Consider the following 932,995-nt stretch of genomic DNA (forward strand, 5'->3'; position numbering starts at 1 on the left):
AAACGATTTTTTTTTTTTTTTTAAATTGATTTTTTGTATGAAGATTTTCAGGAATTCCGTGCGGCACACGGCTATACTGAAATTTCCTGAAAATCTTCATACAAAAAATCGTTTTTTGAAAAAAAAATAAAAAATCGTTTTCAGCTATAACAACATCAGAAATGCCGTTTTTTTATAATATTAGCACTCTAGTACACCCAAAAGTCACGAACCGCCACTGATTACAAGAATAATTTCATGGAAGCCCTCAAAATCAGTCGTTATTATCTTTGAAGGTCAATCTCATCCCTTATATACATATTTATTCTTCAACTCATTAACAGTTAAAATGTATACTTATCCCACCACTCAATGTTTCAATTGCTGCCGTTTTGGTCATACCAAAGCTGCATGCAGATCTCAACCCCGATGTTTTAAATTTGGAGAAAACCACGTAGCTGACCAGTGTCCTTCTTCCTCCTCTGACTAACTAACTTAACTGTTTTAACTGTTTTAACTGCTCAGGCTCACATACAGCTATCAACTACTCTTGCCTAGAACAATCTTGCCAAAAAACTATTAAAATTTATATGGCCTCTCAGAACTTGTCTTTTCTGCAGGCTTCTTAACTATTCCCGCCTTTCAAAAATTCATTTGCTGAGGCTTTATCCAGCAACTCCTGATCCAACCCTCTTCCCTCCTCTACAACAACTTCTTTTCATTTAACTAAACTCACATTCAAAAACCCAATCTCTAATCTGGCTCCTGGATACGATCAGCAAAAACACAACTCACTACTCTTAAATCCCGATGGTTCATCTCTCTCAAATGCCACAAATGGGTGTACAAACAATAATAATCCGTCCTCAATGAACTCTTTAAAACTTTCTGAAAAACTCTCCCAACACAATTCTGCATTTATCCAAACTCTTATTATGCTTCTAACTGACATTATTTCTTCTCAAACTATTATACCGTCCAACGCTGCTTCTATTTTTCCATATTCAAATCATTTATTCAAAATGACTCTTCAGGATGTCAGAATACTTCAGTGGAATAGCCTAAGTGCTAGAAATGTTTCAAAGTAGTAAGAATTTTCTTTTCTATCGTTACAATATGACTATGGAGAACTATCTTATATGCAAAAACGCCGAATCCAATGCAAAAAGGGTATTGAGGTAAAAAAAACATCCGGGTGGTACAATTTCTGCAGTTCAGTATCTACGAACAGTCCAATTTCGGAAGTTTGGTCTATGATCCGAAGATTTCGATCCTCCTTCAGTTCACCATCTCCTCGATCGTCTTATTCTAAATTTTGTCTTTTTTCTAAGTTTCCTAAAAATATTGTAATTTTTCCTCAGATTTTTACATAACACTCTATAGAGTAGTTGTTTTACAATAGAAAACTTAATTTGGAGTACAAAGGGCTAGAACAGTTTTGTAAAATAATGATTACTGGTTATTTTCATTGCAGAAAACAAAAAAATATCATATTTTTATATATTTTTTGTACTTTTAGTAAATATTACAGATGGAAGGTATTGCACTGCACATAGACCTTTCCAGATATTTTTTGTAGTGACCAACAGAAGTTTCGGTTTGGGACAAGAAATAGTCGTAACTTCGACTCAGCCGAATCCTGCGTTCGTGATATGTCGGGTCAAGATTGGCTTTTCTCAGATGCGAGTGAATGCCTCTAGAATAACTTATTTTAAAATAAAATTTTAAATATAATTTTAAAATAAGATGAAATACAACATTTTTTTATATCAAAGTTTACCATTTGAATAAATTGCAATTGTCTAACATAAATACTATTAGACTAAGCGGATCCATTTACTACTAGTAGTTCTAAGGTCTTTTGTATTTGTGTACTTAATATAGTTAAAGTAGATACCTACACTACCTACATTGACGAACCGTTATATTATTACCATGAACCAAAAGGCGCGAAAAGAAAACCAATATTTGTACTTGTTGATGCCATTTATTTCAGTGTAACAATATAAACGCCTCATTTCGGGGTATACAGTGTTTTTTAAACTTACTAGCCGAAACTAGAAGAGAAGCCGAAATTCAGTTTCGGCTGAAAATCTATCTACATATTTTGGTCGGTCACAAAATTCTTGTTTAGGGCAGGGCCACAAGGTTTTTGTTTTCCGTGGCAGATCAAAAATAAAACACGTTGTGGCCACGACCCAATATTTTTGTTTTGTCGGATGTTTTGAAAACATTTTGTCGCTGCAAACCCAACTAAATAAAGAATATAATTATTGTAGGCTGGCCAAACATAATATCTCTGGCGTGATACTGAGAATATCTACTACTGTGAAACATGCGGAATATTACCTATAAAATATGCCCCACCATTTTGGATACATACTCCATATTATTATGTAAGTAATATTTCAATTGCAATATTTATTATTTACAGAAAAATGGTCATCATTATGAAGCCTTTTATAACAATTCTTATTGTTGGATTGTTTACCAATGCTGCCTTCGGAAATGATTGTGACGGTAAGTTGAGAAAATGTGAAAAAAATTCCAGTAAATTATGTCATCAAACAATTATTGACATTTACATTTTTTTTTAAACTTCCGATTTAGTTGTCCGGGTTAAGTCTTCCCCAAAGGAAAAACTTAACCCTTCCACTCACTTTTCCACAAATGATCAGCTAGTCAATCAACACTATGTAAGTGCATTATATAAGTAAAATAAATACAAAACAATACAAGAACAACAACACGTCAAATCACCAGATATCAAATGGGAAAAAAAAAATTCACCGTCTCCAGATATTTTCATATCAGAGGGTTCGGCTCGGTAGAACTTCTAACAGGGCCTATAAATCCTACTGATCCCTCAACATAAATATTTAAAAAATCTTTTGTTATCCTACATGTATTCAAAATGACCGACTTTTGCATCTTTATATATAAATTTTTTGATAGATCTAATACGTCTAAATTTTTAATTAGAGAGCTAGGTATAATGCCAGTAGCCGAAATAACGAATGGTAATATTTTTATAGTCTGAGAATGCCAAATTCTTTTTATTTCATTTCCTAAATCTGTGTATTTTCTTATTTTTTCACTAACAGATTTTTGAATATTACAGGAATTTGGAATAGCAACATCAATGATATAAGTTATTTTTTTAATTTTGTCATGTAAAACTATATCGGGTCTATTATGACTAATCGCTCGGTCTGTTAGTATAGTTTTATCATAATATATTTTATAAAATTCGTTTTCTAAAAATGAATTTGGTTCGTATTCATAATATGGTACTACATTACGGCAGTCAATCAAGTTATGTTTAATTACCAAATTTTGGTGAATTATTTTTAAAACTTGATTGTGCCTAAATGTATATTCGGACGGTGCTAATATAGAACATCCCGATATAATATGTTCTATAGTTTCCGGAAAAGCCAAACATTTTCTACACAAATCATCAATTTGATTTGTATCTTTGATTATATGCTTTCTATAATTTTTAGTATTAATGACTCTATCCTGAATTGCAAGCATAAATCCTTCTATTTCTGCGCTCAACTCTCCAATACTCAACCATTTGTTTGACTTAATTTTGTCAACATACGTTTGGTTGAGATAATTGAAGTGTTTTGCGTGTAAAATTTTATTTGACCAGGAATCTAATAATTCCTGGTTGGGATTTATAAAAATGTTGGCATTCTCATCGTATAAATTTAAAGGTGTAATATTTCTATCTGCCTTGCAAATTATTTTGTGCATTTCTGAGCTATGAGCTTTCCTATGGAAAAAAGTTCTTAGCATTTCTACCTGATTATGTTTCAAAGAAGTTATTTTGACTATACCTCTACCTCCTAAATTTCTAGGTAAATTAACTCGTTCTATAGCTGAATTTGGATGATGGCAATTAAACTTTGTTAGCGTAGTTCTAATTAATCTTTCTAAGTTATCTAAATCTGTATTAGACCATTTAATTATGCCAAATGAGTACGTTAATAGAGGTATTGCCCAAGTATTTATTGCTTTTACTAAATTTTTAGCAGATAGATTGCATTTTAAAATTTTCCTTATCCTAGTTTGAAATTTAATCCTAATATCATTTTTAATACTACTATGGTCTAATCTATTTGATTGTGGGTATCCTAAATACTTATAAACCTCATCCCTTTTCATACTAGTAATTTGGAAATTTCTAAATATACTCTCGTCCCCATCTACAATTTTGCCTTTCTCTATATGGATCGTTCTACATTTATCTAAACCAAATGTCATTTTGATATCATCTGAAAAGTTTTTAACTACCTCGATCATTTTCTCTAAATTTTGTTCAGAATTCGAAAATAATTTTATATCATCCATAAATAATAAATGCGAAATTGTACTACTCTCCCTTGTATTACCCTTAACTTTTATTCCAAACTTGCTTTTAATTAACATTTTAGATAGAGGATTCAATGCTAAGCAAAACCAAAGAGGACTCAATGAGTCTCCTTGAAAAATCCCTCTTTTAATTGAAATGCCCGGTATTACTATTTTCTTACCTTTTAAATTGATAAGTAAATTGGTATTCCAAAAGGACATAATATTTTCCAAAAAGCTAATAATAATGGGGTTAATTTTATATATTTTTAATACTTTGATCAGCCACGAGTGCGGGACACTATCGAAAGCCTTTTGGTAGTCTATATAGCAAGTATGTAAATTACGTTTTCGAGTTTGAATCTGTTTTAGAATTACAGAATCGATAACTAATTGTTCTTTACATCCCATATGTTTTCTGCGACAACCTTTTTGTTGTTCAGATAAAATATTTTTTTCATCTAAATGAGTATATATTAAATCTGTTAAACAAGAGGTTAAAATTTTGTATATTGTCGGTAAACATGTAATGGGTCTGTACTGAGAAGGATTATTAATATTTTCGCTTTTGGGTAACATATAAGTAATACCCTTAGTATTTTTTTTATTACTTTGTTTTTATGGATATTATTCAATCATGTTCGTCAGAAGTAATCTACTATGTGGGGAATCTACCTCAGGGCTTATGTCATCTTTGGGGATGCTGTGTGAAGGATTTTTTTGAGGAGAGGAAGGATATAAAATGGGTCTTGAAGGGAATCACGTCGTAGGAGGGGGAATGGAGGGGAAGGGGCAAATCTTTTCACAGCCGTGCTGTTGATCTCAAGAATGAGTGTAGAAATGACTCATTCTCATGTTACAAATAACGTAAACCATGTAAAAATATTGGGCGCTCGTTTGGCATGTTTCCCGACTATGCTGCCGAAGGGATCAATGAGACTAGTTCCTCAGAACATCTTCCATCGAAATACAGGTAGAACAAGGACTGCATTTTCATCTGAGGCCTGTGCTCTAAATATTGCAATCCCTATTGTTAAGATAGTGGAATATATCAAACGGACCACCAGTTTCTGCAGTCAGGGTTTTTTTCAAGTGTTTTATTCCAGACCAGAGGTGGCGGCCAAATTCAACAGTGGGACTCAATCGCTATTTGTAAAGGGACAGCAGTTGAGTACTATTAAGTTTATCTTTTCAGAATCTAAGCCAAACCCTACCAAATGCACAAAAGTATCGTCTCCCGGTCCCCCAAAGTGTCCAGGAAAGCAAGAGGTGTATACGGAGTGTGGAAACGTCTCGTGCGTCAGAGAATGTGACACGTTTGCATTGACCGACATCGCCTGCCGCCCGGCCTGCAATCCCGGGTGTATCTGCCAAAGGGGATACCTGAAGAATAAACAAAATAAATGTGTCAAGCCACAACAATGCGGTAAGAATTTTCAATACCACGTAAATAATATATTATTTAGTTGGAGGAATAAAAGTAGTATGTGAAGTACAAAAACTAAAACTTACCAGAGACAGAGGAACTACGGCATACCCAGTTGGAGTATGTTGTCAGGCTGAAGGTAGTCGGGAGGGGAAGCAGACGGGGAAGAGGAAGGTAAGTACCTAGCTATTCAGATCTTACTAAACATGGCTATAGCTATTTGAAGCCATATTTCGATTCTGAACGGTAGTCTTTCACAAGGGCGATGCACAGTATCTAATTTTTAGGACGGTGATTTTTGGCTGAATGGAAATATGATTACTTAGGTGACGTGGTGCCAACTTGATATTAATCAACTGGTGGTTAACTTTTTTTTTAAGTACAGAAAAATAATCTGCTAATTGCTTTAGTCCCTGTCAAATAGATGCTTATAAATAATTTTGTGTATTTGTGTTGCAGGGTTTAATATATGCCCAGGAAAGAACCAAGAGTTCAGCGAATGTGTCTCTCTATGCGCAGATAATTGCGGAGATCTCGTATACCACGCAGTCTGTAACTTCTTCGTATGTGACCCGGGCTGCGATTGCAAACCTGGCTTCTTCAGAAATGCAGAGCGGGAATGTGTGCCACTTTCAGAGTGTGGTGATTATGGCTTTGTTATTGTATTGTTAAAGAGTTTTTATTCTTTTGTGTAATGGGGGTGGGGTTCTGAAGGTAACATCTAACTCTACGAGTCAGTCTATGGCGTCAGGAGTCGCCCTCTGGACCATATCAATCCTGCCGTGTAATGAATGGAGTGAGCATTCCTCGACCACATGTCCGGTGTTCTGCAGCGCACCTCATTCAATTTAAGGCCCCACCTTCTTAAAGAGTTAATGGAGATTAGTCTGCAACTATTGTCATCAGGCGTTGCTTTAAGCAGCACCAGTGCTTGTACTCCTGAGAACCTTGTGAAGAGAACATTCTTCTAGCAGAAGTGCACCATGACCTTTATGATTTGTTATCTCCGGTTGGTTAACAAGCAGGGCCGGCCATGTGCAGCCGCAATTGGAGCAGTCTCTTCCGGGCACCGACTTGCCAAGGCCCCGATAATACTCAACACAGCGCCCTTGAGGGTTTTAGTAGCGCCACACGTCGTTTGGCCAGGGCTGGCCCTGCTAACAAGGATGGGTATCAGAAGTCTGAAAGTCCAGGTTTGATAACATACCACACAAGGTAGGTACCACAGTTTTCAAGTTGGGATATTGGCACCATAATTTATTGTCATGTTTGTATGATTCTAAAATAGCTCAAAATGTTAAAATTTGTAACATCAGTGTGGCCAAATACCCTATAATATTAATATTACCACCAACTTCTGACGTTTCCCATACATTCTGATGGCAATCTGCTACACCAGCGCCTCCTAGCGGCATGAGTTGTGCACATTTTTTTCTCTCATACATTTTAACACGTAATACCCGGAGGTTCAAAATAAAACACATGCGGCGATGGTGGGTCCAGATTGACCCGGCTGAAATGATGAAATTAAAAGGCTTTTTAAACAAAGTCACAAACAAAAATCACAATACTAGAAATGTGCCCAAATGGTTGACAACATCTGCGCGGGACTGTGAGAGACAAAGACGGAAGGACAGAGCAAGAGATTTGCTGTTTCGTCGGCTGCTCGAATTCAACTGAGAAGAAATGGAATTTTTGCGTGTTTTTATACACAATTATTCTAATAACTTTTTTAAAACGTGTCCGATTTTAATCATTTTTGAGTCGGAATGTGGGTAAATATTTGATGAAAGAATAGACAAAAGGGAATTAGCCTAAACGAGATATTTGCGGCAAAATCTTTTATTTAAAAAACACTGGGTCGAATCAGACCCATCACCAGAGTCGAGGTGTTAATGGATTTTATTTGAAATTAAAATTATTTTTTTAATTAAAACTATTTTTTACGTTAAAAATTTATATAAAATTTCCCACATACGACCTTACTGTTTTTTTGCTCATACGTACATAAAAAAATATAAAAGCGGCTAATGAAGTGTACTAAGCCCCTGTTCAGCCACATTAATTCTTTTTAAAAAATTAATTATAATTTTTTCCCATCAACTATATTCCTTATGGCTATACTTGTTAAATTTTCTATGGCATCAGCGGTACTTAGATTTTCCCGAAAGGCAAATTGGGATGGTCATAATATTTTGTTTTTTTCCAAAAATTTAACAATTGGCTTTTTCATGACAGTTTAAAATATTTTTGAGAAGGAGCTTAAGAGACTTATAGGTCGGTGATTATATATGTGCTTTTTATTTTCATTTTTATATATAAAATTAAATTAAATTAAAAACAACTGAAAAATCGACAGTACCACGTAAGTTGACAAATATAGATATCCAAATCTTTGCCTGCGAGGAGGGTAATGGAATAGATAAGTCAGCGCTCGCTGTGGGAATTGAAATTTGATTGCCAGCAAAGTACATTATACGATATTAGGTCATCTCATTATATAATATATCACTGTTTCATTGTACACATAGAGGCGTATTAAGGCGATCTGATTACCTTGGCGGTAAACCAGGAAGACCAGTGGTTTCTGATCTTTTTTGGCAGCACAACCCTAAATAGCCTTTGAATGTTGACACAATCCCACTTCCATCCTAAAATTTTTGTTGGCAATAAATATGAATGATTTTTATGTATTTTTTTAATTCGTAGAGATGGAAAAAAAACTATTTATATTATAATATGAACGTATATAGATACACATTTAAGAATGAAAAAATAGGCAAACAGAAAGTATGTATTTCAGGTTGCCGATTGGATAAGCCGGTGCTCAACAGACAAAAAAAAATCCAAATCTGATGGGTATTTTTGGGGTTTGAGAATTTAGTAGTGCTGGAGATTTGTTAGATTTTGAAAGAATGAAATTTATTTATACATAAATATTGCACACCCCACACAACTGCGCTAGAATAAAAATGTTATATTTCCAGTATGCTTAGAGAACGAGGAGTTGGACCTGTGCTACAACCCGTGCCCCCCGGAGACGTGTTCCAGTATCGGACGGCAGTACAAGTGCGCCGTGCCCGACCCTGAGGACTGCAAACCCGCCTGCAAGTGCAAACTCAACTTCAAGAGGGACAGCAGTGGAATCTGTGTAGACATCAGGGAATGTCTTTAGTATTCACTCTTTATATAAAAAGGCAATGGATCCGATTCCGACAGCTGTCAAAAATTTTAATACAATAACACCTTTTTTACATGATAGCCATGCAAGAATTCGAAGTAATGAACAGGGGCGGAAGAAAATATAGCAAAATTGATGGATTGAAAAATATGGCGTTACATTAAGAGAATCTATAAAATTGGTTTATAGACTCATTTGAGGGCTCCCCTCCACGGAAATCTTTAGTAAAAGGGAAAAGATTTATTCGCTATTGAAGTTAAATCTGAGTATCTATATATTATATTATCTTTCTTATTATTATTACTTTTAAATAAATATTCTACATGGAACGAACATTTGCTTAACCTCCATCGCACAAATAATAAAACATATTACATGTAGCTAGTAATATTAGCTATAAGTTGGTTTATAACTGATGATTCCCTAAAAATAAAATAAATACATACCCCAGTACAATGTTCAACCTCTTCAAAATATCCTTACAAAATGAATTGATGAAAAATAATGCTGTGTAAAAAAATAAATCTCAGGGTGTAGGTGGTGTAGTCCTTAGTTTGTATCTCTCAAATAAAAATATTACATGAGAATTTAGATTATGGATGAAACATGGATATTGGAACAAATACAGATAAATGATAATGTCGATACTTACACACTTCTTGATATCACAAGATTTAAAAAGAAAGAAACAAATACAGATAAATGATAATGTCGATACTTCTTGAAATCACAACATCTAAAAAGATATAAACAAATACAGATAAATGATAATGTCGATACTTCTTGAAATCACAAGATCTAAAAAGAAAGAAACAAATACAGATAAATGATAATGTTGATACTTCTTGAAATCACAAGATCTTGGATTCATGTTTGATAGAAGGCTGACATTTCATGCTCGCATTGATTTGTAGCACTTCATTAAGAATGCTGGGATTTGTTCTGCGCTCTGGGAGGAATTTTAGGCATAGCCTGGTTCTCATAATTCCTTGTCAAGGAGAAGACTTGAAAGTAGGTCGGTAATTTGGATTCCACACTGGGTAAAGTATTCCCTCATATTGAAGAGAGTTCAGAATATATCATGGAGAGCATTCATTTCTATGTTCCCGATGGTTATCTCCGTAACCCACAGCATAGACTAATCTGTAACCCAGCCTGCAAGACTAACATGCCAATGGTCATGCCGGTGGGGAGAGCAATTCAAAAGCTGTTGAACAGAATGAATTCGTAAATGGACGTATTTAGCATCAATGAAGCTGCCTTTAAAAGGCAAGCTCTGTTACTACTAGTGTATTAATATACCTACGTCTTTCATTAAAAAGGAATTGAAATTAACAATGTTTTAATGTTTTTAAAACAATAAATTGAATTGAATCTAGTGTTCGCTCGCATCCAGCATTATTTTTTTTTAAATTAATACAAAGTCGAACGATGGCTCATATTTAGGTCTCATTGCTCTAGGCCTTGAGCGATGCATGCCTAAATTTCAGTAGACGGTTTGTTCAAATTTATTTCCCAAAAATATCTCAATTACAAACCTACAAACATGGGATAAAAGAGGAAATATAGATTAATTGGCCTAAAACTACAGTAATTAGTTTATTTGTTTACATACTAATATTCGAAGGTATGATTTTTTGAATGGCTGAATCTGAAACCAAATTTTAATTTCAAATTTAATTTTTTAAATAAAATGAAGTTTAGAAAATAACATTTTTCTCAATTTAAGTAGCTTTTCTTTAAATATCATTTGATTTAAATATTGGTTGATGCCGTTCTCACAGACCGATTTCATGCCAATAGTCCAGAACGCCCGCCCAAGCCGCCATCTTGGGATGGACTATCGATCAGGAACGTGCAATCAGGCAGTTAGATACTCGAAATCATAGCCCGAATCGACGGAGTCTTCTTATTGTGTGTACAATGTACATACCTACATTATATTGAGGGTTTTAATTAAGACGGCTTTTCGGAGTAGGCAAGGTATAAGTGCAAATACAAAGCTTGACAAACCAACCCTTTTTTTAATATTGTTTTTGGTTTATTTCATTATGTCGCAGGAGATCTGACTTATATATTTATTTCCCCTTTATCAAATGCAAAACATATTTCTACTAAAAAAAAACAAATTAATAAAATAAAATATATATTTTCTATAAAATGCATTACAATATCAACTTTTTTTTTCAGGTCTTATTTTATTTCATTTATACATTGCATAATGTATATAGCCCATCTACTTTTTTATGTGATGTAAATACCGTGCAAGAATCCCAACAGCTACCGACTGTCTGGAGCCACTGAGACAACATTCACAATTAGGTTATGTTGTGAGGCTGCAGGTGGCGGAGAGGGAAAGGACGTGGGTAAAAAAGAAAGTGGGGAGGTACCTGGCTATTCAGATCTGGTCACCAAATATAGTTAAAGCCATTTAAATCTACGTTTCAATTCTGTATGGTGGTCTTTTACTAGGGTGATAGTATCTTCCATTCAATGATATAGCCATTTTGATGCATTACATATTTCCATCTGGAATATTGTCATTTTGCTGCATTGCTTATTGCCATATTGCCGCATCGCATATTGCCACATAGTATATTGCGACATTCTCACAATTGCATGATCAAGTGAACTTGAGCCAGGTCACGTCAAGAGTCTGAATAATAAAAGAGTATGCATTTGTAAAAGTCACTTTTTGGTATAGGTATGAGACCTTTCACCTATTATAGTAAAAAGTGCATCAGAAAGTGAATTTTTCAAATTCCTAGCTGCCTTTTTGCTTATAACCAAACAGCATTTCACCATAATGCTGCTTTGTGTATTGCGAAATTTACGCCTTGCATATTGCTATATTGGAAATTTTCCAATTTCAAATGATTCCTCACATTATCAAATACTCTTTCACTGTAGGAGATTGCCCATTCTTCATGGCACGTGGGACGGATGATGACTATACATAATAATAGTTTGTTTATTTTCCGTTCCCCCATTTGAGTGCAAGGAGAACGAGGTGTACGGGGCATGCCCCGGCTTCTGCCAGGATGAGCGATGCGTCACAGAACCCCTGCTGGCGTGTGCTTCAATAAGGATACGGTTCCACATCTGCCAACCGCAATGCCGGTGCAAGACAGAGCACTGCAGAAATGTCGACCAGAAGTGTCAGTACCAGATAGACTTTGTAATTTAGAAAGTAAATTTAGAAAACGCTAAGAAATTATAAATACACATTAATATAATATGTGGTAAGCAAAACCCCCTTTGAAAATGGATCAAATTTGTGATCAATAATAATAATAATAATAATAATTGGATAATTTGTAGAGCGCCGTTTTTGTGAAAAATCACCTCAAGGGCGCTGTACAATTTATTTCCTAGGATCTACATTTGTTATTTAGAAATGATACCAAAACATACTTACCTGGCAAGTCACTTCCAACAAACACACTTATATTAAAAAGTTTATGCTTATAAAAGATAGAACTGCACGCAGAGGACACTATATCAAAAAACACTGGTCGTCGCATGATCTTAAGTCTGCTATAGTTTTTATTTTAATTTAAATGTATTTTAACTGTCTTAAAAGCCTACAAATTGTTAGTTGTTATCATTTTTATTTATTTATTTTTAATTATTATTTTTGTTTATTTTATTTTATTTTTAGTATTTTTTACATTTTGTTAATTTAAATTTAAATTGCCGTCAACTGTGAAAGTGGAGGTTTCTGAAATTATGGATACGACTGTCTGAAAAGGTGCGTTTTAAGTTTAGACCTAAATTCTGTCGAGTCTGCGATCATTCTCAAATCATGTGGCAGTCCATTCCAGGCTTTAGGTCCTGACACGGCAAAAGCACGCTCACCGAACTTAGTATCTGGTGTGGTGTGTGTAACTTAGTATCTGGTGTGTAGTGTGTAGTGTGTGGTGTAGTCCCAAAATTAAAAACAATAATTTTCGAATACTTATGGACTATTTCACATTTGGATTTTTGTTTGGTCCATCCCTTGAAATAAAAAAAAAAATAGCCTTGTGTGAACTTACATACTTAAGGTTTATCAAGGGACTGGAAAAATATATTTTGTGAACCTTACACGAGGATTTTATTGTTACAACCAGTCGAACGACTGCTACCCTTATTTAAGTTTCATCGCTCTAGGCCTTAAACGATGGCCGGGTGAATTTAAATAGACAATTTAAAAATATTTATTTCGAAATTAGAAATTTTTATAAAACCTACAAATATGGGATAAACGATAAAATAGAGGTGGATTCGTTGGCTTCAAACCACAATAAGCAGTTTATATGTTCGGTGGTATGATTTTTTGAATGAGCGCGGCCGAATCCTAAACCAATTTCGTACCCGGAAATCACCATCGTGTCATTTATTTTGTAAATACCCCATCGCTCCAGTGGATAAGAGAGTTTCACTTGTAAGTCACAACGATTACTATAATTTGGGTAAATGATTTTTTAGTAAATAAAACTGTGTTTCAAATTTGTTTTTATTTTTTATTTATGGCGCAGTTTCAAAAGGAAAAAAAATTGAGTCATATTTTCTAAGTTGTCAAACATGTGAAATTTTTTACTTTCAAAACATAACCCCAAATGTTACAGGTTCAGAAAAAAACATGATTTTGATACATGAATGGAATTTCTGGATTAAAGTTGTTCCGATTTGAACTAAGTTAGCACTGAGTCAACAAGTTATTCAAGTTAACACTGAGGTAGCATAGTTCAATTCTGAGCATTCAATTTAGTAATCCAGCATTGTAAATCAATTAATTTCTTCATCCTCGTAGAAGACATGGTTGTTTTACAGAATTTGAACAATTCATCAAATTTCAAAGTTGATTTTCAAGTTCTGTGAAGGTTCTATTCAAGTTTTGTTATTATTTCAGTACTGTGAAGCACCTGGCCAATATTGATATAATAATATAACTTGAATAGAACCTTCACAGAACTTGAAAATCAACTTTGAAATTTGAAACAACCCGTCCTTAGTTTATTCGATAAAAAAAGTATTATGTAATAAAGTTTCCATTACAATAATAATATTGTTTTAGTTAACAATAATATTATGGTTAAATAGAAATATTCACAATTATCCAATAGGTAAAAGACTTTATTTGTAATTTTTCAGAATAATTAATTTTTGTCTGTATAGCAGATAATTTTTGTTTTTTTGTATTAAAAAATCCAGTCTCATTTCGGAAAATAGTGTAAAACATTTCTACACCATTTGGAATAATCTTAACACCAACTTTAAAAAAAAAACTCCCGTATTCAACTTCTGATAATAATGTATAGAAAGGTACCCACATTCCAATATAATATATTTCACATTCAGTTGTACCTGACTTTCCTTTTTGCTTATGATGACAGAATTATCCACTCATTGCGATATTACTCTCCGACGGCCCTCCAAGGCAAACGAAGAGTAATAACGCAATGAGTAGAGTGGATAATTCTGCCGTCATAAGCAAAAAAGCAGCAACAAATTTTCAATGGTCACATTCTGATGTACTTTTTATCATTATAGGTAGGTTGATAAACGTGAAAGGTCTTGTATATCAGAATGTGACGATTAAAAATTTTCAGCTGCCTTTTTGGTTTTATTTTTATTCTTTAAAATAAGGACAAACATTTCCGGGTTACGAAAAACCTTACAATATTTGAAAATCTCCTACTACAACCACAGTAAGTGGAAAATGTTGCTTGTGTTGTGATGGAGGACTTAGCCAGCCGAGGAATTGAATACACTACGCCTGGGTGGGACCCAAATGCGATGCTAACTCAGCCATCGACCGCTTATGGAGGCAGCATTGATGAAATGTTATTTTGTAATACCGGTAAAATATATGTACAGTGATTTTCCATAACCTCAGTTCATCACTAATTTAGAACCCGTTTATTACGGCCCTAGAAATAAGAAATGGTCAGAGACATGATAAATAAAAACCAAGTAAACATATCGACAGGAAATATTCTTTGTACCATTGCGTCTTTGGGTTCTATGTGTAAACATTAAACATATCACTGGGAAAATTAAAATATGTACATAATAATTAAATACATAATGTTGAAATATATAAAAAAAATTAACTTTGACTAGAAGTGCACAACAAAGTTTTAACATAATATGTAACAATGGAGAATAAAATACTTGGTAACAAAACATAAAAACAATTAATTCTACTCCAAAAAAGTAAAAAAGATAAAATGGTAATATATAAATTGTATAAAATTTTTATATTGTGTGTCTTTAGCATATTATTATAATATGAAACTTTTCACAACTTTGATTTGGGAAGTTTCTTCAGCATGTCTCTTAATTCCCGTCTGAGGATTTTCCCGCTTGGATTTTTGGGAATTTCATCGACAAACACAACTCCTCCGCGTAACCGTTTATGCGCCGAGACCCGTTTGGCCACAAACTGTTGGATTTCCTTCTCTGTGACGTTGGAGGTGGCCTGCCGGACCACGAAGGCGAGGGGGAGTTCCCCGGAAACCTCGTCCGGGAGACCAACTACGCCCGTATCCTTTACTCCTGGATGTTGGAGCAGTAGCGCTTCCAGCTCTGCCGGGGGCACCTGAAATTACATTGTTGTTTATGAAAGTTCCTACGTTAAACTATTTGTTTCAATCTTAACCCTTTCCACTTATATCTCAAGTATTTCTAATGCCAACTCCCATGTTGAGTCTAGCGTGACATAACAACGCAATTTCTAAAATTAGTGAATATGATTTTTCTTCTTTCAAATACTTTGTAATATGTCTCACTAATCCGCCGTTCGATTATTTGACTACCACTATAATCTGCCATTATTTTCGATAGTTGAAAGAAAAAAATCAAGCTGCATCATTTGCTGGTACGTCAAATTCAGTTGTCCGCTGCATGCCTAGACTCAAGCGTTTTTTGTGGTTCTTGCAAGAGCGCCAGCAGTATACACCAATTAATGCTGAAATTTTACACCAAAAGGCACTGTACTTTAATGAGAAAATTTATTTAAAAAAAAGATTTTGCAGTTTGGCTCAGGGTCCCAGCATTGAGTGTGCAGTAAACAACGACACAAATTCTAGGTCCAAAGGATATTTTTATGCAAAATATTGTTTCAGTAAGAAAAAAGGGGTTTTGAAACATGAGCGAAGCTGTAAGATAAATAATATTACCTGGAAAGCCTTGTATTTAATCAGCTCCTTGAGCCTGTCCACAATATAGAAGAAATAGTCCTCGTCGTAGTAGCCAATGTCCCCGGTATGCAGCCAGCCCTGGGCGTCGAAAATACCTTTGGTGGAGGCCGCGTCCCCGATGTAGCCCGCCATGTTCATAGGCCCCTTGATGCACAGCTCGCCTTCCTTGTTGGCTCCCAACGCCTCACCACTTTTTAAGTCTATGACCTGTAACAGACAAAATGCTATGATTACGAGAACTAACTAACATCATGCAGTTTTCACCTAGGGGAACAACTAGGTCTTGTTCTAGACTTTGTTTTCGTCTAGAACAATTTCGATTTTGTTTCAATAATGCTGTTAGAATATCCAATGTGTTTTTTTCATCACAGAAGGTTTCATGACACTATGTTGTATTTAATGATTGTCGAAATAAATGTGAATTACACAGAACGACTTTTATCCATCCTATACTTTATTCTACAGTGCGTGCCTGATCGTGACTCACAAAGGCGAGCCGGCCGGTAGGTTAATCTTACTTATTACCCTTACATCAGCCTCGCATTCGTTCTGGATGCATTTTTCACATGGTCATACATATTTTCATTTAACACAATTTTTGTAACTTAAGGACAGTTTTAAAACCACTATGATCCTTCCGGGGGACCTCCCAAGTTCTGCAGAACACACTTGAGGAACCACTGCCTTACACAGTAGGAAACCTGAATTTGTGAAGTGAATTACATGAAAACACAATTATTTATCAAATGAGATAATGGTATCTTTTATGTTTGTAAACAAATTTTCTGACACCTATCTATAAAAATGTAGACAATTCTAGCGGTCTAATCCAGTTTCCTTGGGAGGGCTCTATAAAATAATTAATGACATTTTCGTTCACTCAAAAACACTAATACAGAATAATATTGCCACAAGTGCTCTTTTATCATTAGGGCGATATTATGTATATTCAAATACACTTTGACAAGCAGATCACGTGTAAAGATAGCTATATTATATATTAAAATATTTAACAAAACACTTACTTTTAACTAACAATTTACTTTAACAATAGTCGGTTAAAGTGCATTAAAACAAATGAGTTCATTAGGTTAGCAGTTTTTCAGTCAATTGAGATTTAAAATAGAATGCAAATAACATGCAAATGCAAAATAAAATAATTCTTTATTGGCTGACATCATACGAAATACATATGATAAAAAAATGTTATAAACCTCAGATGCCCTTGCACAATGAACAAGTTACCCACTAACACATTTCTGTAGGCCCAATACAAACAGGTTTTATACAGGTAAATGCATAACACAGCACAACTACCTGTAACACATGTATGGAAAGTCCCAAATCACTTTCACCAGCTTCAAGTATAGCTCAGATGATGATCAAATGCACAATAACAACAATCAATATAAAAAGCAATTTCAAGCTCACAGATTTTATAGAAATTAATAAATATAAACAATCGATAAATTATGATTAATTCAGCTATAAAAACTCTACAAGCAAACCATTAAAAACAAGCAACAAGCAGGTGTTTGGTTTGCATGAAGAATATTATGAAAGTTGGTGCTGTGGTCACAGATGGATTAGCAAATTAATAATCACCTTTTACAGTGGGGGAATTGATGAAAGTCTCGTGTAATGGACTATAAATACACTATAAAAATACAAGTCACAGACTGGCTTCTGTTGCCATAATATTACTTGAATGGATTTAAATGTTTATTTTGTCTCAGTCACAAACTTCATAACATAAAAAACACACAGTTGTTATTATCAAACAAAGAATGACTTGTAATGATCTTGAATTGAAACTATGTACTGACCAAGGTTCAACAATTCACACATAAAAAGATATTGTTTTTATCACTTTGACTTTATAGACATAAGATGTATCTGAAGATTTGAATAAATATTTTCATTGGCTTTGTATATTTTTTATACTATTTCTAGATATCATCGCCGTAGATGTCAATTAATTTTTATTTAATGAATAAAAATGATAGGCATGACTAATGATCGTGAAGTTTTGCCAGATTTTTTGACATTATATGAGGATTAAACTTAAATACCCTATAATATTAACACATTGCCGTCGGGACACGGCATTTGCCGTTTTTTCGCGAACTGTCGGTCAACTGCGGGACACGGCAAATGCCGTTTTTGTCGACTGTCGGTTTTTGGCGGAAAACGGCATTATACGGGTTTGTTATCAGCGTGAAATAAAACGACTTGAAGAGTAATTTGCTACCTGGCTGCTAGGCGACACTCTGTCGACGTTATTTGAGATGCCTCGTCCGGATTAGCTAGTGTGCCGCTTGCAAAGGCGTGGCCACAAATCTACAGTTTTTATGCGATCTCAATCTCCAGTTTAGTTTGAGTCATTTCACATATTGGACTATTTTTCACACCGCTCGCACTGTTTTGTTTACTGTTTGGTATTTTATTATTTGAATATATTATCATTGTATAGGACTTTATCCCAACAAAAATGTCTTTACAAGCCAATGATACATGCACTTATGGTGTGTGATGGATTATCAACATATGAAGTGTACAGATTCCTTGAAAGAATAAATACTATCATTCATAAGTGGAATGGGCTCTTCAATTAGGCGAGGCAACCGCAAAAGACTCTTTTTGACAAGAAGAAATTAAACTTATGAGTTATTGAGTGTTCGCCTTCGGCCTTAGGCGACACTGTTTAATATTTACGCGATCAGATTTAACACATCCAGCGATTGTAAAATTGCGGGCATGGCAAATATATATTATTATTTATTATACAACTATATGATATAAATAAACATGTTATCTTTTACATGGAATTTTCAAATATTGAATATTGAAAGCTATTTACTGAATTAATATCAGGTTTGTATATTCAGCTTTGAAATGTGGTGAAATTATGATGTAATCAAAGCAATTATAATTTATTTTTGATGATCAAATGTCATATATGATTTCTTTGAAAATTTCAATCGAAAATATTATTTGGTTTAGAAATTGTATCAATTTTAAGAAAGCGATATATTTTTGCGCTAATCGCGAAAAACACCCGCTATAGGCTAGAGTCTATTGCTTGAAGCGCCCGACTACAATGTGTTAATATTATGTCCAACTCCAGTAATATATTGGCAATATCAAAAACTCTAGTCGCTAGAGGCACTAGTGTAGCATAGTGACATTTCTTTCAATGGCGGCAAATTGAATATATTTAGTACTTGGTGGCGGTGTTTTGCGCTTCCTATTTTATTTTGAGATCAATATTGATAAAAAAAATTCTGTGCGTGTAGTTTACGGATGTAATAACTACAGACAACAAAAACACTTGAAATAGTTTTTCAGGATGCAAAAAAAATTGAATTAATAATGGTTCATCGGGTGAGATGTGGTCAGAATGTGCCTACCCAGTAGCTGCGTGGTATGTCAGATCGGGAGAGGTTGGTTCGGGGAGACCCTTTGACCTCTCCAACTGGTCTCTCGACTCATTGCCTTGTGTCGCAGTGAGAAGGAAATATTCATTTGTCCGTCACACCTGGACATACTGATCCTTAAATTCCTACACAACCCTCATACCCTTTGCCTTCCCAGAACTTCCTCCCCTTCCTTTCCTTAAAAAAGATCCTCCACACAGCTTCCTAAAAGATGACATAGGCCCTGAGGGAAATTATTTTTCTCAGGGCGTCCTTACCACATGGCGTAATTGATGGGGTCATTTATTATTGTGCATACGGAGCCATTTGAAAACCATTAATTTTGAAGTAAAGTTGCTACAACTTGGTAACAAAGGCGCCGCGCCGGTTCACCGCGAGTGAAAGGCTTTTAGCAGATGCCAATTACGCTTTCATGAATATCCTTAGGCCGAAACAGTGGCTAACTTTAAGTACAAGGAGGATGCATTTCGTGTCAAAAGCATTTCCTTTCATTTCAATATGGAATTTATAATTTGTCTGTGTTATTTAGCGGTGGATTCACTAAATTCTAGAAGGCTTTATCTGATAACCATTCGGAAGTAACGATTTCATTAAGTGGGATGCCGCGGCGAGAATGATTTTTGGTGAATCTAAGTATTGTCGTATAACCCCACTTCTAAGGGATCGCCTTCACTGGCTTCGATGCCCTGAAAGAATAGAGTTTAAGATCTGCTTAATGACATTCAAAGCATGGCAAGGAATGGCGCCAACCTATATATCGGAACTATGTGTCCGACAAAACTTAAGCAATAGACAGTTACTCTAAGGTCAGCAGATCTAGATGTTAGTAATCGTCTAATCAAACTTTCTAGGTCAAATCGAGCCGTTTACTATGATCGCTCTTTTAGTGTAACAGGCCCGCTCATCTGGAATAGACTTCCCTCAGCTCTTACTAATCTCCAGAATTTGGCTGAATTTAAACGGGCTATTGTAAATTTTTTTTTTTAATAATATAAACAATAAACAATAAATACCCTGTGATATTATTTAGCCCTCATTAAAGCTTACATAAATAGAATTAATGATAGTAATTGTTATATTTTTTTATCACCTTTCTAAACCGTCAAAGACAGAGTTAACAGCCGCTTTAATATTTTTTTATGCATGAGAAAAAACAGCAATAAGGTTGTATTATTTTTAGGTCACCTATTTTTTCGACCTCTATAATTTATCAATATAAAATAATAAATATTATATTTCACAAAAAAACCGTTAAGAAAAGAAAACCAAGACAACTCATGTCGCTGGAGGTATAATTTAATACTATAGGGTATTTGCTACAATCAATATGTACTCTGATACAGTTTTTTTTTTTTTAACAAGAGTCCAAACTGCTCCCAACCGCCTGCAGCCAGTGAGACTGGCATTCACAATTGGGGTATCTTGTGAGGCTGAATGTAGCAGGGAGGGAAAGGAGATGGGGAAGAGTAAGGTGGGAAAGTACCTGGCTATTCAAATCTGCTCACCAAACACGGCCAAAGCCATTTCAAGCAACGTTTCAGTTCTGAATGGCGTTCTTACACCAGGGCGATACTGAGAGTATCTTCCACTCATTTTTAATGAGTAATTTGTGAAATAGCACAAATTAATCAAATAAAATTTATTGGCGCACGCCGGGATTTGAACCCGCGACCTCCCGCTTGCTAGTCGAGAGTCTTACCCCTCGACCACGTAGGCCGTCCAGGAACGAAGCTTTTGTGATCTTTCTGAAGCGGTTCAAATTATAGGCTGTACCCAACTATTCAGTTGCGTTGTGTAATGGAAAAATATTTTTAATTTTATTTGAATAGAATCATCATCGGATATCTACATTTTTTACTTCAAATATGCTCAGGAATCACTGGTTAAAATCCTTCAGGTATGTGCTGTTACAACTTGTATAATGCCGCTTCTGTCTCAAATATGCTAGTTGCGCGTGAGGTTTAAAATTGAATAGCCTTAAATGTGTACCCTTCACCCCCCTTTGCCCCTTGTCCCCTTTCCTTGATCCGGGCCCAGAGACAAGGAGTATTGTTATCAGGTGTTATCGTTGCATCTTACCCGCGAACATTTCGTGTCATATTGAAACCCGCATATGTTGAACTCGGCTGTGATCATTTTGGAGCACAATCGTCCAGTGAAACGGTTTTACCCGCCGCAGTGAATTTCACTGTGTTTTTTGTTTTGTGTTAAGTGTTAATGTTAATTGTATGCAAACTGATAAGAGAGCAGAACCAGCGGCTTAAGGAGAACGAGACCAGGGTAAGTCTTTTGGCCTTTCCTACTCATTTTCCTCTCGCAAAACACTAAGGCAATTCAATTCGTTTTTATTTGTCTTAGTCTATATCGCATCCGCATTACCGCAACCCCCCGCACAATTGCGTACGAAAGATTTCCGCACAACCATCAAATTGGTCCAATTTCGAACCGGGTTATATTGTATTACTTTCGTTCGCAATTGCAATCTATAATCATTATTTGTACCAAAATCATGGCATTTGCATTATAAATGGGTTAAAATTTAGTCCGTCAAATAGTTATATTAAAAACGAATTACATTTAATTCCTCGTGGCAAATTATAGGTTGACAATAATTTAATCGTGTATGTAGGTACCTGGTTTAACGCAAGGAATCGTATTGTGTAAGTAGGTACTTGTATTCAATACTGAATTCTAATAATACGAGTACATACTTCGCTAGCGTTAAGTACGTAGGTATGTATTAACGACCTCTAATAATAGTTGGTAAACAAGAATAATAATAATTCAGTTGTTATTGAGTTTAATTTGGAAACACTTATCAGAAGAATTGTTTACTTTAATCAATTACGCTAGCGTTAATTAAATTATAGCGTTATTTAAATTATAATTAATTATTTGGGTTAATTATTTATTGCTAAATACATAATGGCTACTAAAGAAAAAAAGTTGAAACTACCAAGACTACTAAGACCCTTTTCAGAGGCATAATCTGCATGCTTTAGAAACAGTTCTAGGATACGTTATTTTGGGATCAGCACCAACTCGGGTTGAGGATAATGTTAGCGTATCTTGTTGTGCCATGCTAGAAGAACCAGATGATATTTGTCTCAAAAGATTTTGGGAATTAGAAGAGGTAAACGTACCGTCTATTAAAAGTCCTGAAGATCGTGAATGTGAGGAAATATATCAAAGAACAACCACAAGAGATCCTGAAAATGGAAGATATATAGTAACTTTGCCATTTAAAGGGGATGTTTCAACCCTTGGGGATTCATTTGCAATGGCAAAGAAACGTTTTTTATGCCTTGAACGTAAATTGGAAGCCTCTCCAAAATTAAGAGAAGCTTATAATAATATTATCAATGAATATTTAGAGAAGGATTATTTGACTCTCAGGACTTCAAATGAAGGAAATGAGATGCCTTCATACATAATTCCGCACCATGGAGTTGTACGAGAGGATAAAATCACGACCAGTTTGAGAATAGTCCTGGACGCTAGCGCAAAAACAAGCACTTCCGTGTCATTGAATAATATTTTATATAGTGGGGAAAATTTACAGGGAAATTTATTTAATATAATTATGAATTTTCGTGTATTCCCAATAGCTCTTTCAGCTGATATACGCAAAATGTTTTTGTGTATAGGAGTGAAAGATAGTGATCGGAGATATCAACGAATCTTGTATCGCTTCTCGCCCAGCGAAGATATTAAAACTTATGAGTTTAACCGCGTTTGTTTTGGTCTTACATCCAGCCCATTTCAAGCTTTACGCACTATCAGGCAATTGGCCTCCGATGAAGGAGAAGCTTTTCCTGAGGCTAAGAAAATTATTGAAGAATTTTTATATATGGATGATTTTGTATATAGTATGGAAACTGAAGAGGGTGCAAAGGAAACGTCCTCTCAGTTAATCGCATTATTGAAGACTGGCCAATTTGACCTTGTCAAGTGGACCAGCAATTCGCAAAATGTTCTGGAATCTATTCCAGATTCGCATCGCTTATCAGCGATAAAGGAATTTGATGAAGTAAGCATGCATAAAATATTGGGCTTATACTGGTCACCAAATTCCGATTTATTCTCGTTCGTCACTTCTACACCTAAAACAGGTTGTACAAAACGAAATATATTGTCTTGTGTCGCAAAAATATGGGATATTATGGGCTTCATCGCGCCTGTCGTTTTATATGCCAAGCTTTTAATTAAACAATTGTGGCTACACAAATGCGATTGGGATGATGAGCCTCCCGACGATATTGTAAGGATATGGACGCAATTCTGTGAGGAACTTTCCTCACTAAATAGAATACAAATTCCGCGCCATACTGGCATCACGTCCAGTAGCATCGTAACCATTGTTGGTTTCGCAGATGCCAGCGAAAAGGCATATGGAGGTATAGTGTATTTCCATGTCCAAAATCATGAAGCAATTTCAGTACATGTTGCTTGTGCAAAATCGAAGGTTTCTCCTGTGAAAATTGTTTCTCTCGCACGATTAGAACTTTGCGCTGCATTAATACTTGCAAAATTAATGCATAACGTAATAGAAACCTTAGAAAAACGCTTGAAAATTGAAAATATATACGCATTTACTGATTCCACTGTAGCACTTTGTTGGATTCAGTCTTCTCCGCACCGTTGGGGGACATTCGTGGCTAATAGAGTTGCTAAAATTCAATCTGAATTATCAGCTACCTGTTTTAATCATATCGCAGGCACAGATAATCCCGCTGATTGTCTGTCACGAGGGCTTACCCCCAATCAAATTTTAGATCACCCGCTATGGTTTCATGGCCCACCGTGGATGAAATTTAGGCCTGAACGGTGGCCCATTACCACATTTGATGTCAACATGGTCACAGAACCACCCGAACAGAAGTCTATTTCGTTAGTAATGACTTCTGGTTTAGAAGAATATGATATTCTAACCCTGTCAAAGCGCTTTTCCTCGTGGAATAAATTATTACGATGTTTGGTTTACGTATTTCGTTTTCTTAAGGTGTTGCCATATCGAAAATATATACGTGGGTCAGATTTAGAGTTCGTTGAGCTTAAAATATTGCGCGAAATACAACGAGCGTACTTTCCCGGGGAATTGATAAATCTACAACAAGGAAAGACGTGTAAACCCGTATTTCAACGTTTGAGACCGTTCTTGAATGACGGAATCATAAGGTTGGGAGGTCGTTTAGTTAATTCGGATTTAAATTATGATCAAAAGCACCCCATAGTTCTCCCGCGAAAGGATCACGTTTTAAATTTGTTGGTTGATCATTATCATAAAATTCATTGTCACTCGGGTCCCGCATTATTAATGTCTATTTTGAGGCAAAAATATTGGATACTGTCAGCCCGTAGTTTAATTCGAAATCGAGTACATAAATGCAATTCGTGTTTTCGGCTACGCCCTAAAACAATTGCACCTTTAATGGCGGATCATAGAGATTGTCGTGTCATTCAGTCTATAAAACCATTTACGCATGTGGGTATAGACTTTGCCGGGCCTATAAGGGTAACCGTATCACGCGGACGTGGAATTCGTTCTCAAAAGGCGTATATTTGCTTATTTGTGTGTTTGACAACAAGAGCTATACACCTTGAATTGGCATCAAGTTTGAGCACCGAATGTTTTCTGAACGCATTCAAACGATTTCTTTCTAGGCGTGGTCCTGTGTCAAATTTATATTCAGACAACGGAACTAACTTTGTAGGAGCCAAGAGAAAATTGAATGAATTGCACGCATTTTCGTCATCTTCACATTTTGGTGAAGAATTTGCAAGTATTTTGGCCAATAATAGAATAAGCTGGCATTTGAATGCGCCAATAGCACCCCACTTTGGAGGAAATTGGGAATCCAATATTAAAAGTATGAAGACTCATCTTTTTCGGGTAATAGGAGATCAGATTCTATCGTTTGAAGAGGCAACTACAGTACTTGCACAAGTAGAAACCATTCTGAATACGAGGCCATTGTGTAGAACGCTCTCTTCAGACCCCTCCGAGCCCCTTGCGTTAACGCCAGCTCACTTCTTGACGACAACTCCCTTAAAAAACCTGCCCGCCATGGAAATCCAGAAGGATAATTTAAACCTTCTATCGCGTCATGATTTACTCGATAAATTAATTCAATCATTCTGGAAGCGATGGAGATTAGATTACTTGCATACTTTGCAAGTACGTCCAAAATGGAATACTCCTACTAATCCAGTAAAGGTCGGCTTAGTAGTAATAGTGGGAACTGAAAACGCCCCACCATTACATTGGCCGTTAGCTATTATTGATGAAGTTTTCCCCGCAAAAGATGGAGTAATTCGTGTTGCTCGTGTCAGAACAGTGCTGGGATCTTACATTCGCCCAGTAATACGGCTATACCCTTTGCCAACTCAATAGTAGTCTAGTAGCATTAGGTTTAGTCAATGTAGGTTAGGAAATTTAGGATAACTGTAGGTTATGTTAATTTGTTTATATGATAAATGCCATGACAATGCGGTTTTAAAAGGGGTGATTTCGCACCCTTTCAAGGCGGGGGGGATAGTTGCGCGTGAGGTTTAAAATTGAATAGCCTTAAATGTGTACCCTTCACCCCCCTTTGCCCCTTGTCCCCTTTCCTTGATCCGGGCCCAGAGACAAGGAGTATTGTTATCAGGTGTTATCGTTGCATCTTACCCGCGAACATTTCGTGTCATATTGAAACCCGCATATGTTGAACTCGGCTGTGATCATTTTGGAGCACAATCGTCCAGTGAAACGGTTTTACCCGCCGCAGTGAATTTCACTGTGTTTTTTGTTTTGTGTTAAGTGTTAATGTTAATTGTATGCAAACTGATAAGAGAGCAGAACCAGCGGCTTAAGGAGAACGAGACCAGGGTAAGTCTTTTGGCCTTTCCTACTCATTTTCCTCTCGCAAAACACTAAGGCAATTCAATTCGTTTTTATTTGTCTTAGTCTATATCGCATCCGCATTACCGCAACCCCCCGCACAATTGCGTACGAAAGATTTCCGCACAACCATATGCTGCCTTTTTAACCCATGTGTAAGCAAGCATAAGACTATGAATCTAGTGTATTGGTCATATGAAAAAAGTAATAAATGCACAAAATTAATAAATAATTATTATCTTTGTTATGAGCCGATCTTCATCGCCATCATGGCGCTACATCCCGGAGTGGGATTTGACACCAGACTACAAATGCTCTCGACTATCTGTGGTATCGCTATTCGCCTCTATACTCTTCCACACATTCTATCTATCCTTTCCTCGGTCTGCCTTTGCGTAGCTTCCACTGGGGCACTTGTTTGGTCATAATTTTTGATATCCTGTAATCTTTCAAAATGTCCAGTCCATTCAGTCACTGTAGTCTCTTAGACCTGCAGAGTCTTACAATGTCCAGTTCATTCAGTCATTGCAGTCTCTAAGACCTACAGAGTCTTACAATGTCCAGTCCATTCAGTCATTGCAGTCTCTAAGACCTACAGAGTCTTACAATGTCCAGTCCATTCAGTCATTGCAGTCTCTAAGACCTACAGAGTCTTACAATGTCCAGTCCATTTAGTCATTGCAGTCTCTAAGACCTACAGAGTCTTACAATATCCAGTCCATTCAGTCATTGCAGTCTCTAAGACCTACAATGTCCAGTCCATTCAGTCACTGTAGTCTCTTAGACCTGCAGAGTCTTACAATGTCCAGTTCATTCAGTCATTGCAGTCTCTAAGACCTACAGAGTCTTACAATGTCCAGTCCATTCAGTCATTGCAGTCTCTAAGACCTACAGAGTCTTACAATGTCCAGTCCATTCAGTCATTGCAGTCTCTAAGACCTACAATGTCCAGTCCATTCAGTCATTGCAGTCTCTAAGACCTACAGAGTCTTACAATATCCAGTCAATTCAGTCATTGCAGTCTCTAAGACCTACAATGTCCAGTCCATTCAGTCACTGTAGTCTCTTAGACCTGCAGAGTCTTACAATGTCCAGTTCATTCAGTCATTGCAGTCTCTAAGACCTACAATGTCCAGTCCATTCAGTCATTGCAGTCTCTAAGACCTACAGAGTCTTACAATGTCCAGTCCATTCAGTCATTGCAGTCTCTAAGACCTACAATGTCCAGTCCATTCAGTCATTGCAGTCTCTAAGACCTACAGAGTCTTACAATGTCCAATCCATTCAGTCATTGCAGTCTCTTAGACCTACAGATTCGTCCAATGAATACAATGGTCTAATGCTCAATTAGTTTTTGAGTTTATGGTTATTTTAATTTTACATTCCATTTTCCAGCGTAGCTTAAAAGATTTTTCGAAGTATGGCAAATCTTAGAAGTTTTCAACCTGATCCACGCTGCTGTCGCATATATGATCCATCGGCTATTCCCGTACGCAAATGTAGCATAATATGTATGCATACTAAAACTTGCATTGTTTCGAAACGTTCAGCGTGATGGAATAGATTGAATTGGAAAGGCCTGCAATGTAAAGGTTAAGGCAGAATATCTACACATCAGCCTGTACTAAAAAAAATAAGTTTAATGGAAATAAAAAAAATTAAGAAAGTATTAATTCACAAAATATTCACCTTCATCTGCGTGCCGGGCACCACCATACCACAGCTGCCGTACTTGTAGGCTGCGCCGACATCGCTGTGCGTCACGGCCAGTGTGGTCTCCGTGAGGCCGTACGCCTGCTTGATGCACGACACGCCAATGCGCTCCGTCACGGCCAGCTGTAGCTCCTTGGACAAGGGCGCTGCGCCACACCAGATCTCCTTGATGGACGACAGGTCAAACTTATCCACTAGGGGGTGCTTGGCCAGGAACACCATCAAAGGTGGCACAAGCATTGTTATGGTGATCTGTGGAAGTAAATAAAACAATGTAATGGTTTGCGCTACTGAACAAATTTTGTATAAGAGAAACAAACAAGCGCCAAAAGCATATGAAAAATTTATTTATTGAGCGCCGGCATATCCATATGGTAATCTGAAAACAATCATTTCTGTTTGTGGGATATTTACCCTCGGCCAACTACAGAGGTCGTGGAAGCTCAGCATGTCAAAGGTAAAAATGTTGGTAAGCAGCAAAAAAATGTTTTAATTAAAATCTGTTAAAGGTAAACAACAATTTTTGAATTATAAAACATCGCGTGTAGCTAAAATTTGTGCAAACTTTATGAATACCCATTGTTTGTTTTCAATAACGATGGATAATTTTACTTTGGTAAAGGGGGGAGATTCTTTCAATACGGTTAAGAAACACTGCATTAAATCTACCAAAAGGACCCCCTTGTGGTCCCAAAAAACAAACGCCATGACATTTCCAGCTGAATGGTTCTTGCCTCGTCGTGAGTATCAATCAGTACGGCCTTCTCTGAATAACCTAACCCACTTTGTGACATGTTGTTGACTCATCACATCACTACCATAAACTTTCAAGAGCTTCCGTATTGTTCTGCAAAGTCAAAAAACGAGGGAAGTGGCGGGGGCGCACGACGACCTTTAAATTGGAAAAATTTTCTGTGACTGAACAAAATGGCTGACAAACAGGCGGGACCAAACAAACTAACCGTTAGATCCCCTACACGCCAGGTGCGCCAACTTCAAAACAAAAAATTTCCCCCGGCCTGAGGAGCCCTTGTAACCTTGCTTTCGGGATGAAAACTTATGTACATATTTAACATGTTTTGTAATTTTTTGGACACTATCGTAATTCTTTCTATACCCCAAAGATAAGCTTGCCGGTGTGATCTCTAAACCTACCAATTAAAAAAAAACTGATCTATGGCAAAATGACATAAGATCTTTCAATTACATTATATTGCTTTCGAATAACACAAGACCCAGAACCAAGTGGCGGTTAGGGGTCAACATTGATGCCATTTAAAAAAGGAAAGAATTTTGGCTTTTTTTGAGCAGCTTTTCTTCTAATCAATGGAGTCGTGGCTCACTGTTCTGTAGTAATATTATAATCTAAGTGAGTCTTGTTCGCTGTACTTTTTATTTGTGAATTCACTGCACAACCGCTTATTAGAGAAAACCGCCACTGGTCAGTACATCTCCCACAAGTCTAGGTTTTCGAAAGTTAGATTTAGGTTGGGATGTTTCAAATTCCATGACATTTTTGATGACCGTCAAATCGACAAACAGGGCAATTTTTAATTACAGTTGAACCTCGCTTAAACGAGCAACTCCCATAATAAAGTGATTCGCATAATGAGCAAAAAAAAATTGTAAAAGTATAACCCGCTCAGCAAGCGTCGTTTCGTACAACGAGCGACAAGATTTTTTAAAGGAACATGGGTATGTTTTCTCTTCAGATCGCAAGAATGTGATTCTTTAGACAATTTCTGAGAACATTAATAACTGCGTTCGGAAAAGAGGAATGGTTTCATTCCGGAGCTCGCAGGAATGATTTGATTTCGAGATAATTTTTTAGAACATCAATAAGTATTTGAAAAAGCGATGGTTTCTTTCCAGAGCTTGCGCGAAAGTTATTCTTTATCGGCATTATCATATTTTACATAATTATGCTCGTTAAGGAAATTCCACTGTATTGACATTTGAACGGTTCTTGATAAAAGCTGATTCTCAGACTGTTTCAGCTTTTGATAAAAGCTGATTCTCAGACTGTTTCAGCTTTTGATCAAATTGTGATCAGCTGTAAAGTGTAACGTCTATGTTATTACGCTTGTCGAAACCAAATTAAGGTAATCGCCAGGCCACAAATTATTTTAAGATCGCCATTGCCTTCCTTTTTCATTGCTATTGAAATTAATCGAAGAGAAAGGTGCACAAATAAAAGTAAACATTTAAAGGTTGAAGATCAAAGTCTTGGCTAAAGTTTAACACAACATTATAAATGTTTATTAATATTTTCACAGCAATAAGACAACTACTAAGGTAAAGGTGAAGAATTCATGAATTTATTCCATACTCATTAATGAATAATTTTCAGTGCCATTGACATGGTTTTGAATGCACAAATTAATTTTGAATATGAAAACAAAGGGATATTATGCATGAATATTAATTTCTGTTCTAATTTACATATAGCATTCAAAGATATGCAATTATTTGGGTTTTAATTTACATGGAATACAAAAGATGTCTATATTTATAAGGTCAAGTGATGATTGTTTGAACCTCTGCTAACAGATTCTCGGCCCGTCAGTGTTTATCTAATTTTCTGCTTGACTTGATTTGATCTAAATACTAATTGAGGATCATAACTTTCAAATAATGGCGCCATAGAATAAAGAAGAAAATGAAAAGTGCCTTTCATACAAATTTGAATGGAAACAAATGTTCCATTTAGCCCAACAGCAAGCACCCTGTCTCACTTAGGACGGGTTGTTTCGGAGAATTTGAACAATTCATCAAATTTCAACGTTCATTTTCGGGTTCTGTGAAAGACTTATTCAAGTTCTGTTTTTATATCATTGTAGGCTAGTTGCTTGACAAAACTGAAATAAAAACAGAACTTGAAAAAATCTTTCACAAAACTTGAAAATGAACGTTGAAATTTGATGAATTGTTCAGATTCTCCGAAACAACCCGTCCTTAGACTCTCCTGACATCGTAAATCTCCATCCAATTTGAATTTCGTAAACACAGTTTTGTATTGAAAATTTAATCCTCGATTAGGCAAATATTTGGATCACAAAACACACCCACAGGGAATTGCATGTGTTCTTCCTTATTCTATGAATGGCGCCTTTAAGAAATCATTAAAACTGAAGTCAGTAGAATTTTAATAAAAAAAATAATGCACCTTGTAGTCCTGGATGGCTTTAAGGAATGCTTCTTCTTCGAATCGGACCATGAACACGTACTGCATGTGCAGGTTGAGGGTTAGTAGGTGAGTGATAAATCCATAGGCGTGGAACCACGGCATTATCATCAACAGGCACTTCCGAGCCTCCCGGGATTGCTTTATTAACATGTCCCTGGAAAAGAGAATTAAACAAATATAGTACGGATGGCATGAAGATTGTTGGCGTTGAATTGGAATTTTTAGATGGCATCTCTTTGGTGGTAAAGATTGCTGGTGTTGATTTTTTTATTTTTGATAACATAATGAGTAAAATCCAGAGTACTCATAAAAGGACCAGACCCTAGACGAACCAAGAAACTACTCGATATGGACAGAAACTCGCTGAGGAAACTGGTAGGACTACTAACGGGACACTACCATCTCAGGAGACACATGCAGATATTGGGAGTGGAAAACACCAATAGATGCAGGAAATTTGAAGAGGATGAAGAGACTCCAATTCAGCTATGGTGCCAATGTCCTGCCCTGGTGGGAACTAGGCTCAGATACCTGGGGAGACATACAGTAGAACCAGAAGACATAGCCACATACCCAATAACAACCCTGGTGAACTTTATTAAAGGGACTGGGTTGTTGTTAAAGGAATGAGGTAAAATGGGAGATAGCACAATGGGCCTATGGCCTAAGTGCTCACGGGAACTACGTGTAAACCGTCTCCGCTTTAAGAGAAAAAAAAAAAAAAAAAATAATGATTAAAACCTCAAATTACAAAATTTAATCATTGAAGACAATATTAGCGATTTTTAAATAAAAATATATATTTTTTTAAAAGCATCAGCAGAATGCTGCCTGCATATTAAAAAAATAATAATAATTCAATGATAAAAAAAGTTTTTTTCTAACTACATATTATTTTTTTACACATATTGAAAGAATGTGACCATAGTGTGGTACCCCGTTCTAAGGTCACATTGTACATGGTTTTGTGTGTGACTTGTAAATTAGGTTAAGTTATTTTTGTAAGTATGTAAATTTTTTTAAGCAAGTTTTTGTAAGTGTGCTAGAATAGGAAATAGAAGAGAAAAATTATAAAGCATCTCTATCAATCTATAAGAAAAACATAACGTAGCGTTAATCTTTGTTGGGTTGCATCATTGTATATATATTCTTCCTTCACGTGTCCATTATCCATATCTTAAAACTTCTTTTGAAGTCGGTTATTGTCCGAATGGTTTTCATTGCAAGAGGGAGGATATTAAATAATTTTATACAGAAATATTGCGAATTTCTTTGTCCAAAAGTATTTTATTTGTAGGTTAGTGGAATGTATGTTGTAATGATCTTGTGAATTGATCCGAATTTGTGTGTGCAAAGTTATCCTGGTTTTGGAATGCGTAAATTAAAATATCTTTTGAACATAATTGTTTCAGAGTCATTAAATTCAGGGCATTAAAAACATATTCTGTAGGAGTTCTGATCGGGGCCCTAAATATAATTTTCAAAATTGCCTTTTTTGATAAGAATACTGTTTTTAAATTATGATTTTTTAGAATTTTTTTTTATAATATCTAAAAATACGGGATGGACGGTGAAATTTAGCTGGATTCATTAACTTTAAAGTGCAGTGAGAAGTTCATATGTTTCTGTAATTATATTTGGAGATATAATATTAATTAAATCGAATGGCCGAATCGAAAACTAAACACCCGGAAATTTCCGTCGCTATTAAAAACTATTTAAAAAGATACACCTAAAACATGGTTAAGATACATTGTTAAATAAAGGCATGCATGTAGAACTGCTTATGTGATAACTAGACATCGGATTATATGCATTTGCATATTTGCATATGCAAATGCATATAACTCTCTAATTACGACGTTAATGCATATTTCAGCCTTTTTTTCCCAAATCGTGCATATTTCGTTTAGCGGGAGGTATCATCTACGTATAGGGAGCTAGGTGACTCGGACGCTAGGGGCACGAGCGCGGTGGCTGACTGACTGAAACAGATTGTTATGCATAAATCACCTTACAAAAGCGTGGATGAAAAAATCTGCATGTTTGTTTCTGATGCTGCGCCATACATGGAGAAAGCTGGCCAAGCCTTTTTATCCAAATTTACTACACATTACCTGCTTAGCTCACGGGTTTCATCGCCTTGCAGAAGAGATACGGCAAGAGTATGGGAATGTTAATAAATTGATTTCCTCTCCGTCGCGTGTGCAGTCTTCTAAAGAGCAATTGCCAAATCTAGCATTGCCGCCAGAACCCATAATTACTCGATGGGGTACTTGGCTAAAGGCAGTATTATTCTATGCTGAAAATTTTGAGGCCGTAAAACAAGTAGTTGGGCAATTTGACAGTTCTGAGGCCATTGCAATTCATTCAAGCAAGCTAGCATTTGAAGACGCATCCATTAAACAGAATATCGCCCTCATCTCAACACATTTCCACAAGTTACCAGATACCATAAAAAATTGGAAAGAAAAAACCTTCCTCTAATTAAAGCAATAGAAATACTGGAAACAATGATCGAACTCGCCAACGCCCTTCCTAATTCAATATGAGAAAAGATTCGTAAAAAGTTAGACTCTATTTTGCTTAAAAACCCGAGTCTTGAAGGTATGAAGAACATTAATGCCTACATCAACGGCACAGGTCATACCCTGCCTAAACAGATATCTCCAGAAATGGCGCCAAATTTTAAATTTTGTCCAATGACGTCAGTTGACGTAGAGAGGTCGTTTTCGGCGTACAAATTAATACTGGGTGACAAACGTCACAAATTTGAGCTCGAAAATTTGGAAAAATACTTAGTTGTATATTGTCACAAAAACTATGCATAATTTTAAGAATATTTCGCTGTTTTTGTACGGTCTTTAATTAAAATATATAAAAATATAAATGGTTTTTTTATTTTGCACTGTGCATATTTTGCGCAAATCAAAAGTTTTTAGTGCATATTTCGGCCTTTTTTAGTGCATATTTGCATGCATATTTTGGCACTTTGTTAGTGCATATAATCCGATGTCTAGTGATAACTTATCAAATTGACAAACTGAATTTATAAATGAATGCTGCAGGTATGGAATAGTTAATTTATACATTTTGGAAAGAATTTTAAAAATCAGAAATGATGTAAATGCATGAAGATAATGTTCTGTGGTTGACTGTTGGAGGGTTCTAGGTAATAATGTTCCCGATAAAAATGTTCTCTGTCAAAATGTTCCAGTAAAAATATCCCCAGTTAAAATGTTCCCGGTCAAAATGTTCTCAGTAATAATGTTCCTTGCCAAAATTTCCTAACCTAACCTTTTGGTAAATTTATTTATTGTTCTTGTATTATCTGTTTGAGTTCTTTCCACTGTGTGACTATTAACTAGGAAAATTTTGGCAGGGACATTTTGGTAGGGAACATATTAACTGTGGATATTTTTACTGGGGACATTTTGGAAGGGAACATTTTATGTGTGGATGGTTTTATTGGGAACGTTTTGACAGGGAACATTATTACGGGACTTGCTGATGAAGACACAGGCAATGATACAACACCAGTCAAAAAGAAGTCATGTTTCATGTCACAACCATTATCTACAATAATTAGTTTAAACTTATCTTAAGACCTAGCATTTAAAATAAAATTTATTAAAAATGGCAAATGACAATATTATGTACAATGTTTTTGGTCGTGACCTAGGTAACATTCATAAAACATAACAGAAAATAAAAACATATACCTACATGAGGTGACCGTTGCATATAGAGAAGTTATGATGTGTCAGGATGACTCCCTTGGGCAGACCAGTGGTCCCCGAGGAGCAGAGGATGACCAAAGGATCGAGCACCTCCACGTGCACAGGCTTGTAGGAGTTGACATTGTTAGTTTCCTTGACCAGATCGTTATACATGATCATGTTGGGCTCTGCGGCCTCTTCTCCAATTGCGATCAGCTTCTGCACGGAGGGGATGTCGGTGACTGCGTCTATGATATTGTACACCGTGAAGGGGGAGCAGAAGATCATCTTTGGTTTGGAGATGTTCATGGCGTGGATGAGCTCATCTGGAAATTAATTGAATATATGTAATTGTTAAAAATATAATTGTTAAAAATATAATTGTTAAAAATATAATTGTTAAAAATATAATTGTTAAAAATATAATTGATAAAAATAATTGGGCTGTTCGGAAAGTAACCACAGATTGGTTATAAATAAAAAATAGAGTCAAGTCTCTCGGCAGTAGAGGGGACAGGGGATGGATTCCATATGTTCACTCACTTGAAAAAGTGGTTTGGGACTCAGCACTTTGATAACGATGAACGTCTTTAAAAGGCTGTGACAAGTTTTGGTCACAACATGATTTCAGAATGAGTTTGTATGAGATACTCGAATACTGAAATGAGGCTCTGAGGTATCCCACCTCAATTGAGGTGAGTTGTGAGGTAAGAAGTGTGAGGTACGTATCGTAGTGGGATGGCTTAACATTTTCGTATCTTGGGAGTTGAATGTAGTAATGTAGTGCCGATACACAAACACCTCACCGCCTGAACAATACCAACTATTTTTACCTCTACCTTTTGTGAGGTGGTGAGATATTTAACATTCTAGTAAGAGACATTTATAGTGCTCTTTTATGAGAAAATTAAATTAGTAAATTTTATTTACTAATAAATAAATAAATTCTAGTTCTATGCGACCATATGAGCTCTTAACAAAAGCGAATAAATTAGCGAGAAAGGGTTAAGGACAGTGGCGGTTCTTCCCTTAGGTCAATTGGTGTTTGACCCCCCAAAATTATAAGACAACAATAATAATCAATTATGTGCATCAAAACAACTGGTCTAATTCTTATTTTATTTAAAATGTAACGCGAAACAGCGGCGGCGGCGAGTGACTACCAGTGACATCTGTTGTCTCTAATAGAAGCTTTCATTCACAAGTCCACACGATTGGCTGGGTCAATTTAAAGAATGTCCTCTTTGGCATCTTCTGTCCCTATGCGCGCCATAGAATAAACGAGATGGCACTATATTTTTCGTCGAAGTAAAAATTAGGTACCGAAGAAAGCTTAGGGACGTTTAGGTCATGACCGTGGGGGTGACAACACGATGAATATTATATGTTTTACAGAGATGGACATAAACAAATGTCGGTTTTTCATTTACACGCTTGTACTGTGTGGAACGATGGTTGTTTTTCAATTGGATAGTTCGAGAAACGTTTGGAATAATTATTTATGTTATTATCGATTTAGAATGAAGCTGTAGAATGAAACAAAACAAAAAAAGTAAAAGATCATTGTCAAATAGAATCAAACTCTTATTTTATTTACTTTAATGTTGTGCACAACTACATTAAAACTAAACATCTTAAAAATAATTTGCCGTAAGTAGGTACATGGATTGTGTATTTATTTCAATGGAAATATTATAACAAATTGATATAGATAATAATATATGGGCACACATTTTTTTCAAATGACCTACCACGACTGGATCCTTAGAGCCGCCTCTGGTTAAGGATACTATTAAAAATTTATTTCCCCGAATATAAATAGCTATAGGGGAAAATACTGCGGTAACTACGGGTCAATCCGCACCAAATCATCCAGGCCATGTCACCCACCATCTCAGATTTTGATGAAACTTTAAATTTTTAATCCTTCCATATAGATAAGAAAATATACCAAATTTTACCTTCCTACCTCAACTCGTTTTTTTTTTATGGGCAGTTGAAGTTTGGGCAAAATAAGCATTTTTACATATTCCGAGCACTCCGGAAGAGCTTGTACCTTCAATGAAAAAAAATTGTATCTTTGTCATTTATAGTGCAAATGCAATGAAAATTTTCAATATTATCAAGAAAACTATGCTGATTGCAGAAAAAAATAAATAAACCCTTTACATTTATCTAATTGACTTTAAAAAATTACCAAAAGTAATTTTTTAAGTAATTTTTGGGACGGAAAAGGTACTTTACAAAAAAGCAATATCTCGGGAAGGTACAGTGTTAATGAAGTAATTTTTTTTTTTATTCATATCTACAAATAGCATAGAATCACATACAAAAATAAAATTCATGGCATTTTACTTGCTTCAATAAATAAAATCCATTTTAAACTTTTTTCAAACTTTTTGTAATTTTTTTTTATTCTTATCTACAATAAACATAGTACAACCTAAAAAAATAAAACTCCTGGTATTTTGTGTGCTTCACAGTGTAGAAACGTTTTTAAAATAAGAAATCTTTATCGTACAGAATTGTTCTAGGTTTTTTTAAATCTAGATACAAAAATAAATAAAATCCATTTTAAACTTTTTTCAAAATTTTTGAGATTTTTTTTCTATCTATTTTTAGTTTGTAATTGGGCAAGTTATAGTTTAGGTATATAGCTAGTAATATAGGTTGAATGAATGGACTAATATCAAAGAAACAGTCCTAGAGACAAGTCACTACATGGAAATGATGTATCTGCAACAAGAACAAGACAGAACATGAAAATTACTATCTGCCTCATCACTAAGTTTGCAGGATACTACATGCTTTGTTTCCTCTGACATGCTTAGTTCTGAGTCAGCTTCAAAGTAGTGATCATCTATATAAATACAGTAGTTGTTTCATGTTATGGTGTACGTTGTTAAAATGTCTCTAATCGAAACAAGTTTAGTTAAATGTAGTGTGGGACAACATAATGGTACTGAATGTCACAAAAAAAGTTATACTAAGTCAGAGAAATTTAGTTACAGTTCCCTTTCATGAATATGTAGAACATCTTGTGAAGAGTCTTGTAAAACTTCTTCCTCATTCTTTTATAACAAAGTCTCAATCAAAATATCTCAAAGAGTCCCTAAAAGCACAGCTTCAGATAAATGAAGCTGTTGTGTTATTAGACTTCAGTGAAAACTTCTCCTATGTTATCCAGAATGAAGTCCAGGGTTACCACTGGACGCAAGACAGTTGTTCACTCCACCCAGTGGTAATTTACACTTGTGAAGAGCCTGGCAAAGATCTCACAGTGTCAAGCTTGTGTGTAATTTCAGATGACTTGGAACATGATGTAAGTTTCGTTTACGAAACTCAAAAAATTGTTGCTCAATTTTTAAATCAAAAATTTCCCCAAATTCAAAGTGTTCATTATTTTACTGATGGTTGCGCAGCGCAATATAAAAACTGCAAAAACTTTTTAAATCTGTGTCACCATCAAAAAGACTTCAACTTGAAAGCATGTTGGTCGTTTTTTGCTACGAGTCATGGGAAATCTCCCTGTGATGGAATAGGTGGAACAGTAAAACGTCTTCTAACTAGAGAAAGTTTGCAACTTGGCCCTGGCAACACTATCACAACTGTAGACAAAACTTTTAAGTTTTGTCAGTCGAGAGTAGAAAATATATATTTTTACTTGCTGAGAAAAGAAAGCTTATTCACTTGCAGGCAACAATTACAGCAGCGTTTTTCACAAGCTAAAACAATACCAGGCACTCGAGGTTTCCACTGCTTTGTTCCTCTGTCTGAAAATGAAGTTGGCACAAAAAGGATAAGTTCAGATTCAGATTATGCTTTGATTTTTAACTTCAGTGGGGAACGAAATCGCTCTGAGCAACTAAGTATGGTACAAATTTGTACAAACTCTTATGTAGCTTGCGTATATGACAACCATTGGTTTTTTGGACTTGTGGTTTCCAAAGATGAAGACGAGTGTGATGTATCAATCAAGTTTATGCATCCTTTTGGCCCAGCTCCATCCTTTTACTGGCCACATCAAAAATAAGATATTTGTTTTGTTCCACTACAAAATATTTTTAATATCGTTGACCCTCCCACAACAAAAGGTTCAGGAAGAGCTTACTACTTTCTTGAAAAAGACGTTCATCATGCTGATCAAAAGTTCAACCATCTTATGGGTCAGATCAAGAATAAAAGTAAAAAATGAACTTGAACATTTATTTGTAAACAATATTATTGTAATGTACTTTCATTTAACCTAATCCTACATTGCCTGTTTTATTTTTATTGTATTTGTTTTTTAAAGAGTTAACTTTGTATTGAAAAGAGTTAAAAAGTTGATCTTGTTATAAAATATTGCTATGGTGTATGCATTCAGGGTAAGGAACAAGGTACATTATTTTGTTGGTGCCTTAAGCTTACATTGCAAGCTTACCAGCATGTTGTAAAGGACCGAATAAGTTTGACTTTTTTTATTTGCAAATACAGTATCTAGATTTTTAAAAACTTGGAACAATTCTGTATGATTAAGATTTCTCATTTTAAAAACGTTTCTACACTGTGAAGCACACAAAATACCAGGAGTTTTATTTTTTTAGGTTGTACTATGTTTATTGTAGATAAGAATAAAAAAAAAATTACAAAAAGTTTGAAAAAAGTTTAAAATGGATTTTATTTATTGAAGCAAGTAAAATGCCATGAATTTTATTTTTGTATGTGATTCTATGCTATTTGTAGATATGAATAAAAAAAAAAATTACTTCATTAACACTGTACCTTCCCGAGATATTGCTTTTTTGTAAAGTACCTTTTCCGTCCCAAAAATTACTTAAAAAATTACCTTTGGTAATTTTTTAAAGTCAAGTAGATAAATGTAAAGGGTTTATTTATTTTTTTCTGCAATCAGCATAGTTTTCTTGATAATATTGAAAATTTTCATTGCATTTGCACTATAAATGACAAAAATACAATTTTTTTTCATTGAAGGTACAAGCTCTTCCGGAGTGCTCGGAATATGTAAAAACGCTTATTTTGCCCAAACTTCAACTGCCCATAAAAAAAAAACGAGTTGAGGTAGGAAGGTAAAATTTGGTATATTTTCTTATCTATATGGAAGGATTAAAAATTTAAAGTTTCATCAAAATCTGAGATGGTGGGTGACAAATCCAAAATTTTCTGGATGATTTGGTGCGGATTGACCCTAAACTTATAGTAGATTTACAATTTATATAAATATATAAATACATTATCTGATAAGACGGTACAGTTTACAATGTAGACGGTACCTACCAGCGAACAGCATAAAATAATAATTAAGTTAATTTCCTTATTATGGCAACATTCTGTGTCCAAGACAACGGTCCGTCAGTCCGCTGACCGATTGATTCTTGATTTCTCGTTCGTCTCGACTGGTTGTGCCCTTTTGAATACCGTCTACATTCTAGAATCGTCCATGTAAAATTTATTGTCGCGTATAACAATGTGTTCAAATAAACTCAGTGAATTTCAATATTCTTTTATTAAAAACAACCTTCTGATATTGAGAGTCCTTTAGGATCTGTTTTACCCACAAAACAAAAAAAAACACTAAATTGGATACCCCGACTTTACACATATTCTAAAACAAAAATACAATTTTTCAAAAAAAAATTTAATAAAAATTAAAGCACATGGCGAAAATTTAGCGCCGTTGATCAAGAAATTAATTATTTATGTAATATTTAAGAATTTTATCGTGAACATGATTAATTACTATTCTGATTATTGATTTCAATCTAGTGTGTGTGGAAACATAAATGCCGTGTTTAAATTATACGCAATATACAGTTAACCTATGGCCCTGGATTAGATAAAAATCAATTATGAAATTTGAGTACCGTAATACATTAGTTTCTGAAAGTGTGTAATCTCAAATGTTATCAGAATGCCTACGTATCTTTATTGTTTGTTGAAAACATTTATTTATAAACCAACTTGCGGCAATGTATTATTTTTAAGGTAATCGTGAAAAAGCGGTAAAAGGTGAATCTACACCACATTCGGAGTCATTTTTGTAGATTAACTTTTTTTGATTTTAGCTTTCGTTTTTGAGTAAATCCGGTGTCCAGGGTTGGAATTTTTAGGTCAAAATTGAAAAAAATTGTCCTTAAAGTGTAAAGTACACCCGGCTCCAAAAGTTTTAAAAACGCTTTAGTTGACAAAAAAAGGAAAAATCAAAAAAAAAAATCAAAAGTTTTTTGGGTTCTCTATGTGAAGAAGATTCACCAGTTTCCCGCTTCTACTACGAATTTTCGGAAACCGTGTACATCAAAGAAGCCATTCATTAGATGTTAAACAAAATTTAAAATAAAAACTTTAAATGGAACAGACTAGCAATTTAACAAAAGAAAAAATATTATGCCGTTTTTCCTGTCAAATCTCAATGGCCTGTAATATTTTTCCGAAATCGGCGTTACTTAGTATTGCCATAGTAATGAAAAAAATTAGTTCCACTTTATAAAATTTCTACACTTTATAATCAAACTATACATGGATTCATGATGTGCAAATTTGAATGCACACTGAACTTATGCTTATCTTATCTATTTTGTAATATGGATTTAATAAATAATTGAACAATCATGCTACATGTTTAGTTGAGGAGATAATAATATGAAGAAAAGACAGGAAGAAAAATAACCATCTTGGTTGCTTGAAAATAAGTTAAGCAAGCCGTGTCAGTTTATGAGGGGCCTCAAAAGGTAAGAACTCAAGTAACATAATATTTGTAATAAACTTATTATGTTATACACTGCGCAAGTTTATATACAAAATTAGTTTAACCTTTGGCGAGCCAACATAGCAAACGAATCAAGCATCACCACGTGCGGAAACTGGGTAACCCCGTGGATTTTACTTTTGATGATTTTTGTTCAAAATACATACAAATTGAACAACTGACGTGGTTTCCGGGAAAACACTATCACAAACGGACCTCATCGCTTATATGCAGTGGCGTGCACAGAGTTTTTAATCAGGGTAGGCAGTAGGAAAACAATATTTCAATGAAAGCCAACTTAAGATTATGATAATCATTTCATTAGTAAAGTTCTTTTGCATTATTATTTATCTTTGTCACATTTGTGACTTGTACCGAAAGGCACAACTTTTTCGACACTAACACAAAAGAGTCGTCCAGTGAATACACATTGCGGCACATAACATGTACATTTATTTGTGCAGAATACAGTCCATATTTGAATATGACATGTGCGTCATTTTGCAAACTTTCTGCATTATGCCTGTGACAGACCACGCTATATTCTCGTGGCTTGGCCTATTTCAACAGATCGCTCGACATACATTCCTATTGGTAGCGATATGCTGAAATAGGCAAAGCCATGATAAGTATAGTGTAATTTTTCTCTCACTTTAGACATGTAGATTTGTAGCCGGAACTTCAAGAGTAATTCTTACAATAATTTTATTAATATTTATATTCTTATGTAAGTAAGATAGGGTGGGCAGTGTTTATGTGCCTATATGGAATGCAAACATCTGCATATATATAGTATTCTCATTTCACAATGTTTCCTTTATCACTGTCCGTTGTATATACATAATAATATACCAAAACATGCACTGTCATATCGGGTTTTGTGAGCGTTTTGGCACAGTCTTCAAGTGTGCCGATATATCAATGCACTTTACATTTTTTTTTTTGTTAATTTAGTGGCTGTTTTATATTGTAGGGCATAACATATAGGTACAACATGAAAAATATTAAAACTGATACCTACAGCCAAAGAATAATATATTAATTTGGGGTAACTCAGTAACCCCACATGATTACAAGGTTAGGAAGAATTTATTGTACACATTAACTTGCGTCAAGGCATCAGTTTACTTAGTAACTCATTGAGAAAAAACTCGATCTTAAATAAATTATGGAAGAATTTACACATAATTACAATGTATTTGGTACTAGTCATTCTACTGAAGTGGTTTACAGTGACATTGTTGTCAAAGAACAAATACATACTTGGACAAAATTTGCAACAAAATTTTTACACAGCTAATATTTTTGATACAATACTGAAGAGTTCCAACAGTTCGGAACCAGTGGAACTATTGCATTCCCATTTGGAAGGTCTGAAAGGATCTGGAATTATTCAGAACTGATCACTAATTTTGTAAAATTCATCAAACTTCAAAGTTAAAATTCAATATCTGTTATTATGGGCCAGTTATTTCTCAGAACTGCAATAAAAAAACTTTGATAAAATTGTTTTTTGTTGTTTAAAATCCTGTGAAACAGCCCGTCCTAAATGTTGATACTTAACGTAAAGAAGAATGAACACTTTTGTTGTTCAATTGATTTTATAATTGAGATGTCTTATTGAATCATAAATTATAATTATGTCTAGTTTGGTGGATCACAATAATTAAATCTATTCAAAACAGTCTCCATTGTCAAGAGGTAAGGTTCTCGACTACAAATCCGGAGGTCGCGGATTCAAATCCTGGCGTGCACAAGTAAATTTTATTCAATTAATTTGTGTTGTTTTCTGGCAAAAAAAAAAAAACTTTTCGTGTCTCTGTATGTGGGAAGAGTTGCATGTATTAGGGTGAACGATGGTTTTACAGGGTGGTTTGATATCACACGCAAGGCTGCGAAATGCGAAAATATGCTAAATAATGTGGTTATTCAATCAACACCTGGATAATTGTAAGCAAAAATTGAAAGAAGTGGGATTGGGTGCAAATTTGAGTAATATGAAAGTATGTTGCCCGTTGTATGCCGATGATGAGTTGCTGATTGCTAACAGTATGGAAGATCTACAGTCTCTCGCGTCTAGGATGAACGAAGTATTTATGAAGAATGAGTTAACGATGAATGTAAGTAAGTCTAAAGCCATGGTGTTTGAAAGAGAGAGTACGAAAACAGTGTGCAATATAGTTGTGAAGATGAATACTTGGAGCAGGTGGATGAGTTTGTATATTTGGAAGTATGTTTACAAGAGATGGTAAGGCTGACAGAGATATTGAAAGAAGGGTAAATGTAGGTAACTCCATTAATGGAGAAAGAACACGGTTCGCGCTAACAAAAATATATCCATAAAAGAGAACTTAGCAGTCCACAATTGAGTGCTGGTACATACCCTGATGTACAGCAGGAAGGCATGGAACTGGCAGAGGAAGGGTGAAATTAGACAGAATGCTGTAGAAATAAGATCTATAGTATGTGTGGTAGAACCATGTATGATCGTGTGAGAAATGTGGAGATCCACAAAGAATACAAGGCTGTTATAAGCGTAATGAGTAAGATTAAGAAAGGTACTCTTAGATAGTTTGGGCATGAAGAGCGAATGAACGAAGAAAGGAGTATAAGGAGAATATATGATGCAAATGTGAATGGTAGAAGAAGTATTTGACGCCCGTGGAAGACATGGCATGATCAAGTGAATCAGATACTTGAGTCGGGCCATGTCAAGAGTCAGAATAATAGAAGAGTATGTATGAGACGATGTATGAATGTGAATGAGGCAAGGAGTGTGTGCCAAGACCGACTTATTTGGCAGTACGTCCTCTCTGCCTACCCCAGCGGAAAAAACGGCATGAGGGTTAGTTAGTTAGTGTTGTTTCACGACTTTTAAAAATTATATATAGTATATTTGGAGCACCTTCCAGAGTGGAAGATACTCTCAGTATTTTCCTTGTGAAAGACCAACAATCAAAATTGAAACGTTGTTTGAAATGGCTTTATGTTTGGTGACCAGATGTGAATAAGCCAGGTATTACCCCACTTTCCTCTTCTCGTCTCCTTCCCTTTTCAATACCTTCATCATCACAATATATTCCAATTGGGAATGCCATATCTCACTGACTCCATGTGGTAGGGAGCAGATGGAACTATTATTTACATAAATTAAAAAAAAAAAACATGTTTCAATTCTGAATTGTGATCTTGCAAACTCAATGATACTAACAGTGTCTTCCACTCTAGAGAGATATGCAAATGATATAAAACCTGATTATTTACATTAGGTTACAAAACATAGGTAGTGAGTAGTCATTCAAGCAATGAATAGAGGTTCCGCATCAGAGATATACTGACTTCTTTGAATGCTTAATTAAATCTAAGAGCTGAGTTATAAAAAATATTGTAACTATGTCTAAAGACCATGGTTATTGATTCTTATCAATCTCTACGGCCATTATACAAGGTCATACAGCTTCATGAACTACACAAATATATATTTTTTTAATTGCCATGACCTCAAAATAACTAATAATCACAGCATGTGAAATTTCATACAAGAATTTAAAGTATATATTATTTTTTATTATCAGCTATTTTCCATCAACTAAGTATTTAACTATTTTCGAATGTATTTACATAGTTTGAAGTTGTGTGTTCAACATCAACATAAAATTTAAAGTAATTTTTTTGTATATGTAAAGAAAAATATAATTTTCTTTAATTCAAGGCAATGCCGAGCTTGTCTCGTCATTGTGGCTGTGTGTGTCGTGGACTGGCTGGATGTGCGCCACAGTACCTACACAGTCGACTCGATATTTCGTAATCTATGGTGACATAGTAAAAATAATCTATGGGTTGTGACAAGGCAGATTGATGGGAATAATTTAAATAATTTGTAATTGCTATTGTGATTGTGATAAAGGAATTGACATAACAAATTAATAACATTAAATGTCGTTTCTTTCATTACAGGTAATGTTTTGTTACTGAATGCTTTCTTTATGTAAATCTTGTGAGATTAACTAAATAAACCTCTTCTTTCATTACAGAGAAACTCAATTGTGTTTTAATTGACTGTCATTCAAATCACAAGGAAAATATCATTATATATATATAAAGGTGATAAATAGATTACGTGTTATACAATTTTTTTTTAAATTTCTTAATTTAAAATTTTCAAAATGAGTTGATGATTAACTCATTCCGAAGACAAGTATTACGCATTGTTAAAACTGAACAAATTACAGATTATAACTGTCAGAATTAAAGACCGTAGTATCGATTACACTGGTCGACATTTATTTTTTTAAGTGCAGTCCCTTAAGCATAGCTAATTTTTTTATGTGTATTTAGTATCCATAAACACGAAATGAAACAAACAAAAAAAATTTATAGGTCAGGTTTTTTTATTATTTAACAATGTTTTTTTACATAATTCTTCCATAGTATGACGGGTACTTACTTAACAGAATTTCAAAACTAATTCAATTTAATTTTTTTTGCTCCTGATTTGCGCTTGTGAGTATCTTGAGAGTCTCTCTGCAGGGTTCAGCAATAGTCTGCTAGCATAGATGGACTCCACTTTCCTTGGTATCGCTTTTCCATAGCCGCAATGTCCTGGTGAAATCGTTCGCCGTGCTCATCACTGACATCTCCCATATTTTCGGGGAAAAAATTCAAATGAGAGTGAAGGAAGTGTATTTTTAGTGACGTGTTACATCCCATATTTTATAGGCCATGAGAATTTCAGATACAATGCTGATATAGTCTTCACTTTTATGACTTCTAAGAAAGTTCTCGACAACATTCTTGAAGGCTGACCAAGCGGCTAGCTCGACTGTTCTCAACACTGTTATAAAATTCGGATCAGTCAAGATCTCCCTTATTTGTGGTCCCACGAATATTCCCTCTTTGATTTTTGCATCGCTGATCTTAGGAAACTTTTGCTGTAAGTAAATCATGCCATTTCCATCCTCAGACATGCCTTTAAAAAAATTTCATCAAACCCAATTTAACTCATACCACTCCTTTGTCGAGTGTGGCTCGACATTATATTTCTTACACCAACTCCTATGTCGAGTCATACTCGACATTATAGTAACGCAATTTCGAAAAATAATTTAAATTATCAAATGTATTTTTTTTTCTTTTAAACACTTTATATCTCATTCTCAATATTCCGAATACGCAAAATACATATATCTCGTCAAGTTTCGCCTTTTAGATAATTTTTAAAATCGTATTATTTTTAACCTTGTAAATGCACTGCGCAGTTATTTGGTTGCGACGCATGTAAGTAGGTAGGTACTTGCCTGTCTACCTGCGTAACAATAGGAAGCGCTGAGGGATTTCTCCCAACACATAACAAAGGATTCTTATACCTATTCACTTGTTATCACATAATATTTTGTTCTGTTTGTGTATTTACATTTGTTTTTACTGTTTTTAGTAGCAAATATTTCGTGGCCGAGAAAGCACATGTGTCGTTCGGTCTTGAAAATAATACTCAGTAATTAGGTGAAAATATAGTTTTACATTTCTTTTTCTTCATAATTAGTGATTTGTTAGTAATAATTTAACGTGCTTTATTATATACCTTGAATAAAATAAAAATGCCCCGGATAAAAAAAAAACAATCTGTGATCAATGAATATGAAAGTGGTGATGACCAATACATGCTTGAAATAGACAGTGAACTTCGTTTACTTGAAAATGACAGAGATGTTCCTCCTTCTCCACAAGTTCCATTTTCTGATGAGGACGATTCCGATGAAGATATTATTATCAGAAGAAGAAAAGTTAGAAGTTATTGTGAAACTTGTGATAGGAAACCTGGCCTCCATCCAGGAGAATGTTTCAAGAAATACCACACACTGAAAAAGTTTAAGTGAATAAGGGCATATTAAGTTGTTAATTTTATATATTTCTATGTTTTTTGTACTCTATGTAAAGAAAGAGTAATAAAAATTACATATTTTAAAATTTTTTGTTTAACTTTTTATTGAGGCCACTTTTTATCCCTTTTTTGTAAATTAATTAAGGAGTTGGTAGTAGGTAATTAAAAAAAAATTAGGAGTGCAAAGGGTTAATGTGTAAGGGTGGAAGAAAGATATTTTTAGATTTTACTAAGGGAGCATGTTGAACATTCTTCGTGCCAGGTTTAAGGTGCTTTCTAGTAGGCCAGTCCTTGGTCTTTCCTGTCTCTGCTGTCCCACTCGCACAGAAAACAACAATACTTTGTGTATCCCGCTTGCAGTCCTAGTAGGAGCCCTATTACTTTTATATAACCACATATTTTCCATTCGTATTATACATATTTAATTTTTGTTAACAGCAGCTTCATGTTGTCATAGTTCTCTTTCATGTTTGTGAGATTCAAATGACATTCAAGCCTAGTTTTGCCATATTATAAAAAAAATCAATGATAACTCACGAATAGATTATGAATTAATACACATTTTATTAAAACTTAAAACCCATAAAAACCTGACGTGATAGAAAAAAACTAATCACATATCTGAAATCAGCGTGAAATTTCCTGTCAGATTTGGCTATTTTCGTTAAAGGGACAAAAAACGTGTTGACCAGTGTTATTATTGAAATAGAAGAAATTAACTTTTTTGATTTGTCATGACTCATGAGGCCTTCTTGCTGTCAGATTAAAAATATTCAGATAGGAGTTCAGCTTGCCGTAATCTTTGACTATTGCATTTCTTAAAATTTGCTCCTACTTGAAGGTTAAATGATACCTGACTATTCAAAGTAAAAATTCAACATTATATACCCAATATTGTCAATGGCAAAGAGGAAAGAAGAGAAGCAGAGGCAGAACACCGATAGATGGAGTGGCCAAATATCAACTATGTCCGAAACTTGGTTGGATGTTTGCGAGAAGTGGTGGAGCCTTGCTCACCAAGGAAACTGGAGTGGTAGTCACGATCCTCAGTGATGAGGAAACGAGTAAAGAAGAACTAGTAGAAAACTTAATTGAAAATAAACAAATTAAAATAGACACTCACCTCTGCTGTAGAGGACATTCAAGGTGGCGTTGACGGCTCCTGCGAACATTACGCCGATGGCGCACACGGTGAACTCAAATCTGTTCTCGCACGATATGGCTATCACATCCCCCTTCTTCACCCCCAGCTTCCCCAGGGACACGGCCATGTTGACGCTCCGCTGCAGGATCTGGGCATAGGTGACCCCTTCACCCGTGCTAACGGAAATCTGAAAATATCAAGTTTTATATTATATTCAACAAGTCATTCAAAAATGCATTTAAACATTAGGTCGGGAAAACATGAACTGCTACAAAAGCAACACATAGCGACTCCATAGTTCTAATTGAAATCATTACAACATAACACATGTAGAGTATCGACTGCTTATAGCACTTCGGAATTCCCAGCCGAGCCAGGAAATACAAGAACTGTATGGGTTTAAAAGAGTAGGCACAGATATAGGAATGCATAGAGTCAAAATAAAATTAAAATAAAAGTTAAATTAAGGCAACCATCAGATTATTTTTAACACATTATAAATTACATTTACTAAATACCAATACATTTGAAAGACCGGCAATATGAAAATAGACTCAAGTAACTGAGATTACCAAGGTTAAAAAAAAAGAAGAGAAAGGGGTGACTTGATTAAGACTTTCAAAATTTCATCTGGACGTTATAGTTGCCCTGGCATTCAAGACATCTTAACCACCAACAAAAATATAAATCTCCGTGGATACTCAAAAAAAAAATTAACAAAACTTTGCATCCAATCGTAGAAAACGCTTCCTTGCATATATAGTAGTGAATGCGTGGAACAAACTTCCACAACATGCCATCGTTGTTACTAATATAAACCAATTGAAAGCTCGATTTGATTCTTAATAATAATACCTATTTGGTTAATTTATATAGCGCTGTTTTAGCGCTGGAGAATATCAGGAAAAACTTCTTCCCCACAGTATTTTATTTAAATCCATGAGATCCCTACCGGGTAGCTAGAGAATTTCCAAGGGAATAATTCCCACTTTTTTTTTCGTGTCTACTGCATTTGCTTTATAGGTGTTCCAGATTTGGATTAGAGAAACACTCTTCTTATTAATCGTTTTGCACGTCTGGCGAGTATTGCGTATACTGGATGCGAAAGACGCACAAGACGCGCAATATTCGTAAGACGCGCAATACTTAAGAACACATACTAAGTACAAGATTATCTTTGAGATATCTGTTCCAAACGTCTGTTCTAGTATATACGCTTCACCTCTACACTGCCTGTACATGGCCTAGATAGCATTGAAGGTATGTACAGTAAAAATTGAATGAACCTTTGAGAATATTTGAAAATCTTCTACCACCATCAGAGTAAACGGAAAATGTTGCTCGTGTTGTGATGGAGGACTTAGCCAGTCGAGGAATTGAACTCACGGCGCCTGGATATGAACCAGATGCGATGCAAACTCAGCCACTAACAGGTCAATTACATAATATATTATTATCAAAAATATTTCGGTAGTTTCCTAAATGTTTTATAATTTCCACGTTTCGAGTGGCAAAATAACAGGACCTCTGATGACCCATGTTTGGTAGATAAGCTTCATGATGAAGTTGCATAATCCGTGTATTGTTTTATCAATTTTCACTTTTATCTTTTGTTATCACAATCATTCACCCCTCTTTCCTCTACTTTGGGAATAGCTCGCAAAAAATCACTTAAAATGTTTATTTTTATTTAATTATACTTCAAATATTCAGGAAATATTTAAAATACCATATTACAAAAATATGTCACGCATTTTGATTATGAACTATGTGCGTAATAATTGTTTATTACTCAAAACGGAATGCATAATAATAAATATAGGATAGTTATTAACATTTATGTTATGTATAATTTTAAAACCAGTTTGTGGATTATATTATATTATTGACCTAGATAGATAGACGGAGAAAAAAAATCGCACGAAATAAATAAAAGATTCAATGTACCTATTTTATGTAGTACGTAGGGGCAATTATTTACAGAGATATTTTGAAATATATGAGTATTTTGTTAGGGCTTTTCATTGTAATCAAGGATCATTGTCTAATAACAAAATCAAGACATGTTTGTGTTTTTACTTAAATCAATTTACAAAAATTCAGCTAAGATATTTTATATAGGATTTCTTATTTATAACTTAACTAGCTGACATGTACCCGGCCTTGCTGGGGGTTATCCTTAGGAGACAGACATATACCATGGCCTTTTTTGTAAGCCTTTTTAAGATATAAAATTCCGTAGTACATTATTTTGAGGTATCTCATGAGGTTTAGCCAGCGTTAGCAATGTATTTTTACAACTTGATTATAAAACATCGACTTTTCTCTGCTTTGTATAAATATAATATGCATGTGTTATATATGTAAACCTTCAGGAAGAAATTCTCTAAATGCTAGTGAAAACCCTATCAACATTCGTTGCGTGGTTTAGAAGAACTAAGCGCACAAACACATACGCGGATAGCGACTTTATTTTATACTATTTAGAGATGTAGGATTATTTTTGTATTATTGCGTCCATCCTTTTAAACTGATTAAAATAATAGTGTAAATGATAGTTAGTGTTAAATTAAGCGATGGTGGGCGTCTAAACACCTTGGTCGGTCCATAATCTAAGAATTATGTCACATAGGCACATTTATTATTATTATTATGTATGACATTATGTTAAATTGTACATTGTATAGTGAGCAAGGGTTTACCTGGGCAGTAGCATCTCCACCTTCTTTTAATCGCGCCAACAAATATTCACTGTAAGACAAATGTAGAGGGCCCTCGATTTCAGGAGGCCCGCAAATTATATTCTTCATATTATCAGCCATAGTAATGCTTAAAACAGGTGTAGAATTAATCGATTCACTATCACAACTGAGACACCAACCGAATTTATTTCTTATCTGACAACTATTATCTTAGAAATAATTGAAACCTTCAATCTAACATTGCGAAAAGTAACGCCTATGAATTCTGGGATGTTGAGATAAGAACCACGTTAGATGATGCCTGCTCGACTTCTACGAAACGAATACACACTACACATCAATTTGCTTGAGCATTTATTGCTTCGTTGTGAGTGGTTTATTTATGGCTTCGTTCATTTAAAAAAAACCGAAAAAATGACAGCTGAGCCTCGGTCGTGTAATCGCGAAACTGACGCGAAACAGACACACCATATGCACACTCCACGCGGGTTGCGCGATTAAATTTATCCCATTTGCATTTCTGATAACACGGTGACGGGTGGTGACGGGCGGCGTCTTGGGGCGGCAGGGCAAGGAGCGGTGGTGAGCGGTGGGGATCGGTCTTGAGGCTTGAGGTGACAGCCATAGTGACAGCTAATCGTCTTCTTTTTCTAATATAAGGTGATGGTGTTTTTATGTACATAGCTTGTAGTTGTATTATGTACGTACCTACCCAGTAATTACAAATAAGTACTACTTACCAGATAATGATTGCATTTATTAGTATCAATATGAGTCAATTATGTAATTTATTTTTATTACAAGGGTGTTTAAAAATAAAAAAGCAGCCTTTGATGAAACTGGTGGGTACATTTTTTTTAAATCTAAAGAAAAAAAAATTATTCCGTCCATAAATAACACACAGTGCATGTTTCCTGTGTGGTAAAGCGAAGACATTCCATAAGTGAGTGAGTGCTATGTAAGTCTCACAAGTAAGTCCCCATCAGTAAGTCTAATGTGATACAAGTATAATTACCTAGGTCTCATTTGTTTAACCCCATACTTCGTTCGGGCCGAGTATCGACGTTACCTCCGTCCTGACTCTCAGAGGCATACGACCACGGAACGTACGATGCGTGATCTAAACAAGTGCGAGCAGGCTTCAAGCAGCAAGAATCATGAACATCATTGCAAATGCCTGATACATTATTACGGTCACAATAATAATAATTAATATCATTCGCCCTTTTGACTCAAAATTTTTTTGTTTTTGGGAACTGCCTCGAACGCCAGGAGCGTGAACAGGGCTGTACATATAATAGCCTAGCCTACCTATGTCATCACTGGGGAATTAGGCAAGTATCGTCGATTTGTGACGACCGACGGATTAAAATATATGAGGTATGTCACCCCTAATCCTAATGGTAACGGGTACAAACCAAGGTATAATCTAATATCCGAAACATGTTTAATAATATTAAAGTTATGTATAATTGCCTAATTTTATTAATTTATTTTTCCAATTTGGTAGGATAACCAACACTCCTGCCATAGGTCACCTCAAGGGGTTAGATACTTAAGTGATACGTATGGTGACATAGTGGGTGAGGTTTGTCTAGGTCTGCTCACCTGCTGCTTGGCGGGCCAGATCGACGTAGACTGGTTGAAGGAGGCTTTTTGACCTCACCGGCCGGACTCTCTCGACACGTCGCCTTGCACCGCAGTTGAAGGGATTAAATCATTCAGTTTCTTACTCACCCCTCTTACCTTTTCCTTCTTACTCCCTCTCCTTCATTTCCTTAAAAAGACCCTCCACACAGCATCGTATAAGACGATATAAGAGAAAAAATATTTTCCTGAACGCATTCTGTGTAGAGCTAATGTAAAAAAAGGTTTGCCATGAAATGGGTTATACATATATCGCGAATAAGATTACACATTCGAGGTTCATGTAAGAATAATGTCATGAGGGCTTTCGGAGCATAAAAAGTGCATAGGATCTCCCACGAGTATACTAGTATAATTTGGGTTCCATGATAAATCAACACATCGACAATTCAACACACCTTTAAAAATTGATATAAAGTCATTAGAAACGATGAATTTTTTTTTAAACCTAACCTTCTTAACCCAGTTAATAAAGTTTTTGTTTTATCACTTTCCATGACTTTATATAACTTTTTAAAGATGTGATGAATTATCATTTTGATGATTTATCCGGTCACCATAATTTGAAAGGGCGTTTCAACAATCAAGTCGATATCCAAAAATAAAAGTTTTTTTTTATTTTATATATTTTAAAAATGGTTCGCAATTCATGTGAAGATAATAAAAGTCAGCTGCACCCATCTTTCACCGTTATTTACTATTACATCTTACTGTTACTGTAATAATAATTAGTACCTACATATTAGCATACTTCTTCTGAGCAGGGTCGGATCTGTCGGTTAGCATTTCTGCAAATGGTGTGGCCTGCTTAGCCACTCTGGGACCCTCTTGCAATTCGTTCTTACCCCCTGGTCTTATTCGCCTGCTGCGCTTTTCTGTGTCTTTGGGAATATTCTATTCATATTTTACTCCCTTCTCCCACAGCAAATCAGTGCCTCAATTGCGAATATTTTCTGTGTATTTGTGAAAGTTACAAAAAATTTTCTACTACTTTCGCCCTCATCACTTACCTACTCTAGTTGGGAATGCCATAGTTCCACTGGCTCCGAGATTATTGAGAAACTGGGACTAATGTGCGGTATTATCTCTGTCTAAGACCACATCATAAGTCTCGTGGAATCTTTTTATTCGGGCATTTCAACCTATAAAAACGCGTCCATTAATTGTCTCCCCCAGTACGACGTAAATGCCAAAACTAAATTTAAAAAAAACGAAACAAATCCTACGTAAATTACTCCCCAACTGCAGCCATGTACCATTGCAAATAAATTTTCACAAAAAACCAAATCTTATTTTCCAACAACCATAATTTAAACTCATGATTAAAGAGAAAGGGGCCTTTTTGGCCCGGAGCTCTGCATGCCACTATATCAACAAGTCAAAAATATCTCTGTCGGTAATTAGCTACACATAAAAAAAATATATTTAATTTTTATTTGACCTTTCCAAATGCAAAATTCGTTTTCATAATACATTTCAAAATAACAATATTGTGGTATTTGTTTTTTTTCCATTTAACCTCTTCAATAAAATTAAGGCGATGCACTACGTCGTGTAATATTTTAAATTGATCTGCTATCAATTACAACCCTTACGTAGATGGCGATAAGGTTGAAATTCCCGCTTAACACCATCCGCCTGTTTTGATTTATGCAAGAAAAAAACATGGCCAAAAAGTGCATTTTATTTTATTTTGTGGATGTTCAGGCTTAAATATTTATTTTTTTTCGATCATTTTATAAATAACTTAATTTGCCACATTATACAATAAAATCATAACCGAAAATGGGTTCGTAAGTAGCAGATTTTGAACTTTAAAGTAGTTTTCATAGGCCTTTACATTATTTATTTTTGGGCTTATAAAAAAACTTATCTAAAAAATACTCGATTATTTCAAAGGCCAAGATGTATTCTCGCAGTATTTAATTAAAGCATCTGAAACATTTCTAAGCGACCAAATTTTCAAATAAAAAAACACTTGATTTTGCATTATTACTACGTATGGCATCGCCTTAAATAAATATTTTATGAGGTTTTCTGTTTTGCAGAAGGTTTACGGCTTTTAAGGCCCCTGAAAACTTGCTAAACGACCACCGCAAATAGTTTCCATAGCTGCGTACAGGTGTTCCATAGTCGTTCAAAGATGTGAAATTATTATGTAATCTATTTTGTATTTGTGACATCTTTTGAAATCATCGAAAAATAAATTTACCCATAAGGGAGAGATAGTGTCCATGTGACGTGTAATTAACTAAAGTCGCCAAGCATCCACCGACGGTTATTTGACATAGGTTAATCCCTTTCCACTCGGTGAACGATTGATAGCAATATTATTCTGTCCACGAGACCTGCTTCAAATTGCCGATAATTCTCAACCTGTGCGAAATTACTGATTTAATAAATTAAATAATATATTATACAGGGTGTTAGGGGGTAGAGCGCGTTTACTTCGCGGGGTCATTCTACACGATAGTAAATGTAAAAAAGATAAAAAAATCTAATGTTTTAAGGTAGTTTTTAGGTAAAAAAATAAGTTGTTTGTAAGGGAAAATAATGGGACAATAAATATTGGAATTTCGAAAAAACTTATTTATCGGTTTTACTCCTACCATCATGTAGAATTAATCACCTCCCGAAGTTAGTACACTGTACCCCCGGCAGAGGCGGATTTGCCCTTAGGCCTATGTAGGCCCGGGCCTAGGGCGGCCAGATATTAGGGGCGGCCAATCGTGACAAAAAAGTCACAGATGATAACAAGAAATTACTTCCTAAGTACCTAAATATTTCGATAAAAGTTGTCAATCAAGTAAATTCATTTTGTAGTCTATAGTCTATATCAGGGGTCCCCAAACAACGGCCCGCCAATGTCATCAATCCGGCCTGCGACAATCGACAATTATACAGTAATCGAACTAGCGAATTTAGCAAGCGTATTTTTTACATTAATTCCACACAGGAGGCTTTGAGGAAAATATTTTCGCTCACGACCTATGTCATCTTAGGTGATGCTGTGTGGAGGGTCTTTTTAAGGAAGGGAAGGATAGGAAGTTCTGAAAAGGAAAATGTATGAGGGGTGGGTAGGAATCTGGGGATTAGTGTGTCCAGGAGTGACATACGTATGAATACATCCCTCCAACTGCGGTGCAAGGCGATGGGTCAAGATAGTCCGGCTGGAAAGGTCAAAAGGCCTCCCTCACCCAGTCTCTCTCGATCCGGCCCGCCACGCAGCAGGTGGGCAGACGTATCCGCCGCCAAGACCTGGACAAATCTCACCCCATGAACCATGAATGATAATGGCAGGAAAATTAAAACGGTTTTGACCCTAGGAACTTACTGAAAAGTTTGGATACTCCTGGTCAATATGATGGGTACTGAGAAAGGGGCGGCTACATGCTCTGGGGCCTAGGGCGGCCAAGACTGCAAATCCGCCTCTGACCCCCGGACAACCTTTATTAAAGTCTAACTTATTGTTTAACTTATTAAAGTGTTATACTTATAATTTGAATATATAACACTTTAATAAATTGAATATATATGCTTTTATAAAATGATATTAAAAAAAATTATCGAATTGAAAGAATATTTTCTCCTATGAAGGTTTTTCTTATAAGATTATCTGTATAGGATGTCCGAGGGTAGAGTGCACCAACTTCGGAATGCTATCTACATGATGTTGAGGTAAACAAGATTTCCTTTACCTTATTAACTTATTTACCTGAAACTACCTTTGTCTTCTATTCTACGTTGGAATTTCAAAAATGTTATATTATTTTTTTTACTTGTATAATCACTCAGAATAATCACTCTACCCCCGGACACCTGTATGTACGAGTAAACATATATAGTATATATATTTGTATATTTATATAATTTATATACACGTATTTGTATTACACCCGTTTTGTATTAAACATTCAATTTTATTTATTCATTTGAATTATAAAATTAGGTTTTTGAAGTCAATCTATTTTTTTAGGTGTACCCTCATAAAAAAGTTGTATCTGTACGTATGTGTGGAGGGGGTGTTGTTTATTAACGTTGGAGAAAAAACGTTGTTGCCGTTTTTAATGGTTTAAGTTTTCAGTGTAGGGGGAAATCCCGCAGTGCCGAACACCTAAGTTTGGGAGATATTTAAAAAAACGAATGGATTTGTATTTATTTATTACACATTATTGAGTACAAAATAATCATAGACATGTAAATAAATCAATAAACAATCAACAGAATACAAACTAAAAGTGAAGACAAAAGGTAAACATTGGCATCAATTTTTGGTTTATTATTCTGTGGCACCTAGTACCGAACACTCCCAATAAAGGTAACATCTATCACAAATATACTTGTCAGAGCACTCTGGAATATCAGCGCATGCCTCGTGAGCCCATTCCTTACACGAGTTGCACTGAATCCAGTCCTCATCATGACTTTCTTAACAAACAACACAATACGTTTCTTGGGTTGCATGCACAGATTGGTTACGCTTTGACGGTTTTCTTGTAACGGTAAAGTTTTAGTCTTTTTTATCTGTGTTCTTAAATGTAACACGATTAATTTTTTTCTTCTTTCGTCTTCTTCTCGTTTTCTTTAATTTCCATTTTTTTAAGCCAATGTATATGTACAAAAAGTTAGGATCTGGCTTTTCTCAGACTTGCGTTTCCTTGTTTGAACTCTTTTCTTTGACCTAACTAGCTCTGTCTCTTTCTTTACCACGGCAAACGACCGTTTTCGTTCGCTTTTTTGTTATAGGTTTTGTATTCGTTCGGTACTACCTGCCGTTCGGGGCTAGGGGAATTCCCCCTGCTTTAAATTTTATTTTCTCTCTTATTTATTATCTATAACTGTATCAGACGTAATCGTGACACACAAGACTGTAGATAGGGCCGGTGATCCCAATCTGTGGAGGCGTAAGATGTCTTCCTTCAGTGGCGTGGAGGGGTAGAACGGGGCCGTCTCTGATGCCGTTGTAGCTGGTCCGAATGCTGTTTTCGCGTCCTTGATGCTGAGTCCGGGTCTGGTCCGAAGGGGTAGGCAAGTCCGTGGTCCAGGGTGAAGCGGGGGTCAGAGTGAAAGAAGGCGAGTAGAAGCAGAAGTCGGAGCGAGGTAGAAGGCAGAGCAGAGAGAGAGGTGTTGAGCTGGTGGTGGTTGCTGGATATCTAACTTTTCAAGGGACTGTTGCCCGTTTTATAGGACCCCGGCGGCCTTCGCTGGCCGAGCGACGCTCACACGGGCCTGCTTTCTCTTTGATTCCTGGAATCGAGGCCCGTGTTTTGTGACGCGCCCGCGGCCCGCCGCCGGGTTAGCTACCGTCTCTCGGCCGGTAATTTCGGGCCCTGTGGTCGAACGTGACCACGGCCTCTCTTTGTTCAGGCACGGTCCTCAGAATCGCGCTTGTGGAACGTTCGGGCGGCAAACCACCTCGTACGCTATGACGGCGCACGGCCCTTTGCTTCAGCTCGTGGCCGAACGTTCCCTCTCGTATAAGCACGATTCTCATAACCGTGCCCGAATTAAATGCTATGCTAATCAAATGCTATTAATCCACCAGCTCTCTCGGTATACTTCTCTGCCCGTGTCTCCTAGCCAAGCTCCGACGTTTCATTTATTGTTTACATATTCATTTTTACATAGGGGTTCAGACATACATTTTATACATTTCTTTCATTTTATACAATTTAGGATTAGACAGATTGGCGTAGATTATAGATTGGCGACCGTGGCCGAGCCCGGAGCAGTACGTCCGTAACAATAACTCTTTATGGTTATTTTTTAACTTCTATTATTGTTTATATTTTAAATTTTATCAATTAGTATTTACTGTATTATTTTGCGTTTAAAAATAAGCCGACGTAGAACAGTGGTTCCGTGCACCTGACCGGCAAACAGAAAGTGCGGGTTCAATTTCCGTCGGCAGCATGTATTTTTCCTAGGAATTTTTTTTCAATTTTTACATGTGTTTCGGGGATAATAATTATCGCTTATAATATTTTTTTATACTTTATGCTTAGCATAAAAACCTTGTCCTGTAAAAACATAATTTTACCTATAGTAAAAATCTTATTGTTTTAATTGGAATTTAGAACCAAAATCGTACGCAATGGTACTAAAAGAACTAACAGTACAAATCGAAGAACCCAAATATGCCGTTATGATTGCTGCAGAAGGCAAAGAAACATCTGAGGACATAAAGAAAATTATTACTAAAACAATCAAAGCACCTAACATAGGAATCGGTATAAATGGGATCAAAAAAGCATCAAACAATAAAATAATTATGACTTGCTCGAAAAAAGAAGACGCAGACAAACTAAACACGGAAATAAATAAAAATAAAAACGGAATATCTGCTACAGAATTAAAAAAGAAGAGACCGTGCATGGTCATTAAAGGTGTGGGAGGGGAGTATAGTGAAGATAATTTTCTTAACGACTTTTTGTTGCAAAACAATGAACTAAGTGATCCCCCAAATGATTCAATTAAAGTAACTAAAATATTAAAAAACAAGAAAAGTGACCAACTGCGCAATGTAATAATAGAAACAACAGGCCAAATCCGAAAGATATTACTTGATAAACAAAGAGTCAATATTGGTTTTGTCCGAGCGCACATAGAAGATTGCAATCCCTTAATGCAATGTTACCACTGCCTTGGTTTCGGACATACATCACTAAAATGCCTGAACAAAATGAATAAGCCTAGATGCATACACTGTGCAAAAAACCACAAATTTAGTGAATGCGAAAAAACCAAAGATATAGTCAAATGCTACAACTGCGACAAAAACAACAATTTATTCGGAACAAAAAACAATACTGAACACAGTGCGAATAGCGAAAAATGTACTTACCGAAAACGAATGGTTATCATAGCTCAACAGAGAATCGATTATGAATAAGTGATGGATGATTTTCTAGGCGAGGAAATTGACAAATTAACAGATTTTTCACAGCACATTTGCGAAGATTCACAACATTGTAGAGATCTGTTAAAAAAAGTCCCAAGTGCTTTCATTGTTCTGCACCAAAACATCCGAAGTTTAAAAAAAAACCTATATGAGTTTGTAGTAACACTAAACCTTCTTGAAACATTACCGGACCTCATTGTTTTAACAGAAGCGCACTTAAATATAAATAACGCTGACACACTGTACAGTATTCCGAATTAAACATACTTTTCGTCAACTACCTTTATTAATAAAACCAGTGGTATAGCGGTGTTTATTCTAAATAAATATAACAATGTCACTGTCACAGAAATTAAAATGCAATTAGCAAACTGTTTACAACTGAGTGTAAAAGTGAACGACATTATGTACCATATTATTGCCATCTACGGGACGCACGGATCGAATCCCACAAACTTCATTATAGAAATCGAAAAATTATTACTGAGTCAAAAAAGGACCTTTAATATTATTGTTGGTGACATTAACATTAATATCGGACACTGGGTACAAAGCAAAACGAAAGATTATTATATAAATGTAATGACTTCGCTAAACTATAAATCATATATAAATAGTGCAACACGAAATATCAACGGACAAATCCCTTCCTGTATCGAACACATATGGTGCAACTCAAATAACACTGAAAAAAACATGTCGATATTATGGAAAACCAGCATAACTGACCACTACACCTGTATATTCGTTAACAAAATAGACAAAAAAAGTACCAACCCCAACAAAACTGACAAAAAAAAACAAGAAAAAAAATATTTAAATCTGAAAACTTTAGAAACAAATCTTAAGATGGAAACCTGGGCATCAATAATTGAATCGGAAAATCCAAATACTTGTGCGGAGAATTTCGAAACTGTTTTCCTAAATCACATAAACCTTTCTACACAAATACTTATTTCTAAAACAAAATCTAAACACAGATTAATAAAACCATGGATGACCCATGGATTAGTGATTTCAATCAGAAATAAGGAAAAATACTATCACCAGTCTAAAAAATTCCCTAACGACGAAAAAATCGCTACTTTCTTCAAGAAATATCGAAACAAACATACGCTTTTAATTAGACTGTCTAAAGAAAAGTATTTTCGTGATAAATTAAAAAATGCTGGTCAAGACAGCAAAGAGTTCTGGAAAATTATCAAAACAATAACCAACAAAAGCACAAAACAAAATTTACCAAAAGAAGTTACTCATCAAGGAATCAATACTGACACAGAAAAAAACCCAAAACTTTGTGGTGATATCTTTAACGATTATTTTGTTAATGTCGGCGCCATAGAATAAATTAGACTAGACACGGCATATTCATTTAAAAATAACCCCAACACAATTTTGGTTTGGTTCACATGCACATTTATGAAAAGGCCCACGCATTATGTCGCAATGCGAAATGGGCACTGTGCATTGCGTTTTACTTTTTGTTGGTCTATTTTGCTTCTCAGCTATGCTGGGCAAGTTCATTTTTTCAATCACAAAAGTAACCGAGTTCCAAATATTTAAATTTGAAATATGTCCATATTGTCCATATTACAACACCTCTGACAACAAATTCTCCGTGGTTTCGCTTACGAGTTTGAACGCTTGTACAAGGAGTTTAAACAGAGTTGGGTTGTTAAGTTCATCTCCATATTTGTGACGTACGTTACGTGGCGTTATTTTAAAAATGAATTTAACTAGACAGGGCTAATCTAGTATAATACATCAATGGTCGGCGCTAATCTTGCTAGTAATATTATCCTAGACAAAAAACAAACTCAACAACCAGAGCTAAACCCAACTTTTGAAGAAGGTTTCCACACATTTGCTTCAGTAACTGATAAAGAAGTTGAAAACGCTATAATAAGTCTACGATGATCATCGAGCCCTGGCTACGACAGCGTAACTGTAAAAACATTAAAAACTGTACGTGAGATAATCAGCAAACCAATTGCTCATATAATAAATGTTAGTCTGAAGAAGGGCATATTCCCGAACAACTATAAGAAGACTATTGTGACCCCTGTTTTTAAAACTGGTGACGAAAAAAACACTTCTAACTATCGTCCCATAGCACTCACATCAAATATAGCAAAAATCTATGAAAAAATTGTTAAAAAACAACTCGACAACTACATAAAAGATAAGAAGATAATGAGCCCAAACCAGTTTGAATTTAGGGACAATCTCAGCACATAGGATGCGATTGCTAAATTGACATCAACAATAATGCAAAAATTAGGTAATGGAGAAAAGTGTCTTGGAATCTTCATTGATCTCCGCAAAGCATTTGATAGCATATCACACTCAAAACTCACTGAGAAACTAAAACAAATTGGATTGGACGGAATAGTGCTAACATGGTTCCAAAGTTACCTTAAAGAGAGATTTCAATATGTCAAAATCAATAATACCCTTAGTGAACCCAAAACCTCATCTTTTGGCATACCGCAAGGAACTGTCATTGGTCCAATCCTTTTTATTATATATGTAAATCAAATTTTCACTCTTCCCATTGATGGAGATATCGTATCTTACGCAGACGACACTGTAGTTATCACAAAAGGAAAATCATGGGAGGAAACAATGAGGATAGCCAATATCAATATAAATATACTCAAAACATGGTTCGACCTAAATTGTCTCTCACTAAATACCGAGAAAACAAATTTCATCCCATTCTCTTTGCAGGAAAAAAATTTCGAAAACAATATTACCATTAAAATCCATTCATCACAATGTGAAAATAAAAAAGAATGCGGTAATGCGGTTTTGCATGTAATTGTTTACCAATAACATGCAAAAATAGTATAAAGTATCTGGGTATCATAGTAGATAGACACTTAAAATGGAACGAACAAGTCCAAAATACGGCAACCAGAGTAAGAAAACTTATTTACTTATTCATTAGATTGAGAAACATCCTTTCATATAATATGATTAAAATTATATATTTTTCTCTTGCCCAATCCATATTACAATATGGTATAATCGGTTGGGGAGGGACTTTCAAAACTAACCTTTCACCTGTAGAAAAGGTTCAGAGGTTAATTTTGAAAGTCATCCAAAGAAAACCATCGATATTTCCAACCACAGAGCTGTTTGACTCGTTTAGGGTTCTTAGCTTAAACAATTTTTTTTTAAAGAATGCACTGTTACAAATTCATAAAGACCATTTCAATTCAACAATTTCTACAAAAATAAGTAACCGATCTAGATCAGGTGGTAACTTAGAAATTCCTAAATGTAATACTAGTGCTGGTCAACACCATTATACTTATCAAGGTATAAAATTGTTTAATGCCCTTCCGGATAAAATTAAAACTGAAAAAAAATAGAAAACTTTCAAATCACAAATCAAACAACTTTTAGATAAACCCAACGGTAATCACAAGTTTTAATTTCATTGGATACATTTTTCAAAAAATTGTTTATATGAACTCATTTGTAATTTTTATTGATTAAATTTTCCTAAATTCACGTTATGAATTTAGGAAAATTGATTGATTAATGATTAATAAAAAATATATAGATATACAGGGTGTATCGGCACGTACCCGACAAACTTTAACCAGCTATTCCTTAGCATATTTACTTAGGAATAGCTGGTTAAAGTTTGTCGGGTAAGTGCCGATACACCCTGTATATAAATATAAACAAAATTTAATATTTAAAAAAAAATACATATCCTCTAAAGTTATATTATCCGCTTCCTAATATGTGCTAATATGCGTTTATTGTTGTTGCATTTTTATTAAGTACCCATTATCATACAAGATTGCCAGCTCGGTCTTTGAGCAATTTACTACCAGTACTGTACCTACCTACAATTATTTCGTACCTAATAAGTACATTTTTATTTTTATATCTTATTTTTTCTAAGTTTAATAACTATTATATTATTTAAGTTATATTTTTTTATTTTTTAGTTTGTATTTAAATTTCTTATTTTCTTAATTATATAGTGTTATCAAAATTAATCATCTAGTTTTATAGCTATTTGTTAATTTTTAGCTACATCAACTAGTGAAATTTTACAACCTATAAACCATAATGGCTCACAACACTCCCAAACTCAAACACGAGAAATAATTTCTCAATTAAGCGCTCGGGGATTTTTTGATGTGTGATTGTTATAGTGTTAGTAGCCTATTCCAAGTACTCAGATAGAGATGTATATATTGTTTATATGCGTGAGGATGCGTCATATGGGTGTATGTATACATGTGTTGTTATATGTATATAGGTATGTCTGCTGCTATATTATACACATGTGTGCTTGCATGCACACATATTAAAAATTATATATATATAATTGTGTACATTTTTACAATCTAATGCTAATTTACTTCTTTCTCCTTTCTAATTTCTATCTTCTACTTTTTATAACAATTTTTCCAAAATTTTAGCTTCATCCATAGTTACTAATTTCATATGTTTACACTAGATTTCATATTTCATACAAAGTAATTACACTCAATTGGTCACCACGAAACAGGCAGCCGCCTAGTATGGTGATTCATTATATCTACTTTGTGTAAATTTCAAAATAATGTAACATGTATTAAATAAATAAATAAAAAATAAATAAATTGAGCAATTTTTTGTTAAAAATTTCTAATTTTTTCGCAATCAGCCTCGAAATATCTACATTTGTAAATTATTGTAATGTGTTTGTATATTCAATAAAAAAAAAAAAAATTCACACATATATATACATGTGTAATAAATTATAGATGTCAGCAACAACAGTTGTCGTGTTTAGTCAACATGACGAATGAAACTGAGTGATACAAAAGTGAGAACCTGGTAATAACGCTTGTTGCTTCTGTCTAATGATGAAGAGAAGTTGTCATTTTTTCGAAGCACAGAATAAAGAATAAGGTTGAGGCCATTACATCAAGCGCAAGAAGTACTATCCACGAAGTTGACAGTCTGTGCAAGAGCTGAGAACTTAGGCCTCGATTATCGACGAAGTCAATCTACTCGAACAATGAGTGTTTCGACCCACTCGCTGTTCGCGTGGAATGACTTTTGACGTTTGGCGTATGTAAGTATGTACTGTCGACGAGATTCAAGAATAAGAAAGTCGACCAATGTATGTAATTTTTGCGATTGCGAGCGGCCTGGACTGGAGAATGGATACCTAATTCGTCTGTGGAATTAAATGCTGGCCTCTGCATTTCATCTCTTCTACAACACGAGGTTCTTCCAATTTTTTTATGAAATAGGCTGGTCTACCATTCCTCTTAAAAAAACCTTTTTTTGCCTTTTGAGTCTAAGATCCGCCCCTGCTTCTGAGACGCTCTAACTAGTAGAAAAAGTTTAGTGTGAGTATGCATCAGCCGCAATCCCAGAAGAGGGATTTCTACCTTCTTTGAGGCTCAACTATGAGGTAGCTACCAATTATCTGCTTGGAAAATAACGAAAAGGATAAAAAGGTCAGGTCAACAATTTTATTCTTGTTCATTTATATGTACGTATGTAGTCGTCGAGGAATGATTATTGTGAGTGTAAATTTTATGTCTATTAAATTTCTGACACATCGCATAATCACATAAAGATTCTCTTCACTGCCTTGGTAAGAAGTAATGTTGAATATAATTCCACTATTTAGTCCCCATATTATAAAGCACATTAAAATTTCCGAATACCGAATCTTAACATCAGACTTCCTTAGTTGTTTTTTGTTTATTCATCTAAAACAAACTATTTTATTAATTCCCCAATCCAAAGGCTACCTTGGTTTAGAAATGAATACTTTTTCTTTCAATGTTGATTTTTGATAATTACTCCAGGCAGGTATCAATACCTGTTTTTCTGTTTTCTCTCTTCTTTTTTGTATTACTTTGATTCTTTTTATTCTTATCTTATTTTTCTATATTCTATTTTTGCTATAGGTACTGCCAATATGGATAAATTTAATTCCAAATTACATTCATGAAGCTGTTCTATTATTATGTTAACTTGAATGCGCTATGTTATATAATTAATTTATACCTACCTACTTGTTTTAATGTAAATGCCCGAAGGGCGTAAATATATCGATAAATAATACAGTCGTTAGAAAGTGTACAATACACTTCCTAATAATTTTAATATAACTACTCCAAAAAATTATCAACCGTAAAATTTTGAATGATTTTTTTAACCGTGTTTGATTTTTTAAAATATTTATTTGTACAGGAAACGAAAAAAGAAGTGATTATGACCCTCATAATACGTCTGTTAATTAAATATGTTTTTTAGTTTCATGTATAGTGGCATTTCTTTAAGAAAAAAAATATCCGCAAGCGACAAAACGATTTTAGTATTAGAATCTGAAATCATCTGTTCATCTGCTTTCAAAACCAGTCATTCATTCAAAACCAGTCATTCATTTTGGTATACATTCAAAACCTGTCATTTATTCAATACACCTACTCGTGAACAGAACACGAACAAATCCTGTTTGGATCACATCAACGTAAAAAATATTAACTTCGCTAACTCTTTTGTTATACACACTTCAATTTCCGACCACTACACAACAGCCCTCTGCTTTAAAGATAAACCGCCCACAACTGCTAAAATTAAGTACGTCCCTCGAACAAACTACAAGAATTTAATTGAGGACTTGCAATTAGAATACTGGCAAAAAGTATTTGATCAAACTGATACTGACATTGCGATGAATGAATTCATCTGCATCCTTCATACATATATATCTAAACATACAAGTAACAAACTCATACCGAACAGCCAGTTAAAACTTACGCCCTGGATATCTCCCGGCCTTGTCAAATCGATTCACAAAAGAAACCAACTACATAAAAGGGCGCAAAAGTTTCCAGATAATATTTTAGTTCAAACTCACTATAAGAAATACAGGAACTTATGCAAAACAATTATTAAAAATACTAAAGAAAATTATTATAAAACGTTCGTTTACGAAAATTCTTATTCTCTAAAACGTATGTGAGAAGCATTTCGTAATATTAGTAAAACAAAAATCAACAGGTCTTCCGAAATTAAATCATTAGATATCGGTAACACAAACTCCTCTAATCCTAAAAATATGGCGAATTTTGCTAATAACTACTTCACATCGGTGGGAACCACACTTGCCAAGAATATCCTCGATAAATGCAATAAAACTGAAACCGATCTTGCCAAGTTGGTCACCTCTAACCTCAACCATAAAATAGATAATATACAAACATCGACGAACGAAGTCTTGAAAATAATTGATGACCTAAAGCCATCTAACGCTTGTGGACCAGACAAAGTTTCGACAAATCTGCTAAAAGTAATTAAGTCATTCATAGCAACTCCGATAGCTTTTATCTCAAATCTAACTCTCAAATCAGGAATATTCCCTAACCATCTAAAACATTCAATTGTTGTATTACTACACAAAAATGGAGATAAATCTGCGATTCAAAATTACCGGCCGATACCGGAAAATTGTCAAAAACCGTCTTAGCTTTTACCTTGAAGATAATAACATTCTTTCTGAAAGACAATTTGGCTTCCAACCGGGTTTAGGTACCGAAAATGCCATTGGCAATCTTACTAAAGTCATTTCTAATAACATCGATCGAGGAATTAAAAGCATCGCGCTCTTTCTGGATCTGGCCAAAGCTTTCGATACCATCTCACACAAAATCCCTTTGAAAAAACTTCAGCTAATCGGTATTCAGGGGCAGTTACTTAAATGGTTAGGAAGCTATCTAGAAAATCGAAGCCAAAGAGTTAATATTAGTGGCACTCTAAGCGATCCAGCCAATATAGAATTTGGTGTTCCACAGGGAAGTACTTTAGGACCGATATTGTTTAATATTTATATCAATGATCTTTGTAACAGTAACCTTGCCGATCATATCATCACTTTTGCTGACGTTACGGTCTTAATATTTGAGGCGAAAAACTGGTTCGAAACGCATAGAAAAGCCGAAATTGGGATAAACAATGTTAAACATTGGCTAGATAATAATCTCCTTACTCTCAACACGGAAAAGACAAAATTTATACGTTTTAGTGCAACTCAAGCGGGACAACCCAAGGAAATACTGAATATTACTATTCACATTTGTAATGAACCGAATACTTATACTTGCAAAAACCTAGAATCCGTAGATAGTTTAAAATATTTAGGAATCACCATAGACAAATATCTGAGATGGGAAGAACACATTAACTCAACTGCCTCAAAAGTCAGAAAACTTACCCACCTCTTTATGACCATCAGAAATATTCTCTCTGTAAAAGATATGAAATCAATATACTATTCCATGTGTAATTCTTTACTCGAATATGCATCCCTAGGTTGGGGTGGCTGTGCCAAAACAATATTAGACTCCCTGGTTAAAGCACAGAAATCACTACTAAGAGTCATCCTCAAAAAACCATTCAGGTACCCCAGTGATGCATTATTCACGGAAATATAAGTTCTCGATGTTAGACAACTGTATATTAGAAAGATTATATTAATTGCACAAAAACAACGTCAGCACTTCCCTTCCATCGACCACCTTTACGACACCCGACTTTCAAGGAATAATCCAATAGTCCCAATAAAAACCACGACGTCCCTTGGGCAACGGCAATTCTCGTACTTAGGACCTAAATTATTTAATATCATTCCTAATGCTTGGAAAACGAAAAGTACAAATGTTTTGCGCAAATTGGTCAACGACTGGCTCCTTGATTTAGGGAGGGTAAAAAGTGAAAATATGCTGATCAATAGATAATCTCATTATAAAAAATTATAATAAATATATATGTACATTATTGTCGAAACAATGATACATAATTTTTTAAAGTCCATACAATACAAAAACACATATTTATCACCTCTGAACACAATTGTCAATTCTGTATTAATCTGTACTTTATTTATCAATGCTATCGATTATTTTCTAATCATCCAACTATATTATAAACTTATAAACTACCCTTCCCATTTTTTCTACCTTACAACTCCTGTGGTGATCTGTTTTTTTATTACTACTATCTGGCTGTTATTTACTTTACCGGTTTTGTTTTATATTAAGTGCTAAATTATAATATGAACTAAACTTGTCAATTTGACTGGCCTAAAACAGGATCCATTCTTAGTTGGCTAGTCAAAGTTTCCGCATGTTTTATTGTATTATTTTTATGTGAAATAAATTTATTATTATTATTATTTTGGTGTACATTAAAAACCAGTAATTCATTTTGGTATACGTTAAAAATCGGTAATTCATTTTGGTATAGGTACATTCAAAACCAGTCATTCATTTTGGTAAACATTAAAAAAACATTAAATCATTTTGGTATACATTCAAAACCATTAATTACTTTTGGTATACATTCAAAACCATCAAAATTATTCGATTCACAAAATTCTGATAACAAAGCATAAACAATTTTATACAATACCCCGAATTTAAAATCCGCGTAGGCTTGCGGCGTGACGTTTCAAACAGCCCATACAGTGATGCCAACCGAGCAAGGCATTTTGAAGAGATATTTTTTTATTCATTTTAATTTATAACAATTTATTAATTCTTCGTATATTAACTGAATCTTGTACATTCAGTATTGGCGTTATTTGACCGATCTGAATATATATTTTTTAAGCTTCAAAATTTTTCACTGTACAAAATAACTACAAATATGCAGGTGTTTAAGTTAGAATCTCCTTATTATCAAAAAATGGACTGGAGTTCCTTAATGTGTATTATATAATTTATTTATGAAAATATTCTTTTGCATTTGGAAAATATAAGGCCATGTACAAATTTTAAGCTCACGAGGCGGTTGCCCATGTCAAATCTATTTGGTAGCTAGAAAACAAAAATAAATAATTTAATTAAAATATGATCTTTGATTGTTAACTTGGTTCATAAATATCGGCATTTAAACACAAATGATTTAAAAATATATGTGTGGTAATTCCCAGAATTACTGCACGCATAAATCCCGATTTCTGGTATTGGTAAAAAAAAACGTAAAAGTTACGGAATGGAAAGCATAAAAATTATAAAAACGTGTACAAACTTTTACCCCATTTTACCTGTAATATTTGCAGGGATTTGAAATGTCATCAGCGTGGTTACATTATAAACGTATCAAAATATATAATATCGTCGGCTTAGAGTGTAAACCTGCTAAATCCATTTCGACTGTTTTTACTTTTATTACACCATTCAAAAGAGAAAAAAAATACACAAGCTAGGAAAAACAGCTAGTGTCAGTTTTGGCTTTAAATTGACAAAAACGCGTGATAAGTAAAATTGCCAAATCCATGGCGTCAAAAGTCTGCTGCTAAGTCCATCTTAACCGCCTTTCTGTATAGAGTTTTCGATGATTTCGGTGCTCTTACAAATAATGACATAATTCGGTGTTACTTGTGCAAACGGAGGTTTGAGGATTGAGATATTGCAAAGGTATGTATTTTTTTTAAAAGAAGAAGCTCGAGCAGAAAAAAGAAGAAGATAAAGCTGAAGAAAGTGTGTTTACGGTTGACTTGTAGGCGGTTCTGATGGCTCCCAAATAAAAAAGAGTAGTTATAGAACAAAGCTCCAAATACACAATCTTGCCTTAATTTAAAGAACGAAGATGTCAATTGCTAATTATGGAATGAAACCGAAGGAGGTTTAAACTCGAAAGAGTTTGCAAGTATATAGGTCAGTTTAATTGAGAACAAGGTTTTACGACAAAATGAACAAGCGAACCCAAATAAAATCATTGTTTATAGCGATGGTTGCACGTATCAAAACAGGAATTGTGTAACGTCTAATGCATTGCTATTGTCGGCTATAAACCACAACATAATCATAGAACAAAAGTTTCTAGAAGTTGGGCACACACAGCTGGAAGCGGACAGCATACATTCCTCTTAAAGACAAAAACATCAATTTTAATAAAAAGACAAATAACTTTGTTTACATCACTTTATTTGTACACAATCAACATGTTTCGTGAACAATGTTCACTTCTTCAGGATCAAACGTATACGTATACGTATACGTTTGATCCTGAAGAAGTGAACATTGTTCACGAAACATGTTGATTGTGTACAAATAAAGTGATGTAAACAAAGTTATTTGTCTTTTTACTAAAATAAATAATGCCATCACAAAGTGAAAACCTTTCCGAAGAAGTTTTCTTCGAAAAATTAAAAACATCAATGTTCCTGCGCAGTATATATCTATTTGCAGGTCGGCAAGGAAAAACCCTAGACCTTATGATGTAAATTACTTAAACCATACTTTTTTCAAAAGCTTTGATGAAGTATTTTTTTTGGTAAAGATGACGCTAAAGTTACTGATATTAGAGCTCTTCAGTACACTCCAAACGGTGACGTATTTTTTAAATTGAGATTCACTGATGTATGGAAAATACTACCGCAAAGAAAATCACCGACTGTAATTGCATTGCCTTTTGATTCCCTTAGAAATCACTTTTAAACAAAAATAAAAATTACAAAAAGGAAGTTTGAAGACTTGCAATATTTAAAAAGCATTTTACCTGAAGACTATCGTTATTATTATGATAATTTACTTCATGACTAGTCACTACTCGTATTAGTAATAATTGAGACTGACTGGTGTGTAATGTGATTTATTTTGATTTTATTTTAGAAATATTCAGGTTACAAACTTTCAACGTGTAACTGTTACTTTATGTTAGAGAGTAAAATATTAAGAGTTCAATATTTTTTTGATAAGAGAGATATTTTGTTATTAAGAGAAGCTATTATAATAGAGCATTTAGTTTTAGAATTAAATTATGTGGTAATTTTCGAAAGTTATAAAATCTATCAATATTATAATATTGATACCGAAAAAAGGTGTTCCTTATCTATATTAACAAAACGTTGTATTTAGAAACATTACTAATAATTTAAAAAAAATGAAGTAGTTTAATATTAAGAGTGAAAAACTGCCAAATCCTTTATTAATAATGTTACTGCACTACGAAAACCTGTTATATCACAAATGTGTTAATTATTAAATAAATACTGAATTTACCAACTCTTCTTTTGATTTTTGTTAAAAAGAATAAAAAAATACACAATACTGTATTAGAACCGTTTCTTAATTTTTTTTTTTTTTTAAGAACGTTTTTTGTCTCTCCTGTAAAGTTACCTATTTGGCCGTTAGCAGGTTTACACTCTAAGCCGACGATATACAATCACCATAAAGATATAAATTTATGGATCTGCCAGTATGGATTTAGTTATTTTCCTATGGGAAAACCTGATAAAAACGATTGAAAAAAGTGATGAAAATTTATAACACGCGATTTTATATAATATGATCCTACTAGAAGATTGGGTAGGACCGACATTTACTTCGTTTATTAATTGCTGTAATGTCATCCAATTTCAGAGAAATGCGTATATGTCCATGTGTGTGTATGTGATTTCCACAAAAAGGAATTGTCATCGACAGCGAGTTTACATACCGAGTTTCAGATCGATCACATTTGAATTAATTCATTCCCGAAACCAAAAGCAAAATTCGAATAGATGTATTTAAAAAAAAGAAGACATCGCAGCTATCAATCAATTTATTCTAAGCACAGGATCATAATGGAAATATAAGGCTTCCATCAGAGCCCAGTTACCCCATAATCTAATATATCTTAAGCCTTTCGGCTTTCCAAGATTTCTTCAGCCATTTTTCGAGAAGTAATTACTTATTCCTTAGTAACCAAAAAGCGTATTTCGACTCCGCTTTTACCAAATGAATTCATATTAAATTAATATTAGTTTTTTTAATGAAAGACAAACATTCCCGGGTTACGAAAAACCTGACAATATTTGAAAATCTCCTACTACCACCACAGTAAGTTGAAAATGTTGCTTGTGTTGTGATGGAGGACTTAGCCAGCCGAGGAATCGAACACACTACGCCTGAGTGGGACCCAAACGCGATGTCAACTCGGCCACCAACGGTATTTATAAACATAATAATCAAATTCTCATTTTATATTTATTTAGTTTCTTTAAAATTTAAAGAAAGAAGGCATCATGGTATAAGGATGAAGGTATAAATGACAAATGAAAATATTAAGCTTTTTTCGTGTTAATAATTAGACAAACTCATAAAAAATGTATTTAACTGGTTATAACTTACAACAAAACACAAATATTTGATAAAAACAATAGTCCGTTACTGATGACTTGCAAACACACGATAAACATAGTAAGTTTATAAATTTAGGATTAAAAAAAAAATTCTTTGACACAAATAAAACATTTCACAGCCAATATGATACTAAAATGATAAACGAATGGAAAAAAAACAATAAGATATATGGATACATTATTAAAGTTTCGACGTCTTACAGACATTGAGCATTTTTCTTAATTCCTTTTTGAGAATTTTTCCGCTGGGGTTTTTGGGGATTTCTTTAAGGAATCTGACCCCTCCGTGTAGTCTTTTTTGGTAGGAAACCCTCTGAGCCACAAAATCCTTTATCTGGTCTTCTGTAAGCGATGATCCGGGCTGGAGGACAACAAAGGCAAGTGGCAGTTCTCCTGCAGCTTCATCAGGAAGTCCTATCACTCCGCAGTCCTTTATACCAGGGTTCTGTAAAAGGATAGCTTCTAGTTCAGCCGGGGGTACCTGAAATAACGAAAATATATGAAAATCGTGGCTGTTAGCAGCAGGTAGAACAAGAAAGTATTGTAATGTCGCTGGGGGCAGGTAATTACAATGGTTTTTAAAAATTTTGGTAAGTACCTGTAGTCGATTTGTCACATTTTAAGGAGAGACAAATGTTCCCGCTGTACAAACAATCTGACAATATTTCAAGAATTGGAAAAACTTTCATCACCGTAATCGGGAAAAGTTGCTTGCGTAATAATGCAGGACTCCTTTAGAGAAGGGTTAGACGATAATATGTTCTGGCGTTATAATTTTATTTCCATTATCACTTATCATGGCATTGTATCACTTTAAATGTGGTGAGTTGCCCGGTTACCATGTACTTTCTATACCGTTACATAATACAACTGTATTTTACATCAATTTCTTATATAAGTGCAAAATAAGTTAGTATGTACCTACTATGTAGTTACAGCTCAACGTTTATAGTAAGTTTTGATTATTAGAATACAGATAAACATAGTTTGTAAAGCATTTTTTACATTAACCCCCCACACGAGAGGCCCTGAAAAAACTATTTCCCTCAGAGTCTGTTATCTTTGGGGAAAAAGGGGAAAGTTTGGAATTAGTCAAATTAATACAATGGTAAAAAGTGCATACAAAAATGAGTGACCAACCTGGTAGGCCTTGTATTTAATGAGTTCTTTCAGCCTGTCGACAATGAAGAAGAACCTCTCATCGTCGTAATAGGCGATGTCCCCGCTGTGCAGCCAGCCCTCGGAGTCCACGGTGAGTTGGGTGGAGGACTTGTCTCCCATGTACCCCGCCATCACTGTAGGACCTTTTATCCACACTTCACCGGGCTTGTTTGGCCCCAGAGCCTCTCCAGTTTCAAGATCGACTATCTGCATATTAAGAAAATTAATTTTATTATGAGCCTAGCGATGTCCTGTTTTAACTCGACCATTTACTGTCTGTAAACTTGTGTTTACGTTCCTTTCCCGGTAAAGATTATTTATTCTTTTTGAAATCGTCGTTTTTATTTCTCATTCGCATTTTTTTTATTATTATGGCACCTACCTGCCTGAATAAACTTTGAAAAACGAATTGTAACTGAGATAGTGACGTTTCTTTGAAAAAATTGTATAATTCCTTATTTGAAATAAATAAAAAAATGTTCCCTGAAGTATTTTATGGTTTACAAAATTTACATTAAATATACGGTTCATAAAAAAGTCGGTAGATATTTAAGTACCTAATTACAAGTCTTATGATTTCAGTGGAAATTTTAGGTTCAATTTATTAAACGAGAGAAATTTAGAAATCTACTTTTTGGCAAGGTCCACTGTTCACATGATGAGTTATAAGTTAGCCCAGTTAGGATTGCATGCCTTACGAAGGTTTCCTGATAAACTTTTAGTAGATTACGAATATATTATCATGATCTCGGAACACGTGTTTATGAAAATCCGAATGTTTTACAAATCAATAAAACATTTTAAAATAAATATTTTTTTAACAATTTTAATTTGAATTATTAAACATTCTCAAATTATTCAAATAAAAACATTTAGGACTGGTTGTTTCACAGAATTTGAACAAATCATTAAATTTCAAAAATATTTTTTAAGTTCTGTGAAAGTTCTATTCATGTTCTGTTATTATTTCATTTTTGTGAGGCTATTTTTCCATGATGATATACTAACAGAACTTGGATAGAACTTTCACAGAACTTGAAAATCAACTTTTAAATTTTATGAATTGTTGAAATTCTCTGAAAACACCCATCCTTAATATTCTAATTAAATTAGAATAGTCATTCTTCCCCATGCAAAATCAAGGAAATTTAGGAGATGGCTATTAAAAAAATGGTTATTTATAATATCCAATTTAATATTTACATGTTTAAAACAATAATAATACTTATTATTGTACCTTAATCTTTGTCCCAGGAACACAGATTCCGCAGGAGCCGCTTTTACTCTTATCCGACATGCTGTTGTGTGTCACGCCCATGGTGGACTCTGTCAGCCCATACCCCTGCAGGATCTTAATGTTCCCAATCCTCCTGATGACTGCCAGCTCCAATTCCTCGGACAGCGGAGCCGCTGCGCACCAGAGCTCCGTCAGAGTGGACAGGTCGTACTTGTCCACCAGGGGATGCTTGGCCAGGAAAACCATTAGCGGAGGGACCAAGAGCGACAGTGTTACCTGAATCACAAATAGATTTTAATATCTATTCGAGTAAGCAGAACAGGTCTTGGATCAAACTTTAAAAAAAACTCAATCGTGTTCAATGACCTTGTACATGAGGTTAAATGACTGGGTGTAAAAAGCTGGGTTTTCAATTCACCCCGGAATTAATCGATTTTATGCCAAGTAAACCAGTTGCTTGCAAATTAACAACTACTGTCACTACATAGCGCACGATGGTCTGAATTCTCGATGAATCAGTTAAAATTTTGAAAATGGCAATAATTCAACAATCTCTGTTAAAAATGATTACATGTAGGTACTTTATCGCCTTTATCTGAATTCTCCAAACTTTGAAAAAACTCCCAATTTTGAAAACGACAAAAAAATAAATTCAAAGCAAAAGTTATAGAGTTCATTGAACCGGTGTTAAAAATAAACAGAAGGAGTTACAACTAAAATTAACGTTTTTATTAGGGCAGACCTGTAAAATATCACGGATAGTCAGAATTCTCGATAAATCATTCAAAATTTAGAAAATGCCAATAATTTTACAATTTATGTTAAAAATAATTACATGTAAGTACTTCATCTCGTGTCTGAATTATTCAAAAAACGCTTCCGATTTTGTAAACGAGAAATAAATTCAAAGCAAAATGTATAGAGTCATTGACCCGGTGTTGCAGACAAACAGAAGAAGTCGCAACCGAAATCAAAGTTTTTATTAGCGCAGACCTATGAAAAATCACGGATAGTCTGAATTTTCGACAGATCATTTTCAATTTAGAAAATGGCAATTGCTAAAAATATTATGTCATAATAAGGTACTTTATTGTTTGTCTGAATTTTCCAAAAACCCCGTTTCTCAAATCTCGAATCCATTTTTCAAATCCCAAATCTCCAATCCATTTCTCAAATACCAAATCTCCACTTCCCGTTTTGAAAATGATGATGATACTAGTTCTAGAGTTCATTGAACTAGAGTTACAGATGTGGCTGAGCCACAACCAAAATTAATATTTTTAATAATAATAAGTTATTGGCAGCATTGGAAATTGAACACGAGAACTTTGACTTCGTGGAGCTATTCTTTTATAAATATACACTATATATAATGAAGATTTCATTTACAGTATCATTTTTAATATTAGTAAAGTTGGTTAAGCTGCATAAAATTAAATACATCTTTCATATCCGAAAAAAACATGATTCACAGGTTTGGTGTATATATACAGGGTCATTCATTGAAAAGAAGAGAAGAGATTATACAAAAATGTTCCACCAGTTAGTTCAATAGCATGAAGCAAATAAGAGAGATTTTTTTAAAATATTAATTTTTAATTTTTTTAGTAAACTCACTTTGTGTTTTTGGATAGCGCTGAGGAAAGTGACTGCTTCAAATCCATGCAGGAACACATATTTAAGATGTATGTTTAGTGCTATCAAATGTGTGAGGAACCCATAAGCATGAAACCACGGCACTATTGATAGGAGACAATGTTGCGCCACTGGCCGATATCTTCCAACCCCGAAGCTGTTAAATATAAAAAAAAGAAAATTCAAATATTAAATAATTAGGTGTTTTGAATATTATGATTGACTTTCAAGCCAGTAATTGTTAAAAATCGAAAATTTTTCATTTTTCTCCGAAACGCTTTTATGATTTTGTTTTTGAAGCTTCAATGTTTTTATATTTGCTAAAAAATCTTGATCACATTTTATCAACACGCGTTTGAGAAGTTCTTGGTGATGCGATGTAGAAATTAGGTTTGATGAAACTTAATGAAGTACCTACCTACGAATATATTTATGGAACTAAATTTTTTGCTCAACATCATTCAAAACAACGTCTTCTTCCGATTTAATTAATAGAAATGCTAGAGTTCATAATCTCAATATTGTCATTCCGAAGAAAGGTCTTTTAATCTTTGGCTCCCTTATATTTGTTTTATGTGATAAGCAAAATAGTCACTAACGCCTAATTTGGGAAAGACATTTGTGGGTTCAAGTAACTGACGGTTGGATTAGGTAAGGAAGAGAAGATTTCATGGAACTTTTCTATCCTAAATGATGGTCTCACACCAGGATGTTATTCGCCGCATATTTCTCTCTAGAACGAGGTGCAAATAGTAATTCATATCTGTATTATGTGAGAATAAAAAGATTTTTATTTGGCTTTGCAGGGTTTCCAACCGTGACCCCGTTCTCAATAGTATCACCCCACTACACTCCTGCACCAAAATAAAGGATCTAATATGTGGCAGGTTACCTATGCAAGGAAATAAATATATTCGAGTGGCACTTACCCGAGAATATCGTTGGTAACGGACACATTATGATGAGTAATGACAACCCCTTTTGGCATTCCAGTTGTACCAGAGGAACACAGGATCACCAGAGGATCGTGGATGTCAACTTCCACCACTTTATAAGAAGGGACATCTACGTGATTCCTCACCAAATCATTGTAGGCCAAGATACCATCATTGGCGTCGTTTCTATCGCCGTCGATGTTAATCAACTTTTCTATTGAAGGTATTGAAGTTTTGACGTCTTTTATACTTTGAATGGTAGAGGATGAAACAAATACCATCTTAGGTTTTGCGATTCTTAATATGTTGAGCAATTCATCTGAAATTAGAAACATTCACTCGTAAAATAAATGTCACATTTTTATCATCATGATACAATTATGTAACAAGTAACCAAAGTTTTGAATCCGTGGATCTCGTTATAGGTACTCACTAGGTAGTCAACTACCGCCCCTGGCGATCACATCAGTCCTGGACAAGGTGATGGAACGTGCGATCAAGGACAAACTACTCACATACCTCGAAAAGAACACAATTATTAAATACGTCGATTCACTGCGGTGATCTTCTCTGTCATGTGACGTACGTTTGGGGTGGAGCATGGAATTTTTCGGCAAGACCCAAACAGTTGCGCTGGACATTTCCAAGGCCTTCGATCGGGTTCAGTCCTGAAGACCTATCAACACAATGCTGTCCTAGAGATTTCCCGCTTCTTTGTGTTCCTTTGCGGGTTGCCCATTCCTTGAGGGAGAGGTCTACTATTCAATGCTGGCGTCCCACAAGGATTAAATTGGTCTCCGACTTTGTTTTTGATGTATAACAATGAAGTTTTTGTCGAGCGCACCAATTATTCATTGTTGTGCGAGTGACAGAACAGTGCATCATTGCTTTTTTTTGACAAAAACCCAAATAGCACAGAATGTATTAAAAAATATTAATAAATGCCACACCTTTCAAATACATGGTGTTGATGGGGGCGTTGATTGCACCTACGAACATGACAGCTATTGCGCAGGCTGTGAATTCGAATCTGTTCTCGCAGGAAATTGCGATGACGTCCCCCTTCTTCACTCCCAACTTTCTCAGCCCCTCGGCTAGGTTCACACTTCTCTGCAAAATTTCCCCATAGCTAGATGTTGCGCCTGTGATGCCGTGTATCTGAAATTAAAAAAAAGGTAATAATTTGAATGTACAATGAGTACAACAGGACATACCAGACAGACGTTGCGTAAATTTAAATATCTAGGTTATTAATAACTACTTATCTCCCTACCTATATCATGTATTCTTTTTCGCGAAACGGTTAACAAACTGTTCTATCTTGTTAAGTTATTTTAATTAGGAGCTATAGATCTTTGAGATATTTATAAACTTACAAAAATAAGAAAAAATATCTTAATGGTTGTTGATATTTTATAATCCAAATCTTTAGAAAAGCTGAGTAGGTATAATGTTAGAGACTTATTTATGTTCATTTGTCCAATTATTTTAAAAATAACATTTTCGGGTTTTTTAATCTAAAAATATTAGATAAACTTCTACTGCCGTCACTACTATATTGTGCAATAATAGATGACTTAGCTAGAAGAAGAAACGGAGCAAAGACCGGTCAGTAGCTCAGTTAGTCGGCATCGCGTCTGGGTTCCACCCAGGAGTTGTGTGTTCAATTCTTCGACTCACTAGTCCTCAACAAGCAGCATTTTCCGCTTACTGTAGTAGTAGTAGATTTTAAAATATTGTCAGGTTATTCGTAACCCGGGAATGTTTGCCTTTCTTCCTAAAGAACAAAAAAATGTCCCCGCCGCTACCGGAACTCAACGATAACCGGTTGTCTTGATGTATAAATTTGAATGTTCTGATTCTTGAAAGAACATTTATTAAAAAATGTTATCGATCCGTTCGGAATAATTGAACTGGCAATCGTGTAGAACTTTTGTTCTTTTGTAAAAATCATTATAATATTATGGCGCATGTTTAGAAAATGATTTTGATAAATTATATTTATAAATGACATGTTTAGAAAACGGCTTTGATAAATTTTATTTATAAATAAATAAATGTTGATCTGTCTTACGAAAACAATAAACACAATTTATTTAACGACGAAGTAATACTCGGCGCACGATTATAGTGTAAGTTACTAAAACAATGTAAGAAAATTAATATAATATAATAATACAGATCGGAATAACAGGAGTAGCTTTTATTTCTTAAATACATCAACACACTGTGAACCACGGATATTGGATGTAAGCTGTACGAAAATATTTGGCGTGTTGGAAATAATTCGACGTGGCTCAGTGGTCCAGAGTGTCTGACCGGATATCAGAAGTCACGGGTTCAATTCCCGTCGGCGGCATTTATTTTTACTCGTAAGATATTTTCATATTGTATTGATATTACAGGCGACTAATTAGTGTTTTTAATAATTTATTATCCTTTGTGCTATGCATAAAAAAACCGTGTCTTATAAACAATAGTTTATCATTTAAAAAAATAAGTAATTTTACTCATTGTTACTCTTAAAAATGAGAAGATCACACTACATTTATAATTTCATTAAATTATAATTGATTAAATTTTCAAAATTGTAAAGGAATTTAGGGCAAACTTTAGTCAAAATAAAAATGACAGCATTTTGTAGTTTGCTTTAAATGTATTATTTTTCGTATATTTTCTTGATATTTCTAGGGTCGAGACAATAATGTCATAATTTACATTACACGAAATACAACATTTCTTTAGATATGTAACTACTGAAATTTATTACTTTTTGGTACCTATTTAAGTGAATAAAGTTGACTTGTCTTTCCAAAATATATTAAAGAAAAATAAATTAGGGCCATAATAAGATTGCATCCGATCATGTAATGTTTTTACAAACGCCGACCAGGCAAGGTATTGTGTAAATAATAATACTACAGGCAATACAAAAATAATTTTAAAAAGCGATTTAAATTTGTTTTAAAAGTTGTTCATTATTTTCACAATTTTTTTAAGCACCCGTATTTAAAAGCCAAACATTAAATTAATATACATACAAAATTCATAAAAGTAACATGTTTGAAATTAAAACATTCAATATTACAATAATTCTATTAAAAAAATACAAATTTAATTATTGTATTGAAAATTTCTTCTTTTGAATCCAAAATTTTGGAAACACATTCTCCGATATTGTAGATATATTTAGTACAATAATGTTGCATTATAAGTTGGCTTTCAAATATAATTGGTGAAATGTAAACCATTATAAAGCAAAAACAGTTAAAACCTTGGACGTGCAAAATGAAGTTGGTCGTTGTCTGATAAATTAAAAAATATTTTTCTTGTTTATGTGAATATATTGTATAAAATATACAAATATAATTGTAAACTTGTTGTAGGTACTTCTAAGAAAATTTTACGACAATGCAACTACAAAGTAACAAGAAATGTATTTATTGCATCTAATGATATTTATTATGTGTATTACATTTCTACATTATTTTATCTATATTCTGTATTATGTCTGTAAAACCTTACGGGCGTTCAATAAATAAATGAAAAAATCGAACATTCAATATTACGATAATTCTGTTTGAAAAAAAAATTTGTATTTGTATTTGAAAGATGAATAATATTATAAAGCGTAGATATATTTTGAATTGTTTGAAAATCGAACGTACTTTTCTACATGCATTGAATATGTTTGAAAGTCGAACACAGCGACATAATTCCCAAAGGTAATTTCAAAATATTTGAAAATCGAACAATAAATAACACAATTCAAATTATTATGAATAAAGTCACATTCTATATTAATTTTACCTGAGCCACTTTGTTTCCGCCACATTCCAGCTTTCTCAAGAGATATTCACTAAAAGAAAGATGCAATGGTCCCAGAAGCTGCGGTCCTCCACTAACTATATTATTATCACTTTCTTTTGCATCAAGCCGGTTTGAAATGGCCATGTTATTTGTTGATTTCATCGGAGGCTCTTTATCGCGGACTAGAGGCGGCTAGGGCAAATATTAAACTGGAGATATTATCGGATCTCAGAGAGCTGCTGGCTACAATAAACATTATCATTCTCGATGGTACCCACACCATGTAGGTAGTAGTAAGTGCAAAGTATGAACCGACCTTGATAAAAGCAGATGCGTAGTCATTGAAACATAATAATTATTTTAAATTTCATATTATTTTTAGAAAGTAGTAGATTTTTTTATTATATTTGATGTCAACCTGGATTTGTATACCTACATCAATAGTTTAATGCCTACATATTAAAATAATAATATTTTGATGGTTTATATAGCGCCGTTTTTGTGAAAAATAACCTCGTTGGGAATGCCATAGTTCCACTCGCTCCGAGATTATTTAGAAACTGGACTAATGGGCGGTATTCGCTATTTTCTAAGTCTATTTTCGAAGTTAGTGCACTTTACCCCCGGACACCTGTATGTATACATATATATTTACGTACATTTATATAAATTATACACACTTTTTGTATTATACATTAAATTTAATTTATTCATTTGATGATTATAAAGTAATGTAATATGTATGCATTTAGATCTTTGTCATTATCATTGGAGAAAAAAATGTTATTGCCGTTTTTAATTGTTTAAGTTTCAATGTACTTTAAATTTTATTTCTTCTCTTATTTATTCTCTATAACTTTTTATTGTTATGTTTTATGATCTTATTTTAACTTCTATTATTGTTTTTATTATAAATCTTATTTTAACTTCTATTATTGTTTTTATTATAAATCTTATTTTAATAAGTGTTTAAAAAATAAGCCAACGTAGCACATTGGTTCCGTGCAGCTGACCGGCAAATAGAAGGTGCGGGTTCAATTTCCGTCGGCGGCATTTATTTTGTTCTCGGAAGATTTTTTCAATTTATATTTTTGTTTCGGGCTAATAATAATTGCTTATAATAATTTTGATAGTCGTTGTACTTTGCATAAAAACCTTTTCTTGTAAAAACATAATCTTAACTTTAATAAAAAATAATAACCTTGCTATTCAAATTGTCACACAAAATCATAAGACTATATATGTGTAATAAATTATAGATGTCAGCAACAACAGTTGACATGTTGTGATGGACCAAGGTCTTTCCCAAGGTAAATGGTATAAACTGTCATAGTAGAGACGTCTATCGGAACATGAGCGTATGAATTAAAGGGAACTATCAGAGGTTATCAGAAGAATTGGATTGCCCAATCGGATTACAGCGAGAAAAAAGGGAGGTGCGACTTTGACAGGACAAATTATATCTAAGAGAGGGGTGTGGTTAAGCTTTGATTTTCATGACATCGACCTTGAAAATATTCCCACCAAATTGTTAGGTTGATGCACTAGCTAAATTCAAGGCTGATCAACTTGACATTTTGAGGGGTTCACAACCCGTTTTAGACGCGTGGCGTCACATGGGACGGCGCGAGATAGGGTAGCAACAGAGCTGTTACTCGTGAAAAAAGGTTTCCGATTTCTTTAAAATTCAAGTGGAAAGATTTAACAGAATTTTTGTCTAAAGTGCCCACTAGACTTAACATGGTGGGTATAGGAGAAGAAAATCCATTAAAATAATGGCCAGAGATAAAATAAATTTATAGCTTTTTTGTTAACATTTTCAAGTGATGTTTGGCACATTAAAACTTATTTTTGTCTTTTCGTGAATGAAAGAGACAAAACAAAGATACACCCCCGAGTAAATGAAAAAAAACACGCCCAAAAGAAGGAGCGTACTAGAATATTTGGCAATAAAATTAAGTACAATCAGGAAAAAAATCGGAAGTTGGAGACAAAAAAATCCCGGAAGAGTGATGGGTTCACGTAGAAAAGGAAGGGAGAAGGGATTCATCGAAATATACCATTTCTAAGAGAAAGTCCAGTCCAGTTATATTCAGTTTTCCAATCATGTCCTAAATCCTGTATCTGAGTTTCGCTAATAAACAATTATATAATGTTAATTGAGTGCTAATCTCAAGTGACCTACCAGGTAAGTATTGTACTGTATATTGTCTCCATAAATAGTTAAGTAGTGACGTGGATCACTGTAGAGATGTATTATAGGTTTGTACAGCGCCCTTGAGGTGATTTTGCACAGGAACGGCGCTGTGCAAGTCATCCAATTATTGTTATTATTTTATTATTATCAGAGGCAAATTGAAGATGATCAAAGCTAAGCTCGTGAAAGCGTTAAAAACACAGCGTACCACATCATAAACAACTGTAGGTTGGACTGGTTAGTATAAAGAGACATTCGTCTATCAGGGTAACAAACGGCAGTCATTAAAGTAATTTTGCGGACACAATAGCATTTTAAAATAAAAAGTCCGGAATTCACACTTCAAAAAAACAGCTTTCACTAAAGCATTATACAGAAAGCGCCCTATGGGAATCGGGAATCGCTTTTTCAGTCGACGCCTGATCATTTGATCACATGAAACGGATGCCAGGGTGTTAAACTTTTTGAAATAACCAGAATGGCATAATTAGCATGATGCGACTATGACCTAAATAGAAAAGAACATACGAGTCGATAAAGGTTAGAATAGCATATTTTTAACGTGATTAATGGAAAATTACATCTATAAATAGTCTGGACTTAGAAAAAATGGGACAGTTTTTGAGAATTTTGGGGAGATTAGTTGCAGAGTAAATACGTCGCGGTATTTTAAATAATTAAATTCAGACTTGGGAGTTTTTTGACAATTTTTGGGGAGTAAGTGTGTCGCGAGATTTTAAACAAAAGTGCTCAAATTAATTTAAACAGTTTTACACAGTTTTGGAAAGTGTCGACAGTTTCAAGAAGCGAATTCGCAGAGTAAATACGTCCCGGAATTTAAAATAATTAAATTCAGACTTGGGAGAGTTGGAACTCAGTGCTAGATACGTCAAGAAAAAAAATCTCAAATCAAAGTAGAAAAGTATTCTGCTTAAATTTAAAGAGCTTAGCAGTTTCGCGAAGTTTTGATCAGAACGTGTAATTACGACGCGTGTTTTCGAACATGAATTGTTATGATTTAATAAAGTCACGGATTATAAAATAAAAGACAGTACCGCAGGTTAATTTTGATTTGATAAAGTCACGGATTAATAATAAAATTATGATTAAAAATAATATACATAAAAGTCTCTCTCGAATAAAATAAAACTCAATTGTTATGATTTAAAAAAATATAATAAATTTATAATTGAAATAATATAGATAAAGTCTTCCTCGAACAAAATAAAACGCAAGTGTTAAGATCTCCCTTTAGGATTTTGATAAAGTCTCGGATTATAATTAAAATTATAATTGAAAATGTATATACCTAAATGTCTTCTTGAACTGTATAGGAACGCGAGTGTTAGGCTCGATCAAAGCCGTATTATAATAAAATTTTTGATAAACAAAATAATATCCCTGAAGTCTTCTTAAACATAATAAAAGACATAGCTGATAGATTTCAATAATTGATAGGTTAGGGAGGAAAGTTCGAAGTACATTCATTACGGTGGGTAGTGTGGATAACACAATCAGGTTAGGACAATAAGATTGTAGATATCTCGGTTAAGATATAAAATTTGAGGTTACCATCTCAGGATAAATCTAGTAGTAATTACGGGACGCTCCACCCAAGAGCAATGGCCGTGTGATACCCGCCAGGACGTTGCTATTTAGCGGGTAGGAGCTTGGTAGGTGTTTTTCATTTCCAATTGAGGTGTTCCAGTTTAACTTAGGACGAGCGATGCTGATATCTGTCGACTAACAATTACCACTAATCCATTTTAATATGTATATAAAACCAACATGTCAATTTTTCAGGATTCCTCAACAAGTCTGATATTACCTCGGTAGTATCATTCGCAAAACTTTACCTCATTCCCGAATTTGAACCTCGATTAAACTTCATAGTTGGTTAATGACAGATAGTGACGCTGTAAAAACGTATCACACAAATGCGGACCAATCAGAAGGATTTTTTTCTCACGCTATCATGTGATAGGGGTTGTAATCGTGGACGAAGCGGAGTAACGGGATGTTGAAAACTATTCCCTCAGACGGGGCCATATTGTGTGAGGGGCGTGAGAGTGGAATGAAAAATTTTGATGCCGCCTAGTAATGAACAGGAACATGGTTCGCGATCGGAGCGTCTAGAATGACGATACCTTGGGGTGTCTGTAAAATCCACGTGGAGGGGGCGACGACGTGATATCACATGAGGATAAGTCCGTAGCGCTATCACATTATCCAATGGTGTCGACCGGGAAGCTGATGTAAGCCAACTGGAACGCTCCCTTGGCGGAATTACAACAGCTTCTTTGAGGTGGAATGTAGGTCTGACAGCACGTGGGAATTTGAGCTTCATCAGAAGAAACCTGCATGACACACTTTCCGCGTATGATATGGGATGCAATTACCTTCCCCATCTTGAGTCAGTAAAGTAGATCGTCCGGAGGTATGGGCGTTGGAGCGATTTCGGAAATGGCGTGATGACTTAATTCGTTTTTTCTCGGACGTGAACGGATCCGATAGGTCACGGTACCTTTATAAAATGGATTGCCAGCTATGGGGACAGTCTAGCCGCGTCGGAGTCAATGTTTGATTTCTGATCACCATTCACCGTTATCGTATTGGTCAGTGGAGGAGCCAACGTAGTTTGAAAAAATATTTCGTTCATATAGTTTATCCCTTCTCCTTCCTCCTCTTCCCCCCCCTCTCATTCCTTCCCTTTAAAAATATTAAGTGTCGAGTAACAAAACGAATATATAATAAAACAGATGGAGGCGACCCCGGAGCTGAGATGGCAGGTAATTCCCCGAAAACCGACACTCTATGCATGTCGGTACTATACTGTACTAATTTATGCAATAACGAAACTTTCTCATGTTCTTGGATTTATTTAAGGTCGGAAAGATTAAAAAAGAAATACAAGGGACGGGAGTAGGTTAGGCGCACGGTTTTTATAAAAAGGGTTTAAAAAATTTCAGTGGTAGAGAGATCACTCACTCTAATTTAAACGAAACTGGATTACCACAAACATATGCATTAATAGCTCGATCATATAGGGGAAGTCCCCTTCATATCAATTTCAAAACCAAAAAAGATAACACAACGCTGAAAAAGAGCATTATTGCGAAAATAAAACTTAAGATCTTGTTACTGTATACTTCATACGGGGATCGAAAGGCTTAGCTAGGGTTTCATTTTAAGGTATGCCTTCTAAAGGGCGCCACCAACAGCTTAGGAAAATCAAAGGACAATGACCAGGATGTTACAACATTTCACAGATCAGACAGAAGAAATCATCATTATTTTAACGTAGGTAGAAATGTAGAAGGGTAGGACCACCACAATGTTCAGTCAATATGACGAATGAAACTGAGTGATACGAGTTTTATGATAAAGAGAAGTTGTTATTTGTTCGGAACACAGAATAAAGAATAAGGTTGGGACCATTACATCAAGCGCGAGAAGTTTTATCAATGAAGTTGACAGTTGCGTTTGTGCAAGAGCTGAGAACTTGGGCCTCGATTCTCGACGAAGTCAATCAACTTTTGTGACTTTTGACATTTGTCGTATGTAAGTATGTACTGTCGACGAGACTCAAGAATAAGAAAGTCGACCAATGTATGTACTTTTTGCGATTGCGAGCGGCCTGGATTGAGTTTCCCGAAACACGAATTTCTTCAATTTTTTTTTATTATATAGGCTGGTCTACCATTCCTCTTAAAAAAAACCGTTTTTGGCTGTCTGCATTTTGAGTCTAAGATCCGCCCCTGTTTCTGAGACGCTCTAACAAATTTTAGTGTGATTATGCATCAGCTGCAATCCCAGAAGAGGGATTTCTACCTTCTTTGAGGCTCAACTATGAGGTAGCTACCAAATATCTGCTTAGAAAATAACGAAAAGGATAATAACTTCAGTTCAACAATTTTATTCTTTTTCATTTATATGTAAGTATGTAGTCGTCAAGGAATAATTATTGTGAGTGTATTTTTTTGTCCAGTAAATTTCTGACACATCAGTAATGGTTAAAATTATTTTTTTTACTAGTAATGAAATTCTAACTTAAATACCAGCATACGTTTTTATAGTTAGTTTTAACAGTTACAAAAATATTAAAGTATTATACTGCCCTGATGAAGCTACGGTTGTAGCGAAACCCGGTCGGCATTAAGTATTTACCTATAAGTGATGTTTACAAAGTAATTGTTTAATTTAAAAAAAAAAAAAAAAAAAAAAAATATATATATATATATATATATTAAAGTTTTAATTTTTCTATGCCCGTTAAAATGCCCGTGATGTCACTGGAAGCCTCGTAACGTCACAAGGAGCTTACTTTTTATATCAACAGGGTTAAGTCAGTGCTAAACTGAGACCAACTCAAAATGAAAATTTATCATTTCTCCAACATATATATTTATTTAAGAAAGACACACATTCCCGGGTTACAAATAACCTGACAATATTTGAAAATCTCCTACTACCACCACAGTAAGCTGAAAATGTTGCTTGTGTTGTGATGGAGAACTTAGCCAGCCGAGGAATTGAACACACTACGCCTGAGTGGGACCCAAGCGCGATGTCAACTCGGCCGCCGACCGGTTATATCAATAATAAATAGAGCTATGAAATTTTTGGGATTATTTTAAGAACATCAAAAGATTTGACATAACTCCATTTTTTGAGATTCTGTTCACCGCTTTGGTAAAAAATAATTTTGAATATAATTCCACTATTTAGTCCCCATATAATAAAGCACATCAAATTAAAAATTCCGAATACCAAATCGTAACATCAGACTTCCTTAGTTGTTCTTTGTTTTTTCATCTAAAAACAAACTATTTTATTAATTCCCCAATCCAAAGGCTACAAAGGCTTAGAAATGAATACCTTTTCTTTTAATGGTTTTTTTTTTTGATTTTCTAGATTCTTATTTTCCATGAAGTTGTGAATCATTTAAATTTACTGAATTTAAAGTTAATGTTCTTATACAAATAGATCGGCGTCATATGCGCCTCACAATTTTTACCTCATATGGGTGTTTTAAAAATTAAATAGCTACTATAGACTAAGAGGCCTTGTGTTTTCTCGGTGGGGAAAAAAATTGTTTACCTAAAACCCTACTAAAATTGCATATTTTTTTCCAGCATCAGCATTAACCAGCGTCGGCGACTATATATACTACATCTGTTTGTGTTGTGTTGGGATCGGGGGGGGGGAAATTCAGGTGTGGGAATCCTTCCGCATTTGCCTGTGGGAATATGGGAAACCGCAGAAAACCATATCCAGGAAGGAGTGGCCGATAATCAACTTGAAACATATGCGGCCTTCAGTAACATTGGTATATGATGTCCTACATTTTGTGTGTGTCTGTTTTTATGTTAATATATACTTATGGGAAGATATAGAATAAGATATATCCATATACATACAATTTATAAGATATTATATAAATAGATATATATATATATACATTATATAATTGAGAAAGGATTTTTCTATATTTTTTATTATTATTTTTTTTATTAATATCAATAGCAAAATTTGTACATTATGTAGGTTTAAAGTATAATATAAATATATTTTTTGTATTTTTTTCACAGTCCTCCTCACTAGGGTTTCCTGTTCTGAGGCGGCCTGTAATTAAAGCCTACCACACACGGCCTGTAATTAAAGCCTACCACACAAATACAGGATATTTTTCCCCTGTACCGCGAATATTAAGAAATTATAACATTATACATGGCTCTAATAATGTAATAGACATATTTAATGACCAATTTAAACACTTCAAAAAAAATGTATTACCTTTAATCATATTAAGCTGATATTGTGATGAAACCCTCTATTTAATGAGAAGCAACATTGTACCTACCTAATCAGTGTCTCACCAGTACAGGTGTGACAATAACAAATCGTTTATGAACATATTTGTATTTACCTTTTACCCATTCTTATTTGTTATTTACTTCTGCATATTTAGCTTATTCATTTTGTTACTATTTTTGTTGTTATTATGTATTTAAACATCCATGTATGTAAATTCTTGGCACCATGCCTGTTTTATGTACTTAAATAAAAAATAAAAAATAACAAAAAGGAGTCGGGAGATCAGGAAAAACCTACTGCTCGCTGTTTATTCGTCCGCGACTGAATCTGATTCGGACCAGGTATGGTCGTGGTCTATCGGGATGTGTTTAGGTAGTTTGTGTGTATACTGACTGAACGTTTGACTAAATGTAAAGTCTCTCGGGGAGTTGTACTGTCCGATGTCTCGTATGAGTTTATTTTTGCTAAGTCTGGCGATTTGTAAAAACGTTCTGTCAGTCTGTGTGTGAATTCGTACAAAGTTGGAATTTGTTCTCGTTCGTGCAGTCTCTTCAAATTTATTCTGAGTCTCGTGTTGTATGTGATTTTAATGCAGAGATTTTGAAGCATCTGTAGTTTTCTGTGGTCTATATGTGAGATACTGGTCCATACGGGAATCGCATAAGACAGGACTGGGCGAATGAGCGAGTGATAGACGAAGAGTTTGGTTTTGGGAAGAAGCGGGCTCTGTCTGTTTAAAATCGGCTTCATTATGCCGATCGCTTGTCGCGTGCGCATGTGCATCTTGGCTTGGTGAGATTTCCAGTTAAGGCGTGAGTCCATGATCAGGCCCAGAAATGTAACTTCATATTTCCATTCAATGCTGTGTCCTCCCATTTTAGTGTTAAAGTCAGGTGTTTTTTGCCGTTTCCTCGTGAACATGATGGCTTCGGTTTTCGCCTCGTTTGATTTCAGGATTTTTTTTTTTTGATTTTATGGATTCTTTCGTAATCCTCTAACTAGCTAGGGCTTATAACAATACCCTTTCATGTTTCTAACTAACTAGTACTGCGGCTCATTTAGCCTTAATACTATTACCATCTGATGGTTGTATTTACTTGACTGATTTTATGTTAAATTAATGAGTTTTATGAGGAAAAATTGATAATTGGATAAAAAACCTCATACAAATGACATGGAAAAGAAAAAACAATAAGTTCTGAACTTTTTACTCTGCTTTGCCATTATGATTTACTGAATTTAAGTATTTCACTTTTTCATGTTTGGGCTGCGTCCTTTTCGCTTCGGTGGTCCTGCATACCTACCTGTTGGGAGAAAAAAGCTTGGGAGAGAAATCCTGTGGGAGAAAAAACATTTTGTTATATTAAAAAGGATACTATTTCTTCGCCTTCGCTGTCATTTTTCTCATGGAGCTTCACGGTGAGGTGTCCTTGAGAAGCTCCATTAGGATGATCAGTTTAAGTTTATTTCAGGCGCCATTTTTTGTAGTATTCTACGAGCGCGTCGAGCGCCCTCTGTAGGTAAATAGCGGCCATATTTGCTTTCAGCGAGGAAATGTAAAGTTTGACGTCATCTGCGTAGATAGGTTCTCGTCTCGGGGGATGTTATAAATTAACAGGATGAAGAGGAATGGTCCCAGCAGACTTCCTTGTGGCAAGCCTTTTGGAATCTCACGCGTTGAAGATAGCACGTTCCTTATGAACACTCTGAATGATATATTCTTTAGGTATACCTGTACCAGTCTCGTTAGGTATATGGGCGTGTTAGTGTGGTGCAGCTTGTGCACGAGCCCGTCTATCCAAACGGTGTCAAATGCATTCTCTAAGTCGATGAGCGTAGCGGCCGCGGCGTTGAAGCGGTATTCGTTGATCTTTCTGGAGATGAATTCTGCTACTCTGGTGAGTTGGTGGGTCGTGGAATGCCTCTTTCTGAAGCCAAACTGCTCGTCTGGCAAAGTCTTGTTGTCATTGCGGTATTGGACAAGCCTGTTGAGTATAATCTGTTCGAATACCTTGCGCAGCGTAGATAGTAGACTAATCGGCCGGTAATTCGTCGGCTGGGTTTTATCGTTGTTCGGCTTTGCGAAGGGCAGCACGGTTGCCGATTTCCACAACTGGGGAAAGTGCCCGGTCATGAGGCAGGCATTGAACAGTTTTTTCATGTATATGATGGCTTTTTGAGGTAGATGTTTGAGTAAAATATTGTGTATTTGATCGCTTCACGGTGCTTTATTCGTTTTCAATGGTTTGATTGTGACTGCAATCTCGCTCGGCGTAGCAAAATTTATGTCGACAGCGTTCGTCTGCTCTGATTCGCTCAGGTATCGTAGAGAATCAGCTACGATCCGGTCCGTAACCGGGTCGGATAGGCCGCCAGTAGAGGCGTAGGCTCTCTCGAACCCGTCGGGGAGCGTGTCCGTTTTCTCTTGCAGCGACAGCACCGTCCCTGAGCCGTTCAGTTTCGCTAGAGGGGGGATTGTATAGTCTTTGTGTCTAAGCGCGCTCGCGCTTTTCCACAGGGAATTGCAATTTGAGTACAATATCCCATGTACTCGGGTATCACGCGCGGTTTGAGTAGTACGTAGGTCTGTCGGGCGCCATTATCGAGTAGGTATTTGTCTGCATGTGTGTAAAGAGCGTATTTCATATTTATTACCTCTGTGGTTTTTCCAGTATCAGTTATTACAACAATTGGTCTCAGATTGGGCAATTTATTATTATTTATTTTTTTCAACAATGTATTTATTTATTAAATAATTAATCAATTTATTGTATAGTAGTATAGTAGTACAGAGTATAATCAAAAATATTTACTAAAATAATTCATACAATTAGTTTTCACTGCTTTTGATTTTTGAAGTGAAACTTCTTTACGCGCGTCATGCAATTTCGAGGACCAGAGTAAAACCGACTCATGACCGTCACGAAAAACCGTGATCATTTCGCTATAGGAGCCTAGCTAATATTATATACCTAGTTTAGGTCACTCTCCAAACTCAGCTTCGCGGTCTAGAGGCAGAGCGCACGACTGTCGTCGTGAAGAACCGAGGTTCGATCCCCGCTTTAACTATTTTTTTTTCTTTTTGTGATTTTTTTAATACGAAGAAAAATGATAAAATGCTCTCGTGCTGCGACTTTTAGATATTTTGACTAATGATATTTTGGTCGAAATATAGCTTACAAATCGAGCCGGTAGAGTCGCTCGGTATTTCGATTAATTATTTTTATTTTGAATCATTAAAATTACTAATCAAGGCCGATAACGCGACTAATCACCCTCGCAGACGTGCGTGACAAGTTTTTTTAGTAAAAAACACAGCCGTAAGTGAGTTTTTCAAATTCAGACTCCATACGGGTATGAGACTGTTAAAACACGATAGATCTTTTACAAAACGGACAAATATACGGAAATATATTGAAAAACGGCAGATATGACTTCACACTGCCGATATATCTTCGATTCGACCATATATAAAGCGTTAACGAGACGTCATGTGATATTATTCATTGCCATGTTTGAAAACGAAAACGAAAAAGAGGAGTACACGTTGTATACGCGGTTCTCGTCGCGCGAGATACCTCTCCTCGCGTTCTAGAGGCAGAGCGTTCGACACTCGTTATGCAGGACCCGGGTTCGAATCCCATATTTTTATGACTTTTAATTTTTTTTATCACATGCTACTTATAAATATGTCAATATTATGAATCTAGTTAAACGTTCATTTGTTAACAACACGCCTATAAATAAATTTATGCTTTTTAAAACTATAATGTACAGCATTCTGAATAATAATAATATGAAATGAAAAGAGAGAGAAGAATACTAAAAGTCTCACTTCGGTCGTGCGTAGGCTTGCCACACACTGTATTTTTAATGTTCCTCTTCTATAGAAGCTGGGGCTTGTATCTAGAAGAGTGGTGAGAATCAAGATTAAGAATATTTAGTGTTTGTAATTATGAATATTAAAATTTATAATGAATTAAAAACATAGTTTCATCATTTTGGTATTTTTACATTGAACTTCTCTTTAATTGCTTTTAGTAGGTGTTTATCGTTTTCTATTGTTCTGATAATTTCGGGTAGGCTGTTGAAGTATTTTTTTCCCAGATATATGTAATGATGTTGACCAAAAGTGGTGTTACATTTTTGTGTTGGAAATATATGTTTTTGACGAGTACGACTTTCAGTTAAAAAGCTGTGATTTTTTTTCTTTTATTGTTTTCTTTGATTTTTTAATAATTTTATTTTATTACAATCTATTAATTATCTCTATAATAATACTAACTAAATCTTGCACATTTAGTATTGGCGTTATCTGACTTATCTGAATGTTTATTTTTTAAGGTTTAAAAATTTTCACTATAAAAATAACTATACAAATATGTGTTTAAGTTAGAATGTCCTTTAAAAAAAAATGGACTGGAGTGCCTTAATGTGAATTAAACAATTTATTTATGAAAATATTCTTTTGCATTTGGCAAATACAAGGCCATGTACAAATTTTAAGCTCACGAGCCTGTTGCCCACGTAAAATCTATTTGATAGCTAGAAAACAAAAAAATAATAATTTCAAAAATATGATCTTTGATTGTTGATTGGTTCATAAATATCTGCATTTAAATACAAATAATTTAAAAATGTATATAATTTAAAAAATAAAGTGGTAGTTAGTCTCAGAATTAATGCACGCTTAAATCCCAATTTCTGGTATTGGTGCAATAAAACCTAAAAGTTATGAAATCGAAAGCATAAAAACGTGTACTTACAAACTTTTAAGATTACTGAGGATGCTTTGAAAGGGAGATATATGTATAATTAAGAATGATGGTGGGAGCGCGCTGATGTAAAAACAACGATTTTTTAATTTTTTTATTTATTATTTTTTTTATTTTTTATTTTTTGATTTTTTTTATTATTGTACAACAGAATATTTATTCCAATTACAGTACAATTTTACATAGTCATATCAGCATTAAGCTAGGTGACTCTTCAATACTTGTTATAAGTCATTTAGAGAACAGTCACTTACATCCAAATTCTTTGCAAGTTCGTTTAACACCACCACTTCCCTCGTCATGCTATGCTTTGCCAGGACGTCGGTTTTGCCTTTTGGTACTCTGAATAGGTCATGGTATCGACTTCGGCTGTAGTGGTCTGGTACATAATTATAATCTGATTATGATTTTTATTATTATTATGAGTATTATTACGCTAGCGTCTGGACGATCTAGGCCCTCTGATTGGTCGAACTCAAATCGTATGTTTCGGGTAAATCCCGAATAAGGGGTCTGCAGGCAAAATTCGACCACTCTGCCCCTCGGGCGGTATAAAAACGAAACAAAAGACTGGGGCGAATATTTAACTATGGAGCTAACATTACGCATAGTTACGAAAAATTACTTGATTATTAACAAGTGTTTAATAAGAAGATTTCTTCTGGAAGCTTATCACTTTGTGATGGCATTATTTATTTTATTAAAACATAAATAACTTTGTTTACATCACTTAATTACATACAACCTCTACATGTTTCATGAACGAAGTTCACCTCATCAGGAGTACCTCTAATCCCTCCCCCCTCCTTCCACTTCTTCTTTCCAACAACTTTCATTTAAAACAAATATAAACCATGTTCAATCAGTTCAAAATTCACTAGTTAAATTATTAGCTCATAAAAGTTTATACGAACAAAGGCATAATGTTCCATACCTTTATCAGAATCTTAAAATTTTCTCAGTAAGATCAATTCTGTGGTATAAAATTATATTTCAGCATATGAATAGCCCTATATACATAAATAGACTGGACCACACTTACAATACTCGTTTTACGATAAATGAAGGACTTATTGTACCTAAGCATTTAAACAAATATGGACAAAGAACACTGGACTACATGATACCTAGTTGCTTAAATATGTTACCTGCTGAAATAAAAAAATGTACAAATGTAAAAACAAATATTATGTTGAAAAATTGGCTCGCTGAAAGAAATGGTTTGTATTAGAGTCTAATACAAACTATAGGTAGATACTATCACTGTTGTGTATATGTTTTCATATTTTTTAAAACAAATTGTTATTTTTTATTGTTATCACTGTTGCCATTGAGTAAAATAAATTTTTATCTTTTTTTGATATTTTTTATGTGAAAAGTTGCCATCGACAAACTACTGAAAAGTAGTTTATTGGAACTTTTCTGTTTTTTTTGTATTTTATTTTATTATTTACTGTAATATATATTTTTGTCTTGCTTTCTTTAAATAAAAAAAAATAAAAAAAATAAAAATTGCAATCTATATTTAATTTTTGACTTCGGAGTATACTTACTCCTGATGAGGTGAACTTCGTTCATGAAATATGTAGTGGTTGTATATAATAAAGTGATCCAAACAAAGTTATTTGTGTTATGAAATAAAGTTTAATAAGATTACATTAATATATCCATTTCCGTTGTATATCAATACACATGTACACAATAAAATGTAAACGTTATATTTATTCATTTATTGGACACTTTGTATAGCGCCGCTTTTGTGAGATATCACCTCAGGGGCGCTATATTTTAATAATCTATTTACAATATATACTCACCCTCTTTCTGTGAATAACCTAATTTTTACCTATTAAATGTAACTGTTGTTAGTATCACTTAAACTGGGCGAAGCCCAACTAAGTGCCAGCCGCAGGGTTTTTAACTGCTAGTAATTCTTAATTGTCGTAACCGACTGTTGGAAAAATATTTAATAAAACATGACTTATTTAAAATAGAGCACAAATCTAATGACATCTTAGTTAAGTATCATTTAAAGAAATCCATTAATTTCTTTCGTGCCTATAACATGTTAAATAACAGAACCAGATGTGTTTTTGCATGCTTGGCGTTTTTTTTCTATCGCGGGAATTTCATATAATTACTTTTTAATGGTAGTTTTACACTAGCTCTATGGTCTCATAATCTATGTGGACTTGGCCTTTTTCACCTTATCACACCTTATGGTTTGTTATGATGTATAAATATTAATATTGATAACCTATGTGAACTAGAGTTCGGCCCTGTGGCCTTACAGCGCACGATGTAGGTTTTAAGATACCTACTTTTTATGGTGATGTGTGCTGTGATTTATGATAAGTAGATGCATTTATTAATTCATATTATAATGAGAATAGAAACCTTGAACTAATTGTATATTACTCGTGTTAAACGGCGTAAACACATTTAATTTTATCATGGAATAAATATTCATTATAATAAATGAAAAAAAAAATTATTATTCATTGAGTTAGTTTACGTATGATATTTCAACAATAAATGAAGATATAATGTCTCGACGCCATTTAGTACGATAATTAGCATTATCAATGCCATTCCTACAAAAATAAAATTGCTGTGTTTTCTAGTGAAAAACTAACCTATATAAATATAATGTTAAGGTTCGTTTGTTCAAAATCTAAATCTCCGAAAGTTCTTCATCGATTGCTTTGTGATTCTGGCACAATTTCGAATCCGCGTGTGTTTTAATATACCTATTTTATGTAGATGTACCTGAGCCAGAAATAAACATGCTTTTTTTGAAAAACAGTGCCAAGGTTGGACGTAAAAGAAACACGCATTATTGTTTTTCTATCTGCATAGACAGACCGAACCTCAGTAACGCGTAGTATACAGCTAGTAAGCGATAATTGTTGTATGAAAAATACTAAGGGGGTATTTCACTATCTCTGATTATGTTCTGACCAAGCACTAATCCGCGGATTAGTCATTTTTTCGTTTTCACTATATCTGAATAACGCTAACGCTCGGGTTAAAGTTAGATTTGACTAATCAGTGCTCGAACTTCACGTTAGGCGCTATTCCTCGAATCAAAGATGGCGTCAAAACATTCCGAGTTTAACAGCTGAGAAGTGAGTCGAATTTTGTAGAATGAATTTGAATGCTTTGATCCATCCTGAATTATTTGATTGTGTTAAAAATAAGAAACAATGTATTAATTCGACACTAATCTATCTAAAATGACCTGATAATCAACATAACATAACCAAAAAAATGCACACTTCGCGGTGTGCGGACTGTGACGCATGACAGCCGTGGCAGTAGATGGAGTAACTGCAAACATTTTGCGATGTTGCCAGACTATTTCGAGTGTTATCTATCCGGAAGCTCGAAAAAATGGTGAAACGGTCGCCGTTGAATAACCGAGTTATTCTGATCTTTAAAGCCAGCCAACGGATAGCTAGTCAGATATTTAGCCCGACATAGTGAAATACCCCCTAACTGTGAAAATTTACAGGTTAATTTAAGTTGAAGCCTTTAGGGAGCCGTGGCTATATTAGGAGCTAGTATTTTTCTCCAGTGTGCATCAATGCTGGAGGATGGGGTGAGGCGGGCTTCTATGGTGAGAATATTTCCAGAGCTGCTTATTCTTTCCCTCATTCCTGCCACCCTGGATCTAATGAGGGCTGCATATCCGGGAACTCGCCCTTCCGTGAACACATGGGAAACGATGCAGTATCTGGGGAGACAAAACATTGTGCGGAAGGCGTTATTGTTTTGGACCCGTAGTCTTTCTATACTACTCTTTTTGTAGTTTGCCCATAGTTTGCACGTGCACAGTAATTAATAATTCCAGAAAGGAAGAGCGTCCTTTTTACAGCGTTACTGCAAAGGAGAAATCTTCTACTGAGCATGTTTGCTTTAACGCTGAGAGCTCGTCTTAGTCTATCGATATTATCATCGTCCATCAGATTACTGGTGATTATGTGTCCAAGGTATTTGGTTTCTTCGGTCACCTTCAAGTTCACACTGTTCGGGGTAGCTGGAAGGATATTTTTCGGGCCTTGCTCATGTCTTGTGACCAATAGAGCCGTTTTAGTGGGGTTATACAACATATTTGTTTCTTCAGCATACTCTTCACAGATTTTCAGAAGAATGCGCAGTCGCATTATAGATGGTGCCATTAGGACCATGTCGTCCGCATAACTGACGTTATTCAGACACTGTCCTCCGATGTGGCAGCCTACTACTACATTGTTTAGCCTTTCTGTGAGTTCGGCCATGTACAGATTGAACAGTATCAGCGACATGCATCCTCCCTGTCTGACGCCACTCTTTAGGAGGAAAGGTTCGGAAAACCATCATTCCCGCTGTCTGTGCCACGAGTCGAGGATATGTATGACCTCCGATGACCTCTGAGCTGCAGACGGATCTGCAGTTCACCGATAGGATTTTTAAATTTTTATTATGCATTGTGGTAATTGTTATGTACGCCTGATTCTTTATATCTTCTGAAAACAATTCCCTCCAGCCACAGTTCCTCTTCCAGATATTTCTTTAATTTATTTGATTTAACCGCAAGTTTGAATGAATTAAATGGAGTTTTGTGGAAAGGCTTTATTAGTTCTACCCTGATCCCATATAGGCCTTTATTTTTAAGGTAAGTTGTTACGTCGTTCTCTGTCGTATCAATCGCAAACCTTGATGTTTATACTGATTCGGTTATATTCGCAGATTTTAATGCAATTGATTGCGCCTTCCCTCTCATATTATTAATTCGTTTCTTCTTACGCATGACGAGTTTAAACCCATTGTGGTCGGCAGTGCCTGTTTACGGCCCTTGCCCACCAACCTGCAACGGCGGTAGTTGAGTTTGTGTGCGCAGCTCGCTTGTTTAGTCCAGTGCAATTAGCGATTTGCGATCGTGATTAAAAATTTTAATGTTTAAATTTTTTTATGTATTTTATAAACTGATCCCCTGATATAAAATCTGAATTTCCCACCTTGGCGCACCTGTGCTCGCGCCGCCATTTGGAAAAAAACAGCCGAAATCGCGACAAAATCTAGTTTTTCCCAAATATATCATTCCAATGAAAATTTTTGGCTAAAATAACTTAACAAATATAATAGAACATAAAATTATCTACAACTTTTATGAAAACAATTTTCTTCTATCTCTAATAGGTACCGACGTAGAAAGTCGTAAATGTGCATATATTTTTTAAAAAACTAGTTTTTTGTGCGACTATTTTTGGTTTTTTGTAAATACCTCGTTTCCAGTAAAATTTTGTGAAAAAATAATTGATATTAATTTTGTAGAAAATAAAATTTCATAAAAGAAGTAGGTATAAGATTTATGTTTTTTTATCTCTATCAGATATCCATGCTCTAATCTAGCAAAACCAGTCCAAAAATTGAAACAGAGGTAAAGTGTTATGCCGTGTTGGGCTAACTCCTTCTTTAGGCTAAAGAAGGAGTTAGCGTAACACGGCATAACACCCCAAAAACAAATAGCAAAAATACTTTTGGCCGTGAAAATCTTAAATCATATTAGAGGTAAAGTGGTTTAAACTTCATTCCTTGATTTTATTTTTCTTTAACAATTATTGTTGTAAAAATCATGCCTGTCTAAAAATCATGTCATGCCTGTGTCAGACCTAGCTATAAATATAGTAGATGGCCTATTTCAGCATATCGGTCACCATACATTCCCATAGGAAGAGCACTAAAATAGGCCAAGCCACTACATTTATACTCGTAGAGGTCTGACATGCCTATCAACGTAATCACAACATAAATTTAAGATTATTAATATAATTAAGATAATAAGGTACATAAAAAAAGAAAAATTGGTATTTTCGTCAAATTAACATTTATTGACATTATTTTCTTTTTTAGTTAAGTTGTCAGCATAACAAAACTTAAAATTAATTGTAGATCAGTCTAGACAGAAGTACGAGCCCTTGACTATAGTTTCTTACTTCTGGTCCTGAATAATTTCTTCATCTGTCTCACCACCCAAACTTGTGGCGACTGGGTCATCATTTTATTTTTTATTTTTTATTTATTATATAAGTACATTTTTGTTTATTTGTTACAATATATGATCAAATATTTCAGGACCCCTCTTCCATAGAAGCATTAGCTTGTAGCTGGAAGAGGAGTGTACATTGTTTTATTACAATAAGTAAGTAATTAAAAATAAAATGATTTTAAACTTATTTGATTATATAATATACTTAAGATTAATTCAATTGGAAACATTTTTATTTTTTGTTAATTTGTCTTTAAAATATTTTTTCACAGTGTTTATTATTTGGATGTTATCATTAATGTTTCTAATTTCTTCAGGTAGTCGATTGAAAAAAATTCTTGCCCGGTAAGTGTAATAATTATGTGCAAAGGAAGTGTTTAATTTTGGGCATGGAAAAATATGTTTAAGTCTAGTACGGTTTTCAATTGATACTTGTCTTTTTCTTTTATGATTTGAATTAATGTATTTTTAGTATAAAGATCTTTAAATGAAGGCACTTGAAATTCTTCGAATAATCGATCCGTTGGGTAATCGGAAGGTTTTCGTAATATTATTTTAATTATTAACCTTTGTACCACTTCTATTGGAGTAAGCTTAGTTTTGTATGTGGATCCCCAACTAATGATACCATATTGTAGCGTTGATTGGACCAAGGCATAATATATTAAATATAGGTTTTTTAAAGACAAAAAATTTCTGATTCTTAAAAATACATATATCAGTTTTCTGATTTTTTTTACAATTTGACATATTTGTTCCTTCCAATTCAAATTTTTATCGATAATTACTCCTAGATATTTGATTGTGTTTGTGTTTTTTAGTATTGTGCAGTTTTGGAGACAGTAATTTTTAATATGTATTTTGGAATTGTCATGAATGATAATGTTAAAATTTTTAGGGATGTCTTTTGTGTGTATTGCAAATGGAATTATATATGTTTTATCGCTATTTAGTGATAGCAAATTAATGTCGAAGAAATTCTTAAGAGTATTTATGTCTTCAGTGGCTTTAAGTATTACGTTTTCCCAAGTTTTTTCGCTTATTATTAGAACTGTGTCGTCGGCATACGAATTAATTTGGCCATGTAGTGGTTGAAAGAAAATGTCGTTAACATATATGGTGAAAAGGATTGGTCCAAGCACTGTACCTTGCGGGATTCCAAAGTCAGAATGTTCTTTATCGCTATTAACATTATTTATTTTTACGACTTGTGGTCGATTTTTTAGGTAGTTTGAAATCCATTTAATCGCGTTGTCTTTTATGCCTATATTATTTAGTTTTTTTAGTAGAATCTTATGCGATATGCTATCAAAGGCTTTCCTAAGATCAATAAATATACCTGCACATTTTTTACCTTTATCTAAAGATTCGTAAATGTATGAAGTTACGTTAGCAATAGCATCTTGTGTACTGAGAGATTTTATAAATCCAAACTGGTTTTTGTGTAGTATTTTATTATTATCTAGGAAATTGACTAATTGTTTTTTTACTATTTTTTCAAAGATTTTTCCTATTTTTGAAATTAAACAGATTGGTCGATAATTTGTTACTTGATGTGGATCTCCAGATTTGTAAATAGGTGAGATTATTGTATTTTTGTAGTTCGTTGGAAATATTCCTTATGTTAAACTTAAGTTTATTAAATAAGGTTTCATAGATTTTAACATATGTGCCGTAATAAAATCAAAACCGGGAGACGAACCTACTTTCATATTATCTATTATTTTTATGATTTCACATTCTGTTGTCGTTTCAAACGTTGAGAGTATATTACATTCCTGTAAGTTTTCATTATTATGATTTTCCGGGATAAAAGGGTTATATGAATTCCTCGTCATCGTCATCAACGAAGGCTTCTACAGCATTCTCGCAGGAGTTGCCATTACAATGAATGCAGAGTAGGGAGCATTTCAAACCCGACTTTCTGCAGATGCACTTTCCAACGCAACCTTTTTTGCATTGACATGATATAAAGTTCAGCAAGGCCTGAGGTGCAGCTTCCTTCAACATTGATACTGGAGTTAGTAACCCAACAGCATCCTTTTTCCACCTCCATTCAGTTGGATCTTTATCGTGACCAAGCCAAGTCTGGACTTGCAAGTATGTTCTTGAAGCGTGTTGCTGGACTGCATCTATGGTGGGTGGTAGCCTGGATAAATTGAATTTATTCTTTTTACTCCTTTGACAAAAATTATGTACCTTAAATTTTCCAAATTTGATTTCTCATTGCCGCCATACAAAAGTGCAAATAATTGTTCGACAGCCAAAGTGATTGTTTCTGGCTTTGCTTTTGGATCTTGAAATACACGAACAAGTTCATTTACTGAGTGGTTCTTGAGAAGAATATAAAAAATTGTGTTTGCCTTGACCGAACGGAGCTCCAGTTGTATCGCAACCACTAATGGCATGAAAGAATAAAATGTTTTCAACTATTTCAATGCGTTTAAAACATTTGTTCGCTTGTTTGTGATTTACTTTTACCAACTTTTTGGTAATATGTGAGCGAGCTGTGAAGAGTAACAGCAGATCAATATCCTGACCAACGATTATGACTACATCATGTTGAGATGACAAAGAGTTTTCTGTGGTTACTAGTTATAAGAACGTCAGCATCCTCTTCAGCTTGTACTGTCGTTATGTGGGATCATGCAAATGAGTAGGGAAATAAAACGAGACTTGTTCTTATTTCTATCTTATTAGTTCTCTTTTCCCAGAAACTTTTCCTGGGGCACTTATGGGTGCATGCTTTCAAAAAACAAAACTTAAACTTTCTTGCTCTTTCCACCCCTTTTGTGCTTTTATTTTCTATAGAATCTGGGTATCCAACGAAGACCACTACTGCATTGGATTCGCAATGATTTTGTACATATCTGACATATTACTGGAAAATCACTGAAAAGGTTGAGCACGACCCCATACAACTTTGTGCAGTAAATATCCTCCATCAATTACGTATATTTTATTGTTTCCCAGTTCTGTATTATTTGGTAGAGGGTTGAATGATTAGTAAAATATAAACTTCGTTTCTTTGCGCATGCCTTCCTCTGAGAAAAGAGACAATGGGACAGGAGAGAGTTCATATTGGAAATATTCTTTGAGTTCACTTTCAGACTTTTTGGCAATACACATATGATGGAAAAGCATCAATGGAATTTTTGACACTGCTGGTCACAGCCGCAAGATAAACTATTGCATCATTACGTTTTAAGTGTAGGTTTCCAAAGTTCTGGTTGATAACTTTAGACATAGCAAATTTCCCCATCTTTTCAGCCATGTGACAAGTGACTTTGCTATCCCCGATCGTGCCACTGCTAATAGACATAATCACGTTTGTTTTAGGAAATGGTTCATGGCAAGCATACCAATCAATAAGATAATAAATAATGCCATCACAAAGTAAAAAGCAGTTAGAAGAAGTTTTCTTCGAAAAATAATCAATAAGAGTTTGAACGTCTTGATCATCCCTCTTAATTCTTGTAGGCTTCATCTCTACATGTTGCTCTGACGTTCCTGATTTAATCCCACAGAATGACTCGATACCCTCACATATGTTATGCAGATAAACGAATCGGAGTAGAATGGTGTGGGGGGGGGGGGTAAACCCCCACCATACCGACGTGCCCTCTAATAAATTTGTAGATGTATTTAAAAATGCAAACAAAAATCTAATAACGTGATAATAAACCGTGATAGATTTTCTGTGCGTACCTACCTAGATTTTTTTATATACTTTATATCGGTAAAAAAACTGTATATACTAAAAAATTGCACATCTTTTTGCGAATTTCAAGCTCTGATTGGTATCAATAAAATTTTCATGAAATTCCACTGGAAACGAGGTATTTACGAAAAACCAAACCTAGTCGCGCAAAAAACTTGTTTTTTAAAAAATATACGCACTTTTACGACTTTCTACCTCAGTACCTATTAGAGATAGAAGAAAACGGTTGTAGGTAATTTTATGTTATTTTTTTTTTTATTTTTTTATTTTTTATTATTAATATAAAGTTTTTTTACAGGTTTTTTTTCGATGTTTGTCTCACTAGGATAAACCTGTGTAGAGACTGACGTATTTGATACATAAATTAATGTTTACATATTTTTTGATACATATAATTTTTTTATTTTATTTTAATATACATCATATGGGTTACATTAATACAAACATATTTTGCAAAATATAATATTAAGGTTCATATATGGTCATGTATACCTTATCAGAAAAGAGGAGCTCTTGTGCCTGATAAGGGAGCCACGATTCTTACTTAGATTCATAATTCATAATGAGATATAATAATAATAATATAATAATATATATTATAATAATAATATATATATATATTTTTTTTTATTTTTGTTTAATATAAGTTTTTTTGGAAAAAAAGTTTGATTTTATTTATTTGTTCTTGTTGGTTCGTAATACAGCGCAATTCGGAAGGGAGATTATTGTAGTTTTTATGGCTTGGTAAATATAATGGTTTTGCATTTGAGTTGTTTTAAAGATTGGCGTAATAAATTGATTTCCATTTCTCATGAGTTTATAAAATTCTTGATATTCTGTGTTATTTTTTTCTTTACACATTTTTATAATGGAAGTTTGCTTAAATATATCATCAATATTTGGTACTGGAAACAATTTAAAAAGCAATTTTGTTGGGAAAGTAGAGTTTTTTTTAAGTATTACTTTTATAATAATTTTTGCGAGACTTTTACTGAGTTTAGGTTGTTTTTATAAGATCCTCCCCAACCTATGATTCCGTAAATAAGCAGGGAGTGGACAAGAGCATAATATACATTTTTTAGTATTTTCACATTTAAAATATTTCTTAACCTAACAAATATATATATACATTTCCTTATTCTCTTTACTAACTCCCTAATATGGCTTTTCCATTTCAGATTTTCATCGGTGATCACACCAAGATATTTGATTTCAGAAGAAGAGTTGATTACAGTACACATAGGATTAAGTAGTTCACAGTTGACATTGTCACAATTTTCATCATGGATTATGATATTTACTTCGTGTTTAGGTATTTTTTGTAGTGAAAATAATACATATGTTGTTTTTTTAGCATTAAGTGTGAGTAGGTTATTATCAAACCATGATTTTAAGATATTAATACATTCATTTGCAAGTTTGTTAACTAGTTCCCATGTTTGACCTTTTATTAATAAAACAGTATCATCAGCATAAGAGATTAATTCACCTTTGATTTTCTGTTGGAAAATGTCATTTACATACATTAAAAATAGTAATGGTCCGAGGACCGTGCCTTGAGGAATGCCAAATGTACTTGTTAGTGGTGTACTAAAAGTTTGGTTTAATTTTACAATTTGAGGTCTCTCTGTTAAGTAGCTTTCTATCCATTTAAGGGCTAAGTGGTCAATGCCATTTTCTTTTAATTTTAATATAAGTTTTTCATGGGAAATGCTGTCAAATGCTTTCTTTAAGTCAATAAAAATTCCTATACATTTATTTGATTTGTCCAGGGTACTCTGAATACTAGATGAAATTTTTGCAATGGCATCTTGGGTACTTTTTCCCTCTGTGAAACCGAATTGATTTTCATTTATAATTTTGTTTTTATTTAAGAATGCAGTTAGTCTTTCTTTAGCAATTTTTTCAAAAATTTTCGTTATATTAGATAAGAGTGAAATGGGTCTATAATTAGAAATGTCCTCCGGGCTACCGGACTTAAATATTGGAGAGATTATGGTTTTCTTATACGTGCTCGGGAAAACTCCTGTCTTAAAGCTATTGTTTATAATATGAGAGATTGGTGTAGAAACATAATTTTTAATGATTTTTAGTGTTTTTACGGTGAGACCGTCAAATCCCGGAGCAGAACCACCTCGCATTTTTGATATAATTTGTTCAATTTCAGACGGATTGGTTGGTTCGAAGAGTTCAAGTTTAGTTTCTATATTCGGAATATTTTTAATATACATATTATTTATTTTTTTCATTACATTACATAATATTTCATTACATTAAATGACATTGTGAAAATGATAAAAAAAATAAAATAATAATAATAAATGATAAATTTGTTAATCAGCATCTAGTTTGAGTACATACTTATGAAGGGATTTAAAAAAAAAATGATCTTGGATCTGTCTTGGCTGATGATCCAAGACTTGATGTCTGTTTTATATTTTAAAAAAAATTCGTTCAGTCTAATGGCTAGTGGGAGAGCATTATATAGCCTTGTTGTAAAATATGTAAAATTTCTCTGGCCAAAAGTTGTTTTAGCGAAAGGGATTTGTAAGAATTTTTTATTATACCTGCTAAGCCACTATAGCCAAAATTGTAAATGATATATTTGGGAAAAACTAGATTTTGGCGCGATTTCGGCCGGTTTTTTCAAAATAGCGGCGCGAGCACAGGTACGCCAATGTCGGAAATTCAGATTTTACATCAGGGGATCAGTATATAAAACATATTAAAAAAATTGGGACTACCGTAATAATTACGATCGCGACCCCCTTTTTGGCGCTAATTGCACTGGACTAGTTGTGTGTGTACGGATTATTCACGTAGTTGTCAGTGTTAGTCAGTGCTTGTGAATTACTTTTGAAAGCATCTTCATAATGATCCCGATGCTGCATTTGTGTGTGTATTATTTATTTTGGAATTACCCACATGTTTGTCACCACTCTGTTTTGATTGAATCGGAGTTTTCGTCTTGCACTCATTGAGAATATTGATCTCCATTTGATGTGATCGACACTTCATCTAGAGTGTCCGCTTTATTTTGCATAAAAGCAAGACACTCGTTTATTATTACATTGCATGCGTTACAATTCATCGCGCTAAGGTACGTCCTTCTGTCACGGCGGTTACAGAAATAACATAAATACATTTTACTTGCGCACGCCGGGATTTGAACCCGTTGAAATTTGAAAAGCTGGACCTTGCCAGTCGAGAGCGTTACCCCTCGACCACGGGGGCCATCGTATTATGGATTAGATTAATATTTTGTTGAATGTTAGATTTTACAAGAACATGATCGCTATTATGGAGAATCGATATCTTCCCCACACACGCTAAACATACTTCAGCCTCACAACATTCATGCGATTTTCTCTGACAGTTGGTATTTTGATGTGGTGTTCTGGAACTGGAACAATGAAGAACTTCGGTCCATTTTTAAAAACATCTATTATGACCTTCTAACTTATACCATTACGATTTTTTAGTAGTTTCTTTTAATTTGAAATAATTTTTATTTTTTAAATTTTCACAGCTAGTATTTCTTCTCAGTTTTCTTACAAATTCCCAAAACAAAACCAATGTATTTTCGAAATATCGAGTTTTCTCAATTTTTCTACGTTTGGAGTAAAAAATTAACTGATACTAAAATTTTGTTATTTAGAAATAGTTATGTTTCTTTTAAATGCATACAGCAGAGAGATAATTTTATCTAGTTTCTAAAACAGTATTTTTTTTACGGAAAATTAAAAAATAAGATGTAGGTATATAGCGCATTTGGAATACACAGAAAACATTACAAACTGAACAAATGTGATAAAAGTACTGAAGGGTTAAAATCAAATATTTCAAGAGATTTTATTTTTTAACTTTATTTACGTTGTAATAATTATTTATGGAAATTGAATACTAAAGTAACCTGGCAGGTAAGCAAATAATAATGTTTATAAACGTACTTGACTTCCTTTAACCAATGATTAAAAAGTTTAATTAAATTTTGGACTATTTTATTGTAACTAAAAACATTTAAAGATCGGTATATATTGGACAGTTGGTCGGGTGAGGGTTCGGACGATTACTTGCCCTAATAATGTTTGATGACAGTGGAGGAAGGAGGCGATCAAATAAGACACATTATCAATATTTTATTTAAATTTTTTATTCCTAATAATGTCACGATTCACTGGTTAGTAAGTAAGTAAGTACGTCCCATAACACCCTGTACAATATAAGCTTAAAAGTACAACATTACATAATCCGTTCATTTTTATACCCCTTGGTGAAAGACAAATCTGTCAGCTTAAGTTATAAGTTGTTATAGTAAAATCTTCTACAGTAGGTAGTTATACATATTTATACAGCGCCCTTGAGGTTATTTTTCATAAACACGGCGCAATACAAACCATCAAAATATTATTATTTGAATATGTAGGCATTAAACTATTGATGTAGGTTTAACAAATCCAAGTTTACGTCAAATAAAATAAAAAATCTACTACCATCTAAAAATAAGAAAATTTGCATTATTATTATGTATCTATGACTACGCATGTGCTTTTATCAACATTGGTTCATTGAGTGTAATTATAATAACTGAGTGACAGATGTTGTTTTTATTTTGCTCTTGTATAAATTGATAAGAAAAAAAGTGTACAAAGTTGCAAAAGCCTACAGATCAACATTTTTACTGTTAAAAAAAAACAGAAACAAAACAGTACATTATCTCGACATTAATTCTACTACGTATCTCCTTCCAGTGCAAAGATAATGCTTTAATTCTTCCTCGGACGTCACCGACCTTTCTACCATTAACTATCCCGTAGCCAAATCAGTAGGTAGCACCCAAAATTACTATCCACCTTATATTAGATTAAATACTTGAAGTATCGTTTTAGTATTTTACGTATTTCTGAGAGATGTGTAGCTTAATCATTGGCTGATACTAGAATTATTCTTCTTTTTCGTAGAAATTATTCTTAAAAATTCAATTATTTACATCAAACGTGCCTTGGTGCCCTCGAAGAACTGTTAGAGATAATACGTTCCACAATGCGTTGATATAAGTAGCTTGAATCTGTCCTCATTCAGATAATGCAAATGCCTTATGTTCCCATTTGGACATCATGAACGCACAGTGCGGGAGCGGTTTTAAAATGCTTTTTAAATGAGAATATCTAAGAACAAATTAAAAAGCTCAAAGAACCTGAAAAACTTTGTGTTTTATCAATTCTTTCAGTATTTTATCAATACATCAGTTTCTATTAATAATTGAGTGAATATTTGGGATTTCTATAGTTCAAAAGCCCAAAAAAAATGCATGGGGTCGTCGGAAGACCCACTTGGTTACAGACGTTTTGTTTGGCATCTTGGCCTGTCAAGAGTTAACAACCGAATACATTGTTACTATAAAAAAATTCATTGTAACTATAAAAAATAACGTTTTATCGACTTTATTTTACTCAAAATCTTATTGTTAAGTCTTCCTCGGGCGTCCACGACTTTTCTATCGTCCAAACCACTCTCTAAACGTGCAGAAGTTTTTGAATCCATAGGAAACATGTAGAACATAATCGATGAAATTGTTTTAATGAAAATACGTACTTATTAAACCAGAAATGTAAATATAATTAGATTGTGCATATGAGAAAAACAGAGCCACAGAACTGCTTAGTGTGTATAAAAGACTAAAAATACATGACGAGATTACCCGAAAGTCTGAAGAATTGTATTTGAAAAAATTTGTCAGGCTGACTGTAAAAATATTATATTATGAACCATGTACCTATTAGTTTATATACGTAAAATGTAATATTAACTATTTCAATAAATAATAAAAAAATATAAAAATTAAAGTTTTGACTTTTTATCAGTCTTCAGTAAGGTTCTTAATTCTCTTCTTAGGATTTTTCCGCTTGGGTTTTTAGGAATTTCTTGAATAAATATGACCCCTCCATGTAACCTTTTGTGGTATGACACCTTCTTTGCCACAAAATCTTTGATTTGATGTTCTGTCAGTTTTGACCCTGGTTGGAGAACAATAAAGGCTAGAGGAAGTTCCCCCGAGGCTTCGTCAGGAAGACCTACCACGCCACAATCCTCGATTTCTGGGTTTTGCAAAAGAATCGCTTCAAGTTCCGCTGGAGGAACCTGAAAAGGAACATATTTTAACATTAAAAGATGTGTAGCTTAATCATTGGCTGATACTAGAATTATTCTTCTTTTTCGTAAAAATTATTCTCAAAAATTCAATTATTTACATCAAACATGCATTGGTGCCCTCGAAGAACTGTTAGAGATAATATGTTCCACGATTCGTTGATATAAGTGGCTTGAATCTGTCCGCATTCAGATAATGCAAATGCCTTATGTTCCCATTAGGACATCATGAACGCACATTGCGGGAGCATGAGAAAATCTAGGAACAAATAAAAAGCACAACGAACCTGAAAAGCTTTGTATTTTATCAATTCTTTCAGTCTGTCGACAATGTAAAAGTTTTGTTCCTCGTCATAGTAGCCAATGTCCCCTGTGTGCAGCCAGCCCTCGGAGTCGACTGTGAGTTGGGTGGAGCTGGCATCTCCAAGATATCCCGCCATTATTAAAGGTCCCTTTGCACATATTTCTCCCTCCTTATTGGGTCCCAGCGATTCTCCGGTGCTCAGATCTATGACCTGAAAGGTTAAAATATTGAAGCTAGCTGGAAAGAATGCCACCACAGTGGAAACAACTAAATGCTTAAAGAAAATTTTGCACACTTTCACATCCAAATTCGTTATGTTCTAAGACCATATAAAATTTTCTAAAAATACCTTGATTTGTGTTCCTGGAACACATTTTCCGCTTGATCCTGTTTTTGTGACACCAGCCATGGCGTTGTGTAATATCGCCAGCGTCGACTCGGTAAGTCCATAGGCCTGCAGAATTCTTTTCACTCCAATTCGTTTGGTCACTGCCATCTCAGATTCTTTGGACAGAGGAGCCGCTCCACACCATATATCCGTGAGACTCGATAAGTCGTATTTATCAACCAACGGATGCTTAGCTAGGAAAACCATCAGCGGGGGAACCATAAATAATAGAGACACCTGGAATATAAATTTAGTCATTCAAAACAAACAGTTTCATCGAGGTATCAGGGAAAATATGTGTTAGCATACATAGCAGAAAAAATGCTAAAAAAACTAAATATTGTTTCAAAAATTATTTAGAGAAGATTTTTAGAAGTTGCTGCATTTCAATTTTAGAAAATGCGTTTGGACAGATGGCTCTTGAAGGCTGAGGAATTTTGTGACTAATTAAAATCCAGAAGCCAAGATTTGATCTCTGATGTTCTGCAACTTGCCTTGTGATCCTGAATCCCTTTAAGGAAAGGCTCTTCGGCAAACTTTTGAAGGAACGCATATTTCAGATGAAAATTCAGTGCAAACAAGTGTGTTGTAAACCCATAAGCATGAAACCATGGCATTATCGATAGAAGACATTGCTGAGAAATGGGCCGGTTTTTTTCCACGAAGAATCTACAAAATAAAATATGCATGTTTTATTATAAAGTCAAATCTTACTCTTCTGACGATTTAAAAAAAATAAATCTTTATTTCGATTTATTTTAGACTATAGAACAGAAGGAAATAACTTTACAGTTGGCAAAATCATAAATGATGAAATATCATCAAAATTGCCTTCAGCGCAAATTCTCTGCCAAATAATAGATGTTTGTAAATGTCGTAAATACCATTTTTTTAGGGAAGAATTCAAATGTCACTTTTTTTATATTTTCTCATCTCTACCTAACCCCAAAAGAGATTGCTTGGAAATATGCTCAGACATCGGCAAAATGACCACTAAACCAAGCTCAATCTGTTTTGAAATTCCAAAGTGAAAACAAGACAAACAGTTTTTAATAAAGATGACTCAATTAATTAGATATAGCCAAATTATTTACTTTGTGTGTCCACTGCTGATGGAAAAATTGTGGTGAGTGATGACGACTCCTTTTGGCATTCCTGTAGTGCCGGAGGAGCATAAGATGGCCAATGGATCATGGATATCTACTTCAACTACTTTGTAACTAGAGACATTCACGTGGCATCTGACCAAATCCTCGTACACCAATACATTCCGGTCTGTCCTATCCAAATCTATTGCGATTAGCTTTTGTATTGAAGGAATTGAACTTTGGATATTTTTTATATTCTGAATGGTGGCCGAGGAGCAGAAGACCATTTTTGGTTTTGAAATATTCAACGTGTGAAGTAATTCATCTGTAAATAAGAAATAGTTACTTTAAGTTATTGTTAGTGGTGATTTTTTAAAGGATGGTCATCTTTTTAAACAAGTTTTCAATGAATATTAATTATTTAAACTAATCAAACAGAATCGCCATGATTATTTTTTAATGATAAACTGACGTTTATAAGACAAGGTTTTATGCATAGCATAAAGGATAACAAATAATTATAAGCAATAATTAGTCATCCGAAATACTAATACAAATTGAAAATATCTCCCGAGTAAAAATAAATGTCTAAAAAAATAAATTTTAGAGATATTTTCAATTTGTATTAGTATTTCGGATGACTAATTATTGATTATAATTATTTAGAATCGCCATGATTCTAAATATTAACATCCGGCGCTACACCCATTAACAAAATATTCACGTTCACGTTCACCGGCTTCGGTCCCTTTCCATTTACTACCAATAATTAACTAAATGTTCACGTTCGCCGGCTTCGGTCCCTTTCCATTTACTACCAATAATTAACTAAATGTTCACGTTCGCCGGCTTCGGTCCCTTTCCATTTACTACCAATAATTAACTAAATGTTCACGTTCACCGGCTTCGGTCCCTCGCCATTTACCACCAGTAATTCGAAATTTATTTATTTATTTGTATTCCTAAAAAGACTTTTACATTAAAGTGATAAATAATAACATTATGTAGATGTAATCCATTATAAAGTAGGTACAAAAATAAATCTATAAATACACAAATATAAAACTGTGATTACAAGTCTAATGAGAGTATTGAATATAATAAAAAACATAGAAATAAAACAATATTAGTAAAACGTAACAGTAATATAAAATAAAATAGAAACTAGAACAACACTACATGTTAGACAAATCACTAAAACTAAACTAACAATGCTACTATAACTTGTAGGATTCAACAAAGTGCTGGTATAGATTACGCTTAGTTCCATATATGGTGTCATTAAATGTATCAATAGTAACCCCAAACGTGTTGCTTAGATCATCCTATGGGATAATGAGTGTGTCTGATTGTTGGTTGTGTATGTATTACAGAAGATTGGTACATTTTGTCTAGTGTTCCTATGGCAGAAGGGGCTGTCAATAATGACTGTTATTAATGACAGTGTAATACAACCAAGTCTGGCATAATTCTCCTGTCAGACAGTGTTATTAGGTGCAATTGATTCATCAAACTGACATAATTAATGTATTCCATTGGAATTTTGGATAAAATCTATGCACCTAAGAAATTTGTGCTAAAATCTTTCTATTTTGTTAAAGTGAACTTTATACAAAGGGGGCCAAATAGGTGAATTATATTCTACTTGACTCCTAACTAATGAAATATAGAGCGTTATCATAAAGAGTTTTGGAAAATCGTATCACATGAAATTTCTGAATTTTCAAAATAAACAATTTTGTTCACAATATTGATGAAGTTCATCTAAGAAAGTCTGTAAAATTTTACAATCGTCTACATTTCGTATTTTTTAAAAATATTTTAAGTCGTCTACAAATAGTAAGACTTTCTTCTAAAGCCATTTCTTTCTACATGTAAGGGTTGAACCGGTAATAAATCATTTTAAATTATGAGGGGGGAAAAATAGAATCACATAAATAAGTCGTCTAAACGCGGTTAAAACCAGAGTTTGAAAATGGCCTTGAAAGCTGAAACAGCTGTAACAATAACAAAAACTCAAAAAAAATACTTGCAGAACTTAATAGTTATATTATTAAATTTGATTTTAATTAATTAAAAAAAATTAAATGGAGTTCTACGAACTAAACACAAAATCAATAAATAAGTAATAACTTAGCATAGGTTCATTAAATTGACGACTGTTCAAAGTGTTTTGTTTCTAAAATAAACAAAATGTAGCAGTAACTACTGCAATTATACTTTGCAATATTATGTAGATAATTTAGGAATGCACATCGCAATTCGTATCTGTTAAAATATTTGCTAACAAACATCGTACTGGAATTCAAAGTCTTATCTGCTTACGTAAACTATTTTTTTTTGTAAACGTCAACCGGGGATGAACGGTAAAATGAATTTTAACATGCGTTACTTGGATAAAATTATTATATTATATGATAAAAATCAAAATGTTAGACCTAAACATAACATTATGTTACCTAAGTAGTATTTTTTTATTTGTTATGTTATACTATTTTGTAAAAAAAGCACATTTAGGTACCTACGAAAATCGTATGTACAATGGCACCTAAATCTATGGTTTTAATATATCGTCGCAAAGGCGAAAATACCACCAATGTGTCAAAAACGCAATTGTTGAAGAGGAGTTAAAACTGATTTTTTTGAGTTATAGATTGTTTTATAAACATCAAAATATGCTTTTAAACACATTATTGCATCTAACACTATGCCACAGAGTATAGAAAAAATGAAAACACAGGAAGTGCCATGCGGGTATGTTTCGTGATCCAAATATTTTTCTAATCGAGGCCTAAATTTACAATACAAAATTGTGTTTACGAATTTAAAATTCAATGGAGATCTTGGACCACGGGATATTGTTAGGCTAAATGGATCATTGGTTTCCATTAAAATTGGTATGGAAGGCAATTTTTTTCTTTATTCTATGTGCACAACAGTCCCAAATGTTTCCATCGGTTTTTCTGGGATAAGGAGATGGGAGAGGAAGGTGGGGAATCATCTGGATATTCTGATCTGGTTACCTAACACGGTTAAAGTCATTTATTTATTTATTGATACATTATTTTACAGTATTTCAAATCTTAATTCAGTAATGTTGGCCTCACTGGGTTATTTACCCGTGCTGAGGCCCCCATTTTAAAATATACGAATTTATACATTTAAACAAAAAACAACATTAAAATAAAGATAAATTTAAACTAAAAATAAAGATTAGAAATTAAAATTTAATTTTCACACTAAAATAAAAATATTAAAAGAGAATGGAAATCGGCATTTATAATGATTTATGTGTTTGTGCGTGTTGCGTGTTTTATAAATTTTTTGTGTTGCGTGTATATGTTTTATTCTTTTATGTTATAGAATTTTGGAAATATTGTCTTTTTTGTTCTTTAATCCATTTTTTTTTATTTTGTGTTTGAATTTATTTTTATTTTCCTCAATTTTTGTTTCAAGTGGAAGACTGTCGAATGCTTTAATAGCGTGGTATTTATGGTGTCTTTGTCCAAAGGTAGTGTTTACCGTTGGACTTTTTAAGTTTTTTTTATACGCTTTTCTGACCGGTCTATTAGTGATATTTTGTGTTTGTCGGGGTTTGTTTTTTTGTTCGAATATGTAGTTTAGTAGAGTTTTAACATATAATTGGCGTATATCAAGTATGTCACATTTCAAGCAAAGTTTCATTACTGAATGGTCTTACACCAGGGCGATAGTGAGAGTATCTTCCACTTCGGTACGTGCCGCAAATATACTTATTATTTTGAGTGAATAAATTTTTTGCCGGGATTTGAACGCGCAATCTCCAGATTGCTAGTCGAGAGCCTTACCTGTCGACCGCGAAGGTCATTATTATTTAGGTAAGATTTTATAAAAAAACGTTTCAAGTTTTTAAGAAGATTTCTCTGCAAACATATTCTCACATCACTATCTTTATGACAGCATTAGGGCCATAAATATATAAAAGAAATTAGGACTTAAGTATTACATGTACATGATAACAAGATTATACACAAAAAACATAAATGATTGTGTGACAAAGACTCAAATAAGCCAGAACAACGTGACGTTGAAATCAGATAATGGGACTCAAAGTTCATGGGTCAAAATCAAAATGTGAATTACCACTACAGCCAAATATGCCTAAATAATATAATTTTGATTAAATACTTCTTTTTGAATTTCACTTTTATTTCCTCAAATGAATGAATGAATGAAGCGGAATCTTGACAGGGGAAATTAACCCACTTCCCGACATTCGATCGAGCTAAAATTCGACAGAAATACTCGCTGTCAACGACAATGCATTTGGTGACAATCTTGCATATACAAGCGGATATATACGCATTTTTGTATTAAATTGGATGACATTTATTATTTATTTTTTATTTTTTATTTTTTTTATATTTACTCCACACAGGAGGCCCTGAAGAAAATAATTTCCCTCAGGGCCTATGTCATCTTTGGGGATGCTGTGTGGAGGGTCTTTTTGTGGAGAGGAAGGAGTGAACATGGGTCTTGAAGAGTCCCATGTTGTAGGAGGGAGGAAACACAGAGGCCGGCAGTTCGTTCCACAGCCGAGCTGTTGAACTTAAGAACGAATCGTAGAAGCGACCCGTTCTCATGTGACAAGTGTCAACTGTGTACAAATGTTGGGCACGCGTTTGGCGTGTATCCCGACTACGCACCGGTGCCGAAGGGATCAATGACGCTAGTTCCTCAGAGCATCTTCCATTGTAATACCGATAGAACAAGGACAGCATACCTACCTGACGCCTGTGCTCTAAAGATTGCAGTCCGTTTGTTAAGATTGGGGAATCTATCAAACGGACCGCCCGTTTCTGCACAGAGTCAAGGGTTTTTTTCAGGTATTTTGGGGCTCCAGACCAGAGATGGCTGCCAAATTCGACAGTAGGGCGCACTTGCGATTTGTACAGGGTCAGCAGTTGTGTATTATTAAAGTATCTGCGGGCCCTGTACAGTACGCCCAGCTTCTGAGAGGCCAACTTTACTCTGGCTTCGATGGAGCCCCCGTACCTGAGCTGGTCACTTATAGTTACATCAAGCATATCAATGGAAGGCCTGTTCGGAAGATTGCTTCCGTTGAAGGAGACTATATTATCATTTGGATCCCTTTTAGACGTAATCAGACAGGATTGGGTCTTTGAAACATTAAATTCGACGAGATTATTTTTACCCCAGGAGGAAATACTCTCGAGATAACCGTCCATTCTCTGCTTCAAAGCCCTCCGAGCCGTTGGAGTTTGTGTGCCCTTTGGGGGCTTATCAAACAAAAAGCTATCATGAACTGTACTGTCATCCGCGTAACAATGAATCGGTGCACATGTCAAAAGGTCATTGATGTGCAACAAAAACAAAGTCGGAGACAGTTTATTTATTTATTTGGTACAATATTTTTTACATTTTAAGTTTTCCAGTAATGTAAGCCTCACTGGGTGGCTTGCCCGTGCTGAGGCTTTCATTTTATAATATAAAAATATGACTTCTTCTAACTCAGCAAACTTATTTTGTGGCACCATTTTAATTAAAAATTAGTAAAATACTTCGTTTTAACCACTTTTATTGTTTATTACCAACATGTTTCATGAGCAACGCTCACTTCTTCAGGGTTTTTGATAAAACTAATTATAAATAATAGACATAAACAATGGTGTCAATAGATAAATAATATACATATTTATAATTAGTTTTATCAAAAACCCTGAAGAAGTGAGCGTTGCTCATGAAACATGTTGGTAATAAACAATAAAAGTGGTTAAAACGAAGTATTTTACTAATTTTTAATAAAAATATGATCTACATAATACATTTAAAGAGAAAATAATACATTTAAAATTAAAAATATATTTATAAATAACATTATAGCTGTACCTAAATACACGAAATAAATGTCGGTCCCACCCAATTGGGATTTGGTTCAGTTGTTAGCGTGGTTGACGCCAGTCTCTGGGGAGGAAGCTTCTATCCTCAGACAAACCAAAATATATTTTTACTCTATGTTTTCAAAGTTCATAACATTTAAGAGCCGATTACGAATTTTTCGAAAGAACCGATTGTAATTATCCCGCCATTTGTGACGTAAATGTCTGTTGGACCGGTTGATTAGAAAAAGTGGAATTAATTTTTTACCCACCATTGAATTGAGTTGTGATTTCGTGTACTTTCCTCACTGCGCGTCCCCCAACGTTAGTTAAGCTCCCCCCCGCGCCGGCGACGCTGACGCACGTCTTGGAATTTTGGCGCCAACCCGGTGCATGAGACCGGGGCATGGACTACGTAAGTCAAATAGTAATAGTTTAATATTTTAATTTTACTTTTTTTATAAGTTTATGTATTTATTTTTGGTTTTATTTTGATAGTATTATTATTGTGATTGTTTTTAAACAGAAAGACAATATATACTTGCTACCATTGCAAGAAATATTTGTGTCTAGAGAATTAAGTACCAACATGCACTAGCTGCTTGGCTCGAGAAGAGTAATTTTCGAATATAAGTTTTTTGTTTCTTTGGTTGAAAGAATAACCTTTTTAGTTTGGTTTTTATAGTGTCTAATGTCATAAGTCTGACAAAGGATAATTTAGCTTTAAAAAAATTATGATTGCTAAGCTTTTGATACTTTAAAATAAACATTAAAAAAATTTGGTAATTTCTAGTGTTAAGTACGTATGTAAGTGTAGAGATTACATAAATTAAATATATATGTACATATTTAAACATAAATTATAATAAAAATAGACAGATGAATGCGTATATGATTGTATTTAGGGGGAGGTCTAAAACTGAACTATAAACTTCAAGGAATAGACACTGAAAGAAGGAGGAAACACAAAAGCCGGCAAGTCACCCAGGTCTTAGTGGCGGATGCGTTTTTCCTCAAACTGCGAGGCGAGCTGGATCGGGACAGGTCGGTTGAGAGAGATCCTGTAACCTTCCAGAAAAGAAGCCAGACCAACCATTCTTACCTCCATGACCCATACTTTCTCTACCCCAATGACTTGCACGGTAGTAGAATAGATGGATTCATACGTCAAACAGGTTTGTGGGAAAAGGGTGGAATTACAAAAGGTGTCACATGTAACTCCACAGCCGAGTTTCAAAAAGAGTTGTTAAAGCGATCGAGAACTTACCTTTGGTATACATGGTGTTGAGTGTGGCGTTGACCCCTCCAGCAAACATGACAGCTATTGCGCAGATGCTAAATTCGAACCTATTTTCACATGACAAGGCGATAACGTCTCCCTTCTTCACTCCCAGCTTCATCAGCCCTTCGGCTAGATTCACACTCCTCTGCAGAATCTCCCCATAGGTTGTCGTGGCTCCTGTGATGCTGAAAATCTAGGAGTCGATAAGTACCACACATTATTATTTGTTCATGCATCTCCATGATCTCCACGGTTGTATAGTAAAAAAATACAGTGTGTGGCAAGCCTACGCACGACGGAAGTGAAACTTTTAGTATTATTCTCTCTCTCTTTTCATTTCATATTATTATTATTCAGAATGCTGTACATTATAGTTTTAAAAAGCATAAATTTATTTATAGGCGTGTTGTTAACAAATGAACGTTTAACTAGATTCCTAATATTGACATATTTATAAGTAGCATGTGATAAAAAAAACAAAAGTTATAAAAATATGGGATTCGAACCCGGGTCCTGCATAACGAGTGTCGAACGCTCTACCTCTAGACCTCGAGGAGAGGTATCTCGCGCGACGAGAACCGCGTATAACGTGTACTCCTCAATTGACTTTTAACGTGTAAATTTTCGTTTTCAAACACGGCAAATGAATAATATCACATAACGTCTCGTTAACGCTTTATATAGGGTCGAATAGAAGATATATCGGCAGTGTGAAGTCATATCTGTCGTTTTTAAAAATATTTCCGTATATTTTTCCGTATATTAATTAATAATGGGTGTGTTTTTTAATAAAAAAAACTTGTCACGCACGTCTGCGAGAATAATTAGTCGCTTTATCGGCCTTGATTAGTAATTTTAATGATTCAAAATAAAAATAATTTATCAAAATACCGAGCGACTCTACCGGCTCGATTTGTAAGCTATATTTCGACAAAAATATCATATAGGTACCGACCATTAATTCTAGCCAATTACTCGAGTGAACACCTGCCGGTCTAGAGTCTCACTAAATGGATTTAGACATTTCGGGAGACTATCGGTTAAAATTAACAAATTTATGTAATTTAAAAAAAAATTATTTAAAAAAATGTAGATATTTTCTTATATGTATGCCTGACAAAGTCGCAGCACGAGAGCATTTTATCACTTTTCCTCGTATTAAAAAAATCACAAAAAGAAAAAAAAATATTTAAAGCGGGGATCGAACCTCGGTTCTTCAAGGCGACAATCGGGCGCTCTGCCTCTAGACCGCGAAGCTGAGTTTGGAGAGTGACCTAAACTAGGTATATAATATTAGCTATGGTCCTATAGCGAAATGATCCCCGTTTTTCGTGACGGTAATGAGTCGGTTTTACTCCGGTCCTCGAAAATGCATAACGCGCGTAAAGAAGTTTCACTTCAAAAAAATGTAATATCGGTGGTCGGTTAGTGAAATTATTCAAAATTGGAACTGATTGTGTGAAATCAGATACACGCTAAAGTTGCCACGTATATTTTAAGGGAACATTATTCTAATTGTCTTTTTTCAAAATTTTGATACACTATACGGTGGTTTTTCATGGGTCTGCGCTAGTATAAATCTATATGACAATGTTTTTTTTCTGTCGTGGCACATGAAGTAACATAAAAAGTGCTCGAGGCTTTAGTTCGAATATCGTGAATTATCTAGTGATTAAATAACTGTTAATACCTACCTAGGAATAGTAAAATAGTTCATGTTATGCTTTGTATTTTAATTGTTTCAGAACTCAAGATGGACAGAATCTCACCGAGAGTGTCAAGATTTTTGTCTTTCAGGAGATATTAGCAGTTTTTGAGAATAGAAGCAACCAATTGTTATAAATACGAATGTGGTAGGTCATAGGGAAGAAAAAATGGCAAGTAATTCATCTATGCTGTCAGTTTCCTGTTTTCATGGAACGAAGGCTCAGGTATATCATGTCGTCGAAGAAAAGATGGAAACCCAATGAAAACCCTACACTCGGATATCGTCAAAGGAATAAGAGGGGCATGAGATATAGCCAATTTAGCTCAATGAACCTACTGCCTAATTTCCATAACTGTCGGCATCGACAATATAAATAAACACACGAAATAAAAATAAACACTTGTACCACCAACTAACAACTCCATTAATCGCTTTGCTTCCGTGAATTTAATAATAAACATTGATTAAAACAGCGTTTATTTATTTTTTCCTTACTAATTAACACTCTTTCTTATTATTATAATGTAGCTTGACATTTTGGTTTTGACCGTCGGATTGATAACAAACAAGTTTATATGAACACTCGGTTCCAACAGCATAAAACAGATAATTTAAAGGACAATGTAATGTTTTAGCTTAGTTTTATTTTATGAAACTGTCTCGCTCACATTTCTGATTAACAATAACAAAACGACGGTTTAAACCAGTTTACAAAGGTGCGTACGTCGTGTCTACCGACGCGCCGGTATTTTTTCATTGATTTTAATTAGAATATTGTATATTATACTAGAAAAGTAAACACGTGAGTTTGTTGATATTCCAAAGAATGTCACATACTGGCAGTTTCGTGCGATAATTTTACGCTGGCACTGCCACTATTAATATCGCTATCTACGAGTACATTTCACGTAATTTCTACTTGCTTGTATTTATATTCGTGTTAACCAAAATGAGATACATAGAACAGTTCGTTTTCTTCATCATAATAATGTGCTAACATATCCTGAATATGTAGGGAGAGGAAACTAACCTGTGCAACATTGTCTCCTCCGCATTTGAGCCTCCTGAATAAATATTCACTGTAAGAAAGATGCAAAGGACCCTCAACTTCCGGAGGCCCGTAGATAATGTTACTGGTGCTGGCCATGGTTAGTATTGTACTGGTGGAGAGTCTAATACACAATGATAATGAAGTAGACTCACGGGCGTAGCGAAGTTCTGGTATCAGGGGGGGGGGAGGGTTCAAGATAATAATACAATAACAAATTATGGTGAATATATTATCTTATAAAATATTGAAAAGTTACATGTATCTTAAACTGGAAAATTTATTAATTTATTTTATTTTGTCAGTAAACTACAATTTTTAAAACCTGCATACATTTTAATCAATTATTTAGGTCAAAAGGTAGTGTGTTTTTACCATGTTCCAACTCTGTATTCAATTAAACAAAGTCTGATTTTGTAATTATTTTTATGTGTGTAAGATTAAATTTGTGGTGTCTTAAAGACATAACATTTTAAAAGAGAAGATCTTAATATTTTTGAAAATATTCAGGAAAATTCGTATCAGCATTTAAAAACTCACTATTTCTGATAAATCCGTTACTAGTTATTTATTTATTTAAAGGAATATATTATAAAATTTAACGCAATTCTATTACCTAATTTTGCATATTTTTGGATTATTATATATTTTTTTATAATACGTATAACTGAACTACCCCAGCAACAATCTTTTGTAATAAATTGAAGGTGTCCACTGACATAATTACTATATCCTCCATCAGTATTATGGACAGTACATAAGTATAAGGATAGTATGAAAAAATCCCGACCTCTAATAATTTCAAAGAAATTCACCAAAGATGATTAAATAAATATAATATTTAGCCAAAACTATAAACCAACATCTCAAATTGACAGTGGTCTTCTGATGTTTTTGGTGCAAAGTAAAAAAAGTTACAACACTGAGAGTTGTCTCCTTGAGGTGATTTCTCACGAAAACGGCGCTATATAAATTAGCCAAATATTATTATTATTGTCAAAATATGCTAAGATGAACAGATTACCAAAGAGTCAGAAGCAACAAAGCAAAGTTGAGAATCGTTCTAGCTTTGACCTTGCCAAAAAATTTACAGTTAGAAAACGTCTACACTCCGGGCATGCTCTGAGCCAAACGGCAATGCCTGGCGCTAGTATAAAACTCATGGGCGCTGTGTTAGGTGTTAGGTATTATATGCACCTCGGCTTCTTGGCTCATAGACGCCTTGGAAAGTGGAGCTTGGAGCGGACTGCTCCTATTGCACATGCACAGGGTTGGCCCTGCTCACACAGTAGGTATACGAATTGCGAAGAAACAGTAATATGGACAGATACTGTATGGAGTAGCGCAAATAATGCCCAGGATACTTATGAGATAAAGATGTCAATCAAATATTTCAATTCAAGTCAATTTAATTAATGCCTACCACCTATATAAAAAAGTAATACGTCTCTGTAGACATAATACATACGGTTCCATGATATCTCAACACAGTGACAATTCAACACACTTTTAAAAAGTGATATAAAGTCATTAGTAACGATGAAAACTTTTTTTTTTTAACTTTACCTAACCTAACCTAAATTACTTAACACAGTTAATAAAGTTTTTGTTTCAACACTTTCCATGACTTTATATAACTTTTTAAAGATGTGATGAATTATCATTGTGATGATTTATCCGGTTACCAATACATACTATGTTGTTTATTCATGCGATTGTAATAAATGTGACAATAAAACACTATCAACCGTTGGTTTATTCCACTTATTTATTATATATTCAAAAAGTCATAAAGTTCAATTTGATCACCATCACTGCCGTCACTCCTTATCGTTGTTTACAGTAAATTAAACAACAGGAATATAGTTTTAATGTAATTTCGTGGCGTAGCGGTAAGCTCTTTGACTCTGAATCCAGTTATCTAGGTAGTATCTAGGGTTAAAACCATCGATTCAGTATCTAAAAAGTTTCGCTGCGTAGACTCACCCACGGGTTATCACTGTGGTATACAAATTATTTCAAAATAATTCATGTTATTTCAAACTAACCCAAGTGGAATTGACCTTACTGTTAACCGAAAAAACGAGGTACTTATGACGTCACGCGTACTCCGTCAGATTTGGATCATTTTGGCGTGCTTTGAAAAATTCAAATCTTTGAAATTTAGTATGAAATCGACATAGGTAAAAAAAATTCTTCTTAAGTTAGAAGGGGCTTTCATTAAACAATATATTGATGAATCATGGTGAAGTGAACTTCCGAGTCGTGCGAAATACAACAAATTTATTTTTTCAGTCAATTTTCTTCTTGTACATTTACACATCTTTTCTATAGTTTGATCTATTATGTACCTATCATAATCAATAAGATTCAATATAATATATTCAATTTACAAAGTCAGAATTTTATTTATTTATTCAAACGCCATATAATGGAATTACTAGCGTACAGTGGAAAACAGGATAATAATGGTAATAAATTAAAGAATAATTAACGTGTAAACAAAACCACTATTGCAAGTGATGCAGTAATTAATATAAGTGATATAAGGCAATGCATAATTCAAAAGAAATATATACTAGTGCAACATTAGTTGAACTACTTTATACTAGGTTTGTATAAGACATGTCATAAGTATGAAGTGTCTATGATAATAGTCAGTAGTAATTGTACTTGGAATAGATAAGTAGGAATCGCAACTTGGCATTAACAATTCAGGGCTGTCAACTATTCAACGATACTTTTTAATCATTTTTAATAAAATAATTAAATAATACATACCTTAGCTAACACTATAATATATCAAGGAGCCATGCAGAAGAATATTATCTTTCCTGACATTGATTATTGTGTTTGAGGTATTATATTATAACCTTCTTATAACTATATTTGTACAGTTGAACACACCTACTACTTCTGGGAAAACATTGCCAAATGCATGCAATCTAGGTAGAAGCGAGTATCTAAATGACTTTTTGAATCTTTTATTGAATCCATATTAGGTATGTATTGTTATTGTAATTATCCCAAAACCACATTGCCCATAACGTATTTAATGAATTGACCTAGATTTTTTTAGAATTAGTTTCAGAAGAAAAAAATTCGATAGTAAAATGACAATATTTATGAAGACAAAGAATTTAATAAAGCTCATGTAAATCCAAGGCCGGCCCTGAGCAGGTGCAATCGGGGCAGACCGCTCCGTGCGCCGACTTGCAAAGGCGCCAAGGTTCCAAGGAGCATAGGTGCTGATAATACCAACACCAAATGGTACGTATACATTTGCGAACCAAAACACAAACCGAGCAACGAAGCAACTGTAAGCGGCGTTTCGCACCATTTGCAGTTGCTTCGTTCCTTTCCCATAATACAGTTGCATTTAGAATTTTAATAGCGCCAGGTACAGTTTGGTTCAGGACCAGCCCTGTGTAAAAAAAACAATTTAATTAAAACAATCACTGATACTACTATACACACAGAATGAATAATCCCTAGACGTACGATATGTACCGATTTGCAAGAAAACTGCGGTCTCCTGTTAACTTTTCGGCTCGTATACGGAGAAAAATGAGTATTGCATATTTATTAAAATCCCGTTAAAACGGATTACAGGCCGTTTCAAAATCAACTTGAAGTACGTTCATAATATATCGGAACACGTGTACACACACCTGATAATATACAATTACGAATTGCGAAAATATTATGAACACGTGTTCTGACGTCACGATAACACGTTCGTGTGGAAGTTCATTAGGATACCTGTCAATTCATTCATTAAAGCCCGCAATCCCGTTTATAACTTCAATTACGAATAATTTGAAGAGATTCATAGTAAATTAGAAATTTACATTACAGCACCAGAAGTAAGGAAAAATAGAGCTTACTTGTAGATAGACACGCCCACAACCAACTAAATTTTTTCTCATCAGTGACAGTACCACTCTAGTTAAATTAGAATGTAAAATTGAATCTTCTTATCATTTCACACTAAAGAAGATACATATGGTATATTTATATATGTACAGAGATGTGCAAAATGGGTACCCAAAACTATTTGAAATGCAAAATGGAAGTGGGTCAAAACTTTTCCATTTGAAAATGCAAAATGCAAAATGGTTTTTAGAAAAGCATTTCAAATGCAAAATGTAAAATACCTATTTTAAAAATGCATTGAAAATGCAAAATGGTTTCTCAGGTCAAACAATTAAAATAATTATAGAATTTTTAAACAATTTTGTCATTTAATAATGGACATCAATGTAGAAAAAACATATCACATGATGGTAAATCTAAAAACACCACGACTACAGATTATGAAACCACAAAAAATTTGCGCGGGACTAATGTTGCCAACGTAAAAACATAGAAACTACTATCTAACATTTAATATCACAGCATAACGGCCCCATGTTCAGTATTTGAATCAGTATTTTTTGTAATGGTATCACTCAATTGTCAGGGCTCCTACCAGGGAGCAACTTGACAAATGTAAATTATCTCTCATAGCGAGGTTGTGGACCGACTTATATGTGGGGCTTATGAAAAAAAGATGAGTGGAGATAGTAGGAAGAATGTTGCAAAAAAAGTATTTAAAATAGAAAATGCATTGAGAAAAGCATTTAAAATGCAAAATGGAAAATACCCATTTCGCATTTTGCATTTCCATTTGAAATGGATTTATTTGAAATAAAGCACATCTCTGTATATGTATAGGTATATTTCACAGCGTAGAAGCCTACAATACTATAAATTGGAGGGAAACCTTTTGAACCTCACCAACAGGACATCGCCATGCACCGCAGTGGGAGGGATGGATTCATACTCCCGTCCAAAGATATTAGAAGAACGAGATGTGCTATGAGCAGTTCATACTGTGTGCAATTGTTTTGCCGAGTGTCGCCGGTTTTGTTCACCAATACTACTGCACACCTTCGCTTACGCTAAGGTATCCGCACTAATACATAGAATAGATTTCTGTGCGTACACGTCCCGATAGTTTTCAAAGTACCCTAATTAGGTAGTACTCCGCCTACGGTCCGGCGGCCAACATAGCATATCTCGTTCTTCTAATATCTTTGCTCCCGTCCCTCTTGGACTCACTGACCCCCAGATTCTTGTCCATCCTTGGTACCGTTTTCCTTCTCAGAACTTTCTATTCTTCCTTTCCCTGACAGGAATTATTTTCCCAGGCCTTCCTGTATAAAACTAATGTAAAACAATTACTTCAAACATAAATTACCACATTTTACAATGTCCTTTGCAAAAGCAATGATACTTGCAATAAAGTTTAAAGCAATGTGGCGCACTTTATTTCGTCGCACTTTTAGCAAATCAAAACCTTCCTCATTTGAAAACACGATCACTTTATTAAAGGAAAACATAACCGAATGACAGAAAAAAACATCGAAAATGCAATTCGACAAAGTGTTAATTATTTTGATTTATTATTATTATTATTTTAACTAATTTTTCCAACGCATTTCCACATTAAATTTCAGAGGAAAATGAGCGAACAGTTGAGATGCATATTATTATTTCATATAGTTAAGTTCATATTTTGTTAAGTTTATATTTACTGTGTTTTAGTAAAACACTTTTTATTGAAGCAATATTTAAAAAATGTTACTTTTCAGTGGTTTAATCCAGTATAATATTTTTCAAAGTACAACGTGGTAAAGTATTTTTCGCTGATTAAGGCATTTTTAATACTAAAAACAAAAATAAGTCTACAACTAGTACAATTTTTTTGGGTTATTTTGAGAAAACCGTAGACGAAATTATTCAACCCTCAAATATCTCTAATTTATAAATAAAATTGCTGTGAAATTTTATATCAAAATTTTGACAAACAAAATAACGACTTTTATTTAAACTTCAAGATGTTTAGTTTTTTTTTTACTTCCCGGCACCACACAAGCGTCTTTTTAAAATGGTGTACCTACATGTACTTCATTCAGTTGGTTTCGTTAATATAAATACTATGGTATTCATATGTATTATAGGTTTAGAACAGTTGGTTGTACTGTTTAAGTCGTCGTACTAAAAGTAACGTAATTTAATTTGTTGTTATTTTCTTTTCTCGTCGTATTTATAACTAGGTTACCTATTTTTGATAGCTTAAGGTTCCACTTTTAAATTCAATAAACTGATAGAGTAGATTGATGGATTATTCAATGATTTTCATTAATAAAAAACCCCTTTGGCAGATCGATTAAGGCCCGGTTGTGTGATCCCCTGCCACAATTTTCTTCGTCGCAAATCGGCAATCAGCGCCATTTTATTTTTTTAAGTTTGCCATTTCAAATAATGCTCCGATATATAAACATTAAATTTGTGTAGATTGGTAGAGTTCGATTGTTATCAGTTATCACAGTTCCCACTCTTAATTGAGCTCTGTTGCAAACCAAACTACAGTCGGCAAAATACTCCGAATAATTACTCCGATAATCATTGACATCTCCGATTCCATAAACAAGCTCTTCTAAAAGTATATTCATGTAAGAGTCAAAATCTGAAAAGAAAAAAAGTACCTACTTGGTTTTATTTTATAAAGTTGTCAATATAGTTTCGTAATATGAGCCAAACTATATTAGGTAGATACCACTTTTTGTATCAATTTTTAGGTGCTGGTAAACGAGCAAGGTATATTGCCTATTATTGGGTATTGCTGAACAATACATTGTTTTGGTGTTGTCTTGCAAGACACACAAAGTGTTGTCAATATTGCCGTTACAAAAAACGATATTCTGCAATAACTCCATCAAACGTGTATAAACAAAAATGGCTAAATTATTAATTTATTGATCGTCTTCAAAATTGTAACAGTTTTGGTAGCGGGTAGTTGGCGAAGAGAGATTATAGAGAAGAACGTTAACAAAGCGAGAAGGAACTAGATTTGGCGCCAGCAATATTGTCATAATATCGGCAACTCACCCTCAAGCAGTAGCGGTTCGTAGTGTTTTTCAATGGAGTTCAGAATATCAAGATAAGTTATTATATTTGTATACCTTTTTGTTCAAATTTAACGGATTTCTTTTTTAACGAACACTATATATCGCCATTGTACTATATTAGGTATAACTAACAAGAGTAACTGCGCAAAAATCATTAAATGCAACTGCTTTATTGTAAGCTGAAACCAAACTAGAGAAAACGCAATACAATATTTCATTACCACCTAATTAATATAATTAAGATAAATCTCTTGTAGTAGATTTAAAAATGCCATTAAAAGAAAACTTTAATTTTGTTTGTATAAACTAATAAAAAAAACATTTATCTTGCGTCTATATAGTGCAAAGTTCAGCTTCCGGCGCGTGACATCAAACATTGTCGATCGCGGCCAGTGTTGCCAACTCAACTACTTCAAAATATGCTAGAGTGATGGGAAAAATATGCCAGAAATATGCTAAATTTCTTTAAAAAATGCCAAAAAAATACCAACATAAATTTAACTTAGTATTTGTTGAGAAATACAGTAATGGGAAAAATATGCCAGAAAAATGCTAAATTACTTTAAAAAATGCCAAAAAAAGCTAACATAAATTTAACATAGAAATAAAATCAGTGAAATAAAATATCAATATCTTCATCTTCTTCTTCTTCATTAACAGCAGCTGATGTGGAAGGCTAAGAGACGGAGTCGTAACTTTCTTTGGTCCCAATGCAGCGTAGTACTTCGTCAGGAACAGTGCAAGAATAACAGCACTTTCCTGCTCTCTTTAGGCCAAATCTCACGTACAAAATGGCATTCAGGGTTCTCACTGCCAAACGATTTTGGAGTTTTGTTTTGACCAGACTCATTTTGCTAAATACACGTTCAATGTCCGCATTTGAATGCGGCAATGTCAAAATAGACATTGCAAACTGACATAAATCACCGAAGGGGTTATTATTAGCTGCATCTTTATATTGCATGACTTCATTCCAAAACTCTACAGTGGAAGTCAAGGATTGCCATTTAATGTGAACTATGTTTCTCCATTGAGACACCAGTTTTTCAATCGATATCATTTTTGTTAGTTAAAAAAATGGTTTTTATTATTTTCATATTTCTGTAAAAATAAGCTAAATAAATATGCTATATATGCTAAAAGCATAATAGTTATGCTAACCATGGAGTAATTATGCCAAATTTAGCATATAATATGCTAACTTGGCAACACTGATCGCGGCGCAGAACAATCGTCTTGTTTTGTTGTTCATTATAAGATTTCACCTTCAGAGGGATTATGTTTTGGTTTTTTGTTTCGTCTTGTTTTGTTGTTCGTTATAAGACTTCACCGTCAGAGGGATTATGTTTTGGTTTTTTGTGTGAAGTATTTTGTACTGATTCTATAAGGTAAAGCACGGGAATATCGGGTTTTCTGTTTAACCGTATTTTTCGGAAGCGTCGATTTTAGAGACAGAATTTTAATTGTCTGCCGTTAATAATATGCTTACATTATTATAATGCAAGTTTGACTTAAAATCTCATACTTTTAATGGGCGTTCACTGCCCAAACGCACTTTTTAGAAAACTGCCACTGCTGTCAAGACAAAGGCAATACATCGACAAGAATAGACAATTCACGACAACTTGCGCAATGTTGACCGATTGGAATTCTTGACGGAAATACGTTGCCGGCAAGAAATTGTCGGAAAAAGTTGCTCGTTTACCAGAGCCTTCGGGAGGGTTGAAAACTTGTCACATCAATAAGTAACTGTCAGGTATCTTGAACAAGTCAATAAAAGGGTTTGACAAGAGTATTTTAAATTTAAGAGTCAACTTTACATGCAAAAGTTTTTTCCTTTTCATCGATGGTTTGAGATTTTGAATGCATTGAAATAATATAAATGTATGATACACCTTCGTGTTCTTCTACTTCAAGTGCCTTTTCCTATCGGAGGTTGCTGCACTCATATATTAACTACGGTTCCATGATAACTCCTCAAAATGACAATTCAATACACTTATAAATAACTACAAACCGTGCCTGGCGCTAGTAAAATTATTCAGGTATTATTAGCGCCTTGGCTCCTTGGCGCCTTGGCAATTTGGCGTTCGGAGTAAACTGGTCCAATTTCGCCTGCAGATGGCCGGCCCCGACTACTTGGCATGATGTAAAGTCTGGTTATGTTAGGTTAGGTTAGGTTAGGTTTGCCAATGAATGATACAATAATTTAGATACCAATGTTGTTGACTGAGGACAGTGAAGTCCTCTTTTAACTCGTTTTGCATTCCGCCTGCTTTCAAAGTTGTACGTTCCAATTTCGGTTCAAGATGTTGTCCGTTTTGATAGTTCAGGAAAGATTATTTTTTCAATTGTGAAATCATCGTGTTTATTTTGTTTTCATAATACATTTTTTCTCTCAATATTATGGTAGGTTACGATTACGATTACGATTACGTATACGATTACGAATACGATTACGATTACGATTACGATTACGATTACGATTACGATTACGATTACGATTACGATTACGATTACGATTAAGATTACGATTACGATTACGATTACGTTTACGATTAAGATTACGATTACGATAACGATTACGATTAAGATTACGATTTTGGTGACTTTCTCAGTAGTGACCTTTATTTGGAATAATTACATAATTCATTGTTAGAAAGATAAATAAAATATACGTTTTATAAAAGTAGGTCAGTATTTTTATGATTTAAAAAAAATGGTTTTGATTTTTCTAAGAGAACATTACAAAAAACAATTTTGGACGCGAGGTCTACTATTCACAGAACTGCCAGTTAAGGTGATGCCATACGTAGTAATGCAAAATCATGTGTTTGGTCGCCTGATGAAAAAAAAATGTCGGTCTGTTGAAAATTTGGTCGCCTAGAAATGTTTCGGATGCTTTAATTAAATACTGCGAGTAGAATACATCTTGGCCTTTGAAATAATCGAGTATTTTTTAGATAAGTCTTTTAACAAGCCCAGAAAAAATAACGTAAAGGCCTATAAAAACTGCTTTAAAGTTCAAAATCTCCCACCTTCGAACCCATTTTCGGTTATGATTTTATTGTATAATGTTGCAAATTAAGTTGTTTATAAAATTATCGAAAAAAAAAAATATTTATGACTGAACATCCACAAAATAAAATAAAGGGCACTTTTTGGCCATGTTTTTTTCTTGCATAAAACAAACAGGCGGATGATGTTAAGCGGGAATTCAAACCTTATCGCCATCTACGCAAGGGTTGTCATTGATAGCCGCTCAATTTAAAATATTACGCAAGAAAAAAACATGGCCAAAAAGTGCCTTTTATTTTATTTTGTGGATGTTCAGGCATAAATATATACAATAAAATCATAACCGAAAATGGGTTCGTAATAAGGAGATTTTGAACATTAAAGCAGTTTTCATAGGCCTTTACATTATTTTTTTCTGGGCTTATAAAAAGACTTATCTAAAAATACTCAAATATGATTTAAGATTTTCACGACCAAAAGTATTTTTGTTATTTGTTTTGTGGTGTTATGCCGTGTTTTGCTAACTCCTTCTATCTGCCTTTAACACATATGCCCTGATGATGGACACTGCAATGCTGTCCGAAACATTGGCTAAATAAGGAGTTAGCGAAACACGGCATAACACCACAAAAAAATAACAAAAATAAAAAAATACTAGATTATTTTAAAGGCCAAGATGTATTCTACTCGCAGCATTTAATTAAAGCATCTGAAACATTTTCTTGCGACCAAATTTTCAAACCAAAAACACATGATTTTGCATTACTACGTATGGCATCACCTTAAGTTGTTTTTACATAATATAAGTAGCTACCGACTAGGTTAGTGATGGAACGTGGTGTATTTTTCTGTACCGCAAGGGCCAGTCTCGTATGCTATACCATTGTATAAATTCATCACCCACATAATGTGATTCTTGACTCCCTGGCTGGGGAGGACTAGTAAAGAGATATTATTTTTTTTATTATTAGGTACAATATTTTTTTACAAGTCAAGTTTTCCAGTAATGTAGGCTTCACTGGGTGGCTTGCCCGTGCTGATATATACATATTATTTATTATGCTACACACAGTTATACTAAATAGAAAAGGTAGACTTGAGAGGTGTGACCTTAAAATGTCATATTATCACATATTAAAATTGCGTTCCGTTTTTCACAAGTTTCACCACTTCAGGTGAAATTAAGTTGATTCTTAAAATAAACAAAGCCACCTCAACAATGTCAACACTGAACGCAAAAATTATCCAAAAACATTTTGATTTACTTGCGTGTTAGAAACCTTACAGTTCCCACGCGAAGAATGATTTTTCAACGATAATCAGAATAATTTTCCTGAAATAGGTTGTCGTGTAGCCTAATATTTGGCATTTTGACGATGTAAAGGTGGACAACGCAGGTATAAGGAATCAGAGGGAGGCAGCAGGAAATTGGCAGGACTGGAGGCATTTTCTAGAGAACTAGAAATAGTGTAGCGCCCTTCGTGGCAGCCGGAGGCGTCTTAACGCGTCCTAAGCGTCAACCGCTTTGTGTTTTTTTTAGTATTTTCAAGGGAAATGAAGCAACATCCCTTTGAAATTGTTTTAATATCAATCAATCAACATTTTAAATAATCTTATCAACCATTTATTAGAACTTTTGTGATTTGAGTGCAGTGTGTTAAAAGTGAATATTCGGATATTTTGATCAAAATATTCGACATTTAAAACAAACGTCGATCGGTAAATGCACCCCAGATGTTTTCAACGGAATTCTCGGAAACTCTGAAGGGCCTACCAAGTGTTAGTAAGCTAAGCCCAGGGTAATTTATTATCCCGACCGTCGCCTTTTATTGCGGGCAGAATGCACTGCTGCAATAATCACCAGGAATGACTCGCCGAACGTCTATGTGAGGTGTCAGCGCTTTATTAGCAGCATAAACATACCTCGAACGATACGAACCTCGTACTGGCACTGTTGTTGGACGCGGTGGACTCTCTCTGCAGCAGCTGGTCCAGTTTCTTCACCACCTAGGATTCTTGCTGCAGGGTCTCCATCTTCTATCTTCGTGTCACCTGTTCCTGTACTTCATTTTACTTAACTTAACTTTACTTTTGTAATATTTATATTTTTGTAATACCTGCATCAACTGTAAGGCGCCCCTGATGTGATATCTCACAAAAGCGGCGCTATACAAATTGTCCAATAAATAAATAAATAAATAAACTCCTGAGGGCCAATTCCGGTTCTACATAAGGATAATTGAGGAATTTATTTCAAATCTGGTTCTGTTATTGAACATGCTAAAGATAATAAAAAAATCACAGTATTTATTAATATACTACTCAGGATATTTGCCGAGCGATTTTTCCATTTTAAATAAGAGATGCATTATTCAAAATTTTCGCTTACGCCACATAATTAAACTTGTAGTTGATACCTCAAAGTGCAATAAATTATCATTTACACGTAACAAAAATAAAATTTCCTTTGATTATACATTAAACGGGACACAAATCAAAGAAGTAGATTCTATCAGAGACCTTGGGGTAATACTGGATGTGAAATTAAACTTCATTCAACACACTGATGCAATCATCAACAAAGCCAACAAAATGCTAGGATTTATAATACGTTTAACGAAACCTTTCCGCAACCTTAAGACTCTATATTCCCTTTACACAGCGTTCATCCGTCCCCACCTAGAACACTGCACACCGATCTGGACTCCTTTTTACCAAGCTCACATTGAAAGAATCGAAAGAATTAAAAAAAAAATTTTAAACAAATTAATTATAAACAAAACTTACATTTCTCAAATTACGCCGATTCTATTAATTACCACAACTTCAACTAACTTCATACACGACGTTTGATTTTTGACCAAATCTTATTATTTAAAATTCTTAACAATGGCCTCGACTCTCCAGAGCTAATGAATTTTATAAATATTCATATTCCAACAAGATCAACACGGCAATCCCATTTGTTTCATTTACCTACATATTTATTTATTTATTTATCAAAAGAAAGTACTAGAACTAACTTTAGAAAAAAATCACCAATTCCACGTATATGTGCCCAATATAATACTAAATTTCAAAACATAGACATTTTTAGCAATACACTTCACAAATATCGATTAGAAGTAACTCGTACGATCGTAAATTAATACAATAGTATGGAATGTATCCAGAGCATCTTCTATCCTCATCCTAAATTCCTATTCCTCCCCTCCTCACCTAATATATATATATTTTTTTTTTATGCAATAAAACTCCATCTCCAATCAATTTTAATATAGGAGACTTTTTTGGCTTGACTGTATTTAACATGTACCTATATATTTATATTTTATGTATAAGCTGTTTGTCTCTTACCTTTACCAATAAATAAATAAGTTCATAATTATAATCGTTTCCGGTTTTGGTCGTTTCCTTACTGTTACCGAATCAGTGGGACGATTGAGCTTAGCACAAATTTCTACTATCCTCCGTGAGAACTAGAATGAATAAGGACAATTCTTATCCTTAAGTAAAATCGGAAGTTTCCCACAGGACTCCACAAGGGCTGTAGAACAGAGGATTATGACAGAGATAGAGGTGTTTTTGTATTATAATTTTAAAAAAATAATTAGTTCGTCCCCGATTTTGCGGAAAAGAGGTTTAGTTAGACTTAAGTATAAATCTATGTCGATTAACGTAGGTTCTTATTTATTCTCTTCAAATGAAAATCAACGGATTGAAAGTTAAAATCCATTAATGTATATTTTGAACGAATTTATGGGATTTTAAACCACTATCACATGATAGTAACATAAATGGTGATTTAAAATTTTTAACATTGAAGGGCGGTTGTAATAAAAGAGATAAGTAGACACAGAAAAATTATATTACATGAATAATTTATACGGCTTTACAACTTCAGAAATGACACTATATGCATATTACATTTAAAAAAAAGTTAATTTTCTTTATTATTTTATTATGTTTTTTTTTTGTTGACAGATAGAAATTTACGTTTCAAATGAACACCGTTAGCAAACTTAAAAAAAAACAAATCTGTAAAAATAAAAATATCAAATGTATAGATTCATGAAAATTATATAATTTTCTGATTATAGGTAGGTACCTACCTACCTACTTTATAGCTTGTCTGAAGTTACAAAATCAGTTCTAATTTTCAAACTTTCAAAAGTAAATTTGGGTTCATTAGCCGTGAATAATTTTAAGCAGTAATATTTCACTTCACTCACCGACAACCGAAAATAATATTTATGATTTTGCAATAAGCACCAGTCACCTTGAAATGATAGATAAAAATGTACTGTTACTGCACAACCTCATTATATAAAAATAAAACACATACATACATTAAACGAGTACCATCGACCAACATAGTTCCTAATATATATTAAATCGATTGGGAATATGAATGAATTTAATAATAAGAAAAAGAAGTTTAAAACCTGTAAATATACATCTGAAAAATGGTAGCCTCGGCACGGGTAGAGTGGCTGAGAGAACCACACAATTTCTATTGCAACTGCACTAACATCTAGGCCAAAGCCTGATTGGGTAGAAACGACATTTATTTCGTTTATTATCTGCTGTAATATCATCCAATTTCAGAAAAATGCGTATATGTATGCGTGATTGCCACCAAAGGTTGATTGAATGTGTTGTTATTTTTCCTCGTTTTCAAGGCCACATTGTTACAACAATAATTTAGTTAGTGCATGTAGTATTATTTATATTGTTAGACGCATACAAAACAGAAAAAAAACTCCGTCGATAATCACAAGCTTTGGAATAGACACCAAAAATACCATGCAATAAAAGTATTTAACAATCTGACACTCGACACAGAAAGTGAGGGAAACGAAAAACATTTCACAAATGAAATCTAGATAAGGATTAAAGAACAAAAAAGGTTATACTACAAAATCAATTTATCTTAAAATAAATAAAAATATGCTCTCTTCTTTATAAATACACTCAATATACAAAACTGACCATCAATTATATCGATATTGCTTAGTTTTTATAACTGCTTATTTTATTATTTTATTTTTATTTCTTTATTTTATTTTACTTCTTTTATTTTATTTCTTAATATTTAATTTAACTTTATTTAATAAACATGATTTCAATATAGTACATTTTTATTTACCTGCATAATTTATATCTATTTACTAATTTAACTATTTACTTCAGATATCTTATAGTGTTAACATATGTATTATTTTTATTAAAAATTATTATTTCTTATCCATAAGTTATCATTGAATCGCTGACAGCCCTGAATTGTTAATGCCAAGTTGCGATGCCTACTCAGCTATTCCAAGTACAATTAATTTTGTGGGTAACAAAAAACTCACTACTGACTATTATCATAGACACCTCATACTTTGACCTATGACAGGTCTTATACAAGCCTAGTATAAATTAGTTCAACTATTGTTACACTGGTATATATTTCTTTTGAATTATGCATTGTCTTACTGCATTTATAAATAACTGCATCACTTGCAATAGTGTTTTTGTTTATAACTTAATTGTTCTTTAATTTATTGCTATTATTATCCTGTTTACTATTGTACGCTTGTAACTCAATTATCACTGTATTGTAAAAGCCATTTTATGGCGTTTGAATTAATAAATAAATAATATTTCATTTAAAAATGTAAAGGGGATCTTCAGCCAGGGTAAAGCACTCTGTGATCCTCACATTACCAAATCATATTTTATATAAAAAATTTGCTAGTACATAGTATGTTTTATAGTATGTAAGTAGAAAACAATATCATTTATTGTGAAGCAAGACTTATGTAAAACTCCGTAAGAATTATATATCTACATCAAAAAGAGTAGTAAAAAAATAACAGTACAGCCCCCGTGGTCGAGTGGCAAGGCTCTCGACTAGCAATCTGGAGGTCGTGGGTTCAAACCCTGGCGTGCGCAAATAAATTTTATTTGATTAATTTGTGTTATTTCACCATTATTAATTCATAATAAATAGCATATTTGCGGCACGTTCCAGAGTGCAAGACACTCTCAGTATCACCCTGCTGTAAGACCGCTATTCAGAACTGAAACGTTGCTTGAAATGGCTTTAGCCGTGTTTGGTGACCAGATCTGAATATCCAGGGGCTACCCCACCTTCCTCTTCCCCATCTTCTTCCTCTCAGTCAAATGTATCAAATGTTGGTCTTACACCAGGGCGAGTATAATATTTCGCTCTGGAACTTGCCGCAAATATACAATATATTATGTTTAATTATTTTTCAATTCAATTCAATTCAATTCAATTAGTTTATTCCTTTAAAAACATTACAAAATTACATTTTATTTCGTTTTTAAGTACATTTTTAAAATGGTATTACATAATAAGTAAACGGTGTATAAACTATACCAGCATCAATAGAGCTTGCCTTTTAAAGGCAGCTTCACCGATGCTAAATATGTCGATATCCGAGTTAATTCTGTTCAACAGCAAGACTGCTCTCCCCACCGGCATGACCATTGGCAAGTTGGTCCTGCAGGCCGGGAGATAAAACAGTCTATGCTGTCGGTGACGGAGATAACCATCAGGAACATAGAGACTAATACTCTCCATGATAGTCGGATTTACTAACCATCCACGAATCAGTTTGAAGAAGTGTGATACAATATGCACATCTCTTCTGACCCGTAGATGGTTCATACCGAGCATGCCCAAGAGAAAGTCAGTAGGATAGAGCCACGGGTAGTAGCCATACTCCCTCAGGTAGAGGAATCTCAGAAATTATATTATATTATTAAATTGTGAAATAACACGAACTAATGAATAAAATTATCTTGCTCACCCTGGAATTCGAATCCGTGAACTCCGGATTCTTGACAAATAATCAGTTACAATTTTTAACATGGCACTTAAATTCTTACCAGATCCGACTTCAGAACCAGAGACACAATCATGTACAGACATATAACCGAATTATATAGAATTAATATAATTTATTATTATATTTATAATTATATTTTTAAACAGCGGATAGACATAGTAAATAGATATTTTTATTTCCCGCCTTTATTCAAATTTGTTAGTTCTTTTTCGCGAGGCAGATTGGTTGGTTGGTTTGGTGCGCGCGGCAATAGAGGGCGCTACTTTACCGGCCAACTTCGGACTAAAGTAGTTGAGCGGGAAATTTCCCGGAAACAAACTACAACGCGTCGCGCGGAATGTAGGATCGTTCTTATTTCAAATAACCGCTCCGCTGAAATCAAACGCGTCTAAAATATTATGCTAAAAACTTTGAAACTAAAAAGCTACAAAATTTAACATAGTGAAATTAACATGTTGTGCAATTTTTATAAAAATATCATTGCGATGTAAACTCAAATACGTAATAATAACTCTAATGACTTTTTTGTAAATGTTTTTAAATGTGTTAAATAGTGATGTCTTTTTTTAAGAGTAAATTTTGTTTTTAGGGTTCCTACCTAATAGCTAGGTAGCCAGGTACTCCCTACATTATTTGGTAAATATTCAGATACACTGGACATGTAGGCACAATTTATTTAATAATCACTGTATCAGTTAGATAATAATGAAAAACAACTATTTCAGTAACTGTAAATGGAATATGATGCATTGATTGATAGCTATTTCGTTCAAAATACGGATAATTTTATGTCGTTCCTTCACGACATTATTTTTCAAATTAATATTAAAATAGGTTTGTTGGTTTTTTTATCCAAAATTAAGAACCTATCTTAGGTTCATATTTTGAACTAAATAATAAGAAAAATTAACATTAAAACTTTTAAAATAATATTAATGACCGCCAAGTTAATATTCATTTTTAATTTTAACCAAATAACTGTTTAAGTGCATGTTATTTCAGTTGATTGAAATAGTCCTTTCTGATTGTTGTTAAATTGATTCAAAGTGTTTTAAAAATGATTTGTGTATTATTAACCGTGTCTTGTGAATCTGGATATTTACCCGTTATTAAAAAAAATTTCAGCTGATCAAATCAGTTTTGCTTTTTGTGCCACTTTCTGGCAGCCATATAAATTGTTTTTCAAATCCTGGAAAAAGTAAACATAATTTTGCATTGCTGTGAAGACACTAAATCATGATGAGGAGTGTTGGAATCCTTTCCCCTCCCAAATCCCCGGACATCCGGTCGGAGTCGCCACAAGAGGAAGAACCTGAGGAGACGTTCGCCACCCGAGCCAAGGAACAGCAGAACGAAGCCAAGACCGCCAGCAAGTTCGTCAGGGTCCTCACGGTGCTGGCCTACGTGCTCTCAGTGTCCATGGCGGCTATCCTGCTGTCCTTGTACTACGTGCTGGTGTGGGATCCGCAGGATATCAAGGACCCAGACACCCCCATGGCCTTCAGAGATGATAGAGATAATCTCACCTTTGATCACCTGAATGTCAACAAAACGCTATCCGAATTTGGTGAGTAAACTATTTCTCGATTAAGGCACCGTTAATGCTCCATTTTCAAATTTGGGAGGTGGGTATGGGTACCGCCCCCGGGAACCATTTATTGGATAAACAAACACCTCTGCCATACATCATCCTGAGTGGTTTATTACGTTTAGTGACTTAACAGGGGTGTGTATGTCTTGGTGGAGGATGTGTTTGCCCACCTATTGCATGGTGGGCCGGATCTGGAAAGAATGGTTGGTGGAGATCCTTTGACTTTTCCAGCCAGACTCTTTCGACTCATCGCCTTGCACCGCAGTGGGAGGATTGTACTCATACGTCCGTAATTCCACGACTCGGTTTCCCTCCACACAGCATCCCAAAAGATCCTCCAAAAAGACGCTCCACACAGCATCCCAAAAGATGACATATGCCCAGATATCCATCCCCAGAGGGATTTTTCCCCAGGACCTCCTGTGTAGAACTAGTAAAAAAGAAGAACACCTATTCTAAAGATGGTTTGAAAGGGAGATATGCAAATATGTAAATACGATAAACAAACTGAGCTAATACTTGAAAGCTAGTATAAATAACAGATGTAAGCGACTGCTGTGAAAATAATTGATTACTCAAACTAACTCATTTAAAGTAGGGCAAAAATCGCTCGACACCTGAGTTAATTAGCTTTTAAAGAAATACTGTGATTTTTATAACTGTTAAATAACAAAAGCAGATGCTTTTTTATAATGTTCTGAACTAGAGCACTTCGAAATATCAATTAAACAGTACACATCTCAGTCTAAAGTTAGAAAACCATCGGAAAAAGCGTTGAGATCTTCGGAAAAGAAAAATACATTCATATGAAAATCCGCATAGCAACACTACTTACGTATAAGTTTTTTTTAAATTTATTTAATATTTAGCTATATTGCCAATATAATATTAAATTAAGATTTAGTTAATTATCACAATCGAATGGTTGCCGTTACTTTAAAAAACCGTCAGTAAAATTAACCACGATTCCAATTTTTTTTTTTGATTATATCCCGATTTATTTTTTACAATAATCAGATAAGAGATGACTTATTTGAAATCACATCAACTTTTTTTAATGTACATAGATGCTAATGACACCACGAGTAAAATACAAAAGATATGGAATGGCAGAGGCATTACGGAGACCATCAAGATATGAACTGTTCATATATGAACGGTATGGAAACATGGACTCTTAGAGCCAGCGAAAGAAAACGGACATACGCCCTCGAAATTTGTTGCTGGAGATAAATTATTATTCCCGTTAAAAACGGGATTATATTAACGCATGAATTGATAGGTATCCTAAAAAACTTGAAGTAAAATACCAATGTTTTGTCAAAGATATCCGAACACATGTTCATAAAAGTCATCACATTTCTGCATTACGTCCTCGTATATTATTAAAATTGATTAACACGTGTTCCGAAAATATTACGAATTTACCCATATTTTATGAGGAAGCGGCTTACAGTCCCGTTTTTAACACGATGACTAATAATTTGAAGAGATTTTAAATAAATCAACATTACTCATTTTTCTCCGTGTCGACGTACAAACGCATCTATTTTGGAAGAGCTAGGCATTCACAATATGCTTTCAACAATATGCATGTAACTTATTTTGGACACTTTGCTTGCCAAACTGGGGACTCTAACTTGGAGAAACTCATTGTCATTGGCAAAGTGTTTGGTGGGAGAAGCAGAGGAAAGTCACCAATGTGAATGTCACCTTCTAAAAGCCCAGCTACACTACTCGCGAAGTTGATCGAAGTTGACCGAATACGATAGTGTGGGCACGAATTTCACTTCGCTTCGGGCAACTTCGCTTCGCTTCGCCCGATTTCCGATTGTTGTCGGTAAATGCGCCCGAATCAAAGGACTTGAGTCCGAGAGACTGAGTTGGACTGAGTTACTCGCGAAGTTGCACGAGTGTGTGGGCACGTACTTCGAACTTCGGCTAACTTCGTCGAGGACTTCGTCGAAGCGTCGAAGCGAGTAGTGTAGCTGACACTTTAGAGTACGGTACATCGATGTCATTGGCTCTCCACGCAGTGCAGAATCGCGAGAAGTGGAGGAGCCCTTTCCACCATGGAAATTAGAGCGGGGGTTAGCAATGAATAACCGATTAAGAAGATGATTACTGTTCGAGTCAATTGGTTTAAGTTGTTTCTAACTTTGATCAGGATAGTAAAATATACCGAACCAAAAAGTTATCCTCCCTGTCTAGGTATCTAGGTACGTGTCCGTGTCAATGATTGGTTTAGTATCCAAATTTCCAAAGATACATGGAGGAACAGAAAAATATCACAACGAAACAATCTTATGGTTTCCGTAAACTAGTGGTACAAGCGGAAAACTAATCAATCTACATCACATAGAGAAACAAAAAAACGTTTTTTTTGTTTAATAATAATAATAATAATAATATTTTATTCCAGGATGTGGGGAGGTTTGTGCAATCCCACACGTCCCATATAGATATACATTTTTTTTTTTGTACAATAGATATAATAAATTATCAAATAAGGAAAACTATGCAGGGTGTGGTCTTGAGTGCGCTTGGGCCCAGCGCTCACTCAGGAGTGGCGCTTGGTGCTGGTAGGCTGCGGTCACCAACGTATTGGCGGAGGCCATTAGCCGCATCCTGGCTCCAGTGACCCGGTGTCTCATCAGGCCGGCAAATCCATTCAGTCCTAGTTCCGTGAACATTGTCGATGCGCTGCTGTATCTTCGGTATCCAAATATTATTCTACAGGCGTCATTATATTGAATTCGGAGTCGTTCCATCGAGCAAGTTCGGTAGTAACACCATGTCTCACACGTATACAGGCCAGTACAGAATGCGTTGAACAGTATTTTTTTAACGGTATTGCTGCATTTGCAAAATCTGCGGGCAATCATGTTAGAAACTATGCTAAGGCTTCTCCTTTGTCGTTCGATATCGCCATCGTCCGATAGGTTTTCATTAATAATGTGCCCCAAGTATTTCACGTTCGAACATGTATTTATTTTTGCCTCGTTAAGGTATACGGGGAGCATATTACTTGTATCTTGACTTTTTCCGTGGTGGAACGCAATCAATTCCGTCTTCTTCGGGTTGTACATCATATTATGCTGTTTTCCATATTCTTCACAAATGTTTAGGAGTAATCTTAATCCCTTGATCGACGGAGCTAGGAGGATCATGTCGTCCGCGTAGCTTATATGATTCATACATATACTGTTAACACGACAGCCCGTTCTGATGTCCAGGCGACTTGACAACTCGTCCATGTATACATTAAATAGAATGGGGGACAAACACCCTCCTTGCCTTACTCCTGACCGCAAATATATCGGCTGGGAGTATGTACTTGCCCACCGTACAACATTTTCTTGCTGGGAGTGCCATCGGGATAGTATGTTTATAAATGAGGTAGGTATATTCCTAGCTTTCAATTTATCCCATAATGTTTTATGACAGACCCTGTCGAAGGCTTTACTTAGATCTAAGAAGCACCCGTATACGGTAGTTTTTCGTTTCTTGTAGAATTCTATTATTTGCTTTGCAGTATATATTGCCATATTAGTGGATAGTCTACATTTAAATCCCATCTGGTTATCTTTAGACATTAGTTTATCATTTATCTCATTTAATATTACCCTTTCAAATAATCTGGCAGTTATAGTTGCTAAAGATATTGGCCGGTAATTGCTGGAGTTAGTCATGTCAGGCTGTCCCGATTTCAGGATTGGAGTTATAATCGTTTTCGTCATTGCACCCGATATATGGTTGTGTTTAAGTATTGCGTTGAACAGTATGTGTAGTAGTTTGGGTATGTATCTACCTCCGTATTTTATGTGTTCAATACTTAAGTTATCATGTCCCGGAGACTTACCAGCCTTAGTGCCTGTTATGGCCTTCATTATACTGCTTTCAGAGAGGTAAACGTTTAAGCATTTCGTTTTATTTGTATAGCACCGTTTTCGTGAGAAAGTCATCTCAAGGGCACTTAACAACTTAATTTATGCATTTAATTTACTCCTATCACTTCGACTTATTGTTTTTGGCTTATAACTAAGTTTCATAGCTAGTGACTCATAACGAGTGTCTTATAACTAAACTTACACTTCTCAAATTATACCGAATCCATTAAATTTCACAATTTTAACTCCCTCCAAACACGATGTCTAATTTTTGATCAAATCTTATTATTTAAAATCCTAAATAATGGTCTGGACTCACCAGAGCTTACCAATTTAATAAATCTTCATATTCCGTAATCAACCCGACAATCTGATTTATTTTATCTACCCTCGTGTAGAACAAACATTCGAAAAAATTCCCCAATTCCTCGTATATGTGCACAATATAATACAAAATTTTACAGCATTGACATTTTTGGTAATAACCTAAAGAAATATCGATATGGGATAATGCGTACGATCGATTATTAATATGAGAGTGTGGAATGTATCGGGAGCATCTCCTATCCTCTTCCTATTTTCCCCTTCCTCTCCCCTTCCTTTAACACCAAATTAATTTTAAGATATTAAAACTTCATTTCAAATTAACTTTAACACAAGAAACTTCTTTGGCTTGACTTAAGTTAACTTGTGTATTTATATCTATAAAAAAAAAAAAAATTTTTTTTTTTTAAAAGAAAGACAAACATTCCCGGGTTACGAAAAACCTGACAATATTTGAAAATCTCCTACTACCACCACAGAAAGCTGAAAATTTTGCTTGTGTTGTGATGGAGGACTTAGCCGGCTGAGGAATTGAACACACTACGCCTGAGTGGGACCCAAGCGCGATGTCAACTCGGCCACCGACCGGTCGATCATATCTATCATATCTATCATTATCGATTATCGATATCTATCATTGTATATTATATGTTTCTTACAAAATAAATGAACTAAGTTTCATAGGTAGTGATTTATAACTAGTGGCTTATAACTAAGTTTCATAGCTAGTGATTTATAACGAGTGTCTTATAACTAAGTTTCATAGCTAGTGACTTATAACGAGTGTCTTATAACTAAGTTTCATAACTAGTGATTTATAACGAGTGGCTTATAATTAAGTTTCATAGCTAGTGACTTATAATGATTGTCTTATAACTAAGTGGTGTAAATAAGTGGCTTATAACTAAGATTAATGTCGAGTGATTTACAACTAAGGTTCTTATTTTCTCCTAATAACTTAAGACTTAACCTAACCTGAAGATTTAAAGATCCTCTGAATTTAAGCTCATAAATCGCATAAACCTTTGGAAACACCAGCTTTCAATTTCGATTTAAAATCTTAAGGTATGAAGTTTTAAGTCTATAAAACTGATTAAGAAACTGTAAAAAGTTACCAAATTTGTGTTTTGATTTTGCCCCATTTTGCTAGACTAGTTCAATAATTATTGGATTATTACCTACCTAAATCTAGCCTAAGTATGTGGCGGCGAGTGTCAGAAGCTCCTTAATTCCTTGTAATACTTGCCAAATAATCAAAGGTGAAAAATTCGTTACTGGGAAGCCATACTGACATACCTAACAGATCACGTGATATTTTTTTCACATTATCTGCTTTAAAAAAATCAATACCCTAGCTATAAAATTGTCTGACGAATACACACCCACAATACATTGTAAGATCTATCAGTCTTTTTTTCGCTAAAGCTAGAAAGTTATTTGGTCGTACCTTTAAGTTATTTGGCAGCCAGCTAGTTCATTTCATCTACAGTGGTTGAGATGAAAAAATCTTTAGCAACTTGAAAAGGTTTTTCGGATCGTCAGACAAGATTTTAGCTTTTTACGTTAGGTATTACACTTTTTCAGATTGAGATGAATATCAAAGGCATTCAACATTTTTTTTAAATTTTATTTTGTTTTGGAAACCGCAAAAAAAATGGATGGTGAATAATTGAAGCATTAAAAAAAACGAACAACGATCTGCATTGATGTTTGAATAGCTATAAAAGTTTAAAAGAAGCGATAAATGTGTTGTTGATCTGATGAAAAATAAAAATATTGAGTTACATTATAATCAGGAGTTTATTTCTCATATGGCTCTAGATTTTGGAAATTAGATTAAAGTTTAGTTTATAGCAATTTACCTATAACAACGTGTCCATGCTCAAAACATCAATATCATTGTCAGTTTAGTAACCAAACTTCAAATTGATGATGTAATGTTATAAAAGAACATAATGGAATTATATTATAAAAATGAATACGTCAAAAAGCGTTTATAAAGTAAGGTTATGAATACAAAGAATTTTTCTTCAACACGAAATTCAAAAATATTTTTTCTTAAATCAGCATTCTTCAGAAATCTGCCGCAGACACACATGCAGTAACTCGTTCAAAAGCTTGAAAGTAGCGGTCTTCAGCATGCCAGTGGCATGTGTATCGTGTCGCTGCTAGTTACTTGCATGCAGAGATGTGCAAAATGGGTACCCAAAACCATTTGAAATGCAAAATGGAAATGGGTCAAAACTTTTCCATTTGAAAATGCAAAATGCAAAATGGTTTTTAGAAAAGCATTTCAAATGCAAAATGCAAAATACCTATTTTCAAAATGCATTTTAAATGCAAAATGGTTTCTCAGGTCAAACAATTAAAATAATTATAGAATTTTTAAACAATTTTGTCATTTAATAATGGACATCAATGTACAACAAACATATTACATGATGGTAAATCCAAAAACACCACGACCATAAATATACCACTCTCACCACGACTACAGATTATGAAACCACAAAAAAATTGCGCGGGACTAATGTTGCCAACGTAAAAACATAGAAACTGCTATCTAACATTTAATATTACAGCGTCATGGCCCCATGTTCAGTATTTAAATCAGTATTTTTTTAATGGTATCACTCAATTACCAGGGCTCCTACCAGGGAGCAACTTGACAAATGTAAATTATCTCTCATAGCGAGGTTGAGGACCGACTGATATTTGGGGCTTATGAAAAAAAGATGAGTGGAGATAGTAGGAAGAATGTTGCAAAAAAGCATTTAAAATGGAAAATGCATTGAGAAAAGCATTTAAAATGCAAAATGCAAAATGGTTTTTAGAAAAGCATTTAAAATGCAAAATGGAAAATACCTATTTTGCATTTTGCATTTCCATTTGAAATGGATTTATTTGAAATAAAGCACATCTCTGCTTGCATGCTAGTAGCTCGTAATTCAATTCAATCGCATGGGGTTTTATTTTTTTGTGTTCCTGTGGCACGCGGTGTGAGCTGAGGGGATTAGTGGAGGAGGCGCAGTATGTCTGAACTATTGATAGGTCACGACTCATTTTTATTAAGAACGGGAGCTACGGTAACAACTAATAACGATGAGAATACGGCTCCCCCGATATGACTCCCCCGATACGACTCCCCCGATACTCCCGCGATACTCCCAACAGTATGATTGATCGTACGACTCAGGTACCGCTACTCGCACCATGAGAAAAATAAGTTGTTAGGTTAGGTTAGGTCTAAGTACATATATGTCCATTATGTCCAAATCCAAATGTTGAACTGTCAGACACCGTTCACGTTTCTAAGTACGTAATATCAATAAATACTTGGATAATTTCAATGACGCTATTTTTCGAAAGTATCTCATGATAAAAAAAGAGTAACCATTTTAACTGGAACGGGAAACTCTCCTATTTGGACAGGCAAAGCCTCCTTATATGTAATTTGTACTTTATTTTGTATCTATCTATAAATAAATAAATAAAATTGATCCGTTGTACGGTTTACCGATACGTATAGGGTTCATAAAAAAGAGCTATTTCAATTGTGCGACTCATTCATGAACGACTCATTGCTAGTCTGAACGAACTCTGCCATTATCTAGCAGAGTATCTAGCAGAGTTTATCTGAGTGGGGCAATGAAAAGACTCTGATCGTCATTATGCACAATCGCAGCTACCAGTGCTTGTGGAAAACAGGATCGCCGCTTTACAAAAATTAAATTTCAGTTCGTTTTTCATTTCTTCCGAGACCTTCATCTCAGCCAGCTACGTGCACGAAACTAGAGATATTGACCTACAACCACGCCAGTAGTTAGCATGCCAGCTACTCCCCCAAAAAAGCAATTTCACTGACATGTGTATCCGCGGCTTTTAGTTACAAACTTGTTTTGTAGTAAAGAATGGCCTTTGATTAAGAAGTGAAAGCCCAGAAATAATAATAGAAAATTCTAACCTAAAGGTGAAGGCACTGAACGAGTAGGTAGATATGTAATTTTGCTGTCGCAGACAGGTGAAGCATGTTTTCGAACCTAATCTCTGCTGATCTGGAAGCCGTATCTGGTAATAATCTTTATAGAGGGAGGCAATTTGATATATTATACGAGAGAAGTAAATTCACATGAAAAAAATATTGAACCTTTCATGCATATCATGCAAATATTAACACAATTTATTTGGTGCCTACTTGAAGTTACTACCTGACTTGTCAATTGATCAATGGAAGATAATTTTATTACACGGAATGCTCCAAGTGTAATGTACCGACGCGCTCCACACGCTCTTCTGTCCTATAAAAGTGGATCAATTAAAAAAAACTGTAAACTAATTTTTCGAAGAAAATTTCTTCTGGAAGCTTATCGCTTTGTGATGTCATTATTTATTATATTAAAACACAAATAACTTATATAGCCTCTACATGTTTCATGAACAAAGTTCACCTCATCAGGAGCAAAGTATATACTAAAGTCAAAAATTAAATATAGATTACAATTGAATAGTGGAAGGAGTGGGGAGGGGTAAGAGTGGGTGGAGTTTTTCGGAATTAGGAATTACAATATTGTTTGTAAATAGAAATAAACTGTAAACTTTTAAAAAAATAGAAATAAACTATAAGCATTTACAATGACAAAGATAATAACAAAAGTGGAAAAAGTCGTTTTCTTACATGTTATGAGTAACTTTTCTGTTTTTTATATAATTCTTAATTTGTTTTGCAATTTTTTTTTTTCTTGAGTGAATATTATTATTATTGGGTTGGAAATCTATATTTTGGTACAGAAAAATGTAAGTAAAAAATGATAAAATATAACTGTTGAATTCACAAAGATTAATAAATTACTGACTATTTATTTTCTTTGGCATTGGGTACTACTCTACGACTCTGCGTCATTATTTACGACGAAGAACATAAGATTTTAAACATTGTTTGAAACAAAACTTAGATCTATAATATAGCAAAGATTATGATTTGTGCATTTCTCGCCACCAAAGTAAACTATCCATTATTCATTCTATGATTCGATTATCACAAAGTAAATGAAATGTAACGTATGGTTCGCGAAAAATATAGTTGGCTTGCGGCCCGGGAACATAACCTAAACTAACTGGTTGGTATGCGGGAAAAGATCCATTGTTTTGTTACCAATACGACGGAATCCTAAGAATGCGTTTGAAGGTAAAATTAGTCGGGAAAATTCTACAATATTTATTCATTCTTGTTGAAGTATATACTAGCAACTTTGAAAAGGTGAACGGATTCCTGCTGAGTCCCATTTTAAACATGACTACTTAGAACTGTGGAAGGGATAAAAAGATTCCTACCCTAGGGATTTTCAAGATGGATGCCAATTATTGAAAAAATTAAAATTGATTTATATTTGGTTTTTAAGAAGTTGTATGAAATTGTTGAAAATGACAGTGAATGAATTGGTTGGGATAGAAAATTTTGCAGGTGCGTTACTCCGGGTAGAGAAAAAGTCCCGTTTCGTGTCTTTATAATTGTTACTCCGGGTAGAGAAAAAGTCCCGTTTCGAGTCTTTATAATTGTTACTCCAGGTATAGAAAAAGTCCCGTTTCGATTATTTATATTTCTATTTTAGTATATTTGACAAAAAAAATTCTTAGTGGAATAACTTATTGAGTAAAGCCTTAAATTGTAATATTTATTCATTTATCATTGAAGATAATATTAAAAACTCTTAGTCGAAAAATGTTAAGCAGTAACTTGTAGCCAGGACCTCGACTTGCCGGGGCTTTGCTCAACCACTGAGCTAATTAAACCTTATCAACTTCGGTCGTATTTGACTGTATCATATTTTGGACTAAGACGGTGCTGTAATCTAGATAGTTTCATGAATTAGCTCAGTAGTAGAAAAAATCCCCGGCAAGGTAGAGGTCCTGGGTTCAATTTCTGGATGCGACCAAATCTTTTTTCTGATATTTTTGCTTCAAATTTTTCATTTGAGATTTTTAATTGTGAACATTTAATTGATAAATATGAAGCAAATAATTTACTTAAAAGATCCACTCAAATATCTAATGGTAGAAGTTAGGTTAATTGCTTTTTCCTATAAATTCTAGACGAAAAAAATGTGGGGTTATGCTAACCATTTTGGGTGTTTTCGATGATAGATTTTTGCTTTATGGTTAAGCTAATCGTTGGTAGTTAACTAAACAAAGCTGTTCAGAGAATTTTTCGACTCCGATACTGGGACCGCATTGGGTCACTGATTTTCCTCGAATATGATTACTAACAAATACGGGAAAATTACGCTGCAGGTAGGTACCTTCCTAATTAAGATTTTATGTACAAGGTATTTTGATGTAGGTACTGCGTAGGATAGCTTTCAGAGATAATTTGTATCGTGAAAAAACGCTTCGGCCGAAATTTCGTTCTAAATGGAAGCATGTAATTTTTCATCCCCGTATCATATATACCCCGTATCTACACCCAAACATGTCAATGTTTCTACGTAGAAAAAAATATAATACATGCAGCCTTTTTATACCACTTAGGTAAATTAATGATAATACATGATGTAACACATAATCGAATGGCCGATAAATTTTAAGCTAATTCTAGTGATACCACACATTTTTTTTGTCATAAGGAGTTTGGATAATTTTTTTACTGACGGCTCTTCATTACAGATGATGTAAGTAAGTGTTACCTTGGCCACGAGATGCTATTTTCTTATATCTCTTCCAGACATGAGGAAAAGAATAAAATATTTTTTCTAGAATGTTATTATCTTTAGAATAAATAATAAGATCTCATAAATGTAAAGAAAAATATTTGAAAAAAATCATTTTTTCCAACTAAACTCACCAGCATAAACGTGGGGGTCAGGACTATCTTCATACAAAAAGAAATATATTTGTTCGTAAATACTTAGATTTATTGTAACCGTGTTTATTTCGTGAAAGAATAGGCAGGTTTTACATTTTCACACAAAATTTTCGTAATCCTTTTAAAATTTTTCATTCGTCAAAATTTCGGTGTAACCATAGACATATGAATATTAGTAGACCTGCCCTAAGTGATTAAAAGCGTATTATTCCCCACTCCCCATACCGGTTCCATTGGAGCCGGCTGGGCTCGCGTATGGCTTCCCGTGAATCTTGAGAATGTGACGTCATCATTCTTGTTCGAACTAGCGTCGAGCTATGGTCGAGGCATTTTATGAAATAACACGGCAAAATAGTGGCTTGTGATATGAAAACTTGTAAAAATAGATGTGAAAAAGAGAATAAACCCAATTGTCGTATTACATTCCATATGTAAGCATCATTTTAAGCTTATTCACGTCGTATAATATGAATCAGTTGTAGAAACATATACTATCACATCGAGCCAACATTGGTCGAATGTAGCGATTCTCAAGTGTGCGCATCGTTGTTACTGGGAAGTAAATTATGAACACTTATAAAAGTGTCTTAACTAAATATTTAAACAAAATATTCGACTCTTTTTACTTTTAAGAACTAAATGGTGATATTATAATGCGAGATGCTTATATACTGTCAGATTGATTTATTGACGAATCACAGTCAGCTTTACCCCCTTCGTTCTTCAACAGTTAATTTTACCCCTCACCTTTAATTTCTAGTCTATATATTCATATGTCTGTGGGTGCAACAATATTATCACTAAACAGTTCAGTCCAATATCATGCAGGACAAAATTGTGGAATTTTTTATCATCTAGTGTTTCAAAATCTTCACCTTAAAAAAATACATAAATAAATAAAAAAATCACCCAAACACAATGAAATTACATGCTTGAGTATAGCTAAAATGAATATCTTGTATTATTTGAGAAACGTTATCTTTTTGAAAAGAATATGATTTATCACACAAAATTGGTATGGAGTGTTTAATACTAATCCTGACCCGCACACTCGTGCTGGTGTAAATATTTTCATTGTTGGTGGCGTGACGTCACCCCCTCCACACGTCATGTATCGTAAATGTTGAGATTTGATGGAACTAATAATCCAATATTAAATGCAATAATACGAAAATAATATACAACACATTTTTGTCATCTACAACAGTGTGGCCAATAATATTTACATTGTTGTCAATTTTTTTTTCATTATTTGTGTTTTAAAATTGAATAATTTTTTTTTGTCGGAGAGAACACGCAAAAATGCTTCCTACGAATTATTTGTCAAATATAATAAGCATTAAAAAAATATACAACATTGCTTACTAATTACTAATTTCCTTAATTTAAAATCCGACTTAATCGCAGGGCGGAACGGCGTGCAGGCGACAAGGCGCAGCGGTCAGACCTAACCCACTGTGGTTGCCGGTGATTGATTTATGCACTGGTAGCACGAGTGTTTCAAAAAGTTAACCAGCGTAATATTCTTATAATATAATCTTTTTCCATTAACTTGTAATACAATTAGATCTGTTGGGTATTGAACCCGCGAACCCGATTAGACGAGACCATCGCCGCTCCGTCACGTGAAGGTCGGCATTGAAACACAATGCCTGTGGGTTTTCACTATAATCCAATAAATTTACGTGAATCCCAAATGTATTACGTCAAGAGGATTTATTGTTGGGCCTTCGACAATTTATCTTTATGTTCTTAGTCACGAAAACTTATTGAATAACTAAGTGATCGACATTCTAGTTAAGGGTAGTGAAAAAGTTTCTGAACAGTAACTTTATACACATTACACTAAAACACAATAATAACTAAGTAGGTACATAACTTTTCAATGTTTTTATTTCTATTTCGAAGGTAGGCTCAAGTTTTTTCTTAAATAAATGAAATTTATTTATTTATTTTATATGAATACCGCACAGGAGATACCGCCAACTGCCCCCAACCACCTGGAGCTTTTGGGACTATGGCATCCCTAATTGGAGTATGTTGTGAGGCTAAAGGGAGTGAGGAAGGGAAGGAGATGGAGGAAAGGAAGGTGGGGACGTCAGATCTGGTCACAAAACACGGCTAAAACCATTTCGAGCAACGTTTCGAGGTGATCTTCATAAGTACGGCGCAACAAAACTCATCCAAATATTATTATTAAGAACATAATGGATACTGGATACTTGTTATTGTTCTCTATTATTATGTAAAGCATGGAGTACATTTAACCAAGCATTGTCATGGAAGATTCATGGGTGCATCATCAAGTTCATCAATTATGTTTACTCATAATATTGCAAAGGCTTCTAATAGACTGTAAAACAAAAACAATTGCACTGTTTCATTCCTATACGAAGGCTTTTAATAGAATGTAAAACAATTAATTGCACTGTTCCATTCCTATACAAAGGCCTTTAATATAATGTAAAACAAAAACAATTGCACTGTTCCATTCATATACGAAGGCCTTTAATAGAATGTAAAACAAAAACAATTGCACTGTTCCATTCATATACGAAGGCCTTTAATAGAATGTAAAACAAAAACAATTGCACTGTTCCATTCATATACGGAGGCCTTTAATAGAATGTAAAACAAAAACAATTAATTGCAATGTTCCATCAATATACGAAGGCCTTTAAGAATGTAAAACAATAACATTTGCACTCTTCTATTTCTATACGAACGCTTTTCATAGAATGTAAAACAAAAACGATTGCACTGTTCTATTCCTACTTGTATAAAATAAGACAACTTAGGCTCATCATGCAATAGTACATTCCAATCCATACTATATCCAAATAGAAGGCAAAGGAGAAAAAGAAACTGCATCTCATGGCTTCCAACCTGTGTTACTGGTACAAGAGCAGTTCTGGGCTGCGATCTTCATTGTGAAGGATAGAGAAGAAAATTTTGTCCACATGAAATTTGGATATTTATTAAGATCCTATTAAAAACGTAATGACAGACCATTTCCTAAGAAATTCAATGTAAATGTAAAAAATACGTACATTCAGAATACATTCGAAAACGGGTTCATGCAACTGCGTTTAACCTAATAAATACAATGATGAAAAGCGAAAATATTATAATTTTTATGAACACGTGTTCCGACATCCCCATAACACACGAAGAAAAATTAGTAAGAATGATTTATAAAAATACATTTAAATATGTGACGGCATGCCCATTTCCTAGTAAAATATTAGTCATTCAGAATATATCTGAACACATGTTCTTACAGGTGGTTAAAGGTGGTGGTCATAATGAATATAATGGACGAAATGCGAAAATATTATAATTTTTAAGAACACGTGTTCCTACGTCCCCATAACATTGATAGTTTGTTATAAAACCATGTTAATTAATCCTTTACATGCCTGCAGTCCCGGTATGACAGGAAAACGAATAAATTGAACAGATTTTCAATAAATTAATAATTTTTTTGTCAGAAAGTTTTCTCCGTGCACATTCGTGTTTTACTGATAGTTTGTTAAAAAACCTATCAATTCATTCGTTAAAGGCTTGCTGTCCCTCTTTCAACAGGAATTCTAATAATTTGACCAGATTTTTAATAAATTATCAATATTTTATATTAGTAAGTTTTCAATTTGTGCCTATAACGTATTCACGATTCCAGAAAATTGAAAATTTACCTAAAAAGTGTCGTCGATTGCCTTTGGGTTATCATCATAAAGATCCATTACAAAATGTTTTTCATGTTAAAAAAATTTAAAAAATAATTTACTTCAGTGCAGAGTGGAAAACACAACTCACTTTCCGATATTTGACACCTCCCTAGCGACCAATAATTTGTGTTACTTCAAATAATAGTTGTGTAACTCCAATTTTATGGGGAAAAAATGAGTTTATCCCCTGGACACGTCCAAAATTTACACGTAGCGCCGTCTTGTTGAAAGTAAACGTTGTTCAAATTAATACCATCCAATTCCGGCCATAAAAAATCATTAATCATCTCTCGATAGCGCAATCCATTAACCGTAACTGTTGCTCCAGCCTCATTTTCAAAAAAGTAAGGTCCAATGACTCCGCCGGACCATAAACCGCACCAAACAGTTACACGTTGAGGATAGAGAGGCTTTACCATAATAATTCTTGGGTTTTCCGAGCCCCAGATGCTACAATTTTGCTTGTTGACGAAGCCACCGAAGTTGAAATGGGCCTCATCACTCAACATGATTTGCATTTGATTCACTCAAGTGAATTTTAATAATGTCAATGCATTGTTGAAGCGTGTATCGTTCCATTTTTATTAATAACGTAGTTTCTACTTGTCAAATTTCAAAAAATGACAGCTTAAAAGTAACATCTACCGAAATAGCGAGCTATTCAAAATAACACTTCTTATTGGAAAACCCTGTATTAGTAATTATTGATGTTAGTGTAGTGAGGATATTTTTTAAATATACAACAAATTATTATAAGCAATATTTAGTCGACTAAAATACCCATACGAATTGAAAAAATCTTTCGAGAAAGAATAAATGCTGACGACGGGGATTTAACCCGCAGCCTTCTAATTGCCGGCCAGCTGCTCTAAACATTAACTTACGTCGGCTTATTCCAAACCGCAAAATAATTCAATATGTAGGTACCTACTAGTATATTTCATTCAACAATTATTGCTTATAACATTTTTTTCACATGAAAACAACAAAATTTATTTTTGCAGGAATGACTTTGTTAGTGTTGAATCTCCCACTAGATGGCGTCGAGACATAATATATCATTATTTGTACCAGGATCCACTTCTATTTATGTAATAGCCTTCCAGATCACATTAAGACATGTTCAATTATTTGTGCTATCCGAGGATTTTAAACATATTCTTTCATCTTTGCCTTTTTAAATTGTGGCATAATATGTTGCATATGAATATTTTTTTATCTTTTTCCTTGTATAATTTTTTTTTCTCTTTCTTTCTTGTCTCCCTTTTAAAAATAATAGCTAATTATATTTTTTCTTGCAATTAAATATCAATGTAAATCATGGTCACCCTACAAGATTACTACATTATTACTGTAATGAATTGGCTGGAATTAGATTAATAGGTATCATGTAGGTACCCAATTCGTAGAAACGTTAATGTAACAATAATGTTCTCTTAATATACAATCATTGTGTAATTTTTCTTTTTTTAATTTTGTAAAATTACTAATGTCAACACTGGCTTGTCCTAGTGAGGTCAAAAATTCTAACGCAAAAAAGATACAATGAAAAGGAACAATAAATAAATAAATATCTACAATTATTGAAATATTTTGTCTTGACACATATTATTATTAGATTTTATTTGTGCTGTTTATAAGTTTATTATGACATTTGTTTCGAAAGTAAATAAATAAAAGTAACACAATTACGATAAAGTACAAAGGAGCGAAATTAGACTAGTTATTAATCAAAACGATTATCACACTTTATTTATTTTATTTTATTTATTTTTATTTTATTTATTTATTTAACGCCCCTCTCTGCTTTTGCATGGTTGGTAGTATAACTTTAATTTGACAGATACTTTGAAACATAAAAAATAAGAATAAAATTACATTTGATAAAAGCTATGCAACAAGTGATACAAACAAAAAAACAAAAACAGAAAATTACAGCTATTTGTAGGTTTACATGATGTGTTTAGGAGTATTGTTGAAATAAATGTTTATTCGAACTTTACTTTTTTATTTCTTCTTGCAAACAACTTTCTAGGAATTCTTATTTTCGGTCGACGAATGGAATTTCTGAGCATTTGAAAGACTACAGATGTTTCAAATAATGACGATAAATTCATATTTTATTGCTGATATTCTTCACGTTTTATGTAAACAGCAATGTGTGAAAAATCTCACGAATGATTTAAATTGCATGGTTATTATTTAAGATGATTTTTTATGAATCCTGTCTGAATCTGTCGGATTATTCACCATTTTACCATATGTTCACAAAAAAAATACAGTGTGTGGCAAGCCTACGCACGACGGAAGTGAAACTTTTGGTATTCTTCTCTCTCTCTTTTCATTTCATTCTCACTTTTTTTCTGTCTATTGACATATTTATAAGTAGCATGTGATAAAAAAAAATTAAAAGTTATAAACATATGGGATTCGAACCCGGGTCCTGCATAACGAGTGTTGAACGCTCTGCCTCTAGACCGCGAGGAGAGATATTTCGCGCGACGCGGCGTTATTGGCCTTGATTAGTAGTTTTAATGTTTCAAAATAAAAATAATTAATCAAAATACCGAGCGACTCTACCGGCTCGATTTGTAAGCTATATTTCGACCAAAATATCATATAGGTACCGTAAATTAAAGTAAAGGTAAATTAAAAAAATTATGTAATTTTTTACTACATTATTACAAATCGTTGATAAAAAAAAATAATTAATCAAAATACCGAGCGACTCTACCGGCTCGATTTGTAAGCTATATTTCGACCAAAATATCATATAGGTACCGTAAATTAAAGTAAAGGTAAATTAACAAATTTGTGTAATTTTTTACTACATTATTACAAATCGTTGATAAATAAAAATAATTAATCAAAATACCGAGCGACTCTACCGGCTCGATTTGTAAGCTATATTTCGACCAAAATATCATATAGGTACCGTAAAGTAAATTTAATTTTAATTAACAAATTTATCTAATTTTTTACTACATTATTACAAATCGTTGATAAAAAAAATTAAAAGTTATAAAAATATGGGATTCGAACCCGGGTCCTGCATAACGAGTGTCGAACGCTCTGCCTCTAGACCGCGGTTATTACGTATTCGACCAAAATATCATTTAGTCAAAATATCTAAAAGTCGCAGCACGAGAGCATTTTATCACTTTAAAAAAAATTATTATTAAAAAAATCACAAAAAGAAAAAAAAACAGTTAAAGCGGGGATCGAACCTCGGTTCTTCACGACGACAATCGGGCGCTTTGCCTCTAGACCGCGAAGCTGAGTTTGGAGAGCGACCGAAAGTAGGTATATAATATTGGCTAGGTTCCTATAGCGAAAGATCACGGTTTTTCGTGACGGTCATGAGTTGGTTTTACTCCGGTCCTCGAAATTGTATAACGCGCGTAAAGAAGTTTCACTTCAATAAGAACATAAAAATCATAAGTATTTCCAAAATGTGTTTTACGTTCTTGATATTATAAGACTGTTTTTCGTGTAGATGTGCGCTCCCTAATACGCAGGAATTTTTCGGATTCGATTTTAACCTTTATGCTTTGAAAACTGTATGGATGACAAAATCATAGCTGCTTGCACTAAAATCACTGTAAATTATACTTTTTATTTTGTGAATGTAGCCACTATGACGGCATACAAAACAATTCGTCTGTAAATGTCAAAATTTATTGGCGTCGCAAAAATGTACAAAGGCCATCATTTCTTTGAAAACCTCTTTTGATTGTTGGTTTTTTGTCTAGGATGTGTATTTAGGTTTATGTATAAACTAATAAAATTAGTTTATATTTAGTGTTTTGATTGTTGACCTCAAAACAAGGTATTTAAAAAATATAGTTACCTTTTCTGGGGAAACGTTTTACGATATGAAAAATACATACTTATGAACAATAATATTCATTATCTGCTAAAACGAAAAAAATTTGCAAATAAAAAACAAATCGTAGTTTTTATGCCGATTTTTGAGCAAAGCTTATTAAGGTAATTTTCGCGAATTATCAGCCGACATTCAAGAGGTTAAATGAAATATAATGGACTGAAAAACACGCGTGTAACGTGTATTATTTGAAGCACGTGTGTAAACGTTCATTTTATTATTTTTTTTATGTGTGAAACCGCATTAAAGTCCCAACTTCTCCAAGTCTTTATTTATTTATTACAGTCTGAAGCCAGTGAGACTATGGCATCTTGAAAATTGGAGTATGTTGTGAGGCTGAAGGTAGTGGGGACGGGCAGGAGATGGGGTAAAACAAAGGTGGGGGAGTACCTGGCTATTCAGATCTGGTAACCAAACACGGCCAAAGCCATTTCGAGCAGCGTTTCAATTCAGAATGGTGATCTTACACCAGGCCGATAGTGAGAGAATCTTCTACGAGTACTCTGGAACGAGTCGCAAGTACACTTTACATATTATTTTTAATGAATGAATTGTGAAATAACACAAATTAATCCAATAAAATTAACTTTGATTTGAACACACGACCTCCGGCTTGCTAGTCGAGAGTCTTACCTCGACCACGGAGGCCGTCTATTTCTTTCCCTGAAACCAAATGCGTCAGGTATGAAGTGTATGATCTGAACTTTACATTTATCTACAAGTATATTAGTTACTTGTATGAACTGTTATGTTGTTCGGGCAGGCAATAAAACATGAATTATATTTTACGAGAAGTGATTCACTCATCACTGGCGGTGAGCACAAATTGGAAATTAAAAGCAGATAGTTACGATCAGACCTGTATGCAATGTTCTGCGGCCCATCACTGCCACCAGATACGCATTAAAATACCAAAAATAGAGCACGAAATATTATTTCAGGCGAATATTGATAAAATTATTGCTCCCGGCCATCTGATTCGCAGTTGGAGATAAGGTTCCACGGAGATGGCCAGTTTTATGTAATATTACATACGTAACAGGACTAGAAAATTTAACATAAAACAACATAGGAAAATACGTCATGCCGCTAAGCAAATATTATTTTCTGACTTGACTATCGCCATGGTAAGATTCACACCAAAGTTCGGGGTTGCCAATGCATATATTCTAAAATACCCACAACAGACGTTCAAATTCCTCACGAATCCCCTAAAAGTCCTTTTACCTAGATGTCCGTAAATCCCGCATTTAACCGCAACCGCAATTAACCATCCATCACGCTGTTTCCCGCAGGGGTAGGCAGAGAGGACGGACCGCCAAACAACTCGGTCTTGGCACACACTCATTGCCTCATTAACATTCATAAATCGTCTCATACACACTCTTCTATAATTCTGACTCTTGAGATGGAACGACTCAAGTATCTGATTCACTTGATCGCGCCATGTTTTCCTCGGGAGTCCCCACTTCTGCTACCATTCACATTTGCATCATAAAATCTTCTTACACTTCTTTCCTCGCTCATTCGCTTGACATGCCCAAACTAATCTTACTCAATACTCTCACATAAGACTTGCACTCTTTGCGGATCTCCACATTTCTCACACGATCATACATGGTTTTACCACACATACGCCTCAGGGATCTCATTTCCAACCAATTTTTAAAAAATCTTTGAATTTCCCCTCAATACGATAGGAGTTGCAATCCCGAATGCCATAATCCCGCGGAATTTCAGCAATATTTGATCCCGTGGATTTGCGGCATTTTCATGGGCGGAATTTTCATGTGAGGGATTTGCGGGGTTGCGGGGATGAAAAAACTGAATTAACACCAAAACATGCAATTTTGATTTGTGTCTGTTTTTGACAGTGAAAAAGTAACTCATCTAGATGGTACGAAGAGATCATAAAATCGTATATTTTTAATGTATCATGTTTTCATGTTTTATTTCAATTTAAAACCCCGTAATAAATTCCTGCAATTCCCGCGGGATTTGTATATTACACTTATATTTTAAATAAATAAATGATGAAAACCGTAAACGAATTTCGGAAACGGGAGCCAGTAATTTCACGATCTTGAATGAATGAGAGAGGAAGCTTTTGAAGCCATAATGATACCACGTTCTGATGAAGAATGTACATTTATTACTACGGCATTTGTTATTATTTGGCAATTTTCCCAAGATCCTGTTAGCTTAAACGCTAACCTAATTTTATTTGATATCGGATTAATTAATTGGTGCTTTAAATAATTTGGCGCCTACTTGGACTTGGACATACTTCCTTCCACTTGGTCCCAGTTTTATCCTATAGACATTAGTACAAACAGTTACGGTTTTCTCTAAAGTGCGTTTGTGCGATGAACTCCCATAAAAATATAAAGGAAATTTAGATAGCGGGTATGGGTACTGCCGCCACGGGAACCATTTATTGGTTAACACCTGTCGTAGACTTAGCAGCGGTTCCCAGGTTTATGGGGTGAGGATTCAAATTCCACGCTAAAAATCTACCCGTCCGATTGATACTCGTAATGCCCATGAACGAGTACTGAAATGAATCGCTAATCCCATAGGTGCGTTATGAATATCAGCACCTATGAGAACTTCCGTCATATTTCTTGGGTGCATACAAATCTTACCAGTGGTGCCTGAGGGGTAGAACTGAGTGCGCATCGCCAAATTTTAACGGAATCAGACTAACAAATTTTTTGCGATTATCGTGTTTTTAATCTTTCTTGAAAAAATTATTAATTACTGAATACGTTACTTTTTTACGTAAAAAAAGAACAGTTTCTTGCTTAAATGTAATTTTCGTATTTTTAAACTGTTTTTTGTAACTTACGACATTACGTTATTCAGCCACAGACAGAATTTTTAATGAATCGCCTAATTGCAAATGTATTGCATATTAAAAATGAGAATAGTCCGGAATAAGTATAAAATAAGTCCGAAAAAATACAACAATATTATTTGCACCATCATCAATGTAATATAAGTAATAAGTTGGGTAAGTCTCTATACCAAAAACTTTCTAATACATTTTCTCCCCAACGGGGAGTGGGTTGAATCCCCCCCCCATGTGAATGCTATAGCTACGCCCTTGATTGCTTGGTAGCTAATCCCTGGTGTAGGGTTGAAATTTCACTAGATCCAGGGAAAGGTATATAATATAATATAGAATAAAACCGGTATAGGATTTTTTCATATATCCGAGGGAATTTTTAATTTCCTCTATTTTTAATCACCGATTGAATAGCCAATGTATGGTATACAATGCAACACAATATAATACAATATTCTCCTCTCTTTATAATCACCGATTGAATACCCAAATGGTATACAATACAACACAATATAATACAACATTTTCCTCTCTTTTTAATCACCGATTAAATACCCAATTGGTATACAATGCAACACAATATAATACAACATTTTCCTCTCTTTTTAATCACCGATTGAATACCCAATGTATGGTATACAATGCAGCACAATAAAATACAACATTTTCCTGTATTTTTAATCACCGATTGAATACCCAATTGGTATACAATGCAACATAATATAATACAACATTTTAAACTTTAATATCAGTCTATGGTAAGTCTTTGGAAGGTATCCATTGCGTTTTTTTATTTGTTATTATCAACCGCACTCTTTGAGAACTGTGTTTCAGCAGAAAAAATAAACAAACCAATTCAGAAAAACAGTATTTTTTAAGCCGGCTGGCGGATATTATGGTTTATAAAATAACTAGCTGAGGTGTACTTGTGGGTGTTATCCTTAGGAGATAGACATACGAGTATACCATCGTGGAGTTTTCTGTAGTACTTTTTAAGATATACAATTCCGTAGTACATTCTTTTGATTTATCTCATAAGGTTTAGCCAGCGATAGCAATGTAGTGCCCGAAAAAGTATTTTTACGACTTGATTATAAGACATATTTCTATAAATATAACATGCATGTGTTATATACGTAAACCTTCTAAATGATAGTGAAAACCATATCAAAATCCGTGGTGTAGTTTAGAAGAACTAAGCACACAAACAGACAGACGCGGATAGCGACTTTATTTTACACTATTTAGAGATTTGCACAGAAATTTTTCAACGTGATGTATAAAAACCAAAAGAATCTAGTTCTTTTTCTTCTAAAGTTCAATTTCAACGACCTGCTTGGTATTATTTTTACGAGAACGTTACACAGAAGATCAAATACCCGGAGCAAGTGAGGCCATCGCACACTCAATGGTTTGAGGCGGAAGGATGTTGGGAGGAAAGGAGAAGAGGAATAAGAACTTAGGGTTCTACAAAGATCTACATTAGAACGTATTCGCTTTTGGTTGTGTTAATTGTCAGAATAGATTAGTAAGGTTAGGTTACATCAATTCTCCAAGTCTTATGCGCAGAATTCACAGCCGGCAACACACGTGCGGTCATCCAGATATTCGAGCGGTGATCATCTCATATTACAGTGATGGTGTGTCTAGGGAATGTCCCTAGATCTTCGAAAAATAAAATTGGGGGAAGTTAAATGGCAGAAAATTTAAGGAAATTATCAAATTTTGGTTTTGAAAACGAATTTCTTAAACCAATCATGAGAAATTTTGATATATTCTGGGAATTGAGGAATCTTTGAAATACACTAATCTTACTTCTTTCACATCATACAAACTCATTCCGCAATCAAGATAAATTAAGATAACAAAGGGCATACCTTCACTGAATGACTTCATGCTCATCGTCTGTGAATTCACACACGGATCGGCTCGTGACGGGGACGGACGGACAGCGTACCGGACGGTTGCAGGAATACACAAGCAATCCACTGAGCAGATCCGTGTGTGAATTCTGCGCATTATAAAACCATTGTAATGATAATTATAACTTATACGCTAATATTACCTATATTCAGGATAATTCACGTCTGAGATTTTGACATTAATTATCTACCAAAATCATTTGAGGTTTTGCCTTTCTGAAATTTGGCATTCGGAAACCTATACTTTAAAAACCTGCTTGTTTTTAAGTACACGTTTTATTTAAAAACATTGTCCTTTGACCTATGACTAATTTGTTTAATTGTTTAATTAGTAAGGAAAATATGATATTTATATGTGTTTTTTAATTTGTGAACTTCATTAGAAATCCGATATATCCCCAGCTAACGCGTTGTCTGGAAAATTAATAAGGTAAATTACCTATCAACCATATTGGATTACATTATGTGTAGTTTGACAATAATGTAACTACTACCGGTATCTGGTATGTGTAATAGACGCTATATGACTAGTGTAAGACTTATTTATTTTTTATTCGCCAGGGCTTTTTTATGTGATAACCGCACAAGAGTCCCAACTGCTTCCAACCATTCGGAGCCAGTGAGACTATGACAACCAGTATTGGGGTAACTTGTGAGGCTGAAGGTAGTGGGTAGGTGGGAGATAGAGAAAATTAAGTTTGGGGGAGTGCCTGACTCACCAAACCTAACCTGTGGTCACCAAACACAGCTAAAGCCATTTCGAAGAACGTTTCAATTCTGAATGGTGAATCTTCCATTCTGGAACGTGCCGCAAGTATACCATATATTATTGTTAATGAATAAACTGTGAAATAACACGAAGTAATCAAGTAAAATTTACTAGCGCATGACGGGATTTGAACCCGCGACTTTCGGCCTGCTAATCAAGATCCTTACCCCTCGACCACAAATGCCGTCAAAAAAGGCTATTCATAACCTAATAAAATTTTTAAACAATATACTTCCATGTAAGAATTACACGAAATACTTTCGTATTTGTTTTACTTGACGGATGAAGCAAATAAGATTAATGTACTTTCAATTTTCAGTATTACCCATGGGATAATGTCGTATATATAATCTTATTATTATTATCTTTGCCATCAAAACTCCACGAAATATTACATAAAAATATTACGTGTCTTTATTTTAAGCTGGTATCACACATCATCTATATTTTCATGGATTAACCTATTTCATCATATCGCTCGCCATATTACATTATACAATATGATTGCAAAACTTGTACAGTGAAAAAAACCTTTAATGTCTTTCCGTAGTAAACAGTTAAGAATAATTAATACCATCTAGCGCCCAGCTTATGAAAGTGGTACAAAATGACACCGCCTTACATATTCGAGCTTTTGAAATTCTAAAAAATCTAAAACTATCAACTCGAGTGATTTTTTTCACACAGCACTCCAAAGATGACATAGGCCCTGAGGGAAATTATTTTCTTCAGGGCCTCCTGTGTGGAGTTAATATAAAAAAAAATAAAAAAATACACTTCGAAAAAAAAAAGAAAAATCAGAATCAATACCTTAGGCCAGGGTCAGGGTTTTAGTGTAGGTTTTAATCACTTTTAATGACTATATCACTTTTCAAAAATGTTCAGATTTGTTTTGAAACCAAGATAACATTAGATTATTTATAATTATATTAGGGACACTGAGTCCGGAAACTCGTAGTATAAGCGGGAAACTGGTGAAGTTATATCATATTTAGAACCAATTTCGTGGTGCAACTTTTTTTTGAGCTTTCGTTTGAGAGTAAATTGAGATAGGATTTTTAGGTCAAATTCTTAAAATGCATCGTAGTGTAGGCCCGGCTCCAAAAGTTTTTTTTGTTAGTTTCCGAACACCGTGTATAAATGTACATACGTAATTTGTAATTAAATGTACTTAAAATCGTGAACGTATATATTAAACTTTTGGATGGAATTCAAAACAGTATCGGAAAAGATTGAAAACAAATGTACATTGTACAGTCAATGTTCAATTATGTTTACCGCTGAACTAAACAGTTGAAACACAAGTAAAGTGGTAATTAATTAATTAATTTGTAAACACTCCTTCACTCTTGTGAAGTGATTGAAAATAACAATGAATGATTATTCGACCTGTCTTCTCTCTCGTCCGAGTCAAACGGTTCGTTGAGTAGGTACTCACTGCTGCCTCGAGGTGGCTTAAGAATTCTAATTTTGAATGATTCTTAATCCTTGCCATTTTAAGATTCGTTCAATCAGCTCAACTGTTCTCAAACTTGAGAAACTTGGTGAAATCCGTACCCATATTTAAAAAAAATATAAATATAAATTTAGCCTTTTTATGCGCAATATCATACTGGTTATGTTCTCATATTATTCTTAAAACACCTATGTTTCAGTGATTTGCTAATATGTGAGGGGCGAATGTCATATATATGTCAGCTCTATAACTGTTGGCGTAAAACAATACAGAGTTCTCATCTTACGACCCTTTACCACCGTGGCAGGACTCGCACTTCATCTTCAATGTGTTTTTTGAATTTTCAAAGACTTTCCGCGCAGTAAAAATATCGCACGTGAGCCGCGCACCGCCGTGTTGACCAAAACCTCCTAGATCACAAGGCCGGGACACTGAATCAAATCAGCCTCCTGCAATCTATTTATATGAGTTTTGTATAAAATTAACTCGAGACTGGTGGAATCAAACGATAAATGCAGGAAAACAATAATTCGGGTAGCAATTCTCTATAATATTTTATATTCTTCATTTTTTTTAAAGAAAAACAAACATTCCTGGGTTTCGAATAACGTGACTAATATTTGGAAATCTCCTACTACCACCACAATAAGCGGAAAATTTTACTTGTGTTGTGATGGACCCAAACGCAATGCTAACTCAGCCACTGACCGGTCAAGAATAAGTATTATATAGTACATTTAATTGAGAACGAATACTACTGTCTTGACAAATTTGAAAAGCCCGAAAAATCTTTTCATCGGATTTTTACAGCGCCCTTGAGGTGATTTTTCACAAAAACGGCGCTCTACAAATTATCCAATTATTATTTTTATTTTAATAGTAGGCAGTACACGTATTTCATTTTTAGTTAATGGTGTGAGTTTTCTCTGCAAGGAAACTGCATAATATTTTTACCTTTTTTAATGGAAGAAATGTTCTCTTTTTAAGATACAAAAGCTTTCTTTTAAATAACAACTACGATTGCACATTCCGTGCCGGTAATAAAGAAACATTCAATATTTGTATGATGATGTATTCATACAATGCGAACATTTTCAAAAGTTAATTAAATATCAAATGAAATTTTGTTAGTTCGATATTCATTATTTTGACCCTTGTAATTTTGACAGATCGATAATCATTATTTTGACCCTGGTAATATTGACAGTTTGATATTCATTATTTTGACCATGGTAATTTTCATAGTTCGATAATCATTATTTTGACCCCGGTAATTTTGACAGTTCGATAAAATCATTATTTTGACCCTGGTAATATTGACAGTTTGATATTCATTATTTTGACTATGGTAATTTTTACAGTTCGATAATCATTATTTTGACCTTGGTAATTTTGACAGTTCGACAGTCATTATTTTGACCCTGGTAATGTTGACAGTTCGATAATCATAATTTTTACCCTGTTAATTTTGATAGTTCGATAATCATCCTTTTGACCCTGGTAATTATTTTTTTTATTTTTAGTTCGACAATCATTATTTTGAACCTGGTAATTTTGACAGTTCGATAATCACTATTTTGACCCTGGTAATAGATACAGATAGTTTTACATGACTTCCAATTTTATTTTTCTTTTTTTTTCTTTATTGTTACATGAAAGGGTAGATATATTTTACAAAAAAGCTGTTTTATAAATAGTAAATAAATTTTAAAAAGTGATAGATTAATAAGTGATGTAATTATTATTGCACCACCCTCCCGAGATCTGGAATAAACAAAAAAATAATAAAGTAATTAAATTATTTTAACAAAGTAATAAATAAATATAAAATTTCAAATAGGCTTCCAAATCCCAGCGCGTGGGAATACTTGTGATTTTTTAATTTGTGATTTTCTTTAGGCTTTTTTTATTTATTTTCTATTTTCTTTGTGAATTTTCCCCTTTTCTCTTTGATTGATGATTTAAATGATCTGAACACAAGATAACATGTACTCGTATTATTTATTGATCATTCAAAGGCCTTTAATACGATTGATCATAGTAAATTACTTGAAACTCTTGAAACAATTGGAATTACTGGAAACCTACATAAATTATTTGTTAACTACTTTCGAAATAGAAAGATTTGTGTAAAAATATTCGATCATTATAGCAAAAAAAATGATGTTTTCGCAGGCGTACCACAAGGGTCCATACTAGGCCTACCTTGACTCTCAGAAGGAAATGTATGTTAAAAAAATGGTTATGTTAAAGTTTTTTTTTGTACTAATGTTATTATGTGTATATTTATTTAAAAAAAATAAACGGGACTTTATAATAAAAACTGTATTTTTGAAAGTAAATAAAAAAAATAAAAAACACAATTGGAAAAATATTTTTTTTATTCTTCAAATTAAATTTCCGTTCGCTAAGTGCTCAGCATACTCGTAGCCCCACGCCCCCACTTGGTAATAATATTATGTTAGTTACCCATGTCTGGCTTCCAATTCACAAACTCTTTCTATATCACTGCGCCCTTGAGGAATTTTTTTACAAAAACATCCCCATAAAAATTAACTAAATTATTATTATTATCTGGCAAGGAGATAGGTATATTTTTAAAATAAACCCCACAAGGGAGGCTTTGAATAAAATAATTTACCTCAAGGCCAATGATGTCTTTGGGGATGCTATTTCGGACGGTCTTTAAAGGAAAAAAGGTGTGAGGGATGGGTAGGAATCTGGTGGGGTCAGTGTGTCCAGGAGAAGTATGAATCCATCCCTACCACCTATCCGCCACCAAGACCTGGACAAACCTTACCCTATGAACCCAGGCTTAATCACCAAAAATAGCAAACCACTTGGGGTGACCTATGGCAGAGGTACTGGTTATCCAATGAATGGTTCCCGGTATGGATACCGCTGCCCAAATTTAAAAAAAAATTGCATGGCTTTTTCAATAGCTATTTGTTTGACGGCTAGGTTTGTTCTTCAAACGAATAAAAGTAACAGAACCGTAAAGATAAAAAATAATGTACCTGCTTACATTCATTTATTAGGTATGAAACCTTCTGAGAAAATCTAAGAGTGGTTGGAGTAAGGTTGACGGAATCGACAATACGCATTCCTAAAATGTCAGTCACAATTTATTGTTCTTTGTGTAGAAAACAACCTTCCACGTCACGGTAAAAAATCAAATTCTATAAGAATTTTGTGTAATGTAGGAGAGGATAAAAATAACCCATCTTTTAGTATATGTTAATTGTGTATTGCATGATGCATTATTCCAGTAAGAATTAGTTAACAATAATATTCAATGGGAGTTGCTCAATAATATTCAATTTAATGTACCTGCGCGCTCCACACGCTCTTCATTCCTGTTCAAAATCTCTGAATGTCACCTTTCTGTTGGTTATATTTATAAGTCTATTATGAATTGAATTTATTTTATGTTTATCCTATCTTTTACGGTTACCAATAAATGAAAACCGTGACTATAGGTATGCCATTTTTTTTTTTTCAGAATTATTATTATGAGTTTTTATTGTTGTTGTTTTATGTACTTTTGTATTGAATTATATTGATATTATATCCAGTCTTATATTTATATATATGACACCTTCAATTACACCAGAATGATCTCCATAAAATAAATGTTTTTCCTACTTTTCATGAGAAATATTTTGTTTTCAAATGATTTTCTTACAAATTTCACTATTTTTTATTATTAATTATGTTGTCTTATTAAAGGTATAGTCACAAGAATAAAATTCACAATTGTTATTATTTTGGCTGTACTACATAGAATGAAACTTAACTACCGTTAAATGTTGCTGATTTGTTCGTATTTAAACTTTAAGAGGAAACTTATTCAACAGCATTACAATAAATGAGAAATTTGAAATAAAATTAAATATACATATATTGATATAAACTGCTGTATATAAAACAATAAGGGTATTTTTCTTCACCCAACAATATTTTTACTATTGTTTTATTTGTTGTACGTATATAAATTATCGTTTGCTTATCATTATTCTTCCACAAAGAAACATTTGCTATCTGTCAGAAATGTTAGAGTAAATAATGTAACGATATTTCGATACATCGTCCTGCCCGTTCATTGGCGTCTCGTATATTTTATAACCCATATTGGTTTTTATCAAAAAAATTCTAAATGTAAAATGTCGATATTTTCACAGAGCTGTCAGGGTTGTGTGCAGGGATGTTAACGTTGTAAAAATACCCCGGGAAATGTAATCGGTGTCCTAGGGTGGAGTATATATAACCATTTATTCATTCTGCAAATAAATACTATTATTTAAAATTATGGCAATAAGTGGATGGCGTGGGATGGCAATGAATTTTCATGGCAACGCATTTTCGTGGCAATGCATTTTCATTACAAATGCATTTTCATTACAAATGCATTTTCATTGCAATGCCTTTTCTATGGCGATGATTTTTCATGGCAATGCATTTTAATGGCAATGCTTTTTCATGGCGATGCATTTTCATGGCAATGCATATTCAAAGCACAATAGATATATATTTTTTTATTTTTTGAAATACTGCATGGAAGAGCGTTTCAGCCGGTGACTCTTTGAATATCCATTTAGATTTTTTTTCCATACGAAGATATCAAAATGGCAACAGTCGTTAATTTGAAAAGTGTTTTTTGTTAGTTTATAATTACTAAAGGTTAAATGTTGCTACATTGTGTGTATTTATTAACATAGTAGGTATTTTTAATTTTTAGCTTTTTAAAACTACAATTTCGTTAAAAAAAATTTGTCAGGAATCAAAAATAAAAATATCGATTTTACCTGCAGACCAACTTTTGAATGATTTTCTAATCTGTTGAGAAGCTTATTTCATGCGTAGGTAGGTACTTTGTTTTATCTATTATGTAACATAAATTTTACGCCATTTATACCTACGTATAAGTCATAAGAATAAAGGTAGGTATTATGTTAAAAATCTAAGAATTACTTAGGTATATTAAAATAACATTATAATAAAAAGGTTTTTCATTCACAAAAAAAAAACAAAATGGAGAAGCAATAAAAAATATTTGGTAAAGAACGCCTCTGAAGAAATCCAGTCTTACACGTGGGAGAATTGTTATTTAGGGACAAACATAGCATACATTACTAGAACACATATTGCTTACGATGTTATATTCCTGTCCGTAATGACGCTAACACTTCGTTAAAGATTGATTAGTTTTACAATTTTAGAGAATATTTAATCATGTTGCCACGAATTCGCAACAAAGATTTTATTGAATATTTTAGTACTTACCTACCTGAAACAATAGTTACATATTTGCCTGTTTAAATGAATAGCATGAAATTTTTATTTTGCCATATTTATTTTGGTTTGAATATTTATTTCTAAATTCACGCCCGACTGGGATTTTACATGTTATTTTTTTTTATTTTTTTACAAAGAACATCTAAATAAATACAACAAAATCAAAGTAAAATCAAAAAAACAAAATCAAAAAGAAAATATAAGACATAATAAAACACAACCTCTAAAACAAAAACAATGTCAAAACAATGTGGAAACTAAACACTCCACCATGCAAGATGGAAAAATAAATACTAGGAAAATTACAAAACTTTGGATATATAAACAGAGCTTCGTAGTTTCCATAGTTAAATTATATTATATTTTTTTTTTTTATTATTTTTTATTATTTTAATATAGATCATAGTTACATTAAATCATACATATTTTGCAATATATCATATTTAGGTACATAGTTGGTCATGTATACCTTATCAGAAAAGAGGAGCTCTTGTGCCTGATAAGGGAGCCACGATTCTTACTTAGATTCAATGTTATGTGTAAAATATAAATATTATATATATATATACATATATATACATATTTTTTTAATATAAGTTTTTTTGGAAAAAAAGTTTGATTTTATTTATTTGTTCTTGTTGGTTCGTAATACAGCGCAATTCGGAAGGGAGATTATTGTAGTTTTTTATGGCTTGGTAAATATAATGGTTTTGCATTTGAGTTGTTTTAAAGATTGGCGTAATAAATTGATTTCCATTTCTCATCAGTCTGTAAAATTCTTGATATTCTGTGTTATTTTTTTCTTTACACATTTTTATAATTGAAGTTTGCTTAAATATATCATCAATATTTGGTACTGGAAACAATTTAAAAAGCAATTTTGTTGGGAAAGTAGAGTTTTTTTTAAGTATTACCTTTATAATAATTTTTTGTGAGACTTTTACTGAGTGTAGGTTGTTTTTATAAGATCCTCCCCAACCTATGATTCCGTAAATAAGCAGGGAGTGGACAAGAGCATAATATACATTTTTTAGTATTTTCACATTTAAAATATTTCTTAACCTAACAAATATATATATACATTTCCTTATTCTCTTTACTAACTCCGTAATATGGCTTTTCCATTTCAAATTTTCATCGATGATCACACCAAGATATTTAATTTCAGAAGAAGAGTTGATTACTTTTATTTGATATTCTTCTTTCTGTAATAAATTGGGTAATGACTTGTTTATACAGGGTGTCCGGAAACTCGTAGTACAAGCGGGAAACTGGTGAATCTACATCACATTTGGAGTCGATTTTGTAGTATATTTTTACTTTATTTGAGCTTTCGTTATCGAGTAAATCGAGTTTGAAGTTGATTTTTTTTTTTTTTTTTAAATTTTTTTTTAATCAAATTCTTATAAATTATTACTGAAGATCAACGTACCCAACTAATTAAAACTATTTGAAAGTAAAACAAATGAAGAAACTCGGATTTGAAACATTATTTTGAAATCACCCTTCATTTAACCCGGTGTAATCATAAAATATTTCTGCTCTGCAGGGTTAAAACATCTGTTATTCAACCCTAAACACCAGAAAAAACTTTAACCCTAAAATAGCCGAAAAATTTTTTTTTTTGGTTTTTTTTTTTTTGAAAATGCTCAAATCAAAAAACTTTATGTTTTTTTGGGTTCCCCATGTGGTGTAGATTCTCCAGTTTCCCGCTTGTACTACGAATTTCCGGACACCGTGTATATGGTGAATGATGTGTTGAATATATCAACAAAATCTTTATAGTGAAGTCATTACCCAAATTTTGTATACGGCGAACGGGGGTATAGAATTGAGATTCGGTACCCAATTCGGTGACGTGTTCATGTTCTTAGTCGGTGATTTGTTCTATATTCAAATTCATGAATTTATCCTGAAATTTGAAGTTAATAAAATTTAGTTATTTTCATTACACCACCTAAAATAACCTACTCAACCTAACTTAACATACTATCAATGGCTTAGAGTTAAAATATTGTATCTTAATAAAACATAATATTGAGAAAACTGAGGTTTGAAGATTTGCAAACTTGGATACATTACATTTTGTGATATAAAAATAAGTTTTAGTTACACATTACAGTATCTGTATCTTATATAAATAAAATATTTTGGCATGGACTTTTTTATCATATATATAAATTATTGAGGAGATAAAATTTATGTGCTCATAAAAAACATTGCTTGAAGGATTACAATGTATTTTAATACGTTTATATATTTGGTGGTAGGAGATGGTTAAGGAGATGCAATATTTGAACACATAAAAATTTCAGTTCTTAACTCATTTTCGGCCAAAAATATTAACCATATAAAACTAGCTCAGTGAAGCCTATTTAAAAAATTAAATTAGTCAAATGAATAAAGAAAAAAACTCACACCGATTTTACAAAATGGAATGAAACTTTACTAAAGTTTGAAAAGTGAGATGAAAAGTGACTGAAAAGTGTAAGGTTTAGCTTTTGCGCAAGCAGTCTTGTTCATCTCGATATTGATTTCCCGTTTTGTGTGTATGTGAGGCAAACCGCCCGCGCCCGAGCGCTGTTCCCGTAACAAATAAACATTTTCACCCAAAACAAACTCGTGACAAGTCCAAATCTATCCAGCTGTCAATAAATCCAGCTTCATTAACCTCAGTACAAATACTCGGCGGCAATAAAGCTCGACGCGTCTTGTTAAGTGCGAGTGAACATCGTTTGACAGCCACAAAGTTGTCGGGAAACCGCGCGCGGGTAAATAACATTATAATAACCAGAACTGACCTAAATCTTGCGGCCGAAGAAAAATTGATTTGATGTGCGATTTTCCAGAAAGAATTTTATCCAGATTGTTCGTTAGTTCCGTAAGCGTTGTTGTGGTGAGAAGGTGAACAGTGGTCATTAAAACGGCCTGAAATAGACGGGAGGCGGTCGGTTTGATAAACATCTGACAGTGTAGGTGCCGAGTTGTTAACATTAAATTAATGTACTGCAGTATCGGCGCGGTTGCCTTTGTTACCGATCGTTTTTATTGCTCTAATAACCGGACAGATCTCGCTGGAAACCAAAGGTGATTCGCCAAACTATTTACTGTTCCAATGATCCTATGAGGCTTCTGCCGCCGAAAGCTTTTAAACTGGAGCACGTTCGGGTCGATCTCAAGGTGGAAATAACACCGTAAATAGGGCATTCGTACCGCGCTTTGTCAGTCAGTTCATGTTGATAACTACAAGAGGAAAGCGGTAGTGAATAACTCCAAATTAAGAACTTTAAACATTACAATGAGTTGCAAGACAGTACTGAATAACAGCATCCGATCTGGTGCCGGGTCTTTTCGTCAAAACAGTATCCACGAGAAGCTGTATTCCACGCCTTCCACCGAAGAGAAAATCAAGTTCGCAGGAGATGAGTCCAAAGACCGGCTGTACGAGCCGAAGCAAAACAAGAAGATGGTCCGCGTGGTGACGGTGATAATCTACGTGTTCTCCGTGTCTCTGGCTGCCATCATGCTGTCTCTGTACTACGGATTCTTCTGGAAAGCTCCTCCCTATAGCCCCACCAACATGCCCCCGCGGCGACCGCAGATCACCGACAATGTAACTAGTAACAAAACAACGTGTAGTTGCGTAGATCCCCACGGTAGGTGTCACCCCACGCAGCTTCCTGCTCACGCAACACACACATCCACACACCCAACCACCCACAACATATTCACACACTTACATCACCGCTACAATGTTTGTGTTAGCGGAAAAATCGCTTTGATTGACAGCCCTGCTATCTTTAAGCCATTCACTCACTAACCGTGCATATTAAATTAATTTATGCATCATCCAATTGTTTTAAAATTATTAATAATATAATTAAAAAATACTTTTGGATAAACTACTACTTAATCAAAATAATCGACATATTTCAAAACCAATGGTTTCTTCGTCAGGATAAACGTAAAATAAAAATTAACAAATCGAAGAATAAACAAATAAGTACTTTAATATCTGATTTTTAACATGTACGTAAATAGAATAATTACCAATTTTATTCGTTGTATATAGTTTTTTATTATGATCTTATTTAATTTTATTAATTTTTAACATGTACATAAATAGAATAATTACCAACTTCATTCGTTGTATATAGTTTTTTATTATGATTTTATTTAATTTAATTAATTTTTAACATGTACATAAATGCAATAATTACCAATTTTATTTGTTGTATATAATTGTTTATTACGATACATAATAACTAATTAATCACAGATCATTGTATTTTTTTTTGTCTGTGTGTACTTATTTTGTCTTTGTTTGTTTTTTTATTATAATTGTTTGCCTATTCTTACATTTGTTAATTTTCACTATACAATTATCCTCACGAACTAACCAAAGTTATTTATTTTCATTATTAAAATGACGCTACAAATTGAATTTGCGATTATTGAAATATTTATTTATAATTATTTTTAAAATTACGAATATTTTTTATATATATTTCGCTAAATAAAAGCACTTATTATACACATCAATACACATGCCAAAAACTTGTTACACATCACGGAGGTTATTGCGTTTGGGAACTATGACGATAATATAACGATCATTTTGAAAAATTACAATTTTAATATTATTGTACCCACAAACAATACGATGGCGAATAGATTTTTCTAGAACCATGCAACCATGCTAATGTCATGAAGGTATATGTAACGATGTAACACAAGACCTCACAAATTTTCCTATACACAATTTGAACAGACCAGCACTATACTCTTAATTGATAGAAATCTCAATTATTTCACTAACACTTGTGTGCAATTATGAATTCTTGGCAACCACATTCACAAAGCTCTTGCTGTAAAGTGTATATTGTCCATAATATTATTATCTTAAAATACAACGATGATATAAATATTTACTCAACGTTTTATCCCGCACTCATCAATAGGCCTAAGATATTTTAGGTACTGGGTACAATTCCTACATGCGAATGAATCTTTTTATGTTTCAAATGTTCGCTAATATTGTCTTCAATTTTGAAGGCGATGCACTACGTAGTAATGCAAAATCATGTGTTTTTGGTTTGAAAATTTGGTCGCCTAGAAATGTTTCAGATTCTTTAAATAAATACAGCGAGTATAATACATATTGGCCTTTGAAATAATCGAGTATTTTTTACACGAGTCTTTTTATAAGCCAAGAAAAAAATAATTTATGAGGCCTATGAAAACAGCTTTAAAGTTAAAAACTTCCTACTTATGACACATTTTCGGTTATTGTTTTATCGTATAATGTGGCAAATTAAGTTATTTATAAAATGATCGGAAAACATTTAAATATTTATGCCTGTTCATCCACAAAATAAAATAAAAGGCACTTTTTGGCCATGTTTTTTCTTACCTATATCAAAACAGATGGAATTTAAGCCTTGTCGCCATCTACGTAAGGAGTGTTATTGATGGCGGCTCGATTCAAAATATTACACGACGTAGTGCATCGCCTTAAAGATTACAATTTGAGGGAGTACTCTTTAATTTGTTAAAAAAATATATTACATGGAATTCTATTTCATGAAACATTGATCTTTAACTGGATAAGTATTTAGGTACAACAAATCTGAAGTTTAGATAGACCATAAATAAATTTTCAAGGGATTATGTATAGGGATGTGAATATGTCGGGGGCAGCTTTAAATTGAAAATTCTTATACATGGATACATCACCTAAAGGTTAAGTGGTTTATACCTTGATGAGCTATTTTTTTGTTATGAACATGTCTAAAAACTAATTTGAATATAAGATGATTGATGTTAATTTCTCGCGTGAAGAGATAAGAGAGGAAAGAGAGTTTTAGGTTTTATCCCACACAGCAGGGGTCACCAACTAGTGGGGAAGGAATTTCGCGACTCATTCTTTTTGAACCGCAAACCTCGCAAAGTACTCTATGACATTTACGTGAATGAATTAATATTTTTATCGTCCCATTTTTATGGTTACATCTTTTTCCTATACTGACGGCTAGATTTGGCGAATGCATTGAATAATATTAGTCTGAGGCAGTCAACTCTTAGATCAGCAACATCATCAGCTGTAGGCAGACTGATAGAACCTATGCGCAAGCCAAATACTAAGTTTGGTGATCGCGCTTTCGGAGTATCTGGGCCGAAGGCTTGGAATAAACTCCATCCGGAACTAAGATCCATAACAAATCCAACAGAATTCAGATCTAAATTAAAAACTTACCTTTTTAAGCTGTCATACCCTTAAATTAAATATACCATTCCTAAGAGAATGTCCAGTTATATTCAATTTTCCAATTATGTTCTAAATCCTGTATCTAAATTTCGCTAATAAACAATTAGATAATGTTAATTAAGTATTGAAGACAATATTAGTGATTTCTAAACGAAAATCTGAAACAGAAAAATCAGAAAAGGAAACGGTCATATATTCATGCGGTCAATAAAAATGTGCGGTGAAAAAATGAAGACAATGTTAGTAGTTCTTATTCGAAGTATGATACAGTAAAATTCCAAATTCCTGTAATATTCAAAAATCTGTTAGTGAAAAAATAAGAAAATACACAGATTTAGGAAATGAAATAAAAAGAATTTGGCATTCTCAGACTATAAAAATATTACCATTCGTTATTTCGGCTACTGGCATTATACCTAGCTCTCTAATTAAAAATTTAGGCGTATTAGATCTATCAAAAAATTTATATATAAAGATGCAAAAGTCGGTCATTTTGAATACATGTAGGATAACAAAAGATTTTTTAAATATTTATGTTGAGGGATCAGTAGGATTTATAGGCCCTGTTAGAAGTTCTACCGAGCCGAACCCTCTGATATGAAAATATCTGGAGACGGTGAATTTTTTTTCCCATTTGATATCTGGTGATTTGACGTGTTGTTGTTCTTGTATTGTTTTGTATTTATTTTACTTATATAATGCACTTACATAGTGTTGATTGACTAGCTGATCATTTGTGGAAAAGTGAGTGGAAGGGTTAAGTTTTTCCTTTGGGGAAGACTTAACCCGGACAACTAAATCGGAAGTTTAAAAAAAAAAAAAAAAGTGACCGAGGGGAATATGGTCCCATTAGCTCAGTCGGTAGAGCACTGTCCCGGAAAGACAAGGGTCCTGGGTTCGTGTCCCAGATGTGACCGTTTCCTTTTCTGATTTTTCTGTTTCAGATTTTCGTTTAGAAATCACTAATATTGTCTTCAATATTTAAAATATTACAATTTGAGGTTTTACTCAATAAAGTTATTCCGAAAAATAAATGTTAATTAAGTGTTAATCTCAAGTGACCTACCAGGTAAGTAAGGTAAGTATTGTTCTGTATATTATCTCCATAAATAGTTAAGTAATAGGTGATTTTGCACAAAGACGGCGCTATACAAGTCATCCAATTATTATTATTATGAAAAAATTATTAACTACAACTTTGTTTTTCGATTTTCAAATATAATCAATGTGCCATTTTATTGCTATTGGGCAAGTGAGTTTCTTAATTTTTTTTCTTACTATTAGCTCCACGTAGGTTCTGAGGAAAGTAAATTCCCCCAGAGCCTATGTAACATTTGGGGATGTTCTGTGGAGGAAATTTTAATAAAATAAAAATGGGGATGAATGGAAAGGAAACAGGTATTAGGGGTGAGTAGGAATCAATAGGTCAGTGTGTTCAGTAGTGACGGACGTATGAATCCATCCCCCACTGCGGTGCAAGGCTATGGGTCGAGAGGGTCCGGTTAGAGAGGAGAAAGGGTCTTTGCTCAACTGGCTTCTCTCTATCCGGCCCACCGCGCAGTTGGCGACAGAACTGCCAAGACCTAGAAAAACATCACCTCATGAACCCGGACTGAGGTTGTTAAGTCACCAAAATCAGCGATCCACTTGAGGTAACCTATGGCAGAGGTGTTGGTTATCCAATGAATTGTTCCCGGGACGGCGGTACCCATAATCGCACCCCAAAATTAAATTGAATTTTGATGTGACATATAAACAAAATCGCAATTTTAGTCTGGCTGACATGTTCTAAATGTCAGATAGAAATGTCGGAGACAGAAAGCTACAGAGAATTCAGAACCCACAATAAACATGAGTTGTCTACCCAGGCGATACGGCACTTCAACTCTGTGCAAGCATTTTGCCAAAACTAGTTAACGATACGCGATAAAATTTACTGATATTTACATGCATAATTGAAAAGTTATCAATATTGATGACGGCTAAAACTATTTGGGAAATCCTTTTGCCAGAACGTGGTTTTCCTTGCGTCATCAGCTAAATTGATTATTTATTTATGTTTCTCATTATACATGGTGTATCGGCAAGTACCCGACAAACTTTAACCAGCTATTCCTCAGCACATTTGGAGTAAAAAATGTTATGGGCGCTTTGCTGTCAGGTAACATTTTTTTTCCCATTAAAAACAAAAAATAAATAAAAAATCCACACTCCGTCACTGTCGTTTGCATTGTTTCTCGTGTTCAACAGCTGTTATTAGCAAGTGTGTCAAAAAGTGTCCTCGCTCTTTCGTACACACTAAATAATAATAGTTAAAAATGAGACGAATGGTGCCGTGCCATTTCGTTGTGATTGTAAAAGCGCGCCAACGTAGGTACGTACGTACATTATTCAACGAAACTCTAACAAAATAATGCCAGACGGGTTTTCACAAAGACAAACTTTGACAAAGGATAAAACATTGGTGACATGTGGTGAAAATATGAATAATAATTTTTTTATTAAAAAAAGATGTTACCGGACAGCAAAGTGCCCATAACATTTTTTACTCCGAATGTGCTAAGGAATAGCTGGTTAAAGTTTGTCGGGTACGTGCCGATACACCCTGTATTATGCCAAAATTACAGCAGTTTGTGTAATCATTAACAATCTAAATGTTCCTTAAAATGGCTTTATCCGTGCCTAGTGACCTGGCCTGAATTGTCAGATAGGTATCATTCTGACCACATTTGAATGGCGAATAACCATGGAATTCTAGTGCAGCATTCACATGAAAATAAAAATAAACTTAGCGGGTTGTAGTTGAAACAATGTAGGCCAAAGCTTCATCATTTTCCATTGGATTCGTTCACCTTTGGCCTAAATATTCCGGTAGGTACTTACGTTTCCAGGCAGGTCCAACCTGTCAATTATACATCGACAGAATAGTCCCTCAATATCAGGTTACCATAATATAGAGAAGTGTTTTCTGTTGACATAAAACTTATTGATTAGCAAGCTCATTCTTGTTATTGTAAATATTGCAGACATTAAACTAAACCTTTCCATTCGGTAGGTATCGTGCAGGGGAAAAATTATGTAGATACATAGTGTTTGAAGGAAAAGTGACGTTCTGCCAAAGTGTGAAAATATCAGCCATGTAAATATTAGATAAGTAAGTACTTTGGCAGCGTAGCTTGCGTCATAATTCAGACCATTTACGCATTTTCCGACGCTGGGGCATCAACAACTCACCTGTGTGATATTTCTTTTTGCGGTTCTGGAAGAATTACGAAGGTTTTCAATATTTGGCACAACTTTTAATTGTGCTTTTCTGATTCTGAACACTGTACTAAAACTGTGTAATTTCATAATTATTTTTTTTTAAACGATCTAAAGTCGCACGTTCCGAAATGGTTCCAACTAGCAACAAAATTTATTCTTCAACATAAAAATAAAAAACAAATATGTACAAGGTAGTATTTTTTCAGAGATTAAAAAAACTGAAAATATGCCCTATTTTTTAAGACCACTGAACTTCGAACTCAGCACCAAACAAATTTACATCTTCAGTAAACTAGTTATTTTGACGACATAGGTAGGAAAAATCTCAGTCTACGAACTCGTAATATCTTTCATGAAAGCCTACCCGATTTGGCAGATGAACAGAAAATTATATGGTGTTTTATTTTGGGAATTTTCAGATATATATTTTTACCAAGTCTGTGTGATTTGTAAAAACGTTCAGGTTCTGTGTCTGGTGTTGTATGTAATTTTAATGCAATAATTTTGAAGCGTCTGTTGTCTCATACATGAATAGCATAGGACACAGGACAGTACCTACGGGGCGGATAAGCAAGTAGTAGATAAGGAGTTTGTTTCTGGGATGTAGCGGGCTTCTTCTGCAGATAGGCTTCATTGCGCCGATCAACAGATTTCCAGTTGAGGCGGGAGTCCGTGGCCAGTCCCAGATACATGACTTCATCCCTCCACTCAATTACATGTTCTCCCATTTCGATGTTGAAGTCAGGTATTTTTGTACGGTTCTTCGTGTACATGGTGGCTTCGGTTTTAGCATTGTTGAGCTTCAGGCGCCATTTCTTGTAACACTCTACAAGCGCATTGAGCGTCCTCTGTAGGTATATATTACGGCCATATTTTCTTTGAGCGAGGAAACCTAAAGTTTGACAACTTCTGCATAGATTGATAGGTTGCATATCTCATCTCGTTGGATGTCATATGTGAATAAGATAAAGAGAAAGGGTCCCAGCACACTTCCTTGTGGCACGCCTTTTGGAATCTCGCGAATTGACGATAGCACGTTTCTGTTGAAGACTCTGAAGGGTCTGTTCTTTAGGTATTCCTGTACCAGTCTCGTTAGGCATATGGGCATGTTAGTGCGGTGCAGCTTATGCACGAGCCTGTCTATCAGAAAGGTGTCAAATGCCTTCTCCAGGAGCACTGCGGCGGTGAAGCTGTGTTCGTTGAATTTTCTTGCGATGAATTTAGCAACTCTGGTGAGTTGGTGGGTCGTGGAATGTCTCTTTCTGAAGCAGAACTGCTCGTCCGATAAAGTCTTGTTATTATAAATTTCTAGATTGTGGTGACATGTGTGCTTATGCATTAAGAAGTGATATCGTGTTGCGCGCGTTAATCCTCTTAGGGCCGGTATTTCAGAATAATAATTAGTTGAATTAATGTGATTTTCAAGAGTTTTCTTAGGAAAATTGACGCGCGCAACACGATATCATATATACACACATAAACACACACTTCAAAACAATCTACACATTTGTCCTGATAATTGACACTGAAATGATGTCTTAATCGTTTGCTAAAGAAGAAGGAAGCGCAACACAGCTTAAAAGGTCAATAATAAAACATGGTAATACTTTTGGCGGTGAAAAGCTCAAATCATATTAAACAGAAAATGTGTTTCTTCAGATGCAGTCCCGTCTAAGTCAACTAAGCATTTTCCGACAGGCAATTAAATTTCAGTCAAGAGTCACATAATATCTTCATAGCCATATTTTACTGCTTTCGGTGACCAACCAGATATCAGTTCATAAAAATTATTAAGTAGCCTAGATTTTCCAAGCCACTTTATTTAGATATTTCAAGTAACAATCAAATGATATAAGCGTTCCAGTGCACCTCAAAAAGCTTTTCTATTTTTCCACTGCATATTTTCAATAGTTTTAACAGACGCCGTTTAAACTCAGTTAAATTTCCGGATAGGTTGGTGCCTCTTGAATATCTTCATAAATAAACCTTCACTCAAGAGCAATGGTAGGGTATTACCTAACCAAATAAAACATTTTTGAGAGAAAAATAAATGAATTTACAGTTCTTTGTAGTAATTTAGTACCTAGGGTTTTATTGTATTCCAGTGAGGGGTTTGATCTTTGTTTTTGATTGATCAAAAATACTGTTATAGGTATAAAAAAACTTCGATTTATTTTTGTTATTTGTTTTTGGGGTGTTATGCCGTGTTGCGCTAACTCATTATTTAGCCAAAGAAGGAGTTTTGGCTAAAGAATGAAACAAATAACAAATATATATATATAATATATATTAATTTTGGCATACAATGGTGTATACTGTGACAATTTTCGGATGAACACCCGGTAATTACGAAAAATGTATGACACTTTAAAAATTTTAAATTTTGGTTACCACTTTTTTCGAGTTATCTCGGAGAAACGACTGAAAGATTTTGATTATGACGTATAATTTGTAAAAAAAATGCATATACAATACATGTTTGGGAAGCAAACCTGAATTATCGTATTTTTGCTTGGAAATAAAAGATAAATCTTTAATTTCGTAACATCAAACTTTATGTTAATATTCGTCGCCATTTTTGTAGGTAAGTAGATACCTACTCGTTATCTATAACCATGATATTGTGAATTTCCACAAAGTGAAAACTCGGTCAAGTACCTACCTACGTTGTCAGTTGCCGTAGGTAGAGTTAGAATGGTAACAAACCACAGAGACTTTGTTTTAGCGGAGTAGGCCCCAACTCCCCAACTTATGCCAACCCCCTACCTGAAGATGGAAGAGGCCACTCGAGCCGAGTATTTCAACGTGCCAAGTTCAAGTCTCGGAGTGCCAATTAAGCACATTTTATTTGTGCCCAATGTGGCCATTAGTGAGCATTTTTATTTTATTCAAATAATGCTCTAAATCGTAATAATTATTCATATATTCGAAAGGTTTTTCTTCCGTCGTATTATGGAGCTTGTTTTTGATACAGTTAAATTTGTATTAATTCATTTTCTATGTCTTGTTATGTTTCATGTTTCATTTAGATTTGTTAGTACTACCTTCTTCTTCAATGACATATTACATTGATGGGTATAGGTATAACCATTCAAAGTTAAGACGATGCACTACGTAGAGTAACATTTTAAATCGAGCCGCTATCAATAACAACCCTTACGTAGATGGCGATAAGGTTTAAATTCCCGCTTAACACCATCCGCCTGTTTTGATTTATGCAAGAAAAAAACATGGCCAAAAAGTGACCTTTATTTTATTTTGTGGATGTTCAGGCATAAATATTTAATTTTTTTCTATAATTTTATAAATAACTTAATTTGCCACATTATACAATAAAATCATAACCGAGAGAGTCATCGAACTACGGTAGTGGATAGTCGTGCTCTGTGTTTGACGAATTGCCTACCTGCTGTCGCGGACTTCGTACAGATAAGAAATTATTGTTACATTTTTGTTTTCTATTATTTGTTTGTTATATTTAGGTTTTGAAATTCGTGTGTACAGTCAATCAAATAGACTGTATTATTGTTTTTTTTTGTTAATTAATTTATAAATATGGAGGAAGATGAAGATCGACCTCCTGACCCCGAGTCCATATTTAATATTGGAGATGAGTATGAATCGGATGTTTCTATAATACTCCCTTCCAGAAAACGAAGACCATCGCTCTGTCTTAATGTACCTCCCAAAATTAAACCTTCGCAATCCGATGAAACCTCAAACCCTAAGGAAATTCGTAAGGATACCATATTATCAGAATCTAAAAATACTGAACTAAGTTATTCCCCATCCTCCTCGGCTCCATTCATTGTCAATGTCCAAAGTACTGAACAAGGAAAAATTATTCATCCTCTGGATTTCGGGAAATTCATTTTTAGTTCAAAAAACAATAACCTTGGCATAGTTAACGGATCTATTAAGCCGGAAGGCCGCTATAAATTATCCCTAGAATTTAAATCCGCAAACTTTGCAAATGAATTTGTCCAAAAAATTGATACGCTTTCACACCACAAATTTAAAGCTTATATTCCAACTTACAACCTTACTAGAATGGGCCGAGTGAGAGGTATACCAACCGATCTCTCAGAATCTGAAATTGTTGATGCACTTAATGATTCTCAAGTGACCCCTAAGGTTTTAAAAGCACGTAGATTAAATTACAAAGATACATCTAATGGAACCACTACATGGAAACCCTCACAATCGGTTGTTATTACTTTTGAAGGCCAAACTTTGCCATCTCGGGTATTTATTTATTACAACGCACTCCCTGTGGAAGTATATAAATTCCCGACGATACAGTGTTTTAACTGCTGCCGTTTCGGACACTCTAAACCCATATGTCGTTCCCCTCCACGTTGTTTTCATTGCGGAGAGGACCACCCCTTTGATCTTTGCCAAAAATCATCGAATGATCCACGTTGCATTAACTGCAAGGGAAATCATACAGCGGTTAGTGTGGCCTGTCCAGAATTGACCAGACAAAGGAATATTAAACAATCAATGGCTTCAGACAACATTTCCTATTTCCAGGCATCAAAATTATTCCCACCTGCAATAAAATCGTTTGCAGAGGTAACATCTACCTCAATTCCTTGCAATCTATCTAACTCTAAATCTCCTCCATCATCTTCTCACAGGGAAACAATTTTTATACCACTAAAACCAAAACCAAAATTTATTGCTTCTATTGATAAAAATCAACATAATGATATTTTGTTTAACCCAAATGGGAATTATAAATCTCAGACACTCAATGGGAGTGCTTTAAATAGTTCCCAATCTTCCCCTAATTTAGGAAAAGTGGTGAATGAAAATTCTGCTTTCATTCAGACTTTAATTACCCTCTTAATTTCTATTCTTTCAAACAACAATAATATACCGTCCAACGCTGCCGATTGCATTAAATCTTTACTATCCTGTCTTCCTAATGTCTCCGAAACTGAACAGAATTCTTCAGTGGAATATCAGAAGTCTAATCTGTAATAAATTTGAACTTGTAAAATTACTCGATGAACATGAAATTTCAGTTGCCGCTATTTCTGAAACGTGGTTTAAACCCTCGTATCTATTTAAGATTTCGGGATATAATTGTCTTAGACATGATAGACTGGATGGTAAAGGTGGCGCTGCCTTAATCATCCATGACTCTATCCCTTTCAAACCAATCATGTTTCATACTCTCTCTAACAATTTTCAGATAGTAGCAGCTGTTGTATGTGATATTACAATACTATCAATATATGTCCCTCCCTCCACTATTTTTGATGAAAACGAATGGTCATCATTTATGTCTCAGATCCGTCCCCCGTATATGTTACTGGGCGACTTTAACGCTCATTCTACCTCTTGGGGTAGTGAATTAACGAATCGTTCTGGCCGTAATCTTTTAGATTTTATTGATTCCCATAATTTATGTATTTTAAACGATGGATCTCCAACCCGATTCACCCCCCCTCAACAAAGGAAAAGTGTTGTTGATTTATCTCTCTGTTCATCTTCGGTGATACGTAAATGTTCTTGGAACATACTTAAAGACCCCCTTTCCAGTGATCATTTCCCTATTATAATTCTCTTTCACTATCTAACCACCTCGCATTCCTTTACAATTAACAATAATTTTAAATTTAAAACGAAAGATGCGAACTGGAGATTTTTTTCTTCTGTATTAGACTCTCTTGTTCACTCTGTAAAATCTTCTCTTGGGAACATCAGAACTCAATGTGAATTATTTCCTAGTATAGTTATAAAAGCAGCAGAAAAATCCATTCCAAAGCGTAAAGTTAACATTAAAACTAAACATTCGACTCCGTGGTGGGACGAAGAATGCACTCGTGCTGTTAACTCTAGAAAAGAAGCAGTTTCCATTTACCGCAAATGCATGTCTTTTGAAAATTTCTTATCAGTAAAACGCGTCCAATCAGAAACTAAACGTATTTTGAAAAATAAAAAGCGGTCTGGATGGCGAAAATTTTGTGAAAACTTGTCTCCTGAAACTCCCCAGTCATCTGTTTGGACTAATTTAAAAAAATTCGGTTCGTCATATGCTCCGGAGCGTACCAAACATATTCCGGAGGAAATTATTATAGGTTTTGCTGATAAGATTGCCCCTCCTTCAGTTGCCAGATGTGAAGAAATGCCCTCTTTTATTTCATATCCATCTCACTCTAACTGGCTAGACTCTCCTTTCTTAGTTAGTGAACTAAAACGAGTGATTAAATCTCTTTCTGACTCTTCTCCGGGTCCTGATGGAATATTATATAGCTTCTTTAAAGCATTCTCCGACATGTCGGTTGAATATTTCTTATCCTTAATTAATAACATGTTTGAAACAGGATTTATTCCGGATGTCTGGAAAGTTCAAAAAATCCTCCCGGTTTTAAAACCAGGGAAAAATCCGTCCGAAGTCTCATCCTATCGTCCTATTGCTCTTTCGTCGTGTTTAATTAAAGTAGTGGAACATTTGATAAAGAACAGATTAGAATGGTTTGTTGAAAATCACAGTATTATCCCTCCTAATCAATACGGCTTTCGGAAAAAGAAATCTACTATGGATAATTTAAGTTTGTTAACAACAGATATCCGTATTTCTCAATCCCTTAACTCTTGTACATTGGCCACATTTCTAGATCTTTCTTCAGCTTACGACGATGTATTAATTGATGTTTTGAAGGAAAAATTAATTAAAATAAAAATCCCTATAAAATTAGTTCAATTTATTATCAACTTGCTAACAGACAGATCCATTATTATCCACTCTTCCTCAAACATATTGAAGCGCAAACTTTGGAAAGGGCTACCCCAGGGGTCTGTAATCAGTCCATTATTATTTAAAATTTATATTAGTGATTTAGACATTGTAATCCCTTCGTCTATTAAGCGACTTTATTTTGCGGACGATTTTCTCATATATTTATCTCACAAAAATTTATCACATGCTGCGAAGGAATTAAATTTGGCCTTACATAATATTAAAGTTTGGATGTTGACAAATGGAATGAATTTAGCTACCTCTAAAACCAAGGTAGTGGCTTTTACTCGCAAAAGAAAACTGCCTCACTTTACAGTCTCTTTTGATAATTTCCCCCTTCAAATCGTTAAGCAAATAAAATTTCTTGGCCTGCTTTTGGACCATAAGCTTTCCTGGCTCCCGCATATTCAGAACGTTTCTGCTAAGTGTGAAAAGGGGCTTAATATGATGCGAGCTGTTTCCAGAGTATGGTGGGGATCCCATCCTACTACTCTTAAACTAATGTATAATTCCCTCGTTCGAAGTCACTTGGATTATGGCACATTTCTTTTCGACCCACTTCCTAAATATCTGGATAAGAAACTTGAAAGAATCCAATCAAAAGGGCTCAGAATGATTATTGGGGCAATGCAATCTTCTCCAATTAATGCTCTTTAGATAGAATGTGTAGATCCTCCCTTATTTTTGAGAAGACAATACCTCGCGGATAGATATATCTTCAAAGCGTTATCTTTATCGCGTCACTCATTGGAACAGAGTCTCGATCGTTTGTTCAGTATTTTGAATAACAGAAGGAGGGTAATAGATAGAGATCGGTTCCCTCTCTTATTAAAAAGTTTTCTATCATTTAGATCTCTGTCTTCTAACCTTCAAAATCTACAAGATGATCCAATCCTTCCTATTTACAGTACCCCGTTTAATGCTATTAATTTTATCCCAAACGTAATAATTTCTGACTTCCGGACGGACATTTTATCATCAGCTAATAACTTTCAAAATGTTGAAGAACATTTTAAAAACTTTATATTTTCAAAGTTTCCTGGATTTTCCCTCATATACACAGATGGTTCCAAATCCGACCACAAAGAATGTGGCGCATCGGTATATATTCCTGAATTCAATGTTAATCTGTCTTATAAATTGCCTAAAGAAATTTCCATATTTACTGCAGAATGCTTCGCAATTGAACAAGCTTTAATTCAAATCCAACTCCTCAATATTCGTCGAGCCTTACTGTGTACTGACTCTCTAAGTGCAGTATTAAAAATTTCCTCTAATATCGTTCGAAGTCCAGAAGACTATGTTATTTGTAATATTAAAAACATCCTCGATTCTTTAAACGAATCTATGTTTGAGACAATACTGGTTTGGGTGCCTGGCCATCTAGGAATTGAGGGTAACGAGCAAGCTGATTCTCTCGCTAAACTTGGAACTGTATCTGGTTCTATTCCTTTAGATTTTAAAATTCCTGTCTCTGACGTCTTCTCTATTCTTAAATCCAACATGTCTCGTTCCTGGGAAGAAAATTGGACAGTCACGAAAACTCAAACTGGATCTTTCTATGCTGGAATACAAAATCATATTCCAAGTAAACCCTGGTTCCACGAAATAAAAAAGTCCAAAAGATTTATTTCCTGTATCTCGAGAATGAGAATTGGCCACTGCTCTATTGCAACTCATTTGTTTAAAATTCGGGTACTCGAAAGTTCATTATGCCAGTGTGGTGTGGAGGATGAGACTCTTGACCATGTCTTCTTCAATTGTAAAAACCACTCTTCTTTCAAAGGCATGTATCGATTGCTTATTAAAATCACCCACCAGTCTCCCCTTAGTATTCCATATTTGCTGTCTCTCAACAACTCTCGTATTCTAACTATATTCAACTATATTCTATTCTTTATAAGTTTATAGATTTGAATGACTTTAATATATGATATGTCCAGTCCCCTTATAGATAATTCACATCAGTTTAACCATATATCTTAACCCAATCGGCACAAAGCACTCTCTTTAGGGTGAATTGCCTAATACAAAAAAAAAAAAAAAAAAATCATAACCGAAAATTAGTTCGTAAGTAGGAGATTTTGAACTTTAAAACAGTTTTCATAGGCCTTATACATTATTTTTTTCTGGGCTTATAAAAAGACTTATCTAAAAAATACTCGATTATTTCAAAGGTTAAGATGTATTCTACTCACAGTATTTAATTAAAGCATCTGAAACATTTCTAGGCGACCAAATTTTGAATACAAAAACTCATGATTTTGCATTACTACGTAGTGCATCGCCTTAAAGAAAAGTTGTTCTAAAAGAAATTGAATATTCATTTAGATTTTTAGAAAAAGTCGATATAATAAATACAAATACAATACGTTTATCCGAGACACTATCTAGGTTACGAAAAAATTCATTAGAAATTTGTGATCATTCAAAAAGGTAGCTGCAAAAAAGATTAAAAAAATTAGTTGCAAGATAATATTATTAATTCTGAATTTGAAATAAATTTTAAGCAAATGACTTTTTATAACTAGGTCCCAATGGTCGAGTGGTTAAGACGCTGTTCCGGTAAGACAAGGCATCCTGGGTTCGATTCCTAGTTGTGACGGTTATCTTTTTATTTTCTATGTTCTGTTTCATGTTTCACTTAGATTTGTTAGTATTATCTTATTCTTCAATGATTTAAATGATTTGTTTCTAATCTAATATTACATGTGCCCAGGATATCCAGCACGGTCGATTGATAAAGGTTTTTACCGATAACTTCCCGAGCATGAATGCAGATCACCAGCGAACAAAAAATATTTCACAATGACTAAGTTTACTTAATTTAATCTACGTGATCTGCAGTTGTGCTTGGGAATGATTACAAGTATGCATCGACATGATGGATAAATCCTTTATCGATTGACCGTGTGATACCCAGAGCGGTGTTTAGTAAGTGAGCTACTCCCGGGTAAATAAATTTTGCCAACATTATATTGTTGTCTTAATTATATAGATAGATTTATAAATCAATTCCCTCTTCGATTGTCTTCTAAAGCTTTGTCAAAAGTATTGGAATGATAATAGTGACTTTTCCGCCCTCCCAGATTTTCTTCTAAATTTCCTAAAAGTAGCAACAACTTGGAGGAATAAAAGGGCAATAAGACGACAACATTGTTTTGGAACATTATATTTCCTAATGACACTTATACACTAGCGAACCGAACCTGTGAAACGTTCAGTGAAATTATTTTCGCAACCAACCATATGCCATTTGGTTGAAACCCGGAGCTATCATGTACCTGCATTATCCTTGTTTGCTCAATATAAATGTGCAATTCATTTGTTCCAGATGGACACAGCCATACTACAGTAGAAACAGCCACCTTTCCCTTCCAACTGGACAACACATTCGCCTTCAACACAGCGGAGGACTTAGATTTAACCACACCGGACGCGCTGGGTTCCAACAGCACCGACCAAACGTCAACGCCTTTAAGCACTTCGCCAGAAGTCAGCACTATTATAGGAATTAGGATGAACTCTAGTATTTTGCTTAAGAAAATTATTAAAAATGTGCAGAACCCTAAATCCTCTAACGATACATGAATTTGAAAATATGTAAAAAGTGATCTCAGTACTTAATAAGGAAAAAAGATTATATTTGAATAATAATATCCCTTATCATACTCGAAGATGTAATTATACTCGTAACTATTTATTTCTTGTCAATTGATAAGATCCGGTATTATAATGTTCAGATAAGGTTCGAAAACTGCTTCATAATTAATTTGGCAGCATTATGACACCCAATACTATTACTTGCCTACCCGATGACATGATACTGTTGGTAAGAATTTTTGTCTTCATGTAAAACTGGTGTCAATAGCGCTATTTCACACAAAATAACATATTGTCATAATGGATGTTTAGGTATTTGTATTATCAAGTAGGTACATATAAATAGCTATAATTTTTTTATTTTTTTTATTTTTATTATTGATATGTACATTATTTTACAGTATTTCATATCTTAATTCAGTAATGTTGGCCTCACTGGGTTATTTACTAATTAATTACTACATAGATACATCAAGTAGTGTGTGGCAGTCCTACAAACTTTGATTCACACTACGCGAATGATTCTAAAATAGTCAGATGAAAAAATAAAATATATATAAATAAAACTATTAACATTGTTTAGGAAGTAGCTATGAAGCTGTCTGTGTATACTCGTACACACAGTATTTATCTAAACAGTTATCTTACGTCAGCGAATAGCTGCTGCTTACATTTATCAGTACATTATAATACCAAAAGGGTCTTATGGTAAGTATACATTTGCGAACTGAGCCACGAATTACGGAAAAGGAACGAAGCAGTTGCAAGCGGCGTTTCGCGCCATTTGTGGTTGCTTCATTCCTTTCCCATAAGTTGAGGTTCAGTTCGACAGTTCGGCTCGCGTATGTATACGTAGCATTAGGTGTTATTATCAATAGAAATCTTGGGAGCTGGGTGACAATATCATCATGTGATTAGAAATGTGTAAAAATATTGATTTTTCAAATAGAATTTGCAATCACAGCCCAACTACTTCAGTCAACATATTGTTAGTGACATTTGAAACCATAAATAGGAAAGATCTCTCGGATTTTTCTCGATTTTGTTTTAAACATTCGTTATGTTCTTTTCCCTTGTTTTATAAAAATATAAAAAATTGAATTATACTAAAAAAATTTCTATGTTGACTTTTGAAATGAAAACAAATGTGGCGGATTATCATGTTACCTACACATTACATAATATTATAATAGGGATAAAATTATCAATATATCAACTCTAGATATGGGCCTGTCTTACGAATAATTCAGCCTAATAATGGGTTATTTCATAAGCATCTGATTCTGTAGCTTCGCTTCGAAAGAATGATATCTTGGGAGACAAATTTGCTCTTTGCAGGCCAAAAAAGGAACAATGCTTCTTTCGTTCTTTTGACTGCGAAATAATGAACATTCTTTTTGATAAATTTTGTGTTTGGAACCAATAATTTTGGTTTCGGTGTCATTTTTAACATCCACACGCCCTGTCTAGACTTTGTTGGTTAGTGGATAAAATAAAGTTTTTTCACATAACATGTACTAATGATACTGGGTGTACTGAAACTAAATGCCAAATTGCCCAATTTGAAAATACTCCAAATAATTTAAGACTGTACACTTTACATTTTACAGAAATCTCATCACTGAGAATTTCATATCCTAAATTTGATAAATATTGCTTTTAGAATTGACACATTTTTAGTGAAGGTGCACGGTTAGAAAATGTGAAAATAAACAGTTGGATGGTTGGTTTAAATGGAGTTTTATTATAATAAACATAAAATATAAATAAGACGTGATATGTATTATTCCCCCGTCATAAACATGTGAATATTTTTATCAGACTGACACATCTTGGCCGTTCTCTCGGAGCTGACGACGGCTGACAGTTGCTGGAGGTCGTACTTAGTATAGAGAACTGTTACAGTCATGTTGCTTTCACTGCCGCCGTATTTGTTCTGGTTTCCTTCCTGTAATCAAGCAAAACATAAAAGGTTAATAAAATGATCTTTCAAATAAAAATTGAAGACACTAACAATTTTGGTAAACATGCATGTGTTTAAAATCAACTGCTAGATAACAACTGTCCACTAAAGCCCTTCTTCCACAGGGATACGCAAGTATCCAATACTCAACGACTGCAGTACGTTGAAGACTACCGCGGAGATTTGTTCACAGGCACAAGTTGTTGCCGACATTTTGTAAACTCATCGGTAACGCCAGTCTCTCGCTACCAACTGGTCGAAGTCATTATCACTCAAGTCTTCGAAACATGGCGATACTAAACAAATATGAATAACTATCAAAAATTATAGTTTTATCGTTAAATTTAAATAACAAGTAAGAAATTTTACAACAACGTCTGTGCTTTAGATGATAGGTACAAAACAGTAAAAAAATTATAGCTACAGCAGTTGTGTGTGAGATTATAAAAGCTAGTTTGAAGTTTCGGGAGGTGTCAGCAATGCGGGTATTGAGCAAGGACTCAGTAGCGTGTAAGGACTGTGCGCGACGCCTATTGGATACTTGTGTATTCCTGTGGATGAAGCGCCTAACAGTTAGTACCCGGTATTAACAGTGTTTCAACACCCTTTTATCGAATCAACCAATTTATAGTTAAATGGGTAATTCAAAACTCGTGGTTTATCCTGAGGTTGTTGGGAAACAGTTGCGTTGTCATTAACATAATAGAGCTCACCGTTCCTGAGGTTCGAAAGAGACACAAAGAGATTTTCTGCTATATTATAATATATTATTGTCCTGAAATTTTACGATTGGAAGGAAGAAAAAGTTTTTTTTTACATTAACCCCAAGCAGGAGACCCTGAGGAAAATAATTTCCTTCAGGGCCTATGTCATCTTTTGGGATGCCGTGTGGAGGGTCTTTTTTAAGGAAAGGAAGGAGAGGAAGTTCTGGAAAGGCAAAAGGTATGAGGGTAGGATAGGAATCTAGGGATCAGTGTATCCAAGAGTGACGGGCATATGAATATATCCCTCCCGCTGTGGTGCAAGGCTATGGGTCGAGAGACCAGTTGGAGAGGGTATATATATATATATACCCTCTCTAACCCTCTCTACATATCTGGTATATATATATATATATCTGGTATATATATATATATATATATATACCGCCGCCCTTTGACATATGGTATATATATATATATAGGTCCCACAACATTTATTGCGTCCGTGCGTAAATCCGTCTTTGGGCGTCCAGCACTTCTAGTTCTTTTTTTTAGATTTTTTTTGTGAATATTGCACTATGTTTTACTCACAATAATCGCAAATATCATATTTTTTTAATATTCATAATAATGCAGGTTTTGATGTTTATTACACTTTCATACATTTCTAGCGTCACGTACATACTCACGTCCGGGTGTATATTTTTTGTATATTGAAGGTTCCTTTTAATATAGGTTTCACGTCCGTTCACTCTAATTTAATTGTTACGTCTTCCGTATATTTCTGACTATTCTAATAAAGTTTTCACGTCCATACTGAATAATTTATTCTGGCGTCCGAGTGTATATTATTTGTTTGTTACATGTCGTTTTGAAGGTCGATTTAATTTTTACGTCTTCCGTATATAATGCCCTTAAGACTCTTGGATTTGTTTTGAGAGTTTCAAAAGGTACATTTAGGCCGTTGTTATGCCCCTTATATTATAAAACCCCTTAGGATTACATGACTTATTCGGATATGGGAGATATATTTCACCCTAAAAATAATCAATATAAATATTGTTTATTTTAATTCTTTTATATATCGAGACAAATAGACATCTATAATTTTTGCAATCTTTTGTTTATTTTGAATATCTACTTATGTAAGACTTCTTATCATTTTTACCAATGTATCTTATTTTATTATACGCTTTTGTTGTAACATTTTATTTTTTTTCATTGTAGTTTGTTTTCTCTATTGTTTTAATTTTGAAGAATTTATAACTGCGATACTCAACTATTAAACTAGAATTTAAACGTCTATTAGGTGTAATAAATAAATTAACAAATAAATAAACAAAAAAATATATTTCTTACTATTCTAGTGAAGTTTTCACGTTCATAGTGAATTCATTAATTAATTACAGCATCTGTTGTTGAGAGGTAAGACTCTCGACTCGCAATCCGAAGCCCGTAAATCTGACGGTCAAACCCGGCGTGCGCAAATAAATTTTTATTTGTTTGTGTTATTTCACAATTAATACATTAAACATAATATAAAGTGTGTTTGCAGCACGTTCCAGAGTGAAATATACTCTCAGTATCGCCCTGATGTGAGACCACCATTCCGAATGGAAACGTTATTTCTAAGCTTTTGCCGTGTTTGGTGACCAGATATAAATTGCCAGGTACTTTTCTACATTTCTCTTCCCCATCTTCTTCCCCCCCCAATACCTTCACCCTAGTACTCAGATTGGGGATGCCACAGTCTCGGTGTTCCAGACGGGAGCGGTTGAGACTCTTGTGCGGTATATAAAAAAATATATGTATTTATAAATGTTTTATTTTTTTGACATCCAGAAACACACCAGACCTGACAAAAAACTGTCTATTGATAATGAGAATTTTGAATGAATATCTTGTTGCATCTTGTATACAAAAGTATCTGCGCAGGCGTGCGACAATCATTTTTACAACGATATCCTGAATAAAAATGTATCATTTCATAATTCGCCAGTTCGCTCCATTGCAGAAGGCGGTCGGACCTTTTTAGGTCGGGACATCAATTTACCGTCTACTGTAAACCATCTTACAAAAATGTCCACCCGCGCAGGGTGATTTTTAATTCTGAGTGCTACGTGGCATCGTTGTAAATGAACTGAATGTTGCCAAATCTACCGTTTTGCTTCACCAAAGGCTCAAACAATACATAACAATGTATATATTCGCAAACTGACACGAGGACGCAATACTATCTACGTAATGCGTGGACGCAGCACGGCCGTCGTTATGTATACAAAATAATATCTACTCGTGATCGGTCACGAGGATACAATACCATCGACGAAGCACTTCCGTCGTTACGTATTCAATATAATAATATCTGTTTTTATATTTAACTTAATTAGTTCAACCTCAAATTGTAATATTTTAATTAATGAGTTAAACTTAATACTATCATTAAGTTAAAAATAAAAATATTTATTTATTTTTTTTAACATCTATTTCTTAACATCTTTAGAGTTAGAATATTTACTACATAATATTATGTAATATTTCAATAACTTTTCTGATAAATCAGATGCTTGTGCTTAGGAGAGGACAACTATATATTTTTACAAATATTTATATTGCAAATATTATTACAAAAACTCTTAATAACCTTACAAGAAAATACAATAAAAGTAATAAAAACAGGTTAGATATAAATAATACCAAGAAATGATACGCAGAAACATAATATGTGGAGTTTATTAAACAGCATTGGTTTGAAAGTACCTACACGGCACACACGCTCATGTAATCTATTTAAAGAAAAACACTGTAAAACCAATTCAAATAAAAATGCTTGTCTTAGAAGAATATGTTCAACATATGTATAATAACATTCTCTCTGATTCTATCTTCAATGTAACCAAAATAAATTTGAAAACCCAATTTAAAATGTATTAAACGTGTACCAAACTGCATAAAATGTAATTATATTATGTAATGACTAATGACATATATTATGTTATAATAACCTCATGTTATAATAAGCTCCCTCTTGAATAACGTTATATTTTTTACAAAATTAAACCGTACTTTGTTTTAAATCACTTTATATTTATTTATCACAATATTTGTGTTCAATCCAAACCGGTCAACGAAATATAAATTAAATAAAGTATTTGTTTCATTTTGTATAGTGTCAAGCTACAAAGTGTTTGTTTTCTTCGATAAATTTAGTATTTTTTAGTTCTTGTAAGTATAGTGTTTAAATTTTTAGATACATAATAGAATAGTATATTGAGGAAATCTGTAATTGGTTTCTTAGTTAGGTAAATTACACATGTATTAATGAACCACATTGTAAACTGTTGATTTCCCTGAAATAAAATAAATAATATGAAACAATAAGAAAAGTTATGAGGTGGTATTAGAGAATTTTAAATCGATTTTCTTTGCAATTAAATAATAATTTAACAATAACTTTGTAAACACCACTTTTATTTTTTATATTTTGTTTCGACCGGGTTTCGCTACCACCGAATGTTCTTCAAAAAACAATATTGTTTCGTTCTTCGTTCGATAATGATTTCAATGTAAAATAGTGTGTTTGTGTATACTCCGCTCATACGAGTTTTGAAAACATAATGTAGAGATATAATGTAAAATAATAATCATCCTAGACATGAAGAAAAGTCAATAGGTGTTGCATATTAATTAAAAATTTATAAATGTATCCAAGACACTATCCAGATAGCATTTAGTTCGAGTTGAATCCTGCAATGATACATAAAGATAGCAGCCAATAAAAATATGCGTTAAGAAAATTAAGATTAAGTATGTTTTATTTTTATAGTGAATATCTCACAAGAGTCCCAACTGCTCCCGTCTGGAGCTAGTGAGACTATGGCATCCCCAATTGGGGTTATTGAAGGGGAAGAGATGGGGAAGAGAATGGTGGGGTACCTGGCTATTCAGATCTAGTTACTAAACACGGCTAAAGCCACTTGGAGCAACGTTTCAATTCTGAATGGTGGTCTTACACCAGGGCGATACTGGGAGTAACTTCCACTCTGTTGGTAATTCTTAGTCGAAGTATATTACAGTAAATATGACCGAATCAGATAGGGACACATTATCTCAGTTGGTAGGGTCACGGCTCGGAAACCCAAAGGTCCTGGGTTCGAGTCCTAAATGTGACAGTGCCTTTTTCAGATTTTTCCGTTTCAGATGTTCGATTGAATTTCGCTAATATTGTCTTCATTAATTAAAAATAATACCTAATCTAGATCGGCCACGGGTACGCAATACTATCGATGTAATGCGTGGATATAGAGCACTACCATCGATATGTATTAAAAATAATATCTATTCGTGAACGGACGCAATACTACCAACGTAATGCGTAGACGCAGCACGATCGTCGTTATGCATTAAAAACCACGCAGGATGCTTCTTAGTTCTGAGCATCAAGCGGCATCGTTGTAAATTAACCCAATGTTGCCAAATCTGATGATTTACCCAACCAAACGCTCAAATAATATACAACAATCTACTCGCGAATGGCCACGCGGACGCAGTACTATCGAAGTAATGCGTGGACGCAGCACGATCGTCGTTATGCATTAAAAACCACGCAGGACGCTTCTTAGTTCTGAATGTCAAGCGGCATCGTTGTAAATTAACCCAATGTTGCCAAATCTCCTAATCATAATAATATTTCAGCGTGATCGGCCATGGGGACGCAATACTATCAAAGTAATGCGTGGATGCAGCACGACCGTCGTTATGTATATTAAATAATATCTACTCGTAATCGGTTTCGAGGACACAATACTATCGACGTAATGCGTAGACGCAGTACGATCGTCGTTATGTATTGAAAAATATTTCGACCGTCGTCGTATATTCAAAATAATATCTACTCGTGATCGTTCACTGGGACGCAATACTATCGACGTGATGCATGGAAGCAGCACGATTGTCATTATGTGTTAAAAATAGTATATTCTCATGAGCGGCTACGGGGACGCAGTACTATCGACGTAATGCGTGGACGCAGCAAGACTGTCGTTATGTATTCAAAATAATATCTACTCGCGAACGGCCATGGGGACGCAATACTATCGACGTAATGTGTGGATGCAGTATGACCGTCGATATGTATATAAAATAATATCTACTCGTAATCGGTCTCGAGGACGCAATACTATCGACGTAATGCGTAGACGCAGCAAGATCGTCGTTATGTATCGAAAATTATATTACTTCGTGGACGCGGCAAGATCGTAGAAATGAATAAAAACATACACTGCTCGATATATACATTGTGTAGCGAACCTGTCGGCAAAATGTCAAACGTTCAATATTCGTTTCCAGACATTCCGAGAGATTTTTTGCTTCCACAAAAATTTTTGCCATACGATTCTACATGGGGTAAGCATCGTTCTGGCCAATTTTGACGTCAAAACATTGCAGCGTCCGTATATCGGACGCTGTAAGTCGGTGGACGCTACAATGCTATGGAGTTTTTAGGGGTCGGACGCAACAAATGTAGCGGGATATATATATATATATATATATATATATATATACCATATGTCAAAGGGCGGCGGTAGCCCAAACCCACCTCCCAAATTGAAAATGAAAAGTTAAGCAAGTCGAGATTTGAATAATTTGATTTGAAGTACACAAGATTATTAAACAAAATTAGCAAACAGCACACTTTGCGATTCGGAACAAATGTATGTATTAGAAAAACATTACAAGAATAAAAGTTGTGTCTATAATTACCCAAGTAGTGGTACATATAAGAATTTTTTCACAGACCTGCATAAGGTTGCATAGTTCGGAGTAAAAGTTAGCGAAGATGGGGGGCTGGTAAAAGATTATGTGTCGGATTCCTTTAATGCGCATCCTTCGGAAGAAGTGGAACCTCTCAGAGTACAGCAGGAAATGTCCCTCGCTGTGGAAGAACATGTCTCTTGCTCTGGCTACTTTAGCATCCTGTAAATAAATACATACATAAAATAATACCATCCATAACTGGTGTAACCTGCTGCATATGCACATGCAACTTTGGTGGCGTGCCCCCAAACATTATCAAAGAGGTTGCACTGTCGGTAGATTAGGATACATTTCAAGGATAACAGTTAAGTCGGGATCACAACTGATCTAATCTATGAAATAGATCAGTGAGAACATGCTTTTCTATGGAATAGAAACCTAAAGTTGAATCGACTTCAACTTTCGTTCTATAAATTTAATTGACCATTGATTCTAATAGAATATGTCAGGTGGGAACACAGCATTACTAAAGACTGGTCCTTGATATGTACGCAAGTCAATTTAGAAGAAGTAACAGCATTGATCCCTTCAGCACACCTGTGAGAAACTTAATGGATAAGATCTTTACACTCATTCACGGATCATGTCCGTTGCATAAAAATGAGTAATATCACAGACTCATTCTTATAAATTTTCTTGGGAAATGTGCTCTTCAAATTAACTCACCCAGCAACATCAGCTGACTAGGTGATGATATGTTTCCCTGGTTTTACACATTACAGATAAAGGTGCTCTTGTTGGGGTGTCACATAAAAGAAACAAAAATAAATAAAAAATTACCTTCGAATACTCGCAAATTTGTACAAAACTCAAGTCTTCCTTCTTGAAGTAATTTCTTATTCTGACAAAGTCGAAATAGCTTGGCACATAGATCATGGTGTGGGCCATGATACTGTCTTTATGCTGCGGTAAAATTTCCTTTATGAAGTATTCAAAGCGGGCGTCTATAGCAGACACAGGATCCTTTGCTTCAATTCTGCAACAAAAAATAATTTTTATATATAACAATTCAGCCTGGTTATGTTCGTGCTCGCAAAACTTTAAAAGGAGTCAAAAATACTTAACGTAATAATATCTCTGCACCCGAATGGGATACGGAGTCGAATTAAAATTGATGTAATGTTTTTTAAGAGTAACATTGTGGTATACAGGAGTGAATGGTGGAATAAGTCGGAGAAAGACATTAGCAATAGCGAAGCATTGCGGAAGATACACTAGTAATAATATAAAAATTAACTTATTTTAATGATGTGAAACACTTTATAAATAATTGGATCAGTTTGCCGGCAAAGTGGAAATCGGGAGAAGCAAAGGAATAACACACAAGCAAAACAACAGTCATCGGGAAACGGGTGTCTGCGACTCTCCATGTAGCATAAGACCGTGGGGAGTTGATTGTGTGTATGTCCTGGTTCATCAGGACAATTGGAGTTGGGGTTTCAATCTCAGCAATGAGGCAATGACTCAACAAGAAATAAATATGTAAAAGTGGTTGAGTGGAAAAAATTTATACATATGAGGCGTGTTGAAACAAAGACAGCAATCTCCACCATTGGTGTAAAATGAGTTAGATATGGCGATGGATAGAGAATCAAAAATACTATCGACTGCTGCAAAGGTTTCGGAGCATAAACGACAATATTCCATACATTTTTGAATTTTAATATTTAGTTCCACAACAAACATGGCGATTTCCTTCAGGTTACGGAAAAAAAACAGCAGTTTTTGTTTGAGCCAATCAGAGACCCAGAAATATGATATTTAAAACCGCCACCCCATACAAAGTGTGAACAGCTGGTGTGATACATAAGGTATTGGAAAAATACAAAAAAAAACATTTATTGCATTTTACTCAAAATGAAAAGAAGTGGAGATTGCTGTCTTTGTTTCAACACGCCTCATATGTTTAAAGGGTTTTAATAAATTTTTTGTGATGAAAAACAAATGCAATCACCCCACCTTCTGAAGACCTGCGGTACCTGCACAGCCACCTGCCTGATGGCTCCGGCCTCAATGGGATTATGCACCCGGATTCTTCCCGCGTAGTTAAAACACTTCTTGTTGAAGAGGGAGCATATCTCTGGCAAAGCTATTGCAGAGAATATCAATGTTTGCCTGGAAAAACATCACACGATTAATAAACCTAATTTCTTATTACAATAACAGCAGTGGCGTGAATTGCTGACTTGCTTATGACTAAAGATAGGTTGAGTGTAGTTTACAAGTTCGGGTATGAATCATTGTGGATACAATATTCGAAATTTGGCCATTTTATTATCATCTTCCACTGGTTGTTACGGTGAACTGAATAAATGAGGCTGCAAGTTCTTTACCAAATTCATCTAAAAAATACATTTTGATCAGAAACTTGTTGCATTTAAAATTATTCTACAGTTTCTTTTTATGGTTCATTTTCCTTAAGGTAGGTAGAGCTTTTCAGCCTTTATGGACTGCATGCCAGTAATAATATGGATAATCTAATTAAAATCAATGTTTAAAATATTGCACTATGAAGGTTAAACATGGACATATTCATTAGTAGTGGTGAACAATCAATCTGATCATCTAGATCAGTAATTCATTCATTCGTTTTGATTTTGCAAACAGGTGTACCATGCAAGTCATGAATTGAGTCATCCAGTACTACATATCTAATTTATGTATTAATTTAATTTATTAACGCTATTTTTGGGCTTTTACATTGGAATTAGGCACATAAATTATAATATTATGACAATTTTTTTATTCAAAACTGTTTCAGCAATACACTAAGTAAATACAAACTTAGTGTAGAATTGTAGATGTCCACTGACTCGGCATAACTATTGAAGGTAGCATTTACAATTGCAGAACAATAGCTAATCTAATCTGTACCTGTAGTATTTGGTCCATCCATTGACAGCCCAAGACCGCAATCTGGAGAAGTCTGTTCCGTGAGTCTTCTTGGGTTGCAGGTGGAAATGGTCCAGGACATGGAGCATGTGGTCCCAGTTCTGCATGAGGAATATCTCTGTCTGGTCTAGGATCAGTAGCTCCACGGAAGCTAGGAAGTCAAAGTCCCTTTCTTCCTCCCCTTCGGCACCCACTATGACTCTTAAACCCAGGGGTGAGGCAATGATCAGGTCTGAAGAGTAGAAGTCGGAGTACAACTGAAAAGAAATTAAATATTATAGGAAAAAGTATTTCATACACATTAGTATCACCATAAATACAACAAATTAAGATGTTCACTATGGGGTGCACATTTAGCGAATCTAATTTAGAAATAAAACAGGGAAATCAATAGAAAAATATATTTATATTAGAGCTGCATTTTCGATCGATAGTGATATATAAAACAAAACTTCTGAATCATAGATTTGCAATACTTTAAAGTGAATTGGATTATTACTGTGAAGGATCTTTAACCTTCTAGTTTCCAACAGGGATACCCAAAATCTTTGAAATTACTATCTTTAATGTATCATTTTAAATAGAGATCTTATAGTTTTGGAATTTTTGCATTCCCACAAAACCTATAAATACTTAATCTACCATAATTATTAGTACTGAATTAAAAGAGAAAAATACATTTTTGAAATATGTATGTATTATTCTTTACTACAGATGTTTCCGCCAATCTACTTGCGCAGTGACTCCCTTCTGGGTGATGTGCGCCATTTCACTCGCACTATTACCAGAGCTGTGTAAGGTAATCTAGGTACATCGCTCGTCACGTGCGGTGAGTCAGTACAACCCCGGCCGTTAGCCAGAGGCCACATTTGTTGATGAATGAGGTGATTTTTTTTTATAAAATCAACTAAATTGTAATAATAAGTCCACGAAAACACAAAACGTGTAAGCCATAAAAATTATTTTCAATACAATTTATGAATAAAGGTAAAAAATTGCATTACATGTGTATGTTTTAAAAGAAAATAAAAATTCTCCCAACAAACACAGATTTTAGAAAATACTTCAGAAAAGAGAGGAATTTTAGTTTAAAAAGATGGAGGAAGTGTGTTATTAATTCAACATAAACAATAAAACAAATAAATAAATTGGTGACTCTTGAGATAAGCGTCATGATACTTTATAGATATACCTTGAGAGTTTTTTTGGTAATAGATAATCCCATTCTAAAAGTGTCATCAGTGTTTCCCGAGAAGGTCACTTCATAATCCTCAGGTTTTGGGTTTTTCTTTGGCATCAGAAGTTCATTTCCAGTGAAATCATCCTCAAACCTGTTCTTATTCACAACCTGACTGGAATCACCAGGTACAAGCATTTCTATGAGAAGCTTGATTATTTTATAAGCTGAATGTTTGAATGGAACTACTATGATAACCTGGAAACAAAAAAGAATTTAATAATTTAATTAGTAATCCAAACCAGGTATGGAGTGGAAACAGTTGCATTAAGGCGATGCACTACGTCGTGTAATATTTTAAATTGAGCCGCTATCAATAACAACCCTTACGTAGATGGCGATAAGGTTTAAATTCCCGCTTAACACCATCCGCCTGTTTTGATTTATGCAAGAAAAAAACATGGCCAAAAAGTGCCTTTTATTTTATTTTGTGGATGTTCAGGCATAAATATTTAATTTTTTTTCGATCATTTTATAAATAACTTAATTTGCCACATTATACAATAAAATCATAACCAAAAATAGGTTCGTAAGTAGGAGATTTTGAACTTTAAAGCAGTTTTCATAGGCCTTATAAATTATTTTTTTCTGGGCTTATAAAAAGACTTATCTGAAAAATACTCGATTGTTTCAAAGGCTATGGCTAAGGCTAAAATGTGCGGTGAAAAATGAAGACAATGTTGGTAGTTCTTATTCGAAGTATGATACAGTTAAAAGTGATCGAGGGGGATAGGGTCCCATTAGCTCAGTGGTAGAGCGGTGTCCCGAAAAGACAAGTGTCCTGGGTTCGAGTCCTAGATGTGATCCTTTTCTGATTTTTCTGTTTCAGATTTTCGTTTAGAAATCGCTTACATTGTCTTCAATAATTAAATATTACAATTTGAGGTTTTAATCAATAAAGTTATTCCGGAAAAAAAAAAAATAAATAAAGATATTATGTCTCGACGCCATCTAGTAAAAATTTAGCACTAACAAAGCCTTTCCTACAAAAATAAAGTTGGTTGTTTACATGTGGAAAAAAAAATAACAAGCCGTAATTGTTGATTGGGGTACTAGTACATATTGAATCATTTGGCGGGTTGGAAATAAGCTGACATAGCTCAGTGGTTTCAGAGCACCTGACCGGACATCAGAAGGCACGGGTTCAATTCCCGTTGGCGGCATTCATTTTTACTCGGGAGATATTTTCAATTTGTATTGATATTTCAGGCGACTAATTATTGATTATAATTATTTGACAAGCGTCTTAATTTGTTGAAGTCACCGATAGTTAATTTAATATTGACAATTTGATGGACAGTGTGTGACAAATGAATGTGGTTATGTAGAATGCAGCCAGTCCACAATTTTGGCAAAGATAAGATATTGTTTTCATCCGACGGAGTAAGGTCAATTCTATGATCTATTATCGCATATTTGTTGATTGCGAAAAAACAATTTTAAAATGTGCAGAAAATAATAATAATATTTGGCTAATTTATATAGCGCCGTTTTCGTGAGAAATCACCTCAAGGGCGCTGTACAAATTTATTTCTTAAATAGTTAATACTAGAACTACTGACTTATCTCTAAGACGTATATCTAGTGACTTACGACTAAGGCCTATAACTACTATCTTAACATCATATATAATTATCAAATCTCTCATTGACAGCCCTGAATTATTGGAATTAATTTATATGAATGTACCTGCCAGACAAACTCGAAGCATAGACACTTTTAAATGTAACAATAACCTCAATACTAACTACTCTTTGTACTCACCAATTCCAAGAATTCATCACCTTGCAAACAAATATTGTAAACTTATCGACATATTTGGTGTTAATAACTTTGAGAGTTTCAAAAGGCAACTAATTTTAGACCTTTTTGCTAAGTATTAACTTGTAGTATTTATTAGCTTTAAAAAAAAGGTCAAGCCTTCATACTTTGATTTACTTTACCATATTATTTTCTAATTACCTTATGAGTAAATTATATTTAGCTATTTTATCCATGTACATGTTACACTTATATACATATACTGTCAACTTACTATGTAAAAGCCCAATAGGGCGTTAATAAATAAATAAATAAATACGAGTATTTACATATTTAGCAACTTACAACTAAAATTAATATTAACAATCTAATCTTACTAAGGCCAGAAGGAGAAGGAAGTTCTATTATATTAGGGTGTTTTTATTGTTAGCTGGATATATATGTTAAATGAATGAAATTAATGAATAAAATCAATCGTCAATCTTAAACGCATTTAGATGATTCATCTGCCAACAATTAAACTGATTGACTTGTTAAGTTCCCGCTGATATTGTCCATTGCCCATTGGTAGGCAAGTCAATAGCAACATTGAATGAACGGAATCGCTAGATAATGGAACAATTACGGTAAAAAAATATATATATATATATATTTGGATAGAAAGCGCCCACAGTACCTAAAACCACTTTCGATATGGCTACTTCTCAACTTTCTTTAACTAATTATACTTAAGGTTTTCGCCAGGCATTGTTTGGCCGGTCCTGTATGCATTTACAAATTCACATATCTGTTTGGAATAATTTTAATTGAAAATATATCTTACTTTAGGTCTAACTAATCCTTGATCTCTGAACTCATCAGGAACATCAGTTTTTTTCGACAACTTGGCGTTGTGATGAAGAATTTTCGTCCTCGTTTTAATGAGGTGATTCAAAGAATGCAGACAATAGGTGTATCTTATTTCATCGGCATTAACAAAGGTTCTTTCTGGATAATAAAGGTCCTGGTAGTTGTTCATGATCGCAAATAGCTCTTTTTGAAGTGGTGTTAGTTTGTCTTCTAATTCATAATCTTTCTTGAAAAGAACTGTTTTGTTTGCCGCACCTAGGTGTTCTTGGATCTGCTTTTTAACGCAGAGTTTATCCCAGTTAACTTCTGTTAGCCGTGAAGGTACATTTCCCGGCTCTGTATAATGTTTCTCTTCCAATACTGAAAATTTACTAACAGTTTTCTTTTCTTCATTGTGTTGATTAGTTTGGGGAATTTGTACTACAAGTTTACCGAGACAGGGCCATGTGTGTGGAGTTGTGTTGTAGTTTTGGGGTTTTTTAGAAACAGACTGCAGTAGGGAGTCGTGCAGGTCGTCCCTCAAATGTTTTACGAAGGGGTCATTGTTGGATAAATCCGCATCATCTTTCTCGGTCTCCGGGCAAACTTCTTGTTCTTCTTCTTCTACTTCTTTTGTTAGACTCTGGCCAAGAGGAATCTGTAAAACAATTTGTATTCATTATAGGATAGTTAATTAGAATATTCATTGAGAACAGTTAATAATATTATTTAATATGTACTGCTAAAATGTGTAATGTTTTAATAAAATAATAATAATTTTGAATAGTAAAAACCTGATTATCTGTGTCTTCGTCTTCCTCTCCACTTGTTTCCAATTGTAGGGAGACATTTAAATCACCAGATTCTTCTTCCTCCACAGCGTCTAAATCACTGCAGTCGTCCATACCTTCATCTTCTACAGCTTCGTCTCCAGAAACATCTTCAATTTCTTCGTCTGAACCTCCTTCAATCTGTTCATCAGAATCTTGAGCAAGATTGCTGTCGTCTGCTTCCATCTCTTCTTCCTCACTTTCAGATTCGTCAGTGCTTTCAACTGCACGTGATTTATTAGACCCTTTACCATTTTTAAAAGTTGATATTAGTTGCTGAAGGGGATCATTGACTTCTTCATCGGATTCCGAGTATTGATATTCTTTCTCTATTTTCTCTTCCAGCATCTGCTTCTTCTTCAATTCTTCTTCTACTCGCTGCTTATCTCTGTATCTATTGAAACAGAACGTTTTCTTCCCTCCTGCGTGGGCATCTTTTTTCTTTTTAATTGGTTCGGAGGGTCTTCGGTTATTTTTCACTCCCCTGTAGTTTCCTTTCTTGCCGCCTTTTCTGCCGCCCTTGTCACCGCCTCTTTTATCTTGTCCTCCCTTGCGTCCATTTCCTTTCATTTTAACGTTCACTTATTGACTTCAAATCGCTGTAAAAACATCCTACACAAAACTGAATTTAATATTTTGATTATCCTCGCGCTCAGCGTGTTCGTGTTGTTATGACACATAACCTAAAAATTGACAGCTGTCAAAAATTATTGCCATATAGAAGAAAATAATAAAAATATTATTTTCCGGGCGAAGCTGGGCAAAAATAGCACCTGCTGACAAGGGGCGGCCGCTGCCATCTGCTGGCACTCACCGCTCACCAAGCTGATGCTCCTTACGCGGGTAATTTAAAAATGTCGCTAGAAGAAAGGTATTTTTCGCTTGAATAATCGCGTAGACTACAAGGTTCTCCTCGGGCGAATTTCGGCGTATATTCGTAAACAGGAAATTTTTATCTAAATTCTGACATCGATTTCATTCGTGTGGCACGTCGGATATTTTCATCCCAAAAATGACACCGGAAGTCGTCGCTTTCCAGGACTCCTCCCGGGCCGAAATCTGGATGAATGCGTTTTTTTAACTAATCTTATTTGGGGTTAAAGCCCAGTACTAATTTGGTTCATGTGGCCTATGGGGTGGGATTTTTACGGTCATCGCTTGGACTGTAACGTTTTATTTAAAATTATTTAAAAATCCTAATTAATTCATGAATAACACAAATGACCGGAATAGTGGCTCTTCATGCTCGCTAAGAGAGACATTTACGTCCTTCAAGCAACTGTTACACAACTGTGCATGTGCACGTGACTGGATCATGAACAAGGTTTATGTTTATGAACTTGGCCACTGGAGGTTATCCATCGCTTACTCCCCTGGTATAAGTAACAGACGGTTCCTTCAGGGCTCTCACAAGGACTCTAATTTTTTTTTGGTATGACTCTACATTTATTATAAAAATAATCTAGACTCCCAATGTCCCTGCATAGTGCAAACTGCACAGTGAACTGGGCCGGTATATAATAAGTTACATTTTGCTCGGCTTTAGAGATATGTCAGTCAAGTTGCTCTCTGGTAAGACCACTGACATACCACTGAGGATCACTGTGAAGATAAGCCTAGTAATACACTGTAATACCATAACTAAAAATGACTGATAGTTGTTCATCTTTTTTCATACCTTAACTTCAAAATATTTTTCATCACTAAACTCGTTTTAGGGCCGGTATGAATATCAATTGCTCTTTACGCTCCCATTATCACCTTAAGTTGCTCTCTGGTAGGAGCCCTGTCCAGTTAAGCCAAGTTGCACCAAAACTAAAAGTATTGATTATATACTGAGGAGACTTAAAACATTGTTGGCGTTAATTCATCTTTGGTTTACAAATTTTGATTTGAGGTTTCTGACAAAGATGTTGTTTATGTTTTCCATATTATTATTATTATCCTCGCCATTTTGGAAATCTTTCAGAATAAGCTCATTTTTCAGGCGATAATAACCGGCTTATTATTTAAACTACTATTCATGGGGTCAAAGGGAAAATAAAAACACACAGCTACAATGAGTTTATAATATAATTAGTTTATTAACAGATATCATTCTTATTTATATGTAAAACTGCTTGGAATCCTTCCCCCTGGCTTGCCATGGGCACGCAGTAGGACGGCCCCGAGCCCTGCCTGTGTCTGCCCCTCATTCGTAAGGGCTGCAGCAATTCACAGCCGCTATCTATTCCATCATCACCTATAAGAAAATTAATTTGGATAGTTGTTTACAATGGACAAAAATCCAAAAAAAATTATAAAATATTTACATAGTTTAAAACATTGTAGAATTAACCAAAAAACGGATAATGAAAATATAGAGCAACATGATTTTCAGAACCTCTTACAGAACCTACACATTATTTATGATAGTTTATCAAGTTGATGAGCTTACAATAAATAACATCTATACTTGATAGTGTACAAAACCTTTAGAAATATCATGCCGATTGGACTTTTGAGGGAAATGTCTTCGGCAAGGTGCTTGCAAGGGAGGCGACTCATTCTCCATGTGTCCAAAAGTTCTGAACTGCAGTGTGTGATCCAATGTTGATGCCACCGCAGGCCTGTGGGGTCCGCCTACTTGAAAAGTAGCGTACGGACTAATTTCATACATATCTGAAATAAAATAATGATTCACAATACTTTTTTAAAACATTGCAATGGTTAAGTTTTTACCTTACCAAACACATTTGTCTTACTTGCTACACTTGTAATAATTTATTTGAATTTGGAATGGCGTCAAATTTAAAACAGAAATTATTTCCTGTCAAATGTTTGTTTATAGTAGATAACATATTTTTATTCAAGCTTATTGGGACAGTATTTTGTGGTATTCTATACTAATTTAAACATTCATGGCTTTATATTTAATTCGGTGACATGTTTTTGTGGTGGTTATTTATTTTTAAAAGTAGTTTTCTATTTCCCTACCTAATAATTTTTTGAATTTATTATATTGTATCAGAATAAAAGACTACAATACAGCATAAAGTTTGAATTGTCCACTGAGAACTAGTTTGGTGTGGCATAAGTTTTACAAATTTCTTGTGTGTTAATAATAAATATTGAATAACCTTCTGTTTCTCTCCTCATCTTTTCTGTATGACCTTTAGGAGAAGTGGAATAGTCATGTTGAGAGTTCCTCAGGTTTTGCTGTTCTGCACAGATGGTTTTTTCATCACTGGCCTGGGATTGACTCCTCTGTCTCTCCACTCCATATTCTGATTCATTACTGCATTGGCAAATAACACTGAAACAAGTTAATTACATACTTTATAATTGTGATCGAAAATAAAGCTGTAAAATAGTGCATTGATTTATTTTATTCCATGTTAGTGGCATGGTGAACGTATTTAAGAACTGATTGATGATCATACAAATAGTGAATTTATACTTTCCAAACTCAGAACGATAAAAGCGTGAATTTGAGATTGAGATTTGTGTAGCACTATCCAAATACAGGCATTGCAAGCTTTTAATATTATTTTATAGTTGAAAAAATTGTATGTAAATAGTCGTGTTATAATGCCAAATTTCTATGCCAAGGTTTTGAGGCAGTTGAGACAATTTGAAACAATGAAAGTTGGAAATTAATACTGTTTTTCTGCCAAAAAACAAGACAAGATGACATATGTATTTATATGTGTATATGCATGTGTATGTATATATGTATATGTATGTATGTGTTTATACGTGTATATATAAATATTCATTTTCTCTTATTATTTCCTTGTTGTTAACATTTCTTTGTTTTTAACCTTTCTTTGTTTTCTTTGTTTGTTTATTGCTTTTTAACCTTCTTTATCTTTATTGCATGATGTGAACATTGGTTATTGGGTTGTAACCTAATTCTTTTACTTATTTTTTCTCTCTCTCTATGCATGTTATGTTATAAACCTGTTAATGTTCCTAATAAAATAAAATAAAATAAAAAAATATTGTTTAACACCAGTATTGTTTTTGAGTCCTGTAATATCAGTAAGTAAATAATTACGAATGTGAGAATTATATGGAACAATATTAGAATAAAAGAAAGAACCTTCTTTTCCTTATCAATAAGTACACAACGGATAGTGTAGAGAAAGCTGCAATTGTGGCTAGTATGATGGATATGAGATTGAAGATGTTCTCCTGGGATGCTTCTATCTCATGTGGGTGGGCGGGTTGCATCGGGTAATAAGCAGGAGGAGAAATTGTAGCTGAAACCAAACATCAACACATATTAGTTATTTGTTTTAACAGAACAGTTACAAGTGTATCCTGTTCAAGGTTTGTTGGATGGTATTTAAGTCAGATAATGGAATGACTCACTTATCGGAACTATGTATTCCTGAAAATATCAAATCATGATGGTCAACTTTTAGATCAGCAGCAGCAGTTATAACATATCGAAGATTGGAGAATTCGGAGTGTTAGGCCTTCACTGAATAAATTAATATTGTGTTCTTATTAATTTATTCTATAGTTCAAAGACTGGACTAAACTTCCATGTTATCGAAGGACAGGTTGTTTCACAGAATTTGAAAAATTTATCAAATTTAAAAGATGATTTTCAAGTTCTAAGAAGGTTCTATTCAAGTTATTTCATCATTTCAGTTTTGTGAAATAACTGGCCAATAAGGATATAATAACAGAACTTGAATAGAACCTTCACAGAACTTGAAAATCATCTTTGAAATTTGATGAATTGTTCAAATTCATGAAACAACCCTTCCTTAGGGTGGTAAAAGACTTGAGAATTGAACTTAAAACTAATGTTCTTCAGAATGTTGTATCCAAAAAAATAGCACAATAATTAGCAGAATAATTGTAAATCTGTTTGGATAACTTGAACCTAAATTAGAACCTAAATTATTATGTAGAGGTACTTCTGTTATTATTTTCTGCCAAATTCTTAATATCTACTGCCATAGAAAAATGCTAATAATTCTTACATTCATAATAATTAAATTTAGGTACCTAATTATTTATAATCAGTAATTTAAAAAACAAAAAAATTATATGTGAGTACCACACAATAGTATCAATTGTCCAGAGACAGTGGGAGTATGTTACCTCCAAATGGGATATGTCTAGAGCAGTGGTTCTTAACCTGGGTTCGATCGAACCCCAGGGGTTCGGTGAGTCAGTCTCGGGGGTTCGGTAGAGGTCAAGACCCCCGACTTATTTGATTCGTGGTGACACGCCCCGCATGTCCATCATTGGCTGCAGGTGATCACGCAGCGATAGAGCTTGTGATTACCGGTCAAGATTGAAATTCAGCAGAGCCAGGTTCAACAGCAACTCTTCAGAACAACATCGCTCTCAACGTTTTGGTGTCAACAAATGAAAACATACCCTGTTATTGCTAAGAAAGCTCTGGAGATTTTTATACCGTTTGTTACAACATATCTTTGCGAGCAATCCTTTTCGAAGATGCTGGATATAAAAACGAAGAAGAGGAATAGACTCTGTTGTGAAAATGACATGAGAGTGGCACTTGCCAAGGTAAAGCCGCGAATTTCTTAATTGGTTTCTGAAAGGCAACAGCAGAAGTCACACTGATTTAATAAAGTAAATAATAATTAATATGTTTGATGTTTTGATTTAACCATTAAAATTTAATGTTTTGATCTTTGTTTTTTATTTTTTTTTTCATTTTTTACACCTATATATAAATATATACCATGTTTAGAATTTGTAAAAATCTAATTTTATTTTTCAAATTAGGAGGGGTTCGGTGAATGCGCAAATGGAACTGGTGGGGTTCGGTACCTCCAAAAAGGTCAAGAACCACTGGTCTAGAGGCTAAGGGAGTGGGGAGGGGAAGGAGATGGGAGGAGGAAGGAGAGTACGAGCTGAGCAAGACTAAAGCCATTTCAAGCAACACAAGGTTTCAATTTTGATAGTTGCTCTTTCATCAGGGCGTTACTAAGAGTATCTACCAGTAATTATAATAACTAAAATTTTTAGTAACAAATGTTTTTAAGATAATTTTAGCTAGTGACATAGATTTCAGCTTGTAAGCAGTAGTAGATAGTTTTATTCACCTCCTGAAAGCGTAGTTGTGGAAGCCCTCAGCACGGTCTCACTCCTTCCGGCATGGTTCTCGGCCGCCAGCCTGATCTCGAACCACTGCTGGGGCGACAGAGCCGCCAGCGTGAGGGGCTCCGACACCGAGGCGGCAGTTGCGCGCCATGTGCCGCCCTCTCCCCGCCGCCACTCTGCCCCCAGTGACAGCAGCGGGCAGATGGCACCATCGGATCCGCCCAGCGCACGGCGAATCTCCACCACGATGCAGGTGGCGTTGCTCCACGTGAAAGCGGACCAGTCTTCGGGGAACTTGGGCGCTGTAATTGTTAAATTTTGTCTAGTAAAACATGATACCTTTGTATACTTCATCAATTCATGTAACTTCCATAACAGTTGTATACCAATATATTTATTTATTCGACTACCATAATACGGACATGTGTCTAGTGTGGTAGTCGAAAAGCATGTAAAAAACTGTATTCAAATATATTTTATAAATAAAGACAAAAAAAATAAATATATATAGGTACTTATATAAGTATATATTTTTTATTTTTTTTTTCATTTTTTATTTATTACTTGTAAATTATTTAAAATTATAAATGATAACAATATGCAGACTTATATGTATATTTTTCGTTATTATTCTATACATATATATATATATTACAGAGAAGATTACAAATTAAGAGCTCATAAAGTTACAGTAAATGAAATTGCAGCATTGAGCACCATAACGATAACCACAGGACATATAATAATCCCTAAACTCTATACAACAACGACACAACACCATTACACACATTCGGCCATTAAATGTTTCAACAAACTTCCTAAAAAAATTATGAAAATTTTAAAGATAAACTTATAATACACTTTACCTCAAACTAATTTGGTTGTGTGGTATAATATTGTATAAAAAATCTGTGTTAAAATATATGTATATATGTACACAGTAATTCTATTTTTATTATTTTCTGTCAAAAAGTTTTTCCTTAAAATAATTTTATTTTTTAAATTTTTTATTTATTTATTTTTTTTTGTAAAAAGAAAGACAAACATTCCCGGGTTACGAATAACCTGACAATATTTGAAAATCTCCTACTACCACCACATTAAGCTGTAAATGTTGCTTGAGTTGTGATGGAGGACTTAGCCAGCCGAGGAATTGAATACACCACGCCTGAATGGGACCCAAGCGCGATGTCAACTCGGCCGCCGACCGGTTAGTTATATGTACGTTATTCTGTTCATATTTTGAAAATGAATCCGTATAGTAGTATTAAAATTATCTAATAAATGTATAAAACTCAAGACAACACTCCCTCCTTAACCGGTTGTGTGCCTTAAGCGCGTTTACGCTCTCTAAGTAGCCGTGCTCACAAGGCCGGCCATACAAAATGAGCGCGTTAACACGCTGTTCTATATGACGATTTTGCTTGTCAAACTCAAGTAATTTGAAAAATCTAAAATATGGAACCCACGGTGACATCTATTGGGATGATGAAGAAATAATAATAATATAACAGTTCACAGATTATATCGACTTTAGAGTGATCTAAATGAAGCTTCTTATAAAGCTAAAAAATTCGCGACCTGTTGGTACATCCAACCAAATACCTTCCGGCATTTAAGGGGTTAAACACAAGTTATTCTCAATTAAGGAGGTATTAATTAACAGCTTGAAACATATATTATACACTTACCCTTATGCAGATCCTTTGATATAACATACTGTTGTACACCGTCAGTGGACAGTTGGTATATATACTTTGTAATTTTCTTAATGTTAACCCTCTGTCTGCTATACAATTACTGATCTTATTTACTTCTATCTGTATTATTTTTTATCACTCTGTTAATTAAAAAAAAAACGAGAAAGATGGTAAAAAAGAAAAAAAATATACAAGCAGTAGCAATAACAAATAGTTGAAGTAGGTAAATAAAATTTGGATATTGAAGATTTAAAAATACTAAAGAAAACAATGTCATGAAAACATTATATATTGTTACATTGTTAAAATGCCTTTGAGGTAATTTGTTACAAAAACGGCGCTATACAAATCATCCAAATATTATTATTTCTACTAGAAAGGTTGATAGAACAAAGTAAAAGACTTGTATAAAAAGGTCATGGGGGGCAGTTTTACTATTTTGTGATATGCATGAAAAGATAAACCAGAGATAACATCACTTACAGACAATAAAGTTTGCTAAACTGTCTGTATGTGATGTTAAAAATGTCAATGGTGAGTTAAGTTAAGCATTTCAGTCGCTCTGTTGATTGGGGTTTTCTGGTAGGCGGAGTCCTCGCTTTCGGAACATTTTCAAAATGAAGCAGATTAAAAAATTACTGGTCTCTTAAAAAATCTTTTCGAGTAAGTGACAGTAGTGACTGTCAACCGTAACCGGGACAGAGTAACCCGGATATGAATATCAAACATCTCTAATTTGAAGAAAAAAGTAGCTGAAATACGTATTAATTATGAAAAATGCTTAAATATGTACTATCGACTAAAAAGATTAAAATATATGCATTGACAGCCAAAAATTAAAATGCAGGGCCTGCACCGTGCAGGCGGAATTCATGCAGTCCGCTCTGGGCGCCGACTTGCCAAAGTGTCAAGGAGCCAAGGCACTGATAATAGGTAATGCCTAATACAGTGCCCTTAAGGTTTTTATTGGAGCTATGCGCCGTTTGGCTAAGATTTTTAAAGTTTTTTTTCTCTTGTGCAAATGCATATAATATGTATAATTCTGTCTAGAGAAGTAATAGTCCGTAAGAGCTGTAAATATTGCTAAGTTAAAAAAACAAACCTTCTCCTTTAGTGTTGACATTGATGACTGGGCTGGGGTCTCCTTTACCAACCCTGTTGTGTGAAGCTATGTGAATTGTATATCTTGAACCACACTTCAGGCCAATCACTTTGTACGAGGTAATTTCTGATGAAAGGTCGATAGTTTGGAAGCTCTCCTCATTCCTTCTAAAACTTAGGGTGTATCCTGTAACAAATTGTGTTTCTTTAGACTTTTATTGAGGGCTTCCTTCTTAAAATATAATTTTTTATTTGTCTTTATACTGACAGCCAAGATGGCCGCCGAACTGATTCAAATATAATTTGTTTAAATAAGTTATAAAATATTTAAACCTGTGAGGGTGTTGATAATTCATTTACTCAAGTTCTTACAATTTTATTACGAATAAATGAAAGCGAATCATTCAAATGTTAAATGCAGAGTCATTCAAAAAAATTAATACCCAACATAATATCCAAATGTACAAATCAACAAAATTATCTTTAAGGGCAGCCAAAATAGGAGCTGATGTTTTGCATTAATAACCCTAAATCAAAACCTACAGCAGGGACTCCCTTGATTGTACAGGATTTGCATGAACTGGAATAAGATGTTCTATAGCTAGACTTCAAAAAAAGAAGGTGCACAGACGCACTTGTCTTGCCATTCGCAGAAAGGGTGTGATTTATTGGTAGTTCACTAGCGTTCATTGACGGTTTATCACACCGCACTTGCCTCCGGCACTGTGCTTCATTATATATTATAAGCAATGTTAGAGAATAGCATTTTGTTTTTGATCAAAGTATAACTAGGTAGGTTTACATAATTCCACCATTGGCGTATTTAGAACCCAACATTCTTGCTGAAATTTAAGTTTAACTGCCAAACCTAATATGGGAGAGCCCCCATCAGAAGAGTTGGGGCTCCACTGCAGCTGGGCGCTAGAGGCCGTCGTGTAGAGCAGCTGTAGAGAAGGGGGCCCCGGAGGTAGAAGACAAATCACGCTGTAGGTTATTTCGTCAGAGCCAAACAAATTCTTTGCAGAACACGTATAGTTGCCACTAACGGTTTTATCCATACCTTAAATAAAGATAATAAAGTAGACATTTAGAAACCCACACGTACATATACAAATCAATAATTTAAAAACATTGATCGGAATTATGTAGCTCATATTACTGCACAAATGCCATATATATTGTGCTCTGTTCCGCAAGTTAAACTGAAAACAACAAACTAGATGCATATAGGAGTACTAGTAGGTACTATATATAAAGGATACTTGTTTATAGAAGCAAACGTGCAACTTAGCAATTTTTTTGAGATTTCAATTGATTATGAAGCTATATTGCAAGCCACATCGACTTCACTTGATTTTTGAAATCAGAAATGCCTCTTTTCCACAAAAAACAAAAGATGCAAAACCGCTACTTTTAATTTTCGACCAATCAGAAGCCTTCTTTCACCATTATCTAAAATGGCTGCTGTTGTTGTTCTCTTGAATTTTAGTTTATTTAATGCAAAATCGCCAATGCGCATTTCGATGAGAGGAAAAACTGCCACTTTGTAAAATCTGAGATATAGAAGTGCCACTATGTACATATTCATTTTACATATTTACTCCAATATTTTGGCCAAGGTGCAGAAATTCGTAATTCTTTTGTTGTGTGTAAAAAGAATAGTAATTAATAAATTCTAAAACATTTTTTTTTGTAATAACTTACAAAACAAAGGCAAAACACGTTTTTTGTGTCTATGTAAAATTTGTAAAAATGTAAAGTGGCAGGATCGCTTCTATACTCCTCACTTATAGTTGAATTTTTTGTGAATAATACATTCATTGGACGTAACATCATCTCTCAAAGAAAAATAGCCCACCAAGCTCTTCTACCGGCTATTTCATTCACTGAACCTCAACACTCCCAAATAAGTATTCTGAAAGAAGAACCCGGTATCTATTACAATTCAATGCGTTAAAAAAATTATTTGTGTAACAATTTTGTTCAAGTTGGATTAAGTCAATTAGCCACTGGAGCGACCACGCGAAATAAATAATTTTGCCTCGATTGCTCGAGATATCCAGACGATCATTTTTTTTAATTTTTCGCCAAAATTAAAAAAACATAACATAGAATTTTTACATGGAGTCATACAAACGTGTAATGATGCTATATAGCCAATGAGTTAACCTGTATTTTACCGTTTTTTTCATTTTTGCAGGCTTTGAGATCACGAGATAATTTGCAATTTTTTGTCAATAAAGCAATCGGAGGCATTTAAATTGGCGCATTTATATTACCAAAAGCAATCCAGTTGTTAGAAAAATAGGAATGAAGAATGTTAAAAGCTTTGAATCTTTTAGACATTTAGTGGAAGACTTGCATGTTTTTCAGTTAGGACAATATTTTTGTGATTTGTAGAGACAGTAAAAGTTTTTTTTCTTCGATAAACCTATTGTGGATATTACAATTTCACTACAAGACTTGATATATTTATATGTATTAGTTCCAGAGAAAGATTTACATGATGTCATTTTTCTATCATCTTCTGTCTTTTTCGATTTTGTACAAGACGTGTGAGAAGGAAAATGACGATCGTCGATGATCTGCATACAAATTCTCTCTGAGACTACTTTACATTCTCTTATCAGTGATAAACCTACTGTAAGAACTGTGTAAAATGAGTTTTTTCTTACTATGAATGAGGAGATTTCCTTCAACCGTGACTTGGTAAAGATGACTGTGTGTGATGGGCCTTTGAGTGTGGAGCCAGCGAGCCCTCGGGGTGGGGTTACCAACGGCAAGGCAGCCCAGCAGCAGGGAGCGACCCACCCCGCTGGGGATCACTCCGCTGAAGGAGGCAATGCGGGCTCCAGCTGGAAAAAGGTTACACTGATAATGACCATAATCCTTTCTTATAATCATTCATAAGACTTTTGCAAATTCCTAGCTGCCTTTTTGCTTATTTTGGCGGTATACGAAATTCTCACAATATTTATAATTGTTGTGTGCATGTGTTGTAAGTCATTAAACAATGTATGTAGGTACTGACTTTAAACTTTAGTCTTCTTACAGCAGGTCTCTGGTGATCTGGTTAGGTGTACACCAAATGTAGAAAAGTAGGTATCAATCACAGACATAGGAATTAATAGACGAGAAGATAATGGCGAGGGGTAAAATCAACTGTTGAAGAACGAAGGGAGTGAAGCTGACTGTGATTCGTCAATAAATCAATCTGACAGTAAATAGGCATCTCGCATTATAATATCACCATTTACTTCTTAAAGTAAAATCTGCTTTGGAATGAATAGACATTTTTACATGGGAGCGCAAATTACTCGCCACGTTATGAACAAATTTGCGAAGTCCAAATTCGGCAAAAAAATTCGATTCATTTTCAGAGTCGAATATTTCGTTTAAGTATTTAGTTAAGACACTTTTATAAATGTTCATAATTTACTTCCCAGCAACCAACCAGCTTTGTGTTTCGCGTCCAGACGTTTCTCGATGTGATAGTAACAACTGATTCATATTATACGATGTGAATATGCTTAAAATAAAGTAAAATAATGCTTATATATGGAATGTAATACGACAATTGGGTTTATTCTCTTTTTCACATCTATTTTTACAAGTTTTCATAGTACAAGTCAACATTTTGCCGTGTTATTTCGTAAAATGAACCGATGATGCCTCGACCATAGTTCGCACAAGAATGATGACGTCACGTTTTCAAATTTCACTTGAGGCCATACGCGAGCACAGCCGGCTCCAATGGAACCGGTATGGGGAGTGGGGATAATACGCTTTTAATCACTTAGGGCAGGTCTACTAATATTCATATGTCTATGGTATCAATAAAAAAGTGTGTTAAAGAGCATTTATCAGAGTATCAAAAAGTATAAATATATTTACTTAAGGTTTAAAGTTTTAACCCTTCCTTGCCGGTGTACTGATTTGGAGTGCCTATAATTATATCAACATCTCGCACATAAACACAGAGTTCTTCAATTAGGTATACCTCAGTAATACATATTATTGGAATAATATTTAGTGCAAAAATGGTTTTATTATCAAAAGTCTGCGGGCTGTAATGGATAAATCATGCATTTTGTGCAAGGCCGATGTTTGTTCCTCGTTTTCAGCACCAATTTACTTATGTGTATCCATAATATGCACTAATGATAAATGTAAGCTATTCGTTTTTATCCGACTTAAAAATGACAAAATAGCTGTACACTGAGTACACAGGACCAGAGATCAGGGGATTTTTTTATTACCGTAAAGCAAGGGTTAACGAAAAAAAACTATTTGTCCCTAGCACTTTCTATTTGAAGGTTATCTCAAGTTGATGGCCTCCGTGGTAGAGGGGTAATGCTCTCCACTAGCAAGCTGGAGGTCGCGGTTTCAAATCCCGCCGAGTGCAAGTAAAGTTTATTACATCAATTTGTATTATTTCACAAATTACTCATTAAAAATAATATGTAGTATATTTGCGGCATGTTCCAGAGTGGAAGATACTCTCGGTATTGCCCTGGTGTAAGACCACCATTCAGAATTGAAATGACCAGATCTGAATAGCCAGGTACTTCCTACGGTATTCCTTGTGCGGTATTCACATAAAAAATACAATAAAACAGTAGGAAACCATAATTTTATTATTCGCAGATGGGTACCTCGAGCTGAAGTCACTTGGGTAACTGGAGATATGGCCGCTCCTTCACCAGCCCCAGTACTGGCGGAAAGCCAAAATTCATATCGCTTCTTCTCCACCAACCCTCGGACTTCCACGGCGCCCCCGAGCCCCGTTCCCCCCATTGCGCTGGCCTCCGTGGCACTCACCTGGCGGCTAGTGGGCTGACCTCTGCTGAAACCAATGGAAAGTTGCTTAACCTGGGGATACTAAAGTATTGAATAAAAAGATTGATCGTTACTAATTTGAAAGAAAGCAGATGTCATCAATTTATACCAGACTTTTTGACTCCAATGCCCAGACGCACCAATGAGATTGATTCCCTGTTCATGACAGAATTTCCTTATTTGAAAATGTGTCATCAATTTTTTCCGAAGAAATATAAAATTGACCCTTACTTTGGGCATAAAGGCAAGCCCACAACACACTTCTACTTGTTTATCTCTACGGTGTTATGGCCATTGGAGCGTTTTAGGCCAATTTATATACATGTGCAAGCGCACGTTGACCAAAATGTGGCCAATTTGAAGAGATATATTAAAAAAATTGAATTATTTATAAGTTACCGCGCCTTTGTAACTTCGATATTCACAGAGCTAACAGTTTTACACAGCTAGTGGTTTCACCGTTTATCTAATAGATGTATCGCATCGCTGTACAATACATGAATTTAAACAAAACTTATCAGTCGAGTGATATTTTTTCTTTGCAGGTTGTCGTATCCTTAAAAATTCCCGTGAACGTTTATTTTGCGCAAATTCTGTCACGCATTGCATGTCAATGTATTTTTTATTGAATTTTCTGCATATTTAAATTTATTTCAAAGTCCTAAAATTAAAATTAAGATGCGAAAGTGAAGATTAATTTGCACCTGTCATTCAGTTAAAGTGATTCTAACGAAGAAATAGATATAATTTTTTTTATTATTCCGCGATAATTTTTAGTTTGATAAATTACAATTGAAAAATTATAAGCCAAACGAAAAAATGAACACGCGATGTTTGCAGTTTTCTGTACATAATTAAAATATAAAACATTGATACGAAATGTTATTTTAAATATATATTTTTTTCAAACCTTTGTTTTATTCTATTGTATTTAAATAGGTGTACCTACACAAAATTTCCCATAATAAAAACAATTTTAAACCATTTTTGTTAACAATGGGACAAATTTCACGCGTTTGTGAAATTAATGATTTTTTATTTATTTTTATAAAACCAAGAAACTTAAGATAAATTACGAAATGTAGGTAAATTCATTGACCTTAAACGACTGTTAACAGTTTATCTGTTTTCGTATCAATATTTGGATTTATGATTTTTTGAATGAGCGCGGGTGAATTCAAAACCAAATGTAAGAAAATCTCCAGCACTCAACTCCAGTGACTAGTAATTCTGTGAACAATAGACCCGGCGTCTACAAAATAATGTTTCTAATTTTTTTCTTATCTAATAAATCAAAACCATAATTTCCTCTGAAATCATATAATTTGTAAGTAGGTACTTAAATACCTACCTACTTAATTATAAACCATATTATACTTTATGTAATATTTTTGTAATTTCAAGAATTATACAATAATTTGTCCATTGATACTTCACTTACTATTTAAATTTATCAGGCAGGTAGATACCATAATATTAAAAAAATGCGAATAAGAAAGTCCAAATAAACACGAGGATTTCATATTCGAAAAAATAATCTTGACTGAACCATTAAAACCGTAACAGAAAGTTTAAATAAATTTACAGACAGACGAAATGCAAAACAGTCGACTAAAAACTCGCAGTTAGTGCTAAATTTAAGAAATGTGATTGTTTAATGTTTTTCCACAAACTTACACATCGAGCAATCCCATTATAAAATTTGGTATGTAAGCACAACGCATATTTAATAAAAAAATCTGAATGTTTTAAGTGTTATTTACGCACCCTCCGACTTCTCTGTAATATAGGGTAAAGAAGACGATCTTCCCATTTGGCTTCTTAGGGGGTAGCCAGCTCACTAGAATGGAGTCAGCCGTGAGGGCCATGGCCTTAATGTCAGAGGGCTGGCCAGGAACTGCAAGGACATTATTATTATCATCATTATAATACCAATACAGTTGACAATGGGCAACGAAACAAATAGTTAGTAAAAGAGAACAGACACAGCATTTTTTTTGACTATACATAATTGGACTTATACAGCGCGAGAAATAAGAAAGAATCTAGGGGTTTTTGTTAAATTTTTTATGGTAAAAAATGGAAAGTGAATTACATAATTGATATTTATTCTATTTGGACAATATTTTGTCTATTTGGATATTCATTTTGTTCATTTGGGCAATTATCACAAAATTTTATCCATTTGGAGAATAGTTTGTTCATTTGGACAAAGTTATTCGCTGATAATGTGCAATTTGACTTTAAATTCGAATACAAGTGGAGAACTGAATTTTTGCAAGTGTAGCTAGGTTTCGCTGTTACTGGTCCTCTTCATTTTAGCGAATTTAGATAGATAATAATAGAGATATGTATGTATGTTACTGTCTTCTTCGGTGGTGCAGAAGACGGCCGGACTGAGGATGCCGTCCCCCGCGCCCGTGTAGGCCAGCACCTGGATGGAGTAGTTGGTGTACTTCAGCAGCGCGTGCAGGTAGGTCTCGCTGCTGCTGGTCCTCTTCACTTCCGCTGCCGTTGAGCTTTCCTCCACTGGAATCATAGATACAGATTATAAATCGTTACAAATCGAATAATCTTCAATGTTATGCTGTTTTTTTTACTGGTTTAAATGAACAAATATAGCTTACAATAAATATCAGTGAGGGGTTTGTAAAGTATTTTGTATCCAAGCAAGTTCCCTCCAAGCCTGGAGCGTGGAGGAGCAGCCCATTCCACCTTGAGGCTCTGAGAAGATAAGGCCGAGCAGCGAACTGACTGTGGTGGTGCAGTGGGTACTGGAAAACAGAAAACTCACTAATCACTGGGTATATTTTGAAATGTTTAAAGGTCACGAATTCTCAAAGCTACATAGGAGCTTCAATGCCTTCAATAATAAGATAATCTTCCCGAATCCAAGATGGTAATTGATGTTACCTAGCTTCTTTAATCTTTGATATCTTCGTTAGTTTAGACAAAACTAGTTTTTCTACTTGGTATTGGAAAGATTTAATATAGAAGTCATAAAATGGATGCATTGAATGTTACCTCCTTCCTTGGTGGAGCCCAGTATAGGTATGCTGGCGGGTCCACTGCCTGCCCGGTTAGCCGCCGTCACCGTGATGCGGTACTTCGTGAACTGTCCCAGGCCGCTGATGGAGAAGCGTGCGGCGGAGGGCCCCTTGACAGTGGCCGAGCTGGTCAGCGGCGTTTGCTGGCCCGAAGAGTCGGCCTCCGTCACCTCGGCCCAGTGTACAGTATAGCCGTGCAGAGGGCCATGCCACGAGGCGGATGGTGGGGGCTAGAAGCGCAAGAAACAGAAGATTAGAACAAATTGCATTTACCCTTTTTTCAATTAGTCTTCTTTTTTGTTTTAGACTCATCAAAGGTTATGCTTATAATAAGGTTAAACGCTCGGTGAAACGATCCAAGTAAACTTCTGCGCCAGCAATATCAGATTGTATGCATCGAACCAACTAACTGGGTCTGCAATATCCAAGTACCATATTTTTCAGAACAGCAAAGACCGCAATATGCAGCAGTGGCAGTAGTACCTACAATACCTATAACAATGCAAGATGATGTCGTTTCTAGTCCCAATTGATCGCCTTGCGAACGACTCCACTATTTTATGACCGAATACTTAATCTTAACAAAATCAATAAAATAAGTTTTTAATAGAATTAAATTATTAATAAATTAAAAGTCTTTGAAATCTTTTTACGTCACTGTACAGATTGATAAGGCTTTTCCGTGAAGTAGCTTAGGTTACAAAAAATGAATTCAATAAACAGCTTGTGCAAAAAGACACTGCGACATATTTAGCATACCTTCTATTTAGTATTTCACGGAACGAGGGGGGAAATAATATAATGTGCTTATGGTGAAGTAGGCGGTTAGGTTCTAAGTAGTCTAACCAAAACTAAGATTAAATGGTGGCTTTAAAACTAATTTGGAATATGTACCGACATTTCAGCTCATAGATTCTGCACCGGATAAAACCCCGTGTAGAAATATATGTAAATTTAGGAATTGACTCACCTGCCACGTGACAATAAGTTCTCCTCCCTCCCCTGCCTGCACCTGCACATTCTGTGGAGGTTCCGTTGGAGCTTGCGGACAAACCATATAAGGTTACAATTCAGTGAATACACAACAGATAATGGAAACAAAAGGCAAGCAGAATATGGCATCCAAGTATGACAAGTGTCGCCGAAATACGACCAAACTGCACAACGTTGGCAACTATGCCTTCGAATTCATAGATAATACTAATGGTTAACGGCCAATATCCCATGTTTCTTTTTTTACAGTTGCGTATGAAAATTAAGATTAAAATCTATTTTTTCTGATTCCATAGAGTTTTTGGCCATCTGCCGTGGATTATATATCGGAAAGTGAGAGACAATAAAAAACTACATACAAGAATTTTGACGACCACCATTTCTTATTTATATTCAAAAATACCTCATAACACACATCTTAATGAATTCTTAGTCTCTCCAAGAAATTATGAAATGTAAATATGGTCAATACAAGTTGTAAAATATTACAAATACGAAATAAATAATATTAAAACGTGAAAATCGGTACAACAATGCATTAAAAGAAGGTTACGGCAACAGAACTTCATTATTGTATTTTTAAGTGATTTTTTAGTGAATATTTATATTGGTGGTTTTGTAATTGGGTTGAATTGTGCAGTAAATGTAACCAACCTTCCTCTTGCGTCTTTGCCATGATAGGGTCGCTGTAAGGGCTGCTCTCGATTTGGTTGACCGCCAACATCCGCATGGTGTACGTTGTATCTGGGAGTAATCCGTTCACAACTCCTTGTTCCATTGTGTCGCTGACATCACTACAACAATGGCCACATATCAGTAGATATTAAAAGGGTTAGCAAGTATTGCTTGCCAGAACTAATTGACTACATTACCAAATATTAAAAAAAAGTTCAACCAAAAACCTTTCCACAGTGACGGGTATCCAGAATGTAGCACAGTGTGGAGAGCGAGCGCGGCGTGGCAAGCCACCAATGAATGCTACGCGAACTAATGATAAAACATGCCCTTTCTGTGCATGGCAAAAGACATATATTTGCTCATTGTCTTTTGCTTGCGGTTTAGCTATAGAATGATTTTTCAAATCAAATTTTGAAACATACAATATACGATTATTTTCTTCTCATGTGTGATTAACTAACCTGATAGTAGACTGCTTGGAAGTGACCGCTATAGTGACATTGACGACATTACTGGCGTCCCATGAGTTGGAGACGCCGGATCTGAGGATCTGGTGCTGCAGCAGGTAACCCAGCACGGGACTGTTACCATCGAAAGGACGCTGCCAGGACAGGCGCACGGAGCGACTTCCCACTTGGATCACCTCCATCTGGCGGGGAGGGTCTGGCCTCTCTGAAAGACTTTATACTTTCAGGAGAACATTTTAGCAAAATGGTTTATGCAAACAATCCGTCAAATGAAACTTAAAAAAAATATGGCTTTGTCTGAAATTAGCTAGATAATAAAGTAATTCGCCGGTAATTTTGCTGTTAAAGAAACGATCTTGAAAAGGAGGGGATGTGGGTCCACTGGTGAAACTGTTTTGTTGAGTCGGGGGTGGACAAGATAATATATGTTGTGTGAAGAGAAACATGCTTGAAAGAAAAAGCGAATGTTTGCGCTTTTGAGAAGTGAGTTACGTAGTTAGAGACGACCTACTGTTTTAAATGTGGGGAAGACTGAAAGATTTTTTTAAAAATATTACTGAAAACGCGTTTCCAAAGTTTTCTGTGCTTTCGCGGTATACGTAAAAGTAAATTCTTATTGAACTGGGCTTTTTCTCAGAGGTGTATAGCATTGAAATTACTTGAAAAGTTGATACGAACATCGGCAGCGTCGTTAAGAATACATTACTAAGGTTAGCTTTCAAAAGGAACACAATTATTTTGAAATAAACGTACCTTGTACCGCCAGATGTATGAAGTGCTCGCTCCTCCCGTACGAGTTACTGGCTTGACAGCGGTATAGGCCAGAGTCCTGTCTGTCTGCGCGCTCTATGCTGAGTTGTGACCTCAAGCCCTTTTCTTTCTTCAGTTCGGAAATACTTAACCTGGGAGAATAAATTAAAAATTATCATAATATTACAATTGACAAAATGTAACATAGTCCACCCGGAAAGCAGGAGAAATTAATTTGCAGGTAAATGTTTATGTTTTATGTATTTGGACACAAATTTGAAGGCTTTAATTATTGAGTGAAATCAACATTTTAGGAAACATTTAAAACAGGCTATATTGTAAATCAATACCAACATTTATTCATTATCTTTATGGAAATAATTCTTTGGTCAAATAATAAAAAATAAATAAATAATAACAGATAATAAAAATAATAATAATATATTCAAAAATTAGAAAATACAGAGATTTAGGAAATGAGATAAAAAGATTTTTGCATTCTCAGACAATAAAAATATTACCATTTGTTATTTCGGCTACTGGCATTATACCTAGCTCTCTCATTCAAAATTTAGACGTATTAGATCTGTCAAAGAATTTATATCAGTACCTAAATCAGTTATTTAAATCAGTCATACATGTAAGATTACGAAAGATTTTTTAAATATTTATATTGAGGGATCAGTAGGATTTATAGGTCCAATTAGATTTTCTACCGAGCCGAACCCTCTGATATGAAAATATCTGGAGTCGGTGAATTATTTTCCCATTTGATCTCTGGTGAGTTGATGTGCTGTTCTTGTATTGTTTTATTTATTTATTTTTACACGCCCAATTAAGGCTTTTACATATGATACAATGTTAACGGGATAAATCATCACAATGATAATTCATCACATCTTTAAAAAATTATATAAAGTCATGGAAAGTGATGAAACAAAAACTTTATTAACTGGGTTATGTAGGTTAGGTAAGGTTAGGTTAAAAAAAAATTCATCGTTTTTAATGACTGTATATCACTTTTTAAAAGTGTGTTGAATTGCCACTGTGTTGAGTTATCATGGAACCGATACCATTAATAATCCATTTGATATTATCAGAGAGTAAAAGAGATATAACAATTAAAATATGTCCCAAGTATAAAAATATTACCTTAAAAGCAAAAAACAGAGTAAAATATAGGATGCACATTCCTATAAATTTAGATACATTGAAAGTATATAAACATTAAAAAGCTATCAAGATAGACATACAGATTTAATAACAATGTTTTTATAGGCTGATAGACATTCAGTACCGTTGGTGTTCATGTGATGCTTATATAATGCACTTGCATAATGTGGATTGACTAGTTCAGGGGTCTCCAAACTACGGCCCGCGGGCCGTATCCGGCCCGCCAGTGTCATCCATCCGGCCCGCGGAATCTTATGACCAGTGTCATCAAGGACCCGCGACAGCTAATGGCTAAGACCTTGCTCAGAAGGGGCGAAAACTCCGCGAATTTTTTCGTGCGAATAAATAAATATGCTCGTTGGCGAGGTACTTGGCACCAATACATTGCGTCCACAAGTATCGCGCGAATATATTGAGAGGATTTTTTTGAAAAATCTTTATTTGATTCGCAATGATATCAAGGTCTGAGAAACGAGTATCAATAAATAATCTTCAAAGCTACGTTATCTAAAGCTATATTTTCATCCCTGAAAATTCTATTGTCTACCCCCCCCCCCTCCATAGGACAGAAAATATGGGTGTCTAGAAATTAAAACGGTTTTGGCCCTCTGAACTCACTGGAGTAGTCAATGTGGCCCTCCGGCTGAAAAGTTTGGAGACCCCTGGACTAGATGATCATTTGTGGAAAAGTGTGTGGAAGGGTTTAGTTTTTCCTGTGGGGAAGATTTAACCCGGACATAAAGTGAAAGAAAAAAAAGACTTGTTGTTCTTGTATTGTTTTGTATTTATTATACTTATGTAATGCACTTGCATAATGTGGATTGACTAGATTCACTAGATGATCATTTGTGGAAAAGTGTGTGGAAAGGTTTAGTTTTTCCCGTGGGGTTAACCCGGACATAAAGTCGAAAGAAAAAAATAATACTTAGTGTTCTTGTATTGTTTTGTATTTATTATACTTATATAATGCACTTGCATAATGTGAATTGACTAGATCATCATTTGTGGAAAAGTGTGTGGCAGGGTTTAGTTTTTCCTAAAAAAAAACAAGTTAAAAAAAAAAATATTATATTAATTTACTGACCTGTAGCTAGTTTTATCAATTGGGTTCGTATTGTGGGTCCAAATGTTCTTAATGGGATTGTCTCCCTGGATGTCACAGACTAGCGTGGTTGGGTCATTTCTCCTCACAGATATGTTCTGGGATGATTCGTCAAACCGCGCAGGCTCTGGAATAATAAATATCTGATTAAAAATAAGTTCAAAAAAGGTTAAAAAAACATTGTTACAAAAATTCATAAACTTTTGTAGACCCGTGAAAATCATGAAATAGTCTAATTTCTTGAAAAATCAGTTACAATTTTGAAAATAAAATTATAATGGTTTTATTAAACAGCTTTTAATAAAAGCCCCACGTTGGGCGCCAACTTATAACGATTTTATTAGTTACCTATACCTTTTTTATAAATTATCTAATCCTCGTCTTTTAACCAAAATAAGTCTATAATACGCCTTTTCTTTTCCTTCTATACACTACATAATTTACTAACAATTCTCCCACATATGACATATTTATCTAAACTTAACACTAATCTGTCAATAACATTGCAATTGAAATATTTTTACTGTTCATACATGTCACCTATCTCAGAACAGGTAACGCCTATTGAGCTAGGTAATTTAAAGCATACAATTAAATTATATAAAAATAATTATCGTAGCTACCTAATAATACTGTTGTTTTTTTATTGTGTTAAAATGTAAAAATTATGTATTATCTAATGATTTTCATAATATCTACAGTATCATAACATTGTATGTGTCACTAGTAAGGAGTCATATCGAGTATAAGTCTATAGTTTGGTTTCCAAATTATGAAGTTCATTCACACACCATTGAAAGAATCCAAAAAAAATTCTTAAGAAATGTAAATTTTAGAGTAGGTATTCCTAGACAGTGCCTAGATTACGGAAATTTTCTTTACTCTTTAAATTTATTAAAATAATTGGAACGAAAAATTATTTGCTATTTAATGTGCCGGTTTAAAATTATTAATTCGTTGTTGAATTTCCCAGAGTTGCAACATTTAATTTCGTTCCATGTTCCTGGCAGGATAGTTACAAGATACTACCTAACATATTATTGTAGCAATTTTTCCATAAAGTCGTAGTATTACGCGCCTATGAGATGAACCGAAGTTTGGAAAACATATACTCCGATGTTGTAGATATATTTAGTTCAACAATATTGCATTATAAGATGGTTTTAATAGGTTTTATGTATCCAAAGAGAACTGATTCATTTGGTGAAAGAACTGAAACCGAACTGAATTAATTTGTTATGTGAGTTCAGAACACAATTATATTGATTTTTTATACAATTAAAATAATTTTCTGTTAAAAATATTATATAACAGGTACGTGGGTACTTTTATTTTCTGAATTCTTCACACAATCAGTTTCAATTTGTAACATTTAAATATAGCACCGATATTAATATTTTTGATGATATAATGTAGTTGTGCTCACCATTTACATCGAGGAAGACGCTTTTGATCAGTTGACTTCCGACGCCATTATCCGCAGTACACCTGTATCGTCCCTTGTCCTGAGTGGTCACTGAGTTGATCAACACTGAACCGTTACTGAACACCTTTAGATGTGCACTTGTTGAGGTTATGGCATCGTATTCCTCTTTACCTGAAACCAAAAATGGTAATCAATAAATGTGAATAAAATACAAGAGTTGAATGCAATATTGCTCAAAGTTCGAACCCCAAATTAAAAAGCCAAAATCTCAAATAACAAAAAATAAAGCTTAAAGCAAAGATAACAAAGGACAAAGCTCAAAGCAAAATAACAAAATAAAAAGAACAAAGCAAAAAGCCCAAAGATAAAGTTCAGAGTCCAAAATTAAAAGCCTAAAACACAAATAAGAAGGCTCAAAGCATAAAGTTCAAAGTTCAAAGTAAGATAGCTTAAATTTCAAAGATTAAAGATCAGAGCTCAAAGCTCAAGCTCATTTAAAACACAAACGACAAATCTCAATGCTTAAAGTTCAAAGCACAAATGACCAAGGCACAAAGCACAATGCACATAGCACAAAGCACAAAGTATAGAGCACAGAGCAGAAAGCACAAAGCACTATCATAGCACAAAGCACAAAGTATAGAGCAGAAAACACAAAGCATAAAGCACAATGCACATAGCACAAAGCACAAAGTATAGAGCACAAAGCAGAAAGCCCAAAGCTGAAAGCTCATATCTGAGAGGTCAAAGTACATAGCTCAAAGTTCAATGCTCAAAGCGCATACTATACTGATGTGGCAACTGTTTTTCCTCCTTGAAATCGAATCTCTTCAAGACCCGCATTCATAAATCCTTTTCTACAGCACCTAGCTTAACCCGCTCACAACGCTACCCAAAAGGGTGGCAAAATAGTTCATCTGTCTTTACACCGTACAGACAGGGGGGGCTTTTAAAGCATGTGACATTCAAAAAATATATATGTTTTTGTCATATAGTCGTAATATTGTGATTTCTGAACTTACTGTATGCTTTGGCCCAATACGTCCTTGGCGCTGGGTGCCCCCTTGCTTCACAGTTCATCATCACGGAGCTCCCGAGGAGTGTGAACAGATCCTGGGGTTCATTAATCCAATAAGGAGGCACTGAATAAAAACATAATAATTAATACATTTATCAAAGTAGCTAAATACAATGATTATTAAATTTATACACTGGGGATAAGAATCTCGTAAAATAATAAAATTGCAAAACTTTGGCTCAATCGAAGCTTAAAGCTATAATACTATTGTCTTTACCTGGGGGTGCGATTTGTTAAATAAATACAGCGTTTAAACTTGGGTGAAGCGGAATACTAACTATTAATGAGATACAAAATAAACACCGACAAAGTTTTTGAATTGGAATAAGTTTAATAGCGATGTTGTGTACCTACTTATATCATTCGATTCTTCGATGGTCGTCGATGGGACCATTAAATGCGAAGAATTCTTATTGTTACATTTCGAGAAGAACAACAGAGAATAAATTACATAATGTAGTTCCTCCAGTAAGAATTCCACGATAATCCCATGGGAATCGAACGCATGAGGTTAATGTAGTTTTGCTGGAAACGTGACCTAAAGAATTTAGTTGCTCGTACCTATCGTAAATAGCAGTTCTATGAATAATAAACCTTGCGTTCAAAAAAGCATGTTTATAATTTACTTCGTATTCAATAAATTTCAATTTTCTCTGAAATTCAAAGATTTGTAAGTAGATTATTGAATATCTATAAATTATATATTAATATAAAATTTAAAAAATCAAATAATAAATTATGCCATTTGACTAAAGAAACGTCACTATGGCAACGACATTTCTTTTTCAAACTTTTTCAGGCAGAAATGTACCATAACATTGAAAAAATACAACGATTTCACACGATTTTTTTACTGATACATTAAAACGGCCATCATCTTGAAACGGAAACGGAACGTATACACAAATTAACAGACAGACGAAATGCGAATCGGTTGTGTTAAAAGAGGAGAAGATAATACAAGAATATCTAAGTGTGCTGTGGGCTTGTCAGTTTGCTTATTTTTTCTTGCTTCTGATGAAATGGATCCAACTTTTTAAAATATCGAAATTCTTTCATGAACTTATTAAGAATATCAATTTGATATCAAGACTTTTTCAATTTCATTGGCCTGTCTGGGATTTAGGAGTCGACAGGTCTTGTAAATTTATATTGGTGACATCACTTTTCTTTCACATAGAAATATGTCACACTTCTTGGGATTATATATTATGTTCAGTGGTTAGGGTCGAATTCTTACTCGTGGAACATTATAAACTATTGTGTACCTATAAACGCCATTGAGTACGTGAAAGCTTCTTCGCGAGAAAGAGACAAAACTTTATGATAACTTTGCGCTAGAAGGAAGTATTGCAAGTCCCTACAATAAGTTTTCAACGGTTTGTCGCTTAAGGCGAAGCTTAATGCTCAATCACTATTTTGATTAATCTTTATAACGAATTGGTGTACATTTTGAATACCAAAAATATGCTTTAGATAAATTTAATGTTTTCCTATCGTTTCGCTTGAGTAGAATACAAATAAAAAAATAAATTACTCAGTAGAAAATATTAATCTAAACTACTAAAAAATATATTTTTTAATAGAAATGTATGAACGCGTAAAGGAAACAACTTAAACATATACAGTACTATAGCTAAGATTATCTGTGACAGTTTCACTTGAATAACTTTTTTGCTTTCTTATAAAATTATTTACAAAATAAATAAAAACCAGTTTTGTGCTGGAAATCGAACGTTTCTAGACTCCGTTTGTCAAGCGATTTTAATGCCTATTACCTAAAATATAAGGTATGCGAAGAATATACACATATTTGGCTTGTAGCTTCCGCTTAATACGCGCGGTTTCTGTTATGCAATAGAAAAATTATAATTATAATCGTGTATTATAATGCTGCGTTTATATTTGCGAGCCTCGAATTATGGGAAAGGAACGAAGCAACAGTAAAGTACGCAAAATGCCGCTTGGGGTTGATTCGTTTCTTTTCTATGTATAATTCGAGGCTCGGCTTACGTTTCGGCTTCCAAATGTATACGCAGCATTATACAGTGAAAGTATCTCCGGCGACTGTACCAATCTACAATGCAGTGACAAAAAAATCCTGACTATTTCAAGCAATTTTGAAATTTATATCCTGTGAAGAAATATTCGATAACTATGCTTCACAACGTTCCGTTTTCACATGAAATTCATGGATGAATAATTGAATTTCAGAACAATGAAATAGAATGCTTTGGTACCTACCTTTGATGACAAATTCCGTGGATTTATTGACTTTTCCAGCGGTGTTGGAGGATGTGCAGGTGTACGTCCCACTGTGATCGGCGGATAAGCTTTTGAAGAGCAGATAACTGAAGAACTCGGTACTTCTCTCTTCAATCTATGTTAAAAAGAACAATAGCCATGTAGTTTTTTAAAATCAAACCAGTTTTTTCTGAATCAGCAAAAGTCAGCAGAGCTTTAGGATTATGAAAAGCTACTCAATATTCTGAGTCATTGTTAGCAGTGGCGTACAGCCCATACAAGCTGAAAAGAATCTACCTTTCTTCGTCTCTAGATTTCTGGAAAAAAATTACTATCCATAAATTTCTTATAAGTACCATAAATTTCTACCGTAAGCAATTGTTTGTAATAGGCCAATATACTCGTATAATGTTTGGTTGCGATTTTCCCGAGCGTTTTTATACAATATGGCATAATTTATTTTTTTAATTTTCTTATTTAGTGATAATACATTAAAAAATAATATTTATAATATATTATTCCCAGTGAGTTTAAAAAAACTCATTTTGTGAACGATGACATTAATTAATATTGATAAAAAAAGAAACTCATTTTTACAATAAAAAAACGAATTTAAAAGGATGTTCGATGAACATTGTACCTACATAGATTTTGTGATGTTTTGAATATCCACAAAAATAAACGATAAATAATAAACGAACATGCTCAAAAAAATTTTTTTGTTTAGACAACGACGGAAGATTTATTGACAGACAGGCCTGGAGTAAACAGATTCCCACGGGAAAGGAGAGACCGGAGGGACAGTCGAGTCTTGAACTTGAGTGCATTGACAGCCCCGAGAAATGGATACAAATCAGAAGTGTTGTTTGAAATTACAGTTAATTATTGAATTCAAATGGTATTAGAGAATATTGCGGAATATTGAATTAAAGTGAAAGATTATTGATCCGGTGTTTGTGTGAAGTGAAAGTGGTTCGACTCAGTGGGAAAACAATTAATAATAATGACAATAATAATAATTGGATAATTTGTAGAGCGCCGTTTTGTAAAAACCCACCTCAGGGGCGCCAGGTGTTGTGCAATCGCGATTGTGTTATAAAGTTGTGTTGATTTAAACGTGATTTCGTATACAGTTCGAACTAGATTGCTTGTCTTAAAAACATGAAAATAATAAAAATAATGATTGCGTTTTTAAAACGGAGTGAATGTACTTAAAGGCGGGAAGTGTTTAATCCGGCTAGGTTATTGATTTGGCGAGATGGCATTCTATCCACGGAGACCGAAAACCAGAGAATCAAATAGATTATTAACTGTGGGTTCGAATCCTAACAGATTAGGGAGGTACAATTTTATTTACAGGAATATTTAATTACCCTTTTATAAGCGTAGGGAGGAGGTCGAAAATTAAAGTGATTTAGCTATATAGTGTAACCAGGTAAGCTTCACGCTGAGAATGAGAGGTGACTAACTGGGTGAGTTTTTTTATATTATTTATTAAATTCCAGAGGACCCCGTTTAAAGGACGGATACAACTAAGTTTACGACACCTGCCGCCCAAACAATGTTATCATTAAAAGGAATACCCTAGACGGATTGTCAATCAGCTGTGAGTGAGAGACAGGCCAATGACCTTTTCATATATAGGCCGAGAGGCGCGGTGTACAGTCAGTCAAAGGGGGAAGTTTTGCTAGCGTATGCCGTCCCGAATTGAAAGCGATCGGATGCAACCAGACGGAACAAAATGAAAACTTTTCTTCTGTTATTTGACTTTCTAATTTAATACTTTTCATCTATTGTTTGACTTTCTAAGTTACGAATTGGGATGCACAAAAACAAATCTAAAGTCGAAAGAGGGAGATGGTAATCTCCGAAATAAAACTACCAACCGAACAACTTTTCTCAACAGGTACCTTTCGAGAGGTAGGCAGCCTCTTTAAATTAAATGCAAAAATCAAACCAATTATCCGTTTATACCTACCTGAGAGGATAGGTATTCAGTAGGAGTTACCCATACCTAATACACGAGGATGCTAGTAACCTCATAAAATAATTACTAGAACCGAATATTAAAATACAGACAGTCCTCATCCAAAATTTGGCATTTCGAGTAGACCTTACATATATCTCACATGATAATTGGCTGAATGGGTAGGCACACAACCTATCGTTAAAAAGCAGGCTAAATGTCGACAAGATCGTCGTGTGTTATCTATGTATTGACCTAGAAAGGGATGTAAATCCCCGACGGCGTGGGAGTTACAATGTTTTCTAGAGGTGGCTCGTAACTTAGGACCTTACGTGTCACATTTTCGCGACTAGATTCGTGACAAGGGATGTCATGGCTTTCCCCTTCTACACTCAGTAAAGTAGGTTATCCTGGAGGTGTTTGAGATTGGGGCAATTCTGAAATTGGTGATGAGACCTGGTTTTCTTTATTCTGGCGTGAAGGTTGCCGATTTGGAACAAGGGGAGACCCGGCCGGTTGTGATATCCAGACACGCAGATATCGATCGCCTTGCTCAAATTATCATCCATCAGTTTTGTTTGGTAAGAGGAGGAGTCAATCTTAGCTTGAAAAAAATTCATTTCCTTTCCTCTCCTTCCCCTCCCAAAATATATACATGGATGGCGCCGACAACTAACACCATAAACTTATCGTATGTATATCACATATATAAAATCTAACACTTTATTATATTCACATTACCCTACGATAGGTAGAATCGAGTAGCTAGTGGGGGGGGGGAGCAGGCGACTTAGAAGATAAGGTTTATGAAATGGTTTTAAAACACAGCGGTAATGGATTCAACTCACTCTATCTCAAAAGAACCAAGGGATACCACACATACATAAATAACTAGGTTTCTAAACCGAGAAACAAAAAACCAACACAACGTTCGGTGAAGCCTTTTTATACTGAACCGTCACGTGAAATGAGTACGTTCAAGGTCGTACGTCACGTAGACAAACTAGGATGTACACTCTTGAAGGGGTGTGTAATAAAGAAAAGACGGCAGGGAGGACCTTCCCTCCCCGGATATATATATAACCAAAGCCTTATGGAAAAGTTACCTACGGGACTTAAGGAAAATTATCGTAGAAAGAAGAGAAGGAAAAGTTTGAAGTAGAAAGGGCAGATCATTACAATTTTAAAACAGACTAGACAGACTAACACAGTTTAATGGATTTTTTTTTCATTTATACATTAAAAGATGTTCTTCTGGAGTTTCAAAGAAAGAATGTGTCACTCATCAATAAAACTGCTGAGGAAATAGCTTTTAAGAGTTCTTGTCAATGTTGTTTTGCTCCTTGCTGAAAGTTTTAGGTTACTAGGTAATAAGTGTATTCGATTTTGTGATCGTGTTTTGTGTTGGTGTATGTCGGAATCAAATACTGGTTTGGTGTTGGTGTGGGAGGAGTAATGAATTATTTGTAGAATCGCAGTTGCGATGTTATATTTTGGCAGAATCGTAAAATAAAGTATTTGTGTCTTTGAGTAAATATATCTTTGACATGTGTATCCCAATGGTAGATGATATATCGAGCGGTATATAGAGCCTTACGGCTCTATTTTTATAAAAAAATAATCAACACCTGAAAAGCTCCAGGCTACCCTTTGTCAAGGATCAATGCATGCCACTGATTTTTATTATTATTACAGAAACAAATCTCGCCGAAAAAAGGTAAATATTGCAAGGGCTTGTGTCTTTAAGATTGAGTTTTTTTTTTTTAAATTTTATTTTATTTTTTAGTTATTTTAATTTGTATATTTTTTTGGTGGAAAGTAGTCACTTTGTGGTTTGGTTGTAATACCAATAGATAAACTAACTAAACAATAATGATTGTAGTTAAACGACAAAATAATTTGGAAATAGAGAGTAAAAATACTAATGTCATGCAATGTATGTTCATTATGTAAATAAAAAACAACTTCGAAAGGAGTTTTTCAAAATCGGATGAGTATCAAAATGTAGGGGGGCAAATTTAAATAAATTACCATTTTTCATAGTAAATGTAAAAGAGTTCGAGAAATTGATGATTTATTAAATAACGGGCGAACATGGTATGAAAATAATTATATCATAAACCCGAAGAGCTTTTCATCCTAATGTTGATTTTGGCGAAAATTTTTCCGTAAAACACACACGTTAATCCGGCTTACAAAAATTTTATTTTCGGCATTTAGAAGAGTTTTCAAGGATTTAAAAATACACATACTAGACAAAAACAAACAAAAAACTTTTTCTTTCTATAATTATTCAATTGAAATTTTATTTTATTTACGAGAGCCAAACAAATTAAAAAAAATATTTTTATGATGCAAAAGGCTGAAACGTAGCTCTTATACGAGCCTCTTACAAGAGACAGGTAGATCTGTTGAAGATTTTTAATTTAAACTTTATCTAAAACAAACAATGAAAGAACTTTGTAGTTCTTTGATCATCTTCAGACAAAACTTTTACTTTGATGTTATGTATGTCCATGAAGCAGAGTCAAGTATTTTAATATAGAGTGAAAGTCGTTAGGAACAACCTCATCAGGTCTGTCCCAAGAGTTGCGTCATCTTTTTTCTAAGATCATATGATTTACTTTAGTCATGACCTGCGATTAGATAGATATTGGAAACAATGTGTTTTCGAGTATTAGTTTAACCTGCAGCACCGGAGCAATTAGCAAACCATCCTTCTGCAATGTAAATAACCCCAGCCTATCTCCGGAGATGACAGTACAAGAAACTGCCCCCTTAACAGAACGGAGACTGCACGGGCGTGTTGTTGATGGCTAAGTGAATTTCCCATCTGGCCAGCTTTGCCGAACAATGGTGGGTAGAGTATTAGGTTACCTGCAGCACCGAAGCAATCAGCAATCCATCCTTCTGCAATGAAAATAACCCCAGCCTATCTCCGGAGATGACAATACAAGATAACTGCCCCCGTTCCCCAGACTTGAGGTCGTGCGGATAACAGAGCGAAGATAGCACGGGCTGTTGATGGCCAAGTGAGTCTTCCACCTTGCCAGTTTTGCCGAACAATGGTGGTTAGAGTATTAGGTTACCTGCAGAACCGAAGCAATAGGCAATCCATCCTTCTGCCATGAAAAGAACACTGGCATATCTCCGGAGATGACAGTGCAAGATAACTGCGCCCGTTCTCCAGACTTGAGGTCGGGCGGGTAAGAGAGCGGAGACAATACGGGCGGGCTGTTGATGGCCAGGTGAATCTCTCGCTTGGCCAGCTCGCCGCCAGGGCTGCCCACGGAGCAGGTGAGCGTCCCGGAGTCCTTGGACGGGTTCAGTCGGAGGATCTTCAGGGAGCTGCCGTCCACGCTCTGAACATAGCGAGGCTCGGCGTTCAGCTCGAATCGGGTGGTGTCCCATTTAACGAAGCTGAAATTGATGATAATAAAGTGTTTGGCTTAGCTATCGTAAATGTCTAAGATACAAGACAGCAATGGTGTCTTCATCACCCGTGTATTGGAAGAAGCTTGTTCTGAGATAAATGACATTAAACTTTTTTGAACATTTTGTTACTTCCCTCGCAAACTAAGAGTAAGTAACACTTTCAAATTTGGCTAGCGGTTAGATTGAAATGTTGTTAAAAAAATTCAAATATATCTTGTATTTTGAAAGTCATGATATGTTTTCTTTTTTTTTAAACATTTCAAATAATTTCTCTATCATACCATCCCCCAAATTCTAAATTGTTGCAACTATTAGTTTGTGAGGAAAATAGAAAAATGTAAAAAAAAAATCATTCATCACAAAATTAGCTTTATGGAGATACAGCATATTGCCACATCACGCGATACGAACGTGGCACAGATAGTGAGTGAGAGCGAGACAAAAACGCTGTAAACATCTCAGACTCAAAAAATCAAACATATACCGCACGGCAACTGGATTGTACCTAATGGTAAAACAGCGTATTTGTGGGCTTGTCCTGACATAATGCAGTATTTTTAGTTGCAACGTTCTTCCATTACAAAATCATTTTTTTGCAGTTACAGCATTGTTCCAATGTAAATTCCTTTGGAATTAACTACAATAAACAAATAAAAGTAATATATAATAAAAACACATAAATTTGTTTTTGACCACGATAGTTTTATTTTCACTCTACCGGTTTCGGAAGATCCCTTCCTTCGTCAGGAGAATATTTAAAACTTTTTAAATATTCTTCTTTATAAAAATTATGATGAGCCACAAAGTGAATGCTTTTTACAATTACGAAATAAAAGTAAGTTTGTACAATGTAACTCGACAAATGGAATTTTTATAACTTTTTAAAGGTAAAATGCTGTATCTATAGATACGGCATATTACCATAACACGGGCATCGTGATAAAGAGAGGTATGACAGAATTTGTATTGTTATTGCTGACAATATATCTTTGGTCTTAGGTCAACATTGAGAGGTTTTAAGTTTTTTTGTAGCGCCACACCAAATTCCTTTATATTTTCACATTCTCAGCTCCTTTTCTCTTAAAAATTGCCAGTCGTCATTAAAATACAGTCTTTGATTACACTATAATATAAATCATAGAAAAAAAATCTTTAGACAACATACGTAATGATTAAAAAATATAGTTACCTTATCGGATATCCGTAGTACGGACATAATATGGTTAAATCACTTCCCGTAATACCACGAACAGAAGTTATTGATCGAATGTAGGGAGGCCCTGCAAGAAAACAGACGGATTTATCACTACTAGCTTCACTAATTAAGGCGATGCACTACGTCGTGTAATATTTTAAATTGAGCCGCTATCAATAACAACCCTTACGTATATGGCGATTAGGTTTAAATTCCCGCTTAACACCATCCGCCTGTTTTGATTTATGCAAGAAAAAAACAAGGTCAAAAAGTGCCTTTTATTTTATTTTGTGAATGTTCAGGCATAAATATTAAATTTTTTTTCGATCATTTTATAAATAACTTAATTTACCACATTATACAATAAAATTATAACCGAAAATGGGTTCGTCAATAGGAGATTTTTAACTTTAAAGCAGTTTTCATAGGCCTTTACATTATTTTTTTCTGGGCTTATAAAAAGACTTATGTAAAAAATACTCGATTATTTTAAAGGCCAAGATGTATTATACTCGCAGTATTTATATTTATTTATTAAGCGACCAAATTTTCAAACCAAAAACACATGATTTTGCATTACTTTTAATTATATAATGCATGTATTTTCGTAAAAAAATATGAATAATTACCGTAAACGTTCAACCTTGCCGTGTGCGTACTATGTCCCTTAGAGTTGGTGGATCTGCATTCATAAAGTCCTCCGTCTTCCACCCTGACTCCTGTTATATTCAGGTGGGTTATTACAATGCCCGCGTGGTCCACGTATTGACCAATCATATACCTGATACAAAGAAGACAAGTAAATCAGTCAAATTTATATTGATGCACTACTGAAGACCTTGTTTTCCTAATTGGAATTCAGTTTCTAGGGAAATGGAAAACCGTTATAAATTTGTTTTACCTTATGTATTTTAAAACCATAGAAGTACTTGTTGATTATATTCATTTGTTCATATTACATTCATTTGTGCTTGTTTTGTTATATTAGGCTTATACTGTTTCTTACATATTTATATTTATATACGAGTCGTATCCAGAAAGTAAGTGTACTGAATTTTTGTAGGTTACAATTTTTTTTATTGAAACATAAAAACTACGTGGTTACCGTAGTACATATGTAAGCTATTTTTCGACATAGTCGCCATTCCTCCCAATGCAGGTGGTGAAGCGGAGTATCAACTTTTTGATGCTTTCCTCGAAGTAGTTTCCCGCCAACCCCTTCGTCCACTTCTCCACCTCCCCCTTTACCTCCTCGTCGGTTGAAAACCTTTTTCTACCCATGTACAGCTTCAGGGAGGTAAAGAGATAAAAATCTGAAGGTGCTAGGTCAGGGGAATGCGCGGGGTGGTTTAGGACATCCCGTTTAAACGAAGCAAGCAGTTCCTTCGTTGCGTTGGCCGTGTGTGGTCTGGCATTGTCGTGCAGCAGGCTGACTCCCTTTGTCAGCATGCCTCTCCTCTTGTTTTGAATCGCCTTCCGCAATTTTTTAGGGTCTCACAGTATCTTGCAGAGTCGATGGTCTCCCTTTGAGGCAGATATTCAATGAAAATTATGCCTTGACAGTCCAAAAACACGGATGCCATAATTTTCTTGGCTGAAATTGTGGTTTTGAACTTTTTAGCGGAGGGTGAAGAGGTGAGAACCATTTTTAAGCTCGCGATACCACTTGTACATACTCGTACGATTCATAGCTTTATCACCATATGCAGTTTTCACCAAATTATAAACCTCAAACGGAGGTTTTCACTTCCAAACGACATAACGGATGACGCCGCGTATTTCGCACTTGGCGGGAGATTGGATTGACATTTTTCACGAAACGTGTTGTCGCGTCGACACTTCTCAACGTACTGACCTTGAACCTGTCTCGTTGCGGAGGGGAAGAGTCAGGCTACACGTATGTGTAGCTAACATGTCGAAAATAAAATTCGTTCGGTCGTGAGAGCCTCAGTTCACTTACTTTCTGGATACGCCTCGTATGTTGGTTAATTCTGTAATTTAACCAACTTATCATTTATTGTTAATTTATCATCAACATTATACATACCTACATACTGTTTACCATTGTACCATGTTATTGCAAAAATGTTGTCATTATGTACCTGCTGACAAACTACATAAGTAGTTTAGCAGGTTTGAATGTTAATAAATAAAAAAAGATACCATAAATCATTAATTTAGGGTTCCATGATAACTCAACACAGTGAAAATTCAACACACTTTTAAAAAGTGATATAAAGTCACTAAAAAACGATGAAAAAAAAAATAAACCTAACCTAACCTAACCTACTTAACCCAGTTAATAAAGTTTCTATTTCATCACTTTCCATGACTTTATATAACTTTTTAAAGATGTGATGAATTATCATTTTGATGATTTATCCGGTTACCTTAATTTAGATATGAAATAAACAATCTTTATTTTAACACTTCTATTTATTGATACTTTAGACCAGGGGTCTCCAAACTTTTCAGCCGGAGGGCCACATTGACTACTCCAGTGAGTTCGGAGGGCCAAAACTGTTTTAATTTCTAGACACCCATATTTTCGTCCACGGGGGGGGGGGGGAGTAAAAGTAAAAAGTGGAGAATAAAATTTCCAGGGATCATATTTCTTCATAAATCATTTCACTTCAAACTCACTCCAATCCCCCAGATATGACGTGGAATCCGTTAAGTTGGCAACACTGCGCTTACGCTAGTGTTCAATTACTAAATTGTGTTGTATTGTATTGTCACAACTGCGACGCTTGCTTCATCTCGTGGTTACACGCGGAAATAAGTAGTGGTAGTACCCTATATCTATACTTATGGACGCAATGTATTGGTGCCCAGTACCTCGCCAATGAGCATATATATTCGCACGAAAAAATTAGCGGTGGATTCGCCCCTTCTGAGTAAGGTCTTAGCCATTAGTTGTCGCGGGCCTGATTGATGAAAATGGTCATAAGATGTCGCGGGCCGGATGGATGACACTGGCGGGCCGGACACAGCCCGCGGGCCGTAGTTTGGAGACCCCTGCTTTAGACGTCGCTATAAAACTAACTAATCAAAAATATTATTAATTTCTAAACAATAAGTTACGGACCAACAAAATCTAGTAGCATTTTTTGTTTACATGAAAATCGTAATCTTTTTAAATAAATGGACATGGAACTTGTAAAACTTTACAGGATTTGTACGTTTAAGCTTAGCGGAAACATTTAATATCCTAAAATTAGAAATATATTTCTTATGCAAAAAAAATAATGTTTTGAACTAAACTTGAAACTTTTTTTTTGTTGTTTTTCATTACGATTGATGATGTTGATTGAATTGATTAAAAGCGGTTTTAAGAAATTTTTGTAATAATTTTTTTTCATTATTTATTTATTTGTCGTATTTTGAATAGGAACATAGTTATCCATGCCCTGTTAAATCTTGAGTCCATTCGCTCACAGGCAACTGAAACTGGAGGCCTACTCTGTATCCTTCGGTTTAATAAACCAATAAGTTCGTGGTTTAACCTTTCCTTGCCGGTGCTACAAACTGAGTGAACATCGTCTCGAATTAATAAAATATCTCTTTAAATATACTAAAAACAGAGTTAAAATTTTAGGCATTCCTCCGCAATACATTTATGTATTGCATTAAGTGATTACAATATATAAATATTTACGGAGTGTATAGCACCGGAGGACGAGGAATTTTTGAACACCGTAACGGAAGGGTTGAAATGCGTTTGTGACGTGGCTAAACCGGCGGCAGGAAAGTTTCGAAAGATACAGAGGTTGGCAACTGCCAGTTGCAAACTGGTCGTCGAGCTTTTTTCACGGCGCAACTCAAGTTTGCGATTTCACAAATTATCTAAGCTTGTTTAACCATAGAATGAAGAAGAACACTTCAGCTGTCATCTGTCAATATTGTATAGAGTTGAAAATGACTGCAAAATCAAGGAATGCTAAAGCAGCCATTTTTCTTTTCTTGCAAATCAGGAAGCCTATAGTCGTAAATAAACGGGAATTTTTCTACCTACTGAAAAAAATTAATGTTTCCCCGTTTGGACATATTTTTTAAATTTATTTTTTTATTTTTTATTTAACAATTTTTTATATAAGATAATGTGTCCTTACTGGGGTACCCCGTTCTAAGGTCACATTGTACATGGTTGTATGTTTGAAATAGTATAAGTACATATGTTAAAATACTACATAGAAAATTAAAAAACAATATTTAGAGAAAAAAAAAAACATAATACAAGCTTTAGTCTTTGTTGGGTTGCAAAATTGTATCTATATTTTTCCTTCCCTTATCCATAATCCATTTCTTAATGTTTCTTTTGAAGTCAGTTATTTTTTTAATGTTTTTTATTTCAAAAGGGAGGACATTAAATAATTTTATAGAATAATACTGCATATTTCTTTGTCCAAAAGTTATTTTAGTTTAGGTTGGTGTAACATACGTTGTAGTGTGGATCTTGTGAGTCTGTCTGAGTTTGTCTGTGTAAAGTTGTCCTGGTTTTTGAATGCGTAAATTAGTATATCTTTTCCGTATAATTGTTTTGGTGTTCAGGGTTTTAAAAACATAGTCGGTAGGAGTTCTGATGGGGATCCTAAGTATAATTTTTAGAATTGCCTTTTGTGTTATGAGGACTGGTTTTATAGTGGAATCGCATGAGCTTCCCCATCCGATAAGACCATATTGTAGTTGAGATTGGGCTAATGCGTAGTAGATTTGAATTAATTGTTCTTTATCTAAAATGTTTCTTATTGTTTTGAAGAAATAGGTTATTTTTTTAAATTTGTTGCTCACATTTTTTATTTGGGGGTTCCAATTTAAGTTTTGATCAATAATTATCCCAAGGTATTTTATTGTTTGAATTTCAATCAATTTTGGGCAGTTGCAAGGAATTTCATGGTTCGCGGTTAAACAATTTTTATGAATTTTTATGTTTATTTTTGAATTGATTTTATCTATCTGTTTGTTGTAAATTTTGAATTTAATATATTTAGTTTTTGTATCATTAAATGTTAGTGAATTTGTATCAAGCCATTGTTTTACCTGATTCATCCCTTCTTCAGCTTTTACGAATACAGTCTCCCACGACTTTCCATGGAAGAGAAGAACTGTGTCGTCTGCGAAACTAATTACTGAGCCGTGACAGTTTAGATTACATAGATCATTTATATATATCAGGAATAAAATCGGCCCTAAGACACTGCCTTGTGGAACTCCGTATTGAATTGGTATTGGTTGACTTGATTCATTTTTAATCCTGACTAGTTGTGACCTTTCTGACATAAAGCTTTGAATGAGATTTAGTTCACGACCTACGATTCCAATCTTTTTGAGTTTTTCTAGTAGATATGTATGATCAATTGTATCAAAAGCTTTACATAGATCTAAAAATATACCGATACACTTATTACCATTATCGAGACTATGTTTTATACTTTTAACAATAGAGGCGATGGCATCGGAAGTTCCCATATTTTTTCTAAAGCCGTATTGATTTTCAGATAGTATGCGGTTTTTTTCAAAATATTGAGTGAGCTGTTTCTTAATAACTTTCTCTACTATTTTTGAAAGATTATTCAATATTGTTATCGGTCTATAGTTACTTATATCCGCTTTATTTCCGGCTTTAAAGATTGGTATAACAGAACCAAATTTAAGCAATGCAGGAAAGATACCATCCTTGATACATCTGTTCACAAGGTGGAGAAGTGGTTGGATTAGTTCATCTCTAGTTGATTTAATTATTCTCATTGAAATGCCATCTGATCCGGAAGTGAGTGTTGGTTTTAATGAATCTATAATGATTTTAATGTCATCTGCCGTAACTGTATTTAATTTAAAGGTGATATTATTAGTGAGTGCGTTGTTATTCTCATTAGCAGTACGAAGAGGTTTAATGATTTTTTTAGCTAAATTAGAACCGACATTGGAGAAATATTCATTTACAAATTGGACTATTTCCCTTGGATGTTCTTCCATATTTAATTTTTGATTTGGTGTATCCAGTTCGGAAATATCACTGTTTGTATTGTTGTTAGTATATGTCATCTCCCTAATAATTTTCCAGACAAGTTTAGGGTCGTTATTACAGTCTTGAATCTGACTTTTATAATAGTTACCTCTGGCATATTTCAGAAGTTTGGAACACATATTTCTATAATGTTTATAAAGATTTAGTAATGAAAGATCAAGTGATGCTCTTATGATAGCTCTTGAGGCATCGACAAATCGCAATTTCTCGAAAACTAGCAAATCTATGGACATCTCTCACTGGCATTTCTATGGAAACGCGCAGGCGATTTGTGTCGCCGTTGAAAACTGGTTGCGCCGTTTGCGGACCGCCATTGAAATACACAGGATAGCAACACGAGTTGTCAACTAGTTTTTTCAGTTATACCGTCAGCGGATGGACTAATACATGTATTATTATAAAAAAAACATTTTAGAATAAATCAATCACATATTTTTGAAATCCAACTTTAAATTCGTTTAATTTTAATTTTTTTTTGTTGTTCGCAAAAATTTAATTTTTTGTAATCGATTTTGTATTCGTATTTTTCCTATAAATTTTATGTGTACAGTGTTGTAGCAGTAGGCATCCAATGTAAGGCATAATGTTTTGTGGCTGCGGCTGTAAAAGTAGCAGGAAAAAATATTGCTAAATATTTACCGCACTTCAAGGTATATCTTATGGAAGTAATACATTTATGTATTACATTTATCTAATTATACAAAAAATTTGACTACCATAATACGGACATGTGTCTAGTGTGGTAGTCGAAAAGCATGTAAAAACCTGTATCCAAATATATTTTTATGAATAAAGAAAAAAAAAAAAAAAAAAAAACTTCGTTTCAACAATTTACCCGAGGAAGAACTATTTACATGCAAAAAGTATGTTGGTAGTTTCTTCTTCTGGGTTAATTTAGTAATTTATGTATCTTCAGATTAAAACGAAACTTTCGCAAACGTCAATCTATAATAAAATAATCCAAAATGGCGACAAAAGGATCGTTTTATCAGGGAAATTTTTAACTTTGAATAAAAATGGAATGTACCTAATGCTTCTTTTACAATCTCTCCTGATGTAAATAAGTTGAAACGAAGTGTAATTTCCGTAATCTGTGCTAATTTAAAGTGCGGCGATAAATATTTAAAGTATACGTTGTACATATGTATGATATATTGGCCCGAAGTCGCGGCGAAGTCAACGAATCCACTGAATGAATTTTAGAATATATTTATTTATTTATTATTTTTATTTTAGCCATTTGTTTCAAAATAAAAAAACAATATGTATATATACCTATATATATATAAATTTTCTTACGGTTAAAATGGCATCATTTAAATTTTTTTATTACATTTTCTTTTGATTAACATGGCTCCTACAATCAGGTTGTAGGCAATACAAAAATTTTGCGAATTAATTTTATACTTATATATTTTTTGTTGTTCGAATAAGAATGCTGCAGACTTATTAGTATTAGTCTAGGGACATTTACACTAATGACCAACTATTTTTGTAACTTAATTATGTTTGTTAAATGTCCTGCTTGTGTGAAATAAATAAATAAAATTATAAATACATTGCACTGCATTAAAATAAAGTTGGTAGCATTGAAGTGGTGTACCTGTGTGAAGATGGAGAGAGTATCTGGCTATCCAGCATCCACTCGAATCTCGGGGGAGGATCTCCCGAGGCAGAGCACTTGAGGGAGATGTGAACTCCTGGTTGGACCGCTTGCTCCAGGAAGTTGTAAATCATTTGCGGGGGCAAGCCTGGACAGTCAAATCATGGTAATTTAAATTTAAAGTATAATCAAATATTGGTCATTAAAATTATAATTTACAAATGATTTATTCACCAGGCAATAAAAAACAGTGCGACAAATTTTGAATAAACTTTAACAAGGTTTGAGAACAAAATTAACGTCGGAATTTAATTAATTAATTTATTAACGCCCTATTAGGCTTTTACAATAAGATTATAAAATAAATTAAAAATTCCAGTAACTTAAACTTAACAACAATAAATTTAAAATAACAATTATAATAAAAAAATTACGAGTTCCATTATTAAATCACCCTAGATTATGATGTAGATAGAATCTTAGAGGAAATATATATTTCCTCGAAGCGTAAAACCTTCTCCATTCGTCTTGGAGAAAATATACACATTTTCTTGAAGCCTTTAAAATAACATTGAATAAAGAATAAAACTAGAAATGCCTTGAGGGGTTGTTTGTTGATTCAAATATTTTCCTAATAGTGGCTTAAATTTGCAAACACAACTATGTTTATGAAATTCAAATTGGATTGAGATCTACGATATCAGGCGTAAGTGAGCGAAATGGAAAATTTGTTTCCAAAATTAAATAAATTTGTATGGAAGACACGTCTAGTATTCTTCTTTATTCTATGTGAAGTAACTACTAATTTCTAGACAAAGAGTAAAAATAAATATAGTGATTATTTTTGGGTATTTAGTATCGGTATCTCCTTCTTTGGCCAACGTTTCGGAAATCTTCAGTGTTCATCATCGGGGCAGATTTGTAATAATAACCCAAAATAAATCTTTTATACTTAATATTTTTGGCCGTGCAAAACTTAAATCATGTGGGTAAAAATATTGTATACTATATTATTCCAGCAACAAGAACCTCTATGGCACAGTCACAACTTAATTTTCTTGCTCCTTAAATCTTCAACAATTTACCAATAGAAATAAAGTCAATTGCCAAATACGAAAGTTTCAGGAAGGCGCTTGGGGACTTTTTGATGAGTGTGGTGATAGTGTCGGTAACCTGCTTCTCGTACTCAGATATAGGTGTATCTATATATTGTTTACATGTGTGAGGAAGAAGATACATGTATGTAAGTATATGTATGTGTGTGTATGTATGCATATGTATAAGCATATATGCATGTATATATATATATATATATATATGTGTATGTATATACTTGCGTGTGTATGTATGTATGTACATATGTGTACTACTTTATATATTTGTGTTTATTTTATAGAAAACTTTGGCAATTTTGTGAGTCATTGAAAACATTTTTACAAATTTTCAATATTTTTTTTTAATTCTACCAAAAGATGTTTACACTATACTTAAATTCAAACTAATTATCCTCCATTGGTCACCATGAAACAGGCAGCTGCCTAGTATGGTGCTCTAATGTATCTTATCTAAATAAATGTATTAATCATGTAACATAACATAAATAAAAAATAAATAAAAATAAAATGTTAAAAATACACACTGGGACCACAGCGATTTTTAAAGTTATACCCTTGCACCTTTGAATCATATTATTTATATTGCCATTTAAACGTTTGCAGTGTCCTCCATTTTATTCTAGTATTATTTGTCAGACTGTACCTTTAATGCTTCGTTTTCTTCGTGTGTTGATCGATGAGAAGTGGTTCTTTGACAAGTGGCAGAGCATTTGAGTTTCACGTTGTGGGTCGAATAACTTAAAATATTTCAAGTTGTATTTTGACCATCTTTTCGGGTGGCCTTTTCCTCTGTGCAAGTTTCGTTTTTTCAGCAATAAATGCCACCTGAAATAATATATTTTTTAAATGGCTTATTCGTTTTTATAAAGGTACGTAACTAAAAACGAGTGATTTGTGTAATAAATGAAATAATAAGTTAGTATAGGCACTTAAAAAAATAATTTAAAAAGAGTTCCCTGGACATTTAAATTAAGTTTACACCTTTGGCTGGATTCAAATAATGTCTGCATTTTATTAGGCATTTGGCCCGGGACAAAACAAAATTCAAATCATTATTAAAACCATTGGTCCATTGAAGGATTCGGAAAAATGTATAGGATGGGTGGTGTTAATTATTGGACCATCATACTTCCTGGCAACATCGATAAGATCGGTGTCTGGGACTATATCGTATAGTATTAGAAGCCAGAATGCGGTCCTCACCAGTGGCGGTTTGTCAAGAGTGCAGAGGCACGACATTTAAAAAAGTATTAGGTAAATTGTTTACCTACAATAAAATATGTTTGCGCTAATTACTAGAACAAGATAGATTCGCGAGTAGATAGAGTCGATTCGCGATAAAATTAATCCAAATACGAAACAAATCTTTGTCTCTAGAGCTAATAGTAAATGATCGGTTCTACTTCGGAAGTGTTAGTTATTTGAGGCGCGCCTCAAACTAAACAGCGCGGGACCATGTAAGCTACCGTTCCATGGGACTTCCCAACCCCCCTCCACCTACATGAAGTCAGCGATTCTTGGAGGCGGGTCCTATCTCCGCCTCATTAGCGCATAATTATTGTACGGCGATGAATAGTATGGCCGCTTCACCCTGGTATAAGGAGTTACACAAAGAAAACCAGTCATAGTGAAATACATAGGTAATATTTAAATTGAAGTTCTTAGTATATTATATTTTGAATGTACCTATAGTTATGTTTATGTTTCCTCCCTTTTCTCCTCATTTTTTTACGGAGGCACAGCCTCCCCTGCCTCATGCACGAATCGCCACTGGTCCTCACAATTTGCAAACGGATCTCCTTCAGGCGTCCGGTCTAATCTGCACACAGGGCCCCGTCTTTGTCTATACACATTGTCCGATAAACGCATGATTATCATTGACTCCGCCGTTTTGATTTTCCGTGCAGTTTGGTCGTAGCCTGGCGAGAATCTGTACGCTTGCACTGAGGTTAAAGTCTAAATCTAAATAATCATATGCATTCTTTGAAATCCCTGAGAGAAATCACCAAAAAACTTCGATTCGTGGTTTTGTTGTATTCAGTAATGCACTCTTGTTCTGAATTCTTCAGATTAATTAGTAATATTACATAATGGCTTATGGCTGGCTACCAGGGGAGGCAATTCTTTCACGTCCGATACCAAATCGGAAGTGATTTGTTTACGTCATCTTTCAAATTGGTTAAATATCGAATAATAACTACTTGGGCCTGTTTCTGTGACCTACTAAATGGGGCTATCGTTCCTTATTGCCTGGCACGGGATTGTTCGAGTGTTAGTACCGCTTATGGCTAACGAGGACATTAGTTTTCTCGCTTAGGAATGGGCGGAATACTGTCGTTTTATTCTTTGTTTATTACATAATGGTTACTATAATACTTTGTCACTAAACTGGTAAAGACTAATTTGGTAAAATACATTTTTTCATAAACGGACCAACGGAATTGTTTCGCGGGCAGATTTATTAACTAGGCGCAGTATAGAAGTAATTAATTTTAACATCTTGCAATTATTAAGATTTCGTAATACAGAAAATAACTAGTTTAGGCTCAGTCAAAGCCAGAATAAGTGTACATCTATAAAATCTGGTTTATCGTAAATTTGCGTCAAAAGCTTTAGATAGGTCAGGGATCTGATAAGTTGTGCATTCAATAACTGACAATGAAAAAATATAAATAAAAATTATTCTACTAATTTCAAACTGCTTTTGCTGCTTCAAAGATTGAAGTTTTCAACATAATTTTTAAAAAATTGACTACCCTATCGTCATCATTACTTGTGAATGAAATAACATTAATAAATATCATGTGTACCTGCATATAATCTTTTGTAGCACCCATGCTAATTAATATTACATAATAAATAATAATGTACTCTTTGGAGATCGAGAAAATGGCACGTAATAAATAACATTTTTTTTTGGATTTTTTTTCATTTTTTTTCGCCAGGGCGCTGAAACAAATTGCATGAGTCTTACTCTATACTACACCTTAAAATTTTTTTATTTGACTGAAAGTCAAAGATGTGCTCCTGTGTTCACTCTCCACCTTCTCGTTAAATGTCAAAAAATCATTATGAGTGTTAACTAATTGTAAATAAACTTGAAAGTAACTTTATAAGTGTTATTATTTGATATAGTATCCTATCTTTAACACCCGTAGTCCTGGTTTTTGCCTCCACATAAGAAAAAGCGATATGTCTTTATAGTAGTACCCACTTGGCTACGTAAAGATACATGCCCCATGTCGTCTATTTAAAAAAGATTTTTTTAATCTACTTTATGTTATTCTCTTAGGTGGGTAAAATCAACTTAAAAAACTTACATTGATAACCCTAATTATTTGAATGAAAAATTAATAATTGATGACTTCAATTTTGTACATCACAAAAGAAACAACCAACAAAAATTCTTGTTTTAATTCGATCATAGATATAAAATGATGGATTGTTAGTTTTAAAATACAGCAATTATTTCACATGGAAGTAAAATAGGCCGGGAAATTAATCAAATTAAAAGCACAGCAATTTATGACATTCTTAGGAACAAGGAAAATACGGGTAGTTTTTCCAACACTGTGTAACTTGCTCGTTATTAATCTAAGTATTTGTGAACGACTATATGAAATTTATGTCAGTAAACAATAATAAAATAATTCAAACATTGCTTACTCATCGGCATAGATATCCTGTATTGACGGGCAAAGAATAATGTTCTGGAAGTTCGTTTTCTCTTCAATATTGGTCCCAGTCAATCCGACGTTGAAATTTTCTGTAACAAAGAGAATGTAGTTTGATAGATTAATATAAATACATCGTTGTCTGAACATTTTAATCTTCGTAAAGAAAAGCTTTGGGTCTAATGTTTTATTTGTTGAAAAATAACAGTATTAGGTGTCAATTTCTTTTGAAGTAGACATAAAATTATTTGATAAGTTTTGCTTGTAAATTTTTAGATTAATTTAATTAATTAGTTATTTCCAAAAGGAGCAACGTTACACTCATTTTAATCATTTCCTTTGTAGGCACAACAGGAAGCAAAATTGTCACATCACTATGTTAATGATGTTAATGCCATCACTATTATTATTGTCGTCTATTGTAAATTAGTGTGTGTAGGTATTGTCAGCCAGCAAGCTCGCATCTCTAAAATGTCTCCTGTATATCAAGTCTAAATAAACTAATAAAACAGTGACAAGTATTTAATATGAAGACCCAAAAATCACATGAAACATTGCGTGGTACGTTTATTTAATAACTAAAAACTGATATTCTAAAATCTAGTTTAGAATAATCCTAACATTGTGTTTCACTAGACATAAAAAATAAGATTGTTCAAATACAATGGTTTCATCACAAAGAGACATAAATACAAGATGTCCTGACCGATAATCGAAACCTTCGTGATTGTGCAGTTCAGGTTGCAGCCCGCGAAGTGAAGATTGCCTCGAAAATAGCCAACGCTTTACGGGAAAAGACATAAGAAAAAACATAAATAACCTGAAGGCTTTCTATCAACTCCGTTATTTTGTAGTCATACCTGTAAATTAAAACATCGAAAAATCGACATAAAAGTCCTTTTACTATTAGGTTAAAACATATTTAGTTATATTCCATCACAATCTAATTAAAAACCCCTGCAAAAACAACCCCAGAAACATTTCATATACTCCTCTGCTCCCGGATGCGCCGCAAAGCTTGGGGCTTATTTTAACATGCCCCCGCCGATGCTGGGTGGAAAGTAGAATGTTGACGTTCCGCCCATAAAACTGCACGTAGTATCACAGATTTAAAAGTCTATGCAGTTTATGAACTAGCGAATAGCTTCCAATTGGATTTTTAACCGGGATCCCGTGGGAACGTCCCGGGAAGGTCCCATCCCTTATTCCAACCTTATTAAATTCCCACCGCCACAAGTAATCCACCCTACACACGCGACATGGGGGAGGGGGGTGGAGTGGGCGCCATAACTGCAAACTGTAAACTCGCTATTAGCTTTTCTGTTTTCCTAGATCATTTTTATCAACCATTGTGTTTGTGGCATCTTTGGGCTGAGGACTGACTTTTATTACAGTAAAAATAAAATAAAGGTTCTTTCACAAAAGGTTTGCTTCGTGTATTCATTAAAAAAGTTAATATTAATGAAAAAAATAACTTTTGAATTGCATGAGTTAGTTTTACATTTTGACTGGAACAATAGCTTGGATTTAATTTAGTAAATTTGAACAGCTTTTCTGCAAAAAAACTACTGCCCAACCAGGTGGCGACATAACTCCCCTTCCTTTACACTGTGCAGACAGGAGCGCTTTTTTGAGGTGTCACAAAAAATGCGAAAATCAAAAAAAAGTGTTCCATGTTTTAAAGAAATTTTGTGTCGAAACTGATAGTGGTTTTATAAAAAAGTAACAAGTGTATAATGAAACACTAATCTTTGGAAGGGTTATTTTTCCCATTGAAATATAAGGGAAATATCAAATGAACATACCACCATTCAATTACAAGTAAAGCCCAGTAGTAATTTTTTGCATTATTATGTTTTATGGTTCAAAAAATAAAACCACAACGAGGACTTAACGAAGGTCATCCCAAGATTGACACATAACAACGTAACAAGCCAATTAGCCACATCTTGGATTACGTGACATCTAGCGGCAATGAAGCAAACTATTCCCCAGAGGAACCAGCATCCGGTTCCCAGCGTAGTTCTTGTTCACCACTGGGAACTGGTATTGTGGGGAACTGAATTTCTGGGCAACCAAGGACCCAGGGACTGGGGAAGTCTGGGGAGAGGGACACGGGATGCCTGCGTCCGGGAAAGCTTGGATTAAATGTTATTAAAGAAAATATTAGTTCTGGCTACGTTCTGCGCTCCGTGTGCGCTCACGATTTTATCTTCTTATTTTATGTACAGAAGGTTATAAAGAAAACGTATTAAAAAGGAAGATTAAATTACTTCTAGGTCATCAGAGCTACATAGGGTTTCGTGCATATATACATGGTATATATTTACGCTATAAAGTAATTGCCTAGGTAGTTTGTACGAGGAGTTTCAGGTAATATACATTTATAGTACCTACGTATCTTTAATTATGTTCCTGCTTACAGATCATGGTAGTGTATTTTGTATTGCGCATCGCAAGTATATTTAATCTCGCGGGAAAATTAGAAAAATGTATATTTTCAGCACGTTCCTGAAAGGTAGATATTATCAGTGTTGCCAGGTAAGCGATGGTTGCTTAAATTGGAATTTAATGTGTTGAGTAAACACATCTGAGTTTTCCAACAATTCTATTTCCCATTTCCATCCCCTATCTACTTACATCACACTTACAACATACTTAAATTGGGAATGTCATAGTCCTATTGGCTCCGGCCAGTGACAAACATATAAATTTAACTTGTGATTTGTCGAGATGCGTTTTTCAGTTACTGATCATAAACGGCTTTAGTGACAGAGTTATCGACAGGTGAAGGTAAGGTATATCGCTAGTCCTAGAGTTTAAAACAACCATACTCAACCAGTGTCCCGCCAAGCTTTTATGTGCGGCCCTAAACACATATATTATAAGGAATATGATTTTTTAAAATTTGGCATTCTGTCACTAGATTAGCCCTGTCTAGTAAAATGCATTTTAAAAATAACACCACGTAGCGTACGTCAAAAATATGGATATGAACTTAACAACCCAACTCTGTTTAAACTCCTTGTACAAGCGTTCAAACTCGTCAGCGAAACCACGGAGAATTTGTTGTCATAGGTGTTTTAATATGGACATAATTCAAATTTAAATATTTGGAACTGGGTTATTTTTGTGATTGAAAAAATGAACTTGCCCAGCATAGCTGAGAAGCAAAATAGCTTACTCTAGACCAACAAAAGGTAAAACGCAATGCACAGTGCCCATTTTGCATCGCGACACACAGCGTGGGCCTTTTCATAAATGTTCACGTGAACCAAACCAAAATTGTGTTGGGGTTATTTTTAAATGATTATGCCGTGTCTAGTCTTATTTAGTCTATGCATTCTGTATATCTTGAGATTCGTTTCGACGTTAATTCACTGATAATGACACCCGAAGAGGATTACCATTACGGTCCACATCAGATCTGGTATAAGAGTGTTGTTATTGCACTACTAGATGTATTCCCAAAGAAACAAATATTTGCGGGAGAAGAACACGCGCAAATAATTTTGCTTGTGCCAACTTATACATGTTTGACAGTTCCAAAGATGAACGCGTCACAGTGTTGTGGCTTTATCCCAAGTGAACATTAATCGGAACACGGATACAACAGTATTTTTTGCTGTCTTATTGAGAATTGTTTCGATATAATTTAATTAAAGGAAAAGAGAGTGTTTCAAGACAAATGGGAAGAAGAATATGGTAGATTTATAGACTACAAGATAAAGGACATTTGCATCCTGGCTGTCCAACCTCATCACGATTGTCAAGGCCCCGCATTCAAATTTTACTGACACGTAATTTAATTCCCTTTAACACTTTAAGTTTAGAAGTACTTAAAACCATTTTTTTAAGATAATTTTCATTTGAAATCTCAACACAAAATCGGAAATTATAAAAAAATACAAATGGTTTGCTATTTAATATGTTATAAGTAAGAAAAAAATTGTGTTTCTTTAAATGATACTTAACTCAAATTTCAAGAAATTTTTAAGCCGTATTTTATTAAATATTTCCACAACAGTCGCTTATGCTTACTAATTAGTTTTTTTTTTTAATATTTGCGCGCTCCCTCTATAATTCGTATTTATATATCTCCCTTCAAACCATCTTCACTAATCTTCTTCTTTTTTAATGCTTATAACGGAATCTTATTGAGTAACGACTAAAATAAATTAGACATCGAGCTTGTTGCGAAAGAGTTTTATTTCAACTTTAACTTACAAAAAACTTTATTATGTTTTCTATAAGTCTTATATTAATAATATAATATTAATATTACTTGACTTGAATAGTATAAATATTACAATGTCTAAATTGTTTAACACAAACTTTATCTTTTAGGGATGACATTATAAACGACAGACAGATGTAAGCGACAGCTGTCCGTTTGATCCTCATTAACTGTAAGATAGGCTGAAAGCTGTTTCATAAAGAATATTGGACGACAGACAACTATTTGTCACCTAACGAGAATTAGGAAATTCGTTTTCACGAATATTAATTTCAAAGCTGAAAAATGTTATACTACATTCTTCAAACTTTCAGACTCAGTTAAAATTTTGTTTCGTGACTAAGTTTGGGGTGTTTCAATACATTTGACTGACGATCAAATCAACGATCGTACTCAACCCGTTTTCGGCCCGCTTCAGATGTTGGTTCAAATTTTATAAGCCGTCATTTTTTTGGTGATTTTCTCAACTACCATACTAGGCGCATGCCCGTATGATGCTGTTTTGTTTGACGGATGATTAAGATTTGATCAGAGGAGAATTCACGATTAGAGTGTACCATTAAATTGTAAAATATTCAACATTGCGCTAATTGTCAATTGGGTGTGACGGAGGTTGAAATATCTAAACCTAATAGAATAATGACGTAGGTATACAAATAAACTTTCGAATTCTATGTTACGAAATTAAACAATGCTCTACAAAATCAACCAAAAAAAATGGAAATGAATATTTTAAAAACAAAAGTAAAACATGGCTGAGAGAACAAAGTGATATTCAACATATATATACATTATGAAGACGATGTAAATACAACATGAAATTAAAAACAAAAGCTTAAAAATGACAGAACTTCTCGGAACAGAAAACCCTAGTGAAGAGGACTGTGGAAAAATTAGAATTTTGTAATTTGTAATTTTTGTAATTGTAATTTAAAAAGAAAGACAAACATTCCCAGGTTACGAATAACCTGAAAATATTTTAAAATCTCCTACTACCACCACAGTAAGCTTAAAATTTTGCTTGTGTTGTGATGGAGGACTTAGCCAGCCGAGGAATTGAACACACTACGCCTGAGTGGGACCCAAGCGCGATGTCAACTCGGCCACCGACCGATTTATACTTATAGTATACTTTATTCCTACATCATGTAAAAACTTTGCAATTGAAACTAATAAAAAATAAATAAAAATTCAGGAAAATATTTCCACAAACTTAGTTAATTGAATTCCACCAAAATACATTCGCATCTCGGAAAATAATGTTAACGATGTGGAAATTAAATAAACTTTGAATTTTGACAATTTCTATGGCAGATATCCATAGTAATTCATATCCATAGTAATTCCTTCCGATAAAACCACATTACCGGCAGATAACTTTATCGGCCTGTTATTATAGTGCAGACGCAGACCGGGGTGTTGGGGATTTTGCTACATTAGAAACCATATCTGGGAACCATTTTACTGGCACTTTACCTGCCTCCAGAGGACATACCTGCAAGTCATTTCGTAGAAACCCCATAATTTATTAAGACTTTTCACAGATTTTTTTTTGTATTAGTTAGGTACTTACTTTTTTTCATGCAGTAAAAACCTTTCTAAAATATTGTATCAATTTTAAATAAGAAGATAATAATGATAATTCGTACAAATTTTGACTGTCCTAAAACGGGAATTCCTCCTAGTTGGACATTCAAAACATTTAAAAAATCTACAACATGTATATCCTGTACTAAAATTCTAAAATTTTTGATTCCACAACATAATACTAGAAGTCAGGATTTATTTCAGTGCAGAAATTCTGAGACTATCTACCATATGTATTCCACTTTGCCCAGAAAATACTAATGGAGGGAAACAATTATACCAAGTCAGTGGACATCTTCAATTTATCTTTAAACAAATATGAAATGTTGTCAATGAAGCAATTCAGTTATGCACAATAAATAATGTATATTTCTTAATATTCATATGTAAAAGCCCCGAAAAAGGGTGTTAATTAATAAATAAATTAACAAAAAATAAAATGTATTTATATTTTATTATGTTTTTAGAAATTGAGTAAGTTGAGAAATTTTAAAGGGTGCACTCATCAGTCACAAAGTTGGTTCCCAAAATAAATATATGAATGATCACTAAGGGGCTTGTGAATCCACAATATTTAAATAAACACACACTTTTTTTGAAACCATATTTTAATAATACTTAGTTCCAAATCCCGGTTTCAGAAGGGACCTTTAGGAAAACTTTAAACATTTAATAATATTAATTATTTTTGTTATTTAAAATCATAAAGCATCATGTGGGTAATAGAACTAACTCTGTCGACACATTAACATATGCAATGATCATTAACTGATTCTGTTAGTTATTATGCTTATAAGACGATTAAACACTCGAGCGATTTGTGGCATACTATGGCAAGTTTGCAAAAACGTTTTGAGCGATCGCTTGCTTTAAACCACAGTAAACAATTCACATTTTTCCGTGTTAATATTTTCGGGAATGATATTAATTAAATATTGTATATAAAATCAAACGCTCAAGTGGTTATAACTATTATCAAACATCCTAGGGGAGACTGGGGACAATTGTACCACGGGTGTAGTAGTAGCAATGTAATAATGTTGTTGTTGTAGGTGAAAACAATTTTTTATTTTTTTTTTGAAAATTCGATTTTTTGTATTAAGATTTTCAGGAAATTCGTGCGGCGCACGGCCTAACTGAGATTTAAATTAAAAAAATCATTGAAAAATCGAATTTAAAAAAAAAAGTAATGTTTTCAGCTACAACCACATCAATAATGCCATTTTTTTGTAATATTAGTGCTATAGTACACCAAAAAATTACGAGCCACTGGTCATTAGTAATGAAAAAAGCGAATAACTCACTATTACTATAATGAGTTCGTTTATGATGCGTCGACAGGCGATGGCCCTGACACGTGCAGAAATGTCGCCAGTGGCCCTGGGAACACAGTGGAACCCTTAAGTTTGAAATTCGAAGAAAAAATTTTTTAGCGACAAAAGCAAATTTTGAATGCATTCATAGCTTAACATTACATGTGTTTGAACCTTTTTTCTATCCATACATTGCTTTGGACAAATGAGTTTATTTTAGTACGGGTATTGAAGCGTTCGTTAGTAGAGAATAACAAAAATTTTGGGTGAACTTGAAACGATCGGGTGGGGATATGATTGTACCGGTGCAATTGACCCCGTACTACACTAATCCAAAGTTTGTTATAAAGTTCATGTAAGTAGGTACAGCTCCCAGCTCTTATAAGTTAGAGTACACGTCTGTCCGTAACACTGTTCAATTATATGATGGCCTCCGTGGTCGAGGGGTAAGGCTCTCGACTAGCAAACCGAAGGTCACGGGTTCAAATCCAGTCATGCGCAAATAAATAGTATTTGATGAATTTTGTTTTTTTCGTAATTAATTCATTAAAAATAATATATTCTATACTTGCGGGATTTTCCACAATGGAAGATGCTCTTAGTATTGCCCTGGTGTAAGTCAAACATTCAGAATTGAAAATTGTGTGGGTTATCATTCAGACAGCGGACGGCGGCTCGTCTCCTCACTCCCCCAACCGAAGTCCACTGCTCTCCCAACATAAGTCTCCGTCTTCCCCTATTATTTCCCCCTCGTCCATAGTTAATCATTTCTTTTACGGGTATGATTTTTGCGTTAGCGCTTTCTGCTGTTTATCGTCAATCACCATATAAGGTTATCCATCTGGTTGCAAGTGACCAAGGCATGTTTTATGGCATACTGCTGCGTGTTCGATGTGGTGGTGTGTCCTCTATAATTTGTAATCTTAGGGATGTTTGATTAATGGTGGATATTGGCAACTTATAACATAACTTAAAAAATAGTGTTTGTCGATTTTTCGTGTCTATTTTTTCTATGAAAAAGTTCCTATTTTTACTATAAAAATGTTTCAATATACATTTTTCGGGGGTCAGTTGAACCACGGGGATAATTGTAGCACATTGTTTTCATAATTTTTTTTTTGCATTTTATTGGTATTGAAAAAAGTTTTGATGTTGACATGTCTTTGTTCTATCATTTTATTACATTAAAATAGTTAAGTTTAAATGATGAAATCTATAAGAGTTTTCCGAAGGTCAAATAAATTACGTATTATGTTCTATATAATTAGATAATATAACTAATAAATTAACTGTTTTCCTTAAAAAGCTACCAAAGGAAATGTTTTTTTTTAAACTAAGAAAGCATTATTTACTTTTTGGGTTCTTATAATTTGAATAAACACTTAAATTTATTTGAAACCCTTTGAATTTCATAATTAGTATTCTGCCAGTTTTGGAGATGGCAAAATTATTTATTTTTTACTCTATTGGCGTTTTAATATACAGGGTGTTAAAGGACGTACTTGACTTACTTGAACCAGGGATTCCTGACATTATTTGAAGTAAAAAATGTAATTGAAATTATGGTCTCGGGTGACTTTTATGGTGGTTTTTTTTATACAAAAAAAAACAGGAAATCAGAACAAATTGAATAGCTCAGTTAGATGTGAAGAGACGGGAAGTTACTCGGACAAGATGAACCAATAACAAAATTTTAATAATTTTTCATTTTGTGGACAAATCACCACTCTAACGGGCACAATTGCAAGACTTGGCTTAGAACTTTGAAAGCCGTTTTCTCAGGATCTGTGTCGCCGAACTGACTGAAATTTTGGATACGTGCGAAGATTTATGATTTGAAGTTGAAGTTATCGATAAAAAAATCCCAGTAATGTTGCATTTTGGGAATAATGATCACTCTCTCGGGCACAAATGCAAGACTTGGGTTCAATCTTTGAAAGCACATTTCTCAGGATCTATCGCTCTGAACGGACTGATGTTTTAGATACATACTAAGATTTATAGTTTAAAATTGAATCAATAATAAGTTCTCAATAATGTTGCATTTTGTGGAAAAATCACCATTCTCACGGACTTCGGTTCAAACTTTCAAAACCGTTTTTCTCAAAATCCATGTCGCCGAACTGACTGTTGAAGTTGAAGTTATCAATAACAAAATCCCAGTAAAGTGGCATTTTGGAAAAAAAAAACATAATTGTCACAGGCAAGAGCTGGGTTCCATCATTCAAAGCAGTTTTTCTCAGGATCCATGTCGCCGAACGGACTCTTAATTTTGGATGTGTTCGAAGATTTATGGTCTGAAGTTGAAGTACAAATGCAAAACTTGGGTTCGAACTTTGAAGGTAATTTTCTCAGGATGACGCAGAACGGAATAAAATTTTAAATACATACTAAGATTTATTGTTTGAAATTGCAACAATGCAAAATGCAACATCTCAATAATGTTGCATTTTGTGGAAAAATCACATTTGTGGAAGTAGAAAATAACCTCGTCTCTTCCGACAAGATGAATCTATATTACTTACAATTATGACATTATTAATGGATTAAAAGTAACACAAATAATAGTATATAATATATGTTGAATAATACATTGTGAATTTAATGATTTTTTAAAAATATTTTTTTTTATTTAACCTTAAAACTAAAAGATTATAATAACGAAATATGGATACATTTATTTGCTTTAAGCAACAGTTAACAGTTCATCTGGTTTCGTGTCAATATTCTGATGTATGGTTTTTTGACCGAGCATTGGCGAATTAACGTTAGAAAATCTCCAGCGCTTAATATCTTGCAGTTCCAGTGGACTTGCAGGTCTAATGCGGCCCAACTTGCCCAAGGCTGTAACGGTAAAGGATAGAACCATATAGACTGTACAGTGTGCAAATATCTAAAAGCTACCCCGAAAGTAGTAATAATGCATTGAAGTGCATCGATACCGTTGCAGGGACAGGAACAGGAGTGCATTCGGCTGCATTACAGGCTGCAATACAGGCTAGCTGCAAGCTCGGGGCGTTCCAACAAGCCCAGCCGCTGCTCGTTTGCACGGAAAATCGTTTTCGTCAGTAAAATAAATAACAAGTCGAGCTCGCTTCAAACGAACAACAGTTCTCTTCTCTCCCCCTTTGCGGATGATATAAAAAGCTCCGGAGCTTGGTAAGAAACGCTGCGTTGCTATTTGTGGGGAAATAATGATTTAATATTGCAGTTTTATGACCATTCAAACAATTTTTTGTTAAATACAATGTCTTGAGAAAGAAGAAATAAAAAACTAAAGGGATTTCCAATAAGAGGTGTTATGTTGATATTCAATCGTAAAAGATCGATGGTTTCGTTGCTTGTGTGGCACGTAGCGTTGTCTTGTTGAACGTAAACGTTGTCCAGATCAATACCATCCAATTCCGGCCATAAAAAATCATTAATCATCTCTCGACAGCGCAATCCATTCACCGTAACTGTGGCTTCAGCCTCATTTAAAAAAAGTAAGGTCCAATCACTCCACCGGACCATAAACCGCACTAAACAGTCACACGTTGAGGATAGAGAGGCTTTTCAACAATAAATCTTGGGTTTTCCGAGCCCCAAATGCGAAAATTTTGCTTGTTGACGAATCCACCGAGGTGGAAATGGGCCTCATCACTCAAGATGATTTGCATTTGATTCACTCAAGTGAATTTTAATAATTTCAATGCGTTGTTGAAGCGTGTATCGTTCCATTTTTATTAATGATTATAGTATATAGTTTTTACTTGTCAAATGTCAAAAAATTACAGCTTCAAAAGTAACATCTACCGAAATAGCGGGCTATTCAAAATAACACCTCTTATTGGAAAACCCTGTATTTGAGTTTTGGCGTCATCAAATTTTTACTAATTTTTCTTCTTGTTTCTCAACTTCTTGGTCAACTGTTTTCAGTCAACTTCGCGAAATCCATCATGAGCTATGGAGCTTATGTAGCTGAATAACTCGCCTTCGTCTGAAAGTCAATAATTTATTTTTTCTAAGCTAATAATTTGTAACACATTGTGGATATAATAATAAATTGTCGCTTGAATCGGTATGCCATACTCAATAGTAAATTATTAGTGTGTGGTACAATTTTTTATCAGATCACAGTTGTCAATCTCATAGCTATAGATGGCCAACGAACATTTACCTATCTTGTACCTTCTATATATAAGATGCAACGGATGTATCAACTTGCAACACCGAACTAAAAAGAAAGTTTAAAAAATGGTCAGTGATTTTTATATTGATGTTGTTTGTAAATATTAGTATCCATGTATGTGTGCATGTAATTGAATAAATATGCCTATGGTGTGTTCCAATATTGTGTGCCTTTGACTCCTTTGAGTATGTTGGCTGTCTATATATTTTATGTATTTGTGTTGTAGTCACCTGAAATATTGTTATTCTTTATCTATGTTCTACATTGTTGCTTCTCGTTATATGCATGCTTTAGTGTTTAATTAATATTATGAATTTAACCTGCTGACAAACTGCTTTGGCAGTTTTGCGGGTGCTCGTAATGAATAAGGTTTTCTAAATGGATTTTTAAAATTACGCTTTTTGATAATATGTATATTTAGCATAACTCAGGGTATAATCTCTAGAACTGGGATTTGCTTTGATTTTGAAAATTCTAACATATATCGGAAAGGATTCAGAGCAGCGATTATGTGAGTATTTACGAAAAATATTTTATTAATTCATAATGCAATTGAAATGTGTATTTCTTTTGTTGAAATTTTTGGTAGGTGTCGTAATTTATCAAGTTTACTAACATTATAATGGTAAACAATTTATGACCGTCTATTGAAAAGCCATGATCCTGCGGCAAATATTTTGTATAAAGACTTTCAGTTTCACAACTTCTATAATTATAATATCACGTGATTTTACACGGGTCTATGCTAGAATATACATAGAAAATGAAACGTATGTACTTAATTCTCCCAAAAATAAATCACTGTAATACTTTCGGCCTTGAAAATAAATCACTATAATACTTACGGCCGTGAAAATAAATCACTGTTATTCTCACTGCCGTGAAAATAAATCACTATAATACTTACTGCCGTGAAAATAAAACACTATAATACTTACTGCCGTGAAAATAAAGCACTATAATACTTGCGGCCGTGAAAATCTCAAATCATATATTAATTTTCAGTTTTTTATTATTTATTTTCAATGTCATTCATATTTTTTTCAGGCATCAAATATAACTATTGCAAACTTTTTCTGGAAAACGAAGGTAAAATTTTTAAATAATTCATATTTATTTTATTAAAATGGAGTCCACGCTTTTAGTGAAAAAGTTTTACGTGATTTTTTGCTGGGTACATTTATTAAGTAGCTTATGTACCATACAAATACTACAAATGAAAGGCTCAGAGAAGAATTACAACTAGTAAAAATTTTCCCGAGTCAGCTAGCGAATGGGCAAAAAAATATTTTCTACAACTCGAAGGTTGGGAACGAACATACAATATTATGATGTATTGATTATGGTAAAGAGGAATTCTAGCAAATGAGTCAGAAAAAGCTGCTTCAACGTTTTTATAAATATTGAATATATTTTTGAAATGCTGGGTCATGATTTGTTATGGTGAGTATATATTTACAACCAGTTGTAACTATTCTGCGTATTTGTTTATCGCGTCGTTTTTATATTTATGTATAATGCCTTTGACATTTTAATAGAAACGTTCGGTTAGGTCAATCAATTGATTGTTTAACGGGGCGTGCGATACACACTCCAAAACCGTTCACCATTCAGAAACACTAAAAAAATGAAGCATTTGTGCTGTAATGTAAAATTACGCCGTTTATAATACATTTTCATTATTTCTTTGAGTATTTAATGTATTGATTAAATAACAAAATAATTCGTATGTTTTTTTTTAAATTTCATAATGTGAACACGCACAAAAGTCCCAAATTCTCCCTGCCACCTGGAGCCAGTGAGACTATGGTATCCCTAAAAACGGCTAAATCCATATCCGACAGCGTTTCGATTTCGAATGGTAGTCTTTCACCATGGTGATACTGAGAGTATCTTCGTGCCGCAAATTATTATTTTAATAATTAAAATTTACTTACGGCGGCATAAGACATTTTTATCAAAGGTATTTGTAAGATTTAATAATTATGCAGAGGCAGCTTCATACTTTAAAATTGATTCACTGAGTGTACGGAGGCATCATAAGGATGCACTTTTCCTTTTCTTAACTGTCCATTTCCCGAAAATTAATAAATAAATAAAAAAGACTCTACTAACGGGGGATTTTTGATGAAAGTATAACTAAAATCTATTTGTAGAGAAATCCCCACAAATGTAAGTTATTTATATGTAATATTAATAAAAACAGCACCAGACGATTAAAATATTTCATGTAAAACGGTTTTAAAATTTTATAAAACAATTTTCTTCTACAAAATTAGCGGTAAGCAACAGATTTTATATTAATAGACAATGAATTAGTGGCATCCTCAAGGATTTATTTAAAACATTTGAGATTTCATTAATACGTTTATCCGAAATAATTAAAATAAACCGCAAGGAAAATCGATTATCTAGGCCTGCTAGGGCAATGTCGACAAAGCCAATGTAGGAATTTACGGGTAATTCACCTGCTAATGCATTGGTGAAAATAGGTTATGCTATTATTTAAATTTCGATATTGTTTTGTTGATAGAACGAATGGATTAAACAAAAAGAATCTTGGATGTGGAAATTAACCCAACAACATTCGATCGAGCTTTTAACCCGGTGCAGATAGACTCGTTGTCGATGAAAATGCGTTCTTCATTATTTTCTTCTATTTGGTGGCACTCATGCAAAAAAACCCGCGCACACACGCATTTCTCTGAAATTGGAAGACGTTATATAAAATTAAAGCACGTAATGTACGAAATAAATCTCGATACCATCCAATTTGGAATTAGCTTTAGTGATAGTGTGGTTCTCTCATTTTGGTCAGTCCCTGGGGAGGAAGTTTTAATCTTCAGTCAAACCAAGTTGATTTACGACATTTTAAAACATTTTAAGAGCAAGTCCCTTAGGAAAAAAATGGTTCAATATCCAGTTATTTTTTTTTTGTATGTATCAATTTTGTTAATATTATTAGTTGTGCTTGATTTAAAGTCAATGCATGTACATTCATTACAATACATCACATACAAGAAATACAACGTATCACCATGAACCTAAAACTTTCAGCAATGAACAAAACAACATTGGCAGGAGCTCTTAAAAGCTATTTCCTCAACAGTTTTATTAATGAGTGAAACATCCTTTCTTTGGAACTCCAAAAGGACTTCTGCGTTTATTTGTTTTAGTGAATTTATGACATATTTTCCATTTAACTGTGTTTAGTCTGTTTTAAAATCTATGTACACTGTTTATTACGTTAAAATACGTTTTCTTATGTAAACAAATATATAAGTTTTTTTTATTTTAATAATGTTAATGTTGTGTTTCCCGAAATGAGGTTTTTAACTCACTGGGAATAATAAATTGTAAATATTGTTGTTATTATTTTAAGTATGATCACTAAATACATTATCAAATATTTATCTATTGTTTCATTGCAATTTAAAACCACAATTTATCGAACAAAAAATAATGCTTCGCGCAAATAATAAAAACATTCGTAAATAGTAAAAATTACACCGTTCCAATTTCTTCGTCAGAGAATGCATTGTTACAATAACATTACCAGTTTTATTATTTGCCCTTCATGGCGCAATTTACCAGATATTAGAAATAAAATCCTTTTGCAAATATTCTCCACCATCCGGGCATTGGATACGGTATTAATATCTCCACAGTACCGACAAACAATCCGACGGGGGACGCAATTGCACTGCGTTATACGGGTAATGGCTTTTTGAAATAATGGCTGCTGGAGAAACGGGACATAAATCGATAATTCAATAACAATGGGACATTGTTGTATACTGCCAGATTACTCAACAGTATGCGATTACCGATTACCTTGTTATAACTACCCGAGTAGTTGCTTGTCAGTAATCCAGGGGTTACAGGGTTTACACGTTGCTTACTGGAGAATACACATTAGTTAGAATATGATAAACTAGTTAGCGATCGCATTAATAATAATCTTACGATAACCAGATCTTTATATTTAAATCACCGTTTAAGACCCCTGTCCCTGTAAGACAAGAGATCTTGGGTTTAATTCCTAGTTGTGATTGTTTTCATTTTATTTTTCTGTGTTATTCTGTGTATTATTTTATTCTTCAATTATACAGGGCGCATCGGCACGTACCCGACAAACTTTAACCAGCTATTCCTTAGCACATTTGGAGTAAAAAATGTTATGTACACTCTGCTTTTTAATAAAAAAAATATTATTCATATTTTCACCATATGTCAACACTGTTTTATCCTTGGTCAAAGTTTGAAAACCCATCTGGCAATATTTTATTCGAGTTTCATTGAATAATGTACGTACCTACCTACATTGGCTTTTACAATCACAACGAAATGGTATGGCACCATTCGTCTCATTTTTAACTATTATTATTTAGTGTGTATGAAAGAGCGAAGACGCTTTTTGATACACTTGATAATAACAGCCGTTGAACACGAGAAACAATACCAATGACAGTGATGGAGTGTGGATTTAAAAAAAAAAAAATTTTGTTTTTAAATGAAAAAAAAAATGTTACTGGACAGCAAAGTGCCGATAATCTTTTTTACTCCAAATGTGCTAAGGAATAGATGGTTAAAGTTTGTCGGCTACGTGCCAATACACTGTGTATATTACATTGATGGGTAAAACCCTCAAAATAAGTTTAAAAAAAGTTGTTCCTGAATATTCAATTAGACTTTTAAAAAAGTCCAGGTATCCCATATAAATAAAAGTCGGATATGTCTATAATAATAATAATAATAATAATACCTGGATGACTTTTATAGCGCCGTTTTTGTGCAAAAACACCTCAAGGGCGCTGTACAAACTTATAATACATTTCTACAGTGTTATTACTTAACTATTTATGGAGAAAATATACAGTTCAATACTTACCTGGTAGGTCACTTGAGATTAACACTTAATTAACATTATCAAGACACGATCTAGGTTACTGATCAATTTCATTAGAAACTTTGTTTTTATTTTAAGATAATAGTCCAGTCAGTGGGGGATAAAAAAGGGCTCCACCTTGCAAAAGGTTAGGTAGTAGCGATTTTCACATATGTTGTTAAGATTGGGACTCTAAAGAAAAAAAAAAGTTTTCGACCTTGGGGGGGTCGAGCTCGATCCGCCATCTTGGATTGAAGGTGCCAAAATTTGTTTTTTTCAAAATAATTATGAAGTGGTTGATTTAACAAACAAATTTATGAAGACAAACTTAATAACAACTAAATTACCTACATTTTTTGTACAAAGTTTTTTTTTGTAAGTCTAATAGGTAACGAGTTACAGCGGTTGAAAGAAGAAAATTTTGACAAAAAATTGTAAAACTCCAGTTTTCTTGATAAATTTTGTACTAACATATTACACAATATCATTTTAACGTATTTCTACGTTACAATATACTTATATAGCATCATCCGTGTTGCTCGATGACGTTGATTTGTTATAGTGGGATCCTAGTCTACAGCTGACTTGGCAACACTGATTGAATCCTGGTTACAGGACGTTGCCTGGATGCTCATGTCTGCAGATGTTCTTTTCGATGAAACAATGCCAGTTCAAGTTTCTCAAGAACGATTTTTAGCCAATGAAAATAACAAAGTCCGTCTGATTTCGATGCTTACAAAGCAATATTATACAGGATGATTTTACAGTTAAGCAGGCTGAAGAAGATGATGATGAGTTGATTGTCAGTACTGCGATTTCCTTGTGTTCATCATATGACGCTGTTTTCATTATTGGCGAAGACGTTGATCTCCTAGTTCTGTTGACAGCATATGTACCACCCAAAATTAGTATATATCTTCGCAAACCTGGGAGAGGCAAAACTTTTGAAAGACTATTCCGCGAATAGTGTGAAATACAAAGAGGCGGCTGAGAATATTCTGTTTCTTCATGCCTTTAGCAGCTGCGATACAACATCGTCCTTCTTCAACCAACGAAAAACAAAATTTTGTTCGCTTGTGCAAAACGACACAAGACTCAATGCCATGATAGGAATTTTCAAACAACATGATGCAACACCAGAAGACATAGCAGTTGCAGGAACACGCTTTCTTGTTGCTTTGTACGGGGGTGACATGGATAAAGAAACCTTGGAAGAAGTCCGCTACAAACGTTTAGCAAAGTCGACAACAAAAAGCAAATTCAATCTTGCCTCTTTACCACCAACGAACGACGCTGCACGGTACCATGCATTTAGAACGTACCATCAAGTCCAAAAATGGTATGGAATCCAAAAAAATCCAGAAAACTGGGGCTGGAAACGTGACACCAACGGGCTTGTTCCAGTAAGAATGACAAAGAAACCAGCACCCGAGACTTTATTAAAATTTATTTCATGCAATTGTAAAAAAGGATGCGACGTTGCATGTAGCTGCAGGAAAGCTGGATTGAAGTGTTCTATTGTATGTGGGTGCTGTAATGGTCAAACATGCCGAAATTCGCCAGACGTTCACATCGATGTCGAGGACGAAGAAGAAGAGATTTTGTCAATGGAAGCCCAGAATCTCAGTATCACAGGCAATGAGTTAGATGATGACATTGATGACGAAGACTGTTATTAAGTAACATAATTTATAGTAACATAATTCATAGTAATAATAATCTGTGAAGTAGACCTACTGGGGATACCACAATAAAAAAATTCGACAGGTCTCTACCTCATGGTGGTGTGGAAATGAGTTAGCAAAATTATTATTATTATGTAATGAATAACCCGAAAAATTTACAATGTTGGGAATTTCATCATTTTTTAGAAAAATATTCACATTTCCGCCACTGTAACTCGTTATCTATTAGACTTACAAAAAAAAACTTTCTACAAAAAATGTAGGTAATTTAGTTCTCTAGTCTTTAAGTTTGCCTTCAACAATTTGGTTGTAAAAATGACCACTTCACAATTATTTTGAAAAAAACAAATTTTGGCACCTTCAATCCAAGATGGCGGGTCGAGCTCGACCCTCCCAAGGTCGAAAACTTTTTTTTTTCCTTAGAGTCCCAATCTTAACAACATATATCAAAATCGCTACTACCTAACCTTTTGCAAGGTAAAACTCCCCACTGACTGGACTATAAGTAGATGCCAAAAACATGGGAAAAGTTAGTTGCAAGATGATATCGACAAATACGATGCTTAATAAATAGGTCACAATGGTCAAGTGGTTTAAGACGCCTATCCCGGTAAGACAAGAGATCCTGAGTTCAATTCCTAGTTGTGACACTTATATTTTTATTTTTCTGTGTCTTATTCTGTTCTATGTTTAGATTTATTATTATAATCTTCTTCTTCAATGATAGATCCTTATCTGTCTATGGAAAATGCAATATGATGGTTTTTCGGCTGTATGGGTGAGGGCCTTTTTTGAACTTTCATAGAAACCTAATACCGAGAGAAAGGTCTTCTGCGTATTCCCATTTTGTTTCCGATTTGGGTCCACCTTCCATTTTGTTCTTATAACACTAAAAATTATGTTTGTATATTTATGCGATACTTGCAAGATTGTTAATTATCTTGATCGCCTGCATAAGTTTAATGAAATTCACCAAAAGGGGTGATAAATCTTTGTGGTTTATCACCATATTTGTGGAATATTACCACAAAACTGTGTTGGTTTATAATTACCTTATACGAGTACATGTTTATTTGCGCGACGTTTTCAAAAACAAATTTTGGCGAAGCTCAGTGCCAAATCGCTATTTTGATTAATCTTTATAACGAATTGGTGAACATTATGAATAACAAAAAATATGCTTTAGATAACTTGAAGGTTTTTCTATTATCCTTTCTGGTTATCCGAGTAGAATATAAATAAAAAAATAAGTTACTAAATAAAAAAATATAAATGTAAACTACTAAAACAATTATTTTTTCAATAGAAATGTATGAAGGCATAAAGGAAACAACTTTAAAAAATACATTATTATAATTAAGATTATCTGTGACAATTTCACTTGATTTACTTTTTTGCTTTCTTATAAAATTATTTAGAAAATAAATAAAAATCAGTTTTTTGCTTGAAATCGAACGTTTCTAGACTCCGTTTGTCAAGCGATTTTATTGCCTATTACCTACAATATAAGGTATACCAAGAATATAAACATTTTTAGCTTGTAGCTTTCTCTTAAGTTTTGAAGGAAAATATGTAATAAATTGGTAGAAATTCGGAATGTGGTTAATGCTGAGCGATATTCGGAAACAGCCATCGATCGATAATAATTACATTATCAATCGCGCTAATGGTTTCCGAATATTAACCGCATTCCGAATTTGTAACGATTTATTAAATATTTTCCACGAACACTTAAAATTTTTAAGCTAAAAATGAAAATTATTTTAAAGATAATATCTATACATTTGCGGAGGCGAAACAGTAATTATATGGAATTCTTTCGATGGAAAAAAAATCGCCAAAAAGTGTTCCGAAAATTATTCAAAACGCATTTAGTTCGGTTACTTAACATGATATAGATATCAAAAAATCACAGTGTTTCGTTAAATGCTCTTTTAGACATTTGTCAAGAGATTTTTGTTCTATTTGAAATGAGGTATGCTTTACTACATATTTTCGCTTACGCCTATTTATTATATGTACTTGGTTTTTCAATTAGCGCGCTCCCTCTAACATTACAACGGAGCCTTAATTGTTAGCGCTAGCTGATATAATTGTGATGCTGGTTTAATATTTCTGACTTGGAAGGTGAATTTGTCCAACTACGTGTTCCAAATTTCTAGGATATAATATGCGTGATTTGGATTATATAAAAGTTTGTGACATTAAAATTACAGTTCACGATTGTGTTTGTTAGCATTTGTTATGTCGTAAAATGAAACTAAAGCAATTTGACATATGCACTGCATGCAGCATAACATTTTGGAGCTGTCCAATCAGTATTCATTGTTAAAAAAGTCACAATAAGTGGTTGCTAGTAATCAATTTCCTAATCCTAGGTATCATATCTGTTTTATGACGTTAATAACGTAATGTACAATTTATGACTCAGTTCTAAGTTTATTTTATAGATAATTACTTGCTATCGGAATATAACTATCTATATTAGATCTGTGTATCGTACTAAAATAACGGGCCCTTTCCCCGGAGACATTTAGAAATAATTTTATCTACTGCGGTGGTGGGACTGGAATGACTTAATGTTTCCAAAAATAATTATTAAGGAGAAGCAAATTAATTATTTATAAAATTATCGTCAATACCAAATACCGTGACTACCACACTGAGTTATATATATACATAGAGTGTACATTTTTTTCAATATTAATGTGATATATTGTTCCAGTGCGGTGTGGATGTGGTGACTGTCGATGTCGCCCGAATCCTTCCGACCACGAACGAACTCAACAAACGTGTCGATGGAGATTGCCATGCAAATCAATCAATCAATTTACACGACTACTGATTATGGTAAAACCCTATTTACAGATGAAAGGTATTGCTTTCCCCATATTTTCCAGTACGACTTGTACAATATCTCAGCGTGCATATCGGCATTTTCAAGTTATCGCCGGAGACCTGTGCCCAGCGAGCGCTTGTAACCTGATGGCCCAGATAGCTCACGTCGGACAATTATCCGATATGCGTGGACCATACATCGAACGCCAGTACTGACTCTATCTATATACCTCATTGGTCCACCAAGGTTATTTTATTATTATTATTATACCGCTGTCTACACTTCAAAAGCGTATTGGTTTAGTGTACAGGTTTCAACACCGTACAAGGGAACAAAGACATTACGTAACACCCTGATTTTTAAATTTAATTTACATGTATCAAATAATAACGGCATTTATGCCAGCCTTCCAAAATATCAAATTGACAAACTTCAATCAGTGTTTAATGCAGCAGCGCGGCTCATAACCGGGGTTTCAAAATATTCGCACATTTCAGAACACCTTCGTAACCTTCACTCAACCTTGGTTCAAGTGCCCTGAAAGAATCCAGTACAAACTGTGCTGGATGGTGTTTAAATCCATCAATGAAATCGCCCCACCCTACATCTCTGAACTATGCGTCCCGGAAAACACTAGTCTGAGGCATTCAACTCTTAGATCAGCAATATCATCAGCTGTAGGCAGACTGATAGAACCTATGCGCGTTTGGTGATCGCGCTTTCAGAGTATCTGGGCCGAAGGCTTGGAATAAACTGCCTCCGGAACTAAGATCCATAACAAGTCCAACAGAATTCAGGTCTTAACTAAAAACTTACCCCTTTAAGCTGTCGTACCCTTAAATTAAATATACCATTCCTAAGAGAAAGTCCAGTTATATTCAATTTTTCAATTATGTCCTAAATCTTGTATCTAAGTTTCGCTGATAAACAATTAGATAATGTTAATTGTATTAATCTCAAGTGACCTACCAGGTAAGTATTGTACTGTGTATTACGAGTATCTTCATAAATAGTTAAGTAATAACATAGATCACTGTAGAAATGTATTATAAGTTTGTACAGCGCCCCTGAGGTGATTTTGTACAAAAAACGGCGCTATACAAGTTATCCAATTATTATTATTATTATTATTTATTAATTAAGCAGTATCATTTCGTGCAGCAAAACGTTTCGGAAGCAAGAACGGTAACTCCCAATTCTTTGTTTATTCAAACTCGTCGCACGCGCCGCGATGCGATTTGAATTTCAAATGCGATCCGCGTCTGCAAATTTTGTACCATAACCCGGAGCTGTGGGCGAAAAGATATCACCTAATATAACCAGCAAATTTATTTATCGTAACAGAGCAGCAATATAAACTGGCGAACCAGAGGATTGCTTCCATTTATTGCTGTTCATCGTCGTTAAACGCGGCATAAAACTTTCATCGTGATACGGAGATTGCGGTTAAGATATGGGATAATGTTTTAAAATATCTGATATTCAAGGGGACATCATGATGTTTTTTTTTATTACTAGTGGTTATGCTTATAATTATTAACATTGATGATGTTTCAAATATTTATTTCTGAGATATGAATATTGTGTGAGGAATATCTGACTTAAGATGATTTAAAATAACTAACTTTTAACTTCATCTAACCATTTTGTTATTTTTTATTTAACACATTTGTCCCTACAACATTTTAAATAGTAATGCTTGGAGATGGTTTCATGTTGTAGGAGGGAGGAAACACTAGAACGATTGGTGAAAGCGACCCGTTCCTTCGCTGAAATGATAACAGCGTAGAAAGTAACATCGGTCACGTAAGGCGTGTATTCTAGTGGTATTGGAAGGGATTAATAACGGTGACCGGATAATTCATCTCATCATTAAAAAGTTATATAAAGTCATGGAAAGTGATGAAACAAAAACTTTATTAACTGGGTTAAGTAGGTTAGGTTAGGTTAGGTTTAATTTTTTTTTTCATCGTTTCTAATGACTTTATATCACTTTTTAAAAGTGTGTTGAATTGTCACTGTGTTGAGTTATCATGGAACCATTAATAACACCTGCTCTTGGGAGCACTTGAAATTAAAGTACCCGTAAAACAAACACAGTATTTGCTTTTCAAATACAGCAATAAAGTTGATTTCAGTTGTTCTGCGTAGAATCACTAGTTTTTTCCAGATGTCTTTAGGATCTAAACAGCAGAAGTAGCTATCAAATCCTACAGAAGTTATCACTTTTCTACTAATGTGAATGTGTATGTTGGATTTGCAGCATCCCTAAACTGAGTACCCAATTACATACAACAATTGAAGACAAAATTTAATTCAAAACTTGAGCCATCAGTTCTTTTATTTAATTTAAGTTAACAACAAAGGCCATTTCTCGGAAAATGTATTCATTAGTCTCTCGGGGCGATCCGTCGGACGGCCAGAGCTGAGATTGTGCTTCATATTCCATTCGCTTTGTATTTTTCTTGGGAAAGTATACCTTGCAATGGAAAACCACTGGTTCTCTGAATAAAATGAGAAATTTTCATTTAATTATTTTATCTTCAAGTAGAACGAGGAATTCTCAATTTTCTTATAACAGCATTAGCATTTTATACATAGATAGTTGAGATTTTCTTGTGAAATTAAATGAGTCTTTGATGTTTTAAATATTATAAATTTGTTATTTTCATTCGAGTTTTATTAAAATTTCGCGAATAAATATTTGCTCTGAAGGTATATTGAAAAATAAATTAATTAATTAACAACATTATTTAAAAACAAGGTTTTCGGATTTTAGTAGTTTCGTTCAAAGTTGTTTTTTTTTTCAATGATTATGAAAATTTTTCATCGTCTTTATTGTAAATACAATCACTGTATTGTATGTTTAAAGTCATTATTTTTAAATATAATCAAATTCTTAGTTATTAAAAATTTTATTTATTTTAAAACTGTTGAATTAAAGATGAAATATTCACACATAAATTTCTTCAAAAACCAGTTTTTTTAAAATTTATTTCAAATTTGGGATCTAAGGGTGCGTATAAACATGCAAGCTGAACTGCCGAGCTAAACCAAAACTTATGGGAAAGAAACAAAGCAATCACAAAATTGGCCAAACGTCGTTTTGATTCGTTCTTTTTCCGTGCGTTCTTTTTTCGTATGCAGCATAATAGATCAAATGTCCTAATGCAGTACACAATTACGATATTGATATTGTTATTGTTATTTTGCAATAAACAAGCGCACACCAAGGTCTCCACACTAATGGAAACTGGAACTCTGGTACATGGTAATTTGGCGTCCTGCGTGGTCTAGAGGTAAGGCTCTCGACTAGCAATCAGTACGCATATAATATACATACATCTACGCATTTATATATACCTACTTATGGTTTATTTATATACGAAAATATACTACATATATTTAGTATATTTATATACATACATATATTGGTATATTTATGTACGCATTTATGGTATATTTATAAACGCAAATATACTTTGCATGTTGTATATTTGCACGTTCCAGAATGGAAGGCCCTTTCGGGATTGCCCTGGTGTAAGAAGGGTGGTGTACCACTCAGGTGTACCACTCAGAAGTGAAGCGAAGCCCTGGTGTACCACTCAGAAGTGAAGCGTTGATTGAACTGGCTCTTTGAACAGATACAACAGCCAGTTTCTTCTCCTCCTTTCTCTTCCCAATTTCATTCCCCTCCCAACTACTTTAGCCCCATAATAAATGCCAATTGGGGATTCTATAGTCTCATTTGCTCCAGATGGTTGGGAGCAGTTGGGACGTTGGAATCTTGTGCGGTATTTACGTAAAAAATAATAAATGATGCCGCATAAGTTATGATATACTATGGTCCTTCTCGCCCATGCGGTTAAAAACACAACAACAAAAAACATCTCCACACCAACATAATCAATTCGTTTAGGAAGTGTTGAATAAAACAAAACAAGAAAACAACGAATTTCCAAGATGCAGAAAACAGTATCACTCCACATAATTCTACTCTACCTTTCACGAAGAATTTAAAAACATCCGTCTGACCCACATTCGAGATGTTTAAAAAAAGCTCAACCAAAGGATTCTCCTTACAGTCTGTTGAAAGGCGGTCTGGGCAATTATGTGTCTCGAAGCGCAACGATTTCTGGAATACAACCTGAAAGTCTTCCTGCTTGTCTGTTGAAACGCGAGACGACATTTGTTAGATGAGCCTTTGTGAGCCCTGCGTTTGTTTGTTTTCAATGCAAAGTAAAAAAGAGAATAGTTGTTCCAGCTTCTTCCCGCTTCTTCCAGGCAGTAATCCCTCTCGCGACTGCTTTTCAAACTAAATTGAATCTCCCGCAAGATGGATGCCGGCTTGTTTGGGAAACGGGCAGAGATAATGCAGACAATTTCATTACGTGTGGCTTTCTTTTGACTAGGGGACGTTGATAAATGCGCACTTTTTTTAAATTGTTGAGTTATTTCTACAAGTACACAGATGTTTTTTATTGCTTGCTTTAACGCTATTCATCTTTATAATTTTGTTATCATTTGCTTACGTATGTAATAAGTGTTGGTGTGTTTTTATATTCCAATCTTTGTTAATAAAATGATATCATTATTTGGGTTCCATGATAACTCAACACAGTGACAATTCAACACACTTTTAAAAAGTGATATAAAGTCATTAGAAACGATGAAAAAAAAATTAAACCTAACCTAACCTACTTAACCCAGTTAATAAAGTTTTTGTTTCATCACTTTACATGACTTTATATAACTTTTTAAAGATGTGATGGATTATCATTGTGATGATTTATCCGGTCACCCAATTATCAATTGTGTTTCTAAGCCTGGAGACTTTTTTTTTTGGTGGGCAGTATAGTATTGAAATTGGTGTAGGATGTTATGTGAAAGTATATTGGAAATGAGTTTGGTAAAGCTGACAGAAATGAAAGCTTCTTTTACTGCCAATACAATTGATGAAGTTGATTTCTAACTATGTTTATGTAATTCGATTGTGGGCGTGACGGGTGACGTTTGCTGCAATGCGATTTGTTTGTTTGTTTGCGAAAAATTTTCGTCGTTTTTAATGATTTTATATCACTTTTTAAAAGTGTGTTGAGTAGTCACTGTGTTGAGTTAGCATGGAACCATTTTAAATGGATTTGACGTATATTTAAGACATACTCGATAAAGAGTCGAATTGAGAGATATCTTGTCGGTAGCTTGTTGATAACACGTATTACCATTTTTTGCGCTTTTTGCAGAGGAACCATAAGAGTTTGAACACAGCCACCTCAAACGATGATGCCGCATGCTAATATTGGATCGGCAGAGATCATAGTATACTGATTATAAGTAATACATAGTAGTACATAGTATAAGTGTAATAGGAGTAAGAATATTTCTAAGAGTTAGAAACACAGAGGATAGCTTGCGAATGCGGGGAGTTAGGCTGGCTATGTGCTGATCCTAACGCATATTGGTAACTAGTGCCAAATTTGGGCAATTACAAGAAGAATCATGTCTTGTCTTAGTAGGGAAAATTTTATTTTTAATTGTTAGTTGTATAAAATAGTTCCTTAAAAAAAATGTAGATGCAACATCATTTTTTGTACAATGGCAACTTGACAGGCGGAAGTGTCGTCAGTGGAAGGACGAAGCAAACGTGGCGTGGGACGTGTATATGTATATTTGCGGACGGTCGCAATTTTTTCGGCAAGATTGAAGCTGGGTTTTGTTAAGAATTTCGACGAAGTTTGTAACTAGAGGAGTTTTATCAAACGAGTTCGTCGTACGTACCCCGTTAACGGCGTAATATCCTGCGTTCGTGAGAAAACCAAAATTATGAAAATGGCTGACATGGTTCGAGTCCTATATTTTGCGTCCTATATTATTATGTATGACAGTAGATTGGGTAGCAGAATAAAAATAGACTGAATGTTGAAAATTTAGTTTTTCCAGCATCGAGAGTAAGGAAATTATCATCTAACCAATTCTTTATTAGGCCAATGTTATTTTTAGCTTTGTCGAATGTTTCTTTCCATTTTTTATGTCGAGCTAGTAACACAGTTTCATCTGCAAAAGATATTAGTTTTCTGGTTATGCGTAGGTTACAGAGATTATTAACATATATGACGAATAAAATAGGGCCAAGACACTTCTTTGTGGGACTCCGAAATGAATTGGTAGAGGGTTACTTACATCTCTGTTGTTAATTTTCCACTGTCATATGCCATTTAGGAATGAGGGGAACCAGTCTAAAGTTCTATCCCGGATTCCTATATAAGATATCCTTTCAAAAATTATGGGGTGGAAAACCGTGTCAAATGCTTTGGCTAAGTCAAGGAATATGGCTAGACAGGAGTCACTTCCGTCGAGGCTTTATTAAAAAAAAATTTCTCATACATACTAAGAAACTTATTGATTAAACATTTAAATTTTTTACTACCATAAAAATAAAAAGAAAAACTTCAAATGCAAATCAACCACCTACATAAACACGGTGTCGGAAAACTTGCAGTAAAACCGAGAAATTGGTGAATTTACATCACATAAAAAATTTTTAGATCCGAGCATTTAGATATTCTTTTTTTTTCTTAATTTTTTCGTCATCTATAAACCTAGAGTGATCGACTTATAACAAAAGACATTAAATAGCTGATAACTCCTAGCGACCGATTTTTTTCAAATTTGGCCTAAAAAATTCCAACTCCGAGCTAGATTTACTCAAAAACGAAATTTCAAATGAAAAAAATTTGTTCTACAAAATCGACTCGAAATTTTATATAGATTCACCATATCGACAATGCTATGCAGGTAAGTATAAAAATAGATAAAGACAACCTTCCTAAGGTAGGTAAGAAAATTACCAAATGATAAACCAGCAACAATATAACTTAAGTACTTGAGGGTGTACCCAGTTTAATTTAATGACGGTCCCCCTATAAAGGTGGAGTTATTTTCACAGTTCTGTTGCTGTTATTTATGTGTGAGTCGTGCTGTTTTTGCAACGTCTTCATTAATTTATTCCGACTCTTAACAAGACAGATGAATGAATAAATTAAACAATTTTAATTAGCTGGGTCCTTTCAGATGGAGACTGGTTCTCGATGTAAAATGATTAAGGATGTAAAGTAGAAAAGGTAAGCATTACAGAAAGGATAGTGAAGATGGAAATAAAATTAGTATTGCGTCTGAAATTAGGTAGATAAAACTCACAAGCTTCTCTGCGGAAGAAGCAGTGTGGGCGTATTAGTTGGCCGAGAGAGTTCATGTCACTTCAAATGACTTTGAGACACATAACGAAATTTTTAAAACATTTCTTTACTTCTGTTTTATGAAACTTTTGTGTATTTCCTCTGTTTTGTCCTTTTTAATGTTACTACGGCGTAATACTTCCAACTGCACGGAGCCAGTGAGACTATAGTATCCACACTTCGGGTATGTTATGAGGGGTGAAGAATTAGTGCTGGTAAGGAGAGAGAAAAAATGATTGTGGGGATATAATTGGCTGTTCAAATCTAGTCACCACGTAAAACTAAAGCATTGCGCACGTTGAAAAATCAGCATTGCTAATTTATTAAGAGTCTCCTCAAATTATAGGTAATCCGGTAAAATCGGAATTGCAGGACCTTAACGAACGAATTTATAGGTTTTCTGTTAAACTTTTGGTCAAATATGAATATATTATCACGATGTCGGAATACGTGTTCATAAAAATCCTAATATTTTCGCATTTCGTCATTACATGTTGTCAAGGAAAATGCAGGTGCATGAACACGTGTTCCGAAAAGAATTTACTAAAAGTTCATACAGGAAACGCCCTGCAATACTGTATTTAACCGGATTACCAATACTTTAAAGAGATTCTTAATATTTTTTTAAAATTTATTTTTTACAACTGTTGAAAAGAATGTGATCTTACTGGGGTACCCCGTTCTATGGTCATATTGTACATGGTTATTTGTGTGAATTATAAATTTTTTTCCAGTTTTTTTAAATTTATTTATTTATTCAACGCCCAGAGGGATTTTACATGTAGGTGGTACAATTGACAATTTTGAAACATGAGGAAGAAATAATAAAAATAAAATTACATTTAAAAATAATATATGCAAGAAACATAAATAAAAAGAACAAGACATAAATTTAAAAAAAAAGAAATAATCATTTTTCTCCGTGTGTATAAAGGTTAGTGGACTTTTACCAGGGCGACAGTATACTAGTAATTAGTGAGAGCTATTTAGTATTGTAGTTTTTCTTATGTTATTATTGTAAAAAAATATTGTTATTATCATACCCATAAGTCACCCTGTAGATGTATTTTCTCCAGCAACCCGAAACTCTTTCGCGGCCGCCTCAGTTTTCCACACAATGCGGTTAGTCCATTAAATAGTTTAGCTTGCAGACGAGGACTTAACTCATTCGCTCCCGGCTGCATGCAAAGAACTACAAGTAGTAAGGTACGGTTGTTTGTGCGCACTGGGCACCGTACCTACTGTTGTTCCAGACGTCCATTCGATCCGGGGCCATGGCCAGATATACTCAAAGTGTCAAAATGGCTTAGCTCAGGATGAGATATGAAGCGGCTCTACGCTCGAGCCGAGGAAATTAATCTTCAGAATTGCGTACTCCTTCATACAAATCTTAACAGAGTAACATGCCGAAGTAGCTCCATTTTTAAATAAAACATTTTTGTAATGTTTATTGACACTGCTGTTTATTAACAGTATTGTTTTTTTTTAATTTTATTTAAACAGTAATTTTATTTAAAGAAAGTGATTGGAAAAGTACCTTCAAAAAAGCGGAACGTGGACTTTGTCTAATGCAAAAATGGTTCAAAAGAAATTCACTCACGTTTAATGTCAATAAAACAAAATATCTGACATTTTCTATAACACCCAGAGAATGACTTAATTCTCAAATTACATACAAGTCAAGGAATATACTCAAATAATCAAGGTTTATCATGCCTCTGTCACACTATAGTACACATCGAAACATCAAATGTCTTGGGATGAAAATATCCGATGAAACTCCCACATTGCCGTAATCACAAAAAAACTACCAGGTTCATATTCTTCTATAATATCCTCAACACAAACGACAATAAAAAAGTGTACTACGCTTTGTGTCAATCACTAATAAAGCACAAGTTGAGGGTCTGCCTTGAGCACGGTTCCATGATAACTCAACACAGTGACAATTCAACACACTTTTAAAAAATGATATAAAGTCATTAAAAACGATGAAAAAAATTTTTTTTTAACCTAACCTTACCTAACCTAACCTTACCTACTTAACACAGTTAATAAAGTTTTTGTTTCATCACTTTCCATGACTTTATATAACTTTTTAAAGATGTGATGAATTATCATTGTGATTATTTATCCGGTCATCCTTGAGCACCCACACAGAGCGGCTCAATATAGGACAAAAAGCAGTACTAAAGACATTTCTAAAAGTTCCGGTTAGAACTCCGAGAAAAGAAATATTTAAAACTCCCATTTTTTTTTTATTTTTATATTTACTCCACACAGGAGGCCCTGAAGAAAATAATTTCCCTCAGGGCCTATGTCATCTTTGGGGATGCTGTGTGGAGGGTCTTTTTGTGGAGAGGAAGGAGTGAACATGGGTCTTGAAGAGTCCCATGTTGTAGGAGGGAGGAAACACAGAGGCCGGCAGTTCGTTCCACAGCCGAGCTGTTGAACATAAGAACGAATCGTAGAAGCGACCCGTTCTCATGTGACAAATGTCAACTGTGTACAAATGTTGGGCGCGCGTTTGACGTGTATCCCGACTACGCACCGGTGCCGAAGGGATCAATGACGCTAGTTCTTCCCATGTCTACAATGTACCAAAACTTTATTGAATAAATATTTTACTAAAATTACAAAAAAAAAATTGAATACTCCACTGCTTAACATAAATACTCAACCAGAGCAATAAGCCAAAATATACTGGTTACTTCTAGTTTGAATACATCTTTTGGACAGAGAAATATTAAATTCTATACTACGCAATTATACAACGCTCTACCGAATCGAACAAAAAAATAACGGTAATTAATGTATTTAAAACAAAAGTAAAAACCTACTACTATACTAGATATTTGTTAGTAAACAAGTTTTCATGATTTTTGTTCAAAAATTAAAATGCGGAGTGTCGGTTTTGAAAACAATAATTTAGTAGATATTTACGATAAAAATGTTTTTGCGTTAAGCTGTGAAAATGGTAGTTACATAATTTTGGGCTTTATCCTTTTGAAAAATAGAAATCTAAGTATTTATAATCAATAAGACGAGTTAATGTCGGTAGCTGAGTTGACATCGCGTTTGGGTCCCACCCAGGCGTAGCGTGTTCAATTCCTTGGATGGATAAGTCCTCCATCACAACACAAACAACATTTTCTGCTTACTGTGGTGGTAGTAAGTGATTTTCAAATATTGTCAGGTTATCCGTAACCCGGGAATGTTTATCTTTCTTTAAAATATATATACTCGATGATTTAAAAAAAACAAAGAAATGTGGTTTTGCAAATGTGTGTGTGCAAACAATTGCAATGCTTAACCAAACAAACCTTCACCAAAACATGAATAAGGCTTATTCACCGTATTCCGTCCCTTTACGGATCGATCCACCATTCTTTTGTGAACTATGTAACAAAATAATCTTATTTCTCCTTGAGTTGATAATTGCAATGCGTAGTGTACGAACACAAAGGACGCGTGTTTCAGCTTTCAGATTATCGGTGCTCAGTGCCTAAGTTCGCCGGCGGCAGTTGGCGCCGACTTGTGGACACAACCAACGCGGGTAAAATCTGTACCACCTGTGCGATAGCCTAACAGCGGCAGTCAGTTTTAACAAAATGTCGAGCTCGTCAGATGAAGATTTTTTTACTTTTGGAGAATACTTTCTTGAAATTACGAAATAAAACTTGTGTAGAGTGTTTCTTTTATCCCAGACTGAGGATTTGTTGAGAAAAGCGGCAATCAACAGGTCGCTCATGTTGACACTATCTTCCTGCTCAATAAAATAAGCGCCACTAACCGGCGTCACCGGCGAGTAGGAATTAAGAATTCATTCCAGTAAAGCTTATCGGCGCCGACACGCGCGTACATAAATCTGAACCTGCCTTCACTATGTGCGGTTTCATACGTTTACATACAAACATTCTCGTTGGCGCTTCTGCGCAAGTCGGCCGCCTATGCGCCGACTAATCAGAAAACAGAAACCCGCGTCCTTTTTGTTCGTACACTAATATACGTCGGGCGGCACGACGGCGCGTTTGCAAATTCTGTCAACATTCTATTCAAGTTCTGTTATTATATCATTACGGACCAGTTATTTGAAAAAAAAGAACACAATAACAGAACTTGAATAAAACCTTCACAAAACTTGAAAAATAACTTTGAAAGTTAATGAATTGGTCAAAACAACCTGTCCTTAGTATTTCTGCTGGGTAACTGCTCAAAGGTCCCATCCAAAATTTGAAAGAATATGCGTGAAAACTTATAGTTCAAAAAACGTACAGTTAATGGCATCTCACGATGTTCGTGGTTTAAACTTACCAAATCCATAATGCAGATATCGGTTTGAGTCGATACCATAATACAATTCCTGCATAAACAATATCCTTCAACCGAAAATTTGTATGAATTGCTGAGACTTTCATAGAAATGAAATCTACCGGCTGCGCCAGTGTGATATCCTTGATATATTTGGTGATATAATTAAAAAGTCCAGCTCTGATTTATAACATATATTTGAAACTAAACATTTTACAAGGTTGTTATTTTTATAAACGCATTCACCCGACTGTCACCGTTCAAGGCCGTTTATTGAAACCATTTGCGCTCGCATTCTTGCTTTATCCATCTCACTCTTCCAAACTCACTTGCACTACAAATTGGTAAATCAAGTAAATGTCTATAATATTCAAATTTTCCATGGATATCTTGCCAAAGGTTATAAACAAATATTGATCACCACCCTATTTTCTCTTTTATCGGAGGTTTACTGTAATATAGAAGAATGCAGCCCAAAAACTCGGCTGAACTGCATTCGTAACAGTCACACACCTCTACCTTGTCTTTGGTCAACCTTCCAATAAACTTAATGTGTAAAATACAAATTCTAAGGAAGAGCTTTCAACACACATAAAAAAAATTATAACCCACAACAATGATTAGTACTAGAAATTTTGAGAAAAAGTGTTGAGAAAATATTTTCAATTTCATTTAACGAAGCTGAATTAAGTGTCCTAGCAATTTTAAAGCAACTTGTTGTCTTTAATCCGTTGTATTATTCCGATAAAATGTTTCATAATTTAGAAAAGAAGGTCATTATTACCTTTGATCTTATAGTCGTTTTGCTTTTGCTTTATAACGTTTCTCATATGTATATTTTATATTATTTATTACTTAACTAGCTGTACCACGTCACGCGTTAAGGCGAAGCTTAATGCCAAATCACTATTTTGATTAATCTTTATAACGAATTGGTTTACATTATGAATACGATAAAATATGCTTTAGATAAATTGAAGGTTTTCAAGTAGAATACAAATAGTAAAAAAAATTACTCAATAAAAAATATAAATGTAAACTACTAAAAAATTATTATTTTTTTAATATAAATGTATGAACGCATAACGGAAACAACTTTAAAAAAATACAGTTAATAGCTAAGATTATCTGTGACAGTTTCACTTCATTAATTTTTTTGCTTTCTTATAAAATTATTTACAAAATAAATAAAAAACAGTTTTGTGCTTGAAATCGAACGTTTCTACACTCCGTTTGTCAAGCGATTTTAATGCCTATTACCTACAATAGTATAAGGTATACCAAGAATATACATATTTTATGCTTATAGGTTCCTCTTAATGTGGCTCAGTCTGTCTGTGAAGATGGAGAAACAATAGCGCGTGTTGCTTTTATGTGCAATAGATGGCGCTGTTGCGATTGCTTTGAAATTTTGGCACAACATTGCAATCGGATATGCGTGTGTTTTTATCATATATATATATATGTGACTAGTGACATGAAAAAACATGATTTTTTTTTAAAACAGCACAATCTGTGTTATAGTTTCTCCATCTGCACAGGCAGACTTAGCCACAGCAACGGGTAAAGCTAATATATAAATGTGAAGATTGGTGTTTTTTTCTTTCTAACGCCGTTTATTTCATATTTCTAACGATTACGGTAAGAGAGACAACATATTTCTAACGATGACGGTAAGGGAGACAACACATTTATAACGATGACGGTAAGGGAGACAACATATATTTCTAACAATGACGGTAAGGGAGACAACATATTTCTAACGATGACGGTAAGGGAGACAACATATTTCTAACGATGACGGTAAGGGAGACAACACATTTATAACGATGACGGTAAGGGAGACAACATATATTTCTAACGATGACGGTAAGGGAGACAACATATTTCTAACGATGACGGTAAGGGAGACAACATATTTCTAACGATGACGGTAAGGGAGACAACACATTTATAACGATGACGGTAAGGGAGACAACATATATTTCTAACGATGATGGTAAGGGAGACAACATATTTCTAACGATGACGGTAAGGGAGACAACACATTTATAACGATGACGGTAAGGGAGACAACATATATTTCTAACGATGACGGTAAGGGAGACAACATATTTCTAACGATGACGGTAAGGGAGACAACATATTTCTAACGATGACGGTAAGGGAGACAACACATTTATAACGATGACGGTAAGGGAGACAACATATATTTCTAACGATGACGGTAAGGGAGACAACATATTTCTAACGATGACGGTAAGGGAGACAACATATTTCTAACGATGACGGTAAGGTAGACAACACATTTATAACGATGACGGTAAGGGAGACAACATATATTTCTAACGATGACGGTAAGGGAGACAACATATTTCTAACGATGACGGTAAGGGAGACAACATATTTCTAACGATGACGGTAAGGGAGACAACACATTTATAACGATGACGGTAAGGGAGACAACATATATTTCTAACGATGACGGTAAGGGAGACAACATATTTCTAACGATGACGGTAAGGGAGACAACATATTTCTAACGATGACGGTAAGGGAGACAACACATTTATAACGATGACGGTAAGGGAGACAACATATATTTCTAACGATGACGGTAAGGGAGACAACATATTTCTAACGATGACGGTAAGGGAGACAACATATTTCTAACGATGACGGTAAGGGAGACAACACATTTATAACGATGACGGTAAGGGAGACAACATATATTTCTAACGATGATGGTAAGGGAGACAACATATTTCTAACGATGACGGTAAGGGAGACAACACATTTATAACGATGACGGTAAGGGAGACAACATATATTTCTAACGATGACGGTAAGGGAGACAACATATTTCTAACGATGACGGTAAGGGAGACAACATATTTCTAACGATGACGGTAAGGGAGACAACACATTTATAACGATGACGGTAAGGGAGACAACATATTTCTAACGATGACGGTAAGGGAGACAACATATTTCTAACGATGACGGTAAGGGAGACAACATATTTCTAACGATGGCGGTAAGGGAGACAAAATATTTCTAACGATGACGGTAAGGGAGACAACACATTTATAACGATGGCGGTAAGGGAGACAACATATTTTTCTAACGATGACGGTAAGAGAGACAACGATTTCTATGAGAGCATAAACGAGCTGTTGCAAACTAATCGACTCTACGGGTGAAAGCTGTTACTTCCCAAAACTGAATAAATTAGTCTAAGTTAATGTGTTAACCTAAAACGTTAATTTGAATTAGTTTATATAATATTTAACTTCTTTTTTGATAATATAGAGATACACAAAAAGGAAATACGAAATGATCTTCTAAGAAAAGCTTTTTTCCCTCGAGAAAAAAGTAAGTAGTTTTAGTTTATTTATTTTATTTATTTATTTAACGCCCAGAGGGCTTTTACATGGTTGGTAGTATAATTTTAATTTGACAGATACTTTGAAATATAAAAAATAAGAATACGAATACATTTGATAAAAGCTATACAACAAGTGATACAAACACAAGAAACAAAAACAGAAAATTACAGCTATTTGTAGGTTTACATGATGTGTTTAGGAGTATTGTTGAAATAAATGTTTTAAATGATCCACAAAACTTGCCAAGTTGGTATTGAATATGTCAACATCACCCAAGTAATGATTTCCCATGGTGTGAAGTCGTTGTATCTGAGAGTGGGCAATGTAGTTACGCTTATGTGTGTTGCTGTAGAATATTGTATTTTGTCGTGTTGTTACTGTGGGTGTATGTATGTTTATAAGTTGCAGGAGTTCACAACAGTCGAATTTAGAGTTAAGTATTTTAAATAAGAACGTTAAATCGTTTATTTTACGTCTATCTTCTAATGTATGTATTTTTAGTGTATTTAATAAGAAATTCTATTTTAAGTCTTCGACAGGGATATTTAATAGTTTAGTTATGGTTTGGTTTTAATAAATTCTAGTTTAACGCATTTGATCAATTATACTTCACACTGCCATTAAAAAATACAGACATTAAGCGTAGAAATATGTATTTTACTCCAAAAAACAAAGAAAGTGATTTTTAATAATTTTTAAAATTTTCCATTCCTTTCCTTTTGAAATTTTTTTTTCTATACATCTATTTGATACTTTTGAATCTAGCTATAACATTGCGGTTATCCATTAAAAATAAATTAAACAGTGTTACTTTGTTTAAACCACAATACTTTATTTATTATTAAGACACCCCTTTCACTACAGTCTATTCTAAGAGATGTTCCCTTTCACCGTCCGTTCCATCTCCCCCCCCCAATCTTCGCTAAAACCTAGTCACGCCCCCACCGAATTAATTAATGATTGGATGCATATCATGGAAGCGAAAATTAACCCGAAATCTGATCGAGCTGAAACTCGGAAATAAACTTTTGGCAATCACGCATACATATACGCATTTATCTGAAATTGGATGCAATTACAGCCGTTAATATACGAAATAAATGTCGGTGCTTCCCGATCGGATTTGGAGATGTTGACAGAGTTATCGACTCCAGTTACTGGAAGCGAAGGTTCGACCCTCAGCCAAACCAAATTTAGATATTTTTTTAGTGTTAAAAGACATTTTAAAACATATGAATTATAGTAAAAAATTTTGTGAAAATGTATTTTCTTACAGTGGAGTTTCAAAAGAAATATTGATGTCGATTTTACAAGGCGACGAAAGAAAATTGAACGGCGACAGCTTTTTTACTCAAATTTCAAATTACACGTCAACGTCACAAACTAAATGTAAAAATTCTTCACGAAATTATTAAAATAAGTTTTAGAAAAACGAATTTGTTTGATAATGATTCTTACTATAATATTTTGGATATTAGTAACTTTGTGATTATTAATTTATTTCAGATCATATGAATCGTGTTATTTATTATTTTAAATTGTGCAATTCTGAATTTTTGTGGAATCTTAAATAACTAGTTTAAAAAAGCGATTTAAATCATATTTTTTTATGAGATCCACCACTCAATTTTCGAATAAAACATGTTTTTACCTCAGTTAGGAAATTAACAAGTTTTACAACATTGGACGTGAAATGTCGTCCTAAGATAAAACTATTTTTGTCGATAAATTAAAATAAGGAAAAATGAAAAACAATTGTAAATAAATGCAAAATTCAACCACACATCAGAATTAAAGTAAAAGTTTCATATTATGCAGGTAGCGAAAAACTATATGACAATTTCCTCAAATGGCTTTGCAAAGAATACACAAAGAAAAATGAATGCTTATTTGTTAAGAATCGCATAAAAGAATTCGTAATCTGGTTAAAAACGGGATTACAGGCAAGTTTCCTTTTAATCTTTTAGTAAAGAAGAATGTATCAACACGCCGTCCGAACACGTGTTCATAAAAATCATAATATTTTCGCATTTCGTCATTATGTATTGTCAAGGAAAATATAGGTGTATTTACGCGTGTTCCGATATATGAATGATGTACTAAAAGTTTATAAGAAAATGGCCTACAATCCCGTTTGAATCGGATTACAAATATTTTTTAGAGATTTTTAATAAAACAGCAATTCTCATTTTTCTCCGTGTACGTACGTTTTTAGCGGAAGTCAACATTTAATGAATATCAGGAATAATGAAACGAATAACTAACTACATGAGCAATTGTAAGCATCAAGTTTACGTTCCGAAAAAAATCCACGTAGCTCTCAATCGCTTTTCAATAAAATTTCGTCCGCATTTTCACAAAACAACAGGCGAAACCTTCAATCACTCCGCCCCTTGTTAGCCATTTTATCTCTGGAAAACAGCCGAAAATTCCGAATAAAATAAAAACTGTATAGTGTAGAGATTTTTTAAGAAAGCAAATCTACAAATATATGATAAAGCTTGGAGTACAGTGGGAATTTATTTATTCACGCCTTGAAGGCATTTACATAAATACATTTTCATATGTTAGTTCAGAAGTACAATGCATAAATATAATAAACTGAGTATGAACGATATAAGCGGGTACAATACAAGCCATCACAAAGAGTTCTGTTGTACAAAGGAGTTCAATAATTATATATTATAACAAGAGTACAAAATAAGTGCTTACTACTATAAAAACAGTTACAGAGGAATGTGTAGTTACTTTGTCGATATTTATAGAAAGAAAAGTTTGTTGTAAAGTATTTTTGTGTTTTGCAAACCTTTATTACGTTAGATTGGGTGTTTCACAGAACATGGCTAAATTAATTCAGTAGTAAGGAGCACATGAAGAAGTATTAAAGATACATCGAAAGTTATACAATGGAGTTAGGTAATTGTATTATAGTAATACTCGTATAATAACGTAGAGTCAGTTTGTTAACATAATTATATAAATAAACATGAACAGTTTGTTGGAAAGCACGTTTGTATTTAACAAAACCTTATTACGTACAATTATGTATTTTCCAGAAGATAAAATAACATAAAATAAAAAATAAAAGTTGAATGACTAACGTTTGATGAATTTATGCAAAATATTGTAGGAACATTTAAAATGTTTTGAGAAGAGCAAACGTATCTTTCATTCAGAACTGCAAGCAAATTAGATTATTCTTTTTTATAGCAGACTGAGTTTTAAAACGTAGTGCAACAGTACAATTTTCTGCGTAAATAAATTTATGTGTGAAAGCATTCAGAAACGTGAAATTATTATTTTTTAATGCCAATTAATGAACTAATAAATACTGACAATTAATGAAAAAAAGTAGGTGTATAAAATGCATTAATGTGTTCTCCATGAATACCATTATTTTAAATTTTGAATTAAATTGAAAACCCGTGAAAATTCAGGAGATGTTAATAACTGTAGGATTTGTGAACACCAAATATTCTTAAATTTATTCAAAATATATGTATTTTTAAATACATATATTTTGCAAATTAGATAAATCTAACAGCTGTAATGGAGGTTAAAATAGTAACTGAAAATCATGTAACACGCAGTGTTTTCAATATAGCATCTGAGTGCAAAGTACTATCTTCTCCAACAAATTCACATTTCAAGTTTATAATAATTATTTTTTAAATAATAAAAAACATAATATTTATACATAGTTACTACTTCATCGCTTGTCGGAACAAACAGTTATTCACCAAATCTTTAAAGATTACAAGTTTATTGTCTATATACTCTGCCTTGGTCTATATGATTATACGAAATTGGAAACGGTTAATAGGTATACACAACAAATCAGAAATATTCAAGGGTGATGGGGACAATATTACGGTTATTTTGTGACTTGTGTCAAAATGTCGTCGATAAGCTGTCTGCAAGTGACTTTTAAAATGTCAAAGTTCAACGTTGATACGCTCTGTTGATTGATGCTTTCTGATAAGCAAAAATTCTCGCTTTTGAAGCATGAAATAGTAAAATATGAGATTTTCTACGAGTATATTAGTTGTTTAGGACGTACACGTACAAGACCATTCAGTACTTTCAAAACTTTTGTTCAGTTTGCAACATTTTCTGTGTGTTTCAAATGCGTTATATACATCTAATTTTCCGGAAAAAAAATACTGTTTTAGAAACTAGAAAAAATTATCTTTCTATAGTAAATATTTTCTTAAAATAGTTTCAAAAATGATAGCCACATTTGTACTTAATTTTTTACTCCAATAGTAAAAAAATTGAGAGACTTCGATATTTCGAAATCACATTCGTTTTGTTTGGGGAATTTATAAGAAAACTTTGAAGCTAAACCGATTGTTATGATAGAATGTATTATTTAGTTAGACTATTTTTAGGATTTTATTAATGGCATCTAGTATATACATTTGAGGCAAACTGGAAAGAAATTTTATTTTTCTTACTAACCGTCAAAAAATTTTCGTATTTCTTCACGATAGAAAAAACGATAAAAATACTTTTATATAATGGACACCCGGTCATATATGACCCCAAAACGCTAGAGGGGTTAATCTCTTCTGAAACGGATTATAATACATAGTTTCGATGGGCTTCAGAGGTGTAAAAATCAAACTTTTTTAATGTTAACGCGTTCTTTAGAACGTTAAAAACAAGGATGGATTTAGGAATGGATAATGTAAGTACTCGCATATTATATTCTCTCACACAAAGATAACGCATAAACCTCTTTTTATTTCGAGGATACGATACTCTTCTGAAGGGGTTACATAGTTAAACTATTCTCCAGGATGCTGAGATCAAGTGATTCATACGTTATTCGTGTCGCGATTTCGTTTGTAAATGATCTTGCATTACGAATGAATCGAAGTATTTTGTTAGCGCAGGAGACAATGGCATTTCACAATATGTGGAATTTTAAGTAGAGATTTTTCCTTAAAAGCACGCCAACATTCCTAATTGCAATTTTACATTTACCCTTCTTTGGATTTTATAAATTTAACGACACTGCGTTTCTGGATGCTAATGCGTTAGTTGTTCCGACTGGTTGGAAAGGGAATTAAGATCATTCTGCGGAAGAATGTAATCGATATGACTTTTGATAACTCTGAAAAGTTGCTACTGTCGTGAATACGAGATATTTTGAGCGTCTATAGGATATAATCGTTTATTTATTATAATCAAATCTTCATTATTTTTTTCTCATGTTCAAAATGATATTATATTATATCACATAAACTTATGTAAAAGCCCTGCAGAAGTAAAATGAATGAAATGTAATTTGTTAATTTTATCGGCCAATAGCAAGGTCAAAAGGTATCTAGTCATGAGATATAGAGATGAACTTAACAACCCAATTTTGCAATATGGGATTTAAACGATAACTTTGCGCCCTGTTTTATACTGTAGGGTAATTGCATTTTCATCTAGGCTTTCGAAGAGGCATCGGAATTCAATGCGGAGTTCTATTATGAAATTAATCTTAGGTGGTGTAATTTTTAGATTTATATTAGGTATGAGAGGGTTAATCTATTGTTATTATATATATCGAGGCCGGAACTGAAAAATCACACACATAATACAGATAAATGCATAATGTTATAAAATTTTTCAGGTAACATTTTCCAATGATAAAAACAGCCACAACAGCTACAATAATACTGCACAATCCTTAGAGAATTTCACATATTATGTGTCTTTTTAAGTATTAAACTTATAACTTATATTTAACCCATTACAACTATTTTAGCTTTCTTGGGTTCCCAACCGACTTCTTTTTATTAAATTCTGGGCTAACCCACATCTACGTATTATCACGTGGTAGCAACGATTACTTGGTGCCGCGTAAAAGTGTAATTTAGTGCTGCCCCCAAAAGCATTGTTGTAACCTCTCTCTCTGTCACATACATCATTTATGAGAAAGAGGGAGAGGTTGCGACGGAGCTATAAGAGGTACGCCTATATTGCAGCCGGGTATGTGAAATATGGTCCTGCCGCCGAGAGCATTGTTGCAATTTGCAACCTCTCTTTCAGTCACATGCGTCATTTATGAGAAAGAGGGAGAGGTTACGATGGAGTTTTCAGTGACATGCCTGTAATACGAGTATTGCAAACGGGTATATTTTATGGTCCGTACATACCGACACCACAATGGTCTCGCGTGGCAGATAGAGGAAATAAATTCAGCAGAAACCCTGTAGCGCAAAGGAAACGTCCGGCATTTGGAAGCGTATTACTGCAACGAAACATGCTGTGATATAATGAAACACAAATAGGGAAAAGTTATTTCATGTTGACAGGGATTTTATCTCCATAATAACATGTCGCTTGGAAATGCTCTACTGCTGCCTGGAAAGGTAAAAGGAAATGTTACCTGTTTTGGGCCAGCCAGTTTAAATCCAAATAATGTCAATCTTCCTTCTTTCTTTTCATGAAACCTAAGTTTTAGTTTCTAGTTCCATGGTTTATGTAAGATGTAAGCTTTGCTTGTTATTACTTTGTCTTGCAACACAATAACTAATACTAAGAGTACGTAGGTACTTAATAATATGTAAAACTAACGTAGGTCAGATTGTATAACGAACGAGAACGTACGTCTTTGATTAATGTACGGATGCGAAAGTAGCCAACAAAGCAAAAAAATATTATTTTTTTATTTATTAACTTTCAAAAATACAGTTTTTACTATTTCCGTTAAACTGACTGATATCAGTTTGTCAACGGGTTCTTTTAACAATTACTTTTTAAAATACATATACAATTTTAACAAGTACATAAAATATACACATATTTACTAATTACATTAGTACAAAAAAATTCTTTCACATAATAATTTTTTTAACATACATTACCTTCTGTGAGTCAATTCACAGCTTTTTATTAAGTTTGGTAACGTGTTGTAAATTATTGGAACGAGGTATTCGCGAGTTCTTTGATCTATTTATTCAGGTATCAGGGAACTACAAGTCCATCGTTTGCAATTAGTCTTGTATTATGAACATGTGTCACTATTTTATTATGTTCAGATTGAGATGTATGCTGACTCGCAATTTTAAGCCATAATATAGCACGAACAGATAATAAATTTACAGAATTGTATAGTAATGACTTTGGTACGTCATGTCTTTGTTCGTTTTTACTTTTGTTTGATAATTATTTTACCAAAAGATTGAAGACAATATTAACGACCCTCAACATAAAAAAAATTTCAGTTGCATCTGGACCCAGGACCTCTTCGTTGCCGGGGAAGTGCACTGACCGCTGAGATAATTATCATAAGTATCATACTTTGACTTAGAGCTACGAATATTATCTTCATTTTCTTAACGCATATATTTTTGTATGCTATCTTTATGTATGATTACAATTTTCTAACCGAATTAAATCGCAATCCAGATAGTATCTCGGATAAATATATTAATTTTTATTTTAGTGTGTGACATATTTTTACTTTGGAACAAGTAAAGGATGATTATTCAATATTTTAGAGTGGAATAACTTCATGAGTAAAAGCTCAAATCGTAATATTAGTAAACAAAAAAAAGTCACGTGAGATTCGGAGAACGTGTATATACATTTTATTTTTTAAATATTATAGTGACAAACAGTACAATGGTTACAGTGGTGAAACAATTTACAGATATTAAATATTTCAAGGTTACCTATGATATGTGTCCTTGTAATGTTTAATATATGTAGTTTGTATATTTAGTAATTACCGGGTGATGTGTGCAGCGTGTATGTGTATACTGTGTTAAGGTGAGTGTGTGTGTGTGCGCGCATTGAACAGTTTATATCATTGACATGATGCTCCTTTTAAATTTGGGCAGAGAATTTGAAAAAATGTACATATTTAGAAAAATATTATTGAACGCATGAAGACCACTATTAATTGGTGTAATTGTAATTGTAATTAAGCGTATGAAATAGAGCTTTATGTCGTGTACGTCTCAAAGGTATGTTAAAATTAATTAGAGACAGAAGTTCGCTATGGTCGACGTGATTGTGTAAAGTTCTATTCATAAAAGTTCTATCAGCTACTGCTCGCTATTGTTTGGTTAGCTAATTAGGTAAAATCTCTAATCTCTTTCTCTAAATAAAAGAAAATAAAGTCGCTATCCGCGTATGTCTGTTTGTGCTTTTAGTTCTTCTAAACTACGCAATGGATTTTGATAGGATTTTCAATATCATTTAGAGAATTTCTTCATGAAGGTTTATATATATGACACGCATATTCAATTTATAGAAAAAAGAGAAAAGTCGATGTTTTGTAATCAAGACGTAAATAAATTATTTTCGGGCGCTTACATTGCTAACGCTGGCTAAGCCTTATGAGATACTTCAAAATAATGTACTACAGAACTGTATATCTTAAAAGGCCTATAGAAATGTCTACAATGGAATATGTCTATATTCTAAGAATAAACCCTAGCAACGCCGGGTAGGCGTATATCTATATAAGTGAGATGAGGCTACACGTGTAGGGTGACTTTCAAACATTATTAGTCTTTCAACGGCTTAAGTTTTTGGCATAAATATATCGTCTTCAACTGATGAATTCGCCCTCTTGAAACTACCGATATAAGTCAAAAGACGTCCAACTGGGATTGTGAACGTAAAAATATTTTTAAATCGCACTTTTTTTCATCTTTCATAGAGCACAGTTATTTAGAGCTCTAACTACTGGATATCCATTTGTTTTATACTTTGGAATGGTTATAAAAATCCCTATTGACTGTCAGCAGCTTGCTCATATATACATATTTATTTTATGTGATCTCAAAAGAGGACCCCTGTCTGTGCAGTGTAAAGACAGGGAAACTATATCGACACCCGTTGGGGCAGCGTTGTGAGGCGGGTTAAGTTAGGGGATGTGGGAAGGGATTTTTTAATGCGTGTTTTGAAGAGGCTCGGATTGTATAAGGAGGAAAAACAGATTCTGGGAGTTCGTTCCACATATGAAATACGACATATAAAAACGAGTCCAAAAAACGACCCCTTCTCACGAAGCCAATATCATCTGTGAACGGGTGTTCCGTTCGTGTCCATAGAGTTTTGCGCACGTGTGCCGGTGGCTCCTTAGATGGTAATCGGCATGTACATAAATTACTTGCAAAACTTCAAAGTTTATCATTGCAGTTTTAAATATTTTGACGTACCTCTCTACGTCGGTCTGGTTACGGTGGTGTAAATTTAGCATATTTTTGCGTTAGCATTTTTGAAATTGTACGGAACGTAAAAAAGTACTGTGTGATTTTAGAGAGAACCTCATTTGCGTTGATGTTGTAACGCATTTCGCGGAACAGTAGTTACAAGGAACCGATAACATTCCAATCAATCCGGGAGAAGCGTGAACGGCTCACGCACCATAGAGATTACAGCTAGATATTTTCTGGCTAACCTTTATTGATACCTACCTGAGATATATCTGACAATATATTTTTTGTGTCCGTATAGTGGCAACTGAAATACTGATGCGACATTTGACATTTGACATACCAGAATTCGGTGGAAGCACACACTATTATGCCATAAATCAAAAATTAAAAATAATATCCAAATTTGATTTATTTGGTTAAGGCGAAGCTTAATGCCAAATCACTATTATGATTAATCTTTATAACGAATTGGTGTACATTATGAAAACCAAAAAATATGCTTTACTTAGATTGAAGGTTTTCCTATCGCTTCGCTTGAGTAGAATACAAATAAAAAATAAATTACTCAATAAAAAATATAAATACAAACGACAAAAAATATTTTTTCAATAGAAAAAAAATACAGTTTTATAGCTAAGATTATCTATGACAGTTTCACTTGATTAAATTTTTGCTTTCTTATAAAATTATTTACAAAATAAGTAAAAACGAGCTTTTTGCTTGAAATCGAACGTTTCTAGACTCCGTTTGTCAAGCGATTTTATTATTACTACGATATAAGGAATACCAAGAATATACACAATTTTGGCTTGTAGCTTCTTCTTAAAACTAACCATTTCCACTTACACTTTTTAATGATAGACCAACTACCAAAAGTTGCTGCGAGACAGGAGTAAGTGTCAATATCGCTTCACGATATTATTAGAATAAATAAAAATGTTCAATTCAAAAATTTCTAATTTTGAATGGTATCATTATTGCAGCAAACGAGCGTTATAAACCCATGTGTTTTGTAATGGGCTTTCCACGGGTTTCATATAATACGTGTGGTTTCACTTTGATTGTAAAATATTATAAATCTTTCTGATACGGTTTTTGGTTACTTTTCTAATGTCAAGGCAGGGGAGCTATGTCGCCACCCGGTTGAGCAGCGTTGACATGCGGGTGAAGGTAGGGGCTGTAGGAAGGGATTTATTAATGCGGGTCTTCAAGAAGCCCGGATTATATGAGGGAGGAAAAACAGATGCCGGTAACTCGTTCCACATTCGTTCTCACGAAGTCAACATCAACTGAACGGGTGCTCCGCTCGTGTAAGTAGAGTTTTACGCACGTGCACGTGCACTATTTTTTAAAGTGCCCCTATTATATCGGGGATTATTAAAAATAAAAGACTGTTGACTCAGAGCTATGACGTTTATTGACTGCCCGCACACTCGTTATAATCTCCCACGTGACGCATCAGGACTGCCAACATGGCCATACATAACATCCTTTCCTCCTTTATTTTTTTGTTTATTTTCAAACAATTACAATACCAAATAAAACTTAAACATAATCACTATGACTAAATCTGACAGGAGGTTTCACCAATCTGCCAGCCCTAGTTACTACATCAGTTTTCCCACTAGTGCTGGGTAAAGGCTCACTATCATTTTTATTTTCTTGACTTCCCAAGTCATACCATTTATCGGGATTTTCATAATTTGATTTTAACTTAATGCAACTTTTTTTTATTTGGTTAACATGGACCTTTTTTACCTCTCCTCCGATTAAAAGAATTAAATACACCCATGAACTTAATTTTAACTTAATAGTTCCCTGAACCCATTTCATAGGACCTTTCAAATGTCTTAAGTATACCAATACATTATCATTTTCCTCATACTCTGTCAATGCATTTTTACTTGATTGCTTACTTTTATTTACATTATTTTCTTCTGTCAAAACATGAAGAGGTGTACGTGGCTCATACGAAAATATTTTAGCCATAGGAGACAAACCCGTGACAGAAGTAGGGGTGGAACGATAAGTATACAAACAATCTATTAGACGTTGAGCTGGTGACAAAAATTTAGAATTTTTTGAAAACATAAATTTAATTAAAATCTTTTTGAATGTTTGAACAGATCGTTCTGCTAATCCATTTGACTCGGGATTATATGGTGGAGAAAATAATAATTTAATAAATTTTTCTTTACAAAAAATAGAAAATTCTTTACATGAAAATGGAGGACCGTTATCACAAACAATAGTTTTCGGAAACGCAAATCTGGAAAAAACTTCACTTAATTTTGATAACAAATCCGAATATTTAGTATTTTTCATATAAAAACATTCTATCCACTTTGAATATGAATCACAAACTAACAAGTATTTGGAACCTTTTAAGTCAAAAAAATCCAAATGGACTCTTTCCCATGGACTTTCAGCAATAGGCCAATTATGACGCACATTTTTGTTAGCTTTTTGTACCGACTGACACATTTCACATCTAGAAATAATATCTTCAATATCTTGATTCATACCTAACCACCAAACATAAGAACGAGCAAGAATTTTTGATCTGACTATACCAGGATGACCATAATGTATTAAATTTAAGACTTTAGACTTAAGAGATTCTGGTATTACAATTCTGTCACCAAATAAAAGACATTTTCCCTTGACCGACAGTAAATTTCTGAACTTGAAATATTTTTTAATTTCTGGACTTGACAAGTTTTCAATCCAACCGATTGAAACATACTTAATGACTTTACATAATATTTCATCTTTTTCAGAATGACTTTCAACTTCTGAAAATGGAATTAAGGGTGTTGACATGTATACAAAATTACATTCCTCTTCATTAAATTGTTGTTCACTTGGCAAACGTGACATTACATCAGCTTGAGGAATTTTCAGTCCGTTTTTAAAAACTAATTTATAATTGTACGCGGACAATATTATAGACCATCTTATGAGACGTGATGCAGCTAAAACGGGGACTTTTTTATTTTCGGCAAACAAAGACAACAATGGAGCATGATCAGTATATATAGTAAAATGACGACCAATTAAATATTTATGAAATTTCTTGATTCCAAAAATAACAGCAAGGGCTTCCTTGTGCAATTGGCTATAATTTCTTTGAGCTGAATTTAAAGTTGCAGACTCAAAAGCTATAGGAAATTCTTGATTCTTTACGACATGACTTAAGACACATCCGACACCGTATGCACTGGAGTCGACTGTAAGACACAATGGTTTTGACGGATCAAATAAAACTAACATAGTTTTATCTGACAAGAGAGACTTACTATTTATAAATGCTTTTTCGCATTCATCAGACCAACACCATTCTACATTTTTTCTTAATAAATTATGGAGTGGTTCTAGCACAGTAGGACCCATAGGAATAAAATTCCTATAAAAATTCAACATTGACAAATACGATTTTAGTTGAGTAACATTTTCTGGACACCCAGTAGACTTAATTTTCTCAACTTTCGACAAAGACGGACTTTTGCCTTGACCTGACAAAGTAAAACCTAAAAATTCAAAAGAAGACACAAAAAATTCACTTTTTGACACATTAATTTTTATATTAAACTCATTTAACTTTGACAAAACTTTTTCTAAAGTATAACAACACTCCGTTTCATCTTTACCACCTACACAAATATCATCAATGTATGCAGCACAGTTTTTTATGCCTCCCAAGACTGTATCAATGACCATTTGAAATGTGGCAGGAGCCGATGACAACCCAAAAGGTACACGATTGTACACATATAAACCATTACATGTATTAATTGTAAGTAATTCTTTACTAGAATCTGACACAGACAACTGTAAATATGCATTTGTTAAGTCTAATTTACAAAATACTTGACAACCTGAAAATTTATTTAAAATATCCTCTGGACGTGGAATAGGATATTGATCAATTCTCAATTGTGGATTGACTGTAGATTTTAAATCTGCACATAAACGTATTTTTCCATTTTGTTTTGGTACACAGACTATTGGAGAAGACCAACTACTATATTTAACTTTAGAAATGATGCCTTCGCTTTCAAGACGATCTAGCTCTTGGCATACTTCTACACGCAGTGCATAAGGGACCTCATATGCTTTGTGGAAAACAGGAGTTGAATTATTTTTTAAACTTAAATTTACCGAAAACTCTTTAATTGGTAAGTCGTTATTTGTTTTAGAAAAAGAATTTAAATATTTTTGTGACAATTTTTCGACAATGTTTGATTTATTTTTTCCACTGACAGACACGGAATTTACAGTATTATCATTACCAATATTTGACATAAAAGAATTTATAAATGTATTTTCCCAAGACGGATTCAAAACATTTATCCAATTCCTACCAAGAATAGCTTCAGACGATAGATTTTTAATAACTAATACTGGTAAATCCACGACAAAATTAGAATCATCTCTTACACTTACTTTTGCCATAAAAAATCCAAAACAATTTAAATTTTGACTATTTGCTGTAAACAAATTACCATAGAACTGACTTAATTTACAAGTTTTGAAAAATTTTATGTACATTTTGTGACTTATCAAGGTCGATGAACTCCCTGTGTCAATCATGAAGGACATTTTCCTACCGTTTACAAACAAATCAATATTAGCTGTTTCAGACACGGACATATTTAAAACATTTATATTACTCACACATTTTACATGATTAATAACAATTGATTTTGCACTAGAACAAAATTTTGACGTATGACCGTATGTATTGCACTTGTAGCATTTCCAATTCCTAGACGGACATAACTCTGGTTGATGACTGATAAAACACCTCTCGCATCTTTTTCTGGGATTTCCACGTGATGGAGATGAAAGACGACTTGATGACATTGAACTCCTTTGACCTTGTTGCGGACTAGTACTCATTTGACGTGACGTTTTCGGCTTTACTTCGAAAACTCCCGATGAAAGATCTTCTTTGTGTAATATTTTAGCAGAACAACTTACTGTCTCCATATTCTTGACAATTTTTTTTGCTTTTTCGAAACTCAGCAATTCATCTTCAGACAGTAATCTTATAGTCATGGCTTCATTTTTCACACCGCACACCAATTTATCCCTCAAGGCTTCATCCAGAAATGCTCCAAAATTACATGATATTGACAGACTTTTTATTTCGGAAATGTAATCATCAATTCCCTCGTTCGACTGTTGCTGACGATTATAAAATTTATATCTTTGGGCGATCGTACATTTTTTTTCTTCATATTTATTTTGAAGTGTTGTTACAATCTCGTTATAAGTTAACTCTTCAATATTTTTTGGATGAACTGTTTCTTTTAAAATTTTATATTTTTCCGCACCAATAATTATACAAAGATAACCAATTTTCTCTTTGTCCGTAATATTAATTATTTTTAAATAAATTTGAACACGTTCTAAAAACATTCCGAAGGTTTCACAACTCGACTCGTATTGCGGCACTGGCAAAGTACTCGTAGACATGTTAAAATGATTGAAAAAAACACAGACGCAATCACTGTTTTACACTGGACTATTAAATGAATATTACTTGTTTTTACATTAAACTTTTTAGATTATCCTCGTCGCCAATTATTATATCGGGGATTATTAAAAATAAAAGACTGTTGACTCAGAGCTATGACGTTTATTGACTGCCCGCACACTCGTTATAATCTCCCACGTGACGCATCAGGACTGCCAACATGGCCATACATAACAGCCCCGACGATAAATGCTACTAGCTCCTTAGAACAGGTTCCATTAATATACCTGTAGAACCGACTCATCATGCCCACATTGCATCTGTGCATTAGAGATGGCAAACGGTCTGGAAAATAAATAGTCAATCAGACGGACCCCCCCCCTGTGCACAGAATCAAGTAGGTTTATCAAGTATTGTATGTCTTCAGCCTAGAGGTGGCTTCAAAATCCAATTGTTGGGCGTACTTGAGATTTTTAAAGGGTTAGCAGCTGGTAACAGCAGTGGTTGAGGAAAAGTGGTAAATAAACAAAGTACGGGAGTAAAAAAATACTCTGACCTCAACTTTTCAGAGGATATGTCAGTTTATTTATTTTACTAAATGTTTGTTTAAATATTTTTCTAAATGGTACACACAAATGTACCCCTTTCTCTTAAAATCTATTAAGAAGTGGCTACAAGCCAAAAATGTGTATATTCTTGGTATACTTTATATTGTAGGTAATAGGCATTAAATCGCTTGAAAAATTAAGTCTAGAAACGTTCGATTTCAAGCACAAAACTGGTTTTCATTTATTTTGTAAATAATTTTATAAGAAAGCCAAAAAGTTAATCAAGTGAAACTGTCACAGATAATCTTAGCTATAATACTGTATTTTTTTAAGTTGTTTCCTTCTCGCGTTCATACATTTATAGAAAAAAATATTTTTATTAGTAGTTTAAATTTATATTATTTATTGAGTAATTTTTAATTTTATTTATATTCTACTCAAGCAAAACGATAGGATATCCTTTAATTTATTTAAAGCATATTTTTTGTTATTCATAATGTACACCAATTCGTTATAAAGATTAATCAAAATAGTGATTTAACATTAAGCTTCGCCTTAAGCGGGAACTATTTTTTATAAATCGGATTTCCTCCCCGGACTGAAGATTAATTATTTGGTAATGTTTCTCATTCCAAATAAAAATATACTTGAAATGTAAAAAGATTTTTTAAGGCGATACCCTACGTCGTGTAATATTTTAAATTGAGCCGCTATCAATAACAACCCTTACGTAGATGGCAATAAGGTTTAAATTCCCGCTTAACCCCATCCGCCAGTTTTGATTTATGCAAGAAAAAAACATGGCCAAAAAGTGCCTTTTATTTTATTTTGTGGATGTTCAGGCATAAATATTTAATTTTTTTTATAAATAACTTAATTTGCCACATTATACAATAAAATCATGACCGAAAATGGGTTCGTAAGTAGGAGATTTTGAACTTTAAAGCAGTTTTCATAAGCCTATACATTATTTTTTTCTGGGCTTATAAAAAGACTTATATAAAAAATTCTCGATTATTTTAAAGGCCAAGATGTATTCTACACGCAGTATTTAATTAAAGCATCTGTAAAATTTCTAGACGACCAAATTTTCAAACCAAAAACACATGATTTTGCATTACTACGTATGGCATCGCCTTAACTGTGAATCTCACTTACCTTGTATTTTGATGTGTATTGGTTTCATCTTAGATTCGCAAGAAAATGGCATTTCTTTGGTATTGTTAGCTGCGCTTTTCTCGACATTGGAGAGATGAACTACAGCCTGGCTTCTGAAATAAGCAAAATAAATTTGTTAAAATCTGATCGTGTTCTAATATACAAGCTTATAAACAAATATGACAGTTTGTTCAATTATTTTTAATTTTTTTGATATTGTTGAGGTCACCGAATAGCTATTACAAAGATGTACATGGACCTTTAATGCCTGTTTTTTTTAAAAGTATTTATTTATGTACCTAATCAAAAACTTTAAAAAATAATACAATACATACTTTGCAGAATTACTGCAGCGTTTTCAGATGAGTTACAATTATAAAATTTAAAAATTTCATAAAAAAATATGTCAACATGAATAGTGATTTGAATGTATAAAAATAAAAAAAATAATTTAATGTAGGTACAGCACATTTACTTGGACGATGACTCGGTGAGTTTTATGTGCGCGAGTAATCAAGTCACGCGGTAAAGTAAGAATGGCAGTCAAATTTGTAAAGCTTACTTTTCAATTTGTTAATTTAGAATGCGGCAGGATGGAAAAGCACTTTTCAGCTCTAAAATAAGGTCTGAAATGTAACTAATTTTCCTAGAAACCTACTGCGACTTAAACAACAGTGAATATTTCACAACCAACTGCGTCAGTTTTACGTGATATTATTCTTTTTTGTTTTTGTTTTATTATCTCTCTATTGTACAGATTAAGGGGCTCTAATTTATATACACCATCAGTCACACAACATACACCGACTGGGGATGTGATAGTCACCGGGTAGTTGGATATTTTGTGCGGTATTCAGGTAAAAAAAATATGTCAATTGTCAACCGCAAGTCTAGAATCCACCTTACTTCTCAAGCGCCAGTCTGTGACCAATCTCCATTGCACACATCCAGAGATGTGCAAAATGGGTACCCAAAATCATTTGAAATGCAAAATGGAAATGGGTCAAAATTTTTCCATTTGAAAATGCAAAATGCAAAATGGTTTTTAGAAAAGCATTTCAAATGCAAAATGCAAAATACCTATTTTCGAAATGCATTGAAAATGCAAAATGGTTTCTCAGGTCAAACAATTAAAATAATTATAGAATTTTTAAACAATTTTGACATTTAATAATGGACATCAATGTAGAACAAACATATTACATGTTGGTAAATCCAAAAAACACCACGACTACAGATTATGAAACCACAAAAAAATTGCGCGGGACTAATGGTGACATGTTGACTATGTTGAAAACATAGAAACCATTTAATATTACAGCGTCATGGCCCCATGTTATTTGAATCAGTATTCTTTGGAATGGTATCACTCAATTGCCAGGGCTCCTACCAGGGAGCAACTTAACAAATGTAAATTATCTCAAATAGCGAGGTTGAGGAACGACTGAGATTTGGGGCTTATGAAAAAAAGATGAGTGGAGATAGTAGGAAGAATGTTGCAAAAAAGCATTTAAAATGGAAAATGCACTGAGAAAAGCATTTAAAATGCAAAATGGTTTTTAGAAAAGCATTTAAAATGCAAAATACCAATTTTGCATTTTGCATTTCCATTTGAAATGGATTTATTTGAAATAAAGCACATCTCTGCACACATCAAACATATTTTAGTATTGTTTTATTTGTTTTGGTATCTTCACGTAGTTTTATTATAATTGTTAAAATTTTAATTTGTAACCTCACATTAGGCCTAGCCTGTGTTGAAGCCAATCTTAAAATATAAAAACTCAGCCTACTTTTGTTTGTGCTCGCAAAACTTGAAAAGTAGTCCGATATCGCTGAAAATTTCAAAGTTTATTCTTTATTAGTGTCAGGAATGGTAAAAGAAGTCAGGGACGACCGATGAATACTTATATGCAATATATTACAATAGATGCAATATATCTGCACCAGAATGAGATACGGAGTCGAATTAAATTCGATGAATTGTAGTTATTCAACAGTAACATTGTTATATACAGTAGCGAATGGTGGAAGAAGTTGGAAACGCCCGAAAAATACATATATTATGCAATAACGAAGCTGTGGTGTTCACTAGTAATTTTATAAAATAATAAAAATAACACAAAACTATATTCTTAGAACAATATTGTTAAACTAACGTTTATTATAAATGGGTACACTAAGGCCAAAGGTATGTGCAATAAATGACACCTAGGATGTACAAACTTAGCAATATTAAAATAAATGTCCCCAATTCGCATTGTTTAAGACGCCATAATATTTTTCACCTGAATACATTTATAAATAATATCGCCTACTTTAGCCCTCTGACCCAGATGTGTCGACTATATAACAAGATAGAGTGTGCTGAAATAGATATTTTCGTCGATAATTTGTACGGATCAAAAACATAGGAATTAATAGACGAGAAGATAATGGCGAGGGGTAAAATCAACTGTTGAAGAACGAAGGGGGTTAAGCTGATTGTGATTCGTCAATAAATCAATCTGACAGTAAATAGGCATCACGCATTATAATATCACCATTTAGTTCTTAAAAGTAAAATCTGCTTTTGAATGAATAGACATTTTTACATGGGAGCGCAAATTACTCGCCACGTTATGAACTAATTTGCGAAGTCCAAATTCGGCAAAGTAAATTTTTTCTGTTTGCAGAGTCGTAGTTAGTTTCAGAGTATTTAGTTAAGACACTTTTACAAATGTTTCATAATTTACTTACCCCAGTAAACAACGATGAGCACACTTGAGAATCGCTACATTGTGATACGATAGTATATGTTTCTAAAACTGATCCATATAATACGGTGTGAATAAGCTTAAAATAAAGTAAAATAATGCTTACTTATGGAATGTGATACGACAATTGGGTTTATTCTCTTTTTCACATCTATTTTTACAAGTTTTCATATCACAAGTCAACATTTTGCCGTGTTATTTCGTAAAATGAACCGATGATGCCTCGACCATAGTTCGCACAAGAATGATGACGTCACGTTTTCAAATTTCACTTGAGGCCATACGCGAGCCCAGCCGGCTCCAATGGAACCGGTATGGGGAGTGGGGATAATACGCTTTTAATCACTTAGGGCAGGTCTACTAATATTCATATGTCTATGGTACGGATTCAGAAAAAAAGTTTTGGCGCTATTAAAAAATATAAGCTAATTCATTGTGTCAATTTTCTCTCTACGCATACCTCTCGTATTTCTTATGCCTCTTACCACTTGTAATAATGTATAATGTAATGTGTTACTTGAGCGAGCTTGTATATGATTGTGTATTTTATTTTTATTTTTTGATGTTTTTGTTTTCTAATTGTATGTATCTGTATTTAATTTTTTGTATCTTTATTTAATTGTAGATTTTTGTAATTGTACAATAACTGAGTTTTTATAAGTGGATTGTTCTCACGTAAGTGTGATCATCTGTAAAACCCAGTATAAATAAATAAATAACTTGTTGTGTATCAGTTGTGTTAAATTTAAAACACGTTTATTAGTTTAACTTTAAACGTAGGCAGTAAGTTTTAATGTCAGATTTGATGTAATTATACTATTAATTTAAGAAGGACAAAGATTAAAATAAATGATGCAACCTTCGCCTAACGTAAAGATTTTCACAATCTTTTTATAAACTAAACAAGGAAATAGACTCCTTCATATTAAACCCCCACATTCCCAATTTCTACCGCTTTATAACATGTTTCTCTTTAATTCTTTGTTTTGAAGTCCGCAAAAAAATGTTTGCTATTTTTGAAGATACCTTCAATACATTTGTAATGCCGAAATGGTAATTATATGGAATTCCCTCGATAGAAAAAAATCAAAGCAAAATCAGCAAAAAATGTTCCGAAAATGATTAAAAACACGTTTTGTTCTGTTTTTTAATATGTTATAGGTATGAAAAAAATCACAGTGTATCTTTAAATGCAAAAAATTCTTCATGAGATTTTTGCTCTATTTCAAACGAAGGAAAATTGATTGTCCATCGGAGGATCTATAGCAGCACTTTGTTGAATCCTAAAAATTATAGTTGTGTTGTTAATGTAGTTTCAGTGTTTTGTGTAATATGTTCTATTATTTTAATTTGTTTGTATTTTTTAATTTTATGTTACTGTTACATGTTTTACAAATATTATTTCATATTTAGTTTATCAGTTTAACGATATTTCATGCTCTAAAAGCTATGTGTAGATATATCATGTTCTTATAAACCGTGTAAAACTCCAGCTGGGCGTAAAACGTAATAAGTTAAATATCATTTTTTTTCCTCAACATAACATTAACATTCAGTTTTTTTGGGTAAGAACAGGTTCTTATTATATGTACCTACATCACGAACCATTTTTGAGTTGGTTTGAGTTATATACACCAACAAGAAATTGATAAATATTTTTATCCAACATCGATCTAGATCAGATATGATTTAGAACAAATCGATTTCATTTAAAAAATTATAACATGCTTGGTGGTGACCGATGGTTTAAAGTGTCAGGTTCCAATCTGTTAAAAAAATAAGTTACGTACGCGAAAAATACTTTTATTAAGTAATGAATTTTAAGCTAAAATCTGGTGTTATATATACCTACTTCTAAATAAACTAATATGTGGGTATATAGATCTGTTATTTTGTGACGGTGGAGTGTGTTTTCCACTTAAAAGGCTTTCCATACGTGGATCGACATTTGAAACACTAAATTATTTACAAGTGATAATAGACGATTTTTGTATTTTGTTTTAAAAGCTACCAAAAGATTGAGAAACAATTTTCACACAAGTAAAAAGTGGCAAATGTAATTAAAGTTTTCAAAGCACTGGTTACTAAACTTTCGTGCTCACATCGTCATCTCAAAATTTATCTTAATCTTGAGACAGATATTCTATGTTTTGTATAGTTTTGTCAGCTGATATTTCAATTAGTTGATTGTTAGTTTTTCACATTCAAAATATGAAATTTCACATGGGTAATGTAAAATTTTGATAATTTTTTTTTGTTCGTTTAAGGGGGGATGCGATACTAAAAAGTTTGTGAAACAATGATGTTGGGTTGTAGAGTGTATAGAGTCTATAGAGCGTTGAATATTTTCCAAGAAATACTCGACCGGTTGAGGGGTAAGGCTCTCGACTAGCAAGCTCGCGGGTTCGAATCCCGGCAAGCGCAAGTAAATTTTATTTGATTAATTTAATTTGTGTTATTTCACTTAAAAAATACAAAGTAAATGTGCGGAATCTTCCAGAGTGAAATACTTTCAGTATCGCCCAGGTGTTGCTTGAAATGGCTTTTGTCATGATTGGTGACCAGATATGAATAGCCAGGTACTTCCTCACCTTCCCCTTTCCCATCTCCTTCCCATTTCCACTACCTCCAGCCTTGCAATATAGTCCAATGCCACAGTCTCACTGGCACCAGACGGTAGGAAACAGTTGAGACTCATGTAACACATGGAAAAAAATGTGCGTAATTTTTAATTTTTGTATTCAGTAATTTTAAATAACTGCTGTAATCAGTTTTCAAGTTATATGTCTTAGAATATTGTGTCATATTTATATTAGCACATAAATTAAGTGAAATAAATAAATACACAATAAGATGCCTGGAAAAAAATACTATTATAGCTAACGTTTAATCTAACGTCACAAATGTTTTCCATTAAAATATAAATGAAAAACCAAGGTAATCATTTTAAATCAGATTTTCTCATCACTTAACATTCTTCGTATAAGGTAAGAGAGTAGACTAGACTGAACTGACTGTGTTTATTAAACAGAATGTGTTAAGTTTCAGTGGCCAGTTTTTCCATTACATTACGGATAAATGGAAAATAACATGTGGGCCGCAATGCGCAAGATTGGCAGTATTATTATAATTCTGAACGGAAAGGGTACAGATGAGAGCTGAGATCTTGGTCACGGTGGGTAATGAAAAGGTGGGGAAATTATGTGTGTTTTTGTTACATATGCTGTACTATATTTTATATGTTTTTTTTTGTTCATTTTCACGTAATCTACCGAAGGTTTTGTAGGTGTCCAAGGAATTCCAGATTTACATTTGTCGAGATAAAAACTTACAAGGAATTGAAAATTATTATTAGAGACTTAAAATAATTTTGAGAAAAGTTTAATTATTTATCAATAAATACAGGGTGTCTGGAGGTAAAGTGCACTTACTTTGGGAGGTGATTCCACATGATGGTAGAAGTAAAAAATACTAACTTTTTTCAAAATTTCATCTTTTTTCTCATACTAAAATATTTTTCCATATTCAAGTTTTTAACCTGAAAACTACATTAAAACATTGGAATTTATAAAAGTTACAAATCTTTTCTACTTCTAAAATCATGAAGAATCACCCCCGAAGTAAGTGCGTTTCACCCCAGGACACCCTGTATTATACCGTAGCATGTTTTTGGACTCAATTGGGCGTTTGAATATTAAAAAGTCACGTGTTCATTTTACACCTAAAACAGCGATATATAACAACCATTGACCGAAATACAGTATTGAATGATCACAAAACATAAATATTATTTTTTAATTGATTTGACGATTAATAAAATATATAAATGTGTACCTTCTGTATGAACATTTGTTGAATATTTACACATAATACGTCAAGCGCCCCTGAGGTGATATCTCACAAAAGCGGCGCTATACAAATTGTCCAATATTATTATTATGTTACCGATACCGCACGGAGAAAAAATTATCCTGTTTGAAAAAGTGACAGCATGTTTCATGTTAAAATATTAGTCATTCAGAATAAATCGAGAACACGTGTTCTTTTTATAGTGGATATCATGACGGAATGCTACAATATAAGTAGGTACGTGAGTACCAATATGGTATTTGTAGGAACTGAGTGATTTATTACGAACACTCTAAATTCATTCGTTATAGGCCCTCAGTCCCATTTTAAAAGGAAGAAGAATATTTTGACCAGACTTTTAATAATTAACTGTATTTCACATCAGTAAGTTTTCTCCGTGCGATATGTAAAAAAACTTGGTCAACAGAACTGCAAATACCTACCATGAAACAAAATGCTTCAATAAATTACTAGAAAATATAAGATCCCTTAATAATAACTTTAAAGAATTCAGAACATAACTAAAAAAATATACCGACTGAAAACTTTCAAAGATGGTTTTGTAACAACTACAGTACGTTTGTAATACAGAGTTTTCCAATAAGAGGTGTTATTTTGAATAGCCCGCTATTTCGGTAGATGTTACTTTAGAAGCTGTCATTTTTAACATTTGACAAATAAATCTACGTTATTAAAAAAACATGCTTCAACAACGCATTGAAATCATTAAAATTCACTGTGAATTCACTGTGAATCAAATGCAATTCATCTTGAGTGATGAGGCCCATTTCCACCTCGATGGTTTCGTCAACAAGCAAAATTGTCGCATCTGAGTCTCGGAAAACCCAAGAGTTATTGTTGAAACTCTATCCTCAAAGTGTGACTGTTTGGTGCGGTTTATGGTCCGGCGGAGTGATTGGACCTTACTTTTTTAAATGAGGCTGAAGCAACAGTTACGGTGAATGGATTGCTCTGTCGAGAGATGATTAATAATTTTTTATGGCCGGAATTGGATGGTATTTATCTGGACAACGTTTACTTTCAACAAGACGGCGCTACGTGCCACACAAGCAACGAAACCATTGATCTTTTACGATTTAATATCAAAATAACACCTCTTATTGGAAAATCCTGTATTATGAATAGGATCTGGCTAACAGCTCCTTCACCCAATGACCGTTGTGTTGAAATTAGGTTAAATCTGCCTACATATTTATTTATTTATTTATACTGGGTTTTACAGATGATCACACTTACGTGACAACAATCCTTTTATAAAAACTCAGTTATTGTACAATTACAAAAATCTACAATTAAATAAAGATACAATAAATCAAATACAGATACATACAATTAAATACAGATACATGCAATTAGAAAACAAAAACATCAAAAAATAAAAATAAAATACACAATCATATACAAGCTCGCTCAAGTAACACATTACATTATACATTATTACAAGTGGTAAGAGGCATAAGAAATACGAGAGGTATGCATAGAGAGAAAATTGACACAATGAATTAGCTAATATTTTTTAATAGCGCCAGAACTTTTTTTTCTGAATCCGTACAAATTATCGACGAAGATGACCTGATGATGAAGATAACCTCTATATTTTTAGGAGTTTTTTTAAACCGTCTTCAATTCGTATTACCATCAGAAAATCAAACTTACATTATTTTTCCATGAGATTCGACATTTATATAAATCTTATTATAAAATACCATTAAACTGATAATTTATTGACAAAACCTTGGCCAAAGGTTTTTTTAGGCCCTAGGCCAAAGTCTAAAAATATTAATAACTTTTTCGGGTGATAAATAATATATTATTCCCTTTTTCCTTTAGATCGTAAAAAAGAAAAATTTATTACCAATAAACGTGTGGGAGCAGTGCTTAAAACTGGAAATAATTTACTTTTACAAACATCATTGTTTGTCGTCCATACGGAAAGCATTTAGCAATAATTTTCATCAAACAAAAACAAAATATATTTATTTCTAGGAACGAGGGTTGGTCGAGGATCGCCCACGAAGGGTCATATAAGAGAAAATATTCAATTTATAATATTATATTTGGCAGACTGCTGTTTTGTACTATTTTAAAAATAATATTAGAAATACAATAACAGTGACAGGAGACAAATTGAGAAACGACATAAAATTTAGAATTTTTTTCTTAGAAAATGGCACTGTGTTGTGGTATTAAGATCGGTTAGCTGCCCATTTATCGAGAGAACTATTGGAAATATTAAAATATTTTCATTTGCCTGGTATCCTTTTTCCCCTATTTATAGAGATATTAAAAAGAGAGTTTTTAAATACAAACATTCCAAATCAATATTTTTTTGAAGTGAAGGAAACTAATACTTACTTATTTAATTAATTATCAATTAAAATGAACTTTTGCAAAGGTATCAATTTCATTACTAAATGAAAAGATAATTTCACTCATGGAAAGAAAAATCTAAAATAATGATGTCTGTTGTATGCTTATGATGCGGTGCTGATTGCTAACAGTATGGAAGATCTACAGTTTCTAAGATGAAAGAAGTATCTATAAAGAATGAGTTAATGATGAATGTAAATAACTCTAAAGTAACGGCGTTTGAAAGAGAGAGAGAGATTACGGAAACAGTGTGAAATATAGGTTTGAATGAGAAATACTTGGAGCAGGTGGATTGGAAGTTTATATATTTAGGAAGTATGTTTATGAGAGATGGGAAGGCTGAGACAGATATTGAAAAAAGGGTAACACCATTAATGGAGGACTGAACGTAGTTGGCGTTAACAAAAAAATGTCCAAAGAAGCGAAGTTAGCAGTCCACAATGCGGTACTGGTATGTACCCTTATGTACGGAAGTGAGGCATGGAACTGGTAGAGAAAGGATGGAAGTAGACTGAATGCTGTTCAAATAAGATCCCTGAGGCGTATGTGTGGTAAAACCATGTATGATCGTGTGAGAAATGTGAAGATCCGCAAAGAGTGCAAGGCTGATGTATGCGTAATGAGTAAGATTAAGAAAAGGAAGTTTATATTGTTTGGGCTTGTAACGAGTGTAAGGAGAATATAAGACGCAAATGCGAATAGTAGTAGAAGTCGGGGACAACCCGAGGAAGACATGGCAAGATCAAGTGAATTAGATACTTGAGTCGAGCCATGTCAAGAGTCAGAATAATAGAAGAGTATATATCAGACGATGTATGAATGTGAATGAGGCAAGAAGTGTGTTCTGAAACCGAGTTGTTTAGCGATCCGTCCTCTCTATCTACCCCTGCGGGGAAACGGTTTGATGGTTAGTTAGTTAGTTACTTGCGAACCTTGTCGTGTGATTAAGGCATATTGAATTTCTTCATGAATATTAACTTGTTTGCTGCAAAATAATTGGTGATGCCCAATGCATCATCGATAATATTAATTAACGAAAATTTACTCCACGAACGAGTAATTTACATGTCGGAAGACATAACATTCATTTTTCGTAATGACCGAAACCGAGAAACATATCAACCTTAAAAATCTTGTACTCTTCTTTAGTTCACGTCTAATATAATTTTTCTATCTGGTCCCCTCACTTAAAAATCCACTTCATTCAATTCCACAAGATTCAATTGAAAAAAATCAGCATATATCTCTAATGTTTATTAACTATAAGCTCGATCTACCAATAGAAACTTTAAATAACAACCATCTGAAGAAAGGATTAAAATTACTTTCAGATAGAAGACTTGTTTACGACTTGACTTTTAATATTTAAATTTTAGTGTAATTGAGTTATTGAGTCTAATTACCTTCAATATCTCAATTAGAACTACTCGACCGAAAATTCTTTTTAATTTTCAAAATGATATCAGGACCGAGTCATTTAGATACTCGCTTGTACATAGATTGTGAGCAGTTGGCAATACTTTCACAGAAATTGTAGATGTGTTCAACTGTCCGGAATTTACCTCGGAGTGAACAAGTAAACAGGTGAATAGCTGAAAGAGTGAACAAGCTAATTCGTAACATGCTAACACTTGTTCACCATATTTTATTTTGCTGGCGTCTATGTGTCGGCATCGAAAAATATATTTATGAAGGGTAAATGATTGTTTATCAGTAGTGTAAAATTAAATTTGATAAAACACGTTTAAAAAGGAATGTGTTTAAATATGAATGAATAATCAATGTTATTGAACACAAACTCGGACATACACACGTGTTCGTACGTTTAGTATTCTCTGGAAATATAATTATATTTTTTACATTTGTTAACCATTTTTTAAATACTTTTGAAGGCTACACCCATACATCTAATATTTATTCAATCATTAAAAAAGATATTACTAATAAATAATAAAATAAATAATAGATAATACTGAAAACTCTTTACTGTTCATTGGTTCGCCCTAATCAAGAATATGCCTGCATTATTTGGTCTCTATTCTATGATGTTCACATTAATCATATTGAATCCGTACAGCATTGCTTCTTAAGGGGAATCGTTTGGAGGGCTAGAAAGAGGCGATTACTCATAAGAAGAAAGATTAAATCTTTCTTCTTTATAAAAACGTAGGAAGGACTTTGATTTCATCTGCATTTTCAAAATTATTAACAGTGGGATTGACTCACCTACTTTGTTGCAAATCACCCCTTTAAATATCCTTCGCGTAGACTCAGAAATAATGATTTGCTTTTCTTCAATCAACACTCCACAAATTATGGATACCATTCACCAATAATGTGCAGAATGGCAAGACTTGTCAACTTAACTTTGCATTTTTTGGTGTAAGCCTTAATGATTATTGTCAGTCATTACGCAGGTAATATTTTATAATGATGTGGCAAAAGTCGTGAACTCTATCAAAACCTTGTTCCTTTCTTGACTTGACATTATCTTTTTTGTTTATGTGCCCTATTTTTGTCATTCCAGTACTTTTTAAATTATCCTGTATTATTACATTTCTTCTTGTATTAACTTCGTGTAGTTAGTAATGTGTTGAAATTGGACACAGTCTGTTGGTAAATAAATAAATAAATCTGGTAACGGTCGAAACTGCGAGTCAAAGCCAGAATCTGTGTCTTACCAGGATAACGTCTCTAACCACTCGGTCATTGTGGCCGGATTATTTAACTTAATTTTTGTCTGTATCATATTTCAAACCCAGAAATAATAATAATATCCTACCCGGCAGTTTTTTGGCACATGTATTTTGATATGATTACAAAGCTTTACACGAATTTATTTGTAACCTAGATAGTGTTTTCTATTACATTGTACCGGTAAAACAGAGATCTTGGGTTCGATTCCTGGTTACAACCGTTACACTTTTGTTCTGTAATTTCAGTTCTGTTCTGTTCAGATATTGTTTACCAACTTCTGCAGTTATTAAATATTAGTATTCCTAAAACAGATGCATAAATAAATTTAACTGAACACACCCAAACCTTTACAACCCTTTGAAGTGTTGGTTGAAATAGTCACAATGCATCCAGTAATGGAATTAATAATAAAATAATAAACATACAACAGATACAAATATTTTTTCCGAATAAAACTAAATGCTGTCAGGATAAATGTGTTTGTCATTTTATGTAAAATGGGTTAAAAGCTAATAAACCAAAAAAATACGCAATTTAATTCATGCAATTGGGTCAAATCATAAATCGAATAAATTAAAGTCATAACCACTATCATTTCCAAATGTATTTCGCCACTTCTGCAAATGTCACAAAAGCCGAATAGCGCATCGTTGGGCGTAAAAATGCACAGAATGTAAATTCGAGAATGCTTATCAAACTGGCCGCGGCGGAGCCCGCATAACCCGTCAATATTGGGAGCTGAATCATGCAGAATCCAGGCAGATTGGCCATTTCGTATTTACAGGCGGACGCAGCATAAATCTGCGGAAGACTGAAAAACTGGGTGGGACTGGAATGTGCGAATAAGTGGAAAAGGCAGGAGGGGATTTCTTAAAAAATATATACCTGATCTGTGGCCTAGTGCTAAAAGACCGGTTAGTGGCAATATTTTAGATGATAAATGCGATTGGGACCACTCGCAGGGCAATTCCGGTTCTATTTAGGGATAAGGAATGGTCCTTAACTTTAAAATTATCAATTTTAGAGTCGATTCCGGTTCTATGTATGGCTAAGGAATGGTCCTTATCCTTAAATTTATCGATTTTAGGGTCGATACTTAAAAATGAGAACATGTTCTTAACATTAAAATTAACGAATTTATGGTCGATTCCGGTTTTACTTAAGGGTAAGGAATTGTCCTCAATTTTAAAATTAATTATTCATATAAGGGAACTCCTAATTTAGCACCTTGTTAACATTCAAACTGTTCATATTTGTTATACTAGATACTACCACACTGAGTTTGCTAAGTAACTACCTGGTAGGTTGATAATTTTTTAAAATTATATTATTTTATTTTATTTATTACAAAATAATGCAAAATTTCAAATTAGATGCAAACAGGATGCGAAATATGTTTTTTTTGCTAATTATTCTACTACTCCATAAGATGAGTTCCAGGACCTCCTGTTTATGGGAGGAGTTTGTATATACAAAAGAAAATAATTCCTAAAAGGCGAATAAAAGTGTGAACAATATTCAAAGACTTATTAAATGACAAAAAATATTCGTAACGATTAATTTGCAACTCATTAAGAATCATTCGTTAATAAAACAGATATTTTGAAAAATTTAAGTTACATTTTTTATCTGACGTCAAGCCCAATCTCTCACCACAGTACAAAAAAACCTTTCGCTTACCGATAATCATTATTTCATTATCCATATCAAATTTAAGAATTTTCCGTCTGACTTCTGGGGAAATCCCAGTGAATCATGATATAAGTAAGCCTTTTGTAAACATTGATCTAATTTTCGCATATTGTTGCTTCCCCAATCCGTCCCCGAGGAATTGGAGCGGAAAGCGGAAAAAACAGAATTGTGACCCAATACTATAAAAAATGAACGTGTGAACAAATTCCGTGCGGGTACATCGCAGAACTTAGCGGGTGGTACAACCGGTATGAATTATTGGGCACCGAGTCCTATTCGCCAGCGTCTTGATACCTATCTTGTTACTTACTTACCGCCCACCCCACATAATATGACTTGCTACAGTCTGTCAAGAAATTGTAGACAAAATGAAGGGCGCTGCGATCGCCTAAATGGTTTTGTAGCGATGCTACTAGAATATTCGGGAACGTTCGCCCATGCAAAACGCATCGTAGCTAGAACTCTCTAGATACGATGCTAGCATTCGGCGCATACCTTCACGCCCGCAGATTCTCGATGCACCGGGCGCCTATAAAACGGGTAGCATTGAAACGTAGTCAGTCAGTCAGTCCGTTATTAATCAGCAGTTACAACAAAACTATGATTGAGGTAAAAAAAAAAACAAATCGTAATAGAATTGCAATTATTTTTCTCCACTTTTTAAAATTATTTTCATATTTCACCACCTAAAGAAGGGTTTCATGATTTTTACATTAATTGATTAAAATACCGTAACATGGTGCAATATAAAAGATTTTGAGTACGATGTGATTCGGAATAAAAGGTTTTTTATAATGCCAACAGATGTAGGTAATTACCGTAAGGAACCAAACCTTTAGTATAAAAACGTTTATTTTTTTAACAGAGGGTATTTGTAATAACGTAGACTCGAATCTGTATAAGTAGGTACCTACTGATTTTGTAACAGTCACCTAAAACTGAGTTGTAAAGTAAATACTAGTCACAGTCAGGCCAAATATGATCCATAAGAATTGTTATATATTTACTATAACTATAGTATTATTATATTTATATTTTATAATAGGAAGACAAATGAGGAGGAGGAAGATGAGAAAATAGGGATAGAAATGTGGGGAAGAATCCGAACAGGACTAAAGCCAGGTAACGTTCTGTTTCTTTTTCTGTTTTTTTTACTTTGTAAAAAATAATTATTTTTGTTATGTTCCCCTCACTAGACCTATGTTGATATTATAATCTGAATTTTAAATGGTGGTCCTTCACCAGGGCGGTACTGATAGTATCTACCACTCTGGTAAATTAGGAAAATATAATGTCAGTTATTTTAAATTAATAAATTATGAAATAACACAAATTAATTATAAAAATGTAGGATGTTTATGACCTTTTGGATTCGTAACCATTCAACCACGGAGGTTGTCGTCCGTTGAGTTGAGTCCGAAAGTTCTTCGCCGATATTATATAGATGTCACCTGTGACATTTAAAAAAATAGTTGTTTTTTTAAAAGCGCCATCTCTTGCATGTAAAAGCAACACTCGCTACCGTTTCTCTATCTGCAAAGTGGTACAGCTGGTATGAAATATTAAACTTATATTTTATTTTATTACTTAATTACTTATAAATATTCAATGAACTAGTTTGGAATTGTATTTACTGATTTTGAACAATTATTGTGCACATTATTATGAAATTTTTCAATTTGTCAACTCATAGGGGCATTTCTAGCACGGCGGGTGAAATAATTCAAAAAAATATATTGTGCAATTTTTTTTTAAATTAATAAATAGAAAAAAATTAAATAAATTTTAAAATATTCGATGTTGCAATAGTAATGAATAATTTAAATTCTATTTTATTAAATTTCTAGACTTTGTCGACGGACATTACGTGCTACTTGGTACTTACGTGCCACCTCCTTGCTACGTGAAGGAACAGCCGCCATTAATCTGCGGGATTTCCTCTATCATGCATTTTCTTTATGATAGTGTATATTGTATATTACACGTGTGGCACCCAAATTACTTTACACGGAAAAATATAAACGCTCTAAGCGGTATTTTTTTTAACGATAGTGCATGGTGTCTTTGGGAACCTTCTGTGTTTTGAGATAAACAAAAAAAATCTGTACAGTTTTACACGTATGGTTCATTCATATCCTTGCAGACACAAATCGGGTGAAAATAACGAGATATAAAAATGCATTTTTTGAGATAATTGGATTTAAAAATTTGCAATAAATACAAAGTTGTACATGAGACATTGAAATAAATAAATCATATTTTCAAGTCACGTTATTATTATTTATTTAACAGAATAAAGAATAATACAAATTTATGTATCTCAGATTATAAAAAAAGAGTAATACCTTAACCTCTGGAAAACCGTTTGTGCACCAGTAACAAGAATTTTATCCCTCCGACAAACGTTCATGCGCTACTAGTATTGGAATTTCACCCAAGCTGGATTTAAAAAAAAATGCAATTTAAACCTGTATGCATGAGAAAGTGCATATTTTTTTTAAACAGAATCGCTTGCACTTCAAACACTTTTGAGATCATCCTTAATTCCAGTTTTGATTTTCCTCAAAAAGTGCCTGGTCTTCCAAAGGTTAAAGTTTGTAATTTTTGGAAGAAAATAGAGAAGGTCCTATAATATCAGGTAAAAACGGTAAACTCCCTTCGCTGGAACTAATTTTTTTTACCATTTGATTTTTTTTTTAGGAGTAGTTGTAGCATCCTATAGAAATAGTCCAATATATTACAATATTTTGTTGCCTTTTAATATCTCTCACTTTATTAGTGCGCTATAAATTCTAGCAACCACAAAATTTTTCAAATTTGTGAGACCGTATTCGCAATTTCTTCAATAATGCTTCATGATTCAATACGCCATAAATTCGCACATTTTTTAGATATTATTTCATTGATAACTAACACAAAAGAATAGATACGCTCGTGTTCACCGTTCACAGTAAAAAAAATCTACCCATAGCCGTGACAATAGCCGACAAGTAAGTGCATAGGATAAAAGAATTACTGAGAAGGGACATACATTGTTCTTTCCCATTATACATTGGATTGGAGAGAATTGATGAATCCTCTCCAATACTGGTAGCTTTTGTATTAACGTTAAAAGCACACCTCATCGTTTTCAACTAGTCAATATATTAGTCATTGAAACTATATGTATGTCTAAGGCACTCAAAAATGAAAAAAATGTGTCTTTCATTGTTTTCTACTGAAACCCTTCAAGTATAAACGGTGTAATTGATTTTTTTTACAGTAAAGGAAGTTTAGAAGGATCTACAATCTTTTCAGATGAACACAGATAAATAAATACCGAGGAAGACAGCATTGGTTATTTGGATTAGTGACCACAAAGTGAATTTGCGTTTATCGAAGAAGAAATAAAATATATTAAAAATGCTTAATCCCTCCTGTCAGCAAACATATTTTGATGTTTTTTTTACACGCGCAGTACAGAAAATTTAATAAGAGTCTAATAAATAAGCAGGCCAATAAATAAGCAGGCGGACCACGCTTTTGTTTTCAAACTGTAAAACAAAAGTTGGTATTACACACGTGTCTGCTTTAACGACTTTACTTAACTGCTTAAATTATCCGAAGATATTATAGAAATTTGAATGAAAATGATTTATAATTTTATTTTTAACGAGAGCGCCCCAACTGCCGACCCCCCGACCATCTAGTGCTAGTGAGGCTATGGCATCCTGAACTAGGGGATATTCTGATCAGGGGAGGTTGGTTTGAGGAGATCCTTTGACCTTGCCAGCTGGTCTCTCTTGACCCGCCATTTTGCGCCTCAGCCGGAAGGATAAATCATTCGTTCATCACTCCTGGATACACTGATCCCTAGATTCCTACCCATCCATCGTACGTTTTCCTTCCCAGAACATTCTCTACTTCCTTTCCCTAAAAATAACTTCTACACAGCATCCATAAAGATGACATTGGCCCCGAGGGAAATTATTTCCCTCAGAGCCTCCTGTGTGGTATTAAAATTTACTCGCGCTTGCCAAAATCATATTACAGTCGACTGCAAAAGTTATCTCATACAATAGATATATAAATAAAGATAAGATAGATAAATCCTAGAAGAAATCTATACCGATTGAAAGACAACGGTTGTCGGCAATTTACATTTTTAGATAACTAGACGTCAGAAACGCCAATGAAGATGATAATGATAATAATAACAATTTGATACTTTGCATAGCGCCGTTTTCGTGAAAATCAATCTAGGGCGCTGTACAGTTTATTATGAGTTCTTAGGATCTATCTAAAAGACATGGAAAACATACTTAACTGGCAGGTCACTTCAGACAAACACAACACAAGTTCAACCTCGGAGAAGATACGACCTTGTACGCAAATGACACTATATTACAAACACTGGATATTACGTGAGTTTACAATTGTAGTGTATGGAGTATTATCGTGCCTTTATTGTAGCGTGTCGAGAAGTAATCAGTGATACTCTTAGGTGATATATGTACTGGTATTTATTGGGGAGCTGTTTGTAACAAAAGAGGCACACAACTAACGTGCATCGCCTTTTATAAGATCTTGCAAGCATTCCATCTCGCTTGTACTCATCCACATTCGTACAGACATTACAGCTATATTACCATTTTACCATCCATCCATTACTGCTAATATTAGATAAATTTATTTTTAAAAATTGAAAGAAAAGTTAAGTTGATATATATTTTAAAAGAATGGATACTTTCGGACTCTTCAGGACCGGAGATTTTTTACGGAAAAACAATAATTGCTTACATTTTTTTTTAAATATTTAGTTATATACAATGTCGCCCACTATGAAGGGGAAAGGTTTCTGACTTATCGGATATGAGAAGGTGAGTTTTACGTTTAGCTCTAAATTCTGTCGAATCTATGATCTTTCTTAAATCATGTACCAGTCCATTCCAAGCTTTTGGTCCTGACACTCCGAAAGCATACTAACCGACAGTATCCGGTAGGTGCTTTGGTTCGTTTGACCTTCCTATAGCTGATGACGCTGCTGAACTAGGGTAGGCTGTCGTGAGTTCCTGATTATGTGTCCAAGAAGGAATTTTTGAAATTTGAAATTTATTTATTTATTTATTTATACTGGGTTTTACAGGTGATCACACTTACGTGAGAACAATCCACTTATAAAAACTCAGTTATTGTACAATTACAAAAATCTACAATTAAATAAAGATACAATAAATTAAATACAGATACATACAATTAAATACAGATACATGCAATTAGAAAACAAAAACATCCAAAAAATAAAAATAAAATACACAATCATATACAAGCTCGCTCAAGTAACACATTACATTATACATTATTACAAGTGGTAAGAGGCATAAGAAATACGAGAGGTATGCATAGAGAGAAAATTGACACAATGAATCAGCTAATATTTTTTAATAGCGCCAGAACTTTTTTTCTGAATCCGTACAAATTATCGACGAAAATATCTATTTCAGCACACTCTATCTTGTTATATAGTCGACACATCTGGGTCAGAGGGCTAAAGTAGGCGATATTATTTATAAATGTATTCAGGTGAAAAATATTATGGCGCCTTAAACAATGCGAATTGGGGACATTTATTTTAATATTGCTAAGACATAATGTAGTATCAAGTTGACCGTGAATAATTTTATGTAAACATATGAGATCAGTCAATTGCCTTCTAGTTTTAAGTGTATCAATCTTGAAGTAATCACGACGTACGTCATATGATCTTAGATGGTCATGTAATCCACGTTTTGTGAAACGAATATCAGAAAATATTTAATGAATTTCACCAGAAGTAAGGAATAATTAAGCTTACTTCGGAAACATGGATACGCCTACGTTATACTTACATCGGTTTTTATTTTCAATGTATACAAGCATTTTAATATTTCACACTGACTGCCGGCATTTCACACAATTTTACAAATAATTTAACGGAATATATGTGTTGTGAGTATAATAATGAAACTGTGGCTTTTCCTAAACAACATCAAAGTGTTAAAGCAATCGAGGCTGAACGTTTTTCCGGGTAAACTTTCAAATAATAAATAAATGGGGCATTTTCTCCAACTGCCGTCAATGGAGACGCCATTAGCCGCGCATGTGTCGTGTTATTCCCGGCTGACTTTAACCACTTCCAATGTAGCAGGCAGTTTGGAGAAATATATTATATTATTATATAAGTGGTTCCTATTAATCTAGGCAACGGGGTTATTTGAGGACAAACGGTGACAATTGTAGGAGTAGAGATAAAGGCTGGTTTCAAAATGAGGACTGACCTTATGACTGCTTTACACCACCCCTTTTTCTTCAAGTTTGTCTATTCCTAGCGATTCAGGATGAAAAAATGACGTGTTCTATTTTTGTATTTGGTACCGTGAGTGGTATAACATTGTTTAAGACGGCGGACATTATTTGAAATCTGTCATCTCTCATTGTTTTACACTTTATTCAGTTTTATATTTTAAATATTTTTAAAATTACTAGATACTATACGTATTTTTTACTGATTGTGAAGGTGCATTACTGATATTTATTGTGAATTTTAAGTTTATGATTGGTTATTTGATATTTCGTGTTGAGAAAAACTTATACGTAAACTTTAAATACGTACTGTTAACTCATATAATAAAGAATATCTGTGTGCTTTAACTTCGTATTGTAGTATACCATTATTAATTAATGAATAGAAACAGGGTTGTGAATTGTGACAGCTATGACTTTGGCACTTACGCTGCTGTGTTTTGGTGGAATCACCACATATATTACACGAATATCGTATCGATAAAGACACCATCATCATGTAGGCAATTTTGCCTAGATACACATAAAAGTAATTCTGATAATGATTCAAATGAGGAATGGGTAAACAAAAATATCGATTTGATAATGACCAAGCAAGTCACACATCTCACAAATGCCAGTGGCATAAGCTTTCATCATTGTGATATATGGTTACATTCAAGGTATTCTATTACTTCATCTCTAATGGCAACTATCTGTATGAAATCGTAAATATTAAAACAATTATCGCGTGAAGATTTTTCATATGGGACCCAATATGGGGATCGGTATGAAAAAAGTATCGTGTAAGCCAGGCATTACAAGAGGCGACCTGTCATTTTCTTTTTTTAGAATGCTCTAGCATTGCTAAATCTGTTTTTTTAAAACTATCTCGCCGTTTCACGGAGGAGTAGGTAGAGGGGATATACCGCCACAAAAATCTTTGCTTAATTCACATTCAAGCATGGTCTTAAACAGAGACTTTTGTTATTCAAATTCTTGACGTGATCAGAATCAATTTCTACGGGAGTGCTTGACTTATTTTACCAAACCATCTAAGTGACCTTTTAAAATGAAATGATCTGCGTATTCGAGCTGTTATGATCCTCGTCTTCAAATCCTGTGTTCGGAAATACGCTTATTTATTGAATTCGTTTAAATTATGTAATGGTTTTAACAAGGTACTTCCAAACGTTCCTCTTTCTTTCTTTAATATCTCATCGAAACATGATACATTGTTATTCGCGCACGGGGACCGCATTCTGTAGTTTCCGATCGTTTGGCGTTAGAGGGATTGAGATCAAAATGGGCTAATTGGAGATTTAAAAAAAACGTGTCTCATAAACATAATATATAAATGGGGCTAAATTGAATTCTCTACAAATCAATTCCAATTTTTAAATGGTAATTAAAATAATATTATTATTATTATATATCCTTATACAGGGTGTATCGGCACGTACCCGACAAACTTTAACCAGCTATTCCTTTGCACATTTGGAGTAAAACATGTTATGGGCACTTTGCTGTCCGGTAACATTGTTTTTCAATTAAAAACAAAAACAAAAATAAAAAATCTACACTCTGTCACTGTCATTGGAATTGTTTTTTCGTGTTCAACAGCTGTTATTAGCAAGTGTGTCAAAAAGTGTCCTCGCTCTTTCGTACACACTAAATAATAATAGTTAAAAATGAGACGAATGGTGCCGTGCCATTTCGTTGTGATTGTAAAAGCGCGCCAGCGTAGGTACGTACGTACATTATTCAACGAAACTCGAACAAAATATTGCCAGACGGGTTTTCAAACTTTGACAAAGGATAAAACATTGGTGACATGTGGTGAAAATATGAATAGTAAATTTTTTATTAATGATATAATTAAGTGCCCATAACATTTTTTACTCCAAATGTGTTAAGGAATAGCTGGTTAAAGTTTGTCGGTTACGTGTCGATACACCCTGTATATATCCTTATTCCTTAACTTAGCGGTATAGTATGTACATAATTAATTAGTGTGATCTATTTACTAATAACTTCTCAAAATTTTTATCTTCTTATAATTCTCTAACTTCTCCATCCTCTTCTTGCAACCCAAACTAGCTATACATCATTTTTCTTTTTTATTTTATGCTTCCGATTTTGTTGTCCGGGTTAAATCTTCCCCATAGGAAAAACTATACCCTTCCACTCACTTTTCCACAAATGATCAGCTAGTCAATCAACACTATGCAAGTGCATTATATAAGTAAAATAAATACAAAACAATACAAGAACAACAACACGTCAACTCACCAGAGATCAAATGGGAAAAAAAAATTCACCGACTCCAGATATTTTCATATCAGAGGGTTCGGCTCGGTAGTACTTCTAACAGGGCCTATAAATCCTACTGATCCCTCAACATAAATATTTAAAAAATCTTTCGTTATCCTACATGAATTCAAAATGACCGACTTTTGCATCTTTATATATAAATTTTTTGATAGATCTAATACGCCTAAATTTTTAATGAGAGAGCTAGGTATAATGCCAGTAGCCGAAATAACGAATGGTAATATTTTTATAGTCTGAGAATGCCAAATTCTTTTTATTTCGTTTCCTAAATCTGTGTATTTTCTAATTTTTTCATTAACAGATTTTTGAATGTTACAGGAATTTGGAATAGCGACATCAATGATATAAGTTATTTTTTTAATTTTGTCATGTAAAACTATATCGGGTCTATTATGACTAATCGTTCGGTCTGTTAGTATAGTTTTATCATAATATATTTTATAAAATTCGTTTTCTAAAAATGAATTTGGTTCGTATTCATAGTATGGTACTATATTACGGCAGTCAATCAAGTTATGTTTAATTACCAAATTTTGGTGAATTATTTTTAAAACTTGATTGTGCCTAAATGTATACTCGGACGGTGCTAATATAGAACATCCAGATATAATATGTTCTTTAGTTTCCGGAAAAGCCAAACATTTTCTACACAAATCATCAATTTGATTTGTATCTTTGATTATATGCTTTCTATAATTTTTAGTATTAATGACTCTATAGATTATTATTAAATGTAAACTGATTATTAACTGAAAAATTCACCAGCCATAACACAGGGTCATCCCTAGCATGGAGGGTGAAATATCACAAAAAACCTCATGTACTCTCTAAATCATGAATCAATAAAATAAAATAAAATAAAGTTATTATGGGTAAGTAGTTTATCGCTTGTATGAATTTTCTACACGAACACTTCCAATTTTGAAAATACTTAAATTTAATGCCAAATTCTTGAGTTCATTGAACCGGAGTAACAGATGGAGGCACATCCGTAATTAGTATTTTTTTAATAATGTGACACCTGTTATTTTGATTACGACTCGCTTTTCTGACATTTAAAACAAATTTCCGGAAATCCAAATTATTTGTACAAGTCGGTCTGTTTATCTTTGTAAAATACGACACCGTTATAAGTTCCAAGCGAAGAAGCTCTCCTATTATTTTATAATAAGAGAGGAAGTGGCTTAGTTAGTAACTTTTCCTTTTCAATTTACACGAAACGGTTGAAGCTTTTGGGACGGAAACTTAATAAAATACTATCCCTAGAGTAAGCCTTAAGTAGCCGAGTTTTCCTGGATTAACTGTAAAAATGAGTAACTAAAATAATTGGAATTTTTCTCCAGCGCCGTTTTTTTTAGTAGAAAACCAACCATGGGGCACTTTACACATCGTATTTTAATTATTAAATTAAATCATTTTGTAAATTTTATTTTTGACACCCATGTACATCTTACATTCTTGATTTTGTTGTGTTCATTTATGAAAGATTTTTAAAAAAATATTTTTGTAATAATAACTTATTAATCAACGCTCATTGAAATATTTTTTTTCTATTCTTATTAATTTTCATGATAATATTTTTATCCTGAGGAAAAAAACCATTAATTTTGAAACGTGTCGATTATTTTGATTAAATATTGGTTTATTCATAGGCCTTATGAAATAATTAAGCACATATTGAAAATATATTCACCACACACGTATTATACTATGTATTTTATTGAAGTATTAAGTTATTAACACTGAGCGTTTGAAGTCTAATCATATATTGCGAAATCTTTTAAAACAATAATGTCCAGGTGTTTAAACTTCCGTCAGTTTGAAGTCAAAATATCAAAAAGGCATGGCTCTGGACATCGATTTGTCCATTTTTGATGATGTCAGATGTGACAGGAGTTCAAAGAACTATGGCAAATTTGCAAATACCTCACTCGATTTAATTTTACGGTATTTTTAACCTATCATACTAAAATATATTTTATTCACTAGGAAATGAAATTATGTATCCTAACGTTATTCTAGATTATCGTTAAATAAAATATTTAATGACGATATAAAATAATAATGTAATATAAAATAAAATATTTAGGAATAATAATAGACAAATACCTGAACTGGAAAGATCAAATCAACCTAACTGTCAACAAAATAAGAAAATTAATTAATACTCGTATATTAGAAAATAGAAAAATCTGTTCTACAACGCTGTTCAATCAAATCTCCAATACGCCGTAGTCAGCTGGGGAGCTGCATACAAAACAAATATACTCCCTGTTGAAATTGTACAACGTCTGATTGTAAAAATAATATTGAAAAAACCAAGAGATTATCCAACACTGTTTGAAGAATTTAAAGTTTTAAAATTGTCCGAAAAACATAATAATTCAAATAATAAAAGAAAACCAAAATCACAGCTTTTTAACTGAAAATTATACTCGTCAAAAACATATATTTCCAATACAAAAATGTAACACCACTTTTGATCAACATCATTACATCTATCTAGGAAAAAATACTTTAACAGCCTAGCTGAAAACATCAGATCAATTGAAAACGATAAACACCCACTAAAAGCGATTAAAGAAAAGTTCAGCGTAAAAATGCCACAATGATGAAACTATCTTTTTAATTAATTATTATGCATTTACATATATTATTTAATATTCAAATTGACAAAACTTGAATCATAATTATAAACATTATATTTTCTTTATCCTGATGCTCAACACTCTTTTAAACACAAGCACCAGCTTCTATAGAACAGAAACATTAAAAAAACAAAAGCAGTGAAAACAAGTTTTATGGATTATCTTCATTAACATAGATTATTATATTCTGTAAATTGATTAATTATTTGATTAAAAAAAATCGTTTTGGAAATTATTTACAGAAAATCCTCATACGACTTATTTTTATTGCAAAGGACGCTTATTTATATAATATAATAAAACTCAATAACATTTTCGTTTTCTTCATTAAATTATATTTTTTATAACATTAGACAGAATAAAAGAAAATTCTGCACAATTCTGCATAGCTCTCCTGATGAAACTACATATTTAAATAGATCATGATCAGGCATGAACTGGTATAACGATTAAATTTACAAAAATAAGTAATAAAGAAAATTAGATAAGAATTCATTTAACCCCTGTCACTCCAAGGGTTATGGCTTGTTTGTGAGATCACTGAGTGGTAGATATTCTTAGTAATGCTCTGATGAAAGACTAACATTCAGAATCGAAACGTTCCTCAAAATGGCTTTATCAGAGTTTTGTGATCAAATGTAAATAGCTAGTTCCCAACCTTCCTCTACCCCATCTACTTCCCTTCTCCAATCCTTTCAGTCTCACAATAAACCCCAATTATTAAAGATGCCATAGCCCAACTGGCTCCAGACAGATGGGAGCAGGAGGGACTTTTGTGCGGTATTCACATAAAAGAAGGATAAGATCACTACCGACCAAAGAAATGGTTTCTATATTCTAGAGCAACAGCAGTCAGTCTGCTAAAAGCCCGTTCTTTCAGAATCAACATTTGCTCAGTAAATAAAAGCGTAGTTCATTTTACCTTTTTGTACTAAGCTAACGATTTAGAGGGTAGGTATGGTTTAAAAGGCAGTAAATCGGTACCCAAATCTTTTGGTTGCGAGTAATCTTCCTCTTTCTCATAGGTATCTTTCCCCTGCCCACTACTTTCAGCATCACAGCATACCCTGATAAATTGGGACGCTATTGTCCCATCAGCCCTATTGGTTGAGAGCAGTTTAAAATCTTGTGCGTTATTCGCATAAAAAAATATCATACTCGATCTACTAACTGCTACTCGAGCGTTGCTACCAGCTACTAGGCCATCGACCTTCTGAAGTCCATTATTCCTTTCATTTCCGTCGAGCAAGTTTTCAATCCGCAGAATCGTATCTTGTTCGGTACTTGTATTGAACCAAAAGTAATAGTTGCCTTCCAAAGGATACGGGAATAAAATTGCTCGAGTTTCCTTAATATAAATTGAAGCATAAGAATTGTAGGTGAATGTAAGCATTGCATACAGAATTGAACGGAGATTGGAATTCATTCAGTTTTGTACCTTTCTACCTACAATCTAAGCAGTATCTTATTGCTCGTATATTTTTAAGAAAGTTTCCGTTATAATATTATAATTTTTAGCATTCAATACGTACATTCATAAAGTAAAATAATACAACAAATAGTACATCACTTCGTGTGGCTAGTAAAAATAGTAAATTGAATGTCCACATTCGCAAAGAGTTTGTTATCCTCATAAAATAATATTATTGTACTTGTTTTCGAAAAAAGTTTAAAAAAATTGTAAAAGCACCCGGTTTTAATTATCGTTTTTGTTCAAACTTTATTCACGTTAAAACAAATGTGAGAATTTTAATTACAAAAATATCCAATTTCATTGTTCCCTTAATTGCCTCCCCGCGAATTCCCCACCTTCCTCTTACCCATCTCCTCCCACTCTCCACTACCTTCAACCTCACAATATACCCGGAATGAGGATGCCATAGTCTCACTGGCTCCCGACGGTTGGTAGCAGTTGGGCCCTTGTGCGGTTTCACATAAAAACATATTAACATAACCGCATTTGACCAATATGGTCTTTTACGTGTCAAGGTGACATTTTTTTATTGTAGAAACGAAACAAAACATTGGTTACAGTGAGGAAATTATTAACAGATATTACATATTTCATATAGTTCATTCAATTTATCTTATTCATGTAGTACTTTTTATGTAATCATTAGATACTTACCTATTATGTTTTTTTAATTTTATTTTTTATCTGTCATTGTTTAGCACTACCCTCCTAGTCATGCTGGATTAAAAACTTAAATAAAATATTTATTTTTCTTAATTCTCTATGTTCTATGGTTTTTTAATATTTATTGTATTATATTAATATGTATTGTATTGTATTAATATGTCATGTAATTTGGCAGACTGCGATTGCACTACCCTGCTGGATTAAAATCTTAAATAAATTCATCAAATTTCAAAGTTAATTTTAAGGTTCTGTTGTTATATTATTTTTGGTCAGCTGTTTCACATAACTGAAAAAAACATAACTTATTTATTTATTTTATTGATACATGATTTAGAGAGTACATGTGGTTTTTTGTGATATTTCACCCTCCATGCTAGGGTGTTATGCCTGTGTTATGGCGGGTGAATTTTATAGTTTGCGGACATAGAATCTATACATTACTATAATAGAAAAAAGAAAAATGATGTATAGCTAGTTTGGGTTGCAAGAAGAGGATGGAGAAGTTAGTGAATTATAAATTAATTAATTTGAGAAATTATTAGTAAATAGATCACACTTATTAATTATGTACATACTATACCGCTAAGTCAGGGAATAAGGACATATTATGTTTTGTCTGAAAGGTGATTAAATTGATATTCTGTATAATAAAAGGGTTTTGTATGAAATGGAACTTGAATGGAACTTTCACGTAACTTGATAATTTGATTTGTATTTTGATGAACTTTTCAAGTTTTGTGAAATAACTGGCCACAAATATATTTAAAAACGGTTTGATTGTAAACAAGTTCCACTCCTAAATATTTATGTTTCAGCTGTGTTTAATTATAGGTCTTAACAATGCAAAGTTATCTAGTAAAATAATTAAGTAAAAAAACCTTTCGTCATTAAAATAAAATTTAACTACCTTTAGTTAAATTTAAATAATACAATAAATGGGCAAACTTTATTGATAAATGACCATTAATAATTTTTAAAAAGGGCAATGGTAATGAAAAAAACCATTTTGATTTTAATATTTTTGCGTTATAAAAGCAAAACAGTTGTCACGCGTAATAATAATTACGCAGCAGAACTTGTTATTCGATGAACTTGTTCTTTTTAAAATAAATGAAATAAAAATCTAAATCTAAATCTAAAAATAAATTTATGTCATCACCAATCCAAAAAAACCCACTAATAGTGTAAAGCTGCGCGTTTTTTTCCCAAAGCAAAGCAAGACCACCAAACCCCTAGATTATCAATTTATAAGAAATCTCGATCCATTCTTCCGCTTCAAAAGTGCGATTTATAGGTTCCGATAAATCATTTAGAAGAAAATGTTTCCTTTCCAATTGCTTGATTTATGGAACACCGCAAACCACGTGACAAACTTGGAACCCTTTGTGAATATCAACACGTGTAATTTTTCTTGATAAAATAATGTATACACGTACGATATGCGCATGGCAGATTTATTGAAGGGGGAGGACCCTTGGAGGGAGGAACTAAAAAAAAACAGATATTGAATTCTGACAGTGACGTATTTTTAGGATTATTACCCTTTGTGTACCCTTATATTCTATTTTCAACTACGACATAAACAAATATATTCAAATTTTAAAAAAAAAATATCCTTCAAAGAAAACAAATAATAAAAATTGGGTAAGCATTTACCGCTAATAAATGTGTACCTATAATGTGAGTATTATACTATTCTGATGATGGTAACATATTCGGCCTCCTTTGACGACACAGCGCCTCACAGATGTTCACTGAGGGAAGGGTGTATGCGTTTACTGCTTTGATGTGCCACGGGACGAATCAGCGCTATCGGAGATCGGAAACACTCTTGTCCAGGCCGTCGCCCAGTGGCAGGTGGCTCTCCTACACCACAGATTTGTATTTATTCTACAGAGGATTTCTCTCAAGCAAACTTAGTAAAGTACTAAATATGTTTAACATTTTACTTTATTTTCAATTTAAAATCATGTGATATTTTTTATTCATTCATTCCGATAGATGTTGCAAGTTCAGTTTACGGAGATAGCCGAATACTACCGAGTGGCTTTGATTACTAGGACGGCGTCCACTCCGGCAGCAGGCAGCGGGCAGAAGCAGCAGAACCAGCAGAAGTTTTAAGATGACTTGTTTTTTGTTTTTAATTTATAAAATAAGAACAAAATCTATAAAAGCTGAGATTTAAAAAAAGAGAAACTCATCTTTTAATTGATTAGTGATGCTACTATTTGCAGTTCGCAACCCTATTTCTACCACAAGCTATGGAGTTAAAATATCGACCAACGTAGGACGTAAATTTTCTTATTTATTTAAAAATCCAATTACATGTGAGGGTGAGAGTAAACGGCGATAAAAAAATATGGTGGTAAATGTAGGTAGATACCAAAAAGAACAAAAAATCCAGCTTGAAAAGGTTAACTTTATAGACAGCCATAGAATGAAGTAAAAACGAAATATTTTTTTAAATTCAGAACGTTTCGGATAAATGGATAAACAGAACGGTGCAAAACAGAACAGGAAAAAATAATCAGTTTTGTTAGTTTAGGTTAGGCTGATAAGTTGAGTTAAATTTGGTATTTATTTGACATCTTTCTGTAATTTTCTTCAATGATCTGTTTTGTCGTGGAAACCCCTTCTGTATAGACTAAATCCACGTATAGACTAGCCACGCCACCGACTTCTAGCCTTGTTTTACCAAGGCGAGAGCGACAGAAAAGGGTTATTTAATCAATACGATTTCATTATCCAGCAATTGTTCGGACTATTTTTTTTCAATTAATGAAACATCAAACGTATTTCTCTCTGTGTGTAATGGAGGGAGGTGGGTGGGGTGGAAGCTATCGCTATAGGAATGCATTAAACCTGATCTCTTTCGTCTCGATTGATTTTCCATTAGTACCTTAATCAACCCTTCGCTCCACAGGAGGGAGGTCCAAATTGTGACGGGGTTGGTACAGTGGGTAAAGAATTGATTTTGTAAGAGGAATAGTAACCTGCCAGGGATTAGGTAAAAAAATAAAGAGTAGAAAAATTAAGTGATCCCGTTTTAGTGAAAAACATCCTTCAGGGGTGCTTTACGATTAAAGAACTTGCACCCCTAGTCGAAGACGATAACAAGTCTAGAAATATAGTTTTTTAGTGCAAATATATTGCGAAAATCACTTTATTTCAAGAAAATTGTAGCAAATCTCAATGCACCATATTAAACCTTAAAACAAAAAGGTAAAAATCTAAAATTCCATCTACCATAATTAAGTACATTATATTTGGCAAATTTATCAAATGTCACTACAAAAAAATTATCTTTATGAATACTTAGTTAATAAATACATAGTTTTCATAAATTATTAAACTTTAATACATTATTTCTATAATGTGACTGAGTAGGCCGGCTACGAATCCTAGAAGTTTGAAAATTTATTATTATCAAATTTAATTTGTAGAACTCCATTTTAATTAAAAGTTTTTGTTTGTATTACATATTTGTTTATTTAAAAATGTTTTGCCTTTGGAATGTATTATCAAAATATTCGTTACATAATATTTTAAAGAATTACTTACTATATAGAAAAAATAATCTGATAATATATAAAAATTACTTGTCACTGTGTTCGTACAGGCTAATCTCAGAAACCGCCGAATGGATTTCAATGAAATTTTGTGAATGTATTTAGTTGGTTCCAGTTTAAAATATCGGATAGTTTGGACCCAATAGGTAGCGCTGTTATCGAGTTATAAAAAAAATAAAAATAAGCAATTTCAGCAATTTTATTTTCGAATTTCTTACCGAAAAATACACACAACTACAAATTTTAACTTCTTTACAAAGAAGGCGGGTCTGTGGAAAGACAACATTTTATATTATAAAATGTAAATTCTAACAGGTTTCTAAACTTAATGTATAAAAAATTAGGCTGCATATGTTTGTGATCGCAAAACTGGAAAAGTAGTTGACTGATATCGCTGAAAATTTCAAAGTTTGTTGTTATTAGTGCCAGGAGTGTTTAGAGATCTTCTTCAAAAATATCTCTGCACCGGAATGGCATACGTAGTCGAATTAAAGTCGATGCAATGTAAGTTTTTAGATTCTCACGGCCAAAAGCATTTTTGTTGTTTGTTTTTGGGGTGTTATGCCGTGTTGCGCTAACTCCTTCTTTAGCCGACGTTTCGGACAGCGTTGCAGTGTCCATAATTAGGGCAGATCCAACACATCTTCGGATCTACCGGATCTGCCCTGATGATGGACACTGCAACGTTGTCCGAAACGTCGGCTAAAGAAGGAGTTAGCGCAACACGGCATAACACCCCAAAAACAAGCAAAAAAAATCGATGAAATGTAGTTTTTTAACAGTAACATCATGGTATACAGTAGTGAATAATGGAAGCAGCTGGAGTCGCTCAAGAAAGACATTAGTAGTAGCGAAGTAGTGCGGGGATCCACTAGTATTATATAAATAATAAACGTTGATTCATTTTGTTCCTATCTTGTATTATGTTTATCTATTTTCTATCATTTTTTTTAATATGGCAATTAGTTCAATTGAATTGCAAATCACAATCATGCAGCTAGGCTGCAAAAAATATAAATTTTTAATTATTGTTATGTTAATTTGAATGCACTATAAAATGTTAATACTTTAAAATTAAACAAATAATTATAATAAGCAACGATTAGTCGCCTGAAATACTAATACAAATTGAAAATATCTCCCGAGTAAAAATAAATGCCACCAACGGGAATTGAACCCGTGCCTTCTGATGTCCGGTCAGGTGCTCTGTAACCACTGAGCTATGTCGGCTTATTTCCAACCCATCAAATGATTCCATATGTACCAGTACCTCAATCAACAATTACTGCTTATTATATTTTTTCCACCTGTAAACAACCAACTTTATTTTTGTAGGAAAGGCTTTGTTAGTGCTAAATTTCTCACTAGATGGCGTCGAGACATATGATATCTTCATTTATTGGTGAAATATTTTTGACTTTTCAAATATTATTATTTTTTTAATAATAAACTAATGTTTATAAGACAAGGTTTTATGCATAGCATAAAGGATAACATATAATAATATTAGTCGCCCGAAAATTCTTGCTTATAATTATTTGTTACCCTTTATGCTATGCATAAAACCTTGTCTTATAAACAATAGTTTATCATTAAAAAAAATACTTTAAAATTGTTTTATGTAAAAACCCGACGGGCACAAACAAGTAAATACATAAATTGATATTGTTAAATAATTGTGCAAAAAAAAACTTAAATATACATTTTTTTAAATGTTACATTTAGGATGACCGTTAAAAAATATGCTAGCAATACATTAGCAGTTAAATATACGTTTTTAGTTATATTTTCGGCCGCACGTCGTTTTGTAGCATTTCCTTTAGCATAATTGGTTTTACTAGAAACCAGGGATTTTGGAATAAAGCTAACAACTCCGACAATAGACAATGGCTAACGAAGTAAACAAGTGGAAAACATCCCCAAGTGGAGTGGAATTAAAATTTTCTCCCGATACTTTATACAAATATTTTACTAACACAGATAACTTTGAATAAATTACAAACATTATCAAACTGACGGTTTGATAAAACCTTCAGAAGGAGAATCAGCTGTCACATGTAAAAATAATAACTCGAAAGAACTTGTTTTTCTAACTTTAATTAAAGTTTAAGTTTAAAGTGGATTTAAAAAAAATATACTTGAAAACAATTAATGTGTTATCAAGTATATGGAAACGTCTGTATTATTATCATTTTTCTTAGAATATAATGTATTGCCTACACGGAGAAAAATGAGAACGGATGTTTTATCAAAATACTGTGAAAATGTGACTGCATTCCTATTTCTTAATAAAATATTAGTCATTCAGAATATAGTTGAACACGTGTTTACGCAGGTGGCCTTGTCCTCATGAATATAATAGACGAAATGCGAAAACATAATATTTTTTTAAGAAGACGTGTTTCGAATTCCTAATAACATATTCGGGCTTTACTGAAAGTTTGTTATGAAACCTGTCAATTCATTCGTTAAAAGCTCGCAGCCCGTTTTTAACAGGAAAACAAATAATATGAAAAGATTTTTAATAAATTAATAATATTTTATATGAGTAAGTTAGAATTAATAAATCGTTGCGTTTATTTTATATTTTTTTAAGCATATCTATGTATTTTTAAATGTAAGTACGTATGTTAGCTGTAAGTTTATACATATGTAATTAAAACAGTAGTTAAAAGTCTCGATTGTAAGTCTTAGGGTGACCGGATAAATCATCACAATGACAATTCATCACATGTTTAAAAAGTAATATAAAATCATAGAAAGTGATGAAACAAAAACATTATTAACTGGGTTAAATAGGTTAGGTTAGGTATAATTTTTTTTTTCATCATTTCCAATGACTTTATATCACTTTTTAAAAGTGTGTTGAATTGTCAGTGTGTTGAGTTATCATGGAACCAAGTCTTAGATGTGAGTTAGCAGTTTTAGTATTTATTATTTTTATAAGCAATAATTGTTCGCCTGAAACACTCATCCACATTGAAAAAATCTCCTGATAAAAAATACATGAAATTAAAAAAAAAATTAAAATACAAATATATTTAATAAATAATATTTATTATTTATTAAATATATTTGTACAGCGCCCTTGAGGTGATTTTTTACGAAAACGGCGCTATATAAATTAGCCAAATATTATTATTATGTGTAATGTAAATTTGTCAAGTAGATATTATTTATAAATTGATACCTACCAGATGTTAACTTTGTTCCAGCAGAATTTGGGTACCTAAAATACGAACCGAATTTAATGTCTTAGGCTTTAAGGGATGGCTATCAATATGAAATAATATCGGTTTGCATAATTTCCAGGCGTTAAACTATTGGACCGTTAGTCTAACAGATGCGCGGAATGTCCGAGATTCCAGAATGTGCCAAAGTACCTTAAAATTTTATGAAGTCTGCAAGTATAAGAATAGAACGATGAATTTTTCACATTCGGAAAGATATTCTCACATTGGGCAACGTGCATTGTTTTCAAATTGGCTTATTAAAGGGAAACATTGCGTTTTGAGAATTGTACTGATCAAAATTCAATTTCAAATTAGGCATGAAAAGTGTGAAAAAATATGTTACCTAAAATAAAGCAGTGTTTTAGTCGTGACCAATATTTTGTCATTTCATATATTCATAAATTTAATATCTTATGCACAAATTCGCAATTTCTGACTATACCTTGAAGATTCTGTGTAGGTAAGTCACCTTATCGGTCTAGATTAGTGTAAATAGCTACTCATTTAATCTCGCATACCAAAATCCTCTTCCTGAAAGACTTGAGTTTTGTCAAAAATGAAATGAAAAATTTGTGTTTAATTTTAAAAGTATGTAATATTGTCAACAGATGTCACTTTAATTTTACCATATCAACCAGTTCATTTTATTTGTCAATTTAGTAGATTCCTGTTTTACCATGATAATGAGTGTTCTTTTGTTTTCTGATGCATTATTTCTCTTCAAAACTCTTTAATAAACAGCTTGTGACTGAATCGTCCTTGTGTTATAATATTATTAAAAAATTAAACTGCAATTAAAAGGGATTAAGTAAAATATTTAACAGTTTGTGTTTTGAAAATTGAAATTATAAAATTTATATTTGGAGACCCAAGGCAAATTGCCCATTTCTCCAATAATTCTCGTTCGGCATAAAATCCAATTCGGCCGCTTCGCACGTGGGTATAATAGATGAGTTCAATAGTAACAGAATAATCAATAGTGATTTACCCTCTCCATAATTCATTTGACTGAGCTCAGTAAAGTCCTGTTGTATCTCGACTATTAGGTATTTAAACTGTCTGTAAGTAAGGTTCCGTTTCTGGTTCAAGACGAAGCCTTGTTAGTTAATCTGATCTGAACTCGCATAACCGTGGTTCCTACTACGAGCTTTCAAATCGGAATAAGCAGTATTTTGGTAACTACCGGCCTAAAAGAAGGATGAAAAAATATTTGTCATTGAGATCGTAATAATTTAATATTTAATTTTTAAATAATTATTTAAAAAAATATTTATGATTATAATAAGGAAGTGCAGTGAAAAATGTTTAGGCTTAAAAAATATATTCATATAAATAAAGAAAAGCTGATTCTGAATATATAAGTTTTATCATCTAATCTGATCTGCTGATTAATAATAAGCAGTCTGCGTCGGTAAAAATCTATGGTGTAAATTTAATGCATCGGGATTGCCAATTCGTGTAGAGTTCCTCAAATTGCGGGGAATTTCAAGATTTTTCAAGAATTGAGTTTTTGCGAGAAGAACTTTTTGTGGGGATAATCCGTGGATTCTGTGCATTTCTTGGTTATCCAACCACAGGTGAAAATAATATTTACAATAATTTTGAGAACACACTATATTTAGTTTTCGTTCGCAATAAATTTTCAAAAAAACTTAGTATTAAAACCTGAAAGAGAAAATCCGAAAATAACTCGATAATAAAAAAATCCTTATTTATTATAAATACGAAATAAAGAAATTCGTTTCATTTTGGGTGTAAATGAACTTTTGGGGATTTTGTGGGGAATTTAACCGTTAAAAGCATGATTTATTTATTTTTCTGGAAAAAAATATATTTGGTAGATATGTACATGCATATGCAAGGAAAAATAAAGAAAAAAATGTTTTTAATTTTCTAATGATATTTCATTGAAAAAAAAATGTTGGAAAGATTTGCAACACTATGTATTTAATAGAAATTAATATGAACAATTTACCGATGAAAAAAAACCAAACCTAAAACAATTTCTCAAAACTAATAAATGTATCGGAAAAAATACGAGTTATTACATATAAGTATTACACATATTATTGTATCTACTTACATAAGAAAATCAAAATAATAACAGCAAAACAAAACTGTAATTCTAACCTCCAACAAATTTTCGAGAATCTTCACTTTGAGAAAAAGTGACATTTGACATTCGCGAAAGAAAAAAAGGTGATGCCACTCGATAAAATATATTACCGTGAACTTAATAATTCTAAAACGGCATGCATTAAGTATACACCAAAGAGATAAAGGTGGTTTGAACGGTATGTTGCCGTTTTGCAACAATATGTATTTAAGGGTTAAAAATCTTTTCATTACGTATTTATGCACTTCGATTCAACACGACAACATAAGTGACGAGATGCTGATATTTTACATAGTGTTTTTCGATGTAAAAAGCGGGTAAACTTAAGAACAAAGAACTTCCTGACTCACATTAAAAAATACAGCGCCGGTTGAAAAATAAAACGTAGGCTTTGAGTGATGACAACACTTTCACAGATTTAGTACATTTTCGGAAAACCCGAAAAATTAAAACTTCATAAACTATTTTTACTATTAAATGTAACTATAACAGTTAAAAAATATATATAAACAGGTATTTATGTTAGAAAGTCGTTATGTACATCTTTGGATTTGAGGTTGATTTAACTGTTCACAAAACTACGTTATGTACCTACGCAGTTATTACCTACATGCATAGACTAAATTAGACTAGACACGGCATATTCATTCAAAAATAACCCCAACACAATTTTGGTTTGGTTCACATGCACATTTATGAAAAGGCCCACGCATTATGACGCAATGCGAAATGGGCACTGTGCATTGAGTTTTACCTTTTGTTGGTCTATTTTGCTTCTCAGCTATGCTGGGCAAGTTCATTTTTTCAATCACAAAAATAACCGAGTTCCAAATATTTAAATTTGAATTATGTCCATATTACAACACCTCTGACAACAAATTCTCCGTGGTTTCGCTTATGAGTTTGAACGCTTGTACAAGGAGTTTAAACAGAATTGGGTTAAGTTCATCTCCATATTTGTGACGTACGCTACGTGGCGTTATTATTAAAATGAATTTAACTAGACAGGGCTAATCTAGTATAATACATCAATGCCTACATGGTATTATGATCACGTTTAAAATTTGGGTAATTTTAATAAACTCAAAAGACTATTATCACCTGTACATTGATAATCCATAGATGTTCAAGTTAAAAACTGTCTTCAATTTACATCAGCCTCTCGACTCCAAGTTTCCGGGCCAATGATTTGTTTATTTACTCAAAAACAAATTTCGACATTTCAAATTCTTTGATCAATTTTCAATCTAAGAATGAGAAAAAAAAATTCAATGAACGCCATATTGTTTTTTTGATATTTGAAAAGTTCTCGTGCCAATTCTAGTTTCTTTTCAACTTTTTATCAAATTGATTAGCCGATAAGCATACAAAACAATAAAACAATTGTTATTGTTTTAATGTCTCATAAACAAAATGGCGCTGATCGCAAACTTAATTATCATTCACATGGTTGGTGGTTGCAACACCTCAAGCTAAATAAACAAAAAATCATAGTTATCACGAAGTTATATATATCACTGTACTTTTTACTGTTGGTCTCCCAAATAAAACAGAGTGTAATATGTATATTTGTGTCTCAACGGTCAGTTAAAAAGTCGTGTGCAGTCCACTTCACGATCTTTCCCCATTAATTCTTATGATTGCATTGGATGGCGCATTGACGTCACGGGGTATTTTGTCAGCGAAGAGCGGAAGATTTATCGAGCAGTGGCAGTGGCCGCCATTTTTCCATTTGTGACGTTTGTTTAGATGGCCGCGATTCCAAACCGTTTTTTGCAAATGGCCGCCTGCAGCCATTCAGCGCTGTCCACACTACGCTCCCATATACATTTGCAGCAGGAACTGACACTTCGCATATATTTGAAATGAGATATTGGCTTTAATTGTTTTTTTTTGTATTTTTAGCCAAATTCAAATGATTTTCGAACAAGCAAACAGTGATTGATGAGTTGGTGTAATTTTTCCTGAATTTTGGGGCAGTCAATGTGCAATTATTCAGGTTGTACCTATGAGTCACACTTTAATGGATTCACCGGCCTGATGAGATAACGGGTCACTGGAGCCAGGATGCGGCTAATGTCCGCCCCCAACACGGTGGTGACCGCAGCCTACCAGCATCAAGTGTCACTTCTGAGTGAAAACTGGTCCCAAGCTCACTCAATTACTCATTTTTTTTTTCTATTTATTTTAAGCTTTATTAGTATCTCTTAAAATTTGAAGACATGCTATTTACTTGCATTTCCGAAAAATTATTTCTATTATCTATCAATATATATGTAGGTATAACTATATGGAACGTGTGGGATTGCACTAACTTCCCCACACCCTTGAATAAAAATTATTATTGTTATTATAGTCAAGAGGTGAAGCGAATAATACATAATTAAGATTGCACCCATTAGTAAATACATACATAGGTATGCATGTACTTGCGATGTCCTTGAAAAATGTAAAAAATATCCCACTAGAGTTCCAATTACTACCAACCAGTCAGGCCTGTGGCGTCCCAATTGCGATAAGTTGTGGACTGAAAGAAGTGAAAATGGGAAGGAGATGGGGTAAAGAAAGGTTGAGATTATCTGGCTATTCAATCTGGTTACCAAACACAGCTAAAGCCATTTCAAGCAATGTTTCAATTCTGAATGTTGGTGTTTCACCAGGACAATACTGAAGTATCTACTACTTTTGAACGTTCAGCAAATATACTAAAATATAATATTTTATATTTATTAACATGTCAGTGTTAAATTTATTTTTGGACCATGATTGACTCAAATCGGGAGGAAAGAAAATACTCGGTTAGTACTACATAATAATATTATAGCCATCTAGGTCAGTGGCGGTTCGTGCGATGAGGCAAGGGAGGCTGTGCCTCCCCTAAAAAATCAGAAAAAAGGGAAAAAAAGATATACATATAGTTATACATACCTACATCCAAAATATAGTATACATTTAATTTAAATGTAACTAAATTATAAATCGAATAACCCATAAATTTATTACATTTTAAATTTAAGTTACAGGGTTTTCCAATAAGAGGTGTTATTTTGAATAGCCCGCCATTTCGGTAGATGTTACTTTCGAAGCTGTCATTTTTTTAACATTTGACAAGTAGAAACTACGCCATTAATAAAAATGGAACGATACACGCTTCAACAACGCATGGAAATTATTAAAATTCACTTGAGTGAATCAAATGCAAATCATCTTGAGTGATGAGGCCCATTTCCACTTCGGTGGCTTCGTCAATAAGCAAAATTGTCGCATCTGGGGCTCGGAAAACTCAAGAATTATTATTTTAAAATTAAACAGTAACTTTGTAAATATCACTTATGGGTAAATACTTAATGCCGACCGGGTTTCGCTACAACCGTAGCCTCATCAGGGCAGTATAATACTAAAAATCTAAAAATTAAATTAACATGTGTAGATATCACGGTAGGTGGACAGTCTGAGCTACAGTGGAAGAGGTAGGGATAGGTGGGAGATTGAGAGGTGAGTGTTCTTTGTCAATAGGGAACAATCTGAGTATAGGGCTTTTATTTAGGTTTATTTGGTTGTTGATGACTTTGCTATTGACGTTTTTGGCTTTCCTTAACTCTAACGCTTCTAAGTTATCCAACCTAAGACCTATTCCGTTTTTATGTAATAGGCTGACGCCAGTATTTTTGTCGAACGTATGGTTGGTTGCTATGAGGTGATTTGCAAATTCGGAGAATCCATTACTGTTTAAGCATCTTAGGTGTTCTTTGACTCGCGTTTTGATATTACGCGCTGTTTTGCCTATGTAAAACGCGGGACAGTCACTACATTGCAGTGAGTAAATACCTGAGTGATTTAACCGATGTTCTTTGTCTTTAACGTTCATCAAAAATTTACCTATACTATTGTTAGTGTAAAAAGCTGGTTTGATGTCTGGTGGGAGGTTTTTTATGCTTTTTTGAGAGAAATTATCGATGTACAAAATTCTACGCCATTGTTGAGGTTGATTATTATTAGTTGATATATTATTATTATGAGGGGAGCTGTTAAATAGAAATTTACTTGTCGATAATCTTTTTAATTTCTTGTTTAGGATGTTATTGACCATATTTGCATTATAGCCATTATTAATCGCGATTTGTTTAATCGTCGCTAATTCTAATAAGAAGTTGGAATTTGATAACGGGACGGTAACTAATCTATGGATCATGGAATGGAAAGCAGAATGTTTGTGGGAGATGGGATGGTTAGATGAATTATTAATAGTTGTATCAGTGTAAGTAGGTTTACGATAGATTTTAAATTCTATTTTATTGTTAATGATTGATAGGGTGAGATCTAAAAAGTTTAAGCTAGAATTAGTTCCCATTTCTATTGTGAATTTAATTTTTGTATGAAAAGAGTTTATTAGTTTTAGGAAGGAATCAAGTTGGCGCTCAGTACCTGTCCAGATACAGAAAACATCATCGACATATCTCTTCCACAATAACACATTCTTTAATAATGGCGATTTACAGTTAAAAATGTTATTCTCTAGATTGTCCATAAATATGTCGGCGGTGAGGGGAGAAGTCGGAGCTCCCATTGCCAGGCCATCTGTTTGTTGATAAAAAAGTTCATTGTATTGGAAATAATTTTGACTTAAACAAACATTAAATAGGTGAGAAAGTTCCTTAGAGAAATTATTTGGTAGTTTTGAATTTTGTAATAATTTGAACAATATGCTTTTACTTTCATCTACGGGAATAATATTGTTGAAAAGCCTCTCTATCCTCAACTTGTGACTGTTTGGTGCGGTTTATGGTCCGGTGGAGTCATTGGACCTTACTTTTTTGAAAACGAGGCTGGAGCAACAGTTACAGCGAATGGATTGCGCTATCGAGAGATAATTAATGATTTTTTATGGCCAAAATTGGATGGTATTAATCTGGACAATGTTTTATTTCAACAAAACGGCGCTACATGCCACACAAGCAACGAAACCATTGATTTTTTACGATTGAATATCAAAATAACACCTCTTATTGGAAAACCCTGTATTAATATTTTCGTATTCTTTTAACTTTGGTCATTTTTATATTATACCAGTGTAATGTGGCCGGCCCCAGGTGGATTTCAACATAATATTGCGCTGTGGGCAGAGACTGGGCCCGCCTCCGAGAGCCGCTGATTTCATGTAGGCGGTGGGGAGTGGGGAAGTCTTGTGGATTCGAAATGCACGGTAGCCGACATGGTCGCGCGTTGTTTAGTTTGAGGCGAGCCTCAAACTAAAAAAAAACTTCCGTAGTTGATTCGATCATTTACGATTAGCTGTAGCGCTTTAGTAACCAAATTTTGTTTTGTTTTTTGTTTATCTATTTGAATTCGCGCCGTTGCCTACGGATTACGGCTATAATTAATTTAGTATGGCAAATTAGTATAGTAATTAATTTGATCATCTTGGAACATTATTTTCAATTTTATTTTGACGAAGATAATAATTGCGTTGTTTTTTCTAGGTGTGGGTAGATGTGGGTATACACATTTTTTAACCCGTAAACTGACACTGGCCTAGGTGTAAAGCTTTTGCTGATTAAATTCTAATCAACATGTTTATTACGATGCTTGAGGTGGTATTACTTTTTAATTAAAAATAATACCCTTCTGATTCTGGTTTACCTGAAAATATATGGTTCCATTTACAGGTTTTATGATCTGTCAATCTTGTGTACGGTCGTAACTAAATTACATGAAAACGAATCAATTTTGAATAAACTTAAAAAAATGTTTATAACGCAGGCTTTTAAACCCTTCGAACTGTAGTTTTAAGACAATCAGAAAGGATTATTTGAAAGATCGTCGTGATAAAATTTCAAAAATACTTTGAATAAAATTCTAAAAATACTCGCTGTAGCTATATTTCTAGGGTGACTGTATGACCATACTTATTTAATGTAATTATCGCACATATATATAATATATATGAATAACTACTTCCTGCTGATCGGAGCCTGTAAGACTTGTAGCTGGAGGGTATGGAGGAGACGAGGAAGGTAAGAGATCGAGCTACTTAGATCTGGTCACCAAAGTCAGCTAAAGCCATTTTAAAGATAGGTTTCGATTATTGATACTGATGTATGACTCTGGAAAGTATCGCACATTTACTTATTTATTCATTTTAGGGACTTTTACATGTTATGAAAAGTTAAAAAAATATTCAGTTATTATTATACATAATTGAATAGCCTCAGTAACAACATTTTGTATAATGATAGATTGAAGGTGTCCACAGACTTGGTATAATTATTTTTTTCTATTATTATTCCGGGCAAAAAGGAATATTAATATAGTCTCAGAATTTTTTCACTGAGATAAATCACGACTTCTAGTGTTACGTAGTGGAATCCGAAAGATTATCAATGCAAGTAATTCTGGACTGAAATTTAGAATTTTTTGTAGAAATTCCAAGTCAGTGAAAATCCTTATGTCTGAAAATTAATGTGTTGCAGTTGAATAAAATTTCTGGAATACCCATTTTCAATCATAGAAAACGTTAGAATTTATTTTTTATTCTTTAAATAACTTGTTCATGATTATTGCAATGTGGGTTCCAGACGGGAGAGTTGTACTCAAGTGGACTTTTACATAAAAAAATATATCACTTTACTCTAATACACCTTATATTGTTGTAATTTGTAGTTAACCAAATTACAAATCCCAATATTTGTAAGGCCGTGTTAGAGATTTCCCTTTTAATGTAATTACTGTAGACCATTACTGAGAATCTAGCAATGAAGAGATAAACGTCATTTGGGCATGTCCGTGTGCCAGAAGTAATCTCAAATTATCACTATCTGGGAGTAAATTATTCGTTCCAAAACTCTTTCATGAATAGATAATTATTTTCATTGGCTTGCCTGAAGTCCAGGAGTCGATAGGTCGATTTTGGTTTTTGGTCAAGTCGGTATCAACCACACGTCTTGAGCTTATCTGTTCTTATTCAGTGATAAACCACTTACTTCCAAACCTTGATTTTTCCCAACTGGGAATACCAAAATTCCACCTTCTAAGGCCTTTTTTTTAGGCATCACATACATTATGATACGTAGTTTATTTACTCATATTCAAAACTTTAATGAAGAAAAATTGTAACAATGTTTTTATGGTTACAAATTTATTATAACTAGCCGAAAATAACGTTTCCGACAGCGACATTATAAAAATACAAGATATTATTGTTTAATCTCATTTTGAACACATGCCAAAGAGGACATTTTAAATGAAATGAATAATCCATAGATAATAATGATTTTTTTTTCTTTTGCTTCTGAACCATCTTTTACTCTTGGAACTTCTAAAGAAACACTTCCCCTAACAATGTCACTTCAATCATAAATTTTCAAAGGCCAATGGGACATAATCGATTTCTGTCACGTTCAAATTATTACACCGAGGGCTTAGCGAGTCGTTTCTTTCTTTGCTCCTGTCCCGGGCTTTAGTTGTTAGATGGATTTATTTTTGCAACCTTTTATATTTCACAACTCCTTTGTTATTCAGAGGTGCCTTCTTAACAATTTATTATATTTATCGTATTAAATCGCACCTTCCTCGTTAAGTATCTTTTTTCAGTAATATTATTGGTATTGCGAATCTGCGACTACAATTGGTGTAAGAAGGTGCTGCTGGAATAAGCTCCATGCAACACACCCGAAGGACCAGATCCAGAATCATGCTAATTGCAATTGTGATATTGGGACAATATATTTTTATATATCCTCTAAACTTGATGAACAGTCATGTTTATACCTGGGCTTCTGGAACATTAGATAAGCCTAGATTGGAGTATAGGAAAAAGGGAACTCACCCGTCGCAGTTGGTCTCGAAATTTGAACGTTAAAATATAAAGCGATGAAGTACCTACATATATAATGTAATATTTCAAACAGAAAAATATCTAAAGTACCATTTTCAAAATTGGAACTGCTTTTTTGATAATTAAGACAATTGTCATTGATTTACTATAATATTTAGATGATACATGAAGCGGAACGTATGATCCACTTTTTTTACCTCCAACTGATCCAATTTAAATTCCAACGCTTCCAACGTCGAACGACCGGAAACTACTTCGGATTTTATTATTTTATCTACACATTTTACATCAAATGAAAAACGAATAAAATTTTAAGGATATATTGATTTGAATTCCATTACATTTAATCGAAAATAAAAGCGATGATTAACATCAACTAATTTTTTTTAAATTTGATTGGTCCGTCAAACGCGCATACTAGCTCCATTTCAGCATTTGAATAAATTTTGATCAGTATTCAAGTATAAAGGTCATGATGGTTGACGGCTGATTAATTTAAGATCACATAGAGAGGTAGAAGTCATACTTTAAATGTTTTAAAACTTTTCTTTTTCCTTAACATCTTTCTTCTCTAACACCAACTTTGTTATTTCCACAAAACATTTTAATCCTTAATAATACCAACCTTGTTATTTCCACGAAAAACATTAATCCTAATATCAACCTTGTTATTTTCATGACAAAAAAATCCTTTCTATTACCAACCTTGTTATTTCCACGAAATATCTTAATCCTTATTAATACCAATCTTGTTATTTCCACAAAACATCTTACCCAACTAACGTAACATCCGACTTATACAGGTCACTTCACAAAGCATTAATGATGTCCGATCTCAACAGGAAATATGAGGAAAAAAACAGTTCACCTTTTGTTTCCTCGTTCCTGCAATCCTCCACTTCCGGGCAGTCCTGCCATAGGTCCTGGCGCAACCGGAAGTGGCAGCGGAGCGCACGCCACCCCCACCCCCTTGGGGTACTTCCGGTCAGCGCGGGTATTCTTTACTTCCGGTATCAATCTCTTTTCAGCGCTGTTCCGGTGTCTGTTCGCGTACTGCAGCCGGGATACGTACATGGAAGCGATTACTGAAACAAATAAACGATTTTTAGTATATGGCTTGAAGATCAGAAGAATACGATGATATGTTATTTCTCCAGAGTTGTTTGAAATTAGCTTCTTTGTAAGAAATACGTTGGTATTTAAGTACGAGCGTAAAAATTACATTGAATAAAATACCTTGGATTATAATTAATAAATTTTCTAAAAGCCCAAAAAATGGTAATACGTGTCATTAACAAGCGACGGACAAGATATCCCTCCACTCGACTCCTCATAGAGTATAAGGCCTTAAACATACGACAAATTCACCTAAAATTTTCGCTAATACATTTCCTGTTCAAATATTTAAAAAAAACTCTCTTACAACACAACTACACCACCAGAACAATAACCAACGGTCACTACAAAGTACCTTCACTACATACCACGTCAGCTCAAAGAAAATTTTCCTTCCTAGCTCCTAAAATCTTTAATCTTATTCCTGAAAACCTGAAAACCGTGAGTCAACCCCATTCCTTTAAAAAAAAATAACGAAATGGATCCTTATACACGGAATACATTACAACTACAATACCCATTCATTCTACACTCTATAAATTTAATCACCTTTCAGACAAAACATAATAAATCTTTTTTCCCTAACTTAGCGGTATAGTATGTACATAATTAATTAGTGTGTTCTATTTACTTATAATTTCTCAAATTTTTCATTTTCTTATAATTTTCTGAACTTCTCTTTCCTCTTCTTTCAACCCAAACTAGCTAAACATCATTTTTATATTATAATAATGTATAGATTCTATGTCCGCAAACTGTAAAATTCACCCGCCATAACACAGGGTCATCCCTAGCATGGAGGGTGAAATATCACAAAAAACCACATGTAATCTCTAAATCTTGTATCAATAAAATAAATAATACCTATAAATATCACTAATTGTATTTATCGATTCAGTTTTACTTGAATGAAAGCATCATTAGGCTATAATATATTGATAAAAGCTCATGTCCCACAATACTGAAGTGTTGAAGTTTGGGAATATGCCAAATCAGTGTGCATCAAAAGCTTTATTCAATTCGATGTATTGCACGAATTAAATATTTCATATCGATTAAGTACATAAAGTCAACACCACAGGGTGATTATTGCTTTTAAATAACTTTTTGTTTTCGGTGATGTAAGAAAAAAATTAACCAACTTCCCGACATACGATCGAGTTGAAACTCGGCTCGTAGACTCATTGGTCGATAATGATGCATGCTATCAAGTTTATTGCCAAAAACTCATTATCATAAGTATAACTCTCGTGCCATAATATCATAATTATGAATATCAGGAATAGACTAAATTGGTGTGCGTCAAAAGCTATATTCAATTAGATGTGTTGCACGCACAAATTATTTCATTTTGTCTATATACAAAACCATGAGGTAATTGCTTCGATTTCGATTATGTTTTTGGTAATGAATTAATGCAAATATTGGAAGTGAAAACTAAACCACTTGCGGACACCCGATTGAGCTGATAATCAGCTTTTAGACTCGTTTTCAATGGCAATGCGTTCTATAAATTTTTGGTGGCGATCAAGCATACACACGCGGACAAATGCGTATTTCTCTGAAATTGAATCTTACCCAATCTGAATTTGGCTCAGTTTTTAGCGTAGTTGACCTAGGACTTGGATCAAAAAGACATGTTTAAAATTCACATCAATTAAGAGCCAGTCCCTGGGGAGTATTTTTAAAAAACTATAAATAAAAATAAATTCATTAAATTTATTTTTTTTAGGGGGTGATTTTTTAAAACAAATCTTTAAGGCGATGCCATACGTATTAATGCAAAATAATGTGTTTTTGGTTTGAAAATTTGGTCGCCTAGAAATGTTTTAGATGCTTTAATTAAATACTTCGAGTAGAATACATCTTGGTCTTTGAAATGATCGAGTATTTTTTAGATAAGTCTTTTAATAAGCCCAGAAAAAAATAATGTAAAGGCCCTTGAAAACTGCTTTAAAGTTCAAAATATCCTACTTACGGACACATTTTCGGTTATGATTTTATTGTATAATGTGGAAAATTAAGTTATTTATAAAATGATCGAAAAAAATTAAATATTTATGCCTGAACATCCACAATATAAAATAAAAGGCACTTTTTGGCCATGTTTTTTTCGTGCATAAAAAACAGGCGGATGGTGTTAAGAGGGAATTTAAACATTATTGCCATCTACGTAATGGTTGTTATTGATAGCGGCTCAATTTAAAATATTACACGACGTAGTGCATCTCCTTAAAAGCTTTTTTCGCTTGCTTTTTAATTACCTTCCATAGAAAAAACATAAAAAAATAATGGTCCGATGAAGTATTGACAGAAAAATATATGCCGCAAAAATTAATGGCGAAAGAAGTCTAGGGCAGGTTCACTTCTTTCTCTCCTCAAAAGACTCACCACATAGCATCCTCAAAGATAACATAGAGCTTGAGAGAAATCATTTTCCTCAATTCCTTCTTCAAGTCCTTCTGCGTGGAATCAATGAAAAAATATGAAACCCAATACTTTTACTAAGTCTGGCCAATACACTAATTTTAATGAATAATTATACGACCGGCTAATCATTTAATAGCTGCGTCATCTGTGTATAACACTTTTTAGTGTTAAAAAAATTAGAGGTTCTTAAATCAATACGTACATTTCAGTAATGATCTCTGTCGACAACAATTTTAAGAAAATAATTTATTTGTTAATATTTCAATTTATTATAGTTGACTCGAATAATATCCAAGGCTCTTCGTATAAATGTATTTATATCTTTATAAATACATATCGTAATAAGCACTTTCTTCCAAGAAATTCATCCTTTTTTCAATCATTCTAATGCGTACGCCAAGAGATGATTGAAGACGCAATTTTTTGAAATGTGTAACAAACTATTACGAAATTGATATCAAAAAGTTTGCGCGAACGGCTTCACTCCAACCATCGCTCATTTTCCAACTTTCAGTTTATGCAAACTTCCAAAAAAGTTCCTCAAAAAATAAATATTATGATGGTAAGCTTATTTATTTTCGGCAGTGAAGAGTTCAACGTTTAACTTTGTTGAAAAACTTTTTCAAGATATGGCTTCACTCGTATTTTTATAACCATCATTGGAATAATTTCATGGCCGTAAAATAATAAAATAAAAACTTTATATTTGGGGGCGGCGAACGTCGAACTATTTTACACTGTGAAAAATGTAAAAAAAATATTTTTATATTTTTAGTGCCCCTTTTCAAACCTGAACTTTTATTTTATTGTTCAAATTAAAACTGTAGCCATTTCTGGCTTCACACATAATAACTGCTTTCAATACACTAGTGCCAGTAGCGGAAAACCTTCTGGGAAACCTCTATCATAAACAATCGCTTTTGCGACTCTTGACTCTTGATGGGCTACATCTCTTTACCATAATTGCTTAAGGCGATGCACTACGTCGTGTAATATTTTAAATTGAGCCGCTATCAATAACAACCCTTATATAGATGGCGATAAGGTTTAAATTCCCGCTTAACACCATCCGCCTGTTTTGATTTATGCAAGAAAAAAACATGGCCAAAAAGTGCCTTTTATTTTATTTTGTGGATGTTCAGGCATAAATATTTAAAACATTTACGACCATTTTATAAATAACTTAATTTTCCACACTATACAATAAAATCATAACCGAAAATGGGTTCGTAAGTACGAGATTTTGAACTTTAAACCAGTTTTCATAGGCCTTATACATTATTTTTTTCTGTGCTTATAAAAATACTTACGTAAAAAATACTCGATTATTTCAAAGGCCAAGATGTGTTTTAATCGTAGCATTTAAATAAAACATCTAAAACATTTCTAGGCGACCAAATATTCAAACCAAAACACATGATTTTGCATTACCACGTATGGCATCGCCTTAATTGTATGTCTTATATTCAATATCTTGATTTTTATAATAAACCACATTCCAAATAAGGATAATTATTATTACTATTAATAGTCTTCACACAAGGAAGTGGTTAGATTAGACTATAGAGGTATTATTAGCTAAGTTAGAATAGGCTAAATACTAAGCTAGACTAGACTACACAAGTGCCTGTACCATTTATATAAGGTATAGAAAAATAAGCTTTCATTAAATTGAGACATTACTATAAAATGAAAAATTTACGAAACGCTATGGAAATAAACATATTGGACAAAAATAATTGCATACCTAAATTAGGAAGAGGCCGGTCTTACTGCAACGAAAAACAAGGTGGTATAAAAATAATGACATCCTCCGGAACTAGACAAGAAGAAAAAAAAGAAAGGCATTAAAGCCAGGGTGAGGGGAAATCAAAAACCACCTGGCAGTAATTTTTTTTTAAAATTTATTTTAGTTTATTTAGGAAACATACAGTTTTACAAAAATAATAATTGAACATAAAATATTGAACATGATTTAAACCAGTTAAGTTCCATTTGTAATATTTATAAAAGCTAGAAATTAATTAAAAGTAATAAAGTACCTACATAGTGGGTGTGAAAAATGATTAAAAAGAGAATACTTAACAATACAGAAGTAATATTTTTAACTTAGGTACATAGTAAGGTTAATTTTATTTTAAACGATTTAAGGGTACAGTGAAAAATGTCAATATCGCTTAAGGCATTATAAAATTTGTAGATACGCCCGAGAAGGAGTTTTGTGCGTATTTCGATTTGAAATGTTGTATATAAAATAAGGTATTTGATCTGGTTTTTGTTATTTGTTTTTGGGGTGTTATGCCGTGTTGCGCTACCTCCTTTATTTTATTTGTTAATAACACATCTGCCCTGATGATGGACACTGCAATGCTGTCCGAAACGTTGGCTAAAGAAGGAGGTAGCGCAACACGGCATAACACCCCAAAAACAAATAACAAAAATACTTTTGGCCGTGAAAATCTAAAATCATATTTGATCTGGTATTGCGTTCAAGACAATGAAATGCAATCCTCTCTAACAGGGCTTGGGAGTCAATTAGGCAGTTCACAATTCTGTACAGAAACAGTACGTCAAAAATTTTTCTTCGTTTGTAAAGAATAATAAGATTACGTTGATGATTTTCAAAACGATACGACAGGTGTTTTTGTTGGAATATTATCAATTCGGTTAATATAAGTTTGGCTCTACATACGACAGAGTTTTGTATTTGTATTTGTAAGCAAAGTGGTTTAAAATGAAGTATTTTAATTTTGATTTTATTTTTAATATTTTAATGCAATTAAAACGGCTTATGATGATATTTGATGAGAAAGGGAATGGGACGTGTCATTATAAAATTTTGGTAGGTTTTGGTATTTCAATACACGTTCCCTCCAACCCGCAGCTTCATATTCTTCTCGAGTAGCTCTATCCAGGGTCTTTTAGGTTTGTGTATATTATTATATAACTGTACTCGGCCATTTTGTAGTGCGTGAGTTTATGTTCAAGGTGAATATCTTAGACAGCGTATTAATTACTTATTAGTATGAAATTTACAAATGTTTTTGATGTACAGGAAATTTAATTAAAAAATATTATTATTAAATTTTATAGTCGGCAGAGAAAGTTTAAGGAAACATTTATTACGGTTGAGGAAATAACAACCATGAAAAAATCCATAAATATTTGCAATAATTTGCCACAACCACGCACAACAAACCCAAATAAAGTTTTCATAAAGACTTTACAGGTATTGGATTCGAATGTTGTTCGACCCATAAAAACAACACTGAGTAAATAAAAATATTTTTGTTTTCATATTCTGAGGTTTATTTCGGAAAAATCTATAAAGGATCTCGAAGCATCTGAGTTTCATGGAATTTGTCATCGATAAGGATACCAATTTTTAGGGTATTTTTTTATGTATTATGAAATATAATATTGTTATAGTCTTTTCCTCGAATCAGCTTCGTACAGAAAAATATAATATATAAGAATCAAATAAAATCTCTCTAATAATCATGAATCTCACATATCCCGTTACGTAATATGCTTTCATGTTCTAAACAAACAGCTGCAGAATAACAACAGTGATATTTTGTTTCGATTTTCTTCTCTTGTTTTTATAAATGATTATCTGTGAATTCAAAAAAATAGGCGTTTAATTCTGATGGTCCATTCACATCTACCAGCACCGTGCGTGGCAGTTACGTCAAAATTAATTGCATCAGCGACGTATCCGTGCAGCGACGTATCCGCGCAGCGACGTATCCCCGCAGCGATGTATCCCCGCAGCGACGTATTCGCGCAGCGGTGTATTCGTGCCGCCACGGGCTGACACCGGCAGACGATCTACGCTAGAATAATTTGTCTGTGCCGTTACATGTCTGTGCAAGAAATTCAAAATCATATTTGCTCATTCTGTAATATTTGGAAAACACTTCTTTGTCGTCTCAGAGTTCTTTATATAATGTAACGTTTTTTATTAAAGGTAATCTTAAGTTTTTAAAAGATTTTTCTATTCAAATCAAAAAAAGATAACAAATTATTATAAGCAATAATAATTATTAGTCTGAAAAACAAATATAAAAATATAAATGAAAAAAATAAATGCTGCCGACTGGAAATGAACCCCACCTTTTGCCTGTCGGTCTGTGAATGTGTCGGTACCACTGTGCTACGTCGGCTTATTTTTAACCGCCAAATAATTGAAAAAAATACTAGTATTTCATTCAATAATTCTTGTTTTTTTTATTTTTTTCATCTGGAAACAATTATTGCTTATAATAGTTGGTTAAATTATTATTTGTTGGTTTGGGAATGTAGAGCGGTGAACGAAAAACAGGATTGTAAGGATAATATTATATGATACGGAACGTAATAGTAGATGAAGACGGTTACGCGCGAATATATAATATGAAAACATGCGTCTGTATCGTATCTGCCACGCTTATAATAATAATATTTGGATGATTTGTATAGCACCGCTTTTGTGCAAAATCACCTCAAGGGCGCCGTACAAATATATTAATGGGCCGAAACACACACAGTTTATCAGAATACCTATCAATTCATTCGTTAATGGCCTACAATCCAATTTTTAACAGGAATATGAATAATTGAAAAGATTACTTAATAAATAAGCAATATTTTTTATTAGAAGTTTTATCCGCGTGTAATGCGCAATATCTTTTTGATAATGTTAGCCGAAAACAAATTTTTTATGCAGTTACAATTATATTAAACGTACTACTTCATTTTAATTATAACTTTCTCACTTGAACGTTCCAACGATATTATTTTTTCATCTTCATACAAACTGCATCATATGTTTAAAAAAAACTTTTTCTTCGTTATTATTGTCCTTGTCCTTATTGTAAATATAAATATAGAGTTTATATAGAGCATCACAGTTATTAATGCAAATAATTATAATTTCTTAATTATTTCCACTCACTTTCATAGTTTTTTTTATTTTTTTTTTATGTGACACCTCACAAGAGTGTCCCTGCCTGTGCAGTGTACAGACAGGGGAACTATGTCACCACCCGGTTGGGCGGCGTTGTGAGGCGGAATAAGGTAGGGGCTGTAGGAAGGGATTTGTTAATGCGGGCCTTGAAGAGGCTCGGATTATAGGAGGGAGGAAAAACAGATGCCGGTAGCTAGTTTCACATACGAGCCGACTTACACAAAAACGAGTCGTAAAAACGGCCCGTTCTCATGAAGCCAACGTCAACCGTGAACGGGTGTTCAGTTCGTGTCCGTCGAGTTTCGCGCACGTGCACCGGTGCATCAGGAATCAATGCTGCTAGCTCCTTGGAGCAGGCTCCATTGAAATACCTGTAGAACAGACACAGCATGCCTACATTGCGTCTATGCATTAGAGAAGGCAATCGGTCTGTTAACAACGATACTTATTTGTTGTGAATATCCTTAACCATAACCCAATGAACGATATGCTGTATATGATTTTTTTTGTCACTCGCTGTACCAAAGGATCAACGACATACGTACCAACGGATTTAAAGAGTTTGAGGTTGTAAAGTAAAGTATTAAATTTGAATAAAGTGATCTATAATCTAAATAAATGCGGTACGTGGAATAATTAGTTGGCATTAAGTATTGATTAGGTTATTACCAATTGATTAAAGCTCCCGTTTAACATGCAATCAAAATACCTTCGTCCGATGGGTATTTAATTAATCATTGTCGAGCCGGGACCGGAAGCAAGCAAGCAATTAGATGCGAATCAAGCCAATGGTGAAATCTGTGACCTGAAACCGGCCAGTTTATTCCGCCCGCCAAATTATTGTCCGTTTAATTGCTTATGTTAATACTATTGATTTTACGTTTCGTAATAACAGAGTTGAGTCCTGTCGAAGTGTTAGTACTACGTTGCTAGTACTTTGATCGGAAATGCAAAATAAAGCGATGTTATGCATTATACTGTCACTCATGGAAATTAAGTGGGGATTAATGCCAGTAGGTATTTCGGATTTTGCCCGTTGCACCCGGCGGAGGTGATTATTGTATTGATATTTTCAAATGTAGGTTAAATCATAATTTACTATACTTGCAAACTTTTGATATATAAATTATTTTTTCTTCATTATTATCTAAATTTAAATCATGAGTTGTTAAGTAGGTATTGTAAAAAAAAGGTAAAATAAAGTGTAGTTTACAAAATTGTGTAGTGTTGTAGGTTCTGTAAAGTTTAGTGTATCTACTGAAAAAAAGTGTAGCGTTCTGTAAGGTAACCTAATGAAAAAGTGTAAAGGTTTGCCCGTTGAACCCAACAAAGATGATTACATTTATATGTACTAAATAATTTTATGTTAACAAATTGATTCTTGATATTTTAGGTAGGTACCTACAATTTTGTATTTTAGATTTTATTTATTTTATACTATAGAAACAAACAGTACATGATTTAAAGAAATGAAACAATATACAGGAATAAGATACTTCATGTTGGGTACCTTTGATATGTTTCCTTGTAATGTCTGCCGATTGGTATGTTTATTCCAATTACCAGGTGACGTGTGTAGTATATAGGTGTATGTGTGTGTGATGTGTGTAATGTATGCGTGAGTGTTTGTGTGCGTGTTTTTGTACGTATTTTTCCTCAATATCTACCAATATAAATAAAAATGTGTTCGTTTGTTCAAAATCTTATGTCTGAGAAAGTTCTTCACTTGAAATTTTGACCCAACTTTGCATTCGAATACCCGTGTGTTTTAATATACCTATATTGTATAGATGGCTTGTGTGATGCGAAAATGCTTTTTTAAATCACAGCTCCATCTTTAGGACAAACATGTTATTATTATTTCCAATTTATAAAAACAATTATTTTAATAGAAAAGATATAATCACGAGTTGTCAGGTAGGTTCTCTTAATTTTTAGATTAAAATTACCTTTTCTTTATTCAGCAATATTGAATAAGAAGTTTATACTTTAAAACTGATTCTTTATTTATTTTTGTAAAGTATACTTTATTAAGTTAAATTTAAGATTTTATATCGAGTGTACATCTTTGCTAAAAGTAATAGAAAAATATACCATTACCTACGTACTGATTCTACATGATTTTAGAACCAAAAAAGTTGAATAACTTTTTTCGAAATTCTAATGTATATTTTTGTATGGAAATGAACATTGGAATTTCTAAAAAAGTTTTTTTTTACTTCTACCATCACGTACGACCACCTCCCGAAGTTAGCGCACTTTACCCCCGGACACCTGTGTTTTTACCAAAAACGTATTTTTATTTCGAATGAGGTTTAACTGCTCTCCCAAGTTCTTTATAGGGGTGTAAGATAATTTTTTCACATGTACTTTGGGACAGAAAAATTTAATAATAATTTTACTCCAAAGACTCCAAAAACTCATTTTTTTGATTTGAAAAAGCTTACCTAAAAATTCTCTTAAAAAATGTTAAAAATTAAAACATCAAACTTTTTGTATGTTAAATCGAAAAAGTTACGTTGTGCCCATCGTGCGTTACGTACGCTTTGGTACCCATCCACGCGCCCTTTATTCATCATTCAGTAATTTTCCAATATATCGAGCTTATCTCCACAATTGATATACAATCATCTGGAATGGCCTCGCGGGTAATAAAAATGCTTTAAATATGACTAGTAAGTATATATACATCAAATCAAGAAACCATAATGGTTTTCGCAATTCGGCTGCATAATGTTGAAGCAATGAAATAATTATCGATTACAGCAAAACAAATGATGATATCAAATACTGATCCAAAATATAAATAATCGTTTGAAATCATTGACTAAGTATTATCTAGACATGGGCAGTGAACTTTGAAATTAACACCGAAACCAAAAATATTGGTTCAAGAAAATGTTTATCAAGAGGGAAATGAATTATCTTGCAGTCGAAAGATTGGAAGAAGCTTTGCTTTTAACCTTTTGTTGGTCTGCACAGAGAAAATTCGTCCTCCAGCAAGATCGTTCCATGAGCACAGTGAATGTCATTTTATAAACACGAATTTTAGGCACTTGGCAATATTTTCTGTAGAGGCTCCAGGAGACTTTATCATTCACAATTTAATCAGCTATGTATATATATATATGAATACTCTAAAAAAATAACTTTTAGACATATTGATTTAAGTAACAATTTATAAAAATTTTACATTTCTTTCTAGCAAAACAACTATGTAACGCGTCACGAAACAAATAACTTAGTAATACTTTTGCAACAAAATGAACGATGGTCGTTGGATTCGTGTACGTTTTTAGCAGCTTGAATCATGTCGTGTTTTTAACTTCATCTCTATATATTGTGCCTTTCAGGCTCGCTATTGGCCGATAAAATGAAAAAAATTACATCAAGGGATTGAGCGTTCATTGTTTTACGTTGTAGAAAACTTACATTTTTTATATTAAAATTCGATAAGAAGTTGTTTTATGAAATTACTCTTAGGTGGTGTTATTTTTAGATTGGAATTAGGTACAAGAGGGCTAATCCATTGTTATTATATATTGATACTAGTGGATTCCCCGAAATGTTTTGTTAATGTTTTTCTCGGATGCCTCAGACTTCTTCCACCATTTGCTACTGTGTACCACAATGTTACTCTTAAAAAAACTACATTACATAAACTTTAATTCAACACCATATCTCATTGCGGTGCAGAGATATTGCGTCAAGTATTCCTCGGGCGTCTCCGACTCCATCTATCATTTGAAAATCTTTAAACACTCCTGGCACTAATAACAACAAATTTTGAAATTTTCAGCGATATCAGTTGACTACTTTTCGAGTTTTGCGAGCACAAACATACGCAGGCTGATTTTTATATATTACGATTAGAAACCAGTTAGAATGTAACTCAATCATTTCGAATGCATTTTATAATATAGGACGTTGTCCTGCCACAGACCGCCTTCTATGTAGGGAAGTTAAAATTTGTGGTTGTATTTATTTTTGGATGATAAATCTGAAAAAAAAAAATCGTTGAAATGCCACCGGGTCCAATACCATCCTTTGTTTCAAGCTGGAACCAGCCATACTCATTCACAACATTTCATTAAAATCGGTTGGGCGGTTTCGGAGATTAGCGTGTACGAACACAGTGAAACGTGATTTTTATGTATAAAGATTGGTATTAAAAAAAATAAAACATGTGAAAAGTTGGTTTTTAGATGTGGCTTATAAACCTTCCCACCTCACCAAACTTGATACCGACCGTTTCCGCCCACAACACAATTAGTAATAACAGGTAATAAAAATTAAAATATATAAATGATAATATATTATTATACCTTTTCAAACACAGTTGAGATAAACCAATAGAAATGTATCGCGATCGTGTCTCAATTTTTTATTAAATATTATTTAAATTTCAACGGTATACCTAAATATACAATACACAATAATGGAATGTCACCAAAAACAAGCATAATCAAACACTAGTAATAATTTAAACAAAAGTTATAATTAACTGTGGCATTTGATCATAAAATGAGGACAAAATAGAATAAAAGTATAAAATTAATACAATCTCTAGAAGGAGATACAAGTAGGTACATACAAAATGTTATAGACAAGTATGAGTTGACTTAGGTTTAATTAATAATGACTTTTTGTATTTAGCTTCTGTGCAGTTAAACAGATAAGCTATATCTGCGTACCTACTATCTTCATGTAATCTAGGTAAAAGCGAGTGTTTGAAATGCGCAGTCCTGGAATTGTTACAATTACCCATGGTATACGAGTAGCTCTTATGGGTACATGAATATTAACTTACATCTGATAAAATTGTTCAAACATTTTTAAAATTCTTTCTTCAGCTGATAATGAATCCATTTAGCTTTTATGGGACCTAATATTCAACACGTTTTTAGTGTATTGGCGACAACAATTTTTTATAAAGATGTAGGTATATAGCTGACACATGGGATAAATTGTTCAGTATGGCTGTCACAAAATATCGAGTGAGTTCAATTTTATGCTGGAAATGGTAATAAATTAGTCATCTAGTGTGTTTTATGCCAAACATTTGAACATACAAAGTTGTGTGCTAATTTATTTCGCTACTTGAAATATGAATGGGCCCATTTTTTGAACACGGTGATTGACTGCTGAAAAATGGGATGTCAGGAACAGTCTCTCTGTTTGATTGATTTTCGTTGTTTTACATTACGAAATTGACAAAACAAACTGATTTAAAAAAATATATATGTCCAACATTTTTTTGTTTGCTGAACAAAGAGAGGAGAGTTTTCCAAGACATGGCTGTGTGGTGGTCCATCCTCTCTTCGCCCCTCAGCAGAAATGGTGTAATGATTAGTATATTATTTGCTGGATATGTACAAATTAATGATTAAGCGTAGCGTTTGAAAAGAAAAAAATGGTACTGAGATAGTGACATTTCTTTGGAAATATTGCCGGATTTCTTATGTGAAATTAAAAAAATTACATAAAATATAATATGGTTTATAATTCAGTAGGTAGGCATCTAACTACTTCTTTACAAATCGTATGATTTTCAGAAGAAAATTTGGTTTGGATTTATTAAATAAGAGAAGATTAAAAAACCTGCATTTTTAATACTTAGTGTAATTACTGTTCACAGAACTACAAATATAATTAAGAAACTATAATATAAATTTCCCCAAAAACAGCAAACGCCTACTAACTTATACATAACTCTATAGGTTTTATAATGAGGGTTTGATAATAATAGGTACTATAATAATTTCAAACGGAGCAATTATTTTTAAATTAATCGCACATTCACAAAGATATTCTAAGTATGTGCGTAGCCAATCAGTCGTTAAAGTGCGGTGTGTCGAGCTGATTTTGCATTATGAATTCTATAATGTGTAATAAATACAAAGTATCGGTTACACCAAAGATATTAGAAGAACGAGATATGCTATGTTGGCCTCCGGACCGTAGCCGGAGTACTACCTAATTAGGGTACTTTGAACGGTATCGGGACGTGTACGCACAGAAATCTGTTCTATGTATTAGTGCGGATACCTTAGCGCAAGCGAAGGTGTGCAGTAGTATTGGTGAAAAAAACCGGCGACACTCGGCAAAACAATTCCACTCAGTACGAACTGCTCATAGCACATCTCGTTCTTCTAATATCTTTGGGTTACACTAATAAATAATTAACCATTTAAAAAAAAGTTTATAATAATAACGATGTAAAAAAACCCTTAATCGAACTGAAATATACTTATTGCTTCACAACATTGTAAACGTTACTTAATATATTTTTTTTAATCTGTTAATTTTTTAACGTTAAATTCGTACGACAAGAAAAAATGGAAGAGCATTATAAAACTAGAGATATAAAGTAACCAATTGCATAATACGTAAAAAAATTTTTTTGAAACAAAAATATGTGAATCTATATCCCATTTCATATCGCCCCGCTTTTTTATTGCGCAAATCAAAACCATAAAAATCATTATTTATCAAGTTCACAGCGTCGATTCCGAATAATTGTACTAATTCTATACTAATCTTAGCCTCAATAAACACCCACGTACTGTCTCATGCAGATACAATCTTTGTAGGAAGTATAGGAGACCTAATATCTATATAACTAAATACACAATGTCTTCATATTATGACTGACAAGGTTTAACATTAGCTTTACTATCACATATTAAATTCTTCATTAAGTTTTCCGGTGTTCGTGCGAGCGAGAACACATAATAATTTGCGTTCGACGCTATGCAGAGTAGATACGTAGTTGTTAGTCTATAAGCCAGAAAGGCGAAATGGTATGTAATTAGTAGAATTCCGTAATGTATTGTTACCCTCGTAAACCACATTCCTCTATCTGACATTTTTTCCATCCTCAAAGATAGATCCCGCAATGTTTGGTCAGAGTATTGGCATATTGCTAATCAATCCAAGGGACTACCCAATCAAAACCGTGGTTTCAACAATTCTTTCATTTCTCAAAAAAATAAATTTCCTCACTTATTCGAATGAGGATTGGACATTGTTCCGTTCTTTCTCACTTTTTAAAATGCAAGTACTTGAATCCTAAGATTGTACATTCTATTGTATAGAAGTGTTTTTTTGATGTCACTCTCTGAACAAATATTCTCTCTTCTATTAAGCCTTTTCTAAAATTGCGTCCACTCCATTCAACATCTCATCTCTTCTAATTCTAAATTCGGCTAGATAAAAAGTCTGAAGTCTACCTTATAATTTTGAAATTTGCCAATTTAAAAGAATTTATATATACATTCACATTCCCTCTCTCCATAATTTGAAATGATGGCCTAGAATGTGAAAGCCGGAAACAATGAAAAAAACTCTGTAGTTTTGTAGCCACACCGATATTTTTTTGTTTTTTTTTTATTTTATTGACCGCATTAAAATATCTGTTTAAAGTAAGTGTTAAATATTGTTTTAATAGAATTGTATGAAAATATATCACCACTATGGAAGATAATGATAAGATAATGATTATAAAGATTATGCTATCAAATCTTTTCAATCAATATTAATTTAATCTAATTCTACCTTATTTGCACTATAGAAACTTATGTACTTGTATCTCTTGTTTACTTACTCTCTAATGTCATTTCACAATCAAATGCCACATATACTTGTAATTCTTTTTTAAAAATATTTCTGCGATTTTAACTGTGACATGTTATCATTGTTTATGGTATATTTATACCGTTGATATTAAATAAATAATAATATCTTAGTAACATAAAGGTAGTAGCTGACAGATGTTTCGATTTCAGCCAGTTTCAGCCAATTAACCAGTTTTAACCGCGGTTTGCCGAAACTTCCTCCTGAAAAGAAAGGTTGCCAATATTTTTGTTGTTTTTGCTACCCAAAAGGGAAATTTTATTTTCTTATGATTCGGTTTGCTAGTAAAGTTGATGTTTTTTTTTAGTTAAAGTTGAGGTAGCGTACCCTGAACAAAATGTTTCACCCAAACTGAATTAAAAAGCGCAGAAAGTTTACGAAATACATCAAATTGACATTTTTCAAATCAGTGTGCATTTAATTTAATTCTAACCAGTGGTGGACTATGACTTTGAATGTGAAACAGTGCCAAAGTTTGAAAAATACGACGATTTTTCGAAGATTTATTTTTTTGTATGAAGAATATCAGCTTGGCACGGATTTCTTGAAATTTTTCATTTAAAAAACGAATTTTCGAAAAAAATACTTTTTCAGCTACAACAACATCAATATTGCCATTTTTTGAAATATTAGCATTCTAGTACACCCAAAAGTCACGATTCTAACCTAATGAACTCTTACAAGTTTAATTATCAAAACGCCCAAGTTCGGTGTAAATAGTATTTTTTTAGACTTAGGTAGTTATATAAATTTTCTTTCGATTTCACAGAAAATCTAGTTTCGGTTGGCGCTAGTCTCACACTCCTTCAGAATGATATCTACGACACAGGGCCGCCCCCATGCGGGAGCAATTGGAACAGTCCTCTCCGATTGCCGTATAGTCAATGCGCTAACAATACTTATACCTAATAGTCCTAACACATCAGAATTACAAATCATCCGAATATTATTGATTACATTGATCACCCACCCAGGGTTTGACAAAGGACGATAAAATTTAAAAAAATCACATGTACACAAACGATAAAAACAACAAAACTAACAGCAGCAACACACTAAGCATTATTTGTTCATTTATATATTAGAGGTTTATATCACCATAGAATAATGTAAAGTTTTTTTTTTTCAATTTATTTAAACGTTATTTATTTATTATAAAGCATTAATATAACTAGAATTTTAATTTTAAAAAGTTGTCACGCTGTCCTGCCACAAGGCGGGTTGTGAGCAGGTTTTACTATTTTTCTTTAATGTAATAAACAACACATTTTTTTGGTAAATTTAGTTCAACTTAATTTCACCATATATGATTGTAATATCTAGACCCAAGAACAAGTATAATACCTAGTGAGGTCTGTTTTTAAAAAAGCTCGTTTTTAAGGTACCTAATACTTTTTTTTGAATGATAAAAATACTCTTCCCCACCTCCTTCCCAAAAAAGCGGAGAAAAATACCCAATTAGGAATGCCATAGTCTCACTGGCTCCATATGGTTGGAAGCAGTTGGGACTCTTGTGCGGTTTCACACAAAAAAATAATTGTGCAACAAAAATTAAAATTTTCAGCACATGCGTCAATTTAATGTAACATAATTGGGAAAACGACAGCGGACCCTACTCGAACCAATTGTGTCATTTACGGGGCGAACTCAATCGAATGCTATCATTATAAAAGCAGCTATTTGTGCAAATTTTGTTTGACGATTTTGAAGCACACACAGAGTTATTGTTATTTATCAGATTTTGAATAATATTTACCAAAACGAATAAAAAAAACGGACAACTAATGGATGATTCCAATATAAAAGCTGGTTCATTGTAAAGTTATTTTAATAAAATCAAAATTTTCCAAAAAATTGTCAAAAATCAAATCTGGTCCTTTCTAGAACAACATCAAATTATAAATTCTAAACAGTATGGTTTCAAAAAAAAAACACCAGCACCCACGATGCTATTGCAAAAATAACCAATTATATATATACCGCCCTAGCCTCAAATGAAAAATGCATTGGAATATTTATTGACCTTTAAAAAGCATTTGATAGTATTTCCACACTAACTTAATAAAAAAATAAAATTAATTGGAATAAATGGAACTGTACTATCCTGGATTATAAACTTTTTGTAAAATAGACCACAGCACGGAAAATTATTAAATGAACTAAGTGATTCCGAAAGTAATAATTTCTCGATACCACAAGGCACAGTTTTAGGACCACTATTGTTCATATTATATGTAAATCATATATTTGAAGTTGCTAAATATGGGGAAATTGTCTCACATGCAGATGACATAGTGCTTCTTTTAAAAGCAAACACATGGTTAGAACTGAACAAAAAGGCTAATTCAGACATCAACAAATTGAAAACATGGTTTGACAATAACCTACTTACGTTAAACTCGTTTAAAGAAAAAAGTCTGATGTCATTGTTAGACATATACTTTAAACATTAGATTATCCCAAATCTGTGAAAAATATGACCAAAAGGTGCTTTATATTCAGATATTACCTATTCAGTCGTCATAACAATAATTTGTTTGGGTCGCATAGAAATAAAATCACAATGTTTATTCCCTACCACGTGAGTAGATACCTATCGATTTCCACAAAAAATATCACAGAAAAAACACAATAAGATCGCAGAATGATAACTGAAAAACATATTCAACCCAATTCCATCATACTTAAACCATATTTGCGGCGTACTTTAAAATCAACCGTTCTATTTTCCGTTTTATCTCAAATGGTTGCGTTTTTTTATTCAGTCTTTGTTTCAGTAGGGCCCCAAAACCATTAAGGCTATCCCTTCTCTTCTTTCTTCTCTTCTCGTACAACTGTACATCTGTGCTAAAGAGGAACACCATTGAAACCCGCGAAATTAAAACCAAAAATTATTATTTACAAAAAAAATGGATAAAGTACCTACCTAAAAAAATTGAAAAAAATCAAGATAACATGAATCTAATAAGCCCTAATTATCTAACTCATTCAATCGATAAAGATTTGTCATCCTTCCCGAGCACGACTGCTAATCGCCAATGAATCAGTAGGTACATTGAATAAATAAAGAACACGTCATTGTGAACTGTTCTTCGTTCGTTGGCAATCTGCAGTCATGCTCGAAAACGATGACAAGTTACCGAAATTATCGATAAAAACTCGATCATTTTAATGTGTTAGATTTCCCAGACAGAGCACTAGTGCGATTTTGTATGAATGACATTGAAGCCAAATCTAGGGATAGAGGAAATTTCCTGGTAGCCATCTTGTATGACAAACTTTTTGAATGATTTGTGTGCAAAGTGGTATTAAATAAACTATTTTATTTTATATCGTTAACGTATAATGTTATGGGTTTTGATTTTTATTGGATATTTGATGAGACATGCAATGGTATATGCGATGATGAAATTATGTAGGAAAAGGCATTATTCGTCTGTGACCCTTTGGTTTCAAGCAACATACCGGCCTCAAATAGAGATAGTATGGCCAGGTATATCAAGTGATTTAAAGCTCGGCTTGGTTGGAATGTCAAGCTTAGTGCGGTATGGAACATAATCTGTAAATAGGTCGTAAACCAAGATATCACAAATATTACATGTGTTGTCTATGTTTTTAATAAAGAAATGTGTTTATTTTCCTTCGTAAAACAAAACTTCTGTCTACGTGAGTGGTATATCTATAATAATAATAAATAATAATACTTGAATGACTTGTATAGCGCCGTTTTTGTGCAAAAACACCTCAAGGGCGCTGTACAAACTTATAATACATACATAATATAATACTTTTTACTGTACTCCCAAGATCGCGAACTTTCAAAATATCAACGAGAGAAATTAATTTGATTTTTGAGAAAATTCTCCACTTTTAGCAACATGCGAGGATATTCAGTTTGAAGAGTATTTGTTGGAGTCAGTGCACTTTTCTTGAAATTATGACTAACTAATCACTGAAAACAAACTGTTCTGCCATTTAAACTTTGAAAATCCCTAATCCACTCTGGCTATTTTTGGTATAAGTTTGCAAAAACGTTTTGAGTGATGATAATTTGCCAAATTTGTAGAACCAAAAAATATGGGACAAACCGTAAAAATCAGGTTTAGAAGGCTCATATTTTTTCAAATTAATATTTTGAGGAATGGTATTAATTAAATAATATGGTTATATATGACAACAATTGCTAGAGTGGATCGGACTATTTGAAATAGATTATTTATAAACATTCCTTATCGCTCGTAGAATATACTGATAAAATTTATTATTTTCGTAAATTTCGAAGAGATTGTAAGTATGAAATTATTTACGTAGGTAAACATCAAGTTTGACATGTGGCTGTTATACGCCTCGGCGTCTAAAATGAAACTATTCTGCCGCATACCAAAACTGATTTAGCTTAAATTTAAGCGAGGTATGTCGTACATAGCGAGGATACGGCCTGACTGATAATATACCTGGCCTAAAAATACCTTCCCAGTACCCACTATTAGGACGGGTTGTTGAAATTTTTGATGAAACGATAAAATTCTGTGAAGCTTTCCTTAGTCAATCTGAAAATGTAAAAATTTGACCAACATAAAAAATGTCTGAAGTAGCAAGCAAAAAGTCTCGATACTTGAACTAAACTTTTTTGCCAGTTTTCATAATTAGCGCTATATGCTATTTTTATCTGGCGATATTATTTTCACGTTGAGCGATGGAGTTTAGTAATATCAATTCAACTGTGAAGATGCCGCATTATTTTTTTCAATATTTTTAAATTGCTTAATAAAAAATGCATATAAAGATAAAATTATCAGGTTCGCAGAGAAGTTATCCAACAAGAATTACAAAATGAGAGATGAAGAGATATACGAAGATTAATCAATATTCAGCTTTTCTAGCACTCTACCAAATGTGTGAATATTTTCCGTTATTGGCATGAAAACACCATTCACCAAACATAATCTACTTTTCTTGTCTACTAGGTAAATTTTTAAGTGAAACTGATAGTGATAAATAAATGTAGCAGTGAATTATATTGACGAGTTGCCTTTTCGCCCTAAACTGTCAGTTAATAATTTAATCTATTCATGTAAGCCTAGCTTGGTAGATATAGGTATAAAGAATTCTTGTCGAAAAGTCTGAAAGGAAACCGATACTTATATTGTGGGTAATTATAATTGAAAAAAGCATTTCGCTTCTCACAAAAGCAATAATATACAAAATATTGAACATTCAAAATATAGAATGTAAATAATTTCAAACAATGTCTTGAATAATACAATATATATATATATATATATATATTTGTATAAAGCATACTTTGAGCCACATTATATACACTTTTTTTTAATGCCATTTTGTTTAATCAACCCTTATAAACTACCCCCTCACAGCTATATACGTCTATGATGTACCGTTTAATATATATATCGATACATACATCTAGAGCATACTTTGAAGACATATTTTTATTCTGTACAGACGATAGTTTGAAGACAGTCCTCAATGTATGCGTTATATATAATTTCCCGTCGTGGTCTCAAATAATGCTTTTCACAGAGAGGTGTTTCGTGTACATAAAGCATACTTTCGACCTATGGTAAGTAGGAAACTTCCATTGGAATAATGTGTAATTATTAATATTTTTGACGCCAGATGGCACAAATAATAATATCAAATATGTAGATATTTACGCGCTGTGAATTTGGTACATTATGATAAAGTAATGTTTCGTCTTCAAGTCAAATCCTTTATGAAACTTTTTCGTTGAGTTTTTCGAAAGGTAAGAGTGAAAAATTTCATCCATCTCGAAAAAAAACATTTTTAATACTTATTGTTAATTTTAGCTTTTTTATAGGTACCAACAAACTTTTACCCATAGATAATAGAAACAAAGCGGATATGGCATGGAAGCGTGCCAACTGTCATCGAGCTTAGACCATACTGCACGGGTTGTACGTTTGGTGACTATGTAGGAGTGTAGATGCAGGGCATTGTTAGTTTATATGATGTTGGCGACACTACACACAACCTATCAACGATTAATGGCCTATCTTCCCTGTTCCGTTACACATTTTAACTTATGTGTTAGGTAGGTGCCTACATGGCTTTACCCAAAGATAATAGAAACAAAGCAGATATGGCATGGAAGTTTGCCAACTGTCATCGAGCTTAGACCATACTGCACGGGTTGTACGTTTGGTGACTATGTAGGAGTGTAGATGCAGGGCATTGTAAGGTTATATGATGTTGGCGACACTACACACAAACTAAAAACAATTAATGGCCTATCTTCCCTGTTCCGGTACACATTGTAACTTATGTGTTAGGTAGGTACCTAGATGGTTTTACCCATAGATAATAGAAACAAAGCGGATATGGCATGGAAGTTTGCCAACTGTCATCGAGCTTAGACCATACTGCACGGGTTGTACGTTTGGTGACTATGTAGGAGTGTAGATGCAGGGCATTGTAAGGTTATATGATGTTGGCGACACTACACACAAACTAAAAACAATTAATGGCCTATCTTCCCTGTTCCGGTACACATTTAAACTTATGTGTTAGGTAGGTACCTAGATGGTTTTACCCATAGATAATAGAAACAAAGCGGATATGGCATGGAAGTTTGCCAACTGTAATCGAGCTTAGACCATACTGCACGGGTTGTACGTTTGGTGACTATGTAGTAGTGTAGATGCAGGGCATTGTAAGGTTATATGATGTTTTCAACACTACACACAAACTAAAAACAATTAATGGCCTATCTTCCCTGTTCCGGTACACATTTAAACTTATGTGTTAGGTAGGTACCTAGATGGTTTTACCCATAGATAATAGAAACAAAGCGGATATGGCATGGAAGTTTGCCAACTGTCATCGAGCTTAGACCATACTGCACGGGTTGTACGTTTGGTGACTATGTAGGAGTGTAGATGCAGGGCATTGTAAGGTTATATGATGTTGGCGACACTACACACAAACTAAAAACAATTAATGGCCTATCTTCCCTGTTCCGGTACACATTTAAACTTATGTGTTAGGTAGGTACCTAGATGGTTTTACCCATAGATAATAGAAACAAAGCGGATATGGCATGGAAGTTTGCCAACTGTAATCGAGCTTAGACCATACTGCACGGGTTGTACGTTTGGTGACTATGTAGTAGTGTAGATGCAGGGCATTGTAAGGTTATATGATGTTGGCGACACTACACACAAACTAAAAACAATTAATGGCCTATCTTCCCTGTTCCGGTACACATTTAAACTTATGTGTTAGGTAGGTACCTAGATGGTTTTACCCATAGATAATAGAAACAAAGCGGATATGGCATGGAAGTTTGCCAACTGTAATCGAGCTTAGACCATACTGCACGGGTTGTACGTTTGGTGACTATGTAGTAGTGTAGATGCAGGGCATTGTAAGGTTATATGATGTTGGCGACACTACACACAAACTAAAAACAATTAATGGCCTATCTTCCCTGTTCCGGTACACATTTAAACTTATGTGTTAGGTAGGTACCTAGATGGTTTTACCCATAGATAATAGAAACAAAGCGGATATGGCATGGAAGTTTGCCAACTGTCATCGAGCTTAGACCATACTGCACGGGTTGTACGTTTGGTGACTATGTAGGAGTTTAGATGCAGGGCATTGTAAGGTTATATGATGTTGGCGACACTACACACAAACTAAAAACAATTAATGGCCTATCTTCCCTGTTCCGGTACACATTTAAACTTATGTGTTAGGTAGGTACCTAGATGGTTTTACCCATAGATAATAGAAACAAAGCGGATATGGCATGGACGTTTGCCAACTGTCATCGAGCTTAGACCATACTGCACGGGTTGTACGTTTGGTGACTATGTAGGAGTTTAGATGCAGGGCATTGTAAGGTTATATGATGTTGGCGACACTACACACAAACTAAAAACAATTAATGGCCTATCTTCCCTGTTCCGGTACACATTTAAACTTATGTGTTAGGTAGGTACCTAGATGGTTTTACCCATAGATAATAGAAACAAAGCGGATATGGCATGGAAGTTTGCCAACTGTCATCGAGCTTAGACCATACTGCACGGGTTGTACGTTTGGTGACTATGTAGGAGTTTAGATGCAGGGCATTGTAAGGTTATATGATGTTGGCGACACTACACACAAACTAAAAACAATTAATGGCCTATCTTCCCTGTTCCGGTACACATTTAAACTTATGTGTTAGGTAGGTACCTAGATGGTTTTACCCATAGATAATAGAAACAAAGCGGATATGGCATGGAAGTTTGCCAACTGTCATCGAGCTTAGACCATACTGCACGGGTTGTACGTTTGGTGACTATGTAGGAGTGTAGATGCAGGGCATTGTTAGGTTAAATGATGTTGGTGACACTACACACAAACTAACAACGATTAATGGCCTATCTTCCTTATTCCGTTACACATTTTAACTTTTGTGTTAGGTAGGCACCTACATGGTTTTACCCATAGATAATAGAAACAAAGCAGATATGGCATTGTATTATTTCACAATTTATCTTTAAAAATAATATAAGGTATATTTGCGATACGTTCCAGATTGGAGGGTACTCTCAGTATTGCCCTGGTGTAATACCATCATCCAGAATTGAAAATTTGATTGAAATGGCTTTAGCCGTGTTTGGTGACCAGGTACTTCCCCACCTTTCTCTTCCACATCTCCTTCCTCTCTCCAATACTTTTAGCTTATCAACGAGCAATTTTGAGCTACCGGCATCTGTTTTTCCTCCCTCCTATAATCCGAGCCTCTTCAAGGCCCGCATTAATAAATCCCTTCCTACAGCCCCTACCTTAATCCGCCTCACAACGCCGCCCAACCGGGTGGTGACATAGTTCCCCTGTCGGTACACTGCACAGGCAGGGACGCTCTTGTGAGGTGTCACATATATGTATATAAAAACATACCCCAATTATTTGGGATGCCATAGTCTCACTGGCTCCAGGCGGTTGGGAGCACTCGGGACTCTTGTGATGTATTCACATAAAAAAATATTAATCGAGGAGTTATTTGTATTGTTTTCAGTTGATATTTGAATGCCGCACAAGAGTCTCAACTCCCAGCCATCTGGAGCCAGTGAGGCTATGGCGTCCACAATTGGGTTATGTTCTGCGGCTGAAGGTAGTGGGGATGGGAAGGATATGGGGAAGAGGAAAGTACCTGGCTATTCAGATCTGGTCAGGCAGCCCTGACCTAGTACGTACCCAATAAATACAATACTAGACCCCATGCTCCATTTAATGTAGTTGCTTCTCGCACTACTTTTCTACGCAATTCCTGTTCTCAGAGATTGCATCGTGTGGGGAGTAAAACTTGGTCTGTGATTGTGTGAGTTCTTTCGTATAACACTATTGGCCGAAGCCTTGAATGAGTGAGTGCATATTTGATGCAAAAGTATAATATATGGAGTTCGCAAAGTATTTTTTTTGCGTAAATCTTTTTCATGATGAAACTTGTGCGTGGTAATCCTTCGCAAACCAAAAAAGGATTTACTAAAGAAGTGGAAACGTTTATGAATTGAAAATATATATTTTTATGATTTCGACAAAAAATGTGTAATTCGACTAAACATTCAGAAAAAAATTAAGCATTTATCTTCAGCAACAAAAACACATTAAATTTTAAATCTGTAACATTTAGATGAATAATTTTTAACACAATTCTCCATTAGGAGATATAAAGTTAATTTCTCACTTCCTTTATTTCTCAAAATGTCCTTGCACACTTATTACGTATATTAAATATTAAGTCAATACATTTGAAAATAAATATATCTACGGCCCTACTCATAAATATTCCCTAAAACGACGCTTCAACATCGTACTAGCTATTCTGGGGAGGGGACTGATCCTGCCGGATTGTAAATTTTTTACAAGAAGATTTGACGAATTATATTGGTGACGATTTTTTTAGCGTGGCAATACTCATTAGCATTTAACATTTTCGGCGTGTTGTCAACTTCACGTTAGTTTATTTACGTCAATATTTAGACAAAAGTGGCCGTCATGTTATAGTAATCAGATTATACCTCAAATATGATTTAAGATTTTCACGGCCAAAAGTATTTTTGTTATTTGCTTTTGGGGTGTTATGCCGTGTTGCGCTAACTCCTTCTTTAGCCAACGTTTCGGACAGCATTGTAGTGTCCATCATCAGGGCAGATGTGTTATTTATTGCCCTTGATTCTTGGTTCTGCCCTGATGATGGACACTGCAATGCTGTCCGAAACGTTGGCTAAAGAATGAGTTAGCGCAACACGGCATAACACCCCAAAAACAAATAACAAAAAAGATTTTACCTCTATTCCCATAATTACTTTTTAATTTTGATGAATACCTATTTATACCAATTTTATTTTCTAAATACTTAAGTTTTTTTTACCGAGTTGCATCTCTTTACCTAACCTTAGTAACACCATTAAATAAAATAAAAACACTTTGTTTACCTTTTATAATAGAACTGCATATACTACATCTCATTTTCATAAATGACACAGAAATATTCCTGGTTTTAAATTAATAAAACAACATTTAGTATTCGATTAAAACTGATTTCTTTTATTGTTCCACAAAATGATACAATTAACGCAGTTTGCCAATAGTAACTGTCTTAATTAAAGCAGGAAACATCGAACGGAAGACATGCTTTCAGTATTTATCGATTAAGCTTTCATTACTCCGACACACACTAGCTTAATTAACGATCTTAATTAATCACAGGCAAATAAAAATAATAATAATAATTGGATAATTTGTAGAGCGCCGTTTTTGTGAAAGATCACCTCAAGGGCGCTAAATGGTTCTAATAATGGGTTCAAGGAAGCAGTTTCCGAAAGAAATCCGAAATAGTAGTACTTAAATATTTTAATATTGTTGAGCGACGAAAATCCGAAATAGTAGTACCTAAATATTTTAATATTGTTGAGCGACGAAAATCCGAAATAGTAGTACCTAAATATTTTAATATTGTTGAGCGACGAACGAACTTTGAAACAGCCTGTAGGTAACATTCGATTCACGCGTGCCAAGTCCATGCGCGTTGACTACCATCGAGAACGATAAATGCAAAGCCTTTATTATATGCACTCACTTCTAATAATAATAACAAATTAAATAAAAACAAATCACTTTGTTTACACCACTTACACCGCTTTCTTAGTAATTTAAAAATCACCTCAAATAATAAAGTATTTTACCTTGAATTCACGGCAACAAGCTCGAAAAAAAAACTGTCCCGACGAAAAGTGAATGCTACGCCCAGACACTTGCCACTTGACACTTGTGGCAACGCAAGCCTAGGTAAGCGTAGGCAAGCCAAACGTTGGCATCTACGCTCTTGGCGGACGTCGAGGCAACTACATCAGCTGTGACAGATGTCATTTTTCCTATTTCTATTTAAAAGCTAAACGAAGAAATTGCCCAAAAAAAAGACAAATTAATTTTATTGATAATTTGAGAAGAAATTTGAAAATAATGTAAAAAGATTGCTGCCAAAACTATGGGAAAAAATAGTTGAAGATAATATTGTTAATTTTGAAATTTGAAATCGTCAGAAACAACTTAAAAATAAGTGCTCTCGCTAGCAGAAAAGTTGCTTGAAATGGCTGTAGCCGTGATTAGTGATCAGATCTAAATAGCTAGGTACTTCCCTACCTTCCTCTTCCCCATTTACTTTCCCTCCTCCACTACCTCCAGCATCACAACATACCCCAATTGGGGATGCCATAGTCTCACTGGCTCCAGATGGCTTGGAGCTGTTGAGACTCTTGTGCGGTATTCACACACAAAAAGAGTGGTATAATGCATTCGTCCCGGATATACGAGAGACCCAGTTTCAACCGTTACTTTATTTATTTTTCTGTGACTTGTTCCTTTTCATATAAAAATTAACTAATTTACTTGAATTAATTATATATGTTTTTAAATTAATAAATCCATACATAGGACCCTGCTTGATATAATTTTAAAAAAAATGATTATCGTTTGTCCAGTTATTCATTTTTACGATATTTACTATAAACAGCTCGGAGTTGTACTCTTCTCAGGGTTAATTGCCATATACAAGGCGCAAGTTAGCAACGCTTGCCGCGCCTTGTGGACAGAATACCAACCGGACCCCGGCCTGATGGGCAGCAAGCTATCGCAAGCCTATTCAAGCCAAGCCAAACGCTTGCGGACGCTTGCCGAGCCGAGACAAGTATGTGGGCGCCCCTTAAAACACTTTTTATGGTTTGTAGAAATATCACAATATCATAAATATCGAAATGTTACAATCGATATGATATTATAAGAATGTTCGTATATTTCGGTAACAAAACCGAATTCCGAAACCGGAACTTTTCGTAGGGCAACATAATATATTTTTTAATGTAGAAACGGACTTCAAAATGTCCAAAACCCAATACAATGCTTTATTATATTATAGCTTAAAAGAAAATATATTTATTTGTGATAACTATTTGTGATTTTGATAATTCCATGCCACACCAATTTAATTTGTATGGAAGGTAAAAAACAGTTTCTCAAGAAAACTTTAAAAAAAATAACTGTCTATTCAGATCTTGTTACTAAATATAGCTAAAACTATTTAAAGTAACGTTTCAATTTTGAGCGGTGGTTTTACTCAGAGCGCCTTTCACTATGCGATGCGCCGCAAGTGCACAACAGATTATTTAAATGAATTGATTGTGAAATAAGACAAATTAATTGAATAAAATTTACTCGCAACTCCGGATTGCTAGTTGAGAGCCTTACCCCTCGACCAAACCTTACCACAAACATTATTAATTTTCTCCATCAGGAGTGTTGAAAATTTTGAAGTGGTGCATATAAATCGAACTCACATGGAATAGCACTATTATATATCCCTACGCGATAGTGTGACATAACACAACTAACCAATGAGAGCTAAAATGTATCACGCCACAAGAAACATACAGCGGCAAGGGATACACAAAACAAACAATTTAGTTTCATGCTTGATATCGATAGTTAAATCAAATCTTGATGTTTTAGACTTCGGTAGGCAGGTACCTACCTAGGTCACTACTTACTTGGACTTTACGATAATTTATGAAAAGATATGTACAAAGTAGGTAGGAATATAATTATGTTGCATTCTGTAAATTGATTCGAATTCGTAAGATCAAAGAAGATAGACCGCATACCTACCACAGTTCTTACAATACAATTAGGTTCGCTATTTCGCCTTTCGAAAAAATCTCTGGTGTATTTTGTTTATCTAGGTACCTACCAAATCAGAATCCAGTCGGTGTCCCGAAACGAACGATTACTCGTACTAGGTACTGTAGGTACGAGGAGAAGGAAATGGAGCGGTAAAGGTTCCTGACTAGGTTTTTATATCTGGTCACCAAGCAAGACTAAAGTTATTATAATGAACACGATAAAGAAGTGGACGCTTTATATGGATTAGGCATATTGCACGGATTAATGGAGAAAAGAGTGTAAAGAGAATACAATCGAATCCTAGCGGTTCAAACCTAGTTAATTACTGTGTAAACGTCCTAATTAAAACCTCTTCAAATCAAACAACTGAATAAATATTAACTATTTTATTCGATACTTAAATAAGTGAGATAAGGAATTAATATGTATTTATTTGTAAGAAACAAACAGCTTACAGTATACATAATATATAATAGAGAGATAAATACCTACAATACGACTGCAATCCATTCACACAAGTGAATTGCAGTCAAGCCAAAAAAGTTTCTTAATAATAATAATAATAATAATTGGATGACTTGTATAGCGCCGTTTTTGTGCAAAATCACCTCAAGGGCGCTATGCTAATATTGGTTTGGAGATGGAGTTTTATTATATCTTAAAATTAATGTTTGGTTAGAGAAAAAGGAGAGGAATATAGGATAAGGATATAAGATGCTCCCGATAGATTTCATACTTTCGTATTAATTTATCGTACGCGTTTCTTCTATTCGATATTTCTGAAGATTTTTTTAAAAATGTCTATGCTGTGAATTTTTTTGTTATATTGCGTACATATTCCAGGAATTGGGATTTTTTTTCTAATGTTTGTTCTACATGTGGGCAAATGGAATAAATTGGATTGTCGGGTTGATCTTGATGGAATTGGAATTTTTATTAAATTGGTAAGCTCTGGCGAGTCTCGGCCATTATTTAGAATTTTATAATACAAGATTTGATAAAAAATTAAACACTAGTAATTATTACGGTTTTGATAAGGATAAAATTTTCATTTTAAAACTGGTTTATGCCTGTTGATTTCCGTAAAATACAACAAATAGAAATGATGGTTCACAGAATGATAATACCGATAATCTTATATGGTCACTAACTAAAAATAATATTAAAAATGTATTTTAATTATCATTGGTTGTGACAACCCTTTCCTAAAAGAAATATATTTGTTCAATGTAATCCGATAGCTGTCTGGGATATATCCGGTCGAGAATATGTGGAAAGGGTTCAATCAAATTACGGAACAAACTGTTGGGTAGCTGTCTCTTTTCTGCGCGGTGGCAGGAGCACGTCAGTAACACGTGAACATGTTCACGTGATCGCGGAGTGAATTCGTAGCTAATCGTTTGAGAACTTTGCTATGAATTAAGTTTTGAACTTATTAACCACCTAGGTACCTATGATGTTTTTCAATTAAATTAAAATTAATCTTGTAACCGACCAATATTTAGCCCAGTTACCTAGGTACCTAGGTACATATCTATGAACAATAAGTTTTCTGAAAAATGTAATCAATTTATTTAGACAAAATTAATGAAATTAAAAGTTTTTCGATTTTAAAGAGGTCTTTAAAGGATTTTAAAGTTTCACAAACTATGAATACAATTAAAAATGTGCGGAAGATTTCATTTTTCTGAATAAATACATGGGGTATGTTGTGAGGCTGTAGGTGGTGGGAAGAGGAAGGCGATGTGGAAGAGGAAGGTGGGAAAGTACCTGGCTATTCAGATTTGGTCACTAAACACGGCTAAAGCCATTTCAAGCAACGATTCTATTCTGAATGGTGGTCTTTCACCAGGGCTACACTGAGAGTATCTACCAGTCTGGAACCTGCCGCAAATATACTAAATGTTATTTTAAATCAATTATTTGTGAAATAACACAAATTAGTGAAATAAAATTTTTCTTGCGCACGCCGGGATTTGAACCCGCGACCTCCGGATATCTAGTCAAAAGCGATACCTCTAGACCACGGAGGCGTCATCTTGTGCGGTATTGGCGTAAAAAAACTGTTATATAATAATAATAGGTACTAATGATGGTTTGTATAGCGCCGTTTTTGTGAAAAATCACCTTAAGGGCTCTGTACAAATTTATAATATATTTCTATAATCTATCCTTTGATTATATAAATGTCTATATAATCAAAGAATCTATCCTACTACTAACTACAGATTAAGCAAACCATTATAGCAACTTATGGCTAGCAGATTGCATCCACCGGTTCGTCGATCACTAATACAAGACAATATGTATGTACAATTCATTTGACCAACGAACGTGATATTGCGTTAAAATGTACAATTATTATGTATTTATTTACATTCTATACAGGCAGATAATATACAGAACCATACTAACCTGGAAGGTCGGTTGAGAATGACACTATTGTTTTTTAGTAAAATTTAGATATAGTTTGCACGCAGAGGACAGAATTATAATAATAAATGGATTCATAATTTGTGCGGCACCATTTTGACAATATTCTCGTCACATAATTATTATTAGTAGGTAGTAGGTATCTATCGTTATTATTTACACATCTACATTAAACTTGTACCTAACTAAATTTTTTAATTAAAAAAATTTGGAACCTTACAATTTTTTTTTTAAATTAAATTATTGTACAATGACCCGGCGAACGTTTTTCTGCCATATAAATTATTCCTTTTACACCTTCCCCGCCTTCCCCCCTCACAATCCTTCTTACCTTCCCCCCTCCCGCCTTCCCTGTATGCCACTAAACATTATGCAATACACACACTGTTGTAAAATGCTTATACGAACGCTAGATCTCACCATAAGATATAGAAACTTTTGTGTTCTTTCCCATAAACACCCGTTCCCGCTCCGTTCTCCTTCCGCGTCACTCCTTTTCGCGTTACCTTCCACCTTCCCCGCCACTACCCTCCCGCGTTCCCTTTTCACCTTCCCCGCTTTCCCCCTCCCCATAATTCGTACCCTACCTCACTCCAATATTCCCCTCCATCTCTCGCCTTCCTTACCCTGATTCTAAACTATATGAAATACACATCTGTTGAAACGAATCGCGCGCCTCTAGTTGCAAAATGGTCATACAAATTTTAAAATGCCAGAGCCCACCGTTAGACATAGAAACCTCGTGTCCTTTTCCCATACTTCCCCCTTCCCCTTCCCGTTCATCTTCCGCGTCCTTTACCCTACCGCGGTCCCCTTCCACCCTTCTTTCCCCTTTAACTGGTTAGCTCATCAGTATGGAAAAGAAACCCACAACCCCAAATAACTCCAATAGGTACTAGATATTTACTTGCGCACGCCGGGATTTGAATCCGCGACCTCCGGATCTCTAGTCAAAAGCGATTCCCCTAGACCACAGAGCCAAGGTCTTGAGCGGTATTCACGTAAAAACAACTGTACGATAATAATAATAATAATTTGTATTTATGTAATTTGTATGGCATCATTTTGACAATATTCTAATTATTATTAATAGGTATCTACCATTATTATTTTAGTACACATCTACATAAAAAAAAATATATTAAATTTTTTTTTTTTGTAAAAATATGTAGGCTCCCGCCTTAGCGCTCAGCACGGGTAGGATTTATATAAAAAGAGTTATGAATGTATGTATGAAATGAACAAATTAATTCATTCTAAAAATGGTGTACGTATAAAACAATTATGAGAAAAACGTGTTTGCACAAAGCATTATATTGTTATTCTTTTATTGCCTAAAATACATCCTTATTGCACTTTTCTCATAAATAAATAATAGCATTTACAATCATGTGTATCCCCACTTTGTCGTCTGACAGTACCTATCTACCATTCTTGAACTTGCCGCAAATATACCATATAAGTACGAACGAATTATTTGGTATAATTTATCAAATAAAATTTACTTGCGCACGCCCTAATTTGAACCTGCGACCTCCTAATTCGTAGTCAAGGATCGTCATCTCAATCTCAACGGCGAAAAATTTAACAACTATTTTGTAGTTATTTAAAATATTGCATTTTTTACGTAACATGGCGATACTGAAAGTACCTACCTACAATTCTTGAAATTGCCGCAAATATACCATATAGGTAGTAACGTATTATTTAAACAAATAAATATTGTGAAATTATACAAATTTATCAAATAAAATTTACTTGCGCACGACGTAATTTGAACCCGCGACCTCCGAATTCATAGCCAAGGATCGTCATCTCAATCTCAACGGCGAAACAATGAACAACTATTTTGTAGTTATTAACTATTTTCTAGTTATTAAAAATATTGCATTATTCAAGTAACAGGGCGATACTGAAAGTACCTATCCACCATTCTTGAAATTGCCGCAAATATACCATGTAGGTACTAACGTATTATTTAAACAAATAAATATTGTGAAATTATACAAATTTATCAGATAAAATTTACTTGCGCACAACGTAATTTGAACCCGCGACCTGCGAATTCGTAGCCAAGGATCGTAATCTCAATCTCAACGGCGAAAAATTTAACAACTATTTTGTAGTTATTTAAAATATTGCATTATTCACATAACATGGCGATACTGAAAGTACCTATCTACCATTCTTGAACTTGCCGCAAATATACCATATAGGTACGAACGAATTATTTAAAACTAATAAGTATTGTGAAATTATAGAAATTTATCAAATAAAATTTACTTGCGCACTACGTAATATGAACCCGCGACCTCCGAATTCATAGCCAAGGATCGTAATCTCAATCTCAACGGTGAAACAATGAACAACTATTGTGTAGTTATTTGTAGTTATTAACTATTTTCTAGTTATTAAAAATATTGCATTATTCAAGTAACAGGGCGATACTGAAAGTACCTATCCACCATTCTTGAAATTGATATACCATGTAGGTACTAACGTATTATTTAAACAAATAAATATTGTGAAATTATACAAATTTATCAGATAAAATTTACTTGCGCACAACGTAATTTGAACCCGCGACCTGCGAATTCGTAGCCAAGGATCGTAATCTCAATCTCCACGGCGAAAAATTTAACAACTTTTTTGTAGTTATTTAAAATATTGCATTATTCACGTAACATGGCGATACTGAAAGTACCTATCTACCATTCTTGAACTTGCCGCAAATATACCATATAGGTACGAACGAATTATTTAAAACTAATAAGTATTGTGAAATTATAGAAATTTATCAAATAAAATTTACTTGCGCACGACGTAATTTGAACCCGCGACCTCCGAATTCGTAGCCAAGGATCGTAATCTCAATCTCAACGGCGAAACAATGAACAACTATTTTGTAGTTATTTAAAATATTGCATTATTCAAGTAACATGGCGATACTGAAAGTACCTATCTACCATTCTTGAATTTGCCGCAAATACCTATACCATATAGGTAGGTACTAACGTATTATTTCAACAAATATTGTGAAATTATGCAAATTGCACGCCGTAATTTGAACCCGCGATTTCTGAATTCTTTTTTTATAGTTATATTATTATTGCATTATTCACGTAACATGAGAGTAGGAAGTATGTACCTCTCATTATTATTTTACATACATTTATACTTTTGAATAGGTACCTAGAAAAAAAAAAACTATAAAAATAAAAAGTATAAAACTCAGTACGGGTAGTGAAGCCCACATTGTCAAAGTATGAAAATAAATTTATTTTGAAAATACATGTATCTGTAATATGATTAAAAATTATGGAAGTATTTTTTTTTCACAAAGCACTCTTTTCAGTGTGGAATGCCTAAAACCAAAAAAAAAAAAACTTTTTTTTTTTAATGTTTGCACAAACGTAATATGTGTAATTATTTTTATTAGATTATTTTAAAATCAGTTTTTAATACACCATCATATTATGTACGAGCATATTAATTTTATTATTATCTAATGAGAAAAAATAATACCAACAATGCGGACACCGGGTTCAAAAATGCGACATTCTCCGACAAAAGCAAGCGAAAAAGAATACAAACATAAATTAGGTAAATAGGTACCGAGCCTTTGCTAATTCGAAAATTCACAATAGAAAATTTCAAAAATCTGAGAACGATACGATAGTGGCATCTATGGATATTTTAGTAATGTATGGCTCAAAGCATGCCTTCTGCATAATTTTAAAATTGGCTTCAATCTATGCGTTGCGTATATAATGCAAAGTGTTAGTTTGGGGACAGATACTTTGGGCCTGTCCCCAAACTATACAAATGTCCCCGAAGTATGGGCGCGCTCGAAAAACTGTCCTCATTCTATGCTTCCCACATATATATATATATATATAAATATATATATATATAATATAAACTCACTACTAATTATTATCATAGACACTTCATACTTCTACTTATGACAGGTCTTATAAAAACCTAGTATAAAGTAGTTTAACTATTGTTACACTGGTATATATTTCTTTTGAATTATGCATTGTCTTACAGCACTTATATTAAGTAACTGCATCTCTTGCAATAGTGTTATTGTTTGAACATTAATTGTTCTTTAACTTATTGCTATTTGTACGCTTGTAATTCAATTATCACTGTATTGTAAAAGCCATTATATGGCGTTTGAAATAAATAAATAAATATATGTCTACCTCTGTGGTTGAGGGGTAAGGCTCTCGACTACGAATCTGGAGGTCACGGGCTGAATTCCCGACGGGCGCAAGTAAATATTATTTAATTAATTTTTGTTTTTTCACAGTTTAGTCATTTAAAAAAAGGGTCAGAGCAGAAGATACTTTTAGTATCACCCTGTTGAAACATCATTATTCAGAAATGAAACGTGGCTTGAAATGGTTTTAATCGTGTTTGGTGACCAGAAGTGAATAACTAAGCATTTTTTTCTGGGCGTATCTTTCCCATTCTCGAGTAGGTATATTGAGATTTTCACGACTTTATATAAATAATCGTATATCCAATGTTTGGCTATTACGTAATATTTTAACTGGCTTAACCCAAGATGCCGTTCATATTTTTTTTTAGTTCCATAGGGATGAAAAAGATTTATGATCAATTTTCAAGATATTTATTAAGTCCTTACACAAGAAAATTTCATTAATAAACACTTTATATTAAAAGTAATTCACAAAATACTCTTAAAAATTTCTAATTTTAATAAATTACTTGTAGCAGCTTTCTAAATATAAACTACGCGAGAAATATGTGTCAACTAGGAATTTCATATATTTTTTTAATAAGTTTAGAAGATTTAATGAACCAGTCCCCAAGTTCGACGTTGTAAAGCTCAAAAACTGGTAACAGTTTTCAGAATAATCAATTCAGTGTGTTTCAGCCCCCTTAACCTGCTAGCCTTTTTAAATATATCTATTTCAATTTCTCTTTTTGTTTTCGGTAATGAATGAATTCAAATCTTGGAAGCGGAAATTAAGCCCAACATCCGATCAAGCTGAAACACAACAGATAGACTCGTTGTCGATGACAATGTGTTCTACCAACTTTTTGTGGCAATCATGTATGCATATAAACGACATATACGCATTTATCTGAAATCCGATGACGTTATAGCAATTAATATACCAAATAAATGTCGGTCCTATCCGATCGGCATTAGACGTAGAGTTGTCGATTCCAGTTCTTGTATATGAAAGTTCAATATGAATATTTTATTTTTAATTATAAAGACATTTGAAAATAGATAGGATAATAGGAAAAATATAGTTTTGCGAGTTTATTTTTTAAATGTTATTTCAAGAAATATTATAGTCGACAGAGTTATTTTGTGGCATAACATAAGCTGCTTTACACTAAATAACTAATAAAAAAATTTAAAAAAACATTAATTTTTTTGAAAACTTGTGTGTTTTTTATTTGGTCAACCGATTTGTTATTGTAGTTCTGGAGTTTGTGACCTGTAGTTTGAGATTAATATTTAATACACAAAGCGCGATTTTTAGGTAAAAGTAAAATATTTTGAAGTTACGTTACTCTGCCTCATTCCTTCGATTATAATATTGGCCCCGTAGCTCCGAGGCACTCCATTGTTCCAGGAAAAGCCCGCTATTAACCTTGCTCCTTTAAGCGTATGCCCGGCTTATGAGTTCGATATAAAATCACTTTAACATTATTCGTCCCGAGGTCATAAAAATTCACGGACGGCTTTAGACTATGGAATCCGCAGATAAAAAGGTTCGGCCGATATTGACTCCTTTCAGATCCTTTCACTTTGAACGGAATTTGAATTTTCAGCTACACTTCTAGCAAGTATGAAGTCAGTTTTATGACGATCAATTTACAAATAAAACGTTTCACACTTAAAATGAAAGAAATCAACAAAAATAATAATATTTTACTAGTCAAAATATTTCACCAAAACATGCAGATATAATATGTCTCGACGCCATCTAGTGGGAAATTTAGCACTAACAAAGCCTTTCCTGCAAAAATAAAGTTGATTGGTTTTACAGGTGAAAAAAAAAATTTTAAAAAATATATATAGATATATATAATAATTTTTTTATTTGACCGGGCGGTGGCCGAGTTGACATTGTGTTTGGGTCCCACCCAGGCGCAGTGTGTTCAATTCCTCGGCTGGCAAGTCCTCCATCATAACACAAGCAACATTCTCAGCTTACTGTGGTGGTAGTAGGAGATTTTCAAATATTGTCACGTTTTTCGTAACCCGGGAATGTATGTCTTTCTTTTTTTTTGAAAAAAAAAAACATCGGAAGGTAGGGTTTGCAGACCCTAAGGGAATGCATTAATAAACTTCCTTTTAAACTTTTAGTAAAATATTAATGTATTTTCACGATGTCGGAATACGTGTTAATAAAAATCCTAATATTTTAGCAATTTGCATTTACATATTGTCAAAGAAATTGCAGATACATGAACACGTGTTCCGAAATATTAGGAATTAGCAAAAAGTTTTTCAGGAAACGGCCTGCAACCCGTTTATAACCGGATTACCTATAATCAAGCATTCTTAATAATTTATCTTTGTGAATTTGTGTAAATTTAAAAGAGCTCAAAAGAGAAAATTTAACAATTAAGAACAATTGCCGGACAACATGTACGCAATAAGGATTGAAGAGCCAACTACGTCCTCTTAACAATAATAAGTCTAAAAAAACTAAGTTAAGGACTGCAGGAAGACCTACATTAATGTTGCGTAGTTATTAACATAAGCATAAGTAATGTAGTAATTTATGTCGCTGGATGACAAGAAGGCTAACACCGTATATTTAGGGAACATCGATACAAGATAAAGCATGAGTAAAGTAGTAATTTATGTCGCTGGATGACAAGAAGGCTAACACCGTATATTTAGGGAACATCGATACAAGATAAAGCATGAGTAAAGTAGTAATTTATGTCGCTGGATGAATATAAGGCTAACACCGTATATTTAGGGAACATCGATACAAGATAAAGCATGAGTAAAGTAGTAATTTATGTCGCTGGATGACAATAAGGCTAACACCGTATATTTAGGGAACATCGATACAAGATAAAGCATGAGTAAAGAAGTCATTTATGTCGCTGGACAACAAGAAGGCTAACACCGTATATTTAGGGAACATCGATACAAGGATAAGCATGAGTAAAGTAGTAATGGTTCTTTGTAGTCAGCAATTTCGATGGATTATAAAATCAAACTATTTTATTATATTATTAGATATCTATTTAGATTTGACTTGACGCTATCTTGAAATATCCACGCTAACAAAATAAAACAACTCCATTTTTTTGAAGATTTAAACATTTCGCTAAAACACCGCCGGGCGCCTTGGGAGAAGCTCATCACGGAGGCTTTAACTCGATAGTACCGTGGCACCAGCACCCTCCGCCCGTCCCTCTCGCTCTCGTTCCCGGCGCATATCGCCTCCCGTTCTAATGGCTTCCGTATCCACACGTCTGGTTGAAATAACATTTGGGAAGATTTCCCATTCCAGACGCACACATTCGTTTAGGCACAACTCCGTTCAATTCAATTTGCCGAGTCGGACTTAGGTTTTCCTCTCGAGTAAACAAATTGACGGCGCGGGTCTTATCGCCCTGTAAACCATCGCAGAATAAATAAACTATTTAAATATTTTCCAAGCCTAACACACTTTCAAGGAATAGATAATGATTTTCTATAGACTAGTTGAGAAGCGAAACGATTTTCAATAAATATTTTAGGAAAATTTTCTGCGGTCTGAAGTTTTCAGAACACCTGTTCCGATAAATATAATATGAAACAGTAAGTAAAAGCAATCATTTATTTGCTAACCAAAATGCCAAAGTAATTTCACGATGTTTTTGAAACTTACAAAGAGGAGAAATTAGTTTCATTAGATTTCGTTAGATTTCATAGTTTTTAGAAACAACCAATTCTTACGGGGAGCATCGTAGTTATAAGGACGTTCCAGGCATTTTCACATTTCGATTCACCTTATGCATAAAAGTTTGACAAAAATATTGATGTATAACAAAAAATAATAAGCTTTCTGCCTTTTATGGTTGACAGCGTTTATTGTTCACCATAACTTTACCTTAGTAATGGTGTTATGAAAACATGAATAAAAAACCATATTTAGTGCTAAAAAGTGTAGCATTTAGTAAATAATTGTACCAAAAAAACAACACAAAAAAATAAAATTAAAATGCTATACTTAACCATTTTTATTGATAGTCGTATTTAAAAATAATTTATTTTTTTTTGGTTTGACGGAGGATTGAACCCACCTCCCCAGGGACTGACTAAAAATAGTGAACTGCGCTATCACTTAAGCCAAATCCTAATTGAATGGTACCGAGTTTTATTTCGTATGCGTAAACTTTTATTATGTCATCCAATGTTAGTGAAATTGTCACCAAAAGTTAATAGAATGCATTGTCATCGGCAGCGAGTCTATTTTCCGAGTCTCAGCTTAATTTCCACTTCCAAGATTCCATTTAATACATTCATCACTTATTCATTAAATTATGAAAATAAAATCGAAATTAAAATAGACGTAAATAGAAATATCCATTTATGACGAAGAACTGGTGCAAATTTTGGGTTTCGAACCATGCATTCCAGGTTTAAATATCTTATATATTCATATTTCCTTCCACACACAATATAATATATTTAATGAGGAGGTATATATATATATATGTTAATCAGTCGGACGTATAGAGTTCCATACTCAAAGCAGTTACCGACTTTCTCCCAAAGTCAATAATTACACCTATCTATACCTCAGCTTGAAATATTAGAATTCCATACTTTAATATTATTTAGGTTAACGTGAGAATAAGTAAAAATTGTAAAAATTAATATCATCTCAGGTTAGAAAACCCACACGAGGATTATATACTAAAACATTCAATTGAATAATATACCCCGAACGCCAATTTGATTTTTTGTCAGGCAAACCGAGATTTAGAGAAGTAACTTATCTCCATATGAATATCCAACCCTCCGTAACAAGATAATCCGCAATTTTATAATACCCATCGAAAATGAATACTTAATATTCTCATTCCGGGTTACTTTATTGAGATATGTAACATTAAAAATAAGTACCAAGTTACTGAAAAAAAGGCTCCGGGAAAACGAAATAGATTGAAATTTGATATTCACTTTACAAAGGTAGTTTTTCGCGTAATTCCAGTCAGATTGCGCCAGAAATCACAGCTAGGGTATTCCACACCCCTTTCCCAAACACCACAGAATCTAGTGGGAGGGAGGCTGGAGGGTGAAATGGAATGTTAAACCTTCATCCCCCAGTGGAAGATAACACCCCACACTGTCTCGCGAGGCAGCAGGTATGCCAAGTACACACAACCTCACAACCTCTACTGGAACTAGGACCCATGAAACAACCCATTTTAGGTTTTATTAAATGGAGCCGGCGGGTTATTTACGGCAACCGTAATTTTCTTTAATAAACAGTCTTGTAACATAAAATACACGCTTTCTTTCATTAAAAGTAAGACACCCAGGAATGTGGCCCTTTTTAAATATAGGCTACTAACTAACGTTAAAGTTTGTACTAGCATACGGACAGGTATACAACGGGAAACCAACGACCATTCTTGCCATACATTTATCTTCTTAATAACGTTTTTTAAATGTGAATTCCTCACAAGAGTGTAACCTAACCTAACCTAACCCCGAAAGCCAGTGCCAGTGGTAATAGTACTAACGGTAGTGGTGTTGTGAGGATGAAGGTAGTGGGGATGGGAAGGAGATGGGAAGAGGAAGGTAAGGAAATAAAATGCTATTTAGATCTGATCACCAAAGTAATTTCAAGAAATTTTCCAATTCTGAATGGTGGTTTTCACCGGGTTTTTTAAAAGTATATAACTTAGTAAGATATAAGTCCCAAAGAAAGATATTTTTAAATAAATTGGTTTAACATCCTAATGTTTTGCAATATGCATCATTAGAATAGTGATGAAATTTACAAAGTGCGAAGTAGATAGCATAGGAACGTTTTTCTTGGAAAATTGTCAAACTTTTTTTGTTTCTTGAACAATTAATTTTTACTGATATATACCCCTCTACTCCTAGTGCCACGGAGTTATTAGTTCTGTTTACAAAACGAGAAAGAAAATTCTCTTTAAAAACATCATGTACTAACAATAATCCATTTTTTAGTGGCGATTAGCATAATGGAACATTTCGATAATCGGAACATTTATTTCCGAAACATTTAAGAAATCGAGTAAAAAATTTTTCAAATTAAACGTCTAAACGTATTTTGATTTCTCCTCTAGAGAGTTGAGATGAGATTGGTAAACACATTTTGTCGTCTCCTCTCCGGAGGTGGGGACTAAATTTTTACTGCGCGCTTGCGGTAAAATATTAATAAATTATGATATTTATTTATTTTTTATTTCTTTTTATTTAGGAAGCAAACAGTCGTACAGTAAAAAAATATAACAATAAACATTCATATGTTCTAGACCAATTAAGTTCCATTGAGTTAAATGTTGATTTAGTATTTTTTACCTACACAACAAATTAAATGGCAAAAAATAAACATAATAAAGAAATACATAAAATTACAAACAAACAGAAAAAATACATAATAAAATATATACACATAAATAACTTTTTGCATAGCTGTACTATTCACTACGGGTGATTATAATGTAATTTTCACAACAAAAAAATCGAATAAAATAAAAGTATTTTAATTTATTAATTTATTAAGCTGAATTTTATATGATATCAAGTTATGGTTGAAAATGTTTACATCTCTAGAGGCATTGTGAGTTTAACAGATATGTACTATTACAGAGTTTTGCGCGTATTTGGATTTACAATGTGGTATTCTAAATAAATCGTTCGATCTGGTGTTTTGCTTGGGGCAACGAAATAGAATCCTTTCTAGCAGATATGATGAATAAACAAGGCAGTTCACGATTTTGTGTAAGAATAATGCAACAGAGATTTTTCTGAGTTTATATAAAGTGACAGGGACAAATCGATGGCCACTAAAACGATACGATAGGTGTTTCAAAAATTTGTTCTGAATATTTTCAATGCGATCAATATATGTTTGATATTGAGGATTCCAAATTACTGAGGCGAATTCTAGTTGTGACCGTACATATGACATATATAACAGAATCAGGGTGTGTGCTACCGTAAAAGGCTTTGTAATGCGAATAATAAAACCCAATTGCTTATAAGCTTTTTTTAGAATATTTTCAATATGATCCCTAAATAACATTTTAGAATCTAGTATTACTTCAAGATCTCTTATTGTTTCTCCTCGTTGTAGAAATAAATAAATAAATAGTATGATATGTGAATGATTTCCCTTATTATTACAATTTTGATACGTAACTTATTGGAATGCTTTTAAAAAATTTCGTGTAGGTACATCGAAATTTTGAAAATAATAAAACATGATCTTATTGCCAAAAAATACTAAGATGTCTTTCCTTGAAAGAATTGAGAAAAAATTGAAAAAAAAAGTTTACTGATTTATAAAACAATTGTTGCACCACACGTAGACGTTATAGTATTTTCTATCTTAGAAATGCAGTTAGTTTAAAAAAACCCAAAAAATCAGGATTAGAACAATGAGACAAATTTTGAAGAGTAGTAAATATAAATCTATGCTGAAAATGCTTACAGAATTAGATACAATTTTTATCCATGAAGTTTTTAACAATACCACCAACCTACTTTAGAGACAAACTAGGTTACAATAAAGACTTCCACAATCCACATACACCAGAAAAGACAAAAAGAAAAAATCAAAACACAGAATTATATACTGTACAAAGGAATTCAGATGTTTCCTAGTGGCTGGTTGGTTTCTAGTGAAATTAACAATGTACGTGAATTAACTGAATTTAAAGAAAAACGTAAGAATTATGAACGTAATAAGTATTAGAAGCGTAAATTAAAATGTTCCCATGTTTATATTAGTTATTTTCTGTCTTATAAATAAATAAATAATATAACATGTTTCCTGTGGACAGAATAGGGTTTTAATACCATATGATAATTAGAACAATAATTACGTAGCATTCATTTAGCGCAGTTTAGTGTCATTTTACTTCAAGCGCGTAGCACCCATTAAGATTAAATTTGAAGGAAAAGAGAAAGTACTAGCTATTCAGATCTGGTCACCAGATGGTTTCTATTCTGTATGGTGGTAGTTCACGAGTACGATAGGCAATGGTGAAAATTAGAGCATCTATCTATCTATCTAGAAATATACTTTTTTTAATTGTAAAAAAAAAAACAAATTAAATAAATAAAATAATTTGCGCAGTTCGGGATTGAATCCGATGGATTCGTATTCCAGGATTTTCAGAATTCAGTATTCCAGGATCCAGGAGGCCGTCAAAAGCTGATGGAAGCCGGGCTGGTGATATGCAATATGGGTTGAGTATTTTTAAAAGAATATATTTTTTTTAAATTACAGAAACTTTTGAGACTCAATTTTGTAAGAAATACAAATACAAAAAAAACGCAATGAATCCATTTCACTATAAAAATCTTATCACCATTGACTGATTTCAATCAAATTACGGACCTTTAATGGAGAAGGACTGAGATTAAATTCAATGGAAAGGCATTCTAAAAAAATCCGCTCAAAATCTATCACGCCTCAGCTACTCTAGCATTTTTAAGTCAAATTCTAAAGATGTAAAAATTCAAATTCATTCAGGAGACATCAAACGCCCATCAAATACGCCAAAGTTAAACAAAGTGGAAAAAAACAAATTTGTTTTGCAATCAATTGAATTTTCGTACATTTTTCTTCCCAGCAAATAATAATATGTTTTCGAGCAATATGTAAGCAACAATTCATCAATCATCTTTCGTCTCGAGTGCTTTCTTACAGTACTTATTAGGAACATATTTTTTCATCTAGAAAAATGTTGGAGGCACTTCTTTAATACATTATTTTGATCTACGCTATCAAATAGATTATTTACAGAAACGAATATGACAAATTTTTCGAAAGTATTCCGAACCCAGTTTTATAAAAATATTTCAGTAATGTTTCTACCGTGGTATGGTCTTGGCTCATACTCCTTTTCATGTAGCCGAATCTCATGACGCCAGCACTTACTTTTACTGACATAAACAGATTGTGTGCTTTTTAGTTATATTCATAAATCATTAACCTGATAATAGAAAAAATACATTTGTAGGTGGGCACGTGCAATTAATAAACACGTGAATAAAACATATTTCAGAATATTTAGAATTTTATGTAATTTTTTAAAATTTATTTAATATTTATATTTAATTTAATTAAATTTTACAGTGTTACAAAGGAAAATAAATTTCTTCATCGCAAAGCGACAAGGATCTTGTGTTTAGTAAGTAAATTTTAAAGCGCCCCTGAGGTGATATCTCACAAAAGCGGCGCTATACAAATTATCCAATAATAAATAAATTCTAGCTCAGTTATATAAAGTCATGTGAGTAAGTAATAATGAAATATTGCATTATTAACAAAAAAAAACATGATTTAAGATTTTCACGGCCAAAAGTATTTTTGCTGTTGGTTTTTGGGGTGTTATGCCGTGTTGCAATAACTCCTTCTTTAGCCAACGTTTCGGACAGCATTGAAGTGTCCATCATCATGGCAGATGTGTTATTTGAGGTTGTGTTGTGTTTCACCAAATTCACAAAAACAAATAACAAAAAAAACGTTCATAAGAAAAACTCAAGATTGTCGTCCAATAACAGAAAAACAAGATTCAAAAAAAATATTATAACAAATATGGACTCTTATTGTAGTTATTTTAAGATAACCATAATAATGTAATAATAAATTTCCTTATTCGTTTGGCAAGTTTACAAGATATTTAATTTTGTATTATTTTGTAATATTTTGTAAGTTGGAGTAAGTATAGAAGTAACATTAATATTAAGTATATTCAAAGTATGAATAGATATTAATGTATTTTTAATCTTTGATTAAGAAAGAAAAAAAAACATTTTGGCAAAAAAAGTTTGTCTCAAATATTTATACTGGAATCCATTAATAATATCCTAAAAATAGCCAAAATGAATAATTCATATAATACAATCGGTTTAACTTTAAAAATTGTTTCGTATTTTTTATTATATGAACGAGATAAAAGTGGAAATACAGTTTTCTTACAAGTTCCCCAAACAAAACGAATGTGTTTTTGAAATATCGAGTTATCTCAATTTTTCTATGATTGTAGTTTAAAATGTGGTTTTCGTTTTTGACAAATTTTGGGAAATTAAAAAATAAGATGTATATAGCGCATTTGAAATACACAGAAAACATTGCAAACTGAAAAAATGTGATGAAAATACTGAAGGGTTAATAAAAAAATGACATCATTCTTACCTTAAGGCCCCTAGAATGTTTCCACTCTGATTATATTATTATGAAAGAAGAAACTTCCATAACGAGATAAAGCGAGTGCATTTTGAAAATGGAATTCCCGCGTGAAATTCAAGCTCGGTCACTATAAATATTTCTCGACCAGATTCCGGGCAGATCTGGGAAGACTTGGACATACGATATGGTAGTAGATCATGTCCTGTTAGTGAACGCTAGGCACATATTAATACCATTGGAATAAGTTTGCTAAGGATGTATGGATAGAGGCATACAAAATATTATTCAGTGAAAAGATGCTGACCTTGAACGCGATGATATTTACACATAAAATAATAAACAACCTATTACAAAAACGAAGAAAATTATATAAAACATGGACAACAGACATAACAAAAGGACGTGAAATGAAAGCAGGCTTCCAAAAAAAGACAAAGTTAATAAGCAAAACATGTTATTTATTTACAAAGGGTTGAAGTATTATAATACTCTGCCAGAAAGGGATGACATATTATCATAATCTGCTGGAGAGGGATGAAGTATTATAGTACTCTGCCGGAAAGGGATGACGTATCATAATACTCTGACGGAAAGGGATGACGTTTTATAATACTCTGTCAGAGAGGAATGAAGTATTATAGTACTCTGCCGGAAAGGGATGACGTATCATAATACTCTACCGGAAAGGGATGACGTATTATAATACTCTTCCGGAAAGGAATCACGTACGAGTATTATAATACTCTACCGGAGAGGGATGAAATATTATAGTATTCTGCTGGAAAGGGATGAAGTATTATAATACTCTGCCAGAAAGGGATGAAGTATTATAATTCTCTGCCAAAATTTTAAAATATGCCCCAATTGGTATACTGAAGATGAATTGTAGGAGTCACATTAAGCAAGACAAAATATATTAGGTTTATTATTTAGGTTATAATTAATTAGGCATTTGTAAACTTTGAAGTACAAATTACTAATTTCACTATCTACATATATATTTGCAATTTAAATTGCAATATCTACATTGCAATTTAATTCGGGTAGAATCTTGCAATCATGTATTAAGTGATTGGCCACCAAATATGCGTTAGTAAAATTTATATGGTAGTTGGTACCTCTCAGTCGAAGTAATGATGCAATTTTAATTTAGATAATGCGGTCGAATTAGCTCAGAATATCAGAGCACTTTTCCAGTAAGGAAGAGGTCGTGGGTTCAATTCCCAGATGCTAATGATTTTTTTTTTCGTCTTTTCTGTTTCACATTTTTCATTTGATAGTCGTTAATTTTGTTATCAATGATTGCATAAATTATAGTTCATTAGTTCACTATTTTACCAATAGGTCTGTAATTATTATGTCTAAAAAAATGGCTTGATACGTGAGCACCCATTCGTTGCACCTGGCTTTGCACTAGTTTTTCTTATTTTTATATTATCTTCATTTCGAAATCAAACAGTTCATTGGTTACAAAGTTACAGACATCTTGTATTGCACATGTACATTATGATTCTTTTCATTTTTGTCTTATTATTTTGTTTAATAGGTTAATTTAAAACCTTTTTTAACTACGCTATAGGTACGTACTTATAATCTTAAACGCTGTATTACGAATAACGTAAGAAATTTTGATTTCTTCCTCGATAATATCATAATATATTACTAGCGCAGACCCGTGAAAAATCACGGGATAATCAGAATTCTTGACAAACCAGTTCCATTTAGGAATGAAAATGAAAATAAAAACTATCTTTTTTTTATAGTGAATACCTCACAAGAGTCCCAACTGCTCCCGTCTGGAGCCAGTGAGACTATGGCATCCCCAATTGGGGGATGTTGTGAGGCTGAAGGTAAGTGGGGAAGGGAAAGAGGAAGATGGGGAAGTACCTGGCTATTCAGATCTAGTCACTAAACACGGCTAAAGCCATTTGGAGCAACGTTTCAATTCTGAATGGTGGTCTTACACCAGGGCGATACTGGTAGTATCTTCCACTCTGGAACATGCCGCAAATATACTATATATTATTATTTTAATTAATTAATTGTGAAATAACAAAAATTAATCAAATAAAATTTATTTGCGCACGCCGGGTTCGAACCCGCGACCTTCGGAATGGCAGTCCAATGCGTTACCACTGGACTATGCCGGCCGTCACTGAATTCTTCATACAATCAGTTCCAAGTCAAAGCAAAATTGAGATTATTGAACCAGAGTTACGCAAGACACACAGACAACGGAAATTAGTATATTTTATTATAAATTTTGATAATATTTTTTTTTTTTCAATTTTATTAATTATGTCAAATATGCAATTATAATTATGTAAAAAAAACTGCAAATTGTTACCGGCCAGAGCTCACCGTTTGTGACATTTTGCAGCTTCAACACAGAAATTTTTCTTCATAGTTTCGATTTACTAATGACATATCCAAATAACCAAATAAATAAATAAGGTATTGTGTTCTATCTCTCATTAATAACTTCTCGAAGCAAATTTGTGTACGCAAGCTAGTATATTACAACGTGATATCTTCTGTTAAAATGTAGGTTCATTATCGGCCTTGACAGATTTTCTTCTGCGGGCTATTTAATATACCTTAGGCAAACAACCTACTGTATTATGAGAGGCTCTCCCGCTTGTAATATAATATTCCTACAACGTATATTATATAATATGTATTTGTGTTATCCTCCTTTTATTAGACTTAATTAAAGTTACCAGCTTAGTTGTAGGTACTATACCTGTTTTACATTTCCGTACCACGTGGGCCCGTTCCCAGACTCTCATTGGCCAGTAGGCTTGGCCAACTTGAATTACTATGACTTGGGCGGCGCACAATGGGCAAGATTTTTATTCAAGATAGGCAAATAACGAGCACGAAATTCTACATGACATGTTTACTTGACTTTTCAAATTAAAAGATTAATTCATTTTGTTTACCAAATTACTAACATTATTAAAAAAAAATACTTAAATAGGCAGTTATATAAAAGCCTATAACGAAAGAAAATGAATTTAAAAAAGAATACTTCAAATAGTGAGGAAAAGTTAGACAATAAAGGTATGTACAGGTATCAATTATATATTTTCATGTAATTAGTCAGGGACACAATGTGGTCTGCGTGGATAAAAGAAAACAACATTGTGTTTATTTCAATTTCAGTCGATTTCAGCGAAATATTGTATTGGGAGAGCGTATTTTTTTTTAAATAAGTATAAATAGTAATCTAAAAGAACGTAAGGAATTAGTTTTCATATAATTTTGTTTAAAAAAATTAAGCATTGAAACGGTATATCTAATGGGAACGACGAAGAAAATAAAATGTGCCATATTTGGTGCTTTAAAATAACTTATCGGTTGCATATTTATATTTATTTGCTATGTCCTAGTGAAGTTTAAGGCGTCAGTTTTGATGCCGACAACCCGTGAGTTTATTTTTATAGTAATCTTTATTTATAGTAATCTTTATTTCTTTAAACATCTCACTAGACAAAATCTGTTCCCGGGCGGGTAATTAACATACGCGTAGTAAATTAAAGATACTCGTAATTTAAATGTAGTTTTGACATAAACAGCAATATTCTAACATAGAAAGAAAAAACGCACTTTGAAGCACTGTAAATTTAAAATTAGTAACTATTCTTCGCGGAAGTTCTCAGTTAGTAAAGCAGCTCATTTGCTCAGATATGAAAAGAAGCAAGGCCTGACGGCTTTCGTGGTCAAGGGGTAAGGCTCTCTACTAGCAAGCTGGAGATCACGGGTTCAAACCTGGGCGTGCGCAAGTGAATTTATTATGATTAAATTATGTTATTTGACAAATTACTCATTTGAGATAATATATAGTATATTTGCGTCACGTTCCAGGGTAAAAGATACTCACAGTATCGCCCTGCTGTAAGACTACCATTCAGAATTGAAACGTTGCCCCACCTAGTTTTTTCTATCTCCTTCTCCTCCTCACTACTTTCAGCCTCATAAGATAGCCAATTGGGGATGCCATAGTCTCACTGGCTTCAGATGGTTGGGAGCAGTTGGGATTCTTGTGCAGTTTCACACGAAAAAATAAAGAAGTAGTCATTGATACATGAGATAAACTTAGCACACAAGACGCAATTGCAGAATTAACTAAGCTTATTTACAAAACATTAGATAGAGGCAAAAAATGCTTAAGTATATTCATTGACCTCCGTAAAGCTTTTGATAGTGTCTCACATTCAAAATTAATTAATAAACTAAATAATATAGGAATTACTGGCAAAGCTAAAACATGGTTAAAAAGTTATCTCTATCAAAGAACTCAACAGGTTAAAGTAAACAACGACTTAAGTGAAATACAAAATATAGATTTTGGAATTCCACAAGGAACTGTTTTGGGACCTTTACTATTTATATTATATGTAAATGAACTTTTTCAACTCCCAATCATTGGAAACATCATATCTTACGCAGATGATACAGTGATAACTATTGAAGGAAATTCTTGGAATGAGGTCGTAGTATCAGCTAATAATGCAATAAATATCGTTAAACTATGGTTTGACGAAAACTTATTGACACTGAATGTCGAAAAAACCCATTTTATACCTTATAGCCCAACATGGAATAACTAAAATGTAAATCTAAACATAAAAATTCACGAAAGAAATTGCCTCCTTAGATTCGCACCCTGTAATTCAAACTGTATACACATTAGTAGTAAAAAAGAAATAAAATATCTTGGAATAACTATTGATAATAACATCAAATGGAAAAGTCAAATAAATTCCACAGTAGACAGAATGAGAAAACTAATCTATATATTTTTTAGACTAAGAAATATTGTATCATTAAAAATACTAAAAGATATTTATTATGCACTTGCGCAATCTGTCCTACAATATGGAATCGTGGCTTGGGGGGGTGCATATAAATCATCCCTACTCCCACTGGAAACTATTCAAAAAATACTAATAAAAATCATCTTAAAAAAGCCATATTACTACCCAAGTATAAATGTTTTTCAAGATTTCCCGGTTCCCCCACTTACAAAAATTTATGACAAAATTGCACTTTTACAAATACATAAAGATTTCTTTAGTAAAAACAATTTACCACAATTGAATATTAGTAAAAGAATAATATCTGTTGGAGGACTAACCGTGCCACTAGCACGAACCACAACAGCACAACATCACTATATATTCAAGGGTGTAAAATTATTTAATAAATTACCCCTTGATATACGATCGGAAGAAAACTACGAAAAATATAAAAAAAAATTAAATTAAAATACTCTTGTACCACTTCATAACTTTACTTATTGTTAAGAAATATGTTTTTGCCTTTTCAATTCTTTGAATCATTTATTAACTAACCTATATTTTTATTACTTTTATTGTTATTTTTTGTTTTATTTCTAATATTTTTTGTTTAATTTAAACAAATGTAGAAATATTTTTGTTGTCCTCTCCTAAACACAAGCAGCTGCTTTATTAGGAGAGTGATTGAAATATTGGTGTTTATATTGTTAAAAAATTGTAACCTTGTTTATATGTCTCAATAAAAATTTAAAAAAAAAAAAAAAAAAAATACGTTACATAAGTTATTTATTACAAAACATTTTTTTTTTCAATTGATATGTCCCACTGTGCGGTTGGGTTGTTGGGTTCATACATTGCTCTGGCCGGGTTTGTAAGGTTTGGCGAGTCAGGAGGGCTCCGTTATGTCTTCTAAGTAAGCTTAGTATTTCAAAACGGATTCGCATAATAGTTAACAGGAGCCCGTCTAATTCTCGCCTCCGAGACAATGCTTAGTTTCAAATAACTGTATGCAAAACGAGGATTTAACGATCATTGCGTCACCCTGTCTGGAAACTTAACAGGTAAATAAATTAATCTTAGTTATTTATTTATTATCAACGCCACGATAAGCACGGCTTTTGCATGACTTTTCGTATTAAATGATCAAGTGCATGATACAGAGAACAAAAAACTTTTTTAGTTTAGATTTCAATAAAATTAACATTTAAATAATACACGGTAAGTGTGTTGATACATTTAATTGTAGACAATAATTTTGTAAGAAAACCTGTAACAAATTTTATAAAAAAGTATAAAAAATACTTTAGGTGTACATAATATAAGGATAAATATGAAGAAAATAGCACCTATACGAAAACTCTAATGCAGGAATGGGGAACCTGCAACCCACGGGCTGCGAACACTTTCAGTGCGGCCTGAAAAAAAAATACTTTCAGTACAAAAAACCGGTTTTATTTCACCGTGTGTCCGATACATTTTAAGGCATTATTATAAAACCTAGAGAAAGATAAAACGTTGGTAACAAGTACTTACGTATACACTTACGTTACCAGAAAACAGGATACAACATCCCCTTTTAATTTAATTTTCTATTATGTTACTGATAAGAAATTATGAGTATAATGCTAATTAAACTGGGGACTCTCTTACATATGAATTTACAGTTGTGGATTCATCTGCATACGCATTTATGAATGAAACCATTCTCGTGTTAGATGTGCAGTTTTAATATACTAGTTGCAGACTAACCCAGTTCTGGATGTATTTTTAATTAAAGTTGGGGACAAGTATTCACTCTTAAGTAAAAACCAGTTTTGTGCTCAAAATGTAACGATAAAATTCTAGTCGTGGATTCACAAATCCAAGATGCTAACTGAATGCTGCAAAAATCTGAGAAAACCATTTTCATGTGCTGGGTGTTGTTTTAATGGTGTGGACTCGCACAAAGATTCGATAGTAAGTTAAAAGCAGTTTTGTCTGCCTATGTAATATATCGATATTTACTTTCCTTATGTAATATATCGATACTTGAAGTGAATTGGTTTAAAAGCGTGTGTAGGCGAAAAAAAGGAATAAAGATGTTCATAATGTTTATTATATTAAAACTATTTTGAAATAAACACAAAGTAATAACAACCCTCCATATCGAGTGCCAAATTCTTGTAAAGATGTTAAAAAATCTAAGATTTTATTAGCTTAACTGTATTTCAATGGAATTCTTTGTTTTTAAACCTGTATATATATATATAAATTTTTGTTTGATTGTTTGTTTATCCCTTATAGACTCAAAAACTACGGGAACTGATATCGCTGGAAACTTCAAAGTTTGTTCTTATTAGTGTCAGGAGTGTTTAGAGTAGTAGTAGTTGTAGAGTGGTTTGCCTGGTAGAAGAAGCTAGGGACGCCCAAAGATTACTTAACTCATTATTTCTGCACTGGAATGAAATACGGAGTCGAATCTTTTCACAATGTCATTTAATGTAATGAAATATTTTATGTATCAAAAAATATGTAAACATTAATTCATGTATCAAATACGTCTGTCTCGACACAGGTTTATCCTAGTGAGACAGACTTCGAAAAAAAAAACCTGTAAAAAAACTTTATATTGATAATAAAAAAAAAAAAAAAAAAATAAATAAAAGTCGATATAATGAAGTTTTTTTCATAGTAACAATGTGGTATACTATAATAGTGAATGTTGAAAGTGCAAGTGAAACAAAAACATAACTATTTAAAGTAAACCTCAAAACTACACAGAGTTTTCAGGTACATTAGAATTAACAATACCAAAACATACAATTTATAACCCCGAGCAACGCCAGGAACACGTCGCCTAATAAAATTTGTGATCTTTACTGCTACTGTTATAATGTTATGATGTCAAGAGTTAGAATAACGCATGTGAATGAAGCAAGAAGTTTGGGCAAAAACATATTTTTAACCAAAATACATCTCAGTTTGGATAAAACTTACCACTGTTATAGAAAATAATAATTCAAACTTCGAAAAAAAGTTTGAAAATAAGTGGGAAGTTTGATATTTTAAAACTCAGGAAATAGTAGTAAAAAAGTAATTTCAAATTGATTACCACTATCAAATAAAATAATATTTCACAAGGTATTCATTACCTTTTCCAAGAATATCTCATAAACATAATCACATATCAGAACATTGTCCATGGAATTCGACATCGCGTTATTATTATTAAAAAGCGCACAAACATTATTCATACGAACTCCTCGCGCATTCATACCTTTGAAATGATGAAAATTTTATTACGTTCCCGAGTTCAGATATTTGTTGGGAGGCAGATAAATACACTGGAATTTCATACATTTAGTTATATTTTTTCTGACTCTCACTACCAAATTAAATTTTATGCGAACTCGCAAAAAAATTGGAAATTCAGGTTGGTTGGCTACAAAGGCAAAAAATTAACTAGTTTATTTTGATGTGTACCTTCTTTATTCCTCGTATAAAGATGCACCCATAGACATATGAATATTAGTAGACCTGCCCTAAGTGATTAAAAGCGTATTATCCCCACTCCCCATACCGGTTCCATTGGAGCCGGCTGGGCTCGCGTATGGCCTCAAGTGAAATTTGAAAACGTGACGTCATCATTCTTGTGCGAACTATGGTCGAGGCATCATCGGTTCATTTTACGAAATAACACGGCAAAATGTTGAGTTGTGATATGAAACTTGTAAAAATAGATGTGAAAAAGAGAATAAACCCAATTGTCGTATTACATTCCATAAGTAAGCATTATTTTACTTTATTTTAAGCTTATTCACACCGTATTATATGGATCAGTTTTAGAAACATATACTATCACATCACAATGTAGCGATTCTCAAGTGTGCTCATCGTTGTTTACTGGGGTAAGTAAATTATGAAACATTTGTAAAAGTGTCTTAACTAAATACTCTGAAACTAACTACGACTCTGCAAACAGAAGAAATTTACTTTGCCGAATTTGGACTTCGCAAATTAGTTCATAACGTGGCGAGTAATTTGCGCTCCCATGTAAAAATGTCTATTCATTCAAAAGCAGATTTTACTTTTAAGAACTAAATGGTGATATTATAATGCGAGATGCCTATTTACTGTCAGATTGATTTATTGACGAATCACAGTCAGCTTAACCTCCTTCGTTCTTCAACAGTTGATTTTACCCCTCGCCATTATCTTCTCGTCTATTAATTCCTACGTCTGTGGATGCACTAAATATTCTCTCAAGGTCTACGGTATTGTTTGGGATTCCTTTACTATGTTTGGTTTGTGAATTATATGAATATTTAAAAGCTCCATAGCTTACGATGGAAATAATAATGTAAGCTGAATATTTTTTATTTTTTAAAATGTAGATCATCAAACAGAAAATGCAGAGATTCATGACGAAGGAACTAACCATTCCATAATTTTAGTTGTATTACGAACAATGATATTCCTTGGTATGAATTTACTTCAACGATTTTTTTAGGTGCTAGATCTACTTTTCTCATATTTTGAAATCATTCATATGATTATAAAACTTGTGTTATCAATATATTTTTCTAAAAAACATGGCGTAATTTGTCAGATGTAATATGTTATTTATATTTCAATCAGAGTGCGATGTTATTTACAAACGAGAAAAAAGCAAAACATTTTAAATAATAATATTTGGCTGATTTACATAGTGCCACTTTCGTGAAAATCACTTTCAAGGCGCCTTACAAATATAAATTTCATTTTATTTGGTTTTACACCCAGCCGAGCTTTTATATGGATTTTTTGAACAAAAATGTACCTATCGACAAATATACCAAAAAAAATTCAAGCATGATAAAACAGTAAACTGATAAACTGGATATGAAACAATATTAGTAAAACATGTAACAGTAACATAAAATAATACAGAAACTAGAATAAAACTACATATAAGAAAAATCACTAAAACTACATTACCAACGCTACTATAATTTGTAGGATTCAACAAAGTGCTGGTATAGATTACGCTAATTTCTATAAATTGAGTCAATAAATATATTTCACCAGTACCACCAAATTTGTTGCCCAGGTCATGCATCCTATTGGTTAGTGAGTGTCTGATATTTGAGTTGAGTATGTATTGCAGAATAATGTTACATTTTGTTTTGTGTTTCTAGTCAGCACATGGAATTTAATAGTGGCAACGATGGCAGCACCGTCAATTAAGTTGTTAATGACTCTGTATAACACAACCAGGAATAACAATTTTTTCTTGTCTTTTTTCTTGTGTTATTATATGTTATTGGTTCATCAAACTGACATACTCCTGTCAGACAGTGTTATAGATGCAATTGATTCATCAAACTGACATAGAATTCAATTAGAATTTTGAGCTTTATTATTTCTTAAAACGAAAATTTGAAACAGAAAAATCAGAAAAAGATACAGTTGCATCTAGGACACGGACCTAAGACCCTCGCTTTGCCGTGGCGGTGCCTTTGCCCATAATACGGTTAGCAAGAGATGATTATTTTCCTAGGGAAAAGCCACTCCAAAAACAGACCAGAAAATGTATTCCAGTCTCGCAATATCGAGAATAAAGTATGGCATTTCGGATGAAAAATAGAATAATAAGATGGAAAACATATGTACGTGCATTCATTTTCATCCCCTTTGCTTCAATCTTTCTCTCCGCCGCCGCCTTTATCCCAGGTAAGTAAAGTGCTGGCGAGAATAACGGTGAATAATAGACAGTTTCGGGCGCCCCAAAAAATTCGAGTGAGATTTTTTCGGTCGGTATTTCATCTAAGATGCTACCGACATTTTCAATTAAATATTAATTTTTCTACTCATCCAAATGGAGAGCATACATTATAGAGTTCTTCAAGCTGAAAATTGAGGTGCTTTACATACAAATAAAAATCTCCGCTGGGATAGGGTGTAAATGGACAATATTATACAAACTCCAAGCTAGAAGTGTTAAAATTCTTGACTTGGTCTACAGGTCTTGGGTTCTTAATCCGTCGTTTGTGTTTTTTATATTTTTTTATTTTTTTTATGTGGAGAAGCGATATCAGAGAGAGCAAGCGAAATTTGAAATAACTACTTGGTTTTACAATAATAATATACAGCACCGTTTTCGTGAAAAATCACCTCAAAGACTCTGTAGAGATATATGTAATGAATAATAAATACAGCTGGCTTATAACTACAATACATAATAACTAGTGATTAACATCTTAGATTTATATTTAGTGACTTACGACTAAAGCCTATAACTACTGTCTTAATGACATATATATTTATATATGTAGAGACTTACAACTAAAATACGTACATTTAAAAATACATCAAGTAGAGTCCCAACTGCTACCAACCGTCCAAAGCCAGTTAAACTATTTCATCCCCAATTGGAGTATATGTTGTAAGGCTGAAGGTAGTGGAAAGAGAAGGAGAGGATAGGGAATAGGAAGGTGGGGTGGTACCTGGCTATTCAGATCTGGTCACCAAACACGGCCAAAGCCATTTCAAGCAACGTTTCGATTCTGAGTGGTGGTCTTACACCAGGGCAATACTGAGAATATCTTACAATATGAAATATGACGCAAATAACTAAGGAAAATTTATCAGCAAAAAAATAAATACGCGGAGTAATTCATTGGAGCTAATTACATGCCGCCAAACTCTGATATTCGTACTTGCAAGAAAAACTGTGAAGACATTTAATTTCTTATGTCGAAGAAAATAATTATTGTCAGCGATTACAATCTTCCTTACTTGAAATGAAACTCAAGTGACAATGGTTATATTGCTAATGAAAGTTTTGCCCAGCACGTGAAGTGAGACGATAATCTATTTAAATTTGCACAAACATAAATTTGTGATCGCCTTTTAGATCTAGCCCTTTCTAACTCCTCTAAACTATGTATTGAAATGTCAAACCATCAGCTCGTACCTGTTGATCGTCGTCATGCTTCCTTACACATTATAGTTAACATGTATAAGAACAAACCCCCATTGAAGCAAACAACGCTCAACTTCAAAAACGCCTCTTACGATTCTTTTAACTACCAACAACTGGACCTTTTTGACTGATGACAGTGATATCGACCAAAACCTAGAAAAACATTATCAAACATTTTCCGGAAATATAAAATCTCATGTCCCCTCGTACACACCAAATAACAGAACATATCTAATTTGGTTCTCCACAGACCGTAATAACAATATTTGATTGATTTGTATATCGCGATTTTTGTGCAAAATCACCTCAAGGAAGCTGTACAAATATACAATACATTCAATGATCTATGTTATTACTTACTTATAGTTAGCAATAACATAGATCATAGTCTATAGACAAGTCGGACTATTATTAATTTATGGCTAACAGATTAGATCCACCGGTTCTTCAATCACGAATACAAAGCAATATGTTATTATTCTAATTTATTTATATTTTCTATCGGCAGATTGTATACAGTGCCATACTTACCTGGTAAGTCACTTGAGATTTAGACTGTTTATTGTTTATTAGAGAAATTTAAACACGATCGTACGCACAGTACATAATTGGAAAATTGGACATAATTGGGCTTTACGGTATTTATTTTAATAATATAAATTTATGTCTTTAATGAGCGTATTTAGGAAAGACAAAACAAATTTTATTCTGGATGGTATTACAGTCCAACGTTTGAATATAATTTTATCTGTATACCTCAGTACTTAGCCAAATATCAGCAGGAAACGTGGTCCCAAGACGGAAGAAATAACAGAAGACGCTTTGAATAATAAAATTGGCGGTACAATAATTGACGAGTCGTTTGACTTTGACGAGAGAAATTTCAATTATAAAGCCAATTAATATTCTTAGACGACTCGCTTTCGTCAATTGTTTTAATTGGCAAATAAAAATTGCTGTCAAACTATAAAAAGTCACTCACTTAATACTTACTAGAATTATGTCAAAAATGTTGACATGCTTTCAAAGCTAAAAAGTTAATAATTCTGAAACTGTTAAAATTATTTTCGGCGAACTTCCATAAAAGAACACGTTCATCATTGGATGGCCGCTTTTGTCAAACATAACTAAGCAAATATAGCATAATTTATTTTTTTGGTAAAATTCTTCAAATAACACGATAAAACTCTAGTAGCACTCCATTTCAACAGTTCCATGATAACTCAACACACTTTTAAAAATTTATATAAATTCATTAGAAACGATGAAAAAATTTTTTTTTTGACCTATCCTCACCTAACCTACTTAACCCAGTCAATAAAGTTTTTGTTTCATCACTTTCCATGACTTTATATTACTTTTTAGAGATGTGATGAATTATCATTGTGATGATTTATCCGGTCACTATATTCCTTTTATAAAAACATCACTGAATGGCTGATGAGAAAAGAAATTGAAGACCTTATTAAATAAAACTTGGTAACCGTTATGCTTTGCTAATAGTACTCATCGTCTTGTATTAGCATTTAATATTGTTTTATTTTTATACATTATTTATTATGATTCCTATTGACATAATTATATTTCATAATATTTTCCCCACTGGGATTTCCCGTCCTAGGAAATTTTGTTTTAGAATTTTCGTATTTCATTTTATTTTATTCAATTTTCATTACAATATAATCTAATACTTATTTCATAGTTAGGAATTGTGCTACAATTTTTTTGTATTTCTTAATAATTGATGTTTTATAATTTAAATCTAAAAGTTAATACAATTAGTTTTGATTATAATTATATTACTTTGATCTTAAACAGGTTGTCTCACTTCAATCAGTCTGTATTTGGTTGCAATATATAGTTAATATCTTGCCTCCCTGTTTCCCAGATCCATTTTTGAATTACTTGAATACATTAATATTTGTATGAGAGTGGTAATCTATTGTAAAATTTTATACCGTAGTAAATGAAATTTCTCTGTCCAATTGTTGTGTTCGTATTTGCTTGTTGGATAAATGATTTTGCTTATTGGACCTTTGATTGAATAATCTAGATATGTTGGTTGATAGATCAAGTGTATTATTTTTGTGTATAATAAATAAGTACACTTTTGGCTTACAGTTTTTTAAGTGATATTATATGTATTTAGATTAATGAAAATTTGGTCGGAGCAAGTTATGATAGGTACTTTGAGTAGTATTTTTATGGTGGTTTTTGCATTATATTTAGGGAAAGTAGCGTTATTTACACTTTCCAATCAAATAATTCCATAATTACAATATGTATCACATTATTCTAATAATGATTGACATATGGCCGTGTTGTTCTAATGAGTTCTTTTTATTTTGTCAAGAACATTTCTGTAGTTTAAAAAAGTGTACCTACATTATTTTTGTAGAGTTTATGTGTTCAATCTATTTAAGATTTTAACCGTCGTCATTTTAACCATATGTCTAAAAATGTATTATTTTTATTTTTCTTCTTCATTAACTCTCTTCACACTATTAATTATTTTTCTTAACATATTTATCTTTATTTAACACTTCCTAAATCTGTCTTTAACATTGTAATAAAATATTTTTTACTGTACATACCTGCCACATACCCATTGATGTATAATATTTAGATGAAACAAGAAGCGAAAAAATAGGTTCTAAATTTTTACATCTAAGAAACTTACGCAACGCTCTAACTAAAACTAATGAATCCGGTCTACGCACACCGCTCATCGTGCTCTTAAAGGGGAACACGTTTAGACTTGATGTTTGTAGGTAATAGAGCCTCTAATTGTATAGCTCTATGCACCTACCTCCGAATAGGTCACACCTAGTAAGGTAGGTAATATAAAACAATTCATTATTTAATCAACTGTTTATTGTTTTCTTAAAATTTTTGCTTAAGTATAGGCAAATAACTTACTACTAAGCAATAATTACTTGCCTGAAATATCCATACATATTGAAAATATCTCCCGAGGAAAAATGAATGCCGCAGAAGGTGAAGAAAAGAGCACACACTTGAATGTATATGTACACACCGATAGTGCTTCATATTGGTTCGAAATAGTTTGGAAAACTCACCCGCAGCCCCTCTTACCCCGATAACTTAACCTAACCAAACCCCTAAAGACAATTTAAGAATAGAAATTTTATTTTGAAATGATTTTACTGTACCATATAATGCATCAAAAGTAGATTCGAGATTGGATGGAGAATTCACTACCCATTATTTATTTACCACACGTGCTACGAAATCTAAAACACAATTTTTTTTTTTCATTTTTAAGCATTTTTATGTCTATCACCGCCATTTCCTTACCGAGTTTTCCTAGAATCACCGGCAGTTTGTCTGCGGTTGGCATAGCAACTAATCTTGCAAGCGGAAATCAAGTGACTACCCGAATTCAATATGTCGTAAACATATCGGTTCTTCCCTTTGGAGCGGAAGGAGGTCAGGTTCCGTTTTTAAGAAGTCTATACCATTTCGGTCACGATGACGACCGTAATAGACTATATTTTATTTGTTATTATTGTTAGTCATTTACAAAGCCTATTCCATTTCAGACTACAGACTTTATTATTTCAATAATGAGATTGGAAGATACACAATTCAGCTAAACCTAGTCTAATTTAGTCTAAAGTTCTATATGTTAGATTAAGTCTTATCTAATGCAGTCTACAAGTTAGATTAGGTAAGGTTTGCTCAAACAAAAACTAATTAATTATAGTCGTCAGTCATCACCATGACTCTAGTGGTATATGTAGGCTTTGTAAGTAATTTTGAACCAACAAAGGCTACGCAAAACAGTCGCTATCTTGGCTGAAATGGAATAGGCTTTTTAATTACGCGGCCAGGTAGCGACAATTGAGTGTTTTGTTTTCCACGATGTTATTAACTGGTTAGAGGGGAGTGTATCTTTTTGCAAAACAATTCAAAAACAGTATTTTTTTATTATTTACAAACGTATCTTATTACCTTATTTTTCTGGTAATTAAATACAAACAAATAAGTACCTACGTGAATTATTTATGGTTTGACTTCCAATTTAACTTTAAACACTATTTTCACTTATATCGTAACTATGAGAAGGACAATCCATGCAAAATATACTCTGGCATCTGAAATTACTAAGCAACTATTTAAAATAAATATGGACAAAAAACGCTGGACTGCATCATACCTATTTGCTTAAATATGTTACCTGCCAATATTTAATAAATATGGGCAAAAAACGCTGGATTACATCATACCCATTTGCTTAAATATGTTACCTGCCGATATTTAATAAATATGGGCAAAGAACGTTGGATTACATCACACCCATTTTCTTAAATATGTTACCTGCCAATATTTAATAAATATGGGCAAAGAACGCTTGACTACATCATACCCATTTGATTAAATATGTTACCTGCCGATATTTAATAAATATGGATGAAAAACGCTGGACTACTTCATAGCCATTTATTTAAATATGTTACCTGTCGATATTTAATAAATATGGACAAATAACGCTGGACTACTTCATACCCATTTGCTTAAATATGTTACCTGCCGATATTTAATAAATATGGGCAAAGAACGCTGGATTACATCATACCCATTTGCTTAAATATGTTACCTGTCAATATTTAATAAATATAATATATATATAATAAGAACGCTGGACTTCTTCATACCCATTTGCTTAAATATGTTACCTGCCGATATTTAATAAATATGGACGAAGAACGCTGGACTATTTCATACCCATTTGCTTAAATATGTTACCTGTAGATATTTAATAAATATGGACAAATAACGCTGGACTACTTCATACCCATTTGCTTAAATATGTTACCTGCCGATATTTAATAAATATGGACAAAGAACGCTTGACTACATCATACCCATTTGCTAAAATATATTTGCACATATTAAATAAAAAAAAATAACTAAATTCCTCTTTGATCAACTATACAATCCTTTAATAGGACGGTAATTCAATAATATTTGTCCCCTTGCCAGTCAGGGCATTGGTTTAAACTTAACTGTTTGAGTTTACAGATTATAGGTAAAATAATAATGATCTAATAATTGTACCTAATAATTATTTTAAAAAATTAGAGGCTACACAGACTATGGTAATAATTAAAGTTTAATCAATGTTTACCGCTGCCACACAGAATATGTTTAACTGATCCACAAAATGTCTTTTTTTTCTTAGACGCACACTTTATCTTTATATAAATTTTTCAATGTTCCATAAAACACCCAATCGGGCGTAATAATGTTTGTTGATTACAAATTTGCTTTACAACAAACGGTTCTTATTATTCTCATAATAATGTTAAGCCATGTTCTGTATAGTACCCAATAGCATAAGAAAGGTTTGCTAAATACTAACATGCTCAACAATAAACATTTCATATCTGTTTTAAAAACATAGACATTGTTATTAAATATTGTTCCGCTAATACTTTCATAGTACCCTAAGTAACTATCTTGTTATCATTATTATTTTTTGAACAACCATTAGGTACTTCAATGTACAGCGACTCTAAACGACAGCTATTACTGTACCTGCTTATATTTTCTGTAATCGACCTGTTATGCTATGTAATATACACTATTATTGTACTCCTGATCAGCATACCTTAAACATTGTATACACGTTGAAGCCTATATTTCATTGTATTCATTGTAAAGCGCTTTTAAAACGGCGCTTTAATAATGAAATACTAATATATACATATTTTAATCAGTATTGTAACGAAAATGTATATCAAATTACATGCCATAGAAAACCGTATAAATTTTTTAACATTTCCTAAAATTTACTTCATCGGGGTAAATAATGCATTGCCACGAGTAAAGTAAAAAAAGACATATTTCCAGCACGTGCTGGCATGATAAATTACAGGAAAGAACAATAACTCAAATAAATTAAAACAATAAAATTGTCAGTAGGTTTCGAGTACCTACCTACTCAATAAAATAAGATAAAAAGTATGCAAAAGGTAGCTATAAGAAGTAGAGTATTACAGATTTATTTGACCATCTTCAGCTTCTTTATCTTCAAAGAAAACGTTTTATATTTTATGCTTGTTAAAGAAGCGTCCTTTATGCGTTGCTACCTTACACGTTAAAATGTATTATTCGGCGGTGGGTCTAGTCCTTTTTCAATGGTGTGTAGGTAGGTAATACGATATTTTTTATGACGATGTCCAGTGAGTGGGCCCAGATTAAGTTGGGGAAAACAATTACAGAGAAGGGGACCACGAACCTGCAATGGATTGAGACCAAAGATATTAGAAGAACTCTAATATCTTTGATTGAGACCGTTGAAGACACGAGACGTCTGCAGACGTAAATATAGACGTTAAACTTATAACGAAGAATACGGAAGTATTTGAAATAAAACAAACGAATTTATTTTCCAACGCCCAAACCAAATCAAAGAACAGGGGTTATTTACGACTGTAAACTAACTTTACTCCAACATATTAACGATTTAGTAAGCATTTGCACAAACTTCTAGGCTTCGTAATTAGAAATTCATATTCGTTTCACAAACCGCAATCACGGAGGATCTTATATAACGCATTGGAAGGCGGGAATGGGTACCACCGTCGAGAAACCATTTTTTTGGTAACAAGCAACCCTGTCATACGTTACCGCAAGTGGTTCGCTACGTTTAGTGACATAGCAGGGGTGCCCGCGTTCGTGGGGTGAGGTATGTCTAGGTCTTGGCGGTTTGGATGCGTTTGATCACCTACTCCGTGGCGGGTCGAATCGGGAGAGACTGGTTGAGGGCAGTGGCGGCTCGTGACTTTTGGGTGTACTAGAATGCCAATATGACAAAAATGGCATTGTTGGTGTGTTGTAGCCAAAAAAGTCCTTTTTTACAAAAATTCTGTTTTTTTTAAGATTTTCAGGAAGTCAGAAAAAAAAGGCCAAACTAATTTTTTTTTCAAAATCTTCATACAAAAACTAGAATTTTCGAAATTTTTTTAAAAATAACTTTTGACTAAATACTAGACATGGACATCAATAATAATTTTAAAATTTAGCACTCTATCACACTCAAAAGTCACGAGTCACCCTTAGTTGAGGGAGATCTTTTGACCTTTCCAGCCGGACTCTTTCGGACGCATCGCCTTGCACCATAGTGGGAGGGATGGATTTGTACGTTTGTCACTCCTAGACAGCTCTTCCCTAGTAAGCTCTTTCATCTCCAGAAGACAATTCAAAGGGGGTGCCATAAGAAGACGCAACCTAGGCCTCAATGGAATTATCAGACCCTACCCTATTGAGAAAAATGTTACACAATGGAAGTATAGTACAACAAGCACTACTCTAATTTTGGCCAAAACTATTTACGAACTAGACTCTACTATGGACAACTAAAAATTGTGTAAAAGTATGGCATCTCCCTATCATACGACTCCAAAGCTATTTAAATATTTTAACATAATCAAATAATTAAAACTTATTTACTTCGATTATCTGGATATTTAGGTTTAAGGAAATACACTAACTAGAACTAAATATTTTTAATTTATTTATAAATAATTTTAAACTTTTAAGTAAAGTTGACCAAACAGTGTTATTTCGTTCCTAAAGGTAAATAAAATGAAGAAATGTTTTTCTTACATCCATCATTGCTTTTGTTATTAATTTCATTTGTAATTCAATAAAGCTGACTATGTGGCACAATGGAAGCTTCTGGATACAAATTCTCAAATTTCAGGACACAAAAATAAAATAGCCCTGGGATACAATTAAAGCATTAATTTTTCCGTGTAAATTCCTTCTACTGAGATGGGTATAAAATGAAATAATTAGGCTCGATCAGTTCCGGAGAATTTCGAATTACTTGTTACTAATGGAAATTGATCGTTTTTTATTGTATTGACTTGCCATTGTTAAAGTTAAAGCATTGAATTCAAAATAAAAACCAATTGTTTCATTTTGTATGTAATTATTTTCTTTCAATATCATTTTTTCAGAATCATATATATCAACTGCTGGGATTAGTACAATTTTGTTAAATATGACACCACGCAAGAGTCTGATTTGCCAATAGCCAATTCAAAATTGGGAAATATTGTGAAGCTGCCATTTCATATAAATGCTTGAAAATGCATGAATAACGAAAAGGGGCGATGTTTCGATTTAAAAATATGGTGATATTTATTTTAAAATGCAACGTTTTGAACTCACACATTCGGGTTTCTGAACTAACCGCACTACCGCACTACTGGTGAATCTAATTATTGTCGTATAACCCCACATCTAAGGGATCGCCTTCACTGGCTTCGATGCCCTGAAAGAATATAGTTTTAGATCTGCTTAATGATCTTCAAAGCATTGCAAGGAATGGCGACAGCCTATATATCGGAACTATATATTCGACAAAACTTAAGCAATAGACAGCTTAGAGTCAGCAGATCTAGATGTTACTAATCGCGTAATCGAACTTTCTAGGTCAAATCGAGCCGTTTATTATGATCGCTCTTTTAGTGTAACGGGCCCGCTCACCTGTAATAGACTTCCCTCAGCTCTTACTAATCTCCAGAATTTGGCAGAATTTAAACGGGTTTTAAAAACAAAATTATTTAAAAAATCTTACCATTCATAAATCTTAACTTCTTTTCTATATTTTATAATAAGCCATATTCTAAAACTTCCGGTAATTGTTTGGTTTCGGTTGCCTCCTTATTGTAGCTTTTTAAAATGTCTGCTCAGAAGTTTCTCATTTCTGAGCACAAACTGCCTCTTGTTTTATGTTATGTTTTAGTTTTAATATTCTTGTTTTGTCCTGTCCTGCTGTTATTATTATTCTAAGTTTTGTCATCACTTTGTATAAACAGCATATTTAGTGTTATAATATTAGATCTGTATTGGGTAAGGCACACTGTAGGAATAATTTTAAGAACATGACCACTAATACTGAATTACCGTTTTAAAATATGTTATAGTTAAGCGCACCTGAAGTGAAATGACAGTTGACTGCGCTATACAGGGTGTATCGGCACTAACCCGACAAACTTTAACCAGCTATTCCTTAGCACATTTGGAGTAAAAATGTTATGGGCACTTTGCTGTCCGGTAGCATTTTTTTTTCAATTAAAAACAAAAAAAAATAAAATTTCTACACTACATCACTGTCATTGGCATTGCGTTTCGTGTTAAACAGCTGTTATAAGCAAGTATGTCAAAAAGCGTCTTCGCTCTTTCGCACACACTAAATAATAATAGTTAAAAATGAGACGAATGGTGCCGTGCTATTTCGTTGTGACTGTAAACGTGCGCCAATATAGGTACACACGTGCATTATTCAACGGAATTCGAATAAAATATTTGCCAGATGGGTTTTCAAACTTTGTCAAAGGATAAAACAGTGGTGACATGTGGTGAAAATATGAATAATAAATTTTTTATTAAAAAAAAACGTTACCGGACAGCAAAGTGCACATAAGATTTTTTACTCCAAATTTGCTAAGGAATAGCTGGTTAAAGTTTGTCGGGTTAGTGCCGATACACCCTGTATAAATGCCATGTTATTATATCCACGAGGTTTATCATCTGCGCCACATTTCGACAGCCAATATTTCTGGTATGCCTAGGATAAGTAACATTATAAGGTTTCAAAACCATTTCTATATTAAATGTTTTCATTTATATCTTATAGGTGAGTTCAATTTGATTATGTCATTAGTTTCGAGATCAACAATTGAATGTTTAAAATTAACGAACTTTCAATATAATTGGCTCTTATCGTTGACATCTAATAATCGATCTTGCTAGTGAAAAAAATTAAATTAAAAATATATAAAACAAACCAAAATATTGAACAGCCTCTTTTTTTAACAAACCTCTTCAAAATAAACAAAATATCCAACAGCACCAATTTATCATGGCTTACAAAAACTTCCTTGTTACTGCCTTAAACCACAAAGCTAATAAGTATTGCTCCATTGAAGTTTTTTTTATGCGGTTCCTACAAAAATATTAATTTAGTTTGGAGTCTAAACTATTCTGTTTGTCGAACTCAAACTATACCAGCGACAAGCAGAGCTTGCGGTTGCAATGAAACTGTTAAATTGAAATAGTTTAGGCACTAGGAACTCTACGACACAATAACGAAGCGAAGTTATTTCGTTTAAAATTCGCTGATAAAGGAAACGAAATTCTTAACAAACAGTTGTGATGTTTTGGATACTCACGTAAAATAAACAAACGAAACGAACATGCTCCAAAAAATTTTTTGTTTGGGATAAGAACATAAGATTTATTGACAGGCGGGCCTTGAAGAAACACATTCCCACGGGAAGGGAGAGATCGGAGGGGCAGTCGAGTCTTGAACTTGGGTACGTTGACAGCCCCGAAAAATGAATACAAAGCAGAAGTGATGTGTGAGATTACAGTTAATTAGTGAATTCAGATGGTGTTAGAAAGCTTTGTTGGTTTTTGAATTAAAGTGAAATATTATTGAACCGGTGTTTGTGTGAAGTGAAAGTGGTTGGACTCAGTGAAAATACAATTAATAATAATGACAATAAAATAATTGGATAATTTGTAGAGCGCCGTTTTGTGAAAGATCACCCCAGGGGCGCTAAGAGTTGGGCGATCGCGATTATAATATAAAATGTGTTAAATTAAACGTGATTTCGTAAATATGTAGTTCAAACTAAATTACTTGTTTTAAAAACATGAAAATAATAATACTAATGATTGAGTTGTAAAACAGAGTGAACGTATTTAAAGGCAGGAAGTTTTTTAATCGGGCTAGGGAGGAATTGATTTGACGAGATGGCATTCTATCCACGGAGACCGAAATCCAGAGAATCAAACAAATCATAAACTCGGGTTCGAATCCCAACAGAGATTAGGGAGGTACAATTGTATTTACAGAATTATTTAATTACCCTTTTATAGGCGTAGGGAGGGGACCAAAATTGAACAAGTTGCAAGGATTTCGCTGAAATGAGGAAAGAAGCCGATAGGGAGGAGATCGAAAATTAAAGTGATTTAGCTATATAGTGTAACCAGGTAAGCTCCACGCTGAGAATGAGAGATGACTAACTGGGTGAGTTTTTTATATTATTTATTAAATTCCAGAGGACCCTTTTAAAAGACGGATACAACCGAGGTACAGGAACTAAGTTTACGACACCTGCCACCCAAATAATGTTATCATTAAAAGGAATGTGCTAGGCAAACCATCTATCAGCTGAAAAAGGGAGACGGGCCAATGACCTTTTCATATGTACGCCGAGGCGCGGTGTACGCTCAGTCGAAGGAGAAGTTTTGCTAGCGTATGACCGCCCGAATAGAAAGCGATCGGATGCAACCAGACAGAACAAAATGAATACTTTTCTTCTGTTATTTGACTTTCTAATTTAATACTTTTCATCTATTGTTTGACTTTCTAATTTACAAATTATGATGCACAAAGACAAATCTAGAGTCAAAAAAGGGAGATGGTAATCTCCGAAATAAAACTACCAACCGAACAACTTTTCTCAACAGGTACCTTTCGAGAGACAGGCAGCCTCTTTAAATTAAATGCAAAAATCAAACCAATTATCCGTTTATACCTACTTGAGAGGATAGGTATTCAGTAGAAGTTACCCATACCTAATACACGAGGATGCTAGTAACCTCATAAAATAATTACTGGAACCGAATATTAAAATACAGACAGTCCTCATCCTAAATTTGGCATTTCGAGTAGACCTTACATATATCTCACATGATAATTGGCTGAATGGGTAGGCACACAACCTATCGCTAAAAGCAGGCTAAATGTCGACAAGATCGTCGTGTGTTATCTATGTTATTGACCTAGAAAGGGATGTAGATTCCCGACGACGAGGAATTTACAACGTTTTCTGGAGGTGGCGCGTAACTTAGGACCTTACGTGTCACATTTTCGCGACTAGATTCGTGACAAGGGATGTCATGGTTTTCCCCTTCTACACTCAGTAAAGTAGATTATCCTGGAGGTGTATGAGGTTGGGGTAATTCTGAAATTGGTGATGAGACCTGGTTTTCTTTATTCTGGCGTGACGGTTGCCGATTTGGAACAAGGGGAGACCCGGCCGGTTGTGATATCCAGACACGCAGATATCGATCGCCTTGTTCAAATTATCATCCATCGGTTTTGTTTGGTAAAGAGGAGGAGCCAATCTTAGCTTGAAAAAAAATTCATTTCCTTTCCTCTCCTTCCCCTCCCAAAATATATACAGGGATGGCGCCGACAACTAACACCATAAATTTATCGTATGTATATCACATATATAAAATCTAACATTTTATCATATTCACACTACCCTACGATAGATAGAATCGCGTAGCTAGTTGGGGAGCAGGCGACTTAGAAGATAAGGTTTATGAAATAGCTTTAAAACACAGCGGTAATGGATTCAACTCACTCTATCTCAAAAGAACCGAGGGATACCACACATACATAGATAACTAGGTTTCTATACCGAGAAACAAAAAAAACCAACACAACGTTCGGTGAAGCCTTTTTATACTGAACCGTCACGTGAAATGAGTACGTTCAAGGTCGTACGTCACGTAGACAAACTAGGATGTACACACTTGAAGGGGTGTGTAATAAAGAGAGGGGCCAAGGCTCGAAAGACGGCAGGGAGGACATTCCTACCCCGGATATATACATAACCAAAGCCTTATGGAAAAGTTACCTATGGGACTTAAAGAAAATTTATCGTAGAAAGAAGAGAAGGAAAAGTTTGAAGTAGAAAGGGCAGATCATTACACAGTGTATTGCATTTTGCGATTGCTGTCTATCAAGCGAAGTAAGAACATTTTTACAAACTTTATGTTATATGAGTTTTAAATTCTTCATCGTAAACCTAACCTAACCTAACCTAACTCTAACTCTAACGATATGTATATATTAATAGTATAGTTGTAGTCTGTATCTACCATATTTCTAATATAGTTATGGTCTATATTAACTATATTCTATTATAGTTAGAGTACCTATTACTTATATTTACAATATGGTTATAAAATGTATTAACTATATTTATAAGATATTTATAGTCTGCATTGAATCTTTTTCTAGTGTATTTAAAGAAAAAGTTTTTAATTCTACATAAGTCCTCAACAATAATTAATGAATATACTGTATTAAAATCAAGCCACTATGATGGAAGATTACGTTTAAATGTATCAAAAAGAGCAATAAATTTACATATCTTGGAATAATTATTAGAAAGCAGTTTAGACAGAAATAAATAGGCATTCCACCATGCCTTTATAATTAAATTTAAATTTATTATTATTTTACTACATAATAGGAAATTAAATGTGTAGTAATAAATGTAATAATAATTAAACTGGGGACTCACTTACGGATAAAATTGCAGTTGTGAATTCATCTGCAGACGCATTTAAGAAGAGAGCCATTCTAGTTTTTGAAGTGCAGTTGTAAAATTATAGTTTATTTAGTAAATATTTACACGACTATGTGCGGGAAAAACCGGAGGAAACCATTTTCGTGTTCTCTGTGTAGTTTTAATTAAAGTTGTGGACTTGTGGAAGGATTCACTCATAACCTCTTGGGGTCGGAGCCCTGTAATTACAGTGTTGAAGAATTAAGCCCATGCACTTCAAGAAGCACTGCAATTGCAGTGTCGACCTTATACATTAATTTTGCCTTCCGATATTACTTATACTCGGTTTATTAAACACAAAAATTAAAATATCACTTTATCAAGTAAGTGTTGGCTTTAACATTATCTTGTTCGAAGTAGTGTAGTTTCCGCAAAATTCCGACGAAAACTTGCTTGTTCGGAGTGTAGCGAAACTGCTGGACTGTTACTCTTAAGTTTAGACCAGTCTTGTGTTGTGAGCGTATCTTAAAATTCAATCAAGCGAGTTGCAAGAAGAGGTAAAAAGGGGGCAAGAAAGGGGGAAGAAAAGCAAAGAAGAGACAAGATTTAAGAATAAATAAATCAAATAGATGCAAAAATACGTCAATAATCGGCATCAAATCTCGGTTGTCAATGGTTTTGCATCTTGCTTAACGGAAATCGTCTCAGATGTGCCCCATGGGTCGCATCTTGGACCACTCTTATTTAATATTTATATAAATGATATTTACGTATGCTAAAATTAAGTAAAACATTATATATTTTTCAAAATCCAACTGCAATGTACTAACTACAATTAGATACATTGTACATATAATAAGATATTTATGTGTAACGTCCTGAATAATCAAAATAAGCTGTAGCTCCTAAATTAGGATAATTAATTTAAAATTTTGATGCCATTTTTTGGGATCAGTCTGCCAAATGTATGAGATATTAGGTTACACTTGTACTACATAAAAAAATAATATATCACTTTCTTAATCCTCCCATCGTAGGATTTACAATAATATTATATATCCCGGTAAAAGAAAACTCCTGATACGGTTTGTAACTAGAAACCTTACGAAACAATCACGAACTACACTCTCGGCATAGTAAGCACCCCAGCTTTAACCCTTGTCCAAAAATAACCCCGCCATAGCTAGTTAAAAGAAGTTATAATATGTCATAAAATAAATGTTTTACGATATCATTTTAATATCTTCCCGAACGAAAAATTATGACATAGGTTCCACGAGAAAACAATCCATTGAACAACATTGGGAGCATAATGATTAGTTTTTTGTATTCCCCCTAAACGACCTTGCTGTGCTATTATTCTTAGATAATATAATTTCCTATTATATGACGCAATACGCTAACAATACAGTCACGGCGTCGTGACGCCGACGCTTTGTCTAACGACACCGACAGCCGTCAACTCCTATTCGGCTCTCGTCACGTCACTTGTATTCCCAGAGCTAATGTTTACAATTACCTACCCACCCAAAATCCTTCATAATAGTTTTCAATACCTACTTGATAACTTCTTACCTACCTAAATAGAAACTGTTCAAATTGTGAAGGCCCGAATTGAAAGTCTATAAAGTATATCTAGTTGAAATTTAGGTTTTTTAACCGTTGACGTAAAATTTTTAAAACACAAATTAGTATATTCTCGTGCTCTTCTTTAATTAATTGATTTGGTCACGGAGGGGACTAAAATGATTTAAAAATATTAATACCCATTCCTTACTTTGTTCCAAAACTATGTACTTACTTTTAATTTATTCGTTAATATGACAACAATAATATTACTAGTATTAAATACCTTATAGTATTTAACACAGTCAATCTGTGAGAAATAGGTAGGCAAGTTTTACAAAATTATCTTTTAATTACTGTTTGTATCTGTGTTTTCTCCGTAAATAAATAAATAAATACGTCCATTGAAATAGTAATAATAACTCCAGTGGAATAGTGGCGATTCCAACAACTCTAGCCACTACAGGGAGCTAGTCAGCTAGTGTAGTATGTGGTTTATTTATGTGTGTCCTGTCAATGGCCACATATTGAATTCATTTAGTATTTGGTGGCGGTGTTTTGCACTTTCGAATTTGTGGTTTGATCCATTTTGATAAAAAAATGTAAAAACCTTTTAAAAAGTGGTGCCTTTATTTATAATTATATTTTATTATCTTTCTAATCCATCAAAGACAGATTTAGTGGCTGCTTTAATATTTTGAGCAGTAATATTTACCGCTTTAATATTTTGTACGGATTCTCGTAAAAATTAAAAAAAAATTGCTTCTGTATTATAAGGATTATAATTTCACATAAAATCTATTGAAATGTATGAGAGAAAACTCGGAGGCGCTAGTGTAGCAGGTTGCCATCAGAATGTATAGGAAACGTCAGAAGTTGGAGGTATTATTAACATTGTAGGGTATTTGCTAGTATCTATTTCTGTGCTAAAGAACGCTTTTTTGCGTTCTAGGCCATTTGGTTTTATCTATGTTTATGATAAAGAATGCTTTGTTGCGTTCTAAGCTATTTTATTTTACCTATGTTTGTGATAAATAACGCTTTATTGCGTTCTAGGCTATTTGGTTTTATCTATGTTTGTGATAAAGAATGCTTTGTTGCATTCTGGGCTATTTTATTTTACCTATGTTTGTGATAAAGAACGCTTTGTTGCGTTCTAGGCTATTTTATTTTACCTATGTTTGTGATAAAGAACGCTTTGTTGCATTCTAGGTTATTTGGTTTGTGATAAATAATGCTTTGTTGCGTTCTAGGCTATTTAAATTCAAAATTGAAATAGCTTAACTTTTGGGCGTTTTAAAAAATGAAGAGTTTTTTTTAGCTAGAATTCCATTTATCTGTAAACACACGATTGTTTTTCTTCATTGTCAGAAATATAGGTGTATCCCTTTTAATCGACAACTGTTGACTAATTTCCTTCAGAATGTCAGTAAAATACAGTTAGTGATTTTTAACTGATATTTAGATTGCAAAATGAATCCCACATATTTTACGTTTTTCGTCCTATCCACTTACATTTTCAAAATAAATATTGATTAATTTATTTTTATTTGAAAGTCATTTGAAGGTGTGCAATGAATTAACGTTAATAATTAATTACACACAATTTTCTCAGTTCTTATAAAATTCAGTCAAAATTGTGATAAAAAGTTCATCTTATTTGACGGTGTGGTTTCAAATAAATGCTCCGGTCCGCTGCGAAACCCGCCTCTAGTTGAGCATTGGGCACGGGGCATGCGGCATGAGGCACGGGGTACGCCGACGTAAGTCATCCGACCCGTTCACAATAATTTTCTAGCGGAGCAATATCTCACACAGAATGATAACATCCCTATTATAGGAATTCAATTTCTGGCGTCCCGAATTTGAACCTTTCATTTCTATTATAATGTTTATAATTGTTCACGAGGAGGGCGGCAAAAATTGGTTGGACAGACAACGGGGGTAATAATTTAGCTTTGAAGGATCGAATTGGCGTTAATGGAAGTTCAGCCATTCTGAAATAGATGTCAGCTTGTTCACGTCTATTTAATCTGGATGCCACTTCACAAATAATGAGAAGTGTTGTCATGTGACGGAAATGATTTACAAACAAGAGTTCGAGGGGACCCTTGGAAAATACAGTAGTCTTCGGTTGTCCCGAGTATACGACGTTACGACGTTTTCGTACCGCACATTACTGAATACAAATAAAACATTTGTTGGTAAACCGTTTGAATTTACTGTGTAAAGAGTAGAAAACCTTACATTAGTTACTAATTTCAATCCTTTTACAGCAGAATCTGCTGCGTTTATTTTATAATTAACAAAGTTGTTTTAAATTAAATTGAAATAAAGTTTTACCTTCATATTATAAGGAGTACTAAATATTTTCATGACATGATATCAAACGTCAAGAATGCCGTAGGATACTGAAATTATCATCAACGCTCTCATTTTTAACTTAAATATATAATTTAAAAAAAAAACACAAAAACTAAATCGGCTATACAAGAGATCCGTAATGGTGGTACGGCCCCGGCTCCTATGTATTACATAGATAACAGATATATGTCATCCGCAGTTAAATGGTTAATTGTTTCACTAAAATTAAACATTTAATGATGTCTGTTTTCATCAATCTCAGCTCCAGTGCTGATAATAATCGATATTAAAGAAGATTACCAATAGAAGTGTTATACAAATATATTTTGACCCATGTAACAACATGGATGTAAAACTGCCCCCGTGACCTTATCTAATGTTCGGCTTTTCCGAAAACAATAGAACATATTATATCGGAATGTTCCAGCGTTGCCCGAGTATACATTTAGGCATAATCGATTTTTAAAAAGCATTCACCAAAGTTTGGTAACTAAACATAACTTGGTTGACTGCCGTAATTAAGTACCATATTATATGATAAAACTATACTTACAGACCGAACGATTAGTCATAATAGACCCGATATAGTTTTACATGACAAAATTTGAAAAAATAACTTATATCATTGATGTCGCTATTCCGAATTCCTGTAATATTTAAAAATCTGTTTCTGAAAAAATAAGAAAATAGGAAATGAGATTAAAAGAATTTTGAATTCTCAGACTATAAAAATATTACCATTTGTTATTTCGGCTACTGGCATTATACCTAGCTCTCTCATTCAAAATTTAGGCGTATTAGATCTGTCAAAAAATTTAAAAATAAAAATGCAAAAATTAGTCATTTTAAATACATGTAAGATTGCGAAACATTTTTTAAATATTTATATTGAGGGACCTTTAGGATGTATATGTCTAGTTAGGAGTTCTACCGAGCCGAACCCTCTGGTATGAAAATATCTGGGGTCGGTGAATTATTTTCCCATTTGATCTCTGGTGAGTTGACGTGTTGTTCTTGTATTGTTTTGTATTAAATATGCTTATATAATGCACTTGCATAATGTGGATTGACTAGAAGATAATTTGTGGAAAAGTGTGTGGAAGGGTTTAGTTTTTCCTGTGAGGAAGATTTAACCCGGACATAAAGTAAAAAAAAAACAATCAAGGTAGTATATAACAAATATAAAATTTAAGGTTTCTCGTAACCTGCCTCACTAGGCTATCCTGTGTTAAGGTAGTCATTTTAAAGTTAATTTAGATACACTTATATTACAATATAATCATAATAATTAAAATAAAATAACTTTTTTTGAATACCACTTTATTGTGTATATTTATTACCAAACGGTTTCAGTTCAACCCGAACCTTCATCAGGGTTAATAAAAACATATTATAGGGGTTAGTTAGTAATAAGGTTATTTTATTTTAATTATTATAATTGTGTATACCCACAAAGTGTTTGCTGCAAGTGAAATATTACAATATAATCGCTCAATAGTTTTGATAGATCAATAATATTGAATTTGGAGAGGGCACCGGTAGAGGCCCTATTGAGATTTGTTTGTGCATGACTTTTTTGTGTTCTCTGGAAGAGTACAATCTTGTTGCCATGTACCTAAAAAAATTTTGACGGAAATTATAGGTGTGTGAGGATTGTTTTTTCCTACATCTGCCGAACGGTAAACACATTCATAATATTAAAGATTAAGTTCGAGTCGGTAATAAGATGTAGCTAAAGGAATGTTTTGATTTTGTTTTCCGTGATTGGGTCTAGTGCAAATGAAGTTAAACCTCCTCGAATTATGATTTCATACTCAATGAGAGATTGACAGACAGCAAAATTAATCGTTTTGAAGTGTTGTAAGTCAAGAAAGGATTGTTTTGCGTACATCTCCCAAACGGTAAACACATTCATAATATTAAAGATTAAGTTCGAGTCTGTAATTAAAGGTAGCCTAAGGAATGTTTCGATTATAGTTTGCTGTGCTTTTACGAATGGGTCTAGTGCAGATTTTTTTTTTTTTTTTTATATTTACTCCACACAGGAGGCCCTGAAGAAAATAATTTCCCTCAGGGCCTATGTCATCTTTGGGGATGCTGTGTGGAGGGTCTTTTTGTGGAGAGGAAGGAGTGAACATGGGTCTTGAAGAGTCCCATGTTGTAGGAGGGAGGAAACACAGAGGCCGGCAGTTCGTTCCACAGCCGAGCTGTTGAACTAAAGAACGAATCGTAGAAGCGACCCGTTCTCATGTGACAAGTGTCAACTGTGTACAAATGTTGGGCGCGCGTTTGGCGTGTATCCCGACTACGCACCGGTGCCGAAGGGATCAATGACGCTAGTTCCTCAGAGCATCTTCCATTGTAATACCGATAGAACAATGACAGATGAAGTGCCACCTCCGCATGATATGATTCCATACTCAATGATAATTTGACAGACGGCAAAATAAATCATTTTTAGTTGAGAAAGTTTCGTATTGTTTGCACGCTGCACGCAAAAAGTGCATTGTTTTTCTTATTTTCTTTATTTGAGTGTGAAGATTCCATTTCATGGATCAATGGTGAGGCCGAGGTACTTCATCTGAGTAGTGCGCTTAATGTCAGGGCACTGACAGCATTCATCAGAATTCAGACATGAGTGTATTCGAATAGCGAATGGCTCCGACATGGGGTTGTCATGTAATATTTATACTTGACGTAATTTATTTAGTTGTTTAGTGCGAGCTTTATATATTGGGTGTACAACTGTATTGAGTCTATGAAAAGAAATGAATATAGGTTTTTGTGGTGTTAACTTACATCGATAGATAATTATCACTTTGGGGTAGGATTCAATCATCTTGGCGCCAGACGAACTAATTTCCATTTTGTGCATTGAAAGAGTCCACAGGAATTTATTTTTTATTTTCGCGTCTCTACGGACTTTACCCCTAGCTACACGGAGAAAAATGAGTAGTGCAGATTTATTCAAAATCTCTTCAAATTATTAGTAATCCTGTAAAAACGTGACTGCAAGCCTTCATAATATCGGAACACATGTTCTCTCACCTGCGTTTGTGTTAATAATATATCATGACGAAATTCAAAGAAATAATTTTTATGAACACCTGTTCGGACATCGTGACAAAACATTGGTATTTTACTTAAAGTTTATCAGGACACCTGTCAATTCATTCGTTTACGACCTACAATCCCGTTTTTAACAGGAATACGAATATTTTAATAAATATATTCTGAATAAATTGACAATACTTTTTATCAGAAAGTTTTCTCCGTGTACGCTTATCTATTTATATCTTTGCCATGACCAATTACCACTTCTCAGCGACACGTAAAGGTATAGATAGCTCTGATTAAAGATTTGTTTTTATTTTACTAAATGGATACTTATCTAACAATGAGATTCTGGCTCTAACAAATTTCTTTGTTCCAGTGTCTCGCTCTCAGTCACCATAACCTTTTTTATTGTAGTTCCAGCCGCAGCAATTTGTCCACGAAATCTTCTGTGGGTAGTGCCACGTACTTCTCAAATTCAATTGATCAAAGATCGGTATATTTTTCATGTCATGTAAGATGTTAGGCACTGCACATACATTGTTTAAATGGTACATTTACAACCAATTAGTCCCTTATCTTAATGTACGAATGGAATTGAATAACTAAATAAATACATAAGAAAGTTTAAAAATACTTCCAATTTAGGGCAGCAGTTTCAAAACACAATGTTGATTCTCACACAAAATGGTAATTTTATACAATATTTGGTGGAATTTCAATGTTCAATATTCTAGCCACATTGCTAAGGAATACAAGATAAGATAAATATAATGCATGAGTTGGTCAAATAGGGCATTTTGTGTGCATATTCTGGAACACGATGCAAATGTATTTCTTGCATGCATTTAGTGCTGGAGAGAGAAAAAATTCGAATTCTGATTCCCAATTTACAATAAGAGAGTCGTTTTAAGTATCTTATTTCTAGAGACTTTAACTAAACGGAGTAACCAAGTACAGACAGTTTGTCATAGTAATATTGTTGTTATTCAGGGAAATTATTCCCTGAATAATGAGTTCTTAATGGTAAACAAGTTCTAGAAATTGATCACAATGAGGACACTGTATTGAACATTAAACTCACACATTTTAAAATCAAATTAACATTATGATTGACTTTCATTTTTCGTGTGTTCGAGGGTGAACCCTCCATCCTTAAGGAAATCCCTGCGCTAAGACAAACATTCGTTTTACTATGGTAAGAAGAGACCAAACTTACCACTTATATTATGTTTTCGTAAGGTAGTGTGTTTTTCGTAAACATCGTAGGGTAGGGGGTAAACCCTTCATCCTAAGGAAATCCCTGAGCTAAGATAGACATTTGTTCTACTCATAAATGTATGAAGAATGGTAAGGCTGTCAGTTTCAACAATATTGCTGATGAATTTTAAATGAGATAGCCGTATGATTCTCACATGGTTATGAAATCTTTTAAACCAATGTTGAAAGAAGGGTTAAACGCCGTTAGATTGGAGAAGGACTGTGATCATGCCATTTTACAAAAGTAAAGGGTCACGTATGGAATGTGGGAATCATAGGGATATTAGCCTGCTAAGTTCAGTTGGCAAGCTGCATGGTAGAATTTTGATTGAAAGGGTATGAAAGAAAACAAAGGATAAAATATGGGATGTGCAAAGTGCTTTTATGAGTGAAAGGGGGTTCATAGACCAGATCTTCTCATTGCGTATGCTCACTGAGAAGTTTCTGGCAAAAAAACCAGAAACTTTTCTGTGCCTTTGAAGATATACAAATAGTATACGACCGAGTCGACAAAACAAGCTATGGAAGCTGTTGTCCAAGTATGTAGTGAATACAAATCTGACTCAGGCAATTGCATCACAATTAAAAATTCAAAAAATTTATTTTTGCACAAAAAGAGTACAAAGGGTATAGCTTATAGGTTACATCCTATTTCTTCCAGCTAACTGTATATTAGGATGAAAGGTGGTTTTACGGGGTGGCTTGATATCACAAAAGGTGTTAAACAAGGCTGCGTAATGTCACCGTGGTTATTCAATCTATACATGGATAATTGTATGTAAGAATTGAAAGAGGTGGGATTGGGCGCGAATTTGAGTAATCTGAAAGTATGTTGCCTGTTGTATGCAGATGATGCGGTGCTGATTGCTAACAGTATGGAAGATCTACAGTCTCTGGTGTCTAGGATGAACGAAGTATGTATGAAGAATAAATTAATGATGAATATAAGTCAGTCTAAAGTAATGGTGTTTGGAAGAGAGAGTACAAAAATAGTGTGCAATATTGTTGTAAATGAGGAATACTTGGAACAGGCGAATGAGTTTGTGTATTTAGGAAGTATGTTTACGAGAGATGGGAAGGCGGACTGAGATATTGAAAGTATATATATATAACTCTATTAATGGAGGACTTAATGCAGTTGGCGCTTATAAAATTTGTCCAAAGAAGGGAAGTTAGCAGTCCACAATAGAGTGCTGGTACCTACCCTGATGTACGGAAGTGAGGCATGGAACTGACAGAGAAAAGATGAAAGTAGATTGAATGCTGTTGAAATGAGATTCCTGAGGCGTATGTATGGTGAAACCATGTAGAGATATGCAAAGAGTGCAAGTCTGATGTAAGCGTAGTGAGTAAGATTAAAAAAAGGGACGCTTAGATGGTTTGAGCATATAGAGCGAATGAGCGAAGATAATAGTGTAAGGAGAATATATGACGCAAATGAGAATGGTAGCAGAAGTCAGGGACGCAGAAAGAAGACATGGCACGATCAAGTAAATCAGATACTCGAGTATCAGAATAATAGAAGAGTATCTATGAGACGATTTATGAATGTGAATAAGGCAAGAAGCGTGTGCCACGACCGAGTTATTTTTCGGTTCGTACTCTCTGCCTGCCCCCGCGAGGAAACGGCGTAATGGTTAGTTGGTTAGTTAGTCATAAGAAGAGACAAAAACTTATCACTTATATGATGTTTAACGTTTTCATGTGTTCATGTGTTTTTCGTGTGTTCAAAGGTGAACTGTGCTATATATCCCTGCGCTAAGGATAGACATTTGATCTACTATCACAAGAATAGACAAAAACTTACCACTTATTTGATGTTTAACGTTTTCATGTGTTTTTCGTGATGTAGGGGGTGAACCCTACATCCTAAGGAAATCCCTTGCTAAGATAGACATTTGTTTTACTATCATAAGAAGAGACAAAAACTTACCACTTATATGATGTTTAACGTCTCCAGAGCATCTAAAATCTGCCTCCAACATAGATATCGGCTTATTCTTTGCCCGAGTGTCTTGTGTCGTATCGTTTATTTTGCTCGAAACTCTGTAAGAAACCAAAATATAAAATTTTAATGCCGACTTAAACAGGAGGAAAATGATTACAAAATACAAAAGTAATTATTTATCAATTTTCGGGAAATCGACAGTCTACATTTATTTCAGTTTGTACACAAGTATTATAATATAGCCAAAATAAAACCAATTATGGATTTCCTCCTTGTGACTTTACTTCTACTGAGACAGCATAATAAGAAATAAGTAAATTAAATTTGTAAGAAAGGAATAGGAATTCAAACATTTATACAAAATTTATATAAAACGAAAAATTGCAAAACAAAATATTTATCAATACATTTATAGACATGGAGAGAGGTTGTAGATATAAATCAAATCATAATAGAAATATAAACAACAGAGACATAACATTATTCACAAACCATCAGAGAAATATTATTTTATGTAATATAATAACATCAAGTCAATTTAAGTTGCGCATTGTAAAATATATAAAATATTTTAGAAAACCGATTCGTTTGTCTCCGATGATTTCATTAATTTTATCAAGTAGCCATTTTTAAATAATTAAACATGTATTAACTTCTGGACCGCCGACGCCAAGTTTTCGGCGTGCAAACTGATTCTATTTTCGTAATAACTTCTTATTTTTGTATAATATACCGTCTTTCCAGGAAATCTGTCTACATAATTATAAAAATAGTATATAATCTACAGTAAAAGTTTCCACAGAAAAGCAAGTTACGAGTACATTCAGAGAAATTATTTATCAATAGAATCCTTAAGGTTATGTAGTAATCTTTAAAAAAGAAGAAGAAGATGGTTTGGAAGGGAGATATTTATGTAAATACACATTTTAATAAACAATGATTTATTTTAAAAAGAACAACAATCCCTAGAATATTTTCTGTAGCATTTAAAGAACACTGTGATTTTTTTCATTTGTACAAAATGTTAAATAACACATCAATATGTGTTTTGAATATTTTTTGGAGCATAGGTACTTTGATTTTTTTTCTAAGAAGGTAATTTCAAATAATTAAATTTTCGGCTTTGTTACCTCAGCACTGTTACCTTAAAAAATCGGTACGAACATATTTAGCAAGTTTTAAACTTTAATACCATAATATTATACAAGTTTGGGTATGTTTGTACCTTTCTGAGTTTTCTCCATTTTTCGTGTTCTGCGTATGATTCATCTCTGCGTAAACGGGGATACACGAAATGGTGATGGATAACAGATTCTGCAATATTGAAGTTGGTTTTCCTTTTTTCGTTTTTCTCCTTCGAAGTAGCGATGTTGGGACCTCAAAAGATATTTTTTGGCCATCTGAAAAAAAAATAAGCGTTAGATCTGTCGTTCGCCGTCACTTATTTATGAGATACACATCACTCTCACATATGAAATAATTTGATGAATTGTAGGTTTAATACAATATAAACAAACATGTCTCTTTAGAATAGGCAGAAAACATCCTTTGGCTATCTTTATGTTTCACACAATGTGTCGGTTGGACTCTCCAAATTTGTTTTGTAACGTATTGTGTTTAAAACAGACAAAAAGGAGACAAAGAAAAAATTCTGTTGATGTAATTTAACAATCTCATTTTGTTTAAGTAAATAATGTAAAATATTCCTTCGTAATGCGTAAAATTATTCAAGTTCAACGAACTTTTTATTTTCAAAATTGGAACTACTTATCAAATCAGACAAGCGATAATTCTGTCGCTAAAATTATTTTTTGAAAGAAGAATACTTTATTTGAAATGCGTATTTGGTTTGTTCAAATGCTTGATGCTTAGATTAATTACCGTACAAGATTCGGTAGACAAATTTACATATTGTTTGAATTGCTATCCTATTCATAAGCGGTGCCACACGTTCGTCTTCATCTATCTTGTATTTTTATAATGTTTTTTTGATAGATGTCGTAAGTTTTCAAGTTTACTGTTTTGCTAAATGTGATTATGTGAACTTGAATCCCATGGTTATGTGAACTCCTTATTGACAGTTTTGAGAACTGTTTTGTTGACGGTTTTGAGAATTGTTTTCGAATTGATGGTAAGAAGATAGACATAACAAGACGAGAAAGTATATGAAAGAAGAAATTAAAAGTGGTTACGTCAGGAAGAAATATGCTCTGTTGTTGACCCTAAGCATTTTGAAGGCAAAATCGTTATCACACGAGTAATTTATTTACATCAACAATATTAGGTATTCATTTAACAGGTTTTATTAAAAAATACATATCTGAGCACTCCTCAAAAATAAACCCTCAACCAGGGCAACAAACAAAAATATACTGGTAATCAAATAATTAATATCATTTAATAAAATATTAAATATCATGGTGCAAAACTAACAAAAAAACAAATATCAAAATTAAATATAGAAGTATGTATGTTTAAAACTAAAGTCAAAACATGGTTGATAGAGCTGAGTGATAATCAACTTGCTAATATTATAATGAAATCTATATAATCGACTAATAATCTTTTTAAAACAAGACCAGGAAAGCCTAGTAAAGAGGACCATGAGAACTGACATAATATACGTTTATATACAATATATAACGCACCGTAATTATAATGTAACTTAACAGTCAAAATCATGTACAAACTTAGCTTTAATATAAACCAATAAATAAAAATAACTTTTATACATGTTTTTTAAATACAACTGTTAATCAAAATACATGTATTTTAGTAAAAAAAATGTTTTGACGAGTATTTTTTACATTATTACCTTCCGAGAAATGAAGAAACTTGTATCCAAGTAAAAACAATAGTAAATAATAGAGTATATTCAGTAGGTGAAACATCCAATAATTAATAATCAAACATTATTTTTTTTAAATATTTTAGATATGTACATTGACATTGTTGAATATTCTGGACTATTTTTATGCAGCTTTTGCCATTGGCATTGTTGAATACCCCTGGATTAATTTCATGTAGCTTTTGGAATTGACATTGTTTTATACCCCTGGATTATTTTCATGCAGCTTTTGGAATTAACATTGTTGTGTACCTCTAGATCATTTTCACGCAGTTTTTGGCATTGATATTGTTGAATACCCCTGGTTTATTTTCATGCAGGGCTTGGCATTAAAATAGTTGATAACCCCTGGTTTATTTTCATACAACTTTTGGCATTGAAATTGTTGATAACCCCTGGATTATTTTCATGCAGCTGTTGGCATTGCCATTGTTGAATACCCCTGGATTATTTTCATGCAGCTTTTGGCATTAACATTGATGAATACCCCAGGATTATTACAAATGGTTGTATTTTATGATGGGTTACATTTTAAGGATAAATCATTAAGAATTTCAAGTTCTTTCCATAACGTTACGGTTCTCGAGTAATACATCATCGGAGCAGCCTCCTCCATCATCCGAGACAGCAGTTATCTAATCTACAGTCGCCAGACAATGCTACTAACTCGCCTGGGATTCGCACGTGCTCACGTGTGATTTATTAAAATGGAAAAGATTGATTCGGCCCGTGAAAAGGATGACGTGTTTACCATAGGCCCAAGATACCTACTGAATGCCGGTGCCAGTGAGTAATGAACATTTTTATTTTCGGCATTGCTGGAAAACCTGAATTTATTGCACAGATTTATAACGAGGAGATTAAAAAACTTAAAATAAAATTTTACCTACTTATGGAGGCACGAATTGGACGTCATTTTAAAGAATTGGAAGTCCGTTTACGTGTCCATTTAAATAATATAAGTATGTATGGAAGACCTCTGTTATCGAATCCAGATCCGGTCTTGGGTTTTGAAATCAAGGCGTGCACAAATGTTTTCTTCAATAATTGCAAATTCATTTCATGGCTTCATTTTAATTTAAATGATATAAATAAATGTGTATACACGGCTATTTAATTAAAATAACTGAAATATTTCAAAATCAATGGTTAGTAAACGTTTAACCACTTGAGCTATTTTTGGCATATTATGAAAAATTTACAAAAAAATTTTGAGCGATCGCTTGTCGTGGGTGCTAAATTTATAGAACCTAAAAATATGCGATATTCGGCGAAATCTAGGTGGTTTTATTGGCTTATAACCGTAGTAAGCAGTTCAAATGTTCCCATATAAATATTTTCAGGAATGATATTAAAAAAATATATATAAATATATATATATGGTAAAAATTTATTTACAACCAATCGCTTGAGTAGTTTGAAAATTAACAAATATAAGAATGGACAAACAGTGGTGATTTTGTCTATAATTACTTCTTTGTCTTTTCTTGTTTGTCTATCCTTATTTTTATTATATGTTTATCCATTCGAAGAAACCGTTAGTTTTGAAACAAGTCGATTATTTTGATTTCACATTGATGTACAAATTAATTTTTGTTGTTTAATTTTTTTTATACATGTGTGTTATTTAAAAAAAAAATATTCATCAAAATACAAATAACATTGTTTCCATCATATTATTTTGATACACAATCAACAACGAAACATGGACGGTGGACTACTGGAGTACTGACTAAACACTTGAGTCAAAAATTCGGAGACATTAATTATTTAGTATCCTTATTTGTGTTTTTCTTCGAAATAATTAAATTAAATACTATTTTAAAACACGATTATTGTCTTTACTTTTGTTCATAGCCTGAAGCTTCAACTAGACAAGTTTATAGTTTTACATAACAACGTATCTCTGTTTCCACAGAGTTTGGGTCTCTAAGCTTTCTTTGGCAATAGTAAGCTTCCTCCTACGTAGGTAGTTGGGTAGAGCTTTCTGGAATACGTCCCGTAGTTGGTTGAAGCGGCTTACGTCAGGACATGGGACGAGTCGTGGAGCAGATGGAAAAAGGAAGGTTTTCTATAAGAAAGGAGAATTATTAAAGAATATGTTATTTGCAATTTGTACATTACAACATTTTCTGGAAATCTAAATGGGGTGTTTTTTCACGAAGCTAGAAAATTTTATGATTGTTCGTTTAGAAATGAACTCGATCAACAAGTAAAAGCTCTCTTGTTGATGGGCAGTAATATACACTCCTTTAGGTAGAATTAGCTGTTATTTTTTGTACTGGGATACAAGTTACTATCTCGGAAGGTAATAATGAAAGAATCAATTTTTTTTACTGAAATTCATACATTTCAAAAAAAAAATATTTTTATTTATTTGGTTTGAGTAAGGTTTTAACCTGCCTCCATAAAGGCTGTCTTTTAATTGCCGTGAACTTTTAAAAAGTATTAAAACATAAACAAAAATTTATTGGTTTGACTGTATATTGAATCTTCATCCCTATAGACTGGAGTCAATAACGCTAACACCCACGCCAAAATCTTATTGGATAGTACCGATATTTTATTTAGTATGATAACGGCAGTAAGTTTTTATTTATAAAATTTAATGTCATCCAATTTCAGAAAAATGCGTATGTGTGCGCAATTGTATGCATGAGTGACACCAAAAGTATAAGCTTGATAGATCTTGGAAAGTGGGTTCATTTCCACAATGTCATTCCTACACGGTCGGCATCTGGCAAGGTTTAGAAAACAAAAACATTGTGGCCCTGCCCCAATGTTTCATATTTGCACAAACATTTCGTTCAATGTTTGTGGTATTATTTTAATGGAATACCTTTACAGAAACACCTAACTGATAATGAAATAACAAGCAATTTTGTTTTTATTTCATCTTGTTTTATTTGTCATTGTTCTTATTTCAGACTGGGATTGAACTACACTCCTAGTCCTGCTGGATTTAAACTTATTTAAACAAATAATAATAATTTAAATTACAGTCGTCGGAAGATATACGAGTATGTCCCCAACAAAAAAAATACTGGGACCCAGTGTTTTATACTGATATTCGTTAGTTCAATAATTACTTTTACATTAAAATAACTGCCGTTGATTACCAGGTAGTAAAGAACCTCGGTAATCTGTTTTTAAAGTCCCAACACTAATTATGAGGTCCCTAGCAGCCGGCTTCTGTTCGTGGTAAGTCCGAATGCATATTATTACGTAGTACCGGTTTATCTGCCACACCAGTACACAGTGGCTCCATAAGTTAGCAGACCTGAACAATAATTCCTGGAAAATGTCGGGGGTTTTGGGCGCCCCGGTACCGCCACACTTTACTCGTATTAACAACACATGAACCGCTATCTTTTTGCTATTATCGCACGGTGTAGGGTGGCCGGAAAATATACAGCAATTATTTATTCAGTTAATGCAAGCCACTTTATTCGTGCATTGAAAAAAAATCTTATTTATAGTCACCTCAGTTTTTTGTCGTTTCATATAAAAATATTTAATAAGACATTACGAAATCTCAAGTTTTTTTTCTAATTGTGGTCGGTTTATTTGGTTTTATTAAGGTACACATTTTAATTTTTCTCTGATTACCTTCTAGATTTGAATACAAAGTGTGGGGTTTTCTCTTTCTAAACCATTTAGATCAGGGGTGTCAAAGATACGGCCCGTGGGCCGCATGCGGCCCTCGGACCCTATTAATACGGCCCGCGAGCCGTATGCGGCACTCAGGTCCCATCATTACGGCTCGCTACCACGTGACAATATTATGTCGCGGAGGACAGAACCGCACTCTTTCATTGTAGATTTTAGATATTCAGAAGACAGTCGATGCCTACGCGTGTTTAAAATTGCAAGCGATTGATTTACAGTGTAATTTCAAGAGACGCGCGCATTGGACGCGGTGCGCCGTGCACCGAGCGTGAGCGTAACCTTTTCTCTTACGCCGGCTGGTGAAGGAATTTACACACTTTTCGCTGGCTTTTGACGAGAGCACTGATATTATTGATACTGCTCAACTTGCTGTCTTTATACGAGGTATTAATAGTAACTTTGAAATATGTGAAGAACTATTGAAGTGCGTTCCATTGACAGGCACCACTACAGCAAATGATATTTATTCTGCTATTGAGCATTTAATAGTAGAATATGAACTCGGCTGGAACTTTGCAATTGGCTCAATTGGTTCAACTTTGCTTTGGAATTTTGCAGCATAACTACGGATGGCGCTCCTGCCATGGTTGGCAAACATTCGGGTGTTGTGACTAAATTAAAACAGAAAATATCAGAAAATTTTGTGGGAATTCACTGCATCGTTCACCAAGAATCACTCGCATCCAAATATTTAAAAATGGACCATGTCATGCAACCGGTAATTAAAATAGTAAATTTTATAAGGAGCAGAGGTCTAAATCACAGGCAGTTCAGGCAATTTTTACAAGATTTGGACGAAAAGTATTCCGATGTACCTTATTTCACGGAAGTTCGTTGGCTCAGTCGAGGGGCAGTTTTGGAAAGATTTTTTGAGTTACGTGACCCTATTCAAGCTTTCATGTTAGAAAAAGGCAAGCCAATTGATTATGACAACGACTGGTGACTTGATTGTGCATTTTTGGTAGATATGACAAAACACATGAATGACCTCAATATAAAGTTACAGGGTAAAGACTTGATCGTCACTCAAATGTATTCGCATTTACAAGCCTTCGAAACAAAATTAAGACTGTGGGAAATTCACATAAAAAACCAAACACTCGATCATTTCCCTCACGTGAAATCATTTGGCACAGTGAACCAGACAAAATTGGATGAGTATTCTCAACTTTTGCTGAATCTGATCACAAAATTTAACAGTCGTTTTGAAGATTTTCGCAAAATGCATAAAGTGGAATTCCCACTTTTCAACAATCCATTTACTTTTGATGCTGCACTGGCACCAATTCATTTGCAAATGGAATTGATAGATCTCCAATGCGACAGCATTGTAAAGGATAAATTTAAGGAAGTTAATGTTACTACATTTTATACACAATATTTCAAGAATTTGAATAACTATCCAAGTATAAGAAATCATGCGGCACGTATCCTGTGTATGTTTGGTAGTACGAATTTATGCGAGCAGATGTTTTCCGTTATGAAAATAAATAAAAACAAACATCGCTCACGGCTTACGGATGAAAATTTCCAATCGATTCTAAAAGTAACTACGACGAATATGACACCCGACATCAATGAACTTGTCAAAAACAAGAGAAGTCAGGTGTCGGGCTCAAGATAATTAACCTTGTTACCCTTCTTTTTAACTTACTGAATTTATAATAAATAGGTATCTAACTAAATAAAGATTTTAACAATTAAGTATGGGTTTTATTTTTTAAATATTGAGTCCGGCCCGCTTACATACGCCAAATGTTATAAACGGCCCTTAAGAATATCCAGTTTGACACCCCTGATTAAGATCATATTTATCATCACAACAGTAAGGAAGACAGCTAAATGATCCACACATCATCCCAAAAGAAAAAGTAAAATTGGACTCAAGTGTGAAAGTAAAATTAAAAATTAAAATTTTCAGGTACATAATAATAAAAATTATATTAGGCCCAGTTTTTTTGACACTTTAAATTTTGCCGTTACATGCTAGAAGTCCGTTTCAGGTTTTGAACAAATTTTCATCCGCAAAAGAGGACGACTGTCATATTGTTAAGCTTGTCAGATTATTAAAATTTGATACAAAGCTGAAAAGCACACAGAATCGGCGTTCCAAAAATAAAAATGTCGCTGAGTGGGCGTTTGATGATAAGCTAACATTTGAATTTTCGTAAAACAACTGGGCCTTAAAATATGAACAAAATTTGCAAGGGTCAGGCAATTATACACTATTTTTGTTTTCATTTTATACTGATGCAAAAGTATTATTCAACAATATGTAAGCGTATAAAAAAATCACTTTTAATATAGGTGGTTAGGTTCCTATATTACGGAGATGCTGATGAAAATAAAATTATGTTCAAAACGCTTTTCAGTGGGATTATAAAAAATTCCAAGTGGTTTAAAAAATTCCCTAATAAGTACACAAATAATATGAATTAATCTATTTCTTGTGGCATATTTTTAGCTTACCAGTGGGATTATGCCCTTGGATTTGATTGGGGAATTTTTTAATGCTGCACAAGAGTGCTAATTGTTTGCAGACGCTAGACCAAAGGTTCCCAAACTTTGTTGCCCCGTAGACCACTAGCCAAATTATTAGACCCCTGCCTGCCGAATATTGAATTTTCCTAAAACTATTAACGACCCGTGTGATAATCGATTATTTTTTCGTAAAAATATTCCCTTTCCTTGCCTATCCAACAACCGGGTGGTGGTATAGTTTCTCTGTATTTGCATTGTGCAGACAAGGGAACCCTGGCGAAGCATTACACCAAATGAAAATGAAGCAGGATAAGCATTGGAATTTCTTTCTGTAGCTAGCCCTACAGAACTGCCCCTTAAGTTCTTTGTCAGTGCTCATTCCGGTCATTTCTTCTTGTCACATGTTTTTCAATTCTTCGACGTTCCATTTCCATAATCAAAATGTCCTCAAACTTAGTTTTTAAGTCTATGTGAAGTACATTTAAATGTTGATAAACTTTACCCTGGACGTTTTTCAAAAACAAGTTGGAAAATCTAGGAAAATTCGCGGCTTCCGATGTGCAATGTTATTCTTCAATATATTAATTCTGACGAGAAAAGAAACGTATATCTCTGTTTATATACCTCAATAAACAACTTTACGAAATATAAGAATACAAATATCAAATAAGTAATTTCTCAGTCTATTATTAACTGTGTTATTTGTGTTAGGTGTATTGTGTCATTTACGGAACTCCTAAATGTTGACTTGAGGTAAATGGGGGTCGGCTCGTATGTACCCCCATTTGAATCTTGTGGACCCCTAAATTTTTTTCTCGCTGACATGGACCCCCTGCAAGCCGATGTCGTCCCTTGGGGGTCCATATAGACCAATTTGGGAATCTCTGCGCTAGACTATGGCATCTGTAAAGCTGAAAGAACTGCCGAATTGAATAGATAGAAAATATTGAAAGGCTATACCTACAGACCTGGCCAATATAAAATAGGCATAAAAAATTAGAATGGTTATATCTCATTAGGGTAAAAGTAGTAGTGTATTTTGTAACTGAGGTACTAGATGCATTTAATCACAAATAATGTAATTTTATACTTATCATCGTCATCATCACTTTTGGCTCTATAACCCCTGGTGGGTCTTGGCCTCCTCAAGAGTCTTCCTCCACTCATCTCAGTCCCGCGCCAGCTCTCTCCATTTTATAATTTTATACTTATATATATATTATATTTTTAGACAGTCAGTGAGTTTTGAGTCTATAATCTTGGAGCCCATAAGCTTGTCAGTATTAATGGAGATACACATTCAAATATCTTATTAATAATAAAGATATAGGTTCGGTTAGGTTGGGTATGAAAAATGTATGTTTATGGTAGCCATCCTGTGTTTCATTCCGCCGGCCATTTCCTGGGCGGCTATATTATATATGTTTAAATGTGCCCTCGTATGGGAAGTTCCTACATAAAAATGCCCCGAGGAAAATAAAAGATCAAAGAGATTTGTTGTTGGCCGGCACAGGGAGGCAACGATATATGTACAATACACTATACCTAGGTATGTTATACTATAACTATACTGTATACACCGGCCAGGATATTGCCTTAACCAGAAACAGGACTAAGGAGTACAGAATGAGGGAGGAGGTGGCTGGACTGGATGCAGCTGATAGTTTTCTATTGATCCAGAAAATTAAAAGAGATTATCTTCACTGTGTTGTGGAACGGCTACATAAAGTGCTTTAAATGTTTTTAGTCACGGGCTGAATTCTTTTCGCCTTTTCTGGTTGGTATTTATTTTTTTAATAATGTTTTGATTGTAACGAAAAAATTGGCTTACTCAATAACATCGTTAAATATGCGAGCAATACAGGATCTTAAGAAAACAACACAAGCCTTTTCACTAGCGATCAAAATCATGTGCAGTATTTTGATATCTCAAAGATCCTCGCTATAACTCCCAAAATCAGTGTCTTCAGTGTTTAAGGTTCCATTTTATTTATATTTGCTACATACCTACCATAAAATACATGGCGAAATATTTCCCAACTTCCTTTATTTTTTATTCAAAATCTGGTCAAATTATTCCTAGTCCTGTTAAAAACGGGACTGCAGGCTTTTAACGAATAAATAAACAAATTTCCTAAAAAAGTATCAGTAAAACGCGTATGTGTTATGGGGACGGCGGAAAAATTGTAATATTGTCGCATTGAAAAGGACACCTGCATGAACACTTATTCCAATAAATTCTGAATTGACGTATATTTTATAAGGAAATGGATTTCTATCAGGTTTTTAACATGATTTCAATAAATCAATCATACATATTTTTCTAAGTGCGCCATCGGTTCACTGAGAATTATCACTACTTACTAATTTACTGTTTTTATTATTATTATTATTAGTTTTTATCATACCACCCTGAAAAAACTTCGATTTATTTTATCAATTCTGGTATCCTTGATACTACAGTTATTAAGTTTACAAACGGCCGAACCTGTCACTCGTAACCCCAAATTAACAATGACGGCTTATTAAAATCCCACATACAAATTCGCACTCTCATTATTGCATCACCTGTCTCACTCTTCAAAACTCTTATATAAATAACTATCAGTTGAGTTGCAGCTTAGTGTTAAAAAAAAAAATTATCTATGTAATCGTGATGTAACTCAAGTTTAACTAAAAAATGTATGTGTCAGAATAAATATGGTTTAAGAGGTATTCATTCTACCCAAAGGCATTATCATTGGTTGGTTGGTCTTGCTTTTTTGAAAAAATAAAATAGCCTGTTCTGCCTAGCTCTGGTAAAGTTATCAGGAACATAAAGCGCGATTCGTTTCAGAACATCAGGATTGCAAATGTGCCAATTGAACAGATTATGTGCGATCTAGTATCTACTCCTAGCATTCCAGCGAGAAAATCTGAAGGATGCTATAGCCAAATTTTAGCATGAGTAAAGATATCGCATTAATTTTTATTACTTTTTTTTACATCATATGAGTGGTATCTTCAGGCCGCCATATTACCGAGCCACTCTCGAGAATGCTGAGAAATTGTCTAAAATCTTATGCGACTGCGGTATCAGAAAAAGATTACAAAACATAGCATTTGCATAGCAGAGCAAGCGAAACAGGTAAAATAGGATTAAAATATTACTTATTTCATAACAAGGTATACCCAATACTGAGTTAATTACAAATAAATGTGTTTAAAATTTTAAACACCTGATAAATAATCAATTACCGTACAATAATTGTTGTTTAGAATTTGTCTAAAATTAAAAACACTTTTATAAGTAGGACCTTAAACGATTAACTTCATAGTACTCGTATATAAAAAACATATAAAAATAATAATAATAATAACTTTCTACCACCCTTAATCACAAACACGTTAACACCTCAGCACAGGTTTTCCTAGTGAGGTGCTCACGTTACATATAATATCACACACACAGTTTTACCTAAATCAACCTATGTTCTTCATTTTTTATGCCTTTTTTTCTGTACTTTTTTCTCTGTACTGCAATTTAAACCACTGTAATAATTTGTAAAACGTGTAGGTATTCAAGAATAGACATAAATAAATAAATAAATACAGAATGGGGCAAAAGTAATCACCCGATGTTCTTTGGCTGTAACTTTTTTTTATGATAAACTTTGGTACTGCTTGTCATTCCGCGTTCTTGCAAAATAAACCGATTATTATCTTAATAATTGGCATTTTGCGTTTGTTTACTTTATATTTTTTCAAACCGAAATGAAATTTGGCGCTATTTGCAAAAGTTATGGCGTTTTCCAATTGGGTGATTACTTTTGCTCCATCCTGTATTACGTCAAACCACTGCTGATTAATTGATTTCTATAACTTCATATTATGTATTATGATTGGAAACGATTTGAGGGGATGATCATTTATTGACTCCACGTTCAATGAAATTCAGAATAATGTTAATTCATTAAATTAATTATCGTAATTAATATGGTACACCACCATTAATTGTACATAATCACCTATACTTAGTACCGGGGCGCAAGTGTCATGGTAAGTTATTACCTTAATGTATTAGGATTTTAACTATCTGCATAACCAATCTACATTATCTTTGTTAACTCCTTGTTAACATTCTGCATTGAACCGTTTTATGCTAAAATTGACATGTTAATTAATCATCTTAGTGTGCGGCAACAAATGGGCGTGCTTAGGAAGCATTAATCAATGTTACAAACATACTATAATAATATGAATATAGTGTTATAATACAGAAATATAATTAATATACTATAATGAATAATTTTTTTTAGTGCATTTTGATAAATAAATAGTAGGTATACCGTATGATTTGAGATTTTCACGGCCAAAATTATTATTTATTTATTTATTTAGAATTTACGGCACAAGTGCCATTTACATACAAAGTTTTTTATTTTATTTTTTACATGTACATAGTGCAGTATTAAAATTTGATGAGAAAAATTAGAGAATTAAATTTAGTTAAAAAATAACACATAAAATAACAGTAAAGAAAGAAGCAATAACAATAGCCTGTTATGTAGTGACCTCATTAAAATAAGTGGCGTTAAAATGTGTTATTAGTGCAGCTTTATACTTTACTAGGGGAATATTAAAAGTATCTGCGATTTTAGCATAAAAGTTCCCAAGTGTGTGCAATCTATTTATAACTGAGTCATATCCCGAGACTGTGGTATAATTGTCACAATAATACATACTAGAGGACCTTGATCTAATGGTAGGTCCATGAAATTAAATCAACATTAATATGTCAGGGCTATCTAACTGATAATTTATAATTTTGTATAAAAATATAAGATCAAAAAATTTTCTTCTATCACTTAACTTAAGCAATTTTAATAATAAAGAAAGAGGTAGCGCAACACGGCATTTTACCCCCAAAACAAATCACTACAACAAAGTATACCTTCCAGAAGTGGCATACACAGAGTTTTTGATCGGGGTAGGCAGTAGGAAGAACAGCAAATGAATTGACCGGTGACCGGATAAATCATCAAAATGATAATTCATCACATCTTTAAAAAGTTATATAAAGGCATGGAAAGTGATGAAACAAAAACTTTATTAACTGGGTTAAGTAGGTTAGGTTAGGTTAGCTCAGGTTAGGTTAGGTTTAATTTTTTTTTCATCGTTTCTAATAACTTTATATTACTTTTTAAAAGTGTGTTGAATTATCATTGTGATTCAGTTAGATGCAGTTCTGCAAAGTTATTATTTATTACATCTGGATTAAACAAGCACCAGAAATATACAGGGTTTTCCAATAAGAGGTGTTATTTTGATATTCAAAGAAAAATGCAATTTGTTAATAAATATGATCAAATTTTTATTTCATTATAAAGAATAAGGTATGCCGTTAACAGTGAAAAATAACATCAGACAAATAACTACCACGATCACGCCTACAAGACCATATATCCTTTTCATAAAATTTTCCATAACCAAATCGCAAAGTGGCTGCTTTATGTCCTCGATAGCCTTACGAATTCCATATTTGAGGTCTTGAATCGACGCTGGGCTGTTGGCGTAGACCTTTTCTTTCACGTGGCCCCAAAGGAAGAAGTCGCAAGGTGTTAAATCACAAGATCTCGGTGGCCGATTGTGATCACCTCTTGGAGAGATAACACGGTCCGGAAACTTTTCCCGTAAAAGATCAATGGTTTCGTTGCTTGTGTGGCACGTACCTTGTTGAAAGCAAACGTTGTCCAGATCAATATCATCCAATTCCGGCCATAAAAAATCATTAATTCCTTAATTTATATTCAAAATAACACCTCTTATTGGAAAACCCTATAAATAGCTTAGCTATTATCACGACTCCACTAGAGTAGAGCATCTAAATTAGATGGAGTTAAATAAATCAAGAAAGATACCTTTGTAACATAGTTTCAAAATATATTCAGTGTCAGAATCAGTAAAAATACAATTTTTGAGGCAGGTATGCGTACCGCCTCCCCGGAAACCATTTATTGAATAACCGACATTTTTGTCATAGGTCACCCTAAATGATTCGCTACGTGTTGTGACTTAGCGGGGGTGCCTAAGTTCATGGGGTGAGGCATGTCTAGATCTTGGTGGATGCGTTTGCTCACCTACAGCGTGTTGGGTCGGATCGGGAGAGACTGGTTAAGAGGGACCTTTTGACCTCTCCAGCTGGACTTTCTCTCGACACATCGCCTTGCACGACACTCCATCATACATTTTTCCTTTCCACAACATTATCTCCTTCCTTTTCATAAAAATACCTTCCAAACAGCATCCCCAAAGATGACAGGGCCTCCTGTGTGGAACTAACGTTAAAAAAGTAATTTAACACCCAAAGATTTTAGGATATTCCCCATTGAATATGAAACCATATATATTTAATATCATCTTACCTAACCATAAATAATTTATCTCTTTGTAGCCTCGTATCGGAGAACTTCCTATGATCTTGCGTTTAGTTGGGTTTTCCCCGGGAAGATGTCACTACTTTAGCCGGAGGCGGCGGATGTGGCAGCCATCTTTATTGGATTACCCGCCTGACCGGAAACCGACACACATGTCACGTTGTAGTCCAGTCAACAATAAATTCTATCTCTAATGTTGTCATAAACATTATACATGGAGCTCCTTACGGCCATAGGTACTTTCCCGGAAAAGTACTGCGGTATATAATGCACATAAACACTATTTTGAAATTAAGATTTTTTTAAATCGTTTTACGGATTTTTTGTTGTACTTGTCATTCCCCAAGTTACGTTTTGGTTACGATTTTGTAAAAGCGTCGGTTTGCAAATATTTAAATTTTATCAAATTGACCCCCGAAAGCTAAGCTACTAATTTTAACTTGTCGTTGACCAGTCAGTATTTGAGTTGGCATCGCGTCTGGTACCTTCCGTGAGTTCAATTCCTAGTCTAGCAGTCCTCAATCACGACACAAGAAACTTTTTCGCATACTGTGATGGTCCTTGAAGTTTTTTAAATATTGTCAGGTTATTTGTAACACGGAAAAGTTTGTCTTTATTATTAAAAAAAATGTTAAAGTAATTTAATTGTATATTAACTGTCAACCGTTTTCGGATGATTACTTAGTAAGTTTTTTGTAAATTTACGAATGAATTTTTAGAAGTAAATTACTTTCATTCCGATTCAGAAATATTTGACAAATTCAACACAGCCCAGATTTTAAAATGTTATTTTTTTTAAGGTGACGAAATTCCAAACCGATTCCAAATTGTTATTTTTAAATTCCCTGCGAAGCCGAGCAAAAATTTTGTTACAATACGAGAAAAAAAACAATCCCTCCTTTATCGCTTTGGTCAATATTTAATTTTACTAACCCGAAAAGTTATAGAAGAAGATTTGATATTTAAAAAATGGTTTGAAGTTGGAGGAAAATTCTCAGCCCACAACTATATATTATTTAAATTTTTGGGAGCGTTCATATCATAATTTCAAGCCTGTGAATTTTTTTAGCTCTGACAAAGTCCTTACCTACTTTAAAACTATTGTTCCAGTTGTCGATGACTATGTGGACAATCATCGACTACAAATCCAGAGATCACGAGTTTAACATATTTTTAGTTCAAATGTGCTATTTTTAGGATGAGTTTAGTGTCAAGTTAATTTTCAAGTTCTGTTATTATTTCACTATGGCCAAAGTGCTTCACAGCACTGAAATTAAACAGAACTTGAAATTTAGCTTTGAAATTGGATGAATTGTTCGAATTCTGTAAAACAACCCATCCTTAATATTTCAATAATATCGTTTACTTAAAATTTTACCTCAAAAATAAACATACGATATTCTCGAAAACAAGAGATTAAATAAATTAAAAAAAAACACAATGAATTCGACTGCAAATATGATGTAGATTCATTAATTGGTTTCCCGGTTTTACTACAAGTTTCCGGACACAATGTATAGTAATTATAAAATGCAGAATTTTAATGAATAAAAATTAACTTTAATAGCTGCAAACAAAGATTGTCGTTTAAAGGCAGCTTTATGTTGGTATCCGAATTGATTCTGTGCAACAGCAAGATTGCCCTTTCAATCGGTGGCATGACCATTGGCAAGTTCTGCAGGTCTGAAGAAAATTCGCTCGTACTCTTACATACCTTCCCACCCCACTCCCCACTCCACACTCCCCACTCCCCACACACCATTCCCCACTCCCCGATCCCCATACCCAACTACCCAATCCCCACTCCCCATTCTCCACACAAGCGCAAGCGCATCCAGAAGTAGTTTGTAAAGTTTACCCGTATTAATAATAATACGGGTCTGGACCGTGGAAACTTTGGATTGACGTGATGGGAACTATTATGATTACTATTAATATTTCGTCTCGTTGATTTGATTTATGGACCAAGTTAAACGACCAATTTAAATTAACTTTGAATCGCGCGCCATTGACAGTCTCGATTTCTGGAGACCTGGCAAATTACTAGGCACTGGTTGGATAAACACACAATGATGAATTCAGTTAATTAGAACTATTCAAGGTGAAAACCGGCCACAGATGACGATTATTAAAAATATTTGTAATCGCGTCGCGGATGGAAACCAAAATATTTGTTCCTTTTCATGGAAAACTTCATATTAACTAGTAGCTCTGTGAACAGCAGACTTCGCGTATTACTATTGATTACTCCGAGTTGACAGCTCGCAAGAGTCACAACGCTCAACTGTTCTGGCGGTATAAAAATGTATTATCGGACACGGCTACCATCTTGACAGGATTGACGGGACACGGAACACACCAAACAAATTTACAGACGAACGAAATGTAAAGTGGACGACTCAAAACAGGGCTTCGCTAACGTAATTTAAGTAGGTATTTTAGGTTATTCGAATTTATTCATGACATAACGGCCTCCGCCGTTGACTGGTTACAAGCCTTGGCTACGAATTCGGAGGTCGTGGGTGCAAATTATGGTGTGCGTAAGTTGATTTTATTTGCATTTGGGTTATTTCACAATTTATAATTTTGAAATAATAATATGTAATTGTATCGTCCCGGTGAAATACCACCATTAATAATTCAAACGATTTGCTTTGAATGGTTTTAGCCATGTTTACTGACTGGATCTCAATAGCCGGAACAATTTCACCCTCCACCATAATAATAATAATATTTGGATGATTTTTATATCGCCGTTTTTGTGCAAAATCACCTCAAGGGCGCTATACAAGCAAATACATTTCTACTATGTTATAACTAACTATATATGGAGATAATATATGCAGTACAATACTTACCTGGTAGGTCACTTGAGATTAACAGTTAATTAATATTAACTAATTGTTTATTAGCAAAATTTAGATACAGGATTTAGGACATAATTGGATATAACTGGAGTATTTAATTAAAGGGTATGACAGCTTAAAAAGGTGAGTTTTTAGTTTAGACCTGAATTCTGTTGGACTTGTTATGGATCTTAGTTCTGGAGGGAGTTTATTCCAAGCCTTTCGACCCAGATACTCCGAAAACGCGGATCACTAAACTTAGTATTTGGCTTGCGCTTAGGTTCCATCACTCTGCCTACAGCTGATCTCATCTTCTTCAGCTATTCCATCTTCTTCCCCTCCATACTACCTTTAGCAATCCAACATAACCCAAAATTGGGGATGCCAGTCTTATTGGCTCCAGAAGGTTGACGGAACTCTTTGAGGCATTCACTTTTAAAAAATCCTAAATAATTTTTATTAAAAAAATAAAAATCCTGTAAAAATTATTACGGTTACCGTTTTTTTAATGTTGGTACCTATATTTAGATTTTTTTTGTTGAACAAACTAAATGAATTCTAGTTTTGTTGTACTTAACCAACAATAAATAACCAGGGCTGGATTAATGGGGTCTAGGAGGACCCCGAAATAATAACCTAGCCCGAGAAAACCTTATGGAAAACGATTTGTTTAAAGTCGTTATAGTTAACAAAGCATGTTGAACTATGCTTTCAATAAACATATAACAGATTCGAAAAATTGGATACTATTATATATCTAGCGCAGACTCGTGGAAGAACACGGGATATTGTAATTGTAGAATTTATGAAGCTGAAAGTAAATTTTATCAAAATATTTGCCTTAGACTCATTGCCTTTGAAAAAAAATCATTAACCTTTTGAATGTTAATTAACTATCAAATTATTATAAGCAATAATTAGTAGCCCGAAATATCAATACAAATTAAAAATATCTCCCGAGTAAAAATAAATGCCGCCGACGGGAATTGAACCCGTACCTTCTGATGTCCGGTCCGATGCTCTAGACCAGGGGTGCTCAAACTTGAACTGCTGGCGATCTACCTCAATATTATTAGATTCCGATCGATCGACTCTGACAGGCTGCAAGTATGTGTGATGCAGGATTGTCGTCTATGTAGGTAGGGTGTATCGTGGCGCAGGTATATAGGGACGTTGCACAATTGCATGGCCACGAATCCACATAGAATTTGGAGGAACGATAGAAATTAGTTCGCAATATGCATTTTTTTAGTCAAGGTAGGTGGAGGTCTGCACTAAAAAGTCAATAAAAAAACTTATAATTATTCAAAATTGCAAGTTTATTGGTTCTTACAAAAAACAAACGAGTTCTAGTTTCTTGAACTAAATAATGACTTTGGATGTTGAAGCGTGGCACTGCATGTCCTCAGCATACTTTTCATACGATGGTACGTAATTACCGAGTGCTAATCGCAAGCACGATGACGTATGTTCGTCAGTTAGTCGACTGCGATATTTTGACATAATTATCTTCATTTCAGAAAATGCAGACTCGCACAAGTAAGTTGACCCAAACATTGCCGTCAACTGAAGAGCGATTTACCTTAGATTCGGATATTTATCTTCAGATATAAAATACCAGAATTTTGTGTCAGATGCTGTGGCTATGAGATGTATATCTGATATTATCTGCAATGTTCCAGAACACTCCGTTCAGTAACTCAGTCCGCTACAAGCTACAAATAAATAATAAAACAGAAGGCATGAAAAATGGGAAAATTTTCTCGAGATCGACTCAAAAAACACTCGCGATCGACCGGTCGATCGCGATCGACCGTTTGAGCACCCCTGCTCTAGACTCTAGTCTAGACCACTGAGCCATATCGGCTAATTTCCAACCCGCCAAATAATTCAATATGTACTATTGCTTCAATCAACAATTACTGCTTATTAAATTGGTTTTTCACCTGTGAACAACCAATTTAATTTTTGTAGGAAAGGCTTTGTTAGTGCTAAATTTTCCACTAGATGGCCCCGAGACATATTATATCTACATGTTTTGGTGAAATATTTTGACTTGCAAGCCGATGTGGCTCAGATATTTTTAATTTGCATTGATATTTCGGGTGACTAATTATTGCTTATAATAATTTGTTATCCTTTGTGCTATGCATAAAAACTTATCTTATAAACATTAGTTTATCAATTAAAAAAATGTTAATAAACTAAACTAAAATTACGATATCTGTTTAGACATTATATTATAAAATACAAGACACGATATATATATTTACACTAATCGAAAAAAGTAGCACTACTTATAAAAAGAGGATAACAATTCGAAGAATATGTAAGTTTCATTAATTACCAAAAAGTAGGTAGATGTGTGTGTGAATTTATTGGATATGATGCAAAAGCAGGGAATAGAAAGAGAAACGTATAATTATAATAGTATTCAAATTCGTAAAAACTTTACTCATTGGCGGTTGCACGAATGAGTTAAATAAGTTTGTTTTTAATCACAACTTGAGTACCCATTTAGAAAACATTTCCAATGCACTGTAAAGAATCAATAGAAGTAGGTAAACAGGGTTCGCGCCCCATTAGGAGCGAAACGGATTAAAACACTCTATTCAGAAACTTTCCCTAGCACCAAAGAAAGATTTTAGCGGAGTAATTAAAAAATAATTGCTGCCCCTCCATCGATTTTTGCAGTTCTGTTCCAAGCTTGCTATATGTTAAGTTAATAAGTAAGATGTAGGTACTGTTACTGTACGAGTTAAAGTTTGACTTAAACACAAAATAAAAAAAGTTAGTTTTTTAATTTTTTTATTTAATTGTTTTATTGTAATCATTCACATGTTCTGTTGACCGTAATCGCCAATAAAATTGTATGTTATCGTAATATACCAACTGAAATCTCAGTGTTACCAACGCGACTGAGTGAGTCAATTTTTAGAAAAGTAGTGGACCTTTATTGGATCCTTGAGGAACTCCATCTTTTTAATGAATGATTTAGCTGCGGCGAACATTTTGTTTTCCGTTGCTTAGATAGGTATTGGATAATTCAATAGTTCTTAAATACTATAAGGATCAAACCCAGTGGCACTTATAATTTATGTAATGTGATAAAACAAAACGAATAAAATAATAACTATAATATTGTCTACAATTTTCACATTCAATTAATTTAATAGCCACACGTGATAAAATCATTATTTTATATTTATCTAGTGCTTACATACAAACTATTAAAATAAATAAAAAATCTTTTCCAGAAAGTCGTGTTGCAACCCGATAAAACTTAAACTGCAGCAAGTTTCGCAAGAGCATTATGTTTCGGTAAACTACCGCACGAAAAGTTAACTTTGAAAGGAAAGCAAACTAAATAATTGACTAAGGATATTTTTAATGAACAATATTCAAACTTTCCTGCCATTTTTACAAGCGCCACTTCCCGGTGTTTGATTCAAAAACAAACTTGAACAAAAGTTAAATAAAAATATCAAATTGAGTTTTTTTATGAATAATGTCGAATAGAGAAAAGCTCATTGTAAAAAGAAACGCTGGCGGTTTTGTTTGACCAGCCAACAGAAAGAGGTTGGTCGTTTCTTCGAACAATTTAAAAATCACAGAAACATTAATTTATTCAGTGATGATACCTACAGATAACAATTATAACTCTTGTATTTTTTATGCAATTCGGTGAAACTGAAATCTTTTGAGAAACATTGAACATTGAAAAGGTGTCTTAAATATTACTGAATTAACGATAATTATTAAAGAGTGAATTTGTCACCAGTTATATAATATGACAGTCAATGTCATGTAAAGAAGTTAAAGACGGGTCTCTTGCGACAAAACACAAAATGTATTTTATGCATACACAAAATATTATTTGTTTTCGTACAGACAAAAAAAAAATGTTTTATTTTATTTAGTTATAAAAAATACATTTTAATATCTTGTATGAACACCTAAAACTTTTTTTATAGTATTTAGACATTACCCACAAAAATCTGCAAGGCTTTTAGCTTCTTTAACATTTTCGGTAGTTCATTGAATATCTTGAATCCATTAAAATAGAGATTATTTTGGGTTCCCGACAAATTTGTTTTCGAAAGTCTAAAATCTCACAGCTTCTCGTGGGGTAGCCATGAATTTCATGATTTAAATTAACATTCCTAAACGTGTATTTTGGGAGCATCTTATTTTTGAGCTGAACTATAAATGTGGATGTATTGTAAGTTATTCTCTCATACTGAACATGTCTAGTTGTTTCTTAATACTAATTATCGTAGTTTACATACTTCATTTGAATACTGATCGCATACCTCTTTTTAAAATTATTTGCATTTTTTATCTTGTGTTTGATTGCACAAGAAAAGTACACTAAAGCAGTTATTTAAATGAGATGCTACTATTATAAACTAATTTAATTTTATTACAAATTCTTCTTTAAAAAATTACCCTTTTGGCCATTTTCTTAGCTAATAATTCAAACTTAGAGTTAAATTTGAGTTGATTGTCTATTATTATTTCTAAGTATTTGATTTCCTCTACTTCCTCTATTTCTTCGTTGTCTTACATGTAAATTTAAAAAATATATTTTTTATAGATATATGCTATATCGCTTGTCTGAATTTTACACAATATCAGTTCCAATTTTGAAAATGACCCTTAAATTCAAATCAAATTTGAGATTATCGAGCCAGGACGCACAGGCAACCAAACTTAGTATTGATGATGATGATGTACATTAGGAAATGTGAATATTTAAAAAAAAATTTTTTAATTTAATTTTGGTAGGAAGTAATTTTTTATGAAAACAGTTTTTTTTAAATGTGTTTTTCTAATAACACTTATACTGTTCATTGATATAACGCAAATCAGGTGTTACATTGATGTGTGTACGTTTTTTTTTTTTACATTTACTCATGTTATCTTTGGGGATGCTGCGTGAAGGGTATTTTTAGAAAAGAAAGGGGAGAAAGTTCTGGAAAAGAAAAAGGTATGACTGTTGGGTAGGAATCTAGGGATCAGTGTGTTCAGGAATGACGGATCTATGAATCAAACCCTTCCACTGCGGTGCAATGCAAAGTTCTGAGAGTCCTGCTGGAGAGGTCACGAGGTCACGAGGTCACGAGGTCTTTCTCAACCAAACTCTTCCGTTCCGGCCTGCCACGCAGTTGGTGGGCAGACGCATCTATCGTCAAGACCCGGACGAACCTCAACCCATGAACCCGGGCACCCCTGCTAAGTCACCAAACGTATCAAACCGTGTCATAGGTGACCTATAGCAGAGATGTTGGTTTCCCGGGGAGGTGGTACCCGTACCTGCCACCCAAATTCGAATTATAATTAATAATAAACTCACTCATCATTTTGTTATTATAAGCAATAACTAGTCGCCTGTAATATCAATACAAATTGTGCTATGCATCAAAACCTTGTTTTTTTAAACACTAGTTTATCATTAAAATTTTTTATTATTTTGTTATTTGAATTATTAGTTTTCCGGATTAGATTATTTATATATAATATCGCTAATTCTATTATTTTTATTATAAATAGATTTTATAATAAAAAATTATAGAATTATATTTTTACTATAAATAAAATCTATTTATTCAATTCCAATGAAATGTTTATTTGTTTTTGATATTTGAAAAATGTTTGGAATAGATGTCACAATGTCACAATCTATGGAAATTTAAATATTGTTTATTTATTAATATCGATTTTTTTCAACATTATCAAAAGGAAAGAGGAATATATGTAGAAGATTCAATTTGGAATCTCGTTAATTTCTGTAACTTTTTTAAAACTTTTGGCAGAATTTAGCGTAGAAATTCATCCAGAATTATTTAACATTGAGGAGCTTTCTTAGTAACTTTATAGCATGTGGCTTATTATTTCATGCAAAGTTATGCTTTAGAGTTTGCTGTTCTTGTTCACGTGTTCATTAATTCATTAGGTTTTATCGTTATCAGAAAAGGACAGGAACACATTCGAAACAAATATATGTAATTTTAAAATTTATAATATTTACAACCAACAGATGGTTAACATAAAAAACAAATAAAAACTAATAAAAAGAATAAATACGAACCGTCCAATAACAGTATACAACAATACGTAAGAATAAAACAATAGTATAGTATGTAGAACAATAAAAAACATATTATTTTTAAATTGGTTTGAGTTGATTGAACCTTCCTACCCTATTATGGGCTGAATTTATTTAGTATTTTTCATTCAACAAATATTGCTTTTTATATTTTTTAATCTGAAAACAACCAATTTAATTTTGTACAAAATGCTTTGTCAATGTATGTGACGTTTGAAATGTCGATGGACAATGCAGAATCGTAAAGCAGTTGAGTCGTTCTGTTGATTATATAATAAACCAATTGGATGGCTTATTTTGTTACAACGCAAATTTTAGTGTTGTGAACTTTTTGTAAAAAACAAAGGGTTCTTATCTTTTCCGATTTTATGTCTGTGTTAAATCTTCCCCATAGGAAAAACTAAACCCTTCCGCACACTTTTCCACAAATGATCATCTAGTCAATCAACATTATGCAAGTGCATTACATAAGCAAAATAAATACAAAATAATACAAGAACAACACGTCAACTCACAAGAGATCAAATGGGAAAATAATTCACCGAATCCAGATATTTTCATATCAGAGGGTTTGGCTCGGTAGAACTCCTAACATGGCCTATAAATCCTACTGATCCCTCAACACAAATATTTAAAAAAAATATTATTTATTGTTTTTATTTACGTTACAATTATTAGGACTGGATTTAGCTAACCTGTTCATTACCCGAGGGTTGGTAATTCTCTGGTTCGATAAGCTTGTTCCCTGTTAATATCATTTCACAAGTACTTGTTACACTCTAGCTGTATCTCCCAACTGTATCTCTAACTGTATCTCCCACTAAATGACGTTGAGACATAATATATTTTCAATTTTTAGTGTGAAATTTTTTTGACTTGTCAAATATTTTTTTTAATGACTTTTGTTTTATAACACAAGGTTTTTATGCAAAGCACAAAGGAAAACAAATTATTATAAGTGTTCTAGGCAAATAATTATTGTTATATGAAAATAAAATACTTTGTATACATCACCTACAACTAATAATAGTCTAGATGTTTCTAAACCAATGGCTTCTTGGTCGGGGAAACGAAAATTAATGAATTTATAATAAAAAAATATTTTCAATTTTTTATTTTACAATTCGCTAACTATCACTATCCTGACCTAGAAACCATTAGCTTTAAAAAAGTAGATTGTTATTAATTGACAGTATTGTGTACAAAGTATTTCATGTTCATATAATTAAAATGACACCACAAAGATGTAATAATTTGTTATCCTTTGTGCTATGCAAAAAAACCTTGTCTTATAAACATTAGTTTATCATTAAAATAATAAAAATAATTTGGGTTAGGCATACATTTATTTCTACAGATAAAGTATTTTCGACATCATAAATTAATTAAAACTTAATAGTTATATTATACTTTCTGTTTTAAACATAATATTTCAATCTCCCATACAACTCAGCATGCACTTCTGTCTAGCAAACAACTAATTAAATTCCCTAATAATGTTCTCGTACTTAAATAGTTTGTGAGTTTTCGCGTTAGTACCGGAGTGTGGTGCAGTCAGTTACTGTTACAAGTTTGTTGCGACTTGCCACCTTCCCCGACTAGCGGCGTGCTGGAAACTTCTCCCTGCCCTACTTCACCTGTCCTATTAGTGTCTTCGCTGCGATACACTTGAACTGTACAACATTTCATCTGACGGTTTGTACTCCGCTCATACTCGCGAAATACTCTCACAGCTTAATCAAATACAGTCATAGCTCGCTTTCCTTGGATTATTTATTGAACGCCATGAAACTTCAAATGTACAGAATTATAATATATCAGCACGTAAAATACATAGGTATCAGTATGCACAATTAATACTAATCATTTTTCAAATACAGCAAGGAAATACATATCAGTTTCTTTTATAGCTAAAAATTTTTGATATATTTAAGACAATATTAGCGATTCCTGATCTAGGACATCTAGGACGTAATCCCAGGAACCTTGCCATGCCGGGGCATCGCTCTGACAAAAAGGTGCGGTGAGAAAATGAAGACAATTTTGGTTAGTTCTTATTCGAATTGAGATACAGTTAAATATGACCGAAGGAGATAGGGTCCCATTAGCTAAATTGCTAGAGCGGTGCCCCGGCAAGGCAAGGGTCCCGGGTTCATTCCGGCAAGAGTTTGAAATAATCGTCGAAAAGGTCTATATATATCCGGGTTCTCAATATATATATTATTTTATGGATCTCAATTGCGCTAGTGGTGGAGTGATATTATGAATGGCTTGTGTTAAGGTTGTCACAGTGGAAAAGATGGTGGAATCGAGTAGATTTAACAGGGACATGGATATAATAATAATAAACATTTGAGGGCAGTCGATAAAGTTATTCAATATCTTTATTTATATTTCTAACATGGTTTCTAAAATAATATGCCTTTTAAAATTTTTGTTTTACCATTATGTTTTATTATTATTATTCTTATACAAATCATGTACGACTACCATAATACGGGCATGAGCTTAGTATGGTAGTTGAGAAAGTCACTTAAATTGTAAATTACAAATATTCATAAAATATATATTTTTTTAAACACCTACTCAAATCAAATTCAAAAATATATGAATATTCAGGAACAACTTTTTATTTTTAACTTATTTTGAAGGTTATACTCATCATTGTAATATATCATTGAAGAAGTAGATAATATTCATATATATATCGATAAATATTAAAGACTTTTTTGTTGTTTGCTTTTGGGGTGTTATGCCGTGTTGCGCTAACTCCTTCTTTAGCCGACGTTTCGGACAGCGTTGCAGTGTCCATCATCAGAGCAGATCCGGTAGATCCGAAGATGTGTAAATTTTGGCTGTCGAGTTTGTGCTTATTTATTTGTGGCCTGGGCCCGTCCAAGTGCGAAATGCCAACGGAAGTGGCGACATCTTGTGGCGAATTCTGAAAGCACAGTATTTATGTTAGCCTGGGGCCCATCCAAGTGCGAAATGCCAACGGAAGCGGCGCCATCTTGGACGGGCCCAGGCCACAAATAAATAAGCACAAACTCGACAACCAAAATTTACACATCTTCGGATCTACCGGATCTGCCCTGATGATGGACACTGCAACGCTGTCCGAAACGTCGGCTAAAGAAGGAGTTAGCGCAACACGGCATAACACCCCAAAAACAAACAACAAAAATGCTTTTGGCCGTGAGAATCTAAAAACTTACCCAATATTAAAGACGCTTAATAAATAGGTCCCAATAGTCGATCATGGAATTTGACCAATTGGAAATTTGGATGTAGGTATGCTCCAAGTTTTTGGAATGTTTAGGAAGAATAAAATGGTGGTGAAACTTTGACAAACCAGGTCGTACTTTTCCGGCGTTACTCGTAATCAGACTTTTAGACTTGCCAAAATTGAAAAATACGACCTTGTTGTATCTGAAAATGATTTTTTTGTTAAATTTTTTTTTTAATAAAGATTTTTAGGAATCTTGGGGAAATTCCCAAAAAAATCACCATAGAAAAAATTAAAAATTAAAAAAAAAAAAAAATCATCTTCAACATCAATGAAGTCGAATTTTAATCTTGGCACTCTTGCTTGCTTAAAAGCCACGAGTCGCCACTGCTTTTAGAGTTGTTTTGTTATAACTCAGTTGAAGGGAACATTTTTTTAGTAAAAATTTTTTCTTTTCGTTTTTCAAATTTACGGTTTACAAATAAATAAAAAGTTTATATACCGTTATTCTTTAAAATAACTCAAAGGTTAAATTGATTCGTATATTCTATGGGAGGGTTCAGTGTGGGGAAGAGAGAAAACTACATATATTAGTCATGGCCAATATTTGAAATGGATCGTATTCAATTTGATACACATTTATTCAAGTGACGGGGTGGAGGGTTGGGAGGTTTGGATTCTGGCTCTGGCGATACATTTGAAGAGTAACTCAGCAATGTTTGGTTTTGCTCGTTGCTCGTTCATCATAACGCTACCATGGCGTAGTATTCATAGCTGTATCAGACAGACAGACAATAAATGCATTCGCCAAAGTAAATATATCTACCAGCTATTTTATAACCGTCCATCGTTATTTATTACTTGTTTCCCAGCTGTTTGGTGCCTGTGAGACTACGGCATCCTCAATTGGGGAATTCTGTAAGATTAAAGGAGAGGGGAGGGGATATAATTGGACTAATGAAATCTTGGGAAGTACCTGGTTATTTTGATGTGATCAATAAACAAGGCTAAAACCATTTCAAGCAATATTTCTATTCTTAATTGCAATTTTTTACCAGGGTGGTTCCAAGGGTATCTTCCACACAAATAGAACGCGCGCTAATAAACTGTGTAGGTGAACACTATTTAAATTTTAAATACACACACATTTAATCTGCAAAGAATTTAATCGTTGGTTGTTTTAACGATTTTAATCGCATTTAATCTGCATAGTTGATATTTGTTACATGAGAACTCTCTCCTACAACAATTTGCATCTTTTCAACTCTCATGTTCACTCCTTCCTCTCCTCAAAAAGACCCTCCACGCAGCATCCCCAAAGATGGCATCGGTCTTGAGAGAAATCATTTTCCCCAGGAACTCCAGTGTGAAAAAAAACGGAGATTGTCAATTATTGTCGTCGTGGTATTGCATTATAGCACCACTGCACACCATCTGGAATAAAATATTATCATCGATTACACGAAGTACGATTAATAGACAATAATAATTTGCAACACTTTGAACGCGTCGACTGTCACAAATCGATTATTAGCTCCGTACCATTTGCTGTAGAGAAGTGAGGTTATTATTGTCAGCCTGTGCATAACCAATATTATTAAGTACAGGTACGTGCGCAGCGGGATCCACGGGTAACGGTATCTAGGAAGATTGCTAAGGAAAATCTGAATACAAAATACCCTCAAAAACACACTTGATTGTGCAGACACACGTTGTCCGTTTGATAGGTCCCGATCTTAACGAACAGTTTGCAATATTTGAAACGTAAACACATTCTTCATTTATTCGACTGGTATTTCTGTGGAAGATACTCCAAATAACTAACATTCCGGGCCCAGCCAAGAGACTTTTGTATAGACAACACTTTTGTACACAGCGAAAATTTGTCATTCAAGAATGGGTTGTTTTTCGACTGATTCTAATGTTCAAAAGCTTAACCGTAAAATAATATGCCAACCTGTTTATTACCTCTCTGACACCATTGTTCTCTTCAAGAGCAAGGTTCACTGCTTCATTTCCCAAAATTAAAAGATGAAAAGTCTCTGTTGTAATTCATTTCTCTATTGTAAAAAAAATATAATTTAGTCAAAATTATGTCACATGTGATGAAAATTACGTTTTTTTTAACGCTAACGGTATCAGGCAATTTTAGTGAGTACGGACTGCTTACTGCGTGTACAGGAAAAATATGTTTTTTATTTATTTGAACTCTGCTTCAATAACTTTGCTTCGAGCGAAAACTAGCTTCTACCCACGCTTAAATATCCCTATAATGTCAAAGTCCAACTGCGTGAAATTTGTGACCATAACGCAGTGTAAGCACTATTATTTATTGAAAAATTACGTAATGTGTTTAAACATCAATGGTTCGAACCTCGAGGGAGTGGGAAATGGCTGTAATTACACTATACTCTGTAGTAGTTAATGCAATTAAGCTACTAAAACAATATCAGCCAGCTAAATTTGCTTGAACTCGAAACTAGGATGCAAAATTGATATAATCTAATTTTTGTAATATGAGTTCAACCACGACATCATGTTTTTATTAGCTATCAAAGAAGTAAAAGGTTTTGTAATTTGAAAACCAATTTTAATTCACATAAATTAACTTTTTAAAGTTATACTCATCAATGTAATATTAATCAGTGAAGAAAAAATTAAAACTAATACAACATGAAACCAAACAAGAAAAAGATTATAAAAAGGTAACTGTCCCAACTGGGAATTGAGCCCACGATCTCCGTCGTACAGGGACAACGCCTCTATCTATTCGGCCATAATGACCTATTTTACGTCAATTTTGCTGATCTCATGTTTCAATTTCAGGACTAACTTTATTATATTCAACTAAGCTGTTTTTCAATGATTACAAAGTTCTAGCGAATAAATTTGTTACCTAGATAGTGTCTGTATACCCCAGACATTAAGACAATAAGTCAGTTTTTTATTAAAAAACGCGTAAGGTGAGCCATTTTATTTATGTTTGCATTCAAAATTTTAATATTTATGAAGATATTTACTTATAATAATAAAATTTAAAGGCGTATTTTATCACCTTTCGAAAAAAATGTACAGTTTTCGGATACGTTCAGATATATTTGGATTTTACTGCAAAGCGGTAATACCCCAACCTTCTGACAGATGATATCAGAGGTCTCAGGGGTTAACTGTAGTTTTAATATCCCACGAAAATTTTATTAATAAGAGGGTCAGTAAATAAAGGTTATTCTTGCAATCGGGATATAAACTCGAAACCTTCCGCTCCCTTGGTATAAATTTATGAATTACCTACTGAGCTGTATATAACACCAAGCTTCAAATCTACCTATCGCACTTCTCTCTTTTTTATGCTTTAAGAAATTATTTCCATTGTTTAAACATTTGTTACCTGGATTACGATACCGACCGAAAACCCTCTAATGTGTTAGACCGTGAGTTTGAAAAAAGTGTTTTTTTTTTCGCAATAATTGAACTCTGTCTACTTCGCTGATTCTGACTGACGGTATTTCAAAATTTTATGACACGCATAAAACACCAAAATAATTGCGTAAATAAACTGAAGGAATCAGCGGATAAGGGGCGTCAGCCCAATAATCCAAAGCTGAGAAAACCTTCATTAATGAAAATGTTCTTTTTAATGGTTTGGAAAACTTATTTTTTTGGTAAAGCCACATTATTGTGGAAATATTTTTACATTCTATATTACCACTTTCTATATTTTTACTGGTTTTGCCATCTTGTGCTGATTGTCATAATCACCAATAATTGTAAACATTATTGTATTTATGTACTATTACGCTAATAATATATTTTTAATGTATTAAATAATATATATATATAAAATTATGGGATGTATATTTCACTCAACACACCGACTGTATATTACACTCAACACACCGACTGTATATTACACTCAACACACCGACGAAAACTATCATAATAGTTTTAAATTGGTAAGTCAAATAAATCTTTCATTTCACCAATCGCTTCCAGAGCTTTTACAATTCAAATAAGCCATAGAAATTAAAAATTAAAATAAAAAATCTCTTCATAATTTGTTGCATAGCAAACAAATGCTTATTGAGGATTTGGAGGAATTCGTGTTTTGAAGATTTTGGCTTATAATTAATAACAATGTCTTATATTTTTTATAATAAATATAGTAACCCATTTATAACCACATATTCTCTGGTTTCTACAAGATCTTAATTCAATCCTTCATTTGAAAAGACCCTTTGAAAAACCACCATCAAACGAATATAATTGAACGATGAACGAAAACTAAGAGTATCTAATGCTAAAAACGGGTTGTTTCGGAGAATTTGAACAAATTTCAAAGTACTGTGAAAAAATTTTTCAAGTTCTGTTATTTTCTCAATTCTGTCAAACAGCTATCCTATAATATAAACACATAAATTGAATGGGACTTTCACAGAACCCGTCAAACAACGTTGATATTTGAAGAAATGTTCAATATTTCCAAAACAACCCGTCCTTTGTCAACATTACAAAAAAAAACTCATAACACCTGCATTTGTTCTGAATGGTTTTATCTATTTAAACAAAATGCAAATGTTCGTTTGTTCAAAATCTTAAATTTCCGAACGTTCTTCACCGAATTTTGCATGAGTTTTATATAGCTAGTAAGTCCAGGCAGACGTTGTCCTGCCACAGATATTAAGTTAAATAATATACAGGTTGTTCGGCCATAAAGTGCACAAACTTCGGGAGGTGATTCTACATAATGGTAGAAGGAAAATAATAAACAAAATTCTTTCGAAATTCGGTTTTATTTTTCAAGTAAAATTTTTTTTTTCCATTCAATAATAATATTTTTTCCATGCAAACAATTCAACTGTTGTAGCTACAAACTACTTTAAAACTTTGAAATTTCTAACAAAATTAGTTATCTTTTTTACTTGCACTATCATGTAGAATCACCGACAGAAATTTGTGCACATTACCCCCGGACACCTGTATATCTAGCTAACACTTTGAATATCTCTTTGAAGTTGTTAGTACACTGAGCGCCTCAATTATAACATTAATAAAATGAAGGCAGCACTCAGATTTTCAAATAATTCAATTGATTCTGAGAATGTACTTGAAATAATTTAATTAGTTCTTGGTTACTTTAGAGTTCTAGAGTCTAGACTTACTTCGCATATTTTTATTTTTGTAAATTTTCACAAGAACGCACAGTGGTCCCAAATCCCGATCTAGCTAGACAAATTTTTTTTTCATGGCATTTGATGCAAAAGGGTCACAATGTAATAAAAAAAAAATACTTAAAAAATATACATTTATTTTGTCCACTGAAATGTGGAAAGCATTTGAACAGGTATGTTTACAGGAAGCCAAACAACATCTGGGAGTCTCCAAAGGTAAACTGAAAATAAAGAAGGAATCATGGTGGTGGACAAACGAGGTGCAAAAATGTGTAAAAGAGAAGAAAACTGCTTTCAGAAACTGGTCACAATGTAAGTGCGATAACGAGAAAGAGCAACTCCGGATAGTGTATAAGCAAATCAAAAAGACAGTAAAGAAAATAGTTGCCTCTGCACAACATGAGGCATTGAGAGAGCTGTATGATGACCTAGAAACACCCAACGGAGTGCAAAGAATATACAAAATCGCAGCACACAGGAGAGAAAGGGCCAAATCTATTAGAACACCCAAATACATAGAAAACACTGACGGTGAGTTGATCACAGACGAAATCAAAATATGTGAAAGATGGAAAAATTATTATTCTACATTACTGAACGAAGAATTTCCAAGAACAATTCATGTGTCAGACAAACCAGTGCTGGGGCCAGTTGAAGAAATCACTCCGACAGAAGTTAAAGTAGCCATATCACAAATGAAAAAGGGGAAAGCAGTGGGGCCAGACAATATTCCAGCCGAATTATGGAAAGAGTGTGGGGAAGTGGGACATAAATGGCTGTGCAACCTGTATAATAAAGTACTGACCGGAGAACCAATGCCAGAAAGCTTTAGGAAAAGCTATCTTCTTCCATTTTACAAAAATAAGGGAGACTCTAGGAAGTGCGACAATTATAGAGGGATAAAGCTTATGTCTCACACCATGAAAATATATGAGAGGATTATAAACACACGAATTAGGAATATTGTAAAAATACACGACGATCAATGCGGCTTTGTATCGGGGAAATCAACAATAGACGCTATTCAAACAGTCAGAATCATAGTTGAAAAATATCGAGATGCAAAAAAAGATTTACACATGGTATTTATAGACTTGGAAAAAGTATTTGACAGGGTACCCCGAAGCCTGATATGGGCGGCATTGAGATCTCATAACGCACCAGAAGGATATGTGCTCTCCATACAAGATATGTATACAGACGTAGAAACACAAGTAAGATGCACATCAGGGATGTCACCAACATTTCCAATTAAAGTGGGGGTACACCAAGGATCTGTCCTCAGCCCATTGCTATTCATAATGGTCATGAATTACCTAACGAGTCAAGAAATGAACAGTATTCTCAAGACTGTGCTTTTTGCAGATGATGTAGTACTGATAGAAGAAAATCATTGTTATCTAAAAATAGCCTGGACAGGTGGAAAAAGATCCTGAAGGATAATGGACTAAAAATTAGCAGGAAAAAGACGGAATATTTGTATTTACCATTTGAAGACCCAAATGCTGTAACTCCTTCGATGCAATTGGATGGAGTAACATTAGCCAACTGTGACTCATTTAAGTATCTGGGCTCACTCATCCACAGAGACGGAGGATGTGCAGCGGATGTCAACCATAGGATAGGAGTGGGATGGATGAAATTTAGATCCGTAACAGGAATTTTGTGCAACACAAAAATGCCAATAAAACTTAAAGGAAAGACATACCAGACTATTGTTAGACCCGCGATAATGTATGGCTCCGAATGCTGGACTATGTACAACTCCTACTCTAGGCAACTCGAATCAGCAGAAATGCGAATGTTTAGATGGACGGCAGGAGTATCATTAAAAGATAAAATTAAAAGCTCACGCATTCGTGGTAGCCTGGGTGTCACTGACATAAACAGTAAGCTAGAGGAACGACAGTTAAGATGGTATGGGCACATAAGACGAAGACCACCAGACCACACTGTGAAGCAGGCAATGTCTATAGAGCTTCAAAGACAGTCATCCAGAGGTAGACCAAAGAACTCCTGGATGACCCAATGCTCCAAAATCCTAAAAAGAAACGGCCTAGATGAAAGCGACACTCAGAACCGAAGAAGCTATAACCTGAGAACGAGAAGAGCCGACCCCAACAGCCTACCTAGGCAATGAGTTGGGATAGTGCTAGGAAGAAGAAGAAGACATTTATTTTGTCCATTGTTACAGATTTAAAACAAAATTAATTACTAATAAAATGCCTATAGCATAATGGTTCGGTTAAGTCATAACGAAGTACTTATTTTAAGTTATTATATTAGTTAAAAATATTTTTTTTACATAATATAAGAACAAAACCGACTGACATTTTTTGTTTATGAATTACTGGCCGAGTCGCTATCGTCACTATTATTCAATGCTAATGTTCCAACATTGGTTTTGTTAACAGACTTCTGTATTTTACTCGCTAGAACTTCTGGAATCGATAATAATTTTAAGACACCACTATGTAAGACATCGCAATGTGTTGATATTTTGGCAGCATCCGGTTTTCCATGTGACCTCAAGCTGATTTGAGTAGTATGAGAGAGTTTTTGTGGACTTCGAGAGTTCAGAAGACATTTAATTTTTCTTTTTTTGCTTTTTGACGAGCATAAACCAAATTCTTTTTCTGGTCTACCACGTGGTCCCTCATCACTCGTCTCTACAGGAAGAATAAAAACTGTGTTAAGCCATTTTGCGTGTTTAAAATTCAATTTTAAAGTACTTCTTCCGACTTCAAACCTTTTTAAAATATTAATAAACGAAGGGATTTTTTCTCAAGTAAACTATCCTCGAGATATTTAAAACTGTTTTTCTTCAATAAATATTTTTTATGTTCATAAACACACTGCCGTATTGCAGCACAATTCAATTTTGACGTGCCCTTTACTTATAGAACCTCCAAAATATCCAAACGATAGATTGTAGGTAGAGGCTCTGTAAAAGACAAAAGAGCAAGCTTGAGCAAACAAATTTTATAAGAAATTATACATAAATAATGGTTTTATATGAAACTAGTTTTTTTTGGTGGTACAAATCGGTACACGATTTTGAAAGTTCAATCAAACTTTGGCAAATAATTATAAATATTGATACTTTTTTCACGATTTTTAATTAATAATGAAAGTAATGTTGAATAGGCAAATTATAAAATAATTAGATCAATTTAAAAGAACATACAATATACTTCAATTTCCATATTCGTGTAATTTCTCTCCGATTTCAAATAACAACACTAACGATCGAACAGCGTGCACACCCGAAAGCGACTGACCGCTGGGCGAACGATTGGCACATCCGAAGTGTCGGGTTTATAACGCTACCACGTATCGCGCGTATTGTTTTAAATTTGTTATCATTGTGAACATAATACTATGGAAATTTTTCAATGTTGTGAGAATATTTAAGTTCATTAATAAAAACATCGTTGAAATCTTTTTGTCTAGCTAGTTCCCTCTAAGGGGACCATAGTGGAACGTGTAGATTTTTTAAACTCTTTGCGTATCGTTGACAGAGCTTTTCAAAATCTTACCTTGATTTAAAATTAAGACGTTCTCTTAAAAAATATATATTTGTGTTAATACAAAAACACAATAAAATATTTTTCCTCATTTGTACACATAAGTACAGTTTGAAACTTGGTTGGAGCTCTACCAGTTCCAGCTTGTGATCAAATTAAGAAGATGAGCTATTGGGTGGCAGGTATGGGTATCACAGCACCGAGAACCATTCATTGGTAAGTTACGTTTGTTGACTTAGCAGGAGTGCCCGAGATCACGGGTTGTGTCTGCCCACCAACTGGAGACCCTTTGACCTCTCCAGCTGGATTCCTTCGACCGCAGTGGGTGGGATAGATTCATATGTCCGTTACTCCTGGATCCATTGACCCGAGATTCCCACCCATCCCTCAAATTTTTATCTTTCCCAGAACTTCCTCTCCTGTCTTTAATTTAAAAAAATCTCCATACAGCTTCCCTAAAGATCAAGTTAAAAACAATATTTTTGCAGCGAAACTTTTAAACTCTTTTTTTTCAAATGCGTCTAGTAATTATCCCGAAATTTGAGAATATGATATTAATTTCAATGGTTTTAAGTTATTCGTAGTATCGTGGATAATAATTTAACATTGGATTTATTTGCAATCGATTGAGCTACCATAAATTAATTAAAGCCGTGTTAAACACGCCATTGATCGTGTTTAAATATTCGTCTCCTAGTTGTCACTAGAGATACCACTCACAATATAGGATAATGTTATCATTTCGAGTATCGGGAGCGAAGCTATTTGAGAAGGTAGATTAACTGTTTACCGTCGCGCGGAACTCTATTTACTCAACACTCGCGGGAAGTAATTTTCTGTTAGCTGTAGCGGGATTCCGGATACTCGAGATGATTCACTCGCGTCTTCTGTAATCCTGATACAATGGGCGGCTTAAAGGATTAAAGCTAATTGATTTCATGAAAATGTTTAAGGTTTTTGCAATTAGAATTTGAAGGAAACCAAGCTTTATTTAATATACGTAAAATTTTTACCCTTCTAAACCAGGCAGGTGTATTTACCCATCAAATTGAGGTAGGTGAAGGGATTAACTTGAGCTGATGAAGTATCATCTTAATTTTCTGTGTAATACATATTTGAAAAATAATTTGAGATATTTAACCATAATTGACAATGCCTTGGAACATTGATAAAATTATAAGTCATAACAGAATAAGTGATAACAATATAAGTGATAACAATATAAGTGATAACAACATAAGTTATACATCATAAGCGATACCAATATAAGTTTAAATAAGTGAGTGGTGATATTTATGTCCTTAGTAATACAATAGCATACACATAATTTTAACAAGAACACTTAAGTGTAGGTTATCTTACGAGTTGTCATTAAAACAAAACGTAACTATAATACCTAAGCATTTACCGATATTTAGAACCTACAGTTAATTACACCCCGTAGTTAAAGGACGTGCACAAAATACAATAACATCTTTTCAGACGCTCATATTTCCTATTTTTACTCAGCTTAATTGACTTAAATATATTAATGTTAATTATAAACCCACTTTCCCTACAGTGTGAAAGTTCTTTTCGAGTTAAAGAAGTTACTTTTCTCGTTTTTACTATGTAATTTTTCTGTCTTCATTTTTGTTTATCTTTGATCATTTTTTAACATTATTTTATGATGTACGTTTGTTTTTTTGTAGTTTGATGTTACGTTATTAAACCTGTGTTTTTTAACATTTTCCATAAATTCGACTTTTTGTTTTGCCTTAATCATTTTTGTGTATAAAACGAATCGTGCGCAGAAACCTCACTGTTTCACCCAACCACATAAAGTGTATTTTCTTAAACAGATATAGTGTTGTATAATGTTTGTTTTTGCAAGAAACTGAAATTTAAAAATATTTATTTAATAGGAGCATAAAACGTTTAAAAAATCTATTTTTACCGTTGATGATTTAAGCCATTAAAAAAACAACCCTTATATCGTATTAATATATATTTAAAAAATAAATTAAAACTTAAAAGACTGATCTTTGACTGATCATTAAACTTTGCTTCCCAGGAACTGGAGATCACCGTGCTAACAACCTCGCCAAATACCAAGTCATCCAATTACAGATGTTATTTCTACGTGATTGTACGTGATTACCACCAAAAATAATAAAATACATTGTCACCAACGAGTCTATATGAAAAAAGTTAATTGGATTAAATATCACTTCTTTCTGGACAATGATACTCTTATATCCAATTCAGGGAATTTTGTAAGGCGAATTAAAATACTGCTTTAGAAAAAAAATGGTAGATATTTTATAATATTATATCTGCAACTGACAGCGTTTTCCAAAAATTGCTGATTAATTAAAACCGAAGCATATATATTTATTAACGAACGAAGGATTGTTTCGGAGAACTTGAACAATTCATCGAATTTCAAAGTTCACTTTCGAGTTCTGTGAAAGTCAATTATATCATTATAGGCAAGATGCTTGACAAAACTGAAATAATAACAGAACTTGAAAAAATCTTTCACAGAACTTGAAATTTGAAGAATTGTTCAAATTCTCCGAAACAACCCACCCTAAGTGTATATTGTTTTTAAGTACGCAAGTATCCAGATAATTATGTTTCTATGAGTGTAACTAAACCATCTCTTTTTTCATTTTTTTTTCGGAAACCTATTAAACAGATCTTTTTATCTTGCATCTCGAGTGTGTGACATGCCAATTATTGAGCAGCTCACCAAGGCAATATCGCGAGCATATTCCATAAATCGTTTATACCATATATATGATAAGCAAGTGCGGCTTTTAGAGATAAGAACAATCAAATATAGTTTTTTAAAATTATTTTTATAAAGCCAGTTTCTTCATGTGCAGTGGTCTTTTTTACTATTTTATTTATTTTTTACAAATAAATATATCGTATTTCTTACAATTTCCCTATGTATTGTAAAGCAAATTATCATTATAGCCTTTATAGAAACATGGCTTGTGTGTTTGGTGACGTAATTTAAACTCAAATAATGTAACAATGATTATAACAAGAAAATAAATTATGAAAACGTACGATTTATCAAAAATAGAAAGAGTAGAGGTATAATAAATAAAAATAACACTGGGCGCAAATAATAAATTAATCATAATCTGCTCGATCGTAGATGGCGAATATTTAATTATTTTAGGTAAAAACACTTTTTGCAAGTTATGGTTTAAAAATTTTAATAATAATTATTTGTAATAATAAATAGTTTTGGACGTATAAAAACTTAATTGTTTCAAGAAAGTTATGTAAATACGATATTGGAATGAATCACTAATACAATATGTTATTTGCATTCCTTTTTTTCTTACTAAAATAATTAATTTAGCGCCGTCTAAACGGAGAAAACTGACCAGTAAAAAATATGACTAATTCATCTCTTTAAATTATTCGTAATCCGGTTAAAAACAGGATTGCACATTAACGAATGAATTGATAGGTATCCTGATAGATTTTAGTAAAATAACAATGTTTTGTCACGATGTCGGAACACATTTTCATAAAAATTAGAACATTTTCGCATTTTGTCATTGTATATTGTTAAGAAAAACGCAGGTGCATCAACGTGTGTTTCGATATTATTACGAATACTAAAAGATTATCAGGAAGCTTCCTGCAGTCCTGTTTTTAACAAGTTTACAAATAAATTGAAAAGATTTTTAATATATTAGCAATACTCATTTTTCACCCGTGTATGAAACAGTAGTATCCGAATAACGTCAAGGTAACCTGAGGTAATTTTTTAATTTAATTTTCATAAATATTAGATAATTTTTAGATTAAAAGAATCACATTAAAATTTAGTTATTTCATTTAAAGATAGTTCTAATTCTCAACATTTCCATCAGCCTTTAAAAAAAAACGATAATAATAAAACTCTGTTGAAGCCAAACTAAACAGCGTTTTCATTTATGAATATATTTCAATTTCGAATGAAATTTTTTTAAATTCTTCAAAGGATACAAAGGCTTTGGATGGAAACCTTTTTTTCGGAATTCCTTTTCCGAAGCCAAAGCAAATTGTGTAGATAATACCGGATGTATTTGAAGCTTACACTTTTGTATGAAATACTCATAACTCTAGCTCACAATACGCAACTATCTGCCCACAAACTAGCTTTGTTTAGGATATAATAAAAGATAGAACTATTAAAAATAATAAATATTCTTAATGTAAATAGACTTTCATTGAGAGATAATGAAAGTTTTATCACATGAAAAATTATTCAAAGTTGTGATTTTCATCATACTCTTTGGGGATAAAAACCGCAAAGGCTTGCCAACAATAGTAATATTACCTACTAGTTATGTGAACAGTAGGCCTCGCGTTCAAAAAATAATATTTCTAATATTCTTTTATTTAATAAATCAGGACCAAGATTTCCCCTGAAATCATAAGGATTGTTAGTAAGTACTTAAATGCCTTATAAACCATACATTTAATGTAAGATTTATTTACTTACGAATAACCAAATTGTCCTTTCCCTTGTTTTGTTCAATTTTTAAAGGTCTTACCTTCGAAGAAAGTAAGAATGAAGACTTGAAAAATGGAAGCCCAAAGAAAGTTTCGTTCGTTTTTATGTTCGAATACTCGTCGTCGTATATAAATGCATACTTTTCGCTCTTCGTAATAATTCATATAATTAATCTCAAAAAGAATACATTTTATCATCTTCAAGTAAATATACATTAAATATTGTCGTGTGTGACCACAAAACAGTTCGTGTTGTGGAATGGTGCTTAGATATACAACTATAAAGTATTATAGTAGTACTTTCAAAATAAAAATAAACGATTCATAAGGTAAAAGGGCCTCCCTTCTCCCTTCATAATTTTCGTAGTGATAAACACTATCGCATGGTTCTTTCTTGTTAATATTACAGTCCATTCAAAAGTAACTGTTGGTACTCAACTTAAATAATATAATCACAAACACAAGAAGGTATCCCTTTTTCAGTACAGCAACGATGTCGATGAATAGACAGTCGCATAACAACCCTCGAATACAGCATTTTATGACTGGGGATAACGCTTACTTTATGTACTATGTACTTTTTGGCATGTACCATGCGTACTTAAAAACAATATTAAATAAAAAACTGCTACGAAAAATGTTAAAAAAAGAAATTTGATTGCAGTTACAATTGCAAAGAAAGTAATTCCTAGCTAGCAACTACTTAAATTGTGCATTGCAATATAGACAAAAAAAAACAATAAAAGTTCGAATACAAATATTGTGTAGTGGTAGCTACTAGAAGGTTTGGAAACGCTCATTCATGCAACCCGCATCGCATTAGAACATACTAGTGAAACATCGTATGTACGGAGCATCTACTTACTCGCGATTTGCTTGTTCACATTTGCGCCTATATATAAAGTGGATACGTCAAGTTACCTAAGTCAGTAATTAGCAGCTACAGAGTCTTACAAGTGAGTACCCGGTACGAGTGGTCAAATTCAGGCGGCTGCTTTGGCCGACCCCGCTCTTACCTCACCGCGCCGCCTTCGCCAACGGAGCTACTACTCCTGGCGTCGCCCGCTCTTAAAGGAGTAGCTACGGATAGGACAATCATTAACTTCACGGGATTACAACAGCGTCTTGGCCTTGTGATATCTTCCTTGGCCTGCGCCCCCCACGAGCCTAGGCCCTGCGACATCTTTGCCGGCCTGAAACTCCCGCGCAGAGAGCTTATCCGCGCTTGCGTCATCTACTGACCAGTCAACCCTACCTTCTGCTTTTTTAAAACTTTAAACTGGAGTAACAGGAAGAATCAACATCATCCCCAGTGCTGAACACCATCTACAAGTCAGGTTTCCACCAAAGCGCTGTCGAGCCAGTGACTTCATCGCCACGATCACCATCATTTCCACCATCGATCACCAGCACTCCACCACCATCATCTCCGCTTACATTTGGTGTCCATCTTTGACCTGAGGAATTCACCGTTAAATACATCCACCGACGTGGTGCCGATCTTCGGTCCGGGGAATTCACATCGATCCGAAGTCATCTCTCGCCAATGACCTCACAACCTCTTTCATTAGTCTCCTTACCATATCCCCCAAATAGTACGTTGTGAACGCATCCTGAAAACAATATTTTATTTATAAAATCCGTAATTAATATTGAAACATACCTAACTTAATAACGCATGAAAAAAGTTCATAAGTTAGAAAATTTTATCTGCTCACGCGGGCGTATTCAATTCTTGTTTGTGTGAAACAATGTTCAAGGCAAGTTGGAGCAAGCAATCGTACATTTTTAGGGTATGAGATTTTTCAAAGAATTAAATACTTTGGCTTTAATAAAAAATGCGAGTTTAATATGTTCCGACAGATGAAACAAACAAGTACTCTGTGTTATTAACATGATATCTGATAAGGGTTTTGCTGAAATTACTTTTTTAAAAGCTAAAAACTTTTATGAAATATTCGGAAAAATACATTGATGTTCCATAGAAAATTAATATTTAAACTTATTTGATAAACTCAAAAGAAACAAAACCCTATTTTTTTACACTAACTCCGCACAGGAAGCCCTGAGGAAAATATTTTCCCTTAGGGCCTACGTCATCTCTGGGGACGCTATGAGGAGGGTCTTTTTGAGGAGGGGGTAGGAGTGAACACGGGTCCTGAAGAGTCCCATGTTGTGAGAGGGAGGAAAAACTGATGCCTGCTAATCGTTCGGCAGTCGAGCTGTTGAACTCAAGAATGAGTCGTAGAAGCGCGCTGAATGAGCAATGTGCATGTGACAAATGTCAACCGCCTGTTGACATTTGTCACATGCAAAACTGAAAAAAAGTTAAAAAACTGGGGTGCGTATGACGTCGTGCGTACCTCGCCGGATTTCAATCGTTTTGGCTGGCTACATTTTGAAAATTATTGTATCTTTCAAATCAAATTTTGTAAAAAAATAATTTCTGGTAATCAAGTTAGAAGGCATTCATAAAAAAAATTAACAAATTAAATGGAATTCTTTATTCCATTTGCTCTAAAGTTTTGAAGTTTCTCAGATAGTTGTTCGGTGTCCAGTGCCTACTGTCCAATTTCCAAGTCACACAAATAATGCTAATAAAGACATTATTCCGGGAAGTTTTCAATTAACTAATGGCCTTTTAAAACTCAAGATGGAGTTTATATTTAAATTTCAAAATTCAATTATTTTATCTATTTGCAAAACTTTTTTCTTCGTGAACGTTTTGCAGTTTTACATAATTTCCTTCTAGTTTTACTATTCGGATTCGCCAGGGATATAGGTCCTTGCGATGTGAAAATATGAAAAATAGGATGGTTAGATTTATTTCTCACTTCATGCAGTTAATTTATATTTTAATATATGTACCTCAAATGACATTACGAGCTGACAGAAAATGTCTTGACTTTTTTTTTAAACTTTAACTACCCCACACCCCAGATGACATAGGCCCTGTATCTAACATGAAAACATGATTTTATTACATTAAATATTATAAAATTTGCCATTTGAAAAATGCAACAAGATATTCGGTTACTAGGCGATTCAAGCCGGAAAAAAAAAGAATATTGAACACCTGACGCTGACTCATACCCTCAGACCCATACCTGCGTTTGAAACAGTAAACAAGTTTTTTTGTTTGTTGTTATTGATGTCACAAGAACGCTTGTTGACGAAATTATAAATACTTAGTCAAAAAAAAATATTGGGTCAGTCAAATTTCAAAAATTAACACGAGTGGACGGAACACCTCCAGTTAAAACGCGATCTGTTAATTATATTTATAAATCCTGAGTGTCAACTAAAATCTGTAGTCGCTTCTGTTCCTCCATCACGGCACAATCATTTAAAAGATTACAACTATTTCTAACGAGCTGTTTACGGCCGGCACTCTATCAGCTGAGCCAGACGCATCTGTCATCATTACAATAATGGGGCGTCTCCGTGTGCTGGCTCTTATAATCAAATGACCATGCTGTCGCTGATCACCTAGAGGCTGGCCAATTCCTGCTGCATTGAAGCTGACAACCTAGAGGCTGATGAATTCCTCCTGGCTACCTACTGAATTAGCCATTGACGCTGAATACCTAGAAACCGGCCAATTCTTCCTGCCCACCAACTGAATTAGCCATTGATGCTGAAAACCTAAAAGCCAGCCAATTTTTCATGGCTACCGACTGAATTAGCCATTGATGCTAACAACCTAGAGGCCGGCCAATCCTTCCTGGCTACCGACTGAATTGGCCATTGATGCTGAAACCTAGAGGCTGGCCGTTTCCTGCTGGCTACCAATTGAACTGGCCACTGCTCCAGAAGTCGCCTACGCCATTTGCTGTATCGTATGGCGCGATGATGCACAATGTGCTTTAATCTGAAATTATCACTGAAAAGATTCCGATTGTATCAGTTTTCTATCTGTGTTTTAAATCACAGTTGTATTGAAATACATATAACTATTTCTTGTGAATTGGGTTGGCTGTAAAAAATAGGAAGTACCTATAAGCTACACCCCTTTGTACGTTCTGTATACCAGTACAATACTTGTAATTAAAATGTGAATTTTGATTCGAATCGTCTTTATTTTATGATGGTTTGGATAGAATACCTCACGGTGTTTTACTTAAATCATTACCCAGGTTAAAGGCTGATGTGTGCCGGTGCTTATTATTTACGGTCTTTTCTTGTGCAGGCAAACACGTCCCGTACAGGCCCTGAGGATAATAATTTCTTTGAGGGTCCATGAGATGATATCTTGGAATGCTATTTGGAGAGTGTGTTTTTAAGGAAAGGAAGAAAAAGAGGTTCTGGGAAGCTAAAAGGTATGAGGATTGGGTAGGATTCTAGGGATCAATATGTCCGAGAGTGACGAACATATCCCTCCCACTGCAGCGCCAGTCAATGGGTCGAGAGACCAGTTGGAGAAGTCAAAGGGTCTCCCGAAACTAGCCTCTCGCGAATTTGATGCCACGCAAGTGGTGGGCAGGTGCATGGTGAACACACCTTACCCGATGAATCCGGGTACCCATGTTAAATTAACAAATGTAGCGAGCCAATTGGGGAGATCTATGGAAGAGGTATTGGTTATCCAATAAATGGTTCCCGGGGCGGCGGTACCCAAATCCGCTTCCCAAATTAAAGTTGTGGTACGTTGTAAAGCTAAAGATATTACAGAGGTAACGGATGGTTAAAAACCATTTGGCTATTGATATTTGGTTACTAGAAACGTATCAATTCTGAACGGTCGTATTTTTTTATTTTTTTTGTATTAGGCAATTCACCCTAAAGAGAGTGCTTTGTGCCGATTGGGTTAAGATATATGGTTAAACTGATGTGAATTATCTATAAGGGGACTGGACATATCATATATTAAAGTCATTCAAATCTATAAACTTATAAAGAATAGAATATACGCGAGAGTTGTTGAGAGACAGCAAATATGGAATACTAAGGGGAGACTGGTGGGTGATTTTAATAAGCAATCGATACATGCCTTTGAAAGAAGAATGGTTTTTACAATTGAAGAAGACATGGTCAAGAGTCTCATCCTCCACACCACACTGGCATAATGAACTTTCGAGTACCCGAATTTTAAACAAATGAGTTGCTATAGAGCAGTGGCCAATTCTCATTCTCGAGATACAGGAAATAAATCTTTTGGACTTTTTTATTCCGTGGAACCAGGGTTTACTTGGAATATGATTTTGTATTCCAGCATAGAAAGATCCAGTTTGAGTTTTCGTGATTGTCCAATTTTCTTCCCAGGAACGAGACATATTGGATTTAAGAATAGAGAAGACGTCAGAGACAGGAATTTTAAAATCTAAAGGAATAGAACCAGATACAGTTCCAAGTTTAGCGAGAGAATCAGCTTGCTCGTTACCCTCAATTCCTAGATGGCCAGGCACCCAAACCAGTATTGTCTCAAACATAGATTCGTTTAAAGAATCGAGGATGTTTTTAATATTACAAATAACATAGTCTTCTGGACTTCGAACGATATTAGAGGAAATTTTTAATACTGCACTTAGAGAGTCAGTACACAGTAAGGCTCGACGAATATTGAGGAGTTGGATTTGAATTAAAGCTTGTTCAATTGCGAAGCATTCTGCAGTAAATATGGAAATTTCTTTAGGCAATTTATAAGACAGATTAACATTGAATTCAGGAATATATACCGATGCGCCACATTCTTTGTGGTCGGATTTGGAACCATCTGTGTATATGAGGGAAAATCCAGGAAACTTTGAAAATATAAAGTTTTTAAAATGTTCTTCAACATTTTGAAAGTTATTAGCTGATGATAAAATGTTCGTCCGGAAGTCAGAAATTATTACGTTTGGGATAAAATTAATAGCATTAAACGGGGTACTGTAAATAGGAAGGATTGGATCATCTTGTAGATTTTGAAGGTTAGAAGACAGAGATCTAAATGATAGAAAACTTTTTAGTAAGAGAGGGAACCGATCTCTATCTATTACCCTCCTTCTGTTATTCAAAATACTGAACAAACGATCGAGACTCTGTTCCAATGAGTGACGCGATAAAGATAACGCTTTGAAGATATATCTATCCGCGAGGTATTGTCTTCTCAAAAATAAGGGAGGATCTACACATTCTATCTGAAGAGCATTAATTGGAGAAGATTGCATTGCCCCAATAATCATTCTGAGCCCTTTTGATTGGATTCTTTCAAGTTTCTTATCCAGATATTTAGGAAGTGGGTCGAAAAGAAATGTGCCATAATCCAAGTGACTTCGAACGAGGGAATTATACATTAGTTTAAGAGTAGTAGGATGGGATCCCCACCATACTCTGGAAACAGCTCGCATCATATTAAGCCCCTTTTCACACTTAGCAGAAACGTTCTGAATATGCGGGAGCCAGGAAAGCTTATGGTCCAAAAGCAGGCCAAGAAATTTTATTTGCTTAACGATTTGAAGGGGGAAATTATCAAAAGAGACTGTAAAGTGAGGCAGTTTTCTTTTGCGAGTAAAAGCCACTACCTTGGTTTTAGAGGTAGCTAAATTCATTCCATTTGTCAACATCCAAACTTTAATATTATGTAAGGCCAAATTTAATTCCTTCGCAGCATGTGATAAATTTTTGTGAGATAAATATATGAGAAAATCGTCCGCAAAATAAAGTCGCTTAATAGACGAAGGGATTACAATGTCTAAATCACTAATATAAATATTAAATAATAATGGACTGATTACAGACCCCTGGGGTAGCCCTTTCCAAAGTTTGCGCTTCAATATGTTTGAGGAAGAGTGGATAATAATGGATCTGTCTGTTAGCAAGTTGATAATAAATTGAACTAATTTTATAGGGATTTTTATTTTAATTAATTTTTCCTTCAAAACATCAATTAATACATCGTCGTAAGCTGAAGAAAGATCTAGAAATGTGGCCAATGTACAAGAGTTAAGGGATTGAGAAATACGGATATCTGTTGTTAACAAACTTAAATTATCCATAGTAGATTTCTTTTTCCGAAAGCCGTATTGATTAGGAGGGATAATACTGTGATTTTCAACAAACCATTCTAATCTGTTCTTTATCAAATGTTCCACTACTTTAATTAAACACGACGAAAGAGCAAAAGGACGATAGGATGAGACTTCGGACGGATTTTTCCCTGGTTTTAAAACCGGGAGGATTTTTTGAACTTTCCAGACATCCGGAATAAATCCTGTTTCAAACATGTTATTAATTAAGGATAAGAAATATTCAACCGACATGTCGGAGAATGCTTTAAAGAAGCTATATAATATTCCATCAGGACCCGGAGAAGAGTCAGAAAGAGATTTAATTACTCGTTTTAGTTCACTAACTAAGAAAGGAGAGTCTAGCCAGTTAGAGTGAGATGGATATGAAATAAAAGAGGGCATTTCTTCACATCTGGCAACTGAAGAAGGGGCAATCTTATCAGCAAAACCTATAATAATTTCCTCCGGAATATGTTTGGTACGCTCCGGAGCATATGACGAACCGAATTTTTTTAAATTAGTCCAAACAGATGACTGGGGAGTTTCAGGAGACAATTTTTCACAAAATTTTCGCCATCCAGACCGCTTTTTATTTTTCAAAATACGTTTAGTTTCTGATTGGACGCGTTTTACTGATAAGAAATTTTCAAAAGGCATGCATTTGCGGTAAATGGAAACTGCTTCTTTTCTAGAGTTAACAGCACGAGTGCATTCTTCGTCCCACCACGGAGTCGAATGTTTAGTTTTAATGTTAACTTTACGCTTTGGAATGGATTTTTCTGCTGCTTTTATAACTATACTAGGAAATAATTCACATTGAGTTCTGATGTTCCCAAGAGAAGATTTTACAGAGTGAACAAGAGAGTCTAATACAGAAGAAAAAAATCTCCAGTTCGCATCTTTCGTTTTAAATTTAAAATTATTGTTAATTGTAAAAGAATGCGAGGTGGTTAGATAGTGAAAGAGGATTATAATAGGGAAATGATCACTGGAAAGGGGGTCTTTAAGTATGTTCCAAGAACATTTACGTATCACCGAAGATGAACAGAGAGATAAATCAACAACACTTTTCCTTTGTTGAGGGGGGGTGAATCGGGTTGGAGATCCGTCGTTTAAAATACATAAATTATGGGAATCAATAAAATCTAAAAGATTACGGCCAGAACGATTCGTTAATTCACTACCCCAAGAGGTAGAATGAGCGTTAAAGTCGCCCAGTAACATATACGGGGGCAGAATCTGAGACATAAATGATGACCATTCGTTTTCATCAAAAATAGTGGAGGGAGGGACATATATTGATAGTATTGTAATATCACATACAACAGCTGCTACTATCTGAAAATTGTTAGAGAGAGTATGAAACATGATTGGTTTGAAAGGGATAGAGTCATGGATGATTAAGGCAGCGCCACCTTTACCATCCAGTCTATCATGTCTAAGACAATTATATCCCGAAATCTTAAATAGATACGAGGGTTTAAACCACGTTTCAGAAATAGCGGCAACTGAAATTTCATGTTCATCGAGTAATTTTACAAGTTCAAATTTATTACAGATTAGACTTCTGATATTCCACTGAAGAATTCTGTTCAGTTTCGGAGACATTAGGAAGACAGGATAGTAAAGATTTAATGCAATCGGCAGCGTTGGACGGTATATTATTGTTGTTTGAAAGAATAGAAATTAAGAGGGTAATTAAAGTCTGAATGAAAGCAGAATTTTCATTCACCACTTTCCCTAAATTAGGGGAAGATTGGGAACTATTTAAAGCACTCCCATTGAGTGTCTGAGATTTATAATTCCCATTTGGGTTAAACAAAATATCATTATGTTGATTTTTATCAATAGAAGCAATAAATTTTGGTTTTGGTTTTAGTGGTATAAAAATTGTTTCCCTGTGAGAAGATGATGGAGGAGATTTAGAGTAAGATAGATTGCAAGGAATTGAGGTAGATGTTACCTCTGCAAACGATTTTATTGCAGGTGGGAATAATTTTGATGCCTGGAAATAGGAAATGTTGTCTGAAGCCATTGATTGTTTAATATTCCTTTGTCTGGTCAATTCTGGACAGGCCACACTAACCGCTGTATGATTTCCCTTGCAGTTAATGCAACGTGGATCATTCGATGATTTTTGGCAAAGATCAAAGGGGTGGTCCTCTCCGCAATGAAAACAACGTGGAGGGGAACGACATATGGGTTTAGAGTGTCCGAAACGGCAGCAGTTAAAACACTGTATCGTCGGGAATTTATATACTTCCACAGGGAGTGCGTTGTAATAAATAAATACCCGAGATGGCAAAGTTTGGCCTTCAAAAGTAATAACAACCGATTGTGAGGGTTTCCATGTAGTGGTTCCATTAGATGTATCTTTGTAATTTAATCTACGTGCTTTTAAAACCTTAGGGGTCACTTGAGAATCATTAAGTGCATCAACAATTTCAGATTCTGAGAGATCGGTTGGTATACCTCTCACTCGGCCCATTCTAGTAAGGTTGTAAGTTGGAATATAAGCTTTAAATTTGTGGTGTGAAAGCGTATCAATTTTTTGGACAAATTCATTTGCAAAGTTTGCGGATTTAAATTCTAGGGATAACTTATAGCGGCCTTCCGGCTTAATAGATCCGTTAACTATGCCAAGGTTATTGTTTTTTGAACTAAAAATGAATTTCCCGAAATCCAGAGGATGAATAATTTTTCCTTGTTCAGTACTTTGGACATTGACAATGAATGGAGCCGAGGAGGATGGGGAATAACTTAGTTCAGTATTTTTAGATTCTGATAATATGGTATCCTTACGAATTTCCTTAGGGTTTGAGGTTTCATCGGATTGCGAAGGTTTAATTTTGGGAGGTACATTAAGACAGAGCGATGGTCTTCGTTTTCTGGAAGGGAGTATTATAGAAACATCCGATTCATACTCATCTCCAATATTAAATATGGACTCGGGGTCAGGAGGTCGATCTTCATCTTCCTCCATATTTATAAATTAATTGACAAAAAAAACAATAATACAGTCTATTTGATTGACTGTACACACGAATTTCAAAACCTAAATATAACAAACAAATAATAGAAAACAAAAATGTAACAATAATTTCTTATCTGTACGAAGTCCGCGACAGCAGGTAGGCAATTCGTCAAACACAGAGCACGACTATCCACTACCGTAGTTCGATGACTAATCAACGGTCGTATTTCACCAACCAATGGAGGTATCAAAATTATATTTCATTGAATATTGGAAGATGTACTAATAAGCCTGAAAAGGGTTTAATGTAATACCAGGTAAATTGAACTCTGTGGGCTCAATGATATCAGATTAAAATAAATTTGCATAAATTATCGCCATTTTGAACATTTCAATTATTTTAAACGGAGAAAGGAAATTAATGTGTTGTTTGAATTTTTATTCGTTTTGCCCTATTATTATGTATAAGTATAATATCGCACAAGATTCCCAAATGCTCCTGACCGTCTGGAGCCAGTGAGACTTTGTCACACCAAATAATTGGAGTATGTGGCGACTCTGAAGGTAGTGAGGAGGAGAAGGGGATGGCAAAAATGAAGGTGGGGAAGAATTTTGTGAGTGGTGATCATTAGACTGGGTCGTAAAGAACGTTGTTTCGAATCCCTATTGTACGGAAAAGTTGCCTCCAATAATATTGAAAAATGACATTCAATAAATCGGATCGGTTGACATCTACTGTTTGTGCATGGTACTTAAAGTTTATAGAAATTGAAAATTTTTCGTGTTATTTTTAAAAAATTTGTTTTGTCATTTTAAATAGAAACATAGTTATCTGTGTCCTTATACAATCCTTTAACACTCATTACTGACACGTATTATTAAAAAAAAAACCTTTTTTTATTGAATCAATCAAAATGTTTCGTGATGTAAGTTTAAATAATAATATTTTTATATTCAAATCGAGTACAATTTAATGGTGTGAGAACCAAGTTATGCTATTCATTATCTCACTATAGAAATAATTAAAAATAAATTCTTAATATTTATTCACTTCAGAATGGGTATTTATTACAAGGGAATGTGTCAAGTATGATTATGTACTGTGTCAACCAAATTTATGAAAATTATCCGAAGGTACAGTAATTATTGACTTAAATTGTTTACAAACAATTATAAATTCAATAATTGTGAGTCCAAAACTATTTTACTTGATTTCTTTGCATAAACCTCGCAATTTCAGGAAATCACAATTTTTATACTACCGTTCGTATTACACAAAATTTGGTTAATGGTGTTATTGACTTATTTATCTTAATAGAATTTGTATACGTTAGCAATACAACAAAACTAATTAAACAAACTACCTACCTCTGTTTGGACATATTTTTATAGTACTATTTCTATTATTTATTGTGATGTTTGTTGTGTTAAAATATATGGATTTACTGTCTTTTGTCATTAAATTGCACGAATTATTATTCAAGTAGCCTCTAATGACTAAACTGCTTTGTTAAAATAGTAAAAAAATTACTTAAACCTCTTCTTGAATAAAATGACAAAATATGGAAAAACAAACACATTTACTTTGGTTTTTAAAAATGAAATCATTTCCAGTCCAGATGAATTAAAATATAAATAAAATACATTAATAAAATAATTGGATATCCAAAACAGCGTTATCATGTACGTAAGAATATCAACCAACGCGATAATCATTAAACTTCCTAGTACCGAGTTCAAAAACGTTCCTACATTACCAAGGTGTTCCGCTGGCCGCCGTTACAAATGTATTTAATGCCCAAGTTGAACTGCTCCTTTCGTCGACAAAACATTAAAGCACTGCAATTATTAGAAAAAATAAATTAAATCAAGTTCACCATTATTGTTTTCCACAAGCCTGGCATTGATATCAAATTTGCCCACCTCCCTCGCAAAGTTAGCAAAACGTGACAAAAACGAGGAAATAAATACTACTCATATTGCCAGGTAAATAAATTGCACATTTCTAGGAACTATTCGAGCATTGTCCTTAGAAATGAAAGCAGTTACATAAAAGTACTTACCTGGAAGGTCACTTCAGACAAACACGTTTTTTAAATTGATAGTTTTAGCTTATAGACGATACTTTGCACGCAAAAGACAGCATATTAAAAAAAAACAATGAAAATTGCATGATTATTAGAAATATTAGTGGCAAAATCAGATTTAATATTATTTATTATATTAAAAAATTTAATTATTCAATTTTAAAATTGGAGAGTTTTTTATGAAGGTTTGTTAGTACATAAAAAGCATGCACGAAGTAATTAAAACAAATCACATTAGTTCTGAATTTCCTCGAGTCTTAGATCCCGTAATGGAATAGTTTAACCCTAGATAACTAATCGCTCGTCGAGGCGACGACGCGCTACTCGGCGAAATTCGAAATCACCTACTTCCCCCCGCTCCCCGACCTTGACTCTTTCATTACCTTCCTAATTCGTGTAAACAGTGCAGTACGTGACGCGATTGCAGCCACACGTATACTAGGATGAAACTTTAGTTAGAACCAAATTTTTAATTTTTAAGGTACGTACATTCATATATTCTTATATTTATTGTTAATGTTGGCGAATCTTCTACAATAGAAGCTCCGGTTCCATCTACGTTAATCGTGCGTAAAATTTGCTACCTGTGTCCATTCAAGGCCCGGAGGATGACCAAACACCGTTGCACCAGATGTAGAAAGGCTATTTGTGGTCCACATAATGTTGACACGTGTGGTCACTGTGTAGACTGATATTTTGATATTAAATCAAAACTTTATTTAAAAATAAAATCATTGATTACCTTCAATAAAAATATACATTAAACTATTTCATAACATACTAAAAGTTGTGTCTACTGTGTATATATATATATATGTATAATACGCCTTTTGGTCAAACTGAAACATTATTAATTAATTACTTAAAATTATTATTGCTTGGCCACCTTCTGCATTCATTCTTGAATTGTATAATTAAAAAAAAAAAAACAAAAAAATTCTGATTTTATTTCATTTTATCTGGCATTTTCACAATATTGTATTAGCTAAAACCTAGTTAACAACTAAACCTAGTTAACCAATGTAAATTGCCATCTCAACACAGGCGTTCCACACCTAGTGAGATGGGCAATACGTCACTATTGTAACTAAATGTAATATTAAAATAAAATAAAAATAAAAATTTGTTCATTTTAAACCTTACTTTTGTGCCATGTAACAAGTTCCTACCTTAATTAAATATTTTTGATTTATTTCTAGTGTTTTATTACGTAATCCACTCGACGAAAGTGTGGTTACAATGAAACAATGAAAACGGTTTAGTTATCCAGGGTTAAGTAGGGTAGTGATACATCCAAAGTGCGTTTTGCGAATTTAGTATCTGGTTTATGCTTAGTTCCTTCATCCTTCCAACAGTTGATGATGCTGTTGTTCGAATAGAAGTTGTTTATCGCAAATTGGTGTTTCCAAGAATTCAAAATCCGGGTAAGGAATCCGTGACTATTTTGCTATTTTTTTAAATAAATTCATTTCCATCGATACGGAAATGGATAAAAAGAAGCAAAACCGAAAGCTTTTGTTTTCTGCTTAAAAGCACAACCCAATGCTGAAGAAAATTCCGCATAGGTACTGCTGAATTTGTTTCTGACCCTTCGGAAAAGATGGAAATCCCAATCATCCCCTTTATTCTTTCACATCAGCCCCAGAATTGTGCTCATTTTAAAAAACAATTTTTTTTCATCGAAAATTTTGCGAGAAAACGTTTTATCTGTGTATTTCATTTTTCACCAAGAAGCGAATTCCTTTTTAAATTTCTAAGTTAATTTTCAAGTTCTGTGAAAGATTTTTGGTTCTGTTATTATTTTAGTTATGTCAAGCTACTAGCCTATACTTAAATAATAACAGAATTTGAATATATATATCAAAATTATATATTATATCAAAACTTGGCTCAAAACAGCCAAAATAGATATTTTTTTCTTATAAGTTATTAACAAAGCCATTAATTATACTTACAATTAATTAGCTTTAAGAGTAGATATATAATAAAGTCTGCTATGTGTTTGTTGTATCAATTAATACTTGTTGTACCAATTAATATTCATTGAGCACTTAAATATTTTTGGAATTTTAGTAAAAAGTAACTGAAATTACGGTAAAATCAATCACCATGTACAATATTTTATTTTTATTTAAACCACTGTTTTAAATATCCACATACAAATAATAATGCCCACGCACAGGCCTCGCCTTTGTGGGATTTTTTTTGTTACTCTCTTTTATTTTTTGTTATTATGTATGTACCTGTATATATATGTATCAAAAAAAATTTCAATAAAAAAAAAAAAAAAATTAAAAAAAAAGAATCGAACTTTCACAGAACCCGAAAATGAAGGTTGAAATTTGATGAATTGTTCAAATTTTCCGAAACAACCCGTCCTTAATGTTTTATCGTTTTGTTTGGTTTAAAATACCAAATATGTAAAAAAAAAACGTTGTAAGTTTGAACGTTGTCAATTATTTTTGAAACAATAATAATATATTATAGTTCTTGTTTCCTATTTTACGCTGATGACATGAAATTATATAAATGTATTTGCTCCATAGATGATTGCGACCAATTACAAGAAGACCTTGGTAAAATTGAGGAATATTGCAAAAACAATAAACTAAATCTAAACATAGATAAATGTAATGTTATTACTTTTACACGAAAAAAACACTCAATTTATTATACTTACAAACTAAACCATGTACCCCTACAACGAGTAGAAACAATAATAGATCTTGGAGTAATACTAGATTCTAAAATGTTATTTAGGGATCATATTGAAAATATTCTAAAAAAAGCTTATAAGCAATTGGGTTTCATTATTCGCATTACAAAGCCTTTTACGGTAGCACACACCCTAATTCTGTTATATATGTCATATGTATGGTCACAACTAGAATTCGCCTCAGTAATTTGGAATCCTCAATATCAAACATATATTGATCGCATTGAAAATATTCAGAACAAATTTATGAAACACCTATCGTATCGTTTTAGTGACCATCGATTTTTCCCTGTCACTTTATATAAACGCAGAAAAATCTCTGATGCATTATTCTTACACAAAATCGTGAACTGCCTTGTTGATTCACCATATCTGTTAAAAAGGATTGCATTTCGTTGCCCCAAGCAAAACACCAGATCGAACGAATTATTTAGAATACCACATTGTAAATCCAAATACGCACAAAACTCTGTAATAGTACGTATCTGTGAAACTCACAATGCCTCTAGAGATGTAGACATTTTCAACCATAACTTGATATCATATAAAATTCAGCTTAATAAATTAAAATACTTTTATTTTATTCGATTTTTTTGTTGTGAAAATTACATTATTAGTGAATAGTATAGCTATGCGAAAAGTTTGATTTTTTCTATTTGTTTTTAATTTTATGTATTTCTTTATTATGTTTATTTTTTTGCCATTTAACCCATTACCTCCATGATTTTATTTTTATTTTTATAAACCTGAATCATCATTATAAACCAATAGTATAGACTTAAAGGAGAGCCCGAAATCAGTTTTAGAATTTTCCGGCCGCCCACCCTCTCACCGGAGCATCTAGAAAATTGATGCCTAAACGCAACGCTTTGAGGTAACCCCCCTAAGCAAAATTTACGTCAAGTATGGGTAAAATACTGTAAACTGTATGATTTATATTGATAATTTAAAATAAATAATTGCCAATGAAAATACAATTTATTAATGGAAAATACACGAAGTAACAAAAAATTCAATATTAGAAAAAACCTTCTAGAATGAGGAAAACTAACCAAATCTAACCAAATTATTCTCTAAGTGATACTGTTCGAGGCAGTCAAAATGAAGGGCGTGGTTGCAGGCCCGGCATCGATAGACTGCTGGATTTTTTTTACATAGAGCACAACGAATTCGAGATTCGCCACGATATGTCAAATGAAATTCTTGCATTCGACGCACACGATTCCCATCTTCTGCGTCATGGCCTTCTTCCTTCACACGAGAATCTCCGAATTCGGCATTGACATGATTTGGAAAAGACAATAAAAGAGTACGGGTAACCTCCACACGGAATGCCTTCTGGGAAGGTTTTCTCTGTCACCTAGTCATCTGGTTTCCCATATCATGCTCGTACTTCCTAAAGAAGCATAGCAACTTCCATCCATTTAAAAGAGTGCTGCTCAGGCAAGATGCAAATAAAGGCCAGTACCACTTCTTTGACCGAATCTTGACCCGATAATTTTGTATACAATTATCATGGAGGTCTACCCCACCCATTCCCAAATTATAATTTCGTGTTGGCACGCTGGGCAACCGATTTTTTTTTGCATGCTTTCTTCAAAACTTTGCCTTTTTTGTCTTTCTTCAATTACTGCCAACTCTGCACTTGACTTACTGGCTCCATTCGATCATAGTTCGTGGCCACTGTTACTTCACGGTTGTCCTAACCAACGGCATATGAGGATTTAGCTTTCTACGTCTACCACCGCATCAAATTCACCTGCTAGGTAAATATTCGCTATGCGCAAGGGAAATATAGAAGAAAATGTTACCTTTAGGCAACTACTTTCCTGTCTTCAACTTGCCTGAAGCTTCAAGGTTAGGGAAGCGAACTGGCTTACATATGCCAGTAGCGCACATTCTCTTATCCTTCAGGATACACATCAAATGGTGAGATGTGAAGAAATTGTCCATAAATTACTCATGGCGTGCGGAGAACTCTATATATTCCATCATAGACAGTACGAAGGATAATCTTTGACCTAATACGGGGTCATATGTATCAGATGCTCAGGAATGTGGCATTGCTTGGAAACAGGTAGCATTCGGAGGAAGCAAGACACCAAATCTCGTAGCCAACTTTGATTGGCTTATTCTTAATGTACATCTTGCAATAATGTCGACCGAAATATGGCACCATTTGCTCGTCGATGGAAAGTTTGTGTGCAAAAACATCAAATACAAATAAAGATGGAACGTTAGTCATTATCATACCTCAGCCATTCTGTCGGTTATATCTAGATTGTTGTTATCGCAAAAATGTATAATATAGCGCTTTATAAGCTCGAAATGTGGACGTTGGTTCCTTTTTTGATGACGCTTACACCCAAGGTCGGGTCAGACGAATAATAATCTGTGGTAGATGGCAATGTATTGTAGCCGGTCAACACAGATACCAAGAAAACGCTTCAATTCGTATATATCTTACTGGAATTCGGTATTGGTTTTAAATCGAGCGTATTTGATCATCCTCTCAAGAATAAACTGAATCACTTCGTCATCAAAGAATAATGAAAACACTTGAAAAGCATTATAAGACTTCAGCTTTTCGTACATATCTTTATGCACCACATTCAGCGGTTCAGGAACGCAACAGTTTACTGTAGTTTTAATTTTTTGGATGGTGGTGCATTTGAAATAGATATTCGCAAGGTATTACAACTCGCACCAGTGGATGTCGAAGGCTGATTCCAGTCAAGTCGTGATATTCTATCAAATCATCGTCAATCAGCTCTTCGGCCGTCTGTTCATCAATATTCTCTGTTTAAAAATATCCGAAAACTGCAGACTAACTATTATTTTTAATAAAAATCACCCATAAAAACACAACAAAACCGTATTATTTGAAGGCAAGCTAACCAAAAACATATGAAAACACTGTCACAGCTAACCTCCAAACGTTGCGCGCAGGCATCACCTGATTTCAGTGACATCCAGCGGTCATCTTATGCATATAATACTATGTTGAAACAGAGTTGTCGACTATTTCATCTTTTGATAACAATATGTGATTCACACATGTTTAATTTTTTTCCGTTTTAAATTTTATTTTTTTTTTCAAAATGGGTCTATTTTCAGTGCTTTAGTAAAAAAAATATTAAAAATAGAATAATCAATAAAATTTATTAAATTGTGTTAATTATTGTAAGCTAACATACCAATCTGTAAAGGCTGCATAACAACTTGGTGGGATTTAGCTTTATTCACAGTGAATTTTTATTTTATTTTTTTGATGCCTATAGACATCGTCATGGAGGTAATGGGTTAATATGTTGTGTAGTTAAAAAAATACTAAATCAACATTTAACTCAATGGAACTTAATTGGTCTAAAACATATGAATGTTTATTGTTATAATTTTTTACTGTACGACTGTTTGCTTCCTAAATAAAGAGAAATAAAAAAATATATATTTTAAGGTTCCATGATAACTCAACACAGTGACAATTTAACACACCTTTTAAAAGTAATATAAAGTCATTAGAAACGATTAAAAAAATTTATTTAAACCTAACCTAACCTACTTAAGTTTTTGTTTCATCACTTTCCATGACTTTATATAATTTTTTAAAGATGTTACGAATTATCATTTTGATGATTTATCCTGTCACCATTTTTTAAAATTAATATTTCTAAGTATTCAATTTATATCTCCAGTGTGTTTTAAGATGAAGTTTACAATGATGATTGTTATTTATATTTCGAATCCTTTTCGGTAACGATAAAAAAAATATATATTCAAAGATATTTAAGTGAAATTGCCTCATTGTTTTTTAGTGGATCTGGGAGAATTGAAGTTTGTCTGAGTTTTATAGTTTTATTTATTATATTATGTTTGTAAATTTATAATGTTGCACGGTAGAAGTATAATGCATTTAGTTTTCTGACATTAAATTCTTTAGAGAGAAGTTTTGATGAATATGTATATGGTTTAAAAATATTTCTTTTTAGTGTTTATTTTTGTGCTATGAAAAGCGGTTGTGTATGTTTTTTATAAGTAATCTTATAATGCCATATAGTGTTATTGATTGGCAGAAGGCAATGTATGGCGATTGGCAGAAGCATATATCTTAGACATCTAAATATGTATGTTAGTTTTTTCACTCTGTCCTTGAGTATGTTTATATGTGTGGATGATGATTATGATGATCAATTTCATAAATGAAAATGAAAGAAACATTAAATGATTTTTAAACAATGTTGTAGTAATAACTATTACTAAGCCATATAATTTCAATAACATGATGTAAGTTCGTTAACATTCTAAAATAAATAATTATTTTCTGTAAATACAAATAATAATGAATTTATGCCTTCGTTCTTAAAAGAGTTGCCTTCGAAGTGTATTAATTTTAAAACCTTTACTTTTAAAAAGACACACTTTAAAAAATATTGTCCCTTGATTTTTCACGTTTTTTTTTACTTGAGTAATTTATTTATTAATTTATTCATTTTCGGGAAATCGACAGTTTACATTTAATCAGTTTGTACATTTGTATTGTATAGCTTAAATAAAACCAATTATGTTTGGGTTTGCGCTATTAATCTAATAAATATGCTTCGTTAAAAATATTCTGTGGATTTAATTGTGTATTTACAACTAAAATAATCTCTAATTATCGACTTCTGATTATTTTTACAATTTCTATGCTATTGTTTTAATTTTTTATATGTTATGTTTTTTTTATTTAAGTTTATATTGCTGCATTAAAAACTGTATTACTTTGATGTACTGCGTTGATAAAAAGGTTATTTAAATAAAGCTCAACTTTCACATAAATAAATAAGTACATAATAGAAATATTGTCTCAAGTTGGAAAGAAGGTGAAGTGGTTTAATTGGAAATACAACCATGGAAAACGGCAGATCCGGTATGAAGTCCAGATGGCACAAAAAAATTATTTTCCTTTTGTGTTTTTCATTTCATTTCGTTATTTGAAGTTATAAAAATTTTCAATCATCAACATTGTTGATATTGTTGATTTTGTAATAATGATAACTTTCTTCTCACACAAAACTTTGTCCATGGCTAGTTTCTAAGAAAATTGTATTATAGGAACAATGTTAATAGGTTTCACTTGCATACATTTCTCTAAAATTGCGGGGCCGTAGAACATTAACCATTTTTACAATATTAGAATCGCGGTTTTTTGCAAGGTATCTCCACTAAAAGATTTGCTTTACTGGAAAATGTTTCGCATATCTATCATATTAAATAAATTTTATAGAGTGTATTAAAATGGTGTAGGGAAATTAAATCACAGGAGAATAAAACAAGTGATTGTCACGAGGCGAATAAATGAGGTAGGTAAATAATATTAAATATGTTTAAAGCGCGTATCACTATGACAGATTTCAGTATCAGCATCCTTTTAAAAATGATAACTATATTCCTTTTTCATAATAGATAGAGATAATGATATCCTCACTGGGAACTCCCGTGCTGAGGATTTGTTTCACATATTATTAAATTTTAGTAGCACAGATCATATCAAGGATATCACTATTAATATATTATTTAGTGTTATTTTCTGAAATACTTATAAATATATTACAATAAGTTTTTTTATGCCATTGAGTGGCATCGGTTACAATCTGTATATATGTAGTGTCAGTTCATTCAATTCGAACCAAATGTTTAAATTTACGCATAAAACACGCTTTTAATTTGGATGTAGGACAGACGGTTGGATAAACACGCTCAAAATGTTGCTTAATTTTGGTGGACTTAAAACAAACTGCATCTTATAAAAACAAAAAAAATAAATATTTTTAATGTGTGATGATATTTTGTATTTTTTTTCCACTTTTATCGTATAAATTAAGGCTTTCTGAGAACAACTGCATACTTAACTCAATTTCTCCAAAAATTGTCTGTTGAACAAAAACGAACTAGAGGGACTACTTCCATTCAGAATCGAAACCTTCGAAATGACAGCCGTTGGAATTTCCCTGATCTAAACTGCTCGATCTTTCCAAAACTTCCTGTTACCTCCTCTCCCTCTCCATTCCTGGGAATAATAATGCTACAGTCACATTGTCTATGGGAAGTTACGAATGACTAAAAAAAATAGAAAAATACTATTACAGTACGTCTTTTCAAGAAAGCAAAGCAAGCACAAAGGAAACTTGTGAAAAATCTAAGGATAAAAATAAAGAATGCCTTCAACATCGAACTGTTTATTTCTAATGAATCTTATTTCGTAAGTTTTCTGTCGCTTTGATTTCTATTCCGGATTTCCCAGCTAACCATTCCGACAGATGATGCGAAAGTTGTTTTCATTCAATTATGCTGACATCGCATTTAGTCCCAACTCGGAGTGCGGGTGCGGAGTTCTTAAATAGATTTCTAATAGAAATACAGTATAACACAGGGTTTTCACTAAAAATCCCATTGTTCTTAGGTATTTTTTTTATGATGATAATTATTTATCTTACTAACATTCTTTTCTAGATGACATTAGAAATATATAAATTATATAACGCTCTTGCAAGGATTCTGTACAAATCAGGGAAGTCAAACTCAATGCTTGGTCCACGAGACGTGCTGCCTCAATGCAGTCAATGAGACTATGGCATCCCTAATTGGGGTATGTTGCGAGGCTTGAGGTAGTAGGGAGGGAAAGGAGATGGGAGAGGGAAGTTGAGAAGTAACTTCAGTTCTGGTCACTTAACACGGCCAAAGCCATTTCACAAATAACTTAAAATAACTTAAAATAAAGACATCTGCAAATTTTTTGAACACTGCCTCAAAACGGGATATTTTGCGTTTCAGGGTGAATTTTTTGAGCAAGTGGAGGGAGTTGCAACGGCAGTCCGCTATCGCCAGTAATAGCCAACTTCTTTATGGAGAAGTTTGAGGAAGTGGCACTCGATACAGCTTCAGCTGTCCCTAAAGTATGGTGGCGCTACGTCGACGATGTCTTCGCCATTTGGCCTCATGGAACGGAGAAACTTAACGAATTCCTGGACCATCTTAATTCTCTCCACAGCAAAATTAAGTTCACAATGGAGCTGGAAAACCAAGATAAAATCCTGCCTTTTCTAGATGTGGAGGTGATGCGAAAATACGATGGTAGCCTAGGACATACCGTATATAGGAAACCAACTCATACGAATCGATACTTACACGCTGATTCGCACCACCACCCAGCGCAGAAGAGAGGACTTATCCATACGTTGGTGACCCGAGCGACCAGAATATGTGAAGAAACAAAACTTGGAGCAGAACTTATAAAACTGACCGATGCACTGGAACGCAATGGTTACCCGGCAAGTCAGACAAGGCAAATTTTAAGAGCCAAATCTACAACAAACGAAGACAGAGTTGAACAAGACTCAAAAGGCTGTGCTTTCCTGCCTTTCGTTCACAATGTGACAGACAGAATTGCCAGGCTGTTGAGAAAAGAAAACATCAAAACTGTCTTCGGAACCACCACCAAAATCCAAGACCTACTGAGGTCTGCAAAGACTAAGTTTCCTCTGGAAGCAGATGGAGTGTACAAACTCAGCTGCTCTGGTTGTGACAAGGTTTATATAGGCCAGACAAAGCGGACGATTTCCAAAAGGATAGCAGAACATTTTCATGCTTGTAAACTTGGCCACCCTGATAAATCGGCAATCGCCGAACACTTAATTGAAACCGGCCATTATTTTGGATCTGCTCCTGAGGTCCTGGGAAGACCCAAAACTTATAGATCACGCCTGATTATGGAGGCAATTGAAATCTACAAAAATCCATTTAATATAAATAGAGACGACGGAGCTAAGCTCAACAGCTCTTGGTATCCGGTAATTGACGGCTACACCAAAGCTAAACGCAAATAACATGTCTCAGTATACTCCAATACCATATAATAATACAATATAAAACCATTGTATTTATACCTTGATACTGGGTACATCTACTTTAACCGCTGTCAATCGGTTTTCTAATTCTAGAATTCGCCACAAGATGTCGCCATTTCCGTTGGCATTTCGCACTTGGACGGGCCCCAGGCTAGCATAAATACTGTGCTTTCAGAATTCGCCACAAGATGTCGCCACTTCCGTTGGCATTTCGCACTTGGACGGGCCCAGGCCACAAACAAATAAGCACAAACTCGACAACCAAAATTTACACATCTTCGGATCTACCGGATTTGCCCTGATGATGGACACTGCAACGCTGTCCGAAACGTCGGCTAAAGAAGGAGTTAGCGCAACACGGCATAACACCCCAAAAACAAACAATAAAAATGCTTTTGGCCGTGAGAATCTAAAAAACTTACCCAAATTAAAATAAAATTTATTGATTCGAGATCGCGAACCCCTCAACCACGGAGGCCGGATTTAATTTGCTTTTAGCGATTAATACTGTAGCTCTAATAAATGTTGCTATAATTTGACAGGCTCCAACAAGTTTACGTTAGTCATTTTCATGAGCTCTACAATCGTATAATAATTTGAATGCCCAGTCGATCCGAGTTACATTTGTAAACAGTTGTTTTCAACAAAAGTAGTTTAGCCTCCCGGTAGTACTAGCATACATAGCATATACTGATGTGTATGACCGCCATGATTATCGCCATATCTGAGGCTAACACTGGCTCCAATCAAATGGTCTGAAGTGTAATAAATGACAATATCTCAGTAAAGTGGCATTCGTAGAAAAATCATCTTTCTTACGGGAATAAATGCAAGGCTTGGTGTCGAACCCCGATAGCCGTTTTCTCAGGCTGTATGGCGCCGAACGGATTGAAATTTCGGATACGTGCTATGAATTGTGCTTTGAAGTGGAATCAATCCCAAATCTGCATAAAGTAGCAGTTTTGGAAAAATCATCATTCTTGCGGGCATAAATTATGATTAACAAACTACACAACATAAAGATGAGGTATAGAGTAAATGCTTATGGAAAGGTATAATATATGATTGGTAAAATATATTTCAAGCTGAAAAGATGTTACAAAATAAACAAATAACTTTATTTCTAAGAAAATAATTTTGAACACGTAAACTACCAAAGATCAAATTAAGAATATCTGTAAATAGCAAAGCAAGAATAGTCTTTTGTAGGTAGGTAGAAAAATAACAATAGGGCACTAACGTGATGGATTATTTACATATTGTACATATCATATACGCAGGTTAAAAGTAGTAAAAAATTTTGTATGTGCTTACCTACAATTTGAAAATAATATATAATCAACCTACAGCCTTCAACGAAAGTGTTTTCAATTTTACAAAACTGATAATTATCCATTTATGTATTGTAAATGTTTGTTTATCAGTTGTTTAACATTTGAAAGATATTCATTAGTAAATATGTTTAGAGCTCCATATACAATTATTCATATGCATTACGACTGTTGCGCAGAAATCAAATATAAAAAAGAATGCGCCTCAAAAGACTACCAAATTCATGAACACAGAGTAGTTGCCGGAAGGACATAGTAAGGAAATACTAGAATTGCGATATAATTCTGGTGTGATCTCCTTCAACAACATATATCCTCAAGAATCCTAAGTTGTCACGTTTTTTTTCTTATAAGGTAATTTCTCATGTTTACACTTGTTTCAACAATTATATTGTGTGATTTGTTTCTTTTGCTGTCGGTGATAGCTTTCACCTGAAATACGTCCGCCATTATCTTCATGTCTTCATTTTTCTTCCCATCGGAAGTAGGCTTTCATCAATGGACTTGTCACCCAGAATGCTTATTTAGTATCACCGAATACTTACCAAAGTATTTTTTTTTAAATTTCTTGTAAATATAAAGACAGTTTTTTTGGACTCTACCGACTTTTTTACAAGACTCATGCCCGTATAACGACAGTTGTAAATATAATAGATGTTCTGTGAACTACGGACTATGTAATAATGTTGCTTAATGTTGATACTCCGAAGTGACAGCTCGCAACAGTCGCGACGCTTGTGAGTTCTGGCGGGATAAAAAAAGTACTCTCAAACATGTTTTATATCTTATTAGGATTGACCGGAAACAGAACACACAAACAAATATACAGTTAAACAGAATACCGCTACGCTCAGATAATAGAATGGATAATGAGAAAGGATTACAGCGAAATTGAAGACCATATGAAATAGAACTTGTTATACTTTATACGTTTTTATTACTGTGTTGCATTTTCACTTTATGACAATTCCTAGAACTGTCACTAATATGTCATTGAAATATTTTATTTGTACATTCAAATAATAGATTAGACCTTATAAGGTAGGTAATGAAAAGCATATTATAAAACTACATACAAAATTAACTCCGATAATTATTAATATTGTTGTTCACGTCTTTTTATTTGCAAGAAAATGCAAAAATTATATTTTATTAAACGCCTATTTACTAGCACTGAACTTATGTTATTATTTGTACTACTATGAAATTGATGGTGCTGCATAGTAAAAAAGCATCTTTGCATACAGCTATCTATATGGTGTGATAACCCTGAAAGTCTTGCAAAATAATTCAATACCATTTCTCCGAGAGGCGGGGAAAACTCCTGGCTTTATTTACGTAAAGCCTGGTGGGGGGTCGGAGGATGCTGCGCTATTATGAAAACTCAAGTTTAATCACGTGATCAACATGTATACAACCTTATTACTTGCTGAACTGCCGTTGTTCAACAATATTGTCTTATTGAAACTTCACGAAAACGATTAACATGGCGATATCGGCGCGGTTTCCCCGACAAATTATACATGATAATTATAATATTATGGACGAGTATGTAGCTTACAAAATCAGTTGAAGCATGAAAATATAAAAGATTTATTCTAACCGAGCCAGTTTAATGTAAAAATAAAGTCTCAATTGTCGTATAGTTTTATTCAGCGCGAGATGTTGAAGTTTAAAATTACTTTTTAAAAAAAGGCGATGCATTGAAGCGGACGCAGAGAAATTACTTCGGAGGAAAGGAAATTGCATCTTTCTCTTTGACCAGAAAGTGGGGATTGACCTTATTATTTCAGATGACGTCTCACTTTAAAGTCGCACTGCTTGTACTTTGAAGTAAAGTGATTATTATGTATAGTGGTGGTAGTGAAGTTCATCGGTTCTCATATCTCTTTAGCGAAAAGAGAGCCAGTAATAGTAAATATACATTTATTTTACAATAATAAGGGAAGCAAACATGTCCCTTCCCCACTTCCTCCAGCTTTACCAAAATCTCTTTAATCTCAATCTTACCCCTTTGTAAACGAAGAGTATGGCTTTCGACTACCAATCCGGAAGTCCCGCGAGGATTTGAATTTTATATGGTTAATCTGAGTCTACTGACGATAAAGTGAACCTAATTATAAATCGTCCTTAAAAACTTTCCTCAAATAAAGAAAATCAGATTGGTGAAAGCTCAGTCAATACTATTAAAACTGACACCACGCTAAATGAAAAATTAAGGTTGTATTTCCTGAATAAAACAAAGCCCAAAAAAAAGAAAACACGGTGACATTCATCAAAAAGAATTGCCGAACATGTTACTTAATTTAACCGAATTTGTCAAAATGTATCGTCGAAATAATGAGATTCAAAGTTATTCATTTTTATCGATAACGGATTAAGATTAAGAAATTTAAATATTGTGTATAGGTATGTTACTTACCATAGACATGAAGGCTTTCATTTTTCTCGCCCCCATTTCCTGCGCGGCAAGCGTACTTCATTTCCTGTGGCAAGCCGCCATGTTCAACACGTGACCGGAAGCTAGACTCGTTTTGCCTGTTGAGAAAAATATTGTCGGTTATTCTTATATCTTGGGAGGTAATTCAGGAAAACTGTTTTCAATTTAAATAATAAAAAGTTTTTTTGTAACAAATAGGTATAATGAAATCCTCACTGGGATCTCCCGTGCTGAGGATTTCTTTCAAATGTGATTAAAATTTAGTAGTATGGATAATACAGGGTTTTCCAATAAGAGGTGTTATTTTGAATAGCCCGCTATTTCGGTAGATGTTACTTTTGAAGCTGTCATTTTTTGACATTTGACAAGTAGAAACTACGCCATTAATAAACATGGAACGATACACGCTTCAACAACGCATTGAAATGATAAAATTCACTTGAGTGGATCAAATGCAAATCATCTTGAATGATGAGGCACTTCTTTAAATTGTATTTACCTACATATTCATAAGACAGGTATGGTTTTTAAAACATCACTTTCATTTAATTCTCTTAAAGTTCATGCGGTAACAGTCAATTAAAATATAATTAAAAGTATGACACTATCAATGGATTAAAACTAAAGAAAAATAATAATAACTTAAATAAAATAAATAACAAATATATTAACGTATTCTCATATAAGAGTGTTATTATTGGTCATTGGAATAGAATTTTTGAGCAAAATCATGAATTGAACCACAGATCACAAATAACAATTCAAAAATGTAATTTTCGGGGAAAGTAGCGCATAAGTCTGCCATAATGCAATGTTGTTAGTTCTTCGCAGGGAAGTTAGATACATTTTAATAGTAATAGTAATAGTGTTATTAGTATAGTATTTAGAATTCTCTTTGTCCAGCAATACAACTTTGTGTTTATTACGCTACATAGGTTATAATGAATCTTAAAACTTTCTTTGGAATGACCACAAACAATGGAATAACAAGGAATAATAATAGTACTAAGTAAAAAAAATACAAACAAAATAATGAAAGAATTTATTTTACAGTCTGCTCTTGCAAAATTTTCAATTTAAATTTCCCATTTGTAAATAAATAGACTCTTTCGCGGCTCGCGAAAATCAACATGGTAAATGTATTTGTAAGGCTTCTTATTAACGTAGCCTTCAACATTTCAGATCGTTTTCTAAAGCAATTTAGTCATCAGATTTTAATGGAATTGATTTCCAGCAAACTTTCTTTGTGTAGTTTTTTTTTAATTTACATTAACCCTATGCAGGAGGCCTTGAGGAAAATAATTTTCTTCGGGGCCTATATCATATTTTAGGATGCTGCGGATGAAGAAGAGGATGTTCTGTATAGATAACAGGAAAAAATAGTGTTCGCCAGAAATCTAGAGATCAGCGTAACAGGAGAAAGTAAGGAGTAAGTAATATATCCCTCGCACTCCGGTGCAAGGTGATGGGTCGAGAGAACAGCTTGAGAGGTCAAAGGGTCTCCCTAAACCAGTCTCTCTTAATCTGGCACCCCACCTCACCTGATGAATGATCAAATCATCAAATGTAGCGAACCACTTGGGGTGACCTATGGAATAGGTGTTGGTTATCCAATAAATGGTTACCCAAACCCATCTCCTAAATTGTATTGCGGATTCCAAATCTCTGATTCAACTTCTAATATTGAATAAACAAAAGAGGTGGCAATATCTCAATCCAGAGGACCCAGGTTCGAGTGTCAGTTACGAAATGAGGCGGTACACAATTTTAATTTTTAAATTTTTAATATTTTTGATGCCTATTTTACTTAGAAAACCTCCCAGTAAAGGTGGTCATCGATATCCGAAGTGGTTCTGTTGAGATAAAAAGTAGAAGACTGCTGGCTGTCGGTGTGACTATGATATGTTCAGTGCGGGTAGAACCCTGGTTAGGCGCAATATTTGCACTGTTTTCCAATCATATGTAAATTCCATCGAATACGATCAAGCGTTGTGCCAATCTGTGTTGAGACTGCGTCAAATCGCTACGTAAAAACGGTGGTATTTAAGACACCACAATCCGTGTATAGTATTATAGTCTCCCAGACTAAAAAGTAATATTGCTGCTAAGGTTAATGTAAAGAGAGCCCAAAATATCGATATTGGTCAAATTTATGTATCAGAAATAGAATCTTCGGTCAGAAAAATGAAATATTCACATTCACTTAGTTAAGATTTTCTTCTGATATTCTTTTGATTGTGGCTAGTTCTTACAACTACCACTAAGTTTCTTATATTCTTCTGTTTAACCTTTATGTAGAAACTGGTGTATATCCTGATTGCTGGAAAATATCAAAAAGCTGTACAAAGACTTCTGCGGAAAATATTTGATCGCTGGCAATACTATCAGCACTTGCTAAATTGTTCGAATCGATTCTGTATAAATACATACTGTCTCAAGTGAAAGCGTTCTTAATTTCTGAACAACGTGGATTTAGAAAATGTTGATCTACAGAAACCAACCTATTTTTACGGATTACGTATCAAAATCATTAGACAAAAGCCAACAAATAGATTTTTCATACAATGACTTTTCAAAGGCCTTCGATACGACGTCTTACTCAATAAACTGGCTATAATAAGATCCTCCATAAGACTATTCACTTTTTTTCTATCTTGCAGACAGATCGCAGTTTGTGTCTCCAACCAACCAACACATTTTTTGTACACTCTGGGGTATTCCAAGGCTCTAATTTAGGTCCTCTCCGCTTTTCCATATTTATTAACGACATTTCAGAAGTAATTCTCCTCTCTAGATTTCTTCACTTTGCTGATGACCTAATGTTTTTACTAGAAATACTATCTTTAGAATACTGCAATCAACTCATCAAGTCAGATATTGATAGAATTTTTGACTGGAGTAAAATGAATTGGATTTAATGTTTCTATATGTTAATTTTTGTCATTTACTAGACATATCTGGTATTACCGGTATACAATGGACGCCCGAAGTTTAAAACGTGTCTCAACTATGAAGGATCTTAGAATCATGCTCATATTGAGATGGCTTGTAGTACTTCATTGAGAATGCTGGGCGTTGTTCTACGCACTGCAAGGAATTTTGAAGTTACCCGGGTTATTATTTTTATTCAACTCCTTAGTTTGGTGAAGACTTGAAAGTTGATCGGTAATTAGGAGTCTACAGCAAGGATAGTATTCTCTCATGATGGAGAGAGTTCAGAAGAAATTCCTGAGACTTCTCTAAATGAGTATGGAGAATGGCTACTACCCATGGCTCTATCCTATCAAATTTCCTTTGGGTATGTTCAAAATGAATTATCAGGAGGGATGTACACATTTGCGTGAATGGTTCGAAAACTGAAAAACTGGGTTATCATGGAGAGCATTCATTTCTATTTACCTGTTGTCTATCTCCGTCACCGACAGCCTGCAGGTCTAACTTGCAGGTCTCCCAGCCTGCAGGACTAATATGCAATCTTACTGTTTAACAGAATTAATTCAGATATCTACTTTTAGCATCAATGAAGCTCTGTTATTACTTGTTTAGTTAATATACCTATTGCCTATTTCCATATAAGACTTTTCCTTAACATATGTATTTAAAAACTCATAAAACTGTACATTTTTTGTAATATTTTAAAAATTAATAAATACATTGAAATTAATACTTTAAAACGGTTGTTGATGTTTAAGGATCTCGACCACGATTCCGGAGGTCACGGATTCAAATCCCATCGTGCGCAAGTAAATCTAATTTAATTCATCTGTGCTGTTTCAAAATTAATTCTTAAAATAAAATAATATTATTATGAAACTCGCATATTAGTGACACGCTCCAGAGTAAAAGATACTCTCAGTGTTGCCCTGGTGCAAGATCACCATTCAGAAATTAAATATTTCACTTTCCCATTTCCTTCCCCGCTCCACTATCTTAAGCCCCAGAACAGACCCAATTTTAATATATATTTTTAATTAATATATATTAAATTTATTAAAAATGTTTATATTCGAAGTTGAAATAATTTTCCAAGTTAGAATTTGTAAAAGCCTGCCAAAACAATCAAAATCTAACGGAGTACGCATGACGTCATGCGTACGTTGGTTTTGTCGTTTCAGTATGGCCATTCCTACATGGGTCAGTATGAAATCAACAAATGCCAAAATAAATAATTTGTAAGGATAAAAAAACACATTATAGTGATTTATATTTGTGGTATTATGCCGTATTGCGATACCTCATTCAGTAGCTAACGTTTCGTACAGCATTACAATGTCAATCATCATCATCATCTGTCCTGTTGATGGACCCTGTAATGCTGTCCTGCAATACGGTACAATTCCCCAAAAATAATTAACTTTTCTACTTTTAGCCGTGAAAATCTCAAATCATATGAAACAAAAATATTATTTCTTTTGAAATAATTTTTATACCATGATGGTGAATTGCCAGCATTCTCATCACGCAGCAGATTGATATTTTAATTAAATATCAAAGAATGTTTTTATTTAAGTTGACTTTTTTTTCACTATAGTTACGCTAGTAAAATTGGGGATGCCATAGTCTCTCGCAGTTGTGTCTCCTGTGCGGTGTGACTTAACATTATTATACTGTACAAATTACTGCGTAAATAACGCACTTACATGGGTTGTTAATTAATCTATACATATTTTATGAGACAAAAAAATAGAAGCGCATTTGTCAGAATTTAATTTTTGGTGTTGTACCTACTGTCAAATAATATTTCCTACCCGAGTTTTAAAAACGTTTAAATATATTTTTTTCCTTTTGACAATAAAAGACGGAACAAATTATATTTTGTAATGATAAAACATACTTGATATAACATTCAAAATATTTAGTATGTATGTGAACCCGGAATACATTGCTATAAATAAAGAACATGTGTCATAATTTGCAGAAATTTGAATGTAAATGTATTGTTTGACACGCAGATTTCGTGACACATTTCAAACTGTTTTTTCAACTGACAGTGATTAAGGCTTTCGCGCTTGTCTGTTTACCCTGTCAGCTTCGCCTTACCGCTGCTCCTACCTCCATCCCATCACCACTCCCACCTCAAACCGACAATATTTCTATGTTAACCTTAACGTTGCAAAGGAGGGTGAAAAGGCAGTTTGGGGCTTTGAAGGTACACCCACCCTGTCCCACCCCGGTATAGGTGACTTATGGTCACCCCTTCGGAGCTCTCGCATGAATCTATTTTTTTTTAATAAAAGGCTCTACAATTTATATAAATGAAGCTAGGCCTTCAAAGTCCCCGCATACGGTGTTATGAAGCGGTATGCAAGCGCTTACAAGTACTAAACTAAGGACAACACAGAAAAATAAACAACAAAAAAATCAAGATTAAGTGTCAGGCAGATAGTTGGTGGAGGGGACCCACACTCCAGTACCTGTAAACACATAAAAGTAAAATAAACAATAGAGTGAAGGGGGAGTTTCGCCGAACCACGACTGGCAGTCCTGTTGAGAAATTGGTGGTGGTTGGGGCAACTGGTGCAGGTCAGGACTTCCACACCCCTTAGCCGACCACCCGGTGGTGCCCTGAAGATAAGTATTGGAAAAAGAGGGATAAAACCCTAAAGAACCTAGGGGAAAGAAGCGTCAGGAGGTCGGAGGCAGGGTGGAGGTTACCCCAGCCCGCACAGTCACCCCTCTGACCACCAACGCTCATCAGGGGTGGCGCAGGTGATTGGCGGAGTCCCCCGGTAAGAAAGAATAATAAGAAGCTCCAGTCGTGCATGCGGGGACGAGGCCCGTTATCCAACCCCTAATGGGGAAAATAAACAAAACAAAACAGACAACGGAGTTCAGTTCTCGCCTGTAAACTCGTTGCTGTTACTAAAAAAAAAAGAAAAGAGAACCGGAAAAAATACATGTAAAAAGAAGAGAAAATAAGAGGAAAAATGAAAAACAATAATCAATCCAAAAAGTGCCACATAAGGGCAACGGTAAATAAGTAAAAACAAAAGTAAAGGTGTAAAAATAAGATCTGCATGGTCTGTAAAGAGGACAGTAAGTATTGAATAAGATAACAAAGAAAAGTAAGAGAGATAATTAGTAAACACAGATATATAAGAGTACTTACAGTGTCTGTAAAAAGAAAAACAGTGTGTTAACCTTAGACAGGGAAAAAGAAACATATGAAAAGAAAACAGAAAATAAGAATTAAAAAGTACAAGACAAGTTAATAAAAAAAAAAAAAAAACAAAATATAAACGAATGGAAATCATCTGCAACAGCTGGTACAGTAAAAAAAAAGAAATAAGATAAGAATAATAAAATAAGAAAAACAGAATAGCATATACAATAATGAAAGAAAAAGTTTGGGGCTGGTAGTTTTGTATTTGCACGCGCAGTTAAAAACTTCTCCGATTTTTGAAGTGAAACTTCTTTAGGCGCGTAATGAATTTTCTGGGACGGAGTAAAACCGAGTCAGGATCGACACGAAAATGCGGGTACCCCCACCACCGCTCACCGTTCACTGTCCCTCTCTCACCATATGCGCTTGTTGAGGTGGGGGAGCCGCTCACGAACGTTCTCTCCCGACACGGGACAACAATCGATGCAGTTTTTGCACGATTCATTAAGGATTTAAGTGCTCATGTATATATCTCGCACTTTAGTTACCATAACCCAATTATCACGACATTAGGAAATGATATTCATGAAATTGACAATGAAAATGGCACATGATTGGTAAATTGTCATTGTAATTTCTTTGTAATTTTTAATTGTAATATTGTTATTTATGTAATATTGTATACTTGTGAATAAATTGAAAATTTTTGGAACTATACATTAATCGAACGTCATTCATCTATAAGAAAATATTAGAAAAAGCAAATCCATGCTTCGTCGTTGAATTATTTAACCTCTAATTTTCAAACTAACCTAAGAGAGAAAATAGAGATGATGAAATGAAAATAGAGAGAGAGGAATACTAGTTTTTATTAACTCTCCATATATTTTAACTAACTAACCATCACGCCGTTTCTCCGCAGGGGTAGACAAAGAAGACGGATTTCCAAATAACTCGGTTTTGGCACACAAATTATTTACCTCATTCACATTCATACATCGTTTCATACATACTCTTCTATTATTCAGACTCTTGACATTCCCCGAGTCACGAGTATCTGATTCACTTGATTGTGCCATGTCTTTCTTTAACGTCCCCGACTTCTGCTACCATATATTTTAATGATTAAAAACTTAACTGTTATATATAATATTCTGTAAACTCTCAAATCGGGGTGATACTTGTCCTCCATCTGAAAATTGCGTAGAAACGTTTATCTCCAAAGTTTATTTCTATTATCTTTAATTAAATAATGGTTCCACTAAGGACGATTACTCTATCACAGAAAGGAGTCATGTTGATATAAGTACGAATGGTAGATGAAAATGGTAAATAAAAAATCCAATTCAATAACAATTGTCAAAAATTTAAGTGCATAATAAATTTACTCAAGCATTTTAAGAATGCATCCCAATTTAATAGCTTTTCAAAAAAATGAAAAGTGTTTAATATTTCTGAAAGGAGCATCGTCCGTAGAACTTTCAAAAATAATTAATTCAGAGCTGAATATGACTCGAGACACTTTCACGCAGACATAAAATAATTAACAAAACACTTAAGTTATTTATTATCCTCCAAGGCAGCGCAAAATGAGCAGCAATTATTCACAATATTCTTGATTTTTCATTAAAACGGAATCTTCGTTGGCTATGCAAGTCGCGCGCAAAGTCACTAACAAAAAGCATGCAAACACCGCTAAACCCCGGCAAATGAGAAAACGAGGGACGTATGCACTAAATAATGGCACCAAAGAATAGGGGTACCCGGGATGAATGGCTGGGAGAGTGAGAGGGTGGGAGGGTTGTACTAAACTGTAGCCAGCTCTAAGGCTTGTCTAGAGGTAAATGCTTCTGTCCTCAGAGAGAGTGCAGAATGACATGTTCTGAAAACGGTGTATTTACTTAGCATCCATTTATTCATATGAACAATGTTTTGTAACCAAAGCCAATGGTATTTAGTTTGCAATACAGAACAGAGAAAGGGAAGAATAATCTAATGGAGGGGGGTTTGGATTTAAGTGTTCCAATATTTGTACGTGCTTTGTTACAATAATGTAGTTGGGCTCCTACATAATTGTTTACTGTGTTCAAATCACAAGTGCACTCTTTGCTTGAGTTTGATAGACAAAAAATATGATCGGTATCTGGGTTGAAAGTCCTAGAATACCTTCAGAACAAAATTCATCAATTGGTCAATTAGTTACGTACGAGTAGTACCATTAATTAAGTGAAAGTTTGCTTAAATATTTCAATGAGTTTTCCTTTTTTGCCCTGATCGTAACCGCAGAACGGCTTAAAGAGGTGATGTAGATAACTGACGTAGAATTTAGTACAATAGAGGTAAAAGATAGAACTAGAGGAATATAGTGGTAGAGTTACAGTTTAATGGGGAGGTACCTATATTGCACATTGTTGAATATACGGAGCTAACGGAGGTGTTCGTTATAATGGGTTTTTAACATTTTAGTGCGAATTTAATAGGTAGCGAGCAGGCAAAATGATTTATGGTTTTCATTAAAACAAGCTCGTTTAATCTTTACCTCAAAATTATTTATATAAATAGAAGAGTACGTTAGAAATCTAATAAAGTCAACGTAGGTATAGAAAATTTATAGTTTTATTCTGTATTTTATTGCGCATGGTTTAATTTATCACTCAGGGGAATAACATTGGCTTAAAATTCGCGATAGCTATTATTATTGCTTTGGAGTCAGTTTTCAAAGCTCCTGTAAGCACTTAAGTCATAAGTCCATTGGGCCATCTCCCATGTCTCACCTTTGACAGCGGTGGTGGAGTCCCTTTAATAATATAATATATAGTTCATCAAGATGTCATTTGAGGTTTGGTGTAGTCTCATAGTTACACTACGTGGCTTCCTATGTATCGAATCCATATCCTCATCTAAGCGGGAGGAGATCGGTTCCATAAACCAGTGTACCACCAAACCAACATATTTGTACCTTGTCCTAATTCAAGACTTCCCAAATCTCCATGCCCCGCACCCCACACCTCCTAGTCATAAATCTTTGGTTAACAAATTCTAAATGTATATGGTTGCTTCAAATAAAAAAGTAATGTTTTGATCCTAAACAAATTGGGATATTTATAATTCTGCTGCATTAGGTGTGTAACCAATAAAAATATTGGCGATTTTTGGAAAAATATCCTTCATAAGATTGTTAACAATATATTGGTTAATTAGTCGCAGACTGCAATGGAATGCTTGCGAGAATTATTATACTTTATTTTTTCATTCGTTAGTATTTTAATTTAAAAAAAAAAACGATTTTGAAAGAATTGCTCGTTGCCCCCAAAACATTAAAATAGCTCCCGGTGGGGCGTGCGCCTTGCGCTAAGAAACACTGCCCTAAATGAATCTACATATGTTTCTTCATCCTGTTCACATTTCCCAAGGCTATTGGTTCTTGGAAAATGTCTCCTGGGTGGTGTCCTGTTAATAGTCCTAGTAGCTCCCAGAAGTGAGTTTCTATTACATAATAAGTAGGTAGTTACCTAGTGAGCGTAGGTTTTGGAACATCCTCGACTACTTTAGAGTGTTTTGCTTGTACACAAGTAATAATTTATCAATATCACATTTGTATTTCTTACAGTAAAATTTGAAACAAAATTATTGTCCTTGCCTTATACCATGTATATGAATGGTCACAAAGCGTTGGTTTTATTTAAAATTAATCTTTTAAGTGGATTATACCAATAAATAACAAACCAAATCGTGTTATTCTTTTAGGTTGGGTTGGGTTAGGTAGAAAAACGAATGGATATAGGTACCTCCCCAGCTTTGAGCTTAATTAAAATGGGTTCGTAAAAATAAACTGATCATTTCAAACGAAGGTACAATCTCCAATTCCAATCCAAAGTCCGTTTCACAATAAAACTTTAAAAACGTAGCAAGTTTCGTATGAGCTAGTAACGTGCTAGCCCGAAGGAACAATGGAATAATACTTTCCCTCCCATACTGAAATTGCTTGGGAGCGCTTTGTTCTGCCCAAAATTATAGCCGGTGATTTAAGCACATTTTGTAATTGCTATCGCCGTACGGTATGAACGATTTGCTGGAAGAATTTTATAGGCAGTCTTGGGAAAAAGGCAATTCTTTACTAACAGATGATGTTAGAAGTTTTCATATGTTATGAACATTGCAATGTATTACTAGTAAATCTGTGAATAGTAGACTTAGCATCCAAAGAAGTATGTTTTTAAATTTATTTTATTTAATGAATCCTAACAAAGATTTCCTTCGAAATCGTAAGATTTGTGAGTAGGTATTTAGATACTTGTCTATTTAATTACTAACAATGTATTTAAGGTTATTTTATTTTTAAATTTCAAATGAGGAATTCTTCACCTTTTTTTAAACTTTCATCAGTCCACCAGGCCAGTAGGTACCATAATATTTAAAAAAAAAATACGAACAAGAAAGTTTAAATTAACACTACGATTTCGCATTAGAAAGAGGAATTTTTACTGAACAATCAAAACGGCCACTATCTTGAGCCGAAAATTTAATATAGAAATAAATATATGCAAAATGCACAAGTTAAAACAGGACTTTGCTGCACTTATAGAAATTGTTGAAATCGATCGTGTTTATGATGATCTACTTTACATCGGCCTCGAAAACTTTTATTATTTTCAAAATTCAATATGGATTTGCGAATCACCGAAATTTTCCAGATTATTTTTAATATCAAACTAAAAAGTTCAAGTATAAAACTTCTTCATTTGCCTTCTGAAGTCCAACTTTGCACATTCAATACAATACAATTTGCCTTCCATAAATAGCCTCCGATTTCTCAAAATAACGTCAGTTCTCTTCCATCTGAAGCCGGCAGTGGCCATATCATGTCTTATGTGTGGATAAACTTTTTCATAATAATAATATTTAGATGATTTTTATAGCGCAGTATTTGTGCAGAATCAAGGGCGCTGTACAAATATATAATACATTTCTACAATGATCTATGTTATTACTAACTATATATTGAGATAATATACAGTACAATACTAACCTGGTAGGTCACTTGAGATTAACACTTAATTAACGTTAACTGATTGTTTATTAGCGAAATCCCCAAATAGGGTGTCATACAATATTGGTATTGGGTTCCTCTTTCGTTTATTATGAATGCAACTCACCTAGTCCTGCTTGCAAAAAGAGATTATGATATTGATATTAGCTATTTTTGCATAGTTTCCCTAATTTACCATTTATATTTATCTCTTACTAAAAATTGAACCCAAAAATTACACTTCGTGTAGTTTTCACTTGATGTGACATATTGGCTATAAAAATGTGTACACTAAATTATTTTGCGTAAAGTTATAAATATAAGTAATCTCACAGGCTTTCTTCGGTAGAAGCTTTAGCGTAAAGAGTGATGGAAAAGCGGTCGCACGATGTTAGCTGTTTCGCCTTCTCTGAGCTCAAAAATTCTCGCTTAATCCAATTATGCAAGCATACCGATAAAAAAGAGATTTTTGTTAGAATATTTATTTCATTATTTATCTAATAATTTTTGAATTTGTTCAATCAAGTAAGCGAAATTTTAAAACATAATATTTTCAGTTCATTTTGTCACTTTTAGACACATTTCGTGGAAAAAAATTACTTTCGTAAATCGAAAGGTTGCCGAATAATAAACCTAGAATTTTCAAAGTATTTTTGTGAGAATGTTTATGACATAACGCAACTTTTTTTTTCAATTACAATACTGACAACAAGTAATTACACGCAATAATTAGTCGAGTGAAATATCAATAAAAATTGAAAATATCTCCCGAGTAAAAATAAATGCCGCAAACGGGAATTAAACCCATACCTTCTGATGTCCGGTCAGGTGCTTTGAACCACTGAGCTATGTCGGCTTATTTCTAACCCGCCAAATAATTCAATACGTACTAGTACCTCAATCAAAAATTACTGCTTATTATATTGTTTCGCCTGTAAACAACCAACTTTATTAAAAGATAAATTTAAAAAAATTACAATACTGACATTTGATTATTGATTTGATTGTCGTTTCACGCTAATCCATAAACACTAACGAAAAGAGCCGTCAGTAGGAATATAATGCGATCCTACAGCAGAAGGTAACTAAAAAATTAATATATTTTGGCGGTGCCTACTTAGTGCACTTTTTCCAAGGCACTTTAAAATAACAGTTTTTAAACCATTTTATAAGTATAGTTAGTAATACATATTATAAATTATCATACAAAACCATTTTACCAGTCAACGAAAACTATCATTTATAATTTCAAAAAATCTTTTTTAAAGCACGAAACTAAAAATACAAAAAAGTATTTAATCGCAAAGCTTTGTTGCTATTATTCAGAAAGCCAGCTTTTGCGTGCTAAATCCGCGGATCTCCATCTCCTAGTAATAGCAACAAGAGTGTTCACTGTGTTCAGTGTACAGTGCTTTCTCTCATTACTCCGTGAAAAGTATACAGGGAACGGAGAAAAGACAGCGGTACTTTGTATATTTCCAAGCCAGCAATATTCCGTTTCACAAAACACTCCGTAACGAGGAGCGATCAATTTTATTTTCTTTGAAACGCTTCAACGCAAAAGTTTACAATAAAGCTACTATAGATAAACGACGAGGAAAGCTATACAGAATGGTATTGTACGATAGAGAGCATTGTATTGTCCATAATATGCTGGTTTTTACAAAAAAAACAAGGTAGTCTCCATTTTTTAAAGACATTTTAACTATTTGGGTCAGAAAGTATAAAAATAATAATGATAATTTAATGCTATATTAGTAACATCTAGTATTAAGGTATACAAATTGGATCTACTTAGTTCGATTTGAAAACCACATTATAGAGGAGATGTATACAAGCAAAACCGTTCACTTGTACAAGGACATAGTGTCATTTCTTAAGAATAATAGCCCATATGGTAAATAGAGAAAACAAAATCTAGCATGAATTAGCTAAACATGTTGGGTAAAAAAATTGAAAATTCATTTCTGCTAGCTAGCCTTAGATGAACACATTTTTCTACCGATTTGTAGGGTTCAATCTTTGCATAACATTCGCTAAATACTCGTAGGCACCTTATAATGCATATCTCCGTTAAGTCGTTAGTGTCCGAGGTATTGGAAAAATATTTGTTTAAAAAATGTATCTACAAATTAAAAAAAATATTGTTGCGTATATGTGTAGAGGGCCGTTAAGAAAAAATCATTTCATACTTTTCATCCGAAATATTAATAATTTCTAAAATCGTTTGTTTTGAACCCCTAGTTCAAATGAGATCATCTCGACAAAATTTGTCTGCAGGTTTGCACTATTCTGAACTCATACACCGCGTTCTCTTCCAATTCGTCTGCAGGTTTGCGCTAATCTAAACTCGCGCACCGCGTTCTCTCCCATGGGTCGTCTGCAGGTTTGCACTATTCTGAACTCTTACACCGCATTTTCTCCCATGGGTCGTCTGCAAGTTTGCACTATTCTGAACTCTTACACCGCGTTCTCTCCCATGGGTCGTCTGCAAGCTTGAACTATTCTGAACACTAACACCGCGCTCTCTTCCAACTCTGCAGGTTAGCGCTATTCTACACTAATGCACCGCGTTGTTTCCTATGGGTCATCTGCTGGCTTGCACTATTCTGAACTTATACACCGCGTTTCCTCCCAATTCTTTTGCAGGTTAGCGCTATCCTTAACTCATACACCGCGTTCTTTCCCATGGGTCGTTTACAGAATACGTGAAGCACATAGACATATGAATATTAGAAGCGAAAATTGTGATAAATAAGCGAATTAATTAATATATGAATTTGAATTTTTTGTTGTTGAATTTCGAGTATACTTACATTCTAACTTAGGACTTTGAGATATAAATTTTGTACTGCGAACTGATTTTTTAATTTTGCAAAAATAACCTCTTTGTCTATATCCACCTTCAATGAAAGTAATTTATCTTCAAAAGATTCAATTTAAATGTATTATATATAAATTCGTCGGATGCATAGAATAAAGTACAACACAGTAAGTGCCTTGTTGACATGTTTCGTGACACAAATGTTTACCGAATTGAGGCTTAAATTTCCAACACTGTGTTTACAAATTTCTATGGTGGAGATCTACGATATCAGACGAGTGTAAGTGAGACAGAGCGCTGAGCTATTTGGCTAAATGGAACATTTGTTTCCATTCCGATTTGTATGGATGGCACTTCTTGTATTATTCTTCATCCTATCGATAATCGGATGGTATTATGAGAAACAACAGTTTTTAACATCAAATTTATTTTATTTCTATACAATTTTTTGTGACTTTGTTCTAATTATATATTAAAGTGAAATACTTGAAAAATGATAACGTCAAATAGAAGGAATACTTTCTACTTCTCTGACCTAGCACACACTCCTTGCTTCAATCTTTTTTTTTATTCTCGTGGGTACATCGTGCATTTGTTATTTCATCTCTTGACCTGACCCAACTAAAGGATTTATTCACTTGAACGACTCATGTCTTCCTTAGTGGTCGACTATTTCCTCTAGATATATTTATGTGTGTATTTACATTTGTGGTACTCCTGTCTTTTTCCAATTTCCTAAGACGTCCACACCAACTTAATGACAACAAATTTTTATAAGCTGTCTCAAAAAGATTAGTTTAACATAAAAAAATAAAAATTAAATCACATTCCATAATGGAAGAAACTCTTATAATCGCCCTGGTGTAAAACCACCATTCAGAATTTGAAGTTTGCTTTAAATGGCTTTAGACATGTTTAGTGACCAGATCTGTAACTACGCACACCGTGTATAGTAATTATAACTATAAATAATAATAATAAAGAGGTGGGTAATGGGGATTTTCTACACAAGTGTTATAAGATTTAGACTGTCAATTTTGAAAGCAACCTATAAATAAAGACTTCTGTCAAAATTTTGCGTAATTTGAAAGGCCGACTGGGTAATTTTAATTAATTTCTTGCCTTTCACAATTTCGAATCCCTGGATTGTGTCAATTGAAATATTCGGTATCCCGAAACGAAGCCTTGTTTGATAACAAAAGCAATATTCCCGTTTAGAGGCTCCGATGAATGTGGAGGCAATATTTCATCCCGACCCGACCAGGCAATCCTGAACGGAAAAGCTGCAACCTACAAACAACCCGTACTATAAGGCCAATCTTATGTAGGTGTCTAAAACTATGTTATTCTTTTCATGCTTGAAAAACGCTACTGACCATAAAATATCTGTTCTTATATCTAGTTGTTTCACAAAACTGAAATATTATTATTTATCCTGTTATCAGAACTTGAAATGAACCTTCATTGAACTTGTAAATCGACTTTGAAATTTAAACAATTTATAAAAACTTCAACGTTCATTTTGGAGTTCTAAAAAAGTCCTTTTCAAGTTCTGTTATTTAATCATTATAGACTAGTTGCTTGACAAAACTGAAATAAAAACAGAACCTGAAAAAATCTTTCACAGAACTTGAAAATGAACGTTGAAATTTTATAAATAGTTCAAATTCTCCGAAATAACTTGTCCTTACTTTTCAAAAACTTCAAACCTACTTAACATTTCAAAATTCAATACATCTTTTGACCAGAAAAATCATTAATTCCAAGCCACAAAATCTTAAAAGTTCTTCAAAATTAGCCTTTTTGAAATATGTACATGAATTACACTTTTGTATTCGGGAATGAATTAATGCAAATCTCGTCTTTCCGACATCTTGGCAGATAGACTCCTTGTCGATGACAATGCATTCCACCAACCTTTTACTGATACACACGGCAACACGAAATCGGCAGTTAATAACGAAATAAATGTCGTTTGAGGTTGTTAGCGCGGTTAACTCTAGTGTCTGGGAAGGAAGGTGCAATCTGCTGTCAAACCATTTATTTTAATTTTAAAGTTCTAAAAGACTTACTAATTTTTTATGTGAACCTCACAAGATCGCCTCTGACTGAACAGTGTACAGCTATGTCGCCCCCCCGGTTGGGCAGCGTGGTGAGGCGGGTTAAGACAAGAGCTGTAGGGAGGGATTTATTAATTCGGGTCTTGAGGGTACCCGGATTATATGATGGAGAATACCCGTCTTACACAAAAATAAGTCAAAAAAGCGGCCCGCTCTCATGAAACTAACATCAACTATGAACGGGTGTTCCGCTCGTATACGTTGAGTTTCACGCACGTGCAAAACTGCCAGGTTCTTAGAGCAGGCTCCATTAAAATACGTGTAGAACAGACTCAGCAGGTCCACATTTCGACTGAGCATTAGAGATGGCAATCAGTCTGTTAACAATGGATTTTCAATCAGACGGACTGCCCTCCTTTGCACAGAATCAAGAGGGTTTATAAAGTATCGTAGGGCTAAATGAGTTATACTAAAACTGTTTTTTGAGGGTAATTTAAAAAATATATATATATTTTGGAACCCTATAAAAGAATCCTAATTTTTTTTTTAATTATAAATAATTTCGAAAGAGCCCGCTGTGAGAAAATAATACCTATTGTTAAAAAAATAAAAACAAATTTCCTTGAATATCTCTTCTTAGGTGCAGTTGAGAAATATAGAAGAAACAACGATATTGAGTCCTAGTTGTAAAAAATTTCTTACATTTTCTTGACAGCATCAATAAAAGCTTTAAAGCAGAATTATAATGGGCGGCAGGTTTTTGTTCGGAAAATAAAATCAGAATATTTAAAAAATGTTTCCCTTCCTTACAGTACACAAGCAATCAATTCTAAAAGCAATTTAACGTCTTCCAGGTGATAATATATATAGAAAAAAGTACTTTTGAGGATTTAATACACTAGAAGGGTGTAAATATTTGGCGGAACATTTCAGGAAGGAAAGAAAGGGTAAAATATTAAAAATTTACAAATGTACATTAAGAAGCGAGTTTAAGAAAGTTCTAAGAAGATTAGTGTTAAAGTGGAAATTCAATACAAAATAATAAATTGTTTTTGAAGTACAAAAGTAAAAAGTTAGAGAGTGTCCTATCCACCAATTTTCTCCACGAGTAAAGTGCTTGTAACGTTTTCCTTAACTTTATAAAGTCCCTTAAAGTAGGATTGAAAGTAAAAATATATCGAACAGTTCAAAATTTTTTTAGGAGTTTGGACAGTATCATTGTGAACCCACAATGTCATTAGTTTCGTCTTTTGTGAGCACTTATTTTATGTCCAAAGTACTGTCGATTTGAATTTTATTCAACATGACATCTTTTCAAGTACTAAGATGTTCGACAAATTTACACAAAAACAATTGTAACTCATTTCTTCAAACACTTTTTTTTCGGAAATTCACAAAACGCACGAAACTTGCGTTACATAACCAATAAACTCCATTTGGAAAAATAAAATTCAAATACACTGTGAATAAAATACAAATAACCTTCCTGATAAAACAAGACATTTAAAATATCTGTAACGGCAAGCGTAAGATCTAGAAGATTAGTATGTACAACGCGCATCGCATTTGGAACCTACGAGACAAGCGGCCAAAGCGCAACGCATCAAATTTATAGCGACTGCCGGTATGTTTTCAAACGCGTGTGCCCAATATAAAGCCGCGCTATGTGGCGGTACCAAGTCAGTCAGTGAGTTAGTCTTCAGTCAGTCGATAGCCAAATTACGTACCATCTACGGTCGAGCCACCGACTTCATCTCTACGACCACTTCACCACCGTTCGTCTCCGCTTCATATGGTGTTGGTCATCGAGAGGATTCGCCGTCCACTATATCGACCAACGTGGTATCGATCTTCGGCCTGGGAAATTCGCCACCGATCTTGTCCACAAACTGTGTCGAGTATCGATACGGAGTCTTCACTACGACCTCACTGATATTACATATATTATTGATAATAGTGATTACCTACCTAGGGGTCTATTGGTTATGACAAGGGGCGTTAAAATGTTACTAGTACCGTTTAGGTCAGGGCCGGCTTTAACCCTACATATATATTATACAGTGTTTTACAATAAGATGTGTTATTTTGATATTCAATCGTAAAAGATCAATGGTTTCGTTGCTTGTTGAAAGTAAACGTTGTCCAGATCAATACCATCCAATTCCGGCCATAAAAAATCATTAATCATCTCTCGATAGCGCAATCCATTCACCGTAACTGTTGCTTCAGCCTCATTCTCGAAAAAGTAAGGTCCAATGACTCCGCCGGACCATAAACCGCACCAAACAGTCACACGTTGAGGATAAAGAGGCTTTTCAATAATAACTCTTGGGTTTTCCGAGCCCCAGATGCGACAATTTGTCTTGTTGACGAAGCCACCGAGGTGGAAATGGGCCTCATCACTCAAGATCATTTGCATTTGATTCAATCAAGTGAATTTTAATAATTTCAATGCGTTGTTTTAGCGTGTATCGTTCCATTTTTATTAATGACGTAGTTTCTACTTGTCAAATGTTAAAAAATGACAGCTTCAAAATTAACATCTACCGAAATAACGGGCTAATCAAAATAACACCTCTTATTGGAAAACCCTTTAGATGTACCTACAAAATAAATAAATCTAAATACAGCCATTTCCATGAAAACCTTGGTTACTCGGTCTTTCACGAGATTCTTCACGATGCTACTTACTACACCGCCCGACGGCTTACTATTTTTACTTTACCCAAAAAGCTTACATATACATTGTGCTCGTCGTTCGTCCTTGGGGAAGCTCTGGGTTTGGATAAAATAATATTTACACCCCAAAAATATTAAATTCTCAAATATTTTAGTAAATCATTTAGACAATTTGAAATCGAATTATCAGTCATTTGGCGAGGTTGGTAGAGATGTCGACATTAGTTCCTGAGTAAGAATGTGAATCAAAGATATTAGAAGAACGAGATATGCTATGTTGGCCGCCGGACCGTAGCCGGAGTACTACCTAATTAGGGTACTTTGAACGGTATCGGGACGTGTACGCACAGAAATCTGTTCTATGTATTAGTGCGGATACCTTAGCGCAAGCGAAGGTGTGCAGTAGTATTGGTGAACAAAACCGGCGACACTCGGCAAAACAATTCCACTCAGTACGAACTGCTCATAGCACATCTCGTTCTTCTAATATCTTTGATGTGAATCCTCAGTTAAACATTATTTTTTTAAGGTTTTTACATTTTCTACGGGTAAATTTTTTTAATGTTAAATGCTTTAGTATAATATAATGTTTTTTTTTCAGAATAAAATTATGTCAGTTTGTTTCTGTGGTCTCTAAGCTTGGGTGAAAATTTTGTGACCAACGAATGTTTAATTTGAAAAATTATTTAAAAAAATCTTTTCCTCTTTCAGTTAGGCCAACTAAATTGATATTCTGGTAAGTAAAAATTCAGATTTAAAAAAAATTTAATTAATTTCTTCAGCAGTAAGGAAACATTGGACGTAATTCGTGCACGTGGAAATGCACACAATACGCTCCTATTTATTATGTTTTTCGGTGGGTAAGTTTTTAGATTCTCACGGCCAAAAGCATTTTTGTTGTTTGTTTTTGGGGTGTTATGCCGTGTTGCGCTAACTCCTTCTTTAGCCGACGTTTTGGACAGCGTTGCAGTGTCCATCATCAGGGCAGATCCGGTAGATCACACATCTTCGGATCTACCGGATCTGCCCTGATGATGGACACTGCAACGCTGTCCAAAACGTCGGCTAAAGAAGGAGTTAGCGCAACACGGCATAACACCCCAAAAACAAACAACAAAAATGTTTTTCGGTGGTTGTAAAATTGTACGAACCAAAACAAAAAAATATTACACAATAACCACTGAGGAACTGAGTAAAATGAGTGAACGGAGTGATTTCTTAAGCAAAATCCTGATTAGATGGTACCGAGATTTATACTTAGGGCTACAGTAATTGTTTTAAAACGTCATCTAATTTCAGAGAAATGCATTTGAAGGCTTTTTATCTTCGGCACGATTTGGTGTTCAAAAATTCAAAGAGATCTGATTTCAGCTTACTATGGTTAATTAATTACGGCGCCCTTGAGGTGATTTTTCTCGAAAACAGAGCTATATAAATTAGCCAAATATTTTTATTATTAATGCACTACACACACAAAACAAGAAATTTAGTTGTAATAATCTTTCCGATTATTATTCAAATAAGAAATTCTTGAGTACAAAAAATTCCTTCCATTGACAAATTTCGGCCAGACCAATATTGTGTATTGAAAATAGTATTTTTTATTATTATTATTATCATAACTGTATTAAACATCTTGAAAACATAGGAATGGGATGGAATAATTGTTTACTAAACAGTAAACACGCACAATTATTGGTCGGAATTGTGCGTGTCTAACTAAAACCTCCTAGATCACAAGGCCGGGACACTGAATCAAATCAGCCTCCTAACTTGTATACTTAAAAATATACTTATACTTAATGAATTAAAACATTTTAAGATGAAATAAAGAAGAATAAATTGAAAAAAAAATTACAAAAAATCCCATACAAGTAAGGAGGCTGCTTTGAATCAGTGTCCCGGCCTTGTGATCAAGGAGGTTTTGGATTAACTCATTCATCCTCGACATTGTACGTCAGGGCGAATTATCTTATGTAAAGTACAGGGTAGGTTCTTGCCTCGATATAGAGTCTAGAGATTCCCGTGTCTGCCAGAATACCGTCCCCTGTAATTCAAATTCAAGGAGCTGTTTCGACCCACTGGCCGTACGCGATGTGAGCGGGTAGCGGGTGATACGATACGCGATACGTCCTGTGCCGACTTGTTATTGAGTTTGCGGGCGGGGAATGGGACCAAGACAATAATACAGACCGGCAGCCAGTCGCTAGTCCCCAGTCCCCTGGAGGTAAAGCCAATATCAACGTGCAGAGAAGTCAAGGAAACATTTATTTGACTGGTGTATTGTATATTAAATTTATATTAATATATTATTTGTTTCTTATTTTCTTTCTAGAACTCCTTGTTTTTAAATATCCATATAGTATGTACTGATGTATCAATGCTTGAGTACTTTCTTATATACAAATTCTTCATAATATAAAAACAGTAATGTTGATGCTTGGATACTTTGCCAGCTTTATAGGGAATATTTTATCATTGTAATTATTTATTCTTATTATTGAGTTTGTATTTTAAAAGAAAAGTAAAAGTAAACTTTAGAATGTACATGTAAAATATGTCAGTGAATTCACCCATGTGATCCAAGCATTATATATATTTAGCTCTTAAATACTACTGAAATCACAACGTATTTGGGCATTTTCATCAATTTGTACTTTTTTTTGTCATTTTTATACTTTCAAAAAATTACTTTTATGTTTTACTTTATGCCTATTAGATTCTGTTAAAATTAAGGAGTTGACGTACATATTATAATATTGGGTACAATATTAACTATGATTCTCAACACTATTTAAATAATAAATGGTGTAGAAGTTTGTATATACTAACAACGTTTACAGATTGTAACTAATAATTTTTTATTTATATTATTACAATAAAAGTTTATGTTTATTTATGTAAAAAAAAAAATACATTTTGAGCTCGTCGTTTAAGAAGAGCATTTTAATCATTGGTTCCAACGATTTGAAAAGAATCTCTCAGGGGATATCATCTTATGGGGTTACTGTGTGGAGGGTACTTTCAGGGAAAAGAAGGAAATGAAGTTCTGGGTAGGAAAAAGGTATGAAGAATGGGTAGGAATCTTGGGGTCAATGTGTCCAGGAGTGACGAAGGTATGAATTCATCCCTTCCAAAGCGATGCAAACGCATCGCCACCAAGACCTTGACAAAACTCAGCTCATGAAACCGGGCACCCCTGATTGGTCACCAAACGTAGCAAACCAATAAATTGTCCTATTAACAAAAAGGCGATATACGCGGTAGCAAAACCGAGTGCATATGCAGTATTCTCACTGTTCAAACGCGAAATGTGGTTGATTTTCGCCTGTCTTGTCTGTCGCGTTCGTGCAGAAGAATAAATACATACACTGTAATCGTGCGTGAAAATAAGCATCATATTATTGAAGAAGATAGCGTTAGCGGCTGTTTCGCGAAAAGATACCGCCTACACAGGCGGTATGGTGGAATTAGCCACGTTCTAGTTTTGCATTATCCGCGAAAACTCATACAAATACCCTGCGGAACCGCGCTAGATGTTTTTCGCTACCCACAGCGGAAGCGAATATCGCTTATATCTGAATAGGCTTTAAGCTCTATTTTCCTGATTTCAAACATTTCTAATGATTGAAATTATTTCTCGAGCATGCTACTTTTCACGCAGGTGTTAAATAAATAATCTTTTTATCCAAATAAAGTTGTCGGATGTACAAAACAAATCCTTTCTTTATCAAACTTCGGCCTGACCAATGATGTATATTGAAAATAGAATTTTATTTTTATTTTTATAACAACTGTATTAAACATCTTGAAAACATAAGAGTGGGATGGAATAATTATTTTTATGCTAGACTAGCTGTTTTTTTCTTTATTCATAATGTATGTTCATTTGTATATATTTATTCATAATACATATTCATTGGTATAAATTTATTCGTAGTTCTTTAGAATTTATTTATTTTTAATATAATTCATTGACATATATTTAGTCAAGATACATATTCAATGGGATAAATGTATTCACAATATATAATTAGTCATAATATAAATTCAAATGTAAAGTTTGATACTCACAGAGGGTAAAATCAACGGTTTTCCTTCGCGTCTCATTTCAAAAAAAAATCAACGAAAGGGATTTATGATCAGTTATTCAAATATTATCAGCGCTAATGTCATCGTGATTTACTTTTTAAGCTTTTACTCGGCTGTTTTCAAACTACGTCACTGGAAACCTGGAGCCAAAAAGTATGTATGTAAAATGAAAGCTAATTCAAAAACCATGTACTAAAATTACTATTTTGTTATATTTGAATATCGCACAAAAGTCCCAACTGCTTCCAACCATCTGGAGCCAGTAAGACCATGGCATCCCTGATTGAGGTACGTTCTGAAGTTGAAGGTAGCAGAGAGGGGAAAGAGATGAGGTGAGGAAACCAAACACAGCAACAGTTCAATTCTGAAAGGATATCTTACACCAAGGCGATGCTGAGAGCTATATATGCTGCAACAGTCGCCTACGCCATTTGCTGTATCGTATGGAGCGATGATGCACAATGTGCTCCAATCTGAAATTATCGCTGAAAAAATTCCGAGAGTCTCAGTTTCTATATTTGTATTAAAACCTAGTTGTATTGAAATACATATAAATATTTCTTGTGAATTGGGTCGGCTGTAAGAAATAGGAAGTACCTATAAGCTACACCCCTTTGTAGGTACGTTCTGTATACCAGTACAATACTTATAATTGAAATGTGAATTTCGATTTGATCGTCTTTCTTTTATGATGGTTTGGATAGAACACCTCACGTTGTTTTACTTAAATCATTACCCAGGTTGAGGGCTGATGTGTGCCGGTACTTATTATTTACAGTCTTTAATTGTACAAGCATACACGTCCCGTACAGGCACTATTCCGAATTTTATTAATCTTTCAAGATAGCGTGATATTTTTAGCAACGTAAATGAAGTTAGGTACCAAAACATAACGAAAAATTATCAAACTATTCATAGCGGTAGTTCGAAATTCCATGTAGAATAATCACATCTCATGTATTATAATGAAGAAAAATAAGTTAGGTGTGTCTGTTCGTAACTATGTTAATTATTACAATCAATCTCCTTTCAGTTCAAATCCCTCTTCGCTCAGTACCCACACCCCCGCTCCTGTTATGCTCGGAGTCCTTTGCGAGGAAATGCTCTACAGAAGGAACAAGACAATGAGCGCAGGTAGGGAGGTAGTTTCTTGGCAACATAATAGTATTGTTCCAAGGCATGGAGGATGTGGGGTGTGGTATATATCCCTAATTCAATCCTTACCCCTATCACACCCTGAAGGATCGTGCTTACATTACATTCATATTCACTCACACTACGGCGCGGCGGTTGATTTCGTCATAATAATAAAATTGTGGCAATCTGTCATATGATTCGTGCATCGTGCATACACCAATATTAAAAAAAACGCGTCCTAGCCACAGGGTGATTTTTTGTCTTGACGCCTGACACATTGTTTATTGAAAAAATTTTTGAGTTGGCGTCAGTTAATTTTTGATAATGGTGAATATCCATGGATTACAATAATTTATTTTGGAATGTTTAACTTCTCAAAAACATGTTTTCCTTATTAAAATAAATTTTCATCTGAGATCCTCTGTTGTAATCAAGATCAAGATTGTGTTATTTATTTGGCTTCGTCCTCATGGAGACAAGACAAAAGCGGGGCGAGGTCATTATTGTTAAACGATTGAAAAAAATAAATAATACCTCTCACATAACGCATGAGGACTATAAAACCTTATTTGAAAATAAATTTATTCAGTACGTTCCGGTTCCGGTTCAAGATGGCCGTCGTATTGGATGATACATTTATAAACATAATTTTTAAAACACTGAATGCTTCTTTCTCTAAGGAACAAAACGCTCAGTTATAATTTGAATTTTGTACCTGTAATTTCAGTAGGTTGTGTTGTTCCAAAGTCCATCAAAATTAAATTTCTGACCATCAAATTGATGATCAGCGATTACCATTATGATTTTTTGGCGTTTGAATGAACTTCATTAACCATCCGCTGGTTCTCGGTCCGTTTAAGAGTCTGTGATAAGATGAAAAGCTAATTTGAAATCTGATTACGATTTGTCCAAAAGCTGAAACGGTCGGAGAATCGGTGTTTAATAGTGACCTTTCAAATTTCAAAACAAATTATTAATTCTCATAAAATGTTGCGAGTTTTAAACATGTCAATCTTAAGTTGTTTTGTCAAATTTTTTCTTCACCGGATTTTCGGAACCGTAACCACTCTTCAGGGAAAGTCTCTGGATTTCTTCTTGTTTGCTTGGTAATTATTGCTGCCTGATCCTCGGGAAGGTCTCTCAAAAGGTGTAATATATTTGGCTTCTTGGTAGGAGCAAATCTTCTCGGATTTAAAACATAATATTATATATTTCATTCCATATCGTTTCCTGTACATTTCAACCACGTGGATTTGGGCGTATATAATGTAAAACTCCGATCTAATTCAATTCTTTCATACGCTAAAAAGAGGATCAATCCATGAAGTTGATAGCAACAGCTAAACTGACTAGTTTATTTTGAAAACTGTTGTTTGAATGATATATTTAAAAAGAGAAATCTTCTGAATTATTTTGAAACTTATGTTTTTTTCTTTTTTCCTATGTCAGCAAAATAAACACATCTACACTGATATTATTTGATCTATTGATGGAAAAATTCCAGTAGCGTCGTAAAATTATCCTGATTTTCGCAATTTTTCAGACTAAAAGAATTCCATTTGTGCATAACAACCAATCTAAGAATTAAGCTATTTTTTTACATCGATAATTCAATATTAACAGTAATCGCTCTCTTTTAGAAGTACGTGCTAGAGTGCTAAAATTGAACAAAGTTTTATTTAGAAAAAAAATTTCAACTTGAAACATATCTAGCAAAAATTCATGTGGCGTTACAGGTTATGAGTCCACGAGCGAGGGGTAAACATAAATATTTATTTCAGCTGTTAGGAAAACATATATAACAATTCTCTCTCTTTCAATAACTGAGTAAACGTCAGACATACTCGTACTACCCATATCAAATTCATCTCTGTTACCAATGTCGTGGAAAATGCTAGACTGGCCTATACAGTTTTAAAACGAACCTAACAAGCGATATGTACAAGTGTTCAAATATGCGTTTATAACTGCTGTATAATTTAGGGCTATAATTTGTTATCAAATTAAGGCGATGCACTACGTCGTGTAATATTTTAAATTGAGCCACTATCAATAACAACCATTACGTAGATGGCGATAAGGTATAAATTCCCGCTTAACACCATCCGCCTGTTTTCATTTATGCAAGAAAAAAACATGGACAAAAAGTGTCTTTTATTTTATTTTGTGTATGTTCAGACATAGATATTTAATGTTTATCCGATCATTTTATAAATTACTTAATTTTCCACACTATACAATAAAATAATAACCGAAAATGGGTTCATAAATAGGAAATTTTTAACTTTAAAGCAGTTTTCAAAGGCCTTATACATTATTTTTTCTGGGCTAATAAAAGGACTTCAAAGGCTAAGATGTATTTTACCCACAGTATTTAATTAAAGATTTTGAAACATTTCTTGATGATCAAATTTTCAAACCAAAAACACATGATTTTGCATTACTACGTAGTGCATCGCCTTAAAAGAGAAACTTGAATACAAGGTCGTAATACATACAAGACTTTACTTTATTTATTGAGTAACGGACCGTGTCAAATTTGAACACATTTCATTTTACAAAAAGTTGATACAAAAAGAAATGTTACAATACAAAATAGTTAAAAAAAATACTGGTATTATGACAAAAATAGGGCACATAAACAATGAAGATAATATAGAATCAAGACAGAAACAAAGTTTTGATGGAGTTCATGACTTTAAAATATTACTTGCGTAAATACTGACAAAAATCATTAAGGTTTACACCAAAAATTTCAACGTCCTGACTTGAGTAGACAATTCTTGTCATTCTGGAATTGGTGAATGGTATCCACAATTTGTAGAGTGTTGATTATCGAAAAGCAAATCATTATTTCTGAGTTTACGGGATGGGATATTAAAAGGGATGAGTTGCAACAAAGTAGGTGAGTCAATTATACTTTCAATAATTTTAAAAAAGCAGATGAAATCAAAGTCCTTCCTACGTTTATCTAAAGAAGGAAGATTTTATTTTACTTCATGTTCATCATATGAGTAATCGCCTCTTTCTAACCCTAACCTCAAAGCAATTCCCCTTAAGAAACAATGCTGTACGGATTCAATAAGATTAATGTGAACACCATAGAATGGAGAACAAATAACGCAGGCATATTCTAGATTAGGGCGAACCAAGGAACAGTACAGTACTTATTTATTTCATATCGTTTTTAAATACTTTTATAAAGATCATCGAACCTATACTAAATAATATGTACACCACATCATCATCCAACATATAATGCAACATCTATACAACAGTTACAAGTCGTAACTATCAGAGTTCGGAAATATTTAATTCCAGTATCGAAATATTTTAACATCAATAATTAAAGATACTAATTTCGATGGTATGTTGATCTCAGTTCAATGAACTCTAGAATTGGGATTTACTTCGATTTAAAAAATTCTAATAATAATAATCCAAACAAACGTTTATAAGTAACTACCAAAATATTTTGATATTTGAAATGTGTATTACTTTCGTTTACTAACGGTGTTCATTCGAAAGTAAATTTCTGGCTGTCTCTTTTGAAAGGTGATGATCCTGATATATTTTTTTAATACATACAAATTATCAATTTAACTTCATCAATTAACAAATCCCGTGATTTGTTACGGTTATGATCAAGATATAAAGAAAATAAGATTTAACCGTTTGGGTGCCAATCGTAGATTTTCGTCGATTCGTGTTTTAACGAAGATTGCCGATCGTCGATTTCCGTCGATTGCGTCAGTCGTGTTCTGATTCGCGCGTAGGTCTGTACGTAAAATTCTCATTTTTTCGAAACGCCTGGACTTCGGGATCCTCCTCCGCGTGATTCTAAACCAATATTCTTTAATAAAACACCGAAAAAATCATCGAAATCCTTGAAAATTCAAAGAATTTATGGGGTTTTAAAAAAATATATAGTTTCATAAAAAATAACATTTTTTTGGTGGCATTTTACAAGCAACTGTATAAATTTTTTTTGGCACTCAAACGGTTAAGCCTGTGACAAACCACGCTATATTCTTGTGGCTTGGCCAATTACAGCATATCGCTCGCCATACATTCCCATTTGGATTGAACCACCTCACCCGATGAATCCGGGCACCCCACTAAATCACGCATACAGTATGTAACGCAGCTACATAATATAGCGTATGTAATGCAGCTATATAATATAGCGGTATGGCATAACTGGGTGGATACCTCTCTGGGAAAACAATGTTTATGATTTTCAAGGAATATGTGATTGACAAAAATAACGTGATAGTTGAGAAATTTGTTTCGGTAAAGCAGTTTTTAAATCCCTTTCGAACAGAAATGTACTATATTACAAAATTATAATTGTACCATTGTTAAACTGTTCGTTTTTTTCCTAATTTACACACGGTGAAAAATGAGTGCTGCTAATTTATTGAGAATTTCTTCGCATTATTGGTGATCCCATTAAAAATGGGATTGTAGGTATTTAACGAATAAATGAGCAGGTTTCCTGAGGAACTTTTAGTAAATTTTGAATATTTTATCACGATGTCGGTACATTTTTTAGAAAACTTTAAAGGCCTGCAATCCCGTTTTTAACTGTATTATTAATAATTTGAAGAGATTGTTAATAAATTAGCAATAATTACTTTTCTCTCTGCAATCTTCCATCCATAAGAAAATGCTTCTAATGGAAGAATAGTATAAATCTTAAGATATAAAATAACGAATAATTGTAAAATCAGTATTATTTTATCTACAAAAGTTTTATTAATTAAGAAAAACTTATTGTTGAAAATAACACGAGACTGTGATATTGATGTAATATGTATTATACAAGGCACATAAAATAATATGTGAAAGATTTTCAATAATTATGAGTTTGGAGATACATACTATGCATGTTTGTGTACGATTTGTAATAAGGTATTAGGTAACCTAACTATTATTATTCTTTGTCATACGATATTTAGGTTATTTTTCACAAAATTGCGATGTGAAAAAGGTTTTTTGTAATTATATTTGATATATCGAATGAAATACAGCCAAAAAGCATATTTTTATACTTTTGATTCGGCGGTATCATGGAAGCATATATAACAAAATATGCTGGAAAAATATAAACAAATATGTATAATATGTATTATGAATATGTATAATAAATGCAAGCAGCCGTTTATGGAGGATTACGACCGTCACTCGTCTCCAGGGGGTCACCAAGAGGGACTCCATCCAGGCAGCCGTGGCAGTGATGATTGTATTATTTGATTGGCGTAGTCTACGCCATCAGCATGTGGTTGCAGAATAGCGTTCTGAAAGAGTGCACTCGTCCCTTCAGAAACATAGGCGACATCTAACAGGCGGAATAGTTTGCGATAAGCATTATTGAAAGCGACTTTTAGCTTGTGCCATTGGGATGTGGTGTCTTGTACAGACGTGTACAGCAAAGTGCAGAGTGCGTCGAATAATATCCTTTTGACGTTTGTGATAATATGTCCTAAGTATTTTATGCTACGACTAACATCCATTTTCCTACCATCTAGCTATACTGAAAGTGTTTGCATAACTTCGTTTTTACATTTGAAAACCTGTGTTATATACAAGGTTATTATTTTTTGCAAGATCTTCACATATTATGAGTAGTTTATTTAGTGCACTCAGTGACGGTGTTAGAAGAACCATATTATATGCGTAATTAATATTATTTACACATACTTGTTGAACATGGCAACCTATAGTATTTTAATTAGTTAATTGTTTTAAGTATATGTGTCAATTACGTAAGTATTGATTGAATTCACAAATATTTGATATCTTATGTTGGTTATTTTTAGGATTGATAATCTACGTATATATTGTATTACGTTTCCTGCATATTACTGAAAAAACACTATGAACAACCTTTCAGCGACCATTATCAGGGCAGATGTACATTGTACAATGTAAAGTTGTTTTGGTTAGTACTGTATCGATAATGGCATATTACAGTCAATTTTTACTAACGAGGGTTACACCGGAAAGGTTGGTTCTATATTATAATGTATTTATTAAGTAGGTACCTACTGCCAAGATAAAATTTGTTTCATTTTTAAGTTTTTCAAGAACCGCTTTATTATATGAAAAATTCAGATTGAATAGAAATTTTGAATAAAGCTTTTTTTGCACAGACAAAAATCAACGAATTCCTTTAAAAAATACTGAAAATTCAAGAAGATTATTAATTAGGTAAATTTATACTGTGATATTAAGTCATCTTAAAAATTGTCCTTCCAAACGCTTTGTCTTTAAAAACCAAAAACGCTACGAAGTTAGTTGTGAGTAATTTAACAAAATTACTGCGATGTTACGTAACACAACTACGAAGGATATTTCCAAGAAATTACCGGTATTATCCAAAATGACGAGGGTTGACTGTGACAAACCCAAGAATAAACATAAGACTAAGGGGTACTAATCTGCCCTGATGATGGACATGGAAAGGTTGTCTAAAATGTTTGCTCTAGGAAAAGGAAATGCAATAGCCATATAATTAAATTCAGCATAGGAACTAGACTTATTATTGTTGGTGATAAAATGACCATAAATTATTATTCTTGCGTCCATTAGTGATATTAAAGAAGTGGAAATCTGGTCAAATGGGTCAGGCGGAGGTTTTATCATGTCAATTCTGTACCAACTTTTCTCTCGCCAATGCTCCAATGCCTCGGAAAGATATTATAGTCGAAGCTTACCTTCGAAAAATAACAATTTTACGAGTTTTTCACATTTGCCTCAAAGATAACGAAACTTTTACATTATTTTTCAGTATGAAAGCAACACGGACTTGTGATTTTACATGTCCACAGGATAGAGAGGTATTTTTTCTCGCTATTTGTTGAAACAAGAAGGCAAAAATGAAGATATTAAAGGGATTATTTTCTATTCAAATACCTTCATTCAAACAAACAAAATTTTAAGCCCATATACTTTCATTAAAGCTTACAGTTTTATTTTAAAAGAGATTAATTCTTACAAAAAATACTGATGGTGATTATCATCTTTTGATAATCTGGGCGATACTGAGTGTATTTTCCACTCTGGAACGTACCCCAAATATATGAGTATATAGAATGTATATGAGTACATAAGTTGTGAAATAGTACAAATTAAATTTATATACGTACGACGGGATTTGAACCCGCAACCTCTGGCTTGCTAGTTGAGAGCCTTACCCCTCGACCACGGAGGCCGAGATTATTCATGAAAAACTGATTTTTTTTCATAAGTGCTCGCATAATAACCTATGATAGATTTCTTTTTTGTGTAGTTTATAATGCGCTACTATAAATACACCTTTAATTATTATGTACTATAACTCCGCCAGCTGTTTTACTTTGGCGACCTCCGTAGTCTCTCGACTAGCAAACTGGAGGTCGCGGGTTCAAATCCTGGCATGCGCAAGTAAACTTTAATGATTAATTTGTGTTTTTTCACAAATCACTCACTAAAAATAGTATACAGTATATTTGTGGCACGTTCCAGAGTGAAAGATACTCTCAGTATTGCCCTGGTGTAAGAGCACCATTTAGAATTGAAACGTTGCTTGAAATGTCTTTGGCCGTGTTTGATGACCAGATCTGAATAGCCAGGTACTTCCTCACCTTCCTCTTTGCCATCTTCTTCCCTCTCCACTACCTTAAGCCTCACAACACACTCCAATTTGGGATGTAATAGTCTTACTGGCTCCAGACGTTTGGGAGCAGTTGGGACTCTTCAAATTTAAAAAAATATATCTTCAATTTGTGAGTGGCCATTTTTTTATCCTATCATAATGGGTAGAATTCACACACGGATCTATTCAATGTATTCCTAAGACGGACAGACCGGTTCGGTCCATCGATCCGCTGTTCGTGTGTCCGTCATGAACCGATCCGTGAGTGAATGTACGCCAACGGATCGACTCGCCGTGCATGACCTCATTCGCAGACGATGAGCATGACGTCAATCAGTGTCCTTTTTTCTTTTCTCCCTGTATTTCAGATCAAAATTCACCTACTTTTCAGAATAAGTTTATACGAGGTGAATTTCAAAGTTTTCATAATTTCAAAGAATATTTCAAAATATTTAAAGATTGGCTTGAGAATTTTGACTACAAAACCAAAAGTCGTAATTTTCAAAGATTTTGTTCTTTTTCCCTATAATATTACGAGTATAATGTAACATAAGATGCTCGCAGCCCGAACGTCTGAATTTCCGGATGTCCGCGTGTGATCCGTTTGTGAATTCTGCGCATTACTTGCAAAAGTGAAGTTACAATTACATTGAACAATTTTTATGTTTAACAAGTTTTTTGTGTACTTACTTTTTTGTACTTACTTACTTACAGCATTCTTTAAAAAACCTTTTTAATATTTTTTCTTAGATTACAACGAAAAACCACCCCCAAAGCTTCGTGGTATGAGTGTGGAACGCGGTGTGTACCTTCTGTTTTATTTTAATACTTGTGTTATCCGGTTATCATAGTATCATGTAAATACTGATAAATATGAATCGGATTTCATAAAAAATAAATGAATCAAGAAATAAGTTCTTAGGTTACCCTAGAACGACAAATATTTCAAATTACTTCACGATCCGTATTTATTAGTTTATTTTATTCATTGAATCTTATCACCGTAATATAGTTTTGTTAGTCACGTATGAGCCCAGTGTATTTGCATCGTATATATATATATAACACACATGATAATATGTACATATATAATATTGTATATAATTAAAGTGACATTAGCGGCACAGTGATTAGAGGCGAACTGTCAACTTGAATCCGTATCTATTATTCCCGGCTTGATCCATTGAGCCTTGCCTAATGACTTGCGTTATTTGGCTCGGGTTAGAAGCAAATATTATTCTAAATGTTTGTCATCATATGTACAAACACATAAAATTGTAAATTATTTACGGATTTTGTAACGTAAAAGCATTGACAGAAATTGTCCTACGACGACTAATTTTTTTTAAAGAGCATTGTTAGAAGTTCTTATCGGTTTTAAAAGTTAATAAATTATTATAAGCAATAATCAAACTTGATCTTGAGCGTCTGACGGGACATCAGAAGGCGCTGGTTCAATTCCCGTCAGCGGCATTTATTTTTACTCGGGAGATATTTTCAATTTGTATTGATATTACAGGCGAATAATTATTGCTTATAATAATTTATTATCTTCTGTGCTATGCATAAAAACCTTGTCTTATAAAAATTAGTTTATCATTAAAAAATAATGATTTTGAAAGATGATAGTTTTTTTTGGATTTGGGAATTATCGCAAAGTTGTTGAGTTAAATAGAAAACAATTTGAAAGAAACTTCTGTATCTTACATTGAATCAGGATGAAATTACACAACATGAAATTACGCTAAAATTGCAAAAAAAATAAGAAATCACTGAAATTACGCACTCCTGTGAAAATAACACTAAAAACCAGAAAATTTAATAAATTACACAAATTCAAATTGCATGACTTTAGTGTTTTAATTATATGAGAAAGCTTAATATAAAGTATGCGTTTTGCAATAAAAAATCTCGGATAAACTAAACACATGCCAGTGAAAATGCTTTTGGCGAGTTGCTAACGTGCTTACTACTTACATTGTAGATCAGAATAAACATTCTAGTTTCATTCGAGTACCTGGCGGAGATGGAGGTCCGGGGTGAAATAATAAACGAACATTAATTTTATTTTTGTAAAGTGGGAAATCTGTATTCCACGTTGAGAATACATAAAGAAGTTCAGATTTTAAGTTTTTTTCATCACCAGACCGAGCCATTTTGGTCGCGAAAATTTCAACTTGCAAAAAAGCAACAAAACAAACTGCCCCCCATCTTTCTTAAACCGATTGAATGGAATTCGTGCTACTAGCATGTTAGTTACTAGCAGCGACACGATACACATACCACTGGCACACTTAATACCGCTACTGGCATGCTTTTGAGTGAGACTAGAATGTGAATCTGCGGTTATAAGAAGTAAATGCAGCGGGCTGAAATCTGAATTTTTTTTAGAATAATTAATTCTGAGCAGTACTTTCACGTGATATTTCCTTTTATATTTACAAAACCATATAAATATAATGTTGTGACATATTATAACCCTTCATGCATCACTTTTTAGATTAAAAAAGAGCTCAGATGACAGGAAAAATCTCAATAACTAATGAAATAAATATTAACAACCTAAAAATCAGAAGAGCAATGAAATGTGCGATTCATTCGTATTGTCATTCTAACACACAAAATTTTGTGTGATTTGTTATATTCGGCAAATTGCGGAAATAAGTTATAATTTTATTTTTATATTTTTAATCATGGGTTTTTTTATCAAAAAATGCAACCTGGTGATATTCTGGATCCAAAAAAAATCGTAGACGATACAATGGTTTGTTGTGGTTCTACTTCAACATGCATTTAAGTTATAAAAATTACAACCTTCATTTGAACGTAGTTTAATTTGGGCAATCCCATGCCCAAATCAAAACATTGCGATAGGAGCGCAAAGCAATCAAGAAATACGTTGCTTGACCAAACAACAGCTACCTACCAACTACCTATCTAACAAAAGCAAGCAGCACGAGAGCCAATCGAGTAGCATGATCAATGATCAAGTATACATAGCGGGAGAGGATAAGGCGCTTAAGGCGCTTCGAGTCGTCTAGTAAAATAAGCCTTTGACAGTTGAATATGATTGATGTTTGGGAAAAGGAACACACACAGCACAGTTGAGGGACACGCATTACAGGGAAGAAGGATTGCGGGAAACAAAACGTTGCTGGACCAAGGTATTAAACTAAACCTCTTCGGGAGCTGCATCAACACAAACACTTTTTCCTCTTTTGTTTTAGATAGAAGGTTTTTTATAAAAGTTGCATAACCATTCTAATATTTTCGCCTTCGAAAGTTTTCTACAAGAACTGTGGAACCATCAGAAGATGTTTTTGGTTGCACCTTTTTACGGAAGTTATATCCATCAAAATATGTGTTTGTCTACATTTTGTTTTGTTATCTTTCAATATTGCCATAGAATAAAGAATAAATTCATCTGAACATCTGAACATTTGGCCAATAGGGGCTTTTAATTTCAGATACAAAACCGTGTTTCATCATTATTATGAAATACAAATGGGATGGTGATATACAATGGCAGGCAAGTGTAAAAGAAACAGAGCGTACGCTAAATGGTCTAGAACAAAAAGATACACTAAGTCTGAGATGACACTTGTTTCCATTCCTATCTGTATAGAACGCACTTCTAGTTTTCTTCTTTATTCTAAGTAAATGGTTTTGGGGTCATTAAAATGAGTTTACCTCTTTTGCTTTGAATACACGGCTTTCTATAATAGCTGTGGGTATCATAAGAAAAATTTCCTCTTGCACTTTGCATGGCTTTCTAAAATAGCTCTGGTCATGAAAATGAGTTTTCCTTGTGCACTTTTGAGTCCACGGCTCTCTACAATAACAACTGTGGCCACTAAAATTAGCTTTCCTCTTGCACTTCCAATCAAAAATCGACTGAGTTCTAGAATAACTGAGTTATCACCTACATAAGCTTCCTTTAAGTATCTTAATTAATTATAATTCTGTCATTTAAATAATTTTTCCTCTTTACGTCTTTAACTGATAATTTAGATAATCCTAGAAAAGGTACTCCGTTGTCCACGTGCATTAAAAAAATCTTTTTTTTAAGAAATTTCGACAAAACAACGTCGCCAAAAAAAGCCGCGAACGCAGTCTTTAAAAGTGAATTTTACTGGAAATGGTTACAATAATATTATTTGAATTACGCCCGATTTCCACCTCTTTTACCAGTTAGTAATTCTTTATGATTGACTGCTGAGAGTGTTTAGCATAGATGGGTAATGTCACTGAATATCTAAAGATGGGTTATTTCAGAAAATGGGGAGAATTCATATAATTTCAAAGTTAATTTTCAAGTTTTGTGAAAGTCCTATTGGAGTTCTGATATCATATTTACATGGGCCAGTTGCTTCACAGAACTGATGATAATAAAACTTGAATATAACATTCAGAATTGTTCAAATTCTCTGAAACAATCCGTTCTTAGTGTTAGTGGAAAGCGCGGAAAAAATTTCAAGAGACACGATCTCTCTACGATATATGGGAAACCCTATTGACTCTCCTTCGGGTGATAGGTGCTTTTTTCCTTTAGATATGCAAAGGTTCCCACTTCAAATACTCTGTTTGATGCAAATAATTGCATTTGAGTAGCACAATTTCAAGCAGCTCTCATTAGTGCATGCATCAATTTCATGAACGAATGCATTGGTATTCCATCTTCAAAGAGCCGCTGAAAGTAATTTGAGCTCGAAGCGTCAAATTCTGTTTGCGCCTCGACGAATACGAGCAGTAGGTATTTTCCAATAAGTCAGCGCAGCCACCTACCGAGCTATATCTACAGCTATTGCTCCCTACACGAGACTTGATATGTACTGACATTTAATTTCGCGTCTGTCGGCGCGTGTCAAAACTCACCGTTTCGCCTTCACACGTTGAAATACGTTAGCTCCTATGTTTAGATTGAATTACGGCTAATCCCGTTTGCCGAATTTTCAAGATTTGACATTGGGAAATGGAGCGCCGGAATACAGATGGGTTTCAAATTATTATTATTGTTTTGTATTCTCTCGTATGAAGGTCTATCTGTTATTATTACGTAATATGATTAGGTTGCCTGTCATTGTGACCCAACTCCTCATCCGAACCATTGTTTAGTATGGGTCCAGCTCTAAGAAAACAATGATAATACGCGCTTTTATAATATTTACGGGTTGTGATGACCAGGGGCGTAAAGGAAGATGTGTTAAGATAAGTATTTTTTTCAGTGGCCCCTAAAGTTGTGTATGACTATTTAGAATATAACCTCTTTTAAATTTTCAGATTCAATACGACTATTGGTACTGTAAAGAGGCTTGAATTCGGGTAAAATGTGGTGATTTTACAAAAAAAGAAAATTTTATTTATTTTTATCAAGGTGAACTCCTTTTTAATTGTAAGTTTTCCATTATGTATTATACAATACTATTATTCAATTAAAAAAAAAGTTTATATGTATATGAACAAGTTCTGCTGTGTAATTATTACTCCGCGTGACAGCTGTTTTGTCTTTTGAAGCCATCATCAAATATGTATTATCAAAAAATATCGACCCATACTACGTTAAATATCGTAACCCACAGAATGGTCCTTTTGAGTTATTCATATGTTCAGTTTGGATATAATACAAACTTTTGTTGGGATAATTTTTTATTTTAAATAATATATAAATTGATTTTTTGACAACCTTATTTATCGCAACTCACTAATCGAATATTGTTTTACAGCGTACACGTAATTTTACAATAGTTTGCGCGGGGCGGTGTGCGCAGAAGATACATCGTATGTGCGACCGCAAGTGTATCGTGGGTGTCATGTTATGTTAAAAAAAACGTTCGACTTGATTCTCTTTTCCGAACTATTATAATTTTAAATTACATTTACAGGGCAAAAATTGCGGAGTGAACATTTCAATTTCCTTCTAATTCTAGTGATCCTTAGAAAATAAATTACAAATACGATTTTTTTAGAAGTTACTATTTTATTGATATTTTTCTGATTTTGACATTTCCGAATATTTTAATAATTCTTTTTATACGTCAATATTTCAAAAACGAATAAATTTACGAAACTTATTAAAATAACTTAATTCTCATTGCTATTACAAAACTTTCGATAAAAAAATATTTTTACTCTCCAAAGTATAAAAGCCTTTATGACGAAAACGATAAAAATTATTTGTTCAAACCCCAAGTAAAATGTGGTATCTAATACATAAATGTAAAACACACTCTATTGACCCCGGCGTAAATTGTCGAATTTGAGAAATACGATATTTCTCCGAATTTTTCGTAATACGTATAAATTCGTATGCACATAATCATAAAAACTATTAAGATTATTGACACAATACAAATTGGAATAAAATAATATACAAAAATATAATATTCGTAGAACATTTGACTTTAATCGGTTAATTTATGAATTGGTAGCGATCAAAATAAACTTTAAACTATATTAAACTTTAAACTATATTAAACTTTAAACTGCTCTCCTCAACAATCGGGATTTTGAAGATATCATATTTTACGTAGAGAGGGTCAAATAATCATCTGTACGTGGCTTCACCACAGTTTTAAATGCCTTCACCTTTGCGAAATAACTATAACGAGTAATAATAATTACACAGCAAAACTTGTTATAAATAAACTTGTATTTTTTGGTAACCGGATAAATCAATGATAATTCAACACATCTTTAAAAAGTTATATAAAGTCATGGAAAGTTATGAAAGAAACACTTTATTAACTGGGTTATGTAGGTTAGGTTACGTTAGGTTAAGAATTTTTTTTTTCATCTTTTCTTATGACTTTATATCATTTTTTAAAAGTGTGTTGAATTATCATGGAACCTTTTTTTGTGGTAAATAATAATAATATTACTGTATACATGAAAAAAAATAATAAATTAAGGACCACATAGTATACACATATCCACTATCAAATATGTACTTCAATGAAAATATTTTCGGCCAAAATAAAAACATAGGAACGCCACTGGTGGTGAGGGCGCCAAGAGGGTGGTCTTTTTACGATTTACAAGAAAACAAGAATCTTTTTACTTGCTATGGTCATAAACAGCTATTGAGCATTTTGAAAAAGCATAATTTTCAGACAGTAAATATTATTAACGAACGACCTTCAAAAATATTGTTTCAGCAAGTATTCTAAAAAAACATGATTTGGTACTGATGTATTTTTTCGATTGTCAACGCGTTCAATACAAATATTTTTTAGAGTTTTCTGTACGTCTGTTAAACCAACAAATATTATGTGTACAGCTTGTATCTAGTTTAAATAACAGTGCTAAATTTTAGTTCAACTTTTGACAGATTATATTTATTTTCGATTAATGTAGAAAAAAAAAATTCCAAGTTTTCTGTAGAAAAATATTACAATTTATTGAAACATTATGCAAACTGATTTATTTTTACTATAACACGTTCTGAATGTGTCAGAACGCCGTGGAGTGAACATTTCATGGAAAACCATATAAAAACGTACATAACCTCTAATTAAAAACTTACTGTGATGTATGGTAATAAGTTGAGTATTTAAGCGATTGATGGCGCTAGTCATAAAGCTTACTCCAGAGTCCTTCAGATGTCGCTAGAGTTTAACAGATTTTTGTGAGGTTATAGTGACAGGGAACAAGCTTCTCGAACCAGATAATTACCAAACCTCGGGTAATGAACAGTGTTGCTAAATCCAGACCTATTATTTGTAACGTAATAAACACAACTATAAGTAAAACCTTTTACTTCCCAACCCTTAAATCTTCAAACTAAGATCTGATATAACACTTACTAAAAAAACAAGTTTTTTACCCATTTCTGTCACCGTGTGAAGAATATTCCTCATCATTAGTTAATCGGTTGAAGATCCTACATAGAATTCTATCATCTGCATCCAAATAATCGATATGTGAATCGACACCCTCCGTTGTTTTATGGTAATTATCGTCTTTGGAAATGGCTGTTGCTCGACTGTATACCACCAGCAAGATTCCTGAAAAAATTGAAAAAAATTATTACATTTAAGTATTAAAAAAGCCTGTGAGCGAGATAAATTTAAAAAAAAGTGGAAAAAAGATATAAACTCGTAAATTAATTGCACAGTTTTATAGTTTAGCAGTAAGTTTTTTTTCATTCTATCCTTGTTAAGTTACGTAGCAAAATATTGGTGTTAAATTACAGTTGAATTTAATTAGATTGATTACATTTTGATTAATTAATAGAGATATTTAATCATTGCACTCGTTCATTGTGGTAGGATATCAAGAGGGTCGTTAATTTCACCTTCGTGAGGCAGGGACCTATACGGGAAAGGTACCTCACGTGAATATTAATTGCTAGCTGATTAATAGAACATAGAACCCCAGCATACTAATTTTCATTGCTCTGTGGAAGCCAAAAGATGTAAGATTAACTTTCATTTTCTTTTTTTTTTGTTTTTAATGAGTTTTTATTATTCACAATGTACATTTGTTACGTATAATTTTTTTATAAAATTAGCGACCGGTTTCGACACGTCCGTGTCATTAACTAGCTATTTTAAAACTAAATTTTTAAGTGCAGAAATATGGGGTTTTATTTAGTTTGGTTCTTTGGTTGGAGGGATTTGAGGGAGGGGGAGGGGGTTGAGCTGGAAACGGAGGGAGGAGTCAACATAACGGGGAACATTGTCAATAGAGGTGATTTGCAAGGTGCTATTATTTTATTTACTATATTAATGCTTGAATTAATTTTTTTGTTGATTTCTAATGTTTCTAATGCGCACAAATTAAAATATTTATTAATGTTAGAATGTTTAAACTTAGTTTTATCCCGGTTGAAGCTATGGCCTGTCTCTATCAAATGATTAGCGAACTCGGAGAAATTATTATTTTTTAAACGTAGTTCGTGTTCCCTAATTCTGGTTTTGAAATTTCTTGTAGTCATACCTACATACTGCGAGTTACAATCATTACACTCTAAAGTGTATATCCCATTTTTATCTAATTTATTTGAAACATCCTTGTTATTAATTAAGTTTTTTATTTTAGAATTAGTGTAAAAAGCTGTCGAAATATTAACTGGTAACATGCGGGATATTTTTAAGGATAAGTCGCCTGTATAAAGAAGTTTTTTATATATTAGATTTTTACTAGATTGAGTGTTATTATCTCCACTATAAATGTACTTTTTAGAAAATATTTTGGTTTGTTTCTTATTAACTAAACGATTAATTATGTCAGGTTTATATCCGTTGTTTAGAGCTATTTGTTTTATAATGTTAATTTCATTATTGAAATTCTCTATATTTAAAGGGACATTAATGGCTCGATGTATCATTGAGTTGAAGGAGGCGAGTTTATGGGACAAAGGATGAATTGAAGTAGAAGGTATAACACAGTCAGTGTGTGTAGGTTTTCTATAGATGTTAAAAACACACTTATTATTATCTAAGCTGATGTTTAAGTCTAAAAAATTTAAATTGTTATTATCGTTATGTTCCAGTGTAAATTTTATATTTTGGTGAATGTTATTAATAAAAGTGAGAAAATTGTCTAATTGTCTGTTGCTACCTGTCCAAATTACAAAAATGTCATCATTCGTAACAAATGTACATTGTGAATAATAAAAACTCATTAAAAACAAAAAATGTCTAGAAATTGTTACATAGTGAATGCCAAAGAAATACAAAAAAATTCATTTTCTTGTTAATTTTAATCACGTTTTTATTAATCTATTCATAATCATTACAATATTTTAGACACGATCAAATTCAAAACATGGAATAGCAATTCGTTAGTGTTGATTATCTGTGTTCTTACAGCAAAGAACAAATAAAGCTTTGATCATACACGGAGAAAAAATAGTATTGCTAATTTATTGGCTTCTTTGCCTGCGCTATTATTTTTATCGCGATGTTTTAAAATCAATTCAGACAAATTGGATGTACATAATATTACATCGATGTTTTTTTTAAACCGGTCGGTGGGTTTTAAGCAGGCGTAGTGTGTTCAATTCCTCGACTGGCTAAGTCCTCCATCACAACACAAGCAACATTTTCCACTTACTGTGGTGGTAGTAGGAGATTTTCAAATATTGTCAGGTTATTCGTAACCTGGGAATGTTTGACTTTCTTTTTTAAAATTATTTACTCAAAAAATTATATTAAAAAAGATTGCATCTTTATAATGTTGAGACGTGTTTGTTACTTTATAAAGCGAAACCAATATTTGTAGTAATCTTAACTGTACCAACTTGTCGATGATTGATTCCTCTTTGTTCTCTTAGGATGGGTTGTTTCGCAGAATTTGAACAATTCATCAAATTTCAACGTTCATTTTCAGGTTATGTAAAAATCATATTCAAGTCCAGTTTTTATATCTTTATAGGCTAGTTGCTCGACAGAACTGAAATAATAACAGAACTTGAAAAAATCTTTCACTGAACTTGAAAATTAACTTTGAAATTTAAATAACTGTTCGAATTCTCCAAAACAACCCATTCTTAGTGCATTCTTCTGGTAGAAATAAATCTAAAGTGGGTAATCTTGTGTAATGTAATGTGATGGGAAGACTTAGAATAATAATAGAGTGTACAAAATTTAACATTAATTGATTAATATTTGGATTTGCAGAGATCAAAAGTGTTCAAATTTAATTATCTGATAATAATTCAAATAACAAAAGAAAAACAAAATCAGCTTTTAACTGAAAGTCGTACTAGCCAAAATCATATATTTCCAACACGAAAATGTAACACCAGTTTTGCACAACACCATTACATATATCTAGGAAAAAAATACTTCAACTGCCTACCCGAAAATCAGAACAATCGAAAATGATAAACACCCACTAAAAGCGATTAAAGAGAAATTCATTATAAAAATACCAAAATGATTAAATTATCTTCTTAAGTAATATAAAATTTAATTTGTTTATTTACATATATTTAGAAAAAAAAACATAATTCATTACAAACACTAAATATTCTTCATCTTAATGCTCATCACTCTTTTAAACACCGGCGCCTGCTTCTATAGAAGAGAAACATGAAGAAAATCAGAAGCGGTGAAAACTAATTTTACAAATTATTTTAGTTAACATAAAATATTATACTCTGTAAATTCATTAATAACATAGTAAATAAACTTTAAACGGCTCTCCTCAACAATCGGGATTTTGAAGTTACGATATTTTACGTTGGAGGGCTCGACAAATCATTTGTACGTGTCTTCACAACAGTTTAATATTGCCTTCAGAAGGTGAAACAGCTGTCACGCGTAATAATAATTACACGGCAGAATTTGTTGCAAGTAAAACGTTATTATTGAATACATACAAAAATTACAGGTATGTCTACTATTTTCACTTAATTGTCGCAATACTGGTACATGTTACTTCACGGGAAGTTTACTAGTACAAAAACAGACACGCCTATTTATACGAGTTGGCATTTAGACATAGTTCATTACAATACTATTTGTGGTTAACTTATTAGAAAATATCAGAGATGGGTGTTTTTTTTCCACATCGAAATACCGAAAACCAAATGTTTTAAAACTATTTATTCCTCATGCTGGAAAATAAAATGCGAAACTACCTTCAAACACATAATGTTCGTTGTTCCGATCATCACCTGCGCTCGCTTATTTTTGCAACATTTTCAACAGAACATAGATAAAAAAGATCTGATAAACTACCTCACCTTAAAATTAAACAAGTTTCACAAACCGGTTTCGCCCAATTTCCACCACGAAAACGATTGGCCCCTTTAATTCATTGAAAATACAAAACAGAGTGTCGTGTCGTATTTTTAACATTTCAAAGCAACGTAGCATATGATGAACATGACAATAATCGTAGTTGAAATATTTTAAATAATGGATAAAAAAAACATCGATGTAATATTATGTACATCCAATTTGTCTGAATTGATTCTAAAACATCGTGATAAAAATAATAGCGCAGGAAAAGGAGCCACACAATTTATAGTATGAAGAAAAATTAGAGAAAATAAATCACTGCTAGTTACTATCACTACAGAATTTCATTGTATCACATTCTAACTCATATTAACCACTGTTAAAATGATTGTACCTAATATTTTAATATTACCTGCGTGGCAACTTTTCCTCATCCCTCTCCTCCCCTTTCCCGTTCCAACCCAAGTCTATTTAAGTATAGTTAAAATCACTTTTATTTATTGCTGTTTATGGTAGGCATATTATAGGTTTATCGTTTGCAGGTAAGTTTTATGTTTCTATATATATCTGTGAACATTAATAATTGGTCTGTTTTTTGTTATTCTCTTATGTATATTATATTACTAAGACTGTTTATGTTCCTAAAATAAATAAATAAATAAATAAATAATGTCGCTTTTTTTTATTTTTTTTTTATTCTTTATTTTGGCTTTCACCCATTAAGAGTGATCTTGGCCATACATTACAACATTTTTCTTATTAATAAATACAACAAATTACAGGATAAAATTGACATGATTGACAAAACAATATAACATAACATAACATAACATAACATAACATAACATAACATAACATAACATAACATAACATAACATAACATAACATAACATAACATAACATAACATAACATAACATAACATAACATAACATAACATAACATAACATAACATAACATAACATAACATAACATAACATAACATAACATAACATAACATAACATAACATAACATAACATAACATAACATAACATAACATAACATAACATAACATAACATAACATAACATAACATAACATAACATAACATAACATAACATAACATAACATAACATAACATAACATAACATAACATAACATAACATAACATAACATAACATAACATAACATAACATAACATAACATAACATAACATAACATAACATAACATAACATAACATAACATAACATAACATAACATAACATAACATAACATAACATAACATAACATAACATAACATAACATAACATAACATAACATGACATGACATGACATGACATGACATGACATGACATGACATGACATGACATGACATGACATGACATGACATGACATGACATGACATGACATGACATGACATGACATGACATGACATGACATGACATGACATGACATGACATGACATGACATGACATAACATAACATAACATAACATAACATAACATAACATAACATAACATAACATAACATAACATAACATAACATAACATAACATAACATAACATAACATAACATAACATAACATAACATAACATAACATAACATAACATAACATAACATAAAATAACATAACATAACATAACATAACATAACATAACATAACATAACATAACATAACATAACATAACATAACATAACATAACATAACATAACATAACGTAACATAAATAAACCAAACATAACATAAACATAACATAAGCATAACATAACATAAACATAACATACTTAACATAAACGGTACAGAGCTGGTAACAGTAGATTATCACAAAATTATAAAAAATAGGAACCTGTGTACAATATAAGTGGGCGCTTTTCGTTATTAAACCAAAGATTTTTCTAAAATTAGTAGCCTTTTTTTAAAATAGAATTATGAAATTGGCAATCTTATAAACAAACACAGCATATGGGAGTAAACAAATGTGATTATAAAACATAAAGAAAAACATAACACAAACATACTATGAACATAACATAAACATATCATAACATAACCTGCACATAACATGAACATAACATATCATAAACATAAACCTACCATAAACATAACATGGGTGTAACATAAACATAACTTAACAAAAACAATACAGAGCTGGTAATAATGGGTAATTACAAAATTATAAAAATAGGAACCTGTGCACAATAGTAGTGGGCATTTTTTGTTATTTAAAAGAACAGATTTTTCCAAAATTAGAAGCATTATTTTTTTTAAAACAGTTCTATGATATGAATATAAACAAATACAATAAAAGAATCAAGAAAAATATACAAATGCATAAAGAATAGTGTTTTAACTCAGTCAAAATATGCAGAGTTGGGATTAGTAAAAATAGATGAAAATAGGAACCTGAACAAGTGAATACAAATGAAAGTGAAAGAAATTTGGTTTATATTTATTATTATGGTCAGATATTAAGGCCATTTTTATAAATAAATTTTGCCAACAAATGGTAAATTTCAGGAGTGTTTAAACTAAGAAGGCAGGTAATACTGGTAGGCAATTTAATATCAAGTTTTACCAATTCATGCATGAAGTTTGGAAATTGGTCATTCATAGGACACTCAAAAAAATTGACATTGCGCTTCTGTCTGTGTGCTTAGTTCTTCTAAACTACGTAACGGATTTTTACAGGGTTCTCACCACCATTTAAAAGTATAAGGTTTATGTATATATTTTATACCATTTAAGGTTTATATACATACATAATACATGCATATAATATTTATAGAAAGTAGAGAAAATTCAATGTTTTGTAATCAAGTGGTAAAAAAAATATTTTCGAACACCTACATTGATAACGCTGGCTAAACCTTATGAGATTCCTCAAAATAATGTATGACGGAATTATATATCTTAAAAAGGCTTACAGAAAAGTTTTAATTGAATTTGTCTACCTCCTAAGGATAACCCCCAGCAATGCCAGGTACACGTCAGCTAGTATAAATTAAATTTCGATCATACCCAATCGGAATTTGGCTCAGTTGTTAGCGTGGTTGACTCCAGTCCCTTGGGAGAATGATTCAATAAAAAATGTATATTTAAAAATATATAAACATCAATAAAAATAGAAGTATTCTACGGGTGGATTTTGTTCAATACTAAAGATATCTATACTATGTACACGGAAGATTAATAATATTTTCACAAGGGTGCACAAATTATTATCGTTTGAGCGGTACCGTCAAAAAAAAATTCACGGTTGAAGGGAAGCATGATTTCAATCCCTTTGTATTGGTTATTTACTGTACCCGAAGAAAACATAGCAAAAACAACTGGGAGATTAAAAGGTCTGGATGAAAACAATAGATATTGTAATGACTAATGGTCAATAAGAAGTAACGATGTTTAATATATACTTTATAAATTTCGATATATTGTTTACCATAAACTTATGTGTTTCCTTCAACAAAGGATTGCTTGTATCTTATTGGTTTAGTCTAGACATTATCAATTGAGTGCCAAAAATAACAGCTTTGTAAGTTATCACGCTAGAATTATTTCTTATCTCTTTAATGGTCAACTTCTTTTATTATATATATATATATATTTATTTTAAGGGCCAGTTTAAAACCAGAATTTGAATAATTCCTCATATTTCTAACCTACCTCAAGTTTTGTGAAAGTTATATTCATGTTCTGTAATTATTTTTGACGGCCGGCATAGTCCAGTGGTAACGCATTGGACTGCCATTCCGAAGGTCGCGGGTTCGAACCCGGCGTGCGCAAATAAATTTTATTTGATTAATTTGTGTTATTTCACAATTAATAAATTAAAATAATATATAGTATATTTGCGGCACGTTCCAGAGTGGAAGATACTACCAGTATCGCCCTGGTGTAAGACCACCATTCAGAATTGAAACGTTGCTCCAAATGGCTTTAGCCGTGTTTAGTGACTAGATCTGAATAGCCAGGTACTTCCCCACCTTCCTCTTTCTCTTCCCCACTTACCTTTAGCCTCACAACATCCCCCAATTGGGGATGCCATAGTCTCACTGGCTCCAGACGGGAGCAGTTGGGACTCTTGTGAGGTATTCACTATAAAAAAAAAAAATTAGGTTAGGTGAAATAACGCTTATAATTGAATAATGACAAAACTTTCACAGAACTTCAAAAAATTACGAATCGAAGATCTTATCTTAAATCGACAAAAAAAATACAGTTGAGTTTTCCCCTAAATTAACACATGTTTCCATCATACAATACTTTTAGTTCTACGGCTATCTAGTGGCTAATCTAGTGGTTGAACTTTTTCTTCACAACTTTTTAAAACATTCCAAACATTGGGCTCCCACAGTTCAGTTGGTGCACTTGTGTTATAATTACGTTTGCCACAACTACCTCATAATACAATCCCCAACATTGGGCTCCCACAGTTCAGTTGGTGCACTTGTGTTATAATTACGTTTGCCACAACTACCTCATAATACATTCCCCAACATTGGGCTCCCATAGTTCAGTTGGTGCACTTGTGTAATAATTACGTCTGCCACAACTGCCTTATAAAAAATTTCGTCAATCTCTTAAGAGATTCCTTTTGGTATGAAAATATTACAACAGCATGGAAAGCACATTTCAAATAAGCAATATTGATGTCGGTGCGTAAATAGCAAATAATAACCGGGAAATATCTGCGGGACGTCGACCAGGTATGAAAAATATCCTGTAATTTCACCCGTCCGATTTATAATGTTTATAATTTTCTTCTTTCTGGTAATAGATGGCTTCTAATGTATCATGCGGCTTCTCTCCCGCATTGATTTATGGCAACGATATGAAACCTTCAAGATAAGGCCGTGCTACAGGGTGGGAAATAAAACTTTATCACATAGGTAAAGTTTTTTTTAGTAATGTTTAATACTTAGCACTTGGATGGTTCAATTTATAATAAGGTACGGCAAGGTTCAAAATAACGCGAAAATGTTGCCTATCTTGTTTTATTTATGAAATAGAGCAAACATTCCTTTAAAGATAACGTATTTTTTCAATATATTATAAAAAAATATGTTAACTGGTTTATATTGAATTAGCAGGGTAAAAAAATATGAAATATGTTTCTTTTCGCATGCGAAATGATGAAATATCTCCTTGAACATTAAAACTCTTGATCAACTATGTCTCCGTGAACATTAAAACTCTTGATCAACTATGTCTCCATGAACATTAAAACCATTGATCAACAATGTCTCCGTGAACATTAAAACTCTTGATCAACTATGTCTCCATGAACATTAAAACCATTGATCAACTATGTCTCCGTGAACATTAAAACTCTTGATAAACGCCGAGATATTAGAGACCTAGTAATGATTTAGAAGATAATTAACGATTTTATTACCCATTATAAAATATTAATTTCAGATGTCCGTTAAGACTTATTTGATCTCCGGACACATTTTGAAATGTATACGAAGAAGCTGTAGCACGTTTAATAAATAATGCTCAGAAATCTATTTATATAATACGAACCTCATTAAATTTATAACATTCTTAAAAAAAATAACACTCACTCGAATATGTCAAGAATAAGTTTGCATAAAAGAATAACAGCGTAATATAATAACAGCATAATTGAATAACAGCAGTTTGAATTGAATAACATCACTTTCTCTCATTGTTATTATTTATACCCACTCCATGATTAAATGTTAAACTAAAAATACATTAAAAAAAAACGCTTTTTGTACCTTTTAGTAGTTGCACTTTATCAAAACTGCTTATATTACTTCATAACGTATTTTTTTTTTTTAATTTTATCTCAAATATTTAATGTCGCTATTTTATTTATTGTTTTTTTTTTATATTTTATTGGTCAATGATATAAACAATACTTAAAAATATTAATTAATAAAGACTGTTTACATTTATCATAGTAAAGAGATGAGGGCATTTTGTTAAATTATTTTCGTCTGTCAGTAAATTTTGAATACGCAGATAATCACCCGTTATTATGAAATCCAAATGGTTTTGTAAAAAGTGGTGCCCTTCAAGCGCTATTTTTTCACATCGATGTATCTATGAACTTTAGTCATGAGATGACTATTAGCTATAAAGCACCCTCACAATGCAGTTTATTTTATTTACATTCCCGCTTTTGACAACATCAATGATTTAATTCACACAACACCCGCACAACGCACAGAGCCGCTCCCAAATAGCAAGAGCCAACTAGCAATACACATGCCAAAAATGTATGTATTTTTAGTGTCTAAAAGGTAGAGTCAAGAAACAGTCCATTTTAGCGCAAGAGTGGTATTTATTTATTTTGTGAATAATTTTACAAAATTTAGTCAGAGGAAATTAGCACTAATGAAAAATCTTAGCCATAAAATAGTATTTTTTTAAAAGTTGTTTCTTTTAAGCGTTCTTAAGTTTCTGATAAAAAAATGTAGTTTCGGCTTGTATTATTCATAAAGTAATTAAAAATTTTCTTTTAATTTTTCTTAAGCGAAACGATAGAAAAAGCTTCAGTTTATCCAAAATATATTTTATAGTATTAATTATTTAAACCGATTCGTTGTAAAGATTAATAGAAAATGGTTATTTCAGATTAAATTTCTCCGTAATTAATACTTGTATATTGATCGGTAGACCCTAATACACTATTGTAGTCACAATGAAGAGCATTCACTTTATTTTACTCTTTCGACTGCTTAATTATTTATTAACTAGTTGTGCGATCGTCTTGTAGATGGAACCAATGACTATTATACTCCACAACTTTCATTCTTACTAATTTACTTTCCGTAACTTTGACACCAAGCATAAAATGCTACCTAAGTATTTTAATAAAAAAAAAACGGTAATGGTTGCAGAAAAAAATAAATGAAACAAGTACTCCATATTAATTAAGAACTCCAGTCCATTTTTCAACGTTTTTTATTGTTGTAGTTAGTTTGCGTTCATACACGGCGATAATAGCGCGGTTCACTTGGGCATTTTATCAATTAGCATAAACATTCAGACGTAACCGCGCGGTTAGTCAAACCACGCGTGAACCGCGCCACTCAACCGCTATAAAATAAAATCATGGTTATGCTATTATGACTATATAGAACCCTAATAGCGGTCAGTTGCGTCGCGGTTTTGCCATGAGCTTGCAATGAATCGCATTGACACTGAGTTATTTATAGAATAATAATAATAAACTGACAATATCTCACGCCAATCGCTTACTAACCGTCGCTTTCTGGATACCATGGAAAATTTGTGCGGTTCTCGCATGTCTGAACGAGCGCTAAAATTTTGAAAGCTTACATTTTTCGGGACTCGTCAAATACGCGTCAAATCTATTGACGTGATAATTTAATATTTTTTTTAATGATAATTTTTTTTAAGCCATAATATTCTTCACTGGAATTCCTTATAAAACATTTTCAATATTTTTATTTACGGGCACTTCAAATCGTTCACCATTGGTAAGTGAAAACAGAAGTACGTATTTTTCTATTATAATACAGAATAAATGTCTACAAGCGTTTCGGCCAAAAATCAGTACATTCAGAAATTGTAAATAAACTAAAATGTTAAACAAAACTCTAAACAGTCGAACCTTCACTTTGGAGAATGACTCCCACGTGAATAACTGTGTTTTTTGATACCACGGCAGATTAGCTAGATAGGAAGTCAGAAAGAGAAAAATCATAAACTTCAGGTTGTAAAATGTGAACTTTATACTTTGTTTTTGGCTTAGGATTAAGATACCTAGGAAGCAGTCCCTACCTTGTAGCCATAAGATGTATTATTGAACAAGCAATTATATCGACAGTGAAACGGCAAAATGGGAAAACTCTCTCCTTATTTCCCAACACATGAATTATTATTACCTTTATTTAAACCGTTTTACAAGACGCCTTCATAAATCTTGAAAGTTCTGCCAAAAATATGGGTCTTGTACTAAACCAGCAGAAGACCAAATACATGGCCGTAGGATGTACCCAACAAACCCCATCTCTCGTATGTGGAAGCCAAAATTTTGAAACGGTACCAAGATTCACATACCTGGACTCCCTGATAACAAACAATAACAACACTACAGAGGAGATCCAGAAGCGCATCGTGAATGCAAACCGCTGCTATTTCCGCCTACAAAAACAAATAAAATCCAGACTGCTTTCCAGAACCATCAAGGTATTAGTGTACAAAACACTAATTAGACCAGTGCTTACGTACGCAGCCGAGACGTGGGTTCTAACTAAGAAGAATGAGCGAGCACTGGATGTTTTTGAAAGGAAAATATTGAGTCCCACCCAGGCGTAGTGTGTTCAATTGCTCGGCTGGCTAAGTACTCCATCACAACACAAGCAACATTTTCAGCTTACTGTGGTGGTATTAGGAGATATTCAAATATTGTCAGGTTACTCGTAACCCAGGAATGTTTGTCTTTCTTTAAAAAAATATATATATATATGGAGGATGAATACAATACAATAGGATTATTTATACTTTTTAAAATTCTACACGGAGAAATCTTACGGATAAAAAAGACTGTTAATTTATTAAAAATCTGGTTAAATTATTCGCTCTCCTGTTTAAAACGGGTTTGCAGGCCTTTAACGAATGAATTGATAGAGTTCCTAACAAATCAGTTACAAGCGAATGTTTTTTTAAGGACGGCGCAATACGTGTTCATACAAATATTGATATTGGAATTGAAATATTCATATTTAATAGGAAAAGAACACGTGTTTTTGATATATTCTGAATTACTAATCAGGAAATTGGCAATCTATCACTTTTAAAACAGAATTATTTTTCTCCGTGTACGAAATATGTGCGTTATTCCCTTTTGACTTTTCACAATAGAATATAATATTTGATTAAACGGAGAGCGATGTTTTCGAAATATATTTAGATTTTCTTTGTTTATCATGAAATAATAACTGAGAACATTAAATCTTACTTCGTTATTTTGAAATGTACCTTTTGTATCCCTCCACTTTATCCTAAACAATATGTTCGGTTCAATCAACAATCTCTCCTATCACTGTGAGTTTCCTTTCTTGGTATACATTTTCTTTCATAAATAATGATTTCTTTCATTCTCTTTTATAAATAATGATTCAAGTAAAATGTTGCAGTAAATAGTGAAGCTCCCTCTTTGTTGCTATTAATGAAAATATAAATGAATGAAAAAAAATAGGGACATGTAAATAAAATAAAAATAAATTCAACAAAATGATGAATCTTAATTTTTCCACAATATCATCATTCTGTTAATATTATTGAAGCTACAGAAATAAACGTTTTTACACAATACATGAAAAAAAACAATGTAGGTAATTATAGCAAATACCCAATGATATTAATAATACCTTCAACTCCAGTTAAATAGTGGCAATGTAGGTAATTATAGCAAATACCCAATGATATTAATAATACCCTCAACTCCAGTTAAATAGTGGCAATATTAATAACGCTGGCCGCTAGAGGCGCTGGTGTAGCATATTTCGTACCTGGTGGCGGTGTTTTGTATTTTGTATTTTAAATATATAAAAATGTCAACATATGGAGTTTACGGATGTAATAATAACAATCAACAAAAACAAGTTGTTTTCACGATGCCTAAATACGTTGACATGTGAGTTGGTGAAATATAATACGAGTTCGTTAAATCCTGGCAAATTTATTTAATTTAATTTATAACATTGTTACAGTAATACGTAATAAACGGAATAAAAACAAATTAATATTAAAATATGTATTTTAAAGTATTCTACACTAATGAAGAAAACTAGCTATTAAGTGTAGGAGTAAAAAGTAATATCATAGAGTGTAAAATAATACAGGATGAGGTAACATTGAAAATTTAAATATGTTTCAAAATGAAATTACTGCCTTTCGTTATATGTTACCAGTATTCAGTTTAAAAAATAAAATAAATTTTTTTAATTGATACCAAGTGAAATCTACAAAGCAGAAAGAAATATAAATTTTTATTTCTCACAATGAAATAAGTATTTTATGACATTTCTAAAATGAAGAATTTATTACATACACACAAAATCCATTAAAATGTATGAAGAAAACTAAAGCGCACAACTCACGCCACTAGGAGGCGATAGTGTAGCATGTTGCCATCAGAATGTATGGAAAATGTCAGAAGTTTGAGGTATTATTAATATTATGTGGTATTTGATATTTTGTAACATTAATGTTTAAGAAAATGTTCCACACAGGAGGCCACGAGGAAAATAATTCCTTTCAGGACCTGTGATATCTTTGGGGATGCTTTGTGGATACTCTTTTAGGAAAGGAAGGATTGGAATTTCTGGAAAAAAATTACAAGGGGTGGGTAGAAATCTGGGGGTCAGTTTGTTTAGGTCAGACTGACGGATGTATGAATCCATCCCTCCCACTGTGGTGCTAGGCGATGTTCCGAAAGAGTCCTGCTGGAAAGGTCAAAGGGTCTTCCTCAACCAGTCCCTCCCAGTTCGGCCTGCCATGCAGTTGGTGGGCAGACGCATCCGCCATCAAGACCTGGATAAACCTCACCCACAACCTAACCTTTCCTATGGCAGAGGTGTTGGTTATCCAACAAATGGTTTCCGGGATGGCGGTACACATACCTCTCTCCCAAACTGAAAATAAACTTTAATATTGACAGAAAACGTGTTTGATAAATGTTTTTCTATTTTGTGTATGTTTTTGGGAAAACTGAAAACTTGAAAATTTATGGTTTCCGTTTTTATTTGGTGAAAATCCATAATTATTCAATTTGTAATGCTTTTCCATGAAGACTAAAAAAATTAAAACCTTTTTGTACTCACGTTACATGTATACATAGTTTTTTGATTTTTGCATAAATAAATATTATCACAGTACTGTATTTGACTATTTTATAAAAGGTATGAATTGCAATCAGGAATGAATGGAAAAATGAATCGAACATATCAACAAATAAAAAATAGACTTTCGCGTTAAACTCCACTAGTATAATTTGCGTAAATTATTTGTTCTTCAAATTTACCTTCTCGCTGAACAGAGTCTTAATTTGAATAACTCAATTTTAAGCAAAATAAACTTAAGTTTCCCAATCGTTTGAAGAAATCTCATCGGCCTGCGTTGGTACAAACATTGGGTCCATGTACTAAGACGGTAAGCAGTAAGTATTTTCCGGTCCTGGTTCCGATAGACATCTGAGAAAGAAGCGCGCTAATTAATAGCCGAGATCCGAACCGGATATGGGAAATCATTTGTCTTCCGTTTCCGGCGAAAGCAAAAGTGACGGCGCGGAATTAGCCCCGGACGGTCCAAAAATGCCTTCTCACTATTTGGTGCTAATAAATGATCGGGCATTAAGAGGCAGTTAGGATAGACAGTCAGATTTAGTAAGGGGCAGCGGGATTCCCTGTCCTTGGGCACTTTTTCATGCCCTATTTTATGCCCTCTTCCTTGCCCTCTTTCATCCCCTGATTCATCACTTCACCCTGAACAATTTAATGGTAATGGCCGCTGCGAACGCATTGTCTGAAGATGGCGCACTATTTGTTCGTGAATGAGTCGGGAATAATATGAGTTCATTCTTAATGGAAACTTTGAATCCTCTGAATCAATAATGCTCCTCCAACAATCTGTCTGAATGCTGGGAAACTGAAGTTTGAAGAATAAAAAATATTCTGTAATTTTATTGGATTAATCCATGAAGGTTATACCCATAATGTAATATTCAATCATTTGAAAAGAAGATAATACTAATAAATCCAAAAGAAACAAACAAGAAACAGAAAATAAAAAAAGCTAATGATTGCAACTGGTAATCGAACCCAGGATCTTTGTTTTACAGGGACAACGTCTTTAACCACTCTATAAATAATATTATTTTTCAAATAAGTGTGCCATCTGGAGTAACTCAATGATGTGTTCGATTATTTTTTATTTATTTAATAAATAAAACATTTGTACAAATTTAGGGTAGTCCCACAAAGCTGTCAAATGGCAGATTGTCTGTAGGTTCTACCAATTAAACATTCTTAATATGATGTATAAGAAAGTATTTGTATATAAATACATTTATAGTTTTAAGGAAACATTAGAATGGCGGCTCGTGACTTTTGGGTTACTAGAGTACTAATATTACAAAAAATGGCTTAATTGATGTTGTTGTAGCTGAAAACGATTTTTTATTTTTTTTTCGAAAAATTGATTTTTTGTATGGAGGTTTTCAGGAATTCCGTGCGGCGCACGGCTATACTGAAATTTTCTGAAAATCTTCATACAAAAAATCGATTTTCGAAAACAAATAAAAAATTGTTTTCAGCTATAACAACATCAGAAATTCCATTTTTTATAATATTAGCACTCTAGCACACCCAAAAGTCACGAGCCGCCACTCAATAGATCACATAGTAATTTTAGATTCTTTAAATTACATCTATAACAATTATAAAATATCTCAATATACCTGCCTAATACCAAGATATGTATGCAGATACATTAAGAAATTCAAAGATACATGAAATTTTCGTTAATTAATCACAGCATTATCATTTTAGTGCAAAATCTGTCATATTTTTTCAAAAATTTATTTTTTTATTGATTCTATTGAAAATCACTGGTATTAGGTATTCAAGAGTACGGCTTCCATATCTTGTGGTATGTTTGTGTACCAGTGGGTGTTTGTATGAAATTTCTCCCATGTTACCTATAATAGTAATGATCCAAAAGAAAACCTTTTATTGTAAGTAGGCTCTTTGATCCATATAGTACTTTTAAGTTATATCTCTGTTTGTAAATATTTGATGTGACAATTTTTTTTACTATGGCAGATTCTAAATTTAGAATATATTTAATTTAATTTGTAAAAGTTACTAGCTAAGGATCGGAGCTGGTTACAATTTTTTTAGATTAAATAGCTTTATACTTTAAAATTGATTCAAATGTAATGAATCACGTAGATGCATTATTCCCGTATAAATGAAATAACAATAATGTCCAGTACCCGGAGTTGCAAAATAATATTCAGCTTCATGTACCTGCGTGCTATTCTGTCATTTCGAGAGATTAATTTTTGTAGAATCATGCCATGTAAATTTAACCTGGAGGAAATATTTATATCCTCAAGGAATTTAAAATTAACTAGTGAACACTGTGAACAGTGCTGGGCATAATCGAACCGTAGTATATAAATAATCGAACAATGTTTTAATTAATTAGTAGTTGTTGTTTTGATTCGGATAGTGACATTTTAAATAATTGAAACATCTGAATTCCTAGTAAAGCGGATTTTGGTATTTATCGTTTTCGTGTTTAATTCGTAGAACTCCATTTAATTTTTTTTCAATCTAATTAAAATTAAATTTAATAATATAATTATTTAGTTCTGTAAGTATTTTTTGGTTATTGTTGCAGCTGTTTCGGCTTTCAAGTCCATTTTCAAACTGTGGTTTTAGCCACGTTTAGACGACTTATTAATATGATTCTATTTTACCCTCTCCCAATTTAAAATTATTTATTACCGGTTAAACCAATTTACTGATAAAATTACTGTGACAATTGATTTCATATTCTGTGGGGGTATTTGGAAGTCAGTTTTCCCCAAATTAATGTTACCTTAATTGTTTAATAATGATGTAGCAGTTATTAATTTATTTGAATGTGTTATATTGTTCAGATTTTGTGAACATACTTAGAAGCGGGGAATAAATAATTTTCCTTACTTTAGTAATTATTGTTATATTAGTGTTCTAACATTAATGTTATATTTGGACACTGACATTGCATGGATTTAAAAAAACAAAAACTTCAAAAAATTCAACATTATAATATTAATCAAACTTTGTAATGGTCGCGCGCCTTGTAGGTTGACAAAATAAAAATGCGTTTCAAATTCAAATAACACAATAACCGTGGAATTATCAAAATGTCACCCGTCCAACTTCATCAAGTATTGTTGTGATGATATGCGATGAATGACATTAAATTCGCGGCTGCCATTATAACACTAGAGTGATTAGAACAATGGCGGACGGAACAATGCGTAGAGAAGTTTGTGGCGGAAGGAGAAAACAAAGGCATTGTCTTTGTTGGAACTTGTTTTAATATTATCTTAATAATCAACCCTCACGCGCAAACAACGCAAGAGAATTCTGCAAAAAATAACTTCTACCTCTATTGTGCACTACTTGGCCAAGACTTTACCAGGAAAAAAGGTTTTGGCTCAACTTAGAACTGACATAGACATCTTTAACAACCTATGCGTAATTATCAAAAACATATATAATACAATAGACAGTAAGGTAAACAACAATTTGCTTTTTATGTTCAAAATTCTATTACCGATTTATTCACAACAATAAATATTTCTGGGTTTCGCCCTTCAAGAAGGTTCTAGGCCATCATCTCAAATTAGAGAGAGATTTATTTATTTATTTATTTATTTTATTTATTTAGTACAGGTGATGATACAATGACACATGTAGATAAAAAAATACTTTGACTGCCCAACTAGGAGGAATTCCCGTTTTAGGACAGTCAAAATTGAGTTAGCATTCATGCACGCATACATATTGAATGGGAATTTATGTATTAATTTTATTTAAATGGTTGAATTTCATAATTATATGGAAGATTGGAATCTCTTGTAAGTTGAGTTCAGACTTAGAAGAGATGATATGTTGAAAAGATTGGAGGCAATTTTAAATTAGGCTTGATAGAAGAGACGATATATTTGTTTAGAGAGTTACAACCAAAAATATGTGGTGTAAAGTTCCCACTTCTAGACCACAGAAACTGCAATCCTGGAGTAAAAAACAATTTTAAATGTGGGGAGGAACAGAACAATGCAACATGGGGTTAAAATTCAGTGAAAAGATAATTTGAAAACGTACATCTTTTTGACATGTCCAGTACTAATACAACATGTGCCATGTACTTAATAGAAGCCATTGTCAAAGGACTGTTTTGGCTGTTGCTTATAGTGCTTATACCATTAAGGTAGGCATTTCATATTTTCCTCTTTCATCTCCTTCCTACTACTCTCCCTTTAGCTTCACAACGTACGTAACTTAGGCTGGAATTGTCGTAGACCCACTGGCCCCGAGCAGTTGGGACTCTTATGCGGTAATAAAATTTATTAAAAATATTAAAACTTTTTTATTTAAAGTCCTTGAATCGCATTTTTTATTAAAAATTTTATTATTAAAAAAAAGTTGTATTCTTAAACCCATAATTGGTAAGAAGGCTGAACGTATTCAAAACAACAATAAAATATTACCTTTGCCATACAATACTTTATGGATGTTTTCTTTTAAAAGCTTTTATGAAACTAATATGTTGTGTTATCATTATGGTATGTTTGCTTTAACGTCAATATAGGTATCGAATGATTTTCTTTGTCATAATAATATACTCGAAACAATATACCCATTTTGGTTGAAACCATTTTATACGCTACGAATATTGAGTGCCAGCGGTATTTAGACGTCAATAACGAAATAAAAAAATATAAGTTTTGGAGGTTCACAATGTCGAGTTTATTGTTTTATGACCGACTTGTGTCGGAGCACTACCAAAAATGTTTATAACATCTAATACGTAGGTGAACAGATTTTTATTTCGTCATAAGAAACAACAGGCCACAAGAAAAATCGTTTCTACTAAGAGTACAACAGAAATAAACTTTCGGGGATCAACAGTCAGGGGATCAACTTTAGAGGGATCTAGAGTCGGGTCACCACAGTTATGATATGGAAGAAATAGCATAAGAATCAACTATCCAGGGCTTCAAACGTCCTGGGGATCAACTTTCGTGGGATCATCTCTCGGGGGATTAAGAGTTTAGTCACTAAAGTTAAGATATAGAGGAAGTGGCAAAAAGATCAAATGTTATGGTAATCAACTGTCGGAGGATCAATTGTCGAGGGATGAATATTTTGGTCACCATAGTTAAGATATGGAGGAGGCGGCAGAAAGATCAACTGTCAAGGGGATCAACTGTCCAGGGGATCAACTGTAGGGGATCAGGAGTTGGGTCACCATAGTTTAGATGTGGAAGAAGCGGCAGAAAGATCAACTGTCAAGGGGATCAACTGTCCAGGGGATCAACTGTAGGGGATCAGGAGTTGGGTCACCATAGTTTAGATATGGAAGTAAATATTCTCAGAGCAGAAAACAAAGTTAACCTTATTTGAATGTTCAAAAAGCCATTCGAAGATTTCTCCGTATTTTGTGAAGAACTCTGCAATTTTCTCAACAACGAAGTTACGTAGTTAGGTAGGTACTTCTGGGAACTTAGTCTTGATTGAAAACTTTATCAACAGGGCGCTGAAATAGTTGGCATTTAAACGAATTCAGTCTGTTTTCTTTAAAAACAATGGAGACTTCTACATATATATCTCAGGGAGGTTGCATTCGAGGTGCCGGTATTACTTGAAAACACGGACCAAAGAAAATTAATGGACTGATTAAAAGATAGTTAAATAATTCGGCGTTTTTTCATTTTACTATTTGCAGTGAAACTTATACTTCGTTTATTTCAGCTTGAGACTACCTTACTACTACTAGACTGTTTGCATATTAAAATGTATTAATAAGTATGCTTGTTTAAAAAAAAATTGTTTTTGATAAAATAAGCCTACACAATGGTTATTATCTGTTAGCTTAATATCCCAACGAAGGAATAATCACGATTTTTTAAAGAAGCTAAAAACTTGGTAGTACAGACCATTTCAATAAATGTAACTTGTTATGAAAGGCATCAGTAACTCATTGCGAGTATCAAACTCGGTTCGTTAGCCTACTTTTGGTGCTAGCTCTTGTTGAATCTAGTGTGGAGTACCTAATACCAAATTCACTTCACATATCCCACACAAAAACTAAAAATGTCCCACCACCTCAAAACTTATATTTGTCCCAACTCTTTTCTTAATCGTCTTTAATTTTATGATTATTTCGTCAGAACATCTCAGGTTTTTTTTATTTAAAACATTACATAAGTCAAGAGTTACTGTGTGCAGGTGCTTATTGTTTACAGTTTTTTTTTCTTGTACATGTCAACACGTCTCGTACAATTACTATAAAAGGTTTTGTATTAATACAAGTTTTTGTATACGGGTTCGGAAAATATACATCGGTTGTATAAAATATAAACTTCTTTTCTGTTTCACACCTCGCCTCATTTGAGGTGGGACACCACAAACAGGTTCGGCCCTGAGCCAAACGGCCTGGTGCTGGTAAAAACCTCAAGTACGCTGTGTTAGTTGCTAGATATTATCAGCGTCCAGGCTCCTTGGCACTTTGTGCAAGTTGGCGCCCGGAGCGGATTGCTCCAATTGTTCCTACACAGAACCGGCACTGTCCACAACACTTCATTTCAGTATCAAAGTAAATCATACAAACTCATTCAGATATCGTGTCCTCCCTAATAGTTGGATCTATTGGATGTATTTTCAGGAAAGTCCAAAATTTTATAAGCAGGTATGTACTTATTACAAGCGATCTGCACAGGGTTTTTAACTCATAAAAGTGTTGAAAAATGATATTGTACCTACGGCTAGGATGGTCAATGTACTTAGAATTCTGGACTGTTCGATTATTGACAATGAATATTTTGTAAATTATTTTATATTGTAACCTAAAATTTTAAATGCAACAGAATATTTGGTCATTAGTCATTAAGTTCAACTTTACAACTCACTAACCGACTTCTTACTATATCGCCTAAATATTTTTTTTCCTTTTATGCTATGTTGTTTTGTCTTATTTTAACACAGACGAGATTATTTGCTTTTCTTTGTATAAATATATTTCATAGATGTCCATATCTCGTGGTGGATATTACACTAAGATCTGAAAAGAGTTGCATCTTTCTATTAAGGCGATACCATACGTAGTAATGCAAAATCATGTGTTTTTGGTTTGAAAATTTGGTCGCCTAGAAATGTTTCAGATGCTTTAATTAAATACTGTGAGTAGAATACATTTTGACCTTTGAAAAAGAGTATTTTTTAGATAAGTGTTTTTATTAGCCTAGAAAAAAATAATGTATAGGCCTACGAAAACTGCTTTAAAGTTCAAAATCTCCTTCTTACAAACCCATTTTCGGTTATGATTTTATTGTATAATGTGGCAAATAAAGTTATTTATAAAATTATCGGAAAAAAATTAAATATGTATGCCTGAACATCTACAAAATAAAATAAAAGGCACTTTTTGGCCATGTTTTTTTCTTGCATAAATCAAAACAGGCGGATGGTGTTAAGCGGGAATTTAAACCTTATCGCCATCTACGTAAGGGTTGTTATTGATAGCGGCTCAATTTGAAATATTACACGACGTAGTGCATCGCCTAAAGTTTGTGATAAACACAATGTCCACGTTTCACATTTTTACGATACCAGAATTCACCTTTGTAAAGTTTTTGCTGCTCAAGAAACCGGAAAAAATATTCAAATAATTATCGGCTTTATTATAAGGATTATGATGTTTCTTCCAGCAGAAGATGAAGAAAAAAATCCTTACTTATCCTTATTACCAGAATTTATTATCAAGAAGCCTTTGTCATCACAATATTTTCATGCCGAAAATGGAGAAAATTCATATTAAAAGTGAGATAAATTCCCCCAAGTGTCTGAGAACGAGCCGAAATAAAAAGTAGCAGATATTAAAGAGGCTAATTAACATTAAGGACAGGAAGTAGACGACCCTTTCCAGGAACTTGCGAATGAAATTAAATAGCGGTGAGCCCATATTACATTGGACCATAAATTACAAGAAATTTTTATAAAATATCGTTTTACAGGCAATAATGATTTATTGTCAGTATTCTCGTTCAGTTTTGATTCTGTGAGATTGCGTAATGAAATACGACTTTTTGTTTAATTATTTGCCTAAACAAATTAAACGTGACACAATAGTTTCATTATTTGGAGCACAATGGACAGTAGATACACTTCAGTTTGTTGTTTTCGGGAACCAATTAACTAATTAGTGGTTTATAGTCAGCGATTCACCGAAAAATCTTTCTTTGTGACGCATGTGTTGTGTGTTCACGATCTTGGGTCTAAACAAAAATATATTATATTCACGAATATGCCTCTTTCTGTCAATTAAAATTTCACATTTTCCATGTAGAAGGTATTTAGGTTTGCGCCTTACTAATTGATTTTATTTTATTATAGTATTTATTATTTGTGTATCTGAGCTTCCAAAATTTATTTTAACTTACAAAACATCAACTGGTACAGATTTTAAAATTTACGGCAGCCCATTATGCTATTTCATTTCTGTGTTGAGAAAACTGTTTTTCTTTTAGATTTATCCTTTTTTGATCTGATTTCAATTCACATGCTTGTGTTGTGTCTGTGCATACCCATAGAACTACACGATCTAAAATTCTTTTTAATTGGAATAATACTATCACTAATTGTCAGTAAAAGTCATTTAGATACTCGCGGAAACTCCACGGAATATAATTACAAGAAGGCTATAATAACAAATCTCAGTAATAATAACAAAAAAGGTTGGCCTAATACTTTTCTTCTGCATAGGTTCTTTATAATTTTAAAAGATTTTTTTCTATTGATTTCTGTCCCACTGAAGTATTATGTACATGTTTGTAAAAGCCCATTTGGGCGTATAATACAATATATAAAATAAATAAATAATTTTGCTTGAAAGTATTTTGGTAACAGGTTAAGGTATTCAATGTCAGCATCAGTATCACTGTTAATAATTTTGTTCCTTTAACAGTATTGAAAAAAATCACCACAATGATTTGAAGACAACTTTTAAGACCAGATTCTTTTATCCACTCGAGAGATTTTCGGTATATTATGCCGAGTTTGTAAAACGTCTTGAGTGATTACACGCCATTGTATGCCATTTTTTAATATATATTTTTTTTAAATGGGGGATGAACGGTAAAATATTGGTGAATTCATTGGCTTTATAGCACTATAATCAGTTTATATGTCTCCGTATTAAAATTCAGAGGTGTTATTTTTTTAATCAGGGCGAGAAAAGGCCAATCACTGAACTCATTTTCCAGTTATTGACGCGAGCACTCGAGTCATTTACCTCTACCATCTTTTTGAGTGATTGAAGAAGAATTTATCCGAATTTTATAACCACTCGAGCGACCCGTGTCATATAAATATACATTTACCACATTAGACAATTCGATTTATTCATTTCATATAGCCTTTGAAGTTACTCTCACATAATGCAATCTTTGAAAAACAGCATCCTGTTTGAAGTTTTTTTCTAGATAAAGGATTAACCTGGGTCTTGAAAATAATCTTTTTTTAGGAGGAATTACAAAAGCCGACGACGTTTTAATAGTGCGAAAAATCGAAAAACCGTAAAAAAACAATAAAGAAAAGTGCAAATTTCATTTTTTCACTTAACTTACAATTTGCGGCACTTTCTACATCAGTTGATACTCTCAGTATCGCTTTAGTGAAAGGTAAAACGTTGCTTGAAATGGCTTTTGCCACGTTTACGTAACCTAAACCAACATACTTCTTTCAGCTTCTCAACTTAACACGAATTGGGGATCCCACTGGTAACGGGCAGTTAGGACTCTTGAGGGTATTATCATTTAATAAAAGGTTCGCAAATTTTTTTATTAAAAATACAGATAACATAGAAAAAAAAATTATTCCACTTTGAAATGTTGTCTGCATAAATTTGTTTTCACGTGTAATTTGGGCGTACAGAATCAAATTAAATAGCGGTACTGGGATCACGTAGTGTCCAACGCCGAGACGGGATATTATCTAACATCGTTACCTTCGTTATGGACTGCCCCCGGTTCTCCTAACGGCTCGTTACAAATATTATGAATCTTTACGGAAAATGTGTAATTAGTGCCCGTTAATTACGGCGACTTAATAACTTCGTAAATACGGCGGGTTAGGTCTGTTTATTCTGTTTGCGAGTAAACTTCAACGTTTTATTTCTCTTGTTCATTTGCGAATATTTAATACGACTAAGACATTATTTCTTAAACACAATTACTCGTTTTCATAGTTATTTTTAGAGATGTTTCAAATACAATGTAACTAATTATTGGCAGTGATAAAATTAACCCTTGATTTACCCCGTGACTTCATACATACACAATTTACCTGGTAGAGTCCCCAGGACTCCCGGAAACAAAATCGTCAATTTAACATAAAATAAAACCAGGTAAGTTTTTAGATTCTCACGGCCAAAAGCATTTTTGTTGTAACACTGCAACGCTGTCCGAAACGTCGGCTAAAGAAGGAGTTAGCGCAACACGGCATAACACCCCAAAAACAAACAACTAAAATAAAACCATTTTTTAAATTAAATGCTAGATACATTTGTTAATTAAATATTTGATTTTACAGTGGGAAAAGTTTTTACTTAAAATTATAGAATCACGGCCTTTTATTAAGGAACTTATAGAATATGGCACTTTTTGTAACAAAATTACGAGACCTAACTTCTAGTCGCAACATTTCAAAAACAAAACTATTTTTTAAAGAAATATAAAAAAAACATAATCAATTCTTATAAAAAGTAAAAAAAAAACATGTTTCGAACAAAAACAAGAAATGTACAAGACCTTCCAGTCACGGTTGGTGACACATTCATTGCTTATTTTTTTGTACAGCCAAGACAGCAGGCTTCAGGCTTAGTACAACTATGGCAAATATATACAGTGTTCTTTTTTAGACGCGGTGGACACAGGTGACAATACTTTCTCTCATTCCGGGGAAAAATAATAATAAAAAAAACACTGTAAAAATACCGTAAATAGGCTAATACTGTATCATTAATACCCCGGTGTAGTCTCACGGACTCTACTAGCGTGATTACTCACCTATCGGAACCACGCACATCGACGTCCGTTCTCCCTCGCGTTTGACGCGTCACTTTGTAAAGGTACTGGAACGCACAATTTGTAATTACAAAAACGAACGGTTTTATGAGCGCTGGAGTCCCAGGGACCTACCGGGTAAATCAAGGGTTAAAACATGGCAAGGTTATAAAATAATATTATGTAAGTTTGTTGGAAAAAGTGACGAGTTGCAAAAAAAAAAATTATTGATAATAATGAAAATCCTAAGTGATAATAATGAATATCCTGTGTGATAATAATGAAAATCCAAAATGAAAATAATAAAAATCCTAAGTGAAACTAATGAAAATTAAGTATGTAACTAATATTTAAAATATCTTTGAATAGGAAGATAGAATAAGATATCATAAATTAATTCTGAATAATTAAGTCCTAATGGTCGAGTAGTTAAAACGCTGTCGTAAGACCAGAGATCCAGGGTTTGATTCCTAGTTGTGACTGTTATCTTTTTTTTTTTTCTTTGTCTTGTTCTGTTCCATGTTTCGTTTAGAGTTGTTAGTATTATCATCTTATTCAATTATATATTACATTGATGGGTATAACTTACAAAAATGTTAATGAAAAAGTTGTTCTTGAAAAAACAAAAACAAAATTAAATTATGAAAATAACATCCTAACCAAAACTTTTTTATTCAGCTTGGTTCGACGTATTTTTTTTAAACTAACTCCACATAGAAGGCCTTGAGGAAAAAAATAGTCTTTGGGGATACTGTGTGTAGGTTTTTTTTAAAGAAAAGGGTTCAAAGAAAGATCTGGAAAGGAAGAAGGTATGAGGGTTGGGTAGGAATCAGGGGGTCAGTGTGACCAGGAGTGACGGACGTTAGAAATCATCACTCCCACTGCGCTGCAAGGCGATGGGTCGAGGGAGTCCTGCTGGAAAGACGAGATATTATATAACTTCGTTACCTTCGTTATGGCGCCCATACCCGCCTCCCGTTAAAGGCGTGTCATATCTTATATCAAATTCATTATTAACCCTAAGTCATTACGCGTTTACAACGTTATAATGAATTCACATACCTACGGCTGTAGTACGCGTTTGTAAGAAACATTAATTTAAGAATGTTATTATTTTGCTATTTATGTTATTTTAATTAAAAATTCAAAAGTCGTCCTTCCAGAAGAGCTTCTATCAGGATAAACCACCGGGCAATCCATATTAATCACTTTTATGATTGACCATGGCCATTCTTCGTTAAATTTTACAAGCATTATAAAATGGATGCAAATGTATACATTAATGGAATCATGTAAAACTCTTCGTGATCTTTCGTCTTGTGCTCGTTACTATCGTAGGTATGCCAACATTCCAGCGGAACTGCACTCGTACCTATATCGTATGTTTTTAAGAGGTGCAGCTTCATCGCCTACTTTCATTTCATTCTACTATTTTATTTTTATTTGATTTTACGCCTAGCTTACACACATGTTACAAGAACAGTATATTAATACCTAATGAGCTATCAAAAATTAAACAAAAGTATTAAGAGCCTTAAGTATGTAAAAATGGTAAATCAAATACGAAAAAAAATATTCATAAAACGTGTAACAGTAAGCCAAAATAAAATAGAACATACCATAAAAAAAATCATAAAAATTACATTATCTACGAAGCTACAATTTGTAGTATTCAAGTTCTGGTATAGATTACACTTAATTCTATAAATGATGTCACCAAATCAGCAAATATATCAATAGTACGTACCCCCAAATTGTTAACCATAACATGCTTCCTATTGGTTAGTAAGAGTGTCTGATAGTTGGTTGTGTATGTATTTCAGAAAATTATTACATTTTCTGTTTTGTTCGTAGTAGGTGCGTGGAATTGAATAGTGGAGACGATGGCTTGTCTGTTAATTAAGTTGAACTCCTCCAGCATTTTGCCTTGTTCAGCAAAAACTCTTTTGTCGATAATCGATTTTCAGAATTTCTAATAAAATTGGAATTAGGTTGTATTGAATTTTAAGCAAAATAAAATGAACAACAAATTTTAGCGAATCGAGCTCTTCGGCGAAAATTGTGAGAAAAATATATAATAAGTGTCGACTTTCATTTCAAAGTGATTAATTTTCCGTTTTCCTTTCGTAAATTCCGACCATATTAAAAATATAATTACCGAACAAATTGGTTTTTTAATGTTAAATATTTGCTATTCTTTTAAATAAAAGCATTCTCAATTTTGAGAAAATGTAAATAAAAGAAAAGGAAATAGTTAAATTTGTGGAGGCACGTTTTCTCAGCTGAGATAAAAAAGAGATAATTAAAGTTGTGAAACCCAGAAGTCCTAAACATCCAGAGACATTGAGACTGTGGTGTTACCAATTAGGGGATGGTGTGCGGAAGAAAACATATATTCGGATCTGGTCCCGAAACACAGCTAAAACCCTTTAAAGTATCTTTACTTTCCCGAAACATACAGTATCATCTAGACTTTTTAACTATTTTTCTTATGTTAGATGAGTGTAAAGACAATATCGCTACCTTGTTAGAAAGGGTTGTTAGGCAGGTAAATGTAGAGGTTGTAGGCAGGTATTTATTTAAGCTGGTCTTGAAAAGCTCGGATTATGACATGAAAGAGAAAAAACAGTTGTCGGCGGTTTCACACACCAGTTTACTTACACAAAACGAGTCAAAGAAACGACCCGTTCTCATGACGCCAACATTAACAGTGAAAGGCTGTTTCTTCCGGTTTCAGTCGAGTTTCAAGTACGTGCATCTTATACTATGGATAAAGTGGATTTTCGCAAGTGGAAATTAACCCACTCCCTACATGCGATTGAGCTGAAACTCGGCAGGTACACTCGTTGTTCATAAAAATTTGACCATATAAATATGGGGAAATACGTACTTAAGTTTTTAAGCTGTCATACCCTTAAATTAAATATACCATTCCTGAGAGAAAGTCCCGTTATATCCAATTTTTCAATTAAGTCCTAAATCCTGTATCTAAATTTTGCTAATTAACAATTTGTTAATGTAAATATTGTTTTTTTACTGTATATTATCTCCATTATTATTAATAACATAGATCATTATATAAATGTATTATAAATTTGTATAGCGCCCTTGAGGTGATTTTGCACAAAAACGGCGCTATACAAATCATCCAAATATTATTATTATTATTTATTATTTAATAAATGCCGGTCCTATCCAATTGGGATTTGGCTCAGGTGTAAGCGCGGTTGATTCCAGTCCCTGAAGAGGAAGGTATAATCCTCACTAAAACTAAAATGAACACTTTTTTATCTACTAAAGGTATTTTAAAAGTTCATATCAGTTAAGAGCCAGTACCTGGGAAGGAATGTTTAATTCTCAGTCAAAACAAACCAAAATGTAAATTTTTAAATATGTACACACTCAAAAAGTAATATAATAAAGAAACTTTGTTTTTTGAGTGTTGATTTTTATAAACTGATTTTGTGAGAAGCCGTAGTTAAAATATGCCCTTTTTATTTGCTCTAACGGTGCTTGTATTATTTATGACATTATGTAATGACTAAGAACAACGTACGTTATTTTGTACTGGTTTTTTAAACCTTAAAAAATACCAGTTGCTTACGTTAATCAAGCAGGACTAAGTTGTCTGCTGTGATTTTTATAAACCAGATGTTGACTGATTTACGGCCGTGTTTATATGAGATATCGAATTCCGATAGTATATCCTGGGGCTTCTGTTTAATTAACGTTTCAACATTTCCATCATGTAATTTACCTTAAAACTTATTTATTAATAGTGATTCTATTTGATAGTATCATGGCCTTTTCTCGAGGTCGAACAAATAAGAAAATAAATAAATAGAAAACAATATTTAATATGCTAACTAACTAATTAGCTAACTAAGCATCACGTTATTCCTCCACAAGGAGATTAAACCGCCAAACAAGTCAGTCATTACAGACACTCCTTACGTCATTTATACATTGTCTGTGTATTCTTCTACCATAATGAATAATAATCAGAATGTCATATGTATTCTTCTACCATTCATATTCGCGTCATATGTATTCTTCTACCATTTACGTTCGCGTTGTATGATTTTTTCTTCCCGTCATATGAATTCTTCTACCATTCACATTCGCGTCATATGTATTTTCTACCATTCACATTCGAGTCATATGTATTCTTCTACCATTCACATTCGAGTCATATGTATTCTTCTACCATTCACATTCGAGTCATATGTATTCTTCTACCATTCACATTCGCTTCAAATGTATTCTTCTACCATTCACATTGGTGTCATATGTATTTTTCTACCATTCACATTCGAGTCATTTGTATTCTTCTACCATTCACATTCGAGTCATATGTATTCTTCTACCACTAACATTCGCGTCATATTTATTCTTCTACCATTCACATTCGAGTCATATGTATTCTTCTACCATTAACATTCGCGTCATATGCATTCTTCTACCATTCACATTCACGTCATACGTATTCTTCTACTATTCACATTCCCGTCATATGTATTCTTCTACCATTCACATTCGTGTCATATACCTATATTCTTCTACCATTCATATTCGCATTATATGTATTCTTCCACCATTCACATTCGCGTTATATGATTTCTTCTACCATTCACATTCTCGTCATATGAATTATTCTACCATTCACATTCGCGTCATATGTATTTTTCTATCATTCACATTCGCGTCATATGCATTCTTCTACCATTCTCATTATTGACAAATGTATTCGCGTGGTATAGTTTGTGGTATAAAAATGTTCTAAGAGCCAACGTAATTAAATTCATAATGTTAGGTAACTCCCAATTATTTAGATTGTGTTTTGATTTCGATTTTAAAAATTTCTTTGTATTGAAAAATCAATAATACCTCTTTATACTACAGAGATAACTGTAACTGTTATTTATTTGAAACATTTAGCTATAGTCATAGAAATATGTTGGAGTTTCGGCAATTAATCAGAGCAGAGTTTAATTGCGAATAAGGTATAATTGAAAAGAGTTTTAGATCGTTTATTGCAGCGTCCGCTCCCGAACAAAGTGGCCATGCTGTAAAATAAAACAGAGCAACCCTCAAATAGTTCAACACTAAATCTCTCCGACTTAAGCCGGAGTTTTCAAACTGTGGCTCGAGGTTTAAAATTTACAATTACTTACCAACTAGCACTCACCCGTGAAAATTAACGGGATATTATAATTATTGAAGAATTTATTGAAATCTATATCCTTTCAATGTCGAGTCAGAGAGATACAATAAACGTAATAATATCAATAGCCACGGAAAATGTGTGTTCTCTGTGTGCAAAGTCGTATCATCTTCAAGCGTAAATTTTTCAATAAAAGCCAGGTAAATCGGTAAAAAATTTAAACAAAACAAATGGATGATAAATAGGTACACATTTCAATAAGGTCATATTAATTAGTAAAATTTGTGTATCTACTTGTCCGATGTGAAATGTGACTTACATTTGTCAGTTCCAAATTTGTATATTAAAAGTTAATTGATTTTGAATGATGCAAACTCAGACACCGTTCACTGGCTAAGTTGGCATCGCGTTTTCGTTCCACCCATGCGGAGTGTGTTTAATTCCTCGACTCCATCACAACACAAGTAAGTAGGATATTTTCAAATATTGTCAGGTTATTTGTAACCCGGTAATATTTGTCTTTCTTTAAAAAAAAATAATAATATTACCCATTGCGCAAGAATAAAATATTATAAGATCCAGGATGAACATACATAAATCAAATTTAAGCAGAATGAACTAGATGTAAAATGTAAAATTTTATAGTTAAATAAAACATACAAAAAAAAGTTACATGACCTTTCAGATAAGTAACGTGACATGTCGGAAAAGTAACATGACTTGTTGGAAAAACACTATTTTATGGACTTTATATATTTATTCAGCTTGCATTTTATTTTATTTTTGTTATGTCTGTTCCAGCAAGAATTTTATTCACAGTTTGTTTTGCATTGATCTACTTTGAATAGGACAGAAGATCACATGGAGCGCGCAGGTACACTATATTGAATTTTTTATGTGAAGAAGTTTAATGTTCCGACCCAGGAATTTATTCCTACGATACATATATAAAAAACGTTCAATTTTGAATGTACGTATTTGGCGAGAAGGTTTGAGGAACTTTGCCGTAGGTGATCCCATCTATTACTTTCTCGCCTGATCTACAATTTTCCCTCTTTCTTTGAAAGTCCTGAGCTTTTCTGCTTTTTAATGAAAACTTTCCTTTCTCATTAAATTACTTAGTCAGCTCAAACCTGCACCAGTTTTTATCACCGACCTACGTTTGCGAAGCGAGTAATTAAGGTTTATTTTGGTCCTGTTTGGACGAAGCGAAGCCTTACTTACTCAAAATATGGCACCTGAGTAAACCTAATGTAAATAATTTAAATCTCAACTGTTCTAAATTGGTTTAGCTTTTAGCTTTAAAGAGAAGAGAGCCGGAAACCACTTGATTAAATCTCTTTGGAAGTTTTTATGTAAATATTTTATGAGAGAGTTCAGAACTATAAACGATAATTTATTTCACAAAAACATTACCAACGAATAGAAAATCCAAAACTGATACACTTTCAATTTAAAGTATGTACTTTGTGCTGTGTGAAATAGAAAAAGTTTTGTGATAAAAGTAGCTTGTAGTTTTGAAAAAAGGTTTTTTGCAGAATATGATAAAAATTCTCTTTGTTTTCGAAACACAATAAAATAGCTGGTTTGAGTAGCATGTTTTCTAAAAAACGACAACGGCATGAAAGTAGTATAATATTTCCAACGCGCCTTTTACATGTTTCTGTTTTATAAAGGAGTAGTTGGTTTCATGGCCTGTCTCTATGGAATTTCCCCTTTATTGCAGTGCGCCTTATACCTTATGCATTTTCCACGTTTTCAACAACATATCATGATTATGAATGCAACTGGCTGATCTCAGAGATTTTTCGAACCATTGTTAGGTATTTTCATTGAATTGCTAATGACAGCAGTGCGGAATTGTCCTCGAATTTCATTCTTTGAAACTCGGTTTCCATGGGTAGCTTGTTAGTGGAACGATGTTCATTGTTTTTGTATCAAAAATGCAAAATATTTGTGTTTTGAAAATTCTTTTATGAAATCTATATGGGATTACACACAATTCGTGTTTACTCGTTGGCTTGTAAAACCTCACTCATTTTACAAAATGTGATATTCGCAATACATATAATATTTAAAAGAAAAATATTTTTTAAGAATTTTTTGTAGTAAGCAGAAAAAAAAATCAACATTGGCAAAAAATAATGTTTGGTACAACAATAATTTTTTTATCGATTTACAAACATTTTAAAAAGGGTTTGGGTCGTTTCAATGTTTTTTTTTCTTCAGATACAATCTTTTTGTAAAAATAGATGGTTTCCTATCCTCCAAGCTGAGATCATAGAAAGTTTTACAGTAGTACACAGTTTTTTAGTACACATATTTGAATTTTACTTTTGTAATCGCGAATAAATGAAAATTTAGAAGCGGAAATTAACCAACTTTCCAACATCCAATTGAGCTCAAACTCAGAAGATAGACTCGTTGTCGATGACAATGCATTCTCTCAACTGGCAATCACACATACACCTGCGGATATATACGCATCTCTCGGAAATCATCGGGAACAATCTTAATTTGGCGTAGTTGTTAGTGCGGTTGACTCCAGTCCTAGGAGAGGAAGGTTCAATCATCAGTCAAACCAAAAGAAAATTCTTTCAAATTGCAAACTTGCCAACTAACTAGGTCGAAAATTTAAAATAGATGAACTATACTTAAAAAAACATTTTTACCGGAAGGTTTTTTTCGTTTACTTTGTGGAACTGTAACTTTATTTTTCAAATTAAAAGTATTCTTATTATTTTTTCAATCTGACCGAAAACAAAATAAATAAAAGCCTTTATTTAGAGCACGAAATATGCAACAAATTACATCTTTTTCCCTCTTTTACCACAATAATTCCACCATTTTCAATTTCATGTTTTTTTTTTCAATTTACAGCAACGCTCAACAGCTTTTGAGTGGCAGACAGAGTATTGCACTCACCGCTCTATTCAGCTTCTTCAACAAAATAATTATTTTTATTGACTTTCAAAAGAATCCGCGTCTAATTTATACCACGAGTAATAAGGTTTTCACAGCTATAAGCTCAACAATTATTATGAAATTCCATTAACTGCTCGGGCCTCAGAAGGTCCCGAGTATTTCCGTTTTGTAATAAAATGCAAATAAATGTAATATTTTTGAACGTATCCAAAAACTAAAAACCGTTTTAGACAAGTTCGATTTAATATTGTACTATTTTAATAGTACACTTGCGTATTTTTAACTAAAATTACTAATGACAAAAAAATAATATATAACTTATTTTATTATTCAATTATATTATAATTATATTATTTGACGGCCGGCATAGTCCAGTGGTAACGCATTGGACTGCCATTCCGAAGGTCGCGGGTTCGAACCCGGCGTGCGCAAATAAATTTTATTTGATTAATTTGTGTTATTTCACAATTAATTAATTAAAATAATATATAGTATATTTGCGGCACGTTCCAGAGTGGAAGATACTACCAGTATCGCCCTGGTGTAAGACCACCATTCAGAATTGAAACGTTGCTCCAAATGGCTTTAGCCGTGTTTAGTGACTAGATCTGAATAGCCAGGTACTTCCCCACCTTCCTCTTTCCCTTCCCCACTTACCTTCAGCCTCACAACATCCCCCAATTGGGGATGCCATAGTCTCACTGGCTCCAGACGGGAGCAGTTGGGACTCTTGTGAGGTATTCACTATTAAAAAAAAAAAAAAAATAAAAAAAATAAACATTATTATAGTCACTTTTTGTTGTTTCATAAAATTTTTTTTTTTTTTATATCACAGAGTTTCATTTTTTTTATTCTGCGTTCGGAACTTTTGATTTCATAAAGTTGAACATTTAAATTATTCTGTTTGTTTAGTTGTTTCCAAAAGCGAAAAAATAGCCTGAAGGATTAAGTATGTTGTGCTCAGTGAAGGAATGTTATTGGACTTGACTTTGCAATTTATATTTCCCGGGATTAGTAAAGTATGGTTAAATAATCAGGTAAAATACTTAATAATTGATCCCTCTAAAATTTCTCGGAAGCTTAATTCAAAATAAAAGTTTAATTAATTCCTGCGGAGTAGATTTGGAATTAATGAAATGCGTCTGCGGGTTACTACGTGGGTTATAACGGAATTTAAACATCTCTCGAACAAACCTGCCTCCGTAAGTCCTCTTAACAATTTTAAACTCATAAATAATATCTAAGAACCATAATTACGGAGCAAAGTTTTCAGTACAGCTCTCCGTTAACATTAAAAGTGCTTATATGACAGTAAGATCATTTTTCTGGAAAAAAATTAAATATATTTTTTCAAATAAATTTAACTGGCAACTTTATTTATTTGAAGCTCAACGCTTGTTAATACCAGGTTATTTAAGTTCGTAAAGAGAGAAAATATAATTGCAAAGTGCGTGATACAGAATATTTAATGTTTTTTTTAGTAGTCCCAACTGCTCCTAACCGTCTGGAGCCAGTGAGACTATGGTATCCCAAATTGGGTTAAGTTGTGAGGTTGAAGGTAGTGGGCAGAAGAAGAGGAATGTGGTGAAGTACCTGTCTATTCAGATCTGGTCACCAAACACGGCTAAAGCCATTTGAAGCAACGCTTCAGTTCTGAATGGTGGTATCACACAAGGGCGATACTTATAGAATCTTCCACTCTGGAACGTGCTGCAAGTGTACTATATATTATTATTAAACGAATAAATTGTAAAATAACACAAATTAATCACATAAAAATTACTTTCTCTCGCCGAGATTTGAACACGCAACCTTTGGCTTACTAGTCGAGAGCTTTACCCCTCGACAACGGAGGCCATATTACTGCACGAGATTTCCAACTTCCTGTAGCCAGTAAGACTACGGATTCCCTAATCGGGCTATGTTGTATTACGTAACAGATCTCTCAAACACATTTAAAAAACCCCGCGAAATAATATTCAATGCAGAACTAGACGGCGCAGAACGGTGCGCATGCATTCCTGCGCACCGCGCCAAGAACCCCAACGGTTTTAACGCGCGTCGGCCATCTTCACTTCGACTATAGACTCGGCCTCGACATTACACTTTCCGCGCGGCTCATAGCATCGTCCAGCCTAACACGCGCACGATGGCACGTGTGGACGAGCATCACCTTGTTTTCCACTCTACAATGTTCTGGAAGTAACTCCTCGCTTTCCCTAGCAACCCTCGCATTCATGGAACATCTCATGTAAGCGTACACCAAACCTTTGCTCATTATGTGCCTATTTAAAAGCCTGTCCAAGACGTCTGCCAGACGAAACCAAAATGGGAGAAATTCAATCAGTCAGGATTTATTTTGGATGTATATTATGTGCCCTTTTGTGTTATACTATGTGTGTGCTTGTTTAAGTGTAAATACACTAATGAATCATTTCATTAGCGTTTCATTTGACGAGAGAGTGGAGTTGAATTGTTGAATATTGACCGACCCCAACTGAGTTAATCCATGAGTCTCCTGATTTTACCACTGAAGCTGACTGCCGGCAACTCAACATTGGCCCCCTACGTGGCTCTCGAAACCCAACAGTTGTGAGGCTAAAGGTATTGAAGAGGGGAATGAGATGGGTAAGATGATAGTGGGTGAAGTACATGACTTTTTCTAATCTGGCCACCAAACACGCCAAAAGCCATTTCAAGCAATGTTTCTACTCTGAATGGTATACTTACATCAGGGCGATACTGAAATTTTCTTCCAATCTATTATCTTACTTATTTATTTTGCTATTAACTAGTTTATTTTGAGTGATGTATTTCACGCTTTTTTCCTTAAACTGTTTATCTGAAATTGTGTAGTTATAGTTGAAGTAATTAATCTAACCAATATGATGTGGCTGAAGTATTACAAGTAGATGTTTATAATTAATTTTACAACTCCCCACTTAGCAAATAAATTATCTCAACACCACAGCGCAAATAAGTCATTTAATTGAAGATATTTCTGAAGTTATTACTTGAAGTTATTTAACCAAAGTGACTAACTGAAATTTAGTGGCTGAGAATAATTTATGGGAATAAAGAGTAAAAGTAAAATGAGATATTGAAGGAAAGTTTTTTTCAACTTGTTCGGACCGTTTTAAGCATGTATTATTTTTTTTTTATATAAATAATCCTCACATCTCTCTACATGTGGAGTGAGTAAAATAAATGAGGATAATAACCACCCAAGTTAGTATTTTATGAACACGTGTTCCACCGTCATCATAACAGGATGTTAGGAAATCTGTTAATTCATTCGTTAAAGGCCTGCAATCACGTTTTTAACAGGAGTACGGATAAATTAGTAATATTTTAGATAAGTAAGTTTTCTTCGTGTATGTAGTAATTATCGGGTGGCATATTCGTAAATACCTGACGTCTCGTGGCGATGTGTCAGCTATTTTCCTCTCTCTTAATTGGTATTATTTTAAAGTTCAAATGTTTTTAACGGAAAAAGTAAACAAAAATTGCGTGATTTAAGTGAACTACCAGAAAATTACTAATATAATAAAAGTTGAAAATAACGTGCATTGTATGTTAACAAAATTTAATTCAAAATAATAAGTTGTACCAAGTAAACTTGTTTTGAAAGAATGTTATTTTTTTTGTTTTATGCGCACGAGAATATAATTACATTTTACTAAACTAACCTTATTTGACATTTCAATATTGTTCTAAATTATTCGAAATATAAATTGTGCTATTTTGTAAATAACTGACGTGTTAGTCCGACACGTTTGGTTTTTACAAAGCTACTTCGGACGGATAACGCGTCGGGTATTTATGAATATGCTACCGGATGACGTGTGTTGTATAAAGGTGCTCTTTTAGATGTGAGTGTGTGTCTTGAAAACTATAAGGATAAAATTTATTTTAATTTACAAAATAATTCGAAAATGGACGGGTTAACCGTACATCCCTAATAATTGAAGGGGAATTACAGAATTCATCAAGGCAAAAAAATTCTTACTAATAAACGTGTTTTAAATTTTATACAACTGATAAACAACCATTAACGTTTTGTAAATGTTTATCAGTTGCTTAAAATTTAAAACATGTTAATAATTAATAAGGGGGGGAAATTATGCAAGTAACTTAAAGTGGCAAACCTCACTCAAATCAAACGATTTACTCTTTTACGTAAATGCCCCACAAAAGTCTCGATTGCTTCCAACCGTCCGGAGCCAGTGAGACTATGACATCCCCAATCGAGGTATGTTTTGAGGCTGATGGTAGTGGGAGGAGATGGAGATGAAGAAGAAAAAGATGGGAAAGTATCTGGCTTTTCAACAACAGGACGATACTAAAAGTAACTGTGATACGTGCCGCAAGCATGCCTTATATTATTTAATTCAAATTAATCAAACAAAATTTATTTGCGCACGCCGGGATTTGAACCCGTGACCTCCGGATTACTAATTGAACATTTTTTTGGTTTTTAAAAAATATGAATTAGAAAAATAAACAGAAAAATTATTAGTGGATACACGTAATATCTGACAACATTACTCACTTTTTTTCTGGCTATAAAAGCTTTTACCCAAAAGATGTTTATTAAGAATAGATTTATATTGTAACAAATTGTTATTTACATGATACACAAGAGACTGAATGATATAATGACATGATACTTAGAAGACTGATTAAATAAAAATATATTCATAATTACGAACCAACCAGTGAAGCTCAATATATGGTCATAAAGCTATGAATCAACGAAATATCTTCATGGCAGACAGTCAGTCAGCAAAATCAGCGGTAATGATGATAACTCGTACTCCCATTTTACATTCCGCTGAAGGGGCCAATTGCTTCGCTCTCGATAGTCGAGGGTCCTTATACATTCCCGTTAGCTTCCCGTCCCCCATTAGAGTACCGATCCCTTTACGGTACCATTCCGTCTATATCTGGTACTGGACCCAATTGCAGGGACGGACCGTTTTACGTTTTCCAATAGGGCTAGAAAATTAAATGCGACCTTTGGGAGTGCTTGGAGCGCCTATTTGATCAGATAACCTAGAATAGACAATCATGAGTATGTATAGCGTATAGTATTAGAAAGCATTTTCATGTCATTAACGCACAACTGCAGTCCCAACTGCTGGGGCAGTAGAAATATGGCATTCTTAATTATTAGGGTAGATATGTTGTTAAAATGAAGAGGAGGGGAAGAGAAGGTTTGGAAAGTACCTGGCTGTTTAGATCAGGTTACTATACACGGCCAAATCCATTTCAAGCATTTAATTCTTAAGAATTCTTGCATTTCACTAGAGCTGATAGAATTTCTAATATCCTGGAATATGCCGCAAACACACTGTAGTGTATTATTTTTAAGGGGATTAAAACACACACAAAATACGATGTACATCGTACGCAGGATTTCGACCCCGCGACTTCACTTTCAAAGTGTTAAAGCATTGTGCAATTAAACTCTTTGCTGATGATACATTGTTATACATAGCCAGTGAAAATTTACAGGACGCCATTGAAAAAATACAAATTGACTTAAATTGTGTAACACTTTGGTTAAACCAAAACAAACTAAAATTGAATGTTATGAAAACAAAGTTTTTAATTGTGGATAGTGTAGGGGGAAACGAGCAGGCAATACTAAAAATTGATAACGTAAACATAGAAAGGGTGAGTAGTATTAAATATCTGGGTGTAATATTAGATGAAAAATTAAAATTTGATGAACACTTAGAATACATAACAAAGAAAATTGCTAAAAAAGTTGGATTCCTAAAAAGGATCAGAAATAACTTGGATCTAAAGACAACGCGCCTTGTTTACAATTCTATTGTTACTCCGCATTTAAATTATTGTTCTAGTGTTTTATTCTTATGTAACGAAGCCCAAAATAATAAACTCCAGGTTATACAAAATAGGGGGATGAGGATGATTTTAAAATGCAACATTTTTACTAGAGTTAAAATTATGTTACAAAATTTAAATATGATGACAACCAAACAACATATAATATATAATACGTTAACAATGATGTATAAACTTCAAAATAATATGCTCCCAAATTATCTGCAAACAAATGTTATGTACCATGAAAATGTTCACAATTATCCTACGAGAAGACGCAGAGATTTTAGGCTTCCCAAAACTAAACTTTCATGCACACAAAACAGCGCGTTTTATAAAGGGCAAAAACTTTATAATAACCTACCAAATGTCATAAAGGAAGCCCCAAGCCTTAGCACTTTTCGTAGGACATGTGCTTTATATGTGAAAAATAATTTTTGATTGTTGAGCTCACCAATATTATTTTAGTCACCTAGATATCTTATATAATATAATTTTGTGTATTTATCCTTTTCTTTTCAAATGTAATTGTTATTTCTTGTATTTTTTATATTTTCCTACTAGATGTATGAAAAAATTTGCATACATCTAAATAAAGATTCAAAAACAAAAACAAACAAACAAACTTTCTGATCTTAGATATCAAATAATTATATAACAGAGTGCCGTTAGATGCAAAATACAGACATGTTTAATTTATGCATAACTTGGCTATGGACCGTCAAACTGTTTAATCGGCAAGTCCAACTGCTAACCCAGCACCAGGATATATACCAATTCAATAATAACAAACGCCCTTCGAAGAACGAAAACTCTGCAAACTGGTAGGTACCTAAGAAGAATGACATAAATGGAAAATTCATAGTTAAAAAAATAAGAACTTAATTTCATATGAATGGAAAGGGCCATTAGCCCTTAGGGCCACTCCGCCGCTCCGCCCCTGGCCACCGAGTCCCGATGCCACTCGGCTCAGCACAGCGCAGCGGGTGTATTATCTGATAAGAAAATACCGCTCGGGGATTTGACGGGAAACGCCGCGCGCCACAGAAATGCTCGAACTTTGAATTTGTCTCAAATGTTAACATAACGTTTTGTATATACTACCACAGCAATGATATGAAGTGAATGAGGGTGACCCTGGTGCGAGGTGAAATGACCCAAATATAATTTTAAATAGCTGGAACATAAAATAAAAGAAAGGGGTTGATATATTTCATGTTTCTGCAAAGCGGGTGTTTGTTCTCATTGAAACACATTTGTTACTTATTTTATAGATTAAGCAACAATTAAACCAAAAACCAATCTGTGTATTGAAACTGAGATCAAACCAACTAACCAATCTGTGTATTGAAAGTCAGGTCAAACCAACTAACTAATCTGTGTATTGAACCTCTGATCAAACCAATCTATGTATTGAAACTCAAATCAAACCAACTAACCAATCTGTGTATTGAAACTCGGATCAAAACAACTAACTAATCTGTGTATTGAAACTCAGATTGCTTAGTTGTGTTTATCCGAGTTTCAACACCACGATCATGGTAATAAGCGAAAACGTGCTGCCTATATCATAAAAAGAAGACGAAATATTTTAATTAAACTCTTTGTTTTAATTAAAGAAAAATAAATTGCTCATCCAGAACATCTGACTGTCGTGGAATCGTGAAAATTCTTGAATATCTTTTTATTTTCAATTATCTCCTCACAGGAGGCCCTGAAGAAAAAAGCCCTCAAGGCCTGTGTTATCTTTGAAAATGCTGTGCGGATGGTCTCTTTAGGGAAGGGAAGGAGAGAAAGTTCTGGAAAGGAAAAAAGGTATGAGGTGTGGGTAGGAATAGTGCAGTTAATTAGTCCAGAAGTGATGGACGTATGAATACATCCCTTCCACCACGGTGCAAAGTGATGGATCGAGAGAGAGAGTCCGGCTGGAGAGGTCTAAAGGTCCCCCCAACCAGTCTCTTCCGATCCGACCAGGCACGCAGTAGGTGACTTATGGCAGGGGTGTTGGTTATACAATAAATTCTTCCTAGTGCTGCGGTACCCTTACCAGCCTCCCAAATTATCTCTACTACAGATAATTTTTTTAAAGATTGGGGCCTGTTTGAGTCTCGTCTTTGTTTTTTTTTTGCAAAATTAACTTGATTATGAGTGGAGATAGTATAAATCACTCCTTTAAATTACTTAAATGAGCAAGCGTTTTTAGAATTGGACAAAAAAATAATTATATACTTTGATTGTTGTTAGGTTCATCTGGTGTTTTCAATTTCAAATTTCTGAATATTATCACCACTGAACAGATCTGAAGTCATACGAATTAGCATTTAAATTGACATGGCAGCATTGCAATTATTAGCTCATATCGTTACTTAGAAAACAGGACCAGACACGAATCTAATGCAAAGCATTCACGATTAGATATACCGTTTGAATACGTAATGACTTCAAACACCAAATCGGATATCATCAAGAATTGAAAAACACAACTTTGACAGGGGTGGACCTAGAACGCTTGCATAGTGAAGAACTTATTCAATTAGGTAATGTGATATCTTTGCATTTATTACATAGTTCATATTATTCACTATTGAACTAATCCTCCAAATCTCCTTAACTGTTAAGGTATCTAATTTAAAAGGTCTAATTTGATCATATTATGAAGAAAGAAAAAAACATGATAATTTGTGGGAAGATTAATGGACGACGAATATCAGAGAAAGACGCCACATTTCTTGGCTACGTAATCTACATGACTGGTCCCATTCAGTTTCGCAAAGTTGTTTCGGGTCGCAGCCTGTAGAGCGAAGATTGCTCTGATAGTACCCAACCTCAGATAGGAAAAAAATAAGTAGAATTAAACCCTCAGGAATGGGAAAATTATGGCAATTTTATGAAAGCCTTTGTTCAAAGCTGGAAGCCATAATGCTCGTAGAGAAAATAGTTAAAATATAAAAATATGCAACACACTGGGGAAAGAAATTTTTTACATTTCTGAAAACATTTTGTTAAAAAAAACCACTGGCATTTTAATGGCGTTAATGTAGATTTTAATGGTAACCAATGTGTCCACTGATTTATGATATCTTTTGGCTCTAGCCAATTCAGCACGCACTCTGTCTCGCCTGACACCGTATATCGCAATCCTATTTAAATATCACATTAATGATAAAACACAGTTTTGTATTCCAAATTTAAAGCCGGATTGGCCAGACTTTTGGATCGCGAAACACGCCAACATCGCATTTATTGTGTTCCTCGTATTGTATGATGACAGCTTATCCAGTTTGACAGCATTAGCACAAGCAAAAGTAATGATTATGAACTGGATAAATAGACAAGATACTATTAAAGGCAACAATAGACAACCTTACCAACAGACGTTTCATTGTTTATTATTCATCCACACAAAGAAACAACTAATTACAGCTTATAATATTGGTATTATTAATAATAACGTTATGTAAAACTGCCTCATCTTACGACTTACAAAGGCGTGCCATCTTGCCCTAGGGAAGGAACACCAATTCAACTGAGAACAGTATGATAATAATATTCAATAAAATCATTGTATGTAATGGTACGAAGTTGAATTCAAGTTGTTCCCACATACCTCAATGATTCCCACACGATTTTGGTCTAATAGAATCTAAAATAAGATTCTGTATAGGTAAGCACCTACATCTTTTCAATTTACAGTATTTTTGCAAAGAAAACACACTTCTATCTATGAATTCTTGAATACAAAGAAAAAAACCTGTTTCAAGTAGGAAGGCATTTGAAGTAGGCAACGCTTCTTATCTTTACAGTATCCTTTCGGGGCGATGCTGATGCCATTATTATTCTTTTTTGTATTATCACACAACAGATTTAACTTCCCCAAGCCAGTGAGACTATTGCATCCTTAATTACGGATATGTTTTGCTTAAAATTTTATTTAGGATAGTATTTATATATATATATTTCAAATACAAATAAAATGTTATAAGAATTGTCCAGTGTAATCGTAACTTTACTTTTGAGAGGAATGCGTGTGTTCGGATAAGAAAATGGCCACCCTCACATTTAAAATAGAACAGCTGACCTAGTGGGAAGAAATAATAACTATAACGGTGTGTTTATACGAACGCTTTGTTAACCACACATAAATAAAAAAAATAATAAATTTAAATTTAAGATAGTTTTTTTTTTCATGAAACCCCCATAAGTGTTGCGGTATGAGCATGGAACACGGTGTATACATGTTGTATAACACTACTCAGTTGCGATGTGTGATTACTTCGGTTACGCGCTGTTACATCCTGTATACGTGTGGGTGTATATATTAAATTACTTAGGTTACGCGCTGTTACATCCTGTATACGTGTGGGTGTATATATTAAATTACTTAGGTTACGCGCTGTTACATCCTGTATACGTGTGGGTGTATATATTAAATTACTTAGGTTACGCGCTGTTACATCTTGTATACGTGTGGGTGTATATATTAAATTACTTAAGTTACGCGCTATTACTTCCTGTATACGTGTGGGTGTATATATTAAATTACTTCGGTTCCGCGCTGTTACATCCTGTATGGGTGGGGGTGTATATATTAAATTACTTTCGTTACGAGCTGTTACTCAAATTTGAAAAAAAGTTTTGAATTGTTTTTTATTTGAATTTGAACATTCGTTAGCATTTTTATGTTTATAAAATACCGAATTTTTTACTATAGTTGTAAATAATATCAATCCAATCTACCAAGCTTCTAGTTTAACCTGATAAAAATATTTAACCCAATATTTTGGCACAGGATGTAGCCGAAAAAAATATACCAAGGCGGCGTTTATAGAAATTATGATGGAGTGCGTTAATTAATCAACGTCTGTCCAGAGAAATGAGACCTTTTAATTGGAAACACTTTTGTACAGCTTCCGCAACACGGAGTTCAGAATAAGCCCGTGTAGAAAAAGTATTATAAAAATTATTTAATTAGATATCCAAGTTAATGTGTCACGGAAAAATCGTGGTAACTGACATTTTTTTCAGAATATAATTTATTTAAACTCTGCTCAAGATATGAATAATTTCGTGTATTTTTTTTAAGTTTCGATGTAAACAACATATTTTTTTGGAAATGGTAGATTTGTCAAAATAGGAGATGCGTAATTACCTGTCGACTATATTATACGTATTGTAATGATCGGTTGATTTAATTTGTTTTTATATATTACATTTGCTTACAGACTAATTTCCACTAATAACACAATTCAAATCATATAATACGAACTGAAAAACGGTTGAAATTAATTAATGGTAATAAACAGTTTCCGGACTCCCTTCTACCCAAACCAATCAGCCATTTAATTATTATTGAACCGGTTTAAGACATATTGCATATTTTAACGTTTAATTTTGAGGAAATTTCATTCTATTTTTTTTGTCCCAAAAAAATTCACAAAAAGTTTTCGAAGAAATGACCCATTTTCATGGAGCCAGTCTCCTCATGAAGCTAGACTTTTCATAAAGCCAGTCTTCTCAAGAAACCAGTTTTCTCATGAAACTAGTCTTCTCATGAAGCCAGTCTTCTCATGAAGCCAGTCTTCTCATGAAGCAAGTCTTCTCATGAAGCCAGTCTTTTTATGAAGCCAGTCTTTTCATGAAGCCAGTCTTCTCATGAAGCAAATCTTCTCATGAAGTCAGTCTTCTCATGAAGCCAATCTTCTCGTGTAGTCGGTCTTCTCGTGAAACCAGTCTTCTCGTGAAGCCAGTCTTCTCGTGAAGCCAGTCTTCTCATGAAGCCAGTCTTTTCATGAAGCCAATCTTCTCGTGTAGCCAGTCTTCTCGTGAAACCAGTCTTCTCGTGAAGCCAGTCTTCTCGTGAAGCCAGTCTTCTCATGAAAAAAGTCTTCTCATGAAGCCAGTCTTCTTATAAAGCCAATCTTCTCGTGTAGCCAGCTTTCTCATGAAACAAGTCTTCTCATGAAGCCAGTCTTTTTATGAAGCCAGTCTTTTCATGAAGCCAGTCTTCTCATGAAGCAAATCTTCTCATGAAGTCAGTCTTCTCATTTATTTATTTATTTATTTATTTATACTGGGTTTTTACAGATGATCACACTTACGTGAGAACAATCCACTTATAAAAACTCAGTTATTGTACAATTACAAAAATCTACAATTAAATAAAGATACAAAAAATTAAATACAGATACATACAATTAAATACAGATACATACAATTAGAAAACAAAAACATCAAAAATTAAAAATAAAATACACAATCATATACAAGCTCGCTCAAGTAACACATTACATTATACATTATTACAAGTGGTAAGAGGCATAAGAAATACGAGAGGTATGCATAGAGAGAAAATTGACACAATGAATTAGCTAATATTTTTTAATAGCGCCAGAACTTTTTTTCTGAATCCGTACAAATTATCGACGTAAATATCTATTTCAGCACACTCTATCTTGTTATATAGTCGACACATCTGGGTCAGAGGGCTAAAGTAGGCGATATTATTTATAAATGTATTCAAGTGAAAAATATTATGGCGTCTTAAACAATGCGAATTGGGGACATTTATTTTAGTATTGCTAAGACATAATGTAGTATCAAGTTGACCGTGAATAATTTTATGTAAACATATGAGATCAGTCAATTGCCTTCTAGTTTTAAGTGTATCAATCTTGAAGTAATCACGACGTACGTCATATGATCTAAGATGGTCAGGTAATCCACATTTGAAGGATAACATTCTTAGCATTTTTTTTTTAATGGATTCTACAATATTTTCATATTTGCAGTAATGCGGATTCCAAATAGAGCTTCCATATTCAAGTTTACTTCTAATTAAGGCATTGTAAAGATTTAGAATTGATTGAGGATCTTGGAAAGGTTTACATATTCTATGAATAAATCCCATCATTTTTAATGATTTGCACTTAATGTCGTTAATGTGTACATCAAATATGAATTTAGAATCAAGAGTGATTCCTAGATCTCTTATTGAAGATACTTTTTTGAGAATAATATTATTAATAACATAAGAAAAATCCTTAATAATTCTATTTCTAGTGAAGTTTAAAATGTAACATTTTTCAACATTTAAGTGCATATCGTTGACAGTACACCAGTTATTAAATGTGTCGAGGTCGTTTTGAAGCAGTTGATGATCGGAAACAGACTTGATTTTACGAAAAAATTTAAGATCATCGGCGAAAAAAGCATAATCACAATTTAATTTCGAGCCAAGGTCATTTATGAATATAAGAAAAAGTAGGGGGCCAAGATTTGAACCCTGTGGTACACCGGAAGTTACTCATGAAGCCAATCTTCTCGTGTAGCCGGTCTTCTCGTGAAACCAGTCTTCTCGTGAAGCCAGTCTTCTCGTGAAGCCAGTCTTCTCATGAAGCCAGTCTTTTCATGAAGCCAATCTTCTCGTGTAGCCAGTCTTCTCGTGAAACCAGTCTTCTCGTGAAGCCAGTCTTCTCGTGAAGCCAGTCTTCTCATGAAAAAAGTCTTCTCATGAAGCCAGTCTTCTTATAAAGCCAATCTTCTCGTGTAGCCAGCCTTCTCATGAAGCCAGTCTTCTCATGAAGCCAGTCTTCTCATGAAGCAAGTCTTCTCATGAAACCAGTCTTCTCATGAAGCCAATCTTGTCGTGTAGCCAGTTTTCTCATGAAGCCAGTCTTCTCATGAAGCCAGTCTTCTCATGAAGCAAGCCTTCTCATGAAACCAGTCTTCTCGTGAAGCCAGTCTTCTTGTGAAGCCAGTCAACAGATGTCCCAATCATAAAAAGACTCCGATTATTGGAAGGACGAAAAACAGTGAAAACTTAACAAAAACAATGTTTTCAATAACCAGTGCACACCTTGAGAGTGGTACATAATACTTTCAGTATACTTTCCGCACGCGGTTGAAACCATTCAGAATGGAAATGTTGCTTGAAATGGCTTTAGCTGTGTTTGGTGACTAGATCTGAAATGCCGATCTGAATTCCCATGCGTTCTCTTTCCATCACCATCCTACTCCATTCAGCATTCAGCATCAGAATATAATCCAATTGGAGGATGCTGTAACCCTGCTAGTTTTAAGAATTTAGGAATCATTTAGTACCTACTTGAATAGACAGTTTGTTTGTAAAAAACTTAATGAAAGATATTAAAATGAATTATTGCTGTAAAACCTATTTTTTAAGTTGCAACGTTTTTCAGGACAATCACTTAAATAAGAATAAATAATTATATTTTGATGAAAATCCTTGAAGTCTGAAACAAATCTCAACGATTTCGCAAAGAAAAATATAACAAAGCAAGGATCGGCGCTTAAAAACGATAATATTCTCAAGAAATTCAATTTGTCAAATTCAATATTGTGATAATACAGAGAGTCGCTTCAAATCAATGATCGAATGGCGAATATAACTGGATCAGTATATTGAATTACAATACAAAACAATATAACAAGGCACAGCTCAAACACTCCCAGTCCTAGTGGGTTCAAAGGACTTCAATACAGTAGAATAATCAATCTGTCAAGTGTTTCAAACTGAATTTCAGAAGAAACAAAGGAATAATGTTTTACTATTAATGCGACTCATTATTTTACAAAAGAAAGGATTCAAAAGATGTCATTATTAAATGCAAGTTTCATGTACATTGAATGCAAATAATTGTATTTATTGTTCTGCGTGATTTTTAAACTATTACATTGAAATTGCAAAGATATGTAATCAATTAAGTATATAATATTATACTTTTAAAAAGTTATGTTTATTAAAGATAGTGGAATTAATGTTTTTTTTATTTAATCATTATTCATCTGGGTAGGGTTTTTTCAGTAATGACAATGATTTTTTTAAATAGAAGTCAGTTCTTTTTTCCGATAAGTCCAAGTCAATAATTGATATACCTACTTAAAATGTGGTTATTTAAAAAAAAATAATACTGGGTCGGAGATTTTTTATTACACTTTGCGGCAAAAAAAACACAGCTTCTTTACGCATATTTACGGTATATTTAGGTTTATATATGTATTTTCTTTTCCCTGGTTTTATGATTATGTGAGGTATTTGCCGTTTTGTCTTTTTTGATGAAGAACCAGAACATTTATGGTTAATATTTTATGTATACTTGCAATAATTATACTGTCGAATATAAATACATATTTTATTTTACTCTCTTTTGGATTTTCTTAAATAATAAAAAAATATTCGATTAACAAAAAACAGTTACTAACTTTAATGGTTATCCTTTAAGTTCCTCATCTCGTTTCTATCAACTGCTCCTATTGTTTTTCTCGCACGAGATGTGATGTCTACTAATTTTTGAAACGCATTTCTGTGTTAGTAAGAGTTAAGTTCTGATGAAGAAATTTTTCTTCTAAAATCGGTTGAGAGTGATTTATTTATTTAATTGACTGAGCGTCGCGAAGTTCTGTTATAGACCATATAACAGTAAATTTATTTGTACTTTCCGTTTCCGTTTCAATAGATCAGTAAACATTATTTTTTCAAACGTGAAGCCGTGATGCTTATTAGGACAGTTTATTCACATTTTTTCAATATAATGGGTGCCTGAAAAATTTTTGAAAATTTTAATAATTTGTTCTGAAAAATTGTCATCAGATAGTGGTGTTACCTAGGATAAATTGTATAATCCTTACTTGAAGTAAAATGTATGGTTTATAATTAGATATCCAGGTATTTGGGACAAATTTTTGGTGTGATTTACCAAATGAAAAAATTTGAAACAGACGTCTACAAACATGTAAAATCAAATTTAAGCAACCGTACACAATGCGAGTTTGAGTTCAGTCTCTCGTTGTTGATTTTCAAAAGTTTGAGAAGGAAATTTTTGTACACGGTGAAATTATCCTAATAAGAACGGATCGTTTTATCCACTTGTTCTTGTAATTAATAACCCGACTGTATTCAATAACCAGACTGTATTCAATAACCCGACAGTATTCAATAACCCGACTGTAATCAATAACTCGACTGAGTAATGATTTCCCAACTTTTTGTTTCTTCGTTCCTGCAGTAAACCTCTATTTTACAGATCTCTTCTTAAATTCGATTTTTCGCCTATTTAAAAAAGTCTCTCCGCACAGAATCTCCAGAGATGAGGTCCCAAGGAAACCTGACTGTCTTGTATGGGATTAAAGATTAAAAAACATTTATGAATAGCTTTCAAGATGCATTTGCAAAGTTTCTTCCACTTGAATAACCAATATTGACAAATGCAACTTCACTGGCAATTTTGTCCCCATATTCACCGTCAGCACTCAGAACAAAAAGCAATAAAGGACGGATGAGGCACTTGAGCAAAGAAATTAGATAAATTCGTTGCCCTTAAAACAAAAAATCAGCCATTTCATCTCATTTCTTTGTCGAAGCCTCAAAATCGTAAAATAAGTTCCAGGAAAGAAAATTCTTTACAAATTCGTTTTGAAGTGAAGTGCGTACTTGTAAACGTACACCTTTCTTAAATGAACGAGATATTTCGAACATAAACTGAATAGATTAAAAAATATGTATTTATATTTTTAAATTGGGTTTCTTCATTTTAACGAGTCATGTTTCTTAAATAAGCTATATTTTTTGGTGTTCATTTGGTACTCAACTGGCGTGAAAGATATCTTCATTAAATTCCATTATACAAAATCTCTACTCTAATCTTAAAAATTTAAATGTTGTTTGAAAAGTACACAATTATCATCGAAAAAATTTCAGTGTCAAATACACCGATTAATATATGATTTGAAATATATAGGTCGGGTTCGGGTAGTTTCAATTCCTCTGCTACTCTGCTAATTAGTCTTCCATAATTGTACATGCAACATTAACGGCTTATATTTTAATATGGTGATCGTAGTAGGAGTTATAAAAAAAATTTCAGGTTATTCATAAACCTGGCTATATTTGTCTTTCCTTAAAGATAATAAATATAGAATGTAAATTTTGTATTGTCGAACCTGCAGGTTAGTTTCTTTCCTCATTGCAATTGACTTGTTTCCAAGAAAAAACATACACAATAATTCGCTCATATAACAGAAAATTGATTCATCCCAAGTGGTTTTCTTTGCGAAGTCTTACCCAAATAAAAGTCGTACATTATATTATGATCAAACACACTGAAATATACCAGACCGTTATTATTCTGAAAAGTGATTTTATATAACGGATAAGAAGCCCATTTTCGATACAGAGCGGTTTGATTTCCGCCTGCCGCACTCTTGCGGGCCTGCCTTAGAAACTCGAGACGTTCTCTTTTGCTTCAAATATACGCAGAGTTCTGAACGCCCTTAAGGTAGACACTTGTGTCAATATTCAGGAGGTACTTGAACGTGATGGAGTCAATGTATCTCCCAATCTTCCACCTAAAGTGTACAATTGTGGAAGATACAGCGATGCGACCAAAAGACTTTGGTATAGGAACAAAAAAAAATCAGGGTACTTCTGTGCTTTTCAGTGAAGTGCAAGCCGCACAACTTCCATACAGCTTATTTGTCGATGAAAAGAACCGACAGTCCGACGGTCTGTTATTTAATTCTAGCCCATTGTTCGGTCCCTTTCCACATGTTTTCTTAAAAACGGTGGGGCAAGTCATATGTGTGTGAAAGCGGTTTTACATATACATGAATATTATTTTTTTCTTGAAGATAACATTCTCAGGTAGGTAGCGAATTCCTCCTATATGGGAAAATGTGGCACGCGCTTAATTTAAGACTGAACTAGTAGATGATTGAACCCGTGAAGCCTGGTTGCGAGCCTGAAGCGGCTATTTGAACCACTCAACTACTAAGATACGTATTAATTACCTATGTTCTAGTGTATCAGTAACGCCTGCACTGCGAACATGTAAGATTAAAAAATGGATGTCCTTCCATTGATTTGCAAGTTTTATTTTAAAATAAAATAGTTACATTATATTAAAAATAGTAGGTAATAGTAAAATAATTATATTATAATCGAAATGGACATGCCTATAAAATAATAATGCTTAGGAGAGAAAAAAAAGGAAAAGAAAAGATAATTTTTCAATGTATTAAAACAATAAATACCACTAAATTAAATAAAAGTGATATCGACTTAACTTTAACTTGCATGGAGAAAAATTAGTACTGTTAACTTATAAAGAATCCTATTAGGTATTCCAGGCTATTAATAAGAATTTCCTACAATTATTTATTCAGAATCTCATCAAATTATTGGTAATCCGGTTAAAAAAGCAATCGCAGGCCGTTTCCTTATAAACTTTTAGTAAATTTCAAATATATCGGCATACTTATTTATCCATCTGAATTAGTTATGACGAAATGCGAATATATCCGTCATCGTGAAAATACACCCGTATGTTACTAAAAGTGTATTAAGACGCTTAAACGCTTAAACGCTTAAACGTTTTTCCGTGGTCAGCTGTTTGTTTTTGGACTCCGGACCCTTCAAGATGTGCCCAGGAGATTGGTGAAGTCATCAAATCAGCGATGGATGGTTTCATACAATCGATTACTAAAGAAACTGGTTTGGGCTCAAAGCCGTGGTTCAGTGGACAATGCTCCGAAGCAGTTCGACGAAAAAACGCGTCTTACCGAGCCTACAACACATCTCGAACGCCCGAAAGCAGATCAGCATACAACAAATCGGCAAAGAAATGCAAGAGAATCATTAATAGGTCAAAATTCGAACACGACCTGCAGATCAGCAAAAAGCTGGCTGCCTGCCCGCATTGCAGCAGAGCATTCTGGTCGCTTGCGGGCTCAATAGGTCGAAATTTTTACAAACCCAGTTTGCCACCTCTTACCAGACCTGACGGCTCACTAGCAAACACCGCCACCGAAAAGGCTAACCTATTAGGGAAAACGTTTGCGGAAAACTCGACCCTCGTCGACGGGGGTGCTGTTCCGCCGTCGGTTCCTCACTGCGGCTTCTATATGAAAAAGCTGAGGATCCGGCATCGGGATGTACTCCACGTCATACGGGGGCTCGATGTTAAAAAAGCTAGTGGACCTGATGGAATACCTGCCCTGGTATTGCAGAGGTGTGCTGCGGAAATAGTTCCAGTTTTGACAAAGCTCTTCAAAATGTCCCTGAAGTGTGGCACTGTGCCCTCTGGTTGGAAAAAAGCGGTAATTCACCCTATTTCCAAGAAAGGTGACCGCTCCAACCCGGCCAACTACCGCCCCATAGCGATCACATCAGTTCTGTCCAAAGTGATGGAACGTGTGATTAACGACAAACTGCTCACATACCTCGAGAAGAACAAAATTATCAACGACCGTCAATACGGATTCCGGCGGAACCGCTCGTGCGGTGATCTTCTCGCATATGTGACGCATGTTTGGGGGCGGTGCCTGGAACGTCACGGTGAGACCCAAACGGTCGCACTAGACATATCCAAGGCCTTTGACCGGGTCTGGCACCGAGGACTTGTCAACAAATTGCATTCTTACGGACTTCCCGCATCCCTGTGTAGGTGGATTGCTGACTTTTTAAGGGATAGGTCGATTCAGGCGGTTGCTGACGGTTTCACCTCTTCCTCGCACTCTATAAATGCTGGCGTCCCACAGGGATCGGTTCTGTCTCCGACTTTGTTTTTGTTGCACATCAATGACCTTTTGACATGTGCACCGATTCATTGTTACGCGGATGACAGTACAGTTCATGATAGCTTTTTTTTTGACAAGCCCCCAAAGGGCACACAAACTCCAACGGCTCGGAGGGCTTTGAAGCAGAGAATGGACGGTTATCTCGAGAGTATTTCCTCCTGGGGTAAAAATAATCTCGTCAAATTTAATGTTTCAAAGACCCAATCCTGTCTGATTACTTCTAAAAGGGATCCAAATGATAATCTAGTCTCCTTCAACGGAAGCAATCTTCCGAACAGGCCTTCCATTGATATGCTTGGTGTAACTATAAGTGACTAGCTCAGGTACGGGGGCTCCATCGAAGCCAGAGTAAAGTTGGCCTCTCAGAAGCTGAGCGTACTGTACAGGGCCCGCAGATACTTTAATAGTACACAACTGCTCACCCTGTACAAATCGCAAGTGCGCCCTACTGTCGAATTTGGCAGTCATCTCTGGTCTGGAGCCCCAAAATACTTGAAAAAAACCCTTGACTCTGTGCAGAAACGGGCGGTCCGTTTGATAGATTCCCCAACCTTAACAAACGGACTGCAATCTTTAGAGCACAGGCGTCAGGTAGGTATGCTGTCCTTGTTCTATCGGTATTACAATGGAAGATGCTCTGAGGAACTAGCGTCATTGATCCCTTCGGCAACGGTGCGTAGTCGGGATACACGCCAAACGCGCGCCCAACATTTGTACACAGTTGACACTTGTCACATGAGAACGGGTCGCTTCTACGATTCGTTCTTAAGTTCAACAGCTCGGCTGTGGAACGAACTGCCGGCCTCTGTGTTTCCTCCCTCCTACAACATGGGACTCTTCAAGACCCATGTTCACTCCTTCCTCTCCACAAAAAGACCCTCCACACAGCATCCCCAAAGATGACATAGGCCCTGAGGTAAATTATTTTCTTCAGGGCCTCCTGTGTGGAGTAAATATATAAAAAAAGGAAACCTGTCAATTCGTTTTTAAAGAGCCTGCAATCCCGTTTTTATCCGAATTACGAATGACTTCAAAGAACACAGCCTCAAAGAATTTCCATCTTTGACCCCCCCCCCCCGTTCTTTCCCCGTTTCTCATTCTCGATCTCTTATTTCCTCCCCTTGACCCTCAATCCCTAAGCATTTCATCACCCCCTAAGATTGTTTTGCAGAGCACTCAGTTTGGAATTTTATTCACGTGACGTGCTCGGTGTCCGATATGTTTATCATACCACGATGTTAGAAAATACCTTCTCAATGAAGGTTGAAAAATAATATTGTGGGGCGAATAACATACTTTACAAAAACATTTATAGAGTCTTTACTTTACTATAGAGCACATAACCTATGCCCAGTATCCAAAAAAAAACAATGGAAATTGAAATTGAACACCTATTATTTCCATCTGAATTTTCTAGATCAACTATATTGTTTTGTGTCGTGCTACATCATTTCAATTATGAACGGTAAAAAATAAGATAATTATTTTCTTGTTTGTACTATATTTTGAAAATGTTATAAGAGAAAAAGTAGAGAAGGAGAAAAGGAGAGAATTTCGTAATGTTACATTATGTTATTTTTAAAAAAAAATCTAAATTTTTCTTAAAATTTTTGAGAGTAAGTAATACGGCGTTGTTTTAATATTTTCACTAAACCTTTTTTATTTACAGAAAAAAAATACAATTTCATTACTAAAATATATGTTTATGTAAAATATATTGAAACCAATAATTGTCTGAGCAATATTCACATTAAACTTCTTAATAGACGTAATTTTAGGAATCATAATAGGCTTGAATTACGTAATAGCAATATTGCTAAACAATATAGCATATTTTTAAAACCCTTGTTTATGGACAACATGGAACTTGTTGTTTAAAAAAATGATCTTTTATAAATTGAATAATAATAATAATAAAAAATGGCACATAAATTAAAAAATACCAACATTTTACGATGAATAGTAGTGTTATTATTATTAGAAATGTTGGGATTTTATATTTCTTTTTATTATGCTTTATTTTTCTTATTTCTCTAGTATTTAGCATCTCAACCATAAACCGCACACCCGTGAACATTTTTAAATAATTTTTTCACACCTACGCACTTCCCAATGCTATTTTATAATTATAATCGTATATTTTTTTATGGTCGAATCCGTCCCTAAATATGGAATTCGAACTTGGGGAAACGCAAGCACTATTTACATTAAATTTATACAAAATTTACAAACTGCCATAATAAAAAAATTGTCACATCAAATATGTACAAACAGCGACAGAACTTAAAAGTACTATATGGATCAGAGAGCCTACTTACAATAAAATATATTCTTTGGTTCACTACTATTATGGATAGTATGGGGAAAGCTCATACAAACACCCATAATACTTTGCCATTTGTTACGGCGGCAGAGCCAGGATATGTATTGGTGGCGTACTCAGCCGATGGCAGCTCTACCAGGAAGAACACATGAACTTTATAACGTTTCGTAATGCGCCAAAATTCCCAAGTGACGTGGAATTATGTTCACGGGCGCTTCCTGGGTGCCACCCTCGGAGGGTAGAAGCATGATTACTATTTCGAGGGCTCATGGGCACTGTTAATTGCAATCCCACTGTTATGATGGAAGGCTAAGTACTATAGTTAAATATTCAAACTATAAATCGCATTTAGTAGCCAAACAACATGTATTTGATTGACTGGGTACAAATTAGATTTTATACACTATACAAAATACAACTGTTCAAGACTCACCCCCATTGTGACCGACCTATAAATGTATTTATCTACAAGTATTTTTTACATATTATATTAAGAATGTTTAATTGGTAGAACCTACAAACAAACTGCCATATGACAGCTTTGTGGGACCAACCGAAATTTGTACAATTTTATTAAAATAAAAATAAATTTAAAAAATCTTATTATGTAAATGTTCCCAGACAATAAATAATTTCCTTTTTTTTACACCGCTTTTATGCTAATTTGACGATTTACACATTTTTCATTAGGACCATCAATTTGTTTCGCTTTTTGTTATGATATGAGAAATAATGGCACTATGGAAATTAGTCAAATAGGTAGGTGGAATATATTCGATTTTTTTTTCTCAACGTTGCTTAATTATTTAAAATCTCAAACGGTACAACGCACTTGTTGCCAGTTTAGATTCACGTAACTAAGCAATAAAAAAATCTTTGTCGATAAGAATGGTTTATTTTACTTTGATCCAGTAATAAATATTAAAATTTTGTGAAAACAGAGTCTAAAAGAGTTCATTTTCAGTACACATTATACAATAAAAGCAATAATTCTGACAAACAGTTCTTTATTAAAAGATCATACAATGAAGGCAACACCGAAAAAAATATTTGTTAACATAATATTTTACGCCTCAGTGCATACTTACAGACCATAAACATTTTTTCGTTGAATCGCTGAATCAATGACCAACTTGTTGTGGTCTAATGATAACTATCTAATTACAGCATCTATAAATAATATTCATGGGCGATCAACTGTTCAATACAATTTTTTTGCAATCAATCGCCTTAAGGTAAATAATTAATTTGTCAAATAATTAATCATACGTAAGTAAGTAATTCTAAATATTCAGATAATCATATCAGGTAAAATAGGTACAAAAATTATTTTATTGATGAATGATTCTTTATTTCAAATACGCATTTCTTTTGTTTAAATGTTTGATACATTATGCTCTGACTATGACTTATGGCTTAATAGAGTGAAGATAGCGACAACGTTCATGGTTTCACTGAATCAGGTCTAGTGGACAGTCGGCAAGGCATCCATTATCGGATCGTTCATATAGCTATTTCATTCGAAAAGACATATTATTTGAATGGCTATCCTTTTCACAAGTGGAGCTATATTTTTTACGTGATATGAATAAAGATAATAGATTATGAATAAAGTAAGTCTTAATTTTATACTAACATTCCGAAAGTAAATTATTTTTTTTTTTTTAAATGAACCTAAAAACTTTCAGCATCACAAATCCAAATATTATAATATCCCGTGATTTTATATAATTGAAAGTACTAGATGGAACTTGCTACCATTTCAACCCTTTCAACAAACATTGCCATTGAGCCAGAGAGCTCTCCCATTGATTCTGAGTAGATCACGAACTGTGAGAGGGAAATTGCTTCATTCTTTCAGGGACTCAATCAACCCCATCCTGTATAGAAAGCATAACGAGGATAAAGTTTAAGTACGGGCATTCAATGTGTAATTGCCGACGGTGTAAGGTCTGCAAACAGCCCCCGAGATTATCGCAAAAAGTCCATCAAAAGGCCAAATATACGAAAACTGTGGCGCGCGACCAACAATATATAATCGCAATTTTATTTGATTTTTTATTAATTTTAAGAAGATACAAGCACAAATCATTTTTATTAATAATTTTTATTATTAAATCAAAGAAACGTAGGATAACTAATTTTTAAAATAAAGTTTTCAGAAAGAGATAACTTGTATTCGTAGAGTTAACAAAAATATATAATACTACAAGAATATAAAATAAAAAGAAAAAAACGAATTCACTAGGTATTTGCCTACACGAAAATAGTGAAATAATTTTTTTTAGGATAATTTTTATAATTTTTGTTGTTGCTTATTGTTATTAACTCCATTTCAATTATCATTATAATGTTTGTGTATTTCATAAAAAAAATTGGAAATAATAATATTACTGATGTAAGTTTTAGTACAATCTGTCATTGCTTTGTTCGGGTGTAGCTAGGTACCTTCCATTCTCTTCGTTCTATTGCTACTGCATATCAGTTCATGTTATACGCCTTGTATAGCGTTCTTATTGGGTCTGTAAAAAATCGTAAAAAAATATAATTATAAAATTATTTCTTTCACGTATTTAAAATATTATTTTTCAATTTTCGAACGAGTTCTGCTATTTTATTTTTATTATGCGTGTTAGCTGTTTCGCCTTATGAAAGAATTATCAAATTGTCACGCGCAATAATAACAGCTAAACTTTTTAGTAAATAAACTGTTTTTTTGTATGTATTGAGTATAATAAAAGAAAAACTTTTTTTTTTAAGTTTGCTTTTTCGTTGAGAAATATTATTAAAACATTTGGTATATTTTGTTTCTATTATGGTATGAACAGGCAATTAGTTAAACCATTTAATCTAATATAATATTGTTGGGCTGTGATAGTTATTGAGCCAATAATAAATTAGCTGTATTTCTGTGTGGTTAACGCAGGTAACACCGTATCACTTCTACACAAACAAACCTACTTTTCACCACAATCCATCTGCCCTGATGATGAACACTGCTAGACTGACAGAAACTTTGGCTGAAGAAGAAGAAGCGAGACACAAATACCTCAAAAATCACTCACGATAAAACTTTCAGCAGTGGAAATCAAAAATAATATCCACCTATTTAATATCTCATTCAAATCGGTAGCAAAAAAATATTTTAATAAAGCGATTTTTGGCATATTATGTAATAATGTGCCTAGTATATAGAACTTAAACACTTGGGTCGAATGGTGAAATTTAGGTGGAATCATTGACATTAAACTACAGTTACAGTTCATATGTTTTTTTTTTTTAATATTTTTATTTAGAAAATGATATTAATTAAACGATATGGTTAATGTATGTAAATAGAACAACTCGCAAATCAAGTCGTTGTAAAATGCTTTTTTCAGTATTTCATAAATTAGTTCTACAATGTGCTGCTAATGTCTCTACGTAGCTATTTTCATCCTGACAAAGTGCCTTTCAGAGACATTTTTAATAAGAAATACTATGCAAACATGACAAAGTATTTGAATATCTAGCAGAATTTTTGTACTGTAGAGATGTCGAAAGTCGGATGGGTATCCTCTCCTGCCTTAATTGAGTTGAATAATCAAACTTTGTCTGTGTGAACTACATACCTGCAACGATGGTTGTCCTAAGACAATGCTTAACTAAGTTAGGTGATCCTAAAAGGTCAAACATCCCCAACGTTCGAAAGATATTCATGTAAGATGTATATATATACTGTATATAACATTTTGACATTCAATGTGCGCTGTGGATGAATGGATCCGTTATTTTTTCAAATGTTTCTGGCTTTCACCCTTCAAGGGTGTTCTAGGCCATCATTAATGGAGAGAGGAAAAGTTTATAAGTTCATATGATTTAAATAGGCATTTTTCATAATTATATGGAAGATTGGAGTCGAGCTAAGACTTAAAAGAGTTTAGATGTTGAACGGAGGGGATTCGTTCTTTGTTCTTTTAAAAAACAATAAACAGATTGAAGGTCTCTCACGCTTCCAGGGTGTTCTAGGCCATAATTTTTGTATAATTTACTATATGTATTTCAACAATTAACTCGTGGCTTTTATTATGGAAAATTATGTTTTTTTCACATTAAGTACCTTTTTTGTTTGTTTATGTGAATACCACACCATAGTCCCGACTGCATCCAACCGTCTGGAGATAGTGAGACTACGGCATCCCAAATTGTGTTATGCTGTGAGGCTGAAGGTATTGGGGAGGGAAAGGAGACGAAGAGGTGGAAGGTAAGGAAGTACCTGTCTATTCAATTCTGAATGGTGGTCTTGTGTCATGTCTGAGTTACTGGGATTATCTTCCACTCTGGAACGTGACGTAAATATATTAAAAAATTAATCAAATAAAATTTTACTGATTTGTGGGATATGAACCCATTTGTATTATTTGCTGGCTGGCATATATTAATCCCAATCAGTACATGTATCTACGTAGTATCTCTAACATAAAAAAACTGTTTTATGTTTGTAAGATGATATTTATAAATGGTATTGTATGTTACGTTAAGCATTTTTTAACATTATTTACCTACATACCTGAGTTTTGGTAGAAATAGGCTTGTTTTTATAATGCCACTTTCAAGAAATAATATCACCACAAGGTCACTGTACAAATCTAAGGATTTTACAATTCAAACAAAAGCCTGCATTTACAAAATAACGACGTGGTGGGCTGTGACTATGTTATAGAAAATTAATATAAAATTTGGAATGTACATCATAAGATTAAAAAATAGTAACCAATCTAATTATGAAACTATGTTCTGCATGGCACATGCTATCCATTGCAGAATCAGAGCTTTAATAATTAGAGATATACTGCGCCCTATGTAACTATGGGTAACGCAATAATTACGCCAATTTCCCTGCGGCTGAGGTTGGTTACCGAAAAAATTAAAATAACACAGGGTTTAACTAATTGATTCAAAGTAATATTAAATTCTCAGACTATCAGAAAATGGCTCCATAGCTGGCTTATAGAAAACGAAAAATACATTTTTGAAATCCATCCAATAACGGTACATGTGTGTCGAGATGTTTCCAAACTATAAGAGAATAAATTGTGAATGAAACTAACTCGCTATTATTTTAAGTGGTGGTTACATATTCAAAAAATCGTAGTTTTAAAGAAAGTAAAACATTTTTTTAAATTTGAGAATTTCTGGAGCAGACTACAGAACACCTATTATAGAAGGACCGAGGGAAGAAATTAAGCGAGGGCCAGGAGTGGAAGAAATGTGTTGTTCAGGAATAAAGGGATTAACGCACAAAAGCCCCAGAAACAATAGCCAAAGGGTGGATTTTTATCCACGGCATAAAGCTCCAACCCCCAAGGACCACCCACCCTAAACACCCCCACCCCCACCCCCAGCCCAACTTGTTCCGAGGTCCGATCCACATGTTTCATGTCGCCATTGAATTTGGCCAACACGACAAAAAAAGGCACGCCTTACACTTTTGCTGAAGGGAGGCGAATATATTATACCGTTCAAAATTTTCAAGATTTCGCTTAATTTTTGAAAAGAAAGTCTTGACAGCAAAGAATGTAAAAAACATGTGATGTGATGTGTGACATTAAGCTTTATGTGACTCAGGTAAAATTTTAACGCTTTGTCATTTACATATAATATAGTTATATTTTATAAGGTTTTTTTTCGTAAGTCATATTCCTAAAATAAAATACTTTATTAACAAATTTGATTCTTGTTAAGTTTCAGGCACGTTTTTCTTGCGTATTTATGGAGCACAGTTCAGTACAAGTAAATCGTTTTAAAGTGACCCTTGATTGTATAGTGGAGCATGTACCTACTGGATGAATAGCAAAATAATTAAATTTAACCTTTATTTTATTTCATTTTTGTAATAACCGTTTACTTTGCGGCTCGTCATAATTTACAATAAAAGATATAAATTTTTTTAGACCACTTTAATTTTAATTGCACTCTACCGGTTTCGGAAGCACCCTTCCTTCGTCAGGAGAATATCAAAACTTAACTTTAAGTTTTAATATGCTCCTGACGAAGGAAAGGTGCTTCCAAAACCGGTAGATTGCGATGAAAATGAAAGTGGTCTAAAACAAATTTATTTATTTTATTCATTTATTAGATACTAAAAAATACAATTACAGAATAATGAAACTTTGACTGTCCAACTGGGAAGTTTTCTGTTACAGAAAAATAAAAATAATAGGTTTAATTCATATGAAGTAAGTAATGTAACACAAATAGATAACAATAAATTCCTTCAAATCATTGGAGAAATTAGTTTTTACGTAACATTAAATTTATAACATGGAAATTACATTCATTTTTACAATATAAGAGATATGTTAGGTAAGCATATTAATTAGTTTTTATTTTATCTATGATATACAAGAATTATTATTTTAACTGATGACGTGTTTATAGTGCATATTATTTGAGTTTGTAAAATTTGGTGGGAATTTTAGGTCTAGAGACCAAAAATCATATATTTAAAAAAAATAATAGCTTATTAAACACAACTTTTATATGTATAGCTAAAGCCGATAAGGTTTGGCTACAACCCTAATTTCTTCAGGGCAGTATAATATTTTAGACTTAGAATATTGTAGAAATACTCAGTAGAGATTTATACTGCCCTGAAGAAGCTACGTGGAAATTGAAGAATAGAACAAATTTAAAAGCTTTAAATAAAATATGGAATTGAGTCTAAATTTAAACGGAATAGATTCGCGCCCAGTATAATTGAGAGTTTTCCAAACTTTCAATACTATCGGTGTGCATAAATAATTGAGATGTGTCCTCTTTTAAATAATTTGCCTGAACAGTAATCAACGCTATATATAGATTATAATTTTATCACCTGTGAAATATAAGTTTTCCGTTGTAGTTTTGACAAAAACAAGTAACGAAATTTTACTGTCGTTTGGGTCCTCATACTACACTATGTACTCCATAGTTTATTGGAAGGTGATGGCTATTTTGAATGTTTATGCTAACTGCTCTTATGCTAAGATTTGATCTAAATAGATTAAGGACGGGTTGTATCGGAGAATTTGAACAATTCATCAAATTTCAACGTTCATTTTCGGGTTCTGTGCATGTCCTATTCAAGTTCTGTTATTATATCATTATAGGCTAGTTGCTTGACAAACCTGAAATAAAAACAGAACTTGAAAAAATCTTTCGCAGAACTTGAAAATGAACGTTGAAATTTGATGAATTGTTCAAATTCTCCGAAACAACCCGTCCTTAGTGTATGACCAACTACACCAATTTTCTTTGAAAATTACTTCATGACTTACTGTATCCAAGGCTTTAAAATTTTGAAGAAAAATTTTCCATCATTAATGCTGTTTCGCTTTTAACCCTTTCAGTACCACACTTTTGATTCCACATTTTAAGCTTGATAACACCTTTAACAATTATTTAAAAATTTGTCGTGTATAATAATTCTTTTTTGATCGCTATTTTGTTTTTTTTCTCATTTTATTTTTATTATTTTTAGGTATCTTCAGTTATGGTACTTTACTACTACTTTTCTTTTATTTGCTCATGCTGGGAATTGAAGCCACAATCTACGGATTACTAGTCGAGAGCCTTACCCGTCGACCAAGGACGTCGTTGAAATTCTATATTTTAATCATATATATTTATTCATCCAAACATTTCCCATCATGCAAATTTAATCAATACCATGAATATTGTGTAAGTAATTTCAAAATGTAGATGTCTTGAATTGACTAGTAAGTGAATTGAATTCTGCAGTTTTGCCTTCTGAATACATAAATTTAATGCATTCAGAAGTTGAATATTCACGTAACACTGAGAAAAATCTTAGAGAATTTCATAGTATTTTGTAAGCGTGTGTTGTACCAAAACGTATTTATTACATTCGTTTTAGTTTTCACATTTGTAAGAAGTAAACAATCAATGAAGTCATCATTACTGAAATAAAATGGAAAGGAATTAAATGGAGGAGATGGATTGATAAATATATACATCTGGTTACACATGAAATGATATGAAACTAAGCCATAAGCAACGGCAACGTTTCAATAACTATGAATATATAAACACGGTTTTCAATTAACTAGTTTTTAAAGTACCTAGTGAGCTGGTAGCCAACACATTTTATTCGTATTTAACCCACCAATGGTAAAATAATTTGTGGCGTTAATACAAAATTTATTTCAATTCTATCCGTTGAAAAATATCAGCGAAAAACTCAACATAAGCCTTTACGTCAAATACCGTATAAAAATTTCTAGTGAAGTTTCTTGGTAAGCCAGATGCTCGTCATTCAGCCAGTCGAAAATATATTAAAAATAAATTTTATAAAAGCTCTTCAAATCGCGTAAAATCTAGTATCTAAGGCCGTCAGGTTACGATTCTATTTATATTGAAATGATGTGTGTAATATTACAGTTTTATGGTAGTGTTTATTTGTTTGACGATTGTGATCACAAACTTATTCCCACTCTCCTAGCTTTTATAAAACAATACATCAAAAGCACTTATTTGATTTGAGATTAGTATAATTCAAAATGTTTATTCGTACTATAAAACGAATTTTTCTAAGTTATAAATAAAATCTAACAATTTACAAATTACAAAATCGAAATATGAGTAAAAATTATTTATTTTGGTTTTGTGTATGTCCAGGGTAAATCTGTTTCATTGAACTCTGGAACTCGATTTTGCTTTGGATACAGTTAAGTGTATTTTTCAAATTTGCAACATATTTTGTGAAGAATTCAGACATGCGACAAAGTACCTACCTGTAGAATAACATTGTAATATAAAGTTATTTTAATTGTCTGATATGTCCAGAATTCATACAAGCGGTAAAGTACATACCTCAAGTAGATTTATTTTTTTGCTAATTTTCGGCAATTGTTCTTGTTCTACAGTGATTTTTACATAAACTCTCAGCTCACAAATCTTAAAATTATGATATCCCGTGATTTTTCGTGGGAAATAATTCTATTTTGAAAAATTATTAATTTCGTACCTACAAAATAAAACATCTGCTTACTGAAGGAGGTAATAATTTCCAGCAAACTTCTAAGAACAAAGAATCTCTGACTTCAAAACATTTTCACATGCTTGTCTGATTAATATTTTATGTCATATTAATCAGGATGATAATTTACACTATTTTACCTTCTTATGAGAATAATTGTTACGAGGAGCGAAATTATATGTAAATTCAATAAAAAACTAACGATACTGGCGTAGGTATTCTTTATTCAAATCTTCTTTCTTTATTTCTTCTAAGGTAAGGCTTTTATCAACGTAACAAAAACAATGGAAAAGGCAATTTGAGTGGGAACTGGGATTTGGAATAATCATAAAACTGTTTCAATATTTAACAACTATATATTAAGAAAGATACTCCTTTGAGCAATTTACCTGTCATAATGTATCTACAAGACCTGTGGAGATTCTAAATATCCATTTAACTTTAGTAAGAAAGCAAGAAATTAAAAAACTGAAATGGGGGCAAAGCCGGGTTGTTAATTAAAGTTATTAATAAATAGGTAGTTGCTTACCTTGTAGTAAGGCGAAAAAATCAGTAAACTGGAAAAAAACCTTCCTTAGAGGATAATTAATGCGATCTAAAGGGAATGCTAAAAATAGCAAAATATTTTTCAGGTTTTATGTATTTTTTACCATTGGGAGTCGCGCTACAAAGCCGTGTCAAAGAAGGAGATGGGGTACAAAAAACCCTTTGATTTTCCGATAAAAATACTTCTTACGCTGAATTTTCTACCTTTCTTGAAGGTTTTCGTAATAATTCTTTCAGTTAAAAAATACAGTCTGTCATTCTTTTTCAGTTGGAATTAGAGTAAGAAGTTCACTACAAATTTACGTTTCACAGACTTAAACAAAAATTATATATTCAATATATATATATATATATATTTTTTTTTTTTGATTTTCAAGGACAATCCAAATAATCAAATTCATAATAACATTACGAAAAACCCATATAAAGGCATAGAAAACACAACAGGAATAATTTCCCTCAGCGCATGTCACTTTGGGGATACTACGTGGAGGGACTTTTGTTGAAATGAAGGTGTGAACCTGCGTACAAGATGTTGTACACATCTGTTGAACACAAAAACGAGACGAAGAAGTAATCCGTTTCTATGCGGTAAAATCACATTTGTGTAAGTTCCTTTAATAGCTGTAAGAACTCGGAATGGCTAGAAATTGTCACATCACCATATTTTTCATAAAGATTTTCTTGAAAGAAGATTATTTTTATGAATAATTGAAAATTATTGCTCGATGCTATAATGTCAACAAAAGAAATGTAAATAGCTCTAATAGAAATTCTAAAATCCAAATCAGCCCTTGTGAAATTGTTGAGACCGCCGCGACGAGTACATTGAAAACAATGGATGTATTAATTGCCGACCACTTTGTTGTGGGTGCGGGCTCGAGATGAACACATTGATAAAGCCGGGATGGCCCGGGATACGGCCGGGATGCCGTGATAAATCCGGGACCATATCTCTCTGCTTATTCGGAACATCAGATGAGATAAGAACGAGTATTTTGACTCGGTCTGGCACAAGAGGAAGCAAGCTGTTGGGTATGTGAGATAGCGTAACAAAGCTGGAGACAGAACAATAAATGTTCTGCAATTTGTTTTGAAAATTGTTAAACAGTTGTCTCTGTGTACATAGCGGTTCCTTTATGCTGCAATTTTGAATGAAACTGAAACATTTTATACATTATATTATTATGTATTCTATTATTGTCAACGTATTTTCTTTCCATATTGTTTGAGGTTCCCCCACGGAGAAAACTTACTGTTAGAAAATATTGCTAATTTATTGAAAATCTGGACAAATTATTCGTGTTCTTGTTGAAAATGGGACCGCAGGCCTTTAGCAAATGAATTGACAGGTTTACTAAAAAACTAACAGAGAAGCACGAATATATTTTGAGAATGTCGGAGCCGCGTGTTCATAAAAATTATGATATTTTCGCTTTTTGTCGTTACATTTATTAGGATCAGCGCATACGGATATAAATGAGTACTGTTTTTTTTAAATCAAAATACTGTTAAAAATGTGACATGCCTGACCATTTTCTAATAAAATATTAGTAAATCAGAATATATCTGAACACGTGACCTTGTCCTGATAAATGTACTCGTACTTCCTCGTGACATATTCTTGATTTACTTAGAGTTTTTTATGAAATTTTTCGATTCATTCGTTATAGGCCTCCAGTCCCGTTTTTAACACGAAAACGAAAAATTCGACCAACTTTTAATAAATTAACTCTCATGTCAGTAAGTTTTTAAGAACACGTTTTCCGATGTATTCTGAATTTACTAATATTTTGTTGGGAAATGCCGTGCCATGACGTTTTTAACAGGACAGTAAATCAGCGATTTTCGTTTTTCTCCGTACCGAATGAAAAGAAAAATTTTCACAGAAAGATCTGCGGAAAATGTTTCGAGCCAAGATTTATTGGAAATTATTTTTTCTTTTTAATTTTTAAGATTTAAAAAATAATCATGTCCTGTATTTACCGCTATTTAAATTTAAGTTACTTCTAGGAACTTAAATTTCATATATTGAGAAACCAAACTTCATTTAGAAACAAGGCTCAATCTGGAAGCACGCCAAACGGGCGCCCAAAACTTGCATACATTTGTAATACGATTTGTCAGTTTCTGTGTTTTCTACCTTCTACAACACACGTATGCTCCTTATTTTTCTCAAAAAGATTATCACAAACATCCTCAATGATGACATAAGCGCCTTGAGGGAAATCATGTCCCTTGGGACCTGTAAAGTATGAAGTGTAAAGTGGTCCTGTATAATTAAAAACGATAAAACTTAACACTCGTATTGCGCCTTCCAAATGCATTGTCAAACTGTAACAAATAAATCAAAAAATCGATCACTTCAACAATTTTATTAAAATATTTCTAGTAAAATTATGTAAGTAATTAAGGTATTTTTTTAAGTAGGTCTAGTTGATGTATTAATAATAATAATAATATGGCATTTATATAGCGCAGTTTAGTGTCATTTCACTTCAAGTGCCCATAACTATAACAAACTAAAAAACGGTAATTTAGTATAAGTGGTCAGGTTCTTAAAATTATTCCTACAGTGTGCCTTACTCAATACAGATCTATTATGATAACACTAAATATACTGTTTATATAAAGTGATGACAAAACTTAGAATTACAATAGCAGCAGGACAGGACAAAAATAATATTAAAACAAAAAACATAATATGAAACGGGAGGCAGTTACTACCGTAAGTATATCTAAAATGTGTCACTTACATCATGGGAGCGCGTAGTCACGTTGAGATAAACATATTTGTTTATCTCGTCACAAACAATGAGTGTCATGTTTAGAGGATGATAGTCATGTTGAGATAAACATATTTGTTTATCTCGTCACAAACAATGAGTGTCTTGTTTAAAGTATAATAGTCATGTTGAGATATACATATTTGTTTATCTCGTCACAAACAATGAGTGTCATGTTTAGAGGATGCAACAATTGGGATATTTATGTATGTAGATGTCTTGTACCCTCTCCATTGATGTAGTATTGGTCGATGGCCCTCTCCCATCGCACTTTGGCTTTCATGGTTAATGTCTTCATCCTGCCAATGTGCAAGCCAGGATAAACTCAGTGGATCCCCATTGGTGCAAGTTGCGCAACTTTTTTAAGTGTATCCTACAACTTTATTTTTATTTTTTTGTGATACCTCACAAGCGCCCCTGTCTGTAGAGTGTATAGGCAGTTGCGTAAACTATGTAGCCACATGATGGTCAGCGTTGTGAGGTGAGTTAAGGTAGGGGATGTAGGAAAAGGTTTAATAGTGCGGTTCTTGGAGAGGCCCGGGTTACGTAAAGGAGGAAATAAAAATGCCGGTAGCTCGTTCCGCATACGAGCTGTCTTATACAAAACTAGTAAAATATGTGGCCAGTTCTCATGAAGCCAAAGTTAACTGAAAACTAGTGAACATCGAGTTTCATGCACGCAAATCGGTTTATCGGTGATCAACGCTGACAGCTCCTTAGAGTAGGCTTCATTAAAAAACCTGTAGAAGAGACTCAACATGTCCACATTGTTTGTTCATCTGTTGAGTCATCATGTGGCTACATAGTTTACGCAACTGCCTATACACTCTACAGAAAGGGGCGCTTGTGAGGTATCACATAAAAAACAAAAATAAAATTGTAGGATACACTTACAAAATTTGCGCAATTTGCACCAGTGGGGATCCACTGAGTTTATCCTGGCTTGCACATTGACATGATGAAGACATTAACCATGAAAGCCAAAATGCGATGGGAGAGGGCCATAGACCAAAACTACAACAATGGAGAGGGCACAAGACATCTACATACATACATATCCCAATTGTTGCATCCTCTAAACATGAAACTCATTGTTTGTGACGAGATAAACAAATATATTTATCTCAACATGACTATCATCCTCTAAACAAGACATTTATTGTTTATGACGAGATAAAAAAATATGTTTATCTCAACGTGACTACGCGCTCCCATGTTGTAAGTGATTAGTTGTCGTCATTAGAGATGGCAATTGGTGTGTTAATAATGAATAGTCAATCAGACGGACCGCCTTCTTTTGCACAGAATCAAGTAAGTTTATCAATTATTGTAGAGCTCCAGCCCAGATGTGGCTCCCAGATTCATTTTTTGGGCGTATTTTAGATATGTATAGAATTAGCAGCTGGTACCACTACTCATTTTATAAACTTTACCTTGGATTATCGACTAGATATAAGTTGGGACAAGAGTCCCAACTGCAATTGAACTTGCGTCAAAATTACAAAAAAACTTTTGATCTTCGACCCTTTCGAACGGGAAACCGTAATTATTTTCAAAAAACTTAGGAATCTGAATTCCCGTAGAGCAGTTAAAAGTGATCCTTTAAGTCCTCGAAGTCACGATCCACAGCACTGAATTCCAAGCTAAGCCATTTGCGCCCGTTCATTGTTTAACTCTGTAATGGACCTGTTTGGGGTAAAGGAACGTAAAGATTTTTTTTTTATATAAATTAAAATACGTTCAGAGAATAGGGAGAAACGAACAGACTATGGACATCTCTGGGACATCCTAGAAGCTTTATTATAGAAACCTACGTCGGTAATAGGTGTTAACCACGTAATAATTGAAAAGGGGCGCGTTGGGTTTCAACGAATCAGACCATTCCCAAAATCAATTAAATAATTTTTCGCCAATCACGGAGACTAGGGGCGGTCTAAAGACGCGAAACACTCTAGGTTGATTTACTGTTGAGCTAACCTTGGGATCCGGTCTCACGATGCGTGTAAAGGCACTTGGAATTCGACGATAAATTTGCATTCTAAGGCAGAAACGTAGCGATACCCAACCATCGATAACGAAAAAAGGGGGTGACGGTTTGGTGGGAGAAGAGGGGGTTTTTAGAATGTTTTGGTCCAGAAGACATACTACGAGTTGATCCTCGTAGAGAGAATTGTTTACGATCGCTGAACTTCTGAGTGCTCTTTCAAGTGGCCACAGTGAACACAAATTTTAACTTAAGATAGGACGTTTGGCCGAAATTGCCTAATTATATTAACACGGAGGAGATGCAAGTTGGGTAATTAAGAAAAGACATAAAAGTTAATGGGTCACGAAGTCTTTGATTAACGATCAAAATTTTACGACCTTTTTTGCGCGTAAACAAAGTTACGAGGATAATATATTGAAATTCCTGGATGAAGCGAGAAAAGAGTATATGGGTTGGGCTAAAACTAGACGCAAAAAAACTGTAAAAACAGGGATGTACTGGGCGTAGATCACCGAAAAGAAAGGACCAGGAATCGAAAAGAAACCCGAAAGGTAGTTTAGCTCATGATGGAAGAGGTGTCACCGACTCGGGTAGTGGACAGCGATGGGTTACGAAAAATTACCAGAAGATATGCGGCGGATATCACGAAAAGAGTCAAAACAGGTAGGCGAAATTACAAAAAAACGTGTCGAATCAAATTTTGGAACGAATGCCTACGTATGTCATCACCGAGAGGAAGGTATATGTGTCCTGGGATCACCCACGGATCGTGTAGACACCAATCAAATGCTAGAAGGCAGCACACAAGGAAGGATACTGGATTGCGCAAGCGCTGGACATAATAGGTGAAAAGCTTCCGTTAGTTGGGATAATTTATCGATTATATTATCGATATCAATAGCGAATTTCTCGGAAAGATTTCGAAAACAACGATATAGAAATGAGCTACACCTAGTCTATAGGCCGGAAATCAACCAATATTACGGACACAACACGCGTACGAGAAAAAATAATCAAATAATTTTGCGCAATAATCTACATCGCCGAAAATCATTTACGGGAGGGCGCCCGGAAGTCAGGTCACCGAGTACACGCCTGTACCCGTCTCGGCAGGGGGGTAGGTGTCTACCTCAACTCGGCAGGCGGGGGCCAAAAATCCTGAAACGGGGTTATGCAATTCTAAACTTAACGGGAAGTGAAACCTTGAATTCATAAAGGCGAAAGTCGCACAAATTTTAAGTCGATTTATTCGAAAAAACATTATTAAATAGCGTTGTTTGGAGGAAATCAGGGCTTTTTTCGTTTTAACTTGGAGGGAGTCGGTCTTCGAGAACTTAACGTCGCGACAGTTTGGTGTGCTATCTTTAAACTAAACTGATAGAGTTTTAAATATAGTGAAGTTGTGGTTTTAATATTAATTGAAATAATTGAAGTGTTTTAAAATTTAATTAGATTCAACTAAAAAAAAAGGGTAAACTCATAATTAGACGATACTAAATTCACGGGTTGGAGTCTCTTGGTTCAGACTAATATAAAACGATGAAACTCGACTGCGGTAATGTTTAATAATAACGCGTGTGCCATTAGAGGAGGAAAAAATAGAGAACCATAATAATTATCAAATGACCAGACGAAAACGGCTAAGTCAGAGTTCCAAATTTATTGTGAAATTGAAGAGACAGTGTTTTCCTTGCGAGCACGGGAAGGGATTTTAACGGTCTACACGATATAAGAATTGAGTGAAAAAATCGAAGTGAACGTGGCAGATAATATATGAAAGGTTCTAGGGAGGGGAAGGGGGTTTTGGGTAGATCTCGGCAAATACTTACTTAGATACTCTAAAATAGTCGATAGGGAGAGATATCTAGACTAGGTACAGTGGAGGCCAACAGATACCGATGCATGTCAACTATCAATTTACGGTTATGGAGGAAGAGATCTTCTATTGAAAGAAATGATCCGCTTAAACATTCCGAATTCTAGTATCCGGTAAATTGTGTGCTATCTACGGGGCGGCGTATGAAAATAGAAATTTTAGCTAGAAAAATTAGATACAATATGGTTATAGTTCCTACCGGCGAGTAGACGGGTGACATAGAGAACCGATTTAGAATTTAATACGAACCTTTAACGGCTTAGGGGCTTCTACTCATACCTACAGTTCCTGGACGCGGATTAATGTACATGTCGTCGATATCCCGACTGGACTGGTAATATAACGATTTTGGGTGAGTGATCTTGCATGAATATATATTTCCAGAACGTTAAAATTGCGACGAAGATGGGGCTGCAACTGATAAAATAGTATCACATTTAGAACTGTTTGCTTGCTTCTAACAGCTGTGTTTAGCACGAGGCCAATGACCTACTTATTTGTAAGCAGTTAGTGGCGACACACGACCCAAAAGGAAGAAAAGGGACCCCATAAATCACTCGACGTCCGTGCCTGACGACAAAAGTCGTACACTCTACCGAGTTGGCGGCCGCGCAGAGGCACCTCAAATCAACATGGAAGCGACTAGCTGCAATCAACTCATGCTCAAAACAAATAAAAAAATAAAATTAATAATATTTGTATAACCTTATATGTTCACTAACAAATTCCTAAATACCTTTGGCCTCGGCTTAGAACTCACCGTTGGAGTATGTTGTCCGTAAGCTGTCTTGGGAAAGCACACAACTTCCTCGGCTCAGAAGATTTTCTACTTTCCTCATCACGCGATTTCGGGGCGTCAACGTTGTATGGAGAATCACGAAGAGTTCGGAAGGTCATCCCTTTTCGCGGAACCGGGTCGGATGAGAGGACACGAGAGGCAGTATGAAAATTAATGTCAAGTTGGAATGTTTGGGCCTTGGTTCGCTGCGAAGGCGTTTAATTGAACGGGCTCCAAGTCTTTCAAAATCGCGTGGAGGGGACGTCGGCGTGATGAACGAGGGTTCAAAATCGGAGGACGAACACATACTAAAGCGGGGTTTACCCGGAGGTTGATGCAACTCGACTGGAAAACCCTCGAGATCCTTTGCAGCAACCTTCGTGAGGTGGATAGTAGGCCTGGCGGCTAGTGGACGTTGAAAGCCTCACCAGAACAAACCTATTTGAAACATGCACGCGTTTAGCATCATGACAAGGGAAGCAATGAAAATTCCCCTTTTACAGTCAGTAAAGTAGTCCGTCGGAGGAAGCGGGGCGGGGTGATTTGGGATATTCCAACAGGTGCATTGCCTCTCCCTCTGACGTGAGCGGTCCGGAGGTGTCAAGGCGACTATAAGAAGAAGTTAGACCAGACCTCGGGGAAAGCCAGACACGTATTGGTTCTTGGGGTTGTGCATTTGGAAGAATAGCGACCATCTCATTTGGGGCAGTGAGGTGCCGACCCAGTTTGCAAAAAAAACCTTTTCTCGTCATTCAATCCGTTCCCATCTCCTTTTCTCTCTCGTTTCCACTTTCCATTCGCAACACCCAAAGTTTACTAACCACAGCTAAATCCATCTATCTAGTTTCAGTACACCATTACAGAGGTCGACGAGGGAGTCCCAGTACTTATGCGGAAACAACACCCCACTCAACGAAGGGTTTAGTAGCACGTACACAAAGGGAGGGGGGGGGGGGTACGGTCCTATGTCACAATCTAGAGTTTATAAACACGGGGACATTAGGTAAGGGCGGGGATACAAGGAAATTGTAGAGATATGATAGAAACTACTAGGTCAATTAGCAATAGGGTCCAGTATTCGAAAGTTAGGTGAGACACGTACTCGTTTCTTGTAGTACTCGCTGAGGGTCGATGGACGTTTTCCCCACACTTTGGCTAAAAAGAACCGGGAGTTACCATGGAAAGGAGACATTAAATACCTACCACCCCATAACGGTGGGCTTCGAATTAACAAATCACACAACGTGAAGTTAAGGGATTTATTGTAGATCAACCCCAAAGCGAAGGCCTTATTTTACTGTGTGCAATATCGCAGGGGCGGGGGATGTTCAGAGTTAGCTAGGCTCAGCACGATATCATTTTGCAAAAGCGAACTGAACGCTGGGGATAAAGAGGTATAAAAACCTCATTCAAGCGAGTTAGGACAATTAGGAGGTCGAGTCAACACAACTCTCCAAGAGTTGGCAGAAAAAGGATTTTATCAAACCCCTTTAACCCCTGAACACCAAGCGTCGTAATTTTTACGACTACGTAACTGAAACCGAAGAAATGATTGCGCATCAATTTTATGAGTCTTCAAGATTTCATTCGTTATCGGGTGATTAAATATAAATATGATCTAAGATTAAAATCAGCCAGGAGTTTCAAACCGTAAGAACTTTAGGTTAAACTTAACGCCCGTTATATTTTACGTTTTCAAAGTTGGCGTTAATTAATCAATTTTATTAGACTTCGGTTTTCGCAAGGTATTGCTTTAGACAAATTATTTGTTTGCGCCCGTACATACGCAATATGAAAATGAATCAATATTTTTTTTCCGTAAAAAAACTCAATTCTTTCAAGAAAGGCATAGAAATACAATATTGGATTGAATCATCGGTACAATATTGTATTTGTATCCCTTTCTCGAAAGAATTGATTTTTTAAACGAACAAATATATTCATATTCATATTTCGTATCTACGGGCGCAAACAAATAATTTGTCTTAGTATTGTAAAGCAATACCTTGCGTATTTTAATCAAATTATTTAATTAACGCTATCTATAAACACGTACTCTACAACGAGCGTCGCTTTTAACCTTAACGAAAAAGTTCACCTTAAAAATGTTTAATTGCATATTTGATAGTTTAGAATGCTTTAAAAATGCTGTGATTAGATGAATATTCTCTGCGTTTATCTGCGCATTCCCCAATATGTAATAGGCTTTTTTTAAAGTACCATTTTGATGACTTTTTTTCTGAACAATTTTATTTTTAAATATAACTGCCAACTATATTAAGGCTTCTATATTCCGTCGTTATGGAAACCCGCTGCCTGCAGCACCGCTACCCACGATTTCTATGACAATGAAATACAGGTCGTACGAAATGATGTGCCTTTATAGGTGCCAATTATGTTTAAAGGTAGGTAAAAGTCCGGGAGTCCATGTAAACATAAAATTGTTTGATATCAAAACGGTATTTACTTTTAAAAAAAGCTTGTCATAGATCAATATTGGCGGGGTTACCCGTTCAAAAGTACTTATATTTATAGCCAAGAAATCGTGTCATCTTTCCTATTTGACTGTTGTAACGTTTTCAATGTGATATTTCGTTGATATAATTTTAGCTTATGTATTAATGTTGATAATTTTATAAATTTTGAAGGGGAAAGGACGTCGTTTGTATTAAATCCCGTCAGCATTACTTACAAGTCTTACGACCCCTCAAAATACATATGATGATTGCGTACAAGGTTAACTTTTGACTCCTGTAGATTGTTAAAAAAAATCTTTTATTTTCCTTGCTTCTCCTTTGCCTCCTTTTCCCTCCGTTTCGAACGTTTAAAAAGCATTGTCCCGCGCACGCGTTCCCTTTTCAAAAAAATGGACAAAGGCAGTTGACATAAATGTACAAATGTTGTACTCGTAAGTTAAATGTAGCGCTTGTGAATATTGGAGCTTTAGGCCCTTGTATCGTTGCCTTCGCATTGTAGAGAACTCCTCTGTGTGAACTTATGAGAGATGTACGAGCGTGTTTGATGTATTAGTTGCTTTGATGAAATGTATAATGTGACTGCCTTCTTGGTAGATAATGTTACACGAGTAGGGTCAATGGACCGGACCAGTCTTAGAATGTTTATTCTGAAAAATATCTATTATAATAATCATTGTAAAATATATATATTTTTTTAATCATTGTTTATTTATTTTTTTATTTATTAACGGACATCGTCCAAATTACAAAATAATAACACGAATAAAGTAAAATGAAAAATATAGGAGTAGACAAAGGTACATGAAAGCAAAGACGTAGATATAATATAAGAAAATAAAGTGACAAGTCGAATCAAGTCAAGAATACGCCGTGGGTCAGGACCATAGGACACTTATAATATTCCGTCACTTGTTTAGCGACTGGCAAAAATCATTTAGACTTATCCCAAAAAAGTTAAGGTTTTGACTTGAGTTGACCAGTCTACACATTCTGGACAATGGTGAATAATATCCATAATTTGTCGAATGATGGTTGAGGAAGAGCAGTTCATTATTTCTGAGTCTTTGCGAGGGGATATTGAAGGGAATGAGTTGCAGTAGAGTAGGTGAATCAATAATACCATTTATAATTTTGAAGAAGCAAATGAGGTCATTTCTTTCCCGACGGACTTCCAAAAGAGAGAGGTTTAGAGTTAGTTCAATTTCATCATATTAGTATTTGCCTTTTTCTATGTATTTTTTATAAACGATACACAGGAGGTCTGATGAAAATAATTTTCTCTCAGGGCCTGTGTCGACTTATGCTATGTGGAGGTTATTTTTAAGGAAAGGAAGCATTCGAAGTCTGGGAAGGAAAGAGGTAAGAGGGTGTGTAAGAATCTAGAAGTGAGTCCAGGAGCGAGGGACGTATGAATCCATCCTTCCAAATGAGAGTCTGGCTGGAGAGATCAAAAGGCCTCTCTAGATCGGGTCCACCACGCAGCAGACGCATCCGCCGCTAAGATCTAGACAAACCTCATGACATGAATCCGGGCACCACTGCTAAGTCACCAAACGTAGCGAACCAATTTTAGTTACCTATGAAGGTTTTGGTTATCGGCGTAGGGCGGCGGTACCCATACCCGCCCCCAAAATTGACCTCAAAATGCGAAAAAGGGATAACATAAATATTTTGATAGCGTCACGAGGAATGTTATGAAATAGTGATTGTATCGAACGTCATCAGCATCATCAATATAAAATGTACATCAATTATAAAAAAACACAACAAAATGCCATCATATTTACCACTGTCGAAAACTATGTAAAACCTTCCATAAAACTAATGTTGATAAACCTGCCTTACATATAGGTAACTCATGTTTAAAAACCTGCCCTGCCGTTTAACGGTAAATTTTATCGCTCGGACCTAAAAGGCAGTTGTCTCGCTTCAACTCAAGCAACCATCTTACTCTGGCTAGGCAGCCGCTGATTGACTAAGCACAAAACCTGCTTGAGCGACCCACGTGTATCCAAGAGATTTGTAAAAAAATACAAATTTGCAAGCCCTTCCTGTAATAATAGGAAACAATGTTAACTAAATAATTATATACAAAGATACTTATATGTTAATTAAATAAGCTCGAATAGAAATAAAATATGTTACACGTAAGATAATTATGTAATCAGCGAAACTCTGAAAATGTTACAGAGATTTGACCACTTATCTTGTAGAATATGTCTTATTATAACTAAATAAACAATATTGCGACGATGTGGTTTTGGCAAGGCGACAGAGGCAGATAAGGTCTAATATTATAAAATATTCCTATATTTCTGAGATAAACAGATTTAATCCTACAAGCGTGGCGAGCTTCATAGCAAGAAAAAAGCAAGCTCGTTACGGGAATTTCATAAAACAATCAAGGGTCGGAGGCGCGGTCCTATAGAATCTTATAAAGGCGCCGCAAAAACCGGTCCCTGCCCCATTCCGCCATAAGCCCTGGACCGAGCAACATCTACCGCTGTCCGCTCTGCCTGACCCGCTTCGCTACCTGAGAGCAACACGCTGTGTTTGATTTCAACCCGGTTCCCCCCCCCCCGCTCCACTTCCGCTGTCTACTGCAACTGCCTGCTGCTGAGCTCGCTGCTCACCGACAAGCCAACGACGCCCCGACGTCGCGGCGCCTCTGCCTCGGGCTTCACTGAGCCTTCCCAACAGCCAGCCTCGGAGAGAGGATCTGCCATTGCCTACTGAACCAGCCAGCGCCCCGCAGAGCCGTTACCGACTGAGCCTGGACGGATACAAGAAGTTGCACCCGCAATAAAAACCAACCGCTTTTATAAAAGCGTTCTTTTCAATATGCAAATTACAAATGTCGAATATATCGTCTTTCTCAAGACGCATTCATTTATGCAAACATACAAGAGTCGATATTCCCTGGATCGAGGGGACTGAACGTTGCCGACTGAGCCAGCCCGCCTGCCAGCCCGCCTGCCAGCCAGTCCCGGAGAGCCTTCCCTCCAGCGTGCGGTCCTGCTCACTGGCCCCGATGTCACAGAGCCGTTACTGACTGACCTTGGACAAATACAAGGAGTTTTATCCGCAATAAAAACAACCGCCTTTATAAAGGCGTTCTTTTCAAAAGCAAATTACAAATTTCGAATATATCGTCTTTCTCAAGACGCATTCATTGAGGCAAACATATTACAATAGTCGATATTCCCTGCATTTTTATGATATTTTAAATAACTCTGTAATGATTCAAATGAAATACCTCAAGTGCTTTATTTGAATCATTACACAGGACAAAGGCAAATGTGTGCCGGTGCTTATATTTTACAGTTTTTTCTTGTGCAGGCAAACACGTCCCGTACAAAGTGGTCCATTTGAGCCGGAACCACACATCACGCCTTCAGTCTTGCCCCGGTGGAGATGTCATCACCTTGCAGTGGCTGAGAGACCCGGAAGTCATCTAAGATGCCGGTTTCCCGCCCTGAAAGCAGACACACGCCGGCTCCCGACCGCCTTCCCGCCAGCGTGCGGTTCTGCTCGCTGGAACACCAGCCGATGTCAGAGCAGTCCAGGGGCACCCCCCTCCCACCGAGCCCTGAGCCCTCTCGGCTCGGGCTCCCTCATGCCCTGAGCCCTCTTGGCTCGGGCTCCACCGACAGGCCAACGACGCCCTGACGTCGCGGCGCCTCTACCCCCGGGCTTCCCTGAGCTTGCCGGTGACCGACGCCCCAACGTCGCGGCGCCTCTTCATCGGGCTTGCCGGAAACCAAGGCCCCGTTGTCGCAGCGCCTCTTCCCCGGGCCCACGTGCTCCCCTGTGCTCGCTGCTCCCGATGTCGCAGCACCTCGGCCCCGGGCCCCACATGGCTCGGGTTTATTTGAGCTTGCTGTCGCTTACCGAGGTATATAGAGCAGAGGCCTGCGCAACCAGTGACATCCCGGCGGCGGTGATTACACACAGTCACCGCTCTAGTGAGCAAACATCGCCCACACGGCTTGCCACTGCCTGTCAAACTCTACATTGGACAGCCAGCCAGTATACCAACTCAGCCAATGTATAACGCGCACGAGGCCTGCGCAACCAGTGACGTCGCCGGTGACAACCTGTACAACACCGGTGACGACCAGTGACATTGCCGGTGACATCCCGGATGCAATGTCTTACATACTCAGAGCCACACGATGAGCCACTGCCTGTCAAACTCTACAGTGGACAGCCCAACAGCCAGCCAGTATACAAACTCAGCCAATGTATAACGCGCACGAGGCCTGCGCAACCAGTGACGCCGCCGGTGACAACCAGTACATCGCCGGTGACAACCAGTGACATTGCCAGTGACATCCCGGATGCAGTGTCTTACATACTCAGAGCGGCACGATGAGCCACTGCCTGTCAAACTCTACATCGGACAGCCAACCAGTATACATAAACAGCCGAGATATAATGCGCACGAGTCCTGTGTAGCCGGTGACAACCATCCATCGCCGGTGACAACCAGTACATCACCAGTGACATTGCCGGTGACATCCCGGATGCGGTGCCTTACATACTAAAATTCTACAGTAGACAGCCCGACAGCCAACCAGTATACCTAAATAGCCGAGCTACAATGCGAACGAGTCCTGTGCGCCGGTGACAAACAGTACATCGCCGGTGACAACCAGTACATCGCCGGTGACAACCAGTACATCGCCAGTGCCAACCAGTGACATTGCCGGTGACATCCCGGATGCGGTGTCGTACCTACTCAAATTCTACAGTGGACAGCCCGACAGCCAACCAGTATATCTAACCAGCCGCGGTACAATGCGCATGGGTCCTGCGCAACCGGTGACACCGCCGGTGATAATCAGTAACATTGCCGGTGACATTGCCCGGGTGAGCAACCAAACAACGCTCACACTGCATGCACTAGCCCGCAGAGCCGTGAGAGGTGTCAGCCTGCCCGCCAGACAGCCAGAATATCTACTCAGCCGGGGTATAACATGCACCCCGAGCGCGCTGGCGGCCAGAAACCTATGCAACCAGTGACACCGCCTACAGACGGAGTACCCTACTACCTTATACGATGTGCCAGCCGTACAGTGACCCGCACCCCCAGGACTCCGATAAGATGACGACAATACAATTCGAGTACACTGGGGATCATTACGTGCGCTTTGCCGGGGGATGAATGCTAACTGGCACGCAAAACATATTGCAGACCTATAAAAATAAACATCTCGCCGCCAAGCTGCCGAGTTCGCAGTACCGCAGCCCGCCTTGTTGGATAGGCCCCCTACTACACTGGGCCACCATCACCAGCCAGAGCCCCCTGATGCGCGTATGATGGCTACGTCTACCCACGAGCTTGAAGCGACCGGCCCGACCTCGAATGCCGGCCCCCCGGATACGTAACATCTCGAGACCCGACACCATCCGGAGCGCAGCCCGATTCGACTGCGGCCAGCCAGTCACCTACGTGTTTGCTGCGACCGTCCCGGCCTCGAATGCCGGTCCCGGATATGCAGCAAACCGCAACTATATAATGGTCACTCACAAGTTTGCGGCGACCGTCCCGGCCTCGAATCGTTGCGGATATGCTGCAAACTGTGACTAAATGTTGGCCATCCTGTCAATCACGTGTTTGCTGCGACCGTCCCGGCCTCGAATGCCGGTCCCGGATATGCAGTGAACCGTGACTACATGATGGCTAGCCTGTCACCCACAAGTTTGTAGTGACCGTACCGGCTTCGAATGCCGGCTCTGGATATGCCGCAAAGTAATCCCCGTGACTACATGATGTCCGGCTTGTCATCAAAATTGCAGCAGCAAGCTAGCCGGATTCAACTCTGGCCCCTTCACAGTTCCAGCGCGCACCTAAGCGCACATCCGGCCTGAAATGCCCCCCTCCCCCGGATACGCAACAACTCAAAAATGCACGACCGATACCCCGACACAAAAGGATACCAGTTCACCGCCATTCAAAACCTGCGAGCGCGCCCAAATCCCACGCGCGTCACCCTGCAGCCGCTCCCCGGAACCGAGAACTAACAAGCAAGCCCCAAGAGTAATCACCACGGCCAGATGGGAGGAGTGACCACGCACTCAATCACTGGATTTGGATGCATCAACCACCACCGAAGACTGACACGTTCGAAAAAATAGCTCGGTGCAGCCACTACTGCACGGGAAGGAGTGTATCGAACGTCATCAGCATCATCAATATAAAATGTACATCAATTATAAAAAAACACAACAAAATGCCATCATATTTACCACTGTCGAAAACTATGTAAAACCTTCCATAAAACTAATGTTGATAAACCTGCCTTACATATAGGTAACTCATGTTTAAAAACCTGCCCTGCCGTTTAACGGTAAATTTTATCGCTCGGACCTAAAAGGCAGTTGTCTCGCTTCAACTCAAGCAACCATCTTACTCTGGCTAGGCAGCCGCTGATTGGCTAAGCACAAAACCTGCTTGAGCGACCCACGTGTATCCAAGAGATTTGTAAAAAAATACAAATTTGCAAGCCCTTCCTGTAATAATAGGAAACAATGTTAACTAAATAATTATATACAAAGATACTTATATGTTAATTAAATAAGCTCGAATAGAAATAAAATATGTTACACGTAAGATAATTATGTAATCAGCGAAACTCTGAAAATGTTACAGAGATTTGACCACTTATCTTGTAGAATATGTCTTATTATAACTAAATAAACAATATTGCGACGATGTGGTTTTGGCAAGGCGACAGAGGCAGATAAGGTCTAATATTATAAAATATTCCTATATTTCTTAGATAAACAGATTTAATCCTACAAGCGTGGCGAGCTTCATAGCAAGAAAAAAGCAAGCTCGTTACGGGAATTTCATAATACAATCAAGGGTCGGAGGCGCGGTCCTATAGAATCTTATAAAGGCGCCGCAAAAACCGGTCCCTGCCCCATTCCGCCATAAGCCCTGGACCGAGCAACATCTACCGCTGTCCGCTCTGCCTGACCCGCTTCGCTACCTGAGAGCAACACGCTGTGTTTGATTTCAACCCGGTTCCCCCCCCCCGCTCCACTTCCGCTGTCTACTGCAACTGCCTGCTGCTGAGCTCGCTGCTCACCGACAAGCCAACGACGCCCCGACGTCGCGGCGCCTCTGCCTCGGGCTTCACTGAGCCTTCCCAACAGCCAGCCTCGGAGAGAGGATCTGCCATTGCCTACTGAACCATCCAGCGCCCCGCAGAGCCGTTACCGACTGAGCCTGGACGGATACAAGAAGTTGCACCCGCAATAAAAACCAACCGCTTTTATAAAAGCGTTCTTTTCAATATGCAAATTACAAATGTCGAATATATCGTCTTTCTCAAGACGCATTCATTTATGCAAACATACAAGAGTCGATATTCCCTGGATCGAGGGGACTGAACGTTGCCGACTGAGCCAGCCCGCCTGCCAGCCAGTCCCAGAGAGCCTTCCCTCCAGCGTGCGGTCCTGCTCACTGGCCCCGATGTCACAGAGCCGTTACTGACTGACCTTGGACAAATACAAGGAGTTTTATCCGCAATAAAAACAACCGCCTTTATAAAGGCGTTCTTTTCAAAAGCAAATTACAAATTTCGAATATATCGTCTTTCTCAAGACGCATTCATTGAGGCAAACATATTACAATAGTCGATATTCCCTGCATTTTTATGATATTTTAAATAACTCTGTAATGATTCAAATGAAATACCTCAAGTGCTTTATTTGAATCATTACACAGGACAAAGGCAAATGTGTGCCGGTGCTTATATTTTACAGTTTTTTCTTGTGCAGGCAAACACGTCCCGTACAGTGATAGATACTCTCAGTATCGCCCTGGTGAATTTTTTTTTTCCATTTTGTATTATTTATGTATTGCTAACATTTGTATGCATCACGAGTCATTTTTAAACTGATCGTAGCGAATTCCTGTTTTAACTCATACTACTCAACCATTTGGCATTTCGTCTGTCTGTCAATTTGTGTGTTGCGTTCCAGCTCCAAACACATTATCTGAAGACGACACAATTTACAAAAACGTCATTTTGCAAAAATCCAAATAATTTATTACTGAAAACGTTGATTGACGGCATCAGTGGTTGAGGGGTAAGACTCTCAACTAGTAAGCTGGGGTCACCGTTTCTAATTCCGGCGTGGGCCAGGAAGAAAAAAATATTGGAATACTTTGTTTTATTTCAAAAATTTAAAATAATATGTAGTATATTAACGGCACTTTCCAGAGTGGAAGATACTTTCAGTTTCGCCCTTGGTGTAAAACCACCATTCAGAATAAATGGCTTTGGCCGTGTTTGGTGAGCAGATCTGAATTGCCAGGTACTTCCCCAACCTTTCTCTTCCTTCTCCTTCCCATCCCTTAAGCCTCACAACATACCCATACAACATAGTTGGGGGCAGTTGCGAGTCTCGTACGATTCCACATAAAAATAAAAATAAAAGTTCACGCACGGCGAAAATTTTGCGTCATAAAACGACGATAAGTTAATAGTTCTGAAAAAATATTCGTTGTTCAAATAATAAATTGCCGTGTTTATTAATTTTGAGTAAGGTACGTATTTAACTTATCTTAATCATATGATTTCAAAGAAGGTTATTTCAAGGTTTTGAAATAAAAGAAAATTAGGATCATACTTTTTTGGATGCGATATCTGCTGCGTTCACAGAAATGTAATGCCTAATTATTCAACGTTGCCCTGCCGAGTTTCGATGGCATAAGTCATTAATTGCATAATGTTACAAATGGGTCTTTATTTATTCCATATGATTTTAAAGAAGGTTATTTCAAGGTTTTGAAATAAAAGAAAATTAGGGTCATTTTTTGGATGCGATATAATCTGCGTTCACAGAAATATAATGCCTAATTATTGCCGTACCGAATTTCGATGGCATAAGTCATTAATTGTATAATGTTACACATGGGTTTAATAATTATTTTATTTATGTTTCCATGTTATTTAATAATTATTTTATTTAGTATACGTTATTATAAAAATTTCCACTTGTGGAAAATTTATATGGATATTTAAACACAATCAGTTGAAATTTGTGTAGCTTGTTATATAACCCGTGTTGTAATCAGCAATTTTGAAATCAAATTCAATTTGGATGAAAATAATAAACATATTGGTTACTGTTACAACGGTCAGTGGTTGAGTGGGCATAGCGCTTGGGTCTCACCCAAGCGTCGCGTGTTCGATTCCTCGGCTGGCTAAGTCCTCCATCACAACACAAGCAACATTTTCGGCTTTCTGTGGTGGTAGTAGGAGATTTTCAAACATTGTTGGGTTATTCGTAACCCGGGAATGTTTGTCTTTCTTTTTAAAAAAAAAAAAAATATATATATATATATATAATAATTCAATTTAAAACGTAGACACATGTGCTTTTGAGAATTGGCCGAACTTATTATATTGGGAGATCCGTTGTGAAAAGGACGCATGTTGGATGGTAGAAATTCAGAAACTCGTGTAAGCAATGACGAAAGAAAATTCAAATTCCCGCTTTAGGAGACCTTAAGGAAAATAATTTCCTAAGGTTTATGTCATCTATGGTATGCTGTGTGACGGGTTTTTTTTAAGAAAAGGAATTTCTGGGAATGTAGAGGATATGCGAGTTTGTAGGTGGGAATCTAGCGATCAGCGTGTCTAGGAGTGACGGAGATATGAATATATCCCTCCAACTGCGGAACAAGTTGATGGTTTGAGGGACCAGTTGGAGAAGTCAAAGGTTCTCTCCAAACCAGCCTCTCCCGATCTGGCACGCCACGCAGCTGGTGGGCAGGCGAATCCTGAACACACCTCACACGATAAACCAGGGAAACCCTACTGAATCACCAAACGTTGCAAACCAGTTAAGGTGACCTATGGCAGAGGTTCTGGCTATCCAATAAATGGTTGGCAGCGGTACCCAAACCCACCTCCCAAATTGAAACGCTTACTTTTTTGTTTCCTAAAACATGGCTTCAAAAATATTTTTTTGGTTTTGAATGGCTGTGTTATGAAGTATACACTTTTTTCTTGTGTGTTTTGGGAGAAATTTATTAAAAGTTACCCGGAATATTTTGCCTTTTCACACGGGAACTTGAATTTCCATGTATTACATAATATTATTTGCCATCGTAAAGAACTCATTCGCTAGTGGCGTGTTGTGTTTTTTTTAAGTTAAAGTTAACGATACATAAAAGAAACAATACAAAAATATAACCAATAATCAAAATGAATTCCAATATTAATAAAAATATATTTAAAGGCAATATTAACTTTCGCGATTTACGAATTAGGGAGAAATCTAATACTAATACTATTACGTAAGTAATTTCCTTTGTTCATTACATGTACATTTTTATTAGTTTCATTTATATTATGACCGGTTGGTGGCCGAGTTGACATCGCGTTTGGGTCCCACCCAGGCGTAGTGTGTTCAATTCCTCAAAGGTTATTCGTAACAAAAATAAATAAATAATGTTCTTCAAAAATGTATTCTTTAAATATGCTATGTGCACGCACATATTCGATTTCAGATGTGAATGAAACAATATACTTATTTACTTTTAAATGTAAAAATATAGACGCATAATGCCTTGTTTACTTGGGAGGTAAAACATTAATCACTTTTAAAGATAAAACGAGTGAATTTCTTTATATTGAAGATTTTAAAACAGAAATTTTATCGAAACTCGTGATATTGAAAGATATTATAAAATTACAAATTATAATATCTTAAATTATATTTATGAATTTCACAAAATCTGTCTAAGAAACTTCAATTAAAAATTTCAACTAAAAATTGTAAGGTTGCCAAGTAAAAGTCTAAAAAAAAATTAAAATGTATTTTTGACGAGCTTCCATGAAGCTTTGAAGAAATATCATGTTTCACGCACAAACCGTTAAATGGTGTTTGAATTTCAAAAAGTAATATTTTTTATGTTTTTTAAGGCATCGGGACATCGTTACATTGTCCATTTGTCCTGTTGACAGACGCTGTAACGCTTTTCGAAACGTTAGCTCAAGAAGGAGGAAGCGCAGCACGGCACAAAACCCCGAAAATATATATAAAAATTCATATTCTGTAAAAATTTCAAATCACATCAATGTTGTTATTGTATATTTGAATTGGTACAGCTTACTAATTTAAGCTGAGATAATATTAGTAACAGGAATTGAACCGAGGTTCTATTTTCCTTTCGGGTCAGGAGTTTTAAACTACTCAACCATTGGGACCTATTTATTGCGTCATATTTGTTGATATAATATTTCAAATTCAGAATGAATATTTTGAAACTATTTTTTCTCATATTTTTGCCATCTACCTTTAGTAACCTAGACTAGTTTGTAACTATTTTTTCTCCCTTTTTTGCATAAGTTCTATACAGGAGGCTCTAAGGAAAATAATTTTACTGAAGGTTTATGTCATATTCGGGGATGCTGTGTGGGGATCTTTAAATGAAAGAAGAAGAGGAGGTTTTGTGAAGGAAATGTTCTGAGGGGTGGGTGGGTGGGAGTCTTGGGGACAGTGCATCCAGAAGTGACAGGTGTATGAATTCATTCATCCCACTGCAGTGCAAGGCAAAGGTAGGGAGAATCCATCTCCGGCCGGAGAGTTAATAGGATCTTCCCTCTATGGCATTAATTTCTCTGGGGGTGGAAACGCAGCAAAACAATATAACATTAACTCTTGTATGAAGTTTGCAATAAGACATATTGATCAAGGCTTTTGATAAAGCCTCATTACCCTTTGTTTTTCAAGCTTTTGGCATAAAATTAACAATTTAGGAGTGAAGTTTTTATTTTACGAATAATAATGATTGTACGCAGGGTAAGGACTTCAATCTGTAAAGTTTGTGGTGAACTCTGTCCGTGTTTACTAACTTTTATGGCAGGGTCCATGACCTTACCATAAGGGTCTTGGAAAATAGCACAATAAATCATGAACGTGGGTACTGGGTTAAGTTTCGGGACATAGTGTTTTAATTGAAAAATCTAGGGTCAGAAGGAACGTTGTGTTTATTCGTTTTGTGAGACAAAATATAAACCAAACCCTCTTTGAGAAAGGTTGTAATAAATTATGCCATCCGAGGACCAAATTGTATTGGCTTTTTGAAATAAAGTCAATTTAGATATTTTCTGTACCTTTGTATCTATGTATTTATTTGTTATAAGTAAGAGACAAAATTATCTTGGAGTTCGTGAGTACCATACCGATAACCATAGTGCTATTAACCACTCGAGTGCTCACGTCCATAACTGGAATACGAGTTGAGTGATTGGCGTTTGAGTTGGAAAATTTTCACCCTCATTTAAAAAAAATATACCCTTAAATTTTATACGGTGGCATATAAACTGATCATAGTTCCATGCAGCCAATGAATTCACCATATTTTACCATTTATAAAAAAATATATTGAAAAATCGTAAATGGGCGAATTCTGCGAGTCAAAAATGGCGTGCAATCACTCAAGACGTTTTGCAAACTCGGCATAATATGCCTAAAATCACTCAAGTGGTTAAATTAAAAACAATCAAAACACTTACATACAATAATGACTCAACACCACTACAACACAACATCACTTTTTTCACTTTTTTATTGTATGCTCTAATCTCTGATATAGAATCAATAAACGAAAATTCACTTTGTGGCGTCATTTTCAATTTTGTTTTAATATTCGTTTCTATGACTCGTTCATTTTGAATTCAATAGGGTATCTTAAAAGCCCTTTTTCACTCCTTCCTCTTTTCAAAAGATCATTCACAAGCATCCTCAAAGACAACATTGGCCCTCAGGGAAATTGTTTTCCTTGGGGCCTTCTTTGTGGAGTTAATGCAAAAATAAAAAAATACATGTAAATATTGGTCATTGTATACAATAAATCTTTTTATGAATCTGCGAATGTGATCGTTTTCACTTAGGACGGGTTTTTTCACAAAATTTAAACAATTCAAAACTTGAACTTAAATAGAATCTTCACAGAACTTGAAGATCAACTTTGAAATTTGATGAATTGTTCAAATTCTGTGAACAATTTCGGTCTCACGGTAAAAAGTTGAATTTTGTATTCTGCATTCGTCCATTTGGTAATATAATAGCATATTTTCTTAACTTCTACACAGTTTCAGTAGTTTTGTAAATATTGTCGGTGTAGCCTAAGATATCATTAAGTACCAACCCCGACGATTTGGTGTTTTGCATCGTAAAGAAGAAACACAGATATTTAATTTCGAGCACTCGCTTAATAATTTCTTCTTTAATGTAAATTGATAATACATATTTAGCACACATTTAAATAGATTATGTATAGAAAATTTGATACAGTTTTCAAATCACCGTTTATCTTACAAATAACTTTTTCATATTCCCCCAAGGAAGTAAAAAGCCCAAGTAAACGCAAAGTAAAACGTAACATCAAAGGGCTATTTTTTACTTTAGATCTGACCTTATTATTTTTAAAATAAGAACGTATTTTGTTTACGAACCGTCTGAAAAAAAAACTTCTGCCAAAACAAGATCTTCTCTGCTTTTCTCTAGAGAGCAAAAATATTACGCCGCAAAAAAACGCCATCGAGGGTGATGCTGTTTTTAATAAAGTCTCGCCTCACCAAATTTTCAAGTCCTCGCTTTCTTAATAAGGTATTTTTATCACACTTTAGCATCACGCTGAATTACATGCAAAGGAAGATGGAAATTTCGTAATGGGGCAAGAGATATACTCGTAGCTCGTACTCTTTTCTTTGGCGGAAACATTATTCCTCGTTGGAGATAGCAATCGAAATGTATTACTCTGATTGCTGATTATACAAGTAATGTTCCTACTTCTCCGATAGCGTCTATCTGTCAGATAAATCCTTAAGTATGATGATGTAATTATCACAAACCCCATCTGATAGCTGGCCGCCTACTTTTATTCTTATGGTGTATCTGTTATTTTCACGTAAACACAACAACCTTATTAAACGATAAGGAGAACATTAATGATTTTTATAAAAACAAAGTAATCAAGACTTAAAACAAGTCTTATTTATTTATTCATTTTCGGAATATCGAACATTTACATTTAATCAGTTTGTACATAAGTATTATATAGTAAAATAAAACCAATTATTGATTTCCTCCTTGTGATTTTACCTCTACTGAGACAGTATAATATGTAATAAGTAAATTAAATTTGTGAGCAAGGAATATGAATTAAAATTTTTTTACAAAACAAAAGATTATATAAAACGAAAAATTTACAAAACAATACATTTATAGCCATGGAGGGAGGTTGTAGATATAAATCAAATCATAATAGAGATATAAACAATAGAAAAATAAATATTATGCACAAACCATCAGATAAATATTCTTTTATGGACCTTTTGTATTTGGTAAGTTTGCAACTGCAAATATCAACCTTGGATAATACACAGAGATAATGCAGAATTCTGTTTAGAGTTCGTTTTGATTTGATCAACCCTGAACAGGAAACAAGAGCGTGTTGAACGCGCAGGTGCATTGAATGGAATCTTGCTTAGCAACTCTGGGCATTGAATATTATTGTTAACTACTTTATACAGGAATAGTGCATTTTTATGATGCCTCCGTACACTCAGTGAATCAATTTTAAAGTATGAAGCTGCCTCTGCATAATTATTAAATCTTACAAATGACTTGTAAAAAGACATTTTATGTTTTGATGGTGGTTTTTTGTTGATAAATTGAAGATAATACATCATTCTGTTATTTTTTCGTAAACACAACAACCTCATTAAACGATAAGGAGAAGATTAATGATTTTTTAGAGCAAAGTAATCAAGACTGACAATTAGTCTTAAGTTTTGATCGTGATTTTTTGTTGATAAATTGAAAATAAAACATAGTTCTGTTATTTTATTGTAAACACAACAACCTTATTTAACGATAAGTAGAAGATTAATGATTTTTATGAAAGGAAATAATCGAAACTTAAAATTAGTCTTTTATTTTTGATCGTGGTTTTTTGGTGATAAATTGAAGATAATTATCCTTGTTATATATTTGCCAAACAAAGTTAAAAAAAAAATTCTGAGTTCTATTTCGAATTTTTCCATAGCACTGGTGTTTCATAAAATTAAACATTGCTTCCTCAAAGTCTTATAGTAAAGTAATTCTCTCAAAGTGATCCCTACTCAAACATTTATTGACAATTCATCGTTTTTTAAATGTAAAAATAGGTTAAACTAAAATAGGTTAAATATGTTGACGCAACTATTTTCCTTTAACATTCTCCTTGAAATTTTCCCATCCTATTACCTACAAGTACCTGTCATTATCCGACAATACCCACGTTTGTGTGACATTACAACAATAAACGCAACTGTCAAATCAGTTTATTGATGAAGCCGGTTTGAGTAACATCTCTTTATGATCAGTGCTATTATTGATATCAACTCGGGGTAGAATACCTACTGTGCAGTGAATATATTCGGTTCCCATCAGTGTTTTCTTACCCAACCCAGATGTTGTGGAAGTTGTGAAAGAAATCATCTCCTGTGAGTGAAACCAACTAGCAACATCTTTGACGAACATCAAAGGGGTAAGTCGGATTCCTTCCTTACTCCCTGTTCACCATCTCTAACCATCGTTGTGTCAACTTCAAGTTCACAATTAATTTTACAGTCCATTCTTGATTCGCCTTGCGATAACACTATATAATTGAAAAGTCTTGGTACGGGGTAAATTCTTTAATAATGACGCCGGTTTAATAATTAGCATTTTATTAAAATTCCGCTTGTTTCAAATGAGAAAAAAGCAAAAAAAACGCATACATTATAAACGCAATTCCACCAGTGAGTAAAGCTAGCTTTAATTAAAGTTTCGTTTCACAGATTGTGGCGCAAAAAATGTAATATACATCCGTGAAGCAGCGACGCTTAGTGCCTGCTCTAGGTGGACTGTACAGTGTTCAGTGGGTACAGAAGGTAAAATACAGAACCTGAAGCAACGGTGTAGTCGGCAGTCGGTTCATTCTGTTTGTAATTGCAATTAGTGAATTGCGAATGAGCTTTAATATGATTACTGGTTTCTAAAACTGGGTCTTGTTCAACGACTTAGGTACCTAGCGGTCCAGAGGCGGTAACAACAGGTTTAAATGAAATAATTTGTTTTTCTTTTGCTCAAAGGATTTGTTTGATTAAAATTAAAGACATGCACCGTGTTTTACGTTCAGTTCATTAAAGTCCAATTTAAATGAGTGAAACCTCTTTTAATTGCGTTCATTTGATGAAAACATCGTATTAACGTACATTTATACACAATTTATCATAGAGTAAATAAAAATTGTTTTTGTATTTAATTCGTAGAATTCCATTTAATCTTTTAAAGGATTAAATATTCATTCAATTTTATAATGTTTTTATTAAGTTCTGCAAGTATTTAATGAAAGCCCTTTTTCAAAATTCGCAAAACAATTCTTAGTGAATAATGACGTTTCGCTTGACAACATCACAAGCTTATAGCAATCATGTTATTATTAAAGGAAAACATTACCATTTAATGAGGGGAAAACAGATTTCAAAGTACCCATCAGAAAAGAGAATCTATTGTTGTTTTAACCGGTAATTTATCATTTAGATATCATAAAAATTGAAATTAAGTGGGGGTAAATAGAATCATATAAATAAGTCGTCTCAACGTGGCCTAACCACAGATTGAAAATGGACTTGAACGCTGAAACAGCTGCCACAATAATAAACTTAAAATTCTTGTAGAACTTAATAATAATATTATTAAATACGACTTACATTAAATGAAAAATTAAAATTCTTTGCTTTCTATCATTTTGTTGAGTTTTATACAAAATAGGAAATCTTAAGTAAAAGTTAAGCTAGGCACGCTTCTTTCCAAATCATAAAAAATGGGGTTAGGTAGGTAACCACTAAAAAAATTGGGGTTAATCCTGCGTTCGCATATACACCGGACGCTAAAATACTGACGGACGCCGGAATTAATTAAATATGTTCATAAAAAAATACAAAAACTTTTCATTGATTTTTATTAAGAAAACCCCAGAATTTTCACTGTATAAGCGTGAATCAAGGTGAGGTTAATTAACTCGTGCTTCACTAAGAGCCAGTTGTCTGACCAACCGTCATTATTCCAGTCCAAATATTTTTACATTTAATTTTTCTCCATCAACCGATGATTTTCGAAAAGTAAGCTATTTGTTATTTTTGATGACGGTTATGATTGACGGCTTAATCAACGACTGATCCAACCCGGCATAAAATTTGACAAACCGCTGTTGGGTGAAGAATCAATGGTTAATGGGAAAGGTTCAAATATCCAAAACATTCAAATTGGCGTTGGTTGTAGATTTTGTGACCATGTTAAAATGTGACGGTCAGTCAACGAATCCTTAAAAAAAGTATTTAGGAATGTATTTATTTTTAACACTAATTAAAAGCATTTGTCAAGCCGTTAGACACCTCTGTGATTTTGGACTTCCTTGTAGAATTATTTGCTCTTGCAAATAAAAGAGTCAGTATAGTAGAAAAGATCGCGAACGAGATGAAAAACCTCGTACAATTTTACCAAAGCTCGCGGTGAAGTAGTGGGGCGCAAATATTTTTTTTCTGTACAAGAAGCTCTATTTTATGTAGTGGGTCCGGTTCTGTACAGTCGTATGTAATATTATATGTGTATGGCAGTTTTAGTAAGGCAGGTAATGCGACACTGAGCCAGTACCAAACGCATCATTAAAGACCGCCTTAGAAAGTTTAAGGCCTGTTTTTAATCCACTGAAATTGGAGATAGGTGAAAATTGTCTCAACTCAACTGACAACGGGGCTTAGAGTTAATTATTCTCATAGCTTAGTATTCGGTTGGTAATACGATAATATTTTAATCTGAAAAGATGGATAATTATTTTTTTAGGACGTACGCATATGAACGTCATGCTTTTATGAAATATGGAGGCACGTTTTCTATTTGCCAATGCATTGGTATTGTATAAAGGGCAGACAAAAATAAAATGATGATTTAGTGAATTTAGTGAATCTTAATTAGAAATGAAAACACTGAAATAAAAAAGAAATCAAAGGGTAGCAAATCTGCATCATTGGGTTTTTGGCATTTATTAATTAATTCTTCGATTGAATCTTATTTTAACAAGCCTTTAAAGGCTAAGAAAAGTATGAAATGTCGTTAAAAAATCAATCACGGCTAGATTTATCGTGTTTTCTAAAATGTGGTATTAAATTACTACACTGCTTATATAAACGCTATAAATAGTGGAAAATTACAATAATTTAATGAGGTTTATTCTAGATACGTTAGAATACAATATTACACCACCACCTTGTATTGTGGGGCCTTCGGGGAACCAAGGGGGAGTGGTCTCTTCTGGGGTGGGGCCTTCAGGGATCCAACGTGGAGTGGACTATTCCTCCATGGGGTCTTCGGGGAACCAAGAAGGAGTGGAGATGAGGTCCTCTTCCCTCGTGGGACCTTCAGGGAACCAAGGTAGAGTGAAAAGGAGAGGTAAGGCCATCTCTGTGAACTCTTCTCTTGTGGGGCCTTCAGGGAACCAGAATGGAGTGAAGAGGTTAGATGAGACCTGGGAAGACACATTGTAGAACCAGAAAACATAGCCACTTACAATGAGAACCCTGATGAATTTTTAGAAGGATCCGTGCCACTGTTAAAGAAAGGAGGTTAAACAGGAGATAGCACAGTGGGAAGATGGCCAAGGTGCTCACGGGAACTATATGTGAACCGTCTCCACTCTATAAATAAAATAAATAAACTACCCTTGTCCAGGCACGAGGGGTGAAGTATGGGGCTATAGTTTGGAGGCTTGAAGTTGGGTTTTAATTAAAAGGTATGCATAGCAACCTGTATCCAATACAACGCATGTTAGACAGGCAGGGAATTACGAATTAAATTAGCACGGAGTGAAAATTCTTCTCGAATTTGCTTCCCTTACCGTTGTTTGAGGAAATGATCGGAATTAAATATACCTGCAACCAATACTGTAACAATGAAGGCAATTAAGAAAGGGATGCTTAGATGGTTAGGGCATGTAGACCGAATGAACGACGAATGGAGTGGAAGAATAATATATGACGAGAATATGAATGGTAAAAGAAGTCTGGGACACCCCAGGAAGACATGCAACATTCAAGTGAACCAAACACTTGATTTAAGTCATGTCAAGAGTCAGAATAACTGAAGAGTATGTATGAGACGGTGTGTGAATGTGAATAAGTCAAGGAGTCAAATAAAGAGTGACAGAACCGAGTTATTTAGCGGTTTGACTATCCCTGCAGCAAAACGGTGGAATGGTTAGTCAGTTAGTTGTAATAATTGTTAGAAAAAACAGTACATTTGCACGGCTACCATGCACCAGTACCGATATAACATTTCTCAACTATTGATAAATTTGTAACACAAACAACTCTCATAAAATCATGATGCTATAAGTATTTCCAACTCTTACAAAGTCTAAAATATCACTCAACTAAAAATTAATTGGAGGATTAAACAGAATGAATATTTTAAAAATTCGTTCGTCCTTCACGAACCTGGAACAAAAATAAGGTAGCAAAGAGAGATTATGCGAGGAGAGGCTAGACCTGCAATGGACGGATATAGAATGGAAGCGCCTCGTGAAAACAATGCGACCTACTGGAAAAAAGGATGAAAATATAGGGACAAAAAAATTAATCCAGAATTTTCCCGCAAGCAATAGATTTAAAAAAAAAATTTTTTTTTTAAATAATTTACAAATATTTCTGTAACTAGTAGACTATGAAAAACACTTTACCTTAGTAAACAGTTGTTGGTCTTATGTTTTCATAATTTAAACTAATATTTAAAAAAAAAACAATGTAAAATGAAAATGACCACGAGCTGAGATGTATTTGAGCTCAATTACAAATAGCATGTTGAAAAATCTATGCAAAATTTCGTGATGCAGAGCTCACCGTTTTGAATAAATGTGGCGAAAAATTCAGCAAGAACTAAATTTTTGGGATCCATAGAACGTCCCGATTTCAATTGAACAATTTTCATAATTAAAATTTTTATTAATGCACTTAAAAAATAATCATGTCATATTATATAATTCTTTTATTAAATTACCCATTCGCATACGTAGAAAAAAGAATCTCAATGCGAGAAAATGTTTTTATTTAGATGGTGTAATCTTTTATCGGAAATTCAAGTTCTACCAGGGATTTTTTTTTATTTACCGTGGAAGTCAAATCGTCAAATTAAATTGTCAACATATGAAAAAGTCAAATTAAATTTTTCGTTCCGCATCTTTTCATTTCAGTGACTTTGAGTGAAACGTCACGTCAAGTGAGCAGTTTGGAGGTTGATTGCTTTTCCGTTCTATTTCAGCAAATATTACAACATTAACTTAAAAAAAGGAAATAAATTTTTGGTGTCAACCTTCGTCTGTTTATTAAATAATAAACGTTTTACAGATTGACCATGCAGTCAGTAAAATAATTAATTTTAGAGGCGGGTGTATCAAACATGAAAAATGAAATTATTGCATTTAATATTAATTGCAGCTAAAGTCACAAACCTGCAAGTTTGATGACCCCTTTTTCATTTTAAAGATTACAACTATGTTCAACGAACTGTTTACTGCCGGCACTCTATCAGTTGAGCCAGACGCATCTGTCATCATTACAATAATGGGGCGTCTCCGTGTGCCGGCCCTTATAATCAAATGACCATGCCGCCGCTGAACTCCTGGCTACCGACTGAACCAGCCAGAGATGCTGACAACCTAAAGGCTAACCAATACCTGCTGGCTACCGACTAAACTAGCCAGTGCCGCTGATCACCTAGAGGTTGGCCAATCCCTGCTGCATTGGTGCTGACAACCTAGAAGCTGGCCAATTGCTCATGGCTACCGACTGAATTAGCCACTAATGCTGACAACCTAGAGGCTGTCCAATTCCTCCTGGCTACCGACTGAATTAGCCACTGATGCTGACAACCTAGAAGCTGACTAATTTCTCCTGGCTACCGACTGAATTAGCCACTGATACTGACAACCTAGAGGCTAGCCAATTCTTCCTGGCTACCAATTGAACTGGCCACTGCTGCAGCAGTTGCCTGCGCCATCGCTGTATCATGAGGTAGATCCTCAAGCTGGACTCTCTCCACCCATTGCTTTTACTCACAGATTCCTACCCACGCCTCATATATTTTTCCTTACCAGAACTTCCTTTCCTTAAAAAGTTCCTCTGCACAGCATCCCCAAATACATGAAATAAATAAAGCATTTATTTTTCATGTTATTTATGTTACACCCATTTTAAGGACAATGCTCTTGTTGCGGAAAAACGTAGTTAAATATCGGTTTTAACACAATTTCAGAAATAGCAATAGAAAAAAAAATTATCGAATAATCCTAAACAATAGATATGGAAGAAAAAGAAAAAAAAAGAAGAATATCAAATATTATTGTTGAGAAATATTACAAACTTAAATCATTGAGAAATTATATTGAAAGAGTTTTTTATTGTAATCGTTTAAACCATTTCACTACAATATATCTATAAAATTGTACCACGGGATAGTTAAATGTATAACCGAGAACATTTTGGTCTGAGCTAAGAACATTTCGTTTGACATAGGCCCGGTGGGAAATTAATTTCCTCAGGGTCTCCTGTGTGGAGTAAATAAGATATTATTATAAGTCTACCTACACATTGAAGGTTTTATGGCTTTTGGTAATAATCGGGTCCAGTTACTGGTCACTTATATACTTGGCATAAATGCCAAAAATTTGAGTAATTTTTATTTATGAAAATATCATAATGTACAGCTTGAACGTGAACATCAATATAATTCGATGTGCTTTCCGAAACCTTTTAAATTACGCAACATCTTGATAATAATTCCTTTCAATATACGTCAAATCTTCTGTGATAATGCCCTTTGATCAAAAGTAATAAGATTTAATTAATAGAATTAGCAGGTCCTCCTTCCTCCTCCTCCATCCTGTCTGCGAATTTGCTAACATACAATTTTTGTTATCAATTAAGGTGACGATAGTAATGTTATTTTCTCCCTTTTTGTATCACTATTCAAATTCTTACTTTGTGCCTTAAATTAGATACCAAATTCACTATTCACTTGATATTCCTAATTCTAGCATTCATCATGTGCCTGAATTGAGGGCCTTCAGCGTATTTAATATTAAACTAAAACTAATCAAAAGATTGTTAGTATTGTGTTGTGAACGAATTCGTGCCCGAAGTAAGGTCAATTTATTTTGCCCCATTTCAAGTGAGGTTGATTAAACATTTTCACCGGAACTCTTTCTGAAACACATATATTTTTTACCTATCTGGGGACTAGGAGTCGAAAGATCTAGTGTAAATTGGTGTTTAGACACCAATTTTATCTCGTTGTTAGCAACGAGATAAAACCTAAAAAAGATATTTCATCCGATGCAAAAAAAAAATAAATCTTCTAAATTTGTAACTTTAAAAGGATAGTACGAGCTAAAAAAATAATTTACCTAAAAAATCTGAGCAAAAAATTTGTGCATTTTCAGATTCAGTGCCGGCAACCCGCAAGTTTATTTTTATTTTTTTGTTTATTTCAAGGTATTTTTTATTCGTCTCACTAAACAAAGTCAGTTCTGGTGCGGGTAATCAACATATACAAGTGCTACATACGGCAAATACATGATAATAAACATGATGCAAATGAGCAGTTCACTGTATATTTTATTATATTGTAATTTTGTTAGAAATTTAATGAAGCATGTCTGTGATATGTAGTTGAATGATTCGAATGTTTTTTTTCAGTCAACCGCATTTCGAATCTTTTGAGCAGTTATTCGTTGAATAGTATTCTTTTCCTACCGCACGTTACATTGTAAGGTTAGGTTAGATTAAGTTTGGTGAGGTTACGTTAGAATCTCACAGAGAGTTTTTGCTAATTCATCATACATATTGTCCGCTATGCGCCGAGTCAATTCAAGAAAATTTCTTAAAATAAACGAATTTGAATCTTGATAAATTTAACGAAAAACGAACTCAAATTTATTGTGATTTTGTTCAAAAACACGGACTGTGTTCAAAATTCTTAAAGCAAGCCGCAGACAAAACGATTCTATCCAAAGAAAAAAAAACTCATTTAAAAAGTCAATTTATCGCCAGATATTTGCAAGTCAAATATATTAGACAGTAAAAAATCTTTAGACATCTTTCTTTAACGGGATTCAAGGAATTTTCTGCTGACTAAGGACTTTTTCACTTTCTAGAATAAAGGTACTATTTACATTTTGAGGGCAGAAAGGAATATTTTAACCGCAAATATTCATAGCCTACTCATGCCTTTAAATTACAGAAATGTAACGCTTAATTTATTTCAATTTGCATTAAAGTGGTTTAAATTTTAATAAATGCTCTGCATTTTGATCTGCAACATGAACGAAGGAAGATAATTAATATTTTGGAAACCAATTTAATATACATAGTACAGCACTTAATATGACACCTTACGAACTCTAAAATAATTACAAGGATCACTTTTTTGTCAGACAAAAAAGTTCCTCTTCTTGTTAATTGCTTTTTTTTCTCTTTTCTCGTAATTTTTTTTTAATTTGTTAAGTGCGAAAGTATTGTGCTGTAGGAATAAAATAATAATTTAAAATTATTTCTTGGATCTTCGTATAAGATTGCCTAAACTTGGAACAAGTCGCCATTGTACAATATCTCGGGGTCTCGATTGATCAACATCTACGTTGGGATCAGCACATAGCAAGTCTCACCCCTGCATTCGCAAGCTTTCTTTTGCTTTTCGAACTGTATGGATTAGTTGTTTCAAAGAATTTGAACAATTCATCAAACTTCAACGTTCACTTTTGGGTTCTGTGAAAGTCCTATTCAAGTTCTGTTATCATATCACTTGGCAGAACTAAAATAATAACAGAACTCGAAAAGATGTTTCACAGAACTTGAAAAATGACTTTGAAATTTGAAGAATTGTTCGAATTCTCCGAAACAACCCGTCATTAGAAATTAATATCCTTACTCCTACAACACAAGAATATACTCACTGTCAATCCCTTAGCAAATGGCATCATCATTTGGGGTGGCTGTGCTCAAACTTTTATTGATCCTCGACAAAAAGCTGTAAAAATGATAATACATATTTGTTGGTTAGTGAGTTAGCTAAGAGTTTCACAGATACAGAGATACATCACTTGTAGTCAGTAGTCGCTAGGGCCAGTTAGGCTGCTTCCAGAGAAACATGGTGTTTGCAGATCTCATTTAGCCAGCTCCTAGTTAGGTCAACTATCAAAGTCACTATTGTAATACGCAAAGTATTGAATAAATCTCTGATTTAATATAAAGAACTTATTGTTCAAAAATCTCCTTCCACGACGAGTTGGAGAACTGTTTGCGGGAAGACAACAATATTATTAACAAAGCGACCGACAAAGTATTCCTTCATTCAACTTTTCATCAACTATAATGTCTTAAATATATATCAACTCCATCTAAAAAATCTAACACAAACAAATTCAATAAATAAACACTCATACAACACAATCACATCAACAGAAATATTGCCAACCGACACTACAATGTACCTTAACTTCATACTACAAATCTTCAACCTTCTCCCTGATAACATAAAAACCGAAACCCAACTCCATAATTTTAAAACACAGATAACTATGCTATGGATTACATCTATTTTGCAATACATTACATAATATCTATACGATTTTCATCTTCAGTCTTCACTCTAACGCCTAATCTCCGTCTGCATTTCTCACATTCCTTATAAATTTTTCTTAATTAGTTTATCATACAAAATATTACATAAATTAATAACAATTATTATATTCATTTTATGAAAATTTTCAATATTTAATCATCACCCGCCATAACACAGGATAGGGTGAAATAATTCAAAAAAATCATTTTTTTATTCATTTTTACAGTGTGAAATAAATAAAAATAAAATAAGTATCATTAAACCATAAAACCTGATATTTTTTAATGTTCTTCTATGCAGGTACTAAAAGCAAGTTTTAAATTAATTTCACAGCTTAAATCACTCGAGTGCTCGCTTCAATAATTGGAATATGAGTTGAGTGATTGGAGTTCGAGTTTGAAATTTATAATAAAACCTATATTTTATCGTTTATCCTATATTTTTAGGATTTATAAAAAATTTATTAAAAATTCAATTAAAAATGGCATAGTATGGCGTGCGATCACTCACGACATTTTGCAAACTCGGCATAATATGCCGAAAATAACTTGAGTGGTTAAAATAGTAATACGGGGGTATGCCCAGCGGTCTTATAGACAACTAAGCGGAATCGATACGAAACAATAAGTTGTCGATGTTAGTTTATCGATATCCAAAGCACACTCGGCGCTGCATAGAATATATTGATGTATTTTGATTCTTTTATTTGCAACATTGACACGTTTTTCTATTACGTAGAAACTTCTGTGTTTAGAAACGGTAAAGTCATATCAGCTTTAAATCGATTAGAACTATCAAACACTATCACTGAACTGACCTACAGAACTCACAATCGAAGTATGAGTTAGGAATATTTAAGTCATTACAAAAATGGCGAGCATTGCGAGATACGAAACAGTTTTAAATAAACAAGACAAACTTTACTTTTTAAAGTTTTCCCGGGATTTATTTTTTATTTTTTAGGTGACACCTCAGAAGAGCTTTCACGCACGTGCACCGGGGTCAATGCTGCTAGCTCCTTAGAGTCGGTTTCATTAAAATACCTGTAGAATAGACTCAGCATGCTCACATTGCGTATGTGCATTAGAGATGGCAATCGGTCTGTTAACAATGGATTGTCCATCAGACCGACTGCCCTCCTTGGCATAGAATCAATTAGGTTTATCAAGTATTGTGAAGATCCAGCCCAGAGGTGGCTCCCAAAATTAAATTGTTTGGCGTAATTAAGTATAGGGATAGGGATTTCCCCGTATAGGGATAACAGCTGGTTACTATTGAAGAATCTGCTAAAGGCAGATTTACTCGGCCTTCTAAAGAACCCCGATACTTGAACCGATCTGATAAACTTACTCCAAGCATTTCAATGGAGTGTTTATTGGGGAGGTTGCTTCCAATGGATTCCACGAGATAGTAATTGATCTCTCTCTCTCTCTCTTTGCCGAAATCAGACACGCTTGTGTTTTTAAGATGTTGAAACTGTCAACTTTTTGTCTCAAAACTTCCCGAGCTGTACTAATATCAAGAGTGGAAGGGGGCTTGTCAAAAAGTTAACCCTCGTGAACGGTGCTATCGTGAGCGTAGCAATGAAAAAGTGCACATTCAACGATCATTGTGGCACCTCCACATTTATTTAGTGCGGAGAGGAAGAAGAGCCACCAACTAAGGTTTGAATTGTTTTTCCTTTGAGAACATCCATAATCTAACTGTGCAGAGTTGAATGTATCCCATAAGATGGTAACTTTTCGACAAGCGCCCGGTGCCTGACCCTTTCAAAGGCTTTGGAGATATTCAGTTTCTCCAAAACGTTCCAAGTACCGCTCCCAAATATGGCGTTATATACCCGAAAAGATCGCCACATGAACGGTTTTGATGGAATCCATATTGTCAATCGCTTAGGATGTTATTATTCTCGAGGCATATGAGCAACTTGTAATAAACCCCCCTTTTCAATACCTTTGAGAAAATGGAAGTGAGGCTATGGGGCGGTATTGGAAGGATCGGAGCAGTACCCTTTTTTAGAGATTGGGTAGACAATCGCCCTTTTTCAAAGATCTGGCATCTTTCCGCTTTTGAGTGACCCTTACAACACCTCCTCAGGACCAGGGCAGGTATGCTGTCTGGCCATCTGGCTATATCGCTGTTCAACTCTCTTAAGACCCGGAGAACCTACTTGTTCCGGATCTTTGGTTCCTTCATTTGGAAATCGCAGTGCGGAATGGAAGGGGCAGCCTCTCCGTTATCTTAGAGAGTCGAGTTTTCCGCAAAAATTTGCCTAGTGACTCAACTTTCTCGCAGGCCGAGTTTAAACCAGCCGGCCATCGGGCTTTGTCAGTGGTGGAAAAGTGGTTCTGCGTAAATTCCTCCCAAATAAACCAGCGACCGACCAGAAAGGACGGATACCGTTAGTGCAGTCTGACAGCTTTTTTTAAATTCTTTAATCGTGTTCGCTCTTATTTAGAGTTCTATTGCAATACTTTGCTCGTTCACCAACCGCGGATGTTGGCGAAATTCACCTTCGCCCGAGGTCCGCACCGAGGACGCTTGCTATTTGCTGTCATAAAGTTAAAGTTTTACTGTGGTGAACTCATATTTTTTTAGGTTTGTTTTGTTTGGGGGGTTTAATGAGAGGTTGGGTAGGGAGCTGGAGAGTAAAACAATTGGATACACCAAATGAAGGAAATGTTCTTCCGAATGTGGTTTAAGGCAGTGGGGCAAGAGGGCCAACCAGTCAATTAGTATGTACCAGATACATCACTCCTCCCTTAAACCCGGTGCACCCCTGCTATGTCACCAAACGTAGCAAACCACTTCAGGCAACCTGTGGCATACCTGTGAATTACACAAACTATTTTTAATTCCTTTGAGATATTTTGTTGAAGTTAAAGTTTTTGTTAAGTTTTGCTGTTGTTAAGTTTGCAAAACTTTTGGTACGTCCTATAAAAAACTAACGTATTCACAAAGTGCTCTAGATGCAGAAAAAAATAAAAACAAAAAAATTAAAGCAATCACGACTGGAAAATATAATAGCAGGTGGGTAAGTAAGAAGATGTCGAGATAATTAAAACAGTTTGCGTAGCTCATGTTTATATTAATTCAAAACAAAGTTTTTTCAAAGACTAAGTACAGTAAAAAAAAATCCTTGATTTCAAATACGCCATTCCTCTATTTCTTTAATTATTCTTTCCTCCCCACTATTTTCTTCCCTCTCTTTACATAAACCAATATAAATATTATATTATACATACATATTATGTTAATAGTTTCAATAGAGCGTTGGTAACATCTTAGAGAATATTAATTAACCAATTTCGTAATTTAAATATTTGGTAAATTTACCAAAATCTGCCTTATCGTATAAATTAATTATTTTTAACTGCCTTGAACATTTCTACGGTTTGTTGTTTAATGTTACATCAGGAAAAACAAATTGAGCGATTTCGTATTGAGGGTTCACCGCCGTTTATTTGTCCGAAGGGAGGAAATCATCAAATCGTGTTTTAGAATATTTCCACTTTATGACTAAAAAAATGCAAAAAGACTACCAATATGAATGTATTTATATAGCAATGAATAACTTCAGATAAAAATAAATTAAAATAAAAAACAAAGATGATAAACTCATGTTTATTTATTTTTTTATTTTTTTTTTTTTTTTTTATTATTTATACCCGCTAAACTGCCAAAGCAGTTTGTCAGCAGGTCAGTTTAACATAATATATTACTTAAGCATACAGATAGCCAGAAATCACAATATTTAAAATAGATACAGAAGAGTTTAAATAAGAACTTATATAATGACAAAACAGAGCCAAATATAAAAAAAGAAACAATAGAATAACTTTTAACTGACTACAATACAAAATAATAAAATACAAAGACAGTCAGTTGTAACACAGGCAAATTACTCATATTCATATAAATATTTGCATAAGATTATAAACAATATCAGTATAAAAAAGCTTGATCTATTAACCATTTTTTAATTTTATTTTTTAATTCAGGGGTGCAATTTGATTGAATTTTTATGTCTATTGGAATCTTATTAAATATGGTAGGCACAAGATAAGAGAAAGTCCGTTGTCCGTATTTATTTATAATTTTCGGAATGGACATACCTTCATTTCTATTGAATCTTGTGTCATATGCATGATCTACTTTTTCTTTGTATATTGAATCTGACGTTATGTTTTGACATATAATTTTAAACCATAATATTCCTCGAACAGATAATACGTTAACTGACTCATATAATAATTTTATATCTCTTCTTTGTGCATAAATACGTTTGTTTACCAAAAGCTTAGTCATGGAGTTTTGAATTGATTGGATGTAACCTATATTTGTCTTGCAGGAGTTTCCCCAGGACGTTATTCCGTATCTGATTGTAGATTCCACTAGTGACAAATAGATTATTTTTAACGTACTTATAGGCATAAAATATTTAATTTTGTAAATTCTCCCCGCAATAGCTCGTAGGCGTTTGCATATGTTGCTAACGTGTGTATCCCATTTCATATGCGCATCTACTGTTATCCCCAAATATACATACGTTTGTACCAGTTCAATGGTTCCACATTTACAGGACTGTGAAGAATTGTGTATACACTCAGATGTATGCGACTTTATTATAGGCGTGATGGTGTATTTGGCATGTGGAGATCGTATATGCATCAATTTAGTCTTTTTGGAATTTATTATTAGGCCGGCATCATGTGACCATTTCTGTAAAGAAAAGAAATCATGCTGCATGAGTTTTATTGCAATAGATAAATCTTCATGCGAAATGACTAGAGCCGTATCATCAGCATAAACGTAATGCTTAACAAAGGTGAAAATTTTATTCATGAGTGAAACAAATATTATGTATAATGTTGGCCCGAGAATTGATCCCTGCGGGACTCCTGTTGACATATATTTAGCTTTGCTGTAAGTTTGAAAGAGTTTCACTTTAATTTGTCGATTTGTTAAATAGTTTTTGAGAAGTTTTAGTAATTTTCCCCTAATTCCTATCGCCTCCAATATCTGTAATAGTTTTTTCGGATCAATAGTATCAAAAGCTTTAGAGTTGTCTATGAATAATACAAGAATATGTTTTTTATCATTGAGTTCTAGTTAAGACAAGGACAAGGTTTTTAGGCATAGCACAAAGGATAAGAAATTATTATTATAAGCAATAATTATTCGCCGGAAATACCTGTACAAATTTAATAAACAATAATTTTTAAATGAAAAATACTAGTACATATTGACTTATTTGGCAGGCTTGGAATACGCCATCGTAGCTTAATGGTTACTTGAGCTGACCGGCAATCAGAAGGCTAAGGGTTCAATTCCCGTCAACGGCATTCATTCTTTCTCGCGATTTTTTTTAAAATTAGTATGGGTTATGGGTATATCAATATAAAAAATTGTCATAAAAAATAATTTATAGGTAGGTAGGTATATTGGAGTTTTGATAAAAATTAAATTGATAGATATGTTTTTGACGAAGCTTTAACTTTGTGGTTTTTCACTATAAATAAACGAAATATTGTTACTTTGTTTGAACCACTATATTATTTATGTCAAAGCCGACCGGTTTCGGAACAACCATTCGTTCCTTAGAGCAAAATGTGTACTAATATAACATTACAAACTTATGGGTGAACATATAGTTATGTTTTTTAAGTGGGGGTGGAGGTTTTGCCAGGGATTTGTGAAGAGTGGGGGGGAGGATATAGAACGGATGGTAAATGAGAATATATATGAAGGGACTGTTTAACACATCAAAGATCTAATGAGGCTAATTCTATAAGGTTTTTAATTTATTTATTAATTCAATTATTAGAAGGCTTATTAGAAGGTTTATCAGAAGGTTTATTAGAAGGCTTCGATTTTTTGCCGATTAAAACTCCCGAACCTCGCAAAAAACTAAATAATATTTTTAAAAAGTAAAAAAAAGACGTAATGTTGTATGATGAATAATTTTTTATCTCAATCTGGTATTACAAAGTACAGCTATTACTTGTACGTAAGGAAAACGGGAAAACAGTTGACTAAAATGGTTGATTATTCAACCAAGATCTTTTGCAAATTGCATACAATAAACAAACTTCCGAATGAAATTACGCTTATTGATATCATTGAAAAAATAACTGTATTCATAATTCAGATTTACTAAATCTTCGTCAATGAAATGAGAACAATGCATACTGTACTACGAATTCATCTACGAAGTTGTTTTATTATAAAACAATGTATGCATTACATCAAAATCAAACAAAGAAAAAAAATTATTAATTTAAAAAATATATTATAAGGTTTAATCATTGGAGACAATATTAGCGACACTCAAACGAAAATTAGAAAAGTTTCGTTCGCCTCTAGTTATTGAACCCAGGACCTAAGCCTTGCCGGGGATTTGCTCTCACCTTTTCTGATTTGTAGCCGTTAATATAATCGTCAATGATATTACAATTTGAGGTTTAATCATTATGTCTTTCTAAAAAATAAAATGTATTATTAGGGGTTAACCAAAACGCAAGTTCATCCCGAAGTTAGACATAGGTTCATGTGACAGATAAATACAACATTGTAATACAGAATTCCTAATTAATTTATTGAGTAGAGAATTGTGTTTAGAAAACGTTTCAATGACAGACGGTTGATAGTACCAACGTAACGTACTTATCTTATTTTATTTATTCCCTGCACGATACTTTATTCCGACTCTAATAGGATCGAGTATCAAAACTATCTCATTTCGTAAGAAACGAGGCACATGTTTCGTTTAAGTAAATTTGGATCTATTTTTAATTTCGTAATGAAATTGGGAAAAATCTTCTGTATTTTTCCTTCGTACGCCTTTAAGCCCTTGCAAGATTGACATCCTTCGTGTTTTTCCCAGAAGGGATGAATAAGGACGAACAAATGGAAGGGTTTTCATCCATTTGGGTTTGATACCGCCGGTTCACGAAGTCGAAATGTTTATATTATGGAACAAGTATATTCTTCGTACAATATCGACGTCCAATTGAACTTGTTCTGTTTCTTGGACCTGCCAGTGAACTTTCATTTTTGTTACTTACCAATTTTTCAAAAGTTTATGAACGATGTCTCTGCCGCATTGCGCCAATACAAATATAAATAGTTTTAAAAATTACAACGTTCCTACATTTTTTTACCGCATTAGAGTTGCAATTGCTTGGAGTAAGTGGAACTGTGGCATTCTCAAACGGAGATTGTTGTGCGGCTGAAAGAAGTGGAATGAAAATATTGGATTTACCTGGATATTAAAATTTCATCACCAACCATATCTAAAGTAATTTCAAATAACGTTTTGATTCAAAATGGTGATCTATCATCAGAGATATACTGAATGTATTTCACTGGGGATAGATACTGGTTGATGTCATTTTATCACATTAGCGAGGGCGCTGAGAGAAAAAAATTCCTCAAGGGCTATATCATCTTCGGGGATGCTGTGCGGCTGGTCTTTTTTGGGAAAGGAAGGAGAAAAAGTTCTGGGATGAAAAAAGGAAGGAGAAGTGGGAAGGAATGGAAGAAAGGAAGAAAGGAAGGAAGGGTCAATGTATCCAGGTGTGACGGACGTATGAATCCATCCCAGAGAGAGAGTCTAGGTGGAGAAGCCAGTCTAGCTGGGGTGACCGATTGCATGGTGCTGGTTATCCAATAAATGGTTCCTTGGGCGGCGGTTGCGGCGACCCATGGCTGCTACACAAATTGTAATTATATTACTTATTTGTAAATTGATAATTGTAAATGTATTACTGTCTCCAGATGACCACCAAATGGGACTCCACTCAGGCATGGCATATTTCGTTAATAGGTCACACATCTCTTGTAGCATTATTCACGATTACTACTTACACGATTACACTTACTGTGAAAATAAATGTTTCGTGGGAAACTTATATTATTATTTATTTTTATCTAGAATTGATAAAATGTGGATATTCACATTATTTTTTTTTGCTTTATAGTTTATAATTAACTTGTAGTAGTTTTATAAGTACAATTTTGAAATTTCGTGTGAGCGCAAGATCATCGAAATATTGATTAAGTTTCGACAAAGACGGCATACACTTATTGTTAATAATGTTCCTTAAACAAAAAAAGTCTTATTTTAAATTTAAGTTTAATGGATTGAATTTCTGTATTTCCTTGTGTATTTGTTACTGTAATAAAAGAAAATAAAAGTTTTTTAGGAGTCATCTTATTTTTCTCTACAATCTAGACCCTGATACCTTGATAATCTCTTTCTAATAAGATAATTTCACTGTTGTTTTTAACTGTCGATAAAAATGTTGGCATTTTAATGTTATTTTATCTTTGACAAAAAAAATCTGTGTATTGACGGATGCTTTTTTGATTTGCCTCCAAAACCATATGTTCGCGAATCAACAAAATTAACTTTGAATATTTTGAGTATTTTGAACGTGATCTATAATTTCTGAAAATACCTTGTTGTATTATGCATTAGGCAGTTCCTTTACCTGCTGACAAAATGATAAACCTGGCAATATCCTCACAGCCGTTAGTTAAACTTTGGACCTGTGAATCGCTGGCGTATATGTGGTACTAACATAGATTAAAATTTAAAAATGTACGTTGATTCTTGTAGTTCCAGAGTTAGCCTTACGCGAGCTCTCGCTGGCTAGGATTTGTCGCTACAGAAAATAATATATGAACCGATTTTAGATAAAAATTATAAAATTCTCTAAAGTTTATATGCCAAAGTACTTTAAAGTTATTTTTAAAGTAACTCGCAAAAAATACTAGAGATTTAGATTTTTCTCTTATAAAGACAATCAAAGGGAAAAAAATCCATTCCAATGGGAAAAACCTTTTGTGCGTGAAAAATTATTTTATCAATTTTCAATGGTTGATGAATGATTTTATCGAAACGGTTGAATGCTCATTTATTTCTTTGTCATTAGATTTATGGAGTAGACAGCCTTCGGTGTGTTAAAAATCAGTTGACTTTCGAGATCAATTAATAAGGCAATAGAAATTGTCCTACACAAACTTAACGGGAGTGGTTTCATAACAAGGATTCGTGTTTATGACGATGTGAGTGACGGTTTCAAGTATTTTGAAGGGGAATGGAGTATGGTTTTGTAGAACTTGCATAAAAGTTTATGACGAAACACAAATAATTTACATGTGTTAGCTTATAGTGTAATAAGTGCTGCCAGTAGAATGTTATGTGGTGTTAAATGGTGTGTCCTGTGTTGACACAATGTTACCCTGCATCAGAGTTTTAACTGCCCTGAACCAGTTGAACTATTTCATACTCATCAGGGAATATTAAGAAGCTGAAGAAAGGAGGTAAAAAGAAATATAAGGAGAAAAGAAAGGCAAAAGATTGAAAGTTCCTACAATACTCGTACAGCTACTGCGATTTCAAGTGACCTTTGGATTCTGGATGGTGGACTCTCATCAGTGCAATATAGAGAATACATTATCAATTCGCATTATGCTATGTGTACGACGTGAAACATTTTATTATCACAATATTTTATGTAATTGTAAAAAGCATTCACTTTGTGGCTCATCATAATTTACAATAAAAACACATAAATTTGTTTTTGACTAATATAGTTTTATTTTCACTCGGTTCACCCGGTTTCGGAAGAACTCTTCCTTCGTCAGGAGAATATTAAAAACTGATCTACTACACAAAATATTGACATATATACACAAAAATGTTGAGTGTTTGAGGGAGGGGTGGACAAAGTGGAAGGGGTAATTACGGGAATTCCAGGAAGAACAGAGCGGTTAACTGGAAATATGTCTAGAATAGGACTATAAGACAGATTAATTTGGTTATTTCTTATACTGGAGTTATTATTGAGGGATTTTCTGATTTCAAGTGCTTCTAAATTATCTAATTTTTTGCACTTTTTGCGTAACTACCCCTTCCACTTTGTCCACTCCTCCCTCAACCACTTAATATTTTTGTGTATATATGTCAATATTTTGTGTAGTAGATCAGTTTTTAATATTCTCCTGACGAAGAAAGGGTTCTTCCGAAGCCGGTAGAGTGAAAATAAAACTATAGTGGTCAAAAACAAATTTATGTGTTTTTATTGTACAACATATTATTTTTGTGTTATTTTTATTATTTTAAAAATTGTTAAACCTCAATACAGGATTATCTTAAAGAGGTTAAAAATTCAAATATTGTAAGCTATGATATAATGTAAAGAAACAAAACACTAACAATAAGCAGTTAAAAATATTTTAGTACATACTCTAATGTATATATTTATTCACGGTTCTATGGATTACATCACTTAAATAATATAAAAATATTCAGCGAAACTTTGAGAAATTTCGGACAAAGGGATTATCAAAATACCTTTAAAGCTCTTATTTTCTTTCCTCTAAAACCTCTTTTCCTTTAACTTTCTGTCAGTTGGAGAGGTCTGTTGTTCTATGATTCTTGGTAACTAAGTTGGGATATTAATCAGGATCTGGCAGGGTTTGGCAGGATCTGGCAGGATCTATCTAGGTCTGGCAGAATCCAGCGGGGTTGGGCAGGGTGGGGGTGGGGAAGGGTCTCGTTTGAGAAAAAAATGCCTTTGGCGATCGTCGATCCGTAAAAAGATCGGATTCAAAGACATCTCCGCTGAATGCTTAATAAGAATCAAAATAAACTCGTGAAAAGAGTGGGATTCTACATTATTAGTTTCTAAGATATTCGCGAGTTTCTTTCGTTTTTCTTTCAAGTTTAAGTTGTGACGGCTAGGTCACGTTTTGTAAAATGTAGAATATGGCCTTAAATCACCATATATTTTTTTCAGAGTTTCTTCTTTTACAGAGGGCATCTGGTTTAGACAATAAAACACTTAGTCGATATTTTTCCCGGATGAAAACAACAATTCAGTATTAATAATTGGTAAGCAAGTGAGTAAAATATATCAAAAGTTACTAAATAATAGTACCTACCTGCAATGATGAAAGACAGAGGCAATATCACTTGGTTCTGCTGCCACATGCCATCCCGACGTGCGCAAGTAAATTTTATTTGATTAATTGGTTTTATTTTATTATTTTAAAATTATATATTTTCTGCACCTTCCATAGTGGTATACATACATGCAGTATTGCCATGTTAAAAGAATTGTAAGTTTATTTGAAATGGTTCTTGAATAGCCGGGAACTTCGCCACTTTCTTCTTCCCAAAATCCTTCTTTTCCTCTACCTTTAGCCTCACAACATACCCCCAATTGAGAGTAAGTCTCATTGGCTCCAGAAGTTTGGGAGCAGTTGCGCAGTACCTACATTTTTAAATCTGATGAAGCCTGGTATAATAAATAAATCTACACTTCTCAACACCGTTAAACACAGCTCCTTTTAATAAATGTGTATTAAATTTTGAACAGCTAATAATCAACCATTTATAAGGTACATAGTTTATTTTTATCATTTATGTAAATTAAAACAGGTTTATTATTAAGGGGTATTAAGTAGATGGGTACTCCTAATAATAGCATTTTAAAACTAGCCCTAAAACTTTTCACTTTGTTTTGTAGTACAAATTAATTGCGGTATCTACCACATAATCAAATGGTTTTTTTTATCTTCTACACCAAACGATCGTAGGACATAACTAAATTTATATCATTATGCAGAGCATGTTTTAGTAAATTGTAGGTAAGACCCGTTCCCCGTACTCACGTAAACGTATCTGCTCGTTACAGAAATAGCTACATTGAAATGCAACAAGAACTTGGCAACTAACACACTGTGTCGACCGACTGCAGTGAAGTGGAATGAATTAGATGGGCCTTTCCAATTTTGGAAATGACCACAAACAGATATTACCAAAAATTATCTTTAATTATTGAAGTGTATGGAGTATTATCGTGCCTTTTATTGTAGCGTATCGGGTAGTATCCAATAATACTCTAGGGTGATATATGTACCGGTATTTATTGGGGAGCTGTTTGTAACAAAAGAGGCACACAACTAACGTGCATCGCCTTTTATAAGATTTTGCCAGCAATCCATCTGCATCATTCACATTCGTACAGATATCACAATTATGAAAGTAACTTTTGTGAAAACAATTATGCACAATGATAAAATGATTACAGTAACCGGACAACTCAAGACTGTGACAAATCATCACACTTTTGAAAAGTGATATAAAGTTTTCATGACTGATGAAAAAAACTAGGTGGCTTAATAGGTTACGTTAGGTTAGGAGAAAATTCTAATTTTTTCATCACTTTTAATGATTTTATTATCTATTTTCAAAGTGCGTTGATTTGTCACTGTCCTGAGTTGTCATGTTTAAAAGAATTATTTCAAATTTTTCGGAAGCTTCTACGGTATTTTTAACTGCAAATATAAAGGCATTATAATACATCTTTTTGACGCTGTTAAAATCATATATCTCACCGTTATACGTAATGAGATATTATGACTTTTATGTCCATGGCAGGCTGACTCTATGGGAGTTGGGATAATTTAACCGCTCTAGGGAAAAGGGTTTTTTTGTGGATTTGTTTTGTGTGAATTTTATAGCAGTTTATCCTTGAAGTAACTGTTCACAAAAACGGTGCAACTCAAATTATTCAATTATATTTTTTATTCTTATTATCATGTGCCTCAACCCCTAAATTTAAAACGTATTTTTCATCTAGTTCATTCTATTTCATTTTTCGACTTGATTTAAACTTGTATTTAGTTCGTGTACCCCCCATGAAGGAAATAAATGGATTGAAATAAAACATGCCAAAAAAACGCACAACATAAGTAAACCAGCGAAACGAGATGAATTGGGTGAAATATTTTACGCATGAAATGCCTCCTTATATTCCAAATTGAATATCGTGATAAATGAGGAGAGTGAAGGCATCGCCAAAGGTTCCGTTTAACCCAGGGAACTCAAAGGGTTGAAACACAAAATATTACACAAAATCTTTCGTGTTTGTTATGTTACAGAAAACATATTTTTCGGGATGATTGGATTCTTTTTTGTTATTATTTAAAAAAAAGCTATTTTTTCAAAGCGTTGAAGGTTTTTTTCCGTAGTATAAGCAACCTTGTTATTTCCTGAAAGGGTAAATGGCCTTACTTTTCAACGGGAGGAGTAATTTTGCAACAATATTTATTTTTAGAATTTGTGAACATCTTTTCGGTGGGTCGGTAAAATTAATAATTTTTGTGGTCAAAACCCTTTTTTACATCCCTTTTTCTTACTGAACAAACAAAGCACGTGAAACTAATTGGCACTTTCTTTAAAACCCCTCGGATAGCGAAAATTATTTTTAAATGTGACGAGGCTAGGCACTCTTTTAACCCCTCCAGCATTTGGGGGTCATATATGACCGGGCGTCAATATTTTATAACAGTATTTTTATCTTTTTTTCTATCATAAGGAAATACATTTTTTTTTTGACGTTATAAAGAAAAATAAAAATTCTTTCCAGTTTGCCTCAAATATTTTTACTGGATTCCATTAATAAAATCCTAAAAATTTACAAAATTAATCATTCATATTTTCCGCCGCTTTCGTACAATCAATTTACTAGCTTACAAATACCCCAAACAAAACTAATTTTTTTTCGAAATATCGAGTTCTCTCAATATTTCTATGATTGGAGTAAATAAATTAAGTAAAAATGTGTTTAGCGTTTTTGACAACATTTTTCAAGTTTGATATTAAAATTTATCATTTAGAAATAGTATTGTTTATTTTAAATGCATACAGCGGAAAATAATCTAGTTTCTAAGTATTTTTGTACGGAATATGGCGCATTTGAAATATACAAAAAAAATTGCAAACTGAAGAAAAGTGGATGAAAGTTCTGAAGGGTTAAAATCAATGTACTAATGTGTTTACTAAATTTTGAAAAATCAGTAATATTTATGAATTTTGGTTATTATACAAAATTTCGTAAAATCCTTATATTTAAAAACAACAAAAAATATGTTGAAATAAGTCCCATTTAAAAGCAAAATAAGAATGTGCCATCATTTTACATCTTCACCAAGTCAGTAATATTTATAAATATTGTTTTTAACACCCTTTTTGGTCCTTTTTCTTATTGAACAAATGAAACTATTTGGCGCATTCTTTAATACTTTGACAGTTAATTTATATTTTAAAACTCCTGTAGTTCCTAGGTAGTTCATGTCAGAAATAATGAAATTGCAAACCGAAAAAGGATTGATTTAAAATTTTCGACAGAAAAATCTTTTGGCATCAAATTAGTTCATAAATAATTGATTGTGACAGATTTATGAACACAAATTCTAGCACAAACTGTAGCACAGATTTCGTGTACATAACATTTTATAATGCAGAATTTCTCAGCGATTTCGCAGAAGTTTATAAAGGAACTCGTACGAATTGTGAATTCACAGCGCATATCAACGGAAGAATAGGCAATCATACCAACATACAGGCAGATGAAATTATTCGGATACGCTTCCAGAAAGCAGGCTCTATTACTATTACCAGTCGCCAAAGGAAATACTTCAAGGGAAATCCCAGAGAGAGTTAATAACAAACAACTGGTACCATTCACCAGAAATTCTATTGGAAGTTCGTTGTGCTGTGAATTTGACATATCATATATGTTATATTATTATTATTATTATATTTGACATTTCTTCCTCCAGTTTGTTAATAATTCAAAGTGAAAGCGTTTATATAATACGTCAATCACTTTTTAAAAGGGAAGAAAATCTTACTACTAATAAGTGTAACCATTCTTTTGAAAATAATTCATAATTAACTATTTAACCAGCAATTAGGAATGCCTTTTTTCCGGTAGGCAGAGAGGATAAGCCTCCACACAAATCTGTCTTGATACACTAATTACTTTATTATAATTCATATACCATCTCATCATGCACATTACACACTTTTGCAATGAGAAAGCTAACGGATAAAAATATTACTAATTTATTGAGAATTTCTACAAATTATTTATCCGGTAAAAAGCTGAATTATAGGCCATTAAAAAATGAAGTGATAAGTATCCTGATAAAATTTTAGAAAATTACCAATGTTTTGTCACGGTGTTTAAACAGGTGTTCATAATAATCCACTATCGCATTTCTTCATTATAATAAGATAAACGCAGGTGCATTAAGTCGTGTTCCTATATAAAAAAGAAATTACTTAAAGTTTATCAGAAAGCAGCCTGCAGTCCATTTTTTAAATGGATTGCCAATAATTTTAAGATTTTTTTAATAAATCAGCAATAGGTACTTATTTTTCTCCGTGTGTCATGGCCCACCTCGAGTATTGGATTCATTTGATTTTTTTTTAAAGAAAGCCAAACATTCCTAGGCTACGAATAACCTGACAATATTTGAAAATCTTCTACTACCACCACAGAAAGCGGAAAACATAAACCCAAAACACGAACAAACACGAACACGAATAAAAAACACGAACACGAACAAACACGAACACGAACAAACACGAACACGAAGAAACATGAAACACGAACTCAGCTACTGTTGTGCAATTTCTATCTCGGACGTCCTCGATTGCTTCACTTACGCATCATATTGTGTCCTTATACTTCTCTGCTTCGTTCATCCGCTCTACATGCCCGAACAATGTGAACGTTCCTTTCTTAATCATATCCAATAAGTTTAAAGGTTGGAGCCTCGCATTCTTTCCGGATCTTCACATTTTTAACACTGTCGTATATGGTTTTATAATGAACACATTTCTACTTTCTTCAGTCTACTTCCATCCTTCCTCTTCAGTTCCATCCATCATTGCCATACACCAGGATTGATTTCAGCATTCCATTTATAATCGAGGACTTCGTTTCTTTTGACAATGTTTTTATTAGTCCAAACCGCTATTTCCAAAAATGAAGCGAAGCATATGGTTTGTAAATGTAGCCATTAGTTTGAAGCTAAAATTATTTCACTTAATTTGTTTCTTATTAAGCTGTTGCTTCTATTGTAAGTATCATTTTTTCATTACTTTGTATCGCGATAAAGACTCGGTAGGTTTTGAAACTAATTTGCATAGATAAAAATAAAACATTTTTATCCTCTAAAATATGTATTGTGTCTTAGTCATGAGCTATAAATAAAGTAAAATGTACTAAGAAATAAATACAATATCACTGTAGGCTAATTTCAATAACAATGTTTTATTTGTGTAATAATGAGATTATCCGAGTTGACGTTGAGATAGTATTAGAATAGCAAAAAGTAGGTATAAGAATTTTTATTCGTAGGTTTATGTTTAAACCTTTTGTAACATATTTTTATTTCCCTTGGGATCGCAGGACCCTAGTTAAATGACCTCTGTTCCTGGATTATTTTCGGGACCTCAAAACGGAACCCAAAGTGATGTTTTTTATGACTTTGAATAATATTTCAAAGCATACATTCGAAATTCTTTTGGTTAAAACATTTTCGATTTTTTTGATAAAAAGGCAATTCCACTACTGATAATCTCCTTTGTAAGTTCTTCTCCTTTTTATTTATTATTTAGTGTCCAGAATAAAAAGGTACAATAAAAACATTCTCTTATCTATCTGCAACCATTCCCGACATCATCTTGCTTCACATCAATCCTTAATAAGATATGCCATCGTTCCACTCACTCCAGAGAGATGCAATTATTATGCAGTGATTACATAAAAATTGCCATTTTAATGCCACCTAAACCTAAAATATATATTTGCACTTTTTTACGAAGTGGATATTGGATAAGTTTCGCCCTGCTAAAAATCCATTTAAAACTGAATTGTCGGTTTAGACGGCTTTAGCCATGTTTAGTAAGTAGGTCTAAAGAGTAAAGCCAGCTTAAAATCGGCTCCATCGAGAGCAAATTTACCGCCAACACTCCCAACGTAAACATAAAACAAGATTTAGACAAAACCTCCCCATTTCCAAACCAAACAAAAGTATCTCCCCAAAAAGAGCTCATTTAATGTTCGTAAAAGCATCTACACTTACTTGCCTTACCAAAGTTGTTGCTGTTTTAAATTCATTTTGGAAATGGTATTTGAGTACATCATATATTTTTTAAATTTTATCTACATCCACATTCTAAATTAAATACAGGTATTTTTTCGAGTCCGTTTTCATAGTTAAGTGAATTCTCCAAATTTGAATATTTTTTAGCCCGCCAAAAGGATCGCAATCCGAGTGGTAAGAAGCGGAAGGGTGCGTGACGTCATCCGTGCGCTGAACGTCCTGTGGTTAATGCATTTTGTATGGAGATATTTTTATTCTTTGGTAAGGAATTCCTTCCTCTTTCCCTTCCCCACTTACCTTCAGCCTCACAACATCCCCCAATTGGGGATGCCATAGTCTCACTGGCTCCAGACGGGAGCAGTTGGGACTCTTGTGAGGTATTCAATATAAAAAATAAAATAAAGGAATTCTAGTACATCTTTTTATCAATGTTTATTGTGTAACTAAATTAAGGGTTTTTTTTAATATTAAAAATTTGTACTAACATTAATTATTAGAATTTGTGTTTCTCGCCAAAACATCGCTAGACAAAGCCCTTACACTCAAGTCTATATATATCTACGTAGCTCAAACCGGGGCAGTACGGCGGGTTCTCGCCAGCGGATATATCGGATTCTTGTCATTGCTTTTACGTATATTTGAAATGAGTTCCTACTTACTCGTTTTTACAAAATTTTTAAATTAGTGTATAGGTAATTGTTATCGCAGTCGGACTAGTTGTATGAGTTGTATTATATTGTGGAATAGCTTCAATTTTACAGCTTTGAATTCAACAACACTTTCTTGAATCTCGGGAGATAGTACAGTGTAAGTTAAAACAATCGATAAAAACACAAATCATCTCATAAACTCAGATCAACAAACCTTACTACAAAATTTTAAACTGAACAGCGACCTCTCGCTTATTATCAAAGTATGCATATATCCGAAAGAAATGTTAAATTATTTATTAAGTTGTACAAACTTAACACGGAGTACATTTGACATCAGATTTCGTTCGACCAATAATGGAGCGAATACACAGTAAAGCTTTTAAATAAATTTTCAAGAACAAATTTATTAATTCAGTGATTTAAAATATAAAACTATAAAAGTATATATTCAAACCTGGAGGTCGTTGATTGAGTAAATAAGCGTAGGGTCTTATTGTAATTTCATTTCTTTAAAAGTTCCACAAAACTATAATTTTTGCAGTTGCTTGCTTTTGTTCAATAACTTTGGTTGTATGGGAAAAAAAAATATTTTGTTTACGTTAACTCCACGAAATGGGGAAACCCTATTGGCATTTCACATATTACACCTATTTAATTTACGTTTTATTTGCTACATAATGAATAAATTTCAATTATTATTTTTCGGAATATTTTTTATTGAGTAAAACCTCAAATTGTAATATTTAAATATTGAAGACAATATTAGTGATTCTTAAACGAAAATCTGAAACAGAAAAATCAGAAAAAGAAACGGTCACATCTGGGACTCGAACCCAGGACCCTTGTCTTTCCGGGACAATGCTCTACCAACTGCGCTAATGGGACCCTATCCTCTTCTTTTTCTGTTTCAGATTTTCGTTTAAGAATCACTAATATTGTCTTCAATATTTAAATATTACAATTTGAGGTTTTACTCAATAAAAAATATTCCGAAAAATAATAATTCATTTCTAGACTTGCAGAAAAGTCAATAGATGTCGCACATTAAAAAATAAAAAACAATAAGATAGGTTTATCTAAAAAAGACGCTGTCTAGGATTGCATTTAGTTCGGGTTGAATCTTGCGATCATACATAAAGATAGTTGCCAATAAAAAATGTGCGGTGAAAAAATGAAGACAATGTTGGTAGTTCTTATTCGAAGTATGATATAGTTAAAAGTGACCGAAGAGGATAGGGTCCCATTAGCGCAGTTGGTAGAGCATTGTCCCGGAAAGACAAGGGTCCTGGGTTCGAGTCCCAGATGTGACCGTTTCTTTTTCTGATTTTTCTGTTTCAGATTTTCGTTTAAGAATCACTAATATTGTCTTCAATATTTAAATAAATTTCAATTTTAATCCATTTTCAATGTTATTACTTTCTAGCAATTAATAACTAATACTTACAACTAATTAATAGTAAGATTAAAAAATGGATCAAAATTATATCAGAAAATTCCATGTTTTAAAGTACTTAAACAAAAAAAAATTAATACTCAACAGATAATTTAGGTAGGTACCTACATCGTACACGAGTCACGCAAGTACCCACGTGAATTTTCATCATCTGAAAACACCGCAATTAAACAAAAACATTTGTTTCTAGATTTTATCCAGTCCATTTTATTTGTTTTATTTAGCATTTGACATATGAGATATCTCCTGTAGAGTTCCCACGCCCTCAGGTCATGACCCAGTCGTGGTTAATATCGCCCAAAGGGTTGAGGGCAAACAGTCCCCACGCCCCGCGCGCTAAACGCTCCGGGGCCCAAGTAACACCCGGGCCTAGTTTTTTTATACCTACCGCGAATTAATTCTCTTTGCGAAACAGAAAAATAAACAGAGGCTGAAATAGGTAATAAAATGAATCGGTAAAGTCAAGTTCTAAATTCCGTTCGGAGCGCCGGAGAGTTAAGCAAATGAAAGTCCGTGTGCGAAGTAAGCCCAATTTTTCGTTGGTTCCAGTGAAATTGATCAAACTTTTAGAAGAAAACAATATCATTGGGCTGTGCTGGGCGAAGGGATTAAAATGTACTTTGCAAATTGCTGACATCAGAGTCGTGGTGTTTGAAAGAGGGAGTGCGAAAACAGTATGCAATATAGTTTTGAATGGTGAATACTTGGAACAGATTGAAGAGTTTGTGTATTTGGGAAGTGTGCTTACGAGAGATGGAAAGGCTGATAGATATTGAAAGAAGAATTATTGCTGGAAACTCCATTACTAGAGGACTGAATGCAGTTGGCGCTAACAAAAAAATGTCCAAAAATGCGATGCTAGCATCACAATGGATTGGTGGTACCTGTATAATGGATTGGTGGTACCGGTACCTTGCTGTATGGCAGTGAAGTGAACTGGCAGATGAAGGACGAAAACAGACTGAATGCTTTAGAAATGAGATACCTGAGGCGTGTGTCTGGTAAAACCATGTATGATCGTGTTAGAAATGTGGGCATGAAGAGCAAATTCACAAAGAAACGAGTGTAAGTAGAATATATGACACGAATGTGAATGATAGAATAAGTCGGGGACGCCCGATGAAGACATGGCATGATCAAGTGAACACGTCAAGAGCCGTAATAATAGAAGAGTATGAGACAATGTATAAATGTGAATGAGGTAAGGAGTGTGTTTTAGACCGAGTTTTTTTGGTAGTCCGTCCTCTCTGCCTACCCATGCGGAGAAACAAATTAGGTTTCGCCTTATTAATAATCATGGTTTATGTATAGACGATAATATAATGACATGTAACACAAACATATTCGGATTTACATGAACACGTGTTACGACATCATTCAATATTCAAAAGTTTATCAGGAAACCTGTTAATTTATTCGTAAGACATGCAATCCCATTCAATTTTCTTTCAAATCGTTGTAGATCACACTTCTAGGGATTATATGTTATGAACCACTAAACGAATTTTTCTTTGAATGTATTAAAATTGCTAAGTCTCTGAAGGCATCTCCATATTTGACAGATATTTTGAATGCCTAAACTTATTCAACAATGGTAGGACTAATTTAAACTCCATAACATTATGTCTGACGATCAAACGACAATCAACAAAAAGCAGCATTTTTACTTTTTGACATTTTAACAGACAAGCGTAACATAACGGCTGATTAAAATTAAATCAAACGCAGAAATTCAAACAAAATTAAATCGGAACGTTGCTTGAAAAGGCATAAGCCGTTTTTAATGACCAGATTTGAATAGCCAGGTACTTTCCGAACATTCTCTTCACCGTCTACTTCTTTTTCGGATTCCCTTCAGTCTCACAATATACTACAATAATTAATTGACTCCCGACAGTCGGGAGCAGTTCGGACTCTTGTGTTATATTGAAATAAATAAGTTACGTAGATATATGTAGAGAAATCATTTACACAATGTACAGACATAAAAGTGATAGACAATCATTCTCAACAGTCACATAGGGATTAAATAATTTGCTTAAATTAACACTGATTTTTTTACACACTAGAGGAAATATTTCTCTATTATATTTAAAAGTAGATCTCAGACTGTAAAGCTTGGATTTAACTTGGACATGAATTATGACTGATAAAAATCTAACTGAATTCAGATCTAAGCCCGGTAGGTACCTACTCAACTTTTCATAAGAGTCAAAGTGAAAAACGTATTTTTTAAAGCTAGACTACTAAAAAATGAGTACCTAAATTAGTGAAAGTAATATTTTCGTTTGTCACCCTTGTGTAATTTTAGATATTTTTTTTTTATCTCTTTGAGGGCAAAAGTAATTTTATTTTACAAAGAGCATCATTTCAATTCAGTAAAGTGGCAAAAATAAATGTATAGTTTTAAGCTATTTTTTTATCTCTGTAAAGCACCCTTCAAATGACATTTCACAAGATATTAGCCAAGAATTATTATAATACTAGCGCAAACATGTAAAAAATCACGGGTGAATAAAATTGTACGATTTGCGAAGCTGAAAGTATTTATAAAAAAATGTATTTTTCTCAGGATCTTCTAAAGGAGAAATTTATGAATTTAATGATAGTTAACTGAAAAGTGACGATATCTATCCAATGACTTTTTAAAAATACAAGAAACATAATATTTATACTAATGACCTAGCACATCTTATGTATGTCCACTGGACCTAGTTAAGGCGATGCCATACGTAGTAATGCAAAATCATGTGTTTTTGGTTTGAAAATTTGGTCGCCTAGAAATGTTTCAGATGCTTTAATTAAATACTACGAGTAGAATACATCTTGACCTTTGAAATAATCGAGTATTTTTTTATATAAGTCATTTTATAAGCCCAGAAAAAAATAATGTATAGACCTATAAAAACTGCTTTAAAGTTCAAAATCTCCTACTTACGAACACATTTTCGGTTATAATTTTATTGTTTGGTGTGGCAAATTAAGTAATTTATAAAATGATCGGAAAAAAATTAAATATGTATGCCTGAACATCTACCAAATAAAATAAAAGGCACTTTTTTGCCATGTTTTTTTCTTGCATAAATCAAAACAGGCGGATGGTGTTAAGAGGGAATTTAAACCTTATCGCCATCTACGTAAGAGTTGTTAATGATATAATTTTACACGACGTAGTGCATCGCCTTAAGTAAAACCACGCGCCTTGTCTTAGTAACTTTTCTTCATCCTCTTAATTCATCTAATCATCTGTAAATGTATTGAAATAAAACAATTACCATTCCTCATTAGATTAGTTGTTACATACATTAATCGCTTTTCCGATGTGACAAGTAGTATAATAACTATTTCTAATTTCGAAAATTAAAAAAATCATTGAACTTGAATAATTTTAATTTGGAATAGTTCACATAACTTTACCACCTTTACCCGTGCACCAACAACCGATATTATGTTTATTGATATAAAATATAGTAGAGAATAGTTTAAAACTAACGCGTTTACAAAATATCGTTTAGTACGAAGAAATTTGACTAAAACAAAATCCTGTGTGATTTCATGTGTTTATTTTGTACGTAGGTATATAATATTTTGCTTAAGTTGGAGCAATTTCGCATATTCAGGAAAAAGAAGAAAAAATTCTGTCCGCCCCTCGTCATCAAAATGTATATTGTTTATGGCTTTATGACTCAAGTTTCTATAGCCCAAGCTGACAGCTGACAATAAACAATAGACACAAGGATGCCATTCGCCGCACACCACCATTTAGATAGGATTGTTCTTAGGCGGAAATTTCGTTTACATTTATTGAAGAAAGTGGCATGTAACCCTCCCTTAATATGAACAAAGATGTATGAATACATATTCAGTACCTGTTATTAAATAGTTTTGTACCGAAGTTTTTCCCAAGATTTCAATTAAAAATGTGTGTTAAAATTTCATCGTCTTTGGATGGGTTGTTTTACAAAATTTGAATTTTTTCAAAATTTCAAATAATATGACAATTCTGTAAAAGTTCTATTTCAGTTACAATCCAAGTTTGTTATTATTGCTAAACAACTGGCCCATGACTAAATAACAGGACTTGATTTTTAACATTAAAATTTGATGAATTTTTGGAATTCTGTGAAACATATTCGTCCTTATTGATGACATGAAAGCTACATTACTAGGAAATTATAGACATAAAGAGATGTGTATTGTTTACAGAGATGTGCAGTGTTTAATGAAAAGATGTTCCATAAACTTTATAACTCCTTTTCTGATTTTAAGCCAGACTTAGATTTTTTTTAAATTATTTTAATTTTACGTTTTCTCGTAACGTGTTGAAAAGCTGTTTTTTGAACATATTCACAATGCGATTCTGGTTAGCTCTTATTTTGTGAAAATCATATCAATCATGTATCCAATATTTAATTAATTTGACCAAAATAGTTTTTTACCAGCTTCTCTGAATAGCCTGAAAAGCAATTCTCTCTCAATATTTTTATATCTCACAATAATTTTCATCGTACATGAAAACATATATACAGACGAAAAAATATTAAATTATTATAAGCATAAATTAAGCGTAATATCCATACAAATTGAAAATATCTCCCTAGTTAAAAACAAATACCGCCGACGGGAATCGAACCCGCACCTTCTGATTGCCGATCAGGTGCTCTAAATTACTAAGCTACGTCGGCTTATTCCCAACCAAATAATTCAATATGCACTAGTTTTACAATAAATTTTTTTTACTTATTATATTTTTTCACATGTAAAAACCATAATTATTTTTGTAGGAAAAGCTTTGTTATTGCTGAATTTCCCAATAGATGGCGTCGAGACATATTATATCTACATTTGTTGGTAAAATATTGTAACTTATCAAATATATTTTTTTTTTAATGATAAACTAATGTATAACTAAATTAAGTATTACTTATTTACTATACTTTGTACCATGCATAAAAAAACCTTGTCTTATTAGTTTATCATTAAAAAAATAATGTTGCTTCGTCGTTTTGAATACCAGTAACTAGTTATTATTATCCCCAAATAGTCTAGTGAGTCCTTCACAATTTTCTTTTCACTCCTTCTCCGATATTTCTCCTCCTCACCCATTTCATCCAGCCTCACATTTCCCGATTAGGGTTACCATAGTCAAACCACGACGGACAGTGGGACTCATAAAAAAAGGATAAACCGTGATTTGCCCTGACCTCGCACCCCCTCACAATACAACCTTCGCAAATATTACACGGATAAAGTAGAACAGATAGCACGAGTCAAAAACTAATATCGTTCACAAGTTTATCTTGTAATGTCTTGTTGGTGTATACTTATGTAAGCTTGTATTATTGTTTAAAAATAATTATATCAATATATTTATTGGAATACAAGAGCGCGTGTTGCTTTTACGTTAAAAAAAACGTGTTTTTACCTGACACAGGGGACATTTTTAAAAAAATATTTTTATTTATTTTATAAAATACAGTATAATTATTTAAATTTACATTATAAGAACATATTTCAAATAAAAATTGATATATGTTTACCTTTACAAGAGGCTAAAACTCGTGTGTAAAGGGAAAAAAATAAAAATAAAAACTTTACATACATTAATAGAAGAAAAAAATTCATAAAAACATATAAAGTGAAGAGATTTTTGTTTTTTTACACAATAATATATAAAATAATATAGTGAGATGTCATCTTCAATCTAATTGGCTAAATTATTTAACGTAGTGAAGTTTATTTTATTTTTAAATTTATTATAGTCCGGTTCTAATCTCATCTCTGTCGTTAGTTGATTAAACCACACCACTCCAGTGTACGTGTAATAGTGTTGTGCAAAACTGGTGTGCATTAATGGAGTGCATAAGCGACCCATTGTATTTCTACATCTATGTACATAGTAAGTTTACATCTATGTTTATACCCATTTGCTAAAAACTGAATGTCACCCTATCTCTCTTTATTATCTACTTTGCTTCTTCTTTTGAATAATGATTAATGATTAGTTATGGTTCAAATATTGTTACAATATATTGTCAAATTACCCCTCTGGTAACACATATAGTACTTATTTTTTCTTTAATTTTGAAATATTTTGTGTTTGTATGTAGAATTACTTTATGTTTGTGATTACTCTTATGTTTGCTTCACTCAAATCTAAATTGTTAACCTCGATACAGGCTTAGTCCTAGTGAGGTTGATTTTTATGTGAAGAAAAACGTGTTTTATGTATGGTGAGATGCAATAAATAAAACAAACGTGTACTTGAATGCAACGCCTTGTAAAAATTTCAAAGCAATCCGTGGTGAACTTGCTGAAATTTAATATTTTTAACAAACTAACATTTACATTTTATTTCATACAGATTACCGTGTTAGTTTTCAAGGCGGGTATGGGTAACCTTTATTGGATAACCTACACCCCTGCCATAGGTCCCCCCCCCCGTGATTCGCTACGTTTGGTAAATTAGCAAAGGTGCCCGGGATTGACCCCCCCAGATACTAACAAACAATTTTGATTTTTTCAATCAAAAGAGTATGAAGAATAACTTAATGACGAATGTAAGTAAGTCTAAGGTCGTGGTTTTTTGAAAGAGAGAGTACAAAAATAGTGTGCAATAGAGTTTTGAATGTTGAATACTTGGAGCAGGTGGATGAGTTTGTGTATTTGGGAAGTAGGTTTCCAAGAGTTGGAAAGGCTGACAGAGATATTGAAAGATGAGTTGTGATGTTTTGAATATCCACGAAAATAAACGATAAATAATAAACGAACGTGCTCAAAAAAATTTTTTGTTTAGACAACGACGGAAGATTTATGGACAGACAGGCCTGGAGTAAACAGATTCCCACGGGAAAGGAGAGACCGGAGGGACAGTCGAGTTTTGAACTTGGGTGCATTGACAGCCCCGAGAAAGGGATACAAATCAGAAGTGTTGTTTGAAATTGCAGTTAATTATTGAATTCAAATGGTATTAGAGAATATTGCGGAATATTGAATTAAAGTGAAAGATTATTGATCCGGTGTTTGTGTGAAGTGAAAGTGGTTCGACTCAGTGGGAAAACAATTAATAATAATGACAATAATAATAATTGGATAATTTGTAGAGCGCCGTTTTGTAAAAACCCACCTCAGGGGCGCCAGGTGTTGTGCAATCGCGATTGTGTTATAAAGTTGTGTTGATTTAAACGTGATTTCGTAGACAGTTCGAACTAGATTGCTTGTCTTAAAAACATGAAAATAATAAAAATAATGATTGCGTTTTTAAAATAGAGTGAATGTACTTAAAGGCAGGAAGTGTTTAATCGGGCTAAGTTATTGATTTGGCGAGATGGCATTCTATCCACGGAGACCGAAAACCAGAGAATCAAATAGATTATTAACTGTGGGTTCGAATCCTAACAGATTAGGGAGGTACAATTTTATTTACAGGAATATTTAATTACCCTTTTATAAGCGTAGGGAGGAGGTCGAAAATTAAAGTGATTTAGCTATATAGTGTAACCAGGTAAGCTTCACGCTGAGAATGAGAGGTGCCTAACTGGGTGAGTTTTTTATATTATTTATTAAATTTCAGAGGACCTTTTTAAAAGACGGATACAACCGAGGTACAGGAACTAAGTTTACGACACCTGCCGCCCAAATAATGTTATCATTAACAGGGATGTGCTAGGCGAACCGTCAATCAGCTGTGAGCGAGAGACGAGTCAACGACCTTTTCATATATAGGCCGAGAGGCGCGGAGTACAGTCAGTCAAAGGGGAAGTTTTGCTAGCGTATGCCGTCCCAAATTGAAAGCGATCGGATGCAACCAGACGGAACGAAATGAAAACTTTTCTTCTGTTATTTGACTTTCTAATTTAATACTTTTCATCTATTGTTTGACTTTCTAAGTTACGAATTGGGATGCACAAAAACAAATCTAAAGTCAAAAGAGGGAGATGGTAATCTCCGAAATAAAACTACCAACCGAACAACTTTTCTCAACAGGTATCTTTCGAGAGGTAGGCAGCCTCTTTAAATTAAATGCAAAAAATCAAACCAATTATCCGTTTATACCTTACCTGAGAGGATAGGTATTCAGTAGAAGTTACCCATACCTAATACACGAGGATGCTAGTAACCTCATAAAATAAATACTGGAACCAAATATTAAAATACAGACAGTCCTCATCCCAAATTTGGCATTTCGAGTAGACCTTACATATATCTCACATGATAATTGGCTGAATGGGTAGGCACACAACCTATCGTTAATAAGCAGGCAAAATGTCGACAAGATCGTCGTGTGTTACCTATGTATTGACCTAGAAAGGGATGTAAATCCCCGACGGCGTGGGAGTTACAACGTTTTCTGGAGGTGGCACGTAACTTAGGACCTTGCGTGTCACATTTTCGCGACTAGATTCGTGACAAGGGATGTCATGGTTTTCCCCTTCTACACTCAGTAAAGTAGATTTTCCTGGAGGTGTTTGAGATTGGGGCAATTCTGAAATTGGTGATGAGACCTGGTTTTCTTTATTCTGGCGTGAAGGTTGCCGATTTGGAACAAGGGGAGACCCGGCCGGTTGTGATATCCAGACACGCAGATATCGATCGCCTTGCTCAAATTATCATCCATCAGTTTTGTTTGGTAAGAGGAGGAGTCAATCTTAGCTTGAAAAAAATTCATTTCCTTTCCTCTCCTTCCCCTCCCAAAATATATACATGGATGGCGCCGACAACTAACACCATAAACTTATCGTATGTATATCACATATATAAAATCTAACACTTTATTATATTCACATTACCCTACGATAGGTAGAATCGAGTAGCTAGTGGGGGGGGAGCAGGCGACTTAGAAGATAAGGTTTATAAAATGGTTTTAAAACACAGCGGTAATGGATTCAACTCACTCTATCTCAAAAGAACCAAGGGATACCACACATACATAAATAACTAGGTTTCTAAACCGAGAAACAAAAACCCAACACAACGTTCGGTGAAGCCTTTTTATACTGAACCGTCACGTGAAATGAGTACGTTCAAGGTCGTACGTCACGTAGACAAACTAGGATGTACACACTTGAAGGGGTGTGTAATAAAGAAAAGACGGCAGGGAGGACCTTCCCTCCCCGGATATATATATAACCAAAGCCTTATGGAAAAGTTACCTACGGGACTTAAGGAAAATTATCGTAGAAAGAAGAGAAGGAAAAGTTTGAAGTAGAAAGGCCAGATCATTACAGAGTAAATACAGGTAAATCCATTAATGGAGGGCTGAACGCGGTTGGCGCAAAAAAATGTCAAAAGAAGCAAAGCTAGCAGTCCAAAATGGAGTGCTGGTACCTACTCAAATGTATTGCAGTGATATGCTATAACTTTGCTCCTTTTCCCTCCCTTTTAAGTTATATAGTTAAATTATTCTCAATTAGGGAGGTGAACTTGTTACGTTTTTGCATTGCATATACTTGTATGTCTTTCAATTTTGTTTTATATTATTATTATTATTTTATACAACCTAATTGTTGATAATTACTTAGGGAAACTTTTAATAAAGTTAATATCCTTTTTTAATGAAAATGTCAGAATTATATTTCAATAAACGATAAAAATATATACATAAATAGATGTATTTGTGTTTAAATGATGTAATAATAGCATAATAATTTTATTCAATTCATTAATTCGCAGTGTTTGTGAGATGGGTCAACAATCTGGAATCCACATTATATCACACAGGTATCTAGACTTGAATCTGTCCAAAGAAAATTTACACGAATTTTGTCTTATCGATCAGGTGTCTACCATCTTTTAGACGGTTACGAACGACGGTCAACATATTTTGGACCAAAAATTTTACAAATAACACTGGTTATTTTAATCCTATGTCTAGAATGTCTCAATCATACAACAATATGGCTAAAACACATGCTTGCATAGATATTTTTTCGTAAATAATATAACTTGTTCCAAGAGATATCTCCACGATTTATCTACCTACCTAAAATATATATATATATATATATAAATATTGTTTGTTAATTTTTGATGCTTTGATATTTTCTATTACATACCTAGTTTAAACATATTTTTAAAATTATTATGTCTTGTAATTTTTGTAATTTTAAGCTTTGTATAAAAAATAGTGATATTGTTATGATAGTGAATTTGCAAATGTGATTGCTGCAGACACATAAGTCGAGGGACATTTATATTTGCATGTAAATTTATTTTATACTAACCACAAGAATGTACTTTAAATTTCCTGTTTGTGTCTCAAATAAAAAAAAATAAAAAATCAGTATAAATATAGGCCATTGAAGAATTATTTTAGAGGCAAAATTGGCATACATAAAGTATTTGTGCCTCAATGATAATTATTAATATAAATAATTTGCGCTATTCACTATATAAATATGATGGAATATAAAATAAATGAAAAAAATATTGAAAAGGCACTTTGATGGGCTCAAATTTACATTACAAACGACCGATACAATACAAATTTCTTTCATATACCTAAGTTAAAATTTCCATCTAAAAAAACGTTTTTTTATGTTATTTTTCACTCCATGAACACAGTAGACTGAGCAAATTGTTTAAAAAAAATTAAACCTAACTCACAAAAGATGTCAAAGTTGCTTCTAAAATCATGCAAATTGAAATCTTTAATGTGATATTTATCATAATTTAAAACTTAAATATATAAAACAGCAGACATCTGTACTAGATATTTGTTAAGGCTTTTGATTAAAAAAATTATTATTCAGTTTGATTGAATATTTTGACCTCAAATCCAAATTTTGTATGGAAAAGATCGAGCAGCCGTTCCTCTTGATAATAACTAACTAATAATAAAGGTTGAAAAAATTAGTAAATATTTCATGAATTATTTTATTTAAGTTCTGCAGTGTTGCAATAACCGGTGAAATTTAGGCTGTAAATTAATATGTTTTACAAAAAACAAAGGAAAAAACATTCATAAATAAAATAAAAAACGGAAAATAAAACTCACAATATACCTAAACATAAATCCCACATCAAATTATAAAAATAACATCATACAAAAACGAAAATTACATCTACAGTGGATGGTCAAATTATTAGTTAAACGTGCAAAAATTGCATCATCATCAGTTTGAAATTTTATGGTATTTTTAAATAGGGGGATACCAAGGGTATTTGTTACACAATTAAAAATACATTCATTTATTTTAATTAACACATATTTGAGAAAAAGCACAACCAAAAATCTCTTAGTATTTAGTAAAACCTGCTTGACATCAATTAGAGTTATCCAATTTCTACAAGACGACGTTTGGTTATTCTAGCAGAAGTAGTATCTAACTCTTGCTTCATTTATAATTTTCGTTCTTAGCACTTCTGACTAGCGCAAATCTCTCGTACATTTTCTCATGTCTTCCAGGCAAATGTCACGAATTTGTCGATAGTTTTGAGGCGCAGTGGACCACTTTCCTCCTTAATTTATAATTCCCTGAAGTAGAAAAGGTATTTTTTGTCTAAGTGTATTAAAAAATAGTAACTAATTTATACGTGCATTAAAGGCTGTTAATTCTTTAATAATAAGAAAAAACACAGGTTTAACTAATAATTTGGCCTCCCACTACATACGCCATACCTAACAATGTTTTTTGTTTACTTAATCCGCCCATTCTGCTATTGACAGAATACCATTAAGCCCATTATTTTTATTTCAAATGTTATAATAGATACCAAGATATCAATTTTCAAATTATGTAAACGTCACGTTCAAACATCCGTCTGTTGGTCAATTTTAATCCTGGTAAATGGATTCCTTTTTGACGACGTACTACTGAAGAGCTGAACCTTTGGTCCTCGTACGCAGCGCGTGGCACTGCTCTTCATCCACCTACGTATTACCGCAAGCGACCAACGCGTATGCCACCGTCGTAGCGTATTATAGCTAAACTATTGATATTATGTTTGCTAAGTTTGATTGGAAAAGTAGCTGGCAATCAGCCTCCTTCAAGCATTTCTCATTTTTCATTTAGCCACTAATTATCATGTTATTGAATGCACTAGGGCATTATTTTGATAATAAGCCAGTGCATCCACAACACACTCATATTGCTGATTCTCAAGCACTGTGTTGTATTTTTATTTGCGATTGTTTCCTGGAGTAAATCTGCAACGACGAGTGCAGTGGGCCGCGCATTCCATTTATTTATCAGCTTGGATGCACATCGCTCAGTGCACATATCTGCTCGGCAAGAGGACCAGTTGGCATATCTGTATATTACTGGACATGGCATAGGGTGGGCCGTCAACATTTTTAGTTTTTCTTTTATGAATTCAATAATATTATTATTATTATTTAAATATTTATGTGTAAAAAAACTCTCTCATGTAATTATGATTACTCGTGACAGCTGTTTCGCCTTCTGAAAGCATTATCAAATTTCTAATAATGCCTTGAAATTTCTAATAATTTGCGCAACAGTAAAAATTGATTATAAATAAAATGTTCTTTATAAATTGAAAACAATGTTATTGAATATTTAAAGAACTGAAAATAAAAAAAAAGTTTAAAGATTAAAACCATAAATAAGGATGAAGAGATGTAATGTTCGTTGGCTGGAAAATAATGCCTGTAAACATCCAAGCCCGTAGAATTTATTAAAAATGAATCCGTAAGGTACGTTATTACAACCTAATTTTTGTATTATTCAACAATTGTGCCCTTAGTCCACAGAATAAAGAAAAACACAAAAAATGCCATGTGGAAGTGTTTCATGACACAAATATTATTTGGCCAATCGGGTCTTAAATTTCCATTACAAAACTGTGTTTTACCATGATTACGAGATTCAAATGGGATTGAGATTTACGATTTCAAGCTAGTATGTGAGAGAAAGGCATGCTAAACGGAATATTTTTTTCCATTTGAATTAGTATATAAGGCACTTATAGTTTTTTCTTTATTATTTTCTTCTTTTAAACTTATAGTTTTGGTTTTAGGCGAGGCGTAAATATGGAAAAATCAAAGAAGTTATTCCATAAAATTAAAAAGGGATTGTTAAATATTTACACTTTTCGAAACATGGATGACTAGAGTGTGATAAACATTAATTTCTTCGAATATTTTGCACAGTTCTGGTCGAAATCTCTTATCGCTAGCTGCTAACAAAAGACGCACCTCAAAAAATCTTCTTACGTACGTATTTTAATAATAATTTAATTACTTCTTAAATAATTGTAAAATCACTTTAAGGCATAATTTTAATTAAAATTTCATAAATATCTTCGTAAACGCTGCTATTTAGTACAAAAAATATTATAAAGGTTTTTGTTGTATACACAAATGAAATAATTACCGATTTCATAAGAATTTGATTTATTTTATAATAAGTTACTTAACTGTCTATTCTTGTTTGTCTATTTTTAATTTTATTTTATTTTCATTTTATACTTAACTATTGAAGACAATATTAGCGATTTCTAAACGAAAATCTGAAACAGAAAAATCAGAAAAGGATACGGTCACATCTAGGACTCGAACCTAGGACCCTTGTCTTTCCGAGACACCGCTCTACCACTGAGCTAATGTGTCCCGGAAAGACAAGGGTCTTGGGTTCGAGTCCTAGATGTGACCGTATCCTTTTCTGATTTTTCTGTTTCAGATTTTCGTTTAGAAATCGCTAATATTGTCTTCAATAATTAAATATTACAATTTGAGGTTTTACTCAATAAAGTTATTCCGAAAAATAAATATTCATTACATATGTTTATCCTGACGAAGAAGCCATTGGTTTTGAAACATGTCGATCCTTTTGATTAAAAAATGGTGGTAATTACAAGGTTATTTATTTAATTTAAATATAAATGATTTATTTGCTGGTTTTAGAGGGTGTTATAAAATATTAAACTATGTATCTAGGTTGACCGGTAAATATTCATTGAATTCAAGGATAGTTAAACGACAACAAAAAAGGTTGATTATTAAATCCTTGGACTTTGGCAATGGTCCAAAGTAATGATGATTTATTTTAAGTTATCTATATATACGAATGCACAACTTTTACATTATTTTTTAATGCTTTTATAGCTCACCCCACTCCACATATCAAAGTGTATAAAATATCATCTTTATTTTTTATTTTTTTTTTTTTTTATATTTACTCCACATAGGAGGCCCTGAAGAAAATAATTTCCCTCAGGGCCTATGTCATCTTTGGGGATGCTGTGTGGAGGGTCTTTTTGTGGAGAGGAAGGAGTGAACATGGGTCTTGAAGAGTCCCATGTTGTAGGAGGGAGGAAACACAGAGGCCGGCAGTTCGTTCCACAGCCGAGCTGTTGAACTTAAGAACGAATCATAGAAGCGACCCGTTCTCATGTGACAAGTGTCAACTGTGTACAAATGTTGGGCGCGCGTTTGGCGTGTATCCCGACTACGCACCGGTGCCGAAGGGATCAATGACGCTAGTTCCTCAGAGCATCTTCCATTGTAATACCGATAGAACAAGGACAGCATACCTACCTGACGCCTGTGCTCTAAAGATTGCAGTCCGTTTGTTAAGATTGGGGAATCTATCAAACGGACCGCCCGTTTCTGCACAGAGTCAAGGGTTTTTTTCAGGTATTTTGGGGCTCCAGACCAGAGATGGCTGCCAAATTCGACAGTAGGGCGCACTTGCGATTTGTACAGGGTGAGCAGTTGTGTACTATTAAAGTATCTGCGGGCCCTGTACAGTACGCCCAGCTTCTGAGAGGCCAACTTTACTCTAGCTTCGATGGAGCCCCCGTACCTGAGCTGGTCACTTATAGTTACACCAAGCATATCAATGGAAGGCCTGTTCGGAAGATTGCTTCCGTTGAAGGAGACTAGATTATCATTTGGATCCCTTTTAGACGTAATCAGACAGGATTGGGTCTTTGAAACATTAAATTCGACGAGATTATTTTTACCCCAGGAGGAAATACTCTCGAGATAACCGTCCATTCTCTGCTTCAAAGCCCTCCGAGCCGTTGGAGTTTGTGTGCCCTTTGGGGGCTTGTCAAACAAAAAGCTATCATGAACTGTACTGTCATCCGCGTAACAATGAATCGGTGCACATGTCAAAAGGTCATTGATGTGCAACAAAAACAAAGTCGGAGACAGAACCGATCCCTGTGGGACGCCAGCATTTATGGAGTGCGAGGAAGAGGTGAAACCGTCAGCAACCGCCTGAATCGACCTATCCCTTAAAAAGTCAGCAATCCACGTACACAGGGATGCGGGAAGTCCGTAAGAATGCAATTTGTTGACAAGTCCTCGGTGCCAGACCCAGTCAAAGGCCTTGGATATGTGTAGTGCGACCGTTTGGGTCTCACCGTGACGTTCCAGGCACCGCCCCCAAACATGCGTCACATACGCGAGAAGATCACCGCACGAGCGGTTCCGCCGGAATCCGTATTGACGGTCGTTGATAATTTTGTTCTTCTCGAGGTATGTGAGCAGTTTGTCGTTGATCACACGTTCCATCACTTTGGACAGAACTGATGTGATCGCTATGGGGCGGTAGTTGGCCGGGTTGGAGCGGTCACCTTTCTTGGGAATAGGGTGAATTACCGCTTTTTTCCAACCAGAGGGCACAGTGCCACACTTCAGGGACATTTTGAAGAGCTTTGTCAAAACTGGAACTATTTCCGCAGCACACCTCTGCAATACCAGGGCAGGTATTCCATCAGGTCCACTAGCTTTTTTAACATCGAGCCCCCGTATGACGTGGAGTACATCCCGATGCCGGATCCTCAGCTTTTTCATATAGAAGCCGCAGTGAGGAACCGACGGCGGAACAGCACCCCCGTCGTCGAGGGTCGAGTTTTCCGCAAACATTTTCCCTAAAAGGTTTGCCTTTTCGGTGGCGGTGTTTGCTAGTGAGCCGTCAGGTCTGGTAAGAGGTGGCAAACTGGGTTTGCAAAAATTTCGACCTATTGAGCCCGCAAGCGACCAGAATGCTCTGCTGCCATGCGGGCAGGCAGCCAGCTTTTTGCTGATCTGCAGGTCGTGTTTGAATTTTGACCTATTGATGATTCTCTTGCATTCCTTTGCCGATTTGTTGTATGCTGATCTGCTTTCGGGCGTTCGAGATGTGTTGTAGGCTCGGTAAGCCGCGTTTTTTCGTCGAACTGCTTCGGAGCATTGTCGACTGAACCACGGCTTTGAGCCCACACCAGTTTCTTTAGTAGTCGATTGTATGAAGCCATCCATCGCCAAATTGATGACTTCACCAATCTCCTGGGCACATCTTGAAGGGTCCGAAGTCCGAAAACAAACAGCTGACCACGGAAAAGCATTGAAATGGGCCCGCATACCGAACCAATCTGCTGACCTATAGTGCCACACTTTTCTCCTCAGCCTCTCATTGGTTGGTCTGAGGCTAACGGGGACTGATGTCGTCACTAGGCAGTGGTCAGATGATCCCAGAGGCGCTGTGACGTCAATCTTATAACCGTGTGGCACAGTAGTTAAGAATAGGTCTAACAGATTGGAGCGGTGAGTCTGGACATCAGGAACCCTTGTAGGCTCCTGAACCAATTGCTCTAATCCGTAGCAAATGGCAAAGGATTCCGCCTGTCGGCCAGCCGAGTCCGTTGGGCCTGAGAACTTCAACCATGGTTCGTTATGAACGTTGAAGTCCCCCAGAACAACAAACTCGGCCGAAGGGTAGCGGGGCAAGAGATCATCAATAGTATCGCTCAAATGTTTGAAGAGCTCGGAAGTGTCTGATTCGCTATGGTTCGGTGAGCGGTATAGACATGCGTAGAATCTTGCCGTACTGGCAAGATTGACGCGCACCCACATTACGTCGAATCTGGAGTTTTCCAGACTCAATAGTCGCACACAGTTGACGTCAGCTCGACTATAGAGGCAGACTCCTCCTTTCAGTCGGAATTTGCTTGCGAGGGTAAAGCCCGGGCAGTCCAGATAGGAGGAGTCTGGCGGCTCGGCTATCTGAGTTTCGGATAGGAAAAGAAGGTTGGGACGTTGGGACAAAAGATGGTGATGGACGGAATTTAAATTTGTGTGCAGGCCGCGAATGTTGGCAAAATTTACCAACAGTTTTGGCCCGCACCGGGGACGCCTGCTACTCGCCGCTGTAAAGATGTTTTGTTTGTTTTTATGTATATTCATGATTTTAATTTTTTTTTTTTGTTTTTTTTTTGTTTTTAAGGGTATGAAGTGAAAGGAAGGTCTGGAATGGAAAGGTGTGAGGGGTGGGTAGGAATATGGGGTTCAGGCTGTCCAGGAGTGATGAGCGTTTGGTTCCAGCCCACCCACTGCGGTGCTAGGCGATAGGCTGGGAGAGTCCGGCTGGAGAGGGCATCCAATGCGCCCCAAACGCTGCTGCTGGGTCCCCTCCGGTCACGAACCGGCACAACAGCAGTGGCGGGGTTTTTTCACTCGCTGATGGGGCAGCCCACCCTTAGTCGTGAGCCTGAGGGTCGGGCCCCTGTACTATCGAGCGGCCCGGACAGCGGTAACCGGTTGTAAAGGGTCTCCCTCAACCAGCATCTCCCAACCGGCCCGCCACGCAGAAGGTGGGCCGACGCACCCGCCACCAAGACCTGGGCAAACCTTAACCCATGAACCCGGGCACCCCTGCTAAGTCACCAAACGTAGCGAACCACTTGGGGTGACCTGTGGCAGAGGTGTTGGTCATCCAATAAATGGTTCCCAGGGCGGCGGTACCCATTCCCGCCTACCAAATTGATCATAAATACGAGTAACATTATCATAAATACGAGTAACGTTCCTTCATCGGCTATCTAAAATATATTTTATTTTCCTATATTATACATTCCTTAAGATTAGCGTGAAAGCATTACCATAAGTTTAACAATTGATAAATATTAAAATTGGCATTGTTTTAAAGCAAACTGGATCTCACGAAAGTAAGCAACATTTTCAACAGAAATCGAAAATGTAGAAACCTATATAATTATATACCCATATAATTATTTCCATATTTATGGTTTATTATGAAATTAGGGAATATTTTGCAGTATTTTGTCAGGATACAAATGTTCTTTCTAGGAAAATAATCAAGGGATAGATAAATAAATATTTTGTTTAACATATCCGACCATCGGAACCAATGACGACAACAGCTCAGCGGCATAAAATATTGTTTGACAAAATAATTTTAAATAAACATCAAAAATGATTCCTCGCTGAACAAACTAGTGTTGAATCGTGATAATAAAAGTAAAATTTAAGTTTCAAAATTTTAATTTCCTTTTTAAAGTAAGTAACTTTTTAGTTTGTTCAGTACGCCACTGCATTCAATATATAATTTCCTGTATATATTATACATATAAGTTCTGCGCAATTCCAGTCCACAATTCCGCCGAATTCGCTGCTCCGGGCTCTCCAGAGCGTGCAGAGGAATGCAGTGGCGTTTTTGAGATTTTTCCCGCAGCTCAGCGCTTTTGGGCAGAGCCCGGAACGTGTCACCGCTCATGGTGCACTGGAATCAGCCGCTGAATTGGAAAAAAGCACATCGGCAGCTACTGTACAAATTACCTGAATTTCTCCCTGCATATCATGCTGAATTTATTCATTTTTATCCAGTTAGATCGGTCTCTAGTGGGTTTTCATAATTAAAAATGAGCCATTAACATGCCAAGTGAACCAAGACTATTTTGCTTGGTAAACCAGGTTCAAATATATTCAAGTGTTTCTGATTTCGTAATTATTATATAAATAAATACTGCTATTTTCACATAATAACTATCACTTCATCATCGCCTCTAAAATATACAACGCATTGAGCCCAGAGATAAAATCAACTAATAAGATATCCCTTTTTACTATAGGTGTTCAACGCTGGATATTTGAAAGGGGGCGAGAATTCTCAAAAGAATTTCTAAAGACTCCCTAAAACTATTTAAAAAAATCTATACTGTATCTTCACCTTTATATTATTATAACACTTTTCAATATTTTTTTCACATTTTATAATTTGTATGACTACCATAGTACGGGCATTAGCCTAGTATGGTATTTGAAAATTTTCAAATTTAAAAATCTAGAAAAACAAAAGAAAAAAACAAAAAAAAATTTAAGGAAATATTTCCCACAAATGATGTCATATAAATTTTCTACGTAATTTCTTGACTATATTCGGAGACTTTGCTTCAGGAGTAGGTAAGTATCAGGCCGAAAAGCTTATGATTGATAAAGGACTAAACACAATATGTGTGGCCAATGACTTAATATTTTTTGGTTCTAGACCATTTGAAGTGCACTCTTTCTTATCGTCATCCTATTTCATTTTTTTCAATACATCCATCTTGCATTTCTCTTTTGTTTTATTAAATGAATGAATAAATGAATTAAGCGGAATCTTGGAAATGAAAATAACCCCACTTCCCAACATCCGACCGTGCTGAAACTCGGCAAACAGACTCATTGTTGATGATAATACATTATATCAACATGTTAATACAATAAATATATCTCGGTACCATTCAGTCTTCGTTTGGCGCGGATAACTCCAGCCCTCGGGAGGTAGGTTCAATCCTCATTAAAAAAATAAATTAATAGAAAATTTTAAAAGTTCACAGCAGTTCAGATCCATTCCCTTAGGAGGAATGTATTATTTATTTTAAATGCATCAACATATAAATAAAAATATATGAATTTTAATAAATAAAAAAACTATAGGTTGACTTTTCTTCTTTTTTTATTTTTTTTTTTTATCTTTTAGCTTATAAATAAACACTAAGGTATTATAAACTAATCGTTGCCACACACTTAAAAGATTGAGTTGACGTTGCATGGTTTTTATTCTGGTGTACCTACTACAACACAGTATTGACCTCATGCCTCTGTTCTGGATTACTTCCATTCTCTTAATTTTGGTTTTGTTACTTAGAAATAGTACACACTTGTACAATAATTCAGATGGGATGCTTGCTACAGAGGAATCCGTATGAGTTATAAAACTCACTTTTAACGTAAAGAATTTACAATGCACAAATGGGTTTTAATTTAATTTTGCAGGTGTAATTTTAAGATAAATGAAAATAAAATAAAGTATCATTTACTCATAATGCAGTACGAAAATAAACAAAGAGGTTAATTTACATGAAAAAAAGAACCATTGAATAAAGTATACCTACATATACCTTACTCCCTAAACACGAGTTATTTTCAATTAGGGAGGTATTAAATAAATTAACAGCTTAGAATTTGTTATTTTTTACATTGCTTTTATGTCTTGCATTTTCATTTTATATCAATTTAATTCTTTTCAATAACCTAATCGTTGATTTTTTTACCAGGTATCTAAAAATGTACCGTTTCTAATCTTCATTTAACACTACACACTGTATTAATTCTTCTTCATCAATATTTATCTTAATTTCTTAATTTCTTTATTTTCTGTCAATAGCATGGCAATGAAAAATGTACACTGTACATAACTATCACCTACCTTAGAATAGTACACACCAAGTGAGGTAGATAATGTAAAACATACAATTAAATCATATAGATAATTAATTATGGTTACTTCTAATAATGTTAATCTCTTTTTGTATGAAAATGTAAGAATTGTATTTCAATAAACGCAGATTTATCGGCATTGAAAAAACAAAAATAAATATAAGTAAATACCCAAGGTAAGAATTTACGAAAACGACAAAAATTAATAATGATGAAGCACCATTTTGTGTTGGATATTTAAGGTTAAGGTAAGGTTATTGGATTGAATCATCGGTAAAATATTGTATTTGTGTGCCTTTCTCGAAAGAATTAAGTCTTTAAACGAACAAAACTATTGATTCATATTCATATTGCGTATATACGGGCGCAAACAAATGATTTGTCTTAATATTGTAAAGCAATACCTTGCAAAAGCGTATTTGAACAAAATTAATTAATTAACGCCATCTGTGAACACGTAGAATACAACGAGCGTTGCGTTTAACCTTAAGGCCCCGTTGGCCAGAATTTTGGATCACGAAGTACGCCCACATCGCATTTCTTTTGTTCTTCTTTATTCTATGATTTGACACTTCACGAAAAAACATTAAAAAAGCATTTTTGTATGTTTGGTGCAATAGAAAAAAATATCAACAACTTCCTTATAAAAATGGCATAATATTATTTACCATGAATTTTAATAATAGCTATTTTTTTAAATGTCGGTTCCTACAACAAAGCTAAAATAATAAAATGTTCCTGTTTTTAGGTCCTTGAAACTCGTAAGTCAACGTCACAATACTTATTATGTGAAAACCCCACTTATCTTAGTAACTTGAATTAAGATAAATCATTAAAAGTAAAATTGCGAGACTGCTAAACTACACAGGTCATCAAAAAACTTTAAGGCGATGCACTACGTCGTGTAATATTTTAAATTGAGCCGCTATCAATAACAACCCTTACGTAGATGGCGATAAGGTTTAAATTCCCGCTTAACACCATCCGCCTGTTTTGATTTATGCAAGAAAAAAATATGGCTAAAAAGTGCCTTTTATTTTATATTGTGGATGTTCAGGCATAAATATTTAATTTTTTTTTCGATCATTTTATAAATAACTAAATTTTCCACATTATACATTAAAATCATAACCGAAAATGGGTTCGTAAGTAGGAGATTTTTAACTTTAAAACAGTTTTCATAGGCCTTTACATTATTTTTTTCTGGGCTTATAAAAAGACTTATCTAAAAAATACTCGATTATTTCAAAGACCAAGATGTATTCTACTCGCAGTATTTAATTAAAGCCTCTGAAACATTTCTAGGCGACCAAATTTTCAAACCAAAAACACATGATTTTGCATTACTACGTATGGCATCGCCTTAATAGAATTATTGTTAAAAAAAAAACAAAGTAATTTTTTTTTGGCAAGGTGAATATAATGTGCAAAACAGCCCGCGAGGCAAATTATCCCGCATTTTTTAACATCCCTTTTAATTCGCTGGACATAGAATTTCTTCAATTCCCTCGACCCGATTTCCATATTTCACTATTAACAAGGGAGCTCGGCCGAAAAACAGTTTTAATATTTTAGCAGCCGCGCAAAATTAAAAATGGCCATGGTTCCGCATCCGGCGTCCATATCTGGTTTCCGGTTTAGCCCCATACAGGACATTAAATGCCAGGCACAATTCCATTGCCAAACCCACGTCACGAAAAGGACTTACATGAAACGGAGCTGTGTGGACCGTTTTATTGTTGGGGACAAAACAGCTACTCGGCAGGTACGAAGAAAAGAATGTCCTTTCAAATGTAATATATATTTCAGTATAAAACAGATTTTGGGAAAATAATTTATTTTCGTACATTTTTAGCATTAATGATAAATTATTGTTATAATGGATAAATTTCACAGCTTTACTATGTGCTATAGAAAAAATATCAGTATAGCAGATTAGGTACGTTGGATACTGTTTAAAAAAATAGGTAGCTTAACCTGTTCTTATCTGTGGTGTGTATTTACTACACATTGCTTCTAATAACTCTATAAATATAATAAATTCTGGGTTCAGATTTTTGGTATTCCTCCGTTATACATTTATCCGTTATTACTCCGTTATAATTAAAAAATAAAATTTTACATAGTTTTCAAATTCAATTAAAAATCAGAGATTTTTGTTAAAAATCGGAAACAAATACACCTATACAATCAACCGTGTGACAATGCTACGCGAAGAGTGTGCGAGGAAATGACACGCTATTGATGTCCCGCTTTAGTTCGCTACGCGGGAACACGAGAAATCCACACGTGCGCAGTTGTATTTTTATTTAGACCATCGTTACCTACGACCGCATAGCTGTGTATGTGCTAGAACTGCTAGCCGCCAGCCAGTTGGTCGCGGACCGTCGTTAGATGTGGACCGCTTGCACGTTTTTTTAGCATCTGCCCATGGTTTTTTCATGTTTTCAGCAATTAAATTACAATTATTATAACTTTCGATATAAAATATAATAAACATAAGCGATTAGCTATGAATATTCATATTTTTCCGATATTAATTCGCTTATTTTGAGGTGTGTATTGACTACACAGCACCGGAACGCGTGGATTTTTTTAGCACATTAAGGGAAAGGTTAAAGAAAATACCCTATAATATTGATAATACGTCCAACTCCAGGGAACTAGTGGCAATATCAAGAACTCAAGCCGCTAGAGGCGCCAATGTAGCATATTGACTTCAAGATTCCTTTCAGGGGAGGCAAAATAAATTTATTTAGAACTCATTGGCGATGTTTTGTGCTTTATAATTTATATTTTGATCAATATCGATAAAAAATTATAATCGCAAACAACAAAAACATTCCCAAATCGTTTTCAGGATCAAAGACCGAGTTAATAACCATTTTAATATAAATATTTTTTTATGTATGAGCAAAAAAGCAGTAAAAGGATGTAGGTTACCTTATTTTTTTTTTTTAGATTTCTATAAATTTATTCAAAATTTTATATTTCATATTAAATCCATTAAATATATGAAAGCAAACCAGAGCGTAGAACTCATACCGTTATGAGGCGCTAGTGTAGCGTGTTGCCATCAGAATATTATGGGGATTGACAGAAGTTGGAGGTATTAATAATATTTTAGGGTATTTGCTTAAAGTATCCCATGAACTGTTAAAAAGACTTCGTTCCTTCGTTAGCCCTGTAAAACATATTAAGTTATTGGGCTATACTAAAATAAATGGTATATTTACAATTCCTATTCGTCATTAGGGATTCCTGTGTTTGTGTTACATCATGATTTTCTTATTTTCATGTTTGTCGACCTCATCTCCATGTTTGTTGACTTTGTCATCTTCATGTTTTATGCCTTATTTTTTATCTGTTGATTTATTTATCTCCATCTAAATTAACCGTAGGTTGTGTTGTTGTTACTTATTTTTTATGATTTCCTCATATTCATGTTCATCGACCTCATCTTCATGTTTTTGACTTCGTCATATTCAAGTTTCTATGCCTCATTTTTAAAACTGTTGATTTATTTTTCTTCATCTAAATTAACCGTAGGTTGTGTTACTTGTTTTTTTTATGATTCCCTCGTTTTTTATGTATGTTGTTCTAAAAACTATTTTCTAGTTGTAGATTTTCTTATCTTCATATTTGTCGATGTGTTTGTAAATTGTGTTGATTTAACTTTTTTTCAAATTTCGATTAACTGTTTGGAAATATCTTTGTCTAATTGCATTTTTCGGCCAAATCTGGGAATAACAGTTAATCACAAATTTAATGATTTAAATTTGCTATTGACATGTAAATGAATGTTATAAACTAAAATTTTTGAATGTCCGATTATTCTTGTACATTTTTTGTTACTTTCCCACAAAGTATTTGAAATACATCGAACGTAAATATAATTTTAATTCTTTTGGATAAATATCAAAATATTAATATTTTATTGTTAACATATTTAACATAAAATATAAAATTCTTTTTTATAAGGAAACGCGACCAACTCCAGATTCCCAATATTTCACAACTCATACATGTGTCACTAATATTGAACAAGCAAACAGTGACGTTTCGTGACTTTTGGGTTTAATAGAGTGCTAATATTACAAAAAATTGCATTTTTGATGTTGTTGTAGCTGAGAACAATTTTTTTATTCTTTTTTCAAAAATTGAAACAAACTGAAATTTAATGAAATATTCATACAAAAAATCAAATTTTCGAAAAAAAAAAATCTTTTCAGCTACAACAACATCAATACACACATTTTTTGTAATATTAGCACTCCATTACACCTAAAAGTTATGAGCCCCCACAGCTATCAACCTCTCGAATCAGTCAGGTGCTTAAACTATTACTCTACGGCAACCGTCGTCTGTCTATTATGTTTACCCGGTGTTTTTGAAGTCTTGAATCTAATTAAGTTCGTGTATGTTCAAACGAAATTTTCTTTGCACAAGATGCAAAAAGAATTCACAAGTTAAACGTTCTTTCATTCGTCTCAAACATTTTAAAGAATTCCTAATAACATTCCGTTACAAATAAATTTCTTTTCTCCTTAAATAATGGACGAAGTCAGGCTTTCAAAGGAATAAATTTAAATTACGTAAAATGGAATCCAATTGACGAATTTAAATTCAAGTACTATAGTAAAACGTTCCAATGCAATAAGAGCTTTTAGGCATTTACATTCTGATTGACTCGCTTGTCCTTACGAATAATTTGATTTCTTTGTTGTGGAAATTCGAAGCAAGAAAACGATCTTTAGAAAAAAAAAATGAAAGTGCTTTCTTCGGCAATACTGATAAAATAATATTTGTATTGCATTTTATTTCCAATAACATAAATATATGTAAAAAAATATTTTTTCATATAACCTTCCAATTTAAAATAAATCTAACTAGGAAGTTTCGTTTAAATCTCCGTTATGAGCGTTCAAAAGAAAACGAAGATTACTGAAGATGGTTTCGAAGGGGGTGTTGGCGTCTATATATGGAACATTTAAAGAAACACTGTGATTTTTGTCATATCTTTAACATATTAGATAACAGAAACCGGTGTTTTTTTTTCGAATTTTCTCTCTAAAGAATTTCAAACAATTCATTTTTTAACTCGGCCTCTGATTAAAGATTATCTGAAAAATAGCATAATGTTTTTAAAATCTTAACAAGGGAAGTATGTTATAATGTATGTAGAAAGAAATTCGGAATGCGGGGTCTTAACGAAATGCATTATAATTACCGGTCAAAATGACGGGTTTCGTGTTAAAAACAGTTAAGGGTAGTTGATTCATAATTCCCAAAAGAGACGTAAAAGCCTCTTATTTATTAAAAAAATATATTAAAAGAAAAACAATCAATAACTCCTCACGTGCCACTGTTCATGATATATTGAAAAAATACCTTGAGATCTATCTATAAACCAACCATAAAACCTATTAACTTCTTATTGAAATTTATTTTGATTCATAATTTCATATTATCATTGTTTTTTTATAATTAAGTAAATAGCTTCCCATGAAAAAACCCCATCAAGTTTGATACTAAAAAGACAGTGCCGAAATTCATAACCTCAGAGTAGCCTAATACTAAGACCAATTTGGCCTGATTGCACTATATTTTCTGCTCAAGGGTTGTAGTTGCTAATAAATCTCCTTGCATGTTCGCAGAAAGTCTGTGTTAATAATCAGAATAACCGTGGATGGCGCGATAACCATTCCTCCAACACTAATATATCTATTTAATCGTGCTTTATTATTCCGAAGCCTGTAAAATAATATACTTTTTTTGCCTAGACTAAAGAATGGTCGAATTAAATACTGCTTACCTACTTAAGTTTAACAATCTTTCTAACGGCCTAAGGGTTTTTGGAAAATTAGTTTTTAAGTGATACAATTTTATAGAATTCTTGTTGTGAGAGTTTTGTGATGCTTTAAAAAGTCGGGGAGGAGATGAAAAAGGTGATGATATAGGCTGGGAAATACTTAACTATTGAAATATAGTCACTAGAATTGGCAAAAGCCAAGAATCTAAACAATCATTTAGATTTTCTACCTAAAGAAGTTAAGGACCTAAGCCCGTTGTAGGTAAGAATTTTAATAATACTATATTGCTTTTAAAATTATTATATTTTATTATGTCTAACATTGGTTTTTGCATTGATTAGAAGAACAAAATATGCTTAATGAGCTATCGAAAGACATTTTAATATACGATAAAATCGTATTTAAAAAAATTTAAAGCGGATGTAATCTTTTTTTTTATATTGACTCCACACAGGAGAAGACCCTGAAGAAAATAATTTCCCTCAAGGCCTATGTCATCTTTGGGGATGCTGTGTGGAGGGTCTTTTTGTGGAGAGGAAGGAGTGAACATAGGTCTTGAAGAGTCCCAAGTTGTAGGAGGGAGGAAACACAGAGGCCGGCAGTTCGTTTCACAGCCGAGCTGTTGAACCTAAGAACGAATCATTGAAGCGACCCGTTCTCATGTGACAAATGTCAACCGTGTACAAATGTTGGGCGCGCGTTTGGCGTGTATGCCGATTACTCACCGGTGCCGAAGGGATCAAAAACTGACAAACTAAATATTAAATAAAATAAAACAATTATTTTGTTTAAAACCACATTTTTTTATGAACTTATAGACCGTTTGGTTGCGTTTATCTACTTAGTATTAATTTGCATTCTGATGATGTTTGAGCTAAACGAAACCGGACGGTCAGTAAATTAATAAAAAATCTGGTTTTAAACAAAATAATTGTTTTATTTTATTAAAACATATTTCGAACCACAAAGTGATTGCTTTCTACAATAATATAAGTATTCAATAATATTATTAGCTTGTAACTCTCCCGGTAAAACCTAGGCGAGATCCTAGGTTCAATTCCTAATTCCGACCGCTATCTTTTTTTATTTTATGTTTCTTGTTCAGTAAAATAAATAAAAGATTGCTTGAAATTTCTCTACCGCTCTCTTCCACCTATCTCTCTTTCTTCAATTTTACAATCCCGGCGTTGGGCAGTTTGGTATAAAAGTGGATACTTCCACTAAGATCATATTATCACTTTGAAAAAATAAATATTGGCTGTTACAGAACAATATTGTTTTCTTGCGACTATAAACATAATATCGAATATTTAACATTATTATTTATAAAGCAAACTTACCAAAGAATATGACAGCTATCCTCTTCAAATAACGCTCCGCCATTTTTCAAATCCACTACCCGGATCACAGGTCAAATAGAACTGAAGACCCGCAATATATCAATGCCATTTTACTCCATATCCCGCAATGTCTGAAATAATCAAAAAAAAAGATTTCATAAAACCAATTTGTAAATGTACCTTCAGTAAAAAAGCCTTTGCTGGAATGCAAGAAATATATGGAAATATACAATATTCAATTTCGAAACAATGTTTTTTATTATTACCATCAAATCATAAGACGTAAGAAATACGTTAAATTAATAACACACACTAGAAAATATGGGATAAAATCTCTTAACTATATTGCCTACACACTCCTTAACTCTAAAAAATATTCAATGTATGCTTTAAAAGAATATGTTTTGAAAACATATAAAAATGAAAATACGTAATTCTTGTCGTGTTGTGTTTTGTCTTGTTTCTTTATCTCTCCTTTTCTATCCCCTGTAGTTGTATTATATACTTTTTACCAATGTAATAGTGGGTAAGTACTTTTTGTAAATTCATACCTTGGCTTTGTGTTTATGTAAATATCCATGTATGTTTACTTTTTTTATTTTTTTCTTGTTTGTTCAACTAAACCTCCCTTTTTCTATTTTTTACTGTTTTGTATGTGAAACTTATGATTTTGATTAATATTCTATTTTCGTTCTGTTCTGTATGTGAAATTTATAAATTTGATATCAAAACACCAATGAAAAATTGTACATATTAACTCCCACTCATGTATTGTAAGTTACAATGAGTTTTTGTAACTCATCGGGATTGCTTTAGAAAACAAAAATAATAATTATACAGCAAACTAAAATTTTGTTTGATCAAAATCAATCAAAGTGGTGAAGGTGCCGGTGCTAAAGAAAACGATATCCCTCTCTTTTCCCTCTCACTTCAATGCACTTGTAATAATTCTTTGATCATTTGAATTACAGACTATCAGGACAATTATTATCTTATCTGCTCTTCAAAACGGTGTATAATGGTTATTCGTTATTGTTTTATTAGTGGCGGCATCTGATCTTTTCGGAAGATTTATTTCGGGTTTTTCTAAATTTATTCGGGCAGACTCGTCACACCCAACAAGACTATTAATGGACACGTTTTCATATGTGTAATAAATGTGTTCAATAGATTCCTCACACATTGAAGCACAAAAAACTGTTAAAAGAATTACTTAAAAACTTGATAAATTTACACGTCAACCCTGTGTATCCAAATTTGATACCATCACCGTGTACCAAAGTCACTGGAATCTACAAGCGAGAAAATGGTGAACATACAATTACAAAGGTCGAGAAAACCCTAAGACAAAAACATTTGATAGTAACCCCGAAACGGAAGAACATTTTGAATTTGACCATAAAAAAGTCCAATATCGAACTCGAATTAGTTAAATACTTAGGGTGTTTGCTCACACTTTTCTAGAAAATATCTAAAAGTTCAATTAATTCGAAAACGTGGGACTTTTCACTAAACATAACATTCAATTTTCGGAACGACATTGAGGTCTCCACAATCACATTTGAAGGATTTTCAACTACTTACCAGATAGCCGCATAATGTTTTGTAACATAACGCTTTTTTGAGAAAATTGCCTCAAATAAATAAATATTACACGGGGAAAAATGAGTCTCGCTCATTTACTAAAACCCTATTGAAAAACAAGATAGCAGAACGTTTCCTAATAAACTTTTAGTTAAGTATATTCATAATATATCAGAACACGTTTTCATGCGCTTGCGTTTGTCCTGATAAAACACAATTACAAAATGCGAAAACATTAGATTTTTTCATAAATACGTGTTCCGACATTGGAACATGATAGTTTATAAGAAAACCTCTCAATTGATTCGTTAAAGGCCCGCAGTCCCGCTTTTAACCAGGATACGACTAATTTGAAAACATTCTCAATAAATTTGTAATATTTTATTTCTGTAAGCTTTCTCCGTGTAGCATAAAAAGGGTTTTTTCTACGATTCCGTAAAATAACATCAATATTAAATTTCTCGATCAATTTATAATAAAGTTCATCGGCAAGTTGTTTGCGTATAATATTCATAATAATGAGTAAACATAATAGATATTTCCCCTTTCACTCGGGTGTATAGGTAGAGAGTGGTTTTACCAGGCACTTCGGTGTATTTCAACTTTACAGCCCTCATTTCCCGGAAGAAGTTTAAATGACTTTACGATTTTCCCGGCTACGAATAACTTCCAACTTTTAACCGGGACCCACAGATCCGTGAGTTGATGGAAAAAACGTATTATTATGCGTGCGTACAAATTTATAATAATGATAAATAAATACTGGGTGAGTACCTAAATACTTACCAATCATTAGTTAAAGTATCTTATTCCCACCAATTCAAGATCGCGTGTTTAAATGCATCAGTGCAAAACTGTTGATTATTTGATAAATATGCAGGCAGTTAAGGTCGAGTTGTTTGGTAAAGACTCACTTGTGACAAAGTCATAAGAAGTCTCAGTGCCATTTCGTTTTTCAATTTTTGATGAAATTGTGATCAGCGGAAGAAAACGACTAACATGTTGTTATGCTTGTCAGTTTATAAGAATTTGACAGAAAACTGAAAAGAATCTAAAATTGGTGCTTAACAGGGACCTTTCAAATGTTATAAAAAAAATGGCGTAGAAAGGCAATTTTATGACAATGTTTTGAATTTCTGCGAAACGACCGGGCCTAAATCTCTGATTTAAGAGACAACATAATTATTATTTCTTATCCAAAAGTATCATTAAATAGCTGACAGCCCTGAATTATTAAAGCCAAATTGCTATACTTGCCCAGCTCTTCAAGTAGAATTAATTTGAAGGTAACAATAAACACACCACTCATTACTCTATTATAATATTTTGCTTGATTATACATGTTAACAAGTCACTTTTTTATACATATTAATATTCTGTTCAAATACAATATTTTCTGTACTATAACATTCTATCTACCTAAATAGAATTTATTTTATATTAATTACTATCCATTATCATAAACACCTCGATTTATGTCAGGTCTTATACAAACCTAGTATTCATTCAACTATTACTACACTAGTAGATATTTCTTTTCATAATGTATTGTCTCACTGCACTTTTCTTAACAACTGCTATCACTTGCAATAATATTTTTTGTACACATCACTTGTTCTGTAATTTATTATTAATATTCTCCTGTGTACCACTGTACGCTTATAATCCGGTGTATCATCCTATAGTACAAAACATTTTATGGCGTTTAAATAAATGAATATAAATAATGCAATTTAAATCGCCTGCTGCAGGCTAGTTATATGAGTTCAATGCCAGAACAAGGTGATACCAAAAACTATTAACGAGAGAAAGAGGTGGACTGATGCGTGAAAGAAGATTGAAGAAAATCCTGCGATGAGATCCTGTACCTTTGCTAACCTGCTTGGAGTTTAAATTACGTTATATTGCCAACTGAGATGAAGTCACATTAATAGTTTTTTTACATTGTGCTATTATTACTTTTTTCAATAGCTACAATAATAGAGTTCCTAGAAATTGTGTGTGGATAATATTGTTGTGTATTAAGGTTCACCACTTTTATTGAGTTATCGGATCCATAACGAAACGAAAAACGTGTAATTTAAATTTTTCCAATTTCAACAATGTTTTCTTTTGGCTGACTTTAAAAATACATGGGACTCGATTATTTTTGTAATATTTTGAAGTATTTTTCTAACCTTCAAACATCTTCGATTCTTCTGAAAAAAGATTTGGTCTCTTCTTTTTTATTGTTTTGATTTTTATAATTGTTTTGTTTACAATATTAACTCATAATAAATTATGGAAATGAAATTGAGTAAAAGAAGAAAATGGATGCTCAAACTTTTTTCAAGTGATTACTTGTAACGATGTATTATGTTTAAAATAAAACAATACCGCTTATACTTGATCGAAGCCTGGTCGGCATTAAGTATAAAAAAATTAAGTGGTGTTTTACTAAGTTGTTGTTTTATTTTAAATTATAATGTCGAATCACAAAGTATCTGCTGCATACAAACAAAACATTATTTTGTCGTTAATTTAGGCAACACAATATTAAAGGCTTCAATGAATACTGGCTACAGCTTAGATAATATATTTTATGATATTTTTTAATACTAAGGGCCTCAAAGCTATTAATTTATAGTAAACCAATTCATTCATTCCACTTTTTACAACACAGCGACATTTTTTTTCTAAACATTAGTAAAAAGTACATTTATAATCTCCAATGAGAAGAACTGTTTAAATAATAATTTTCAGTCAGTAAAAAGGAAAAGTACATTTCCAATTCGATCAATATATTCCTGATACTCCAAATTCTACGCAATTATTTATGTACAGGGCTGCGCGAGACCGGTACTTAACAACGTAGTCTTCCACTCAAAGAGCAGACGAAGATTAATGATTAGTTTGTAACATTCTCGCCCGTCTATTTACGTTGCAATTTAAAAAAAGTCATCCCCATTGATTTCTGTTCACAACATAATTACTTAGTTCGTCTACTTCATCTTCGCATGGTTGGAGAGAGATATGGCTAGGTAGCTGAGACGCTGAGAATAATTGGGTAGCGTAGAAGAAAAAGATCATATTTATCTCGAACGCGCTCGTAACGTCGTCGTGAATCCACTTTGACAGCGTTCCGCGTTTGAACTATGGTAGAATTTTTGTATTGTTCCACTGTCATGCCCTACGCGGTCAAGACTGTTCACGGAGCAGGTACATGATACTATTGTATTGTCTTCTGTATTGTCCTCGTGTGATCGCGGCACCCCGACAACTAAGCAGAGTTCTTAATTCCCCATTTATGCATTTTGTATAAATTGATTGTGACTATAAAGTAAGTGGTTTAACGTATCATATGTCTTCGTTTCCAGAAAAGATTACCCTGGGAGTTTAATTGCTTTGCTTTGTCAGATGTCCTCACTCTTATCGGAGGCTAGCTTTGATGTTTTCTCCTACTCTACATCTTTCATCAATCTTTTCCTGAATTACCTCACTATCTCTTGGGTACTCTCCGATTTTCGCTCTTCATCGTGTTACTAATATATCGGAGATATTCAGAGGGATTCGGAGAGATTCACGATTAATTATGGAAAAATTTTGCCATCATCATTCTGATACGACATCTGACCGTCAAACTTCGGGCTTAAATTACCAGTTTTTTTTTAATATCAACACACAGTGTAAAATGCTATTTACCCTGCAGCATTTTGTGTATTCACAAGATGCCGTCTCTCGTCTTACGCTGGAGGTGATATTTAAACGGACCCAAAGGGACCCATGGCAGTGGAGTATGGGGTAGGGTTTCACTTATCGTGCGCACAGCCACGTTTAGTTTACACCCTCATCGATTTTTTGGCATACGAGTTCAGCAAATTATTATGTTTGCAAGTAGCAACTTCCATAAAATTAAAGCTCTGCTAAAAGCAAGTTCAATTTATGCGAGATTTATACGCACGAATGAAAGATTCATGATAATTTGTTTATTTTTTATTGCCTTTAGAGAAAAACGAAATTTGGTTGTCTCTTTTCCATCATTGGAAGAAGATCAATATTGAATGGCAAAATGGAAAAGTATTTGGTTTAGTGGTTCAGACATTTTATTTTAGACAAAATTGCATAAAATTTACTGTCCATAATATTTATTACAATGACGGTAAATACATAAACATAAATAATCTTAGCCGGATTTTGGTTCAAACAGTCTGTGCGACGCGCGCGTGTTTCTGTGTAGTTCATTTTACTTTTCAAATTCAAACAAAATCTTCTGTTCGTAAAATCTTTCACTATATTTTTCAGCCAAATTTTGTCGTCTTTGAGTTGGATTCAATATGGTATACGTGAATAAATCAATTGAATAAATGGTTAAAGTTAAAAAAAAACAATAAAATCACAATTGCTAATGATATTGCGCATGTTTGCCAAACCAGAGCTATTGACTAGTATTATTATTTGATCTCAGCTCTTATATCTTCAGCTCTTTTATCTTCATCACATTAACCGATAGGTAATACTTATGTAAAATAAATTGTTTTTCATCACATAATTTTGACCTTTTAACCTTCGATATTAAGAAGTTTAGTTTTTATTTCAGAATAGGCCACTTGCAATATATGTAAAAAAATCACAATTCATGCAAAAATTCTGTATAATATATTAAAATATTATTTTTGATACCTTGGCGATTTTTATAAACCGGAAAGATCGGACATATTTTTTTATAGAAATAGTAAAAATCAGAAAAAAAAATGGAAGCTGCTAAGTCAGAAGTAAAAAATAAACGTGTGAACATCACATCATAATATCTGTCAAAATTCTAGCGGGCTCCCTGTTGTGTTTTATAGTTTAAATATGGTTTTATTATTTACCGTGTGGGTCTCTGTTCGTAAAATTAACTAAAGATATTGTTTAGTTTATCGTTTCAAAAACACATCAGCTTTAATAATAATAAGAGTTTTTGCTGTACCGAGAAATGAAGTTGCCAGAAATGCAAAACGGCAAAGTCGAGAGAAATTTCAACTTTGCTGTTTATTTATTATTAAAAAAATAAACTATTTAAAAAGTATTTTTTTCGAAACTCCCATTTTCGAAATCTTAGTAGAAAAATCTATCCACATATTTTTTTCAGGTTATTATAAAATGCATGCAAGTGGCCTAATGTATAGAACTAAACAAACGAAAGCCAACATTTTATTTTGTAGATGAGTCTACAACAACTAGTACCTACTGTTGAAAAGTTAATCGTCCAAAGTTAAACTGACAGTGAAATCCTAGAATGGCTGGCACTTGTATGGGCGCCGAGCGGTGTATCATTTTACTTCTACATCTTTGAAAGGAAAAATGAACAACGCAAATTAAATGCGATGTCAGAAGACCGGGGGAGGTAATGTTTGTATAGTTTGCGAGGGTTTACTGGGGGTTGTGGGAGTAAGTGGGAGTTTATGGGAGGTTGTAGGGTCGGTGGAATTCATGAACGTTCTTCATAAGATATGTAAGTCATAAAGTAACTACAATACAGCTGTCAGCGGTATGTACAAATAACTTTATGATGAATATAAACTGAACAAATGAAATGAAAGTTGAGAGGGTAATATTTTGCGAGAAAAGACGAATATAAAAAATGTCCGCGAAATTACGAAATTTTCTTAAAATGTTGCAAAAAAATAGAAGAATGGAATGATTTAATCAGACTTGACGAGGCCATTGATCAAGTCCATATTATTGCCGATTCACGCGACGCTTTTCATTAATCATTTTGACTTAAATAAAAAAGGTAAGAATTTAACTGAAACTATCCGAGAAGGGAAGATAAAATGTGTTAAAATTAAGAACCAACTCTTAAATTTTGAAAAGCCCTTTTTTACAAATGACCTGATTCATCACTGACTTATTGATTTCTTAGGTAATATGATCATCAACATCTTTGTACTCATTCTGTCTACTTCCAATGTATTTTCGAAGACACTAGATACGTTAGTGTTTATTTTAAATACTTACCTTAGCTTCACATTTATAATAGGTAAGAAGGGAGCAGATAGATGAATATACCATCGTTGGCCTAGCGCACACATGTATTAAGGGCAATTTGAAAATTCAATTAATAAAAATACCCCTGGTTAATTATAAAATGAAAAGCAACATTTTTTTTATGTCTCCCCTTTTTTCCATTCTAGATAAAATAGGTAATATAAATTTCTCATGACACATCTATTTACAAAGCTAGTAATCCATATAATTGCATTTTAAAACACGTTATTGTTTTTACTCAAAACTGTAGATACTTAACACATATGTGCGTTAGGCCATCGATATGTCCAACCTGTTGCATGAATTTGAACAAAAATGGATGCAATTATAAATGACGAAATTGAAAAATAATGCACGGCCGATGTAATTATAATTTTATTTTTGCTTTATTAATGTTTTTTAATCCCACGTAGTGCAATTCCAGTAAAGGTTAGGATAGTGCAATTCCAGTATAGGGTAGGATAGTGCAATTCCAGTCTGCTACCTTACATGCGATATGTAAATTGCACAACTAGCTACTACATTTAAAAGTAAAATAATAAAATTAAATTTGTGTCCAGTAGCTAAAATAACCTAACCTAACCTTCTTCTTCGATGGCGCTACAGCCCATATCGAGCTTTGGCCTCCTGCAACAGTCGCCTCCAACTCCTCCTGTCCTCAGCGGCTGACTTCCAGTTTGTCACCTGGAGAAGTTTAACCTAACCTAACCTAACCTAACCTAACCTAACCTTAGAATTACATAAAACATAAACATAATTTAAAATAAAAATGCAATGTTTGTGTTCTCATTAATATTATGTTGAGTTCACATATATTTTTTTAATTTTATTTACTATAGATGTAAGGCTGCACATCTCGACACAGGAGATGAGCGGCTTTGTTTTGCAGCGATGATTTTGTTGTCATATACCATTTTAAAATAAATAAAACCTAAATTAAATAAAATTATACATTTATTAATCATCTTTCATCAGAGAGGTCGCCGCATCATCAGAATCCATTGCTCATTGAGTGGAGAGCTGAGCCACTCGGATTGAGAAAAATGAGGTTTACTTGTGAGTGATCTCGGATTGAGCATAATGAGAAAGATTAACGTCCGTTGTTTCTAACTTTTTGAACAATCAATCTCAAGCTCCGATCAGCCAAATGCTTTGTTCAGTAACGTTCGATTCGTCTTTTTCCAAACATCTTCACCGTTGATTATCTTAAGTGGCCCCTCCCACTTTCATAGACAATAAAATGACATAAAAGTAAAAAATTTCGATGTTAAATTAACATTGACGAATTAATTATTATATTTATATTATTAATGCGTATATTTTTTTTAAATATTGTAATACATCAACCGATATTTTATATATTTTTATGCAAACGTATGTAATATGTTAAAAATAAAGTATTAGCTTGGCTTTAATGCCACCGTGTCTTGGCGTCGCGAATATTTTTCACTCTGTCGACACTTTTTATAACTAGTCATTTACTGAGGCAGACTTGATCCAGTAATTTGACTTCCTTAAATTGGGTGATCGCTCAGTCGTCACATTTCCGTTGGAAAGAGCGTAGTTGTGCATTTGAGCAGTGTTAAGCTAAAATTTCGGCTCAACAGTAAATCATTAGGTTTGAGAACAACGGCCTTAAAAAAGGGACGCTCACTTGGTTTGGTAATGGTTTAGTAATGTACATTGGATGGACAGAGTATATATGAAACTCAAGTGAATGGAATTAGAAGGCTTGCCATATTTTCAGCGTTCCAGGAAGATAATGCGCGAAGTTAAGGTACATATTTCGTCAAAAGTCGGAATAACACCGGGAGTATCTATTTATGTAACAATCTGTGAATGTGAGTGCCGCAACAACATTAGTTGTCTGGTTCAGTTCAAATCGCTTATCGTCTTTAAAAATCAAATAAATAAATCGAATCTAAAGCAATTTGTACAAGATTCATGTTTCTCAATACTCCTGATGATTTAAAAATCGAATATTAGGTACGTATTATTGTATTACCGAAAATGTATTCCCATCATTGCGGCAGAAGGGGGGCTTCAAGTCGTTCAAAGAAAGGCATCCCTGATAAATTCGTCTGGTAATTCAATGTCACAGGTGAAATTCCAGAACTTTTGGGTTTCCATAAATTTAAATTGGGGTTGGGGCTGTATCGTTTTCAATTAAACTTTGCGAGAGTTATTCGGGGACTCTGTCAGGAGCTTCGAAGCCGTTGTGGTTTGCTAAGGAAAGATTCCCGCAGCTCAAAATGAGAGATTCCGTATTCGGTTCGGTTCCTGACTATTTATATAAACATCCAACATATATAATTTTAAATACAAGATACTACTAACGACACCATCTATTAAAATAAAACTTTGAAATTATATTTGGACGAAAATGAATTTGAGACAAAATTGATATTACAAAACTAGATCTACCCCGTCACGCATTGCTGTGGCTCAGTCTATCTGTGCAGAAAGACAAACAGTAGTGTTTTAAGCATGTTTTTACCTGTTGACATCTATGTAATACAGGTATTTAAAAACACATGCGTATTCAAATGCAACGCCGGGTCGAAATTTCAAAGAAACCGGTGAATTAATTTGGCAGACTTAAGATTTGAACAAACGAATATTACCTACATTTTTATTTAAATAGATTATAAAAAAATAATTTGAAATGGGATCAATTTGCTTCTGTCTTTACACAATGGTAGCCCCTTTATAAAACTTTAAATTGTTGAACCACCACTGTGGGAATAAATTTATCACAAGAAAAGTATCCTAAATTGTAAATCCAGCACGAAGCCATATTAATTTCAAAGACTTTAAGACTAAAGTGCACTTGAGGTAAACCTCAAGCGTGGAATGTCGCTAAGTAATTGCCCTTTGTAAATATAATGTCATAATATTATGCTGTTTCTTTGCGTATTGAATTTAATCAACAGATGCACTTTGTTTTAATGAGATTAAATTGCAAGTCTAGACTGCTATCATATCATTATATTAAAAATGTACGTATTCAAACGTAATATTAACTCCTCGGGCTAATTTGTTCGGTTTTGTGAACAATCGGCTATTACCCGTAGACTCAATTTGTTCATACAGCTCATAGAAAACGTTGAGTCTCCCTTACAATAATAGTCATAGTTAGAAATATGAGCCAAATGGTGTTAGAAAGATAAAATATCAAGCTTTATTTTCAAATATAGAAGTCAGTTTCCGATTGCAATTTGAGAAAAATTTATGAAACTGCATTAATTTTTATATGAAAAAGACAAAAAAAATTAGGTGACCATATTTTTTATAAAACATCTGCCTAGTAAAACATGTGTTTTCTATTTTCCGACATACTAACAGCATCTTTGAGAAATATAAAAGAATAACAGAGGTCTGAGGGTTATGAAATTGTTTTTACCTTTTTACGTTTACAAGGCATTGTATTTTCTTTTTTTAAATTTCGATGATAAGTATCTTTACATAGATTCGATACTTAGATGCATTGATAACAGTGAACGCTGTAAACCCTCCACGTCAAGTTCTGAAAAAAAATCAGTTACACCCATAGAAGAAAGAAGACTAACGGCCGTTGTTCCCAACATTTCGAACGATCAATCTCAGGGTCCGATCAGCCAAGTGATTTATTCAGTAACATTCGATTCGCTTGTTTCCAAACATCTTTACTGTTGATTATCTTATGTGGCCATGCCCACTTTCATAGACAATAAAATGACATCAAAGTTAAAACTTTCAATGCTAAATTAACATTGAAGAATTAATTATTGTATTTATTATTAATGCATATATTTTTTTAAGTACTGTAATACGTAAACCGATATTTAATATTTAAGCGTATGAAATATTTTAAAAATAAAGTATTAGCTTGACTTTAATGCCACCGTGCCAGGGCCTCGCAAATATGTTTCACTCTGTTGACACTTTTTATAAGTAGTCATTTACTGAGGCAAGCTTAATCCAGTAGTTTGGCTTCCTTAAATTGGTTGATCACTCAGTTGTCACTTTTTCGTTGTAAAGAGCATAGTTGTGCGTTTGAGCATTGTTGAGCCAAAATTTTGGCTCAGTAGTTGATCAGTAGGATTGGGAAGAACGGCCGTTATTCTTCTTTTGTTTTTGAAAAAATCTCTAGTGGCTTCATCGCTCAATATTATTTGAGGTAACCGCGAAGTGTAAGATTGTATTGTGTGAATGTTGTATACTTTCGCGAAGATAAACAAAATCATTTATATGTATATATGACATCATTTTAATTAATGTAATTCTTCAAAGATCAACACATATTAAGAGAATAATAATAACCAAATCTACGAAATAACAAGCCTTGGTTTTCGTCTTTGCCTTAAAGTATTTATAATAATATCGACTGTGTTTTGGTAAAATCCCTCGTGCCACATTTTTTGGGAATGTTACTTTCGTGGTTTTATATAAAATGGTTAACAATTTTTTGGTGATTAAGGTTGTTGATTTTTATAATTAATAATTAAATTTATTCTTACATTTTTTTAAATATTATTTCGAGAAAACCGTAGACAGAATTACTCCACTCTCGAATCTCGCATAATTATTTACAGATTTTTTTTAGCTAAAAAGGTTTTACCAAACCAAATTCGATATCATAACATTATGCAAATAAATGATTGGCTTTTTTAAAACCCTTTTTTCTGCAGTTTTTATTATTTTTTATGTTAATTCTGCACTCTCCGAACTGCTCCCAACCATCCGGAGAAAGTGAAACTATGTCATCCCCAATTGGATGTATGAATGTATGTTGTGAGGCTGAAGGTAGTGGGATGGATAGGGGAGGAGAAGGAGAAGAGGATGGTGGGGAAGTTCCTAGTTATTCAGATATGTCACTAAACACAGCAAAAGCCTGATACTAAAGGAATCTTCCACTATATTATTTGAAATAATTAAACCATGAAATAAAACAAATTGATTTAATTAAATTTATCGGGCTTATACCCGCGACTTTTGTCTGCGGAGGTCGTCAAAAAAACACACCCGTTTAAAAACATAGAACGAGAATTATTGCCTCTTGTTGGAAATAACGTAGCCAGCTAAAAATAATTATTTAATAATTATATTAAAGTGTTTTATTAAAAACTGTACGATTTAATGACAACATGATCAGAAAGATTTATAGCAAATCAAGTTTAGCCATTTATTTAGAGTAAAATTGATAACTTCATAAATAAAACCATCGTGATATTTTCTTTTGGGGTTATCGCCTATAAAATTCTGTATATTATTACATAAAAAACAGATAATGTCACAAATATTACACCTTTCACTTGTGAAACCACTGCAATTTCAAAGCTAACAATACTTCTATTATTCGCTATTTCCGATAGAAGCAATCTGCAACATTGTTGAATAACGGATTTGATACGTTTTCGGCCCGAAGACGTTTCCAGAAAGTTGGTAAAATTTTCATAGAAGTACCGTACGTAGAGCGAATGAAAATCCCAGCGATATTCAATATCTACGGATTACTTTGTCTGGCAATATGGTTTCCAGCACTGAACAGATACCTTCTAGAGGTGTGATCTAAACAATTGCTAATTTACATGTGAACTTTCGACTCCTAGGCCCCAGATAGTTGAATGATGTTAACTAGTAGTTCTGTGAACGGTTTACTTAGCATTTAAAAAGTATCTTTCTAATTTTATCTTATTTGATAAATGAAAACCAAAATTTCTGCTAAAATCTTGGGATTTGTAAGTATGTTCTTATATACCTACATATTATTATAAACCATATATTTTACGTATCTTTTTTTAATATCATTCAAGGAATCATACAATTTGTCCAAAGAAACGTCACCGTTACAATGAAAAATATATTTTTTTTAATTATTTTCAGGCTGGAAATGGAACGGACAAACAAATTTATGGGCATATGAGCTAAAAATGGTCTTCGCTCAGTCAATTATCTGCCCACTAGTTAAACATATTAGTTCAAGTTCACCAATTATAAATGTCAGTCATAAAACAGTAGTTCTAATCTCTCATTTTCATCCCTGTAAGATTTAATATCTATATAATTGTTTTTTTTTTTAAGTAAGAACGCGAGAGAGTATGTCGCACAAGAAGTAATTTCAATCCGTTCCAAAGACCTAACCTCAACCATACACATAAATTGGTTACTCGTGGTTTTATATTATTCTCCTAGATTTTTATTCCTTTTGCACCCTTTTTACAATTTAGCAGTTTTGTCACTGCGACCATCGCAAAATTGCGAACAAGCGAACAAGCGAAAAAATGCATAATGCGCACGTTGAATAGCGGATAGCGTACAGTAAAGGCGGGCAATTCTGAACGATTCTGACGGCGATTAATGTGCTTCTGTAAGGTAGGCCAGAAAACTCCAAAGGGTCCCACTTAGATTACACAGCTATAAATTAATATGTAAGTGCGATTTGCAGCGTAAATCAAACATTTAAAGATATCTGAAAGTGTTCCCGAAAGGAGCTCACCAAATCCATGTTTATATATAATTGTTTGTGTCCAAGACAGAACCATCACAAAACCTCTGTAAAAACATTCCCCACGTCCTATTCCTCGACAAAGCAACTCCAGCGGTCTCTGTCCTGCGCTACTTATGCGACCTCTATCCATAATAGTTTCTCTTCACACAGGCTTTGGAGTGGTTAAGAGTTCATTAGTTGGGAAAGTAGTTGGATAAGCGCTATTATTATTATTTTGGAAGAATCTCGATATTTTAACATGTTTGCAAAAGCAACGATTGTTCTTACTTCTGGTGCACTGACACGCCCACAGCAGATGTCTACCCGTTTACCCTTTCAGTGGGCAATATGGTTTCAATATAGAAGTAGAGTGAAGAATAAAGACCCTGAAGTTTGACTACCAATAAAAAAGTTCTATTTCGTGCGGAGATTTTGTCGCTTTTGGAAACTGTGGCACAATGTTTACTCCGAATTGCGATCCTATTAATGAAATAAAGTCTATAAATTAGGGAAAACTTTATGTTCCAATTTTGACGGCAAAGGCAATTTTCGCAAAGACTTTGGAGGAATAGCAATTTTCATGACAAATATTCATAAAATTAATTTTTACAAATTCTTAGGTTAATATTAACCTTTTATAAAATCTGCAATTGTTACTGTGGTATTTCTATTATTATTTATTATAGTTAACCACTCAGGTTAATTTGTTCGCTTTAGGGAACAGCAACAATAGGTTTCATAGAAATCATTGTCTCCCTTACTGTCAAAGTGAGAAATGTGATCTAAACGGTATTAGAAAAAGAACATACAACGCTTTATATTCAAATTTAAAAGATCCATCCACATCCAATCCACAGAAGAATTAAAATGTGCCCTGTATGAAACCAAAGTAACCGATAGTAATTTTATTAATTATTTTTAAATGAAACGATAAAAGTAAGGGGACGATAAGGTTTTTCTATATCTACATTTGTATAATCAAAAGTGCGCGTGTGTGTTTTTTTGCAGCCATTTTTGATGTTTTTTAATGTTTGCATTTAAAATTCAAAAAACGCACGTTTATTCTAAAAATAAAATTTTAAAGTGTTACATCACCTTTCAAAAGTTTTTTGATAAATTCAGATATATACTTTGATCGTCTATTAAATATGCCTGGGGCCTAAGACTGAGGGGTTAAAACGACACAATACCCTAAAATGAAGTCGGAATATTAACGGTGTAAGGAAAGAAGCCTCGCACAAAACATGCGAAGCGCGACACTGGTGTATTGGACAGACCTACGGTCTAATTTGCCCGAGCAGGTCTAGTTATTGGTCTTTCCGTGAGGTTTATTTTAATTATTTCTGATTAAAGTATTATTGGTAAATTCTCAGGTTTTCTGGAGGAATCTCCGGGAAAGTTACTATTTTATCGTCTAGAAAAATAAAATCTCGTGATTACCGGTAATTATAAATAGTTGAAAAAACTTTTTATAAAATTTTCAAACCTTTTTACATAAAATATTTTAACTGCAAGGTACTGTTTTTATTAATATTAAATATAAATAACTTTCATCCGTAGGGATCCCTCTAGATTTTTTTAAAATTATTGTAATACGTTCATCACAAATAACGTGAATAATTCGACGATTGTCGAGTCTTATGTAGCCTTCACAGGGAAAACTTTCTATGCACCAATTAAAAATAATAAATAACCCGGTTAAATGTATTTGTTATCCGATCCGACTTAATGAAAACTAAATTTTATAATTAATAAATAAAAAAATATTGTTCATCCATCCAGTACACCACCATATCTATGGCGAAATCTATGGGACAAAGGGGCCATTGAAATTCACTTCAAATGTAAAAAATGTGTTGGTCGTTATCCAAATAATTTAATAAGGATTGGCAATTTCTGTGAAAACTTAAGTACTATAATGCAGTGATTTTTTATAAAATAAATTGATTATTTGGCAAAAAGCGAAATATTGAGAATTAAAACGTTTAAACCGCTTCACCGCGTGTCTCAAAATTTCACCAAAAGGCGTATTATTATGTTTTATTTAGCGTATTTTATTTATTCTATTTTTAAGCTCATTTGATCCAGACCCAGAGGTTACAGGTTTGTTATTCCACACATAGTATTTTATTTATTCTATTTTTTTAAATAACTTAAACCTCAAATTGTTATATTTAAATATATAATAAATATTAATTATGGAAGACAATATTAGCGATTCTTAAAGTATCTTTTTCTGATCTTTCTGTTTCTAATTTTCGTTTAGGAATCGCTAATATTGTCATCTAAGCATTTTATTTAATTCAGGTAAATTTTGATTTAAAATATGAATTTGGACTAAATTTGTTAAATTGTACAATGTTTGCACTATATGTCGGAGCGACAATATATAGAACTTTTTGTTTTATGTTGTAATAGCAAAAAAAAACTTTTTTTTTTTTTAAAGTTCCTGGGTGAACAACCTAACAATATTTAAAAAATCTCCTACTACCACTACATTAATCGTAAAATATTGCTTGTTTTGCGATGGAGGACTTAGATGAAGGTTTAAGACCCAAACACAATGTCAACTCAGCCACCGATTGGTCATCCATATTCTGTCTTTATACGGCAACAAGTCGATTTATCAATAGGAAAATCATAAATATCGCCATTTTTGTGCTATACAAATCATCTAAATATTACTATTATTATTATATAAGGCGTCTTTTTTAGCTTTATTACAATACTGACTATCAGATATATCGGATTTTCTTTTGACTTATAAAACATATTATGCAAAAAGAGCAAATTAGCGCCCTACTTACGGTGTTTTGTGAAAAACTATATTCTAGATATGGTTTGAACAACTCAAAAAACCTTATTTTCACTATAATAAATCAATCATTTTGAACAGAATTACCTACATCCAACGTATTTAGCTATTTTACTAGTTAATTAATAACGGTTAATATTTCAACTCGTCTGACTAATTGGTCAACTTTGTACAGCTCAAAATCAATAAAGCTAAATTGGAGTGATGTTAGTACCGTAAAATAATATTATTTGTGTAATATCCCGAGTAATTGGCGGCAGTTGAAGCCTAAGTAAACCTTCACAACTGGAGGAACGCCACAGAGTTCAGAAAATCATGGTGGTCCATGGTAATTAGTGCGTTCCTACTCGTGAATCGGGTTTGAACGTTTCGTAATTTTGAACGAAACTTCGAAAAATTCGCTATGGATAGTCGCCAGGTCAAAGCTTTCAAGTGCTACTATCGCACAATCAGAGTTGACTCAAAAACACATACTTTGATGTTAGTGAATACACAAACACTTCCGCCAGTGATGTTTTTTCCAAACATTATTGAGAACAATACCGAATCCAAATATGAGTGCAATACGAGTCTTTCAAAAAGTTTTACACCCTGTTTTGTTAATTAGTGAAAGATTCAATGCATAAATTTCACTTGAACTTTCTTTTCCGAAGTCGAATAACAAGTATGAAACATGCTGTATCTAAGAAATGCATCTGTTAATCTGTGTGAGTATATTGTGTTTGGTTCAGTTCTAATTGCGATACATAACAACATTATTGGTTTACACGTATAAAAAAAATAATTAAAATAACATAGTTAGGTTGGAATGAGATTTTTTATGGTATTGGTATAAGTTACTATCAATATCTTTATATTGGTCACAGTATCGTCAGCAAAAATAACATTTATCACTTATTATTAGTTTGACTACGATGGTCCCATTTTTTCTTTAGTGCGTAAGGACAAGCAACCAAACCAAACGTTGTCAAGTACAATTTCTTAGTTCAAGTTTCATAATAAATCGTATTTCATTAGTGAAACTTTTGCCATAATTTTACATAATGGTTTACTACTTCATAAATGGTTTCACGGCTTAAAGGGTAGTTTATTTACTTCACGTCAGGCTCTATAGTCATTTTTCACAAATTTCATCATATTTCATATATTTTCGAAGGCGTGCTTCAATAATTATTACTGCTATTCAAGTTGAACATCGAACTATCTGAACTTTTGACCAGACAAGTTTTCCGACTGCCCGGAAACTATGGCGATATTGTGTAATTTTAAAAAGCGATGGAATTCACTGAGGAGATGGAAGCTTATAGAGAAAGGTCTGAAGAACCTGGTTTTTCAGATCTGTTGAAAGTAAGTCATTTTTACAAGATTTGATAATGAATAATTCAATTAGAGAGTCAGATGCAATCAGAAGAATAAAAATTTATCTTAACACTTTGGGAATTGTAAGCATTATTTAAAAAGTATGCAAGTTTGGGATATTTTAAACGTCGGATTAGTATAATTTTTACCGATATTTAACATTTTGAAAATATTGGCAATGTGGCAACTGACTTCATTTGCAACATATTATTGAAAATAGTTTCATACAGTCACTGGCAACAGAGTTACTACTTGCGTAAGATCTAATTATTCCCCCAAGATTCTAAATTATATACTTTGTTAAGAAAATCAATTAAAAATATTTTTTGTTTCTTTTACACAAACATAAGTTTATTAAAATAAAATAAAATTATCGTAGCATCTTCAATTTTATAGGCACAAGGAACTTCAGTAAAGAATATTATGGCTTATGAATATTTATTCTCATAGGTCAACAAACGCCGATTCTGAATATTGTTTTATTACACAGAACGTCTTAAATTCTCATATCGTATGAATTTTTTTATAATTTTGGTATTGGAAATTGTTGATTCGCCATTAATTTAAATTTTACGAAATTCATTCAATATTAGTTTTTATATAAGTATTATATATTAAAATAAAACCAATTATGGATTTCCTCCTTGTGACTTTAACTGAGACAGCATAATATGGAATAAGTTATTTAAATAAATTATACAAAACAAAGATTATATAAAACAAAAAATTTACAAAACATGGCTATAATACATTTATTGCCATGCAGAGAGGTTGTAGGTATAAATCAAATCATAATAGAAATATAAACAATAGAGACATAAACATTATTCACAAACCATCAGAGAAATATTCTTTTATGGGCCTCTTGTATTTGGTAAGTTCGGAACTGAAAATATCAACCTTGGATAATACGCTATTACGAAACTAAAAACATATTTACTTCCGCCGACGTATTATGAAGGTTATTTAAACTTCCCTTTTTTCGTTTAATATAAAATAATTATTTAAATGTTTATAAACTTCCGCAAATCTTCGGCAAACACGTACAATTTTACGGTCGATGACTTTTCGAATATTCTCTAATTATTTGGAAGTATATGGAAAGTTTTTTTTGCGAAAATAAAACGTGGTGTTATTTCTTTCTAACACTGCTGACATCATATATATCTCACTGTAATACAAAACAAAATAGAAATTTATTATTGATAGGTGCAGTATACAACATAATATGACGGTTTAGCCAGACCAGTACACGGCGGTTGGTGGATAATGAAAGCGCCAACTATTTTACGAGTCCGTCTCAGTTTAGAACAGAATCAACAGGGTTAACCATTTTGATACAAAAAGTAAGCTTCTTGTGTCGTCACATTTTTCTTTGTGATTTCATAAGAAGCTTAGTTTTTGTGCCAACTAAAATGAAATTGAAATCTTCGAAAATAATTTCAACTATTAAAACCTACTATCAAAATAAATGTAAATACTTAGGTAAAAATGCCCTTATTATTAGAAAAAAAAATAAAAATTGACAAGATTTTCTTATTTTGGGAGCTAATATTTTGAATACAGAAATCATTTAAAAAGTCAAGATTAACCTTTTTAACTGTATGTAAAACTCTGGAAAAATTATATAAACGTTGGGAATTTGTAAATGGTATTAATTCAATCATAAATAATTTGAATAACAATTACAATTAAAAATATTTTGGAATATGCTCTGAATTTAAGTAGAATTGAATATACAGTACTACAGTACTAAATTTAGTTTATCTTTTTGAAGAATTCAAAAAAGCTATATATACATATAAAATTGTTTAAATTAGAATTTTTTAAATTGGAACTGATTTGTCGAGAATTCAGACTATCAGTGATTTTTCTCAGGTCTGCGCTAGTCTGAAATAAATATCGGTCACTTAATCATCAAATAAACAAGTAAAAAATCGTTTGATAATATGGACAAAGGGTTTAATTAATAAAATTTAATGAAAAATTAATAATATCAAAACTCTAACGCTTATTGAAAATATAATTACCAAGGGAGGCAGTCACGGCCATCACTTTAACATTTTAATGGCGCGGCGCGTCGTAGAGCTAACTAATTAATTTGACAGGCGGGTCAAAGTAAAGCACAACAGGTAAAATCCGTTGTTACACTTAAACGGGGAAATAATATCGGAACGAGATTTATTCCATTTTATGAACAAGCTAAATTTATCACCAAAATTTAGCTAACTTGTCAAAAAGTTTAAATACCTACCAAGTTAAATAGTAACTTCTAGTGTGGCGTGTTGGAAAACGCAGGTGGCACAGCTTTTATATACATGACAGTGCTACAAAGTTTTCCTCTCCGCAGTCGAGAGTTCCCTTAATCTGCCGTCCCTTATGAAGTATCATAAATAAACGCTTTCACACGGATTTGTCAATAGTCAAATCAAAAAATGAACACTTTATCTTGATGTGCCGATGCTAAAGTGTCAGCCTTAATTTATTTTTTTTAATATGCTACCTGCAAGTGGCATCTCACAGCTTGTTCCAGACAATGCACATAACGAGAAGTTGAGACATTGTTTAACTTCAGATTTCTGAGAAATGCGTATATGTCTATCTCCGTATAGTTACATGTTTACTGGGTTGCTTAAGCCAGTGTAGTTTTCGAATAAGATATACGTTTACGTATATGTTTCCACATATTAGGTACAAAAAACAGAAATGATCGAAGAAAAACAAAGTGGAATAAACAGAAAAAAAAATTAGTAGTACTAACAAAGTCAAATTTAATGCGTAAAAATATTGCATAGGTCATAAAATTAAGTTAACAAAATGATCTAAAATAAACAAAATAAAGAAATAAAAATTGGTGCACGTAGACACACCTGAAAAACGAATGTTGTCTGTAGTGAGTTTTTTGAGTGTGGGATGTAGAATAGTTGAACATGTGTTTCGGACTGGACAATGGAATTGAATTTTTTTCTAAAAGGTTGTTACAACGTTGTTGATGATTTCGAATAAAAAATTGGATATATCTGTCTTCTAAAATTGAAAATTTATAAAAAGCTCTTTTACTTGTTCGTGAGTTGTGAAGGAACTTGTGAATTGTGAGTTTGAATGTGTTTCAGAACCTTTTTTAATAGGATCTTTTAACTGTTTATTTTTTGATCTCGAAAAAAAAGCAAAAAAATTGCTACAACGAAGGTTTTTTAATTTTATTTTCATGTTGATGAATAAATTTTCTACACTATCTAAAATGTTCCATTTTCGATTTGAAGCCAAAACGATATGTTCGTTTTTATTCGTGATTTCGAAAGCCATTTTACAATTGGTAATTTTTATGTGATAATGACGTTGTAGCCAGTTGGAACCGTTTCGGAATTTGCGGTTTTTTAAATCAATAATTATGAATGAAAATATTAAATACCATTATCGGAAAAATAGTTGTTCCATATTATTTATAGTTTGTGAAAATACCCCCATCCTTCTAACCTTTCAATGTAAACTTTGTATTGCAGATTCCAAATTGCTGATTAAAATTTTAATATTTAACGAATAAAAGAAACAATGTTTTAATGACGTGTCAGAAAGTGGTGAGCTCTCAATTAACGCCAAGAAGGCGAGTACTAACTATTCGGTGGGTTTGGCGAGAGTTCGTTTTATTTGATCCGTAAGCTCATTTGATCCAGACCCAGAGGTTACAGGTTTGTTATTCTACACAGTAGATTTAATTTCAAGGATGATTTCACGTACATAATTAAAAAATAATAGCAAATATTTATACTTGAGTCTCATTCCTGAAATTAAGAAACTATCAGTATCGCCTTCGTGAGAGATCACAACAATGTCGAATACTGCTCAAAAAGGCTTAGTTATCAGATCTGAATAGCCAATCACTTCACTGGTGTCATAAATTTCCATCTCCTTCTATCTCCTTTAGACCCATAGACTGGAAATAGTCGTACGCAGCACATGGCACTAAAGCTCTTCATTCATCTACCTATGTATTACCGCAAGTGACTGAAATGCGCGATTTGTTTTTTAAATTAACCCCACACAGGATGTCCTGATAAAAATACTTTCCTTCAGGGCCTATTACATTTTTGGGGAAGCTGTGTGGAGAGTTTATTTTAAGAAAAGGAAGGAGAGGAAGTGGTAAGGAACAAGGTATGAGGGTTGGGTAAGAATCTTTAGATCAATGTGTCCAGGAGTGACAGACATATAAATCTATCCCTTCGTGGCGAACTACTTGGGGTGACCTATGGCAGAGGTGTTGGTTATCCAGTATATAGTTCCCGGGGCGGCGGTACCCAAACCCTCTTCTTCAATATACCAGTGACACTATTTCCAGCCTCAACGTGTTCCAAATGAGAATTCCATAACTGGATCCGGCCAGGTTGAACACGGTCAATAATAAAATATATTTTCAGAACCAATGCCACTGGCAAGTTAACAATATGGAAAAAAGTTATGTTTATAATATTGAACGATTATTTTATAATTGTGATTTTTGAGTGACAAAGCCTATTTCAAATTTTAATGAATATTCCAGTCAATGTTAATGACAGAACTTTTTGTAGCTTTCACAGATAAAACTTATCGACAAGCTGTCAATGTATGGTAGTTTAATTGTTGTTTGGCCCACATCACCAATCACGAATCACGAATATTCAAATATATATTTTATTTACATCTGTGACATATCTCTCTACTAAATCTATCGTATTATTTAGGGGCGTGAAAGTATTCAAAATGTCGATTTTGTTTATTATCCTAGTTTTATGTTTAATAATGAATTATTGGACTAATCATGTTGACCTTTTCGAAATGATTTATTATTTCACTGAGCAAAAGATCTCAGTTCTACAAGCGATACAAAATCAAATTATTAATCGATATCTTGCAGGTACATACCTAATAAGAAAGTACCTTCTCTTATAATGCCCTCTCTTCTTGGATGTTGGCTATCATCAGGAAAACGAAGGTCGAATTATTGATGATTTCAACTAATGAAAGAAAAAAAAGGTAACAATTTCAGATTCATTTAAAGTGTGGTGTAAAATCACAAATTGATTGCTCTAAAAATGTCAAAAAATGATAATCAAAATTAAAGCCAAATTTAAATAAAATTATAAATTTTTTTTTTTTTTTTTCCAGTTTTTATTTAATTTCAAAATGCCTGTCTAAACCAAATAAAATAAATTTAGTAATAATCAAACACATTAGGTAAGTGAACTTTATCTTTCGCAGCAAGAATGTTCAGCGTGTGATACATCCTCGTATAATAATTTAGTGGAAAATTTGTTAAACAATAGAAACATCAATACAAGAATAAAAGTTAACACTAATATTTATTTTGAGGTTTGTTATTATAGCCTTCTTGGAACAAAATACCATGCCGTTGAACACATCTTCCTTTTTTGAAAAGTATTGCCAACTGCATGTAATCTATGTAAAAGACAGTATCTAAATGGTTCTGACCTGATATTGTTGTTGCAATTGAAAATAATTTTTGATATATTTCACGAGTATTAGTTTCTGTGGCAAAGTTTGTACACTATAAAAGTATAAAAGTACAATAAAAGAATAATTTCACAGTTTCCACAGTCCTCCTCACTAGGTTGTCCTGTTATGCGGCGACTTATGGTTTTTATTTTATTTTTATATTTCTGTCGAGGGATGAGGCTCTCGACTAGCGAGCTGGAGGTCGCAGATTCGAATCACGGCGTGCGTAAGTAAATTTCATTGGATTAATTTGTGTTATTTCACAAATTACTAATTACATATAATTTAAAGTATATTTACGGCATGTTCCAAAGTGGAAGATAGTATCAGTATCGCCCTGGTGTAAGACCGCCATTCAGAATTAAAATTTTGCTTGAAATAACCAATAGTACTTCCCCTCCTTCCCCTTCCCGCTACCTTCAGCCTCACAACATACATCAATTGGGGATTGGGAACAGTTGGGACTTTTGTGCGGTTTCAGATTTAAAAAAAAAATTAAAAACTTATCTAGATGCCATTAATACGTCTTCTTTCAGTTGCAATGCACTAATGTGATTTATTAAGACTTGTTATATGTAATTGGCCTAAGGTAGTAAATAAATAAATACTTTTTACAATCTTTTTTTTTGGTAAAAATCAGTAACTTCTAAGCAGTTAATATGTTGATGAAAATAAAAGAATGCTCTGGTTTAGCCACGATTTATTTATTTATTTAATTCAACGGACTCTTTAAATAAATACTGTTTTCAAGTTATCATTTACCTCCCAGCCAAGTTTTCACTTTGGTTTTAAATATTTTTTGTTTGATTTGGTAGGGCATCATATAGTTTCGTACCATGTAATTTAATGTTTCTGTCCAAACATTGTATTCAAATGAGAATTTACTTTTTTGAAATTGATGAATGTATTCTCCTGAAGAAAGAAAGGTTCCAAGCAAGAGTAAGGTCGCAACCTAATCGATTTTTTAAATTTAATTTTATTAATCTTTATATTGTCTGTTTTGAAATGTTTATATTGTTTCAATAAAGAATACCAATGTGGTTTTTATTCAGAAGCAATATTACTATGTGACATTATAATTGAACATGAAAAATAGCTTCATTTTATATTAATTTATCAAAAACACAAATGTCTGTTGTCTGTGCATCCTGTGTAATTCTGGTTCAATGAACTAAAATTTGATTTGAATTTATGTGTCATTTTAAACGGTATAAAGCGATAAAGTACCCAACTATTGTATAATATTTTTATATTATTAATGATAGTTAAAATAATATAGAAAATTATTTTGTTCATCATTATCAAAATTGAAACTACTTTGTCAAGAATTCAGACCATCCTATTATTTTCATACAATTGCAAATCAGGTTTCACTGTCATCATGTCTTAATCGAGGCAGAATATTACCAAACTATATAAACGTTTAAAGTAAAGTTACGATTATTTGAAAAGAATTATTTGAAAAAAATACAAAAAATATACTTATATTATACTTTATACCTACATAATGTACAAATTTTGCTATTGATATTAATAAAAAAAAAAAAAAAAAAATTCAATAAGTAAATTGGGCTTTGATTTGACGTATTTATTACAAGATATCCATCACCAATCAAAATATTAAACTCGTTTATTTCGGCCACTGAATAGTATACATTCTCTAGAAGTGTGATCCTTACCAATTTGAAATCGATAATGAGGATAGTTCACATAAGACCCTATGAGACATTGGTCCTAAAAATCAATGGTGTACAACTGATACGAGTACACAAAACAAAAATCCATAAGCTCTCTTACAATAAATTTATTCGACGTCAAATCCGTCCATTAACATTCGTGAATCCACCCTCCGAGCTACAATTCAACACGAGTCAACTCCCAATGATATAATTTAGCTGGTAAGCTAGCGGGCAGAACTGTAAACAATTTAATATAAACGGTCTCACTTTAACCTGCATTTAACATTCAACAGACGTGGAAATCTGTAGCATTAATTAATTATTATATGCAAGGAGCTAACTCCCCAGGGAAATAATGACGATTCTAAAAAATATTAAAAAAATTACATCAATATAGAAAGTGCTAAAATAGCACAATTTAATAATCTTAATTGTGAAGAAGTTAAACCTCTCTGACAGTGAGCTTTGACATTATGAAATTTGCATAACAGATTTTTCTAAGCCCATTTTTTTTCAGCTAGCGAAGGTGAATGTTGTGGAAATGATACCCCCAAGGCGAATTCATTTTTTTATCAATAATTATGATTTTTTGTTTTCCGTACAATTTTTTACCTCACCAGAGTTCGTCTGTATCAAGGATATTTTTTTCTCAAGCCTAAAAAAATAACTATGATAAATGGAGGAAATTCGTATGAAAATTTTGAACTAACAACAAAGTGTTGAAAGATGAAATAAAATGTTACTACCTATGTTCATAATGTCATTAATTCATACCATGTTCAGTATAAGAGAGAATAAATATAGACGAAAAGCAAAGATTTAAGTACTCATATATGTTGCCTATATGAATATATATAACAACGGAAAAAAATAAAGAGAATAGTAAAAAAGAAAAGATATTATATTTAATATGAGTAATAAAAATGTTTGTGGCTATAGGTATTACAAATGCGGATTATCGGAAAAATTGTAGGGCGTGTATAAGCGCGATGATTGTAATGAACAAGTTTATGAAATTGGCAATTAGATACTTTTAAAATGTAGAGCAGATAAATTAAGAAAGGATTGTTGGGAGAATATGCCATGTACAAGCAAATGGCAGAAGTCCGGTACGTCTGAGGAAAAAAGACTCGATCAAATGAATCAAATACTTCTATGCATGAGTCGATGGCTTAGCATAACTTATTTAATGTAGAATGGATCAAAAGCAGATAATCATTTTAATTTTGTAGTGGACACAGACATAGGAATTAATAGACGAGAAGATAATGGCGAGGGGTAAAATCAACTGTTGAAGAACGAAGGGAGTGAAGATGACTGTGATTCGTCAATAAATCAATCTGACAGTAAATAGGCATCTCGCATTATAATATCACCATTTACTTCTTAAAAGTAAAATCTGCTTTGAATGAATAGACATTTTTACATGGGAGCGCAAATTACTCGCCACGTTATGAACTAATTTGCGAAGTCCAAATTCGGCAAAGTAAAGCAGCTTCTATTTTTAGAGTCGTAGTTAGTTTCAGAGTATTTAGTTAAGACACTTTTACAAATGTCTCATAATTTACTTACCCCAGTAAACAACGATGAGCACACTTGAGAATCGCTACATTGTGATGTGATAGTATATGTTTCTAAAACTGATCCATATAATACGGTGTGAATAAGCTTAAAATAAAGTAAAATAATGCTTACTTATGGAATGTAATACGACAATTGGGTTTATTCTCTTTTTCACATCTATTTTTACAAGTTTTCATATCACAAGTCAACATTTTGCCGTGTTATTTCGTAAAATGAACCGATGATGCCTCGACCATAGTTCGCACAAGAATGATGACGTCACGTTTTCAAATTTCACTTGAGGCCATATGCGAGCCCAGCCGGCTCAATGGAACCGGTATGGGGAGTGGGGATAATACGCTTTTAATCACTTAGGGCAGGTCTACTAATATTCATATGTCTATGGTAGTGGAGTATTCTTATAAATTAAATTTTAAAATTGCTCATGTGTGCGCTAAGCCATCGGAATGCATTCATCCTCTCTGCCAACTCTTAAAGGGAAACGGCGTATTTAAAATAGTTAAGTAGAAAAAAACAATTGTTTGAATTATTTTTTTTTCTTTAAATCTTAAGTAAAGCCGGGTAGTAATAGTTTTTTGTAAAAAATTAAATTGATTTAAATTAAGTAACTTATTCATTGCTTTCCATAGTTACACCCATTTCTCGCAATCAATTGTCACTTTTTCCCTAATTCATTTGACGTGAATTAATAATATCCAACACGTCAAAAACCGTGAAAACAATTTGACGAAATACACAGATTAATTCGATGTTTTCACGTTTTGTGACCATTAGCGATAGTTATCATTAATTACCCAAAAACAGTGTATGCTCAAAAACAAGCTTATTGTGTGCAATTTGTTACGTTTGACAGGATAAGTTCACCGATAGATTTTATTTTAACTATTCAAATTTTATGAGTATAGATCATAAGCCCACTCATTGTACAATTATTCATCTCTGGCTTTCACCATTGAAGTAATAATCATGTATTGTTTCATAGTGCTTTCACACAAATGAAGTATTGAATTCCGTAAGTCTAAACTTAAACTTTAGGGTGCGCAGTTTACACCCGCACTGTGCAAGCGGGTTCCCTACAGAGTATCGGACCATCTCACTGTCAATCATAATTTTTTGATATAAATCACTAAACAAGGGAGAGCGTGGCATTTTTTAAAGCACCAAAAAATATTATTTAAACTGCAGGTAACTAAAAAAGCTCAAATAAGAAGTTGTTAAAATTTAAATAATTACCTAATTCAAAATGTTTTTTTAGTAATAATTTCAATGTCGCTCTGCTGAAAGATCAACATTCTAAAAATTCGAAATGTTGCGCGTTGTTGGAATTCGATGTATACTTGTTTGATTACCAGATCTAAAAAGCTATGTATTTCACAACCTTCCCCTCTAAATCTTTTGCCCATCCTTTTTTTCTTCTGTACTATGTTATCGTGTATGGCATCGTGTTGTTCGCTTACACAATGTAGGTTTATCGTAAATAAATCATAATTTTTTTATGATAAACTAATGTTTATAAGATAAGGTTTTTATGCATTGCACAAAGGATAATCAATAATTATTTGCCTGTAATATCAAAATAATATTTTTGTAATATTTTTACTCTTGAGATATTTTCAATTTGTATTGATATTACAGGCGACTAATTATTGCTTATAATAATTTATTATCCTTTGTGATATGCATACAAAACCTTGTCTTATAAACATTAGTTTATCATTAAAAAAATATAATATTTGACAAGTCAAAATATTTCACCAACAAATGTAGATATAATATGTCTCGACGACATCTAGTGGAAAATTCAGCACTAACAAAGCCTTTCTTACAAAAATAAAATTGGTTGTTTACAGGTGGAAAAAATATAATAAGCAGTAATTTTTGATTGAAGTACTAGTAAATATTGAATTATTTGGCGGGTTGGAAATAAACCGACGTGGCTCAGTGATTCAGAGCATTTGACCGGACATCAGAAGGCGCTGGATCAATTCTCGTCTGTGGCATTTATTTTTACTCGGGAAATATTTTCAATTTCTATGTATATGTAAAAAAATAAAATAAAAACTTTGTATGTAAATGGCACTTGTGCCGTCAATTCTAAATAAATAAATACATATTACAGTCGACTAATTGTTACATAATAATTTAGTAAATTAATCACTTTGGTGGTCAGCTTGCATTCACTCTTGCTAAATTTCTCTACCAGTCTTATTAATATTGTTGATGAGGCTTTTTTTCACTAACTTTTAGTTCCAAACGCATCCGAATGGTTATTTTTGGTGGAAAATATGCCAATCTAATTATTTTTGTATCGATGGTTCACGAGACTAGCTTTTGTTTTAAATTCATAACATAACTTTGTATTATATGAAGAAGGTTTCAATTTTGCGTTACTTTTTGTTTTTGTTAGTTTTGGTAAACCGCAAAGCAATTTAGGTTTTATTTTTGGCAAAATCACGTTTTCACGGAACGTAAACGATTTTGATGGAAACAAATAAAAGTGTCTCGGCAACGTGTGACACGCCTAAGAATATTTGAAAAATATAATACTATGAAGGAAAGATTTTTTCGTGGAGGCGCGCGATGTTAGTCACTCTGTGGAACCGAGTGAGAAACTTTACTATTCAAGTAGCTAGTGGGATCGAAATTTCGCTGCTCTTTTCCTTTGAACCCGTTTGCTTTGAATGCCAGAAAACTTATTTTCGAAGAGCATTTATCGACAACTCAATAGAGGTAAAGATTGTCATGTTGGTTGTGTCAATAAGTGGAATAACAAATGCAGAAGTTTTGTGATGATGGACTAGGTTTTGAGATGATGAACCGAAGTCACCAAAATAATGGTTTCAAGGAACTGGTTAAGGCGATGCACTACGTCGTGTAGTATTTTAAATTGAGCTGCTATCAATAACAACCCTTACGTAGATGGCGATAAGGTTTAAATTCCCGCTTAACCCCATCCGCCTGTTTTGATTTCGGCAAGAAAAAAACATGGCCAAAAAGTGCCTTTTATTTTATTTTGTGGATGTTCAGGCATAAATATTGAATTTTTTTCCGATCATTTTATAAATAACTTTATTTGCCACACTATCCAATAAAATTATAACCGAAAATGGGTTCGTAAGTAGGAGATTTTGAACTTTAAAGAAGTTTTCATAGGCCTTTACATTATTTTTTTCTGGGCTTATAAAAAGACTTATATAAAAAATAATCGATTATTTCAAAGGCCAAGATGTACTTTACTCTTCTACTCGCATTATTTAATTAAAGTATCTGAAACATTTCTAAGCGACCAAATTTTCAAACCAAAAACACATGATTTTGCATTACTACGTATGGCATCGCCTTAAAGTCCCTAAATGTAAGGTTCACGAAAAAGGGGTTTACAAATATGATGACTATACTGAGCGTCAAAAACTCAGACCAAACATTAAACAATAGGTATAATGAGAGTTCTAGTTCAGTTTTAATGAAATCATAAAGTTCATGTTATTATAAAAGCAATAAAATCAGTATCATAGTGGCCCGCTTAATTCAAATTATTACATGTAGTTGTATTTATATTAGTGTTACGTGTGTGGGCGATAAGTATAATGCCTACAAGAAACTGCACTAACTAAAACTGATACGAGTGAACAATCGGCATACCTAACCACTATCACTTATTTGTCAACTTACTAATGTCATGTGAACTGTTTTCACTCCCTAACGAACCTCCCCCCCCTCCCGGTCGCTAACTACTTATTACAGGATATTTAGTTGTTACTCCTCTTTCCCCGCAATTACGTATTAAAAGACTAGTTGAGGGAGACTTTTCGACCTCACTAAGAATTTCCTCTTATTCATTTCCTTACAAAGACTCTCCACACAGCATCCCCTAAGATGACCTAGGTTCGTAGAAAAAGTATTTTTCTCAAGGCCATCTGTTTGGAACTAATCCAAAAAATATATTAAAATGGCGAAAGTAATTACGTTCTTTCTGGTAATATTTACCTTTGTATTGTTTGAATGTGTTCTATTTTAAAGTTACTCAAAACAAAAGTAAAGGAGTTGTTTTTGACAGGTAAAATGTTGGCGGGAAAACATAGCTTGGGCAGAGAAAACTGGCGGGAAAACTGTGAAATTTGGGAAAGTTTAATGATTGATTGGAACCTACAATAACCTTGGCACTATGGAAATTATGTAACGAGTGTTATTCCAAGAGAACTTAGAGGCGCAGACATGAAAAGTCAAAACAAACTATAAAATAAGAAATGCGTACTTCAAACTGCTGAAATATTATTTCTGGTATTTATCTTCCAATTCACACGTCTATTGGGATTTAGCAATCTTTATAATGTCAAAGGCAGTCCTGGAAAACTCATCGGAACGTTTTCATCAAGCATCTATCTTCCCGAGGATAAACTTGAATTTGTCTACTTTACAAAGTGACCAAGATATAAGAATTGTAATTTGTTAAATGTAGTCAAACTTAGTTTTTTCGGAACATCTGCATTATTTGTTACTGTTTATCCGGGGGGTTGTTGGCCCGCATCCCAACGGCTTCATTTTTCTGTGCTTGGTGTGGTATAAGGATTTTTCCACCACTGTCAGAAAAAGAAATAACATAACAAACAATTCTGTTTGTTGAATTTAGTTTTAGGTCACGGAAACGAGAGTTTCGTGATCTTAATGAAGGCGCTCCTTGCCATTTCAATGCGAGCCTTTAATTCTAGAGATGGATCCTATTCATGGTTGATGCTAGTTTCTAAGTCAAGTACTCAATCTTTAACTTTTTACATTCAGACCGCCGATCTATCGGCGCTACATTGTGTTAAAAACATCTGACCACTGATTCTTAGAGTATAGCTAAAGTTTATTTGTTTTTCTTCTTTTTAAATAATTAGTTTTTTATTAACAAAGCTAGTTTTTTTAAAAATAAATTGTTCTAGGCGTCTTGGTAGATAAGGCTGTAAAAATACTACAGTTAACCTTTAGATTATATTTGCTGCTTCGGTGACTTAGCAATTTTTTTATGCCCAATGCCCCTAAGCGTCTGAAGTCATTGAGACCAGTTAGGTATGTTGTGAGGATGGAAGTAGTGGGGAGGAGAAGATGGGGAAGAGGAAGGTGGGAAATGGGAAAATACCTGGCTATTCTGATCTCGTCACCCAACACAGCTAAATCCATTTCAAGCAAAGTATCAATATTGAATAGTGGTCTTACGCCAGAGCGATACTAAGAGTATTTCTGCAACGTGCCGCAAATATAATTTGCATTATTTTGAAAAACATAAATAACTTGCACGCTTGAATTTGAACCCGCAACGATTACTAAAATAGTTTTGTGCGATTATACGATTATTAAGAACATTTTGTGTAAAAAAAATTAATAAAGAAAAGTTAGTATCGATAATACCGAGGTTGATTAAAAATCTCAGCACGTTTTCTTTCATATTAAATGAACGTGATCTGAACTTGTAGTATTTAAGTGGTTCTTATTACCGACACCGTAGTTTTTGCTTCTCCTGGGAAATACCATAAAAATATTAAGCTGGGTTACACGCTGTATGGTTGCCATAATAAAATAAAAAGAGAAGAAGACTGTTGTTACCTGCGTAGATTCTTAACTTAATAATTTCTCTCAGGGCCTATGTCATTTTTTGGATGCTGTGTGGAGGGTATTTTTTTAAGGAAAGGAAGAAGAGGAAGTTCTGGGAATGTAACAGGTATGAGAATTGAGTAGGAATCTAGGGATCAGTGTATCCTGGAGTGACGGACATATAAATATATCCCTCTCACTGCGGCCCAATATCAGACCAGTTGGAGAGGTCTAAGGGTCTTCCCTACCAGGCTCTCCCGTTCTATTTATCTCCCCATGCAGTTGGTTATCCGATAAATGGTTGCCGGGGTGGAGTTATCCGAACCCACCCCCCAAATTAAACGAACTGAGTTTGTATGGACGAGATCGCATAATATTGTAAATAAATCAAGAAACACATTATATTCTACGGAAGAAATCAAACGCAATAAGAATGTATTTGAAACGTGTGTTATTTATTATTTTCTTTCAACTGGTTTTGAATGACAAAAATCGAAAATTTTCTTCAGATCTCTATATGAGAAACAAGCGTTACCCCAATATTTCAGATAATTACACTTATTCCCATAAAAAAAGTGTGTAAATTTTGAAAAAATATTGCAATAGTTACCCAAAAACATTGAAAAGATGCATTTAAACCTGAAGAAAGTATAGAAACGTTTTTCTGCGAATATTTGGCCTCGTTTTTTAACTTAATTAATTGTAAGCTTTATAAACAATTAAAAAAGTGCTTGTAAATATATCACAAAGAAATTAATAATCTTAAATATGTCATCTGAACCAAACTTTGCTTTAATGAAAAAATCGGAACCCTTTTTATCGGGTTATTTTTAACGTTTAACATTAATTATTGCAAAATTGTTAAATGTTAAAAATTAAAAACTAAACCCTCGAGCACGCAAAACAAACGTTCTATGGTTTTGTGTTTTCTATATGATTGTGAGGGCTTCCTTATCTACCGTTTAAAATCTATTTGTTTCCCCAGCAAAGGTCCGGGCTCCGATTAATCTCTTTCCCCATTGTGTTTATCTCCTAGCATTGTTTGTTTCAGCTCCGTGTGAAAAAGGCATGTTAATGATCGCGAGGCAATGGATGTCTGGGAGAAGAAAAAACAAAGGATTTTCCTTTAGCTAAGCTTTCTTCGAACAAACCCACTTCGGGAAATCGTTCGCCGAATCTATCGGACGTTTTTATTCCACTCTGTTCAAGCGTGAAATGTTTATCTTGTGCGTAAATATTCCGTTTTAAACTTTTATATTTAAGATAATAGAATGGAATAAATTTAAATCGCATTCGAAGAGATGGATGAATTAAATCCATGAAAAGTATAAAGCATTATTTTTTTAATTTTGAATTTAAAATCAATCAAAGTTTTCAAGTTGTAATATGGATTTATAATATTTGTTGAATTGAAAGTTGAATTGAATTTTGAAACTTTTTTATTATTTTAACGTAATTACCATCTTCATCTTAAATTCCCGGAGTCTGTAAAACAATAATGGTGTATTTTCACAAACTATGAACATTTAAAAATGTATAGAAGATTAACCCTTTTCTGACGAATCCCGCGCACTGCGCGGTAAACATTTCTAGTCAAAATGGTCGTAACCCCGCGCACTGCGCGGGACAGTATACTGTTTTTTTGAATAAATTTTATGAGAAATCGGGAGCAAATTCTCCCTTAATTATGATTATACAAGGTGTGCAAAATCCACGCAAATTATCGAATTTTAATGTATATTTGTTTTAATAAAAAGTTTTTTTTTTTATCTCTTTTGTAACAAATAGATATTATGATATCCTCACTAGGATTTCCCGTGCTGAGGATTTCATTAATGATACAATTATTCGAAAATATTATTTGAAGCTCACTCGTAAGAGAGTTATTAACCAGTATGTATTTAGCGTTCGACCAAGTATGTTTATAGTGACTGTCTTGTATACATCATAAGAAAAATATAATTTTCTTCTTTAATTAAAAAAAAGATGTAGTTGTTTGTATGATCAAAATGTTATCATAAATCAAAGTGGTGCATAAGTTTGTTTTGTTTTTGCGAAAAATATTATACCTTAAATAATTTTTATTTTTATTATTTAAATAATTATTAATTAATAATTAAATAATTATTATAGTATATAGGGGTCCTTGCTAGTACACAAACTTCGGAAACTACTCAAACTTTCGGTGTTTTTTTCGAAATTTCATCGTTATTTTTCCGATACAAAAAAAATAAAAATATATATTTTTTAATATGAATACCGCACAAGAGTCCCAACTGCTCGCGAATGTCTGGAGCCGGTGATACAATGGCATCCCCAATTGGGATATTTCATGAGGCTGAAGGTTGTGGGGAGGGGAAGGAGATGGGAAAGAAGGTGAGGGAGTACCTGGCAATTCACATCTGGTCATCAAACACGGCTAAAGCCATTTCAAGCAACATTTCAAATCTGAATGGTGATCTGGCCGAAACTGTATATATTATATAAATTATTTTAAAATCAATATATTTTAAAACTAATCAAATAAAATTTACTTGCACACGACGGGATTTGAACCGGTGTCTCCACAAAGCAGCCTCTACCGATCTGGTATGCCATGCAGTTGGTGGGCAGGCGCATACTGAACACACCTCACCCGATGAACCTGAGCACCCCTGCTTAGTCACCAAACGTAGCGTACCACTTTGTGTGAATTATGGCAGAGCTGTTGGTTATCCAATAAATGGTTAAAGATATGCGCTCGTCGTACGTGCGCATCTATTTATATAAAAAAAATTAGAATGTGGTCATCCCAAGAGCTTAGTGACCTACACGGTGAACAGAAAATATTACGGCAAATGCATAAGTAAAGTAAAAAAAGTGTATTAATTTAAGGTTTTAGGTTGTGGAAAAATATTACTACCAAACGAATAAAATATATATAGATAGAATACTTATCGTCCCCAAAGGGTTTTTAATGTTTATTTTTCAGATTCTGATAATTGTACTAAGTCATTTTGTCATTATGACAAAGAAATCGCCACTGGCTGGTAAGACGGCTTTCACCAACGTTTCCCAGCGTGACGTCAACACCGCCAAATTCACGAATCAAAACGAACATGTCATTTTGGCGGCAAATTGAAATTTGCAAATTTTAATTCAATTTAGGAAATATATATGTAAACATAAAAATAACTACATGTTTTTAAGAAAAAAAAAACAGTGAAAATACCCCAATCCTGCTCTAAAATCTCAAAATAAATGGGTATATTGTGAGACGGTACGAAGAGGAAGGCCGTGGAAGAGAGATAAGATGAGGTAAATAGTTTGCATCTTGTTAATCAATGAAGTTAATCCATCTGTTTCCTGAACATAGCAAGCAAATACGCTTTGCACAAACCGTTTTCGCTTATTTTTACTTTAGTATGTGCGAGTATATTTCATAAAAATTTTTTGGCATTTAAACCTTCAGGCCTCTGGCATATTGACAATTATATTTCTTAAAGATGCTGTCAAAAGGTGTGAGGATTTGTGTGTATTTCTATTTTGCAATAAAATCAAAATAAATAGAATATTTCTGAGTATATCCGAAAACTAAAAACTGTTTTTGAAAGGTGATAAATGTGCTTTTAATTTTATTACTAGATATAAAATTACAATTTTTAAAATACCAAGTTCGAAGACAAACATGATAAACTTTTTAAAATGGCTCAACACCGAACTAAAATTATTGATAGCCAAAAAAAAACCTATTTTTGACAAACTTATTAAAAAATATTACCGTCACCAAATTTTTTTGCTGTTTCATAGAAAAATATTGGGTAAAAAATTCACAATTCATCCTTGGTGTCGTAGAGGTGTATATTTTAATGATTTTGGGATTAACTTACTATAATTTGATTTGATATAAAGCTAGGTGTGTTTTCTTTCTAAAACCATTTATTTTATGGAGAGTTACAACAATTTCTAGGAGACCATATGAGCCGTTCCCAAAAACGAACAAATTTACTCTGTGGGTCATAAGATTTTGTTCCCAAAACAGAACAAATTAGCCTGAAGGTTTAATGAACCTTGCAAGAAATTACTTGACCATCTTGAAAAAAAAAATCAGGAATTGATCTAATTACGACAATCAAATCCAGAATATCTTAAAAGGTGACGCCCATGGCTGCAAAATTTAGACAATAGATGAATAGATGTTGTACTATCTGCACTCTGTCGGTAATAAAATAAAAAAATCAAAATAACAATAAAGGGTTTGAAAAAGTCAATACCATCGATACTAAAATAAAAATGTGAACAGTGTTTTATAAAAAGAAAAATAAATTATTCAGCCAGCATCTAACAACTGTTGCTCCACGCCAAAAGATTATCATTCCCACAATCTTGATCCGCAAGTTCTTAGAGTCGGTTTGTTTTGCACAAAGAGATTTTGCCGAAGAACAACTCAAAGAAAGATTGCACGAGTTTTTCGTCAATCTTTTTCCACAACTTGAACGAATTCCCCCAGCCGAACTACAGCTAAAGGAATCAGCGGTTAAACGTAATGAACCAGTTAAACTAACTTGTATTTGTAGGTAGTAACTAATGGTCTGAATCTTATTTACTTGTTAAGCTACATGAGTAGTAACTCCATTAACGGGAATACTAAGCTGGGAAATAAAAGGTAACTTAAAGACATTCTGTAAACAAAAAAGTACTTTTCATAAAAATAATTTCACGAAGCAGGGTTGGCAAATAATTTTTATCCCGGTAAACAAAACTTTGTTTATCTACATTACTCTTTTTAAGCTTTTTCTCGTATTCAAAACTAAACAAATATAAATTATTAAACTAGAAATTTTTTTCCGGCGTATGGTTAAATACTGTTGTTCTTATCGATTAAATGGAATATAATATATTATACGACACTTACAGTGTGGCGTCCGGTGATATTTTTGGAACGTTTTTTTCATGTTAAATGTCCATAGCTCATGACATAAATGATTTTTCTCATAAATCAGTGGAGGTCGGTGACTTTTTGTAGAAGGGATGCTGGACATCAAATTTTTATACTCTTATTTACTACGTACTTGATATTAAATGTGCACATCTAGACCCCAGCCCACGAACAACATACAATTAGTTACCATCTAAAATTATCTCCATAAATAAGCTCCATAACTCAATATTTCCAGAATCCAAAATAAGTTTTTAATGATTCAATTATATAACCACACAATTCACTATTATCATTTATAACACGTTTTCGAAGTATCCATCTTATTTTGGATATTCATTTTTATTTATTTAAATAATGATTAAAAAGTAAATCGTAGGTTAATTATATTCTATAAGAATTCAGTACTCAAGCTCGAAGCAAACTGTCAAAGCAGCGCGCGCATACAACCCAATGGATTAGTAATAGAGTATACGATTTTGTGCATTATACATAATCATTATAGACGGTTTTTGTACATTGGATGCTGTCATCGTTGTACGTACATAGAAACGGGATGATTATATGCACGATGTCTTATAATAAATAATAATATTTGTTTGATTTTTTTCAGTGCCCTTCTTGTAAAAAAAATCACATTAAGGTCGCTGTATATTTAAATTGTTTACGGCTATAAATCCAAATCTTTTTTTCTCTAAAATGCTAGGGATGCGGAGCATCCACAGCATATATGCACGGATATGCAAATTAGGTTTTATATATATATATATATATAAACTTATTTTTCGTTCGTTTTAACCGGTGCAATGAATTACTATTATTGTGTATTTTTGTTATCAAGTTTCGTAAACTACTTAACATTAGAATATGTAACGAAATGTTTGAGCGAAATATATAAAATAATCTTAAAAATCTACTAACTTCAAAAAAAATTAAATGTATTCCATTATTTTGTGAACAGTATCCCGGCAGTACTAGAGTTTCGAAAGAGAATTAGCTTAACAATCCCGTGCGAGTTTCAAAACATTACTGCCGTACTACCTCTAATTGAACACAGAAAAGGAAATACGCATCCCGGCATCCTGGGGAGCTTTGTTCTCCTAAGCTCGAGAGTCCGCGATGCGTTGACGGGTCTATAATGAATACCTGGGCAAAAACTCCACTCCGTATTACATTATTGTTAATCATTGCTTCGCTACCGGGTAATTGTGGCACAACCCTGATCCCGTCAAAGTGAACATTCAATTCGTTAGAGACCACCGAGGAAATTTAGTTAAGTGGATTTAAAACGAAAAATAGAAATTTTTCTTCACTTCTTTGCACAGACGTTAATCTGAATCTCAAAGGATTGCTTTTTGATAAAGGATATTTGATATTTTATATTATAACCTTGTAAAATTTGGTAAAAAAGTAAGCGATATTATACAGGGCTTTCCAACCGGGACGATTTAAATCCGTCCAATCAAGGCGAATTCCATTAAATTTAAATAATTGTAAATGGGTTGAATAATTGAATTTCCAGACCCAAAATTGTACCTAATGGTCGACATGGATCGTAATGGCTGACATTGACACACTTTTTTTTTAACATAAATTATTTTTTTTAAATCCAGCGCAGAAAATCTGTTTGTGTGATACATAAAATCATTGTGGTTTATTTTAGAATCGCCCTGGTAAAAGACAACCATTTATCATCAAAAATAATCTTAAAATGACTTTCATCGTGTTTGGTGCCAGATCTTAATAAGCAGGTAGGTACTTTCCTAACTAACCAACTAAGTATCAATCACGCCATTTCCTGCAGGTATAGACAAAAAGAGGATAGATCGCTAAACAACTCAGTATTGGCACACACTCCCTTTTTCGTTCGATTCACATATATCCTTGTGTTATACCATAAAAGGTATATTCATTTAGTATTCAAAGTGTTCCAAACAGTTTTCCGTGACATCTACAGATTACCGAGTAATTCCAGAGTAGGTTTTGCAAGTCGAAGACTCATTTTAATTCTTGACATGGCCCAACTCGTATTTGGTTATTTTATTCGTGCCGGGTGTCCTCGAAAACTATTCACATTCGCTTCCTTTCACTCCTTTCTTCGCTCGCTCATTCGCTCTACACGACCAAATAATGTAAGCGCCCCTTTCTTAAAATCTTAGAAATTACTTTTACATCAGCCTTGCATTATTTACACGATTCTCAATCGAAAATACATGGTTTTACCATACATCTCATTTCTACAGCATTTGGTCTACTTTCAGGTAGCTACTTCCAAACCTTTATTTTTCACATCTCCTTTCCCTCTCCACATTGCATTTGGTAAACTCTAATTACCCGAAACCAGCATGACTGTGGTATCTCTGAATGAAAAAAAACAAATGAAGAGGGGAATGGAAGGAGATTGAGAAGAAGAAAATCACTAAACATGGTGGAAGTCTATTCAAACAACATTTTGATTTTGAATGGTGGTCTTTGAGTATCACTTTGGTGTGAGACCACCATTCAACTTGAAATGGCTTTAGCCGTGTTTGGTGACTAAATATTAATAGCCAGATACTTCCAAATCTTTCTCTTTCCTATCCCCACTACCTTCAGCCTCGCAACATACCCCAATCAGGGATGCCATGGCTCCATGGTTGGGAGCTGTTGGGACTCTTAAAATGACGACACTGCTTATCCATCTTTTTATAACGTACCCCAAATATATTATTTTACCTTAATATAATTAATGTTTTTTTTATTTTTTTATTTTTTATTTATTCACATTTAAACCCGCTAAACTACTTATGTAGTTTGTCAGCAGGGACATAGAGACAACATTTATACATTCATAAGATACAATTTGAACGGTACATAATTACATAAATTGGTTACATTGCAGAAAAGTTTAAATAGCAGCATAAAAGCCTTATATAATAAGCAAGTAAAAATAAATGTATGAACAAATTAGTATTATCAACATAAAACATAAAAGCCTTATAAAATAAGCAAGTAAAAATAAATGTATGAACAAATTAGTATTATCAACAAGTACATCAATAGTTTCATAAATAGAGGTAGGTAGTCAGGTATTACAAAATAATTGTTTTTCCATTTTCTAAGAATATGAATTCCATTTCAGGGGTATCAGTATAGATCATTATTATCCAATAACCATTTCCTTAGATTATATTTAACATTAGCAGTATACATGTTATTATTTTTAATTGTCATTGGTAATAAGTTAAACATTTTGGGTACTATATAGTTTAAAGTTCTTTCACCATATTTATTAGTACATTTCGGAACTACCAGTCCTTCATTTTGAGTGAATCTTGTGTTATGTTTATGGCAAACTCTTTCCCTATACAATGAATCAGACAATATAACATGTTGACTTACAATATTATAAAACAATAATCCTCTGACAGGTAAAATATTCAGAGACTTGTATATTAATTTAGGACGGGTTGATTCGGAGAATTTGAACAATTCATCAAATTACAACGTCCATTCCTGGGTTCTGTGAAAATCCTATTCAAGTTCTGTTATTATATAATTATAGGCTAGTTGCTTGACAACACTGAAATAAAAACAGAACTTGAAAAAATATTACACAGAACTTGAAAATGAACTTTGAAATTTGATGAATTGTTCAAATTCTCCGAAACAACCCGTCCTTAATGTTACTTCTGTGTTGATTGTCATATTTATGGATTAACAATTTTATAATGGAGTTTTGTAATGTTTGTATATAGCTTATATTAGTTTTACAAGAATGTCCCCAAGAAGTAATTCCATAACGTATAGTGGATTCAGCCAGAGATAAGTAGATTAACTTTAAAGTACTTATAGGCACGAAATATTTTATTTTATAAATCCTACCCACAATAGCTCGTAGACGTTCACAAACATTAGCAATTTGTACATCCCATTTCATGTAGCAGTCAATAGTAACACCCAAATATACATAACTTTTGACAAAATCAATGGTTTCACATGAACAGGGCTGTGCAACATTTTTATGTATGCAGTCAAATGTGTGTGTATATAATGAAGGAATTACATTACATCTGGCGTGTGGAGATCTGATGTGCATAATTTTAGTTTTTTTGGCGTTTATAAAGAGGCCTGCATCATGCGACCATTTCAGTAGGGCAATAAAATCATGTTGCATAAGGTTCATTGCAGTAACCAGATCTTCGTGCGATATTACGAGCGCCGTATCGTCTGCATATACAAAATGTTTAACAAATGAAAACAATTTTCTCATAATTGAGACATAAATAATATAAAGGGTTGGCCCTAGAATTGACCCCTGTGCAACACCTGTTGAGATATATTTTCTTTTGCTAAATTTTTTAAGAATTTTTACTCTTATTTGTCGATCAGTTAGTAAATTTTTTAATAAAACTAGCAGCTTTCCTCTAATTCCTATTGCCTCCAGTGTTTCTAATAGTTTATTTGTATCAATGGTATCAAATGCCTTAGAGTTATCTATGAATAAAACCAAAACTTGTTTTTTTAGATTTAATTCATAATTTATGTGATTTGAAAATTCCTGAAGCAGCATTTCCGTACTTTTTTTCTTTTGAAATCCATATTGGTTGGGATCCAACAAAGAGAAAGATTCTAGATATTTATTAAGTTTTATGGAAATGTATTTTTCAAGTATTTTTTCTAGTGCTGGCAATATGCTTATTGGCCTATAATTTTGAATATCTGTATGTTTGCCCCCTTTGTAAATTGGCCTAATGATGCTACTTTTTAGTTCATCTGGTATTACTGCTTGCGATAAAATTAAATTGATAAAGTGTGTTATAACAGGCCCTAAAATATTAATATGTGTCTTAATGTCAAACATTCGAATGTTGTCAATCCCTGGTGACTTTGAATTGTTTAATTTGCTAACAATAATATTGATTTCTTGGCAGGTAGCTCTGGGTAGGTATATACTATGTTGCACTTCATTTGGCCTGACGGTCGATGCTAAATAATCACATTTATGTATCATAGAGCTAACACTATTTGTAAAATATTCAACAAACTTATCTGCTACGGTTTCTTCATTATTCGTATTTAACATATATTTCGAGATTATTTCGTCACAACTACTTTTGGACTTGCGTCCTAATAATTTATTTATTTCATCCCAAGTTTTTTTTGTATTTCCAAAATAATTTTTGAATTTATTGTTAAAAAAGGTAGACTTACATTTAATAATTTCTTTTGTCACCTTATTTCTGAAAGTTTTATATTCCAATTCAAAGAATTGATTGCTAGGAAAATTCTTCCACCTTCTGTACAATGAATCTTTTTTTTTAATGTTTTCTAAGATATTAGAAGTTATCCAAGGTTTTATTGACAGAGGTCTTTTTTTGGGTTTATAATTCATAACGATTTTACTCTGTTCATACAAATTCTTAAAGTTGTTTTTAATTTTACTATATAGTATATTGCAATCTTGTTCCTCAAGCAAGGAGTGCCACTTAAAATTATGAATGTTTTTGTCGATTTTGTTTTGCGATAAAAACGAAATTCTTTCCCCGTGTTCTGGGGCTTCTTTCCTTGCACTATATTTAATATTAACTGCAGTTAAAAAGTGATCCGCTATAGTAATATTATTACATACACATGAGGAAAGAGAATCGCTTTGTTTACATCCACTGTTAAATCGGACAAATATGTGGTCTAAACAAGTACGAGTAACTTTTCCTGCTAAAACTGCTTCTCTAGTTACGTCACAAATACATTTGATTAAATAATTATCCGACATTATATTTTCATATGCCATAATAATAGGGTTTTGACAATTTAACAAGTCTAGATTAATATCTCCTATAAGTAAAACATTTTCTTTGGGGCTTATAGTATGCAGAATGGTAGATATTTCATTAAGAAATTGTGGTTGGCTAGAGTTGGGGGGGCGGTATATTGCTATGATGTTTAAAATACTCTTGTTTGGAAGTGTCATAGAGCCAAGCACACATTCAAAATGATTTGTTTCTATTGTTTTCTGTTGAAATGTGAATTCATTTCGAACATATAGCAATATACCTCCTCCAGATTTTTTAGTTCGGCAATAGTTGTAACAATTAAATCCAGGAATATTATACAGACAGACAAGATTCGGTGTTATAGCCGTTTCACATAACATTAACACATGAATATGCTTCCAACAAGTATTTAAGTAGACATTCAAAGTATCCCAGTATTTATAAATCGATCTAACATTCAACTGAACAATATTAATATTTTCCATATTGTAGTTGCTATGAAACTTTAGCCAATCACAGAAATTATGAGTATTTTCGTAATCTACCTCGTCATCTTCTTCAATGTATTTAAAATAACACACAATCACATTTAGAAAAATATCCTCGCATGTGCGGCTTTCGAACCCGCTACCTCTAGATGCAGTTATAATTTTTTAACCTTTGATTGCAACAAACAAAAATTAAAATAGAACAAAAGAAAACATAATACTGATATTTAGTTATAAATAATAAATAAAAAGGCTATCATATCGTTAATCTTGAGCAAATCGTTGGTCTCCTACACTACGTCAAAATCACTGTCCACGGCACACACTCATCCGTTTCCGGGGTGAAAAATAACCCCTCCGATCACCATGAAAAATAACCTCCCGAATGCGATATGAAAAATAACCTTCCAATTCCGATTGACAGTTTCATATTTCAAATACGACATTCGATATTCGAATCGTCGCTCAATTTCAAATGCGGACGTTGTCTAAAAAAAAAGTGTTTCCGTTTCTCTTGCCTTGGGCGCTGCGCTCGTTCCCGGCAAAAAGTCAATCCAAAATCCTGTGCAGAAATAACAAGGAACGCGAATGTAATATCATTGTAAGCACTGAACGGGTAGCATGTTTGCATTAAAAAAATAACGCTGCAAAATTTTTGTCTTTGAACTGCATTTTGATGCAGTTATTTGTGAATGAATTTATGCTGATTTTGAAGAACCCCAGAACCTGTAGGAATGTAATCTCTGTGCCAGAAGTAAAGATAATTTTTCCTTACTTCTGATAAAATAATAATACAGAAAATCAATATTTTTGGCCTGTCTGAGAGCTAAGAGTTGAAAGGTCCTTATTGGCAACACTAGTTTCCTTTCTAATCTTTAGGTAGGTATACATAGGAATTTTCTTTTTAGTGGAGTGGAAGATACTACCAGTATCGCCCTGGTGTAAGACCACCATTCAGAATTGAAACGTTGCTCCAAATGGCTATAGCCGTGTTTAGTGACTAGATCTGAATAGCCAGGTACTTCCCCACCTTCCTCTTTCCTTTCCCCACTTACCTTCAGCCTCACAACATCCCCCAATTGGGGATGCCATAGTCTCACTGGCTCCAGACGGGAGCAATTGGGACTCTTGTGAGGTATTCACTATAAAAAATAAAAATAAAAAAAAGTGGTGGCACAATGGCAAAAACGGTGACCGGATAAATCATTACAATGATAATTCATCACATCTTTAAAAAGTTATATAAAGTTATGGAAAGTGATGAAACAAAAACTTTATTAACTGTGTTAAGTAGGTTAGTTAAGGTTAAAAAAAAAAATCATCGTTTTTAATGACTTTTTATCACTTTTAAAAAGTGTGTTGAATTGTCAGTGTGTTGAGTTATCACGGGACCGGCAAAAACATAACTCATTTACGTCTATTATATGAACGTTGCTTGAAATGTGGTAAGCCATGTATATTGACAATATCTGAAGATACGGGTAGGTACCGTCCAACCACCCTTTTCCCTATCTCATTTCGGCCCGCAATCCCCGCAAGCCTCACAAAATTCCTACCCAATTTGGCGATACCACAGTCCCAATGACTTCTTGCAGTTGGGACTCTCGGCAAGGTATTCAAATGAAAAAGATTAAGATATTTTGTTACTTTAATGAAATTTTCGATCGTGTATAATCTTAGGCGATGTGTACAGTGCGTATATTAAAATTATGTTCAAAAAAATCACGTACCCAGTATAGGACAACCAGCCGTCACAAGTGATACTGGCACACTTTATCAGTTTTTGAAGTTTGAAATTCCCTAGATAGAAACCGTCGCTCATTTGGGCACGATTGTATCATCACTCCCAGCATTGATTCATTGAGTTATACAATTAGAGGTGCTATCACGTACTAATATCGAAACGTGTTTCACTATTAGAACGCAATAAGCGGTGTGCGTAAACCAGATTCGGTAATTTTAGTTATACCGTTGGGAGCGTTGGAAGTATCTACACTTGGACTCATCTAAGTATACATCACTGCATAGATAGAAATTTTGTCGACGTCAAAAAACTATCTTTCCAAGCTTGATAAATCTAGGTTAAAGAACAACAATTAGCCCACTTTTACGTGTTTTCAAAATGTACGTAGCTATATACATAAAGTATTATAAAAAATAATAAAAAGAACGGTAATCACCCGCAACATCACTTTAGCTGTCAAGCCGTATTGAACATCTTTCATCTGGGGGACGAGCTGGTGCTGACAGTTTCCAATTTTAATACGTTATAGTTTAATATCCCGCCCGATATGGCGAGGCCGAATATCTGATGGGATGCGATGGGGAGGGGGATTAATCACCCAATTGAAAGTGGCTGCCATGTTGGATTGGTACTGTTTCGTCATCGTTTACGTTTTGACAGCTGCGGAGAGTTGAGAAAAATTCAAAAATTTTTTTTACTGGAAATAAAAGCTTTAGCCACCATAATCCAAGCCATAAATCTAAAAAAAATGCTATGCTACCCTAGCATTAAAACATGTTTTCAAATTAAGGGTAGCAGAGCTGCTTTTCCGATTTTTGCTATTCGTTGCTATTTAACAAAAAATAGTTATTTTGTTATTTTTTCAAAAAAAGACAAACATTCTCGGGTTACGAATAACCTAAGAATATTTGAAAACCACGACCACACTAAGCTGAAATTGTTGCTTGTGTTGTGATGGAGGACTTAGCCAGCCGACGAATTGAACCGACGACGCCTGGGTGGGACCCAAATGCGATGCTAACTTAGCTACTGAACGCTCGAAATATTTTTTTGTATAAAATTTGTTGATAGCAAAAACATTCAGTGTTTATATGTTATGTACATTTCTAGCAATATAAAATTTTGCAAGCTAGATGCTGCTGCTATTACCGTAACGCAGGGAAGTAGTGGTGATTTTATAATCAACACAAAAGAAACTCAATAATATGTCTAGTGCAAATGAAAACTGGTCCGAAATTTTAGCGAAGTATTGAAAACGTGTACACAAAACTTTAAAATTGTTCAATTTTAACTTATTTGATAAAACGCTCTTTTCAAGGGCCTGTTTCAAAAGAATAAGAATTAAAAACTATACATTATTATTATTACTATCCAAGGTTGATACTGAGATTTCTTGCTTCAAAAACTTAAAAACGAGTTTAAATTTTAAGTCTTTGGAGTGAAGACTATTTGATGTTTAAAATCCTGACATCTTCTATTAAGATGTTTCCAAGTTTTAAAATATACTTTCGTTGAAAATTTTCCCTATAATTCTAATTTAATTGTACTTTCGTGTGTAATATTCCCAATAATTCTAAATGATATTTATTTAGAAGCGTTGCTTTAAACAGCTTTTGCCGTGATTGGTGACCAGATCTGAATAGCCAGGTTATCTCCCACTTTACTCTTCCCCGTCGCTTCCCAACATCTTCACCAACTTCAGCATCACAAAAATCTCCAATTCTGGATGCCGTAGTCTCACTGGCTCCAGAAGGTTATGAGCAGTTGGGACCCTTGTCGGGTATATAAATTTAAAAAAAAATAAAAGATGTTCTGACATTTTGCAACAACCCTCTCATAGTTGGACATTTAATAAAACTTCAATCACGGATATTGGTGGACGTTATTTTAGGATTCAGAATTAAGACAGGGGAACAATGACACCCGGTGTTTTTAAATTATCATTTTCAACATGTTATAATATAACACCGCGTGGCCAGCGTTCTGAGGCGGGTTAAGGTATGGTTGTAAGAAGGGTTTTATGAATGCAAGTCTCGGTGAGTCCCAGATTATATGAAGGAGGAAAAACAGATGCCAGTAGCTTAGTCTACAGACGAGCCAAGTTACACAAAAACGAGTCGAAGAAACGATCCGTTTTCATGAATCCAAAACATTAACTGTGAACTGTTGTTCCGCGAGTTTGGTCCACCGGTGCACCGGGGATCAATGCTGCTAGCTCCTCAGAACAGACTCCATTAAAGTAGAACAGACTCAGCATGTCCACATTGTTTCAGTGCATTAGAGATGGCATTCAGTCCGTTAATAACGGATTGCCAATCTGACGTACCAGCCACTTTTTCACAGAATTAAGTAGGTTTATCAAGTATTGTGGGGATCCAGCTCAGAGGTGGTTCCCAAATTCAATTGGTAGGCATACATTTATATCGTTTCATATTTTTTTATTGCTTGCAAAGTATGCTAGTTAAAATTGTATCACGTAAACATTATTAAAAAAATGCCCATTGGGAGTAGTACATTCAACTCTATAATGTAATTTTAAAAACAACTTTCTGCGAATTGCGTACAAGTGAAAACAATAATATAAATTCGTTTTTTTTTAACAACTTAATAATATGTTTTGTACAAGTTTTTCATCTGCTTTTCAATTGTTATCACTTTTTTAGCATCGTTTAATCCAAATGCCGTCGCCATAAATAACCGAAATTGCGTTATTAAATGAATTTTTATTATTCTCTGGGCTTTAAAGCGGAGGGATTATAGGGCACTAAAAAAAGGGAATAATAATTCCTTTTCACGTGGCCGTTCACACCTTGGAGCAGGAGCGGAAAAGCCGCGGCCCGCGAAGTCATCTCGTGCGGCCTGCGAGCACCCTGAGATCAGCCTTTTGTTTCTTTTCACGGCGTTTAGATACATTTTTTAAGATGGTTGAATAAATTTAAAAACATCTTTGTGTTCTAGTTTCAGTCCATAAATATGTTGCAAAGAAAATGCAGAAAACCATTCACGTGTTATAATTTATATTGGTGAACTGGTAACTCGTACGCCAATTCATTAAGAGAAAATCTGTCTTGTGTTTCAAATGCAGTCGTAAAATTCTAGTTGCGGATTCATCTTCTGACCCACTTTGAAGTTACTCATTCTTGTGTTCCAAGTGAAGTTATAAAATACTAACTGCAGACTATGCGCTGCAAAAATCGAAAAAAATTTTTCGATTTCTGCGTGTAGTTTGAATAAAACCAGTTTTGTGTTCAGAATATAACAAAGACAATCCAGTTGTAGATTCATCTGCTGACGCATTTCAAAGGAAACCATTCTCATGTGTTTGTGGAATTGAAGTTTTTCGAGTTACTCACCAGATTGCAAGGACGACCATTTACTTGTTCCACGTGTAACAATTATTTAAGCTTGTGGACTCTTGCAGAATCAATCCTAAGTAAAAACAAGTCGTGTGTTCTGAACGCAACGTAAAATGAGTTGCAGACTCATCAGCTAATGCAATTCTAGGGAAACTATTCTCGCGTCCCGAATATAGTTTAAACTCGTCATAAAACGAGATTATAGTAATATATCGGTACCCCCTTCTCTGAGGGAATGTAAGTGCGACCCGCAGGTGATACTGCAATCATCCAAATTGCCCCGACGGCAAAAAGGTTTCCACCCCTGCCTTAGAGCCCGAAAGGACGAAAGAAAAACAGTGGATGGTCTCACTACTATAACTAACGAACTAACTAACTAAAACGCCGTTTCACAGAAGGCGGAGAGGATAGACCGCCACAATTCAACCTTGGCACATACTCTTTGATTCATTTACTGTTTTCTGACACTTGAGTTCGTGTCAATGAGCATCACACGCAAACTTTTCGGTTGCACAAAAAGGAGAAACAAATACTCTACCCATTATTATTTAACCTCAAAACATTTCTTAAATGGGGATGCCATATTAACACTAGCTCCACTTAGTTGAACCCTTATTTTTCTACGTACGATATCAAAAACAATATAATAATTATGAGCTCATTGTATTAAAACTGTACCGACACATATTTTGAAACGAAGCATAAGTCTTACTTTAAGTCTGACAAAAAATCAAAAGCAAGGACAAATCAGTTCACCTGAGACACACAGACACGCCCACAATGCACTTTTATCGGTTTTCTCGTCAGTGTTGAACTTCCACATGGGGTGGGAGATAACATATTTTCAAACACGTCTAGTGTAAACATGGTTACATTTTTTTTTAAGTATGAAAATCACTTATTCCAATATTTCTTCTAAAATTTATTTTTTTACATTTATTTTTTATGTGACGCCTCACAAGAGCACCCCTGTAGGTACAGTATAAAGGCAGGGAGGCTATGAAATGATGTTCCATACACGATTCGTCTTGGCGTCAGCGGCCCGTTCTCATGAAGCCAATATGTGAACGGATGTTCGTCATTGAAATCGTCACCTTTTATTGTGGAAGCGGGGCGCACATTACGAATGGATTATTTTATTGTTATTGAAGTGAAACTTCTTTACGCGCGTCATGCAATTTCGAGGACCGGAGTAAAACCGACTCATGACCGTCACGAAAAACCGTGATCATTTCGCTATAGGAGCCTAGTTAATATTATATACCTAGTTTAGGTCACTCTCCAAACTCAGCTTCGCGGTCTAGAGGCAGAGCGCCCCACTGTCGTCGTGAAGAACCAAGGTTCGATCCCCACTTTAACTATTTTTTTTTCTTTTTGTGATTTTTTTAATACGAGGAAAGTGATAAAATGCTCTCGTGCTGCGACTTTTAGAAATTTTGACTGTATGATATTTTGGTCGAAATATAGCATACAAATCGAGCCGGTATAGTCGCTCGGTATTTTGATTAATTATTTTTATTTTGAATCATCAAAATTACTAATCAAGGCCGATAACGCGACTAATTACCCTCGCAGACGTACGTGACAAGTTTTTTTAGTAAAAAACACAGCCGTAAGTGAGTTTTTCAAAATTAAGAAAAGTTTTTCAAATTCAGACTCCATACGGGTATGAGACTGTTAAAACACGATAGATCTTTTCCAAAACGGACAAATATACGGAAATATTTTGAAAAACGACAGATATGACTTCACACTGCCGATATATCTTCGATTCGACCCTATATAAAGCGTTAACGAGACGATATATAGGCGAAGAGTACACGTTGTATACGCGGTTCTCGTCGCGCGAGATACCTCTCCTCGCGGTCTAGAGGCAGAGCGTTCGACACTCGTTATGCAGGACCCGGGTTTGAATCCCATATTTTTATAACTTTTAATTTTTTTTTATCACATGCTACTTATAAATATGTCAATAGACAGAAAAAAGAGAGAATTAAATGAAAAGAGAGAGAGAAGAATACTAAAAGTTTCACTTCCGTCGTGCGTAGGCTTGCCACACACTGTATTTTTTTTGTTTTCGGGGTGTTATGCCGTGTTGCACTACCTCTTTCTTAAGCCAACGTTTCGGACAGCATTGCAGTGTCCATCATCAGGTCAGATGTGTTATTTAACACCTCAAAAACAAATAACAAAAATACTTTTGGCCGTGAAAATCTTAAATCGGATTATTTTAAGTTGAAATGGCCGTGAGTAGAAACATGTAAAAAATATGTATTATGATTTTTCATGTTGACTTAATTGATTCCACTATAAAACTATTTTTTACTACCGACATTTAAGTAGTCACTAATTTCAAATGTTTAATAAAGCGCAGTAAACAGTCCAAAACGGAGTTCTGATTCGATTTCCAATCAAATTATCGACAGCAATGATCATACTTCGCGATTCGGCGATATTCAAGTCTACAATTCAATTCAAGACCGATCCAAATTGACAGGGTATTCATATTTCTAATCGAAAACCGGCCACAATAACACTTGCTCCGTGCAATTCTCAACTCTAAAATTCAAAATAGCGTTTTTCATTAAGAAAATAAGTGCTCAATCGACGTAGAAAGTCAAGGGCTTTCCGCCAATTTATCAGTTTCATAATATTAAAACTTAAAATCAACGTAATTATATGGTTTAGTGTTTTTGAAAGTGACAGTTCGGCCCGGTCCAAAGGACCCGGTCTTTAAGTTAGTGTTTTAGTACTTAAGTCAGTTCTAATCTAGTAAATAAGAGACCACCCAGACGTTAAAAAACATTTCCCATCGAGTGAAATCTGGCACGGTCAATTCAGCATACTTTTAGATTCCTTTTTTTGTGTTAATTTTGACGTTTATGTTTGCGGTAGTTTTTGACAGTTGACGTTTGTTTTCGCGGCTGTACCGAGTGAAGTTTATAATATTATTAACTTGTGCTTAGTAGAGGATAATAGTTATATGTTTACAAAGTGAACAATAACGCAGAGAAGACCACTCCAGAATTACCTTCCATCATCTATGGATCAACCGGACGATAACGTACGCCGAAGGAAGAAGAGAGGCGGCGCCCCCCCGCACTCTCCCACAACCGCCGCCGCCGAGATCCCGGGCACCAGCTGCAGCAGTCCCAGGCTAGAACTAGGTGATATTTCGGACGAGGATTCGGACAATTCTGAAGAATACTTTAGATCTGGGAAAGAAGCTCTAAGCGATGTCCAGATGGCGCTGGAGGAATTGCAGGACACTTTAGCTGAAAAGCAATGTAAGGTAAGCAAGGAGCAGCAACTAAAAATTGCCAGAAACGTAACCTACGTAATTGGTGCTGTATCACAACTTACATTGGACAGAGAAAAACTGAGAGCTGATCTGACTACTGCCCAGGCTGGTTTGAAAGTGGCCCAGGCGGAAAAACGTTCGGTTGAGGACTGCAACCGTCACCTCGCGGAGAAAATTCAGCAGCTAGAGGCGGACCTAGGACCTGTGATGCGACGTGTCGCTGAAGCTACTGAGGCGACCATGTCATTTGCGGACATCACCAAAATAAAAACTAAAGATGCGACTCCATTGCCGATCACTCGTACAGGACAAGCAGTAGGACCTACAAAGCCTACTATATGCGTTTTTCCTAAGCTGGATAGCATTAAAGACAGCGAGGAAACAAAACAAAATGTAAGAAAAACTTTAAAGCCCTCAGCTTTAGGTGTCCGAGTAACCGGCATGAGAAACATACGAAATAAGGGAGTAGCGATTCATACTGCCAGTGTTGAAGACCAACAAAAATTATTAATTGCGCTCACTAATACGAATTCAAGTACTTTAAGCGCACGACTACCAGCAAAAAGACATCCCAAGGTAATATTTTTCAATGTACCTAGAGAGTTATCCGATGAGAGCTTCCTGAATAGCGCTTTAGCTGGAATTCCAAACATGGAGCAAATGGACACTGGAGAGATGATTTCGAATTGCCGACTCAGCCATTTGGCTGGCGCTCGATCTGGCTCAACCTGTCATCGAGTGTATGAGGTTCCGGCTAAGCTACGTCATCTGTTAGTAGAACAGGAACGGGTATTCGTGGATTGGACGGTGTGCCGTGTACGAGATTTTATAGGGCTTACTGTGTGCTCTAATTGCCAGATGACTGGACATTCATTCAAATTTTGTAAGGAAAAACCAAGATGCGCTCACTGCGCCAAGGAAGGACACGGACGTGAATCGTGCCCAAGCGCTGAAGCCAAGCCGGTATGTGCAACATGCACGAGGTTCGGTAAGGCCGCGGACCACCCGACGGGAGACAAGGAATGCCCAGCTTATCAAGCAGCACTATCCAGGGACTTGGCAACCATCGACTATGGCTTTAAATAATTATATAGAAGATGACTGTGAAGTGGACTTTATAAGAACAAACAATTTGAATCAATGGGTAAAAATGAAACGTAAAAGTGAGATAGGAGATTTAATTTGCATCCAAGTTAATATTAGATCAATATGTAAATATTGGGATGTATTACATGTATACTTAAATAGTTGCTGGGAGTTTGTAGACATTTTAATGCTATGCGAAACTTCCATACAAACTGACCTTATTGATTTATATGAGATACCGGGCTACACATGCTATAACTATTGCCGCACTAACAAGTCAGGTGGGGGCATTCTACTATATGTTCGGAATAATATTGTATTCAAACAAAAACAACTAGAATCGTTTTATTTTGAAAATGTATTCGGTGTAATTACTCTTCCAAATAAAGAAAATATTAGTATTTTAGCAATATATCGACCGCCGAATCTTAGCAAACAATCATTTATTGGGGAAATAACATCTGTTTTGACAAGTTTCATAGATCCTCTCGATAATGTTTTGTTCTTTGGGGATGTTAATCTAAATTTGATGAATTACCAAGATCCTGCTGTAATCTCATATGAAAATATTCTAGCTAGCAATTACTTAATCAAGTGTATAGACGGCGTGACTAGAGAAGCAATTGTAGACGGACGCGTTACACGCTCATGCATCGATCACATTTATGTTAGGTACAATAACGGGCATAAACAAGTGGACGCGTTATCAGCGTGCGTATGCGAGATTGCTATAGCAGATCATTACATGGTCGCAGTTAATATTAAATATGACGAGCAAAAGGAACCTTTAAACATTGCGAAGGAGATTATTGTTTTGTCCCAAAAACGTATAGACAGCCAAATACATAAAATAAATTGGAATTCCTTACTTGATGAACAAGACAGTATTACACTGTATCAAAAAATTAAAAACAATTTTATTAACCTATACGAAAGATGCACAGTATCATTCCTGAAAAAACCGAATAAAAGACCAAACAGGATCAAAAATTGGATAACTACTGATATTTTAGAGAAAATTAAAAAAAGAGATTTGCTATTTCGAAGGTGGAAGAATTCACCAACCAATAAAAATTACGAAAATGAATACAAGGCCTTTCGAAATAATGTTAACAAACTAATTACTAAACAAAAATCATATTTTTTTAAAGATAAATTTAAAACATGTTTCAATAATACTAAAAAAACGTGGGATGAGATAAATAAAATTTTAGGAAGAAAAACTAAAAGCAATTGTGATGAAGTCATCTCGCGATATGTGATAAAAGATCAGACAGTGGAAAGTGTAACTAACCAATATGTGAATTATTTTTCAGATACTATATGTCATATGTTGCACAAGTGTGATTTTAAAGCATCTAATATTGATACAGTAGAATTACCTCACAGTATGTACCTACCTAAAGCAACTATCACGGAGATAACAAATATTGTTAAAAAAATTAAAAACTCAAAATCTGCTGCAATGGATAGTATAAGAATGCACGACATAAAAAAACATATAAATATTTTAGCCCCAATTATTACGCACTTAGTAAATAGACTTATTACTCAAGCAGAAATACCTGATGATCTAAAGTGTGCTATAATTAGACCTATTTACAAAGGTGGAGTACACTCAGAGATAGGAAACTATCGACCTATCAGTATCTTGCCTGCACTTGAAAAAATCTTTGAAAAATATATTTCTTTAAAATTAAACAAATACTTACAGAAATTTTCCATTATAGACAAAAATCAATATGGCTTTCAAAAGAAAAAGAGTACTGAAATATTATTACAGGATTTCTCGAATTATGTAAATAATGAATTAAATAAAAAAATGCATGTTTTAGTATTATTTATCGATAATTCCAAGGCGTTTGACACAATTAATCCGCAAAAATTATTAAATATTCTAGAAGCAATAGGAATCAGAGGAAATCTACTAAATTTATTTAAAAATTATCTATCTAATAGACATATCTGTGTAAAAATATTTGAAAAACTGAGTGGGAAAAAAAAAATGTACGCCGGTGTCCCGCAGGGGTCAATTTTGGGACCCACCCTCTATATAATATTTGTATCAATAATGAGTAAACTATTCTCACATGTTAAACACTTTGTATATGCTGACGACACGGCACTGGTCATATCGGATGAACAATTATATACTGCGATTAAATATATGCAAGAAGACTTTATATCTCTGATTAAATGGTGTCATGACGTAGGATTAATTATAAATACAAAAAAAACTAAACTCATGCACATAAGATCTCCACATGCAAAAGTTTCCATCATGCCTGAAATAATTTCTCATAACTTTACCTGCATCCATCAAAATATTGTGCAGCCCTGCTCATGCGAAACGATTGAGCTAGTAAACGAATATGTTTATTTGGGCGTGACTGTTGATTGCTACTTTAAATGGGACATACAAATACACAAAATTTGTAAACGGCTGCGGGCGATAGTGGGTAGAATATACAAATTGAAGTGTTTCGTTCCTGTGAATACCTTAAGAATTATTTACATGTCACTCGCGGAATCAACTTTAAGATATGGAATAACCACTTGGGAACATTCTTGCAAAACAAATTTAAATTACGCACAATCAATACAAAATTCTATCGTTAAATTACTAGTTAAAAAAAATATTTTTTCGCAAAGACGAAACATTTCACTTTTGTATCAAAATTTAACAGTTTTGCCGGTGCAGGCCTTATTGTGGTATAAAATATTAATTCAGCACATATCTGACTCTGAGTATAAGAGGAAAGTTGAACATGGGCACAATACTAGGTTCACAAAGAATGAAGGCATGCTTGTACCTAAACATAATAATAAATACGGACAGCGAACCCTTGAGTATAATGTGCCTAAAATATATAATATGCTACCTGGTAATATTAAGAAATGCGAATTTCCAAATAGAGTCAGATATTTGCTGAAAACGTGGCTACTAGGTAGAAATAATTTGTATTAGGCGATTTAATGTGTAAGTTTATTGTTATTGTATAAATTAAGGTCTAAGTTGTAATCTGTAAAAAGTTGTAATAAAAATCCTGTTTGACAAACTACTTAACTGTAGTTTAACGGGATATATATGAAATAAATAAAAAAAAAAAAAAAGACCACACTGTATTGTAGGCTTCACTGCGTGCCAAAAGAGATATCTGAAGCTAAGGGTGCTCCCATGCAATGGCAAAAGCATCTGTTCAAAATATGTTTCTTATCGCTTGTGAAATATTAGAAAATAATGTCTCCATGAACCTTAAAACTCAATTATCAACGCAGAGATTTTTAAGACCTAGTAACGCTTTATAAGATAATTCTTAATTTTATTGAAAACCTCTACCTATTACAAAATACCACTTTCAGATATCCGTTAAGAGTCATTTGATCTCCGGACACATTTTATATTACTAAGTGCAATACTAATTATCTTGAAAATAAATTTATAAAAAGAATCCCTACCACGTTCAATAGATTATGTTCAGACATTGTGTTTAAAAAGAACCTCACTAAAATCATAACATTCTTAAAAAAACAACATTCGATCGAATATTTCAGAAAACTTATAATTTTATTAATAAATATTTTTTTTAACACCATTCCTTTTTTTCTTGTTCTTCTTTCAGTTTGAATTTAAAAAAATAATCTTGATAAGCAAAATAACAAAACAACTGAAAAGTAGCAGTTTTAATTGAATAATTTCACTTTCTCTGATTGTCATTATTTACTCTCACCCCATTTTAAAATTTAAATCACTTACTAAATATTTATGTAGTTGCACTTTATCATTACTGCCTATATTATATGGTTAAGAATTTTTCTTTTTTTAATTTGGTCTTAATTTTTTTATGTCGTTATTTTATTGGTCACTGTTATAAACAATTCCTAACACTATAAAATATGAATGCATAAATACTTTTTGTAACGCAAATAAATAAAATAAATTCTACATATACCTTATTTTGAGGCAAATGACTTACAGTTGTAACAATTTAAAATTTGGTGAAAGGTTAGATTAGCCCTACATTTATGATGTTGTTTTTTCATTTTAAATTCATGTAACATTTGTTTTATTTTATTTAATCAAAACTTTAACAAATTATAAATTGTTATTAGTTACCACTATAAGTTTACGAGGAAAACATAAACAAAATGACCAAAAAAAATTACAGTCATTTATTTCATATCTAGCTTTTTGGATATACAGCATATTGACACATCCTGCGATGCGCATGTGACAAGGATAGCTGCCGATACGTTAGGCCAATGAATACGCTGTAATTCAAACATCCTGTATCCCGCACGATAACGGCGTTATATAAAAACATTTTCAAAAACATGCAAACTATCAGTTAACAATTTATAACCTCTCCCTCGAACGAAATGGGCCTCAATAAAACACATCCGATCAGTCACAGTCACTGTGTGTATATGATACACTAATAGAACAAGCTATCTCTGAATTAAGTGAATGCAAACAAATACATGGCAATTCATGCAAAAATGAACAAGGACTTGACGATCGCTGAGCCAAAACAACATTACACAGCGTGGAAGAATGTATCCTTCGTAATTTTTCTTGAAGCTGAATTACGTATCTGCTGATCCTACTGAATGAAAAACCGACTGACTAAATAACCTCATATTCCCACTATATTCCCATTAACTCTCTTCCACCAAACAAAGAAGACGGGAATATAACCTCATATCTGATAATTCTAATTCTTATTGATTAAAAAGGTATCTCTTTTATACGTAGGACACTCAGGAAACCAACAAACCTAAAAGGCTTTGCGCATATTGGAGATACGCTTAAAACAAATACAAACCCCACCAATCCTTCCACTCGCTTTGCCAACGGTGGTTTATTCACAAAGCATCTCCCTACTTCGTACGACAATAAAAAATCCTAAAAGATGATACGAGTTTCCGGGGCCCATACAATACAACAATTCGTGTTCAGAACCCTCAAGAACAAATAATTTATTACTGAACCAATAATGTACCTTTAGGAATACCTAATATCGTGTTGCGACCCTTTTAGAGTATTCCATTCCGGTTCGATAAATAACGAATTCCTACATCATAAGACAAATAAATTTCAATAAGAAAGGTCGGACATAAGAAACATTATGCCGTTCCATCTTTGCGTTTAAAAATACAATTAAATAGAAAGGCAATACCTTTGTTTATTTATTTCCGCGAACCCTCATGTCAAGCCTGTAATGAATTCGCTTTTAATTTATTTAATACACCCTTGGGGCGTCCCTTAGGATACAATCAAATTAAGTTTAAAAGGTATTATTTTCTTTAGGGGTGGGGAACATAAACGGTAAACGGCCTCATGAAAATATTATGCCTAATGAATTTCGAAATAATACTGTAATGGTAATAGGATTTGGAGAGGCATTTTTCAAGGCTTAATTTTTTATTCTTGTTGCCTTCCGGTTATTTTAGTTAATTTACTTAATTTTTTTGCAAACATGGGTCCAGGAGAACTCGAAAACATTAAGGGATTCCAGTTTGCTTCCCTTTGTCAGTTATAAAGACCAGAAAAATAGTAAAAGTAAATAATGTCCTTGGTCACCACAGGCAAATTAATTTTGTTTTAAATTGTTTGGAACATTAAGACCGTTTTTTTTTTCATTTCACAAAGCGCAGCAGTTTATCGTTTTACTCTAAAAAATAGACAAGCCGTCCCGAGTTGTTTGATTGGTATTTTTTGTTTTTTTTTTCAATTTGAGAAATGTGATAGTAATTATTTATTTGGTTTACTCTTTTTCTGCAATTTTGTTAGAAATTGGTGCTATCGACAGAGTTAAAATCAAATGTTTAGCGTGCAATGTATAGAAGTGGTAGGAATAACACCACTTGACCACAAAACAAATAAATGGTTTATCGAACATACCCACTTCCCAAACCGTGGACTCTGCCAAAGAGGTGACACAAATATGGGAATGCTTAGTTATAGGGTATTTAGTGAACTGAATTTTATTTTAAAAGATTGAAGTCGATAGAAAAAAATATTTATTTTAGTAGAAGAGTTGCTTTTTTAATTTAGAATATTTTCATTTTGTGTATTTGAATGTCTTTATTTTTACGTTGACCATTCTACATTTTATAAAAGTTCCAATTCCAGAGAAACGTTAAAAGCCTTTGTTACATCTGTGTTTTAACGTTTGTTATTGTAACCATCATATTTAGAACGCTCCACAATGTGAGAATTATAAGCTGCTAGTGGTCTCTGTAAAATTTAATGAACAACCCGTTCTTGACAATAATATGTACACGTAATCAAGGTGATACGGATGTTCAGTGTCAATATTATATAAACTTTTTTCATTCGATTACCAGCCAGATACATTATCATCTAAATTAATCACAAGAAACCCCTTTTTATTTTCTCAGCGATTATCTGATAAATATAGCTCGGCGGTCTGAAAACATGTTTTCAAAATGTTTCCAATTCGACGAAATTCGTTATTAATTTCCACACCTCGTGATGTCTGGGAAATTTTCATATTAAATCCAAATTACAACCGCAAATTTCGTTTCGCTGAACCTTTTAATATAAATATGTAATCAACAAGTGTGAAACAGGCTTTAAACGCGAGCCAAATAAAATTTTAAAAACCTAAATACTAAAAGACTTTCGTTTAGAGAAAAGGCACATTTTTTGCTTAGAAGGTCTTTTAAAAAATATCACCCTTGTTTTTTTCTCATTAAATGCCCATTATTAAACGGAAATAATAATTTTGCGACCAAATTAAGCAGAAATTGTTTATCTGATGTAAATAAAACTATCAAACAATAAGCATGGCGTTTTCTGTTTAGAATGTCAAGATTATCGAAACTGTTTTCAGATGGCATTGGATATCCATTTCTGATATTAAACATGGCGTAATTTGTGTCAAATATTTTGGTAGCCTGGAACAAAACTGTCGAAAAAGAATGTCTAGTTTCGACGTTTCGATAATTCAACAATGATTGGTGGCTACGCTGGTCTTGTGTTTTTGACGTAAGTATACAGCATAAGTGTCGGATACTACCGTATCCATACAGAAAAGGGCCTTAGCTACCAGATCTGAATAGATAGATACTTCTTAACCAGTTCCATGATTACTCAACTCAGTGACAATTCAACATACCTTTAAAACGTGATATAAAGTCATTAGAAACGATGAAAAAAAAATTAAACCTAACCTAATCTAACCTAACCTAACCTACCCATAACCCAGTTAAAAAAAATTGTTTCATCATTTTCCATGACTTTTTAAAGATGTGATGAATAATCATTTTGATGATTTATCCGGTCACCCTCTCAACCACCCTGCTACCCCTTTTCTTTCCATCAAACCCATAGCTCTCCAACTTCCTTTTGCCTTACAACTACCCCCAAGACATCGTAGCTCAGTTGGCTTTGGACGGTTCATGGAATGAACACAACACAAAAAGTAGTTTAAAAAAATTAGATTTATGTATATGTGTACGAGTATATCTAATTCAATTTATTTATTAGTCTCCCGGAATATATGAAAAAGAGAAACGGCAGATTATAAAAAATCATTTATTTATAATCTCAAATAGATTGATTGATAAAACGAAATATGCTACGCAATGAATATTGTATTGTATCTTAAAATACAAGTTATTAACTATTACTAGAAACTTACTTGACACTAGTTCCTCATAAATATTCACATTAAAATTCCGACAAAAAGGGTAGAAGATTTAAAAGCGCCTAGTTAATCATTTCTAGTAAAGGTAGTCTGAATTAAGTACCAAAGTATTCAATCATTTCCCCAGAACGTATGGGGTGATGTGAGAGGAAGATTGTAGGTAGTCAGTTTGAGTAAAATGTCTACCCTAGTTACGGGTTACGGCTTACTGTGTCTCTCTAGGGAGAAATTAATATCCCGGGCCTTTCTCGTCATATTCTTGGTTTGTGATAGTCGAAACCGTTTCGAATTTTAGAAAGATTTCTAGAAAGTTAATGAATTTCTATGATATTGTCATAAAGTATCTGTACGAATTGGGATCTTTTACGTATTTTTTTTCAATTATGACTCGGGGTTTTTAGATAATAAACTGGTAAGTGAAAACGTTACTGATTTGTGTGCGTTTTTCAATATTTTAATAATTTCCGCTCAGTGTTAAGTTAGTTGCAGATTTTAAAAATTTTATTTTTATATATTTTTTGTAATATAAGGAATATGCATACATTAATATTTAACAATATTACATTTTAGATCACCTTCGGTTATATATACCTTATCAGAAAAAAGGAGTACTTGTGTCTGATAAGGGAGCCACGATTCTTACATAGGTTTTAAGTTGTAATAATATTTTTGGATAGAATATATATTTTTCAATTTAATGTTTAATGTTCAGGTTATTCTGAAAGTATGTCTTTCTTTAAAAATAGATAATGAAAACATTGTGATAAGGTGAAGTAGGACTTGTTCTACATTTCGGGACGTTCTGATTAATTATGAGGAAGCTACAAGCAAAAAATGTGTATATTCTTGGTTTACCATATATTGTAGGTAATAGGCATTAAAATCGCTTGACAAACGCAGTCTAGAAACGTTCGATTTCAAGCACAAAACTGGTTTTTATTTATTTTGTAAATAATTTTATAAGAAAGCAAACAAGTTAATCAAGTGAAACTGTCGCAGATAATCTTAGGTAAAAATAATTCATTTTTTAAAAGTTGTTTTCTTTACGCCTTTTGTATTGAATTTTTTTTTTTAGTAGTTTACATTTATATTTTTTAGTGAGTAATTTATTATTTTATTTATATTCTACTCAAGTGATACGATAGGAAAACCTTTAATTTATCTAAAGCATATTTTTTGGCATTCATAACATACACCAATTCATTAATCAAAATAGTTATTTGACATTAAGCTTCGCCTTGGTATCTATCAGAAGCGGTTCCTACATAAATGCTTTGGATGCTCCGCATCCCTTGCGTTATAATGTTCCTAATAAAAATCTTTGTTTACTAATTTTGTTTTAGCCGTAAACACCAGCACTATTACAACTATTGCATACTATTTTTTGTCTATGTTTGCATATTTTTCGTGGGTTAATCTATAGATTTATTTATTGTATGATACTAAGTATATATTTATGGGCCAAGATTCCTTTTACAAAAAGTCACCGACCGTCATTGTAAGTTAAAGAAGGAGTAAACATGAGTTTTGAAATCTGTGTTGAAGGAGGAAGGAAACGCAGAAGTTTGTAAATAACTCCGCTGTTGAAATGTGAGCAAAAGTTAAAATCTTTAAAAATGCCCGTTTACGTGAGGGCTCCAAACCAATGATTGTTTCCGAACTCTGTACTGTTATTATAAATGTTAAACCTTGGAAAACTTAATTTCAACAATTATCCAAGTCGGGTATTTCATCATCCTCTTGATGGCTTTTCCATGGGGTAACTTATATCATTAAAATAACAAATAAATATTCGCAGAACATAGAAATCTCAGGTAACTTATACAATATTAATTATCCACTATGTTTAGTATTTAAACAGTTTTGGATGATATATACCATTTTCCCATCATATACCTACTGTCATACCTACTATCCATTTCCTTCCTTAAAAACAGCCTTACCCACACTTGAAAAAAATAAGATTTTATGTTGCATTGTAAATTATCGCAAGTCAGTCGAATTCGTGTCGTATAGCAAGAAGGTTCTCCATCTTCGTGTCACCTGTTTCTGTACTTCATTTTATTCAACTTAATTTCAATTTCAATTTGTAATATTTTTTTTTTTTTGTAATATCTGCATTAACAGTAAAGCGCCCCTGAGGTGATATCTCACAAAAACAAATCATCCAATAAATAAATAAGGTGCAATCGTAGTATCTTCGTTGTATTATTCACATGCTTTGTGCTAAATATCAAAATCACATCTCGTTGTGGAGGAAATTTCATCCGAACAGTGCAAGTACATCGAGAGCCCTATTTCCCGGATTCATGGGAATTCAAGGTAGGCTGTTTCCTTCATTGCACTTTTCCCGTGATTTATTCGAAATCAATTAAATGTGCTCTTTATTGTCGTATTTTTTTGTGGATTTGATTTACGGTTCATTTTACGTGTATCTAATAGAACACGTTACACACTATTTATAAGTTTAGTACCGAATAATAAACTCGGAATTTATAAATAAATGAATAAATAGGAAATATGCGTACTTCTGTGAAAATGCTTTCAAGAGGATGGAAAAATCTCCCTTCATTTGTCGAAATCATTTTGAAAATGGCTGGAAAATTTAGCTCAGAACAATGATAATAATAAATATATTTTTAAATAAAAAAACACACTTCAAAGAATATCTAAAAAACAATACAGATCAAAAAAACAGACGCGAAAAACTTAATGTCCTTTACATCATTTCTCTCGAATTTGAATCGGTGTGTGCTCAAAGAATATCTCACACGTGTAGGAGTTTTTTCCACCATAAAATTAATTAAGTTTTACAAGAAAAATGTTGTATCCATGAATATCATATTTCCGTTGAGTCGTGATTACAAGAAGAGAGCTTTTTTATAAATGTTGGTTACCATTGAAAACGGTTATATTAAGCATTTGTATCAAAGCAAATAACAAGTGCTTAGTTGAAAAAAAGTTGAAAATTTTTCGTACTAATTGTAATCTTCATTACTAGATAGTGGACATGTTCAAACCAAGTTTTTCTCTTGCTTTTTACTCTATCTTGGTGGATTAGTGTTTAGAAAATATTATTTATTTATTTATTAATTTACGGAAAATATGTCCATTAAAACCATTTTCTACGTTTTTCTAAAGAAGATAGGTTTAAAGTTTGTTCAATTTCCTAATATATATTATATTACAAATTGATTTGCTAATTTCTAAAGGTAAAGTTTTCTACTGGTTCACATTAAAAATTTAAATTAAACATAGTGCACATTAAAGGTTTAAATTGAGATTAACTACCCAACAACATATAATGGACTTGGCCAACTTTTGGCTATAACCCCACGGTAAAATAAGAAGAACATGTTGTATAACATAATATCGGCCGTCCGATTGGTAGTTACTCTCAGTATCGCCATGCTAAACGATAACCATTCATAATCGAAAAGTGGTTTAAATGGCTTTAGTCGTGTTTAACCTTTTCCTCCTCTCTCAATCAGACTCACAACACACCCCAAGAAGGGAGGCCGTAGTCCCAATGGCTCTAGCAACTGCACCTCTTTTGCGATTTCCGTGTAAAAAATACAACCGTTAAATCAAAGTTTTTTTACTATTATATTGTAATAATATTTTAAGATTTTTTAAAAGTAAAAATATAAAAAATGGCTTGACTGAGCATTGAACCTTCCTACCTAGGAACTGCAGTCAACAACTCATCAACAACGAGTCTGCGATTTTCAGCTATCGGGAAGTAGGTTCATTTCTGCCTTCATGATTTGCGAAATTTGAAATTCAATTAGATTAGAGAATATTTAAAAGGGAATTCATCCCGCAACCACATTCGGACTATAAAAGGAATTCATCCCGCAACCATATTCCGACAGTAAAAGGAAGTCATCCCTCAACCACTTTCCGACGATAAAAGAAATTCATCCCGCGATCACATTCCGACACTAAAAGGAATTCATCCCGCGACCACATTCCGACATTAAAAGGAATTCATCCCGCGACCACATTCCGATGATAAAAGGAATTCATCCCGCGACCACATTCCGACACTAAAAGGAATTCATCCCGCGACCACATTCCGACATTAAAAGGAATTCATCCCGCGACCACATTCCGACATTACAAGGAATTCATCCCGCGACCACATTCCGACAATTAAAGCTATACCTAACGACGTTACAACTAATTTATGAGGTCAAAATGTTGTTCATAAATACTTTACTCAAACTGACACAGACAATAAAAGGCAGATGTCTTCAAGATGAAAAGTTAATGGAATGAAAATATTGTTCTTGCATGTTTTCATAGCCCGTAGGGTGAATTTACCATTATTTGAGAGGACTGGGCTGAGACCCGTACCTTTCTTGCGAGATTCCCAGAACGCCAATCGGGTTTTTTTTTTCACAACGAAATTGGTCCAAGCACACAGCTGTTCACTTCCAGAGTTTTTATGCCTTTTTATCCGGTTTGAACATAGCGGAGGCACATTTTTTATGTATTATTCTGGGGTAAATTGTAACAGCGAAAGTAATGTACCTAATGCTTTCAAGGCAAATAAATACACCTGGGGGCATTAACATTAATTTGGTTTGCTTATTTTTCAACTGGAAGTAATGGTTTGATTCATAAAGATTTCAAAGGGAAAAATATAAAAATGTGTAATTAGAATAATCCCTGAACTTTTGAATTGCCACTTTTATAATGTTAGCAACCATTCAATATCGAAACGTTTATTGATATAATTTCACTGTATTAAGTAACTGAAATAGAATAGCCGGACACTTCTCAATCTTCCACTCTCTCGTTTCCTTCCCCTCCCATAAGCTTCACGACAATTTTTCCAAAATTGGTTGTGTTTCCCAAATTTCCAATACATTGTTGCTTTACAAATAGAATCTAATCTATTTAACCCCTTCAATAATAATCATTAAAAAATTAAAAATGGAAAAAAAAAACCTTTTTTATAATTTTTTTATCAATGAATTTTATTTACTCAAAATATATATCCTCATATAAAAACCATTTCTGGCCCAAAATGGGACTGAATATTGATGTTGTGGTGCATAGTGTGAAAAAATAATTAAAAATTTTCTTTAGTATGAATTCCGAATTCTGGCCGCCCGAGTATACTCGGGCGTGGTCCTTAAGAGGTTAAAGAAAATAAAGATTATGTTGGTAACTCTCAGTCTATGTATGGTACAGTTAAAAATGACATAAGATAATATGAATTAGCTCAGTTGTCAGACCATTTCCCCGGCAACGAAGAGGTCTAGGGTTAAATTCTTAGATGTGATAGAATCTTTTTCTGTTTCACATCTTTCGTTTGAGAGTCCTTAATATAGTCTTCAATGACTAAATAAATTTAACGTATTCAAAAAAAGCAAAATAAAAACTTAATTTATTATGTATTATTGATTAAATGCATTATTTTATGATTTTATGGTAAATGGGTATGGTATTCGAAAACTCCATTTAAAAATGTCAGCCTCAATTACCCATTTTATTTTAAACGTCAAATATCGCGCTTTATCTATCAGTGATTGATGAAAAGTCCACCAACTCACTTAATTATTCTCGTTGATGGATGTTCACATCACATAGCCATAATAATATTAGATTTGTTATGGGAGAGATAACCACTTCACACACGGAGAAAACGTAGTGACATCAAATATTATGTTTTTGCACAAAAACGGCGCTATAAAAGTCATCCAGGTATTATTATTATTATTGAGTTCTTAAAAATCTGGTCAAATTATTCGTTTGCCTGTTAAAAACAGGACGAGAGGCATATAACGAATGATTTGTCAAATTTCATAACAAACTATCAGTAAAGCTTGGATATGTTATAAAATAACTCGAAACACGTGTTCTTAAAAATAATAATATTTTCGCATCTCGTCCATTACATTTATTCAGACAAGGAAACCTCCATGAACACGTGTTCAGGTATATTCTGATTGCTTTTTAAGGAAAGGAAGGCGAAGAAGATCTGAGAAGGAAAACGCCATCAAGATCTAGACCAACCTCACCCCATGAACACGGGCATTCCTGCTAAGTCACCAAACGTAGCGGACCAGGCGGGGGACCTATGGCAGGGGTGTTGGTTATCCAATAAATAGTTAGTATCAATACCCGCCTCATAAATTGGATGTAGTCATGTAGTCATATTTTTAACAGTATCTTGATAAAAAGAAAGCCGTATTCATTTTTCTCCGTGCAATAAGTAAGTACTTACATACTTATTATGTGGTTAGCAAAGATTGCTTTATTTTTAATCATTGAAGACAATGTTAACGACAAGGAAAAATGTAATCTAGGAATTGAACCCTCAACCTTGCCGGGCCTTTGCTCTGCCACAGCTAATTCCTCCCTTGACGGTCTTATTTAAGAAGAAGCTACAACCCAAAAATATGTATATTCTTGGTACCTATACGTTTTATTGTAGGTGATAGGCATTAAAATCGCCTGACAAACGGAGTCTAGAAACGTTCGATTTCAAGCAATTTTTGGTTTTTACTTATTCTGTAAATAATTTTATAATAAAGCAAAAAAGTTAATCAAGTGAAACTGTCACAGATAATTTTAGATATAAAACTGTATTTTTTTAAGTTGCTTCCTATATGCGTTTTTACAATTCTATAGAAAAAATATTTTTTGTAGTAGTTTGCATTTATATTTTTTATTGAGTAATTTATTTATTTATTTGTATTCTACTCAAGCAAAACGATAGGAAAACCTTCAATTTGAATAAAACATATTTTTTTGGTTTTCACAATGTACACCAATTCGTTATGAAGATTGATCAAATTAGTGATTTGGCGCTAAGCTTCGCCTTAACTGTATCATCCTTCGACTAAAAGCTACCAATATTTTCTTAATTTTATTAACCATATTTTCATTGGCAGCTATCCTTATATATGATTGCATGATTTTACTCTAACTAAATGAAATCTAGATAGTGCCTTAGCTAAATACATCATTTTATTTTAATGTACGGTATATATTGACTTCTACAAGTCTAAGATGATTCTTTTTCGGAATAACTTAATGAATATACTCTGAATATATTGAATACAATATTAACGACTCTCAAACGAAAGATGTTTATTATTTACAGTCTGTGCTTATACCAAAGATTCACCACTCGGAAGGAGAAATAGCTGTCACATTTTTTATACAAAAAGATTACATCCCACCTGGAAATTTTCCTACGAGTTTAGATTATTAAATTCTCTTCTCGACTTCATTCAACCATCGTTTATTATTTTTTTCGGTAGAGAATGTCGAGTTCTATCTCTGAACAGATAACATCTAAAAGTTTTTTCTAAATTGATTCCAGATAATGTTGCCAAATTATCGCCAAAAATATTTTACTCTAAAGCAAAGCTAATGACATCGATTACCTGATAAAAAAATATTTTCGATGTTTGAAAACTTGTGATCAATTTCACCCGAAGTAAGAAATAATTGAGCTCAATTCGGAAACACGTACACGCCTACATAGCTATTAATAATAAAAATAATCGGATAATTTGTATTGTGCCGTTTTCGTGAAAAATCATCTTAAAGACGTTCTATAATAATTATGATTTCTTAGGCTCGAACAGATACAGAAAACGCACTTACTTGGCAGGTTACTTCAAATAAACACACTTTTATTAGAAAGCTTATGCTTGTTATAAGATACATTGAAAACAACGGAATGATTCTACATTTGATGTTAGAATATTAGTGGCAAAATTTAAATTCATAGAAAAATAATAATTAATTATTTTATATATTATTATTTTAACTGTTCAATTTTAGGACTCGAGAATTTTTACGAAATGACCTTAAAAAGTTTAGAAAATCTTCTTGGGTTTTAATGCAAAAGTATCAATATTAGGCCTCCAATAGTAATACTTTTCAATAAATTTGCACTAGTCTATAGTAATTCTCTTCAATAGTAATCTTGTCAATAGTAATACTTTTTAATATTAATACTTGTCAATAGTAATGCTTTTCAGTGGAAATACTTTTCAATAGTAATACTTATCAGAAGTAATACTTTTAGATAGTAATATTTGACAATAGTAATACTTTTCAATAGAAACACTTTTCAATAGTAATACTTGTCAATAGTAATACTTTTCAATAGAATTTCTTTTCAATAGTAATAAACTTCTATCAGTGAATTTCTTCGGCGCGTTATGCGAAATTAGTTGGTCCCCGTTTAGTTTCGTCGACTTTCTTAGTAATTTACTATTCTGTCCTCGAATACGTGGCTCAGGTTACTAAACTAGTAGACAGAAGAACCATAATGAATGAAAATTTTGTGTTATTTTAAGATCTGACAACGACGTGCTCGGTTTAAATCATAACTATTAAGTAGCAATCTGTAGCTATGAAGTAAAAACTATATGAGTTTATGTTTTGATTTCACGATGGCCTGTCATTCATTCACAGGTTATGGATCTTTGGAACATCGTTAACCTATTGAGCATTTTGCTGACCGTTATCAAAAACCGTTAATATTTTCTGAATAGGTCGTACCGAATGAAATAATTGGTACCTTCCTCCAATATTTGCGGGTGTAGATGTGGATCAAATCTGTGCTCAAGCTGACGCAAGACAAGAAAGTTTTAATACGCGGGTGACACGCGGCGGCAAATTGCTCAACGCGGGCCCACTCACGTATGTGCTATTACTCCATTCATATATAAATATATATATACATAATTACATGCCTTCATACAAACTTATTTGAAATATATTTTTATCTATAAATTGAAAAGCGCCCTTGGCTGATTTTTGAATTGATTATTTGAATACTTTCGATTCATACTATTATACCGAAAATGAATGCTATTTGTGAGCCAAGGTGTTGTGCAACGGACGTTTGTCAGGACTGTTTTACTCAATTATATGCTCTAGATCAGTGATTCCCAACGGAGGCGATAACAACCCCTTGGGGCGTTGATGAGATCCAAAGGGTGGTGGCTTCAAGGGCAAATGGGGTTGGTGAAAAGTACCAAGGGGGCGGTGAGAGGCTGAAATTAAGGTAAAAAAAATTTGAATAAAAACATTTTCCTAATGAAGTCAAAGAAGTTGTAGGTACATTTTTGCAAAAATCTTTGCAAATTTAACTTTCATTTGGCAATATTGATGGATTAATAGTATTTTTGTTATATTCACAATATTGTTAAAAAAAACTATTTTTTAATTTAAAAAACAAACATTTCCATGTTATAAATCATCTCAGAATGTTAAAAATCTACCCGTTTCCATCATTATAAGTGGAATATGTAGCTTGAGCGGCAGCCAATAACTACCACATTACTAACTGGTTGTAATATTTTTTGATATTGATTTTTGACGTGATATTTCTAAACTTGTAACTTTTACATTAAAATTGTATTTTTTCCTTAAATACTACAATTTTTTTTTTAATGGGGGGGAGGGCGTTAAAGAAAAACATACATGGAAAGTGGGCGGTGAGACAGATAACGTTTGAAACCTCTGCTCTAGGTGAAAAGTAATATAATTTTTTTATGTACAGTAAGCTTATGGTGCAGACTACGCTAATCAAATAACACTACCATCACTGCCATGGTTGTATAAATGGAGTCCCTCCTGATAGCCTTTTGGAGACGTGAGATGTTTAAATATCCTCCATAAACGGCTGCTTTCTTAGATTGGATTAATTATTCATATCTAATAATTTAGATTTTAATATTATTACTCACCCATTTTTTTCACTGAGGTTTGAGAATTCTTTAAAAAAATATATTATTAAAGCGAGTATAATTTTTCAATCTCTTTAAAATCATTAATTTTTAGTCAAAATTTCATGCAAAAACATTCACAAAAAAGTCATGTAAAAACTACCTTACTATAATCACTACGTATTTTATTGTAAATCCAGTCTTTATGCGTATTGATATGTAAAACTTCTTACGCAAAAAATTCTACCAATGATTTATGTGTAAAATTTAGACAGATAGTTAGGAAATTGTATATGGTTTCCAGTGAAAAAACATTCCTAGAAAATTTTCGGTAAAACGTTCAAAATTGCTTTCACTGGTTTTCAAACTGAACCTAATTACAGAAAATATGGTTTGTATTTCATAGAAATCAGAAGATTACAGTTTGAGTGTTTCTGTTACTGGAAACCTTATTCACTTTCGAAACTTTTCATTTACTGATAAACAATCTCAATATAACTAGAGTTAGCAGACTAGAAAGTGATATTTTGGGCATTTTGAGTGCTGGCGGCCCTTACTACAACGTACAAATAAACAAAAATAAACGTTTATGATGTTTTGATAACATAAAGTCGAGTAAATTTTTTGCAGGACGACGGAAATGGGCCTCCTTAAGGCTTTCGCTGGTCAGTTCTAAAATAAAACCGACTTTCAAACAAAGGAAGTAGGTATGAATATATCTGTATATCTTTTGACGCAACATGTTAAAGGTCAGGTTTTAAGTTTTACTCCGTTATTTTACGTTAAAATGGGTATTACAACAATAATCATCATAAAGCTTTTTTTCTCAAAAATTCGTTTTCTCTGACTTTAATTGATTAAAGAAAAGTAAATTGAATAGGTTTCAGATCTTTTATTAATTATGAATACTGCTCGTAGCCAATTGAACTACTATAAGAATAATAAGATGAAAGTTTTGAGGGTGAACAAAGTGGAGCAGGAAATAATATCGTGAACGTTAATATTGGGACGTAACAAATCTCTAAGCGTAGATAAAGCCGTACCAAGCTACTCTTCTTAACACTTTGAGTGTCTACTACGACCTAAAATAAAGACATTTTATTACTTCATGATGTTTATAACAACGGGATGACTCAATTAAATTTGTAATGATGCATTATAACAATCACCCTTCCATATTATCAATAATATTATATCGAAAACAGACAAATAATGTTCTTCATCGTCGCTTATCCAAACATTATTGGCCAAGATTATAATTATTAAATAAGAGATCGTATCACATAGGTACTTGAAAAATAGATAGAAAGTAACTTACGATTCTAAAGATTATGACTTGTAAACAAATAAAAGTTCACACGTGCAAGTACAATATCAAAACATTTATTTAAAACAACATTGTATTTGTTTTTGTTACTTAATACAAATTATTATTTAGTAATCATTTTACAGAATTATTTTTTTAATACTAATAATGGTGTAATTAGTAACTGCTTATTGTAATTTTTTAACTTATTTGTCTATTTCTATATTTAAATTTTCAGTATACTACTTATCCTGTTGAAGAAAATTTCGGTTTTGAAACTCTTATTTTAATTAAACCCTGGCAGAGGTCTTATTTATACTGTAAGTGATTTATAAATATTTGGTCAGCTGTTTCCTGAAATATTGTCGTGGCTTAGAGAAAATCAAAGAAAACTTTAACTAAGACTTTAATTATTAGCGTTTTGTTAATTTGTGTAGAAAATTTCATATGTCGATTTTTTTAAATAATTGGTAAGTTTGGTATTTTTTAGACGGTTAACAAACCTAGTTCTACAAAACAAATAACTACAATGGCAAAGAAGTTTTGTCAGGAGAATTATAATTATAAAAAAATATTTAAATTATTGAAAATCATTTTTAAACTTTAAATTAAGAAAAAAATATAGACCTACCTTTTAAATAGCAGACTCCATCTCACTAATCACTTAACAATTTTAAAGTTGGAATAATAAAATTCTAAACTCAAAGAATTTCAAAAACCAATCATAATAATCTTATCGTAAAAAGTTTATCTGGTTTCGCGCCAAAAATTTTCCCGCTGAAAACGCCAGAAGCACAACCTCACCCGGACAAGGAGCGCGGCGGACTGACCCTACTAAATCCACTATTATTAAACTGGGATGACTTGACGAATCAAAGGGGGATGAAAAATGACAAAATAAGACCACTTTGTAAAAAATGCTAATCATTCTCTCTAAGATACTTTAAACAAGCACGTTCGGGGTGGACCCTTTTTACAAAGTGTATTAAGAAGTGATATTTTTTCTATCATTTTCCTGAAAATTCATACTCTACATATAACTAAAGTCTGGATTCATGATGCAAGAAATTTACCACAAAATGAATAATTTAATGAAAATGTTCGTTTTTAATGCTGCGTTAGATTTTTTTTCGCATCTGTGTCATAGACCCTTTTGCTGTGCGGTTATTGTTGTAGTATTTACATAAGGCTGTATGTGATTGAGATTTCTTGTGCGTAAAGAAGAAGTATGTATTATTATTCGTTCGACGTTCGGTGGAACCGTTTGGGCGGAAAGAAACGAGAAGCGCCTTTTAGAAAGGAAAGCGGCTGGAAACGCGGAGGAAATGTTCCTTATTGGAAAATTTTACACATGAAGTGTCGTAATTGAATGGGACGGCTGACGATCCAGCGAGTTTGGGAGGTTCAAATATGCCGTGTGATGTTTGACAAGCATTTCAATTATATATCGAGGATTTTCATTTTCTTTTTTATAAAGCAAAAAATGGCACCGTTTTCAATTTAAAAAATAAAGAGAATAAATTAATGACAATAAACGAAATTTAGACTACTATACATTACCACCTACACTCTTCAATTACTTCTAATTACTGTCAAAGTAATATTTCCACTATACTGTCAACACAATGCTGGGAGCAATTCGTCCTAATACCTATTTTTTATACTGGTTTTCCCATATGTAACTCTTAATGCACGGTGTGCGGAACCTCATAGTAAAAGCAAAAAAACTGACGAATCTCCGTCAAATTTGTGGTAAAACTTTTATTGATTTGGGCTTTCGTTTTCGAGTAAATCCGAAGTTAAAATAAGATGCGTCCAAGCTTAGACCCAGCTCCAACATTTTTAACCCTTTGATTATAAAATGCTAGATAGAAAATAAAATGTTTTTTTTGGGTTATCTGAGTGGTGTAAATTCACCAACTTTCCACTTGTACCACGAGTTTCTAGACACCATGTATTTACCACAAACATAAAAACAATTTCTTTTGAAAAAACCCAATTGAAACTATTTGAAAGCCAAATGATAAAAAATTTTCTTTCGTCTTTGGTTCCTTTTCTGGCCGCCTGAACAGTTAACCTTGTCAATCTGACATGAACAGCAATTACTGCTCGCATCATGTTTCAAACATATTGTTAGATTTAAAAAAAAAGAAAATATCAATGATATTAAAATAAGTTCATTTCTGAAGGAAGAAAAAGAACATACTGTAAGACTTTTCGAGTTTTCAAACTCGAACAAGATCACAATTTTGAGGTAAATGTAAGTATAAAAGGTCATGGGGATAGTTTTACTATTTTGTCATGGAAGTAAAAAAAAGAATTGCTGAATTGTCTTTAAGTCAAATTGAAAACGTCGATGGTCAATGCCGAATCGTTAAGCAGTTGAGTCGCTCTGTTGATTGGCGCGTTCTGGTAGGCAAAAGTCCTCACTTTCGGAGTATAAAACGGTGCAAGGGAACTCCCACGACTATATTTAACTTGTTAGGCACATATATCTTTTTAATATAAGTGGATTAAGTATATTTCCAGATATTGATTTAAAAAATATTTGCTTATAAGTTGTTGAAATCGGGCATTCCTATTAAGAACAAGGATGGTTATAGGAATAGATGGTAAGTATATTATCTCATACATAGTAACCTATACACCTCTTTTGTTCTTTTTCTATTTCTAGTATATAGCTTTGTTCAGAAGGGGCCAACTGATGAAGCTGTATTCCAGGATCACATCATGTGTTCTTCGTATTACGATTCCGTAAGTAAATGAAATCCAAGCATTTTGTTAGCGTGGAATACAATTAAGATGCGTAGAATTTGATAAAGAGAATTGCTTCGAAAATCTTCGAAGAATGGAATCGATGTGACTTTCAATAGCTTAAAAAAGTTTAATATCATCAGCGAAGAGGAGATATTTTAAGTCGTTAATGGTCTGGCCAATGTCGTTAATGAATAAAAGAAAGAGGATGGGCCCTAGGTTTAATCCCTGGGGAATCCAATGCATACAACATAATGCACTTAACACAACCAGAAATGTGCGGTTTATGGGTTAGCTGTAATTGAGCGATCTGCATACGTTGTTTTTATTCAACAATCCAAAAAATGCTTTCTTCTAATAAAAAAATCAAGTTAAGAATATTTGAAAATGACCTTTAAAACTTTTTAAGATCATCAAACATTATTTTTTGTCTACTTAAAAAGGTGCATTCTCTGGAATTGATTTTCAAAAACTTTTGATTATGCCCCGTAAAGGCAGTTTCTCAGCATCCAACCATAAAATTATAAACCACGCGGGAGTGCCTACTCTTTCTTAAAATCGGAAATATAAAAAAAGTTTCCACACGATTTTAACGAGATGTTGGATAAATTATTACTATGGGAAAACTTTGGTCATTATCACCAGAATCCGTTTGGATAGGGTGAAAAAAATTGGACAAAAGGGAGGAAATAATGTCGTCGCTTGATGAAATGTGAGTTAAACGTCATCCCGTGATATTTCACAGCTGAAATAATATTTTTAATTATTGTTTTAGAAAACTATTTGAACTGGGTTAGTACTCTATTTGATGTATTTCTTTCACATTTATTTTAATTAATTAATCCATAAATCCTAAGCTTTATAGAATATAAATTTTTATAATTGACTGAGCATAGCGAAGTCCTGTTTCAACTTGACCGTTTTGAATTTCGGTGGTTTGTACGTTCCGTTTCCGTTTTAGTATAGGTAGATGCCGTTTTAATAGTTCAGTAGTTATAATTTATTCAAATGTTAAATCGTTGTGTTTATTCGTACTTTCTTTATAGAATTTTTTTCCATATTTATAGTACCTAGCTACCTGAAGAGAGTTAAAAAAAGTAATTGTCATTGAGATAGTGACGTCTCTTTCGAGAGATTGTATGATTGCTGATTTTAAATTTAAAAAAAACGTAACATAAAATAAATTATTTTTAATTAAGTAGGTAGGTATTATTAGTACAGCTTCTTACCAATCTTGTGATTTCAGAGGAATTTGATTTATTAAATAGGAGATTTAATAAATCAAATTTATTGGACGCGAGGTCTTTTTTTACATTAACTTCCCTCAGGGCCTGTGTCATTTTTGAGAATGCTGTATGGGGGGAATTTTTCGAGGAGAAGGAGTGAATATGACCTCTATATATAATATAGGTATACGTCAATTAATAATAATAATATTTTATTCCAGAATGTGGGGAGGTTAGTGCAATCGCACACGTCCCATATAGATATACATTTTTTTTTTTGTATTATAGATATAATAAATTAACAAATAAGGATAACTATGCAGGGTGTGGTCTTGAGTGCGTTTGGGCCCAGCGCTCACTCAGGAGTGGCGCTTGGTGCTAGTAGGCTGCGGTCACCAACGTGTTGGCGGAGGCCATTAGCCACATCCTGGCTCCAGTGACCCGGTATCTCATCAGGCCGGCAAATCCATTCAGTCCTAGTTCCGTGAACATTGTCGATGCGCTGCTGTATCTTCGGTATCCAAATATTATTCTACAGGCGTCATTATATTGAATTCGGAGTCGTTCCATCAAGCAAGTTCGGTAGTGACACCATGTCTCACACGTATTCAGGCCAGTACAGAATGCGTTGAACAATATTTTTAATGGTATTGCTGCATTTGCAAAATTTGCGGGCAGTCATATTAGACACTTTGCCTAGGCTTCTCCTTTGTCGTTCGATATCGCCATCGTCCAATAGGTCTTCATTAATAATGTGCCCCAAGTATTTCACGTTCGAATATGTATTTATTTTTGCCTCGTTAAGGTATACGGGGAGCATATTACTTGTATCTTGACTTTTTCCGTGGTAGAACGCAATCAATTCCGTCTTCTTAGGGTTGTACATCATATTTTGCTGTTTTGCATATTCTTAACAAGTGTTTAGGAGTAATCTTAATCCCTTGATCGACGGAGCTAGGAGGATCATGTCGTCCGGGTAGCTTATATGATTCATACATATACTGTACGACAGCCCGCTCTGATGTCCAGGCGACTTGACAACTCGTCCATGTATACATTAAATATAATGGGGGACATACACCCTCCTTGCCTTACTCCTGACCGCAAATATATCGGCTGGAAGTATGTATTTGCCCACCGTACAACATTTTCCTGCTGGGAGTGCCATCGGGATAGTGTGTTTATAAATAAGGTAGGTATATTCCTAGCTTTCAATTTGTTCCATAATGTTTTATGACAGACCCTGTCGAAGGCTTTACTTAGGTCTAAGAAGCTCCCGTATACGGTAGTTTTTCGTTTCTTGTAGAATTCTATTATTTGCTTTGCAGTATATATTGCCATATTAGTGGATAATCTACATTTAAATCCCATCTGGTTATCTTTAGACATTAGTTTATCATGAATTTTATTTAATACTACCCTTTCAATTAATCTTGCAGTTATAGTTGCTAAAGATATTGGCCGGTAATTGCTGGAGTTAGTCATGTCAGGCTGTCCCGATTTCAGGATTGGAGTTATAATAGTTTTCGTCATTGCACCCGGTATATGGTTGTGTTTAAGTATTGCATTGAACGGTATGTTTAGTAGTTTGGGTATGTATCTACCTCCGTATTTTATGTGTTCAATACTTAGGTTATCATGTCCTGGAGACTTACCAGCCTTAGTGCCTGTTATGGCCTTCATTATACTACTTTCAGAGAGGTAAACTTTTTTTCCATCATATTCCATAATATCAGGGACAGACGGTACTTCATTTCCGGAAATATCTGGAAAGGTTCTTCTTAAAGTATTATCAATTTCCTCCGTGTTTGTGGACCTATCAATTTGGCTGGTGATTCGATTTTTAGTTTTGATCAGGTTATTGCTTTTATTCCAGAACTGGGCAAACTGCTTTGTATCAAGTGATTTTACGATATCATCCATTTTTGTTTATCAGAAGAGCTTTGGCAGTGTTTAAGAGCTATTTTGAACTCCTTCCTTTTTCGTTTTATTTCATCCGCAATGGGACCATGTAATGGTCTCCCATTTTTAATCCACTCCATCAACGCCGATCTGGAATTTTCGTAGTGTTCCTTAATTTGTTGATTCCACCCAGCAATGTCACGATGTGTTTTTGGTTTGCTTTGATCGCTCTCCCGATGAAATACGGAATTGGCAGCCTTACTTAGGGCTTCAACGATGTCTGTGTATATATTTTCCGTGCTTTGTATATGATCGCATCTGTCACATATAGAATCCGAATTACAAATGGATTCGGAGTGTCTTTGATAGATTACACTAAGTAATGCTTCTGCTACAGACGTATATTCACTGATTTTCTTATTATTATTCCTTTTCCATATTATATTATTTGGCTGTTGTGAAATATTAAAAATAGTTGCAGGTAATTTTTCAGCAGCAATTACACAAGATGTCGGCCTGTGATCAGACCAGTCGGTATCATAGTGTATTTTTAGACTATCTATTTTGTTCTTAAGATTATTAGTGCATATACAGTGATCGAGCCAAGAAGTGGTATTATGTGCATCGCTTATATATGTATATGTGTCATTCGGTAGTCTTTCAATATCGATATAATTGTAGTTATTTTCGGTGTAGAAATGAGAGAGTTTTTTCCCGAATATGGAGGATGGGTGAGCGTTGAAATCTCCCATAACAATGGTTTCAAAGTGTTCTTTATGTTGAATGATCGTATGTATTTTGGAAAGGTAGTTGGTGAAGTCGGTAAGGTTATCCGCGTGACATACCGGCATGTAGACAGTCAGTATGCTTATCGTCCCTCCGTTGGTGGTTATCTGAATACCAGCGATGCGGTCATCTGTATTATTGAAGCTTGCAGCTCGTTCCTCCAAAGTACTGCGACTCCTCCGTAGGTTCGGCCTCGTAGCGGTCCGTTTGATAAATCTACAGCAGAGGTACCCCATCCCTGGAAGTTCGGATGAATTAAGGATAGATTCGATGTTTCGTTTTGTAATAACCACGTTTCTTGCAAAAGTATTACATCGTAGATATCGCACATATCTATAACGAAGTTGACGTTTCGTTTAAAACTTTTGCAGTTTATTGAAATTATCTTAATTTTGTTCTTTTCCATTGTATTTTTTTCAATAAACTTTCGGAAAACAGTACCAGTCGGCCGAAATTCTTTGTTCATGTAGGTTTTGTAATCCGTATTCGGTAAAGTCAACTTGAAAGATCCTAACTACGTGTGATTTTGTTGTATTATTTTTTCTATATTTCTATTTTTCTATACTTCCTTAAACAATTAAGTCTTGAAGAGACATGTTCACCGAATTATTCATATTTCGATGTGAGAATCAAACATAACAATATAGCATATTGCCATCGCCAGTTCTGTTGACGTCCAGAAATTGGCATATATCGGAATATATTTTCCCACGATATTAGACTGTCAAAAATAAAATTATTCATTTTTGTCGAGGAAACATGTCACCACTTGTTCGAAACGTATTTACAAGTTTCATTATTTTTTATTTAGGCAAACGAATAACCTGAAAGTGTGTAAATTCCTGTTAATACCACCATTATATCAAAAATGTTTGCTGTGCATCCATGGAGGACTTAGCTATCAGTAAACCTGCGATGCCTGAGTGGGAGCCAGACGTTTTGGACCACCAGCCATTCACTACCCGGTCAATGTGAATCGTGGGAGAAATCATCCAGCGAAACTATTAATACCTTATTCATAGGGTTCATCTTTCGATATTTTTCATTGTATCTATTATTGCATTATAAAGTGAATTTAATTAAATTTTCTAAAGTATTTTTTTATTGGTTTTCATATCTGCATTTTCCATTTTAAAGTTTTTATAACTCCGACCTTCGATTGAATCATAGATTTCGTAACACTTTTTTGACAACAATTATTAACAACATCATTTTTTTATTTTCACATGTAACAAACACGTTGTGGATATACATAATTATAATAAAATAACTTTGTTTTTAATACCACTTAAAGAAAGACAAAGATTCCCGGGTTACGAATAACCTGACAATATTTGAAAATCTCCTACAACCACCACAGTAAGCGGAAAATGTTGCTTGTTTTGTGATAGAGGACTTAGCCAGCCGAGGAAATGAACGCACTACGCCTGGGTAGGAGACCGAAACGCAATGTCAACTCAACCACCGACTGGTCAATTTTCAATATTTAAAACTAACCGGTTTCGGTTCACCCTAAACCTTCATCGGGGTTATAAGATTTATATAAACGTATTAACAATATAATAATTAGAATAAAATAACTTTGTTTGCAAAACCCCTTTATGTTTTATATAACTCTAATAAATATTCAACCGTGTGAACCAAAACCGGTTGGTTTTATATATTGAAAATATACACAATAAAGATGTTATAAAAAACAATATTATTTTATTTATTTTTTGGAATAACTTTATTGAGTAAAACCTCAAATTGTAATATTTAATTATTGAAGACAATATTAGCGATTTCTAAACGAAAATCTGAAAGAGAAAAATCAGAAAAGGATACGGTCACATCTAGGACTCAAACCGAGGACCCTTGCCTTGCTGGAGCACTTGCGATCATACCTTAAGATAGTTGCCAGTAAATAATGTGCGGTGAAAAAATGAAGACATTGTTGGTAGTTCTTATTCGAAGTATGGATACAGTTAAAAGTGACCGAAGTGGATAGGGTCCCATTAGCTCAGTGGCAGAGTTGTGCCCCGGCAAGGCAAGGGTCCTGGGTTCGAGTCCTAGATGTGACCGTATCCTTTTCTGATTTTTTTAATTAAAATTATTTTATTCTAATTATTAAATAATATAACAATATATAGTCCCCATACACACGGATGGCCTCACATATTTTTTTATGCCCTATTTTATTTATGGCAAATTTTTTTTTTTTGTAAAATCGCAATTATATAAAACAAATTGCTTGGGGTAGGGCACGGAAGGGAGGAAAGTAAAGGTAGGGTGGGGAGGAATATTTAGCTGGTGGGAGGGCTGGGAATAGATAGTACTTCTTTAGTATTGACTTGAAGCCTTGAAGGTGGCGTTTAGGATGGCAGCCCTTATATTGGAGGTCGGAGGGTAACTCGTTCCAGACGTGATGTTTGCATTGAGAAGATGGGAAGTAAAATAACGTGAACGATAGAAAGTGGAAGGCGGCCACTTTAGCGAACTGATTGTTGGGTTATTGCTTTTGAATGTATTTTGGGCAAAAAAATTCAGGTTACTGATACAATAAGTGAAATTATTTTTAAAAGATTTGTGTCCAATTACTAATTATTCTTACATTTAAAGAAAAAAAATGTTATCACGGGTAGCCTGGCAGATTCGAAACATCGAAATTGATTTTTATTGAAGGTGGTGAAAATAAATTAAACTAGTCTTTATATTAAAAATGAAGCGTCGTCCCGTTTCTGTGTAAGAGCTACGTCTCGTCTTGCCACGCTTGATACCCAAGATTCAGTTTTACCCCGCCCCGATGCAAAAGATGTTTGACAACAGGAAAAAATCTATCGAAAGAAGTCACAGTCTCAAATGTAGAATTGAACTCGGATCTACCGCTTGCCAGACTGTCTTGTTCCCAATTACCAATTACGCCACGTAATTTTTTGTTCAACCTTCGACGTTTTATGTATTATTACGTATATAAACATATCCTCCCTACTAAACTATTGTAAACATTAGACAACAAAACAAACGCTACAGCAAACTCATTGTGTTCCTGTATTTTCCGAAAATTCAATATTTTTGTCCTTATTCAATTCTCTATACCTATATTTTTTGATTCCCTACCGTCATTTGAAAAATATTACTCGTAATTTAATCTATCGTACTCTAAGCTCTCCACTACATAACACAACATCTCTTCATCTTACATCTTTACTACATGCATATATATTCACACACACCAACTATGCACATATTCACCACATACATTTTTAATATAATAACTATACTTCAAATCATTCCCTAGCACGTACTAACCCAGCCCGATAAAATGTATTTTTTTATTTTGTAAAATTTTAAAATATTACAATTTTGGTGATTTTCTCAACTACCATACCATGCTCGTATGGCAGCCGTACATTATTTCTGTAAGAATAAAAATAATATTACATAAGGGAAAAAAAAAATTTATGGCAAAATACAAATTTAAAATGCATGCTATTATAGAAACCATATAAGAAATAAAAATAAAATTGATTGATAAACGTTGTAGGTACGTACGTACGTACTTATCTAGAAATGTACCAATTTACAGTCACATTTTCGCATTTGAATTTAGCGATATAAAAAATGAATGATTGTGTTTAAACTTTTTTGAAACAATGTTAAAAACTCATGCATTCTTTAAAGAAGGTTCTTCCCCTTTCAAATAATCAATGCTAAACACGAATAAAGTTAATTGATTTATCGTTGCTTAAGGCATTGTATATTTTAGGAGTGATGAACCAGAATTGTCGCTGAGCGAATGTTGTTATAGTTTTAGGAACCACGTATCCCCGGTTTTATGAAAAGCGGGTGTGTGCTTGATGTTATGGAGACACCAGCAGGTTCTGTTAAAATAACTGTCAAAAATCTTAGACCCTAATTTTAGCAAATAGTTCGTTTGGGGAGTGGGTAGGTTGGCATTTAAATATAATTCTCCAAATTAGTTTTTGTACTGTAATAACTGGATTGATAATAGATTCAACATAACATTTAACAAATTAACAACATCAAATCAACATAGGTAACAACATTTAATATGCTGCTACGGATTGGAAAAGCGCGAAATGGACGCTTCTTAGAGTCTCCAAGACTAAGTTAGACTGAAGATAGCAGAGCGTACACACGTACACAGTCTTTTTACTGTTTTTTTTTTTGTGTGAGTCTCCCAGCGTAGTAGGTCGTCTATGATTATTCCCAAAATATTTAACGTTCAAAATTTTTAGGGTGGAACAATTTAGGGTGGATCGCCATTGTATGGAATTTTTTTTTTTATAAATTAGTTTTCGCGGGGTGCGGAATAGATGCTCTAGGTATATACAATTAAGCATACAAAATATCAATTTAAAATTTTGATAGCAAGTACTGCCCCAAAGCAGTTGAATAATTTAAAATCTTGTAAAAAATTGTCCCTTTATAAAACAGTTTTGTGTCAATATTAATACTTTAATTTTTACTTTTACATTTCATAATGAATAAAAATTGCCGCGCCTTAAATAATAATACTAAAAAAAATTGATAATATTTATTTTTCCGCGAAAATTTGACAAATTGCCGAGTCCACTTTCTCGCGCCTCGCTCGCGCACCGCGCATCTTTAGATCTACCGTCCATATCTCGCAGTAGTTTCAAGTTTTACTAACGTTGATCTTCCAACTGACCAACATTACTTTGCTTCATCTACTCCTTCTTCTTATGTAATAAATCCAACAGACAGTGGACTATCTGTTGTATCCAGAACATTGGATCGATACAGTATTTCTGATCAAGCAGGTGCTGCCATCGTCTGCGCTACATTGTAAGATATTGAATTAGTGACAACAGACAATCTTACAAACGTGATTGATTGTACTAAGATTCGACGTGCTCATGCCAAAACTAGGACCACACTGACTGCCATCAACCAGCCCCATTTTGATTTGTTCATTTGCATATCGTTTGACGGTCAAAGGATAAAACATTAATCATGGAGGATGGACGCAGAAAAGTTGTGATAGAAGAACATATCAGTCTTTTGAAAGAACCTAGCTCACAATACATTGGTCACATGGGCGTTAAGTTCGGCGATGCTAAAACAATAGCATATTTTGTGGCAAAATCCATTGATTTAGCGTGCATCGTGGCTATCGGATGTGACGGAACAGCAGTTAATACTGGAACTAAGTCTGGCATTATTCGACTTCTTGAAGAAAAGCTCCATCATCCACTTCAGTTGTTGGTCTGTCAGTTACATTCTAAAGAGTTAAGTTTGAGACACCTTTTCGAATACCTTGATGGATTGACAACAGGTCCTAGAAGCTTTAGCGGCCATCTAGGAAAGTTACTCAAAAACTGTGAACATCTTCCTGTGATAGAATTTCAAGCAATAGAATGCAACTTACCTATGAACCTTACTTATGAAATTACAAAATCCCGTGACGACCTTAGCACAGACCAGCTTTATTTATTGGAAATGTGCCGAGCAATCGCCGAAGGACAATGTAATGAAAACTTAGCGAAAAGAAACCCGGGTAAAATCTGTCATTCGCGTTGGTTAACAACAGCCAATACTATTCTCCGACTTTACACTTCAACCAAGAATCCGACAGAAATCAGGTGATATTGACTGAATTTGTGCTAAGAGTGTATGCTCCGATGTGGTTTAAAATAAAAACACAACCTTCGAGACAACCAAGAGCAGACTTCAACCGGCGAGACACCTCCACGAAACCATAAAATTGTCTCGTTACCTACCAGAGCATTTGAAAAAGGTGGTAAATCCCGTAATTCAACGCAACGGGTACTTTGGCCAAGCAAAAATATACTTATTAGTATGTTAAACGACGAACGAAGACAGATTAGAGAGTTGGCTCTCAGACGGATTCTAAGTATCCGAAAACTTACGTTGGGGTTCTCTCCAATAAGAGTATTTAAGCTACCTACTTTTAATTTCAACGCAGAAGACTATATTGACTTGATCTACTGGGAAAAACCATCAAAAGCACCTCTTACAAAACTGATATCTAGCGAGACAATAATTGATGCCATTGCAAACCACGAAATTATCGAATCCAACATTTTGTGTATGTTCCGATTGATGCCCTGTCACACGCAAGCCACGGAAAGATGCATCAAAGTGGTAACGGCATCATGCTCTGCTGTTTACGGCCCTGAAAGACGTGAAGGGTGGATACAAAACAAGCTAGAATCTTGTCGTATAATGCCAGTATTGAATTCGAAGAAGGACTATAAAATACAATAACTTTCATGATTTTTAACTATATTTTTTAACAGTGTTTGTGATTTTTTTGTGTAGCAATGGTACTTTTATTGTTTCTTGATTAGTAGATAATATTATTAGTAAATGAAAAGTTATTTTTTTATATTTTAACTACTTTTATTGAGCAAAGATTAAACCCTTCTTTTTCTAGTTTCACGCTGTTTTTTATAAATTTGAATTGACTTGGGGCAGTACTTGCACTCGAAATATCTTAATGCTGTCATAATGACTTTTAAAAGTATCCCCATAGAGCATCCATTCCACACCCCGCTGCTAAGAAAAACATAAAAACAAAAAATCGATCCACCCTATGGAACATGTGCAACGGATATTAGGTGAGGTTTCAGGAGTGTTTAGATTGAGTGGATACGAGTAGATGATTGGTTTAGGAGAGTTATTGGAAGCATTATGTTTGCGTATAGGAAATGTCATGCATTGTGTTTGTCGAAATTATGTGTGAGGAGGTTTGGGTGTAGCCAATGGTTTACTTTTTAAGCCATTATTAGTTTTATGAGTTACTGACTGCCATAATTCATCTTCAAATATAATCACTAACCAGATATTTCAGAGAGACAATGGAATATGTTTTGCAATGTTTTAAAACCTTGTAACACTGTTTACTACTCGTGTTACATGCATACTATTTTTTTCTAAAATAATAAATAACAAATAAAATAAATTACTTAAATTGAATGAACACCATTAACACTGGAATACGACTGCAAAGCCGTTACAAAACCGAGTTTCGGTTTTTTGTGATTTTTTAATCCATTTTACTGTCGATATGAATGGAATAAAAATAAAATTAGGGCAAAGTATATATTTTCTGATCGCCATCTCATTTCCGCCATAAGCTTTGATAAACTATCTATTTTCAATCCAAGATACTTTAACTATGCCATTCGTTAGCAGTTATCTACTAGAAATGTAATCGTTTATTTCACGAAAATTTTCGTTATGACATTACTTTTTAAAAACATACAAAAAACTGTTACTAAAGGTTGATATTCAGGAGGTAAGCTTTCTTGAAAAAACATTTTTTTGCATGTTTTCAAACATTTTATAATTCTGCATCACAACAGATATCTTCACAGTAAGAGTAAATCTATTTATGTAAATTGTTGAAAAATTAAAGTGTAACCCAAAACTTTAGAGTATATAATAATATTATTAATTGAAAGCAAATTAAACAGAATAAATGAATTTTAAATAAAATGCCTACTTACACTTTCATAGTTCTAAATATCCAAAAAGCTTTTATTCATAAATAAAATGTGAAATATTTTCAGATAACATTTTACCACAGTAAAGCCTTTTTCAAATCGATATTGAATCTCTCAAAGCAGCAAACAAATTACGTAGATAGAGTTGACTACCAGCGGGAAATACTATTGACAAAAACATATTTTCTCGAGAGTAGAATTTCAATTCCTCTTTGAGTACAGAACAAACATAATACATACCAATTGGTATGTTACAAAACCTACATTAATAAGCTACAGGACTTACTTTTCAATTTTAAAGTTATGTTCTTCATATTTGCGAGATGTTCGTTTAATTTGTCGTTTTTATTGTAAAACCCGGCCGGGGTTTTCATGTGATTAAAAAGATTTTTCTGTTATTAATTACACTAGTAGTTCTGTGAACAGTAAACGTTATTTATTTGTTTTATTTTATTAAAAACATAATATATACCTTAATTGGTTACAGGTATTAAACATTTCATAGATATCAAATATTTCAAGTTATGATATGCTTCCTTGTAATGTATTATATCAGGTATGTATAGTTGTGAGTTTATTTATGTGCGAGTGTGTGTGTATATGTATACACGTATGCACATTGAACAGTTATCATAGACATGATGATCCTTTTAAATATGGGCAGTGAATTCGAAAAAATGCCAATGTAAAAGTTTAAACAAATATTATTCAAGGTGTGAAGAGCACTGTCAATTGACGAATTAGATACTGCATTTTTTTGTAATTAAGCGTGTGCAATAGTATGTCGTGTATGTCTCAAAGGTATGCTAAAATTAATTAGGGACAGAAGTTTGGTACGGTCGATGTAATTGTTTAAAATTCTATATATAAATGTTAATTTAGCGGAATAAAAAGGTACTATCAAACACGGCTACCATCTTTACAGGATTGACTAGACCCAGACCACGAACAAACTTAACCCTAGAGTGGACGCGCTATGAGCATTTTGCCGCCCTCTGCAAAAGAACGTTTATAATTCTTAAATCTATTGCGCGTAAACTTTGCGCTTTTTAGTAGCTGCCCCCACTATCGTTCGCAACCCGTGCTGAAAGATTGGATGCCATCGGTATGCAGGGGGCTGCTTGAGAAAGAGGTTGTTACTATCAAGTGTCGTTCGGCGGCGATTTGCTCACTGCGCGCCTACTCACGTAAGTAAAAATTCTGCTCTACATTATTAACGGTTTAATTCATTTATTTTCTCAAAATGAAAACTATTCACGTCTTACGAAAAATACAAGTAATACTTAAAACTAAAGTATAAATAAAGAAACTAATAAGTAATCGGACACTCTTAGTTCACCAATAAATTACAGTATTGTGGGTAGAATGAAAAGGTGAATGTTCTATTACGTATCATTATAAACGCAAGTCTATAGCAACTGGACATTCTGTTATGATAGAGGAAATAAGAGTTGTTTATTTACAAAGTTGTAATGTAGACTAAATCTTATGATACTTTTATTTTAAAAACTAAAAAACCCTTTTATTTCAGTAATACGTGTCCAAAACCATGCCATTTACGTAAATGAGACCAATGAGGTTGTTTTTTTAAATGATTAATATTGCCGGTATAAATAGCCAAATAATTTACAAAGCCAATACTGAACACTTGATGCTACGCTGACAGTACTTGAAGGAGATTGTGATGGTCCTGGTTAAGCCAGCTATGACCGCAAGGTCTTTTGTAGACACTTTAAATATTCTTCTGTGAAACCAAATTGCTCGGTTTGTTTGTATAGAACAAGCATCATCTTCAAAGAAGGAAGGCAAATGTAGTATATGTCCATCAAAGAAAAATAGGCGCACGAAAAAAGGGTGTTGCAGATGCTCAAAATTGCTGTGCAATTAACATTTGCACATACTTAAGTGAAGATTTTTTCGCCAAAGCATATCCTGTAGATTTATAATATATTTAATGTTTTTGTTTTTTTTTTCATTTTTATAAATATTAATGAAGGATAATTTTGGATAACTTAAAAAAGTAAATTAATATGTTAAATTTTTTAAAGTCGACTGAAAACCAAAGTTCCTTAAGCATAGTTCAATAAATATGTCGATTTGTAATTCTTTATTTGTGTTTTACTTGAATTCTGAGAAAATAACCTAATTAAATTGCAGTATTCCTACTTATATTGTTTTTATTTTATTTTATTTTATTTTATTTGGAAATTTTAATTAAAATTTTATTTTTTTTTTAAATTTTATATTGTCCACGAAAACGAGCGGCAAAATGCTCCCCCCTCGCCCACTAATGTTTTACGGAAAGACGCGCCCACTCTAGGGTTAAAGACTGAGGAAATGAACCGTCTGCAGCCAGTGAGATCATGGTATTCACGATTGGGGTATATTGTGAGGATGAAGACAGTGGGAACGGGGAAGAGATTGGGAAGACGGTGGGGAAGTACAGGGCTACAGGTTTAGTCTAGTTTAAGTTTAAAGTTTAAATTTTTAATGATGTTCTTACACCAAAGCGATACTGAGAGGATGAATATGGCGCTTATATTAGTTATATCTGAATATTATTTTAAATAAATCAAGTGTGAAATAACACAAACAAATCAAATAAAATTTGCTTTCACACGCTTTCACTTCGGATTAGAACCCGCGATCTCCAAATTGAGAGCCTTACCCCTCAACCACGGAGGCCTATAATGGTGATATTGTTGTGCATGTCAGCTGATCACAATTCCTTCAAAAGCAAAAACACACAGAGGATCGGCGTTTAACGAGGACTGTTGGAGATTAGTCATCGAACTACGGTAGTGGATAGTCGTGCTCTGTGTTTGACGAATTGCCTACCTGCTGTCGCGGACTTCGTACAGATAAGAAATTATTGTTACATTTTTGTTTTCTATTATTTGTTTGTTATATTTAGGTTTTGAAATTCGTGTGTACAGTCAATCAAATAGACTGTATTATTGTTTTTTTTTGTTAATTAATTTATAAATATGGAGGAAGATGAAGATCGACCTCCTGACCCCGAGTCCATATTTAATATTGGAGATGAGTATGAATCGGATGTTTCTATAATACTCCCTTCCAGAAAACAAAGACCATCGCTCTGTCTTAATGTACCTCCCAAAATTAAACCTTCGCAATCCGATGAAACCTCAAACCCTAAGGAAATTCGTAAGGATACCATATTATCAGAATCTAAAAATACTGAACTAAGTTATTCCCCATCCTCCTCGGCTCCATTCATTGTCAATGTCCAAAGTACTGAACAAGGAAAAATTATTCATCCTCTGGATTTCGGGAAATTCATTTTTAGTTCAAAAAACAATAACCTTGGCATAGTTAACGGATCTATTAAGCCGGAAGGCCGCTATAAGTTATCCCTAGAATTTAAATCCGCAAACTTTGCAAATGAATTTGTCCAAAAAATTGATACGCTTTCACACCACAAATTTAAAGCTTATATTCCAACTTACAACCTTACTAGAATGGGCCGAGTGAGAGGTATACCAACCGATCTCTCAGAATCTGAAATTGTTGATGCACTTAATGATTCTCAAGTGACCCCTAAGGTTTTAAAAGCACGTAGATTAAATTACAAAGATACATCTAATGGAACCACTACATGGAAACCCTCACAATCGGTTGTTATTACTTTTGAAGGCCAAACTTTGCCATCTCGGGTATTTATTTATTACAACGCACTCCCTGTGGAAGTATATAAATTCCCGACGATACAGTGTTTTAACTGCTGCCGTTTCGGACACTCTAAACCCATATGTCGTTCCCCTCCACGTTGTTTTCATTGCGGAGAGGACCACCCCTTTGATCTTTGCCAAAAATCATCGAATGATCCACGTTGCATTAACTGCAAGGGAAATCATACAGCGGTTAGTGTGGCCTGTCCAGAATTGACCAGACAAAGGAATATTAAACAATCAATGGCTTCAGACAACATTTCCTATTTCCAGGCATCAAAATTATTCCCACCTGCAATAAAATCGTTTGCAGAGGTAACATCTACCTCAATTCCTTGCAATCTATCTTACTCTAAATCTCCTCCATCATCTTCTCACAGGGAAACAATTTTTATACCACTAAAACCAAAACCAAAATTTATTGCTTCTATTGATAAAAATCAACATAATGATATTTTGTTTAACCCAAATGGGAATTATAAATCTCAGACACTCAATGGGAGTGCTTTAAATAGTTCCCAATCTTCCCCTAATTTAGGGAAAGTGGTGAATGAAAATTCTGCTTTCATTCAGACTTTAATTACCCTCTTAATTTCTATTCTTTCAAACAACAATAATATACCGTCCAACGCTGCCGATTGCATTAAATCTTTACTATCCTGTCTTCCTAATGTCTCCGAAACTGAACAGAATTCTTCAGTGGAATATCAGAAGTCTAATCTGTAATAAATTTGAACTTGTAAAATTACTCGATGAACATGAAATTTCAGTTGCCGCTATTTCTGAAACGTGGTTTAAACCCTCGTATCTATTTAAGATTTCGGGATATAATTGTCTTAGACATGATAGACTGGATGGTAAAGGTGGCGCTGCCTTAATCATCCATGACTCTATCCCTTTCAAACCAATCATGTTTCATACTCTCTCTAACAATTTTCAGATAGTAGCAGCTGTTGTATGTGATATTACAATACTATCAATATATGTCCCTCCCTCCATTATTTTTGATGAAAACGAATGGTCATCATTTATGTCTCAGATCCGTCCCCCGTATATGTTACTGGGCGACTTTAACGCTCATTCTACCTCTTGGGGTAGTGAATTAACGAATCGTTCTGGCCGTAATCTTTTAGATTTTATTGATTCCCATAATTTATGTATTTTAAACGACGGATCTCCAACCCGATTCACCCCCCCTCAACAAAGGAAAAGTGTTGTTGATTTATCTCTCTGTTCATCTTCGGTGATACGTAAATGTTCTTGGAACATACTTAAAGACCCCCTTTCCAGTGATCATTTCCCTATTATAATCCTCTTTCACTATCTAACCACCTCGCATTCCTTTACAATTAACAATAATTTTAAATTTAAAACGAAAGATGCGAACTGGAGATTTTTTTCTTCTGTATTAGACTCTCTTGTTCACTCTGTAAAATCTTCTCTTGGGAACATCAGAACTCAATGTGAATTATTTCCTAGTATAGTTATAAAAGCAGCAGAAAAATCCATTCCAAAGCGTAAAGTTAACATTAAAACTAAACATTCGACTCCGTGGTGGGACGAAGAATGCACTCGTGCTGTTAACTCTAGAAAAGAAGCAGTTTCCATTTACCGCAAATGCATGTCTTTTGAAAATTTCTTATCAGTAAAACGCGTCCAATCAGAAACTAAACGTATTTTGAAAAATAAAAAGCGGTCTGGATGGCGAAAATTTTGTGAAAACTTGTCTCCTGAAACTCCCCAGTCATCTGTTTGGACTAATTTAAAAAAAATCGGTTCGTCATATGCTCCGGAGCGTACCAAACATATTCCGGAGGAAATTATTATAGGTTTTGCTGATAAGATTGCCCCTCCTTCAGTTGCCAGATGTGAAGAAATGCCTTCTTTTATTTCATATCCATCTCACTCTAACTGGCTAGACTCTCCTTTCTTAGTTAGTGAACTAAAACGAGTAATTAAATCTCTTTCTGACTCTTCTCCGGGTCCTGATGGAATATTATATAGCTTCTTTAAAGCATTCTCCGACATGTCGGTTGAATATTTCTTATCCTTAATTAATAACATGTTTGAAACAGGATTTATTCCGGATGTCTGGAAAGTTCAAAAAATCCTCCCGGTTTTAAAACCAGGGAAAAATCCGTCCGAAGTCTCATCCTATCGTCCTATTGCTCTTTCGTCGTGTTTAATTAAAGTAGTGGAACATTTGATAAAGAACAGATTAGAATGGTTTGTTGAAAATCACAGTATTATCCCTCCTAATCAATACGGCTTTCGGAAAAAGAAATCTACTATGGATAATTTAAGTTTGTTAACAACAGATATCCGTATTTCTCAATCCCTTAACTCTTGTACATTGGCCACATTTCTAGATCTTTCTTCAGCTTACGACGATGTATTAATTGATGTTTTGAAGGAAAAATTAATTAAAATAAAAATCCCTATAAAATTAGTTCAATTTATTATCAACTTGCTAACAGACAGATCCATTATTATCCACTCTTCCTCAAACATATTGAAGCGCAAACTTTGGAAAGGGCTACCCCAGGGGTCTGTAATCAGTCCATTATTATTTAATATTTATATTAGTGATTTAGACATTGTAATCCCTTCGTCTATTAAGCGACTTTATTTTGCGGACGATTTTCTCATATATTTATCTCACAAAAATTTATCACATGCTGCGAAGGAATTAAATTTGGCCTTACATAATATTAAAGTTTGGATGTTGACAAATGGAATGAATTTAGCTACCTCTAAAACCAAGGTAGTGGCTTTTACTCGCAAAAGAAAACTGCCTCACTTTACAGTCTCTTTTGATAATTTCCCCCTTCAAATCGTTAAGCAAATAAAATTTCTTGGCCTGCTTTTGGACCATAAGCTTTCCTGGCTCCCGCATATTCAGAACGTTTCTGCTAAGTGTGAAAAGGGGCTTAATATGATGCGAGCTGTTTCCAGAGTATGGTGGGGATCCCATCCTACTACTCTTAAACTAATGTATAATTCCCTCGTTCGAAGTCACTTGGATTATGGCACATTTCTTTTCGACCCACTTCCTAAATATCTGGATAAGAAACTTGAAAGAATCCAATCAAAAGGGCTCAGAATGATTATTGGGGCAATGCAATCTTCTCCAATTAATGCTCTTCAGATAGAATGTGTAGATCCTCCCTTATTTTTGAGAAGACAATACCTCGCGGATAGATATATCTTCAAAGCGTTATCTTTATCGCGTCACTCATTGGAACAGAGTCTCGATCGTTTGTTCAGTATTTTGAATAACAGAAGGAGGGTAATAGATAGAGATCGGTTCCCTCTCTTATTAAAAAGTTTTCTATCATTTAGATCTCTGTCTTCTAACCTTCAAAATCTACAAGATGATCCAATCCTTCCTATTTACAGTACCCCGTTTAATGCTATTAATTTTATCCCAAACGTAATAATTACTGACTTCCGGACGAACATTTTATCATCAGCTAATAACTTTCAAAATGTTGAAGAACATTTTAAAAACTTTATATTTTCAAAGTTTCCTGGATTTTCCCTCATATACACAGATGGTTCCAAATCCGACCACAAAGAATGTGGCGCATCGGTATATATTCCTGAATTCAATGTTAATCTGTCTTATAAATTGCCTAAAGAAATTTCCATATTTACTGCAGAATGCTTCGCAATTGAACAAGCTTTAATTCAAATCCAACTCCTCAATATTCGTCGAGCCTTACTGTGTACTGACTCTCTAAGTGCAGTATTAAAAATTTCCTCTAATATCGTTCGAAGTCCAGAAGACTATGTTATTTGTAATATTAAAAACATCCTCGATTCTTTAAACGAATCTATGTTTGAGACAATACTGGTTTGGGTGCCTGGCCATCTAGGAATTGAGGGTAACGAGCAAGCTGATTCTCTCGCTAAACTTGGAACTGTATCTGGTTCTATTCCTTTAGATTTTAAAATTCCTGTCTCTGACGTCTTCTCTATTCTTAAATCCAACATGTCTCGTTCCTGGGAAGAAAATTGGACAGTCACGAAAACTCAAACTGGATCTTTCTATGCTGGAATACAAAATCATATTCCAAGTAAACCCTGGTTCCACGGAATAAAAAAGTCCAAAAGATTTATTTCCTGTATCTCGAGAATGAGAATTGGCCACTGCTCTATTGCAACTCATTTGTTTAAAATTCGGGTACTCGAAAGTTCATTATGCCAGTGTGGTGTGGAGGATGAGACTCTTGACCATGTCTTCTTCAATTGTAAAAACCATTCTTCTTTCAAAGGCATGTATCGATTGCTTATTAAAATCACCCACCAGTCTCCCCTTAGTATTCCATATTTGCTGTCTCTCAACAACTCTCGCGTATATTCTATTCTTTATAAGTTTATAGATTTGAATGACTTTAATATATGATATGTCCAGTCCCCTTATAGATAATTCACATCAGTTTAACCATATATCTTAACCCAATCGGCACAAAGCACTCTCTTTAGGGTGAATTGCCTAATACAAAAAAAAAAAAAAAAAAACGAGGACTGTTCAACGGCGCTAATCGGCGATTTGGTGTCCATCAAAAATGAGAGGAGAGTTTCAAACACCCCGACTTTGCTTTATACTAGACCAATGGAGTTAATGGAATTATATAATAACCTTTTTAACTTCACTAAAACTGTGTCAATTTCAAACCATAAAATCATTAAATTAATATTTCGCTCATGAATCCACACACGTGGCTACACAACTCTTAGCAACATTGTTCATAAATGTGTATACGCTGCAATGCAAAGCCACAACTTTTGATAACATCTATATACAATTTACTACCAAAGTAAGAATCGTGGCAACCTCATCTGGTACAAGAGTTTCTCTTTTCTGATAAGATATATATGCGAACGCTGACGCGGTAGCTCGCGTCACGTACGGATCAGAGGAAAGGATTGGGGTTCTCTCTCTCCCCTGTGAAAACCTGTGATCCTGATACAGAAATGCACTGTCCCAAACAGTTCACAGAGTAACATACAAGATTGTACTCACAAGCAGCTTTGATTAACTTGTTGAAACCACTTGATGAAATTCTGCACACTTGACGTTCAAAATAAGACGCTTTTATTTACTGTCCATTTCTAAAAACTTTGCGTAAAGCTCGATCAACGCCGGGGACTTCAGCTAGTAATATAATAAATACCCGTTTGCCTTAGTGGTAAGTTTAGTTAGGTAAGGTTAGATTATTTCACACAAATCTAAGCACCCACTACTTCTAAGTAGATCGCCACCTACTTAGAATTGTTGCTTTTATAATTGTTTCACGGCTTTCAATTTACCCACGACAGGATAAATGGTAAGCCGTTTTCGATGTTATTTACTTTTTAAATACTTAATTCACTGCCACAGCCGATTTAACTTCATTATTCACGTACCCTATCATATTATTAGTTATGAGTGTAATAATTCCCTACAGATATACACGAACTGAAAATCTTGTTCGAAATATTCCGTATTCAGTGTATTCATAACCCTTTAAGTTATTTGCATATCCGATGAGTTCCTACTTGTGAGTCGCAAGGAGTTAAGATCTATGCCTGCCCATGGAGCTGTACAACTAGAGGCGCTATTGCGTACCAATATCTCGTCAACACTTGTTCCGAACTTACTACCGCGTAGATCCGATTCGGTTGTTCTAGTTCGAGTTTTGGAGAAATTTAGAACCTGTTTTTCCGCTTAGTGTCTCATCTAGATGTAAAACATCAATGTGTCTACTCAGATTTGTGACTTGACAAAATTTGATTAAATACGAATACCACACGATTGTTCATATGAATATCAGAAGCCCATAACAACCTCAATTGGTAGAGAACCCAAAGTTGGCAAAGATTTCTAGGCGATAGACGCAGAAGGGGATAGAAAGGGAAATCTTGTTTATGTTAATACCACACAAGAGTCCAAACCGCTCCTAACCAACAATAAAACTATGGCATTCCGGATCGGGGTATGTTGTGAGGCTGAAGGTAGTGGGGAGGAGAAATAGATGAGGAAGATGAAGGAGGGAAAATAACCGGTTATTCAGATCTGGTCACCAAATACAGCTAAAGCTATTTCAAGCAACGTTTCAATTCTGAATGGAGGAAATGCCTGTGATTTCAGCAAGTAAACAATAAAAACCTTACCTTCATTCTTAGTTTTAAAAAAACGGGAGAACAAATTCGGTCGGGAATAAACACGAAAATTACCTTACAAAATTCTAAAATGTCTACCGTCTGAAGGAATAGTAATGTTATACAAGCATTATTCTAAAATAAAAATCAGTAATTATTATTCGCTCTAGATATACGTACGGTAAGAAAAGGTTAACTGGTTAAAATATTGTTGTTTTAGACCAGAGTTTCCCAAACTTTTTTGCCCCGTAGACCACTTGCCAAAAGAATTTTTTTCCGTAGACCTCCTGCCTGCCGAATATTGAATTTTCCTAAAACTGTTAACGTCCCATGTGATAATCATTTATTTTTTTAGTAAAAAGATTCCCTTCCCTTGCCTGTCCTACAACCGGGTGGCGATATAGTTCCTCTGTCTTTACATTGTGCAGACAGGGGCGGGTGGTATTACACCAAATGAAAATGGAGCACGATAAGCAACGGGAAATCCTTTCTGTAGCTAGCCTTACAGAACTGCTCCTTAAGTTCTTTGTTAGCGCTTATTCCGATCAGTTCTTTTTTTAATATGATATCCGATTCTTCAACATTCCATTTCCACAGTCAAAATGTCCTCAAACTTAGTTTTGAAGTCTGTGTGAAGTACATCTAAATGTTGTACGTCATTAATACCCTGGATCTTTTTCAAAAACAATTTGGGGAACTAGGAAAATTCGCGGCTTCCAATGTGCAATGTTTTGCTTGAATATATTAATTCTGACGAGAAAAAGAACGTAGACTCTATTTATATACCTCAATTAACAACTTTACGAAATATAAACGTACAAATATCAAATAAGTAATTTCTCAGTCTATTATATTTGTGTTAGGTCTATTGCGTCATTTACGGAACTCCTAAATGTTGACTTGAGGTAAATGGGGGTTCGCTCGTATGTACCCCCATTTGAATCTCGTGGACCCCCAAATTTTTTTCTCACTGACATAGACCCCAAGCAAGCCGATATCGACCCCTGGGGGTCCATATAGACCACTTTGGGAACCTCTGTTTTAGACAAATCTTGGTTTTGAAAAGATCAATGACTTAAATTCAGTATTCTAATGTAAGCTGAAATTGATTTGCGGTATAAAATTCATCCTTTGTAAGCTAACTAGACATAAGAATAATATTAACTAAAACTCAAGTATTTGGGTAAGCAGCTTCAAAGAACATAACTTGGCGCCTGTTTTTATTTGTTCTGCGGTGAAAACGTCAATACTTAGGAACAAACAATAATTGAAGTACAATAATAATTATCCCAAGCCGGAAATTAATCCGTTGAAGTCAGATTGCACACGAGTTCTCCGCCTTCTGTCGAAAACTCACCGAAATAATCATGAAGCCAGGTTTAGGGGATGTTACGGCCCACTGGGGGGCGCAAAGGAAGTGTGCCGATGTGCGCACCATTACCGTACTAAGTGTTGAGGGTTGGCCTCATTAATATGTGCGGGCTTGCCTTAAAGTATTAGAGACTTTATAAAAGTACTTTTGAGTAAACTGCTGGACGCGCTGAAGCCACTAAATAAGAAAGACACCGGGTAAATTTAATTTTATCTAAACGTTTCACAAACAAAATTATAAATAAATAAAGACTAAAAGAAGATACCTAAAGACTCTTGGCTTTGTTTTGAGAGCTGCAAAAGATTTTAATAATTTAGGAACATTTATTATGTTAAATAAAACCCTTGTCAGATGCCAACTTGAGTATAACTCTACGTTATGGTCTCCATTTTTCAATATTCATTCAGTTAACATTGAAAAGATTCAACGGAAGTTTCTAAGGTTTATAAATTATAAATTGCATATTCCTATACAAAACATAAATTAAAATTACCTTTTGGATAAAATATCTCTATTGAAACTTTCAGAAAGAAGAATAAGCACACATTTAATACTGTTACAAAGAATACTACATTTTAAAATTGACTGTCCCGAATTACTTCAATGTATCAATATCCATGTTCCCAAAAAATCATGCCGACATTTCTTACCTTTTTACTTTAATAACACCAGGAAACTAGCTTACCAAAATTCTCCGATTCCGAGACTTCACATTCTCAGAAAAAAATATTCTGATCTGGGTGATATATTTCATTTGAAAAGTAATCAGTATAAATGTTGTATATTCTATCACTTTTATTCTTCTAGACACGAATAGACCTATGTACCCATATAACTTCTCCGCTTCTACTATTTTGTTTTGTTGAATCTTTTAAATTCAATTATATGCGTGAGGATTCATTTTTGCCATTTTGTTTACATTCTTCTTTATTGTATTAATTTTTAAGTGTTTACTCTGATACAAAATGATAGTATTTTTTTTAAAGGGGCGTGTAATCAATAAATAAATAAATGCCTTTATTTCGGATTTTTTTAAGGTTATTGCAATCTCACATATCTCAATGTATTACAATGTAGTAATATATAAAAAAGAGGATACAATTTTTTGAGAAAATAAAGACATAACCCTTAAAAAATTCCAAGTATAGAATGCCAGGGGGACGTACTTGACTTACTTTGACCCGTGCTACTGACATTATTTGGAGTAAAAATACTAATGAAAATTTTTATTTATCATCATAGATCTTTCACATCTTTCACCCCCCCCCCTCCCTCCTAAAATGTCCAATACCAAATGGATTTTTATTATTTTATCAAAATTATGCATACGAGTAGATAATATCATTATAATAAAATATAATGTTTTGTTATCACGGGTTCTGCGTCGTAGACTAAACTAACAAGCAAGTAAAATATAAATAAATATGGGAATTGTGTAATAAAAAGATTTATTCATCTTATTATTAGATTGGGAATCTATCTTCATCTCATTAGATTGGGAATACACCTTCATCTCATTAGATTGGGATTATATCTTTATCTCATTAGATTGGGAATATATCTTCATCTCATTAGATTGTGAATATATCTTCATCTCATTAGATTGGGAATATATCATCATCTCATTAGATTGGGAATATATCTTCATCTCATTAGATTGGGAATATATCTTCATCTCATTAGATTGGGAATATATCATCATCTCATTAGATTGGGAATATATCTTCATCTCATTAGATTGGGAATATATCTTCATCTCATTAGATTGGTTATAGCAAACAAAAGTTACTTTGAGAAGTTAAAAGCTTTATGCATGTGGGTACCTACATTGAAATTCTATAAAAAGCGAAGATTTTTCCAGAATTCGGACGAGTCGCTACAACTTATTCAATTACCCATGATAATATTTTATTATTTTACTAAAATATTTGTTAATAACTGAATTTCTACTCAATTAAACGCTGTGTCCAGAAACTCATAGTACTAGCAGGAGCTGGTAAATCTTGGACATCACATTTGAGGTCGATTTTGTTGTATAACTTTTTTCGAGTACCTATATCGGGTTGGAATTTTTAAGGTAATTAGGATATAATAAAATATATGTTTTCAAAAACAATAAGTTCATGAATTAAACCTAATGTATTATCAATATCTACAGTGCTGATACCACCGACTGCAAAGTTAAGCTTGTCAATAAGAACCTTCTTTTAGGTAGCCACTACCGGGAAGAAATAAAACAAGCGGTTCACCTACTTTCACGTAGGCAGTAGATATTGGGAAACACGTAAAACTATTTCACGCAACACTACACACAGTACACACGTCACTTGCTTCAGAAAGCATAAGATGAAGATGAAGAGTCAAAACCAAATAAAGACGTATAATTTGTGTACTGAATTTATAACTTCCTACGAAAATGTACTTTTAGCGCTATAAACTAATAAACAAAATATCGCTATGAAATGCAAATCGATTGATAATGCCTTTGGCATTAGTTAGAGAGGTATTATGCGTTTAACCCTAGAATGCTAAACATCGCCTGTGAGGCGAAGCAATTTTTTTTTGGAGTGATATCTCCTGATCGCTCACTCGTATCAAAGCATGCGCTCGCGCCAACTCAGTTGAGTGCAGGGGGGTATAACTCCGATACTTTTTTTGGTTTTTGATGACGTCGCTACAGCCCGACCAATGAAAAACCGTCGTGGTTTGATCTCTCACTCTCTCTAGCATAAGACCCGTGTAACAGAAAGAGAGGCTACGTTCCACCTCCCCGGAAATGCCTAAAACCATGTGACGGATGTGAATGTGACGCCATCTTGACAGTTCATATTGTTGTTTTGAGTTGTTTGATATGTGAAATGTCTGAAAGTAAAGTTAAAAGTTATCAAGCCGTGTTGTGTGAAGGGCTATACTGACAGACAATCGACTCGACATAAATATCCAAAACACGGAAGCTTTGAGGAGCGCAGGTTCGGCGAATGGGCCTGTAGAATCGACAGAATCGAATTCGTATCTTAACCTATATTCGTTTGTGGCTGCCATTTCTCCATCAGAAACAAAAAGCCGAATGGATCACTTCGAAGTTCCGCACTGCCGACTTTAAATCTTCCCGGCATTGGTAGTTATCCAGATTTACGACAGTATCGGACCCGTTGTGACGAAAATACAAGTGCAAATCATGTTCCGCCAGGACCCTACATTACAGGACCGTGTGATGTCACCAAAGACCATATTACGTCTTGCGAGATATGAATCCTTCTTCCAAAAGGATTAAGGAAGATTATGAAGGTAAACATCTGTTCTATGTTACTTGAAAATATTCGAAAATGTCTTCATCCATTATGCAGATCTTAATTCCTTTCCTCGATCTAAAAGATAATTTTTTTTCAGATTCAAGTGTTCCTGTAGGACCCAGCGGTAGTAATTCAGTCGCCACACGAAAAAACAATGCTTCCTTGTGTAAGAATATTTATAGTTTCTTGTTTGATAATCATTATTGTTTCTGTCATATTAGTGAAATAAAATAAAAATACTTCACATGTAACAAAGTTTTTCATTTTTCTGATAAACAGAGAAATGTTAACATTCAACACTGTCGTAGAAAAGCACAATAATTGTTTGAAAATGTTTTTCCTTTTAAAGTAAAGGAATTCAAATTTCTAGTAATTTGAAGCTATTTTTACGACGGCCTCGGGACGACAGATTTTCAACTTACAAAGCGCCGTCCTGAGAAAATGTGCCGTAAGGAAAGATACCTTATAGCTCATTTTTGCAGGACCGCACTTTGTGAGTTGGAACCTTGTCGTCCTGAGAGAATTTGTTAACATTTCTAACATTTATTTTTAAAATAATATTTTAGGCTGATGAATGGCAATATGATCTTTCCTAGGTAGGCACCTAGGAAAGATCATATTGTCTATGGCCGCGCCTTTTTTTTTTATTGTTTCGGCTACCTTGTCTATGAAATCAAAGGCTGTAATGACGTCATCGGTTAAAAAATAGTGGACAAAATTTCCCCCTACAAAAGCTCGGAGTTATCAATCTAGTGATTGGTTTATTTATGGTTGAGTGTTGTACGAGCTAGCGCACAGACGTTTTTTGGATTTGCTCGGCTGCGTTGTTGAGATACAGACACGTGTGGCGCCTGTGAGGCGAAGTTTAGCATTAAAGGTAATTTTTTTGTACATATATGTTTGTGGTTTTTTTTTTGATTTTTTGCTAAAAATTAAAGTTTGAGTATAATTTTTATAGTTTTATGAAATGGCAACGTCTGAAGCGCAGCTACTTAAATGGCTGGAGGAAATATCGGTGGATGGAAGTGAAGAGGACGACGATTTAGGAGCGGATTTTGATTCAGATGACAGTGTGGATGACCCCAATTACGTCACTGAGTTAGACGATGACTTGCAGAATATTCATGTATCAAATCAAATTCATGTCGATGTACAATCCACACCGACTCATGTTCAGGAAGCTTTAGCCACGGCGCAAAATAGGGAGCAGCCGGCTTGTGAGAATCGGATAATTACGCCATCGGCATCGATTATGAGGGGAAAGAACAAATATATTTGGTCCTCAGAACCTTCTTCGTCACAACAAAAATCGAACAGAACTCCTTCGAGAAACATAGTCCATATTGTGCCAGGCCCAAAAGAAGGCGCCAAGGGCATTGTTGATCCCATGAAATGTTTTGAACTGTTTTTTACTTCGGAGTTGATGGACGAAGTACTTTTGCGGACTAATGAATATATTATACAAACAGCTACCAAGTATAAAATTCAGAATACTACTACATCACAGGTCAGAATAGAAGAGCTTCGTGCGCTTCTTGGCATATTTATCTTGAGCGGAGCGTTGAAAAATAATCACTTGACAACAAATGAGCTGTTTGATCCTACGATTTGTGGATCCCAAAATTTAGCTGCAATGAGCTGTGAACGGTTTGAGTTCCTTGTAAAGTGTCTGCGTTTCGATGATCGTAACACTCGAGACGACAGAAAAAAAACTGATAAGTTTGCGCCTATCCGAAATATTTGGGAAATTTTTATCAAGCAATGTAGAGATCTGTATAAACCAAGCTCATACGTGACAATAGATGAACAACTTTTGGCATTCAGGGGACGATGTCCATTCCGTATGTATATTCCTAATAAGCCGGCCAAATACGGAATAAAGATTGTTTTAGTGTGCGATGTTAGATCAAAATATATGTTTGATGCCTCACCGTATTTGGGAAAAAACCTCGGTACAGCTATAAACGAACCATTAGGCTCTTACTATTGTAAGCTGCTTACAAAGACTATACATGGCACAAATCGTAATTTAACTGCCGATAACTGGTTTACTTCTATACCGCTAGCTGAGCAATTGCTTCGACCACCATACAACCTTACTCTTATTGGAACAATTCGAAATAATAAGCAAGAAATTCCACCAGAGTTCAAACATAATTCATCACGCCCTGTTGGGACATCTCTTTTTGGATTCCACGAAAAGCTCACTCTTGTTAGCTACAAGCCAAAACCTCAAAAGACCGTTCTTTTGCTCTCTACGATGCACGACAAGCCTTCTGTTGACTCCGTTTCCGGTAAGCCGACAATAATTCATTCTTATAACGAAACAAAAGGTGCTGTGGATACTTTTGACCAGATGTGTGGTCACTCAAGCTGTAGCCGTAAAACTAGGCGTTGGCCACTTTGCATGTTCTATGGAATGTTGAATATGGCTCTACTCAATAGCTTTGTAATTTATGTATCCAATTGCGAAGCTTTGAAAATAAAGCCAATGTCAAGAAGAAAATTTCTCAAGATATTAAGCAAGAACCTATGCAGCGACTGGTGCGCCATCCGTTCGGAAGAAAGGCCACGTATGCAGAAAAGAGTCCGTTCTGCAATTCATGACGTGGTTGGTCATAATACTGACACTGATTCAGATGAACCATGCATAAAAAAGGGAAAAAGATCAATGTGTGACTTCTGCCCCCCGAAATTGAGGCGTATGAGTATTTATTTCTGCGCAAAATGCAAGTTAACATACTGCTTAGAACACCGGTCTCCAAACTGTTGCAAATGCGACAAAAAAAAGTAGGTGGAAAAAACCGAAACTTTATTTTGGTCTCAATGAATATTTTTAAGTTGTAAGCTGTGAAATATATTTTTATAGACTTAGTACATCTCAGGTCTATAAGACCCAGAAGTTTTTTTTTTATTTCCAATTGTGAATTTTTTTGATTTTTTTTTTTTTGTAAAAGATCTCTGTATACCACGAAACAAAATATATGATCTTAAAATAAGCTTTTAATATATTTAATGTATTTAAAAAATGAATTGTGTTATTTTTTTTTTGTTACCCAATATGTAATAAAAGTGTTTTTGTTTTTGTTTTAATATGTTGTATTTTTTTAAAGTAAAATATGTTTTTTTTTTATAAAAGTCGCCTCACAGGCGAAGTTTAGCATTAATGGGCTAAAAAATATGTTTAGTATTCTAGGGTTAAGTACATATTAACAAGTACGGTAAGACATTGCGCGAAAAAAACATGAAATGGTTCAAAAATAGAAATAATGCAAAAAACATATCAAAATGTCTACCTACCTTGCTAATTATTGCGTTTTCTCATTCGAAAATATTCTTATCGTGTATTTATTTGAAGTGTGGAAGGTTCTTTTACGATTTTTTTTCAAGAATTGTAATTTAAAACGACTTGAGCCATGTGATGCTATATCCGTCACCAAAAAACTCGTTCTTTATTTTTGTGGTCACCCATATTATTATATAAACCGCTCAGAAAAACTCTTATATTTTTTATTTACCTATATGTACATGATATTTGACACAGACATTTACAGATAATAGATATATTAAATCACCACACTAGGCGGCTGCATGCTTCATGGTGTATGAAGTTTTGTGTGCATATATGTACTACTTATATGAAAATTGGACTTCATTAGAAAGTACGAAATAGAAAATAGAAAAAGACGTGCATAAAGATTGGATGACATACATACACATCTATATGGTCGAGGGGTAAGGCTCTTGACTAGCAAACTGGGTGTTATTTCACAAATTACTCTTTTAAAATAATATATACTACATTTGCGGCAAATCCAGTGTGGAAGATACTCTGCTGTAAGACCACCATTCAGAATTGAAACGTTGTTTGAAATGGCTTTGGCCGTGTTTGGTGACCAGATACGAATAACCAGATTTTTTTTTTTATTTTTTTTTTATGAAACATATAAACAAGGTTACAATTTTATAACAATATAAACACCAATATTTCAATCACTCTCCTGATAAAGCAGCTGCTTGTGTTTAGGAGAGGACAACAAAATATTTTTACATTTGTTTAAATTAAACAAAAAATATTAGTGATTTAACAAAAAATAACAATAAAAGTAATAAAAATATTGGTTAGTTAATAAATGATTCAAAGAATTGAAAAGGCAAAAACATATTTCTAAACAATAAGTAAGGTTATGAGGTGGTACAAGAGTATTTTAATTTATTTTTTTTAATATTTTTCGTAGTTTTCTTCCGATCGCATATCAAGGGGTAATTTATTAAATAATTTTACACCCTTGAATACATAGTGATGCTGTGCTGTTGTGGTTCGTGCTAGTGGCACGGTTAGTCCTCCAGCAGATATTATTCTTTTGCTAATATTCAATTGTGGTAAATTATTTTTACTAAAGAAATCTTTATGTATTTGTAGAAGTGCAATTTTGTCATAAATTTTTGTAAGTGGGGGAACCGGGAAATCTTGAAAAACATTTATAGTTGGGTAGTAATATGGCTTTTTTAAGATGATTTTTATTAATATTTTTTTAATAGTTTCCAATGGGAGTAGGGATGATTTATATGCACCCCCCCAAGCCACGATTCCATATTTTAGTACTGAGTGCGCCAGTGCATAATTAATATTTTTTAGTATTTTTAATGATACAATATTTCTTAGTCTAAAAAATATATAGATCAGTTTTCTTATTCTGTCTACTGTGGAATTTATTTGACTTTTCCATTTGATGTTATTATCAATAATTATTCCAAGATATTTTATTTCTTTTTTACTACTAATGTGTATACAGTTTGAATTACAGGGTGAGAATCTAAGGAGGCAATTTCTTTCGTGAATTTTTATATTTAGATTTACATTTGAGTTATTCCCTATTAGGCTATAAGGTATAAAATGGGTTTTTTCGACATTTAGTGTCAATAAGTTTTCGTCAAACCATAGTTTAACAATATTTATTGCATCATTAGCTGATACTTCGACCTCATTCCAAGAATTTCCTTCAATAGTTATCACTGTATCATCTGCGTAAGATATAATATTTCCAATGATTGGGAGTTGAAAAAATGCATTTACATATAGTATAAATAGTAAAGGTCCCAAAACAGTTCCTTGTGGAATTCCAAAATCTATACTCAGATACTTCTTAACCTTAATCTTTCCCGTTTTCTTCCCCCCCCCACTACCTTCAGCCCATCGTCACGAAACAGATCTTTCAAACACATTTTAAAATCCCCGCGAAACTTAAATTCAACGCAGAACTAGGCAGCGCAGAACGGCGCACGTGTATACTGCGCACCGACGCGGAATCCCAACGGTTTTTATGACCAGGCGGCCATCTTCACTGCAACTCTAGCTCTGGGCTCGATCACACGTGCGGTTTGCAACTCCAAAACTCGGCCTCGGACGCTGTGCGCCCGGCCCCGGCTCCTCAACACCACCATAGCCTAGCACGCGCACGTTTTGCGCGTGTATACGATTACTACCTTGGTTTCCACTCTACAATGTCTGGAAGTAACAACGCAAGTAGCCTCGCAACTCTTGCATCCCCCGGGACAACTCATCTAAGCGTGCACCAAACCTTTGCCCTACTGTGTTCCTTCTTTAAATGCTTTTTAAAGACGTCTGCCAGACGGAGCCAATATGAGAAAGAGATTTGTTCAATTCAATCAGCCAGGAATAAATTTAGGATGTATATTGTGTCACCTTTTTGTGTTATTCTATGTGCCTGTTGACCTGTAAATATACTCATTAATCATTCCCATACAGGTGTTTCATTTGACGAGGGAGTGGAGTCTTGAATTGTTGAATGTTCCTCGTATAAAGGCATAACCTGCCGACCTAAAACCTGAGCTAAATAATTAGAGTTCCATGATTCTACCTACTGAAGCTGAAAACCTGGCTCTGGCTTCCATCGTGGAGCCCGCGAACCCCAGTTCGTAACACCATACTGGGCACAACATACTGGAATTGGGGATGCCATAGTCTCATTGGCTCCAGACGTTTGGGACTCACATAATTTATTGATTTTAATATTTTAAAAGAAAAATAACCATGCAACTATTAGCATGCATGCTTCCCCTCGATTCTCCAAAAAAATATGTAAAACGGGAAAACCCGCCAAGAGTTCAACAGGTGAAGGTTTGTTTTTTAAATTAATTTAAATAATAATTTTTTATAAAACAAAAAAAATGAAGTAAAATAAATGTTCATATCTCGTTTGTCTGATTATGGGTTTTTTTAAGTTTCGTGTGTCGTAAGCGATTTTAAAAACTTTGCCATTTTTTGCGATATTTTTTATTGTTTTTAATTCCTTAATGTGTCCGTTTGTAAAATCAAATTTTGAAATATTCATTGGCCATTCCATTTTGAGATTCGTTAAGAACCAGCGAATCTATTTAAAATTAAAGTTTAAACGGGAATATTTGATCACAGAATATTTTTCTGTCTAGGCCCTGGGGGTTGGTAATCAGAAGTTTTCAGAACAAAATTGAAAGATTGCAAATGTAAAGATTTTTTTTCTGGAGTGTATTAATATCATATATCATCCTATTCTGGTTTGGGTTAGGTTGTTTCAAACCCCATCACAAATGATAACAATCAAATTGACGATCTTCAACATCACATTACGAGATTAAGTGTTGCGACACGCGTATATGTGATCTGCCAAAATGGTTGAATAATACTGCATTAACCCTTCACGCAGATGTCTCCATTCAAAGTAATCTCCGTAGAGTGACGGTTTACAGTTAGTATCGAATCGATAATAATGGCGGATGGTCTGTAATGGAGCAGTCCTGATCCCAGAGATCCCTTATTAGATAACTTGTTATTAGGCCGGATTACGGAGGATTCACAGAGCGACTGATAATCCCAAACCGCGCCTACATGGCCACCCTAAGCAAGAATATCGCATGTAGAATAGGCTGGGCCGTAATTGCATAGATATTATAATTTAGTTAGTGTTGTCTTAAGGATCTCAAAGGTAGGCTTATAAAATTATAATAATTTTTTTAAAGTTTTTATTCTAGATAAAAGATTATAACATTTTGACTTATTTAACTAGAAATAACTAATACTTTACATAACAACATTATTCACCTTCAGTGTTTTGTTGACTTTGATAATTTTTTTTTAAATGTACCTATACTTTTTCATTTTTAATTTTGTCTGGAAGGCAATTATATATATTCCCCCCTTCGTAACCAATGGATTGCTTGCCATAGTGAGTATGTATGGTGTTTAAATGTATTTTTTCGTGTTGCCGTGTAATGTGTGTGTGTGTACTTGGGACGTTTTAATGAGTTCTGTATTTATATGTATGAGTTTATTATTTATCTTGTGTATAAGGAGACATTAATTATATTCATGTAATTTTCCTAATTTTAACAGTATTGTTTCAATGTATAATTTTTTTGGATTTTCTAGGTTTGAAGTCAAATAGCTTGTTGATAACTTTGTTTTGTTTTACCTGTAGTTCATTTATATTCCACCAAAAACACACCTTCAAAACACAGTATTTCTCATACGTTCGTAGTATCCTTAAATACGCATCACAAGTGTGGAACCCAGGCTATGCAATACATAAAAATAGAATTGAAAGTGTTCAAAATAGATTTCTAAGATACCTTAATTTCCGCTCTTTTCGATCTCATATTAGTAATGAAGACTCTGCAAAGTTCTTCAATATACAGACGTTAACTTTCCGAAGGAATATAGCAGATTCGGTAATGTTATTTAAAATTACACACAATTTAATCGATAGTCCTGATCTTCTTCAACGCCTATTATTCCATGTTCCCAATCGCAACAGCAGACAGTCGCTTACTTTTAATCTCCCTCATTGTAAGACCAATTCCAAACAAAACTCATTTATCTACAGATCCACACATTCATTTAACTTAAATTATTACCATATTGACATTTTTATCTCTACTTTACGCGACATAAAACAAAAACTCAATAATCAACAAAACTCAAACTAGAAGTTCAATTCCTATATATTCCCGTCCTTAATCCTTATCCTATATTTCCTCCTCCTCCCCCCACACCCTCCTTTATTTTAATATTTTCTAACTAAAGAAGAAATTAATTTAAGAGAACATCTCTATGACATTGTACACCTTACCATTAACTATTCATCAGTGGAAAGTTCATAATTGGCATAATTAACTATATTATCATTGTATCATTGTATAATTAAAGATTTGCTGTCAACTTTTCCTAAAATGTATAAATAAATAAATAAATATATCTTTCATATACGTTTTCCCAGATTTCAGTCAAGTAGTTTAAATGTGAATGTACGAGGCTATAATATAAACCTCTTGTTAATTTTATTTGTTATTTTCTTTTCGGCTAAATACGCTAACTAAGGGGGTTTTATCTTTGGTGTCTTGAATATGCTGTTTAAATGTTAAGTGTTTATCAATGCACAGCCCAATATATTTGTCCTCATCAGGATTTGCAGGTTTGTATATTCAATTTTTAAGGGTACATGAGGAGAGATGATTTTACGGGTTGAGCTAAGAATCATGTATCCTGTTTTTTTAACATTCATAGTTAGGATATTTGATTGGAGCCAAATTTTATTTTTTTCTAGGTCTTTTTGTGCATTTTCTAGAAAGATGTCTATATCTTTATCCCAGTAGAAAATTTCAGTATCATCTACATATAAAAAAAGGTTCACCGTTTAAATCTAATTGGGAGATATCATTAATATAAATTTGGAACACTAGTGGTCCTAGTACGGATCCCTGCGTTTTATTTTTATTTTTTTGTTTCGACAGTAAGCACTTTTAGCCAAAGTGCTGAATCTTGAATATAAGTCAAATATTTAAATTGAATTGGCTGAAAACTTAAAAATTATTAACAAATGTAGTATAGTAGTATTACTATTTTTGTAGTTTGATATCTCCAGTGTGACAAACAACTGTTTTCCGCCCATTTTCGTTTCTCTGTTAAAAATCTCTCAAGCGATTGTTGTACATACATTTATCATTTTATTTAATAAATACCTTCCTCTAAATATATGAGTATTGATACATATAAAATTGCTAACTACGATTTAAAGCCAACGAATCCATCTAGATTTCACCGTCCGTCCCATATTTTAGGTTCATAATTTGGCACAATCTCATCGATTTAAAAAAGACTCGATTGAATTTTTTTTAATTACGAGATTCGTCAAACATATTTGTCCTTGGCTTAAATATAGGCCATTTTATTTATTAGTTACCTACATCTGTGTAAGTAGGGTTTTTTTTTCTTCTTATTATTTCAGGCTTTCACCCTTCAAGGGTGTTCTTGGCCATCATTTAAAATCATTGAGAAATGAAAGGTGAATTTAAATATTAATTTTATTTAAATGGGCAAATTTCAAAATTATAATGAAAATTGGAGTCGAGTTCAGACTTAGAAGAGATGAGATGTTGAATGGAGGGGAGGCAATTTTAGATAAGGCTTGATAGAAGAGAGGATATTTGTTTAGAGAGGGACAACCAAAAAATATGTGATCTAAAGTTCCCACTTCTAGACCACAGAATGTACAATCTGGGGAGTCAAGGACGTGAATTTTAAAAAGATGGGAAGGAACGGAACAATGTCCGATTCTCATTCGAATGAGTGAAGAAATTTCTTTTTTGGAAAAATGAGGGAATTGCTGAAACCACGGTTTTGATGGAATAGTCCTTTGTATTGAGGCATAGCAGGCTCCCTTGGATTGACTAGCAATGTGCCAATACTCCGACCAAACATTGCGGGATCTATCTTTGATGATGGAAAAAATGTCAGATAGGGGAATGTGGTTTACGAGGATAACAACAGGGTTGGACGCTCCTTGTTTTGCCAAGGCATCCGCAATATCATTACCCATGATACCAACATGTCCAGGAATCCAAATCAGAGTTACAGTTTTACCAGAGCTTTGAATGGAGGCTATCATCTCTCGAATAAGGCATACAAAGTGATCATCAGGATGAAGAAGAGGACTGGATTTAAGTTTTTGGAGGGAACTGAGGGAGTCAGAGAGAACAAGGGAATGTTCAAAATTATTTTTTATTATATATTTGAGAGATTCTATTATTGCAATACACTCGGCTGAAAATATTGAAAATTGATTTGAAATTGAATGAAATATTCTGTCATTAGAATTATTGTGGTAAACGTTAATACCTATACCACAGTTAGGAGAATCGGGAGATTTGGATCCATCAGTAAATAGAAGAGAAAAGTTGGGCCATTTAGATGAAATAATGTCATTGAACATATTATTGACAGTTCGGGCCGGGAGATTGGATTGACTTTTAAAGATTCCGATCCCTTCTATTATTGTTGGGGATAGGGTGACGTGACTATATTTTAATTTGTATAAGGGAAGTAGATCATTTTGGATGATGTGAAGCTCTGAGAGAGACTTAAAATTTTTACAGATGTCAGGAAGAGGTTTAGTTGAAGCTCTGATTGTAGATGAATGGGTTGAGTCAATGAACAACGACACGCTGGGGATAACCTGATGACATTTAGAATTTAAACATTTCAGAACAAATTTGTCAGCAAATAGTTGACGCCTTAAATAAAGAGGAGGATCAGAACATTCTACCTGAAGGGAATTGATGGGTGACGATTGCATCGCTCCAGTTATAATTCGCAAAGATTTAGATTGAATTTTGTCTAATTTATCAAGTACATTTTTTGAGGCAGTACTAAAAAGTGGACAGGCATAGTCAAGATGGCTTCGAATAAGTGCGTTGTAAAGCAACTTAATGCAAGTAGGGTGAGCACCCCACCAAACGCCATATAATGATCTGATGATATTTAAATTTTTTTCGCATTTAGTAACTAAATTATTAATATGGGACGACCATTTAAGTTTCCTATCAAATGTTACTCCCAAAAATTTTACTTCAGAAGCGTTGGGGATTGGAGAATTTTTAAATAAAATTTGAACGGGGGGGTTTTTATGGCGGTTTGAGAAGGTGACACACTGAGTCTTTTGGATTGAAAGTTCAAGACCATTTAACGTGAGCCATGTGCAAAGGGCATTCATGGCTTCGTTAAGATATTTGACGGCGATAGGGATGATTTTGGATGATAAGAAGAAAGCTATGTCATCTGCGAACTCAATAACTTTTACTTGTGGGGGAATAGCGACATGCATATCATATGTGTATATATTATACAGTAAGGGGGACAATACATCGCCTTGTGGTAAACCCTTCCAAATAGACCTACTTTGAGGAAAAATATCTGGAAGTTCAATGAAAATTTTTCTATCTAGAAATAGATTAATAATAGATTGGACAAACATGGGGAGAAGGCCAAGGCCTAGAAGTTTTTTTTTCAAGATTGGGATGGAAACATTGTCAAAGGCGCCTTCTATATCTATAAAGACGGCAAGACAAACTTTCTGTTTAGAAATTGATAAATTAATATCAGTACTGATGATGGCAAGGTTATCTTGAGTGGATTTTTTTTTCCTAAATCCAAATTGAGATGGAGAGAGAAGCTGTTTACTCTCGACGAAAAATTCTAATCGGTTTTTAATTAATTTTTCATAAAGTTTACTGAAGGTGGATGAAAGAGCGATTGGCCTGTAGTTGGATCCAGAATTTGGTGATTTGTTTGTTTTTAAAATAGGGATGATTATTTGACAACTCCAGTCATCAGGCATTATACCAGTCTGGAAGATTTTATTTAAGATGCTTAAGAAGTGGTTTAGAACATTATCATTACTATTTTTTATTATGCTGTAAGGTATACCATCTCTGCCTGGAGATGAGTCCTTGACTGTTGATAAACAATTTTTTAGCTCAATTAAGGTGAATGGAGAGTCTAGCCAATGATTAGACATAGGAGTATTATAGATGGGCGTTATTTCATCTAAGTTAGGTACAGAAGGGGGGGCAATTTTGTCCAAAAATTCATCGATCCATTTAGCATGAGACGCTCGAGGAGATGGTGAACTGGAGGAGGATCTAAATCTTCGGATCTTAGACCAAACTTCCGAAATTGGAGTGTTCGGAGATACTGAACTGCAGAAGTTGTACCACCCGGATCTTTTTTTTGACCTCAATACCCTTTTGGCATTGGATTCAGCATTTTTGTATATAAGATAGTTCTCCATAGTCATATTGTAACGATAGGAAAGAGATTTAGCTTTCCGAATTCTTACTACTTTGGAACATTCCTCATCCCACCAGGAAGTTGGAGGGAGTTTTTTGAGAGATTTAGTTTTAGGGGGAGGATTTGATTTATTTATTGCAGTTATGAGCATTGATTTGAAGTTATTATAATCATCTTTGACGGAAAATATATCGGTGGCGGGTGAATTTAATAGGAACTTGTCCATATGAGAGTTAAATTCATCCCATTTGGTGTGTTTCGTTTTAATTTTTGTCGAAATATGAGACTTGTCTGATTGGAAAGAAGTTTGATAAGTAATGGTGATCGGGAAATGATCACTGGAGCAAGGGTCGGGGGACACCACCCACGAGGAGAGAGAAGCCAGACTAGTAGAACATATCGATAGATCCACTGCACTGGGGTTTGTGCTGGGGCGTGAGATCCTAGTAGGAGATCCGTCATTCAAAAGGAAAAGGTTGGATTGATCTAGGAAATCCATCACACTTCGACCATCTCGGTCGGAGAAAGCAGAACCCCAGACGGGGGAATGGGCATTAAAATCGCCTAATATAAAGAAAGGAGGGCTTAGTTGACTTACAATTTGCAACCAAGTTTGTTTATTGAAGTGGGCTGTTGGGGGAAGATAGACTGAAATAAAGGATGTGTCCTTTATTTTAGCTGCAACCATTTGGAAGTCAGTATTTGGGGGTTTGATATTATTTATTGGGGAAAATGATATGGATTTTTTAATAAAAAGGGCAGCACCGCCGCCAGGGTTTGTGCATATTTATTTACTGTGCCGTCTCACTAGGTATATTCTATGTCAAGACAAACTTATTCAAAAAATATTTTATTTTAACAGTAGGAAAATTTTTCAAAGAGCTTTATTTTGATAAGTACATTTTTGAAAATACAAGTCAATGTGATCAGTCAGAAGTAAAAATGTTTGACAGAAATAAACAGTCGTAATTAGTAAAAAAAATTTACTAGGGATACGCTTCAAAAGATGAATATGCCTATTTAATTATAATCTAATTTGAAATAGTCCGATTAAATAGAAATGTACCTAAAGTTCAAATTTCAAATGTGGGATAAATAGTTTATTTTTAGAAAACTTGTATGATATTAGCAGAGCTCATAATATTCACGTTTAAGCTATTGGATGACTCGAGTGTGACAAAGAACACGTGTGAAAGTCGATTTGCACTATTTTCTACGTCTCTGCAATAGTGGACTACTGTCTAATTTAACAATCTGCATAATGCGTTGTATTGTGAAAAACAAGAAACAAAGAATATATTATTTTGATCATAATAAGTTTGCAATAACTAATGTCTGCCGTCATTTAAATATTCTGTTTTGTATGTTCTACACGAATGTTCACGAATGTTCTAGGCAGTAGAATGTTCACGAATTTTCTAGGCAGTACCTATAAGTTATACCCCTTTGTACTGCATACTAGTACAATAAATATAATTAAAATATGAATTTTAATTTGAATTGTCTTTAGTTTTATGATGAGTTTAATAGGTGATTTTTTCAAAATCTCATGTGTGCCAGTGCTTATTATTTATAGTTTTTTTTCTTGTACAGGCAAACACGTTTCGTACAGTTACTTCCATCTGTTATAAGAAAACCCTAGTTTTTTTATTTGTCTTACGAAAAAAAAAATAATTTGTGACGAGAAAAATCTTTTCAACCCGTTGTTTTCACCAAGAAAACCAATTAATAAATTCTGCTAGCAGCGAGAAAAACAGGAGGAGCCATTTTAGTTCAGAAATCTGCAAGCACCGTTTTCTTGTTTGGGGTAGTACCTACCTACTTGGTTCAATTCAAAGATAGCAAACGATTAAGGGAGTATTTCACCATCCTCTTGATAGCATATACATCGGATAATGTTTATTTTAGATTTACCATTTATTTATTTACAAAGTCCGAGTTATTAGTATTCGATACTCGAACCTACTAGTGGCTATATGTACCCGAAAAAATGTGCCGAGTTTTTTGCCTATTGGAAGTATTTTTTTGTTGATTCGTTAATATACGTTATCTTATTAATAATCTATCAAAAGGGTGGTAAAATACCCCCTGATTCAGTTTAATTCATTGCAATGTGTTTTTTCACATACAAATTAACGGTTCGTTTCATAGGAGAATATTTTATTGTCACCCTCGTGGAAGACCATCAATCAGAACCGATGCGTTATTTAAAACATCTTTAACGTGTTTAGTGGCCAGATCTGATAAGCCAAGTAGGTACTTGCCCACATATCTCTTCCCCAGTTCCTTCCCTTTTCCACTTCCTTCAACCTTACAACATTCATAGTCCCACTTAGGTACTCCAGTTAATTGGGCAATGCGGAATTAAAAAATATTATTGAATAATACAAATTAAGTGTTAAGTTTATGGCATCCCTTATAAGTAAAAAATAAATATTATTGAAGAAATAAAAATGAAATGTCAAAATTTAAAAAAAATCATAAACTGTTGTAAAAAATAACCTTTTTCAGAGTAAAATTATAAATTCTCGCCACCAACTGTCAACACATTGTAGGTAAACCGTTCTTTACTGTCAGCGTATGTAGCGTCGAATAATGGTTATCTCTTATAACGCGTAATTTACGCAGTGATTGAACAAACACGATTCGGGCATTGCACGTCCGCCAAGGGCCGGACTTTCCACCGCCATTTTGATACGTCCGATTTTACGATGCGTTATAAATTCGTTATTGCGTTTCGTAGCCGTGGACATACTGTTGCCTTTTGAGGGTGTGGAATAAGTGAAACACGGCTGAGACGAATTCGTCCACCAAAATCTCGGCTGATTTAGCAATCTTTACAAGATGGTTTCTCTTTTCAAACATTACGTCAATGTAATAATTTGGTCGTTCTCCGGAGATTTTTGTTGTTGTTTTAATATTGATTTAAAACCTAATCAAATTAGTTTTAACAATCTTATGAGTGCCTATATACAGGTATGTATTTCTCATGATGATTCTGATGAGTAGATTTTCATAGTGATGTCACACTTTGTACCTAATATTTATTAAATAGATAAAAGGCTCTCAGATTTTTTGTAGGTAGGTACCTAACAGTGGCGGTTTATGACTTTTTGGCGAGCCAAGGTGGCAAGAATGAAAAATACGACATAAATGATCTTGTTATAGCTGAAAAAAAAAGTTTTTTTGTAAAAATATTTTCTTTTAGTTTCTGGAAGCGCAGCATCGCCATACTGAAACTTCAAACATAAAATATTGTGTTTTTTTTATTCGGCAAAAACAACATCATTAATCTTGTATTTTTTAATCTTACACCTCTCTAGCTCAGTGAAAACTCGCGTACATCCACTGATGCCTACAGTTCTCTTTGTTGATTTTAACAATTAAATATCCGGAGAACTAGCAACACTTATTCTTTCAGCACAAAAGTCATTAGCATTTGTACATTGTTAACATTTCTGCATGAAAATGTCAACCATGTACCAAAGCCATTAGTATTTGTGCATGATTAACATTTCTGCATGAAAATGTCAACCATGTACAAAAGCCATTAGAATTTGTACACGGTTGATATTTCTGCATGAGAATGTCAACCATGTACAAAAGTCATTAGCATCAGCACAACGTTGACATTTCTGCATAAAAACGGGGTGCCAGAACATGTCGGCTAAGGAATGATTCGATAGTTTCTTTTTTCTTACAACAACGGTTTCATCAATAACCAGGTTCACTCCTTCCTTTCTTTAACAATATCCTCCACATATTTTAAGCCCTGATCGGAATGTGGCAATTTTTTTCTTCTAAATCCGCAACGTAAACTAATTTACGACCATAGAATCCCTGACCTCCTTAAAACCTGAACACATTTAAATAAAGTTTAACCTGTTCTTAACTAATCAAGATGGCGGGCGACCCTTAAAAGCTGGCCTCGAATGTGTTAAGCATCCTAACCCAATTTTATTATTATTAGCGGTCCTCTTGACTCCATAAGTCTATGTACGGGCAACTAGCGGACCCAAAACACTAAACGGAAATCCAAACCGCCCTGGTTTATTGCAAAATCCCACGCCCTCCCACTGCTGCCCTGCCACCCTGCCGCCCTGCCGCCCTGCTGCCCTGCTGCCCTGCTGCCCTGCTACTCCGACGCTAAGCGAATGGAAATGTAAACATTGTAACATAAAAACACGAGATTTATCAGCGCATAAAATTTGCCGATAGGGTTGGTTTTGATAGCCAGTATTTCTGCTTTAAAAAGTAATTTCAGAACTGAGCTTTTATGAGCGGAATGTTCAAGATAAATCCGGCAATTACATCAACGTATGTGTTTAGGACCTTGTGTGTTGTGTGATGTCCGCTATCATCACACATTTCTAAGCATAAATTAAAATCAAACGTTGCGTTATGGATAGGTGAAAACAGTGTCAGAGACATAGACATATGAATATTAGTAGACCTGCCCTAAGTGATTAAAAGCGTATTATCCCCACTCCCCATACCGGTTCCATTGAGCCGGCTGGGCTCGCGTACGGCCTCAAGTGATATTTGAAAACGTGACGTCATCATTCTTGTGCGAACTATGGTAGAGGCATCATCGGTTCATTTTACGAAATAACACGGCAAAATGTTTACTTGTACTATGAAAACTGGTAAAAATAGATGCGAAAAAAGAGAATAAACTCAATTGTCGTATTACATTCCATATATAAGCATTATTTTATTTTATTTTAAGCATATTCACATCGTATAATATGAATCAGTTGTTACTATCACATCGAGAAACGTCTGGACGCGAAACACGAAGCTGGTTGGTTGCTGGGAAGTAAATTATGAACATTTATAAAAGTGTCTTAACTAAATACTCTGAAACTAACTACGACTCTGAATATAGAAGCTGCCTTACTTTGCCGAATTTGGACTTTGCAAATTTGTTCATAACGTGGCGAGTAATTTGCGCTCCCATGTAAAAATGTCTATTCATTCAAAGCAGATTTTACTTTTAAGAAGTAAATGGTGATATTATAATGCGAGATGCCTATTTACTGTCAGATTGATTTATTGACGAATCACAGTCATCTTCACTCCCTTCGTTCTTCAACAGTTGATTTTACCCCTCGCCTTTATCTTCTCGTCTATTAATTCCTACGTCTGTGGTCAGAGATCAAAACCCTATGCAATGAATACAAACCCGTAAATAATACAAATCATCGAACAAAAAATCCCAAGAAGTGTGATATAAATAGATTTGAAAGAAAACTGATTTCGAAGCCTCAGACAGGCCAATGGTAGTGACTATCTGTTCAAAAAGAGGTGACAAATTACACCAGATGTTATATACCAGAAATAATAATAGCTTACATAATTCTAACTTACGAAATCCCCACAACACACTTCAATCGGTTAAAACTCAGTTGTATAATAAAATGAAAATTTGTAGGTATTGCGATGTTTTCATGAAAAATCACCCGAGGGACTCTACGATAATATCTTGAAAGCAAAATAATTTTTATTTGCGCTTTGTCAATCAGGGGGTCTAGCACGGTGAAATTAGTAGCGGCTATTGTCAACCGACTGTCGAAATCATATTCTGACCGTGCTCGCAAATATCGCTGACTGACGTAGGCTTTATCACAGTTGATTGGACCGTGCATAAACAGAAACCGTTTGAAATAGTCTAAATTAATGACTATTCTTATAATGAGCATTTTTGCATGAAAGAGATCACAAGAGCTTCCCTGTTTTATCTACAGGTATATAACTAGGGTGAATATATTTCACAACGCTGTTGGCAACGTTTTGAGGCGGTTTACTAAAAAGACCGTAGAAAGGAATTTGGTTTTGCAAGTCTTAACCCCTCAAGCTAATTTGTTCGTTTTTGGGAACGGGTTGTATACGTATCATAGAAATCTTTGGGTCCCCCTTTCTGACGTGGTGAGAAATATTATCTAAGCGGTATTAGAAAGAGATCTACACGCTTCATATTCAAATCTAACAGTTAACTATAAAATATTTAAAATATAAACTTCCAGGAAACCAAAGTTTCCGACCGCAATTTGAAAAAAAAAATGAAAAAATTTTAGAATTTTTTATCAATTATTTTACAAGATGCGTCAAAAAAATTAGGTGACATTAATGTTTTTAATACATTTGTTTAATGAAATATGTGCGTTCTTTTTATTTTTTCGTTTTCTTTAATTTTAGTTAGAAAAACGTAAGGTAAGCCATTTTTAAAACTTTTTATTTTTGCATAGAAAATTTCAAAAATGTTGAGAACATTTCTAAAATTGAGTTGATAAAATTTAATAGCGAATTTCATCTCCTTTGAATTTTTTTTTATTTTCGGATATGTTCAGAAATATTCAATTTATTTGGATTTTATTGCAAAGCGGAAAAACTTTGACCGTCCAGACAGAATGACAGAATGTGCTAGAGGCCTGAGGGGTTAAATAAGCACTTTTAAAAAAAGCGTGAAAAATCATAATAGCTTATTCCGTATGTTTCGTAATAACGGATGGTGACCGGATAAATCATCACAATGATAATTCATCACATCTTTAAAAAGTTATATAAAGTCATGGAAAGTTATGAAACAAAAACTTTATTAACTGGATTAATTAGGTTAGGTTAGGTTAAAAAAAAAAAATTTTTCATTGTATCTAATGACTTAGTATCATTTTTTAAAAGTGTGTTGAACTGTCACTGTGTTGATTTATCACGGAACCATAACGAATAGGACCAACGACGGATTGTACGTCGAGTAGCTACCCAAATGCAACGCAGTGCATGATTATTATTATTATTATTTATATAGCGCCGCTTTTGCGAGACATCACCTCAGGGGCGTTTTAGAGTTGTAGCAGGTATAACAAAAAATATAAATATTACAAAAAGAAAGTGAAGTTAAGTTTAGTAAAATGTAGTACAGGAACAGGTGACATGAAAATAGAAGATGGAGACTCTGCAGCAAGAATCCTAGGTGGTGAAGAAACTGCACCAGCTGCTCGAACGAGAGAGATTCCACTGCGTACACCAACAGTCCCAGCACGAGGTTCGTCAACTCTCCAGGTATGTTTCTGCTGCTAATAAAACGCTGACCCAATATCCTTACATAGATAATAGACCTTGGCAGCACATAGATTTCATAGATTTCATCGTATTTTCTTGTATGTGAATATGAAAACGTTCAATGTTGAAATTATTACTCCATAACGCCAGAAAACATGATATTTTAAACTGGATCGGAAAGAATCAAGTACTTTATACATGTTACTTTCCCATTCCACCATACCTTTCCCATTTTCTTCCACCTCTCATCGTCCTCATTATTGGGGGTGTCATAGATCTATTAGATCGGCGCAGTAGCAGAACACTGTGGCGCAGCAACAAAAATACATAGAAAACCATCAATCACGATTTTGAATCGAATTTGACGGCCGGCATAGTCCAGTGGTAACGCATTGGACTGCCATTCCGAAGGTCGCGGGTTCGAACCCGGCGTGCGCAAATAAATTTTATTTGATTAATTTGTGTTATTTCACAATTAATTAATTAAAATAATATAAAGTATATTTGCGGCACGTTCCAGAGTGGAAGATACTACCAGTATCGCCCTGGTGTAAGACCACCATTCAGAATTGAAACGTTGCTCCAAATGGCTTTAGCCGTGTTTAGTGACTAGATCTGAATAGCCAGGTACTTCCCCACCTTCCTCTTTCCCTTCCCCACTTACCTTCAGCCTCACAACATCCCCCAATTGGGGATGCCATAGTCTCACTGGCTCCAGACGGGAGCAGTTGGGACTCTTGTGAGGTATTCACTATAAAAAAAAAATATAAAAAAATAAAAAAAATAAAAACAAAAAAAATAAAAAATCACGACCATGATTTGAGAACATCCCTATTCCCATCTTATTTTACCATTTCTCCTTAATATTTTGATTAAATAATGTTATATCTTTAAATCGTATGAAAGTCTTTATCAGCGTCTGTCTGATTTTTATAGGATGTTCACTATCATTTATAGATTTTTTCCCGGAAGGTTTATATATAATGCATGCATATTAAATTTATAGAATGTACAAAAAATTCGATGTTTTCTAATCGAGTTTTAAAAAAAATTTTCGAGCGCTTACATTGCTAACGCTGGCTAAGTCTTTTGAGATTCGTCAAAATAATGTTCTATGGAATGGTATATCTTTAAAAGGCCTACAGAAAAGTGGACAATATTATACGTCTATCTCCTATGGAAAACCCCAGGCAACGCCGGGTACACGTCAGCTAGTTGTAAATAAAAGTAGATGATTATAATAATAACGTAACATGCGTATAGCGCAGTTTTGTGCTACTGCAATTTCAGTGCACTTTAATATAATAAACCTTAGTATGAAATGGTCATATTCTTAACATTACTTCTACGGTGCTTCTTACATTATATTGATCAAATAACATGACATAAAAATATGCAGTGGTACCAAGCAATGATAAGAGAACAAATAATTAAAAATAACAGTACTATTATATCACATGACAATAATAACATCTAAAGTCACAAAAATGTACATTACGGAAAAACAGATGATAAAAAACTAATAATTAACAATAACAATGCTTTTATTGCACAGGACAAAACACGAATACTAAAACTAAAATAGGATTTAAAACAGGAAGCAGTGTATGTTTGATAAATAAAGAAATACAAAACATTGTAAATAAAATACCATTTAAAACAGGAGGCAGTGTATGTTTGAGAAATATTGAAATACAAAACATTGAAAAAAGTGTGATTTAAAACAGGAGGCAGTGTATGTTTGAGAAATATACAAATACAAACCATTGAAACTAAAGTATGATAAAAAAGAAGTCAATGTATGTTTGAGAAATGTAGAAATGCAAAACATTTAAACTAAAGTTTGATAAAGAAGAAGAGGCAGTTTATGTTCACCAACAAGAACATTCTGAGTAGAAACTACATATAAAATGTATAATAAGGAAGAAACAGAAGCCAAACAATGACTGGAAGCTTGAGAATGTGACTTATTGTAAACTAAAAGGAAGTTAAGATATACGAAGAGTAGAATTTTTTTGTGTAATTTTGTGTCAGCTCATTTGAATTCCGACAAATTTTGGTTATAAATAAGAGCTGAAGTAAGTTTACAAATATTATTTACACAAAATGAGCAGTCATAGTAAACGGATCGATTCGACCTAGAAAGTTAGAGAAATCGATTACTTATATCTAGATCTGCTGACCGGAGAAATTGCTTATCTCAAAGGTTGGTACTCAAAACTAATGTTTTAGTTTACCTTACAAACATGTGCATTTTCTTTTAGCATTATATAAAACCTGCTGCAATGTCTATACATCTCAAACGTTTGTATTTGTCATAAAACTTATCAATAATCTTCTGGAAGTAAAATAAATTAAGAAAAAAGTATAAAAATTTACAAGTATAAGTATATTGTTATAAAAAATCACGAAAACTAAAGATCTTTTATGTATGGGTTAGTATATGAAACGTAAAAAAATTTCTAAGTTCACCTCCCAGGGAAATAGAATATTCATAAAGCTATTAATACTGCTAGTAAGCATAGCTCCGTGGGAATACTTTAAAAAGTTGTAAAAACAATTTGCGTAATCAGAATAACGATAATGCCACTGGGTTTTGGCGATAAATTTCTAGCTCCGGGGCAAATGTCATAACGAATGAGAACACAAGAAGTGGACATGATAAATTATTATGTTTCACATGAATACGTCAATAATATCTTATATTGGCTTTGCGGAAACGATCACCGCGCCCCAGGTCAAAATTATTTCAGATATCGTTCGTCAGCAAATAAAGCATTTCGAGGGATATGAACAATACCTAGTATCTTACAATGTATAAATATTAGGAGGAATCTTACCTAAATTGTCTGCGGATGGTTTTACACGATACAATAAATAATTTCAAGAAATAAAAAGAAAGCAAATTCGATTTTCTTTTTAATGGAGATACACAAGTCATATATTAGTTTTTTTATTGAACAATTACGGCGCGGAACACACATCATGGCGTCAAAGCTCCAGCGCGTTAGAAACTAAAATGTGTATGGCAAAATAGTAATTTTGATAAAGTATTTAAAATACAACATTAGCGCCACAACCCATCACGAGTCCAGAAGGTGGATTCCCATTCAAATAACCATACACCTAATACCTATTCCCCTCATTTTAGCCTTGGCGAAAACCAGAGGGAGTGAGATAGCCGTATAGCAATCGCAACACAGGTATATCACTCGCTCCAGTATATGCCAAAGCCAAAATGTCCCTAAGCAATAAGCATGGATAAAGAAGGGAAATAAGGGTATAAATAATAGAAGGGTCTCTAATTAATAAAATATCTCTCTAAACATACTAAAAATAATAATTATAATATTTGGCTAATTTATACAGCGCCGTTTTCGTGAGAAATCACCTCAAGGGCGCTGTACAAATATATTTCTTAAATAGTTAACACTAGAGCACTGAGTTAAAATTTTAGGTATTCCTCCGCAATACATTTATGTATTGCATTAATTTATCATCATTATAAATATATATTTTCCGATTTTTCCGAATAATATCAGAATAGAAATTCTTTTCTAAGTTTTCATAAATACATGGAAGGCACTTTCCCACACGTACCATGAAAAACAAAAAAAGATGGCATGACTCCGTTTCTAATTACACTATTCAAAATATTCCAAATATTATAACATCGCAAAATAGAGAATATTTTTTAGTTTCTGCACGACGCGTGACGATAATGACTCTGGTATGTATTTTAGATGCCTAAAATTGTGGAATATAATCGTATTTTTTGTAGCATTAGAACGCACCATAGACGGAGACATAAGATAAGACTTAAATTCAAGAAACATATCTTTCAACCAGTAGCGGCTTTCTCAAAAAGGCGGTTGTGTAGTGAACTCTGAAAAAAAACTACAGCAAACAAGACTCGCTCAGATTATAATACAGGTTTTCCAATAAGAGGTGTTATTTTGAATAGCCCGCTATTTCAGTAGATGTTACTTTTGAAGCTGTCATTTTTTGACATTTGACAAGTAAAAACTACGCCATAAATAAAAATGGAACAATACACGCTTCAACAACGCATTGAAATTATTAAATTTCACTTGAGTGAATCAAATGCAAATCATCTTGAGTGATGAGGCCCGTTTGCACCTCGGTGGCTTCGTCAACAAGCAAAATTGTCGCATCTGGGGCTTGGAAAACCCAAGAGTTATTGTTGAAAAGCCTCTTTATCTTCAATGTGTGACTGTTTGATGCGGTTTATGGTCCGGCGAAGTAATTGGACCATACTTTTTCGAAAATGAGGCCGGAGCAACAGTTACGGTGAATGGATTACGCTATCGAGATATGATTAATGATTATTTATGGCTGGAATTGGATGGTATTGATCTGGACAACGTTTACTTTCAACAAGACGACGCTAAGTGCCACACAAGCAACGAAACCTTTTACGATTGAATATCAAAATAATACCTCTTATTGGAAAGCCCTGTATTACTACGCCTACAGTTTGAATAGCGCGCAACTATTGCATGGTATTTGCCTGCACAAATTACACTAGTAGGCAGCGCGGCTGTCCTCATGTAAGATTCCGGGAACGCATATAATATTATTAAGCAACTTTTTCAATTTTTTTCTTATTTTCTGTGTTTTTTCTATATTATTGTGTGAATGCTATTAATGTAATTTGGGAGGCGGGTATAGATAATTCCGCCTCGGAACCATTTATTGGATAACCAACACCTTTGTCATAGGTCACCCCTACGTTTAGTGAGGTGTGTTCTGTTCTTGGCGTCGGAAGCGCCTATCCACTAGCTGCGTGGTGGGCGGGATCGGGAGATGCCGGTTTGGGGAGACTCTTTGATCTCTCCAGCTGTTTTCTCACGACCCATCTTCCTTTCCTTAAAAAAAGTGTCCCCACACAGCTCCCCAAAGATTACATAGGCGCTGAGGGAAATTATTTTTGGCCTCCTGTTTGGCGTATAATATTGATGTTGATGCTGATAATTGGAATTATTGGAACCGTTCGATGATGGTGCAATTATTACATGTTATTTATATTAATATGAAAAATTTATATTTATGATTTTTGCATTTTTAACATTTAATTATTTTTACGACTAAATAAATCCAGTCACAAATATGGACTTGTCTTTTAACTCACTAGATTATACTAGCTGCACTTCCTTGCGTTACTCTTGTTTTACACATAGTTTTTTTTTAATCAGACTTACACAAGTCATATTTTTCTTGTTTTGATGGTCAACTGTGCAAAAGTTCATTGATCTGGGAATAGAATTGTAGTTTTGTATAAAACAAAGCCACGCCGAGACTCTTCTCTATATGTATAGATATTAAAAGATAATTCTCTCTCTCTGGTTTCAATCCTGGGATTGGTTTGCAGCAATTTCATCTAATCTCCTCTTCCATTCTTCCCTGTCTTGTGCGGCTCTTTTGACTTCTGCATATGATGAGCAGCGCACGTCCACCAGCAGGTCCTCCAGGTACTCTCGGCGTGGGCGTCCCCTAGAGTTGGTCCCCTCGGTCATACCCTCCATTATGACATGCAAGAGGCCTTCTTGTCGTATAACATGGCCGATCCATCTTGCACGCCTTTCGGATAAGGTTCTGAGCAGGTGCCTTCCTCCTTCGATTCTTTGGAGAACCTCCTCATTTGTAATATGGTCTCTCCAGGAAATTCCTAACAGTCTTCTATAGGACCATATCTCAAAAGCCTCTAGTCTCCGTTTATCTCTTTCGGATAGGCACCATGTTTCGCAGCCGTACATCAAGATACTCCATACATAGGTCTTGATGAGGAGTATTCTCAGTTTTAGGTCTATATTATTCGATTCTATTATTTTCGACCTTTTATTGAATGCAAGCCTGGCCTGATGTATACGGCTGTCAACCTCGCTCTTAGACCAACCGTATCATGTTATTTTGCTCCCGAGGTAGACAAACTCCTTGGTGTTCTTTAGTGGAACTCCTGCCATCTCTACTCTCATCTGATACTGTCAGCAGCTTTGTTTTGTCTTTATTTATCTTCATGTTGTAGTTGTTTTGAAGAATGCTTTGCATGGTTGTTAAAGCCTCTTGCAGTTCTTCTTCGCTTTCAGCAACCAAAGCAATATCGTCAGCAAACCTAATCATATCCACCTTTTGCCCGTGTATCTTTACACCTTTTCTGTGACTCATTCTCTCTCTCAAGTCATCAATCGCACTCTGTATATAAGCATTAAAAAGAACAGGTGACAGAGAGCATCCCTGTCTCACCCCTTGTCTTATACTGGCTTATTTTGTTTCATTGTCACATCTAATTATAGCGGCCTCATTCTTGTATAGCGCCTGGATTATTCGTCTATCTCTATATTTTATATCAATTCTCTTCAGAATCTGGAAGAGTCTTTTCCATCCATAATTATTAAAATATTAGGGGTGGGAAAAGAGGAAAGGCGTATTTTTCAAAATCTCTTGTAGACTTTTAAATTGTTTTGAAGGTCAAGTGTGCAAATTTTCATCAATCTTGAAATAAAACTGTAGATTTGTATACTAATCAAATCCACGCAGCCCGTCACAAACACACAATCAACGTTATATATTATAAGAAGGTAGACCCCGCAATGGTTTGCTATTGCTAATGACTTTCTCGGGAGTCTTCTACCAGTTACTACTGTATACCACAATGTTACTGTTAAATAACTACATTCCATCGACTTTTATTCGACCCCGTATCTCATTCAGGTGCAGCGATATTGTGTTTAACTTGTTAACCGGGCGGGACGTATAAATACGTCGAACGTAAACAGTATCGGGTACGGGTAGGACGTATAAATACGTCAAACGTAAACAGTATCGGGTACGGGTAGGACGTATAAATACGTCGAACGTAAACAGTATCGGGTACGGGTAGGACGTATAAATACGTCGAACGTAAACAGTATCGGGTACGGGTAGGACGTATAAATACGTCAAACTTAAACAGTATCGGGAACGGGTAGGACGTATAAATACGTCCTTGAAATATATGTTGCGCCCTGGAACGAGCGGGACGTATATTTCCGAACATATCACTCGGAAATTGAGTTTTTAATTTTTACATAATATTTTAATTTTTTAAACTCAATGTTTCTCTTTTATCTGTGTTCTTTTATTTATTGTTCTGTAATTATAACCTTTTTTATATTTTTTGATAATTGTTTGTAAAGATTCTATTTTTTTAATTCGATTTTTTCACTTTTTTTGATGCATAAATACAAAAAAAATAAAAATAAAATTAACGTCCACCGGGCGTGACGTATTGATACGTCCTAGTGAAGGAGTTCGCGCCCGTTATATGCTGCGTAATTCAAAACTGAACTCCCCGGTTAACAGGTTAATATTCATCGCGCTTCCCCAAATACTTCTACCATTCAAACCAACCAAACAAACACGAAGTTTGAAATTTTCATCGATGTTGGTCGACTGCTTTCCGAGGTTGAATTTTTAAATATAAGACGTTTATTAATTTATTATAATATTTATCAAAAATAATATAGGGTTTCCCCAGAGCATAATTTCTTTTATTTTTCATATTACAATTATTTGTTAAAATCTTGTTGCTTTCTTGTTGTGATATGATTGCACGTGCGTTGCTCTCAAAAACAGTGTAGCAAGAATTTATTTAAAAAAAAAAAAATTTCATATTAAGATTAATGAAACAAATTAGAAATCACGTATTACCTAAAAGTTGTCCCTGTCTTAAAATAATATTTTATGTCTAATACTTTCCTCTCCACACCACTTTCAAAATGACGTAACTTCACGTATCGGTAAAGACGAAAAACTGCTTTGTCAAAATGGGAGTTTAACAAATTCTTTTGTTAAATTCCCATTTAGATTTAAACCACAACCCCTAACTGCTCCTAACCGGCATGAACAATGACAGGTTGATCCTGCAGATTGGAAGTCTTGTTTCGCTACCTGACATCAGAGACACACAGACAAACTAATTAATTATCCCATTAGCACTGGCATTATCTTAACATCATGCTCAGATAACATCATCGTAGAAATCGTCATGTTTATTTTCAACCATTCTGGAGGTTTCGAGTTAGCTCGGAAAAACGTATTTAAATTGTTTCAAATCACAAAGATAGCAAGCAGTACCTGGTTATTAGTTTAAATCACATCAACCGCCAGCGGGAGAACGACAAGCTGGTAACATTAAAATAATAGGTTTAATTTAATTCTGAAGGGTACGTAGACTTTACGGCTTAAATTATAAGGCGTAGACTTCACTCTGCAGCGTAAAACTTAGAGTGAAGTTAGGGCGTACGATTGTAAGTTATTCTCGGATTGTTGGCACCTAGCATCGTGCTACCTACCTTTATATCCTTTCTAAAATTATTGTGGCCTATCGACCGCTCCTCTCCTCTCCTCTCCTATGCCGACGTTAGTTGATTAAAAATATTCGTCCTGTCAACATCGTTTGATTACGGAGCCCCCTTTATCGACCGTGTCGAAATCAAAGCCATCGTGAGCTCGCGCATGGTGAAATTTGTGAATTGTTGTGAACCAGCGCAAAGAAGAAGTGAAAACCGTGGAAGAATAGAAAGGGGTAAGTCGGCATTCCGAACCTTTTCCAATCCTATTGTTCCGCGTTGCGACGGTGCTATATCCGTCCCCAACATTGGTCATTCGAGCCTGATAATTATATTAATTGAAAAAATTGTGGTTAATTTAATTATTTCAAGGTTAAATTGTTCATAAAAGTTGATCTATGTGTAAAATTCGCGTCAGCCGTGCTGTTCGCGAAAATTGCCTGTAGGTAGTAAAAAATACTTAACTGGTGACAAATTTGTTAATATTTCAAATAAATTGTTGTATTCACTCGGCATTTTTGTGCAGATTAATTTCTCAATACAATGGCTGAGAAAAAAGTACTTTTGTTGCAATCCCGACGTGAGCGAATAGTATCTCGTATTCGTATTACGCAAGAGCTCATAGCGAGCACTTATGATGATAGTAAGAAAAAAGATACGTTTCTTGCTAGATGTGAAAAGTTAAAAGATTGGTTACAAGAATTTGAATCAGTTCAAAACGAGATTGAGGAACAATTACTGTCATTAGACAAGATTACAGAAATGTCGGAACTAGGAAACATTGCGAATAATGTTGATTCAATGTATTTCGAGATCATGCAAATGAAAAGCGTTATCACTAGTAATAATGAAAATTCAATTCCTAAAACGGCAAGTAATTCGGTGATTCGTGCACCAGTGATAAAGCTGCCCACTTTTGATAGTAACATTAAAAGTTGGTGCTCATTTCATTCATTATTTAAAAGTCTTATACATGACAGCAATGCATATACTAATGTAGAAAAATACCATTATCTTTTATCGGTAATTACAGGGCCGGCACTGGCACTTATACAATCATTGCCTCTTATCGAAGAGAATTATGAAATTGCCTGGAATATTCTGGTAAATCAATACCAAAATTCTAGAATTCTTTTCACGCATTATGTTGATGAAATTCTTAATTTCAAAATATTACAAAACGAGTCTGCGTCAGGTATAGCGCGGTTACTCAGTACGTTTCAAGAGAATTGCGCCGCTATAAAAGCGATGAATATAGAAAATATCTTTGATAAATTTGTTGGTCATATTATGATACGATCGATGGATCTGACTACTAAACGTCAATTTGAATCCAAATTGCCCGGTGAAGAGATTCCAGGGTTGGATTCAATTTTCGAGTTTCTGAGAAATCAAACGCGTATTTTAGAAATGTTATCTCCACATACTACAAAAGAGAAAAAAGGTTCGTTTAAAACGTTGTTATCTGCCAATAAGAATTATAATAACCTTAATTGTCCATTATGTAAAGGTGCACATTTTCTTTAAAAATGTGCATCTTTTACATCTTTAAGTCCCCATCAAAGGAGGGACAAAATTAAAACTTTAAACCGTTGTTTCAATTGTTTGAAACAACACCATGTAAAAGATTGTGTATCAAAATTTACATGCCAGGTTTGTAATAAAAAACACCATTCAATGTTGCACATTGCCGCCGAACCATCGGGCGAAAATGAACTTAATAATTCAAGTGCAGCCCTGGCCGCAACAACGATTCCGAGCGTTTCTACCGTTTTGTTAGGAACTGTACAACTTGAGGTCCGAAATCAGTATAATGATTATATACCTATCCGCGCCGTCGTGGATTGTGGGAGCCAAGTCTCTCTGATTACGGAAAGATGTGCTCAGCTTTTGGGTTTGTCAATTAAAAAACATCGTATTTCACTGAACGGTTTAGGAAATTCTAGTATAAATTCTTGTCATGGAAAAACAAAATGTTTTATAAAACCTCGAAATAAAAAAGGGCTTATTCTTCAATGTCAAACTGTCGTGATTACAGAAATCACTTCTAATCATCCGTCATATGATTTACCATCGAGTGGAACGTCACAATTTAAAAATTTAAAATTAGCTGATGAATCATATTACAAGTCGGGCAAAATAGACCTTTTGTTAAGAGCTGACGTATACTTGGATATATTTAATAGTGGCCATGAAATAATTCACGGCTCTCCATGTGCTGTAAACAGTGTATTCGGTTACATTATAATGGGGAAGATGGAAAATTCGTCATTTCAAACGCCTTCGTCTTTATTTGTTGAAACAAATTCGTTAAGCAATACTCTTAGAAAATTTTGGGAAATTGAAGAAACACCTTCAATTGTGACGAGTAATCCGGACGACGAATTAGCCGAAACAATCTACGCTTCGAATCACTATCGAGAATGTGATGGTAGATATGTTGTACCATTATTAACAAAATCTGAAATTATGCCTTCTCAAAATTCCTTAAAACTTGCGGAATCGCGATTGAACAAACTAGAAATTCGTTTTAAAAGGGATCCCATGTTAGCAATTAATTATGGAAATTTTATACAAGAATATGAGGGTCTGGGACACATGACACGGGTACCTCGGAATTTAGATGCATTCTATTTACCTCATCATTGTGTTTTGAATCCTGACAGTAAAACTACAAAACTACGTGTGGTTTTTGATGGGTCGGCAAAAACCCAACCAAATAACTTATCTCTAAATGACTTATTATTGAACGGTCCAAAATTGCAAACTGAAATTCCACGTATGATTTTAAATTTTCGTTTTCATAAGTATGTATTTACAGCTGATATTTGTAAGATGTATAGGCAAATATTAATTATTCCATCTCAGCATAAATTCCAAAATATTTTGTGGAGAGAATCTCAGAATGAACCGGTTATTGATTTCGAGTTACAAACTGTAACGTACGGGTTGTCTAGTTCACCATTCTTGGCCATTCGTACCCTTCGCCAGCTAGCACAAGATGAAGGATCAAAGTATCCTGACGCTGCCAAGGTTCTATGCGATGATTTTTATGTAGATGATTTGGTAACAGGGACAGAAACTATTAGCACAGCCCTCAGACTAAAACAAGATATCATTGGATTGTTAAATCTTGGGAAATTAGAACTTAGTAAATGGCAATCTAATACACCGTCACTTTTGGATCACGTTTCGCAAGAGCACCAGCAAGATGGTCATTCTTTTGATAACGCCGGAACTGATCAAATTGTTAAAATATTAGGCATTCAGTGGAGTCCAACGACTGATAATTTTATCTACAAGGTCGATCTACCTTCAAATAAGATATGCACAAAAAGAACAAATTTATCAACGGTAGCTCGTTTATTCGACCCACTTGGGATCATCACCCCAGTGACATTTTTCGCAAAATGTCTATTACAGGAACTATGGAAGTTAGGTGTCGATTGGGACGATCGTGATGTTCCACCACATATTCATAATACGTGGAGTAAATTTGTAAGTCAACTTTCATTACTTCGAACATTGAATATTCCTAGATATTACAACACGGTGATGACAAGTCGTCTTTTCCTCGTAGGGTTCTGTGACGCTTCACAATTGGGTTATTCTGCAGTGGTATATTTATTAGAGCGTAATAGCAATACCACTCACATCTTAATGGGAAAATCGAAGGTCGCTACTTTGAAAACCCTGTCAATTCCACGACTAGAATTATGTGGGGCGGTTCTTCTCACGAAACTTGTAAAGTATATTATGTCATCTGTAAAGTTTGCCGAACAAATAGAAAACGTTTTTCTATTTACAGATTCGAGTATTGTACTAGCGTGGCTAAAACCGCCGCCATATTTATTGAAAACATTTGTCGCTAATAGGGTTGTACAAATACTGGAAAATACACCAAATGCTGTTTGGAAGCATGTTGTCTCGGAGGAAAATTGTGCCGATTCTGGTTCAAGAGGGCTTTTCCCAGCAGACATTATATCACACCCTTTGTGGTTTACGGGACCAAAATGGCTTCACCAACCAATAGCACTCTGGCCTTGTTCAGCTGTGTACAATCAATCTGACGGAGAAATACCAGAACTCAAAACATGCAACCTTAAAACGTTTGTATCATCTCAAATAGTACCTAATTCGATTATTAGTAAATATTCTTCATTTTATAAATTGCAACGCGTCGTCGCTTGGATAATGCGTTTCGTAAATAATTGTCAGAAACGTCCTGGTAGTGGAAATTCAAACTCGACTTATCTAAGTTCTCGCGAATTAAATGATTCGCTTATGAAAATCGTACGCATCGAACAGGAAACGTATTTTTCTGTTGATATACGTAATATGCGAAATGGCAGTCCATGTTCAACGCAAATTCAAAACTTGAAACCGTTTCTTGATAGCCACGGTATTATCAGGGTGGGCGGTCGACTCAAGTATTCAAATTTGTCATATGAAAGTAAATTTCCGATCTTACTTCCGAAAATCTGTCATTTAGCTTATTTAATTATAGATTATTATCATAAACAATATCTTCATGTTGGGCCACGAAGCCTTCAATTCACTATTCGGCGTAAATTTTGGATAGTGGCTGCACGGAACAAAATTCGCTCACAACTGTCGAAATGCATTGTCTGCTATAAAATGAAATCTTCGGTGCTACCTCCCCTAATGGGTGATTTACCTCCCTCTCGAGTGCAACAAAGCCGTGCTTTTTCTCGAGTTGGTGTAGATTTCGGAGGACCTTTCACCTTGAAAGATCACAAACGTAGGGGAGCAAAAACGTCAAAGGGTTATTTATGTCTATTTGTATGTATGGCGACGAAAGCAGTTCATTTAGAGATCGTGTCTGATTTATCTTCTGAAGCATTTATTGCAGCCCTTAGCCGGTTTACAGATCGTCGAGGGTTATGTTCTGAAATCATAAGCGATAACGGAACCAATTTCGTCGGTGCAAATCGGTACCTACTCGGTATAAATAAATTCTTGGCATCACAGCGTGATGTTATATCTAATCATCTAATTCAGAGCGGCATTATTTGGTCTTTTAACCCTCCAGCAAGTCCTCATTTCGGAGGCTTATTTGAGGCAGGGATAAAATCTGTAAAATACCATTTAAAACGGGTGATAGGTGAGACCGTTCTAACTTATGAAGAATTTGCGACAGTTCTCACTAGAATTGAGGCCATCCTCAACTCCCGCCCTTTGTGTTCAATGAGCTCAGACCCCGAGGATGTGAATGGACTCACCCCGGGCCACTTTTTAATCGGTGGATTCCTACTAGGTTTGCCTGAATATGACTTTCTTGACACCACGTCTAATCGTTTAAGTAGGTGGCAACATCTCCAAAAGATGTCGCAACATTTCTGGAAACGTTGGCATTTAGAATATTTAAATACGCTTCAACAACGATCAAAGTGGTGCAAAATTAATCCAAACATTAAATTAGGTCAATTAGTGTTAATAAAGGACGATCGTCTTCCACCGATGAAGTGGGTATTAGGACGAATTATCCACGTTCATCCCGGTAAGGATGGAATAGTTAGGGTAGCTACTGTTAAAACTCAATCTGGTTCGTTGGTTCGACCAGTGATAAAGCTTTGCCCGTTACCGGAAGAATAAAATTATTATTAGTGATAATTCTTAAGATATACATCTAAAATAGAATACGTTTTCATTTTCCAGTTTTGTTGTATTTTATTTACCATTGGGATCTATATATATTTTTTTTGTTGTTGTTTAGATGTCTATACTCTAATTCTCGTTTTGTTTCTTACTCAGATTCTAGACCAAAGGAGTTATTAGCAATTTTAAATATTTTTCAAAACCAAAATTTTTGTTATGGTCCAGGAACCATTATTCGAAAAGTTATACTTAATTTAGTAAAAGTTATTTTTTTTAATTGTTTTCTGCGAGGCATTACGGATACAACTTGAATGAACAATTTACCTATGTATATATTTAAATTTACCTTTTATTAAATTTTGTATCATAATTATTAATTCGTTCAAATTAGGTGGGCGGAAATGTTGGCACCTAGCATCGTGCTACCTACCTTTATATCCTTTCTAAAATTATTGTGGCCTATCGACCGCTCCTCTCTTCTCCTCTCCTATGCCGACGTTAGTTGATTAAAAATATTCGTCCTGTCAACATCGTTTGATTACGGAGCCCCCTTTATCGACCGTGTCGAAATCAAAGCCATCGTGAGCTCGCGCATGGTGAAATTTGTGAATTGTTGTGAACCAGCGCAAAGAAGAAGTGAAAACCGTGGAAGAATAGAAAGGGGTAAGTCGGCATTCCGAACCTTTTCCAATCCTATTGTTCCGCGTTGCGACGGTGCTATATCCGTCCCCAACACGGATAAATAAATACTTAGGACGAGTTGTTTCATAGATTATTTTTTATTTATTTATTTATTTATTTATATATATACGCCTAAAAAGGTTTTTACATAGAAGTGATACATGATGCAGTGTACATAGAAGAATATCTGTATTATACAGGAGATACTGACAGTAAATAGATGTAATCCAATTGTAAAGAAAATACAAAATTGTGATTACTAGTATAATGAGAAAATATTTAGAAATAATTAAAAGAAAAACTAAATAAAGAAGAAAAAACTAAATATGAAGCAATATTAGTAAAACCTAAGAGTAACATAAAGTAAAAAAGAAATTACAACAACACTACATATACGACAAATCATTAAAACTAATTTACCAACGCTACTCTTATTTTTAGGATTCGACAAAGTGATGGTATAGACTATAGATTATGCTTAGTTCTATAAATGGAGCCAATAAATAAATCAATAGCACCCCCATACTTGTTGCCCAGATCATGCATCCTATTGGTCAGTGAGTGTGTTGGTCGTTTATGTATTGCAGAAGAATTTAAAATTTTGTCTTGAATTCCTAGTCGGCACATGGAGTTTAATAGTGGCAAGGATGGCAGGACAATCAATTAAGTTGTTAATGACTCTGTGTAACACAACCTTAATTTGAACAATTCATCATATTTCAACATTATAGGTTAGTTACTTGACAGAACTGAAATAATAGCAGAACTTGAAAAGAATTGTTCACATTCTCCTAAACAACTCGTCCATAGAGAAGGCGGATTTTATCACCTTTTAGTAATTAACAGCCGATTAGCATTTATTATATTACTCGTCGAGTGGTGTACAGTATCTGTTTCACAACAGCTGAGTAATGCCACCGTCAAGTAAAAGCTTTTTTTTACCGGCATATTTATGTATATTGAGTACTTATTACAGTTAGCTCAGAACAATTGAACAGCGCAGTTATATGATGAAAGCATTTCGGAAAGCCGGTGATTTGAATTTCAAAAACGGCCAGAAAAAGTTCAAGTATAACCCAATAACTTTGTCGCTTTATTGTGGATTTTCAATATAAATCTTTCAACGCAACAAGAATAACATTTGGTACCTACCTAATATTATATTATCTGTGTAAGAAAATATACAGATTTAGGAAATGAGATTAAAAGAATTTGGCATTCTCAGACTATAAAAATGTTACCATTTGTTATTTCGGCTACTGGCATTATACCTAGATCTCTCATTCAAAATTTAGGCATATTAGATCAGTCAAATAATTTATATGTAAAAATGCAAAAATTATTCATTTTAAATACATGTAGGATTACGAAAGATTTTTGTAAATATTTATATTGAGGGATCAGTAGGATTTATAGGTTCAATTAGAAGTTCTACCGAGCCAAACCCTCTGATGTGAAAATATCTGGAGTCGGTGAATTATTTTCCCATTTGATGTCTGGTGATTTGACGTATTGTTCCTGTATTGTTTTGTATTTATTATGCTTATGTAATGCACTTGCATAATTTGTATTGACTAGAAGATCATTTGTGGAAAAGTGCGTGGAAGGGTTTAGTTTTTCCTGTGGAGAAGATTTAACACGGACATAAAGTAGGAAAAAAATATAAATAAATTACAAACTGATTGATTTACGGATTGTTTATAAGGGTATTGAAAAGTAGATAACAAGTATATTGGCTTCAAATACCAGGCTTTTCAAATTTGGAGGCGGGTTTGGGTATCCCAAGTCATTTGCTATGTTTGGTAATTAAGCAGGCGTTCCCGGGTTTATCGGGTGAGGTGTGTTCGAGATGCAATTGCCGACCAACTGCGTGGCGTGTGTGATCGGGAGAGGTTTGTTTTGAACCTGTTTCCTCTTCAGCTGGTCTCTGGACCCATAACCTTGCGCCGTACTGAGAGGGATAGATTCATAAGTCCGTCACTCTTGAATACACTGATCCCTAGATTCTTACCCACCCCTCATACCTTTTTCCTTTCCCAGAACTTCCTCTCCTTCATTTCCATAAAAATACCCTCTACACAGCATCTCCAATGATAAAACAATTTTAAATAATTTCCCTCACAATATGGGCTCAATGTAAAAATGAAATCGAAAACATCTTTCCAGAGCGATAGATACTTCCAATATCGCCCGTATAAAGGACCTAACCACTGAGAATCGATACATTACTTGAAGTAGCTATTGTTATACTTGTATATGTATATTTGGCAACCATATATGAATAATTCGTCGTACAAAATCATATCGATCTTTATAAGGCCCATTCCTTCCCATCCTCGCCTCAAACATTACCCTAAATTGTTGCAGACTCCACTGTCACACGATTTCGAAAAAAAAATACAGGCTTACTCATTTTCACGTAATTACATTTGAAAAAAACTTTTCTAAAGATTTCGTTTCTGAATGTGACTAAATGTCGGGCTTTTCTGAATAACTATGTGACTCAGTGCACCTTAGGTATATAATAGGTCTAGTTAGGTACCCACGTGAATGGTCTACTATAAAAGTTTGCGAAATGCGCGGACGACGGAAAATAAATGGAAGTTCTCAGTCATGCTTTTTTCCAATAACTCAATTGACGATGGATAGTGCACATCCGTAAATACTGATAATTTTCTTTCTTAAAGCACTTAAAAATTTGTAACTGTACTTTTTTACAAGAAGAAAACTTACTAATAAAAATATTGCAGTTTTATTAATAATCCCTTCAAATTATTCGTAATCTGGTTATAATAATTTGTAAAGATATTTAATAAATCTGCGATACTCATTTTTCTACGTGTATAAGCAGAGTATCTTAGATAAGTAGTTATAACATTTGTAACCTAGATAGTGTCTCGGATTAAAATATCCGATGTTTATTTACATGAGGTACCTTGACTTACACCGAAGTCTTAAAGAATATTCAGACCAAAAACAATCGAATTTCACTAGAAACTTTGTTTCCATTTAAAAGGGTAGATGCCAAAAACATGGGGAAAATTAATTGCGAGATGACGTTGTTAATTTTGAATTTGAAATATGAGATCGACAAATATTATGTTTAAAAAATATGTCTCATTGGTCAATTTGGATAAGACACCTGCCCCGGTAAGACAAGAGATCATGGGTTCGATTCCTGCTTGTGCCCGTTATCTTTTTATTTTTCTGTGTCTTGTTCTGTTTCATATTTCAATCATTAGTATTATCTTCGTCTTCAACAAAATATAAATATTCCATCAAATCGGTATCTATTAATTATAATATATTCTAGAAAAGTTATTATGTATCACGCAGTAATGTGTAAATAATATAATAAATAAGCAATTTTCGCATCTTTAATAAATAAACAACAAATATTCACGTGAAAATTGTAAATTCATAACTTTCATGGGCAGTCACCACTCGCGCATTTTGTAGCCATGATATTATTTTTCTTTATGGTATCCCCAACGAAAGCAGCGTTCTGTTTACCTGCTGAGCGGAGTTTCGGCCGCCATGATTCACTGTTGGGAACTGGTTCGGCTAGCTGCTCGCGTACGCGATTCGCTTACATATCTTCTGAATAAATGTCGCGTTAGTAATGTTGCAACAAGTGTAATAAACAATAGATTCTGTGAAACACAACCATCTTTATTTTAATCAAAATGACACCCCAATAGCAGCGGCGTAGCTACCTAGGGGCTACGCGGGGCAGAGCCCCGGGGCCCTCAAGCTCAGGGGGCCCTCGAATCCTTACCAGAAATCTCGATCGAACTGAACTTTTGGAAATTTCCCCCATTTTCAAAATAAATATGACAGGTTGCACCTTGCAACCCCACTTTAATCGAATTCATGCACAGTGTATTGAACGACATCAATTATGCATCCAAAACTTTACAAAAATGAGACATCAATTTGGGCGAGGCGAGTAAAGTTTTAGCAGAGACCAAAGCAAAGTTGCAAATTTATAGAAATGATTTCGAATTATTCAAGTGTAAAGCCAGTGAAACTGCAAGAAAATTTGGTATTAATACACATTTTCAAGAAAAAAGGCAAAGAAAAATTAAAAAAAACATTTTGATGAATTTGCTGCTGATAACCGATTTCCAAACCGAGAAAAAACATTTAAAATTGAGATTTTCAATAATGTACTAGACACAGTAATATCTCAATTAGATACACATTTTATTGGTATGAGTGCAGTCTGTCATATATTCGATTTTCTAACACCAACACTTTTATTACATGTTGATGAAGAAACTTTAATAAAAAAGTGTGACGAATTCCAAAGAAAATATTCAGATATAATAGGCCCTAGTTTTCACTTCAATTTATTAATATTTACCATCTAGTTTTACTTCAACTAACTCAAGCATGGACTGTTCACCAATTATGTAAGGAAATAATGAGCAAATATGGAGTGCTAGAATGCGACCTAACGGAAGTATTTACAGCAATGTTATTATTCTTTACAATTCCTGTCACTTCTGCAGCAGCTGAAAGGTCATTTAGCAAATTAAAAATAATTTAAGATATAAGATGGGCCAAACACATTTATTGCTAATAGCAATTGAAAACAAAACCGCAACAAGCCTGGATTTAAACGAAGTCATTGATACTTTTGCGAAAACTAAAGCTAGGAAAAAATTGTAAATATAATTGTTATTTAGTCAGTTGGTAGGCCCGACCTTTATATAATAAACCCTTGAATCTTCTCTATTTCGTTTTATTAGCCAAACCTTCACCAAGTATTAATTGTAATAAAATTTATGTTGTTACTGCTTAATTTTTTTATTACCTGCCCTGCAGTCTGCAGTGCACAAAAAAGAGCTTAAGTAGCTTAGCATTTTTAAAGTGTTTGTATATTTCATATTTTTATTTGATAAAACCTAATCAGTTTACATAGCAGTGGGGCCCAATTTTTTAATTTGCCCCAGGGCCCTTGGTTACCTAGCTACGCCACTGCCCAATAGTATGCGAGAACGATGAGGTAAGCGTCGATCTCTGCATCCTGTACTTTGTTGTCTTAGCGAATGATAGATATTCTTTCTCAGTCGTGGTCCAGAAATGGGAACTTCAGTAGAAATATTCTTTAGCTTGCTTTGGTCCATTTTGTTCAAATCCTTTACTCAAATAATTTTTTTACACTTTCAACAATGTATCTTCCTTCTTAGTAACTCGATTTTAAATAATTTAAAATTCAAAGGAGCAAAAATCCGCTTATATCCGCCACTTAGAAACAATTGTTAAGGATGTGTCATTTGTATTATTGCTTTGTGTTTGTTTTTGTATAACACCATTTTAAAATTTTAATTTAAATCGAAAGTATTTTTGAACGGTCAAAAAATTCTGGGCCTTTAGAAGGCGTCAATTACTATAGGACAAAGAATTTAATAAAATCGATTATGAACGAGTAAAAAAACAATCATTACTGAAAATCTTTTAGGGTTCAAACACAGTTTTGAATATATTTTTGAATGGATTTGGATATTATTTATGTTTGGAATTCCTGAACATGAGCTTACTGACTCTAACGTAATGACCCGATGGATTATATAAAGATTCTTTACATTGCTACTTGGGACAGGATTTGAACGTATAAAAGCCAAAACTTTTATAGGAATACGATAGCAACCTCCACCTCGCTCTAAACCCCCCGGCGTAATACTTCAGAAAACGGGACATCTGTTCTCCCTATTGCAATATTCTTCCTTTGTATGCGCCTGCTGCGATTCATACCAGTGCTTAAGATTGTATGCAAGTACCTACACTATTCTAAGGCGAAATCAGATGGGAAATATTAAACACGGAGACTGTGACACATCTCCTTAGAATATCCCACCTTTTATGTAAAACCGTGTTTCGGGAGGTGCCGCGAAACTCCAGAATCTAAAGAAAAATATAGGATTTATTCTCGGTAAATTAAGTATTCATGTAACCGATGCTTTACTCTAGGTACCTATAAATTATTCAGCACATTGCAGACCGCTATTGACTTGCAAGCGAAATCTGTTTAACCGACCGTAAACTTAACCTGCGATGTGTATTCATTGTAAAGCTACGAGCACTGTTCACGCCAGTTCCGAATAATGCGTCACTTTACGTGCGATTGTACCTGCAATTCCTTTACCGCTATCCCTAAGTTTCTTTAAAGCTGTACGAAAGTTTCTTCATCGCCGCATTGCTACCTATAAGCAGTTAAATGAGTTTAGCTAATTTATTAAAAAGCTCTTCAAATTATTCGTAATCCGGTTAAAATCGGGATTGTTGGCCCTTAACGAATGAATTGATCATTTTAATTTTAGTAAAATACGAATTTATTATCACGATATCGTGTTAATAATAATTCTTATATTTTCGCATTTCGTCATTATATATTATCAAGGCAAATATAGGTGACTAAACACGTGTTCCGATATATTAAGAATTTACTAAAATTTTATCAGGAAACGAACTGTTATCTTAATTCTGATTCTTGATAAATAAGCAATACTCATTTTTCTTCCTCTACGCCGAAATTCTGTGTAGAAACGTACCGCTCCGCTATTGCCATCAATTTGCAAATTTAAACGAATCTCTAAATATCTTTTAACCAATACTAAAATTTCCTTGCCTGTGGTTGTGATTTCACTGCAACGTGGAGGATTATCTACCTTTGGTAAGGTTAGTAATTTGTTCCGAAATCTTGCAGTGAATTATAATCGCACTCATTTACTGATCTTGATTTCTTGTCTTGATTATAAAAAGCGATCTAGCAAACACCAAGCACAATACAACTTACGAACAAAATAATATATTTGTTTGAATCAATGATAGATTACATTGCTTTTTTGTTAAGAATCAATTATTTTTATTGCGTTTAATACTTAAAACACCAATTATTTTTTGTTAAATTTAAAGTAAATCAAATATGAATATCATGAAAAATCACCTCTTGAAATTATACGGTACGACTCTGAAACACTGTAGGTAGTCAGGTACCGATAGATATGGGAAGTTTCATCTTCTTACCGATTTACTATACTAATCGGCTGTTGTAAATTTATGCAAGGCTTCTGTATTTCTGCAATATTTTTGAAGCCTTGCTGAAATGTTTTATTCAGTAATTCGTTATTCTGGTGGTGAATATTATTCTAAAGTTTTTAAGATAAAAAATAATCAGTGACAAAATAATAGTACCTATACTTGCCCACATTTGTTTTTACAGTATTAAATGTCTAATTTATCATAATTTTTAATTCAATTCATTGCAATTTGCATTTATTTATTTATTCATTCCTTGAAGGCTCAAACATTATCATAGTAAATTGTAAAAAGGAGTTAAAAGTGTTTAGTACCCATAACAACAGTATAAAATAAGTAAGTAGATTCAATAAATCATGAAATCTCTTCTCATCTCACTTCGCGATCGACTATTGGAGAAAAATATTATTGACTGGGGTCAATAATAATTTGGGAAAATCTTCAAATCGATGAACCAATAATGTATAAAAGTGCACGAAATTTTTTTTTTCCTATTTATATTGTGTATTTAAGTACCTGCCTGTTATTTTCTTTTACAATACTGTAGCGATGCTACTAGAATATTCGGGAATGAACGCCAATGCAAAACGCATTGTAGCGGAAACTCGCTAGATACAATGCGAGCAATCGTTTAAATGTTCTCATGAGGCGAATCGAGATGTACCTACTCAGTCAGTCATAAATTAGCAGTATTACGAGTGACCAACCTGCAAGCCCTGCGACTGCTTGCTTCCTACTGAAGCGGCCGGCCACCGACTGGACGGTCCCCCCGCGACGCGCCCCGCCGCGGCCGTTGCTTCACCACGCCGCTATAGGACCTTATCTACCTACACCCGGCTCTGCACGGACTACGAATTATTTTTTGACTACTCAGGATCACATCAGCGCCCTGGCCTCGGCTATCATCCCTGGCCTGCGCTCCTCACGCGTCTAGACCCTGCGACACCTTCGCCGATCTGCGCCTCGGCTCCGCGGCATCGTCGCTGGCCTGCGTCTCCCGCACATATGCCGACCGGGTCCATCACACCTTGGGCTATCTTATTCACACTGTGCTGAAACATCCACGAGTCCGGTCTCCACCAACGCGGTGTCACCCCACTGACTACCACCTTGACCACTCCACCGCCGTCATCGGAGCTTACACTTGATATCGTCGTCATCGGTCCGGAGACATCTCACAACTGTGGAACTTTACTGACTCAAAATAAACGCTGTGATACAAAACCACTATCTTCATTGCCCACTATTTGTTCTCCAAAATACTATTATTTTTTTTTCTTTCTTATTCTAATAAAAACATATTCGAATAGAGAAAACTCTGTAATCATACATAGATGACAGCCAAAATATAGCAATTAATTTAGGATTATATTCGTAATTCTTAAATAGAGATTATTTAAGATCAAAAAAATACTGAAAATAATCAAGTTTCAATAGCTTAATGGTTAAAAGCGTTGTCTCTGTAATACATAGATCCTGAGTTCAATCCCCAGTTGCGAACGTTTCCTTTTAATTTTCTTTGTCTTGTTCGGTTTGATGTTTCGTTTGGATTTATTAGTATTATCTTCTTCTCCAGTGATTGAGTACGTACCTACCTGTACATGGTAATTTATTTATTGTAATTCATATTGTGATGACCCCACAAACGAATCCGCCCAAGATTGTATTCTGTTGTGAAATACATGTGGAGGAATCAAAAATTACTTCGGTTAAGTAAGAATTTTAATGGAACATTAATGCGGAAAATTTCATAAGTAAGCGATAATATTATCCGCAATTTGCTAATTAAAGCATTCAGGATGCACGAGTCCGGAACTCCCAAAGTCCCGGTTGTCTGGTCAATAAACTAATATATGCCATTCTCACGGGGGATTGAATGTAAGGAAACATGATCACTAAATGATGTGCACCAACCTAATGCTATTAATTAGTACCTGTCTAACGGCGCACGAATGAGATCTTTTAACCCAATTTTTGATAATGTCTGCGATTCATATCTTTCACTAATGACACATAAAAAAATAAAATTACACATAAAATTCTTAATTGATAATGGGTAAAAATTAAATGATGTAAATGAGGTAAAAAAAGATTGAATCTTAAGTCAAAACAAATATTGTTGTTTTAAATTATAGTAATGATTTTTGAAAAATATTTTTGGTCAATCCGTCTTTTGCCAATATAGATAAAGCTTACACAACTAACGTTAATCTGTTTTAAATTAATGAGTTTTGAATAAGACTGGAATTTTGTTGTAGAGTTTAGTACTATAGTACAGGAAGCTTTTTTGTTCAAATATTGTATTTGCTGGAAATGTTTTTGACGCTAAGATTTAGTCTTTTTAATATAAGTGTTAATTTAGTCCTTGCGTTTTGTATTCGTCAGTATAGAGGAGTGTTGTTTAATAATAGAGTTGTTTTATTGACATGATGTTGAGATTGTTGAAAATTTCTCATACAGTATCGAATATCCCCAATAATAATATAGACACTGAGGAAAATTATTTTACTCAGAATAACCCATTGGGGTTAACGCAAAGTATAAAATAATAATAATACAATCTATAATTACGCTATGTTAAATTTCCCAATAATATCATATTACGAGTTTCCAAAAGATCAACAACTGTCACCTGATAGGTTTTTTAAAATGATATCGTGTAACAAATTTCAATTCCTCCACCCCCCACTTCCTCCTCCCATTTCTGCTGTCAACGATATCCGAAATGAAAATTCTATGCGACGAAACTGAAGATTAATGAGAAAAATTTAATAAGATCCACAGATTTTACGGTATTTGATACAATGCCAAAATGATCGCTAATTAAAATTGGAAACAAAACGAAGGCTGCTGAAGGATTACACATTTTGTTATTGCTGAAAGATAAATCATTATTTAACGTATTTTATTATTGGATGAATAAAACAAAAAATGTTAATTTAGAAGACGACTATTAAGAATATTTTTAAAATTGACATTTTATTTATTAACGGCCTTTGTACGGACTTTTGTGTACATAGGAATAGTAAAAAAATAGTATTTATTCTACCTAAGTGAACTGCCTCACAAACAAATCTTTTGTATTTGTTTAGTGATTAATTGAAGATATCCACTGACGCGGTATAATAATTTTCCACGTTTAGTAGTCTGGGCAATGAGGAATACATGGTAGTTAGTCCCAGAATTTCTGCACTGAAATAAATCCCGACACTTGGTATTACGTAGTGGAATCCCTAAGCTTATCATTGCGAACTATTCTGGACTACCAAATGCATTTAGAGTTTTATTTAGAAATATCATAAATAAAGTCAGCAAAAATCCTTCTATCTGACAATTTAACATATTCATATCATTTAAAAAAGTGTTGTAATTTAACCAAATTGCTGGAATGCCCATTTTCTAAGTTTTAAAATATTTTTTAAGTATTATTTCAATAGCATGTATATGAATTTTGTAATGTGGGTTCCAGACGAGAGAATTGTACTCAAGTTGACTTCTAACAACTTTAATTTAGTTGAAAGTTCTAGTTAACTTAATCCCAACAAGCCCTTGTTAGAAATTTCCGTTATGTGGATAACAAATGAAAGATTTGATTAAAAACTGATGCCTAAAGTCTTTAATTTGTGTTAAAGTCTAAAAAGCATTGTTATCATAACAATTTACATTCTGAGATATTTAAGTAAAGATCTTACGAAAGTTGAATCTAATTCCATAAATTTGTGTAAAATTACTAGATATTATATAACGGCATGTTATATCTTCGTCAGGGCAGATAACGCAACGCATGAAGCCCTACGGAAAATAATCTACTTTAAGACCTATGTTATCTTTGCCGTGAGTAAAAATATTTCTATTTTTGAGACCGATAATTCGTGGTGGAATTCCATTATAATATATTATAATAAAACAAATAAAAAACTTTATTCCACTTAATTTTATTTTGACCGTAACCGGTTTCAGCTCGTCAAAGCCATCTTCAGACTGGTACACAAAATTCTTAGTTTACGGTTTATATACACAACATATGGAGCTGAAACCGGTTACGGTCAAAATAAAATTAAATGGAATAAAGTTTTTTATTTGTTCTATTATAATATATTATAAAAATATTTAATTTGAGTTCCGCGGCTTAAACTTACACATTCAGTCCCTTCACTCGCTTTATAAAGTCACCCAATTGGGTAGCGTTTTGTTTGTATACTGAATAGACAGGGAAACAGAATTATTGTTGGATTTGGTGTAATTTTTTTATCGTAAAATGTTCCTCTATATTGAAGTCACAGCGTTTTAAAAATAAGTAGGCTTATTGTTAAAATTATGTTTTAGTTCATTAAATTATAGTTTCACTGTCTCTCATAGTTTTATTTATTTTATATTATTCAATTTTATTTAGCCCGTATGGGCGTATAATATTTATTAATATATTATACGCCCATAGATACGTGTTTTTACAAACATATGAAATACCTGGTAATTTTGTTACTATCAAGTAAAATTTGTTATTAAAATTATGTAGAACTTATGCAAAAGAATAGTATATAATGCTAACCTTAATTATTATTATTGATTTATGTTATTATAGTATTCTTGAAACTATATTTCGTGCAGTTCAACAGATCTATATTAACTGCGAAAAATAATTTTCGCTCGATTTAGTTGGCTCAAGATAATTGTAAATTAGGCTCAGTGAATCAGGGCTGTCTATAATTACAGTAATTTTAAAAGTAAATGTCATGTTTAAAATAAATTTTATATCAGAGGGTAATCAGTAAAAGAAAAAGGGTTGAATAGTATTTTACATATACACATTGTAAGAAAATAAATTTACCAAAAAAATATAAGGTTTTTTTTTTTAAATTTAATATTTGAAAAAAATATTTTTTTACATAGATAAGTATACAGGATATAAACAAGATATAAAACAATAGAAATTAAAGTAGGCTTTCCTCACCATAAAGAGACAATGCTCTTGTGTTTGGTGAGGGAATTCTAGTTCAATTATATGTATGTTAGTATTAAGGTAAATAAATTATTAAGAAACAATACAAGATTTAAACAATATTACTTTTAGATGTAAGTAGTGAACGTAGTTTGGACTTTTAATAGTTTAAGGTAATTTTTTTTAATTTAAGGTGAAATTCCTGAATATTATCGATATTTTTTAAATTTAATGGAAGGTTATTAAAATAAATTATGCCTAGATAATTAGGTATTTTGAATGAGCTTAGTATTAAATTTTGGGATTTTAATAGTTTTCTGGTATATTGCTGATGTATTGAATTGCAAATTATGAGTATTTGACTGTATTTCTTTGTAAATTTGAAGTATTGAATATTTTTGATACATTTTGTCTACTGTAGGTACTTTGAAAATTGAAAAAAGAATTTCAGTAGAAAATTTTGACGGTTTTTTCAAAATTACTTTTTGAAAAAAAGTAATTTTAGTTGGTTTTGTGTTGAACCTGCTTGCTACTATATGGCAGGTTTACACGAAAAAAATTTTTATTGTTAAATCTCTCGTAATATCAAAGTTTCATAATAAAATAACAAATACATTTAAAAAATAAATAAAATAAAAAGTTGTTAAATATTTATTTAATTCTGCGTGTGTCATTAGGGAGGTATTTCAAAGTTTACTGTAATTTAAGTAAGACTAATAGAGCCCATAAGTCTTACTCTTTGTATCTTAAAATAATAATATATTTGTTGTTACAGTAAAAAATGTGAATTTAACATAAAAAGTACGATCGAAGATTTGTAGAATATTATGTGTCATAATTCTTACTGAAAAGAGTGTGGTTAGAAAAAGCCTTCAAAAAATTTATACACTATAATTATATACGACACTCAAAACATCCCTCTAGCCAGATACATTGAAAGTATGTTCTGAAAGACCGCAATTTTCACGATACATATTTCATGAGATTTCCATTCCTGAAAGCATTTCCTCGAAACGTTTAAATGCGAGTCCTGCGTCGGTCCTCCGCTAAAACTTCAAGCGACATTAAAACCATTGTCTCCACCCATCCCCCTTTTACTGCCATCATAATCTACCTCCCCCCAACTACCTACATGCATACAACCTTCCCCTATACTCCGATCCCACCCTATCTTCCTGTAAAGTTACTTTTAATAATGATACTAACGAGATATTCATGGATCTCTTGTATAAACTATGTGCATTAGCTATGGATAGGTAAGTATTGAAGTCTTCCGGCAAAGAGATTGTTATACTTTATCATATTTTATTTTAATTTGTATCGCTTCGAAAGCGCCAGAAGGTACAGTGCATTAAGTTCAAAGGATTCCTATTTCACTCTGTATGCATTTTTTACATAATTTATAAATAAAAATTATGTCTGGAGAATAAACCAAACAAATACCTATGAAATTTCTAGAAAAACAATTAAACATTTTATTTAATATTCTTTAAACTTTTATCAGGGCCTTACTAATAAACGTGTTCTAAATTTTAAATGATGGATATAAACCGTTTACCATATATACATGGTTGTTCATCAGTTATGTAAAATTTAAAACACGTTTATTAGTAAGGAGTAACTTTGAACAGGTAATTTGAAAAGCTTTTCAATTAGTAGTAATTTCAAATCATGTGTTTTTGGTTTGAAAATTTGGTCACCTAGAAATGTTTCAGATGCTTTAATTAAATACTGCGAGTAGACCAAGAGATATCTTGGCCTTTGAAATAATCGAGTATTTTTATATAAGTCTTTTTATAAGCCCAGAAACAATTAATTTATTTATTTATTGTTTAGGAACACTTACAGACTATTAACATGAAAAACATCTATGTAGTTACACTTAATATAATTGTACAGACGACACATTCTAGACAATAGATTGAAGTATGCAATATTATTCTTAAATAATTCTAAATGGAATATATTCTGACTCCTTAGATTACGTCTATTAGGAACTTTAATAAGAATATTGCTCACACAATGAGTTGCTTCGAGCTTGTCATGAATAATTTTGTGTAGACATATTAAGTCAGCAAATTGTCTTCTTTTATCCAGAGTCTTAAAGTTAAAGTATTGGAGTCATTCCTCATAAGACTGCAGTACGGCACTTAGTCCAAGTTAATGATAACAATCTTAGACATTTTTTTGTACAGATTCAATAGTTTTTGAATATTTCAAGTAGTGTGGGTTCCAGATAACACTACCATATTCTAATTTGCTTCTGACCAACGAGTGGTACAAGGTTATAATGGATTGGGTATTTTTTAATGGTTTCGATATTCTATGTATAAATCCAATCATTTTCAAGGATATACTCGTGATATCACTGATATGTACATCAAACTTAAATTTTGAATCAAGTGTGATTCCTAGATCTCTAATAGTGGTGGCTGCATTTAATTGAATATTATTAATGAAATATGCACGATTCTTTCGTCTTCCGTTACGAGTGAAGGTTGTAACATTTATCAATATTTAGAAACATATCATTTTGAGTACACCAGCTATGTAGTGTGTAAAGATCTTCTTGAAGCATGACTTGATCAGAATCAGTGGAAATTTTACGGTAAATTTTGAGATCATCAGCAAATAAAACAAAATGGCAGCGTAACATGGGGCCAAGGTCATTAATAAAGATTTAAAAAAGCAGAGGGCCAAGATTGGACCCCTGAAGTACACCTGAGGTTACGATTATGGGAGGTGACTCATACCCATTTATAAATACTAGCTGTGTTCTGTTTTCAATTTAAGATTTAAGCCATCTTAATAGATCACCGTGGATACCTATACAATCAAGCTTCTGTAGTAGAATAGAATGGTTTACTTTATCAAATGCCCTTTTAAAATCTAAATTTTAATATATACAATAATAATGTAAAATTATATTAATTTATATTTATATAGATTTAAACATTATTTTATAATTATATTAACTATAATAATGTACAAGGCCTATGAAAACTGCTTTATAATTCAAACTCTCCTACTTACAAACTCATTTTCGGTTATGATTTTACTGTATAATGTGGCAAATTAAGTTATTTATAAAATGATTGGAAAAAAATTAAATATTTATACCTGAACATCCACAAAATAAAATAAAAGGCACTTTTGGCCATGTTTTTTCAAATTTAAACTTTATCGCCATCTACGTAAGGGGTGTTATTGATAGCGGCTCGATTTAAATTATTACACTACGTAGTGCATCGCCTTAAACTATAGAATCCAGAATTCGACGGTGATTTGTTTTCATTTATGTGATACTGTATAAGATCTCAGTTGTCCGGAAATAAATAATAACCTGACGATTAATTTTTGAACCAATCGTGAAAACGGTGTTTTCTGGTCTCCTCTTTCGCTGGAGATCACTCTCGCAGTAGTAGCGCTGTTTTAACGGATGATTTGAGAGAGACATTTGGTTTCAAGTAAAGAATGGTAAGTGATGCAAGATGGTGGATGGCCGCAACATACCATGTTCTGTGTCATCACAATTAATGGATTAAGTGATATCAAACATGGTAAATCTTGCGTGTTGTTTTGACAGTGATGACAGTGTAGCAAATCCCACGATTTCTACCGAAAACAAGATCCCGAACTCTTCAAGTAAGGAAGATATTGCCACGATAAGATTTTGGGGCAATCTAACCTGTTTCATGTAAAGCATGTTAAGTCTTTTCAATTAACACGTTTTCCACGCTACAACTTTGATTGATTTAAAAGACTTTTTAATGGTATCTATACACACACGCCATTTTTTACCTAAAAATGTTGTTATATCATGGCATGTCTTGCTTTAAATCGATTACATCTTTAAGATTCATGAGGATCCAGATGATTAATCGTGAATGAAAAATTATGTCATTTTTCCACTAAAATTAATTTCACCATTAATGTACTTACCGTATATTTTGCATTGGTATTTTTTTTTCATTTTTTGCACTTATAAGATTTGGTTCGTATGTTCATGTAACTTTATGTAAAGGATTTAACAAATTTTTTTTTCCATTTTTAAAAGTTTAATTATTTTGTTTCAAATCATATTACTGCAATGAGCAAAACTTGTATTGTCATATACTAAAAGCATAAAAACGTCTTATTTTTTTAAGAATTATTTTATTCAATATACTATATCTTCAAACTTATTTTTGTCAGTTAACATGGTCTACACCGGAGCATCTCAATTTTAACTTTTTATTTGATGTTATTTTGTCCCGATGTTACATTAATTATGAGGCCGACATTCGAAATAGAAGTTGTACGAGTATATTATTGTTATTGTTGTTTTCAATACAGCCCCATTTACATATAACAAACACATCATTACTTTTTATTAAGTTGCCAGTAAGAAAAACCCGGCTATTTTCAGCGAAGCCACATAAAACTATTACAGTTGCTCTGTCATTGCTTATTCCTTCACAGACAACATTAAAAGAAAGTGTTCCACCATTACAGTGCAAAGTTAGAACAGATTCTCTGGAAGGAATTGCTGGGAAAAGGCAATAAGCCAGCCACTTGTAAAGCATTCAATTTTCAAAATACACATGATAATATACCAACTGCGTTAGAGTTAGAAGGCGATTCTCCTTGTTACCTAGCCGATATTATGTCATATTTACTTTTTATGTTTCCCGGCGGCATTTTATTATTGTTCATATAACTATTTTATCATTTTTATTTTTATTTTTAGGTATTATTTTATTTTGTCAACCAAGCAAGGAGAAGTAAAGGAGTAATTATTTAGTACATAACAACTGAATGGGGTTACAAAATCATTATTTTAACGTTTATTATAGTAAAGCGCGCTTGAAGTGAAATAACATAAAACTGCGCTACACAAATGTTATGTTACTAGCGAGAAGGCCAAAGGTACATAAATGTATATATATTTAAAATTTTATCAACTATTTATATTTTAAAATAGTGCATTATAATTTAATAAAAATAATAATAACGTTTTGTGTGAATAGCGCTCAAGAGTCCCAACTGTTCCTAACATACAGATATACACTAGATTAAAAAGGAAAAAAAATATACAAACAACAATAAATAACTCACAATTAACATTCCTTACATTTTTAACACGTTGGGCTTTTGATATGAAGATACACAAATCATTAAACATTTTACTTAGGTTTATAAATTAAACATAAACTTTAAATATAGTTTTATATTATGTATATTTACTCATTTAACTATTCATAAAAACGTGGCATATTAGGCTATATTATGAGCGCATAATTTGGGCGAGACATATACGTATTATTTATTGAGATGACACACTCGCTGAAAATCTTACTCAGGAGAGGGGGCAGATCAATTGGGAAACTGTTACGTAATATCATTTCTTTGTATGGGATCTGTCACTTTGACAGAAGACAACCGCGTGAGGACGGCCCTCCGTAAATTGTCTTTTGGACTCCTTCTTTTGTCGTACGTAGAAGAGGGGGTCGCATAATTTTCAAATATAGCCTGGCTAGCAGATCACAGCGCATATCAACACACCATCTTTTTAGGTGTGACAAGTCTGTGTCGGAATAAAACGCTTTGAATGTATAGCGTAATCTGTCACCCCTTTAATATGTATTATTTGTTGTTTTTCATATGGTGTCATTATTTTCATTTAATTTTTTAACCTCACTTGGACTAGCCTATATGGACAATAAGGTATATAGATAAAATCAACTTTGGTGTTCGAAGTATGGTCATCAGTCGGTCTCAAGCGCTCGCCGGACACAGGTCTACGGAACTTCAAAATGCCGACATGCACGCAAAGATATTGTAAGTCGTACTGAAAAATATGGGGAAAGCAATACCTTTCTAATTATGGAAGTAGGGTTTTACCATAATCAGTAGTAAATTAACTTATTAATGTTAAAAACTCGTGGAGCATTTGAGTGGCGGCGCGCGGCCGCCCGTCACCTTCGACACGTTCGTTGAGTGATAAGGATTCGGGCAACATCAACAGTCGTCACACCCCACTTCCTACTTCCCGCACGATAACAATATTTCATTATGATATTGCAAGTAATGTAGACTCTATTTATATATAACTCAATGTGTTGAGCTGAATAATTTTACACAATAATATTTTTAAAGAACAATATTGTTACATCCATGATTCTTACAAATAATGGCTACTTACTGAGCTGAAATAAGCTAATTCATTATAAAGTAGTAAACATGTAGGGTGACCATGTGTTGATATTCGATTTGAATGATATATTAAGCTGTTATTTAAAAATAACATATCCGAATATTATGAATAAAGATTGGTATATGTGCAGTTTTGTTTCATCAAATTATTTATTTTAATTTATAATTACCTCATATAATTCTAGCTACTAAATTTAAAAAAAAAGTAAATGATATCACTGTCTCTGTTTGTTAAGTAAAAGGAAGATAATAAAATATTAATTTATAAAATTTTAATTGAATCCTTTACCGCTTTACCAATCTACACATTACACATTAATCTCAAGTGCAACCTATCCGAATTAAATGATTATTTCAACATTTTAAATTTATTGTACACGGGAGGAATGAGATGTAATATATCCATCAACGCTTCTGTTCGTTACTATTTGTTTCAGGTTTCATGTGTCTTCATGATTGGATGACACCTTCCGAACAGCGGAGGAAAAAGTGCAAGTACAGGGTGCGGCAAAACAGACAGTGCAGTTTAAAGAGCTTTAAAAAAATCGCCGCAACTTACATAAATGTGGTTTATTTTATTGCATTCGAACATAAACGAACCGCCTAGCGTATCGACGCTAATAGGTTGGTAAATTATTACACATTTGTAAAAGTGTTTAACAGAAAATTCAATGTTGTAAACAAGCTTGAACTTTTGTTCACCCCATTTGGGATTTGTAGTTTTTTACGAAGCCAGCAATTTGCGTGCTATTATAAAAAATGACTAGTAATTCGTATGTGGGTTTTATTTACGAGGACTGAATAACTGAATAGTGATATTATATTGCGAGTTGCCTGTATAATTTCACATTTATATATTGACAAATCACAGAAAGGGTGACGGTCACTCCGCCTCCCGCGCTCCTCACAACTTGGGTGTTCCCCTTTCCGTGATTGACTGTTCTATGAATTTTAATATCTGTGGATAGAACCATGAAAATAAACGTTCTTCTATCCCGAATATTACATATATTTTGAGAGGGTTTATTAGTTAAATTAATAAATGATTAAAAAAACTAACCCATCAAAAACCCCCATGTCATTCAAACCTGTTAGCAGCGCCATTGGGGAGTGTTGTGGGACAACTTTTTTGACGTCATCTGTTCCAAATTTGAATGGAACTCTTATAACCTACAAAAGAGTAACTTTATTCCTCACTCTGTTCATACTACAGGTAAGTACAGTTTTCACCGCACGAAAAAAAATTTCACATCGATACCTTGATATTTTCAATACCGGACCGAACAATGGGATACGTGAATACTGAATAAGTATGTATATAGAAAACAATAAATTTAATATCAAAAAATAATCACATTACAGGAACAACCTTTTCCTGTTGACAAACTGCTTAGTTGTAGTTTAACGGAATAAGACTTTATTGAACAATAAAAATAAAAATAAGTAATTTAGATTTGTCTGGCTCATACCTTAATTTATAAAAAATGTGTCATTTAAAACTAACTCTTTATTTAATATAATAATGGTAAATTTTTTCATATAGAATTTTAAAATTCTTTAATCATAGAAATATGTTAAAAATTATGATAATACCGATTCATTGGTTTTGCCTTCGTGGGACTTTTTGCTGTCGACACATATTTTTTTAAATATTTCCTTGTATTTTTATTTTATATTAATTACCTTTTATTTTATAACTGTTACAATGTAACAAAAAAATCAATATGTACAGTATAAGTAAGTACAGGTACTGTTTGATCTTCGCCGAAGGAAAATACATTCGCTTCCCGTCGCTGCCACAGTCAAGCGACAAGACGAAATGACGTAAGTGAAGAAGGCGTGTACAAAAATATACGGCGCCCGGCCCTAGCGTATTAGATGGACATACGGTCGAATTTGCTCTAGCAAATGGACTAAAATAAAATCGAAAACTCAACGACGAGATGTAAATTAATAAAGTGTGTACAAAAAAAAAAGATTTGGCGCACAGTGCGTATTGGACAGTAGAATTTGCCAAAGCCGGCCTAGAAAATGGATATTTCCTCGTTGTTTATTTCAATTCATTTTTATAAAAATATTACTAAAATCTCAGATGTTTCTAACTGAATACCTTGGGAAGTTACTAATCCATCTACAAGAAAAATAAAATTTTAAAATAATTTTAGAGTTGAAAAATGTTGTACAAAATTTTCAGTAAAATGTTTTAATATGAGACACTGTTTTCATTGTAAACTGATGTAAGTTATTTACACTGTTCACATGTAAATAACTTACATCCCGTGAACTTCCATCTGAAAAAATGATATTATAATTACGAATTTGTTGGAATTAATTAAAATGTGAATCCCGAACAAACCCACGTTATGAGAGTCGTCTGGCGTCTTAAAATTGAGAAAACGTAGTGTATTTAACCCTCAAAAGATAACCATACTGCAAGGTACGTTGAAGATATCCATTCGCTTCAGAGGCGCTCGTTTTTAGAATGGATTTTTTTTCAGATTTAATTTATTTTATTATTTTTATTTTACGTAAAATGTAGTAACAATATCAAATGTCTTCTTTTTTAGGAACTTTATGCTTAGGAAACAACATAACCTTACCTTTTCTTATACAGGATGGGGCAAAATTAATCACCCGATATTTTTTTGATGTATTTTTTTATGATAAACTTTGGTACTGCTTGTTATTCCGCGTTCTTGCGGAGGAAACCGATTCATGTCTTGTCGGTTTGTATTCTGCGTTTGTTTACTTCACAAATGTCAAAACGGAATTGACATTTGGGGGCCATTTGCAAAAATTATACCGTTTTCTAATAGGGTGATTGCTTTTGCCCCACCTTTTATATTATTTTATCAGAATACGATGAGTCTTATCTTAAAAAATAATTACAACACTAAAATAATAATAAAAACAAACAAATTAAAATAATCACAATCATCACAAAAAACTTAACCATGCGCCTCTCGAGTGCAAATGCTCTTATAACGGCGAAAGCAGTGTACACACTTCATCAACACGGTCATCCCGCCAGAGTTAGTTGAGAAGTGGCAAGCATACACGTGCTGCATAAAGAGAGAGAGTGTGATGGACTCGCCCTGGGATAAATTTTTTTTATTGTTGATTTATTATGGTGGGAAAGAAATTTTCAGTTGGTCTCACGACATAGGAGATTACCAGATGTTGGACAACTGATTTTAAAACAAGTGTTTAGATTTATTAGGGTAGAGAAAAAAAAATAGGAACATGCACTGTATCGGCAGAGACCTCCGTGATGGTGGTTGATAATAGTAAGCCGAGCTAAAATGCTGGTGGGCCAACACGCCACTGGACTGGGGGTAGTCAAGTTTCATCCTTTGAACAAAGAGTTAGACATTTCACTGGAGGAGTAACAATTTATTGGTTTTGAGACGATTTAAAATTAATGTGACAGGTTCTAGGGCCATAATTGATGTGTTCCTTTAGTGCATTTCTGTCTTTTGAAAACAAAAAGCATTCAGAATTCAAAAGAACATAAATTAGAAATCGCATATGGTGATTTGGGGGGTTGGTTTGAGAAGGGGGAGTCTGGATTTGAAAGCGCGGGGAGACGGTCAAGGCAGTCAGCGTTGAAGGTCGGAAGAAGCAAGTCGATAGTCGTGGTTAAGGAGCGCGGGCGGGTAGTCAGTTTTTGGGAGTCTGGATTTGAAAGCGCGGGGAGACGGTCGGGACAGTTAGCGTTGAAGATCGGAAGGAGGAAGTCGATAGTCGTGGTTAATGAGACGGTCGAGACAGTTAGCGTTGAAGAACGGAAGAAGGAAGTCGATAGTCGGTGGTTAGAAAAAGCGGTTCAAGATAGTCAGTTTGAAAACGTTGGGAGGCGGGAAATACAGTCAAGGGGGTCAGAGTTTCAAGGTCTGGGAGACGGTCAGGAATAATCAGGATCGGTCAGCGTTTTAAGATAGTCGAGTTAGTAAAAACTAGGAAGCGCGTCAACAAGAATTAATCGTCGGGACGCGAACACGGCTAAAATCATTTAGTGTAGAAGGTGCGGTTTTCTAACAGCATGAGTTTTCTGCATGTGACTGTGTTTGTTTTTTTATAATTATTTGGATTGTTGACACTAAGATGTATCGGTAAGTCTATTATAATCTAATTATTAACACTTATTTCCTTAATGTAAACCAAATAATCCAATTGTAATTTGAAGTAAGGGTATTCAACTTGAGCACTATAGGTACCCGTTAGCGAAGGAGGTCATAAATTACGAGACCTGGCCATTAAAAAAGGGACGAAGAACGGTTACCCTGAAACCGCTTTAGATCATCCAACAATAGACATTGTTTATGAGTTTAAAATGATTTAATAATTCTCTAGTAGTTATATTTAGCGCCAAAATTTAAAGAACACAAACCATTGTATTTATGCAGTGTTTTTATAGTAACGGATAGAACGGTAAATTAAATGCTTCAATGCCTGTTATTTGAAAATGAGTTGTCGTATCCTCCTTGGGAATTCAACTTATTCTATACGGAATTCATAAAATATATTTAATTAAATATAATTTATTCAAACATCGCTCTTTTAATTCATTTTTGAATCGGAATAACGCAGCGGATCGGGGCTAGTCGCCGAGAGAGTGCATCTGTCTGGCATTCCTATTCTATCAAGCGAGATTTTAATTTTTCATGGGTTTGACGGGGACGAAGTATACGAATTTTCCGTAGGCTGTCCTATCTTACCAAAGCGACAAAAGCGAAGGGAACGAAATTTGTAATTTGGCTTGCCTAATAGGGACTCTTGTGTTAGCAAAGTCGATAACCCTGGATACCGATATAACGTCTATTTTAGTATAGCAGCGCCGGCTTTTTCCCCTGCTATTGGTGTGGTTGAGTTATTCCCGTAAAAGCACCGGTTTCTGTCGAAGGTGTTGGCGGACCAGCCTTAGATAGTCACCCGGAATAGACCCCTTTTTCGAGTATTTTCAGCTGGTGAGAGGACGCTTTCACTGAGTTCAGATCGAAGGGAACGAAAATTGCTAATGGGCTTTCCTACTTGAGTTAGCTGGTAGACGAAGGAACAAAGCGGATAAGGGCTATGCTATTCTTGGCTGGCGTGTGAGGAGGATTTTCTCGCTGACAGAACGAAGGGATCGTGACGAATATGAAGTTGTTTCGGCGCTTTCTGACGTCCTTCCTGTCAAATTCAATAAGTACTTACCCCACTATAGGAGGAGAAGTCATCCAGAATTAGGTTGGAAATTGACTCCGACTGAAACCGTTTGAGCTGACGGAGATCGGATGATTTCAGATTCACGACCTGATGATTCCAGTATCCCTGATCCTTAGCGCCGGAAGTCGAGGATATCAATTTCTACCATTCTTTGATATTTGAAGCGAACGGAGGGTAACAAACGATAGAGCGAATGACCATGACTTTGAAGTGGGGTAAAATCTCCCGTCTAGGAAACATTCGTTATGTCGGATGGACGCCCCGTTCAAATTAAATATTGACATGACTATTTTGAGTGTGGACGAAAGACTTGAAGTATGTTCTGTATTGTACATATGATAAATATGTGTCATTACCTCTACTGGAACGAGAAGCTGTATAGACTGGAGCCAGGAGCTATTTGGAGTAGCGTGACTGCAGAGGCGAAGTCGAACAAGCTGAAGCTGAATTCATCATTATCCTTACGAGCGTAAACCAGAGGGGTGTTCACGGGACTCCCGAACTCCTGACGTTGCTGATGCAAACCACTTCAGTATATGTTTATGTTTGAGGTTAGTAGAGTGGACTCCTAATTTTCGGCATGCTGGCGAAGCTCAACTCATCATCGATTTGGGGGAGGTTGACGCGACCTAAACCTCGCGCTACCCACGTGGCCCAAATGGTTCCTGACACCAGGCTATCATGCCACCGGACCAGAGCAGCTCCTTGTGCCTAACGGTATAAGATGAATCTTCATCATTCATCATCAACATCAACATCAACAGTTACCACCAAGGACCCACATTCCACCTTCATCACCCTCCGGCAGGAGGCAAAACATGTCATTATCTCATCTGTCGCTGAGCAATATTCAATTCATTTCTGGAGGTGTTGGGATTGGACCATCAACTTGGCTGCTCTCGAGCTGGTCACGTTGATGGATGGGATTTGGACGGAGACCAATCGAAAGCAACACATGTTTTGTCTCTAGCTATTCCCGAAAATACCTACTCATAGAAATAACTCACAAAACTAACAATCCATAGTCAAATCATTAACTTAGAATCTTGTGCATCTTGAATTGAATTGTCTATAGTGAATTTCATGTACTTAATTTGTAATTAATTGTCTCATTATATTAGCACATTATCAACTGCAGCAACCGGAAACGTTTGGGCGAGCAAACAAGGTAGGAAAAGGTAGTTAAAATCAGGGTAGTCGGTCATTGTCTTATTTTCAAACCATACAGAATGTAACACGCCTCATCTAAAAAGAACCAAAGTTACCACAACCAATTAAAATGATCCTTCAATGAATTAATCCCTGTCGAAACAAAAAATTGACACAACGTGACATATTAATTCGTTAAGATTGAAGGGTTGATAAACCGCGAGAAGTTGCAAATCAAACGTATAACAAAAGATTAATCCGTTAACGAGAACGTTGAGGGAGGGTGAAAACATTACAAGAGAGAGGCGCTTCTGCGGTATCAGTTATCTTTCTAGGGTTAATAAATCAATCTTTAATAATTCGGGTGGATTCTGTACCTCCATCTACAAGATCATTTATATAATATACACCCTTCCTCCAAATATTAAAACGTGCTTTACATTCCTAACTTGATTTTCTTTCTATTAGAAACTAATAAAATTTGTTCGTATTTACGTTAGCATTCTCCTAGCTTCAGTATAAATCTGTTGAATGAGACATAATCTTCAAACAGTTACCGTGTTTTCACCCTGGGGTATCCAAATTATATTATTTAAACGTCATGAACTAAATACAGATAAAGGCATTTGAAATGAAGTGGATGACGTTAGTCGTTAGTTGGATATTTTGTATGTGTAGCCTATCATGCAATTATTACAAAGACTTTCGTAGTTATATGGAAATTTATTTTCACCCACCTACATAAATAATTCTTATCTTTATTTATTTATCATCAAACAAAACAGTAATGGAAACATACACAATATTCAAGGTAGCATTAGATATTTATGAACAATTAAACAATGGGTTACCAATACGCGTGGACGAAGAACGGGAACGTCCTTCTCCGCAAAAATAAGGATACTCCAATTATATACATCAGAGACGCGAGCGACATACCCCTTCAATAACCTGGACTCCCTCCTGTACCTTCAAAGATGACCTCCGGACTCAACTAAAAATGGCCCCTTCAGAAGAAAACAGCATCCCTGAAACTCTTGAATGTGACAATTTTGAAGATGTAAACACACTTTTCTACGACACATCTTTCAACATACTAAACATGAACATCAGAAGCATTCGAAAAAATTTTGATGATTTCTGTATCCTTTTAAATTCGTTAACCTTCCAAATTGATTTTATTGCACTCACTGAAACACAAATGCGTGAATGTACCCCTTTCAACTTACCAAACTACACTACTTTTTCAATTCCGTCTAGACACACCTCTCACGATGGCATAACCATATTTTACAATATACACACCATATCCAACATTAGCATAGACAACACTCATTTCAAATATGCAAATGCCGTCCATGCAACCTTCTCCTCCAAAGGAAAAAAATACTCAATTTTAACAGCATACCGCTCCCCTTCTTTATCCCCAATTTTGTTTACACAAGAAATCAAAACTTTTATCAACAATAACAGCTCTAATCAATTCGATTTTGCATTTTTTATGGGTGATATTAACATAAATATACAAAACGCTGTATTAAATCCGACCGCAAACGAATATCTAAATGTTCTATACTCCACAGGATACCTATCATATATAAACAACACTACCAGACCTAATCATCCAAACGATACATGTCTTGACCATATATTTCTAAAAACACACAAAAATTTCCAACATAAATCCGCTACATTAAAAATCGACATAACTGACCACTATCCCACCTTTTACGGCCATCATACACCAAATTTATCCATCTCTGTTGAACCGAAAAACAAAGCAATGATTAAAATCAACTATTCAACTTTAAATAACTTACTGAACGAAGAATCGTGGATCGCTGTCCTATCTAATGACAACCCAAATTTGGCTTTAAATACCTTCTATGAAATACTTCAAAATTATATTAAAAAAAGTCAAGAAACAATAGCACCGCCAAAAAGTAAGCACAAACACATAAAACCGTGGATTACGCGCGGACTAATAATCTCAATACAACACAGAAACAAACTTTTTAAGATCTATAAAAATCACGAAAAATATTGCACATCCAAAAACGAAGCACAGAACCACACCAAACGGAACGAATACATTTTATTTAGAAACTACCTAAACTCAATCATAAAAAAACAAAAACAACAATACTACTCTACACAACTACATAATGCTCATAACGACTCCAAAAAAACATGGCACGTCATAAACGAAATCTCAAACAGGAACCAAAAAGTTCATAAAATTCCTCAAAAAATCATTACTGACAATAACACAACCATCGAAGACGCTGAGAGCATTGCAAACAATTTCAATCACTTCTTTACAAACATCGCCTCAACCCTCATAGATGATAATCCCAGTCTTAGCATTCACTCGAATCAAATTCCTCCCGGCCTTTCAGATTCTAATGTCACTACATATGAACTATCTACATTCAACGAAATAACAGAGCTTGAAATCTCAAAACAAATTGACAACCTTAAAGAGAAGTCTGCAAATGGCCCAGATAACATTAGCAATACCACAATTAAATCAATTAAAAAGCATATAATCATTCCAATACATCATATTTTCAACAACTGCATCAGGCATAGCATTTACCCCAATGACTTCAAACTCTCTCACATCATTCCAATACATAAATCCGGATCTCAATTCAAAACAGACAACTACAGACCTATAACTTTAACTTCTCAATTATCCAAAATCTTCGAAAAGTGTTTAAAACGACAAATTATGAACTTTATAGAATCTAATGATATCCTCTCAGCTAATCAATACGGCTTTAGAACCAAACTGTGCACCGATGACGCTATCTTTAGCTTAACCAAAAGCATATACTCTAACCTTGACTCTAACACTAAAACGCTAACCATTTTCTTGGATTTAAAGAAAGCGTTTGACACAGTCAACCACAAAATTTTATTAAAAAAAATCTCTAAAGTCGGTATTAAAAACAAAAGTTTCATGTTATTAAAAAGCTATATATTGAATCGCCAACAACGCACAAAAATAGGAACAAGCTTAAGTACCTATGACTTGACAAAACATGGTATTCCTCAAGGAACTGTCTTAGGGCCACTACTCTTTCTAATCTACATCAATGACCTATGCAATATTGCAATACCAGGTAAAATTCTCTCTTTTGCCGATGATACTGCAATAACAGTACAAGGTAAAACGTGGGAAGAAACAACCAGGAAAGCCAACAAATGTATTGCAACAGTCAAAGATTGGCTTGATAGAAATCTCCTCAGTCTAAATTTGAATAAAACTATCTTTATTCCCTTTTACAATTCCCAAAAGTCATCCCCTAAAAATAATCTTAATCTGAAGTTCCACAACCCTAATTGTAACTTTGCGACATGCTTAAACTGCGAAGACGTGAAATTCGGACAATATATCAAGTATTTAGGAGTTACTATAGACTGCCAACTCAAATGGACTTACCATATAGAAAAGACGGTCAATAAACTGAGATACCTAAGTTACATTTTCAAACGAATGAGCAACATTGTCAATATAAGAACCATGAAACTTGTTTATGACGCGTTAGTGCTTTCATCTATTTCCTATGGAATAATTGCCTGGGGAGGAACTTACAATAATCACGTAAAACCCTTAGAAATCGCTCAGAAATCCATCATTAAAATAATGTACCAAAGGACCAAGACATATCCCACCAACCAGTTATTTCAAGAAACAGAAATCATGGAACTAAGACGGATCTATTGTATTCAATGTCTCAAATTTATATTTACGCGTCCTATCAATTTCACCAAAAACACAAATCGCTCGAGCCAGAGACATACCACATGCGTGTTCACAGTCCCTCACTGCAAAACTAGGCTGGGCCAAAGGCACATCAACTATATTGCCCCAAAATTGTTCAATTCTTTACCCAATTCCATCAACATGTCTCAAAACCTGAACTTATATAAGAAAAATGTTAAAAGTTGGATAAGAAATAATTTCGAAGCGAGTAACTTTTTTCTATAATTTAAGCCATCTGTTTCTAAATAACTAAACTACCACATGTCTCTCTGTAAATTAAAGATTAATTTCTTTAAATCAAAGAAATATATACATGCATCTATGTTTTATGTGTGTGTGTGGGTGTGTGTGTGTGTGCGAGGGTGTGTGTGCGTGTGTCTGTGTGTGCGTGTGTCTGTGTGTGCGTGTGTCTGTGTGTGCGTGTATCTGTGTGTGTATGTGTGTGTGTGTGTGTGTGTGTGTGTGTGTGTGTATATGTTTGTAAATTTAAAAAAAAAAAAAGAAAAAATAGAAACTTCTCTAAAAAAAAAAACCAATCACATTGATCTCTATAGATACATTTAACAAGTTTAAAAAAAACTATATTTTAAACACCACTGTTTTATCCTTACACTATAATACCCACGCTCAGGCTTCGCCTTTGTGGGATTTTTTTGTTACTCTTTCATTCTATATTACTATGTATGTACCTGAATTGTATATGTATCAAAAATTCTGTTAATAAAAAAAAAAAAAAAAAAAAAAAGTAGAAGATTAAAAATGGCACCGTAATAAAGAGACAATAATAGTAGGTATATTGCTGGACATAAGCTGCATTACTAGGTGAACCTAATCTTTGAAGATAAGTCTTCTGGCGTCCATCGTTGGTCTCCCAATATCTCCTAACTTTTCTCTTCAGGTCTGAAACCCATCTCATCTGTGGGCGGTCTCTATATTTCTTAGTCATACACACTTAACTAGAAAAAAGGTGAAGGTGAGTGTGGTTGGTGTTATTTTTTACATGAATGTGGTGGTCGATATTTGCAGGCAATTGATTCGACGCTCATAATATTTAATATGACGCTTGACCAGCAGTTGAATGGCTATGGTCGATATTCCCAGCTGAAAACTGACTCCCTTTTATCGTGTTGTGAGTGGAGTGTGTTGAGCCAGCGGCTGCTGCTTCAGCAATCTCGAGGAGTACAAAACGAGAACATGACCATGTTTTAGTAAAATTCAGTTTATTAAATGATGATATTAAATTGGTTATGTAAGGTTAGGAAAATTTTCAAGGGGGAAGCGTGATATGACAGCCTCAGTTCTCCCTTTTAAAGTTTCCTTTAAAAAATACAAAGACTTTGGCAGGAAGGATGTAGTGAAGAGGGGAAGAAGAAAATGGGGAAGTACCTGGCTATTCAGATCTGGTAACCAAGCACAGCCAAAGTCATTTCAAACAACCTTTCAATGAGAGAATTTTGTGAAATAACTCAAATTAATCAGATACAATTTAATTGCACACGTCGGGATTTAAACCCGCGTCCTCCAGCTTGCTAGTCTAGAGCCTTACCACTTGACCACGAAAGCCGGCTATATATATACAATCGTTCATATTATTATAATCTCCGTATCGGAAAATTGAAAAATTAGGTCAGCGACATCCAGAGTAACACAACTCCACAAACCCACCCTACGTTTTGCGGTACCGCCAATAAAATAACTTTCCCTTCAATTTAGAAAACTTAGGTTTACTAATTATTAAAGTTGCTGGAAACAGTTAAGAATTCCTTGAACTGAATATTATAATGTAACCGACCTACCACCACACGAGCACACTATCCCGACTAATATTTCCTGCCTACATAAAATTATATTGTACTTCGTTGGTCAGTGGCGTGCTCCATAAGTTTATTTTGTTAATAAAAAAAATATGAAAACAACTTTTCTGTTAACCCCTGGATAAAAATTTTGTAGAGCAAAAATAAATAATCATTCGTATTTTTTAATGTGATATAACTATAATAACATATTAATTATTTCTGATGAATGTATACCTATATTCTCAAATGTTTCTAGAGGAACCTCTATAGATGTAAGTTATTTATATTTAAAATGAATAAAAACAGGGCCTCACAATTAAAATATTTTATGTAAAACGGGTGGAAAATTTTTACAAAACTTTTTTCAAAGTATAAAATTAGCGGTAGGAACCAGATTTTATGTTTCTACCCGATGATCCCTCTAGAAACATTTGTGATTTTAGTAATACGTTCATCAGAAATAATAAAAATAAACCCCACGGAAAGATCGATTTTCTAGGTCTGCTAGGGTAAAGTCAAAGATATTAGAAGAACGAGATGTGCTATGAGCAGTTCATACTGTGTGGAATTGTTTTGCCCAGTGTCGCCGGTTTTGTTCACCAATACTACTGCACACCTTCGCTTACGCTAAGGTATCCGCACTAATACAGAGAACAGATTTCTGTGCGTACACGTCCCGATAGTATTCAAAGTACCCTAATTAGGTAGTACTCCGCCTACGGTTCGGCGGCCAACATAGCATATCTCGTTCTTCTAATATCTTTGGGTAAAGTCGACCGTATGTCCTTCAATAACGCCGGGCCGTGCGCTGAACATTGTTTTACACGACTTCATTCTTATTTCGTCCTCACGTTCCGAATATCTACCGATTTATAAAATATGTCTCATGAACACTTAAAGTTTTTAATTTCTTAAAAAAATATATGTTTTGTTTTAAGAAAATATCTATACATTTGTGATGCTGAAAGGGTAATTATATGAAATTCCGTCGATAGTAAAAAATCGCAAAGCTCCAAAAATTATTAAGAACACGTATTGTTCTGGTAAGTTTTTAGATTCTCACGGCCAAAAGCATTTTTGTTGTTTGTTTTTGGGGTGTTATGCCGTGTTGCGCTAACTCCTTCTTTAGCCGACGTTTCGGACAGCGTTGCAGTGTCCATCATCAGGGCAAAAACAAACAACAAAAACGTATTGTTATGTATTATGTTATATTATGTTATATTATGTTATATTATGTTATATTATGTTATATTATGTTATAAAAAAGATATGTTATAGGTATGAACACAGCAAATCTTTAAACGCAACTATTTAAGTATTTTTCGACAGATTTTTGCTCTATTTCATCATTTGTCATGTTAGATATTTTCATCATTTTCGCTTAATTATTATCGTTTTTTAATATTAGCACGCTCCTTCTAACATTAGTATTTACAAATATTCCTTTCAAACTATCTTTGAACGCTCACTATGGAGCCTTTAAATTCCCACTTTATTTTAGAAATTTGATAGGGCAAATTCAACCGCAGGTCTGTCCAATACACCAGGACTGCGCGTCGCATATTTTTGCGCACTGCTGCTTCACTTACGTCGTTAAGATTTTGGCTTTATTTTTGACTATTGTCTAGTTTTAAGCGCCTCGGAGACGGTCAACGAAAATTGTTATTAAGGTTTCAATAAAAATTCTCATCATATGCCATCAAAGATATTTCTCAAGCAGCTACCGCTTCGATTATCAATATAAACGATCAATTGGTCGTATAATTATCCATCATTGACGTAAACATAATAGTCGCTTTAGCGAAAAGTCATCCCAAGGGGGCTGTTAATCTAACGTCTAACCCTCAGGGCCGGTTCTGATCCAAATGGCGCCTGGCGCGAGTAAAATGTTGGCACAACTTGTCACAACCAGTAGAGGCTTGCTAGTGATGACTGTTATAAATAAGATTCAGATCATTTTTATTTTTGTGTAGCGCCGTTTTAATGAAAAATAATCTCAATGGCGATGTGTGACTGTTATGTCTTAGGTATTATTAGTGCCTTGGTGCCTTGGCAATTCGACCCTTGTTCCAATTGCGCCCACATAGAGCCAGCCCTGCTAAGACTTAAAAGTGATATGGGAAAGACAAGCAAAAACTGCACATTGCTATACACCAGGTTATTACAACTACAAAACAGAAAATATCTGTTTCTGAAACTGTGGAACCTCTCTGGCAACTCAATGTCCATTCCGAATTATTATTTTTTTTCAAATGTACCAATAAATACGGTGAAAGAACCCTAAACTTTATTTTACCCAGAATATTTAATAAACTACTAATGACAGTTAAAAATATAAACGTTTTTACAGCCAAAGTCAAATATAATCTAAGGAAATGGCTATTAGATAATGAGGATTTATATTGATGCACTACTGAAGACCTTTTTTTCCTAATTGGAATTCACATTCTAGGGAAATGGAAAATTGTCATAAATTTGTATTAGGTACCTCATGTATATTAAAACCATAGAAGTACTTGTTGATTATATTCATTTGTTCATATTAAATTCATTTGTGCTTGTGTTGTTGTATGAGGCTTATACTGCTTCTTACATATTTATATTTATACAATTCTGTAATTTAACCAACTTATCATATATTGTAAATTTATCATCAACATTATACATACCTACATACTGTTTTACCATTGTACCATGTTATTACAAAAATGTTGTCATTATGTACCTGCTGACAAACTACATAAGTAGTTTAGCAGGTTTAAATGTTAATAAATAAATAAAAAAAAAAAATTAAAAAATCTTTTTCAATCTTCAGCCAACCAACCATGCAGGAGGTCCTGAGGAAAACAATTTCTTTCGGGGCCTTTGTCATCTTTGAGGATGGTGCGGGGAGGGTCTTTTTGAGGAGAGAAAGGATTGAACACTGGTCTTGAAGAGACTCACGTTGGAAGAAGAAAGGAAACACAGAGACAGGTAAATCGATTCACAGCCGAGCCCACGTTTCAAGTTCATGAGTCGTAGAAACGATCAGTTCTCATATAACAAATTTCAAACGTGTAAAATGTTGGGCGCGCGTTTATTGTGTTTTTTTGACTATGCACCGGTGATGAAGCGATCAACGACGCTATTTCCGCGGAGCATCTTCCAATTAAATTTAATAAAATTATCTGATCGTAGAATTATTTCCGATTTAACCTGTTTGTATAAAATCATTAATACAATGTTTGATACCCCTGATTTATTATATGTAATCTCTTTTCATACTCCAAGCAGGTCGGTTTCAAGACAGTACCTAACATATTATTGTAGCAATTATATGTCACGTCCCAATATCACACTCCTATGCGACGGATTCAACAGCTAGGAAACAAATACTACGATGTTGTTGATATTATTTAGTACATCAATTTCAATATATAAGCATACCCTATTGAAGTTTTTTTCATCAAGTAGTGGAATATTTTAATAAAGGTATTTAATTTGATTTGACTAACATATAATAATTTTGTCAACTGAAACAGAAAAAAATATTTTGGATTTTTTATGTTTTTTGCCTGCATGCTGTGTAGATCAAGTTGAGTGATATTTTGACTTTATATTTATTTTTCTGCGATTGTTTTAATAGTCGTTTCCTGCACTATTTTCATGTATAATTTCTTAAATATTTTTTTATATATATGTATGTAAAAGCCTTAATAGGCGTGAAATAAATAAAATAAATAAATAAATACCGGTAATACAAGGACAGCATTCCACCACTAAAGATTGAAATCCGTTTGTTAAGATAGGGAAATCTATAGGTCTACGGACCGCCCTCTATTAAGATATAGAGTTATATTAAATTTAAAAAAATTGAGAAGGTAAATTGAAGGGTAGGTAACTACTCAAAGCATCGGCCTAACTAACAGACGTTCTTTAGACAAATGTATTAAAGTAAATACCTTTGGCCCAGCTTTTGTAACTCTGGTAAAGCCGGGTAGTATCTGAAGATAGATACAAATAAAAGTGGTTTCCCCAAAAATGTTTTAAAAACACTGCAATGCAATTATTTGTACTGGGGGCATCTACGTCACTGGGATTCTGTGTCCCGCCAGAGCTTTCACGTTTAATGGCAGAATCGTTTAAGTCCTCGTTCTGCTCTACATTTGTTCAGTGGCGCGCCGTAGGGGTAGGGGGAAATCACATCCTGCGTCACAAGGAATAATACCGCCACCATATTGCGGTTTCTGAAAATTAAAGCACATTCGTTCAAAATAATATTATTGTGTTCGGCGGCTGGTGTTCCTTTTATGAACGGAGATGGTGTTGTGTGGAGGTTGCTTGTTTTGTAGAAGGTAAAGGCTGGGGGTGTTTCAAACGCCAATTCTCGGCCCGTTTCAGCTTTTGATCACATTGTGTTGTCTAGAATAACAGGACTCGTCACCGAGAATTGGCGTTTAACGGGGACCGTTTAAATGTAAAAAATAAACAAGTAAAGTCTATAATAATATAACATAAAGACTATGTTTTTGATTTCCCGAAAATCAATCAACATTATAAAAATGTACCAATTTGGTTAATATGTTCGTCCGTCAAACGGTAGATTTACAGTATTAATTATTAGTAGGCATCTATGTAGTTGTATCACGATTAAAGTATTAATTATTACTATCTAGGCATCAATGCAGTTGTTTCACGATTAAAGTATTAATTATTGGTATCTAGGCATCAATGCAGTTGTCTAACGATTAAAGTATCAATTATTACTATCTAGGCATCAATGCCGTTGTTTCACGATTAATGTATTAATTATTACTATCTAAGCATCAATGCAGTTGTCTAGCGATTAAAGTACTAATTATTAGTATATAGACATCTATTTAGTTGTCTCACGATTAAGGTATTTTTATTATTAGTATCTAGGCATCAATGCAGTTGTCTCACAATAAAAAATCAAATGCGAAAGTCTTGGTCTAGCTTTGGTGTGACACTCACGGTGCTTCTATTCATATTTATATAATTTAGGTATTTATATAAAGGAGAGTGTCTGTGTGTTTATGGCGGGTGGATAAGTAGCCGCGTGGCAGATAACTAAATAGATTTATTTATTTATTATTATACGCCATAAAAGGCTTTTACAGTAATGTGAAACATTAGATTATAAGTACACAGTTCAGGGCTGTCAGAGACTTGACAATTAAAAATAACATTTTTCACTAAAATAATACATCCGTTAGCCAACACTAGAAGACATCTGAAGCAAGCAGTTTATATTGATGCTATACATATACATTTCACATATAGGTATGTAGGGTAGACCGAGGCTATTCGGATCAGGTGAGTTATTCGGATCAAGCTAAGCAATATGGATATATCTCGGCTATTGTAACCAAATGAAAATGAAAGAATTTAGACATAGCTTCCCCATCTACCGGATGCCATAATAGTAAAATTACCGATATTACAGATTGAGTGGGTTGACTGCTAAAAATCGATATGTGTGAAGATCGTACAAGTTACGTCTCAAATAAATGCCTGATGTAATATTGTTCTCTGCGTTCTTAGTGTTTTTTCTGAAAAGGTAAGCTATTTAGTCATGTTCATATGTTATATATTTATCAATCAAATGCACAGTAAACAGAATTAAAGCGCAATAAATTGCATTTTGTATGTTTTTATACTTTATTTTGAGTAAATATCATATTGATAAATGTGAGGTTAAACGGACCGACGGTGGGGGGGCTATTTGGATCATATTTTAGTGCTTTTAAAATTCAATGCGTTAATTGTTTTATATTTTTATTTGAAACAGATGGTGTGCAATTATGTGAAAAAGACAACTAATCAATTATGGTCGATAATTGCAATGGGTGAAGCCGTTAGGAAAGTAAAATCCGGTGAAATGGGATTACGCAGTGCTGCTGTGAGCTACGGAATCCCATACACGACATTACAAGACATACGACTTCAATTACCGGGATCATCTCTAATCCAGGAGCAAGACCTGCAATAGATATTGAACCTGGAAAATAGTTTGCGGAAAGGTTGGTTTATTTATCTAAACGTGCATTCGGAATTACTCCAAAAATAGTCAGGAAATACGCTTTTGATTGTTGTAATCGTCTTGGTAATCAAGCTCAACGAAGATTTAATCCAGATGTTGGAATGGCAGGTCAAGATTGGTTTCGTCGTTTTCTTACGCGTCGTCCATACCTCTCCATAAGAAAACCAGAAGGACTATCTCGAGCAAGGATTAACGGAATGGATCCAGACAAAATTTCAAATTTTTATGACACACTGGAAAAGGTAATAAGAGACTACCAATTACAAGGAAGGCCAGAATGCATTTATAATATGAACGAAACCGGCATGCCCCTAAATAATCGTCCACCACATATTATTGCTGCAAAGAGAAGTCGTGAAGTAGTATTAATGACAATTGTCGAGGGAGGTCAAAATATAACTGTTTTGGCTTATATGAATGCAGTTGGATCATTCATACCTGCATTTGTCCTGTATAGGGGTAAAAACGTAAGAAGGGTGAATTAATGATTGAAATGCCACCAAAAACCGCCCAAAATTACAGTTCAAAGGAAAAGGTACCCCGGGACATAAAGTTAAAAAATCTTTCATAACAGCTTCTTCATCGGCTGGGGCTTTAAGAAAGTGGTTTTGCATTTATTGCAATGAAGAGGATGTACAAATATCCTCCAAAGGAAGATTGGATTCAATGTTCTTCTTGCGAAGAATGGTGCCACAAAAAAATTTTACGACAATAAAGTGTTTAATAAAATTTTTATTTGTGCGGTGTATAAGCCAATAAGAGTGTAATAAGTGTCATGATACTTTCATATAAGTTATGGGTTCTAAAACCTATTTTTGGTTTTTGTTTTTCTTTCATACTTAACTATTTTTTCGGGTTTGATCCGAGTAGCCCCACAACTGATCCGAATCACCACATATATATGTGGTGATTCGGATCGGTGGAGAGGTCTACAGTAATAGTCATATGTTTTTTTAAAGTTACTTTATGTTATGATCATTAAAATTAAAACATACAAAAATGTCAAATGCTTAATATTAAATAAATTTTTTTTTCGAAAATGCATTAGTTTTAATTTTTTTCAAGAAAACGTAAAAAATGATCCGAATAGCCTCGGTCTACCCTATATATGTGAAATGTATATGTATAGAGCACCATACATATGTTACACATAAAGAAGAATTAGTTAGAAGTAATTTTTATACAAATCTACGGTTTTATTACGAAATTGATGAAATTTTACAAACTTGTCCTTCAAAACCAGAAGGTCATTGTTTATTTACGCAAATCTAAAAAAATCTACATTGACACCGAAATCTTTAAAACAAGAGAAAGGTATACATTTGTCGTAAAACTCTATCGTTATATATTTATACAAAGAAAAGTGTTTGCGTCAGGCTGGTGGGCGGCGTGGATTTGATTTTTATTCAAATCTACAGGTTGATGACGATTGAGGTTGATGAAATTTGGCACACATAACATTCAAAAGAAGAGGAAGGTCTGCTTCTACTTCTTTCTACTTCAGCTGATTAGCCAAATGAATTAAAACATTTTAGTATTTCAGTTTTTTTTTAATAAATAATGGCATCCACTCTGGTCCCAACATCCGGGGATATCCACCAAGCCCGTCCCACAACATATTAATATCCCGTCCCCAATCCGGATGCGGTGAATTTTTGTCACGTTTTTGGATACGTTGGAATTTTTTACGCGCCACCCTTTGATTGAATGCATAATTTCCTTATATTTATTCAGAATAAACAATACGATTCGAGAATATTTATTACGCCATGTTCCTAACGCGGATAAAACAGCCGAATAGAGCAATTTTATTTTAATGACGGCGGATTTTTGACTCAACGTAAATATCGAGTTAATTTTTTATGCAAGTTATGACTGGTGAGGTGAGGTTGTGGTTTTTTCATGATATATGTTTTTTTAGTGCTTTTTCGCACAAGACAGGGCAAATTCGTTCGTACACATCCATTACGCCGAACCACGCTTGGAATATAATTTTTACACGACTTCGTCAGTTATGTCGTTAAGATTTGTTAGGGCAAATTCAACCGTGGGTCTGTCCAATACACCTGGGCCGGGTGCAGCATATTTTAGTGCATGGCTTCTTCACTTACGTCATTACGATTTCGACTTTATTTTAGGCTATTTTCTCGTCTTAACGTAACCCGTTTAACCTAGTTTTATTTCATCACTTTTCACGGCTTTATATCACTTTTCAAAAATGCGTTGAATTTCAATTGTCCTGAGTTGAACAGATTTGAAAAAAAAACATAATAAAATAAATGTAATATATAATTATGTGTTTGCTATTATGGGTATATTTTTCAATTTGGGAGTGCGGGTTTTGGGTACAGCCGCCCCGGGAACCATTTATTGGATAACCAAAACCTCTACCATAGGTCACCCCATGTGGTTAGATATGTTTGGTGATTTAGTACCGGGAACCATTTATTGGATAACCAAAACCTCTACCATAGGTCACCCCATGTGGTTAGATATGTTTGGTGATTTAGTAGGGGTGCCCGGGTTCATCGGGTGAGGTGTGTTGAGGATGCGCCTGCCCAGCAGCTGCGTGGTGTGCCAGATCGAGAGAGACTGGTTTGTGGAGACCCTTTGACTTCTCCAACTGGTCTATTGACCCACCGCCTTGTGCCGCAGTGGGAGGGATATATTCGTATGTCCGTCACTCCTGGACACACTGATCCCTAGATTCCCCCCAATTCTCATACTATTAACCTTCCCAGAACTTCCTCTCCTCCCTTTCCTTAAAAAAGACCTTGCCACTGGGGTCATAATAATTATTGATAGTGCATCACTTTTAGATGGTTTCTAAATTTTATATTATAACCTACTCTCTTCAACTGGGTTAACCTTCACACGAGCGTCAGTGTTATAGAGTATGCCGTATTGTTTTCGTATTTTTTAACGATTTATGTATAATTTTGAACAGCCGAACATACATATTCTAAAACATACCTTAATCTTGTACCTCTTGTTCGATGTTTGATATTTTTCAAATTTTATGATTTGAATTATACTCTTACTAATAATATATTCGTAGTTTGATTTTGTTAAACTATTGTTATTAATCGTACAAATCTTTACGAATTTAACTTCATTACATCTGTCTAATTTTCTTGTGTGTTATTGTTTAAAAATTGATTCATTTAACTTCCGTGGGATCCGAAATTATAAAAAAAATATTATTTTATGTAGTTCCCTTATGCAATGTTAAATGTCAATTTCAAAAAGTCGGAAGCCACAGGGTTAATATATTTTTAAAAAACCACCCTGAAAATTTTTATAAAAAAATTGGAGACCGAACATTTTATGTAGTGACGTCTCGAGCTAAAAAACGGATTAATTTATTTTTTCATTAAAAACTATTGTTTTAATTTTTTGTAACATTTTCCTAATCTTAATAGAAACATCTATCTACTCGATTTTTTTCAAGTAAGTGGCCTATTATTGACTAAGTAAAAGTAGGCAGTACTAATATTGAGAGAAGTATTATAATATTAAATTAATTATTATAATATTAAGTTAAGTATTATAATATTAAGATTAGTGTTACGTATCTTACAATCAAACTGATTGCTCAGTTTTGTAAGAGTTGTGTAAAATACAATATTGTACAAAAACAACGGATAAACAATTAAAACAACAAAAAAACTAGAGACAATGATATATATAACCTTACATACTTATTTTTTACTCCTGTTATTGTAATATATATATATATAAACCTTTTGTACAACAGAACTCTCCAACTCTCTATGATAACTTGTATAGGTGGTGAGAAAACGTTCTTCCTTAGTTTATTAACTTATTATTGTACTCTTAAATGGCGGCTCGTGAATTTTGAGTGTACTAGTGTAATAATATTACAAAACTGCCATTATTGATGTTGTTGTGGTCGAAAAACTTTTATATATTTCTTTTAAACTCGGTTTTTTGTTTGAAAATTTGCAAAGAAATCCGTGCAGCGCACGGCCAAACTGAAATATCCTGAAAATCTTCACACATAAAATCCAATTTTCGAAAACAAATCAAAAATTTTGAATTTATCAAACTTAGTCCTCTATCACCTTGAAAAGTCAAGATATAGTCTTGTCACAAAACCAGCTGTTCAAGCGTCATGAACAACTTAACTATAATATACTCGTACCTGTAAAAGCCTTCGACATGAATAAATAAATAATATGAAACTACTCAGTAAAACATTGTTTGAATGAAGTTTAGGTCAATATTCAACCAAACACTTTGCAGACCGTCTCAGCTTGCTAAGTTTTAAAAATAACCATACAGCGGATTTCAGGGGAAACACGAAAAGAGAAAATTAAATTGTAGCCAGTAAATAAAACTGTGTTTCAGCTCCCTAAGCTTTAAAAATAACCAGACAGCGGATTTCAGGGGAAACACGAAAAGAGAAAATTACATTGTAGCCAGTAAATAAAACTGTGTTTCAGCTCCCTAAGCTTTAAAAATAACCAGACAGCGGATTTCAGGGGAAACACGAAAAGAGAAAATTAAATTGTAGCCAGTAAATAAAACTGTGTTTCAGCTGCCTAAGCTTTAAAAATAACCAGACAGCGGATTTCAGGGGAAACACGAAAAGAGAAAATTACATTGTAGCCAGTAAATAAAACTTTGTTCATTTAATTTCCATCGTAAAAGGGTCCATCCAGCTCGAAGCGAAGGACAATTTGCATTTATAAATGTACACGTAAAAAAGTACTTCCCATATTATTAAAGTTAACATTTTTGGATTGAATTCAAATCGTGTTTTTTTAAATATTATAGTTGTGTTATTCCAGCAGGTATTCAATCTAGACGTAATATTGACTAATATAAATATATATTACTTGTTAATAATTATCTGAAAAATCTTTGGATGTAAGCTAGTATATCGCTAACATATTGGGTAACAACCTAATTAATAATAATAATAATAATGGTGGGTGCGTTTGTCTTTATTATTAAATTATTATTATCTTTCTCAGTTTCTAATGCTAACCATGAATTAGGGGCGTGTTTCCACAATAACTGAAATGGTTTGCATGACCACACAAAAACGAACTATAAAAAGTTTTGCCTTTGGCCCGCTCTATTTGTATACTTTCGGAAAATCGACAGTTTTTTTTCTTTCATCAGTTTGCACGCGTGTAGTATAGTAAAATTAAACCCAATTATGGATTCTCCCTTGTAACTGTACTTCTAATAATACGAAATAATTAAAATAAAAAAATATTTAAATTTATGACAAAATTATATGAAAAATAAAATATTGCTCGAAACAAAAATATTAAAATTATATAAAAACTCTATAATAAATAATATTGAAATTTTTGAGAAAATTACGTAATAACAAATATTGCTTGTACAAAATATATTGAAATTTACGACAAAATCTATAATAACCTGATAATAATTACCAAACAAAATTATTACAAAAAAAAAGATTCGGTATATGACAGTAATGTAATTTGAACCATAGTAATGACAACTCAGAAAATTTAAAAAAAAACTCACTCAATATCCAATCACTTGATAATAACAGGAAAAATGTCCTAGTCCATATCGACCCAATAACCTTAGCTGATCATGCCAACCATCGGAACGAACTTAGCCAACAAAATCCCTAAAGCCACTAATAAAACTCTAAATCGCTAAACTAAACGGGTAAAACAACTGAACTCTCCCCATCCCGCACTTATCCTAGCCCCGACATCCACTAAAGAAATTGTCGGTAAAACAGAACAGAAAAACAGAACTCTCCATCAAAAAAAATTAGTGCTTCTGGAAATGATAAAATTTCACCATCCATTTTAAACCACGTAGTCTACTTTATTACTGTACCGCTAAAGCATATTGTTAATTTTAGATCAAAATAAATAATTTTCTTGTTTTCTGTTTCACTGGTTTGAACAAACATGAATGATTATACGCATATACGTATGTGCACAATTTATTATTGTATGCATTGTTTTATTTATATTAAATTGTAATATTTAATTATTGAAAACAATATTAGCGATTCTTAATTGTTCTGTGTTACCGCCATGATATGGACATTTGCCTAGTTTGGGGTATTTAAAAAAAAACAAGTAGTCAAAAAATCATTTTTTGACTACTTGTTTTTACATTTTTTTTCTTTCCCACATTCGTAAAAATTGTATACAGTTTTTTACATGCTTTTCGACTACCACACTAGACACATGTCTGGAACATGATGAACATGATGGACGCTGTAATTCTGCTCTAAACGATGGCCAAATAAGGAGGTAGCGCTACACGTAATAATACTTTTTTTTACTGAAAACTGTTAATTTATTGAAAAAGGTATCTATGGAAGAACGGAGGTGCAAAATACTAGATTTTTGAGATTTATAACACTATTGTAAAACCTCTCTATCACCAACCGCTGGCGGATTAAAATACATTAGGTATCCGAGGGCAGGTACTTTTTCGCTCTGGGAAATCAAATAATGTTATCTAACTTCCTATATTAAAATCTACCTTCTGTCGCATAGTCCCGATCCCGATCTCATATGAACAAAATTATTGGATCAATATTTTAATCCCATGATATCACAATAAATAATTTGTCACAGGACCAACAGAGGACCGCGTTGAAAAGGGTTCTACGATTTTCCCGAAATGAGAAATGAAGGTATCCACCCACCCTCGAATAGGCTGCAGAATATTATTATTAGGTACTCGTGTGTGGGGATATCTACACAATAAATAATATTATACGGATAATAACATACATCGTACAATGAATTATCGATTTTATTAATAAGAAAATATGTATTGTCATCAGTTTTTATTTATTAGATTCTAAAAAATACAATTACAGAATAATGATGCTTTGACTGTCCAACTGGGAAGTTTTCACATTTCATAACAGTCAAATTGATAGGTTTTGTTCATATAAGGTGGGTAATGTAACACAAATACATCACAATAAATGCATAACATTTGAGAAATTACTTTTTACATAACATTAAATTCATAAAATTGTGCAAATTTCATTTTACAAAACATTAAATTCATAAAATTCATGAAAATACTTTCATGTTTACAATATAAGAGATAAGTTTGGTAAGCATCTTATTTTTTTCATTGTTTCTATGAAGTGTAATAATATTTGTGTGAGAATTATTATTTCATTATTCAAAATATTACGTACAGTGATGGTAAATCTTTAGGGATAATATGCCTATTTATAATTTTTGTCATTTTCGCCAAAGTTTATACGTTGTGTTTTTTTGTCATTTCCCACGCTTTTGATTGGTTTTTTCATATTTACTTATTGTTAGAATTTTATATTTTTTAATTAAAAAGTAATATTTTTTTAATTTGAAAATATATTAATTTACTTTAATTAGTCATTTAAATGTCGAACATGTATATATTTTCAATAAATTATTTATTTTAAATAGAAGTGTGCTGTTACCATGTCCCATTTCTACATTATCTGAAGACACGTGATATTTAAGTTACATTTACAAGTCGTTGATATATTGAATCACCATACTAGGCACTTGCCTGTTTCATTATTGTTATATATCACCAAAACATTATGATTATTTTGTATAAATTGTAAACAATATAATGTAAGCTTTTGGGCCTTACTAATAAACGCGTTTCAAATCCTACACTACTGAAAACTAACCCATAATGTAGAGTAAATTATTGTTTGTTAGCTGCACAAAATCTAAAACATTCCCATTAGTAAAGGAGTAAAAATATAAACAATAAATGTAGTTTTAATTTCTTCATAAACATGCCTTTGTTCAAAACTACAAACTACAAATAAAGTGATGTAAACAAAGTTATTTGTCAAATACATTGTGTACAAATAAAGTGATGTAAACAAAGTTATTTGTCTTTTTATAAAAATAAATAATGCCATCACAAAGTGAAAACCTTTCCGAAGAAGTTTTCTTCGAAAAATTACAAATAATTGTTTATTATATTCAGTCAAACAGAGTCTGATTTCGTATTTAATTTAACCTACGTGAGATTAATTTTGAGGTGAAAATATACAGTTTTTACATAAATTTGAACAAAAATAAATAAATTAAAATTTTAAAATTTCTGATAAAAAAGATTCGCTAGCTCCATTCGGTGACAATAATTATTTATTTTTTAAAACCATTTTAATGGGCCTTTAGATAGGAATAGTTAATACAATTGGGTACATTACTTTTCATGGGCCCTTACATGGGAATAGTTTATACAATTGAGTACATTACTTTTCATTGGCCTTTACACAAGAATAGTTCATACAATTGGGTACATTACTTTTCATTGGCCTTTACACAAGAATAGTTTATACAATTGGGTCCATTACTTTTCATTGGCCCTTACATAGGAATAGTTTATACTATTGAGAACATTACTTTTCATGGGCCTTTACACAAGAATAGTTTATACAATTGGGTACATTACTTTTCTTTGGCCTTTACATGGGAATAGTTTATACAATTGGGTACATTACTTTTCTTTGGCCTTTACATGGGAATAGTTTATACAATTGGGTATATTACTTTCATGGGCCCTTACATAGGAATAGTTTATACAATTGAGAACATTACTTTTCATGGGCCTTTACACAAGAATAGTTTATACATTTGGGTACATTACTTTTCATAAGAATAGTTTATGCAATTGTGTACATTACTTTTAATATTTTTTTAAATATATCTGAAGCACCCCAGCAATAATCTTTTGTATTTATTAAGTGATAAATTGAAGATGTCCTCGAATGGATACAGATTTTTACCCTCCATTAGTATTCTGCGCAATGAGGAGTACATGTGATGGTAGTTAATAGCCCCAGAATTTCTGAACTGAATAAAATCTCAACATTTAGCATTGTATTGGTGGAAACATAAATAAAACGTAAAAGTAACGTAATGGAAAATATAAACATGTATGTACATGTTAGTGAAAATGACCATTTATCTATCGTATTCTCTGCTACCTGCTAGATATTACGCTCGTAACGCTCTTTTTTATGATCCAATAAAATATTTTAGTTAATAATAGTTCATAAATATTTAAATGGTCGAGTGGATAAAGACGTTGTTCCGTTAAGCAGAGACCTTGGTTCGATTCCAAGTTGAGACCGTTATCTTATTTTATCTTCCGTATCTTATTCTGTTTCATATTTCGTTTAGATTTGTTAGAATTATCTTCTTCTTCATAAATATTAATTTAACAACCATAATATAGACTTTGAATTGGAATTGGAAGATATGGTGATCGATTCTCTTAGCAGTAACAATAGATTTGTGTTCTCTATACGATAATATACATCAATACAAAATACTTCAAATTTTATGTTTTAAATTCTAGGACTAACTACCACAAGTATTCCTCTCTGCACAGAATTCTAATGGAGGGAAATAATAATACCTACTCAGTCTGTAGTCAGTGGACATTTTCATTTTACTATTAAACAAAAACTAAATGTTGTCACTGATGCAGTTCAGTTATATATAATTGCTATGTATAATTATTAACAATGTTTAACAGGTACATAATTTTTTTTATTGGAAAAAACACAGATACAGACTGTAATAAACATGACAATAAAAAACATTAATTTGAGGATTCGTTTGCATCCTGACTATTTCTCACAATTAATGCCACGTTACATTTTTTCACTGTATTACTATTTCTTGCAACATCTACAACGATCTTTTTGGACACAATCGGAAAATCATCGAAATTGTTCACTAAAATCTAAATTCTTACCGTCGAATGCATTTTCTTCTCCCGATTGCCATTAAATGGCGTCTATAGCAGTCACGCATTACTCACAGAAATGTCGAGATTCTGAGATCAACACAAAAATATGTTTTTTTTTAATTCTCTTCTGTAAAACTAGTTGGGAAGAATGTATTATTTTCCCCACCATAAGGAAGTATATTGTAAACAAACCGCGGATACGTCTGTAATTATTCCGTGGTTAACTTATATATTTAATTATACAACTTGCTGAATTTTCTTGCAGCCCGATTTGTGATTTGTACCAGATTTTCTGTCATGCATTCAGATTTGTCGGTGCTTTCAAATACAACACATCGTTATATCACATTTCAGTGTTTTTTAAAAATACCGGCTAAACATTTCAGAAATTTAACAGCATACTATTACCATCTAACGAAACAAAAACAAAGCTCCAGGAGCGTTTGACCAATAAACAGATGGCAGTGCCAATAATAATATTGATAAGGTAGGAAACTGCATTATCGCCGTCCATCCCAGCGCGATGCTGCGAACATGATCAGTGCTGCCAACTTGATGAATTTTCCGCCATTTCTGGCGGATGGGCGACATGGGCGTGCTATCGGAATGGCTATAATTTTTTTCCAACGGCTTGGCAGTTATCTGGCAAAAATAATTGACAATTTCATCAAGTTATTGCATCATCAAAATAAATTACTGACGAAAAAACGATAATCGATAATATATCATTGAAGAGCTCAATTAGCGTATTAAATAACATCATTTTTCATATTATAATTTTACACAATGATAATATACAATATATCTAACTAACATGCATGTTGACATTTGACCGGTCGGTGGCCGAGTTGACATCGCGTTTGGGTTCCACCCAAGCGTAGACAGTGTATTCAATTCCTCGTCTGGCTAAGTCCTCCATCACAACACAAGCAACATTTTCAGCTTACTGTGGTGGTAGTAGGAGATTTTCAAATATTGTCAGGTTATTCGTTACCAGGGAATGTTTGACTTTCGTTTAAAATTTTAAAAATTAAATTAATGTCTGACTTTTCACCAAACTTTACTCTGTAACCTTTCACCATAAGATTTTACTTTGTAACTTTACATGTTAAGCTTCTCTTTGAAAATTATCACTTTATAATCAAACATTTTATAACTTTTCACAATAATACAAGTATTTAGAATACATATTAAGTTTTCCTTTTCTGAGCACAAGCATCAGAGATAAGCATAAGGGAGTTTATGTAAAATAACATGATATAATACAATTTATTATGTAGTAATAAAATTTATGAAGGAATTTACAAAAAAATTGTTTGTAGAGAACAATAATTGTCAAAAATACACAATGTTTTGTTCTCATTTTAGTCAGTGAGAACTAGGCCTAAACGAAAATGTGTCGGAATTCGGAATACAATGTTTTGATGATATTTTTTCGATGTTGATAGGGACGTCGAAGTGGTTGAAGTCGAAAACAAGATGGCAACACTGAACATAATACGAATCACGAAACATCGAAACATGCACGAAACGTCAAACTTCGGCTTTAGCCGGTTGTGGCGCCTTTGTGATTATTTTAACTATTAGTGTGTTGTGTATTTCAAGCATTTCTCATTGGATCGAAATGTGTTACGGATTTAAACGAATTGTAATAATGCCAATTTACAGAAACGTCCATTAAAACAACGATCATCAATTTAATTTATTTATACTAAAATTTAGTATCAAATCTATTTTATAGGTTATGTTTATTGGACCGATTGTTTTCTCAATATAAAAAATCTGCAAAATGACTTCTATTATCAAACTTCACGCAATTTCTGGGGCGATGGATGAATCGCCCCCCTGCTATATTCTCCAAGTCGATGAATTCAGATTTTTGTTAGACTGTGGCTGGGATGAAAAATTTAACATGGATTTTATAAGAGAGCTTAAACGGTTAGTATTTTCCTCTATTTGTTACAGCTCTTTCTGCTAGTCCTCTGTTTGCCTTACTCTCTTGTCATATTATTTGATTTAGAATGAATATGTGTGAGTGCGTGACCTATTTGTAGTCTACTGTTCCGTGGTGTCTGATTAGCTTATACCTATGTACCAATAATTTTTATTTCGGTTTGTATTTTTGTTCTACCATTTAGCCATAATTTTATTTCACCTTTTATTTTTGTTCAACCTTAATTATTGTTATTTGACTCTCCATACAGTGACCAAATTCACACGAGAGTATTCAGCAGTAAATTTTTTCAATCGATGATTTGGTAAATATACAGAAAAGCAGGACACGACTGATACCTAAATGTTTTTTTTTAACTGTTTTAGTAGGTACACCATTGCTTGGGATCCGCCCGAGGGACAGGTTTTATTGTACTTACCACTTACTGCCTTCAACATTTTGTACAAACATGAAAAAATCTGTTCAGAATGTTTATCTGGATATTTTTATTAATTTTAGAAATGAAAAACAAACTAAATAAAACAAAAATTCAGAGTAAGAGGAACTTTACAACTCCACAAAAATAATGAAATTTAACAAGCTTTTGTTTTTTATTTATTAAAAAAAAATATGCACAAAATTTAAAAAAAGATGTCTTCATTTATTGCATGTGCAAGCAATTAGTTAATAAAACTAAACACCAACTAGGTCCATAAATCTAAACAAAAATGTGCAGGCTTCCAACTAGGTGAATTTTAGCACACAAAGGTGCCATGTCAATTTGCTGCAACCCAGGCATATGGGCTTCTTACATGACCAACAGGCAAAACGCATGCGTTTTTTGAGTTGATATGGACATACCGAAAATTTCTACTTGTCAGTCACAGCAGTTTCGGTATGTACTGCTTCTGGTTGAGGTGGTGTCGGTGTTGGAGGTTTGTCTTGACCGACTCTCTGTTTTAGTCAAGAAAGGGACCTTTCCATAGGTTCCTTTTTTTCGCACTAATGATATATACATGTTTATTACACGTGAAATTACATATTATTGTTGACCATACGCCTGTAAGTTTCTATGAGAGAATCATAATAATACTGCCAACCTGCCTCAGAGATGGCAAATAAATACTTATGTTATTGCTGACCACCTGCCTACCAGACGGGTCGATTTGCATGCGACGAACAGTGCTACTACGCCAACAACTCAATACACACTGATTGGTAGAGCGAGAGATCCTAGGAATGTACTTGGAGGGATGGAATGGTAGGACAGAAGGAGAGGGAAATATAGGATTAAATGTATGCGTGCTGTCTAACGCCCATGTCTGCAATTGAAGGTTAGGCTAGTGCAAAAAAATATATTTCTTAATCGAACCCAAACGAAGAAACTTTTGTTGGTTATAAGATTTGGGCTAAATAAGAACAGAAAAACTTTAATTTCCATGGCAACTCAGGACAGTGGCAATTCAACACACTTTTGAAAATTGATATAAAGTCATTACAAGTGATAAAAAAGAAACTATCCTATATACCTAACATAACCTATTTAACCTAGTTTATTTTCAACACTTTTCACGACTTTACATCACTTTTCAAGAGTGTGTTGAATGACTTGACGGGACTGACTCTTAAAAGTCATTATTTCTCCTTTTGTATTACTGTGAGATATATGATTTAAACAACATTAGAAAGTGGCAAAATTTAAAAGTTTACTACATACACTTTAAAATAATTATAATATATTCCAAATAGTCATTGTCCGCCATTGCTTGCATGTTTGTGAAAGATTTGTTAAAGTTGTCTGTTAGTATGTAGGTACTTAAATTGTCCCCTAAAACAAATCCATTTGGTTATATTCCAGGTATGTGCACAGCATCGATGCGGTGCTTCTCTCGTACCCTGATCCCCTGCACCTGGGTGCTCTGCCCTACGCCGTGGGCAAGTTGGGGCTCAGCTGCCCCGTTTACGCCACGCTCCCCGTCTACAAGATGGGGCAGATGTTCATGTATGACCTCTACCAGTCCCGCTACAATATGGAGGAGTTCAACCTGTTCACGCTGGATGACGTTGACGCGGCGTTCGATAAGATACATCAGTTGAAATATAATCAGAGCGTGTCGTTGAAAGGTTTGTTGTTTTAATGATGAACACAAACCTGCCTATTCATTCCTATTAAAAAAAGGGGATTTGAAAAGTCAGCCTTTTTAAGAAAATCAAAACTGATTAATCACATTAGGAAACAGTAAAAAGTCAATTGGAGCTAGATCTGGAGAATAGGGTGGGTGTGTAAGTAATTAAAACTTTAATTCGTTTAATTTTGACACTGCGACCATGCACGTGTGAACCCGAGCGTTATCTTTTTCTTGGCCAAATGCTGACGTTTTGTCTTAATTGTGGTCTTCAATTTACCCAGCAATGCAGCATAGTAAAGTCTGTAGCTTGTTTCACCCTTTGCAAGGTAATCGATGAGAATTATTCCACGGCTATCCCAAAAAACTATCGCCATCACTTTTCCTACAGAGAGAACTACCTTTGCCTTCTTCGAGTTGGTTACCCCGCCGCAATCCACTGCATTGACTGTTGTTTGGTCTCAGGCGTATGGTGGTGTACCTAGATTTCATCGACGGTTATCATTTGCTGCAAAAATTCTGCTGGATTTTTTTGATACAGGCTAAGACAATCGCGACATGTCTGTCCATATGCGCTTTTGGTCAACAAGCGCGGCACAAATCTTGGAATATCTTGTTCACCCTTTCAGATGATATCCCATAAGCCAGTCCACAGTCAATCTATGATCTTCCATGACAGTTTGATGCACTAAATCAGAGGTTCCCAAAGTGGTGTATATGGACCCCTAGGGGTCGATATCGGCTTACTGGGGGTCTATGTCAGCGAGAAAAAAATTTGGGGGTCCTCGAGATTCAAATGGGGGTACATACGAGTGGACCCCCATTTACCTCAAGTCAACATTTAGGAGTTCCGTAAATGACACAATAGACCTAACACAAATATAATAGACTGTGAAATTACTTATTTGATATTTGCATTTTTATCTTTCGTAAAGTTGTTAATTGAGGTATATAAATAGAGTCTACGTTCCTTTTCTCGTCAGAATTAATCTGTTCAAGCAAAACATTGCACATTGGAAGCCGTGAATTTTCCTAGTTCCCCAACTTGTTTTTGAAAAACGTCCAGGGTAATAATGACGTTCAACATTTAAAAGTACTTTACACAGACTTCAATACTAAGTTTGAGGACATTTTGACTATCGAAATGGAACATTGAAGAATCGGAAAACATGTGACAAGAAGAAATTACTGGAACAAGCACTGACAAAGAACTTAAGGGGCAGTTCTGTAGGGCTAGCTACAGAAAGAAATTCCCGTTGCTTATCCTGCTTCATTTTCATTTGGTGTAATACCTCACAAGGGTGCCCCTGTCTGCACAATGTAAAGACAGAGCAACTATACCGCCGCCCGGTTGTTGGGCAGGCAAGGGAAGGGAATCTTTTTACTAAAAAAATAAATGATTATCACATGGGACGTTAATAGTTTTAGGAAAATTCAATATTCGGCAGGCAGGGGGTCTACGGAAAAAAAAATATTTGGCAAGTGGTCTACGTTGCAAAAAAGTTTGTGAACCTCTGCACTAAATTGACCATTTCGTAGTGGTTTTCAGGCGCCCGGAACGTTCCTCGTCTAAAATGCTCATCCAACCAGGTTTGTACTCGGACGCCTAATGTTTGACTGTTGTAAATGAAGGGGAGGCTTCACTCTGTACAGCGTCTAACTCAACTTTTATTTCTTCTTCCCTTTCAAATTAAGGAATTTTATCACCGGGCGATACTTAATTTTCTCTATTTTTGACAGATAATGTCAGCTGACAACTTTGGAAGAGTGCCATAGACAAAGTAATGATCAGAATGACTTGAAATTTTTACAGTTGTCAAGGCCATCTATTGGACGGCGTTAGAAATTTTTTTCTACAGTTACTTATGTCGATGAGGCCGGAAACAAAGTACCCTCGTACATACATGTCTAATGTCATTTCAAGCAATGCTTCGATTCTGAATGGTGGTCTTTCAGCAGGGCTACGCTGAAAGTAGCTACCAATCGGATGTGAGTGCGTACATTTACCAAGTCCCTTGTTTAACTTCTACCGATCATTAATACATTCTGTACTGGATGGGAGTCCGCACAAGACTGTAGATTTGGGCGCCGGTTCCAAACCGTGTCTTCAACCAATGAGAATGCTCCTTTACGGCCGATGATGATGATAGTGGTACAAAATTATTTCAATCTGCCTCCCGCACCCGGTGCTCGGTGAATGTTGGGCACTGGGTGTGCTGTCGTCTCTGCTCGCTTCTGGCGTTGGCGGTTTTCCTAAGCAGGGCCGGCTGGTCTTGATGAGGTAACACCAGAAGGTTTGGAGCAGAAGACTAGGCGAGGTGAGGCAGTTGGTGGGCAGGAGTCACTAGTTGAAAATAAAACGCTTGTTTTGGTGGTAAAGTTGAACTGATTTAATATTTTTTGTGTCGCTGCTTATATTCAATAAGCTTGACTCGCAGCCGACATTTGGCTGTCGGCCGAAAAAGGGTGGGGATTCTATCCGCGCCACAAACGCGTACATAGGCCACCGTAAAATGTTGCATATTCATTTTGCCGGTGGTATAGCCGAAGGCAGACGCTTAAATTTAGGAGTTCGCAAAGATTTTGCAAGCTCACCTGAATTACAATTATGTTCATAGTTTTATTACATAGCAGTTACATAGCAGCACAATGTGTATCTTCACAACTAGATTTTTAGTTTGTCAAAATACGACAAAAAATAAGAAAAGTTTGTAAAATAAAAGTGTAAAAATGATCTTGAAGCGATCAAATTTGTAAAATGGTTAAGTTATATTTTTCGCAGGTCCCCCGTGACATAGCCCTCAGAAAGAGAAAAGATTCACTATGCTACGAGGTTCCTGGATTTTTGTAGAGGCAAAATAAGTCAAAATAATTGTACAAAAATGGTTACACAAATTCGTTAAAAACCCGCATTTTAAATATCTCCTCAGTGGTAGCACATCGCAAATAGTGTTTATTTAACTACCGCCGAGGAGATGTACAAGTAAAAAATAGGTATTTGTTACATTTAATAAATTGTTATTTCTTAGTAAATTTGTACATAGAAAATCTGAACATTGTACCGCTCGGCCGGAGTACGTGCGCGAAACGGTACCGATGCTTTTCGGAGTCAGATTTTTCAGGCCATTTCGGCCGAAACGGGATACAAAATGAGCAATGGCGGGGAGTGAGGATTTTGCCAGTGGCGTGGAGTACATTTTATAAATGTAAACATATTTTGACAAAAAGAAATAATGTGGCCAACAACGTCCGTTACACATTCTATCAATAGTGAATAGTAAAAGAAGTTGGGGATGCCTGAGAAAGACATGGCATAATCAAGCGAATGAAATACTCAAGTCGGGCAATGACAAGAGTCAGAATAACAGAAGAGTATGTATGAGAGTATAATGAAGCGAGGAGTGTTTGCCAAGACAGAGTTGTCTGGCGGTCTACCCTCTTCCCACCAATGATTCTAAGTAAAGACATGCATTTGACCATCTGCTACATTACATTGATGTTTCTTCCAGGAAAAGGCATGGGTATAACCATCACTCCGCTTCCAGCCGGCCACATGATCGGAGGAACGATCTGGAAGATAGTGAAGGAAGGAGAAGAGGATATTGTATACGCGACAGACTTCAACCATAAGAAGGAGCGACATCTCAACGGCTGTGAACTGGAGAAACTGCAGAGACCCACTGTGCTCATCACTGATGCCCTGAACGCTAATTACCAACAAGCCAGGAGGAGAATGCGAGATGAAAAGTTGATGAGTAAGTTGTGATAATTTGAATGATTAGTTTTTTATGTTGCGATTAATTAAGTGACCATTATTCCCATCACGTTTCTTCTTGTGGTTTTCAATCAACATTATGCAAGTGCATTATATAAGCAAAATAAATACAAAACAATACAAGAACAACACGTCACCTCACCAGAGATCAAATGGGAAAATAATTCACCGACTCCAGATATTCCGCTCGGTAGAACTCCTAACAGGGCCTATAAATCCTACTGATTCCTCAACATAAATATTTAAAAAATCTTTTGTTATCCTACATGTATTCAAAATGACCGACTTTTGCATCTTTATATATAAATTTTTTGATAGCCTAAATTGACGCCTAAATTTTTAATGAGAGAGCTAGGTATAATGCCAGTAGCCGAAATAACGAATGGTTATATTTTATAGTCTGAGAATGCCAAATTCTTTTTATCTCATTTCCTAAATCTGTGTATTTTCTTATTTTTTCATTAACAGATTTTTGAATATTACAGGAATTTGGAATAGCGACATCAAAGATATAAGTTATTTTTTAAATTTTGTCATGTAAAACTATATTAGGTCTATTATGACTAATCGTTCGGTCTGTTAGTATAGTTTTATCATAATATATTTTATAAAATTCGTTTTCTAAAAATTAATTTGGTTCATATTCATAATATGGTATTATATTACGGCAGTCAATCAAGTTATGTTTAATTGTTATTATTATTTATTTCATTGTTATTATTATTATATACTAATTAATATCTACTTATTATTATTATTATGTACTTATGACTATCTACTTGATTCTCGTATTATTATTTACTATAATTATTAACTAGCTAATTTATTTACTTACTTACTATTTATTATTATTAATATTATTTACTTACCTATCGGTTATTATTTACCTATTTTTATTTAGTTGTTTTATTTTTTCTTATAATTTATTATTCATACTATCCATGTTGTAATTGTTAGTATGGTTACCCTATGCTTGTGTCTGATAAGCCAGCACAGGTACCTTGTACTTTAGTTAACAGAAGAATATTATTGTTGCCAACTTACTTACCAATGCTTCTTTTGTTGACATTTTTGTTTTATTTTTCGTACATTTGTTACTAAAATTTTGTTTATTTTTGTCTACCGGTCTCGAAACAACCGTGTCATTAACTTTTCTTTTTTGGGTTTAAATTTAATGTTATTATTATATTAAGTTTACATAAATGTATTTTTTTAAATGATGTAATTGTAAAGCTGCACATCTTGATACAGGAATGCCCTAGTGAGATGTGCAGAGTATGTTTTTTATGTTAAAAACTGTTTTTTGAATAAATAAATAAATAAACAGTGTGTATATCAACTATACCAGTAATAATAGATCTTGCCTTTTAAAGGCAGCTTCATTGATGCTAAAAATGTTGATATCCGAATTGATTCTTTTCAACAGCAAGATTGCTCTCCCCACCGGCATGACCATTGGCAAGTTAGTCCTGCAGGATGGGAGATAGAATAGTGTATGTTGTCGGTGACGGAGATAACCATCGGGAACATAGAAATGAATGCTCTCCATAATGACCGAGTTTTCAAACCATCCACAAATAAGTCTAAAGAAATGTGTAGCAATGCTCACAACCCTACTTACCCGTAGATAGTTTATTCCGAGCATACCCAAAAGAAAGTCAGTGGAATAGAGCCACGGGTAGTAGCCATACTCCCTTATGTAGAGAAATCTCAAGAATTTCTTCTGAATTCTCTCCAACATGAGAGAATACTTTACCTGGTGTGGACTCCAATTCACCGATATCATCAATATTCACCCTGTAGGTTGTGTCCTGGAACAACTCTGTGAAACTGTTCTCATACCAGTCACGTAGATTACATTATAGATTCAATTTATCAACATTTCAGCCACAATCCTGACCACCATGAGGGAGGGCGGCTCGGTGCTGGTGGCCGTAGACACAGCAGGCAGAGTCCTGGAGCTGGCGCACATGCTGGACCAGCTGTGGAGGAATAAGGAGTCGGGTCTGATTGCCTACTCGCTGGTGCTCGTCAGCAACGTGGGCTATAATGTGGTGGAGTTTGCCAAATCACAGGTAAGATTTTTTTTTTCGTTGGAACAAAATATTAACATTTATCGTATTGCTCATCATTACACGATGTGCAACATTTACACAATAAATATACATAATACATTATTGGAGCTACTACTCTTGGAGGATCTTGGCCTTTCTAGAAAACGTCTCCACTTCTGCAGTTTCTTTATAATTCCTTATGTCTGTGGCTGCGGTTTTTGCCTTCACATCTTCCAGCCACTATAGACCTCCCAAACCTGCTTGACCAGCGGTTTTAATTAAGAGAAGCCTATGATGGTTGCCTTTTTTTCCACTCTCGCTACGTTTCTTGCCCAGCTTCAAAAAAACTTCTTATTGATAACAATTATATACGGCTTCCAACCTGTAATAACAACCTTTATTTATTTATTATTTATTAACGCGGAGACGGTGTAAGGATAGTTCCCGTGAGCACTCAGGTCATGGGCCCATTTTGCTATCTCATTCCTTCGAGTTTCTTGCCAAGTCCCATCTATGAGGGTCCGCGTTTTACCGCGTCTAGATCCCCTGGAGGGTCCTATGGCGATGAGGGTTTTCACATCATAAGTCCATCTTTGTTTGGGTTCCCTGAAGGCCCAGCAGGGAAGTATCCACCGAGGTGTTCTCAGTTCCCTCTCCATTCCTCATTGGTTCCGCAAAGGCCCCACGAGGAGAGTCCACCGAGGTGGCCTCGGCTCTACTCACCCCTAGGTTCCCGATGTTAGTTTTTTTTTTATTTTTATTTTTTATTTTATTTTATTTGGGAAACAAACAGTTATACAAATATATTTTAATACAAATCATTTTTACCAAGTTGCATAAACCAGTAAAGTTTCCACAGAAGATTCATTTTATATATAGGTAGAAAAACATATGTGTTCGAAAAACGAACAGGGGTTGGAATAGCCGCCCTTTACAGGGCTATTCCACACAGATAAAGTATAAATTAATTATATAGCTTGTGACAGGCGATGCGAGAACACAATGCATAACGTTAATTCACAATCAACTTACCGGGAGGAGATGGTGAAATCTGCATAGTGAGCATCATCTGTCAGCACTGGAACGTTTAGCGTGGTTGGTAGCACTCGTTATTTTAGATTAAATTGCGATAAAAAATACGTAAGATAATTATTTCGATAAGGAACCGGCAATGTTGTTATGACGGGACGAACGGTTTTTGTGCGACTGCTCGGCCCACGGCCTCCGTGGATCCAGCTGACATGTGCGAAATTTAAACTATACAGTTCAAATTCTGACGATACGATTGGTTAGTACACGGCCTGTCAAAAGCAATTGGCGTTACGGAACATTCCGCCCACCAAAATACAACAACGTGTATTTTAAAGAAAATTTAGAAACAAAACGGGCAATGCTGTGGAACGTTGCGTGAACGAAGAAATAGTGAAAAGAGAGAAGAAAAAGAAAAAAAATATATATTAATAATAATAATGAAAATGATAAGAAAGAATGCGCCGCGGAAGCGAAGATGATTAGTCACATTGACTAGGCAATGGACATAATTTGGTTAATGTAGAGCGATGTAGAGCGTCTATCACAAGAGAAGTAAGCTTAGATTCGCGAGGAAGTAGGGCAGGATGTTTATACTCGAATTCGAGCCCAGATCGAGATAACCTGCCACCCACCCTGAGCACACCGTGGTCGTCAATGAAGGGATTAAGCTTCCGCATTTGTTTCGACATAAGGTTGCCCTCTTTCAAGCGCGTGATATCATCATTAAAATGTACATGTTGAGTGCGTTTAACTACTGTCAAAAGTGAAGTGTGAATTTCGGCACGGTTTAATGAAAGATACAAACGACGAGATTCTTTATTCTGTAGGTTGTAGATGAATCTAAGACAGTAACCGAAAATGCGTTGGATCTTCTGAATCGAAGAAAATTTAATTAGTAATAGGTCCACCAGATTTTCGTCCTGTTGGACAAATAACGATCGAACTCGTTCCTCAGAGTGAAGTTCAATTTCGTCGACATTGCCATCGAAAGACGGCCAAGAATCGAATGACTGGATCCGCCACGAAGGCCCCGCCCACCATAACGTGTGATCGATCAGATCGGCTGGGGATTGACCACAAGAAGCGACATCCACTGGATTATCTCCAGATGACACGTGATGCCAGGAAGTCCTGTCGAGAGCATCTTGAATGTGACTGACACGGTTAGCCACGAAAGTCTTCCAGCGACACGAAAGAGAACGTAACCAGGCGAGCACGATGGTTGAATCCGACCACGCAAAGGTATTGGAGATCGGAAGTAATGGTACGTATAAATCTTTGACGAATTTTAATAGATCTGCTAGAAGAACTGCCGCACACAGTTCAAGGCGAGGCAATGAAATCTTTTTTGTGGGGGCGACTCGAGACTTGGCGCAAACCAAATATATTTGGACTTTATCGTCAACATCCATGATTCGCAAGTAAACTACCGCGCCATATCCAAATTCCGAACTATCTGAGAAGCCATGAAGTTGACATGACTCCATGTGAGGGAATGACACCCATCGAGGGATTTTGAACGACTTCAAGAGCGGTAATTGTTTAGTATAACGATCCCATTGACGAACAATGTCAACAGAGGGGGTGTCATCCCACCCAACCTTTAAAACCCACAACTTTGGTACTAGAGATTTGGCGAAAAACGTCAAAGGGCATAGAAAAACGAGAGGGTCAAAAACCCGAGCGACTTCACTGAGGATAGTGCGTTTAGTAAACTCGCGATCGAGGCATAAGACTTCGAATGAAAATGTATCATGTCGTGGCTCCCACTTTAATCCCAATACCTTGAGAATGTGAGAGTTATCAACATCCATGGACACCAAGTCATTGAGGCAGTATTCCGGAGGCAGATCGGCGAGTAATTCTGGTTTGTTACTAGCCCACTTCAGCAATTCGAATTGACCTCGTTTGAACAGCTCGATAACTTCGGTTTTCGTTTGTTGAGCTTGTTCCAAGCTGTTACAACCGGTGACGATGTCATCTATGTAAATATCCGAAGTTAGCACACGACGCGCTAGCAGTAAATCATAATCTTCATATTTGGTCAACTGTTTGACAGTACGACAGGCTATAAATGGGGCGGAGGAGATACCATAGGTTACAGTGTTTAGTTGGTACTCTTGGGTGGGTTCCGACGAATGAAAACGCCAAAATATTCTTTGGAAAGCACGATCTGGTTCTTGAACCAATATTTGGCGATACATTTGTCGTACATCAACAGTAAACACCACCGATGGTATACGAAATTTTAGCAAAAGCTCCAGCAGGTTCTTTTGAAGCTTTGGACCGATAAGCAAGGTATCATTTAACGAGGATCCGTTCACATCCGTCGCTGAGGCGTCGAAAACCACTCTTAACTTAGTGCTAGCGCTGCTTGGACGAAGATTGCAATGATGAGGTATGTGATACTTTCCCTTGTGCAAATCTTTTCCAGGAACACGAGTCATGGGACCACTGTGTAAATAATCAGTCATGAAAGCAGAATATTGTTCACGTAAGGTTGGATTTGCTATGAGTTTGCGCTCGAGGGAATGGAATCTACGTAAAGCGATCTCACGCGACCCTGGAAAAGAGATATCCCTTCCCCTTTCTCGGAAAGGCAAGGATACGATGTATCTTCCCGAAGTGTCCCTTGAGTGGTCAGTGTAGTACATTTGTTCACAAAGTTGTTCCTCGGGAGTGAGGTGTGAAGACTGGGGAATGGTGTCTAACTCCCACAGTGGCTGGACCTCTTCGTGGAGCCGGTCTTCGTTAGTAACGATGAAAGAATTCGTTTCATGAGCAGTGTTCGAACCAACTGAACCTAGAAGAAGCCAACCAAATGCAGAATTGAAAGCTGATGGCTGACGTGGACCACCATTCAAATTACCAGGTCTCAGAAGAGAAGAGAAAACCTCAGCACCCAAAAGAAGATCAATCGGTCCCGGTTTGTGACAGTCAGGATCGGCAAGAGGCAAGTCTCTCAACTGATGCCACGATGACTTATCTAGACGAACAGTTGGCATGTTGCCACAGATACTAGGCAGCGTAAGTGCCTTGATGTTGAAGAGAACCCGTCCCTTAACACCGATCTCTAATTGAATGATTCCTGACGTGGTTGCGGAAGATTGGCCTAAGCCGCTAACTCTCTGAGAACTGGCTTGACGAGGGATGCCTACAAGCTCCGCAGCACGATCGGTGATGAAGTGAGCTTGACTGCCCGAATCGATCAATGCGCGAAAGGTTTGGAAACGGCCGGACGAATCGCGAATGCCAACATTGGCGGTTGACAATAGTACTATGGACTTGTCTCCTAAGTTGGTCAGGACCTGAATTTTAGAGTCGGAAGAAGGCTCCTGGTCCGTAGACGTTGTGGAGAGTTGATACTGATCTTCCAAAGAAGCGTTTTCGTCTCGATGGAGCAAAGTATGATGTTTTTGCTGACATTTTTGACATGTAAACAAAGATTTACAATCTTTAAGATAATGAGAAGAATGAAGACAATTGAAACACCAACGGTGTGATTGAACAAACTGTAGGCGATCCTGAACTGACTTGAGGGCAAATACCTTGCACTTGGAAATGGAGTGGTCTTCCCCGCAACAGGAGCATTTCAGGTAAGTGGTGGAGTTCGAGGACCTATTTGTTTTAGGCTGTCCTTTCTTAAGATCGCAAAGAAGCGCTGAAGTGTGTTTTTTGGCAGCCTGATTAAAGTTCCGTGCAAGAGGTTTGTCAATAGTACTGCTATCGCGAGTCGAAAAATGTAAGTCTCGTACAAGAGCTTCGCATTTGTTATAAAGAAACTCTTTGAGTTTCAAATATGAAGGCAGGTCGGTAGGAGACTGCAGTTGTTCGAATGCGCATCTTGTAGGTGAATCTAATTTCGACAGAATTAAATAACAAAGCACGAAGTCCCAATTATCTATTGGGAGATCCAATTCTTTTAAAATTGTTAAATCCTCATTAAATACATCGAACACGCGACGAAATTCAAAAGGATCGGTAGACGGAAAATTTAAATTTAGCATTTCCCGCCAACACGTAAATGCGAGTTCACGCGCGTTACGATAGCGCGCGATTAATCTTTGATATGCTTCAACGTAGTGAGCTCCTTGTACTGGAAATGTCCGAATTAACCCTAAAGCTTCTCCAGATAAACATGAGAACAAATACTGCATGCGTTCGATGTTGGATAAAGATTTGTTTTCATGAATGAGAGCGTTAAACATGTCGTAAAATTCGGGCCATTGCTTGACATTTCCAGAAAATATTGGAATGTTTATTTTTGGTAATTTAACGTTTGTGCACGCATTCGCGGTTTTACAATCGAGAGACTGACTGGTTAACTCCTGGTAAATTTCCACAATTTGATAATACATCTCGTCAAAGGTTTCGCGAATTTTATCTTCATCAATTTCGTTTGTGTCATCTAAAGCTAATATTTCCGCGTGAGACGTTTCAAATTCAAGAACTATCTTTTCCAGAGTAGTATAATGCGCTAACAGTAAGTTGCACTTAGTTGCATCGTGCAAAGCGCTTTTTGCTATTTCATGTGTCTTGACTAACCTATTATTCGCTAATGTCCGTTTCCGGCGCAATATTTGAATGGCTGGGGCCATGTTGAATAAACACGATTGGAAACGTACCCAAAAACGAAACAAAATAAATGATAATAATTTAATCTATTATAATTATATGCGCGGTAGGTCGTAAATACTCAAGCGCTAGGTACCTACCTAATTACTGTTCGAATTGATTATTATTCAATATTTAAGAAACATTCCACAGCACTATCCGTTTTGGCATAGATAGATTATAATCTTAAAGTTCCCTGGTTTCGGCACCAAAAATGTTCGAAAAACGAACAGGGGTTGGAATAGCCGCCCTTTACAGGGCTATTCCACACAGATAAAGTATAAATTAATTATATAGCTTGTGACAGGCGATGCGAGAACACAATGCATAACGTTAATTCACAATCAACTTACCGGGAGGAGATGGTGAAATCTGCATAGTGAGCATCATCTGTCAGCACTGGAACGTTTAGCGTGGTTGGTAGCACTCGTTATTTTAGATTAAATTGCGATAAAAAATACGTAAGATAATTATTTCGATAAGGAACCGGCAATGTTGTTATGACGGGACGAACGGTTTTTGTGCGACTGCTCGGCCCACGGCCTCCGTGGATCCAGCTGACATGTGCGAAATTTAAACTATACAGTTCAAATTCTGACGATACGATTGGTTAGTACACGGCCTGTCAAAAGCAATTGGCGTTACGGAACAATATGAATATAAATAATACAATACAATATAAATAATAACTAGTAGAAAAGGAAAATCTCCAAAAAGATAAAAAGACTACAGATTCAACCCATACAAAAACAATACACACACTAACACTACTAAGTTTCCCGCAACGACCGTGAACAAGCCCTAAAAATAATAATATTACTATGACTTAACATTATTTCATAAGTATTTGGTAGTATTTTGTACTTAACAAATGGTGATAATTTGTGTATTGCATCGAATGACAAATTGTGTACAATATTCAGATATTTCCATCCTTGCCAGAGATTATATTTTACATGTAAGGTTAATTTTCTAAAGGGGCCGGCGCTTGTGAGGCAGGTTGAAGTGTCTTCAATTTGGAGAGTCTGTTGACATCATCTTGATCAACAATTAATTAGTTTTTTACCCAGCAGTAGCGAATTTTTTTTTCCATTTTTATATCTCGACATTGTTTTAGAAGATGTTGGTTTTTAGAGGTTAAGTGGTCATTAATGTAAATTCTACTGACTCCAGGAAGCTGCAATTCTGAAACAAACATCCCTTTTCTCTTCCTTATTGCAGCTAATAGTTCATCTTTAAGATATCTGCGCGTGAATTTTACAACAATGTTCCTCGGTTTTCCATTTGTTACGGTACGACTTATTCTAGGGGAAATTCTGCTGGCGAAGTCTACTTCATTTCGGGTGATTTTGCATCCAGCTGTAGCACCAATTTTAGATAGAATGTCATAAATATTTTCATTTTTGTTTTCCGGAATACCACTTATTATAACGTTGTTTGAGCGATTATATTGATCACTGTTTTCAATTTGTCTTTCCAATTGTGTTACTTTCTTCTTAAGTTCTTCAATTTCCTCCTTGTACTCCTTTTTTATCACTTCAACTATAGTTTTTTTAAAGTCTGCAAACGTTTTTTCTAGGAATTCAACTTTAAAGTCGTCGAACTTTTTATCCAGAATTTGTAGTAGTTCCGGACTAAGGTTACTGGTGGACTTGGAGCTTGAACGTGTAGTCATTGTTATTTTATATGAAAATTGTTTTTTATTATTATTATAATATTGAAAAACAAAGGAAGAGCAAAATTTGACAGTAGTTACAAGTAATGTTATTGTTGTACATGGAGTAATGTTATTGTTGTACATATATTTTTTCATGGAGTCTTTGAATTCAATGACCTTGGAGTTATCTTTGACTCCAAATTACGCTTCTTGAATCACATTAATAGCGTTATGTACCAGTAAGGGATTACAAATGCCTGGATTTATTCTCAGAATCGCTAAAGACTTTAATAACATAAAAACTATAAAATTACCATACACGTCTCTGGTTAGAAGTCAGGTTGAATACAATTTAACCATTTGGTGTCCTCATTTCAACTCTCATTGTTTACAAATTGAAAAAATTCAAAATAAACTTTTACGTTTTATTAATTACAAAATTGGTATTCCTATTATTGAAACCAATTATGTCAATTTACGCAGAAAACTTAACTTATCGAAATTATCTGAAAGGCGAAAAATATTTGATCTTCTTTTATTATATAAAATTGTTCATTCAAGGTTAGACTTCCCTGACACTATAAATTTGCTATCTTTACACATACCTCCAAAATATACTAGACGGAATATTTTATTCTACAACAATAACTTCGCTACGAATTCTGTGTTAGAAAGAATACATAGGTTGGGCAATGAACTAAGTGATGTCGCTGACATATTTAATTTAAACTTCAATACATTCAAAGCCAAATTAGTCCACCACTTTTTAAATGTAAATAATGTATGAGAAATCATTATATTTTATTTCGATTTTCTATTGTTTGTTTTATACTGTTGTTAAAAATGAAATTTGTAATTGTTATGTACTTAAAAGCCCAATAGGGCGTCAATAAATAAATAAATAAATACCTTTTTTATCCCACGAGTATGTAGGAATAAAAGGTCCACCCAAGCAGAGTCCTGAGTGTTGGGGTAAGGTGTAAATACTCCGAGATGTGGCCCTATGTTTCGGAGGTACCGCTTGTGACATTGTTCCCCAGTGTCATTCAGCACTGAGCTCACACCTCGGCTTGGGATGGCTATTGCAGGTTTGGTTTCCACTCCCGGAGTGATGGATTCTCCGCACTCCCTACGCTATTCATAACATAACCTTACACCTTCCAGATAGAGTGGATGAGCGACAAGCTGATGCGCAGCTTCGAGGGTGCCCGCAGCAATCCATTCCAGCTGCGCCATCTGCAACTATGCTACAGCGCTGCCGAGGTGCACAAGATCCCCGGGCCCAAGGTTGTGCTGGCCAGCTGTCCCGACCTGGACTCCGGCTTCGCTCGAGACCTGTTCCTGGCCTGGGCCCCGCAGCCGCAGAACAGCATTGTGCTGACTATTAAGTGAGTTTATTCTTGAGTGTGATTTCAAGGGACTGAATTAAAAACTTCTATTGATAATCTTATAGTTGGAATGTACTTGTTTGTTTCAGCTTTCAGTTTTTGTCGGTTACACCGCTTCTGTGCTGACCACCTTAATGGTGGATTCTAATTAACGTTTTTTTCCTTAAAACAAACAGCTTATTACTGTAATATTGTTGTGGGCTGCATACTCCTTACTCAAAAGCAAAAAGTTAAAGGAACACACTATAAAGTAGTATTTTATACTAGTTGTATAAAACGCCACGCCTTGCTGTGAAAAATTGAGTTTGCCTATGTTTTTCATAATAAATTCCTATTAAAAGAATTGCTTCTAGTATTTCAGATACACACATGAAAAAACAGATACAGACACATATTTGATTCACCTTGGTATAAAAGCCAGCTTCCAATTTTTCATCATTTTTCTAATTTGTAATTTTTTTCTAGAACATCTCCTGGAACATTGGCCAGAGACCTGGTTGACAATGGAGGAAACAGGACCTTGGACATTCTTGTGAAGAAGAGAGTCAAATTAGAAGGACCAGAATTGGAAGAGTTTATGAGAAACCAAAAAGTTGTTGTACCCATTAAAAAGTATGTAAATTTCCATTCCTCTAAATAATTCAAGCAATTAGCCAAGCATCATGCTGTTTCACCGCAGGGGGAGACTTGTGATGTGGCAGTCGTGGCACAATTCTTTCCCAATTCCCCCAGTTTTTCTAGGACTTCTGACTCTTTTTCCATCTGTTTCTTCTATCTAGTTCTCTTGCACTTATTTCTACATCCATCCATTTTATGTGTTCAATCCAACTGTCCCATTAAAAAAATATTGTTAATTTTTATATCGGCCTTGCTTTCTTTTCGGGTCTACTCATATGCAATTTGGTTTTACCACACATACACCTCAGGGGTCACATTTCTATTTCACTATATCTGCTTTGGTCCTTATCATGGTTGGTAACGGAACTTCTTTTGTAAAAAAAATATTTTCATAGATATTTTTATAAAACCTATTGTAGTTCTTTCATAAGCACTCGGGCCACTCTAAATTATGCTGCCTCCATGTTTCATATTATTTTCTGAAGAACAGATTGTTCCCTTCCCTGCCCCTTATGAAGATACCCAAGGAATTTAATTACTCCACTTTGACGAGAACTATACCTGTACTTTCAACGCGTACGTTACCGAAGCTGATCATTTGTCTTATTTTATTTATTTCCAGAGAGGTGGAATTGGGATTAAGTTCCGATTCTGAATCAGAAGACGATATAGAGATGTCCGTGATAACGGGGAAGCATGATATCATAGTTAGGAATGAAATTCACAAAACCACCGGCTTTTTTAAGTCAAATAAGAAGCAGCACGCCATGTTCCCGTTCTACGAGGAAAAAACTAAGAGCGATGAATATGGCGAAATTATAAAGGTGGGTTGGTTTTACTCACTATACATCATTATTTCATTCTATTACCTCTCACAGATAATAAAAACAAGAGAGATGGGCTATGAACCATTATTAGTTTATTAAAACCATCAACACTGTTCACCCATACTATTGCAAAACATATTTAAGCCTAGCGGCGTCATACCTAAAAGTGCCCTTTATTTAACAAATGTGTTCTTGATTACACCCTCTTCCTGGTATATGTACCCATTCATTGTTAACATTGTAACTAACACGTAATCCCTCTGTTCATGCTCACAGCTTGAAGACTATCGACTAGCCGAGGTGATGGATGTTGAAGAAGCAGAGAAACCAGCTCCTGTTGCCATTAAAAAAGATGATGATATTGGTAACTATGCTTTTCATGTACATACTTACCTGAAATGGAGTGAAGTGAAAAATAAAATCAGTTAAAAAACCTGACTGCGTTGTGTGATTATAAATTTTGAATATACCAAATGCGGTGACCAGGTATATCGTCAAAATGACAATTCAACACACCTACAAAAGTGGTATAAAATCATGAAAAGTGATGAAACAAAAACTAGGTTACATAGGTAACTTCTAATGACTCTATATCACTTTTTAAAGGTGTGTTGTATTTTCATTTTGATGAAATATCATTGAACATACCCTTAAATTAAAAATATTTCAAAGCTTTTTGGTTGAGGGTTTCGGATGTCGAGGGTTCAAATTCCGGCATGCGCGAGTAAATTTTATTTGATTAATTGATGATGGCTACCCATATTTAGGTCTCGTAGCTCTAGGCCTTGAGCGATTACATACTGCCTAAATTTACGTAGACGATTTTTTCAGATTTAATTAAATTTATTTTGAAATTCCCACAATAACTTAATTATAAACCTATGAATATGGGATAAATAATGAAATGTAGGTGGATTCATCGGCCTTAAACCACGGTAATCAGTTTATATGTTTGAACATTAATATTCGGAGGTATGATTTTTTCAAAACTGAATGCCTGGAAATCTCCATCGCTCAAGACAATTATTTTAAAAATACTCCATCGCTCGAGTAGTTATTAAGATTAATTTTATTGCATTTCCTTTTGTCAAAGAAGATATTGTAGTATGTAAATCTAGCTCTCCGTTTTGTACAGAAGTTACATAATCCTTTTCTTTGCATTCTATATCTCAAAGATTATAATTCTGGTTTTCTATTTTACAGATAAATATGAATTTATGTATTTTAATTAAGAATGATGATTTATTGAGTTGCTCTACCTTTTCTGAAATAATAGACTGGTTTTTTACAGAAGATTGTCCCTTTTCTAGTATAATCATCATAATATTGAAATTATATTTCATTAAAATATGTAAATTTTTCAGAGGAGATAATAGAAATCCCCACCAAGTGTGTGGAATCCATGAAGCAGGTGGTGGTAAAGGCAACCATCCAGTACATTGACTTCGAGGGCAGATCTGACGGAGAGTCTCTCCTGAAGATCGTCTCTCAGCTCAAGGCTAGGAATGTTATCTGTCTGAGGGGAGACGTAAAGGCTGTCAATACACTTAGGTAATTATGAACAGATTTATAAAGTTAAAGTCAATGTCTTTACAAATTTTCTTCTCATGTAGTGTAAAGGTTACTTATACATATCATAATAATAATAATAATATTTAGATGTCGTATAGCGCCGTTTTTGAGAAAAATCACCTCAAGGCCACTGATATGTATTATTTATAAGCATGCCAGGTTCTGTTTCCGGCATTGATGTGAACTTGTGAAACTAGTGTGGTGTATATTTTTCAACAAACTTCTCTTTTGTACTGAAGATTGTTAAATCTCACAATATTTTTTTCCACTTGTTTTGAGATTGTTTTCTTCTTGCATGAGTGGGCATTTTTCAACAAAGTTTTTGAAATTTTTATATCCCTTCACATGGTTATTTACATAATAGTTGATCAAGTTTCATTAAAACACATTTATTAGGTCAAAACATGCCGCTTGATGGGATAAATTGCGTTGAAATGACCAAGGTTGTTAAAATTAATTTTAGGAAGTTAAACTTTTGTTTTTGTGTGCTTATCAGTAAATATTAAAACATTTGTCTCAATCTGTTTAATATGTACAAACACAATTAAAAAAATAACAGGAAAGTAGTACATATCTATCAAGTGACCAAGACTAATGGAAAAATTTCAATATGATACCTGATAGCGCTTGTAAATACAACCAAGAATGTCTCGTCATTTCAGTGCAAGGGATTAGGTCCCCATTTGTGTGTCATGTATGCATAGCAAACCTAACTGCAGTGAATTTTGTTTAATATTGTCTACTTTTCTTTTTTTTCAGAGCGCACTGTATAAACGAGGGCTGCACTAAAGTATTCACACCACGTAAAGGAGAAACAGTCGATGCCACAACAGAGTCACATATTTACCAGGTATGTTTTATGACAACAAATCATAGTCATTTAAGCAACAAATTTTATACCAACTTTGTAAATTGTAAAAATCATGAAGGAACCATACACCATTAGATAATAGTAAGACCTTTTCACTAAGGGAAAGGGTAGTATGTAAGTCGGTACCCACGGTGAGAATCAAACTCCATCCGCCCGACCTCCACAACGGGCTATCAAAGCACATTTTAAAATTTAGGGTTCAAGGTATTATGAAGGCTTCACATACAGTGAAACCTATATATTCATATTGACCAGCTAGTTGTTGATCTGTTAAATACACCTGGTTCTCACACAGGAGTCATGGGACTTTTATTCATGATAGTAAGAGTTTATCTTACATTTTCCGGTTATTCGTAATGCAGGAATGTTTGTTTTTCTTTAAAAATAAAAAATAAAATTATGGTTCGCAAATAAGAAGTTTTTTTTCTTTTTTTCAGTGCCTTGAAGACTGAAATAAAAAAATAGCCTTATTTATCCCATATATAAGACTTTGTTTTCCGATACCTCGTAAAACTGAATAAGAATGATTCACTGTATGTTCAGGTTAAAACTTACTCCAAATATGCTCAGCAATCGCTGGTTCAAATCCTTTGGGACATGCTTTTGCACCCTGTATAATTTACTATTTTTTAAATTCCAGGTTCGGCTGACAGATGCGCTTGTGTCGGGGCTGGTTTGGCAGCGGGGCAGTGGCGGGGCGGAGATAGCCTGGCTCAGTGGTGTGATTGGAATGCGCCAGTCAGAACCCATCGTCGGAGAAACAGGAGAAGGGGACATGGAAACAGGTGGGCTTTATTATAATTCTACTTTAAACATAAGAACACACAATAGTGACTAAGTGGTACAAAAAAGTCTCAAAAACAAAGGATGCAAATCTTAAATGAAAGATTCATTTTTATAAAAAAGATAATTTATTTATCTAAAAATACAGCATGAGACCCATTAATAAAATTTTAAAAAAATAATAATAACCCAAGGCGTGTCTAACCTCGATGAAATGTTAGAAGGTCGGTCTTATTTTACTTGAAACAATTAACATGGTGGTTTGATGCTCAGTTAAAAACAAAATTGTGGGTAGGAACGAAATTAATTCTTGAAATTACGAATCATTACACATTGAATAAATAGAGCGCCAGTTCCATCTAAAGTAGACGAAACAAAAAATTATCGTTAAGATTGTAATATGTAATACAAATTTAAAATAAAAGAAAAGCTAAAAGAATTAATACGGGAATGCATTTTGAAAAACCTCTCGAATTAGTGCCGATCGCCATTCCCACGCAGCTTTTTCCTGCGTACGTCCGCCCCCAAGCACTGTCACCAGAAAGTCAGCCAAGCTCGGAACCGCTGTCTGTCAGTATTGCCAGATATTATTACTTGACTATCCCGTTACAACCTGATTTCAAATATTGGTTATTTGTAACCCAAGAATGTATTTTATTGTTTTTTTCATGAATGTAACCGGATATTGATTTGCTATCCTTTACTGTCTCTTTATTATATTAGGTAATGCGAATTCCCTGACACGTGATTCCCTGATCCATAACACAAATACCTTTCAATTGATAACGCATGCGAGTGGTGAATGAAATTTTTTCGTAAAAATGACATTTACATACCTTATATTAGAAATTATTGCCTAACTGGATCCCGAAAATTCTTTAATAACCCTTTTTTCCTGCTTTTGTTTCTCGTGCGAGAAAATTTGCCACCTAATAAGTTTGAAAATGTATACATTGTTCCCTAAAAAACTTATAACCCTTACTTATAACTTTTAATAGAATGGTTTTCATTTGCATGCACATTGCTGTCATTACATATAATTATTTGAATTTTTTTTTCAGAAAAACCAGAGGAAGAACAAATATTTACCTTAGAGCCCCTTCCCGCATCAGAATATCAGCCACATCAAGCGTCCTTCATCAATGACCTCAAGCTATCCAACTTCAAACAAGTCCTGTCCAAGAGCAACATCAGTTCAGAGTTCACTGGTGGAGTCCTGTGGTGCTGCAATGGCACTCTCGCCATCAGAAGGGTAAGATATTTACACTTTCACCACATTTTCGATTTTTAGGTTTGGGTATTTCTAACTCCATCACATAGAATTTTTGACGTTTGAACGATTCCAGTTAATTCCAGCTTTGATCAATTGTGATCAGCTGTGAAGAATAATGGTCTTTATCTAATAGTGTTGTTCTTTTTGTGGAAAGGAATGAGTGAACCTAGGTCTTGAAGAGACCCGTGTTGTGGGAGCGAGGAAGCCCAAAATACTGCAAATTGTTTTCATCTGTCAAATCTGTTTTTATGTGTCACAAATGTTGAATGCACATTTGGCTGCACCCGGTGCTGAGAATATCAGCTAGTTCCTCAGAGCATCTTCCATTGAAATATCGATAGAAAAAGAACAGCATTCCCACTTGCTGTCTTAAGGAGCTAATCTTTTGTATTATTATTTTTTAAATTAGTTTCATATTGATGTGTTTACGTATTTCTATAAAATAATTCATAAAAATGTGTTCTTTCCAGCATGACAATGGAAATGTGGCCCTGGAAGGTGTACTGACGGAAGAGTATTATAAAGTGCGGGAGTTACTCTACGACCAATATGCAATAGTGTAATTATAACAGTGTAGTTACTTTATAAGGACGTTTTTACAAATGAATTAATAATTAATTAAAATAATTTTTTGATAAAGTGTTTTCCTCATTTTCGGTTTCCAAATTTCCCCCGCCAACTGACATTGATTTTCTTTTATTATTTCCCATATCTCCTCCACGACTGACATTGGTTTTTTTTATTATTTCCTACATCCCCTCCGCAAATGACATTTGTTTTCTTTTGTTATTTCCCATATCTCCTCCACGGCTGACATTGGTTTTCTTTTATTATTTCCTACATCCCCTCCATAAATGACATTTGTTTTTTGTTATTTCCCATATCTCCTCCACGACTGACATTGGTTTTCTTTTATTACTTCCTACATCCCCTCCGCAAATGACATTTGTTTTCTTTTGTTATTTCCCATATCTCCTCCACGACTGACATTGGTTTTCTTTTATTACTTCCTACATCGTTTTAATTATTAATTATTAAATTGTTTTAATTTATTTATCATAATTATTGTTGTTTTCCCCTACTACTTTCATAGTACCTTTAGTACCTATCTCTTATTATTATATTTATTTATTGAACAACTATTACTTGAATGTACAACATCTCTCATCGATAACTAATACTGTACTCCTGATCAGCTTAAATATTGTATACTTGTAAAAGCCTTCATGGCGTTAATAAATAAATTAAAAAAATAATCCATAATGCAGTCGCCAAAAAAGTCTAAAAGATTTTCTACTAATCGAATTTTATTAAAGTTATTTTCGCTGACAAGTAACTTACAAGATGATTCGTGTAACATGACAACCGAAGATGAGTTGGTACACTGCGATGGCCTTTGTGATATTTACAAAACCATAGTTCTTTCAGAGTTCTGGATCATCTTAATCTGAAAAAGAGTAGGTATCCACTGTCATTCAAAAGAAGCCCTGATGAAGTTAATACCTTCTGCATCTACATACTTTCCTGTGTGAAGCAGCTTTTACTGCATTGACTGTCAAGAAAACTATATATCGCTCAATAAATTGCAAAGAACCGGATTAAACGGTTATTTTTAATACAGAGTTTCCGGGGATAAAGCGCACTAACTTTGTGATGGTGATTCTACATGATTTTAGAAGTGGAAAAAAAAAATTTCCGGAATTCCAACGTTTTTAGGTAAAAAAAGTTGAATTGTTTGCATGGGAAAAAAAAGTTTAATTTCGAAAAGTTATTTATCTTTTTTACTTCTACCATCATGTAGAATCACCTTCCGAATTTAGTGCACTTTATCCCCCCGTACACCTGTATATCATCAAAAGTCAATGTTGCACTGTACAATTGTTCATTTGTGTAGGTTCACACTAAAATGTGCACTGTACAATTGTTCACCTGTGTAGGTTCACACTAAAATGTGCACTGTACAATTGTTCATTTGTGTAGGTTCACACTAAAATGTGCACTGTACAATTGTTCACCTGTGTAGGTTCACACTAAAATGTGCACTGTACAATTGTTCACCTGTGTAGGTTCACACTAAAATGTGCACTGTACAATTGTTCACCTGTGTAGGTTCACACTAAAATGTGCACTGTACAATTGTTCATTTGTGTAGGTTCACACTAAAATGTGCACTGTACAATTGTTCACCTGTGTAGGTTCACACTAAAATGTGCACTGTACAATTGTTCACCTGTGTAGGTTCACACTAAAATGTGCACTGTACAATTGTTCACCTGTGTAGGTTCACACTAAAGTGTGCACTGCACAATTGTTTACCCGTGTCGGTACAAGGTTCGCACTAATTTTGTACATACTTTGGTTTATTGAATAAAATGTTAAATTAATTGCTCATTTATTGCTTACAAAAATATATAAATTGTATGTTTTCTCGTCACCTCCCTATTATTTTAGAAAAGTTGTGTACTGAAAAATGGTAAACAGCTAGAATCCGCTGCTACCTAGATATCTACCACCTGAACCAACCTGTAAAATAGGGTTTGATAAATGACAAAATTCATATATTCATGAAAATTTGATCATACATTCATCATTTGGCAGTATAAATTAAGATCTGCAAAGCTCCTTAAAAGAGTGATGGAACACCGGGAGGCGGGGAATTTTTACAAACTAGGTTGAGTGAGGTATTGTTTATCATGTTTTAATTCATGCTGAATCAAATGAGCTTACTCCCAAGTCGATAGTAACAATATTTTGTGAGATAAGACAGTTTTTTAGTGAAGAAACAACACAATTATTCAATCACATATTTTTTTATGTATATGTAAATGAAAGTAATAATTTTTTAACCAGTATTTATTATTATTAAACATCATAATAATGTCCTTACTTTTTTTTTAAAGAAAATCTTATACATTTTTTTTCTTTTTTTTTTAACTTTAATTTTATTAAAAAGAAAGACAAACATTCCTGGGTTATGAATAACCTGACAATATTTGAAAATCTTCTACTACCACCGAATAGAACGGAAAATGTTGCTTGTGTTGTGATGGAGGAGAAGTCGCGAAACAAATGTTACACGTAGCAACAACCCTCTCCTCTCAGAGGATAGACACCACCCAGCCCTTGAATTTGCTATATCCTTCGTAATTCAACCAAAAAACAAAATACATCGTAGGCGCAATTTCAGGAAAGCTAATTATGCTCAGATTAATGATGACATTAATTTTATTGATTAATTATCTGAAATCGCAAATTTATCAGCCAAAAGAGCAGTAGTTCGATTCTATTTAAAAATAAACAATGTAATTGATAAGCTTATTCCAGTATTGGCACGACGAAATGACAAATTCCCCATATGGTTTACTCCAGAACTTATTAGGTTATCAAGGAAAAAAGATAAAGTCTGGCTTAAATGGAAGACATATAAAGGTCTTTCTGATTATCGTGAATTTTCCTTCTTACGTGCTACATACAAAAAATTGACTTATGAAACCCGAAGGTTATTTTTTGACAACATCGAAAGTTCATTGCAAAATAATATCAAAAGCTTTTGGTCATACATATCCTTATTAAAATCGTCTGATGGATACCCTGCTGCAATGTCCTTCGAAGGGCGCAAATCTAACGATGCCCAGGAAATCTGTGATATGTTCTCTGAATTCTTTAAGTCAACATTTGAACCTTCCTCTATCAATGACCCAATTATTAACATTGACCAACTTGAGGAAGTTCAGGACTCTGGACTTGCGCACATTCACACAATTAAACTAACGGAAAAAGAAGTGCAATCGAGTTTAAATTCGATAGACATAAACAAGGGTGCAGGTCACAATGGAATACCGGCGTTTTTCCTTAGATCTGCTGCGTCGTCACTGTGTGTGCCGCTTACCATAATATTTAATAAATGCCTGAGTGATGGGGTTTTCCCTGATAGGTGGAAGTTGGCCTATATTATACCGGTCCACAAGGGTGACTCGCGTCAAAGAGTGGAGAACTATAGGCCAATATCCATTAAATTCTCTCGGCGATCCCTAAACTATTGGAAAGAGTTGTCCATGACAATATATATCCCCAGCTTGCTGCCAAAATTACTGAACAACAACACGGCTTTGTAAAAGGCAAATCTACCATGAGTAATTTACTTATTTACTCAAATACTCTTATTTACTAGCATGGATCGAGGCCACCAGGTAGATGCAATATATTGCGATTTCAAAAAAGCTTTCGACAAGGTTGACCACCTTATTCTTATTAAAAAAATTATGTACAACGGAATTAGAGGAAATTTATTATGTTGGTTTATCTCATATTTAACAAAAAGACAACAAGCCGTATCATCACGAGGACACACTTCTACATGGGAACCAGTTACTTTTGGCATGCCACAGGGGTCAATCCTGGGTCCGCTGTTGTTTATTATTTTTATTAACACTGTTACTAAATGTTTTGTGCATTGTTTATATCTTTTGTACGCCGATGACATAAAAATATTTGCCATTCGGAATTTAAACGATTGTCTGCTTATACAAAGCGACTTAGTAAGGTTCGAAACGTTTTGCAATGAAAACTAAATTTACCTAAGTTACAATAAATGTAAACAAATAAGTTTTACTAAAAATCACAACGCTATCAAACACAATTATTGTATTGGTAATTATTTACTCGAGCGCGTTTACTGTATAAGAGATCTAAGCGTACTTTTTGATTCCAAACTCCACTTCGATGCGCACATTGATAATATTGTGAATAAAGCTTACAGCATGCTAGGATTTGTCATCAGAAACAGCCGTGAATTTCGAAAACCTGAAACATATCTTCTTCTTTACTACACTCTGGTCCGTTCTCAATTTGAATACTGCGCCTCCATATGGAATCCACTTTACGATATCTATAAAGAAAATAGTAATTTGAAAGTATTCAAAATAAATTTCTGCGATGCCTCAATTACAGAATGAGCGCACCTAAACGCGGGTACATAGATATGCTCTCGAGTTATAACGTCTCCACTCTATCTAACCGGCGAACATACCTTGATCTCATGACTCTGTATAAAATCTGTAACAACGTTATTGACTGACCCGACTTAATGAAATTAATAAACTTCAAAGTACCACCCAGAGTAACAAGGCTTAACGACTTATTCCACATTAGCAGGACGCGTACAAATGCTGGTGTCAGGGATCCAATCAGAAGAATGTGCGAATCACTTAATCAGAATCAAAACCTCAAGGATTCTGACTTATTTTTTGATACACGCACTACTTTTAGTAGAAAAATGAAGACTGTTTTCCTACAAAGTTCAAAGTAAACAACTTAGACATACTTCGTTTAAATATACATTTTTTTAAATTTCTGTTTAACATTGTTTATCTATTTATATATATATTTTTTTGTTTTACCCTCTAAATTTTTTCAAAAATAATTTGTAAATTCTTATAAGGATATTGCGCATTTCTTTCATATCTCTATTTGTTAAATAATATTATGTATATATTTTTCCCCTATTTATAAGTCAAAGTATTTGTATATGTTTTTAACTGCTGTTTAAGTCAATTCGTGAGAAATAGTTTGGATGCAGGTGAATTCTCTAGTTGATGTTTTGTATATTCTTGTCAATTGATATCTGTATCTGTTTTTTCTCCTAAATAAAAAAAAGACTTATCCCAGCTGAGGAATTGAAAACACTGCGCCTGGGTGGGACCCAAACGCGATGTCTACTCAGTCACCGACCGGTCAAAATTTATCACTAAAACTTTTGTATATACCATAGTTTTACAATGGGTCATTGTGTATATTATGTTTTATACTGCTCTTCCATTACAAAAGCATTTGCTGGTGTATGGGAGAGGTACATCTGGAAAAAATCTGTTTAATTATACATATATTATAGATCAAGCATAGTTTTGTGAAATAGTAAATATTTAGTGAAAATTTCTGCTAGAATCATGAATTTTTTTAAAGATATATAATTTAAATTAATATCTGTCTCCTTAAAACTAGTGCGTTTGGGGATATATCTTGCATGCTTGCTTACATTTGCAGGTACTAATACAGGCAAAATAGTTCCAGAATGCACAAAATAAATGACAAAATTTGTACATTCACGAAAATTAGACCACACATTCTTCGTGGCAATGAAATGAAGACCTGCGGATACCGTCAAAAATAAAGTAATGGAACGCCCCTCTAGGGAGTAAACTCTTGTTATTTTCATGTTACTAAAAACCTTTCTTATCTGATATCTGACCAAATATTGATACTATCGACTTGGGAGTGGTCTCTTTTGATTCAGCACAAATGAAAACATAGAAAACGATATCTCTGGCATTTTTAAAGTTCCCCCTTGAGCAGAGATCGGCAGACCGCAGATCTTTGCTAAAAAGTTTGCGGCTCTTCAGACATCGAAGCCACCGAACGATCTTTTTGATTTTATTTTTTAATATTACATAATTACGATGAAGTCCCTTTAAACTGCTAGATACCAGTTTCTCAATTTGTTCTTTATCAATCTACTTATCTCTTTTTTAATTTTGAATTTGTACATATAATTATATTATATATTTTTTTTAAAACAACGATATAGTATAAACAATTAAAAAAAAAACAACAAAAATTCATATTATATAATCAGAGAAAAAAGATTAGTTCAAAAATATTTTTCACATAAACATCTTTTAGCAAGCCAGAATATATAGCACAAACAGATAATAAATTTACAGAATTATACAACAATCAGGGCCGGCCCTGAGGCAACGCGGCGCCTAGCGAGACTAAAATTTTAACGCCCCTTGTCAAAAATGGTAGATGCTTAGTTAGGTGATCACTGTAATCAATGATATTCGGATGATTTGTATTTTTGTGTAGCGCTGTTTTGGTAAAAAATAATCTCAAGGGACTGTTAGATGTTAGGTATTATCAGCTCCTTGGCGCCTAGAGCGGACTGCTCCAATTGCGCCCGCATAGGGTCGGCCCTGACAACAATTATTTAGGTACATCATATCTTTATTTGAGTACTTTGACTATGGTATGGAATATTATAAAGTTTGAAGTAAATTAAATTTTGTTGAATGTCCTCATGTAGTTATTCCATATCTTATTAGGGATTCCGCCAATGATACATATACTATTCTTAATGTATTTCAAGGAAAGAAATAAAAAAAAAATGATAAGATCTGCTCATAATAAAATAGTTCTACGCTAATAGTCTGCAAAGTTTTTGCACATAAATATCCCATTTAAAACATTGTAGTCACTTAGTCCAGATAAACATATTTTGTAACAAGTTCAATGTTCATTATTAATCCTACATCATGAGACCCACCTTTGAAGGGTGACAAAATCTATTTGCAATAACATATTACCCATCAATCAATTGTCATTTTTTTTTGCGATGTAACTAACACTGTGTCGTAGGCATAAACAAAAAATAAAAACATAGGGCCTAGTATCGACCCCTGTGGTACGCCTGCAATTTATTTTTCTTGTATAACATCAGTGTTTCCAACTCAGCTCTTTTATAGCTAGAATTAGCTCTAAATCTAGGACTATCCAAAAAAATCTGAGGAACTAATATTTTTTCTCAGAAATTTTGCAGCCACAAAGCCATGGCACTATCGGTGTGTGTAGTTGCGAGTGTGCAATATGAGCGGTGGAAAATATTTAATTACATAACCAGGTAATTTCTTTGGAGAATATCCAACTAGCTCTACGGCTGCACCGTTTTGAGGAGTTTTGTTAAGGGGAAGCTTAATGCCAAATCAGTATTTTGAATAATCTTGATAAAAAATTGGTGTACATTATGAATACCAAAAAAAATCTTTAGCTATATTGAAGGTTTTCCTATCATTTCGCTTGAGTAGAATACAAATTTAAGTTTATTTTATAGAAAACTTTGTGAGTTATTGACAACATTTTTTTACCAATTTTCAATTTTTTTTAATAATTCTACCAAAATATGTTTACACTAGACTTAAATTCAAACTAACCATTCCTCCATTGGGCACCATGAAACAGACAGCTGCCTAGTATGGTGCTCTAATGTATCTTGTCTAAATAATTGTAACATGTAACATGTAGATAAAAATAAATTATAATAAATTAAAATAAAAAATAACTTATAAATAAAAAATAAATTACTCAATAAAAAATATAAATGTAAGCTACTAAAAAAATATATTTTCAATAGAAACGTATAAACGCATAAAGGAAACAACTTTTAAAAAATACAGTATTATACCTAAGATTATCTGTGACAGTTTCACTTGATTAACTTTTTTGCTTTCTTATAAAATTATTTACAAAATAAATTTTAAAAAAAACAGTTTTGTGCTTGAAATCGAACGTTTCTAGACTCCGTTTGTCAAGCGATTTTAATGCCTATTACCTACAATATAAGGTATACCAAGAATATACACATTTTTGGTTTGTAGCTTCCTCTTAAGATTGAGAAATGATTGATGGGAAGGTTAATAGTCCAATATCAGTTCGCCAAGGCAGCCACTCAAGGTGTTTTATGTGCCTCACATCTTATCCTAATCTTTAATGGACCACCGTAAGACAGAATATTATTAGTTATGTAGCAGGCGCCGTCCATTCATATATGCTTTGGATGCTTCGCATCCCTTGTGTTCTAGCCTAAAAGTAACATTTTCAAATTCATTCCTGAAAAGAGCCTGAACATGCAATCAATTTAATTAACCTGTGTATAATCTAGGAGTCGAAAGATCGTAGTCTTATCTAAGTTGGCGACATCAAAACCTTAATTACCATTGTGCGCTATGACAGTTTAGCAAAATTCAAAAAACGCTTCCATATGGCTGAGAAAACAAAGCGATATTCAACTTAAAAACATTATGAAGACGATGTAAAAACAACTTGAAACTAAATACAAAAGTTTAAAAACTACAAGCCGCCTCAGAAGAGAAAACCCTAGTGAGGAAGACTGTGATTAAAAAAAAATACTTATATTATAATTTATACCTACATCATGTACAAACTTTGCAAATGCAACTAAAAAAAAAGTTAAGTCATCCCTTTAGAGCACACAATTTACTCAGAATTTTAGAAAACAGACGACCTAACTTTTTTATTAAAATTGACTAACTCTAAATTCGATTGTTGTGAACTCCTGGACTTCAATCAATCTACACGTACCTAAACTAACGACTGGACAGCATAATTTTAAATTTAACATATATATCATTCCAACTATGGTTTGTATTCCCAAATTCAATGTTAACACAGTGTTGGTAATAAAGATTTAAAATGTATGGATTTATTGTATTGGTTTATTTTTTGGGTATTATTCCGTGTTCCGTTACATATCACATCTGTCCTGATGATGATGAATACTGTAATACTGTCCGAAATGTTGGCTAAAGGAGGTAGCGCAACACGGCATAATCCCCAAAAATAAATCAATATGGGGCTTTTGGCCGTAAAAATCTTAAATCAAATCTAGTTCGGATGTATTTGACAATAAATTTGAAATTTAAAAGCCCGTATCTGCGAACAATTTGATTCTAGTTTATAAACTATTGCAACATTATACATTTTAATTAAATTTAACGTTGGTTTTGTGGATATTGGCAGTTCATTATCTGTTTTTATATTACATATTTTTTTTTAGATAGTGATTTGTTTTTGGGGTATTATGCCGTGTTGCGCCACCTCCTTCTTTAGCCAACGTTTCGGACACTGAAATGCCCTCCGAAACGTTGGCTAATGAAGGAGGCAAAACGGCATAATACCCCAAAAACAAATTACTTTAATACTTTTGGCCGTGAACATCTTAAATCATACCTACATTTTTTCTGTTTCCTGTATTTTGTTAGGTAACTCTTGTGCCTGTTTATTACTATTTTTATTATAATTTATCAAATGTAAAAAAAAATATGTGAGTACTGAATGGCACGTAAAATAAAATAAAATAAAAAAGGAAAAGTGTGTCTAAAAATAAAATGAAATTTTTTGACTTACGGCAGTAAGTTGCGGGATTACGATATAAGGGCTCAGTTCAACACCTTCCGTAAATTATAAATGATAATAACATTCTGTTAAATAAATTTTCTCTCAAAATTGCGCGGTTCGGCAAATTGTGGAGATTTCTCCCGGGGCCCCTTTATCCTTCCAGTTTCCTATTAATGGATACGTAATTTAGCAAAACAACTTCATAATATTTCGTTGAGTAAATCCTAAGAGTGCCGTTGAAATACGGAACAAATCCCCGAAGCTAACTGTCAAAACGAATGAACACAACCAAGCTGTATTAAGGCGATGCCATACGTACGAGTAGTAATGCAAAATCATGTGTTTTTGGTTTCAAAATTTGGTCGCCTAGAAATGTTTCAGATGCTTTTATTAAATACTGCGAGTAGAATACATCTTGGACTTTGAAATAGTCGAGTATATTTTAGATAAATCTTTTTATAAGCCCAGAAAAAAATAATGTGTAAGGCCTATAAAAACTGCTTTGAAGTTCAAAATCTCCTACTTACGAACCCATTTTCGGTTATAATTTTATTGTATAATGTGGCCAATCAACTAATTTATAAAATGATCGAAAAAAATTTAAATATAACCATCCATAAAATAAAATAAAAGGCACTTTTTGGCCATGTTTTTTTCTTCCATAAATCAAAACAGGGGGATGGTGTTAAGTGGGAATTTAAACCTTATCACCATCTACGTAAGGGTTGTTATTGATAGCGGCTCAATTTAAAATATTCCACGACGTAGTGCATCGCCTTAACAATAATAATATTATGTAATAATAGCTATGAACCTGTCCATAGGTACTTGTGCATGGTTACAACGATCTGGGCATGTTTACAGCAATCTGGAGTGAGCTGGGCATGGTTACTAGAATCTAGAGTGAGCTGGGCATGATTACAAGAATCTAGAGTAAGCTGGGCATGGTTTCAGCAATCTAGAGTGAGTTGGGAATAGTTACAAGAATCTAGAGTGAGCTGGGCATGGTTACAAGCAACTAGAGTGTGCTGGAGATGATTACAACAGTCTAAAGTGAGCTGGGCATGATTACAGGAATCTATAGTAAGCTGAGCATGGTTTTAGCAATCTAGAGTGAGCTGGGCATGGTTACAAGAATCTAAAGTAAGCTGGGCATGGTTTCAGCAATCTAGAGTGAGTTGGGCGTGGTTACAAGAATCTAGAGTGAGCTGTGCATGGTTACAAGCAACTAGAGTGTGCTGGAGATGATTACAACAGTCTAAAGTGAGCTGGGCATGATTACAGAAATCTATAGTAAGCTGAGCATGGTTTTAGCAATCTAGAGTGAGCTGGGCATGGTTACAAGAATCTAAAGTAAGCTGGGCATGGTTTCAGCAATCTAGAGTGAGTTGGGCATGGTTACAAGAATCTAGAGTGAGCTGGGCATGGTTACAAGCAACTAGAGTGTGCTGGAGATGATTACAACAGTCTAAAGTGAGCTGGGCATGGTTGCAAGAATCTAGAGTAAGCTGGGCATGGTTTCAGCAATCTAGAGTGAGCTGGGAAATTTTGAACACGAATTTATTTCACGACCTCCGAGGTCGTTGACTTCGATCCAGAGACCAAGGGTTGTGTGCATAAATAAACCACTCACGTTGTGTGCGTATCCCGGCGTGCGTAAAAAAATATTTGTGTAATTTAACAATGGAAATTAATATAGATTCGCGGTGTCCGAAAACTAGTAGTACAAGCGGGAAACTTGTGAATCTACCTACATCTCATTTGGAGTCAGTTTTGTATTACAACTTTTTTTGATTTGAACTTTCGTTTTCCAGTAAATCACGTTCAAAGCTATATTTTTTAGGGGTTAATATCAACTTTTTAATTTATTATTTCTTATCTACAAATAAAGTAAAATGCTTAGATCTAATTTTTATTTTATTTTATTTGGGATCTCTTTGTGATGTAGCTTCACTAGTTTCCGGCGTACTGCGAGTTTCCGGACACAGTGTACATTGTGTATTAAGGTAGTGTACATAAAATAAATTGCCGAAGTTCCCTGAAAATAAAATTCTGTTATGGTCAATATTTTATTATTTAAAACACAAAAAATTAATAAAATAGCTCACATCACTGTCGCGTGCTGATTGAAACATTACACAGGTATCTTAAAAAATACTAACAAGAATAATTTGAATGATAAATGGATTTTACTACTGTAGACACTGCACTGCAGACCGGCCCACTTATTTCGTAGGTTCGTACCTTTCGGTCTAGGTAAACCCTTTTTAATCGTCAACAATAATATTATTATTACCAATAATAATAATTGATTAATACCTCTTGTTTAACAGATTTAATATATACTCATTTAGATGAAAAAAGTGGGTGTGTCAAGCCTACGCAAGACAGAAGTGAAACTTCTAGTATTCCTCTCTCTCTATTTTCATTTCATCATCTCTATTTTCTCTCTTAGGTTAGTTTGAAAATTAGAGGTTAAATAATTCAACGACGAAGCATGGATTTGCTTTTTCTAATATTTTCTTATAGATGAATGACGTTCGATTAATGTATAGTTCCAAAAATTTTCAATTTATTCACAAGTATACAATATTACATAAATAACAATATTACAATTAAAAATTACAAAGAAATTACAATGACAATTTACCAATCATGTGCCATTTTCATTGTCAATTTCATGAATATCATTTCCTAATGTCGTGATAATTGGGTATTCTGGACCATCATTGGGACTCAATAAATTCGCAGTACACGTAGAATTTGGAACGATTTTCCGTTTTTTTGATGGAACTGGAGCAGGTGTTATAGCTTCAGCTACCGCAGATTGCCGAAGTTTTTGACGGTCTCTGTATGCTTTACAACGTTCTGCTGCCGTTTTAGCTTGAGGTTTGGGAGGCTTTAATTCTTTTTTCCGCTGTCTGTACCGCCTGTTGGCCATTGCTTTGATTGTAACGACATTCCTACATCATATTTCACTGTTAATATAATCTCGCCAATATATTAAACAATCCTATTCCAACAATACTACTATATTGTGAAATATTTATCAACTCTTATAGGTTATATTTACCTTATGTTAATGTCATCACTGTGTGAATCAGACTCTCCTCTTCTTTGGTGATTCTCAGGGGATATTTCCTCTTGTGCCACTGATGTGTTCATCACCTCTATCTCGTCACTACTCATTTTTAACACTGAAATTCTGTACCAAACCGTATGAACCACAATCAATTACGTATTTCACTCGTATTACACTCACGACGCAGTATACTAACCAAGCAGCTGATGCTTGGCGTGGCGCAGTTCGCTGGTGTCTGAGAGAGAGGAAAGAAGAGAAGAGAGAGAACGTTCGTGAGCGGCTCCCCCACCTCAACAAGCGCATATGGTGAGAGAGGGACAGTGAACGGTGAGCGGTGGTGGGGGTACCCGCATTTTCGTGTCGATCCTGACTCGGTTTTACTCCGTCCCCGAATTACGCGCCTAAAGAAGTTTCACTTCAAAAAATATTTTATCTGAACAACAAAAAGGTTGTCGCAGAAAACATATGGGATGTAAAGAACAATTAGTTATCGATTCTGTAATTCTAAAACAGATTCAAACTCGAAAACGTAATTTACATACTTGCTATATAGACTACCAAAAGGCTTTCGATAGTGTCCCGCACTCGTGGCTGATCAAAGTATTAAAAATATATAAAATTAACCCCATTATTATTAGCTTTTTGGAAAATATTATGTCCTTTTGGAATACCAATTTACTTATCAATTTAAAAGGTAAGAAAATAGTAATACCGGGCATTTCAATTAAAAGAGGGATTTTTCAAGGAGACTCATTGAGTCCTCTTTGGTTTTGCTTAGCATTGAATCCTCTATCTAAAATGTTAATTAAAAGCAAGTTTGGAATAAAAGTTAAGGGTAATACAAGGGAGAGTAGTACAATTTCGCATTTATTATTTATGGATGATATAAAATTATTTTCGAATTCTGAACAAAATTTAGAGAAAATGATCGAGGTAGTTAAAAACTTTTCAGATGATATCAAAATGACATTTGGTTTAGATAAATGTAGAACGATCCATATAGAGAAAGGCAAAATTGTAGATGGGGACGAGAGTATATTTAGAAATTTCCAAATTACTAGTATGAAAAGGGATGAGGTTTATAAGTATTTAGGATACCCACAATCAAATAGATTAGACCATAGTAGTATTAAAAATGATATTAGGATTAAATTTCAAACTAGGATAAGGAAAATTTTAAAATGCAATCTATCTGCTAAAAATTTAGTAAAAGCAATAAATACTTGGGCAATACCTCTATTAACGTACTCATTTGGCATAATCAAATGGTCTAATACAGATTTAGATAACTTAGAAAGATTAATTAGAACTACGCTAACAAAGTTTAATTACCATCATCCAAATTCAGCTATAGAACGAGTTAATTTACCTAGAAATTTAGGAGGTAGAGGTATAGTCAAAATAACTTCTTTGAAACATAATCAGGTAGAAATGCTAAGAACTTTTTTCCATAGGAAAGCTCATAGCTCAGAAATGCACAAAATAATTTGCAAGGCAGATAGAAATATTACACCTTTAAATTTATACGATGAGAATGCCAACATTTTTATAAATCCCAACCAGGAATTATTAGATTCCTGGTCAAATAAAATTTTACACGCAAAACACTTCAATTATCTCAACCAAACGTATGTTGACAAAATTAAGTCAAACAAATGGTTGAGTATTGGAGAGTTGAGCGCAGAAATAGAAGGATTTATGCTTGCAATTCAGGATAGAGTCATTAATACTAAAAATTATAGAAAGCATATAATCAAAGATACAAATCAAATTGATGATTTGTGTAGAAAATGTTTGGCTTTTCCGGAAACTATAGAACATATTATATCGGGATGTTCTATATTAGCACCGTCCGAGTATACATTTAGGCACAATCAAGTTTTAAAAATAATTCACCAAAATTTGGTAATTAAACATAACTTGATTGACTGCCGTAATGTAGTACCATATTATGAATACGAACCAAATTCATTTTTAGAAAACGAATTTTATAAAATATATTATGATAAAACTATACTAACAGACCGAGCGATTAGTCATAATAGACCCGATATAGTTTTACATGACAAAATTAAAAAAATAACTTATATCATTGATGTCGCTATTCCAAATTCCTGTAATATTCAAAAATCTGTTAGTGAAAAAATAAGAAAATACACAGATTTAGGAAATGAAATAAAAAGAATTTGGCATTCTCAGACTATAAAAATATTACCATTCGTTATTTCGGCTACTGGCATTATACCTAGCTCTCTAATTAAAAATTTAGGCGTATTAGATCTATCAAAAAATTTATATATAAAGATGCAAAAGTCGGTCATTTTGAATACATGTAGGATAACAAAAGATTTTTTAAATATTTATGTTGAGGGATCAGTAGGATTTATAGGCCCTGTTAGAAGTTCTACCGAGCCGAACCCTCTGATATGAAAATATCTGGAGACGGTGAATTTTTTTTTCCCATTTGATATCTGGTGATTTGACGTGTTGTTGTTCTTGTATTATTTTGTATTTATTTTACTTATATAATGCACTTACATAATGTTGATTGACTAGCTGATCATTTGTGGAAAAGTGAGTGGAAGGGTTAAGTTTTTCCTTTGGGGAAGACTTAACCCGGACAACTAAATCGGAAGTTTAAAAAAAAAAAAAAAAAAGAAGTAAAAATGCAAAAATCATTCATTTTAAATACATGTAGGATTACGAAAGATTTTTGAAGTGAAACTTCTTTAGGCGCGTAATGAATTTTCTGGGACGGAGTAAAACCGAGTCAGGATCGACACGAAAATGCGGGTACCCCCACCACCGCTCACCGTTCACTGTCCCTCTCTCACCATATGCGCTTGTTGAGGTGGGGGAGCCGCTCACGAACGTTCTCTCCCGACACGGGACAACAATCGATGCAGTTTTTGCACGATTCATTAAGGATTTAAGTGCTCATGTATATATCTCGCACTTTAGTTACCATAACCCAATTATCACGACATTAGGAAATGATATTCATGAAATTGACAATGAAAATGGCACATGATTGGTAAATTGTCATTGTAATTTCTTTGTAATTTTTAATTGTAATATTGTTATTTATGTAATATTGTATACTTGTGAATAAATTGAAAATTTTTGGAACTATACATTAATCGAACGTCATTCATCTATAAGAAAATATTAGAAAAAGCAAATCCATGCTTCGTCGTTGAATTATTTAACCTCTAATTTTCAAACTAACCTAAGAGAGAAAATAGAGATGATGAAATGAAAATAGAGAGAGAGGAATACTAGAAGTTTCACTTCTGTCTTGCGTAGGCTTGACACACCCACTTTTTTTTGTGTATCGCCATTTTTAAGAAAAAATAATCTGAAGGGCAATGTGTTAGGCGCTAATTTATTTTTTTGTAAGAAACAAACAGCTTTTACATAATATACAAAGATAGATATAAATATAAAATTAACTGAAGTCAAGCCACAGAAGTTTCTTATGCTAAAGTTCATTGGAAATGAAATTTTAATATCTTAAAATTAATTTGGTGTTAAAGGAAGGGGAGAGGAAGAGGAAAATAGGAAGAGGATAGGAGATGCTTTCGATATATTCCATACTCTAATATTAATAATCGATCGTACGCATTACTTCATATCGATATTTCTTTAGGTTATTACTAAAAATGTCAATGCTGTAAAATTTTGTATTATATTGTGCACATATACGAGGAATTGGGGATTTTTCGCGAATGTTTGTTCTACACGAGGGAAGATAAAATAAATCAGATTGTCGGGTTGATCTAGACGGAATATGAAGATTTATTAAATTGGTAAGTTCTGGAGAGTCCAGACCATCATTTGGGATTTTAAACAATAAGATTTTATCAAAAATTAGACGTCGTGTTTGGAGGGAGTTAAAATTATGTAATTTAATGGATTTGGTAGGTATAATTTGAGAAGTGTAAGTTTAGTTTATAATTTATGTGTTTAATAATAATTATCAGCGCAATGGCAATTCGGCGCCCGGAGCAAACTGCTCCAATTGCGCCAGATTTTAGATTTTAACAATACATTTATCAGAATAATTTGTAAAAAACCCCGCGTAAAGATTAATTTCCAAGACCTACTAGCATAGACCAAATACGTCTACATCAATGTCTGCTAGGGTAAATTAGACCTACCTGATTATTAATTCAGTTTTCATATTCGTTCCAATGTCATCTAGCGTCCAACTGAGAAGCTATTATATGTACCTACCGTGGGTCACTTCAAGTTTTGTCCCAAAGCTATCTCCTTTCTTTCTATTTGCTATACAGACAAAGGAGGTAAACACTATCATGTCTGACGTATGCTTAGTATCATACAAAATTTATTTTCAAGTGGTTTTCGGACATGACATTTCGTGGGGTAGAGATATCTACGACCTATAGAGGGAGATGTGAAAAATGTCAGTCGTAAGTTAATTGTGTTATAAATGATAGCCATCTTGAACTTGAAATTATTGAAGTGAAACTTCTTTAGGCGCGTAATGGATTTTCGGGGACGGAGTAAAACCGAGTCAGGATCGACACGAAAATGCGGGTACCCCCACCACCGCTCACCGTTCACTGTCCCTCTCTCACCATATGCGCTTGTTGAGGTGGGGGAGCCGCTCACGAACGTTCTCTCCCGACACGGGACAACAATCGATGCAGTTTTTGCACGATTCATTAAGGATTTAAGTGCTCATGTATATATCTCGCACTTTAGTTACCATAACCCAATTATCACGACATTAGGAAATGATATTCATGAAATTGACAATGAAAATGGCACATGATTGGTAAATTGTCATTGTAATTTCTTTGTAATTTTTAATTGTAATATTGTTATTTATGTAATATTGTATACTTGTGAATAAATTGAAAATTTTTGGAACTATACATTAATCGAACGTCATTCATCTATAAGAAAATATTAGAAAAAGCAAATCCATGCTTCGTCGTTGAATTATTTAACCTCTAATTTTCAAACTAACCTAAGAGAGAAAATAGAGATGATGAAATGAAAATAGAGAGAGAGGAATACTAGAAGTTTCACTTCTGTCTTGCGTAGGCTTGACACACCCACTTTTTTAAAAATATTTATGCTGAGGGATCTTGCATAATGATGATTGACTAGATCAGGGGTCTCCAAACTACGGCCCGCGGGCCGTATCCGGCCCGCCAGTGTCTTCCATCCGGCCCGCGACATCTTATGACCAGTGTCATCAAGGACCCGCGACAGCTAATGGCTAAGACCTTGCTCAGAAGGGGCGAAAACTCCGCGAATTTTTTCGTGCGAATAAATAAATATGCTCGTTGGCGAGGTACTTGGCACCAATACATTGCGTCCACTAGTATCGCGCGAATATATCGAGAGGATTTTTTTGAAAAATCTTTATTTGATTCGCAATGATATCAAGGTCTGAGAAACGAGTATCAAAAATTATCTTCAAAGCTACGTTATCTAAAGTTATATTTTCATCCCTGAAAATTCTATTGTCTACCCCCCCCCCACCCTAGGACAGAAAATATGGGTGTCTAGAAATTAAAACGGTTTTGGCCCTCTGAACTCACTGGAGTAGTCAATGTGGCCCTCCAGCTGAAAAGTTTGGAGACCCCTGGACTAGATGATCATTTGTGGAAAAGTGTGTGGAAGGGTTTAGTTTTTCCTGTGGGGAAGATTTAATCCGGACATAAAGTGGGAAACTTAAAAATAAATTATTGAAATTAGTTGATACACATGAATAAAGTAGTTTTAAAAGATGTAGGCTAAAATGGTGTTATTTTGGTAGCTGCAATAACGTTTACCGTTTGAATGCATTCACTGCAATTCAAATAATATGCCTGTGGATAAATAATATGTAAATATGATTCGATGCAATAACAGAATGTATTGCCCCACCTATTGCAATTACAAAATAAAACAATCTGCGCCATTGACAAGGAAGATAATTAATTTGTTCTTATGTATTCTATGGGAACCTAAATAAGTCAATATTTCCAAAGTGTGTGCTACGCAAAAACAACCTTTTCTTATAAATATTAGTTAATCATTAAAAATAATAATATTTGCCAATCAAAATATTTCACCAACAAATGGAGATCTAATATGTCTCGACGCCATCTAGTGGGGAATTCAGCACTGACAATGCCTTTCCTACAACATATAAAGTTGGTGGTTCACAGGTGAAAAAATGTAATAGGCAATAGTTGTTGAATGAAATACTAGTACACATTGAATTGTTTGGCGGGTTGGGAATAAGCCGACGTAACTTAGTGCTCTAGACTCTAGAGCACCTGACCGGCAATCAGAAGGGTGCGGGTTCGATTCCCGTCGTCGGCATTTATTTTTACTCTGGAGATATTTTCAATTTGTATGGATATTTCAGACGAATATTTATGGCTTATAATAAGAATTTGTTTTCCTTTATGCTATGCATAAAAAAACTTATAGGTATTGGTTTATCATTAAAAATAATTATATATTCACTTTGCCCGGGTAGATGATCTCTGTAATCATAACCAGCAGACGCGTTGGGTAGGTGATCTCTGTAACCAAAACCAGCAGACGCCTCGGGTAGGTGATCTCTGTAATCGAAACTAGCAGACGCCTTGGGTAGGTGATCTCTGTGTTCAAAACCAGCAGACGCCTTAGCTAAGTGATCTCTGTAACCAAAACCAGCAAACGCCTTGGGTAAGTGATCTCCGTAATCGAAACTAGCAGACGCTTTGGGTAGGTGATCTCTGTGTTCAAAACCAGCAGACGCCTTTGGTAAGTGATCTCTGTAATCAAAACCAGCAGACCCCTTGGGTAGGTGATCCCCGTAATCGAAACTAGCAGACGCTTTGGGTAGGTGATCTCTGTGTTCAAAACCAGCAGACGCCTTTGGTAAGTGATCTCTGTAATCAAAACCAGCAGACGCCTTGGGTAGATGATCTCTGTAATCGAAACCAGCAGACGCCTTAGGCAGGTGATCTCTGTATTAAAAACCAGCAGACGCCTGGGTTCGTGATCCCTGTAATCAAAAATATTTGGGTGATTTTGTATTTTTGTTTAGCGCCGTTTTTATGAAATTAATCTCAATGACGATGTGTAGTAGGGTGTATCGATTTTTAACTTTTATTTTGTTTTCAAATTCCAAGTTGAAAAAAAGTTGCTACTAGGTACCACAACTTACCACAAAAAAATTTGGATTTTTAAAAAAATGTTTAGGTCTTCCGCACTAGGCCTACAGTTTTAATTTTTTTCAAAAAATATCAATTTTTTTTTAAATTTAAAAAAATTAAATCGTAACTTTTGTGTTTATTCCAAGTTAAAAAACAGTAATATTAGGGCATAAAAATAAGTAAGAAACGATTTTTATTTATAAAAAATGGATTTTAGGTCTCCCGCACAAGCCCTAAAGTTTGTTAATTTTAATGAACTTTTGTAATTTTGTGTACATATATGAACCATGTTTTTTTTAAGTTTAAACCACCAGAATTAATTGTACTTTTCTTACAGAAGGCATAAAATGAGACAATATATAATACATAATTCATATATACATAAAGTAAAAACATATACCACATATATACTATATATATATATAATATATTTTATACCCGAAAAAAGATAGTTGGACGGTGTAAATTGTATGAGAAAGGTGTTGAAAGTAACTCATGTTATTTGCTATAACTGTTGTTTATTACAAAAGTATAAAAGGTTGTAACATGTCATAAAATGTAGTATAATAACTAAGTACAAAATGTTTCTGATAACTTTCCATACGACATGAGTGGCAGTTTTCTTGTTCTACTGCAAATTTACTGACTTGTTTAAGTATTCGTCCTTTCATCTTGGCTTCAAAACCTCAAATCAAAGTTATGTATAGTATTTACATAGGCCTAGTGAAAATTTTATAAATATTATTACAGTTCCCAAATGAAATTTCAATTTCATATGGAAGACAGTATGATAAAGACGTTATTTAGAAATGTTAAAGGCCTTGTGCGGGAGACCTAAATATTTTTTTAAAAATCCAAAATTTTTTGTGGTAATTGTGGTACCTAGTAGCAACTTTTTTTCCACTTGGAATTTGAAAACAAAAAAAAAGTTAAAAATCGATACACCCTAATGTGTAGGGTATTGTCAGCTCCTTGCGTTCTGACATTCGGCTCCCGGAGCGAACTGCTCCAATTGCGCCCGTCTTTGCGCAAGTGATGAGAGAATCCTTGGAATCCTCATCCACTGATCTGCATTATTAACACGCTCCTTTGCATATCTGACCTATCGTCTCTGTAACGAACTGCCCTCTGACATACGGAATGCTCCTTCAATGCCTGTTTTATTTTCTTTTTGAAGCTTTAGTAAGAGTGATGAGTAATAGAACCCTTACATGTACCCATCGACATACGAGGAAAATATGAAAGGAAACGCAATAATTATTACATGTAAGCCAGATGTATATTTTAAATGCACTGATAATGTAGGTTCTCTAATTTTACGAACATCTCTAATCTACACAATCCAGTAATATAACAGCTACACGACAATATAAATTAACAACCGGACAAAGGGTGATAGAACCAAAAATTAATACATAATTATTTCGACCACTATTCCACATCTTCATAGCTCCTAAGACATAATATTATAATGGATTAAGTCAACAATACAGTTAGTATAAAATAGACCCACTTGAAAAAAAGAATTACAGTATGCCTGATAGAAAGTATCTAACTTTAAAAAAATACATTGAGATCGACAAAAATGAAATAAGAAATCAGGTCACGATGACTGAGTGGTTAGTGGCATTGTCCCAGTAAGACAGAGATCCTGGGTTCGATTTCAAGTTGGGACCGTTACCTTTTTATGCATATTGTTCATTTATTGATTTGTTAGTAGTTGGTATAATCTTCTTCAATGATTTAAAAAAATACCCTTGAACCGATCGCTGTGGAAGTCGAAGAAAAAAACATTTATACTGCCCTATTCCTATTATCGATCAACCTTGGATTTCATCATCAACACCTTCAGAGAATGTGTCATCTCCCCCTAGCCAATAGCTTAATAGAATAGATAGAGCGCGTCATACTGGCAGCGGATAGTTGAGACACGGAGGATACACCCGTACATGACTGGACTTGTTAATTCTTGATGTTATCCAACATATTATCATCTCCGGACTTACCTAGCAACTCCCAGCCACCCAAATCCGCCAGCCACCAACAACTGGCAGCTGCACAAATAATGGAATTACTATTTTTGTTGTTGTATTATTATTAATTTTACTTTGCGTTAACTTAATATATAAAAATCACGTGTCACTGTCTTCGTAAACGCTAATCTCCGAAACCGCCAAACGGACTTTAAATGATTTTTTTAAATGTATGTGGTTGATTCCAGCTTGAAATATAGGATAGTTTTGGACCCGATAAGTGGCGCTGTTGTCGAGATATAAAAGAAAAAAATGTTTCTAACCTTGTTTAAATTTACACTACGCGAACAGCGCTAAAATATCGTGCCTCTTTTTTCCACTTGGAATAGGTTAGTTGAAAGAAATTTCCATCGGACAATGCATACATATTATGAAAATATATTGTGAAGAGTAAACCAAAATAATAATATAGTCGTTGAATTTTACAACCAGTCTGAAGAAATGTGTAGCAATTTACAATGAACATAATATTATGACAATATTCTATTCGTACAATGGGATACCATTGTTCCCTCGGTTCCAGCCAGTTGGGCCTCCGATGCGGTATCACATTAATAAAGCTTCTAGGGTCAGCCCGTTCAACTCCCAAGGCGATGTTTCGCATTTCAGAGGAAATGGACACTTAACTCCAATGTAATGTATCCTTTTCCGTTTTCAATTTGCCTTCAATGAAAGCATGACACTATAAAACTGGGATATTATTTATTTGAATAATAACAAGTTACCCATTTACAAAATATCTTTTTAAAATAATATTTCGAAATATCACAAAGATAATTTAAATAATAATCATCATTACGTTTGTCTTGAAATCCAAACAGGAAAAGCTATCCAAGTTTCACTACGTAGATTTAAATGTTAGAGAGTTTTTCCTACTGTAGATACAAATCGACCGGTCGGTGGCCGAGTTGAGATCGCGTTTGGGTCCCACCCAAGCGTAGTGTGTTCAATTCCTCGGCTGGCTAAGTCCTCCATCACAACACAAGCAACATTTTCCGCTTTCTGTGGTGGTAGTAGGAGATTTTCAAATATTGTCAGGTTATTTGTAACCCGGGAATGTTTGTCTTTCTTTTATATAAAAAAAGATGATTTGATTTGTATATAGAATATTATCTTTTTTACACAATTTTCCAATTTACAGTTTTTCTATCTATAATAATAAGCTCTTACTGCAATACAATGAAAATTCATGTGTTTTAGTTTGAAATTTTCACGCTTAGAAATATTATAGCCGCATTAAGTAAATACTCCAGGCAGAACGCAACTTGGTCTAGGGAATAATCAAGTATTTTTCCGATTTTCTTTATCTAAGTCTTTTTAAAAGCCTAGAATAATATATAAATAAATATTTTCAAGCTCCAGCTCTCCTACTTAAAAATATTTTTTTAAATCTAATTTTATTACAAATGTGGTAAATTAAGTTCTTTACAAAATAATCGAAATTTTTAAAAATATTTGTGCCTAAATTTCATAAAATAAAATAAAACGTTTATTTTGGCGATATTTTTTTAACAAAAATGCTTTTCTTTTTAATTTTTCGTTTTCAGTGTTTTTTTGTTGTTGTTTTTTTACAATTTTTGGGTGTATTAAGACCACCAAACTAAGCACATGCCCGTGATGTGCTGGTTGATTATATATACAGTACATTAAAATAATAAATCAAGTATGAAATATAGAAGAAATAAAAATTAGTTTAAACAGTTCAAAAGAAAATAAGGAGTATATAGGTTAAGATAATATAATATATGTAATATACAATTAAATATAAATACACATAAATTCAATTTAAGAAATCAATGTACTTATAAGAAAAAATAACTGTTGATATTTTATATGTGCGAGTTAGTGTTTATGAGAAATACATAAAAATAATTCGAAAGAATATATCAGAAGATTAAAATATAAGAGAATTAAAAAATATATAGAATATAAGACATAGTAAAAAGTAAATAATTTAAAGAAAAAAAAATATATGAGAAGTTAATAAAATTATTTACATATAGCATCAAAGTAAGTAGGTGTGTATTATTAGGTAAGCAAATATAAAAATATGGTAAACTGTTGATAAGTATGTGCGAGTTACAGTGACATAATAATGTGGATACATTATTCTTCAGCATTTTAAATATATGTTGATTCTTGTTTGAACTCCGGCTAATAATACTAGAGTGAAAAAAATTATTATCACAATAGTCCACCACTTTTTAAATGTAAATAATGTATGAGAAATCATTATATTTTATTTCGATTTTCTATTGTTTGTTTTATACTGTTGCTAAAAATGAAATGTGTAATTTTTATGTACTTAAAAGCCCAATAGGGCGTCAATAAATAAATAAAAATATTGTTCTTAACAAATACTGAAGCGATCCTAAAGTACATGAAACGTATCAGCGGTGTCAAACCATTTTTAATAATTACTGCAAAAAATAATAAATCTTTCTGCTAATATTATTGTAATTTAAACACGAAAACTTTTAGTGATGGTAAAGATTGATATGTTCCTTAAAGAAATTTCGCCCCTTTTCAGATATCCATTTTTGGAAACCGGTTTTAAATCGAGTAATTGATCTTGATATTTTAATGTCATTATTTAGTGCGTTGAATATTTTAGATGCGATATATGAGTATTGTCTCTGAAAAGGTAGTTTTTGTTATAGGAATTTTGCATTTTATATGCGTTGAGTAGTGTGTATGTATATCTTTTTGTGTAGAGTTTATCAAACCATTTTTCGAGATATGGATGAGAATTGTCTTGATGTACAGATGGCGAATGTCTAGGACTGCAAATTTATAGCTTGTACAGGGTGCGCCAGAAAAACTTACTTATTTGAAAGTTCAATAAAAACAAAAGCACTGTAGTTATTGTTGTAATTCTTTTTTATTTGTAAATGCAATGTACCAAGTTTTTTTTCATACTGTCTTAAAAATTACATCTTTTAAATGGCGACCCTCATCGCGCATACACTGGTTAAGTCGTTTTTTGAAGTTCTCGTCCACTCTTCTCAGCATATCAATCGGAATATTGGCAATAGCATCGCGAATGTTGTTCTTCAGGTGATTTATGGTCCGTGGTCGATCGACATAAACAAGGGATTTCAAATAACCCCATAAAAAAAAATCACATGGAGTCAAATCCGGAGAGCGCGCCGGCCATGGGAGATCGCCGCGGAGAGAGATGAGGCGGTTGGGGAAATGTTGTCGCAGCAAATTCATGCCCGCTGCTCTCTAGACCACAGCATAATGGCAACTGACGAGAATGGGAAACAAACTTGGGGACGTCCTCCTCCAGATGCGCCCCCTTCCGCCTCTCTACCTGCCCAACTCAAGGGTCGGGAATTTTTTCAAATAAGTAAGTTTCTCTGGCGCACCCTGTAGCTTGCTTATAGAGTAAATCCATCATTAAAACTAAAATTTCAAATATTATCAGAAGTTAGGAATATTAATTCTTACAAACTTTCGTAATTCTTAGTCTTTTGTTCTACTTGTATGGACAAATCGATAAGCAATAATAATAACCGTTCACAGAATTATTAGAGAATTTTAATCAGATCCCGTATCAGATGAATAATAAATGAGTACCGAGGCCTCCCGCGCCATCTCACGGCCCGCCGGAAAGTTAAACGAATTTTGGCTATTAATCTTTCACTTTGATCTTTCCTCTTGATTTTTTACAGTAGTTACTTCGACTCCCTCAAGGGTTGTTTTTCTAGCTTCCTTCAAAGTCAATTAATTGCGAACACGGTACCATCCGCCAAGGGTTAATTGCTGGGATGCCTCCGGGGGGAGGTTTGGAGGTTTCGGGCGTTTCAGGCTGCGAGGGTCGAGGGGATGGACGCGCAACCTTTCTCTAACAGTTGTTTGGAGGTGGGAGGGCGGCTAGGGGAGGCAACGGGCTTAGTAACTCGATAATGCGTTGAAAAACTTCCAATTCCCGCCAGCCTACATTCATACATAGGAGTAAGTGCTTTGAGGCAGTTTGAGAACACACTTACAAATTGAATTAATGTTTCACACAGCAGTGTGTCGGACCAAATGTAACACTCCCTAACTATCAACCCCGTGTAACTCTACTCGTATAATAATGTATAAATACATAACATCCGTTGCCATTACATCATAAAACAACTCAACGTAACTGTGCCTGTGTTCTATTATAAACTAAATGTTACTTTCCCGAGAGCTATTGACGGTTGGAGTTAATTACGGCATTGCAGAGAAATGAATACTTATAATTTTCCCAAATTATTTGGCTCGTTTACGATTTGTACTTTTTGTTTGGCGTCGTTACGGAGGTCGTCAGAGTAAATTAATGGGATTACGTAGCAAATGATTAATTAAGCACTTTGTTTTATAATCATTTTCCTATTGATATCTTTCGAAACGATCTATTAAACTTTCTTATTACTTCGATGCCCTAATGACCTGTGTGAGATGATTTGGAGTTTTAGGATAAAGATTAAATAAGTTGTTTTAAATCCATAGTTTATATAAGTTTGTTAAATTGGGCGTTTTATACAAGCTGATTTTTTTATTGCATACTAGAGAGAAAAGCGTACGTAATTGTATCTGGCCGGCTTTACTCATTAAGTTATTTCAATATGAAAATATTCATCTTAGACTTATAGAAAAGTCAATAGTCACTAAAATAAAATTGATATATTTATCCATTTAGATTAAATTTAGTTCGAGAAGAATCTTGCAATCATACATAAAGATAGGAGTCAATAAAAATATGCACTAAGAAAGTGAAAATAATGTTGGTAGTTCTTAGTCATTGTAATATTGGTACCAGAGGTGAATTGGATTCTCTTCATTCTCTTCACATTTTCTGCATCTGTTGGTGTTTTCCACTCCCAACAACTGCATGTGTCTCCTGAGATGGCAATGTCCCGTTAGTGGTCTGGTTCGCTTTGGGTCTGGTCCGTTTATGAGTACATTGGATTGCCTCATTCCGGGTACTCTTTCCCATTCCTCCCAGTGCCGGGATTTGACCCACATTTCAATATATATTTTGGTGTTGCAAGATGCTACTTCCACGGCCGGTCTGGATCCCGCAAGTGGTGCTTTCGCCCCTTTCCTTGCTAGTGCATCAGGCCGCTCATTGCTCTCAATGCCTTTATGTCCTGGTATCCAGATCAGGGTTATTTTATTGATGGTAGCAAGTTCTTCAATATTGGTTCTGCATTCCATCACCAGTCTGGAGTTGAATCGGTTACTTTCCAATGCCATTAGGGCTGCCTGGCTATCAGATCATATGCCTATGTTTTACGATACGTATGTTCTCCTGTGCACAGGCTAAGATGGCCTCCATCTCAGCTTGAAATACAGTGCAATGTGTTCCAAGAGGTATACTAAGTTCCCTCTTGGAACCCTGTAGATCAGAGATGGGCAAACTTTTTAAGGAAAGGGCCAGATAAAATAAAAAATTATCTAGGCGGGCCGGAAAAAAATGTAATAAAATAATTTTTTATAAGTGATATAAGTACTTTATTTTTTTAATTTTTACATCATGCATAATATTGAGTACATTATATGCTAAAATGGTAAAAAAGTAACAAAAATTGATTATTCTTTAGAAGAGTATGAAGGCGTATGTGACAGATGAAACTGTGGCTGAGCTTCTAAAAGTTTATCATAATCTGGTAAAAACTGGGATGAGCTGATTCGCAGTAGTGAAGCTAAATGGTGGTCAGTCAATCGGTTTCTAACACTGTTTTTGCGAAGCTTCATAGTAGAAAACACCTGTTCACAGATGTAGGAAGATGCAAACATCACAATTATCTTCTAAGCGTGAGATTTCAGGTTTGGGAAACTTTATTTTGAGAGGGCCTTGTAGAACTCAATTTTGGAAACGTTGAGAAACAGTTGCTTCAATTCAGTGTTACATTGCAACTCAATCAATTCGAGCTGTAAATGGAATTCGAACTGAAAATGGTAGCGCCTGATTCGTCCCGAACTTAGCCGAGCAACACACGCATTGCACTTCACATCGCCATGCATTCGCCATGCTACCGATCTGCAAAGCGCGAGGTTGTGTGCAAACTAATATTAGATGCAATAATACCGTACTTAAAACACAATGAGAAGGAAACCGTTAAGTATTCTATTCTATCTACGTAGAAAATACATTTTGTTCAATTGGCAAATTGTGGTATGGTTATTAAAAACAATGTCGCGGGCCGGATTGACTAGTCTGGCGGGCCGGACTTGGCCCGCGGGCCGTACTTTGCCCATCACTGCTGTAGATAGACCCCGGACCCTGTTCCCTCCTCCATCTTGGACCCAACTGTGAACCAGATAAGTTCCTGTTAAGTATGATACAGTTAAATAATAAAGTTTAGGAAAGGAAAGAATAGGTTCAAATTAGCTCAGTTGTAGCAAAGCCCCGGCAAGGCTGAGGTTCTGGGTTCATTTCCTGAATGCGACCGAATCTTTTTCTGATTTTTGTGTTTCAAATTTTCGTTTGAGATTCGCTAAAATTGGCTTCAATGATTAAATATTACATTTTGTGATTTTATCATTAATTTATTCCAAAAATAAATCATGAAAAAACATATGTTTGTATGATTAAAAACGGTAGATTACTTCTGGTTATTTAGCCAGTAAATTGTATTCTGTTATAATTGAACCAACTACACAAGGCTTTTAATTTCTTTCAATAACTTAACTCATTTTGTTTCTCAGAACCCTTCTCGTTCCTTCAACATTGCATCACGTTCTTCCTCCATCGTTAATATCCCGAAAGAATTTAAAAAAAATTTTTGAATATTTTTCTTTGTTCATTTTATTTTGACCTTCAGAACAATTAATTAGGCAGGAATTTAATTATTTTTTTATTGGACAACTTTTCTTGAACTTTCTAAGGTTACATCCATCAATGCAATGTTTAACATCGGAGAATTCATTTATTATATATATCAAATAATCTCAATTTAGGAGGCGGGATGGATACCGCCGCCCCGGAAACCATTCATTGGTTAACCAACACCTCTGACATAGGTACTGCCATCGCTTGGCAGGGGTAACCGAGTTCATGGGGCGAGGTTTGTCTAGGTCTCGGTGGCGGATACGTCTGCCCAACTGCTGTGTGGCGGGCCGGATTCGGAGAGTCTGGTTGAGGGAGATTTTTTTACCTCTCTATACTCTTCAATTCAAACGTCAGTCACTCCTGGACACATTGACCTTCAGATGCCAACCCATCCCTCATACCTTTTCCCTTCCCAGATCTTCCACTCCTTCCTTTCCCTAAAAGACTTTCCAAATAGCATCCCCAAAGATGACAAAGGCAATGAAGATTTTTTTTCCTCAGGTCCTCCTGTGCGGAGTTACTGTAAAAAATCGTAACTTTTTATCCGAGACACTATCTTAGTTACAAACCAATTCAGTAGAACTTTGTAATCATTAAAAAGATAGGTTCCAAAAATATGGGAAAAATCAGTTGCAATATTATATTGTAAATTCTGAATTTGAAATATGAGCTCGACAAATATGACGTATAATAATAAAGGCGTTGTCCCGGTAAAACAGAGATCCTGGGGTTGATTCCCAGTTGAGACCGTTATCCTTGTCTTGTTCTGTTTCATGATTCGCTTAAATTTGGTAGTATTATCCTCTTCGTCAATGAAATATTTTATATTTTGCTTGTGAAATGCCAAAATACCAAGGCCTATGATTCGGTTACATGATAAAATTATGAATTTGCACATGGAATAAATAACTCTTGAGTTAACATTGTAAAAATACATGAAATAGTCCATTTTTCTCAGGTTTATTTTATTAGGGTATTATATTTTTGTACAACCTGTAAATATGTATACGTTCTCACCTATTATAGGTTTTATATTATTGTAAATAACACGGTAAATAATTTATTCCATATCTTATATTCCCAACGAGCATTTTTTTTATCTTAATTAACACTAGCAGTTCTGTGAAGAGAAGACCTCGCGTTAAAAAAACATGTTTCTAATTTGCTCTAATCAAAATCAATGTTTCCTCTGAAATCAGAAGATCTGTAAGTAGTTACTTAAAGATCTATCTACCTACCTGCTTTATTAATAAGCACGATGATTTCACACTAAAAAAAGAATCTTTACTAAATCAAAAACGGCCACCATCTTGAACCGGAACTGGAATGTAACAAACAATTTTAGAGACAGATGAAATGTCAAATCGTTGAGTTGAAACAGGACTTCGTTGTATAGCGTCATTAATTCCTCCGGCATCGGCACACAGTCAGGAATCACGCCAAACGCGCTCCCATCATTTGTACACAGCTGAAATTTGTCGCATCAGAACGGGTCATTTATATGACTCGTTCTTGAGTTCAACAGCTCGGCAGTGGAATGATTTTTCAGCATCTCTGTATCCTCCCTCCTACAACATGGGTTTCTTCAAGACCCATGTTCACTCCTTCCTTCCTCACGAAAATATCCCCAAGACAGCATCTTCAAAGATGACATACGCCCTTACGGAAATTATTTTCCTCAGAGCCTCCTTTGTGGAGTTACTGTAAAAAAAACTCAGTCAAGTAACTTGTAATTTCATGGTAAATCATGGCACGTTTATTTTTCGTCATATAATTTGATCGCATGTAATTTCAGACAATGTAATTTCATCGTGATACCTTAACCATCAACATATTATAAAGCTTGGTGTTGCCACCTTGGATTAGTTTGAAGGCAGTGTGTATTAATAAGGAGTTTCAAAATTAACATTTAGCTTCAAATTGTTCACGTATCAAGTGCCTACTTTAACATTTACACATGTTTAGTTTGTGGTATCAATTGTTCGCCTTCCACGTAATTGGAAGCGTATAATTATTAAAAAGTTGGTAAATTGGGGATGAGATGTCACGAATTGTTTATAAGTTTGATGTTTGATGACGAAATTCGCTCTCCGAACAGTGGTGGCTCGACATCTTTTGTGATTTTTGAATACAGCCAACGGTATTTTTCATTTGGGTCCACGAGGTTCTATATGCTTAGGGCCAGGGGTTTTTGACGCATGCTGTGTGAAATGCCATATAAATATGTTGGGGCAGAGGTAGGAGCATTTAATTGGTGAAAGTAGAGACGTTTTTAATACAATATTTGGTGATCTCGGCTGCGCCAATTTGTGTTAGACTGGTTACAGTTTGTAGTAGGTACTTCTGGTAGAGATTTAGTGACTTGTCTGTAAGTAATATTCAGGATGGGTATTTAATAATTACAGATTGTGGGTTTACTATTTACACTATTTACTATCGCACTAATTCTACAAGTTACCTAAAGTAAGCTTACTGGTAAAAATACATAATACGAGAGCAGACATACCCATTTACACGTCTTTATAATTATGCTATCTTTTTCAAACCCGAATGTCTATTTCATACACTTAGACATGCGTTAATTACACTACAGGTATTACTTTTTTACGGTTATTGATAGGATTGATTACGGTTATTGATTCAGGACATTCTTAGGTTAGGTTAGGTTCTTTAACCTCCATTAAACAGAAAATCTCAAGAAGTGCTATCTACGCCGACTTCGAAGAAATCTGATGTCACCATTTTATATCATATTTCGATTCCTTCGCCCCAGGCATTCGAATAGCTTATCCGTTCAATAAAGAATGCCTGCATTTGGAAACGGTCGATCAGTTTCAACAGAAGTAAGTAAAAAAATAAGCCCCGTCCTGATACGCACACGGATATGCACACAACACATGTTTATCATCGTATTTTTATCTTGTGTGTTTGCATCCGTATCACGAGTCGCCCATACCATACTTAAAAAAGTTGAAAATAACAACTTGGGATGTGGGAAAATTCAATGAAAAACTTTGGAACACTCCAGACAATTTTTCTTCCCCAACTTAAGGACGTGTGGAGAGATTTTGACGAAACTTTTTACTCGAAACTACATACATTTATTTTATCTCTCAAAGGATTATTATTTGCTTTCGCATTGTTGTTAGGGCCTATTTAAGTGCCCCGTCAATTTACGTCACCGGGAAATGCTTATAAATAATGTATTAATTTCGGAAGAGAAAGTCTACATTTGATTTTTTTCCATCTTATATAATTATAACGCATCTGTGATTATCAATATTTTTCATTATTATCACAGCATTTTGTTTCTACATTTATTACAAAATTAATGGTGTTTTTAATTGCAACTTTTGATTTTAACATCGCACAACAGTTTAAATGTGCCTGAATTGTAGAATTCTCAGTGTAACATCTTTAAAATACCATCACTCAGAATCAAAACGTTGCACGATATGGATTTAGCTTGACCAAGTACTTCCCAACCTTACCGTCCCTCTTTCAGCCTTACAAGATACCTTAATTATTGGAGATGCCATAGTTCAAAAAATCACATCGCGTTTCCCCTTTTAGGAGAAAATGAGTTATGAAGTTTTAGTTAGAGCGTTAGGAAAGTTAGAGGTCAGCTGGAGGTAAAAATGCGTAACCTATTTTTTCGCTATATGTCTCATCTAAATATAATATATCAATGGCCTCTACTAAGGAGAATCCAAATTAGTTTGTGTAAATTATGGCATCTCTGACTCGCACAATTCCAAGGATATTTGCATTTTCCAAGAAGTGAAAATCAAATTTTACAACAGATACATTTTAAAGTCGATTATCATCTCGTAATTATGCCTTGTGTTCGTTCATAGCCATTTAAATTGATGGACCAGCCATTAAGGGAAAGGGGAATTGGGGCTTGACCCTCCCCGTGACGTCTCCCTTTCTGTGATTTGTCAATAAATGAATCTGAAAGTATACAGGCAACTCGATTTGTAATATAACTTTCCTTCCTTTCATTCCTCGAAAATAAAACCTGCTTACAAATTACTAGTCCTTTTTACAATGGCGCGAAAATTTCCAACTGCGTAAAAAACTTAACCACATATCCCAAATCAGGTAAACTTCGGGCTTGTTTCCTAAAAAATATTTGGCTGCACCATTTAGTTAGACACTTTTACAAATGTGTTATAATTTACCCACCCGAATAATTTTTAGAGCCGCTTTTGTTTTATTTCATCTTTATTAATTACATTTACATTGGTGATGTGATGTGCCAGTCTCACTGGCAGCTCATGTGTTGAGAGTAGGCAGTAGTTTGTTCTGTCTTGATGATCCGAGACTTGATATCTGATTTATATTTCAAATAATTTATGTTTAGTCTGGTGGCCAGTGAAAGTGCATTGTATAGCTTTGTTGCAAATTATCTGATTTCTTTGGCCAAAAGCTGTTTTAGCGATAGAGATAGGTAAGAGATTATGCCATTTGGTTCTAGTATCAAGACCACTTTGAACGTTGTCAAAAAAATTCTATGAATAGGAGGTATACTTGTATGTTTTTGGCATAAAGTTGCATAAAGTCCAGGACACGAATTCTCCTAAAGATTTCATCCGAACTGCTTGTGATCGTACAGCCTGAATGTCCACTTTCGTTTGAAAGCGAATGTTCAGATCCTGCGTAGAAAAGTTCCACAATGTACTACGCTGCAAACCTTTGTTTGATTTTTTTTCTTCGCAGTGTCTGGTTATTTCAATGTGCGCTCTTCGGCGGTCAATGTATGATTGTTGACGTAGTTTATTCAAAGCAATCTCAAACTCTGCTGATAAGAAATATGGTCAAGTGGTTTGTCTCCAGTTCGTCGAAATGATGCCCAGATTTCGTATTAGGGCAAGTCTATGAATTTGGATGTCTACGCATAAAAAAATCTTCTGAAATTTACATCGACTTTGTCTACAACTAAATTCATATTCTTAAACAAAACTCTTTTTAATACAGATATTATTTTATTGAATACATTATCATATTCCTCAGAAAAGACAAGTAAGATTTTTAAAGAAATAGCAACCATTTAGATACAAATATTAGTGAAAGTTGCCTTATATAATAATGAATAAATCGTCATCTTTTGTGGCCATGTTTTATGATTAAAAATTAAAATAAAATCGAGGTAAATTGTGCCAACATCGGGAGGTTATTCTGCATGGACGCAGGTAAAAAATATGCATAACATTTTTTTTGAAATTTTAACGATTTAGTTAGTATGGAAAAAATCTTTCAAGGATTCATAAATATTTTTGTAAGGGGAAAAAATTATAAAATGTCGAAAAAACTAACCTACTGCAATTAGTGTACCGTCGAGCGTATTCCATTTATTGTGTGCATACCATTTGTTTGCTAATCTATTTTTGGACGATTAATAAAGATGTGTAATACAATTGAAAAGATAATTGAATGGTTGGACAGTTATTTTTAAACTTCACTTATATCAGGTTTCACATTGAATAATACCAATTTTTCAAATGTAGGGAATGAAAGGATTGTTATTTTATGCCAACTGCCTCAAGTTTATTATTATATCGAATAAACGCTCAGGATTCCTCAGAATTCAGCAGGTTGTTAAAATTTGACTACCAAATAAGCGTAAATCCGTCGGTTTGATGTTAGGACTTAGATTTACTTCACAGATTTGAAATGTATTATTCGGAATGGTTATCTTTATGTAAGTTATACTTGCCAAATCAATTTATAAACTACGATTAGTATATTTAATTGAGTACCTCCATTTCCATGCATTAATTGAAATTATAGTGTTCTTGATATTATGATGTTATTAATTGTTTTAATACTCTTACCTCCTTCTATTTTACTCCGTTGATAAACATCAATTTATTTATTTTATATTATAGAAGAAAACAATATATTGGTTACAGTGAAGAAACAATTTACAGCTATTAAATATTTAAAGGTATGTATACATCTTTTATGTGGTATGTAGATTCAGTTATTGCCGGGTGACGTTTAGTGTATAGGTGTGTGTGTGTGTTTTTGCATATGTATGCGCATTGAATGGTTTATAATATTATTGACATTATGCCACTTTTAAATTTAAGCAGTGAAACCGAATACTTAAAAGGAACAAGAATAATGCACAGAAAATAAATACGTAGGTAATATTATAAAATAAAACAATAATTAATTTGAACCGATCGAGTATCGCATCATGAATTAATTTGCTCGTGATCTGTTATTGGCATGTTAAGTTCAGGTTTATATTTTTGAGTTGACAAGGGGTTGGATTTCGGGTTTGGTACAGCTAGTAATTAATAAGTTGTAAATCTATTAAGTGGGTCAATTTACCCTTACTAATAAACGGGTTTTAAATTTTTCTTATAACCAACCATTTTTCATACATTAATGGTGGTTTATCAGTTCTGTAAATTTTTAAAACAATTTTTTAAGTAAGATTCGTACAGTTTATCTAAACATACAACCGAATAAGGAATTTCGGAAACAATGCAATATCAGTGAAAACGTGGAATTATACTTTTTGATTCTTTGGACACAATGGAGAAAGTAATGTCATGATTGATGATTTCAAATGTATTTATACCCACAGGAGTTTATGAACAGTATAACAGTAGACCTCGCGTCATCTTTGGGGATGCTGTGTGGAGAATTATACATTTTTTCAAATAAATCTCAACGACAATTTTTTTTCCAACTTTCTTCATGCCCTCTAGCAAACATAATATTGATATAAATTCGAATAAGAATGTCTAAATACCTAAATATGTCGATGTAATTTGAAAAAAAAAGAACATAAAAACCATTAAAACGGCCACCATCTTGAAACGGAAACGTTACGTACATACACATTTACAGACAGACTAAATATAAAACGGTTTAATGAAAACATGATTAGCGTAAAGGTTAGTGAGTAACTAGAAAAATATATTTAAATATTGAAGACAATATTAGTGATTTTTAAACGCAAATCTGAAACAGAAAAATCAGAAAAGGAAACGGTCACATCTGGGACTCGAACCCAGGACCTTGTCTTTCCGGGACAATTGCAGAGCATTGTAGAGCATTGCAGAGCATTGCAGAGCATTGTCCCAGAGCATTGCAAGAGCATTGTCCCGGAAAGACAAGGGTCCTGGGTTCGAGTCCCAGATGTGACCGTTTCCTTTTCTGATTTTTCTGTTTCAGATTTGCGTTTAAAAATCACTAATATTGTCTTCAATATTTAAATATTATAATTTGAGGTTTTACTCAATAAGTTATTCCGAAAAATAATAAGAAAAATATATTTTTATAATGATTCCTAAAATCCTAATAATAAAGCAGAAAATTTCTCGCACAAAAAGACGTATATTTTTGTTGGGTTGAAATCTCGGGCGGAACCGGGCATCGATAGTAAATTGTTATTTTTGCTAACCATCACTAAACCGGAATTTAAAATCATAATAAAATATATCCAACCTATTCACCCTTTCGATCATCGCCCTATAAGGATGTACCTGACCGCCTGATTCACGACGACAATTTGATTCAATGGCTACGTAGATCTAAATTCCGTAATTCTCCTCCTTTGTTCTTCCCTACATATCATAAAATGGGGTATACCTAGTTAGAATAATTCTCATGCCTTCATAATGCATGAATACAATTCATGATCGATATCACAATGGTGATAAACGAGACTTCATCCAACCATCCAATCCCAGCTTGGGCAAATAAATGTTACACGGTTTTTTTAAATTTGAGTTATTTGATTAGGAACATTTACAGACTATTAACATGAAAAAGTCATTAGATAAGCGCTGCAAAAAGCGTAGATGTCAACAGTGCACTTTAAAATGTTCACATCATGCACAGTTTAAGTATCATTATACACTATGTATTAACAAATAAACAGTGTAAAACTTGAAATTAAAATTGAGGAAAACTAAAATAAATTCACAGACAAAATAACAAAATGGATTAAAGAACAAAAAAAAGAATATTACCAACATTTCATAGCATAAAATAAAAAAAACCTACACGTAACATACAAAACCAATATATAACACACATCACTCACAAGCACACAAGTTTATATTTTAAATGTATTATTTTCTCTTTAAATGTATTATGTAGATTATATTTTTATATTATAAAATGAAGGCCTTAGCACGGGCAAGCCTCCAAGTGAGGCCAACATTACTGGATAATTTTGAAATGTAAAAAATATTGTACCAAAATAAAAAAATAAAATATATATATCAACAGCAAAACGTGAACAAAGGCAAAAAAGAGATATCAAAAACAAAACATACAGATCAATACATGATCTAAAAAACAAAGCAAAAAAAATAGAAAACAAATAGAGTAAATGAGACAACAAACAAACATCCATAATCTATTGCTAATTTGCTTTTTAAAATAAGCGAGACTATTTTTGCATATATATCTATTAAGTTACATTCAATAGCATTGTACAGACGACACATTCGAGACAATGGATTAAAGTATGCAATATTGTTGTTAAATAATTCTATATGGAATATATTCTGACTCCTTAGATTACGTCTATTAGGAACTTTAGTAAGAATATTGCTCAGACAATGAGTTGTTCCAAACTTGTCATAAATAATTTTGTGTAGACATAATAAGTCAGAAAATTGTCTTCTTTTATCGAGGGTCGTAAAGTTAAAGTATTGGAGTCGTTCCTCGTAAGAGTGGAGTACGGCATTTAGTCCAAGTTTAAATGATAACAATCTTAGAATTTTTTTTGTATAGAACAATAGTTTTTGAATATTTCAAGTAGCGTGGATAATATTTGAATAATAGATACCTACCTATTATAGGTATCGCCATGAAATATACAAAAACACAATTCAGAAACATGTTGCGTACCTAAGTAATGAACTGTGTTCTAAATTCTTGCAAAATTAAAATTTTCATTTTTTTAAATCTTATAAACTCAATTCATGATGCTCACTACTCTTATAAATAAGAGAGTTTGCTTATACAGGGTGTTAAGAAACGCACTTTATTTCCTTTATCCAGTGAATTCTTATATTTTTAATGAATAAAAATAAAAAATTAATTTTGAATACCGTCGACTTTTTTCATGTTTTTTTTTTCAAAACCATACAACAACAAAAATTCCATATATATTCACTGGTCACATAGCATAGTAACAGCCCAATACCTCACCCCGACCCAAACTGTCCAATATTTACTGATTTTTCATGTTTTAAGAAGAAAAAAAAACAAAATATATCACCGAAGATAAAAATTTAATTTACATTTTTCACTCCAAATAATGTCCGGAATCACTGGTTAAATAAAGTAAGTCGAGTACGTTATCCTACATAAAAAAATAAGAAACAAAAGCAAAACAAATATAAAAGCGATAAGTATTATAAAAAATACTGATTTTGGTTGTGTGTCTGTAACTCGGATTGACTGTGATTCTTTTCAAAATTGAAGCTTTTCAGATAACCGAAAAAGAACCATTTTTTATTTTTCTTGATAAAATATGTTACAAAAATGATATTTCGATGTTGCCTGTCTCAATGGAAAATTTCTGTGTCTAAAATGTAGTATTTTGACAGAAAATTATTTTAATTATCTTTTTCACAACTGGAATTATAATAACTTGTCATTTTTCATCGGGTCTCAGCACTAGCGTATAATATAATGTCATATAAATAATAATATATTGTTTTTTGTAAGTTATTTAAAAACGGCTGATATTTTATTTATAATGAAAATGGTTTCTTCAGCAATTTTTAAATAACAAATCCGATTAGCCAGGTTGGTACTTACTTTCCTGTTTCCCTCCACAGTACCTTCAGAATGACAATATTTCTCAACTGGGAATGCCTTAGTCACATTGGCTCCGGTCAGTTGGAACTCTTATGCGGCATTCACAAAAAAATCGCTCTCAGTTTAAGTACCACGTATTTGGGCCTCGATTCTCGACGAAGTCATTCCACTCGTTGTTCGAGTGGAATGACTTTTTACATTTGGTGTTTGTAAGTGTGTACCTTCGACGAGACTTAAGAATAAGAATGTCAACCAATGTATATGCTTTCGATGACGATTGCGAACGGCCTGTATTGTAGAATCGATACCCTGGAACGTGCCGCTTTAGTGCGGAATTCTCCCTCAAAGCCCATTTTCAAAGCAAAAATCGCTTTTCCACTTTCTACGCACCCATATTCCTTATTTTTCCTTTCCAATCCGTTTTATTATACTTACTTACATCAAAAAAAGTTTTGGTTTTCTAGATAATTAACTTAATATTTTCTTATTTGAAAATAGCGCAGACCCGTGAAAGATTATAATAATAATAATAATATTGGACAATTTTTATAGCGCCGCTTTTGTGAGTTATCACCTCAGGGGCGCTTTACAGTTGTTGCAGGTATTACAAAATAAAGTGAAGTTAAGTAAATTAAAATGAAGAACAGGAACAGGTGACATGAAGATAGAAGATGGAGACTCTGCAGCAAGAATCCTAGGTTGTGAAGAGGCTGGACCAGCTGCTGCAGCGAGAGAGACTACCGCGTCCACCAACAGTGCCAGCACGAGGTTCGTCATCCGTTCAGGTATGTGTCTGCTGCTAATAAAGCGCTGACACAGTATCCTCACATAGATAACAGACCTTGGCAGCACCGCTGTGACGTTCGACGAAGATAGAAAATGGATACTCTGCAGCAAGAATCCTAGGTGGTGAAGAAACTGGACCAGCTGGGATATTATAAATTTTCTAGGATTTGTGAAGCTGAGACCTCAATATCCATGCCTTTCAAAAACAAATATTGTAATTCAAAACCATGTAAGAGCGTTGTAGAAAATGGAAACAAATCGATATTCCGATCAACTACATTTAGTAAGTATGTGGCTCTCCCCACGGATGAGTTCATGAAAAAAATGGTGCGGCTCGCTCTACAATAAAGAGGGTTAAGGCGACGTCCTCGATAGTGAGACTCTGGTACAAAGAAATTTATTTGATTCACAATCTAATAGAAATATTCCATGAAAAGTCAGTTCAAGAATAGACACGAGTTTTGTTGTAGGAAGCATGAGATGTCTCTAGTTTTATTTATAAATCACAGAAAATAATAAACAAGAGAAAAGAAAATTCAGTTAATCACTGGGAAAAGCAATTCGGAATAATATCTGGAAACAACTTGCGTTTTAATTAAAATCATAACTCAAAGCATAAATGGCCGCTTCAACAAAGAATAGCTTTTAAGCAAGTTTAATAAATTCGGAGCAGTCACAGGACCTTGAATTCCTTCATTTTTAATTTTATGTTTTGCCTTGTACGAGCAAGTAGACAATAATGCTGGATGGCTTTATTATACAGGGTGCTCTAAATGGAGGCGGGGGCCTACATTTTAGGTTTAAACGGGCGCTTTGTGAGATTCTTTAACTCGTTAAGTTTTGATGAAATATATATTATAAACATTTTCGTGCTTTTCTTAGCAACTGGTGAACGTTTAATAATAAATAACACTTATTATTTTTTTGGTAAACTAATGTTTAAGACAAGATTTTTTATGCATAGCACAAAGAGTAACAATTATTTTATAAGAAATAATTATTAGCCTGAAACACTCATCCACATTGAAAAATCTCGTTATAAAAGATACATGACGCCAACGGGACTTGAACCCGTGTTCTTTAGATTTCTGGTCGACAGCTCTGACCACTGAGCTATGACGGTTTACCAAAAAAATAATAATTAATATTTGACAAGTTCTAGTATCTTCACCAAAAAATGTAGACAATTTGTCTCGACGCCATCTAGTGAGAGAGTTAGCACATACAATGCCTTTCTCGTATAAAATAAAGTTGGTTGTTTCAGGTGAAAAAATGTAACAAGCATTAATTGTTACTTTTGGTGACTAAGCAGGGGTGCCCGGGTTCATCGGATGAGGTGTGTTCAGGATGCGCCTGCCCATCAACTACGTGGCGTGCCAGATCGGGAGAGGCTGGTTTGGGGAGACTCTTTGACCTCTCTAACTGGTCTCTATACCCATCGCCTTGCACCTCAGTGGAAAGGATGGATTCCAATCCGTCCCTCATACCTTTTAACTTCTCAGACCTTCCTCTCCTTCCTTTCCAAAGACAAAAATACCCTTAACACAGCATCCTAAAATATTACATAGGCCCTGAGGGAAATTATTTTCCGCAGTGGCTCCTGTATGAGGTTAATTTACAACAAAAATTCATCAAAAAATATATTTTTACTTTAATGGTACCAATCAATTAGTGTGAACCAACCGATAGTCTGTACGAGCCAATAAATCAACAAGAGGAATAAATTATACATTATATCGTGAATGCAGTTAATTTCCTAATAGATTCCAAATTGGTTACATTATATAATATTATGCCCACAGTTCGACTGTGCACATTGATGAACAACCCACTTCGAATATACGTCATTTTTATACTATAAATTTTTTAAAAATAATATGAATCAAATAAAATGGTTGGTTTTCTGTTTCATTCCAAATTGTCCAAAATTAATGTTGTACTCTTTCATAAAAATTATGTCAGTGATTGTGAAAATAATCTTATTTTTAAAGATGGTTCCGCATTAAAAGACGCCGGATTCATTTTCTCTAATCTGTCTTTCAAGTTTATTAAATTTATTTGTCCAAAAAAATTAATGAAACGAAAAAAGAAATAAAAATTCTTAAGCACTTCAATAGCGTCAGCATAATATATTATTACTCTATTGTATTTTGTCCAGCTTTATTTAATGTACCAGGTTTGTTAAATGAACCTTTTTGGCATAAATTATTAAATATATTATGTACTAGCTGCACCCCGCCATGCGTTGCTGTGGTTCAATCCGCCTGTGCAGATAGAAAAACAATCGTGCGTTTTGCTTTTACGTCAATGCTGATGGACAGATGGCGCTATTTTTTTTAAATCATGTTTTTATCTCTCACAGGTGAGAACTATATAAAAACAAAAGCTTATCCGAATGAAACGTTGTGTCAACATTTCAAAGCAAGTAAAGCAAGTAGAATTTCATGAAAAAAGTTTACTCTAACAATACAACTGATGTCATTTTTAATCATATCTCATAAAAAATAACGAGAGTTGGATCTTTACAAAATGATTTTTTGTAAATTAATAGCAATGGATTAAGTACTGTTATTCTGCACCACGTCAAATCAAATTACACGCACTCCTATTCCAATTAATAGATTATTTAACAGGATTTCATTAGTTTTTTTTCATTTCGTTAAAATCACAACCAATTTTCTTTTAAAAAGAAAGAACTTAAAAAAGACTATAAAACTGATTAAGGGTTGTGACAAAATATTCGCGAGGCACGGTAAAATGTTAAGTAATGAAAATTGATAGAATTGTAATAAAATATGGTTTATTTACTTACTTATACAATTTAAATGTGTTCAATAAATAGGTGGGCACGATAACCTAGGGATATATTTGTATAGCGGTTTCTAATATTATTTATTAAAAGAAACAATTCAATTTAAGACATTTTCTTATGATGTTCTCTGCGCGTTAATTAATGATGGTATCTTCTATGTAATATAATTGTTTTTAAATACATTTATTTGAATAACACTTTTGTTTTCTTGAATGAATGCGTGAATGTAGAGCAATCTGAGAAGTTAAAATTAACACACTTTCCGGCATCCGATTAAGCTGAAACTCGGTATGTATCCTCGTTGTCGATGACAATGCATTACAATAACTTTTTTTGTTCATTCATTTTATTATTATCTTTTTATATTGTTTAAAAAACGTTTGCGATACGCGACTAATTGATCAAAAATACTAATTTCGGATGTCTGTACGTACCTACCTGTACGTACCTGCGTAATGCTTGTTCAATGAACTCAAATTTGCTTTGAATTTAAACGTCACTATCAAAACTACAACTGATAATGTACAGAATTCTCACAAGCTATAAGTACCTTCTACCTATAACATTTTCTAAAACTGAATTGATCTGTCAAGAATAGTATTCGTAATAAATCTGTTTTTGTACGGTATGCTGCTTATAAATTAGCTATCCATATATTCTTTTACTAATTAAATAACAAAAAATACATCCCTTCATGGATATTATTGGCCTAATTCTTTTCAAAAGAGATGGAGAAAAGAAAGGCAAGTTTTGCACTTTAATATTTAAATTGGCGTATTTCAAAATAATTTGGAAAATTGAAGTCGAGTTCGGACTTAGGAGAGCTGTAATCTCGAATTGTGGGGAGACAATTCAAGAAAGATTTGATATAAAAGAAAATAAACAGGAACAAAAAAAATACTCATATCTCGTAACAACGTGATTACAGACTTTTATGTTTTTTTTCACCAATTGACACCATCCAATAGTACTGGGAATACAATACGGTCACCTTATTAATAGTAATCGTGTTTGAGTATTTCTTGGCTTGCAGGGAGCATACCTAGCAATTGTCTTTCTATGGTTCATTGTGTGGCGGTCAATTTGTCACAACGTCCTTGGTGAGAGTCTCTGTTTTCGTTCCAAACTCTAGTCACCAGTCACTGAACTGAAAACCCCCAGAATTGTGTTGCACCTAATAAAAAAATTAAATGTTTCGCCGATTTTCAAACCTTAAACCATTCAGCTTCCGTGCCTCAGACAGTTCAATGATATTGAATTTTTCTCTAGAATATTATTTTATTGACAGCCCATACCTCCTGGAATGCTATAAACTGTTTGTACCGAACAACTACCCCCAGGTTCAACACCACGACCTGCTATGTATTCCACGTGGTAGAACGGACGTTCTGCCTCAGCAAAGCATTACAAGAGTTATGGTGCAGCTAAATGAGATTTCTAGGACTCTTGACATTTTCAAGAGTCAATTTAGGCAAGTATCTGAAATAAATTAATGTTAATTTTTCATGTATTTATTTTGAAGTTAGGTAAATTATTTCATAGGTGTTGTAAAAGGATACATAAATATGAAACAATTTTTTTGTAGATATTTCAATTTTTTGTCGAGAATATTTACCTTATTTGGGCACACCCGACACGCCCACAACTCAATTCTACAGGTATATCTCCAGCGGTACCAGTAATCTTACACTGAAAAAAAAGCTTCTACTTGAATCCCTCGACGCTTCCGTTAATCCTAAAGTGCTTATATTCAAGATTTTCGTCTCAATTTATTAAGTATGTCGAAACAATTGGGTATTCCTGAATTATCAGAATAATTATTAGGGCTTACGGGTAAAGTTCTAAATCTAGACTTATCGCTTTGTCTAGAAATCCAAACAAATTTGTCAATAATCCAAGGAATTTCTCGATAAAAACCACTAATTCTAGCAAGGTTTTAGAGACTTTCTGCCGGGGATAACACTAGGGAAGTTATAACGTTATTGACTGAGCGTAGCAAAGTCCTGTTTTAACTCGACCACTTTGCATTTCGTTGATATGTTAATTTGTTTGCGTGTTTCGGTCAATTATGTCAAGATGTTAGCCGTGTTTGATAGTACCTTTTTTATTGCGTCAAAGGGCATGTGAGCTGTCACGTCGGAGTCGAAGACTTTCTGTTCAAAACTGCTAGTAACTGCTT

The 932,995-nt window shown here is 33.9% G+C and overlaps 8 protein-coding genes and 1 non-coding gene across 11 annotated transcripts; 3 read left to right on the top strand and 6 right to left on the bottom strand.

Annotated features, from left to right (window-relative positions):
- The first annotated feature begins 223 nt into the window (after nt 1–223).
- LOC149416942 (zonadhesin-like) lies at nt 224–12,222 on the top strand. Of its 2 annotated transcripts, XM_089640695.1 has the most exons (5): nt 224–2,499; nt 5,534–5,764; nt 6,224–6,406; nt 8,752–8,934; nt 11,927–12,222. In XM_089640695.1, exons 1-5 carry the CDS (start codon nt 2,418–2,420, stop codon nt 12,130–12,132), a joined length of 885 nt encoding a protein of 294 aa, XP_089496821.1. In that variant the 5' UTR covers nt 224–2,417; the 3' UTR covers nt 12,133–12,222. The 2 variants fall into 2 exon arrangements, with proteins under 2 accessions (XP_089496821.1, XP_089496820.1); XM_089640694.1 differs by lacking the exons at nt 224–2,499; nt 11,927–12,222 and having other exon boundaries at nt 4,943–5,764; nt 8,752–9,385.
- LOC149416943 (U5 spliceosomal RNA) lies at nt 9,098–9,215 on the bottom strand. The gene has a single exon (XR_016303464.1). It is a non-coding gene; the product is annotated as a U5 spliceosomal RNA (small nuclear RNA).
- A 1,207-nt stretch (nt 12,223–13,429) lies between the features above and the next one.
- On the bottom strand, nt 13,430–52,138 carry LOC149416944 (luciferin 4-monooxygenase-like). Its single transcript, XM_089641079.1, has 7 exons — nt 51,544–52,138; nt 48,821–49,028; nt 35,079–35,397; nt 31,332–31,506; nt 28,142–28,417; nt 16,112–16,339; nt 13,430–15,531 (listed from the first exon to the last, which is right to left on the bottom strand). Exons 1-7 carry the CDS (start codon nt 51,661–51,663, stop codon nt 15,232–15,234), a joined length of 1,626 nt encoding a protein of 541 aa, XP_089497205.1. The 5' UTR covers nt 51,664–52,138; the 3' UTR covers nt 13,430–15,231.
- A 21,296-nt stretch (nt 52,139–73,434) lies between these two features.
- On the bottom strand, nt 73,435–92,179 carry LOC149416945 (luciferin 4-monooxygenase-like). The gene is made up of 8 exons (XM_089641350.1): nt 91,778–92,179; nt 82,032–82,223; nt 79,172–79,379; nt 78,216–78,540; nt 77,269–77,443; nt 75,652–75,927; nt 74,394–74,621; nt 73,435–73,734 (listed from the first exon to the last, which is right to left on the bottom strand). The coding sequence occupies exons 1-8, from the start codon at nt 92,177–92,179 to the stop codon at nt 73,435–73,437; spliced, it is 2,106 nt and encodes a 701-aa protein (XP_089497476.1).
- A 17,101-nt stretch (nt 92,180–109,280) lies between these two features.
- LOC149416946 (luciferin 4-monooxygenase-like) lies at nt 109,281–122,542 on the bottom strand. The gene is made up of 7 exons (XM_089641080.1): nt 122,402–122,542; nt 119,649–119,856; nt 112,509–112,827; nt 111,909–112,083; nt 111,376–111,651; nt 111,010–111,237; nt 109,281–110,713 (listed from the first exon to the last, which is right to left on the bottom strand). The coding sequence occupies exons 1-7, from the start codon at nt 122,516–122,518 to the stop codon at nt 110,414–110,416; spliced, it is 1,623 nt and encodes a 540-aa protein (XP_089497206.1). The 5' UTR covers nt 122,519–122,542; the 3' UTR covers nt 109,281–110,413.
- A 51,841-nt stretch (nt 122,543–174,383) lies between these two features.
- Nucleotides 174,384–192,080, top strand: inaF-D (trp-interacting inaF-D). 2 transcript variants are annotated; one of them, XM_089640696.1, is made up of 2 exons: nt 174,384–175,480; nt 191,442–192,080. In XM_089640696.1, the coding sequence occupies exons 1-2, from the start codon at nt 175,123–175,125 to the stop codon at nt 191,696–191,698; spliced, it is 615 nt and encodes a 204-aa protein (XP_089496822.1). In that variant the 5' UTR covers nt 174,384–175,122; the 3' UTR covers nt 191,699–192,080. The 2 variants fall into 2 exon arrangements, with proteins under 2 accessions (XP_089496822.1, XP_089496823.1); XM_089640697.1 differs by having other exon boundaries at nt 174,384–175,437; nt 191,442–191,597.
- A 1,363-nt stretch (nt 192,081–193,443) lies between these two features.
- LOC149416948 (U3 small nucleolar RNA-associated protein 25 homolog) lies at nt 193,444–208,411 on the bottom strand. Its single transcript, XM_089640698.1, has 8 exons — nt 207,704–208,411; nt 206,905–207,567; nt 204,276–204,518; nt 203,066–203,340; nt 202,151–202,306; nt 200,972–201,167; nt 200,174–200,350; nt 193,444–193,658 (listed from the first exon to the last, which is right to left on the bottom strand). The coding sequence occupies exons 1-8, from the start codon at nt 208,307–208,309 to the stop codon at nt 193,494–193,496; spliced, it is 2,481 nt and encodes an 826-aa protein (XP_089496824.1). The 5' UTR covers nt 208,310–208,411; the 3' UTR covers nt 193,444–193,493.
- Nucleotides 208,412–209,823: 1,412 nt separating this feature from the next.
- Nucleotides 209,824–756,216, bottom strand: LOC149416949 (cell adhesion molecule Dscam2-like). Its single transcript, XM_089641351.1, has 35 exons — nt 756,049–756,216; nt 683,517–683,647; nt 537,076–537,256; nt 497,673–497,788; nt 431,697–431,871; nt 430,457–430,569; nt 349,866–350,082; nt 305,439–305,551; nt 253,418–253,517; nt 250,395–250,576; nt 248,637–248,784; nt 241,635–241,786; nt 241,000–241,090; nt 239,465–239,795; nt 234,410–234,545; nt 232,110–232,229; nt 231,088–231,258; nt 229,644–229,788; nt 227,390–227,538; nt 226,631–226,841; nt 226,146–226,285; nt 225,469–225,539; nt 224,476–224,728; nt 224,079–224,225; nt 223,816–223,980; nt 223,219–223,348; nt 221,268–221,455; nt 219,288–219,467; nt 217,481–217,672; nt 216,614–216,799; nt 213,814–214,113; nt 211,824–211,983; nt 210,859–211,034; nt 210,212–210,400; nt 209,824–209,981 (listed from the first exon to the last, which is right to left on the bottom strand). The coding sequence occupies exons 2-35, from the start codon at nt 683,557–683,559 to the stop codon at nt 209,824–209,826; spliced, it is 5,529 nt and encodes a 1,842-aa protein (XP_089497477.1). The 5' UTR covers nt 683,560–683,647; nt 756,049–756,216.
- A 109,152-nt stretch (nt 756,217–865,368) lies between these two features.
- Nucleotides 865,369–888,958, top strand: Cpsf100 (cleavage and polyadenylation specificity factor subunit 2). Its single transcript, XM_089640699.1, has 14 exons — nt 865,369–865,478; nt 865,572–865,768; nt 867,622–867,887; nt 871,399–871,644; nt 873,552–873,739; nt 882,186–882,409; nt 882,875–883,021; nt 883,650–883,851; nt 884,131–884,218; nt 885,219–885,405; nt 886,186–886,276; nt 886,938–887,082; nt 888,142–888,332; nt 888,824–888,958. Exons 2-14 carry the CDS (start codon nt 865,620–865,622, stop codon nt 888,914–888,916), a joined length of 2,217 nt encoding a protein of 738 aa, XP_089496825.1. The 5' UTR covers nt 865,369–865,478; nt 865,572–865,619; the 3' UTR covers nt 888,917–888,958.
- The last annotated feature ends 44,037 nt before the right edge of the window (nt 888,959–932,995 follow it).

Source organism: Hesperophylax consimilis, chromosome 16, assembly GCF_061612785.1.
Source record: "Hesperophylax consimilis isolate HC1 chromosome 16, BYU_Hcon_1.0, whole genome shotgun sequence".
NCBI lineage: Eukaryota > Metazoa > Arthropoda > Insecta > Trichoptera > Limnephilidae > Hesperophylax > Hesperophylax consimilis.

Coding starts and splice junctions, on each gene's coding strand:
- LOC149416942 (XM_089640694.1), top strand. CDS start 5,167: ATGAGTGTAGAAATGACTCATTCTCATGTTACAAATAACGTAAACCAT. Junction 5,765..6,223: donor TGTCAAGCCACAACAATGCG/GTAAGAATTTTC, acceptor TTTGTGTTGCAG/GGTTTAATATATGCCCAGGA. Junction 6,407..8,751: donor TGTGCCACTTTCAGAGTGTG/GTGATTATGGCT, acceptor TTATATTTCCAG/TATGCTTAGAGAACGAGGAG.
- LOC149416944 (XM_089641079.1), bottom strand. CDS start 51,663: ATGGCTGATAATATGAAGAATATAATTTGCGGGCCTCCTGAAATCGAG. Junction 49,029..51,543: donor GTGGAGATGCTACTGCCCAG/GTAAACCCTTGC, acceptor TGATATTTTCAG/ATTTCCGTTAGCACGGGTGA. Junction 28,418..31,331: donor AAGCCATCCAGGACTACAAG/GTGCATTATTTT, acceptor TTACTTCCACAG/ATCACCATAACAATGCTTGT.
- LOC149416945 (XM_089641350.1), bottom strand. CDS start 92,179: ATGACCGGGCACTTTCCCCAGTTGTGGAAATCGGCAACCGTGCTGCCC. Junction 82,224..91,777: donor ACCTAACGAGACTGGTACAG/GTATACCTAAAG, acceptor TATTTGCCCTAG/CCGCCTCTAGTCCGCGATAA. Junction 79,380..82,031: donor GCGGAAACAAAGTGGCTCAG/GTAAAATTAATA, acceptor TTTTAATTTCAG/ATACACGGCATCACAGGCGC.
- LOC149416946 (XM_089641080.1), bottom strand. CDS start 122,518: ATGGCCAGCACCAGTAACATTATCTACGGGCCTCCGGAAGTTGAGGGT. Junction 119,857..122,401: donor GAGGAGACAATGTTGCACAG/GTTAGTTTCCTC, acceptor ATCGACTCCTAG/ATTTTCAGCATCACAGGAGC. Junction 111,238..111,375: donor TTCCAGGAACACAAATCAAG/GTATTTTTAGAA, acceptor TTAACCTTTCAG/GTCATAGATCTGAGCACCGG.
- inaF-D (XM_089640696.1), top strand. CDS start 175,123: ATGAGTTGCAAGACAGTACTGAATAACAGCATCCGATCTGGTGCCGGG. Junction 175,481..191,441: donor TAGTTGCGTAGATCCCCACG/GTAGGTGTCACC, acceptor CATTTGTTCCAG/ATGGACACAGCCATACTACA.
- LOC149416948 (XM_089640698.1), bottom strand. CDS start 208,309: ATGAAAGGAAATGGACGCAAGGGAGGACAAGATAAAAGAGGCGGTGAC. Junction 204,519..206,904: donor AAGGATTAGTTAGACCTAAA/GTAAGATATATT, acceptor TTTTGTTTCCAG/GTTATCATAGTAGTTCCATT. Junction 200,351..200,971: donor AAATTTGCGAGTATTCGAAG/GTAATTTTTTAT, acceptor ATTTATTTACAG/GATGCTAAAGTAGCCAGAGC.
- LOC149416949 (XM_089641351.1), bottom strand. CDS start 683,559: ATGGCGGAGCGTTATTTGAAGAGGATAGCTGTCATATTCTTTG. Junction 430,570..431,696: donor AATGGAGAAAACTCAGAAAG/GTACAAACATAC, acceptor GGTTTCTTACAG/AGTTTCGAGCAAAATAAACG. Junction 234,546..239,464: donor CTATTGCTTCGGTTCTGCAG/GTAACCTAATAC, acceptor TTTTTAACATAG/ATTGAAGAGAGAAGTACCGA.
- Cpsf100 (XM_089640699.1), top strand. CDS start 865,620: ATGACTTCTATTATCAAACTTCACGCAATTTCTGGGGCGATGGATGAA. Junction 865,769..867,621: donor TTTATAAGAGAGCTTAAACG/GTTAGTATTTTC, acceptor GTTATATTCCAG/GTATGTGCACAGCATCGATG. Junction 888,333..888,823: donor GCACTCTCGCCATCAGAAGG/GTAAGATATTTA, acceptor TGTTCTTTCCAG/CATGACAATGGAAATGTGGC.